Source organism: Clavispora lusitaniae, assembly GCF_014636115.1.
Source record: "Clavispora lusitaniae strain FDAARGOS_655 chromosome Unknown tig00000187_pilon, whole genome shotgun sequence".
Lineage (NCBI taxonomy): Eukaryota > Fungi > Ascomycota > Pichiomycetes > Serinales > Metschnikowiaceae > Clavispora > Clavispora lusitaniae.
The window spans coordinates 1-824,315 of NW_027093980.1; the positions used below are offsets into that span (position 1 = coordinate 1).

At 45.1% G+C, this 824,315-nt stretch overlaps 336 protein-coding genes and 4 non-coding genes across 340 annotated transcripts; 171 read left to right on the forward strand and 169 right to left on the reverse strand. All coding sequences in view use genetic code 12, as the record gives it.

The window, feature by feature from the left end:
- Window positions 1-373: 373 nt before the first annotated feature.
- On the reverse strand, window positions 374-2,092 carry FOB63_004016 (Peptide transporter PTR2; the record flags this gene model as incomplete). Its single annotated transcript, XM_002617429.2, has 1 exon — window positions 374-2,092. The coding sequence occupies one exon, from the start codon at window positions 2,090-2,092 to the stop codon at window positions 374-376; it is 1,719 nt and encodes a 572-aa protein (XP_002617475.2).
- Window positions 2,093-7,904: 5,812 nt separating this feature from the next.
- FOB63_004017 (uncharacterized protein) lies at window positions 7,905-8,561 on the reverse strand (the record flags this gene model as incomplete). Its single annotated transcript, XM_002615910.2, has 1 exon — window positions 7,905-8,561. One exon carries the CDS (start codon window positions 8,559-8,561, stop codon window positions 7,905-7,907), a length of 657 nt encoding a protein of 218 aa, XP_002615956.2.
- Window positions 8,562-9,669: 1,108 nt separating this feature from the next.
- FOB63_004018 (uncharacterized protein) lies at window positions 9,670-10,017 on the reverse strand (the record flags this gene model as incomplete). The annotated part of the gene is made up of 1 exon (XM_066102374.1): window positions 9,670-10,017. One exon carries the CDS (start codon window positions 10,015-10,017, stop codon window positions 9,670-9,672), a length of 348 nt encoding a protein of 115 aa, XP_065958272.1.
- A 2,060-nt stretch (window positions 10,018-12,077) lies between these two features.
- Window positions 12,078-20,237, reverse strand: FOB63_004019 (uncharacterized protein; the record flags this gene model as incomplete). Its single annotated transcript, XM_002615172.2, has 1 exon — window positions 12,078-20,237. The coding sequence occupies one exon, from the start codon at window positions 20,235-20,237 to the stop codon at window positions 12,078-12,080; it is 8,160 nt and encodes a 2,719-aa protein (XP_002615218.2).
- A 4,275-nt stretch (window positions 20,238-24,512) lies between these two features.
- Window positions 24,513-25,421, forward strand: FOB63_004020 (uncharacterized protein; the record flags this gene model as incomplete). The annotated part of the gene is made up of 1 exon (XM_002615171.2): window positions 24,513-25,421. One exon carries the CDS (start codon window positions 24,513-24,515, stop codon window positions 25,419-25,421), a length of 909 nt encoding a protein of 302 aa, XP_002615217.2.
- Window positions 25,422-26,035: 614 nt separating this feature from the next.
- FOB63_004021 (PA14 domain family protein) lies at window positions 26,036-28,864 on the reverse strand (the record flags this gene model as incomplete). Its single annotated transcript, XM_002615170.2, has 1 exon — window positions 26,036-28,864. The coding sequence occupies one exon, from the start codon at window positions 28,862-28,864 to the stop codon at window positions 26,036-26,038; it is 2,829 nt and encodes a 942-aa protein (XP_002615216.2).
- A 3,070-nt stretch (window positions 28,865-31,934) lies between these two features.
- On the reverse strand, window positions 31,935-33,473 carry FOB63_004022 (Flo11 domain family protein; the record flags this gene model as incomplete). The annotated part of the gene is made up of 1 exon (XM_002615169.2): window positions 31,935-33,473. The coding sequence occupies one exon, from the start codon at window positions 33,471-33,473 to the stop codon at window positions 31,935-31,937; it is 1,539 nt and encodes a 512-aa protein (XP_002615215.2).
- Window positions 33,474-37,686: 4,213 nt separating this feature from the next.
- On the forward strand, window positions 37,687-39,354 carry KIN3 (serine/threonine protein kinase; the record flags this gene model as incomplete). The annotated part of the gene is made up of 1 exon (XM_002615168.2): window positions 37,687-39,354. One exon carries the CDS (start codon window positions 37,687-37,689, stop codon window positions 39,352-39,354), a length of 1,668 nt encoding a protein of 555 aa, XP_002615214.2.
- A 62-nt stretch (window positions 39,355-39,416) lies between these two features.
- Window positions 39,417-40,334, reverse strand: ADE1 (phosphoribosylaminoimidazolesuccinocarboxamide synthase; the record flags this gene model as incomplete). Its single annotated transcript, XM_002615167.2, has 1 exon — window positions 39,417-40,334. One exon carries the CDS (start codon window positions 40,332-40,334, stop codon window positions 39,417-39,419), a length of 918 nt encoding a protein of 305 aa, XP_002615213.1.
- A 739-nt stretch (window positions 40,335-41,073) lies between these two features.
- MET14 (adenylyl-sulfate kinase) lies at window positions 41,074-41,673 on the forward strand (the record flags this gene model as incomplete). Its single annotated transcript, XM_002615166.2, has 1 exon — window positions 41,074-41,673. One exon carries the CDS (start codon window positions 41,074-41,076, stop codon window positions 41,671-41,673), a length of 600 nt encoding a protein of 199 aa, XP_002615212.1.
- Window positions 41,674-41,726: 53 nt separating this feature from the next.
- On the reverse strand, window positions 41,727-42,407 carry VPS2 (ESCRT-III subunit protein; the record flags this gene model as incomplete). Its single annotated transcript, XM_002615165.2, has 1 exon — window positions 41,727-42,407. One exon carries the CDS (start codon window positions 42,405-42,407, stop codon window positions 41,727-41,729), a length of 681 nt encoding a protein of 226 aa, XP_002615211.1.
- A 523-nt stretch (window positions 42,408-42,930) lies between these two features.
- Window positions 42,931-44,859, reverse strand: FET33 (putative oxidoreductase; the record flags this gene model as incomplete). The annotated part of the gene is made up of 1 exon (XM_002615164.2): window positions 42,931-44,859. One exon carries the CDS (start codon window positions 44,857-44,859, stop codon window positions 42,931-42,933), a length of 1,929 nt encoding a protein of 642 aa, XP_002615210.2.
- Window positions 44,860-45,043: 184 nt separating this feature from the next.
- Window positions 45,044-51,556, reverse strand: FOB63_004028 (uncharacterized protein; the record flags this gene model as incomplete). The annotated part of the gene is made up of 1 exon (XM_002615160.2): window positions 45,044-51,556. One exon carries the CDS (start codon window positions 51,554-51,556, stop codon window positions 45,044-45,046), a length of 6,513 nt encoding a protein of 2,170 aa, XP_002615206.2.
- A 134-nt stretch (window positions 51,557-51,690) lies between these two features.
- Window positions 51,691-52,944, reverse strand: FOB63_004029 (uncharacterized protein; the record flags this gene model as incomplete). The annotated part of the gene is made up of 1 exon (XM_002615159.2): window positions 51,691-52,944. The coding sequence occupies one exon, from the start codon at window positions 52,942-52,944 to the stop codon at window positions 51,691-51,693; it is 1,254 nt and encodes a 417-aa protein (XP_002615205.2).
- Window positions 52,945-53,102: 158 nt separating this feature from the next.
- FOB63_004030 (Myb-like DNA-binding domain family protein) lies at window positions 53,103-54,950 on the reverse strand (the record flags this gene model as incomplete). Its single annotated transcript, XM_002615158.2, has 1 exon — window positions 53,103-54,950. The coding sequence occupies one exon, from the start codon at window positions 54,948-54,950 to the stop codon at window positions 53,103-53,105; it is 1,848 nt and encodes a 615-aa protein (XP_002615204.2).
- A 401-nt stretch (window positions 54,951-55,351) lies between these two features.
- Window positions 55,352-58,204, forward strand: SEC5 (exocyst subunit; the record flags this gene model as incomplete). The annotated part of the gene is made up of 1 exon (XM_002615157.2): window positions 55,352-58,204. The coding sequence occupies one exon, from the start codon at window positions 55,352-55,354 to the stop codon at window positions 58,202-58,204; it is 2,853 nt and encodes a 950-aa protein (XP_002615203.2).
- Window positions 58,205-58,553: 349 nt separating this feature from the next.
- On the reverse strand, window positions 58,554-59,738 carry FTR1 (FTR1 family protein; the record flags this gene model as incomplete). The annotated part of the gene is made up of 1 exon (XM_002615155.2): window positions 58,554-59,738. The coding sequence occupies one exon, from the start codon at window positions 59,736-59,738 to the stop codon at window positions 58,554-58,556; it is 1,185 nt and encodes a 394-aa protein (XP_002615201.2).
- A 912-nt stretch (window positions 59,739-60,650) lies between these two features.
- FOB63_004033 (uncharacterized protein) lies at window positions 60,651-61,139 on the forward strand (the record flags this gene model as incomplete). Its single annotated transcript, XM_002615154.2, has 1 exon — window positions 60,651-61,139. One exon carries the CDS (start codon window positions 60,651-60,653, stop codon window positions 61,137-61,139), a length of 489 nt encoding a protein of 162 aa, XP_002615200.2.
- Window positions 61,140-61,490: 351 nt separating this feature from the next.
- FOB63_004034 (uncharacterized protein) lies at window positions 61,491-62,045 on the forward strand (the record flags this gene model as incomplete). The annotated part of the gene is made up of 1 exon (XM_002615153.2): window positions 61,491-62,045. One exon carries the CDS (start codon window positions 61,491-61,493, stop codon window positions 62,043-62,045), a length of 555 nt encoding a protein of 184 aa, XP_002615199.2.
- Window positions 62,046-62,140: 95 nt separating this feature from the next.
- On the reverse strand, window positions 62,141-62,599 carry FOB63_004035 (uncharacterized protein; the record flags this gene model as incomplete). The annotated part of the gene is made up of 1 exon (XM_002615151.2): window positions 62,141-62,599. The coding sequence occupies one exon, from the start codon at window positions 62,597-62,599 to the stop codon at window positions 62,141-62,143; it is 459 nt and encodes a 152-aa protein (XP_002615197.2).
- A 75-nt stretch (window positions 62,600-62,674) lies between these two features.
- FOB63_004036 (uncharacterized protein) lies at window positions 62,675-63,373 on the reverse strand (the record flags this gene model as incomplete). Its single annotated transcript, XM_002615150.2, has 1 exon — window positions 62,675-63,373. One exon carries the CDS (start codon window positions 63,371-63,373, stop codon window positions 62,675-62,677), a length of 699 nt encoding a protein of 232 aa, XP_002615196.1.
- A 1,976-nt stretch (window positions 63,374-65,349) lies between these two features.
- FOB63_004037 (TBC domain-containing protein) lies at window positions 65,350-67,035 on the forward strand (the record flags this gene model as incomplete). The annotated part of the gene is made up of 1 exon (XM_002615149.2): window positions 65,350-67,035. The coding sequence occupies one exon, from the start codon at window positions 65,350-65,352 to the stop codon at window positions 67,033-67,035; it is 1,686 nt and encodes a 561-aa protein (XP_002615195.2).
- Window positions 67,036-67,358: 323 nt separating this feature from the next.
- On the reverse strand, window positions 67,359-68,612 carry FOB63_004038 (TauD/TfdA dioxygenase family protein; the record flags this gene model as incomplete). Its single annotated transcript, XM_002615148.2, has 1 exon — window positions 67,359-68,612. One exon carries the CDS (start codon window positions 68,610-68,612, stop codon window positions 67,359-67,361), a length of 1,254 nt encoding a protein of 417 aa, XP_002615194.1.
- A 1,208-nt stretch (window positions 68,613-69,820) lies between these two features.
- On the forward strand, window positions 69,821-76,543 carry CDC39 (CCR4-NOT core subunit; the record flags this gene model as incomplete). Its single annotated transcript, XM_002615146.2, has 1 exon — window positions 69,821-76,543. A coding segment is annotated over one exon (6,723 nt), but the record flags the coding sequence as incomplete, so codon positions are not given.
- Window positions 76,544-76,775: 232 nt separating this feature from the next.
- Window positions 76,776-77,435, forward strand: UBC1 (E2 ubiquitin-conjugating protein; the record flags this gene model as incomplete). The annotated part of the gene is made up of 1 exon (XM_002615145.2): window positions 76,776-77,435. One exon carries the CDS (start codon window positions 76,776-76,778, stop codon window positions 77,433-77,435), a length of 660 nt encoding a protein of 219 aa, XP_002615191.1.
- A 1,193-nt stretch (window positions 77,436-78,628) lies between these two features.
- On the forward strand, window positions 78,629-79,999 carry FOB63_004041 (uncharacterized protein; the record flags this gene model as incomplete). Its single annotated transcript, XM_002615144.2, has 1 exon — window positions 78,629-79,999. The coding sequence occupies one exon, from the start codon at window positions 78,629-78,631 to the stop codon at window positions 79,997-79,999; it is 1,371 nt and encodes a 456-aa protein (XP_002615190.2).
- Window positions 80,000-80,665: 666 nt separating this feature from the next.
- Window positions 80,666-81,178, reverse strand: FOB63_004042 (mitochondrial 37S ribosomal protein bS21m; the record flags this gene model as incomplete). Its single annotated transcript, XM_002615143.2, has 1 exon — window positions 80,666-81,178. One exon carries the CDS (start codon window positions 81,176-81,178, stop codon window positions 80,666-80,668), a length of 513 nt encoding a protein of 170 aa, XP_002615189.1.
- A 291-nt stretch (window positions 81,179-81,469) lies between these two features.
- Window positions 81,470-82,138, forward strand: FOB63_004043 (uncharacterized protein; the record flags this gene model as incomplete). Its single annotated transcript, XM_002615142.2, has 1 exon — window positions 81,470-82,138. One exon carries the CDS (start codon window positions 81,470-81,472, stop codon window positions 82,136-82,138), a length of 669 nt encoding a protein of 222 aa, XP_002615188.2.
- A 353-nt stretch (window positions 82,139-82,491) lies between these two features.
- On the reverse strand, window positions 82,492-85,032 carry FOB63_004044 (TFIIH/NER complex ATPase/helicase subunit; the record flags this gene model as incomplete). The annotated part of the gene is made up of 1 exon (XM_002615141.2): window positions 82,492-85,032. The coding sequence occupies one exon, from the start codon at window positions 85,030-85,032 to the stop codon at window positions 82,492-82,494; it is 2,541 nt and encodes an 846-aa protein (XP_002615187.2).
- A 189-nt stretch (window positions 85,033-85,221) lies between these two features.
- On the reverse strand, window positions 85,222-85,818 carry FOB63_004045 (uncharacterized protein; the record flags this gene model as incomplete). Its single annotated transcript, XM_002615140.2, has 1 exon — window positions 85,222-85,818. One exon carries the CDS (start codon window positions 85,816-85,818, stop codon window positions 85,222-85,224), a length of 597 nt encoding a protein of 198 aa, XP_002615186.2.
- Window positions 85,819-86,464: 646 nt separating this feature from the next.
- SRP40 (Srp40p) lies at window positions 86,465-87,538 on the reverse strand (the record flags this gene model as incomplete). The annotated part of the gene is made up of 1 exon (XM_002615139.2): window positions 86,465-87,538. One exon carries the CDS (start codon window positions 87,536-87,538, stop codon window positions 86,465-86,467), a length of 1,074 nt encoding a protein of 357 aa, XP_002615185.2.
- Window positions 87,539-88,068: 530 nt separating this feature from the next.
- FOB63_004047 (triglyceride lipase) lies at window positions 88,069-89,208 on the reverse strand (the record flags this gene model as incomplete). Its single annotated transcript, XM_002615138.2, has 1 exon — window positions 88,069-89,208. The coding sequence occupies one exon, from the start codon at window positions 89,206-89,208 to the stop codon at window positions 88,069-88,071; it is 1,140 nt and encodes a 379-aa protein (XP_002615184.2).
- Window positions 89,209-89,823: 615 nt separating this feature from the next.
- PAN6 (pantoate--beta-alanine ligase) lies at window positions 89,824-90,756 on the forward strand (the record flags this gene model as incomplete). Its single annotated transcript, XM_002615137.2, has 1 exon — window positions 89,824-90,756. One exon carries the CDS (start codon window positions 89,824-89,826, stop codon window positions 90,754-90,756), a length of 933 nt encoding a protein of 310 aa, XP_002615183.1.
- Window positions 90,757-91,228: 472 nt separating this feature from the next.
- Window positions 91,229-94,525, reverse strand: FOB63_004049 (DEAH-box RNA helicase; the record flags this gene model as incomplete). Its single annotated transcript, XM_002615136.1, has 1 exon — window positions 91,229-94,525. One exon carries the CDS (start codon window positions 94,523-94,525, stop codon window positions 91,229-91,231), a length of 3,297 nt encoding a protein of 1,098 aa, XP_002615182.1.
- Window positions 94,526-94,764: 239 nt separating this feature from the next.
- FOB63_004050 (uncharacterized protein) lies at window positions 94,765-95,499 on the forward strand (the record flags this gene model as incomplete). Its single annotated transcript, XM_002615135.1, has 1 exon — window positions 94,765-95,499. The coding sequence occupies one exon, from the start codon at window positions 94,765-94,767 to the stop codon at window positions 95,497-95,499; it is 735 nt and encodes a 244-aa protein (XP_002615181.1).
- A 431-nt stretch (window positions 95,500-95,930) lies between these two features.
- Window positions 95,931-97,685, reverse strand: FOB63_004051 (FG-nucleoporin; the record flags this gene model as incomplete). Its single annotated transcript, XM_002615134.1, has 1 exon — window positions 95,931-97,685. The coding sequence occupies one exon, from the start codon at window positions 97,683-97,685 to the stop codon at window positions 95,931-95,933; it is 1,755 nt and encodes a 584-aa protein (XP_002615180.1).
- A 1,428-nt stretch (window positions 97,686-99,113) lies between these two features.
- On the reverse strand, window positions 99,114-99,752 carry FOB63_004052 (uncharacterized protein; the record flags this gene model as incomplete). Its single annotated transcript, XM_002615133.1, has 1 exon — window positions 99,114-99,752. The coding sequence occupies one exon, from the start codon at window positions 99,750-99,752 to the stop codon at window positions 99,114-99,116; it is 639 nt and encodes a 212-aa protein (XP_002615179.1).
- Window positions 99,753-99,933: 181 nt separating this feature from the next.
- FOB63_004053 (Golgi transport complex subunit) lies at window positions 99,934-100,770 on the reverse strand (the record flags this gene model as incomplete). The annotated part of the gene is made up of 1 exon (XM_002615132.1): window positions 99,934-100,770. The coding sequence occupies one exon, from the start codon at window positions 100,768-100,770 to the stop codon at window positions 99,934-99,936; it is 837 nt and encodes a 278-aa protein (XP_002615178.1).
- Window positions 100,771-105,096: 4,326 nt separating this feature from the next.
- FOB63_004054 (uncharacterized protein) lies at window positions 105,097-105,960 on the forward strand (the record flags this gene model as incomplete). Its single annotated transcript, XM_002615131.1, has 1 exon — window positions 105,097-105,960. One exon carries the CDS (start codon window positions 105,097-105,099, stop codon window positions 105,958-105,960), a length of 864 nt encoding a protein of 287 aa, XP_002615177.1.
- Window positions 105,961-108,778: 2,818 nt separating this feature from the next.
- Window positions 108,779-109,774, reverse strand: DRE2 (electron carrier; the record flags this gene model as incomplete). The annotated part of the gene is made up of 1 exon (XM_002615130.1): window positions 108,779-109,774. The coding sequence occupies one exon, from the start codon at window positions 109,772-109,774 to the stop codon at window positions 108,779-108,781; it is 996 nt and encodes a 331-aa protein (XP_002615176.1).
- Window positions 109,775-110,454: 680 nt separating this feature from the next.
- Window positions 110,455-111,624, reverse strand: FOB63_004056 (uncharacterized protein; the record flags this gene model as incomplete). Its single annotated transcript, XM_002615129.1, has 1 exon — window positions 110,455-111,624. One exon carries the CDS (start codon window positions 111,622-111,624, stop codon window positions 110,455-110,457), a length of 1,170 nt encoding a protein of 389 aa, XP_002615175.1.
- Window positions 111,625-112,298: 674 nt separating this feature from the next.
- Window positions 112,299-114,182, forward strand: FOB63_004057 (kinetochore-associated Ndc80 complex subunit; the record flags this gene model as incomplete). The annotated part of the gene is made up of 1 exon (XM_002615128.1): window positions 112,299-114,182. The coding sequence occupies one exon, from the start codon at window positions 112,299-112,301 to the stop codon at window positions 114,180-114,182; it is 1,884 nt and encodes a 627-aa protein (XP_002615174.1).
- A 149-nt stretch (window positions 114,183-114,331) lies between these two features.
- FOB63_004058 (mitochondrial 54S ribosomal protein mL58) lies at window positions 114,332-114,874 on the reverse strand (the record flags this gene model as incomplete). The annotated part of the gene is made up of 1 exon (XM_002615127.1): window positions 114,332-114,874. One exon carries the CDS (start codon window positions 114,872-114,874, stop codon window positions 114,332-114,334), a length of 543 nt encoding a protein of 180 aa, XP_002615173.1.
- Window positions 114,875-116,993: 2,119 nt separating this feature from the next.
- Window positions 116,994-117,683, forward strand: PGA34 (Pga34p; the record flags this gene model as incomplete). The annotated part of the gene is made up of 1 exon (XM_002615126.1): window positions 116,994-117,683. One exon carries the CDS (start codon window positions 116,994-116,996, stop codon window positions 117,681-117,683), a length of 690 nt encoding a protein of 229 aa, XP_002615172.1.
- A 562-nt stretch (window positions 117,684-118,245) lies between these two features.
- INN1 (Inn1p) lies at window positions 118,246-119,700 on the reverse strand (the record flags this gene model as incomplete). The annotated part of the gene is made up of 1 exon (XM_002615125.1): window positions 118,246-119,700. The coding sequence occupies one exon, from the start codon at window positions 119,698-119,700 to the stop codon at window positions 118,246-118,248; it is 1,455 nt and encodes a 484-aa protein (XP_002615171.1).
- Window positions 119,701-121,320: 1,620 nt separating this feature from the next.
- Window positions 121,321-121,968, forward strand: RPC31 (DNA-directed RNA polymerase III subunit; the record flags this gene model as incomplete). The annotated part of the gene is made up of 1 exon (XM_002615124.1): window positions 121,321-121,968. The coding sequence occupies one exon, from the start codon at window positions 121,321-121,323 to the stop codon at window positions 121,966-121,968; it is 648 nt and encodes a 215-aa protein (XP_002615170.1).
- Window positions 121,969-122,346: 378 nt separating this feature from the next.
- RRP9 (Rrp9p) lies at window positions 122,347-123,894 on the reverse strand (the record flags this gene model as incomplete). The annotated part of the gene is made up of 1 exon (XM_002615123.1): window positions 122,347-123,894. The coding sequence occupies one exon, from the start codon at window positions 123,892-123,894 to the stop codon at window positions 122,347-122,349; it is 1,548 nt and encodes a 515-aa protein (XP_002615169.1).
- A 739-nt stretch (window positions 123,895-124,633) lies between these two features.
- FOB63_004063 (uncharacterized protein) lies at window positions 124,634-125,038 on the reverse strand (the record flags this gene model as incomplete). Its single annotated transcript, XM_002615121.1, has 1 exon — window positions 124,634-125,038. The coding sequence occupies one exon, from the start codon at window positions 125,036-125,038 to the stop codon at window positions 124,634-124,636; it is 405 nt and encodes a 134-aa protein (XP_002615167.1).
- A 116-nt stretch (window positions 125,039-125,154) lies between these two features.
- FOB63_004064 (uncharacterized protein) lies at window positions 125,155-125,952 on the reverse strand (the record flags this gene model as incomplete). The annotated part of the gene is made up of 1 exon (XM_002615120.1): window positions 125,155-125,952. The coding sequence occupies one exon, from the start codon at window positions 125,950-125,952 to the stop codon at window positions 125,155-125,157; it is 798 nt and encodes a 265-aa protein (XP_002615166.1).
- A 60-nt stretch (window positions 125,953-126,012) lies between these two features.
- Window positions 126,013-126,470, forward strand: lsm7 (Sm-like protein; the record flags this gene model as incomplete). Its single annotated transcript, XM_066102377.1, has 2 exons — window positions 126,013-126,021; window positions 126,096-126,470. The coding sequence occupies 2 exons, from the start codon at window positions 126,013-126,015 to the stop codon at window positions 126,468-126,470; spliced, it is 384 nt and encodes a 127-aa protein (XP_065958273.1).
- Window positions 126,471-126,920: 450 nt separating this feature from the next.
- FUR1 (uracil phosphoribosyltransferase) lies at window positions 126,921-127,667 on the forward strand (the record flags this gene model as incomplete). The annotated part of the gene is made up of 1 exon (XM_002615119.1): window positions 126,921-127,667. One exon carries the CDS (start codon window positions 126,921-126,923, stop codon window positions 127,665-127,667), a length of 747 nt encoding a protein of 248 aa, XP_002615165.1.
- A 554-nt stretch (window positions 127,668-128,221) lies between these two features.
- ARP1 (actin-related protein 1) lies at window positions 128,222-129,469 on the reverse strand (the record flags this gene model as incomplete). Its single annotated transcript, XM_002615117.1, has 1 exon — window positions 128,222-129,469. One exon carries the CDS (start codon window positions 129,467-129,469, stop codon window positions 128,222-128,224), a length of 1,248 nt encoding a protein of 415 aa, XP_002615163.1.
- Window positions 129,470-130,172: 703 nt separating this feature from the next.
- Window positions 130,173-130,655, forward strand: FOB63_004068 (uncharacterized protein; the record flags this gene model as incomplete). Its single annotated transcript, XM_002615115.1, has 1 exon — window positions 130,173-130,655. One exon carries the CDS (start codon window positions 130,173-130,175, stop codon window positions 130,653-130,655), a length of 483 nt encoding a protein of 160 aa, XP_002615161.1.
- A 125-nt stretch (window positions 130,656-130,780) lies between these two features.
- Window positions 130,781-131,251, reverse strand: RPO26 (DNA-directed RNA polymerase core subunit; the record flags this gene model as incomplete). The annotated part of the gene is made up of 1 exon (XM_002615114.1): window positions 130,781-131,251. One exon carries the CDS (start codon window positions 131,249-131,251, stop codon window positions 130,781-130,783), a length of 471 nt encoding a protein of 156 aa, XP_002615160.1.
- Window positions 131,252-131,648: 397 nt separating this feature from the next.
- Window positions 131,649-132,767, reverse strand: QCR2 (ubiquinol--cytochrome-c reductase subunit 2; the record flags this gene model as incomplete). Its single annotated transcript, XM_002615112.1, has 1 exon — window positions 131,649-132,767. One exon carries the CDS (start codon window positions 132,765-132,767, stop codon window positions 131,649-131,651), a length of 1,119 nt encoding a protein of 372 aa, XP_002615158.1.
- Window positions 132,768-133,594: 827 nt separating this feature from the next.
- Window positions 133,595-134,875, reverse strand: FOB63_004071 (GPI-anchor transamidase subunit; the record flags this gene model as incomplete). The annotated part of the gene is made up of 1 exon (XM_002615111.1): window positions 133,595-134,875. One exon carries the CDS (start codon window positions 134,873-134,875, stop codon window positions 133,595-133,597), a length of 1,281 nt encoding a protein of 426 aa, XP_002615157.1.
- Window positions 134,876-135,162: 287 nt separating this feature from the next.
- SMX3 (mRNA splicing protein) lies at window positions 135,163-135,480 on the forward strand (the record flags this gene model as incomplete). The annotated part of the gene is made up of 1 exon (XM_002615110.1): window positions 135,163-135,480. One exon carries the CDS (start codon window positions 135,163-135,165, stop codon window positions 135,478-135,480), a length of 318 nt encoding a protein of 105 aa, XP_002615156.1.
- A 337-nt stretch (window positions 135,481-135,817) lies between these two features.
- Window positions 135,818-136,636, forward strand: FOB63_004073 (uncharacterized protein; the record flags this gene model as incomplete). The annotated part of the gene is made up of 1 exon (XM_002615109.1): window positions 135,818-136,636. The coding sequence occupies one exon, from the start codon at window positions 135,818-135,820 to the stop codon at window positions 136,634-136,636; it is 819 nt and encodes a 272-aa protein (XP_002615155.1).
- Window positions 136,637-137,098: 462 nt separating this feature from the next.
- VPS4 (AAA family ATPase) lies at window positions 137,099-138,394 on the reverse strand (the record flags this gene model as incomplete). Its single annotated transcript, XM_002615108.1, has 1 exon — window positions 137,099-138,394. One exon carries the CDS (start codon window positions 138,392-138,394, stop codon window positions 137,099-137,101), a length of 1,296 nt encoding a protein of 431 aa, XP_002615154.1.
- Window positions 138,395-140,088: 1,694 nt separating this feature from the next.
- Window positions 140,089-141,807, forward strand: FOB63_004075 (uncharacterized protein; the record flags this gene model as incomplete). The annotated part of the gene is made up of 1 exon (XM_002615107.1): window positions 140,089-141,807. One exon carries the CDS (start codon window positions 140,089-140,091, stop codon window positions 141,805-141,807), a length of 1,719 nt encoding a protein of 572 aa, XP_002615153.1.
- Window positions 141,808-142,246: 439 nt separating this feature from the next.
- RPS5 (40S ribosomal protein uS7) lies at window positions 142,247-142,924 on the reverse strand (the record flags this gene model as incomplete). The annotated part of the gene is made up of 1 exon (XM_002615105.1): window positions 142,247-142,924. One exon carries the CDS (start codon window positions 142,922-142,924, stop codon window positions 142,247-142,249), a length of 678 nt encoding a protein of 225 aa, XP_002615151.1.
- Window positions 142,925-143,876: 952 nt separating this feature from the next.
- On the reverse strand, window positions 143,877-146,529 carry FOB63_004077 (OPT family small oligopeptide transporter; the record flags this gene model as incomplete). Its single annotated transcript, XM_002615104.2, has 2 exons — window positions 143,877-146,259; window positions 146,477-146,529. 2 exons carry the CDS (start codon window positions 146,527-146,529, stop codon window positions 143,877-143,879), a joined length of 2,436 nt encoding a protein of 811 aa, XP_002615150.2.
- A 2,476-nt stretch (window positions 146,530-149,005) lies between these two features.
- On the forward strand, window positions 149,006-149,383 carry FOB63_004078 (uncharacterized protein; the record flags this gene model as incomplete). The annotated part of the gene is made up of 1 exon (XM_002615103.1): window positions 149,006-149,383. One exon carries the CDS (start codon window positions 149,006-149,008, stop codon window positions 149,381-149,383), a length of 378 nt encoding a protein of 125 aa, XP_002615149.1.
- Window positions 149,384-150,176: 793 nt separating this feature from the next.
- ORC4 (origin recognition complex subunit 4) lies at window positions 150,177-152,543 on the forward strand (the record flags this gene model as incomplete). The annotated part of the gene is made up of 1 exon (XM_002615102.1): window positions 150,177-152,543. The coding sequence occupies one exon, from the start codon at window positions 150,177-150,179 to the stop codon at window positions 152,541-152,543; it is 2,367 nt and encodes a 788-aa protein (XP_002615148.1).
- A 199-nt stretch (window positions 152,544-152,742) lies between these two features.
- SST2 (GTPase-activating protein) lies at window positions 152,743-154,602 on the forward strand (the record flags this gene model as incomplete). Its single annotated transcript, XM_002615101.1, has 1 exon — window positions 152,743-154,602. The coding sequence occupies one exon, from the start codon at window positions 152,743-152,745 to the stop codon at window positions 154,600-154,602; it is 1,860 nt and encodes a 619-aa protein (XP_002615147.1).
- A 300-nt stretch (window positions 154,603-154,902) lies between these two features.
- Window positions 154,903-156,486, reverse strand: GCD11 (translation initiation factor eIF2 subunit gamma; the record flags this gene model as incomplete). The annotated part of the gene is made up of 1 exon (XM_002615100.1): window positions 154,903-156,486. The coding sequence occupies one exon, from the start codon at window positions 156,484-156,486 to the stop codon at window positions 154,903-154,905; it is 1,584 nt and encodes a 527-aa protein (XP_002615146.1).
- Window positions 156,487-157,216: 730 nt separating this feature from the next.
- Window positions 157,217-158,455, reverse strand: FOB63_004082 (uncharacterized protein; the record flags this gene model as incomplete). The annotated part of the gene is made up of 1 exon (XM_002615098.2): window positions 157,217-158,455. The coding sequence occupies one exon, from the start codon at window positions 158,453-158,455 to the stop codon at window positions 157,217-157,219; it is 1,239 nt and encodes a 412-aa protein (XP_002615144.2).
- Window positions 158,456-159,344: 889 nt separating this feature from the next.
- CTN3 (carnitine O-acetyltransferase) lies at window positions 159,345-161,768 on the reverse strand (the record flags this gene model as incomplete). Its single annotated transcript, XM_002615097.1, has 1 exon — window positions 159,345-161,768. The coding sequence occupies one exon, from the start codon at window positions 161,766-161,768 to the stop codon at window positions 159,345-159,347; it is 2,424 nt and encodes an 807-aa protein (XP_002615143.1).
- A 2,713-nt stretch (window positions 161,769-164,481) lies between these two features.
- Window positions 164,482-166,059, reverse strand: FOB63_004084 (uncharacterized protein; the record flags this gene model as incomplete). Its single annotated transcript, XM_002615095.1, has 1 exon — window positions 164,482-166,059. The coding sequence occupies one exon, from the start codon at window positions 166,057-166,059 to the stop codon at window positions 164,482-164,484; it is 1,578 nt and encodes a 525-aa protein (XP_002615141.1).
- A 1,763-nt stretch (window positions 166,060-167,822) lies between these two features.
- GAP6 (Gap6p) lies at window positions 167,823-169,529 on the forward strand (the record flags this gene model as incomplete). Its single annotated transcript, XM_002615094.1, has 1 exon — window positions 167,823-169,529. One exon carries the CDS (start codon window positions 167,823-167,825, stop codon window positions 169,527-169,529), a length of 1,707 nt encoding a protein of 568 aa, XP_002615140.1.
- Window positions 169,530-169,862: 333 nt separating this feature from the next.
- On the reverse strand, window positions 169,863-171,242 carry FOB63_004086 (uncharacterized protein; the record flags this gene model as incomplete). Its single annotated transcript, XM_002615093.1, has 1 exon — window positions 169,863-171,242. One exon carries the CDS (start codon window positions 171,240-171,242, stop codon window positions 169,863-169,865), a length of 1,380 nt encoding a protein of 459 aa, XP_002615139.1.
- Window positions 171,243-171,648: 406 nt separating this feature from the next.
- Window positions 171,649-174,057, forward strand: LEU3 (leucine-responsive transcriptional regulator; the record flags this gene model as incomplete). Its single annotated transcript, XM_002615092.1, has 1 exon — window positions 171,649-174,057. One exon carries the CDS (start codon window positions 171,649-171,651, stop codon window positions 174,055-174,057), a length of 2,409 nt encoding a protein of 802 aa, XP_002615138.1.
- A 714-nt stretch (window positions 174,058-174,771) lies between these two features.
- Window positions 174,772-175,257, reverse strand: FOB63_004088 (glutathione peroxidase; the record flags this gene model as incomplete). The annotated part of the gene is made up of 1 exon (XM_002615091.1): window positions 174,772-175,257. One exon carries the CDS (start codon window positions 175,255-175,257, stop codon window positions 174,772-174,774), a length of 486 nt encoding a protein of 161 aa, XP_002615137.1.
- A 575-nt stretch (window positions 175,258-175,832) lies between these two features.
- FOB63_004089 (uncharacterized protein) lies at window positions 175,833-176,552 on the reverse strand (the record flags this gene model as incomplete). The annotated part of the gene is made up of 1 exon (XM_002615090.1): window positions 175,833-176,552. The coding sequence occupies one exon, from the start codon at window positions 176,550-176,552 to the stop codon at window positions 175,833-175,835; it is 720 nt and encodes a 239-aa protein (XP_002615136.1).
- A 1,365-nt stretch (window positions 176,553-177,917) lies between these two features.
- OCA1 (putative tyrosine protein phosphatase) lies at window positions 177,918-178,526 on the reverse strand (the record flags this gene model as incomplete). Its single annotated transcript, XM_002615088.1, has 1 exon — window positions 177,918-178,526. The coding sequence occupies one exon, from the start codon at window positions 178,524-178,526 to the stop codon at window positions 177,918-177,920; it is 609 nt and encodes a 202-aa protein (XP_002615134.1).
- Window positions 178,527-180,097: 1,571 nt separating this feature from the next.
- Window positions 180,098-180,658, forward strand: FOB63_004091 (dolichyl-diphosphooligosaccharide-protein glycotransferase; the record flags this gene model as incomplete). The annotated part of the gene is made up of 1 exon (XM_002615087.1): window positions 180,098-180,658. The coding sequence occupies one exon, from the start codon at window positions 180,098-180,100 to the stop codon at window positions 180,656-180,658; it is 561 nt and encodes a 186-aa protein (XP_002615133.1).
- Window positions 180,659-180,718: 60 nt separating this feature from the next.
- Window positions 180,719-181,459, reverse strand: RAS1 (Ras family GTPase; the record flags this gene model as incomplete). The annotated part of the gene is made up of 1 exon (XM_002615086.1): window positions 180,719-181,459. One exon carries the CDS (start codon window positions 181,457-181,459, stop codon window positions 180,719-180,721), a length of 741 nt encoding a protein of 246 aa, XP_002615132.1.
- Window positions 181,460-182,954: 1,495 nt separating this feature from the next.
- PHO23 (Pho23p) lies at window positions 182,955-183,881 on the reverse strand (the record flags this gene model as incomplete). Its single annotated transcript, XM_002615084.1, has 1 exon — window positions 182,955-183,881. One exon carries the CDS (start codon window positions 183,879-183,881, stop codon window positions 182,955-182,957), a length of 927 nt encoding a protein of 308 aa, XP_002615130.1.
- Window positions 183,882-186,073: 2,192 nt separating this feature from the next.
- On the forward strand, window positions 186,074-186,895 carry FOB63_004094 (uncharacterized protein; the record flags this gene model as incomplete). Its single annotated transcript, XM_002615083.1, has 1 exon — window positions 186,074-186,895. One exon carries the CDS (start codon window positions 186,074-186,076, stop codon window positions 186,893-186,895), a length of 822 nt encoding a protein of 273 aa, XP_002615129.1.
- Window positions 186,896-188,285: 1,390 nt separating this feature from the next.
- On the forward strand, window positions 188,286-189,440 carry GPD1 (glycerol-3-phosphate dehydrogenase (NAD(+)); the record flags this gene model as incomplete). The annotated part of the gene is made up of 1 exon (XM_002615082.1): window positions 188,286-189,440. One exon carries the CDS (start codon window positions 188,286-188,288, stop codon window positions 189,438-189,440), a length of 1,155 nt encoding a protein of 384 aa, XP_002615128.1.
- Window positions 189,441-189,739: 299 nt separating this feature from the next.
- SET2 (histone methyltransferase) lies at window positions 189,740-191,893 on the reverse strand (the record flags this gene model as incomplete). Its single annotated transcript, XM_002615081.1, has 1 exon — window positions 189,740-191,893. The coding sequence occupies one exon, from the start codon at window positions 191,891-191,893 to the stop codon at window positions 189,740-189,742; it is 2,154 nt and encodes a 717-aa protein (XP_002615127.1).
- Window positions 191,894-193,164: 1,271 nt separating this feature from the next.
- On the reverse strand, window positions 193,165-195,696 carry FOB63_004097 (uncharacterized protein; the record flags this gene model as incomplete). Its single annotated transcript, XM_002615080.1, has 1 exon — window positions 193,165-195,696. The coding sequence occupies one exon, from the start codon at window positions 195,694-195,696 to the stop codon at window positions 193,165-193,167; it is 2,532 nt and encodes an 843-aa protein (XP_002615126.1).
- Window positions 195,697-196,691: 995 nt separating this feature from the next.
- On the reverse strand, window positions 196,692-198,155 carry UGA11 (Uga11p; the record flags this gene model as incomplete). Its single annotated transcript, XM_002615079.1, has 1 exon — window positions 196,692-198,155. The coding sequence occupies one exon, from the start codon at window positions 198,153-198,155 to the stop codon at window positions 196,692-196,694; it is 1,464 nt and encodes a 487-aa protein (XP_002615125.1).
- A 2,296-nt stretch (window positions 198,156-200,451) lies between these two features.
- Window positions 200,452-201,939, forward strand: CMK2 (calmodulin-dependent protein kinase; the record flags this gene model as incomplete). Its single annotated transcript, XM_002615078.1, has 1 exon — window positions 200,452-201,939. One exon carries the CDS (start codon window positions 200,452-200,454, stop codon window positions 201,937-201,939), a length of 1,488 nt encoding a protein of 495 aa, XP_002615124.1.
- A 1,765-nt stretch (window positions 201,940-203,704) lies between these two features.
- ADAEC (Adaecp) lies at window positions 203,705-205,009 on the reverse strand (the record flags this gene model as incomplete). Its single annotated transcript, XM_002615077.1, has 1 exon — window positions 203,705-205,009. One exon carries the CDS (start codon window positions 205,007-205,009, stop codon window positions 203,705-203,707), a length of 1,305 nt encoding a protein of 434 aa, XP_002615123.1.
- Window positions 205,010-207,756: 2,747 nt separating this feature from the next.
- Window positions 207,757-209,400, forward strand: FOB63_004101 (putative metalloreductase; the record flags this gene model as incomplete). Its single annotated transcript, XM_002615076.2, has 2 exons — window positions 207,757-207,797; window positions 207,870-209,400. 2 exons carry the CDS (start codon window positions 207,757-207,759, stop codon window positions 209,398-209,400), a joined length of 1,572 nt encoding a protein of 523 aa, XP_002615122.2.
- Window positions 209,401-209,744: 344 nt separating this feature from the next.
- On the reverse strand, window positions 209,745-209,816 carry FOB63_005635. Its single transcript has one exon. It is a non-coding gene; the product is annotated as a tRNA-Cys (tRNA).
- A 215-nt stretch (window positions 209,817-210,031) lies between these two features.
- On the forward strand, window positions 210,032-212,278 carry RAD32 (DNA-directed DNA polymerase eta; the record flags this gene model as incomplete). The annotated part of the gene is made up of 1 exon (XM_002615075.2): window positions 210,032-212,278. One exon carries the CDS (start codon window positions 210,032-210,034, stop codon window positions 212,276-212,278), a length of 2,247 nt encoding a protein of 748 aa, XP_002615121.2.
- Window positions 212,279-213,052: 774 nt separating this feature from the next.
- FOB63_004103 (ubiquitin-protein ligase peroxin 10) lies at window positions 213,053-214,062 on the forward strand (the record flags this gene model as incomplete). The annotated part of the gene is made up of 2 exons (XM_002615074.2): window positions 213,053-213,104; window positions 213,152-214,062. The coding sequence occupies 2 exons, from the start codon at window positions 213,053-213,055 to the stop codon at window positions 214,060-214,062; spliced, it is 963 nt and encodes a 320-aa protein (XP_002615120.2).
- A 720-nt stretch (window positions 214,063-214,782) lies between these two features.
- MNN10 (alpha-1,6-mannosyltransferase) lies at window positions 214,783-215,862 on the forward strand (the record flags this gene model as incomplete). The annotated part of the gene is made up of 1 exon (XM_002615073.2): window positions 214,783-215,862. The coding sequence occupies one exon, from the start codon at window positions 214,783-214,785 to the stop codon at window positions 215,860-215,862; it is 1,080 nt and encodes a 359-aa protein (XP_002615119.1).
- A 434-nt stretch (window positions 215,863-216,296) lies between these two features.
- SWI1 (Swi1p) lies at window positions 216,297-219,989 on the forward strand (the record flags this gene model as incomplete). The annotated part of the gene is made up of 1 exon (XM_002615072.2): window positions 216,297-219,989. The coding sequence occupies one exon, from the start codon at window positions 216,297-216,299 to the stop codon at window positions 219,987-219,989; it is 3,693 nt and encodes a 1,230-aa protein (XP_002615118.2).
- A 361-nt stretch (window positions 219,990-220,350) lies between these two features.
- Window positions 220,351-221,694, forward strand: FOB63_004106 (uncharacterized protein; the record flags this gene model as incomplete). The annotated part of the gene is made up of 1 exon (XM_002615071.2): window positions 220,351-221,694. One exon carries the CDS (start codon window positions 220,351-220,353, stop codon window positions 221,692-221,694), a length of 1,344 nt encoding a protein of 447 aa, XP_002615117.2.
- A 1,206-nt stretch (window positions 221,695-222,900) lies between these two features.
- Window positions 222,901-224,637, forward strand: PEX5 (Pex5p; the record flags this gene model as incomplete). Its single annotated transcript, XM_002615070.2, has 1 exon — window positions 222,901-224,637. The coding sequence occupies one exon, from the start codon at window positions 222,901-222,903 to the stop codon at window positions 224,635-224,637; it is 1,737 nt and encodes a 578-aa protein (XP_002615116.2).
- Window positions 224,638-225,114: 477 nt separating this feature from the next.
- HIS4 (trifunctional histidinol dehydrogenase/phosphoribosyl-AMP cyclohydrolase/phosphoribosyl-ATP diphosphatase) lies at window positions 225,115-227,715 on the forward strand (the record flags this gene model as incomplete). Its single annotated transcript, XM_002615069.2, has 1 exon — window positions 225,115-227,715. One exon carries the CDS (start codon window positions 225,115-225,117, stop codon window positions 227,713-227,715), a length of 2,601 nt encoding a protein of 866 aa, XP_002615115.2.
- A 557-nt stretch (window positions 227,716-228,272) lies between these two features.
- On the reverse strand, window positions 228,273-229,436 carry FOB63_004109 (uncharacterized protein; the record flags this gene model as incomplete). Its single annotated transcript, XM_002615068.2, has 1 exon — window positions 228,273-229,436. One exon carries the CDS (start codon window positions 229,434-229,436, stop codon window positions 228,273-228,275), a length of 1,164 nt encoding a protein of 387 aa, XP_002615114.2.
- Window positions 229,437-229,815: 379 nt separating this feature from the next.
- On the reverse strand, window positions 229,816-230,847 carry MDH1-3 (malate dehydrogenase; the record flags this gene model as incomplete). The annotated part of the gene is made up of 1 exon (XM_002615067.2): window positions 229,816-230,847. The coding sequence occupies one exon, from the start codon at window positions 230,845-230,847 to the stop codon at window positions 229,816-229,818; it is 1,032 nt and encodes a 343-aa protein (XP_002615113.2).
- A 1,300-nt stretch (window positions 230,848-232,147) lies between these two features.
- On the forward strand, window positions 232,148-232,933 carry FOB63_004111 (uncharacterized protein; the record flags this gene model as incomplete). Its single annotated transcript, XM_002615066.2, has 1 exon — window positions 232,148-232,933. One exon carries the CDS (start codon window positions 232,148-232,150, stop codon window positions 232,931-232,933), a length of 786 nt encoding a protein of 261 aa, XP_002615112.2.
- Window positions 232,934-233,538: 605 nt separating this feature from the next.
- Window positions 233,539-234,435, reverse strand: FOB63_004112 (T2 family ribonuclease; the record flags this gene model as incomplete). Its single annotated transcript, XM_002615065.2, has 1 exon — window positions 233,539-234,435. One exon carries the CDS (start codon window positions 234,433-234,435, stop codon window positions 233,539-233,541), a length of 897 nt encoding a protein of 298 aa, XP_002615111.2.
- Window positions 234,436-236,632: 2,197 nt separating this feature from the next.
- Window positions 236,633-238,438, forward strand: FOB63_004113 (methylenetetrahydrofolate reductase (NAD(P)H); the record flags this gene model as incomplete). Its single annotated transcript, XM_002615064.2, has 1 exon — window positions 236,633-238,438. The coding sequence occupies one exon, from the start codon at window positions 236,633-236,635 to the stop codon at window positions 238,436-238,438; it is 1,806 nt and encodes a 601-aa protein (XP_002615110.2).
- Window positions 238,439-238,919: 481 nt separating this feature from the next.
- NCE4 (Nce4p) lies at window positions 238,920-239,450 on the reverse strand (the record flags this gene model as incomplete). The annotated part of the gene is made up of 1 exon (XM_002615063.2): window positions 238,920-239,450. The coding sequence occupies one exon, from the start codon at window positions 239,448-239,450 to the stop codon at window positions 238,920-238,922; it is 531 nt and encodes a 176-aa protein (XP_002615109.1).
- Window positions 239,451-240,233: 783 nt separating this feature from the next.
- On the forward strand, window positions 240,234-243,566 carry RAD1 (ssDNA endodeoxyribonuclease; the record flags this gene model as incomplete). The annotated part of the gene is made up of 1 exon (XM_002615062.2): window positions 240,234-243,566. One exon carries the CDS (start codon window positions 240,234-240,236, stop codon window positions 243,564-243,566), a length of 3,333 nt encoding a protein of 1,110 aa, XP_002615108.2.
- Window positions 243,567-245,623: 2,057 nt separating this feature from the next.
- FGR29 (Fgr29p) lies at window positions 245,624-247,954 on the forward strand (the record flags this gene model as incomplete). The annotated part of the gene is made up of 1 exon (XM_002615061.2): window positions 245,624-247,954. One exon carries the CDS (start codon window positions 245,624-245,626, stop codon window positions 247,952-247,954), a length of 2,331 nt encoding a protein of 776 aa, XP_002615107.2.
- Window positions 247,955-248,795: 841 nt separating this feature from the next.
- Window positions 248,796-249,866, forward strand: HEM3 (hydroxymethylbilane synthase; the record flags this gene model as incomplete). The annotated part of the gene is made up of 1 exon (XM_002615060.2): window positions 248,796-249,866. The coding sequence occupies one exon, from the start codon at window positions 248,796-248,798 to the stop codon at window positions 249,864-249,866; it is 1,071 nt and encodes a 356-aa protein (XP_002615106.2).
- A 1,681-nt stretch (window positions 249,867-251,547) lies between these two features.
- ERG3 (C-5 sterol desaturase) lies at window positions 251,548-252,651 on the forward strand (the record flags this gene model as incomplete). The annotated part of the gene is made up of 1 exon (XM_002615059.2): window positions 251,548-252,651. The coding sequence occupies one exon, from the start codon at window positions 251,548-251,550 to the stop codon at window positions 252,649-252,651; it is 1,104 nt and encodes a 367-aa protein (XP_002615105.2).
- Window positions 252,652-253,564: 913 nt separating this feature from the next.
- SSN3 (cyclin-dependent serine/threonine protein kinase) lies at window positions 253,565-254,917 on the forward strand (the record flags this gene model as incomplete). The annotated part of the gene is made up of 1 exon (XM_002615058.2): window positions 253,565-254,917. The coding sequence occupies one exon, from the start codon at window positions 253,565-253,567 to the stop codon at window positions 254,915-254,917; it is 1,353 nt and encodes a 450-aa protein (XP_002615104.2).
- An 815-nt stretch (window positions 254,918-255,732) lies between these two features.
- On the forward strand, window positions 255,733-256,713 carry CAK1 (cyclin-dependent protein kinase-activating kinase; the record flags this gene model as incomplete). The annotated part of the gene is made up of 1 exon (XM_002615057.2): window positions 255,733-256,713. One exon carries the CDS (start codon window positions 255,733-255,735, stop codon window positions 256,711-256,713), a length of 981 nt encoding a protein of 326 aa, XP_002615103.2.
- Window positions 256,714-257,807: 1,094 nt separating this feature from the next.
- Window positions 257,808-258,503, forward strand: FOB63_004121 (uncharacterized protein; the record flags this gene model as incomplete). The annotated part of the gene is made up of 1 exon (XM_002615056.2): window positions 257,808-258,503. One exon carries the CDS (start codon window positions 257,808-257,810, stop codon window positions 258,501-258,503), a length of 696 nt encoding a protein of 231 aa, XP_002615102.2.
- A 731-nt stretch (window positions 258,504-259,234) lies between these two features.
- On the forward strand, window positions 259,235-260,464 carry gsk3 (GSK family serine/threonine-protein kinase; the record flags this gene model as incomplete). Its single annotated transcript, XM_002615053.2, has 1 exon — window positions 259,235-260,464. One exon carries the CDS (start codon window positions 259,235-259,237, stop codon window positions 260,462-260,464), a length of 1,230 nt encoding a protein of 409 aa, XP_002615099.1.
- A 446-nt stretch (window positions 260,465-260,910) lies between these two features.
- Window positions 260,911-261,615, reverse strand: FOB63_004123 (uncharacterized protein; the record flags this gene model as incomplete). Its single annotated transcript, XM_002615052.2, has 1 exon — window positions 260,911-261,615. The coding sequence occupies one exon, from the start codon at window positions 261,613-261,615 to the stop codon at window positions 260,911-260,913; it is 705 nt and encodes a 234-aa protein (XP_002615098.2).
- Window positions 261,616-262,664: 1,049 nt separating this feature from the next.
- Window positions 262,665-263,981, forward strand: ERG10 (acetyl-CoA C-acetyltransferase; the record flags this gene model as incomplete). The annotated part of the gene is made up of 1 exon (XM_002615051.2): window positions 262,665-263,981. One exon carries the CDS (start codon window positions 262,665-262,667, stop codon window positions 263,979-263,981), a length of 1,317 nt encoding a protein of 438 aa, XP_002615097.2.
- A 545-nt stretch (window positions 263,982-264,526) lies between these two features.
- On the forward strand, window positions 264,527-266,002 carry FOB63_004125 (uncharacterized protein; the record flags this gene model as incomplete). The annotated part of the gene is made up of 1 exon (XM_002615050.2): window positions 264,527-266,002. The coding sequence occupies one exon, from the start codon at window positions 264,527-264,529 to the stop codon at window positions 266,000-266,002; it is 1,476 nt and encodes a 491-aa protein (XP_002615096.2).
- Window positions 266,003-266,259: 257 nt separating this feature from the next.
- FOB63_004126 (uncharacterized protein) lies at window positions 266,260-267,255 on the reverse strand (the record flags this gene model as incomplete). The annotated part of the gene is made up of 1 exon (XM_002615048.2): window positions 266,260-267,255. One exon carries the CDS (start codon window positions 267,253-267,255, stop codon window positions 266,260-266,262), a length of 996 nt encoding a protein of 331 aa, XP_002615094.2.
- Window positions 267,256-268,287: 1,032 nt separating this feature from the next.
- On the reverse strand, window positions 268,288-268,827 carry FOB63_004127 (gluconokinase; the record flags this gene model as incomplete). Its single annotated transcript, XM_002615046.1, has 1 exon — window positions 268,288-268,827. The coding sequence occupies one exon, from the start codon at window positions 268,825-268,827 to the stop codon at window positions 268,288-268,290; it is 540 nt and encodes a 179-aa protein (XP_002615092.1).
- A 776-nt stretch (window positions 268,828-269,603) lies between these two features.
- On the reverse strand, window positions 269,604-271,754 carry SUV3 (ATP-dependent RNA helicase; the record flags this gene model as incomplete). Its single annotated transcript, XM_002615045.1, has 1 exon — window positions 269,604-271,754. The coding sequence occupies one exon, from the start codon at window positions 271,752-271,754 to the stop codon at window positions 269,604-269,606; it is 2,151 nt and encodes a 716-aa protein (XP_002615091.1).
- A 1,477-nt stretch (window positions 271,755-273,231) lies between these two features.
- On the forward strand, window positions 273,232-275,364 carry FOB63_004129 (non-specific serine/threonine protein kinase; the record flags this gene model as incomplete). Its single annotated transcript, XM_002615044.1, has 1 exon — window positions 273,232-275,364. The coding sequence occupies one exon, from the start codon at window positions 273,232-273,234 to the stop codon at window positions 275,362-275,364; it is 2,133 nt and encodes a 710-aa protein (XP_002615090.1).
- A 947-nt stretch (window positions 275,365-276,311) lies between these two features.
- On the forward strand, window positions 276,312-277,511 carry FOB63_004130 (uncharacterized protein; the record flags this gene model as incomplete). The annotated part of the gene is made up of 1 exon (XM_002615043.1): window positions 276,312-277,511. The coding sequence occupies one exon, from the start codon at window positions 276,312-276,314 to the stop codon at window positions 277,509-277,511; it is 1,200 nt and encodes a 399-aa protein (XP_002615089.1).
- A 625-nt stretch (window positions 277,512-278,136) lies between these two features.
- Window positions 278,137-279,633, reverse strand: FOB63_004131 (tetrahydrofolate synthase; the record flags this gene model as incomplete). Its single annotated transcript, XM_002615042.1, has 1 exon — window positions 278,137-279,633. One exon carries the CDS (start codon window positions 279,631-279,633, stop codon window positions 278,137-278,139), a length of 1,497 nt encoding a protein of 498 aa, XP_002615088.1.
- Window positions 279,634-280,612: 979 nt separating this feature from the next.
- On the forward strand, window positions 280,613-281,578 carry FOB63_004132 (uncharacterized protein; the record flags this gene model as incomplete). The annotated part of the gene is made up of 1 exon (XM_002615041.2): window positions 280,613-281,578. One exon carries the CDS (start codon window positions 280,613-280,615, stop codon window positions 281,576-281,578), a length of 966 nt encoding a protein of 321 aa, XP_002615087.2.
- Window positions 281,579-282,613: 1,035 nt separating this feature from the next.
- Window positions 282,614-283,867, forward strand: LYS22 (Lys22p; the record flags this gene model as incomplete). Its single annotated transcript, XM_002615040.1, has 1 exon — window positions 282,614-283,867. One exon carries the CDS (start codon window positions 282,614-282,616, stop codon window positions 283,865-283,867), a length of 1,254 nt encoding a protein of 417 aa, XP_002615086.1.
- Window positions 283,868-284,837: 970 nt separating this feature from the next.
- FOB63_004134 (zinc-binding dehydrogenase) lies at window positions 284,838-285,893 on the forward strand (the record flags this gene model as incomplete). Its single annotated transcript, XM_002615038.1, has 1 exon — window positions 284,838-285,893. The coding sequence occupies one exon, from the start codon at window positions 284,838-284,840 to the stop codon at window positions 285,891-285,893; it is 1,056 nt and encodes a 351-aa protein (XP_002615084.1).
- A 291-nt stretch (window positions 285,894-286,184) lies between these two features.
- Window positions 286,185-286,859, forward strand: LSO2 (uncharacterized protein; the record flags this gene model as incomplete). Its single annotated transcript, XM_002615037.1, has 1 exon — window positions 286,185-286,859. One exon carries the CDS (start codon window positions 286,185-286,187, stop codon window positions 286,857-286,859), a length of 675 nt encoding a protein of 224 aa, XP_002615083.1.
- Window positions 286,860-287,839: 980 nt separating this feature from the next.
- FOB63_004136 (DNA-binding ATPase) lies at window positions 287,840-293,539 on the forward strand (the record flags this gene model as incomplete). The annotated part of the gene is made up of 1 exon (XM_002615035.2): window positions 287,840-293,539. The coding sequence occupies one exon, from the start codon at window positions 287,840-287,842 to the stop codon at window positions 293,537-293,539; it is 5,700 nt and encodes a 1,899-aa protein (XP_002615081.2).
- Window positions 293,540-293,620: 81 nt separating this feature from the next.
- Window positions 293,621-293,995, reverse strand: FOB63_004137 (uncharacterized protein; the record flags this gene model as incomplete). Its single annotated transcript, XM_002615034.2, has 1 exon — window positions 293,621-293,995. One exon carries the CDS (start codon window positions 293,993-293,995, stop codon window positions 293,621-293,623), a length of 375 nt encoding a protein of 124 aa, XP_002615080.2.
- Window positions 293,996-294,874: 879 nt separating this feature from the next.
- Window positions 294,875-296,008, forward strand: RIM2 (Rim2p; the record flags this gene model as incomplete). Its single annotated transcript, XM_002615033.1, has 1 exon — window positions 294,875-296,008. One exon carries the CDS (start codon window positions 294,875-294,877, stop codon window positions 296,006-296,008), a length of 1,134 nt encoding a protein of 377 aa, XP_002615079.1.
- A 348-nt stretch (window positions 296,009-296,356) lies between these two features.
- Window positions 296,357-297,240, reverse strand: FOB63_004139 (uncharacterized protein; the record flags this gene model as incomplete). The annotated part of the gene is made up of 2 exons (XM_002615030.2): window positions 296,357-296,994; window positions 297,231-297,240. The coding sequence occupies 2 exons, from the start codon at window positions 297,238-297,240 to the stop codon at window positions 296,357-296,359; spliced, it is 648 nt and encodes a 215-aa protein (XP_002615076.2).
- A 149-nt stretch (window positions 297,241-297,389) lies between these two features.
- FOB63_004140 (NAD(P)-dependent alcohol dehydrogenase) lies at window positions 297,390-298,481 on the reverse strand (the record flags this gene model as incomplete). Its single annotated transcript, XM_002615029.2, has 1 exon — window positions 297,390-298,481. One exon carries the CDS (start codon window positions 298,479-298,481, stop codon window positions 297,390-297,392), a length of 1,092 nt encoding a protein of 363 aa, XP_002615075.2.
- A 972-nt stretch (window positions 298,482-299,453) lies between these two features.
- On the forward strand, window positions 299,454-300,089 carry MED8 (Med8p; the record flags this gene model as incomplete). Its single annotated transcript, XM_002615028.2, has 1 exon — window positions 299,454-300,089. One exon carries the CDS (start codon window positions 299,454-299,456, stop codon window positions 300,087-300,089), a length of 636 nt encoding a protein of 211 aa, XP_002615074.1.
- A 537-nt stretch (window positions 300,090-300,626) lies between these two features.
- Window positions 300,627-301,547, reverse strand: GDT1 (putative ribosome biosynthesis protein; the record flags this gene model as incomplete). Its single annotated transcript, XM_002615027.2, has 1 exon — window positions 300,627-301,547. One exon carries the CDS (start codon window positions 301,545-301,547, stop codon window positions 300,627-300,629), a length of 921 nt encoding a protein of 306 aa, XP_002615073.2.
- A 3,385-nt stretch (window positions 301,548-304,932) lies between these two features.
- On the forward strand, window positions 304,933-305,268 carry FOB63_004143 (uncharacterized protein; the record flags this gene model as incomplete). Its single annotated transcript, XM_066102378.1, has 1 exon — window positions 304,933-305,268. The coding sequence occupies one exon, from the start codon at window positions 304,933-304,935 to the stop codon at window positions 305,266-305,268; it is 336 nt and encodes a 111-aa protein (XP_065958274.1).
- Window positions 305,269-305,761: 493 nt separating this feature from the next.
- On the forward strand, window positions 305,762-307,000 carry FOB63_004144 (uncharacterized protein; the record flags this gene model as incomplete). The annotated part of the gene is made up of 1 exon (XM_002615026.2): window positions 305,762-307,000. The coding sequence occupies one exon, from the start codon at window positions 305,762-305,764 to the stop codon at window positions 306,998-307,000; it is 1,239 nt and encodes a 412-aa protein (XP_002615072.2).
- A 414-nt stretch (window positions 307,001-307,414) lies between these two features.
- ALG2 (GDP-Man:Man(1)GlcNAc(2)-PP-dolichol alpha-1,3-mannosyltransferase) lies at window positions 307,415-308,767 on the reverse strand (the record flags this gene model as incomplete). The annotated part of the gene is made up of 1 exon (XM_002615025.2): window positions 307,415-308,767. The coding sequence occupies one exon, from the start codon at window positions 308,765-308,767 to the stop codon at window positions 307,415-307,417; it is 1,353 nt and encodes a 450-aa protein (XP_002615071.2).
- Window positions 308,768-309,255: 488 nt separating this feature from the next.
- On the reverse strand, window positions 309,256-311,400 carry FOB63_004146 (putative tRNA 4-demethylwyosine synthase; the record flags this gene model as incomplete). The annotated part of the gene is made up of 1 exon (XM_002615024.2): window positions 309,256-311,400. One exon carries the CDS (start codon window positions 311,398-311,400, stop codon window positions 309,256-309,258), a length of 2,145 nt encoding a protein of 714 aa, XP_002615070.2.
- A 164-nt stretch (window positions 311,401-311,564) lies between these two features.
- On the forward strand, window positions 311,565-313,625 carry FOB63_004147 (DUF4451 domain-containing protein; the record flags this gene model as incomplete). Its single annotated transcript, XM_002615023.2, has 1 exon — window positions 311,565-313,625. One exon carries the CDS (start codon window positions 311,565-311,567, stop codon window positions 313,623-313,625), a length of 2,061 nt encoding a protein of 686 aa, XP_002615069.2.
- A 1,129-nt stretch (window positions 313,626-314,754) lies between these two features.
- On the forward strand, window positions 314,755-316,275 carry FOB63_004148 (deubiquitination module subunit; the record flags this gene model as incomplete). The annotated part of the gene is made up of 1 exon (XM_002615021.2): window positions 314,755-316,275. One exon carries the CDS (start codon window positions 314,755-314,757, stop codon window positions 316,273-316,275), a length of 1,521 nt encoding a protein of 506 aa, XP_002615067.2.
- Window positions 316,276-317,288: 1,013 nt separating this feature from the next.
- IPL1 (aurora kinase) lies at window positions 317,289-318,191 on the reverse strand (the record flags this gene model as incomplete). The annotated part of the gene is made up of 1 exon (XM_002615020.2): window positions 317,289-318,191. The coding sequence occupies one exon, from the start codon at window positions 318,189-318,191 to the stop codon at window positions 317,289-317,291; it is 903 nt and encodes a 300-aa protein (XP_002615066.1).
- A 1,102-nt stretch (window positions 318,192-319,293) lies between these two features.
- SAC7 (Sac7p) lies at window positions 319,294-320,904 on the forward strand (the record flags this gene model as incomplete). Its single annotated transcript, XM_002615019.2, has 1 exon — window positions 319,294-320,904. One exon carries the CDS (start codon window positions 319,294-319,296, stop codon window positions 320,902-320,904), a length of 1,611 nt encoding a protein of 536 aa, XP_002615065.2.
- Window positions 320,905-322,166: 1,262 nt separating this feature from the next.
- Window positions 322,167-323,168, forward strand: FOB63_004151 (uncharacterized protein; the record flags this gene model as incomplete). The annotated part of the gene is made up of 1 exon (XM_002615018.1): window positions 322,167-323,168. The coding sequence occupies one exon, from the start codon at window positions 322,167-322,169 to the stop codon at window positions 323,166-323,168; it is 1,002 nt and encodes a 333-aa protein (XP_002615064.1).
- Window positions 323,169-324,048: 880 nt separating this feature from the next.
- ADK2 (adenylate kinase) lies at window positions 324,049-324,738 on the forward strand (the record flags this gene model as incomplete). Its single annotated transcript, XM_002615016.1, has 1 exon — window positions 324,049-324,738. The coding sequence occupies one exon, from the start codon at window positions 324,049-324,051 to the stop codon at window positions 324,736-324,738; it is 690 nt and encodes a 229-aa protein (XP_002615062.1).
- Window positions 324,739-325,631: 893 nt separating this feature from the next.
- On the forward strand, window positions 325,632-328,004 carry RAD3 (TFIIH/NER complex ATP-dependent 5'-3' DNA helicase subunit; the record flags this gene model as incomplete). The annotated part of the gene is made up of 1 exon (XM_002615015.2): window positions 325,632-328,004. One exon carries the CDS (start codon window positions 325,632-325,634, stop codon window positions 328,002-328,004), a length of 2,373 nt encoding a protein of 790 aa, XP_002615061.2.
- A 418-nt stretch (window positions 328,005-328,422) lies between these two features.
- Window positions 328,423-329,463, forward strand: FOB63_004154 (uncharacterized protein; the record flags this gene model as incomplete). Its single annotated transcript, XM_002615013.2, has 1 exon — window positions 328,423-329,463. One exon carries the CDS (start codon window positions 328,423-328,425, stop codon window positions 329,461-329,463), a length of 1,041 nt encoding a protein of 346 aa, XP_002615059.1.
- A 56-nt stretch (window positions 329,464-329,519) lies between these two features.
- Window positions 329,520-329,963, reverse strand: FOB63_004155 (uncharacterized protein; the record flags this gene model as incomplete). The annotated part of the gene is made up of 1 exon (XM_066102379.1): window positions 329,520-329,963. One exon carries the CDS (start codon window positions 329,961-329,963, stop codon window positions 329,520-329,522), a length of 444 nt encoding a protein of 147 aa, XP_065958275.1.
- Window positions 329,964-330,586: 623 nt separating this feature from the next.
- RVS161 (amphiphysin-like protein) lies at window positions 330,587-331,384 on the forward strand (the record flags this gene model as incomplete). Its single annotated transcript, XM_002615012.2, has 1 exon — window positions 330,587-331,384. The coding sequence occupies one exon, from the start codon at window positions 330,587-330,589 to the stop codon at window positions 331,382-331,384; it is 798 nt and encodes a 265-aa protein (XP_002615058.2).
- A 1,099-nt stretch (window positions 331,385-332,483) lies between these two features.
- FOB63_004157 (putative integral membrane protein) lies at window positions 332,484-333,077 on the reverse strand (the record flags this gene model as incomplete). The annotated part of the gene is made up of 1 exon (XM_002615011.1): window positions 332,484-333,077. The coding sequence occupies one exon, from the start codon at window positions 333,075-333,077 to the stop codon at window positions 332,484-332,486; it is 594 nt and encodes a 197-aa protein (XP_002615057.1).
- A 71-nt stretch (window positions 333,078-333,148) lies between these two features.
- Window positions 333,149-333,403, reverse strand: FOB63_004158 (uncharacterized protein; the record flags this gene model as incomplete). The annotated part of the gene is made up of 1 exon (XM_066102380.1): window positions 333,149-333,403. The coding sequence occupies one exon, from the start codon at window positions 333,401-333,403 to the stop codon at window positions 333,149-333,151; it is 255 nt and encodes an 84-aa protein (XP_065958276.1).
- A 261-nt stretch (window positions 333,404-333,664) lies between these two features.
- Window positions 333,665-337,282, forward strand: FOB63_004159 (uncharacterized protein; the record flags this gene model as incomplete). The annotated part of the gene is made up of 1 exon (XM_002615009.2): window positions 333,665-337,282. One exon carries the CDS (start codon window positions 333,665-333,667, stop codon window positions 337,280-337,282), a length of 3,618 nt encoding a protein of 1,205 aa, XP_002615055.2.
- Window positions 337,283-337,574: 292 nt separating this feature from the next.
- On the forward strand, window positions 337,575-338,162 carry FOB63_004160 (HIG1 domain-containing protein; the record flags this gene model as incomplete). Its single annotated transcript, XM_002615008.1, has 1 exon — window positions 337,575-338,162. The coding sequence occupies one exon, from the start codon at window positions 337,575-337,577 to the stop codon at window positions 338,160-338,162; it is 588 nt and encodes a 195-aa protein (XP_002615054.1).
- Window positions 338,163-339,113: 951 nt separating this feature from the next.
- On the forward strand, window positions 339,114-340,313 carry FOB63_004161 (uncharacterized protein; the record flags this gene model as incomplete). Its single annotated transcript, XM_002615007.1, has 1 exon — window positions 339,114-340,313. One exon carries the CDS (start codon window positions 339,114-339,116, stop codon window positions 340,311-340,313), a length of 1,200 nt encoding a protein of 399 aa, XP_002615053.1.
- A 1,090-nt stretch (window positions 340,314-341,403) lies between these two features.
- Window positions 341,404-341,802, forward strand: FOB63_004162 (uncharacterized protein; the record flags this gene model as incomplete). The annotated part of the gene is made up of 1 exon (XM_002615006.1): window positions 341,404-341,802. The coding sequence occupies one exon, from the start codon at window positions 341,404-341,406 to the stop codon at window positions 341,800-341,802; it is 399 nt and encodes a 132-aa protein (XP_002615052.1).
- Window positions 341,803-342,333: 531 nt separating this feature from the next.
- TBP1 (TATA-binding protein) lies at window positions 342,334-343,047 on the forward strand (the record flags this gene model as incomplete). Its single annotated transcript, XM_002615005.1, has 1 exon — window positions 342,334-343,047. One exon carries the CDS (start codon window positions 342,334-342,336, stop codon window positions 343,045-343,047), a length of 714 nt encoding a protein of 237 aa, XP_002615051.1.
- A 275-nt stretch (window positions 343,048-343,322) lies between these two features.
- APN2 (DNA-(apurinic or apyrimidinic site) lyase) lies at window positions 343,323-345,128 on the reverse strand (the record flags this gene model as incomplete). The annotated part of the gene is made up of 1 exon (XM_002615003.2): window positions 343,323-345,128. One exon carries the CDS (start codon window positions 345,126-345,128, stop codon window positions 343,323-343,325), a length of 1,806 nt encoding a protein of 601 aa, XP_002615049.2.
- Window positions 345,129-346,247: 1,119 nt separating this feature from the next.
- On the forward strand, window positions 346,248-346,784 carry FOB63_004165 (uncharacterized protein; the record flags this gene model as incomplete). The annotated part of the gene is made up of 1 exon (XM_002615001.1): window positions 346,248-346,784. One exon carries the CDS (start codon window positions 346,248-346,250, stop codon window positions 346,782-346,784), a length of 537 nt encoding a protein of 178 aa, XP_002615047.1.
- Window positions 346,785-347,280: 496 nt separating this feature from the next.
- FOB63_004166 (uncharacterized protein) lies at window positions 347,281-347,748 on the forward strand (the record flags this gene model as incomplete). Its single annotated transcript, XM_066102381.1, has 1 exon — window positions 347,281-347,748. One exon carries the CDS (start codon window positions 347,281-347,283, stop codon window positions 347,746-347,748), a length of 468 nt encoding a protein of 155 aa, XP_065958277.1.
- Window positions 347,749-348,142: 394 nt separating this feature from the next.
- On the forward strand, window positions 348,143-348,634 carry FOB63_004167 (uncharacterized protein; the record flags this gene model as incomplete). The annotated part of the gene is made up of 1 exon (XM_002615000.1): window positions 348,143-348,634. One exon carries the CDS (start codon window positions 348,143-348,145, stop codon window positions 348,632-348,634), a length of 492 nt encoding a protein of 163 aa, XP_002615046.1.
- Window positions 348,635-350,204: 1,570 nt separating this feature from the next.
- PEA2 (Pea2p) lies at window positions 350,205-351,755 on the forward strand (the record flags this gene model as incomplete). The annotated part of the gene is made up of 1 exon (XM_002614999.1): window positions 350,205-351,755. The coding sequence occupies one exon, from the start codon at window positions 350,205-350,207 to the stop codon at window positions 351,753-351,755; it is 1,551 nt and encodes a 516-aa protein (XP_002615045.1).
- A 752-nt stretch (window positions 351,756-352,507) lies between these two features.
- FOB63_004169 (uncharacterized protein) lies at window positions 352,508-355,033 on the forward strand (the record flags this gene model as incomplete). The annotated part of the gene is made up of 1 exon (XM_002614998.1): window positions 352,508-355,033. One exon carries the CDS (start codon window positions 352,508-352,510, stop codon window positions 355,031-355,033), a length of 2,526 nt encoding a protein of 841 aa, XP_002615044.1.
- Window positions 355,034-355,410: 377 nt separating this feature from the next.
- Window positions 355,411-356,838, reverse strand: CBF5 (pseudouridine synthase; the record flags this gene model as incomplete). Its single annotated transcript, XM_002614996.1, has 1 exon — window positions 355,411-356,838. One exon carries the CDS (start codon window positions 356,836-356,838, stop codon window positions 355,411-355,413), a length of 1,428 nt encoding a protein of 475 aa, XP_002615042.1.
- A 777-nt stretch (window positions 356,839-357,615) lies between these two features.
- Window positions 357,616-359,172, reverse strand: VPS23 (ubiquitin-binding ESCRT-I subunit protein; the record flags this gene model as incomplete). Its single annotated transcript, XM_002614995.1, has 1 exon — window positions 357,616-359,172. The coding sequence occupies one exon, from the start codon at window positions 359,170-359,172 to the stop codon at window positions 357,616-357,618; it is 1,557 nt and encodes a 518-aa protein (XP_002615041.1).
- Window positions 359,173-361,448: 2,276 nt separating this feature from the next.
- AGP3 (General amino acid permease AGP3) lies at window positions 361,449-362,975 on the forward strand (the record flags this gene model as incomplete). The annotated part of the gene is made up of 1 exon (XM_002614994.1): window positions 361,449-362,975. The coding sequence occupies one exon, from the start codon at window positions 361,449-361,451 to the stop codon at window positions 362,973-362,975; it is 1,527 nt and encodes a 508-aa protein (XP_002615040.1).
- Window positions 362,976-363,564: 589 nt separating this feature from the next.
- Window positions 363,565-365,166, forward strand: DBP3 (RNA-dependent ATPase; the record flags this gene model as incomplete). Its single annotated transcript, XM_002614993.1, has 1 exon — window positions 363,565-365,166. One exon carries the CDS (start codon window positions 363,565-363,567, stop codon window positions 365,164-365,166), a length of 1,602 nt encoding a protein of 533 aa, XP_002615039.1.
- Window positions 365,167-365,529: 363 nt separating this feature from the next.
- ERO1 (ER oxidoreductin) lies at window positions 365,530-367,116 on the forward strand (the record flags this gene model as incomplete). The annotated part of the gene is made up of 1 exon (XM_002614992.1): window positions 365,530-367,116. The coding sequence occupies one exon, from the start codon at window positions 365,530-365,532 to the stop codon at window positions 367,114-367,116; it is 1,587 nt and encodes a 528-aa protein (XP_002615038.1).
- A 676-nt stretch (window positions 367,117-367,792) lies between these two features.
- Window positions 367,793-368,467, reverse strand: PGA6 (Pga6p; the record flags this gene model as incomplete). The annotated part of the gene is made up of 1 exon (XM_002614991.1): window positions 367,793-368,467. The coding sequence occupies one exon, from the start codon at window positions 368,465-368,467 to the stop codon at window positions 367,793-367,795; it is 675 nt and encodes a 224-aa protein (XP_002615037.1).
- Window positions 368,468-370,705: 2,238 nt separating this feature from the next.
- ARG81 (Arg81p) lies at window positions 370,706-372,877 on the reverse strand (the record flags this gene model as incomplete). The annotated part of the gene is made up of 1 exon (XM_002614990.1): window positions 370,706-372,877. The coding sequence occupies one exon, from the start codon at window positions 372,875-372,877 to the stop codon at window positions 370,706-370,708; it is 2,172 nt and encodes a 723-aa protein (XP_002615036.1).
- A 1,727-nt stretch (window positions 372,878-374,604) lies between these two features.
- Window positions 374,605-376,353, forward strand: DAK2 (dihydroxyacetone kinase; the record flags this gene model as incomplete). Its single annotated transcript, XM_002614989.1, has 1 exon — window positions 374,605-376,353. The coding sequence occupies one exon, from the start codon at window positions 374,605-374,607 to the stop codon at window positions 376,351-376,353; it is 1,749 nt and encodes a 582-aa protein (XP_002615035.1).
- A 1,832-nt stretch (window positions 376,354-378,185) lies between these two features.
- On the forward strand, window positions 378,186-380,048 carry FOB63_004178 (uncharacterized protein; the record flags this gene model as incomplete). The annotated part of the gene is made up of 1 exon (XM_002614988.2): window positions 378,186-380,048. The coding sequence occupies one exon, from the start codon at window positions 378,186-378,188 to the stop codon at window positions 380,046-380,048; it is 1,863 nt and encodes a 620-aa protein (XP_002615034.2).
- A 129-nt stretch (window positions 380,049-380,177) lies between these two features.
- On the reverse strand, window positions 380,178-382,325 carry FOB63_004179 (Zn(II)2Cys6 transcription factor; the record flags this gene model as incomplete). The annotated part of the gene is made up of 1 exon (XM_002614986.2): window positions 380,178-382,325. One exon carries the CDS (start codon window positions 382,323-382,325, stop codon window positions 380,178-380,180), a length of 2,148 nt encoding a protein of 715 aa, XP_002615032.2.
- A 1,671-nt stretch (window positions 382,326-383,996) lies between these two features.
- FOB63_004180 (uncharacterized protein) lies at window positions 383,997-385,664 on the forward strand (the record flags this gene model as incomplete). Its single annotated transcript, XM_002614985.2, has 1 exon — window positions 383,997-385,664. The coding sequence occupies one exon, from the start codon at window positions 383,997-383,999 to the stop codon at window positions 385,662-385,664; it is 1,668 nt and encodes a 555-aa protein (XP_002615031.2).
- A 326-nt stretch (window positions 385,665-385,990) lies between these two features.
- VAC7 (Vac7p) lies at window positions 385,991-388,906 on the reverse strand (the record flags this gene model as incomplete). The annotated part of the gene is made up of 1 exon (XM_002614980.2): window positions 385,991-388,906. One exon carries the CDS (start codon window positions 388,904-388,906, stop codon window positions 385,991-385,993), a length of 2,916 nt encoding a protein of 971 aa, XP_002615026.2.
- Window positions 388,907-390,152: 1,246 nt separating this feature from the next.
- PFK26 (Pfk26p) lies at window positions 390,153-393,482 on the reverse strand (the record flags this gene model as incomplete). Its single annotated transcript, XM_002614979.2, has 1 exon — window positions 390,153-393,482. One exon carries the CDS (start codon window positions 393,480-393,482, stop codon window positions 390,153-390,155), a length of 3,330 nt encoding a protein of 1,109 aa, XP_002615025.2.
- Window positions 393,483-394,202: 720 nt separating this feature from the next.
- Window positions 394,203-395,228, forward strand: FOB63_004183 (uncharacterized protein; the record flags this gene model as incomplete). The annotated part of the gene is made up of 1 exon (XM_002614978.2): window positions 394,203-395,228. One exon carries the CDS (start codon window positions 394,203-394,205, stop codon window positions 395,226-395,228), a length of 1,026 nt encoding a protein of 341 aa, XP_002615024.2.
- An 83-nt stretch (window positions 395,229-395,311) lies between these two features.
- MSN5 (karyopherin) lies at window positions 395,312-398,995 on the reverse strand (the record flags this gene model as incomplete). Its single annotated transcript, XM_002614977.2, has 1 exon — window positions 395,312-398,995. The coding sequence occupies one exon, from the start codon at window positions 398,993-398,995 to the stop codon at window positions 395,312-395,314; it is 3,684 nt and encodes a 1,227-aa protein (XP_002615023.2).
- A 1,659-nt stretch (window positions 398,996-400,654) lies between these two features.
- RPF1 (rRNA-binding ribosome biosynthesis protein) lies at window positions 400,655-401,551 on the reverse strand (the record flags this gene model as incomplete). The annotated part of the gene is made up of 1 exon (XM_002614976.2): window positions 400,655-401,551. One exon carries the CDS (start codon window positions 401,549-401,551, stop codon window positions 400,655-400,657), a length of 897 nt encoding a protein of 298 aa, XP_002615022.1.
- A 103-nt stretch (window positions 401,552-401,654) lies between these two features.
- FOB63_004186 (TFIIH/NER complex subunit) lies at window positions 401,655-403,577 on the reverse strand (the record flags this gene model as incomplete). The annotated part of the gene is made up of 1 exon (XM_002614975.2): window positions 401,655-403,577. The coding sequence occupies one exon, from the start codon at window positions 403,575-403,577 to the stop codon at window positions 401,655-401,657; it is 1,923 nt and encodes a 640-aa protein (XP_002615021.2).
- Window positions 403,578-405,657: 2,080 nt separating this feature from the next.
- On the forward strand, window positions 405,658-406,518 carry FOB63_004187 (hydroxyacyl-thioester dehydratase; the record flags this gene model as incomplete). The annotated part of the gene is made up of 1 exon (XM_002614974.2): window positions 405,658-406,518. One exon carries the CDS (start codon window positions 405,658-405,660, stop codon window positions 406,516-406,518), a length of 861 nt encoding a protein of 286 aa, XP_002615020.2.
- Window positions 406,519-406,908: 390 nt separating this feature from the next.
- On the forward strand, window positions 406,909-407,889 carry RBT7 (Rbt7p; the record flags this gene model as incomplete). Its single annotated transcript, XM_002614973.2, has 1 exon — window positions 406,909-407,889. One exon carries the CDS (start codon window positions 406,909-406,911, stop codon window positions 407,887-407,889), a length of 981 nt encoding a protein of 326 aa, XP_002615019.2.
- Window positions 407,890-408,207: 318 nt separating this feature from the next.
- SOD1 (superoxide dismutase) lies at window positions 408,208-408,819 on the reverse strand (the record flags this gene model as incomplete). The annotated part of the gene is made up of 2 exons (XM_066102382.1): window positions 408,208-408,659; window positions 408,807-408,819. 2 exons carry the CDS (start codon window positions 408,817-408,819, stop codon window positions 408,208-408,210), a joined length of 465 nt encoding a protein of 154 aa, XP_065958278.1.
- Window positions 408,820-409,931: 1,112 nt separating this feature from the next.
- Window positions 409,932-410,156, forward strand: FOB63_004190 (uncharacterized protein; the record flags this gene model as incomplete). Its single annotated transcript, XM_066102383.1, has 1 exon — window positions 409,932-410,156. One exon carries the CDS (start codon window positions 409,932-409,934, stop codon window positions 410,154-410,156), a length of 225 nt encoding a protein of 74 aa, XP_065958279.1.
- A 481-nt stretch (window positions 410,157-410,637) lies between these two features.
- On the forward strand, window positions 410,638-413,934 carry AMS1 (alpha-mannosidase; the record flags this gene model as incomplete). The annotated part of the gene is made up of 1 exon (XM_002614971.2): window positions 410,638-413,934. One exon carries the CDS (start codon window positions 410,638-410,640, stop codon window positions 413,932-413,934), a length of 3,297 nt encoding a protein of 1,098 aa, XP_002615017.2.
- Window positions 413,935-414,107: 173 nt separating this feature from the next.
- On the forward strand, window positions 414,108-414,866 carry FOB63_004192 (guanine nucleotide exchange factor; the record flags this gene model as incomplete). Its single annotated transcript, XM_002614970.2, has 1 exon — window positions 414,108-414,866. The coding sequence occupies one exon, from the start codon at window positions 414,108-414,110 to the stop codon at window positions 414,864-414,866; it is 759 nt and encodes a 252-aa protein (XP_002615016.1).
- Window positions 414,867-415,891: 1,025 nt separating this feature from the next.
- Window positions 415,892-417,178, forward strand: ZUO1 (zuotin; the record flags this gene model as incomplete). Its single annotated transcript, XM_002614969.2, has 1 exon — window positions 415,892-417,178. The coding sequence occupies one exon, from the start codon at window positions 415,892-415,894 to the stop codon at window positions 417,176-417,178; it is 1,287 nt and encodes a 428-aa protein (XP_002615015.1).
- Window positions 417,179-419,034: 1,856 nt separating this feature from the next.
- On the reverse strand, window positions 419,035-419,604 carry FOB63_004194 (uncharacterized protein; the record flags this gene model as incomplete). Its single annotated transcript, XM_002614967.2, has 1 exon — window positions 419,035-419,604. One exon carries the CDS (start codon window positions 419,602-419,604, stop codon window positions 419,035-419,037), a length of 570 nt encoding a protein of 189 aa, XP_002615013.2.
- Window positions 419,605-421,078: 1,474 nt separating this feature from the next.
- ARL1 (Arf family GTPase) lies at window positions 421,079-421,636 on the forward strand (the record flags this gene model as incomplete). The annotated part of the gene is made up of 1 exon (XM_002614966.2): window positions 421,079-421,636. The coding sequence occupies one exon, from the start codon at window positions 421,079-421,081 to the stop codon at window positions 421,634-421,636; it is 558 nt and encodes a 185-aa protein (XP_002615012.1).
- A 1,029-nt stretch (window positions 421,637-422,665) lies between these two features.
- Window positions 422,666-423,934, reverse strand: TYR1 (prephenate dehydrogenase (NADP(+)); the record flags this gene model as incomplete). Its single annotated transcript, XM_002614964.2, has 1 exon — window positions 422,666-423,934. The coding sequence occupies one exon, from the start codon at window positions 423,932-423,934 to the stop codon at window positions 422,666-422,668; it is 1,269 nt and encodes a 422-aa protein (XP_002615010.1).
- Window positions 423,935-424,866: 932 nt separating this feature from the next.
- ERG8 (phosphomevalonate kinase) lies at window positions 424,867-426,132 on the forward strand (the record flags this gene model as incomplete). The annotated part of the gene is made up of 1 exon (XM_002614963.2): window positions 424,867-426,132. The coding sequence occupies one exon, from the start codon at window positions 424,867-424,869 to the stop codon at window positions 426,130-426,132; it is 1,266 nt and encodes a 421-aa protein (XP_002615009.2).
- A 573-nt stretch (window positions 426,133-426,705) lies between these two features.
- Window positions 426,706-427,944, forward strand: FOB63_004198 (uncharacterized protein; the record flags this gene model as incomplete). The annotated part of the gene is made up of 1 exon (XM_002614962.2): window positions 426,706-427,944. The coding sequence occupies one exon, from the start codon at window positions 426,706-426,708 to the stop codon at window positions 427,942-427,944; it is 1,239 nt and encodes a 412-aa protein (XP_002615008.2).
- An 857-nt stretch (window positions 427,945-428,801) lies between these two features.
- Window positions 428,802-431,861, forward strand: FOB63_004199 (uncharacterized protein; the record flags this gene model as incomplete). The annotated part of the gene is made up of 1 exon (XM_002614961.2): window positions 428,802-431,861. One exon carries the CDS (start codon window positions 428,802-428,804, stop codon window positions 431,859-431,861), a length of 3,060 nt encoding a protein of 1,019 aa, XP_002615007.2.
- Window positions 431,862-432,432: 571 nt separating this feature from the next.
- Window positions 432,433-432,705, forward strand: TIM10 (protein transporter; the record flags this gene model as incomplete). The annotated part of the gene is made up of 1 exon (XM_066102384.1): window positions 432,433-432,705. One exon carries the CDS (start codon window positions 432,433-432,435, stop codon window positions 432,703-432,705), a length of 273 nt encoding a protein of 90 aa, XP_065958280.1.
- Window positions 432,706-433,058: 353 nt separating this feature from the next.
- Window positions 433,059-433,778, reverse strand: CYT2 (cytochrome c1 heme lyase; the record flags this gene model as incomplete). Its single annotated transcript, XM_002614960.2, has 1 exon — window positions 433,059-433,778. The coding sequence occupies one exon, from the start codon at window positions 433,776-433,778 to the stop codon at window positions 433,059-433,061; it is 720 nt and encodes a 239-aa protein (XP_002615006.2).
- Window positions 433,779-434,364: 586 nt separating this feature from the next.
- Window positions 434,365-435,282, reverse strand: ERV29 (Erv29p; the record flags this gene model as incomplete). The annotated part of the gene is made up of 1 exon (XM_002614959.2): window positions 434,365-435,282. The coding sequence occupies one exon, from the start codon at window positions 435,280-435,282 to the stop codon at window positions 434,365-434,367; it is 918 nt and encodes a 305-aa protein (XP_002615005.1).
- Window positions 435,283-436,945: 1,663 nt separating this feature from the next.
- On the forward strand, window positions 436,946-437,017 carry FOB63_005632. The gene has a single exon. It is a non-coding gene; the product is annotated as a tRNA-Trp (tRNA).
- Window positions 437,018-437,126: 109 nt separating this feature from the next.
- Window positions 437,127-437,861, reverse strand: SKI6 (exosome non-catalytic core subunit; the record flags this gene model as incomplete). The annotated part of the gene is made up of 1 exon (XM_002614958.2): window positions 437,127-437,861. One exon carries the CDS (start codon window positions 437,859-437,861, stop codon window positions 437,127-437,129), a length of 735 nt encoding a protein of 244 aa, XP_002615004.1.
- A 1,111-nt stretch (window positions 437,862-438,972) lies between these two features.
- On the forward strand, window positions 438,973-439,716 carry FOB63_004204 (uncharacterized protein; the record flags this gene model as incomplete). The annotated part of the gene is made up of 1 exon (XM_002614957.2): window positions 438,973-439,716. One exon carries the CDS (start codon window positions 438,973-438,975, stop codon window positions 439,714-439,716), a length of 744 nt encoding a protein of 247 aa, XP_002615003.2.
- A 511-nt stretch (window positions 439,717-440,227) lies between these two features.
- FOB63_004205 (glycosylphosphatidylinositol-alpha 1,4 mannosyltransferase I) lies at window positions 440,228-441,475 on the reverse strand (the record flags this gene model as incomplete). The annotated part of the gene is made up of 1 exon (XM_002614956.2): window positions 440,228-441,475. The coding sequence occupies one exon, from the start codon at window positions 441,473-441,475 to the stop codon at window positions 440,228-440,230; it is 1,248 nt and encodes a 415-aa protein (XP_002615002.2).
- Window positions 441,476-441,747: 272 nt separating this feature from the next.
- Window positions 441,748-442,284, forward strand: FOB63_004206 (uncharacterized protein; the record flags this gene model as incomplete). Its single annotated transcript, XM_002614955.1, has 1 exon — window positions 441,748-442,284. One exon carries the CDS (start codon window positions 441,748-441,750, stop codon window positions 442,282-442,284), a length of 537 nt encoding a protein of 178 aa, XP_002615001.1.
- A 415-nt stretch (window positions 442,285-442,699) lies between these two features.
- Window positions 442,700-443,566, reverse strand: FOB63_004207 (uncharacterized protein; the record flags this gene model as incomplete). The annotated part of the gene is made up of 1 exon (XM_002614952.2): window positions 442,700-443,566. One exon carries the CDS (start codon window positions 443,564-443,566, stop codon window positions 442,700-442,702), a length of 867 nt encoding a protein of 288 aa, XP_002614998.2.
- A 2,409-nt stretch (window positions 443,567-445,975) lies between these two features.
- Window positions 445,976-447,637, forward strand: TFG1 (transcription factor IIF subunit; the record flags this gene model as incomplete). The annotated part of the gene is made up of 1 exon (XM_002614951.2): window positions 445,976-447,637. One exon carries the CDS (start codon window positions 445,976-445,978, stop codon window positions 447,635-447,637), a length of 1,662 nt encoding a protein of 553 aa, XP_002614997.2.
- A 758-nt stretch (window positions 447,638-448,395) lies between these two features.
- Window positions 448,396-449,577, reverse strand: HGH1 (Hgh1p; the record flags this gene model as incomplete). Its single annotated transcript, XM_002614950.2, has 1 exon — window positions 448,396-449,577. The coding sequence occupies one exon, from the start codon at window positions 449,575-449,577 to the stop codon at window positions 448,396-448,398; it is 1,182 nt and encodes a 393-aa protein (XP_002614996.2).
- Window positions 449,578-450,065: 488 nt separating this feature from the next.
- On the reverse strand, window positions 450,066-452,104 carry FOB63_004210 (uncharacterized protein; the record flags this gene model as incomplete). Its single annotated transcript, XM_002614949.2, has 2 exons — window positions 450,066-451,925; window positions 452,093-452,104. 2 exons carry the CDS (start codon window positions 452,102-452,104, stop codon window positions 450,066-450,068), a joined length of 1,872 nt encoding a protein of 623 aa, XP_002614995.2.
- Window positions 452,105-453,243: 1,139 nt separating this feature from the next.
- On the forward strand, window positions 453,244-454,683 carry FOB63_004211 (uncharacterized protein; the record flags this gene model as incomplete). Its single annotated transcript, XM_002614947.2, has 1 exon — window positions 453,244-454,683. The coding sequence occupies one exon, from the start codon at window positions 453,244-453,246 to the stop codon at window positions 454,681-454,683; it is 1,440 nt and encodes a 479-aa protein (XP_002614993.2).
- Window positions 454,684-455,889: 1,206 nt separating this feature from the next.
- Window positions 455,890-457,308, forward strand: FOB63_004212 (uncharacterized protein; the record flags this gene model as incomplete). The annotated part of the gene is made up of 1 exon (XM_002614946.2): window positions 455,890-457,308. The coding sequence occupies one exon, from the start codon at window positions 455,890-455,892 to the stop codon at window positions 457,306-457,308; it is 1,419 nt and encodes a 472-aa protein (XP_002614992.2).
- A 972-nt stretch (window positions 457,309-458,280) lies between these two features.
- FOB63_004213 (class I SAM-dependent methyltransferase) lies at window positions 458,281-459,048 on the reverse strand (the record flags this gene model as incomplete). Its single annotated transcript, XM_002614945.2, has 1 exon — window positions 458,281-459,048. The coding sequence occupies one exon, from the start codon at window positions 459,046-459,048 to the stop codon at window positions 458,281-458,283; it is 768 nt and encodes a 255-aa protein (XP_002614991.2).
- Window positions 459,049-460,089: 1,041 nt separating this feature from the next.
- FOB63_004214 (Dienelactone hydrolase family protein) lies at window positions 460,090-460,809 on the reverse strand (the record flags this gene model as incomplete). Its single annotated transcript, XM_002614944.2, has 1 exon — window positions 460,090-460,809. One exon carries the CDS (start codon window positions 460,807-460,809, stop codon window positions 460,090-460,092), a length of 720 nt encoding a protein of 239 aa, XP_002614990.2.
- A 1,500-nt stretch (window positions 460,810-462,309) lies between these two features.
- FOB63_004215 (Dienelactone hydrolase family protein) lies at window positions 462,310-463,020 on the reverse strand (the record flags this gene model as incomplete). The annotated part of the gene is made up of 1 exon (XM_002614943.2): window positions 462,310-463,020. One exon carries the CDS (start codon window positions 463,018-463,020, stop codon window positions 462,310-462,312), a length of 711 nt encoding a protein of 236 aa, XP_002614989.2.
- Window positions 463,021-464,332: 1,312 nt separating this feature from the next.
- Window positions 464,333-466,597, reverse strand: FOB63_004216 (uncharacterized protein; the record flags this gene model as incomplete). Its single annotated transcript, XM_002614942.2, has 2 exons — window positions 464,333-464,507; window positions 464,586-466,597. The coding sequence occupies 2 exons, from the start codon at window positions 466,595-466,597 to the stop codon at window positions 464,333-464,335; spliced, it is 2,187 nt and encodes a 728-aa protein (XP_002614988.2).
- Window positions 466,598-467,178: 581 nt separating this feature from the next.
- Window positions 467,179-468,849, reverse strand: FOB63_004217 (putative hydrolase; the record flags this gene model as incomplete). Its single annotated transcript, XM_002614941.2, has 1 exon — window positions 467,179-468,849. One exon carries the CDS (start codon window positions 468,847-468,849, stop codon window positions 467,179-467,181), a length of 1,671 nt encoding a protein of 556 aa, XP_002614987.2.
- A 1,344-nt stretch (window positions 468,850-470,193) lies between these two features.
- On the forward strand, window positions 470,194-470,469 carry TIM13 (protein translocase subunit; the record flags this gene model as incomplete). Its single annotated transcript, XM_002614940.1, has 1 exon — window positions 470,194-470,469. One exon carries the CDS (start codon window positions 470,194-470,196, stop codon window positions 470,467-470,469), a length of 276 nt encoding a protein of 91 aa, XP_002614986.1.
- Window positions 470,470-471,228: 759 nt separating this feature from the next.
- Window positions 471,229-471,954, forward strand: PRE7 (proteasome core particle subunit beta 6; the record flags this gene model as incomplete). The annotated part of the gene is made up of 1 exon (XM_002614939.2): window positions 471,229-471,954. One exon carries the CDS (start codon window positions 471,229-471,231, stop codon window positions 471,952-471,954), a length of 726 nt encoding a protein of 241 aa, XP_002614985.1.
- A 594-nt stretch (window positions 471,955-472,548) lies between these two features.
- On the reverse strand, window positions 472,549-473,187 carry KdelR (uncharacterized protein; the record flags this gene model as incomplete). The annotated part of the gene is made up of 1 exon (XM_002614937.2): window positions 472,549-473,187. The coding sequence occupies one exon, from the start codon at window positions 473,185-473,187 to the stop codon at window positions 472,549-472,551; it is 639 nt and encodes a 212-aa protein (XP_002614983.2).
- Window positions 473,188-474,187: 1,000 nt separating this feature from the next.
- On the reverse strand, window positions 474,188-475,321 carry FOB63_004221 (uncharacterized protein; the record flags this gene model as incomplete). Its single annotated transcript, XM_002614936.2, has 2 exons — window positions 474,188-475,229; window positions 475,281-475,321. The coding sequence occupies 2 exons, from the start codon at window positions 475,319-475,321 to the stop codon at window positions 474,188-474,190; spliced, it is 1,083 nt and encodes a 360-aa protein (XP_002614982.2).
- An 801-nt stretch (window positions 475,322-476,122) lies between these two features.
- PGA38 (Pga38p) lies at window positions 476,123-477,472 on the forward strand (the record flags this gene model as incomplete). Its single annotated transcript, XM_002614935.2, has 1 exon — window positions 476,123-477,472. The coding sequence occupies one exon, from the start codon at window positions 476,123-476,125 to the stop codon at window positions 477,470-477,472; it is 1,350 nt and encodes a 449-aa protein (XP_002614981.2).
- A 2,052-nt stretch (window positions 477,473-479,524) lies between these two features.
- FOB63_004223 (cleavage/polyadenylation factor CFT1) lies at window positions 479,525-483,628 on the forward strand (the record flags this gene model as incomplete). The annotated part of the gene is made up of 1 exon (XM_002614933.2): window positions 479,525-483,628. One exon carries the CDS (start codon window positions 479,525-479,527, stop codon window positions 483,626-483,628), a length of 4,104 nt encoding a protein of 1,367 aa, XP_002614979.2.
- A 792-nt stretch (window positions 483,629-484,420) lies between these two features.
- FOB63_004224 (mannose-ethanolamine phosphotransferase) lies at window positions 484,421-485,122 on the forward strand (the record flags this gene model as incomplete). Its single annotated transcript, XM_002614932.2, has 1 exon — window positions 484,421-485,122. The coding sequence occupies one exon, from the start codon at window positions 484,421-484,423 to the stop codon at window positions 485,120-485,122; it is 702 nt and encodes a 233-aa protein (XP_002614978.2).
- Window positions 485,123-485,848: 726 nt separating this feature from the next.
- FOB63_004225 (uncharacterized protein) lies at window positions 485,849-487,837 on the forward strand (the record flags this gene model as incomplete). The annotated part of the gene is made up of 1 exon (XM_002614931.2): window positions 485,849-487,837. The coding sequence occupies one exon, from the start codon at window positions 485,849-485,851 to the stop codon at window positions 487,835-487,837; it is 1,989 nt and encodes a 662-aa protein (XP_002614977.2).
- A 2,533-nt stretch (window positions 487,838-490,370) lies between these two features.
- On the reverse strand, window positions 490,371-491,387 carry FOB63_004226 (SDR family oxidoreductase; the record flags this gene model as incomplete). The annotated part of the gene is made up of 1 exon (XM_002614930.2): window positions 490,371-491,387. The coding sequence occupies one exon, from the start codon at window positions 491,385-491,387 to the stop codon at window positions 490,371-490,373; it is 1,017 nt and encodes a 338-aa protein (XP_002614976.2).
- Window positions 491,388-492,772: 1,385 nt separating this feature from the next.
- On the reverse strand, window positions 492,773-493,948 carry TYS1 (tyrosine--tRNA ligase; the record flags this gene model as incomplete). The annotated part of the gene is made up of 1 exon (XM_002614929.2): window positions 492,773-493,948. The coding sequence occupies one exon, from the start codon at window positions 493,946-493,948 to the stop codon at window positions 492,773-492,775; it is 1,176 nt and encodes a 391-aa protein (XP_002614975.2).
- Window positions 493,949-495,685: 1,737 nt separating this feature from the next.
- On the forward strand, window positions 495,686-500,965 carry UBR1 (E3 ubiquitin-protein ligase; the record flags this gene model as incomplete). Its single annotated transcript, XM_002614928.2, has 1 exon — window positions 495,686-500,965. One exon carries the CDS (start codon window positions 495,686-495,688, stop codon window positions 500,963-500,965), a length of 5,280 nt encoding a protein of 1,759 aa, XP_002614974.2.
- Window positions 500,966-501,059: 94 nt separating this feature from the next.
- FOB63_004229 (putative ubiquitin-protein ligase) lies at window positions 501,060-506,816 on the reverse strand (the record flags this gene model as incomplete). Its single annotated transcript, XM_002614927.2, has 1 exon — window positions 501,060-506,816. The coding sequence occupies one exon, from the start codon at window positions 506,814-506,816 to the stop codon at window positions 501,060-501,062; it is 5,757 nt and encodes a 1,918-aa protein (XP_002614973.2).
- Window positions 506,817-507,077: 261 nt separating this feature from the next.
- FOB63_004230 (uncharacterized protein) lies at window positions 507,078-507,395 on the forward strand (the record flags this gene model as incomplete). The annotated part of the gene is made up of 1 exon (XM_002614926.2): window positions 507,078-507,395. One exon carries the CDS (start codon window positions 507,078-507,080, stop codon window positions 507,393-507,395), a length of 318 nt encoding a protein of 105 aa, XP_002614972.2.
- A 707-nt stretch (window positions 507,396-508,102) lies between these two features.
- ABP1 (Abp1p) lies at window positions 508,103-510,040 on the forward strand (the record flags this gene model as incomplete). Its single annotated transcript, XM_002614924.2, has 1 exon — window positions 508,103-510,040. The coding sequence occupies one exon, from the start codon at window positions 508,103-508,105 to the stop codon at window positions 510,038-510,040; it is 1,938 nt and encodes a 645-aa protein (XP_002614970.2).
- A 607-nt stretch (window positions 510,041-510,647) lies between these two features.
- FOB63_004232 (uncharacterized protein) lies at window positions 510,648-511,730 on the reverse strand (the record flags this gene model as incomplete). Its single annotated transcript, XM_002614923.2, has 1 exon — window positions 510,648-511,730. The coding sequence occupies one exon, from the start codon at window positions 511,728-511,730 to the stop codon at window positions 510,648-510,650; it is 1,083 nt and encodes a 360-aa protein (XP_002614969.2).
- Window positions 511,731-512,783: 1,053 nt separating this feature from the next.
- Window positions 512,784-513,425, reverse strand: FOB63_004233 (uncharacterized protein; the record flags this gene model as incomplete). Its single annotated transcript, XM_002614921.2, has 1 exon — window positions 512,784-513,425. One exon carries the CDS (start codon window positions 513,423-513,425, stop codon window positions 512,784-512,786), a length of 642 nt encoding a protein of 213 aa, XP_002614967.2.
- Window positions 513,426-513,890: 465 nt separating this feature from the next.
- On the reverse strand, window positions 513,891-515,582 carry FOB63_004234 (uncharacterized protein; the record flags this gene model as incomplete). The annotated part of the gene is made up of 1 exon (XM_002614920.2): window positions 513,891-515,582. The coding sequence occupies one exon, from the start codon at window positions 515,580-515,582 to the stop codon at window positions 513,891-513,893; it is 1,692 nt and encodes a 563-aa protein (XP_002614966.2).
- A 1,609-nt stretch (window positions 515,583-517,191) lies between these two features.
- On the forward strand, window positions 517,192-518,538 carry CRH11 (transglycosylase; the record flags this gene model as incomplete). The annotated part of the gene is made up of 1 exon (XM_002614919.2): window positions 517,192-518,538. The coding sequence occupies one exon, from the start codon at window positions 517,192-517,194 to the stop codon at window positions 518,536-518,538; it is 1,347 nt and encodes a 448-aa protein (XP_002614965.2).
- Window positions 518,539-518,933: 395 nt separating this feature from the next.
- On the reverse strand, window positions 518,934-519,969 carry BGL2 (glucan 1,3-beta-glucosidase; the record flags this gene model as incomplete). Its single annotated transcript, XM_002614918.2, has 2 exons — window positions 518,934-519,794; window positions 519,907-519,969. 2 exons carry the CDS (start codon window positions 519,967-519,969, stop codon window positions 518,934-518,936), a joined length of 924 nt encoding a protein of 307 aa, XP_002614964.2.
- An 855-nt stretch (window positions 519,970-520,824) lies between these two features.
- On the reverse strand, window positions 520,825-521,940 carry FOB63_004237 (putative methyltransferase; the record flags this gene model as incomplete). The annotated part of the gene is made up of 1 exon (XM_002614917.1): window positions 520,825-521,940. One exon carries the CDS (start codon window positions 521,938-521,940, stop codon window positions 520,825-520,827), a length of 1,116 nt encoding a protein of 371 aa, XP_002614963.1.
- A 218-nt stretch (window positions 521,941-522,158) lies between these two features.
- Window positions 522,159-523,496, reverse strand: BFR1 (Bfr1p; the record flags this gene model as incomplete). The annotated part of the gene is made up of 1 exon (XM_002614916.1): window positions 522,159-523,496. The coding sequence occupies one exon, from the start codon at window positions 523,494-523,496 to the stop codon at window positions 522,159-522,161; it is 1,338 nt and encodes a 445-aa protein (XP_002614962.1).
- A 755-nt stretch (window positions 523,497-524,251) lies between these two features.
- On the forward strand, window positions 524,252-525,103 carry IDI1 (isopentenyl-diphosphate delta-isomerase; the record flags this gene model as incomplete). Its single annotated transcript, XM_002614915.1, has 1 exon — window positions 524,252-525,103. One exon carries the CDS (start codon window positions 524,252-524,254, stop codon window positions 525,101-525,103), a length of 852 nt encoding a protein of 283 aa, XP_002614961.1.
- A 314-nt stretch (window positions 525,104-525,417) lies between these two features.
- LAB5 (putative lipoate synthase) lies at window positions 525,418-526,536 on the forward strand (the record flags this gene model as incomplete). Its single annotated transcript, XM_002614914.2, has 1 exon — window positions 525,418-526,536. The coding sequence occupies one exon, from the start codon at window positions 525,418-525,420 to the stop codon at window positions 526,534-526,536; it is 1,119 nt and encodes a 372-aa protein (XP_002614960.2).
- A 529-nt stretch (window positions 526,537-527,065) lies between these two features.
- HOS3 (histone deacetylase) lies at window positions 527,066-529,240 on the forward strand (the record flags this gene model as incomplete). The annotated part of the gene is made up of 1 exon (XM_002614913.1): window positions 527,066-529,240. The coding sequence occupies one exon, from the start codon at window positions 527,066-527,068 to the stop codon at window positions 529,238-529,240; it is 2,175 nt and encodes a 724-aa protein (XP_002614959.1).
- Window positions 529,241-529,460: 220 nt separating this feature from the next.
- Window positions 529,461-532,520, forward strand: BEM3 (Bem3p; the record flags this gene model as incomplete). Its single annotated transcript, XM_002614912.1, has 1 exon — window positions 529,461-532,520. The coding sequence occupies one exon, from the start codon at window positions 529,461-529,463 to the stop codon at window positions 532,518-532,520; it is 3,060 nt and encodes a 1,019-aa protein (XP_002614958.1).
- Window positions 532,521-532,629: 109 nt separating this feature from the next.
- FOB63_004243 (transcription initiation factor IIA large subunit) lies at window positions 532,630-533,412 on the reverse strand (the record flags this gene model as incomplete). Its single annotated transcript, XM_002614911.1, has 1 exon — window positions 532,630-533,412. The coding sequence occupies one exon, from the start codon at window positions 533,410-533,412 to the stop codon at window positions 532,630-532,632; it is 783 nt and encodes a 260-aa protein (XP_002614957.1).
- A 1,217-nt stretch (window positions 533,413-534,629) lies between these two features.
- FOB63_004244 (threonine aldolase) lies at window positions 534,630-535,751 on the forward strand (the record flags this gene model as incomplete). Its single annotated transcript, XM_002614910.1, has 1 exon — window positions 534,630-535,751. The coding sequence occupies one exon, from the start codon at window positions 534,630-534,632 to the stop codon at window positions 535,749-535,751; it is 1,122 nt and encodes a 373-aa protein (XP_002614956.1).
- A 117-nt stretch (window positions 535,752-535,868) lies between these two features.
- Window positions 535,869-537,959, reverse strand: FOB63_004245 (uncharacterized protein; the record flags this gene model as incomplete). Its single annotated transcript, XM_002614908.2, has 1 exon — window positions 535,869-537,959. One exon carries the CDS (start codon window positions 537,957-537,959, stop codon window positions 535,869-535,871), a length of 2,091 nt encoding a protein of 696 aa, XP_002614954.2.
- A 367-nt stretch (window positions 537,960-538,326) lies between these two features.
- PGA54 (Pga54p) lies at window positions 538,327-539,055 on the reverse strand (the record flags this gene model as incomplete). The annotated part of the gene is made up of 1 exon (XM_002614907.1): window positions 538,327-539,055. The coding sequence occupies one exon, from the start codon at window positions 539,053-539,055 to the stop codon at window positions 538,327-538,329; it is 729 nt and encodes a 242-aa protein (XP_002614953.1).
- A 1,629-nt stretch (window positions 539,056-540,684) lies between these two features.
- Window positions 540,685-541,339, forward strand: RER1 (protein retreival receptor; the record flags this gene model as incomplete). Its single annotated transcript, XM_002614906.2, has 2 exons — window positions 540,685-540,715; window positions 540,768-541,339. The coding sequence occupies 2 exons, from the start codon at window positions 540,685-540,687 to the stop codon at window positions 541,337-541,339; spliced, it is 603 nt and encodes a 200-aa protein (XP_002614952.2).
- Window positions 541,340-546,257: 4,918 nt separating this feature from the next.
- SLA2 (Sla2p) lies at window positions 546,258-549,359 on the reverse strand (the record flags this gene model as incomplete). The annotated part of the gene is made up of 1 exon (XM_002614905.1): window positions 546,258-549,359. One exon carries the CDS (start codon window positions 549,357-549,359, stop codon window positions 546,258-546,260), a length of 3,102 nt encoding a protein of 1,033 aa, XP_002614951.1.
- Window positions 549,360-550,149: 790 nt separating this feature from the next.
- On the forward strand, window positions 550,150-551,068 carry FOB63_004249 (uncharacterized protein; the record flags this gene model as incomplete). The annotated part of the gene is made up of 2 exons (XM_002614904.2): window positions 550,150-550,181; window positions 550,231-551,068. 2 exons carry the CDS (start codon window positions 550,150-550,152, stop codon window positions 551,066-551,068), a joined length of 870 nt encoding a protein of 289 aa, XP_002614950.2.
- Window positions 551,069-551,179: 111 nt separating this feature from the next.
- On the reverse strand, window positions 551,180-551,655 carry QCR7 (ubiquinol--cytochrome-c reductase subunit 7; the record flags this gene model as incomplete). Its single annotated transcript, XM_002614903.2, has 2 exons — window positions 551,180-551,426; window positions 551,528-551,655. The coding sequence occupies 2 exons, from the start codon at window positions 551,653-551,655 to the stop codon at window positions 551,180-551,182; spliced, it is 375 nt and encodes a 124-aa protein (XP_002614949.2).
- A 473-nt stretch (window positions 551,656-552,128) lies between these two features.
- Window positions 552,129-553,070, reverse strand: APA2 (bifunctional AP-4-A phosphorylase/ADP sulfurylase; the record flags this gene model as incomplete). Its single annotated transcript, XM_002614902.1, has 1 exon — window positions 552,129-553,070. One exon carries the CDS (start codon window positions 553,068-553,070, stop codon window positions 552,129-552,131), a length of 942 nt encoding a protein of 313 aa, XP_002614948.1.
- Window positions 553,071-553,188: 118 nt separating this feature from the next.
- SUA71 (transcription factor TFIIB) lies at window positions 553,189-554,238 on the reverse strand (the record flags this gene model as incomplete). Its single annotated transcript, XM_002614901.1, has 1 exon — window positions 553,189-554,238. One exon carries the CDS (start codon window positions 554,236-554,238, stop codon window positions 553,189-553,191), a length of 1,050 nt encoding a protein of 349 aa, XP_002614947.1.
- A 368-nt stretch (window positions 554,239-554,606) lies between these two features.
- Window positions 554,607-556,562, reverse strand: FOB63_004253 (uncharacterized protein; the record flags this gene model as incomplete). Its single annotated transcript, XM_002614900.2, has 1 exon — window positions 554,607-556,562. One exon carries the CDS (start codon window positions 556,560-556,562, stop codon window positions 554,607-554,609), a length of 1,956 nt encoding a protein of 651 aa, XP_002614946.2.
- A 1,641-nt stretch (window positions 556,563-558,203) lies between these two features.
- On the reverse strand, window positions 558,204-560,681 carry SPB1 (27S pre-rRNA (guanosine2922-2'-O)-methyltransferase; the record flags this gene model as incomplete). The annotated part of the gene is made up of 1 exon (XM_002614899.1): window positions 558,204-560,681. One exon carries the CDS (start codon window positions 560,679-560,681, stop codon window positions 558,204-558,206), a length of 2,478 nt encoding a protein of 825 aa, XP_002614945.1.
- Window positions 560,682-560,827: 146 nt separating this feature from the next.
- Window positions 560,828-564,094, reverse strand: FOB63_004255 (uncharacterized protein; the record flags this gene model as incomplete). Its single annotated transcript, XM_002614898.1, has 1 exon — window positions 560,828-564,094. The coding sequence occupies one exon, from the start codon at window positions 564,092-564,094 to the stop codon at window positions 560,828-560,830; it is 3,267 nt and encodes a 1,088-aa protein (XP_002614944.1).
- Window positions 564,095-564,846: 752 nt separating this feature from the next.
- On the forward strand, window positions 564,847-566,799 carry SAC6 (fimbrin; the record flags this gene model as incomplete). The annotated part of the gene is made up of 1 exon (XM_002614897.1): window positions 564,847-566,799. The coding sequence occupies one exon, from the start codon at window positions 564,847-564,849 to the stop codon at window positions 566,797-566,799; it is 1,953 nt and encodes a 650-aa protein (XP_002614943.1).
- A 94-nt stretch (window positions 566,800-566,893) lies between these two features.
- FOB63_004257 (uncharacterized protein) lies at window positions 566,894-567,373 on the reverse strand (the record flags this gene model as incomplete). The annotated part of the gene is made up of 1 exon (XM_002614895.1): window positions 566,894-567,373. The coding sequence occupies one exon, from the start codon at window positions 567,371-567,373 to the stop codon at window positions 566,894-566,896; it is 480 nt and encodes a 159-aa protein (XP_002614941.1).
- A 1,194-nt stretch (window positions 567,374-568,567) lies between these two features.
- FOB63_004258 (uncharacterized protein) lies at window positions 568,568-570,184 on the forward strand (the record flags this gene model as incomplete). The annotated part of the gene is made up of 1 exon (XM_002614894.1): window positions 568,568-570,184. The coding sequence occupies one exon, from the start codon at window positions 568,568-568,570 to the stop codon at window positions 570,182-570,184; it is 1,617 nt and encodes a 538-aa protein (XP_002614940.1).
- A 109-nt stretch (window positions 570,185-570,293) lies between these two features.
- Window positions 570,294-570,989, forward strand: MRT4 (Mrt4p; the record flags this gene model as incomplete). The annotated part of the gene is made up of 1 exon (XM_002614893.1): window positions 570,294-570,989. One exon carries the CDS (start codon window positions 570,294-570,296, stop codon window positions 570,987-570,989), a length of 696 nt encoding a protein of 231 aa, XP_002614939.1.
- A 129-nt stretch (window positions 570,990-571,118) lies between these two features.
- Window positions 571,119-572,756, reverse strand: MIF2 (Mif2p; the record flags this gene model as incomplete). Its single annotated transcript, XM_002614892.1, has 1 exon — window positions 571,119-572,756. One exon carries the CDS (start codon window positions 572,754-572,756, stop codon window positions 571,119-571,121), a length of 1,638 nt encoding a protein of 545 aa, XP_002614938.1.
- Window positions 572,757-573,904: 1,148 nt separating this feature from the next.
- FOB63_004261 (uncharacterized protein) lies at window positions 573,905-576,187 on the reverse strand (the record flags this gene model as incomplete). The annotated part of the gene is made up of 1 exon (XM_002614891.1): window positions 573,905-576,187. One exon carries the CDS (start codon window positions 576,185-576,187, stop codon window positions 573,905-573,907), a length of 2,283 nt encoding a protein of 760 aa, XP_002614937.1.
- A 962-nt stretch (window positions 576,188-577,149) lies between these two features.
- On the forward strand, window positions 577,150-578,076 carry FOB63_004262 (uncharacterized protein; the record flags this gene model as incomplete). Its single annotated transcript, XM_002614890.2, has 1 exon — window positions 577,150-578,076. One exon carries the CDS (start codon window positions 577,150-577,152, stop codon window positions 578,074-578,076), a length of 927 nt encoding a protein of 308 aa, XP_002614936.2.
- A 1,087-nt stretch (window positions 578,077-579,163) lies between these two features.
- Window positions 579,164-579,688, forward strand: FOB63_004263 (L-methionine (R)-S-oxide reductase; the record flags this gene model as incomplete). The annotated part of the gene is made up of 1 exon (XM_002614889.1): window positions 579,164-579,688. One exon carries the CDS (start codon window positions 579,164-579,166, stop codon window positions 579,686-579,688), a length of 525 nt encoding a protein of 174 aa, XP_002614935.1.
- A 368-nt stretch (window positions 579,689-580,056) lies between these two features.
- Window positions 580,057-581,169, reverse strand: FOB63_004264 (uncharacterized protein; the record flags this gene model as incomplete). The annotated part of the gene is made up of 1 exon (XM_002614886.1): window positions 580,057-581,169. The coding sequence occupies one exon, from the start codon at window positions 581,167-581,169 to the stop codon at window positions 580,057-580,059; it is 1,113 nt and encodes a 370-aa protein (XP_002614932.1).
- A 1,037-nt stretch (window positions 581,170-582,206) lies between these two features.
- On the reverse strand, window positions 582,207-582,806 carry FOB63_004265 (uncharacterized protein; the record flags this gene model as incomplete). The annotated part of the gene is made up of 1 exon (XM_002614884.1): window positions 582,207-582,806. The coding sequence occupies one exon, from the start codon at window positions 582,804-582,806 to the stop codon at window positions 582,207-582,209; it is 600 nt and encodes a 199-aa protein (XP_002614930.1).
- A 2,362-nt stretch (window positions 582,807-585,168) lies between these two features.
- Window positions 585,169-586,839, forward strand: FOB63_004266 (Signal peptide peptidase family protein; the record flags this gene model as incomplete). The annotated part of the gene is made up of 1 exon (XM_002614883.2): window positions 585,169-586,839. The coding sequence occupies one exon, from the start codon at window positions 585,169-585,171 to the stop codon at window positions 586,837-586,839; it is 1,671 nt and encodes a 556-aa protein (XP_002614929.2).
- Window positions 586,840-587,442: 603 nt separating this feature from the next.
- FOB63_004267 (uncharacterized protein) lies at window positions 587,443-587,895 on the forward strand (the record flags this gene model as incomplete). Its single annotated transcript, XM_002614879.1, has 1 exon — window positions 587,443-587,895. The coding sequence occupies one exon, from the start codon at window positions 587,443-587,445 to the stop codon at window positions 587,893-587,895; it is 453 nt and encodes a 150-aa protein (XP_002614925.1).
- A 1,444-nt stretch (window positions 587,896-589,339) lies between these two features.
- On the forward strand, window positions 589,340-590,989 carry SRP54 (RNA-binding signal recognition particle subunit; the record flags this gene model as incomplete). The annotated part of the gene is made up of 1 exon (XM_002614878.2): window positions 589,340-590,989. One exon carries the CDS (start codon window positions 589,340-589,342, stop codon window positions 590,987-590,989), a length of 1,650 nt encoding a protein of 549 aa, XP_002614924.2.
- Window positions 590,990-592,180: 1,191 nt separating this feature from the next.
- Window positions 592,181-595,825, forward strand: MHP1 (Mhp1p; the record flags this gene model as incomplete). The annotated part of the gene is made up of 1 exon (XM_002614877.2): window positions 592,181-595,825. One exon carries the CDS (start codon window positions 592,181-592,183, stop codon window positions 595,823-595,825), a length of 3,645 nt encoding a protein of 1,214 aa, XP_002614923.2.
- An 826-nt stretch (window positions 595,826-596,651) lies between these two features.
- On the reverse strand, window positions 596,652-596,996 carry FOB63_004270 (uncharacterized protein; the record flags this gene model as incomplete). The annotated part of the gene is made up of 1 exon (XM_002614875.2): window positions 596,652-596,996. The coding sequence occupies one exon, from the start codon at window positions 596,994-596,996 to the stop codon at window positions 596,652-596,654; it is 345 nt and encodes a 114-aa protein (XP_002614921.2).
- Window positions 596,997-597,080: 84 nt separating this feature from the next.
- On the reverse strand, window positions 597,081-598,481 carry FOB63_004271 (uncharacterized protein; the record flags this gene model as incomplete). The annotated part of the gene is made up of 1 exon (XM_002614874.2): window positions 597,081-598,481. One exon carries the CDS (start codon window positions 598,479-598,481, stop codon window positions 597,081-597,083), a length of 1,401 nt encoding a protein of 466 aa, XP_002614920.2.
- Window positions 598,482-599,829: 1,348 nt separating this feature from the next.
- SAM51 (Sam51p) lies at window positions 599,830-601,224 on the reverse strand (the record flags this gene model as incomplete). Its single annotated transcript, XM_002614873.2, has 1 exon — window positions 599,830-601,224. The coding sequence occupies one exon, from the start codon at window positions 601,222-601,224 to the stop codon at window positions 599,830-599,832; it is 1,395 nt and encodes a 464-aa protein (XP_002614919.2).
- A 1,132-nt stretch (window positions 601,225-602,356) lies between these two features.
- Window positions 602,357-603,406, reverse strand: THR1 (homoserine kinase; the record flags this gene model as incomplete). Its single annotated transcript, XM_002614872.2, has 1 exon — window positions 602,357-603,406. One exon carries the CDS (start codon window positions 603,404-603,406, stop codon window positions 602,357-602,359), a length of 1,050 nt encoding a protein of 349 aa, XP_002614918.2.
- A 1,074-nt stretch (window positions 603,407-604,480) lies between these two features.
- On the reverse strand, window positions 604,481-606,058 carry ERG11 (sterol 14-demethylase; the record flags this gene model as incomplete). Its single annotated transcript, XM_002614870.2, has 1 exon — window positions 604,481-606,058. The coding sequence occupies one exon, from the start codon at window positions 606,056-606,058 to the stop codon at window positions 604,481-604,483; it is 1,578 nt and encodes a 525-aa protein (XP_002614916.2).
- Window positions 606,059-608,002: 1,944 nt separating this feature from the next.
- On the reverse strand, window positions 608,003-608,794 carry HMS1 (Hms1p; the record flags this gene model as incomplete). The annotated part of the gene is made up of 1 exon (XM_002614868.2): window positions 608,003-608,794. One exon carries the CDS (start codon window positions 608,792-608,794, stop codon window positions 608,003-608,005), a length of 792 nt encoding a protein of 263 aa, XP_002614914.2.
- A 1,543-nt stretch (window positions 608,795-610,337) lies between these two features.
- RMT2 (protein-arginine N5-methyltransferase) lies at window positions 610,338-611,645 on the forward strand (the record flags this gene model as incomplete). Its single annotated transcript, XM_002614867.2, has 1 exon — window positions 610,338-611,645. The coding sequence occupies one exon, from the start codon at window positions 610,338-610,340 to the stop codon at window positions 611,643-611,645; it is 1,308 nt and encodes a 435-aa protein (XP_002614913.2).
- Window positions 611,646-613,545: 1,900 nt separating this feature from the next.
- MAS2 (mitochondrial-processing protease subunit alpha) lies at window positions 613,546-615,057 on the forward strand (the record flags this gene model as incomplete). The annotated part of the gene is made up of 1 exon (XM_002614866.2): window positions 613,546-615,057. One exon carries the CDS (start codon window positions 613,546-613,548, stop codon window positions 615,055-615,057), a length of 1,512 nt encoding a protein of 503 aa, XP_002614912.2.
- Window positions 615,058-616,266: 1,209 nt separating this feature from the next.
- Window positions 616,267-617,481, forward strand: OBPA (oxysterol-binding protein related protein; the record flags this gene model as incomplete). Its single annotated transcript, XM_002614864.1, has 1 exon — window positions 616,267-617,481. The coding sequence occupies one exon, from the start codon at window positions 616,267-616,269 to the stop codon at window positions 617,479-617,481; it is 1,215 nt and encodes a 404-aa protein (XP_002614910.1).
- A 575-nt stretch (window positions 617,482-618,056) lies between these two features.
- Window positions 618,057-620,840, forward strand: PIKA (1-phosphatidylinositol 4-kinase; the record flags this gene model as incomplete). Its single annotated transcript, XM_002614863.1, has 1 exon — window positions 618,057-620,840. The coding sequence occupies one exon, from the start codon at window positions 618,057-618,059 to the stop codon at window positions 620,838-620,840; it is 2,784 nt and encodes a 927-aa protein (XP_002614909.1).
- Window positions 620,841-621,024: 184 nt separating this feature from the next.
- Window positions 621,025-621,492, forward strand: FOB63_004280 (Mating-type protein MAT alpha 1 family protein; the record flags this gene model as incomplete). Its single annotated transcript, XM_002614862.1, has 1 exon — window positions 621,025-621,492. The coding sequence occupies one exon, from the start codon at window positions 621,025-621,027 to the stop codon at window positions 621,490-621,492; it is 468 nt and encodes a 155-aa protein (XP_002614908.1).
- A 16-nt stretch (window positions 621,493-621,508) lies between these two features.
- Window positions 621,509-623,182, reverse strand: PAP1 (polynucleotide adenylyltransferase; the record flags this gene model as incomplete). The annotated part of the gene is made up of 1 exon (XM_002614861.1): window positions 621,509-623,182. One exon carries the CDS (start codon window positions 623,180-623,182, stop codon window positions 621,509-621,511), a length of 1,674 nt encoding a protein of 557 aa, XP_002614907.1.
- Window positions 623,183-623,276: 94 nt separating this feature from the next.
- Window positions 623,277-625,721, reverse strand: FOB63_004282 (uncharacterized protein; the record flags this gene model as incomplete). Its single annotated transcript, XM_002614859.2, has 1 exon — window positions 623,277-625,721. The coding sequence occupies one exon, from the start codon at window positions 625,719-625,721 to the stop codon at window positions 623,277-623,279; it is 2,445 nt and encodes an 814-aa protein (XP_002614905.2).
- A 1,576-nt stretch (window positions 625,722-627,297) lies between these two features.
- RCY1 (Rcy1p) lies at window positions 627,298-629,757 on the forward strand (the record flags this gene model as incomplete). The annotated part of the gene is made up of 1 exon (XM_002614858.1): window positions 627,298-629,757. The coding sequence occupies one exon, from the start codon at window positions 627,298-627,300 to the stop codon at window positions 629,755-629,757; it is 2,460 nt and encodes an 819-aa protein (XP_002614904.1).
- Window positions 629,758-630,311: 554 nt separating this feature from the next.
- Window positions 630,312-632,096, forward strand: FOB63_004284 (uncharacterized protein; the record flags this gene model as incomplete). Its single annotated transcript, XM_002614857.1, has 1 exon — window positions 630,312-632,096. The coding sequence occupies one exon, from the start codon at window positions 630,312-630,314 to the stop codon at window positions 632,094-632,096; it is 1,785 nt and encodes a 594-aa protein (XP_002614903.1).
- A 325-nt stretch (window positions 632,097-632,421) lies between these two features.
- MRPL36 (mitochondrial 54S ribosomal protein bL31m) lies at window positions 632,422-632,889 on the reverse strand (the record flags this gene model as incomplete). The annotated part of the gene is made up of 1 exon (XM_002614855.2): window positions 632,422-632,889. One exon carries the CDS (start codon window positions 632,887-632,889, stop codon window positions 632,422-632,424), a length of 468 nt encoding a protein of 155 aa, XP_002614901.2.
- Window positions 632,890-633,941: 1,052 nt separating this feature from the next.
- CCT7 (chaperonin-containing T-complex subunit) lies at window positions 633,942-635,558 on the forward strand (the record flags this gene model as incomplete). Its single annotated transcript, XM_002614854.1, has 1 exon — window positions 633,942-635,558. One exon carries the CDS (start codon window positions 633,942-633,944, stop codon window positions 635,556-635,558), a length of 1,617 nt encoding a protein of 538 aa, XP_002614900.1.
- Window positions 635,559-637,892: 2,334 nt separating this feature from the next.
- On the forward strand, window positions 637,893-639,122 carry CCN1 (Ccn1p; the record flags this gene model as incomplete). Its single annotated transcript, XM_002614853.2, has 1 exon — window positions 637,893-639,122. The coding sequence occupies one exon, from the start codon at window positions 637,893-637,895 to the stop codon at window positions 639,120-639,122; it is 1,230 nt and encodes a 409-aa protein (XP_002614899.2).
- A 1,480-nt stretch (window positions 639,123-640,602) lies between these two features.
- MYO1 (myosin 1) lies at window positions 640,603-646,563 on the forward strand (the record flags this gene model as incomplete). The annotated part of the gene is made up of 1 exon (XM_002614850.2): window positions 640,603-646,563. One exon carries the CDS (start codon window positions 640,603-640,605, stop codon window positions 646,561-646,563), a length of 5,961 nt encoding a protein of 1,986 aa, XP_002614896.2.
- A 1,959-nt stretch (window positions 646,564-648,522) lies between these two features.
- On the forward strand, window positions 648,523-650,181 carry PHO84 (phosphate transporter; the record flags this gene model as incomplete). Its single annotated transcript, XM_002614849.2, has 1 exon — window positions 648,523-650,181. The coding sequence occupies one exon, from the start codon at window positions 648,523-648,525 to the stop codon at window positions 650,179-650,181; it is 1,659 nt and encodes a 552-aa protein (XP_002614895.2).
- A 2,465-nt stretch (window positions 650,182-652,646) lies between these two features.
- DPP1 (Dpp1p) lies at window positions 652,647-653,360 on the forward strand (the record flags this gene model as incomplete). Its single annotated transcript, XM_002614847.2, has 1 exon — window positions 652,647-653,360. One exon carries the CDS (start codon window positions 652,647-652,649, stop codon window positions 653,358-653,360), a length of 714 nt encoding a protein of 237 aa, XP_002614893.2.
- Window positions 653,361-653,917: 557 nt separating this feature from the next.
- On the reverse strand, window positions 653,918-655,066 carry SAM2 (methionine adenosyltransferase; the record flags this gene model as incomplete). The annotated part of the gene is made up of 1 exon (XM_002614845.2): window positions 653,918-655,066. One exon carries the CDS (start codon window positions 655,064-655,066, stop codon window positions 653,918-653,920), a length of 1,149 nt encoding a protein of 382 aa, XP_002614891.1.
- A 683-nt stretch (window positions 655,067-655,749) lies between these two features.
- On the forward strand, window positions 655,750-659,115 carry GIN1 (chromatin-modulating protein; the record flags this gene model as incomplete). The annotated part of the gene is made up of 1 exon (XM_002614844.2): window positions 655,750-659,115. The coding sequence occupies one exon, from the start codon at window positions 655,750-655,752 to the stop codon at window positions 659,113-659,115; it is 3,366 nt and encodes a 1,121-aa protein (XP_002614890.2).
- Window positions 659,116-659,300: 185 nt separating this feature from the next.
- On the reverse strand, window positions 659,301-661,223 carry FOB63_004293 (uncharacterized protein; the record flags this gene model as incomplete). Its single annotated transcript, XM_002614843.2, has 1 exon — window positions 659,301-661,223. The coding sequence occupies one exon, from the start codon at window positions 661,221-661,223 to the stop codon at window positions 659,301-659,303; it is 1,923 nt and encodes a 640-aa protein (XP_002614889.2).
- A 640-nt stretch (window positions 661,224-661,863) lies between these two features.
- KRR1 (ribosome biosynthesis protein) lies at window positions 661,864-662,985 on the reverse strand (the record flags this gene model as incomplete). Its single annotated transcript, XM_002614842.2, has 1 exon — window positions 661,864-662,985. The coding sequence occupies one exon, from the start codon at window positions 662,983-662,985 to the stop codon at window positions 661,864-661,866; it is 1,122 nt and encodes a 373-aa protein (XP_002614888.1).
- A 133-nt stretch (window positions 662,986-663,118) lies between these two features.
- On the forward strand, window positions 663,119-663,433 carry FOB63_004295 (uncharacterized protein; the record flags this gene model as incomplete). The annotated part of the gene is made up of 1 exon (XM_066102385.1): window positions 663,119-663,433. One exon carries the CDS (start codon window positions 663,119-663,121, stop codon window positions 663,431-663,433), a length of 315 nt encoding a protein of 104 aa, XP_065958281.1.
- A 494-nt stretch (window positions 663,434-663,927) lies between these two features.
- Window positions 663,928-665,308, reverse strand: FOB63_004296 (Eukaryotic aspartyl protease family protein; the record flags this gene model as incomplete). Its single annotated transcript, XM_066102386.1, has 2 exons — window positions 663,928-664,331; window positions 664,387-665,308. 2 exons carry the CDS (start codon window positions 665,306-665,308, stop codon window positions 663,928-663,930), a joined length of 1,326 nt encoding a protein of 441 aa, XP_065958282.1.
- A 1,282-nt stretch (window positions 665,309-666,590) lies between these two features.
- On the forward strand, window positions 666,591-666,920 carry FOB63_004297 (uncharacterized protein; the record flags this gene model as incomplete). Its single annotated transcript, XM_066102387.1, has 1 exon — window positions 666,591-666,920. One exon carries the CDS (start codon window positions 666,591-666,593, stop codon window positions 666,918-666,920), a length of 330 nt encoding a protein of 109 aa, XP_065958283.1.
- A 745-nt stretch (window positions 666,921-667,665) lies between these two features.
- Window positions 667,666-668,353, forward strand: FOB63_004298 (uncharacterized protein; the record flags this gene model as incomplete). Its single annotated transcript, XM_002614840.2, has 2 exons — window positions 667,666-667,711; window positions 667,851-668,353. 2 exons carry the CDS (start codon window positions 667,666-667,668, stop codon window positions 668,351-668,353), a joined length of 549 nt encoding a protein of 182 aa, XP_002614886.2.
- Window positions 668,354-670,089: 1,736 nt separating this feature from the next.
- FOB63_004299 (alkene reductase) lies at window positions 670,090-671,313 on the forward strand (the record flags this gene model as incomplete). Its single annotated transcript, XM_002614838.2, has 1 exon — window positions 670,090-671,313. One exon carries the CDS (start codon window positions 670,090-670,092, stop codon window positions 671,311-671,313), a length of 1,224 nt encoding a protein of 407 aa, XP_002614884.2.
- Window positions 671,314-673,607: 2,294 nt separating this feature from the next.
- Window positions 673,608-674,846, forward strand: FOB63_004300 (uncharacterized protein; the record flags this gene model as incomplete). The annotated part of the gene is made up of 1 exon (XM_002614837.2): window positions 673,608-674,846. One exon carries the CDS (start codon window positions 673,608-673,610, stop codon window positions 674,844-674,846), a length of 1,239 nt encoding a protein of 412 aa, XP_002614883.1.
- A 640-nt stretch (window positions 674,847-675,486) lies between these two features.
- Window positions 675,487-676,335, reverse strand: FOB63_004301 (putative integral membrane protein; the record flags this gene model as incomplete). Its single annotated transcript, XM_002614836.1, has 1 exon — window positions 675,487-676,335. One exon carries the CDS (start codon window positions 676,333-676,335, stop codon window positions 675,487-675,489), a length of 849 nt encoding a protein of 282 aa, XP_002614882.1.
- Window positions 676,336-677,871: 1,536 nt separating this feature from the next.
- Window positions 677,872-678,078, forward strand: FOB63_004302 (uncharacterized protein; the record flags this gene model as incomplete). Its single annotated transcript, XM_066102388.1, has 1 exon — window positions 677,872-678,078. One exon carries the CDS (start codon window positions 677,872-677,874, stop codon window positions 678,076-678,078), a length of 207 nt encoding a protein of 68 aa, XP_065958284.1.
- An 820-nt stretch (window positions 678,079-678,898) lies between these two features.
- FOB63_004303 (putative integral membrane protein) lies at window positions 678,899-679,765 on the reverse strand (the record flags this gene model as incomplete). The annotated part of the gene is made up of 1 exon (XM_002614835.1): window positions 678,899-679,765. One exon carries the CDS (start codon window positions 679,763-679,765, stop codon window positions 678,899-678,901), a length of 867 nt encoding a protein of 288 aa, XP_002614881.1.
- Window positions 679,766-681,768: 2,003 nt separating this feature from the next.
- FOB63_004304 (uncharacterized protein) lies at window positions 681,769-682,755 on the reverse strand (the record flags this gene model as incomplete). Its single annotated transcript, XM_002614834.1, has 1 exon — window positions 681,769-682,755. One exon carries the CDS (start codon window positions 682,753-682,755, stop codon window positions 681,769-681,771), a length of 987 nt encoding a protein of 328 aa, XP_002614880.1.
- Window positions 682,756-684,075: 1,320 nt separating this feature from the next.
- On the forward strand, window positions 684,076-685,443 carry FOB63_004305 (DNA primase subunit; the record flags this gene model as incomplete). Its single annotated transcript, XM_002614833.1, has 1 exon — window positions 684,076-685,443. The coding sequence occupies one exon, from the start codon at window positions 684,076-684,078 to the stop codon at window positions 685,441-685,443; it is 1,368 nt and encodes a 455-aa protein (XP_002614879.1).
- A 73-nt stretch (window positions 685,444-685,516) lies between these two features.
- On the reverse strand, window positions 685,517-688,234 carry FOB63_004306 (hydrolase; the record flags this gene model as incomplete). Its single annotated transcript, XM_002614832.1, has 1 exon — window positions 685,517-688,234. The coding sequence occupies one exon, from the start codon at window positions 688,232-688,234 to the stop codon at window positions 685,517-685,519; it is 2,718 nt and encodes a 905-aa protein (XP_002614878.1).
- A 1,253-nt stretch (window positions 688,235-689,487) lies between these two features.
- FOB63_004307 (uncharacterized protein) lies at window positions 689,488-690,240 on the reverse strand (the record flags this gene model as incomplete). Its single annotated transcript, XM_002614831.1, has 1 exon — window positions 689,488-690,240. One exon carries the CDS (start codon window positions 690,238-690,240, stop codon window positions 689,488-689,490), a length of 753 nt encoding a protein of 250 aa, XP_002614877.1.
- Window positions 690,241-692,512: 2,272 nt separating this feature from the next.
- On the reverse strand, window positions 692,513-695,869 carry PRP22 (DEAH-box ATP-dependent RNA helicase; the record flags this gene model as incomplete). Its single annotated transcript, XM_066102389.1, has 3 exons — window positions 692,513-694,620; window positions 694,671-694,702; window positions 694,755-695,869. 3 exons carry the CDS (start codon window positions 695,867-695,869, stop codon window positions 692,513-692,515), a joined length of 3,255 nt encoding a protein of 1,084 aa, XP_065958285.1.
- Window positions 695,870-697,068: 1,199 nt separating this feature from the next.
- On the reverse strand, window positions 697,069-697,734 carry PRE1 (proteasome core particle subunit beta 4; the record flags this gene model as incomplete). The annotated part of the gene is made up of 1 exon (XM_002614828.2): window positions 697,069-697,734. The coding sequence occupies one exon, from the start codon at window positions 697,732-697,734 to the stop codon at window positions 697,069-697,071; it is 666 nt and encodes a 221-aa protein (XP_002614874.1).
- A 2,185-nt stretch (window positions 697,735-699,919) lies between these two features.
- Window positions 699,920-700,609, reverse strand: RIB5 (riboflavin synthase; the record flags this gene model as incomplete). The annotated part of the gene is made up of 1 exon (XM_002614827.2): window positions 699,920-700,609. The coding sequence occupies one exon, from the start codon at window positions 700,607-700,609 to the stop codon at window positions 699,920-699,922; it is 690 nt and encodes a 229-aa protein (XP_002614873.2).
- A 1,895-nt stretch (window positions 700,610-702,504) lies between these two features.
- On the forward strand, window positions 702,505-702,972 carry FOB63_004311 (uncharacterized protein; the record flags this gene model as incomplete). Its single annotated transcript, XM_002614826.2, has 1 exon — window positions 702,505-702,972. One exon carries the CDS (start codon window positions 702,505-702,507, stop codon window positions 702,970-702,972), a length of 468 nt encoding a protein of 155 aa, XP_002614872.2.
- A 3,395-nt stretch (window positions 702,973-706,367) lies between these two features.
- FOB63_004312 (LicD family protein) lies at window positions 706,368-708,611 on the reverse strand (the record flags this gene model as incomplete). The annotated part of the gene is made up of 1 exon (XM_002614823.2): window positions 706,368-708,611. The coding sequence occupies one exon, from the start codon at window positions 708,609-708,611 to the stop codon at window positions 706,368-706,370; it is 2,244 nt and encodes a 747-aa protein (XP_002614869.2).
- A 2,047-nt stretch (window positions 708,612-710,658) lies between these two features.
- POT1 (acetyl-CoA C-acyltransferase) lies at window positions 710,659-711,909 on the reverse strand (the record flags this gene model as incomplete). The annotated part of the gene is made up of 1 exon (XM_002614820.2): window positions 710,659-711,909. The coding sequence occupies one exon, from the start codon at window positions 711,907-711,909 to the stop codon at window positions 710,659-710,661; it is 1,251 nt and encodes a 416-aa protein (XP_002614866.2).
- Window positions 711,910-713,703: 1,794 nt separating this feature from the next.
- FOB63_004314 (uncharacterized protein) lies at window positions 713,704-714,120 on the reverse strand (the record flags this gene model as incomplete). Its single annotated transcript, XM_002614819.2, has 1 exon — window positions 713,704-714,120. The coding sequence occupies one exon, from the start codon at window positions 714,118-714,120 to the stop codon at window positions 713,704-713,706; it is 417 nt and encodes a 138-aa protein (XP_002614865.1).
- Window positions 714,121-714,874: 754 nt separating this feature from the next.
- FOB63_004315 (uncharacterized protein) lies at window positions 714,875-716,317 on the reverse strand (the record flags this gene model as incomplete). Its single annotated transcript, XM_002614818.2, has 1 exon — window positions 714,875-716,317. The coding sequence occupies one exon, from the start codon at window positions 716,315-716,317 to the stop codon at window positions 714,875-714,877; it is 1,443 nt and encodes a 480-aa protein (XP_002614864.2).
- A 316-nt stretch (window positions 716,318-716,633) lies between these two features.
- On the forward strand, window positions 716,634-718,031 carry FOB63_004316 (uncharacterized protein; the record flags this gene model as incomplete). The annotated part of the gene is made up of 1 exon (XM_002614817.2): window positions 716,634-718,031. The coding sequence occupies one exon, from the start codon at window positions 716,634-716,636 to the stop codon at window positions 718,029-718,031; it is 1,398 nt and encodes a 465-aa protein (XP_002614863.2).
- Window positions 718,032-719,105: 1,074 nt separating this feature from the next.
- On the reverse strand, window positions 719,106-721,820 carry FOB63_004317 (tetratricopeptide repeat-containing protein; the record flags this gene model as incomplete). Its single annotated transcript, XM_002614816.2, has 1 exon — window positions 719,106-721,820. The coding sequence occupies one exon, from the start codon at window positions 721,818-721,820 to the stop codon at window positions 719,106-719,108; it is 2,715 nt and encodes a 904-aa protein (XP_002614862.2).
- Window positions 721,821-722,498: 678 nt separating this feature from the next.
- AKL1 (serine/threonine protein kinase) lies at window positions 722,499-725,492 on the reverse strand (the record flags this gene model as incomplete). Its single annotated transcript, XM_002614815.2, has 1 exon — window positions 722,499-725,492. One exon carries the CDS (start codon window positions 725,490-725,492, stop codon window positions 722,499-722,501), a length of 2,994 nt encoding a protein of 997 aa, XP_002614861.2.
- A 1,438-nt stretch (window positions 725,493-726,930) lies between these two features.
- FOB63_004319 (origin recognition complex subunit 2) lies at window positions 726,931-729,294 on the reverse strand (the record flags this gene model as incomplete). The annotated part of the gene is made up of 1 exon (XM_002614814.2): window positions 726,931-729,294. The coding sequence occupies one exon, from the start codon at window positions 729,292-729,294 to the stop codon at window positions 726,931-726,933; it is 2,364 nt and encodes a 787-aa protein (XP_002614860.2).
- Window positions 729,295-729,476: 182 nt separating this feature from the next.
- On the forward strand, window positions 729,477-729,812 carry RPC11 (DNA-directed RNA polymerase III core subunit; the record flags this gene model as incomplete). Its single annotated transcript, XM_002614813.2, has 1 exon — window positions 729,477-729,812. The coding sequence occupies one exon, from the start codon at window positions 729,477-729,479 to the stop codon at window positions 729,810-729,812; it is 336 nt and encodes a 111-aa protein (XP_002614859.1).
- A 186-nt stretch (window positions 729,813-729,998) lies between these two features.
- PSO2 (Pso2p) lies at window positions 729,999-732,119 on the reverse strand (the record flags this gene model as incomplete). The annotated part of the gene is made up of 1 exon (XM_002614812.2): window positions 729,999-732,119. One exon carries the CDS (start codon window positions 732,117-732,119, stop codon window positions 729,999-730,001), a length of 2,121 nt encoding a protein of 706 aa, XP_002614858.2.
- An 872-nt stretch (window positions 732,120-732,991) lies between these two features.
- On the reverse strand, window positions 732,992-733,657 carry FOB63_004322 (N-acetylglucosaminyldiphosphodolichol N-acetylglucosaminyltransferase anchoring subunit; the record flags this gene model as incomplete). Its single annotated transcript, XM_002614810.2, has 1 exon — window positions 732,992-733,657. One exon carries the CDS (start codon window positions 733,655-733,657, stop codon window positions 732,992-732,994), a length of 666 nt encoding a protein of 221 aa, XP_002614856.2.
- An 834-nt stretch (window positions 733,658-734,491) lies between these two features.
- FOB63_004323 (uncharacterized protein) lies at window positions 734,492-735,490 on the reverse strand (the record flags this gene model as incomplete). Its single annotated transcript, XM_002614809.2, has 1 exon — window positions 734,492-735,490. One exon carries the CDS (start codon window positions 735,488-735,490, stop codon window positions 734,492-734,494), a length of 999 nt encoding a protein of 332 aa, XP_002614855.2.
- A 698-nt stretch (window positions 735,491-736,188) lies between these two features.
- On the reverse strand, window positions 736,189-740,748 carry FOB63_004324 (tRNA methylation protein; the record flags this gene model as incomplete). The annotated part of the gene is made up of 1 exon (XM_002614807.2): window positions 736,189-740,748. The coding sequence occupies one exon, from the start codon at window positions 740,746-740,748 to the stop codon at window positions 736,189-736,191; it is 4,560 nt and encodes a 1,519-aa protein (XP_002614853.2).
- A 422-nt stretch (window positions 740,749-741,170) lies between these two features.
- On the forward strand, window positions 741,171-741,422 carry FOB63_004325 (uncharacterized protein; the record flags this gene model as incomplete). The annotated part of the gene is made up of 1 exon (XM_066102390.1): window positions 741,171-741,422. One exon carries the CDS (start codon window positions 741,171-741,173, stop codon window positions 741,420-741,422), a length of 252 nt encoding a protein of 83 aa, XP_065958286.1.
- Window positions 741,423-741,600: 178 nt separating this feature from the next.
- Window positions 741,601-744,444, forward strand: RDH54 (DNA-dependent ATPase; the record flags this gene model as incomplete). Its single annotated transcript, XM_002614805.2, has 1 exon — window positions 741,601-744,444. One exon carries the CDS (start codon window positions 741,601-741,603, stop codon window positions 744,442-744,444), a length of 2,844 nt encoding a protein of 947 aa, XP_002614851.2.
- Window positions 744,445-745,019: 575 nt separating this feature from the next.
- On the reverse strand, window positions 745,020-746,750 carry FOB63_004327 (MDR family MFS transporter; the record flags this gene model as incomplete). Its single annotated transcript, XM_002614804.2, has 1 exon — window positions 745,020-746,750. One exon carries the CDS (start codon window positions 746,748-746,750, stop codon window positions 745,020-745,022), a length of 1,731 nt encoding a protein of 576 aa, XP_002614850.2.
- A 1,553-nt stretch (window positions 746,751-748,303) lies between these two features.
- FOB63_004328 (MDR family MFS transporter) lies at window positions 748,304-750,034 on the reverse strand (the record flags this gene model as incomplete). The annotated part of the gene is made up of 1 exon (XM_002614803.2): window positions 748,304-750,034. The coding sequence occupies one exon, from the start codon at window positions 750,032-750,034 to the stop codon at window positions 748,304-748,306; it is 1,731 nt and encodes a 576-aa protein (XP_002614849.2).
- Window positions 750,035-751,636: 1,602 nt separating this feature from the next.
- Window positions 751,637-753,472, reverse strand: FOB63_004329 (uncharacterized protein; the record flags this gene model as incomplete). Its single annotated transcript, XM_002614802.1, has 1 exon — window positions 751,637-753,472. One exon carries the CDS (start codon window positions 753,470-753,472, stop codon window positions 751,637-751,639), a length of 1,836 nt encoding a protein of 611 aa, XP_002614848.1.
- A 779-nt stretch (window positions 753,473-754,251) lies between these two features.
- FOB63_004330 (uroporphyrinogen decarboxylase) lies at window positions 754,252-755,388 on the reverse strand (the record flags this gene model as incomplete). The annotated part of the gene is made up of 2 exons (XM_002614800.2): window positions 754,252-755,253; window positions 755,305-755,388. The coding sequence occupies 2 exons, from the start codon at window positions 755,386-755,388 to the stop codon at window positions 754,252-754,254; spliced, it is 1,086 nt and encodes a 361-aa protein (XP_002614846.2).
- An 849-nt stretch (window positions 755,389-756,237) lies between these two features.
- On the forward strand, window positions 756,238-759,222 carry FOB63_004331 (uncharacterized protein; the record flags this gene model as incomplete). Its single annotated transcript, XM_002614799.2, has 1 exon — window positions 756,238-759,222. The coding sequence occupies one exon, from the start codon at window positions 756,238-756,240 to the stop codon at window positions 759,220-759,222; it is 2,985 nt and encodes a 994-aa protein (XP_002614845.2).
- A 100-nt stretch (window positions 759,223-759,322) lies between these two features.
- Window positions 759,323-759,395, reverse strand: FOB63_005634. Its single transcript has one exon. It is a non-coding gene; the product is annotated as a tRNA-Phe (tRNA).
- A 4-nt stretch (window positions 759,396-759,399) lies between these two features.
- FOB63_005633 lies at window positions 759,400-759,472 on the reverse strand. The gene has a single exon. It is a non-coding gene; the product is annotated as a tRNA-Arg (tRNA).
- A 615-nt stretch (window positions 759,473-760,087) lies between these two features.
- PHR3 (1,3-beta-glucanosyltransferase) lies at window positions 760,088-760,630 on the forward strand (the record flags this gene model as incomplete). The annotated part of the gene is made up of 1 exon (XM_002614798.2): window positions 760,088-760,630. The coding sequence occupies one exon, from the start codon at window positions 760,088-760,090 to the stop codon at window positions 760,628-760,630; it is 543 nt and encodes a 180-aa protein (XP_002614844.2).
- Window positions 760,631-760,712: 82 nt separating this feature from the next.
- FOB63_004333 (Glucanosyltransferase family protein) lies at window positions 760,713-761,288 on the forward strand (the record flags this gene model as incomplete). The annotated part of the gene is made up of 1 exon (XM_002614797.2): window positions 760,713-761,288. One exon carries the CDS (start codon window positions 760,713-760,715, stop codon window positions 761,286-761,288), a length of 576 nt encoding a protein of 191 aa, XP_002614843.2.
- Window positions 761,289-761,374: 86 nt separating this feature from the next.
- Window positions 761,375-762,823, reverse strand: FOB63_004334 (uncharacterized protein; the record flags this gene model as incomplete). Its single annotated transcript, XM_002614796.2, has 1 exon — window positions 761,375-762,823. One exon carries the CDS (start codon window positions 762,821-762,823, stop codon window positions 761,375-761,377), a length of 1,449 nt encoding a protein of 482 aa, XP_002614842.1.
- A 519-nt stretch (window positions 762,824-763,342) lies between these two features.
- Window positions 763,343-764,056, forward strand: EXM2 (Exm2p; the record flags this gene model as incomplete). Its single annotated transcript, XM_002614795.2, has 1 exon — window positions 763,343-764,056. The coding sequence occupies one exon, from the start codon at window positions 763,343-763,345 to the stop codon at window positions 764,054-764,056; it is 714 nt and encodes a 237-aa protein (XP_002614841.2).
- Window positions 764,057-764,280: 224 nt separating this feature from the next.
- Window positions 764,281-765,678, reverse strand: STE24 (zinc metalloprotease; the record flags this gene model as incomplete). The annotated part of the gene is made up of 1 exon (XM_002614794.2): window positions 764,281-765,678. One exon carries the CDS (start codon window positions 765,676-765,678, stop codon window positions 764,281-764,283), a length of 1,398 nt encoding a protein of 465 aa, XP_002614840.2.
- A 1,932-nt stretch (window positions 765,679-767,610) lies between these two features.
- LMO1 (Lmo1p) lies at window positions 767,611-769,608 on the forward strand (the record flags this gene model as incomplete). The annotated part of the gene is made up of 1 exon (XM_002614793.2): window positions 767,611-769,608. The coding sequence occupies one exon, from the start codon at window positions 767,611-767,613 to the stop codon at window positions 769,606-769,608; it is 1,998 nt and encodes a 665-aa protein (XP_002614839.2).
- A 123-nt stretch (window positions 769,609-769,731) lies between these two features.
- DRS1 (putative ATP-dependent RNA helicase) lies at window positions 769,732-771,876 on the forward strand (the record flags this gene model as incomplete). Its single annotated transcript, XM_002614792.2, has 1 exon — window positions 769,732-771,876. One exon carries the CDS (start codon window positions 769,732-769,734, stop codon window positions 771,874-771,876), a length of 2,145 nt encoding a protein of 714 aa, XP_002614838.2.
- Window positions 771,877-772,267: 391 nt separating this feature from the next.
- On the forward strand, window positions 772,268-772,819 carry SYS1 (Sys1p; the record flags this gene model as incomplete). The annotated part of the gene is made up of 1 exon (XM_002614791.2): window positions 772,268-772,819. The coding sequence occupies one exon, from the start codon at window positions 772,268-772,270 to the stop codon at window positions 772,817-772,819; it is 552 nt and encodes a 183-aa protein (XP_002614837.2).
- Window positions 772,820-773,837: 1,018 nt separating this feature from the next.
- FOB63_004340 (cytochrome P450) lies at window positions 773,838-775,451 on the reverse strand (the record flags this gene model as incomplete). The annotated part of the gene is made up of 1 exon (XM_002614790.2): window positions 773,838-775,451. The coding sequence occupies one exon, from the start codon at window positions 775,449-775,451 to the stop codon at window positions 773,838-773,840; it is 1,614 nt and encodes a 537-aa protein (XP_002614836.1).
- A 1,915-nt stretch (window positions 775,452-777,366) lies between these two features.
- FOB63_004341 (PA14 domain family protein) lies at window positions 777,367-780,072 on the reverse strand (the record flags this gene model as incomplete). Its single annotated transcript, XM_066102391.1, has 3 exons — window positions 777,367-778,841; window positions 778,892-778,901; window positions 778,993-780,072. 3 exons carry the CDS (start codon window positions 780,070-780,072, stop codon window positions 777,367-777,369), a joined length of 2,565 nt encoding a protein of 854 aa, XP_065958287.1.
- Window positions 780,073-782,491: 2,419 nt separating this feature from the next.
- Window positions 782,492-783,184, reverse strand: FOB63_004342 (uncharacterized protein; the record flags this gene model as incomplete). Its single annotated transcript, XM_002614788.2, has 1 exon — window positions 782,492-783,184. The coding sequence occupies one exon, from the start codon at window positions 783,182-783,184 to the stop codon at window positions 782,492-782,494; it is 693 nt and encodes a 230-aa protein (XP_002614834.2).
- Window positions 783,185-783,644: 460 nt separating this feature from the next.
- FOB63_004343 (NAD dependent epimerase/dehydratase family protein) lies at window positions 783,645-784,685 on the forward strand (the record flags this gene model as incomplete). Its single annotated transcript, XM_002614787.2, has 1 exon — window positions 783,645-784,685. One exon carries the CDS (start codon window positions 783,645-783,647, stop codon window positions 784,683-784,685), a length of 1,041 nt encoding a protein of 346 aa, XP_002614833.2.
- A 2,204-nt stretch (window positions 784,686-786,889) lies between these two features.
- FOB63_004344 (Sugar (and other) transporter family protein) lies at window positions 786,890-788,524 on the forward strand (the record flags this gene model as incomplete). The annotated part of the gene is made up of 1 exon (XM_002614786.2): window positions 786,890-788,524. One exon carries the CDS (start codon window positions 786,890-786,892, stop codon window positions 788,522-788,524), a length of 1,635 nt encoding a protein of 544 aa, XP_002614832.2.
- Window positions 788,525-793,878: 5,354 nt separating this feature from the next.
- FOB63_004345 (uncharacterized protein) lies at window positions 793,879-795,837 on the reverse strand (the record flags this gene model as incomplete). Its single annotated transcript, XM_066102392.1, has 1 exon — window positions 793,879-795,837. The coding sequence occupies one exon, from the start codon at window positions 795,835-795,837 to the stop codon at window positions 793,879-793,881; it is 1,959 nt and encodes a 652-aa protein (XP_065958288.1).
- A 187-nt stretch (window positions 795,838-796,024) lies between these two features.
- Window positions 796,025-798,589, forward strand: FOB63_004346 (uncharacterized protein; the record flags this gene model as incomplete). Its single annotated transcript, XM_002614785.2, has 1 exon — window positions 796,025-798,589. The coding sequence occupies one exon, from the start codon at window positions 796,025-796,027 to the stop codon at window positions 798,587-798,589; it is 2,565 nt and encodes an 854-aa protein (XP_002614831.2).
- A 3,033-nt stretch (window positions 798,590-801,622) lies between these two features.
- Window positions 801,623-803,731, forward strand: FOB63_004347 (Hyphally regulated cell wall protein N-terminal family protein; the record flags this gene model as incomplete). The annotated part of the gene is made up of 1 exon (XM_002614783.2): window positions 801,623-803,731. One exon carries the CDS (start codon window positions 801,623-801,625, stop codon window positions 803,729-803,731), a length of 2,109 nt encoding a protein of 702 aa, XP_002614829.1.
- A 3,617-nt stretch (window positions 803,732-807,348) lies between these two features.
- Window positions 807,349-808,470, forward strand: FOB63_004348 (Cyclin, N-terminal domain family protein; the record flags this gene model as incomplete). The annotated part of the gene is made up of 1 exon (XM_002614781.2): window positions 807,349-808,470. One exon carries the CDS (start codon window positions 807,349-807,351, stop codon window positions 808,468-808,470), a length of 1,122 nt encoding a protein of 373 aa, XP_002614827.2.
- Window positions 808,471-813,212: 4,742 nt separating this feature from the next.
- FOB63_004349 (Leucine Rich repeat family protein) lies at window positions 813,213-813,953 on the forward strand (the record flags this gene model as incomplete). Its single annotated transcript, XM_002614780.2, has 1 exon — window positions 813,213-813,953. One exon carries the CDS (start codon window positions 813,213-813,215, stop codon window positions 813,951-813,953), a length of 741 nt encoding a protein of 246 aa, XP_002614826.2.
- Window positions 813,954-818,161: 4,208 nt separating this feature from the next.
- FOB63_004350 (Ammonium Transporter family protein) lies at window positions 818,162-819,307 on the forward strand (the record flags this gene model as incomplete). Its single annotated transcript, XM_002614778.1, has 1 exon — window positions 818,162-819,307. One exon carries the CDS (start codon window positions 818,162-818,164, stop codon window positions 819,305-819,307), a length of 1,146 nt encoding a protein of 381 aa, XP_002614824.1.
- A 1,452-nt stretch (window positions 819,308-820,759) lies between these two features.
- FOB63_004351 (uncharacterized protein) lies at window positions 820,760-821,410 on the forward strand (the record flags this gene model as incomplete). Its single annotated transcript, XM_002614777.2, has 1 exon — window positions 820,760-821,410. One exon carries the CDS (start codon window positions 820,760-820,762, stop codon window positions 821,408-821,410), a length of 651 nt encoding a protein of 216 aa, XP_002614823.2.
- Between the last annotated feature and the right edge of the window lie 2,905 nt (window positions 821,411-824,315).

Here is an 824,315-nt window from a genome sequence, read left to right on the forward strand (position 1 = left end):
ACATCAGTACCTCCCTAAAGAACATCAGTACCTCCCTAAAGAACATCAGTACCTCCCTAAAGAACATCAGTACCTCCCTAAAGAACATCAGTACCTCCCTAAAGAACATCAGTACCTCCCTAAAGAACATCAGTACCTCCCTAAAGAACATCAGTACCTCCCTAAAGAACATCAGTACCTCCCTAAAGAACATCAGTACCTCCCTAAAGAACATCAGTACCTCCCTAAAGAACATCAGTACCTCCCTAAAGAACATCAGTACCTCCCTAAAGAACATCAGTACCTCCCTAAAGAACATCAGTACCTCCCTAAAGACATTTCTCTAACTACAACCATCTAACTATACAGAACTCTCATTATAATAAATAATCCCCTAAGTAAAACCCTTTGTAGAACCCTGGAGAGAACCCACTGACTCAAGATGAAGATCTTCTTCGTCAATGTGGTCAATGTTGTTCAATTGATCTTCCTTGTCGTTGTAATGTTTGAAGATGGCCCAGAACAACAAACCAGAAATGAAACATGCAATGGCCAAACCGGCAAATGCCCACACATACTTGGGGTTGGTGGAAGTTGGCGAAAGCGCAATACCAAGGGCAGAACCGAACGCATTGGTAAGCAAGAACAACGACATGATGAAGGATTTCATGCTGGCTGGCGCCTTGGTGTAGGCATATTCCAAACCGGTGATAGAGGCCAAGATCTCAGACATAGCAATTAAAAAGTATGCTGGGGTCTGGATGGCCACATGCACACGGTTAGGCACATTGGCGTATTCGGGGGCACAGCCCTTAGGGTTGTCGTAACAAGGGCCAGCTTTGTAAATGTAGTGTTGCAAAACAGAAGCATAAACCATGGAAGCAGCGCCAAACATGAAACCCCAGAAGATCTTGGTGATGGCTCTGAAAGGAGTGAATCTTCTGATGAATGGGTAGACAAATCTTTCACAGATCGGAATGAACACAATGATGGTGATGGGATCGATACACCCCAAGATATCGTTTGGCAAGCCGTGCAACTCCATTTGACCAGCCTGGGTAACGAAATTGTTCATCATCTGGCCGTACACAATCCAGTAGAATGGGAAAAAGGCAAACACCTTACAGGCGTACACGGATCTTCTGACTTCTTCAACAAACTTGTCAGTCCATGGGTACACTTTCTCGCTGGCATTCGACTTTGCCGCATCGTAATTGAATTTGTTCTTGATGGCCACCCAAGTACATTGGAAAGATCTGGCAATCACCTTCTCGGAAACTGGTACCTTAACGTATTGGTGTCTTCCAAGGTACAAAGCAAGCAAGGTAATGACAAAGAAACAGAGAGGCAACAAGTATGCAGCCCAGAAGCCGACGTGAGCCTCCAACTCACTGGTAGCAATTACAGACAAAGAACCAATGTTGATCATAAGGTAAAAGAACATGAACACGTTTTGGATGGTGATGTTAGGGTCCTGAACGACTCTTTCGCCGCTCTTCAAGACGCGGATCACAGGCTTTGTCTTTGGAACCTGGTCGGCAATCAATGGAGAGACATTGGCCTTGACACCACCAGCACCAATACCAATGATAATCAAGGCAGAAACAAAACCTCCCAAAGAGGTATTCCTGCTGGCCACAGAGGGCAACGAAGTGATGAATAAAATGAAAATACCAATAATGTAAACCACACTGAAGATACAGATGGTTTTGAACTTTCCGTAGTAGGTGTCTGCAACCCAGGCACCAAACACAGGAGTCACATAACACCAGAATTGCCAAAAGTACGACAAGGCTGTAGCACCCTGACTCTTCAAGTTCAAAACACCCTTTGGCTTGTCGTTGGGGGAGTTTTGCATGTAGTTCTGGAACGGAGTGGACAAACCGTAGAATGAAAACCGTTCAGCCAACTCGACAATGGCCACAAGCCAACAGCTAATAGGGATCTTCTCCGAAACATGTCTCAATTTCTTCATTTCTTCTGCTGTTGGCTCTCTGCCCTCATCGGACGAGGCCAAGTCATCCTGGGAAATGGCCTGAGACTTCTCGAAAGAGTCGTACTCTATGCTGGTTTGCTTTTCGTAAACGATGTTCTTCTCCTCGATCAAAGACATGTGTGCCAGGGACTGCAAGGTAAAGAAACATTAGGCAAATGTGCGGCGTTTCGGCATTTATAAATGGTTCTAACATAAGTCCGCCACAGTGCGCCTATTTCGGCACTTTAGTCTGCCCAAGACCTCATCAGTGAAACCGCCCTCTCTTTTCTGTTCAACTGGCCTATTGCACTGGTTATGAGCGCCGGAATGCACATGCCGCGCAATACCCGCGAACATGAGAATGCCATAATGGAACTTTGCTCAACTCAGATTGCAACCACAAAATACCGTTGTGCTTCCAAAAGTCAAAAAGCCATTCATCTTCAGAGCCAAACAAGAATAGTCAAGCGTTAGAACCGAAATTCAATGAGATGAGGTTTTTTCTGCTCAACCTTTTGTGTGAAAGCGCGGCTCACCAACAAGTGCGCTTTTTGTTCTTCTGCATACCAGTTGCGTCCTCATGTATGGCCTGTACTTTTTGGGTGTGTCGAAGTGAATGAGCTGCGCGAAGATGCACGTCAATACATTTTTGAGATAACACCACCTCCCTGAGGTAAAAAGTGACACTTCAGCCTCACAAGGGCAAGAATTAGACCTGAGATTACGGCATGTGGACTCTTTTGGACTTTTTTTGCTGGTCTTTTTATTACTAGCGTGTCTGATTTTTCGTCCATGATTCTGATGATTTCCAGCGCATTCCTCTTCTCTTGTCTAGAACTTGTGTGGATTCTGCATCTCTAATCTGCAGCTTGTGTGGATTCTGCTTGACCTAGCTAGAACGTTATATGTGTGTAAAACGGATCCACAATTACATCACGTGAGTGCTTCTGGCGTTTTCTTATCGCTAATCTGAGATGAAGCTATCTCCTGCAGAAGAAATCGCCAAAAGAGGCTAATCAGAATGCGTTTTACATTGGAAAAGATACAGTGGGAAAGATACCGGACCTACATTTCTTTCCTCATCGTGACTTCTTTGTCCTGAACTCTCTTGCCATTTCTCAATGTAGCTGAAAGTCCGAAATCATGGAGTAAGAACGAGCAATCTGGACGGAAAAATTAAACTTGAAATTTGAAGGTATACCCGCCTGGATTCTTCAGAGCCACGCGATCAATGGCTTTACACAACCACACAAGCAATCAAGAGCGTTCAGAATCTGCATAACGGCTAATATCTTCATCTGTCCGCTTTCTCTTATTAGGAGAGTAGATGAACTGGCTAATTGGGTTAGCACACATGGACACCATTTTTAAAAATCAAGATGGAAAGCATTGGTCTTTTTTTTTTTTTTCTTGAGCTGGTGTATTCTTAGCACTCCATCTAAAATTGATTAAAAAACATTCGTCTCAACTTAGCCACACTTTCATAACCCACAATTTCACCCGCACTTACATTCTCACCCACAATTTTGATTCACCACATTCACACATGGGCATATCATCAGTATCTAGCAAAAGTGGAAACTTTTGCCGGATTTCCTGAATCATCATACACTTATGCTCCAAGGGTAATTCACCAGTTGAATTAGCCTTGAATTGATACAAGCACTTTCATTTTTCGCTTGTGTGCAAAAATGTGGACGATCTACCAATTTTTCAATATACAGTCTTCACACTTTTTAGGACGCCGTAAATTATGAAAATATAGTCTATATAGCTTCTTCCTGGCCTTGCTTTCTTTTACTTGAATAATTAAGTTTTGCGACAAGTTTAAAAATTGTCTTTCACGTAATATTTCCCCAATAGCCAATATCCATCACTACTGTCGCTATCAATTATTATTTCTTTGATTTAAATACTATGAATGTTTTTAGTTGTGTTATCACTTCGATTTCTCTGTTTCTACTCGTTTGCCTTCGAACTTGAAGTTCGTTCTTGATTTTGAAGAATGAAACTTTTTATCAATGAATTCGCAGTGTCATTCACATTTTGTTCGCATTCCTACATTTTTTGTGCTTTTCGAAAATGGATGCTTTAATCCCGATTTGCGAATAATTAGACCAAATAATACTAAAACTTTTAGTTAATATGTCTATTCTGCGCAATAAACCTTCTTAGTCAGTTGCTGGAACCATTCCAATCCTCTTGATACTAGACTACTCTCACAAGATAAAATGTGACACTTCATGGATTCACGTTATACCCTTTCTCATCCAAGGTACTCTTACCCCACACGCCATAGGATCGCTTACTTTCCTGAATGGATTATTCGTGATTTGGAGAAGATAAGGGTGTACATTTGATTGACCCTACTGCACACAACTCCATGTACGACTGCTTATCAGCATGTGTCAGTCGTATTCGTACGTCTCAAAGCCTCTTGATAGGACGGCTTCACATCAATAAAACAGGAGAGAAGAAATATCGCAGTATAGAAATACAGCATAGAAGTCGAGCAGTAACTTGTGTACCTATAAAGTCCCTCACTTTCGTTAAATGACAAAGGTTTCGTTTGCAAGACTAAACCAAGGGACACGGAAATGACTTAAGAGCTTAATTACCAGTCATTTATTTGGGCTTATCAAAGATCGTGGATTCTCGGTAAATGTCAGTTGCTAACTGATTGTGTGACTAAATATAATCTCTGGCGTAGAAAATATAATCCTCATGCATCTCTATATACACCCGACATCCCGTTTGGGCGTCCCGAATTAAGGAGTTTCAAATGTTATTCTGCAAATGATCAGAATAACACCCGTGGTTTAGTCACTGAAATAACTGCTAGTGTTCTATACGCAAACGTTTCTCAGAATTCTAGCTCTCTGAACTTCTCCGCATCTGAACTCATTCTATGCATTAGATAAGACTGTATCCATTCTGCGCAGTATATAAGGAGGCTTTTCCGCTTCTGAAGAGATGTTCTAAATCAATGATCTGGGACGCTTTCTTATCGGATTCGCAGATTAAGGAGTCTATTCGTTCCTGTCAAGCTAGCGACTATCTTGATATCGTCAGCAATGGCGACAGAGATGGGAATATGACCTCTGTCAGCGTGATTCATCGAAACGGGTCTACCAATGACATTACAGTCACTTATACGTATTTGGTTGATACGGTTGGATTCCATACGTTTCAGGAAGAGTTTCGGCGAGGTTACGAGGCTGCCCTTCGAAACCCAGATCGAGCTAGATGCAATACTCGGTCTTGTCAGAAGGAAACATGAATCCCTCTATGCTTGTTGGTTATATAGCTTAATCAATATTTGTTTAAAGTAGCGAAATTCAATAGGCAATCCAATATTGCCCTAAACTTGCCATAGAGAGATGAGAAATGCAGTTTGCAGTCACAGGTCAATGAGGAAATAATGTCCAGGCAATGAAAGCTAAATCTTCACAAAGAATCATCAACAGAAATGCAAGCAATTGTAAAGAGTAGAAGTGCTCCAAACAGAAGCCCTGGTCATTTCATTTTTACGCATTTCCACATCAATCCTACTCAAGATACAAATCAAGATAGTTCCCCAAGGTTATGACATCAGTGCTACTCTAATCAACAAAACATCGAATAAGTGTAAATTAACCTCTTCTGTATCTATACATCTAAGCGGAAGGAAAAATATGTTCTTCTAGGATCCACCACCGCAAGAATTGAAATCCATTCTGTTCCATCAAGTACTCCACCCAAAACTTTCACCATTCTGACTGGGAAATTGTCTCTTATATACGGACCCCAAGCGCCGCATTTGATACTGTGCTTGCCGTAATTATACTTGTGACAGTGCTGTTGTTGTTGGTTTTGCCAGACCATAAGCTGTTGCTGTCACATCTGACCATAGCTGTAAGCTGGAACTGTATCAGTTACGGTCTCACTAACTAGATTAGTCTTAGTGATTGTCAAGCCAACCTCAAGGAAACGCTATCGCCCAAGCTCACAATGAACCCAGAACGTGACTACCATTGGCTCTGCTGTCACCATTTTATGATGCTGGATACCATCGAGTCCACCAAGTTCTGTACCAAGCCAGTTGATATTTGGTTCAACCCGGTGGAGCATTGACCGCGTTTCATCTTTATAAGTATTTGCAGATTGATACCGGTTAATCCATGGATTTAATTACGGTTCTGCCGGCTCTGGAATAGATTGTATTAGAAATCTGATCGATGACAGACATTGTTGACCAGTTGTACACTGGTATCAGCTAAGACAACAGACACAAGCACCATCAAGAAAACGAAGAATCCCAAAATTCCACCCCTTCTAGGAGAAGAGGCTGAAGACTTCAATGCTTTAGCGCATACACCAGTTTTGGTGGCCTGACAAGGGTAGATCATCTCAAAGGTAGTGCTGTCTTCGATAGTAGTGAATGTTGTGGTTACACCAGGCTCGAAATATGTAATCGGCCAATTCAGTGTACTCATCTTTGATGATTTAAAATGTAATTACTACTCAAATGACGAAAAAGGCACATTTTATACTCATCTTTTCTCGTAATCAATTCCTTCACATTGTCTTTCGGTGGACGCGTGTTTTGACGCCCGCTATTCTGTCACTGCACGATCCATCTGCAGAGAAATGCACTTCTGGGTTTCTACTGGCTTCCTATGATAAACATTGACTTCCGCATTTACGAATGCTTCATCAGCTGAATTGAATTTGATTAGGCTAGACTAAATATTCCGAGGTGACGAAGACATGTAAAACTGTTCGGCATGCTAAGTTTGTTATCTCCCGTATTTTGAAAGGGTATTTTTGAATATGCAGCTGCGGTAATTGTGCTTTGACACTTCCTACCCATGCTGAATGAAACTCACTGGAATTATGCATTCGATGCATTGACGTCTCGAAAATGTGTTAAGCCTGTATGTGGCCTCCCAATGAAATGGCTTGAATTCTGTTTGAAATGCACTTTCGGTTATAGTTGCTATGATGGTTTAGGCTTTATAGTGAGGAATATGCGAAGTTACCCATGACGTTCCCTATGCATAAAGTAGCACATAAATGATATTGACCTACATCATACGACTAAATGATGTTTTAAGCAGTTCGTTCAAGACTCTTTATCGTTATGGAATCCCGTCAGTCAAAAAATGTCTCCCTTTTTACTCATCTCCAAAAGATGTGAACCAGCTTTACTTCAACACCAATTATCACATGGGGTCTTAGCGAAGCCACTTTTTCACACTTATTTGTTTCTTAGTACGTTCTGAACATTCGATTTCAGTCGCTCATTGGGCGAACACATCGGCTTTTCCTGATAGATTACCGAAGAAACGTTGATAGAACGCAGTGAAGAGCGAAACTCAAAACTTTTGAGTAAGACCATTGCTATATTCAGTTATCTATAAATTTCAGTGTCAAATTCGCAACAGATCTATGGGTTTTGGCAGGTTTCGTAACCGTTTTTAGATTCGCTTTTTTGCGAGATAACGCATGCATCCGAAATGAAATAGGAAAAAATAGCATACCTTGCACACACTCTTGTAAAGTAGCGTGTGCAGTAGAATCAGCTCTATATACACCTTCCTCTTGCTGGTGCTTTAGATATCAATTCATGAAGTCTCTCAAAAAGAAGTCAGTTCAAGAAGTACGTGTAAGTATCTCTAAGAGAGGCGAATGGCTAGAAATTGATAACTGACATCTAAATAAATGTATGGTATGATTCTTGAAGAGAGACTTTCCAGAAAAAGTGATTGATCGTATACATTCTCTCCACAAAATGGCCCTAGATTTTATGATTAATTATGCTAAACTAATCTAGAGATTAACTGATGGGCGAACAATACTAATAGTTAAAATACAACGAATGTTTTGTAAGTCTCCTCTTCAATAGTGTATATTAAACGCTAAGCTTTAGGTTTTCTCAATAGACATATGTACCATATGGTGTTTGGTTTCAAAGATGTGAACTTATCTTGTGAGTCACTGCGTTTATGTCCTTTTCAATCTCGTCATTTTCTACTTCGATGACTTTAAACTTCAAAAAGTCCTCATCAATATCATCGTCCGCGCAGCCATAACAAGTCTGGCCGGTGGTGTAACGTGATAAAGTACAAGTCAACACAGCCCTATCTAACCAGTATTGATAGCATTTTGTATCAACATATCCATGATGCTTTCTGTTGCAATCCATCCCACAGGGTTTGATCACCTCTGGATTCTCCCGATTACTGAACATTCTGTGGCATAGTGCACATTCTTCACTTTCTGGGAGCGATTTGACATTCACCTTTTCTAAAGACTCGAAGTGCAATCTCTTTTCTTCGGCATAGTTGTAGACTTCAAGCTCTTTGAATTCTTCCATTTCCGGGACGTTTTTATTAGACTGAGATTCGCAGCATTTCCAATGGGCATACGAGTAACAATCACGTTTGCACAAATCTAACATATACAATGGGTGAACCTCACCTGTGTATCCTGATTCACACATTCTAGCCCAACGACCATTAATTGCCTTATTGCATAGTGTGCACTGTTCTCCTTCGGGTATATCCTTCCAAGTTCCCGAAGAGCCATCATCAGTCCGCTCATAAATACTCTGCAGCGAATACATGCCATGCCTCACATCAAGGATCGTCTCCCACCTCTTTTTGAATGCGTCCTTCCAATCCTTTGTGGAAGCACATATTCTTATCTGACCTCCCCAAGGAACTTCCTCTTCGTTATCGCTGCATGGATAATATTCCGTGTCGCTTTCTGTGAAGTAATCTTTTTTTTTTAGTATTTCGTAAACATCATGGCTCTATGTATTATACATACCTTCGGAGTCGGACATTTGATGGTGTCAAAAGGTGCGAGCCATTGCATTTATATACCTTGGTATTTATTGGCTTCACCGAAGAAATTTGCCACCGAGAGTATTTTCCATGCACTTATTCGCCACTGAAGACTCACTCATGTGCGGCGCTGAAACAAGTGTGTCATTCTACATTATTTTTCAGTCGTATTTACATCAACACCGACGATGCAGGATCTCTGGAAATTGCCAATGGCCTTTCCATCTCGTTGTTGAATTTTCTATGCAACAACTTCTTTGAAGAGTTCATTTATTTTTCCTTGTATATTGAATAGCTGTTCATATTTTCAAAGCAGGAACTGAAACACTCTGTACATAGTTGTAATCTGCACTATGGCTAAAATACGAACGCTGTGCAGGTGCGTTTCACCAGCACTTTGATACGTAAATTGTTGAATAATGGACCTGCTTCACCTTTGAAGTTAGCCTTTCACAATTTTTGGGATGATACTTACGCACACATGTGAACAATAATTTGAAACTGACTGGCTTTCTCAAGAAGTTTCTTATCGGGTTTTCAATTCTACACAATTGTGCACGCACATGCCCGTGACTCAATCATTATTTTCACTCAAAAATATTCGGGATCAACTCATATTTAGGTTTGAACATCGTTTAACTAATGTACTGGGGTTTTTCTTGTATAAAAATGTGGATTGAAAGATGGAGGCATACTGGGTCAGTTTACAATTGTCTCTCATTTATGCAAACTTTCATGCAGTCACATACCTTGGTCATTTCCCATGTGATTACCATAACTACTATGTTTATTTTCTTGACTCTTTTGATGAAATTTAGGTCATTCATATAATGTGGGGTATTCAGCGGGAACAGTTTGTGCCTCTATTCATCTATTAACCTACCACTACCTGTTTTCTCCACTCTCATTTCCACTATCATTGACTTGCAGTTCATCTTCTCTATCATTCTCCTTTCCATTCTCCTCAGCTTCCTCGCTGTCTTGGTTCAAGTCAAACTTCTTCAAATCTTCAAGTCTTTCTAAAAGCTTAGATTCGTAACAATCCCAATCGACATAACTGTGAACTTCAGCCGTGCATTCTGGTACGCATTCCTTGAGCACAACTGGATCAACCTTGTCAGCAAATTTTTCGTTGCATATGGAACACTCAATTCCTTCGGGTAAGTCCTTAACCTCCATCTTTTCCATTTTATTCATTTGTGCTCTGACTCCGAAAATCAATCTATACTTCATCAAACTTACCACGATGGCGAGGTTTTCACTAAACGTCGTAGCATCAGAGTCACAACTGTAAGTTGAGCATTGGTCACTTTCTACATTTTGGTCTTCTAGATGTTAGTACAAAAACACCGCTATGTATCTATGGAGTTATGCATACCTTCATGGATGGACATTTTCAATGTATTTTCATACGTCCACAAGGGTTACTCGTCGCCTTTATATACCTCGTAGTTGGTCTCTCGTAAATATTATTTGCCACTTGTGAGATCTATACACTTTGCCACTGAATATGCCACTTGAACGTGCCACTGAATTGAGTTATCGAAACATATCTTTCATTACGCTGTTTACACTGATTTTGCTAGTACACTCTCTGATAACTGCCTCATCTGAATTACTATTGAGTGCTCCAAGCCTTCAGCATTTATAAATTCACCGCATTTCCCCGAGGTGGATGGCATATTGTCTTCCTCAAGTGGTATGAACCACAACTAGACTCACATAGTAATCTGCACCTAAGATTAAATTACGAGAATGCGCAGTTTACCTAGTTGGCTTCGTAGCTTTAGCTAACCATAGATTATTCTGTAATAACCCCATTGTATGCTGTGCTACTTTCAACAGACGACACGTAGAATAGTAATTTTAGCATGAAAGAAATTTTAAAGCTACTTCTTCTCTCTCTCACTTATTCGGCTTTCAATTCTTTGCTTGTCATTATGCCCCACACATGTATGTGGTGGTGACTCCAAATCTGCAACATTTATATAAAAGAAATCTGGGACTTTGAATAGATCTGCGACATTGTCTAGCTCTACTGTCTTGAGATTGGTCTAAAGTGTAACTCTTTTTACTTTAGACTATTGGTACACCGTCATATTTACAATATGGCCATTTTATTTTACTGTGTGATGTTCCCCATCAGTTCGATTCCTTATCTTATCATAACTCGCCTACTGTACCTTGGAATCGCATTGTCTTATGCGTCCAAGCACTTTGATTTCATGAGAGTTGGATTCAATCTACGCTATGAAGATTTTACGGTACCATGAATTTCCTTTTTAGTATCCTCTGGAGGCTCAGTTGCAAATAGCTTAAATCAAAGCTTTCGTATTGCAATAAACGTCTCTTGTTCAGTGATGTAGGCGAAAATACATTCTTTTATTAGACAAACTCAAACTCTTGTATTTGCAGGTTTTACGTTTAACCATGAAAAACTAGTACACCGTCATTATTTTATTCGCGATTGTTTCGTATTCATACATTCTTCCGTCTTTTTCATGAATGGGCACATGATGTGTATTAGCGAGAACAAATAATAGATGGATGGGCAGTAGTCATATTTGAAACGATGAGACTGTTGACTTAGGCTTCAATAGTTCATCGCGCAATTGGATGGGTAATGCAAGGAAGTTCAACTTTGTTCATAATGGCCCATTCATTGTGAAAAGCTTGCTTAACTGGACTTTTCATCCACAGTGCCTCCGCCTTTTCTTTTAATACATCTCTTTACAAATGGTTCATCTGTTTTATAGGTGAGTAACCCTGCTCATCTGAATGTGCCAAGCGACCTTTTTTGGTAGCTCCGTGGCATCCTTAATCTTCTCTGGTTGATCACATTCAACGAAGTTGGATAGAATGCAAATCAAGGTCTTTGCTTCATTCTTCAAAATTATGTAAATGAGAATGGCTCATTCTCGAAATCTGTTTCTCGACATCGCACAGACATTGAAAGCTCTGCTACCAAACCAAAAGAAAACAATTGAGCAGAATACTTGGATTATTACTTTTCAAGGATTCATTATCCTTACTTCCTTGAGTCTAAACCTCATCCTCATCCCTTACAGTAAAGTTACATAAACATGCAGCTCTCATTCTCTGGTTACTGCTTCAATTTGGTGAATTTTGTTACCTACATGTTTATATGAGAAGACAATATCAAAAAAAAATATGAAAATTAAAAATACTGCAACTCTCCGAAGATTGGAAGTCGAAAAAAAAAAAACACCCTGAATAGGACGTACGGTGATCCCGTACTAACCGGGTAAATTTAAGAAATTTAAAAGTAGTCCTTACAATAAAAATATTGCAAGAAGTGAAAGCAACGCAGCAAAACCAGTATTGCGCTTAAATCTTGTACCACCAGCGATAGAGGTTGCTGAAGGAGCAGCTGAAATTTGGCCAAGTCCTGAATTTGCAGCAACTCCTGAACTGGACAACCTGTAAGTCAACGTACTGGCGGTAACAGGTGCTTCGGCTCCATCGGTTGACGCAAGAGTCTTTTGCCTCAGGAACGTTTGTGAATCTACATTCACATTCAGCCCCTCAACAACATGCGACTTTGCAGACTCAAAAGTAGGCACAGATAAAGTGCCCGTATACATCCCAGGTTCGTCAGTGTCGGCAGAATGCGCAAAACTGGTACTCCTTGAAGGCGATACTGTGACACTACGACTGCTAATCAGGAGATCAACATCAGAGAGCAAGGTCGAATTAGACGAAACTTTGCTCACATAGGCACCAGTCGTCGAAGGTAGGGTATGAGAAGAAGGAAATGACTCCAAAATATTTTGCAGTACACTTGCCACAGCACCTGAGCAAACAGAAGTTACTGTCGCCAAATCACCATTGGAATTCATAATAGTATCCACAACACCAGTTAAAGTCTCCAATCCACCAGTAGAGTCACTGGAGGTAAACGTAGTGGTATACTCAGTACATCCGGAACACTCCGAAAGTACAGAAGTCAGCGTCACCAAAGCACCATTACTATTTCTAGTAACATCAACACCAGTCAAAGTGTCTAATCCGCCAGTAGAGTCAGTTGAAATAAACGTAGTGGTGTACTCCGTGCAGTCTGGACAAAGAACAGAAGTCAGCGTCACCAAGGCACCATTCGAGTTCGTAGTAACATCAACAACACCAGTCAAAGTGTCTAATCCACCAGTGGAATCAGTTGAAGTGAATGTAGTGGTGTACTCAGTGCAATCGGGACAAAGGAGAGAAGTCAGAGTCACTAATGCACCATTGCTGTTTGTAGTAACATCGACAACACCAGTCAAAGTGTCTAATCCGCCAATAGAGTCACTGAATGTGAATGTAGTGGTGTATTCCATGCAGTCTGGACAAAGAACAGAAGTCAGAGTGACCAATGCACCGTTGGAGTTGGTTGTAACATCAACAACACCAGTCAATGTTTCCACATCGCCAGTTGAATCAGTTGAAGTGAATGTAGTGGTGTACTCAGTACAATCGGAGCAAATAATTGACGTCAGAGTGACCAAGGCACCATTGGAGTTTGTAGTAACATCAACGACACCAGTCAATGTTTCAACATCGCCAGCTGCATCGAGAGACGTGAATCTAGTAGTGTACTCGGTGCATCCGGAACATGCCGAAAGAACAGAAGTCAGTGTCACCAATGCACCGATGGAGTTGGTTGTAACATCAACAACACCAGTCAATGTTTCAACATCGCCAGCTGCATCGAGAGACGTGAATCTAGTAGTGTACTCGGTGCATCCGGAACATGCCGAAAGAACAGAAGTCAGTGTCACCAATGCACCGATGGAGTTGGTTGTAACATCAACAACACCAGTCAATGTTTCAACATCGCCAGTTGAATCAGTTGAAGTGAATGTAGTGGTGTACTCAGTACAATCGGAGCAAATAATTGACGTCAGAGTGACCAAGGCACCATTGGAGTTTGTAGTAACATCAACAACACCAGTCAATGTTTCAACATCGCCAGCTGCATCGAGAGACGTGAATCTAGTAGTGTACTCGGTGCATCCGGAACATGCCGAAAGAACAGAAGTCAGTGTCACCAATGCACCGATGGAGTTGGTTGTAACATCAACAACACCAGTCAATGTTTCAACATCGCCAGCTGCATCGAGAGACGTGAATCTAGTAGTGTACTCGGTGCATCCGGAACATGCCGAAAGAACAGAAGTCAGTGTCACCAATGCACCGATGGAGTTGGTTGTAACATCAACAACACCAGTCAATGTTTCAACATCGCCAGCTGCATCGAGAGACGTGAATCTAGTAGTGTACTCGGTGCATCCGGAACATGCCGAAAGAACAGAAGTCAGTGTCACCAATGCACCGATGGAGTTGGTTGTAACATCAACAACACCAGTCAATGTTTCAACATCGCCAGCTGCATCGAGAGACGTGAATCTAGTAGTGTACTCGGTGCATCCGGAACATGCCGAAAGAACAGAAGTCAGTGTCACCAAAGCACCGTTATAATTGGTTGTAACATCAACAACACCAGTCAATGTTTCAACATCGCCAGCTGCATCGAGAGACGTGAATCTAGTAGTGTACTCGGTGCATCCGGAACATGCCGAAAGAACAGAAGTCAGTGTCACCAAAGCACCGATGGAGTTGGTTGTAACATCAACAACACCAGTCAATGTTTCAACATCGCCAGCTGCATCGAGAGACGTGAATCTAGTAGTGTACTCGGTGCATCCGGAACATGCCGAAAGAACAGAAGTCAGTGTCACCAATGCACCGTTGGAGTTGGTGGTAACATCAACAACACCAGTCAAAGTGTCTAAACCTCCAGTAGAGTCGGTGGATGCAAACGTAGTGGTGTACTTGGTGCAGTCAGGACAAAGAAGAGACGTCAGTGTCACCAATGCACCATTGCTGTTTGTAGTAACATCGACAACACCAGTGAAAGTGTCTAATCCGCCAGTAGAGTCGGTGGATGCAAACGTAGTGGTGTATTCCGTGCAGTCAGAGCAGATAATTGACGTCAGAGTGACCAAGGCACCATTGGAGTTCGTAGTAACATCAACAACACCAGTCAATGTGTCTAATCCGCCAGTAGAGTCGGTGGATGCAAATGTAGTGGTGTATTCCGTGCAGTCTGGACAAAGAACAGAAGTCAGAGTTACCAACGCACCATTGGAGTTCGTAGTAACATCAACAACACCAGTCAAAGTGTCTAATCCGCCAGTAGAGTCGGTGGATGCAAACGTAGTGGTGCATTCCGTGCAGTCAGAGCAGATAATTGACGTCAGAGTGACCAAGGCACCATTGCTGTTTGTAGTGACATCAACAACACCAGTCAATGTGTCTAAACCTCCAGTAGAGTCGGTGGATGCAAATGTAGTGGTGTATTCCGTGCAGTCAGAGCAGATAATTGACGTCAGAGTTACCAAGGCACCATTGCTGTTTGTAGTAACATCGACAACACCAGTCAAAGTGTCTAATCCGCCAGTAGAGTCGGTAGATGCAAACGTAGTGGTGTATTCCGTGCAGTCTGGACAAAGAAGAGACGTCAGCGTCACCAAGGCACCGTTGGAGTTCGTAGTAACATCAACAACACCAGTCAAAGTGTCTAATCCACCAGTAGAATCAGTTGAAGCAAACGTAGTGGTGTACTCAGTACAATCGGAACAAATAATTGACGTCAGAGTGACCAAGGCACCATTGCTGTTTGTAGTGACATCAACAACACCAGTCACAGTGTCTAAACCTCCAGTAGAGTCGGTGGGAGCAAACGTAGTGGTGTACTCAGTGCAGTCGGGACAAAGAATAGAAGTCAGCGTCACCAAGACACCATTGCTGTTTGTAGTAACATCGACAACACCGGTCAAAGTAATGAGTGAACTCTCTGCATCGAGAGACGTAAATCTAGTGGTGTATTCAGTGCAGTCGGGACAAAGAAGAGACGTCAGCGTCACCAAGGCACCGTTGGAGTTCGTAGTAACATCAACAACACCAGTCAAAGTGTCTAATCCACCAGTAGAATCAGTTGAAGCAAACGTAGTGGTGTATTCCGTGCAGTCAGAGGAGATAATCGATGTCAGCGTCACCATTGCACCATTGCTGTTTGTAGTAACATCGACAACACCGGTCAATGTGTCTAAACCTCCAGTAGAGTCACGGGATGTGAATGTAGTGGTGTATTCAGTGCAGTCAGAACAGATAATCGATGTCAGCGTCACCAAGGCACCATTCGAGTTTGTAGTGACATCGACAACACCGGTCAATGTGTCTAAACCTCCAGTAGAGTCAGTGGAAGCAAACGTAGTGGTGTATTCCGTGCAGTCCGGACAAAGAAGAGAAGTCAGCGTCACCAAGGCACCATTGGAGTTTGTAGTAACATCGACAACACCGGTCAAAGTGTCTAATCCGCCAGTGGAATCAGTTGAAGCAAACGTAGTGGTGTATTCCGTGCAGTCAGAGCAGATAATTGACGTCAGCGTCACCAAGGCACCATTCGAGTTCGTAGTGACATCGACAACACCAGTCAAAGTGTCTAATCCGCCAGTGGAATCGGTGGATGCAAACGTAGTGGTGTACTCAGTACAATCGGGACAAAGAAGAGACGTCAGAGTTACCAAGGCACCATTCGAGTTTGTAGTAACATCAACAACACCAGTCAAAGTGTCTAATCCGCCAGTGGAATCAGTTGAAGCAAACGTAGTGGTGTATTCCGTGCAGTCAGAGCAGATAATTGACGTCAGCGTCACCAAGGCACCATTCGAGTTCGTAGTGACATCGACAACACCAGTCAAAGTGTCTAATCCGCCAGTGGAATCAGTTGAAGCAAACGTAGTGGTGTATTCAGTGCAGTCAGAACAGATAATCGATGTCAGCGTCACCAAGGCACCATTCGAGTTTGTAGTGACATCGACAACACCAGTCAAAGTGTCTAATCCGCCAGTGGAATCAGTTGAAGCAAACGTAGTGGTGTATTCAGTGCAGTCAGAGCAGATAATTGACGTCAGAGTTACCAAAGCACCATTGCTGTTTGTAGTGACATCAACAACACCAGTCAATGTGTCTAAACCTCCAGTAGAGTCGGTAGATGCAAACGTAGTGGTGTACTTGGTGCAGTCAGGACAAAGAAGAGACGTCAGTGTCACCAATGCACCATTGCTGTTTGTAGTAACGTCAACAACACCGGTCAAAGTAATGAGTGAACTCTCTGCATCAAGCGAGGTGAATCTAGTAGTGTACTCGGTGCATCCAGAACACTCCGAAAGAACAGATGTCCGAGTCACCAATGCACCATTGCTGTTTGTCGTTACGTCAACAACACCAGTCAATGTGTCTAAACCTCCAGTAGAGTCGGTGGATGCAAACGTAGTGGTGTATTCCGTGCAGTCTGGACAAAGAACAGATGTCCGAGTCACCAATGCACCATTGCTGTTTGTCGTTACGTCAACAACACCAGTCAAAGTGTCTAATCCGCCAGTAGAATCGGTGGATGCAAACGTAGTGGTGTATTCCGTGCAGTCTGGACAAAGAACAGAAGTCAGAGTGACCAACGCACCATTGCTGTTTGTAGTGACATCGACAACACCAGTCAAAGTGTCTAATCCGCCAGTGGAATCAGTTGAAGCAAACGTAGTGGTGTATTCAGTGCAGTCAGAACAGATAATCGATGTCAGCGTCACCAAGGCACCATTCGAGTTTGTAGTGACATCGACAACACCGGTCAATGTGTCTAAACCTCCAGTAGAGTCACGGGATGTGAATGTAGTGGTGTATTCAGTGCAGTCAGAACAGATAATCGATGTCAGCGTCACCAAGGCACCATTCGAGTTTGTAGTGACATCGACAACACCGGTCAAAGTGTCTAATCCGCCAGTAGAGTCACTGGAGGTGAATGTAGTGGTGTATTCAGTACAATCGGGACAAAGAATAGAAGTCAGCGTCACCAAGGCACCATTCGAGTTTGTAGTGACATCGACAACACCGGTCAAAGTGTCTAATCCGCCAGTAGAGTCACTGGAGGTGAATGTAGTGGTGTATTCAGTACAATCGGGACAAAGAATAGAAGTCAGCGTCACCAAGGCACCATTCGAGTTTGTAGTGACATCGACAACACCGGTCAAAGTGTCTAATCCGCCAGTAGAGTCACTGGAGGTGAATGTAGTGGTGTATTCAGTACAATCGGGACAAAGAATAGAAGTCAGCGTCACCAAGGCACCATTCGAGTTTGTAGTGACATCGACAACACCGGTCAAAGTGTCTAATCCGCCAGTAGAGTCGGTGGATGCAAATGTAGTGGTGTATTCCGTGCAGTCAGAGCAGATAATTGACGTCAGCGTCACCAAGGCACCATTGGAGTTCGTAGTAACATCAACAACACCAGTCAAAGTGTCTAATCCACCAGTAGAATCAGTTGAAGCAAACGTAGTGGTGTATTCAGTGCAGTCAGAGCAGATAATTGACGTCAGCGTCACCAAGGCACCATTGGAGTTCGTAGTAACATCAACAATACCAGTCAAAGTGTCTAATCCACCAGTAGAATCAGTTGAAGCAAACGTAGTGGTGTATTCAGTGCAGTCAGAGCAGATAATTGACGTCAGAGTTACCAAAGCATCATTGCTGTTTGTAGTAACGTCAACAACACCGGTCAAAGTGTCTAATCCGCCAGTAGAGTCACTGGATGCAAACGTAGTGGTGTATTCAGTGCATCCTGAACATTTAGAAGAAGAACCAGAAGACGATGCTCCGGAAATCACAGACGTCAGCGTAACCAAAGCTCCATTTGAGTTTGTAGTAACGTCGACAACACCAGTTAAAGTATCTTCGGCGCCTGAAGAATCGCGCGAAGTAAAAGTAGTGGTGTATTCTGTGCAGCCAGAACACGCGGAATTAGACATGGCCGAAACCGTAGCAGAGTCTGCCGAAAAAGGCGAAGTCAATGTGGTCAAAGTGCCATCTGATTGGGTAGTAACAATGATTTCGGCGGTTTCGGCTGGGGCTCCCAGGATACTGGGCGGGACAGTAGTGATATATGAAGTGCAACCGGAACAGCCAATGGAACTTGCGGCTGCACCTGAAGTAGCACCTGATCCAGAACGAGAAGTAGACCAGAGACCAGAACCGGACATCGTATTGAAGCCAGAAGCAACATCACTTGGCTCGACGCTTGACCCAAAACCAGGTGAGCCATAGGTGGAACTGCCATAGGTGGAACTGCCATAGGTGGAACTGCCATAGGTGGAACTGCCATAGGTGGAACTACCATAGCTTGAAGAATCGGAACTTGACAAGGTTTCCGAACTCAATTGGAAACTGGAGTTCAATGCGTGGCTGTAGCTGAATGTGATACTGGGTGCGGATTCAGTGCTAGAGTCCAAGGAGGTGAACAAACTTGAACTCAAGGGTTCGGAAGAGCTCAGGAATAAATCACTTGGAGGAGTGCTTGTATTGCCAGCATCGGAAAAGTTAAACTTGGGTGTAGGGGCAGCGGGAATCTGGTAGATGTTACCACATGGATTGCAAACATCAGGCCGGTTAGGATTTGGTGGAGGCTGGCTATAAGAGACATAAGACATGACAATAAAACCGTTTTTCGAGTATGTGCCCCCGATTTGAATGTACTGACTGTCATAACCAGGACCAACATAGAAATAAAAGGGAAGAAATAGCTGGTAAACGACTAACATCTCACCGTCAATATTTGCACCAGTGATGATACCTGCCGCAAACCCAATCATGTTCCCGTTACCCCATCCAGCAATGTTGATGTTGTTGAGAGGCGTTGACGCTCCAATACGGATGGCCGAAGTAGGCGTTTCAAGATACACTGTTTGGCCCGAACCTAAGTCCCAGGTCACAGGAGAGTCCAAAAGAATCATGGAATCATTTCCAACAGAGTAACATCCTGTACCACTGACCAGAGAATCCTGTTGTAAATTTATCTCAGATAAGCAGATGGTACCATTGTTGTAAACGCTTTGTCCAATTTGTCCAAAAAATGCAACACCGCCAGAACTAACGGTTTGAGCAAAAGTGATAGTGCCGTAGTTTTCTGGAGTCGCCGTCAAAAGGGGCCAAATGTCCATAACTGTTGTGCCAATGGCTCCTTCTCCTCCCATGTATATCAGCCCATGGTTCACAAAATAAAGGCCCAAGAAGTTGAAAGTTGGTGCCCCCAACTCATTGACAGCATTGAGAACAACCTCTCCTGTATTATAAATACCTTGCATAAAGTTGACAGTCATACCGAGATTGGTACCGGAATCGGTGATGAACAAGCGTCCATTATTGGTAACTTCACCAGTGAAGATGTTCATCAAGATACCATATCTATTGTCGAAAGAAAGGGTTTTTCCAGCATTGATTTGTAAATCGTCAAGGTAGTTTGCAGCTCCATAACCTTCTTCATCCGTTGAGACAACAGTTAATCCGAGCGCAAGATTAAATATGGTTGCCAAGCTCAAATAGAAGCTGGAAGCAAACCACATTACTCAGTTGTCGTCGAAAAAGTGGGAAAACCGGGTTATTAAGAGCATGTCAGATTATCGCATTTGCCTATCTCGGATTCCGCTTCTGGTGAGAAAACTAAACTGGCACCCAGCATGAGATTCGGCATTCGGTGTCATGCATGCCGCTTAAATCTAGTCCTGCTGCGATATGCCACATGCACCAACGCTTTGTTTTCCTTATCGTTATTTTGGTGTACTTTCGCCCGGCGCAAAAAATATTGTAGATTCACCCTTACCACTATTTCTTCTACTAAGGCTAGGACAATGGATACAGATTAAATTTTGATCCAGGACTGTACGCCAATCCTATGCCTTTAATGGATCTGAACGCATCTGGTGCATGCAGAAAAATAAATGTACCGTTAGAATTGAGCGCACGGAGATGCACGACAACTTTGAATCCTTCTTTCCCTTCCTTGAGATTTTCCTTTCTAAGGCTGGGAAACATCTAAAATGGATTCTGTACAGCGATTCGTATTCTAAGATTTCTCTCCCGTAAGCGAACTACCTTGCCTTAGTCATTTTTCTTTATGTCGAGATATCTAGGGATGCTCAGGCAGGAGTCGGAATTTAATGAAACTTTCCGAAAGATCCGTTTTTGTTTAGATTCAGCCTCCATGAAGACAGGATCTTGGATCATGCGTGAGTGTATCTGTGAGCTCTAATATTTTTTTCAAAACCGTGAATTTGGCCACATTGAACCCCCAAACATGAATTGTGATACTGACATGATTAGCCTGTGACGTGTTTTTTGCTTGGCCGACATCTATCGTGCATTAGTTATCCCTACGACAACGTTCACTTTAGAACTTTGGCTTGAAAAGAATCATTAATACGGGACTAAGTTAATCATAGTGTCAAACAACCGTTTAATAATCGTGTAGTATACATACTCGTTCCCCTCCAATTTTTTCCTTCTACAAAACTGCTCATGCAAATCGCTAAAATTTTGTTTCTGTGCATGCATGATCATGCAAGTGCCAAAATGGTACGCCATTTCTCTTCTCCGGTGAAGTACGAGAGCAAAACTAGACACGCGAATAACGAATTTTAGTAATATAGTGCAGGGATATTTTTTGGCATTATCAAGCCGGATTAACTCTGGGTGCCTCAACTGAAGGAAGTATTGACAGAGAAGTCGATCATCAACATTAGTTTTACTTTTACTCTCAAAGTTTTATTACACTAGTTGTCAACCATACTTATCCAATGGATCCATTTCCTAACTACCTGACTAAGAGATACTTGCTGAATAAGTGCTCTGGTAGATGCAAAGTATATTATATGCAGTAAAACTCTGTCACCGCGCGTTCTATGACATGAAGAAGGGAGGAACGGACCGAGGACGAAATTTTTTGGGATACTGTAATTAGGTTCTTGGTACACTGTTTGCTTTCATATCAGGTGTATCCGGTCTAAAACTGTCGATATTACCGTGGTGAGTTTTGAAGCACAATTCTTGTCAAGTATTTTCGGTGGAATGCTACTTGATGCTTTTTTACGAAGATTGGTTTGAAGAAATGGTGTAGTAGCCGTATTTCGCGAAATACTTATGCTTCTTCTGCGCTATACATATTTGTATAACATCCGGCTAAAATTTCCGAATCTTGTGTACTAACCGCAAGTATCGGAAAAAGGAAAGCAGGGAAGCTATTTCCACCAATGAACTGGAAGCACAGAACTGATATGGCATTATGCATGCATCACAAATTCAGACATACTTTAGTATGCATGGCGCGATGCAGCTTGTCTCCCATGATTGACGCAAGTGCGGTTCATGTGCGCATCCCCGATTTTCTAGTCGTATTGGTTAGGAAACATCATCAACTATCCATGACTAGTTGCCCTTGATATTTGAATAGAATAGACTCAGCAAAGCACAATGTCTACTATTTTAATTCTGTAACGTGAAAATACATTAATTTTCAGGGATACAGTAATAACTAATGGTGTTTGCCATCAATTGCGTTAAACATGACTTTTCATCCCCTGTAAAATGTTTGTTTGCATTTCGTATCTGTTTGCAAATTGTTTCTGCCAGCCCTCTACGAGCTGCACTGATCGCGACTACTGTGTTGTTGCTAAACCATTTTTGTGTCCTTCAATTCTTCGAGGCTCTTACCTACTATTTCCGGAACTTGAGGTTCTCTATGAATTTTTATGGATCTGTGGTTTTGTTAGCAATTATTTCAGAACTGCTTACCAAAGAATACATACGAATAGACTTGACCGGCAGCAATATTTTGGCTTGGTTTCGATCTAAAAATGAAGAGGGAGATTACCGAATGAACACAGTGCATAATAGCCAAGAGTATTCGGTGGCACATGTTTGTAGAGATACAAAACCATGCGGTACGTACTGTAACTCAATGCTCAAACTCCGTTGATATGTCCCGAAATCTGGATCGAAACATTCTTTGGTTGCATATTTTGCTTAGTATCTGGCTGTTGGCAAAGCCTCAGCCCCTCTGATTATAGAGGTCGAGCTTAACGATTTTCGATTGTAACAACTGTCAAAGTTGATTCATTGTTCAAGCTTGGACGGTCCTGTCTCTCTTCATTATAGCAGGAAGTGGACCCAATATGGCTCCCATGAATAGCAACAGCTCCTTATAGAGGAAGCTGGTCCTATATGAGCCATGTAACTACATACTATCGCATGAATGTGTAGAGGAGGTCATGGGGCTATTGATTTGAAATGGACGAGTATTATCTATGGAAAATTCCGGGAAGAAGAGGAGCCAGGGAAAGGAAGGAATTCCATTTTTTTCAGCTACTTTGAGCGATTAGTAGAGCTATGACATGCTCTTCAAAGTCTTCAAAATATGGTGAAGCACACTAGGCAGAGGTATCAGTCATATGCATCATGCACTACATCATGAGCCTCACACCTTTTAGCAATGGCTTGCATACACACTTGCATGGGTTATAACAGTCTTACTGTACAAGCGCATTACTATTTTCTTTTAGGAATTAAGCTACGGAATTGCCTCGCTCGCGGAGCAGCACCATGCAAACGAAAGAACAAATAACGGAACTTCCTAGGGACTTGGACGGAAAAGTTTCTCCACCGGCGCTGTAACATTGGTCTATGGCTACCTTAGTGGTTACAATGAACCCTAGATAGATCTGGCATACACGTACGATATACCAAAAATCACTTCACACTATTGTTCGCCCCCTTCCAAAGCCAGTGCTTCCAAAAGCTGAAACCCCCTCCTAATGTCAAGTAAGTAAGTTCAAGAACCAAGGGCGCACCTCGATATTGGCATGTTCAAAAATTATAATAATTACCTCCAGAACCCGAACCGTGACAATAGGAGTGAAATTCAACATGTATAGTTTCAGAGCCGCTGATTTCGGGAATTCAATCTCTAGCCTTCTAATTCATTCAACTTTTCTGATCGACTATTCGAAAACGTTATCGCCATTCTTTCATTCCCAAATCTCCCTATTCGCATTCCCATTTTTCAAGAAATTGCGACGCCTTTACACAGAAATCACAAAAGGAGAATGCAAAAGTAAAATGAAAATAGAAAACAATTCAGCTAATCTACTTCCCGGTGACAAAACCAAGTCAGAAAGTAAGTAGCAAGAAGAATTTACTAGAAGAAACATGCCTAAAATTCTCTGTTAGCAGAAAAAGAAAAATTTAACTTGGCCGAACTTTGTGAGAGTAATTGTACAGTACTTCTTGTTGTTGAGAATCACCTTCACACTTGTTCCACCTTATAGTGAAACTTATGAGCCCAATTATCTCGATCACGAATAATTTTTTAAAGGCGAGGAAGATTATGATTTTTAGGTATTTCAATAGCCGATTTAATACATTCAGGGTATGAAGGTTTATCTGGATAGGGAAAGCAATTTCACTAGACTCGTATTAGGTACCTATATGAAGCTGGCAAGACAAATATTTGAAGCTTCCATAGTCTAGAGATTCGAAAACCAATCCTGCAAAAAAAGGACGAGTCCGGAGTCGAAGCGGAGACCATCCCATGCATGGTGTTATCTCGCCAAATAACATCAGTACCTTCCAACAGACTGGAGCCGTACCAATGCTAGGATTCAAAAATATTATAAATCTCAGGAGTAATTCTAGGGGGGAAGGTAAGCACATCTACTCATTCGCTAGTTACTAGTTACGAAGCATCGTTATTGAACTCGTATTATCATACTACCCATATCGCTGCTCTATCGTCAGGCATAGCTGATAAACCTATTGCCCCGCTCTGCCCCGCCAAAACACCACTCATGCTTCGTATAACAACTTACGGCGTGTTGTTCATACTAATTCCGCTGATCATAGCTATTGACTTCCTACTGTGGATACTAACCCCAGCCTCAACAGCCCAGGGAATATTATCTCTTATAGCAGGTGTAGGCTTCTTTGCTCCTGTGATAGTTGAAGACGTGTATACCAACTGTTGGAGGCAGCAAAATGGTGGCCAAGGGTTTATCTTTTCATTTCAATGCTCTAAGGCAGTCGGCCGGGCATCTGCAGCCTTTCTTATTGGAGCCAAAGGGTTCGGATATTCTACAGGTTGGTACGGCCTAGAAGAACATCGTGTGAATTACGTTGCAACCACTAATGCTGATGGCACTTTATTGTATCACATTGACTTGACGCACCCATTGTCCAAGCGTATAGATGATGACGACACTAACATGACCACGTTTAGCTTTGAGAATATCACATTGGCCATGCCCACAGATTTGGCTGGTAAGTACTTAAGCGACTTCGTTGGGGTCGCATTCAGCGAACACAATGATACACATGCCATGCCTGTCCATGTGGTCCGGTACTCCAAAAATGCAGGCATGCGTATTGACTTTATCTTGCTGGAACAAGATGATGGGTACAACAGTGATGTAGTCCCACTCAACGGATATTCGGCCGGTAATTACTATAAACCCGGTGGTTATCATACGACCGGAGGTTCCATGGTATTGGCATGTCAGTACACTCTTGGACACGAAAGTGGCAATCAACATGTCGAGCTGTTCGAACTGGCAGGTAAAGGCAGCCTATTACACTCGAGGATGGTGGCATACTACGGCTACATGGGACCTACAAGCAAGTTGAAGTGTGACTCTAAGGTATATTCATATGCTGAGACGCAAGATAGCTGGCGTGTATGGGACGATGTGGGGAGTAGCTAAGGATGATGAAGGAATATAAAATGTTCAATGAATGAAAGAAATTAAAGTCGAAGTGACTAAAATAATGAGCAATCAAAAATGACAAAAGGTGATAAAACAGTAAAAATACATAAGCCGTTCAGCATCTCGAAGAGAGAAGGAACGGTGCACACAAAACAGCGGCGAATCATGAGATCATGGTAGAGCTGGATACATAGCTTCGTCTCTGCTACAGGAACTAAGATTCTTCTTTTTCACTCCATTTGAAACTTATAGATTCTGATTACCAGTCGTGAGTATATATTCAAGTGCACTATTTTGGTTAACTACTAAGTGGGAATCCAAGCTCTTGTCAAAGGATAATTTAGGTGAACCATAAAGTTAATCCGTACTTTGGTCACGAGTATATCATATCGATTTCTATCCTTGGTCGAGAATAAGATCGGTTTTGTGAAAAGTCGACTTAACATTACAACCAGTATTATTAATTATATGTATATTTTGCAAAATTGGTCAGAACGAAAGAGATGTTGGAATTCGTAATATAAGTCCTAGAGAGAAGATTAGTACATGAGAAATAAAAGCCAAGTGCAAGAAGGTGAAAGGTATGAAATTATCTGTAAAATTTCACTCTTCTAAAGCAAGTACGCGCAGAAAAGAGCCAAAATGGAGAAGCTCATTGATTTCCTGCTAGCAAGGCCCTCGAAGGAAGTATTGATCACAGGAGTTTGTGTGCTAGAGGAAACAGTCACAGTGTATACGGTGCTTGGAGTAGAACCAGAACCAGTGACGTTAGGCTGACTGTTGGAACCTGGGGTAGTAGCAGATCCAGAAGTTGACTGAGCAGAAGTGGTTGATTCAGAAGTTTGTTGTCCAGATCTGGAACTCGAGGTTTCCTCGTTAGAGGCAGTACCTGGAACGACAGTGTTAGGAGGATTGAACGAGCTCGAAACGGTGTTCGAAGCCGTTTGAGTATTGATGCTTGAGCTTGGGGCTTCAGAACTAAGTGTTGGCTGAGTGTATACACCAGATGAGGACTGAATGGCACCAGAAGAAGCTTCAATAGAGCTAGAAGTTTCAATAGCACCAGACGAAGTTTCAACACCAGAGGAAGTGCCAACAGCACCAGATGTTGTTTCAGTACCAGAGGAAGGTTCGAAACCAGAAGATGTAGTTTCGACATTTCCACCAGAAGAAGCAGTTCCTGAAGCTTGAGTATTGGTTGTCTCAGTGCTGGTTACTGTTGACTCACTTACCACACCAGACTTGGATGATTCGGTATAAGACTCAGAACCTGTGGACTGGGTAGCTGTGCTTGGAACTGAACTGTTAATGTCCGAAGACAGTGGGAATGCACTAGTGGAAGATGTAATTTGGCTTCCCAGGGTTGTCGAAACGATACTGGTTACACATTTGTGGTCCAGACAAGACGTAACAGTAATGATAGTATGTGTAGTGTCAGTTTCGGTCAAGGTTTGTGGAGCAGAAGATGTCACATTTGAGTACAATGCAGAACTAGAAGATCTGACTTCTGGTGGCACAACAGTAACAGTACAAGTTTCCACATCAGCACAGTCCGAGGGTGTAAATGTGCCTGGAACAGTTCCAGTAGTCTCAGTAACGGTTGTAGTAGTATGAGGTGGAACGACAGTGACAGTACATGTTTCCACATCAGCGCAGTCAGAAGGCGTGAAAGTGCCCGGAACGGTACCAGTAGTCTCAGTAACAGTAGTGGTGGTATGTGGTGGAACAACTGTAACAGTACAGGTCTCAAGTTCAGCACATCCTGAAGGAGTGTAAGTACCTGGAACAGTTCCAGTTATATCGGTTACAGTAGTTCTAGTGTGAGGTGGAACAACAGTGACAGTACATGTCTCAACATCAGCACAATCCGATGGAGTAAAAGTGCCGGGAACAGTGCCGGTACTTTCTGTAACCGTAGTAGTGGTATGTGGAGGTACAACAGTAACTGTACAAGTCTCGACATCTGCGCAGTCAGATGGAGTAAAGGTACCTGGAACGGTGCCAGTTTTTTCTGTCACAGTGGTAGTCGTGTGAGGTGGGACAACTGTGACTGTGCATGTTTCCACATCAGCGCAATCAGAAGGTGTAAAAGTACCTGGGTTTGTGCCAGTCTTTTCAGTTACTGTTGTAGTTGTATGAGGTGGGACGACGGTAACAGTACAAGTTTCCACATCAGCACAGTCCGAAGGTGTAAATGTGCCAGGAACAGTACCAGTCTTTTCGGTGACGGTAGTAGTGGTATGTGGAGGAACAACTGTAACTGTACAAGTTTCCACGTCAGCGCAATCAGAAGGTGTAAAAGTACCTGGGTTTGTGCCAGTAGTCTCAGTAACGGTTGTAGTAGTATGTGGTGGAACGACGGTGACTGTACAAGTTTCCACGTCAGCGCAATCAGAAGGAGTAAATGTACCTGGAACAGTTCCGGTAGTCTCAGTAACGGTTGTAGTAGTATGAGGTGGAACGACAGTGACAGTACATGTTTCAACATCAGCGCAGTCAGATGGTGTAAATGTGCCAGGAACAGTACCAGTCTTTTCGGTGACGGTAGTAGTGGTATGTGGTGGAACAACAGTAACTGTGCAGCTAGCAATATGAGGACAGTCAGATGGGGTGTAAGTTCCAGGTGGGAGAGTAGTATCTGTTGTTCTGGTAATGGTAGTCGTGGTTTGAGGTGGGACGACTGTGATAGTACATGTGGAAACATGAGAGCAGTCTGATGGGGTGTATGTACCTGTTTTTGTGTGGATACTGTTGGTTCCGTAAGTAGTTGTAGTAGTAAGAACAGGAGGAACCTCACAGTTATCAGTTTGGAAAGTCACCTGGTGAATATGGTCAAAGTTTGTGACAGTCTTACCGGAAGGCGTCACGTAAGAAACCCCTAAAGAAGCAGGTCCGTTCCAGTTGAAGTTGACAATTTTGATGGCGTATGCCAATCCTTTTTCCAAAGTCACGGTGGTAGATTTTGAAGATGCAGTTCCGGCTCCAGCGTATCCACGCAATGTGCTGATGGCGAATTCGCTAGTCACTTGTCCGACGTCATTACAACATCCACCCACTGTGACTAACGATAAAGCTGCACCATCATCAGCGTTGTCAATGGACCACGTATATTCTCCAGTCTCGTCTGGAACAAAGTAACCAGTCAACTCGATGGTGAAATTGGTAATGGTAATCGTCTCACCATAAAGTTGACCTTGAGTGACAATACCACCAGCTGTACCATAGTAGAAAGCAACGTCAGTGACCTCGTCGGTGGAGAAGAATTTACCACGAGCTTTGTATCCAGTTTGAAGGAAATCTTTGTTCCAACCCTCGGTAGAGCCATGAGGATAATTATATCCCACGACTTTGAATCCTGTGCTGAGGATTTTAGATGGCTTGCAGCCAGCGCTCACCAAAGTCACTAAGGAGAAAACCTGGAGTAGTATTTGCAAAAGCATACTGGAGGAATATAGAGCAGGACAGCATTACAAGATTTCGAGATTTCAGGATCTTATATGGGCAAGGTTTTTGGTACCTCTGCAATAGCTTTAGTTTGCATTCGCATTCTCGCGTATTATGCATGTGCGGTTGAGGCATGTTCGTGCATGAGGGTTCTAGAAAAGAATTTACGCGAGATGCAAGATTTCTATTGTCCTCATTTTCTGTTCCAATATTGTGAAATACCAGATCCCATTGATGCTATTTTCTTGTAATAGTAAAATACGAGATTGAAAAGATGGAGTTTCATTCATCTTTTTTTCCATGAATAATAAGATCCTACGTACCTGTGTTGTTGTGTTTTAGAATCCTAGGCCCACATTTTCGACACGAATTCCATATCTGGGTGCATGCTGCTGTAGACGCTTGCACACTTTACGAATTGTGACCCTTTTCCTAGCTGCCGGTCCAAAGAGTACGCAAGCTTATACCCGACGCATATGGTTATGAGGCCTGCACCGATTTAGAATTGCTCGCCTAAATGCTGCGCTATAGAACGGACACTTTTTTTAACCCTTCGTTGTGCACCGTATGCGAACGATTACTTTTCATTCTGCGTAGCAATGCCTACAAATATAGGAACGCCTGCTTTGGGCAAGCCAATTTATATTTAGTAAGTAAAATTCCATGTATATGCCATCATGTGTGCCTATGGCTTTTGCATTTGATGCATCTGAAACCGAGAAGGCGCATAACCAAAACCAGATTGCTTATTGGAAGCTCGTGTCAACAGCACAGAGCTTGAAATCTGCCTAGACGAGAGCAATAGGGCCCTACCGTAAATCTTAGTAATCATGCATCGTCAGCAAAGTCCGGACGGTTTGTTTTTAACTTTACTTTTATTTCTTCTATTAAACTGTCCTTTGCTCTAATTGATACTTTTCATCACCATACTGGTAATTCTTGTAGATTTAGCTTGAACCTTTGTTGTCCACGGTGAAGAAGCGACAGGACTTCTTCCTGCCGTCGATAAAGTATATTTTCTCGGTTACCTGCATATTTTGGGGCTTATGTGTTTCGGTTCTGAGCACGCATGCTTTGGCGGGGTCTTGCACCTTCTAATGTGCGTCATGCACGGTTCGCTATCGCGTAATATTTCCACAATTGTTTCAGGTCAGGGCGCCCTTTTCTTCGTAAACGCTAAATGTGGGGCTTAGTCGGGCACCAAGCGAATGTGGTACCTGTAATGCGCTTGTCGCAGGAATATTTAAGCAAACATACATTTGCTGTCACTTGACGCGCTTACAACTATGCGTCTTTCTAGAACTAGGCAGCGTCCTTTTTTTCTTTTTGTAGTCGTCTATTGGATAGGAAGACACGACCTTGAGTTGGTTTGGTTTAGTGAGGAACCGCGTTTTAGTAATTTTTTTTAAAGTTTTTTTTGCGCACAGTGCTAGAGAGTGGATAATGAGATTTCTGAAAGTCGGCGAAATGTGGTAATAACACATTCACAATGTAATTGGCTGTGCAGATCTAATTGAATAATGGATTTTGAGCCTTTTCCATTACCCAATGCTCGGTAAAACATCGGACCATCTTTTGATTCACGTCTTGATGTGTTCACTACTTAGCCGCGCTAAAAGAGTTTGGACACTGCTCGGCAATCGTGGACATGCTTTTCCGGTATCTATGAAATCTTCTCGTCTTTGAAATACACGCAGTATTATTAGCACTAGCTGGACGCTTCAACCACCGTTAACAATAACAATACCACCGTTAAACAATACCACCGTTTAACAATACGAGATTTCTCGACATGTCAAATCTATGTGGATTAGCGCCGGTTTTTGCGACATATATGGGAAACATAAATTTAGACATAGACAGATCTACAGCTGAATATCTACTCAGTTTTGTACTTCTGCTCATTATTTCTCATTTTTTTATTCATAATACACATACAGCTTGAGTATAGGAAAGTGGGTATAATGGTGTGCAGACCCGTACATCTGCATCAAAGTGGTAAGAAAAGGCGCAAAGTATACGAAGCTAAAATAATGCAAGAAAATCCCAGGAATGTGGTGGACAGAAAAGTGGTTGAAGGATTAACGAAAGAAAACGGTCAAATCAGAAACTCAGAAGAAAAGAGGCAAAATAGCAAGCATACCAAAAGGAGAGATACGCAAACTTTGAACTCCACCATTAAGTGGTACAAGAACGAGCGACAGAGATGCTGCTGGAGTTTTTGAACTTGAGACACGAACCGATGTAACTGTACTCTCAATGTAAGTATAAGGTGTAACAACGGGTGTACTTGTCTCAGCTGAAACGTAGGAAGAAGAGACTTCATTGATTGTGGTAGTCAATATAGTACTCGTTATCTCTTTGGAAACTTCACAAGAGCTGCATACTGTTTTTGCAGTCTTAGATGGGATAGGGCCCGATGCCTCAGGTGTTGATTGTTTGCTGCTAGAAGCAGCGACACATGAAAAGCCTTTGCAAGTGTTGGAGCTGACATAAGGTATCGTTACTGTCGATGTGACGAGTGTGCATGATTTGTCATTGCAAGGTGTGCTTGTCACAAAAGTTGTCGATAAAGTGGTCGTTGTGGATGGAACTTCCGAAGAACCCCTAGTTGATACGATCTTGGAAGAGGATTCGACAGACGCAGTTGGCAAAGTTGACGAAGAGATGGAAGACGTCAAAGAATGAACTTCAGTAGACACTGAAGCGCTTGAAGCAGAAGAAAGTGAAATCGAAGGACTTTCACTCGTGGTAGTCACTCGTGCAATGCTCGTTGAATGTACAGAATGAGAACTCATGGTTGAATTGCTCACAAAGCTTCTTGGTGTGGTGAAAGATCTGGACAGAGAGAAACTCAGAACAACTGTGCTTTCACTTGAAGAAATTCCAGTGGATGAACTCACAAAAGAGGAGCTTACGGAGCCGCTTGTAGTAGAACTTTCTGTGGGCTTGCTTTCAGATGAAGAGCTTCTGTTCAGAGAACTTACTGTTGATATGCTTGTAGAACTCTCCGCAGAAGATTTCTCAGTCGAAGAAACAGTCGCAGAACTCGTAATTGAAGAGCTTTCAATGGATGACGTGACAATCGAGGACGTCTTCGAAAGACTCAGTGTTAGTGGTAACCAGAGCGGATGTGGAGGAGCTTGTGGATAAGCTTTTAGAACTTTCCCCTGTCGAGCTCAGTATGTGACTAGAACTCTCAGAAGAGCTCATCTTTGAGCTTATCAGAGTACTTCCAGTAGAACTGAGAACAGATGAACTGCCAGTATACGAAGTTTGAGTGGAAAGACTTTCCGAAGACACAGTGAATGAACTTTCAGTCGACGAAGTTTCGGTGGATGAACTTTGGGAAGAAGAGCTCATACTTGAGGAACCGTAAGATGTAGTTTCAGTTAAGCCAGTCGAGGAACGTCTAGTAAAAGAGGTCGTTGACGAGCTTACAACAGAGGAGCTGTCGGTAGACGGAATTACCGAAGAAGAAGTCACTGAAGAGGAACTCGCAATAGAAGAACTTGGCGTGAAAGAGGTCTCACTAGAAGAGCTCACGATTGACGAACTTTGGGCGCTGTTTATCGAGGATCTTGTAGATGAAGAGCTGAGCACTGAAGAACTTTTAGTTGCGGAACTGAAAAGAGAAGAACTTTCAGTCGAGGAGCTTGGTGCCGTAGAACTTTCAGTTGAGGAGATGAGAGGTGGATGAGACGAAGAATTGATTGAAGAACTCTGAATTGAAGAGCTGAAAGATGAACTGACAGAAGAACTCTGAAGTGAAGAGCTTTCAGTTGATGAGGTCAGCGCTGAAGAAGTAGCCATAGAGGAGCTCTTACTAGAAGAACTGGCAAACGAAGAACTCTCTGTCAATGATGTTGGTGGAGCAGAACTTTCAGTAGAAGTTATTGAACTGTCAACAAAGGAGGAGCTTTGAGTAGTTGAACTACGCACAAAGGAGCTTTCTGATGTGCTAACAGACGAACTTTGAACCGAAGAACTTTTGGTTACATCCAGTGGGGGGACACTAGTGGAACTAGAGACAGAAGAAGTAGCCAGAGAGCTTTGCAAAGTCAGAGACGCAGGCAAGTTCCAACAGTAGTCGGGGGCATCTTTTTGGGAAAAGCCAGTGCTTGCATCATAGTTGTCACAACCAGTGATATAGTCATAGGACCCTTGGTATTTCCAGCTGTTGCAGTATGACATGTCGGTAACACCAGCACTACACCAATCGTATTGGATGGTAAATTGCGGCATACAAGTATCATATTGGCCGACTGATCTTGGTGTAACTGTCACTCTTTGTGACCATGATCCGGGATTAGTGACTGCAAAAATCTTGAGATTGTATGAGTATAGCGTGTATATCTTTGCTAAACTCAAAATTTTCAACTCTGTCAACGAGTTCAACGGCATTGTATTTGCTGCCTCAAAATTTATTGTCACATCCCATGTTCCATCGCCATTAGAGGCTGGGTCTGTGATAGTGATGCTTGATAGTGGGAAGTTCACAACCTCGGCATGGAAGGTGAACTTTTGCTCAGGACAGGCATTAATAACCGTGGTTGCAGAAGCTAATGCGACAAAACAAAGACAAATGTATGCTTTGAACAACATGCTGGTTTTACTGGGAAATTTGCAGTTTCAGCAGCTTCTTAAATTCCATAGTTACTGCTATTTTTACTTCTTGTGTGGGTTCATTTTCAACCTAACACATGAATCTTGCATTGCATTGTCTGCTGTCTCTCTACCGCTCGGGTTTATGCCTAGCATTGCATTCAGTCCACCAATGTGTAAATGTATCAGGCATGCGAGTCTAGACTAAGGTCACTTGCATTAATCGAAACGAGAATGTGCATAATCGAAACGGGAAGGTGCATCTTGGATGCATTCTAGGAACAGGATATTGACGGGAAGCCACGACTCGGTTATTACACTAGACCTTCAAACCGATGCAGCCATTGTTTCTTTATTGTGCCTCGGACGAAAAGAAATGTCCTCGAATACTTATTCATCTACCTGACTTCTTCTCGCAGAGCGAATTTTCGTTTACATTCGGGTGCAAACTGTTAGTTTGCTGAGAATCATTACAGATACTAACGATGTAAACATCCTACCCCTGTGGACTTTCAACAATATGCCGATGCACTTGAATTTACGGCTACAAACAAATGAGATGTATTGCGGCTTAACATGGACGTCTCCCAATAAGGGTATGAGGTTTCTGTCATACAAGGCCCGGTACGTGTAACTGCATGGCGCCTAAGTATGAGAGTGAGATTCGCGCACACTATTTTCCGCCAAAGCATTAGATTGGAGCTATATTTTTTAGATCTCACATGATAGTAGTCGGGTAACAATGCCGTAAATGAGAAAATCGCAAAGGATGAGCTCTTTTTCGTCTGACGGCTACAGTTTTATTTTCTCACACCCTTTCTTATACCCGCGTCACCTATCTCCGAAACCAACTAATGAGACGATGGTAGACAGAGCTACTACTCCCCTATTACTTTAATTACAAACCAGTTTGAAAGGTCTTTTCTGTAGTCATACTAAAGCTTTGGGCTTTCCTGAATCTTTCCGCGAATCTTCTTCTTCCTTTTCTAAGTTCCTTTCCAAAAATAGGGCGCCTTTGTTCATTCGTAAAAGCCAGTTGCAGGATAAGCTAAATTTCGTGCTCCTCGGTTAAACGAACAAGTGCACGCCCACTTTTCTATCAAACTTCTCAATACTAGGTTCGTAATGCACATAATTCCTCTTCAACAGACCCTGCTTTTCATACTACATCGTTGTGATTCATTCTCAAGTGCACGTTCCTTAAAGAAACATCCACCTCCTGCTCTTTTCTATTTCATATTGCGTCTTGAACTTTTCCCATATTTGTGCTCTTGTTATTTGTGTTCGGTTGTAGATTCCACTTTGTTACCATGTACATAGTAGAACGAAAAGGGAAAAAAAAATATGATTTTTTCTCTCCTGCGTTATTTCGATTATCAGTTATGCTTGTGATTCTTAAGAGCATGTTCTTAAGTATGTGATCAGATCCAATACAGTCCCTTCGCCGTAAATATCTGTGGCATCTCTGATCCACCCATGCACCAACCACCCAGCAGATATTTTCTTCAGCGCACATTTTAATTTTTAATATTTGATTAGTGCTTATTATTTTTATTTTTTTTTTTTCTTCCTCTAATCTTTCGAAAATTAACAATAGGAGATCAGCAAAGCTAAGATAGTAAATACTTTGAAACCAAAGAGTAATAGGATTTAGCGAAATCGTGTTGCAGAATTTTAAATTTACCTCTCGCATTTATTACGCAAAATTTCTCCTCGAATGCTTGATGATGTCATAATATTTTTCCCAAAAATATTTTGGCTGTTCTCCATGAGAACTGCAATTTCCGTCCGTTTGACTTCCAACAAGATGGTTTTGGAAATTTAGGATCGTAAATTTGATACCTTTTTATTGAATAGTACTCCATTGTTATATCTTCCTTCTTCCAAGCATGAAATGAGAACACTGCGAATTACTCATTAATAATGCTAGCCAATGAGCTACATATGAAAACATTAGGGAAAAATATCTGTTGCTCTCCCTAAACTAGAATGAGAATGGTTAAACACCCCTTTCATGATTACTCTCTACTCAAAGGTTCATTAGACGCTATATTAGCCTTATTAGGTTTCTCTGAATAGGGCCAAATCCTAAAGAGTGACTTCTAACACGAAAACTCTATTATAGAAGCTAGAAACCACAGCACCTTCTGTTTAGCTCTTCGACCTTTTAATGTTGGCCGAACAAATTCTGCCTTTTTGTTACAATGAGATTTTCTTCTCCTCCTGTCGAATAAAACTTTAATCATGGTTACAAGGCTACTTCTTTGATATGCCACATAAGGTGAAGACATGCTTAGAAAATCCATCAATTTGCTAATATATTTTCCTAAAGCCTGTTTCATTCCCAAACTCTGGAATCCTGAGATCCTCCAAAATAAATGAGCTCGAATGTGTTGCAGAAGAAAATCAGCTTGGATGATAATAGTTCTGATTCTGATCCTGGTAGCATCTTTAGCTTGTCTGACTTTAGATCAGCTTTTAATTTGAAAGATGAATAAAACCTTTAAATGTAGTTGTGGAAATTGTTATGTGAGTACCTTAGCTATCAATGTTGAACTCATTTCAATACACAAAGGTACTCTTGAGCTGGATCTGGCCGCCTCGAAAATTTACAATGGCTTTGCGTTCATCTTCACCTCTTCATTGCCTTAGCAGGTTGGTTTCATCAACTAAATTACCATGGACATATCAATATCCTTCGGTCTAAACATTCTCTTACTGTATACTTTCCAATAGTCTAGTCGAATACTAACCAATTTCAAAATGAACAGTTGGCAAGGAATGGCTGAATGAGTGAGAAAACAACCATCCATGTCTGTCTGCTATTCTGCCACACCTAAGAAGAAATGGATGAACAACGTAGAAAAGGCAAGGGTTAGGCTTTTCAAAGAGGCCATTCTATTTTGTAAAACTATCAACTTGAAGTTTGATTTGTCTCAGTAGAAAGCATTATGGTGGACTGCATAATTTAGGATTGAAAACTTACCGATTTGTTTCGACGATTCTAACTCAAAATATCAACTTCATTCTCCATGACGACTCCTTGAAAACCAGTACCTCCATTATTTGCCTGACAACTCTCGAATACTCTTCTTGTCTTTCAGCGCAATTTATCTTGTAGGTTAATAGTAAAAGTATCAAGTTTTAAGCTTTATGTTTTTCGTGCTGGCTCCGTTGTGGAATCACCGGGAGTTTAGTAAAATTTAAGGTTCCTGACAACTCTTTATCATGTGTATCACTAGTTTAGGTGACAGTATTTACGACGATTTGATTCCGTTGAACCAAGGGGAGACTAAACATGGGCTGAATTCTTTGTGGCATAATAAAAATGAGTTATGCACCCCTTACTTTTCCTCGCATGGAACATGTAGGTACTCTGCAGGTATCATAAATCACCATATTAGAATCCCACTTGCTATCACCGAGAATGGAGGTATCTGTTTGTCAAGCTATCGTTGTCTTGAATTAAGCTGTTGGGAATATCAGTGATGATTCTTGCAAGCTACGAGCAATATTGCATGCATTCGACTACCTAATGGCGCAAATGAAGCTAAGTATTAAAGTTGCCTCCAATAGATATGAACTTGTATATTGCTCTCTTCATAGCTAGACGTGCCTCAAATACACAAAGAAGTTGGAAATTGTGGGAAAATGTTAATCCAAAACCACCATCTACATGTACTGAATGTGTAATAGTTTTATTTCCGTGAGCAGAAGCAGATTGCAGTGGATACCAGACTGCAATGCAGGACCTCTGAGTTATAGTCTGTTTTCGGTTGTTTTTTTTCTCATGTTTTTAGACATTGAATTTTTAACATCGGAACTTCTACTTTGTTACCACTCAGAGATTGCTCATGTTGTATGAATACTCGATTGCGCGCATTGGATCAGACAAATTTCCAGAGTTTGTGAGAAAAACCTCACGCGAGACAAAATGCCCACACAAATATGCAAAAGGAGAAATCAAGTATTTATATCAAGTGAAACCTCCAAGTCATTAATAAAATACTCTGCGAGTCCCTGAATATGTAGCCATCTAACAAGACACATGTACCTATATGCAGAAGAAGCAACTGTCAATTGCCGCATTCGGTCAATTTCAAAATACTCACCCAAATACAAGCACCGTAAGTCTGGAAAATGCAAACTACATCGTCACACGTGAAGCCAATCGCAGGAAAGGCTTGCTGCATTAGAGTCACTCTGCTCCAAGATGGGCTCCATTGAAGACGAATATGAGCCATTAGAAGTGATTGGAAAAGGATCGTTTGGTACGGTCCGCAAAGTCCGCCAGAAAGATAATGGAAACATACTTGTTAGGAAAGAAATAGAGTACACGTCCATGAATAATCAAGAAAAGAACCACATCATTTCGGAATTGCGAATCCTTCGAGAACTTGATCATCCGAACATCGTGAGGTATCTCCGACATGATCACTTACCAGGGAAAAAGGCCATTCATATTTACCAAGAGTACTGTGACGGAGGCGATTTGGGGAAGGTCATCCAAACATTCAAGAAAAACAAAGAGTCAGTACCCGAAGAGTTTATATGGGAAGTGATGGTTCAAATGTTACTTGCCCTCCACCGATGTCATTACGGAATCAACGCTAAAAAGGTGAATTTATTCACTGGCAGACCGACAGGACCCGAACCAAAAGTGAATTCAGAAACAGTCATCATCCACAGAGATATCAAACCAGATAACATTTTCCTCCTAGACTCTGGGAAAACCGCCAAATTGGGGGACTTTGGTCTAGCCAAAATGTTGACGTCCCAAAATGAATTCGCAAAGACATACGTGGGAACCCCTTATTACATGTCCCCAGAAGTTTTGATGGACAACCCATATTCTCCTGTTTGTGACATATGGTCTCTTGGATGTGTCTTATACGAACTATGCACTTTACATCCGCCGTTCCAAGCATCTACTCATTTACAACTCCAGGCGAGGATAAAAACCGGTGAGATCCCTGAAATTTCAAGCGCATACTCGCAACAGCTTCGGAGCATAATTTATGACAGTATAACTGTCGATCCCGCAGACAGACCAAGCTGCTACGACTTGCTTGAAAACCTTTCGATCAAAATGTTCAGAAAGGAGATGGATCTAAAGAATGCTAACTCAACATTGAACGAATTCCAAAAACAATTATTGATAAAAAACGAAGAGCTCAAAAAAAGAGAAATGGCACTAAGAGCACTCGAGTCCAAGGTTCAAACCCAGCGGGATGAGCTAGAAGAGGAATATGACAAGTTGCAAATGGAATGTGCTCGACAAAAGAAAAGCCTAGAAAATGAGCTTCTTGATGAGTTTGAGATGCGCAAGAGGCAAATGGACCAAGAGGCCAAGGAAATGCGTCTCAATTACCAAAGGGAGTTCAAGCATGTTGTCGAGCAAGAAGTACAACAGCGGCTTTCAGAAATCATACAAAGACGGGGCACTTTGGACGGAGCAGAAGAACTAATAAGAAAAAACTCGCAAAACTCAGACACCTCGTCATCAGCATCACTGGAGAGATACCGCACTAATATGAAACCCAAGGGTCCCAGAGAGCTTGTCGAAGAGAAATTAACCTTCCAGCCTCAGAACTTGTATCAACCACATACATACCAACAGCATTCACCACAACAGGTACTTCAACATACCACTCAGCAGCAACAACAGCAGTTGAAGCCGCAAAACCGATTACCGTTGAAGACAAAAAACAACGAGTGGGAAATGGCCCACCCCAAATTGCCTCCGTCAAGACCAGTGGGGCCACAAACCACAAGTAGTTACAAAAAACGCATCACTGACGAATTCGAAAGATTGAATTTGCAGAAAAGAAACATTCCTGAATTTGAAGAACGCTACTTACGCCAGAATAATCGTCACTGAACTTATGCCACTTGAACGAACTCCAGCTACGTTATGTATTAAATGTCATGCACTATTATATTCTATTCGGTCCATTTCTGTCCGGTCAAAGCCTCAAAAGCTTCCACATACTTGTTCTTGGTCTGGACCACGATGGACTCGTCCATTGCGACCCCGTCCTTCCCGTTCAAGTTGTTGGAAGTCAACCAGTCCCTCAAGAACTGCTTGTCGTAGGAATCCTGACCTCTTCCCACCTCATAAGTGGATGCGTTCCAGAATCTAGAAGAGTCGGGAGTCAAAACTTCATCCACCAAGACAACGTTGTCATTGGCATCCAAACCAAACTCGAACTTTGTGTCTGCAATGATGATGCCTCTAGTTTTAGCGTATTCCTTAGCCTTCGAGTACAATCTGATTGCAATGGCTGCAACCTTGTCACACAACTCTTTGCCGACAATTTCAGCAGCTTGCTCGGGCGAAATGTTTTCATCGTGTTCACCCTGCTCGGCTTTGGTTGATGGCGTGAAAATAGGTGTAGCAAATTCCTCAGATTCTTGCAAGTTTTGCTGCTCGACCTTCATGCCATGGACAGTGTTAGATTTTTTGTACTCTTTCCAAGCAGAGCCCGTGATGTATCCTCTGACAATGACCTCCAAAGGAATCAACTTCATCTTCTTCACTAATAGAGATCTGCCTTCCAATTGCTCCTTGTACTTGGGTTGAGACAATTCAGCAGGCAAATGGCTGAAAAGATCCTCCTCAGGCTTCAACAACAAGTGATTGGGCACCTCCGAGGACAAAAAGTCAAACCAAAACTCCGACAACTTGGTAAGAATCTTTCCTTTGCCGGGGATTCCGTTGGACATGATAACATCGTACGCGGAAATACGGTCTGTGGCCACGAAAAGAAGAGTGTTGGCATCGACTTCGTAAATATCTCTTACTTTTCCTCTCGCAAGGAGAGGCAAGATTCCATCGAGATTGGTAGTGTGGAGAGACATTGTGCTGAAGTTTGAGAGAAGACACTAGTCAGACTATATAGTAATTTAAAGGGTGCGATGTATTAAAGTGACTCGGGCTTGACTCCCCTGGGCCCGTACCTCCCTTACCAGAAATACCCATCAGGCAAAAGACCTAGAAAACACAAATACAGTATAACTATATCGTTTTGGAAAAACATTGTGTAAGGATGAGGCCTGAAAAAGTAAAACACAAATGGTGGAAAAAATACTCTACAATGTGGGGTTCCAATCATTCACCAATAGATTCCTGCGAATTGATAATGCAGCTTGCACATTTGCTGAAAAGTAACATTCAGGCCCTAAACTACCTAGAATCTTACTGTAGATATTGTAGAATGGATCCGTCGTACCAGAGAGGTTCTAATCTTTCTTTTTCAAAAAAAAAGAATGAAAAAAACTTGACATTTTCACAATCTTCTCATTGTCAAACATTTCCAAATGTCTCATACTACTTATACCATAAGCTCTATTGAGAGCAAATAATATCGAGATACAAACCAAAGGAACAAAGAAATAACCACAACAAAAGCCTTTTGCACCAAGCTAGAGACCGTTGGGCCTTCTGATGTATCTGGGGACTTAGTCCTGCATATATCGTATCGGACAGGATGCGATAAAGACCGCTTGTGCCAAGGTCACGTGCTATTGTTCTATTCTCTTTTCCAAGTTATTTGCAGTTGCTGGATTCGTCACCTTCAATTTCTTCCAAAAGCTCAGTATGGCTACTAATATCACCTGGCACGACAACTTATCGCACACAGAGCGTTCGGAGCTCAGAAAACAAAAAGGTGTCACTGTCTGGTTGACCGGATTATCTGCCAGCGGGAAATCCACCATTGCTTGTGCTATTGAACAGGCGTTATTGCAAAGAGGCTTGAACTCGTACAGATTGGACGGCGACAACATCCGCTTTGGGTTGAACAAGGATTTGGGTTTCTCCGAAAGTGACCGTAATGAGAACATCAGAAGAATCAGCGAGGTGGCTAAATTATTCACCGACTCGTGCTGCGTCACCTTAACTTCTTTCATCAGCCCTTACATCAAGGACAGACAGGTGGCCAGAGAATTGCACGAAAGCAACAACCTTCCCTTTGTGGAGGTCTACGTCGACGTTCCTGTGGACGTGGCCGAAAAGAGAGACCCCAAGGGCTTGTATAAAAAGGCCAGAGAAGGCATCATCAAGGAATTCACCGGCATTTCTGCCCCATACGAGGCTCCAGAAAAGCCCGAGATCCACTTGAAGAACTATGATGGCCAGAGTATCGAGCAAAGTGCCCAAGTCATCATTGACTATTTGGTAGAGAAGAAGTACATCTAGACCGTTAAATAGAAGTACATTTAGACACACTTGCCCAATCTTTTTCAATGTAGCTACTTCTTCAAGCTGTCCAAACGAGCCTGCAAATCGTCCTCGTCAAAACCACCGCCCACTGCCTCCGCTACTCGGCCACTGGGGTTTTCTTGCGCACTAATGTGGTTGGGCGTGTCTTTCAAGCTTGTGTTGAGATCAACTCCAATCTCATCCAACACCTTTGTCAACACCTCGTCCGCCTGCTCGTCCTCATCTAAGCCATCTTCGTCGAGCGCCATGGCGTCGTCAATAGCGTCGTCCATGAACTCCTGTTTCTGGTCCATGAGATCGTTTTCTTTGGCAAACTCCTGCGCAATCCGCGACAACTGCGGCAAGTTCATCAGACGATTCATGCCCAGCAAAAGGCGTGTAGCGTCTTTCATCAGCGACGCCATCTGGGCATTACTCCGTACAGACTGGATTCTCAACAGAATCGCTTGCAACTGAGCCTTCATCTGGTTGAACTTAACAATGTAGCCTTTCGTTCGGATCAAGTCTTTCGCCTGGATCTTGGCGCTGGCGATCTGGCCCTGCTTGGCGGATTTCTTGATTTCCAGCATCAACTTCTTCTCTTGGGCTTGTAGCTTGGTGGTTTCTCTGGCCAATTCGCGCTGTGTCTTTTCAAGCGCCCGCTGGTTCTTTCGAAGCCGCTCCTGAGGCGTGAGTTTTTTCCCAAATGCCCATTCGAAAAGCAGAGTCATTGTATTTTTGCTGATGAACTAGAATTGATAGACCCCTTCTTTTCGATAAGACGCAGGCGTGTGCATACCAGAAGGCGAGGGCAGGATTATGTTCAGTTGCAGGCTTACTTTTATCTGTTGCGAATTCAGGTCTTCAGTCCATATGGAAGTTTGGTTCAAACGGTACCAACAAGATTTTTGTTTATAGATTGTCTTTTGTTCATGCGAACACATTTCCTTGTGTTTGAGAACTTGCATTACCTGGATTTTTGGGCGCACTACATCCTCAGAAAAATATCTGGAGTGGAGAATATGTGTTTTGCTTGAACAAATAGTGTGATCCTTTATCTCTGCATTATTCGTGTAATCATTAAAGCCTGATCGATTGATATAGTCTACGGAACTCAAATCAGACTGCTAGTCTATAAGGACGGCATACATTGGACGCTAAACTTACTGCTAAACAATGATTATGCATTCCATATAAATACTCAAACTTTTTGATGTTTCTCGAAAAGCAAAATGGCACGAACGTAAAGTAATGCTAAGTAGTAGAGGCTAGGTGCTCCTCATCAGTCGCCCCATTATTTGGAATCAATCTGGCCGAAGATTCTCCTCCGTCATATTCTTGTAGAATCTTATGGAGCTTGGCAGCCACCTGCTCTGCATTATCGGTGTTTATGTCTTCCACTCCGTATTCGTAAATGGAGTAGAGGCCAAAAATGGCTGCAAGGGCACATGCAACAAAAGCAATATAGCCTTTTGTGGTAAAGCCTTCAGGCAAAGGCTTCTTCTGAACATTTTGGCCGCTGAGGTCAAGCCAATCAGCCTCAGATGGACCCCTGTGACCAGCAGCATTGCCTTCGGTGGGAATCTGGAAGTAGTTACACGCTTCGAGATGAGACACATCGGTACTGTTCTGCTTCTTTTGGATTTCATGCGGCGCTTCAACCAAAGTGATAGCCAAGCCTTGTTCTAGATGCCAGTCCACATGGCAATGGAAAAACCACACGCCGGGGTTCTCTGCCTTGAAACGAATGACAAGGAAACCATTCGGATTCACGCTGACCGTATCTCTCACCATTGGATGAGACGGATACTTTGTGTGCTCGGGGTTTTCCGGGTCAAACATTTCTGGATCGTCTTCGTCGTCTGATCCCTTGGAACGCAGAATCACTTGGAAGACATGCCCATGTAGGTGAAAAGGATGCTCACCAGGGTCCATATTATTGATCACAATTTCAATAACTTCGCCGTACTGCAAAACAAACGTGTTGGTGTTTGATCCGTAAATTGTCGGGTTTGAAGCAAGGTCTCCGCTCGACAATACCGTATATAGAGCAGGAACTTTAGGAGGAGTATAAGTGATGCCGTTGAAAAATGCATAATTGACTCCGTCTGCCAAGTTGTCCATTGTAAAGTTGAGAACAATCTGGTAATCAGGGTCATCCAACAATACCTGCTTATCCAAAGGACGCAAGTCGAAATCATCAATGGGATGCAATGAATTCACAAGCTTTTCAAATTCTCGCGGGCCGCTCTTTAATGTTTCAGGCCTGGGCTCTTTCCCTGAGCCTGGGTAGCGTAAGTAGTTTGTTGAAATCACCTGGAGTTCCTGGGGCAAAAAATCTAGCATTGTCTCGTCCAATATGCTAACAAACCTGAAGTATTTTTGCTCTGGGTTCTTTTTAGTCTTCAACAAAACACCGTATCTTTGCGCAACAGAAATATGCAAAGAGTCCACCTCTCTTGGTTCAACATATACTCCGTCGATTTCCACAATGGTGAATGTGTGGTCTTCAATGTACAAGTATTGGTTCACAAACATTCCCATATTCACCACACGCAAGTAATATGTGGTATCGGGCTCGATCTCCCATGTCACATTGCGAGTTTCATTGAAGAGAGCATTTTGTGGGATCGGCTCGGCGCCTGTCGGATTGTAGCGGGATAGCATTTTCTTGATGATGTTCTTGCTCTCCTCGTGGTAGTAGTCCGTCACACTCAACGGCAAATCAACGTCAAAGTCAAAAGGATAATCATCCTTCTTCTTTTCCTCAATGATGAATATGCCTCGAAGCCCATCGCTATATTGAGAGCCCAGGTGCGAATGATACCAGTATGTCCCTGTCTGCTTCACAACAAAGTCGTATACAAAAGAGTGTCCTGGAGGAATAGGGCACTGGGTGACGTATTCGGGTCCATCCATGTGGTTTTCGGATTTCATGAACAAGCCATGGAAGTGGAGCGATGCGTTCCTGTCGTCCATCATATTGTTGAAACGAATAATAACACGGTCGTCCAAGGCCACTCGAACCACTGGAAGCGGCCACTCGCCGTTTATTCCAATCATATTCCGCTCATGAGTGCCGTCTGGATTTGCCCTCACCAAAGTTGCGTTGAAAACAAACTCGTGTGTTTTCGCAAGAACTTGGACGAGCCAAAGGGAAAAGAGCAAAGAGAACTTTAGCATACCATGCAAAAATCGGAGGGTTAAAGCTTTGCAAAAGTCTAGTTTGTACTCTTTTTGTCAAAGCCAAGACTTGTGGAATCCAGACCCAGACATCCCAGATCACGGCTGATCCAGTTTGTATCTTACATTTTTTTACACTGTTTGTTGGCATATATTTCTATATTTGGTGGTTCTTCCATTTATCCTAGGAGAAGGTTTTTAATGCAATCCCGTCTTCCTCGGGATCAAGGGTGGAGCTTGCATTCTGTTTGAATTTCACCAAAGCTTCAGCCGCACGCTTGTGCTCTTCGCTAAGATGTTCATTGACCACCGCTTTGAAGGCGTTGGGATCGCTGTTAAGCAATGCAAAAACTTTGTCGTGTAAATATTGTCTATCGATGCTGCCCAGCTCATCGAACTTGACAATAAGAGGCAAAAGGACAGCGTACATCGAGATTCTCTTTTCTACCGTATCCACAGCAGCAGACTGCGAAACCAAAAACACAATTTCTAATGCTAGTTTCTGATCAATTTTAGGTTCCTCTTCCAAAAGCAAGTCCTTCAAAAGAATTTTCACTATGCTTCTGATTATTCGGGTTGAGCCAGATGCTGAGGGCAGCAAGTTTTTGATCAAAGACTTGATTGAGTGTATGGCTGTGGGTGCAGTCTCTGGATTTGCTACTGACAGAACCAAAGATGCAGAAAACAAGTCGACTTCTTCCGTATCCAACTCAACGCTACCAGAAGTGAGGAGAATCATCATTGTGATGATATGGTTGACTTTTGAATCACCTGGTTGAAAGTTCCCACTTTGTCTTAACACATTATAAAACAGCACAGGCAACTTCAGCCCTGATAAGGCGAAAGAGTCACTTATGACGATCTTTAAAAATGGAAGAATCATTCCAACTAAAATGTCGTCTCCATGCTCGTAAAATTTGGCAAAAATGTACAATAGACACGAAAACAACGCTTCCTTTTCTGTATGGTCTTTAAATGCCTCGACCATAGAAACGGAAACCGACAACAGCTTCTTTAATAAAATAAAATTCGAGGGACTCTTGTACTGTGAGAGTTCAGATTGTTGTTGCGCTTCCTCGACATTGAAATCTTGGTTCAAGAAAGGGAATGCTTCGAACAATGGTAGCATAGCAACTCTCATTAATTCAAGTAACTTTGATTTTTCATTTTCCTGCAATGTGTCATTTATAGAGAGAAATGAAGTGAACAATGTCTTCACCACATCCAAAACCTCGCATTTCACCGACGTATCTTCCTCCATGAGGACTAGGCGATCCAATAAATCAATCACCTCGCCGAAGATCTCGTCATCGAAAAGCGCATTAACAAGCTCTCTAACTTGAAGCAACCTGTTAACCGAAGGTAGTACTTGAGACACGCTTTGGTTCTTGATGAGTGACTCAGCACATTGGCAAAATAAGACAAAAAAGAAATCAGCTTCCTCTTCTTTCAAGAAGTCCGACATTGTCGAATGGTTTTTCTCCAATTCCAAACTTAAGACTCCCACAAAGTTTAGCCAATATGTAGAGTATAGTTTAATTTCCTTTAAGTTAGGTTGACTGTACTTTATAGTTGATAAGTCTTTAAGGGCCAAGATCCACAACGACGAAAGGAGTGTTGAATACTTGTCAAGAATCTGCTGAAATTCGGGTTCAGGCTCTGTTTCCAGTTCCTCTAAATTGATTTTGAGCACAGCCCAACAATTCAAGATCGCTAATTGTACAGCTTTTCTTCCGTATTCTGCCATGTCCTCCAACGAAACAAACTTGAGGAACTTGTGCGACGCAATCTCTTCCAATAAAAATGCTAAGGTATTGAGGATTCTTTGCTTTGAGTAAAACTTGATTCTTGGAAGATTTACGAACTTCGAAGAGACATTGATAGCGTTAACCATGACGGTAGAATCACTATCAGAACCAAAGCATGGAATCAATGCACTGATTATTTGCGCTTGCTGCTGTTCCAAAATAGAAGACCCAGGATAGAGTGGATCCTCCATACTTCCAAAGAGGGTTAAGGCTTTGTCGAGCAACTCCACACCCTTAAGTTTAACTAATAAAATTGGAGACGCAGTGCCAACAAATGACATGCGGACAATTTCTTGAATTTTCGAAAGTAAAGATTGCATAAGAGGTGGATTTTTTTCAGCTGCAGTCATGATTTTGATCAACATATCATAAACGAAAATCTTAAATTCCCAGTTGATAAGCTCATTCTTCTCTTCAACGTTCGAGTCTTCGTTAACGATATTCTGGATTTCTTCATCTTGAAAATCAACAGTTTTTTCTGATGCCTTTTTTCTCTTTTGCAGGGCAGGTAAAAGTTTATGCTGATAGTTAGCAGCTAGGAATGCACCCACTAGCTTCTTCCTGGAAACTTTGAATAAGGCTGCAAGCTGAGTGAACCAAGGGATGTCATTCTCTGTATCAATCCAGAAAGAGATAAGAGATTTTAAAGACGGACATGGTCGCAATTCCATAGAGACCCACGCAATGCTCAAAGATTGCTTATCCAATGTTGGAAGGCCAAGTTTTGTCATTTCAACAATGCATGAGTATGCTTCATCATACAAAACTTGACTTGTAGTGAAAGGGAAAACAGCGGAATAATCCACCGAGGTAGGGCAAAACAATCCAACCCCAGTCTTCATGTTTGTTGTAATCAACCGTTCACACAAGTTAGAAAACCACTGCGGAAAATTGGGCATGAAACTGGAATCGAAAATAATCATTTCTTGCAGAAATCCGAGGAGATTTTGTAAAGAAGAGATATAATCGGACATATTCGAGCATCCTATTCCATAAGAAATGGAGACGACTAGATGTTTCAATTTCTGCTTCAAAAGGACAGTAGATTCCCGTAAGTTAGGACCCAAAGACGTGATACAAAGCTTCAACAAATACGTGATCTTTTCCATCACGTTTAAAGTCGCCAACAAATTGGGTGCCACACTGTTGGATAAACTCAACTCAGAGGCGGTGCTCAAAAGTTTACTGTGCATCATATCAATAAACTCTTTGGATAAAGAATGGTTTCCAATTGCATTCTCCATAACATTGCAGGCCGCACTAATGGAATAGTATGATATGACTGGATGAGGATCAATGATCAACTGTGAAATAACATTATAAGTATCAGAGACACCCACTTGGCTGTATTGACAAATTTTTGACAAGCACAATATTACCTTTCCTCTTTTTAATGGATCCGTGTCTCCCACGATCTCATTTACGTAACGCGACACAAGCTCTTCACTTTTTTGCTTGGAAAGGAGGGCAGACGCCAATCCAATAGCATCTGCACAGATGGACACTAAAGAATGCATGGGAGTTTGAACATGCTCAAGGGTTTGAATAATAGTGTTAACTAACTGCTCATCAAGTGGCAGTTTTGATTGCACCAAGTTTTGCACAAGACCATGCAAGGCAACGCTGATATTCACCTGTAATGCTCTCTTCCTCAATGGATCCACCGTTTTGGCCGCGAGCACAGTCCTCAATTGTTCCAACAAGGAAAACTGGATCTTGAAGCTCAAATTAGGAAAAACACGTTGGAAAACCTCAATTGATAAGTCCACTAGCGAAGTGATCAAATTTGTAGGATACTTATTTTGAGAGGAGTAATCTTGCTGCAAAAATACAGCTGGATCGTAATTGACATTGTGACAGGCGGGCAGATGGACGCCATTCTCAAAAATATCAAGCCAGCATACACTAGTTTCATTGCCAGATGATTCGGTTACATCTTCAGATCTAGCGATGGATGGTATCGAGAACAGTTCACAATTGAAAAGAGCCTGTCGCTGCTCATCAACAAACTCACAATTCAAATCATCGACTTTTGAAAAGCAAGAAACAAACTTACTCGTCACACCAAAATTGTAAAAATACTCTTCATCAAGAAGAAGAATGTTCTTGTCCTCATGAGCCGGAATGAAAGGTGCTACTTTGTTCTTACCTCCTTTCAATTTATCCTTTTGAGGATCTGTGGAGGGTAATCTCGAAAATGCTTTGGCGTCAGCAAAAATTTTAAGAAGAAGAACCACCAAACTTGAATTGACGTCGCTTTTCAACGAGCTTGAAAGACGAAGGAAGCCTTGCAAAACCACCTTCTTGTTGTAGAGGATCAAGCTGATCAATTGCTTTTCTATTGTCAACGAGCGGGAATGGCTGAAATTAGAGAAAATGAGATTATTAACCATATTCGGATTATAGTCACTTTCATTGAATTGTTGGGGATTGAACGCAGTGATGCCACCAATCGCTTCGAGATTGCTCTCTAGATAAAGCAAATACTTATGTGCCTTGACCAAAAGGAACTGAAGTTGCTTCGACAAATCAGGTGTCAAGTGGACCGAATTGATGTAGTTCAATAAGCATATGATGCTCAAGCTTCTTAACTTGAGATTGTTGACGATCTCTATCAACAGACCATTTTCTGATGCCATTGTGACGTCCGAGGTAATAAACTGTGAGGTCAAAAGACTTTTCCAGAAAACCAAAAACTGTGACGAGTTCAACTTCACAAACTCAGAGTCAGAATAGTAAGTCACAAGAGCCGTTAATATGATCCAGCATACAGAATTCTGGATACTTTTCCTAGCGACATTGCTGTTATGTTTCAAATTCTGAGTACAGAAACTCAAAATCTTAGCGATGGTCGAATTTTGCAAAACAGTACTGTCTGATTGCTTTATCAACGACAGCAATGCCAAAGAATAACTAAGCAATTTCGTTGAATTCGACGTTGTCATGTTTCTTTCCTTTACGCTCTCTGAAGCTTCTTTGGAGGTCTCGGAGATATTGTACATTTGGTTCACCATTTGAAACGCCGTCAAAGCCAACATGTTAGATTCGGAAAAGTTGATTTGGCCATACCTAAGAAGGGTTTGCAAACTGTAATTTCTGATATACTCGTTCTCATTGGCAAGCAATGAGAAGAGTAAATCACGAATGAAATTACTTCCTTTGCGCGTGATATGGTCCTCTTCTTCTGGTAATGCAAGCTCGTCGTTTGCTTCTTCTCCCTGAGAGTCTTGAATTGAGTCCTCGTCTGAAGACTTTCTGTGGGCAAGGGAACTGAAATCTATACCAAAAGGGAGTAGTAATGCAATAACTTTCAAAAGAAGCCTGGCTTGGTAAGGATTGTGGAAAGGTGTAATCACAGAACTGCTTGGTCCTTTAAGTTTGCTTTTTCTGGACGGTTTGAAGCTGAAAATTCTCGATTGTCTTTTCAGTGCTTTTATGCTGGCGGTGCTGAGGTCTTCCTGAGATCCGAGATCATCTTGGGAGGAAGCGAACTTTTCGACAATGTAAGTGGCCAAGATTTCATGAATAGTAGCACCACCTTCTTTCACGAGGAACTTTACGAAAGTTGACCAATGATCCAAAGTACGTGTCCACTGTTGGTTTTGCAAGTGAGTCGTTGCGCTCAAATCGCTAAACTTGCTTAAAGTGTAATCAAGAATCTTGCAAATATAGGAAGGGAAAAAATCTCCATCTTGCAAACTGGCAAGTTGCACATAGACCACCAAAGTTTCAATACACCCAATCTGCAACAAAAGCAAGTTTGCATTAGAGTTGATGATGCTTTGACTATCGTGATTTGAAATGAGGCCGAACTCCTTTTTAGGTTCAAAGAAGTTATCTGTTTCCAGACTGAGATTGCTTTCCAACAGTCTGTCCCATAAGTTTAAGTTGGGCACAGGATATAAGTCAACCAAGTACTCGATTGGGCTGAATTTGCCTGTTTCAACAAAGCTGAGAAGCACATTTGCTAACAAGTCCACCATTGCGACCCGGACTTCCTTAAACTGTGACTGAAGGCCGAAATGGAATAACTTCTCATGTGTGGCTAAAAGTGAGGTCTGGAACTGGTTCTGCAGCGATAAGATGGCTTCCGGCTTCATTTTTGATCCGGACGTGGATGCAGATATTTCCAAGAGTTGTTGATAGTTTGAAGTAACTTGCAAAGTCAAAACACTTTTCATGGACATGATGTAGTACTCTAAGAGGGCAATGGAAATTTCAGAATGGTCTTCAGCAACTTTGCTTTCTCCATCAGGAACCTCGATACGATGCAGAGTTATGGCTTTAAGCAAGAGCTTGCTCCATTTTGCCTGGAACTTCTCGTCAATGTCCGTTTTCAGAGCCGCTTTAAGCACTGTACTGAGGAGAAAACCAATGTTACAGTCGACACTAGTGTTCTTTTTGAGGATTTTGTACAACTGTGTTGCGGCAAAGTTGACCAACGATGAAAGATGATGGGGGAAGTTTTCAAACACATCAATCAACACTATGGTGGCAGCCTGCCCACTTTCTGACAAGCCTCCATGCTCGTCCACTGTCACGAAAGGTAAAAGGTTGTTTGCAGTGTCGTATATTTTGTTGGGAAGCTTTTTCAAAACACACACCAAGTTTCTCGATAGGAGCTTAATCAAAGCAGAGGAAAACTCGCTGGCTGTTTCTTTGGCCTCAGAAGACGCGGCTTCTTGCGTTTTGTTCTTATTTTTGTCGGCAGTGTCGGGTTCTCCATCACAAAACACCTTGATCAATCTGTTCAACTGGAGAAAGACCACATTATGATCCAACGCCGATTCCCCTGCTGAACCACACAATACCAAATCCAACTCTACCAAGTACTCATACGCATCGAACGTGTTGAACAGCGAAATGAGACTTTCAAATTCCACCGCCATTGCAAAGATAGTGTCGAATTGGACGAGTACTTTTCGTACTCTTAGAATGTGTAGGACGGTTGTGCACGTGACCCAACACACTACTGACTACGTGGTCGCGTTTTGCAAACATTGTGGAGTATTGATATTAGAATCTATGCGAAAAAACTTTTCATCACACTTCGTAGCTTAGTCTTTTTCTTTGACTCTGAGCTTTTGCGCTCTTTAGAAGTGGCCGATCCGCTTGTCAGAACCCGTTTAGAAGCAGGCGTGATGGTACTTTCCGACCCACTTCGTTCATGCTGTGACTCCATATCCCTCTGTATCCTTGAGAGATTATGGATGGACGGTGAATAGGACAAGCTTGGCTTTTTCTCTTCACCTTGAATCGGTACCTTTTGTTTCGACACTTCCGTTGTAGAAGGAGATTTCAAGGCGAGGTTCATTTCGCCCACCTTATGGAGCAAAATATCGGACATGCTATGAAGCTGCTGCATCTTATGTAGCGAATCCGAGCGTGGCATACTTCTTTGTTTCACGGGCACCGGCGGTTCTGTGGCCAACATTTCGTTGATGTCCAAAATAGTTCCTTCTGCCATAGAAAAATCCTGGTATGTGCTGTCACGCTTAATACGGCTGCTTGTGATATTCCCTGTGTTAGCTGCATTCTGCATGTTTGAGATTGTAAGCTGGTGCCTGGCGTTTGCTTCGCGTTCCATTTCCAAGTCATTTTCCGTGAGAGCAATCTTCTCCAAAAGCTCATTATTGAACTGATTGGCAAGAGAAAGTTTCTGCTCAAGAACACGGTCACGAGAGGCCATATCATCATTCAGAATTTCCATCGCCACTAGAGTTTTCTTCAAATCTGCTATGATGTCTTTGTTTTCCTTGTCTCTAGCCGCCAGCTCTGCAGATACGGTTGCAAGTTCTTTGTTCAAGCGAATCACCGTGTGGCTCAATTCGCTGATTTTGGCATCCTTCGCTCGAACCTGCGCCAAGAGTAGATCATTCTGAGACTCCAACTCGCGAAGCTCGTCTTCGAGGGTTTGCTCAAGCTCTTTGCTGGACTCCTGGAACTCGATCAACTCTTGCTCCACCTCCAACATTCGCCGGTATATTTCTTCCGACGACGCCGGCACATGGTCATTGGTAGAAGTTTCCATTGGGAAACAAGGTGTTTCGATGACTTGTTTTGATGCCGCGCGCCTGCGCACAATCTTCAACATAATGTTATGTTGATACTGCATGAGTATAGTATGAACAATCAAAAGCTCTAGCATTCCCGACTTCTGTAATGAGCCAATAAGGTAGCTGAGAAAGCTTTCATATATTCGGAACCGAAGGATAATGGCCATCACCAGTCTGTTGACCGAAATTACATCACGTCTAACTTCACCTGAACAGCACATTGACGTAGATCTGAGCTCAACGATTCGAACTTTATGACACTGCTTGGCTATTCATGTACTTCCACGTAGAAAACACAACAGAGAATGTACGAGCAGAAGACGACACTCTTTGACCATATCTGAGATTCTGGCAAACTGGCTCTTTCTCCAGCTCTCGCCTATCTCCACAAACTATACTCCTGATGTTCAGCCTCGTGCGCACTCACACCCGCCACGGCCGCCACTGTTGCCGTGGCCACGCTCGAAGCCGCAGCCTCGGCTGTAGGCCCCGCAGGCTCCGTCCGCTCAGGCTCATACATGCTAGCCGCAAGCTTCAGAAGCACTGCCGCAAGCGGGAGCGTTTTGCCGTCGCGCACACTGGCCCGCATATGCTCAAACGCTGTACGGAGATCGGCGCCGGACCATGCCGCCTTCTGCTCCTCGCGGCACGCATGCGAAAGGTACTCCCAGTCCACGGCATCCGCATCGGGCCAGCGCGACGCAGCCATGCGGCCCACAAGCCAGGCCTTTGTGCGTGCGTCCATGGACAGCACGCGGGCAAGCAGCTCGCGTCGCACGAGCTTGTTCCACTTGTAGCGGCACTGGATGCGCAGGCGCACGCCGTTCATACGCTCCAGCACCACGGTCCAGTTGATGGGCGTCTCCTTGTGCGCAAGCATATCGGTGACAATGGTGCGAAGCGTGCGCTCTTCTTCGGGCAGCCACTTGTTGGCGGCTCTGTTGCTGCCGCACTTGACGTAGTTGCGCCAGCGGTCACGACAGTCCTCGGGCATGCGGCCCAAGGCCTCGCCCACCTTCTTCCAATTGGTTTTGCACGCACCCGCCACCTTGCGAAGAAGCTCGTCCTCAGCTGGCGTCCACCGCGCACGCACCTCAAAGACATGGTACTGCCGCCGAATGTGCTTGTACACCAGCGCCCGCAGCCGGTACGGGAGAACTTTCGTCACCGACTCCCAGAACAGATCTTTGGTGCGCTCGCTGGCCCATACACGCCGACAAATGTCTGCGCGCGAGAGATTGTGAAGCCGGCAGTAGCCGTCGACAAAGCTCTCGACAATGGCGATTTCTTCGGGCGAGAAGAGCCGCGGGCCGTCGGCACCAGCATCTGCCTGCGCGTTGTACCACGCACACGCCTCGCTGGCCGCCTGTGCCACTAGCCCGTCGAGCGTGGTGCAGTCGTACTTGGCTCGCGCCACAGGCCGTTTGGGCCGCTTGGCTGGAGCAAGCTGTTTGGCCAACTCGCCAGCGCCAAGAATAGCCGCATGCACCAACTGGTCGTGCTCTGTGTCGAGCGACGCGAGCTCGGGGTCGATCCCTTTGTCGTGCAAAAAACGGTCCCACGGGTAGTCAATGTCGATCGGGAGCTCGCCGTCGTGCATGACGTTGCTGTCGTGGATGTTGTTCATGTTGTTCATGTTGTTCATGTTGTTCATGTTGTTGATGTTGTTGATGTCGTGGAGATGCATGATATTGTTGATGTTGTCGCTGTCGTTGATGTTGGCGCCGTTGCCGTTGTCGTTGTCGTTATTGCCATTATTGCCGTTACCCCCATTAGTGCCATTATTGCCGTTAGTTCTGTTGTTTCCATTATTGTTGTTGTTGTCGTTGTTGTTGTTGTCGTTGTTGATGTTGTTGTTCCCGCTGTCGCTATTGCTGTTGTCGTTGCCGTTGTTGCTATTGTCGATGTTGTGGCCGTTGTTGCTGCCACTATCGTTGCCAGCCTCGTGCGCCTTATCGTCGTTCACATTACTGCTGTTGCTGTTCTCATTATCGTGGTCGTTACTATTGTCGTGATGGGCCCCGGCCTTATCGTTCTTGTCTTTATCGCCACTTCGCTTTTCTTGCTCCATGCCACCAACATATTGCATCACTGCGGCCTCCACCGCATCGTTGAGCTGCTGTTCGCGCAAAGCCTTTTCCTCATCTTCTTTGGATGTTCCGAGCTGAAGAAGCGCCTGCGCCCCGCCGATTTCCGGCTGGGCGCCCATTTCCGCTTGATGTTCCATTGGGTTACCCGAAAACTTTTCCTCGCACCTTGGTTTATAGTGGGCCGCGCACGATCTGCCTACACCGTATAGTCTTCATTTATCTTCTGGCCGCCAGCGGGACGAATTGGCTGATCTATTTATTGCAGTGCCGACATTACACTTGGCAAATTAGTACAATCCACTTACGCATTTCCTCCATTGTATTGCACTCCATCACACATACATTTATCCTCCACTACTCCATCACACAATACTACACTCCATTCCACAATACTACACTCCATACACAATACTACAATCCTACACCACAATCCACTAGTCATTCTGTCACTAGTCATCCTGTCACTAGTAAAGTCCACCTATAACTCCAAATACTTCCATTTGTCGTCTCGCCTCCATCCACCTCTTTCCTCCACACCATGTTATCATACGAGGACGATCCACAGACGCTCGCTCGCTTCTACAAACCGCCTAGATCGGCTTTACTCGACCCAGACGTGTGCGGCCCCAGAGCAGACCCCGCTGCGTTGGCTCAATTGCCTCGCTCGGACCAGCTCGAGCGCTTGGCACACTACCTCGAAAACACTTCTGCCTCCGACTACAGGTTCACCGACGAGGATTTCCGTGATCCATTGACTGGCGCCGATCTCGTGCGGACGCTTGTGGCCAAGGGCGCCGTGTCTTCGGCGCAGGATCCACAGATGAACCAATTCTTGGTGTCCTCCCAATCTTTCCGCCCACTGGCCTTCTTGTCGACGGCACATCATGATACACCAATCGACCAGTTGATGGCATCGTTGGACATGCTTGACAAGAGCATCCGCGGCCAGACGTCCCAGTTGAAGTCCGTCTTGGACGAGAACTTTGAGCACTTTGTTCTGTGCAAGAAGACAATCGACGAGATTTTGGTGGCTTTCCGCAACCTGAAGTCCCAAGCGCAGCAAGATCGCGAAAAGTCCAAGGTGTTCAACCCTAGGAGTCGCCTGTCCTTGTCTGATGGTCTGGGCTTGCTCTCCGAGCTTGAAAAATCCATCAACAACCTCAACTTGTCTTCGACATTGATGATTCGGCCCATCATGGATCACCGCTCGAAAGAGGCCAAAGTCAGCAAGCTCATTGAATTTGTGCAAAGTCATCGCTTTCTCTTTGATCTCCCGCAAAGTCTCATCCAACGACTCGCATCGCATGACCACGAGGCTTTTATAGATGACTACAACAAGTACATCAAAGAGAAAGAGCAAATTGAAGAATCCCAACGTCAAGCGCTTGCTTCGGCTGATCCTAAAGACGCTCGCAGCATACACCAGGATATTGAGCTTCAGAAAACAACTTTGGCCCGCGTTTTCCGAGAAATAGAAAGCATCGCTGAAGAATATCGCAAGAGCGCCTTTGAAGAATTGCTCTCGCTTGATCACGAAGTGTCGTCTCGAAATACATCTGACCTGGATGTAAAATTCATAAATTTGGTGGAAAAATTGCACCGCATGGAGAAAAAACTGCTGCTGGATCCAATTTACGAGTTCTTAAATGCACAGCTCCGGAAACTAGAGACAACGTTCGTTCAACAAAGCGAGAAGTTCGAAGCCCGCTTCATTTTGATGCAAAAGAAACTTACCGACTATGTCACTTCCTTGGCTGAATACAGAGAAGATGGATCCTATGTCCGGTACATAGGAATGAAGTTTGACACTGTTGAGGAGTATTTTAAAGCTTCGTCCTCCCTCGAGTCTTCTCGGTTGAGCCCTGAGAACCAGCGCATCATTATCGAACTGTTTGAAAGCAGCGAGAACTTGGATCTCTCTATCATCAACGAGACATGGCTCGTTATCTCCAATTACATCAAGTACGTTGAGAAATTCTTCGAGACGGCTGTGTTGAAATTCGTGAAGAACTACACTCATTATGCGAATCCTACGAATGGGTATAATGTTGATCCAGACTTCAAGATTCGCAGAGCCTTCTTTTCATTCATTGACAGCTTTGTATTCCGCTTGACAAAAATCTTTGACGTAAATGTGCCTGTTGACCAAATGAAGGTTACTCCGTCAAACTATGAAAGCTTTCTTCCATGTCATGCGAACTCCTTGTCTACGATTTTTTATCTCAGTGATGTATCAATGCGCATAAGTGCCATATTGACTAATGTTGGGACTTTCACGGCCCAGATTGGTAATGCAACCAACAGTCTAGACACGAACAAACACATCAAAATGTTCCGTGACGCGTCGTCTCTCATCGATCAGAAAATTATGGAAGCTATTTGTGCAACTTGGGTCAACGATTGCTCGCAGTTTTACGAACTTGAAAATTGGGAAAAGTATGATTGGTCGTCGGACAAAAAAGCACAAAACAACAATGTTCATACCAAGATGATGCAAATAATTCAATACTATCAAATGTTTGTGTTGCATGAATTGGCCAATTTAGTTTTCAGACGGGCATTTACGAAGGAGGATGAAGTGAGGGTAGTCTCTTCGTACCCAAGTAAAAGAGTTTTGGTCAGTTTAGAAATTCAATTCATGAGAAGTTTGAACGTCTTAATGGAATCCATTATGAAGCGTTTCACTCTCGAAAAATCAATCACTCGTGAAGTACTAGAAGGAGATATTAAACAAAGCATCTACAAAATTTTGACCATGAACAATTTCACAGTGCTTGGTGACTCTATCGCTCCTTTCTTGATTCGTTTATTTGATCAGCTGTTCGATAAGTCTCTCCTGACTCAAAACTTGAAGCTTTATGCGGATCTCGATAAGGTGAAGATCACGATCTTAGACGATATAAACGAAAACGAAAAGGCTTGGATTGAATCTAGACTTGACGAACACTTTGACAAGGTGGAAATCATACAATCCAAAGATGTCAAAATTGACTCTTTCGTCTACGATTCTCTTATACATTTTGTGAAGTTGGTTCACATAGTCAAACCGATCACTGATCACGCTGCATTCGTGACGATTGTACAGCAACTTCAAACCCAATTTTTGCTAAAATTTTTACTGTGCTTGCGGGTGGTTTCGGAGAAAGAAAAAGTGGTTGTTCGGATCTTGGGAAACCTCAAGCTCGATTTAGATTTTTTCGTGGAAGTTTTCGAAGCGGGTGAAACTCTCAAACTTGACGATTACTGTCTTAACCTTGTACAAATCATTGTGAGACAGATTGAAAAAGTCGAAGGAATATTCAAAGACTTAGGTTACACTCAGGAAGAACTCAACGAGAAATTGACCAAAGCATTGGATGACAGCTCCAATGAATTCTCATGTTTCAGGTGAAAGCCTCATTGTCTTTGTTGACACCGCTTGACTACAACAGCATAGATATTAGCTAGTTAAATGCTACGATGATTAAATCAAACAAAATCAATTGCTGATAAAAGTTATAAAAAACGGCTCGACTGTGAAATTTCACCCCCCAGTGAAACTCCCCCACCCCCTCCCTTTCCCAACACTTGTAGAAAAAGAAATATAACGGTATCAGCTCAGAGAAGTTACAGAGAACAATGATGTGTCAGTTGTGTGTGTGTGTGTGTATGTGTGTGTGTTCTTCAACATCATTGACTCTGTATCTTTCGTCACTTCAACGAATAGTCATTAAAACAATTAAAACGGCAGTCCTTCAAAATTAGTTCAGAGCTTCCTTCAGAATCTCCACAACTTCACTCTTCTCGTTAGACTTGGAGATCTCATTTTCAAGTGCAACACTTGTGTCTGGAGAATTGTCTTCCAATTTATGGTTTCTCACCTTGTTGAACAAGTCTTGCTTCTCGGCTTCACTCAACTCGTGCTTCTTCTTACCCTTGATGTGGTACATTGGGTTCAATTGTCTCATCTTGAAGTTCTTGGTGAAAGGCAAATGGCCGTGGGTCTCCTCGAACAACATCAACATCAAAACCACAATAAGACACAACCAGTAAACATTGTAAGAAATCACAGAGCCGTAAGTGGCAGAGTTTTGCCAGCCCAACAATGAGTTGAAAACATCCCATCCATTGTCGATTTCTGGGTTGCAACAATTCACATGCCAAACCGATTTGGAAATATCATAAGAGCCTGGACCACTACCATTCTCTGCTGCATCACCACCAGTTTGGTTATTGTAGACGTGCTGCTCGAAACCCCAGATACCTCTAGAGAACAAGCCGGCAGAAATCAAATACAAGATACAAGTAGAAACAATCAAAAACACTTGCAACTTGGAAGTAGAGCCAAAGTAGTACAAGAGCCAACCGATGAAGATACCTGCAATCAAACCACAGATGACTGGAATCGGGAAAGAGGAAGCTGGCTTATTCAAACCCACACCTCCAACGAAAACCACAGCCTCAAGACCTTCTCTCAAACAGGTGATGAAAGGCAAGACAAACATACAGTATTTCGTTGTCAAGTGACCAATGCTGAACTTGCCCTTAGTCTCTTCCTTTGTCTTAAGCAAAGCTTGCGCCAACTTAATTCTCCACTTCTCCTTCATCTTGTTAATCCGCAACATGGCAATACCCATCACCGAAATCAAGCACGATGCGATAATACAGAAGATACCTTCCCACAAGTCCTCAGACTTGGACCAAATATCATTGCCCAAAGTGTAAAACACAGCAATGAAAGCAACTCCTAGAATAAGACATAGCGCCACCCCTAGAATCGATCCAAACCAAACTTGCCTAGTCAATCGTTTGTTGATGGCTGGGTCTTGTTGTGCTCCACCCAAACCTTGCTTGATGAAGGCTAAAAGAACAGAAACCACAATAACGGCTTCCAACGTTTCTCTAAGCACAACGAAAAAAATCTGTACGTTGAAAACGTTAACCATTTTTGGGGGGAGGGGGTAGAGTTGGTGAAGAGAAGTACAATTAGGCGAACTGTGCGTCACTTATATACTGGTGAGAGCCCCGACTCGGCTTTCAACATGATGCATCCCGTCCCGCCAATTCAATCCCTTTTGGACGTGCTTTGCCGTATTCGTAGCATCCATCTGCATGTTTTTTTATAATGAGCCAATGAACGAGCCTGTGCTCCCTTCAATCCGGCATCTGGAAAAGCAGACTGTCTGGAAAAAATCTGCACAAGGAGGAGCTCACGGAGTGGAATTTCAAGTCTCCTGGTATTGGAAATAGTTGGGGTTTCTGTGTCTGGGTTCAGAAGAACGTGCAAAAGCGTGGATGGATGTTTTTTGCACCCAAGAGCCTTGAATCTTGGCAAGACGTAAAAACCTGTCACAAAGGCTTGGCATATGTAGTGGTTCAGCGTCTTTTTCTCGTTCCTGCAGGACAAGGCTGATTTGTCAATCAGATGGGATCAGTTTACATTCATGCAGTGCGGCTATGCACAGCAATAAATCCCTCTAGCAGTTTAGAGTGGTACTTTACTTTTTCGCCCCAGCGCCATTTTATTCGCCTATCATCTGCAGTTTCTGGCATAGAAGATTTTAACTAGGGGGGATCCAATGTATTGCCTGTATGTAGTCTAATGCAGATGGTGCAGCATGCAGATATCTGATTAATCTCGCCCAACAAGCATAGAGGTCGAGAGACAACAGAATCCGTTGAAAAAAAAAATCAAACGACAGAAAACAAAAGCAGTAAAGAAGGCACTAAAATGGGCACTTATTTTTCAATCTAACATATAAATTTTGTTGCAAGTACTTTTTGATTATGCTGTGCGAAACCTCGCAGACACAAACACTGCTTTTGTAGACACATGGACCCACCAACTTGTTTCTGCAATGGACCAAGCAAAAACGCCAGAAGAAGTGGATTTGGAAATCAAAGAGCTCACTCGTGGCACCGAGAAGCTTTTGTACGAACGTTCTTCTGCGACGCAAGATGGCCCAGGCATTGTCCACTATAAGGTGTTGCCAGGAATGAGGGTCTTCGATTCCGATAACAAAATGTACATCATCGATACCCAGGGCCACGCTGTGCCTGTAACTGTTTCAGAGCCTTCCCATCCAAGAAGACAAAAGAAGTTTTATCACCAGCCGATCCCGTCGGGCATGCACACGCGGCCTGAGGTTTTGCTTCGACAACATGCGGAGATGATGGACTCGGTCCACTACGATGTGTTCATGGACTTGGCGACGTCGGGTCGTTTTGGGAAATGGGACACCACCCTGTCTATCCACAACAGTGCGAACAATAGCAGAGACAGCAAAAACAGTCGGTGTTCTGGAGGAACAGGAGGGACGGGCAAAAGTTCGAGAAGATCTCTATAAAAAATCGGTGGTTGACGCTTCGAAGGTGTGAGTATATCTACATTGAAGTGACTGTCTTTCTTGTTAGCGTGAATGAAATAGCATTTTGTTCCGGAGTTACGCAATGTGCACTTGTTTTGCAATTCTGTAGGCAATTTGCGAATTGGACAAAGTGCCATAGACTAGAAAAAAATACAAGCGTGTTCCTAAACCCGAAAAAGACAAAAAGAAGCCGTACCAGAAAGCCACTTCTCTTCAATTCCAGCCAGAAATTTCGCTTGTAGCTTCCACACCATCGATTCTCTAGCAAATTGGAAAAAAACACTTTTCGTGCATGCAATTCACGCTCGCACTTCTCATCACCATCTTACCATGCTCTCAGAAAAAGACAGATTACTAGAAGTTATCAGCGAAGAACTAGATGCCTTCACGTCCGACTCCCGCAATGACTATCTTGAATCCGCCAAAAAACTTGGCGTCACGGCGAAAGTGGACGAGGCAGTAGTGATTATCGGAAATGAGCCTGCGCCAAAGTACGTGGCTCTGTGCACCGAACTATTACAAAAGTACAAAGTGGTGTTGCTAGCGGCGAGCGGCAGAAACTTGCAGAAATTGGTTGCGGTGGCAGAGCAAATCAAACACGCTTCCAACTCTCAGATTGCCCAGTTCAACAAAGTCTCCACCCAGCCGTCTTTGATCAACCCAGCTTACAGGGCCGAGCAGAGCATGAAAAATGTCCAGGTTTTTTTCGGCGACGACACCGCCAGCCAAAGCGACACGCCGTCTCAAAGCGACTCTGCCAGCGCTGCGCTACGGGAGATTAGGGGCCACAAGGTCTACGACGTGCCGTGTCTAAGAATAATCTTGGCCCAAAACACCGATATTCCAGCCAATGGGCTCAGCGGGTGGAGTCTTCAGAAAAGCTAGGCAAACGATACAATGCCCATGAATGCATGACTAACAACTCTGGCTTTGCTTCGATTGTGCTATCGTGCTATTGTCTATTGTGCTTTGGTAGTATGCTACGCATTTTGTTTCCGCACTATGGCCCCACTAACAGAAGAAGGCATGCCCTGCACACAGGCACACCCAGCCAATCGTATGGACCCATTTCGCACTGGAGTAGGAAAATCGTAAGACGCAATTAAAAAATTGTTATAGTAACGCTTTCGTTCTCCTCCACCAAAAAAACACCGCCTCAATTCGCCATGGCTTTGGACGCAGAAAACTTCAAGTTCGACACCCCTCAATTCGACCCAAGATTCCCTTACACAAACCAAACCAAGCACTGTGCCCAGAGTTACGTCGACTACCACAAATGTGTCGCAGTTAAAGGCGAAGACTTTGAGCCATGCAAAATCTTTTGGAAAACCTTCACCTCGTTGTGTCCTGTCGACTGGGTCGAGAAGTGGAACGACCAGAGAGAAGCTGGCAAGTTCCCTATCAAGATTGAACAGGAGTAAAGTACTCTTCACTAGCATTTAGGTTCATGGTGTAATACACATATTCGATCGCCATTTGTAGTTTTCCTACCATTAGTTTATCTATCATACAGACTACCAGAACTCGTCCTCCACCCAGTTTTCGTTTCGGAACTCGTTGCTGCTGGCACGAAGATTTTCCTCCGTGAACAATTCGGCATACGGGTCCTTGTTGAAGGCCTTTTGTCGTTCGTACTCTTTCGCTGCGGCTGCACGGCTTTGCTCGAGTTTGCGCTCGTGCTCCTTCTTCTCTCGTTGCCATTGTCGAAGAAGCGCCTCTTGCTCGGCAATGAAGTCTTCGGTCAGAACTTCCGTTTTGGTCTTGTTGAGCTTGTTCACCACAGAGTTGTCCTTCTTCGCCACATGGACGCGTTTTACTTTTTGCGGATTCACAAACGTCACCGTACCTGTGTCCATCAGGCCGTCTGTCTTCAAGTTCTCCACAGGCGTATAGATGATTGTGATGTTGTTGAGCTTATTAGCCTTGATGGAGTTCGCCTTGGTCAACTGCGCAATTTGCATCAAAAGATCCTCATCCACCTTTAGTTTGTCAAAGTTAGTTCTCTGCTGCTCGGAACTGAGCTGAAGATAGAGATGTGCCGACGAATGCTTGTCCACATGGAACCAGAGGTTTTTTGGGTGGGATTTGCGAATCAACGGATCGTTTTCGTACTTGTCTTTTCCCATGTAGATGATATGTTCCGAAGAGGCATCATCAAAGCCCAAGTCGCCCAACTCTCCGTCCGTTACTTTCGCCTTGAAAAAGTAGACCATGGCTGGAGAAAAGTGGGTACTGTACAAAGTGAGAAGAGTTGTGTTCTGGAAAACATTACGGTATTTCCTGAATCTTGACGATGCTGTCCAAATTGAAATCTGTTACATTTAAATCAGGTTTTTGATTAAAGAAGCAGTCATATCTTCTTGTTCTTTTTTCTTCTGTATTTTTCTACAAGGAAAAATTTTACGTGTGTAATCTCTACAAGATGATGCTTTTATTTTTTATCCTTCACCATTAAACTCCAAGAATTACATGAAATGCACCCGAACTCTAAATGTGACTTTATATGAGATGGTTTTGGAGCCAAGAGATGTGTTCAAAGTGACATCTACGAGAAAAGTTACTGAGATTCTGTTACTGAGATTCTAAGACATAATCTAAAAGCATTCGTGGATCTTTTTTACAGAAGGAACAGAATGATGAACTCATAGGCCAATTCACAAGCTAATTTCAATTTAAAAAACTTATTTCGACATTTTTAAGGAGAGTAGTGAAAGTCTTGTGGCCAATAGAAACACCTGCGATCAAGCCGAATTGTTAAAGCCGTGCGTAAATCATTCGAGCTTGAAGGAAGTAGAATAAAGTACAGTCTCTGCACAACGTTTTCACCAGCAATTCCACACAATTTATAAGAAGGAAGTGAAATCTGGAGTCGTGAAACCAACAAATTGGAACATTCACGGATTCAGCACTCTTCAAAGTGGACACGTTGAAATCGATGGTCAATTTCTAATTTATTTCACTGAAATCAAGCCTCCTTTTGCTTGAGTTGAACATGAAATTAAAGGAGTCACAGTTAACTCCCCTGTGCTTATTATTTCTCTGATTTTCAATTGCAATAATAAAATTATACTTTCTGTTCTTAAGTCCAGTCTTTTGATAAACCTAATTCTTGATCAATGTAAGCCACTTATATAATCTAGAGACTGGCTTCATCATTTTGAGATGATCAACGCCAGGAAACCAAATTCTCAGACGGCATTTCCCATGACCAATTCTTAGCTTTGCTCATCCATATGCCAACGCATTACAAACATCACAACTCCGACAATCTAAACAATTTCATGAAGTGATCGGTTATCAAGATTAATTATGACAGACACCACCGAATCATAGAAGAAACCATAAGAACATATTCCATGCCTTAAAAACTCAATAGACGCCACTTGCCGCTCCGAAACACTATACCCTGGTAAATACGACATTCCAAATAGAAAATCAGGCTATTGTCGTATTTGCCAGTCTATAATTTAGTGCAATTTCTACGCAATGAACTTAATTGGCCCGGTAAGCCGTCAAATCATTAGCCTCGTCAAACAGTGCGCCAAAAAATATTACTCCAACTGAGACATGCCTTCACCAAAAAACCACTCGAGCATATTAAAACCAACAAGTGAGCCCCTGGATTAATATCTGGACAATTGTCTAGCAATGTCGCGGTTTCCAGCCAAGGCCCATAAGCGTGGATCAGGGACGGTTTGTATGTAAACAAACACGACAATGCAAAGACCCTTCGAGACCTGCACCAAATCCTTCCGTGAAACACATACATACAGGGCATACCACGGAGCCAAAAAACATTGTAGGCCGTCGAAGATGTGAATATACCTTTGGTGTCGAGGCCAGAAATCATCTCACGTGGCCAAACAAAAGAGCAGATTCTCCTCGTCTACTTTTGCTTTCTCCAGTGGCCTCATTTCCTAGACAAGTAATTTCTCAGCCAGCATTTGGAACAGGCACGCCTGCACACATACATGCGCACTTACCCAATCGGGCAAGGAAGCGGTTTCTCCATATATGCGTCTGTCTAGCCCAACCCAACTGGCTCAATCCCTTGTTCTTTTTATTTCCACATTGAGCACTCGGTCTACCTGGTGAAAACCCCATTGTTCGTTCCCACTCTTGTCTTTCCTTTCTCCCTACCCCAGTCTTTCCTTATCACGAACCAACATCTTTCACCACCAGGTTTCCCATGTTTGACGAGTCTCTTTTGGAATTCGAAGAGTCTCTCTCCAGCATAGGCTCCAGCCACGAGCTTTTGCGCAACAACACCGATCTCAAAGTGGACTTGAACCGTTTTTGCTCCTCGTCGCTCGGCCACAAAGGTTTCTCCGAACAAGAGCTTTTCTCCTTCTTCACAAACTACGACTACGAGTCTGACGATGTCACCGTATGCTACTCTTGCGGCAACCTTGTCGGTTCTTCCAGTAAAGACTGCTGCCGCGCATATGTCGCTGACCAGAAACTCGGCTTGCGTTCTCTGTTTGAGAAAAGCTACTGGACGTCCTTCTTTGAAAACCCATACAAAACCATCTTGGCGCTCCCCAACTACACAAAAATGTGTTTTCTTCAGTGCGGAATGCCTGTGCAACTTCGTTCCATAGTGTGGCAGAGGTTGATTCTCATCAGCCAAACAAACCAGACAGAAATTCCCGAAGTTTCGCTCATGTTGTTCAAGAACTTTCAGCACTCCTACAACAAGAGCATTTCCAACCAAATCAACAAGGACTTATCAAGAACTTTCCCCTCTGTGGCTTTTTTCCAAAGAGAAGATACTATTCAAGGTCTTCTTACCATTTTAAATGTCTACGCCAACTATGATTTGGACCTCGGCTACTGTCAAGGCTTGCTCTTTTTAGTTGGCACTTTATACCACCTGTTCAGACAGCAGGAATTCACTTTCCACGCCTTGTGCAAAATCATGGAGTGCGAGCCCGAACTACGCGGCATATTTGTCCCGCTGACCATGTCGTCTATTTTGAACAAGTGGAAAGACGAGTTTTCTTCGATATTCTCTCGCATCGACCCGGAATTGGCCCAGCATCTTGCCTCTTTCTGCGACTGCAACGTCTTTTTGTACCAGTGGTGGCTTTCCTTTCTGTTGATCCATTCACCAGGCATGGGGATCAATCAGCGCATTGTTGATCTTTGCCTTTTGGAAGGGTGGAAAGTCGGTATCTTCAAAATCTCCATGGGCTTGTTGGTTTGCAACAAACCAATTCTCATGTCTTTTGGTGAAGGTGACGAGGAAGTTGTCTACCAGCACCTTTTGAACGAGTCTAAATGGGGCAACATTGTGAACAGCTTGACGAGTTTTTTCGCTGACCACATGTCGTCCTGGGACGCCAGCTTATTTACTTTCAAGAAAGCTGCCCCTGCAAAAACGCACAAGAGAACAGCTACTGCCACAGTCATTGACGCGTTCAAGAACTTCACAGTCTCTGGGCCTGGATCTGCAGTCTCCGGCCTCGTCTCTTCTGGATCTTCAGGATCCGGCTTTTCTGAACCTCGGTCTACCGGATCTGTCTCTTCTGCGTCATCCTCCTTTAGCACAGGTGGCTCTCGCATAGTCGATACAAGAGTGAACCGGTCGTCTCTGACAGTTTCAACGTCTTCAAGGACAGACTTGGATTCCGTTTACTCTGACGTTCACAGCACATGCTCTTCAGAAACACACCGGTCTTTAGTTGACCTGTTGAAAGTCCCAGGCCGGAAAACGTGCGAGGACACAGCTTCGATCGCTTCTCGAAACGAAATGGACATTTTGGTGCTGGAGAATCAAGTGTTGAAATTTCTCTTGAAGAAAGCATGCTCACAGTTGAGCGACCCGCAATTGAAGAATGAGATTCTCCAGGCGGTGGATTTGGATACCATATAGGATTAAGGACATAGTGAAGACATAACATACAAAACAGGGTCTCATGCCTGATAAATTCACTTTGTACTGGCGAGAAGTCCAGGGCCCATCGCATTATGTGGATGTTGTAGTTGCTTGGACTCGATTATGAAGTAATGGAAACAGCTACAAGTTCAAGAATGTTGGCATATTGCCATCAACTTGGTCTCTAGTAGATTTTCGAAGTCTAAGAGAAACGATTGAATGGCCATAATGGCTTAATTACGGCTGGCTCCTGAAATAAAAAGAGAATTTTGTATTTGGTTACATACAATCAAAGCAACAAGATCAAAACACCAAGGAATCTAGTCCAAAGACAATCCCAAAGCTTCTCTTTGAGACTTGGAAGATGGGTCAAAGTAAGGAACTTCCGCCAATGCAGTAACACGAGTACCGTGTCTTGGTTCCAAGCCCTCATGGTCCCAAACAGCGTTGTGCTGAGAGATTCTGTTGTCCCAAATTGCAGAAGTACCGTACCCTGGCTTGGACTTCCAGTTCCATCTGACCTGGATGTCCAAGTTGCGCTCGAACAATCCGAACAAGTACTCCAAAATCAACTCGGATTCCTTGGGTTGCAAGCCAACAATACGAACAGTCATTGCTCTGTTGACAAACAAATATTTCCAGCCAGTGGCTGGGTGGGTTCTAACCAAAGGATGTTCTCTCTCAATATGCTTGGGCCCATTCAATGGGTTCTCTCTGTCCAAGTACAGGTGAGCCGAGCGGTAAATGGCAGTCTTGCCATCCAAGAACTTTTGGAAAGCTGGTGACAACTTGTCATAGGCAGCATATCCGGAAGCCCAAACAGTGTCTCCACCAACCTCAGGAATAGTATCGTTGTGAAGGTGGGTGATACCAGCAGGTTGGAACTCGTGCACCAAATCGGTGTGCCATTGGGCGGTTCCACCAATACTGTTCTTGTAAGTTAATGGAATTCCATAAAACTCACGAGCGTAGTCTTGCCAAATCACGGTGATACCAGGCAAAGCCTCGCCGTCCTTAGTGTCCGGCACTCTTGGAACTTGCGCATGAACTTCAACCTGACCCCAGTATTTACCGAGCTCCAACTGCTTTTGAGGAGACAAGTCCTGGTCACGGAAAAACACAACCACACGTTCGGCAATCAAAAGGGCCAACTCATCCTTTTGCTTGTCGTTCAAGTCGGCCAATTGCAAACCGACAATCTCAGTTCCAATGTGCTTGGTAAGGTTCCGGACCTCCTTAGCTGCACCGAACAAAGCCTTTTTCTCTGGATCAGCGTTCTTACCCCTCTCGATGTAAGGGTATTCCTCATTTCTAAGAGCAAATGCCTCATCCACGAACTTTGGAATTTGGCTGATTTCTGGCACTTTTGGATAACCCTTGGACAAGTCAATTCCGTACTTTTCATATCTGGCCCTGGCCGGCGCTGGCAATTTTTCAACCCAAGAGGCACTGGATCCTGTTTTCACAGTTTTCTTGAACTCTTTTGCGCCAATGACCTTCAAAGAGGCCAATTTGGCAATTGCACTGTCCAAGTCAGCAGTAGCGTCTTCTTTAGCGGTGGAGATAGGAGCCATTGTTGTGTGTTTGTTTTTCCTGATGAAAAATGTCCAGGGAAACGATTGACCAAATCCTATTTATACCCGCCCTTATCTTGGTCGATTAGTAATGCTATCTTATGGTCCACCACAGTTTTGCACCCAAATGCGAAATGCGTAATCTCCACAGTAGCCACAGAATGCGAAAGTTGGAATCGTACGGTTTTCAATCAATGAATTCTAACGTGATGTTGTCATTTCTGCCTTGAGTTGGAGGCAGATGAAAAACAGACATGAGCACACACTAAAAGATGAAGACACCGATCATATGTAATGAACAGATGGATAAAGAGGAAGCATCATACACAAACGTAATCGATAAAACAACATTGAAGACATGAAAGCCGAAATTCCAAGGAAGGCAAGATGAAAAATAAATCAGAAAGTTAACACATCAGTAAGAGATGAGTCATTAAGAGGCATCTTGGAGATTCCAATCTGGACAAATCTGGCGTAAGGCTACACGTGATTGGAACTGTAAAATTTCAGATGGCACCATGACCGTTTTGGCAAATTAAATCGCCCAAAGAGATTCAATATAGTACTACTTCTGATCGTCCAATTATGCAATTAAGACTATAATCGGAGACCGAACTTGTCATTATGCAAAGAAGACTATAATCTGAGACCGAACGAGTCATTACGCAAAGAAGAGTCTATCTTCCACATTGACTCGTGTAATAGATCACTGGCCTTACAAAAATATACCCGCCTTCAAAACTCTCGTGTCTGACGCCAGTTTATTATAGTCATTTACACTACTTAGCCTCTGGGCTGGTGTCCTTTATATTAACTAGTAGCGTTCTTGCCGGGTAACCCAGATTCTCCATGGAGGCTCGCTCTCAAAAAATTTGAGACTCCACCATATTGATCTACCATCGAGATAGTTTCATCCTTAAGGGTATGTATTCAATTAACAATCCATCGTCTCGTTTTCGCTCTCATTGATTTAGCGGACTCAATGTTTTCCCAGCTGGATCCAGTTTTCTCTGCTTCATACTAACGCCACCCAAGAATCCCTGTACATATTTCAAAGGACCAGTATCAGACTACTGATTAGATCTGAACTGCTAACAAAACTTAAACCGCTTGAAAGACGGGAACTTATCGACACACACGCTAATAGAAGCTCTTTATTCTTTTGCGCGTGACTTTCGAAAAACGTTCATCTTCCATTGTGGCCTTAGTTGTACAACTATCTCAAAAAACCAATCCTCCCTCCGAAAAAGACAGGCGTACACTACTGCTCATTACCTATTACAGTGACTTCGCATCAGCTTGCCAGCCCGAAGGGCACCAGATTAAACGAACAAGAATTCAAGTTTCCGCAAGGTTTCACCGCCAAATCGCCTTTGAACCCGCAATTGCTCAGCAAATCAGAAAAAGAGGCTGAATCCACCAATAGTGAAACTATCTCTGTGATCTTAAAGCAGCTTTTGATTCTTTTCCGGACATCATCGTTGCAAAACTGGAAATCTCACCACCAGCAGATCAGATACATTTTAGAATCGGAACAGAGATTTCATATTGTCCATTCTTCTTTCCTTTACCAAACACTTAAATCCGTATCTTGGGACGCAGATAAGTCGGTTCCATTCACAGGCCCAGACCTCATTCTCAAGGCTGAACTTGCCCATTTAACTGAAGACTGCGAACTAGTTTACTTCTTCGTCTTTGCTTTCCGTTCCATTTTACTTGAAGGAGAAAAAGACCTATTCGATTTCCTCGAGCGCTTCTCAGTGGACCCTGTTTTATCCTTTATCTTTGTGTCCACTTTAGTGCATCCAGACGATCTTCGTGCTCAACAGCTCATAAAATCTTCTGCAGCCTCCGTTCTTAAGCTCGTCGCAGAAAGAAGTTCGCCAACAGATAACTCTTGGTATCATCTTCTCCTCCACTGCATCCTTGCATCTCCAACTTTCCCATTTCTCCATAAGATCTTGACTATTGGACTTTTAAACGCCTTCAATCTGGATATCCCGCCTGTTCAAGAATTTTTTAGTACCATTCTCACAATGTCTTTCAAGGAAATCATTACCGAAGTGGGCCCAGAAAAGTTGCTACCTGAGAAACTATTGCCAAGCTTGCTACTAATCAAGCCCGAGGAAACAGACCAAGGAATTGCTTTGATCCTCGCAGAAGTTTTAATTCCAGGATCTCAAGGCCTCTCTACTACAAACGGCGGTGTTACTGCATTGACATTCGTCAATAACTTACCTGAAGCGAACGCCAAAGGAGCACAGTTGCAAACATGTTTGAAAACAATAGATACTAGTCCTGCTCACACTGTGAATTGGTTTAATGTTTTCGCCAAGGTTCATGAATTCTTGTTTGATGCCTCAAAACGTAATAGCCAGCCATCAGTTGCTAGCTTGACACAATTTTTGTCAAGTCTTGACTTCAAATCCGGCCTAATTGATATCTTCTTGAGTTATGAATGGTGGTTTGACAAGACTTTGTTATACATGTTGCAATCAATGCATACTCAGCAAGGTGCGTTTGACATTATTCATCTGAAAAATCTTACTCTCTGTTACGAGGAAGAAATTGATGATGCGCCCGAGCTTTTGAGTTTCATAAATATTGCAAAGCTTGAGGTTCAAGTGATGGCAAAAATCAACTCGCAAACTGCTCAGCAAATCAAAATGCAATCCGAGGGAGACAAGAAGCTTGACACATGGTTAAGTCAGTTTTTCGATTTGCATTGCAGAAGTGAACCACATCATGTTATAGCAGGTGCATTGGCAATTGCTGATAAAGATGGTTATATCTTGGACCGCATTGACCGTTTGTTTGCTTTTATGATGGATAGACCATTCGTGGATGCAAATATAACTCAATTGGGTAAGGTGTTGAATAAATTCAAGATGTATGACATTCAGTTGGCCATTGCAAAGTTGATCGAGTACTACACGAACAGATTGAACAGCGAATCGCTCAACAAAGTTATTCAAGCTTCTACATCCTTCGATTTGTTTGACGCATTGCTTAAGAAGGCAAACTCAATGACTTACAGTTTGTACTTGACATTTGCGATTGAAGCGTCCAATTTCGGGTTTGACTACAAAAAAGCTATTGAGAACGACCTAAAGATCACAAAATTGCGTCCTACAGTGTACCAGTGTTTACTCGAGATCTTAGAGACACGGACAGCTCAAGATTTTGAGCTTACTCAGCAACAAGCGCAGTCCTTAGATGCTCAAGTTCATACAAACTCTAAGCCTTTGAAGGTTTCCGTGGTGTACACATTATTGGAACTAATCAAGGGCTCTCAGGGCTTGGTTGACAGCGAAAGATTGAAAAACCTTCAATTGTCATTGTTGACAACATATCCAAGACTCATCAACTTTGGAACAGGCCATGATGAAGCCATTTTGAAAAACGAAGAGCTTTATTCTAATGCATTCCCTCCTCAGGTAGAGCAGGAAATGAAAGCATACTACTCCAAGATGTATAACAAGGATATGGAAATCAAGGAGATCGTTGATATGCTCAGCAGAATGAAGACAAGTGATCTTCCCCACGATCAAGATGTGTTTGCTTGTATGATTCACTCCTTGATTGATGAGTACAGATTCTTTTCAGAGTATCCTTTGACTGCTTTGGCATCGACTTCGTTGTTATTTGGGGCTTTGTTGCAAAGAGATTTAATTCAAGGAACTACTCTTACCGTTGCCCTTAACTTCATTTGGGAATCTTGTAACCAGCCGCAAGATTCACACCTTTTCAAGTTTGCTGTCCAGTCTTTGTATAACTTCAAGTCAAGATTGCATGAGTACCCAATTTATTGCAAACATCTTTTGAAGTGTCAATCCCTTTCATCACACGCCAAGATGTATCAGATTGTTAAAGATGCTTCGAATGGTATTCCCTGCCCTGACACAAACCCGCAACAAGCTGCGGGTGGTCATGACAATGCCGCTGGCCCATCATCTCCTGGTATAACATACAACTCGATTTCAGCAACCAAGAAAACAGTTGGTATCGTACAACAGGAAGTTCCGGACGAATCAACCTCTGACAAGCTTCTTTTCAGTGTGAACAACATGACTTCGGACAACATGAAGGACAAGCTTGCAGAGATCCAGCACTTGCTTTCTGAAAATTACTTTTCCTGGTTCGCAAATTATCTTGTGACAGAGAGAGCGAAAACTGAACCTAACAATCACGGCTTGTACTCAGACTTCCTTTTCGCGTTCGACGATGCGATTTTCTACGAGTATGTCTTGAACACGACTCTTTCTGAGGTGGATCATTTGCTTAGAAACTTCAAAGACTCGACAATCGATCGTTCTAATTTGAAGAACTTGGGAGCTTGGTTGGGAAAAATAACCTTGGCAAACGATAAACCACTCAAGAGAGACCAGATCGCTTTGAAGTATCTCTTGGTTGAGTCGTTCGATTTAAAGACTTTGCCCATTGTTATTCCCTTTGTTTGCAAGATTTTGGACCAAGCAAGCGAGTCAAAGGTTTTTAGACCTCCAAACCCATGGATTCTTGGTATAATGAAAGTTTTAGTGGAACTTTACGATTGTGCCGACTTGAAGTTAAATTTGAAGTTCGAAATTGAAGTTTTGTTCAACTCCTTCGGAATGAAGATAAAGGATGTTGAAGCTTCCACTCTTGTGAGGAGCCACAACCCAAAGCCAGAGGCATTAGCTGCATTGTTTGGAATCCGTCCAGACTCTGCTTCCCTTCAAGCCGAAATGGCTAAAATGTCTCTTGGTGGTCCTGAGCAATCCTTGCAGATGCAACAACATTTGCAACAACAAGCAGTATTGATGCAACAACAGCAGCAACAACAGCAAATGCCACATGTTTCCCAGGTTCAACAAATGAGACAAGAGGAACCGATGAATCAGCCAATTGGCTCCAACCAATTAGATGCATCTTTCAGCAATTTGCAAGGCAACAGCATTTTCACCCAAAACCCTAACTTGAGACGTGCTTTCCAGGCATCGCTTGCTCGTGCTGTTCGTGAATGTGCGGTTCCTATCCTCAGCCGAGTCTCGGAAGCAGTGTTAACTACAACCGAAGCTTTGGTGCAGAAAGATTTTGCAACAGAGGGTGATGTGAACAAGTTTAGAAAAAGTTATCAAACTTTGGCCCAACAACTTGCCCATAGTATGGTTGTTTGCAGCGGCCGCAAGATTCTAAGTGAAACGATCGAGGCAACAATGATTCAGTTGTTGGGAAATCAGATTAATCCAAATGATTTGCCCTTGGCAGAATTGAATGTGGCCATTCAAGCAAACATTGATTTGTGCGTTGATATTGTCGAGAAGTTGGCAGTTAGTAACATTTGTGAATTAATAGAGGAAAGAATGCGCCCTCAGGTTATCGCTCGTGAACGTCATTCCGGACCAAAGCCATACATTGATGAATCAGTTTCGGACTATTCGCTCCATTTGCCTCCTCCTTTGGGATTACCAACAGATGGCTTACGTGATGGCCAGCTCAATATTTACACAGGATTCGGTACGAACTCCTATATCATTCGTACTGATCAGGCTCAACAATCAAATGTACCTGGTCCGTCGCAGACTCCTCAATTCGCGGGGCCACAGATTTCTCAACCCCAAGATGCTGCTCCGAGGGCACCTGCAAATGTTGTACCACCAGCGGCTCAATTGACTCCGCAACAAGCTGTCTCTGCTTTGCAGCAAGATGAACTAGTTTCTGTGGACCAGCTTTTCGGCATCATCACACTGATTTGTGAAAAGGCTATTCAGTTATTGTCTGGTACGAGAGAGACCAGCTTGAGCGAATTGTCTGCGGATCATCCTATTTTGCAAACGCTTACTCAAGCATTATCACTTTCGCAAAGCAATGCTTTGAAACACCCAGAATTGTTATTGAAGGTTGCTCAATACGCAGTGAATTGTTTGTTCACGCAAGCAAACGATAACCCTATGAGCAACGAGATTTATGTGGTGATTTTGGATAAGTTGTGCGAATACTCCCCTTCCACAGCGAAAGATGTTACTTGGTGGATGGTGCATTCTGTTGATCAGCGCAAGTTCAACATGCCTGTGATTTTCTCATTGTTGAAGGTCCAGTTGGTTGCACCTTTGAAGCTTGACAGTTCTATTGGCAGACTCATTGAAGAGTCTTCTAGTCCTATGCTCGTCAAGTTCGCATCGAGCTTGTTGTTGAACGTCTTCAGTTCGGAAGGCGCTCGTCCAATTGCCTTGAGATCTGAATTTGCTTACACGTTAGAAGCACTCTCCAAATATACACCTGGCGACACGGATGAGCATAAGCAAGCTGCAGCCGCAAGGGATGAATTGTTTGCAATGCTCAACAGCTCCAATCTTCCTGCATTACCAACCAGTGAAAAGAGGGCTACCGAGGGATACACCCAGATGGGCTACATTTTCACAGAGTGGGTGAAGCTCATAGCTCATGGTGACGCAAGCGTTGTGTTGCAGAAGGCGTTTATTGATAGGTTGTTCCACTGTGGCATCTTAACTGATCCGTCGAAGTTTGAGTTGTTCTTCAAAGCTGCAACGGAAATATCCACCACTGCGTTTGCTACCGAGCATGAAATCAGAAGCCGCACACAGAGAGAAGTCTTTCTCACCACAGATTCTTTTGCATCGTTGATTGTGGCCATCATCTTGAGATTCAAGAAGGATCATGCTCTGGAAGCAATCGAGTACTTGAAGAATATTTTGGATATAATAGTGGTGGTTATGGTCAACGAGCACGAGACTTCAAAGGCTACATGGAACGAAAGAGCATATTTCAAAATATTCTCCTCGGTTTTGTGCATGTGGACGGAGGCATCCATTCCAGATGCGAAGGCTACTGTTCACATCGACTATCTTTTCTATCCTGTGCTTGGCGAAATTTTCAACACGATCCAACCAATCATTTACCCTGGTTTCACCTTCGCATGGATCTCTTTGATTGCTCATCGCATGTTTTTACCTAAGCTTTTAGGGCTTCCAGAAAAGGCAGGTTACGGAGTTACAGTCAAATTGTTGACTGCGCTTTTGAAGTTCCAAAACGTCTACTTGAAGGACGATTCTGCACAGCACGATGTAATGAATGTCATTTTCAAGGCCATCAACCGTATATTCACGGCGTTGGCACATGATGCTCCGCAATTCTTGATTGATTGTCATTACCAATTGGTAACGGCTGTTCCTTCGAGCTACATCCAACTCAGAAACATTGTTTTGTCTGCAATTCCAAAGGATAGCAAGTTTATGAGTCCATTGGCGGTCAAGCTGAGCGTCGATGAGCTTCCTGACTGCGAGAGTGTTCCAGATGTGTTCTATCAACCAATAGAGGATCTCGCCAAGGTTGGATTGAAGAAACCGGTGGAGAACTTTTTAAGAATTCCGGCGCCTGCTTTGATGAGAAGTATCTACAGCGGTATGAAATTGAACCATCCGAAGGACAGCGCTGACTTTGGCTTTGACGTTGTGCATTTCAACGTCAAGCTCATCAATGCATTGGTTGTCCATGTTGGCATTTCTGCTGCAGAAGACAACATGCTTAGCAGCAATAGACACTTCAATGGAAAGTCGTCGCAGGCGTCTTTGCTTGCAGACCTTATGGGATACGGCGATATGGAGTTCAAATACCATCTTGCTGGAGCCATTGCCAATCAGTTGCGGTACCCCAACATGCACACGCAATGGTTTGTGAGCTTGGCACTTTACTTGTTCAGCGACGAGACTTTGTATGCTACGAGTGAGGTGCACCAGCAAGTGCAAGAGATCATTACTCGTGTATTGATTGAGAGACATTTGGTGAACAAGCCGCATCCATGGGGCCTCTCGCTACTTTTGACGGAGTTGGTATCCAACCCTGCACACGGATTTTTCAGCTTGCCGTTTGTGAAAAATGCCAGTCCCGAAATGAAGGTTGTGTTCGATGCATTGCCACGCGGCACATGAAGAAGCTTACTGTATATTAATGTAGAATAGAAATATTACGATTTATACTTTTGACCATTTCGCCGAAATGTGCGAGCCTTATCGGAAACTGCACGACGCTCGAAAAAAATGTCCGAGTGCCAGATCGAGTAACCAAACCAAGTCAAGCCGAATTGAACAGCCAGATATCTTAGCGATACAAAAAGAAAAAAAAAATAGCCGAGAAGAAAACCATCAAAGAAAGAGAACAGCCATGTCCAGAGTCAAGAGAATTGCCAAAGAACTTGAAGAATGTCGCCAGGATTCCAAGTCGGGAGTTTCCCTTGAATTGGTGAATGAATCGGACTTGACCCATTTGACTGGATACTTCAAAGGCCCTCCAGGTACACCATACGAGGGCGGTCTTTTCAAGGTGGACATTAATATTCCAAACGAGTATCCATTTAAGCCACCGGTGATGAAGTTCACCACCAAAATCTACCACCCCAACATTTCGTCCGTCACTGGAGCCATTTGCTTGGACATTTTGAAGGACGCGTGGACGCCCATCTTGACTTTGAAGTCGTCGTTGATTTCGTTGCAGTCTTTGCTACAATCGCCAGAGCCCAACGATCCTCAAGATGCCGAGGTGGCCAAACACTACATCAGCAACAAGAAGTCCTTTGACGACACTGCTGCATACTGGACCAAGGTGTACGCTACTGACGACAGCGAGGCCAGCTCGCAACCCCGCGACTCGGCCTTGTACGGCATTGACGATGAGATTGTGAGCCAGTTTGAGAACATGGGTTTCGCCAGATCCACCACCATTGAGGTTTTGAGAAGAATGGGCGTCAAGTCTTACAACGGCGTGAGCAACCGTGCGGAGTTGGAAAACAAGATCTTGGAGGAGTTGTTGAAGGAGAGCAACTAGCGGTGCTTGGCCATTGAGGCGACCGTGATAATACAGGATTGTGTAGGAGAAATAAACGTCGCTAAATACTTGCTAGCCTACTTTGGCGGCCCATGTAAGGATTTTCATCGAGAGAATGACCCAATGAATTGGCATATTCACAGACATGATTGACTTTCCCCAAACAACTATAGCTCAGACAAAGAAAGCTCTGTTGTGGACTAAAGCATGGCAAAAAGAAAAATAATTTTTTTTTGATAAAGGTAATTTTATAAATTTTTAATTTATTATTCAGATCTATTCCCTATTCCATTTAATGTAGCAACAGCTTTGGGTATACCATCTTCTCCACCCGCTGGTTTTTTGAATCATCAGGAAATTATAACAAACCATTAAGACCTCAAATTCAAGCCAGTAACTTTCAAGATAAATTTCTTCTCCAATGTGCTTATGCGATTTGATTAACTCTGTCCACTTTATTGCAGAAGACGTACCTTGGAGTTGCAGATTTCATCGTTGAGGATGGGCACGGTGTTAGTCATATGTTGATCTTAGGTCCTTTGAATTTCCGATCTGAGGAGATTTATCCACTAATGTTCATCGTGAACCAAGACAATGAACGGTATTTTTACTTCAATGAATGAAGAATGCCCAATCAATATTGAAGCAGAGCCAAAGTATATGGCGAAGCTACAATCAAACAAAAAAAAAAAAAAAAAGAGGAAGAATAGATCATTCTGCTGAAACCCGATATGCATGATTATACTCATAAACCTTCAACACCTGTCCCATGACTTCGTATGTACGTGAACTTCGTATGATCTTCTATGATCTTCTTTTCAAATTCTGGTTTCGTATTCGATTCTTTTATGACTTCGATGTCTTCGTACTTCCAGGTCTGTTCCTAAGAATTTATCCGTGTCGAATTTTGTGGCACTACTCACAAATTTTCCCCTCTCAATCTTAATGATATTCTCTACATTATTTCGCAGTATGATCTACACTGATTTGCCCGAACCGTCCGGATCCGCCTCAATTAATCTCGATTAGTCTAGATACAGCTCGTTTAGTTTAGATTAGGCTCGATTCATCTGCGTTGTCTTACACCCCTTTGGGTAAGTCTAGCCACTGTACCTGATTTGTGCCTGAGTATGTGGTTGCATGTTTGTAGTCACGCGGTGTATGTGCCGGAAAAAACCACGGGCGCTTCTTGAATGGAAATCTCACTAGAGGAGAAAAGTGCCATGTCCCACGAGAAAAACGACGCCAAAGAAAACGGAACCCAAGGTGTCCAGGCTGCCGTTTCGGGAAATACTCGTACAAACTCCGCTCCGGCGGTTTCGGCCGATGAGCCAAAAGACTTGTCCATCGACTCGATTGGATGGTTGTTCATCCAGAAATATTACAGCACATACACCAGCAAAACCAGTAAGCTTTTCGCCTTTTACGATGCAGAAGCGTCGTTTCTTCATGACGACTTTCCATCCGAAAGCGGGAAAAAAGTGCATCTGGCCTCGGGTGTGGAGGCCATCAAAGCCCATTTTGCCCAACAGACCGAGGGCGCTGAAAAAAACAAGATTGTGGTCGATAGAGCAGATTTCCAGTGGTCCGGTAGTGACCGGATTTTGATCGTGGTGTCTGGCTGCTGGAAAAAAGGAGACTCGATGCTTTGGCAGTTTGTCCAGACTTTTGTGTTGAAGGCAAAAGAGAGGACAGTTTACGACGTGTGCAACGACGTTTTGCGCTTTGTGGACTACTCCGAGGTATATGTGCCAACAAGCAACGGCCAAATAGATGCTGGCGAGAAAAAGAAGGAAGTTAAGGTCGCAGAGGAGACTGAGGTGGAGAAGGAACAAAAGGCGGAAGAGAAAACTGAAACAAAGGAGCAGAAGGATGCGGAGCCAAGGGAAGTGAAGGAGGCTAAAGAGCCAAAGGATGTGAAGGAACAGAAGGAGACCAAGGAACAAAAAGAGCCCCAAGATGCAAAGGAGTCCAAGGGCCCAAAAACCGACGCCAAAGCGCAACCAGAAACCTCAGCTAAGGATAGTGAAGCCAAAAAGTCTCTTCCAGAGACTCCTGTTTCGGGATCACAAACTCCAAGCGAGAAACCCGCCACCCTTGAAAGTGCTAATGCTCCAAAGCAAACTTGGGCCACTCTTGCAGCTATCGAGCCTAAAGTTTCCACAAAAAGCGCAACCGTTGCATCTCCGATCGCTGCTAAGTCTGCGCCAGCACCTTCACCTGTAGTGAAGAAACCTTCTCCACCGGCTGCACAGCCAGTCAAATTTAAAAGGGAGGAATGGTATCCGATCTACATTCGCAACATCGACGTGGAAGAAGAGGAGTTGAAAAACGCATTGATCAAGCAATTTGGAGATATCAAGTACTTCAGGAAGAGCAACAAGACAGCGTTATGCGATTTCCGGAACAAGGCAGACCAGATCAAGGCTTTGGATGCGAAGGAGATCGTCGTGGGCAGCAACACAATATACTTGGAGCCAAGATTGCAAAAAGTGTTTGGAAAGCCCGACCCTAAAAAGGATAAGAAGCAGGTGAAGAAAAACGGAACGAAACCTAAGAGCTAATGGAGAGAGGGAGAATAACTGCATGTAGACGAAGAATAGATGAAATACTAATAAACAAGGCATGATAAAGTTGTGTGCTAAGCTTGTAACGTCAGAAGAACTTAGAAAGTAATTAATGCATACCTTCTGTAACCGCATTAACCGAATAATGCAGTAAAGCAGGTCGAAGCAAAGTGAAGCACCATATCTAATCGTAAGCAGTGGTCTGCCTCTTGTTTTTCTATAAATCAAGTATCTTCTTCAATTTGAGCGTAATTCATTGAACCAGAAATGAATTAAGACTAAACTGTGTTTCCTTGCGATGAGTCCTATTGGGCATCGATAACTTTCCAAAGGTTCAGAGCTTGCAAGAGAATTTACGCTTTCTTTTCAGCTCTTCGTGCTTCAAAACCAACATTCAAGAATCCATGTCATTCTTTCATTGTTCTGCTCGCTGGTGTCAAAGTGAAGCAAACATAAATTCCAATTAGTTGCTTCGCAAAATTCACTGAGGTCATGTCATCTTAATAAACGCCGCAGAAACTGTCTTATGGAATAGTTTATTGCTACAGCTCGCTGGACTGTAAAGAGAATCGACTATTGAGAAACGTCATTGATCGCTTTACCCACACTACATCCCATCATCTCACCGGTGTATTGTATATACAAGATTAACGTCCAGCAGCACTAGTAACCTCTTCTTTTAGCGTCTGTGACCTGCGCCATCAAATCGGAAAAGCCCTTGGCGAACTGCTTTCTCCACCATCTTCTGTGTTTCTCCTTTCTGTACTTGGCTGGACGCATATATCTTTTCTGCACCTGCCACTGGCCTCTCACGTTATTGGCCTTGAGAATGGAATAAACGTTACCAATAGCAAACGCCACATTGTTGAACTTCACATCCACGCTACGCCCGCTCGAAGGACCAGTGATATTTATAGCTTTGGCCACTTCTCTTGGGTCCTTGGCACTGCTGCCGAAGGAGTACTCGTCGTATCTTTTCCGCTGGGCGCCCGAGTCCTGGAGGTCAGGCGAGTTTGCAATCAACTCGTCAATGTCAAAAACAGTGCTGGCGTTTCTTTTTGGAGGGGTCTTGTCGGAGTTTTTGAGCACGTCAAAGTCGTTGAACGCACGCAGCGACACGCCGAAAAAACGCACAGGCGCCGTCCGGCTACCAAGACCAACTATGCTCTTCAACATCGTAACGTAAACTGGATTTGAGGTGTGGTGGTGGAAGCGGTTGAGAATTTCAGAAACCGAAAAAATGCTTTCTCAAAAATGTATATGGCCCAAGACTCCGGTCGTGCCAAGCACACAATCTCCTGGTTCTGTGGAAGCGGGCCCATAATGCGGAGACACATTCTACTCAACTAACGTCTTTTTTTTGTGAGACAAGTACTTTTCCTACTTTTTCCCTTCTCTTTTGCATGCAACAAAGATAGGCGTGGATTTGTGGACGAATTTTGTGCATCGCTGAACCCGGCGCCTCTCATGTCCGTGCTTAATAACACGCTTTTCGAAGCTCAAGGCGTCAGCGCATTCAAGATCCCGCCCGGAACGGTGTCGCTATCAAAGTGGAACCCGGATTCGTCCAATGTGGTGTGGAAGGGAAACATCCGGCTCATAGAACAGGAATCGACGGAAACCCCGGCGTCCGCCGCGGTTTTTGAAGGGCTAAGGCTCAAATTAGAGCTTTTCAACAAGCCAAAGCTGGGGCTGGAGGATGTGCCGTGGGCCGAGGTCTGGTACAATCCCATGTCCGAGTTGGATAGCCAATATCGCATTGCTAACGACGGCGAAGATACCATCCGCATGTCAGACGAGTCTTCCAAATACTACAAAATCATCACCCAGCTACCGGGAACAGGCTACCATCCTTTGGATAGCAAGTCAAACGACAAGGGATTGGTTCTCCAGGTGGCTCTAGGGTTGAAATTCGACGATCTGTATGCAGCCGTGTCCTTTTCCGAGGCCTTGGGGATCTACCGCAAACGTTTCCGCAGCTACCAGAACACCTTTCTGTACGACCAGCATCTCTCGGAATTGCAGCAGAAGATCATGGACAACCTTCGGCTCCCACAGGAAGAGGCGGAAAAGTCGCCAGCCCCAGATTTTGACGATGACGAATTTGGCGGTTTCGTGGGGGCCTCTTATGATTGAAGATGGTGCTTGAACATGACCTTATATTCATATTCTTGCGTTGTATAGAACCTGCATTATGAAAGTATGGCAGCTGTAGAACTTGGCTAGTTGCATACCCCATGGGTGGATATAGATCAAGACATAAAGTTCAGTTATGTGCTATTTGAATGGCCATATGGCTCGATACTTCGAAGTAGATGAAGTATCTTATCAATTGGATAAGATGATAAAAAAACGAACTTCACGATACTTCAGTATTTACGTATCACAAAAACCATAAACAGAATACACATGAATTCTCACTCCCGTGGTACCACTGTATTGCCTATATATATTATAACTTCGTAGAATCTTCATCACCACCTCTAAACTTACTTCTTTTTCTTGTAGTACATTTTTTGAATCAATGGATGATGATGCTGTTCACGCAATTCCTTGTTCTTGTTCTTGCTGTATTCCACGTATGCCATATCTTCACCTCCAGCTAAGCCTGCCAATGACCCAGCGGTTCTGGATGCGCTGCTCATCTCATGTCTCCTGTCCTTAGGCATAAAGTTTGTATCTTCGTCATCTCCCACTTCCACACCAGCAGCATCTTCGTTTTTCAACAAAACTTGTTGCAACAACTCCCTCCGCTCACGGGCACTCGAATACGCCAAGTCCGGTAGACTTTCCATGCCGCTCAAATGTGTAATAACCTTAAACGCGTAACCTTGATCCACCAAAAATGCCTGTCTCTTGGTGGAGTAGTACATTTCTTGGGTGTCCTTGGACACAAGCGAATAGAAAAAGGCATTGAAACCTTCATCATTACGTCTTTTGGCCCGCAAGATCCGGCCCAACCGCTGCGCTTCTTGTCTTCTCGAACCGTAATGCGAAGATATCTGGATCAAACATGTAGCTTCCGGCAAATCGATCGATGTGTCACCCACTTTCGATAAAAAGATAGTATTCACCTGGTCATTGTGCTGGAAGTTTTGCAAAATAGTCATACGTTCTTGCTGAGGCGTCGAACCGTAGATAAATGGTTTTCCCAACTTCAACGCATACTCTTGTAGAGCGTACACATTATCACTAAAGACGATGATCTTATCACCTCGTTTTTCATGATAGTGAATTAAAAATTGACAAGCCTGAAACTTTGTCGGGTTCATGATATACAACAACATTCTCTTTCTGGCCGACTCTCTCAAGTACTCCTGATAAAATTCTGCTGTCATCGGACACCACACTTCTGCACACTGAACATTGGCAATATGGCCCTTTTGCGCTAGCTCCATCCAATTCGCTTCATAAAGCTTTGGTCCAATTAAAAAGTTCAAATCGTAAATTTTCTCGTCCTCACGCACCAAAGTAGCAGTAAGTCCCAACTTAGCATGGGCAGCGATCGTACTAACCACTCGTCTGAACATTGCTGCTGGAACCACATGCACTTCATCCAAAATAATGAAACCCCACTCTCGCCCAGTCAAAAAATCCATGACTTTCTCGGAATCGTGCGAACGATTGCGAGTATTGGCGACCATGGAGTAAGTAGAAACAACCAAACCAGCCTCACTGGAGAACATTTCCTTGTTTTCCGAGGTGAAAACAGCCACATTTTCAGGTTGAATCGTGCACCACTGCAAAAACTGCTGTCTCCATTGCATAACAGACACAGAAGATGTGCAAAGGACAATCACAGATTTTTTAATGGTACAAGCAGCAGTAATTCCAACCAACGTTTTACCAGCACCACAGGGCAAAACAATGACACCAGATCTTGCACGGCCATTACCGAACATCTTAGACAAGGATTTTTCTTGGTACGGCCGGATTTGCGTTGATGGCTTCAAGTCTATATCGAGATTGGCGTTTCGATCATCATTCCGGAAATCATATTCTTCCAAGACCGGATATTCTATATTGGCACACCGTTTCTTGACGATTTCAACAGACTCGCTTGCAATTTCGAACGAGTGGACAGTGTCTAAATCGTCATCTTCATCTGTGGGTTTCTTACCAACAACAGAAGCAAAAATATCGTCGACGTTTTCCTTTGACGCATTTGCAGCAGCGGGATTGGCCCCCGGTATGACTAGATCGCCCTGTGTTGGAGCCAGCGACAGAATCAAGTCCAGATGTTGTTGCTGTTCCGAATGAGCTGGCAAACGCAACGGGCCGATAACAGGATCCTTCAAAAGCATTTGCAAAATGTCCGCCTGGGAGCTCTCAACAAAGTATCTGTTGTGTTTCAACACAAGTTTCACTTTACCGAACTTGATGGTAGCCTCTCTGATGATTTTCAAAAACGACTCAGGAACAGGAGTTTTCGAGAGCCGATTCAACACCGCAATGATATCGTCGGTTTCCAACCCAACAGAAACAGCCGCATATAACGAATACAGTGTGATGGCATATTCATGGATATGCGATGGTCTAGATCTGGGTTCAGCAACGGTGATCAAAAAATCCTGTGCTTGTTCGGCCAAGGGAGAAAAAGACTCTAAGATAATTCTGCCATCGACTGGAGAGATCCATATGGGCCGTGAGAAGTGGTCTGGTTTTAATTTCAAGTACAGAAAGTCCATTCTGTTGAACACTTTGGAAACAGCATCCGGGACATAATCAGTAGGAATATCTGGAGTGATTTCAACGAGTTGGTCTTGCGCAAACTCGTCATCACTTAAGTTCTGACTAATAACATCGATGGCCTCGTCTGCCTTTCTTTTGCTTGCTGCTGCCGTTGGAATATCGCTGCTCTGCGCCTTTGCCTTCGGTCTTGGAGCAGCTCTCTTCCTTTTCGGATTCGGGCCCCCATAGGCATAGTCGTCATCCTTGTTTTTCCGAGAGTAGTTCTCCTCGTCAAAGGAATCGGAAGAGTCGTCGGAAAAGTTGCCTCTTTCGAGCTCAGCATAATTGACTCTAGACATGGCACACAAGTCAATTACAAAGCACCAAATTCCTTTGATCTATGGGTGCGCATGCACTCCCATCTATAGGCACATGACTACATTAATACATAATCTGGCACCAGGACGGATGGTCTGGGACGTAAAGTGAATTGAATTAGTGTCTTCTACCATAGAATGTAAAAGAAGGTCTTTTTTTTTTCTCTTCGACTAGTCATGTAGCGCAAAGAGATCCATGGGAAAGTCAAACATGGAGCCTAAATCGAGTCCTGGACTTTCCTCCCAAAGCAGAAGGAGCATAGTAACATCGTCCACTTCTTGGCCGCCCTTAACGGCCTGCAAGTACTTTTTCGTTTGCACCAATGGTATGTTACCCCCAAGATCCTGGCCCTTGCCACACAAGACAAAATACCTTCGGGGCGTGTGGCCCGTGTACATTTTGAAAACACGGCAAAAGTGCCATTTGGAGAGCCCCACAGTCAGTGCCAATAAGTCCACATCAAGCTTGTGATTGGTTTTCGCCCATTGGCCCATTATCGCACATGCTCCCAAAACACAGTTTCTGGTCCTGTTCCACCCAGAAACCACCTCCGGCAGACATCTTTTACATGGACGGTATCCCAGTTCCATGGCCTGGGCTACACTATCAAAAAAGACAATGTTTTTCCGTAAAGCTAGACGAGATGAACATGTGGGGCGGCACACAATCCTTGTCGTAGTGACAGCATATACGAAATGGCCCTCGGCTTGCGGATTTCGAACTAGAAGCGCCTGGTAGCGAGATTCAGAATCAGGGAAAAAGAGCATGTGTTGGAGGCCATAGGTGCTTTGTCTGTTAATTTTTTGTCTTTTAAGATAAGCGTTCTTGCTCTCAAAGTCGCATGCACAACGCAAGTGGATAAGAACAATACAGAGATCGAATTTATTCCCCAGCACGTCGTATTAAGTCTGCATGAGCATATTACCTTAACTTGAGAATCCGGCAATAAATCAGGCAAGTATCGGAAAGCATGTGTATACGAACGTTTACCGATATCGGTCATTCTGTCTGCGAAGCTATCTTTCTTAAGCCATTGTCTTTACTATGTCAAGTTTCCCCCGGGGCACACCGATTAAGGAATTGCATTTCTGGAAATTTCAACTAAACCTGTCAGAATAGGACAAAAGTAAGATTATGCAAGGACATGTTACGAGAAAGCAGAGGGATCCGCACAAGATTGTAGGATTGCATGAGATAATGTTCCAGAAATACTGCTTGAAGCTCTTTTTTTTTTTTTTTTTTTTTTTTTTTTTTTAATTTTATTTTGCAGATACAGAGAAAACCCTCGTATCTGCTTTATATCTTTCTTTTTTCTACCTGGAGATACAATCGCTCGATGTCGATTGCATCCTACACCATTGTAATGTATCCTATATTAAACATGTATGCAGAAATAAAAAGAGATGCAGCCGACTAATCGGTGAATTTGTAAGAACCACTGGCCATGGTGATGGATCCACCCTTGTATGCACCTCTCTTCATCTTGTTCTTGTTCTTGGTGAAGTCCTTTCCTCTCACTTGCATCAACTTGTCGTTGGCCATCTCACCCCAAGTTCCAGCAGCTCCTTTGTAAGTGTTGTCCATCAAAGTTTGGTCTTCAAAAGCAATTTTGGAGCGGTCGATTCTGGAGAAGTGCTTTCTTTGACCTGGCTGCAATTCTGGCTCTGGAGAAGCACTGATTCCGGTAACCTTTGGCTTCTTGGCTGGCTGTTCAGATTCAGCTTCTTGAGGTCTCTTGGTCTGTTCAGATTCGGACTCAGATTCGGAGTCGGAAGACGAAGAGTCAGAAGAGTCAGAAGAGCTGGAAGAGCTGGAAGAGCTGGAAGAGGAATCGGAATCAGAGTCGGAATCAGAGTCTGAGGAGTCAGAGTCCGAGGAGTCAGAATCAGAAGAGTCAGAAGAATCGGAATCAGAAGAATCAGAAGAGTCGGAATCAGAAGAGTCAGAATCAGAAGAGTCAGAATCAGAAGAATCAGAAGAGTCAGACGAATCGGAATCAGAAGAGTCAGAAGAGTCTGAAGAATCGGAATCAGAAGAGTCAGAAGAGTCGGAACTAGAGCTGTCGGAACTAGACGAGGAGTTGGAAGCTTCTTCCTTCTTTTCGGATGGCTTCACTTCAGATTCAGAATCAGAATCAGAATCAGAATCAGAATCAGAGGAGGAATCGGAGTCCGAAGAGTCCGAAGAGTCCGAAGAGTCCGATGACTCAGAGTCGGAGCTAGAAGACGAAGAGCTAGAGTCCGAATCCGAGCTGCTTTCAGACTTCTCTTCACTGATAGACTCTGTTTCCGAGCTCTTGCTGACTTCAGCCTCTTCGCCTTCAGAATCGCTTTCAGCAAGCAAAGATTCCAAGTCGCCCACCACAGTAGGCAACTCAACGTTGTTTTTCTTGACGTATTTGTCCAAAGCTTTGGACAAGTCTTTCAAGTCATCGTTCGACTTTGCGAAATTGGCAATATGAGCCAAGATGATTTCTTTGGAGGCCATTTTGTGATCACAAGATGCTTGCGATGAGATGAGTTTCAACTTTTTTTCAGCGTGCCCAATCGCACGTGAAAGACTGCACCATGATAGCCTATCTGCAATAACGATGTTTCATAATTGGCAAAGGGAATATATATTTAATGGGGACGGAAAAACATATGGAAATCTTGGGAGAGGTCTAGGAGATAGGAAAGACAAAATCAAATATCAGAAAAAATATCACCAATAGATACTTGAGTAGCAAACAGATACTTGAGTCATAAATGAATACATGAGTAAGTATTACAAGCATGTGCCTCCGTAGAAACTCAGTAAATTAATGATGGCAGTGGTCGAATTAATTTCTACTTCAGAAACTGGAAATTACGGTAAGATTAAAAAACTTCAGAAACAAGCTAATCCAATTCTCAGCCAAAACAACAGAGCTTTAGTTTAGATTTACTTAAGGACATAAATAATAGCACTCTAAAGAGATCACGCTAATTTCAACGGCGAGATAGCGATGTTAAATCCTGTGCATGGAGATGGACAAATCACAATTTGGCATCTCTTTTCGCCGGCGAAGCATAGAAGTTTGCCTTCTCTAAATCATTGTCCATCATGAGCTTCCACTGCAGCTTGAAGATTGCCTCTCGGTCGTTCCCATACTTCACTTCCGGGAACTTCAGTCTGTTTTCCCGCACAAACTTTGCCCGCCGCTCAATGAAGCCCAGAATGAGATTCACGGTACCGTCCACATTAGTCCCATGTACCAAGTGATCGCCTTCCAAGTCTGCAGTCTCAAGAAGATGGGGTGGAACGGACTCCCGAATGAACTCCACTGCATCGGGTGGATTCCACATAGCTTCCGTGCCAATGACGTGGAGAAAAGGGATGCGCATGTGTTTCAAGGCATCTTGGCCAAAACCAACGTCTGTGATAGCCGTCATGTATGTAGCCAATTGGGCTGCGGTGCTGGACTTCGACACTATGTTCCCATTTTCCAACGCCACCTCGTCGTCGACGTAGCTGTCCAAAACCCGCTTGTCCATTATTTTGTAGAAGCTTTTCTTCTTGAACCAAGTGACCGCGTCCTCGCGAGAGGAGAACTTGTCTCTGAGAATAGACGTAATCTTCTTTATCCGGTGCTGGAAGATCTCAGTGTACTGCGGATTGAAGTACAAGACAGGCTCAACAGTAATGACGGAATCAAATAAAGTGGACTCCAAATACCCAGCAAAAGCCGCTTGGAACCCGCCCAAGGAATGGCCAACGACAATGTTCCGGTTGTAAGCAGAAGGAACAAAATCGCCCGTCGTGTTGATTTCGTTCTTCACCACTTTGATCAAGTCCTTGGCGCCGTCTCGCCAATCAAAAGACCAACCCAAGAACTTCCGGTTAAGACAAGCCGAATCTCCATGGTTTGCGCAGTCCAACGCAAGCACACAGTCCAATTTCCAGTCCTTGGCCTGTTCGCTGAGCTCGTACAACTTTTCGATATGTGTTTTCCACACGCTCTTGTTCATGCCCGTGCCATGGGCAAATACCATATTGATGCGAACAGGCGCAAAAATGGCTTGCGAAGCTTTGTACTTGTTGTACACTATCTTCAAGCGGTCATTGGGGAGATGCGTGGCGCCCACACCTCTAGGAAATTCGGCATCAGTGACTTTTTTCTCCACCGTATATGACATGGTGAATGTTTCTGACGAAGCGAATTGGAATGGGTGCGAAACACCTTTTGTGGGGAATATATAGGCATGGGAATATCGCACCGAGGCTAATCTATGTGGAGAAAGTGGGGCAGGAAGTAAGTACGTACATGAGAGAAGATGAAAATTAAGAAAGGTAAAACAGAAGGAGGTCAGAAAAGGAAATAAAGAGGAATACTAAGAGTGAAGACCAAACGTTTTATTCAACCTGAACAGGAATAGGATGTAGATGGCGCATCGACCACAGTACGTGATAGAAGTAGAAGAACACAAAATCCCATAAATGAGCGCAATAAGAGATAAAAACTGCTCTAGACTGGATCTGGACCATTAACACCGAATATCAATACGTTCACAACAAACCTGAATGAAACCGAGGAACTCCGACGCTGAGTCAGATGCGACTCGATGAGATGACTTCGTTATGCCAACACAAGCACCCAACACAACAAAAAAACAAAAAGAAAAGATACATGCGTGTTAGTAGTGGCAAATGGAGCAAAACGGCTGTTTCGGTTGTATAATTCCCCACGCCAACGTCTGGGTCTACTCTAATTCGTATTCGTATTCGCGATTTTTCATCTCCACCATCTTCATATGACAAAGACGCCGATACAGATTTTCCGGACTGTTCAACAGGTCCGCCAATGGAGACACCAGTGTCTTTTGCGCCAGGAAACGGTCGGTTTTGTGCCAACCATGGGTGCCTTGCACAAGGGCCACTGCCATTTGGTGGGCCAGAGCTTGAAAGAAACGCATCGAACCGTGGTTTCGATTTTCGTCAACCCGTCCCAATTTGCCCCACACGAGGACTTGGACGCATACCCGCGGACCTTGGAACGGGACTTGGCGACCTTGCAGACGTCTTTTCTGGGCAAGGGCGTCGATGCGGTGTTTGTGCCGAAAGTTCTGGAAATGTATCCCTCGGGCATTGTGCTTGACGTGCACAAACAAGTTGGGGCCTTTGTGACTGTGCATGGCTGCTCGGAGCAGCTAGAAGGCGCACAGAGACCTGCTTTCTTCCGTGGAGTCGCTACGGTGGTGGCCAAGTTGTTGAATGTCGTTTCGCCTACTAAAGTGTACTTTGGGCAGAAAGACGCCCAGCAGTGCGTGGTGATCAAGAACATGGTCAAGGACTTGTTGTTCGACACCGAGGTTAGTGTCTTGCCCACTCTCAGAGAAGAAAACGGCTTGGCCATGCTGTCCCGCAACGAGTACTTGTCTCCAGAAACAAAGGACCAATGTGCCATCATCTACAAGGGTCTTTGTGCGGGACAGGCCGCCTACCAGACGCAAAAGGAACTGTCACAGGGTCCGGTGAGCTCGAATCTCATTTTGGAAGAGATCCGTCGTGTCTACCTGAAAATGCCATCAGACTGGGAGGTTGAGTACATTGCCATTTCGCATCCGGAAACCTTGGCTGACCTTGAGGAGGTGGATCCAAAAGTCGGCGCCACCGTCTCTACTGCTGTCAGGGTCCCAAAGAAGGAAGGCGGAGTGGCTAGACTCATTGATAACGTGCAATTGTGAAGCATGTGAATGCATGGTGGGACATAGGGTTTGCCATGGCCCAGATCGATGAGCATTGTGCTTCAACCGATAGATTTTATAGATGTATATCCAATGTATATAGATACTCGCTAATTAATATTAGAGGATACGGACATTATTAAGGCTTGCTCATCTGCTTCTGTAAAGTTATATATCTTAACCAGTGATATAACATGTTTAACTAGTGTCACACACATGGATGCTTTGAAGATAATTTAGGACCTCCTTACTGATAGACGATTGACAAATGTAGCTACTCAATGGAATTAAACACCCGAGCTAAAAGTGTACATTGTAGAGGGGAATATACTATGTGAAGCTTCGAAATCTAGCAAAAAGTTGGGTCCCTATGAGTAATTGCTTTTCGGCTTCATGTCTATGCATATTTTAGGAATGAACAAGCGGTCACTCCATCGTTCCCACCATATTAATGATGGTTAATTAGAACAACCTACAATCCTCGTCTCGCCATGAAGGATCTGGGCTTCAGCCGAGTAACAGCTTTCTCACTGGTCTCAGTCTGCACCTTCAAGGACTCCTCCAACTCCTTTTTATCCCAGATTTTGAAGTCGACAGACTTCTCAATGCGTTTTTGAACACTCGGACTGACACCGTAAAAAATGTACCCATACTTCAAAAGCCACTCTGGTTCAACCGCTGTGGCACATTGCATATACTCTTTTGTAGTGAGTACCAACTCATCATAGACAACATACTGCGGGCTGATAGCTGTTCCACCAGCCAAAGCGGAAGTAGGATGCAAATACATCTTCATGTAGAGATGACGAAGATTGGCATATTCTGCCTGACCCCTTCCTCCCCCATGAGATCTCAAAAGTTTTGCCAGCTGCTGGAAGTATGCTGCACAAAGACAACGTCTGACATCTCGATCGTCTCTGGCTTTGAGAACCGGATACTTGTTCTTTGCCATGATGAGCAAAATTTGCTTGCGGATATCTCGGGCACGTAAAAGAGACTTGTGGTGGACAAAGTTCCTTGTGCTCCACGAGGCCAATTTTTGCAGATTCATGTTGGGCATGCGGGCCCGCTGTTCCCACTGGTTGTACACATTGAGTAGAGTCAAATGGTCCAGCTCTGCTACCAAGAATTTTTCCCGCATGGCGTCAGCTTCGTCCGCTCTTTCTTTCGGCCGATAGAAGACATTTGGCACAGAAAGCATCGACACGATCGTCACTATCTCGGAAGAACACAGGAACTCTTCCTGACAAGAAAGCAAAATAAGTTTAGCCAATGTTGGTTCCATGGGAAAGGATGTGAGTTTTGCTCCAAAATCAGTCAAGTGTCCATTATTATCCAACGCACCCATGGCCCATAAATCATACAAGGAACAACTTAGCAAATCTTGGGGAGGAGGATCCAAGAAGGGGAAGCTCATAACGCTGTCCACTTTCAAAGATTTTAGCATGAGCATTACTGAGCTGAGATTTGCCCTTTGAATCTCTGGAATTGGCTGAACATGCATTTGTTCGGGACTGGCCGCTTTTTCAGTATAGAGCCGGTATGCTACACCAGCCGCTGTTCTTCCTGCTCTTCCGCTTCTCTGTTGTGCGTTAGCGAAGGATATAGGCACCATTTGTAAAGTGTCCATTCCCAATTTAGGGCTGAATAGTTTCATCTTGACAAGCCCACAATCAACAACGTACTTGATTCCATCAACAGTGAGCGAAGTTTCAGCAATGTTGGTGGCTACCACCACTTTCCGACGTTCTGCGTTTTGCTTGCTAAAAATCTTCTTTTGGAGATCAGCTGGTAGCGATGAATAAATGGGATAAACGTCCAAAGGAGGAGGATTTTCCAACATTGAAAGCTTTTCGTTAATTAGTTCGCATGTAGCTTCAATGTCTTCTTGACCTGTCATGAACACCAAGATATCGCCATCACTTTTCTGGTTCCCCAAATGAATGGTCATGACTTGCTTGACTGCCGTTTCCACATAATCCGGCGTTGCTGTTTTAGAGTAGAAAACATCAACAGGGAAGGTTCTTCCCGGAATGAAAAACTGCGGAGCATTGCCGAAAAAGATGCTGAACCGGTCAGCATTCATGGTTGCACTTGTAACAATAAGTTTGAGGTCTCTTCTGCGACGGAGCAACTGACGAAAAAGCCCCAATAATATATCTGTATTAAGAGAACGTTCATGTGCCTCGTCCATAATTATGCAAGAGTAGCTATCCAAGTTTGGGTCTGTGAGCATTTCACGAAGCAATATACCTTCAGTCAAATACTTGATTCGTGTTTTTGTGTATGACGTTTTGTCTTCAAAACGAATCGAATAACCAACGTCTTCGCCCAACTTACATCCAACTTCTTCGGACACTCTTTTAGCCACCGACATGGCAGCAACACGTCTAGGCTGCGTGCATCCAACCATGAGACGAGAGCCATCTTTATCTATGCTTTTAGTGTATCCAGCATCGCTCAAAAACTGCGCAAGTTGAGTAGTTTTACCGGAACCTGTTTCACCTATCACCACCACGATTTGGTTTTCGGCAATCATCCTCATCAAATCCTCTCGAACAGCGTATGCTGGTAACGTTTTTCTTTGGTTTTGGATCTCTTCAAATGTATATCTTTCTTCCTCGTGTGATTTCGAGGCAGGTTTTTCTAGCAAATTCTCTCCTTCATTGGAGGGTTTTAGCATACTGGAAAGAGCAGACTTTCCACCTGTGGATCTGTCCCGAGCCTGTTGAGCTCTTTCCTTTTTCTCCTTTCTGTCTTTCACGACAAAACTGCCTGTTCGGGCAGCAATTGCCAACTCGGACGCGGGATCTAAGACCGGCGACACACTGGGCCCTAGATTTCGGGACGTTCGATTCCCAACTTGAAGAAGTAAGCTATCTTCAGAACCCACAAGAAATGGGGGAATTAGAAAATGCGGACTTAGAGAAATGTACGTATTGGAAGACAGGTCCTCATGGTCAAAGTCAATGTATTCTCCCGTGGATTCGTCAAAGGCTCCACCTGTTCTGGCAGAGGAATAGTGAGTTTTAGGACGTCTTTTAGGCTTTTCTGTCTCGAGATCTGTATACTGAGACACTGCTGCGTAGCTGGAATCTTCATGCGTATACCATTCTCTGTCGTTTTCCACATCATCAATGTCTTCTGGGCGAAACTCGGACTCATCAAACAAATCGGGCCTTGCTTCGTCTTCGTCTCTTTCCTTCTGCGCTAGTTCAGCAAGAGTACGTTTTTTCGGCCACGTAGTGTCTTTCTGGATGTCGTTAATTCTTACCGCTTGAATATCTGTTTGAGTATCGCTGTGAATGTCTCGAGGCGGACCTTGCTTCAAACGACGGGCATCTTCTTTCTTGATCTTTTTGAATGCTATTTTCTTGACCTCTGGCTTTTCTTTCTTTGGCGCTAGAAGTACATCGTCGTCCTCTTCGTCAAATGCCACTGTTACTTTGAGTCGCTTTGGTTTTCGTTCCGACTCGCTTCTTGTACTTGTGGTTGTCTCAGGAGCGGCACTTGAAGTTGCAACTATATGGGAATCTGCAGCAGGCGATGACTCCAACTCAGCCTCGAGAGCCTTGAAGTTATCCTGGATCAAAACGTGGATTCTGTTAGACAGCTCTTGCGAAAAGCCCAAGGCACTCGAAGCGAGCGCAAAACGCTCTTTTGACTCCATTCTCTTGTACAAGTCCACAAGCGACTTGACGAGGTTTTCCGACACGGGTCGGTTTATGTCAGCGGCAATTGTTTCGGAGAGAAGAGCCACAATTCCCATGTTCGGAAGAGATAATATGGTAATCTGGGGAAAAGCGATGGGTGTCTGGCCATATACACTCTTGAACAAAAAGCACGAAGTGACTTAAGAGTATCTGAGAGTTGATAAAACAATTGGAAAACGCCTAGAGAAGAAGCATAGGGAAGAAGAATCTTGACGTGAACCAAGAAAGGACAAAGAAAAAAAAGACAAGAAAAGAGATCGAGAGAAAGCCCTGTTTATCTATCGGCGAGCCCATCATGTCATTGCAAGCGAGAAGAGCCCTTTACTTCAAGTTTTGCGTGGCGGCGAAGTTCCGCTTGACCCCGGCGCCCACTTCTGCCAAAGAAATCCTGTTTCTTCACGACAGTTTTGCCAAGTTGGCCACGCTAGATTTCTTTCTGGTGGCTCCTGCTCACTTCACAGCTCCAAATAGTTTCAACAGAGAAGTTTCGGTTGTGTTGAACCCGTTCCTTTACCAAAGCCAGGTCGATCCGTTCAGCGAAACAGACCCCTCTCTCACACAAACAGTCAATTCTCTTCTTCAGCGACAGCGCGAGATCTCAGACTACTTACATAGTATCTGTGGAATTCCACGCTACTCGTATGTGGAAAACGACGAACTGTACTTTTCCGGGAAAGTGCTGGTTCCTTTCAAACATACGCTCAAATCAGGTGCTCGTCATTTGGTTGGCGAGTATTCATTTTCCTCGTCTACAATCAGCAATCCATTTGCAGTGGTGCAGTCAACCCATCCGCAAAAGGAAATCCTATCCAACATACGTCACAACTTTCAGAAATATCACAAGATAGAGCCCATTATAATAGAGCACGGCTGGCACGGGCTCCAGCGTATTTTAGGTGCAAAATCACACGTGAACGCCAAGGTGGATAAAGGTGCTGAGTTAAACATGGCTTGCATTGCCAATTTGGAGGAAAAATTACCTATAACTGAGCAACGCAAACCAACAAAAGACTTTCAGGGATTTGTGTGAATTGAGTATGGATGTTTTGAGTACTCTAATCCGGACAATATGGTTCTTGAGTCCTCTTTGCTGTCTTAATATAGATACGAAATGGTAAGAATGTAGATGTGAAGTAGCGTTTGTTTCGTTTATATTGCGTATACAAACAAGGTCTCGTTTATTCTTGTTTCTATGTAGATTAAGCCCTTTTGTTTTGACGACGACATGACATGTCGTGATGCCCTTAGACCATCATAACCGTTACTAATACAAAAATGTACATCGCGGAAATCTTCCAGGAAATATTGGAGAAATAATTATCACTTGTCCTGATCTAATAATCCCTTATTTCCATAGAGCAATCCAAAGTCTGAATCACCGGTTATCGGTAACAAGTGTTTTGGTCCCAATGATAAGAAAACACCAGGCTAAGCCTCTGTTCTATGCTTGACATAATGCTATCACCTCTTGGAAGTTGCCTTGTTGACAATATCCAAGTCTTTTTGCACAATTTCGTTCACGTAATTGAGTCCCACCTGCTGCTTGTAAAGAAGTTTCGTCAACAGGTCCACCACCTGGTCTATTTGTGTGGCACCTTCTCCAACAGCTTCTGTATTTTCACGAGTGAGTCCATTCAAACCGCCGTTCATGTTATTAATAGATGACTCTAACTGAGAAGACAAATCTTCGCTCCGTCCCTTTAGGATTGCCAAACGGGCATAAATGTCGTTCAACTTGCCAACAGAACCGTTGGGGTCCGAGACCTTTGCGAGAAGGGTCTGGAATTGTTTGGATATCTCTTCCTCCTCTGGCAAGAGCGGGTAGCCCTTCAACTTCAACATTGCTAGAACTGTGGCCAACCTTAGCAAACGACGCGAAAGATTGGTGTGTTTCACTTTGGCTTGCATGATCCGAGTTGTGTTATCTAAATCATGCTTTGAAGATATCTGGCCCATCTTGTCGTTGATATTGCGAAGAAGAATGCGGGACTTGGCCACATGGTCAAGCTGAACTTCGATTCTCTGGGCAACCTCGCTGAATGAGCTAACTTTAACTGGGTAATACAATGGTCCAGGTCTTTTCGACATGGCTTGTTCCCAGTCTTCTGGTGATTCGTTCGCAGGCCGTGGCTGTTGCATGAGCACATTGATTTCTTCTTCAGTGAACTTGTTGTATAAGTGTGTTTTCAATGCACATTTGCCCGAGGATGGGTCCCATTGCTCTTTCAACTTTATAACCTGGTCGTTGATTGCTGGTGTGTAGGATGTAGTTTGTTGTGTTTGGGAAGGCGCCTGGGACGACAAAGATAAGTTCAAAGCTCCAGGAGCCTGGTTGGCAGGCTTTTGGCCTGACCAATTGAACGATGGCTGCGTAGTGTTATTATTGGAAGATTGGCCCCCGAAAAGACCAGAAGAAGTGCCAGTAGCAGCATTCGACGATCCAAAGAGGCCTCCTGTTGCTCCTGTATTTGAAGAGCCGAACAAACCGCCACTTGCGTTGGTATTGGTGTTTGCGTTAGTCGCTGTGTTTGTGTTTGTGTTCCCAAACAATCCGCCAGACGCTGGTGCACCGCTTGATCCACCAAAAGTGCTGCCAGCCGGTTTACTGCCAAAGAGACCTCCAGATGGAGCACTTGTTGTGTTGTTTGTGCTTCCAAATAGACCAGAAGTCGTGCCCGCAGGTTTGCTGCCAAACAAGCCTCCCAGGGAGGCCTGATTGTTCGTGTTTGTGTTTCCAAATAAACCACCCAGTTGAGTGTTTGTGTTGGTACTGCCGAAAGTGCTTGCTTGATTTCCAGAATTGCCAAAAGTGCTTGTCTGGTTGCCAGTGTTGCCAAAAGTGGTGTTTGCTGCTCCTTGCGGCTTGCCAAAAAGACCACCAGTGTTGCTGTTGTTATTAGTGCCGGTGTTGGCAGAACCAAAAAGATTGTTCAGACCAGTATTCGAGCCAAAACCGGTGCTGTTGGAGCTTCCAAAAGTGCCGCTTGCAAGGTTTGATGTTGAGGCTGGCTTGTTGCCGAAAAGACCACCCGAATTGGTGTTTGCACCAAGCGAGAATCCAGTATTTCCAGCTGGCGCATTGTTGTTTGTATTGGTAGTATTCGAAGAGCCAAACAGAAAGCCACCATTGCCCGAAGAAGGTTGGGTTCCAAAAGCAGAAGGCTTATTTTGTGTGCTTCCGAACATCCCCGTGCCTCCAGATGTAGCTCCGAACATAGACTGTGTGTATGGATCAAGATAGGTAACTGCCTAAAGAGAAAAAACCACTCTTGATGTTTCGGTGTGCGCACGCCTTTCCACCACTAGTACGTCTATTAGTGGTAGCAATAGGGCCACGGATTGATGGCAGAGCTATAATTCGATATTTGGATGTAGAAGCAAGATCGATATTTTGGATGTGGAAGCAAGAGGAAAGCAAAATTTTGAGACGTGTGTTTCGAAGTGCTGACACAGTATTGAAAGACACCAATGTTCTGGAATCTTTCCCTCTTTGGTAATCTAACCAATAAGAGAAGCACAATGTGCATTGGAATGTTCCCAAAAGATAAGGATGCGGTTGATTTCGGGATATTTGTGTGGATTGTTTTTGTTCGAATTACCTTGTGCATGAATTTAAGCTTTTGCCCAGACGTTGTACATATCAGCAAAGCGGCATTACAGCTTCTACGTGTATTATTTAGCTTAGGCTATTTGAGCCCGTAATGGAAAGAAAACGAAAAAAAAAAAAAAAATTGCAGACGAAATCTTTTTATAAGTGGCCTATGAATAGAAGCATTGATAATTATAGTACCAAGATATGGTCCCCGTTCTGGCAGGTACATTTCTTCCACAATTTCTCTTTGGGCCATCTACTGTACGATATTGTAGGTTACTAAAGGTAAAACTGACTTACCTAGGTTTATGGTTCCCGTACCCGTATGTCAAACTGAAACAATCATCGAATCCATTCGCTCTTCAATAGAAAACCACAATTCAGCACTTTTACAGACTCTGGCTATGCATAGTTCTGGCCACGACGAATAAAAAATAATCGACAGTGCAATGATGGCTCAATGTATATTAAAGATTACATCATTGCATCAAGTCATAAAATACTATCATGGACGCATGTGATGATAATGTTCTGGCATGCGAATGATAGAGCGTATATTATTATCAAAACACTTTCAGACTCCTAACAGTTGCACTTTCGGGTATGACTGGAGGGCTATTGCAATTATAAGGTTGTTCATTTGTATCATTTACTGAAAAGATATTCATTTTTTGACGTTCTTGTTTTAACAGTAATCCGGTTATTTCAATAGAAGTTGTGAATATGCAAAATTATTCCCACGATGTCGAAGTATACGAAATACTCTTCCAACTAGATTAAAGGTGGATTCTATGGTTGAGAACAACTCGACTTTCCATGTTGATTTCTAATCTTTCATGTATCCGTCGAACATTTCTTTGACGGTAGCCTACGTATGTTATATTTTATCGTCCAGAACACGACAGTTGTATATTCTATGGCTAGAAGATCCGAGCCGCCCACTGTCAGAGGCCACGGAAGCGTTGATGATGCATGTGTGATAGATGGTAAAAAGAGAATAAACGGCAGGGGATGAACCAGCAGGACCTCAGCTACTCAAGGGGAAAGAAGGTTTAGGCAGTAGTCTCAGGCGAGGCAGCCTTCTTTGCGTCCAAAAACGCCTTTGCTGTGCTCTTGTCCTTACCAGTTCCGGTGTAAATTGGGTTTTCCTTTTCGAAAATCTGTTGCTCGACACCAGGAATCTTCTTCTCCAACTTCAAATTGTCAAAGACACACTTGTTGAAAATCTTTTCCGACGCTCTGCAGCTGCCCAATCTGTGGTTTTCCTGCTCGAGACACTCGTAATGCAACTTGAACTCGTCAAAACAGTATTTGTTCAAATCCTTCAACACGGAAACGGCACATCTGGTGACTCTTCTTCCCTCTTTCAAACATTCAACGGTGCCTCCGTTTTTTTCGTCTTTGCACATCATGAAGTCGTCGTTGTATGGCTTACATCTAGCGCCAATGAAGTAGGCGGCACTTAAAAGAGGAGCCGAGGTGGCACCAACTTCCTCCACATCGGGAATGTCCTGGGGCAATTCGTTTTTGTCAACGTTCTCCCACTCGTGTCTGCCGATAAAGAACTTCCCGAAAACCATTTGTTGTATTAGCTGGATAAAGCTCGATTCGAGCGTTTGGCTAGGAACTTTTTCTGATTGCATTAACGCGGTCGTGCCGCCACCACTACGCTTATGGCTGAAAGTAGCCATTTCGCGCCGTCTGGTTGGTTCCTAGGGTTACGCCGGGCCGCGCGTAAAATAGAGCACATATCCATCAAGTCCTCCAACTTGACCACCATTCAGTGTGTATTCGACAACAGCGATGGCTGGAGTTGGCAAAGGAGTCCTATATGATGACTGAAAATTTTTGCAAAATCGCTAAAGCGCTGTTTTAGTCCCTTTTCTTAATGTTGGAAAGAACTGCAGATGTCTGTCCAGTGACCCTTAACACATGTAGCAATTGCAAGAGCAAATGGCCGTAAGTGACCGTGTCAGCAGTACACACCGCCAAAAGCTCGTCCAAGTACAGCTTGAATTCGAGTTTTAGCGTCATCACTTTTGGTTTGACCATCTTGTCAAAAAAGACACAGATCTCCTCCGTCTCGCCAACGCTTTCCATAAGGATAGCAAAGATCTTGCTCACCGACAAGAACAATGTGGCCAAAGTGGAAAGCTTCGTGACCAAGCGGTCTGCTTTGACGTCTCCGACATCCAAGCCTAATAAAGTGTCGAAGCTTGTGCACTGGTCGTGGAGAAGCAAAATCAACTTCATTTTGTTCTTCAACAAGTTCAACCGCTTCTTGTGCAGAAGAACCTTCTGTGCTGCGGTCGAAGACAGGAGAAAGCTTTCCAATGTATGCGTCAATGTGGTGTCGAATTTAGACACATCTAGCGAAATGTTGTTCATAAGCTCCATGCACCCTTCAATCGACTGGCCAAGGCGAATAAAGTTTGTGTGTTCGTTGTTGACCAAGTCTAGGAGATCCTGATTGAGGCTTTTCGATAGATCAGTCAAGTCTTGTAGAAGCGAGTCGAGCGGCGTGTACCGGTGTTTCGTATAAAGAAAGGTGTCCGGGTCAAAGTCGGAGGAGGCCGAAAAATCGTCTCTTGTGATGGAAAGAGTGAACGGGAAGCTCTCTGGTTTTTCTGATGAGTAATCCATGGCGGCCAGACAATGCAAGTATGGAAAGATACACGGTGAAGTGGGTTCTGCGATAGCGCTGCGCATGTGACCGCACGCACGTGCGCCCACCCACTTCCCTTTGGAGGAATTTTAAGAATAGTCCCGTCTAGCAGTCGCTTGGAGATGGAGTGTCAAGATAACCGTTTACCGAGTAGAAACACATAGCCCCCGATGCTTTGCGGTTTTCTAATTGTAAGCCGTAGTGTAGAGGAGAGATGGTGATAGCGCGCCGCTGGTCCATTGTACTATCACATTCTATTTCCTTTACTGCTATTGTGCGTCGTTAGGGTCCTTGCCGGCTGCTGTACGGGGGCCTGTAATTGCGCTGTTGCAGAAATTAAAATCTCGCTACGGAAGAACATTATCCTCCGCCTCTTCTCCTGTCCAGTGTACCGGAAACAGTGCTGGAGGATCTAGGCAGCATTAGATTACTAATTAACAAAGCACACGAGATGCTGGTCGCTTCCAGGGGATATTGGTATGGTTGTGAAGGCTGGAGCGTCTTTCGTTTAGAGCTGCAGCACCGTTGATGATCGCGCTCACCGTACCATATCATTAGCCAATTCTTCGCCGCAGCTAGTATTATGTAATGCGTGATTCCTTGCAGAATCGAGAGCTGAGGCAGAACAGTGGCGGCGACCCAATGCTTCTAACCGACCAACCAATCAATAAGATATTTGCTATCGGCAATAATCCGTCGCGGGTCAATCTTCAATGAAACACAATCGGTGCATCTGATGTAATTTAACAGCGCGCGGATACCATCACAATAAGCGGCCCGCATAGAATGTTAAGTTCCTTCTGAAACCAGATTTTGCTCAGGCATTTAGCCCCAGATGCAACTAGGTGCGACATGTCTTATCAAGCCTAATTGCTCCATTGGCACACGCTGATTATCCATTCTGTGGAGCTGCCGGCATCAGTCACTTTCCTGGGCACATGCATCCTCTAACTTTTCATTCGCCGTAAGTGAAACTCTTTCGTGGCCGCGGCTACTTTGTCCATCTGGTTTTCCACCTTGCTGTGAGATGGAAACGCAAATCATGTGTACGACTGAAGTGCCCCGTAAAATAAGGGTTAACAAGCACGTACAATCTGTAAGCCTATTTTAGTGGCACGTTCTAATAATGTCACCATATTCAGAGGAGATGGCAACTTTGCACAATGCAGGCCTGTCTCCTTGTGGAGCTGAAGAAACACTTGAAAACTGCAAGGCAGGTGAAAATAGTCCAGGCACTAAGGTAAGGTTATGCGTTCGTGCATCGTAAGTCCTGTGTATAATGCGAGTCCCCCTTATTGCATGTCACAGTAAAAAGGCTTATGCGCCAGAGGTAAAAGAAGAAATGTCGTTACTTTAGTAGTGGGGTAGGAGAAAACATACCGGGTAACGACTCCTTGGTTGCTTTCAACACAACCAGAACGAACACATAGGAAGAGGACGCCACGTCCCAAAGTCGTATCATTTAATGTTAGGGACGAATTAAGCTTCAATTTGCGCTTCTGCACTACGGTGCGTATGCTGCGAGGGTGAAATTCCATACCGCAAACGAAGGGAACGTTGTAGTGTCCTAGCGTGCTCGTGAATGCAAGTTGCGCATGAAAAACCGGTATACAATGCATCTTAGGGTGAAAGTCCTTTCTATATGCAAGAACTGCAAAAATTGCGTGTTTACAGCGCTTATTTGTCATTGATTGCAGATGTGAACACAAAAAATAGAGAAAGCGCACATCGCTTGTGCGGAATACACCAGACGCCCCGCAAGACGCACGTCGTACAGCTTAAATTTGCTCTCACGACGCTGTTAGCTATCTTCTTGCATCGCCTATATCTCGAATTATCATGTGCAACGCATCTAACCACCTTGTTTCCCACGCTTGACACACACATGGCTGTGGAAACCTATCTCCATTTGAAAGAGCCAATATGAAGGAAGAAGGTTCTGCGGCCCCATTTCCCCAGTCTGGCTACTCTGAATTACGTTTATGCCATCGGAGAAGAAATTCTTCCTTCCAGACCTGTATGGCAGAGTATCTGGAAAACACGCAATCGCGATCAATAGTGCATGGATGGATGCATGACTCGCATGCTTCCATGAGATCGAAAGAAGACTCTTCTGCCAAACTTCTAGAACAAGTAAAGAAAATTTATAAATAAATGTTCATTTAGTAAGCCCATGAAGTTCTGGACATGAACATGCACGTTTATGTAGACCGGAAGCTAGTTTATGCTGCGCTGGGTGACAGCCAAGCTTTTTCTGTTTCTTTTCGTCTCGTAATCTTTGCCGCAAAGAACGTTTGATGCAGCATCGTGTGAAGTGCTTCCGGCGGAAAGTGAAATTACACGATTTCAAGTTCTTAACCATGCATTTACTGAATTTATTGCATTGATGGGCATCTACGGCACTTTTACTAAGTACTGTTGTGTTCTAGAAAATGAGTCCACAAAGGAAAGAAAACCCAAAAGAAAAACGAAAGATAACAAAAAAATTAAGAGTAAATAGACCCAGTGGGTATCTTCGTTTCAGAAGTTAAAAAGGGCGTTACCATACTTTGAAGGTTTGGTTTTCTTAGGAACCCCAGCATCACAACCAGATAGTCTTGATTGTTGACTGCAACGCAAGAATTCCAAGATGCGAGAGCATCAATGAATATGATACAAGACAATCTAATGTACCTTGCGCTGACGTGCCTTTTAGGCGATACCACGAATACCGGCAAAATCCTTCATTGTAAGAGGGGACGGTGGGGAACAAGATAGTATATAGCCGTTTGCATCAGGGGAAGTAAATGTCAGCAGCCGGAGTCTAGAAATATGCTACACGATGCCAATTATAACTTTGATAATGGGAAAGCTTTAGGCAATCGTAGAAAGAATGTTTATTGATGACAAATGAAACCGCTCTGGGCAATCTTGTATCGCTGTTCCTCTTGTACGTCGAGATGAATTGTTGAAGTTCCGATGCTCCAGAGAAGAAATATTTTTTTGGGCTCTTCTTCGTTGAAGTTGGAACTTTGTCACCGAGTTCCAACTTCAATGCTCACAACCAACTCTAAGACTGGGGCTACATTGTACTGAGCAAGCTTGGTAGGATTACCATTTGGTATAGCAATACTTGACTTGAAAGAGAGAAACGGTTGTATCAGTCTTATGCACCATCGTCCCAATCTTGGTTCCTGCTGACCCTACATTCTTGTTGTGTAGGAGAAAAAAAAAAAAAAAAGAAAAGAAAATATGGAGCATGAAAGGGACCTTACAACAATGACCGCGGAAGTAGTTTGCCGGTGAATCTGAATATAAAACGTGGGGAGCAACAAGCACAAATGAAGGAGAGAGATGTAGCATGTCCCCCACCAGTATGGGGGCGGGACAGCGAATGACTCATGAATGTTTTTCCAACCAGTCATGACCAGTGTTTCCATGGAATACATCGGAGGGAAATGCGCGGCCCGTTGCTGGCAGCATGAGCTTCTGCGCCAAGGTGCATATACGCAACTGACGCGCATTGATGCACATGCAGCACCCGCTGTTTCTTGTATTATTTTCTATTACCTGCGTTTGATTGTACATGATTAAGTCGCTGTAAGATGTGCTATTGCTACGTTCGCAGATGCTCCCCTCGTCCAAGTGCAAATAATAAAAGGCCCGGTGAAGTCGCCCCGACTGGAAATGGTGTCATTTAATCTTCCCACCGCCGAGCAACTTCTTACAAACCCCCGTTTTTTTGGTTGTGCTGTTTCCTCGGTTCACATTCATTAAAACAATCCACACAAAGCGCTGCCCCACCTTTCTCACTTGTATCACAGAGTGCGATCGCTACTATCCACAGCTACTGCTACCCATTGTTTGGACCTTGTTGTGCCGCATTGACAAGTTCTCCCAGTGGAAACCATTATTGTGTCAAGTAATTTATATTACCTGACCACAAGAGCATGTCAGCTGCAGTGTACTACCAGCAAAACTGCCTTGCTGTTGACGACTATTCCAAACAAAGTTCTAGTGCTGGTCACGAGTCTTCGCCTGACCAAGACGCGACAAATCCTCTACCTCTGTTGGCTCAGATCATGCCCTTGAGTCTTCAACAACACAACAGTACCAGCAGCAGTACCAGCAGCAGTACCAGCAGCAATACCCGCAACAGTATTCTTCGTCGGTTCAAGAATCGGGCTACTCGATCTTTGGTGTTGCTCAGCCGGATACGGCGTCACATGCTGGTTCAACAACCCTGTATTCGCCTACTGTTTCTGCCTCTGCTGTTCCTTCGTCGACCGGATCCAATTACACTGCCTCGTCGGTGATGGGGTCTGGGTCGCTGCTCAGCACCGGAGCGTCCTCTATGGTGTCATCGAACATGACATCGCCACAAATGAATTATGTGGGCCAGTACCAAGGACAAGAAAGATGCACATGCAAATCGAACCCCAACCGCATTCCTCGGCCCAGGAACGCCTTCATTTTGTTTCGTCAAAAGTACCACCAGTCTGTGCTTGACGAGTCGACTGAGGCAAAAACCAACCCCGAAGTCTCCCGCGAGTTGGGCCGCAGATGGAGAGCCTTGCCCACAGAAGAAAGAGACTACTGGAACAATTTGGCCGAGGAGGAAAAGAAAAACCACGCCAAAAAGTATCCCAACTACCGTTATACGCCTCGCCGCAACGGGAAAAACAGAAACTGCGCCGTTTGTCGCCCCAAGACTGCCCCGGCGCAATCTCTTCATTACCCTCCAACCCAGCAAGCTCGCCCCTGTGCTTAGGATGAGCCACATGCAAAATTATCAAAAGCAACAACAGCAACATCAGCAGCAACAGCAGCTGCAGCAGGCTCATCTGAATTCTGCCCAGCAACTACTGCAGTATTCGTACAACCATCTGTCGCCTTCTCAGCAACAGCAGCCGCAAATGCAGCAGCAGGGTCTGCAGCATCCACTTCAACAGCTGCCACTGCATCTGCAGCTGTCTACGCAAGCCATGTATCCATATCCGCAAATGGGTCAGTTTGGATACTCGGAGCAGCAGGCTTATGGCCAAGCTCTGCAGCAGCCATATTACCAGTCGGACAGAATGGCGTATGCGGTCGGAGGAGAGGTTCCCGTTCAATACGTTGCGTTTGATCAGGCGCAGCATCAAGCACAGCAAAGTCAACAACACCAACAACGCTATGGGTCGTTGCCTCACAATAATTTATCCTCTAGCTCTTCTTACGCTACTTATGACGGGTACTCCATGCCTCAGCAATAGAGGCGGAAGCGGCACAGTTCTTTCTCTGTCTCAGATCTCCAAGCCCTGCATTACAAGTAATGGATGACACACCATTTATGATTATAAGTTGAACACGAAGCATTGACCAACAGAAAGGTGCTCTATATCTTCAGTTGTCTGCCATGTGCTACTTTTTTGTTTCCTTTAATTTCTCTGTAACTTACTAATACTTTTTTTTGTTCAAGATATTATTTATTTTTCAAACAAGTCTAAGACGGCTGAGGCGTACCTGCTTTTCTCCTTTGTTCACGATTGATGTTTATGTAACCCAGAGAGGGCGGAGATTGGCATCATTCTGTCTCCAGCCTTAAGGATTGTTCTGGATGTCTGAACTGCTATATACAAGTACTTTGAATATGAAACGCAAATTTGGCGCTTATTTTAGAAGTCCACCGGACTCCCAGCGCATGTAGACTGTACCTAAATATGGTTGCATGGGCGCTTCTTCACATTTAGGCGCAATGCACAATGCACTCCATGCATACGCGGATACCCAAATTGCGTACATCGCATACCGCATGACATGCGCGCGTACTTCGACAACTTAGTTCAATTTTTGGGGTCCAATAATGTCTCGTGCAAGCTGCCTTCCCAAAATTTGTGATTTCAGATTCCTCTCAGTATCGACTAAGGTAATCTCTTGAGTTCAACTGCAATGAAATCGTTTGTCAATGTATCTTGAACGTTCAGAAGAAATCTGCGACGTAAATAACCCGCATATATCATTAGTCGCTTTCATAGCCATTATGGAAGGTGTATTATATTCCTTGTAGATACCATTTTAAAGAGCAGGCGTTTAGCTTTAAGAATATAGCTATTCTGAGCTTTCACCAACATGAAGAGTCTTTCATCATATAAAATGGATTTCCTCTTCATTTTAAACGGCTCTCTCCCAGTGATTCATTGCTAGGTTTTAAAAAATTGCTCGCACTGAATTCAAAGTAGACAATAAAATGGGAAAAAATCATGATCAATAAGTTATTGGGAACCGAGTATCCGTAAGGAAACTAGAGTACCACCCTTCAAGCAAGGATTCCTCGAAGTTCCATTCCAATAAAATCTATGGGGGGACGTCGTTTCCTTCTTATATCAGAGAAATATTAAATTACAAGTCAACACTGGAACATTGTTCGTGGTTCTGAAACTACCTCGGTCGATGAACAAACTATGAAAGAGCCCCTTACTTCTTAACCTTGCTTACGATGATACAATATTCATGTTTCAACCTCCATGTGTTAAAGCTTTGAAGTGTATCTCATTGTCAAAACTTATCAACATTGAATAGAATTGGGTCCGTTCAAGATCTTTCCACACCCTACAATTGGCTTTTGAAGAATGTATGTTATTGTGCTCAAATGCAAAAAGAGACAAGAGAAATCCATGACAGAATAAATAAACGAACAACAACATCCTACTGCCATATACTATAATGTTGGAAGAGAAGTCTAAGAAGCCGCAGGAAGCTTTTACATTTCAGTCATCAATCCAAGTCTGATGGATATCTTGGGATCCCCAAGAGACCTGATTACTAAAGATAAATTGAACCACCTTTGCCTAGAACTCCGCATACGCTGTTTCTAGTTTCTCACATACACATTGTGTTCCTTTCCAATTTTAAATTGTACCGGCTTGCGTTTCCTAAAATTATCTTTGCATCGACCCTTGCAAGATTTATTTTCTACTTTCCTTTGTAGTTTTGCGCTTCAATGGTTTGCTGCTGGAAGCTCGTTCATTATTCACGCCTTGATCCTCTGGAATGTATATTCCTCTATTGTCTTTGGGCAACACGAAACCCATTGATCCCAGTTGCCAATTTAGGAGGGACAGAACATGTCCTGGTAGCCCCAATGATTTCTGTGAATTTTACCTCGAGAGAAATGAAATCTGAATAAGAGTGAATACTGGGGTGGGCTTGGATTCGTCTTGGTAACTAGTTCTTGATTGCTGAAGTCAGAATTAAACAAATAAAAAAAAAAAAACAAAGAGAGAAAGGGAATAATATACGAAAACAAACGAGGATCATCAGTGTCAACGGGAACCTTTCGAACATGAAAGTAAGGAAAACTTAGGTAAGTTATTAGAAAGAAGTTTAAATGCTATAGACTAGGGAATAGGGCAGGATGTTGTATGTTGAATTTTGTTTCAAAATTTGGACGAATTCTCTACTGTCAAAATAGAGTGATGAAAAGTTTCGGTAGAAACTTGCCGACGTAATTCAAAGTTCTGTTGGGTACCGATAGCATTCTTTGGAATTTATTCTGGGAGCTTTTCTTTTGAGTAGACTTGACGATTCAACAACTTTGTAGCATGAAAGATCGGTTAGGGTGGAAAGGAGAAGTTGAAACACATTGTTCAATAAAATTCCATTTAAATTAAAATTAAAAACTTGAAGCTCTTCCTTTAAATATCTGGCCTTTGGTTCAAGTATTTAAAAATCAATAAGAAGCCATCCCTTTAGTCAATCAGTGGTCAAAAAAATTGTGAAAAAAGTAACATATTTTGATGCTGTCCCTAGCGGTTTTCAAAAGAGAAAAGTTTTGTGCTCTTCTACCATGCTTCAGTCCCAATAATCAAAATAATCAATACACGAAAACATGATTATTTATTTCCCAAAGAACAGCTTCTAGCAAACACTCAGGCACATGTGTTCTTTGTGTTGTTGTGAAGCTTGGAGTCTTGGGATGAATAACTTTTTAAACTGCGCCTTCGATTTTACTACATTCATTGCCGGAGTCTCCGAGTAATTAATTTATTTCCTAATGTCCAACCTGTTTAAGTTTTAAGATATTCCTACAGCTCAAATGTCCTCCCCGAAGCTATCAAGAGTGACAACCTCGCCAGGTTTGAAAGGGGGAAGACCCAAATAAGGACATCCATCACATCTAAAAGCATCACCAAGAGCGCAAGAAGAACAGCCGCCAGTCTTTCCTTCCACCGTGAAATCAATCTCTGTCAAGTCTTGAGCAGAGAACTGAACCTGGGACTTTTTCAATCTTTCCTCGATCTTGATAGCCTCCAACGTGGCCAGCTGGGCCATTTTGCCCAATAAAGTGTCTTGCAAATTACGAGTAGCCTGCTCTTCTTGTTCCTCCAATTCTTTCAAGCCACAAGTACAATCTTTACAGGCCTTCTTTCTCTTTTTTCCGTTGGGCAACTCACACTTCTTAGGAACCACTATGTTGACGTTGAATTTGTGCGAGTCAGCAATCAATTCATTTTCGTCGATCAAGTCGTCCTCTTCACCACTCGAATCGTCGCTGAAGTACGCCAACTTCGTGCTGTCGAGTTTTCTCTTCATCGAAAGGTCATCCTCTGCATCTGTATTGTTGGCAGATGTGTCAGTTAAAGTGACCGGAGAAGAAACGGGCTTTTTGAATGTAGGCATTTTTCTTGCCGCAGTCTCCGCAGGCTTTTTCTTCCTGAGCAAAACCGTGGAAACTGGAGCAGGCTTGGACCAAGAGCCATCATCTTTCACAATGAATCCGTTCATCAACACGTCGAGATCTTGGTCCTTGGGCAAGTCTCCCAGCAACTCGCCTCCGTTTTTGAGAGAGGCAAATAGTTTGGCCATGACAGATGGAGGAATCGACAAGTGGGACTTGTTGGGGTTCACATAGTGAATGTGGTCAAAGTGGGACGATGGTAGTTCGACCATATCGTTTGCTATACGATCGATAATGTGCTGGGTCAAAGAAGCCTCGGGGAACTTTCCAGAGAGGCCGGACTTGGCCGATTCAACAAGACTCTCCTCGGTCACAACCGTAGGATGGAGAAGCAAAAGAATTTCAGACATGGCAACGCAATAGGGCTGTGATCTGATATCGCAGTATGTGTTCAAGGATCGATAAGTGGGACTAAGGGAAGTTGTCAAGTTTTCGAACTAGAGTATGGATACGCGTAATATCAAACTGGCTTCTTGTTGTGGTTCTTTCAAAGAAGAGCAAAAGGGTGCTGTTTCGCGAGATAAGTAATGTGCTCTTCTATCTTTGGTGAGAAAATGACTAAGCACTTTTTTTAGGGTGTGCACATAGCGATTTTTGCCCGTTTACGGAAAAAGTATGCTGGGTACATTTTTACAAATTTCACGTTTGAAAAAAGTCTAGTGAGACCTTTCATAGTTCAAGATGGACGGGGCGCCTTTAAGCTGTGTCTTGTAGTGCTATAAGGGAGAAAGTTCGCTGGAAAATGTGATATCAGTAATTTGCTTACTAAAAGCGGAATGCAATTCGCTCTATTCCTCCATGTAACGCAATCTGGCATGGAGATATAGTTATGCTGATTGTTTTTCTTTCTTTTTCTTTTTTTTTTCCTCGCTTGCTTGACTAAGATCTTAATGAAATCTCGTACGTGCATACGATAAGGCATCGATGCCAAAGTATGTTCCGTCTATTGAAAAAGAAGGCGCGTTATCTATTAAATCTGCGCCCATTATATAAATATAAAATACAGCTGTCCATGCCTGATGAACAGTGCTCAGTCTGACTCCTCTTCGGTAGTAGCATTCTCCACGTCGGTCTCGTCGTGGTCGATTTTGCTGATTAGTCCTGAAATGGGAGGAAGCACCGGAAGAGCCAGCGAAGAAGTCGAAGAAGTAGGTGAATTATTGTTCTGGCTATGCAGTCGGCTGTGGGTGCCTGACATTTGCTTGACTGATTGCGGTGATGAAAGAGACATGAGTGAGTACACTGCATCCTGCTCAGAATCGCCGTTCTGATTGGTGTCAAGTGCTACGTTCAAGGGTGGAAGTGCTGTCTGTTTCATCGGTGGCGCCTCATGCAACTTTTGACGTCGAGGCAGTTCGTTAAGCGCCTGAATGATGGACTGCCGACGGTCTTCGCTCATACTAGAACGGCTACCACTCTTCCGCCTCAGTCGTGAAAACGCAGCAAGCAATGCATTATGCGCACTCGACTCTTCATCGGGTGAAGGGATGCTGATTCGTCCACCTGTAGTTTCTGTTAGTTTGGGGGGCTGATAAAGTCGACCTTCACCCGTGGAAGGCGGAGACTCTGGGTGTGAGAATCCTGGCGTCAGTTGCAACGTCTGTAAGTTCAAATTGGTTCTTTGCAACGAGCTGCTAGGCAGCATGCTTTCGTGCGTTTGTCTGTGTTTTTTAGTGGGTGATTCTTGTGTGGACGTGAAAGAGAGTTCTGCGAAATTCAACTGAACTGGAGCAGCAGTGGTTTTCTCTTGACCCTTCAACTTGCCGAGGGCCAGGCTTAACTTGCTTTTCAACTGAGTGCTAATTTCCTGAAGCTCCTGTTTGTTCTGCCCCTGGTCATCAGCAAACAAGCGTCTTCCAGGACTAAAAAATTGTGGTGTGCGCAATACTTTGGATCTCCGAGGTGTGTCTCGGTCGTCCGAGTCGTACCCTGAGTTTCGTGGTGTCTTGAGTAGGGCATTTGAAGAGTATGGCGACTGTAAATTTTCTGTATTGAATTTGTAATCGGGAGACTTGAAAGTTCCAGAATTACTGCGTTTTAAAGCAGGACTGAACGGTAGGTTATCGTCAGGTTGCTCTGGCGTTGCAAGAAATGCCAGGAGATGTTTTTTACCCTTCGACGCCGGAGGGGTGGATGGAACATCTAGCTTCACCTGTTTCTGAGGTGAAGTGATTGGGGTTCCGGTTTTGTTGGAACTCATGGGAGGAGCGGTTTTGATAATTGTAGCGCGGGGAAAGAATCTGGAGCTGAAATGGGCTCGAACTATCGTTTCAGATGAAATATGCTTGGGGTGGTGGGGTTATCAAGAACAAAAACACTATGTGAATTGGCGTGTAGAATAACAAACACAAGCGCACAATTAAATAAAGCAAAGAAAGATGCGGGATGGACGGGGAGGAAAAAGAAACTCGCTGGTGGAAATGGGAGAAGTTTGGCGTTCTGAGATTTAAAAGTACGCGGATTGGCGAAACCGATGGTAAACAAGAGGATAATTATAGAATAGTTTAAGGAAGTAGCACTTCGGTTCAATGTGCGGTTTCGCGCTAATTCTCATCCTTTTTGCACGTGACGCATGACCCTCCACGCAAAACAACCTTCTGCTAAAAAGTGTATTTGAAAGGCCGGAATGTGACGCCAGGCGGCCAAATGTCTTTGCAAAAGGGGCCACGTTGCCTGGCGCCTTTCCATTTTTTCGCCTCCCCGCTGGCGGACCTAAAGTAAGCACATCTGCCCATCAGCAAACGAAGATCTTTTCCTCGCGCAAAAATTTTCTGCGCCAGTCCCACCGAAAAGCTTCTTGTGCACGTGATACGGCACGTGCCGCGAAACATCAACACACGCCTAAACACAAACATAACAATCCCACTTGCATCTATGACAGATACCCATAGCACGCCGTTGGCGGCGCAGCTTCTCAAAAAGGCTCTGCGGCTTTCTTCGGCAGGTGCTACCAGAGCATCTTCCGGTTTCCGCACATCCAACTCGTTCGAGTCCACGAAACGGCGCTCCACTCTTTTGATGACGCCTGCCTCCAACAAAAGAACAAGCAACTTGAACGGATCTGTGCTACCTGCATCGCAGTCGAGCGGCGGAGGCCAGAATGCGCCAATGTCTAACTCGCAGCTCTCGTCCTCGTACTCGCAATCGTCACAAAGAAGAGGTGATCTGAGACCCTTGAGAGACAAGAACTACCAGAGCCTTATTCTGCAAGAGATTTACGATTTTTTGACAGCAAACAAGTTTGAGCTCGAAATGAACCATCCGATCATGCTCAAGACGCTCCAGCTGCCCACGCAAAAGGACTTTGTTTTGATATTCCAGTTTTTGTACGGCCGCATCGACCCCAATTACAAATTCACCCGTTCCATTGAAACAGAGGTGTTCGCTCTCCTCAAGACCCTCAATTACCCATATCTAGATGGCATAAACAGATCGTCCATCAGTGCAGTTGGAGGCCAAAATTGGCCTTCTTTTCTTGGAATGCTCTACTGGCTTGTCAAGTTGAACTTGGCTCTTCTGAATTTGAACGAAGATTACTTCATCGCACCTGACGACGTGTTTGATCGTGTATTTATTAAGTACATCATCTCCTCCTACAGAGCCTTTATCGACCAGAAGGAAGATTACTCTGATTTCTACGAGGAGATGAAACGTGGCTTCGAGTCGGCCAACAGCGAAGTTTTACAAGAAGTGCAAAGCAAAAAAGAAGCGGAAAAGTTGCTACGTCAGGAATTCGATCTTTTGAACCGCCAGTATCGTGAGGTTGAAGAAGCAGAAGCAAAATCAAAGGCCCTAGAGAATGATCTTCGACAATTCTCCGAATACATGGTCAAAATGAAGGAGCGCCAGTCCAAGTGGGGTGAAATTTTACAGCAGATGGAGACCGAAATTACCAATGCTGAAAACCAACTTAAAGCTCTTGAAATGGAGAAAAAGACATACGAAAACTCCATCATCAATAAGGGATACACAATCGCCGATATTGATAAGCTGAACCAAGAGCGGGACAAACTCTCGAAATCGATTGATGCAGTGTCTAACAAGATCGAAGATGCAAGAGAGAACCTTCAAAGGAGTGACAGTCATTTGCGACAGAGTTTTCAAAGTCTAGAGAGTTTCGTCAACCAGTATAATCTTATGACGCACAAGATTTCGTCTGATGACCTGTTCCGCCTCACTTTAAACAGCTCTTTGATAGAAGATGACACAAAGGGGTACGATTATGAGCAAGTTCTCAACAGGCCATTGCGAGAGGAAAAAATTAGACTTCTTCTGCGTCGAACAGAACTCAATCAAGAAGTGCATAATATTCAGGAGGAGTGCATCAAAATCGTGGAACAAGTTGACCAGTATTCGGAGAAAATATTCGACCAACAGGAGGAGATTGAGAGCCTTGAGGCTACAGTTGCGAAGAACAAGTCTACTCAAGAGGAGATTTACGAGACAATGGTGAGTGAAGGAACAAGCTATTCAGCGCAGATCGAAAAACTTGACCGAGAATTGCAAGGGTTGCAGATTAATGTGAACAAAGGAATTATTGAAGCGGAGACGCGGCACAAGAATTTGAAAATTGCTTATCAAGAATGGAAATATCATATCAAGGAACAGCGGGAGGTTTTGCACGATTCGGTCCAGCGCTTGATTGACTATATTATCTCGTTCAAACTAAACGTGCAAGAGAACATAGAGGAGCTAGATGCGCTCACACTCAAGGAGCTTGAGCACGAGCAAGGTCTCGAAGGAAGCATCAGCGAATAATCATTTTTTCTTTCTTTTTTCTGTTATTACTATATTTTTGCTGGTATACATGGTACAGGGACCAAAGGACCAACGTAGTTATTGCTCGGGCGAGGGTGGATATACAAGAATGAAAAAATATACAATGAAATGCCTATACTATATACATGCTAATATTCGTTTCTCAACCACATTTGTTTTCTCCGTTGTCTGTCGTCTCTGGCAATTTTTCTCTTGTCCGACCAAGACTCCTTGACCGCCTGCAACTCCTCGAGAATTTTTTGCTGCTTGGCCATGCTGAATCCGGTAATCACATTCACCTTGTTTGTGGCCACACCAAATTTGGCCGCCAACTTGGCAATGCTCCACTTGTGTGGGTCTTGGTTTCTCAACGTGATGATTTCCTGAATGATGTCTGGAGTCAAGGAGTAATCTTTCTTGGCCCCCCATATGAGAGGCATGTCCTCAAGTTCTTCTGGCGTGTAGGTCTTGAACTTCTCGGCCATATATTTCAATCTAGGATCGTTGGGTGGTAAAAACGCCTTTGGTGTATCGGTGACGCTGGGCATGGAAGCTGGAGGATTGTGTATGAGACCTTGCGTGGGCACGGGTTTCAAGTTGAAAGCAGAACGGGCCTCATTGTATTTGTTCTTTGGCTTGGACTCGAAGGGAAGGTTTTTGATCGAGTATCTGCGGACACTGGCTCTCAACATCGTGGTGTAGAAAGAATCTTGAGCGCTCGATAGTGAAGTTTTCAAAAATTTTCGGTCGTGCGCGTGCCAAATGGGCCACCACTGTGGAGTAATTATTGGCCACAGGAGGGAAGTGGTTTCAGTGGAGAAAATGGAAACGTGCCTGATGCTAGATTTTCGCCGCTTTGCTTTTATATCCAAGTTCGACTGGTGCTTTTAACTATCCAAATGTGCGACTAGTCACAAGAGCCTCGATAATGGAAATGCGAGTGCGATAATGGCCATAATAAGAGAAGGTAAGGGAATAGAGGTGAATACTCTGCTTTTTTGACGGACCTGGTTCGTAGGTACAAAGCAAGCAAAATTCTGTCCTCAACGAAGAGACCTATGACTGCAATGAATTATGTCAATTTTGTCAGTTTTGTCCAAGTTCAACTAGCATAGAAAATGTCGCATATATCCTAGCATTTTTCCTCATTATCGCTAACAGGCTGGGTTTACACTTATTTTGTATTTCGACAAATTGGATTGATCGTTGTTTGATCTGTATAGGCATTCCTTTGCTAGTACAATACTATTCTAGACGCTTCGCCAAGTTTGATTAGCCGAATTGTTGACTAATTTTCCCCTAGCAAATTATTAGTGCTACCAGTCAACCTGAAGATTAAATTGCGCTCATAGCTAAATCTTCCTTCTGACCTACGGAGCGTCCTTAAAAGGCGGCCCTCTTTAGAGCGCCCTCACAATCACGGCATTGATACTTTTCCAAGGTATTTAATACAGTACTTATATATATTCCACCTATCCCAAATAAACAAAGAAAGTACCTCTTGGTGTTTCTTTGGTATGCCCCTAACTGGCAGCGCTAGAACTTGTCGATTTGCTGACGTCACAATGTTATTGCCCTATTAAGTGCCGATTTGACATCACCACTAAAAGGCTATATTCTGATTGTGGAAAGTCGCTATTTCTGCTGCACTTTATGTACTCAAAAGGTTAGAGAACAACATCGAAAGATGTTCGTGCTTATTTCTTTCCATGCATCCCGTTCCATGTAATTTAGGCAATTATTGTTTTCTGTATACTCATTGTTGTAAGTACTCATATAGTCAAACAGCTAACTTTCGGCATGATTACTGTTCCTGTGGCAATTTCATCGTCGCTGTGGTTTGTTTCGGTTCGTCTACTATTTGCTTCCCTATCGCTGTCCATAGGTTCCACAGTTGAGGCATTACGTTTCGGGAAGTAATCTGCCTCTATACTACACCGTCACAACCAGTTATGTGGATATTTTTCTGCCACGCCAAGATAATTTGATGGTTTCGGATTCATACATTTGTCACGAAGCTGATTGTTTCGGAAACGGTCGTGTGCTGTATTCAGTCCTTTTGCTATCTGTTGCCACGAAGCCCACAGTTCAACGTGTCTTAGGTGAAACGCGACATCATTTGGTGCATTTGAAGATACGTGTATATGCTCGTAACCACAGACACAAAGGACTAGGCCTTGTGGGGTAATGTCGAAACAGAATGCGACAAAAAAGACAACAACGCCAACAACGCCAACACACGCAAAAAAAAACTAAAGGAGAAGGGAAATGGCGAATGTCTGGTGAAGGCAGCTATATATATGCATAGATAAACTAACAGCAGCAGTTGTAGTTTTGACTTTGCGCCATAGTATGCCAAAATGCATCATATGGATCGCGGAGACAAAAAAGACGCACAAACTTAAGCGGAGGACAGAAGCGGCATACTTCAGTTTAGAGTGTGCATGCGTCCGAGTGCATATACGCGCAAAGCGGCTGCATCAGGAAATCGGGTTCCCGCAATAGGAAAATCGTAAGCACAAGGTGCAGATGAGTTGCCGTTTTCGACGCCGTTTGAAGCATCGCCGCCTGCACCCAACATCAATCTTCACCACTGGCCATAGCTACATCCCAAAGCGATTTCCGCTCCCTATTTTCTGTTTGCTTACACCTTTTCGTTCTCAAACTTTGTGCTTTGCTTCTGCGAAATATCCCTTTTTGACCCCGTGGTTCTGGTGCTTGAATATCTTATCCGGTCTGCCTCTCCGTTAACTGACCCAGTCGTTCCTTTGCTTTAAGCACTTTTTCCCACCCTAGTCACTCCTTTTCCAAATGCTCTCCTTCTCCGCCACCACTATCCTTGCACTTGCCGCTGTTGTGGCTGCTCAACCCACCACTCTCACTTCGACTGTGACCATCACCGAAACCATTTGGGATGATGCCACTTCGTCTTTCGATTCTGCGTCTGCAGCTTCTGCTTCTGCTGAGTCTGCTTCTGTTGCTTCTGCCGAGTCTGCGTCTGTTGCTGCTGCCGCTGCTGCCGCTGCGTCTCTTTCATCTGTTGCTGCGGTCTCTGCCGCTTCCGAGGCTGCAGTCTCTGCTTCCATTGCGTCTGCTGAGTCTGCCTCTCTTGTGTCTGTCGCATCTGCTTCTGAAGCTTCTGAAGCCGCTGCTGCTTCGATTGCTTCTGCGTCTGCTGCTTCGGTCTCTTCTGCTTCGGCCGCTTCGGTCTCTTCTGCTTCAGGTGCTTCGGTCTCTTCGGAGTCCGCGGCCTCGGTCTCTTCTGTTTCCGCTGCTTTGGCTTCAGAAGCTTCCGTGTCTTCCTTGTCCGCAAAAGCGCATGTAACAGCCTACCAGGGAATGGTTGCCCTCAACTCGTCCGTACAAGCTGCGCCAACAGCCAACACCTCGATTGCTTCCAGTTCGAAAACCCAAGGTTCCAGCCTGTCGTCTGCTGCTGGGGGTGCTGTTATCGGTGTGGCCGCTGGTATGGCTGCGGTTGTTGCTGCCCACTTATTGTGATATCCTGACTGTATTTCTTTACGTTTCTTATTTCGGTCAATTATGTTGTATTATGTTAGCGAGGTACTTGTTGTAGGCTTGATGTTCGTTCTGAGACTAGATGTAAAGTTAATTTCAGTTTACCACCTCAAAGAAGAACAAACTTCGATCGTTCTTTTGCCATCAAGAAGATTGCAGTCGTTGAGCATGGAGAAAACAGAGCATTCGTGATCATGGAGAAAACAGAGTATTCGCAATGTAGGTTCCAAATAATCGGTTCTACATCTGAAGCAATCAGTGTCAACGTGGAAACTCTTTGCTAATTGCAGAGCATGGCAAGGACCGCTGAAAGCATGTTGATACTAATTCTTTCAAGGAACCGTCTGTTCAATTTAGTCAGGCTTCATGATCTACCGCTTTTCTTTCACTCAGGTGACCAGAGTATTCGTACCAAAGGTGATATAAGCTGTACATTCTGCCTCTTCCGTTCCTAGCATTCGAGGCTTACTTCTTCCTCCCTACGTCTGGCTTCTTCCCTATCTGATGTATTCAGAGTACTATTATACAAGACACATGCTCCATATCAGTGTCTCCGCCCATTAATGTCCTTCAAGTAACTGTCCCGTTCAAGCGTATAATACTCCTTCTCCGAAAGCCCGCGTGGTATTTTCGGTGGCACTGCTGGCTTTGTATTCTCATCAACAACGCGCAGAAACACCGTTGGCGAATACCGGTCAACTTTCCACCGACCTTCTCCCATATATCCGGTGCTTTCTGTGCGCACATCGACTCGCATGTTCTCGCCCAGCTCCTCCTGTTTAGACGCAACGTGCTGCGACGGTGTAGGGGCATAATACTGCGGATCGAGCTCATGTGGGTTGGAGTAGATTTTAGGCTCTGACACTGGGGCAAACACGGGGATATCCGGCAAATCATCAGCCCCAAACGTGTCAGCAGAGAACGGAACCACCGCGGGAGTAGGCGCCAAGTCAGGCGGTGGTCGCCGCGTGGGCCTACGGTTCTCGCTACCCAGAGGATCCAGATGTGCTGAACGGCCGAATCTTTCTGTAAGCCGTTCATGGCCACCTCTCTTTGGGCTGCGTTGCGGTGCATCCGACAGTGACGACCTATTGTGCTCTCTGTCAGGGAAAAATGCACGCAGCTGGGGCCGTTGAGGATACGTTGGACGTTCTGGAGAATGTGGTGGAGGTGGTGGAGGAGAAACCACATCGTCATGGAGTTGGGGGACACCCTCGGGCTCTGCTAGACGCGGCTTCGGTTCCCACAAGGTCAGTGGCTCGAACGAACGTAAGCGAGACTTGAGTTTACTAAAACGGCCCTGCTCCTTTTTCTCGGTGACAAAAACGCTAGTGGTCGGATCAGCCACCAGATGTGGCCGTGGCCTCACCTCCAGCCGCGGTAGAGTTTGCTTACTGTGCGATTCAAAGGGGCCATGAGGTGGAGGTGCTTGCGTATGTGATGGTGATGTTGAACGAGAATGCAAATCCGACCGCCTAAGCATTTCCGGGCTGTGGGAACGCCGCAGAAAATCTGCTTCGGGCAGACTGTAGTTGCTGTGCTCGTAAGCGCTCATGGTGCTCGCCTTAGGGGGCGGAACAGGTGCGCTGGGGTAGAATGTCATTTCCAAGTAAATCATGCCTGCGGGTCGCCCTTGGCACAGCAACTCGTGCCATGCGTCCAAAATGTATTTGCCGCCCTCATGCAAGTTGGCCGGGTCCAGAAATACCCGCGAGCAGTCGATTTCCGTGTTTCCCACGGGTGTTGGATCGTTTTTCGTTTCGTCCAAAACATCGAGTTTCATGATGGGTTTGCGTTCTCGTGACAACGTGAAACGACACTCATGAGTCCACTCGGGCGTCTGGCCCGCACGAAAGTGGCTGGGCGTTTTCTGGGCCACTGTTCCGATCCGTAGAAGCGCGTATGGACATTGTTTATCTAGTTTCCGGCGATTGGGAAGGTGCTTTGCTCGGCACACCATTACGACAAGTGTGCCATCGGCAGTTTCTGGTCCATTCATTTTAGTGACCTAAAATAAAAAAAAAATTGAAAATTATGCGTGAAGTTGGGAGGTCCAACAGAAGAAAAGTAAACTAGTCGAAGTAGTAGCTGGGAATCGTAAAACATCTTGCCTGCAGGAGGTCACAGTGTTCAATGCTTTGCGCAACAAACAGAGCTGTATACACAACTGTGTTTGGAGCTGGTAGACCAGAGACTAACCCAGAGGATTCCTTAAATGAATCCTCCAGTGAGGATCTAGAGTCAGATGGTTTCATAGCATCAGCAGGAGCAGTAGATGGAGTAAACATTGATAAGTGACGTTTGATTGACATAGACATATATGTATCGGGAGATGGAGAGATGATCCTTAGAGAAGGGAATCCATCTTAGAGAGAATAGATGATCTTATATATCCGTGAGAACTACAAGGTGAAACCTTCTTAAAACAGAGAGGGGTACGATGTGTAGCCCTATAGTTTCAGAATCTGTAAGATAACGATGAAACTGTTCTGGAGTAATCCTGACGTGCATATTGCATGTAAGAGATTCTCAACACACAGGGTGGCTGGTGGGTCGAAATCAATAACACTGCCGTTTTCGTACAAAGGCTGATTCTGGTTCTTTTTTTAGGACACTTTTTTCTTTTTCTTTGCATTTTGCGTTATTTTTAACGCTGTCCATAAAGTTTCCAGGAGTCTACTAGAACCTTTTTTATTATTTTCCAATGATGATTCTGCTTGAAGATACAAGAACACATTCACACTAATTTTTCTAGTATGGAATACCCGTAAACAAACAGGAGAATGATTCATTGAAAGATAGCGCATTAGAATAGATTAAGTAGGACAGATGGAAGAAAGTACTGATATTCCGAAAAGAAGAAATTCACTGGTCGCACGTATTTCTACTTGGCAATTCCTTAATCTACTGCAACCACATGCTTCTCTTTTCTCCATTCCAATTAGCTGTCAGATACAGAAAGCAAGAGGAAATAAGCCAATGAATGAGCACGTTGAGAAGAGTCCAATACTAGCTCTTGAACTTCAGCTTACTAATTCAATTAATTATAACTTTTAGAGACGAGCGAAAGCAGTTGTCTGTATGGTCTGTTTGTTCAACTAGAAGTTCACCTCTCAGTCTATGTTTAGCTGCTAGACTTACCTATTAATCCAGTTGTATAAAATCCAATTAAATTCACCAGAACAATAATCTCAACATCCTAATCCCAATTTCCTTTGACCCGAGGAATCGAAGTATAACACAAGTAGTTATAAAACTCTTTAACGCGTAATAATTGTACGGTTTCTTGCAAGCTTGTCTTAACTGGATCTGTCAGTAGATTTTGTCAACACAAACTTTTGCACTAGTATTCAGATAATTGGATTCCCATACTGTATGCATATCTGCGCAGTCTTAAGACATTATAACCGCATATTAAAACACACATAATATACGGAAATTTACTTTTACAATCGCCGTCACAAACCCTCTACTGTCTTTTCCTAATACTGTTTCTTCAAATAATACCCAAACCCTGCTAAAACAACATCATTTATCATTACAGTGATCTGGGACTGTGGTCACGTGCGTGCCGGATCGCACCCATAAAAGCGATGAAGCATCGCTTCTCAAACCGCCAATGTCCTTCAAAAACAGATCGTCGGGAAAAGTCTTGTTGCCCTTTGGTCTAGACTACTCGGATGTTCTTTCGCAAGGCCAGCAGACGGAAAAACCCCAGCATCCTCTTCCTGTGCATGGGCCTTTGACCCCATTCGAAGAAAATGCCGCCAAACAAGCTCTTGCTTTTGCCAAACTAATGTACGACGGCCCTTTCTTCACAGGATCGCCTGATGAAGAGACAAACACCGGCCCCGCTCCAATACAACGATATTCCGACAAGTACAAGAAAGTCAAGAAGGTGGGCCGTTCTGTTGACGAGTACCCATACCAACTAGAGTTTTTCCCTGAGGAATTGTACTCGGTGATGGGAATCACGAAAAAGAAAAAGAAGTTGCTCTTGTCGTCATACAAGGCGGACGGAGGACTCGCACGTTTTGACGTGGCCGAAACGGAAGAACTGGCCCAGTCCATGTTGGAGAAATTGAAGAGTCTAGCCGAGGATCTCGATGCGGACCCACAAACGAACCAGAACGACGAAGAGGCGGAGGACGACGATCCAGACGACGAATTCGAAGAGGACGACGATGACGACTACAATGCGGAGAAGTACTTCGACGACGGAGACGACGATATGGGAGACGACGGCGACGACGAAGCTGCATTTTAAGATGTAATATAGAGGCTATAGATATGGAGATATCACGGACACATTGTAGTTGAAACGCCAATATAGAGGTTACTATTTCTGTTTATGGCCTTAGGTTTTCTTTTTGGCCATGAGTACTCTGACATTCTTACATTACTTGTAACCACAAAAGTTCAGACCTTGGCTGAAAATCAGTTTTAGGTTCAGGTGAGATGGTCGCTCTAGATGTTGCTCGGGAGAACCAAGAAAATTTGTACTACTAAATTGAATCCGTGTTTATACCATCATGACGACGACACTAGCTGAACTAACTTGCACAGTCTGAACATCAACTAATCTTCGTTTTAGTCATAAGTACAACTACAGTCCTCCCACATTAAACATCTTCTCTATGCTATGCTAAATATCAAACGTCAATGACGTCAAGGCGTTCCGGCCCTCGACCTTACCCAACCATCGTCCGAGTTTGTGTTCTTTGCTTGTGGCCACGTACACCACAACCTTCTTGTCATCTTGCAATTCTGCTCCATCGATCTTCACCACGCAACCCTTCACCGAAACAGAGCCCACAAGACTAAACAGACGGAAGCTCTCCCGCTCAATCTTCCATACACGGACTTCGCCGCTGTATGAGCCGGTAATGAAAATGTCACTGTAAGGAATGGCGTAGATGGCGGTGATCCAGTACGGCTGTCTTTCAGGAATTTGCCTGCTGGCAAGATCTTCGTTGGTTTCTGCACTGGCTTGGCCCGGAACAAACTGCGGCATCAACCCATGGGCCAAGCGTTCGGTGAACAAAGCCTTCTTTTTCGACAAAGACCACAAGGATACATTTCCGTTGTCTGATCCTGTAAGGAAATGTGTTTCGTCCACCATCGAGACCACATCGATCGAACCTTCAGCATAGAAAGTTTCATCTGTGTCGATGGCGTCTTTCCTTTTCTTCTTGTCTGAGTCACCACCGCGGAAGGTCAAACGAGACTCTTCGGCAATTTTCCAGAACATGGCAGTCTTATCACGAGAGCCAACAGAAACACACGTTTCTTTGCCCAAGGCAGAAATGTCGGTGATGTTGTCCTGGTGGCCGTACAAAATTTCCAACTGTGCAAACTGGTTGATGCTGAATGTTCTTACACGCAAATCGGCACATGCGGCGAAAAGCTGGTCTGTTCCTCTTCTGAATGTGATGGAGTTGACGGCAGCCCGCGTTTCCAACACTTTCAAACACGACAAGCTTTCGGCGGACCAGATTATGAGCCGGGCATCACTGCCGCCAGTGACAACATACTTTCCATCGGGCGAAGCCGCCACGCAGTTGATTTGGTCGCAGTGGTGATTTGCACTGGGATTCCGCGTGTTGACGTTGAAATACCGGGCACCGCCCTTGCTGTGCTTTATTCTCTGGGGCTTTTGCTTCCCTGTGTCTTTCCACTTGATCAACTCCATGTCTTTGGAAACTGTGTATATATATGGATGCTTCACAGAAACACCAGTCAAGTTTTTGGAGCCAATCCGCGTGCCTTTGGGCGAGACGTCCATCAATTGCTGCTCGATTTTGTCAGAGTAGAACTTGTAGACGTAACCCTTGGTCTCAGCCACGTCTTCTTGCAAACGCCGGGCCAAGTGGTCTTCGTCAATATCGGCGGCATCGAAATCTCCTTCAAGATCCTGGGCTTTTAGGTTTTCCAAGTACTGTTTGGCGAGTCGTCTTCTCTTGTCGGCCGCATTTTCTGTGGCAAACTCCTCGTCCGACGAAAGGTCGCCGTCTTCTTTTTCGAACTTGGCTTCGTCTTCGGTGCCAGATTCGCCCGAATCGCTCGAAATTTCCGAATCGTGAGCTTGTGATGCAGAGGGCGTGGCTGATCTAGATTTTTTCGCCACGCTGGTTGTTCTGTTGTTTCTCTTCCTCTTTTTCGAAGGATCTGAGAGAAACGGGTCGCCGGCCATGTTGTTCTAAGTTGCTAGCGTATAATGGGTTTTTTAAATTTTTGACTATGGGCCATCGCATCTCCATCAGTGTGCAGGTTGGGAGTTGCTTTGAATCTATATCAGCAGTCCACTCAAGCAATTTTCGGGAAAAACTTCTGAAAAAAAATTCGGGAAAAACATTGCGTTAGCTTGAATATTTAAGTTGGCTTAGCGGTTGGGAATTTCAATAGATGCTCTTCTTTGGTTTGAATGTTGATCAATCTCGATTCTTTGGCTTTGCATATTTTTGTAGTATCTCGAGTGTGAAAATAGCTTGGCTGTGAGCCTCTATATGAAATCTGTTAATCCTCTTAATATTTTACTACTGTGTTTTCTTTGAAGTTGGCTTATTGGTAGGATAGGTGTCCATCAGACTGCGAAAGCGCACTAATAATCACTGATTTGTAATAATCGCTCCAAATTTAATTTAATGTATCTTCGAATTTTGAAACAAGCTTTGCAATTAGGGAACTGCTAAGCTAATTGCACATAGTAATCAATTTCGGCAATCACCGATCATTATCACCTTTTTGGAACCGCAGATCGCACTCAGCATTAGACTACAAAAGAAATCATTCCAACACGAGCAGAACCGACTGTGTACGGAAGTTAAATTCTAAATGCAAAGCAATATATTTGGTAACTGTTTTCTATAGTCTTTGTCTTGGTTGGGCTTACGGTCAACACCCATTCTCCTCCAGCCATGGTTTCATCTCACTCAATCCTCCAACAAATCGTCAATGTCGTGGTCTTCTGCTGCATCGTATGCGCTCTGGTGGTACTCTCTCAAGTCTTCCGCCTGCTGCTTCAACGCAGCACTTTGACGCTTCACGGTTCTTCTGGTGGCTTTTCCCCAGCCAAAAGTCTGCGCCTCATCGTCAAGTTTGCTCAACGTCTCGGCTTCTTCGGTTTCCGCCTTCTCCTTTTCCAATGCCTTTTCCCTCTTGTCCTCGTCGATCTTGCGCTGGATCTCTTTTTGTTTGGCGTAGTTGGAGTAGTATGATCTCAAGAAAACATACAAGCACACAATTATCGTCAAGCGAAGATACTTGTGCAACGTGTCCTTGTCGACATAGTTGTAGACAAACGCAAATGGAGCTTGGGAAGTTTCCGATCCGTCCATTTTCAGCTTTTCTGGTGGCGGTGGCAGAAATTTCCAACATAAACTTGCCCGCGCCTGCCGTAGATGTTGCGGCTGTACACAGGTCCGACCCAAAGGCCCCAAATCAAAGGTCCAAATCACAATTCTTCTTCGTCGCTGGCAAAAGGATCAAGTTCGGGGAAATCGCCCACTTCGACCTGTTTGGGCCGAACAAACGACCCGTGGTTGGGCTTGGCGTCGAAAATCCGAAGTGTGCCTATGGTGCCATTATTCTTCCCCACAGGTTCATCAAACTCGACTCCGGTCCATACACTTTCGCCCTTGTCCAATTCGGGAATGCGCCCGACAAACTTCACCACACCTCTTCTCTCGCCCTCGATGTTGATCACGCGGCACCGCTGGCCCACCTGGATGTTCTGGGCCTTTTGCTCGTTTTCTTCTTGCGCTCTTTTCTTGCTGTCGTTATAGGCCGGGTCGAAACGGCCCAACTGCTGCTGTTTCTTCCATTGCAAGACCGAGTCGGCCCGTTTGTTGTACTCCTCCTCTGAGAGCTGGAACTCTTGTGTGGCCGAAACCTGACTGAGCTGCTTTAGTTTCGAGTTTGGGTCTAAGTCCATGACATGGATGCGCGAGTACGGCGCTATATTGTACTCGGCTAGCGTGCTGTCGTCCTTGTCGCCTATCACTTTATATTCGTTGCTATTGCCGTTGGGGTAATGGTGCAAAGCCATATACTGGCATTCGATTCCGGTAATCTGTTCCAATCGCTGTTTCAAGTAGCCAATGGTCCATCGCGGCGACACACGTCTCTCCGACGATGTGAGGTCCGACGTGAAGTAGACTGGGATATCCATGGAAGAAAGAAAAGGCAAAGAAAAAATTAAATTGTAAAGAAAAGATTGGCAGGTAAATTTCTCTGTTTGGAGTGCGTACATTTTCAGTGCGCATACACTTTCAAGTGTTCAACTTGGTAAAAGTCAAAAACAAACCACGACATGGATAACGTATGTACTTCGCATCTCAGGGAAGAAAACAGCAGCAGCTAACAATCTAGAACCACAGACATGGCGGTCGCCAGAACCAAAACAGAAATAGAAACGATCGCCACGATAGACTGGACAGAAACGATCGAAGATCCAACAACTCCAGACAAGACAGGCCCAAGAAAGAGGCCATCTTGGACTTGAAAAAATACTACGATCAGAAGGTGGTGGTCAAGTTCATTGGCGGCAGACAGGTGGTGGGCGTCTTGAAAGGTTACGACCAGTTGATGAACTTGGTTTTGGAGCAAGTGGTGGAGCAGCTCAGAGACCCAGAGGACGAGTCCATGTTGACGGAAAAAACAAGGGAATTGGGAACCGTGATTGTGAGGGGTCCGCAGATGTTGACCATTTCTCCGTTGGCAGGAACAGAAGAAATCTCCAACCCTTTTGCGGTGGAACAGAGTGTATAAGTATAAAGAATAGTTGAGAGGACGGTAGAGGAAAACAAGCAGGAAGTAAGTTAGAGAGAAGCACAAAAGTCAGGCACGAGACAAGAGTTAAAGAGTCAGTTAGGGTCTAGTTCATTCAAGAGAATCAGAGGCATGCTTCTCAAAGAATTGCGATTTCTCATTGTTCCTGACAGATACTCTCCAATTGTGTTCGGTAATTCAGTCATTTAGGATGGGTTTATAGCTCTAAGTTGATTCTGCAACTCAATTTCGTATGCTTATTTCGTTTGACTCTTTTGATTATTTGCACCTTTACGATTCTTGCGGCTTGTATCTGTCGTTCCTGATGCTACATGACGTGATTCAAACATTGGAGACATGATAGATGCATTTTAAGGAAAAATAGTACTTGGCTTTTCTCCAGCAAAAAATCAGCAAAAGAAAAGGACATTGCATTATTGTCATGAGATTATGTATCATACGGCTATAGTCCATGCTATCTCAGCGTCATGCGATGATCTGCACTACAATAATTTTTCTGCACACTCTTTCATCCAACATCCAGATATGGCCAACGAAGTCAGCAAAAACGTCATCTTGTTGCCTCAAACAAACCAGCTCATTGGCTTGTACTCCATCATCAGAGACAAGTCTACCAAAAGAAGCGATTTTGTTTTCTACTCGGACAGAATCATCAGACTCTTGGTTGAAGAAGGATTGAACCAGTTGCCTGTGGAAAAAGCCGTCATCAAGTGCCACGGCAGCTATGAATACACTGGTGCCCGTTTCTTGGGCAAGATCTGTGGTGTTTCCATCGTTCGTGCTGGTGAGTCGATGGAGCAAGGTTTGAGAGACTGCTGTAGATCGGTCAGAATCGGTAAGATCTTGATTCAAAGAGATGAAGAAACCGCCATGCCCAAGTTGTTCTACGAGAAGTTGCCAGAGGACATCAGTGAGAGATACGTCTTTTTGTTGGACCCTATGTTGGCCACGGGAGGAAGTGCCATGATGGCCGTGGAAGTTTTGCTTTCGAGAGGCGTTAAGATGGACAGAATCTTCTTTTTGAACTTGTTGGCAGCGCCAGAGGGAATCGAGGCATTCCAGGCCAAGTATCCCGATGTGAAGATCATCACTGGAGGAATTGACAAATGCTTGGATGAGCACAAGTACATTGTTCCAGGTTTGGGTGACTTTGGTGACAGATACTACTGTATCTGATCTTGTCATTGGCTGTTCGTTTAAATGACGTCTGCGTACAATGTTTACTTAATACATAATAGAAAATAGAAGAGTGGGTGTGATGAGGTTGCTAATGTGTTCTGCTTTCTTCACAGCAAAATCTCGATAACCAATGAAGTTGATGAATTATCAGTACGATATTTCTTCCACATCGATAAGATAGATAGCAGAAACTTTCATTGCTCAAATGTGTTTTGTACATTCCCCTAGAAGCACTACATTGCATCATTTCCACCTTCTTTTATGAGTTTACTATCTATCGCTTATGATACTTTCTCCGGTAGGAAGTATATACGTATTGGCTCGTCAATATTCGATGGAACGGGTCTTGAATGGAATCCAATAAACAGTTACACAACCAACCTAATGGTTAAGGTAAAGCCAGGCACATACTCTAAACCTCCTATGCTCCATTAAATATTGTGTCAATCCGTTAGTTTCACCTCTATGCACATGTTTATCATATAAATGTCTCTAAACCTCCTCTCATATGCTCAAATGCTCATTATGCCAGTCTGCTAGCCTCACGTAGATTACATGCATTTCCGATGCACAATGTCGGGGTCCTCTGCAAATTCCTGCGCTGTAACCCACATTTTTCTAAACGTAGAAAGCCCTGCCAAAATCGAGCCTCCTATCCATGTGCTGTATTTGCGCTCAGGCGGCGCGTATATTTTAATTTTCATTCTGTTGTCCTTGTTCGGCGTGGATCCCCATGTATATCCAGAATTTGTGTACTGGCACGCTTTCAACTCCGATATGAGTCGGTCGCCAAAATTTCGAAGCATTGTGGTTCCGCCCGACAAGAGAATGTTCTGGTAAAGCGTAGGCCGCAAGTCCAAGTCGGTTTTGGAAATGGCCAAAGCTGCAAGCTCGTGGATTCCAGGCGACTCGTCGCCGATAATCTGCGGGTTGAAGAGTATTTCGGGTGCCCGGAACTGCTCGACGCCCAAGTTGAGCGTGTGCCCGTCCGGAAGCTTGTACGACGAAAATAGACCCAGTCCCTCGTGGTTTGTGGCTCCAAGATATGAGTACAGGCCACTGTAGAGTTTCTCGTCCCGGCTCGGGTCCTTGGAAACATAGCAACACTTCTCCTTGATACAGCGAGCAATGTCCAACTCGGATGATGATTGAAGAACAACGCCAGACATACGTCGCACATTGAGCGCCAACTGTTCTGTTATGTCTCTTCCCGCAACATCCATGCGCTTTATGGCGGACGGGAGCGTGAATCCGTCGTACACTGGAACAATGTGGCTCACGCCATCACCGCTATCGATGACAACGCCGGTGGTCCTGCCTGACGCGTAGAGAGATAGAACTGCCTGGACCGACACATAAACGCACGGCACGCTGAAAGTCTCAAACAAAATCTGGCACATGCGGTCTCGGTTGGCCCGCGGGTTCAACGGTGCCTCCGTGATGAGAAGTGGGTGGTCTTCGGGCGCTGTTTGGAGCTCACGGGAATACGTGTGGTGCCAGACCCTTTCCATATCTTCCCAGTCAGTGACAACCCCGTGCGCCACGGGATGGTTCAACCGAAGCAAGCCTCTGTTTTGTTGGGCCACGCTGCCCACGTACGCTTCGGAATTGTTGTATTTCAGCACCTTCTCTTCCAATGTAGATAACAGCGACGCGGCCATGATTTTCTGGTACTTGGGTCTGCCGACAAGCGAAGGACCGGTAGATTTTGGTTTTTCCTCGCCAGCAAAGCCGGCCTTGATATTGCCTGATCCATTGTCTATCACCACAGGGTGGTTATATAGGGCGCCTTCTTCCATGTTTATGTGAAAAGACGCGAGAAAATGCGGCTGATTGTGCGAAGAATAAAAGAGGGTAAAGAAATATGGATGAATTGAGAAACTGAACTGGATGGAAAAGTCAAAAGAAGGAAAACCGATACGGGAGAAAACTGACCGGGAAGAATCTTGAATGAGAAGATTAGGTCGTTAAGAAAACTGAAAAGAAAACGCAAAAATTACTAAGGAAGTAAAATAGGAATGGGCTATGGCATGTTTTGGAAGTGAACCACGTAGTAATCACTGTTCAAGCTACAGTATGTCCAAAGCAACTCAATTGAATGGACGAATGTCAAACTTCTACTTTTGTTCCCTTGTTTCCGCTGTACGATCGTCTTTCTGTCATGCCTATTCTAACATCTCCTTTGAAACACTATGGCTTGTCTTTCGGAAACCAATCATGGCTCAACTTCTTTATTCAATCGCTTGATGGTGAATGTCGACATAAGCTACTTCGTATGTCTATTCAGTATGCATGCGTGTGTGTTGATAAGCAAATATCACCACGTCAGATATAAATCAGTAGACCAATCGTTAACCAACAAAGACAGCCAGCTTTCCCAAGTCATTAAATATAATGTCTCTCCTTTGTCCCTTTCTTGTTCTTTCTTTTCTTTTTTTTGTTTGTATCAGACCAAATCGTCTGTTTACATCCTGCGTATGACAAGTCAACCACATCTACATCATGGTACTTGTCACTCTTTCAAACGAACAAAAAACGCAGGTTCGAAATGCCTTCACGTTGATCGACAGCGACTCCAAGGATGGAAAAATCACCCTTTCGGATTTGGTCAATGTCCACAAAACTTTGGGCTTGGAGCTACCTTCAGACGAAACACTCAAAGACATGCTAGGCGGCGGGGATCTGATTACGTTTGCGCAGTTTTCACAGGTGATTGCTGTGGAGTTGAGTAAAGTCGACGACAAGACAACGATTGTCAACGCTTTGAAAGTGTTCACCACGGAGGAAAACAAGTTCAACCTTATAGTGGACTTTGACGAGTTGAAGGAAGCGTGCTGTTCGGTGCAGCTAGGCGACATTGGCTCAGGAGACCACCGCCTCTCTCGCCAGGCGTTTGACTCGCTCACCAAGGGCTTTGTGAAGGAGCAGATGGACGGCAAGAAGCTATTCTACGGCTCCAACTGGATCGGGGCGTACATAGAGTAAATGCAGAAACAAAGGAAGAGTAAATGCAGAAACAAAGCTAGAGTAAATGCAGAAACAGAGGAAGCTGAGCAGTAGCACAGCAGGCTTGCCTACAAACAGTCAAGAGGTAATCTATTAATGTACAGTTAGTTTTCGATAATCAACTCGTCGCAGCCCCAGTCCTCGTACGATCCGTCAGGCAAGTATCTTCTGATGACCAAGGGGATTTTTCTCTGCGCCAACTCCTTCATGGCGATCTGCAAAGGATCGGTTTCACCTTCGATGTCCACCAACACAGGCGCATTCAAAGAAATCTGCAATGCACGGGTTCCCAACACTCTGGCCCTTTCGTACTTGGTCATGTATGGTGTCGTTGTTCTGTCCTCTTTGGGGATCGCCAACTCCTTTGTTGTTTTCACTCTTACTTGAGCATCGGCCTCGCTGTAGCCGCCATGGACTATGGTTCTGCCATCTTCGGCTTTCATTTCGGCATCATTGCCGTTTTGGTGGGAGACTGGGTCTGGGTCGGCAAACTCGTCATCTGAAAAATGGTCTGGAGCATCGAAATCCTCAAAGTTTTCTGGGGCCTCGTTGTAAGCTTCCTCCGCGTCCGACATGATTTTAGATTGTTGAAGATTTGTCAACGAAGAATGCTGAGATGAGTGTATGTGGCTGTGTGCAGGATTAAACTCATAAGGGTTTACATCTTATCTCTTGCATCATATCGTCAAATTGAGCGTGAGTGTTTGGAGAGTTTAAACCACTTCCAGGAACACATTGAAGCTCTTAAGAGGCTAAATCTACAAAAATAAATCGAGTTTTCGGAGGGGCGCCAGAGGGGAATAAACGGGATGTACGGGTGTTTTGTTTCGCATGATTGTGCAAGACAGATTTGAAAGCTTTAGTAATAGTATGCAGATACAAAATGATAATGTTAGAATCTCAGTAGCGGTTCAGTTACATTCTTTGTACGTATGGCAGCAGCGTCTTATGTATGTGCTCTATGAATATGCATTACAACTCGTCGGCGTATGGCAAAACATCAGTGTTGCCCACAGCCACGTAGTTGAACTCGCCCAACTTGACACCCTTGGCGCTGTCGGCAGAGATCTTGATCTCTCTTGGGAACTCGAAGGACTCTTGCAAAGCAACAGACAACTCGGCAGCCTTGAGAGAAGCAGACAAAGAAGAAGCCGAGACGGCCTCGACAGCCTTCTTGGCGTTTTTGATGCCCTGAGCAACAGAAGCAGCGTCACCAGACACAGAAACGACGAACAAGCCGGCGTCTTGGTATTGGTACAACTTGGAGTCGGCGCCTGGGATCTTGGCCAAAGGCGAGTCAACACCAGCCAAAACAGAAGTGCCGACAGCGGCAGACAAGACTTCGTACTTGGCAAAGTCAGCCTTGGCCACAGGAACAGCAATGGCTGCGAAAGACTCACCAGCGGCAGTGATGCGGGTCTCCTTGCCGGTGAAGGACTTGACTGGCACAGCAGAAGCGGCAGAAGCAGACAAGTCCGAGAAGGCGGATTCGGCCACAAAACCAGCCAAGTCAGCCTCGTTGACGCCCGAAGCCACGAGCGACACGTTGCCGGCCGTGTACGCGTGTGCAGCAAACTCTGTCACGTCCTCGTAAGACACAGAGGAAGCTGGGTTATAGTACAAGGGGTTTCCCAAGCCCTTTCTGAAGGAAAGCGCGTGGAGAGCCTCGAGGCCAACAAAGGCGTTGCTGGCGGCGGCAGATGCAGCCTCGGCCTTGGCCACAGGCACAACCACCTCGGTGAACTCGTGTGGGCGGAATTGGGGCTTGGCAATGGTGTTGGCCAAAGCTTCCACGTAGTAAGGCAAGTCTTGCTTCAAGAACTTGGCGTTCAACACAATGGCGTCACGCGTCACGTGCGACGAGAACTGGCCACCCAAGAGCTCAGACTCTCTGGTGAAACGCAAGGCAGACTTGGTTTCGGTGTTGAGAAAGGCAAACTTGGACAACAAGTGAGCCACACCGCTTTTGCCGGCCTTGGAGCCGGAGTTGTTGACCACAAGGGAGATGGAAGAGAGACTTCCGGACGCGTCTCTAGCGACCAATTTCACGGGAGCAGAGCTGTACGCACGGGCGGAAACACGAGACAACATGGGGGAGAATGAAGGTGTAGCGATTTTTTTTTGGAGAAGTAGTGCGAATGAGACGGGTGTGATTGGCTGTGGGTCACGTGACCCACCCTCCACCGTTTGGCCGTTTTCAAGCTGTAAGGGGCGGGCTGGTTACAGTGTGGGGCTTTGGATGTCCGGCTTTGAGTTCGAGCTGAAGATGACTCGGCTCATGTGTCTGTATGCTTGAATGTTGTGTGGTGTGGTCGTTATGTGTGGGTTGTGTGCAGGTCACTATATATGCTAAGACTAATAAAGACACAAGAAAACACAAAATTGATGGTGGGCTGGGCTTTTCTGTAAATGCTTCATTGTGTTTTCAATCTACTAGTTGTCACTAGAACGAAGACGTCATAGCACCAAATGAAGCTCATATCGAACAACATAGTGCGACCCATTTCGTAAGATTAGGTATCTTGTTAAATGAGAATCGAAAGAGTGAAGTCAAAGTAAGATAAGATAGATAGTAGTTCTCTGGGTTGATTTATGAAATCGCTTTGTTCATCTTTACAATTTGAATCAAGATAAAAATTCTCACAGAAGGAATTGTCGAAGTGAAGATTATTAATTCGTGATACTTGACCATCTATAAAATGACTAGAACTTGGATGAGGCAATTTTAAAGCTAGTTGCCTAAACTTTAATAACCAGAAGCGAATTTATCATCTGTGGCTTTAAATAGTGCTTGCCTATAGTATGGAGAATCTCTAGTATTGAAAACGGATTCCAGAAAAAGCGAGCTCACTACAAAGAGAAGACACTCCCATTACCATTCTTTGAAGGTCTTGTATCGACTTCCATTTCTATAGCCACTACATTTGTGTCAAACGAATACTTTCAGTGTCCTTGACTTGGTTTATCTGGACATAGTCGTACACCAAGCGGCCCCAGATAAGATCCAAGAAAAGCAAAACATGTACGCCAGCCCACACAAGATTCATGCTGTAAAAGAAGTTACTGTTTCCGTTGCCCAAAACGATCCAGCAGTAGTAGAAAATAGGTGCCAAAAGCAAACACACAATAAGCATCAACATCGTCAAGGGCAAAAACTTTGTGCGTGGAATCACTGTGTTTTTGAAAATCGGAAGCATGGACAAGATGAATCCTAGATCACCAACCACTGGATATGGTTTCGTGAAAGAAACCCACAAGCAACATAACACCATTGCTAAAAAAGAGTCTCCTGTTTTCGGCAGCGAAGCGGGCTCATAGAGACGGATGGTGAGAGGAACAATGAACACGAAACTGTAGAGGTTGAAGATTCCCTTGTACAAGGGCGTGAAAAAGTCAAACATCTCTGTGAAAAGGTACCACCAAAGACCCATGTTGGGGGCTATTTTCAGAAACAGCATAACCGGCCAGTAACATTGGAAGACAAAGTCTTGCAGCGCCGTCAATGCAAAAGATAAGAGCATCAACATCGAAAGAGATGCCACGAAAATCGCCGAACACTGCACCACAACTTCTCTACCCCAGCTTCCTCTCCCAGATGCCATGTATGTCAAAGCCAAAAGGGGGAAAAGAAGGTACAAGGGACTGTAAGAAAGGTAGGAGGCTACTGCGAGCGATATGGCTCCGCGATAAGCGTTCTTGTCCACCAAGACCTGGGCAATCAGTTCCACAATTAGGAAATACGATATTGGTTGAGTCGAATGGGCCCAGTTAGTCAACACCATGAGCGGATTGAACAAGTATAACGACGCCACTAACGCATCGCTGAATGCAGTGAATTGACTTTTAGTTTTCTTCGACTGGTGCTGGTTGTACCAGCGGTTCAAGTTTGTAAGTTTGATAGCCACGCCCACGTCGACCGCAGCGAAAAGAAAGTTGAACGCAACTTCACTCCATGGGCCAAAAAGTTCGCTGAGGACCCGGAAGATCGCCACTAGAAGCGGTGGATGGTGAACAAGACCGCCGTCATACGCGTCCATGCCATTTTGCAAAAAATACACTGCTTCTCGAATGGACCGAAATGAGTCTATGGGTGTGGAGATTTGAGGAGTGGCAGCCAAAGAGTGTGAAATATGCGGCAAAAGCGTCGGGACGGCAAACCGAAGGGCGAACCCAGAGGCTAAAACGGCAGTTAGAGACATGGCGTTTATGCTAACAAAAGTACGAGTGTATCTGGAATACAATACACGGGAGTGCACACAGCTGGACCAACGCCAGTAAAGAAATGGTGACTTTCCTCCTCTGTGAGTGTCATTGGAAGGTATCTGAGCAGAGCATGCTACTGTTTGATGTGCATGTCATTCCTATCCATAATTTTTTCTGTTGTGTTTTTTTCATGTCTTTTGCTGACGTTTCCTCTGTATCTCAATAAGTCCTGCACTGTTATCATCAGCTACCATCAACATCTCTTCTCTACAGTTTCCACAACATGTCTTCCGTACGTAAAACGACCATTCCAAACCCCCATGCCAGAACTAACCAGCAGTTTCAACCGATTAATCCCAAGCCGTTTTTGAAAACGCTTCTAAACAAACAGGTGATTGTCCGTTTGAAATGGAACAAAACAGAGTACAAGGGCACGCTTTTATCCATCGACAACTACATGAACCTACAGCTTGACGAGACTTATGAAGTGATCCGGGACGAGAACGGGAAGCGAGAAGAAAAGATTGGCGAGATCTTCATTCGATGCAACAACGTTCTTTTCGTCCGCGAAGACCCAGACTCCATGAGCGAGGAAGCTTGAAGATAGAAAGAAACCAGAGGTACATGTACCTATTGAGAGCCACAGTGCCATAAAAATGAAATACGATCTTAATGCTCCAGAATGTCAGAAGCTCCAACAATTTTAGATGGCTGTCTGGTGCTCTAGCCATCTGACACATTTTGTACTTCTACACGCTCAGTTAGGACCACAGATGAAACGAAATAACAGCTATATAGTGAAACAACGGCTCTATGGTCAGAGCTGACAAAGAACCTATCCATCTATTAGAATGCATTAACGAACTCAAAGTTGTAGACTTTCGAAACGTACTTATTTCCCATATATTGCATGCACACCTTTTCCACCACCAACTACTATGGAACCAGCACCGTATGGCGGGTTCATGACAAGAACAATCGATGAAGAAAAACAACAGCAGGAAAAGTTGAAGGAACAGCAGGTCGAGGTCGTTGTCAACGGCACCACAGAAACCTTGCGCCCCGAGGCCTTGCATTTTCGAGGTGTGGACAATTTGTCCACCGACGACATCAAATTCTTCATAGACTACTACTTGAACTACAGAGAAGAGGACGGCGACTACGTTGCCAACGACAAGATTGTGTGGTTTCGGATCCAGTGGATCGACGACTCGAATGTCAATGCCATCTTCAAAACACACGAAGATGCTATTCTCGCTTTGAATGCGTTGTCCATTTCTGCTGGGCCCAACAGCGTCGAGCAGAAGAGCGACTTTTCACAAGAGTATGTATCCTCGATCGTACAGGAGAGAGAGACGCGGCCATACAGTGCTTCCATTGCTTTCCACAGACTGCAAGAGGAAAAGAAGCGAGAACAGGACTTGTTTGGCGAGAAGAAAAAACAAATTGAAGAGGAAAAGAAGCAACAGAATGACATGGAGGAGGACGATAGTGCAGTCGTTTTGTACGCAAGACAATCGTTCCAGCTGGACAGAAAAGTTAAAAATGCTGGAGCCTACTCGCGATACTATTTGCTTCATGGAGAGCCAGATAGAACCAGGCCTCGTGTCCCTCGCAACAAAAGACGGGGCGAATATCTGAGAGCTGATGATGCCGACGAGGATTTGTTTGCTAGTAAACTCAAGACGAGGGGAAGAGATGACGAGGAGGATTTGTTTGCCCTGCGTTTGCGGGAAAGATCTCCTACAAGAGAGTAAAACACTGTACTTTAGTGAATGTACTACTAGAATTGATTGTGATGAAGACATACAGGTGTAGAACAGTGTTGCTGCGGCAAATGTAGAGAGCTTGGAGATGAGCATCTTGAATTCCATGCGTGAAAGCTAGGTAATTGGTGAATTATGATCAGGATGATATAAAGTTATACCTTAAAGATTTATTGGAATGATAGGAAGCTCCATCTATTATTGTTATTGCTGTAGTCTCTAACAAAGGAAGGCGTAAAATGACACATTGACAGACATGACTCGATAGACCTTCTACTACCTCTTTTTTCAGCTTGCATTAACTGCACCATTATTACACACATGCCTCTTCAAAGATTTTCAAGAAGATAGTAGACGTAATGCTCTGTCTAGAAATGTCGAATTCAACGTAAGTCAAAGGACCCAACCTTCAACGCACAAGGCACTGCAACTTTGACCTAAGAGTCTCTGTCACTAGTTTCCCTCCTGACCAAAGTCGTTGGTGAACTTGACGTGGTTCTCGATATCCTGGGCGTTCACAGTTGGACGATTGTTCTTCACAGCCTTGACGAAATCTTTAATGGTCAATTCTGGCTCCTTCAACTCGTCCGTGCCAATATTGAGCCAGCTCATTTCCTCTGCGCCGGCGTCGCCCGGCGAGCACGGCGTCAACTTCTGCACCCCATCCACATCCACACGTTTGAAATGCGTGGCCTGCTGGATTTTCCGGATCGGCTGCATCAATGCGTCTCGCACCACCACAGCAATGTCGTGGCCCGAGTACCCGTCTGTCATCTCGGCTAACACCCGCAAATCCTGCGGCGTACACTCGCAGGCCACTTCGCCAATGTTCAACTCAAACATACGCTTGCGGGCTTCAATGTCCGGCAACGCAATGTAAATACGCCTTTCAAAACGTCTCCGCACGGCTGCATCCAATTGCCATGGGATGTTGGTGGCGCCCAACACCAAAACGCCGCCCAGATCGTTTCCCACACCGTTCATTTGAACCAAGAGCTCTGTTTTGATTCTTCGCGAAGCCTCGGACTCGCCTTCACCACGGGGCCCACAGAGGGCATCCACTTCGTCGATGAAAATGATCGATGGCTTGTTTTCACGAGCCATGGTGAAAAGCTGTTTGACAAGTCTTTCGGACTCACCCATCCACTTCGACACGAGATCCGACGACGACACAGAGAAAAATGTCAGGTTCGCCTCCGTCGCCACAGCCTTAGCCAAGTACGACTTACCAGTACCGGGGGGACCATACAACAAGATTCCCGAGGTGGGTTTTCTGTTTCCAGTGAACAACTGGGGGAACTTGACGGGTAAAATGACCGCTTCTTTCAAGGCCTCTTTCGCTGCGTCCAAGCCGGCAATGTCGTCCCAGCTGACGTTGGGCTTCTCAGTCAAAATGGCGCCTGCCAAAGCGCCTCGAAGCTTCTTTGTATCGGCGTCTTCGTCGTCTTCACCGGCTTTTTTCGCCTTGGTCGACCCTGACAGGGACAGTTCTGCTGCACTTCCGTTCTGCGCATGCTGCTTCTCCAAATGCTCTTTGAGTTGCTCAGCCCGAGTTAAGTATTCGGTGAATTTGGACTTGATCAACTCCTTGGACTTTTGGTTCTTCTCATATTTGAGCGCCAACATCAAGTAGTCCAATCCATTATAGTAAAGTTTGTAAGCCTCCTCATACCGTGTAGCTGTGTCGGCCTCGATGGCTTTTTGCACGAGATCAATGCCTTTGGGGAGAAATTCCGACGACCCAGACATGAAGAAGAAGTGGGGCGGATGAAAAGGCGCGCACGACCTGAGTATTGTGGAGTGCGATAGTGATCGGAAAAATAAGTAGAGGCAAATCGAAAGACAGAGCTCAGAAAAAAAATTAAGAAAAGACTCAAGCGGTGGAAAGGGCGATAATCGAATTGAAGGTACAGCTCACAGTAGGAAAGAAACTATGGAAATCAGAGCTTTCTTGAATGATATTTAAGGCTATTGATAAATGAGATCTAACCGTAATTTGTGCGCCCTATCGTTGCCAGCATGTAGGACAAAGAGTGTAATCAATTATTCCAAATGAGAGAACCAATTGAAGAGATTATTATGATCGGGGTGTTTAGTGTTCCAATTTGTGTCCCTCCTTTTTCGGCTGAGTCTAACTGGGTGATTGAAGCTCGATTATACGCTTACTAACTCTTCATTAGGCACCATCGATGAAGGAACGGAAAAGACCACCATAGCAAAAGTTTCTGGAGTTATAGGTTTTAGGCCAGCCGGTCTCAGTGAATAATGGGAGAAATTTAATTCCCAGGTTTGGATCCTCGTTCTTTATGACCATGTAAAGAGATCGTGGAAACAAATTTAGTGTTAGGTGATTGTAGGTAAAAAATAGGATACGACTCAGTTCGAAGAACGCTCAAAATCTTGTTTCTCGTGGCTTACTTTTTCTGTTCATGGATGGTCCATTCGATTATTGTACATTTCTCTGGAATTAAATCAGGGAGCAAATAGAAGTAAAAAGAATGCTCGAGCCTCTACTGTGGTTATTTACGAGGTACGGCCCAGTGAAGTACATACTGAGTGTTGGATATGTAATTAAATCGATTATCACTCCCCATCATAATCATCCTACCTAAGCATTTTGGAATGGCAAAAGGCAGGCTTTTCTTACCTAATATTTTCTCAATTGGCAAATTACTTGCAATCTTGATTACAAGAGGCCGGAGTTAATCTCCGTTTTGGTCGGACCGCGATCCGAGCATACAAAAGACAAAAGGCTTCCCATCGCTTAATAATGTTAAACTAACGTGGTTCTACTGTCTAGTTTTCCATCTTTTGGTTTTAACATTTTTTTTTTCGTCTTCATTTTGTGGGGCTGATCTCATTTCCCCTTCTTTCAGCCGTTTCGCACAAAAACTGTGCTTCGCCTTGAGGTTTCCGATAAGCAAATCTATGCTTTAAATCAAATCAACATATCGTAATGCATCTTAAAATAACTAATCAATAGAATTGGACGCACTCCTCCTTGTATTGCACGATCCAAACACCGAACTCTCTAAAATCGGGACAAAGTCATGTCTTCGGCAATTTCCCCTTCGGGTAGAGCTATCCGAGCCGCACTTCTGACATGTGCGGCGCGTTTTTCCATTATCTCACACATTCCGATTGCGCTTTCACCAATCCGCCAGAGCAAGCTAGAACTAGCCAAATCCGAATGTTGCACTCTCACACTGCTTCAAACACTTCATTAAAAACGTGTGACGCGAACGGAGTTAATTCAACTTTCAAAGGACATGTACTTCTGCAGTTCTTATGCATATTGCATATCAAGCAACCGGCGCGCCGGTTGTTAAAGTGGAGATGATTACTCATGCTAGCACACTCCTACATAAACCTACACTTATCTACATTAAACAGTAGCCCATTTCTTGCCGTCTTGGCCCCCTTTTCTCTCTTTATTCTTTAGCATGCTGATCCATCTGACCACGTCGCTAGAACTGGAGAAGATTCAAGACTCTGACTTCGTACCTCAGCCTTTGGCAGATTCCAGTTCTTGCAGATCTTTGCACTTGTCCCGAAATCCCACAAATGTCTCAGAGCTCTCAAGAATCATTACAGCCATTAGGGACGACCATCTTCTTGACAATGAAGAGTTTGAAGAATATAGAGACCGGCTTCCGGAGCAGACTCTCGTGGAACAACTAGATTCGAAACAAGCAGACACGCATCCCGAGTCTGAAACTCTAAAAGAAGACCACCCCATTGACGGCCCTTTTGCATTTTGGCAGGCTTTTTTGGTGATGCTAATGATGTTTTCGACGTGGGGTGTCAATGCTGCATTTGGTGTGTTTTTGAACTACTACTTGAACTCTAATGCTTTCCCAAGTGCTACTATGTACGACTATGCTCTAATGGGAGGTGTGATTGTTTTTCTAGCACAGTTTTTGGCGCCTCTTACTGTTTTAGCAGTGAAAACAGTCGGGCAGACTCCCGTAAATTTATTGGGCATCACCATCCAGACTTTAGCGTATATGCTTGCATCTGTTAGCACCAAGTTCTGGGAGGTTTTCGTTTGCCAAGGTGTGATGGTGGGGCTTTCATTTGCGATGATTTTCATCCCTGGAACTTTGATCTTGCCCACTTGGTTTCGGAAACAGAAATCCACTGCCATGGGTATTGCTGTGGCAGGAGGTGGTTTAGGAGGTGTGGTATTTGCTCTTTCGCTCAATCGAGTCATTGAAGAAACAGGAAACCAAAAATGGGCATTACGGATGGTTGGCATAATTTCATTTTGTGTTTCTTGCTTTGCAGCTGCTTTCATGAGACCAAGAAACCCACAAAAAATTCCTTACAGGGCTAATTTAACAAAAGCAAATATTCTTTCAAACATCAAGACCATTCTTGATATCAGTACTTTCAAAGAGTACCCCATTGCACTTTTGGCAATATGGTTTGGCATCATTCTCATTGGCTACATCTTGGTGCTTTACTCATTCTCGAACTACGCTGTCCTGGTTGGATTATCTCACACGCAAGCGTCAAACTTATTGGCTATATTGAACGGAGCCCAAGTTGTGGGCAGACCTACTGTCGGCCAACTAGGAGATATTTTTGGCCGTTATAACACGGCTTCTTTTTTCTGTGCATATGTGGCGGTTTTACTTTTCGCCTTTTGGCTAAACGCCTCCTCCTATGCATCTTTAATAGTGTTAGCTGTGCTCCTAGGTGGCCCTGTTGGCTTGGGAAGTACTATGGCCCAATCTTTGGCCTTGGACTCTTTAGAGCTTTTAGATAAGCCCGGTCAACTCCCTGCTGTTTGGTCGATTCTAAATATTGTCGTTGGTCTTTTTTCGCTTCCAGCTGAGGTGATTGGACTTAAACTCAAAAAGGGTAACGGGCCAAAATCGTACCGAAACGCTCAAATATTTACAGGATGCTGCTTTACAGCCTGTCTATTAATCGGTCTCATTAATAGAGAGTGGGCAGTTCGGATAACTTTTATCGAAAGACGCAGACAGACATTGGAGCATTTGAACACAATCCTCAACAGCGAAAACTTCTCGGAAGACGATGAAAAATCAGAAGAATGTATTCTTTTACAAGCAAGACTCGACCGGTATGACCAGCTTTTGAAAAACGGTCCTCTATGCTTTTTTCTTCGATTATTTTATCCCCTCAGAGTGTGAGAGGGTTTGGAAAGGGTTATGTATTTTATATATGGGGGCATGGAACTAATTAATGGAAAGGAGAATATAGTTTTTGGTGGAGGTGATGTAACATTACTCGGTAAATATTTTCGACTACAGGTGATATTGATTGTATTCTGAGACTCCAGGTTTCGCCGCATCTTCATAAAAAGCCCACAGTGATAAAAGAAGCGTACAAGAACCTGCCTATGTAAGTGTGAGCTTAATTGTCTGGCACCTTACTTCAGTCTTATGAAATGTGGCACAGTGCAATTAGGTACGCAAGATTAATGCAAAATGCCACAATAAATGAAATTAGATGGTATTCTAATTCCACAGTTGTCAGTTTCCAACCTCTTGATGATACGCAGTTAATAGCAATTACACTTCGCATTAAAATGACTTTAGTATGAAAATATACAATACACGCACCACCCTCTTAACGGTTGGACTTGGCAACTCTCTCCAACTCGTCCTTCTTCTTGATAGCGTAAGAAGTAGAAGAACCCTTGGCAGCGTTGATCAACTCTTCGGCCAAACATTCAGCAATGGTCTTGACGTTTCTGAAAGAAGCCTCTCTAGCACCAATGGTCAACAAAGCAATGGCGGTGTTGACTCTTCTCAAAGGAGAGACATCGACAGCTTGTCTTCTGACGGTACCGGAAGAACCGATTCTGGTGGAGTCTTCTCTGGCACCAGAGTTGACAACAGCGTCGACAACAACTTGCAATGGGTTTTGCTCGGTCAAGACGTGGATGATCTCCAAAGCGTGCTTGACGATTCTAACAGCCTTCAACTTCTTACCGTTGTTCTTACCGTTCATCATCAAAGAGTTGGTCAATCTCTCGATAACTGGACATTGAGCCTTTCTGAATCTCTTGGAAGCGTATCTACCAGCAGTGTGGGAGATGAACACTGGGGTTCTGACCTGAATGTAGTCAACCAAAGAAACGTCCTTGATTTCGACATCTTCAAAAGACCACTTGTTGAACAACTTGATCTCTTGTTGAGCAGCTTGGACATCGGCTGGGATTGGGGTGGCCAACTCAACCAACTGCAATTCTTGTTGCACAACTGGCTCTTCGATTTGTTGTTGTTGTTCCTCGACGTCAGACATTTTTTTGGTGGAGAAGAAAAGTAACAGGAGAGAGAGAGAAAAGAGCTTTGGCTAGAGTGCGGTGTGTGAAAAATTTTTGTGCGGCTCCTGTGCAGGTGCCCGTGCTCACATGTGTGATTTTCGCGCTTCTTGTAGTGAAGTTGTGAGTATACCTTCCTAATCGGGACAATGAGGCTAGGTCGCGAGCCCTAGATTTCCGCACGTGATATACCGTCAACGGTTTCTCCAATCCAGATGCTGCCATTTTGGCATCACATTGTGCCATTGATGAGGGTAAAAGCGAATTTAGATACTCATGATCGCAGATAGTACTAGTAGTTACGAAGTGGACGTTTTGTGGGCCTAATGTAGTATCCGGTCTCCTTAACTATGTGATTTGGCTAATGTCTGAACAGAGGCACAAAAGCAGGCAAACAAAAGGAGTCCATATGCTAGGTTTGGATTCTTGCTGTATTGCTCCATATTTTACTCATTTTTCCCATTTTGCTAGCCTGTCTACTTCTTTTGCTGATGTGTCAGTGAATGCAAATTGAAGGCCCTGCACACAGCCGTAAAAATTTTATCTACGTTTTTACTTGTTGCACTCAATTAGGCAATGTAAATTCTGGCACGCGCATATATATCATCACACTACTTTAGCACATTTGCAACTAAACGGTAACGCACCAGTCCAATTTAGAACCATAATCAAGACAGACATCATTTAAGTTTTTTTAGTCTACAGTAGAGTCTTCTTTTCTCACATGCGAAACGACAAATCGAGTATCTTGTGAGACAGGTATTACGTTCATCCTAATAAGTAAGACGAATAGAATTCGAAAGGGCATATATTAGTACTGGCTATTACGATTTTACGCACATAAAAATGTACAATATAGACTCGAGTATTATGTATTGATGCCATCGACTATTTCATTAAACAATTAGGTTTCGCAAGATTATCATGCCCTGTTTACCATGTGGTGGGCCCGAATGTTTCGTTCTTTCCCAATTTATAATAGGTTTTGTAAGCGTCGTCATAAGTGTTCTTGTACACGTTATTTCCCCACCAACTAAGGGAACCAGCTGGGTAAGAAACACAAAGGAAAATAAGCACTGCGGCAATGGAGACACCAGAATCAAGGGCCGCAGACAAAATGTAGGTGTATTTCATGTGGAAAAGACGGTACCACTTGCGAATGTAGTGGTTGAAACCATAGGAAACAATAAAGTACAACGAGTAGTTGTAGACTGTCGATGGAGGAATATTTCCTGGGCCAGTGAAGAAGACAGGAGCATTGATTTTGCCCACCCAGTGCTTAGGGAATCTTTTCTTGACAAAGAAAGTGACAATGGGTGCAAAAAAGCCAATAAGGAAAAAGTACATAAAGGCATTGTAGCGTTTCCCAGGACTGAATAATTTGCCAGGACCAACAGCACCCCAGATAATAGAGGCATTGAAAACAGTTCTACCGTTAGCACAGGTGAAACCATCTGATTGAGTGGGTGAGCAAATATCGTGGATGTGGAAGCGCATCCACTGTTGGACTCCAACGTTAACCAAGCAAGAGACTAAAGTGCCCACTATTTGAGCAGCAAACAAGATCCGTGGCCGGATTTTCATGTACTGGGCGATCTTCAAATCACGAGAAAAGTCAAGGCCCTGTCTCATAGGAATGAACCCGTAAAGCTTGAACATCATATTGGCAATTGGTTTACCGGGCCAGATGTAACCAGCAACAAGCTCTGTGATGATGTTCAAGCCAACGTGCTGGTTGGTGATTCCTTCCAACAATCCTTGTGGAATGAAATTGAGGAATGCAATCAAAAGAGCAATGATGAGACCCCACCACGGTAACTGGGTTTCGAATTTGCAAATCGTAACGAAGGAAAGCACAATTGAAACGGCAAGCAAAACCAAGTACCACCAATCTGGCGCCTCTTTGAAGTTGTTCATCAACCTTTTGTGAATGTCTTCGCCTCCATGTCTCTGGTCTTTCAACTTCCTGACAATGTCTTTGCCGTGGTACAAAGCACAATGAACAAAAATCGCAATCACGGCTGCAAAGTTAAGGGCATATGAGAGCAAGTATGAAAAGGGCACAAACAATGGTGAATACGCCTTGTATCCTTCCTTGTTGAATACGAGATCTTTCGTGAGAACTCTGCTGACATTGTACTTTTTGGCTGTGTTGTCGTAAGTGGTTGTCGACATCATTGGCATGTACTTGGCGTACATGGTATTTGTGTAGTACAAGATTGGCAACAAAAGGATGTAGAAAATGAAGACCGAAGCGTAAGTGTTGGCAGAAACCCATGCTGGTGTTGCCAAAGGAGAAGTGTTTGTGGCCTGGGTTGCCTGAGTCCAATCAAAGGAAATGGGAATGATTCCCAATCCAGATTCGACACCAAAAAGTTGGTTCACAACAATATTCTTGGGCCAGATCCAGCAAATGAAGTTGAAGTACGATAAGGACTTGAACAAATATCCTGGAAGCCAGTAGAAGACAAAACTGAAGCTAGATACCAAAACGAAGAACTTGTAACGCGACATGGACCAGCCATTAGCTTTCATAGTATTCAAGACATCGTTTTTGTTGGAGTGCAAAGTATTGAAAAGGGAAGTGGTCACCAAAGTCTGGGGCCAAATCATCGATGCTGGGTACACGATCCATCTCCGAGTCAAACCTGCAGCGCCATAACCTAAAAGCTGAGTGGAGAAGACCAACAAGATCATGTATCCCACATTGAGGTCTTGATTATAGAAGTTTGTTTGGGCATTCAAGATGTTCATGGCATAAGACGTGGAGGTGGTTAACGAAACCACAATTGTGAGCAAGGCATGCTCTTGCTTTGAGTAGGGACCCGGATTTAATTGAAAAAAATCCGGCAAAAAAGACGGCTTGTAGTTGGGAAGCAAAGCCAAACCACGACCAATTGGATATGAAACCACCTGGGCCACAATAAAACCAATAGACAAGGAGGGATAGCGCAAGGAAAAGAAGACATTGACCCCAGAAAAAACAATGACAAACGCAATGGTCAAAAACCATGTTCTCCAATGGTTGAGCTTGACATGCATATCAATGTCCAACGTGACAGAAGCACGGACTTCTGGATACGGAGAGTTTTCTAATTCTTCCACATTTCCCTCGTGAAACAGCCAGTCATCTTTTTCAAGTTCTTGTTGAACTTTCTCAGGGTCTATGCTTTGGGTAACGGTGACATTAATGTCGTGCGAGCGAGCCTTTTTTGTGCTTCCAACAGAAGAGCTCGAAATTGAAGTTGTAGAAGCAGCCATCGATAATGTGTGAGATGATAATTTGTGAGATGGAAATGCTTCAAGATTTTCAGGTCTATTTGAATAATGGGAAACGGGGAGGCCCAAACGCCACACTTCCGATGGGTCTTTTTTACACAAGATGCATGTGCACATCGTAAAAAGTCTTTGCATGAGAGTTTTTCCGAGGCCAAGACAGACACCCATTTGACAGCTGCCAAGAAACATTCTTTGGCACATTTCTACTGTCATTGGCCATGATTCAAACACAGACACACAAACGCAATCCACACTTTCTACAAAAGCTGAAGCCGTCAATTTTTTTCCTTTTTTTTTCTCCTCTCATATGCTGATTGTGGCATTGTTCTTTATGCACGTCAATGTGGAAACTTCAGCCGTATCTTATCGCAACACAGAACAGGGGGTAAATTAGCACAAAGCTCGCATGCTTATCTTTCAAGTGTCCATATCTCTACATTTTCTCCCTTGGACTCTCTGGCTATGCTTTGAGAGCGCCACTTGTTTCTCTTTTGTTTTTGACTTACAGTTTAGTCCCTGCAGCGAAGGAATGCCAGGGAAAATTGCCGTGGCATTGTTGATCACGTGCATTGTGCAAATAAGGGCATTTATGTTAGAGCGACTGGCATTTGCCGTAAGGGTCTGGTGAGCGTCAAATCAGGGCATATCGATATTCACACTTCTCTTGCATCGCCCACAATATTGATATTTCTTTTCATCACAATTGCGCAACGAAGTTCTATTTGATGCAATTTCTCGTAAATCTTTTGGTTTGGTGCTCTGAAGTGACTCTTCGCGAAGGAGATAAGCAAGTGCATAAAGTCCTAAGTCACGGATATTAGACATGGTGAGAAATGAAAGGAGCAAAAAAAGAAACGCTTCTGCAACTGATGACGATCAGGCTGGACTATGGAAATTTAACAGACTAAGTGTAGGGAAGCTTTAAGTTTACGACTTCATCACAATGTAAAAGTAATTAAGAACCACATACATTGGAAAGGAATGACCGTTCAGGAAAGGAATGACCGTTCAGGAAACAAATGACCGTTCAAGTGAGGTACCAAACCTTATAAAAGATTCGGACAAGAAATGCGCCTGGTACAATTTCCCTCAAGTAAATTTATGTCCCAATTACTAGCTTCTTGAAACGTGAATTTTCTTTTTTATATTAGGTACTTTGGTACTATCGACTTTAATCAAATTGGTCACCCTAGGTCGTTTGAATTAAATAATTGAACCCATGCAACCAGAAAGAGGTTTGAAACTTGAGTAAAAAAGTTCCTACTGTTAATGCAAATTTGATAAGACGTGGAAGTTGTAACATTCATCAATGGAGAATTGATTCTTACACACTGGTCCATTTACTTTTATTTGTCGTTTCAATGGAGATCATCAGCCCTTGGAAACAACTTTCTATTTTCGGAAGACTGCAATCATTGGCTCTGTATATTACTACCTTCCAGAATGGAAATATCCGTGGTGACCTGAGTCAACTTCTACTCTATAGAGGATCCGACAGAATGATTTTAAGTAAGATCGATTAGCCATAGACTGTACTTACGCAAAGGTCATGCCACAACTTCTCCGCGTACCAATACGACATCAAAAGCGACTTGGCATCTGTACTTCAAATGGCAACTAAGTATTGTAGCGTCTGGCTGAGCGAGACAAGTGTGCAAGTAATAAGCACCAGTGTAAGATTAGTGCGTCCTCATATTTCAGCTGGAGTAATTTGAGGCTCTCTGGCTCCTTTAACATCAATCTGGCTTGAGCCACGATAGCAGTGACAAGTCTTTCTTCCTTATTTATTTCTATCCTCTGCATGGAATATGACTTTTACAATACATACTTTCATAAGAGTCGATCAACCCTTACAAATCGGGGTTGTCCGAGCCCTAGTTGTGAGGCTCAATTGTTGAGAGCTCGATTGTTTCCAATTGTTGAGAGGCTCAATTGTTAACAGGCTTCCACTGGCGGATCTGGCAGCATTGTCTACCTAGAGTCGTAACTTTGCTATAAGTAGTATAGGTGTATTTGGCACTTTATTAGCTGTTGATCGGCTAATAGTAAATACTCTTTATTAGGTTCTAGACGTTCTATTCAATTAATTAGTTATGAATTAGTTTCAGCTACTACATTTTCGATGTGGAAATATATGTATATGTTTAAACCTGAGAGGGCTACCCTTCTACATTTGCACTTCTCATCTTTCGTCTCTGTGGGTCTGAATGTAGACCCTGGATAATTGAGCCAAGACTATTCTGGTCGGCCAAGACACCAATGGGCTTGGCTCCTCTCCTACCAGGATGATCCATGCGAAATCCTGATTCCAAGGGTCTGTCGGGAGGCCATGTCTCCCAAGGGATCGACCGTTTTCTGTCTCAGATAAATATTGCATATACATCACGCAACTTGCGACAAGCCGGGCCGATAAGCACATGCGTGCCTTCCAACATGTCTGCAAACTCCGTGAAGTTGGTGCTTCGGTGCGCAGAGTAATCTCCGACAAGAAAAATTAGTCCGCTCAAGCTTGTGCTGCCTCGGTCGAGGCGGAAGGCCAGTCTACGCTTCTTACCTCACTGTGTTGTCCTGCGTGCCAAACCGGAATTCCCCAGACAATGTTATGAGCACTACCAATCCCCTACGAAGAAGAGAAGCGAAAAGAAGAAGCGACCCTTCATGACCTGCCTAAGCCTCAACGCCTGACTCGACCCGCGGGGTGTCCTGCACCCAGGCCTGCACCCAAGCTTGACCTTCCCTCGCAACATATAAACTCTCGTCTCCATCATTGTTTTCTGCCCACCATGTCCAAATTCGATCCTCCCACCGGCCCTCCTCCTAACTGGAGCAACGACAAGAGTCTGGGCCCCGCACCAGCCTCCAACGAGCAATCTTCCAGAGGCTACGCGCCTCCTCAACAACCCCAGTACCAACAACAAGGATACGGCGGTTACAACCAAGGTTACCAGCAAGGACCAGGCTACCAACAAGGCCCGGGCTACCAGCAAGGCTACCAGCAAGGTCCTGGCTACCACCAGGGGCCTCCGCAAGGCGGCTACTACCAGCAGCAGCCTCAGCAGCAATACTATGTTCAGCAGAAACCCAGCAATAACAACGACAGCTGTTTGATGGGCTGTTTGGCGGCCATGTGTGTGTGCTGCACGTTGGACGCATTGTTCTAGACGCTTGGATGTAGCTTGGGAGACGCTGGCGCCTGCGCCGGATGTTAGTTTGTAATGAATGCGGAAGTTATCGAGTGTAGGCAATCAAAAAGGACGTTCGGGGTATGAACTGCTGTTCTCAAAGGCCTCGTGGTATCTTTTCCGCATAATCCAGACGACGGTTCTGTTTGCATGCGCAGTACTTGTGTATCTGTATAATTATGTGTTGATTTGTATGTACGTAATAAGTGTACGTCATATTGTATCCACGTTTGTGTGTATGTTTATTAAATTACTCTGATTATTATGTCGTACTATGTTTGTTGACTTTTATGTGGTTACTATGTCGTATTCTGTAGTTGTGTTACAGTATTTGTTTTAATGCATTCATTCAATGTATTCGGTGTTCTCATTTCCATCTCTTCATTCGTACTTTTTTCCAAATAGAGCGAAATACACAATTATAGAAACCAGAAAAAAAAATCTAAAATACACGTCAAGGGCATACATGAACACCTTAGTACTACCTTTCTATTGGAATAGGCTGGCTCTCCTACTCATTGTCTGTATTCTTACTCATGTCTCATTCTCTGGTATTGTACTGCTATAATCACTTCCATATGTTCATCTACTTCATCTACAGCACTTCATTAATTTCATCAGATTTCACTTCATAAGGTATCAGCATTTACCTTTACCTATTTAAGTTTTCGTCTATCCATCTTTTTTCCTATTCCCTACCCATGTTTTCTTGTCCATCTTATCTAGTACATGTGCGCGACTCTTCGCGATTTACACAAATCACCTTCATTCCATGTCTTGTACCATGTCCCAATTCAAGGACTTTGAAGGCGAATTTTGCCCCGTGAAGCAATATAGCATCGAAGAACTCAAGTCTGACAAGTTTTTGAAGCGCCTCAAGCTCGAAAAGCGGCTTCACAAGTCCGAACATCCGCAGTCCCAGAACCAAACACCAAACACCCAAAACCCTCTACCCAAAAGAAAGCACAAGATCCTGCTCTTGGGAACGGACCAGTTGAAAGAAAAACTAAAATCCCTTTCGCCTTCTCCCTTGCTGGAACATTCTGCAAAGAAACGAAAGGTTCCTATGTTGTTAGGTACGGAATACTTCCGCAACCTCCCTCACGCAAAAGAGCTGCTGAAAACGCCCAAGCCAATGCCAAAAATTGCATTGACGGGGACAGATGAATTGCGTAGGCTTCTTGAGGAAAAAAGCACTAAAAATTCACCGGATGTCTCTCTGCAATTGCAAGTTCCAGACTCACTACAACATACATCACCAGGAAGTAGTTTGCAACCGGGACAGGCTGTGCTCAATTCCTCGTCACAGGAAACCTCCGGGGCCCGCAAACTCTCGAAATCGGAGATTGTCTTCAGCTCGGAAACAAACGAATCTCAAAGCAAGAAGCACCCACACATGGAAAGTCAAGCGCAAAAGGTACAAGAAGATAGCAGAGACATCAAAGCAACGGAATCCAGTGAATCTGAAGGTACAAAAAAGCATTCAGCCGATGAAGCTTTGCACAGTACGCCAGTCAGCTTTCATGACGACAACGAGTTAAATGGTTCCATGGATGCAGAAATCGAAAATCCAAACAACGACGCTCTTGAGTCTAGCACACAAAACAATGATGATGGGTTTGCCCATTCCAATAATTTTAACAATAGCACCAATAATAGAACAGGCGATTCCACTACTAATGGGGTTCACAAAAGTGACGAAGAAGGCGCCTTTTCTGTATCTGTTGAGCAAAGTGATGTGGATCTCATGCGGCGTACAATTATGTCCCAGCTCACAGGAAAAAAGTTTCCCCAGCTCGAGAATTCACTGCTTTGGGCTCCCTATGACCAGATACATAGTATCATGGAACATACGATTCGAGATTTTGAAGGCCACTCTACTCTTTTGATTGGACCGCGAGGCTCCGGAAAGTCGCTAATATTGGATAAGGCCCTTGACTCTTTACGAGCAAAATATCGTGATCTGTTCATCACAATAAAACTCAACGCATGTCTCCACTCTGACGACAAAATTGCGCTCCGTGAGATTGCTCGACAGTTGGATATGAACAGCAACAAGTTTGGCGCAGTGACAGGAGAAACAACCACGTTCGAGCAAAGAGCCATCAGCGATACGTTTACAAATATTCTTCTCACGTTGGACAGCAATGCGCCTGGCAGAAAATACGATGAAGCAAATGAACACCCCACACCTATAGTGATCATCATTGAGGAGATCGAGAAATTCACCAGCAACGCCAAACAGACTTTGCTATACAACATTTTCGACTTGTCACAAAGCTCAAAAATACCCATTGCGGTGATAGGCGTGTCTACTATGATCACCACACGAGAACTTCTAGAGAAAAGAGTGAGAAGCAGATTCAGCCAAAGAATCATTGACATCACAAAGGCCACCACCATAGAGGAATTTTGGCGCAATGCAAAACTCAATTTGACTGTGGCCCCCCAGAACTTCCACCACTTCACAAATAAGGAGTACCCGGCCCTCTGGAACAACTGCATAGAAGGTTTTTACAAACGGCCCTCGGTCCTCAAGAAAATCCTCTACAAAGTTTTTTACACCACGAAAAACTACAAGGATGTCAATGTGTCGTGTGTGTTGCCTGTATCTAAAATCAGCATTGCACAGCCGTTCCCGCTCGAAAACTTATTTGAAACATATATGCAAAACATGTCCCCCAACTACGTGCAGTCCATAGTGGGGGCTCTTTCCAACTTGGAACTTCTTCTTGTCATTGCTGCAGCAAGATGGATCGAACGAGTCGAGGTTCCCCATGTGAATTTCAACTTGGCTTACGCAGAGTATACGGAGATGATGAAAACATTTAATCGAGAGGCGACTACTCTCTCTTCCAATAGCTCGCATATTGACAGCACTGTGCTTGCAAGCATCAAAGTGAGCCAGAGAATCTGGTCGCCTAAAGTTTTACGAGACTGTTGGGCCAATCTCTACAAAATGGGAATCCTCTTTGATGTCATCACCAGCAACAACGAGGTCAATGGGAACAACAACTACAACATGTACAAAGAGACTGTCATTGAAGATTCAAAAATGCTTCAGCTCGATGCGTCATTGGACGATTTAGCTTCGCTTATAGATGACAGTGTTTCATTCAAGAAACTCACAAGGTTGTAAGGGGTTATATTCGGTGCATATAGAAGCACAGTTCTGCGTGTTTTGCATTTACGCGCACCCTGTTGTTTCAGATTCTGCGCAGCTGCCACATCATGTACCATCTCATGTTTCATCTTCCCAAAGGCCGATACTTATAAAGAACAATCTCTTTGGAAATTGCTTTTGATTCGATAGCAATCCTTCCTCGTTTGGGTGGCACATGGGTGTATTTCCTACGCATCTCGCAAATCTGGAGGCGCCCCGCAGCTTTAGGCCAGGTAAATCTGGCTCTCGCGTCCAAAGCAAGAGTGTTGTTGATATTTTCACAATCTTAGTGATCCAATTACAGCTTTCCGATAAGGCGCCAAAGCAAAAGTACAACATATTTGCTAAGCAGCATTATCCTTTTTCCTTTGACGTTAGCAAGGCGATTGAGGAAATGAGCCAACTCAAACTCAATATCGTTCAAGAAACAGTCACAACGACAATCTCGTACACTATAAAGCCTGAGTTGGCGTTCAATTTGATCAAAAAGTTCTTCTCTGCAAAATTGCTCCATAATCCAGAAGCTCGCACTGAGAACCATGTGTCACTAGATTCGGTAGTTCAAGTCACACCTAAAGGCGTGGCAATTGTGTCGCAAGTATGCAAACGCCTTGGTGTCAAGCGAGATAAAATGCCCTACGTTGTTTACTCGAATTTTAACACCATGAACTTGTTCCAATATGACCGCTCAGAGTCGAATCGATTACTATATTCCGAATACGTCATCAATATTCTAGTTACTAACATGATGGCCAATGCTCCAAATGTGTGGTCTCCTCTGCAAAAGCCCCCAATAGTACAAATTGTGTTTGAGCACGAAACGTGTGATTTTTTTTCTCATCCCACTTCTTCGAATGAAGATATACTCCCGCCTACTATTGACACACCAAAGGTATTTGTGAGCCCATTTCACCATAAATACTTTACAAACATGGCGTCTGATTCCCATGTCCAATACTACGAATCCAATACTGGCATCCGCCTTTACAAAAACAGGACCTTAAAGACAGAGGATAAAGAAATCACAATCAATTATTGTTTCTCGGGAAAATCCGTGGTACAGTGGCTCATGGATTGTACGGCGTTATTGTCCATACCTGAAGCCATGGAGATTGGACGACTCATGGTAAAGTATGAACTTATCATTCCTGTTACAGACGACGATTCTGGTGCAGATTTCACAAACCACAGAGATGCGCTATATACGCTAACTGAGAATGGCAGACAGATTTGTCGTTGGGAAAGTCTATACGAAGCATCAGACGTTGTTGGTTCTCAGTCCACTGATGTTTCCTCACAAGAAGGGAACTTTTCAGGAGAAGGACGGTCATCTACAGAGTCAACTGAAAGCTGCAAACAAGTGTCCTTAAAGCAAATTTTAAGTGATCCGGGAATGAGATGCTTGTTCAAGGTTCATCTTGAGAAAGAATGCAGTGGGGAAAATGTTGAGGCGTATATTCAATTGGTTGATTTTGCCAAGCTGAAAAAGCGAACCTCACAGTTGTGGAAACTTCACAATAATTGCCAAAGCGAGGCTAAAAGAGCGCTTATCAGCGAAGCCATTGAGAAACATACAGCTTCGTCCTACTCAATGGCGTTCCATCTCTATTCGACGTATCTCAGCCTGGAATCTGAATGCGATGTAAACCTTGACTACAATTTGCGTCAAGATGTGCGCAAGGTTATGCAAATTCGAGGGGATTGGGATGTTCCAGATAATGTTTCCGAATACTTGAAAACGCCGACATATGAAAAGATATTGGATTGGGAGACCAAAGATGATCAAGGAAGAGATGAGAAGACAAAACAGGGAGAGAATATCGCGGAGCAAGAAGCGAAACCACCTGGGGGTGTTTTAGAAGAAGAAACGGATGGCAGCCCAGCTGATCTCACCATACGCCTCGATGACATCTACACAGTTTTTGCTAAAGTGGCACATTCCATTTACAAGCTCATGGAAACGGACTCGTATCCAAGGTTTATTCGCAGTGAAGAATACATGTATGCCCTCGGAATCAAGACCCACAAGGCATGAGACTCAGGTGGGTTTAAAGGATGATCCCAGAACGTACACCAAGTGTGTTCTAGACCTTTTCTTTGGCTTTAGGTATTCATGGTGGGATATAGGTAATACAAAAGGAGAGATTACATTTCGGCAGAAGATTAAGTAGAAGGCATTTGGCTCGAAGATTGCCACGACTGTGCCTTACGCTTACTTGTATCACGAGCATCTTACAACAAAGAGACGGTCATTGTAGAGCTCCAACGACACCCGAATCGACTACACCTTCCAGACACATGGTCAATTATGACTATAAATACAGAGGAGAAGAAATCATGCGACAGGGTCCAACGTAGTACCCTTCTTGATGGTGGCCCAACCAATCAAACGCCAGTGCTTCTCGATTCTTCTCGACAAGGCGATCTTCTCGTTGACCTCCGTACATGCTGGCGACGTCAATTGCAAACGGGCCATATCGGCTTTCACGGCCACCACACGTGCACCGGTGGCAGTAGAACCAATGTTGACCATCAACACCTCACCAGTTTCCAAGTTGCGCACCTTGGCACCCTGTTTCTGGCCCTCGGTCTTGACACCCAACAAACGTCTCAACAAGAAGTAGTTGATTTCAATGTCTGTGTAGATGGAAGGCAAGTTGCCCTTGGCTCCGACAACCTGGCCCACCAATCTATCGGCACGGCACAAGGTTGGGTCCACTTTGGTACCCACACCAATCAAACCACCGGGAACAGCAAACTTCAAGTCGTTGTGTTCGGCAAATAACGACACAATGTTGGAGAAAATTGGCTTGCACTGGATCTTACCATTGTCGTCCTTGGTGACGATACCTGGTCTGATTTCGATTTCGTCGCCAATCTTGAAAACACCAGTCAAAATAGAACCTCCGGCAACACCACCTTTCAAGTCGTCAATCTCGGCACCTGGCTTGTTCACATCGAAAGATCTAATGACAATCAAACGGGGCGACGCCATAAAGTCTCGAGGAGGCACGGGAATGTAGTCGCAGATGATCTGGTTGACAGCGTCAATGTTGTACTTCAATTGGGCCGAGATAGGCACGATAGGGGCGCCATCGGCGATGGTGCCTCGGATGAAACTCAAAATGGATTTCTGGTGCTCCAACGCCAGCTCCTCTCTCATCAAGTCGACCTTGTTCTGCAAGATGATCACATGGTTCAACTTCATGATCTCGATGGCCGCCAAGTGCTCCGAGGTCTGAGGTTGTGGGCACGATTCGTTACCGGCCACAAGCAAAAGGGCAGCATCCATAACGGCAGCTCCCGACAACATGGTACTCATCAAAATGTCGTGACCAGGGCAATCGACGAAAGAAACGTGACGCACCAAGTTGTAACGGCCTTCACAGTCTGGTTGCTGGCACTTTGGGTGGATTTCCTTGTCGGACTTGAAAGAACGGTAACATCCTGGAGGAGGGCAGTCTGGGTTGCTGCAGCGGTAGATTTTGGCGTTGGCGTATCCCAACTTGATGGTAATGTTTCTCTCCAACTCGTCCTTGAAACGGACCGTCTGGACACCCGAAATGGCCCTGACAACGGTGGATTTACCGTGCGCCACGTGACCAATGGTACCGATGTTGATGGTGGCCTGTCTGTTGATGATTTCCGGGCTGAGCGGCGTCATCGAAGAAAAGTCTGGGTTTTCAGGCTGCTCTGGAAGACCGCCGCCTTCCTCGAACTCTCGGCGGGCCTCTTCTTCGTCGTACTCATCTTCCAATCCAGCAAAGGCGACAGATTTTTTCTCCTTTTGAGGGGCAGCCTCGGCCTCTTCGCCGCCGGACTCCACCTCGTGCTCGTACACGACGTCTTCCTCTGGCTCGGGAAGAGTAGAGCCGATCACAATGTCTGGTGTAGCGTTGTCGATATCGTCAAAAGACATATTGGTGAAGAGGAAAGTAGAGGAGAATTTTTTTCAGATTTGAGCGTGCGCGGCGCACGACGTGCCAGTGCTACAATGTTTTTGCCGTTGCAAATGATCCGGGCGAACAAAGACGAATATCATTTTGAAGACTTTGGAAGCTTTGGACTGGCAAAGAATGTGTGAGAATGTGTGAGAATGTGTGAGAATGTGTGAGAATGTGTTTGATTGCAGACGTAGTGGAGGAGAATTTTGTTGTGTTGGTTAGGCAGTGCGACCAAGTCTTAGCAAAGAGAGACTAGCCAAATGGCAATACGAGTGTAGATACAAGTGTAGATACAAGTGTCGCTACAAGCATGGTTACGTGAGCAGGAAAAGATACCAAAGAAAAAATGCGTCCAGATTGGCATGGTTTACTTTGGCTCTGCCAGTTTTGAATCCTGTGGGAGTGCGATTCGAGTCACCAGATTCGGGCATCGGTGTACTTTGATCTCGCACAATGGTGGCACTTTAGACTTCTGTAATTTTACTCACAATCACTCTACTTACATTCAATCACACGATCACTCTACTTACATTCAATTCACAATCATTTACTTTCACTCTCACTTACACTTTCAATCACACGATCACCATACTATACTTCAATCACTCTACATCTACTTTGATCGTTTAAACTTCATGACTCGTGAAGCAACAGTAGTATACCAATGCATCAACTATTTACAGACCAATAAATACCCGTCAGAGACTACTCAGGCCACCATTCGGGAATGCTTGGGCGAATCAGCACAGTCGTGTCACCCACCACACATTGAAAAGTTTTGCCCTGCTGAACATCGTCCACAGAAGCAAGTAGAAAACCGAGGTTTTCCTCCACCGCAAGAAGCTTGGCCACTTTGCCACGGCGGCCCACTTTCCCTGTGGATGCAAAAGGTGAACTTCCAACAGTGGCAGGTTGTGCCATTTCCGACTCGTTTTCGTATGCAATGCTGACTTCATTCAAATCCACTCCAGAAAAGACACCGGAAACATCCTTCCCACAGGCCAAATGCACGGGAAAGATTCTTTTCCTGATCACACCTCCATTGAATGTTCGGATAGTGAGCTCCTGGCCAACATAGCACCCTTTATCTAGCGAAAGCCCATTCACGTAGTCCAAGTTCATTTCAAATGGTAGAAGAGAGGTTCCTTTGGGCGCATCACCATACTCAAACAAACCGTTTGCAAAACGTCTCTGGGTGATTGCTTTTTCGTCTGTTACTTCCACCGGGAACTTGTCCATGAACTGCTGAGAGAAAAGTAGCAATGGATCGACCGGCTGCGTTGTGACTACTTTCAAGCCGAAGTTCGGGATCCGGTTATCAAACGCAAAGCCGACAATATTCGAAGCTGCACTTGAGTCAAAAATCTCCTCGCGAGAGATGAATTCGTTGGCGTTCTGGAGCGCAGAATCCGTGTCAAAAGTGTCAAAGTACGTGCTTTGAAGCTCCTCTAAGAAGTCTTCAAATTCCGGAGTGTCGTTGAAGTAGTAATAGGAAGACATGCTAGAGGCGTCTTCTATCTTCACGTCCGCACTAAGCCGATGGATCTTAAAGAGAGACAACATCTGCGACTTGTACTTTGGATCGACCTCCACCAAATAACTGGGTTCAGGAGGAACCGGCGAGTGGAACGGAGTGGCATATAGAAAGCAGTCTTGGACGACGCGGCCTTTGGAATTGAGAATCATCGAATTGAGCCCGTCCCGTCTGATCCAGATGCGGTTTTCGGGATCATAAATGTCTTCGTGCATCAAGCCCCAGTTTTTCGACAAGTCGACATTAAGGAGCTCCAAATGACGGTTTTCAGATGCGCTAATGGTGTGCTGTTTCTTCTTGACGACGTTCGGAAGTAGCCGTGTCGTTATTAGGCCATTAAGAAACTTGGACGCTTCCGGGCCCTTGATGCGGATATAAGACCGGGCCACCTGGGCAATTCCAGACAACATCAGGGATATAGTGCAAAAGTGTTTTAGGTTCAAGATGTGGCGTAATCCAAAATGTAAAGAGACCTTAGTAATATGTACTAGGGCATTTGCGATCGGTAGGAAACGGTGTTAATGTGCACACTAAGATCTAATCTGCCATTGATACTTAAGGAACACTAGTTAAATGGAGATGATGGGAAAATTCACAGAAACATGTTGAGTTCCTCTATTCAAGCCCATGAGCAGAAATATACCGATTACTTGCGATTTGCGAACACCAATAAACTACTACGACAATTCTCAATTGAAGGTTGATAAGTTTACTGTTCTGACAATGTATCGTTCAAGTATTCTTAATGAGCCATTTAGCACAGAATATCTTTTATTCGTCTGCCTCTCAACGTCTCTGATGATATCGCAAAATTTACCTTGTTAAAAACCCACATAGTCATCACAATTTCAACTTGAAATTCGTTGAACGTTCAATACATCGAAAAGTAGCAATGTATCGAGTGGTCTGAACTAATAAAATCAAAATTATGATCAACAGCTTCAAAGAAATGCGGTACATTTATCATATCATCAGGCATCCATAATGAAGGCTGTGTCCTAGAGCATACACTTCTTCTAATAAAAATAGTTGTTCTTGAACATTCTTTGCCTGTAACTGTAAACCGTCTAAACCATTGGAAAAATATCGAATACTTCGTTCGAAACTTCTATACCCACTAGCGTGAGCTTGTTCGATCGAAGCCATAGTTCGAAGTATTCAACATACGTGGCAAACAACAAAAATGTATTTAAAGTGATTCGATTTAACATTTACAGCTATTTTCAAAGAATATGATTTAATAATTTAGTCGAGGACTAGAGCCCCATAAATAATAAGCAGCGAAGAGTCTAGGTGTTTCTAGAGACTCCGGCCGATTTGGTTCTTGGACCGCTCCTCTTGGCCCAACCGTTCCTTGAGGCGGTCGCCCAAAGAAAGACGATGCCGCTCATCTGCATTCTTCGACAATGCCAGCAAGTTGAGGTGCGAGTGATGGCGAGAGTTGCTCTTCGAAGTGAGAGCAGAGGCAAGACTGGAATGAGAGTTCATGTAAGAATCGTTGCGAGAGATTTCGTCGCTCCGAAGTTCTACTTCGCCCTCGTCGAAATAGCCATAGCCTCCCAAATACGAGTACTCATTATCTGAACTCTCTTCTTTGAGCTCCAATTTCTGCAAGTCCAATGTAGAATCCATATCAATATCGATAGGATGGCGCGTGGAAGGAAGAGACCGATCCACGTTCCGCAACTCACGCTCAATGCGCAATTTCTTCAACTCGGTTTTCCGGGTTTCGCTATCTGCTGCCTCAACCTGAACGTCTGCCTTGGAACGCAAGATCTGTTTGACGGTTCCGACAACAGACCGGAACGTCATCAAAAACCGCTCCGTCTGCCGGAACTTCGAAGAGACAGTCACCACAACCTTGTCGCGATGGAGAATATAGCCTATGCCAAAACCCAGATCCACAGCAGGAGGAATACCAAAAAGATGCATGGCGGCATTTCCACAGTTGCTGATCAAAAGTTCCGCTCCCGAAAGGCGCTCAAGCAAAGGACTGGCCAAGAGTGGGATTGGTTGCGAGTTCAACTCTGCCACCGACGGAATTGGGCTCAAATTGCTGTTGAGTGCGTTCAAATTGGCCACGGCTTCCTGCTTTCGACACACCAGCAAAAGAGCGTCGAGATGGCGCTCAAAGCCTAGGCCAGCCATAGCATTACGGCATTGGGAAGCATGGATCTGGCAGCACGCTTGAAATCCCAGCCACTTGCGTGAATCATCAGACGACGTAATAAACATCTTGACAAGATCCGCAACCAGATCATTTTGGACAGCAATAAGCTCTGTACGAGCGTCACGGAATTTTCTTGTGGTGATGGGCTCCAACGTGTTAGTAATGCGACCATACAAGGCGTAGTGGGCAATCTGGAAGCCGATCTGCATGAACGAGTCGGCCAGAAGCCCGAATTTCGCAAGTAGCAGCGTGTCGAGTTTGATGGTTGCTGTCTTGTATTCGTGCTGCTTGAGCAAATCCGAAAGCCTAGTCTCAGACAAGTGCACCAAGTTTTGAAGTTCTGGAGTTTTCGTTGGCACAAGGAGTTTCTGGCGAGGCTTCAGTTCCCGGCCCGAAACAAAGGACACGTTCGGATCGAAAAGGGTGTTTTCTGCGCCATTGATGTTCTTGGCAAGCTTGAGAATCAGATCCGTGAATATGTCACTGATAAAACGCAAAATGGCAGTGCTGTCCATGGATGAAGACTCCCACACTACTCCTGCCACAGCATTGGCAGTCACAATCAACTGCAATTTATCGTACCATCTCGACGCACAAGAGCCCACTTGAATATTTGAGCCACGCAAAAGTTCCGAAGTGCCGTGCAGAATCACCTGGGTCTTTTCTTGGTCAGAAACAGGCGAATTGGAGTCGAGCGCCACAATGAACAATGCATCGTCAATACGGCGCAAGAAGTCCGGGCTTGTCAGCGCCAACTCTGCCCTGGCACTTTTCCAGTGGTGGTAAGTTTGCGTGGTGATTGCTCCCACTCCATTTTTCACGGTGGATATTCTGTCGACGGCTGATGACTCGTTGATGATGTTCTGGATGATTTCTGCCAACTCAGCATCGCCAAACCAAAGGCGGTGGGTGCTCTCGGCGGATTCATCTTCACACGGAGTCAAAAGCTCCAAGTCGTAGAACTGGTTATTGCAAATCACCACGACATGCCGGGAATCGTTGATATGACGGTACTTTTGGATCGTCACTTCGTGGTACAGCTCTCCGAAAACAGGAACACGTGTGGTGCCAAAAAGATTGCGGTAGCAGTTCATGGTGAGAGGATTCCCACTTTTAGGAGTCACATCCTCCTTCAACTTGCCGTTTCTCATGGTCACAATGAACTTCAAAGACAGATTGATCAAGCAAGCAGCACGCTGCGCCTGATTGGGCGGGTTGATGGTTTTCGCAAACGGATCCTCCTCCAAAACCAAGTACGGATTCCGCGGCAAAGTGTCTCCACGAAGACGGCCATAAATACCAGGGTAAGACTCGCCATTGATGGCGTTCAAGTAGCACAGAACATTTGGGTTGGCCGCAGCTGCTTCCAAATGCTGCTGGATGAGATTCACCGTTCCGTTAGAAAGAAACTGAGACGCCTCGTCCAAAAGATCGTCATATTCTTCAGGCGTAAGCAAAGGTCTGAGAGCCGTGAGAATTTGCTGGACCGTGGCCGAAAGCGGCGGAACCGGCAATTTCGGGATCCGGGCGTCGTGCTCAACAAGATTGTGCATGGCAGAGTGGAAAAACAAAAGACACGAGATATCGAGGATGCGCCCACTATTATCTTATATCTCCGTTTACCCCAGAAAACATTTCGTGTGGGGTCGGTCATTTGCGCACTGCATACAAGCCGCACTGTTTTCCGCCCACCCACACATAATGCCATTCGCAGTGGGCCCCACATCGGACAGACGACAAATGTCGACACTACATGCGAGGTGAGACACTTCCATGACCCGTCGTTGAAAGAAGAGCATTGAGTGTATGCCTGCATATAAGGGCGGGCTATGTCCTCCACCGACGATAGAGAAGGACTTCAATGTGCGACATGTCCCACGGTGATGCAGGTCAACATACACTCGTCGATAGCCTCTTCTGCAGGCGCAGCTGCATCACAAGGCTAACTTTGGATGATAATCTGCGTCTTGGCACATTGAGAGAAATTTCTCGCGCACGAGCCTGTGCATACAGGAAAAGGTCCCAGCCTACTTCTCGTAATTGCAAAAATGTCACGCCCATATACAGCCAGCGTATATGGAACAGGAAGGCTAGGCGCATTCGTAAGCAGATGAGTAAGCGATTTTGCACCATACAGTAGTACATCCGGATCAACTCTCGTAAACGTTTAAGGAGAATCGTGACAAATGGTCTTTCACGAAGTAGCTCCACCAATCTAACGTCATAATATCAATGCAATGCATTCTGGAATGGAAGATATTGTGGGAATGGCTTTGAGTTTGGAACGTAATGTTCCTTTGTCAATTCACTTCTGGCCCTTTCCTCTTTGGCCTCGTCTTCAAGAGCCTTGACGCAAAGTGATCCCGATTCCGTTCGTAGATGACGGCTTAATGCATCTGATCGGGCAAACATCCTCCCGCACCCCCATTTCTTGCCGTTTTTCAAATATCCGCCACATTTGAATCGTTTTTCGCCTCCATGCACAAGGTAATGTCGTTTTTGGTCATGGGAACGGGCAAAAGTCTTGGAACAAATGGGACACTTGTATGGCCTCTTCGCTGAATGGATTCTCATGTGGCCTCTGAGATTACTGGATTTTTGAAAGCTCTTACCGCATGTTTCACAAGTGTATTTAGGTGCCGGTAGTATTTTCTGCGTGGCCATCCCCACTGGAATTGGAGTTTGAGCATAGTTCACGTTGTAGACGTTATTATTCAAGATGGGGCCATGATTTATAAATCCGTAGCTTTTCTGTGGAGAATCGTCAACACCAATAACAGACGCACCAGCATAACTTGGTCGTCTGTCTACTTGAACTCCCACAGTCTGTGGGGGAAATAGTGATGAAGGGAAGGAACTTGGAAATGGATAACCATATTGGCTTGGGTTTGCATGATATGGTAGTGAGGGAGGCCCCACGGGAGTGATACGAGTGGGTAGGATATATGAAGCAGGCGACTTCTCTTGATAATGAGCCGGAGAGGGAAATGGATAGTTTTGAGGAGTTAAGGTTGCAGTACAAGGAGGAATCTGAGACCTAGGGTAGGTCATATCTGGCACAAATCTCTGATATGGGAGCATTGGCAGTTCAGGCAAAATATCAAGGACTCACTAAGAACAGAAACTCTTTTGCATACTCACTGAGATTGGGCTGAGTGACCTTAAAGGAATATTCTAATGTGATGGCAGGGAACCCTGAATGCAAAAAATATGGAAGATACGGGAAATATACCAGATCTGGAGATCAGGGAATGTGGAAAATATGCGGAACAGCAAAGAATGGCTGTTGTGGATGAGATGGAAAGTCTGGCAATTGTGGAAGTACAAAAAGGTTACAATCTCCGGAATGGAGTGAAGTGCTTCTAACCTCCGCTGAGTAGCTTTGATAGAATTGAAGGGTGAAAGGCTCGACCTAATATACCTTGGGCTGAAAGAGTGGCACAACCGACCCGTATATATGTATGCGGCGACATTTGTCCATGATACACGGCATCCCACAAGGCCAAGAGGCTATGCAATGTTTGGTCGATGAATGCACATTGCTAATGTAGCGTTAAATTTTGACGTCTCGCATATTATGCGCGACATTTTTTCCCGGGCCACTATCCTCGGTCAAATGGTCAAATGTGTAAACCGAAGCAATAGTAGTAGACCCTTTATTACAGCGTCGGCCCGGATACATATTTGCTTCCGAAGGCTCACCTCACTCTCAAAATAAAAGAAAACAGAAAGAATAGTGTCAGCAGTGAAAAGATGAAGTGCGCTCCTGTTCGCAATTCTGCTATGTTCGGGAAAAGGGTATTATTGAGAGATACATATGGAAAACGACAGCGAGCTACGGAGATAATTTATGGCTGTCTATTTTTAGAGGCGTTAGGGGAACGCTACTCAACCTTAATATTTAGCGGGATGGGTCTGGTGGATAGCATAAAACGAAAGAAGCTGACAGGGGTACCCAATTAGGAAACGTTTCCTGGTGCCATGTTCCCATTAGAGACCTGCAGCTGCAGCCGCAGCCTGCGCGTTCTTTCCTGTTAGTACATGCGCATGCATAACCCAATAGGTTACTGCATCGCCCGGTAGCGGCCCGCTCTGATCAAATTTAGAAGCCTACATCAAGCCATTTAGCCAGAGGCCCAGAACGTGTACAAAGTCATTTAATTGAAAATACGTCATAACGAAATCGATGTACTTTTGAAAACACGGTGAACATACGCTCTTCTGCAGAAGCGCAATGGTTTTTAATCTACTGTGGTAGCCACATCTTTAGCCCCAGGAAAGCATACTGTTCGAAGTCCAGTCTAATTCAAACTCCGGGTTCGACAGACCAAATTTGCGCAACATAGGCAAAATATGCTGGGACGAAAAGTCCTGTACGAACTCCACTGCTTTGGACTTTTCTCCCAGACTCACGTAGTTCATGAAAAAGTCGTGCAACACGGCCGCAGGGACTGTAGCTGGAAGATCGTTTTTAGTCACACAGACATAGGACGACATACCTTTGAAACGGCGCTTGTTAGCAACATGAAGCGCCGTGCTCACCAACAAGTCGAGATCTTGCAAATTCAAACCGGAAATGTCGTTCAAGCCAGTGAAAGACGAGCCACGGCGTCTTTGGGGTGGATTGGTCAAGCCGAGCGGATCAACCAACGCGCCGAAAACATCAAGCTTCAACTCTCCGACGCCAACTATATGGACCTGCGACATCATCACCAGAGTCCACAAGATGTAGAAGCTTTTCTGCTGTAACTCATTGGTGAGAATTGCTCCGCAAATGTTGGTGTATTCTTTCACGGAGCCCGCTTCGCAAAGAATCTTGTCGTTGACAAAATTGGAGTCCAACAGATCCATGTTGGGTTGAAGACCAAACTTGGGTACAGCCATGTGCTGGATGGATGACTTGCGGCGAGACGAAGGCGTGATGGTGACATGTTCCAATTTTTCGCTGATGGCGGAAAGCTCATTAGTCGAGCCCTTCTCTGTAGTTAAAAGGGCCGAGCCAATGTTGGTGAGAGACAGAGAAGATCTGCGGCCGCCGCTCAACTCGGAGTGGAAATCGTCTGTGTTCAAGTCCGTCAAAAGGTCAAGTTCACGGCCTTGCAAAATGAACGAGATCAAGTCGAGATCCAGCTTTTTGGAGCGGTCCAAAAGACGCAATTTCTTACCCACGCCGGCCTCGGACGCTGAGTTTGAAAGCAACTTCTTCACCAACTGTCCCACTTCACTGTTGCCAGCAGAAATGGGAATCTTGTATCCGTCCAAGGGATAGGCCTTGAACCCGAATTTCTCGTAGGTGCGGTCGATTCCAGAGTACAAGTACCACACGTACTTCTTGCTCATGTAGTAGTTGGCCAAAGTGCGGTCCACCTTGCCTTCGCTGGTGACCATCAGCCGAAAGCTGTCCTTTCCGTCTGAAGATTTGGCGAGTTCTTTTTGTAGAAGCTCTTCCTCGGTATGGCTGATCACACGCTCAAGGAGCTTGCGCATCAACCCCTGGCCCCGGTACTCCTGGGCTGTAACCACGTAACTGACGAGCAATCCGGTTGCTGGCGAAACCCCAAAAGTAGTTGGGTCCGGAATGGCTGACGACATGCCGCGAGTGGGCTCTTTGTAAAAGCCCTTGTGGTGTGTCACAATCACAGACGCAGCAATGTCGCCGTTGGGGGCCTCCAAGTAGTACGCTCTTCCTGGTCTTCCGCCCAAAACAAAATCCACCAAGATTTTGCTTTGCACCTGCGCAAACTGTTCCACAGGCATATTTTTGCTCCATTGTTTGGCCGCAGGCATGAAAACCTTGGCCAATTGTTTCGGGTCGACGGTGCTTTTGAATTTGAAGTCGCTCATGGCAGAAAAAGACAGCAATATGATTTTTCGGATATTCTAGAGGTTAGGGTGGAGTGTGGGGGTTGGGAGGCACGGGTGTGACGAGTGGCGGATGGGATGAGTATGATTCCGAACCGAATGTCGCACAAATGGCTTGAAAAGTTGCGGTGATAAAGAATAAACCTTTTCCGTATGGGATCAATGTCTCTACTGGCAGTGTTTCAGTGATATCAAGAGGAAAGAATGAATTTTGGGGCTTTTTGGATCGGCTGATCTCGAAAGTTGAAAACGTCATTTCGCAGAACCTAGTATGTACAGTTCTGACCTGTAGAATCGTGTATGAGCAGTCAAACCATTAGAGTGGTATGAAAGGATTCTGAGATTAAGATGAGCAGTGAACTTTAATGGCTAGAATTGATAGATGACCGGCTAATTTGCTGGTCTAAGTTGGCTTCATCAATAAAACTAACTATGCTCGAATGAGGTGCAGATCTTCTTTTGACACATTGCTCCTTGAGACGACACGTGACAAAACAGAGCTGGTCTTGGGTGAATACTCTTGCGTTCTTCTGGTTGACCTTAATGGCCGATTGAATCGATACAAACGTGTTATTTCTTTTACTCTGAAAGAAAAAGAAATAAAACACGCGAGTCCATTTCTCCTACATAGAGTCTCTTAGCTCTGAACTTCTAAGCAAAATTGCTCTCCAACGGATTCATTGCTAATATTTAAATCGAATCCACGTCTAAGAAATAAATAATGAAAGAACGACCTGATTCTAGATTCTCATCTTACCCCAGCGCTGACAAATTTTCCACGTGACTAGCTTAGTATGAAAAGCCAGACTTAATATGAAGAGCCAGATTGAAACAATTAAATTCATGTCGAGACTATTTGGATACTTGAATGTTGCGTGAAGATCAGGTTCCTCTTGCCCAAACTACCTGTTTCTTCCTGTTCAAATTTTGTAAATGCTTACTTTAACCATCCAAGCAAAATATTTTTCCGGCGCGGGTTAGGGTTTTCTAAATGCCTGCGAACAAAGTCAGAAGTTCTATGCGCATAAAAGCACACGAGTATAGCAGAAAGAAACAAACAAAATAGGAAAAAAAAGAAGCTATAAAACGTAAGCAGACTCAAAGAGCAGTAGCCAGACATATCAAAAAAACTACTTTGTCGCCCAAGAAGTGTTTTAAATGGAAATGAACATTCCACCAACTTTTCATGCACATAGTCCCCGTCTTGGTGCAGATTTGAGTTGGGGCGAAAACCGGACTAAAAGCGGTATAGTCGCAACGCGGATTGTGTCAAGTTGTTTCTAAAATGACTCTTATCAAAGACAAACCGGACGCCAGACAAGAAATGTCGAATGGCGTTTCTTTTTCGCCGGTGGCGGTGTGGGGAGGTACGGGTGTGGCTCATCTAACGGTCTCGGCGTGCGGCTCACATGATTTCTTTTTGTAGATGCATGACCTTTTTGCACCCGGCCATCACGATACAATAACCAGTACGGCGATATCTGGCCCAGTTTTCACCCACTGCCTTTCAAAGTCAAAAAATCGTTTCCGCACACCGCAACTGTTGGGCCTGCCTTTTTTCCCGTCCAATTTTCCGCCGCTCCAAGCAGTTTTCTTCCCCGCAAGAACAAGCCGGTTCCGGCGATTGGTGTGCAGGCCCACGGCGAAAGCAAAGACAAGAAATGGCGTTTTGCCAGAAGATGGAGCGACCATATAAAGGCCAAAAGGGCCCCGCTGGGCCCAGTAAAGAATTTTATCCATAAGATATGACCGGCTCAGACTTGTCAAAAACTTCGTCTCCGGACATTGTAACTATAACGACCGAGCCCACGCGGTGGCAGAGGTTTCAAGACTCATTTAAAAGAGCAGAGGAGTCGTCGAGCGAGGATTTGGCCTCGCTAAATACGCTTGAGCGGGCTGTGCAGAAAACGGCACACTCCCAGCTTAAATCCACCATTGGCCCAATTTCCCAGGCTTTTATTGCCCTCGGAGGATGTGTGGGATCAGGTCTTCTCATTGTTTCGGGCAAGGCGCTTTATGCGGGCGGCCCCGCTGGTGTTTTGATCGCTTGGTTCATTGTTTCAACGTTTCTCTACTGCGTTATGCAAGCGCTTGCCGAGTTGTCGTCGACTTTCCCTGTCAGTGGGTCTTTCGCTGTCTATGCTACGAGATTCATTGATCCATCTTTTGGTTTCGCTGCAGGCTGGAACTACGCCATGTTCTGGGTGATTGTGTTGCCGCTCGAGTTGGTTGCAGCGTCCCTTACTATCAACTTCTGGAACTCCCACATCAATTCGGTGGTGTGGGTAGTCATTTTCTATGTGCTCATTCTTGTGTTGAATCTTTTCGGTTCGGCGGGCTTCGAGTACTTTGAACTTGTGTCGTCCATCATCAAGCTTCTTGGTATTGTCGGATTCAATATCTTGGCCATTGTCTTGATTTGCGGTGGAGGAGATGAAGGTTTCATTGGAGCAAAGAAATGGGAACACACCGGCGCTTTCGCTCACGGATTTAAAGGTGTGGTTAGTGTGTTGGTCACTGCAACATACTCTTTGGCCGGAACTGAATTGGTCAGTATGACAGCGGCAGAATCTCGTGCAAACCCCAGAATCGCATTGCCTCATGCCATTAAAATGGTCTTCTACCGTATTCTTGTGTTTTACATGATCACACTTACACTCATCACATTCTTGGTTGCATCTGACAATTCTAAGTTGGTTGGTGGCTCCAACGCTTTGGCGTCGCCTTTTGTCATTGCCATTCAAGCAGGCGGAATCAAAGCGCTTCCTTCCATTTTCAACGTCATTGTTCTTGTGGCTCTTTTGTCCATTGGAAACTCGGCCGTTTACGGTTTTTCAAGAACAATCTTGTCCTTGGCCGAACAAGGCTTGGCTCCCAAGATCTTTTTGTATGTTGACAGATGCGGAAGACCCTTGGTTGGTGTTGCTGTTTCTGCTATTGTGGGACTCCTTGCATTCGTTTCTGCATCGCCTAAACAGGCTGAAGTTTTCAACTGGCTTGTGGCACTTTCGGCTTTATCTACCTTGTTCACTTGGGCTTCTTGCACAATTGCACACATCCGTTTCCGGGCCGCTATGCACAAGCAAAACCGTTCTTTGACGGAGTTGCCATATCTCTCTCAAACGGGAACTTGGGGCTCCTGGTATGCCACCATCTGTTTGATTGTGATTTTGGCACTTCAGTTCTGGATTTCTTTGTTCCCATTGGGCCAATCTCCAGACGCTAAGGTTTTCTTTGAGAACTATTTGGGTGCTGTCATTGCAGTCTTGTTTTACGTGGGCCACAAAATATACCTGCGCAAGCTCAACACTATTGTGCCCCTTGAAACCATGGATCTTGACACTGGAAGACGCGAGACGGATTTCGAGAAGTTGAACCAGGAACTTGCAGAAGAAAAAATGGCATTTAGAACCTTGCCATGGTACAAGAAGTTGTACCAGGTTCTTTTTTAGATAAAAAATTTGGGGTATAGGATAAAATTGCATTGGAGATAGAAAAAGTGATTTGTAGTGAACGAACTGATTGGTGACATTTTAGGAACTTGCAGTGATACTTGAACAGAGATGTCTTCCTTTCCCATTTTTGACTTCGGCTTTTGTTCATTAAACGTAAAATTAACGGCCCTCTGAGTCTAGAATACATGTTGGATAGCTTCTTGGCCATAAGAAAATAATTCAAGTTGCCATTGACAGCTGACGTAGGTAATCAACAAGTCGTTGTTATCAATTAAGTTGTACAAGAGAAGAAAATTGGAAAGACATCAAGTATGTATTGGTTATACAAAATTACTCAACGTGCAACTGGAGCACTTGCGTATCCATGTGTACGAAGCTGACTCCTAGGATAGTATCGGCCAAAATCAAGCAAAGACCATTGATAATGAAACCATACTGGAGGGCATTGTGTTGCGCCAATTTTCCTGTGAAGATAGGCCCAATGCAACGAGCAAAAGTTTTGCCGATGTTAACAGTGCCCATAACTCTGATCAAGTCCTTCTTTGGGATCACAGTAGTCAAGAAAATTTGTCTGGGAACAACGTCCATGGTAGCGCAAGCGCAAAACATAAAGTACAAAACAGCCGAAACGATGAAAGAAGAAGAGAAAGGAACAGCCATAAAGAACAGTGCTGAAGGGAGTTGAGCAGCCAAAATAGCCTTGATAGGTCCTAGGTGGTGGAATGTAAAAGCCGAAACGATGGAAGAAACCGAATCAACCAAGTTGGTGAAGAAGAAAAGCGTTCCTAAAGCGGAAGCCGAAACCTGAAAGATGGTTTTAAAATAGTACACTATCCAAGCAGGAGGCATGAAGCCATATCCGAAGGAATCCAACATAAATACCACAAGAAGCCGTGGCAATATACGCTTTGTTTCTTGCGTAAAAGCTGCCAGAGACTTGTTCGAGAGTAAAGCAGTATCTTCAGAGATGTCACTATCTTGAATTTCAGAAGCACTTGCCTCAGAGTTTTCGGAGAGAGACGCATTCTCGGAAATCTCAGACAGAGAAGGCCCAGCAACTTCCGATACGGACTCATCGGGGCCAATCTCACAAGATGTGCTTAGGCAGAAGGCTATAACCATCTTGGCTAACGCAATCACTGAGTAGACGATGAAAATGCCGCGGTAACACTTCTCCAAGGGCCATTTTGAGCGGATGTTCCAGAAATCGACCAAAAAACCGCAAAGAGAAGAGCCGAATGCGGCACCCAAAGTGCCCAAGAAACCGTAGATGGCGAATGTGTGTGCTCGGGCCCTCGGAGGACTCAAATGGGAAAGACAAGCCTCTTCGACTGTCTTGAAAGGACCGGTTTCGTCGCCCGAAGTGGAAATGACACCCAAAATCGCTGCGCAAAGAAGAATCCAGAAATCCAGGCTGTAGGCAAACACAACTCCAGAGGCCAACATCAACACACATCCAATGATCATCACCATTCTGCGGCCAATGGCGTCAGAGTACCACGCGAGAAGATATGAGATGAACGTATCACCAACCAAAGTGAGCGTCATAAATACACCCACACGGGTTTTGGAAATGCCTGCGGCCTCTAGGAAAAGCGTGAGAACCTGGTTGGTCAAGCCGAAACTAGCACGACGAAGAAGCACAGAGAATAAGAGAAGTTTGACATCGAGCGACATTGAGGTCGCCATGCTGGCTTTGAAAATGTTCATCTTGCCGGAAGAGAACCAGTAGAAAGCAGGATAGAACGGGTAGGAAGCAGGGTTTGACCAAAGTATGTGTAGACAAGTTGGGGATTGTCTGAAAAGTCTTTTTGCCAGAAATTCGGCTTATTAGTCTCGGTCAAAAAACAAGCAGTTTTAAACAGTAAGGGCTCTCGATCTCAATCGGATAGTAAACAGTATGGACCGATGCAGCTTTGTAAGAAAGTCTGTCTATCAAGTCTCGAATCAAGTCTAGGTATCACCAGTCTAGGTATTACCAGTCTCGGCTATTAATGTGTCAATGTCAAAGCAAACAGACGTCCGTACCAAAAGCCTTCTATTCTGCCTCTATCTGTCAGTCGGACCAACTGTCAAAGCGCGATGATCTTCGCGCACAAAATGTCCTTACATCTACATGGAAAACACTTCGCTAGACCGTTTGGCACACATCGCCAACATCACCCACGAGCTTGGCGAGCTCGATCGCCAGATCAAACAGGAGAAGGCCAAACCGTCACCAGAACCGGGCAACGCCCGCTTCGATACGCGCAAAAACCGCCGACTTGCATGCACATGTTGTCGCCAGCAGAAATCCAAGTGTGATGCGCTGGAAAAACACCCAGAGCCCTGCTCACGCTGTGCCGCCAAGGGTCTCACGTGTGAGTTGCGGCCAGACTTCAAGCGGACCGAGAAACGGGCGCGGCTAGCGGTCATTGAGCGGCAGTTTGCCGAGTTGAGAAAATCGTTTGCCACGCCGGACAGAGAGCTGCTGCGGGAGTACGAGATGGCGGGCAACTTGGCGGAGATGTTGGGCAAAACCCGTCAGGACTTGGACCGCCTGGACAAGGAGAAGATGGAAATGGACAGGAAACTCGACAGACTCGACAATGTGGACGTTTACGGAAAAGACATGTACACCAAGGATCTACACGCCAAGGATCTCTACGCAAAAGACCTCTACGCCAAGGACCTCTACGGAAACGATGTCTACAGAAAGGACCCCAGCGAGGACCCGTACGCCAAAGAGCCGTCGGCCTTGGGCCACGAAAAAGTCGACTCGGTTTCCGGAACTGCGTCTGCGCCCGGGTCCGTGCCCGACCTCTCGTTGGGCGGGCTCTCGTCATTCTCGGGCTCCTCCGAGACATACGACTTTGCATGCGAGGAGAAAAGCATCGGTGGGTTTTCGCTTCTGGCCGATGCCATCCGCCGTTTGTTTCGTGAATATGTGCGCTGTTACCACCCGCTTTTGCCCGTGGTGGATGTGCTGAAGGGCCCAGAACGTATCTATCGTCTTTGCCCTGCCCTCTTCTGGGTTCTCATGTTTGTCGCCCTCCGCCGAGGAGACGACGCACTTCTTTTGCGCTTGGCGCCGCTCGTCAAGGATATCCTTGCTGAAATCACAATCTCTCCCATCACGCGGTACAATCCGACCGAGGAAGACGAGCCCATCATGAATGCCTGTTCTGTTTACTCTGTTCAAGCGTTCGTTCTTTACACTCTTTGGCCGCCGCTCACTTCTTCCTTGAGCGCAGACTCGTCCTGGAACACTATTGGCGTGGCGCTTTTCCAGGCGATCCGAATCGGGCTCCACTCGCCCAAAGAAGGCGCTCTTTCCGCAGAGCACACGAAAACTTGGGTTGTGTGCAACATCGTGTCGCAGAACATTGCCACAGCGTTTGGGTTTCCTGCTTTTGTCCAGTTTGATTCGCTTGGCCAGCCGGACGTGCCTCCGGCGACCCGCCACCTCATGGAAATTGCACGTTTCGAAGATCAGGTGGCCCGCACGCTCGGCCCAGATTCGGTCGGCGAAAGAATACTGTTGCTCAAAGTTTTGATTCGTCAATTAGACGAGCTCGAAATGCGGCACGCGCTTGAAGCCGGCGACGACCGATACAGAAAGTTCCGCCACATCGTGGCTCGTGTGCACTTACTCACATACTATTTTCTAGACACGGACCGCATGCCTGCGCTAGATCTCTCCAAAGGCTTGGTACGCTTGTATAACGCGGCTATTGCTCTAATCAACCATGTTGAGAGGTGCCAGGCGCAAGACCGCAACTTTGTGCGTTTTCTTCCGGCTGTGGCGATACTAAACATTTGGCTGGCCTCCTGTATCATTGTCAAGTTGGCCCATTCTCCGTTGAAGATGGTGCTCGATGTCGACGCCGGGAAAAGAATATACGCCACTGCCGTCTCGCTTGTGGCCAAGGCTTCCGTGTTGAAGCACGACATTGCTTACCGAGCCAGCGGAATCATGCGTAACATGTGGCTGTTGTTCCGAACGCTCGACGAAAAAAACGCTGCTGGATTAGCGCTAAAAATCCGCTCCAGGATGGCTGCATCCGTCTTCTTTGACTGTTTGCTGTTGCTCCGTGACCAGGTGGGCATGGCAAAGTTGAATATACGCACAGACCCCAATGTGCCAGACGAAGCGGGCGACAATGATGAAGCAATCGTTTCTTCCGATGATAACGCGCCTGAAATCAGCGGTTCGACGCCTGGAAGCACTGGTCTGCGAAAGAAACGGTCGCTTTCGGGCGTGGACGATGCCGAGTCGAAGGCCCGTCGCATTATTCGGACAATCCCGTTGGACCCGCAGCCTATTCCGGCGAAAAAGAGTTCCATTTTCAAAGTGATCAGCAGCGAGAGTTCACCGGGGACACTTCGAAACGGCACGCCGGTGTTTGTGGACTTCCAAAGCGGCAACGGGCGCCAATCAGAGTCGCCGGCGCATAATGTCGAGTTGGATGCATTTGACATCAACAACCACATGCTCTGGAAAGACGTGGACAGCCTTATGAATGACTTTGGCTTCCACACGTGATTTGTATTATAGAAGCGGACTGACTAGGTTTAAACCGCACAGGTTAATGTATTATAGAGGTGGTCAGAAGGAATCTGAACGTATTTGGAATTGCCGTAGAAGAGAATGTGGATATGAAACGGATGGAACAAGTCTTCAATGGACTAAGTATATCCATGTGATGATAGTGAGATTGGTCTAACGATAACATTGGTATAATATCAACACTTATTAAGAGCAGCAGTGTGTAATGATCAAGAACTGACAATAATTGATGAGCTAATGAAAAGAAGTTAATTTCAGCTTCTGTGGATTTCTACCACTAATTACGAATACAGATCATGCTTTGAACTTCTGCCATGTTCTAAATCAATGACCCCTTTGGAGAACAGGAAAAATACCCACATAGTGAATACCAAGGACATCATTTTGTACTGCAGTCGGTAATGTCTTACGATGCAGAATCACAGAGAAACAATGGACCATGTTTAAGGACTCTTGCATGTTGTCCCATTAATCCCAAGTATAAAGCCAATTAGCATATAAGGCAAAACGGAAAATGATGAAGGTAGGACCTCATGCACTATTTGGATGATCAATGGCATGTGGATTGATGATGATGCTTATGAATAGGCATTCACTGATCAGAAGTGCTACAAGTAAATTTTCACTCATTGGCCCCTTCCACTACGCTTCGACCCGTTCCGAAATTAGTCCATTAATGAATATACAAGCTTAGGCCTTCAACAACTCGTCAATCTTGCCCTCCAAACTCTTGGGCTTGGTCAAAGAAGAGTATCTCTCCACAACATTACCCTTCTTGTCCACCAAGAACTTCTCAAAGTTCCACTTGATTCTGTTGAGTCCCAAAAGACCAGACTTTTGGCTCTTCAAAAACTTGTACACAGGGTCAGCCTTATCGCCATTAACCTCAATCTTCTTCAACACTGGGAAAGTGACGCCGTAGTTCAAAGAACAGAACGATGCAATTTCCTCATCGGTGCCTGGCTCTTGGTGGCCAAATTGGTCACAAGGGAAACCGAGAATCTGCACGTCCTTGTCGGCGTACTTTTTGTTCAACTCTTCCAACTCCTTGTACTGTGGGGTGAAGCCGCACTTGGAGGCGACATTGACAATGAGGACAACTTTGCCCTTCAATTGTTCAAAGGGGTATGGGTTCCCCTTAGCATCAGATGGAGTGAGTTCATAGAAAGACGACATTTCTTTGGTTGTGGTGGAATTGCAGTTGCGGAATTGCTTCTCCCTCAGAGCTGCTTCAGTATTTATACCCCTGCAGGAGGGCTGATGGGTCCTGCAGCCGTACGGTTTTTGAAGATGGGCCGAGACTGCCTGCACGATCTCTTACGTAAGCACCATTTGTCATGTTGTCTCTTGGGACCACGGCTCACGGTGCCACACCGGCTTGCAGCATCAATCTTATTGTTTACGTACCGGAACTTCACAAAACACAGCGGTCCAAACCAGAAAAATCACCCTAGCGCAAGGCAAACTGTACATCAGCAAACAGCCAATTCCTACGCTCACTAAATGCGCGCCCCCGACTAGCAAAGGGCGCTCCCTAGTTCGCGCCCGCGGCATGCGCTCCACAACCAGCAGCTCCCAAGCCATCGCTCATACCGGCGTTCCACGGCTGCGTCACGTTTCTTGACATCTTGGCACAAGAACACCAAAAGGAATATTCTAGAACAAAACTGCCTATTGGGACCACAGTGGTACACATTGGAGCAGTACGCTACTATTCAAGCACAGTGCACTGCAAACATCCATAGTTGCGTCTAGAGGAAGAAAAGGTCGCCAATCATACCTACAGCGCACACAGCCAAGCCCACGCCTGAAACTGCTGACGCCATGAAGTACGACTGCTGCAACGTTTGCAAGTCGTGGACGTAGGCCTTCTTCAAAATGGCGTCTTCAACCTCTTGCTCAATGGACAACACCTCTGCAGGCGCGTGCTGAGGCGAACCGGGCGTGGAGGAGGCGGGAGTAGACGCGGCAGTAGAGTCGTCCGAAACGTGCACATAAGAACGGCCCAATGCTGAAGCATCTTCTTCGTCCTCTTGAGCGGGAGGCACGGGTGTCTTCTTGCCTTCGCGCATCGTTTGTGCCTGAGCCTGAGCCTGTGCACGCGAACGGGTGCGCTTGAGCATGTTACACTCTGCGCGAGCGCCTCGAATGGCCCATGCGGCAAGAGCTAAAGGCGCGCCGAGGGCCGAATACACGAGGTACGGATGTCTTCCCAGCGGTGGCGAGTACTTGAAAGCCATGGTGAAAAGCGCGGTCGCAATACCCGCCAAGGAGACATTTGCAGCCTTGGAAACCAACAGGTTAGTAAAAATTGAGTCCAACACGCCCTTTGCACTGGTGATGGAAACCTGGTTGTTCAAGCGGCGGATCAACTCGGGAATCGATTGAAGAGACTGGTAGGTCAATGACGCAGTCAACATTCCCAAAGAGGAAAAGCCAACCAATTTGACAACCGTGATGCACTTGCCCATTTTATTGTTGCTGTTTCAAAAATGTTCAGGGAGAGGGCAAAAGAAAATATACCAAGATCGTTAGCAGAGAGGCACAAACTTAGGGCAGAAAACTGTCTTTGAGTGTCAGCAATATTCTCAACCTTAAAACTTGTTCTTGAATGGAAGATCAGGAAAAGAATAGATGGGTACTGGGATAAAAGAAGGCAAAAGCTGAGTGAGATAGGAGTGCAGACGCGCATCCCTGGATTTTAGAGTCATGTGGATATCGTCACGTGCAACTGACCATAAGCTACCGAATGTTAGATTTGGCAAAGAGGAATAGAAGATTTTGATAAACCGAAATACTGAAAGGTGGAGTGCTGTCTTAACATTGGTACTGCAACAGATTTGTGCTTGCAAGTTGATATTCTAGTGTTTCGGCGCATCGGAAGTAATTGACACTAGATATCCGGGGAATTATTTTTGGAGCGGTTTTTCTTTTATTCTTGTAAGGCTAGCTTCAGTCGGGCCTCTGAGTTTTTCCAATTTGTACTACCTTCGATGCTTTCATTGGTCGAACGATCTTCAAAAATGTGTTCTTTCACACTTTTCTTAAACCAGACAAAGTATTGATTGCATTAATGCATGGAGACAAACGTATTACATGGGAGAATAAACGTTAAGAGCCGAGATAAGGAACGATCGCAATTCTGAGGTCTACAGACCCAAAAATTCAAGCTCGAATAGTAGTGAGTCGTGTCATTGAAAGTACGGTGATTTTTTAGTATTTAGTTCCTAATCTAGGAGCTTGACGCCAGTTGGAGAAGTCGTCGGAACAATTGTGAAGTACTAATTATATCATGGATCAGTACCGTAATTAATTTAAGCGTCCAGAAGGTGCAATGTGATTGCAAGTAACAAAATAGCAGAGAGTAAATATTCATGTTAAGTGAGGATTATTTGAAGGATTGAAATTGGACTTTTGGTTTTATTGTATTTTCTCCAAATCATTCGTTTCTATTAAAAATATCCAAATCAGAGAAGTTCTTCAACCCTGCCATTGCAATACAGTAACCCATCTCTTCTTTTGTTTCGGTTTTTTCTGCAAAGTAACTAGAAATTAAGTAATAACACTGACAAAGTCCTTTCCAGATATGCGGCCGTGGAGTATAATTCGAGCATTTCTCTGGTGGGAACTCGTCAAATCCTGATTGCTATTTCTATTTATAATCGGCTCGGAGTTCTTACTCTCATTCTTTCACTACGAAAGAGTTACAATACCATCTGAACATGATAATGGGAGCTTATCGTCTATTTTGTCTCCTATGCGGATATCATCTTTTAGCTTCTCTTTCATTCGTCTGCTGGTCCTTCTGCCTCCTCGTTTGTCCTTCTCTTCGATCGTCATTTTTTCTCGTGCACACTTTTCTTCAAAAAGTCTGGAAGCTTGTCCGGATCGCTCAGCACAGACAGCACATCAAAGCTCTCAATAAGCAACTCCACCAAAATACGGCCACCCCGAGCCCCAGAAAAACGGCGGTACTCCTCGGAAACGCTTGCCAAGTTCCAGCCTTGCAAACGGCGCAAACAGCCAATCACAGCACCCGTTCTGTGGCGGCCCATGCCGCAGCACACCAAAAGCGGGTAGTTTTCTTTGTTGCAAATCAACTCCAACGCATTTTGAATGGTGCGTTCGTCCAAGGAGTCCCACGGATTGATGTTGGTGTAGTTGTAGTCGTTGATCATGCCCACAAACTCTATGTTGATGTTTTGCGCCAGACAGTAGTCGAGAAAGTCCTCCATGGGCTCTTCACTGGCCAACCAGAGAATGGTTTTGAGATGGAGCTGTTGCAAGAACAGCTGGTTGATTATGCTGGGCTGGCCAGATCGGTACAACTGTTTTTCCACGGGGCAAAAATTGAGCGGTGGGATGATCCGCCGGTCCGGAGCACGCGTGATCTGGCGCTGGTTTTCCAACGGATCAACCAGGTGCTCTGCTTGAGAAGCAGACATTTTTAGGAAAAGGAACGGTGGGATATGGGTGCGGCACGTGATGCATCCACTGGTGAAGTAGGTGTATTAGGGTCAAATGCAGGACGGACACTCCAATAGTTTCTGCAAATTGCAAATTTTGGCCCAAATATAAGAAAGAAAGAATCTGGATGCTTTCTGAGTAATGGGAAGCTTTTGTGGGTTTGTTGAATAAATGTGGCGGCTTTTCAGCACCATTGAAGCATCGAGTCTTAAACAGCTATCAGTTGAGGTATCGTACTCTTGCAGAATGATTATTGAGTTGATTGCCACTTTATCTTTTCAGAAATTGATGCTGAAACATAGGCATGAAGCTAAGTTTGTGTTTACACAAATCATTCTTTACAAGCGATTTTGTGAAGTTTTAGCTAGGTGTATTAAGAATCTGTCCAAGCGATAAGTCATTCCTGAGGAAGGACACACCATTAAGTCTTGGTCTTGCTAAGCTTTTAACTAGCCTACACTTAAGAATAAACCATTGATATGAAAAATGCTTTAGGACAATTTTCAATCAATGGACCAATTTAAAAATGGTTTCTCTGCCAGCATTCCCTATATACCTTGCGAGTTTAGTTGAATTTCAATTGTTTGTCTTTCGTCAGAATAACCTGTTGGAGATTACCTTGTTGGGGAATATTAGTATCTTCATTGAGTTTACCTTTAGGACCAGCTCGCTTAAAAAAGGTCCAATTCGCCCTTTGCTGGCTACCACTTATCTCTACTAAAAATTTAGCTTTATATGCCCCTTCGTTTCATAACCATGAAGATGAGAACATGGCAAGGTGGATCTTTTCCTTCAAAAGCACGATTGGAGAAAGCAACGTTCTGGATATCTGTATGTTTTCAACGTTATATGCTACACTGAAAGACAATAAATTAAAAAAATGGTCGGTTCATGCAAAATGACTAAAAGCCCCAGAGCTCTAGCGATTGCAACTGTTTTCTGATCTTCGGTGGTTGGTGTTCTTTTGGCTCCCAAGTCAGCAAAGGTAAAAGTGACGGAGTTCTAAGAAGTTGCCATGAATTTAATTAGCCGAGGCAGTGTATGAAGACTATTTTGATTGCAAGGTTAACTTTGTTAGCCGAAATTATGCCGGAAAGCTTGTTTTTTGCCTGACCAGCGTTTCAGCGGGAAGTATCCAAATGTGAGAAAGTTCATATTCAGAAAGGAAAAGAAATAATAATAGTATCGTTACTGGGAGGATGATTCATTTGACTACGGAATACAGTGGTGGAAAATGTCGTGTAGAAGCAAACGGAAGAGAGAACGATTCTCATAGACGACTTTTCAGTAAGGAAGCAGTGTTTTGCAAAAAATAACGCTTGTCGCTAAGATTATGCGTAAATAAAGTTCACGAACAACACATGCGGTTCATGTAAATTGCCGATATTCAATTCCATAGTAAGTATGCACAGAGTACATATTCAAGGCGGGCCGGAAAAATATCTTCAGAAACAAAACATACGATTACTTTACAAGATTATGCCATGACTCTGAAAGTCACTGTGCTACGACATTTGCGAAAAGGGTTCGTGGGGAGGCGACATTTCCCATGGCCTTGGGGCCGACATTTCCACATGGACCCGCGCCAACTGGAAATATGGGCCGCGCACGCCCGCGCATATCTACGTGTTCACAGTCCAGACTAGACATTTCCACCACCATGGCCAAAAAAGACGCAGCGCTCAAAAAAGCGGCTGCGGCCGCCCAGGCCGCGGTCGGATCCAAGCCTGATTCCGAGCCTCTTAAGAAATTCCGCGTGAAAAGCTCCCTCTCCTCATCTGTGGGCGATGTCGTTGGCGCTATCAATGCGACATACAAAGACTACCTTGATTCGTTGACGCCACGTTTGAAAACAATCGACACGTTTTTGGTATTCCTTGTTGCCTTAGGCGTCTTGCAGTTTGTATATGTGTTGCTTGTGGGCAACTTCCCGTTCAATGCCTTCTTGGGTGGCTTCATCTCCTGCGTGGGCCAGTTTGTGTTGACGGTGAGTTTAAGAATGCACTATGCTGGATCCGACGGCCCGCTGGCGTCGCCCGAACGCGGGTTTGCTGAGTATGTGCTAGCCAGTGTGATGTTACACTTTATAGTGTTCCATTTTATCAATTGATGCGACTATAGAATACGAAGTACTGTTTTAAATTTCCCACCATCTTCTTCTTTCTTCTACTTAAACAATAACGCAGCAGCCGCTTTTTTCCTTGGACGTAGGAGCCGTGCTTTGGTTGGCCCGCTTCTGCGCCGCTGGAGCCGGCTTCTTTGGCGCAGAAGCTTCGCCCGCAGGCTGCGCTGCGTCTGGTTGCGTCGCAGCTGCGTCCTGCTGCAAAGGCGATTCCAGCGGAGGTGCAGTTTTTTGCTGTGCCGAAGACAGCTTGGTCTCTTCTGCTTCCGCTGCTGCTGCCGCAGCTTCCTCCGCATTAATAGAACGCACCAACCCGTAGAAGGACTCTTCCACATTGATGCGCTGCTTAGCCGATGTTTCCAAAAAGGGACAGCCAATGGCCTTGGCAAAGGCCAAACCCTCCTCGTAACTGACCTGGCGCTCAATTTCCAAGTCACACTTGTTACCAACAACGAAAACAGGGACAGTGTCGGCGTCCTTGACCCGCTGGATCTGCTCGTAGAAAACTTGCAACTCCTCCAAAGAGTCCCGGGAGTTGATGGCATAAACAAGCAAAAAGCCTTCTCCTGTGCGCATGTACTGCTCTCTCATGGCCAGATACTCCTCCTGGCCCGCTGTGTCCAAGATATCCAACATGACTTGCTGGTCGTCCACCACACATGCCTTACGGTATGAGTCTTCAATGGTGGGATCATATTCGTCCACAAAATGGGATTGTATCAATTGGATGGTGAGAGCCGACTTACCGACACCACCACCACCAACAACAACCAACTTATACTCTTTCATGACAGCGAGTGGTTTCTGGACTATCCGCAGAAGTGTTTTTTTATCTTGAGCGAGTTTGCTCCACGCCTATAACTTTTAGCGTGCGTCGGCTTTCACCCCGGGAGGCACGGGTGCGGCGCGCCTCGTCCTTCCTTCTCAGGTGACTGCCGAGAAAGGCGGCACTGCTTGTGTTTTGCAGACGCATCAGCTTCGCTTGTGGCCTTTGCTTGCCCAATTCGGCCATTGGGCCCCATTGTGTTTCCTGTTCCATGCTGCTCCACCCGTTTGTACTGTGGTGTTTTCGCACTTGATACCGTATGCATCGTGCGTGTTGCGCATTCCTTGCGTTAAACGCCTTCCTGCGTGCACATGCTTTTGCTACAATTTCTTGTGGTGATGCGGAGTGTTTGTGTTGGCAGGAAAAGGCAATGGGGTTGCGGAAAATGCCTCTTTGGAAGGGGCTGTTTGCAGCATCTTTGCAACGTCGTGGCCTTGTATGCATGTCTGGGAAAGAGCCCGTTCATTACAAGGCTACCAACTGCAGAACTTGCAGTGTGGGAGAATAGCGAGGCGCGTTCGCATGTGCAGGCGGCAATAGACACCCGTGATGCATTGTGTTGCATTTTGAAGCGGCCACAAACTCTGGTTTTCCATGGAGTTTCTAAAAGAAATTGTAGACGTACTGGCGCGTGTCACAAGAGGCAAAAAGACACAAAAAAGCGAAAGAAAAGAGCACAAGAGTTTTAAAGATGAATTGAGAACGTACATGGTGTCGATCTCGTAAAATGATACCGTTGGAGCATCCCAGTTACATTTGCGAGCATGAAAATTGAAAATTGGGAAAATACGAACCTCGTCCTCTAAAATTCTTCCAACCACACATATGGGCGCAGTGGTTCGGCCATGACTAAGCCGGATGACAAGACTACTCACTTTGAAAGACTCCGCGGAAAATCCATCACCCGTTTACTCAGGTGGGGCACTTTTCATCACAAATTTGACAGGCCACGATTGGACGAGACGCACGAAGCCTCCATAACACCACAATTCATAATCCAGCTTTGATGGGCGGCAAAGAACATACATGCATGAGGATCGCCATCAATAGCATGAGATCCAAATGGGCAAACTAGTAACACGATCTGCAATATGTTCAGACAATACCATGTCTAAGAGACCACATCACCAAACGACACGAAATCGGGTAGAAGAATAAATCGATGAAAGCGAAAAAGCGTATCAAGATAGCGCCGTTAGATTAAAAAGTTTAAATGCAAAGGATAGATTTTGGGCGCCAAGCCATGGCGAATTGAACATTCACAGAACCAGCGTCTCGAAGAAGCCCAATGTGTAGCTTCTCAATTCCGTCTGTGAAAAAGCACCAGACACAATAGTTTGAAGTGTTTTGAACATTCTGCACCAATATCCAGATGTAGACCATCATGACATGCGCATGCCCCACCGCCAACTAGGAAACTGTATTCGCCAACTAGGAAGTATATCGCCAACTAGGAAACTATATTCTCCTCTTCTTGGCCTTGGCCAAACATTCGTCACAGTACCACTTGCCCTTTGGCGGGTTCTTGAAGCCAATGCACGGCAAATGAAACCACTCGCGCTTGCACGAGTCGCCGTCGCATCCCACCATCTCGCCAAACAGCACCTGGTTACAGTAGCAGTAAGTGGGTTCGCCCGCGCCGCCGCCGCGGCCCGGCTCCTCCTTCTTGGGCTTGCTCCGCTTGCGATCTGCAACGGGCGTGGGCGCCTTGTCTCGCCGCCGCTCCACGGGCGTGGGCTCGCGCGCTCTGCGCCGCTTGTTGTCGTCGTCGTCGCCGTCCTTGCCGGCCTTTTTCGCAGCCAACGCCTCGCGCCGGCTCTCGGACCGCTGCAGCTGCGCCAGCTTGCTATTGTCCTGCGCCAGCGGGTCCAACACAATGGCACGGTGTGTGAGCGAGCCGATGCGAACGGACTCGGGGATCTCGTTGTTGCCAATGACAACACGGTAGGCGCCGTTGATCCGGTGCATGTGCTTGGCCAAGACGTCGGCGGCGACGGCGGTCACGTGCATCTTCTCTTCCAAGCACGGTACCAATTCGTGGACGTGGCGGCGGATGCGGGCGAGTTCCGCCAACGAAGCGGCTTTTTCCTTCTTGGCGGCGGGATCGTGCAAGGAATCAAGATATGTGTGGATGTGGCGGCGCACCAATGGCACCGTGTTGATGCACTTGGCGTCGATCTCCTTGAGAAGCGTGAAGTACTTGACCAAGTCCAACGGAAGCGCTTCAAAGGCGTCCAGAATGTCGTTGAGCCCAGGGAGAAGCTCGTTGGCAGATGAAACGGTGCGCGCCGACTGTTTGTACTGGGCAAAATAATGGGGCTTTTCCGCCTTGCTGCGGTTGGCTAGCCGCTGCGATTTTTGGCGCAGGGGAAGATCTGAAGGCATGAAGAAGAAAGATGGTAGGTGGGAACGTGTAGTCGAGATGGTGATGTGCGGGCGCTGTGTGCAGGCTGAACCCTTTATGTGCACATATGTGGGGGTCTTTCACGTTATATTGGCGAGGGAAAAATGATGGGAGAGAAAAGGTTTTAGTGATATGGGAAAAAATAGTTAGTTATATGGGAACTTTTGATTGTGATTCCGGTATTGCTGATGCCGTGTTTTAGTGGAAGGTAAAGATGGAATGGATTCTATGGTACTTTAACATGAAGGGTGCTGATTACTATGAGACCAGGCCACCTGTTTGCCTTGCCATAGAGATTCGAGAAATCTTTCACTCGCATGTATTAACGGCAACAGTACTTGTCAACACGTATTCCTTGAGCACTAGAAGCACTACCATTGAAATGTAATAGACTCCCTTGTTAGACTGGAGAAATAGACTGTTTTAGTTCTAGGTAGCGAGAGGCGGCCATGTAGACAATATATTCCCGATATGGTATGATACGTGAGAATAAGGAAGAAACTCTGGTGAACTTCTTCAAATCCCCTCCTGGAATTTTTACGACAACGTAATCCAAGAAAGGTTCCGAAACATGCACAAGTAGACTTGGTAACAGAGTTCTTGATTTCGTTCAATGGGATGTTCTAACCGTAGTACTATACTTATGTGAATGGCTGAAAGCCAAACAGCCATCACACATGTTCAAACTGTCTTCCCTATAACAAATCGCAAGTAGTAGAATCCAAACATCCACTGAATCCCAACATTCACATCCTGAATTGAAAGCAACCCTTAAATACATCAATGCCGTTGATGGATAGTTTCGTTGATGGATAGTTTCGTTGATGGATAGTCTTGGTTGTTAATTTTCTAATTTCATGGCAATCTGGCTCCGTGAAAATCTGGCCGATACTTATTATGGGAGACAAACCTTGAAACACCTAGAGATCAAAAAAGACAGAACAAATAAGAGCGAATCCTTCAAAATCTTGACCGTTCTTCTAACGGTTCCGTTTGACAGTAATTTTAGACAACCTACTTAAAGGCCGGCTTCTAATCACTATGTTCGGCCAAAAGGCTAGGACTACTTAGGTCAGAGTTGATCTAACTCTTTCGTATGAAAGTATGGCAATTTTTAATGCCTTATGCAATCAACTATGCATATTGCCAGTCAACTAAGTGGTACAGAGCTTCGCCTGCTCCTTCCATAGAATGCGACTTGCCAAATTAAATGCCGAATGTCCCCACTACACCAATACCACGAAATAAAATTACAGTAACAAATTACAAACAAAATTAGAAACAAACAAACAAAATTACAAACAAAATTACAACAAAATTACAATGACAAATCACACACAAAATTACAGTGACAAAATTACAGTAACAAAATCACACAAAATTAGACAAATGTCAATCATTAATTCGTAGATCTAGCAGACTCACGTGCGTACTGTGGCTCGGACAAGGCGATCACCACCAATGCAAAAGAGGAAATACCAGGCGGCCCAACCCAAAGCTTCCAACGCCACTTGGCGGCCGGATGATGGCATTGGGCCATGAAGGTGCGTGCACGTGACATCTCGGGCTCCACACTTTGCTCGCTAACGACTTGAGAAGCAGTGATTGCAAAATGTCACGTGGCCAGCGGCTCAGGCAAATGCCTTAAGGTGCCTCCAAAGCCCATAGAGACGTTGCTTTGAGCCTCTATCAAAGGCATTGATACTTGCCAAGGACACTTTTGGGCCTTTTACACCCGCACATCCCAGAGCTGGCTCTGCTGCATCTTTTTGCCTCACACACTTGTCCGCAAGACGCCACAGTTGGATATTGGTTACTTGAAGCCATAAAGGCCGTACATTTGCTGCTGCTTCCGGCCATTGTCCCTTTTGTTCACAATTGGTTACTGCCGACGTACTCCACTAATAATATTCCTCCGGTGTCAGGGCGTAATAGAGAATCCTGATTTGTGATATACTCATCCACGATAATCCGATCCAGACTTACCACGATTACCCAACTGCTGATTACCCAACTGCTGATTACCTGCTGATTACCTACTACAGACTACGGTTGTTGCGAGTGGTCTCCTGCTTGTCGTATTGATTATTTTACTTGGCCGATACTACGCTGTTTACTGGGTGTTTATCTCCTCACATCACCGGCCAAACTTCTCCGGCCCATCTATTCACACATGAGTTTTTCCATCTTCACCAACGAGACGCGAGGTGACTCGGGCTACTTCCGTCTGCGCAATCTGTCTGTGTCCGTCGAACAGAATCTCAGCTACACGCGTGTAGACAAGGGAACTCCGGAAGAAAAAGACGAGGAAATCGACAACTTCGAGAAGGGCGCTCTGAATAACCTCGAAACAAACCTACAAAATAACGTACAGAGCAGGCTTCGGAGCGGCGCCGACCCGGACAAAAACTTTGACCGCAAAAGTGACTCCGACGAGGACGCCCGTTTTCTCCGACTTGCACGCGAAGCGCTAGTGGCGACATCGACAGAGTCCAACCTAATAGTGGATCCCACGATCCAAGATCTTCTCCAGCGGCTCCAATATGCGCTGTCTCCGCACGGAAACCCGATTCGAAGATCCGAAAGTATCCATGCAAACGAAAACGGCCAGCTCATGATCCAGAGTTTTTACAATGGCTTCCCAAACTTGAGCAACGACGTGTTTACTGGTAGTGCCCGACAAACGCAAAATGAATCCGAATGGGACTTTTTAATGGACAGACAGAGTGTGGAGAGTTCAGGGTCTGAAGAGCCAGAGAAAAAGCGTGGTCTGCGAAAGTACCCATGTCTGGATTGCGCCATGTCGTTCCGACGGTCTCTGGACCTCAAGCGCCACGAGAAACAGCATCTTTCTGTGCCAGCCAATATCTGTCTGCAATGTGGGAAGGGCTTTGCTCGAAAGGACGCTTTGAAACGGCATGCGGGCACGCTAACATGCAAACGAAATGCCGAGAAACGGCTCTACCTGAAAAACCTAGAATACTTGCGCGAATAGAGCATTAGGTGACTTCAATGCGGTGATGGTCTTATCCCAGATAAGCCTCATTGTTTCAGATGACAGTGAGACGACCGCCATTTCGAGAAAGGCAGTTTGCTTTCGGCGCATGGATTTCAAGCGTTTATGGGGTCAAGCCATAGTATGGGAGACTCCCAGCGTCTTTGCGAACGTTATGAAATTGTTCTGCCGGAACCTTTCGCAAGTTTCATTCGTGGTTTCTGCGCAATCTGTCGGCAAGATCAACGTGAGAGCAAACTGAACCTACAAAGAGAATGGTTCACTTTTGCAAAGAGAATGGTTCACTTTTGCTTGATTGTCGCATATATGCGCTCGAGGCTCGAGATCAAGGCTAGGTCCGAAAGAGCATCGACCAAAGGAACTACGGGACATCCTGTATTTGCACGTTGCTGACATCATTAGAGCACTAATTAGTCATTTCATGCGATACTACGAACGACTAATTGTAGCACACACAGACAAACAACCAGTACCTAATAAAACACAAACGCCAAATCTTGCTCTACGAAATAGTAAGCCGACACTTCGACACCAATGTCACACCAATGAATCAAGAGTAGTAAGCTCAACCAGTCGTACTTTATACTAGACTCGTACTCGCATAATCGGAAGAGTGCGAATGGTTAATCCGATGCACAGAAGACTGGACCGCGCAGATGCATCCGAAAAACGGCTAACGCCTCCCATTAGACCCTTAACACTACTTTTGCGTTGAAAAACGGCAGAAAAAAGTGTCGCCCACTCTCTTCCAACGCAACATACATCCAATTTCATACAATTATCTATTCCGACGTGGAAACCACGATTCCACCACAGAATGCAAATCCGCACAAAGACAATCTTTTAATGTCGGAGTCAAAGCAAGATGGTCTTGTGATCCACGGCACGATTCCATTCTACGGCCGATGACGTATTGGCCAAAAAAAGTCCGAGGCAGAGTCAGGCAACGATATTGGTGGAATGACTCGAACGCGGGCCTGCATGGGCCAACGGCCGAGGTCCGATCCAAAAGCACAAGCACATGTTTCCCATGGCAGCGGAGACCAATGGGATTCGGAAAAAACCGTGGCCATACCACAAGCTAGCCGAAAGATCTGGGCAAAACGAAATTGCCGGAGAAGAAAAAACTGGTGGAAAATGGCCCATGTCTATGCTCGGCAGATATACTTTGGGCCCATTTCGCGGCCGCACAAGAAGTAAAAAAAGAAATGCTTGTGCGCGCATGCCGATAACATATATAAAGTTCGCACTTGACCTCCTCATTTTCTTTCCTGTCCATCTTTCATCATCCTAGCCGCCATCTTTCTCTTGCCATTGAGAATCATATCAATCTGACCACCGAAGTTTATTATCCCAATCTGCCTTCTCCATGTCGTCCGCCTTTGAGAGATTGCAGCACATTGCCCAGATTGTGTCTTCGGGCACAGACAGCCAGATGGCCAAATCATTGAAACCCGTCCGCCCTTTCCGCATTGCCGTGATTGGATCCGGAAACTGGGGTACTACGGTTGCAAAAATCTGCGCCGAAAACGCCGCTGCAAGACCCCACTTGTTCCGTCGGCATGTGCCCATGTGGGTTTACCAGGAACAGGTTGATGGCCGTAACTTGACGGACATCATCAACGAGGACCACGAAAACGTGCGCTACTTGCCCGGTGTCAAGCTCCCCCGCAACTTGCGTGCCTTGCCCGACATTGTCGAAGTGGCCAAGGATGCTGACTTGCTTATTTTCAACTTGCCCCACCAGCACTTGAACCGTATTCTTGATCAATTGAAGGGCCATGTGCGCCCCACTTGCCGTGGTATCTCGTGCCTTAAAGGCTTGGAGGTGACTCCAAATGGCTGCAAATTGTTGAGCACTGTCATCACTGAGCGCTTGGGAATTGCATGTGGTGCGCTTTCCGGTGCAAACTTGGCCCCAGAAATTGCCCGTGGCCAGTGGTCTGAAACAACCGTGGCGTACCAGATCCCCGAAGACTTTGCTGGTGTGGGCAAGGACATTGACCATTTTGTGTTGAAGGCTGCGTTCCACAGACCATATTTCCATGTTAACGTGGTGGAGGATGTTGCTGGAGTTTCTGTTGCCGGTGCATTGAAGAATGTCGTGGCATTGGCTGTCGGATTTGTCGAAGGTCTCGGCTGGGGCGACAATGCCAAGGCTGCAATCATGCGTGTGGGTTTGTTGGAGACGATCCGCTTCTCACAAATGTTCTTCCCACAACTGAGACAGTCAACATTCACAAAAGAGTCTGCCGGTGTTGCCGATTTGATCACAACCTGTGCAGGTGGACGTAATGTCAAAGTTGGTAGATACATGGCGGAAACAGGCGAAGACGCTGAAACCGCCGAGAAAAAGTTGTTAAATGGTCAATCATCTCAAGGTATTCTCACAGCGCGTGAAGTGCACGATCTTTTAAAGGCCGTGGGGAAGACAGACGAGTTCCCATTGTTTGAGGCTACTTACCAGATTCTTTATGGAAGTGAGAGTATTGAGAACTTGCCACTCTTGTTGGAGAACGATTAAGTGCCTTCGTCCCACCTATTTATCTACACGCATCGTTTAGTAACGTTTGACAGAGGTTCCCACCGAGCCCAACTTTGTGAACTATTCAATTCCCTTGACATACAGACCGTATACCTACATATTATTAGTCATTGAGACTTTGTCTCCAATCTTGATAGAATCTTTCGATGAATTGTTTTAAGCCCCTCTATCCAGTCTATAAAACATTCTATAATACATCATGATATTTGCTTTTTGCTTATTTTTTGCCTTCCTCGTTTCTTTACCAGCTTCTCCTGTCATGACATGTATTATGCTAACTATGCCTTGGCCCGTTTTGCACGGTATTTCACCAAGAACTTTTCCATGAACGATTTGCTAAACTCTTTAAGTTTCTTCAATTTAGCATTGTCAAGTTCACGTGGAGGCTTGGTGTCGGGAGCCTTTTTTGTTTCTTTGCCTGCTAAGATTTTCACCAATTCTCGGGCACATCCTTTAATATTCTCATGTCCAATATCTGCCTCGTACTTTTTGATCATGTTAGGGATGTACTTGGCTAAAGTTTTTGTCCAAAGTGTTTCTATGGAAACTTTAGAGGAAGAAGATGATGAAGACGAGCGGGCCGCTTCGTTCTTCCGCCGTCTCTCCTTATATTTTTCGATCTTTTCCTGTTTAAGCTTCTCCTCGAGTCGCTTCTTTTCCTCCACTTCTCTCTGAGACTGGAGAATCAAATCTTGCAAGAGTTTTTGTTTTTCCACCACGCCATTAAACTGTTCCTCCTTTTGCTTTTGGAGTTTTTCCTCCTGTAAACGAGTGAATTCGTCCTCAGAGAAATTGCGTGGTCTGGGCCCTTTCGGTCTAACATCCTTTGGTCTAGTATCTTTTGATCTGGGCTTTTCAGCCTTTTTGTGTTTTTGAGGCGCACTAGGCGCCTTGGGCCCCGTAGGAACAGCAGAAGACGGTCTTTCCCATTTGGAAATACCAAGGCCAGTGTGGTAGTAGTAAACTGTGTTTGTGTTTGGATCCATAGCCTTTTGCCATCCTTCGGGGAGATCATCGTCGTCATCCAAGTCTACACCAGTGGCTTGGGCGTCATTATCTCTGGGCAGTTCCAGACGCGCATTTCTACCAAGCATAGGTGACATCGATCCAGTAGATGCTTCGCGAGCAGAAGCATCATTATTCTTCGGAATACGGTAGGCCATTTCTAGTTTACTCCAGTCCAGAAGAAGCCCTGCCGCCAAATTTTGAATATCTTGATTCTCCAGAGTGGACAGAATTTGTTTAACCACATCTTCGATCTGGGACAGTTCAATCTTGTTGCGTGTCATGGTTGGCCAGCGGCGCAAAATCAGCAAAATGCGCAAGCTCAACTCGTCGTCAGTGCCATACTGTTTCAAGATCTTCGAGAGGGTCTTGTAACCGTGGAAACGCACAATTGCAGTGTTAACTTTAGCATCTTCAGTCAAGAACAACCGTTCCACGAGCTTAGAAACAAGACTGTCATCTTCGACTTTCATCAATGCGCCCATAACTTTATTGACGTCAGAGAGTGGGACTGGTTCCACCTCGAGAGAACGAACAAACTCGTCATTCACACCAGAATCACTCTTGTCGTTCTTGTCCTTGTCAGCTTTGCTTTTGTTGTTCTTGTGTTGCTTAAGCCATGCCTTCTCCTGTTGTCTAGTGACACCCAAAGCATCAGAGATACCATCAGGAAGCAAAAGCGCTGCGTCGGTTTGAGTTTTTCCACCGATCCAACCCATACAATTGGGCGATCCGCAATAGCAGGGTTGCTGCTGGGCACCATAACGGTCGACATTGTAGTCGAAGGTGATTTCTTCTCCGGCCAAAATGCGCCGACGGGCGAAAATACCCATACGCAACTTGTCGCCCACGACCCACTTATCAACATAGGCGTTGGGCAGGCACGAGTGGTTGCAAAAACGGGCCAAGGAGCCCTTTTCCGTGGCGTCGATAAACGCATCTTTGGTGAGCATCATGAAGTAAAAGTGGCGGAGGTTTCTTCTGTCGTAGTCAAGCATTCTGGCCCGGAAAGTCTTCTCGTCAATGACTTCGCCGATGTACTCGTACACGAACAGACCTTCGGGAACATCAGCCTGTGCCACAAGCCCGTAACCTTTTTTCTCTGTTTGGATCACTTTCACCAGGCTGTATTGTTTCTTCTGGAAACGCTGGTTCTGGCAGTTTTGCCCGCACGTACACAGACCGTTCACACACTCAACGGACGTGGCTCGATTGATACAGTTGCTGTCCTCGCCACAGGCCAAGTTCTGGGCTTTTCCTTCGTTCCACTCTTCCACACAGTCGCAGGTCATGGTTTCTTTCTGGCCCGAGCCGCCCAACTGCTTGGTGAGATACGTACATTCAGCAAGCGGCACGAATGTGGTCACCGCTTCGGCGGTTTTGTCTGGCGCATCGGAAAACAAGACAGGGCTTGCTTCTCGAGACATTGGATCGGATTTGTCGCTAGGCTGCGGAGCGGAGATGAATTGAAATTGGAAGTGGAAATGGCCGGCAGCAGATAGTAGGTCCAAGAATGGTGTTGCGCCTTGCGAGATGAATGCAGCTAATGAAGAGCTTTTTTTGCCAGGTTGGCGTGATGTGGTAGGTTTTTCTCCTCGCTGAATGTGCGCGCTGACTTTGGATAAAAACAATGCGATAAAAGACTTGAAGATACCACAAGTATGAAAGAGTGCAATACAGGATGGGAATGCAGGAGCCTCTTGGGTATACGTGATGAAGGTAAGATTACTAGCGGAGTTGAAGTGGGATCAATGATATGAAAAGATAAGAAAAGGACTACTAGACCAGATCATGGATAAAACGCATACAGTGGACAAAGCATGGACTGGCCTAATGTTCTAGGGTAAGGATTGATGTAGTCTACTAAAGTATGGACTAGTATAAGGACTGGCTCAAGCGCCGCATGTAAGAACATAGATTGCTAAACACTACGAGTTCAGAATCAGATACTTTAATATTGGGCACCGAGAGGGAAACCTAGACGAGTGTTAGGAACGTGGTGAGGCAATTTTTATTCACATGGCTAAAGACCATTCCTTCGGAAATTGACATCATTCCAAAGATCCAGATTTCTATGCAATATGCGGCACAAGTTGTGGTTAGAAGTCAAACATACCACCCATTCTGCTTAGGAAACTGTTTTCAGTATCTCGCTCATTCAACGACGATAGCGTGGCTTGATGCATTTTCTTCAGAGTAAAATTATGAGACGGACATCACTTGTTTGCTTTTCCTTTATTTCTCGGGCGTGGATGTTGTCGACCTTTTGAAAACGACTTTCTAGAGAAACTTGAGAAGACAAGCCAATTCTCTTTGTCTCTATTTCTTCAGATAACCAGTGGTAAAATTTCAAATCTACTACTATAAAAAGTGTTCTTTGAAGTATTTCTTCGCAAACTTCGTTCAGCTACGTTTCTCTGAGTATTTTCTCTTTCAGTTATGGCCCATCCCACTGGCTCCTTATGGTAAAATTGGCCGTAGTCAGGTCTTGGGTCTTTTCCTTTTTTGCTCTTCTACACCAAAGTCTCTGGAATAAGAAGTTAGAGCCACGATACTCTTGAGCTACAGCACTCTTAATGCATCTGTGTATAATTAAAAACCATTCTAAGGTTATCACCAAATAGAAAATCTATTATTGGCTTTCATCAATAAATATTCCTCTAACGGCTGCACTCTCTAAAGAACACCATTTTTCACTTCAGAGTATAAGTTCCAGCACTGTCTCGAATAACACACGGTTATATTTCTCGCTTTGGCCCACACCTTCTCCGCCATTATTAATTCCACTAACAATCCGTGTTAATGTTTGCAATTGCTCCTCGATACCGGAGACCTTGCTTCTATCCAAATAACAACGGCCCGGGGAAATGATTTTCCGGATACTGACGTTGAACTTTCTAGTGGAATCGGGACCCACTTCGATTAGTTTAACTTCTCGTGCCCGCAAACTCACAAAAATAGTCTTGGAACAATCGTAAACTAGCAAGTCGTTTTTCATAGCAGAAATAACCAGATTCTCGAGCGAAGCGCTCATGGGACATGCCTGAAGAGAAAATTCAGGACGAAACTCGTCAACAAAAGCCACGTTGGGCAAAAGAGGCGTCCGCTGGATGAGAGAAGAGGAGCCGGGCGGTGGAACAAAGAGAGCATTTTTCTCCGAGTCCACCGTGTACTTGATTGATTCTTCCATGATCAGATTACATTTCCGGCGAATACGCTCGGCATTAAAATCATCCACAGAAGTGTCGGGCAGAACCTTCCCGGCAAACAAGAACATGGCACTTCGGTCGCGCTGAACACTATGAGCGGCAGGATTCGAGTTGGTCAAATTTAGCATAGACTGCGTTCGAGAAAGCCGTGGGCGGCCGTCCGACTCATCCTCAGGTCTCCTTGGTTCGGGCAGCTCCTGGACCAGACGCCACTTTTCGAAAAAACTGCCTCCAAGCTTTGAAAACGAGTAGCTCGACGCACTCGAAGAAAGGGAAGTGAGCGATGTGGAGAGACAAGCAGTAGAAGCCGATGTATGAACAGGAACGTGAGATGTTGTGCTATTGAGGCTTGCACCGGACTTCCGTGGGATCTCCCAGCCCGCCAGAGGACTAGAGCGGATAGGAATCGGTCCCAGACAATGTGCAATCGGGCGCAGAGAGTGCATGACAACCAGCGACGGACTTGAGCTTTCGGGTGTGCTTGGTTTTGGAGATGGAGACTCTGTGTCAAGAAGCGGAGGAGCGACGAAAGACTGAGGGAAAAGAGCGTTCAAAATGAAAACAAGCCGTTTAGCCACCGCAGAATTTCCTGTCATAATGACCACGCGAGTTTTGCAGGAGGTCGGATGGGACAGAGCGGTTTCTGACGAGTAGGAGTCGGAAACCTGGTGATTAAGCCGAGACGAGATGTTGGACGTGAGATATGAGAACAGTTTATGAGCCGAAAGGGACTGTTTCAAAGTTTTAACCGATGCTTTCGAGCTGTTTGCATCATAATTCTCCAGAGAGCTTCCGTCCGTGATAGTGGAAGACGATCCAGAGTAGCGTTCTGTCTCGTTGCGGTGAGACTTCACTTCTGGTTCTTGCTCATTAGATTTGGCGATGCGCAAGGAGTCAAACCCACTGATATCCACCGTTTCCACTTCCTCTTTGTCAAGGTGGTCACGGTCGTTTTTCGGTTCACTGTCTGTATTTGTAGAATCAGCCGTGCCATTTTCTGTCCCACCTTCTACGTTCTGCACGCCTTCACTTTCTCTTAGCCCACCCACGGCAGCCATGAGCCCCGCCAAAAACCCAGCCTTCCGGCCGTCTTTAAACTCGAGCCAGTTGACCACTTCGGTCGCCCAGCTGACGAGAAAAAAACGAAAGGGCGACTCCGGGGCGCGCGCCGCCCGAATCAAGGTGTGCGTACTTGCAAGGCGCGGCGTATTGAACGTGGCCTGGACTGCGCGGGCCAAGCATGGAACCAGCTGAGCCAAATCGATGTCTTGCTGAAGAAGATGCGCCGGGAACACAATCCGGCGCTGGCGGACATAGCAGACGCCGTTGGGGGCCAGACGGAGTGCGGCCACAAGTTTTTCCGAAACAGAATTTTGAAGCTGCGCTAAATGTTGTGCAAGAGAGGGCCAAAGGGTGGAAAGAAGAATGTGCGGCGGCTGCTCGAGCGGGATCACCACGCCGACGGAAAAGCGGCAGCTTGGCGCGGGAAGCGTGTGCGACCGCGAAGAAAATGTGGGCGCAGGCGCCCAATCGGGCGCGCTTTCGGAGTCCGGCCGCCCTGCGAGCGAGAACAACTTGGTCACCAATAGGGCGGGCCGCCCTTGCGCCAGGTAAAGCACATGGACCTTTGTTGCCGGTGCCAGTTCGCTGGTGGGAATGCCGCGCCCAAACATGTAATCTGCAATTTCGCTGCTAGAGACTTTGGGGCCCGAGTACAGGCCAGCTAGAGACGCTGAAGATGATGCATGAACACTGTGGCCATGTGCGTTTTCTAAATGCGCTTGGTTGTGCATTGTGCTTATATGGGCAGAGCCATTTTGCGTGGGGCTCTGGTCCGAGTCGAACAAAACCTGTTTGGCACGAAGATTGCCCGTGTCTTGGCCCACAACGAGGCGAAAGCGTCTTGGGTCAAACAGGACAGGCGGAGACACGGCCCGCAGAGCATATAGAATGTCTCGCGTGTAGGCATCGTCAAACGCAGGCGTCTGCGGTGAACTCGATTTTATGAGGCGGCCAAGCATGGATTAGACCATTTTCTGAGTCCGGAGAAGGTGCTTTGCGCAAGTATTATGAAAGAACAAGACGATGGCCAACAGAAAGTATGGAGACACTGACAGGAAGAGCAAAGTCTCACGGTTGGTTCGGAAGGACTTGCGTGCGAGGTTTCGGTGTGCCTCGTTTATCTGGCTTCGTATTTATCACACAATGTGGTGCACAATTTCAAGATCTGTCGCTCCCAAGATCGGTAACGGAATGTTGCTTGGATCCAAAAACAGTTTAGGTCCCGTGGGTGTGGTAGATCCCCGAATTCTTGTGAATATAGGTTCAGAAAGAAAATGTGTTTTTGAGTTCCGCTTGGCCGTGAACGTTGCCAATGGGCGGTTTGATGTTTGTGCTCACTTCATCTCGTGATTGGGGCGTTATGCAATGTGCATGCACGCACCATTTAGATGCGCTCGCCGTTGAATCTTCTGTGCGTCGCCTTTGTGTCAAATCTCCCGTCAAGTATTTATTAAGGTAGTCGGCGAAACAAACGAAGTTGTGCCCAACAAACAAGTATCATGAAGGCATCATGATTGATGATAGGTCACGGATCAATATTGGGAACTGAAGTCCGATGCGACCTAAATAGCTATTCTGCGAGCTTTGACTTTCTTGTCCAGTAAGATCCAGCGAGAGCATTGTTTTAAATCCCAATTTCTACATATTTTTCCAAAGTTTTTCAATGTGCCAGTGAAATTCTTGAGACGAAAACACTAAAGCTGAATTCAAACTCCATGGGCAGAGAATGAGAGAGAAGACACGGACGAGATTCGAAGACACGACAGGAAATAAAACAGAAGGGACGCACTAGTGTAAACTCAATCGTCTGCAAGAACGCCAGATTACAGTATTTCGTCCACCTTAACTTAGCCTTGAAGACTATTGCATAGTATTAGTTCTATATTCAGCTGAAACTACTCCAGTTCAACGCCACCTGTTACTTACGGGCGCCATTGTCATAAACATAAAACCTTTACAAGTCTTTCAAGGAATGCTCCAACGCTTCCAAAAGTAAGTCCGCGTGCTTGTTCTCAAAGACTAACGTAGGTCTCAATCTGATGGATCTGTCGCCGCAGCCACCAATATTCACTCCCACAGCACGCATTTTCAACAACAACTCATTTCTCTGTGTTGGATTTTCACAGTCCCATGCAATAAACGTGCCGAAGTTTTCACCACGCAAGTTGAAAACCTTGTTTGGGTACTTGGCAAACAAAGTCTTCAAGTTTTGGTATAAGTAGTTACCTGTTGCTGCAGTATTCTCCACCAAGTTGTGCTTGGTGATTTCCTGGTAAATTGTCTTGGCAATAAGGGCCTTGGATGGATCACCACACCATGTGTTGAATTGTCTGTATGGCTGAGAAGGCTGCAACTCTGGGTTGGAGAAGTAAAATCCGGCAGCCTGGAATTTCTTGGAAAATGTCACCATGTCGGGAGGAGTGGTCAAGTTCCAGTGTTCGTGGGCCCAGAACTTACCCGAGGCACCAACTCCGGTCTGCACTTCATCCACAATCATGAGAATATCGTGTTTCAAAGTGAGGTCACGCAAACCTTGGAAAAAGAGAGCAGAAGCGTGGTTGTCTCCACCCTCGGATTGAACTGGCTCCACAATGATTGCGGCAATGGAGTGAGGAGGCTGAGACTTGACGACATTCTCGAACTCTGCCAAACATCTCTTCTCTTCTGCCTCATTCTCCGCAGCAAATTCCTCCAACGGATACTTCAACTGAGGGAAGGGAGCCACAGGCCAATCAAAGGCTGGAATGTCCAACTTGTGAATGGCTTTCGAACGAGTCGTGGACAAAGAGCCGAACAAACGGCCGTGGAAACCTTTCTCGAACGACAAGATCAGTCTTTTAGGCGCACCAGGCGCCTTGTTCAACATGACAGAAGTCAAGTCTTCGTCAGTGAAGTCCTGGGATCCCCGTTGCTTGGCTGCCTGGTACATGAACGCAGCTTTGAATGCAGTTTCGTTGGCACAGGATCCAGACAATGCCGTCCATACTTTATTGGTGCCTGGAGGAGCGGCAGCCAAGATACCTTCCTCCAAAATGGCCGCGTAATCTTTTTGTGGGAAACATGCCAAGGCGGGACGGTTGACCAATGCGCTGGCCATTTGTGGAGACGCGGCCGTTTTCAAAAGCTCAGGATTGTTGTATCCAAGCGCAATCGAAGAGATTTGACAATACACATCCAACATCTGGTTGCCGTCGGCGTCAGAAATGTAGTTACCAATCGAGTTTTGGTAGTCTGTGACGAAGTAGGACGCCCTGTTGTCGAAAACACGCCCAAGTTCATTGTTGAGCAGAACAGACTTTGGTCCTGGAATGGTCTCAGTGACTAAATTGGGCTGGGTAGGCTCGGCTGGATAGTAGGCCGCCGCAACAGAAGAAGTAGCACGGCGAGCAGAAAGGAAGGCTTGCCTGGCTCTGAGCATTTGAAAAAGTTTCTGTGGTGGAGAATTCTGTGGTGGAGAATTCTGGGCTTATAACGAAGCTGATAGTCTGCATATGCAAGCAGATAGTGGAGGCGCGATTCCGATTATGTGGCCCGATTAGGCAAGAAATGCCGAATGGGGAAGCCGCGCTGAAGTTTCGGGCCTGCGATCGCGCATGCGGAGGCCGAATGCCGAATGTTGAATCAGAGCTACACACGGCGAATTTAAATTGTGGAAAATAGACAATGATTGGGCAGAGACCCGTCAGCAGGTCACGTGAATGCTTGAGTCACTGTCAATGTTCGTGTGAGTCATGGCTTTGATAAGACAGTCATGTATAAGACCGGTTTTGCGGCAAGTGATGTCCATTCGACCGACGAACTTTTACACATAATAGGTTTGTTTTTGGTAACTGTTCATTGAAGTTGGATACGTAGCTATTTTGCAAAAAACTTGGGCTTACTTTTTGAGGGCACGCAAACTTTCACGCTACTCGTAGATGAGATTATGATCTAGCTTAAAGGAAACGTGTTTTGCCATAAGGAACGTAAATTGGACTCCAGATCAAATAAGCCGCTAGAACCCATGCTTCCTAGCCGGGCAAAGCCTGCCGCCTATAATGACACCTGAACTTGTATTTGCATCTTTCGTCTGAATTTTGTATTTTTGCATCTTTTCGCTTGGATTGGCGCCTGAATTGACCGCTTCCAACTTGTATTTTTGCATCTTTTGCCATCAAAGTGCCATCCACTGCCCACTTGCAGCTACTTTGTTCCTACTTTCACTTCTCTCGCCTGAATTGTATTTGGCCTCTTGTGCCTTCCTGATCCGTTCATTCTCCATCCGATACATCCATATTCTGCTGATTTCTGGAATAATACATCATTAAATACCATCAATTATGATCCGAAGCGTTCGTTTAGCCAGTACAAACAATGTATCATCGATCGAAAACTATATATGTAGAGCTGATTACCTCCGGGTGAAAGTAGTGACTTCAAGATAAGTGTCTGCATGCCTTCAAGCCCTAATTCAGACGAAGTTTCGCACACGTAAGCAGAATAAGGCATATTTCGATAAGATCACCATATGTGAGGAAGAGAAGAACTATTCATGTAATCAGGAACACAAAACAAAGGGAACTTCATTTGTAGACGTACTTCCAACAGGTGCTATCCAGTTTTCTTTGTACTTTTTGCTTCTTATCTGCCGAAGCAGATACAAAGAAAAACCTAGGAGTATCAATACCACGACTTGATATAAATACGCATACATCATTTGAGTGAGTATCAATGCATATCTTTACCTACGTCTTTGATCAAATGGAGGAATTAGTTACAGTGTGAAGAGCTATTGAGTTGCCTTTACCATTAAGACGCCAAGTGAGCACTTCAGTTTACTCCTCGACCAAACTTGTAATACTTACTTCTGAATTACCATCATATCCAATCCACTCAGTCTAATTTTTGCCTTCCAAAAGACACTTGAATGATTGGTAGTTACTCTTTGGTAAAGAAGCAACTAATCACATTTGATAGTACAGAATATGGTTTACGTGATTAAGTTGCTTGAAATAGACGGATGGGTCATAATGCTACTTCTGCTAAAACATGACGTCGGACTGCTCTATAACGATTCATTCAAACATCGCCTAATGCAAGGGTGCAAATTGTGGCATTTGCCATATTATAAGAGAAAGGTTAAATAAAATTGAACTGGTATTTAATTCCCGACCTTACCCTGTTGAAACCTAATCATTCCTATAAATTACTGAGTCTTCTGTTCACTGAGGAGATATTTCTGTATCACGAGATTAGAATGCCATATCAGAACCCAATCGTATACTTAACGTTTTCAATAACCAGTAATTAATTCGATAGGGATTCTAAGTCCCTGTGTGATATTCTTGGCGTTGGGTGCAAAAGTATCAAACCGAAGCAACAATAAATTTCTCATGCTTGACATGTGCGACACGATTTTTCTGGAGCGGGACACAACATGTCCCGAAGTTAATTTACAAAATTTGAATTGAGAGATGAAACTTTCCCGCTGAAATAAGAATATATGACGTATCAAACAGCACAGGGCATTCTTCGCTTTGCGCAGCTTCGGTGCATGCGCCACGCCGCGCACAAGCAAGCACAATCAAATTGCGCATGCATTACGAAAGCACAAGGCCGACCGAGCCTGGCAGGAATTGCAGAGACTAGAAACCGGACTGCGGATCAGAAACAATGTCCGAAACAGCAAATGGTAGCTAACCGACCCGATTGTTTACCTTTGAAATCGGCAAGGGATGACGCCAGATTACGGGTTGTGTGCAGGACACATATTCGCGAGCATGATTCAGCATCAACGGGGCTGTACCAACATTTCTTTATATCCGGGAGCTTCAATTACATTTCTCCCCCAACTTACAGGCACAATGGAAACGGAATCAGGTAGTTCCATCAAGAAGATTTTGCATCGTTTAAGCGGACAGCCGGCTCTGTACAATCTCAAGGCCAACTACACCTTTGGACGAACACTAGGTGCTGGCTCTTTTGGTATCGTCAGATATGCGCGCAACAATGTCACTGGCGAAGATGTTGCGGTTAAAATCATCTTGAAAAAGGCATTGAAAGGGAACGAAGAGTTTGTTATCGAAGAGCTCAAGCTTCTCCAAGAACTTCACCATCCTCACATTGTGGGATTCCGCCAATGGTTTGAGTCTCGCGATAAGTTTTACATTGTGACGCAGCTTGCTACCGGCGGCGAATTATTTGACCGAATTGTGCAAAAGGGCCGTTTCACCGAACACGATGCGCTGCTTGTCATTTTGCAAATTCTCGAGGCAATTGTTTACCTTCACTCGAAGGACATTGTGCACCGTGACATCAAGCCAGAAAATGTGCTTTATCTCAGTCCCGCAGAAGACTCCAATGTGGTGTTGGCAGACTTTGGTATTGCGAAAAAACTTGAAGGTCCGGACGAAAAGCTTCTTACCAGCGCAGGCTCCTTTGGTTATGCGGCGCCCGAAGTTATTATGGCCACAGGCCATGGCAAACCGTGCGATATCTGGTCGTTGGGTGTCGTGACATATACTATTTTGTGTGGCTACTCGCCGTTCCGGTCGGAGAATGTCCAGGATTTTATTGCTGAAGTTCGCCATAACAATGCGGTTATCTTCCATGCGGATTACTGGCGAGACGTTTCAAAAGATGCTAGACGTTTCATCATCAAGGCGTTGCAATTCAATCCAGAGAAGCGTGCGACAGCACAGGAGCTTTTGGATGATGTCTGGCTTGTGAGCGTCGCCCATGAGCACGGTAAGGCAGACTTGCTTCCACAATTGAAGGAGAATTTCAGTGGAAAGGCCAAGTTCCGCCAGGCCATTGAGATGGTCAAGTTGGCCAACAAGATCAACAAGCTTAAGAGCATTCAAACCGACGATGACGACGACCCAAGTGAGATCAACTTGTTTGGTGACGAAGGACTTATTCCGCTGTCGCACTTGGCACTCTCGCCAGAAGAGATGGGCCCCAACACCGAAACCGAGAACAAGTACAATGTGGCCAAAAACTCTCTCTCTTCATGGAAGAAGGTGGACAAACTGTTGGACGAGATTTGCGCTAACGATGGGTCGATGTCACTGTTGTACCCTAGCAAGAAGAAGGAAACGGTAGCTAGTGCTTTTCACCAGTTGGTGCACACGGCAAAGCAGAACAGAGAACGTGTGCAAACATTTGATGACGGAAGTTCCAGCAGCGCTTCGGAAGAGACAACGAAGCAGACCGACCAATAACCATGCCACCGCTATATGTATGTTTATGTCCTGTGAATGTAATATTTAGATCTTTCCATCTTGGATACAGCTACGAAGGTGTACCGGAGTTAAAAGGCGAGCTGGCCGAGCCTCTGAACCAACTATTGTCTCAGTTGGTTTTGAGCCAACGGCATAGAAACTTTTTTTTTTCTTTCAGGGTGACCACACCAATGTAAAGTTCAACGTAGAGCGACAAGTCATTATTCTATGCCATCCAAGTGATGGTGCTCGCAAACAAGTAACTAAGTTCGCATAGAGCTTATAATACTAGCGAGATGAAGATCCATAGTCACAATTACGATGATTCTGCCACGATGAGACATTCACCCAGAACGCCTCAAAGATTTATCTCCGTGTGGAAGTCCCAGTGTTCACAACAGGCGAATATTTTTATCTTGACGAAATTGTCGCGTCAAACTAGAGACATTCAGCCAGTATATAAGGTGGTCGCATCACAAGTTTGACCAGAAAGCCGAACACGGAATCCAACAACATAGATAATGCTTGAATGCTTGATATAAGGCCATACAAGAAAAAAGGTCGAGTGCAAGTGTAAGCTGTACTGACTTCATGAAGACTCGGGTTAGTCCGCGGAATTTCTGATGCATCATTGCGATGACACTCGACCACTTCGGCCATGCATGGCTATGCGCACTGCGACAGGTGCATGCGTTCACAGATGGAGAAGCAGTGTCAAGCGCATGGTATTGTGGACTGATAGTGAAAGTAGATCTTGACGAAGAGTATGGGCAGATTAAAATGGAGTGTATGTAACGGAAAAAAATGGGCTACTCCGCATCTTGTCACACAAGTTACAACAGGAACTACGTAGCGCCCCTTGCATTGGTGAGATGCCGAAACGTTGTTGAGATGAAAATTCTTGTGAGTGACCAGATTTTGCCGACATGACGATTTGGCGCTGTACTCAAGTCCATCGGTGACAAACCTCTACACGATCAAGCGCCTGCACAAACATATCCCTTACTTCGGGAGAAATGAGAAAAATGACGGTATGCTCACATCACAGATGTTGGATGCTTTACGCAATATAGCATGAAGCTCTCCTCTCATGCGACGGAAAAAGAAATTCCATCAAGCATAGCCGTGTTGAGGTTGATGCAGCAGCCCCGTTGAGGCACATATCCCAAATAAGCTTCGAGTGGCAAAAATCCCATTGGGGAAACCGAAAGAAGAATAAGGAAAGTAAAAAAAGGAGAAGTGTGTACACAATTGTTCTGGGAATGCGCCCTGATGAAATGAACTCATAGCTTATCTGCCAGCATTGATCTACAGGATATTCCATGCACGACTGCCACTTTGGCCCGTACGCAATGGTTGAGAGAATTTAGGAACAGAAAATTTTTCTAACCAATCACCTCTTCGGTGCCTAGAAGCGGTCTTGGAAATTGGAAAGACGACATGTGGCTTTGGAACAACACCACAATGGCGCTGCATGAGAATGTGGGACGCTCCACCTCCTAAGGACGGAGATGCAGCCTCATGCGGCAGTGACCGGGTGACGTAGTAGAACATTTGCCCTGCACATAGTCCATCCCTGAAGAAGTATGCGCATGTGCGTTCGTCTGCACCTCTGGCGAAGAGCCTTGGGGTATTCCCCAGTCCCTTACATCTACAATTTTCAGTACTTTCCAAGAAAATAATACCTCTATTAATATATCCTACTTGCCAATTTTCCAGTGGCCGCTCCAGAAGGCCCGCCTTCAGAACGGCGCATATGTCCGTTCTAAACAGGGTTTGAAGTCAACAACTCTGGTGACAAGCTCAAACTAAAGGGGTCGCTCAACGCACCGCCTTCGGGCTGCAAAAGTGTCTGTTCATCGTTCACAAACATGTCGTTTGGGAATCCGTAGTCAAAAGTGTCCAAGAACTTGTCCGCGGCCATATCCATAGGCATCATCGACATTGGAGCCATCTCGTCCATCTGGCCAAAGTCTGGAGAAAATTCAGGCTCTGGCGCAGACTTAACGTGAGTAAATAGCGTCTGTGGTGTTGCACTGTAGTATTCTGCTGGAGTGGCCCACAACTTCTGGTCCAAGGGCATCTTGTCAAAGCCCATCATCACAGGGCTCACATCGGGCGTGAAAGATGCATCGAAAGATGCTCTCTTCAGAGGCATCATAAACTCTTCGTCGTGGCTTCTCTTTCTAGGCGACGACGCTGACACCGACAGAACTGGCGTCGCATACGACTTCAAAGATGCAGACAGACCAGCAGAAGAGCTGGACATGCCACTCGACAAGCCCGTGGACAAGCTGGTGGCCATAGGGTGTGCCAAGCCGCTCGACATGCTGCCAGACAAGTCTGTAGACGACAAACTCGACACACTGGACAAAGCCTGCGCAGGAGACTGGACACTACCATCGCAATGCAGTTTCAAGTACTCCCAGCACTTGTCTCCATACGTCTTTGGGGTCAAGCCCGTCACGCTCTTAAACACACGGTGAAAGTGCCATGCAGACAACTTGGACTTGGCGGCAAGCTCCTTGAAGCCCAACACGCCTCCTCTTCTGCGGCGGCTCTTCTTCTCTCCGCCAGCGTCAGGGCTGTTGGCCTGCGTCTCGGCGCTTGAAAGCACAGACTGTGCTGCAGCCATGGCCAAGTGGCGACACGCCAAGTCGGCCAAGCGGTAGTGGTCGGCCTCGTTCTTGGACACAGACGAGTTGGCATCCAGTGGCGAAATGCCCTTGTCCGAGAGCGGAGAAGCCAGCTCCTCGAGCTCTTCGGCCAGGGGTGGGGTGAAGCCAATGCTGGCGTTGATAGAGTTGACCGCCTGAATCAAAAGCTTAACATCCACCTTGGGCGCACACAATGGGTCGCACGAGTCGCAAGGAGAAAAGCCGAGCTCGGTGGCGTCGGCCACAGAGTCAACAAACTTCACTTCGTGCTGCTGTTCCGCAATAGGGTGGGCGTCGCAGTCTGGACGGCAAAACACCTTGGACTTGGCGTTGCACACAAGGAAAGATCCCAGGGCAAAGGGGTCCAGAAATTGGTAGGCTTTCCATCTGAGAGCCTGTGTAGAGTAAACCATCACGAAAGGGTGTTCAGATACTAGTAAGGGGAAAGATCTTCAATGTCTCAGATTGGATTCAAAGACAGTGGTGGAATATTGAGGGAATTGGGTGGGCCATGCCACATCTATATATGTGATTTCTAGAACAAGGGAAGACGATATTCATGCACAGAGCAAAAGGTGCATGCGCACCGATTTCCTAGGCACTGGTTGTGAACCGCCCTCTGCAGCAGCGGCTAAACCGGCCTAAGCTTGGCCTGGCCGCAGGGCAGTATGTAATATGCTGTCATATCATACACCTTACACCACCAAAGGAGATGGTGCTCAATTTATTTGACGACATTTCAATTTTACGATCTCTCACCACAAGTGTGTCCAATTCGAACTTGTGCACCATGTCAACTAGTTTTTTGTATTTTTTTCCCTGTTATTTGGCCTCGTTATGCCACGTTTGGCTCTCGATTTCCCCTCTTTACATAATACCTTGATTGGGATGCACCGCTTGTATGCAGGCCCGTTTTGGGCAGGGATCCTAAACTAAGATCTCCCACATGGAATTCCATGGCCTGGAGACGATAATTGAGAACAATGGAACCAACAGGGCTCAACCTTAGACAAACAGTGATCTGTTCATTTTACTCCGCTTGCGTAGTACGTGAACACTGAATGTCTCAGCCCTTTTTGTGAGTGATCTTGTTCTTTTTTGTTTTTTGTCTCCGTTCCCACCGTATGAGCTCATCATGTGGTTATGATGTAATGAACTAAGGCAACTTTTGCATACTGTAGAATGCATCTTATCATAGTGCTAGCAGCGAACAAGTTTAGGAGACTAAAGACCCAAGCACCAGGAGTTCAAGGGACATTCTCCGGTTTTTCGCACCAGTCTGTGCCTGTAAGGTTTCGTGGCGATGGACCAACAAGTGTGGGCCAGAAATACAATTACTACATGTGGACTAGACACTAGCAGTAGGTTAGCGCCGTTGGGTTGGGGGGTACAAGGAACTCCGAGGTGGAGAATGGCAAACAACAATGAAACGATGACGACTGAAAAATTTGTCTGCGGGAGCGCTTTTACTGACAGTACCCCCGAAGATGAACATAACCCAATTTTGACATGGTGATGATGCCTAGAGCCCTGATAATCCAGGTGCACCAGCCTCGTGTGGCTTGTGCAGCACGCATCTGCACGCATTCCACTGTATACAGCATGATGTGGGCATCAGCACAGTTTAACGCAAGAGCGCCTGACGTAATGCACCCACCACAATAGCTGTACGGTGGGTGACTTCAAGTTGGGCCGAGAGTTTCTCCTTTTAGGTGCATTATATGGTGTATTCTCCGCATGTTTTTTGAGGATCTATGCATTTCGAGGCTAATGAGGAGAATTTCAATTTAAGCAACGCCTGCAGATTTTCTTTCTATTTTTCAACGTCATCTTAGTTAACGCCCCATTCCATTGTTGCCCAGTACATTTCATCTATAATACATGCACCCTGTAATTACAAATGGGTTCCAAAAGTGAGACAGCCCAACTATAATTAGGCCGACAACATTGTGGCGCGCTACCTAAAGCAACTGAGACACTTTTTGCCCCAGGGGGGAAACAATACCCGTCACACTTTTAGCAGAAAGATCCCCTAAAGCAAAAGCCTTCGGAATTCCGTGCGTTGGGCGCAGAGGAAATCCGAGACATTCTTCGCATGACCTCATGCAGCACTGCATACGGACTGTACGTTGGGCCTTGCCTATTGTTTCTTGTCTTGAATCACTATGGACCCCGTTATCGTGTAAAGATACTCGTAAATTAAAGTCTACTCATGCCAAAATTTTCACTCTCATCTGGGAAAATATTTCGGATTTCCTTTCGTACAAAGAGTTTTTCCAGATGGCCAGACGTCATTTGGACCAATTTTTGACGAGCAAATAGAGTTTCGCTAAGGATAAGCAATTCCACGGTCTATTTTTGGGACCCCTCTTAGTTTCTTTAACACTTCGAGGGTCGACATTCTTGACCCTTAGAAGCGCAGATCAAAGCGACAAATATTTTTTTTCTTCGTCATTAGCTCTTACAATTACCCTCACTCTCATGTAATAAACTGCACTGAGGGTCCCATTCCATGCACGCGGCGGGGTATCACCTGCAGTCCATGCCCTATGAATTGCCCTCTAAAGTCTTGGATAGGAGATTCGTAAACTAGAGTGTCCTCGAACTTGCGTGAAGGGCGAAAGGAGCTATGTCTTAGACACGGAACGAGGCTACGGGGCCTGTTTTATCGAGCTGGTGTTGGTAATTTGAAGTATTTTTTTATTATTAACGAGCATAAGCGGGCGCATATGTACTCGGACGCAGGCGTACTCTCGAGAGATGTGGTGCGCCACATTTGACTTCAGACACTTGCATGAATTGAGGCTGATGTAATGCGTAGCAGGCAGGACTATGCTAGAGACGAAGTGGTAATCTACCTCTCTGCAGTCGCTGTAATGCAATGTTCGCGAGGAGGGCGCAAATTTATGTAATGCAGCTCGCCATGACGCCGTGCGCTCCATGACGGGCATTCCTACGCGTGGAATCTGCATCTGCGCCTAAATCCAAAATGGGCTTGTCAGCGCCATGTGAATGACGATTGTTCATTCCACTTCAGACATAGTAGGTGCAACCTGGTTCGCCATGAAGTCATCGCAACTAAAGCCACCATCGTTCGATTTTGTCAACGGTGTTGCATTTATTCGATCCGAGCATTCCGCTCCTTCCGAACCTCTACGCTATGCTTTTCGGAACTACTGGAGATAAGATGGGCAGGCACCCGTGCCTCCCGGCTCCCACCACCTCACCTCACACCTCTATGCCTCTATGGTGGTCTTGACACATGACTACTAGCAAAATAGGTGTACGCCACGCAGGCCATGGCCACACTGTGAACATCAAATATGGCTACATTATTTTCGGCGTGTCCGTTTTGTATGCATTGCTTTTGGCGCTGGCCCATTTCCTCGAGCTCCGTCAATGGCGCCGCCAAAAAAGGCCCAGCCGTTCATCTGTGTGGGCCCGCATCAATAACGCTCCGTTTTGGGTTCATACGCTCCTCTGGGCGGCAATTGTTGTTGGGCTAGCGTTTACCAACGTGCATGATCTTTCGCAGAACTGGACGGTGGTGGTTAAGCGGTTGGGCCGGTTGGCTTTCTGTTTGGTACCGCTTGATCTTGCCCTCGCGTTGCGGCCGTGTTTGTTGGGCCAGTCGTACTTGGAGCTCATGCCGTTGCACAAGTGGCTTCTGCGGTTGATTATTTTGGCCGGCGTTGTTCACGGAATAGGTTTTTTCGTCAAGTGGACCATTCACCACCAGTTGGGCAAAGCCAAGCGGTGGGCCAACTTGGCCGGGATAATAGTTGCGCTTTTCTCGGTTCTTCTTGTCATTGTGTCGTCACGACCCGTTCGCCGCCGCTTCTACTCCTATTTCTACGCCTTCCACAACTTCACGGTGGCGCTTTTTGTTCTTTTGATGATTTGGCATGCTCGCCCCGGAGTTAGCGATTTTGTGCTCCTTTCTGTGGCGCTTCTTCTTTTCCAGGGGGCTCTGCGTGTGTACAATGGCTACTCTGTGCCCGGCTTGACCATTGTGGATGCAGATGCGGCCAGCCTCCGGCTTTTGCGTCTACAGAAACCTAATCTGTTCCCAAGTGTCTGGCAGCCGGGCTCGCACATCCGAGTTGGATTGCCTCTTTCGAGTTGGCAGAGCTGGGTCTTCCCAGCACATCTATACACCTTGTGTCTGTCGCCAGCGAATGACACTCTCAACTTGGTTGTGAAAAAGGGCCGGCGATTCGAAATGCTCACGTCACTTGAATATCGCGTTTCGTGCCCCTATGCATCTCTCCCGACTCCGTGGCTCAGCACAGCAGAGAATGTGCATATCGTGTGTGGTGGGTCTGGAATTTCACTCGGGATTCCGCTCTATGAGTATTTTGATAACAAACTGTCCGTGTTGGCTAATCTCCATTGGTGTGTGTCCAATGCGCGGGATACTTTTGTGCTTTCCGAATTGGGCGTCAACAATCCTGTCAACGTATATGTGACATCCGGGAAGATTGACCAATCGTCCTACGACGATGCTGACAATGAAGATGCTGGCTTATTGGGCGCAGGGGACAACATTGAGCTCGAACCGATTCCGGCGGAAAACAAGTCCAATCCATTCACCGACGATCATGCAGTGAACTGCGCGGAACAAAGGATACAGATGCATGCAGGCCGGCCAAACTTGAGTGAAATTTTAGCCTCCTTTTCGGAAACAGACGATAACGCCCACAAGTTACTTATCGTATGCGGACCCGTGGGCCTCATTCGTGATGTCCGTGCATATGGTGATGCCCATGGTATTGCCGTCTTTAGCGAACTTTACAATATGTAGATAGGGATTATTCCCACATGAAATTTTATGCACTATGCACCCGAATGCGGCTGCAGAAGGTGGAATTGGCCACGCTGGTCCTGCATCGGCGTTTTCAGTCACCCAGAATAGAAACTTAATCGCCAAGAATGTTCAAACAATAGATGTCCTCACCATCTTGCTTCACATTCTTCCGGAAAAAATATGTGACGAGAAACCTGCTTATACGAGAACAAAATCGTATATGCCGTGCAGAGCACAAGCACAACAGAGCCATCTAGTAGGTGGAAGTAAATCCCCGAATAGGAAATGGGAAATTTTAGCCGGCCCTGTGTGGCAAAAGTGGGCCCATGGCCAAAAAAAGAAGCTCGCACTCAGGTTCGAACTAAGGACCAACAGATTTGCAATCTGCTGCGCTACCACTGCGCCATACGAGCTTTATTTAGTCGAATATTCCTATGAGTAAATAAGAATATATGTACATAGTAGGTTGTGAAATTGACTTCACCAAGCATTTACTGGGGCGTTATTAAACCAGCCAAATTGAATTGGTAAACCTTTCATTTGGCAATCTGCCAATCTACCAATCTACCACTTCCTCCTCCTTCTTCACTCCTCTGTATCACGTTCTCGCGCACGTGCATCACCATCCATGTCTGTTCTAAATCCAACAGGCCCAAAATCGCCACCGCTGGTGTTAAATGCCGAATCAGCATTTGTGGGACGAGACTTGGCGGCCCTTAACGACCCACTGGCGTCTTTTGCCCTGCCCCTTGCGTGTATTGGCCTCATTGACCTCAATGCCTTTTTCGCCCAGTGTGAACAGATTCGGCTAGGGAAAACCATCGACGATCCCGTGGTTTGCTGCCAGTGGCAGTCGCTTATTGCCGTGCTGTATGCGGCGCGCAAGTATGGCATAGGCCGGATGGATTCGCTTCAAAGTGCTCGAGAAAAGTGTCCCGGGTTGATTGTAGGGCATGCGGCGGTGTTTCGGAAAGGAGAGGCTCATTGGCAGTACTTGGACAAGCTCCCGGACCAGCTGCTTCACAAGGTGTCGCTCGACCCGTATCGGCGCGAGCTGCGGAAGATCATCAAGGTTCTCAAACGGGAATGTGATTTGGTGGAGAAAGCCAGCGTGGACGAGTGTTACTTGGACTTTGGACGTGCTGTTTATGCGAAGATGGTAGAGGCATTCCCTTTTTTGGAAAGCGTCGGCCCAGACGAGCCGCTTCCGCCTGTTCCTCTGCTCCCACTGGACTTTTACTGGGTCGGAGGAGTACAGACAGAGGAAGAAACGACAAAGGCACAAGATGAGCCCGCGCAGAGTGAGACTAACGGCGAAGAATTGGTTCAAGAAGAGAAGCTTGGTCTAAATGATCTCAAAAAACCAAAACAACCCGAAAACTCTCCTCCTGTTCAGGACTGGGATGACGTCTGCATCCTTGTCGCTTCCCAACTACTATACAAGGCCCGTTGCGCCATCTACAGCGAACTCAAGTACACCACTTCTGGCGGCGTCGGCAACTCCAAAACTGTCGCCAAGTTGGCTGGTGGCTTCATCAAGCCGGATTTTCAAACAGTTGTTCCTCCGAGGCTGGCCAAGGCATTTTTCTCCCACTTCCACCTTTCTGATTTCACCATGATGGGTGGGAAAACGGGCGAGTTGGTGCTTCAGAAGCTTCTGGTTCCGCCCGATTGTAACTCCATCGAATACATCCGCGAAAACTGGCCTTTGGACCGAATCGAAGCGCAGTTTCCGTCTGAACCACAGTTGGCGAGAAAAGTGTATGAGCTCGTTCGGGGCATTCATCATCAGGAGCTAAAGTTGCGGACGGATGTCAAGTCTATGATGTCTCGCAAAAACTTCACTGCCAAAAACCCAGTAAATACATTGTCCGACGCCTTTGACTGGATCAAAGTGTTTGTCGGCGATTTGTATGGTCGTCTTGTTGAACTTGACGACGAAAATATGAATCTTTCTGCATCGCAATCCCAGGCCCAGGGTTTCATCTATCGGCCGAGGACAGCCAGCATCCAAGTAACTACGACTAGTTATTCTCGCTATTCCAAACAAACATCTATTGTTGTGCTTCGAGACCTCGACAAATTTCGCCATAATTTGGAGGCGACTGGCTTCCGTTTGTTTTGCGAGCTTATGGATGGAACAAAAGCATCAGAAATGAATAGTGGACTACGGTTTAAAGACTTAAAATTGCTGGATTTGGACAAAACCGTCCCCATTCCATCCTTGGCGAATTTGTCCTTGGTTGTCTCTAACTTTGTGAAAACTTCCGATGCTAATCTCATTGACTCATATGGAAAAAGCGGAAGCACAGAAAATGACATGAAGCGGCTATTTGATGAAATTAATGTTCCCAAGGAAAACCCCCCACCACCTCCATCAAAAGTCAAAGCTACTCGGAGTAATTCCTACATTAAGAAGCTTTTCACTGATTTTGAGGCGCAAAAAGCGGAAGAAGCAAAGACAGACGATGCTCCAAATACACGCTCAGGTTTCAAAGAGGACAAGCAATATGTGGAGAAGATGTTTAGCGATTTTGAGGCATCCACCGCTTTGAATCGAGCGTTGAGTGAAAGCCCAAAAAAACGTAGTAAGATTGCTGAAATACCTTCGTCAAAACCAAGTGCCCCTCCGACATCCAACTCCTTATTGAGAGAATTGATTACATCTCGCTTTTGCTCACAATGCAATGTTGCAGTAGAAGATGTTTTCGAGCACAACGATTTTCATGTGGCACTTGATCTTTCACTGAAGTTGAATGGAGATTCAGATACTGCCAAAGAGGTGAAAAGCTCGCCCTCTCGAAAAACACGACTGGTGAAAAAGGGCAAGGGCAAAGGGAAAGACGATAAGAGCCAGTCCCGTTTGCCATTTTGATACCCATGCCATATTTATTTTCGGATATCTAGTAAGATATACCATGAGTACAGAACGTAATACTCACATTAACATGTAGCTTTTGAGTACATTGTAGATCATTTGCGATCCTGTAAATATAATCGCTAATCGTGATATCGCCGCTAGCATTTGCAAAGAATAGAAACGACAAGCACTGTTTCTTACTATAATCCTATAGTCCATTTACACATGGCATTCATATTTCATCTCCTACAAAGCACTAGACTAAACATAAAATTGATGTTTGAATTTCATGTGCAAAAGACTATCACTCCGGGAAGCTGGAGTTTCTTTTCAGGTGAACTTGCATAAAGTTAAAATAAAGTTAGAGATTACCGGCCATTGTTATGCATGGAAATGCTTGAGTCTTATGATTCTAATTATAGATCTGGCGAGTTTGGCATCTAGCTTCTAGAAAATTTCCATGTCGATTTTTAAGGTGTAGTGTTGTCATACTGACATCAATAAGATAATACCACGCATTCATAAGAAAAATTGCATAAGACAATCGAAAAATGTTCAAGTCATATTAATGTCGCCTTGAGCCCTTACTTTTTGTTCATCTTGGTTGAAAAGTCTCAATCTAATTGAAATCAACCGATCACATAGTCAACTTTCTTAATCGTCATCTTTTTTCCCTTTTTAAAGTTCTCGTTAAGTTTGTCTAGAACCAACAACTTATTACCCCAGAAAGTGGTGCACATAAATGCTCGATATCTATACCTCGGCCTACATTGGAGAAACTACTTCACCATGTCGAAAGCAAACGAAAATGCATTGCCATTTGCTGATGCTGCTACCATAGGTATGTTCTTTGTTGTCTTTGGCTCTTCTTTTTACTAACTCGTCCAGTTCGTGCAAATCAGAAGGACAGCTATTTTCTCCACTCGCTCACTTCTCATGTTCAGGATGTCCTAGGCATATTCGGGGGCCAGAAGTTCATCCATACGCATCCGGACGAAATAGCCTTGGGAGCAAAAGTGCTTTATCTACTTCTTACAACAGCCTTGGGTGCGCGAACGCTTGGAGAAGAGTATGTGGACATTTTGTATGTCAATCGGAAGGGGAAGAAGTTCCCAGGTAGTTTGCGCCGGCTTGTGTTTATTGCACTTTATGCCTTGGTCCCCTATGTCGTGACACGTGTCGTGCGCAAGCTTAAATCACAGGGGGAAACCTCCAAGAGCTGGCTTTCAAGAACCTTCCAGTCGTATCCAAAGTTGTTGGACACAGTGTTGAATGTACATGTGGCGCTTTTCTACTTCCAAGGGCTGTTCTACTCTTTGTCGAAGCGGGCTGTCGGCATGAGATATGTTTTCGGCCACAACAAGGATCCAGAAAAGCTTCTGCGCACAGGAAACTATAGTCTTTTGGGTGGGATCATGTTGCTTCAGTTTGCGGTGAAGCTCCTTTTGAAAGTCCAAAACGCTACAAGCCAAGACGATCTGCAAGAGGAAGATGTAGCAACGCCTCTGGGCGTGTTTACAGAGGTAAAACAGCTTGAAAGCGTGCAGACCTCCATAGACTCGGATCAGAAACTTGCACTGCGTCTCAACATTGATCTACTGGACCCAAAGCAACTTCCTTATCTTCCCGAGTCGTCCCGTAGCTGCATGTTGTGTCTTTCTCCTATGGTTAATCCTGCTGCGGCAAACTGTGGCCATATTTTCTGCTGGTCTTGTATAGTTGACTGGATCAGAGACCATCCTGAGTGTCCTCTTTGTCGACAGGTTTGTCTCGAGCAGAACTTATTGCCTCTATGCTGAGGACTACTTGGGATAAAGGAATTAGGATTCGAGGAGGACCTTGACGAAGCTAGCAAACTTTAGTTTCTGGCAATTAATGGATATTTGTGCTGAGAGCCGTAGGCGTTCTTTAAAGCTAATCGAGGCTGTCACCGATTGGTGAGATAGGTTCATTTGTGTATGTACTATAATTGGTGGCCACCTATCCAGAGCTACGATTTTTTACGTCAGAAACCTTGTATCCTAAATTCATTTCGTAGACCCGAAATTAGTACTTGATGTCTCGAAATTATGCTAGTTGATGGCCAGTCCGTTCGAAAATACCTTTTTTGTGCCTTCAAAAGTTTGACGTTCACATCTTGAATTTTCCTTTTAAATAATTAGGTCTCTCAGAAATCACATCGATAAGTTCACGCATTGACCTGATTACGTTTATGAGACAAGAATGCTTCGCAGAATCATATTGCGCGGCGTGAGAAGACATGCCTAAGTCTCATTCAAATCAACAAGTGTGACAAAAAAAAAAAAAAGGACCATAAGTAGAATTGCAAAGAACCCTATCCAACAAAATATCTAGCGACTCAAAATCTATTTTACAGTCGCCAATTCTCACCTTTTGCGCTGCTTCTCTTTTAAACTACAGATCAGGTAACAGTTTCCTGCACAAACTCGGAGCACGCTTCAGCGTTGACTTTATTTTCTCTTTTATCAACAAGCTCTTACCATCGGACCAATTTTCAGATGAGCAGCTCGGCGTTTCCTCTAGAGCATTCGCGTGGCCATGGAAACGATGCTACTGAAATCACACTCTCTGATGACACGTACTCGAAAAGTTACAAGCCAGCCAAGGGAAATGTGTGGGCTACGCCAAAAAGGCTTCTAGGCGGATTGGCAGAGGCGCTTACAGACTCGGCGGTGGCTCATAAGAAGATCTCGTTTGCGGTGTGCATTCTCTTGTTTTTGTCGCTCTTCACGTCCGTGCCATATGTGCCTCATTTGTTTGGGCCCAAGGACCCAAAGGTGGTGATTATCTTGGCCGCCAACGAGGGCGGAGGAGTTTTCAAGTGGAAGGGACCGCAAGAATGGTCCGTGGAGCGGTCTTCCATCGCCAACAAAAAGCAGTACGCCAGCAAGCACGGGTACGGGCTCACGATCAAGGACATGACCATCAAGAAAAGATACTCGCACGAATGGCGTGAGCTGTGGGAGAAGGTGGATCTCATGAAGCAGGCCATGCGCCAGTTCCCTAACACCGAGTGGTTCTGGTGGTTGGACTTGCACACCTACATCATGGAGCCACATTTGCTGTTGGAAAAGCACTTTTTGAACAAGTTGGACAATGCTACATACAGAACCTTGGATACGTTCAACCCGCTCAAGATCCCTGTTGAAATGCCTTACGTCGACTACACTGCGCCCATTGACATGGTGATCACCCAGGACTGTGGTGGCTTCAACTTGGGTTCGTTTTTGATGCGCAGATCTTCGTGGTCCGAGGCTCTTTTGGACATCTGGTGGGACCCAGCCATGTACGAGCAGATGCACATGCAGTGGGAGCACAAGGAGCAGGATGCATTGGAAACGTTGTACTCGACGCAGCCGTGGATTCGCGAGAGGGTCGGCTTCTTGCCCTTGCGTACTATCAACGCATTTCCTCCTGGTGCCTGTGCGGAACAGGCCGATGACCCACAATTTTTCTACCAAGAGGGCGATTTTGTCATTAACATGGCCGGCTGCGAGTTTGGCAGAGACTGTTGGGGCGAGATGGAGCACTACAAGGCCTTGTCGAAGAAGTTGCAGAAGTGGTGGAAGCTTTGGTGATTATAGTGCAATACAGCATTTTGAGTAGTGATGGAGAAGGAGTAGTTTTCCTTGAGTAAGTAGTCACATATGACGGCTTGATAGATCGTAAAATGCTAGATTTAATACCACTTCATTTCCAGCCAAATTTGTATTTTCACAGTGGCCTAACCATTCAGACATTCATGTGCTCAAATCGCGAGAAAGTGTGAACCAAGTCCAATACACATATATATTAAAGTAATCACTCTTTACGTACCGTTCTGGCATTGATGTCCTGTTGATTTCTATCACTCCTTTTATCCCATTTCTCCCATTTCTCCAATTTCTCCAATTTCCCCAATTCTCTATTCTTTAGTCAATGTCTCCAGTCTCAAGTGTCCACTTCTCCAGGTCCGCGAACTGTATGTACTACACCTCGCGATTTCTTTCACCACCAACTTTTCTCCCACCACATGTCCAACCTCTGGTTCAACGACGACGGCTTTTCTCTCGGCCAGCCGCCGGGAGACAACGATATGATGGGCTCGATGTTCGACGATATCTCGGATCTCCCTGGCCAGCAATTGTCCCAGCACTCGCCAGCACCCAGACCAGGGCAACAACAACAGCAAACGCCAGGACAACAACAACCACAAGCGCCGCCACAAACGCAATTACAGCAACTGCCACAGCCGCAGCAGCTGCCACAAACACAAGCACAGCCGCAGATGGGCGACCCCATGATGGATTTCCAGCCCGAGCTCTTCGCCAAGCAGGACAAGAGCCCGCTGATGTACATGCGGCAGCCCGAGTCGGTGTCGCCGGGCATGAACCAGCAGTTCATGGCGCGTGCCAAACAGGACCAGCTTGCGAAAATGCGCCAGCAGGTGATGCATCAGCAGATGCTCCAGCGGAACAGTAAACAGTACAACAACGCCAGCCAGATGCTGCAGAGAAACCAGCTGCTGGTGGGCCAAGGAAACCAGCTCAACCTCAGCCAGGCCAATGCCAACCAGCTTGGCCAGAACAACGTCGGTCTGGTCGGCCAGGGAAACCAGAGCCAGCAGAACCATGCGGGCCAGAACCAAGCGCTCAACAACACCAACAGCCCGGGCCAGGCCCAGAGCCAATTCAACCGCAACCCGTCCAACAGCAGCAACATGTCACAGAACATGCCAAACATGCAGAGTATGCCCAACACCCAGAACATGCAAGGCATGCCCAACACCCAAAACATGCAAGGCATGTCCAATGCCCAGAGCATGCAAAACCTTTCTCAGAACATGCAAAGCGGCCCCAGCATGCCCAACATGGCCAACCAAAACCCTAACGCGCCAAAACTCAGCTCGGCTCAGGTGGCCCAGTTGCAACACGAGTTGTTTCAGATGACCATAAGCGACTTCATGGCCCGCCGCGGCACTCCCATCACCCAGCCTCCTACAATCAACAATAAGCGGGTGAATCTTTTGGTTCTCCATATTCTCTCAAGGAAAATTGGCGGTCCCCAGGCTGTGCTCAAGCTTCTCCAAACACTCAACCAACCCACTCTGCAGGTCACAGAGTGGACGTCGGTTTGTCAGAAACTCGGGTTATTGGAAGGCATCGATCCTCTGAACGTTGCGGCAAAACTGCAAGTGGAAAAGCTGTTGGGCCTGTGCTACCTTCAGTACATTCTTCCATATGAACAGTACACACTGACCGAAGACGGACTGAAGGACATACAGGCTCGGCGGATGCAGTTTCAACGGCAGTTGTTCATGCGTCTTCAACAAAGACAAGGTCGCCAGAACCAGTTTCAAAATAACCAGACCCAGAGAAGCCTGAATCATGGTAGCCCTATACCGAATCAGTATACTCCGGCTCTGAACCAACCGCTGAACCAGAACCAGAACCAGAACCAAAACCAACCACTAAACCAGAATGTGAACCAGAACCAGAACCAAGTCCACAACGAGAACACAAATCCAAATCAGAACCAGAGCCCGAACGTGAACCAGAGCCACACTCTGCTCCAAAACCAGAACGTTCAGAGCCAATCTGCACAAACTTTTCAAAGTCCTCACCTTGACTCTGCTAAAGCTCTTCAGAGCCCTGGTCTTCAAATGCAGTCGCCCTTCTCAGGTTTCGTGGCAAGCCCTGCCAACCAACCGAGCCCAGCCATATCTGCTAATTCCCATAGACTTTCCAATGCATCCAATCATACTTCACCGTCTGTTCAATCGCCTCATCACACTGGGTCGCGGTCTAATAGTGTGAAACAATCTATTCCGACTCGATTTGCTAATGACTCCGCTGCGACTCCACAAGAGCAGGCACCGGAAACGCCGCAAGGTGAACCTAACACCATCAAAAAGTATGTTCCTATCAAAGTATTGGCGGACACTCTTGGAAGTGGCAGTCTTAAAACAGTTTCGGATCTTGGGGACGAGATTGAACTCACAAAGCCTGTTTACTTGTTTGCACCTGAACTTGGTTCGCTCAACATCCATGCTTTGGTTATGTCCTTGAAAAACTACACGCACCATAACCCAGGCGAGACATTTTCTGCTCTCAATACTCTCTTGGTAACCACCACAGACCCAAACTTTCTGTTCAAGATATCGGATGCTCCAGAGATTTTGGATGCCCTAGTCGACTTGGGGTCCAAAATTTTGGATCAGGTTCTTCTGAAGCCTTCCAATGCTCCTGATTATCTGGACATCAGTTATTCATCAAATGATGGAATCGATTCTGTTTTCAACAAATATGTTCATGGTGGTGGAATGAAGGGCGAAGATCTCACACTTGTGGTTGATTCGTTGACGGCAGAAATTGTGGAGGATGAAGACTCAGACATTGAAATAGACGAACTTTTCTCACCAGAAGAGATTGCCAGTGAGCTGGCTGAGCTGTTGGAAAGTGGGCCAGAGGAAACAGATACATGTGAAATGCCGGATTTTATGACTGGATTGCAAATGTTCCGCGAGGAAAACAAGCACCATTTCAGCAAAATCCAGACGAAGAGCGCTACAGATGAGCGTATTTACTTAGTCGATGCATTGATAACTGTGACAATGACTTTACGAAACTTGTCATTTACTGAGAACGCTGGCAGTAATATGGTACTCAACAAACCATTCAAAACATTCTTGTTCAGGATTATAAAGAGTATAGTAACAACGCCATCGGTGTTTATCTTCCAGAGGAAAAGACTTTGTTTGCTCAAAGACTGCCTCTTGATTTTGGACCGTGTGGCATTCTTGATGGAGCTTGAAACTTTGGAAGAAGCGTTTTTGGTGTTTTTACTTGTTTCCGCTTTTGGTCCCAAACTTGACGACCACGAGGACGAACCCGAGCGTCGATACTCTATTCCAAGCGCTCCCTTCGATGTGTTCACCTATCTTCCATGTGCTGTTGACGTATTCACAAAGCTTTTGGTTCGTGAACCGAAAAACCGTGCATTGTTCCAGGCCATATTGACAGGAACTATGAGCACGTCTTTATCGTCAAACAACCCAAACGCCAGCTCTATTACTATCAGTCCTCAAGATTCTCGTTCGACTAGAAAATTGATGGTAAGTTACCTCAAGGGCAATGAGACAGCCATCAGACAAGGTATCTTCTTAAGCCGAGCCTTTATGCTTTTGATGAGTTGTATTCCTTATACTGCGTATGCTGGTAATGGAGTGGAGACCACGAGATTTGTGTTCCAGCGTTCATCCACAGTGTTGCAAGCATTGTTTGGAGCAAAGTTGTTGATTGACTTGGTTCCAATGGAAGAAGTGAATGGGAATCTCACGTGTCTTCCCTGCTCTTGGCTTGCTAGCAACGTGCAAATTCTACTTTTTAATTTTACGAAAAACACATTTTCGCTTATTACAGAATCGGTTAAGTTTGCCCGCAGCACCGCCGAACACCGGGTACTCTCGTTTGTGGGCTTCAAAGCGCTTGTCGTTGTGAATTCTCTAGTGGCAAGCGTTGTGATTTTGAAAAAGGCTATGGCAGAAAACGAGCTTTCGGCAGAAAGAACAGCAGAACTCGAGAAAAATTTAGGAAAGTTCAAGGACTTGTATCGCGTTCAGCCTGAGGCCGACTTTGTCCTCAATGCGATCCTAGCAGCTACAATTGATCCAGACGTTGCCCATGAGGTGATGCGTTTTCGGGGCTTAATGGCGCAGGTCCAATAGCCGTGGAACACGGTGTCTTGATCTTGAACCAATAAAGGCTGGAAAAAGGATCAGCCAAATTTCAGTACGGAAAGCTTAAATCTTATCGATAAGGCAGGGAAAGGAATCCCCGTCTTGGAAATACAGGAAGGAATTCCTACACCCAATGGGGAAAGATACAACTGTCATCGCACACCCGTGCATCCGGCGTTATCTATGGCATGGGAAATCGTTTCTGCATTAGGAAGTGCGTGTGCATATCTCTGCGCCTTGACACATACACTGATAAGCCAAGTTATGGGTAAACACAAGTATATATATATAATTGCGTCTTGAATTTTGGTCTGCAGAATCTAAAAGCAATCGAGAAACAAGTTCCAAAATGTCTCAACCCACCGTTGCAAAACCAGCCCCTCCTCCAACAGATGACCCAGCAGAGAAGCTCTTGCCTGGACAACACACTCTCCCAGCATCATGGTGGACGTCGGAAAAAGTGTTTGAGTTGGAGAAGAGAGCCATCTTCAACAAGTCGTGGATGCTCTGTTCTCACACTTGCCGCTTCAAGAAGCCAGGTGACTACTTTTCCTTTACCATTGTGGGCATCAACTTTTTCATCATCATGAACAAGCAGGGCGAGATCAATGCGTTCCACAACGTTTGCCGTCACAGAGCGTACCCTGTGGTGAGAAAGGACAAAGGTTCTTCTGTTGTCATTGGATGCAAGTACCACGGGTGGTCTTACAATACCGACGGCGCTTTGACCAAGGCTCCACACTTTGACCAGGTGGAGGGATTCAAGAAGGACGAAAACTCTTTGTTCCCAATCCACACTCATGTGACTAAACAGGGCTTGATCTTTGTCAACTTCTGCAATGACCCCGAGCAACTTGTGCCTTTCGACGACTGGTTTGTCGGTTTGGAGAAGGAAATGGAGGAGTTTGACTTCAGCGACTACGAGTACCACTTCTCGTATGAATTGGATGGCCAGTTCAACTGGAAGACTTTGATGGATGGCTACCAGGAGTGCTACCACTGTCCTACTGCCCACCCAGGCTTGAACTCTGCCTTCAAGATGGAAACTTACAAGGTTGTGCCTAAGGGAAAATACTGCCGTCACTACGCAGAGATTGTGAAGGAGGAAGTGGCCATTGAGGACAACGACAAGGATGCTGATGAAGAGTCTTCGTGGTTTGGTTTCGGCAAGAAGAAGGCCGCCGAAAAGCCAGCGGAGAAGAAGAAGAACCCAGGTGGAGAGTTCAATGGCTTGTGGGTGTACTTGTTCCCATCTAACGGAGTGAACTGCTACTCGCCAGCATGGTACTTCATCCGTGTGTTGCCAATTACACCAACCCGTACCATTTTGCAGTACGACATTTACACCAAGAAGGGATTGCCTGAAGCCGAGAAGAAGGAATTTGTGGACTTTTTGCAAATGGTTGAGTTGGAAGACTTCAACTTGTGTCAACTCACGCAAAAGAACTTGAACCAGGGTATTTACGGTTCTGGATTTTTGCACCCCACCAAGGAGAGAGGTGTTTTGCACTACCAAGGCTTGGTTCGTGACTTGGTCAAGGAACACTTGGCACTTGAGGAGAAGAGAGGCAAGATTGTTAACCCTGCTTTCTTGGGAGATGCTTCTCTCAACGATAGCGTGAGGGAGTTGAATGAACTCTGTAACAAGTTGGAGTGCACTTCCAGCGAAAAGACTGCTGGTATTGATTGGTGATTAACGCCAATAGCTGAATTAGTTAGGTTTGAATGCAAAGTTGTTGATATTGATGAATGTTTTGTAATGTGAAAGACGGCAGCTTTTCTGATGCACCTTTGAAGATGGTTAGAAGATGAGGCCATTATGTTCAATAACTGAAGAGCTCAGTTATCTCGGTTTTCGAGAAAAAGCAGACTTGATCTGATTAAGTCCATCTTATAAAGTTGTTATATGCTCAATAATTAAACCATGTGCAAAGATTGGTACAACGATAAGATATGATTATACAGTAAGTTGAATGTCCAGTTAAAAAGGACGACAAACAATGATGGTATTTGGGTTCGCTCTACTGACACTTTGGTTCAAAAAATCGATATAATCTTCTAGCGACCATGAGTTTTCCTGGGGTATTATGATTGAGAATATAGTAATGGTACTTGCAAAATGGTACTTGCAAAATGGTACTTGCAAAATGGTACTTGCAAAATCTCAGGTACATTCTTCAGTTTACAGTGCTTATCTTGATTATAATGATCGTATCTATCCTATCAGTCATGTGGCTCGATGACCCCAAACAAAAACCTGGCAATTATGGCCTACATGAACAAAACAGAAAACAAAACAAAACCACCCCAACTTCCCTCTAGGATGTTTTGCCTTGATTAGATCTGCGGGTGCAAATTGCTCGTTCGAACAAGCGCGATATTCTCGCAGATTGAGCAAATTAATAATCGCTCGGTCAAGCCGAGTATTTAAAAGCTCCGGCTTTTTTCGAATCTTCCTGTTCAGTATTTTGTTTCGCCACCGATAGCGGCTACTTTTTCTCTTGTGGATAATCAGAGGACTCTTGTCTCCACCGCCGTCTGCAGTCCGCGCCTTCATCCTCGGATTGTGTGGAGTAGCGTTAGTCAGAAAACTTCACCGGTTGACATCACAACGAAATCCCACCTTTTCATATCCCTAACCGCCAGCCGTGAATAAAAGGATCGTACTGATTTCAAAATCTCAGGTCTAGAAATTCTCCCTATTAGTCATTCTTGACAGATCATAAGATAGTTCAGGTGACACGTTTAGTTTACCCAAGTCATTGATTGTGGCAACAGATACCGGCAATACACCCAGATACCGGCACACACCCACAGAAACTAACAACTACGCGTGCTCTACTTTGTTTGCACCTCCTTCTTCTGCTTCTTCCAGCTTAGCTACTTTATCAACCTCACCATGTCTTTCTTTGGCGGCACTGAATGCTCCACGGGCAATGTGGTGGCGCAACTCAACAAGCATACGCAGCAAGACCGGTCTCTCCAGAGACAAACCCACTCGCCTGCGCCCGGAGCCCAGAGCTTCAAGCAAGACAAGATGGTGAACCAACGGGATTTGGAGCAGTTTTCTGCGCCAGCCACGTTCCAGTTCCAGCCCATGCGCCACGAGCTCAACCGTATCCTGTCTCCGCTGTGGGCAAGTGAGTTTCCCCAGTTCCAGAACGGCCAGAGCCAAGAGCCCGGTTTTCAGAGCCCTTCTTTTCAGAACGCCTCATTCCAGCAGGCGCCCCAACAAAAGGCTCCAACGCAGCAGGCACCGCAACTGCAGATGCAAGGTTTCCAGCTGGCACAGCCGCTTCATCTGATGCCTCTTCATCTGATGCCACTTCGCCCGATGCAACTGTTCCAGCCTCGTTTCGGGCTCCATGGACCTCAGTCTCAAATGGGACAGGCGCAAAACAGTGCCCAAGAAACGAAAGAAGGCCAAGAAGTATCAGAGGCTGCAAAAGAAGATGTGGACTGGGACCAGCAGTTCTCCCAGGTGGAGGCAGAAAGTGACATCGTTGTGGACGACAAATACCAAGCGACTTTTGACGAGGTGTGGGAGCTGTTGAATCTGGACGCCACGGAAAACGACATCATCACCCAGCAGTACGAGGATTTCAAGCACACCCATCTTGAGACAGACCCAGCAGACTTGCTGCAGTGGGAGAAAGATTTTGCCCGCTACGCTTCCACAAGAGCGCATTTTGGCGAGTACCAATTTGAAAGTGCCGAAACTAACCAGTTCACCGACCTTCCTGCGGACCAGGACCCGTACCAGATTGGACTTCAGTTGATGGCCAGCGGGGCTCGGTTGTCGGAGGCAGCGCTTGCCTTTGAGGCGGCAATAGCAAAAAATCCAAACCATGTGGATGCGTGGCTCAAACTTGGCGAAGTGCAGACTCAAAATGAAAAAGAGGTGGCTGGAATTGCTGCGTTGGAAAAGTGTCTTCAACTCGAAGGCGAAAATGGCGCTGCGCTTATGACATTGGCCATCTCCTACATTAACGAAGGCTATGACAATGCCGCGTTTGCTACTTTGGAGCGCTGGATCTCGACAAAATACCCAGAGATTGCTAATGAGGCTCGCGAAAAGAACCCAACCATCACAGACGAGGATAGGTTTTCTGTGCATCGCCGTGTGACTGAACTTTTCATCCAGGCTGCCCAGTTGTCGCCAGACCACGCGAACATGGATGCCGATGTGCAGATGGGGCTAGGCGTGTTGTTTTACGCCAACGAAGACTTTGACAAAACCATTGATTGTTTCAGGGCGGCGCTTAGTATCCGGCCCAATGATGCTGTTTTGTGGAACAGACTTGGTGCGTCCTTGGCCAATCTGAACCGGCCAGAAGAAGCTGTCACGGCATACTTCAAAGCGTTGGAGCTCCAGCCCACCTTTGTCCGTGCTCGGTATAACTTGGGTGTTCTGTGCATCAACATAGGTTGTTATAAGGAAGCAGCTGAGCATTTGCTTCTGGGGTTGGCCATGCACGAGGTTGAGGGCCAGGCCCAAACTCTCAGCCACAACCAGCTGCTGCTGTTGATGGAAACTTTGAAGCGGGCGTTTATTGCCATGGACCGCCGCGATCTTCTTGAAAAAGTGAAACCGGGAATGAACTTGGCTGATTTCCGCGGGGAGTTTACCTTTTGATGTAATGGTTTTTATCTAAGTATTTGCAATCGGAAATTTCTGCATCTCCAGCTACACTTGTGAAGAATATGCACGATTGATGTAGATGGATGCGTAGCATAGCAATGAGGTAGCCGGTGAATGTCCTTATACTACCATACGAAGACAAAATTTAACGATTTTTTTCAGAAGTTTCTTTGCGCTCGAATAATTTGTATCAGCTGCAAGATCAACCAAACGGCCGTCTTTATTGACATGGTATACTGAGCATCTCTTTTACTATTAATTTTACTTTAATTTATTACATTATTCCATTTATGCCTTTTTTTCTTTTTTTCAATCTACAAGTAGAACATTCATCACGTATTGATCATGCTTACAAAGTGTCGTTGATCTAGGACGTTTTTGCATTTCGAGGTGCAGGTATGACTCAATCAGTTATAACCTTATCGCATTCCAAGTCGCACTGCAAAGTTGAAATCATATTTCTCATCCGCCATGACTTTTCCCATTTTGCCGCTAGTTTCGTCTGCGGCTCAGTGTGAACCTTTTGCTTTTGCAGGCCAAGTGTTGTTGCCGCTTTCGGATTTTGCCGTCTCGAAGCTCGCTCTTTCAGCTTTCCCGCCTTCAGTAAAGGTGAATGTCGATGTATCCTCCGAGATAGTCTCCTGCGACGAGATTGTGGAGTTGCTTAACGTCGGCGTGGCGCAAATTTTTGTGGCCGAATCTCAGTATGAGCTTGCCGTCAATGCCGGCTTGCCGCTGTCTCGTTTTGCTGTTGTGGTATCGAAACCTACAGAAGCGCTTCTTAAACTGAAAGCGGCTATTGTTGTTTCTGCGCCATTGGATGACGTGTCGATCCAGGCCGCCCAGAAAAACAACAGAATCGTGTATTTCCGTGGCTCCTTAACCCAGCGCACAGCTGAAGCATTGGCTCAAAACTACGTGTTGGTAGTCCCAGCCCAGCAATTGGAAACGGCTGCCAAACAATCGCAAGAAACTTCGCAAGATAAAATAAACGTGGCCAGCGTGTTTGTGTCCACCTTGACTACAGACAGGCCAGACGGGCTCTACACCACGTTGGTGGCGGACACTAATGGAGCTGCTTTGGGCGTGGTTTACTCGTCTGATGCGTCAATCGCTGCAGCCATTGAGACCCAAGAAGGCGTGTTTCAATCGCGTAAGCGGCCACACGAGTTGTGGTACAAAGGTAAAACTTCAGGAGCCACGCAGAGACTTGTGAAGCTTGAGCGTGATTGTGACTGCGACGTGGTCAAGTTTGTGGTGGCACTGAGGGAAGGTTTCGGTTTCTGCCACGTGGAGGAAAACTACACTTGCTTTGGCGATGGAAATTTGGCAGAGGGAACCGACTCGTACGGTTCTGGCTTGGCCCGTTTGGATGCCACCTTATCCCAGCGCATCAAACTGGCCCCAGAAGGTCTGTACACAAAGAGATTGTTTGAAGACAAGGACCTCTTGGTTGCAAAAATGAAGGAGGAGTTGGACGAGTTGATTGAGGCAGGCGCCAGTGGCAATCGTGCCGAAACAGCGTTTGAGGCGGCTGACTTGTTGTATTTCGCCATGGCCTACTGTGTCCGCAGTGGCGTGCGGTTGGCGGACATTGAACGCAGCTTGGACATTAAAAGCATGCGTGTTACGAGGCGCAAGGGTGATGCCAAAGAAAAGTATATAGCGAAGACGGAAGAGAAGACCGATGCAGCCGAACAGACTGCGAAGGAGAAAAAGCCCGAGAGCGAAAAGACTGCGGCAGAAGAAAAAGACAACACTTATGCTATGGAAGTGCTTCGTGGCGACTTTACTCGTGCCTTATCTCGTCCTGTTCAAGCGACGGCCGATATCATGAAACTTGTTCTTCCAATTATCGAACAGGTGCAGCGTGACGGAGACAAGGCTTTGCTCGAACTTACTGGGAAATTTGACGGAGTTAAATTGGAGTCTCCTGTTCTTGAGGCGCCTTTCCCGTCCGATCTTATGCAGATCAGCGAAGACATGAAGCACGCCATCGACTTGTCCATGTCTAACATCGAAAAGTTCCACCGTGCGCAGATGCCGGCAGAGGCAGTGATGACTGTTGAAACATCGCCCGGTGTGTTTTGTTCACGTTTTGCCAAGCCAATTGAAAACGTTGGTTTGTATGTGCCCGGTGGCACTGCAGTGCTTCCATCCACAGCCATGATGTTGGGAGTTCCAGCGAAAGTTGCTGGCTGCCGCAACATTGTTGTGGCTTCGCCTCCATCGAGAGCCACGGGCCGCTTGACGCCTGAAGTCGTGTATGTGGCCCACAGATTAGGTGCGCTGAAGATCGTGATGGCCGGTGGAGCGCAGGCCGTGGCTGCTATGGCGTACGGAACGGAGTCCGTAGTCAAGTGCGACAAAATCTTGGGCCCAGGTAATCAGTTTGTGACGGCCGCCAAGATGCATGTGCAAAACGACACAAAGGCTCTTTGCTCCATCGATATGCCAGCAGGACCTTCTGAGGTTTTGGTTGTGGCGGACGAAAAAGCCGACGCAGATTTTGTTGCCAGTGATCTCTTATCGCAGGCGGAGCATGGAGTGGATTCGCAGGTTATATTGGTTGGTATTGCCCTCAGTGACGCCAAGTTGCGTGAGATCGAAGAAGCCGTGCGTCGCCAGGCGGAGGTTTTGCCCCGGAAAGACATTGTGGCCAAGTGCTTAGCTCACTCCTATACGCTTTTGGTGGACTCTGTGGAAGAAGCATTCAAAGTATCGAACGACTATGCTCCGGAACACTTGATATTGCAATTGGAAGATGCTGAGAAATACGTTCCATCTCATGTCGAGAATGCTGGCCTGGTGTTTGTTGGCGGCTTGTCTCCAGAATCATGCGGTGACTATCTGAGCGGAACTAACCATACATTGCCCACGTACGGTTATGCTCGCCAGTATTCTGGTGTGAACACGGCGACATTCCAAAAGTTTATTACGGCACAAAAAGTGACCGAACAGGGTTTGCGGAGTATTGGCAATGCAGTAATGACGCTAGCAGCTGTTGAAGGATTGGAGGCCCACCGTAATGCTGTGCAAGTCCGGATGGATAAACTTGGGTTATCAAGTTGATTCTTCGGGATACTGTGGAGGAGAATAGAACAAAAGATTGCGAGTTTATGAACTTTATAGTCCAATAGATATTTGATGAGATAAGAAGAAAATGAGAATAATCTTGGTAAATGATGAGAAGAACATAGTTGGATGTTCAAGTAGTCGTATTGTTAATAAACTTATTGTGAATAGGTATGGTACGAAACTGAACACACAAAGTTATTGATATTTTCTTTTGAAGAGTTTTAAAAACAGCCAAGGTAAATATGTAATAGCTTGCCCCCAAACGGAATGATTCTTGGATATAGTTTAGTGATTGCGACAAGATTTATCAGACACAATATCCGTTTCTGTATTGAAAGAATATTTTACTATGAAGTAACGAACATACGAAAAGTAATTTACTCTATTATAGCTTCAAACCGAAGAATAGCCATATACTTAGCGGGATGAAGAAGTATCGAAACCAATAGAAGGTCACACGAAGACCAACAGTTTCCGAGATCAGAATCAAGGACGACAAACGTATTCACAGACAACACGAGGGCAAATACCAAGTTGCACCTAGTGAAGTTTTATATTTTCAGTTTCACAATTCCTTTCCCGTTTGGCAGTGGTCTATCCTTATTTTCCTCTTGCTTCACAGCTTCGTAAACTTCATGCTCAAAACGAAGATATCCCACTAAACACTTTGGATCCATGTAAGGCAAGATCTGGCAAGCAAAAATCCCCGCCACATCGTTTTCAAAGTCAAGCCAAATAAATAAGTTGGCCAAGCCGCCCCAGTAAAGCAGACCCTCAGGCCTACCAGTAGGCAACTGATTGTTACTATAGGCACATCCGGCCATAGTAAAGCCATCTGGCTTAAAACCCTCTCCACCCGCAGCAAACTCCATATGTTGACCAGGCGGAAGATGGTTTTGAATTGCGTATTCAACAGTCTCCCGCTTCAATATCCGATGGCCCGTATCAGGGCTGGTTCCATAGTTAAGCCAGACACGAAGGAAACGAAGGTAGTCTGCTACAGTAGCAAAACAACCTTGACCACCCATGTCAGTTTTCGGCTTATGCTCAAGCGGCTGCCTCCTCATCACTTTCAAGCCGCTATCTCGACGAATATGGACAGGCATTAACTTGTTTTGATCTTCGACTTGGAAAGTGCACGATGTCATACCAGCCTTGGAGAATATTTGTTGCTCGAGAAACTGGGAAAGCTTCATTCCCGCAACCGCTTCAATTACAAGCCCAGCCCAATCCATCGAGTGGCCGTAGATCCAGCGAGAACCGGGATCAGAAACAAGCGGCATGGAGAAGCTGTTTGCGCCAGTTTTCTTGCCCAAAACAGCGTAGCGTGGATCTGTGAACGGATAGGCAAATCCCGAGTTGCTTAGAAGCAAATGGCGGACCGTAATGTCTGTTTTGGGTCTGCGGAGCGTATATTCTCCTGTCTCCATGTCAAAGTTCTCCATGACACCAATGTCTCCCAAAGTAGGAAGGTACTCTTTTGCTGGACGGTCCAAGTCCAAGCGGCCGTCTTCCCATAGTTTGAGGGCAGCCATAGCCGTCATGGATTTTGTGCAGCTGAATAGAGCAATCCGTGTGTCTAAAGTGAGCGGTTCACGGGTTTGGCTATTCTTGGTTCCATGTGCCCCGAGGTATTGCGTAGCTGAAGAAGTGGTGTATCCAGCAACTACACCATTGATATCTTCCGAAACAAGCTCGTGTAGAAGGGCATCCATATTGAACGAAAGGAGGTCTTTCCAAAGCAATCAATTTGGAAGTCCGAAAGCAAAAAGAAGGCAAAAGGACAGTTCACTGCTGAATATCAGAATGGCAGAGACTATATACTCATGGTCTCCTCATCTACTATGGCGATGATCCTGTGTGAACGATATGTGGGGTAGACCCGAGGTCCATAGACAGTATCAGAGAAAAAGAAAGGAACAAGAAATCCTTTGATATTGTTCAAAATTAGGGCATAGCCTGTTTCACAGATTCAGTCGCTTCTATAGTGATACTTCCAGCCTTGTACGATTTTAGTTTTCCGGTTTCTGTGTCAACATTCCAGTTCTTCTACTGACTACATCACATGTCCAGTTGCCGTATATGTAAAGCTGATCAAATCTTGGAGCCCTCCACAAAGTTTGTTCCTTGAGAAACAGATTTCTCCAATCCTTCGAGTGCCACCGCGATCATCTTCTTTTCCTCATGTGTACGGACCAAATGCCATGGATCCACAACAGAACTGACCTCGCCCTTTTTCAAATGGACGGGCACAGAAAAGAACGGCGTGTCTTGCAAAGTGGTTGCAATCTCCGCTCCGCCTGCAGCTCCATCCAAATAAATGTAAGCCGAGTCTGGGACAGCAGAGTATTCAGCTGCATCGACCAAGGACGCCAAAACATTCGACGCAAAACGGTAGCCGGCATACGCCATAGATAGGGTTGCAGAACCTGCGCCATTTTTCGCTTTCACAACCTCGTCGCCTCCATACTGAACTCTGTGGACAAAATTGGCGTAGTCGGAGGCCGAGACAGTTTTCATTTTCAGCTCGAGCGCCCGGTCGAAATGCACAAGAGGCACAATGGTATCACCAGAATGGCCACCCACGACAGAAATCTTGCCGCGGAGGGACGCAGGTGATACATCGAGGATCTGGGCCAAAAACGTTTCTGCTCTGACAGAGTCCAAAGTGGTGACGCCGAAAAGCTTACGCGGGTTGAAAACACCCAATTTCTTCAACACCGCCGCAGCAATGGCCACCGTAGCGTTCACTGGGTTTGAAATGATCAAAATAGCAGCATTGGGACACGTGCGGCCCGCATGGGCAACCAAGTCCCGAACAATCAGCGCATTGATGTTGAACAAGTCGGCACGGGACATGCCCGGTTTGCGAGGCACGCCGGCAGGGATCACAACAATATCACTGCCCTGCAACGCCTCGACGAGTGCCGAAGAGTCGTCTTTTGCAGCCGGCTGATGGCCCGTGACAACCGCCGGTGTGTTAATGTGAGAAAGATCAGCAGCAACGCCCACAGCATTGACAATGTCGTATAGGGCCAAGCGCGAAACCCGCGGATTGAGTTTTAGCAACATCGAAAGAGGCTGGCCTATGCCGCCTGCTGCTCCACAAACGGTGACTTTGACCATGGGAACTAATTGGAAGGGAGATCCGGAACTTTAGGAAACCGGCAATAAATTAGCAGCAAGAAAGCAACGCAAGCAATAACAGAGCTTTGAAATCTAACGAAAACAAAGATTACACAAATTAGCCGCGATCACAAAAGAGAGTGGTAGCACGAAAAGTTGATGTGGATCGGATGTCCTAGTGTCCTTATATAATATGCATCACATGGGCACATGCATCCGCGGTGAAAATGGTGGGGTTGCGACTTTCCTTTCTGGGCATGATTAGAAGAATTAGGACAATTAGAAGAATTGGAAGGGCAGAAAAAATAAAACGTAGAGAGTTGGATAATGGTTCTTGGTGAATGAGTCTTTGAATCTTGGATCTAGATGTTTAGGAGAGTAGAGGTGAATCTAAAATGACAAATGTGAGATACCTGATGATTCATTAGTAGTTATGCCTCTTGGTAGCTTTGCAAATTAGTCAGTAGCACCTTTGTCCAGACTAGAAGGTACTAGAGCTTTAATTATGATTGTGTACTGTTTATGGCACAAAGAACTATAGGTCCGACAAATTGTGGTCCACTCCAGCCAATATTGAGCCAATATTAATGAATGGTAATACCATACAGCATAAATGAGTATAGAGTGACACATTCTAGAAGCAAAGTTCAAGAATTCCATGTAGTATCGGAGAGTATGCTTCAGCAGTAAGCCATTGTCCAATACAGTAAGAGTATAGCCATATTTTGCGACGATTAGAATTCAAAGACACCGCTGGCTACGAAATAATATTGTCGAGATTAATCCTTACTTTTCTCCATAATTAGAACCTTCGAACCAAGTTCATATCTTCAGTTTTGAAAAAGATAAACATTCATGGTAAATTGCAACAGCTTGTTCTAGAGAAGAAGTAGTGGTCATCTGATACAATGCAATTTACTCTTTTAAAAATTTAATAACTTTAGAAAATGTCTCGAAAGGAAGCTTAGAGATAGCTAAACCTTGTACCAATATGAACATACCACCCTAATCATATTTTGCAGTTCAAATACTTCGGCACTGGTCCCTCATAAATTCTTTTTTTTACTCAATGCTCTGTTATCAAATTTATTGGGAGTACAATCCTACCAATTGCTTTCACCCATCTATGAAAAACCTTGAAGCCATATATTGTCACTTGTAGTTTTTATTAGTCATACTTTATACCACACTGTTAGTCTACTAGACTGAAGGTCTTGTGGCTATCAAAGCAAGCGCGCCTACACCCGTGCACCACGGTGCCCCAGTTATTAGAGGCATTTCCATCAACTTTCATATACTAATGCATTTTCTTCAGACCGTAGCAGCTCTCCTTTTGGCAGGAGCCACTACAGCCTTTGATTGTTCGGCAAAACAGCTTGAGGCTTACGATTTCAAAAGCATCGAAGGCGTTTACACAGCGCAAACAACACATGATACTCCACCATCTAAAACACAATTGACCTGGAGCATTGGCGTGTGCAAAAACGTCGATAGCATCGACCAGTGTCCAAAGAATTCCGATGTGTGCGGGCTCACACGGATTGAGGCCGATGGACAGACTCTTTTGGCGGAGATAGTCGGCTTTAACTCCAATCTCCAGAAAACGTATATTCCGTTTGAAAACGATGGCGCCAACAGTGAAAGCGGCGTTACCATCGAGTACAAGGGCGCAAACTGGGGCACCAACTTGGTTGACGCCAAAATCCGCTTTGTTTGCGACGCTTCCGGCGACAACAAGCTTACTATTCTGCAATGGGACGGCAAGGCGTTTATGGGCGAGTTCCGCAGTTCAGCAGCGTGCGCTAAAGGAAAGAGCAAAAAACCCGACTCACCTAAGTCCGCTGACGGAGAATCGTGGGGATGGTTCACATGGATATTCATTTTCATGGTGCTCTTTTTGAGTATTTACATCATTGGCGGCGCTTGGTTCCAGTATAACCGCGGGAACCTGATTGATTTCGCCTCGGCGTTGCGCGAGGTGCTAGAGAACTTTGTGGACCTTTTGCGTGGACTTCCGGCTTTTATTCGGGAGATTGTGGAAAAGATTTCTGGAAACAGCTCTCGTGGCGAGTACAGCGCAGTTTAATGGGGATGTGGCGACAATTCTGACTTTGACAGGCCAAATACTCTGGTACCGAGATGCCGTTAATGCATGCCATCCGTTCCCTTGTCAACTGATTTAAGTCTTATCGGTCAGAGGGAAATTATAGAAGCATGTTTTGATCCCGAGTGCATCTTCGAGATACAGCAAGCTGTCGTATTATTCCTATGTAAAATAGAGAGCTAGACTCAAAATATCAGTGTAATCCAGGAGTGGCTTTCATTACGGAAGCATTTTCGTTAAATCTTAAACTAATAGGTTTACTAGGTGTACCTATCCATGGCAAATGTGCCCCATTGCTGAACTGATTTCTTGAATTGTATCACTATTTTAGATTCTAATTATACCGTCTGAACAAACAACGAATATCTCCTCCATCTTCACATCTTATTAGTACTAAGCTATTACTAATTATCTTGTGCGTGAAACAGGTAGATACTTGGAATGCATTATAACAACCCCTTATTATTCAACTTCTTTCTTCACACATATCACTAAATGGAAAAAGCCTAAGGTTACCTTCTGGATACTACTTCGAATGCTTCACAAGGAAAATTTTATTTTAGTTTTTAACTTCGTAGAATACAGATCTACTTTGGAAGATACCACACATTTTCAGGACATTTGCTCAGGGTCACAGAGTCCACAGGCAGAAGTTGGCCATTCAAAATGTTACCCTTGACGTTGTGGAAATACCAGACCTCAGAGATGGCACCATTTCTACATCCAATGTAGACTTCTTTGCCTCCGTGGTTGGAAGACAAGGCATCTTGGATGTCCAGCAAGGCGTATTGGCCATCAGTGGAAGGCTCAATGCCAGCAGCCAGCAAGAAGGAGTAAGTAGGTAAAGTGTTCCAGACATCCACAACTCTTTGGAAGTACGCCACGGCATTCTGGTATTGTTGGTAATCACCAGTGAAACAAGAAGGAGCAATTGTATTGAAGCAAGTGCCGTGCTTGTTGAACTCATGCTCCCAAAGAGACTCTGGCAGACCAGAGTTGCTAGTCCAGTAAGTTTGCATGGTGTTGAGCAAATCGTCTTGGCCAAACAGGCTAAGAATGTCTGGGATGTTGTCCGAATCAGAAAATTCCCAGTCTGGGTTACAGAACTGGTTGTACGAGCCACCACAGGTGTCGTCCCAAAGACCATGGATCGTGAAAGTCTGGCTGACGTCGTTATCAGCAGACGATGCCCGGGCAACCAAGTTCCCTCTCTTCTTAACCAGAAGCTTGCGGGCTTCATTGGAGCTAACAGAGGAAAGCAAAGACAGATCAAAGTCCCAGAACTGAGTCTGCAAAATCAAACCGTCGTTTTCGTAGCAACAAGAGTTGCCAGAAACAGAGCCTGGTGCCTGACAAGAAAAGTATTGGGCCTCGTTCGCAGCCGAACAAGACTGGACACTGAAAGTCAGATCCCGGGCAGAAAGTTTGATGGGCCCGCCCAAAACTGGTGCCACTAAGGCCAATAAGACTGAAACTGGAAGCATTGATTAGAGAATTGAAAAGCAAATTTGGTCAAGCCATCCAGGCACTTTTTATACCCCAGCTTCTGTTATCGCATCCACGTGCATTGTGATGAGAGAGATGCCATTGTGACATGAAACGGCGACTATTCTTGCCGTTTTTGGTGTCACATCGTAAATACACATCTAAGCCGCATGGACACATGGCTCAACTGCATGTGAAGGTGAACTCATGGAGATATGCTATAGGATCAACATCAATGGAAATAAAATGGACAACTCAATGGTTGATGGGCTGGCCATAGCCGGAGATCTGTAAACTTCTCCGACGAAACGAGATCAAGCATTGAAAATGGCCGAGCTTTGGTGTAACAGCACTCCACCTCTCTTCAATACATAAATTAACACGCACATGCCAGGCTAAAAATGCCTGCGGAGTTCCAATTCCACAATCGAGGGTGAAGTTGCAAGTGTTTTAGAGATTAGTTCGCCGTGAAATCCATCTGAAGCTTATTGAATTGTAGTCATTTAACACAAACAACCAGCACTCTTTGAATCTACTATCCAGTAATGATTCATCTAGACTTATCTTATCTCTCTTTATCTCTAGCTTGCCGTTTCTTTTCCCATTGTTCTCTACTGGGACATGCGGCCTGCATCAATACGGCTTTCCATTCTCCACATTCTTCAAGACTGAGTGTTTACCACGTGTTTTGGATGTAAGTGGAAGGCATGAATAGAAAGAATCAAGCGTGTTTTTTGTTGCCCGTTTGAGAACTTACTTAAATATCTAATTTTTCACAACTCACGACAGTCGACACATGAGTTGGGAAGGTAAGTCTCACAAACTTGAGAGATTAAAGAGCTTATTTGAAGAGAAAGATGGCAAGCTTAAATCTAAAAGAATGCTAATTACAACAATTCAGTTTATACATGAAAACCACACAAGCTAAACTTTTGGTTAATAAATGAGATCTTAGCTGACGTTTCCAGAAACGATTTTAGCTGGTTGGTGATTGCTATGTAGAATTTTGAACAGATGTAAGCGATATCAGCATAAGTTCCTGACTGAATTTGAACGCTATATGGAAAACAGTCATGATGCATCATAAAGCAACGGGAATTTATGAGAGTTGATTGGCAAGCCACATCAATTATTTGCGATTATGACCAACTGAATAAACTGAAATATTCATAATACTACCAATGCCTCATTTCGAAAGATTAGAAACTGGCCTCTTTTTTGTGATCAAACTTTAGTCGGAGCCATCCCATCAGACCAATTCAGTTACGGCTTCAAGAAGAAAGGAAGTAAGCAGAAATGAACATATAAATTTAAGAATCTACTTACCGTTAAGACAGAAAATAGAGATATTAATTGGGAAGTGATTCTGATGAAATTATTGCTTGAATGAGCTTTAAAGTGAATATTTCTGAGAGTTGAACGATTACGAGAGGAACAACGAAGCAATCAAAAGAGATCACATTAGTGCACTATATTATATCCAATTCACTGATGAAGAGGCTCACTCAAGTATGTTCCAATATATCTATTCCTTATGTCTATTTCACCACCACTTCTCACTTCAAAGAAAATTACAAGAATCAGAGGAAGAAAATTCAAATAATTCAACCTTACGCCCAGTAACTTATCAGCCTAGGCAATAGTCAAATCAAATCATCAAATCCTTTGAATTGGAATTGGAGGAGACTTTGAATTATACCTTGAATACCTTATCATAGCTACAAGAGACAAAACAATACTAGCTAGTTTGTAAGTGACTTTAATGGGCTACTGATCAATTTCGAAAAACTCTGGCTGCCCGATCCACTAATTCGCCATAATCAATGCATCGGGCTTTCCACATCCCCACAACAAAGCATTTAGAACGAATGAAATTTGTGCAGAGAATTAGCTCTGAAAAGTAGTCATTTGAGTCTCATACTTATCTACATGCATATACTTTATACAAACCAGCTTCGTATCTAGTATCGATCCTCGCCCATTTTCATCCTGATGACCCATAGTCAGTCGAAAGGAGTTCAAAAACAATCGCCACATTTAAAGCTGGCCAACTCGAATTTGATGCCAATTACAAAACTGGCCAATTCCAATTTTATATTATACAGCTCTTCTCGCGAGTCATAAATCATCTCCGGCACTTCGCGCTTTTCTCCACTTCGCGAAAATCAAACTTTCACCATCTCAACCACTTTCCTTATGTCTGTCGTCGAGCGGATCCAGGCGTTGGGCCCAGACGAAAAGTTTTGTCTGTTTGAGTTTTTCCCGCCAAAGACAGATGCGGGGTTCCGCAACTTGCTTGCCCGTTTGCACCGCATGCGAGACCTTAACCCGCTTTTCGTATCCGTCACTTGGGGCGCCGGCGGTTCTACCAGCGAAAAGTCCTTGGAGTTGGCTGTCACATGCCAGCAGCTTCTTGGCATATCCACCGTTTTGCACTTGACTTGCACCAACACCAACAAGGCCATAATCGACGATGCGCTCTCTCGCGCCAAAGCCGCTGGCATTCGCAACATTTTGGCCCTCAGGGGCGATCCTCCGCGGACCCGCGAGTACTGGACGCCCGAGTGCAGTTTCCGGACGGCGGTGGACTTGGTGCGGTACATTCGTGCCCAGTACGGCGACTACTTCTGCATCGGTGTGGCTGGGTATCCCGAGGGACATGTCGATGGGTCTGACGGCGCCGAGCAGGACCCGAAACGGGACCTTCCTTACTTGGAGGAGAAAGTGGCCGCCGGCGCGCTGTTTGTGGTGACACAGATGTTCTTTGACGCCGATAAGTATGTGGCATTCGAAAAGATGGTGCGCGCTTCGCCCGTTTTGAAAGACGTTGTGCTTATTCCTGGTCTCATGCCTATTACCACCTACAAGGTGTTTACACGCGCAACAAAATTGTCGCATGCGCTGGTCCCCGCTGCCGTGGCAGAACAACTATCTCTGGCTGCCGTTGACGACGACCAGGTGAAAAAAATCGGTGTGGATGTTTTGTCGCAGCTTGTGGCCGATGTTAGTGCTCGCAGCGCGGCGCGCGGTTTCCACTTCTATACGCTCAATTTGGAGCGCGCTGTGGCGGCCATTGTAGAGTCCTGCCCGGAGTTGCGCGGCAGCGCCGCCCGACTTTCGCGGTCGCGCGCCTCGTCCGACCCGTTCGAGTCGGACCTGGAAACGTCCGCGCCAAACACCGGGAAAGTCGAATCGGTGCCTGATTCGGTGCCGCTTGTCCGTGACCGCCGTGTCACTTTAGCAGCCACATGGGACGACTTCCCGAACGGACGGTTTGGTGACGCCAGCTCGCCTGCCTACGGTGAGATTGACGGCTACGGACCAAGTTTGAAGCTCGAGCCGCCGGAAGCTGTTGCTGTTTGGGGCACGCCACAGAGTGTTGCGGACGTCTCGCGTGTCTTTATCGACTACCTTTCGGCGAAAATCCTGTCGTTACCCTGGGTGCTGACGGAATTGTCCCCTGAAACAGCTTTGATCCAGGAACAGCTTTTCGAGTTGAACAGTCGCGGGCTTTTTACATTAGCGTCGCAGCCTGCTGTCGACAGCTGCCCTTCGAGTGACTCTATTCTAGGATGGGGGCCTCGAAACGGTCGCATTTTCCAGAAACTGTTTGTGGAGTTCTTCGTGCCTAAAACAGAATGGGAGCGGCTCTTGCGCCTCATGGAGAAAGATATCTCAGATAAAACAATAACTTATTTCTGCGGGAATTCAAAGGGTGAAATCACAACGAACATGCCTCACAAGTCTTCGCAAAGGACTGCTATAACATGGGGTGTTTTCCCTTCCAAAGAGGTCTTGCAGCCCACAGTGATTGATCGCCAGCTGTTCCAAGCATGGAATGAGGAAGCGTTTGGGTTGTGGCTTGATTGGGCTCGTTGTTATGCTCCTGATTCTCCGCTGTACCGCCTTTTGGCTGGGATTCATCTGGATTACTACTTGGTAAGCATTGTGCACAACAATTACCTTGATGAAAATGCCTTGTGGGATACTTTACTCCAGTGACGGCAACATGGGCGTGGCTGGCGTACTTGGCGCATGTGAGATGATGGTAGTGGCGCAAGCCTTGCCAGTCCCCCATGACGAATCCATGTGTAGAACAACGGAAGCATGTTCTTTCATCACACGGACTATATCCGGCTTGCGTTGAACAATCTATAGAATGCCAAGATGCATATCTCTCCGATGTAGGTACAAGAAGTATATGAAATGGTGCTATGATCAGAGCTCAGACTGAGTGCCAATTAACTACCAAACGAACTTAACGAATAATTATGTATTAAGCATTCCTCTAGAAAGTTCAAGTTCTGCACCAGATAGAATTAACATAGGCCATAAACTAAAACAAGGCAAACCATTCATTGTTTCAACGTTGAACATTTTGCTGACCTTCACTTTAATATCTCTCACAAGGGCCAATGATCCGCAACATGAACTCGTCTGACACACATTCCAGAAGGAGTTTGATTAAACCGTTCTCCCGTTCTCAACTCCGCTCCATTATTTGAATGTACTTTTTCACAACGCCAGCATTGAGTTCTTTCGCCAAACCAGTACTGGTGTCGACACCCAAATACTGGCACTGGTGTTTTCGTAACAACACCATTCCATCGCATACAGTAGTACCTTTCTGGAGCACCAAGCGGCCGCCCAAAGGCACAGGCAAAGGGTTCAGGGTGGCTTTTTCTCGTGGGTGGAGAAACGGAAGTTCTTCCATCTCAAACGCATAGAACTGATGCCCGTGTCCGTCATCAAGAAGAAGCTTGTAGGTGCCTGGCGACTGGGGCCGAGGCTCGTTTTCTGTCGCGTCCAAGTCGATTCCGTAGATGACTGGCCGACCTACGTGTTCCATCCGTTCAAATGGAGCAGTGTTGGGGTTATCGTAGTACTTCCATTCTTCAAGCGACTTCTCTCGCGATTCGGCAATGTTGACAATTTGGAGAATGTGGCACGATACCGCCTGAGGCAAGGAGAATTCTTCGACGTTGATGTAGTCGTGGACGTTGAAAGCAGCCATTGAACTGAACCGACTGCCTTGAAGTTTGGATGACTTGAAGTTTAGATGACTTGAAGATTAGATGACTTGAAGACTTTAGATGTCGGATTTTATGGGCTTTATAGGCTTTGAGCTTATGGCTTTGTATGAGACAGTTCCGATTATGTACCCTGGAATTGTCTGGCCAGCTTTGTTAGCTTGACATCTGGTTATGAATTGTGTGTGGAAGTAGATGCGCATAGTGATAATGCGCACCAACTTCAATCGAAAGCGAACAGAGAAGAGTCTGAATTATTTCTGACCTTTTGTAAGAAATTTACTTATTTCGTACGAGCCAACGTTAATGAACTTGGGATTGTACAATGAAGAATTCCCGTTGTTAGAGCCATCAGGCAGAATACCTACTGCCAGTTAGATCCAGTTGATCTCAACCAAGGCTATGAATGTAAGTGGTGATGAGACGAATAGAATAACTGGTGACACTTGTCCAATACGAGTGTAACTGACTGTAAGGAAAGGTCACTAGGAGATGGATTGCTATTCCACAATTTCCTAGTCCAATAATGAAAACCGTAATTGAACGTTACTAATAGTGACATGCAAAGCTTACATTCCGTCACTATATCATCTCCATATATCGCCATATCCGCATATATCGCCATATGACCGCTTACACTATGAGTATTTCTATCTTCCATTCAATGCAAGATTCTGACCTCCACATTCCATCTAGATGTATGTGCACTCCCATATCTGATCTACTAGGCTTCTTGCTAGACATATGCCAAGCCTTGGGACCTAGAGATGTCGCTTTTTGTTTCCGATGACGAAGACTACCTTGACGAGCCCATGGGCTCTCTTGTCCAGGATGAAAACCACGAAGCGAGTCCGATGGAAAACGGCAAAGAAGCAAGTCCGATGGAAAGTTTAGCCGCAAGAAACGTTCCAGATAACAATTCCAACAGACTCGAGGCCAACCCAGTGATAAATACTACAATCCCGACTGAACCTCCAAATGCCACACTGAACTTGCATTCTGAAACAAGAAGAGGCTCGCTGAACGAGATCCCCGTCGTGTTTCGGGACGACGCTCGGCCTATCATCACGCCACATGCCCTGTGTTCGAGCCTAGTGCTTCAGTTCCACCGTGAGATTGCCGAAACGCTTCTCTCAAAAGATGGATTGCTAGTCATGGGCCATGGGATGGGCCACGACCAGGTGATCGCCAATGTTTTGCATGCTCTATCGTTTCGCGTAGGCAACAAGAGCCCGTTGGTGATGGTGTTGAATGCGAGGGAAGACGAGCTTGTGGCGCTCAACGAGGTGTTGACCGAGCTTCTGTGGATGGAGGAGATGGAAAGCGAGAGGAAAAGAGAAGGCGAACAAAAAAGTGGGAATGAACATGGAAGCGAACAAGGAAGACAGAATGATGACAAGCAGAAAGACTCAGACATGCAAAAAGATTCGGGCCTTCAAAACGACAAGGACATGCAAAATGACACGGACATAAACGACACAGAGGCCGGTTTCGCCAACTTCTGCCTCAAAACAGGCGACATGACCACGCCAGCGAAAAGACGGCGCATGTATGCGTCTGGTGGCCTATTGGCGGTGCCGGCCAGAACATTATCGGTCGATTTGCTTGCTGGGGTGGTGTCTCCCGCGGCCATCACTGGCTTGGTGATTTTGCACGCGGAAAGAGTGAAAGAAACACTGGCAGAGGCGCTTGTGGTCAGCTTGTACCGCGATGGAAACGCATGGGGCTTTGTCAAAGCGATTCTGGACTCGCCCGAAGCGTTTACGGGCTTCACACCTCTCGCTCTGAGACTCAAAGTGCTCCGGCTTCTGAACGTCTTCCTCTGGCCTCGATTTCATGTGGCGGTGACGCTGCTGCTCCAGAAACACAAAGGCCAGAAGAAGAGCCAAACACTCCATGTCACAGAGATAAATGTTCGCCTCACCAGACGTATGGCCCAGATCCAGGGCGCCGTCCTTGCCTGTATTGAGGCGTGTCTTGGGGAATTGAGAAGACACAATCCGTCTCTCGATACCGAGTATTGGAATGTGGATAATGTTCACGACGAAGGGTTTTCACAAAGGGTCCGTCGCCTGCTTGAGCCGCATTGGCACCGTCTTCTGTGGACCCTGAAGCAGTTGGTGCACGACGTGGCTACGTTGGCAGACTTGCTTGCAGCGTTGCTTGTTGATGATTCGGTGGCTTTCTATCAGAGAGTACAGAGCTTGGTGGAAGGCGCAAGCGGAAAAAGTGCCAGTCCGTGGTTGATGATGGATGAAGCTCCGGCGATCGTGACGTATGCGAGAGAAAGGGCACTTGGAGACAGCGAGGTGAGGCGAAGAAATTTACACAGAAACGAAAGAAACCAAACTACAAGTGCAGACGAATCGCCGGCTGCTACAGAGTTTCTGCCTCCCCGGTCTTCGCCTATGTTGGAGGAGCTTCCGAAATGGGCTCAATTGTCTGCGGTCATTGAAGACATTGCACATGAGCGGTCTCTTTCCCACACGGAAGGTGCTATTCTTGTCATGTGTGCCTCTGGCCGCACGGCGCAGCAGCTTTCCCATCTTCTTTCGTCGGCCAAAAGAGGCAAAGGCCAATATCTGTTCAGACCGTATATGGCAAGCCGCCTCCGTGAATATGTGCTGTGGAAGCTGTTGACAGCAAAAACAGCGGCACTAGCGGCGGAATTTGCTGAGCCTGAAGTTGAGCAAGTTCAAGTATCAAAAACTTTTGCTCGGACAGGCCCTGTCAGCAAGAGGAGAAGAACCAGAGGTGATGCGGCCGTGGCACGAGTGGAGCTGCTCCGAGGAGGGAAAATCCAGGCAGCTCCAGATGTGGATCCAGAGACTTTACGAGCTGTGGAACAAGAGGTGAAAGAAGAGAGCGAGAACCAAGAAGAAACAGAAAACATGGAAGAAACAGAAAACTCAGAAGAAACCGAGACTCTGCCCGCGGGACCAACATCCATTTTCGTCAGCGATGACAGTGATGAAGAGCAGTCCTATCCTGGCCGGTTCAATTCCTTCTCCCACATCAGTCTGTCTGCTCAGATTGTCATTGCGGCGTACTCAGACCGCGAAGAGCTTCTTCAAGAGATCTCGCCTGCCTATATCATCATGTACGAGCCGGATCTCTCGTTCATCCGCCGTGTTGAAATCTTCCAGGCTTTGTCTCGTCCAGCCAAGGTTTTCTTCATGTACTACGGTACTTCTGTCGAAGAACAGCGGCATCTCGTGCGAATTCGCAAAGAAAAACAGGCTTTTACGAAACTCATCAAAGAAAAGGCTACCTTGGGCAAACACTTTGCCTCTGATGCCGACAACTGGAAATTTCGGATCAAAAAGACACAGGTGGCTAATACACGGATTGCTGGTGGTGCGACTTTCCGGACAGAAAACGATGAGATGCGTGTAATTGTCGACACTCGAGAATTCCGCTCGTCGCTTCCAAATTTACTCTATCGGGTGGGGATCCAAGTGGTTCCATGCATGCTTACTGTTGGTGATTATGTATTATCACCTAAACTCTGTGTCGAAAGGAAGGCGATTCCAGATTTAATTTCGAGTTTCAAAAGTGGACGCTTGTACCAACAGTGTGAGCAAATGTTTCGTCATTACGAATCACCAGTGCTACTTATTGAGTTCGACGAGAATAAATCGTTTTCTCTAGAGCCGTTCGCAGAGTTCAAACCTCCAACCAGCCGTGCCACCAACCCACTTTCTGCCAAAATACTGAAACAAGAGATCCAGCTGAAAATCACAGAGTTGCTTGTCTCATTTCCTCGCCTTAAGATCCTCTGGTCCTCGTCGCCTTACGAATCCGCTCAGATTTTTCTTGAACTAAAGGCTTCACAGCATGAGCCTGATGTAGAAGAAGCACTTTCTAAAGGCGTCAATCCATCTATTACCACAAGCGACGGGCCACCAATGATAAATGACGATGTAGTGGATATCTTACAAAGCATTCCTGGAATTAACACCGTCAACTACGTTAGAATCATCCAGAAGGTAAGCAACATGGCAGAGTTAGTGTGCCTTTCTCGAGAAAAATTCGTTGAACTTTTAGGCGAAGAGAACGGAAACAAAGCATATAACTTTATCAACCACGAAGTCTCTTGATGAGTCTGGTTGTTGATATGTTCGTCATACATGTTTAAAAAGAGGAGTACGTATTTTTTCATGTCGTAGGGTCGATGTTGTATTGTGGTTTAGTTCTAATTGTGGAATTGAATGCACTTTTCGAAAAACTGTTCGACTATCATTGCTAAAGTTTTAGCTATTGTGCTTAATGCATCATCTAGGTATTACATCAATGCTCCACCTGTTTGACCCTTTTGTCAGACTTTTTTTATTGCATGATCTAATTTTTTTTTTTTTTTTTTTTTTTTTTTTGTAATTCCTTTTTTTAGTATCTCCTTCTACCTTAATCTATGTAAACTGAATCGAATCTTGACACAAGTTATATCTCTAACATTGACTTTGAATAAAATTTTGGCACCATAAGAGTGGGCGGAATTTTTTTTTTTTTCTCGTATTTAGAGGAGCGAATCCACTGAGAATTCCGTCGAATCCGCTTTGCGGACAGGTTTCATTCTGACATCAGACATGTACATCAGCCACAAGTTATCAGCTTATGTGAGACAAAATGTTGTGCATTTAAGCGATCTGCGCCAGCATATGTAGTTAACCGAATTGCATGAAACCAGTGCATGATGCACCCAGGTCCTCCGTTTGCATGAGGCGTGCATTCTGAGGTGCAGCAACAAGCGCAAATCCAACCTCTGCATTGGCAATAGCCATGGCCCAAAAGAGTTCGAGACATCTACGCTCATACCCTGACATTACATAGATTGTTGCTGGGTCAGTGGCATTCGGGCCAAAACGGATAGCACTTTCAACAATTACTCGTCTTCTACTTCGGTGACAAACCAATTCAAATATAACGCTACAGTCTATCACCTCGAAAGTATCGCAGCCCCCTTTTTCCCTCCTTTGACCTTTCCATTTAATTTTTCAAGGGATGGAAGTCTTTGTCGTCCATATCTTTTATACTAGTTTCAATTCTTTTTGAAAGTAGGTCTAGAAAAAATAGACTCATATCCCCAATGAGCTATTGGCATGAGTACAGCGGTCAGATTTTGCAATAATCATCTGGGGTCCCATAGAAGTGCCCTTTTCAATTTTACCTTATACTACTACGGCTTTGATATCTGAAAGTCTTCGACGTATAGCAACACAAAGAGGAACAGCCAACATGCCTAGCTATCTCGCCGAAATATCCCCATTATCTGAACATGATGTCCCTATGTCAGACCATCCAAGAAAAGAGCAATAAGAAGTGGTGTAGACTAGCATGTTGCCTCTTCTACTGCTTTTCGTTGTCTTTCTACTTTCTGTTTCTCGTTGCTCGACCATCTTTCGGGTCTTGAGTAGAGTAGGTGCTATAAAAAATATTGTTCAACAATCTTGAAAAGCTCACTAAATAAGCCTATGCCTGGGACTTCTGATATTCAACTGTTGGCACATTGATGTTGCTTCAGACTCAAAAATGTTTGCCGGGCTTGCCGGACGGGCTTTGAGAATATCGTCACACAAATCGTAGTATGGCAATCCTTTAAGTGATGAGTATTCTCTTTCGACTTATCATAGGCATGATGCTCACTAAAATAGCCTTCATGCGGCCGCGAGCCTAATCGACAATATGCCTGCGTTTTTTATTCGATGCTTCCCAACTCTTTGTGAATGCATTTCTAAGTTTACTCCACGAGTCAAATCTTCAGGGTATGGTGTAGCAAATGAATGGGCCTTTGGAGAGTCTATGGGCTCAAATTGCAGTCGCAGTATCAATCGACACGAAGCCAACTGTCTTGGAAAACTTAACTATCTTGGAAAACTTTGCTTTCTCTGGACACCAAAAGCTATTTTTCGTTCGTCGTAGAGAAAGCCTCCATCATTATTTTCCCGGGCCCCCTTTACGTTAAATGATCCGCTTGGAAAAAATAGGTGTAGAGCCTGGAAGAACTTGTAAAGCCGCGCGTGCCAAAGCCCCGCACAAAGTTTTGGCCCTTTTTTTCCCAGTCGCGCCTTTCTCGCGCCCTGCGCCCTTTTGCGCTGCGCGATTATTCTGCCGTGTTTTGGGCCCCGCGATCTCATGTTTATCACCATCAAGAAACCTTATGGCCAGCCGCTACAGAAATCCTAGCGGGCCTCGGTTTCCCAATGATGCGGCGCCTGGGGTTCTGGGATCAGTGCCCGAAAGCCGCTATCGGTACCTCGAATTCAAGCATCTTTACTTCCGCCTCCAGAGCCTTCTCAACCAGAAAGTTGTTCTTAGTTTGAAATACGAACAGTTGAAGACGCCAGAAATCCGGATGTCTCTCATTCGTCCTCTTGTGCTGCAGATCACCCAACTCAGCAGCTTGGCTCGGCTTCATGCGCTTTTCCAGCCCTCTTTGCACGACATCCATGAAACCCCACAGTTTGCGCCTTTACCCTATGGCACTGTGGCTTCCAACGTTTCCGAATCCTCCATCTCCACCAATGTCATCTATGTGCTTCTTCTTCTCCGATACGAGTACCAAATCCAGCTGGAAAATCATTTGGTGATGTATGACTTGCTTACCACAAAGGCAAATATTTGTGAGGTTTTGGCGATCCGCATGCTTCGAGAGTATCGGTCGATGGATCGAATTAACCTCCTTTTCCTCAACCCCATGCAGCTTTCAAGCGATCTGGCTCCATTAGCAAGCGAGCAGCATCACCTTTTGAAAAACACGAAGCATCTTGTGTGTTTCAACACGCTAGAGCTTTCCATCTTGGCCAAGGCCAAAAAATTTTTGTCTCAACCCGTCGTGATCCACATCTTGGACCGCATATACAATGGCGATCTCATTATCAAAGAGCAGCAGTACCCAAAGTCTGATGACGACTCATGGGCCAGTCTTCTTATTTCGTCGGCAAAGCCATCGGAAGACTCGCGGGAGTATCCGCTTTTGGGCCGCTCCTTTTCAGCCGAATTCAATGAAGCAGAGAAAAATGTCGTCAACTACAGATTCAACAGGACGTCCATGAAGAAAGTTCTTGTGCGCTCTCAGGTTGTCCCCAAGTATCAGGCTTTGGTGATTAATCTAAAGTATGGCATGCTCACGTTACTTTTCCTAGTGCTTGTTCTACGGCACAAGAACAACTCTTCAGAATTGGGCAACAGTTTTGTGGGGAAACTCATTTCCGTGTTGTTCTGGATGTTAGCACTCAGCTTCAATTTCGACAACATCGTCAAGTTGAGCCATATCGAGTTCAAGTTTCTTAAGAAAATCGTCTGGACATATTTCGATCTTCTCATTGTGTTTCTTATCGATACGTCATTTGTGCTACGCCTTCTTTTGATATTCGACAAAATCAGTGTCTCGACGTATTACAGTGTCTTCAGTCTTATTCTGATTTTGCTTTTTCCCCGCATGCTATCTGTGTTCAACAACTACGAGTTCTTCAACATGATGATCGTGTCATTCAAAAAGATGTCTTGGAATATGATCGCGATGTTCTGCTTGTTTGTGTCTTTGATTTTTGGCTTTTTCTTGTGTTTCATCACCATCACCATTGATTTATCAACGTATGAGGTTGCGTTCAGCATGCTAAAGCTTTTTTTCGGTTTCACCCCTGCTGTATGGGACCACTGGGATAGTTACAACCAATTGGGCCGAGCCATTCAGTTGGCCTATTTGTTTCTCATTCAGTTTATTGTTGCCACGATTCTTGCCATTGTTTTGGGCAATGTGTTTGCCAAAGTCAGCCAGACAAACAAGGAGGAGTTTGAGTACCTCAAAACAACCAATCTAATTATCTACTTGAAATGGGGCCACTTGCATTGGACGCAGGCGTCGCACATGTGGCTTATTCGTGTGTTTCATTACGTTGTGAATTTTTTCAAGTTGCCCATCATCTTGCTCATTTACTTCTATGAGCTTCTCATCAAGGACAACCGGCAACTTTTACGCAAACAGCAAAGCGACTTGAAGACATTCACATTCCTCACCCGTGAAGATGACTTTTACGGCGACAGCGATATGATGGCCATTCACGATGAGGATTCTGATGTCAGCACCATTATGTTGCGGCGAAATTCGGGCGCCGGTTTGGGCGCAGGAGGTGGAGGCGCCCTCAGTTCGACTGCGAAAAAGGCAAACCGACTCGCGCCTCAGCAGTCCATCAACACTTTTGCTGGGTTCCGTAGCGGCCTGGTAGAACTGGCCTTTTACGATGATTACATAGGGCACAAGCTTCGGGCAGAAATGGAGCAGAAACCGAAAAGCCATCAGCCTCGGCGGCACTCGAAGCTGACCAATAACGATATCATGGCCAAGTTGCGAGAGTTGGAGAATTTGGTGCGGGCGGGAGACGATAAGGGCCGGGCGACCCGCGTTCGCAGCGCCGCGAGCGAATTTGCAAGCGACCGCATAGCGTCGGCGAGCGAAGAAAGCAACGCCGAGTCGAGCGAAGAACAGTGAGAATGAAATGATGTAGGAAGAAGAAGAAAGGCAAAGAGACGGGTTGAGGAGAGATTGTGAAGATGAACTACAAGAAGATGAAGGACAAGAAATTGAAGTAAAAAGATGAAGGACAAGAAAATGAAGTAAGAAAATGAAGGAGAGATTGGAGGTTTGACGTTTCTACTTCGTGTATTGGGGAAAGTCTTGCAAGCGGTGCCGAGGTTGAGCATGTCGCAACATGCGGCTCCAAATTATGTCGCACTTTCTCCTCAAGAAAAATGTCGCACTTTGGCTCCCACTTGTTCCCTTGTTGCACTATTGCGGAAAGAATCGGATAACGTCGTGTGTGCACCACTGGGTCCTATTACCTCTTTCGGTGCGCGAGTCCGACACGGACAAGTGGTATGGCCCGCTAGATACTCCTTAACCTCTTCTGAGGTGGGATTATAGAAGATCCAGGTAGACGACATGCGAGCAGCCACAGAATCTGCAAAAAAAGTGTTCAGAAACAGCTTCTGTCCTGCAGCTTACAATTAGAAGTTTTCCCATTCGAGGAAAATCAACCACTAGCACGGCCGCCAATAGCGCGCCCGATACGCAATTTCATATGTAACGCCGATGTATGCACAGAAAAAGAAACCAAAAAACGGCCAGCTGACACTTTAAACTCACAAGATCCGAAGATCTTGCGCTCCATCTTTTTCTGTCTCGCTGACATTTATTCTTCCCTGAGCCCAGGCCTTCTTCACCTGACTCATCATCTGCAACCTAGAACCGGCTCTTTATCTGTTCGGTTTATCTGCCGCACCTTTTTCATCTTTTTTTTTTTCGCTGTCTGAATAATCAATTTGTTTCCTCCATGCCTCACAACACCATGCCCCATATAGAAGTGCCTAACAACCACGTGCAAATCGGAGGCCGCAAACTGAGACTTGCCGTTGTGCAATCTGAATTTGTCAAGGCCGGCATCGAAGCCAACTTCCCCGAGCTTTCGTGCTCCATTTTGGCCCTCAACACTTTGGGCGACAAGGTGCAAAACAAACCGCTCTACTCGTTTGGCGGGAAATCCTTGTGGACGAAAGAGTTGGAGATTCTTTTGCTCGAGGCCGTTGGCGACTATCCGCAGCTAGACATGATTGTCCACTCGTTAAAGGACATGCCTACCAACTTGCCGGATGAGTTTGAGTTGGGTTGCATCGTGGAAAGAGAAGACCCGCGTGATGCTCTTGTCGTCAAGAAAGGGCTTTCTTTCCGCCTGCTCAGCGACTTGCCTCCTGGTGCAGTTGTGGGCACTTCCAGTATCCGCCGTCTGGCCCAGCTTTTGAAGAACTACCCACACCTCCGATTTGAAGACATGCGGGGCAATATTGCTACTCGCTTGTCTAAGTTGGACGACCCCTCGTCGCCATTTACATGTCTCATTTTGGCGGCGTCTGGACTTTTGCGCTTGGGTCTTGGAGACCGCATTTCTGCTCCCTTGGATGCCCCAGACATGTACTATGCTGTGGGCCAGGGAGCTTTGGGCATTGAAGTCCGCAAGGACGACACAGTGATGCTCCTGGTTCTCCGGAAATTGGAGCATCTTCCTTCGGCGTACTGTTGCTATGCTGAAAGAGCCATGATGCGGATGCTAGAAGGAGGCTGTTCTGTGCCTTTGGGGGTGAAAACGCATTATAATGAGCAGACACAGCAGCTTTACTTCAAGGGAATCATTGTAAGTCCTGACGGAAAACAGTCCGTGGAGGCAGAACACACTAGCATAATCTACAATAAGGCCGAGGCCGAAGCCGTGGGTGAAGAGGTGGCCCGGAAATTGACCCATCTCGGCGGAAAGAAAATTTTGGATGCCATCAACTTTGAAAAAATCAATCAGCGGCCTGTGATAGGCGAAGTGGCTGATGGTGGAGAAGCTACGGTGCAAACGATATGATGATGGCGGGGAATAGAAACTCTAGCCTTGCATTTTCTTTATGGGTATTTATTCTGGGTCTTTAATTCTCTGTACATAGCAAGAGGTTTGGCGAGCTGTAATAGTTAATGGGCTCGGCCAGGTGTTGCACTATGGGCTTATGTCTATGAATGAATGAAGTCTGGTTAAAATGAACGGCAGCGTAGCGGACTACAATAGGAATGGAAAATGATTGTACGATTCGAAAATGACATAAGCTAAGCCAATGAAGGCTGGCAAGCTTTGTAAGCTTCCAGCGCCGCACCTAGACCAACTTTTTTAGTAAGCAAAATGAAAGCGAACTCGATGGTGGTTATTAGTCACGGTTATTAGTCACGGTTATTAGTCATTATGAGTGTCTAGACTTGGTACGATCGTTTGTAGAAATTCGCCGAACGAGGTTTTAGCGTCTCTAGGCTGGTGAACATAGCCAATCAATTTGTCACGCAGTAATGGCTTAGAAGAACTTCTACCATTATGAATTGTCGATTTTAATCTCAACGCAAGACTTGTCTGGCGTGATGAACCATTGAAACGAAATAATTGATGATAATCGGTGCATTTACTGGTTAGAGTTATCATCACACTATGTAATACAGCAGAATAGTCTTCTGAATGCAATCGAAGAGTGGCCTGGCTAATCTCGTTCATGTTAAACTTTATTGTCGTGAGGTTGCAAGTTTTATTGCAAGCTTTATTGCAAGCTTTATTACAAGTTTTATTACAAGTTTTATTGCTTTGCGTGATGCCATGGGTTGCAAGTCGTTATCCTTAATGCCATGGTTGCAAGTTCTTGTAAGATTAAGATTGTAGATCATATTGTGAGGCCCAGGCAAGCTCTGTCAGATCACCCACAATTTTGTCCTCAGGCTATTCGGCAACAGAGTCACATTGTTCCTTCTGCCAATTGCTTTGATAACATTGCATTGTGGACATTGACTGTGCATTCATGGTGCAATAGCCTGTGTCTTGATTGGGCAAGCGACCATGTAACTGATTATGCACTTGCAAACCTCTACCTACCAAACTATCTACAATTCACTTCTTTCCCCCTTTAATGTTGCTCTTTTCTTGCTCTTAGTGTTCTTCTTCTCGTGCGATGTCTTTCCTTCTTATTCATTTCGTTCTTCTCGTTCTTCTTCTCGCTCTTCTGTTTATCTACTGTTTGTTTTCGGTGTTAAGTCCGCCCATCGCCGTTACTCGACCGCGTCTCGATGTAAACACTCGTAAAGCCCTTTCTCAAACGGCGTAATGGCCCCACTCTTATGCAAATAGTTAAAACACATCCACAAACCAGAAGCCACCTGATGACAGGAGGCACGGGTGTAAGCCCATGTCTACTCTGCCAAAAGCGCAGAAACAGACAACGGAAAAATCGCCAACTGCAGCCATTGCCAAGTTACAACCATACTGTTCACGTGGACAGCTTTCTTTTTCTCCGACCTTGTTCCGTTGCTGTCACCAAAGGGACAAGGCTTAAATTAGCGGCCTGCACAGAGGCGCAGCACCCGAGTCGGACCATCGCTCGTATACTCGTTTACACCAGTGCGATGTATACGACTTGCATAATACTAACAAACCTCAGGACAAAAGAAAAAAAAGTCTTGCAATAAATACCTTCTCTTGTCCTCCCGTACCGGTAACAAGAAACGTCCCTTTCAACATGGATATCGTCCTTGAAATCGCAGACACTTTCCTCTTGGATAAAGCCTATGCCCGGGCCTTCCCGAAAGACGGAGCCGTGGCCCAATTCTTCCTGGAAAAGTTCCAGGCGCCAGTCTTGAACAACTCGGCCATCACCACCTCGTGGAACTTGCCGCCGCCCGTGGCCTACTTGACCAAAATCGTCAGCAACTACCAGAGAAAAGATGAAATCTACGGCCAGGTGCCTCCCATCTACTTGCCGCTTACCGAATACACCGACATGTCTTTCCTTTCGAGAAGCAATGTGTTCAGAGAGTTCCTCTCGCTTTTTGTCATCACCACCGTCTTCGGCTGGCTCTTGTATCTTCTCGTGGCGTCTGCGGCCTACGTTTTCGTTTTCGACAAGAAGATCTTCAACCATCCCAGATACTTGAAGAACCAGGTCTCCTTGGAGCTCTGGCAGGCCATGACCGCTATCCCCGTTATGGTGACGCTCACCATCCCGTTCTTCCTCTTGGAGTTGCACGGCTTCTCCAAGTTGTATCTCTACGTTACCGAAGAGACCGGTGGATGGAAAATGTTCTGGTTGCAATTCCCCATGTTCATTTTCTTCACCGACTGCGGCATCTACTTCCTCCACCGCTGGTTGCACTGGCCCTCCGTGTACAAGCGCTTGCATAAACCTCACCACAAGTGGATTGTTTGCACTCCATTTGCTTCCCACGCCTTCCATCCTGTGGACGGCTTCACGCAATCTTTGCCATACCACTTGTACCCTATGCTCTTGCCTTTGAACAAGGTGTCGTACTTGTTGTTGTTCACCTTTGTCAACTTCTGGACTGTCATGATCCACGACGGATACTATGTTTCCAATGACCCTGTGGTGAACGGAACTGCTTGCCACACTGTTCACCACTTGTACTTCAACTACAACTACGGTCAATTTACCACCTTGTGGGACAGATTGGGCAACTCTTACAGAAGACCAGAGGACACTTTGTTTGTGAGAAACTCCTCCAAGAAGGATGACGAAAAGGTCTGGGTGGACCAAACACAGAAGATGGAGGTGATCCGTGGTGAACTTGAAGGTAAAAACGATGACAGAGTTTACGCAAAGCCGTGATTGAACATTGCCTGGTGCATTTCTTATTTTGTTAGTTATAGATGTGTGAATTGTGTTAAGACATGGCTTATGTAGAGTGTACAGGTTGGTTTCTGTTTGTCCAAGCGCTGATTGTCTATTCGAGTCATGGATCTGAATTGGGACATGGTAATTATTTCTTAGTCTAACGGTGTTCTAGTTTAACGTGTTTATGTTTTTATACAACTGTAAATGGACCACAGAGGTGAATAAAGATAACCAGACAAGCAGGCATTCTTAGTCTTCTTGTATTAAAGCAAGTTTACAAAACTAGACTTCAACCGATAGCTGTGAGTCAAGCCGGGGCCAAAAAGATAAAAAAAGTGGTTCTCTCCGAAAACATCGATCGGCAGAGCTCTTATTTTTTCGAATTTGTCATGTTCAACTAAATTTAATACTATGGCTTGTGAGCAGAAGGCCATAATCATGTATGACATCCTATTCTGCTTAATACTTTTTCCATTCTTCACCATACTAATTGGTATCCGAGGCATTGATGTATCGAATGTAAATTGAGTTTTCTTGTATCCATAAACCATTAGGCCAATTAATTACGGAAAGTCCCATGTGCTTATAAGACCGAATAAGATATTCTACAGAAAAGTGACTGACTGAAAATTTCAGTAAGCGAAAACAGATAGCAGAATCTGTGAACTTTAGCACTTCTATTCATTTCCAACTTTTCACCGCTATTCATATCCAACTTTTCACTTCTATTCATTTTTAATGCTTACTTTTATTCTTTGATTCTTCCGCAGATTCTCAACATCGCCTTAAATCCGCTACTCCATCACTGGCGGCCTGCACATAGATGCCACACCTAATCAGAATCTTTTTATCAAACCCCCACATCCATCCCACCACAGCGTATCCCAGCACGATTTGAATATTTGCGATGCAATTGCCGCAGCCAACAATCATGGCTCTGAGCCTGATTCTAACCATTGGGCCCTACCGCCATCGAAAAGACATGAACAGACAACTGGTGCTACTGAAGTATCTGATTCTCGGGTACATCGCTGCAGGAACGTACGGAAAGGTGTACAAGGCGCTGCTGAAGCAAGTGGTCAAGCCCGACTCCGACGAGAGCTCCGATATGGCCGTGGACGAGCCGCCTCGGACAGAAAACGAAGAGGAAGTGCAGTTCTACGCTATCAAAAAGTTCAAAAGCGACAACCACCTGGTTTCCAAAGCAGCAGGGGCACATGCGGGTGGACACCATCCGCATGACATCAACGGGCACGAGGTTTTGCATTACACCGGGATCTCGCAGTCGGCGATTCGGGAAATGTCGCTCTGTCGAGAGCTCAGCCACAAGAACATCACAAAACTCATAGAAATCATATTGGAGAACAAGTCGATCTTCATGGTGTTCGAGTTTTTCGAGCACGACTTGCTCCAGATCATCCACTACCACTCACACCCGGAAGTGAAGCCCATTTCAGAGCAGACAGTGAAACTGCTTATTTGGCAAGTGTTGAACGGAGTGACGTTTCTCCACAAGAACTGGATTTTCCATCGCGACTTGAAGCCGGCCAACATCATGGTTTCCAGCGATGGCGTGGTGAAAATCGGCGATTTGGGCCTTGCCCGGAAGTTTAACAATCCGCTCCAAAGTCTTTACACGGGAGATAAAGTGGTGGTGACCATCTGGTATAGGGCACCTGAACTTCTCTTGGGGACAAGACATTACACTCCTGCCATAGATCTCTGGGCCGTGGGATGCATTTTGGCCGAGCTTTTGTCGTTGCGTCCCATTTTCAAGGGCGAGGAAGCGAAAATGGACATGAGCAACAAGAAACAGATCCCGTTCCAGAAGAACCAGCTCCAGAAGATTTTCGAGATTTTGGGCACGCCGTCGTCGGAGCTGTGGCCCACCTTGTCGAAATACCCAGACTACTACGTTTTCCAACAGCATTTTTTGCTGAACAGCTCTTCCATCTACCAACCAAACCTCACAGGGTGGTTCAAAAACATTGGCGGGAAAAACAAACAGTGTTTGGCTCTACTTCGTGAGTTGTTCCAGTACGACCCAATTTCACGTATCACGGCCGATGACGCTTTGGTACACCGGTATTTTTTGGAGCACCCACCCGTGAAAGAAAATGCGTTCGAAGGCATGAATGTTCGCTATCCGAAAAGACGTATCTACACAGACGACATTGATATTATTTCGAACAATGGCGCTATGAACGGAACGAAAAGACACGGTTATGAGGACGGGCTTCTCCGGAAAAGGCAACGGTAGGTTATACATAGAAGAAAGTATCTGGCACAGGAGCTACTGTAGATCATTTGAACCGCAACCACTAAAGTCAGAACCTTACAAAAGAAAGAGGAGACGCACGGAATTCGACGGCTCTATAGCGAAGAACTTTACAAATTCATGTCTTGACTGCTATAGATATTATTCTTAGCGTGGCTCCGATTTTAAACTAGAGGGATACATAGACAATCATAGCTACCCAAGATTTGCGTAGGGATGTTAATTACATTAATCACTCTAATATTCATGCTTGTAGGTCCTAGTTGTATAGATTGTTGTTATCTACTGATTGCTTCAGTTTGCTTCATGAGCGCCATAAAGTCAAATTATAGAATCCAATAAGAGAGTTTTTGGCATGAAAAGTAATTTAGTACGGAATAGATTTGTCCACTTTTTCGACACGTTTCGAAATCTAGGTTTGATCAAAGCATAATTGGGACCATTGACTATATCTCGTTTGCACCCCATCAAATCCTGTATCATCTGATTGTATTTATCAAACGTTACTTCAACACAGTTGGGCATATTTATAAAAGGTTGAACATACGGTTAGGTGGTAGAGTGGTTAGTCTAAAAATTTTGTATCGAAGTTTAAGGTTATTTGGACATTGCATAATCTTTTTCGCCAACGTTATTCCAAATTAATACAGATTCTCCACGCTTCTGGCAAAAAACGCGAATGTACTTGTCTCAGATATGTATCACGTAAAAAGTTACTCATCTTCAAAGCTGACAACCAGAATCTCATTGCATTCTGTTCCTAGCCGTCAAAGACCAACATTCAAGTCAATCTTTCTATGGCAACCACAGTGTACGAAAAGAAAAAATGCCTATATAGTGGTCCCTTTTGTGACATTTACTCGGCCACAGATGGCAACAACAAGCCCGTGGCATTGAAGGTCGTTGATTTGGACTTCCTCCAAAAGCCCCATAATTTCCGCCAGGAAATCCGCTTGCTTCGGCGGCTAAAGCATCCTGGAGTGGTTGAATTCCTTGACGAGTACAAATCAGGCGAAGACTTTGTGCTAGTGATGCCATTGTACGCTGGAGACTTGGTTTCAGTGATGGAGTCCCACAAACGGAAACGTGTTCGCTTCAATTTGGCCGATCCCACGGCAAACACCATCACAGAGAAAAACGAGCTTCCGCTAGGCGACTGTCGGAAAATCGTGGCGCTGCTTCTTGAATCCATCAAGTACGTGCATTCTCAGGGCATAATCCACCGCGATATCAAGCCGGCGAATATCATGTTCAGCCTGTTGGAGGATTTGAGTGCGCCCGTCCTTGGCGACTTTGGCATTGCATACGATACAACCACTGAGTCTGTTAGCGAGCCGTCGCACGAGAAAATCTCCGACATCGGCCTGGGGTACTACAGGGCGCCGGAGCTTTGCTTTGGTGTTTCAGACTATGGCTACGAGGTAGACTTGTGGGCCATGGGGATTGTCATCAGCTATCTATATTCGTCGGATGGAAAGCCAGCAAACTACTATAAGGAGCCTGGAATGGGCCACGGTGCGGAACTCAACGACCTTGCGTTGATCCAAGGCACTTTCAATGCTTTTGGCACACCTGACGCCTTTAACTCTGAAAGTCCCTACTACTGGCCTCGCTTGGCCGACCCAGATTGTCATTTCACTGCGTTCAACTATGCAAAACAGGAGCGCAAACCAATAGACAAACTTCTACCCCGTTGCGACGATGCTGAAGTTACACGAGTCTTTGAGTGGTTGACGAAATATCATGGGCGGGAGTTGCATCTTTTGTCCAAAAAATAGGAGAGAAGGGATCCAGTTGAACAAGTCCCCACAATCCCTGAAAGACTGGTATTCGAATGTCTGTCTTGCGGTAGATATAGTAGCTTTTCGATATAGAGGACTCCAGGATATGCAATATTATCCCGCAAGTACCAGTCTCTAACAGTTATATTGAGCAGGCAACAGTTTAAACAACCCGATATTTCACTCAATTGATGAATTCGCTTGATCATCAACCGTTATCCACATCCAAAGTTTCTGAGGAGCCACGATGGAACCTAAAAATGGTGACAAATTAAAGTGATGGTGGAATTTGCATTCTGGTCTACGCTTCGATCCAAGGCTGTCCATAGCTCTTCGGACAAGCCAGAGAAGAGAGGGGCCGTTTAACGTACTAAGAATAGTACAAATACACTCAAGTACACTAGATTGCAATTGTGGTCATCCATACTCGAGAGTACTACATGAAAGTACCGTGTATGGTGTTTTGAGTCTTCCATGTCCTGCCTGGTATTCTTGGCAAGTCTTCTCCTGTCTAGTGTTTTGTTCTGTGCATTCTTCTCCACATTGTTCAATAGCCTGTAAGGGTCGACCATACCGGCTCAAATCTTTAATGCAATCAACGACGGTTTGTAAAGAAAGGGTAGTAAGAAATGGTAAGGGCTAGTAGGTCAAAATCAGAACTCCTCAATCTGCTAGCATCGGTAAACGGGCAAGTCCAGTTCAAAATGCCAGACGGGAAAAGCTAGTAAAAATGCCAGACGGGATCCTAGTAAAAATTTCAATACGGTCACCAGACAGTCCAATTCTAGTATATCCCAAGCCGCTCTTCTCTTTTCCAGTACCTGCCTGACGTCATCCACTGGCCTGAGACAAAGCCGAATTGTCTCCGCGCACAGCGTGTGAAGTTGGCCGGAACAAGGCGGAAAATAAGGCGCGGCTCTCCCCGCTCTCGCTCCCCACCTTTGGGCGAGAGGAAAAAGCTGGCGTTTCGTTGCTGGGAACCAGACATATATTGCCGGCTTTTTCGCATTTGCCCGTTTCTTTCCACTTGCCCACGTCCAAGTTGCCGAGTATCCAGCTTTCCGACGCTCTTTTATCGGACATTCGCCGCCATGACCACTGTAATCAAAAGCATCGACAAGATGAAGCCGCGAGGCGGAGACAACTGGGTCCGCACGCTTGACTACGATTATTTGGAGCGGAACTACAACATCCACAAGTACTACCCGCAGTTCATCCACAACACGGACATTTCCACGCCCGAGCTCCGCGCCGAGCTCAGCGATAAGCCCATCTATGCGCAAGCAAGCAAGTTGGCCCAGGCGAAGGGCGCGACAGAAAAGGCGCCGCACAACCGCAAGGGCCAGAACAAGAAACAGAACGACAAACACACCCAGAATCAGAACAACAACCACACCCAGAATCAGAGCAACAAACAGAACAACAAACAGAACAGCCAACCAAACAAGCAGATCCAGCACCAGAACAAACCTGTCCAAGCGCCCATCCAGTTCAACGAAAAGTACACCGAACCCGCGGCGGCCGTGTTCCAGGTCGCGCCGCCCCGGTCGCGCCAAAACAGCGTGCGGCCCGTGGAAAAGTTTCCTCGCACAAGCTTCTCCGACCGCTTAAAGCTCATGATGCGCCCGCGCAACAATCAGATGGAGCGCACGCGCTCCTTCGACCAGACCCAGGCGACCATGACCTCTGCCCGCCACACCACCATCGAGGCGCGCCGCATGAGCGATCCTACAAGTACGTATCCATTTGCTAACAGGCCAGCCTTTAGATTGAAGATTGATGATTAGATGTTGATTAGATGTTGATGATTGAAGACTGAATTTCTTCATCTAATGACTATCTGAACGGTTCCTCCCGTCCTACTCTTATTTTTTACTCTTACTTGTTTCTTCCTTTTATTCTTCTTTTGTTTCCTCATTCTTCTTGTTGTCCTCATTCTTCTTTTGTTTCCTCATTCTTCTTTTGTTTCCTCTTCTCATTCTTACTCCATCTTGCTCTTCCCTTGGGCGCAACTTTCTGCGTCTCCTGCAGAAGCGAATAATCCATGCGGGGACATTCTGCCTGCACTCCTATTGTCAGCAAAGTGTGGGGTTCACATACTTTGCTCCGCCAAAGCGACCGCCGTCTTCCGTCTCGGGCAAAGCTGCCCGGATCGCTATTCCGAAGCACCGTGGCCCTCAAAAAAACCAGAAACATTGCGGGCTTGGCTCGTTTTTTCTGGCGTTTTCTCTCCAATTTTCCCCACACGTGATGTTCCCGCACGTCGTGCACGCCCAAGAAATCGGCGTGACCTACATTCACCTCAAGCAAAGTTTCGTGGAGACACTCTTTTTCTTTGACTTGAGTACATTCGGCGCCAGTCTTTTCCCACTTTCCTCTGCACTTCGTTTTTCCCTCTTAGGACCGTTCGACATCGAACCTTTTCGTTTTTGTTTCCTCCTTCCTCTTTGCCGTTCCGCGGCTTTCTCTTGTGGCCCACATTGTTTGCAATCACATCAAAGCCCTTCCATCTACTAACATGTCCAAAATAGATATCATAACTGAGTCCGTCCAAAACGGCCACACAGGCGAGCCCGAGTCCATCCTGTACACTCAATCGCAGATGGTGGGCCACGGCTCGTTTGGTGTTGTTTTCCAAACGCAGATCTTACCCAGCAACGAGATTGCCGCCGTCAAGAGAGTTCTCCAGGACAAGCGTTTCAAGAACAGAGAACTCCAGATCATGCGCGTTGTCCACCACCGCAACATTGTCGACTTGAAGTACTATTTCTACACCAACAACGAAAAGAACGAGCTCTACCTTAATTTGATCTTGGAGTTTGTTCCGGAAACATTGTACAAGGCGTCGCATTACTACGTGTCCAAGCGATTGCTGATGCCTGCTTTGGAAGTGAAGTTGTACACCTACCAAATGTTCCGAGCCTTGAATTACATACACTCACAAGGCATCTGTCATCGAGATATCAAGCCGCAAAACTTGTTGATCAATGCTGAAACTGGCGTGTTGAAGTTGTGCGATTTTGGCTCGGCAAAACTTTTAAATCCTGCCGAGCCCAATGTCTCGTACATCTGCTCCAGATATTACAGAGCGCCCGAATTGATCTTTGGCGCCACAAATTACACCACAAAAATCGACGTTTGGTCCGCAGGCTGTGTGATGGCCGAGTTGATTGTGGGGCAGCCGTTGTTCCCTGGAGAGTCAGGCGTGGACCAATTGGTTGAAATCATCAAGATCTTGGGCACGCCAACCAGAGAACAAATTAAGAGCATGAATCCAAACTACACAGAGTACAAGTTTCCGCAGATCAAGCCTATTCCCTTGTCAAAGATTTTGAAGAAGACGTCCAACGACTGTATTCTGTTTTTGGTGAAGGTGTTGGAGTACTCTCCTGTGGACAGAATTTCGTGTGTCGAGGCCTTGTGTGATCCATACTTTGACGAGTTGAGACAGGAGGCCACCAAACTTCCAAACTACCGAAAGTTGTTCAGCCAGCAGTTTTACAACGGAGCATCGTCGCATAACCCTCACCTGAACAATGCCAATTACCAGTTGTATTCGAGCCAGCCCGATTCGCGCGAGCTTCCCGAGTTGTTTGATTTTGACGATAGAGAATTGTCTGTCGAGCCAAAATTGAACAGCGCCATGGTCCCTGACTTTGCATTAAACCGCTTGAAAATTACTCGAGGAACCTCCTTGAGTGACTTTGTGCCCATGTCGCCTGAGGAGTTGCGGGTGACATTAGAGTAGCCATGACTACCGCGACAACTCATGACCATGACGACTATAGGCAAAATACAAAAGATAGCAAGTGTGCATCACAGGGTCTTCCTACTACTGTGAGGGTATAAGATAGTAGGTTTTGGTATTTCTAGGAGCTGGAGGACCCGGAGCATTTATTAGCTCTTTCGTTCGTTACCTTTGTTTTCTAATCTACAATTCTGGTGCACTTCTTAATTGACGATTCTGAAGTTTCTCTTGTTTAATCGAGTTTATCTTGCCTAGGGTATTTCTCTGGTTTAGTGTATTCAGGTCTAGTCTATCTATGATCTATTTAATTCTCGAGCTTAGTCTAGTATTTTCAACCTTCATTTTTCCAATATAATCTTCTGGATTTTTGTGTCGTAACATTTGCGGCATCATTTACGTTCCTTACACTGCCTCCTTCATGGTACAATTTGATATATGGTACAACCTTAAAGCCTGGGTTTCTCTACCTTCTTTACCGTCTGCACAGGTGTGGAGGTCTTGGGCTTAGCCTTCCTTGAAAACATCTTGGTGAATGGTAAAACAAACCATTTGGCAAACCAAGGCATTCCCACAAGACTAAATACCAAGCGAATGGGAAACAATGCCTTGACAATGACATAGGCGTAAGCACCCTCCATTATAAACTTGACCTTGTCGTTCAATGAGTAATTGCCATAGTCCCAGTTCGCCATGGCCAGATCAATGACTTTCGTCCCCTTTTCGATAGCCCAGGCAGGCAAGTCCATCGACGCAGACATGAACAAGTCATGATGCTGATGAAAAACATACCAGAGTCCAACCAAGGGCACAATCGCTGTGAATTCATGAAGAATAAGAAAAGCAGTCACATGAGACACTGGGGCTCCGATAAACTGCGTAGTGTAGGGCCGGAGAAATCGAGGCACACGCTTCAAGATTGGATGTTTCCGGTATGTTTCTTCAAGAGCGGCGTCGCTTTGTTTAGGAGAAATGGGCGCAACAGGCTTTATCTCAGTTTTGGGTAAAGGTTCGGTTTCACTTCCAACTTTGCGGTTTGCGGGATTTCCGCCTTTGAACAACAACGAAAGGGGCGACACATGAAATGTGCGGTTCAGATGGAACGATATAAGACCGCGTGGTCTCAAAACACCAATGGGACGGAAAAGAAGCATGGAGATCAGAAAGGAAAGACGATTGCTGATAGTGAGGCGTCGCACGTGACTCCAACCATGAACCTTGAACTTGGTGGAAACTACTACAGATGAAAATATAGTTATTTTTTCTGTCTGTGATGCTTGATGCTTCTTTGAAGAAAGTGGTCTTTTGGGATTCGGTTCTGGCATTTCTGGTGCTACAATAAGAGAAGTATATCGATTGAACATGTCTGTATTGGCAGGCGACACCTCTTTCGGAGTGACTTACAAGGACTACTTTCATGTTAGATAGTTCTACCTGCTCAAAATGATTGGCAATTGTGGGTCCTATACTCTTGTTTCCATCACGAGCGGAAGTTATTCTCACTTTTATAAAGTAACTCAATACATTCTAACTTTAACGGAAACACTTACTTGTATTAGAAAAAATGAAGGGTGAACGTTGCTAAATCCATCTGTAACTTTCTAGGCAAGAATTGATAGCGACTATAATGTTTAGTTGCATGAAGTAAATTGCTCAGTAATACATGAATAAGCATTGCTAAAAATGCACCTTTATTCTGCTTTTTCTTTTAATCTTGACATTGTCCCAATTCTTGGTGAAAGAGTTCAAGGAATTACAAAACGTTGACTAAATGCGAGTACATTATACTTAACGCCGTTGCTGTCTGAAAAGTCAGCTGCTCATTGAGTTAACTATCGCATTTATTTTTCATTTATTTCTCATGAAGAAGAGTGATCAGTTTCGGAAGACTTTGCTTTTTCGTTTTTGCTTGTACTACCTCATAGTTTTATTCTAGCTTCGAATCTTGAATTTTTCTTCATATTCAAGTGTGATGGTCTGCACCAATGCCGCCACTCAGTATCACGACCCGATAAGCGTATGCTTAGCCGTTTAGCGCACCGAAAGAAAAAAGATCGGCCCATAAGCAGAAAGTCAAACAGGAAAATACAAACAACAAACAAATGACCATTTCGTACTATCTCGTATTTCGGACTAAGCATCTCCTATCTGACTAATCATACTCTCGTTTAACTCAATTTTGGGGCACAGCCAACTATAGTATATGGCTGTATCCTGCACAGTACGCGTGTCGTATAGCGCTCGCTTACTACTTAACAGTCTTTGTTTCCACCGCATCTTTTTGAGATACTTCCTTCTACATTTTTTTTGCCCCATGCCTTCTGTTTACATTGTTTCGACCGCCAGAACTCCCATCGGTGCTTTCCAAGGAAAATTGAGCTCGCTCTCCTACACCGACTTGGGAGCTCATGCTGTCAAGGCCGCTTTGGAAAAAGTTCCACAAATCAAACCTGAAGACGTGGAAGAAATCATTTTCGGCGGTGTCTTGCAGGCCAACGTTGGCCAGGCCCCTGCGAGACAAGTTGCCTTGAAGGCTGGCCTTCTGGAAGCCGTTGTTGCATCCACCATCAACAAGGTTTGTGCTTCGGGTATGAAGGCGGTCATCTTGGGCGCCCAAACGATCTTGACCGGTACTGCTGACATTGTTGTTGCCGGAGGAGCCGAGTCCATGTCCAACGTGCCATACTACCTTCCTTCTGCTCGTTCAGGTGCTCGTTACGGTAACGCTACCATGGTGGATGGTGTTCAGCAAGATGGTTTGTTGGACGTTTACGAACAAAAGTTGATGGGCGTGGCTGCAGAGAAATGTGCCGCCGACCACAACATCACACGTGAGCAGCAGGACGAGTTTGCCCTTGGCTCATACCACAAGGCACAACGTGCCACCGCCGAGGGCAAGTTTGCTGCCGAAATCGCTCCAGTCACCATCAAGGGCACGCGTGGCAAGCCAGACACGGTGGTCAGCGAGGACGAGGAGCAGGCCAAGCTTGACGAGGCCCGTTTGAAGTCCGCTCGTCCTGTGTTCCAGAAGGAAAACGGAACTGTGACCGGCCCTAACGCCTCGAAGTTGAACGACGGTGGTGCTGCGCTTGTTTTGGTCTCTGAGGCCAAGTTGAAGCAGTTGGGCTTGACTCCTCTCGCCACCATCAAGGGTTGGGGCGAGGCAGCTAGAGCTCCTTTCGACTTCACCATCGCTCCATCTTTGGCCATTCCAAAGGCCATCAAGCATGCCAACGTGTCTTACGACGACGTTGACTTTTACGAGTTGAACGAGGCCTTTTCTGTTGTGGGCTTGGCCAACGCACAAATTTGCAACTTGCCTCTTGAAAAGATCAACGTCTACGGTGGAGCTGTTGCTTTGGGCCACCCATTGGGATGCTCTGGTGCTAGAATCATTGTGACATTGATCTCTGTCTTGTCGCAAGAAAACGGAAAGATTGGTGTTGCTGGTGTGTGCAACGGTGGAGGAGGAGCCTCTGCTATTGTTATTGAACGCGTGGACCCAGAGTCTAAGTTGTGAGCGAACGACCTACTATGAATCCGTATGAAATGTTTCTAGATCTTTAGTTTCCTGGCCGATCTATTCCGAACAGCATATAGAAAGAAGTTAAGAGTATGGTGTGTAGAATGCTGGTGGAGTATCTTTTCGACGAGTATATGCTAGTGCTAATGAAAATTAGAATGAAAGTCTACCAATACCGAATCTCAAGCGTACCAGAAGACTTTTCGCAACGGAAGAAACGACTTTTTTGCAATCATAAGGCTTTTCAAATATAAGTACCACTTCGTACATTTTCATGCCACCATACTCTGCAGTTTTCTCAAATGCTACGAGTTTATGAATATATACGTAAGAGTTTTTTGATTCTCAATAGATTAGAGAGTAAACAATTCACCCTGCTACTTCTTAAATTACAAGTCGAATTATCCTTTCCCTGCAAATAAAGTACTATATGAGTTTGTTCATTTCGTCAGATTTGTCTTCGATGCAGATGTGCATAGAGTTCATCAAGGTAGAAACTACTTGATAAGTGACATCGCAACCTGTATAGTGTCCTCTGCTTCATGATTGACATTTCTCTTTTGGACGGAGTTCGGGACGAAAACGCCTTTCTTTTTTCTCCTCGAGCATGTTTTGCAATCATTGTGTCGGAAGACATAAATTCTATTGTTCCATCCATTGAGCATTTCACGGAGACCATCAATCAATACAGCCCACTTCGAGTCAGACTTGAATATGTTTGTGGAGAACGGATTGTTGTGCAAATGAAATATTCCTCGGCAGTGGAACAGCTGTATTTCAGCCATCTCATGTGGAACTTTTCACTGCTAGCCAAGAATGCCTGGATACATCTCTGGGATACACACGAACATGATGCTTTGCGACGGGATTTCTCTGTTCCAGAGTATATGGATAGTCTGCTCTGTCTCAATCGGCTTTGGATTCGAAACAAGTCGATTTACATGATCACCAGAGGATTTTCGCCTTCCAATCCGCACGGTGAGTTGATTGAAGAGCTACCACTTACGGAAGCGTTTGAGTGTCTTTGTAAAGAAGAGTATTCAATGCCAGAAGAGTTGAACAAGACCGCAAAAATAGAACTCGAGAAGCCCCAGGCACAGATTGTGGATGTAAATGGGGTCTTTATTCCAAGAAAGCTTCTAGCTTCGCTTTCCCGCAACCCATGGCTCATATCACCATTGATCGATTGCGATCCCACAAGTTTGGTGACGGAAAAACTCTCGCAGACTGTCAACATGGACGACGAAGTATGTGTCAAAGTGGCAATCCCCCAATACCTTCTAGATCTGAAAATCAATTGTCTGTTGACCATAGCGCAGAGTGTCTCTCTCGGTATTAAAGTAAACTGCGAAGCTCATATAGACAAGCTTAATCTCGACGAGACAAACATTGAACAAGATGGAATGGAATCTGTATTTCTGCTGGATTGGCTACAGCAGAAATTGATGGAAGCTGGGGTACCCTGTGAGTTTGAGAAACTCCCTGAGGTCCATGAATTGAGCGATCGGTACCAAACAGATTGGACTCAACCATTCTCTATTTTGTCCGCCGAAGAGGAGCTGGAGTGGAAGAAGAAAGAAAGTATGAAAATGAAAATGGAAGAGAAAATGCTGGAGTGGAACTTCGATGACGGCATATCCGATGATATCCATCTGTCCTTACCAATGGGAGAAGACAAGAATACCGTGGAAAAACTACAAGGACTCTTGAAAGAATTTAAGAGTGCTATTGGAGAAGACGAAAAGTCACCAGGAGCAAATACCACCGCCGATATGGGCATGTACGAGTCGCTAAATGACGAAGACATTGAAAAGTTGACAGAACTTGAAGGATTCGATGATTTTGTCGAGTTTTTTGCCCAGCACTATATGGGATTCAACAACGAAGATCTTGAGGCGCACCGCAATAAGAGAAAAAGAACAGACCAGGAACAAAGCGAGCTGGAGCTGGAACTGGAGTCCGAGTTCGACTGGGATCAATTCAATAATGAGAGTGACTACGACTCATACGACGAGTGAAGCATGAAATACAGAAATTAGCATCAAAACCTAAACGGTTGATATTTATATTGAGAGTAAATATTGCACACCAATCATTAGCATATATTGAGAGTAAATATTGCACATCAATCATTAGCATATAGTACATATCCTTATTCATTTCCATTTTCGATTTTTGCCTGTCTTTGAAGCTTTCGTTCCCACGAGTCCATTCAGACTGCAGCTAGTCGTAGATACCCAGTTTCTATACCAGCCATGAAGCCATCATGTTTCATTTAGTCCACCTCGATGTTCCGCTTGGCCAACTGATGCGTGGTCCATATCCACGCTCGCGCGGCAAGATCCATATTTCGGGCCACGCGCGAAGGCCGCGCCTTGCGTCGCCCTGAAAAGTGGGCGCCGCTTTCGCGCTGCCTTATAGTTGGGTCCAAGCTGGTGTATAAAAGAGTGTGCGCGGCCTGTTCCGCAGAAACGCCAAAGAGGAAACCAATGATCTGAAACAAGCACCAAAACATGATTCCGATGATCGGGAGCCGTGTCCAGTAGCTGAAGTAGTTTGTGTTCATCACTAGCCCAGGGTCGACCGATAGACAAACAAGCCTAGGGTTGCGGAGCGCAAGCATCTGGACGAAATGGATTCCTGCAGTTTTCGCCACGGCGTAGCGCACCCACGAAAAGAAGAAATTGGGCCGCCACCAAAGCCTTCGCCCGGGACTGCAGGGCACAAGAAGCATTTGGTGCGCCACGGACGAAACGTAAATGACTCGCGAAGGCGATTCGGGCGCGGCTCGCCCTCCTCGTTCGAGCAAGGGAAGAAGCCTCGTGGTCAACAAAAATGGCGCCACATATAACGTTTGGAGCTGGAGGTCAAATCCATCCACAGTTTCTGTCGGCGGGGCAAGAACGCCTGCATTGTTGACGAGAAGATTCAAGTGTTTTTCCAAGTTTCCAAGTGCCTGCACTGCCGCAAGTACAGACGAGAGCAGGGCCAAGTCAAGTTCCAAAAAATGGAGTTCTCCAACCGGGCGCATTTTGGTCACTTCGGGCGAGTACGTGGCGCGGATTCGGGCGGCGCGTTTTTCTAGGGCGGATATCAGCGCACTACACCGCAGTCGCAGGCGCCCGGCGAGGTAAACCACATAGCCGTGAAGATAGAGGTGGAGCACCGTATACCAGCCCACGCCGCTGTTTCCAGCTGTGATGAGAGCAGTCCGGCGGCCGGTTTTCGGATTGTGGTACGGAAGCGTTTGGGGATCAAACGGAGAAAACATCGAGGCCGGAGATAAAGATTAGATAGAATGATGCAAGTGGCGGTTGAATAGTCACTACCAGATGAGCCGTAAGTTGGCGACTGTGCAAATCCGGGTATAAATGCAATTAGGGGTCCGGTCCGGAATGTCGGGACGCTTGAAATGTTCTCGTCCGGTCTGGGATGTGTGCGGCTGGCCGGAACTGTAACTTCTGTATCGAAGATCTTTTTAGCGTGGTTGCTTTTTCGTATGTGACTAGTCTTTGCCGTGCAATGCTATAACTTTTTTATTTTTTTGATGCAGAGATGAGCCGAGTTTAAAGCTCTACCTTTTTGATGCCGGGAACAGTCTTGAACTGATTTTCTCGTAGGAGCTGTTTTTCGAATTGTCTGGATCTTTACTGTCTGACGATTGTCGGCGAGACTTCTGAGTCAGTATGTCAAAGAAGAGAGATGAGATTCTGACAGCTCGTGATCTGCAGACTGGGAATATGCAATTGGAAGGGATTTCAGACCAGCTTGAAACCTGGAAATGGGCTCTTGTAACGAAAGGAGCGAGCAAGATGTAGATGGAGTAATATTTGTTCCGCGTTTTCGCATTCGCAATCTACGATCATAACCATGGCTTGCTGGTCTACAGATGGAAAAAAAGCAGACCATATCGATGGCTCAAGAGGAAAGCAGAGATGAAAGATTTACGGTCTATTGCTCTTGTTTGTCATTTTTGCTTTTGTGGCATGTATTTGAAATCCGACACCTGTAATTCGTTCTCATTGCATTATCTGACTTTATTCCGTTTTGGATTGTCATGCGATTAGATCTTGCGCATGCGATGGCCGAAAGCGACATTTGCTATAAAGATATAACTGAACACGAATGTACTAGGCTAAATGATGCCAAGATACTAAAACAAAACAGTATAATGGTTGATTCATATGCAAAACGATGAAAATGATGATCCACGCAAGATGACGAGACTATAACCCACCTAAACACGAGCTGTCGGCCCGATTCTACGACATACACCAAAACTCGGCAATTCTATGGTCTATTTCTATTTCAATGCAGCTAGCACCTCTTGCAAGATGGCTTCTGGAGTCTTGTCTGTCGTTTCCACAGCCAAAGCCGAGCCTCCGTTCGCTATCAACTCTTCGCCTTGTGGAATCTCCATGATGTCATACTGCGATTTCACCATGTCTACCTTCATGAAGTGGTTTTTCCTGTTGGCCACACGCTCCATCAACTGCTCGAACGTCGACTTCAAAAACACAAACTTGAACGTCACCTCGGGCAATCCACATTCGACAATGTACTCTCGATACACTTTTTTGAGGATCGAACAAGAGGCAACTACAGTGTGTGTAGCATTCTCTTTCGACACGGCTTCTTTGGAGCAAATCTCACTGAGCTCTTTCAACCAGCCCCATCTATCTTCGTCCGTCAAAGGTTCACCGCGGGCCATTTTGTCCACATTAGCCTGTGGATGCAAAGTGTCACCTTCAACGAAGGTACATCCTTTGCTTTCGGCTAGTAGGGACGCAATTGTTGTTTTTCCGGTGCCTGCTGGGCCTCCAACAATAAGAACTGTGGCCATCGCTAAAAAAAGTAAGAAAAAATGTCAATGTGGGGTTTGGCCAAACTTATACTCTTGAGACGTGGGGGAAGGTGGGGGCCGGTCGTATGTACAGGAAAAAAGAATTTGCGTGTCGGCTTTCTGGGGAACTTGCCTGTTAGGAGGATATTCATAGTGTGGATCACGAAAAAGAATTGAAAACTAAAAATGAAAGATGTGGAAAAACAGAAGAGGTTAGATTAGATGAAGTTCAATACAAAACTATCTCAGACGGTGCAAAAATAAGAAACTGATGAAAGATACGTCAGAAACATTCTTCGCGTGGAAGATTAGAGGCACGAAAAAAAAAAATGAAAAAAAAATAAAAAAAAAAACTGTACCAATTTCAAGATATATTCAGTCTCTTTATCAAACAGCAAAATTCAAATTGACTATTTATGTTGCAAGGAGCTTGTATTAGTATCAAAAGTTTTAGGCAATAGGTCAAAATGGTCTACCGAAAGATAAATGTAGGAAGTAGGATCTGACTAACGGTACTGGTCTTCCACTTTGGTCGATAACTATTTGAAAGTACCATATCCTTGTTTCTAAAAAAATCCACTCAGAAAATTATGTCGCCGGTACAAGTTATCCACATAGTTGTGTAACATTTGGTGATCTAAATACATTAAACTTAATCTGATAGCTGATACTATTCACTGTTTAGGTCATGCCATAACTCAAGTAAACATACACGAGTAGCTAAGTAACGTTGATCTATTATGGAATTTCACTTCCGGACGTGAACTATGTACATGTTATCTTCTTCTTCTTCCTGATTTTTCCTTTTTGGCCACACGTCTCAAACAAATCAACTCCTCGCTGATTCTCTTTTCTATAAGTGTTTTGATGTCATTTGCGCTTTCCTTGTCTGCAAAGAGCGTTGGCCATCTTTGGGAAAGCCACATGAAAACCAAAACTAACTTGTGGTTTGTTTCCAAAGCTTGCAAAGTGTCAAAAACACGCTCTGAAGATCCTGTTATCGAGGGCTCCATCAGAAGAATGGAGCTGTGGAGAAAATCAAAGTCAAATACCGTTTTTGACTCGCACCGCAGAATACACTCAAAAAACTTGAGCGCAGTTTCCACCACGACAGGAGGAGCGAAATGAAGATTGAGCGGCACCAGAGCCAAGCTCAACTGATCTTCTATAGTGAGGGACTTTGACAAGCGATTGCGCAAAAGCAAGTCGAGAATCTCTAATTGGTGATCAAATTCACTGAGGAAATAGTTGTCCAACTTGCGGTTCCCAATGCTTTTTTCAAACTTCTTGACTGCTTCCAGCAAAGGCAAAGGCGAACGGAAACTCGACACATAATGAACCCAGAATTCGCTTGGTGGCCAAATGCACGCTTTTTCTACGTTCTTTATTGGTTCTCTCATCGCTAGCTGAAGGAACCGAAGGTCTTTGCTCTTGAACGCTGTCACCAAACCTTCCAGCTCACCTTGGTCTGCGCTAAACCTTCCAGCCCTGCCTGCAATTTGCTTTGTGGCCGAAACACTGAGAGGAACCATATCCGAGCCATTGAACTTCATTATAGACCAAAAGACAATGCGCTTGATTTTCAAGTTGAGCCCCATTCCAATAGCATCTGAAGCCACCAAAACATCATATTCCCCGCTATTAAACTTTGCTGAGGCCTGCGACCGGATTTCTGGTGGGAGGGCACCATAAATCACACCCACCTTTAAAGACGTCGATTGCTCGATTCGACACTTCAATTCCAAGATTTTGCGCTTGGAAAAAGCTATAAGACAATCGCCCTTTTGCAAGTTTTCAAGCCGACCCACAGGCTTTTGGCACATGGTGAGCTTCCCCAACCGTTTATACTGTTTGATCACAAGCTCATCGCCTGTGGACTTGACCATCTCTTTCACAAGGGCCACGGCACTTTCTTCGCCACACAAGTGAACCTCTTTTGCCTGGACACCTAGAACCGCATTTGTCCAAGCGGAGCCTCTCGTAGGATCCGCGAGCATTTGGATCTCGTCAATAATACAAATGTCCATCTTCTTGTGAAGCGGGATCATCTCGATTGTTCCCGAAGAGAGATTGGACACGCTACCGTACTCGTCCAAAGAAGGAACCACCTCTTCTCCTGTGATCAAGTTGCAATGAATACCCTGGCCTTCAAAACGCTCGTAGATTTCTCGGGCCAAAAGCCGTAAAGGCCCCGCATAGTAACCAGACTTTGCTGCGGCAAAAGCTTTGAGCGAGTTGTGGGTTTTTCCACTATTGGTGGGCCCGACATGCATGATGATTTTGCGTTTCATCTTTCTCGCCTGGGGAAACCACTCGGCTGGATTGCCGATATCCCAGTTGGTATCGATTTTTTCCTGCTCTGGAAGAGAGTGTAGAAGATCGCCAATACAATGTTGATGGAAGAGTTCTGTGAGAATGGCTGTGGCGATTTCCGTTTTGTTTTTGTATCCTCTGTGTTCAGCCAAATCTGTCGGGTACATGTTCAAATAAACCAGTAAGATGATCGGTGGGGCCGCATCAAGATGTGGACGAAAGTATTCTGCTAGGGAAATGTCTCGAAGTTGGAGACTATGCAGCAGCGGATTTTCGTAGTAAGCGGAACATTTCTCGCTGAATGTAGTTTCAAACTCCTCCACAAGCTGTTCAAGTCTTGCTTTTGGCAATTTGGCTAGACTGTGGTAGGGGCTTGCAAAAGAGCGGTCCAAAACGGTCTTCCGTAAGTGCAAAAGGGCTTCTTCTGTAAAGTTGCGGATTTGTTGCTTCGGGCTTTTGCCAAGCAGTTGTAAAGCACGAGCCGAAGCATTGTCATCGCCTGTACTTTTGGCGGTTGATAGACATCTATGAAGTGAAAAGGCTCTCGAAAGACAAGGTGCTCGACTATGTGCGATCCTAAAAGAGCACAACGGTCGAAGGATTCGAAGGGCCATAACAGATTAATGAGAATTATCGAGCTGATTTAACCAAGATCTTAAATCACTGAGATGGACTGAGATGGAGTATACATGCACTCACAAACATTCAAGCTCTACACAGGTTGATTGGAAATTATTAGGCACCACTTATTCAACTTTGAAGTTTCAATTGGAAATCGACATTTCTGAATGAAAGGAGAAAATTTTAGAAAATGCTCCATTTCTTTCAGTCTGACTGAAGGTACGTTTAGTACATCATTACTTAGACTAAAGTTCATTAATTATGTGCAAATACAGAGTACAGAATTATCAGCAGTAGCTCCTGCTCTTTGGAATAACAACAGCTCTATTAAAAACCAGACAAGTGTTTTGGTAGGGATGCTGTAGTATCTTCTTCCTTTTTTTGTTACCTTTGTTAAATATTATTGTACTTTTTTGGTGAGAAAAGTGTAGAACATATTGTAGTTCATCTTGGGTCGGGTGTTGTGACAGAATAAAAGGTAATCCTTATTATGCTTCCCTTTTCTATCATTTCATAAGTCCAAGACTGATCGTTTAGCTCTCTGACGCCTAGCTGTTGCTTCCAACATAAAATATTTGAAGCCCAAGACTGAAGAAAAGGTATTGCAATTGCTTTAGTGTTTGGGCATTTCTTCTGTTTAGTTAAGCGACAGACGAAACACAAATCTGCTATTAAGCTAAGATTCACCACTAGAACTGTCCAAGTTCACGAACTCCAATGAGTATCTCAACTTAGGATACTAATATGAGGATATGAAATCAGACTGAGCATTCTTTTAAAATATCGCTTCTTTCCAAAGTCTTCAGTATTCTGATCATTCCGCAGGATAGGCAAGGCATATATATATATATACTACTGGGCATGACCAACTTTCGTGGACCAGATCAACTGTCTAAAAACCAGACCACTTTCGACGACGACAACAATTGTCTTGGAACCAGGCCAGCTTCCTAAAGGTCACCCAATTCAAGACGCCCAGCAACATAGTGTAAAACCAACTTAGAGAATTATGACAGACATAATGACCTCCGTCTAAAGTAACACCTGAGTCCACTCCGCATACGGCAATTCATACCCCACTTCAAATTAAAATTGCAATACTCAAGACGCCAGACTTCTAACATTCCAAGGAAGTCATTTTTTCTCTGGCTCGTAAATGTCCAATTAACCGAGTCGCGGTTTCCAGAAGCTTATACTTTCACCAGAGAAGAAAGCGCGAACATCAAAAGTAGCCACACTCTTCTACATCTTTACATCATCCACCTTTCAAAAGAACTAAGGCGAACCAAGATAACAATCTTCATAACTAGCAAGATAGCCTTCAAATATATCAAAGCGAAATTGACCAAGGGCCCTCCAAAGAGTCCATTTGTCCTTTGGACTCCACAGCCGACCATATTCTATTCCACTCACAATTTGCCTTATCAACCAAAAATTCGTGGTCTCTCCTAGTCTAACTGCTATATATGGATGACGCCCCAAACACGCATGCAAGAACAGAACCAAACGGCCCAACTAGCGGCGCAGTTCAACAAGTTCTATCTTGAAACGACAACTCCCGAGGTGAACCAGATCGGGAACTACTCCATTGTCAGCGAAATCGGCGAAGGTGCTTTTGGCAAAGTATACCTAGCGCAGCACATTCTTCTTGGATGTCAAGTTGTGCTCAAGTGTGGCCTTGTTGACGACCCTAACATTGTGCGAGAAATCTACTACCACCGGCAGCTTAGGCACAAGAACATTGTGAAGTTGTACGAAGTGGTTCGCACAGAAACTCATTTGTGGATGGTACTTGAGTACTGTGAGGGAAATGAACTTTACCACTACATTTATGAGCAAAAACGCTTGGACATTGATGTGTGTCGACATTTGTTTCATCAAATAGTCGAAGCCATGCGCTACGTTCACCTGCTCAACCTCTGCCATCGTGATTTGAAGCTAGAAAATATTTTGCTTGCCGACACAAAACGCACGGTGGTGAAGTTGACAGACTTTGGCTTTGTGCGTGAGTTTAGTCCTTACAAACGGACCTTCTTGTCCACAGTGTGCGGAACGACAGCGTACATGGCCCCAGAAGTCTTGAAAAGCGAAAAGTACTCGGGTTTTGCCGTCGATATCTGGTCTATGGGTGTGATTCTCTATGCGATGGTGTATGGCGAACTTCCTTTCGACGAGGACGACGCACTCAAGACGAAATATTGCATTATTAATCTGGAACCGCTGTTTCGGGGCCCTCCTCAGCCTGAAGCTGCTCAGCTCATTCGCAAGATGCTTTCCAAAGACCCAAATGCTCGGCCATCGCTCACAGAAATCCTCAACTCGCCTTTTTTGATAGACATCACCAACGAAAAAATGGCGCCCAAAACCCCGGTCAATGATACAGAGTCTGTAATGTCCATCAATCAGCACTATCGTTTACATTCCATGCCGTTTCAGTCAAAGATTGAGCGGCATCTTCTCAAAAAGATGGAAAAGCTCAACATGGACGTGGACAGAGTCCAAGCAGCTGTGTTTAGCGGACAATCGAACCCTCTAACGGCCTTCTATGAGCTAGCTCTAGCGCAAGAATTCAAGAAAAAGAAGACTCGCTACATGCGTAAAAAGCGCTACTACGAGGCCAAGCGGCTGTTGAAAAAACAGAGACAACGGATGCGGAGCGCTCTTTCGCTCAACGATCAAGCATCAATGCCACCGCTTGAAAAAATCCTTCTGTCTCTCAGTATCAGTTCACGGCAGACAGATAAAGAAGAAAGAGGAGAAAGAACGTCAAGTCGGCAGCTGAAAATATCGGAACCAGAAACTCTGAAGGTAGAAGGAGCAGACCAAAAGACAACTGCAAATATCACAGATAGATCTGTTCAGCAAAAACCTGAACGGCAGTTTGAACGGCCTCGTACGGCGCTGCTTCGCCTGGTTTCTTTTTATGAGCGGCCTCTGGAGCGGCGGGGCTTTTTGAATCGCCTTCAATTTTGGAAGCGCAACAAACTTGAAGCGGACATTCTGCGTCCCGTAGCACGTCTGCTTTCTCGGCGTCCTGAATCTGTTGTCTCACAGAATAGTCAGTACAGTACTCAGAGCCACATGTCTGCGCTTTCCGAATCAGAGGCTGATCTTCTTGCTACAGATGACGAGTATTTCGACGATGGATCAGAGTCTTCTCTTAGTACGCAGATGCGGTTATCGTACCGGCGTATACGTCCCAGACCTCAACGGCTTATGTCTGATTCTCTGGTGTCTCGCTTGAAACGTAGTCTGATGTCGCAAGTGTCAAGCAACTCATCGGAAGAAAGCTCTGCACTCTCTAGAATCGCAGATAGGCTTGATGACCGCCCGCCCCTGCCGCAAACCAAAAAGCGAGCCCGCAATGGTCATTTTAAAATGCCTATGCCGGGCAGGCCAGTTTCGCCACCTATGGGAACTGGCGATAACAATGCATTCCGGTGGCCAGAAGGAAATAATTATGATACGCTGCAAGTAGACCCGCAGGCCTGGTCTAGCAGCGGAACGCAGGTGTTGCACAAGTTCATCAAGATAGAGGAAGAAGACGAAGAGGCGGACCATGATTCAGAGCCGGAAATGAACCAAAAAAACGAAATGGTGTGAGTGGAGACTAATGTGGTGAGTAAGTGCTAAGGCTTAGTGGTGGAAGAACAGGCTCCAAGCGAGGTTTAAATGTGTGTTTAAACATTCACCTACTGCTGTCTCACCCAATGAGTGATTTCGTGGGATCCAGTCAATTCATGAGAATGACGATGCATTGAAATACGAAGAGTCAGAGAATGAGAGGACGAAATTTGGATGCCCCTATAGGCGGCGGCAGGAAGTGCTGGAAGAATGATTGAGTTTCTTCTGTGTTGTTTTCCTGATCGGTAGCTATATTTTCCGTGACATCCAGCGCATGTATCATTAGTTGTATTATTACAAAAGTGCCCTTAGTGAGCCGTAGGCTATTGGCCAGTTTTCATTGTGCGTATGTGGAAGATGGTTTTGATTGATATACTCCGACTCAACAAACTTTGCCCGTTGAAGAAGACCCTTTGCATGAATAAATAAAGGAGAAGGTAATGTATACGGTATTGCCTCTGTTCAAATTGGCAAGAAATATGGTTTGAAATAACACTTTGAAAGTGTGAAAGCAGAATCGTTGTTTTACCCAAGGCTTCCTTTACTCAATGTCAGCCCTATGGTATTGTATGTTTCGTCGAAAATAAAGCATAGTCAGCAGCTACAAAGAAAAGAAACGAAACACCAGAATGGTAAACGAAAGACAAGAAGTCTTGTGACCCGTTAAAAGAGAAGACTACTACCGTATATGCTATAGTATGCGACACCACATCGCGGGAAAAGTTCCAAGGTAAAACAGCCAAAAGCCAAAAGATCAACGAAATTATGAAAGCGCCAATTACAAAAGAGACTTTTACCAAGCTTTATAGCCATTGTAGTTTTGTTTGCAAGTAGTCTTCTCCAGATGTGCGCACGTGACCATGCTCCGAAAAATTTCTCCAGCGCAGCTCAACGAAAAAACCACCACATAACTCATCAGCTGCACCATGGCTTCTGTTATCGTTGTGGAAAACGAAATCAAGAATTCCGTGATCGAGTACGGTCAGATCATCGACTCGGTCCACCAAAACTCGCAGTTTTCCGACTCCTTGAAGCAATACTTTGACATCCGGGGCAACATCACCAACAGAAATGAAGTGGCCACGAAAATTCTCGATGCTTCAACCTCAGAAACATTGAGCAAGTTGAGCGACAAGGAGTTTGAGCCTGCGTTCTACTTACTTGCGTACCTTTTGAGCGAGCTAGAAGCAGCATCGTTCGAGAGACTTTTGCAAAAAGACTCTGCCCTTTTGAAACTTTTGGTTGAGTCCACTCCCGCACAACAGCCATCTTTGAGAGACAGAAGATCGCTCAAGCCCACGACGATCATGTCTATTCTCAACACTTTCTTCAACTTCTTGCCCTCTTCGTCGCCGTCAAGAATCCACCTTGTGGAGTTGATTTTGACTATTGTCAAGAACACCCAAATTGATTTTGCATTGATCCAGCTGTCGATCGGAGACAACTTGGTTGGCTGGTTGAACGCCGCAGGTGCTTCTCGCGAGGAAACTGCCCGCTTGTTCTGGCTGTTTGTCAAGTTGGACTCGGCCTACTCGGAAAAGTCTTTGCAATTGATCAAAAAATTCACAGCGCAATTCACTCTCTCTTTGGAAGAGTTGCATGACTTGATCATTTTCGCCTTGAACTCTTCTGTTGTGGATGTTTCCTTCTTGGTCAACAACAATGTTGCCGCAGCTTTGCACGAGAACTCCTCTGATGCCTTGGCCCAGACATTTATCCAGTACACCCAAGGTAACTTGGTGTCTGCTGTTCCTGCTCCATTGCCAGAATCTGTGGCACAAAAGTCAAAGATTTTGGCCTTGGCCAAGTTCTTTGTTTCCCACCCAGACAAAAAATTGTTCAGCTACGGCGACATCCCAAGCGTGTTGGTTTCTTCTCCTGCAGCCTTCGAGAAGTTGTTGATCGACTCGATCAAGGGCGGTGTCATTGAAGGAAAATTGAACCAGGTGGATGAGTCCTTTTACTTGGTGCGTGTCAACCGTTTCATCTTGGCTGGAGATGAGAAACTTGCGCAGGACTGGGAAGCAGTTAGAAATGCTCTTCTTGAGTGGAAGTCATCTTTGGTTAACATTAACGAGATTGTGGACAATGCAAAGGAAAATATTGTCAACAACGGTGCCAACTAGAGTCCAGATCAACAACATGGCTTTATCTGTCTACGTCTAACAATCTTTGGCGAATTTATAGGAAGGTGGTAGCTAATGCGAGGAGAATGTTCCGGTTCAAGTTACGTAGTTGGGAGAAGCACAGACTTTATTAGAAGCCTTAAGATAGAAGCCTTAAGATAGAAGTTTATTCGTGAGTCCATTCTCAGTTCTCATGGTATCTCTGTGTTATCCTTACAATCAATTCATGCCATCGAATAATGGATTTCGGGCAGTAATCCTGATCGTAAAAGAGAACAGATAAGTAGTCGTGGTGAGAGACCTTGAATTTACTTGAAAAATAAAGGAAACAATAGGTGACATAGAAGTATACCGAATCATGTTTGGTGGAAGACTTTAAGTATTTTACATAAATAGAAAATTAAAGAACCATTCTTTTGATTGTTCGACCACATCAACGAAAGATTCATTGTGAGACAATGCATACGTGAAATCTATGTTTACGTGAAACTATGCTTGGGATCCCATACGTTCTATTATTTATTTCTTCTTAATACAAATGCACCTCTTTCCTCGAGGTCAGATATCAGAAATGAACGACAGAGGGCCAAGTGAGATCAAAGTCGAGGACCGCATCAAACTCTGATTAATCCTTTTCGCCATCCAAGACCGCCAACACCCCGCCAACCAAATGCAACAGTCCGCACACAAAAACCTCAACCAGGCGCTCCAGTGCCAAACTTTTGATAAACCTAAGCCCCGTTTCGATATCGGGGAAAACGTGCTTCCGCGAGTTGGCGTTGTGCTTTTGATCAAGTGTACTCCAAGCCTCCGCCAAATCCTTCTGTACCACCAATCTATCCACAGTTTCTTTGGAGTAGTTCATCGACACAAGGTCGCTGTTATACGTTCCATCCGCCCAGGTGACGTTGGTGGTGAAGATGGCGTGGTCAAAATGAGGCGTTCTCTCATAGAGCTCTGCGAGAAGCTCTGTGGCGTTCTCCCGGCTCTGCTGGTTGAAAAGCAAGATCTTGGTCGTGTTTCTTTTAGACACCGCTGAAGAGTACCACTCTGCTGCAACACGTACAGACTCGAGGGTGTGGGCACCGTCAATATACCAAGTGATATTCTCGTACCCTTCTTTCTCGAGTGTCTGACACCGGCCGTCCCAACGGACATGTTTGAGTCCGGCCATAAACTCGTCAGGAAGACCGTCGGCGAGGTCAACAGAGATGCCAAGATGCTTCAAGTGGTGCTCGGCCAATTTCACGGCCACAGCAGCATTTTGGCGCTGGAACGTTCCAGCTAAGCCCAACGGAACATCTTCAGGAACCACTTCAGACCCAACAAACTCCAAGGAAGATACTTGGGCCTTCTCAGCCTCTTGCTCAATGACAGACTCCGCCTGAGGATATTCAGTCTGACGAGCAGCTACAGCAGGACAACCCTGTTTGAGAATACCTGCCTTGTTCCATGCAATTTCTTCAATGGTGGAGCCCAACATGAAAGTGTGATCAATGCCCAAAGCAGTGATGCCTGCCACCGTAGGACGATCCACCACATTGGTCAGATCAAAGCGGCCGCCTACACCAACTTCGTATATCGCTGTATCCACTCCCTCCGACATGAAAACGTGCAAAGACAAAAGAGTCAAGTACTTGAAGTACATGGGTTTTACCTCGTGGCAGGGCTGCAACGTCGGAAAAGCTTCTGCATCGGAAGTAGTGGCCGAAAGCTTGTCCCACACTTCGAAAAAATAGCGGGTGAACTTCTGTGGGGCAATTGGAGCGCCATTGATTCTAATACGCTCTCGCACGGACTTAAGGTGAGGACTCGTGAAGAGGCCGACTTTCCGGATTCCCTGATCACGATACTGCTGCATTATGGACTCGACAAAGGCACATGTGGAACCTTTTCCTTTCGTTCCAGCAACATGTATCACGTTCATTTTGTTGAAATCGCTTCTCTGGTAGCCCATCCGACGCACATACTCGTGTACTTCGGCTAGGGAAAGCTCACTTCGAGCAAGAGGAGAGATGGGTTGGCGTTTAAGTGCCTCGATCGAAGCGAAATTCGACTGTAGGCTGTTTAGAGCAGCAATGGCATCTTTGTATGTCCGAACTCGCATTTCCGGCTGGGTCATTCCAAATGGTTGTCCTTGAGTAGTATATCAGGGCTTTACAGACTGGGATCTTGTGCAAAATGGATTGTCAAGAGACAGTTTCTCCCACTTATTCACTAATCTTTTGCTTTCGATTGGAGAATTAATCTGAGCCTTCTTTCAGCCTTTCCAAAAGCACAGGATTGAAATTGGAAGAATTGGAGAGAAAATTTCAAATTACCAGTGAAGGAAATCGAGGATCAGAGGATGGAAAAGTTGAGTCTGCTAGATGCGGACCAGACAGAGCGAAAAAAAAATTTGAGCGTTTTTTTCAAATGCGACAACAGGCATAGTACAAACACTGCCGACTACAATAGACAGAAATCATAGGGATATCTTTGACACCAATATGAGTTTTGCTTCTGAGCTGTCTTAAATTCTGCTTTTTTGGGAAACTGAACCGACTCGGGATGCGATAGCCACGTGCTTGTGTGCAGGACATTTGCTTTCTGTCTTCTCTGCTTTTGTTGTACACCGCAAGAATTTGGGGCAGTGGCGTGTAGATTGACTTTATATCACAGCAAGCAACGTAGTGTCAACTACAGTCTTGCAAAGAAGGGCGTGTCTGCTAGATTAAGGGGCGGGCGGAACAATGTGTCACGTGATCCGGTTCCCGTAGGAACGGACGGCGCCAGAGCCAAAAAGAAAAAAAAATGAGTCAGTCCGCGCAGCTTTAAAAGAGCGCACTCCCCTAGTCCCTTTTCCAACAAAGCTTCAACGGCCTTTTTGACTGTCATCAACTGACATTACATTTTCCTTATTCCTTCTTCCCGTGTTCTTTTCCAAATTCGCCATGTATTGAGTTTGCCGGCGAAGATTCCTTTGTTCATACTTAACGTGTGTTTATTTCAACAACAGAGTGTTTTTGTAACCTTTCGCTTCTAATTCAAAAGAACGAATACAGCGAAGGTGTTAAAAAGAGATTTACGGATCCCAATTCCTGTTTACTCGTCCCAGTTTAATGTTTTCCCACATGGTTACCATCCAAGATAATATATACTCCTCGGAAAAGCTCCATTCGCCACAAGAAGCATCACAGCTTTTAAGTGGCGGCAAACAGGCAGAGCCTTCTTCTTTTGCAACCCCTTTCCTTCCCTCCCGTCAATTTACGCCCGCCATGATGGCGTCGCCTGTGCCTGACACCAATGCCGAGTCTGAGGGCGAGATGGATTTTTCTCGCTACATTGACATTCCTTTGTTGGTGTCTGACAACGAGGAGGAGGACTCAGACAATGACGCCTCGCATTCGACCAAGCGCAGTGTTCCGTTTGATCACGAAAATACGCCACCTCCTTCTCTGGCTGTGCGTGAATTGAAACGTTCCATTTTGAAAGACGAAGTTGCGCAACCAAAGGCAGAGCCGGAGGTTGAGACCCTTAAACCTGAAGTCGCTCCGGTTTCAGAAGAAAAGAGCGAGAACTCATGCGAGCTCGAACTGGAACGCTCGAAAGTGATGAAAATCGTTGTCAAGTACATTGCTATGAAAATCAGAAACTCGTTTCCTCCAGAAAGCCCTCGCACGAGAGACACAAACGAAATGCCGCTTGACAAATTTCTCATGATATTGGTGAGCCGTTTGCAGTTGACGCTTCCGATGTTCATGAGAGGAATCATCTACTTGTTTAGATACATGGACATCATCTACCTCTTGCGGTACTTGAACCAGTCCAACAATTTCGCCAACTACAATGAAATGGGCTATGGGTTGAAGAAGCTTATCGTTGGGTGTTTCAAGCTCTCGTTGGCGAGAGAGCGAATTACCAAAGACTGGAGTGGAATTACAGGCTTGGCCAATTCAGAGATCAATAGTATTGTCAAGACTTTGGTTTCGCGGTTGAACGGCAAGCTCATGATCAAGAACATCGAGCTTATCCGCTTGAAGTCGGAGATTTTCCGCTTTGTGAAAATGGTGACCAAAACGGTCTAGTGTAACATAATGTACAATGATTTAGGAAAGTAAGACACACTACAGTAGATGAGACGGTAACGATGTGTGGAACGTTGCACTTAACACTGTATGGAATTTGTATTCAGTTCTATTAACTTTTGATTCTCTTTCATAATTCAAATGGTGCATCGTGAGTCACTCGGAGAAATTCGCATTGCGCCGAGACGAACCAAGAAAAATGGAATGTAACAGTGACTAATGGAACATAACAGTGACTTATGAATCCAGACCACAGTGGATAAGCTGATATTTTAAATTTTTCACTAGCATAAACATTCAAGCTTAGTCATTTGTGGCAACGGCAGTCTGAAAATTGCTCATATCGCTTACCATAATCAATCTACTACGATCCGCCAGTTGACTACAATCAATTACGTCACGCATTCTGATGTTCTGCCTCTATCTCAGTGTCTGCTATTTTCTCGATCAATCACTTGACCTCTTCCTTCATCGCTCTAACTTTATCTTTCTCTAACTGCCTAACAAATTTCTGCTAATGAACGCATATTATTTCCCGTTGAGGAAATCCTCTGCATGTGGTCTGGAGGAAACCGTCACGTGTATTCCCCACCAAGTTCTCTAGCAATTAGTCAGTGCCAGGCGTGTCGGGCCCAATACACTAGCGGGCCGAACATTATGCTCATGAGTCATTAGATAGATAAGGGCAAAATTAAGGGCAGTGAAAAAACGGCCATGTCCTCACAAGAAGCAGCAGCCTACATTTGACCTTCCACCAAGGTTTTTTTGTCTTTGCCCCGACGAAAAAAAACGAGTAGAAAAGCTTCTGATAAGCAGTAGATAATGTGATGAGTCATAGGCAGACGGCAAAGGCACGATAACGGAGTGCATACAGGCAGGCCGACCACACTTTATCAGTCACTCAGACAATGGTGCAGGAAGAAGCTTGCAACAAAAAGAAAGGAGCAAGTAGACTGAAAAAATTTTCTCCAGTATATAACGATCCCAGAGACTCGGACCGAAACCCATTGAAAAGTCACTTTTTTTCTCAACACAATGTCTAATCCTTACGGACCTAATCCGCACGATTTTTTATCGAACGTTAACAAGTTCGAGGTTATCGAATCCACTTTGAGAGAGGGCGAGCAGTTTGCCAATGCCTTTTTCTCCACAGAAAAGAAGATTGAGATTGCCAAGGCCTTGGACGATTTCGGTGTGGACTACATCGAATTGACCTCGCCTGTTGCTTCGGAACAGTCTAGAAGAGACTGCGAGGCCATTTGCAAGTTGGGCTTGAAGGCCAAGATCTTGACGCATATTCGTTGTCACATGGACGATGCCAGAGTGGCCGTGGAGACCGGCGTGGACGGTGTTGATGTTGTTATTGGCACATCGCAGTTCTTGAGACAGTATTCTCACGGCAAGGACATGAACTACATTGCTCAATCTGCCATTGAGGTGATTGAGTTTGTCAAGTCCAAGGGCATTGAGATTCGTTTCTCTTCCGAAGACTCGTTCCGTTCGGACATTGTTGATTTGTTGAACATTTACAAGACTGTCGACAAGATTGGTGTCAACAGAGTTGGTATTGCCGACACTGTTGGATGTGCCAACCCAAGACAGGTGTACGACTTGGTCAAGACTTTGAAGTCTGTCGTGTCGTGTGACATTGAGTGCCACTTCCACAACGACACTGGCTGTGCCATTGCCAATGCGTACACGGCTTTGGAGGCTGGAGCCAAGTTGATTGACGTTTCCGTTTTGGGCATTGGTGAGAGAAACGGTATCACGCCGTTGGGTGCCTTGATGGCCCGTATGATCACGGCTGACCGTGACTATGTCTTGTCCAAGTACAAGTTGCACAAGTTGCGTGACTTGGAGAACTTGGTGGCTGATGCTGTTCAGGTGAACATCCCATTCAACAACCCCATCACCGGTTTCTGTGCCTTCACCCACAAGGCTGGTATCCATGCCAAGGCTATCTTGGCCAATCCTTCGACGTATGAGATTTTGAATCCATCCGACTTTGGCTTGACCAGATACATCCATTTTGCCAACCGTTTGACCGGATGGAACGCCATCAAGTCTCGTGTTGACCAGTTGAACTTGCACTTGACCGACGCTCAGTGTAAGGAGGTGACACACAAGATTAAGTTGTTGGGCGACGTCAGACAGTTGAACATTGATGACGTGGACTCCATCATCAAGGATTACCATTATGAGGTGACCACCCCTAGCTTGGCCCCTGTCAATGGAGCAGACGATGTTCCAGACGCAGAGCCAGCCGCTAAGAAACAAAAATCTGAGTAGATCCGCCAATGACGGTTGGCTCTGTTTTACCCAGATTTCCTTAGCGCTTTATGAACGTCACGACATGCGGGAGCCTTCTTCCAAACATGCATTTTATTTCGTCATGTGTACTATAGCGTTTTCCGGGATGCAGAAAACGAAAAATAAAGCTTCACTTCTTTATATGCGTAGCGTAGTTGCATTGGTTCTAAATAGGGCTTGTTTCCAAATTATGCAATCTGCGATGAATAATAAAGCTTCATGAACAAGATTCGTATAAAAGTACAATGACATTCTTTTCTCTCCCGTCGTCTTCATGGTCGTACCCTTGTATTTTGAACAACTTTTGGGTACTACATGGATCAATGTGAGTGCCAGTTTGAATGTAGTTGGAATGCTTCTTCGAGTGGTATAGTTTACAGTACTTACTAACCAAGTCCCAGAAAATAATTGCGATGACTTGATGACTTTTCCTACAGTTGCTTCCGTTTTGTAGTTTGGTTATGAATTTCGACATTTTCGGAATTATTGCCTGTAGACATCATATCGACGTAAATTCGTCTGCCGAAGTCAATTGACATAATCAAAGAATTTGACTTTGTTAATGCAAGCTTGGAAACTATACGAGGCTAATAATGCTATAGTATCTTCTCTCTTTCACTTGTATCAAACTCCGTAGGAAATCTCCTATAATGGACGCACCTGCATCCTCCAAGTTCTTTGTTATCCATTAAATTCGTCACTAGCCTTCACATCCAATTTCTTACCCGGTTCCTTATCCAGCTTTGCTCAACTCCTTGTAATTTCCCATTCCCATTGTATATCTTCAAATGGTTAAAAAGGCTTCAAAAGCCCTTGGGTTCTGGATATGCATACTGTTCTTCCTCGGGCTGATAGAAATGCACCCCGCATTTCGCATCTATATAAGATGAGGCAAACAACCACTTGGTGACGGACTGTAATTAGACAAGAATTGAAAAAAAGATTTAAAATGTCAATTCCGTCATTGCAAGTTGGGTATGGAATTGTGCATGGGAACCAAAAACTAGTTCGTTTTGACAACCTTCCTGTGCCAGAACCTCAAGCCGGAGAAGTTCTTCTTAAGATCGAAGCAGCTGGCTTATGCCGTTCAGACTTCCACATTTTGATAGTGCAAGACCCCAGGCTACCCAAAAAAATGGTAATGGGCCATGAAGTGTGTGGGTCCATTGCTAAAGTTGGTCCGTCGCTCAAAGACAATGCTTCTTACCTGATTGGGAAAAAGTTCGCTTTGGTGATAGCAGACGCTTGTGGGACGTGCAGCAATTGCCGAAAGGGGGTTGATAACTTGTGCCTGGGGAACCAAGACAAAGCCTATGGGATCAGTCAAGACGGAGGATTCCAGCAGTTCTTGTTGGTGAAGAATCCACGGTCTTTAGTGGAAATTCCCGAAAATGTGTCGTTTGCAGAGGCAGCTGCCGCTTCGGACGCCATTCTTACGCCTTTCCATGCAATCATGAAGGTGAGACACCTCTTGGCTCCAACGACGAAAGTGCTTGTTTTTGGTGCTGGTGGTTTGGGTCTCAATGCGGTACAGATACTTGCCAATTTCGGATGTCATATAGTTGTGGTGGATCGGAAACCGGGCAACGAGGAAATTGCAAAGAAGTTTGGAGCGGCAGAGTTCTATACAAATGCTGACGAAATTGCCCACGATCCGGAATCTTTCCAGGTCTGTCTCGATTTTGTTGGAAACCAAGAGACTTCGGATGGATGTGTCGAGTACATAGCCCCTGCGGGGAAAATCTTGCTGGTTGGGTTGGGCAAAATGCGCTTAAACATCCCCAACTACGACTTGGCTCGAAGAGAAGTAGAGTACATTTTCAATTTCGGCGGAACGTCAGAGGACCAAGCCCAAGTGCTACAGTGGATCAGCTTAGGTAAGCTTAAACCATTGGTCACCACAACTTCGATGGATCAGCTTCCAGCTTATTTTGAAAAAATGGCCAAGGGCGAGATTGTGGGTCGAGTTGCGTTTGTTCCAAACGAACGGCCTTCAAAATTGTAGAGATCTATATTTTGTACGAGAAATGAAATGTCCAGAGAAATTGCGAGTGTAGGTAAGGAAGACAAAAGACACAGACTTTGATGAACAAGAATGGAAAAAGTACAGGAGAAATCTGCATCAGACGACTGATTGTGGTCTATTTTGATCCCATTGGACGAACACCAATTTCTTCAAGGTATTGTATTCTTCCTTCTGTTGCTAGAGCCTTCTCCGAGATCGAAAAAGTCACGTGCACACCCACCACCCAAGAGTATCATACTGGAGAAGATCGCGTACCACCAACGATAGAACATGGCCAAGAAAGGAGGAGAAAATTCGAAAAAAGCTGCTGGCAATGCCAGAAAAGCCGATGCTGCCAACAAAAAAAAGCAGGCAGCTGCTAGCGCAGCCGAGGCAGAAGAAGCTGCCGCTTGGGAGGATGGGTCCAAAAAGGGCAATAAGAAGAAAGAGGAAGAGAAGTTCAAGAAGGAGGAGGCTGCAAGAAAGAAGGCCGAGAGAGAGGCTCTCTTAGCAGCCGAGGAGGCAGCCATGCCTGCTAAGCCTCTAAAAGAAAAACAAAGAGGTGCCGCCAAAGTTGCAGCCAAGAGAACAGGCAAGATTGATGATTTCTTGGACTGGGATCTGAACAAGGGAGAGTTGAGTGCTTCTGGAATTGACGATGCTTTGGAAGCTTTGGCATTGACGGGACGCGACGGAGGTGTGGCCAACAAGGATATAGACAGACACCCTGAAAGAAGAGTGAAGGCTGCATTTGCGGCGTTTGAAGAAAGAAGAACCCCCGAGATCAGGAAGGAGAATCCTGGGTTGAGGTTGCAGCAGATCAAGAACATGGTGTTCAAGGAATTCCAAAAGTCGCCTGAAAACCCCATGAACCAGGACACGAATGTGACATACAATGCGTCGAGAGACGAGGTGGAACAGAAAAAGTCCGACGTGCGCTCCAAGAGAGAGAAGAGGTTTGCGTAAAGTGCAAGAGTACGCTTGGGTATGGCAAATCTGTCACTACATAGTCCTAAGATGATAATACATAGTATGATTAAACCGGTTAGGATCTGATTAGGCAGACGGGGAGCGATGTCTTCAGAAGATGGCCAAAAGGTATATCTTTTGAAGATGGCCAAAAGGTACATCTGTTCTCAACGTCACTAGCGTAGTAGATTTTAGTACTAGCTCATGATGCGGCGATCAGTCTCTATTCATGTCCGCGGTCTATCCAACGTTAATATTACCCTCTCAAAACAAACCTCGCAGAAATGAGACTCTAACACAAACCAATAGGCATACAAGTATCAGCACTGGAACCTATAGGCATCTCACCACATCGAGTTTAGTCGAAAACGCAAAGCTGATATTTGCTGAATAACACCCCAAGTCTATAGCCCAGCATTTACTCTTGAAATATCGACATCTGCGCTGTCGTTTGTGACCCGCTTTTGCGATTTTCGATCAATATGTCCATTGAATTAATTGTCAAGTAAATTAGTGGTTCTCAAAGCGAGATTGTACTATTGATCTATGTAGTGCATCAGATGCGCAGTCAGATAGACAGATCGCCCGGAGGAAGAGCAAAGATCCAAAAATTTCCATGTGAGTCCAAATTCCAGTTTTGTTCCGGCTTCCACCAGGGGTTGAACTTTTGCTTATCTAACGCCATCTTTGTCTTTTATTCATTCCCATCTGGCGAGCCAGGCACAGATCTTGCACAGAAAAAAACACTGCGCATCACCAAAGTATATAAAGCACGGTGATTTCTCGCACTTTTCGCACCAAAACCATCGATTGTTGCACCTAGTTAGTGGGCAAGTGCTTGGATGTCACTTTAAAGAAGAATCGTGCTACAATTGATAAATATTTTTTCCCCGACAAAACTGCCCCGTCTAATTTGCTCAATCCTCCCCTGAACAGTAGATCCATCTGGTTCCAGGAAACAACATCTGCCATCCGCCATGTCTCGATTAGATCGCTTGGTGGTTCTCTTGGAAACAGGATCCACGCCGTTCATAAGAAACACAGCTGCTGACCAGCTATCAGATCTAGCCAAGGGCCATCCTGAAGATATCATCAGCTTGTTGGGCCGTGTATATCCGTTTCTAAAAGCTGAAAAGTGGGAAACCCGAATTGCTGCAGCCAAAGCTTTTGGAGGAATCGTCGCCCACGCGCCTCAGTGGGACCCAAATTCTGAGGAAGCGATTGAAAAGGAGAAGCAGCTCCAAAATATCGAAAGTGCCAATTCTGCTGATAACGAGCCCACAGTAAAGTTGGAACAAGATGAGGAGCTTCGGAAACTCGACGAGAATTTACTGTCCTTGGTTACTTTTGACTCGTGGAACTTGCACGAGCTTTTGAAAAGCGGCAAGAAGTTGTTAGCGTCCGGTGGCACAGAATTCGACGCCTCGTCCAAAGATAATGCTCTCCTCAACCGAATCAAAAAGCACAAACCCCTTATTAAGCATGACGAATACTCCCCCTCTCCAGTATCGCTGGTGAAATCGGAAGGACAGCCAGAACTAAAAAGGGAGGAAACAGCGTCGCAGTCTCCGCAACCGGCTGAACCCAAATCAGCTGCAGCCAGTGCTAGATTAAAAGCCATGCAACGAAGAAGAGCCAAAGTCAATGCCAAATCAAACGCTTCAAAAGTTGCGCCTGTTGATTTATCACAGTCTTCGATCTCACGGAAATTGGTTGAGGATGGCGAAGTCGACCCTAACGTAAAACAAGAAGATGCACCTCAGTTTGATATAACGTCGCAACAAGGCGGATCAAAGTTGGTTATGGAAACGAAAGCACCTGAACTCTCTCCCTTGATTTCACAGCACGCAAAGGTCGCTGGTCTTGTATGGCAATTTCAAGGTGTGTACGAATTGCTCTTGAATGACTTGTTTGACGAGAAATGGGAAGTGCGCCATGGTTCTGCTTTAGGATTGAGAGAGTTGATGAAATCTCATGGAACCGGTGCTGGAAGAGTAATGAACAAATCAAGAGAAGAAAACGACCAGAACAATGCTGCTACATTGGAAGATTTAGCCGTCAGAATCTGCACTTTGTTTGCTTTAGACAGATTTGCAGATTACGTCAACGATACTGTAGTGGCTCCGGTACGTGAATCTGGAGCACAGACGTTGGCAGCTCTCTTGATCCATCTCAATATCGAGACAATCTTGAAGACGTTTTCTGCTTTGCAATCCTTAGTTTTGCAAGAGCAACCAGATAGCTTGGATATACCTCGTTGTTGGGAAGCGAAACATGGAGGAATGTTAGGAGTGCGTTACTTCGTGAGTGTGCGTACTGATGTTCTTCTTTCACACCCTGAGCTCTTAGATTCGGTCGTCTTTATGGTTTTGCATTGCTTAAAGGAGAGCGAGGATGACGTTCAATCTGTGGCTGCCTTAACATTAGCTCCAATCGCAAGCGAGTTTGTCAAAACGCGAAAGGAAGTGATACACTCGCTTCTAGAAGTGGTTTGGGAATGTTTGTCAAGTTTCGAGGACGACTTATCTGCTTCTATCGGTTCTGTTATGGATTTACTTTCCAAACTATGCACTCACAAAGAAGTCATTGAAATCATGCAGTCGGAGGCGACTTTGAACTCGGAAAATTCTTTTGAAAACCTTGTCCCTCTCCTTTTCCCCTTTTTGAGGCATTCAATTACCAACGTGAGAAAAGCATCCCTTAACACAATTCTTGAATTTTTGTCCATCGAAGACCAGTCTACTAAGTTGTGGATCACATCCAAAGCATTACGATTGATATTTCAAAACCTACTAGTTGAGCAAAATGCAGAGGTATTAAAATTATCCCAAGAGGTTTTCAACAAGCTCATCTTGGAAATCAAAACCAACCCCAACCTTGATTCGGTGGAGTCATACTTCACTACTCATTTGCATTCATTGATTACGTTGATAATGACACCAATCGGAATCGCTAGACACAATTACCAGATGAACACGCACCTTTTTATGAAAACTTCCGCGTCCAAATATGAAGTTGAGCATATAAAAGAAGAATCAAGCGAACCAATATCGGAACCAAACGGAACCCCGGAAGCCCCTACCAAACGCGGAAGGAAAAGGAAAGTCGAACCTCCCAAGTCTGCTATACCTTCCAACGATGAACTCAAAATCAATATCGATGCACCAATCTATAATGGTGATGTGATGTTTGTTGGTTTCGACGTTTTCATTGCTACAAGAACTGCTGCAGCGCAAGCTTATGGTACAGCATTAGCACAGATGTCAAGTGAAGAGACACTTCAGAAAATCTTTGACAGTTTAAAAAATTGCATGAACTCTCCGCATGGGACACCTCGCCTCTTTGGTGCTATTATCCTCGAGGAATATGCGAAGGCTTTGAGGTCTGCGGGCCAACAACCACTGTCAAGCGCACAAGAATTTATTACATCCATGTTAGAAACATTGAGCGCTCCAGAAAGTGTTCCTTATTTCAGGGAATTAGTGCCAATATTGAAGAGCGTAAGAACTTCGTGCTTGCAACTTTTCGATGTGCTTTTGACGAAAGCAAAATTACCTCCCAACAAGGTTCCACAACTACCGGTTATTGTCCAAGGAGAAGCGGGATGTGGACCAGGAGCATTTGGCATTGAAAGTGCAGAAAAGCTTATTAATGAAACATATCCAAAGTTGATCAAATCTTTGTCTGCCACATACCGTATTTCTGCAAATCAAGCATTGGAAGATTCGAAACATAGAATCTTTGTTGCGTTGGAAGAGGCTAAACTAGTATCTAACCAGCGCTTAACCAGCATCTTAGCGGCATATTCTGCCGCAGTTTTAGCATTGGGTGGTGTACCCAAAAAACTTAACCCCATTATCAGATCCTTGATGGACAGTATTAAACTGGAAGAAACGTTATTGTTGCAGCAAAGATCTGCCAAGGCCATCGCACAACTCATTCATGAGCTCAATTGTGTTGGCAAGAAGGGTGCGGCTGACAAAATTACCAAGAACTTGTGTGCTTTTATTTGCGTTGATACCTCTGAGGTTCCAGAGTTTATCCATCATGCGAAATTGAAAGACTCGATATTATCATTGAAAAAAGAAGAAGCGAAGACTGATCCTGCGGACATTGCTGCACATGAAAGAGCAGTCCATGAAGCGAGAATCAAAAGAAATGGTGCGCTCATCGCAATGGATGAGATTATCGCTATCTACAAAGACTCTTTCTTTACGGAGCTTCCTAAACTTAAGGAAATTCTTTTTGATCCGTTGGATGTGTTAGAAACTTTAGGTCCAGAAACAGTGTTGGAAGATGAGCAGAAGGGCCAAAATATCATCGATGCATTGGGAGTGTTGAGAGCCATTATTCCCAAGTTAGATCCAGTGCTTTATGCCGATATCGCAGCAAACTTGCCAAAGCTTTTGGGCGGTTTGAAGAACGTTCTTTCTGTTTTCAGATACTCTGCAGCCAAGTGCTTTGCCACTATATCTTCCGTGCTCCCGTCTAAAGCGTTTCCATTCTTGGTGAAGAATGTTTTGCCTATGCTCAATAATGCAGGCAATTTCAGAGAGCGTCAAGGTGCAATTGAGGTTGTGTATCATGTTTCCAGTACGATGGGTCCCGACATTCTTCCGTACATTGTGTTCCTTATTGTTCCTGTTTTGGGAAGGATGAGTGATGCCGACCAAGATGTCCGTATTTTGGCCAGTACCACTTTTGCATCTATCATCAAGTTAGTACCTTTAGAAGCAGGTATTCCTGACCCACCAGATATGCCTGAAGATCTATTGGCTGGCAGAGACCGTGAAAGAGAATTTATACAGCAAATGATGGATCCAACGAAGATCAAACCTTTTGAACTTCCTGTTGCCATAAAGGCCACTTTGCGTAAGTACCAACAAGAAGGTGTCAACTGGCTTGCTTTCTTGAACAAATATCACTTGCATGGAATTTTGTGTGATGATATGGGCTTGGGAAAAACATTACAGACAATCTGTATTGTTGCATCCGACCACCATCTTCGGGCGGAAAAATTTGCTGAAACAAAAGCAGACGAGTTTAGAAAGCTTCCTTCCCTTATTATCTGTCCTCCATCGTTGACGGGACATTGGGAACAAGAAATCAACCAGTATGCTCCGTTCTTAAAGGTTGTTGTTTATGCTGGTGGTCCTTCGTTAAGGGCTGGAATTAGATCTCAAATACCAGACGCAGACGTCGTTGTGACATCCTATGATGTGTGCAGAAATGATATTGATGTTTTGGCGGATCATTCCTTCAATTACTGTGTTCTTGATGAGGGCCATATTATCAAAAACTCTGCATCTAAGTTGACGAAATCTGTCAAAAAAATTAGTGCAGAACACCGTCTTATTTTGTCTGGTACGCCTATCCAAAACAACGTATTGGAGTTGTGGTCTTTGTTTGACTTTTTAATGCCCGGGTTTTTGGGAACAGAAAAGATTTTCATGGAGAAGTTTGCCAAGCCGATTGCAGCCAGCAGAAATAGTAAGACATCTTCGAAAGAGCAAGAGGCAGGTGCTTTAGCGTTGGAATCTTTGCACAAACAGGTGTTGCCATTCATGCTTCGTCGGTTGAAGGAAGATGTCTTGTCCGACTTGCCGCCAAAGATTATTCAAGATTACTATTGTGAGTTGTCCGACTTGCAAAAGAAACTTTACAAGGACTTTGCAAACAAACAAAAAAGTGTCGTTAAGGACGAGCTTCTGAAAGATGATGCGATGGAAACGGATGAAGGATCGCCAAAAACACACATTTTCCAAGCTTTGCAGTACATGAGAAAGTTGTGCAACCATCCTGCTTTAGTAGTTTCACCCAATCATCCTCAAGCTGCAGAAGTAGCAAGCTTTTTGGCCAGCAAAAAGTCTGATCTTCGGGATATTGAACATGCACCAAAATTAAAATCGTTGAAAACACTTTTGCTAGAGTGTGGTATTGGAGTTCGTGATAGTGAATACTCGGGATCAAAGTATAAAAACAAGCAAAAACAACAACAGCTCATTTCATCTGAGGGAGTGATATCTGAACACAGGGCCCTTATTTTCTGTCAATTGAAGGACATGTTAGATATTGTCGAGGAGGAGTTGTTGAAAAAGCATATGCCATCGGTGACATACATGAGATTGGACGGACGAACAGATCCGCGCAACAGACAAGCAATTGTTCGCAAGTTCAATGAAGACCCCTCTATCGACGTATTGTTGTTGACAACCAAGGTCGGTGGATTGGGGCTCAATTTGACGGGAGCAGATACTGTAATTTTCGTTGAACATGACTGGAATCCAATGAACGACTTGCAAGCCATGGACCGTGCCCATCGTCTTGGACAGAAAAAGGTTGTGAATGTTTACAGATTGATCACCAAGTCTACATTGGAAGAAAAAATCATGGGTCTTCAAAAGTTCAAAATGAATATTGCTTCGACTATCGTGAACCAGCAAAACGCAGGATTAGCATCAATGGACACCAACCAATTGCTAGACTTGTTTGATGTGGATGAGGCTGCTACCAAGATAGATGCAAACGGCCAAGAAGAAAAGAAAGACAAGGTGCAAGAAGATTTGACCGGTGGGCTTATTCCAGCAGAAGCAGTGGGCGAATTGGGCCAACTCTGGGACGAGTCGCAGTACGAAGACGAGTACAATCTCGACAACTTTATCAAAAAGCTTAAATAGGAGCAATATAGAGAGTATGGGGAGCTAGACTTGTACTTAGATACAAACAATCATGAGAACTAGGATAATCGGCAAGGACAATCAGGCCACGACAGAATCACCACTTAAATGTTCTGTCAGACCAAATACCCGGACAACTCCTTCGCCTGAGATTTTGTCTAGGTCTACTATAGTTACCGAAGTATTGAAAGGGACACGGAGATCTTCGGGTGCAATCCCGTCCGCCAACTTGTAGCCTCTAACATTGTACAAGTGCCTGATAAAGGCTCCTACCACGCCACCATGAGTGCAAAAGAGAATATTTGAGTGCTTCTCGGCTACGGCCTTTTTGCATGTCTGGTCCCACAGCTGATATACACGAGCCACCAAATCGCCGTCACTTTCGCCCATTGTTTCGAAGTTGGGCCCGTACTTTTCAATGGCCACTTGAAAATGCAAACCTTCGAGTGGACCCATGTAGGATTCCCTCAAGGCTCGGGTTGACTCAAAGGGGCCGACCGGTTTCCTCTGTTTCTTTGCAATTGCCCGTGCCGTATTCATACACCGAAGCAAATCCGAGCTTACTATGTAGTTAAGGTCAAGTGGTGTGCCACTTTTTCAGCGTGATCGCGGCCTTCATCGTTCAAGTCCAAGTCCAAATGGCCCTGGATGAATTTATTGACGTTGCCATCAGTCTTGCCATGCCTCACTACGAAGAAGCGGACAACGTTTGGATTATCGTTGGCCACAATTTCACGAGTCATGGCAAGGTGTGGAACTAGCTGAACAAAATGCATAAAAGGAGCCATATCAATTGGCGAGGGTATTGAGTTCGTCAAGAAAACAGACGAGTCTGTATTAATACACTGCTTTTGATTAATTCGTACAATACTGTTCGGAAGCCGGACCTACAGTGTTAGGTTGACTATTCACCGTCCTAATCATCCCAACAGCTAAACGAGCAACAAGACGATTGACGGAAAAGCGCTGGCGATCCATCAAGAATTCATGGGTCCTCAACGGTTTAGTGGAAGTTAGATGAATGAAGACCACCAATACCAAACAGTTAAGACCAACAGTTAAGACCAACAGTTAAGACCAACACTTCAGACCAACACTTCAGACCACTAAACAGGCTTCGCATCTCAGTCCAGACTCTTGGATACTGCACAGACAGCAACATGTAGCAAGTTACAGAATATCCCAATCCACCTAGCATATCCTAGCAATACCACAGCACATACCACGGCACATACATTCGCTCAATCACTTCGTCACCATACAAGGCATTTCCAAACCGTAATCCCACATTCCCAGTCTGCTTCGTAGCGGTGCATGTAGCGCCATCAAAGGCCCATGGTGCAGGAGCGCATCACGAAAAAGAACAACTACTTCTTCAACATGGGCCTAGATAAAAACGGCGCATCGGAGGCCCGCATCGACCGAGTCCGGGCCATCGAGCGCGACGCCGAGCAGCTGTATGCGTTTCTCGTCTCGGACGAAAAGTCCAGCACCACACGCGCCCCGGAGCCTATGGAAAGCGCCACAAGGCCGCCGCCGCCCAAATGGGTCCACTTTGTCGCTGGAGGCGTGGGCGGCATGATGGGGGCGATTGTCACGTGCCCGCTCGACGTGGTCAAGACACGGTTGCAGTCGGACGCCTACCACGGCGCGTACAACCGCACGCCCAAGTCGAGCAACCCGTTTGTGCTGGCGGCACAGCATTTGAGCGAGACGGGCGGCGCGCTCCGCACCATCTACCGCAGCGAGGGCGCCCGCGCGCTTTTCCGCGGCATGGGCCCCAACTTGGTGGGCGTGATCCCGGCGCGGTCCATCAACTTCTTCACTTATGGCGCCAGCAAGGAGATGCTTCTGGCGCGGTTCAACGGCGGCGCCGAGGCGACGTGGATCCACTTGGCGGCCGGCGTGTGCGCGGGCTTTGTCACGTCGACGGCCACAAACCCAATCTGGTTGGTCAAGACCCGCCTCCAGTTGGACAAGTCCAAGGGCCGCCACTACCGCAGCCTGTGGGAGTGTCTTGTGCACGTTGTGCGGCGCGAAGGTTTTTTCAGCTTGTACAAAGGTTTGAGCGCGTCGTACTTGGGCGGCGCGGAGCTGACGTTGCAGTGGGTCTTGTACGAGCAGATGAAGGCGTTTGTGTCGCGCCAGGCGCGGGGCGAAAACGAGAAAACCACGCGCGACCATGTGCTCGAGTGGTGCGCGCGGTCGGGCGCCGCGGGCGCCGCCAAGTTCGTGGCCTCGCTCATCACCTACCCGCACGAGGTGGTGCGCACGCGCTTGCGGCAGGCGCCCTTGGCCGAAACGGGGCGGCCCAAGTACACGGGGCTCGTGCAGTGTTTCCGCCTCGTGGCGCGCGAGGAAGGCTTGGCCAGCATGTACGGCGGCTTGACGCCGCATTTGCTTCGAACTGTGCCCAACCTGATCATTATGTTTGGAACGTGGGAGCTTGTGGTGCGCATGTTGTCGTGAGAGAGAGAAAAAATGATAGAGATGGAAGGAGGGAGGAGACGAAATAGAGATGGAAAGTCCATCGGTTTGCCTGGTATTCTTGTATATAATGGACGGCGATAGAGCTGCTAGTGGTTGGTGCATGGTGTTTGTCTTTTCTGTGCACTGTTCACCTGAGCCCGTAGTGTGTACTCCAGGGAGATAGTTCATCCCATTGCGCCTAGATTTAGTTAGACTCGGCTGTTTCGAAAGCGTCGTTGAACGACCTTCGATCTGACGTTCTGTCCTTTAGTCGGCCCGATTTCCATACGTCTCGTATGTAAACGTTTCTTTTTCATCAAAATCACCTTCTCCTCCACCCTAATGGAATTACACCTCCTTCACTCTTGTGTTCTGCACTGCTCGGTAGAATTTCGGCGGCGCCCCTTCTGGAGGTTGGATTCCCAAAAGAGAGATTTCCGGGTCCGGCTCGACCTCAACTCGCTGAACAGGCTTCTTTGCATTGGGAAGCGGTTCCGAAAAACCGTCAAGATTCCGCCAATCGGGCACTTTGCCAAGCGGATTCAATTCTGGATTGAAGTACACAGACTCTTTTCCCCAGAGTCTGGTCCGGGCCTTTTCCTCCTCGGCTTGCTTTTTCCTCTGCTGTTCTAGGAACGCTTGTATTTTCTCCTTGTGGAGCCCGTTCTTCTGCATGAAGGCCCAGTGCTCTTTGAGTTTCTGGAGCCGTTTTTTCCCTGCCCCATCGAGCTGGCCCGATTCAAGGCGCTCGATCTGGAAATGAAGCCGGATCGGGTCTGTTCGCTGGAGCTTTTCGAGCAAGTGGGCATGTTTCTGTTTCTGCTGGATCCGCAGCCGCAGCTTCTGCTCGCTTTTCCGCACCTCACGTGCTAAACTGTAGTTTCCTCGTATCATCCAAAGTAGTTGAGTTGATGCCAGTGTGTATAGAGGCGCGGCTGGTATAGAAAGATAGAGTACTTGATAGGAATTTAAAGAAAATATATTTCCTGAAAGAAATAAGAAATAAATGGTGGAGAGGGAAAAACAAATTTGTAATACTATTAATATTGCACAGGATCTACATTCTTGTAAACAAACCTAAAAGCTTAAACAAAAGCACATAGTAGCGTTACGTGAAATATACTGAGACTACTTATCGGTTTAACACGGTAAGACTGAGAAATTAAAAATTACTAGTTGAATCTTGGCTGTGGTGCTGTTGAATATACAGCGGTTTATCCACGGGAAAGCATATATCCCAATTATACATCTGGATCATGCTTTTTATTATGATCGCTGGAGTAAAATGTTCATAAACTCTACAAATGCCAGATGAGCTCTAGGTTCTTGTCCCGCTTATGGTATGGTAATCTGTGTATTATCCATTGGATAATCTCTAAGTCTATTTATTTTTGAAGAACTTGTCGTATCCCACCATCGTAAATCTAAATTTCACGTCGCCCTTCTGAGCTCTCTCCCATGCTTTGCCCAAGTTTTCCTCCGAAATATCAATCGTCTCGACCCAGGGCTGAATATTGTGCTCTGCGGCAAAATCAAGCATGAATTGGATTTCTTCAAGCGAGCCGGTCGAAGAACCTTGAACGGAAGCATTGTTCAGAACTAATTGCACTGGACTCAACTCGAGATTCTCACCCGAAGGTGGCACGGTGATGAATACGAATTTGCCTCTAGGGCGAAGCATTTTCAAAAGTTTCTCCACCGCCAGACCTGCAAAAGAACTGCCCGTGTTGACAATGATATCCAACGTGTCGGAATATTTTTTTTCAAACTCTTCATCAGAGGTGGCGGCATAGTGGTCTGCCCCAAGTTTCTCTGCCAAATCCTTCTTAGAGTCAGTTCGGGATATAGCAGTCACTTCTGCTCCCAAAGCTTTCGCAAAGAGAATGGTCATATGTCCAATACCACCAATGCCAACTACACCGACTTTAGTTCCTTTGCCGACTTTATGCTGAAGAAGAGGAGAGAAGCCCGTGATTCCTCCACATAAAAGAGGTGCAACATGTTCTGTCTTGAGCAGAGGTGGGATTTTGAATGCAAATTGCGAATTGACTCTAATGTGCGACGCATTTCCTCCAATGGTATTGAAACCAGTGTCTTTGTTGTGGCCAAAGTATGTCCCCACATGGTTTCTGCAGTTGCTTTGCAAATTCAACTCGCATGCAATGCAGCTGTTGTCACAGTCACATTGGGCACCAACTCCAACCCGATCTCCCAACTCAATCCCACTTTTGGCCTTGGGGCCCACTTTCACCACTTTTCCAACAATCTCGTGGCCTACAGCCACCGGAGCATATGGGCGGCCCCAGTTTCCACTGGCTGCATGAATGTCAGAACCACAAACTCCGCAAGCCTCAATTTCAATGTCGATGTCATAATCTCTGAACTCTTGCGGCTTGTATTCGAAAGTTTTTGGGTGCAACCAGTCATCATAGTCCACAACTCCAAGGGCCTGAAAAGTTTCGGGATACACCATTTTTGGTTATGCACCTTTACATTTTTGGGGTGTCTTGGTCAATTTATACTTGAGGCCCAATTTCATCATTCAGCCACAGTAGCACTCGTTACCGCATTTGGGCATTTGGGCGATAAGCCAAACACCGGAGGCACGGGTGTAGAGACATGTTTTGACATAAGGTGGCCTATTGGAAGAGAATGGAAAGTTAGCTTGAAGAGAGTATTTCCGAATAGGAGAGTACTTTCAATTAGCTAGCGTTGAATATGCTTATAATTTGGTGTGCAATTTTCAGAGGTGACGTTACGCATTCCTGCTAATCACTGTGGTAAGAAGACGTCAAGTAGTCAAGCAGAGATGTAGGTTATGAGCAGTCGAAGCAGCTAGAAACTTACGTTTTGGAGCTTAGGTGTCGTCATGTGTCTGAAAATCTAATAAATGAGTACTTTATTGAATGAGCCGTACTCCATTTTCTCATCTGAAGTTGAGACCGCTTCACTTAGTGAGAAGGTATCTCTCTACTATGTAACTACGGAAGCGACATAAATACTTCTGTACAACAAGAATGACCGTGTACAGTAATTGAAACATCTTATGTTGAAAAATCTGGATGAATTTTGTACCATTCGTTGAGTACCCATAGTCCAAGTTTTACTAGTTTAAGCCACCATAAGTAAGGAGTTCAAAGCGTGGATTAATAGCAGAATACGAAAGAGTAGAAAAAATACAGCGACAAGTACATTGAACGAAAACAAGACAATTACAGTGTGCTTCTCTTGCATTGAAAAAAATGAAGGACCTAAAACCGAAAAAAAAGAAGCTAAAATACTGTCAACATTTCTCCACGCTGAAACTCTATAAGACTTTGGCCCGTTGAAACTTCTTCTAGTGTTCCTTTTTGATACTAAACATTATCCAGGCTGGTAAAACTTCAATGAATATGCACTCCACCATCACCACTTTTTCAAGAAATCTCCACGTGACCCTACCCTTATGGACAAACAGCAAACACCACCTTCACAAGTCCCTGTGGACTCGTTGGAACTCATTCGAAACCGACTCAGCCAGGTGCACCAGTCGCTCCGAAAGCTCGCCGACCAAATCAATCACACCAACCGCAACCCCCGGTCCAGATTGCCCGGATATCTGAATTTACAAAGCCAGTTCCATGTTTTGATCACACAGCTCCATACGATCGCTCTGCAGCTCGACACCAATGACGAGATTCTTCGAGCAAGCACGGCGTATCCGCTCCCCTCGTTTCCCACCACGCAACACGAAGGCCTAGTGACTACGCTTTTACGGAAAAAGCCTCTCCCAGAAGTGGACGAATGGATAGAAAGCGCCATTGCAGAAAGCGCAACTTTCAAGATGCCCATCCAGAAAGACGACAGCTTTGCGGAATGGTGTTATCTGAAGGTGAAGGAGCTCGAGGAGACGTTCAATTTTGAAGGTTTCTATACAGAAGCGGAGTTGGCCCATTTGGAGTCGGAGGAGGGCAAAAAGGAGCAGAGCGAGAAAGAGGCAATAGCGAAGGAGAAAGAGCAGGCAGAGAAGAGAATCGTGGGCACAGAAGCTCCAATGTCGTCCAACCAAGTGTTACGTTTCATGCATCGGGGAATCGTCTAAGCCATTGCATAGTCAGCCCACTGGCATAAGCTGATGTCCTATCGACAAGAATGGAGCCATACTGAATACCAGAGGTCAGTTTATCGCTCGTCTAAGATTCACACTTTTACAGGACCATTACAAGGCCATTACGTTTCATACAGTGTTGATAAGACTTGTGGCTGTGCCAAGCTCATAGATATATAGGAAAGCAATTTCTAAGCTGCTCTATCTTACAACTAATACTGCTTCTCTTCGCTAGAAGATTATATAGGAAACTTGGAAGAAATTCATACAGATAATTGGGAATAGTAGTCAACGCAGATTGCAATTGATGAGCCAAAACAAGCATATTCGTGAACAGTCCAGCACTAGCTTGTCTTTTATTTCACGGGAACTTTCGCCGAACCCGCTGATTTCTCAGTAATTAAGTATTGGGTATTTCATCAATACGTAGACGTATCCACTACGCTTCAGGACGCTCAGGACGCTCAGTCATTCAACACAAAAATTACAACTATATTACTATGCATTTGCAATAGGGACGAGCCAACTTGTCTATAAATCGGAGGAGGTGTCGTAGTAGTAAAAATCGTAGAAGTACAACACGGCAAAGATGAAAAACGCCGTGGCACCGCCCAAAGTCACGTTTCTCATGGAGATTCTCGTGGCAAGAAGCTGGCCGCCAATGCATGCTGCTGCTGTGCAAAAACCATGGCCGACAATGGCACCCAAAATGACAAACCAATAGTCAGACCCAGCAGCCATGGCAATGGTGGCGATCTGCGAACGGTCACCCCACTCACCCAAAAACGTCATGACGAAGACTTGGATCCACGTTGGCGATAAAACGAACGACGCCAAGTCGCGGATCTGGATGCCCATCTCGGAATACCAGGGGAGCTTTTTCTCGTAATGAGCGTCTTCCAAGTTGTGCATTTGCACGTTCATGGCAGATGCCTGAAGCTCCTCTTCGACCTCGGCCATTTCCTCAGCCACGCCTGCTTCCTTGGGCATGGAAAGACCTTCACGCATCAACTTGAAACCGAATACAAGAAACAACACCAGCGCAAGAAACTGCGTGACACGCTGCGACACCAAAGTAGGCAATGCGTGGCCCACAATGCCCAGCAAAACCGTCATCACCGCCAAAGAAGAAAAGGCAGCAGAGAAAACAACCCATCTCAGATGTTTCATGGCCATAAGCGCTGCGATCAAAAACGTCTTGTCTCCGATCTCAGAAACGAGAATCATGGAGATAGCCATGTAGAATGACTGCGCAACTGTGCCTGGAGCCTCTTCAACCTCCACATCAACCTGTTTGGTGAGTGTTTCTGAATCACGGGAAAGTTTATCCGTGGCCAAAAGAGAGCCTTCTTGGGAAAGGGAGGCCTTGGCGACACTTCCCACTTGCGGCTCTACGGCAGCAGAGACCCATGCCGTAAGAAGAAGGGCAGAAAACAAGGCGGATAACTTCATGGTGGAAGGAAGTTCTGCCTGGTTACACAAGTTGGAAAATCTCCAAGGGCCTTCCAGTATATGTGTGCACGTGAGAAATAGTCACGTGAGCGCGTATCACAATATGCGCGCGGACTCAAGATCTCGGTGAAAGTTAGGAGAGGCGGAGCCGGAAGGTACTGCACAATACAATCCAGATCCGCGAGTTTACTTGGGCCCACGCTTTGACCAATCACAGCAGAGGCATATGTCAGAGAAGCGTGGACTCTGTAGCTCAAAAAAAAAAAAAAAATAGCTAGTCGGTAAAACCATGAAAGTAGGATCGATGCATCTGGCCAAGTCAACCTCGGCTTTTCTGCTACGGCTAATCGGCAAGGTGTGTAAGTGGTGTCCACATGCAGTCACTTGGGTATACGCTTCCGCACCAGTTACATGTCTTTATGGCTTGAAAGTACAGTACCAAAAACACTCGACAAGTACAGGATCTCGGGAAATACAGGACTCGGATAATACAGGACCTCGGGAATCGAACATCGACATCTTGTGGTGGAGAAAATGGGTATTTGAGAGTTTAGGAGAGAAAAAAAATACATAGAGTAGACACATTTGCTACACATTTGCTTGCTGAATGCGAAAAAGGTTATTGCAAATCACCTTGTGCTCAATTGCCAATACTAGTCCATCTGAAAGATGGCATGCATGATTGGAATTTGCAAGCGCATACGAAACGAAATGTAAATATGGCCAGAAATTGAAATTAGCATCTGGATTCAACATCTAGATGTGGCGCTTTGTCTAGCTTCGTGCATTCGGCCAATGAGGCTGTCGTACTCCAACTTTCTCGGATATCCGTTGCGATGTTAGAATGGGGTGTTCTTTGCATCACGCAGGCTTTTATTATTGTTTTATTGTTCACTGCAAAGTGTTTATGTGCTGGTTTTGTTGGGCGAAATTGCAGTGCCGCAATATCAGCCTTGTAGCTAAAACAGAATTCCAAAGGCAGAATATCAACAGTCCAGCGTAAGACGTATAAACTTCCTATCGATACTAGACAGATGTTTTTCCTGGAAGTTTTGGTTTTCTAGGCTGAAGCTTTATACTTACCAATTTAGTTAGCAAAAGCATTTAGCATGCACATTATGTGACATTTTATTGATAACAGCCAGGTATTTGATGGGCTCGGAGCAACACAACTTGAACCAATTATGGAAAGGCAAAGGCTTTATGCAATTTGCAAATTTCGGCAAGGCCAAGCCTACATGCTAGTAAACGGAAGCTTTAGTCTTAAAGTCATTTGGATCCTTTATCTGCGATCACTTGACTTGAGATCGATTCGCTTTTCGATTGGATTTGGCTACTGTCTCGAGGCATTTATGGGCGGAAGAAAATGAAACTCTGGTATCTGGAACATCAACCAGGTCGAATCTGATACTCCCTTTCAAGACTGGAAAAGAAATACAGGAAACCGTATTTACTGAAGCTTGAGTGGCAAAGAACGTGACCTATGTTGACAGTATCTTCGTTGTATTTGCCTGTTCAGAAGCTGTCTCTATCCAATTACGGTAAAGCGTCTGAAAAACGTCTATTTTTTTCTGCTCAGAAGTCTCAAACGAATAGTAAACCTTGGTTTAGGATTATAAACTATAAGATACTCTTTGCCTCAAAGTACAGCTATTTCCACTCTTCATCAATTGTTCCTATGTCATTTTGTGTTCTAGTTCGATATCTTTCCATGGATACAAGCAACCGAAACTCCCGTCTCGAAAACGCATCTAACATATTTTCAAAATCAGCCTGCTCCACATGGAATTTCCTTTGAAGATATGACTTTCGCTTTTTCGATGTTACATTTATCTACTTCTAGCTTCATCCTGCTATGGCCGTAGATACTTCTACAAAAGCTTTCACATTGGTGGTTGTACATCAAAGGAGATAGCTATGTTAAGACCTAAAGATGAAGCAAACTTCTTCAGATAGACTATTGTATTCTCTTGGAAAGAGGTCTCTGTTCACATTTCATTATCTTACTGGTGCTCACATGGCGGGTTTCTTTTTCCTCGAATTTGTAGACTTTTCGGTCTTTTTTCATTTGATCTCTGATGAAAACGGGCCTATGGCCACAGTTCTGCTTCTATATGTACGGATATGCTAGCAGTTTGGCCTTATAGCTATAATAAAACAAAGTGACTTCCCTAGACAATATCCAGCAATGTCTATGGTGGAATAATTAGTCGGTGGAAATCCGAACAGTGTATCATTTTCAACATTTAGAGTCAAACCAGATGGATAAATACATGGGTTTTCTTTGAGTCTAAGTATATATTCTCCATCGCCAATAAAGGCCTTTATACAAACATTTCTGATTCTTATTTCGCACAAGTGGATAGTTTATTATCCCAAGAAGGTAGAAGAATTCCTGGTCCACTCGATTGCCCACGTTAAGAGAATTAACACGATTGAAGATCAGAATACTAATGCTTGTGTACCAAGAGGCCAATGAAGAAGTTACAGGGCTCATTTCAAAATGATTACAAAAAAATAAGATAGATTAAGCTGACGAGCATTATATCGTATTTCAGTCTCTATATGGAGACAAATGTTAAGGCGCGACTTCATCACGAAGCAATTACACCACATAAGACCAAAAACCGACAAACATCCATATCTGGCGAGCTAATTTCATTTTCAAAGGCTCGAGGTATTTCTTGTGACAGATCTTCTCTCGCTAGTTGTTATGTCATCGGGAGACGCACGGGTGACCAAATATGCATATCTGTTGCATCTAAAGTCAGATTACTTGATGCAGGTCACCCCATTAAGTTTAGCGGGGTAGACTTATATCCGGGTTGCAGAGCAGGCCAGCTGGAGAGGCAAATGCGAAAATGAAAAGCCAGTGCCATTTACCATGAGTGCCGCTATTCCTATACGAAACTCCGAAAACAATTGTAAAAACAAGCATAGCCGAGATGGTTTTTTTTTCAAAATACGTTGGCGCGGGTTCATGTACGGCAGGGGTATATAAGATCATTGTGCATGTTGCAGCAATGCATACAGCCCCAATGTGCCTAAGCAGCGCATAGAACGACGCGCACTTCCAACGCCCAAGAATGCAAAAAAAAATTTATTGCAGGCGCACTGAGCCAGAATAAGCTTTTGGGTACTTGGAAGTGGCCCATTAGGATTTGGCAAGGGACTAAAAAGCTAAAAATCACAAAATCTCGAGCCAAAGCAAACTTTTTCGCTTGTTTCTGTTTATAGCACGGCACTATCACATACATGACACCTGCTTCCCCATGCACGGAGGTACGGATGTGCACGCCCCGCCCCTGGAGCCTCGACATATTTAGATTTAAAAAAACCCATCGGGACCAGATCAAAGAAAAATTTTATCCGCATCTATTTCATCATGAACGAAAGAAAACAGTCCATTTCTACGCATCCTAGCAGAGCCCGGTCTGCGTCATACACACAAACGACATATGTGAGCGATCCAGATGTCAAAAGAAACCACCTGGCCTCAGTTTCGTCAGTTTCATCCTCCATGTCAGATACGCTAGACAAGTTCGAAAACACGCCCAGTGGGAAGGGCAAAATATATCTCCGAGACGACGTTGACTTGGAGCAACAGATTATCATCACCGCTGGCGGAAGAAAAGAATATATCATGTGCTTCTTGTTCAAGTTACTCGTGCTTATGCTAGTAGTGATAGGGTGTGGTGTGTTAGTTTTTTATGCTCTTTAACAATACAGGGAAATGTGCACGGTCCCGTGTAGTCAGTAACAGAGTCAAAAGCAGTTGAAGTGAATAGATTTGAATAGAGGATATGAATACAAGTATGAGAATGAGGAGAATAAGACCTATGAGTAATTTAAGTAAGAGTGAGAAATCAGAGTATGTGAAATCACAGTATGAGAATCAGAGTATGAGAAATAAACGAATGTGAAGTTGAAGTAATATAAGAAGTGTAGACACGAACATAGACCCGTGTTCTTAACGTATCTAATAAGAGTGCGAATAGGGCCAAAGTCAAAACACAAAAAGCACTGCACCGGGCCAGATGAGATGAGTTGGAACAGGCAAGAAAGCCGAAAGAAACCTACATCGAGGCCAAATACATTGAATCCATCAAAGCTGGTTAGAAAGCAGCCCAGCCGGCAGATCCATACATCCGCGGAAACGGTGGCGCTTTATCTCTGAGAATCTCATCAAGCAGTCTCTTTTGTTGTTTTGGTCCATGAGGTTCCTCCGTACGTATCTGAAATCGGCCCTAGGCGAGCGGTTCCAGCAGATTCTCGAAGAGCAAATCAGCTCGCTGCTGGCGTCGGCCATCCGCCGTGATCCTCTTTTGTCACAACAGGATGGGTCCAAACTTTCGCAAGACGCAGTTGATTCTCCACCAAATACCACCAAAACGACAAGTGAAGACGTGGATAACGCCTTTCGGGCCGCAAAGAACGAAGACAAGGCCCAGGAGGCCCGGTATGCGCGGCAGTTCCAGAAAGAAATCGCCTATGTGGCCAGCGAACCTTTGCTCCGAACAAAAGCTTCAAAGCAGCTTGCGGACACGATCTCCCAAAAGCCGTGGGACGGCCATGAACGCCTAATAGACACTGCCACTCGGATGCTCGACGACTCTACAAGAAAACTTCCTGGAGCCGGACAGTCGCTGAAAATCATCACTCCTCCAGTTCCGTGGCCCGACCGTGTTCGGAACGCCCGCGAACAGAGCTTGGACTACCGTGTTGGCAAGTCGGAGGCGACGAAAAGCGAGCAAGACGAGTTCCGGGAAATGTACCGTGAGCGGCTTCTAGGCCCGTCGATGTTCATCAATTCCGCTCTGCCCACTGCAACTTTGGGCCTAGTGGGGACTTTAGCAGATGCCCGCATCAATGCCGCCATCGACCAACGCACGGGAAAGTTCTCGTCTGAAGATATGGAGTCCGTACGTGGAAAGCCGTTGGACCGCGAACGTTTGGCCAACAGCAACGACACTACGTTCTTCATAAACGAGATTTTGACCAAACAGGAATGTCTTCCGCCGTGGATCGAGAGCCAGCAAGGCACACAGCGGGCTGTGGAAACGTTTCGGCGAGACTTGCAGAAAAAATGGTTCACGCTACTCTTGGACGGCCTAGGCGGTCATAAAGAGGCATTGGTCAAAGTCCGACGCCCAAACTTTGATGGTAAGACAACGTTTTCCTCGTTCCGGGGCCGCTTTGAAAAGGCTCATGGTCACTACATTGCAACGAAAGTTGCGGCTTTGAACCGTGAAATCAGAAACTACAATCTCCAGTGTCCCTCTCCCAGTCTTCACAAATGGAAACTAGTTGAGTCAAATGAGGTTCGGAAACTGTTTGAGCAAGTCGTTGAACGGATTGAGCCTCTCATTGAGGAATATGCCCGTCCAAAAATCGTCGAAAGAAAACCCGAAAGGACGGGCATGTGGAAGCAGGTGAAACTGCTCTTCTCTTGAACATAGATAAGGTTGACACTCTCAGCTGGGGTAATAATGGCAGTTGGAAACATAATTTGACGAAGACCTATTTGAGCACCTTTTCAACATATAGCAAAACCACTTGCTCATTCTTATAGCTTTTAATGAAATGATGATTGTTATCCATGTCCAGGATTGAGTAATAAAAGTTGCCTTACGTTAAAGTCTCTCTATGGCTGGGCGAAGAAGGTATTGGCTTTTGATGTACGGAGATGAACTTCCAGGCTTACAAATGAGCAATCCATATGGCAAAGTTTGAAACTGTGTTAAAAAACTTTGAAGCGTATCCGTAATTTAGTTTCATTGTTCGATATCCATCTACGAGTAAAGATGAACAAACCAGAAAATAGACGTGTTGGAAGTCATGTATTTTTATCTATGTTAATTTACGTGTCAATGCCACAAGGACAAGATCATTCCAACAAGAACCACTGTCGCCGCCGCAAAAGGCCATACCAGAAAGCTTTTTTTGGGTGCTTTTGCTGCAGTTAACAAGTTTGCTTCGAACTGTTCGCTCATTTGGTCACGGGAAAAGAGCTCATTGGCACGGTGCCAACCATTTTCGCCGAGCTTTGTTCTCACATTGTCTTTACTCGACTGCGAAAACTCCGATAGAACTTCTGCCCATGCGTCAATGTCATTCGGTCTATTAAATCCCGTTGCACTATCCAAGTTTTCGCCTGTAAAGTTGACGATCGACTCTAAGGGACCTCCTCTATCTATTGCCAAAACAGGCGTTTTGTGTAACATACTTTCCACTGGCACAATTCCGAAATGCTCGAAAGTTGGGGTATAAAGAAGCAAAAGCGCAGACTTCAACGCAGCGTTCTTCACAGAGTTCTTCACCGAGGGCAAAAACACCACTTCCGTTGACTTTGGCATCGCCACGAGTTTCCCACGGAATGTATAGTGGACCAAACCTAGAGAATCGCAGAGTTTCTCCAACTCTGCCAAGTACTCGACGTTTTCTCTCACGCGAGCATCGAAGCCGCCCGCAATGACCAATCTAGGCCGGGCCGACTTTTCAAGCTTGGCATACGCACGTATGGCCAAGGCCACGTTTTTCAAGCGCTCGAAACGGTTGATGGAGAGGAAATAGCGAGACTGGCCCATGAACTGCGCCCATTCTTGTTCTGCCAGCGCATTGTCCTGTTGTGGCTGCAAAACGTCAACACAGGGGTAAATCACGCCCGGGTCTACTGCAGATAGATGAGTGAAGGTGCTGTGGAAGATGGACTTGGTGAAGGTGGAGTTCACGACAATCTGATCGCTTGTGCCTGTAGACCACTCTTCTACGGCGTCAAAGGGCACACGATAAAGTTTTTTGACGGCGCCGCCCTTTTTCGCCAAGAGCTGGTCTGGAAAGTGGCAGTAAAACAACACACGAGCCGCCGCAGTGCTAAAGGCATTCAACAAGGGCACGCAGAAAGAAAGCTGGTCCACTATGAAAAAGTCGTAGGCGCGGATTTCGCCGCTTAGTATCAACCGCAACACCAAGTAGAGCTGCCTGAGAATGGCACAGAGAATATGGAACTTGCCCAAGATGGTGGTGGGAAGGAAATCCCCAAATACCTTTACCGCGAGAACACCCGATGAAATCTCGTCGAAACAGTGGGACATGTCACAATGGGAAGTGTAAATGGTGACATGATGGCCTCTTTCCTGGAGGCCAACTGCTGCGTCCACCACTAGTCTTTCTGCTCCTCCAATGCCGAGGTCCGGATGGACAAATGCTATTTTGGCCATGGGAAGAAAGATGTATGTGCGCGATAATACATATGGAGTCAGATGAGAATTGATGTCTGGTACTAGAGCCACGGAAAAAAAAACACTATAAGAAATATTAGTGAGATATGGTAGGTTTGTCTTACGTTGGGAGCTGGAAATTTACGAAATGCAATTGCAGAGTAAATTATGCCATTACTTGTAGATTCAGCGTATTGTCAAGACGCGATCCATTCATGGAATCGCATAAACTAGATAATTACCGGGACTTTCCATCGAATCAAAATCCATATACTAGTGTAATTACATGAAACTGATCATTTCTGTATTTGCGAAACTTCTAGCATCTGTATTCTTATCAAAATGCAATGCAATCTTCTCATGACGCCATTCTTCCATTACACTATTTCAATACTGTCAATACAGTGTACATGTAAAGCTAATTAAGTAGTCATGTGTTTACTTATCCACTGTTCTCCTTCTCATGCATGCTTCGATTATAATAAATATCAGGCCGTTCCTTCCCGTTCCTTTTTCTTTCTCAACTTTTCTGCCTTTCTGTCGTATCTGGTATCTTCAGGATTGAAGCCGGCCTCTGGGGAGCCCCAGATGGCCCATGACGGAGTTTCTTTCACATAGTCCATGTCGCAGAAATCTTCACCACTTTCCAATAACTCAAAGAACCGCGGATAGTCAATATGTGTGTGCCATTTATCGCTGATTTTGAACTTCGAATGAGCAATCAAAATACAACATGAGTGAGCGTGTTCTGCAGCAATCTCGTACTTCAGTCCTCTTCTCTGGAGTTCTGCGGTCAACTTCTGCACAAATTCACGGCACTCTTCGTAAAAGGGAATATTTTGCATTGTTAATGGGTTTCCATTTCCAGCGGACGAGCCGCAGAATGTGGCACCTTTCACCTCGATTTGGGAAGGTTGAGCTCTTTCCACCATGTCGGCATAACTTTCAATGTCGCCCATGTTGAAGCCCTTCACCAAAGTCAAGCGGAAAACGGTTCTTTGGTGGCTCTGGGTTGTGCGCAAAATGTCCAAACATGCCATGAGTCGTTCCCAGAAATCGGCGTTGAGTGGGCGGTCGACTTTCTTCAAATCGCTCTTTGTAGGTGCGTCAATGCTAACATACAACTGGGTGACTTTGGCCAACCGAGCCAAAGGTTCTGGATGCTGGGCATTGCATACCAAGAAAGAAGAAATGTGCCTCTCGTGCAACATGCCCACAAATTCGTTGATGTGTGGGTAGAAAATCGGCTCTCCGACTAAAGACAATGCACAATGACGAACAGTAAATGCTTCCTGAAATCTGTCCATTTGGATGCCCGGAACTCCACGCATTTGCTTGATTTTCTTGTAGTGACCTTCAAGCGCTCCTTCAAGAACCTTTTCGGGCGGATCAACCTCCCATCTCCAATTCAGCTTGGCCACGGGGTTTGTTCCGTGACGCCAACAGAAAACGCACTTGTTGGAACATGCAAGAGAAGGTGTGGTTTCCATACACAAGTGCGAGCGAATGCCGTAGAAGGCAAACTTATAACATGAGCCTCGGCCTCTCATGGCACTTTTCGTCCAACGGCAAATTTTCACTCCCGAATGCGATCCAACCACTGTGTATCCTTGTTTTGTCAAGGAGCGGAAAGTAGGTGAGTCCTGGGCCACCATTTCCTTTGTTTCGAGCTCTAGCGACCCCGATTTGATGATGGAGCCCATATCTTCGACGTCAACAACGTCGTCTGCGTCGATTTCTTCGTTTTCGGCATCACTGTCGTCTGCAGCATCATTTTCGTCAATGTAGAATGGTGTGTCGTCCGCCAAAAGTTCACTAAAGCCGTTGATCCAGTCTTGTGCTTTGGGGTCCCCTTCGGTTTTCATACATATCTCGCCCACAGGGAACAAGCGGCGGGCTCCCAATTTTCCAAGCCACTTGTCGGCCAAGCGGGCCTGATAACAGAACTTTGCGCCGCCCCACGATTCCGAGTCTCCAAGCCCCAAAACAGCGAAACCAGCCAATGCTCGCAATGGGTACTTGTCCACACGGAAATCTTGGAATGTGTCCGTGAGGTGCTCTATGAAGTAGTCAATAGGCGAGTCTGTTTCGTAGGAGGGCAAAACCAAGAGATAGATGTTTGGCTGGGAGTTTTTGGGTGTTTTCAAAAAATACTCCTCCAAATCGTCCACATCGTCATCTAAAGAGCGCAAAAGCGGCTGGTGCAAAAGGCCATCGAGAGACGAGAGCTTTGCATGCAAGGACTTTGCTATTCTTTCCGACGAGCCCGTTAGCGTGGTGTAGAAAATGTAAATGGGAGATTCCACTAGCTTTAATGCTGTGGTGAGAGAAGCATCGCCATTTTTCGCAGGCGGCTTCAGGCCACGGAAAACTTTGGGTGATCTTGTTTTGCGGGCTCTTCTGGCAGTTTTCAGAGGGAAAGTGCTTTTTTCTGTCGGCGTGTAGTGGGTAAAATCCACCTCATATATTGGCAGAGGCTTTTGTTCAGCAGAAGCAGAAAACTCAGGAACCACGGGCGCTTTTCTGGTGGAAAAAAAATATCCTGCTATCGCCGCGGCGACAAAAGTCCAGCGGCCGCCCGAAAGCGAGTAAAAGGCGCAGCAGACCGCTAAAATCAACGGGCCCAGATCCATGGAGTAAAAGAAAAGTAGGCAGAAAACGGTGATGAGATGCCAGGTGCAGGATTTGCACCCAAATGGCCCGTCTTTACTAGTCTGTGCCGATAGAAAAACACGTCAAGTGATCTTATATAAGGAAATGTTCCAGAGCCTTTGGAAATGTTTCCTCAAGGCTCAGGATGAACGAAAAACCTCATACTGACGACGACCTTATGCGGGCTTGGAATCTACCTCGGGCACTTTCGGCCGAAAGCCTGGCGGACCTAGACGGGGCTGAAATGTTCCTGGCCAACTTGGAAAGTGTTCTGATTTCTGCTTTGGAAAGGTCTGGTGCCTTTTCCGCCTTGGAAAGTTCCGACGCCTGGTTTTCCTTGGACAGTTCGGAAGCGTTATCTGGTTTGGATAGCTCCGGGCCGTTTTCTGCATTGCAAAATTCGGGCGTTCCCTCTCAACCATCGGCATATTCTGCCATCGAAGGAGGGGCCGATTATGTTGAGCAGGGCTTGTGTCTGGAAAAACATGTGCATGTGGGTGCAAATCAACGTTTTGACCATGAGGCTGCGGGAAATTATTCTCTTGCAACGAATTCCTCTGTTGGAAATGATCTTTCTTTTGGATCTTTGGAACAATCCTCGGAGCCTCCTGGGTTGGGGGGAACACTTCTTTCCACTGAATGGGGTACGGAAGAGGGCTACTGGAACACATTCTCTCTGGTATCGCTTGAGAATTTCAGCGAATGCAGTTTGGAGCCTCCGATTCTCGACCAGAACGAAAGTGAGCCACCTGTGGGTGTTAATGGCATGGTGGCATTAAGTCCCAAATTCCAGCGGAGCAAAACCCAGTCCACGAAAGTAGAGACACAAAGCGTTCGGAAAACAGAAAATTCCACAATGTCTATGGAAGATAAGCTTTTCTGGGGCTGGTTTTTAGGTCTGGAACCGGAGACTGCAAAAGCATTCGAGTTTCCAAATGCAAACGACCTGATAGACAATTCAGGAAAAGAAAAAGACATGTCATTATTTTCCCATGAAGCGCAACTGGACAAATCTACTTCTTTGCACCAATCTGCAATCCCCACAACTTCAGGAAGCTCAACTAAAGCGATTCCGGGTCCCAGCCATTCACACAGCGATATCTTGCTAGAAACTTTCACCCATCCTTCTAAGACTTCTTCGCTTTCTGCTCACAAGAAGAAATCCTCTGAATTCAAAAGTCCACTGGAACGCTCTGTTTTTGCACCAATAACGCCTAGGACCCATTTAAGCTCTGAATATTCGAGAAGCATTTCTTCTCTTCCGTTGCAAGTCTCTTCTGCTCCTCCCAACCTACCGACTGGTCCCGTTTCTAATTTAAGGGCCTCTTTGTCTTTTCCCTCCTACAGCAAAAAGCCAATTTTCAATTCGGAACCGTATGCCCGTCCATCGGACACCAAAGCTCAAGGTCGCCGAACAATCCCAAAACGTTTTGTTTCATCTGGAATCGTTGACGTTTTACCTTCGGCCATACAGTGCTTGAATGTCATTTTGGATTATAAAGGCTATCAGGGCGAAATACAACGCATAATTCTCAACAACAACATCACCAATATAGCCTTTTCCCAACACGATGCGAGAAAACATCAAAAGCTTTGCTTGCAGCCCATTTACGAGTACTTCGATCCTGGTCTGAATATGGAACTTGTGGGTTTTCCTCAAGATGCACCGGGAAACAAAATTTCTGCCGTGTCTGGAATTCTACAGAGGAAAGTTTACATCCGCAACATCTCAATGGTTCTAAACACGGTGTCTCTGATTCTGTATGTGGAGCTGTCAAAATTCAACATTAATCTACCGTACGAACCTCAAATACATAGGTACGAGTTGGATAGTCGGGGTGCAGTGGTGAACGAAACAAAGTGCGGTCTATGTCCCTTTTGTCCGGCAATCAAATTCTTGCCATTCAAAAACTCCAGCTATCTTTCCCATTTGACTTTGGAACACGGCGTGTATGCCAATAATTTTGTGGTGCCTGAAGGGTTGTATTACGGGAAATACGTGGTTACTCGAAATGTGGATGTGCACAAGACTCGAACCGTCAAAGCAATTCAGTGTCCTGCTTGTTTTCAAGTGGTGGAGGTGTCGTGTTGGAAGAATAAAACCAATCCTCTTCTAAGCTACTTTCGCCATTTCAAAAAGAAACACCAAAATTTGACCAAGACATTTATGAGGAGTACAGTTGATGTGGTGCATTGCGATGAATAGACTATTATAAGGTAAGCTCTTCATGAAAAGCTCTTTTTTTCTTCTAGGTTGAACTTTCTGTTTCCCCAAATATAGTAGAAATGGCATATTCCCTACCAAAGAATGTAGAAACACTGCTGGTTGTTATTAATAATCGTATAGAATCACCTATGGTGTTCGATATTATATGGTAAAGAAAAGATAAACTGAGTAAAGTTGATAGGTGTCAGATAGTTGAGCTGGATGAATTAGAACCATAAGGAATTTTTTAGACTTCATTCAGCAAGTCGAGCATTTGTAGAAATAGCTTGAACAATCTTTTTACTTCTAAATTGGGTCCCTCGTTGAACTTGAGTCGATTTTGCTGATTAGATTTGAGGATGATATCTTTTGAGAAAGAAAGAACTTCGAGAGACGGAATTCTTGTGCCGTTGTGCCCTATTGGATAAAGGGAGCAAAGATATCATCTATAGACTCGATCTAACCGTAAAATGGCTCGTCCCACAGAAGTCATGAGTCTGAAGTCATGGAATGATATATTAAACCAGAAATATATCTACATGTAATTGAGTTCGAGTACTGGTAATTACAAATCTGCCAATGATTTCCGTATATCATGATTCGAGTAGGTATGGGCTGGGTATCCTCTGCTTACTCCAACTGGTATTTCCTTTTTTGCTCACAATTATATAGAGAATTCAAATAGTATCTACGATCACACCAAAATTCAAGTACCGGTCTATCCTTAAACATGATAAGTACCCCATAACTAACTAATCCATAAGTAGCTACTCCATAAGTAAATACGTATGGAACAGTTTTCCATTCAGAGATCGACATTGCTCTCTTTCTACCTGCTGGTGCGGATTATCTTTTCACTATTTTGGCATCGGTGCCTGAAACTCTTAGCACTGAAAAAGCCTAAAAACCGTAACGAATCCGGTCGGTCAGAGTATCCATTTAGTAAAAAAACAATTTTTTCTGTTTTTCCGTTAGAGAGGTGACAGATTCTCATCATATCATAACTTCCACAGAAAGTACACAGACACTCAGATTCTAACGCCAGCAAAACATAAAAAAGCTTCTCGATAAAAACGAAAGTCCTTCTTTGATAGTGATTGTCTCGAATGGACTAATCGAAACAGTAAGTATGCCTCTAAATGCCCTGCCAGATGTACACCCGTACATCCCCAGTCACCAAACACAAAAGTATTCTACACCAACTTTCAAAAGAAAAACGGCTCTGCATTCTCGTCCCCAGAGAATGTCCCCGAGCAAAGATCGCTCCCGACCTGTAACCCTTGACCGTGTGAAAGTCAGTGCGCCCAAAAACTCCCTCATCTGGAAGGATTTTGGCGTTTTTCTTGACAAAAAGTTAGCCTGGCGTCTCGACTCGGAGTTCAACTCCTCCGTGCTTGCCAACGTTCTCTCAGACTCGTCCTATCTTCTGCAGGTGGTCCAGTTCCAGATCTGTCTGTCTTGTCTGCGTCCCATTGGCGAAGACTCGTTGGCCTCCCACTACAGCCGCTGTTTGGAAATGAAACAGAAGCGTACAGCCGCCGATGCTGCAATTTCTGCTGCTACAGGTCCATCGAAAAGGAAAAGGGGCCGTGCTGCCAATGCGTTGCTTGACGTTGAACCGTCATCCATGGATCTGTCTCGTGGAACGACGCCTGCCCCCGATACGCCTGTTTCGGGGTCTCTGGCACCGCAAGGACGGCCGAAAAAGAAATACAAGAAGTCACAAATGCAAAAGGAAAAGGAGGCAGCAAATGCCGCTGCTGCCGCTGCTGCCGCCGCCGAAGCTGCTGCCGCTCGAGCCACTTCGGGAACGAAACGGAAAAAGCAGCCTAAAACGAAAACGCAGACTAAAACAAAGGGACCCGTGGACGTGGAGCGGCAATGTGGTGTTCCCTTGCCTCTGGGTGGGTTCTGCGCACGGCTGTTGACGTGTAAAACGCACTCTATGGGTGCCAAAAGGGCTGTTCCAGGCCGTAGTGCACCGTACGACGTGTTACTCCAGCAATACCAGAAACGGAACCAGGCCAAGATAGCGGCTAGCCATGCGTTGGCTGCGCAAAGACGTGAAAACGCCCAGCTTACAGGCATGGACAACGACGAAAACACCAGCTTGAACATGGTTCTCGATCCGGACGAAGAAACGCATTTGGTGCTCGAGGGTCTTCTGAAGAACTACGCTATCCCGCTTGAGCGGAAAGTGATTCTCCCCACACGCCATCGTCTGCGTTTCTTATACATGCGGGAAGCCTATGCCAACGCTCTCATCACCGCAGGAAACGCCGGGGCAGATTCACAGGCGCTGGCGCTGGACCTGACTCTTGCCACGCAGGCAATCTCCGGGCTGATTGGTGGGCTTCAGGGCAGGTGTGCATTGGTGAATGTAGATCTGGCTGCTGCTAGCACCCAAACATACGCAGCAGTGACAGGAGAGCTTTACCAGGTGCGTGCGCCGCTGAAAGCAATCTTGATGACGGCACAGTACAACCAACAGCAGCAGCAGCTTTTTCAGCAACAGGTTATGAAGCTTCAGCAGCAGCAGTTGCTCATGAAGCAGCGCCAGAGCCAGCAGGCAGGACAAGGCCAGGGCCACATCTCGAACCAGGGACAGATTTCGAACCAAGGGCAAGCAGTGCTGGCCCAGGCTCTGTAAGTGGGTGGATCTACGAGGTCGCAGAAAAGAGAACTTAGGTTGTGTTACGAGAGAGATACCTTGTGCAAGATCGCAGGTAATTTTCCAATACTTCCGTTTATTAGGTGATTTTTGCTAGTAGCAGCGGGAGTTTCGGCCTCAGGATGCTTAGAATTAGACAAGAGAGGATCCATCGAAAATTAGTATGACCTTAGCGATAAGAATAATGCCGTTGGAATGAAATCATCTATCACGACCCAAGGCAATGTCTAAAAAGAAGTTATCCACAAAACAACTCTACGTTCACTTGTGATCGTGTTTTTCGAACGAAAAACACTAGTGAGAAGGAAATACCGTTGAACTGGTGAGGAAGCCGTCAGCATATTCAGCAAGTCAATATACGACGGATTTCAAAGTACAAATGACTCTTAGTAAGTTGGAATGTCGTGTCTATTGAAAACGGACTTTAGCTCTCCATGTACCTAAGGTGAAAGCAGTAGGTTTTGACTGTCGTGGTGAATGGGATGTATATTGGAGTGGGAATCGTCTACAGTACACCGAATAATAGGCCAATGCTTGATATTTGTATGTAGAGAAAATCATCTCAGTCCAACGAGTGGATGCAGAGATTTGGAGCCAAATGCACAATTTGATGAAGTAAGAAGATTCGAGCTGGCCAATGTACTCGTTATGCTGTATACGCTCGTAAAACTGACCATTTTGGTGTTCAAGTGGAATTTAGTGGCCAGCACTAACTCAGGGCATCTATTATGGGTCTTGGATAGGTTTTCGGGAATGGACAAGAGATTGTTAGGACTGTAGGAACAAGGGCACCAATGCAAAGTGAAAAAGACAGAGCAGATAAACGATCTACTCAGGGTTTATTGCTCAATGATCTGAGCAGTTGGCTCAAATAAAATGTCCAAATCTGCTTTATTTCTGCTTCTGTTGATCATTTTCTCCGTTCTTTCGCTTGTCTTGCTCATGTTCTTTCGCTTCTCCTGCTCATTTTCGTCCTTCTTTCACGTCTGCAGCTATTTATGTGCTTTTGGCCAGAGCGGGCGATACTTGACGATCCACGGATGCGTAGCCACCTCTGCCAACGGAATCCGATCGCGGGGATTCTTCTGGAGGAGCCGCCTAATAAGGTCAGCCGCATCCTCTTCCACAAAGCTAGGTATGGCCAAGTCCACTTTGGCGATGCGCTTGTAGGTGGCGTTTTTATCTGTTTCCTCGAACGGCGGCCGCCCTACCAAAAACTCGTAGCAGAGAATGCCCAACAGCCAGATGTCCACCGCATAGTCGTGTTCTTTTGATTCCACCATCTCAGGCGAAAGGTAGTCGAGCGTTCCGCAGATGGTGAGCCTTTTTCCGGCCGCCGACGCGGTTTTCACGGACCAGCCAAAGTCGCTGAGTTTGACCGACCGGTCGGCCGCTAGAAGAAGGTTTTCTGGCTTGATGTCCCGGTGTATTATTCCCCGTGAATGCAAATACTGCAAAGCCGTGGACACTTGGTAGATGTAGTTCGACGCGGTGATGTCGTCAAAGCGGCGGTGGGTCTTCAAAAGCTGGTAGAGCTCGCCGTAGACAGCGTACTCCAAGATCAAGTACACGTTTGTCTCGTCAAAGAAAAAGCCATACAACCGGCTGATGTGAGGATGCACCAAGGTACGCTGGATCTCGATCTCGCGCCGGAAGTTTTTCTCGAGCTTCAACTCCACCAAGTCTTTCTTGGCCATGACTTTGATGGCGCAGATTAGGCCTGAAGCCCGATGTTTGACGCAGTAGACTTTGCCGAGTTTGCCTTTGCCCAAGGTCTTGCCGATCTCGAAATCCGCGAGCGAAAAGCGTGATTTCGGGTTTCTGAGCGACTTTCCTTTTTCGGACACGCGCGAGTTGACAGACACTCGGCTTAAGGGCTTTCGTCTTGGGGTCATGATGATGTTTGTGTTGGTGGGTGTACGGGTTCCTGTTGAGTATGTAAATAGTATCTGTGGTGTACGGGTTCTCTGCTGAGTATGTGGTAAATAGAGTTTGTGGTGTACGGGTCTTTTCTTCTACATGGATGTACGGGTTTATCTATTGTGGTCTACGAGTCTGGACACGGCGCAGCCTTGCACGGGCCTCCCTCGTGGTTAATTCTTTTGTGGCTTCTGGACTTGTCTGCTTTGGTTGCTTTGGCATGTGGAAAAAGACGGGCGGGCCCCCGAGATCCGAGGGCAGTCCATGGGTGGGCCGAGGGCGCGACCGGCGTCGGAAAAAAGCATATCCGAGGGTTATCTGATGTGGCGGGGCGATCATCTCCTGCACGCGCGCTTGTGTCGCAAAGTATGCGCCCTGCAGACAAGCCCGCATCTTCGCCCCATTTTTATCGCGCAACCCCGTAAGTCGTGCCCTCGGCTTGTCCACTTCCGGCCACTTCCGGCCACGGCCCCCCCGTCGCTTACGGGCTATATTAAGAACAGACTGCACACAGGACCCTTGTTCCGTCCTCTCTTTTTCACCGCCGTCTATCCCAATCTAACCAAAAGCCGGCAAAACTTTTTTTTTAGCCTTCACCACTTGCCGCTCTAGTGGCCCTCTGCTTTTTTTCCCTCTGCCTCCCAGTCGGCTGTGCGAAAGCGTGCTGGGCTTTTTATCCTTTGCGCACTTTCTGCGAAATCCCACCCGCACCTCTTTTGTCTCCCGCCACTATTTGTTTGGGTCATCTCCAACCTAAGACCCTTTTCCTCTCTGCTGCCGTTGCACTTTCCCTCTTGTGATTTTTTATTCCTTAGAGCACCGGCCTGTGCTCTGTTTGGCTTCTTCCCACCTTTCCCCCTCCCGGCGCTTTTCGTCTGCCCGACCATATTGTTTCCCCACCGAAGCCTAGAAATAGATTGTACACCAGCCACTTTTTCCATTTTGAACAGTTGCACCTTCCACTTCCAATATCGTGCCACCGCACACTTGCCCATTCGTCTATCCAAGAAGGCTTGACTGTTTTGCAGCCATTCTGCCCCTTGTTTTCTCCGTTGATTTCCTTCCCCATTGGCGTCTATGAGCACCCCTGCGTCGCCGTCAAACCGCAATTCCCTTTTGGGCTGGGTGAAGAACCTTAAGCGCCAGGCACTCACGCTGAGCGACTCTGTCAACGACGTTTCCGACTCCGAGCCCGCGGAGCCCCGTTCGCCGCCCCGGCTGCTGCTTCTGACCGATCCGCTGGCGGCAGAATTGCTCCGGCCCATCTTGAACCACAAATCCCGCTCCACAAACAACGTGCACCGCATGCGCCTGAATTCGGCAACCACGCCCTGTGTGTCGGCAGACCTGCTCCATTTGCGCCAGCACCGCGACCTGTTTTTGCAGAGCAATCTGTTGGTGGACGAGTCGTCCAAGTATTTCGGTGTGCCACTAGAGGCTGCCATTGAGCAGGCGTCGGTGAAGATCCTGATCATGGCGCCAGACGCGCTGCTGAACATGCCGCATTACGGCCGCATCCCGATCGTTGTGGCCAAGTGTGGTGTGTTTTTGAAGAAAAACGGTTTGGCCGTCGAGGGCATTTTCCGTGTGGGCGGTCTGTCCAAACGCATCCGCGAGCTTCAAATCATCTTCAACACGCCGCCGGATTTCGGCCGCAAACTTGACTGGGATGGATACAACGTGCATGACGCTGCGTCTGTGCTTCGGCGTTATCTCAACGCCTTGCCTGAGCCTCTCGTTCCGCTCCATCTCTACGAGGACTTCCGTGATCCTTTGCGTCTGCGGCCGCGGATAATCAAGTTTATGAAGTACAGGGCGGAAAACCCGCGGCCCAAGAAACCCACATCAGAAGTTGCAGCGTCTTCTTCGACTGCTTTAGCTCCTTCTGACGCCGCGACTGGCTCTGCTACGGGCTCGCTTGCCGATTTGCTAGATTCCTCGTCGCAAGTGGCATCCCAAACCACATCGGTCCTTTTACAGGCTCCGCCGGAGTCTCAGCCTGGAAATCAGACGGCCGCAATGCGGGCTTCTGCGCCGCAAGAGGCTGAGGCGGCTGAAACTCGTGCCTCGACGTCTTCTGGCGATCGCAAACTGCGCAGTTACAAGAAACTTGCCCGCGACGTTTACAGTGCCATCGACGACTACAAGCACTTACTTGACGAGCTTCCGGGTCTTTCGAAACAGCTTTTATTCTACATTTTGGATTTACTTTCTATGGTGCAGAGCAACTCTAATGAAAACCTCATGTCTTCGCGCAACTTGGCCGCCATTTTTCAACCGTCCATTCTTCTGCACCCGCAACATGACATGGACCCAGAGGAGTATGCCTTGTCACAGGCTGTGGTGGAATTCTTGATTCAGTACGCATACAAGCTTTTGCCGAATGAGGAGCCGCAGAAGGTGCGTCCGGTTGAGCCAGAGCACCCTAAACGGTTCCACAGTCAGTCGCTTTCAAGCCCAAATCCTGATGATTTGGACATGATTGGTTACCGCAACCTTGTGAAGAATGCCCGTGGCTTGACTGTATCTGACACAGAGCACGATTTTGCCAGCGCCAGCAGCGATGACGAAAACCTCTCTGAATCGCTCCCGAAACAGCTCCCGAAACCAACGAATGCTCCCAATCTCATGGGTGTCATTACAGGCGAGCTGCCCCCTCCGATTGTTGTGAGCCCGAGTCATCAGTGAACAATGATTTCAATGATTCCAGAAACTGATTCGTGGACTCCGCCTCATGGCGTTGTTTTGAATGTGGGATAGAAGCTCAACAATCATTACTTGCCAGCATCCGGAGCAAATTTTTCATTTTCTGTCCACCATTTTATGTCCATATTTTACACTCACCGGCTTTGGTTTCAACCTCTGCTGGTATCTCGGCCCATGCCGTCATCCCTACCCTTGTCTCTCGCTAATACATTCGCTCGCTTTCGCTTCCCTGATTGTGCCAACAGAGTCTTCCTTTGTGCTTTGTATTCTTAGGACGTGTCCATGTAGTGACTTCTGAAGATTGCAAAGTGTTGAAGTGTGTCTGCGCCTTTCAGAACTAGGATACCCTGTTTTTGATTTCTCCCAATCTGTTCAGCACATTTATAGAAGTTTTATACAGAAGGAGTATTGATACATGTAGGCACTTGTTTCTCTTTAGTCTTTGGAGGCATGGATACTAGATCGAAGTAGACTGTTGCACCTGGGCAAAATAACCATGCACACGTAAGAAATGATGGATATTCAAAAATACATATTTAGTGAAGCCCTTGTCGAGAAATTCACCCTATTTTTCTATAACAGCCATATCTACAAACCTCATATCATGTACATTGTCATTGAGATACTCGACTTTCCACATTGTAATTTTTGGTGAGAAATGCCATTTGCACGAAAAATGGTATTGAATGACAACACCCACACTTTTCTTCAATGCCAAATAACTGTAGAAGTAAACCAGGGTTGCTGTAAATCTTCTCATTGACCTAGATAATTGAAGCAAATTCCGTCTGACTAGCATTTACGTACGAATACAGACAATTACTCAAACACTTAAACCTCCATCGAATACCCAAGATGAAGTCATACGAGATGACATGTATGGAGGCTGGTGATTGTCTTCTTACGTGATGTTTTGTAGGAATTACTGAATACCTTTTCGGCCTCAGTATGTCTTCAGTCTTCAGACATAGCCATCAGACATAGCCATCAGACATAGCCATCAGACTTAGCCATCAGACTTAGCCATCAGACATAGCCATCAGACATAGCCATCAGACATAGCCTTCAGACTTCAGATTTAGCCTTAAACTTCAGATGCCTTCTGTCCTCTTGGCCTCTACCAAAAAACACAGTGAACAAAGTTTGGGCTAACATTATCTGTCACCGTTCAGATTTGGCCAGCTTTTCACCAATTTCGCAGTCGCACCTGGAGTTTTTTTACACCTACAAGAATACACAAGAACATGTCCGACTCGGAAACGTCCCGTTTGAGCGACGAAGAAGATCTTTTCGGCGACGACAACGTCGCTCCGGAAAGCGACAGCGAGCAGAAAACGCTTGACCTCTCGCTCCCGCGGCACGCCGTGTCTCACAAGCCCGAAGAAGACACCTTCATCATCAAAGTGCCCGTTTTCCTTCAGGTGGACGCCCACCCGTTTGACCCGAACGAGTTCAAGGCGAAAGTGGCCGAGAACGCCCGCGAACGGCACGCGAGCGCCATGGACGCCAAGGCCATGGAAAACGACGTGATTGCCGAGAAGCTTTTGAACCAAAACACTCTCCGCTGGCGGTACACCAATGCGGGCAACGACGAGATTGTGAAACAGTCCAACGCCCATTTCGTGCAGTGGGACGACGGCCTGTTGTCGTTGAAAGTCGGGAGCGAGCTCTTTGACTTCCGGGCCTTGCCTTTGGCCGACAACTTTCTTGCCCGCAGCCATGTGGACCACGAGGTGTTGCAGAACGACTCCATCTTGACCAAAACCGCCAGCGTGCTTCCTGCGTCGACAGGAACGGCCACCCACCGCCAGTTGACACAGGCCGTGAAAAACATCCAGAAGAAGGACAAGATCTTGAACACGCTCACCGACGCCGATCCTATGCTGAAACAACGTGCCGCCGACGAGCACGAGCGCCGCAGCCTCAAGCTCCGGCGCCAGATGGAGCAGAAACGCCGTTTGCAAGAGGAGAAGTTGGGCAGGACCGAGAGTCCTGCGCCGGGCCGAAACGAGTCCGCATACGAGCGGTTCGAGCGCACATATGGCGACGAGTACGACGACGAAGACGATTTCGTGGCCAACGACGACGAAGAGCCAGAGATGGATGACGAGGACGATGCGTTGGAGGAGGCTTTTGAGCGCGGAGCCGAGAGATTGCAGAGTGTGAAGGCGGCCGGAGCAGCCAAGTACGACGAAGAGGAGAGACGCAAGAGACGGCGGATCATCGACTCCGACGATGAGGAGTAGGGGTCGACTGCGTTCATAGACAATAAACTGACGAGAAGAGCGGTGGGTATGACGTTTGTACTTCGTCTACAAGAGGCTATATTCTATAAGAGCTCCAATGTGTAGTGGCTCTGTAATCCGAACGTGCATGGCATGGATTCCACAACTAAGACGACGGAGCTTAGAACCTTGCCAATTGAATACTTCCTCCTAAATCGTTTCTCATTTGACTGTCTATCACAGCCAGTAACAGACGTCCTATTCTCGTGTGTCAGTATAGAGGCTCCAAACCGTCTACAGGACTATGCACCATTAAGCATTGAACGCAATGACACCATATTATAGGGCAACGGAGAAATAGATATTTAATTCAAGTTGTACTTTGCACAACTAGGTCTGGCTTCGACTGAAATGTGGTACGTTAAGCCCATTGGTACGTTAAGCCCATTTGGTAAGTTAGGCCCACTTGGTACTTAAGCCCATTTGGTAAGTTAAGCCCATTCGGTACGTTAAGCCCATTGGTACGTTAAGGTCCATTATTCCCAGTCTTCTCCATTGTCGTTTCCAATATTTTCTTGAGTAAATTATTTAATCTCTTTATTCATCTCCAGTCACACAATATCGTCTCAGATCCGTAAGTCCGTGGCTCCAGCAATCGCAAAACAGCAACATTACGCTCCCATCGACAAATCTACACATCCCATCCTCCAAACACATCCTCCCAAAACCAGCAACTTTCCTTTCTCCTGGATCGCAAGCATAATTTCGCTTTCTGCGCGCATCTTCCCCACAAAATATGCGGAAAAGCTACGTCCACTCACATTTACACTTCTTTCTTCAGAGGTTCTGCTAGCCCGCAAAAGAATCGTTTCTCAGCTTTCATATTTATACTTTTCCAAGCATGTCGCTCTCGCGTCCCATCCGCATGCTTCTTCTTGGAGCGCCCGGGTCTGGCAAAGGAACCCAGACGTCTCGTCTTCTTCGAGCTTTCCCCAACATCAAACCTTTATCGTCCGGCGACACTCTCCGGGCTGAGATTGCCAGCGGCTCGCCCATCGGATCCGAGGCGTCTCAGTACATTGACAGAGGAGAGCTTGTTCCCGATAAGACCATGGCGGATCTTATCACCACCCAGTTGAAATCACGCCATTGGCTCAACCCTTCGGCGTCTTGGCTTTTGGACGGGTTCCCTCGCACCCGGGGCCAGGCGGAAACCATCTCGCCGCTTTTGCGCGAGAGCAACGCCAACTTGAATCTTGTTGTGGAGTTGGACGTCGATCCGTCGGTGATTTTGCGCCGCATCGAGGCCCGCTGGGTCCATGCCGCCAGTGGCCGCGTATACAATTTGGATTACAATCCGCCCAAGAAGCCGTTTGTCGACGATTTCACAGGGGAGCTGTTGGTCAAGCGGAGCGACGACACAGCCGAGGTTTTCCAGAAACGTTTGGATGTGTATGAAAAGGAGATTGTGCCCTTGCGAGAGTTTTATCAGCAGCAAGGCGTGTTGCACACTGTGAGCGGAGACACTTCTGATGAGATTTTCCCGAAGTTGAAGAAAATTGTGGAGGAGGTAGGAAATGCCCTGAGCTGAGCACATTTTACTCGATAGAAGTCCATGATGCATATTCCGTATTCTAATACATGAATTCCGACCAGGGAACAACTATTTTCATTGGCCTTTGAGTACTGAACTACATGCCCTTTCGAGTATTTAGTTCAAGTGGTTGAACTTCATTCACCATTGTGGTTTTCGAATGGAACCCAGCTTCACATCATTGCATTCGTAAGATCAGCACGTTCTCTGCAATGGACTTTAATACTTATGTAGATGCCAAATTGGCGAAACTCAACAGAACTTGTGATTTGGTGCAATCTATTGAAAGTACATCAAGTAATTATGTCTATTAAAGGCGAAAAGAATGTAAAGATGCAAAATACCCAAGATTCATGAATTGCGCAAAAATGGAGTGAAACAGCACATCTTCCAATTACTCCATTCTGGCTAATTTAACTTCATTCAGTCCTCGTCTCTGTAGTGTTCGGCATAACACAGTGAGTAGAATTCTTTTGAGGATTTAGCTCTCAGACTTATCAGCCAAAACATGTATTTCCAACATAAGTCCACTCCAGCCATATAATTGGGCCTGAAAATTATTAAGATGAGGCTTGGTAATTTGAAGCAAAGCCCAGCTCTATTTTGCCTCAATGATTGCTTTCAGAAGGAGACTACCATCTGATGATATATTCGCACATCATCCTCTCAAACCTAGATGTCACTCATCATACAACTAATTAAATTAACTGGCCTTATTACAATAGCCTTATTACAATAGCCTTCATCACAGACTTCATCACCGTCTTTTTCACCTTCAGTATTTCCCTCTCTGTATTTGATAATGTATCTTGCCTCTTCCACCTGGCCCATATAGATACAGGTCGCGCACTTCTTTGATCTCCACAACTTCATCTCTTTCCTTTTCTTAGATGAAGTTCTATATCGACGACTTGCCGGTGCTTTTTCCGTACCCACGGATCTACCCCGAGCAGTATGCTTACATGTGCGATATCAAAAAGACCTTGGATGTGGGTGGAAACTGCATTTTGGAAATGCCTTCAGGAACTGGCAAAACCGTCTCGCTTCTTTCTCTTACCGTGGCGTACCAGATGCACTATCCCGAGCACCGCAAGATTGTCTACTGCTCGCGGACAATGTCGGAGATTGAAAAGGCGTTGGTGGAGTTGCATCTGCTCATGGAATATCGTGCCCTGGAACTTGGGTATGTGGAAGAGTTCCGGGGCCTTGGACTCACATCCAGAAAGAACTTGTGCTTGCATCCGACCGTGTCGAAAGAAAGAAAAGGGGCAGTGGTGGACGAAAAGTGCCGCCGGCTCACCAACGGACAATTGAAGCAGAAGCTTGAGCAACAGAACGTTTCACAGGACGAGATGCGGAACCACTCTGACCAGTACGGGCTATGCTCGTTCCACGAGAAATTGTACGACTATGACCAGCACGACTTGATTCCCAGTGGCGTTTATTCGTTCGAGGCGTTGCTTGACTACTGCAAGCAGGCCGGAACGTGTCCTTACTTCACGGTCAGAAGAATGCTTTCCTTCTGCAACATCATCATCTACTCGTACCACTACCTTCTCGACCCTAAGATTGCCGAGCGTGTCTCTCGTGAGCTCAGCAAAGATAGCATTGTCATTTTCGACGAGGCCCACAACATCGACAATGTGTGCATCGAATCGCTCTCGCTATATTTGACCGACGACACGCTAAAACGAGCTGGCCGAGGCGCTAATAAGTTGGCCGAGGCGGTCGATGAAATGAAGGCCCAGGATAGCGCCAAACTTCAGGACGAATATGAAAAACTTGTCGAGGGACTTCGACAGAACGAAATTGCACGAGACGAAGAGCTTTTCATGGCAAACCCGGCCTTGCCGCAAGACCTTTTGGAAGAGGCTGTGCCGGGAAATATCCGAAAGGCAGAGCATTTCCTCTCTTTCTTGAAGCGGTTTATTGAGTATTTGAAAACACGTATGAAGGTTCTTCATGTCATCAGTGAAACCCCAGTCAGCTTCTTGCAGCATCTCAAAGAACTCACATTCATCGAAAGGAAGCCTTTGCGCTTTTGCCTGGAGCGGCTCTCCTTGCTTGTGAGGACGCTAGACTTAGCCGATGTTGATGACCTTAATGCATTGAAGGATATTGCCACATTCGCCACGTTGGTTTCTACGTACGACACTGGTTTTCAACTTATCTTGGAGCCGTTCGAAACTGAGGGGCTGACAGTGCCTAACCCCATTTTGCATTTCACGTGCTTGGATGCATCTATAGCCATCAAGCCTGTTTTTGATCGTTTCCTGTCGGTGATTATCACCTCCGGAACCATTTCTCCTTTGGACATGTATCCAAAAATGCTTAATTTCCAGACGGTGATCCAGGAATCGTATACCATGACGTTGGCAAGACGTTCATTCTTGCCCATGATTGTAACCAAGGGCCTGGACCAGACGTCGATATCATCGCGTTTTGAAATCAGAAACGACCCGTCTGTGGTCCGGAACTACGGTTCGCTTCTCATAGAATTTTCCAAAATCACCCCTGATGGTATGGTGGTCTTCTTCCCCTCCTACTTATATATGGAGTCGATTATTTCCATGTGGCAGACCATGGGTGTTTTAGATGAGGTTTGGAAGTACAAGTTGATTCTTGTTGAAACCCCCGATGCACAGGAAACAGCGTTGGCATTGGAAACTTACAGAAAAGCATGTTCAAACGGCAGGGGTGCCGTTCTTCTCTCTGTTGCGCGTGGAAAAGTTTCAGAGGGAATCGATTTCGACCATCATTACGGGCGGACTGTGCTCATGATTGGAATTCCGTTCCAGTATACTGAATCGAGAATTTTGAAAGCACGACTTGAATTTTTACGTGACCATTACCAGATCAAAGAGAACGATTTTCTTTCTTTCGATGCCATGCGACATGCGGCGCAATGTTTGGGTCGGGTCTTGCGTGGAAAGGACGACTACGGTATCATGGTTTTGGCCGATCGGCGATTCAAAAACAAGAAAAACCAGCTTCCTAAGTGGATTGCGCAGGCACTTCTCGAGTCGGACCTTAATTTATCTACAGATATGGCGTTGGCTGCGGCAAAGAAATTTTTACGTACTCTAGCACAACCGTCAAATCCAAAGGACCAGGAAGGTGTATCTGTGTGGAATTTGGAGCAGCTTGAAAGCTTCCAAAGACAGCAGAAACAGCAGAAGCAACAGAAGATTGAAGAAGGGCCAGAAGAGGCAGAGGAGGATGACTTTATGGATCTCGACGACGCAGATCTCGATCTTTTATAATGGGGTTGTTATAGGTAATGCAATGACAATAGTGTTCATATGAGCGGATAAAATGTAGCATAAGCGTCGTCCTTATAAAGTATTCAAGTCCACTCCATGGTAATTTTTGACGACAAATTGTCTGAGACATATTTGAGCTCATGAATATTCTCTCCCCTTTGTCTGTTTGGACCAAGTTTCTTACGTCTAATACAGGTTAAAACACCGGGGCCATCTGTCTTCGTATCTAAGGATACATCACTCTTGATGATTCGAATACACTTTCACTTACTTACTTGAACATGCTTCAATACCAAAATTTTTCTGATGTGTCACTATCAAGTTTATAGTCCAATTGTATTCGTCTTTTAGATTATTCCTCTAGCTTGTTGAGAACCTACTACTGAGTTTCAGCCTGCACTCTCATTTCTCATCACCAATGGCCCATGAGTACTATGCGGTTATCTTGGAATTTACTGCCCAAAAAGTCGCTCTAGGATTCGCCGGAGAGCCTCAATTCCATGTTTGTGTTACTCCAACTTCGCCGCTTTGGAAGAAATTTGTCTATTCCGACAATGAAATCCGGTACCCCACGTTTCTAGGTCTTGGATCACACGCCTTGCTGGCCGAGGAAAAAGACAAGATTCGCCTGTGTTTGAGCGAAGGCGAAAAGAGATCAGTTTCCCAGTACAACAAGGACTACGGTACCCACTGGTTCTGCTGGAAAAACGATAAATTCAGAGCACTATCTCGACTAGTCAAACATCTCATTCTGGCGCTGCTTCTCATCTCCAATGCTTCAGCGAAGCTCTTTATTATAGACGGGGGAATGGCGGCTGTTGAGAAAGCGCTGCTATGTGAGTCGTTATTTGCCCAAAACGCAGCTGTGGCAGTCACTTTTCTTCCCCGGTCTCCATGTCTTGCCATTTCTGGTGGGGTCGAAAACGGAACGCTAGTCCATTTTGGCTGGAACGAATGTTGTGTGGTTTGTGTTTGCGACTTGCGTTGTGTCTCATCCAGATCCTTGCTGGAGTATTCCGGGGAATCCATTCATTACCTGATGGTCAAAAGAATGAGCATGAACCAAGATGGAGATTTTGCCCTGGTGTCGACGGAAATGTCAATTGAGAATGAAACGTTGCAATCGCTATTCTCCAAAGACGGTTTGCCGGCACGCATAGCTGCCGAAATCTTGGCTCTTGACATAGATAGTCGACCATTGGTCGCTCTGAACATATTATTTTCGGGTGTGTTAGCTCTGGTTCTGGGACTTACAGAGAAGATCATCGAACAAGTGAATCATCAACTCGGAACGCTACAAGCTCAGAAAACACCATGCTTAGGCGCGTGGGCCGGCGCTTCTTTGTATTGTTCAGTGGGGCTACTTCGAGAAAACCCATCCAAATGGAAACACAAAGAAATCACCCGAGAAAAGTTGAGCGGCGCAGGATGGAAAGAGCTACAGTATCTTAATACATAGCTGGGAGATGCATTTACGCTACTTCTCAAGACATGACTTTTGCACTCGATATAAACTTATTGAGCCTCTTCATCGCTCGACAAGACGAAGGCTTCTGCATTGGCCAAATACTGCAACTCAGCCTCGTCAAAACCCAGATCACCTGGATACCCCCACTCATTTGCCAACACACCGGCACTCTTAACGTTGACTAAACCTTTGAGATGTTCCAAGGGCGAAAAATCCAACGGAGCACTGTCGTCAAGTAATGGGCCGCTCATATGAGAAACAACACCCAGATGATAGAAGCCACATGCTTCTCTTTTGGCCGAAATGAACGAAGCAGGGTAAGGGACTTTTGTTTCTCTCATGGATACTGGTGGGTCTTGAACCTTCGAAACAGACATCTTCGCTTTGGGGATTGCTTTTTTGACAGCATTGCAGCTGATGAGAGGAGATTTGGTTCTTTTTCCAGGTGCTGGAACTTGGAAGGGCGGCACTGTGTTTTCGTCGTTGGTCATTGTGGTTTGTCTTTTTGCACCCGCGGAAAGAATATAAGGACTGACTAACAAACAGTAATGAGATAATTGTTAGACACAACTAAAACTTGTACAATAAACAGTATTCCGAAATGTTTCACATCATTTCACAGATCCAGACACAAGTACCAGAACATACGAGTTTGACTTGTCAAGCATACGAGATTGACATGTCAAGACTTACGAGTTTGACTTGTCAGGAACGGTCAAACCACTTTAACAAGTATCTACAGTTCTTCAACCACACTTTTTAAATGGACCATAACGTCTTCGTACTCGACTTCTACTATCTTACACAGCCAATGTACTATCTTTATACCAATTCCATCCATACTGTATTGTTAGATTACGCAATCGGATCTCGCCCTATGTTATGAGCACAACACCAAAGTCCATAAACACGACTCAAAGTACCAACGCACAAACAAATGGCCCATCCGAACAATTTCATTTTCTCCTTGCTCTTTTGTTGCTTCTTCTGTTCCTCTTCTGTTGCTTCCTTAATACTTGGCAGGAGCGCACGTGACCTCTGGGTTCGGGAGCGCTAACATTACAAATCCGTATGAGCCCCGCTACATATACCCAGATTCAAAACTTCAAGACAAATGTCGTGGGAAGGCTTCAAAAAGGCAATTAACAGAGCCGGAAACTCTATCATGGTCAAGGATGTCGACAAGACCATTGACAAGGATTTCGACACCGAAGAAAGAAGATACAAGACATTGCGGACGGCGGGCCAAAACTTGCAGAAAGCATCAAAGTCCTACTTGGACTCGTTGAGAGCCGTGACGGCGTCGCAGGTGACAATTGCCGAGATTGTTTCGAACTTGTACGAAGAGGCAAAGCAAGGCGGGTCCATCTACTCTAATATCGGTACTTACTATTTACAGTGTGTCAAGGATTTCGACGAGGAAACAGTGAAACAGGTGGACGGACCATTCCGGGAGACGATTTTGGACCCTGTGACAAAGTTTGCAAACTACTTTGGCGAAATTGACGAGGCGATCAAGAAGAGAGCGCACAAGAAAACTGATTACGACCAATGCAAGGCCAAAGTGAGGCGTTTAATTGACAAGCCGGCCAAGGACGCAGGCAAATTGCCACGTGCCGAGAAAGAGTTGGCCATTTCCAAAGAGATTTTCGAAGAGTTGAACCAGCAGTTGAAAACAGAGTTGCCGCAGCTCATCAGTTTGAGAGTGCCCTTTTACGATCCGTCGTTTGAGAGTTTGGTCAAGATCCAGTTGAAGTTTTGTACCGAGGGCTACTCCCGCTTGGCGCAGTTACAACAGTACTTGGATCAGCAAAGCAGAGACGACTATGCCAACGGAGTTTTGGATGCTCGTATCGACGATTTGCTTGTTCAAATGGGAAGTTTGAGCATCACCAGTTTGGGAGCCAAGTAGGATATTGAATGTATGATGATTGAGTGTATGATGATTGAGTGTATGATGATTGAGTGTATGATGATTGAGTGTATGCTTGTAGGATGGTTTCGTCTTTTTGAAGAATTTTCGCTGTTAACTGTTCATGCTAGGTGCTATCTCGTTCGTCATGTAAACTTTCGCTTGTTCACAAGTGGTAATTTTATTCACCGAGTTGGCATATGATTGTTCAAGTTGGCTTTCGGTTTCGTGGAGGGATGCATTTTTTTCATAGGATTTATCTGGTCAAGGTCGATACTCGATCGTTATTCTCTGTCTGATGTGGTGAATTTTTTCGATCCTCGGTATCTTTAGAATTCGAGATCTTGGTGCATAAATGGGTTTTGAAGCAGTTGTCTCTTTCTCCTGATAGAAATAATTTGCTGGGACTTGGCGAAAGTGATGGGTGATAAGTGAAAACAGTCTTTGGGTTCTTTATGCCCTTTAGACACTGGGTGGATTCTGGAATGTTTTAGAGTTTGAATTTATTTTCTAAAGCGAAGGATGCTGGAAAATCTTCTCTCATGTGGATTCAATCGTGAATATGTCTCCCATTCCAAGCTCGTCTCTCATTTGCTGGTGTTTCTTACATTCTACGTAGATACAAGTACGAAAATCTTGCGCCTTGAAAATGCCATCACAAACGTAGACATCGCAAGCTGTCTTTTCAAAAACATCTGCTGATCTTCTATCTTTTCCAATCTCTTGCTTTGAACGCCTTAACCATTGGCTACTGTGGTCATCTGAAGAGATTCTGGAGTGTCCCAAACTTTTTTTTCTCTCGAAGCTTTCGGCCTCTATTTTGCCGTTCGCCTTAATCTCCATGACTTCGGTTCTGTCTCTCTGATTTTTCACTCGGAACCCCTATCGATTTCCTTTGTTGATTTCATTTATTTCTTTTCTTATTTGTTTGTCTGATATGTGGATTTCTTTTCTCCTTTGCTTGATGTAAAGGCCTACACATGCTTAAATAGATATTCTAGGACCGTCCATTTGGACGTCATGACGTATCCACATGCATACACCCGCCTACTGATCATGGCTACCTTGTCTTCCCTTGCATATGGACACTGGTGGGAAATTAGTGACAGCCCCAAGGCATGACCACAATTGGTAATCCAAATGTCATAGCCACAGCAAAGGCGGGAAAAAATACAGCTAAATTTGTTCGGCCCGGTTTGGACGTTGGGCCCGTTTCTGCTACTTGCAAGTCCCGATGACCAAACAGGTGATTTACGCGAACATCAGCAACGGTTTTTTGTCGAAAATGACCACCGCCGCAAGTGACGAAAAACGGACGGAAAAAAAAATTGTAAAAATTCCGTCTCGGCCCAACCTTCAGCCGCAGCGTAAACTCGACCGTTATGGCCCCGCCTCTCTTGTATGCTAGATTCTCCAGTTTTCCCCGGGTTCCGCTTGTGTGGTACTCGTTACTCTTTTGGGCTACATGCACAGAGGTCCCGCACTGACAAATGCGGGCGGGTGACGTCAAAGTGAGACACCATGTCAAACGGGGCCAAACAAGACGGAAGCACAACGAAGCACAAAGAAGCACATGGAACTTCCATGGCCGCAGCGAGGTTAGGCGACAAACGCAAGTCAGGCCAAGGACGGACGGAAAAAAAATAAGCCAGACAAAAGTCACGTTGCAGCGATCTTCTGATGTCCTGTGCATGATCGCTCAAAGTGCCTCTCCCACTATAAGTAATGTATAGGAACGCCCGACCATTTGGAATTTTCGCTTCCTCACTTTAGGCACACCATTCCACGGCAATCCCACATTGCCCGCTGTTGTCCATAGCCACTGTTTCTTTTGTTCCACTTGTCCATTTCCAATTGTCCCCGCTGTGTGTTGCCCGTACTTTTGCCCAAGATCCGAAACTCGAAATTTGCTCGATATTCGAGAGCCAATCTGAACAAAATCCGAAAACCGCCCGACTCCACTAGCGTCTTTTCTGCCCCAGCCAAAACGGGCCACTGCTTGCTGCTTCTCTTATACATGGCGACGCCAAAATGTCCAGAATACACCCATGGTTGATTCGAGCCACCGCCTTTATCTTGCAGAATCCAAAATGCATCATCATCCTTCCGCTTCTTTCCATATTCCTATGCGCCTACAGTAGCTTGTACGATTTCACGCTACGTCCGTTGAACGGGCCGCTCGTTTCTCATTTCGACAATACCACGCTCGACACCGGCCTAGACTTGAAGTCTGTCCACGCCAAGTCTTTTCTTCCGCTTCCTGATGTCTCCGGGTTGAACATGGTGAAATACTCCTTGTCTAACCCGACGTCGGGAAACACGCTAAAGTACGACTTTGTGTGTGAAATAGAGCAATTCCAGGCGCAATTGGAATCCCAGAGCGTTGTGGCGCTTTCGCCAATATCCATGTGGCCGTTCCCGTGTGACCCAGACCTTTCCGTTCACGACAAAGAGAAAATGGAGCGGTTCATGTTGAAAAACCTCAACCACCATCTTCTGGCCGAAGTGATTAAGCTTTTTTTTGGCGACATGAAGAAACGCAACCACTTGATTTACCAGGCGGGACTCTTGAACATTTTCGCCTTTTTCAAACCCGATGTTCCTCCGCTTTTGCCCAATTCCTCCATGATCGAACTAGTGGCGCTTCATGAAGGAGATTCCTCAAAAGCGTCTGCGGACTTTTCCCACTATTACGCTTCCATCACAGGAAAAAACCCTATAGTCAACATTGTGACCTATTTAGCACTCTCCGTCCAGGCCTGTCTTTTTTCCCTCTTGATTGTCCATTGCTATTTATCTGTGGCAAACCAGCACAAAATCCGCTCCACGTTCGGCCTTCTTATTGGCTGGCTAACTAGCGTTTTCATATCTGCGTTTGCTGCCCTTTTCATTGTTGGCCGCTTTCAAGGCGTGTCTATTTTCCATGCCTTTGGCCCAGTTAATTCGGTTTCTTTGACATCCTATCTCCTCTCAATCATGCTTTTGAGCTCTCGAAACTTGTTTCGTACCATTAACGATTTGGCCGGAGACAATGCCTTTGGTGCTCCAGAAAATTTGCACAAACGTTTGATCAAGTTCTATCTTGGCATCAACAATAGTGTACAGAACTCTAGAGGCGTGTTCAAGATCACCAGGTTTTTGCGTCGAAACTTGTTTCTTGACAAGTTTGCTGCTTGGGTTTTCCCTATCCCAAACACGACGGTAATCCTTCTCATCAACGATGCTGCTTTCCATGCTCTTTTGTGTGTTTTGAAAAATACGGTGGCAGAATTCATGGATGAAAACCACAAACAAATATTCGTTACTAGAGTTACCACTCTTCAGCGGGCTTCAGTGTTGGCGCTTTTCATTGACCACTTTTTGCAGTTAACATATCTTGTGGGACTTATTGTGATTGATTTGAATAGAGTTGATCTCACAGATTTGTTGAAGCTGCTGCCCTTGGAGTCAGATGACGATTCTGGTGTGCATGAAATGAACCCTATTTCTTCTTTCCTTTTGGGTGTCTCAGAAAAGAAACCAACGTCGCCAAATACCTGGAGGTACCGTTTGGGAACATACTGCTTGAAAGTAAGCCCTGTGTCGCTGAAAAGATTTTTGGGTTTGTGGATTCCTGTTGTTACCATTTGCCTTACTGCAGTCAGCATCTTGCTCATTATGCTTGTTATTCCAAATGAGTCTGTCGGCTTTATGGAGGTGATTGGTCTCAGAAGCCTGGCTCAGATGTCTCAGAGGTACGATTATCTCTTTGTTATTGAGCTTTTGGCTGGATGTGTACTCGTTTTTGCTATCGCAGAGTTGACTTTCATTTTTACCCACTCCAAAAAACAAGATAGCAATGCCGGTCTGGATGCCCTAACCGCCCTAATCTCTCCAGATTCCGGTTTGACTAACAAAGAGTTGGTGGAAAACGATAAAGTCAAATTTTTCGAGTGCTTGTCTTTATCAGGAACTCATAAAACTGATATTCTCAAGCTTGTATCCAACCCCAAATGTTCATTTTTGGTATCTACTGATTTAGACCACAAAGTATTGATTTGGTCCCCGTTGAGCAAAGTCGAGTCGTCGAAGCCCCAAAACATTGCCACATTTTTTGAAAGCTCAGATCCCAATGCTAAAAAGGCCGAGTTTTGGCCCGTTAATCATATTGAGATCAGTGATGATGGAAATTACATTGTTCTCATTAATAATAAGCATTGTCGGATCAAGTGTTTTGAAAGAAAGTCTCTAAAGTATGTGTGGGAAGTGTCGTTGACAAGCGAACTAAACCAATCTAGAAAGAAAATGCATGTGGTGAATGCTTTCTTCAGGAAAAAGACAGTTGCTGGCTTCCTTGCCAGAAAACTCTTGCTGAAACGGAAACAGCACACGAGAAGAAGCAGCAGCGTATCTTCTAATAAAGGAGGTCCACTCACAGGAAACTATCCACCTCCTTCAGTCACCGAAATGGAAGAAAGTAGAAGCGAGAATTCCGAGAAAAATATTGATAAAGAGTTGATTCAGGAAGAGTTTGTGCTCGTTCTTGAGACGGGAGAAATGATCACCGTTGCGTGTCATAACATCCAAATAAAGGTGTACAATTTGTTGACCCAGCTATATGAGGGTCAACCAGAGTTGCGCAATCTCAAAATCATCTCGCTGAAGTTTCTTAAAACTGCAAGAGTCAACGACCGTGTGGTTTGCAATTTATCAAATGATGATATTATCGTGGGAACAGCGGTTAATAACTTGTGGAGATTCCAGAAGCTCGACTTGGATGTGTATTACTCATCAACCAAGACTTTGGCCAATTTTGCTCCTCCATTGATGTCACGTACAGGGTCTGCAATCAGTTTCAAGCATGACTTTTCTACGGCATTTGAATTGCAACGACAGACACACATGCAGAGACAAGAAGCCGAGACTACGGTGTTTTCGGATCTCAAGAAATACCAGGTCATCAATAAGTCCACAGTGATAACCATTGATTTCGTGGGAATGATTGTCCGCGTTAAAGACTTGCTGGCAGAACTCATAGACGTGCAAACGGGAACAGTCCTCAAAGTGTTTGGAATTGGACACTTCAAGCCAGACACTTTTAGAGTGGCGCATTCAGAGCCAACACATTGTAAGTTTTGCGGATGTGCGTCGTTCGAGTCTCTCTCGTTGGTTTACGAAGACTTTTATGACAAGACGATAATAATGCATACGTTCACGGTGGAGAACAAAAAGTCCAGAAACAACATCTGTTTGAGAGTGGAGAGAGATCCAAGGGAAATCAGATGTGTCGGATTGGACTCGGCCATTGAAAAGCAGTACTGGTACGAGGACATCGAAAAGTGGGAGGTGACAGATATGAATGTGATTCTCGGCATAAGAAAAATTTCTCCTCCGTCAGAGAAAGGGGATGAAGCAGCTGTTGAACAGTCTGGCTTTTCGTTGAGCTCCGAGAACGGATTGAGCTCGCTTAGAACCCGGAAGAAATCTGCAAAGGCGAAGAAAGAGCAGAAACACCCCACGATAGACCAACTTTGGCAAGGTATTGTGATCACTGCACAAAACGGCAAGCTATTAGAGTACAACATTCCAGCCAATGCACCTACAGACGCTGAATTCTCATCCACGCGGCCTAATTATATTGTCAAGTACGGATTTAAGTCTGTGGCGATTGCCTTTGGAAGCAGCATCAAGATCTTGTATCTTGGCGGAGATAAGTTGATTGAAAACGACTTGTACTACTCTGGAACCACCAGCACGTTGAATTCCATATTGAAGCCTAACACCGAAGGCGCAGGACGCAATGAATTGCTATTCGTCAACAAGCGGCGGCGCATGCTAGAAAAACGGAATGCCAAAGCTTCAAGAACACAGACAGAATTACCCAATGCGGAAGGCGAAGGGGAAGCAGATGCGTTCTGAAACCATGCTATGTAAGCGAATACGACGCTTGTGGCTGTTGTGGTGAAGTATCTGCATACGGTTTGAAACCATGAATGGGTGTGTACGTAATCAAATGAGGTGATAACACAATGCAAGACCACAGCTGCTCTAAACGACGGGCTATGCGGTCTGATGATGTAGAATATTCCCAGGGGCTTTGTTGTTGGGCTTTAGGGGTGGCCCCTGGACTGGTGGTATAAAGAGGCGTGAGCCGCAAGGTTTTACGTTTCTTCTCACCACATCTTTTCAAGTACTCTTTTATTCCATCACCATGAAGCTCATTGACGAAAACCACAAGAACCAGCACTGGCAGCACACTTTGGCACAGGGAGCCAAGGGTCTTGTCTTAGGCTTGGGTGTTTCTGCTGTTTTTGTTTCAGCTTTCAAGAGAAGATACCCAGTCCAGTACGGTCTGTACACCCAAACCATCAAAGCATGTATGTGGACCTTGCCCACGCTTGGCCTTGGAGCTTTCTGGGCCGACGAAGGGTCCGTCAAGTTCAGCGAGATGATGCACCGGTCGGACTACTTGACTCAGACCAAACGTGAGGAAAGAGAGCGTCTTGCACAGCTTTCTGTGGGCGACCGCCTCTTCCTCAAGGCGTCTGAAAACAGATACAAGTTGATTGTGGGCGCCTGGGCCGCGTCTCTTGCTGGTGCATGGAGCATGGTCAGCAGAGACCGGGTGATGACCACAGCACAGAAGGCCGTGCAAGCGAGAATGTACGCACAAGCATTTACTGTCTTATTGTTGTTGAGCACCATAGCCATGAGCGTCCGGGAAAGAGACTTGGCGCTTCCTGCTCCCAAGCCGGACTGGAAGCGGATCATCGAGGACAGAGAGGGCCAGCGTATGTAGTCGGGACTACTAGCACATTCAATACACACTCATCACAAACGAGGTAGAAAGATGTCGCGATTAATTGTAGCCGTTGAGAGAGATTACTATTCTGCTTGTTCCCGTCGAAAAATAGTTGCTAATTGTTCCAGGAACGATTAGTATTTGCTAATGTTCTCTGTTTGTCTTCTGTCTTCGTTTGTCTTCTGTCTTCTGTCTCCTGTCAGATCCCATGCCCCCCAACCGCATAGAGCAATCTGACATGTTTGACAGCAACGGGCCAGACTGTAACATTGGGTGCAAAAAAGCAAAGTGGCGCTATCTGCGCGTATACGATCGTACCTGATGCAAGAGGATTTGAAGGCATTGTGCAGGGCCCATACTCGGATAAACCCTTGTTCGGAAAAACCCAGTGGCGTGCTTTTCTGCAAGGAAGGATTAGCCGTTTGAAAAGCTCTAATCGTCACATGAGCACTGTGGTGCTTGGTTTTTGCATAGTGTTTCAGCCCTTCTTTTCGCATATCCCTTCTTTCGTATGGCCCTTTTCGCAATCGCAGTGAATATTCTCACCAGATGTTATGCGGTAGAAAAACCAGGGGCAAACTAAGGAGGCGAAGAAACTTTGGGTTTCTGTCTCACTCTGCCCGTGGTTTCATTTTTCGCTGTTTTTCTTCTTTTTCCCTTCTCTTTTTTCCCTTTCACCCTTCATCTTTCTTGTCCTCGGACCAGACCTTTACATCTGCGCACTGTCATGTGCCTTCTCCACATTTGAACATGGTGGATTGTCCACTACTCTCCATTCCATAGACAGTGTTTCGAAATATCACTTTGCTCTGAATAATCACTTCTCTGTACTTGCGTTATTGGAAGGATTGTCTTTACTGTCCTTGTCCTTGCTATCCTTGTCTTTGCTATCCTGTCCTTGTCTATCTTTGATTCTTTCATACCCGCTAATTCTTCCACACTTGCCAAATGTCCGATGAAGTGGTGCACGCCGTTTTTGAGCCGTCAGAAGCTCGGCTATTGGTCTCCTCGTCGCACACCCAGCTTCTAGTGGAAAGCCCCATTCTTGTGTCTGCTCTATCCAACATATTTCCATATCTTCTTTTCATTGACAATTTTCTCGAGATCATCACTTGGACAAATGAAGACCCGTACCAGAATTTCTTGATCGTGGTATGTTATTCTATCCTTGTCTTGTACTGGGACTTTTTAAAGTACTGGGTTCTTCCTTTTCTTGTTGTACTACTTTTCACATCTATCGTGTGGCGAGCCGATTCGGTCATTTACGATTCCAAGTTTGGCGAAAGGCCCACAGTGGAGGAAGTCTTGCTGGCTCTCCATAACATCACTGTCCGCTTCGAGCTTTTCTTTCGCCCAGCGAAAAACTTGCACTTTTCGCTGAAAAACTACTATAAAATGGCCTTGGGCACTTTGGCCATCACGCCGCTCCACGTATTTGTGCTTCAGAATCTCTTGACTCCTCGGTCTTTTGCATGGATCATTGGCACCGTGTTTTTGACTTTCCACTCTCCCTGGGCTTTTTCCATTCGCAGACTCATATGGCGTTCTATCTACACAAGAATTTTTGCTCATCAATTGACAGGACTTGACATTCGGCTCTCTCGCCGAAAAGCAGACACTGGATTCCGAGAGAGAGCGGCAAGCAGTCCATGCGTCACGGCCCCAGCGACAGATGTGGAGGAAGATTCACAGAAAGTACAGCACCAGGCCAAAATCAACAACTTCTCTATTCTCCGCAAAGTTATAGTTTCGCCCACACAACTCAAGCAAACTGTCCGGTTTGATATTTTGGAAAACGAACGTCGCTGGTTGGGGCTTGGCTGGACCAAGCTTCTTTACCCAGGCGAAAGATCAAGTTTCTGCTACATGGATCTGATGCTCGCAGCCCCCAATCCACATCAAGACGAGTTTGAATTCCCTGTTTTCGAAAATGATTTGTACACTTATAGCTGGCAGTGGATGGATGACGAGTGGAAAATTGATGCCGAGTTTAACAAGAACCGATCGAAAGAGGGCTGGGTGTTCTACGACTCTAATTGGGAAATGCCTAAATACGAGGATGGTTTCTCCCGTTATACCCGTTCCCGAAAATGGATGCGGCGGGCCATTTTGCTTATAGATAAGCAATCAGAGGTTTTGGACGGATGAGGTTCATAAGACTCAATGCATTTGAATTACGTTTGCGTTTTAATTTCATAGGAGTAGACGGATTTTCAAGAATAGTGTTGTATTTGATTGGACTAAACTCATAGTAGCTAGCGATGCTAGGAATCCATGCTGTCTTTTAAATCCACAAGAGACCAAATATCGTTTTGAAGATCTTAATTGAACCACTTCTCCTACCTTTTCTTCAGTACCTCCTACCTTTTCTCGACTCTTCACATGCTGAATTGTGTGAGTATACAATTTATTCGCTTACAAAAAAGAGATGCATGTAAAAGATTCCCGATTTTTCTCCTAACGTCTTGTGTGTCAAATATTTCATATTCGTCTAACTACTAATAATGTCTGTAGACTATACGAAAAACCTAAGTATTGTGGCCCGTAGGCTTAGCAGTTTCTGTGAAAGGTTTTAATGCTTCTTAAAAATAAATCATCAATGGAGCCGAATATCAAATCAGAACACAGAAGGTGTGTCTAAAGTGATGTAATGAAGCCCTCAACATTTTCATATTATCTATGTCACATAAGTGGGCCATAAAATTTCTACACCCAAGAGACTGACATTATTATTAGCTGAATATATCATATAAATAACCGAAGAGATAGTTGAATGTAAAATTTTATTCCGAATATTCAATTACGAGTGCCATGTAATAACGAGTGTCTGTTTTATTACCAGTGTCTGTCCATCTCAATTCGCCGACTGACCAACTACTGTATTCCAGACAGAAAGAAGCTTAGCATTTTCGCAAGTACGAGCTACACAAATGTCCTGAAAGAAAAATCCGACCATATAATCTTATGTGAAAACGGCTCGAATTACACATAGACGCATCCATTTCAGCTGAAAGTTAAGGCTATAACCGGTACGCATACCGGATTTCACAAGAACACTTCTCCTACGTTTCTTTGAAGTGACAAAAAACTACGATAATTCTACACGACTTTTCATACATATTCCCCTCCATATATTTCTTGTCCATCAATAGAGAAAGGGCATTAATTAGTCTTTTCCTGCACACGCGCACATAAATCATCGTTTTTCTGCTCATCGTACAAAAATCTCCATACCACAATGAGTGCCACAGCAGAAAAAGAATACAAGGACATTCCAAAAAAGTATATTGATCCGCTTGCCGAGAAAGATATCGGCGAAGGTCCTCGTGTCAACGGCAAAGATTGGAAAATCAAAAAAGACGCTTTCAGAGTCAAGTCGCTTGGTGTTCGGAAACTTAGCACCTGGAAGTTGAGAGAGGAAAAGAAACTCCAGGAAGAGCAATACAAGCAACGGTTGAAGGAGTTGAAGCAAGAAAAGAAGGACGAGAGAAACAGAAGAATCGAAGCCATCAAGAAGAGAAGAGAGGCTAGAGAAGAAAAGGAAAGATACGAAAAGATCGCCGAAAAGATGCATGCAAAGAAGGTGGAGAGATTGAGAAGAAAGGAAAAGAGAAACAAGCTCTTGAGAGAACGTTAGAAAGCTGTGGCTACTTGCATTTGATGTTTAGTTTTTTGCTTTCTAACTCGCATTTGATATTTAGTTTTTCACCTTTTTGCTAAAATCACAACCAAAAAGAGCGGTGGAAAAAATTCAGTTTAATTCTTGACCATCATATTTTCAACTCCAAATCTACATTTGTGGTCGAGCAGAATACTTATGATAAAAGTGCTTTACAGAGTTCAAGAGATGGAGGCTGATGCTTGTGTGCAGTAGGGGATGTAACATAGCTGTTACCCGGACGAAACTGCGCGACTATATAAGGCGCGGGGTTCCCGCCTCAGTCTGACCGGGTGAATTTTTGGACTTTGTGTCATCTGGCGTCTTATATACAGTGTTCCTGCAACTAATACTGTTTTTCGTTGCCTTTCATTTTATATACTGAGATTGAACCGATACACCTGCAAAGGTCTACCTTTCGTCTCTTATACACAAGGATACATTAGCTTGTCATCTTTGTCTCAGAAATATTAATACTACACCTTAGTTTCATTTAACTAACACAGAATAATGGATTCTTTGAAGTTACCCACAAACGCCGCCGCTGCTTCTGTCTTCACCGCTCCTGGCTCTTTGTCTCTTCCCCAAGGGATTGATTCTGATGCAAACGGAATGATCAAGAAGGACGAAGGTGAGATTGGCGTGAAGGAACCCAACGAGAATGACGATGATAGTGCTATGTCTGGCATTGTTCCCACTCTACAGAATATCGTCGCCACAGTCAACTTGGACTGTCGTTTGGACTTGAAGACCATTGCATTGCATGCTCGTAATGCCGAGTACAATCCAAAGCGTTTTGCCGCAGTGATTATGAGAATCAGAGAACCTAAAACCACTGCCCTTATTTTCGCTTCTGGTAAGATGGTTGTCACTGGTGCCAAGTCCGAGGACGACTCCAAATTGGCGTCGAGAAAATATGCACGTATCATCCAGAAGTTGGGTTTCAATGCCAAATTCACTGACTTCAAGATCCAAAACATTGTTGGTTCATGTGATGTCAAGTTCCCAATTCGTTTGGAAGGTTTGGCCTTCTCGCACGGAACTTTCTCGTCTTATGAACCCGAGTTGTTCCCTGGCTTGATTTACAGAATGGTTAAGCCAAAAATTGTTCTTTTGATTTTCGTTTCCGGAAAGATCGTCTTGACAGGTGCAAAGCAAAGAGAGGAGATTTATGCTGCTTTCGAAGCTATCTATCCTGTGTTGAGTGAATTCCGTAAATCGTAAAAGACTGTGTACATTAGTTTTTCAGGGATATGAGTGCCTGGCGAGCGGAGAAGTGTGCTGGGGTTTGGGTTAGTGTATTTTTAGTTTTAGTGGCCTTTGGGTAAATTTTGTGGTTGCATTTCATTTCATCCCTCGCCATCCCGGTTTCTTCTCTGCCCTATTGGGCGATATACATCGCGTGCATACCATCAATTCATAAATGGATTTGAATAATGAATGTAGTATGTTTCCATTCTGTATCATGGTTCATGGTTTCTGTCAGATGTCTTCCTCTTTTACTCTGCCTTGCCAGCGTTTGGCTTTGCCCATTCGAAATAATCACATCGATGGTCGCCCATTTCACCGTAGCCTCCTTTATTTTCTTTGGGACAGCACCAAAATCTTTTTCCTTTAGTTGCTTTTGTGAGACTGGTTTTGAGGATGCATGGCTCTTTATGCTTGCAATATGGAGGGTTGCCATACATCAGTAACATGAGCGATTGCACCGAATTGATTTTGATTGTCTTTGGCGTTTGTGGTGGTTGGTCTTCCTCACTCGATAAGTGTCCGTTTTTCTGATGCAAAATGTCTTTGTTTTTAGTATTATGCACTGTACTTTCGACAGCATTACTGTGTAAGTCTCCTTCCACGTTATTATTAGTAACTTCTCCTGATTTCTCATTTCCTACTTCTCCGCCTTGACCTTCGTTAGTTGAATTCTGAGTCGCCTTTATATTAGAATTGTGATTCAATCGATCGTCTTCATTAACCTTGTTGTCTTTGAAAAAAAAGTTACCGATGGATTGCTGGCCCTGGGTCTTTGGTTTTTTGCGACTAACATACTGTGGTTTGGGAGACTTTTCTGTCCGCTCTGGAGTAACGGATCGTTTTTTGTTTATGGCACCAAACATTGAGGAAATGTCTCGGTGTCTGACCAACTTGTAAAAGTATCTAGCTTCGAATGCTATTTTTTGTGCCTCTATTGGACAGAGGGGTTGATAGCTAACATCCACGTCTGTGAAAACCGGTGCATGGTCTGATCCGTAAAGAAAAGGAAGAATATCTGCGTTAACAACATTTCGAATGAATTCTCCGCCAGAAGCAAGAATCAAATCGATTCTAGACCCGAAATTCGCTTGTCTGGCGCCTGTCCGCGTGTTCCAAACCGTATACATAGCTAGGCGACGTTTCTGTATTAGTCTCGTAGTGTCACAGAAAATTTGTTCCTTCTTTGACACTCCTTCAAGTGATGGAATCACATATGAGTTCAAAAGCGTCCGATGGGGCTGTGAATTGCGGAATAAGAGACACTCGGACTTGTTTGTTTCTTCGAAAGCTGCTGCACCTTCTCTTAGATTATTGACAACGCGTTTTTCCTTGATTGCCACGTCGATTCCTTCTGCATTATCAATAAGATCCATACTGACATTTATATCGCCCATGAGAACCACATTTTTCCCCATCTCGTGGAGTTTGCGGCATCTCTTCAAAAGTACAGAAAGAAATGCCATACGAAACTCTTGGCCCTCTTCCGATCCTTGCGAGTTGGCTGGGCAATATACGGAGAAAACCACAGTTCCTCCAGCTAACTCCACGACCACACAACGACCCTCGGTGTCCAAACGCCGAAGACTTGTTTCGTCAAGTCCCATTTGCAGTACCTCTTCGGCTTCGAGATAGCCGCCAATGGCTTTGTTTGGCTGCAAATCTTTATATTGGACCTTTTCAGCCGATAACAAGCGGCCGGTCATGCCTTCCTCTGCACGAATCACAGTTAGGGCCTGGCGAACATGGTCCGGGTCTTCGTCCGTTGGAATCCGAACATATAGCGCCACGCCACTGTACCCCTTTTTCTCCTTAGGGACAGACACAAACGCTCGGAACTTTGCAACCAGAGCCACGTGGGCGATAGCGTCTGTTTGGATTTTGAGTTCCTGGAGGGAAAGTATATCGGCGTTTAATGCCAAAGCTAGATTGTCGTATGTTCGTAGCAGGTTCCATGGGTGGTAATTAAAGAGCGATTTACCGCCGTTTATATTGAAGGACATGAAACGCAAACATTTGGCGGGTTTTGGTGGAACTTTGTCCAAAGGCGGAAGCATGGAAGTGTTTTGGTAGATGGATTTTCAAGGGACGTATAAAGGAGCGGCAGACTGAATGGGGATTTAGGAGTATGAAAGGAATGGAAACCAAAAGAATAGAAAAAGATAAAGACAAAGATAAAAAAAATAATAGTTAAATAAAGAAGACAAAAGAAAGATGTTGGAGTGGTGAGAATTTCTGGGGTACATGTATTCGCACTGTCAAGTAGTTTAGAAGACGAACATATAAATGAACTTTGAAATGAGCAACAATGCGGCTATGCTAGTCTAAGAAATAATTTTGATGTTCTGTGGATGGAAAATACATCGGATCTCTTTTAGGATTTCTAGGAGTAATTATATTCGAAAGCCATTTTAGTTCAACATTCGAAATCACCACTACAAAACGTAGTTCGATTGTGATCTTGAATAGTTTAGACTTATCTGACTAATTTTTCACTTTATAATGCTATCTAATCTCTCATTTCTTTGCTCTTTCCTCTAGTGCTGGTCGATGGAGATTAAACACTGGATCAAATCATGTTAGTTAGTACTATATTCAAAAAGTTGTTTACTAAGTCAAATCTGTTTTTAATAATACGCAAATGGATGATACATAGTATTAGACTGTGTAACTCACCATTATTTTACATAACTGGCCCAAACTCCTAATTTCTTATGACCAGTGGATTGAAGACTTACCGAAATCGTCTTTAAGAACCCTAAATGGAAACAATTTTGCAAAGAGCAATTTCGTCTGTTACTTCGTTTCTATTGATTAAATTTAATGTAAAGTGACCTTTCGAGAAAGAAAAGTTAGCATCAAGGTGCGAATATTGCATCTTCATAGACACTGAGAAGTATTCCTTAATAACAAGTAAGGACAATTCTAAAGAATGGATCATACTGGTACTTTCAGATTCGACAAGTTTACTCTTTTGTTTCAACTTTTCTCTTGTCAAAATCTGTTACATCCTATCAAATTATTGTAATTTCATGATTTTCACCAGTCAATCCATGGGCAGAAATGTCCAATGATGCATGTCCAGTCACCCTCTTAACTTCAATAAGAAGAAACAACGATTTGGCATTTCAAAGGCCACACGAAATATCTATGGATTCCTACTTACATAAACCCAGATGGCGCACCAGTACCTCTTACTGCTTATCTTATCACACCATCTTCATTCTTCTGGCAATATGACTCTGAGAGAATCCCAAGAGGGACTTTTGGAATTGCAAGAAATACATGATGGTCCAAAGCCACCTTCTTATCCTGGCAATGAGAGTATGCCTCTTGACGTAATGTTCAAGATTTGGCATACTCGCAATTATAGTAACATCCCCCAACGTCCTATCCGGTTAATCTTCGATGCCAATGCCTCTGTGGCAGAAGCTGGGCGTTTTGCTTTCCGAAAGTACATTGGTGATGTTCCGGATGACATCTATGTGGACTTAAGCAAAAATTCTTGGCAGGACGCTTTTATTGAGATCGGTGATGAGAATGAGAAAATCAAGAATGTCTTTCAGGAAAGTGAGACGTTAGTTGTTTCAGATATTCCGAATTATCAAAAAACGCTGTTAAAGTCCTTCGCCCGTCTGGTAGTGGGCGTAGCATGCGGTTGTACGTTGTTAAGTATATTCATAACTCTCATAGTTGCCTATGCAACTAAGTAAGAGTTCGAGTCAATAGTCGCTTTGAACATTCGAAGAATAACGAATTAATGAATAATACACGGTCTCACAAAGCCGTTTATCGTATGCATGTCAATGTTGAAATGGATGATACAATTCCGTTGGCGCACTGGAGATTCTGTCAAGAAAAATTGATTCATTTCACCTTTCGGACTGCCAGTCTGATGATCAAAAGCTTAGCTCGATTCTGATTTGAGGTCTATGGCCTAACAATTACTCTACGCAAAAGATTAAGCAGAGTGTGGTCAAACCCTTTTGGGGATATTTGAGCCTCTGATCACGAAAGTCCAGATAGTCCACAGTAACTTGGCTCGCCTGATATTTGCTGATCTCCTTGTATAAGATAAGACTCTATATACTACCTATCTGAAGCTGGCCATAATGATAGGCAGGGGAAAGAAAGTTCGCACCAGAATATACACTATCATCAATCGAACTTAACATCTCGTTATCTTATCACCACATCCTTTTTCTGGCAATGTCTCTGCGAAAATCCCATGAGACACTTTTGCCATTGCATGATAGACCCGATGGTCCAAAGCCTCCTCTTTATCCTGGGAATGAGAGTATACCTCTTGACGTAATGTTCAAGATTTGGCATACTCGCAATTATAATAACATCCCTCGGGGTACTATTCGGTTAATGTTCGATACCAATGCCTCTGTGGCAGAAGCTGGCCGTTTTGCTTTTCAAAAATGCATTGGTGATGTTCCGGATGAAATCTATGTGGAGCTAAGAAAAAATTCTCGGCAGGAAACTTCTATTGAGATCGCTGATGAGAACGAGAAAATCAAGAACGTCTTTCAAGAAAGTGAGACGTTGATTGTTTCAGATAATCCGAATTATCAAAAAAAGTCTACCGCTCGTGTGATACTTGACGAAGTATGCCGTTGTACGTTGGTAAGTATATTCGTAACTCTCATAGTTTTATATACAACTAAGTAATGAGTTCAAGTCAATAGTTGCTGTTGAAAGAATAACCAGTTAATGAATAAATGCACGGCCTCACAAAGCCGTTTATCGTATGCATGTCAATGTTGAAATGGATTACAAAGTTCCGTTGGTCCACTTAGATTACTCTATGCAAAAGATTAAGCAGAGGCAGATCGAAACCCTTTTGGGTTGAAGATATTCGAGCCTTTGATCATGAAGATCCAGATAGGAAACAGTACCTATCTGGTCGCATATTCACAATAGCTCATCGGCAAGATAAGACTTGCCTGTATTTACACATTCTGAAGCTGGCTATAATGAGAGAAAGAAAGTTCGCACCAGAATATACACTATCATTATTCGAACTCACATCTCCTTATCTTATCACCACATCCTTTTTCTGGCAATGTCTCTGCGAGAATCCCATGAGACACTTTTGCCATTGCAAGATATTCAAGAAGGTCCAAAGCCTCCCTCTTATCCAGGCGATAACCATATGCCTCTTGATGTGCTGATCTTGATATGGAATACTGGCAACTATAACAAGGAGATTCCTCTATATCCGGTGCGCTTTTCTCTCAACAAGAATTTAACCGTGGCAGAAGCTGGCCGGTTGGCTTTTCAGAAATACCTCGGGAATGTTCCGGAAGAAATGCATATGTTCATTGGAAAAAGTTCTTATACTTCTTATAGTTCTTATATTGCCGGTTTGTCGGCGATTGGTGATGAAAACGAGGAGATCAAAAACCTATTTCAAGAACGTGAAGTGTTAATTGTTTCAGATGTTCCAAACTATCATCAAAGGAAACTCGATCGCGGCCTTTATGTCATGTGTGGCGTATTGTTTGGTTCATTAGGGATTTTGCTCATATTTCTCATGATTGTATCTTCTTTATGATGTAACTTCTGGATAAGAGGGGCAAATATTACCACTTGAACTATAAAGAACCTCTGACGGGCTTGCCTTGTGAGAAGCCGTAGTATGTATGAATAATGAATCCACCCCAGTACTTTGTAGATTTCTGTCAAGAGTAAGAACATCAGTCTTCCACGCCTCTAGTCTGTGAATGAATGCTTGGTGCTAACATTGACAACTCAAACGGATTACTCTAGCACCGAATTAAAACAAGTAAACATCACGACTGTTCAGACTGCCAGATCGCTTATTTTGCATTTTTGAGTTCCTAAATGCAAACATGCATAATCTTTAGACAAGGATCAAATGTAAGAAAACAGTACATGTATTGGTTTCAGAGTACTGCCCTTGGATATTCGATCACTATTTCGAAAAATGTATGTGAGTATTTAGCAACTCTCAGCTCTGTAGATTCGTAGTACTTGAAATAAAGTAACTCGCCCTTCAATTAATATCATTAAGAATGGGTAGCCTTCAATAGCTGTTTTATGACGAGAAACATAGTTTTTTGTTAGTTCGGAATTATGCCATACAAGGTCACTCTCATAGGCAGAAGCACCTAGTACGATTTTTCTCATCGCTAGAGAAGAATAGTTTCTGACCCTACGTTCTTTCGTTATAGCTGTAGAGTCTTAATATTAAGCAACAATCATTTGAACCAACAATTTTTGTCAATTATCAAGGCGTAATTCATCTAGGCAACAAATCAATGTGATAATCTACTTGAGGATCCTGGACTATTATCTGTCTTACAAATTGATTGTTACAGTGACTATTTTGACAGAGAATTCACTTGCACCAGATTGAATGCAAGATTCTAACATTGCACGAAAAACAGAAACGAAGACCATAAGTGTGAGTAAACCTTACAAACCAACAAAGTATTTGAATCCGGAAAAAGGCTTCGAGAATCAAGAAAGTTCCCACATTCCATCATCCACCTTTCATGCTGATTTAGCCCGAATGGACTTGGACTGACAGTCAATATTTCTTATACAGATATCTTTTCTTTTTTTTTTTCGTGTGTTTTTTGTTCTGATTTCCCTCTGCGAATTCGATAGGCATATTCCCATTTCTGCACATGCACATTTTGTTTCCTTCGCCCGCATCAGGTCAAGATCCCTTGTCCATATGGGGCGCGATTACACGATCTTGACACAAGATGCAGATAGCCCCAGATAAAAAATATTTGAAGCCAGATATAAGAACGTCCCCACGTTTGAGCAAAGAAAGAAAATGAAAGAAATGAAAAAAAGTAAAATAAAATGAAATAAATGAAAATGAAAGAAAATGAAATGACAATAGCACATCCTTTTAAACCCGAGCATCTCTGGTATGCCTAGAACAATAAACATTTATGGCCACACGCGTCTCACCCCGTTCTGTGTGCAGGAGCCTCGCGAAAAAGGTTCACCCATTTTGGCGCCTCGATTTATGTTCCGCGTAATCGTCATTTTCTTTCTTTCTCATCAAGGTAATTGATTTGATTCCGTTTGATTTGAATCGTTCTTTTTTTTTTCTTTGCTGATTTCTGTGTCCCACCTCTCGCTCAATGTTGGACCCAGAGCAGTTCATGCAAAATAGCCCGTTTCTGCGGGCCCACCCAAACTCATACAACTTGGCGAATACCACTTCAGACCTCCTAAAGTTCCAGCTTCAGGAGCAAACGCGCCTTGATCCGCTGACGTCGCTTGCGCCGCTGCTCATGGAGGAAAAATTCGAGGCAAAGTTTGCAGCACACTTGGATTCGGCGCTTAGCACCGGCGCTGTTTCTGTGGACGACTCGTGCAGCCAGAATGACGAGTTTCTGCGCCGCGACAGCGATTCCGGCGCCAGCTCCCCGGCCTCGGACGTGCTGGAGGCATTGTGTGGCTCTGCGGCGCCAAACCACCTCAACTTGAAAGTTTTGATTGAGAATTCGGTCTTTGACGTTTCCAAAGTTGGACACACGGTGCTTTCCCTTGGCAAAGTCAAGCTGTTGAAACAAAAAATTGCTGACAAGCGCGAGCACAAGGAGTATTTGCAGCAGCGCATCTCGACAGCCAACTCTTTCTGTAATACCCTCCTCGTCGGGCCTTCGGCAAAGCCTGCAGATGTCGACTCGGATCTTTTGGTGAAAATCATCCGACAGAACATTGGCCTCGAACAAGAGTTTATGGATGTCACTGCCGAGCTCGAAGCTCTTGAGGACCGCCTCAAGAATCATAACTTCGCTTGTCTCGTCTTGGGATATGTTGAGGACGTCAAGTTGTCTTCCAATGGAACTTTTGGCGAGAAGTCTTCTCCTGCGGAATCTCTGCTCCAACAGCGCTCGTTCGAAGCGCTCTTCTCGCATATTGCATCTGTGGCCGTACAAAAGGGCGTCAACTTGCCGGCTTTTGACGGCGCAAGCCCGTCTTTGGATTCCAAAATCCAATGGGCGCAAAAATGCATTGACACGCTTTTCACAACCTCCTCTTCCTCTGCATCAACTGCCACAGCACCATCTACTGCTCTGGAAGCTACGCTGCCTGATGCGTCGATTTTGCAGGACCACTCGTTCTTGAGCCCGGCAAAGGGCCCGAAAATGGCTCCAGAAAAATCAATTGCAGAATATAAAGTGGCATTGAACGACTTGCGTTTCTCTCACCAATACTTCATGAAGGAGTACGACTACTTGAAGGAAAACTCGTTAAAAACTATTCTGGATTACCGCAAGAAGAATGCTGCTCTTGAGAAGGAAATTGCCATGCTTCGTAAGAGTAATCGACTGTCTCAGCCTTCTGTCGAAGTCGTGGATGCCAAAGATAAAGAAATCGCAAGACTACGGAAAGAAATCAGCCTCATGAAAATAGACCACATGGGCAGCAGATCTCCTCGCAACAGCTCCACTTTAGCTTCGCCTTCGCTTTTCTGGCCCGACAACGATGATGACGATACACAACTGCCCCATTCTGTGTCATCCTTCAGATCCAATACCAAGTCTAATACGAGCACTGCCATTTTGCGCAAGGAATTCAAGAAAATTGTTTCCGAGATCCAGGACCGCCACGAAGTTGAGTTGAGTGAAGAACGCCATTTAAGGCGCCAGTTGGAAGAGAAGCTACAGAAAGAGACCAGCTAACCATACTTCAATGAGTCCTTCGAGAACTACCGGCAAGAATTTAGACGACCAGCGAAGCAGCGTATGAAGATGCGCATCTTTCAAGCTACTGAAAAATACTGGTCAATTATAAAGGCTGGGTAGACTTGTCTAGATTTGCTAAAGGAAGCCTGGCTCAGCTTTACATCAGCTGTAATATATTTGCATTAGTGATACCCATAGCTGTATTATAGGCTGGCAGCGTTATTATTTTTAGGTACTTAAATTTAACATTTCCAGTCATATCCTTGGAGCTAAGTAGCTGGTCAAAGTTAACTTTTTGGTCAGGATTTGAGCAATTTCTCAAAGTTTCAATCACTATTTGATTCTCTACTACTTTTGATTCTCTATTATTTTTGATTCTTTATTACTTTTGATTATTAATTTAGATTCTCCATCAATTTAGATTCTCCATCAATTGGTTAGTAGAATTACTCCATCCTCCGATCAGCCACATCTGAGCCACTTAATAAGCCTTTTAGTTTAGTGCCTCATTTTATGAACTGGTTTATTATTTACAAACGTTGCAACAGTTTAGAGTAGATACAACTATTGTTCCCAAAAGAAAAAAAGAATTCAAATCACACGAAGAAAGCAGTCGGAAACTCAACAACTGAGAAATATCCATATAACTCTGCTTTTTTTTAGTACTATCATTTGTCCTCAGATTTATTGGAGTTTCCATCTTCGCGATATCTGACGCGAAACTACACCTTCTTTTCAAAGAATGAAGCATGGCCTACTCAGACCGAAAAAATAACCCAATGAAAAGGGTTCTTGCCTCGTCTCGACGTGAGGTCCAGCTTGATGGGATCCCAAAAAAAAAGCGGCCTGCAACTGCTCCAGAAGTTTCTCCGGGCCTGCTGGATTCCCGCCTGAGCCAAGTTCTGATATTGACGTCCCGCCCCAACCTGGGCCAGAAGCAGTCCGTGGTGTCACCTGCTGTTTCGTCGGCGTTTTACGCTAGGCCGAAAAGCGGCTTGGAACAACAGTACGAGCGCAATTTGCAAAGATTTCTTCCAGTGGAAGAAAATGCCACATTCAAGCCTCTTCTGAGCGAAGGAGAGGGCGAGAATCCAGGCTTAAAGAAGGAAGAGGACGCGGATAGAGATGGCGTTGAGGGAAGTGAAAGCAAAGAATCAGAAAGCGTGGACTGTCCAAACACTGAATCGGAGCCTGATCAAACAAACGGGGATGTGGAGGTTTCTTTATCCCAGATAGCCGATCCAGAAAGCGCGGAGCACAGTGACTTTTGTGTTGGCATGTCCCTTAAGGTGGCGGATTTCTTCCTCGAGGCCGCCCACGCTTCTGTTCTTGAAGCAAATGACCTTCCGGGAGCAAAATCATACTTTTCCCATATCAAGACGGCAATTAAAGCGCTCTTGTTTCTTTTGGCCCAGCCATCGCTAGACCCTGCTTTAGAGCTGGTCGTTTGTATCCGTTTGGCTCACATATTCTTCTCTGAATCAGAAAACTTGGAAAGCGCAGACAAGTATGTTCTCCGTGGCATATCGTTGGCGGTGCGTCACAACTTGGACCATATTCGTGCTTCAGGTGAACTTCTATACGCCCAGATCCTCCAGAAATCAAATCCTAGGCTTGTGAATTCATTTTTGCTTGACAAAATCTCCTTCTACGGCAATCTGCCTGTGGCTGACTTATTCGCGTTGGTTCGAGCTGATAATCTCTTAGTTACTGAGGTTCAAACGGCTGCTCTGGCACTTCGGGCTTTGTCTGTGCTGGAAAATACTACGCCATTAATTCGAGCGTTGGCTCTTTTGTCGCAAGTAAGCTTATGTTTGTACCGCGGTTCTCCTGGAGAATGTGGCTCTTTGCTCAAGAGTTTTAGACTGGTTACTGAAAATGTCGACTGTCCTTCGCAAATGAAAGGAATGGCTCTTTTACTCGAGCTCGCGTCAATGGGCCAATGCAAAGACGGAGATGTAAAGCAACGCGTTCAATCAGTGTCAAAATTTGTGTCTACGGAACGGAAATCAGACTGGAAAGGCTGGACTGACGATGGAAGCTTCGAGTTCCATATTCCTATTGCCAATGGGACAATTCCTTATACAGTTCAGTGGATAAATTCAGATGAGTTCACAGTGATGTTTTATTTTTTGAGTGGGGTGCTTTTTTTGGATTCGGGCAGCTACAAAAAGGCCCTGAAGGTGTTTTCTGCATGCTTGGATTCTGTAGATGACCAACTACAAGAACTCACACAAGCGAAACCTAGCAAAAGAGCTTTCTGTATGAGCCTTTTGACGGAGAAAATTGTGCGGTTGAACTTTGTTCGCATATCTGTGTACTGCTATAAAGTATGGCTCAACTTCATGCAGAAGAATGATTTCTCTGGGATTGAGTTCTTGCAAAACTTCATTCGGGATTTTGATCACGACAACTTCACCACTGAAGAGTTGTGCTACTACAAGCTACTTCTCCCACGCATGTTATACTTGGCAGCACTTTATTACCAAACACACGGTGATTTGACAGCGGCAAAGTACTATTTTCTTCGTGTGAAGAATCTCACTAGCTCGCATGGTGATTCGCTGGTGGAAACTTCGTTACTCCAAAAGAATTTGGGAATTGGATGCGAAACCCTCGTCTCTTTGGACTCTGCTAACGAATATAATGTGTGTTCGACGATCCATCTATTGCTCATTTCCGAATATGAAATGCGCTTACTATCGCAGGAGAAGACTTCTGAAAAGCTGCATGCCAAGGCAGCTAGAATTAGATCCTTTTTGGGTCTGCTACATTCAGATTTATCTACTGCTATGACATCTTCCCTGACCTTTGCAACTTCAAACCCATTGTATTTGCTTACTTACAAATCTGTGCTTTGCATCTACCAGAATAAAGGTTTCCCTGTTGGCGACTCCACGCGGAATACCGAACTTGTTAAAGATATAAAGGAGTTAGTTGCGAAATCCCCACAGAGTGGTTATCTAGCCACGCTTATCGCATACGTTACTTTCCGTCTTTCCACGGACATTACTGAGCGAAAACGGTTGTTTGCAGAATGTTACGAAGGCACAGCGGGCAAAGATGACAACAGCAGAATATTACGTCTTTTGCTTGCTCAAGAAGAGCGGAAGAGCAAAAGTGAGCTTGGCGATCGTGATCGTATTGGACGGATAGACACGAAGATCGAAAAGCTCAACCATACTATAGATGCCAAGTTTAAGCTCGCGCAATGGGGAAATTCGGAGAGCTCGAAAGACGGAGACAAAGAGGGAACGGAGATACACGGAGTCTAAGGTTGATTTATTTTTTATGTTGCATTGATTCTTATCATTTTGTGTATCGGGTATTTGGTGTATAGGATATTTGGATTCATGATCGGTAGTTCATGACAAGTCAGTGTTTGATGGTAATCTTATTAGACGTAATTATTTGCCCTATATAGCATCTATTGCTGAAGCATTATTTCAAGAAAGAGAGATCATGAATTACAGGACTACTGGTCTTGTTTGTAGGACCAATTTTTTCATTCGGAACAAAGATTACCCTTTCACCTATTGGTTTCTTCTCCAATTCGGCGATGCAGCTATATTGGTACGTTTTCTACAATTTTCAGGTTAATTCACATGTTAAAGCAATGTACAAAGTGTCACGCGGACTAGATATATGCTGGTTACTTCTTAGACTTCTTCTTCTTTGGCTCCTCGTCGTCTTCGGCCTTTCTCTTCTTCTCTTTCTTTTCTTTCTTTTCCTTCTTCTCCTTCTTTTCCTTCTTCTCTTCCTTGTCCTTCTTTTCCTTCTTTTCTTTCTTTTCCTTCTTCTCTTCCTTCTTCTCTTCCTTCACCTCCTTCTTTTCTTCCTTGTCTTCCTTCTTCTTTGGCAACATCACTTCTGGAGCAACCAACTTGGACTCAGGCACTGGAGGAGCAGGCTCTTCGGCGTGGTCCTTGTACTCTTGCTTCCAGGACTCAGGGGTGTTCTCGTTGGTTCTTCCGAATCTGTCCAACTTTCCGTCAGCCTTCATTTGCTTCTTCTTTTGTGCCACTGGACCCAAACCCCATCTTCTAGGGTAGGTGTCTCTCTCCATGATGCATCTCTTGACCTTGGCAACAACACCGTGGTCACAAGATTGCAAGTCCACAGTGGTCATTTGAGCAATACCAATGGCGATAGCTTCACCCTTGGTGGTGATCAAGACAACTTCGTCGTACAACTCAATGCCGTCCTCGTATCTCAACAAACCAGGAATCATCAACTTGGCACCGTAGCACACAGAGTTGACAGCGGAATCCTTGACAACAACACGCTTGTAGCCCACAAGCAAAGTTTCCAAAGGCTGGATGATTTTTCTCAAGTACGACTCGTCACGGGTGTTGTCGTAGACGTACTGGGCATCCAAGACATCGTGCAAAGTGACCATGTTGTCGTTTTCGCCCATGGCACCGGATCTGACACGACGCAACTCTTGCATGTGTCCACCAACTCCAAGCAACATACCCAAGTGAACACACAAGGTTCTCATGTATGTTCCGGCTTCACAGGAGGCCCAGAAAACACCCAAGCCTCTCTTGTTGTCGAACTCAATCAAGTTGGAGTCGTAGATGGTTCTAACACGCAACTGTCTCTTGACAGCAGAAATCAAAGGTGGTCTCTGGAACAAAGCACCAGTCAAGTTCTCCAACGCACGGCCCATTTCCTTGGCGTCTTCCAACTCCTCGTGCAAACGCACGATACACACGTACTCTTTACCGGCGCCCTGCTGCGATTTCACCAAGCGGGTAGCTCTGTCCACACAAACAATCAAACATCCAGTGACCTTAGGGTCCAAGGTACCCGAGTGACCGGTTTTTTCAACACGCAAGATTCTCTTGATCCATGCAACAACCTCGTGCGAGGATGGGTTCGAAGGCTTGTCCAAGTTGATGACACCGGAAGAAATGTACGACTTCAAGTCTCTTTTCAAAGGCGAGGCACCGGCGGGGATGGGCGTGTAGTGGCCGGAACGAACCAACAATTTATCGTAGTTTTTCAACAAAAGCGGCCACTCCGATGTGTCTTTGGAGGGCGCCACAGATTCTGGCTTGATCATGTATTCCGCCATTGCTAGAGAAAGAAGAAAAGTGGTGGTTTTTTTTTCTCAAGGCATCGCGCACTTTTTAGGCGCACTCCAAAAACGAGGGAGAACTGAAGAATTAATTGGAGAGAAAAGGGAGGAAAAAAATGTATTCGCAGAGGAATGAGGAATACCAATGAGACTCTCTTGTCGTATCACTAGAGGTACTCCTCTTTATGGGTTTTTTGGGTCGGTCTTCTTGGGGTAGAAGTTATAGTATATGCAGGTGCAGGCAGATAGATAGAGAAGCAAAACACCAACGGAAACAAGAAAATTTCTACCGTAGACTATTTCTACGTTGAAAAATACAAATTAAAGTGTATTGCGAACTGAAGACAAATGTTAGGGATGGAAGATAATGAGGTTCTTTTGTCAATTTTTGTATATTATAAACCTCTCTAAAAATGGTGATATGGCATGCACCCAAGAACATTCGACCTAAGGCCAGTTCTTATACATGTTAATTGCGGCTTCTCAATCGCTTGTTTCGGTTTTGGCATTTTTCTCTGGACTTCAATTAGCCTCTGGTTTCGCATTTGCTGTAGTTATGTTCACAAGTGAAATAATAAGCCATATGGTCCCATTTTAGCATCCTTGCCTTCTAGCTGTGGATTGTCATTTGCAATTCGACGATAAGTTCTCTTTCACATTATTGTTGTTGTTATGTTGTGGATATACGACCCTGTCTTCCATATTGTAGCTGTCTGAAGCCAGAAGTTTCCTATTCATGGCTCACACTTTTCTAATGTACAGTTATGCGTCCACTTACTGTAAACCCATAGCCTTGCCGATTTCTGCTCTTTCGATTTCAAGCCAAAAAGCTTCACGGGCGAGGTTACGGACCGCCTTGATGCAAGCGTCCATGTTCGAGTCGCTGATAAGTTCGGCTTCAGAGCGGAAGTTTCCTGCAACAAGATTGATGGTATCTTTGTGGGCTTTGATATCAGCACACACATTGTAAAGCTGGTGCACCAACGCCAGATCTGCAGATACAAGCTCTTCCAACGGCACAGAAACTTTAGGATCCAAGCTTGTGGTGATTCTATCGGGGTCTTCTGTATTCACCACGTCCAATTCGCCTAAAGTCCGGTTCAAATCGGTGATGGCCTGGATCTGTGTGCGGAGATAGGAAACATGGCCCTCGAGGTTTTTGCTATTGGCCTCTGCTTGCATGTTGTGGTGCAGAAGCTGGGAGTGGAGCGCCTCCACTTTATGAGAAAGGCCGTTAATTTCTTGTACCAGGTGGTTTACACCCACAGGGTCTGCGAGGACAGCATTGATTTGCTGGGCGATCTGTTCCAAAACTTGCCGAGGAACATTTCCGTCACTGTGTTCCGTGGAGATCTTGTCCATAAGATCCTCGACCTCGGGTGTCTTGTGCGGATGCGGGACAAATGACGCATTGTCTTTGTCTTTCCGATTGTCGCTGACTCTCTCGTTGTCGCTGTCTCTCCAGTTGTCGCTGTCTCTCCAGTTGTCGCTGTCTCTCCAGTTGTCGCTGTCTCTCCAGTTGTCGCTGTCTTTACTCTTATTTTCTTCCATGCGATAGTTCTCAAAGGCCACTCTCTCCGATGGACGGCCTTGTTCGTGTGTGCGATACTCCTCGGCCATGAATTTCTCGGGCAGATTATGCCTTGACCGCATATTTTGGTCTGGCGTAGTCTGCCCTGACAAAGTCTGGTCCTGCTGAGGAAGAGGCGGAGGGGCTCTGTATTTGAGGGGAATGTCCGGTTTTCTAGGGAGCGGCGGTCCTGTCGTTTCACGGCGGGGCGATATCGTTTCGGAACGAGACGGTTTCGGCGGCAATGCTGGACCTGTGGTGACCGGTCGAAGAGCCAAAGGCATTTCCTTTTCGAAAGTGGTTTTCAAGCATCCCACCAACAGAAGCAACGAAAAGTCGTTTCTGGCGGGCCCAGGCGTGTAATTCTGGTGCCACAGAGAAAGATACGGGTGGTAGAAGCGTCCTTGCAGATCAACGTTGTTCCCCAGGCGGATTATCATGTCTTGCGGAGGCATGACGTAAACCAAAGGGACACCGTTGGGGTCGAAGCGAGCGGAATCTTCAGCAAACGGGTAGTTTTGCGGGATCCAGATTTGCACGGGAACACTGCCATTGGCACAACTTACAGACCCGTAGAGCTCAATTAGAAGACTGGTTCTGCCGGACGGAGACGTGTACACGGCCGTTCTGATGCGGAAACCATGCGTCAAGTGGACAGCAAGAAAGCGGTAGACGTCAGAGTAGACGATTTCTTTGTGGAGATAATGTGGTTGGATCACCGTGTAAAGCCAGTTGACCACTTTAGTAGGGACTTTGGCCATGCTGGAACTTTGGTGGTGGGGTTTAGCTGAACTTCAATGGTACAGGTTGTTCGAACAGAATTGTTGACTAAGGTGAGATTAGGGTAAGATTCTTAAATTCGCATGTAGATGTATATTCTGTATATTCTAGTTGGGGTATCAATGCGCAGAAATGCGGGCATTTGGCTGAAATGGACAAAAGTACGAAACAAGAGAGTATAGACGCTACACAAAAAAATACCAAGAAAAGGGGACATAACAACCGGAAACAACAGAAACAGAGACAACAGAGCGAACATCCACGGATTTTCTTTTCTAAAACCTATTCTTTCCATATCCAGAATTGGGTGAATATGCCTGGTGTACGGGTGCCCCACCCACCTCGTTTTCGCTATCAATTCAACCTAATCTTTCCTTCAACTTCCAAAATGAGCGGGTATGTCAGGCTATGGGCTGGAACAATCTTCGCCCCAAGACTTTTTTCAAAGCTTTTTCTCGCTTTTTACTAACGCCTAGTTACACTGTTGTTATTGTGTTAGTATTGACAGTGGTTTTATCAGTTTTGGCATGGAACTTTGCGCCAAAGGAAAACCGAACGGTGTGGAGATCTTCAATCATCTTGGGTTTGGCCATGTGCTACTTGATGTGGGCCATCACCTATTTGGCGCAATTGCACCCGTTGGAGGCTCCTAGAAGAGCGGACATGAGACCAGAACACAAGTGATTGCATTCAGTTCGACGAAAGAGGCGCTACAATCCTTTCCAAGACGATGTTGCGCATATGATGCGGATTACCTAGACAGATGGATATATGTGATAATAAGACGAGATTTGAGATTGAATGAGGCAGTGCATGCCTTGAAGACCTTTGATCATGTAAACCTGCTAGTAATGATCGGCCTGGTCTGGCCGGCACAAGGTAATGATATAGTACCATTTATATGAGGAGGTCTCTAAGCAAAGACATCAAAGGTCTTTGAAAACTATTTCTCCACAGCAAAAGCAAAGAGCGAGAGAAAAACCACGTTACTTGTTCTTGGCTTACGGAAATAGTCTCAACAAAGAATATTTCCGATGCTTGTGTTCTGTGAAGTATCAAGGTCATTTATCAAAACAGTAATGATAGTAAAATGATAGTAAGTAAGAATTGATGAGTAAAAGACATAGCGCAAGAATTAGAATCAGGTAATGAGAGAAACTAAATGTCGGTCAGCAGAACATGGACGGAACCAACCATAAAGAAAATCCAATCTATCATGCATTTAGGACACAAGAGACGAATAAAAATGCAACATAAATATAGATCAGTTCACAACTACAAATTAATATCAGCCCAAAGTTCTGCCATAAGCTACTGTTACTCATTTTTCGAGCGCCTGATAAGTCCGTAAATTTTCAAAAGATTTTCAAGCGTCGGGTTCACTTGACATGAATATTCTAAACAGTTACAATCCGTGACTATACTGACCGGATAAACCTAATAAATACCTAATGGCCAGATGATATCCGGGTAACTCCAAAACATCATATATATACGCGGGCGCCCACTTTTTTCTGAACACCAATACACATTACTACGAAAAACACATGTAGTTCACACTCCTGTTTCTGCCCTATATTCATCCTCGTTGAATTATAGGTTCTGGTGATGGAGAAGAACAAGCCCGACAACGGCCTAGCGAATTTTGTAACCTCGCGAAAGCTTTTGGCGGGATCGTGTGGTTTGGCTGGCTTAGAAGATCTTTCGCCTATGGCGTCAGGTCGGCCAGTCGCCGCTATATTTGAATGTTGTGGCTCAGTTGTGTTAGCCTGACTTGATGGTTTCGAGCATGTTAACCCATGGACTTTTCGACTGCTTCGATGCATTTCATCTGTCTGAAAGTCTCCTGGTCTTGATTCTATTTGATTCTGCTTCCATGTTACTCTCTATTTGTTCTACTACTTTGTATTCCTGGTTTTGCTTCTACTTCTTGGTTTCTCTAATGTCTGCTTCTTGTATCTTACCCCACACATTTTATGTTTTCGGTCCTTCATGTGCATCTGACGGAAACTTGTGATGCGGCTTTACCGCTTTTGTCTGAAAGGTATCTGTCTCCAAGTCTCTTTCAAGTTCCTTTCCATTGTATTCTTTTGTTCTTGCTTGCATCCCCAACTTTCTTGGCTGGACGTCTATTTCCGTCAAGGTTATCAGGGTGCACATCGCCGTTCCTAGTGATGCAGGATCACGTGCAACTGCAGCATATAATTTGGGGCAATTGAACCACAGTAAAAAACTTCTCCATCGTCTTTTAGTTGAAATGTGGTTTTCCAGTACGAAAGATGAGGATATCGTGATCAACAACCAGCTCGAGTCAGTTTCGGATTCGGAATCTCTCGACCACGAAAAATCGTCTTTACCCTTGAAAAGAGGGTTCAAAGACCGCCATATTTCGCTTTTGGCGCTTGCTGGTATCATCGGCCCCGGAATTTTGGTTGGTGCTGCCCTTCCGACTTCAAATGGACCCCTAAGCTTGCTTATTGGCTTTGGTGTGATTGGTTTGATTGCGTTTTCCATGATGCAAAGTTTAGGTGAGCTAGCCACACTTTATCCGCTGGGGAATGTGTTTTCCACATTAGGGAATAAATTCATGGACAGGGCAATAGGTGGCACGATAGGATGGAACTATGCAATTATTTGGATCGCTGTTTTGGCTAACGAGTACAATACAGTGGCAGCAATCATGCAGTTTTGGGGGCCGCAGGTTCCCCTCTACGGCTACATCTTAATTTTCTGGTTTGCGTTTTTGGCTTTCCAATTTCTTGGTGTGGCGAGTTTCGGTGAAGCAGAATATTGGTTGGCGCTTTGCAAGATTGTCGGCATCGTGGCGTTTTATCTTTTCGCCATAATTTACGCATCAGGCGGTGTTAAGGGGCATAAAGCCTTTGGATTTGAGTACTGGCACAATCCTGGAAGCTTGTCTAATGGATTCAAGTCAGTCGTCAGTACTTTCGTATTTGCTTCGACTTTCTACTCCGGAACAGAGTCTATTGCTATTGCTGCTAGCGAAGCAAGAAACCCATCAAGGGCGCTTCCCAAAGCTGTCAGACAGACGTTTGTCCGTATTTTGGTCATTTATATGGGCATTGCTTTCTTCTACGGCTTGACAGTGCCTTACAACGATCCAAATTTGACAGAAGGTAACAAAACCATAAAGTCACCAATGACTGTGGCCATCAAACGAGCAGGCTGGGACGGAGGGGCTCATTTGGTTAACGCATTCATTTTGTTAACCTGCGTTTCTGCTATCAACAGCTCTATCTACATTGGGTCTAGAACATTGACCCATTTAGCCAACGAAGGTTCTGCTCCACGTATTCTAAGCAGAGTAAACGGCAGAGGTGTTCCTTATTTTGCTGTTATTTTGTTCAATCTTTTTGGCCTAATTTCCTTGATGAACGTGAAAACTGGTGCTGCCAAGGCTTATCTGTACATTGTGAATCTCTCAGGTGTCGCTGTCTTCATTGTGTGGGGTGCAGTAAATGTGTATCACCTTCGGTTCCGGAAAGCGTGGAAGTTGCAGGGCCGCAGCTTGGATGAATTGCCATTTCGTGGTATGTGGTTTCCGTACCTTCCCATTTTTGGAGTAGTAATCAACGTATTCTTGGGGTTGATTCAAGGATGGTCTACATTCAAGCCTTTTTCCGCTAAAGACTTTGTTGATGCTTACATATTGCTACCTTTTTCCCTTGTGTTGTTTTTGTTTTTGAAGTTCGTAAACAAAACCAAGTGGATATCCCTCGATCAAGTTGATTTGGATGAAGGCCGAAGAAAAGATTTGGACTAGAACGGGCTTTACTGAACAAACATTCAGATGGGAAAAGGAAGGTACATCCGGTTAATTTATATTGGAATCAAGAACAATATGAATGTAATAGCCTGTAGGATCAATTCTGAGCTTGGTGTCTTCTGATACGGATGGGCTTTGATACAGGAGCTGATAAGTGAAGAGAAAAGGTGCAGGTTCGATGAGATGAGCTTCGTAAATTTGACAGTGAATATGCTTTAGAAATTATTTTGCTGGAACAGATATTGATTAAGCCGATGGACTTTAAAAGGGCACAAGTAAACTGTATTGAAGGGAACCGTAAAAAGAGATAATAAAATGAATGGAAGAGAACAAGTTAATGCTAAGTGGAGAAATGGCAGATTGGAAAAGCGACAATCGATAGAGATGGGTAATTACAAGAGGTTTTTATCATGGGTAATCACAATAGTTTCATAATGGAAAAGCTGATAAATTATCAAAGATGGGCACGTCTGATCTCTAAAGTAACGAGTTTTCGAACAGATGTGCCAATACTGTATGTTTATTAGCTGATGCATAAGTAGTTTTTTTGTCCCGCGAAGTTTTAAGACGCATAAAACTTTTCAAGATGAGCAAAGAGGACAAAAAGAGAAAGGCTGAGGCTGTTGATGACATAGAGAAGAAGCTCAAGAAGGAGAAGAAGGAGAAGAAGGACAAGAAGGAAAAGAAGGAGAAAAAGGAAAAGAAAGACAAGAAGGAAAAGAAGGACAAGAAAGACCTGAAGGAGAAGAAAGAAAAGAAAGACAAAAAGGAAAAGAAGGACAAGAAGGAACTGAATGAACTGACCAAATTGCAAGACCTGACTGACAGCTCTTCAGACTTCTACACTCAATCGCAGACTTTGAGCGATGTTCCAGAATCGGAAATCAAGGCCTTCTTGGAAGAAAACGAAGTGGCCGTTGAAGATCCTCACAACTTGGGACTCCGTCCGTTATTGTCGTTTGACCATGTGAATTTGGTGTCGGAAGTGCAAAAAGTCATCTCTAAATTCCCTAAGCCTACGCCAATCCAGGCGGTTTCTTGGCCGTATTTGCTCAGTCAAAAGGACGTGATTGGAGTGGCCGAAACTGGATCGGGAAAGACGTTTGCCTTTGGTGTTCCAGCCGTCAACAACATTTTGAAAGAAAAGAAACAGGGCTTGAAGGTGCTTTGTCTTTCGCCCACCCGAGAGTTGGCTTTGCAGATCTACGATAACTTGGAGCTTTTGACTAAAGCTACTGGCATTTCGTGTGTGGCCGTTTACGGTGGAGTGAGCAAAATGGACCAGATCGAGAAGTTGAAGACTGCTAGCATTGCCGTGGCCACCCCCGGCCGTTTGGTTGATTTGTTGGAAGATGGATTGGTGGACTTGTCGTCGGTCGATTATTTGGTTCTCGATGAAGCAGACCGTATGTTGGACAAGGGGTTTGAGGAGCACATCAAACAGATTATTGGCCACACCCCAGCAAAGGCACAGCGCCAGACATTGATGTTCACTGCCACATGGCCCAAGGAAGTGAGAGAGCTTGCTGCGGAGTTCATGACGTCGCCCGTGAAAGTCACCATTGGTGAGAGAGACGAGCTTTCAGCCAACAAGAGAATCACGCAAATTGTGGAAGTGATCGACCCAAGAGACAAGGAAAGAAAATTGGTGCAGTTGCTCAGAAAATACCAATCGGGCAGCAACAGAAACGACAAGGTGCTCATCTTTGCGTTGTACAAGAAAGAGGCTCTGCGTGTCGAAGGACTTTTACAAAGATCGGGCTTCAAGGTGGCCGCTATCCACGGCGACTTGTCGCAGCAGCAAAGAACACACGCGTTGGGCCAGTTCAAGCTGGGCGAGTCCAACTTGTTGTTGGCCACCGATGTGGCTGCGAGAGGTCTCGACATTCCAAACGTCAAGGTTGTCATCAACTTGACTTTCCCATTGACTGCCGAAGACTACGTTCACCGGATCGGACGTACGGGCCGTGCTGGCCAAACGGGAATTGCACACACACTTTTCACCGAGCACGAGAAGCACCTTAGTGGAGCGTTGATGAACATTTTGCGTGGAGCCAATCAGCCAGTGCCGGAGGAGTTGCTTAAGTTTGGTGGCCACACAAAGAAGAAGACCCACTCTGCTTATGGTGCGTTCTACAAAGACGTGGACATGACCAAGTCTGCGAAAAAGATCAAGTTTGACGACTAAAGTGGCAAAAGTGCCCGACTAGATTGACAAGTGTAGGATATTTAGCTTGAAGATTGGCGGCATCAATACAATGGAACATACGCAGGCCCATGCACCATGCATGCTAATGTAAGCACGATTCAATGCTGCAAGCATCAACTCCCCTAACCACCAGCCTGGCCCAATCCTGCTAGCTGTAAATGCCTTCATACAAATGGCCTGTAATTAAGCGCCCACAAATGGAAAAATGCGGTCGCCCCCCAAATCTTGCCGTGGTTTTTCTGTATGCTTCTACGACTGACGTGGCGGTTTTTCCGCGCACGTGACGTCCAAGCGCCGTCGGCCCACTGATTGAAATTTCGCCATCTGGAAACTGCAACACCAATGCAACTTGCTCTTTTCGCTTGGTTCGTGCTGATTTGGGCACTTGTAGCTGCTTCGGTTACGCCCTTTGACTCGCCCGACTTCTGTCTGCAGATCATCACCCCAACATGCAACACAACCTTCTCCTACATTGATCAGATGAATGCTCATCTCCGGCCTGTGCTCCAGAAACTCATACAGACGCCGTTTTTCCGCCACTTCAAGCTTGACTTGGACAAACAGTGCAAGTTCTGGAACGCCCAGCATTTCTGTGCCACCCGCAACTGTGCTGTTGAGGTTTTGGACAAGTTCAACTGGTCCGAGGTGTCAGAAGAACTCAGCCCAGCGCAGTTGGGCCTGATCCAAAGAGAGCCTGCCGGCAACGACGTGGCCGAGACATGCGAGGATTTGGACTACTGCCACATTGACGAAGGCAACAACTGTGTCTTTGTGGACTTGGTGGAAAACCCAGAACGCTTCACCGGATACGGTGGTGTGCAGTCGTTTGATGTGTGGAAGGCCATTTACTCGGAGAATTGTTTCCCCAACACCAGCCCCATGTCGCTGGACGGCGAGCGCGAGCAATGTGTGGAGAAGAACTTGTTTTACCGTGTGATTTCCGGTCTCCATGCGTCGATTGCCGTGCACTTGTCAAACGAGTACTTGGACCTGACCACAGGCGAGTTCAAGCCCAACCTCCAGGTTTTCATGGACCGTGTAGGTAAGTTTGGCGATCGCTTGTCCAACATCTACTTCAACTATGCGCTTGTATCGCAGGCGATTGTTCGGTTGTCCGAGTTGGTACTGGTGCCCTCGTACATCGAGAACAACGCAAAGGCCGACTCGGACCAGCTTGTGATCAACTCGCATGTCAATGTGCGCCAGTACGGAGAAATGTTGGGCGAGATCACTTCGGAATTGGCCCAGGAGACGCTTTTCGATGCCCACAGGCTTTTCGACCCGCAAACCGTCGACCCAGAGTTGAAAAACGAATTCAGACTGCGCTTCCGCAATGTGTCGGCCATCATGGACTGCGTTGGATGCGACAGATGCCGCATGTGGGGAAAGTTGCAGACGATCGGTTACGGAACAGCGCTCAAGATCTTGTTTGACCTGGAAGACCCAGACATTCAACACTTGGTGAAGTTCCGCCGTATTGAGTTGGTGGCGCTCTTCAACACATTCGACCGTCTCTCGAAATCCGTTGCATCCATCAACAACTTCAAGCAAATGTACTTGCGCCACTTGCAGGATGTTGCAGAAGGGCGGGCGCAGATGGGAGATTATGAGCCGCTTCATGACCGAGGCCTCGAGTTCCCATTCATGGCATTCCAGCCTAAAGAAAAGAAAACAGAGGCTGAAAATGAATTGCCTGAGAAAGTAGTGGTACAGGAAGGTATTTTGACACACAGTACGCAACAACAGACTTTCTGGGATGAGTTGGAAAACGTCAAGGAGGCTTTGCACTTCATTTGGAACTCATACGTGCAGTTTCCCAAAACAATTTATGATCTCACCTTGTACTATGTCAGTGGGTTCTGGGATGTTTATGTGGGTAAGGCAGTTTATGTCCCATCGGGGAAAACTCAGCTCGATGATGAGTTGTAAGGGTATAGAGAGCTTTAGGCTCGTACAGTGAAATTGTGATTACAAAGTTTGGATTCGAGTAGGTTTATGTAGATGGAAGGGAACAGCTTGCTCTCGATGAAATGATGACCTAAGCTAGGAAAGGTTTAGGGGTGGAAAGGACAGTTGTTAGAACAAATCTAGTACTTGTTCTAACAACACCGAACGCAGGGCTTACTATGTTGCTGTAAACTTCTCCTGAAACTTGCGTCTCTCAATTAGATTGAAACTAAACTAGTAGAATCCAATTAAGGCGTATGTGAGCAAACGTCAAGGCGTTAATGTGTACGACGATTCACAGTCCATAGAACCGCATGTAGTAGTACATTATGACTATTTTTTAGTGTTCGGCCAACATAGCACTTTGAACAACGCAATTACCAAGCTTCAACGCGAGCTAAAACAGTAAATGCCATCTAGACTACACCAAAACGGACGCGTTCACATTGTAAAATTCGGATGGCCACCACAAGTTTAAAGAAGCAGTCCGCAAACATACTCCTATTTTAGATTAGTCGTCTGGCGAATTAATTTTGCTCGTCAGTCCAACGGTCGACAATGACTACGTGCACTCTTGACACATTTCTGCATCTACTCGCATGAAACAACTTATTGATTTAAACCCTATACCGTATATTTTACAAGCAGGCCGCGAGGCTTACAACAACAAAGCAACAGCGCCGACCAAACCAGCAGCACCGGCGATTGCGTTTCTGTTAGCACCTCCAGCGTAAGTGCTGACACCAGCAGAAGGAGAGGCACTGTTGTAGACCGAAGTGAAAGAAGACTGAGCAGTGACAGTGAGCTCAACGCCAGTGGAGGCAGTCTCGACTGGGGTGCTGGTCACGTCAACGTAAACATCCGATCCGCTTGGGATAGGCGAGTTCTCGGCCTCGGCAGAAACTGGAGCAGAAGGAGCTGGAGCTGGAGCAGAAGCAGAAGGAGCAGCAGCTGGAGCAGAAGCGGAAGGAGCTGGCGCTGGAGCAGCAGAACCTGGAGCAGAGGCAGAAGGAGCTGGGGCTGGGGCGGAAGCTGGCGCAGATGGAGCTGGAGCTGGGGCAGATGGAGCTGGAGCTGGAGCAGACTCGGTGGATTCAGGGCACACAGTGGTGTAGATGGTTTCGACGCCGCTGACAGTGGTGGTCACAACAGACGAAGTGAGAGGGACTGGGGCCACGGTGCTGTCGCACTTGTTGTCGGAACAAGAGGTGATGGTGACCTCGGTGGTGACATTGTGGGTGACATAGGCAATGTCAAGAGAGACGGACTCGGACTCGACAGAGACGGAAACGGCAGAGGCGACAAGGGCAGCGGAGGCAAGAGCGAACTTCATGTTGAGCGAGTGTAAAAGTGAGTTGGTAATGGACTGGAAAAACGAAGGAGGTGGGGCGTCTTATATAGTTTTCAGTTTTGGGCTGTCGTCTTTTCTTTTTCGGTCCAGAAGCAGACGCAACGCGCTGTCACAGCCAAGCATACCAGACACGCCCGTTTGACAGGAGTATCCACGACGCGTATGGCGAGACGGCGTCAGGTATAAAGTGTGGAGATGTATGGGCTAGATGCGTGTTTGGTAAACACGCGCGTTCGATGCAAAACAAACATGACTGTATGCAAGCGAAGGGCCCCTGCCTGCGCGTTGCTGCGGGTCCAGAAGCGCGCGCGCCTTGGCCAAATCGGGCACAACGCCATACCAATCGGGGAATGCGCTTTTGCCGTTGTAAAGGCGACACAATAGGACGGCTCTTGCCGACTCGCGTGGACGGTGTACATGCTCTTATGTGGCTCGACCGTGTATGTCTCCTCTCGGCTCGGGCTACTGTTCAGCCATGTGAGAATGTCCGCGTTCTCGAAATCAGTAACCCTGGCCAGAGGTGTTCGTAACCTTTTTGACTGGGTCTTTGCCAGATCCGCCTAGATGGTTCATATGGATAGCCATGAGATCCGTCACGGTAAAGTTGACTACTAGGATAATAGGCATGTAAATACTTGAGTGATATTTGACTTGAGTGGTAATTGACTTGACTGATAATTGACTTGAGTGGTAATTGACTTGACTGATAATTGACTTGAGTGGCAATTGACTTGACTGATAATTGACTTGAGTGATAATTGACTTGAGTGGTATTTGACTCTTGATCGTTTGCCAACACATAAAGCCACATGTCATGCTAACGCAGGCTGCGATCTCATCTTCAGATCCGTTTCTTCGGGGCAACGAACAAAACCCCCATTTTCGAGAGGTTAGTATTTTCAGAGACGTCGGCTTCAGCGTAGAATGGGTCTCAATCCGCATATAGAGGCAGATCAAGATTTCGTGCAACTTTGTTTGTATACGTTTAACTTCATGATCAGTGCCATGTTTCTCTTCTACTGAAAAAGTGCTCTGTAGCTTTTATGAATGCACTTTCAGAAGTATCATTTCTATACCATCAAACGTATTCTTCTCCGAATTGACTACATTGATCTTTTTTGACGAAATCAAAGCCGAAAGATCCCTAGCATGACTAATCAGCAATTACTGTCTTGAAAGTAATGTTTTCATGGTCACGGATACAGAAAAGATCAGCAGAGAGCCCAACCTTCAGAAAGATCTAGGCGTTCAATGAAGTTTATTGGGTCCCTTAGAGCTGGTACCGTTTTGTTTGTTTTCTAGAAGGATCAAGGTAATCTTCAAATAGATTATTGCGTGAGAACAGAGGAATGTCGCTTGTTCGTAACCTTACGTAGATTTCAATCTATTCTCAGCATAATGTTTGCAAAATATGCGCTGTTTGGGCACGAATTAGAGAAATATGTACGCCTGAAATGTACAAGTTGGAATATCCCTTCAACTTTAATAGATATGAAGTGGGCTGCTTCTTCTTGAGTTTTGTAATGGGATCTTCATTTGTGAGTAGGATGAATCATCATCTCCCATAATCAGTCTAGAATAAAAGATGTTGCGCTATAACAAACTAAGAAAGCCAACGAAATTGCCAAAGAAATTACCATATCATCTGGATGACTGTGATGAAAAGGATAAACTTCGCTTTTGTTTGTCTTTGTTTGGATATAAAGTTAATATTCTTCCTCCTGTTGTCCTTTCCCGGGTCCAATTTCATTCGAGTAGCCTTTGGCATTTTACAGAGACCACAGTTGCGAGAAATGTTACAGGTGAAAAGCAAAGAAACTCCTAAGCTCCAGAGAGTCAGGAAAACAGTAAATTTGCAGGAATACAATGGCCAAACTTGAGAGTAAATCATCGTGATCAGTATAATGGGCTGACGGGTTCTAATTGTTGAAGATGCGAAGTCAGTAATCAAACCTGCAATCCCGGTCTTCATGTAACATTATATATAACCTCAACATTACCAGAACTATAGTCAAACTGGAAACGTCACTTCACATGGTTTGAAAAAAAAAAACACTTGTGTCTGAATGATCGATATTGCATTGATTTTTCCGAGTGCCTGCTCGCATACTGGGCTTTGACCAACGTCAACTTTTCTTGTCTACAATTATCTTATCAAGAGTTAGCGGACAAATACTACAGCATCTCTCGTACTTCTATGCATTTCCCAATAGTATATGCTTAATTGAGCATAAGGTTCATTTCCCAGTCCCGAATCACACTGACCCAATCTGCGCCTGCTTCGTGCAAACGTTTGCGCCTCCACACTTCAAGCATGATCTGTCTGGCACCCCAGTAACTGCCCAAATACTGCGCTATATCGGCACCCCATTGTTTGAAGCCCGCCTGGAGCTCCTCCGATGTCGCTTCGCATCCCGCAATAAAGCCCTGCCAAAAAAGCGGGATGATGTGGGCCTCGTCTGCGGCTATGAGTTTCTGGAGCAGGTTCAAATGCTCGAGGGTCTGGCGCACCTTGTCCTGGATCTCGGAAGGCGGGACCTGCTGAATCAAGCGGCGGAAGTAAATCACCAAAGCGTGGTAGAACGACATGATGTGAAGGTATGTGGCCTCGTGCATTGGCGACGGGAACCGTTTCTGGTCGTCGAAAAGTTTCCAGTCAAGCGTCCAGTGGTCCATGCGGGACTGCAACTGCAGAATTTTGTCGGCGAAAGCCGGCGAAGCGTTCTGGCGCATCATTTCTCGCCGCAACCGCACAGTATCACCAAAGAGCGCAAGAAGCAGACTCGGAAGCCCGTTGAGCGCCGCCGTAGCAAACCGCTCGTCGTGCTTGTCGGCATTGACCAACTTCTTGTCGACGAAAAGCGGCGTGGCGTCCACGATGTAGTCGATGCGGCCCTTTTCCAAAAGCCCAAACGGCCCGTCCAAAAACTCCTCGGACCCGTGGTCGTTATCCACGTCCAAGCTGGTCAGGTCCTGGATGAGGCGCATGCTGGCAAAGATACGGTGCAAGAGCCGGGCCTTGGGCAGAAGCTTCCTCTTGTGGGCCATTTTCGCCCGGATCACCTTGCCACACCAGTCCAAGTAGAAGGCCGTGTCTTGCATGGTGCCCCACACCAAGTCGACCGAGATCATCGACATCACGGCGCAGAGCACGTCCTTGTACTTTTCCTGCGCCACACACCGGGCCACGCCTGCAGCCGAGTCGTTGGGCCCAAGCAACGCCTTGACGAAAAGACTGGCCTGGTTGCGGAGCCGGATGCCCAAGTCAAGGTAGAACCGCATCTGCGGCGATCCCTTGGCAAACTTACTCTGCAAGTTGAACGCGGCCACGGCCAAGAGGGCGTTGAGAAGCGCATTTTTCGCTGCCGACGTCTGGCCTAAAGCTGCTAGTTCTCCGATGGCCAGAAGAGCTCTTGGGAAGTAGATGCTTTTCCACGGGTTGTCCGTCAACGGGAGCACCGTCATCAAGTCGGCCACGTGGTTGACGTAGTAGTGGAGCAAGTAGCGTGTCAAAGGCTGGACATGGAACGCCGTGGTGGGCACGGGAAGGCCGTTTGGGTGCGAAACGTCAAAGGCCAAGTCGGGCGGCCGGCGCACGATTTCCATGAGGGCTTCGGGCATGCGGGCGCCGTCGCGATCGTGCGGCGCCGCATGGAGCTGGATCTCCAACGGCTCGGCGAAGGCGAAGCTGGACGGCCCGCTCGCGTGCTCCTGCCGTCGGTGGAACACCAAGTCCAACAAGTCGGTCTGCTCGTCGGGCGGCGCAAAGTCAAGAAACTGCGGGTCGCCGTTGAGCGCTGCGGCCGTGAGAAGAGCGTGCTCACGCAACTCGGTCGAGAGCCAGAGCTCGCCCGAGAAATTCTGCTCCAACTCCAAGTTGGCGAGCCCCACGTTGTGGCCCGGCTGGAGCGCCGCCGTGCCGTTCGGGCTGGCCTTGGGCGCCACAGAAGTCTGCTCGGCAGGCGACTGGCTCGATGTAGGTGCTGTTTTGGCTTGGAGGGCGTCGTTTTCAAGACTGTTGCGTTCTTGTCGGAATACACCAAAGGGGCCCTGGAAAGTCGTTCCGGGCCCTGGCCGGAGCATGTTGAGGTCGTGGTCCATGTCGTCATACGTCTCGTAGGCCTTTTCCCACACTACAAACGACACTCTTCGTCGCTGGAAAAAGCTGGCCCGCTTGTCTTCTTTGGGAAAGACGACGCGGCCCTGGATGGGATTGCGCCCATTGGGCGTGAATTTGACTGGAAGCAGCCAGCAAAGCTTTATGTCGTAGCCTGAGCACGTGAGATCCGATTTTCGGCAGTTGAGACATTGTGGGCGATGGAGATCGCATCTGATTTTCCTCGAGCGACACGTGAAGCAGCCGGTGAATGTCTTCGACTTGCGGGAGACCATGGAGGCGCGAGAAAAGAGGAGAGCCGGAAACGGAAAGAAACGGCGAGAAGAGCTGTGAAGTGGAGTCTTTTGGAAACTGGCGATGGAGTTGGCGATGACTTCCGAAAACGGCAGGTGACCGCGCAAACGTGGTCCATGCACTAGAATGGTAGTAATGAAGAACAAATCGAACAGAGGCTAAAGGCGAGCTTAAAGGCGAGCTTAAGGCGATCTTAAAGGCGAGCTTAAAGGCGAGGTTTTGTGAGTTTTCTTTTGTCTGCCACATTTCATTGAGTTTTGCAATAGTGCTTCGTAAGTTTGTTCTTCTTATCAGGACGAGTCTCTCTTATATGGAAGAACTAACAGTAGATTGCAAAAGAGGGTGGAAAAGAGCAACTGGAAATTCAATCGCTGTTAACTCCAGCTCTAGAAATAAGATCAGCTTCGTTGGAATTGAGTATTCGGAAGCTTTTATGTCTATCCGGATCTCAAATTAGAACGGTAAGACTGATGATTCAAACGGCTATAAATCACTAAACAGCCTTTCTACCTGGAAATCACGAAACAGCTTGAAGCCATTGTTCGACAGAGTCTTGGTTCAAAGATTGAAGCCAGCTACTAAACCTCTACTGGTATCTACATCCCAGAGAAGAACCACACTAAAAAGTTTTGGAAACAGATATGCTTGAACATTGAAGACGAATGGAAGTCTCCCAAACACGACTGACAGTGTCTTCTTATGCCTTTGTAGAACCCACCCAGTAATCATAGAGTTCACCTGATAGAGTAACTAGAATATACTTATGGCGAGGTAGTTGCTAGTTCCATCTACGCAGCATTGAAAAGAGTTTGAATATGTAATAGAGTGACTTTAAAAATCGATCATTAGCATGCTAGTGGATGCTTAGAAAGTTCATTTTTGGGCTGATTCTGATAGACAATACCAGTGCGAGACACGGAAGAAGATCGGCACACTAAAGTTCCTAAATTGATGCAATGTCACTGAGCTTTCATCAAGTGGTTAGAACAAAGAGTTATGAATGGGTGGCTTGGTGTTCAACAATCGGAAAGGCTCTACTAGATGGGTCAAGTAGATAATAAACACCTATCGAAGTCTAGGCCAAGACAACCACTCACATGTTTGGTTTCTTGATGATCGTGCCTAAGCACTACTTACTTTGCCAATGACAAATTGAACAAAGGAGACATTCTAGACTATCATTTCACTGGGATGTAAATCAATGCTTACAATCCGTAATGATAACAGGAATATGAGATAGTTTATGCCTGACATCCGTCATCTCCAATGTACAAGCCAAAGCAGTCGAAACACAACGCCCAACTTTGATTAAACTTTTCGACGTACATAATCCCTCGAGATTGTTTGCCCCATGCATTGATGAATTTTTACCAAAGAACGTTTTGTCTTTTCATGCATTGTTTTATGCTTTAGATAACCTCAAGGCTCAAGTCCAGAAAAACATGCACCCAAATAAGAGAAAACAACCATCACTTCTAAGAGGAAAAGACCGCCAGAGCTGGAAGTGGAATGGCCTCCACCCTCTTTTTTATCTTGTCCATTCTCCTGGAATTTGCCTCCATGTTCTTGCTTTCTCCGTAAGCGCATACTTCTGCAATGCGCACAATGACGCAAGTCGGACTATATAACTTGCTAGTGCCCCGAAGTTTCCGCCTCAACTTTGATCTTTTTCATTCCGCTTTTCTTTCTACACAATCATATTTCTGCAATGTCACACAAACACTGGATCTACCCCAAAGACGACGACTTGGTTCTTTCGGCCTTGCGCGGGCTCGCAGCGGCCAATCCTGCTCTTGGGATAATTCCAGAAGAAAAGGTTGTTTTCAACCCAAAGGCGGGTAAAAAAGTGGCTGTAATTAGCGGAGGTGGCGCAGGCCACGAACCGCTCCACCTGGGCTTTGTGGGATCGAATTTGCTCGACGCGGCCGTCAGCGGGGCCATTTTCGCGTCGCCGCTGACCCGCCAGATCATGGCGGCATTGAAAGCCACCGCCAATAAGGAGCAGGGGGCTGTGGTGGTTGTAAAAAACTACACGGGCGACGTGTTGCATTTCGGGCTTGTGGCCGAGCGTGCCCAGCGGGACGGCTACCCAATTGAGGTTGTGTCTGTGTCGGACGATGTTGCCGTGGGCCGCACGCAAAACGCCATGGTGGGTCGCCGTGGCTTGGCGGGTACAGCCATAGTGCACAAGGTTGTTGGTGGTGCCGCTGCAGCAGGCGGGAAATTGGCGCACGTGGGTGCATTGGGCCGCCAAGTCAATTCGGCGTTGGTCACCATGAGCGCCGCTTTGGACAGAACGTCAGTTCCAGGCAAGGCCGAAGAGACCGAGCTCACAGGAGCAGGACAGGCCGAATTGGGCCTTGGTATCCACAACGAGCCCGGCGAAAAGTTGCAGATTCCACCCATCACCGACTTGGTGGACGTGTTGTACAAGCGTTTGTTGGACGAAAACGACAAGGAGCGCCACTACTTGGACTTCGACAAGGACGACGACTATGTTTTGGTGGTCAACAACATTGGCGGCACGTCTTCGTTGGAGTTGTATGCCATTGCCCATTATGCTGTGGCCCGGTGTCCCTTGGAGAAAAAGCCAACGCGGGTTTACATTTCAGACTTTGTCACCTCCTTGAGCGCTCCTGGATTTTCGCTTACGCTTCTTAACTTGAAGAAAGCGGCCACAGACGAGTATTCGCTGCTGGACATTCTCAACTTTTTGGATGCTCCTACAGATGCGCCCGGATGGAAACCTAAACTGTACAGCGGCGAACAGTGGGCTGCAGACCGCAAGGAGACCCACAATGACAAGGAGAATGTTTCTCTTCCTCAGGGTAACGTGAAGATCGACAGCGGCCGGTTTTCCAAGGCATTGAAGGCGGCAATGAACCGTGTGATTGAAAAGGAGCCGCTCATTACGAAGTACGACACGCAAGTGGGCGACGGCGACTGTGGCGAGACGCTTGAGAGCGGGGCCAAGGGAGTTTTGGCGGCGCTTGATTCCAAGGAGCTCAAGCCGCATTTGGACGACCCTGTGGCGGTTTTAAGTGCGCTCACCGACGTTGTCGAAGACCACATGGGCGGAACCTCGGGCGGCATCTATGCCATTTTCCTCACGGGCTTTGTCAAGAACTTGAAGGAGGCCCAGAACGCCGAAATTGCCCTGGTGGCCAAGGCTTTGCATGCGGCGCTCTATGATAGTTTGTTCAAGTACACGAAGGCCAGAAAAGGCGGCCGTACGTTGGTCGACACTTTGCAACCATTTGTTGACGTTTTGGTGGAGTCTGGAGACTTGAAAAAGGCCGTTGAGGCGGCCCGTGCCGGATGCGAGGAAACTGCTAACTTGGAGGCGAAGTTTGGTCGGGCGTCGTACGTCGACGAGAGTGAATTTGCCGGCGGTGTTCCAGACCCTGGAGCAGTGGGCTTGTTGGCGTTGATTGAAGGATTTGCCGGAGAATACTAAGATGGAAATTCAGAGGGGAACTGACGCAGAATATTATTGGTACTTGATAGATTTAAGAAATAGACATCCATAGGAACGCATGTAGGGCAAAGCATACTGGGGAAAGAAGTTGGAAGTCAAGAATAGAAATAAGTTGCATTTCGTTGAGTATGGACGGAATTCTATTTTTTAGTCCATTTTACCATGATATCCATCGTTTTACCATGATATCCATCGTTTTACCATGATGTATTGTGCTGATAATTTCAATCTGTGTTTTTTTTAATTTTTTTGTAATCTAATTTCTTAATAATTCTTGATAGATGGTAAAGGCTGGCGTATACCAGTTCAGTTCTTCCATCTCGACGAGAAGACTACTTTGGTGACACGAAAAACTCAATGTTTCATAGTGATTTTCATGGTGATTTTGTCGTTTAGCACACCAAGTTTCAATAGTAAGAAAAATCGTATTCAATCATGTAAATCAGCATTACGCCTACAGGAGACTGTATTTTAACAAGCTCCTATTTCATTTCTCAAGACAATAAATTTCAAGATGACACTACTGATGATTAATTTTCTCCAAACGGGCCCAACTGCGGATTCATTCTCGTCCGGGACGATCATCATGAGACGTAGAACAGAAGCTAAAATACACAGCAATGGGCGAATTCCCACAGATTGTTCAGCCACATATCCACAAATTGCTTATTCAGAAATTATCCAAAGGGTTTCACAAGAGGTGCATATCCCCCACGTCAGGAGTCATTTGTTGGAAGGAATAAGCGACCAAGAGGAACGGAGAAGATTTGGAATAACCTTCTTCGAATACAACAAGACAGCTGATTTTGGAGTAATGTCACCCAAAAGTTTGAAGAATCCCACCATACTACAGCGAAACGACCCGACTTTTCCCGTTGAAAGTCGTCCAACGTTGGGAAAAAGATTGGGGTGAAGCTTACGCCAACTTAAATCCCAGCATAGCAGACACGACAATACAAATCATCCTTGCCAGAAGCAAGAATAAGCGGACTATTCAGCATTTACATAAAATGTCATTGCAGCATATTGTGATTGACAAGGCTTATTCATACGCTTACAATGTTGGTTCTGAGCCTGAAGCTTATGCCCCCATTCTTATCTTTTCTTTTTGATATACGATCTGCACCTTTCGACTTCTGTTTTTTTGTTACGCACAAGCGCTAAAGATGATTTAGCGTCCTGCACACAAACCCCTATGTCTGTGGCCGAAGTTTAGAAAAAGGCAATAACCAGAAAAAGGCAAAAGCTAGAAAAGTCTTGGCCGAGAAGTCCTCCTCGGACGTTGGAGGAGCATACCCGGACAACTGTCCTTACACAAGGGTGGCAGCGGTCGTTTCGAGGTACACACCCATACACCACAAGTACACCCGTGCACCAAGCCATTGTCTACACCCGGACATCCTTTATCTTTGCAGCCACCATCTCGCGCGCATATATAAAGAGACGTGCCTTCACACAAAAAATAATCAGGCAATGTGAAAAAGAACGCATTGTTCTCAAACAAAGGCACGACGGAGGCAGCTGCATATACGATAGATAAGAATCAAGCACTGTCGCAGCAATCATTTAACCTTCGGCAGTGCAGGCGCTTGAAATTAGACAAATATTTTTTTTCCCAACCGCTGAGTAGACGGTGTTGATGATTTCCCAATTAGGCAGCTTCTCCGCAAATGTCGTCTTGTGCGAGTGCGACATTCTAGTACTGCTGTGGTTATAGCACAGAGCCAGTGTTTGGCGACTGCAATGGCCGCCGCTACTGACGTGGTTATGGGGAAGTATAAAAGTTGCTGCGGCGGGAAGTATGCCGCTGTATGGCTCCCGTTCCCGATATTCTTTCCGATAACTTCTTCGAGGTCATTATTGTTGGTGGAGGCACTTGTGGCCTTGCAGTGGCAGCTCGGCTCTGCGAAAACACGCCTGCTGCTGTTTTCACCGATGACGAGCACCAGCGGTTCCACTGGCTCAGGCAGCGCAATGGCCGCCAAATGAAAAACGGCAAGCGCCAGTACCAACTGGCGTCGCAACTCAAGCCGCACGAGATTTTGGTGTTGGACGCCGTCGCCGACCGCTTCATGGGCCAGTGGGATGCTCAGTTTGGGGCATGCCAGATTCCGCACTTGCGCTCGCCCATGTTCTTCCATCCGGACCCGGGCAACATCGACGCCATGGTCGCTTGGGCACACCAAACGGGACGCGAGAGCGAGTTGAAGGAAATCCCCAACGTCGTGGGACGAGAATTGCTGAAGCATCAACAAAAGCGCATGCGCCGGAAATCGCTGCTGGCCTCCAGAAATGCTTCCTCTCATGACCGTCCTGGAATAGTGGACGTCAACATGCGCGAGTGGCGAGACTACTACAGACCCTCGACGCCCTTTTTCTGTGATTTCTGCCAGAGCTTGGTTCAACGTTACAATTTGGGCGACTGCGTACGTAAGGACGAAGTAGTTTCCATCTGCTACGGCGACGTGCACATATTCGACAAGGGCATGCATGAAACCGGGTTCACCGTCACAACGAGCTCTGGAAAAATCTACGCTGCTAAAGTATGTGTTGTTGCAAGTGGTCACCGTGGTCGGATCAATTTCCCCCTCCCAGTGCTCAGACCTGTCCTTGACCAGGTGGACAAAGGAATGCAATCCTTTCTTGATCACACTTGTCACACGACGCATATCTTTAGTGGAGCAGTGCGTTTTCCTCCAGCTGCTGTGGAAAAGAGAATTTCCCAACGTACACCAGCCCACCTTGTCATCGTCGGAGGAGGCCTCACTTCCGCCCAATTGGCCCATGTGGCATGCATGCGGGGAATCCCGACGACGCTTTTACTCCGGGGTCCAGAGAAGATCAAGCATTTTGATTTCCACTTGGACTGGGTGACAAAATACAAAAATGTCAAGAAGGCTAGCTTTTACCAATTAGACAGCGATTATGAACGCTTGCAGCTCATGGCAGATGCGCGTGAAGGTGGCCTGGTCAACCCTGAGTACCATATGCTTCTTAAGAAACACTGTGCAGCAGGGCGCCTTTCTATGTTGAAGTACACTACAATCGATGCAGCAGAAATGGTGGACGGAAGATGGAAGTTACGGTTGAAGACGGCTAAACCTTCGACATCTGACGAGGTGAAACCTTGCACTAGTGACACATCCATATTATCTAGCGATATGAATTCAGTTACTAGTGATATGAATTCATTTACTAGTGAAATGGCCGAAAAAATAGAGGCATTGAATATTGAATACGTATCCAGTGATATCTCGTCTACGCAAAGTTCAGAAAATGTATCATTAGATGAGATGGGGGCTGAGGACGACGATACAGAGTCTTGGCTCTCGGCTGATTATGTATGCTGCGCTACTGGAGTGCTGCCAGATATTGAAGGCTTGGAGTTCATGCGTCCAATTTTGAATGAGTTTCCAATCGATGTTGTTGGTGGGTTTCCCTGCTTGACGGAACACCTTCAGTGGAACGAGGATTTACCCTTGTATATGGTTGGGAAGAATGCCTCACTTCGTATAGGTCCAACGTCTGCCAACTTGGACGGGGCGAGACTTGGGGCTGAACGTGTTGGGTGGAAGATTCAAAACGACAGACGAGGAGCCTCGAATTCTCTTGATACAAGACTTGAGATGGCCGCCAACAATATGAACTGGTATAATATTTTGCAGGAGGCATGAATCATCGAAAGAAAGATATTGAAACGAAAAAAAGTACACCTTAGTCAGGAATATATCGTAGATTGACTGTAGTTCAACTATAGATATTACCTACGGCTTCCAGCGCCGCGACTGAAGTCATGTAATGGATCAATAGTTGACGACGTCGATGTGATCCTCCGGTTCTGTATCACCTTTACCTGCATGCATCCAAAAGCGTTCTAACCGGGCTAAGGTGTGACTTGCACTGCCAGCACCCACCCTGGTTGCAAAGCGTAAGACGTCACCTACAACGATCTTGTCGCTGGAACCTACAGCATGGAGCCCAGCAACTAGGGCCGGCCATTGCACCATCATGATGACGTGCTTGATCGTCAGGGTGCGGGATGCCACAGTGGCATAATTAAGAAGAGTTGTGAGCTTCGTTGTCAACAGCTGGACTTGCGGCGATGCCATTGGTAAGCACAAGAAATTTGTCAACATGATAAGGGTTGCAGCGAGCAAATACGTCTGCTGGGATGTGTCCATCCAACTAATGAATAAATTGTCGTGAGCACCTGGTAAACGCTCGAGTAAAAGACCTTGCGGAATAGTCGGCAAAGGTAGCTGGGAAGTACTAAAGATTCCCAGACGGTTGAGGAACTCGAATTGCATCTGAGAGTGAAGCGAGCCCAAGATGCGTACATATTCAGATGTTTCGGAGCGCTCATACATGGGGTTGTTGCGTGCTTTGTTTAGAAGCTTTATAATGTCACGAAACAGATGGATGCAATCATTGTGATAGCCACCAAGAATGTTGAACCCATTGGGAAGCAACACTCCTAGCTCTGTGAGGATGTGAGTTTCGAGCGGATCAGAGCAATTCAAAAGGATATCGAGCTCACGCTCCAGATGAACGGTTCCCCCCAAACGCAGACCCAAGCCAGCCAAGATCTCAAACAGAATAAACCAGTATTTGCAAAACACTAGCACCTTCGATCGGCCCACAGCACCACGACTGGCTGTGTGCTTGATGAGAAGGTCTTTAGCTCCTTTCAAATGGGGGCGCCAGTTTTGCTTTGGATTTGCCGCGTTCGAAGACGCCAAGAGAAGAACTGTAAGAAGGACAGACTCGATATTAGACACGAGTTGCAGACCAGCTTTTTCACTAGTCTCTCCTAGAGCAGGGCCTAGAAGCTTGAGACATCGCAGCAAGTAATGGTAGTGGGCCTCTTCATCTTCGGGTAAAGCAGATTGAGCATAACACAGGCGTGCACCTTGGGCTAAGATGGCTGCAAGCAAGAATGGTTCATCACGAGCAGATTTGAGCAAGATGTCACGGGCGGGATTGAAGTAAGATTGTGCAATTGGATCATACAGCTGGAAGGGAAGAATGATGTTGGCAAACTCGTGGTAAAATCTCTGAAGGAACATGTGCTCTTGCGGACCGTTGACTTGGATCAGGTCTAACAAGATATTGTGGGGGATAGCATCTGGAGCCCGATGCCTTTTCGCCTCTTCACTAGAGCTGCCCTCGCTTATAGGTGTAGGCGGTGTCGGGTGATTGCGTTCGGACATTTCGGAGACCAAATTGTTTAAGTCTGTGGCCAAGCCAGTCAAGTCGCCGTGGTCATACGGGCGCCACGGGCTGATGTTGAACAAGGACGCCGAGTCGGTCAAGTCTGACGCACCGAACACGGGATGGGGTACTGTCGGAGGGATGAGAGGCGGAATGTGGGCCACGCTACCAGAGACACCCGCAACACCAGAGACACCAGCGACACCAGCGACACCAGCGACACCAGCGACACCAGCGACACCAGCGACACCAGCAGATCCCGAGACATTTCCCGCCACCATCAGTACCGAGGGGAAGTTCAAGCCGCTCAGGAGCAATCCTACGCTGTCTGACTGCGTAACCGGCTGCGCTTGTGACGCATATGGTGCCTGAGACGCCTGCGGGGCAGGTGGGACGTGCGGCAGCACGCTTACTGCGTTTCGAGCTGTGGCGTGCGCTGCAACAGTGGTTGAGACACTTGGCGCCATCACACCGACATCTTGCATTGTTGATGCATGCGCCATGCTTTGCAGCATCATCGCCTTGCGTGACACGCGGGCCACCCGCTCGCCCCTCCGTGGATAGACGCATTCTTTGCCAAGGCGCGTACACTGCCAGCACAGGGGCCGGCCCTGCGCATTGATTTTGGCAGCCACCCCTTTCGGAGGGTCCACAAACTCGTCACACTTGATCTTGCGGCGTTTGCATTCTTTGCAGCCATTTTTCAGATACTCGCCTCGTTGGCGAATAGAAGCGGCCATGGGCCCCCAGACACAGAAAAAGCAAACAGCCTTGGGGAGAAAGGTCGAAACAAGAGGGAAAAAAAAACCTGGAGGTAAAGGTTCCCGGTTATTCTTCCAGCAGAAGACACAATGAGGGCAAAAATGCGGCGAGGTAGAGCGAAAAAGAGAAGCGGGAAAAAGAGTGGGGGAAGAGAAATATACAGCAGCGAGAGGTGCTAGCTATAAGCATGTTGCCTGCATACAGGTGCGCTTAAATTGATCTGGCAAGTGAGAAACTTTTGCCGCATTACACGGCGCTGGATATGCTGTCAAAAGTTTAGAAGTGAGACGCTGCAGCCAAACGACATTTGGGCAGAGACTGGGCCATGTGAGTGTGATGTCGGGAGACTATTGTTTAATTCGGGCCGCGTACGCATGCACACGCGCCTTTCTGCCCGATAGGCGCATCCCGGAAAAACTCCGATGGAGCGGGGGAGCGACGGGATTTTTTCGCCGCTGTTGCATGCAATTCGCCCTGGTTTGCGACATGTTTGTCGTTTGGAAGCGCCATTTCAAGTATGCGACAAACCTGCTGGTGCCTCCACCAACCTGCAAATCAGATTTTACCCCGCCCCCAATCTTTCTTCTGCCCCCAATCCCAATGTCGTTTGCCTGTGGAAGTTGCAAAAAAGTCTTTCCCTCTGCTGCCGCGAAAAATACGGGTGCGTTTACGAAAGAAGAAAGATACACCGGGCTCCCTAACCTGCCATGAGTCACGGCAAAAACAGCTGATTTTTACGATTAAGAAAAGTTAAAAAAAAAAAAAGTAAAAATTTAAATCAAAGACAAAAAAACTACACAATGGCCCCTAAAGTTCAACCCTGCTACATCATCATGTTGCCAACGTACGATCCGGCTGCACAATAGCATGTCGCGCTCGCAAAGAAAAGCCGCGGGAATTGCGCTATCGCATGCTTTTGATGTTTTCGCCGCACCATCATTTTGTGCACTATTTTCTCCACCACCTGGTCTTGGGGTCGGACTTTTCCGTGACTTTTCCGGGCTCTGTCGTCTTGCTAGGCTACTTCGGCGTGATTTGTACCCGCCGGCTTGCTAATCGCATATTGCTAGCTCGGTAGATTTATTTGCTGACATTTGCCTGAAGATTTGCTGACATTTGCCTGAAGATTTGCTGATATTTGTCTTAAGATTTGCTCTGGTATTGCTCTGATATTGCTCTGGTATTGCTCTAGTATTGCTCTGGTATTGCTCTGATATTGCTCTGGTATTGCTCTGGTATCTTGGGGATTCAGAATTTAGAATCCTGGACGTATTAGTTATCACGCCCGTCTGAACAATCAATCGGTTGTTTGCTTCAGTGGGATATCTGTTTCTAGCTCGTTGCTCTTGCTCTTCAGCCTTCTCTGACTTTGATCTGACCTTTGATCTGAGTTTGATCCGAGTGTCCTGATCCGAGTTTCCTGATCTGGATTCTCTTGATCTAAGTTCCTGATCCGAGTTCCTGATCTGAGTCTCTTAATCTAAGTTCCCGATCTGAGTTCTGATCCTAGTTCTGATCCAAGTCTCTTAATCTGAGTCTGAGCTGGTTCTGATCTGGTTCTGATCTGGTTCTGATCTGGTTCTGATCTGGTTCTGATCTGGTTCTGATTCGGTTCTGATCTCGTTCTGATCTGGTTCTGATCTCTGATAATGTGGCTCGCCTTACTTCTTTCTCTCGTGGCGCTTCTCTTCTTTCTTTCCCCGCCCCGCCCCATTGTCGGTGCGTTCTATGTTCCAGGCTATCCTCTTGTGGGCAACGCATGCCAGGTTTTGCACAATCCCAGCAGGGTCTTTTTGCTGTGGGCCCAAACCTGTGGCCACGCCTTATTTGTGATCCACTTGGGCCGCGCGCCGGTGCTTGTGGTCAATTCCCATGCCGACGTCCACGACTTGTGGCTTCTCCATTCGCTGGCACTTGGTTCTCGTCCCACCTTGCACACGTTCCACAATGTCGTGTCGGCCGTCCACGGGCTCACAGTAGGAAGCACGCCTGCCGGAGCGTCTTACAGGCGGAAAAAGAAAACATTGTCGCTGGAGCTTTCGGCGCTGAGGGTGCAATCGAAGGCTCTTCCTGGAAATGCGCAGAGGGCATTGTTATCGCCCAATCTTTCTTCTGTCCCGAAACTGCTGTCCATAGACAGTGGCCATGAAACCGGTTTTCCTCCGATCCTATCCCACATCGACGTGTGCTCTAGTGAGTGCATCGCCCAACTTTTGTCCCAGCCCGCCGAAACGTCGCTTTTGCTTGCAACTCAATACTTTGTCTTGTCGGCAGCGATCCGTCTCACGTATGGAATCGTCTTAGACTGCCATGGCCGCGACGCTTCCCTTGCCAACACCATCATCGCCACAGAAAACAAAATCATCCGCATGCGCTCGCTTGTGGCCAACTACCAGGACTATATTCCGGGCCTCCAGTCTTTTCCACTTCGGTGCATGTTCGACGCCAGAGCAGCAAAATGGCGCCAGCAAAGAGACGCATACATGCACAGCCTATACCAGAGTTTACTCGTCCAGTTGCACGGCGGGCTGTTTCTTGCCAATCAAAGTATGCTTGCAAACATCCTCCGAGCCAAGGCTTCTCCCATGACGCTTTCGGAAAGCGAGCTCCAGAGTATTTGCCTAACCATGGTCAGTGCTGGTCTAGACAATTCGGCGTTGACTTTCGACCATCTCATGGGCCACTTTTCTCACGACTATGGCCAGGACATGCAAGAGCGACTATGGAAAGAATTAATGCTTCAGAGCAACGGCAGCCTTGCAACAGCGTGGGACGCTGCTACTTATGGCACATGCGGTTATGCAATGGCCCTTCTCCATGAGGCGTTGCGCTTTTTCTCTGTTTTGCCTTTGGGTCTTCCAAGACAAACAACAAAACCCGTCCGTTTTCGTGGCTTATACATTCCAGCCAACACCATCGTTGTCATGAACAACTATGCGGCAAACCATGATCCGGCAGCCTTTGAGAGCCCATTCGAGTTCTCTCCAGACCGTTGGCTTGATCCTAATGGAAACTTGATCACGCCCAACCATTTTTCCTTCGGAGCAGGCTCTCGAAAGTGCGCCGGAAGTCATTTGGCTTTGAAAGAATTGCACACTTTATTGTGCCGCGTGGTTCTCTTGTTCCGCATCAAGCCGCCTCAAGACAACCGCTTCAAAATGTGCTTGGATCCGTTCGAGGGTAACCTGTGTCCAACAGGCACATCTTTCGAGCCGAAGGAGTTTCGGGTCAGACTCGAGCCGCGAGAGGGAAAAGAATGTGACGAGCTCAGAGATCGCCTCCGTGATTATAGAATACCACAAGAAAGGGCAAAGTAAGTTAATAAATAAATTGACGAATCTAACATCCAATAGAGCGCTATATTCGACAAGGTGATTCTATGTCTGGAGATGGTCATACTTTTAGTTGCAGTGGCTATGGGGTTTCAGCCAACTGACAGACTCAGAACCCGTGCTTAACACAATCCATTACGTGATTTTGAGGAGACTAAACTAGTGACAATCTCCGGATAATTAGCGTGGTTAGATTAGGAATCAGTGAATTGAAAGAGACAAGAAAGCAAAGTCTCAGTGTAATACACAACTCAATCCATGATGAGGTTCATCCGACAAATTGCTTTCAATTTTCTCCACAATACATTTCCTTACTCCTCTCTTGAAATGTTAGGAAAAGATGGATCAATGTATCCCACTTTGTTCACCACCGCAGACTTCACACTCAGAGTCATGGGAAGATTATACTTCAACACACCACGGAGAATCAAATCAAACGGATGTTTGGATATTATGTTCCATTTCTCTGAATTATCCGGCGCATCTCCCTCGCCTGGAAGATGATGAGGAGGTTTGGTTTCTGCTACCACCATACTTGTGAGATTCCTTCCAGGAGCGACTAGTTTGATCTCTCCGGTTTGCTGCACAAGCTCCCGGGAAAGGAAACTTCCTTTGAACGTGATTTCAGACTCGAAATTGTACACGCTCCCTAAAAGCACGGTTTCAACACCAAAGTCGCTGGCATCGCCAAGGTATCCGCTTTTGGCAAAGACGTCAAGCTCAAGATCATTTATTGACACCGAAAACCATCCTGGATTGAGCGCCTCAACCACAATGCTGAACACCAACTCATCCTGGCTCACGAGCGCATTTTCAATGCTCACCACAGAAATGTTGGAGAGGTCTTTTGTCGACGCAAGCAAAAAGCCCATGAAAAATCCAATTGAAAGGATGCACACAAAACTCACAAGCGTATAAATAAAGCTTCGAAGACACCCAAGTCTGCCACGGCGTAGACTGGTTTGCGAAACTTTGTGAGGGAGTGACAAATTATTAAGTGGTGCTAACTGAGGAGCACGAACAGGCGATTTGTCTGCAGCCTCTTCGTCGTATTCATCCAAGTCATAGTAGAGGCTGTGCTCGTTTGGAAACACTGTTTTTTTCAACGTCGATGTCGGATAACCAGCCGACAAGTAACGTTTTTTCTTAGGGTAGCTCGGAAGCCGGCGGCCGTTGAAATTCAACAGGCGATAGTGCGGGATCTTGGCATTTCCAAGCAACGACGCTGTATCGTTTGTGCTAGAACCAGGTTGACCATAGTGCGGGAACCGGATGTTATTGTTGTCGTAGTAAATAAGCTCGTCGTCGAAATCTTCAATGTCGATATCGTCAGGGATGGTCGAGTAGCGACGCGGCTGTGTGCCCGTCTTGTCAAAGAGCTTGGAAGTGGTGGAACGAAGCTTCGACAGCGACGGTGTTTTGCTATTTTTCGTTTTCTTTTCTTCTTCCAACTCCAGAGTTTCCGATTGGATCGACTCGCTCAGATCGTCAAACAAGTACGCCAGGCCAACCAGCGCCGCCTCGGGGCCTGGAACGACAATGCCGCTATGTGAGCCAGACATGCCAGAAACGCCCGAAACGCCGCCAGAAGCAGAAACTCCGCCAGAAGCAGAAACTCCCGTAACGCCGCCAGAAACGCCGCCCGAAACAGGCCCAGCCGCCCCAGTAACATGCGGCCCGCCGTACATGGCCCGCAACTCGGGAGACCGCGGCTTGTCGTCGCTGTAGAGCGAGTTGGCCGAGCTTTTGCGGGCCCGCGGCGCCTCGAAGAACGGATTGGCAAAGTCTCGCGTTGGCGTTCCGGCGCCAAACGTATTGCGAAGGTTCCACTTGGACAGCTGCAGATGCACAGACTCGGCCCGAAGGCTGTCTCTGGCCACGTCTCGCGAGACGGTCTGGTCCCGCAGTTTGGATTCGCGTGTCCGCGAGCTGTCCGAGTCGTCCCTGTCCTTTGGGTTTGCGTCCCGTTCTTTGGTGTCTCTGTCTTTCGCCTCGTCGCCTTCTCTGCCCTCGCCAGACTCTCCGTCCCTCGCATCCTTGGCTTCTCTCGAACCATCTCTCGCTTCCCTCGCATCTCTGTCCGTCTCCCGGTCCTTGTCCCTTTCTCTCTCCCGGTCCTTGTCTTTTTCTCTTTCCTTCTCGCGCTCGTCCCGCCTCGCCTTGACCCGGATCGAGTCTCGCGTGGGCTCCTTGTGCATTTCCGGCCGCCGCTCTCGAAAGCTGTCTTCGCGCGGGCTGTTGGCGCCAGACTCCATCGGCGTCACGCTGCCCACAGATATGGTATCGTGCACTAGCTGCACCAGATGCGGCACGTGGTTGATGTTTTCTGTGTCGCCGTCCCGCCCAAAGTCCGTGCTCTCATACACAAACGTCTCGTCGCTGTCGGACAGCGCCACGTCGTCCACGGCGCTGGCCAACTTGGCGGCAAAGAAGTCCGTCCGCGTCGAGCTTTGTTTGGCCACACGTCTTCCACGAGGCTTGGGGCGGATGTCTGTTTCTGGCCGCGAGTCTTCGCCGTCCTCGCCGTTCTCCGACAGAAGCGGCGTTTCGTTGTGCAGCGTGCCGTTGGGCGCCAGCGGCTTGGCCACGAGGTCCTGGATGGTCGTGGGCGTTTTCGGGTTCTCTTTGCCGCTCCGCTGTTTTTCCTTGAGCGACCGGTTGAGCTTCGACAAAAGCTGCTTGTCGATGCCGCTGGGGCCTGCGGTCCGCGGCTCGGGGAACATTTCCCGCAAGTCTGCCGCCACGTCGGGCCGGGCATCGTTTTCCAGCCGCACCTCGTCTTTCTCGGCCTCTGTCTTGGGCTTCTCGGCCTCCGTCTTGGGCTTCTCGCCCTCCTTATCTCGCGCTCGCTTTTCTTCTCTTCGGCTCTCGGGCTCTTTGAGTCGGCCTTCTTTGTTACTAGTTTTCGTTTCCTCGGGCTGTCTATCTTTTCTGTCTTCCTTTCTTTCTTCCTTTCTGTCTTCCTTTCTGTCTTCTCTGTTCACTTCGCCCTTACCTTGTTCTTCTTCTCGCTTTCCTTCTGCTCCTTCCTTTCCTTCTTCTCTCTTCACTTCCTTTTCTTCCTTTCCTTCTGTTTCTCCATTCGTTTCGCGTCTGTGGTTTTGCGCTTTTGACGTCTGGTTTTGCGCTTTCCCCGTCTCACCACCGTTGGGTGTTTCTGTCCCGGCCAGATTATGCTGCGGCTCCGGCGACATTTCCTGCTTTTTCGGGATATTCCGCAGGTTCATGGTTTACGCCCCAGAAAGAAAAGAGCAATGCCTCATGTTGCTAGTGTGAGACATGGGGTTTGCGTGGTGTACGGGTCTAAGCTGCCACCAGCCCCACTCCAACATACATTTCCCCTTTACTCAAGTAGCTATATATCAGTTTAGTTGCCATAAGACGGAATTCCACGGCCCGTACGGCTCGCCGGCTCGCCAGTTCCTGGTTCGCTGCTTCGCAGGCTGCCGGTCCGTCAATTCGCCGGAAACAACCCTAAAAACATGAAAACGACTAGCCGATTTGGCCAAGACCGTAAGCGGGCACTTTGGGATTGCATTCGACTCCGACGATCGCTTCCAGCCCCCACTTACTTCGTGTCGTAGAAGCCGAAGAATCAGTAGTGGGGTTGTATGTACACCCGTACCTCCCCTTTATTGGGGTAGCAAGAGTCCAAGAATCAGGTGGCTGATATGCCTGTAAAACATCCCTGCCGATATCTTCCTGGGTTTTCTGCTTTTGATGCTACTCTAAAGGGGCCGGAAAACGTGAAAAGAAAAAGAAAAAAAAAAAAAAGAAAAACAGCTTCAAAGAGAAAATTGCCTTGAAGATTGCACCTTGAAGAATATTGGTTCAAAAATGCCTTCAAGAATGCCTTCAAGAATATCTTTAACAGTCGGCTTCGGGATGCCTTTCATAGTCTTCGAGAACCAATCGGTTTAGCCGAAAATAAAGACTTATCAACTTGTCTGCCTCCATTCCATTAGACTTCGTATCCTCGCTGTCACATTTAGCCAAGGCGCATCATACCGGCGCGGCTGCAGGGCTAACCTTGCTTTGATGATTTCGCGATCTCCACTTTTATAACCTGTAGACTTCGATTTGATTTATCCATAGAAAAGAACTTGGGTTCAATTGTTCGGTTTTTCTTCGTTTTGACTTGTAAATATATCGCATTTACGTCCTAAAGGTACTGAGGTCATAGAATCTCTTCCATCTGAGTTTTTCACACCTACGTGGATTCTGTCACACACGTCTCACTAATGCTTCTCCAGTATCACATCTGAGCTAAAGTAGTTAGTATGTGTCCATGACTTTGTCTCCGCCAACTGAGTCAACTACTTGTCATAACATATCCGAAAACGTCTATTAGACAAGTTTTGTCAGCTATCAAAAATGGCCATCTTTGGCGAAAACTTCACCGGCATGATGCCGTCTTCAGCTTTCCATAGAATACCACATCACAGCCCAGCTGGTAATTCTATACACATCACACTACGGCTTGCGCATCTTGCTCAAGTCCGCAAGTTTGCGCGAGCTCAGCAAATTCGCTCTCTTCTCTTGATCAGGATCGGCTGCCGCAAGGCTTTGTCTCAAACTGAAATTGGAGAGTGCCTTTTCGTCTTTGGAACGGTTCGTCTCTTCCTTCGACCGATGCGAAGTTGGTGGTGCAGTAGGAACGACAGAGTACTTGCGCTCACGGAAATTCACTCCCACCTCACGCACGTTCTTCTGATGCTCTGGCTCTACCTTTTTGAACCAGTCTGCAGCTTCGTCGTACTCGTACATAGCATACTCTGTGCCATACGGTTTCAGTTCCAAGCAGTACAATGTGTGCAAAGGCACATCCAAGTCAACGATCGCAGATTTGCCCAAGTTCAAAAAGTATGCTAATAACACACGCAACACCACACGATGTGATACAATGAGCAAATGGTCGGTTGTCCGCTCGATCTCATTGATCAATGGGCGTAAACGCACCATAACATCAAGATAAGATTCACCTCCAACACCAGGGTATCGGTAAGTAAGCTTATTTCTGAGACGGCTCTCAAACTCCTTAGGGTGCTTGCGACGAATTTCATCATAAGTCATACCTTCAAACTTACCTCCTCCCAATTCGTTAAGCATGCGCATAGCCTTGATATTATACTCTTGCTCATTGAAGTAATTGCCTGTCTCCACAGCACGTAACAACATAGATGTCCAAACACAGAAACTTGTTTCTGTTGGGATTTGCATTGCTGGCCGTTCCAGAACAGTCGTCTTGCCAGTGGCTTTGTCCAGAAGTTCATTGTAGCGCAATTCGAGACGGGAAGAAAAGCTTTCCAATTGTTTCCGCCTGAACTCGCGACGTTGGTAGTTCAAGAACCGTGTCAAAGTCTTGGCAAAGTGCTGACCACGCTTGGTCAATGGACTGTCACCGCCAATACGTCCGCTAAGATTATCCACACTCTCACCATGACGAGTAAGCCATATCTGGCGCTCGCATAGATTGAAGTTCAAAAGAAAATAGATTGTTTGTGATGCTAGGAAACCTTGAATGTTGTAACTCACCACCTTTTTCCCCACATCAATCATTTTCACATACTGGAATCCGAGTATATGTTCCTCGGACTCATCGATAGTTTCGTATGCACGTTCATAGTTATGCAAACGGCCAATGAAGTCCTTCAAAGCCAACTCAGGATCCATGTCCTTATAGTCAGGACCCGAAAGCTTAAGACGGATGTTGGTATCAAGAATGGCTGGATCTGAGCAAATGCTCTCCAAAAACAATACCTTCAACTCACCATTGGACCGCTCCTGAATCCGCTTGAGCACTTTAAGACGCCGTTTTTTAGTGGAGTTCGTTGCATCCAAAATACCCACTGATCCAGGCCCATCAATGACCCAATTGAGCAATGCATCTAAGGTGTCCATGGCCCACTTTTCACGAATTTCAGTCAGCTCCTTGTTCTCAGGATTGAAAAAATTAGCCGAATGCGATGTAGGTGAAAGCGGCTCTACTGGCGATGCTTTTTGGGCAGGAGACAACGCATTTAGAGCAGGCGAGCGACCTGAGTGGGGCAGTGGTGTGGCAGTGTCAGGTAAAGGTCTTGAAGCTGGCCCTAATACGTTGGTTTTATCCATTCTCCGCGTGTTTCCAACATTAAAGACGCGGCAATCATGCTGGAGCCAGTTCAAGTAACGTGTTAGTTTGTTCGTGATGTACGATTTTCCACGCGCTGGGAGACCTACCATGACAATCACCAATTTAGAACCAACGTCAACCGATGCGATACGGCCATCAGGAGAGGTTTTCAGCGATGTTTGGCCGGCAATGTTGAGTGTGTATGCTTTTTGCAGGCGAGCAAAAGGCCGCAGGAGTAACATGTCTTTAAGCTTCTCGAACAGGGGTGTTTTCTGAAACTGTTGCTGGAGTTCAGGCGGAACTTCCTGAAGAAGATCGCGCTTGATTTGATGTAGAGGTGCAGCCTCTGCCGAAGACTCTACTTCTTCTGCATCCTTCGCAGATCCCAAGCCTGCTTCAGGTGCACCAGCCTTTTCTGTCGAGATTTCCTCACCGGCAGCGCTCTTTCTCCGCTCAATCTCCTTGACAGATTCCTTGCGCTCTCGCTCGATCTCGTGTTCCAAGGCGCGGTCAATCTGCTTCTCGCGCGGCTCAACCGCACGCCGGAAGGACTGAACCTGCTCCTGCTCAGCAGGCGACACAGCAAAGGACGGTTTCTCCTGCGGCTCCACGGCCGTTACCTTTGCAGTGTTTGTAGGCGAAATGGACTCGCGCTCATCTGCAATCGCAGCCAAGCGTGGCGCGCCAGACACACTGGAGACAGGGTCCTGCTCGACCTCTGTGTCATCATCTGTGGCGGCGTCGGTATCAACATCTGCGTCGGTGTTCGAGTCGGCGTCAGAGTCAACGTCGATATCGTCGAGGTCGTCGCTGCTTCTTTCCCTTTTGTGGTGGTGCCGCCGGCGGGGCCTGATTTCGTATCCATTTTTGTATTTTCCGTGTCCGTATCCGTGGTCGTGTTCATTGTCATTCGTGTAGTCGTAGCCAGGGTCGTCCTGAGCGTCCATTTCCTTCTCGAAGCGCACGCTTTTGGCGCGCACGGCAGCCGACACGGCGTTCAAGTCGGCCAAGCTGAGATGCGAAATGTTCTTGCGCACCGACTCGTCATTCTCCTCGTCGGACGACTGCTCGCGCGTGATGGGCGACGCCATGCCCGACACCACAGGCGTGTCGGTCAAGGGCCGCTTGTTGAAGGCGGGGAGCTGTGCTGCGCTGTTCTTGCGCCGCAGAAGTACGCCGTCAAGCAGCGGCGACTCGCCCATGGCAAGCCCGTGCGGGTGCGAGCGGAAGCGCACGAGCGGCAGCATGCGTGGCAACAGCGGCGTCAGGCGCAGCCCGCCCACAGTGTGCACTGCCAGCGGCCGCAGCGAGCCAGCGTGCAACGTCAGGCGCAGCAGCCCGCCCGCAGGCTGCAGACTCGGCAGCCGCCGATCCTTTGGCAGCCACCGATCCTTTGGCAGCCACCCGTCTTTTGGCAGCCACCGCCCCTGTGGCAATTTCTCCTTTGGCAGCCACTCCTTGTTCCTCGCCCCGTCTTTTTGCAGCGCTTTCGCCCTGCCGCTTCCATTTGCCCCGCTCTCTCCTTCTTCTTCTTCCTCTCTGGGCGCCACATCCAAATCGTTCCATTCGGGATCAGCGCTAGCCGCCAGGTTCAGTTGCAGCATTTCTGTGAACGTCACGTGCCGCGGCACTTTCCTTCGTGCCAACACTGCGTTTGAAACCGAATTTGCCCTTGGGCGGTTAGAATCCATGTTTGCGCCGATGCTGCGGTGGGATGGTGTTGCCTCAATTGGAGAACGGAGGTACGGGTTCCAACGTCTGTCGAGATGTCTGGGTCTCCTGAGTAGGAATGTCTATGCGATTGGTGGGTCTGGTCTTCCAATGTCGGACCCGGTGTTGTTTGTTCCGCCACTGGGAAGAAGAGGGATCATGCCCGGCCTGCGAATTTCGTGTCTCGGTGGTGCGGTAGTGGCCGATCCTGCAGACAGTCCCCCAAATCACTGCGCAACTACTTGACATGCCACACACGTACCTCCGCAGCCGTGGTGCTTGCTTTCATGCTTCGGACTTGTGGCGTAGCCCGATTGTTTTGTCAATTCTGCAAAGTCGGACTTCCTGAAAAATTTGGCGGCTCGTTTCTGGCGCCGGAACGTTCGCTCATTGAGAATTCCTCTGGTGAATATCATCACGTGTGGACCCCCGCATAGAAACGGATTATGATGCAGCACGTGACGTATTTTTCCACCGACGTTTCCGTTCCAATAAGCTTTCGACGCTCTGGCCATCGACTCATTGGAAATTTTCAAACTTCCAATCTAGTGGAACACAAATCTACGGTGCACTGTATTACACCCATGTCTTTGTGCTCTTGCTCTATCGTACTCATCAATGTTGATGGCATGGACGGCTCACGTGCGCGGTCACGTTTCTCGCCCATCTACTTCATCTCATCTCTACCATAATCCATCGCCATGTCTTTCGCTTTTGGCTTCTCGGGCGACGATTTCGACTCGGATCCGCTTCCTACAAAGGAGGCTCCTTCCACTCTGCAAACTGCTGCCGTCGTTTCACCGCCAAAATTGCATTCCTTGTCAGATATTACCTCCACTTTGCACGATGTGCGTCTAACTTTCGACAACTACACCACCCCGAATGGTAACATCGTGTATCGGCGCGAGCTCTTTGATATCAAGCACCAAGTCATGTCGGAGGAGGATGAAGGTGAAGTGCATCAGATCTTGTTGGGCACTGCTGGGGCCGAAAATGACGTAGACCTTCGAAAAAATGTTTATGAAGGTGGCTTCAAGCTGTGGGAATGCTCGTACGACTTGGTCGATGAGCTCGAGAGACTCGGGACTGCTGGCGACATCCGCAAGTTCTCGTCTTTTCTTGAACTTGGAGCTGGAACAGCGTTGCCTACATGCTACTTGCTAATGATGTTATTCACAAAGGAAACGGCTATGCGCAACGTGAAATTGGTCTTGTCTGATTTTAATTACGAGGTATTACGTCTTGTATGCGTGCCCAACTTGATTATTCACTGGGCGTCGACGTTGGCGCCGGAAAAGTTGGCCGAATACATGGTTCCTGATATTCCGTTGAGAAATGACGAGTTGCTTCTTACGCCTGCATTGCTTGAAGAGTTTTCAGCTCAGTTGAACGCACGCAACATTGAAATTTCGTTTATATCTGGTTCTTGGGGCCCTGACTTCGTTACATTGGCAGCCGGTTTTGGTCCCGATGTTATTCTCAGCTCGGAAACCATATATTCCTTGGACACGTTGCCTATTGTTCTAGACACGTTGCTCCAGCTCCTCAAAGACAAGGAAAGGTATCTTGCATTGGTCGCTGCCAAGCACTATTATTTTGGTGTCGGTGGGTCTATCAGAGAGTTTGTGGATCGTCTTGAGGCATGCAAACCGGACACCATGAAGGTCGACACCATAGGCCACATGGGACACTTGAAGCGTGACATTGTGCGTCTCCACAGAAAATAGATGTTTCTAGAGAATAGACGTTTCGCATGGTATATCCGAGAACGCTTTGGCATTGAGGTTGCGGCTTTTCCGGTCGGTGCCACTTACTCGTCACCAAAAAGATTGTTCAAGGCGCCATTTTCCGTGAATGGATCGTTCATGAGGTCTTTCCCAAGTGTTTTCTTCTTGCGTGCAGCCGCCTCGAGCTGCTTCTTGCGCAACTTGATTTCCTCGTCGTCCGTCGACTCTTCGTTGGTCTTTGCAATGCGGATCAACTCCAAAAGCGCCGAACGCTGGTGCCGCAAGGACCTGGATCCGACAAGAAGCGTTTCAAAGTTGCTCACGTGTTGCGATGTGATGTTGGGCAAGTTTTCCATGAGCACACGGGCAGGATAGTCGTTCTTGGAACGCAAGGAGCAGTACAAGGTCGTGAGGAGAGTGGCTGTTTCCGAGTGTGTCTCGACGAAATAGTCGTCCATGGCCACCTTCAACAACACTTTCATGAACAGATCGCACAAGTACTTGTCCACGTCGTCGTCCTTGAGACAGATGCCAGGAATGAGGTTGCGCACCACAAGAATCGTGTTGAACGAGCACTTTGTGTCCTTCAAGCCGATGATGTGGCAGCAGATCTGCAAGAAGGCGCCCATCACTTCCTTGTTGGTCGACACAAGACGCTTGCAGGCAAACTGGGTGTCGGTGGTGTTTTTGGCGTTGAATTGCGGAACAATGTCAATGAGAAAACGCACCACTGTTGCTGTGAGTTGCCGGAGCATATGCTCCTCCATCATCTCTTCGCTGAGCGTGGCGTCGTCTTCATTTCCTTGCAACTGGAGGCCTGTCAAGTACACTTTATCCCAGCGCTCGACAATGAGCTTGTCGATGTCGTAGAGAGCCTTGGGCAAAAGCTCCGCCATGAAAATATCCACAAACTTGACTGGACAGTTCTTCACCACACTGCGGAGACAGCTGTTGATCATGTGCTTCCAGCTGTGCAAAGTGACGCCGACAGTGTCTCCTGCCAAGGCGTTCCAGAGCGACGTGGCAATGTTGGGAATCTCGTAAAGGGTGTCTTCAAGTTGAGAAAGCGACCCGATGGTAAGAAAAGCGTACTCTCGTGTGTATCTGATCAAATGGCCCACGCTGTCGGCAAAATCTCGAAGCGTGAGCGCAGCCTTGACACTTTCCTCAATAAACGTCTCTTTGCTCTGAATCGAAACACCTTGCTGCCAGAACCGCTCCATACGACTATAACGCAAGAAAGATTGGACAGCCTCGGGCAAATCTCGGCAATTGTCTGGATTATGGTACGCCTGGATCTGGGCAAGAAGCTGAAGAACATGAGGGATGATGGGTCTTACTCTTGGTTTCCACAAGCGCAACAAGTTCAAGTACTCTGGCGAGTCATGTGCAAGTTTTTCGATACTGTACTGGACAAAGATTCTTGTCTCACGGATTGGGAAGATGGACGACCAGCGGTCCTTCAATTTGTTTTTCAACTCACGGCCTTCGTCGTCCATTTGCGCCTCTAATAGATTGGTGGTGGCTGTGATGTTTCTTTTCTGAAAGTACTGCGCAATCTCCACTATGCCCATACGTTCCAAAAACCAATGCAAGTCCATCAAGCCCTTCTCCGTTTCCGGCGCAGACCACGCCATCAACTCCGGATCGACGATTTTGGCGAAAAGATCTTCCTTGTTGTCGATCGACGACCGAGATGCAATCACCAAGAGAAAGGACTTGAAGGCGACATTTTCGTGGTTGCTCACTTTGTTGGAGGCCAAGATGTTGGATATGACATTTTCCAACTCGCCGAAAATCTTGCGGAGCGACTCGGGCATGATATAGGCGAGGCGGTTCAACTCGGTTCCGCAGCTTGTGCGCAAGTCTCGAATGATTTCTCGCTCCTCGTCGGAAATATTAGGTGGGTACTCGAAAGTGGCCGTCGTAAGTATTTTCTCCAAAACTTTGAACATGAGCGGACTCACCTCTTTGAGGAGCGGCGCAAACTGCACCATGGTCTGCACTTGCTTGCGAATTAAAAGAGGCGACGCCAACTGCATTGCAAGCAAGCGCTCGCCCAAGTCTTCCACAAGGCCATTGAGCCGGGCGTTCTTCACGTCGAAATCCTCTCCCTGATACCAGATGCGCCATCTGGACACTCCGCGGATGCAATTTTCAATGATGTTGAATTGAGACGTGCCGTAGTTGAAAGCGTCCGATTTTTCGTCGAGCCGCAGGTCGGTGATACAATCAGTACCAAGAGACGAGCTGAAAAACGCCTCGAGGCGAGCTTCAAGCCACTTGAGTCCTTCCTCGGGCTTTTTGCATGTGGTGATGCGGACAATGTCCTCGTTGAATTTTCTGTAGTTGGATAAGAACGACGCCGAGTCCATGGGCGAGTCGAAATCGACTTCCAAAAACTTTTTCAGCACATTGTCTTCGCCGATGGTGGTGTAGTTGATCAATCTGTTTGCGGCGACCTCCAAAAGGTCGATTAGGATCCTGTCCACGGGCTCTTTTGCGCTGAGCTCGTCGAAACGGAGCGTGGTCACCCACATCTGCAACGACAAGCCCGAAATGATAAGGCTCGGGTGGTTGGTGGTTGTAAGCACAAGATTTAGGTACATGTCGACGTCGGCCTTTTCCCAGTCTATTCGGCTCTTGACGGGCAACAGAATGTTGAGGTACTCGCTCAAGGAAACAATCATCTCGACCGTTTTCTTGAGCAACGCATACACCTGCTCGTCGATATCGTCACAGTCCACTTCTAGAGACAGGTAGAACTGCGAGAGCTTCTTGATGCCCTCGGAGGTGTAGATGCTGCCGATGAAAAACTCAAAGTCCTTGTAATCGGTGTAGGAGCGCGTGAACAAAATGTGCAAACAGTCGACGGCCAAAGTCTTCAACTTTATGTCGGGCAAAGTGAGAATGTTGACCAAGGTGTTCATGATGTTTTCGTGGCGCAACACGCTGGGCTGAATCCAGTGCAAGCACGTTTTGAACGTGCTCAAGATCTTGGGCACAAACACTTGCACCGAAGACGACAGACAGTCGTTGGCAGACAAGGTCTCGAGAAGAAACTTGCTCCACACCACAAACCAGCCTTCCGGCAGGTGTTTGCACAAGGCAAGGTTCGGGTTGGGCTCGTAGATCTGGTCCAACACCAGGTCCGGCGTGATGATGAGCACACAGAGCTGGTTGAGAATGGCCGTTCGCTTGCTGCCCACCGGATCGTCTAGCAAGTAGATGTCCTCGAGCAACGTGCGCACAATCACCAAGCACAACTCACGCGTCTGCGACGAGTGGTGCCAGAGGCCGCTCAAGTCCGAGTCCATGGATGCCCAGCCGTCGAGCAAATCGTCTTTGGACACGGTTTTGGTCTCGTCGTCTTCGGGCGCTTTGACCAAGTAGCAGCCCCAGATGCGCTTGGCGATGGACGCCCAGAGAAACGCTAGCTTCTCCTTCAAGTAGTGTGGATCGTCGGCCCGCACCTTCTGCGCTAGCTTGACCACCCACTCTCGCACGGCCACGGACTTGGCACGGTCAAAGGTGTGGAAGCGTTTTGTCACGGCGTTCTGGAGAAGCGACAACCCAAAGTGCCGCACAATGTAGTTGTCGCCGTAGTTTTCCGGCAACGCGAGCTGGTAGCCCCAGTAGGGCAGCTCTTCGGAGCTTTTGATGGACTCCAAGAAGATCTGGGCCTCGCGGCGCTGCTCGTTGGACGAGCGCGGCTGGTGCACCACGTCGAGCGCCTGGAGGATCTGGTTGACGCCGCTGATGTCCATAAGGATGTGTTTTCTTTTTTTTTTTCTCCTTTTTCAGGTGTTGTTGTCGCTGTACCTGCGGATGGGCTTTTTCTGACGAAACAAACGCAATGGCTGCGGGTCCACGTGACTGGCGCCTTTTCTTGCGTTTACTAATGGAGCTGTCCCGAAAAGGAAAGATGCTGGCGTCTAATGTCGCTGGGTTTCACAATTGGGCCAACTGTGCTTAGATTAGTAGCAGAGGCGTGGGTTGATCCATGACTAGAAACGGCGCGGCAGGAGGCACGGGTGTAGGGCCGCCCAGGAATAGAGACGAAAAAGAAAAAAAAGAAAAGAAGAAAAGAAGAAAAGAAAGAAAGAATAGAAAGAAAAGAAAATGGGATAGAGCGAAATGGAGAATGGAGGTAATTAGGATACTTGACTTGATCTGACTTGGAGGTCGGGACTGGCTTGGTTCGTATATTTGCGAAATTGCGCACATAAGCCCAACGCGAACATAATGCTTGACTACTATTGTAGAAAGATGGATGAAGATGAAAATTGGTAACTACTAGCTGAGTCAGATGTTTTCCATGAAAAGATTGTATGAACGATATTTAGGCTAAAAGTTAAAGGCGAGCTGGGGTTTTTCATTAGTATCCATTATTTGATACTATCTTAATAGCAATTGAATAGTGATACTTCACTTGAACCATATAATTCAATTGAATAGTGATACTTCACTTGCTATCGGTAAATTTTAGACTATATCATTGAGTTCACAGTATGATTACCATGGTTGTCTTCATTGCTTTTAGTTATTCGAGTTCCCGTTACATTTAGTTCTTATGCTTAGAATGATGGACTATTGTAAATGAAATCACACGCACAGCCTGCCAAATAGGTATTGTAAATCAGACAGTCTTCATTCTAGAAATCACCAAATTGCTACTGGGCCAGTGTTGAGATCAACTGAACTATTGCTGATTGTGTCTGATTGAGATTGTCTTAGTGAAGATTCTTCGCTGTCAAGAGAATGACACGATGAACGAAGATCTTAACAGATCAGTCGTCAGAACATGCCTTCAGACGAAATCAACTCTGCCTAGAGTAGTTTGTTTAATCTTAGTTATTGTACAGAAATTCGATACACAGACTTCGAATATTCCACTATAGTAAGTGCTTCCAATATTTTTCTTCTAATATAGTGATCGACATTGAATTGCCTAGTATCAGATAAATCTATCCAACCTGAAAATTGGTCTACTAGACAAATGCAGCTCAATGATATTTATAGACAAGACTTCTTTAAGATGAAGGGTTATAAAATTTAAATCCCGATCGGGTTCCCTGACCGAACCGTATACATATTAAAGTCAATTATTATTAATAATTTTGCTCATAAAATATATATCTCCATCAATGGTGGAGGCAGAAAGTAGTAGAAGAATAGTTATCAAAGGTAGATTTGACCAATTATCTAAATAAAAGAGGTTATAGTGCTGATCTGACTAAAAGCGATGAATTATTGGGACATACCGTGGAAAAGAAATCTCTCGGCTCACGAGTCAAGGAACATAATGACCAATCCATTCCTACTTTTCAAAGGAAACACATTTCAATGCAACTACACTGTTCATACGATAACCTAATATTCTGGTGATATTAAACCCATGATGCATCTTCTCCAGTCTTCGCCGACTAGAGGTAAAACTTTCTCTTGTCTCTCTCCATGTCCGGTCTATGCTCCCACTCCACCTCGTCTTTGATACCCTTTTGCAACCGGCGCAACTTCAACGTGAACTGTGGTCCTAACTCCTGCAACCCTACCTTCTCCTCATTGCGGAAAACGTACCGGTGTCTTCGGAAAAAAATGTAGTCTCGCTGGTTGTGCAATGTGAGCACCTGGCGACCCTGGATTTCGGGTTGCGCAGGGAATATCGCCTGGAAAAGACGGCCGACCGTCTTACCCAACCGTGTGTTGAAGTTGTTGAGAATAAGTTCTGGAATGTGCGATGTGGCACGGCCATGGCCCTTGATGCGCTCTGTGGTGACCAAAGACGACACGGAGAAGTAGAAAGTGGGGCCCTCAGGCAAGTGGATGAATGTGAGCCCGTTGACTTTCTTCTTGTCCTCATTGATAACTATCAAATCGGTAAAGTCTCTGTTGGTGCAGTACTGGGCCATGTCCTTCATCAGATACTCTCTTTTGCGCTTGACAAACGTCACGTTGGGCACAAACTCCATGAGGATATCTGCAAACTCGTAGGCGTTCTTTTTGGCGCCAGCATTCGTGGTGAGAAGCACTTTTGGGTCTCTTTGAGTGCGATTGAAAAGCTCGAAAAACTCGTCTTCTCCCTCCACCTCGTCGGCAATTGTTTCGTCGTACACACGCTTCGACTCGATGGTTTCCGGCACGTTGGCCGCGAGACGCTCGGCTTTAAGTTGCGGGTTTTCTCTCTCCTCTTTTGCTCTCGCAGCTCGGGCCTTATGTCTTTCCTTGGACTTCTCCGCCTGGAGCGCGGCAAACACCTTCTGCCGCCGCTGCTTGTTCTTGATGGTCTTAAGAATCTCGTCTGTTTTCTTGCCGTCGCTCATGGTGAAGGATGCAAGAAATTGTTGTTAGGTTCAGAATGATTAGGGTTGGTTTTTTCTCGCGATGCCATGATGCGCGACTGCACACAAGACCATTTCCTCCCACCTAGACTTGCAAAGGTCTCTTGCCGTTTTCGTTTATTGCTGGGCCGTTGCCCTCAGAGGCGGGAGTGCTGTTGGATTCGGCGTCGCTTTTCCGGTACGCCTCCATGTACTCGTTGCAGGCTTTCGTGAGGCCGGCGTTGAGGGGAGCGAGGCACGTGACCACGTCTTTGGTAAGCTTCTCCCGTAGTTTTTCATTCAGCTTCACCAGGTCGTGGTTGGAGAGTTCCTCGGTGATTTTCTTCTCGAGCTTATCTAGTAGCGACTGGCAGTTGCGAAGATTCGTGAAAAGTTTCTTCAATTGCGCCGGATTGCCGCCGTTGAGAAACAAGTTCCAGAAGTGCAGAAGAAACTCGGTGATGGTCATGTTGTATGTCGTGAGCTCTTTCTTCTCTTCTTCCCGGAGGAAGTTCAAGGCGGCGCTCGGGTCCTTGATGTTGTGCTCCAGCTTGAACACGCGGAAATTGTGTTTCACCAACGCCGTGACGTCTGCATTGGCTTTGGCGATGGCATCTGCTCGTTCGTAGGTTTCACTGAGATTGATGCCGGTGTCTGTAGGCTCGAAAACGTTCGCAAGCCAGAGCTGGCGTGTTTCTTCGGGCAGAAGCGGCGTGCTGTCGGCGTTTTCCGTCTTCGCCGAGTCCGTTGCGTGTCTGGAATTCATGTCTAGATCCAACGGCACATAGTGGGGCTGTTCGACGTCGTTCAAGTCGGAAATGGCCAACTCCTTTTCGTGCTCGGCGAGCATCTGCTGCGCCGACTCGGCCGGCGCCTCTTGTTCCGAGGTGATGTTGATCATTTTGCTCGAGAGCGTATTCATGTTGCGCATCAAAATCATCATTTCGTTCTCGTTTCTGCCCAGCGTCCGCTGTTCGCGCCCGTTCTTGTCGTCGTCCGAGAACTTCATGGTGAAGTCGGGCAAGAGGCCGAGCTTCTGCGGATTGTCTTCCTCGTTGGCCTGGAGGTCTAGAAACGGGTCCACATGGTGTGTGGAAGCGTCGTTTTCGCCTGCCAGGCTTTTCTCCTCCTCCACAAAGTCAGCGTCCACATACAAGTATTTGTCGATAACCACGTCGCCCCTCGTGTTGGCCGTGTTGATGCGGTCGCCACGGAGACGGCGGAAAAGCTTGGAGTTGAAGAAACGAGACCAAAACTCGCCCTCGCTGAGTTTGTGCGGCACCAACTCGTCAAAAGCATGCCGAATAATCGGGTACGTGGTGAAGATCTCGTTGATCACGTCTCGCGTGACGTTCACGTTCACCTGGTTGTCCGACGTGGCCACAGGCTTGATGGAAGAAAGAACATTGTACGGTCCTCTGTGCTGCGAGATGGTGAGCGCATACGTGCGGAGCTGGCCCGTCCGCGTGGACCAGAAGAGCGCCGGCGAGAGCTTGAAGTTGATCACCGACTCCGTGAAGATGTTGCGGAGCGTCTTGTCTTCGAGCAAAAGCTTCTGCTGGAGATGTCTGTTCTTGAGAAGACTGGCGTCGCTGAGTGAGCCAGGGTGCGAGAAATCAAGCGGATCGCCAGGCTGCGGCGTCAGCCGGGCCAGATTCTCGCTTGCGCCGGCCGGAGTCGCCGTGCCAGACTCCGTCGCAGGCGCTGGGCTGTCTCGAATCACCGTTTTCTGCCTGGCCACTATCGTCTGGAGCGTTTCCTTGACGGCGTTCATGGTCTGGCGGTTGTTGAACGTGAGCTTGATGTCCTTGACCTCCTGCGAGCCTGCGGCCGTGTAGAAGAGCTTGAGAAGCATCTTGGGCGACGAGTCGGGAGACGCTTGCAACTTGGAAAGCTTGTTCAAAGGAATCTCCATTGACTTGTCCTGGTCGATGGCCTTCCACATGAGCTTGGACGGCACGGTGTCTTCCCTGATCTGGAGAAGACCCGACACTTTAGAAATGACACAGGCGCCGGAAACTGATGCCATGGGAAGAAGTAGTAGTTGATGATTTGCGGTGTGCACACAAGAGAGTAGTTTGGACCTTTTGATATCGTGTGGATTTTTTGTTTATGATTTTTTTTTAAACGTTTCTCGTTTTTTTCTTTTTTTTTCTTTTTCTTTTTTTGTAGTTTCCTGTTGCTTGATGTATTTCAATGTTATTGTGTTATTTGCGTTCTTCTTGGATGTCTTGCGGATGTCATAAGAAGGAATGAGAACGACAGTGAGAAGGAATGAAAGACAGCGTAGATAGGAATGAGAAGGTAGAACGACAGCATGGGAAAATAAAAGTGGATGGCAAAATAGAAGTATCATGGTGCTGAATTTGTCCGCTTCAATGGGATTATTTGATCATTCATAGAGTACACAGTTATTGGAACTTGCAATGTTAGATTCAGCTCACGAAGTTCCATATTTGAGATACTAGCTTAGGTTCTCTTAGATGCCATTGCTTCATTCAGCAACATTTTTAATGCCGAACCTCATTTGGAACGTATCAACTCGGCCAACTCAAAAGCGTATAGGTCAAATCAAAACCTACATTCAACTAACTGAACCAAATTACTGACAGGGCGAAAATAGTTCGAAATGATGAAGTAAGAGGAAATATGTCACCAAAAGCATAAGCTAAAAGCTTTAGAACCGAATGAGGAGGAAAGCAAATCTTTGAGTACTTACTTATGTTTGCCTCTTTATGCACATACAATTGAAGTGAAGCATTTACATCGAGCAAGTACAGGTACTGAACCTTGTCTGAGTGGAACAGACATTAACTTGAAATTCACGAGAATGTTCATCGAAGTGTCTTTAACAATCCAACAAATCTGACGGTATAAGTTAGCATGGCAATTCAGTTTATCTCAGGCACCCAAATGTCAGAGGGCCTAAACTTTTCTAGAATCAGGCAAGAAATGAGGTTTCAGTTTAAGTCTCTCAGTGTTCAAGACATGAACCACCTAGAAGTAATGGCCATGCGACAGCCCGGTAAAGTCAGATAATATAGCAGAGACTGTGTCACGAGCAAAAGAGATTGCGATTTTAAGACTTTTAAGTATGAGAGGCCTAAGAGGTCATAATAAGACTTGTGTCAATACAGAATCTTGTTAGTATTAATAGTTTCTTAGTACTATGAGTAATGGTCGTCTTTAAAGAGTTTGGGTGTAAATGCATCTGAAAAAGCGCTTGTATACTGCAGTCTACAAACAATATAGTGTCCCGATTAGAACATTCCTGTCCGAAGCTGGCAAAATACAATTTTGTGGGAAAAAGAAGTAGCTACAAATATTTAATTCTTTTTGTACCACTAAATGTGAAGGTTGGTGAAGTGACACAAACAGAAACTGCACCCGTACCGCTCATAACAACACCCGTGCACCACAAAACATCCATACACCATCAAAAACCCGTACATTCCATGAGAAAAGACCCTTACACCACTCAAACATCCGTACACCAAACACTTAAAAACCCAAACACCACATTTCATACATCCGTGCACCACATAGTTAAGCCGTCTAGACAATCCAGTCCTTATTCCAGGCTTTACAGAAGGTTGAATATAAAATAATTTGTAAATAGAAATGCCGATTACCCAAAATATTTTGAATGAGAATATTTAGATGCCAGATATTGGCCATAAAAGGAAGGTGCCAGGTTTCAATATGAAACTCAAAATAACTGCGTTCAAACATTCACCTCAAAACTTTCCATTAGTAAAATGACAACAACAGAAACATCCGTACCCTTTGGCTTTTGCAGCCTTATATTCTCGGAATATTTAAAGTGGCCTTTCCCTTTTTTTTTGCAGTTAATCTTTTCTGGAGTTTTGGATTGTATGCACAACCGGCAACCATGTTTTGCATTTATCTCTTTCCGCCGTCCTTGACTCTTCTTTTCACCGCTTCTCATATGTTAGTCGATAGATCTTCTTTTCTAAACCCACAAATTTCTAAACAAATTCGCCTAATGTTGCCACGTTTTTCTATTTAAGAACGTGTAACGACGCGATGAAGACCCGTGCCTACGGCCTGACGCGTTTCTTCATACTTAACCGTCACTATTCCTTCTTATGAACAAGGTACAAAAATGGGCTTCTCATATCAAACGCCAAAAATGGGTCTGGGATGATGTGTACTCAGTTGGGGGAATAAACCATCTCACTAATCTTTTCCACGACATAATACCTCTTCAAAAGCCGCTGCCAAGTCTCTACGGATACAACTTCATTTTCAATAACCAAACCAACTCTCTTCTTGGATCTGACGGTTACGACAACTACCAAGCACCAATGGACGATGAAAACCATCAGCTTTTCCGCAGACGAATGTGGGTCGGAGGCTCACTAGACTACTTGGGCCCTCTTCCCACGACAAACGATTTAGTTCGGTGTGAAGAACGGATTCGGAACGTCCGAACCGTGGGAAGTAGTGTTTTCGTCACCATCATGCGGTCATTCACATGCAAGGAAAGCCCAGTTATGACCGAACAACGAACTATAATGTATACCAACGAAGCGTTTCAGCCCACATCCAAACAAGAAGTTCATCTAAACCCGAATGTCTCAGATGGCGTACAGGACTCCACATCCTGTACTTTCCGGCTCCTGGATGTAATGCGTTTCAGTGCACTCTCATATAATTTGCACAAAATACATTATGACCGTCTGTACTGTGCATCGGAGAACTTGCGAGATGTGGTGGTTTCTGGCCCGCTTCTAGTGCTGGTGATGCTCCATTATGCGGCCACTAAGCTTCCAGACCTTCGAATACAACGCTTTTCGTATCGCAACAGCCTGCCATGCTACATTGACGAAGAAGTTGAGCTTGTTCTCAATAAACATGATGACAATGTATATGAAATTGCTGTAATGAAAAAGGGGCTTCTGCTTAGCGGCGGTATAATAACTCCTCAGGGAAGTGGTTATGCATGAGTTATTGGATACTAATTTCGTCTTCCGCGGAATCGAAACTCGTATTACCGCATAAAGTCTTCGTATGACCTCGCATCGAAATGTATTGGGATCTAACGCACCCACATTGGGGCAATTTCATAACGATGCCCTGCAGCTTCTTTCTCCTTCTTCACAGGAACTCCACTCTGATTAAGTTTCAACACGTGCCTTATCCTGCAGCTCGTCTGCATAAACGGCTGTCCGTCATAATTTACGAGAACTTCAGCCGGAATGGGCAGAAATTGTCGATGGTTGAAGCCTCACAGGCCAATGGCTTGAAGTACGTTTTGTTTGCACGTGGTATGCGAAAGGAATCAGATTCATGATAAAACATCAACCTCTGCCACATCTTTAGCCATTGTATCACCAATGCTCTCGCAAACCCTCTTGTCGCTAGTGGCTGCAGCACCAGTTTTCGCTGGTCCAATTGCCTTCTTGAACACTCAGCGCTCGTATCAACCAGTTGCTGGACTTGATCTTGCTCCTTATGGTGTCGAATCTTGTGCGGCAGCAAGCGAGGCTCAGTACTTCTCATGTGAAGCGCCATCGGCTGTTTCCAACACTTCGTGCTGCTACGAAAACTTTGGAATCATCATGCAGACGCAATTCTGGGACTTTAACACCACCGCCCTTGCCGAAGCTAACAGCTCTTGTGCCGGCAACCCTACTCTTCTCAGACCTAACAAGAAAAAGGCTGGCTCGGACCAAGTTTGTCTTGACTCTGTGAAGTCTGCCGACAACGATGATGTGAGCCAGGTGTTCACGATCCACGGTCTCTGGGACGACTTGTGTGACGGCTCGTACCACCAATTCTGTAACCCAGACTTGGAGATTGCCGACTCGGAGAGCATTGCAGATCTCCTTGTCAACGATTTTGGTAGACGCGACTTGCTTGATATCATGGAGAAATTCTGGATCAACAACGACAAGTCCAATGTGCAAGGCGGCGGATCTGCCAGTCTCTGGGAACACGAGTTCAACAAGCATGGAACGTGTTTCAACACCTTGGCTCCATCCTGTTTCACTGGCAACTACACCCGTCACCAGAATGCCGTGGCATACTACCAGAAGGTCATTGAGGTATGGAATAACTTGCCAACGTACGCCTTCTTGCAAGGTGCTGGAATTGTGCCTACAACTGAAGGCCAATACGCTTTGCTGGATGTCCAGGCTGCCTTAGCCGCTAACCATCAAGGTATGGATGTTTACGTCGGATGCCAGAACAACTCCATTTCTGAAATCTGGTACTATCACCACGTCAAGGGTAACGTGTTGGAAGGCGAGTACATGCCAGTGAACTCGTTGACCAACAGCACTTGTCCTAAGCATGTGTGGTACATTCCAAAGTAGGAGCTAGATCAAAATGAGCTAGATCAAATGGAAGCTAGATCAAAATGAAGCGAGATAAAATAATACCCTAATCAATGCACGATATAATCCTTCATAAGAAAGTAGTATTACAAAAACAATCTCTACGAATAACTAGCAAATATCGAATTGAGTATATTGATGAAGATAAAGTGTTAACACAATGACCGTGCGCCGATTGGCTAATATTGGAAACTAAGTATTACGCATCCTGTTATTTGCTCATCTTATCACAGTTCTACTTTTCACAATCTACAGACCAATTAAAACACTCGTGCATAAATCATACATGGAAGCCGATTACTCGGTCAAGCCAATGACACCGCAAGCAGGTCTGCCACCGGCGTTACCGGTCTTCAAAGAGTCGGCGTGGCCACCCTTGCCCAAGTCGTCAGTGCCGTCATGGACAACAACAGATCTGCCAACAATGGAGTTTTCACCGAGCAACTTGATCAAAATGTCCTGCTTGGTGCCCTTGGCGACACCCTCAGAGTCGGTGGTGATGTTACCCAAGTCGCCAACGTGTCTGTTGTCGTCTTCTGGGGCACCGTGAGTCTTGCCAAATGGGTTGAAGTGAGGACCAGCCGAAGTGCAACCGTTGGTGTTGTCACCAAAGGTGTGGATGTGGAAACCTCTCAAGGCATTGGGAGAGTTACCGGTGATGTTCCAGCTGATAGTGGTTGGAGTGGACTCGGACTCTTGCTCGAAAGTAACCGTACCGGCAACGGACTTGTCTCCTCTAAGAACAGCAACTGCAAAGTTAGTACCATATGGGGAAGAATAAATTGCTCAGCGGATAAATTGCTCAGCCGCAGTTTGACAGCTTCGATGCAAGCAATGGGTTTTGAGCTTGCCAACAACGGTCCACCTCAATTGACCGCTTGAAAGTTCCAACATACCTGCTTTGACCATTTTGAATGAATAATGTTGTGGTAGGAAAGCGGGGGCTGGCCACTGTGGCCTCTATATACTGCGGGTATCCGGGTCTGTGTGCAGGCGCCGCTCCTCGTTGGCGGGCTGACTCAGCAATTGGCCGCAACTGTTCCAGAAGACGGGCCGGGGCTCGGAGAGCACACCCGTGCCTCCCGACCACCCATGTGTTTCATTTCGCGCGTGTCGTTTGGCGGTGACGTCGCATTGCAGCGGCACAAGCGTAATGTCGCATATGTCGCAGCTCAACCCCAGCTTGATGTTTGCAGCTTTCACAACTTTTGCAACAGGCGGCTAAAATATTTCTGAAGTCCTTTTGTTAACTACAAGATCCTTTTGTGATCTTAGCCGCTTCTTGAATTGGCGTTTAACCATTTCATTGTATTGCAATATTGCAGTTGTTTCATAGTATAATCATTTCATAGTATTGCAATCATTCATTGTATTGCAATCATCATTGGACTTGGTGCTTCATAATTGTTTCCACTTTAGCCCAAAAATGGCTTTGTTCTTTTGTCGCCAGTGACCTTTTAATTTTCCTAGGATTGGCGTCCCTTTTATACCCCAGTACTGAGGTGGTTATGGCTTTTTCTTGAGACTGCGGGAGATCCGGTGCATGTCGTAAAATGTCCAACCGACGGCACCAAACACAATGGCTATGTATAGGAAAAAGCCATGGCGGCGGATTTTGTTGAGAATACGGTCAAGGGGCGTGAAATAATGGTAGTAAGCCATGTTGATGTCAATCTAGGATGGAGTCAATGTCGGCAGATAATGCGGCGTCAATGTCGGAATATGAGAAATGAGAATAGTCAATGTCGGAATATGAGAAATGAGAAGTGAGAAATGAGAAGTGTCAATGTCGGCAATGAGAAATGTCAACAGCTCCTTTCTGTACGGTTAGATCAGGAATTGGGCAAAGTGTCAGTCCAGCAAGTCGATGGTGGCTCTTGTATGATGTCCTTGTGATGTTGCGATAGGAGAAAAAGATACACGTGACCTCACAAACCCCAGGTTGCTTTCCTGTACGCCCCTGCTATCTTATAACAGTGTGGCGACATTCTTGCCTTCACCACTACTACTCTTCTTTTCCCATGACCGAACACAAATCTTTCATTGTTACTTTAAAGGACACTGCCTCCGACGCTGATCTTTCTGCTGTCAAGAAACAAATCTCCTCTATCGGAGGAAAAATTGTCGATGAATTCGCCTTGATCAAAGGTTTTGTCGCCGAGTTGCCTCTTGTTCACGCCGAAACCATCGAGAAGGAGCCTTCTGTGTTGAGCGTTGAAGCCAACAAGGAGGTCAAGATCCAATAGATGGCTGGTTACCATCAGTCGCTTCTCGTTGGAAAGACATTTCGTTGAAGCATCTTTAGACACACATGGGGACTTTTCGTTTTCCTTTGTCTTATCCAATTTAGCGTCCAAAATTTAGATCGCCTGTGTAGTATTTAGTGACTACACATTTCTGGTATCCTGCTGAACTGTAGAGGTAGATATCCTGTGGTGTATGGATGTTTTTTTCCTTATCTGGTCCTGCACCTAAGTGGCTGCAATTCAGTTCTCCCAAAAGGAAGCTTGACAATCGAAAAGTGGCCAAGTATAAATAGAGCGCTTTCCGCATCCAAAGAAAAGCCAAAAACAAGCGACAATTGTAAAATCGTAAGCAATGTCGTGGAGTGCCTCAAAGGTGCGACATTTGTCTCTTTTTCCCCACACGGTCTCGTGCTGCCAGCGCGCATCCCCTTAGTCTGCAACTCCAGCTAGGAACCCCACGTTTTCTTTTCTTTCTACAGACATGAGTTACAGTCAATTCAACTTACAGCCTGTGCTCAAGCCTATAGACAATCTTTTTCTCGACCGTTTACGGCAATTCACCGATGGCGGCCGGTACAGAGAACTAAACTTGCCCAAGTTTTATGATTACGAGCGGGTTGACTCCTCCTCTGACGCCATCAGCCTCAAAGTCTGGGCCGTACCAGACAAGGACGGGAAAACTGCTCGCCCTCTTTTTCGTGACATTGATTTTGACGCAATTGAGTGGAAGGACGCCAAGAAGGGCGACAATTTTGGACCCTCATGGAAGACGTTCTGGTTCAAGATAGAGTGGGAGATTCCTTCTCATTGGTTGGACAAGGGCGAAATTGACTTTGACTGGGACTGTAGCAACGAGGGATTGATTTACGACTCAAAAGGAATGCCGCTTCAGGCATTTACTGGTGGTGAACGGAACCTTTTCATCTTGCCTGAAAAGTTTAAGAAGGCAGGGAAACAACTTTTCTACTTGGAAATCGCCTGTAATGGTATGTTTGGCAACGGTGACGGAGGTAACCCAGATCCAAACCGCTACTTTCGCTTGAACAGATGTGATTTGGTTTTGCCAGACGTTGAGGCTCGCAAGTTGTTCTGGGACTTTTGGATTATTGGTGATGCTGCCAGGGAATTGGGAGGGGGACCCCAAAAGTACCAGGCAGCATCAGTTGCAACGAAAATTATGGACACATTCGATCACAATGACAGAAACTCTATCAAAAAGTGCAGAGAACTTGCCAAGTCGTATTTGGGTCCAGATATCGATTCGGACGAAGTCTATCACAAGAACCCATTGAACAAAGTTGATGTGTCTGCAGTCGGAAATTGTCATATTGATACTGCCTGGCTCTGGCCCTTTGCTGAGACAAGAAGAAAAATCGTCCGCTCATGGACTACCCAGTTGAAGTTGGCAGATGAGTACCCAGAGTATGTCTTTGTCGCTTCGCAAATGCAGCAGTTCAAGTGGCTCAAACAAGACCATCCAGAGATCTTGAAGAAAATCAAAGAGAAATTTTCAACAAATCAGTTTTTGCCTATTGGTGGAAGTTGGGTCGAAAATGATACAAACATGCCGGGTGGTGAATCCTTGATAAGACAATTCTTATTGGGTCAACGTTCTATGGTCTCTGAGTTTGGCACATACGCCACTATCTTTTGGTTACCAGACACGTTTGGCTATTCGTCTCAAATTCCTCAAATTTGCCAAGCTGTTGGAATTGAAAAATTCTTGACACAGAAGCTTTCATGGAATAACATCAACCAATTTCCGCTTTCAACTTTCAATTGGAAAGCAATTGACGGTTCACAGGTTTTAGTTCATATGCCTCCTGCGAATACTTACACAGCGTCTGCAAATTTCGGTGATGTTGTTAGATCTCTGCATCAACATAAGAATTTGAGAGATGTTCCCACCGGCTTATTGCTTTATGGACATGGTGATGGAGGTGGAGGTCCCTCAGAAGAAATGTTGGAAAAGTTAAGAAGATGCAGAGGCTTGTCGAACACACTGGCAGCTATCCCTACTGTGCATGTTGGAAATACAGTTGAGGACTTTTATGATGAAGTGCTAGAGAAGTCTGAACAGGGCAGCACGCTTCCAACATGGACCGGCGAAATCTACTTGGAGTTTCACAGAGGAACTTATACAACACAGGCTGATGTTAAGAAGTGGATGAGATTATGTGAAATTAAGATGCATGATTTGGAATTACTTGCTACTCATCTCTCAATAGGAAACCACAAGTACAAATATCCTACCAAAGATATCCAAAGTCTCTGGGAAGACATTGCGTTGTGCCAGTTCCACGATGTATTGCCTGGATCATGTATTGGCATGGTTTATTACGATGAAGTCAAGCCGATGTTGACAAGAGCCCTTAAAAAGTTAGATGAACTCATTAAAGACGCGTTAGAGCATGTTGGAGCAGCAAGTGGTGATTTTGTTGCTGTGAACACGTTGCCATGGCAAAGAGTTGAGTTGGTTAAGTTACCTAAACAAGATGTTTCTCAGTTAGACGACTCTGTTTTGTGTATCGAGAGTGAAGATCAAAGAATCTTAGGCTATGCTACAGAGACAGGTCTGTTCCTTCGCAAAGAAGATATCAAGTATCCAGCGTCTTTAACAAAGAAAAAGGACTCGTTTATCTTGTCGAATAAGCTTCTCCAAGCAGAGATTTTGTCTGATGGTACTATTTCTTCCCTCATTGATTTGAGCACTGGCAGAGAAATCATTGATCCTACCGAAACAAAACAGACTACGGGCCGGGGTAACCAATTTGTTCTTTTTGATGACGAGCCATTAAACTTCCCTGCTTGGGATACCGAAGTATACTCGCTCAACAAGTTTTCATTTCTCACTGGAGGTGAAGTTGTCTCGGTTACGGATCACCCATTGGAATCCAAATTGGTAGTTAAACACACCATTTCCGAGAAGTCAAGCATTGAGACGACGATTTCATTGCAGGGCTTAACTGACGCAAGCCATGTGCCTCAAAACAACTTTTTGAAGTTCTCGTGTCATGTGGAATGGCACGAGTTTTACAAATTCTTGAAGGTTCAGTTCCCAACGTGTATCAAAACCGCACAATTTGCGCTGTACGAGACACAATTTGGTATCACTCAGCGTCCAACCCACTATAACACCACTTGGGATGTCGCTAAGTTTGAAGTGTGCCACCATAAGTTCATGGACTTGTCTGAATTCAACTACGGAGTTTCTGTATTGAATAATGCCAAGTACGGTGCTTCCATTCACGGCAACTTGATGAGATTGTCGCTTCTTCGTTCTGCCAAAGCACCGGACGATAAGGCCGACATGGGTAGTCACGACTTTTCGTACGCCCTTTATCCACATCAAGGCAATTTGGGGCCTGACGTGGTCAAGTTGGCACACAACTTCAATTATAACCTTTTGGGCGCGCATGGTTCATTGAAGGATGTGAATGCCGTTACAGATTCCATCACTTTATCAGGCGACGAGTCTTTGGTGTTGTCGACTATAAAAAGAGGCGAGGATGACAGCAGCATTTTGTGTCCCGACGGCGTGCCTATGTACGACAATTTTGCGGCATTGAAAGAAACAAGTGCGGTAATCCGTGTCTACGAAAGTTTAGGAGGTCTGGCTAGCGGCACGCTCAAATTTAAGGGTAAGGTGCACAAGGTGTTTAGAGCCAATGCCTTGGAAGAGCGTGAGAAGGAGCTTGAGTTGCAGGACAACTCTGTCAAAATAACTTTGCGTGGTTTCGAGATCGCCACGTTCAAGGTGATATACTCGCAGCAGTAGTTTGTTTTCAGATTGATTTCAATATGATAGTTTATGTGTTGGTAGAGGTAGTCTGGTATTCTCTCATCTGCAGTCCTCTCACTATCATTATTTATGATGAGCATCTTGTGCAAGACTCACATCAACTTCTCTATAAAAGTTATACATTCTCTTAACTCCCGAGAAGATAAGCTATGGCCGTCATCAACCAGCCCTCGGGCCAAATCAAATTGACCAATGTGTCACTTGTCCGCATGAAGAAAGGCAAAAAGCGGTTTGAGATTGCCTGTTACCAGAATAAGGTCCAAGATTGGAGACTGAAGGTGGAGAAAGATCTTGATGAGGTTCTTCAAATTCCACAAGTATTCACCAATGTTTCAAAGGGCCAAGGAGCCAACAATGACGATTTGATGACCGCCTTCGGAACGACAAACCAAGATGAGATTATTCTTGAGATCTTGGACAAGGGCGAGATCCAGCTCAACGAAAAAGAACGCAGTGCCAACTTGCAACAGAAACAAAACGAGTTTCTCAATTTGATCTCGACAAAGTGCCTTAATCCCCGGTCGAAGAAAAGATATCCACCCAGCATGATCCAAAAGGCGTTGGGCCAATTGAAATTCCATTTGAATCCCAACAAGCCGACAAAGACGCAAGCACTAGATGCCATCAAGCTATTGATAGCCAAACAGGTCATCCCCATTGCGCGAGCACAGATGAAAGTGAAAATCACAGTGTTGGCCAGGGTCCATGATGCATACACTCAGCATATCGTGCCACTACTTGATAAAGTCGAACTGGAAAACGCAGGGCCCAAGTTGTTTGAGGCTGTGGCGATCATTGATCCTTCCAACTATAAAAACATTGTGGATATTTTGCTGGGCGAGAGTGGCCAGGTGAAGAAGGGAGAGGGTTCAGTTGAGGTCTTGGACATGGCAGCGGTGCAAGAATGAGCGCAGACGTCAATCGAGGCATAAGCCGTCTGATTATGGGCCGTTACAATTTTCAAGCTGACCCCTTTCGAGGCTAAGGCATCATTGATTAGATGAGTTTCATAACTCAACTCGGCGAAAGTGTGAAAGACGGAACTACGATTCAGTTGTTGAACACGAAAGGGCGAATCTTCTGCACCAGCAATTCGGGTGTTGTAAGTCCTCAAAGTCGTCAGAGTGCCAGAGTTGTTTTCCCACTTTGGTTTCTTGCCTATGGATATCATAGATGACTCTTGCTGAGTGTTTAGGATCTTCATTTGTGCAAGCACGGGTGAATTTTATATTAAAGCACGAAAGAATGTACCTAACTTTTTCTTTTCGTTTCTCATTCTCGTTTTCATTCATTTCTCTTCTTTCTTTGGATGGTACACCGAAGTAACGAGGAGGATAATTGAACGAAGATTTAGAAAAACTTAATACGGTATTTCAATAAATTGTCAGAAGGGACAGTTAATAAACGATAGAAAACGTTCTACATTTGAGAACAGGACCGAGGCACACTAAATTCAGAGAATAAAAGACCAAAGAGAATCAATTGAAAGAGAAATTGAATCAATTGAAACAGTGCAAGTAAGTTTGAAGAAAAGCTTAACCAGAATAGCTCAAATAAAAAGGTGACGGCAGGATTCCGACTGCTTTTCCATAGTTTCAATGTCCATGCCTTGTGCTCCTTCATTATTACGATCTTCGTAGTTCATTTAAGCCATTGAATTTGTAATCACATTTTCAGAGCGTACACAATTGAATGGAATTCTTCGAAAGCTTGTGTGTTGTTAACATCCATAGAATCTACAACTGCATAACCACGTCCTTTCATAGACCCATATTAATTACATAAGGCTCTTACTTTAAGGTTTTCACCTGTTCTACAAACCGTCGTTTTGTCACTCTAACCCATCTGTCAATTTTCTGTCTCCTGTACACTTTTCTCACTACATTTTTTATTTTTCATTTCTCATTTCTCATTTTTCTTTCTCATCTTCACCATGTCTATCGTGTTACCCGCTTTGCAAGGCCCAAAGACGCCTGCTTTTGAATCTGTCAAGCCCTACTCTGCTCCAGTCCGCCGTCCTATCGAACCGGTTGGCAGATACTTTTTGGCGCATGCCACCAGAACTTTGAGAGGCCACACCTGGTCTGAGTTTGAGAAGTTGGAGGCGGAGAAAAACGTCAAGCAAATCGAAACCAACGAAGACGAAGACTTGGGCGACGAAGAACAGTCGGCCGAGTTGTTGGCCCACGACCCAAGAGAGTGGAAATCCGCCGACTTGTATGCTGTGTTGGGACTTTCCCACTTGAGATGGAAGGCCACCGAGGACCAGATCAGAAGAGCCCACAGAAAGCAGGTGTTGAAGCACCACCCGGACAAGAAGTCTGCAGCCGGCGGCTTGGACCAGGACGGCTTCTTCAAGATCATCCAGAAGGCCTTCGAGACCATGTTGGACAAGACCAAGAGATTGCAGTACGACTCTGTGGACGAAAACGCCGTTGTGGCTCCTCCAGCTCCAAAGTCCGAGTACGACTTCTTCGAAGCCTGGGGCCCTGTTTTCGAGTCCGAGGCGCACTTCTCCAAGAAGCAGCCTGTTCCATCTTTGGGCAACGCTGATGCCTCCAAGGAAGAGGTGGATGCCTTCTACAAGTTCTGGGGCGCCTTCGACTCGTGGAAGACCTTTGAGTTCAAGGACGAGGACGTTCCAGACGACACCGCCAACAGAGACCACAAGCGTTACATCGAGCGTAAGAACATCTCCAACAGAAAGAAGTTGAAGGTCGAAGACAACAAGCGCATCATCGAGATGGTTCTGCGTGCGCAGGCCGAGGACCCTAGAATCCGCAAGTTCAAGGAGGAGGCCAAGAAGGAGAAGGAGAGACAGAAGTGGGAGAGAGAGGCTGGTTCCAGAAAGGCCGCCGAAGAGGCTGCGGCCAAGAAGGCTGCTGAAGAAGAAGCGGCCAAGAAGGCTGCCGAAGAAGAAGCGGCACAAAAGGCCAACGCCAAGAAGGCCAAGGAGGCTGCCAAGTCTGCTAAGAAGAAGAACAAGCGTGCTGTTCGTGGTGCGGCCAAGGACAAGGCCTACTTTGGCGACGAGGCCCGTTCGGCCGACATCGACGCCGACATCGAGTTGTTGCTTGAGAAGTTGGACGATGTGCAGTTGGCAGACGTGGCTTCGAAGGTGGCTGGTGATGCTGCCGAGGCCAAGGCTGCTTTGGCCAATGCGGTGTCTGAGTTGGTTGCCGGAGGCTACAAGGCTTCGTACTTCAAGTACTTTGTCTAGGTCTTTAAAATAGATGCGACAAACTAGGTGAGAAGTAGAAGGTAGGTCTGATAGGAAAATAGCCAAACAAGAACGGCTACAGACGATTCATCGTACATACTCGATGAACCCGGATCGATTCGGGAACTTCTCATTAGATCAACAGTGAAAAAGAGTTTAACATTAGATTAGCAATTGAGCATTGGCTTTTCAATTGAAATAGAGTTTTCAACATTAGATTAGCAATGGAGCATTGGCTTTTCAATTTCTTGTTGGACAATTCTCATTGGGAGACTATTCATCTTTTCTGTATAAATAATAGATTAGTGATCGAGAAAGACTTTCAAGTACTTGTCTAGAGAATGGGTGGTACAAATGGTGTCTTAAAGAGGACATGTAAGAACTACTAGATCATCTTTTTTTAGTGGGAACTTCTCTCCATAAGTCTGGCCATCTTGATCGGTTCTAAAATTATAGCAGAGTAAATCTCTCCGTTTAAGTCAACAGACAGTGATCAATATAGAGACCCTCATAGACTCTTAGCTTTCATCTGTAGACCAACCGTCTGGATAGGAGAGTATGGCGAGTAATTTACAAGAGAGGGCTCGATGAGATATGAATCTCTATCACTCCATTGCACAGTGTTTCTTGAACTCATTCTCGTGAATGTTATTCCCTTTCAACATGCTTTGTCTTCATAACGGTGGCATATGGGATGCATCAGACAACTCTTAGTGTTGTATGGATAAGATGGTCTAAGCTTAGTCATAATGAAAGTACGGATTTGGTGAGACTCCTCTTTAAACATCTTAATTAAAGTGCTATCATACCTCAATGGTGTGTCATATCGCTACAAAAGGATCACGAAAAGTAGCCATGAACAAGTTTATTCCTTGTACTTCTTTATTTGTTAGCGATGTCACAATTTCGGCTGAACAGGTTGTAAGGTAGTGAAACAGATATCAACAATTCATACATATATGTTGGTCTTCCGATCATGGAGCAAGGTTAGCGAAGAAACATCCACTAATGTCTCTAGATTTCATCAATAATTTTATCCATAACGATAATCGGTTTTTCTATTGGTTAGAGTCAGAATAGAATAGAGGAGACCGAGTTTGCGGTGCTGAACCTGAAAAGAAAAAAAGAATGACGTGAACTTTTAAGATCTAAAGCTAATTTATGCAAGTGTAGGTAAATTTTTTCATATCATGAACATGAGAGAAGAGAAACGAGTGAAGAGAAACAAGCAATAAATTGCTTTATCCCTCAAGTAGACAGTCTTTAAATTATTCTTCGACGTGAATTCACGTTTAGTATGTATGGACTATGCATGGTGCGGTGTCAATGTAACTGGTTATTTATTTCTGTCTTGGATATTTCTTGTTATCCAGTTGATGATTTGCCCAAGATTGTGCTAAAATAAACGAAAAAGTAATACTGCAACATTCATTTGCCACGTCTCTACATACTAATTTGCCACTTTTCTCGATTATTCATTGGCCACCTTTCAATTTATTCATTTGCCACTTCTGTCATGTAGATCAGAACAGCAAACCCAGTTAATGAAGTGGAGCAACAAAATGCATCCGAAAGGACGAGTAACTACAGTCAAAAAAGAAGACTGGTGTGTTATTATTTCGAGACTTGACAACCACATTGAATCGAACAAGTACAACGTCAGTGCTTCCAAGCAATGATAGCAATAAACCATCCAGCATCCGATCAATACGAATATCAAACCAATAAGTAATCTATATGCGAGTAAACTATTCGACAGATCCGTAATCTAAACTATTCAGCACGATCCGTAATCTAAACTATTCGACACGATCCGTAATCACTATCCGACACGATCCGTAATCTAAACTATGGACTCATTCGTCATCAACGTCAATACTGTGCTTGAGAGGCGCTGCCGCATGATGGTAGTGTTTTTTCCTCATTTCCTCGAAACGGCGGTGTCTTTCCTCGGCCAGCAACGGCTGTTCCTCCTCCTCTTCTTCCTCTGGTTCCTCTTCTTGCTCTTCGTCCTTCACAAGCTCGCCTCCGTTCAAAGACTGGTCCACAGTCTCCTCCTGGGGCTGCGACTCGCCCAAAGTGAAGTCTGGAATCGCCTCGTCGTCCTCCTGGTAGTATTCGCCCTCGGGGTTGAAGCCTCCCTCATAAGGGGTTTTCGGCTCGTCGATTTTCATCGTCGCCGCCTTTTCCATCTCCGTTTTGTACAAGTTGATCTCGTCCCACTTCAAGTGATCTGGAAGCTTGTCGTCGTGTTTGGCCTCGGCCAATTGCGCCCGGATCTTATCGCCTTGGGCACTTTCCGACTTGAGGTGGGCATTGTATCTTGTGTTGCGGATCACTTCCTGGCGATCTAGCTCGCCCTGTGTTGTTTCGTGGGGAGAATGCTGGCCCTCTTGTTTATTTCTTAAAATGCCTCTTGGTTCCATGTTGGGATTAAGCGCTGGAAAGAAAATGTGCCACTATGTGGGGTTGGTGCGAGACTGGTGATAGCTGCACCCGTACCGCCGCGTGACCAGACCAAGAAAATAAGACTGGGAGGATGCAAATCGGATATAGAACAAAGAATAAAAAACGAATGGTAAAGAATGGTAAAGATACGAAAGACGGAAAGATTGTTTCTACACCAGGATAGATATCGAGAGTCGTAGAGATACTTGACAGAATGCTGAAGGATCGCATTATTATTCGTCTAGAATGCAAATTGTGGAGATTGCGAATCTGGAACGGATTCCAGATTCGAGGGTAGATTGATGTAGAGATGACGTTTGGATTGAGATGTGTACTGATATTTGAATAGACGATGAATGGACGATGAATAGGCAGATGAATAGACAGATGGAAAGACAGATGGAAAGACAGATGGAAAGACAGATGGAAAGACGAAATGAATAGATCTACCTAGACGAATAGACATACCTAGACGAATAGACATACCTAGACGAATAGATACACCTAGAAGAATAGTCGACATACCCAGATAAATACTTACCTAGATGAATAGACTTGAATTATCTGATGAATAGACGAATGAATAGACTTGCCTAGCTGAATACTATGCTAGATTAGGACACGAAACATCTAGATGAATAGACTTGAATTATCTAATGAATAGACGAAATCTAGATGAATAGACTTGAATTATGTAATGAATAGAGTAAATATCTAGAGGAATTGACTTGGCAAGAGGCATTTCCAAGCAACTGATAAGTACGAATGGCAATTAATCAGATCGTCTCACATTCATGGATATCCTCGCATCCAAGTGTACTGGTAAATCTTAAGTACATCACCATTCTTTACTAAAACCTCTTTGCCATCAGGCCCGGTTAAAGAGATTTAAATATGGAATACCCATCTTCGACCTTGTCATCTACTTTATCCTCAAACGAAAGTACAGTAGAGTATCAGTTAACTAGCACTGCCAAAAATTGGGTGAAACATCACCCATCATCTTTTATGTAAATCAGCCTTCGTTTAATTGGTGATCATTTACTTTGAAGCACGTAAGGCAGTCACTACTTTAATTTGTTGTCAGAGAAGTGTTCCTCCACTTCACATCCACAGAAAAATCAGCTACTCCGAACTGAAGTCTCTGATAATTGATCTTCTGCAGTTTTTGAATTCATCTAGATAATAAATGCTACTTATCTCTGGTATGTTCGCGCATTAAATGGTGGAGTTGGCCTAACCTTGACAAAAAGCAGAAAACAAACAAAACACGGCACACAAAACACGTCACACAAAAGACAGACACCAATAACCCTTACTGCCTTCCATTCCCCCAGGACCCCATAATCCTCCAAATTTTCAAATCAGCGTCCTTTGACAGGGTCGTGCCCGCACCAACCTGTCACCGTCTCCACCTTAGTAAAAGCCAAGCATGCGCCTTTGAAACCCACCATGGGCCAAACTTTCAGCTTCGCCAACATCTTCTCCAAGCTCTGGGGGGTGCAAAAGGAAATCCGCATTCTCATCTTGGGCTTGGATGGTGCCGGGAAAACAACGATTTTGTACCGTTTGCAAATGGGCGAAGTGGTGACCACAAAACCCACCATTGGCTTCAACGTGGAGACGTTGAAGTACAAAAACTTGACGTTGAACATCTGGGACTTGGGCGGCCAGACGTCGATCCGGCCCTACTGGCGATGCTACTACTCCAACACCGCCGCGGTGATTTTCGTTGTCGACTCCACCGATAAGGAGAGAATCGACATTGCTGGCAAAGAGCTCCATACCATGTTGAAAGAAGAAGAGTTGCTAGATAGCGCACTCTTGGTTTTTGCCAACAAGCAGGACCAGCCGGGCGCCTTGACGGCGGCTGAGGTGTCGCAGGCGCTCAGTCTAACGGACTTGAAGGATCGGTCCTGGAGTATTGTGGCGTCCAGTGCCATCCGCGGCGAAGGTTTGACCGAGGGTTTGGACTGGTTGATGGATGTGATCAAGGACGAGCAGTTGTGAGCGACATGAGCCGCCACACGGGCTGCTACACGAGCTGCCTCTCTCATAACAGAAACGCATACAGGCTGATTAGTGTTGGGACATCTGGTGATAATCTAGTCTAGGATCGCTGCATTGCTATTTGAACAAGCAGACTGTAACTAATAGGTGATGGCCCAGAGCCTAGCATTGTGTAAGAAACAGATAGATATAGCTGACAAGCGACGTAACTCGAAACCTATGTATTGGTAATTGTGATGAATTCTGGTGTATTTGTAGTGTACAAGTAGGCGATACGCTGTAGTACGTAGGTTGGGTTGAATGGCCAGTTTTGCATTGAAAGTCAGCAGCAGCGTGACGAATTCCTCCCCAGCAAACTATTGCAAGATGTAATTTTAGTCTCTAAATCCTAACAACTATTATTACAAGCAGCAGTAAATGAAAAAAGCAAGTAGAATGCAATATTTAAATGAAAAAGCAGGTAGAATGCAATACTCGACGTCTCATCGAGGCAATCGAATTATGCGTCTTGAATTGAACTTGGATTGATTTCTGTCAATTTCTCTTGTGCTGATGTTCACGGATCGGGGAAGTCTTATCAATTACTTGCCGAAATTTAATTTCATATTGAATTCGAAATCAAGTATATCAAACTACGAATCAGAGATCTACATTGTGATTCACTGTCACATCTTTGCTTGATAAAGTGTCCAATATTACAAGTGATGGAAACTGAAAACTTACCTCATAGTTCGGCGCACAATGTAATTGTAATGAACAAGGAAGAATAGCTGTCGCTACTCAGGACGACAAGTTCTTGACATTTCTGTCACCTGTGACTTTTTCAACCTATACAGAAGCTTTACAGAACCGCTTAGCATCACAACGATTACAAATAGGTATATTTTTATGAATGAGATCTTTGCATTAATGGAAAGAATGCCTTTTCTTCGAAACCACAATCACCCTGTACAGACTGACAGCAACATTTATGACTGCCAACCTGCGGTACTGACCAATCTTCCGGTTTCAAGAAATCTGACCAAAAAGTTACTCCACACGCAGCAAGATTGTTTTGATCATCTCGTTTCCAATGGCGTTGGCCTCGGCAAATTTCGGCGCAAAGAACCGCTGTGTTTCCTCGAACTTCTGCTGGTACAACCGGTAGTCGCCTCGTGCTATGATGTCCGCCCACAGACGAGCAGCGAACGTGAACTCGAGATCGTCGTGGCGGAAAGCGGTGTCGGAAAGTGCCACGTCCACACACTTCTCCAAAAGTCCGGGCGTGCAGAACAAATACTCCGTCACACCCAAGAAAATCCGGAATAGCGGTGTCGAGCAAATCATATGGTCATACGGCACTATGCCCAAACGGTGCCAGCTATCGACAATGGCCAAAAGCAGGAGATGCGAGTTGGGCTGGGCGCATCCGGGAGGCTCTTTGCTCAAAGAAAAGCGCTCGAGCAATGCGTCGTCTAGCAATAGACGGCCCGGTCTGGAGGCGAAAACGTACTTCTTTGCTGTTTGGAGCCGCAGTTCGAGCTCGTCGCGGCGGCCCTGGATCATCAACGTGAAAAGATCGGTGGCCAGCTGTGCGTACTGGAGCACCTGGCTGTGGGCTGCTGGATTGGTGATGGCTAGACCGGCATAAACGTGCCACTTGTTGGCGTAGATGCGAAGCAGGATGTTGATTTTGGCGTTTTCCATTCCTCCAATCCATCGTGGCGTTTCCCATGGATACTGGTTGCTTTGTCTCCAAGCCAGGCCCATGGAGAGAAATGCCGCATGCGTCACGGCTTGTGTGTCTGCGGTGATGCGGTCGTGTTCTTCTGCCGAAAGCTCAACCACTTTCGACTGCAAACACGCCACCACCCGCTGGACAAGACCAAAGTTGGCGTCCGAGGCCCGATGCCGCACCAACACGAGCGGCTGGCCCGTGGGATCAACTTTGGGCCCATGGAGCGAATGGACAGACACAATGTCGACGTCCTGCGGCAAGTAGGCTTCAAAGGCGGCTATTTCCGGCTGTTTGCACAGTGTTTGGCCGCCCACAACAGCACCCACTTTTGTCAGGGGGCCGTAAGCTTGCACAATCTTGCCAATGTTCTCTGCTTCGACACTGTAGATGATGTAGTCGGCCACACGCGACACGTGATGGCCCGTGGGCAATACCTTGACGTTGGACTTCTCAAAGCGCTTGCATGTTTCCGAGTACTTGTCTTCTCGGTCCAGGCCAACAACGGTCCAACCGGCGGCAGAAAAACGCTCGGCGTACATGGCGCCCATGTCGCCGAGCCCGATGATACCAATGACGGACATGAGGGAGAGGAACGGGTCAGGCTGAGATCACAATTAGACGCTCAGAAGTTGAGAAATTGAAGAAGTTGAAGGTCGGAGAAGTTGAAAGTTCAATAGGTTGAAGTTCAATCGGTAAAAGTTCAATAGGTGAAGTTCAATAGGCGAAAGTTCAAAAGCCGAAATTAATCAGTATAGGATGACAATAGACTGAACACAATGGAAATGGACTGATCCGACCAGTATGGTTGAGATTTTGTGCGCTATGATATCGCGCTCATTCGCGTATCTTGGTCTGGCAAGATGTCCTTCTCACCAAAGAAAAAGCCATTATAGCAAAAGATTGACAATTGAATCGTACTTTAGTCCGAATATTTGATGTGAATATTCGTAAAAGGCGATCTTGTAGTTCCAATGATTCAACGGACATGCATTAACAGTCCTTAACTGAATAGGTAATTAGCGAAAGATTAACTGGATAGATCCGTTATGCCTACTGTCGAAAACTTAAGCTACCTCCTTCATGACATGAAGTAATTTTATCTTACTGAAAGAGAGAATCAACTTTAGCCAATTTTTTTCTTCGAAACATTTCACAATTTACAGGCTCTACGCTGTGACAACTCAATTCTAATGCTTTAGCCAAATCAAGCAAATGCGCTTTTTTCTTTCCACCGAAGTTATAGAAACCAATAAAGCATCTCTCTTTGAAATTATTACCATGAAACATTCTTGTTTCGTTTCTTTCTTGGTACTTTCTATGGACATAACTCGTCCTTCCCCATCCTTACGCAAACGATCCAGAAACACTAGCAAAAAGCCAACCATCGGAATAGAAAGTATCAAGAGTGAATGTTAAGACCGAAAAGCCGTATAAAAGTACATCTTTCAAGTACATCTTTCTTCCTCTGTTCCCAAGCGCGCATCAACATCCAACTACATACTACATTCTTTCTATGGCTCAAGTTTTCAGCGCGCCGGGAAAAGCGCTTGTGGCTGGAGGATATCTCGTTCTAGACCCGGCATACAATGCTTACGTGACGGCACTTTCCAGTAGAATGCACGCGGTCATTGAAGACTCGACCGTTTCAGACATCTCTCGCGTGTCGATCTCGTCTCCTCAGTTTGGCGGCAAATGGGAGTACCTCATTGAAGGGTGCCACGTGCGCGAGAGCCAGAATCAAAACAATCCGTTCTTGGCGTCGGCAATCCGCTGTGCTGTGGCGTACGCGGCGCCATCTGCGCCATTCTCCGCTACCATCACTTTGTTCTCGGACCCCGGCTACCACACCCAAGAAAACACCACGCGACACACGCTGGACGGCTGCAAAAAAGCGTTTTTGTACCACACTGCCCCCGTCGAGCACGTGCCCAAAACAGGCATGGGCCTGCTGGCTGGCTTGGTGACCGTGGTGACGGCGGCGTTGCTTGCCCGCCTAACGGGCCGCCCCTTGGCAGAGCTCCGTGAGGTTGTGCACAACGTGGCCCAGGTGGCCCACTGTGCCGCGCAGGGCAAAGTCGGGTCGGGCTTTGACGTGGCGGCTGCCGTTTTCGGCTCCATTGTTTACCGCCGTTTCCCTCCGTCGACAATTGCTCCGTTGCTTGAAGCAGACGATTCCGTGTTCCCCAACCTCATTAGACAGTGTGCCGATGCCACGTGGAACTTTGACCACATTGCATGCGCTTTGCCTGCGGGAATCCGCTTGATTATGGGAGACGTGAACGGCGGTTCCGAGACGCCACGTCTTGTGGCGAAAGTGCTCTCGTGGCGTTCTCTGGACGCGGCCAGCGCTGGCGTCTATTCGAGTTTGGATGCTGCAAACAACAGCTTTGTGGCAGCATTGGAACACCTTCACCTGCAATACAGGGACGGCGAAAAGGCGTACTGGGAGAACTTTGAACGCAACGTGCAACCTGTGGCAGCAGCCTTGGGACGCATCAGAGCCGGTTTACAACAGCTCACGGCGTCTCTGGGGGCAGAAGTCGAACCACGCGAGCAAACTGTCCTTTTAGACCAGTGCACAGAACTTCCTGGCTGTTTGGGCGGCGTAGTTCCCGGCGCAGGTGGATACGATGCCGTCTGCTTGCTAGTGGAAGACCAGAAGCTCCAGGAGTTTCTGGAAGCGGCGAAAAGTTTGCCTGTGACGTGGTTGGACTTGGCAGAGGAGGCAGAAGGGTTGATAGAGGGAAATCCAGCCGACTACGCTGGGCTTCCGAGATAAAAGTACCACAGGTTCCAGCTCTGGCAACCACAATGCATCGAATGCCACATGTGTACATAAAATTAATAGACACTGATATCGTCATGGATTGACATATCTCATCAAGCCTCTGCTTGAAATTTTAAAAGTTATCAAAATTCATCAAATCCAATAATTTTGATTTCAATTCCAGTTAAGCTTGGTAATTGATACGATACCAGTTTGCTCATCTTCACATGAGAGTCTTGAATAGGAAGCACCAATACTTTTATGGCCTATCTGAAATGGATGAACACAGAAATTTATACTCAATTACTCTACTTTGTTAAAGATTAACCCAGATTATTTAATTGTTTTCTTTTCAATTGTCTCAATCCATATCTATCGACTATACAATACTTCGATTAGCTCACACAAGACTAAGAAGAAGGAATTATCAGTGACTTCTCAATATTCTCTGGAACAACTTCTGCGACTCAATTCTTTATGCCGTCTATCGATTGTTTGACATGGGAATATTCGACATATAAGCCAACCTTGTAGCCCTTGGCCTCACGCGTATGGTTTTGCTCAATTGCTCTTGAAGTATTCTTTATGTCGCTCTGGCCTCAAAGTTCAGGTGAAAGCTCAGACGCATTCTCAGCTACTCCAGTTGGCTCAGCTAGTCCAGTTGGCTCAATTGGCCCAATCTCAACTTGTTCTACAGACCGAAGCACCTTCTCTGTCAATTCCCACTGGCAACCGGTAATGGAGAAGGATTCAGACACCGAGATTAACCAATCGGCTCATTTTCCTGCTGAATCTGTGAGCTCTTGTTCAGAAAACAGCTCTTTCTTCAACAGTGATGGAACACGGCGACTAGGTCTGCGGATTTTCTTGGTGGTGGCCATTCTCTCTGCCTTTTTCGTCACTGCTCTAGAAGCATTTTTGTTTGGGCTCATCAATGTTCATCGAGACAGTTTCTCGGACGACAAGCGATATCTTGAAATGTCGATTTTCTTGGCCCTTTTCATTTTCGCTGGCATTTATCAGATTGTGGTTGTTGTTGTGGCTCTTTGGTCGGAAAACATTACTCTTTTAGCCGTGCTTTGTCTCTTCTACGCCAGCATGCTTATGTATACGGGGATCCAGTACAAGGAAATTTCTTCTCGGATCCATTTGCACCTCTCTGCACCTTGGGAAGCAGCTACAATGGTAGCCAACATAGCAGCCATCTGTGTATTGGCCACGACACTTGTGGTTCAAAGTGGATTGGTTTATTTTGTGCTCCGCAAACATCTTCGGTGGTGCAATTTCAAGAAAACCGGCGCCAGTGTGGAAATCAAACGTCTCTACTCGTATTTCCAGCTCCACCGATGCTTGCTTGTGTTTGATTTTTTTTTCTTTGTTGGGTTCACGGTGCAGTTTCTTGTCATTATGGTTTCAGATAAGCATTCAGTGGAGTTTGTTCTTACATGTTGCATGTTGCCCTTGACTATTGTTGTTCTTGTTGCCAGCGACTTTGCCGCCACTAGAGAATTGGTTTTACTTTCTGCCACCACCGTGCTCTTTTTTGTTGCTGGCTCGGTCTATGTTTTGTTCAAAATGGTACGTCTTTTCACGAAATACACCTCGGCGTACAATGTGGCTTTGACGCCCGGAAACTACTTTCCCGGACGAACCTCGCTTATATGTTTTGGGTGTGTCACACTCGTCTTTTTGATGGGCACAATTGTGATGGAAGGCGTGGCCATGTATGGATACAACCGTGGACTATTGCCATATGTGAGTACGTACTACAGTTGGTGGAAAAAGGGTGAAGCGGAAGACACGGAGTCTGATTTGATTGATTAGGTATGAATAGGCTGAAGTCTGATTAGATTATGGGAATAAAAAAGAGGCTGGTCTAATTAGATTAGGTATGGGAATAAATAAAGGCTGGTCTAATTAGATTAGGTATGGGAAGAAAAAAGAGGCTGGTCTAATTATGAACATACATGCATTCGTCAGCTTGGCTTGAGGTATATGTGATCCTTAATTATCTAACTATACATTCAATTTCTTACACTCTCGTCATTTCCAGATCTGGCATTTTACCCCAGAACCGTTGGATGACGTGCCCATTGTTCATGCTCGCATGTGCATAATCAAGAAACAAGGTTAGTGAAAAAAACGTCCAGAACATTTCTCGAAGCCGCTAAAGCCGCCGCTTTCCGATACGAATTCCTCTTCTTGTTGAAGGGTTTTTTCACTTGTAATCATCACCGCATGCATGTCTTCCTAACAACCACCTGTACCAGCACTTATTCTCGCATTTTTCAGAGATGGGAAAAACGTAGAGTGGACCAGGAAACGAAAAATAAACACAACGTTTCCATCTTTTTCTCGCCAACATAGTCTCCTAGCACCCACCATTCTCCCCCACATTCTACTTCTGAATGTTTTCGGCCTTCTTTATCACGCCGTTATCTCTCCTGCACCTGGCCTCAGATCCAAGCGCTCCCATCCGTATACCAGTTTCCTTCTACTGACGGAGTTTCAAACACAGCCAAGTCTCCGAATACAGCCACGTTTTCATACACAGCCCAGTCTTTCCCATACAGCACCACCACAGCTGAGTCTTCTACAACCAATCTGCCTCCTGCAGCAGCCAATTCTTGTTTTCGAACTGGCCTGATAGCGCTCCCTCCTACTGTTTCCGCTACCCGCCCATGGCCACCGCAGAATACCAGGAGTTCTACAAGCTCCAGAAACAAACGGAGCGCGAGCGGCAGTTTGTGCAGCTGCACACACAAGACTGGCTTCATGGCCCGGGAAACATCCACTCGGTGATCCAATACTCGGTTTTCCGCTCGTCGTCAAGAAACGGCTGGATCAACGGCAACCTGGGCGAAATCAACTTCTCGCCGCACATTGCCATGGCGCCCGTGGCGCAGCGGCCCACCACGCGACTGTCGTCGGTCGAGTCTCGCCAGCTGGACCACTTTGTGTCCAAGCACGCGGGAGACTTCAAAAAAGACCACGATGCGTCGCCGTTTTCGGGGCTCTACCACGTCCCGTCCTTTTCTACAGCCGCCCCGGAGGGCCCCCTTCCTGCCGGCATGCAGCAGTACTGCTACCAGGCGCATTTCGAGTTGGGCGAAGTAACGCACATGTTTGGAGGCTTACGAGTAGACCCATCGGCGAACTTGCGGCTTCTTGGCATTCCCCGCTCGACTGACTTGCTGCGCATCTCTGTCCATTTGAGCGGCGACTTGCCTCCCTTCGTCAATAAGGAAGTGCTCATGTCTCCCATGATGTATCCCAACCCGTCTTTCATTTTGTTCAACCCGACACGCGGCACGGTGCAAGAGTATGGCCGAGAAGGCTTTGGCGACGTGTTTCCGGGCCACTTGCTTCAGGCTACCGGCACGCAAGTTTCGCCGCACGAAGTGTTTTGGTGCGGCGGCTTCGAGGCCAAAGTCGTTTCGGTGTCCCATAACGAAGACGTCGACCGCTGGATCGTCGAGAAGAAAATCGTGGTCAACGACCACGGCTACATCATGGATGGGCGCACGCTTCGATTTACTCGTGTGGATATCCGGTCAAAGCTGGCTCTCCGATATGTGGGCCGCTTGGGCAGCGCGTTGGTATCCAACAGTTTCGAAGAACATCCGCTGCAAGTGGGTTCTCCACATTCTAGAGGCATTAGCTCTCCTGTGTGGCCCGGGGATGAGATGGAAGAGCTAGAGATCGAAAAGGACAGAGAAAGCGATAGAGAAAAGTCTAGAAAAAGCGACAAAGTGGCTAAAAATGGCAAAGGTGAAAAGCCAGGAAAAGTTGACAAGATCGATACAACTGACAGAATTGAAAAGTTAGACAAGAGCGACAGGACTATAAAGATCGACAAGACTATCAAGTTTGACACGACTGTCAAGACGGACAGTATTGACAGCATTGAAACTCCAAAAGTCGACAAGTCCGAGAGGACTGAGAAACCGCCGAGCCCGCAGAGATCAGAAAAGTCTGATAAAGACGACAAAACGGAGAAAAATGAAAAGCCCGATAGAATAGACAACGGCAAAGCAGCCAAGGACAGTCCCTCCAAACCAGACGACAAAGAAAAACCAAAGCCCGTTCGCCAGGAAAAAGATAGCCCTGCCCGTCCCCGCGTGTCGCCTGACCAGCGACGGCCAGACACAAAATCCTCGCCTCCGTTGTCGGCGCTGAAAATGACTTCCATGCTCCATAAGTCTACTCGTATTTTCCATCGTGATCGTAGCATGTCGGGCAAACAGATGCCGCTGCCACTGCCCATTCAAAGCTCATACTCCAATCAAGTGAAACATAACCGCACTGTTCCAGGCCAAAGTCCCCTCAGTCGACCTGGATCGCCGCAAATGCTGCGCAAATCACCTGTTGTACCTCCACTGCGGACCAACACAGGAAGCAGCGACCGTACCGGCAGCGACAAGGGTGACAGCGACTCTGCTTCTTCGATGCTGTCTGTTCCAGCATTGGCCATTCCTGCGCCACGGCGCTTGCGCCAGTCTCAGAAGGAGCAGGCGGAGAAAAACCAAGTTTTCGGCGAGAGAACCTTCATCGATCGCGAAATGGGTGATACTACTCCGGTGAAACCTGACGTGGTGTCTATTACCGTCTACCAGTTTGGAGGGTTTAAATATGCCGAGGACGAGGATGGCAGACCACATTTCACACTGACGAATGAGTTATTGAAGATCGAGTTGCTTCTCAACGGAAACAATTTCCACTCTGAGGCATTGGTGCTTGAAATATCTCTGGGCGCAAATGATTTGTGGCCTAGCCCTCGTGGATTCTTCGCTTCTATTCTTTTAGACGCTTATTCTCCAAGCGAAACATGTGACATAGTGGCTGACAGGTACCTGGACGACCTGGCGCTGGCGCTGACTCTGGAGTCGGGAGATCGATTATCTGACATATTGGCAGAGAAATCGGACATATGGATGGAAAAGCTGTCGGACCCATGGGGTGCCAAACCTGCTGCTGACATTGTGAGTGAGAAGTCTGCACCGTTATCAACACAATCGCTAGGTGGCGAGTCATTTTTTGAGAATAAGTGCCTTATGGTACACGGGGGAGTGAACGACCAGCATGAAGTATTCAGCGAACTATACATGTACTCATTTGTGACAGGAAAATGGGATACGGTGCTGACATATGTATTTGATTACTACAATATCCCAAAGCAGCCATACGAAGACGAGAAAACGGAGGATCTCCAATTGGAAAACCAGGTGAAGGCTCCCGAGCTTGTTGAAGCAGATTTCCGCAGTTGCCACCACCGTGCTCACATATATTCAGAAGACGGGACTGACTACGTATTTTTCCTTGGCGGTTTCCAGAACGATTACTTGCGTCACTTTGACAAGACCCCATACACGAGCAATAAGTTTGATGTTTCGCGGATCTCCAAGTTTCTGTTTTCCAGCACAAACCTGAACTTGCTACGGATCCCTGTGCTCAACGTGCGGTCGCAGCGTTGGAAATTCAGCCGCTTTTTCTACGACCTCTCTGAGTGTGTGACACCACAGGCCATGGAGATACTTATGGGCAATGACTTTATGCGGAACACAAGAACGAGTTTTCACGGGGGAGCATTTTCGCTCGTGGGAAAGCAAATCACCATTTGCCATGGCATTGTTGAGTTTGTGCCAGAGAAAAAAGAGGACTTTGGCAAGATCTCGAAGCATTTGAATGCCACCACTGTTTTGCTTGGTGGCCACACCCACTTGACATTCCCAAACATGTAAGGAGATACGCCAATGTTTGAAGTCTTGAGAATCTATGATGTGTTACGATGTGCTAATGATACCTCGCTAATGAGTTGAAGAAACGCTAATGTATGTTTGATGAGAATAATAGTTGGAAGTGCCCCATGGAGAATTACAAAGGTGTCTTATCTACGCCTTTGGATGTTCTCCGGCACATGCCATGTAGATCTAGGCTCTGCTGTTGACAGTAAGAACATTAAGCTCACTTGAGCGAATCTTCCATTTTTTTTATTTGATAGCAACTTTTTCTACATCTATTAGCCTCTATCGATCCAGACAAGACTGCGAATGAAACGAGGTATCCATCCAGATACTTTTGCGTCTTAATCAATGTAATCTTACCATTTTTACTCATCATCTTTATTCATTTTTATTTATCGTACTTCACATCTTTATTCATCCTTCACATCTTTATTCATCCATCATCTTTACTTCAAAATTCATCTTGGTACTTTCACCGACTCCATATTGTGGGGTCGCATCCGTGCACCACGGCCCGCAAAATTTTCATCAACCGCAAGCGAACTTTTGCCCTTCCCATACTACCAATATGTTCGGATTAGGCGGTGCCCCTCAAGTTTCCTCGCAACAAAAGATCCAATCGGCCGAGGCCGAGTTGGACATGGTCACGGGAATGTTCAACTCGCTTGTTGAGCAATGCCACGCCAAATGCATCAACAAGTCTTACGCCGAAGGCGACGTCAACAAGCAGGAGGCTCTTTGCTTGGACAGATGTGTGTCCAAATACTTTGAAACCAACGTCCAAGTGGGCGAGAACATGCAAAAGTTGGGCCAGTCGGGCCAGTTCATGGGTAGACAGTAGGAGTTTGTACATATATTTATCTGAATACACAGTAAGCTGAGTGGATGTAGGCAGGCGAGAGTCAAGTAAATACACAGGCGAGAGCCATGGTCAAGTAAATACACATGTTCCATACTGTCAACTACTGTACTGGCATCTACTGCTTTCAATTTGATTGACCTTTCGATGAGGTCTATATCGAGCCATAGGCAAACGTCAGTGTGGTACACAAATCTGGCAGAATCAGACTGTATCCACTGCCAGTTCTCTATCACTCGTTGCCGTTTAGTTCTTCCTCGTCCCTTAATCTTCTCTCTCTCTCTCTCTCTCTCTCCTCACATTCTCTCATTCTCATGTATTGGCTACTATGTACATCATGCCCAGCCCAAAGCACGGCCCACCCGCAACTTGACGCCTTCCCACGACGACAATTTGGGGCGCACGTCCACCGTCACACCCTTTTCGCCCGAACTGTAGAAATCAATCACGTACGGAACCTCCACACCGCACCGGTCCACGACCCAATCGTGGCGGTCGAAGGGCTTTTCCTCGCCCAAAACAGCCAGGCGGAACCACGCCCGCGGCGTCAACTTCTTCGAGTCGCCCTTGAACGACGTCAACGAGATCCCGCCACATTTCTGTTCCGCCGCAGCAAGATGCGCCTGCTCCCAGAACATGATGTGGCGCCACGCAAGCTCGTTCACCTGGTTGTGGATTGGTACCACCGTCTGCATGTCTGCCGCCTCCGGGTTCCAGTTTTTCCTCTTCATCGCCTCGTAAAACTGCTTCTGCAGCGGATACACCCAGTGGCTGCGTGTGTCTGTCCGTGGGATCGAGCTGATCTCCCGCTCCGTAGGTAGAGGCGCCGAAGTGGAGTACACGGGCTCTTGGGCGAGCTTGGCCGAATCACACCCCTCTGTCGGGGTTTCTATCGCTTCTGGCGCTTGTGCTGTGACAGAAACGCTGGAAAGCCACTTGGCCCGAGCCAGATGGTCCACGGGACACTTTTCTGTGGCCGTTTCAGCGGGCTGCGCCATTTTCTCCATCCACGCCGCTCTTTGCGTGTGGTCTACCGGGCACTTATCTTGCGACATGATGTCTTGAGAAGTATTCCTGGAGCTCTAGTAATGGGCCTGGTGTACGGGTCCAGCCATCCAAAGTGGTTTATCAGTGGCTTTTTTGGGTCTGTTACTGGTAAAGAAGAGAAGAAGAAGGTGGACGTATGCTTCGAATCTATTTCTTTGTTTTTTTATGGTGAAGTTTCGTCGTTGTATAGTGCTTAGAATAGGTCTTCTGTGATTTGCTGTGCGAGCGCCATAATAATGCGAATATGGCAGAGAGAGTATCTCACAATTGAATAACTAAGATTACGGCAAAGGTACGAAAATGTCCAATATACGAAAATGTTCTGGTCTCCAGCAGAATCGAATCCTACAAACCACATCTCCTCTTATTAATCTAGCAAGTATTGCAGGACTTTATTTCAACACACCTTACATGAATTGGATGAAGTATTAGCAGGTCGATCCGGCTCTACCGATCGCAGTTCTTCTGTTCTTCTCCAACGCTATTGCTATGTTCTCATATATTTCTGTGAACGTCTTCACATTAAGTCACCTCGTGACCATCCCCCTATCATTTTATGTTGCACTTTCACATTCACTCGTCGATTGGTTCTCTTTAGTAGATCTTCTTCTTCTCGTCGATCGACAAGGCTCCTGCGCCGGCGTTGACAATGATCAAAAGCCCGCCCACAATCGACATGGTTTGGAAAAACTCGTACTTCAAAAAGTCTCTGTTGGCGTTGAAAGCCAGGTACTTCCAAAACTGGTTGACAAACACGTTGTAGGTGAACAACAAGACGGTCAAAACGGCGGCAGCAAATTTGGTTTTGTATCCCACAACAATCGAAGTGCATGCCACCAAACCAATGAGAATGACCACCACACGGGCAAAAGACCAGTTGGCCGAGAAGACGAAACCCAAAAACAAAAAGATCAACAACAAACGGCCCGCCAACAAAAAGTACTTCTTGTTGTCCTGGCCACCAAGCATGGGCAAGCCTGGCAACGATCTCTTTTCTCTCACAAGAGTGTCAGAGTACGCAAGAATCAATCCGCCCATGACAGACAAGTTGCGCAAAAGAAACTCCGAGTCGAAAATCAATCCGTAGAAAACGCCTTGGAAGAACACAACCAAGCACAAGGTGACAGTGGAGAAGGTCAGGTAGCGTCTCAACACCAAAAGCGTCGACGCCACTAGCATCATCAAAACATTGACAAACAAAAACACCACAGTAAGCCACTTCCAGAATCGGCGGTAGACATGCAAATAGTAGACCTGATCTGTCCACTGCGAGAAGATACGAAGCGCATCTTCGTAGAAGGTGGCCACAATAAACAAACGCCCGATAGCAGGCACGTATGGTTTCAAAGGGCTAAAGTACTCGTCGAGAAAATCCTCGGCTTTTTTCGTGAACGACTCAACTTTGGCAAAGCCGCCCGGCTGCGACGAGATCGGGCCCATTCGGGCCGAAGGTTCTCTCCCAAGAGGAGAATTGAACTGGTTGTTAAACTGGTTAGGGCCACGGTACGACATTTATCACGTCAATGTCGGCAGGGGAGTCAATGGAAGTAAAACTAGTCCTGGTTCGTGAATTTACTTGCTCTTCTGGTCGCCACGGCTTCTTAAGAACAAAGAAATATCTCGGGTTGGAAAAACTCAGCAGACTAGAGATTTCTGCTGAAAGCGGTACGGTGGATTTCGCATACGTGGAGATCTGCGCTGTATGCAGGCTCTGGATCTGAAACTAAAGAGAAATGGCACTTTTGGGATGGAGAAAAAAGGGTGATAAGCGGAAATGGGAAGCAAATACAGGATTACAAGCTCTGAGAACCAAAATCAGAGCTTGCGCCAAATGCAGTGGATGAATTGGCGTCTTCTGTCTCTTTTCTCTGCCGTTCCACTTTGCTGTTGCACGTGACCCGTGTATCTCCACGTTTCACTAATTAGGCGGTTGCTTACAGAATCTACAGGAGAGGAGAACTTAAAGACGTCTACGAAAGTGTAAAGGGAACACTTTGAAGGCCGAAATAAAGTAATCGTACGTTTTGGCCACGTAATCTTGTCAGATTTCATCCCCTCAGAATCAGAGGCTATATTGCCGTTTTGGGTGAAAACATGCAATAGTATTTATTTGCGGTGGAAATTATAAAGTACCGCTACTTTCAAGCTGTGAATTCAATGGTTAGATAAATTGTATTGCTAATGTCATTGAAATATAGTTCTTGTTTGCATTCCTCAAGCGCAAATGGCTTTATTACTCTTGGAAACTGCTTGATGAAAATAAGAACTCGTAAATGAGTTAGAATGTGAATACTTTCATGTTTATATGTTGGTGGCCTGTGGGCATTAACACTACATTTTTCTGTATTTTTTCCACCTTTGAGTTTCTTTTAATTCTCGGCAAAAAAGTATAAACCTCTACTTGTATTGCAGTCAACAGTTCTGTTCGTCCACAACAGAGTCAATCAGAATTTCCTTTTGCTGAGGTACACTGAAATAGGCACACTTGAGCCAGCTTAGATTAATTTTTGTATTTGAATTCCTGGCTCTGTAGAAAGTTCACTATTCAAACAAGGACAATCGAATGGTCATATGACAAAATGTGAATATGTCCTCTCTTTGTCAAAAAGAGATTTGCACTGATAGTTCTAATACTATTACAATAACACATGCCAAAATATTGCTGTACCAGTAGTCCATTTTATGTGAGCATGAGAAGGCTCCAAACTACATGACTGAAGAAATTTATACCCAGACCAATTTCACCTCGAATAGAAGTCGATAGGAATGCTAAAGTTAACTGATATACTTAGATTACCTAATGGGAAAGGTTGAATCATCAAGTCCATATTATCTGCGTAGCACGGTTTTCAGTCTATTGCCTGTGCAAAAATAGGAAATTCTTCCTATCAAAACTTTCCATTAGTTGTACGTAAAAAGCATCGTTTAGCTGCATCGGGAATACTGAGTACAAGCTGAAACTGAAGCTTCACAAAAGTAGATTCTGTAATGAGTAAAAGCTATCATACCACTTCGTGATTTAGCAATACAGACATACATTCAACGTTAATTCGGCATTGAAAGACCCATAGTCACTTCTATAGAAAAAAGTTTGGTCGAGTTAAAATCTTTACTTATTACTTATCAAGCTTATACGACTGAGGATATCTACTAATGAGTTCCTACATTTAAGCGAGATGCGGTGGCTCAATGGCAGAGCTTTTGATTCCAAATCAAAGGGTTGCAGGTTCGATTCCTGTCCGTGTCAGCTCTTTTTTGCTACCCGTCACATCTTCGGCACTTACACTGTACTGTTGTGCTTGCATACGTCTACAACTTTTTGCCTTGTCCTCGTTGCATTCTATCTATCTAGGAACTCATGTAGTAAGCTTGGCCAGTCTCAGGTTGCCGTGTCTCCGGACCTCCTCGTCCATCAAATCTCGTATTCTGTGGCCGCCAGCAATGGCTATGCCCAAAACCGCCTCCAAGCGGTCCAACGGCATCTTGTCTTCCAAAAGTAGCATGGCCAATTTCTCGCTTTTCCCAACCACGCCTATGGTCAAGCAGCTCATGTCGTTTTCCTCCAACGTATTGAGGTCAAGCAACGGCGTCTGATCATGAAGAGCAACGTTCACGGCCGAAACATAGTCGTACATGGCGATTCCGGCGTCAACAAGCGCCAACGTTATAGCATTGGTGATACTGGCCAACATTCCGCCGTCCTGCGCTAGCACTTGCACGTGCACTTCAATCAATGTTCGTGGGTACAAGTGGGCGAGGATGCTCTGTTCGAAAGTCCGCTCGAGGGTCGTTTTGAGCTCCACCATTCTCTTTTCCGTCCGGTTGCGCTTTTTCCGCTCCAACGTGGAGAAACTCGCCACGTTCAAGTTGATTTCGATGGTCGCTCGGTTCTGGTTGCTCTGCGACCGCAACAGCGGCTCCTTGGGCCCGTGGACCATGCACATCACCTTTGTGTTACCTTGTTCGATGTAAGACGAGCCGTCGGCCGAGTTGGCATGGGTGTTGATTTTGCACTCGAACCGGCGCAACTCGTTCCATCGCCGGCCGTCGACCCTCAACCCTTCGGGCGAATAAAGTTCCATTCGAGACATGGAGGAAAATAGATGTGGAAGATAGGTTTAGAGATGGTGTAGAGCGCTCATCTCAGTGTGGGTCACGTGAGAGGAGACCGGGAGATAAAAAGGAAGAGAAAAGAAAAAAAGGAAGAGAAAAGAAAAAAAGGGAAGAGAGTAAAGAGAGGAAAAAGAGGGATGAGAGGCAAAAGAGAGGAAAAAATGATTTTATGCTGTTCCGTGTTTTTGTTCATATGTTGGGCTGGGGTCTGAACAATACTTTCGCGGCTTCGAAGGTGTGTGTTTGATGGTTCCAACTACGGAAGCCAGGCTTCTTAGAACGTATTGGGTATTCTCGTCTAATTGGAAAAGCCTTATCTCTTCTATCATGCGGCAAACTGATCTGTAATCAGCCATGGCTTATACAAGTGAGATACCGTTCCCAGGTTGACCTAGCATCCATACTTAAGGCATCCCGATACGAAATTTAGATCAGCAATCGCCTCTATGAATCGTATTCTAACAATAGGCTTATTTCACATGGGAAGAAAGATTCAATGGAAGGAAGATTCCAGGGGAAGAAAGAATTACTCAGAAGAAAGAAGTACTTAGAAATTACGAATATTCAATTGTCCAAATCAGCGTTTCCAGAATAAATCAAAACAAGATTAAAACTAAGAATACCACAGTAATCCGCTTATCTGTTTAAAATTTTGCATTATGAAATCTTTTGATGTTTTTGGTATGTTGGTTTCCATGCATATTTCTGTATGCTCATTCTTAACTATGACAGCATACACAAAATGTGCGGCAGACTACAAATCTTTCAATTTATGGCCCAAATCGGTAGAAGCAGACCATAAATCTTACTTTCCATAACTAAAAAGTGAAATCTAACCATCTCGATCTGAGGTATAAATTAAGGTCGATTTCCCTCACAATTGTATTTTTTTCTTCACCTCAATTAGCTTCTTCTTTCTTACCAAAGACAGATCCACCTAATATTGAAGTGAAAACATCTCTTATCTCAAAAGCACTCCTTCCCTCTTCAAATTCTCCAGATCTCTATTGGTTCTGAATCTTATCTTTCTTAGATCTTGACCTGATTTAACATCAGATCTCAATCCATTCATTCCCTCTCGTCGTAAAAATGGTTTCTCCAATTTATTTTGCCAAGGGCAAAGAGCATCTTGACTCTGAAGGATTCATTGCCGTTGGTAGAAGGCGGCAAATAAATTCCTTGAAAAAGGAAATTCAGAATGTGGCGGAAAAGCCCAGCATTTCCAACAGAAACTTTGCAGACATTGCGGTTTCAACTAATATATTCTCTGCAATTGGATTTGGCGAAGACGAGCCAATCAAAGAGGTAAAACCAGCAAATAAATTCACGGAAAACAAAAAAACTATTATTCAAGAAAAGTCATTAATCTGCTGGAAACCTCTCTACTCTCCTATTTCCAACCAAGCACTTTCACCCAATACAGTAAAGAACCTTGCTAAGATCGATGAATGGAAGGAAACGGAAGAGAAAGAAAAGATGAAGGAACCAGAACAGGCTAAACCTATAACGAAGACTAAAATAGAAAAGAAAATGGAAAAGTTGGACTACCAGAAGAAGAAGATGGACTCGAGGATGAAAAAAATGGACCTCAAAATGAAGGCAATGGACTTGAAAATGAAGGCAATGGACTTGAAAATGAAAAAAATGGACTTGAAAATGAAGAAAATGGACTCCAAGTTGAAGAAAAGAGCTTTAAAGGCCGAAGACAAAAAGTCTTACTCCGCTATTGCCTTGTCTTCTCGTCCTTCTTCCAGAGACCCAAACATGTCGGAAATCTCTTTCAAGTCGGATGAAAACCACACTCTTCTTCATAGACTCATCTTTCCTCTCTAATCTGAAAATAATAGAAAAACTACATAGCAAATAAAAATTCCCTAAATTCAAGGAGTAGAAAGAGATGAACTTCGCAGATTTTCCAAGTAGTTTTTCATTCAAGATAACAAATAAGAAAAATTAGCTCGTCACCATTCAACAATGGGATCTTGAAAGTCAAGAAATGTAGTTCAAAAAACTATATCGAGTGATGTGCATTTACCCACTTGAACCTGAAAACGTGAAAGCAACAAATGGCTCATAATTCGAAGGTAAGTAATAGATTGAACACTTACAGTTGTTACTGTTCATGGATAATTGATCATGCTTCAAAAGGTCGAAAAGAAACAGAAGTTGTACAATTTATTTACTGTTGAGTCAAACATTCCACAGAAAAGATCTATTAAAAAATATATCAGAAGCAGTCTTAGCCCAAAAAATATATCAGAAGTAGTCTTAGCTCAGTATGCATTGGGTACGCTTATACATACCAAGGAAATGAATGTATGAGTTGGTCTTGTTTACCTTTCCTTTACACCCACTGGATGAACTGGCCTAGCATCCAGCAGTTTGTAAGGAAAAAGAAAATCGAGGAGTAGAGGAGACCTGAATCAAAGGTGCTCTCACCCAAAAACTCCAACTTGTATGCAAAGTATAGCCAGCATGCTTGGCTGATCACCCATAAGAAAAGCATGGTCAATCCTCGTAATGCATGTTTCTTGGTGCAGAGACGAGACGAGGCCAAGTAATGAGGCAAGAAGATCAAAAACCATACGAAATACTGCGAGGTCATGACTTTGTTGAACGTGACAAATGCAAAAGTCTGCATGAACAAGCAAGCCACCAAGTTGGACTGGGCAAAGCGCAAAGGAAGAATAACTGCCGAGAGGACAAGCTGAGGCACAAACGCTATTTTTTCAATGTTGTCTGTCCACACCTGGGCCACTTCAGCCCACCCGACATTGCCAGATGTCAAGATGCTTTTAGCAGAGCTATAGTACAACGAAATGTTGTAGACAGAGAAGTTGTGGCGATGGTCCAAGCGTGTGAGATGGTAATAATACGAGTGGTACAAGAACTCCGGCCCGTAAATGGAGTACATGATCCAGTTCCAAAAGGCCACGGAAGAAAGAGTCAAAATGAGAAAGCGCACATTTGTGCCATTGAGCCACTTGAGCACCGGAACGTTTTTGAGTGGCCCAAACGGCCGGCCCTTCAACACAAGATAGTACATGAATGCAGGCAAGTAAATCACCGGATAGATCTTGAAGTGGATGGCCAAACCTAGCCAGAAGGCTGCCTCTGTATACAGGTCTCGGAGTAGAGTATCCACCGACAACATGATGATAAAGGTCAAGACGCTTTCGGACGAGCCGCGGGTGCTGATTGTGATGACCATGGGATTGAGCACCCAGATGGCCGAGAGAACGGCTCTTTTGTTGAAAAATGCCGGCTTTTCCACGGTTTTTCCAGGCAAGTTTCGGGCTATCAAGACCCCAGTCAAAATGTCACACATGACAAACAAGACCTTGCCAAAATGCACCCACATGCCGCCCCACGCATTAGGAACAAGCATCCACGCAAGCAACGGCGTGTAACGGTATGTTTCGCGCAAGTACGGCGACTTGCCCTGATAGACAAAGTTGGCGGCGTCCGAAAAGACCACATAGTCAATGTCGGTGTACTTGACGGTCATGTGACTGTCCTGGTAGAGACCAAAGAGGAAAAACGCCGCTCGGAGCGCGAATCCCGCAATTAGCACATGTGCTGTTGATGCCATCAGTGGAGGTTGGAGTCTGGTGATGCTGGGCCGTTTTGGGAAGGCATTGTCCTGCACAGAGGGCTGGCCCCCAAGGTCCCGAAAGAGGGTCGGGGCGGGCTGATGACTCAGTTGGCGATGATAAAAGGCAAGAGAAGGCGCGGAGAACTCCGATGAAGCTGACAGTTTCGTCTACTGGCCCTTCTAGCCACTGCCCCACTTGACCTGCCCTGACCAAAGCCGTGGTGCACGGGTGTCTTACCTTTATCAGAACCACCCATTCTTCTGCTAGCATGGCCGATCCGCAAGAACGTGTGTATCTTGAGTTTCTCAATTACGACTGGGCGACGTTTCCCGAGTTCCAGGAGGGCCTTGCCCAAATTTTGGACGGCCACCTCGAGCTGTTGAAGGAGAAAGACCCGCATGCCACCCAAATCCCGCCGGCAGACAAGCAACAGCTCGTTGACCAGGCCAAGCTGTTTTATTTCTGCTCGCAGACGGGCCACATCTTGAACTTGGACGATTTCTATGCGTGGAAGCGCAACAACGGCGGCAAGATTACGCTTTTGGCCGATGAACATCTGGGCCTGGAACATGCCGGCCAGACCAGCGTGGCCGCTCCGGAAGCCCCACAGGAGACGCCGTACTCGTCCAACTACCAGCACTTGGTCGAGCTTATTGTTTCGGGCAAGCCCGTGCCGGGCATCAAGCAGATTCCAGACACGGTGTTGAGCGGGCAGGAATCGAAGCTGCAGGCGCCGATGCGGACCAAGCCGTGGGAAAAGAAGACGGAGGCCGAGCCACAAGAGGAGCCATCGGGCACAGCCTGATGGCGCAGGCGCCCGCTTTTGATCTCGCTATGCCTTCGCTCAATAGTTGTTCTTAGATCAACCTATTTATGTCAACTACTAGCCTATTGACTTGTCAACTACTAGCCTATTGACCTGTCAACTTACTAGCTTTCAATTTACTATCAACACTCTCTACTAGTTTCGCTAGCTTCACTAGCTCTTAGTAATTGCCATTTACTCTCAATATATCACATATCTCACATATTAACTTATCTCACTTATCTCATCTTACCAACTTATCTCACTTACCAACTTACTCACTTATCTTACTTATATTCCCTATCTCACTCATCTCACTTATCTCAACTTACTAGCATTAGCAATTACTGCCTCCCATCTAGCTCTAATTATGTTCTTAGCCCAATGCTTCAATATTGTCTATACCAATCTATCGCTAATGCAAAAACCGCATGACGGCTTCGAACGCCGCCAACGCTGCGGCATTGGCCGGGAAAGACCGCAAGATGGACGGCCCGAAGCCCCGCGTGAAGCCCCGCCAGCCCCGTTCCTTATAAATGTACTTGACGGCGTCGATGTAGTGAGGAAACTTCTTCTCTGCCCGGATCGGGCTGTCGGTCATAATCACCTGCTTCACCACATCAGCAGGATAGGCGAAGATCCAAAACACCGTGGCCGACAACCCGCCGGCCCAGAAATTGATGGCAGGCCGCGACATGGATGTGTTTTCAGCAAAGTAGTTTGTGAAGATCTCGTACGAGCCCCACCAAAAGACAAAGTTGGTGCGGAACACCATGGTGCCAAAAAGCCCGGCGTACCATGTGCGGGGCGAGATCTTCCACAACTTTTTCGCCACGTCGAGTGGGCCCGAGTATATGCGAGACTTGGCGTCGTATTGGACCTGGAGCCGGGCCTTAAACTGTTCGATGGGCGCCGCTACAAAAGAAACAGTCCATCCACTTCCGAGACCGGCAATAAGATGGCCGGCAAACGGAAGCTTTTTCTCTTCCGTGTAGACGTTTTCCATCAACAAACGGCGGTACAAGTGGAGAGACCCAAGCATCACCGAATCCATAAGCACCCAGCCCACCAATGGAGGTGTGAAACCTTTGTAGAAACCTCGAATTCCCTCGCTTCGAAATGTCTGCCAAACACAGTCCATGGGGCCTTTGAACCGGCCCTCGGATGTCTGGAGACGCACTTTGACCGTATCAAACGGATGGCCGACGGCGTTTTTGGTCACTCCGGAAAACATTCCAGCTATGAAGCCAAGATACTTTGGCGGGTGTTTTTCGTCGGACATGGATAGAGGAAAGAGGAAAGAGAAGTTAAAGGGAAAATAAATAGAAAAGGGATAATAGAAGATAAATAGAAAAGAGATAATAGAAGATAAGGAAAAGAACGAATAGATGCAATGAAAGATCTAGATAGATGAGACGTCAGAATGTCGCCGGTACCGGCGAAGCGCGGGGTAGATAGTGGAGCATGCAGGTATTAGTCATGGCAAATGTCAGAGTGGGCGGTCTCTGATTATTTCGAATCGACTTCTGTTAATTAGATCTCTGCTTCCATTTAATCTTTTTCTTCCTTTTTATTTTCTCTTTTTTTGTTATTTTTTGCAAATCTGAGTGGCCGTGTCGTAGAAGTTTAATATGTGAGATTGACGCGATTGTAATCTTGTCTAAGTCAGTGTTTGCGAAGATAGCCTTTTCTTTTTGTGGGATCCAAATGTAACTATCCTTTGCATGTTCTTTTCATGAAAGATTATGGATCAAGTGACATTGGTGTCAAGAGGTCAAAGTCGAAGAATAATACTAAGAACATATTTATCACATTTGATCACCAGATGTTCGATGGCCTAAAAGAATATTTACTCGAATTAAAAAGGCACTTATTATTCTTAAAGATACTTGTGGAAATAACTGTTTATGAATTCAGATACTGAAACAGACCCATTTGCTGCGATCACCCCGAAAGTGTAAAATTAGTATTTGAACAATTGTCTGAGCAATTCGTTAACAAGTCTATCAAAGATTAACCGATTCTAAGAACTGTTTTGGCAATCCCTGTATTTAACGAAAGTGTAAAACTAAAGGAGACCATAGTCATATATATTCTCTTTCCACACCAAGCGTTGAAATCTAAACTGCAGCTCTCTTGGAAATATTGTAGCAAATTACAAGAACAGGCAAATTGTGACATCCTTCGCAAATATGTATGATGGGATATCAATAAACATGCTCAGCCACTTCTGCTAGAAATAACATTGCCGGCAAATGCAATTGTAATTATTCTACTAGCATTTCTTTGTTCACAGAATTGTTCACAGATTTGTTTACAAACCAAACCCAACCAGACGCATTCAGAACAACTTTTGCAAGAAACATAAAGTAACTTTCATGCCGGGTGGTAGTACCGTTGAGGTACAAGAAGAGCTCACAGCATCCAAAATGTAGCCTAACGTGACCAGATAATGCACGAGGCAGAGGTGTTTAAACTGACCCTGGTTCATGTTTCTCTTTACTAATCTTTTGTCAAACTCCTAACTATACTTCCAAACGACTTTTATAGCATGTTCCCTAATGCTCAAGTGTCTTTGGTCTTGTCCAGGTTCGTGAGATTTACATAAACATAACACAAGGTAGCATGTACGACATATGAGTTGGTCAATGAGCAAAAGAAGGTTTTGAGATTATGGAAAAAGGAGAACGATTGATATAGAACAATTTTTTCAACTAATGTGCAACGAACCCATCAATGAGACACTGCAATCATCACAAAATAAGGCTCTACCTCAGCCAAAACCAACCATTTAGACGAAAAAAAAAAAAGTCATGACACTGGTGTATTTCACAGGGAAACCAGACCGATCCATTAAGCCACATAACACGTGGGGGCCCTTAAGTTCACGAGCTGAGAAGACGGCAAAAAAGAAAGAAGAAGTAGAAAGTACCGAGGAAACGTTTTTTTCTAATCAAAGCGATCTGGGAGGATGCAACAAATCAAGTCGCCGTTTATTTCGAAAAGCAGGGGAACAGATAAGAACAAAAATGAAACAGGTGTCTGAATAAGATTCACATCAAATTTTCGACCTTGAGAATAAGCTGGAAGCTCTATCACAAAGGTTTACAGCTGGGAAGAACATTCATACATCGATCGCTACTCATCTTGGGTCGATGCCAATAAATGCGAACTGCTTCTACTAGGTTAACCATTGTGTTCTAAAGGTTTCAGGTAATTCCTAATGCCAGGTTATGTTATATACTGTCTGTTGATTAAAACAGGAACCACCATTTGATTCTCTGTATTAACAACCGCATTTCAATTCCATAGTGATATACGTCAAGCCAGAGTAGCCTAGAAACCAAAAGAATGAGCCTTTGTCTTCTGAGTTTCAAGTCAAAACCACATGGGCCATAGCATTCTAGCTAGTAATTTCGCCTTTGAGATTTACACTAGTTAATTCCGATGGATAGATGGTCATACATCTGTGCGAATCGGTGAAACAACTGAGAATATATATATGCCACTTTCGCCACTGAATTGCTGTTTTTCCTTCTTTCTTCGTGATTATTATAAGTTGTTTGTTGGTTCGTTTTTTCCTTACCGTTTTCATTAGTATTCGCTATTTATTATCAGCCTCTAGTTGTATTCATTCCTTTATCGTTCTCACAGTGTGCATACATCATCCTCTTTCATCTCCCACTTCTTCATGAGCCAGCCCCGGGAAGTCAAGCAAGAGCCGGAAAACGGAGTCAGAAACTCGCCGCAAATGTCGCCGGCGCCCCGGCCTGCTTCTGGCGGCGAATGGAACGTCATCCCGTTGAAAGCGTGTACCCAGGCAGAACTTCAAGATACACGCAACCACATCATTCGGTTCCAAACAAAACAGGACGTGGACATTCTTAAAAACTTCACGCAGCCGGTCAGATTGCACCGCAAGGATCCGCAGAACATCCAGTTCCATCTCTCGCGGGAGGAGATGGACAAGAGACGGAAAAACGGCATTCCGGCGGAAAACCAGCCCCAGGAGGTGGTTTACGAGGACGAAGACGGCAATCCGATCCAGCGGGCCGACATGTCGCAGGTTGCCCCTGACGGCGGCGCCAGAAGACACCGGCGCAACCTTTTCAAACGGAAAACGAAGCAGGTGCACATGATGGACGAGAAAAAGCGAAAACTCAGGTACGAGGAGTACTATCCGTGGGTGCTCGAGGACTACAACGGGAAAAACGTGTTTGTGGGCAGCTACGAGGCTGGCTCTTCAGAGACAACACATGTTCTTTTCGTCTTTGACAAGGACGGCTTCAAAATGGTCCCGGCAGAAAAAGTGTACAAGTTCACGCCCAGAAACAGATACGCCACGCTCACGTTGGAAGAGGCCGAGGCGAAAATGGAGAAAAACCAGTCGGCGCCGCGTTGGTTGATGAAGCACATGGACGAGGACGACATGCGGTTTCGCCGCAATGGCCTGTTTGGTGCGCCGGTCACTCCTCTGGCTATGAGTCTGAGTTCTTCCGGCAGCCGTTTCCGCATGAAAACAGTGCAAGGCGAGTCTGCGGGCAACGAACGGGACTCGGACCATGATGACTTGGACTTTGACGAGGAATTTGCTGATGACGAAGAGGCACCCATTATGGACGGCGACGAAGAAGAAAACAAGTTGCTGGAGAAGAAGATCAAGAAGGAAATGCTCAAGGCGGCACACTTTGACGGCCAGCTGGACGTGGACGATGACGACGACGACCTCAACGACTTGTTCGAGGTGGAAAAATCCCGGAAAGTCGACAAAGAGGGCAAGAAGTTGAAGAAAGTGTTGAACAAAACCGAGGGTGGCGTGTACGACTCCGACAACGAAGACGAATTCTTGCCACATGTGTCGCTGTCTGACTTGGAAAGTCAAGACGAGTCCGAGCCGGAAATCACCGTAAAGACCGAAGATACAGACGGAGTCGAGCCGCTTCCGCTTCGCCGCTCCATTTTCGTGAAAAAGGCTGGAAACGGATATGTGGTGATCCGGGCGCCAAAGCAGTTCTTGCAAGGGTTCCCGCAAGGTGAATGGAACCCCAATGCGAAGAAACGGGCTCAGACTTTTGAAACGCCCGGTGTCAAGAAAGCCAGAATCGAATCACCTAGTGCTCTGCCTGTACCAGACGGCCAGGCCTCTGATTTAAATAACCCCGGTCCTAATGGCGAGTTGGTGACTACAACGGAAGTGTTGGATATCGTGAAGAACAATCCACTCACAACAAAGGAGTTGCTTTTGAAACTCAAGAGCCGTATCAGTGCACACAAGGACAATAAGCTTCGGATAATCACGATTGTGAAACTGAACCTTCGGTTGGTAGATGGAAAGCTTGTACTTAAGTCGTAGATAACAAAGCAGAAATATATAAAAACAAGAAAAAAAATAAAGAGAGAAAATAAAGTATCGAAAGTGTACGACGACTGACAATAGGAATAAAATGAGCATTAGGAAGAAATCCGGTGATATCTACATCACAGGAGCGGAACAGTGTGCAAATGAATAGGGCAAAACATTGCCGTGAAATAGAAACGATAAAGTAGTGGCAATAGCCTATGATGGAGTATGGCATTAAGTTTATTTTCCACTAATTCACTAAATACCGAAATTAATCAGGAAACGTTTGTCACGATATTAAAATGCTTCATTCTCAATCGTGGAATACAAAACCACCTAGGACTTTGATTTCGTGAAGAAATAAAATACAAGTGGTGACAACCAAAACTGAAAGTATCATGAAACTGAATACCATCGCTAATCTTTCTGACTTTTCGTACAAGCCGAATTGTCTCATTCCATTATTTCTCAATAAATAATTATTCCTATATTGATTCATGACGGACAGATTTTTCGGTTTCATTTTTCGTTATTGAGAAGGAGTTGTTTGCATCTTTCTTAGAAGTACCTCTGAGGATCTTCTTGCACGAGAGTCTGCTTGTGAAAGTGTCTAGGCACATAGAAATACGGTTTGATGTTCCAAAGATCAAGCACCACATCTGGCTATACTGGGACATCTGGAGGTTTGTGAACAGTATATATCTAAGAAACGCCTTCTTTATTTCTGGGTCGCCATTGATAATCCTCTTATATTGCTCTATTAAATGCACTTACACAATCTCCACGATTTTGTCGTCCTCATCCGAATCCACATCCATGTCCGCGTCAGTCTTAGTTTCCCCATTCTCCTCATCTCTCATCAACATTTGCACCACTCTGTCACATAGAGCTGTGACTTCTTCTGTATCGGCGGCCTTATGAAGTTCACGAACCAAAGGATAGACTGCTTTCTCTCTCAAGTAGTCACGCATGGCTCTGGTGGAACACAACAATAAAAGCGATTCGAGGTGTGTGCAAAGAATCGATTCGACCGGATCTCTTTTCTTGTCGGGCGGCAACAACTGCAATTCGTCTGGCAAGTTGAACATATCGTCTTCGTCCAACTCTTCTGGGCCGGCGACAGGCAAGAGAATATATGGCAAAAGGTTGATGTTCTCGTCGGTGACCAATTTTTCGTGGCTGTCGACGTCAAACAAGGAGTTTTTGATGGTGGAAGCAACACCTTCACGTCTGATTTTGGAGTCGTACTTTTCTGTGAACACAAGCAACTTCGAAATGGGCACAACGTGGTCGTACTCTTGTTCGGTGATGAAATAGCGGCGGCCGCTCTCGAAGCGGGAAATGTCGGCGAAAAAGTACGACAAGTAGTCGTAGTCGGCGTACTTGTTCAACGATCTGTCAAAGCCCTTGACAAAACAGTCCATAAGGCAGTCCATGGCGTTTTCCAGAGCGAAAAACTTCTTCTGTTCGTCCAGAAGCGTGACCTTGATGTTGAATATTTTCGTGATGGCGTCGCTCTTGGCCATGTTGGCCAACAAAATGCACATCAAATCGCCGTTGATGTTGGTGGGCCGGATAATCGCATTCACAAGAAACTCAAGGTACTTGATATCCTCCACAATCAAACGGCGCATGGTCTCGTCGCCACATAAGTTGGCCAAGATCGTCACAGACTGACTGACCATGGTTTTGCCTGTGTCCTGGGACAATTTCTTCAAGTCTTTAATCGCCTCATAGTTGTCGTAGGCGAATACCTGCTGGTGCGGACCCAGGGAAAAGCCCACTAGGTTATCGAGGGCGATTTGGACTACGGCAGGTTGTGGCGAGTGCAAAAAACCCACTAACTCTTCGAGTTCGGTAGGCATGGCAAAAAGACAGATGGAGGAAGAAAAATTTGAAGAGGCGCTGTGTGCAGGCGGTTTTCGCAGCCAGTGAGTAGTAGGAGATTGCATGAGACATACAGAATCATCGATATTGGGTTTAGGATTTGCTGATGATGTTTGAATTTGGAAAGAAACTTGACTAATACATTATAGTTTGGTGAATATAACTAGGTTGTGCGAGATTAGAAGTTCTCAACAGTAGTAAATCTCTTTTGCCTGCTTTGGAAATAAGGAAAGCACAATGAAACGGTTTTTATCTTCTTTTTTTTTTTCTTTAGCCATTGTAACTTGGTCTCATGTATTCCTTGGTCCACTATATCAAAACTTCTAATATTCACATTTGGACGTTCGTAGGCGAAAGGTTTATTAGTACATTCATTAGAATACTTATAGTTGACTTAGCTAGCCTGGATAAGGTTACAGAAACTTTCACAGAAGAGTCTATTCAATCGTGAATAGCTACACTGGATAATATCCATTTTTGACAATAACACATTATCTAGACACTCGTCTCATTCTATTTTTTAGTACACTCAACTTCTTAAACAATACAGTTTCTAAATTCCGTCCACCACTTGCAAATAGTAATAGTAGAAGGCAATGATAAGCAAATGGCCATCGAAGTTCAATCTTTCATCAACAGAGTGTATGTTTCCCCTAGGCGTAGGAAGACCCGGCTCATATCTGAAAATGTTCCGTGTTAAGCTCCAGTAAGACTTTGTGTCTGTGTTTCCCGTGCTGATGAATGGAGCAAAAATAAACGTATCGTTTTTCTCTGGGAAAACCAACTCTTCGTAAAGGTAGCGCAACGAGCCTCCAAAAACGTTCCAAACTTCATCTCCCACTGGAGTCAATGGCGCCGGCTCCAACGGTTCCACAAAGTTGTAGTCGATGTAACCGTTTGGTGTTTTATCTCTAACCAATGCATCATTGGAAATGACACCCAAATCGTACTTTTCTGCAAAGTCCACGATCTGGTCCAACACCTTCTTTCCTGTCGAGGCCACACTTTCTTCCACTGCAATCCGGTGGTTCACCAAAACGGATGCATGTTCAGGTAAAGCATTGGATTTCACGCCTCCTTCAACAATATCCACTGCTTGAGACGTTGTGACCAAGTACTTTGAAAAAATGTTCAGAGCCATGAATTCCACCACTTTGGCGTTGGCCTTCTTGTCCAAATGGGCCTTCAAAATGTTTTTCTTGAGATCTTTATCGATGGTAGTCGAATGTTCGGCCACACATTGCAACTGGTTCAATACTGGGTTTGCATTGGAAAGAATGCTCTCGAATTCCTGATCCTCAATAAGCGAAATCAATTTTGCCAAAAGTCCAATCGATGTATGTTTTGGCGGAACAGAGGAATGTCCTCCAGGGGTGAAAATATCAATGACAGAGTTAAGATGGCCCTTTTCGCCTGTGGCTGGCAAAATAAGAAACTGGCCATTCTCTTCGGTATAGCCCGAGTTTCCTTCGTCGATAATCTGGAAGAACGAGTCTTCGCCATATTTAGCCTCGAGATGTTTGTTGATTTCAAATGCTCCGGTTCCAGCAGCTTCTTCGTCGTACCCGAAGGCCAAAACAATCGTTCTTTTGGGCGAAAACTTCTGTTCCGACAACAAAAGCTCAACCGTTTCCATAAGCCCAATGAGCAAGTTCTTGCAATCGGAAACTCCACGGCCATACAAATACTTGCCGTCAAAACCACCTTCAAAAGGCGGAAAAGTCCACTGATCTACAGTGGCTGGCTGGACAGGTACAACATCATAGTGGGCCGTAAGCATGATTGGCTTTTTCAGTGCTTCAGAGCCTTCCCAGGTGTAGACCAACCCAAACTTGTTGATTTTCTCAAGTTTCAAGTGCTTGTGCACCAAAGGGAAAGTTTCGGCCAAGTAACTGTGGAATTTTTCAAACTCGGCCCATTTGGGTTCCAATTTATACAAATCTTCAAGCGAATCTGCCGAGTTGGGATTGATCATTTTATCATATATTTGAGTCGGATACCGCACAGCCCCAAGAAGCTTTTCCAAAGAGCTGTTGTGGAAGTCTTCATTGTAAAGGATGGTTTTGATTGTATCACTTTCGTACATGTAACTGGAAGGGTCGATCTTCTCCACTATGGGGCAGAGAGAATCTCGGTTGGACTTTTCGCTTTTGAAACATTGATAGTAATTCAAAAGTGAGAAAGTGGTTTGAGCAAAAATCACAAAGCAAAAGAAATTCCAGAAGGACACAAAAGTCCATTTTTTCTTTTCTTTCTTGTCCAAGTGGATGGGCAATTCCAGTTCTGGGTTACCCATGTTGTTGATAAGATTGCGATTTAATCGGTGCGGCTCCGATAAGAATGCAGGGATGACGGTAGTAGTGAATCTACCAAATAAGTAATACTGTCCAGAATTATTAATTACCATTGGGGCCTTGAAATGAAAATCAGGTGAATTGTGTATTTTTTCGGAGTTAGTTTGACGCCTTGGAGTGGAAAAAGGATGATTATGTTTAATGGATCTTGCCCCTCAAATGATAATACCTTTGACGTTTCTGCCCAGAGTGGCAGACAAACTAGTTACAGCAGCCAAATACCTACATGTAAATGCATTCCGACTAGAAATTCAAGCAACTTTTGAGGAAATGAATTCTTGTAATTTGTTTTCTACCTTTGGAATTGATTTCGACAACCCGTAATTCGTATTCTGTGAGAACTACTGTGACATTTTTGTGGTAACCAAAAAGATGGAAATTGAGTCAAGGTGATAAATACTTGGCGGCTTATTTTGTTTTTTGTGTAATCTACATGTCTCGTTTGGTCGACAGTTTTGCAGAAAATAGCGTCAGAGTCATTGCTAGAAAAGCTCGACCTGTATCGTCACATTTTTGAAGCAGGCTAAAAAGACTTCTGGTCAAAAGTAAGACTGCTAAAGGCAGCTATTATCGTAACTAATTGTATCGCAATTTACATACAAAACAATGGGGCCCTCTAACATAGATTCCAAGACAACTAGGTATAAGACAAGAGGAAGTTAATTCGGCAGGATGGACTTTAATTTCTCCATGGTCGAAATTCATGCTTCACTGTTTAGCTCAATAAAAGAGTTCAGAAACTCGCTTAGTCTATATTCATTAATAGCAGATCGTAATTCTACACTTCAGAAGAAATAGAGGTTCCTTTGTGGAAACGCGATCATCATACTAAAGTGGCAATATGTCCTGTGCCAGTTTAATACAGGAGATCTGATTCGTCCAAAGCCAATGCAGATTATACACGCTTATGAAGACTAAAAAGAAGCTTCCTTGATAGTCCATTATAGAGGAAACTTTAAAAATCTTTATTCCCAAATCTCACCAAGAAAAATTTCTGCTGTCTCCACAAATAGACAACTGAAGCAAAAAGTGACAGGCAAACTTGCATATACACGCGTTTGGTTCGTATATATTCGATATGGGTCTTCACTCGCATATATTATATCATAACTACGTCCAAGACTGCCAGAACATCCACCCTACCTAAACAGAGTTACCTGTCCATTCTAGTTGCTTCAATTTCCTCAACATCATATCTTCGACTTCGGCAAACGAGATTGACACAAGTACATATTTTTCTTGGCATGCGCGAGAAGACGGCTCCGAAATAGGCGGACATGCAGCAAGAAAATAGCCGTGCAGTAGAACATAAAAGGGCACCATAATCCACGCAGTTTCGTTCTTTTTTTTTTTTTTTTGCTTTCTTTTATCTTACACATGCAGACGGCATTCTTGTTTCTCGTGGCTGTTGTTGCTGCTAACTTAAATGTGGCTAACAGTAGGCGCTTTTCTTTGTTGGAAAGAGATGATCCACAGGAAAAATCAAAGGGCTTCTCTTTCGGTTCACCTCCTAAATCAATTGTGTCATACCCCAGTTTCGACACTGGTGTCTTAAACATTCCACCTGTGATGTTAACAACAAATTTTGAAAATGTCACTCTTCCACCACTAGGACAAAGGTTTGATTATTTCAACTCTTCCCAACTTGGGAATCAGACGGCTTGGCTCAATGGCTACAAACTTCTGAACTTCAGTTTCACTTCGCCGCCCTACCCTGATCTGCTCTTTCAACCTCATTATGTTACATATGGTCTCAGCATCATATCAGATGAACTGTTATTTGAGACGTTTTCACAGCCAAACCCTGTGATTACCGTTATAGATTCCTTGTATGGTTCTGGATATATTGAAAGCCGATCCTTTTCTTATGTCGTCAACTCAACGGATGATGTGCTGTTCGGAGAAATTGACCATGGTAAGTACGAAGGACCGTTGAAGAAATTCAAAAGCTACCATCCATGGTCTGAGGATGAACTAGGTTTTTCCCATCCAACAATTCTCTTGGACGGAATTGCAGGCAAAAACCTCCTGGCCTATTATCCAATCCCTATGGAGATAACTGATGGTCGTTGGCAGCTTCCAGATGAGCTTTACTATCCACTATTTGACCATTTTCAAAGAACTTATGGCATGGATGATGATGGCATGTTGTCTTGCCTGGTGCTCAATCTGACTGAGTACATTTCTTTTTACTTCAGTGGAGAAGAATACAGGGTACAGGCTGGTAGCTTTTTTGGTCTTTCTATCAGCCCCAACGATACTTCTAGTAGTTTTGACACTGTGCCTAATGAGAACAGCACCTGTGGTTTTGTGGTGGGACAAATCGACGAGTTTACTACGGGAATCAGCGCAGAACTCTTCCTTGGTCAGTATCTTGTTGTTGACTACGACAACATGGAAATCGCCATTGCTCCTACTGCAACCAAATCCAAACCACAGACTATCGAGATTATCTCGACTGGTATTCCTCTGGCCACTCCAGCAAAGTATTTTACCTATTCCGAAGTGTACTATTCATGTTCAACTCCTGATTTAGTTGGAGATAGGGAGGTCTATTCCACGTGGTATCACCCATCATATTCATTCTACACGGGCGAACGTTATGGTCCTAGTGCCACCGAATCATTTTATTCTACTCAAACAAGCTCTGCCCCTGTCATGCTGGCAGAGCCAACATCTACAAACACTGGTGAAAGTACAAATCACAGCACAAAAACAGGCAGCAGTTCCTCTTCTAAGGCAGCGGGAAACATCCAAACAACTGGTGGTGTCTTTGCTTTTGTCACATTCTTTCTCAGCGCTTTGATGATGCTTTAGCGAGAAAAGATAGAGCAGAAACTCGACTAATATAGTGTTAGTAGCATAAGCAAATAATATACAATCACGTCCAGATAACTACTTCTGTATAATAGAACGTTGGCCAGTAAGTTATAAGAAAAGTAATTTCGAAATAAGCGAGCTGACACAAGTTGAAGCAGAAATTGCATCACGATTGAATCACCTTGGGCAATGAAACGTGATAATATTAAAGCAACTCAAGAAAACATGGGTCAAACATTCTGCCTTTTTACCCGACCTACCTCGGCTGAAGAGAAAGACTGTAATGTGCTTGCTTCAATAAGTCCACGAGTATGACCTGAGCCAATCTAATACAGGTTTCCATTTGCCCAGAACTGGAAAGTATCCCAGAATTCTCGTATACCATACCCAACTCTTTAATCCCGTCATATAAGCTCTGTTTGACGGGAGCATTATAAACTCTGGTTGATGGGTGCATTTTCGTCTTTCATTTTGTTGTCGTAATTTTTCATTCTCTCCATCGGTCTCAGTTCTTCAATTATAACTCGAATAGCAAACGAAGAGACCACAATTTACTGGCCTAGTTAAGCATGCTTTTCCTCGTATATGAGTGTTTCAAACAATCATTTGCATGCATAGAACAAAGATGTAGATAAGAAACGTGATTGTGCATTTACGTCATTTCTCGTATTTTCGATTTTTGTTCTCGCGTATGATTCTTCTTCTAAAAGTTGTTCTTTCAATTTCTGAGGGGAAGTTCATCACATGCCAGCCTCGTCCTTCGAACTCAGGCCATATGTATGTTCCCCTTAAAATCTTCAACTAAATTATAAGGGCTTTTTCCTGGACTCCATTGAAAAGAGCTTTCACTCAACGGTTCTGCCTTGTCGGTGACTTGAATACTTCTCTCTCTGTAACTTATTTACAATTCTACTTCCTCCATCTTTCTCGTAATTCAGTTTTCATGACCATAGTAGCATTTTTCTTAGCATGCACGTGTAGAACAAAGATTGCTCCTAAATAAGCATTTATGCATGGACTATGCGATAGCGAAACCAGCCGTGCGAACTAATAAAGAGAGATGTGTTGGCTGGTTAAGTAATTTTATTTCTTACTAAATCCTTACGTTCAATCCTACCTTTCACTCCTTAATTGATATTCTGCTTACTGATGCTCCCAGCTTTCTTTTTTTGGGTTACGGTCATCTTTGGCCAACCAAATAATATGCGCGAGAGTGTAGACTCTTCGTTGCATAGACGAGATGATTCTCAGGTGGAGAAAAGAGGCTTTGCCTTTGGTTCACCTGCAAAGTATATCCCGACTTACGGCAGTTTGGACACCGATGTCTTTGAAATTCCCCCGTATATGTTTACGAATGAAGGCGAAAACGTCACTAGGCCGGCCATGGAAATGCCAAAAGGCAACGATACTTATGTGAATGTGACTGTGAACGGGTCTCAGTTTGGAGAAGATCCGGCGTGGCTCAACGGATTCCAACTCGAAAACTTTTCTGTTGACCCACGTGCAACCAATCCATATTACATCCTAGCCGGACTCTGCCTTCTGGGTAACGAGAGTATTATTTCAACGAATCTGAAAGTTTCTGTTTTAGATTCCTTATTCGATTCTGGCTACATTGACACTAGGTCGTTTTCGTATTCCGTCCATAATGCCACGGATATCTTATTCGGCCAAGTTGACCACGGCAAATACGAGCAGCCATTGGTGAAGTTCAAGCATTATAGTGAAGCCTCTCAGGATAGTGGTGGATTAATTCATCCAACATTGCTCATGGACGGAATTTCAGGCACAAATTTTCTGGTTTACAACCCAATCCCAGTGCAGATGACGGATCAGTTGTGGCAGTTACCATACCAGTACACTGAGCCATTGTACGACCACTTTCGTAAAAATTATGACATGGATTATGATGGCTTTTTACCTTGCCTGGCAAAGAATCTGAGTGAGTACATTTCATTCTATTTCAGCGGAGAAGAGTTTCGGGTACCAGTGCCGTATCTCATTGGGCAACGCAATTCCTCTAACGCATCTACTACATGCTATCTCATTATTGATGACACATATTCCGAGGCATACCAAGTCGGCTGGTCACTTTTCTATGATAAGTACGTCGTGGTGGATTACGACAACGAGGAAATCGCTTTTGCTCGTAATGTTTCCGAATCCAAACCAGAAACGATCCAAAACATCTCAACGGGCATTCCTCTGGCCAGTCCGGCAAAGTACTTCCGCTATTCTTCATTGAAAGAGAAAACTGTGACTCGAAGTGGTCGAGCTTATGTGACAACATCACTCCATCCAACATACTCCATGTATACGGGCGACCACTTTGATATCAGTTCTACCAGGTCATCACAGTCTCGAAGAACAGCATATTCGACCAAGTCAACCTCTGACTCAACTGACTCAACTGACTCAACTGACTCAATTGACTTAACAACTGATTCAATAACTGACTCAGTAACGTCGGACTCCACTGGTTCTGTTACTTTCGCTCCCACGGGATCTGCAGAATCAACCAGCAGCTCAACAAGTTCCTCTTCTAGTGCAGGAGGAAACTATCAGAAAGCAGCCGGACTTTCTTTTCTTGCCTTATTACTCAGTGCCCTTCCAATCCTTTAAAGAAGGTTTCGGGTAAATTGATTGTTCTCTATTTTCAAGATACTCTACCTACTAGTTTCGATCCAAATCAACCTACCTGTATTTTACCACTTCGTGACACCGGCGAATCTCAGCTACGAGGTTTACCCCAATTCTTAAAATGTGAACGTTCAACATTATTTTTTGTCATTTCATAGTCCTGGAAAGTGTGTCTGGCTGCTATTTGTGAATTCAATCAATGCATAGTGACTGTAGAACTTTGGATCTCGTATATGGATACTGACTGCGAAAGTGGCCATTGTTCCTATTCTCACCAAAGACCGAATAATCAAGGCAAATCTTTGAGTACAGTCATAAGATTTCTCTTCGAGATAATCTTTTTTTCCCTTTGAGATAATCTTTGCATAATCTACTTCGATCCATCTCAACCCAAATTCGACAATGTGTGGTTTTACTTATCATTTCCAACAAAAGATAATATTGTACGAAAGATAACGGTTACAGATACCCCGTCAACCCGTTTCCATTGTTTCAGTTTAAAGTAAGCAAATTGAAGTCCTAAAAGACCTCTATCTTGTTTTTGATTAACTAGTCTTATATGCCAAAATTCACTGAAGTGGATAAGTAGTTGGGAGATAATTATACTTCATATTGTATTCTATGGTTGAGGTTGCAGCAGAAATGCTATTTTCCACCTGAACTCTTCCAAAATATTAACAGAAAAGTATAAGTACAATCCAATGATCTTATTTTGTGTTTCCTGTCCTCTATCGGCTGATAATAGGTTTGAATCACGCATGGAATTTGTCCAACGCCTGAAAGTTTAGCAGACAAAACAGCTCCTTCCAAAGATTGTGCTTACATCTTCCTCCTACCCTTCTTCTTTGTAATGGTTTAAGATAGCTCCAAAGAACTATCAATCTACATTATCTTAAATTTTGTCGATTTCATCCATTTGTGGCTCATAAGTCATTCATTTTGGCACAACGTAACTCATTTCCGGTAAACTAATTCTCCACTGACAGAAATCAACACCCCAGCATCGTCATTGACCCACTTTTCAATCGTATCCAATACGGTCTTTTTGTCGTATTTGTGCTCTGTCACCTCGTAACTTTGTAACATCCGTGGAAGCATCATGTCATACCTTTTCTTTTTCTCTTGGGCGCTGCTGAGGTACTGGACCTTGCCAGACATGGTAATTTTGTCCGGCAAATAGCCAGCCTTTAACGCTTTTTCCTTCAACAGTCTTCCGCCTACCATCAGCGTAGTGGGTCTGTGTGATATGGCATTCAACATGATTTCCGCATACTTTTCAGGGTAAATCACAGTCGAAGCCAAGTCTCCGTCTTTCACACAAACATAGCCGTCCTTTTTGCACACACGCAACATCTCCCGTAAGGCCTTGACTGGATCTTCAAGATGCACAATCACTTGCAGTGCATGAACAACATCAAAGGAATTGTCTTCAAATGGGATCTCGTAAACCAGACCAATTTGGAAACGGACGTTTTCAGGCAAGTTGTCCTGGGCCTTCGAGAGTTCAATCAATTCGGCCGTGGGCTCAATTCCGATCACTTCCAGCACGTAGTTCCCCAAGTCCTTCAGAATTGTGCCTGGACCACATCCAACGTCAAGCAACTTTTGGCTTTTGTTGAGATAAGGAATAATGTAAGGAACATAATTCTCCACATTCCGCCATGCGTGTGTGTCGGATATCACTTTGGAGAATCCCTTGCTGTAATATGCTTGGTCTGACATAACTGGTCAGGTTAAAAGTGGGGAACGGGCATCTTTATAATGATAGATGGTTATGAGCGTTCTTCGGGACTCGGACCCTGTAGTTTGATCTTGCCTCTATTCTTTCAACATAAATGATTTTTTAATAGGCGGTTCGACTTTGAGGTCGAGCTTGCTATATTATTTCTGCCGTGATTTTTCCGCCTAATCGTCTCCATCTGTTTTGTGTAGATTCCATCTGGTGATTCTTCCGTCTGAAGTATGTCCGTCTGTATCTCCGTCTACTATCTGCAGAGAGGTGGACCAGTGACAGATCGAATGTATCATATGCGGATCCATAATGGCCGAGGTTTCTCGTTTTATATTGTGGCTTGACGTGTAAGGTAGTAGTTTACTATGGTCCATCGGCGATAGGCCGATTATCTCATAGTCTTTAGATATCTGTACACATTATCACAATCACATTAGCTTTCGTGCGCTTTACATTCATATAAGGTGCTATGACTACCGTTGGAATACATGTGAGCTTCCAAAAATGACAAGGGGGGTTTGTAGAGTCAACATAAGCTCGACTATTGAATTTGTGTAGTTGATTCTCGAATAGTATCACATTCTGTTTGAGCTGTTTTCTTTGTAAATCTCTATGATCCAGTTTAAGACTCTTGTACTTTAGTATGCTCATGTCTCCAGTATGTAACCTATATAGTTCTTCAACTACATTTTGCAAAAGATACTTCTTAGTGGATAGTCTAAAATAATACGTATAGTGATTTCTATTCACATTTTTCTCTGTATTCGGGACTCTTCAAAGACATAACCACATCTTCGGTTTCCAAAATATTTATAGTACATATTCTTCCCATTTCTAGTCAATTCGTAATCGCTTTATAGTATAAGGCACTACACGACTTTGTAGCACTCATTCGTACAAAGAAATGACTAAGACTGAAGATATTACTTGTGTTCCTATCATCATTCTGTTTACTGACAACTAATTTATCTAGTATATTCAAACATCAGCATAGTACTAAAATAAATCAAAGAGTTCGTGGAACAGACCTATCAAAACAAATCGAAAAACATGATCTGGTCAATCAAAGTCTTTTCCTTGGCGTACTTCACTACTGGGTCCAGAATATCACCTCTGACAGCATAGCCGTGGGAAACTCCCGAAAACAAGTCGATTTGATATCTAGCACCAATTTCGGTCAATTTCTTTTCGGTCTCGTGTCTCAACTCGACTGGGAAAACTGGGTCCACTTCTGCAGCAGAGATGATGATTGGCTTCTTGATGGCAGCAACCTCCTCCATTGACACACGAGAAGGATGGGCAATGGCACCGGCATCGGCATATCCTGAAGCAGAAATCTGTTGAGCAGCAAAAGGAGCGCCAAAACAGTAGCCGATAACTCCGATGAACTTTGGCTTCAATTCCTTCTTCAAAGCTTCCATATACGCATCCACCTGGGGCTTGATGATTTCGTTCGTGTGCTTTGGGATCCACGCTCCCAAGGCCAGCAAATCAGCATTGGCATCAAATGGATCGTTGTTCAAAATGTCTGGAATCAAAACTTTGTAGCCAGACTTGGCCATTTCATCGGCAATCAACAAAGTGTTGTTAAGCTTGTGGCCAAAGACATCAGTAAAGATCACAATGACCCGATCAGAAGCATCTCCAGAAACATAAGTGTCCAATCCGCAGAGAGGAACGTGTTTTCCCTTTGGGGTTCCTTCGTGGAAACTAGCAGTGATGCAGCATTTGGCAGGAGCTTTAGAGGCCATGTTTGAGTAATTGGTTTTTGAATGTCTGTTTCCATGGCCAGAGATGAATGGCTTTATATATTATTGGCAAATGCATGTCGATGGCCCTTGCATTATTGGTGCAGGACCCGCATATGTCAGTTCTCTCTCTGCAAAGAAGATACATTATGATGTCGTTTTTTTTCGAATCTGTGGCTTTCGCGGTCAGGATTTGGGCCTAATAGGGTGTTTTCCCTTGATCCAGAGAAAAGCTGGACTTTTCGAAACAAGAAGACCGCCATCGTGGGATGGGAGAAGTGGAGCAAAGATATCTCCGCGCGGAAAAAACCGAATTTTCCGCGTCGCAATCTCGTGGAAGATAGATCCAACTCGGATATAAGCTATGACCGAATCACACACTTGTCCAGACCCAATTTCACATTTTACTCACGTTACATTGATATCCGAGACGGAACAGCAATTTTACAATATTCTCACGTGTCAGCAGTTTTATTTGTCAGTTTTCCCAACAGCTTTGTCCAAATCTTCGAGTCTGGAGCACAAATTACCATGAATGCGGCAGAATTAAAAGCACGTAGCTCTGTCCACCTCTGCTATTCCAGAAGTTGCCAAATTGGTTCGATTAACATCTTCCTATTTACCATTGCTCCGTGGAACTGTCAAACCAAACGGTTAGGTCCGACTTCTATGCAAGATGAGACGGAAAAACCGATATTTTCCCGATAAATGTGAATCTAACCGTTTCTCGGGTTCTCGAATCGAGATCTTTCGGTCTTTGCAAGTACGTTTTGATCATTAAATCCGTCTTGAAGTATTGGGTATGCGTTGTTATTTGTCGGAGAACACACATTTAATTTGTCTATCCAAACCTAAGTGTACGCACGTTGTCAAATGAAGAACAGAGATTAATAAAAACCTTCGGTCAAATAGAATGCTGAGACTTTCATACATCTACAATGGACTCTGTATTTCTCTATCGGGTATTTAGGACACAGATTATCTTACCGACAGTTTTATTTCGCTACTCAAATTGTGAATCCGTCACTTCTCGATCAACACGGTATATATTGAAACATTCATTAGGAAGGTTTGAATGGAAATCAACACAGAAAGATAAGTCCTTATAATTGATTATTTCAATCACTTATAGATTCGGTCAAATTCTAGACTCACAAAAAAAGGTCAATATCACAGTTCAAGGCGGATTATTTTAGTGTTGATAAATGTGAGCTTCAACAATCTTATTCTTCTGATACAGTCATTTTATGGATTCATTATCTTGGTTGACGCATCAACTAGAATAAATGAAGTTGCCAACTTCAACAATAGAAGTTGCTCAAAAGGGAACACAATTTATCGTTCACTAAATGACAGAATTTGACACAATTGAGTTGTTTGTCACGATTTTTACTTCATGATTGATGGATATGGAACTATTGAACGTTTATCTAGTCTGTGTGGACACTTGAGCATATTGTCAAACACCATATCATATATTTCACAAAACAGGCCAATCTATATCTAAAACAAAGCAAAGAATTGGAGTTGGTCTGCCAAAGCCTTTTCCTTGGCATACTTGACAACTGGGTTCAGAATGTCGCCTCTAACGGCAAAACCGTGGGAAACACCAGAAAACAAGTCAATCTGGTATCTAGCACCGATTTCGGCCAACTTCGCTTCGGTTTGATGTCTCAACTCTGGTGGGAAGATGCTGTCCTCCTCCGCAGCAGAAATAATGATGGGTTTTTTGATTTCTGCCACTTCCTCGATCGAAACAAACGATGGGTGGGCAACAGCCGCAGCATCAGCATGGCCCGACGCAGAGATCTGCTGAATGGCATACTTGGCGCCAAAGCAGTAGCCAATCACACCCAAAAACTTGGGGTTGACCTCCTTTCTGAAAGCTGCCAAAAAGTCGTCGACAATTGGCTTGGTAATCTCGTTTGTGTGGTTGGGAAGCCACTTGTCCAAGCTGACGCTGCCGTCGACAGGATCGCCCTTCAAAATGTCGGGAATGTAAACCTTGTATCCGCATTTGGCAATTTCGTCCGCAACCAACAACACATTGTTGTATTTGGAGCCATAGATATCGGTCAAAATGACCACGGTTCTGTCCGAATCTTCGCCAGTCACGTAAGTTTCCAAGCCGCAGAAAGGCACGTGCTTGCCTTTTGAGGTTCCTTCATGGAAGCTAGAAAGAGTGCAACATTTTCCGGGAGGATTGGATGCCATTGTGTGAGTTTATAGTTTTCGCTTGTCTGAATTGGCGAGAAGCCTCACTTATATATGTCCGGGGGAGGCAAACGTACTATGTGCAGGAGCGGTGGCATAGCTGTCATTTATCCTGAACTGTTCGTTTTTGTTTTTGTTTTTGGCAGTTTCCGACTATTGAATGGGTCTGGGTACTCAGGGTGAGTATATAAAGCTATTGCCGATGTATCGAACTTTGTTTGACTGAAGACTGTCATTATGTGGGTGCTGCATACAGCGGAGTTTGACGTGCGCTTTTTTAACTGTGGAGACAGAACATGGAAGAACGACGTTGTATTTCTTGTGCGACTTTAAGCTTCTATCAATTCATTGGATCGGAGCAGTTATTTTTATTTTTTTAAATTTTCTATTTTCTAGACGAAGTATTGTACAATTCTGATTTTTTCCAGTGACGGGCCAGATCTTGTGGTACTTTTCACATGATTCTGACCACTTGGGCATAACTGACTATGGAATTTTGGGCCATCATCAAATACCTTATGTAAATCATTTGGATTTCTTGAAAAAACTCTAGAACTATAGAAAAACTACAGAGTAATCACAGGTTTCTTTGATCCGCCGGCATATTCCCCGGTCTGCCAGATTTAGAGGAATAATAAATAGGTTCACATTATCTAACAAATACTAGACCCTCTATTCTTATTCAGCACCATGCGACGCAATCTTAACACCTCCAGTATTCTTTTAAGACCGGTTTTCGAAGACTATGGTTTTTCCTAATGGTGCTGTATTGAAAGCTGCTCACTGTTTCCAAATACGTTCTCCACCATAGATGTACAGCAACTGCAAGCTTAAAATGCCGCTTCTCGAAACTCGCTCGACTTTTGATGAAATTGTAGGGGTGACTGGATCATTTTCTTGCGTTTTCGTGACCTTAGAACTCTATCATCAAGTATGGTCTCTGTAGATATAATCGGTTTTCGAAGCTATTGTCTTTTCGTCCCTTATATTTCTTTCTCTCAGTATCCCAGCGAAGACATGGCTCCATGGTTCTCGTCAAGAAACTGAGACACGCTGGCGTGGGTCAACCATAATCTACTTGTTATCCTGACGTTTCCGGATGGTTCTCTATCGTGTTAGTACTCTGGTACCCTAATAGAGTCTACACAAAGATTCACTCTAATATCCTCGAGAGTAGGCCTAGATAAAATCCGCCCCGTATCCTGGCAAACATCTCATAATTTCATTTTGCACCCATGACAAAATGCATGCAACGTTTCTTTACACGTTTGGACTGAGCATATCTGCTTTCACCAAAGCATGAATCTGAAGGTTAGTACTTGTCCCGGATCAAGGAAAAAGAAATACATACGTCTTGCACTGAAGCATGGATAAGCTGTCTCACTTCAAGAGCCAACCACACCTTAATCATATTCAACGAATCTTCATCGCGAAGAATGTCTCTCCCCTCCTTCAGAGCGCCCAACTTTCTCAACACAGGCAAAGAGCTTTGTTGTTAGTATCATGCAAAATTAAGCCCCACCATCTGCTCTGTGGGAAATCCCCACAAAAGTGCGTATACGAACCTTGCAAACAAGTCCAATTCTGGATCAAGCTGTCTTCCAATGCCTTCTAAAAGAAGAATTGCCACGATCACGGTAATGAAGTCTCCTTCCATTCGAACGTGGTGCGTACGCACCATTCCCAAAACCTGGTCCAAAAGATCTCCTATGCTGACATTTCCCAAAGTGAATGTTCTCTGTTTCATACGGTCAACCAATTTTTCCACTTTCAAAGCGAAAATCTCTTTATTCACCACAGTCAGAGGTGTTCTGGATCTTTCCACCATCAATTCACCGGCTCTGTAACCGTCGAATTCCGAAAGTGCCTTGAACAAATCAATGAAGTTGTACCGGTCTGTTTGATTGAGTTCGGTCACCAAGCCTACATCCAAAAAGCAGATCTCGGCATGATAACCATGTTCGTAAAGCTGTTCTAATCTCTGATACCAGGCAGCATCGTCATTTCCCAAAGCAAGTAGCTCCTCTGTGATTCGATTTGTTTCCTGTTCATTGCTCGATTTGACAATCTTGTACTCTTTCTCGTGCTTAAACAACTCGTTCTTGTAAAATCTAACAAGCATGTTGCCAGGGTGTAAATCAGCATGCACAAAGTTGTCCAAAAGTAACATTTGCAAAAACGAGTCAAGACCTTTGTCACTGATTTCCTTCAGCAAGTTTTTCCCAAAGTTATCCTTTAACGAAAGCATTCGGCTCATGGGGATCGCCTTGACATATTCTTCAACCAAGACGTCTTTGGAGCTGAAGTTCAAAAACGGTTTGGGGAAATGAATATCGAGTCTCTTGCGGAAATTGTGACGGAACTTGGCCAAATTTAGTGCTTCTATTCTCAAATCAAGCTGGAGCCGCATCAAAATGGAAAACTGTTCCACTTCTTGTGGAAGTGAAAGCCACTCCATAGTAGGAATAATATCGATCATGTTGGCAAAGAAGGACATGATTTTCAAATCTCGGAGCACCTTGACCTCGACATGTGGATGTAAAACTTTGATAGCGACTTCTTGACCCGAGTTAACCAGACTGGCCAGCTGAGTAACCACAACATTTTCCCAGAATTGCACATGTTCAGGCGCATCCAGGTTCAAGCTAAGCTGGACTTTTAATTCGTTCTCCGTCTTTGCCCTTTGGATGGCTTTGTCCGACAACTTGGCTAAATACACCTGCGCAATAGCTCCGACGCCCAAAGGTTTCTTGTTGAACTCGTCGAAAATCTCCTCAAACGGCATCCCGAAACTGGCGCTGAGAATCTTTTTTGTCTGGTGGAAAGAGTGGGCCTTAGCGTTCGAATGCAAGTGTGACAACTCTTCGCAGAGCTCCTTAGGGAAAATGTCTGTTCTGGAAGCGGCCCACTGGCCCAATTTGATGAACGAAGGGCCTGCGACTTCGGCTGACCATCTCAAGTAGCGATACCAAAGACGAGCGCCGAAACGAGCATTTCCGTCGCCCTTATGGTTTTTCCGTCCGAGCCAGCAGATGGGAGACGAGAAAATCAACGGGAATATGATAGCAGCGAGCTCCAAAAAGCGCACGAACGTGATGCTCGGGTCAATCACATAGTCTTCAAGAGCAAACTTGATGCGATAGAAGATTCGCGAGTACCATGGCCCGTCACGCAACTTACGCTGTCTGTGCTCTTGGAAAAGCTCGTCCTCCTCCTTGAGCGATGCTAGATAAAGGCCCATCTCGTACGTTTCTGCTGTTTCCACAGGCTTTAGACTGTGGAAGGAGGGATCAGAATCGTTCGAGAGCTGATCCCATTGCCAGAAAAGGACCACTCCCGAAGAAATCCCAATGCTTGTGGAGCCCAATGGCGGGAAAGATTCGAAAAAAGAGCGTTTGTTTTCGGAATTATGCCCGTTGTGCCGTTTTTCGTTGTGGAATTCAGCCGTTGCGTATTTGGAGAATTGGCTTCTGTAGACGGCGGGAAAAGAAGAGAAATGGCGAAGCACAGGCTGATTTCGGCACCTGCCAATTTCTCGTACAAGAGCTTTGGCCCCTGAAGAAGAAAAGGGTATCATTGGAAAAGAACAACTTCTCTATAGTTGCTATCAGAGTGCATCTTGATAGTGCGCAATATTAAGAATGGAGAACCAGAAACAATGAAGGAAAAGATCCAATACAAGTTTCTGGCCCAAAGCCAGAGCGGATATTATAAAAATAATCTGGATATTATAAAAATAATCTGGATATTATCAAAAAGATCTGGTATTGTACATTATCTACTGTGTGTGGCATATTCGACCAGAATATAGTAGATAGACCATACTGCATCAACCTCGCTTTGAATATCCATGTCTCATTAAATCTTGGAATTATACTCCATTAGATTATATTTCCGAGGGTTGGAATTTAAGGTAAACTATCAAGGCTTAATATTGGAGGATCCAAATCGAAAGAGTGCTTATGATTTAATTCCAATTCAAGGTCCAATACATTGACTCAAAGAGGTTTAATTCGATCTCGGAAATGTCTATAGTATGTAACTTCCTCTTTCATCAATTTTTTTGATTTCTCTTGTCCATACCTTTACGTATATATTTGAATTCAATGTTATTCTATCAAGAACTTGCAAGCGTCTTCTATAAAATCTCATGCCAATCTAACACTCCTTCAAGTGCTGCCGGAGAATTGACGCCCATAAGTATATTGTGCATGTTCCTTTTGGATTGGTCTTTGCGCCTCTGCGGGCCACAATTCCGTCATGGGCATTGAACAGGTCGTGATACACGGCAATTTTCACCCAATCCAACGAGTTCAAATTGTCAATCATGCGCTTCTGGGTATCCAAAACGGGCAACTTCACATCTTCCAGGAATAAGGGATATTCTTCTGGGACGTACGACTTGAGTTGGGCCAAATGCTCTTCGATGGCCTTGTCATTTTCTGCTGTCAGAATGACAAGAGGTTTCTTCTTGAAAAGGGAGGAAAACACGGATTTGCGCTGGCCGGCCTTGTCCAGAAGAAGTGGACTTTCCTCCTGTTTGGATGTGGCGGTATCTGTATCGTTTGCGCTTTCATTATTGTCATCATCCTCAGAGTCTCTATCGTCAACGTTTTCCGTGTTATTTCCCTCTTCAATCTCGTCCTCTTCGTTCTCCTCAACGAGATTTGTTTGATCGTTGGCCAATTTGTCTTCAGCCAACAACATGTTTTCCATCACGTTTTCAGTTAAGTTTGAGGTGTCTCCTTTGAAACTTTCATGGCGGGCCAAATGAAGTCTCTCTTGTCTTCTGGATTCACCCTGTTCTGCATGTTTCAGGTCAATGGTCCCTCCGTGGAAAACTGCTTCTTTCACAGCTTCCCAGTGGCCCAGAAGGTCGAGAGGTGAAAGACAGCGGATCTTCACCATACTATAACCAGACACATATAGCGACAAGCTTATAATTAGCGGGATGTAAACAGGAAGAAGAACAACAGTAGCTGAAAGCAAAAGCGTCCACCGTACTAGTTTGTTGGATCTAATAAAAGAGGTGGCCTCCTGTTTATTTCCCAGGCGCAGTTTCACATCTGTGATTCTATGAGATTGGCGCAAATCGACAAATTTGGGCCATACGGTGGCGCTTCCAACTTTCGACGAAGGTAAGTCCTTCAAGTAGTTGATATTGATAGAATCCATCTGGTCAAAAGGCGAATATTCGGTGATGTAGCTTGTGAAAAAGGCCACGCTTCGGTCGTTTTTGATGTTGGCCAATAGGAGCCGCATCTCGAACAATTTCAAGCCTTCGAAGTACCTCGAACCGGGCGTGGCCATTTCCTCTAGCAAATGCGCCGAATCGCCCAAGAAAAGCTCTAGTCCCGTCGACCCAAACAAGTATCTCCCAACGATATTGGCCGTTTTGTCAAACAATCCCTTTTTAAAAAAGCGGACGCCAATGTGGGGAGTAGCAAACGTGGTGAAGAACACCGGCTGGACCTCGTCGAAAAAACCCAACTCGTACAACACGCCAATCATGTATCGTGATATCAAACCACCCAAAGAGTATCCAACGATGCTGATTTTGGACACTTTGCTCTTGTGGTTTTTCTTCAACGTCTCGATCTCATAGAAAAGATCTGCAATCACCTTCGAAGCACATCTGGGGATGCCATCGTATGTTTTCCAGAACCGGAACGACGAAGGTTTGAGTGTGACAATTCGCTCTTCGGAAACTTCGGCTAAAGAGTTCACCACCGCTTTTTCCACGGTTTGCAAATGGTTGGGACTGCCCCAAAGCCCGTGAATAAGCACGAAAAGATGAACATTTTCTTCAGCCTCGTGTTTGTTTTCCATGGTAAAGAAGAGGAGGAAAAGTGGCTAGTTTATATAGGCGTATGCACGTCTGAGATAAGCGAGAGCAATTAGCACGTGAAAATGTAGATATGAAGGACGGAATTGATTGGAAAGCAGAATGCAATAGAGTTTAGGTTTTATGTTTTTCGATCATGGTCGTCATTGTGGTTCGGAAACGGAAAGATGGTTTACTGAGCAAAGACAAAGATAGATCCACAAAGAAGGAATCATAGGTGTCGAAAGTGCTAATTGGGTAATTCGTGTAAAAGAATTTTCTGACGGAGACGTCAAATTTAATCAAAATCAAATGTAAGAACAATCAGATATAATAAACAATCAGATTTACTGAGAAGTCAAATTTAATGAACAATCAGATTTAATGAACAATCAGATTTAGTGAACATTCAAATGTAAATCAACAATCAAGTTCAGATCAATCAAATCCAGATTCATAAAATTGAGATTCATTAGATCTTGGAAAAGTTTAATAACATGTCTATTTGATGGACTCAGTACCAAATCTCCAGCATCTTAAGTGGTACTTCACGTCTTTCGATTGTTCCATTATATCGATCTCTGGTCTTTGCTTATGTAAGCATTGGCTTGAGCTTATAAAGCATGGAAACCCGTTCACAGACTTTGAAGAAACTTTAATTGTTCAAGTCAAAGGACTCTCAAACTTGATGAAGATCACAAATTCAAACATGCAATCTCAAAAGTTTTATTGGATCTGGTAATGGCGTTCACATATTGTTGGAGTGATATCTTGTGACAAATCCAATGGACGATTTGATCGAAGGTAGGCATTTGACCTCCCATATTAGCATGCGTATCGAGGTCATTAATATGACTTTTAACTGTTGGATGGAATCTTATTTAACTTGCTGAAACTAACTGAGATGGTTGACTAGGATGCTGGTCGATATTTATTGTCCTGTCGAATCTACTCTCCAATAGATCTAGAGGGTCCAATCCCAATGTATACAAATACTCAATAAATTATAAGCGTGCAGCCTTAAGTGACTATATAACTCGATAAACCATTCTTGTGTGTTTTCTGACCAAACCAATTCTGGAGCTGTTGGTTATTGTTCTACTGAAGCATAATTGCGAAAGACAGAACTAAAGGTCTCACATTCGAAATACAAAGGCAGATTCTGCGAAAAGTGCAAATACCCAAAACCAACAACTCCGACCAATGCACCCACAAAATAATCACCTTCTCTGTCATATAAATCTTAACAGCCTCTAGTAAGCCAAACTTCAATTCCCATACTGTAAGTATGTGGTCGTGTGCGGCCCAAGACATATACCAGAGGCCGGCGTTTTTCTCTTTCCACGGAAATGGCACTTTTCGGCTCGAACCCAGCACCTCTGCTGGCCCAGGATGTCAAGACGCAGCTCCAGGACCAAATCAAACAAGAGTTGGCCGTGGCTAATGCCACGGAATTGGTGAACAAAATCACCCAAAACTGTTTCGACAAGTGCATTCTCCAGCCCCAGGACCAGATCACGCCCCAGCAAAGTGGATGCGTCAACCAATGCTTGGAGAAGTACATGAGATCGTGGAACGTCATTTCCAAAACGTATATAGCCCGGATCCAGAAGGAGAAGGTTTGATGTAAATAGCAATACAGCCGATGCGGATTTTCAGTAGATCAATGGTCAATGGTGATCAATGAGATCATGACGCATAGACTAGAAGTAAGGAACCAGTAACAATCGAGGGAACCAGATTCAGTAAATGAACATGTTTGTGGGTCTAGTTGCAACGATTGTAGTCGCTATTTTTCTACTCATGCACAGTCTAAGTGGTTAATTTGTTATGGATAGTTTAGATGAAAAATACTCACTGGTTGGAAAGTTACTTGGATGGTTCAAAGATGTGGATGATGGTAGTTCTAAAAGAGCATATGAACTTTAGAACATATGAACTAGGATGTCAACTGTGTCAATAGACTTGATGGAATTAGGACAATCAGCCATGCCATTGGACAATAGGCCATAACGAGACTACACCACGAATGACAGGAAAAAATCATGTTTGGCATAAATCAAGAATCGTGATTAGCGATCGACTACCCATACCCATAGCCTGCCCATAGCCCATGGCCTGCTCATAGCCCATGGCCTGCTCATAGCCCATTAGGCCTCGTCTCACTTGACTTCAGGCAACTTTTCTGTCGTCCAACTTATAATTCTATTTAATTCGTCTGCTTATCATCTTCACATTGCTTTCAACTATACTTTGCTTTCAACTATACTTTGCTTTCAATAAACATTGCTTTTCCATTGCCTTAGTGTTCGGGTTCAGCCTTTCGTGCTCACGTGCACACCAAACATAAGTGGCGATTCTCACTATCATCAACCCCAGCAAATATGACCACAGTGGCGTCCGAATACAGCGCCGAAAGAAGCTCTGTCCCCATCGAGCACAGATTCAACCCGTACTCCGACAACGGAGGCACGGTTCTTGGCATTGCCGGCGAGGACTTTGCCGTTTTGGCCGGCGACACCAGAATCGTGTCTGGATACAACATTGACTCCCGGTACGAGCCCAAGATCTTCGATGTGGGCGACAACATCGTCATGACGGCCAACGGCTTTGCCGCCGACGGCGCCGCGCTCATTGACCAGTTCCGCTCGTCGTTCAAGTGGTACAAGTTCGACCACAACAACAAGAAGTTGACCATTCGCAGTGCCGCCCGCTACATCCAGCATTTGCTCTACGGCAAGCGGTTCTTCCCTTACTACGTGAGCACGCTTATCGCGGGATTGGACGAGGAAGGCAAAGGTGCCGTGTACTCGTACGACCCAGTTGGATCCTACGAAAGAGAACAGTGTCGGGCCGGAGGAGCGGCGGCGTCGTTGATCATGCCGTTCCTCGACAACCAGGTCAACTTCAAGAACCAGTACGAGCCGGGCAGCGACGGCACGAAAAAGAAGGAGTTGCGCTACTTGAAGTTGGACGAGGTGTTGCAGTTGGTGAAGGATGCGTTTTCGTCGGCGACAGAACGCCACATTTACGTGGGTGACGGCTTGGAGATTTTCATCGTCACCAAGGACGGCGTTCGCAAGGAGTACTACCCGTTGAAACGGGACTAGAGAACAAAGGATGAGAGGCCGAAGATCGGCTAGACAAAGATCAGCTAGCAAAGATCTAGCGAGCTAGACGAAGGTCAGCTAGACCAGATCAGCTAGACCAAAGACGGGCGAAGGCTGTTTGGGCTACGAACGTCTAGCGTCGCCACATTGCAAATAGTCTAGGTGTTATCGGAGCATGAGGCAGAGCAATAAATGAATGTTAGAGCAGATGTAACAGTAGAAGTTTGCTTAGTAGAACTGGCAGAGACAGATAGTTGACAGATAGATCAACAGCAAATAGATAAACGATAGATAAACGGCAGAGATCGATAATATCTAACATATATTGGATAATCTATGACCTTACACCAGCTCAAGACAATAGTATAGAGGTGGGCCAATCAGGTCTTGACCAGTTACAAATTATCACACTAAAGTACAGTTGCTAGGCCGAATATAATGTTGCACCTATGCTATACAATCAGACTATAATCCGCATGATATTCTGTCCAGCAAATCCACCATGCCCAGATTCGCCAAAAGAAGTTCAACAGCCAATCGCCTACGTTCTTTCACATGGTCAGATACATTCATCCCAAGGCAGAGCATTTGTAATCACACGGGCAACTCAAAAGTCTGGCCGTGCATCACTTTTGTGTAGTAGATGTAGAAAAAGTCCGAGTAGACAACGGTCTGGAGAATACCGGCCAAAACAGCCACGTAGTCGAAGCTTCCTTCAAAGAAGTACCGGTAGATCCAGTTGGGAATGTACAATGCTCTGTAAATGCCCAAGGCGAAAATGTAATGGGTGGTGATGTTTTCGGCAGAGCCTGTTCTTTGCAACATGTACAACTGTGGGATAATGGCCACGGCCTCCAACCAGATGGAAAAGGCCCACGTCAATTCCCGGAAAGTGTAGGCGTGGTTGAAAACCAACGTGACTATGGAAACGGGAATAAGCAAGAATTTGAGCGGGAACGTATCTATGTCCTCGCGGATGGTGCGGTGGTACTTCTTTGCCATCAAGTAAACGGTGTATGCCGAGGACAGAAGGAAGAAAAGCTTCATGAGCGTGTTGTAAAGCGAAACATAGCTGGTGAACAAGTCTAGGTATCGCAAAATGAAAACCGCAAGGTAGAGAAGCTGGGTTTTCAAGGACAAGCCATTGATGGACTTGTTGGTTTCGATGGAGTACAATAGAATGAGCGAGCTGGCCAAATGGGCAAGATCGGCCACGATCCGGAAAATATTCATGGCGGAGGAAAAGAGTGGGTTTGTATGTGTCTGGATTTCGCACTATGGACACGCATCTGGAATATATGGAGGCAGGAAGGAAAAGAGAGCCACGAAAAGACAGAAAGAAAGACAGAAATAAAGACACTAGAAATAGACACTAGAAATAGACACTTGAAATAGACACTTGAAATAGACACTTGAAATAGACACTTGAAATAGACACTTGAAATAAAGACATTGAAATAGACATTGAAATAAAGACATTGAAATAAAGACACTTGAAATAAAGACACTTGAAATAAAGACACTTGAAATAAAGACACTTAAAATAAAGACATTGAAATAAAGACACTTAAAATAAAGACATTGAAATAAAGACGCTTGATCAATGAAATACAAACGCTTGATCAATGAAATAAAGACGCTTGATCAATGAAATAAAGTCACTTGATCAATGATATAAAAACACTCGATCAATGAAATAAAGACTCAAGTGGCCCATCTCAAAAGAGGAGATATTCAAGTACAGTTTTACGAGAATGCAGCGGGATGAAGCTGCTTGATTTAATTCAATTACTGTATTATTAGTCTGTAGTTAAATTGTTGACCGGAATCTATGTTGTGGAGAAAACAGTCCCGATGCAAGCCATAATTGGCATTTTGCAAGAACAAACATGGGAAGATGCATTAATTACGACAATGGCACTAGCCTATTGACAAGAGATTCTGGCTATTCTAGCTCTCCAGGCAACTTGTCCTCGTACCTTGGGACAGTATTTTTGAGCAAACTTAGAAGTATATGCAATATAAAGCGTCCGTTCACCCACTTAACCAGACGAATAGTCGTATTAACCTTTCAACATTAGTTTCTCATCCACTGTATCAATTTCTTGTTCGTTATTCGTTCTTATTCCTTACTCTTTGTTCCTTGTTATTATTCCTGACTCTTTGTTCCTTGTCTCTGTCTCTCCTTGTCTCTGTCTCTCCTTATCTCTGTCTCTTCTTGTCTTTCTTCCCATTATAATCCTATGTCCTCAAGAAGAGCCGCATACTCCTCCTCAAGCGTCATGTCTCTTCTAGCCCTGCTGTCAATCACATTCATTCCACCTTTTCTTTGCATGTGCCCTTCAAAGTCCATCGCCGCTACAAAGGCGCCCAAGTCGGCCTCAGTAGCAAAGGATTTCCCCTGCTCCTCCTCGCGAACATGCAACATAAAGTGGCGCAAAGCGTCTTCAGAAATCACATGGTTCACCAACTGATTGGTGGAATACGAGTTGAACACCTTGATGTAGTTTGTGTCTAGGAAAACAAGAGACGGAATGTTGCTCACATGGTACTTTTGCATCACCTCAGGCCCTGCGCTCTCATAGAACACGAGCTTGAAATCCACCTGAGGGAATTCTCGAGCCACACGCTGATAAAAGTGATTGGGGTAGAAGTAGTCTTTCCAGTCCAAACTGCGTCGTGAAACAAACGCCAAGAGAACTGGCTTCGAGCCTGCATCGACGTCTGCCAAAGATTCCACCACTTGGACGTTCTGTTCGAGATTGGTTTCGGTTGCAACTGCATCAGAATGCTCCTCGATGAAGCGCCGAATGTTTTCCTTCAGTCTTGGATTATTGTACGAGAAAATCTGCTTTTCCTTCGCATCGTAGAGTTTTAGTGTCGGAAACGACGTGACGCCAAAAAGCTGGACGAGATCTTTGTGTTTTCTGCCGTCGATCCTGACCATTTGGAGGTTTTTGCTTGCATTATAGAGCGATGCCAAGTATTCGAAATCTGGATTGAAGGCTTGACAGAATTGGCAGTCGTCGGCATGGAAATAGATGAAAGTGTACGGTTTCTCGAGGATTTCTTGCGTGGAAGAAATGTCCCGATGGCTAGCCGCCACGAGAAGTGCCCAGAGGAGAAATAGAAGTTTCATTGATGGAAAAGATAAGTAGGCACCAGTACATTCGAATAGGCACCAGTACATTCGGCTATTGTCACACCAGTACACCAGTACATTCGAGAAGACTACTACACCCCTACATCCGAAGCTTCGATCCGATGCCAAATTACTAAGATGATGATGTCACGTGCTCAAGGATGTTACTGCACGTGACACGTACCATCTTGCATGCATCCGGATGCGGCCGTGAACAAACGCCATGGAATTCGGTGCCGCGTGCATGAGGTCTACTAGCGTCAACGGAAACGTTAATACATGAACTCTTTTGCCAATATGCGGTGGGATAAACTGTGACAATAAACTAAGAAATGTGAGCACAAAAGAGACACAAAATAAGAGGCCGTTTTTTGTCGAGAAAAACGAACTTTATGTCATCAACTTTGTAGATGCTGCAGAGAAGACTGCGCCGGAGAAATTTTCTACTAATGCAGAAATATGAGCTTATATGCGGTTCGGTGGCACGATTTCATCAACCATGCTCTTGCAGCAAGAAAATTTGGGTCCCAGCAAAAGCAGAAGGAGAACGGGCTTGCGCAAGCAGCAGTTTGGGCTGGCTCAACTTGGAAATGGGAGGCCCATCCCAACAAGGAAAGTCATGCTGGCTGAAAGCCAAAAACGACAAACAAGCCAAAAATGACAAGATACGAGGTGAATCCCGAGGTGCAGGCAGCCGCGTTATAGATCTGTCGGCGAAGGCTAAATTGGGCGACTAGTGTCAAATATTTCCTTCGCGGAGCTGCAGCCGGAGCACTGTCTGCAGTACCGCTTCCGAATTAGGCCCGCACGCCGCCAAATCGCTGGCTGGAATTTACGCGCGCGGCAGCAGCCAGGAGTGGAACCCGCATGCGGCAGCAGATCCAGCAGCAGATCCAGCAGCGCTGTCATGCAAGTTTCCTGCTTGAGCGATGCTTCCAGCAGCGCCAGAAGAATGCACGCGCCTTTAAATGCAACATGCTCGCCTGTCCCCGTTCAGCTCCATAATCCATCAAGAAAAAAATCATAATGAAGTCTTTCGCTTTGGCCATTTCTGGTCTTGCTCTTGCAACCTCGGTTGCAGCCGACCTCCCCACATACACCTCCACGCTTCTTTCGTCCACCTGTTTCTCGGGTTACAGCAATATCACCTTGAGCTCCACTGTTGTCGAAGATTCCACTGCTGCTGTTGCGCCAGCGTCCTTGACTGCTGCCTCCAGCGAAAGCGACCAGGTTGTCTACGAAACAGACATTGTCTCGAACCAAAAGACCGTCACCACGGTCAGAACAACCTGTTCCGACGATTTATGCTATGCCACCACCGACGTCAATGTCTTGACCACTGTGACGGCCACTGTTGACGGCATTTTGACCACATACGTCACGGCGGTGCCAATAACGTCCATCTACAACGACGCCAGTGCCACTGCTGATGCTACTGCCACTGCCACAGCCGACGCTTCTGCTAAGGCTGCTGTCTCCGCTAAGGCTCCTGTCTCTGCTTCTGCTGCCGCTTCTGCCGCTCCTGCCGCCTCTGCCTCGGACGCCGATGATGCCGACTCGGAAGTCACCGAAGTGGCCACCGCCACCAACATCCACAGCACCGTTGTCACCGTCACCTCGTGCTCGGACCACAAGTGTTCGGCCACTGTCGTCACCACTGGTGTCACCACTGTCACTGCCACTGTTGACGGCGTCGAGACCGTCTACACCACCTACTGCCCATTGACGGGAGCCGAGACGACTGAAACTAAGGCTGCCGAGACAACTGGGGCCGAGACAACAGAGACCAAGGCTAAGGCCTCTACTGCCTCTACTACGGCACCTGCCACCTCCGAAAAGGCCAAGTCTGCTGCCACCGTCACCAACGCCCAGACCACTGTCGTCACCGTCACCTCTTGCGCCGACAACAAGTGCGCCGAGACTCCAGTCACCACTGGTGTCACTGCGTTGACTACCACCATCAACGGCGTTGAGAGCGTGTACACCACCTTCTGTCCGCTTTCCGGCGAGGTCGAGGCGTCTTCTGCTCCAGCTCCAGTTGTTTCTTCTGCGCCAGCTCCAGCTCCAGAGGTCTCTTCTGCTCCAGCCCCAGCTCCAGAGGTCTCTTCTGCTCCAGCTCCTGCTCCTGCCGTTTCGGCCTCCACCCAAGTCATCACCATCACTTCGTGCGCCGACAACAAGTGCGAGGAGTCCACTGTGACCACGCTTTCGGCCGCTCCAGAAAGCACTGTCGATGTCATCACCAACAACATCATCACACAGTCGTATGCTCCACAGCCGTCGTCGTCGGCTTTGATCTCCACCTACGAGGGTGCCGCGGCCCGTTTTGCGCCTGTGGCCTTGGGTGCCGTTCCTGCCTTGCTTATGCTTTTGTAGGGTCTTTATTTCTTGGAGCATGCTCTTTGTGTACATTAATTTCAAAATTTGCATCTGGCGACTGTAGGCTGCTCTTCTTCGGACTAGAGCAGCATGGTACTTGATTTGTCTACTATGTCATGACGCATGCCCTATGGACCTCTTTCATAATCTCTCTCTTAGAAAAGTCTAAGAGGTAGAATTGGACGTGCAAGTACATGTCAATTTATGCGATGCATAAGTGGAGGAAACAGCCTTCCTCTCTGGTTCTACAACGTTTGGTCTGACTGAAAGCTTTTCAATTGCTCATTGCGGTTCAGTAGCTCTCATATAATTGACCTTATTCTGTTAATCAAGGGAGCTTCTTTAATTCTGCCCTCTTGTATTGCTTTGCAATATATATAATTATAAAATTAATAAAATTATAAGAAAAGTTTATTAAATTAATCGTGCCTTGGATAAGTATTAAAATGTAAAATTCAATGCAGATGACCAGAAGTACATAGAAGCTCATGAAAGTTCGAGACACTCTATTCAGATGAAAGAACTTTAATTTCTCGTTTCATCACTGAAATCCCAACACTTGATAGTTCTCTCTACTTTTATATTTGGTGTCACCTCTTTGCAATTGGCCACCAATCTAACTCCTCGTTGGAAGCGACCTTTGGCTTTCCTTTTTCTATTTTTTGTCTTTTGAGTAACTTGTGCCCAATGCTAATTAAAATTATCAAGGTTAATGGCGTTGTTGAATGGATAAGGCAGTGATTACGAACATCACTTATCGCTGGCAGTCAAACAAATGTTGAGTTCCATGTTGAAATTAAAATGGTAAATACGTGAAGAGTAAAGTTTACACTTGTTTGAATTTTCAAGAAGAGGCTTGTGCCGTCTGGAGCACAGAGCAGATTACCTTCGAAGACACCGGGAAAAAATATCTGTTATTTTTCCTCTAGCAACCGAAAAGCAGAGCTACGAGTAGTTTAAGACGCAAAACTAGTACCGTAACCTTGTCCAACGAACTGTAATACAAAGATTGAAGTATTACGAAGACTTACCAGTGTTCCATGAAACCAACAGGAATTGCTTTCTGTCTGATGTAAAGCAGAGAACTGACGCAATAATTCAATTAAAGAACCCTTTCCAAAGAATTCTTAATCGAGGAATGCAAGTTGGGAAAGATTTGGGTAAATGTTTCACCTAAGCAGCCTGAATTGTTAGTGAACCGAAAAATAGCGAACAAAAAGCAGAGAAGAGGCACAGAGTAAGTAAGACATAGGAAAAGAAGAAAAAAGATGTCGGCTTAGACTACGGACAAGCCAAAAGAGACACGAAAAAGTCTCAAAACAGGTCCAACTCAATAAGATTCCGATACTACCCTGTAATACCAATAACGACTATCGGTAAAAGAGGAAAAAATTGAAGTTCAAACAGAATTCTACTCAGCAAAACGGGCGGATAGCATTGTTCCAAAGACATAACAGGCAACAATGTATGCGATAAAATCGAATGCCACCCAAAGTCAAAGAAATGAAAAAAACTTCACTTCAGAAAAAAATTGAACACATACGACTAAATCACTTGTTCAACACATAATCAAGTATTATGAGCACATTCCTCTTAATGTCTTCTCAACACTCACATCGGTCCTAATGTGTCTTCATCCAACACATGAATAAACATCTGAAGAGAATAAACATCTGAAGAGAATAAACATTTGAAGAGAATAAACATCTGAAGAGAATAACCTCTTCCGACTTGAAGAGAATAACCTCTTCCGACTGATTTTGTTAATTTCTATTCGCTTCCATGTCTAAGTAGATTAACAATTGTAAACTCTGCCCTCTGTTCTGCATGTAAGTGTCTATGGCCATATAAGCTGGGGCTTCTGCCTCTTGACTTTCCCAAAAAAAGACATATTTTCGATCTTTGGCATTTCTTCTCGTCTCGCCTTCTCCGCCTTCCGCCCCAAAATCTCGAACGTGGGACGCCCGCCCTCTTCCGTATTTTCTCACCGTCCTACTTGGGCCGCACCAAACCTGCGTGAATCTTCAACACAAACTACATCTTCTTACTATGGACGGCTACGACGTCTTCATCGAGCCCAGCGTGGTGTCACATAGTTTGGGATGCAACTTCATCTCGCCCACAGTAAAGCACTTGGTTGTGGCGAAAACCACGCTCTTGCAGGTGTTTGAGATTCTCAGTTCCGACGCAAAAGCGCCAGAAATTCTTCCCAGCCACAAGCTCAAGCTTCTTGGCCTGTTCAAGTTGCAAGGCGAGGTCACAGACCTCCAGCCCATGCGCACGGTGGAAAACCCGACGTTGGACTACTTGCTTGTGTCCACCTCCACCGCCAAGGTGTCTTGTATCCGCTGGGACCATGCCCGACACACGATTCTGACGGCGTCGTTGCACTACTACGAGCACGCGTTGCAGAACTTGACGTACGAGAAGATTGTGCGCTCGCAATTGGCCGTGTCGCCGCCGGCAAATGCGCTGTTCTGCTTGCGCCACGACAACTTGCTTGTGTTTTTGCCCTTTGCCCGCCCGGACGACGACGACGACGACGACGACAAGATGAAGGTCGACGAGACGAACGACGAGACGAAGGAAATGAAGGACGAGAAGGACGAGAAGGACATCGAGCCAAACGGAAAGGCGCAGGCCAAAGATACCAACGAGGCCGAGGCTCTGAAGGACGAGAAAAACGCAAACAGCGCCATCCACGCGTCGTCCAACATCCCTATTTTCGGCTCGAGCTTCATCCTCGAGGCGTCGGCGCTCGATGACAAAATCGGCGACATCATAGACTTACAATTCTTGCATCACTACAGACAGCCCACGATAGCAGTTCTTTCGCAGCAGAAGAGCACCTGGGCGGGTCTTTTGCCTCAGACGAAAGACAATGTCATCTTCTCCGTCTTGTCGCTTGACATGCAGACTCGCTTGACTACCACTGTGCTCCAGATTGAAAACTTGCCCTACGATCTCGAAAAAATCATTGCGCTCCCCTCTCCATTGAACGGAAGTTTATTGATCGGATGCAATGAACTCATACACGTTGACACGGGCGGAATCACACGCAGAATTGCTGTCAACCAATATACAGAAGACATTACTGCTTCGCTCAAAAATTACACCGACCAAACAAGCTTAGACTTGAGGTTGGAGGACTGCGCTATATTGCCCATTCCCAACGATAATAAGTTGCTTATGGTTTTGCGCACCGGAGAGATGTATTTTATAGTCTTTGAGGTTGACGGAAAGACGATAAAGCGCATGTCGGTGGAAGAAATCCCCTCCGAAACATACTCTCAAATCAAACTTATGGACCCCTCCTCATTTGCTTCGTTAGACAACAATCTTTTGTTTTTGACCGGCAGAAGCTCCAACTCACATTTGGTCGAACTCCGGTACACATCTGAAAATGACCACAAGGTCGAAGAAAATGGAAATGCCTTAGATGATGATGAAGACGATATTTACGGTGATGAAGAAACCGTGGAGAGAAAAAGAGTCGAAGGGGGAAAACTCGAACTTATTTCGCATGACGAGCTTATTAACAACGGACCAATCACTTCCTTCACTATGGGAAGATATTCCACCGAGAAATTTCTCGCTAATTTACCCAATCCATCTTACAACGAGATTTCCATATTTGCGAGCGGAGGAGGAGGAGAAATGGGGCATCTTAGCATCATGACACCTACAGTCCAACAGACAATCAAATCGTCTCTTCAATTTTCGCAAATCAACCGATTATGGACCATTAATAATAGGTATCTCATCACCTCGGACGATCCCAATCAGAAATCGGAAATCTTTGACATTAATCAATCATACGCACGGTTTTCTGCAAAGCATTTCATTAATAATGAGTTAACGGTGGCAATGCACGAGTTAAACAACGGCAAATTCATTCTTCAAGTCACACCAAAGCACATCATCTTGTTCAATAACAAATTTAAGCGCTTGGCTACTTTGGACGAAGAGTTGAAGGAATTTGGAGAGGCTGATATCATTAATAGTGTGTTCAACGACGAGTATTTGATGGCATTTTTTTCCACTGGTGAAGTTGTCATTTACAGCGTTAATACATACAACAAAACATTTTCGCAAATTCCGCTTCCCAAGTTGCTATCCGATACTATTCTCACCACGGGCTACATCACAAACTCCAAGCTTTTGAATGTTGTGCTGAAGGATATTGGCGTGCTTTTAAATAAGGGTCAAAAAAGAAAGAGAGACGATGTGCATCTGATGGTGAAAGCTGATTCCAAAGCCGTTTCCGATGCTAAGCTGAAAACGTTTGTGCTCGTTACTGGTGATAACCGTATTGTTGTCTTTAGCCGATTCCACAACGAAAAATGCTTCCAGTTGAATTCTGTGGAAAAGTTCTCTGACATTTTAACTTTGGGCTTTTTCGACATTAATGGTGCTGAACCTGATCCACTTCTCAAACAGGTCATTTTAAACGATCTAGGAGATGTGCATCTGAAAGATGAGCATTTGACCATTTTGACTATTGGAGGTGAAATTTACTCGTATAAAATGTTTTTCGATGGAGAAAACTTTCAGTTTGTCAAACAGTATGACCTTCCAATCACAGGTGCCCCATTCAATGCATATTCGCATGGTACTTCTATTGAGCGGAGAATGATATATTTTCCTGATGTTAGTGGCACTACTTGTATTATGGTAACTGGAGTCATTCCTTATATGATCACGAGGTCGAGACATTCGCAAGTGAAGGTATTCAAGTTTTCCAAGATCCCAATCGTTTCATTTGTGCCCTTCTCAACAGATAAGATCAAGAATGGTTTAATTTACCTTGATACCAAAAAGAATGCCAGAATTGTTGAGCTTCCTTCAGAATTCAGCTACGACTACAACTGGCCTATACGGAAAGTGTCCATTGGCGAAACGGTCAAGTCTGTGGCATTTCATGAGGGTTCCAACACGTTGGTCGTCTCCACGCTTAAGGAGATTCCTTATAATTGCATTGATGAGGAGGGAAATCCCATTGTGGGCATCAAACCCAACAAGCCTTCTGCTATTTCGTACAAAGGACTGATCAAATTGATTTCTCCTGTGAACTGGTCGGTGATTGACAATATCGAGTTGGCTGATAACGAGGTGGGCTTGCATGTGAAGTCCATGCCATTAGATGTTGGTAGCGAAACAAAAAGATTCAAGAGCAAAAAAGAATTTGTGTTGGTTGGAACGGGTAAGTACCGATTGGAGGACCTTGCCTGTAACGGCTCTTACAAACTTTTAGAGATCATTGATATTATTCCCGAACCGGGAAAACCCGAAACAAACCACAAGTTCAAAGAATTCACCCAAGAAGATACGAGAGGCGCTGTCACTTCTATCTGTGAAGTCAGCGGGAGATTTCTTGTTGCGCAAGGGCAAAAGATTATTGTGCGTGATATAAAGGACAACAGTGCTGTTTCTGTGGCGTTTTTGGACACGTCCGTGTTTGTGTCTGAGTCGAAAAGCTTTGGCAATCTCGTTGTTTTGGGAGACACTTTGAAGAGTGTGTGGTTGGCTGGTTTCGACGCCGAGCCGTTCCGTATGATTATGCTAGGCAAAGATTTGCAAGGACTTGACGTCAGCAGCGCAGATTTTCTTGTCAAGGATGAAGAGATTTACATTTTAGTTGCAGACAACAACCGCAGCTTACACGTTCTTCAATACAACCCAGAGGACCCTGCATCCTCGAACGGACAGCGACTTTTGCATAAGTCGTCTTTCACGACAAATTACCTCACGACATGTACGAAGTCTGTTCCGAAACACGAACAGTTAAGCACATGGTTTGATCCCCAGGCGATCCCTTTCCAAACTGTTGGATCTACAGTCGAAGGTGCCATGTATGTGGTGTTTCCCATCAGCGAGCCCACATACCGAAGAATGTATATCATGCAGCAGCAGCTCATTGACAAAGAATATCATCACTGTGGCTTGAACCCGAGATTGAACCGAATCGGCCGCATTGAGTCGGTGAACTATGCGAACTTGAGAGCAATGTTGGACTGCGAGTTGATACGGCGGTTTTCGAAATTGAATGAAGACAGAAAACGCACCTTGAGTCTGAAGATCAGCACCAAGAATGTGCAAGTGGATATCTGGAAGGACCTCATTGAGTTTGAAAATGTCATGAACAATATGTGATGATGTTGGAAGTATGTTAGAATAGAGAGGCTACGAAAAAAGAAAAGAGGGTAAGTTTCTGCTGCATCATTGAGTTTACTCGCCTACAGACTGGTTGTAGGTTCTGTAGTTGAAAATGTGGCATCTGAGGCGTTGATATGATGAAACGCCAGAGTGGCCAATGTATTATCTTCCAGAAATCAGACTCCGATTCTCTTTTGTTTTCCCTTCCGTAATGTTGAGAATCCCAGCTACTTAGGTTGAACCATGTTAATAGCCCTACATCAAAATGAAGAATAATGAAAATCACTAAACAAAAGAGAATATGTGTTGAGTTCAATGCATACGGAATAGGAAACAGTAAATTTCTACATTTGTAGACGACTTCAAAAGCTTTTGTTATCATGTGCTTGTCTATCTGGTAGTAGAATAAACCCGTAACTTGTGACTGAGTGGTGAAACATTAAACCATGAGTGCACCCATTTTTTGACACTTGATATCTTTTAATTGATATCTTGCCTTAATATCTTGACTTGATATCTTGACTTGATATCTTGACTTGATATCTTTTACTCCTTTCACTTAACATCTTTTACTTAATATCTTTACTTAATATCTTTACTTAATATCTTTACTTAATATCTTTACTTAATATCTTTACTTACTATCTCTACTTAATATCTTTACTTAATATCTTTACTTAATATCTTTACTTAGTATCTTGATGGCCCTTAGTCAATCCATTCCATTTGCATCCTGATTCTACTATACAATCGCGCTCGCGAATAAGAAAATCCAACTAGACTTCTTTCATGAAAAACAAAACGCCCCGAAAAAGCGTCAAGTTCCAGACGCAGGCCGACGACAATGAAGGCGGGGAATTGAACGCAGAACTTGTGGTTCCCCAAATCAGAAAATCCGTCCTTGCCCTTCCGGTTCAGCTTCCGCTAGTTCTCTATGGCATGTTTCACCAAGGCCTCACCACAGACGCATTTTCCACCATGGTAAAAGGCTTGGCCAACTTGGTTTTGGTCCAGCTTGTGTACGGCTACTTGCTTGCCACGGTGTTGGCGGGTGATCCCAAAAAGAAGAAGGAGAAAAACCTGACCAACATCCCGCTTTTGGTCCTTTCCGCCACTGCTGCCGCTGGCGTGCTTGCAAACGGCCTTTTTGCATGCCTTATTCTCTTTGGCGCTCCGCTTCATTCGCATGTCCCAGAAACGTACGTCTTGTCCTACCATCTTGCCATGATTCTTGCCCAGCCACTTATGATTGTCTACAGGCTCGACTACGAGAAGTTCTTGTCGCTTTTCCAGCTCGAGTGTATCTACCGGACGATTTTCTCCCATCCAACGCTTTCCAGCACGTTTTTGGGCATTTTGGGCACGTGGCTCGGCGTCATTCCCATTCCTTTGGACTGGGACAGACCGTGGCAGCAGTGGCCCATCACGCTTTTGGTCGGAGGGTACGTTGGCGCTTTCCTCGGTGCGTTATTGGCATTGTTTGTTCATTAATAGAGAGGACTCATATACAATATGATGACTTTATACTGTAAAATCTTTACACTGTCAAAACTTTATACCATGTAATGATAACTTTATACCATGTAATTGTACGTGTAAGTAGCCTCCAGTATTTTAGAAGAATGAAGAATATCACAAGAATGGGCATATCATTTAAGTAGGACATTTCAATTATCATTGTTCGAGCCTACTGTCTAACTTTTAATCCGCGATAGGCAAGTTCTAAAAATTAACCTCAATCAATTTTGATAATTATTGACCTCAATCAATATTAATGATATTGCTTGAGCAAGTTTAAGTATACGCTACATTTTCAAACCCACCCTAATGCATTGTTTTGATGAAGACAAATTTCTGTCCTGATCAAGATTCCGAACATGGTAACATTTTCATAACCTTTAAAGTCGTAACATTCTCACACCCTTTGAAGTCACTGTATTTTCGGTCCGTACTCTGCTATTTCCTGAATTTTTGAAGAGCCAAAAACCATCACATCAACTGTAATTCGTCTTCTCTTCCCTTTACTAGTCCTGGCCTTCTTTTATATCACGTGACTGGCTAACCTACCAGATCACAAGTGAAACAATAACCAAACAACTCGAAATAGTTGAAATCTCGAAATATCTCCTCCTGTTCCAATCTTAATCCTCCTGTCTGCCCTATATATCTCTCTTTTACACTCCATATTTTTCACTTTCATACCCATTCCAACGCGTCATGGTTGGTTTCCCCCAAATACCGAAAATCAGAGGCGATACAGATGACGACGCGTCGATACACTTACATAGTCATGTCGGCCCTGCCAAACCGATCCGAAAACGCAATTATGATCAGCAGATCATGGCCATCCTCAATCGAAAACCGCAAAATGCTTCAGAAGACGAAAGCGAGCTGGAAGAAGAAATACTAAATGACCATTTCCGAAAGTTCACCAGCGAGCAGAAGGGGCACGTTTTTGAGTCTGAGGATGAAGATACCCAAGTTGAGGAGGAGCGGGAATCCCGACTACGCCAAAAACAGAAACAGCCTTCAATTAATAGAAGCACTGTTGTGCCAGCAAAGAAAACGGCAGTGATCTCATTGTACGACCCGAAAGTGCTCGGATTTTTATTGGGAGGATTGGTTATTCTTCTTCTATGGCCGTTTCAATCCCAGAATCGCATATCTCCAGAACCGCAAGATTTAACAGGCGTGAATGCCCGAATTGGGAAAGCAGAAGAACGGATCCTGGCCCTTGACGACCTTTCCAAAGCATTGGCTAGCCAGATTGACGCAGCACAAGCCAAGCAAGATGCTTTCATAAATGTCTACTCTCATGGCCTAGAATCTGTTGAAAAACAACTTTCTTTACTTCAAAACTCCGTCTCTGGAAGCTCGGAAAAACTAGCCAGCATAGGAAAGGAAGTCTCCGCGTATAAATCGAAAGTGGACAACATGGAACTAGTAAAGGAAAATCCTGAAGAGCTCCAAGCACGATTAGATGACTTATCAAAACGGCTATCCCGCCTTTCGCAGTTGCATAACGACATTGAAGGTTTTAAACAATCAATAGTTGATTCCCTAGTTCAAAAACTCCCTGAGCATGTTCCGGTCTTTTTCAAAGACAACAAAATCCACTATCTTCCAGAGTTCCAAAAATTTTTATACGCATTCATCGAGAAGCACGGTTCTGAAACGTTCCATTTGAACTGGGACCAATTTCTTCGAGAAAATAACTCAAGCATGCAAAAGTACATCCATGAGGTTCTCAAGAGCCCTGGCGTCAAACTTCTTACGAGAGAAGATTTTGAAAAGTCTCTAAACGACCGATTGTCACAGCAAAGCGCTGCATTCAACTCCAAGTTGAACAAATTGATAGATAGCGTTGACCTCACAAGCAACTTCACAAGCTTTGAAACTCTTAAAAAGGCCAATGACGTGATGCTCGAAAACCTAGTGGAATCTGTGACCAAACGATCAATTAAAGTCAATTATGCTAAATACGGACTCGGATCTAGAATCTTGGGGTACTTAACAAGCACTGGGCTTGACAGTTATCGGGAGAAATCAATCGCTCGGATGATATTTTTGGGCTGGTATGATTACTTGACCTCCAATGGATTGCGGTCCCCTCAGAATCTCAAGTATAATGCCAACAACATCTTGGTTGACAATGGAGACTACTGGCGATGTGAAAAACAAAAGTGTTCTGTTGGCGTTCGCTTGCTGACACCAATAATTGTGACAGACTTGGTTTTCAAGAACCCACTTGTATCAAAACCATCTAAATTGCATCTTCCTACGAAGGTTTCCATCTACATAAAGCCTCGGCGGAAGCAGCAAGTGTCAGATTTGAAAGAGTACTTGATCAAGTTTCGGCCAGACTTTTTGGCTCCTCCAAAAAACAAGTATTTGGCCAAGTTCTTCAAAATCCAAGAGGTACAATTGTCAGGCCAGTCCTCCCTGGAGTACATCAAACTTCCAGTGAGCATCGTAAACTTGAAGATCCTAACACGGGACTTGTACTTGGAAATTGAAAGCAATGAAGGAAGTACAGGGTTGTGCAATGTGAAAGTTTATGGAATTGAAGAGTTTTATTCTCTAAAGTATGCGGACGAGTTCGAGACTTTTTTTGAAAAAGCGCAGCAACAGGAAAAGAAACATGAGGAGTTCCCCGTGTACGATTCCTTGCGTGTTCTCGGTGACGACGACTACGTATATTCGTAACAGAAATGTGATATGCCATTGACCAGTACATACTGTAGTGATGCTTAAGTTAAGGAATAGTTTTGACGTTTACTCGTCATCTTCTTCTTCCTCACCACCTTCGAGGAACTTACCCTTGACGTCTTTCCACAACTTACCCTTGTTGTGGTTTTCGTACCACTTGGTAACGCTGGAATCGAAAAAGGCTTGGAAAGCAAATGCTCCAGCGAAAATGGTGGCCACGTAGACGGAGTTTCTCTTGTACAAAGCAGAAAGCTGGATGTTAGTATATAATCCAACGGAACAATTCAATCATTGGCGCTTGTAAAGGGAGCATTGAAGATGGAATATGGCTCTTGCTTTCAATGGACTATGGAAGGGAATAGATTTTCAATTTGGAGCGGGGAAAAAATACACATTGCAATATCAGCTGGTATTTTCGGGAAATGCCCATGACAGAATAGTAATCAACGGTGGCGGCTAGAGAAACATACCATTTCTTGTAGTTGGTGTATAAAGAAAAGTAAATTTTGAAAAGTGGATAATGCGAAACGTGATTGGGTGCACTTGTGTGCAGTATTTCTGTCTAATCAGACCAACTTGCGATATGGTACAACGAAGTATAACGGAGGAAAGAGAACACAATACACCCTTTTTTTAAGCTCGTGGCATCGTGACTAGACTATCCCGCGTGTTGCAAAATTAGTGTTCCTAGAAATGTAAATGTCACATGCAGAAAACAGCCATTTGCGTCTAAAAAAGTAACACTCCAAGTTTCACAATACATTAAAATAAACGTAAGTGTCCCTTGTAGATGTTTCCAATCCATTGGGTTCGGAAGTAGTTCCCAAAATAAATCAGGCGAGATAAATGTAAGCGAAATGTAAGGCAAACTTCATACAACCTGCCTGATCTCCATTATGACAATTTTTTCCTCAAAGGAAGTAGAATTGGCTCAACATCAGCATTGATCACGCTGATTCCTTTCTAGAGCTCAAATCCTGATACAATTAGAGATAGAGTAGTGATAGAGTGACCCTTTGATTATAGTGAGAGAAATTCAGCCAGTTACCTTTTGTCACTAGTTTAACTGTAGTCGATTAATAAAGAAAGTAGTACGCTCGGGTTGTAATTTTGCATCCACAAAAAGAAGTCATTGACGATCACAAAAGCAGTACATCCGTACATCCCAAATCATAAAGACCCGTACACCTTTTTAAAACATTAGTGCCTCTCTTGACATCCGTACACCATAAACCATAAAAACCCATACACCGTGACATAAAAACCCTTACACCTCATAGTTAAGGAAGCCTATGCCCGTAGCTCCGTCATCATGCAAAGTAGAGGAGAATAGAGTATTTAAGGATACTCTACCTGTTGGATTTTATATACTGTGGTATTTCCACCCAATTTAAGGGATGTTGTGCTAGATTCTTCTCAATTTACTCTCGCAACTTCATCAGAATTATACATCTGTAACCCACTTATGAATGTTGGGTATATCCTAAACAAGATAAGCGGCAAATAAACAGGAAAATATTGAGTATGAAGAAGGGTGATATTCAGGATTCCAACAAAACAGTAGGTTTTTACGCATTTATGGTAGGAAGAACTCATTGAGTATTCCTATTATGTCTATCCTGAACTAATAATGTCTGATGCTTAAATGAAAGCGTCTTACTGAGTTGGTCATTCATTCTCTAAGTTGAATGCAAATCGAAAACTGTCTATATCATACTTCCACACCGGTTTTCCAGGACATTAGCTCATCTTTTTGATTACTTTTGATCCTACCAGTGACGCCAATGTTTTTAATTTGATGAACATCAAAGATCTTCGAAAGTAGTTCCTTTTTAGATTTGTGCATATTCATGGGTGTTCATGATCATCGGGCATGGACTATTTCCTGAATTGTGCGAACGTACATGAAATCTCCAGTATATCACAAATCTTGCAAAATAATGCCCAAATAGGAAATGCTATACCGATAATCTGGACTAGATCTGGGATATAAAAAAAGTGACCCAAACCTGCTTGCGTCTCATCAATAAGCAAAATTTCGCAAACAGTGTGTGCTAATGTCTCTCTTACTGAATTTGGAAATGATTCCGATGGATTTTGGACAATAATCTATTTTAGTAGTAGTCTAACCCAGTGGCAAAGTAGTACTCTCCCGAAACCTGTTTACTCAAGTTTTTCTTGAGGCGAAATCTCTAGTTATTTCTATTGCTTGAATCCACGTATATGTTCAGACTGGTATCTTGGTATACCCTTATTTACTGTCTTCATGCATTGGAATGGTGCTCATGTAATAATGTTAGAAATCCACGTATCGATTATAGTCTATTCCATGCTCAGTTTGGTAACCAACTATCATCAGCTTCAAATGGCGAAATTGACTTGAAAGTCGACTTATTCTACTTATTTTGATATTCTACGGAGCTCAGTAGTCATCAATGTTCTGATTTCCTTAGATGGAACTAGATGCACAATTATTAGTGACAATTTTGTGTTTTGAAACCATAAACTAAGTAACTCAATCAAACATACTTCAACCCTTAAGTTTGAAGATTTGCTCGACGGTATCGTGAATACTTTCCTCAACGCTCCTCAACTTGAAACCCAAAACACTCTTAGTCCAAGAATTGTCCAAAGTAAGGAAATGCTTAAAGGCTTCTTTATCGCCTCCTGGGTTTCCAGCAGGAATGTCTTTGGTTTTCTCTGGGAAATCTTTATGCAAAACATCCAAGATGGTCTGTTGTGTGAAAGGTCCCGCACTGAGCAACAATCTTTTACCCTTTGCTTCGTCCTTTTCAAAAGCTACAATGTGAGCATTACCCACATCACGAACATCGACAGCAAAGGCTTTAGGTATCTCTGTGGTCCTTCCCCCAGCTTTCAACACACTGTTGATTATTTCGGCAGAGGTGTTCAAGGTTTCAGTCACTAGCGCATCAAACGCTTGTGGGCCGAAAACATACACTGGGTTGACAGTAGACAAGACAAAGTTTGGTTTCTCTTGTTCCACAAAGTCCCAAGCCGCCTTTTCAGCAAACTTTTTAGATCCACAATAACCAACAAGAGCATTTTCCAAAGAGCCTTCCCATGTCAATGGGTTCCAGGTTTGTTCAGTTTCAACAACTGATGGTCCAGCTTGACTGGGATTCAAGGTTGTCATGATTGCGGCATGCGAGGACGTCACAACAACTCTCTTGATCTGAGGACCAAACTTTTTCACAGCAGACAAGGCATTTCTGGTTCCGTTCACAGCAGGTTCCAAAAGGTCCTTTTTTATATCAGTGATGTTGAAGTGGAATGGAGAAGCCGTGTGAAGAAAAACCGTGGCTTCTGGATGTTTCTTCACAAAGTCATCGAATGCGCCTGTTTGGACAATGTCTTTGACAACTTCATAGGAAAACTTGTCGCTAGCCAACAATTTCTTTAGGCTTTCCCCCTTTTCAGTAGACCTAACGGATCCAACAACGGTATATCCTTTCTCCAACAAGTTTTTGACTGTGTGCAATGCGATGAAGCCCGAAGCTCCAGAAACTAGAATGGTTTGAGACATTATCAAGGGTTAATGATTGGGTATAGAGAAAACCAGAGGATAAATAGTTTACTTTTGATTTGCCACCATATCCTTTCGTGTTTTCAGCATGTTTTTCAGTAGACGGGTTTAAACGTTCTTTTCCGCCTTATCTGTAGTCTTTCCCTATTGGGTTAAATTCCGAAGTTTAACATCCACGGAATAATTATACGCACCGCCTATTGTGGCATATTATTTCCTTTGATCAACTCATCTTAAATTGTTTAATAACCACTTTTTTCAAGGTGATTGATATTATTAAGAATAACCCCGCCTAATTTACTCTAAGACAACATAGCGAAAATAATGGCCGAAGGTTCAGGCCATATTGACTTTGTTACCAAGACAAAAGTCAAGATTGCAATTGTCTACGATTCGAACTACAAAAATAATTTCAAAAACCCCTCGAAGAAGTTGAAGCAAGAAATTGTAGAAATTGAACAGCAAATTTAGACAAGATGGAAGGGAAACTGAAATTGTCCTTGAGCAGGAAAACAAGGTGCAGAAGTTTGTTCTGAAACCATTTTGGAAATAAATTTAAGTTGGCTTTGATTCCATGGCCCTTGACATTCCCATCTCTGGACTCAATGCCACCATAGTCTGGGAAGAAATCAAAATCGGATCGCTTCGCAGACCAAGTTGAAATTATAATGCCTGAATTAATGGTCTAGGATGAGATGGAAGAAAACAAGAAGGAATCAGTGGAGACTTCAATGACTATTTACGTTTTTGAAATCTAAAAGGAACGAAAACCGATAATAAGCAGGCCTACCAAAAACGGTAAGCCGTGAAAAAAAAAAGGACTACAAGACAAAGAAAATGGAACTTCAGATGAAGAATATTCACTTCAACATGACAACCGGTTCAAGAGTTAGACCATGGACTACAAAATGAAGAAATGAACTAAGTTGAAACAGAAGCAATTTAACTCTGCTTGAAGCCCTTTCCTTAAGCTCTTTCCTTTTCTAACCAAGTTTACTCTCACTCTTCTTTTATAGACTCCGTTCCGAAATTGGCTTCTCGTAATTTTACTTGGAAAGTCTGGTTTTACAGAATTGTCTCAAATAGCCATCTTTCCTATTTAAACAAGAGTTTTTTGTGTTTGTTCTACCAGAGAATAGTACATAGATAAATACACCACGAGGAAATAATTAGATGTAAGGACATTGCTGATTTGAGCAATGTCGATCTCAAAGTAGGCATGCGAAGCCTTTTTTATGAGGAGAAGCTGTTGTTTTGCCATTTCCAAATACATCCAATAAATGCTTCTGTACTTCCGATTACTAAACGTAATAATGTCTAGACCCAACCTAACAGACTACATCCCTTCGTATTAATGTTCATTGGATCGATTCTACCCAAACAGTCTATTCTAGTTTTGCGTTCTCCAACTTCTCGGTAGCCTCAGCAACTTCGGGTTTTGGAGCTCCAGGGTAGCGGGAACCCTTGTTTTTAACCTTCTTCTCCTTCTTTTCCTTCTTTGGAGCCTCCACAACGTAACCCTTTGTCGAAGCGTCTTGGAAGTCGGCATCTTGCTCGTAGTACTCTCTGATTGGAGCCAACAACTCGTTGATTCTGTCGGCAACACCAGCCTTCAAATCGACAGGAGACAATTTTTGTTCAGCAAAGTCTGCCTTCAACTCATCCAAAGATTTGTAGTGGATTGGACCGCCGTACTTTTCAGGTCTGTCGACAAAGAAGTCAAACGTGCCAACGACATTCGACTTCAACTCTTGGATGGGCTGAACAACGTTTTCAAGGAAAGCAATCAAACCATTGTCAATGTCGCCTGGGGCACAGAAGGCCGCACCAATCTTCTTCTTGACAACCTTAGGCTCCTCCACAAGGTCGATTTTGGAGTTGGGGTCAGACGCACTCATCTTTCCACCTTGGCCCAAACCCGGAACCATAGGGTTCATCAAGTGGCCTCTCTTCTTGTATCCAATGCCTGGCAAATGTTCCTCGGCAAGAACAAAGATTTTTCTCTGGTCCACACCACCAAACTGGACATCGACGTCCAAGTACTGTTCGTCCAAAGCTTGCATCAATGGGTAAATCAAGCCTGAGAGCAATGGGTTGGCCACCTGTTTGACGACATCGGCACCGGCTCTTTTGGCGTCGTTCTGCGACACCTTGTTGGACAACTTGAACAAGTCCAAAGTGTAGTCAGCAGACAACTGGTAGTCGGAGCCCGTGACAAAGTGCAATTTTTCAATTGGAACATTGATGGATCTCAAAACCGCCTTGACCATGCGTTCGTAGTAGATTCCACGGTACTTCACCACCTCCAAAGGAGCCTTCATGTTGTCCAAGTATGCGTGCAAGTCTGCAATCAAAACTGTGACTTCACATCCGGCCTTCAAAAAATGGGCCAACTTGATCATGGGAACGAAGTATCCACAGTGGGGTTTTCCTGTTGGAGCAGTGCCCCAGTAGATTTTGAGCGGTCTTTTTTCGTTTTCCAAGACATTCTTGATAATCTGCGGGTTCAACACCTCTTGCAAATTTTTCGTGATCCAGTTGTATTGTTCTTCGGCGTTCATTGTTGAAGAAGCGTTGTAGAGATCAAAAGTTTTTCATATACTGGGGAGTCACATCCGTACCTCCGCATCATGGTCTGGCAGAACAAATGGGATGGGAAGGGGGAAAGAAAAAGAAGATAAAAGGGGTCAAGACGAGAAGAGGATTGGGTTTACCGGGGAAATTTTTGAGCTTTTGGGGAAGAAATGTGGATATTGCTTTTGTGTCGTTTTAGGTGCAAAATGCGACAGTGGAAAGTACCAGATGTCAATGTAAAAAAAGTGGGAATGACATCAGAACATTCAAGTCACGTTAGCATCTTTTGGTTTTTTATTTATTTATTTATATATTTATTTTTTTTTTTTTTTTTTGATACCTCCTGTTCTCTAGTCTTAACTCAATGAAAACGCATGGTTCGAGAATATGACAAGATAGTGCGCATAAGACTTGGTAACCATAAGAATGTTGAGCATCAATGAAAAGAAATTACGAGAATTGGACTTGTAGTAAGATGGGCCACTCTGGAGATTCCTATTTGTAAGTAATTCAAATGATTGCTTATGTTACAAAGCCTAGAACATAGATCTTAGAACATTCGCATCACCCACAATTGTACTTGCCTTTCTTTGGGAAGAAAATCCAAAGTAAAAGACGTTCTCGAACGTAGAATAATGCTATATCGTTACTGCAACAATGGTCATAGAGGCACAGGTAACTTGATGTCCGTAGCCTATCAGATTTCGTTGATGTCTTCACAGATTGCACTTGTAGGTCTCAAAAGTGTGGTCATTTACTCAATTGTCCTTCAATGTTAACCTCCCCCCATTTTAAACCTAAGGTGGTGTTTAAACGCAAATGAAACCTGATTCTCAAGCGAAAGTATGGCCTAGATATTTCTTATTACTGCTAGAGCTGGAAGCCGTTGCTGATTTTTTATTTGGAAAGTGTTTGACAATAAATATAGCTCAATCTACTTGGTGGATTCCACAAATGGCAAGACGTTTATGCAATAGACGCTTGAAGTATGATCTTTAGCCAAACTTTGAAAATTTTCAAAATGAGAAAGCAGATACTATTTCTACTACAGTACATACCAAGTATACTGCTAATGTGGTTGCAGAATCAATATCGCAGAGTATTCAATCTATTTTTCTACCTCATAACTCAATTTATATTGCATAATCATCCAATGTTGTAACTCAAAAAATAAACTGATTTGCATACACTTCAGATCTGCTCCCAGAGCGAAATTCTTCTGTAAACGCCAGTATCTCCAGCAAGAAATCTCTTTCACTATTTTACAAGAGCTGGAGTATTTGGCCAAGCTTGTAGCACTGCATATCTAAGCAGCAACATTGAAGTGAACAAGGAAACAAAGGAAAGTAAAAAATCAAATAAAAGCAAGAACGGAGAAATAAAAAGCCATTCTGCCTACCTCCATGTCTTACGGGCCAGCTTCATCGCCGTTCTGCTAACCCTAACGTTCTTATATCCGGTCGTGCACAACCCAATATCTCATGCCCCACATAGCTCTGTCAGATTAGATACAAAAGTCGTCTGTCCGCCACAATAAACCAAAGACGTTCCGAGACTGAGAATCCAATTTTTTCTCTTCTCCCGTCTGCTGATAAACCTGTATCCACACAACTCCACCAACCATAAACTTATCTAGATCTTGCTTTCCAGCTTGACACCGCCAAATCTCGCTTAGACTCTTCTTTCCACCGGCCAGTTTTTTTTTTTGCTGATCCGTCTCTTCAATGGAAGACCTCAAGCGCTATCTCGTGTCTCTTCCTGCGGCACTTGACTTCAAGGAGCACGGAAAGGTCAAAGTCAACGTCTACAAAGCGCTCTACTATGCCGTTTCTGGCCAAGGAAAGTATGCGCCGCTTCTCTTTGCCAGTCTCCCGCCAGAGGAGTTGGAGCACCTCAAAAACTACCTGTGGCAGCCAAAAGTGAGCCGCTCCAAGCCGTTTTACAAATACGTGGCCAAACATGCATACACACATCCACCGAACCAGACATGCGGCCGCCCGTTGTTGCTTGGCGAGCCGGTCTACCGGTGCCAGGAGTGTGGGTACGACGACACGTGCGTGATCTGTGTCCACTGCTTCAACCGGGCCGACCATGTGGGCCACTCGGTCATGATGTATACGTCTCGCCGTGATTCTTCGGGAATGTGCGACTGTGGTGACGAGACTGCGTTTGTGAGGCCGCTCAATTGCAACTGCCAGCAGGCGCCGCCAGAGCCGCTCCCGGAGGAGCTTAGTCTGCTCATCGAGAGCACGATCCGTGTCGTCTTGGACTACATTCTAGACGTGGCCAACTTCTCCGTCAACACGTTGCCCTTGGTGCATCGCAACATCAACAGCCGCGGAGAGATCAACGTGACATCGCTTCAGCTCTCCGATTTCTGCTCGCTCCCGGCCGCCACATATGGCGCCGTGGATGCCAATTCGGACGAATGGCACTTGGTTCTCTGGAATGACGAGAATCACGATTACCCCGAGGCGGAAACAGGCATCCGTGCCGCATCGGGCGTCGACGACCGCACCGCAAAGTCCATTGCTATGACGGTCAACTCAGAGGGCCGGGCGATTCTCCGGTCTGCGCCCAACTACGCCGATTTGCTCAAACCACAGCGCCGCGCAGAGGTTGATGGGTTGGTCGCCACTATCATGTCTTCCCGTGATTATATGCGAGAACAGATTGTGGGTGCTATGGTGTCTTGGCTTGCAGATGTGGTGGCCTTTTCGGGAAATGACAGTTTCCGTGAAGAGTGTCGGCGCATCTTGCCCAAAGTGCTTTTGGAACCAGGCTTCGAGTTTTCCAAGGTGATTCCGTCAGAGTTCTTCCGCATTGCAGCGCCAGAATCCGTGGTGAAGCAGCATTTCTTCGAAAACGGCTTGCTTTTCGATGGCGAGCTTTTGAACTTGGCCCTAACGACACTCAAGCCCGGCGTGTCGCTGCTGTCGATCATGGCGCCTGTGCACAACATTCTTCGGGCACCGTTCGAGGTACAGTTGGCTCGCTCTCGCATCCAGTATTTGTTAGCCTTTGAGATCCGCCTCGTTGCCAATGTCCGCAAAAAGTTAATCAAATCCATTCTCCCTATGCTTTTTGTCGATGCTCAGAACAAAGCTACGTTTTGCCAACAGTATATTGACGTTTACCCGATTGTGTTGACGGTCTTGGCACTTTCAGACCGAGAGGAACAAATTGCATCTACCAACGAAATTGCCACACAGTTGTTCACATGCCCCAAAACGAACATGTGGGTGGTCACCTCTGGCAAATTGGGAAATATCCTTGGTCCGTTGTCGGCCTTGATCGAAGAACACTCGGCTCGCAAAAACGAAAGCGGCCTACCTAATTTGGTCGATATCATAGTGGACATTCGAAGTAAGAGGGAAAAATCGTCCATCCAGCGTGTTATATCCGATGCTGTCAACACCTTCCACCATATTGTGAGCAAAAACAATTGCACTGACATCATGAACGTGTTTCTCATGCATGACAATCTCATGCTATTCCTCAACTTTCTCAAATACTTCCAGGGCGCCATGGAGATTGTTCGAAAGTATGGCGACCATGTGGAACGTGAGCTGTTAGAATCTTTCTACTCCTTTTTACAAAGAGCAGTTCCATTGTATCAGCTTGTGAGTAATATTTGCACCACAGAAAGAGTCGAAGAGAACCGTGTGACCAAAGCGGCACTTTTGACGTTTGAGTTTTTATCGCAGCGAAACTTGCGGATGAAAGCTCCTGGCATCGCTGATTTCCGTGTCAGCAAAGACCCTGTTTCATACATGAACCCGGAAAATGCATTTTTCTCGTACTTGCTCCAGAACAGTAATTTTGAGGAGGTGTACAACAAAATCAAAAGCTGCAAGTTTCCATTTGTGCATGTGTCAGACTTCTCCTTGCGCAGTATTGTACTAGTGTCGCAAGTGAAAGTGGGTTTCTGGATCCGAAACGGTATTTCCGTTTCCAGACAAATCATCTATTACACAGATTCTTTTATGAACGACGTGGCATATTATCGTGATTTCCACTTGAATCAGGTTGCAATAATGGTTGATGATCCGAAAGTCACACTTTTCAACTTTTTAGACAGGTGGGAATTGTTGTCTTGGTATGCTGGGGAGGTATCCCATGATAAGACGGTTTATGATGAGAGATTCGGATTCATGTGTTCGCAGTTTGTGATTTTCTTGTACGTGTTGTTGACCGACCGTTTTTTCTTCGACAACAGCAGCAGTACCAAAAAGAATTCTCACAGAGTGAAAAATGCCATCTGTTACGCGCTTTGCGAGGGCCCAAAGGCATACTCTAGGCTTAAGACTGAGCTTAGTACGTCTGAGAGTGACGTCGATAATTTTGATGAACTTTTGCTAGAATGCGCAAATTACCAAGAGCCAACAGGACTTACCGACTTTGGTATGTATAGGTTGAAGCCAGAGCTTTACGACAGCCTCGATCCTGTTAATTTGCATCTCGACGCTAGCAAGTCCGAAACTATCATGGAATCTTTGATCTCAAACATTGCCAAGGCAAAGAAAATTGATGAGAAGAAGGTGATTTTGAAACCTGATTTGTACTATGCTGAGTCGTCATTTGTCAATAAGAAAATTGGTGAGTTTACTCGAACGACAGAGTTTGCCAAATTGATTTACAAACTATTGCAGTATTCTTTAGATGCTAAGGACGAGCAATTTTTGCCATACATTTTGCATTTGATCCACGCTGTTATAATCGATGATGAGCAAATAAATGGCCAAAACCATTTATTGGAAAGTTTCATCACTATCCCCATTAGCGATTTATTAATGACTGTGGCAGATTCAACGATGGCGTCTCACATTGTTCTGAAGGCCGATTTCTTGCTTGATCTGTTCGTTTCTAAAGATAATCGTATTCTTGAGTCTTTGATTGATTGCTTTGGAGAGGAACACGTACAATCCTACAAAAAACGTAAAGTAGGATTGTTCGAAAGCGATGCTGAAAAGAAGAAACGTCAAGCCGAGGGCAGAAAGGCGCGGATTATGAAGAAGTTTGCCAAGCAGAGAGAACAGTTTATGGAACAGAATAAGTTAGAAAATGATGACCAAGGCGAAGTGACGGACGAGCAGTCAAAAGAGTCATTGAAGTGTGTCATTTGCGGCGAAGACGAGAATACTGAAGATACCTTTGGTCTTTTGCTTTGCGCCAACAAAAGTTCCATCTTTTGGAAATTACGTCCGGAACACAAATTTGCAAAACACGCATTCCAAGATTGGGATTTCGTTTTGAAACCTGAGGGTGATAATGTCTATCCTATCGGATATCCATATAGTTTCATGAGAGAGGATAGGGTTAAGCTCGACGGTTCTGTTGCATTCAGTTGTACCCATGGAATGCATTATGCATGTTTTGAGGAGGCTCGGCGTCACCATGACCAATTCCCATGTCCATTGTGTCATGCAGCTCATGACAACTTTATTCCTAGATTCCTAATCGACTCCAAGCCATTTGTTGGCGCAGAATCACTTGATGGCGAGATGCAATGGGTACCCTACAAAGAGCTTCTCCTGGAAATTGGGGAATTTAAGGCGCAAACTCTTATTAAAACGATGTTGTCCGATGAGTATTTGGATGAGAAAGGCGAGTTAAAGAAGAGCATCGATGACGTTATTCCTTGGGGCGAAATTTTAACGATTGGTAAAGTTCAAGCTTTCACTCACCACGAATACGAAAGGGTGATCGAGTTCACGACACTCTTGGCCAACACGGTGAGATCGCAAGAGATGACAACACGTTTGGAAGGGAATAAGGCATTTTCCAACTTTTTGGAGCAAATCCCTAACTCTGCAAAGATGCTTATCCGATCAATGGCTCAATTTAGTGCTCTTTCATTTGCAAAGTATAAGTCATCTTTTTCCGGTCCCAATTTTGACCTGAAGTTGCCACGTACAGTTTACGAAAACATGGACAGTGTCTTCAATGAAATTGTCGCTCTCTTTTTCCAAACAGATTACTCGTGGCATTCGTTGATGAGAATGGGCTTTGCTAAATTAGTGGCTACCAACTTCCTTACTCTTGATGCAGAATATATCATAAAAGAACCGTGGAATGTCATGCCATACAAACAAGCTACGGAAAACCAACTACACTGGGTGAAGGAAAATTTGAACAAATACAGGTCTAAAGCGTACAGCGACCTAGATGAGGAGGAAGAAGAAACTATTGAGTCCAGAGCAGCCTTCTTTGGTATGGAAAGGAGTGTTTTGCCTTTTTTGAGACAATGTGCTATTTTCACAGACATTCTCACGAGTGAACAAGTCGACCTGAGCACATTCCAATCGATTGACAAGTTTGCCAAACTTAAGGAGGAGATCGAAAATCAAGAGTATCCAGACTCGCCAGATGCGTTGTGCAAAGCGTTGAATCTTCCCAAAATCGAAGATATCTTAGCTTGTATGTATAAAGATCAAGAGATCCACCCATTCGAAGGCTCTTATTATAGAGAGTTCGCTGACATTTACTATCATCCAGACAAAGCACTTGTTCCACTCGAGTATCCGGGCGTTATCCGTTTGATTGATTTGCCAGATGATTATCAAGATTGCGTGACAGACAGAAATACCGCTATTATCGACCAAAAGTGCAACGCAATTTGCTTACTATGCGGCAGTTACCAGAAATCTAGTGATATTGGCCAGCACTCCAAAATATGTTGTGAAATGCCAATCTTCTTCAAGCCCATCTCCAACACTTTGGAAATTCTCATATTTATTGGAGCAAACGGCATTGGTATAAAAATCCCGGCTCCGTACTTGACTATACATGGAGAAATAAAGAAGGAGAGACAACCTGGCAAAGCTACATTAAACCGTTTCAGATACAATTATCTCAGCAAACTTTGGCTCAATCAAGGTCTCTACGGATTTGCCTCTCGGTCTCTATTCGGCGTCCGAGCAGTCCCAAGGGACCCTGTTGAGTTGGAGGAAATCTTCAATGAAGAAATCGACTCCTCTGAAGATGAGTTTGATGTGTGGTGATTATAGGATTTGGATATATAATGTTTGGTCATCCCGTGTATGAGCAAGACCCTTAATTTCTACAACAATTATAAAAATGCAGAGTATATTAATTTCACAAAGTCTCCCAGCCTCCAGCGTCGATGACACTGTCAAGTTTTCGGACAATGTAATTAGGAATATTATGTTGTAACCAAACGTTCTTTGTAAAATCTTCATACCGTTCTTTCAGTAAATAAACCGTCTTACCTTTCTTGTTCTCTCCACCAACCTCCCCATGCTGGTTGAGATAGGGTGCATCATGGAATGAACCACCGTTCTTATGAAGCAACAACATGGCTCTTTCTTTGGGCAAAAGGAAAATTCCAACACTGTTAGAGCACTCTTTCAAAAAATGCGTGCTGCATTGGCCGTACTTGGACCCAATAGCGTTTTTTTGAACGTCAACAACTTCACTGCAAAATAAGCATACTGCTGGATTTTCAATTGATAAATGTGGTTTATCGTACTTGTCCAGGTAGTAGTATCTGGTGAAGAAATAGTCCAATCTTTCTGGAAGATTAACTAAGCGCACCACGCCAGGGTAATCAAGAGTTTTCCTGATTGCAAGGTCATCGGAAGTTCCCTTTCCATTTGATCTCTTCAAATACGAAACAAATGACCGGAACCTTTTCGCTTCAAATGAAAGTTCTCCATCTTCGTCGTTTGCGGCCATTTTTGAAAGTGTTTCACTGAAGCTGGCAATGTTCAAAAACCTGCAAAGTTTGTCTGCTTCAAATACCAGCTCCTCAATATCATCAAAATTAACATTCTCTGTATTGCTGCAACAAACGTAGGCATAAACTGCCGCCTGTCGAAGAAATGGCGTAAGCGACTTGAGCAACATCGAGTAAATAACATATCCAAACTTAGGATGGTTGACGATGTGCTCATGTAGATTCAAATCAGAGGTGAAAACCCTCAATTGCTTGAATAATGATGCTGCTCTGTTGGCATCCTCAGAAGTGATCATTTCTGAATATGGTACATCAAGAATATTGTACCCATCATTGGCATAAAAATCATGTGAAAGGATCTGTGACGCAATTAAGTGCAAAGACTGGATCAAATGACCACAGTAACATGTGCGGAGAATTGAGTTGAATGAGAAACCAGTAGAGGGTAATGGGAACACGTTCACTAACAACTCGAAGAAATCTGAATATATGATTGAGGAATTAAAGTTGTTTGAAGAAAGGGTCAAAATGTTGGCCAAGATCTTCACATGAGCGTCAGGTTTGCTTGAGGGTAGCTGAATCCAATTGGATATTTTCATGAGTAAACTTGTGATTCGAAATTCGTTCAAAGCGCGCAAGTTTATCAATGAATTGTTCGAAATCTGATGCACAAGCAATTTTGAAGACGAGCTAACTCCTCTTAAGGCAATTTCAGTCGACTTTAAACTATTGACCAAAACATTTGGTGAGTCGGCTTTGAAAATTTGAGGGAATGTAAGCAAGGACAAGATTTGAAACATGTTCGAGAGAAGCATTCGAAACTGTTGTTGATTGGGTGAAATCAGCGTATCCGAATTGTTACCAATCATGTCTTTGGCCGTAGGTGCCAATATAGAGAAGCGCTCGAGATCCAGCGACGTGGCCCTGCAGAAATCATTAAACCATACTTCTTTGTGGATAACCAGTTCATCAAAATGATCAAACAGGTTGGCTTCTGGCACCGGTTGGAGGAATTGTTTCAAAGACCTATTGTTGGACGTCCACAATATTGGAATAAACATATTGTTGATGGCTTTGCAAAGAGGGCACAAAAATTCGCGATGTTCAGCGCTATCGGGAGTATTTCTGGTGATCTGACTCAGCCGTGCCTTATTGCTGGATAAAAATTGCATGTAGCAATTAAAATGCATGCCATGGCCGCATGTCAGCGAAACTAGTTTGCTGTTGACGTGTCTCTGATTTGAGAATCCTGGACCAATAACGAAATCATCATCAATCTTTTTCATGTAGTTTTTCCAATTGTCAGAAAAATGCTCAGGGATTGTGGCATCTTCATCGCTCTCATTAAGGTTCGACCTGTCTGAAAAAGATTTAAGAAACCAATACTTATCGTCGAATGGTACTTCTCTGAACTCGGAGGATTTGGAGATGTATGAAATGATTCCGAACGGTCCAGCATCTTGCGCCGTATCCTGGCATAAGATGCAATGCGCTTCTGGGAACTTCCATCCTTCCTCTTCCAAATCTTCCATCTCTGTGTCGCTGCAGTCCGTGCTAAAATTATTCTTCTTTATGAACAGCGACTGTTGCTTCTTGAACTTTGCCATTAGCTTGGCTTGCCTTTCTTTACCGATGCGTTTCCTTCTCTGACTTTCGCTTTCACAAGTAGTTTCCTCAACAACTAGCTTAAGTTTTTTCGCATTGAAGTCGCTGCAATGTTGCTCTAACGTTCCAATGACGTTATAATGCTTTCTGTCCAATGCCTTGAATATCTCCCTAACCTTGGCATGATGATCCTTGAAATCCTCCTCACACAAGATTCGATAGAGCTGAGCAGCTAAAGAGGTTTCAAAGACAGCCGAGGTTTGACAGATTTTTTCAAAAAACGATCCCCTCTTTTCAACGTTGAGAGTACATTCCATGGAGCAGACATGAATCAAGTGAAGGGTAGTTTCCAAAAGGCCTTCCATCTTATGAACTCCTTCTTTGAAGATATAACTTAAAGTTTTCATGAGAAAGTCAATGAATAGAGGCGATGTAGTAAAGTCGCCAATAAATCGAAAAATACCAAGCTCCTCGCCATTCACGCATTTAGGACTCACAGTAATCTCTTCAAAGCTTTTGTTTGTAGCTTTATGAATTCTCTCCTTGACAAACTTGATGGCATCATCTTTCTTGTTTGCTGAATAATTATAGTAATAAGGGTTCACTTGGTCGAGATATTGTTCCTTTAAAGCATAAGATCCTGTATCTTTCGACGTTCTCTGTTTTTTGAATACGGTCACTTCTTCCAAAATCATGTCGAATCTCTTTTCAGAGCAAATGTGCTCTGGAATTTGCGAACACAATCTAGAAAAGCTCATTGGACCAAAGCACATATTGTGTATGATTTCGTCCTTAAGTTTAAGGTATGAAGTTTCTTCACTAGACAACCCTTTCAAGTAAAGGTCATCAGTTAGCAAGTACATGAAGAAGTTAAGACATTCTTCCACAATATAGGGCAAAATATTAGGATCGTAAGGCACATCAAAGGAATCCTTGCTGTTTGTCCATCCATCGAGCATAAGCCATTCCTTCAAGAAGATTTCACTGATAACATCCGGTTCTGAACAAGCTAAAAACACTTGAATCAAAAACATATCTCTCATATAACCTTGTTCACGTAATCCGGTGTGCTTATAAAGTTGCAATTGACTTCTCACACTGAAACCGTTTCTGACCCAAAATCCAGACTTTATTTGCGACGACAAAACAATCGTTCTTATAGGATACTGGAAAATTGTAATGATACATTGTTTCAAATCAGCACCATACGATGATGATTCAAGTGCTGAACTGAAAATGCCTAGTAGGTCTTCAACAGAATCCAACTTCGCAAATTCAATCAACCACGATAAGAATGAATGAATAGGATGGAGAAAACTTACTTTCCTTTCTTCTCCTGCCTCTTCTTTCTGTCCATAATCGACTTCATTATAGTCTGTCAATGCACCATCTTGGCTCATACTTTCCAAGCGCAATAAGTACTCCACGATATTAGAAATAGAATTGTGCGAGATACACCGTTTAGCTTCGGGATCAAGATGCGTGATACATTGAGCAATGTATTCCGCATATTGATAAATCACCAGAATGGCGTGGAAAAATGCGGTATAGTCGGAGCTTTCATACTCGACATGGCTCTCCTTTTCTCGTTTCATCACTGGCCTTCCTTGGAAAGATGAAAGAATGTCGCACGCCATGGGTATTATATTCCCACTCAGGAAAATGTCATGGGCTTTGCCATGACTCAAGACGTAGCCTAAATCGAAGAAGATTTGACCCCACCTCCGATTTTTTAAACTTGACATAAGGATGGTGTTTGTTTCTGTACTAGTATCGGTGCCCTTGATCAGGCCTGTACGCAAAAAGCTGTGGATAGATGCAAAGAACCTCGAGACATCGCCATGTGCTATAATGGCTGTTGAATTAGATGGGCATGTGAAAAGTTGTGTCGAAAGCGTAGACATGATATTAAGTTCGGGTTCGCCATCAAGTGTGAGAAACATGTCTGCGATATTTGGGTATATGTCAACATACTGGCAGTTCATGATAGATTTGTAAGTGAGATTGGTAATGAGCGAGGTCGAGTAAAGGTCGTGAAGGAATACACGTATAGATTTCCAAAACCGCACATCCAAATAAATCATGTACTGAAATCTGGACCCGAAGTGGCCCTTATCCAATGCAGAGTTTTTCTCCAATGTGGAAACCTCTAGTCTGTCGCTCGTTCCATTGGCCGTCATCAATGCGTTAGAGGCTTCGTCGTTACTGGAGAGTGTTTCTCCGTTTTCAGTATTAGAGTCAGCCACCAAGTTGTACTCGCATTCATTGCATAAATGCGGCGGGAGTTTCCAAGGAGAAGGCTTGAAAGACCAGTGGGACTTCTCTTCCTGTGCGTTTGGGTACTCAATTTTGGAAATGAAGAAAGAGCTATCTAGTTTTCCCTGGGAGTCTTCGCTATGGTTATTTGAGACCGATGTAAGAAGGCCCTTGTTCCACGGAGAACAGAAGGCCTTGCAAAATAGATCTTTGACCGTCTGGTTGGCTTTGAAAAACTCGCATTCAGTTATGCTGCCCATCCAGAGAATAATCTCGTGGCACATGGCCTCACGAAACTCATCTCTAGCGTTTCTAATGCAAGACGAGAGACCTGTTGCACTGAGGATTTTCTGGCGTTCAAAAAGAAGGTTGACGTCGCGTGAACGGATCACCGTGGCCCTGCCATGGTTCTGGAGCCGTTCAGCCACCATGGTGGCAAACTCAGGCACTTTTTTGCTCGCCAAGTGAATTCTCTGGACTGCGTCTCGGAAATGTCGAACTTGGTCGTTGTAAGCAATCAAGCTGTACTTGTCGCTGGGCATGTCGTAGTTGGAGTCGTCCACATCTTCGTAGCCGTATTTTCTCGGGTCGAGCGAGCAGTTGTTGGAGTATTTTTCGGGATACATGGCCACGTCCCAAGGCGAGTAGAACTGCAAGTCGCTCTGGCACATGACGTCGATAATGTAATCCAAGATGACCTCCATGGTGCGGTAGAAGGAGTTGCAGAGCTCCTGAGGAAGCGACTGGCCCAGAAGATCGGCGTCTTCGTCGTTTGCATGTAGACACTGGAATTCTTGCACCCACGCCTCTGGATCGCCACAGTCACAAACGCCACCGTTTTCTCTCTGGCAGATGGCAATGTGCACCGCATGGCCGTCGTGGGACTTTGGGTCGTAGCAGTGAGAACACAAGGCACAAGTTTCGTCAAAGCCGCAAGTTAGACACTTGTAGATAGGCTCGCCTCTGCGGAAAATCCGCGAGCACGGCAGCTGCGGGTGATGGGTATGGTTGGTGTGGACGCTCTGATTCGGGTTTCTGCCCTTGGAGATTTTCGAGTAGTAGTTGTCTAGCAGCCACAGAAACTCATCTTCCAAAAGCCACAAGACCGAGTCGGAATCGTGGTTTTCCGAGAACAACTTGGGGAAAAACCTGTCCATGAACACGCCGCTCTGCGACACAGAAAGGAAAAGCGCCTTGCGGATTTCTTTTTTCGCCCAGTCTGTGAGCTGGTAGTTCAGACCTGAAGGTAGATCGATCAAGAAACGCTTGAGATTCCGAATGTGGGGTTCGCTCATGGCCGCACGGGGGAAAAGCAGAAGACACAAAAACGTGAAAGACGAAAGGAAACGAAATCAAGTGGAACCTGAAAGCGGCAATTGTCTGGCTGGCCCTCTATTATATATGATTTTGCCGTTGGAGTCGAATCGCATACCAACGCCACTATTATTCGGTACTGCACACAGGGCCAGGGCAATCGCGCGGCCTCGCGCCTTTGCCCTTTTCCCATCTGTCACTAGACTTTTGTTGAAAGCTGAGCATACTTGTACACACGGAAAATGCCCGAATCTGGAAACACAATCTACTTTGAGCCGAACATTGCTGTGAACAAGCAGAAGCTACAGCGTGTGCAGGACGTGATGTCGCTCGCCCTAGGTGTGAGCGCGGGGATTTTGAACTTGGAGTCGGTCTATGGGTTTTTGTTCTTTTTGGTGGCCTTTTCCCTTTCAAATCTCGCCTTCTACCTTGAGTGTTGCAAGGGCGAGGCCGACAAGTACTTTGAGAGCCCGTCGCGCCAGATATTTCTCGACGGCTTGTTTCCGGCGTTGTCGGGCTATGTGATGCTGTGGTGTTTGACATATGCGCTAGTGAACTAGGCAGTTACGATCTGTCAAATCTGAGATGTGTTTGTCAAATCTGAGATGTGGTTTTCAAATCTGAGATGTGGTTTTCAAATCTGAGATGTGGTTTTCAAATCTGAGATGTGGTTCGTTAGGTGCATGTCCAACGTTGCATATCTGATCTTTTATGTTGGGTGGTAGTATCTTTTGATACCGCTCTGTACGTCCTGGTGCCAATTGATAGGGCGTCAATTGGCCGGATATTGCCAATTGATCGGCAACTGCTGGTGTCGTCAATTGTCGGTGCCGTTGGCTTGACTTGGTAAACTTCCACTCTTGCTTTATCGGTTGTTCTCGCCTCGGCGAATCTTCTACAGGCACTCATTATGGCATTGGCCACTTCAATTCTCTCAAAGTCTACATCGACGACGTCAAACCTGAGGTTTCTGAAATATGCCTCTTTGCAGGCGTGTATATATATCCAGCTTAGACCACCCAAATATAAAATGAGCATCTTCATCAAACGATGACTCGCCTCTTCCCGACTATTTAAGCTCTCCCCTTCCGCAATCTCCTTCTCTCTTTGCATTCTCCTTCAGTTCCTTTCCTTTCATTAACCCCGATTTTCTTGCCCGATTATCTTGCCCCAATCTATACTTAGTGTTTTCCTCCTGCACACATGCCGCTACCTCCGCCCCAATTGATCATATCCACTTTAAACCCTATTCTTCCCATTCCCAAACATGGAGAAAATTGATTTGTCCACCAATTCCAAACACATCCAGGACCTGTACAACAAGGTGGTCCGCGGCGATGGTTCCACCACGTATGCCGTTTTTTCCGTCGACAAAAACGGTGTTCTTGACGCCACAGCTTCGGGATCGGGCGATTTGTCTGAATTCGTCGAAGAATTCACCGACGGCCACGTCCAATTCGGCTTGGCCCGTGTCTCCGTGCCTGGCTCTGACGTTTTCAAGAACTTGTTGCTCGGATGGTGCCCAGACAATGCGCCGGTCAAGTTGAGAATGTCTTTTGCGTCCAATTTCGCCGACGTGTCTCGGGTTTTGAGCGGTTACCACGTGCAAATCACCGCCAGAGACCAAGACGACTTGGATGTAGATGAATTCGTTGCGCGTGTTGCTGCTGCAGCCGGTGCAAACTACTCTGCGCAAACCTTGGGCAAGACACAGAAGTCGACGCCCAAGCCTGCTCCTGCGGCTGTGAAGCCGGCCCCTGCGGCCAAGCCGGCTCCTGTGGCGGCTAAGAAGCCTGCTAGCTTCGTGCCCAAAACTACCGGAAAGCCAATTGCTCCGGTAACTCCGAAACCGGTGATTCCAAAGCCAGCGTCTTTTTCCACAAAGACGGTTGCCAAATCCTCGGACAACGACGACGAGTGGGGCGGAGAGAAGGAAATCGAAGAACGTGACTTTGAGCGCCAGCCGTTGGAGTCCGTTCCTTCAGCATACAAGCCAACAAAGGTGGACATTGACTCCTTGAGAAAGCAAAAGTCTGACACCATTTCCTCGACACCAAAGCCTTCTTTGAGCAACACTGCGGCTTCCGAAGAGAAAGACGAGCCTGCGCCATTGAAGGACAGAATGAAGGCCTACGAGTCTAACGATGGTAGACTTACATCTTTGCCCAAACCAAAAATCAGCAATTCTGTGGCTTCTCGCTTCAAGCCTGCAGTTTCCTCGGGACCTAGCTTCGGCGCCAAGCCTACGTTTGGCGCTCCAGTGAAGAAAGAAAAGCCGGCAGGTGGAATCTCGAGAAACTTTGGTTCCGAAAACGGCAAAACCCCTGCTCAATTGTGGGCCGAAAAGAGAGGAAAGTACAAGGATGTGTCTGCGGACGAGGATTTGGCAGAAAAGACTGCATCCTTGTCGGTCGAGCAAGAGCCTGAAGAACCTGAACAGGAGCCAGAACATGAGGAGCCAGAAGAGGAACCAGAGCATGAAGAAGAAGAAGAAGAAAAGCCACAACAGTCTTTACCTTCCGTCATTAAGCCAATTAACAGCTTCGCTGCTCCTCCTAAGAGAAACCTCCCTCCAGCTCCGGCAGTAAAGGAAGAGGAGGAAGAGGAAGAAGAGGAAGAAGATACCCCAACTCCTTCGTTGCCTGCAAGAGGTCTCCCTCCTTTGCCTGGCAGATCAGAAGAGCCGGCTCCATCTTTGCCCTCTAGAAAAGAAGAACCAGCTCCCTCTTTGCCTTCTAGAACACATGAAGAGCCAAAAGAAGAGCCAAAGGCTGGTGTTAAGGCTGTAGCTCAATATGACTATGAGAAGGACGAAGATAACGAGATTGGTTTTGCCGAGGGCGATTTGATTGTCGAAATTGAGTTCGTTGATGAGGAATGGTGGTCTGGAAAACATGTCAAGACAGGTGAAGTTGGTTTGTTCCCAGGCTCATACGTTCTGATCAAGGAGGACGATGAAGAAGCGGATGAGGCCCCAGAAGCTTCTCCAAAGGAAGAAGCTGCAGAAGAGGAGACCCCAGCTACTGGTGGTAACAGTGCAGTTGCCGAGTATGACTACGAAAAGGACGAGGACAACGAAATCTCGTTTGCTGAAGGCGATTTGATTGTGGAAATCGAGTTTGTGGATGAGGACTGGTGGTCCGGAAAGAACTCAAAAACGGGCGAAGTTGGTTTGTTCCCTGCCAACTATGTCAAGTTGCAGTGAAGTATAGACAAGCAGCAGAGCAAAAGCTCATAAAAAAACGACTACATGATTGCAGAAATACTGTAGACTGGAGCACTGAAGAAAGATAGGTGAGGAAGAAGAAAGATAGGCGAGGAAGAAAAAAATAGCTGTGAAAAGCATAAGATGAAGAGCATGAAGGGTAACGAAAGGAAAGTCCAATACAACAGAAGATATAGTGTTGGTTTACTAGTCTCACCTTGATACTCACTAACAGTGTCACAATCTACAAATTCTTTACTTTAACTTATGGACAATTTGTCCGAGTTGAGCAATGTAACGACCTAATTATCTATCCTAGCATTCTATAATCTTGCTAATTATCTATCCTAGTATTCTATAATCAGTGTGCCTTTCTGTATTAATAGGACATTCATCTGATATAAGCTGATTGATCAATCTTCTATCATATCAAATCTTGACGATCTATCGGCCAACGGAAAAATGGAATCACTTTATCGAAAAGTCTTGTCTTTTATTCTTTGAGAAATCCAAGCCAAACAGTATCCAGTCTGTCCATTATAGGCTTTGTTTCGTACTTTGAATGGTTTCCTTTGCATTCTGTCTTTGTAGTAATCTCTAGTATCCTCTATGGCTGTCTCAAGTATTCCTTCACTGCATCTCCCCAAACTTCTCTTCTTTTGTAAAACGCAAGATCGTCAGGTAACGATTCGATGGCATGTGCTAAAGTCTCGCCCAACCCTCTTGCCTTAACGTCCTTCACTGGGGTCAAGTACGTTCTTACTAACATAATAACTGCTCTGGATTTAGGAAGACGGGTGAGGACTTGTCTTTCGGATCTGACAAAACATGAGTTTTCAAAGTCGATCTCGTCCATCCTCAATGGTCTCAAAACGTCACCCTCTCTACCGTGGTGGTCCTCCAACTTGAACAAAATGTTATTGGTCTGGATCAGCCAGTTCCCGCGAACCCACAAATCTTTAGGCTCCAACTTGTTGAAAAACCGCTCCATGGGCGACCTCAACTTATCCTTGTACTGGGGCACTGGCTTGTGGATGAAAGAAACGGGCTTGTCAAAGTTATGTGATGGGTCGAACCCGGCTGGCGTTCCGGTTATGGATGCCCGCACAACATACTCTTCATCTTTGTTGGTGGGGTTGTCTTTAAGCATCAAAATCACATCTTCTTCAATGGTTCCACCTAGCATTCTCATCACTTCCTCTGGGTCAATGCCCTCTGGATTGTATGAGAGCACCTCGTTGCTGATCTTGTTGACAAAAATATTCTTCTCTTTGTCAATGTCAAAAAGCATGGGATACCTGTCGTGGAGGAAATCCAAAACCGTTTGGTAAAACTCGTATACAGCAGCCGTTGTTCTTGCGTTCTTGTTGCTAAAGACGGTATACTTGCCGTGAGACTCGATCTTTTCCTTTCGGAACTTGGTTCCTTCGAGATGAGTACTTTCCACCAATATAAGATCCTCTCTCTTGGCAGATATATTCTTCACTCCCATCGAAGGCTTGAAATTTGTTTTCCCCACAAAGGGAAGCCACTCAATTGGCTTGGCCTCACTCAATTTGAAGTTTGCATCAACTGGTTTTATCGGAGGTGGAACCCACGTTTCGGCTTTTTTGGTCGTTTTCTTGGGAAGCGTCACTATGTAGTAGACGATGACTCCCAACGACAAGAGTATTAGCACAAGGGGCAACATCGGAATGGAGATTTGACTAAATGTAAAGATAAGGCTGAATATGGAAGTGTGGATGAGCCGTTCCGATGCCTTTTAAACCTTATGGCGTTCCTTTATATAAGATAAGTAAGCAGCGGAATTTCAGATAAGACACTTCGGGTATCGTGTTCCGCTAACGGCCAATGTACAGGATGTGACACCAGTCGGGCATAATGGTGCGATGAATGCATAGAGAATGTAACATTCCTCCTCTAAAACAAGACCTCCTTTGATGGGGATGAATTAGTGTACAAATGGAGCCATGCGCTAATTTTTGAGTACCGTACATCTTTCATAAATCTATGGAAAACGGAAAGATTTTTGCGCCCACTCAAGTAACCTCGTATTATCCTGCTAATAGAGGTGCGTAACCGTTAGCAGTTATTGATATAATATGCGCTATATCTGTCTAGTCATCATTATGATCTTCTATTAGATTTTCCTGATGGTTGCACTGTTCTGAAAATCTGTTTTTAACTTTTTTTTTTTACATCATCTATAAAACGCATTTTGAAAATAAATGTGGCTTCTGGGAAATTTTAAAATCATGCATATCGCTTAAGAATCCAACTAAAAAAGAATTGTCATCATTTTGCCAATCGGTCTTTTCAGCCCTAAGAAATTTTTTTCTACCAGTCGGAGCTTCAATCTTTACGATACAATACGTAAGCACTTGTCTGTACAAGTCCATTGGTTGACTTATATTGTAATCAATTTCTTTCATTCTGAAATTGCAAAAGAAAGTACCAAGACGGAAAGAAGCGAAGATTATCATTCCAGATACACGTCCTTAGTAAATCAAGTGTTAACGTTTGCTTCTCAAACAAGAGTGATTCGCTTATAGGAGTTATAGATGCAAAGATGATCATGCTGCCGGTCTATAATACCCAAGTATCACTGATGCAAAACCTTACAGCTGATGTAAATCGAACACCTCTTACTCCAATCCATTGTCAAATTTTTATTCCGTCAATATCCTATTCCGTAATCTATTCACTTAACTTTTGGAGCCCAAGAGCTCATATGCATTCGTTTTCACATCAACATGTTTGTCATCAAAATCGGCGCCGAACTAGAAAGCTCCAACCGGTCTACATTAGGGAAATTCTGGACAAAACGGCTCAACGGATATACCCGTTCTCCGTCTGCTCGAATGTCGTCCACCAACACACCTCTTACTCGAGAAAGCATGAAGCTGGTCTTCTTCATGATGTCGTGAGCCACCGCCATCAAAGCATGAAACTGATGGCCGTCCCGGAGCAAGCTTGCCGGCGACGCTCTTTCGTAATCGACCGAAATGGAGCCGTCAAAGTAGAAGTACGAGTTGGAAAGCTTACTCAAGTGGAACGATTCCGCGTCTTCAGCCATGGATGCAAGTAAACGGTGTTCGTAGTCTATAGCGCCGCAGAGCACATCCTGGATAAACTCCACGCCATTGAAAAACATAAACACCGTGATTCCCAGATAGGTGGACACAGGCGAGTCACCTTTGGTGCGATCCAAATGGGTCACAAAGTCTTTGAAAGAATTGAAGATTATGATGTTAGCATGCAACGGAATCAGATTGCACGTGTGCTCGTTCAAAAGCACAAGGGTTCTCTCGATCTGGTCCTGCGATCCATTGGTTACAAGAATCACATCTTCCCCCATAGTGGGAACACAGGTGAATTTCTTCATTGGGATTCTTGGTTCTTATTGGCCTGCGATAGCAGCAGGCCTTATCTCGATATATAACTACAGGTGCCAGACACGGCGTTTTTGCCTTTTCTCCGCACATTACTCACATTGTGACGAAAGTATAAAAAGCGCCGTTTTTCCTGCGGCGTTCTTGGGCAAATATGCAAGTGTGCCCACATTAATTGTTGGTTCTGTGGGGTATACTGCATGTGTCCTCTACGAAAAGCCAGAGAAGTTCCACTGTTCCATCACGTCTTCCACGTCTTGAAGATTGAATTGTTCCATTGTCGACTGTTTTCAGACATTGGGTTACAAAAACGTTCGCCTAGATATATTAAGTGTTGTCTTGTGGCCAGCCACACATTTGCTCATTCTATTTAAATCACCAAGACATTTGCCTATGCACAACCAGTTGGTTCTCCATTGCTGAACTGGGCTTCGCTACTGCATTGAACACCAGAACTTCTATTCCTGTGGGGTATCGTTGCCAACTGCCCGGTTTTGCGTTTGTCTTTCGGTGTGTGTTCCACTCGAGTCTCGTATACCGCCACTTTGCTCTCCGAAGTTTTCCGAGTCCGTTGTCCGGTCTTCTACATTTGTATGGACCTTTGTCTGGCTCTCCAGGGTTGGGTCCTTCATCTGGTTCTCCACAGCCTGGTCTTCCAAAGCTGGGTCCGTTGTCCGGTTCCCTAACTGATCAATCGCGGGGTTTTCTCCGCTCCCGGCGTTCGTATTCATATTCTCTGCTTCCGGATGTTTACGTTGCAGGTTCGTAGCGAAATCATGAAGCGGGGACTCGGGTCTTTCAGCACTGCTGTCTATTGCTGGTTCAGGTCCTTCACTCTCGTGGTTGGCCACGTTTTCCTCCGTTTCCGGTTCTAACCGCGAATGCAGCAGCAGTGGCTCTTGTTCGTCCGAGTCTGCACTTAGACCGTCCGAATCGTACCCTGGAGGTTCGTGGGGAATCAAGCTATTCATTGTGATTCGCTCATCGTCAGATGCGTCACTGTAGGCATTGTAACTGAATTTGCCCAGTTCCAGTAGATCTTCGCTCCTTCCTGCGTTGACGTCCCAGAAATCAGGTGGGAAATCATTTATGCGGTCGGCCAAGTCGTTATCCTCGTCAATCTCCGATCTTTCAAGCAAAATGTCTGCATTGAACTTTTGGTAGGCAGGAGGCGCTGGGCCGTTACCTTCCAAAGGTGCAAACCGCCACTTTCTCACGTTTCCCTCAATGAAAACGTACCCGAGCTGGCCAATGTTCACGTGCACAGAACAAAGGTTGTTGGCACCAATGATGGGGTAGAGCTGGCCATGCTGTGGGATCTTGAAGTTTTTGATGTGGCCGCCGATTTTCAGCTCGCTCAACTTCTTTCCGTTGCGAGTGAAGAAGACAGTGCCTGAATTTACTCGGTAACCAATACCAACAACATCACCTTCAATAAGCTTTGGGAACGGGGGGTCGTTTTTAAACTCAAAGGGCTGATTGTGGCGTCTGTATCCATCGCTGTCGTAGCTTATGGAATGCATGTGTCTTCCGGGTAATCTGAACCACGGATACGGCTTGACGCCCATGCCTATAGATATTAAGGTCGAGTCGGGATCGGGCAAGGAGTAGATCTTACTCTCAAAGTAGTACACGTCGTTGGCCGTTGGGATGGGGAGGTTGGTCAGTGTCGAGCACTCAAAGTTCTTGAAAAAATTGAGCTCAAACTTGTTCACAATAAGCAAATCGTTGGACGTGAGCATAGCATCCTTCACAAACTCCCACGCACGGATGCCCTTTTCCTGGATGGAAAGATTCTGTGACAACGTCAACTCGCCCCGGTAGTAGGGGTTGGCCTCGAGGTACTCTTTAGACTGGAAATAGAGTTCCTGCTCCTCCAGATTGAGCTCAAGGTACGCTTGATTATCGTCTTCCTGACCAACAAGCGCGCGCCGCCGTCTTCGTGTCACCACAAGGCAAGTGGTTACAGCAACAAGCACAGCGAACGCCAGAACAGAAAGAAGAACGATGGAAACGACAAAAACGGCAGAGCCGGTTCGGGGCCGGTCGGAATGCGCTGAAACGCCAAACTCAGCGTCGGGGAAGCGCCTAATCGGGTGGCCGGCGACGGCTCCAGCAAGCAACGATGTTCTGAGAAGAAAATGCAACATGCTGGAGTTTCTCGAGTTTCTATACCTATAAAGTATGACTTAGTTTCTAGCCGCGCGCAATGGAGGTCGAGGGGTGGTGTACGGGTGTTATATGTACAGGTGCTTTCCCCTAGACTAAGCTGGGAAGTGATTAGACGTTGCCTATGGAGTTGTAGTGAGTGTGGCTGGGCAGTTTAGGGCGCATGTAAGAGACGTGCCAGTTTGCAAAGACGGTTGTGGTGGCAAAGGGAAGCGAATAATAGTTGGGATGTACGGGTGTCACACATGAGTTCGGGAATCCCGGTCAAAGTGGGAGCCATAATTTTCATGCTTGTGGATCCTGTATTGGAGGCCTATTTTTATAGTACTATTAGAAGAATCGTAGATGCTCAAGGTCATCTGTCCCATCGAAAAACAGTGAAACTAGTGTGTACTTTCGATCCTGAGGATTGGACTATGATGGACTGAGAAGTCAAGTGCCGAAAATTATGCAAGAAGTGATTGGGATGGCGAAAAAAATTAGGTAAGATCTGATTCAGGCCGTAGAAAAAGGCTGAGCATTTTCTAATAGCTACTATGCTGTGTGTATTACAGGTGTATCTACTTTAGGCGGAAACTGTACTTGGTACCAAATGTGGAAACTTTAGCCACAGTATCTTAGCTCGGTTTTTGAGACTCGTGTAATCTGCTGTGTAATTAATCTTGCCGTGTAATCTGCTCTGCAATTAATCTTGCCGTGTAATCTGATGTGTAATAATCTTGCCGTGTAATCTGCTGTGTAATAACCTTGTCGTCTAAAAGGCAGTCGTCAATCAGATTGCAGTCTCGTGGACTTGCATGAGGAATCAAAGTGGTCTACTGGCTAGGAGAAATGAAATCTCCCTGATCCAGACACATCGGATTCATGGCCGGAATTTCCATGCGCCGATCCCACTGATTCATCCGGATCAGGATTAAAATAGATATGGCTGAGTGCTGGCTCGAGACAGAAACGGTTTGGTGCAGTCTGATCCTAATGTACATGATGCATGTGGGGTGCGGCCCAGTCATATTTGGCTGAGCTTACGAGCACTGACAGTCTCAACAAACAAACAAAGAAAAGCAAAGAAAAGAAGAGAAAAGAAAAGAGCCAAGAAGGACGGCCAAGAATCACAAGTACATTTTTGAACACATCAAGTAATTGTAGATGCAAATGGAAAATTCAAACTGGATGGTTCGCATCCAGATGATCTGATCAACGCACTTCCCCTTTTAGACATTAGGCTGGCTAAACACATGGTTCGCACTAACCAGCAGATAGTCCATTGTCTGGAAACCCAATGAGACTTCCTAAAGCAGAAATATTATTTCCGTGTCCACGGCCAAAACCCAGTCCCACACACCTGTTCTACGTTGCTTGTTCTCTCCAGCACATAATATTTTCTGTATTTATTTTTGGCTCTGTTTTTTTTCCCGTTGGGGCACCTGGAGCCAGTTCGCGTATTCGTGCGCACACTAGCGAAGGCACTAGTGCGCCTCCTTCTAGTCACCAAACGCGCGCGCGCTTCAAAAATAGAAACGGCCCGCGCCGCGCCCACATGCCCATGGATAAAAGTATAAAAGGGCCAGCGGCGGCTGTTTGGGGCCGGCAATGAAATTTGCTGTGGTTTCTGGTGCTGCGTTCTTTGCTGCAAGCGTCTTGGGCGCGTGCAACCCGACAACGTCGTCGTCGTGCCCTGCTGACAAGGCGTTGGCGCTGTCGTTCAAAGAGGACTTTTCCTCCAAATCAAAGTACTTTGACGAGGTCAAGAGCGAAGGCTTGTCGTACTCGGACAACGGCTTGGAGTTGAAAATCGCCAAGCGCTTTGACAACCCTTCCATCAAGTCCAACTTCTACATCATGTTCGGCAAGGTCGAGGTGGTGATGCAGGCCGCCAAGGGCAAGGGTATCATCTCGTCCTTCTATCTCCAGAGCGACGACTTGGACGAGATCGACATCGAGTTGTTTGGCGGTGATGCCTACCAATTCCAGTCCAACTGGTTCTCCAAAGGCAGCACCACCACTTACGACAGAGGCGTCTACCACAACATGGACAGTTCGCCTTTGGACAATTTCCACACCTACACTGTGGAGTACACCAAGGACGCTGTCACATGGTCTCTCGACGGCAATCTTGTCCGGACATTGAAGCCAGACAACGGCCAAGGCTTCCCGCAAACACCAATGTACATTATGGCCGGCACCTGGGCCGGAGGAGACCCTTCGAATGAGCCAGGCACCATTGAATGGGCCGGCGGCACCACAGACTACTCGCAGGCGCCATTCCTGATGTACATCAAGTCCGTCATTGTGGCTGACTATTCGACCGGTTCGGAATATAGCTACAGCGACCAGTCCGGCGACTGGACCTCCATTGACGCCAAGGACGGCAAAGTCTCGGGCCGCGAGGACCAGGCAAAGGAAGATTTCGAGAAGCTCCAGAGCGGCGGGTCCGTGTCTAACTCGTACTCTGCGGCCTCGTCTTCGACGTCTGATTCTTCCTCATCCTCTGAGCCATTGTCTTCTTCGCCATCTTCATCCTCGGCCTCTTCTTCTTCCGAGGCCTCTTCATCCTCTTCATCGGAGCCATCTTCGTCTTCGGCCTCTTCGTCGTCTGAGTCTTCTTCTCAGCAGCCTTCCTCTTCTGAAAAGCCTTCCTCTTCTGAAAAGCCTTCTTCCCTGCAAACCGCCTCTTCTGCTGAAAAGTCCGAGGCACCTTCGTCGTCTGCTGCGGCTCCTACTTCTTCCGAGGGTCCCGCTTCAAAGGCTGCTGAGGCTGCATCAGCCACCTCTGCTTCTCCTTCTGCCGAAGCATCCACAAAATCTGGTTTTACTACCAGCACAAAAAGCGCCCTGCCAAGTGGCTCAAGCTCTATTCTCGCATCCTCCAACAATGCATGCTCCCAAGGTTTGAGCCTCATTGTGGCCGTGGCATCCTTCTTTGGATACTTGTTATAGAGGTAATAGATAATGGTTAGGTTATTAGTTTTCTGCTGTCGGCTTTAGCGAATTTTGTAGAGGTCAGGTGCTAAAAGCACACTTGCGTTTGCAATTCGTCATGTATTGTTGTGTTGACGGAAATCCGTGGAAGACTTTGGTTTGGACAAGGCAAATCAGAAATTCACCAAGCAAGTGCGCAGAAATTCATGAGGGTACATTTTATATATGGAGAGGGACTAAACTAACTTTGGACACTTTAAGCTTCTGGTGCTATTCTTGGAAGTTTTTAGAGATGACGCCAAATGCCCCTAGCGACTACACCACTACATGTTTTGCTCAAAACAGAATAAAATTTTCACCACCAAGGTGGTGTACATGATAAAACTAAAGGGTATAATTCGTTACACTTTGCCTTAGAAAGAGCAACCCAAAGAGTACTTCAAGTTGTTCGAAGCATCGTAAACACCCCAGTGCTTCTCAACATCAGAAGTACCAGAAGTGTTTGGCTTCCAGGCCTCGTCGAAAGCTTCGAAAACACAAACGTTAATGCCCCATGCTCTAATGGCACAGATGGCTTCCTTCCAGAATTGCTTGGCATTGTCAACGGATGGGTAAGAGGACTCGTAGTTGGTACCGTCGGAAGGCCAGCCGGTCTCACCAACCCAGAAGTCAATGTCGGTGGAACCCTTGATGCCTTGGATGGTTTGCAAAGCTTGCATAATGTCGTCAAAGAAAGAGTACGAAGCATTTTGCATGGTTTGTCCTTGCCAGTAAGAGAAAGCGTTGGCAAAAACAAAGTCGGCGGCTTCGATGGCTGGCTTGGAGCCACCGTCAACCAAGACATTCCAGGAGTCCACAGTTCCGACTGGGACAGAGCTGTAGGAGTCACCGTTCTTGTCCTTGATGTCAGCAAGCAAGGACTTGACGTCCAGAATAGCCGAGGCCAAGTCGGAGGCGGACATGTCGTTTCTGTACAAAGCCTCGGAACCAACAGTGAAAACCTTGACGGTATCCTTGGAGATAGTTGGCAAGTAGGTCTTCAAAGCTTCCTTCTCTGCCTCGAAGTGGGAGCTGTCGGTTGGCCAAATGCCAAACATCACCTGGAAGCCGGCCTTTTCCGCAGCAGGACCCAAGTTTTGCAAAGTGTTGCAGTCAGAAACAGCATAGGTCTTGACGATTTTCGTGTAAGCCTCCAACTTGGAAAAGTCCAGGCTGTACTCATCGGCAGTCTTACAGTTGCCTTCGTTGTCCTTCACACCGAGGTTGAAGCCGAGCTATAGATTGGTTAGTATCCCGAGAACCGTTCCAAAATGTTTATATCCGCCAGCATCCGACCTCATTCGAACTTTCGCCGGCCTATGGACAAAAAGATATAAAAAAACATACGTCACCAATAGCAGCAGCAGAAGAAATCGCAGCAGCGATGGTACACAAAAACTTGAATTGCATTTTGAGCGAGTGAAGTGTTTGTGATGGAGTAAAAGAATGAGAGCGAGATTCTTTCTGGAGGTGAGAATCGGCCCTTTTTTGACGCACAAAAAATGAATGCTATTTTTGGCTGGTCCGTGCACGTGACACATCCGCCCCGGATTGGTTTGTCTACGTACTTTTCTTTTCTGAAAGCTCCGAACGGTAGAAGCGAAGAATATAATGACTACTTCTCTCTTTTTATTGCATGCTTCGGCTTGAGATATGGATTCCAGGCTTCAAACGACTTTTGAAGAGAGGGGAGAAAATAATAGAGCGAGTGTCACGTGATGTTGGTAAACAAAAGACCATTTTCAGCATGCAGGATAAACCACTAAATGTCTACCCCGACTTGTTTCTTCAACCACAAGATAGCTAATATGGAGTGGTGCCTGTGCCTACTGGGGGTTATTTTACAACAAACTTCAGTAATTAAAGTTTCAGGGCCAGAAGCAGCGTATTGTCCCTGTGTATAAGGAGTAGCGAAGGTCTAGATTTCTTCCCGTATGTTGCATGCAGGTTTTCTGGGGCTCCGCCAGCCTACACTCCATTTGATTGCCTTGTTTAATTCAGGCTGGTTCAACAATCTGATACACATTTAAAAACGGCAAAATCATGTGGATCAAAAAATAATCATGTCGCTATGAAAGAAAACATATTAACTATGACTTGCTATCTGTTTGCGATCGGCAATAGTCCCAAAAAGTTTAGTCTCTCATAAAATTATAATGATGATTTTAGCGAGCCGCTTCCCCGTTCATTTTTACAGTCTTTTCGAGCGTTTTCTGTAGACAACTACACGTAACCACTAAAGATGCTGTATTGATGCTGAAATTTCTATAGCGCCTTCGCCAACGCCACTAAAGCTGCGTCCTCTATCCGAAGACCAGGCGGAACTTTAACTTGACTGTCGAACATCTCTGTCACCTGCTCTACACCCGGGATCTTCTCCTGCGAAAAGCTATACTCCAAATCCTTCAAGTTGCTAACAACGAAAAGCACTTCACCTTTGCCAACTTTGTCGACTGTATCGAGCTTTGAGTCCTTGGCTTTTCCAAAGAAATCGTCTGCTTGCACAAATACGGATTCGGTATATCCCGAAGGGAACGACAGTTCTGTGAAAATGGAACTGAATGACTTGGCGTAACGAACGAAATAACCAAAAGAGGCTTTAGAACCAGTAACACCATATGCTTCTTGTGGACTAACAATCTTCTTATTTTTAACGTCCACAGTAACTCTCACGTTCACAGGAACTTCTGTACCGTTGAGCTCTAAAAGAGACGACTGGCCGACATTTACGTACTTTGTGACCTTGAGTTTCTTCAACGCACTGACTTTCTTGTTTTTCTTTTGAATTTTGGGCGTGTGCTTTGGAACTGTCAAGCCTTCTTTGAAGTCTTCGATTACTCCGTTATTGTTCATGAACGGGAGATTGCTCAACTTTGGAAGCTTCTCTGCGTACTTGAACTTTTTGTTGTACTTGCTGGCTCTGAAGACTCCCTTCACAAGATACGGCGGCGTGACGAAAAATTGTAAAAGCGTGGCAAGTAATAGCGCATTATTTTCATTTTCTTCCTTTTCAACAAGCTTCTCTGCCGCTGGGCCCTCCTCGCTTTTGGCTTCAGCGACAATCTCTTCGTTTGAAATGTTGAACTTGATTTTCTTATTTCCTTTATCACCTTCGAGCTGCACGGCTTTGTTGGCCTCGGCTTCTAGTTTCTTTTGGATCTCGTCTGCAGTCGGAATGTCCAACACAACAATTTCGGACACGTTATAGACACTGGCCGCTTTTGCAATTTGGTATGCGATGTTGGTAATTTGTTCTAAATTGCGAGCATTCGACTTTGAAATCACAGAAGACGGAACACATAACGCCACCTTCGTAGAGCTCTGGATCTTTGCCGGTTTTCTGGTCGCTTTCGCCGTTTCTTCTGTCTTTGGCTTGGCCATTTTCGAAATCTATGGGACGGAGATGAGAAAACGAAAATTTCCAAAAGTTTGCATCTCTGCGCGCAGTTGGTTATACACATTCTGGAAAGTTGTACTGGGATGCGTTCAAATCTATAGATAAGTTGATATATTTTATAAACTTTTTTTCTCTTCTTATCGACTGGTGAAAAGAAAAGAACAAAAAGCTCAAGTTGGAATTCCTATTTTAAATTTCCCATTTATGCTTCCTCCTCCGCTTCAGCTTCAGCCTCCTCTTCATCGTCCTTTTCGGCCTGGGCCTCAAGCTTGGCAATCTCAGCCTTGGCCTTTTCGATGTTGACTTTGGTCTGTTCTTCTTGCTTCTCTTGCAATGCAGTCAAAGTTTCCTTCAAAATGTTGATGGTATTAGGAACATCGTCGGACTTTGTTGGCAATGGGATGGACAAGTTGGTCAAGGAGAGGATAACATCCGAATCCACAGTGAAGTTCTTCGACTTAGCTGCCTTCTTCTTGTTCTTCTTGGTCTTGGAACCTTCAAAGAAAGATTGTTGTTCCTTCTTCAAGATCACAACATCGGAAGGCATCTCCACCTCTCTAATGTTCTTCTTCTCTTCGAAAGTAGACTTGGTGGCATCCAAGACAGCATTCTTTTGGGGCTTGACGTAGGTAGGGTCAAAGTATCCCAACAAGGTGTGGATCTCGTTGATCTCCTCGGTGAAAGCTGGGATAGAAGCCTCAGCCAATCTTTGCTCGGCTGCTTCCTTGAGCTTAGCCTGCTTTTGCTCGGCTTGTCTGGCGTTGTATTCCTCCTGTCTCTTCTTCTGTTCCTCTGCCAACTCCTTCTTGAACTTGGCAAATTCAGCGTCAAAGTCGGCTCTCAACTTCTTGATCTTGCTGTACTTCTCATTCTTGGAAGCTCTCACGGCATCTCTCTTCTTGTACAACTCAGCTCTCTTGTCATAGACCGACTTGTTGGCGTCGTTGATAGCATCCAATTCCTTTTGCACCTTCTCGTACTGCTGTTGAACCTCTTTGTTGTCGATGGCATTCAATTTCTTTTTCAAGTCGGCAATCTTGGCCTTGTCCTTGTCGATTTCCTCTTGTTGCTTCTCGACTTCGACAAAGTCCTTTCTCAACTTACGCAAAGAAGTCATTTCCTTGACGTATCTTCTCTCGTCAGCCAACTTCAAGTCGCCTGTACCAACCAAATCGTCCAAGTACTTGACTCTGGCATCAATCTCGGCACCAGACTTGTAGTTGTTCTTGCCAGTCAACTTTTGGATGTCACCGATTTTTCTCTTCAAGTTGGTGTCGACGTTCTTGATCTGCTCCTGAATAGCTCTTCTCTCCTGCTTGATGGTGGCCTGTTTGGCAACAATAGTCTTCAACTGGTCTCTCAACTCCTGTCTCTTTTCGTTCAATTTTGGGTCCGAAGCGATCTTGTCGATTTCAGCAGAAATCTTGTTCTGAGACAAGTCCAACTGCTTGATCTCTGCCCTCAATTCTTCAATTTCCTTGTTCATGGCAGAGTCATCTGGACGCTTGATTACGCGTCTTGGGCGTTGGGTGGTGGACATGCTTGCTAAGTATGAGACGGTTAAAGCTTTTGGGCGCAGATCTTGAAAAACCGAAAGTGGACACCTAAATGTTTCTCGACAAAAGTCGTGTGCGTGTCGAAAAGATTTCTGTGGAAGCTAGCTCAGCAGGTTGAGACGAAAAGGTCCCAAGGAAAATATCAGGATATCAGAGACAAAGCGGTGAGGCAATTGGTTCATTGTCTTTACGTGATTTTTTGTTTTGTTTTATTTCCTCGCTAATTTCTCTTTATTTTCCTGTTTAGTGGTTGTCTTAGTGTTGTCGTATATTGAAAAATGCAGGTCTGAGGCGAGAATGCAGAACATTAGGCAGAAAAAAAATATGTACGTCTAAAGCAGACAGATAATCAAATTGGAGTTCCAGAAAAAAAAAAGTTGGAGCTCCAATTCGATATTATTTGCATGTAGAGTAAGGTGAAGCATTCAATAAAGCGGGAGCAGCGGCAATTTGCCGAAAATGTTAATGGTGGAATATCTCGTGGCCAAGGAAAGAAACCTCACCAAGACAAGTTGGAAATAGTGAGAAAATAATAGAAAGGCGAAAATTTACCGGCCTTAGACATTCTTGTTCTGCCAGCTTACTACCAAAAAAAAGCCTCTTGGCTGAATTTTTTACTGATATCTAAGCCATGTCGTGCGTACGAGACCTCTCAGTCATCTCGTAAAGCGTACGGCAGATACGCGATCTTCACAACCGGCTGAGAAAAAAAAAAATCCAAACACTTCTTCCTATATTCATGTCGGACTACGCCAAACTCGTCCAATCGCTCTCAAGAGATGATATCTTGAGCAAATGGCCAGAAGTGACGCCCTTGAAGCAAATCTCTGGAACCCCCACGTCGGCAGAGAGTTCAAGTACTGTTGACTCACAACTTTTCGAGGGACACGATAAAGAGCAGATTAAGCTCATGGAAGAGTTGTGTATTGTGCTCGACTACAACGATACTCCTGTGGGCGCTGGAACAAAAAAGGCCTGTCACATTATGGATAACATCAATGCTGGCTTATTGCATAGAGCGTTTTCGGTTTTTCTTTTCAATGAAGACAACAAGTTGTTGTTGCAGCAAAGAGCCGACGAAAAAATTACTTTCCCAAACATGTGGACCAATACGTGCTGTTCGCACCCGCTTTGTTTCCCATCTGAGCTTGGCTTGGAAGCATCTGAGAGCACTGGTAATCTCAATGACTTGCAGACAGCTGTTGCCGGGTCTAAGATTGCAGCACAAAGAAAGCTTTTCCACGAACTCGGTATCCCAGCGCAAGACTGTCCCATAGACAAGTTCGAGTTCTTGACCAGAATTCACTACAAGTCTGCCAGCGGAGATGAAAGTTCCAAATGGGGCGAACATGAAATCGACTACATTTTGATCTTGAAGACAAGCAATTCAATCACCATCGATGCCAACTACAATGAAGTCAGGGACTTCAAGTATGTCAGCAAACAGGAACTTAAAGACATGTTCAACGACGAGACCCTCGTATTTACACCATGGTTCAAGTTGATTTGCGAAACGTCATTGTTCAAGTGGTGGGACAACTTGGACAATCTTTCTGAATTCAGCGACACTGAGATCCACCGCCTTCTTTAATCGAGTCATACCATAATTAGACGTCTGTTGTACAGATGGACCAGCAACAAGAAAAGGTAAGTGATAGTCATTTTTTATTGGTCAGAACCCTTTTCATGCATTCTAGTAGTTCAGAATAATAAAAAGAGTAAAAGAGAAAAAGACAAAAAGAGCATCAGTCCACAGTATGTAGCTCAAGAGTTGTACCTTTGTAGTCTCTTGGACAGAGTCACAGATAACGAAGTCAAACCTTGCGGTATGTGCCGGAACGGCTCACAATGGTGCATCCGCATCTCTCTCGTACTAAGCGTACTTTCTTCTCCCACAGTAGCCAAATGATTTCTAGGCATATCCGCAAGACCAACAGCTTGGCGTTTGTACGTGCATTGTCCGCTTCCGAAACTGCTGTCACGCCTAGAAGAAAAAGAACTGTCTTTACCGATGAGTTGAACAAAGGTCCCTCTTTTGAAGATTTTGTGAGCGGAAAGGCTGCAGATGTTTTCGTTGATCCCTTGGAGGCTGCTCGGAAGGACCCGGAAGCCAAACTTCCTAAGTGGCTTAAGGTGCCCATCCCGAAGGGACGGTCGTTCCATAGCGTCAAAAAAGATGTGCGTGAATTAAAGCTAGCCACGGTTTGCGAAGAGGCAAAGTGTCCAAACATCAGCGAATGCTGGGGCGGAAAAAAGTCCGAGGCCACTGCAACCATTATGTTGCTTGGTGACACTTGCACGAGAGGATGCAGGTTCTGTTCTGTCAAAACGAGCAGAACGCCAGCGAAACCAGATCCAATGGAACCGGAGAATACGGCAGAGGCCATCCTGAGATGGGGCTTGGGATATGTCGTTCTTACCACAGTTGACAGAGATGATTTAGCAGATGGTGGCGCTGCACATTTGGCCGAAACAGTTAGGCTAATAAAACAAAAGGCTCCTCAGATCTTGGTGGAGGTGTTGGGAGGTGATTTTAGAGGGGATTTGACGTCGTGCGACACTTTGGCCGTCTCGGGATTGGACGTCTATGCTCACAACTTAGAAACCGTCGAAGCCTTGACGCCGCACGTCAGAGATCGCAGAGCAACCTACAGACAGTCATTGTCGATTCTTGAAAGAGCCAAACAGGCAAAGCCATCGCTCATCACGAAGACATCGTTGATGTTGGGTTTCGGAGAAACTGACGAACAGATCATGCAAACATTGCGGGACTTGCGTGGCATTGGATGTGACGTGGTGACTTTCGGACAGTACATGAGACCTACGAAAAGACACATGAAAGTGGTGGAGTACGTGAGACCAGAGAAGTTTGACTACTGGAAAGAGGTTGCGTTGGAAATGGGCTTTTTGTATGTTGCGAGTGGACCTTTGGTGCGTTCATCTTACAAGGCCGGTGAAGCGTTCATTGAGAATGTTTTGCGTAAGAGAAAGCACAATGTGGGAGACTCTCCAAGATTGGCGTAAGTGTTATAGGTGCAATGCAAAGTTTAACATTACTGGCGACGAAATCAATTGAAAGCAATTATACCAAAAAAGAATGATGATGCTAACCGTAACCGCAGATGAGGTAGAGGATATAAAACTATCGGAGTCACTATAGTTCTTTACCGGATCTTTAGGTTTATTTTGTTTGAATTGTCGCGTATTCTTTTTTCTCTTTTTTTCTTTTTTTAAGTTTTGCCTTTTTTTTTTTTTAGTTTTTTTTGTTTTCCTGGGCTTTATCCCCGTTCTCCGTAGGGTCTAGAGCTTTTGTATTGGAGCTAATTCCAGTATGCGGTAAAGGTAAAAATAGCGTCGATCGACTCCTGCGAGACCGCGCACAGAAGAGTGCTTGTTTGCATTTGTGCCTGTCTCTTAGCGCTCGATGATTCTATTCGCACCCGAATTTGCGCCCGTCGCAATCTCCAGATATTCCCGATTCAACATTGCGTCACTTCCTTTTTGGTCAGGGTGCTTTTACAGTCCAAGCATATAGTCGGTAAACCTTATCGGGATGTCAAAGTACACGCAGCGAGATCAAGCGCATGACAGCGATGAGGATTCGTTGATCTCTCAATTCGAAACAACCTTGACGATCCGATCTTCAAATGACGTTCCTGGCGACGAAGATTTGTCCATCGATCATACAACCGTGATCCACGGCACAACGCTCTCGAATTTGACGCGTGACGAATCAATTGTGGACATTGAGGAACTTGAAGAAGAAGAACAGTTGCTGGAGCAAATTCCCAATTTCAAGGTGAAACGGGAGTCCAGGTTGCGTACAGACAAGGCACTAAGGTTCAAAAAGGAATCCGATTCAGCAAGCTCAAGTAGAGCGCAGTCTCCGCAAATAGACCCCAGCTTGGATCAAGTCTTGAAGCCTTCACCGTTGGTGGATGTTGATCTAGATCGCTACCATAGGACTTTCGAAGAGTTCATCAACGCCAACATTCAAATAAAACAGGAGAGCCCCCGTTTCAGAAAAGAGACGGACAAAACTCTTGTTTTGTTGTCGCCGTACTCTGCAGAACACGCATTTGGCCGTAAGTGGGTTACGAAGTCCTACCTATCAACTATTTTTGAGCGACCACAGCGCTTGCTTGCATCTTGCATTGGCATATCAGCAGCATTGACTATGTTTCCTTATTTTTATTCGATAAAGAACTCTACGAAGAAAGGATCTTTGTTTTCAAGTCATGTTCGGAAAGTTCATGGAGAAACATGGCCCAAAAAGTTGTTTGAGCTATGTTTAAAATCCCATCAGAAGCTCCAAAGCGACGAACTTGAAGTTCCCGAAGATTGGAATGTGGGAGATATCTACCTTACTCCAAAGACAATTACAGCCCTAGAAGGAGTTGTTGGAACCATTGAAACAGCGGTCGACTCATTGTATGGTTCGGATAATGAAGACGAAAATTATAACCTTACTTTTGTCACCATCAGACCTCCAGGACATCATTCGCATGCGTGCTTACCTAGCGGCTTTTGCTTACTAAATAACGCGCAAATCGGCATAGAGTATGCCTTTGACAAATACGGAATATCACATTGTGCTATCTTGGATATTGACCTTCATCATGGAGATGGCTCTCAAGATATTTGTTGGGAAAGAGCTGGTTTTACGGGTGATTATGGCAAGGCAGACGAAGAGTATGAAGATTATGAAGAGAATCCTAGGAATGAATACGGTAAAAAGTTCTCCACATACCCCAAAGTGGGCTACTTCTCATTGCATGACATCAAGTCCTATCCTACCGAGTCTGGCTTTGCGACCAAAGAGAATATTAAGAATGCTTCTCTCTGCGTAATGGACCATGATTTGAACTTGTGGAACGTTCATTTACAAGAGTGGTCAACAGAAGAAGAATTTTACAAGCATTATCAAACGAAATACGTTGCCATTTTGAACCGTGCAAACCAGTTTCTTAACCTGGCAAAAAAGCAATATGAACTGAATTATGCAACATACATTTCTGAGCTTTCCAAATATAATAAGTTTATGGCGAAACCACACTTATACAAACAGGCTATAAAAAAACCGTCACCGCCGGTTCCATTCAAACCTTTAATCGTCATTTCGGCTGGGTTCGATGCTTCCGAATATGAAAACCCTCAAATGCAGAGACACCATGTCAATGTACCCACCTCCTTTTATGCAAATTTCACCAAGGATGTGGTGAAGCTTGCCAAAATCCACACAAATGGCAAGGTCATTTCCTTCATGGAAGGTGGCTATTCGGATGGGGCGTTAATTTCAGGGGTTTTTTCCCACTTGATTGGTCTTACTAATAACCAGAAATATGACGACAATGACGTTTCCTTGTGGAACCAAACCTGGGGTAATGAGTATGTCGTGAAAGAGTTATCTAAGGGATGTAAAAGATCATGGGTACCGTACAAGAATCCTCGAACAGAAGTGACAATATGGGCTAATGAAGCAATTAAACTTGGGAGATCCTTAATGCCCAATGCTATTTTACCCACGAATTATGTGTATCAGTACGTTCCTGAAAAGCTGAATATCTACGCACAACCGCCAGAAGCCACGAACCGAATGCTCCGAAACCTCCTAGACGACAATGGAAGCTCTAAGGAATTCCCGAATAGCCCCATCAACAAAGATCCAGAGGACGACAGAAGGTTATTACGGCATACAAGGTCATACTATAGAAAAACTACCAAGTAAAATACACGGCTACGCGCACGTCCGTACATCTCGAGGTTCTCATGCATATGCGCCAGATTATCATCGGGTTGACGCTCAAAGTCTAATATCACAAAACCATCGTCCTTAAGCGTCTCTGTGTGAGATTTGATACTACAAACGCATAGATAGCCAATTTTCACTTATCTAGTCTCTGTGCCCCTCCATAATATCATTCGAAGCACATACTACAGAAGCTAGAATGCGGCCCAATATCACCGTCAATGATGAAGATCAATCTCAAAAAAGCTTTAAGGGACGACAGAGATCGCAAAGGATGAGATCCAATATCCGTCCATCCGATCCCCAGTTTGATAGATCTCGGTTTTCAGATGAGGAATACATTGACCTTCTACTTTCTGAAATCAAGGAATTGCATGCAACCATATCGGACTTCACCACAAAGTCTTTGAAACTAGAGACGCTTCTTAAGGAGCACGATATCCTAATACCGACAGATTCGGAGATATTGACACCGGCTGCCGAGCTAAAGCCAACCGTATCTGTTGATGAGGACGACGTTCCCCAACGGTCCGCACGCCGAAAAGTTAGTTGCCACGAAATTAGCGAGAATCCAAACGAAACAAATGTCACACCAGACAGAGCATTTCTGAATTCAAATGAAGACCTCACGATAGATGGTGCCTCCTCAATTACTTTCAATGGTCGTGTTGAGGATGGCGTTCCACTCTCAAGCACAATGAAAAATGAACTTTCGGCAACTTTATCCAATCTGTCCAGAAGTAGGTTCCAAACCACAGATTCTGATATCATAAGCTCCAATGGGACAAGGTCTGTACTTGGAGATGATGTTACCGCTGCCGATGAATCTTTACAGAAAAAGAAGGATGTTCCAGAAATTTTACTAAGTCCGCTCGCTCGGCACTCAAGTATGACCAGTACGATTAGTGATGTATCTCAATCCCTGACGAAGTTTGGTTCAGCCTCGACGATCATATCTCACAAATCGGGACAACAAGCGAGCATCAACACTTCTCAATCCAAATTCAGCAGGGAAAAGCTACGCGAGGGTGCACATGGAGTTATTGCCAGGAACTATGCTTCATTGAAGTCAACTGAGCTGTTCGCTAATTCAACTTTGTCTCCACAAAAGAATATTACTGGTACGAAGAGTTCTGACGATCTGCGCAACCAAACTCAAAGCACACCTCTCGCTTTGACTCTGGAGAGGAGCTCTTTGATGAAGGAGAGTTCTCAGGAAGTCAAAATTCCTCTGACTCCGGATGCCTTCAGCTCCAATTTTTCTTCTAACACACATAATGGGTCCCTTAAATCCGATTTTCGAACACAAGGATCGTATGACTTCCAAAACGGGTTGGATTTTTCCTCCTTTACTTCGCCTTCCAAGTCAAGCTATTCAGCTAGAAGCAATTCCAACTTGGATGTGGCGAAGACTCCAATAAGTCACGTATTTGGTTCCACAGATTCATTCTCGAGCCCCAAAAAGTCTTCGCGTACCCCAGGCTCTAGTTTCAATGTTTTACACACACCAAAAGTAGAAGAAGAAATTCCCCTTTTCATCCAACCAGAGGAGTTCTACAATATCAATATTAAGGTTGTCAGCACAATCCCTACTAACTCGAAAAAACTTGATGATCCTAATTGCACTTTCGCAATCACAGATAAAGAGTCTGGAAAAGAGATGTGGAGAGTTCGCAAGACATATAGTCAAATAGCGGGTTTTGACTCGGAAATCAGGCCTATTGTGGAATTTTTTGGCTTGCCCCCAATACCAGAACGGTCCTTGTTTAGCTCGACGACACCCCTGAAAGTCGCTATGCGAAAACAAGCTTTGCAAGAGTACTACAATACAATTTTTTTGATGCCTAGTATCCCTCAAGTTGTGTTACAGCGCTTCTGTCGTTACATTTCACTCGATTTCGTCAATCCACTTGATGATTTCAAATCTGGGGCCAGGAAGGAAGGGTATTTGATCCGCCGCTACAAGAGTTTGGGAACTGCCTGGAAAATTCGGTGGTGCCAGGTCGATGGCCCTTCTCTAGAGATCTATGATTCACCAGGGGGAACATTGTTGGAGGAAATTGGCCTTACTGGAGCTCAAATTGGTCGTCAATCACCGGACACTGTTGCCGAAGAAAGGGGCTATCGACATGCATTCTTGATTTTGGGGAAGTCGAAGGGTAACAAGCTTTCGTCATCAACCCCTAAACACTTTTTGTGCGCTGAATCTGATGAGGAAAGAGACGAGTGGATAGCTGCTATGGTGGAATTTACGGAAAATGATCCACTCAAAAGCGATCCCTCGCAAGTTGAGAATGAATATCATCTGAGATCCCTTGAACCAATACTGGTTGAAGGTGACACGCCTACACAGCTAATGAGCCCAACAAGCAAATTTGGAACACAGGATACTTTAGGTTTTAATGGCGGGCTCGAGGATTGGAATGCGAAAGATCATAAAGAGCTCAAAAGGGCTAAAATGCGGAGCATTTTCTCTTTCAAGCATCGGAATCCTGTTCAACTTGATGACTCAAATGAACTGGAAACGCAAGGGCCTCCCAATGCGAATACTGCTGATACTAGCATGAATGCTTATCTAAGCCAAATGAGTCTTTTGGAGGAGCCCACTCGTCGAATTTTTGGCCGGGACCTTGCAGAAGCATATAAACTCTCCAACCATTCCCTTAATGGGCATTCAATTCCTTCTATATGCTATCGATGTGTGGATTATCTCAATAAGACGGGAGCGATTTATGAGGAAGGAATTTTTCGTCTTTCCGGCTCTGCCTCAACGATCAGGCAACTTAAGGAGACCTTCAATTCCTCTTACGACTTAGATTTGTTTCTGTCTCCATTAAAGCCAGATATGCACACGGTAGCTGGTCTCCTCAAAACGTTTTTGAGGGAACTTCCAGAACCCATTTTGGGTGAAAAAGCTTACAATGAATTTCAAGTCTATGTTACTAATGAGGGCTCCAATTTACTGAAATCTGCTTTAGCACTTAAAATGCAAGAATTTTTGAGAGATCCGGTCAATATTGACCTGATTCATTACGACTCATCATTCACAATCTTCAAACTCTTGAAGTCTGTTGTCGATCAGAGTTCAATGAACAAAATGAGTCTAAAGAACATGTGCATTGTGTTTGTTCCTACACTTAATATTTCTGTGGAAGTCTTGAGCGTGTGCCTAACTGATTTCGATTGTATATTCGGGGAGGCATTGCCTATCCCCGATAAGGACAGAGAACGCATGGATCTTCAAATTCCATTCTACTAGCCCATTAGATATTTTTTTTTTCTATAATTTTACTTTAGAGTATAAAATATATCAGTACTTGATAATTCTAGCGAAATTATCTAAAGTGACGTGCGTCCCCTGTTTTGTTTTACCATTCACTTTCTCCTGTCGCTCTTTGAAAAACGAAGTCTCTTCCTTCAATATTAGCAATTCCTTCTTTGAGGTTGCACTTCCACTTGTTTTTTACCCGTTGAACTTTGTCATATAAACAAAGCATTATTTGTCCTTCTTGATCGGCATCCTCGTCATCTGATTTCTCGGAGTCCAACTCGTCATCTAAATCTGAGTTTATGTCATCCGAGTCGTTAAAAATATCGTCGTCATCGTCATCATCATCATTGCTTGCCCCATCTGTCTGTTTTAAGTTGATACTTTTCAATTTGTTCATGGTTTCTTTTGCCTTCGAGCTGTCTATTTCAACTGTAAACTCGAATGCGCCATCGGTTTGATTAACTTTGGGCAAGATTAATCCATTTTCGTCACTATACTCCTGCTTAACAGATGGAATCTCAATGCCCATAGAAAAGTTACTGGCACTTTGGTTGCCGAGAGCATTGCTGTGCATCAAGTTGTTCGTAGTATTATAGGCCGACATGTTTGGTAGTTCTAACCCTGTATTCAACTGTAGCGGGTCATCTTTCATATTTGATCCTTGCATAATGCTCTGCTGAACATGATGTTGTAACTCTGGGTCTTCCTCATCCCAGCTGAAATAGCATACTTTCGATTGGCTTAATTTGTCACACCAGAGTCTTTTCAATTCTTGTAATGTGGACTCATCAATACCGCAATCTTCAAAATCTTGTCTGGAATCTGTAATGACTTCCTCGATGACAGACTCGTATAATTTTCCTGCTTCGTAATTAGACATTGTTTTCTAATTGCTTCTGTTGACTCTTTGGTAATAACGGTTTCTTGAAAAGATTATACGAAGGTAGTGCCAAGATATCTAGTAGGCCAAAGTGTGAGGAATATAACCGCCCAATATTCGTTCGAATTGATTAGCCGTATGATGACTGTATGGTAGTTGCTCTGATAAGGAGTAGTATTGAACAAAATGAGAGTTGAGTTAACAAATTTCGATTTTCGCACTCCTCCATTTGTCTTCCATCTACAAAGATGCTTCAAAAATGGATTAGTAAGCATAAAGTCATAAGATATATATTAGAATCAATCCTATGGATCACCTTATTCAATTGTTATCCTTTTTTCATAACTTGTGATCTGGATCAATTTTGTAGGTTGCCATGGCAACCAGATTTGTTCGCAACGGTTTTATCTTTTTAACAAAATTCGCAGCATTATGCGTTTTCATGTTGAAATGTATCAATAATTAAAATAAAAAATGCTTTAATTCTCTTCCCAAAGTTTTACATTTTGAGCTTATGTACCGTAAAGGCAACGCTTGAATTGATATAAGAGCACTCGTTTTGCTTGTGTCAGTGTGAGCACTTGAACTTTGTATGCTCAGAGTAACGCTCAACCAAACACAATATTTACGGCCGTGAACTACTATCGTTCGAGTTGTGTCATAATTTTTGATTTTTCTTGAAGAAGAGTACTTGCATCTACTATCGTATCAGTGGCCTTACGAAACAAATCGTACATTCATACATTCACCAACTCGCAAATAGAGTATTTCACACACAGGTTCCCCGCATAAAGTATGCTACGTACGTTACTAGAGACAGCTCCTTTAGTGCATAGAAAACAATTAATAACAAGTGACTAGAAAACAGATGTATCTATTGCGAACGGTTATACTGTTCATTGAATAGAGCAAAATTTATAGACTTCAGCTCTATGATTATTTAAGAATATAAAGGAAAAAAAAACGTGGAAGGCGTATGCTGATCACGTCTTCCGAAAGCTTCAACTGATCAAAAACGTCTAAGTCAATACAAGATCTTCTAATGCACTCTTTTAGCTTTTCTTAATCATGGTTTGCACATGAAGAATAGTGGTCAATGGACTATCCCTGAACTGAAGTCAACTATGTAGCATGCGCATTGATTGGGGTAGATAGCTCCTGCCCGTAATTTCGCCACTGTACGTACATTGGACTCACTGAACATAAAAATCGAAGCAATGACTGAACAAATTAAAATCAATTTATCCCCCTTCAACAACAGCCCTGCAGCGAATGAGTTCCGAAGCGACACTTTTACTACTCCCACTGCATCAATGGTCGCTGCAATCGCCAATACCTCATTAGGTGACGCGGTATACAATGAGGACGAGACAACGACGAAATTAGAGCAGAAAGTAGCCAGCCTTGCTGGCAAAGAACGTGGGTTATTCTGCGTATCCGGAACATTGCTGAACCAAATTGCGATTAGAACCAATTTAGTACAACCTCCGTATGCTGTTCTTTGTGATTATCGGTCTCACATATTTGTCCATGAAGCAGGTGGAATTCCAACCCTCTCACAAGCGATGATTCATCCAATTCATCCAAAAAACAATGTTTACCTCACTTTGGAAGAAGATATTCTTCCCAACTTCGTACCAGATGACGGCGAGATTCATTCTGCCCCCACGAAGGTTATAAGCTTGGAGAATACTTTGCATGGAATGATCTTCCCTGTAGAAGAAATAGAGAAGATTTCAAAATTTTGCAAGAAAAATGGTGTTCGGTTGCATCTTGATGGTGCCAGGCTTTGGAATGCTTCTGCTGCGACAGGAATTTCTATTGCCAAATATTGCTCGTACTTTGATTCTGTTTCTCTTTGTTTGTCTAAAACTTTAGGTGCTCCGGTTGGCTCTGTCTTAGTGTCCGACAAAAAGTTCATCCAAAAGGCGAACCACTTTCGGAAACAGAACGGAGGAGGAATAAGACAAAGTGGCTTACTTGCTCTGATGGCACTTGTTGCTATAGAGGAAAACTTTCCCAAATTGCCTGACACACATAGAATTGCAAAGGATATTGGTCAGTTTTGCGAACAGCAGGGAATTGTATTAGAACATCCTGTTCATACAAATTTCGTCTTCATTGATTTGGCAGCAAACAAGATAAATGATGAATATTTTACGAAGGCTTGCGAAAGACACGGGGTGAAGGCCTACGGAAGTCGTATAGCAATTCATTACCAAATCACAGAAGATGCCGTATCAAAATTGAAATTGGCTCTCCAGGAGACATTTGATGAGGCAAAACGCAATCCATATAACCAAACCGAACTGCTCAAGTTTTATGCAGCAACTGAATAATTTATATTCAATCCTAATAAATTAGATTTTATTATAATTTGTGTTATAAACTGAACTCAGATGGGTGCTATTCGATGCGTATCTCTATACCTCTAAAAAATGGCTTAAATATACTCTTCAGTACCTATTTCTTGTTGGGGTACACTTGTTGAAAGTGCTATCCGATTTCTCCAAGACTGAAAGAAGGTAGTTCTTCTCCTTCATTTCAGTCTTCAATTGGCTATCTAAAGTTTCAATTTCACGCCGCTTTTGCTCAAGCTCACGATGGCTGTCCTCGATTTTAGCATCATACTTTTCCTTTAATTGGTTGACTTTCAATTCATGCTTCTTGGAGTACTGATGGTATAATTGCTCAGCAACATCTTGAATTCTTTCATCAGTTTTCTGTTGAGCAGTGGAGACCTGATGCTTGAGGCTTGCTATTTGTCTAAGTAGTTCAGTTTCAGAGGCTGATTCATCCTTATTCGTTACCTTTGTTTTGAGCTCTGAAATCACTTGTTTTTGTTTCGTAACTTCTTCCACCAATTCTGTGAGTTTTTTTGTATCTCCGCTGATTATTTGATCTTTCTCAAGGTTTTGATTTTGTAGATCCTCCACTTTCTTCATCAAATGATCGATTTCTGATTGAAGACTCGAAGTAATATTAGTATCTTTTTGATATAAGTCGCGATTCGATTTAAGTTCATCTTTTAACGAAGTAATCTCTCCTTCAAGTTGCGTACAGTGCACCTTCAGTTGTTCTAAAAGGTGATCTTTTTTCAAAATTTCCTCATCCTTCGATTTCTGTTCTGTCTCAAGCTTAGCCATTTCGTTATGTAGGCTACTCGCTTCCTCACATAGTTCCTTAAATTTCTCGTCCAAATCTTTAAGTTGATCATTTTTTTCAGACAATGATCTTTCTTTCATTTGTAACTGCAGGGCTAAATGCTCTCTTTCATCTTCCGCTGCCTTAAGCTTAGATAGTAGTGATTCATTGGACGCTAAAATTTTTTCAAGTTCAACACTTAATGAGTCTCTATCTCTGAATAACCTCTCCTTCTCCAATTTTATACCCTCAATTTCCGCTTTCAATGTAGATATTTCCAGGCTTCTTTCCGCAAGGACAACCTCAAGTTCCTGTGCATGGCCCTCTAGTTTGACAATCGTGTCATTCAACGTACGTCTTTCCTCATCAAACCCTTCTTTTAAATCTTTGAGCTTGTCCTCGGAAGACTGTAAAAGAGCCGATTTAACTTTCAAATCCAGTTTAACTTGGCTCAATTCCTTATTGATGTGATCAATTTGCAAATCTAGGAGATGAACACTCTCTTTGAGATGTGATTCAGCTCGCAGTTTTTCGTTGATTCCCTCTTCAAGACGCAAAATTCTATTCTTTGCATTACTCACAGCACTGGTAAGTTCAATTATCTCGTCATTTTTCTCAACAACACTAGCTTCCATCTTCACTATTTCACTCAATAGACTTTGCCTTGACATCTCCATTTGGTGAGCAGTATAAATGGGGGTATCATTTAAATGCACAATGACACCAGGCTGGTTACTTTCCAGGATCCGTGAATCATGATTCTCCATGAGGTCGTCACCGAACTGCTTCTCTGTGAGGCTCATCGCAGGGTCGTCTCCATGATTGATATTCTCAGGGCTACTATTCATTCGTTCAAGCAACTCGTTGTGAAAAGATGAATCGGAGGTGTTAGCACCATGCGACTTTCCGGCGGACGAAAGTCTGGACTGTTTAAATACGGACAGCGAAACTTCTCCTGAAGAAGGTCTCTTGTTTGAGTTATGTTCAGTTTGAGTCTTTTTCGTAGTACCGTTTCCAATTAAAAGGGGATTTGAATCATTGTCGACCTTTTCAGTGACCCGCTTGCTTCTAATTCTATAAGAAGGACTGTCCGCAATAGAGTCCGTATTATCTGGTTGCAAGACAGGTGCCACCAAACGCGGAGATGTCACAACATCTCTAGTTGTTGGCTTAGCTGGCGTCTTGAATGAGCTTGGGTGGTTCAAAGTATTTCTGCGATATTCGTGTTTTGCCTGAAGTCCATGAGGGTGCTTAATGAGACCAAATGCTGATCGAGAGGACAAATCCGCGGATGCACTCACTTTTCTCTGAATCTCATCAGATTGTGTTCGTGAAGCAGAATCAAATGCCGCTAGTTTTATTGGGGAAAGTCTTTCCTCCAGGGACAAGCTATCGTGAGGCATTGCTGGTATGGGTGTTTGTTTATTGTTTAGTTCAAAAAAATGAAACCCGCGACCATCACCTGCATCCGTCACAGCGAAGCGATACAGCCTCCTTGCAAGACGAGTACTTCATGGAATGATCGAAAAAAAAGAATCCCTAATAAAATTCAAGTACAATAACATTTCCCCTCAAATTTAATAACGGAGTAATACAATTGGAATTGTGTTAATTTATATAGCAGGTGTTTACAGTTAAAACATATTCATAAAATAAACACTTGAGAAAGTTCACGAATTCGAACCGGGACGGCAATCCAAAACATCCAATGAGTACTGAGTACCACGGATAAGGGCGTCTTGAAGGATTCACAATCCAAAGTTGGTATACTCAGAAATCAAAACTAAACCCTCTTCTAAGTCTTTTGTAGCTTGGGTTTGTTCCATTAACATAACTTGACAAGCTCGAAGAGAGAGTTGGGGCAGAAGAGGCAATAGCAGAAGATGCTGGAGCCTCAGTTTGCACCGAAGATGAAGGAATCGTGGATACAGAAGTTTGGGTGGAGGTAACTTCAATAAAAGAAGTAATGGTGGTGGTAACATCACTGTATGTAAATTCTGCAGTCACTGGGTAAGACGCAGTAACAACTTGGGTGATGGTGGTGACGTTTTCCGATGTAGTTGAAGAAGGAACATCAGTGACGGTGACAGTAACGGTCGTTGGAGCACAAGATCCAGTCTCAACAATAGCTGCTTCCGTGGTAACAGAGCCGTTCTCTTCGGTGACAGTCACAAAGGTAGTGATTGTCGAAGTGGAGGTCGTAGGTAAGGAGCTTGCATCGGAGGAAGCCTCTGCAGAAGAAGTGATTGCAGAAGAAGCAGGTGCAGAAGAAGCAGGTGCAGAAGAAGCAGGTGCTGAAGTCTCGTATGCAGCTTCTGGAGCTTCAGTAGTGTAGGTGGTAGAAGCCAAAGTAATGGTGATATACTTGTCAATAGTTGAAGTGGTGTCACCTCCTGCACTCAAAGAAGTAATTGGCTCAGAAGAGTTGTCATATCTTCTAAAAGGAATTGCCGTTGCAAAGGAGGCAAGACTAAAGAGTGTAGCGATTGGAACGATCATTATTAACGTTGATTTTTAAATGAATGGACGCGATTGTAATTCGCAAGGGTAGTAACAGTGATCAAAGGTTGCTTACAAAAAACATGGCGATCACGATGGTATAAATATCAAACGCGACATACCGCGTTTCAGCATAATATGAGACAAAGAGTGCGTTTCTAAGCTTAGATGAAGGATTGCCGCGAGAAAAGTCTTGTCGTCTGACAGAAAACAAACAAACCCCTTCCCAACCGCGGAGCTTTTCCTACACATAGTGATGAATCATGCGGTCTACACGAGAGAAATACCGAATTAGAGCCATACATAAGCAAAATTTTACACTCTCTCGTGTAAGAATAGCTTATTCCCTCAATTCCGTTTTCTGCAATTTAGGAAGTCATTCAGATTTGTTAATGTAAACGCTTTAGTTAGCCATAGACAAGATGTGAAATGGTAGTACACTAGATCTACATAGTAAGTTTATAACACTAATGTGAATGACATCGAGAGCGACAATAAATTCTTTGCGTCGTAATTGCGGCTCATAACACTCCGAAACTTCATTTTTTTTTTTGTAATATTAACAGTACCCCTCTCGTGTTCATCTATCGTTTCTTAACTCACTGCACGAACTTACGATAAGAAAACACAGTCCGGCAATATATGACCGCTAATTTCTACACAGCTCGGCTATTGAGTTGACCTTAGACGAGTATTTCCAGGCGTTCATCATCTATGTATTATGGGATTATTATTACAAACGCCTGTCTTTAATTTATTTCTAACTAGCAATATTTCATTGTATTCTTTTGCCAGCAATCTTCTCGGCACTCAACTCAATGCATGTTAGAATCTTTAAGAAGAAGAAGAAATACACATAAGATTTGCAAACATGTTGCAACTTTCAAAACTACTCGGATTGTTTCCGGCCCGGTTCTTCTTCCGCCAGACGTACGAAGTGAAGAACCTTCTTTTCAGATCACTGGTCTTTAAAGTTTTTCGCTTCACAGAAACCAGACAAGTGACTACATAAATCATTATCTGGTGCAGAACATCACAGACATTCGAAGTCATTAGCGAACCAATGAATCAAAAAAAAAAAAAGAGTGATAAAACGTCACAGAATTTCTTTTCGCCGATTGAAAAGTGGAACTACTGAGTTCTAAACTCCTTCTTACAACCTAGCCTCAAAAGATGATACTAACATCTGAAAACGATCACTCTCAATAATTTGTCTCAAATTGTAGTATTCACTACTTGAGTCGTATGTTTTTAACTTCACGTAATACCACGAGTCAGGGTAATCCGCCACTTTAGTCCGTCCTTCAAACACCCAGACTCCATTACATTTTACGATATCTGAAATAGAAACCGGACACGAAATTTGTTGATCGACAGTCTCAGAAAGAGATGAATATCACCGATGACTCTAATTCCTCTGTCGATCATCCCCTACATGCGAGTATATCATTCTAAACTTCTCCCACGGCGATAAAGCATTTCTTAGAATCTGAAATCAAGCAATAAACTCCGAGCATTTGTTCAACTACTCTTGCTATTTATAATATCTTGCGCAAAACTAAGCCGTGCTATTCGGCCATTTAATATTCCTAAAAATTGCTGCTACAACATTTCTAGGATTTGTATGTTATGGAAATCCAACTGTCCTTTAGCCAAGAACGTATATACAGGAATTTGAGTATAATTTTGTTCTCACAAAAAAACCGAACCAGAAACAATCTCTAAGGTTCAAAACATGTTCGATTTCGATGACCATCCTGCTTTCAGACATTATCGTAAGATAAATGTCACGATTCAAGAGCTTCTTGATAGAAGTGTACCATTCACAACGCGTCGTTGGGCTGCATTTGGAGTACTTCTTTTCACTTTTTTAGTACGGATTTTCGTGGCCCAAGGATGGTACATTGTGTGTTATGCTTTAGGAATATCGCTCCTTAACATGTTCTTAGCATTTTTAACACCAAAGTTCGATCCTTCTTTAGAGCAAGAGCTGATGTCGTCGTCTCTCGAAGAAGGAGGGGAAGAACCTCGTGAGCAGGATGATGAATTCAGACCATTTATCAGACGCTTACCTGAGTTCAAGTTTTGGTTGAATGCAACAATGTTAACATTTGCGTCATTGGTTGCTACATTCTTCTCCATTTTTGATATTCCTGTTTTTTGGCCAATTTTGCTCGTATACTTTATCATTTTGTTTGTCTTAACCATGAGAAGACAGATCCAGCATATGATCAAGTACAAATATGTGCCCCTCGACTTGGGAAAAGCAAAGTATGGGAGCTAAATTTTGAATTGGGATGCTGTGACCTAGCATGAGCTATGAATTGCTTCCAATTGCCTAAAATTGGCGAAAACAATGATATTGTGAGGATTAAAAGCCAATCTTACAAAGAACAGAGTACGCATACTTGTTTCAATACTGGACAACACACCAATGTTAATCCTATCTGTCGTCATTCACTTCACTTCCGTGAATGCGATCAAAAACAACATATATATAAATACAGCCAACTCTATTGATTCAAATTCTTGATCAGCAATGCTAGTCTTTTAACTTTACCAGTTAAATCTTTACGATGAGATTCAAATGTTGAATCATCCGCAATGTATACGTGCGTATTTGACGGAAATTTTAGTTTCTTGCACTCAGGTACTAAAACGTGGTGGGTCTATATCTCTCACCTTTAGCAGTATCCAACAACACTTTCGTAACCCGATATCTCGATTATTCTAGCTATCTACAGCACCTGGAATGGAAAGAAGTATTGTGGATCTAGTTTACCATACTGAAGACACAGCAAAAAAAAATAGCATTTATTAATGATTGCGTAGAAAATGCTACTCAATCAGCTTTGCTCACACAACAGCTAGTATGGTTAAACCTAGTAAAAATGTATCCAGCAATAAATTTTTCATAACATGTCAATAATAAAATACTATCAAGTATAAACTTGAGTGATTCAACACACTTACTGCTCAAAGGATTAGGCTGCAGAGAGCGGTTCTGGTAGAAATAGGAATGCATCCTATGATTTTACATGGGAATATTGTATATCCCGAATCCATGTATTGAGTTGGAATACAAAACCACATTACAATAACAAATACATGCGCGAAACAAGATTTCTACTTTGTCATCTGGGACGTTGCCTACCGTACCCAGGAGTAAGTTAATCTGATTCCAGCAATTGCTACTCATCACAATATTTACACTGAACTTACCGAAATAATTCAAAATGTAAAAAGATATTCGGCATAATTCGATTCTGTGAAACTATATTATAGATTATATCGAAGACACAAAAAAGGACTTAAACCCCATTCGTATTGAATTTATTCTTACGCACTCGTACTTTCACTACTCTAAAAGAACAATGCATTCAAAAAGAAAATTAAAATCTCGGAAATACAAGTTAAAAAAAAAAAAAGATGTATGTATTAAATCAATGTAATATCTTTGGGAATCTGAAATTACATGTCACCCTTTCCAATCAGCAGCATTACATAAAACTACATAATGATTCCATACATACGAATGGAGCTAAATTCCTATTGAGTACGAAAATCCATCACATACAAGTACAACTCTACAGCGAACCGATTGATTATACATGGTATTTTATAAAACTACCAACTGCATTAACCATTGATTCAAAATTAAATTCAAAGCTATTCAGCACATTGTTGTATTCTCCACAAGAAAAATTACTAAGTTTATTTAAACATACACTGACAAGTAACAGGATACTATTAGAATATACTAGCAACACCGGAACATAAAATGAAAATAATACATAACAAGCGTGATGCGAATAACAACATCAATATATAACTATAGATATTTCAAAGAATACTCGAAATACAAATGTTCCTCTCTTCATACTCACGAATAAAATATGATGCTGACATTAGCGTGTAAACCATCCACTTCAAACTAAGGCACAAATAACGCTGTAAAAAGCTCTAATGTTATATAACGTTCACATTTGCCACCCCATATATTTGCAAAGTTCCTCAAACTAACCCTATTACACTAATAAGGTACATTAAAGAAGCTGAGAATTACTTAGTGTTAACATATTATTCCATCACATCGTATTTTAATGATTCATAATTACTACATAACTAAGTTTGACACTGCAGCAAATATACAATCAAAAAATATATAGCCCACTCATACCCAACATATCCCAATCTGAAATTGAAACAAAAGTGGTCAACAACAATATTCTCAATTTTTAATATTAAATTACTGTTCTCCGTTCTCTTTAAGAGTGTAGAGTTTGCAATACATAAATTTCATTTGACTTTCTGGCGAATAAGTATTCGATTTTTATGTGTTTGTCATTAGTTGAAGATTCTATTTGAATTATGATTATGTTAAATAATTAGTTACTTTTTGGTATATTATCAAGCTGTGAATAAACCATGCAGAAAAGAATTTGAGAACGTTGATTCACAAACATATGTACTTAATATCAGATTAAAATTATTCAACGAGAGGCCAGGAGTGCGGTGCTATTGCAAACTGTTTGATTATGAGTGCATTAACAAGTGTCTTCTTAAAATCGACTAGTAACATATTTGCGTTTTATCATTTCGTGTCTATCAATGTCCCTATTCATAATTTAGTGGCATATATTTTTAACAAGTATTTTCATTTCTATAATATTCGAATATTGTGATGTGTAAAAAATTTCAGAAACTTTGGAAATGTTTCTCGTAGAAAACGAAATAATGATCTTACCTTGTGGATTTCCTCAAATTTGAATTATTCGTTTTGCAACCAGAAGATGCTAATTAAGAATTAATTGACCAATCCTCCTGAAATATATGTAACAGTAACCTATAAAGAGAAAACTACCATATACTGACAGAATCATTTTTGATAGAAATCAATTTATATCGTTTAAGTAACAGTTGATTGATAGTTTTAAATGATAATTTGTGTTCCTTCATTCAATATTCAATTCTGTGTAAACTCTACTGTGACCAACTCTTGTAGTTCTCGTATAGAAGTATTTAAAAATTATGATTAAGTGAACGGAATGTCCCTTGTGAATGTTTAACTTTCTTGAGCCTGATAGGATTGATGTGTGATCGGTGAGCTTTTTTTCTATATTTTTTTGTTCAATCTTTGGTTTTTTCAAGAATAGTCAGTAAATAAGTTGAATCTTTAATGTATCTGATATGATATCTTTAGTTAAGCCGCCTTGGTAAATTGATTTAATACATTTACTTTTGTGTATATTTTCATGGGATATTTTAAATTTTTATTCTTATTGTGTTTGCATTTTTGTGGTTGATCTTTGATTCTTTACTTTTTTTTGGTTATTTATCGATTTTCTGTTCTGTTGATTCCTGTCGTCTCTTACATGGGACTAACTCCTTTTTTTCCCCAGCCATCGAATAAATACATTTTTTCTTAAATAATACCACTTTCTTCCTTACGAGTATTTTGTTTAGTGATTTTCAATTTTTTTTTGAAGCTATGTGAGTGTTTCTTTGCCGAACCGTGATTCCACCAGTTGAGTCAGATAATGTAGTTGATGGCAGTTGTCTTCGTAATGTATCTTTACTCTATTTGACTGTCTTCTACTCTTCGAATACGCCTTTGTATTTCTATACTTCCTGCTGAAATCTGTCTATGGCCTTCTTAAATTACCATTTCTGCCTAAAATAATGGGAAGTGAAGTCTACAAATCTTAAGTTCAGCTGTGTGGCAACTGCCTGTCAAGTACTTAAGATTTATGTTTATGAGTGTTTGAATGTTTTCTTTTTAATGTTAGCACATTTCTCTGTAAACACTCCTTCATCAAAAATGTTTGATTTATTTCAGCATTAACGACATTCCCTGCTAGCTGACATTTCCTTGCTAAGAGAAAAATCTTTCATCAGATGATTGAAAGTGGGAGATCGACCCATTCACTCACCAATATTTGAATGAAGCTTTGAAAAGAATTGACTGTGGGTCACTCATTCCTGGGTAAATTTTCACACTTTTTAAAATACGTAGATTCTGTACTGAATTGATAGACGTTATTCTTAGTAGTGAAGGAAAGTAATGTCTCCACCGTGATTCGTATGGTGTACCACAAATATACATGATAGGTGAATGAGCAATACAGAATATGAGCCATGAGTGGTTTTACATTAGGTTGAAGAAGAGCTGTGAGCTGTAATAGTAATGTGGTCGCATTATCTTTCTATTCCTCGTCAATGACTGTCGTATTCGAAGTATTTGCACTCGAGATTTCCGTTATTGCAAAATTACGCATGCGTCAAGAGCACAATTTTTGTCCAGTTTTCTAACAAAGGCCATCAAGATCTTCGCTTTCTTTCATCCCAATCTTTAAGTTCTAGGGGGTTTGAGGATTTGGAGCTTTTCCGAGTCTATTCCAATTTTTTATGGAGGGATTTTTTAGTTATAGCGTTCGATTTCTCAATTTTTTACAAATGTCAGGACTACCCCGGTAAAATCATGAGAAACTATTGCGTGTGTCTTTTTAGTTGAAAGATTTGGTATCGGTCACCATTGTTTAACCACAGAGCAGATCTATGGATTGCTTTCTCCCTAATCGACTTTAAGCAGTCGAGCTGTAAGTTAGATCAGTGTCTAATAAAGTCTGAGTGCGACGCATCTATGCGTTGATGATATGAGATGTCTTAGAACATCCAGTTCCAATTGCACGTGTCTACTGGTTGTGACTATAGGCATAAAACCAGAAAAGAGTGTCAATGTGATAGAAAACAAGAAACACTTTTACTTTGTCTATGCACAATGAATGTTAGGTGCCATACCAATGAAAAGTATTATTTGCCTACTCACCACGCAGTATGCATAATCGTAATGATTTCGTCCACATGAAGAAAAAAAAACAAGTTGCAACCCAATAAATGTAGGGTGGAAGTTATAATAGACATTGAAGATAGGGCAAAGAAGATACAAAGGGCAAAGAGCAAAAGTAGGAGCAGTCGTCGTCATTCACCCCAAAAGTGGCGGTTGAGTGAGTAAGATAGGCAAAAAAAAGTCAACTACAAGGCACATTGAGGCGGGTTTCAAAACATAAAAATTCAAATCGGCGGTACAAAAATACAAGGAAACAATTAGGCAGTTATTGAAAACCCGAGACTGTGATATCTTCGAAAATCGAAACGGGCACACTAATAATCGCGTATGAATAAAATGAGTATCCTATTTATCAAACTTCATCATCTGACACATCGTCTTTGTAACCAAACTTTCTAATTTCAGCAAGCTTCTTTCTGGCTGCTACCAACAGGTTTTCAAGTTTTAAGATTTCAACCTGCTGCTCCATTTCCAAAGTTTTACCTTCATATGGCGTAAGCTTGCTCAAATCAACAGATTGGTCTGAATCACCAGCATTAGTAAGTAATGACTGAACTTTAGCCACTAACGACTTACATGCTGTATTAACAGTCCTTGAAGATCCTTCTAAGTCATCTTGCAGCTTAGACATGAAATTAGCTTTCACTCTCGCAGCTGCAACGAGTTGCGCAGTAGATGCAGCCACTTCGTTACATGCAACGATCAACTGCTCATGGGAATTTTCATTTTTAAGGACACCATCTGCTGTTTGGATCAAAATGTTTGTGGCACCAGCTACCGCCTTCGCAGCACTAACTAAACCTTCAGTCCATCTGTTGTTTTTCTTATAGAAGTCCCTTCTTGTCCCGTTACCTTTATTGCGATCCACAATTTCTCTCTGGCATTTGGTAGCAGCGATGATCAATAATTGAATAGCTTTTGTGATCGATAATGCTGCGGATACAATAGATTCATGAATTTCGAAATTTGATGACTGAGAGGCTGAAAGCAAAAGCTTGTTGAGAAATTCAGTTGCTGAGTCGACAGCCTTGGCGGTTTCGTCCATCTCATTATCAACGGCATCTTCGATCTTACCTTTGATAAGCTTTGACGAGTTTCTGCCTCTAAGTTTATCAACCAAAGAGGAGACGTCTTGCAATGAATGTTGAAACAGAACATTGCAATCAATGACAAAATCAATTTTGTCATCGTCACTGTCTAATTCATCTAAAGTATCAGATGTTAAACTCAGGAAGAAGGATTCCGCGCTAGTAAGCATTGTGCTGATGAGACTAACAAGACTTTCCTCATCTGAGGTAGATAGGTTCCGACTCAAACCTTTTGCATTTAACATCAAATCATTGATTGTCGCAGTAAGTTCAGAACTTGCTAAAATGATTTCGGAATGAGTGGAATCTTCAGGATCTTCATATGATACATTACTTTCTGCAATGAAATTGTTGAATGCCTGAGCAAAGTCAGTCGCAGTGTCAGAACATAAATCAATGACGGATAACAAATACTCCGGTGAAGCGTTGGAGTTACCAGCTTGCATTGGCGAAGACAACTCGTGCTTCGAGTCCTGTATACGTCTGACATTATTAGCCAAAATGACATCCAACAAATTCAATAACTTTTTGACTCCATGTTCCAAATAGAATTTTTTCGATGTAGCCAACTCTTGTAATGCACTATCCAATGATTCTTGTGCAATTTCAATATCCACATCCTTTTCTTTCAACTTTTCCTGGATCTCACTGATATCACCCAAAGAAGTGAGCTTCATATCTTTCTCTACTAGCTCCGCATTGAGTCTATCAATTTCCTGTTGATGTTTGGAAAGCAATGTGTCGAGATTGGTGGAATGTAACTTCCCAGAATCATTCATCTGCGCGTTCAATTCTCTTATTTCTGCTTGCAACTTTTCGATTTCTTGGTCTTTAGACGCTTTTGTGCGATCCAAGTCCAATCTAGCACGATCACGTTCACGAATCAAATCTGCTAGTTCAAGATTTTTCGCTTTAAGATCTTTCTCAACCTTCTCAGTCTTCAATATAGACTCTTGAGCACTGCTAATTTTTTGTTGAATCTTCTTAAATTTGGCCAAAAGATTCAAGTGTTCCAGGCGCAACTGAGAGTACAACTTTGCGAGAGCTTCATACTTTTTGGCCCAGTTATTAACCTGTTCTTCCAAAGTTTTAATCTGTTCATCTTTAGACGCGACTTGTTGTGTGGCGGTCTCATTAATTTTCGCCAATTCGTTTTCCAACGTATTCACTCGGGCATCGTACTGTTGCAATAATGCCTGGTCATTATCAAATTGGTTTTTAAACATGACTAGGTCATGTTCTAATTCTGAAACACGCAGAACCTGTGCTTGAGTTTGTTGCTGCCTCAAATATTCTTGCTCTTGCAATCTTCTTTGTTCTTGTTCCCTCTTTTGTTGCTCGAACATCCTTTGCCTTTCGGCTTGCTCAGCTAACTGTTGCTGACGCTGAGCTTCTAAGTATTGCTGCTGCTGCTGGAACTGTTGTTGCTGATCGAAAATTCCTGTCTGTTGCAAATGAATCAGATCAACTGGAGGAGGAAGTGAAGGAGTTTCAACATTTGAGGTAGGCTGTTGTGATAAGTGAGAAGTAGAATCATTACTTACAGGTGCTGTATCAGTAGATGGATTCTCAGAATCATCACTAATTCTCAAGTTTGGAGGATTGCCTCCTAATCTTGGGATAGTAATCAAACTTGTCAAGAACTTAATTGATTGACAATCGGTGTAGAAATCTCTCAAAAGAAAGTGTTGTGAGTCAAATCTCTCAAATAATACGGATAGAGCTTCATCATCGCCCAATTGTTGATACATAGCTCTTAACATTGAAATTAAGAATTTGTAGATACCATAAGATTCTGAAATCAATGGAACCAAAGCACTGACTTTGCACAAGTTATTTGGGGATTGATGAATAGTTACGAAGATGAGCTTCTGCAACTCGTTGATGGAATCTTGTAAGTCCATTAATTGCAAAATGGATTCATATCCTTCGTTGGGGTCATTCACCGTTCTTAATGAAATATACTCTTCATACTCGAACATTCCATTGAAACCAGGATTATTCCTGTGGAAGTCCAATTTGCTCAAAAGAAATCGGTCATACTGATTGATCAAACGACCATAGCTACTTGAGCTAGGAAAAACTGTCGATAATGAATACAAAAAATCCTTATTTCTGTAACTGTCCTTCAATGTGTTAGGGTGGCCTTCTTGAAGAACTTTGTGGATCATTATCAATGCTTTAAACAATTGGATTTCACTGCTTTGCAACGGTTGAATCTTCACTGCATTCCAAAACGCTCTTGAGTTCTTGTGATCCCACGTATACACAATACAAGCACGAACATGCTTCCGCTTCGGAGGAACTTCTTCAGCATTGCAAGCCTTACGGACACTGATTTGCAAATCAACTTCAGCACGACTCATTATGGTTAAGTATTGTTAAGAGTGGAATCGGCAACGACGGACTGTCAACATGTGGCAGTGCGACCGAAAATCTCCTGCACAATGTACATAACGAGTGATTAGCACTCTCCTGTAGGCGTGCCTTGAATGATAACAGAAAACTGTGCCAACCTTCTTCTACGAACGGTAGACAGTCCTATGCAAAGTTTTATACTTTGTAAATTATGAAAATACAGAAGTTGATTTCGAATAGAAGAACGATTCTCATTACCTTTCGCGTCGTGAGCAAACAATATTTTAAATTCCTAAGTCCGGAAAAAGCTCTTGCGAAGATGACTGCACCAAAGAAAGCGATGTAAAATAATCTAACAAGCACTTTTTCTTAATGATAGAATCACCTGTTAAGACAGCATAGCATATTTTTATTATTCGTTGGATAGAGGGCCGGCTCAACGCATGACTTGCGACACCCAGGTCGCACTAACCGCTGTTGAGCACTGTATATGAGAGTGGGGAATTGTGTCGCTCAGAGGGGCTTCCGATAATCTCCGATCACATACTATTGATAAATCAACAATTGAGGTTGCACTAATAGTTTAATTAGACATTAGTAAATACGGAAGGAGCAATGCAAAACGTCAGTTACTTATTTTCAGACGATAAGAAAGTATCCAAAAATCTGACATACTTCTCTTCCTGTCTTTGTCTTAATGCGGCTTGATGCTCTGCGGAAAAAAATCTGAATGCACTCTGTAGAAGCGAGTAATCTTTGCGTTCGACGAAACAAAACAACTTCCACCCACAACGTGAAATGTCCGGAAACACTACCAAGGTGAACTATCCGTATGTTATCGATCAGATTGCACTAGTATGAACTTACTAACACCATAAGGTTTTGGTACGGCGGTGCCTCCAGTATGGCTGCATGTCTAGTGACACATCCATTAGACTTGGCTAAAGTTCGTTTGCAAACAGCTTCGAAACCTGGTCAGTCTTTGGTGTCTATGGTGTATCAGATTATCAAAAATGAAGGTTTCTTCAAAATCTATTCGGGTTTGACAGCGTCCTTGTTGAGACAAGCCACATACTCAACAGTCAGATTTGGTATTTACGAATTCATGAAGGAATCATATCAGGAAAAATACAACAAAACTGCAACAACGGCAGTCTTGTTGCCTATGTCTATGGTTTCTGGTGCATTGGGTGGTTTGGTTGGTAATCCCTCAGATGTCGTGAACATTAGAATGCAGAATGACTCAACTTTACCAGTGGAGCAAAGAAGACACTACAGAAACGCTTTTGATGGACTTTATCGTATTACCAGAGATGAAGGAATCTCTTCTTTGTTCAGAGGCTTGACACCTAACTTAGTGAGAGGAGTTTTGATGACCGCTTCTCAAGTTGTGACTTACGATATTGCTAAGGCACTCTTGGTTGACACCCTTAACATGGACCCAGTTAAGAAGTCGACTCACTTCAGTGCATCTTTATTAGCCGGGTTGGTTGCAACTACAGTCTGTTCACCAGCAGATGTCGTTAAGACCAGAATTATGAATGCCAAGGGAACGAGTGGCGGTGCAGTCACAATCTTGACCACCGCTGTTAAGAATGAAGGTGTTGGTTTTATGTTCAGAGGTTGGTTGCCATCCTTTATAAGATTGGGTCCCCACACGATCGTAACTTTCTTAGTGTTAGAACAATTAAGAAAGTATAAAGTGGGTATGTTCTGATAGATAGTTATAAGGAACTTTATAGAGACAATCAATGGAAAATACCTACAAACATAAAAAAATACTATCTCGTTTATAAGTGCTAATGAATATTCAGGAGCTGATGCTAGTTTAAACCTCAATGTTGTCCAACTCTTTCTTCTCGAAAGCTTCCTTCTCAGCCTCCAAGAGGTAAGGAATCAAGTAGTGGGTGTCCTCCTCAGGCTTAACCGCTTTACTAGCTGGCAACAACTGGTGAGACAACGCACATTGGTGAGCAGTAATCATTCTGAAGTTACGGGCGTAAAGCTCGTCTTCAGGCAATCTGGAAATGGCCTTTTGTGCGACAGGGTTTTCTTCGATAATCAAATCATTGAACCTAAAAGAGTTAGTATCCAGAAATAATGAAGGAGCACTGTAGGCAATTAACAAGCAGGGATACATTCATGGCATCAACCATGAGAGTGAGAATGTACATACTTCAAACCCATTTCTCTGTAGCCAGCATAGGCACAGAAGGTCTTTGCGAGTGGAGTAACGATCTTCGACAATGTTGGTCTTGACAAGATCCAATCAGATGCCTTGACAATAGAAGTGATAGAAGCCATATTGCTTTATCTGTTGTTTCTTAGTGGAGTAGCAAGACGTTTTCGTGGTTTTTCTTCGCGATTACATGTTCGCGAAGCACTAGTTGTGATTGGTTCCCGTAGACTTCCTAAATAGGAAACATGACTCTGTTACGCTAAACATTAAGATGTCATTTAGGTCACGTGCGTAAGTCTCTGCCTATCTTTTCAACATGTACAAATTGGAAGCACTGTTTCCCCTTAATATGGAAACCGTTATGGCTAATAGATTACCCTGACAAAGTCAGTTTAGCATTTGCCATTATGGATGTGTCAAAACACTAGCTTAATTCTGATTACCAATAGTTTAGTGAACTGCATCTAGAGATCCAACAAACCCTCTACATGTTCAGGAAGGGTACGTATTTCGATATTATAAATCTATAAGTTGTAATGTCAGGATGCTAGTGCCGATATAGAAGACAAACCTTTAGCAGTTAGATGGTTATCAATTTCTAGTAATGATACTCAGTACTGGCCTGGCCATGTACATTTGGAAACCCCAACTCCTTCAAGATATTGAGTGGTCCCGTCTCCTTCACAACGTTCACCAATTCCGCATCTTTGCATAAGAACAAGCCCATCATACCACATGAGTTTATTCCAAAAATATCTTTGTATTTGCCTGAGGATCTTGGAACGATCATCATGTATTCTGTCGTGGCGCAAAAATTGTAAGAAATATGGTCACAACCATTGTCTCTTAAAACTGTACATGCCCTTTGGAGTAAAGAAACAAATGTCATAGCCAAGAGGTCCTCGGTGAGCTCCAGTGTATTCTCGGGCAACCTGGCCACGAAATGAGCATACGGCAAGTTAGGGTCCTGCAATGGTTCTTGGAACTGATTTGGAATAAAATGAGGGGATGTCTTAGCCAAAGACTCTGCATAAGGCGTAAATTCCTCTGGAAGCGTCATAAACTGGATGTGCTTATGTGGCTGAGAAGCGCCACTTTCTGGACCACAATTGTAGAATGCAAACCATTTCTTTTCCTTGTCATTCGCCTTCAAGTTCTTCAATAGTTCCATGGTGACCACTAATTCAGAAGGCGAAAGAGGGGTATTTTGGGATTTGAACTCCTTCGTAACAACCATAAAATGAGCAGGAACAACAGGAAACTTGTTGAAAACGACACGGAAATCTTCATGAAGCGATGGTACAATAGTTAATTCTGGTTCGGGCTTAGCAAATGGGTTATCATTGATGGAACCAGATTCTGGACGTTTTTGGAGACTGTGGAGCTCCGTCAATTCGAATGGGTAAGACGATCCATTCAGTTCTGCTGTCAAAATTTCCTTGGTGGCAGACTCGCCGTTGAAAATCAAGAAACCACCTTTTAAAGCAGTATAATATTTTTCATACAATTTCTTTTGAAAATCTTGAGGCAATTCAGACATTAGGTACTTGAAAAAGAAAACAGTATAAAACGTGGAGTTGTTCAACAACCTACATATGGTGAGCGAAACTGGTGATGCACCAACAGCGCGCCGTCACCTGGGTAGCCAGCAATCTATATTAGTCACGGGAATATTTAGGAAGATTTTCCAACTTCACTTTACCGCTTTTAACCCAGCTCGGGTCAATCAATTTTTCCCGATCTTCATACATAACTTTCAATGAGGTTTTGATAGTACCATCGCTCACACCAGTCTTGTTGGCAATTTTTGATGGTGTTACTTCAGCTCCAAAAAGTAAGGAGGTCATATAGATAACTGTAGCTGCAATCGTAATTGGAGAACGCCCAGCTAAGATACCCGACTCCTTACATCTTCTAGCGATGTATTCTGCGGCGTTCGTCACTTCGTTGCTCAAACCTAAGTGAGAACAGAAACGTCTTATCAAATCTTCAGCTGACGTTTGTGTCGTTTGCTCGCTGTCCTTTATGAGGGAATAAGCACCTGGGTTTGTTTCGTTCTTCTCTTGGATAACCCGCTTGATGATTTTGAATACCTTTCCAATCTCCTTTTTTGGCACATTAGTCAATGCCCAAATCTCTTTAAATGTACGAGCCACCTTTGCCTTACGACAACCAATGAATATAGCGGCTGCCATAATAGACTCTTGTGATTTTCCTCGAAGTAATCGTTCGTCATGAACTAATTTGTACACTTCCTTTGCCCCATCCTGAACAATCTTCGGTAACTGATATCCATCGCACATTTGTGATATCTTGGCATATGCTGCCGATAAGGCATTATCCTTCTTGTCCACTAAAGACTTGGATTGTGCTCTGTTCAACTCTCTCCCGGCTTTCACATTTTCAGGAACATAAGAGATCATTGTCGAAAGATCTTCCGTGTCTAACAACGGATTTCCAGCGTCACCTACACGACTTGGATCATCACCGTTTTGATCATCATTACTAAATGTTCTCCATTCCGACCTGGTGTCAACTACCCTGTCACTAAGAACCAATCCACAGCTTCCGCAAACAATATCACCCTCACTAAATCTTTCGATCAAGTCAGGGGGGAAAATTTTGCATTCTGGACAGACAAGTGTGATATTGAGATTAGGCCCAAGAAAAGGCTCTTCTGTTGGAGGATTTGCCGTTTGAGCACTCATGGCAGGTGTAACTTATTGGAAGATTACAGTAGGTTGGGTATGCTGAAAAATGTATTGTCCCAATGAAAGTTGATGGGAGACACAAATACTTGAAATATCCCTGCTACCTCGAATTAAAAAGTAGCTGTAGTAATCGAGTGAACGACACAAAAAGAAGGGACTATTCCTGAGTTGAACTTGATTAGTAAGTTATCGTAAAAGTTTTTGAGCATGACTTAGTTATGGGGGAAGCCAAAGTGTTATGCGCACGACCTACGATTATATGTTCGTGAAGGTTCGGTCTGTTCGGCCTGTTCGGTGTTAGTGAAGAAAATAGTATTAGGGTACATATGTGCAAACAATTATATAGATAGAAGCGTCAGATATAGCTATGGTTTATTTCTTCTGAACCAGCTAGAAAAAATCTCGGATTTGCGGCGGACATGCTTTTTCTCTTTGTCAACATCCATTTTACCATCATGCTTGGCATCCTTCCGCAGTGTTAATGATTTCTGAGGAGAACGGATAGAAAGATTATGGCTCTCAGGTGGGGATATAGGGTGATTCCGAGTCGACGGCAGCGTTGATAACTTTCCACTACCTAAGGACTTCAGTCCAAAATCGCCAGATTCAAGACTCGTATTGCTCAAGGGAAGGGTAGCATCCATTGACTTTTCCACATGGATCGCAATAGGTGCCCTCAAGTTTTCCCCAGAGCCTTTGCTTGTCAAGGACAGTTCCACATTGGATATCACAGATGAATGGTCAGTCAAACCATCGCCAGTAGGATCCACAGTGGACGAAAAATCAGAAACCATGCTCGAGGGAGAATGGAGATCCAATTTCGGAACATGTACATCGGTCAATAATTTTGGTTTTACCGCTGTAGGCTGTTCGACAGTTTTGGTGGCCACCTTTGCGGAAATGTTGACGGCATGTTCCACTGTAACCAGAGCCCGGCCATTTTCCTGCAGCGGCAAGACTTTGTTGCTTGAATGGATAGGAGATGAGCTTTGTTTCATATCACGTTTACCACGAGCATCAATGAAGCGCAAGGGAACAGAACGCTTTGCGTTGGACCTAAGGCTTGGAAAACTTGAAGAATGGCCAAGAGATTTTGAGTCGTCCTTAGAGTAATTGCCGTCAACGTATGTAGGAAGCACATGCACACTTTCGGTGGAGGAGTTCTTTAATGCACTCGAGATTTTGTAAGACTGGTCATAAAATGATTGGTATCTTGTCGCTTTTGCACTGGAGCGCTTGGATGTTGGAGTTCCCGCGTTGGTAAATATAAAAGAGGTATTTGAGTCCTTAGAAGAGTTAGACGGGGTCTTCTCAATTAAAGATGAAGAAAATGTTCGCTGGGTTATGAAAGTACCTGAAGGAAGACTCGAGTTTGAGGAGTTTGCAGACTGAGTTTGATATACGCCCTGAAATGTTTCTTGTGGGTTGATAAAGACATCGTGTTCAACAAGATGCGGTGTGCTGTGACGATGTGCAACTTCTGGAGCCTCAGTGAGAGTTTCATCTTCTGGTTGTCTTGAATCTTCAAAGTCATCTTCTTCTTTGATTGCATCAGCCACTAGTTCTCTCAACGGTTGTTTAGGGTATGTGGGCCCACAGAATGGAGATGTTGAGAGACTACCTTGCTTTGTGATTCGAGGGGGAGATGTAAGTTCAGAATAGTCTTTCACGTGTAAATCCAGCCCCCGAATCTCCCTATCGACTCGATCTTCAGCATACAAAATTTCATCTAAATCGATCACCGCGTTGGGAATGTTATGACTATCCAAGACAGTCTCTTCAGTCAAGAACATCCGAGGAGTGTTCGCAGAAGTCATTGATCCTGATTTCTTATTTCTAAGGCGAATAGGGGAGTTCAAGTTTGAAGGGCTGTTGTTGAAGCAGCGTGGTGAAAGTGGCATTAGCTTCGGAGTGGTTGGAGCAGAAACCTCTTTTGGTGTCCCAGGAATTGAAGGAAAATGGAACTCTTCGCTTTCGGGCTTATTAGTAAAGTCTTCTTTATTTGAAAATTGAAAATGCTTATCAAGCATTTGATCATCCAAACTGCCAATCCGCGAATGAGAAGAATTCACTGCAAACAGACTCAGATACAGCCTTTGATGTAGCGGAGAAACCTCAGTGGGGAAGTGCGGATTGGAGGAAGTTGACGTGTGTCTGTAGCCTTGAGACAACGGGGGAGGGGGTGAAAGTATGCCTAGACTAGCAACGTCAAAGTCCCCAGACATTGCTGCAGACCGCTTGTGTCGATGGAAACGTTTTCCGCCCAGAGCAGATGGGACAGACAAATGGGATGCTGGCGGGAGGGAAGTCATTATTATCATGTGAGGTTGGTTGGAAAGTAATAAATCAGTGTTATACTGAGGATGTGGGACGTGAATATAGGGTTCGTGAAAGGAAGGAAAGGAACGAAATGAAAGTTGCTTCGATGCTAATGATGGTGATGAACAAAAGACGGACGGAAATGGATGTTCGATTATTGAAGATAAGTTTCCGGAAGCTCAGGAAAGAAATCAAAAATCGAGCGTGAAGAGAAGACAACGCTGTAAGGAACGGACGCTAACAATTGTAGCAAATAGCAGCCAAGAATGCAAAGATCAGGGCGACAAGATAGAAAATAATTACCCGTTATGGGATGGAGGCGAGGGTCCAGAAAACCGGAGGATGAAGCTTTATCCCCGGACCTGTTAGACCAAGAGTAAGGAAAAAAAAAAGCTGGTTGGCAGTTGATGGTCTTCCAGGTTCTGAAAATTCAGATTCCCGAATGAAGTGTAGCGTAAAGCAAAAGAAGCTCTGAAAACGGGAAAAACAAAAGCAAATGAGGTATACAGACCAACAAAATTCTCAGAGGAACAGGGTGCGTATGCATTACGTCGGTCACGTTAATATGAGAATTTCCTCATCCGTTTAAAAGTGAGATGAACACGAAACACGCTGCCATAACGTTGTAAAACACACAATGACTTAACTTAGCTCCAAAATCTAGTGCCTACATTGGAACTGGACAATAGCAAGTAAGAGTACTTTGGTGTATCATCTGAATGCGAGAAGTGAAGAGTCGTGTACACTAAGCAGTGGTTACACGATAGTAGAGTGTGCACCCTGACATCGTAAGGGGTAAAATTCAAAAGAAAAAAAAAAGTGCATGTACGATAATCGGAAGCGCTGGAATTGAAGATGAATTGGTCGTTAATGATCAATCTTCGGTTGTGTCATATACGCACAGCACTGGTGCTCCTAACCATTTTCCTTCTTTTAGGCCATTATTTTCTGGTATATAGAGCTCTTCTTTCTATTCAGAGCACATTAGCCAAATTAAATTTGACCAATTCGCAATTAAAGTAAAAAAAAAGAGAGGAAAAAGAGCGAAGCATATGGTTATGAAGATTTAAACCATGGAGCAAATGGTACTATTTTTAACAGTAAATATCTTGATACTGAGCCCATCTGGTCTTAATCCAATCCAAACGATTGCGAATATCTGAAGAGAGTTTTTGGGACATTTGTGGCAAGTAATACTCACAGCACTGTAATGTGAAGCTTGAGTCATTTCTGTCGTTTGCTTGAAAATTTTTTGCGCTTTGGTTTGAATAATTTTGGTTGAGGTTGTGAACAATTCTACATTCGGTGCACACTTCTCAAAATTGTAACGGTGCGTTTCTCTTTGCGGAAAAAATCTTCTCCACCAACTGCTCTTGCATCTTCCCCTCCTTCAACGTTTTTCACGTGCTGAGCCATCTACCCGTTGGAAAAATATTCAACCCCCCTACGTTAAACTTTCGGCAAGTGCTCCTTTCTTTGATTGCCCTTGACGATTGTACAAGTGGAGTACACACAGGAACAACAACGAACATGCAGCCTCTGCATTATATATACACGATTGTCATCGAAAGTACGTTTTTTCCTACACAATAAATGCATTCCCCATACACTCTCGCTGATATGAATTCGACATGAAATTATGCTCACTTCTTGTGCTTTTTAGCAATCCGTTTCAAGGCACGCTGTTCGTTCTTCATCACACCATCAACCATCTTATATTTACCCTTGACGCCTCTTGGTCTTCCGCTCAATCCTTTATTGCTGCCCGATGCAACCACAAGTGTAGTCTTAGGTTTGACCTTTTGCTTCTTTGTCAACTTGCGCATCAATCTCAGAATCTCTTCTGCCTTGTCTCTCTCACTCTTGGCGCCGTCCTCATTGATCATATCAGACTTCTTCTTGATTTTCTCGAGTCTGCGCAATGCTCTCATCTTCTTTCTGCCTTGGGCTTCCAACACCTTCTTGATCGGTCTTGCATTTAACTCCTTCTGCTTTTCTCTGATAGCCGCAGCAGCTTCTTTTGTGATTGGTTTTGTGATTTTCGAGTGCTTCTTTTCATCCTCCATAAACCACTCTGGCAAGTTGTCTCTGTCTCTGAAAGAGTATTTGTTAATACCTTCATTAATTAAATCATTCTTGTTCATCTGGCCTAGGGCGACCTGGTGCGCTAAAGTCATGGCCTCAACTGTGCTTAACTCGACTCTTTCCTTGTGAGACTGAGCTTTAGAGAGCTGGCGTCCGATACTCTCCTCCTCGGAGTCGTATTCGGAGTCCATCTCTTCCTCTGGCTGAGCCTCGACGATTTCAAAGTCAGACTCAGACTCCGCGCCAGAATCTTCCTTCTCGACTTCTTCTCTGCTTCTCTTAACTGGGAGTTGCTGCTGCTTTCCATTGGCTTGAGGCTCCTGTGGCGTGATCGCTTCTAGGAGGTCTTCATCTTTCAAGTCCCCAAACACAGAATTGGATGCGAAAAACATCTTTGCATTCTTGGACAAATCCTCTTTATGTTTCTTTTCGTACATAGCACGAATTTCCTCTTCATCATCGGATTCTTCATCAGAGTCGACATCCATCTCATAATCTTTCTCCATTCCATTTTCTTCACTCTCTTCTCCAGATTGAATGCCATCCCAAGCTTCATCGTCAGCATCACCTCTAGCAAGCTTGGCTCTATAGTTGGCATCTTTCTCAGCTCTTGTCTTTTTGTACTCTTGGTACATACCATCTAATTGGGCCTCCAAGTTATCGAGCTCCTCCTCGGAATCCACTTCGTGGCTTTCTTCACCTGAATCGATTTCGGTACCTTTCGCTCTTTCTTCCTCGGTAAACACCATTCTCTTCTTACCTTTGGCAAGATCTTCGATTTGGCCAGTTTTTTCTGCTGATTTGATGTTGAATAATGACTCAGCTCCTGATTGACCTGCTTCAATACCGATACTCATATCGGTAAGCATACTCATTTGGACACGCTTGATTTCTTTTTGCTTTAGTTCATTGGCACGTTTCTTCTCTCTTCTCTTCTTCTGCTTTTGTTTTTCTGTCAACTGCTCGAGTTCCTTGGTTATTTGCTCTTCTTCGGTAATTGGCTCCACCTCAATTTCGGGCTTCTCTTCTTCTTGATCGTCGAGACCCAAAAGTGCTCTAGCTTCTTTTCTAAACTTTAAGATTAGCTTAAAATCCTTCTTACCCAAGACTCTCAAATCTTTGATACACTCGCGGAATTCGGGAGTACAATGTCTCAACTTGCGCAACATTTTCCATTCTTTGTCATCCTTTGGTGGCTCCGTAAGTTTATTCAAAGAACCCAATGTGTTGATTGGCTCTTCATCACGGACGAAATCGGCCAACGGCATCTCTTTGTACAATAAGTAGTCACCTTCTTCATAACCTTGTCTCTTTCTAGTGTGTTTTTCCGGGTTGAAAACTTTGGCTTCGTTGTTGGTATTCTCTGTAGGCAACTCTTCGAACACTTCTTTTGGATCTAACAAACGTGGGTCCATTTTCTTGGGAGCTTTGAAACCTTTGCACACCACGAAAATTTCAGCAGAAACATTACGCGAGGCAGGTGGTTTTGTTGCCTCGACTTTGTCAAACAACTGCTGAAACACCCACATCAAGTTATTGTAGTCTTTCGATCTGAACACTTTTGTGACAAAGGTTCCGCCTTGAGTCAAGTTTTCACAAGCCAATTTCAAAGCTTTCAAAACCAACTGCGATTGTGTGAATGCATCCTGGACCCATCCCAAACCCACATTTGGAGCACCGTCATGAAGAACAGTATCGGCTTTCCATGTTTTCAAATGTCCTCTGAGTTTGGATCTGCAATCTTCTGTCGTGATATCAGATTGGAAAGTGATGCAGTTGGGGAGCGGCTTGATAGGCACAATATCAACACCAATGATCAACGAGTTTATAGGACATAAGTTGGAGGCAACTTGACACCACGAACCTGGTGCAGCACACAAGTCGATAACCACTTTGGATTTTTCCAAGAAATGGCCGTACTTCTCGTTTATCTGAATGATTTTGAAGGAAGAACGAGCTCTATAGCCCTTCTCCTTGGCCAAGTAATAGTATCTATCTAAACGACCCTTGCTATTTTTCTTTTGTGTTTTACCCATGCTATGTAGAAGATACTTAAGGAAAGACCGATGAGATGAGGAAGAAAAAAATCCAAACCTTCTGCGCTGTAGCTAGCGCACGTGACCACATCGATAGACACGCCGGCACATGCGCATTTATCTACATCATCACATTATCTGTTTCTTCACAATTGCCATTCTTCAATTTCCGCTTTGTTTTGCTCCTGGTCAACAAGCGGATCATCCAATGTATTGAGATTTTTGTCGTTGCAAAGAACACATTCTTTGAGCAAAATCGCATCGAGCTCGGCTTTATCTGCCACCGTAGAAGTTTGTCTAAAGGCTTGAAACATCTTCTTGAAACGATAATCTCCCTTCAGCTTCAAGTAAAAGCGAACGACACAGTCTTTGTGAAAGCAATGATGGCAATTCGGAAATACAATAAAATTTCTGTCGACCAATAGATTCTTGCAGAGCGAACAAGATTCTCCTGGCTCGATTATCGTGTAGATTGTTCCATTTTTTTCTTTGAGAGCAGAGTCTTGGATTTGCTTTTTCAAGTTTTCTGCAATATCAGCCGACTCTTGCATTTCCAAAGAAAGCTGGTTGATGGAGTTGTTGTATAAATTCAAGGAATTGACAATCTCCTCCTTGAAGTTACTAATAGTAATGCTGGATGGGAATAAAGGAAGCAAGTCCTTCAAAGAGAGAACTGGAGCTCTTTCCTTACCAGAAAAGGATAACAGAAGCAAATAGTGTAAAACTTTGCTTAAACCCAAAGCTTCCGCATCATCTTTATTGTTCCCGTTCACTGAGTTCACAAGACTCGATGTGATAGATTGCACAGTATCTTTTTTGGTTTCTTTCGGTGGCGGGAGCGACTCCAAATTAGCCGCATCAAGAACTTCCACTTTCTCTCCATTACAGACTTTTTCAATCAAAAAGGTGGCGTACGTCATCCATAGCTTTTTCCTCATAGCAAAATGTTCATCTTCTAATTTTATTGTCGTCACCCGAACCCCATTTTCAGACTCTTCAAAGGCAGACGATGAACCATTTTCATCTTGAAAGATACTATTGTCGTATTGCTTCAAAACGTACTCAGCAAGAGACGAGAGGTTGTTATCTAACGCAAGCTTCAATGCCGCGTCATAAAGCTCCATATCATTGATGAGAATTAATACAGCAGGTTGATATCTTTTGAACCTCAAACACAATCTCAACAAAAATCCAGGATCATATGGAGCCCGTTTCCGCGAGTTGGATTGTGTTTCGCTAATTATGTGTTGCAACGTTTTTGTGATGACTTTTGTCACAGCCTGTTGTTCATCTTCTTGAGAGGGATAGGAAATAAGCAAAGTCAAGTAGTAGTTCACAACAGTGGGATTTCGTACGCTCTTTTCGTTAATGAGCTTCAGGAGGAAATGAATGCTGGGATTTTGTGCATAATTAACGGTATTACCACTTTTGTTGTAGCTAAGGATAGCAGGAAGAAGCCGTTCGTAATCCAATGTTGGAAGCTTCAACCACAATTCAACAGTCTCACGTGGACTGTTGATAAGAAATGCTGTCGAAGAGCTGTAGATGATTTCAGATGCCTTTGGTCTATCTTTTGTGTACATCTTAACCAAAACCTTTAATGCATCCAGCCAGTGTTCTTCGTCCATATGCTGGTTGAGTATAAATTCGTAATCCTCGAGGATGTCGGCAAAGAAGAGCAGTTTTTGAGAGAAGTCCATATCAGTAAGGATTTGATAGATGGTTTTAGAATCGACCACTTTGCAGTTTGTACTCAAAAAGTCGTCAAGTTGATCATTCAACTCCTGTGAAAAATCTCTAGCAGGCAGCTCATGAGCGCCATTTGCCATATGTTCTCCATAGACTTTTGCGTCTGATTGTAATCTTGCTTCACGATCAACAGCTTGGATCAATTCCACATAAATCCTTACAATCCAACTCGAGAGAACAACCATTCGCAATTTATTATGTTCAACTTCCTTCGCATTCTTGAACTTGACTTTCAAGTATTCGACCAATAGAATATTGGACAGGATTGAGTTTTCAGGACTAGAGTGCATGTTCAAAAGCATTAAGCACACCTTCTCAAACGGTTCTTGCAGAGCCGAGAGAATGCGGATCCCCTTAACTTGATTTTCAAACAGACCATCTGAGGATTCACTGTTGTAGGTTTCAACGCCGAATCCTCCCTTCTGTAGTAGGTCATATCCTTGTTTGACCATAACGACATTTTTCTTAAACCAAGTACTGGAGTTTTGATCACTTGCATCTAGCAAGCGAAGAGCTCTTTCGTAGTCTCCAATCTGGTAGTAGTTGTACCAGACAGAGACAGATTCGTTGGTGATGGAAAGCTCAAAGATTTCATTAGATGTGTAAAGCCAATGGGTGTTTCCGATAGGATCAGATACAATCCCTAGAGGTTTTGTTCCTTGTGTGAAAGTTGGTAGATTCTTGACAACCGGAGACTGTGATGTGAGCTTGTTCACAATAATAAGCGAGTCACGTTTGCTTGACATGAAAATGAGATGATGGGCAGAAGAGATAAAGGAATTCTCTGAGTTTAAAATGCCTCCCTCTCCAACATTCAATTTTTCTGTATTGGATAGTTGCAATTCCTCGTCATTTGAGTATATATCAAGGGTCTCAGGCACCACTATGTAATAGTTCTGTCCGCGTGAAAGAAAAACGGTGTTGGCGTCTTGTGGCGCTGTAGACAAGATTGTGGGCTCCTGACGGAAATCCCTTGTGATTTCAGCAAGAACAAACTCGAAGCAGTCCCACACTAGAAGCTGTCCATCCACGAACAACTGGATCTGACTGTTATTGTTAGCAACAGACAAGCCGAAGATCTGGCCCTTGGTCTTATAGACGTTCTTGACGTACTTGTCGTCTCTCTTCAGGCCTTGCGTAGCTGGTTCATGTGATTTGATCATAGCCACAAAGACATTGCCATCTTTCGTCGCAATGAGAAAATCGCCAGTGGAGCTCGTGTCTGGCAGCTCTGAGAAGACAACAAAACGAGCCTGGAGACCTTTGAAGCGCGGCAAGCTCTTGAACTTGGAGTATGAAATATGCAAGTGGAAATACTGTGTGTTGTTAACCTGGATAATCAAGAACTGGCCGCTTGGGTGAAGCCAAGCATTCGTCACAGACGATTCGGGCGAACCTGGAAGATCTATCTCCGCAACATCAAAGGGATGGCTCAAGTCTATACGATAGACTATCGTTGAGGTGAAAATGTACATGACATTGTTCGAAACAAGCAATTGGCGCAAGCCATTTCGAAGGTCAAACTGCAATTGCACTTTCTCGAGGTCAAATTTGGGCTGCTCGAAATGCAAAATCGCCTGCTCCTGCTCGAAGCTGGACGGCTTCGTCGATGTCACAGAGTCAGACCCAATGGACTTGACTATGTTTAGAGAGTCTGTATCCATCCTTGTTTGGGGCAATCGAAAACCCAGTGAAGCTTATCAAAAGGTGGTGTGTGGTGCACGGATGTACACATAAACACCATGATGACTAGGAATACAAAAACCAAAGGACAAAAATCAGCAAGTGAAAAACAGAAGGTGCTGGGAATTCTCCAAGCTTACCTTTATTCTATCTTTTAGCTGCTCCTGAAAGTGTATTCAAAAAGAAAAAAAAAAAACTAAAAATATAAAATAAAAAGGAAAAGCGACAAACAATTTTGCAATCAGAATATTCCCGAAGTTGCAGCGTTCCAGGACCACTTTGATGTGACTTTACTCATACTAAAAATTTATTACTGTCGTTGAGTTTTCCACACTAGTAGATGGCACTTCCAAGTTCCATTGCGGACTTTCAATGTGGTACTCTTGTCTGTGTAGAAAATCGAGCCACGTTTCTCTTTTACATGTCTCATTTTTCTCTCCTTACAGTTCTTTCTAGTTTCAACTATTTAACTTTTTTACCTTTTTCCGTTCCAGCACTTACCATCTTAACCTCGTAAGCCCTCTCTTGCCATTCTGTTAATTCGACCCCATTCTGTCCGCAGTAGAGTAGTGTATATACCAAGTTTTCCGCACCGCCCCCATAATTCGAACATGATAAAGCATGACATCTATCACTCCATCAGCAAAGTAGAAAAAGGCCGCAGAATACAAAAAGCCATTGCTGGATTTGAAGTGAAGTTCGAGAATTATCTGCAAAACAGCGATTGATCAACATGAACGTGTTGAAGTTACAAAAGAAGTATCCTGGCTTGGATCAGTCGGACATCTTCAGCATCATTGAGGATTTCAGAAACATCGACTTGGACGAAAAGGGGTGGGTCGAGAAGAAAGATGTCATCAATTCGGTTTCGCTGAAGGGCGAGTTCACCTACGACCAAGCCAGAGAAACCTTGAAGCAGGTTGATGTGGATGCTTCGGGCCATGTGGAATTGGACGATTATGTGCAATTGATGGCCAAATTGAAAGGCGCCGATGGCGCAGCTCCAGCACCTGCTCCCAAGCCGTTTGGAAAAACTGCTGGAGCTTCGGGTGATGCGCCTGTTAACCGGAACAGAGTGGTTTCGGGTACAGCACCAATTGCTACCGCAAACACATCCCACAAGACGTACATAGGGGGCAAAACCGACGGTACCACCCACACCATCAACGATGAAGAGCGGACTGAGTTCACGCGTCACATCAATTCCGTTCTTGCCGGTGATCCGCACATTGGAGACAGGTTACCTTTTGACACAGAAACATTCCAGATCTTCGATGAGTGTCGTGATGGTTTGGTCTTATCCAAGTTGATCAATGACTCTGTTCCCGACACCATCGATACACGTGTGTTGAACGTTCCTTCGGTCAAGAAAAAGACACTCAATAACTTTCAAATGTCGGAAAATGCCAACATTGTCATCAACTCGGCCAAGGCCATTGGCTGTGTGGTGGTCAACGTCCACTCTGAAGACATTATTGACGGTAAAGAACACTTGATTTTGGGTTTGATCTGGCAAATCATTCGCCGTGGTTTGTTGTCGAAAGTGGACATCAAACTTCACCCTGAATTGTACCGCTTGTTGGAAGACGATGAAACACTTGAGCAATTCTTGAGATTGCCACCTGAAAAGATCTTGTTGCGCTGGTTCAACTACCACTTAAAGAACGCTGGCTGGGAAAGAAGAGTATCTAACTTCTCCAGCGACATCAGTGACGGAGAAAACTACACCGTTTTGTTGAACCAGTTGCAACCAGCCCACTGTGACTTGTCGCCTTTGCAGACACGGGACTTGTTGCAACGTGCGGAGCAGGTATTGGAAAATGCCGACAAGATTGGCGTGCGTAAATACTTGACTCCTACCGCTTTAGTGGCAGGAAACCCCAAGTTGAACCTTGCGTTCGTCGCTCACTTGTTCAACACTTACCCTGGGTTGGATCCAATTGAGGAGAACGAGAAGCCAGAGATTGAGGAGTTTGACGCGGAGGGAGAGAGAGAAGCCAGAGTTTTCACCTTGTGGTTGAACTCCTTGGACGTGGACCCACCGATTGTTTCCTTGTTTGAAGACTTGAAGGACGGTTTGGTTCTTTTACAAGCATACGACAAGGTTTTGCCCGGCAGTGTTTCGTGGAAGCATGTCAACAAGAAGCCAGCCAACGGTAACGAGCTCTCGCGTTTCAAGGCGTTGGAAAACACAAACTACGGTGTCGAAATTGGAAAAGCCAACCAGTTTTCCTTGGTTGGTATCGATGGCTCGGACATTGTCGACGGTAACAAATTGTTGACATTGGGCCTTGTGTGGCAATTGATGAGAAGAAACATCGTCAACACATTGTCGAGCTTAGGAAACGGTAAACATCTCTCGGACAGCGACATCTTGAAGTGGGCCAATGCGCAGGTGGCCAAGGGCGGCCGCAGCAGCCCAATCAGATCGTTCAAGGACTCTTCTTTGTCGAGCGGTGTGTACTTGTTGGACGTTTTGAACGGCATCAAGCCTGGCTACGTGGACTACGACTTGGTTTACCAGGGCAACATCGGCGAAGAAGAGAAGTACGCCAATGCCAGGTTGGCCATTTCCATTGCCAGAAAGCTTGGTGCTTTGATCTGGTTGGTTCCAGAGGATATCAACGAGGTGAGAAGCCGGTTGATTTTGTCTTTCGTGGGCAGTTTGATGAGTGTGGCGCAGTGAGTGTGCACGACGAAAAGCAACGATGTATTTTTATTTTAGCCAATGTACTCGTCGGTGAAAACAGGGCAGGTACTGATGTTTCTGAAGATTAGATTTAGACAAATCTGTAGAGCATATGTGAAGGTCTGGGTTCACACCCGTGCACCAGCGCGCACTGTCCAATAAAAGTTTTAGCATTATCGAATACAACCTCAGGAATCTCTTCAGCATGACCAAGCCCATTTTCCCCTTCACCGAGGCAAACAGCAAGCGTGTTGCGTCCTTGTTCAGACAAGCGTTGAGAACCGCCTTTGACTCGTCGCTCAAATTCGACGCCTACAGAAGAGAAACCATCAAAATCAGATCGCAGTTCGAAGCCAACAAACACATTTCCGACCCCAATGAATTGGAGAGTGTAATCCAGCAGGCAAAGGCGAAATTGGCCGAGTACGCCCACCCAGATCCATATATTCCACCTTGCAGACCGGGCGGAACCAAGTACGAGAGAAACATTCCTTTGGCCAAGGAGCCGGTTGTTCCAGGCGACTGGTAGAGACGAAGTGTGGTTTATGTATTCATTATTCAAAACTTGCATATGGAGCTAATACAGTTTCACGAGGAAAAGTGTAGAGGGAACGAGAAATCTGTAGATCTGGTAAATGTTAAGGCTGTGGGGCTGATAAGGGCTGAATGAAATGACCATGACTGGTTTTCAGTGACTGAGATTAACAAGTCATTGAACGGCTTTTCGTCTCAGGAACATCCAACTAATTCAAAGCTGCTTCATGTTTCATGATTGGTTTTCCATTGCGGCTTTAGACACTGAGAGATGTACCAAAAAATACTTGAGTTTGTTTATTGAGCTACCTATCTCCCAAGATGAAGCATATGAAGTTGAAAGTTATTTTTCGTCCACTGGGGGACAGTTCAAAGTAGGCAATTAGAATGAAGTCGCATCTCATTGACTATATCATGAACGATGTGGTATTCAAGTCACTTTCAATTGTGTACTGTCACTTATGCCAAACTGATAAGAAAGAACCAATGGAACACTATTGCAATAACATGAGAGTCAACGAGGAAACTGTGTTTTGTATTCGCCAAACAGAAACAGGCTGAAACAAATTGAGCTGCTGGCCATCAGATTCTTCAGTTAAGCTTGCGATAATCAGTATATCGCTTCAAAAGTTTGATTAGCGTAATTACAGGTGGTTCCAGTGGTGGCAATCTAATCTACAAATCATATAATCAAGTATGCAAAGGATGTAGATACTTGTACTAAAACTTATCATTTAGGGAAGAATTAAAGTGATAAAAACTGTCGTAAACACTGCACCTCATATTCGTGGAATTTGATGCAAATAAACCCTAATACCTTCATCAATTGGGCTAAAATGCCCTAAATGTCTCCAAAGTTTAGTCTTCACGGACTTCTTCAATCAATCACCCGAGCAAAAGAAATAATTCCGTTATCGATCGTGTTACATTAAATCATTGACTAATTTAAGGGAGACGTTGTTCTTTTTTTTTGTTTTTATTATTTTTTTTATTCTAATATCTTTTTTTTCTTTTTATTTTTTTGGCGAATTTGTATCTCTGCTTCTGATTGTAATTTCTGTGTTTTCCCAATTAGGCGAGCCTGAACTTTGTGCTGCAAAACGCATTCTCCAAAGTACAGCAGCACATATATATACGAACTTCCCTTTTCACTCATTTTCTTCATTTCAATTCTTTTTCGATTTCTTTATATCACTCTGTCTTTTCATTCTTGTTATCTATTTTCCTAGTCATGGCCACTATCCTCAGCAATCTCGAAGCATACTTGCAAAAAGCTAATGACGAGCTTCTCCAAAAAACCTTCCATTTTAAAAATAAAGCCAACATCTCAAAAGTACTCTCCCCTAGCGTCACTGTCGGTAGTTATCCCGTCACAATTGACCTTTCGGAGAGATTGGGCGAAATTCTTGGTCGGTTTCTAGCTACATACGGAAACCCAATAAGAGAATTCCTTGGTGGAAAGTCTCTTCTCCATTTTGAGACTCCTTTACTTATTCTCAAGCAGACTGACGAAAGTTTTCAGCTATTGTTGGGCGCTCGCATATACCATCATGAGGCTAGGGCGCTTCTCGCTCTTCTGCTGTTTATCTTCCTTCTCGTCATTTCTTGGAAGGTTGTTGCGTACTTTCTTTGGAATTCATGCGAGGAAATCATAGATTTGTACTCGCACTTAAGCCCTTCGGAGCTTTCTGTTCTGGAGGAGTCTTCTGATGTCGATTCTGCGTTCGGTTCTCGCTCACTGGTTTCTCAAGAAGACCTTTATGATACGGATCAAGGAAGCAGGAAGCTTTTTTTGAAATGCTTTGGAAAGAAGGATGTCAGGGTTGTGTCTCCCGCTTCATCTGGAGCTACCGTTGTGGTGGAAGAGATGGAAAGCACTCTTTTGAAGTCTCGTCCACTTGGACATGCTAAGAAAAACCATCTGTTTATGGTAAGCAAAGAATATCTCATGTTGCTAATCCCTGGTATTGACTCCTGGTTGAAACAAATCCCTTCGAATTCTTCCACGTCGGATATCTTTCTCAGCTTATCACGCATCTCTAATAGCTTAAACAACGAGGCAAAACCTGAATTTCATCCACAAGATCTTCACTTACTCAGGTTTTTCTTGTCCACAGACTACATTGGAACTAACGACGGTATTAAGAATAGGATTTCAAGCGTGACTTCGCAGATGACGCAAAACCCAAGAATCCTTATTGATTCATGGGAAAGTCCGACTTCTGATGCAGGCACCAGTCTTGAGATGATGCTCCTTGCAACCGCAATTGCCGTGTTTGATGTATACAGTGGCTTTAGTCTCAATCTGATGAACGAGATTCTTAGTTCATTAATGCGTCTCAGCAGAGATAACACAATTGTTTCTTCTTTTGCTGCCGATTCTTTCTGTGTAATCATGGCATCTTCATCGGAAAATCTTTATGAAAGCCTCTTTAATTCTGTTTCACAGAGTACTGATAATCTTGGCTTGCCACTATTACTCCGATCGCTTTCCTTCTACGTGATGGTTAACAAGCTGCACATCACTTCTCAGCTTAAGACAGCTCCCACTACAAGCAAACTTCAATATCCCGTGATAAAACTTCTCATGCATTCAGTTCCACTTTTCCAAAAATATCCGTATCACTTTCAGGAAATTTTTCATATGGGAGAAAGCATCACACCTCTTGATGAGATGGTGACGCTATACAATGTGGTGGTGGATGCATTTTTGAATGATGAGGTACCACCTCCTATTCAGCTTGAACTTCTGGAGTTGATTGTCTCTAAACTTTATGGAATTCTCAGAGAGAAATTCAAGGCTGGAGAAATATGTGCGCCGAACATCAAAGGCATGGGTGCAAATTAGAGCGCGATGGCATTCAAGATTGTTGTGTGCACGTGATGCTGAAATTTTCAGTTTCTGGGAGTGCTCATCTCATCTAGATTTGTAGAACAGAGATTTATCATTTATTAGAATGCCGAGATCAAAACGTTCCAAGCTCGTCACTTTGGCGCAAACAGACAAAAAGGGAAAGGAAAACAAGGCTCGCATATTTGATGAGGTTAGAGAAGCTCTTGATGAATTCAAATACGTGTGGGTTTTACAATTAGATGATGTGAGAACTCCAGTTTTGCAAGATATCAGATCCGACTGGGTTGGTTCCAAATTGATGTTGGGAAAGAGAAGAGTTTTGGAAAAAGCTCTTGGTGATACTCCTGCCGAGGAATACAAAGACAACTTGCACAAATTGGCCAAACTTTGTTCTGGTGTTTCCGGATTGTTGTTCACAAACGAAACACCTGAAACTGTGGAGGCATATTTCAACGCCTACACCAAGGCCGATTACTGCAGAGCCAAGTCAAAGGCCCCTATTGACTTTACAATTCCAGAGGGTATTGTTTACTCCAGAGGCGGGCAGATTCCTATTGAGGAGGATGTTCCAATGTCGCACTCCTTGGAGGAGACCTTGAGAAACAAGTACAAGATCCCAACGAAGATCAAGTCGGGAAAGATTTTCATCAACGAGCCATTTGTTGTCTGCACCAAGGGAGACACGTTGGACGTGACGCAAGCGTTGATTTTGAAGCAATTCGGTGTCGCTGCTTCGGAGTTCAAGGTCAAGATGATTGCTTACTACGATGGCGAATCTTGTGAAGTCAAGAAGTTTTAAGGTGCTTTGTCCCTACTGCATGACACTATCTCTTCTGTACATTAATTTCCCTAACCGCAAAAATATTCCCCAGCTCGTATGGTGAATAGATACTATCCAAGTGAATCACTTTATATTTTGTAGCCCAAGTTATTTCTCTGCTGTGCCAAGCTGGCATTGCACGAAAAATAATCTCGCAGTAACTTGCCCGATATTCTTTAGACTGTAGATGTTGAGCTTGGGCACCTCAAAAGAACATCCTCGAGTGACGACGAATTTTTCCGAATTCAACGTCACCTCCACTAATCCTTTAGCCACGTGGAATATAAACAGCGACTCGCCGGCTGTTCGTAGACTTTTAAATCCCTCCACTGGAAACTCCAAAAGACCAGCCGCTATCATATCGGAATCGGCGTCGAAAAGCGGGGCAACTTTGAAGTTTTCCACCACTTGCAGGCCCTTATTAGATGGAGGTGGTTGTTGGAACTCTCCTCCATCTGGCGTCCACGCTACGACTCTCTCGACTTTTGTATCTTCGCTCAAGAATACCTCAGCCTCCAACGATTTTTTCTTGAACCACTCAGAGCCCTCGATTTCCGGGTCTGACTCGTAATCGTACGTCTCTGGCTTGGGCTTTGGTTTCCTTCCCCTGGTAGCTGTTCCGTTTTTAGGAGGACGGCCACGGCGCGCTGGAATCTTTTTCTTTTGTGGCTCTGGAATGTGGACTACCTCCCGAATTTCTTGAAGGGGAACTTTGCGGATGTCGCTTATAAGCGTGCTGTCCGGGTCGCCGTTTGCTTCGTTCGCCCGCGAATACACAATGCGCTCATTGCGCCAGTATGCCAACGGGGCAATTTTCGTCCTCTTCGATCTTCGAAGGCCTTCTGGTGGTGGAGAGGGAAGAGGAGACGGCTGCACAATTACCTCGTTGGGTTGTGACGATTTGTAGGTACTCTGCGTGCTTTGTGAAGGCTGTGTGTCATTAAAGTCTGAGTCAAAAGTGTCGTCGCCGTCACTTGAAGGGAGTTCTGGTTCTGGTTCCAGAGAACCATCATCCGCGTCCCTTTCTGGAGCGCTTCTGCGCTTCTGGCGCTTAAGTGCCATGTTTTTCGTAAGAGCAGATAAGCTTTTTCTTGGTCGAGAAGTTTCCACAGGCTCAGCTGTGCTTTCTTTTTCATCTTGATTATCGTCAAACTGCGATGGGTCATCAAACTGAGATGGATCGGACGGCTCGTCAAGTTGGGAAGGATCGTCAAAGTGAGAAGGATCTTCAAGTTGGGAAGGATCTGGGGGATCAAAGTCAGTGGCATTGTAACCATAGTCCAGGTCTGACTGTTCTGACAGTTCCTTTCCTGCTTTGAGATCTGTAGCGACTGGTTTCTCTGCCTCGTGTTTCGTCAAGGACAGGAGCGGGATTGGCGAGAGCGTCATGCTATCGTGCAACTCGTCGTCCAGAATGTCAAAGTCGAAAGTCTCTTTTGTCGTTTGTTTTTTCTCCGGCGTTTTCGTCCTCTCTCTCGGTGGAAGTACAGACCGGGGCCTCGTTTCTGGCCGTTGCTGCTTGGGCCGCCTTCTTCCCACGCCCAACGTTCTCCGAGACGCCAGCACAGCATCTTGCTTGGAGGTTTTGATCGGTCTCGCAGGGTGCGCTGAATCGCTGTTTTCCGGCGCAGTGGAGTCGTTGAAAAAGTCGTCGAGATCGTCCATGTTGTATTTGTCTTTGGCGACATTTTCCCGAGGCTTCCACCCTGTTTTGCGCGCTTGGGCGCCAAGGCGTAGCAAATCCATGAGAATAGGAACGATAACAAAAAACGCGGAGCGCGACTTGTGCGCGTAAAAGTTTATGTTTCTCTACGCATTATCAACACTTTTTCCAGGGCCGAAGAACAGACGCAAATAAAGGGAAAAACGCTAGTGTTTCACTTTGTCGTTCCGGAACTGCTTGAAACCAATGTAGGGTAAAACTGATTTTGTTCAGTAGTGTGAAATAAAACTTTAGAAGTACGTTGCAGGGAATTGGGCTAGGTAGGCAAAGTGTCCTTGTATCAATCCTAGAAATATAGAAGCACTGTAATTCTTGTTATTGATATTAGGTCTACCTACAGGAGAACCTGGAGGTATTCCAGGCCCTGGTTATGGTAACTTCTAGATAAGCTTTGTCGTATGAGATAAACCCTAATTACTGACTAGTCTATAAGAAGCCTGGCTTCCCGTCGTAGAAGCCAAGAACCAAGAAGTTCGGACTAGTATACACTGCCAATTGTATTCAGAACCTAACAGTTGAAGTTTAAGTACATCAGAATGTACCTTTTTTCAAATTTTCATGAAAACTTTACGGGGTATTCATTGGAAATGGCACAGAAAATAAGAAAATTCAATAAGTCCTAACTTCTGTGGTCCACATTTTGTTGTAGGCGATCAGAGTAGCTGCATAGGGTAACCCTGATATATACTCCTTGATGGCCTGATTTCCAATGGTATTGGATTTTTTTTAACCTTTTGATGTTTTTGAGTATTTTGGTGCGTTTGCATTTTATCAAGAAATCCGCAAACAGTGAAGCAAATGCGATCAAAAGTAACTACTTTTCTTTTCTCCAATTCCATTACCGATTCACTTTAATTGCAAGTAACAAACCTTTTTATTTCATATATTCACATTTTAGTTCAATCACTCTTAATCATTCCCGTGAGCTACATTCTACCTTGTTTTACTGTAAGTTCATTAAGTCTATAAGCTTCATCCTGTAAAGCAGCGAGCACCAGGCCCACATATTTTCTGTTCATAAGATGGAAAGTCTGTATGAAATAGTATAGTCGTCCAAACAAAGAGACCTCTCAATATTCGAACACCATACCAAGTGCAAAAACCCAGTACCCAATTTAGCAATTGTCTTCAACATGCATGCTAGAGAGAGTGGTTCCCAACTAGATATCGCCTATATCTCAGCAGTAAGCTCGTATGTGAGCACAAGACCGTCAGAATAGACCACATAAAGGTGGAACCGCGGATACTCCGAGCTGGGCGAAGTGTTTCGGCAACAAAGGCCTATGAGAGTACGTAAACTGTGTTCGGCCACCACAAGGCTGAGGGCATTCGGAAAAACGTGTTCCTGTCGCATACCGTAAAGACCACGGTGTTGGCAGAGCCGCATTATAGACACCAAGCCCGACTGCGAAGCAGCGACAAAGCACAGAAGATCAGGGATGAGGAGTGTAATCAGAAGCCGGTCACACCAGCGTGTGTCCTCGTTTTGCGGAATGTCAAGGGTGAAGAGCCGTTTGGTTGCTGCATGGCAGAAGAGAGAATCCTCCCGCATGAGCCCAAGCCGAGTGTCTGTAGAAATCGCAATAAAAACGTCATCTGGGGAGTCTGTGACAGAGTACTTGGATGAAGTTCCGATGTTGCGACACTGAAGTTCATAGGCCATACGCATGTGGTTGTAGTCAACTTGGGCGTCGACAAGTTTGGCCTCGGTGTCATCTGGGGAGAAGGTGAGAACTGGCGAACCAAAAAACTGCCAGCGGGCAGCGCCTCCGACATGAGATGTCGTTACTGGATCAGCAGTCATATTCACTATACGCAGCTCAGCAAGAATATGGGACATTTCTGTTTCCTCAACGATAGACGGATCACCAGTCATTGCCCGGAGAGATTGGACGGGCTTGAAGTAACGTGCAGCAATGGGCTTGCATGTCCAGCCGTCCGCAGGTAGCTGTGTTTGGCGGATGAGTTTGGGCGTGGAAAAAAAGACCGTCAGTTCAACATTGGAGAACAGAGGGTCATGAGAGTCTTGACTTGTGGTGCTTTCACCGTGGTTATCAGGGCCACGTTCGACGTCTTCAGTTTCGTTTCCTTCACTCTCACTCTCATCAACCTTCTTCCGCTCGAACCCAAACTCCAAAATCACCAACTCTCCCAGAATAGACGTTGCACACACTTTCACCCGATGCTTTCCCTCGTGAATGCGATACTTCACTACCGACACATCTGGGATATTGTGCAGAAGAGCCTCCATCGAAACATGCGCAAACTTCCCATTGCCCTCGGAGTAGAGTAGCGTCACTTTCTGCGAGTTGGCCGAAACCACAACCACATGGTGCAAAGAGCCGTGTTCATCGCACGCAGATGCAAAGTCTAGGCCCCAGGCCGACGCATCCACCTGTAAAGAGAAATCCGGTGCAAGCCGCAAGCCAAAGAGCCTTCCAGATTTGTTTCGCTCCATCTCGCGATAGAGCGTTTTGGCGTTCCACACTAGCACAGATCCGTCATCCACACAAACACCCACAGCAGGCCCGTCGACCCATGAGGAGCAGACTTTGAGCGCATTGATTGTATGGGGGAAATGGGGCCAGGTCAGAATGACCCGGGCCGCCGTGGACGTGAACGCAGGTCGAGTATCAAAGCGGAGACGTGGACTCTTATTGGGCATGTGGAGATGGTCTAGGTCGTACATCATTATCTCGGAGCAGCAGGCCACCACAAGCATGTTTTCAAGGACGCCGGCCAAGTTATTTTTGTAGCGCCGTGACGATTCCAAGCCGTGCACAAGAGTAGCGCCCACAGGCACAAGCCGAACCAGATCACGGAACTTGGCTGCGGGCGGAAGAGCGACAAGCCGCATTGCGTCTCCGGGCACAAGGCGCGAGAGCGCCGGGCGGTAGGGGTCGTAGACGCCGCCGTTTCCGGAATCGTGGGATTCGTGGAAACTGGAGTCTTGAGAGTGAGAAGAGTGAGAAGAGTAAGAAGAGTGAGACGGAGAATGAGACGGAGAGTGAGACGGAGAGTGAGAAGTGGAATCGTCATCAACGCTCGTGTTGTCACTCTGCAGACATTGACTTGCGCTCTGGCCAATGGCACTCTGGTTCTCGGACTCGATTGCACTCTGGTTCTCAAACTCAATGGCACTCTGGTTCTCATACTCAATGGCACTCGAATTGTGTGCATCTGTCAACGGCTCTTGGCCAAAAATCTCCCGGCGTGTGAGGGAGTCATGCTGTTCCCAGCGGCGGGCGAGATCAGCGACAACTTGGCGCATGTCTGTGCGCTCTGAGTTGTTGGAGTAGCGGCGGTCGCTGGCTACGGCAGGCGGGCCCGAGAGGTCAAAGGAGAGGTCCGCATCTGGGGACGACAACTGGTCATTGTCCAAATGTCGCAGTCTGTTTTGCAAAAGGCCTCTGTACTCTAGAAGACGGAGAAAGAGCAGAAACGTGTGGACCATGAGGAGAAGCTGGGATCGGCGCGAGATCGGCTTGGGTGCCAATAGGCGGAAAAACAGTGCGGAAACTCAACGGCGCGATCGATCAGGCGGAGAAAATTGGCAAGGAATGTTTTGGACGCTTAACGTGTAGATTGATTATTAGTGCCTAGTAATATTCGGATGGCAAGGATAAATGTTTGCCTGACAATGTTGGACTGGGACTGAATGGTAAATGATCATACGAAGTTGATGGAACGTCATTGAATAGATTTCGACTTGAAAAGTATCTTTAGGTTTGCCATCACAGATTAATGCTTATCAATGATTGCTGGATAACTTCGATCAGGACACTTCAGAACATGTGTAGGCCAATTGAGCCACTCGAGTTGAACTGAGAGTGGGTGACCGGTCCGAATTGGCCTCCTATTTTGTAGATCGCCGTCTTACACGACATTATTAAAGAAAGAATGGTCACATTAACTTGAGAAGAATAGTAGCACAGAAGGCAAAAAAACAATTTTGTGACCAGACACTTTACACCGACATTAATCACCGACCTTTAAGATCACCGACATACAATCACCGACATACAATCACCGACCTTTAACATCACCGACACTTTAACACCCAGCACGACCTGCCGATCTGCAATAAATTGCAAGAGGAACAGTATTCGTACAATATTCGTACAAATATCCAGTCACTCAGCGACCGACCTTCGGTCAGTCGATAAATTCGAAAGTCACTCAGCGACACTGACCTTCGGTCAGGTCGGTAATAGTCTACGACCCATCACCAAATGGTCGATATCAAGCCGACCGGACGCTTTTCTGATCGGAGCCATCCATGCAATTGTGCGCAGACACAAAAAGCACCAAAAGGTGTAGGACATGGGCATCCAGGCAGAGCGAAAACATGCGGTCTGCCCGACTGCAATCAAAACATATAATTACCAGCGGATCTGGCACTGTGCCTTGCCACCAATGAAGTTTTTGCACCCAGCAAAGTTAGTTCTTGTGGCACTGCTTGTCGCCCTTGCGCTCGCCCTGGAACCAGCCGCGCAAGCTGATTCGGCCCAACTACAAGAGCAAGCACCACAACCGGTCGAGGCAAACCAGCACGGACAGAAAGAACAGCCGAGGTCTGTCGACAGTCATGCCGAATTCAGTCAGGCCGAATTGTCCAGTGTGGAATTTTCCAGTCAGGACCTTTCCAGTCAGGACCTTTCCAGTCTGGACCTTTCCAGTCAGGCGGCCGACGCTTTTCGCGCCGCGTCGCAGCTCCATGCGCTCTCGCGCGACCCCGAGCCCGACGGCCAGACGTATCTCATCCGGGGCCTCGAGGACTTCCGCCACAAGAGCGTGGCCGAGTTGCTCCGCAACAAGGAAAACAGCTTCCGCATCAGCAAAACGTCTCGCATCGTCTACTACGACACCGACGCCGACACGTGGTATCTCCACCATTTTCTCCGGCGCAATCGCACCGTTTCTTCTCTGGCTCCAGACACGCCCGTCCGCGTGCCCGTGTCGTCGTGTATCGACATGACGCAGAGCCTGGGCGGCTACATCTCGCCCAACGTGGAGGTGACGGTTTCGGTGAGCCGCGGGCTTCTGATTCTGGCCGGTCTCGGCGGCTTGGTCGACACAAACACCGGCGCCGCGTTGGCGCAGGCGGTGTCGTTTTCGGGCGCCGTCACCTGCAACGTTCCCGGCGGCCACTATGCGCAGATGTTTGTGCGGCCCTACTACCACGAGGTGCCGCGCGGGCGCCGGGTGCCGGTGCAGTACCACCGCAAGGTCGGCCTAGTGGAGAGCGGCGAGTGGGAGGAGACGGAGCCGTTCCGCGAGTTGGTGGTGCGCGCGCCCTTGGTCGAATGTGCGGTGGGCGGGCGCGAGGTGTGCGCGCAGTGATGGAGGTGGAGGAGTTGGAAATTAGGTTGGAGGAATTGGAAATTAGGTTGGGGGGAGTTGGAAATTAGGCGTTGGAGGGAGTTGGAGTTGGAGTTGGAGTTGGAGTTGGAGTTGGAGTTGGAGGGAATTGGAGTTGCCGTTGGGAGGGAGTTGGAGAGGTGTGAAGATGGGTCTATTTTGTTTGCTCGCTTCAATAAATCAATGCTAACAGAGTCGTAAGCTGAATGAAGATACATGATCTCTGCGAGTGGTGATCCAGTAGTTGTATTATTATGGAAACTACAAATTCTAGCATTTAACGAAGACCAATCCTACAAAGCATCTTGTTCCCGTAATGTCTGTATGTTGCCAATTGTATTCCTACATTGTGATTCTGTATCCACTTGCTTGGTCTTCTAGCCAATTAGAATTTCAGATACCACAATGAAATAACTCCAACGCTCCTGTCAGTGATGCGTGGTATGGAAGGAACTACCATTCATACAATCAGATTCCGTAACTAGAAGTGTAGATAAGAACAATACAAAAGAGAGTGTTCAGTCATTGATCAGATTCCCTTATCAAAGGGAAGTCTAGCATACTAGGCTACCTATAAACCATATTTTAGATAAAGTTATCCACTCTCTATCTAGCTGGTCCTTTATAGGTAACATATGGAAATCCCAAAGGGGATATGCCCGAAGGTGCATGAAGATGCTCTTAGAGGTCATGTGAAGACCAGTGGTGTCTAGTGCTCTGCACTGCTCTAAGATGACAATAGAGGATCTACCAAAGGTAAATAAACAAATAACTCAACATACCAGAAATTAATCCGTCTGCTCGACGCTGTTACAAAAGATGATTTCATGCACTAGACAAGATACCGCAAGAAGGCTCAAACCGGCATTGCCTGTTCAAAAAATTTAAAATCACAAAAATCGAGCCTACGGTTTCAAGGCTAGCTCCGTCTACTGTTCTCGTCAATTGGATTTGAAGGCCAATAAAAAGACCGAACCTCGAAAAGCCGTTTTCTATCAATCCTGCAACACTTGTCGCGCCGTTCGCCGCATACATTCGACATTCACCCTTCCATTTTCCCCCATTTTCCATGGCCCACGCGGACTTCTCCAACTTCGCCGCCCTGCTGCGTGCAGAGACCCTCCAGTCTGTAGTCGACGCCTACGACGCCCTCGCCCTGGACTGCTCCAACTGGGTGGCCAACTTGGCCAACGCCCTGTCGCTAGTGTGGCACGCCTACCATGCATTGGGAGTCCGAGTCAACTGGGCCGGCTTCTATGTTCTCGACGCAGAGGCCGCCAACACGCTTGTGCTTGGCCCGTTCCAGGGGAAAGTGGCATGCCAGAGCATCCGTTTTGGCGCGGGCATCTGTGGCCGGGCGGCCGAGAACAGAAGCACCGAGGTGATTCCAGACGTGCACGCCGATAAGGCGCATATCGCCTGCGACGGCGACACCAACAGCGAGATTGTGGTGCCTCTTGTGGCGGACGGGCGTGTGGTGGGCGTTTTGGACATTGACTGCTTGGACAAGAACGGCTTTGGGCCCGACGACGCGGCAGTGTTGGAGCAGTTGGCGCAGCACATTTCCAGCTCGTGCCGCTGGGTGTTTGCCTGAGTCCATCTGGGCAGAGCTGCTGTTCTCAGACACCTGGACGAACACCTGGACGAACACCTGGACGAACATCTGGACGAACACCTGGACGAACACCTGGAACATACACCAGTATTGGTTGTTTCATACTTCTCCTGGAAGCTTAATTAGTAGAGTAACTACGCCTTCAGCGCTCAAGATACTTGTGTAGAATCATGCATACATCTCACCAGTACTTCTCTATTAGTATAACAATTTTACAGTGCTTTGCTAATTATACAATGTTGCCAACCGCCCGACAACCAGGCGCCTTGGCCGACAGAATAAGAATTGAAATTCACGCAATTCAAACATCTCAGTCAACAAGTCGACTGACAACAATTTTGGGCCGCTCATGCGGCAGTAGACACAGATTCGGCCTGGTCGTCGTCTTCGCCCCGACTCGTCCCATCCGCAGGCTCCAGCTCACCAGGCCCATCGTCACCATCTGCGATGTCTTTGCGACTTGGATCTCCATCCCGGCTCTCTGCCAAATTGTTTTCGTGTTCCCGGCCTTCCTCGTTTTCGTCTTCCCGGCCTTTCTCGTTTTCGTCTTCCCGGCCCTTCTCGTCCAGATGGAAACTATTGCTGGCATGGGTCTCGTGGTCGGCCCGCCGCTGCTCCTCGCGCTCCAAGTTGAACGCCAACAAGCGCTTGGCTTTCCCCACGGCCAGCGGCAGCCCCGAAATGGTAAACAGCCGCTCGCCCGTGCCGTCCTCTTCGGAAATGGCAATGGTGGCTCCGCTCACCTTGCGCACGCCTTGGATCCGCAGCCCGTGCTTCCCAATCAAGGCCCCCACAATGTCGTCTCGGAACAGCACCGTCTCCTGCGTCGTGGCCGGTTTCGGCACCTCGGCCGCCTTGCTGCTTGGCCGAGGCACATACAACACCGTTTCTTCCAGCAGCGACGCCCCCAGCAAAAGACACCGCCCCACAATGCGCACAGCGTCGTACAAGTTGTCCACGGTGCCCTGGAGCTCGACCAAGCGCTCGGACGACCCGGCCAAAAACAGCTTCAGCACAATCATCAGCACGTTGCACTGCCGCTGGATCTGCTGGATGCGCAAGCCGCGGGCGCCAATGAGCGTGCCGATTTGGCTGTTGGGCACCATCATGCGCAACACAGTGGTCTGGCCCTCGACGTTGGCGATGCGCAGCATCTGCTTGAGCGGGAAGTACAGGTACGAGAAGGGCGTCTCGGACAGCGCGTTGACAAGCGCCTGGGCGAAATAGCTCAACGCTTTCGCTGCGCTGTCCACGAGCCCTGACACGGTGAGAATGCGCTCGTGGGTGCCGGGCCGCAACTGCGAGATGCCGGCGCGAGTGGCCGTCTCGTCTCTGATGGAGTCAATGACGGCTCCGTTCTGCCCGATGAGGCAGCCGGCTTCTTTGGCCGACACAAGGACGCGGAAGTTGATGAGGCCAGGCTGGGTCTCCAACAGGGGCAAGATGTCGTCTTCGCTCATGATGTGGACTTTCCAGTCGCTTCGGATAGACACTTCGCCTCGCTTAGGATACACTTCGCCTCGTCTAGGATAGACTGCTTTCTGGTTTGGTCGCCCGTCTTCTGCGGTAGTGGTCCGCTAGAAGCTCAATTGCGTGGTTTCGGGTGGTTGTGCCGCGAATCGTGCTCAATGGATTCGTCCGGCGGTTCGTGTTCTGATCTGGTGGATGGGCAAAATAAAGTGGGCCCAAACTTCGCAATGTCAGCTGGCAATGGCTTCTCGGATCGACTCTGGTGCTGCGCCGCTCACGTGGAAATAAACACAACGTCGTCGGAAAAGAACAGCTTGCAAACTTGCCAGCAGCAATTTAGAGGAGGCTAGAAGTTGTAGGAGCTGGTCGGCTGGTGCCAGAGTGCATACGGCCAGCCCTGCACTATATACGTCATGGGATATCATGCCCGGGCTACACAACGCAGCGGTAGAAACCGCTTGGGGCCCAGACGCGAGTTTCGCAACGGCGCCGTGTCGCGCCAGCTGGCGGAGAAGTTGGGTGCGGTCACGGACGGGCGGTTTTCCTGTTGCCGCTTGATTTGCTCCGCTTTTCCATTTTCCAGTTCCATTTGCGCCGCTTTTTTATTTTCCCACTTCCATTTAAGCTCAGGGGCAACACCAAGCATTCGGGGGAGGGGGCTGGCGCCGCGGATGGCGGCTTTGTTCTTTTATTTATTTTTTTTTCTTCTGGAGATTATTTTCCCGCGGACTACTGTGGTCTTGCCTCAGTCCGCCTTGTTCATCAAGGCTCCAGTTCCATGCCTGCCACCTGCGCCTGGTGCAGCACCCAGACGCATGAGGCGCACAATGGCGGGAATGGCGGCGCTTATATGCAGGACACACATCGTTCTTTGCAGATTCTACATGAGTGCGTGCGTTGATTAAGTGTGCATTGTTGGACAGCAATGGCAGTCATTACTATATCAAGAGAGGCATAGAATGGCAGGCGGGGCAGCTGTTGCGAAAGATCACAAGCAAGCCACGTGACCTGTCCTGTGGTGCCGTCGTCACGAGAGATATTCTCCAACAGACACACACAGAAACTCCTCGCCGTCCTGCTCGCCGTCAAGCACGTCAGCAAAAGAGTAGAAGTTGATGGTCTGGCCCTCGGCGAGCTCCGGGTCCAGCTCGGGCTTTTCCGAGTGCGTCCGCTGGCCAGCGGCGGAGGAGTTTCGCCGGAACAAATTGTAGCCCGGTTTGAATTGCGCCTGGCCCAGACAAAGCCGCGTGCGGCAGTCCCTAGTGTCGGCACCGCACTCGCGGCACACAAGAAGGACGCTGTTCAAGTCCACGGTCGGGTCGGTCAAGATTTCCGTCGTGGTGTCTAAAACGGGCGCAATGTAGTCCTCGGAACTGCAGAAGGTAGACATCAGGCCTAGCGACCCGAGCGAAGCGTTGGAGGCCACCGACATGGACCGCCCAGACCTTGCTTTGGGCGTGTTGCACGATCGGAGACTGCCTCGGGGTCGAGCAATCAGATGGGCTCGTGTGCATGACCGCTCAAAGATATTCTCGTGACTTGGACTCGTGAGACAGTTGTCTGGAGTATCGCTGATGGGGCTGGGCTGGGTTGCGTCCAGAGTCCTTTTAGAAACGGGGTTGGACATGCAGTGAATTTGTAACAAGGCGGAATAGATAGTAAGTGAGGGTGGTGTAAGAAATTGATTTCCAGATCGTCCAATGAGGAACAGTCAGGTTTGTATGGTCGGACGTAGAGTGATACTAAGGATAGCTGATATGTTATCAAGCAATCTGAGTATAGAGAAATCCGATTGAGTCTAGTGTGACCAGAATGTAGGATCCAGTGTATGAGATGGCAATCACAAATAAGAGTAATGGCCACAGGATCAGAAAAGGTAAGGTGTGAACGGCAAAACGGTTGCAAACGGCAATTTGCACTAAGGAGTGGTATTTAAACAGGGAGTAATCAAGTCGGTGCAAGTCACGAATCAATAAAAGCAAAAAAAAAAAAAAAAAAAAAAAATAACGAGGTATCCAGCCGAAGAAATGCACTCCGCTTAAAACGTTGGGCCCGCCACTAGCAGTCAGGCTACGAAAAAGCTCATTGCACTTGCCACATCCGAATTCCGGCCCGCCCCAATCTTGATTAGACGGCGAATATGTCGGAATTTGCGCCCTGGATTACATACTATCACCGTTTTGTGTGTCAGTGTAAAGACCCCCCACTAACACGGAGGGTGCAAAACAGTCTGGTGCTGCATGGAATACCCCTAATGAGGCGTGCGAGAAATTCCCCATTGGGCATTTCTTTTCCTTTCTCTGGCCTACAAAGATGTGCGCTTGTTGCTCATTGTCTCATGCCGCATGTCCAAAGGATCGGGGCAGCTGGCGATTGTGGAGAAGGCTGAAAAAATAAACAGCCGCCGCTTATTTGGTCCCAATTCAAGCAAGTATCATTTTCGCAGGCGATATGTGTGCGCAGAAAGTTCCATGCGTGCAGAAAGTTCCATCGTCGGTTTTCGCGCGCAAATAATCACCCCAGGCGTGACCTGTTGTGCATTCTTTTTTTTTTTTGGGTTGATCCCTCTGTATTTGTCTTTGCTCCCGTGATAGCAAATGAACGGCGTCGGACATTGCGTAAGCGTGAAAGGAACGGCAGAAAGTCACGTTTTCGCCTGCTTTGTGTACTCCAATTGTTTTTTCTTCCTTCTGCGCAATCGCATATGGCATTAAACTATGAGGCGCATTGGGCATATACTATGGCACATTCCCGACTGCGATGAAAAAGAAAAAAAAAAATTGTAACCGCAATTGCACACAGTAGATGAAGCTCCCCTGAGATTTTGGCCCAAATACGAGTCTTAGAGTGGCCGGCAAAAGATGCCACACCGGAAGAAACCGCGACTTGCGTGGAAGTAATGTCATTTATGTAACATCACCTGTCGCTAATGTCGCGTGATTTGATAATATCAAATAAGCGAGATGTGAAGTCAGAGGCTTGATAAAGTATTAGAGATCATTTGAATGGTTTGCCGAATGTACCAGAGGAAGTTGCGTATTGGTCATTTGAGTCGATTTATTCAAGTGAAGATGTTAGTCTGTATTTGAAATGTGAAACGTTTTGAAGAAATGTGATTTTTCGTATGGCGATGTCGAAGTCAAACTCCTCAGCGTCAAAGCCCATTGTTCACTATTGGTAAGAAAGAGAAGACAGAGTCTTTCTTCGCGGCCTACATTTCGTTGATTCAATATTCACCACATTTAGCAAAAGGCCTACTAAGATCCCATCAAATTGAAGTTTTCAAGACGAAACTTCTCGCAGCACAAAATCCATGAAATCATCAATCATTAAATCCTGCTAAACATCCAAAGAATGTCTCTGGAAAGCATAAACCATTCCCTTCACGTGGAATGGAAGCATAGCAAGAAAGACCATTCAAGACAACAGAGAAGAATATTACAAAGCCTGTCTTATATTCTCATGTGCATTGTACGATTGATAGTCTATAGAGCGTACTCATGAATGTTAAGAAGAATCGTCTAGTCAGTTACGTTACTCATCCCAGACCTTCTCTACGACTTCGAGTCTGGTTTGAAGGAAGAAGGGGTTTCAGCAACCACTGTTCATATTTCCAAGACATTTCATTACTTTCCACCCCACGGATAATCATTTCTTTCAACAACATTATTTCCTCAACCAAAGCCATTTCATTCGAAAACTGTCTTTTCTCTTTGAAGTTTTCGAAATACGGAATTTACTTATAGGAAGTAGAGTTGGATTGTAGTAAATTATATTATTTCTCATTCTACCTTTCGGTTTATTTGGTTCTACCTTTCGGTTATTTGGTTCTACCTTTCGTTTTATTCCGTTGTACCTTTCGTTTTATTCGTTCTACCTTTCGTTTTTTATTCCTCCTCTTAATTCTCATGGCCTTCAGATTCCAGAACTTCTTCCTTCTTGGTGGCCGCCGCGTGTCGCGTGTCGCGCCAAACCATCCCATCACCACAATGTCGCAACTCCATCTTTCCATGGCCACCGTCAACTCCACCTTCGCCGAGCTCTCATTGGCTGACCGTGTGGCCTTGTATCTTCCCCACGTGATCTACTCGCTGCCCTTGCCGCCTCAGTTCGTTGCAGCAGCGCTTACTGTGGTGTCAGCAACCGCACTAGTGATTGCCGGATCTTATGCGACTGTTAGCCAACCCAAAACCGCCGAGGATCCGTGCGACGACACAGAAAGCCCCTTGTGGGATGTGACGGACCGCGACGACTGTCCGTTGTATTTCACTTGCGCAGACGATATTCTGGGCGTGGATAGCGACGTCTTGGGCGCCAAATCGGTGGCAGCGCTCGTGGTCGCGGCGGCGGCGGCGTTGAAAGCGCTCGACTATGTGCTCCGGCACTTTGGCGTGTCTGTTCTTCGCTTCCTCAACTACTACGTTGTGGCCGTCACTCTCTTCAGCGGCACTGTAACGTTACAGTGGTTCCTAGGTGTCTTGCTGCGCAACGTGGCCTACGCCTGTGGCCTTCCGGGCAACCTGAGCTTCTTCTTCGGCCGCTTGCGGCTTAGCGTCGCCCGCGAGGACCGTTTGCCCTTGGGCATGGCCGAGGACATGGACGAGCAGAAACTCGACGCCGAATTGGGCGATTTCCAGGCCTACGAGCACTGGATGCGCCGCCACAACGGCGTGCGGGTGCTCCGGCCGCAGCAGTCGCACCGCACAACGTCTGTGGTTGTGGACGGGCGTCTCGCCGTTGCATTTCCGGCCGCTGTGGCGTTGCTGGCGCTTTTCTATGCGCACAACGCGCAGCTCTCGTCGTACGGCCTTCCGCGGCTCAACTGGCTCATCAACAACGCGGTCGCTGGCGTTCTTGCCGTCTGCGGCTGCCGCCAGATCCGCGCCGGCACGTTCCGCACGGCGCTGCTTTTGCTTGCGGCGCTTTTCGTCTACGACGTCTACTTTGTGTTTGGCTCGACCGCCATGGAGGCCGTGGCGGCCGGCGTCGATGCGCCGCTCCGGCTTGTCTTCCCGCAGCGGCCCGCCGCGTTGCTTTCGTGGGCCCAGGCGCAGCTGTGCACGTTCAAAGACTTGGATGGGCCGGCCACCATTCTCGGGCTTGGCGACATCGTGGTGCCCAGCGTGCTTTCGTCGCTCTGTCTCCGGTACGACATTGCCCAGTTCTACAGGCAGCGGGCGCCGCTTGCCTTCCATCGTCTTCGCAGCGTGGGCACGCCAGTGTACTTTTGTGCCAGTGTAGCGGCGTACGCTGCTGCCGTAGGAACAACCATTGCGGCGTCGCAGTGGAGCCGGCGCGGCCAGCCGGCGCTTTTGTACATTGTTCCGATGATGGGTGGCGCCATATTGGGCACGGCGTGGTGGCGCGGCGAAACCGAGGGCCTTGCGGCATACTCCGAAGAAATGGTGCCTTATGAAGGTGCGACCGAAGACGCCACCGAAGGTTCGGCCGGCGGCTGTTTGCAGGACGGCGCTTCGGTGCAGGCGGGCACCATTTACGAGTTCGACGACAACGAAACAGACGACACGTATGTGATCGAAGACGACACGGCCGACGACGAAGACACGGACGACAACGACACGGACAACGACACCGACACGGACGACAACACCAACTTGGGCTTGGAGATCCACACGTTGCTCTTGGACCTAATGGGGTAAGGCCAAATGGCTCTCCTGCGTACAGAGTGGTGTGGTTACGAGTGGCCCGAGCGTAGGATTTAGTCTTTTTTTGACGGACGCCGTGGATGGAAGGTGCAGGCGGAGGTGTGGCGCTGTTATCAGAGCACACAAAAGCGCAAGGACAAGAAAGGCAGAAGCAAAAAACAGCAAAGAGTGCAAAGACGGCAGCAAAGAGTGCAAAGACGGCAGCAAATACCAAACAATAAACAGCAACGAATCTAAGACAAGATAAGAATAGTGCCGCCGTGCGATAAGCCAGGCCATGGCATGTGACCAGGCTATCTTTCTCCAATGCGGAAGATCGCGCCGATCAGCGCAATATGCCTGCGCTTGCAGGATGTCTTATCAAGAAGGTGGGGCACGCAGTCATTTAAATGGGCGTGATCTACTGTTTTTCTGTGGTCACTGTTGTGTTTTCTGGTGTTCTGTTGTCTTTTTCTGGTGTTCTGTTTTGATCTGTTCTGATCTCTATTGTTCTGATCTGTGTTGTTCTGTTCTCTGTTGTTCTGATCGGTGTTGTTCTGATCGTGTTGTTCTGTTCTGTTCTGATCGGTTCTCTGTTCTGATCTGTGTTCTTTCATCATGTCCAAATCCAGCAAGCGCATCCGCTTGGAAAAGGAAATCTTCTCCAAGTCCATCCAGGACATCGAGAAGATGTTCAACTTCACCTACGACGAAGCCGAAAGACCCCACAAAGTGCCGTCCAACCACCGCCTGGATCTCCCCGCCGGAACCCTCAAGTATACCCATTTCGACTACGATTGCATCAACATCGCCCTTATCCAGTCCGACACAAACAGCGACGCGGGCCTGGACGCCCAAGCGACGCCGATCTTGCCCGACTCGCCCGCCACGCTACATCCGTTTGCCGACACGGACGTGCCCCGCAGCGTGCTTCTAGACTTGAACGACGATGACGACGTGGACGACTACAAGTTCGAGCTGGACTTGAAACTGTACTTGCCACGACTCACGTTGGAGCAGGACTTGAAGATGATAGACCGCATGTTGAGCCGTCCGTTGCAGTTGCTCTAGCTGTGGACCTCTGCCTGCATCTACGTCCCATGTTTCCCATATAGTCTATCGCTACAATCACGATATGCCAGAGGCGCGCAAAATGCCGTAGATAAACCGACTGCAGACACGGCTTCGGTAGTGTATATAGGTCGTCGCTACTCTTTTCCTAGATAGTCACCAGAGCCACACCCAGAGATAAGCGCCTCCGAAACACGAGGCTCCAAGGCTTTGACGGAGACGCCACTTTTGCTGGCGCCAATCGTGGCTCCTGCAGAAAGAACCTTTGCCAAACCAGAAGGTCGCCTTATATTTTCGTTTCGTTTCGTTCGTTTCGTTTTCGTTGTTTTCGTTTTCGTTTTGGTTTTTTTTTTTTTTTTTTTGTTAGTTATCGTTTTCGTTTCCCCTTCCGTTTGTTTCGTTTTCGTTTTCGTTCTGTTTTTCTTTGTCTCTTTTCTTTTTAGACCCCCTAAGTGCTCGCTAGATAAGATAAGTGGAGAAGGCGCAAAAGAGGAGCGGAGCTTACACCCGTACATCCGCAGAGATAAGGGTTCAAAAATGCCACCTCCCCAACCAGGACCGCTCTGTACAGAATTAAGGTTGGACAGAAGCTCAAGCCCCTGTTATTAATGGGTAGCGCATAAAAAATATTGAAAACGTGAATTAAAGCGTGAATCCTTATCAAGGGTGCTTCTTATCAAACATCAATGATAGTCCCTATTGGATGATCAATAATGGACCTATTGGATAATCAATAATGGACCTATTTGATAGTCGCAATAATAGTCCACTCGATAGTCGCAATAGTCCAATGATCTACAGGAATTACTTATCAATGCAGCTAATCACAAAGACAATTAATGAAACAATGGAAGGATGTCTGCCGAGTTTCATTTCATTGTATTCGGAAAGTCACAGTGATATTTAGGAGCGAAATTTCATTTACATGCGGCTATTGTTTCATTTATGTCTTGCCTTCAGATTGACTGTACATGTCGAGGCAATGTAGCCACATTAATTGCTTTGACGTGGCCTAGCAAAAGTCGTTGTCACAAGCTGTCGAAAACACATCAAAGCATTTTTTTGACGGTTGGATACCAGTCAAGTCACCACTAATGTCGCGTTTCACCTTTCTAACGAAAAAAGACAGAACACACAACGTATCATAGTGAACCTCGAACTGGAATCGATAGTAAAATTTCAGTGGTTCTTCCACTACAGTTCTGTTTTGGACCACCTAATTCTTGAACACACCTGTACACCACAGAACCCTTTAGACCAACCTTGGACAATTTCACCGACGCTACTGCTCTATAATCCTTGGTCCATCTAATATTTTTCTACATTACTGCTTGCTCTAGTTCCATATTGTTCTGTTCGTTTTTGGCCATGCTGTTGGGTGGATATGGGATGTACGGGTGTTGGCCAAGCACCAGAAAAAAATCTCCACTCTTTTCTAACCGCCATGGTTTTAGCTGATCTTGGTTCGAGATTGCGTAATGCGCTTGGCTCCGTGGAGTCAGGCTCGGAAGATGAGGTCCAGAACATGATCAAGAATATCTGTTCGGCTTTGCTCGAGTCCGATGTCAATGTTCGGCTCGTGGCTCGCTTGAGAGACAATATCCGCCAGAAAATCGCCGTTGAAATCAAAAGCGCCAACGAGTCGTCGGCCAACAAACGCAAAAAGCTACAGAAAATAGTCTTTGACGAGTTATGTGGGCTTGTGGACTCGCACGAAGAGCCTCCCAAACCGAAAAAGTTGAGCCAGACCAAGTCTGTCGCCAAGCACGGGAAGAAACCAAAGAAAATCGCCGCCGAGTCCCATGTGATCATGTTTGTTGGTTTGCAAGGTGCGGGAAAAACGACGTCGTGTACGAAGTTGGCAGTGTACTACAAGAAGAGAGGCTTCAAAGTGGGTTTGGTGTGTGCTGATACTTTCAGAGCAGGTGCTTTTGACCAGTTGAAGCAAAACGCCATCAAGTCCAACATCCCGTTCTACGGTTCCTATTTGGAAACAGACCCGGTCAAGGTGGCCTACGAAGGTGTCAAGAAGTTCAAAGAAGACAAGTTCGACATCATCATTGTGGACACATCTGGTCGCCACAAACAAGAACAGTCACTTTTCAATGAAATGGTACAAATCAGTGAAGCTGTCCAGCCGACCCAGACCATCATGGTCATGGACGCTTCTATAGGTCAAGCTGCAGAGGGCCAGGCCAAAGCTTTCAAAGAAAGTTCCAATTTCGGATCGATTATTTTGACCAAAATGGACGGCCACGCTAAAGGAGGTGGTGCCATTTCTGCTGTGGCAGCGACAGAAACGCCAATTGTGTTCATCGGAACAGGAGAGCACGTGGGCGACTTTGAGGTGTTCAAGCCCTCGACATTTATTTCCAAGTTGTTGGGTATTGGTGATGTTCAATCTTTGATTGAGCACGTGCAACTGTTGAATCTTCAAGACGATGAGAATCACAAGAAAACGCTCGAAAACTTCAAGGAGGGTAAATTCACTTTGCGTGATTTCCAGACACAGATGAATAATTTCTTGAAAATGGGACCGTTGACCAACATTGCATCGATGATTCCAGGAATGTCGAACATAATGAACCAAGTGGGCGAGGAAGAGACAAGCAAAAAAATCAAGAACATGATCTACATCATGGACTCTATGACGGCCCAAGAGTTAGACTCTGACGGCCAACTTTTCACAAAAGAGCCCACGAGGATTTTGCGAGTGGCCCGAGGCTCGGGCTGCTCAGCTGTGGAAGTGGAGATGGTGTTGCAACAACAGCGCATGATGGCCACTATGGCTGGAACTGCTAAAGCCATGGGAGGCAACGGCGCTCCAGCTCCAGGAGGAAATATGCAGAGAATGATGCAACAAGCGCAGTCGAACCCTAATTTCATGCAACAGGCCATGAGCATGTTGGGTGGCGGTGGCGCTGGTGGAGGTATGCCTGACATGTCGTCCATGATGAACAACCCACAGATGATGCAGCAGGCACAGCAAATGATGGCGCAGAACCCGAACTTGATGCAACAGGCACAGCAGATGATGCAGAATCCAGGAATGATGCAGAAAATGATGCAGCAGTTTGGCATGGGTGGAATGTAATAGGAGAAGAGAATACAGCAGAAAGGAAACTACGTAGGTGGTCAGGTTACTCAGCTCGACAAATTTTTCCCTGGACTGTAACTCAAGATCACAATCCAGTTCGTAAAGGCCCAGTGACGAAATATTTAGAGAGTTTGAAGTATGTCTGATCGATCGTGTAGTTCGAGTGGATGAGAGATTGCAGAATGGCCAAAATAACGACTGAACTAGCAGTCAGCAAGGAACTTGATGGGTTTCGAATGCAGATAGTTGAACAAATTATTGAAGCACTTATGTCAACAACATCCACTGCTGGAGCTTATTTCTCATGGAAATACTGGAGTCGAAAAAGGACAAAATTAGAAAGCAATGCACAGGAGAAAAAAATTGTAACCCAAAGACGAACCAACCAATACTCAAAGAAGCTCAAAACATGAGCCAGAAAGCAATCGTAGACGGCAATCGCAAAGAAACAAAAGGATCGCAAATTTGTCAATTGACAAAAAAAGAAACCAAAATCCAAAATACCAAAGTGAAACAAATCTACAAGGGCCGGAATCGGGTCAATACTCGAACACTGTTCATCTCATGTCTTAGATGACTGGCGGGGAAATGTGGAGAGTCCTGCATTGAATCCTGCATCCAGCCCTGCATAAGCTACGCTACTGACTAGAACACATTCGATGCGAAGAAAAACAACCATATGCCAAAGTAAAATTACCTCTTCTAAGACAAGTTACACCAGCAGGAAAAACGCCAAATTTTTTTCCCACACACGCAAAATTTCTTTCAGCCACGCCCATTCTCTCTCTTGTTGTAGTTCCCATTTGTGTTTTTCAAGCGAAAAAGGGCAAGCTTCCGTGGTTCGGCGTCTACAGGCCTCGTGACACCACTTTGTTTCCCTGCAGGAAATCCACACTCCCACTGATAGGGTCAGAAAGTGATAGCTTCACCACTGCTTTTTGGCAATACTCACATTTTCTCCGGAAATCCCAATTATTGCCTTTTTTGTGAAATCCATCTGCCACGTGTTGCCGCAGTCGAATACTGACTGAGTTCCCCTGCGCTAAACTATCGGCGCCTCTCCTTTATCTGCGCTTTTTTGTTGAAGCGCTCCATTGTGTCTGAGTTTCTGCTGTCCTTGCGACTTTGCACCAGCGGCGATCTTTCCTTTGGTCTGATCTGCCCAATTCCCAGGTTTTTGCACATCCAATGCCCGAGGAGAAAACAGACTCGAAACCCTTGGACTGGGGCAAAATCCACGACTTTGTTGTCGAAAAGGGCAATGCCTTTTTGGAAACCTTCGACAAGGCCGATGTCGACTGGTTCCTCAGAGACTCCAACGTGGCTGGCCCGGGCCTGACGTCCATGAAGGAGTCGGAGCTGGTGTCTTCTGCCGTGTCGGCCAAAGACCCGTCCACCAAACCCATCACCACCCCGTCTCCGGCCCTTTTGCCTGTGTCCAACACCAACGAAAACTCGGCGGCAAAGACAAAACCAACCGTTCTGGAGGTGCTGGACGAGCAGATCCACTCGGAAAAATACCATGACTTTGCCCGCCGCTCGCTGACCAGACGCCGCAGTAGTGTGTCTAGCATGGTCAGCGTCAACAGTGCTTCCAGCAACGGCAGCGGCGGCGGTTTTTTCTCCAAGTTGAAGAACAAATTGCACCGCTCAGACTCGGTCAGCCAAAGCAGCGCGCCCAAGTTGGGCTCGCCTGTTGCAGAATCTCCTCTGCTCTTCAAGGACGACTACAAAATGGGCCCGGCTCATAAAGACCATGTGACGGAACCGGGTCCCAAGTCAGGCCCCGCTCCAAAAGCGTCTCAGGTTGAGCCGGAAAGGAAACAATACCTGTCGGAGCTGCAGTATCTGGATCCGAGGTTGGAAGACTATATTCGCTTCTACCGGCGCCAAAGCTTGGGCCTGCGGCGGCCAAGCCTCAAATCGGAGAACAGCACGATGTTTCCAAATGGGTGCTTGGTCAACCACGAGCAGCTGTCGTCTGGAACGCAGCCCCAGGGCAAGATCTCGTCGTTGTTCCGCCATATGAGCATTGGCTCGGGACCAATGGAGTCCCTGGGCCACAAGAATTCCTTGGATTCGAGATCCACCATGCTGCTGGAAGGCTCGGGTGAAATCAAGCTGCCCAAGCCTCTCAAGCGTGTTTGTTTCCACTCGCTGACATTTCTCATGGATCCTCCGCAGCAGATCCCCTCGCGTAATCCTCGAAAGGGAAACGTCGAGGTTCTTCCTTCGGGTGCTGTGCGGATCCGCCCTTTGACGGAAGCAGAAAAGATTGCCATTGAGAAATCACAACGTGGTTTGGGCGGCGGGTTGGTTGTCGGAGGCACAGGCGCGTTAGGGCTAGTGAAGAAGGAGGAACTCGAGGAAATCCACGAGAAACTGCCAGAAGAGGAGAAACCGGACTCTGAGCAGAAGCTGCCTGACGACGAAGAAGATACCGCCATTGACAAACACGCCGAATCACTTGGTATTGAAAAACCAATGTATCACCATGTGGCCAAACCGGGATATACTGTTCCTGTGAAGAAAATGGCGCTCGACCTCATGTACACCCGCTGCTGCCACTTGCGGGAAATTCTTCCCATCCCAGCGATTGCCAAGCAGATTCCCAAAGGGTCAATGGCTCCTTTACCTATATTGCAGCTCCGCAACCCGAACCCGACCATGATTGAAATCCAGACGTTTGCCGACTTTATTCGGATTGCACCTATTATCTGCATTTCGTTGGATGGTGTCAACTTGTCGTATGAGCAGTTCAAAGAGCTTTTGAGCGCAATGAGTGCAAAGAAGCAATTGGAAAAGTTGAGTTTGCGTAATACGCCCATCAGTTGCGAGGGCTGGTCTTTGCTCTGTTTGTTCCTCTCGCGCAATACGGTGCTCAACAGGTTGGACATCACCCAGTGCCCACCGTTATCTGTTAATGTGTTGAAGAGAAAGAAGAAGAAGCAGGAGGAACAGGCGATCGAGAGAATGACTTGCAACAAAGAAAACCGCTCGGACATGGATTGGGCACAGTTTACGGCTACCCTTATTGCCAGGGGCGGGATTGAAGAGTTAATATTGACCGGTTGCTGTATCACAGACTTTGTGACTTTCGAGAATCTCATCAGCAAAGCAGTGTGTCTCAAAACTTACAAATTGGGCTTGGCTTATAATCAGCTTACACCTCAGCAGCTCAAAGTTGTGCTAGACCATTGGGCGCTCACAGACTTTAGCAGAGGCCTTGACTTGGGCTATAATGATTTCCTGTCTCTGGCTCATATGAACGTTTTCTTGGAGGTTTCGAAATCACCAAAGTTTTTGCTGATACTCCCTCATATGAAGTTGGCATTTTTGAGTTTGAATGCCACCAACATTCGCTTCAGTCAAATTTTCAGGGACACTTTCGAAAACCTTTGCATGAAATTGACCAATTTGAAGTACTTGGACCTTTCTAATAATCCAAAGTTATTTGGATTAAGCCATAATAAAACACCATCCTCCAGCGGCTCGGTCAACTCTTCATTAGCTTCGCCCAATTCGAAACAGTCAGGCTCTACTGGCTCTACCTCCGACGATAGCCTCACGAAAATCAGCCAAGAACAGGTAGTGAGCTACTTTTGCTCGAAATTACCTTTAATCCCCAAGTTAATGCGACTTCACCTTGAGAACAACCACCTTTCATCATCTTCTCTTACCGTGCTTTTTGAGACTTTACCTTTCTGCACAAGTTTGGCGTACATATCCGTTCTTGGAAACACCTTAGATATAGCTTCCGCTACAGCATTAATCCAAGGACTCAAAAACTCGAGAACGTTGATTACTGTTGATGGAGACTTTAGCCAGTTGCCAGAAGTTCTCAAGGAGAAAATCGGATTGTACACCATGCGTAACATGGAGAATTTCTTCCAACTGTCAGTGCAAAACAATGGCCTGGATGATTCTTGTCTGGAACACAAGCCACATGAGCTTACCCTTACAGAAGAGCTAAACAACATTTTGCTGCGCAAGGCAGAAGAAAAACTTAGTATCAAATCTCCTGAAGTTGTGCACTTTATTGAGAGGGCACAGAGAGATAGGAAGAAGTTGAAATCCACCATCAACGATTTATTCCATTTGCAATGGAAAAACGAGCTTGGAATTGAAGGGAAAGAGGCTTTGATCAGACTTCTTTTCATCGACTCAAGTCTTGAGCGTGGATTGAAATTAATTGATCCCGATCTAGTGGCCAAGGAAGAAAGTTTCACGTCGAGTGACATCTTGAACATTAATCTTGCGGAGGACGAAAGAAACGAATTGAAGCTGTCGGCTCTTTCAAAAGTGCAAGACGCCAGTGCTGTACACGAAAACTCTTTCAAGCCAGTAGAAAGTGGGTCTTTGCCTGTTTCCAGAACGCAGTCGCTTACCAACTTGAACAATTTGAATCGTGAAGAAGGGTCGGTGTTGAAACTACTGCAGATGGACGACAAGGATGAATCGGTATTCAATAATCTTTCCGTGTATTCGGGAGAAGAGATCCGCAAGAAACTCAATGACATCAACTTGTCTGAGCTCGACAACATTGTCGACTATCTCTCCAAAGCACGGAAGAAGGGCATCTCGTTCAAAGACTTGTTCAGTTCTACCGATGAAAGTGGAGAAACGCACAAGGATATGCTTGACGAAATCCGGCAGAAAATCCACATTTTGCGTGAGCTTCACCTCGGTAAAAAGGATGATGTTGCAGATGCAGCTGTGGACTCGGACTTAGAAAAGGACTCAGACGATCCCGAGGCTGGCGGCGAGCAAACTGCAATCGAAGAGGCATACGACAAGATGTTGAGCCGGTTCACGTCGAATCTGGAACCATAGATAGTAGTGCCAGAATTTAGTATACGATTTTAGAGAATATGGACAAGTATTACCTTGAGAGTAGGATAGCAGTATCACTCATTTCCTCTTGTAGTGAAATAATCAGAGTACAGTTCAGACTATGATAGGTGTCTGAACACCAGATGTACCAATGATCAAGCAACAACGACCTTTAATATATATTTTAAGGAAAGTTCAGTCGTCTTTCGAATCTATATCCTGTCAAGAAATGGTCAGCCTGATGAAGAATGTCTATTGTGTTTAGTGCTGAAGTGAGATATGTGAACTTTAGCCTCCTAGGATCGTAATTCCAGTTCCTAATTAGTCTGTTAACAGATTATTTTACGTGTGTAGGAATTAGAAAGTTGTGTGTTTCTCGATGTGAAAGGATGGTTCGCCTCAGTATAATCGAATTTTACTTCGTAGTCTTTTATTTTCCATTATTTAAAAAGATGGTCTCTCACCTCTAAGTATATTCTAATCAAGTAAAAAGAAATAAAGGGGTAGTCCGTATTGTCTGAGCTGTTTTTGTTCACACCTATTGTTTAAATCAAACTACTGACTGGCCAAGCTAATGAAAATAGCTATTTTAATTTCCTGTTGAATCGTTAAGCTGCTCATAGCCCGGTGCAGTAGCACATAGAACAACCTTTTGAACCAATGTTGAATTCCGAATTTGTCGGTGGTGTGTCATTTTCTCATCAAAGTTGATGAGTAGAATATGAATGAATGCACAGAATGGTTGAGCCTCTGACCGAATGGTCAGCAATAACCATGGGCTTGCTCGTTTCTCTGATATGCTCCGGTTGTGTGTGTATTTCTATTTCTAGTACTCCTCCTCCGAGTCTCTTTCCTTCTTTGCATTTCTGTCGTCATCGCTGTAGTCGTCCTCTTCGTTGCCCGAGTTTACTCCGGCTGCTTCCGCCTCCTCGGCCAAATCTTCACATGCATCAATCCAGTCCGAGTAGATGTCCACCGGCTGCGACAAGGAGTTGATGGCGGTCTGGAAACTCTGGCCGCAGATCTTGCAGTGCAAGTCGCCAATGGAGTTTTTCTTGTCCAAGGTGCAAATGACAGACTTCTCGTGGTTGCAAAAGAGACAGCGGAACGTCACGTCAAGCTTCTGCTTGATCTTTTTCACTGGCTTCGCCGAACTTTTTCTTTTTCCCATTGGAGATGTCCAGTGTCTGGTTTGTCCGACCTAGAGCGTCCAGTTGTACATTGAGCGCGCGCCCACGTCGTGCGCTGCTCACTTCTACTGGAGCATCAGCTGGGCCTTTTTCTTGAGGCGCATTTCCAACCGTGTTTTCTCAAACGCCATCTTGGCGGCACGCGATTCCTCTGCCGTAGGCGGCATTGGCAGCGGCAGCGGCAGTGGCGTGTCCAACGACACTTTGGGCGAGTACGTGACGGAAACGCCGCCCAGCGCTCGTTTGCTGAGGCGCAGTCCCACTTCGTAGAGCTTCAAGTCGTTTTCGCGGCTCTGGTAGAGCATGTAGGCATCGTCAAAGAGCGAGTCGACAAAGTCGCGGTGGCTTGCTGTTTTGGCGCCGATCGGGTAGCGCAAGAGAAGCGTCAAGGCCTCGGAGAAGTCGCAGAGCATGAGCTCGCGCTTGATGTGGAGCAAGAGCACAATCACCAAGAAAATCGTGAGCTGGGGCACGCACGGCTTGGGCAGAAGCAGGTCTGCGGCCACGAGCCGGTCCCAGAGCTTGGAAATCAGCTCGACGTCGCCAAGCTCGCGCGCAAGAAGCAAGCGCAAGTAGCGAATGATCCAGAGCTGCGACTCGAGCCGGAGCTTGGTCACCAAGTTGTAGTGGACAAGCTGGTCCACCTTCATGAGGAGCGCATTGAACTGCTCCACCAGGAGCATGAGCTGCGCCTCGCTGGCGTAGAAGTCGCCCACCACGCCGCTGGCCACCACAAACCGGTTGAAAAGCGCAAAAACATCGTGCGCAAGATACTGGACGTCGTACAAGGCAAGCACAGCCCTGTCGTCGCTGGAGTAGTCGGTGGGAACCTCCACAGACTCGCGCGCCATGTTCCAGTAGATGAGGCCCAAGATCTCGTGCATGCCCTGCTTGTACCCGACCTGCGGGTTGCACTTGGCCCACACGTAGAGAATGGTGGCGATGTGGCGCCGGCGGTGCGTTTCAACGAAAAACTCCTCGCCGGGGAAAAGCCGCTGCACGTCGAGCACAATCGACCGGAGAAGCTCGCCGTCCACTTCTGTTTGGTCCACGGCCGCTTCCCGCCCTTGTGGCGCCAGCAGGAGCGGGTCCTCGTCCGCAGAGACCGCTGTCTTGGCTAGCTGCCTGCGCTGGGCCCTCTCGGCCTTGTCAGTCTTGCTTTTGTCACTTTCACTTTTGGACCTGGGTTCGGCAAGATCACACTCGTCGTCAAGAGCGTGCCACGGCACACGCATCTCGCGATTCTGTCGGAGCCCGTGATACACGGTCCGCAGCGTTCTGAGGCGCTCGTGCCACTCTCGCATGTTCAACGTTTCTGTGAGCGCACAAACCTTCCACACGAGAAGGCGGCTGAAAAAGGGCATGCGCCCGTACTTGCCCAGAACGGCCGCCTGCTTGAAGTCCGCCGTCGACCCTTTGTACTGTTCTATCGTCAATAGAACGTTCTCAATGATTTTATTGTCCATGGTGATGAAAGAGAAGGTGCGCGTTGCTTCGTTTAACGCCTAGTTATGAGCACACTGGAAAAAAGGTCATAACCAGGGCAAAATGCTTAAACGGCCATGTAACGGGGATTCACCGCCTTGTATGTGAAGTTGGCAGCGAATGTCGGGAATCCACAAAAACACAAAAAATGTTGGATGATATCACGCCAGCAGACGTCTTTTGACGAAACTGTAAGAACGCCTAGACTCAGCCGCACCATTCTGAAGCCTCATGCTCACACTTCTACATGTTTCAGGAAACATGGGCAATTCCAAAGTCTGAAGCCTCGCCCAGGAGCAGAAGTATACAACTAGCAGATATGGGATTATTCCTAGTAGTTTTTTTTGGTTTCAATCCGTTCTACTTTGATATAATTAGATGGTTGTGCTTCCTGAACACCATTTTGTCTTCCTACTCAGCTATTATGAGATGGAAAGTATTTCACCATGCCACCATAGTTATCTTCAACTCCACTTTATTATGTGGTAGTCGATTTCATCAGCCACCTTCTGAAACTATCTGGTCTACTGGACCTCTGCGACTATGATAGAAGTCGTCAACCATAAACTGATACGCCTGAATCAAGAAATAATCCTATATTCATGTTGGAAGTATACCAAGTGGCTGTGGTTCCTTTGTTGGAAATTTCAAATTGTTTTCAGTAAAAACCGATTTTTCAGAGCTTTACGAAGTTTTCCTTCAAGGACCACAGTGCATATTTTTCATATAAGTAGCCATTTGGAACACAAATCATGAACTAGCAGACTCAACCAATTAACTTCTAAAATTTTCTTATTTTATCATCATCAACTTTGCTCATTGAGATCCATAAATTCCATCATCTTCATCTTATACCATGTATATGAGGTTGTTTATCCATAGCGTAATATCTTTCATTTTTTCTACAAGAAGACCTACTTTGACTTTTTAGCACTTTTTTACCCGGTCTTAATTTACATTCCCACCAGGTCAGGTAAGTCACTCCTCCCTCTGCAATAACAGCATGTGATTTTTCCAAGCAGAACCACAACTAGTCCGAATACAAAGCCAGGAAGCTAGCCAGTCTTAGTCGTCACTATATAAGTCTACAACAACTCCTGGTATGCGTATAATCGAATATTTGTATACATCTTCCACGGAGGAAGTTCCCGCCTGAACGATTGGATCCATGAAATCCTAGAACTGCGATTGTCGCTTCATAATATCCCAGAACTGCGATTGTCGCTTCTTGATGTTTCCAGGAATCGAGTAGACCTCTCCAAGACGGTAATGCTTTTTGTTCTGACTGCGCCTTGCACAATGCCGATGACTGTCTTTCCCCTCCCCTGTCTAGTTCACACGAGTAGTCCCTCCAAGCGAAAGCTCCAACTGGAAACCGTCCCGGATACCGGCCACACTGCTGCTTTGGAGTCTCTGCGCCACAAAATAGCCCGCGTCCAAGCTTACCCACTCGTTAAAGTACCGAAGGCCTACGCCCGCGCTGCAGGCGCCGCTCTCCGCCAATAGATTGTCTCCCACGTTTCCCACGGCTCCGGTAGCATATAAGCGCAACGGACTGGTTTCGTTCGCTGGTTTTTCATGCACAAATGAAGGAATACGCGTGAAGAGCGACATTCCTGCTTTGTAGTACTGTGTTCCGCCGCTGGTGTTGACGCTGTTGCGAGCAAAACCAGGCAAGGACCCGATTCCGCCCAAGTAGAAGCGGTCGCACAAGTGCACACCAAAGGAGTTGCCCGCAGAGGCGTAGATGGCGCCGGCCTCAGAGAACAAGTGGGCGGTGAACCTGTTGCGCAAGAAGGATTTGTAGAGGTCGAGTTTTCCGGCAGTTTTGGCGAAAAATGCCTGACGTGTGCTGGTAGGTTCTTGTTCCTGGTCGGAGCTGATTTCGCTCGAAACAGTGGCAGTCACACCGTTGGCCGGGAACAGCTGGCCCAAGTAGCCCACGTTGGAAAACGAGAGACGGGCAAGGGCAGACGACTTGAGAAAGTCGCCCGCATGTTCCAGAAGATCGTCCTGGACGTCGTACACGGTCCGTTTCGTCAAGGCCAAACCGCCAAACACAGAAACGGTCTTGGCCGTGTTCAAGAATGACACGCCAAGAACACCTCCCGTGGCCTTGCTCAGACTTTGCTGCCACTGCTGGTTGTTGTCCTGTGACGAGTACAAGTCCACCAAGAACTTGTAGGCCGGGTTGCGCAAACCCAGCACGAGTCTCATGGTCGACACCAAGTGCTCGGCAGGCTTGTACGGCCTGTAGTTGACGCCGATTTTCACAAGCTCACCGTTGTGGTTGAAGTTGTTGTTGGTGTAGCCCAAATCAACCACAAGGTTGTCCTGCGTGTTGAAGCCCAACGTAGCGTCTCCAGAACTCAAGTCTCCCGCTTCAAGGTCGAAAACCACCCGCGTTGGAATGGGCTTGTCCTTGTTGTACGACTTGAGGTCCGGAACCAGATGCATGTAGTCCACGTGCACGGAAGGCGCCACAGACCGGAACACCAGCGCCTTTTGCAAGTTCCCGAAACAGTCTTCTGTCCGCTGCACCAATTGCTTCAACGTGTAGTCGCTCTCCTCTACCAAAGGCGCCAAGAGCTTGCCAAAAAACTCTCTGGAGAAGCTGTCTGCACCATTGACTTCCACTTTCGTCAAATAAACGGGCTGCGAGCCCGAGGAGCTTAGCGCATCCTGCTTGAGAATCTGCGTGGCTAAATGTTCGTTCAGAGACATTACAGTAGGAGAGTGAATGAGCCGCTCTGAAATCGGTGATTGGCTCTGGGGTCGTGCCGGGCACAATTTATTGTGGTTGTTCCAAATCTGTGGAGAAGCAGAGAGGAACTGTATTGCAGTGACGATGTAAAGAAGGACTCCACTCTAGAACGCCAATTTCTTGAAGTTGCGGTGGGCGCTTGAGACTACAGAGATCTCCTCTATGGTTGAATTTGCGAGCAAGCACCTATTGTGTCCCGAACAAGGCAGAAATTCGTTCCATATAAGTTCCAAATACAAACCTTGTTCTGAAAATGAAGACTAGAATCATTTCACACTTCTTTTGCCCTGGCCCGTGGGGCAAACAGGGCATTGGACCTTAAGTATGAGGAGGTACGGGTCCTGAGATGCTGGTGTATGGGTTTTTGAACACTTGGTGTACCGATGTTTAAGGATGTACTGATGTGTTATATATGGTGTATGGGTTTTTACAATTGAGATGTACGGGTGTTCAGTTGCATGGTGCATGACTATTTATGTGTTTGTGTACTCAATTTGCACTTTTTTGTCAACTACTTTCTTTTAGATAAATGGTTGGTCGATAAGATGAAAACGGAATGCAATCAGACTTTTGCGTGAAGAGATCCAAACATTGCAATTGAGCATACGTCTTAAGAGATCAATTTAAATTTAGCCTAACTTCTGGACAGTTTGAAAAAAGGGTCTTATTCAGCACATTCAACCGCTTCATCATGTATATTGTAGACATCTACTTTTGCCATTGAGTAACGAAGGAGCAATTCTGACCAAAGGACTACGTATGTGAATATTAAGGAATATTCTACACTGGCAGGTGAAGCCGGACCTTCGGGCCGTCTCTGAATCTAGGATAGGACACTGTCTTACACGTCTATCACTTTCTCGATTTTAGCCTGAGGCATTACAGAAACACACAAAGTGAAAACTTGTGGTCTCATTTCTGGCATTACAGAAAACCACAAAGTGTAAACTTGTGGTCTCATTTCTCCACTTTCTGTATTGGCCAAAACATCGAGATACGTCGAGGGATATTCACCATCCCATCACAAACCGTCCGTGTTTTGCAATCCGGTCTATGTATTCTATAGTGTGGCCACCGATGCTAGATTCTAAGTTACCTGCTGACAGTGGCACCGTCATAAGCCAAGTCTAAAAGCTTCCAGTCGCACACCACCCCGTTTTCCTTGAAAATGCCCACCACCTTTTGCGCAATGTCATCAAAGTTTTCTGTCGCCAAACACAAAATGGTGGGCCCAGCACCAGACAAGCAAATGCCGCACAAGCCTGGGTTCGAATCTGGAGTCACTTCGCTCAAAACTCTCTCGAGCCCCGGAATCAACTGTGCTCTGTAAGGCTGGTGGATCTTGTCTTTCATGGCCTCGTAGATCATGCGGTGGTTTGGCTTTTCAAGCGTCAAGGCCGTGGTTAAGATCGACAACCGCTGCAAGTTGAAGACAATGTCAGCCTTGGAGTACAGGTCAGGGAGGACGGCGCGAGCGTCGTCTGTTTTCACCTCAAACTGTGGTATTATGGTGACGCAGCGGATCTGATGGTTCCAGTTGTACTTCAAGTACTGGCCAATAGCGTTTGGCGGTGGCCGCTTTTCCACTTGCTCGCTGGGCGTGCTTTCCTTGGGCAAGATGTTTTCGAGCGGCAAGTTCTTCGCCTCTGTGTCTTCTGCGTTCATTTCACTCAAGTACGAGCCCACGAATCCTCCCAACATCGCCGCGGCAATGTTATCTGGATGTCTTTCTATGAGCAAAGCATAGTCGAGCATGCGCTCCTTGGAAAGGCCGAGCCCGGCAATCTCGTTGCCCAACATTATTCCGCCCACAATGGCAGCGCCCGAAGAACCCAAGCCCCGGCCCAATGGGATCGGATTGACCACATGGATGTGTGTTCCCAATGGGAACTTGTCCATTTTGTTGCAGCGCATGATGTACAAGGCGGTCTGAGTAACCAAGTTCTTCTCGCTTTGCAAGGGCACCCCACTCGCACCGTCGCCCTCGTAGCTGAGTTTGGCGTTGTACTTGTCTGCTGATGTGTCTACGTTCGGGTCGACCGAAACGTGGATTTCCAAAAAAAGGTTCAAGCCGATACCCAAAACATCAAAGCCCGGGCCGATGTTGGCGCTTGACGCTGGAACCTTGAGAGTAAAAGACATGGAAACCTCGACTGTTTTTTCCCGACTGTTATGGAAATTTCTTTTCTTTTTCGCTTGGCTTATGTGCTTGAGTCATTGGTGCTGCACCCGTACACCGTGCATGATAGCCATTGTCAAATATGTGGGTAATTTTGAAAATATGGCATGTAACGGAAATTTTCCAGAGAGGGCAGTTTTAGAGTTACAAAGGACCTACTCGATATATGATGGGGTCTTTTTTGTGCTTGACTTCTAGCATTTTAGGCGGAGTGACTACTTTTCGCGGAAAGGTGATAAGATATAGACTGAGGAACGACGAAAATACTGCGCCTTTTTTCTTTGAACGTGTTGATTTTCATTTTTAGTTATTCGTAGTTTGCCAAAAAGGAAGGAGGGCATATGGACACTGTAGTCCTAATTCAGGTCTTGACACAATTGGCGATTTCAGGATTCTTAATCACTTTGCAATGGAAGATGAAAAATAGACAGACCTGTGCTCTAGGCCAAATATTCTCCGCTCTGGCTAAATCCTCCGTTCAAAGTTCTGTGGTGTGATGGCAGTCATGGACATCTGAACAGACTTAAAAGGTGTAGAGGACTTAATCAGCGACATTTCGGTAGATGAATAAATGGTAGTGTTCGTGGTCCCTACAGCTTTTACTATCATCCATAAAACTCTAAATTTTTACTATAAATCAAGACGAACGCTGAAACCAATGAAAAATCGTTGAAAGTGGTACTATCTTTGCAGAAACAAGCTCTGCATGAACTCCAGGATTCTTATAAATAATTTGCGCCGCTACAGAAGATATGTATACTAGAAAAAACACTGGGATCGTGGCAAGCTTGACTATCGTATAGTCACCTAAGTGGAGCCACTATAATAAGTCAATTGTATTTCCAAATCTGGATACTTAAGTCATTCCAGTACACGAATACATCCAGCTTCTTACACGAATGTATCCAGCTTCTTTACACGAATGCATCCAGCTTCTTTACACGAATGCATCCAGCTTACGCGAACCTCATGGTCTACTGTGCTCAAAGACGTGGGATGTCTTACATATAGTACGCTAAGTCGTCAGATGTCTAGAACTAAATAACACACGTTTCTCTCTTTTCCCAAACAATTTCTGCAGGCGCCATAGGCAACGTCACCATTGATTGGTAATCCACATCAGGCAAAGAGTGGCCCTTGGCGTAATGCCACTTGATGTTGTATACGTAGGTGGCCAAAATGGTGCCCAACTGCACGTAGGCAAACTGCTCTCCGATACAGCGGTGTCTTCCTCCGCCAAAAGGCAAGTATGGGGAAGAAACACCCTTTGTGATTTTGCCAAAACCGTAGTCGACAGCATCTCCCTCAGACACAGAGGAGGCCCAGTCGTTGTCCCATCTGTGGGGGTCGAAGGTGTCTGCTTTAGGGAACCATCTTTCCGAGGTCTGGGCGTAACCAGGCGAAACCAACACATGGTGGCCCTTTGGAACCACATAGCTGGTGTTGGGCACCACCAAGTTGTGCTTGACTTTTCTGAAGATCGAGTGCAAAGGCATGTGGAGACGCAACGTTTCCTTGATGGTTTGGTTGACCAAGTGCATTTCCTGCAAATCTTCGTACGACAAGTCGGTGATCTTGCCGCCCTTTTTGGTCAACACGCTGAGCACTTCGTTGTACAATTCTTCCTGGAGCTCTGGCTTTTCGGCCAAGTGCAACAAGAACCACGCAGATGTGGCGGCAGACGTGTGCTGACCGCCCATCAAAACACCAATCAACAAGTTGGCGATCTCCTGGTCGGTCATTTTCACGCCGTCCTTGTAGGTGGAGTTGAGCATGAGCGAGTCGATCAAGTCTCTGTCTGGCACGATGTCGCCCGACTTTCTTCTGTCGTTAATCAACGACATGTATGTGGCGGAGATCTTTCTCTGCGCCTCGTCTCTGCGTTTGTAGGCAGGCAAGGGCAAGTGGGGGAAAACGAAGTTGATGGGCGTGAAGCCCTTGTCCAAGTCCGAGTACAACTGCGCAAAGGAGGTGTCGAAACGGGCTCTCATGTCGTCACCCATCAAAGACTTGGACGCGGTCAAAATGGTCAATTCCGGCTGGGTTTTCATCACGTTGGCCACGCCGCTGTTGCGCTCGGTCATGCTGAAGTCCAGGCACGACTTGAAGTAGTCAAGGATCTCCTCCTGGATGCGAGGAACGTACTTCTGGAACGAGTCCTTGGTCAAGGCAAACTTGGCAAACTTCTTTTGCTCCATCAACCGGTGGTTGGGGCAGTCGTAGATCACACCTTTGCCGAACACAGGCGTGGTCAAGTGGCTGTAGGCCTCTTCGGCGGAAACGTCCGCAAGCTTCGAGTTCAACACAAACTCATGGCCCTTTGGGCCCAAGTACACCGTCATCACACGGCCCAACAACATGAAGGCAAACACATCGCCGTATTTCTCTCTGCAGCTCTCGAAAAACTCGTAAGGCTGCATACCATAGGGAATGGCCGAGCCGAACCACGGAATCCAGTGGAAAACCATTGGCGCCCGGTCTTTTCTCAAGGAATACACAAACTGCCACAACACATTGAACACGATGGGCGTGAACACCAAAAGCGCGATTTTGGACAAAAGTCCAAGCAGACAAAACTGCGCGTAGCCCCAAGCGACGTACTCTGCCAAAGCCATAGCGGATACTGGAAGAGATTTTTTTTTTGTCGACTCACCAATGTCATATATACTGTTGGTAAGGCTATACGATGGTGCACGGGTGTGCGCGCGTCTGGGGCTATGATAGAGATGCCGATAGAGCTGGTTGGCGAAAGAGAGGCGGGAAAAAAGCGGGAGAAAGGGGAAACGGGGCAGAAAAGGGTGAACGACATTTCTGTTTGTGGGGCCTGTTCCGTTTTGCCTCCTCTTGCTCCGTTCGTGTTTATGCCATCGTATGAGCGCATCGCCAGAGATGTCGTGTACTGCACACAACGTAAGCAGTATCGTCGCGCTTTCGACTGGCTCAGGCCATCTTTAGCGACATAAACGAAGGAAAAGAGAAGAGAAGAGGAATAGAGAAAAATGAACAAGAGCAGAGAAAAGAGAAAATTACGGAATTAGTAATGGACCTCGAAGGATTGAGCAATGCTCATGATTTTTTTTCTGGCTTTGTTTCCACTTTTCTCATCTATGGATACATCGCCTTTGTAGCCGTTAGAGGTGCAGGTGGGCCTATGATGAATATGCGCTTACAAGTTCCACTGGACGAACAATGCTAAAAGGGCTGAGCAGGTAGATATATGGCAGAACATACGATTTGAAAGCCTAATGGGAATTGTAAGACTTGGAGATGTCGTGACCTAGAACCAAGAGTGTTTGGATTGCTCCTAGAATTTCCATTGTGATGGTATGACTTGGGTAATCTTGGATCAACAGCAGCACGTAATTTTTCAATCGTGTAATGAATGGCACGTCTCTGTTTTGCGGAAACAGAAATCCTCGTACATCTTCTGCATGCTAACGTCTGGAATCGTTGATTCTAATATGTGGAGATACGGAATTGGGAGATATCGGATTTCCATGGTGCCACCGTCTTGATCGGAATAGAAAATCGACAACTTGAAGATCCTCGTGAACTTCATTTGCCTTTTGCGTCTCGGTGAATCGAATTGGAGACGAATGAGTTTAGCATTGTTCCCTCCGAAACAAGCTTTGGCCCAGTCTCATGGAGTATTATCGCAGACTCGATCGATTCTAAACTTCATCATCAACAAGTCTACTGAACGACATTCTTGTAAGTACTTTTTTATATAATTGGGCATCACTAGCATATAGTATAGGATGGCATCGATTATACTCGCAGATTGGGAAGTTGTCACAGACCATTGAACGAGATAAGCACTTAATAGTATCAAAGGTTTCCAAAAAACAAAGTCTGTCTCGGTGTATTCAGCCACATTGATTGGCCAGTGTGATCATTTAGGACATCGGTCCATACATAGTCTCACGTATACGAGCAGCAGACTGTTGTAAGTACTGACCAATTAATAGACTTTGGAAGACTCAAGCTTAGGCAGCGCCATGTAGAAGGCAAATGAAGGAGGTTAAAAAGACAAATGCTGAACTGGTCAAGTCTAGTTTAATTCTAAAGAACTAAAGGGAAGTAAATGGCAAAGAGCGTTACCTTGATTGCAGACATATCAGATAAAATCCAGCTACGTTTCAAACTGAGGAAGACTAGATTGATGAAATGAACATAGATATACGTCTTACAGTCAAGTCCGAGACAAATGTACTTAATAGATACATTTAGTGTTCTGTAGATGGAAGGCTACACAATAGTTCATTCTTGACTATTCATTCGCTGGTTTGGTATTTAATCTGGTAAGCGGAGACTTTTAGTCAGCCATTAGGTCACGTAGCGCAATATATGGGTCAATATATCAACGTCAATAAAATAAATCTCAATGCATCGCTGACAGCCCTCGCTCAATGCTGTCAGGCTCACTAGGCACTCACCTGTTCTAGACGTCAGAATCACAATTAATCATCTTTCCAATCACAATCATCTTTCCAATCACAATCATCTTTCACAATCACAATCAATCATCACAATCATCTTTCATCACTCTAGATCCCATGCTAGTCGTAGCGGTCGAGCATGGACTCGTCGAGCACAATGCCCAACATGCGAGCCCGCTCCACCAACTGGTAGCGCTCGGCCTTCATGCGGTCGTTCTTGCGCTCCAAAAACTTGATGTACTCCACGCTCTTGGTGAGAATGGTGCCCTTGTTGAGCTTGCGCGCCGGCTCCAAGCCTTCAAGGTCCTCGTGCGCCTCGAGGTCCGGCGAGTACTCGTACTCGTCGTCGTCGTCCTCGTCGTCCGAGCGCGTCTTGGACTTTTTGCGCGCAAGCACTCGTAGCGTGGGCACGGCGTTCTGGAGCGCCGTGAACTTGTCGTTGATTTTGTTGCGGTACCGCTGCTCAATCACGTTGTGGGCGGACTTGGTGCGCGGGCGCGCGGCCGCTGCCTGGGGGCCGCCATTGGGGCCGCCATTAGGCACGCCATTAGGCGCGCCGTTCTGCCCGGGCGGCCCGTTGGGCGTGGCCAGCTCGCGCAGCGACGGCTGGTCGTCGCGCCACTCGCGCTTCACCGGCATCATGTTGAGGAGCGGGCTGCCAAACGCGTTGTAGGCGGGCGCGCCTGCCATGGCGCCGCCAGGGGAAACGGGCGCCAACGGGTCTTGCAAGCCGGCAAACGCCAACTGGTCGTAGGGCTGGGGCGGGTTGTGGGCGTAGTCAAACATGTCCACGCGCTGGTCGAGCTCCGGCTGGAGCTTTGGGTACGAGAGATCGAGCGGCTCGAGCTCTTTGGGGGACTTGGGTTTGTCGCTGAAGAATGTCACCTGGCCAGGATTATACTGCTTTGACATGGTGGTACATGGTGGAGGGAAGAGGGAGAAACAACGGGAGAAGACGCTGGCAGAGGGCCCTTTTTTCTTTTCAGCTGGGTGGTTGGGACCGGGCTTTTTCTGCTTCTTGAACAAATCAACCTCGCTTGGCCATGCCTGTATCTATAGCCAGGGAATCGTATGATTTCTGGCACGCACTGCCCTCGGATGTCGCCGGCCGGCTCTGCCTCGACGCCCGCTATTTTTGACGCGCAGCGCAGCGCACGTGACCAGCACCCCCGGTTCTCACCCACCTCTTCTCCTACCGGCCCCCACTCCCTCTCCCGCCGCCTCTGCCGGCCCCGTCCGCCTGGCCCTCGGCTCATCTGTCCCAATTCTGCACCTGATCCACTGGCGCCTTTTTCCCGCCTCTGCTGCTGTCCGGCGTTTTAGTCTTGCTTGGTCACGCCACTGGTCGAAAATGAGTCTTCTGGTCACGTGCCCCGCGCGCCGCTGCTCCAAACGCCTCTTCGCCAGCTTCGGCCAATGCCGGTCGTCGGGCGGGGCCGGGTGCTGCTGTGGTAGACGCCGCTTTCTCTGCCGTTCGCTTAGCCGGATGCACATCTTCTCTTGTTTTCCCTTTTGCTTCTGCTGGATTTGCCCAATGGACAGTGTCCTGCAGACAAGACAGGCGCTTCTTGGCTCTCCACAAATGCCTACAGAACAATAGAAGAGACGATGGACGGTGGCGTAATTGGGTTTATTTTTGTCTGGTGACTGTTATTAGCTGCTCGTATGGTCGTACTGGTGGCCAGACCCTGAGACAGACCTGAATAGACAGGCCTGAATAGACAGACCTGAATAGACAGACCTGAATAGACAGACCTCGGGATGTCACTCTTGCTGACAACAAGATAAATGGATTGAGGCTTGATGGCTTGAGACTTGAGTTGGCTTGTAGTGAAGACAGCCAGGGTATCTTTCCTCGTTCCTGATTTTACATCTTTTGTCACATTTATGGTTAATGATTTATGCGTTTATGGTTTATGGTTTATGGTTTGTGTTTGGTTTTCTTGACCAATTTCCTAGGCACATGTCTGATGGGACGAAGGTGTTGATGACGAAGATGCTTTGGGATAGATTCTTGGATCAAATGCAAAAAATCAAATACTACAGACTTCTTATCAGTGTTTTGGACCAGCTCTTCGATTCCTCCACAGATAATATGGCCAGACTAGCTACAAGATACGTTTCCAACGCAATACAGACGCATCGCTAAGTATTAAGATCTTTAGTCTCCATGTCCTAGTGCACAGTTGTCTAGGCATAAATTTGTCATAACCCTCTCTGTCTATCAAAAAATTCTCTCTCCTAACATAACGTCTCTCCTAAAAGGACGTCTTCTCTCCTAACACAACGTCCCTTGTCCCTTCTCTCTGTACCAATCTCCAATCTCCCATCCCACAACTTTCCTCCTCCTAGACCCTCTCCTTTCCAACATCTCCTCTATCACCACTTGCACCTACCATAAATGTGTGGATGGGCATCGCGCCTGCATACTCCATCCAACTACTACTTCTTCAACATGTCTGACCTCCACGACTTGTGCCGTTTCTCGAGCCGGCCGATCGGCCCCGAGACCGTGGAGAAGGTGCGTTACTACTTGAGCAACGGAATCCCCGCCACCTACACTGTGGAAGAGGCGTACAACTACACGCATGGAATCGAGCAGGACGCCGAGTCCACAACCACACCTTTGCACTTGATCGCGACACATTTGCCTGAGGATGCGACGGCCGCCGAGTTGGAGACCGTGGGCGACATTGTCGCTGCGCTTTTGGAGTACGGCGCCGGCTGGTGTCTTACAGATGTGAACAACGACACTCCAGGGTGCATTTTGATCCGCAGAGGGTTTAAGGCGACGCCGATCTACGAGCAGATAGTGGACGCGGGGGTGCGGGCGGAGTTGTTGTTGCGCAAGGTTTCTGAGTATGATATGGAGGTGCTCAGCGAGGACGAGTGGCCAGAGGAGATGGAGAAGGAAGAGGAGGAGAAGAAGGAAAATGAAGAGAAGGAAGTGAAGGAGGAAAATGAAGAGAAGAAAGAGGAAGAGAAAAATGAAGAGAAGACTGAGGAAGAGAAGAAAAATGAAGAGAAGAAAGAGGAGAAGAAAGACGAAGAGGAAAAGCTCGATCCCTCGCACAACCAGCACGCATACCTCAACACCAAGCTCGAGTACAAAGACGGCGCTCTTGTCACGGAGCAAAACCAGGACGGCGTCATGATGGACTGGGAAACCGACCTCATGCGCCTTGGCTGCGAGTCGCTCTTCAAAGGAGCCTCGTCCGACCTGGAAGTCAACATCTTGAACATCGGCTTCGGCATGGGCATCATCGACACCATGATCAACGCCAAAAACCCCACCAAGCATTACATCTGCGAGGCGCATCCGGACGTGCTTCGCAAGTTGAAGGAAGACGGCTGGTACGAGAAGCCGAACGTGGTTATTCTCGAAGGCAGATGGCAGGAGCAGTTGGATGCCTTGTTGAGTGCCGGAAACGTCTACTTCAACGGCATCTACTACGACACTTTCTCCGAACACTACCAAGACATGCTAGAGCTTTTCGATTATGTGGTGGGCCTCTTGAAGCCCCACGGCGTTTTCTCCTTCTTCAACGGCTTGGGCGCCGATCGCCAGGTCATCTATGAGGTGTACAAAAAACTTGTCGAAATCGACTTGGCCAACTACGGTCTCCGGTGTGACTTTATTGAGGTCGAGGTTCCTCCAGAGACGATGAAAAAGGGCGACACCAGCGTGTGGGATGGCATAAGAAGACCGTACTGGCTGTGCCCCACCTTCTACCATCCGGAGGCCCGTTTTATTGACGTGTAGATGACTCAATAAGTAGAAAAAATAAAGAAGGCTGAATTAGTAGAAAAATAAAGAAGCAGAAATACGTGTGCATCAGGTAGAACTTGTAGGAAGTAGCAGAAGCAACATGGGTTCCCGGATCATCGTCTGGCGTCATCTATTTACGTCTAGACCTTCCGGTAACCAGAAAATATCAACCCCCGGTATATTTTATTACCCTCGGCAAGAACGGGACTCTTCCATCTCATTGCATTCTCGTGCCATGATTCAGCAGAGAACATTGATTCGATATTTACCTGATCAAAATAGAAAATGTAAATATTTTTCAACACCCACGAGTCTGAGACAAAGAGAAGTACAGTCAGCGACGGTTCCAGGAAAATATAGAAGTCCTAAAAATGCAGTGCTAGAAATAGACACCAAGGTCATACATTTTTCATTGCTAAGAAGATTAGCCCAAGAACCGCATAGAATCACACGCCATTCAAATAGCTACGCCAACTCCCTTTTCTTTTTCTTCACTATTTTGCTGACTTGTCGCATTCGGAAACTCGATGCGTCTCTTATGTTTGGTATTTCTAACCACCCGAAAATCCTCTGTAGATATTTTTCAAACAAATAGCTTGGCTGGGTCTAGAACAGGTAAGCAGAAACTGTAAGCGTTGATGCTTGCCGGATGAGAAATAATGCTTTCACATTTGCTGATTTTTCAATTTCTCTCAAAACCATTTGTCGATAAAGTGACCCGTGCAGCTTACCGTAGTTGAAGCATCTAGAGCTTTTCTCTCGCCCCCATGTTTCTCGAAATTGCCGGTGCTTGTATTCCGGTGAAGTACGACATCATTCGAAGCAAAATTAAGCTACTGGAACAGGATTTACATGACTCCCGGCTAATCAAACATGACGTCTTGGGTTTGAAAAATTCTACGAGCTGCGGTTTAGCGACTCTTCATAGACTGGAGGAAATACAAAGGTTTGACAAAATATGACTTGGTAAGGTAAATTGGACAAATTGAAGTGGAGAACTGATTATCAAAGTAAACATCTGGACTTTAGATCTCATGACTTGGAAGTGTATTTTGTCCGTTTTAATCTGAAGTCTAGCCATAAAATTTATCACCCGAACTCAGATCTTGGGAAATCGAGCTCCTCAACAGTACTAAGAAACCGCCATAGGACGCAAATTCAGATATGAGTAAAGTGGTTATGATTTGGATTACATGTATTCTAGCACTTTCGAAGAATTATGACAGCACTGGCACACGAAGAAACATGATTACAGATTCTAATGCGCTCAACGTGTGAAACAGAAAGTCTTCAGAATGGAAAAATAAAGAGAGAAAACAGAACAACCGAGAATCTCACAATGAGATGTCATGAGGTCGCTTCTGTGTCCGTCGACTTTCGCTAAATTGTGGGATTTGTCATCAAGCCAAATACTGAGTTAAACGCACGAATTTATTTTGCCACCGTCTTTATGGGCCATTAGTGGACAAAACACCCGTACACCAGCTTACCTCGGGCGTGGGAGCCCCTCTGAAAATGCACGAAACCCTTCTCTAGGGTGAAAGGAAAGGTATCATCTAAGTGCTGCGAGGGTACAGAGCCACGCAAGGTCTTTTCTTTCGGATTTTAAGGCTGGAAGCGGAGACAGTGTGGTGGTGGATATGGTCACGTGACCATACACGTGACCCACTCCAACGTCCCATTTCCCCCCATCCCATTTCCTCCCCATCCCATTTGCTCCCATTCATTCCTATTCGTCTCTGCCTATCACTGTTCTGGCGGCTGGCCCGCGTGTCTGACTAAGCGTGCCACTGTATCCAGTCGCGCTCTTCGTACTAGTATCCACTACCTAGTATCCACTACTAGTATCTACTAGTACACTACCGCAGTGCGACTTTTAGATCCACATCTTCTTATGCTAGGCCGCATCTCCCGAGGAATCAGCAAAAACAGTATTCGGCGGCTCTCCCGCCTGCAGCAGGCCCTGCCCGTGCACATCTCCACGCTTGCCAACGGGCTCCGTGTGGTGACCGACCCGACGCCCGGCCACTTTTCGGCCTTGGGCACATACATAGACGCCGGAACCCGCCACGAAACGGCGGCCAACAGCGGCGTGGCGCACATGCTCGACCGCATGGCGTTCAAGTCGACGCAAAACCACACGGGCGTGCAAATGATGGAGCTTTTGGCGCGGTTGGGCGGCAACTACATGTGCGGGGCGCAGCGCGAGCTGGTGTTGTACCAGGCGCTGGTTTTCCACCAGGACGTCGGGCGGATGCTCGAATGTATGGCGCAGACGGTGCGCGCGCCGCTCTTGCTGGAGGCGGAGGTGGGCGAGGCGCGCGCCACGGCGGCGTACGAGTTGGCGGAGCTTGCGCACAAGCCCGAGGTGAATTTGGTCGAGGCGCTCCACGCGCGCGCCTACGGCGCCCAGGGCTTGGGCATGCCGCTCTACGGCCTGGACAAGAGCGTGGCGGCGCTTGGACGCGGCGACGTGGCAGCCTACCACGCCGACTACTACGTTCCCGAGCGCACGGTGGTGGCCATGGTGGGTGTTGACGTTGCTGCGGCGGAGAAAATGGCCCAGAGTCTTTTCGGCGACTGGAAACCACAACAAAAGAAGGCAGAGAAGGCAGAGAAGGCAGAACAGGAGAAAGCGAAAAAGGCTGCAGCCTACGTCGGCGGCGAGCTTGCGCTTCCGTACGTGGCGCCCCGCTACGCCAACCTCCCGCCGCTCGTGCACATGCAGATCGCCTTCGAGTCGGCCGGCCTCTTGAGCTCGGACTTGTATGCGCTCGCCACGCTCCAGAAGCTTCTTGGCGGCGGGCTGTCGTTTTCGGCAGGCGGCCCGGGCAAGGGCATGTTCCTGCGGCTCTTCCGCGTGCTCAACCAGTATCCGTTTGTGGAAAACTGCCTGTGCTTCCACCACGCCTACTCGGACCTGGGCCTTTTCGGCATCACGCTCTCGTGCTACGTGGACCAGGCCGAGTACATGGCGCAGATTGCGTGCCACGAGCTCGCCAAGGTCATGGAGACCGACGTTGGCCGCGGCGGCATCACCGAGCAGGAGTTGCGCCGTGCCAAAAACCAGTTGGTGCTGTCGCTCCTCATGAACGTGGAGAGCAAGCTTGCGGCGTTGGAGGACATTGGCCGCCAGGTGCAGTGCCAGGGCAAGGTCACCTCTGTGGACGAGATGGTGGAGCACATTGAGCGCTTGACGGTGGCCGACGTGCGTGCGGTGGCCCAGAAAGTGTTGCAAGGGCTTGGCAACGGCGAAGGTCTGGCCACGCCCACGGTGGTGATGCAGGGCGACCGGGCGCCGTTCGGCGACGTGGAGTTTGTTTTGCGCTACTTCGGTTTGGGCCGCTGGAAGGGCGAGGCGCCGCAGGAACCACGCGACTATCTGAAGCGGAGACGGTGGTTCTGAGAGAGAGGATGAGGACGGGATCCGTCAGGAGTGTTCGATCGAAGAGACTGGCCATGATCGAGTTCAGCTGGCCTTGATGGAACTTCAGACTGGCCATTTGGTCGAAGTTCACTGGCCAATTTGATGATAGTGTTGATGCTGATCGAGCCAGACTGTGTTTGTTCCGGATGGACTCTTGGTCTCGCAACCACTTCTCTCTGTTCTGTGGACTGGCCGTTCTCTACCTATTGTACATACTAGACATTACATAATTTATCTTAGATGACTCAAGCTTTCGTACGAGCTTTAGCTTTCTCTGGAGCGTAGATAAGCATACACCTTGGAATGTGCTCTCCTAGCTACATATATTTGTTTTGTGTGCATTGTCTAGAAATGCGTGTCATCAGGCTGACACTACGCTTTTCGGTCGCTTGATGTTGTCTGCTTTGCTCCCCGCCCGTTTGCATTTCGTTGCTTTGGTCGGCCGTGTTTCGCCTTTTACGTAATCCTTACCAGCATAAATTATTTCAATCGATATGACCTATTAATAAGTGTTTGTGCCTTAAAGATGAAATTGAATTATACCTTTATGTTTCTTATGGTAATTTCAGTGATGTTTGACTTTTATCTTCCTCATGTGTATGTATGTTTCTGTTGCAGATGCCCCTATCGAGGTTTTTTCACCACTCAAACATTAATCAATTCTAAGAAGTTCATTTTCATAATCAAGCCTTTCAGAGAATGTTTCCTGTAACACTGAGCATAAATAATTGATCTCGATGAGAATATCCAGATGTTTACTCGCTAAGTGAGGATCTGATTTCAAAATACTTTTAAATCGATTAAAAACGACGGCAAGTTCTAACCTTAAAACATGAGGATTAACTTCCCTCATCGAACATATTGCCATTAAAAACATTCGTAGTGTTTCTTTTAGTTGTTCCAGAAGTTGAAGGAGTTCAACTTCATGTGGAGGTATTTCCAGATCATTCATTGCAGGAAATAGGCTAAGACAATGTGTTACTTAAATATGTTTATGGATTTCATAATTGTTTCGGATACTAAGCAACCTAATTACAAGTTTACGACATCTGTTACGCCATCGTTGTTTCATTTATGTTTGTTCTTGCCTCACATCAAAGTAACTTTTGATTCGCGTTTGTTGGACCTGCAGATAATGATATGTTCACAGCAATTACGGATCTTCTGTAGGGATCTAATTTCAACAACATGGTTTTGGGTCGATTGAAGAACAAGATCTCGTTGTCGTCTTCGAAAGCTGATAGCTCTGAGGAGTTGGCCAACGCCGGTGATGTGGATGAAATAGATACTGAGAACCAATCAATATTGATGGGGATTATTTCTCAGTTAAGGCCAGGCTGCGACTTAACAAGAATAACTTTGCCAACGTTCATTTTAGAGAAAAAGTCTATGCTAGAGAGAATTACAAATGCATTCTTCACCCCTCATATATTGCTTGAAGCAAATGGAACTGCAGATGACGTCCAACGTTTCTTGTTGATGGTCAAGTGGTACTTATCTTGCTGGCATATCGCCCCCAAAGCTGTCAAAAAGCCATTGAACCCAGTTTTAGGTGAAGTTTTTAGCTGTTATTGGAGTGAATTGCCTGATGGAACATCGGGCTATTATCTTGCCGAACAAACATCGCATCACCCTCCAGAATCCTCCTATTTCTACTTGATTCCTGAAAAGCGAATTAGAGCTGATGGCGTAATCATTCCAAGGTCCAAGTTTTTAGGAAACTCTTCTGCGGCTATGATGGAGGGCGTTGCATACGTTACACTTGGTGAACACGACGAGGTCTACTCTTTAACTCAACCAAATATCTATTGTCGGGGAATTTTATTTGGCAAATTGAGGTACGAATTGGGTGACCATATGCTTATTAAGTGCGAAAAAACTGGCTTACAGGCTGATATTGAATTTAAGACTAAGGGCTTCATTAGTGGTGCTTATGATGCCATTGAGGGTACTGTTCTGAGGACTGCAGATTCGAAAACATTGTACACCATTTCAGGTAAGTGGAATGAGGTAATGTACATCGAGAATTCTTCGGGAGAGAAAAGTGTATTTTATGATACTACGAATGCTGTCACCCACAAGCCGGAAGTTAAACCCTTTGAACACCAACTTCCCAACGAGTCGAGAAAGTTATGGCATAAGACCCTTGTTGCGTTGGACCAAAGAGATCACAAGTCTGCAACAGATGAAAAGTTCAAAGTGGAAGAGGAACAGCGCTTGAAAGCTAAAAAGAGACACGAAGAAGGACAACACTTCACACCTGCTCTTTTCAAAAAGAACAAAGGGTCGAGCGATCTTCCATTTATCGTTGATATAGACATCGACGTAAAGGCTGACCTGCCTGAAGTCATGGTTGAAAAGTTGTTGAATCATTGCCAGATCCTCCCATCGGACACAGGTTAGATGCCTTTTTTTCTCATGTTATCTATACTTCTTTTTTAAGGGCGGAACACACGAATTGCAAGTCGTTTCAATGAAGAACTACGCATCGATGCATGTATAACTATTACATGTTAGAGTGCTCTTGTCTCAGTAATAAACTATCTACGTTGATTCACTCGCAAAAGATCGGAAATCTGCCATTTCGGTTACGCGGGATAATATATCCTGTTCTATATTTGGTACTTAGCAGAGCTTAAGCATTTGTGTTCGATTCTTAATTTGTATAGGTTTGTCTCGGGCCACCTAGATACGTCGAGTTTCCACATTTTTGTTCTGTTTAGAATGAAGCACATCAGATAACATGAAGTGGTTCGAAAACTGGAACTCATTGATTACTCGGATTGTGTAATGTGGCGCAAGTTTGTAGTAAGAAAAATATTCAACAATATTTTAGCCGTTTTCTTTCCAAATTACAACGAAGTTGTAGTGTTTCGTGTTCCTGTCAGTGCCAAATAGATACAGGTCAATACGAATCCGATCTGCACATACTGACGAACTACTCGACAAAGCTCCAACATCACTCTTAAGTCATAAACATGGATCAAACTGGCGAAGCTTTACTAAAAATAATCGATTCGCCGGATTTCGATGTTTTCACGTGCATTGATTATTTGCGTCGCTACCTGTCCGAGATCGGAATATACTACTACCTCACTCGAAAGCTTAGAACATATAAATATGATGACTTAGAGTTTTTGATTCCTCAATTGATTCAGCTTCTAGTCTCCTTTGAGACAAACTCGATGGCGCTTGAAGATTTCCTATTGGAGTATAGTGAAAAATACCCGCATTTCAGTTTAATAGTTTTCTGGAATCTTCAAGCTTTTGTTTTTGAACTTAAGGACAACCCGAATTCCTATTCATTTCAGATTGTGAGAAATATGGTTAACAAGTTACAGGATATACTATTCAATCCCTTCAAGCCCTCAACTCTGAATGATTTCCGTGAAAATTTGCATCCGGCATTAGTTTTGTGTGGTGCAGTTGCAGCTTCACTTGGGATGCCCCAGATTCATGACTTCATAAAGCCTCTTATTGAATCCCAAGCAAAGCAACAAAAATCATTTGTGTTCAAACTAGCCAACTTTCAGAAAACTTTGACAAAAAATCTAACCTTAAAAAATCAGAAACTTTCGAAGGAATCTAGAGTGGCTCATTCTGATGACGAAAAGCCTATTGTAAAAGCCAAAGCTTCGACAGAACAACAACGCTATTCTGAATCTTATGCCCGTTCAAAACGTGTATCTTCCCAAACATTGACTTCTGATGAATCTGAAATCTACACCAGTGATGAAGATGAACCAATTTTTCATACTGTAAAACGACAATCACTGAGATTGCGGTCCATGCAGAGTATGGACAATATGTCATTTATCCAAAATATAGAGGAGAAACTTGACGTGACTTCCGTTATAAAGAAAAGCCAAAGGAAGGAGGCACAGCAGCATCACTTGTCACATTCCATGCCTGATCTTGGTGCAACGCAGGAAGTTGTTGATGTGCGTCCTTCGTTAACGCCATCTGGATCAGAGATATCGCTTGCCAACTTGAACTTGATTAGACATAAGACTCCTCCGTCTCCAGTTGTTGCAACACCTGTCGACCCTCATAGATGGTTAAAGGCTAACTATTCTAGAAATGTGACGAAATTTATACTTGCTTTGCAAAACATATCTCTCCGATTGTCCCAATTGCCGAAGGAAGCTAGACTTTCTGCGCTCAGAGCTGAGTTATCTATTGTGAACAAAACGATACTTCCAGCAGAAATCGATATACCACAACTTCTCCCTATTACAAGCACTCGCAACAAAAAGTATCATAAAATTCTCAAGTTAAGTGTCAATGAAGCATTTGTTCTTAATTCTGCCGAAAGAGTTCCATTTCTCATGTTTGTGGAATTTTTGAGCGACGAAATTGATTTCGACCCGACAACTGCTGAGAACAGAAGGCTTCTTCAAAGCAGTTCAGGTTCCGCTGACAAAGCCTCAACTTTGGAGGCAGAATCTGCAGTCGATGAAACGCAAGACTATAATGACGCACTACAACAAGTCGAGACGGATTTGGGCGAGCTAAAGGTTGCCACAGAAAGCAATCTGGAATACAACCTAGCATCGTTAAAATCGAGTAACTATGTACTTCCCAGCAGCCCTTTAGACAAAAAGAATCCTTCTTTCCAGTCAAGTGATAATGCAAAGACCAGGGCTGACCAAATGAGAATTGCTGCCGTTATGTTGCAACAGTTGGAAAGCGCTGGAAAATCTAATTCGGATCAATCTTCCGCAATTAAGGAAAGAATAATACAGTCAATGATTGAAATCCAGGACCAATTTGAATCAATCGATTATGATAAGATCAATGAATTGAAAGGAAAAGAATCGAATGCAGGAGAGAGGAAACTAGAAAATGACTTCAAACTTGCAGAGGATTGGAAAGCAAAAAAGCAAAGAATAAGAAACTCAAGTATTTATGGGCATCTTCCAAATTGGGACTTGTGCTCTGTTATCGCCAAAAATGGATCCGATTTACCTCAGGAGGCATTCGCTTGTCAACTCATTGCTATGATTTCGAATATCTGGACTAAGAAAAATATTCCATCATGGACAAAGAGAATGAAAATTTTAATCACCAGTGCAAACACAGGTCTAGTTGAAACAATTACGAACGCCATTTCGATACACTCAATCAAGAAATCCATGACAGAGTTATCAATATCAGAGGGGGATAACTCCCGAAGGAAAATCATTACGTTAAAAGATTACTTCGAAAAATTATTTGGGGGACTCCAGACTGGGAGCTTTCGCAGAGCACAAAAGAATTTTGCGAAAAGCCTTGCATCATATTCGATAATTTGTTACGTTCTTCAAATCAAGGATAGGCATAATGGAAATATCATGTTGGACAATGAAGGACACATTATACATATCGATTTTGGGTTTTTGTTATCAAATTCTCCAGGCAGTATGGGTTTTGAGGCAGCGCCTTTTAAACTTACTATGGAGTATGTGGATCTACTTGGAGGATTAGATAGTGAGTTATTCCTTTACTTCAAGGACCTTTGCAAGCGGTGCTTTTTGGCTCTTAGAGAGGAAAGTGACCAAATAGTGAATATGGTCGAACTTATGCAAAAGGACTCCTCCTTGCCTTGTTTCAACAACGGTGAAAATACTAGTGTGCTCATGAAGCAAAGGCTTCAATTACAAATGAATGAAGAGGAGGCAAAAGATTTTGTGGAGAATGTTTTGATCGGGAGAAGCTTGGCAAGCATGTACACCCGGTTGTACGATCAATTTCAATTGATCACCCAGGGTATCTACACATAACCGCCGTTATCTAGAGATTTATGCAGTCTTATAGACTGTGGTGGCCAACTATGCAGAATTTGGATCTTATGACCTGCATTGTATCATGTACATGAAATTTGATACAGTTTAGTCGCCTTGTAAGGAAATCCTTGTGATCTCCCTTAAATATCTCATTTCTTTTCTTTTAATCCCCTCTTTAAATATGCAAAAGCCTGAAGTTGGGATTTTGCAAGTGACAAAAATACCCCAATTACCTGAGCCATCAATGCACTTGAAGCAGGTATTGGACGAGTTACATACTGGCGCTCCTCTGAAATTAAGGTTGCAAGTTGAAAAAGTACTGAAGCAGAAAAGAAGAAAAAGAAAGGGGTCCCAGAGACGCTCTATAAACGGTTTCATTGCCTTTCGCACCTATTATTCAAAATGGCTAAGAAATGCTACGTTGCAACAAGAGCTTTCATGTCAATTAGGAAAAGTATGGGAAAATGAACCGAGCCGCGAAATATGGGAATGCTACGCTTACCAATATAATGAAACTGGTGGAGACGAAAGTTTCATAGACTGGCTTTATATAAAGCTAGGATTAATAACAGCTGAAAAAAAATCTACGAGAAGCCAAGCATGCAAAAGTTATATATTTAAGAATGTGGAGGATGTCTTTGTTGACTAAGAAAGGACACATTGTCTCATACTGGGGTTGTTGTAACACTTCTTGGTCTTTTTAGTTGAGCTTCTTTGCTATCTTTCTTTCGTTTTTTTGTTGCTTTAGAGGGGCGTACTTCTCCTTCGACGTAGACATCGTTAGGCAAATCTAACAATTTAACGTTTTTAATTTGAATGAAGTGTTTCTCGGTGTCATATGTCAGCCACCCTTTGCACAAGTTGTAAAATTCAGAACATGGGTGTTGAATATCTAACTTTCTCACTCCACCAACTTCTGACTTTAACAAGTTGATGTCCAAGCCTATATAAAGCCTTGTAATGTGTAGAGCTTTTTCTGTTGAATCTCCTTCAGATGGGGGCTTTTCTGGTTTTGTAGGAGACTCAAGTGTCCCAAGAAGATGTTCACCTTGTAAAGTCCCAGTTGCATTAAGTATTTCATCAACTTTTTTGTCTTTAAGTAAATAGGAGTTCGAGAAATCTTTCACGTAAGGATGAGCTAATGCAATACCGTCCGTGACCTCGAGCTTTTGCACAAGTATCCTGAGCTTCGACTCTATCATACCACTCCATTTGTGGTGTTCTTCGTCATCGGCGAGTGTAGCAGCAACGATGCATAGGTAAAATTTATAATCGTGGAAAAAGGAATGTCTTTCGAACAAGTCAGCCCAAGTTTTTTCACCCGAAGCTACCAAGCTCATTATTTCAGCACCCCTCTCTAATTCTTTCATTATAACCTTCTGAGTTGAACTAGTAATATTGTGAGTCGCACACATGGACGGATAAGCTGGAGTAATCACTGGCATTCTATGTTGACGGTCGTGTGGGTATAGTCTAGGATTCCAAACTCTTACTTGAAGTGGACCGTCCTCGATTGGTTTAAGAAGAACAGGCTGGGGCCAGTTCCATTTCGTGTAAATAGTAAAAAACTTTTCAACGATCGTAGCACCCACTGCATTAGGATACAATTGGCAAATACGTGCTGTCAACATAGCCCAAGCAACTCCACCTGGAAAACCAAAAACATTTCCGTATACAGCTCTTTGCTGAGCCCACATCTTAATACAGCGCAAAGCGTGTTTAAAAACAGTCGGCTTAGGAACTAGCTGTAAGATTTCATCCGTAACTCGGGTTCCATTTAATGATCTCAAGTCTTTTTCATCAATATTTTTCAACAAATTTTTATCTTCAAGTGTCATATCAAGAGGCACTCTGGGAACATTGAGCCGAGAATAAATTAAATCAATGGAAATACCATCGAACTCGATTTTGATGATAGGAACAAATGCATCAGGGACGGATGTAATCTCCTCTAACTCGGGTCTTTTCCTTATAATTTGCTCAAAAACAGTGAAAAAATCTTCTCTGCCCACATGTTTGGGTACCACTACAAGAGTATCAATATCAGAACCAGGTCCATAAACTCCCAATCTGTAGGAACCAAACGTAAACACTTTACCACCCGCATCTCTCGCCATTCCATCGCTCATGTTTTTGTTTTTCGATACCGTGTACACGAATTCTTGGACCATGTTTTGAAATAAAGTGAGCACCTCTACTCTCTTCTTAGTCGCTTGTTCGCTTTCAAATGAGCCTCTTGCTTTGAGCTCTGAAATCAAAAGATCATTCAATTTAATCTCATTTGGGGTGGGATTTGCTAAAGAGACGGGCCCAGTGACTCCATAAGTCTTAGTGCTCATTATGACAGTACTTCCCGTTTATGCAAGTTAACGCTTGTCGAAATATCGTTGAAAGATATACTATGCAGTAGATGACTATGTACAAGGTGTAGGTTCACCTGATCCTCTTCGCCCAATTTTTCACGACGCGCAAGGGCACGCCCTGGTCGAGGCCCCATGCGGGGAGCGCGTCCAAGCCGGGCTTTTGCGCGCGCAACGCCACCTCGCCAAACATCGCGGCGGTGCGCGGCGCCAACTTGTTGCGGTAGCCCAACGTGCGCTTGGCCTCGAGAAACTGGCCAAACCACTCGAGGCGGGCGCGCGGCGAAAGCTGCGGCGTGCGCAAAAGCCCGCGCTCCACGGCGTTGATGAGTGGCGCCAGCAAAAAGCGCCGGGTCTGCGCATACGTTTCGAGCACCAGGCGTGCCAAGCGCGGGTCGTCTTGCACGAGATGCTCAAAGAGCGCCGCCTGGGCGGCGGTGCAGTCAAAGTCCAAGCGCGCGACAATGGTGCGCAACGGCGCCACGCCCGGCTGGCGGCGGTGCACGAAATGCAACGTGCCGTGGACGAGGCGGTCGAAGATGTAGGTGCGGCCGGTGCGCGAGCGCGGGAAAAACGCAGTCGAAAACACCTGGCGGTGGAGGACGTTGAGCGCGGCGGCCACGTCTTCGGGCGCTAGTACAGAAAGCGCCTGCGCGGCGGCCTGGATGTTGTGGAGAAGAGCGCGGCGCTGCGACGGCGCCGCTGCCGAGTAGAGCGCGCGGAAGTCGTCGAAAGGAGCCAGGTCGACGTTCATCAGTTTGGCCATCAGGTTCGCGGCCATCAGGTTTGCTGCGGCCATGTTTGCTTTGGCCGCACGAACAAGCGCCGGCGGGAACGAGGTACGCATGGCGCCGGCGAAGGCGGCTGCGGGCGAAAGCCCGTGGCGGAGGGCGAAGCGCATGATCTCGAGCCAGTTGTAGGCGCGCCACTGGAGGCGGCACGCGGCGCGGAGATTGCGGTCGGTGCCGCGCAACTGGCGCAAGAGCGCGCGCGCGAGCTTCGGGTCGGCGTCCGCGTGCTCCAAGAGCGCGAGAAGGACAAAGTCGGTGTCAGAAGTGTCTGTTTTGTCTGATTCCGTCTTGTCTGAGTCCGTCTTGTCTGATTCCGTCTTGTCTGATTCCGTCTTGTCTGATTCCGTCCTGTCTGTCTGTTTTTTCATTTCCTGCGCCAACGCTAGCGCCACGCGGTGGAACTTGTCTGTTCTCGCAAGGCGCTTGAATAGCGGCCGCACCCGCGCCGCAAGCGGCGGCGCAAGAAGCGCCCATGTCGCCGGCGAAACGCTCTGCACGAACCGGTGCGCGGCGGCCTGCGCCAAGTCCCAGTCGCCCACTTGCACGGCCGCCCGAACAACGGCGTCGAGCGTCTGGTTGCACAAAAGCCCGCGCCGCGCGTTGCGGCACGCCAACAAGTACACCTGGTACACGTGCGGGCGCAGCTGGGCATGCGCCAAAAGGTGGGCGCAGTCTGCGTCGTTGAAAAAGCCCGAGCGGAGCTGCGCAAACGCCCGCGCGACCGCCTGCGCGCGCGCCTCGCCAACGCCGCCGCACAAAAACGACACCGACCCGGGCACACGGGCAAGGCGCGCGGCGACTCGATCGTACTGCAACTCCGCGCCCCTTTGAAGCAGGCGCCGCGAGGCAAAGGCAAAGAGCACGTCAGCCATCTCCACATCGTACGTCTGTGAAACCTTTCCGTCTATGCTCGTGTTTGTGTGCTTGTTTGTGGTTGTGGTTGTGTGCTTGTTTGTGTTTGTGGTTGTGTTCTCAGACACTTCGTCCGAAACAAGCGCGCAGAAGTCCTCCGCCTGCGCCCGGCCCACGCCAAACCGGTACTCAATACACTCGCCTATGGCGCGCCAAACGGCGCCGCTCGCCCTCTTGTGCGCCGCCTCGACCGCCTGCCACAACCCGAGCCCATTGTGGTTCTGGCCCAATTGCTCGTGCAAAAGCTCCACCACTTCCTCCACATCGCTCAACGACGCATTTTCCTCCAACGCCACCGCCCAAAAGTCCGCCCACCGGTTGTGGAACGCAAGCATGCCGAGAAGCGTTTTCTTGTGGCCCGAATCGCACCGCGGGAGCAGATTGTAGTACTGGAGCGCCAACGTCGGCGGCACAGAAAGCGCGTGGTGCGCCAAAAGAACAGACAACCGGCTGTAGTCGTCCATCTGCTGCTCCAACTTCTGCCGGAGCGGCCCGCTCACACTGTTGAGCTGGATATCGTTGGACGCTAGCGTCTGGTCGATTTTCATGGTCTCGCGCAATCTGGAGGACTCGGTCTGGAAGAAGCGGAAGATCATTCCGGAGAGCGTCTGGCTATTGGCAGCATCGGTCTGTGTATCGGTCTGTGTATCGGTCTCTCTTTGTGTCTCTGAAATCTCTGGTGTCTCTGAAATCTCTGGTGTCTCTGAAATCTCTGAAGTCTCTGTCTCTGGTGTCTCTGTTCGATCGGTCTGTGCCCCAGCATTTCTCGGCCTAGTCTTCCCCTGGATTATGTCGTCGATGACCTTGCCATGCATGTTTGTAGCCTCATTGGCTCTTGTGTGTGTGTGTGCTTTGCCTGTAAATATGTCTTTCCTTCGTGCAAATGTCGAATGTCGTCTGACCCGTAGCAACGGTCGTAGTCGTAGAAACATGGGTCTATATGCAATGGAGGAATCGGGTTGTTAGATGGAAAAGTTGTGGTGCAGGTCTTCGATGATAAGTACTTTTGTGCGCACAGGATTCACCGTTGGCAGAAGAAGAATCTCAAATACATGGAACTATAAGGTGCCAGATTAGAAATCTAGATACACGAAACTATGAATGTGCCAGATAGAAATCTTAAATGAAACTATGGAGGTGCCAGATTCGATTGGAGTGTCATTTAGTGGGTGGACCATCAGTGCTAAAGTCATTGCTTTAGCTTTTTGCTATGTCGACCGATCCAAACGTAATTCAGTGTCACTTTACACCAACTGAAGTCTCAAAGTCAAGATTCAGCTAAAGTGTCCAGTAATTTGTAACTACCAATGGAGGAAACTGAAAGAAATGGGCTTCCTTCTATCGATATGTAACCTTCTCTCTAATACAGAAGAACCTCGTAGATCCACGAGTCCATTTTACTTAATGAGACTCTTTCTTTCATCTGGCACTGATTTTTTCAGGAAATAGTTGACATAGTGGTTGATCAAAGTGCAAATTATCAACTGTCAGATCATGCAATCTCTGAAGCTTATGAACTGACGAAATATTCTTTATCTTTTGGGTTTAGCTCATTTTATCAGTTAAAGTGGTACTAACTGATCTCTTTTTTAAGAGCTCCAATTACTACCTTCTTCAGTCATTTAATCAATTGATAATATTATTATGGAACTGATATGGATTATTGAAAATAGTGCACTTAAAAGTCTACTTGTATCACAATAGCTGTAGTGATTTCATAGACTTTAGTTGGTATGTTGAGAAACAAGTCCCGTATAAATTCTCCACTGTACTTTTAGTTCTGACATTTAACTAGTACACTTAGATCACCTAGATAACACTATAGTTAGTGGTCTTTAAAATGGGGTATATGTTACAGGCATGTCGAATCTGATGCATTTTCATACATCTCATATGAACTTAGATCATGTAATTTCCTATTGTCTCTTCTTTCTTTCGTAAATTTTTTAATCCTTTCAATTTCTAGTAGCTCCCGCAGTTACTAGATCTTCCTTTACATTCAGCTTCGAAGTGGAATAAAAGATCACAAAGGTTACAAGAGTTAATCATAGAATAGAAATCAATACCACATTTGGTGTTTAATTGTAACATGTTTTTTTTTCTCCTCTTCATCTCTGTCTTGCACTTTTCACCTACTTTCCACACTTTTCTGCGAAATACAAAAATTCAATCACACTTTAAAAATCACCACGGTACCCCAGCTCCACCAACGTCCCAAACCCATACCTCCATAGCTCAAAGAAAGAGAAAGTCATGAAGTTCTCAAATTTCCACACAAGGACCAATAGTTAGGCTTGTTTTCTCCTCCTTTGGTTTCTCCACCCGTGCCTCCATCAACTTATCGCGTACTCAAAGCCTGCACAATCTCCAACCACAACCTGATCTTTCAGAATGGCCCAGGTTCTTTGGAACTCCGACATCGATGTGTACAATCCAAAGGTGATTCCGGTTTCTGTGGCCGAAAACATATCGTGGTACTTGGACATTCCGGATTTGCTTCTGTTTGCCTTGACTTCTCGCAATGCCTACAAAGCAGTCAATGATCCTCGGCTCTGGGTGCTGAAACTAAACGCTATGGGGGTCTGGAACCTGGCATTTCCCGTGAAAAAGGAAGACCGAGCGCAGTTGAGCTTTGAGCTGCTCCAAAGCCCGCTCACGTGCTTGAACCACATCTATAAAGTGCCTCGAATAGCCAAGTTCCAGGTGCTTAAGATCAGAGCCTGTCTCATTGATTACTACCTGGACTTGCTGCTCAATGTCCCGTACGAAAAGCTCAAGATCTTCAAAAACTTCCATTCGCCCAAAGACCAGGCCCAGATGTTGACCAATCTATTGAAGTTCAATGCTATAGACACAGACGAGCCGAACCGGATTTCTGTACGCAACAAAATCACCGACTTGACCGAAATCTTTGAGAATGCTTTGCTCCGAGAGCTAGAAATCCACTTCGATATCCAGGACTACGAGAAGACACGCTCATTTGTCGAGATTTTGGTGGGCCTAAAAAATGACCAGGCACTCATCGATTTCTTCCTTCAGAAGACTTGTTTCGACAACGAGTCGGTCAAGTTCTTGCAGCCGGAGCTGTTTTCGGCAGAAGACTTCTTCATGCTGAACAACCCGGACATATTGGGTCTAGGCACCGAAGAAAAAAATGAAAATGAAACAGAAAAAGACAATGAAAACATACACTCGGGATTCTCACTCAAGATTTCCGAGGTCGACAACTTTGTCAAAGAACTCTCTGGTGTTTTTAATGAGCTTTCGCGAGTCATTGATCTTACGTTTCCCCAGTCAATACTGATGATGTTCAAAATTAGTGAGGAGATTATTTCCAACCAGCTCCAGGAGATTGCCATCCTCTTGACCAATACCGCAAAAGAAAAAGGGCTCCTCTTGGAAACGGTGCCCGTTCTTTATACGAAACTTACCTCAGATTTTATTGAGCAGCTAAATCCCTCAAAGAACGTCGGCGAGTCATACAAAACATTGATCCACGAGCTCATAGACAGCTCTTTTGAGTCTTTTGCGTCGGAGTACATGAACGAAGAGAAAGTAAATTTCCGGGCGTTTTGCGTGACAAAAATGACCCAGTGGAATGCTTTGGTAAGAGAACGGGAGGAAAATACCACACAGCAAATCTTGAAGCATGTCAAGGTGGAGGCGAAGAACGATTTTCTTTCGAGTTTCAAAAAAGTGTTCACAATCAACACAGGCAGCGACAATAAGCCGGAACTGGACGAGCAACAGTCCATGTACTCGCAAATGCAAGCAAGGGCCAAAATCCTTGCCGAAAACATCAAATCGTTGAATGAAGTGTTTAGTCCCGAACTTGCGCTTACGATACTAAACGAGGCGAAGGCATCACTACGAAGACTCATGTGTCTCCGTGAATTCACCGTCAATGCTGTGGTTGTTGATCTTTACGCGACAATGCAAGAAGAGTTTATCAATGTCATTGAGTGCATTGGAAACGATCATTTGAAAGTCGGCTTTGACAAGTCGTTGAAATACCTCAAGGACTATAACCCGAACGAGGTTTCTGCATACTTTGAAAACAAGGCGAAGGGAAGTGCAATCGGGCCGCTCGTCATTTTCTTCGAGCTGATCAACATGGCAGATATGATAGTGCAGATGCTTGATATTTTCTACAAAGAAGAGATGATCAACCGGAAGGTTGTTCGGCACGAGAATTCTGTGCTCAACCCGTCCCTCCAATCCAAAAAGAAATTGGAAGGTATGGTAGATAAGTACGTTGCTGACGGATTGAATATTGGCATTGACGTGCTTTTCAAGGAAATCGATTCTGTGTACTTATCGATGCTTAGTGAATCAGATTACAATCCTCCGGCCAACAAACCATTTGTTCCCGATGGCCCAACACGTGCAGCAGTGACAGTGGTTCAGATTTTGGACGAAAACATAGATCTTCTCACCGACTCAGCAGAAAAGTCTATTGTGGAAGTGTTTCAGCAAGAAGTGGCGGAACGGTTTTTCCAGGTGATTGTCAAGGTTCTCAAAAGAAGCACCATTTCTGTGGACGGTGCAGTGACTTTGATCTCGGACTTGAATCTATACTATGATTTTATTTTGACGCACATCCGAAGCAACAAGAAGCTGATCTACCCGTTGTTCCAGGCGCTTAAGAAAATCGGCTCTATCTATTTGATTGGAGGCGACGAGGCCAAGGCCATTGGCCAGTTGGTGTCTGACTTGTCAAAGTTCAACGGAATCTTCAGGCAAGAGGAAATTTACGAATTTGTCCAGCGGCGGCAAGATTGGCCGGTGATCAAAAGACACGTGGAAAAGGTCATGTATGGCCTTAGCATAGCAGACTGTACCATTATATAGACATTCATGAATTATGGCATTAACTGAGTCTGTAGACAGTAGGTGTCAAGTGAAGGGATGATCTATGGGTGGCTTACGATCTAACTTTCATAACTAGGGACAATCAAGCTTTACTAACTTTCTGGATGCAGAAACATAAAGGATAGCATATAACTAGATGAACTATGTAAATCTCGTAAATACCAAAGAATTGGGTGAGCACAGAGTCAAACGTGAGGAGCCAAGATCAAAAGGGACGAGATTATACTTGTCCTTAATTCTTACGATGGTTCAAGATCATCCACAATTTTAAAATTCAACTTTCAATAACTAGTGTGTGAACTACGCAATACGCATCTCTCACTTTTAGATACACATTTTGTCTCATCATACAAAGACCGCGAAACCACTTTTTGTACCATTCCAAGATTGACACTCCAGTCCAATCTGCAAAGAAACCTATCCCTTGAATAAGCTCCTTCAAAGCTCCTTCAAAGCACCTTCAAAGCACCTTCAAGAGCACCTTCAGCTTTGCTTTCCAGCTCCTCGAGAATAGACCCACAAGCCTCATCTCCATGTTTCGACTGGCAGCGAAAGTGGGCCTTAGACGACGAATTTCCCTTCTGAAAACGAGGAGATACATGTCCTCGGCCGATGCCATGCTAGATCCTAGCCAGGAAACTCAAAGCTCCGAGCTGCGGCTTTCTACAGTCTTTGATCTTCTACATACGCCGAAAAGACTAAAGTACACCACCAACGAATGCTACAACCACTACAGAAGAGCAAACGCAAACTTGATCGAAGACATAATACAGAACAGAGAGAAAAGTCGTGCCGTGGTTTCTTTACTAGCACAAACATACAGCAAGTCCAAGCTGGTGTCAGCATTGATCTTAGATGAGCTTTGTTCTCTTCTCTGCCAAGGGAAAAACGATGTCTTTGTGGCGTTTGTGTCAGAAATGGCGTCTTTGGGCCTCCTTTCCCAGAATGTCTCTACACAGTGGGCTGCGCTTCAACTTACGCCTAGCAAAACATTGGACTTGGGCTCGATTTTGATCTCTCAGGCTCTTGACACAGGAGAACCGCTTTTGGCTGTTCTGTTGGTGCTTCGTCTCCATAGTTCAGGCTTGGAGGTGGATAATTCTGCTTTGAATCTCCTCGTGGCCAATCTCGCCGTACATTCGCCCATGTTCCAGGCTTATAATTCTTATGCCACAATGAAGCTCATAGACACGTTTGGCCAATCCAGAATAACCTACGATACCCTTCTTTGCTCCATCGAGTCTATGATACCCGTGGGAGGGGTTCCTTACTTTGCCAATGTTCTATATGACCGGATAGAGCCAAAGTTTTCAGACCAAAAGTTTCTCCTTCTCACTGGAAAACTTATCTCGGCCAATTTTACTTCGGGAAACTACGTGCGAGCCACTCGACTCTGGAAAGACGTGATGCTGGCCCAAAGTGCAGCTGGAGATATTCTGTTTGCGAAAGCTCACATTGGCTTGTTCAGGCGAATGATGGAATTTTTGGCCGGCGACAAGAAAACCGCTGCTTTGGATTTGGTCAAAAACTATTTTCCTCGAGAGTTGGACTCTCAGCCGGAAACCATCACTTTCCTTATAAAATTCTATAGCCAGTGTGGAGAGAAAAGTCTACTTGAGCAATTGATCCGGAATCTTGAGCCTCCTCTTCAAAGACAAACTCTTTCGGCATTACTTGCGCTGTTTCTCACCCAGGACAACGAAAAGGGGGCCGAAAGGCTTTTGAAGGCGATTTTTGCCACTCCCAGCGGCCTTAATTGTGACGACTTTGATGCGATAGTGGCCAAACTACTCAAGCTGCAGAAAGTTCAGCAGGCGTTGGATATGTGCAAAAAAAACCATGTTCGTGTGGCCAAATATGGCTATGCCCGGCTTTTGGATTTTTTCTTGCTGCATGACCATATTTCTGGAGATACGGACATCCTGACAGAAGACCTTAAACCTAAAGGACGTATGCTTTTCTCCGAAATCGTGCTGCGACTTCCTGCTCTAGAGAATGGCGATCCAGCCCACAAAAAAATAACAAACGTGCTCTTTGCCCATTTGAGCAGGAAAGTCAATGCTGGTAGTTGCCGAAAACTATACACTTGCACAGCATACAAGGAAACAAGACGTCCTTTCAATTTTGCCTCGCATGGTTTGCCCAACGAATTTAATCAGCTTGTATATATGGATCACAGCAATCGGCTTGGCTGTGTCTTGATTATTTTGAAGAGGGCAGTTTGGGAAAACGATAAAGATAACATTGCATGGTGTGTCGAAGAGATGAGAGCTTTGGGAGTTCCTGGAAAAGACATAAAAGAGTACATTGGAAACTAAAACATCTTTCCTTCTGCACAGCCTTTACTTTGTCCTTCCTAATTTTTATCTGCATCGACCATTACCAAAAGTTGCGTAATTATTGCATTTGAGTTTCATTCTAAGCATCGGAGAATAATGTGGATACCAAGATCTTCGATGTTCCTCCACGGTTTCTAAGACCGCTGACACAGTAGGATGAATTCCTATTGCAAGATTTATATCTAATAGACGCAAAGGGAACAAGTCACTAATACTAGTAGGCGGAGCATGGTTTACCCTCTTCTATTCCCCCTCTCTCTTGTCTCTACACCAACTATCCGAATGTTCTTACTATATACAAGTACTACTTCTTTGCCCTCTTCTTGTCGTGGATTCTTCCACCCGCCTGGACCTCTGTGACATTCTCTCCCATCAAAGAAATGAAGTCGTCTTCCTTCTTCTCTTCTGCATCCGTCTCGGCCGTCTGGAACTGCGAAAACCGCTTCTTGAACTTGTTGACTTTTCCTGTAGCATTAGGGTCGGCAGTAACCAAGTCGGATCTGCTGGGGTTCCACAAGGGGCTGTTTCTCTGGTCGTTGATCATTCTGATTTCGTCCTTTGGCGCCTGCGAGCGTCTGCGGATAACAGAGCCGTCTGAAAGTTCCACCAAAGTGTCAAACTGGTGGAAAATGGCTGGTCTGGCCTTACCCATTTTGATTTTCCTCATGACTCTTCTGTTGGAAAGATGGACTTCGTTTTTCATGGCAACGTTTCTGGCCACATTTCTCGTGAATTCGAGCTGGCGACCGCCCAACTTGGCTGTTCTAAGCATGGAGGTGGAGATGAAAGACTTAAGAATTTTTTCCTGTGTGCACATAACTAGACACTACAACATACTGAAGTATAGATAGAATGATGCGAAAAAAGTCATACCTGGACTGAAATCTAGGATATATCAAGAGGACTCAGGTATCGATGTATAATTAAAGTAGACTGTCCCACAAAATCACAAGAGGAGATGGATTAATCATGGTGAAATAATCGATGACTATTGAATTTTCAAAGTGGACGTATCTGAACGGTGCCAATGAGGTGAAGCTTACTTAGATTCAAAGAGTATTGGTACGGGTACGACGAAGATTTGCGCTTAGAGTAGCTCAACTAGCCGATCAATTTTTCTGGCTAAGTAAAGCAGATGAAGTTGTAAGAGAAAGGTAAAGAGCCAATAGAATGTGCAAAGGTATCGGTAATCCAGGATGTTAAGCCATTATAATCCACAGATATATGCCACTTTGTGACGGTCAATGAAAAGGACTACTTTGCAGACTAGCTTAGAAGAATTAAGTCAGGCAGTCAAGTCTGCCAAACCTGGACAGCCTGGGATTCTAATTCAGTGCTCAAGGCGATTCCCGTTCTATTCCATTTCTTTCGCCTTCTTGGCTCTAAAAGATTGTACTATAATGAGTCGTAATGATAGTGGAGCTGCCATCAAATGAATTCAGCTCAACTTCATAACTTTATCAATTCATACAAATGTATTCAGAATATCAAATTTACTTCTAATTTATTTCAATTTTTCTACAAATTTATTTCAATTATTTCAAAGTACCCAGATTAATTTAATTTACTCCATGATCCTACTAGCCCAGACTGCGAATACCTATATGCGAACAGACCCTCTACGACAAAAGAACGTATCACAAAACATCAAACACAATACAAGAACATCAAAAGAATACAAAAACAAAGAGAAAACAAACCAACAAGCCTCTCTTCGTAAAAGACCGCCCAAAACATGTAGCGTTGGCACCTCTCCATGGCCCGGTCGTGCGCGCCCAACTTGCTCGAAGAAAATTCACACTAGCGCCAATCTTTCTCTCTCCAATGGCGTTTTCCAACCAGACCCCGACCATTGTCGTTTTGAAAGAAGGCACCGACGCCTCGCAGGGCAAGGGCCAGATCTTGAACAATATCAATGCGTGTCTCGCCATCCAGGAGACCCTAAAGCCCACGCTCGGCCCATTTGGATCGGACATCTTGATCAAGTCTGCCAGCGGCAAAACCACCATTTCCAACGACGGCGCCACGATTCTCAAGCTCTTGGACATTGTGCACCCTGCGGCCAAGATGCTTGTGGACATTTCGCGGGCGCAAGACGCCGAAGTGGGCGACGGAACCACATCGGTGACGATTTTGGCGGGCGAGTTTTTGAAGGAGAGCAAGACCTTCATCGAGGACGGCATCTCGTCGCACTTGATCATCAAGGGCTTGCGCAAGGCGTGCGAGTTGGCGGTGGCCAAGATCGACGAGATCAAAGTGCATATCCGCAGAGAAGACGAAAAAGAGTTCCGCGAGCTTTTGGAGAGGTGTGCCACCACCGCCATGTCGTCGAAATTGATCAGCAAGAACTCCCCGTTCTTCACGAAGATGGTGGTGGACGCAGTGTTGTCCTTGGACGACGAGTTGGATGAGAACATGATTGGCATCAAGAAAGTGCCTGGCGGAGCCATGGAAGACTCGCTTTTCGTGGACGGTGTGGCGTTCAAGAAGACCTTCTCCTACGCCGGCTTTGAGCAGCAGCCAAAGCTTCTCCATGACCCCAAAATCTTGTGTTTGAACGTGGAGTTGGAGCTCAAGGCCGAGAAAGACAATGCCGAGGTGCGTGTCGAGCAAGTCAAGGACTACCAGGACATTGTGGATGCCGAGTGGAAAATCATCTTCAACAAGTTGGAGGCTATCAAGGACTCCGGCGCTCGCATAGTGCTCTCCAAGTTGCCTATCGGCGACTTGGCCACCCAGTACTTTGCGGACAGAGATATTTTCTGTGCGGGCAGAGTTGCCTCCGAAGATATGGACCGTGTGATCAAGGCCGTGGGCGGTCTGATCCAGTCCACTGTGAGCAGCTTGGCTCCTGAAAACTTGGGCACGTGTGCTCTTTTCGAAGAAGTGCAGATTGGAGGAGACCGCTACAACATGTTCAAAGGATGTCCCGAGGCGAAAACATGCACCTTGGTGTTGCGAGGCGGAGCTGAACAGGTCATTGCAGAAGTCGAGCGGTCTTTGCACGATGCCATCATGATTGTGAAGCGTGCTATAAAACACAGCTCTGTTGTGGCCGGAGGCGGAGCCATTGAGATGGAGTTGTCTCGCTACTTGCGGGAGTACTCCAAATCGGTTGCAGGAAAGCAGCAGTTGGTGATTGGCGCGTTTGCACGGGCCTTGGAGGTGATCCCTCGCCAGCTCTGCGAGAACGCCGGTTTGGACGGAATCGAGCTCTTGAATATCTTGCGCAGCACACACGCCAAGGGAGAGATGTGGAACGGTATCGATTTCCACAAAGAGGCCGTGGGAAACAACATGGAGAGCTTTATTTGGGAGCCTGCGCTTGTGAAAATCAATGCGCTTCTGTCGGCTACAGAGGCAGCCACGCTATTGCTTTCTGTGGACGAAACGATCAAAAACCAGGACGACCAGGGCGGCCGGGGCCAGGGTGCGTACTAGAGAAACAACTCATAGTAATGGAAGAGGTATAGGAAGTATAGTCAGTTGGCTCAAGACGGTTATAGCAGGACGTTCTTCGAAACATATCTGCGTAGCCAGTCCACAATTATAATACCATAAACTTTGGAATGTACCAGAAATCTAAGAAGTAGCTAAAGTAGCCGATTAAGCAAGAGTTTGAAGGGAAGTCAGATAGAGTGGATTGATCCTACAAACACATCGATACAGCAATGATGAAGGGAATAACAGACATGGATTGTGGGTACTCTATAACGGAAAGCCGAACAGATTGAATGTGACAGGAAAACTACACGTTTATTTGACTTTTAAGTGATCTACACAAAATATTGATGCTCTCAGATTCATTATTATGAGATCTACGTAGATTTTCTATTACGGATCCTTTAGTTTGCTTAACTTGGTCAAAGTTTTCTTATTCTCGGTCTAATTTACTCAGAAAACTCAGACTTTCGGTCTCAAAAGATATGTAATGGGTACAATTTTCGTGGATATGCTCCACTACTCTTTAGCAAATGGCACAATAGCCAGACAAGATAATCACGATAAAGGGCGATCTAAGGACCGTTGAAGAGAATATGTTTAATTTAAACTATGAAGTAGTTGCCAAATGCAATGACCTCTGCCTCCGACTTCCTCCATTGGATATGGCCAGTGTTCTTGGGGACCAAACTTTGCTGTTCCAGACACAATTGACCTAGTCACGCTTGGAGCTTTTAGCTATCTGTTTCAGATATACACCATGAAAAGTTTACTGCATGATCTAGTCTAAAGAAAGACAGGGAAGTGAGATGTCGGACTTTCTTCCAAGCTATGAAAAAGTGACCAAATTGAAAGTCGAGGGATATACTCAAACAAGAACCCGCAGACTTTCGAGCAGTATTTCGAAGTACTTAAAAGGCAGACTCTATTTGAACGTATCAAGCGAAACGATATTGTGGTTAATTAACGTTTAAAATGTAATATTCACATAGAATTCTTGTCTTCGAAAGATGAAAGGGCGTTCAATCAAATTGGCAATCAACAATGTAGCCAATACTGATAATCTCTCAATACGTCCACTGAATACACATTTTAAACAAATTTATTTTCCAATCTGACTTAAATTCAGAATGTCCGTTTATATCAGTATATCATCAGACTCTATCACAGTCTTTGATTACTGGCAAATGCACCATTGTATTTCTGTCAGTCCATCAGTCGCATTCACCGTTTTTTGCGCAGAATACGCACATCTGGCAGATTGTGCAGATGGACCCTGGAGACAATCCAATGTCCTTCAACGATTACAATCAACAATTACCATCAACAATTACCATCAACAATTACCGTCATGGCGAATTTCTTTCGTTTTCATTTCGTCCATTTTGAATCGATACCGATTCGAATTCATTCCCGTTTCGTGTCTCATTTCGTGGCCGAAAACGGAAATCAGAAGAAGGTTCGTGTTCATGCAAGGCGCGGGGCGCGCTAGCCGCGGGGAATGCATAAAATAAGTGCCTGGAAGACAGACGAGAAGAAAGAAGAGAAAGAAAAACGAAAAAAAACGAAAAAAAACGAAAAACAAGACGAAAACCGAAACGTAAAACGTAAAAACGAAACGAAAAAACAAACGAAAAAACGAAACAAAACGAAAAACGAACAAAACGTAAAACAAATTAAAACGACATTGAACGGACAGATTAGGTGGATGCGCGCTCCGAACCTTCGAAGTAGGAAAAACCCACTTCGAACAAGCAAAAAAAAGAAAATCCCCAATTCACCAGCCAACTACGCAAGCACAAGAGACGAACATCTTTTCTTCCGATCCAAATCTCCAAGTCAGCACGGTTTCCGTTCCAGGGCCAAAACGCCAAAGGCCGCGGCGGTGTGTTGTGTACAGGACGCTCCTGGCACCGCGACGCGCTTTTCTTTATAAGACCCCAATGCGCACAGTAGAAGAGCAGGCCAGGAAAAAGGCCAGACCGAAGAAAGGCTAGACGAAAAAGAAGAAGACGAAAGACGAAGAAAAAAGAAGAAAAGAAGAACAGAAGCAAAAGAAGAACAGAAGAAAGAAAGAACACACAGACAGAAACTGTCACTACCACTACCACTCTACCACTCTCTACCACAGGACAGCTACGTCCATTGGCTCACCTAGTCAAGACCACTTAGTCATTAGTCAACTAGTCAACTCAACTAGTCAACTAGTGAACTCAACTAGTGAACTCAACAGTGAACTCAACAGTGAACTCAACAGTGAACTAGTGAACTCAACTACTCAACTCCACTAGTCAACCAACTAGTCAACTAGTACAGTCAACTCAACTTAACTTCATGAAGCCCAGACCCTACCCCTACGTGCTCGAGGTGCTCGAAACACAGGCCAACCGCAAGCTCGTGGGCGAGTACCACCACGACATCCGGCAGTGGCTCGCGTCGTTGGAGCCGGCGCTGAGCGTCAACCCGGCCATGATCGACATGCAGCCCGAGGTGCAGTGGTACATGCGGCCGTACTTGCTCGACTTTCTCATCGAGTTGCACCAGCTGTTCCGCATGCAGCCGGCCACGTTGTTTCTCTGCGTCAACATCATCGACCGCTACTGCGCCAAGCGCATTGTGTTCAAGCGCCACTACCAGCTTGTCGGGTGCACGGCGCTCTGGATCGCCGCCAAGTACGAGGACAAGAAGCTGCGCGTGCCCACGCTAAGAGAGTTGGCGGTCATGTGCCGCCACGCCTACGACGAGGAGATGTTCTTGCAGATGGAGTTCCACATCTTGTCCACGCTCGAGTGGCTGCTCTCGCACCCATCCTTGGAGGACTGCTTGCAGATGGCCATAGCCGACTCGGGCGTGCTGGACCAGCTGACGCCCTGCAAGTACTCGCGCCCGGCCCAGGCGCTGCTGCCGCACCTGACGGTCTCGGCCGTGGCCGCGGTGGGCCGTTTTTTCTGCGAGTTGTCCTTGTACGACCGCTTTTTCCTCTCGGTGCCGACCCTGGTGGTGGCCGTGGCAGCCAACCTCTTGGCCTGCTCCATGTTGGGCGTGCCGGCCGCCAGCAGCCATCTCCGCACGTTGCTCTCCCTGGCGGGCCGGGGGGCGCATGCCTCCTCCGGCGACGAAAACACAGCGCCGCCTGTCGTGGGGCCTTTCCTCCTGGGCTTCGACTCAGACACCCTTGCGGTGCTCCGCGACGTGGCCATCATGCTCTTCCGCCAGACCGCAACGCTTCTGGACGTGCTCGTGCGCAAATACGAGGCCCTCGGCGTCCTCCCCGTCGTGCACAACTTCTCCAACCGCCATCCGCACCTGGCCCAGACGGCCTTGGACACGGCGGCCCACGCGCCCGACTTGGCCCGCGCCGCAGACGTGTTGATGCTGCTTCTGCCCGAAGCAAAACAGCCGCCGGCGCTCCCCTTGACGCCGCCGCTGGCCACGCTGCTGCTGGTGTTTTCTCTGGCCGGCCTGGCCTACACCACGCCCGTGTTGCGGTCGGAGCCGCAGTTCTACTCGCCCGACGCAGAGCTGGTGTGGGCGCTGCCGGTGCCGTCGCGGGGGAAAGCGTAGCCATGCACGTAACCTTGGCTTGTTAAAACTCGCTTACTGACACTCGCTCTCGGCATTCATTCGTTACCATACATTCATCATTCATACCACGAGCACTAGCGATCTGGCCATTCGCCCTCGTTGCCAGCTTCAATTGCTCTCGATTAATCCAGACATCGAACCACCCCAACATCCGAGACAGCTCTATATTGCTAATCTATGCTTCTCCCCAACAACGTAGAACAAATAAACAAATGACAATAAACTGAACAAAACTGAACAAATAACTGAACAAAACTGAACAAAACTGAACAAATAACTGAACAAATGACAACTAACCTAAATTTCACGAGTGCATGATAAAAGCTAAAGTTAACTTTATCTTGCATAAGCCTACTCACCAAACGATCATCATGCCATAGTACACTAAACCAAAATACTTTCAACCACAAACCAAATACTCCAGAATATTCATAACCGAATGGAGTACGGGTCGGTAAGTGAGAGAGTACTGAAAACGCTCTCAAACACTGGCAGTCATGATCTTGATTCTTCAATGGCATATAGGTTAGCCCTCTTGAATCTCAAGAAATTCAAGGCCGAATACGAGCTACTCCGGGAGATAGATGTGCCCCAGTCTTGTACGATCAATTATTCTATCATGTTTTCCTCATTTACTTTCTTCTCCTGCTTCCTAGGCTGATTTTGCAAAGCCATCGCTGGTCGCTTTGCCAATGTGACGGACAGCGACATCTTTTAGCAGACTCCGTAAGTCATTGTGTTTAACAGTCGTTTACCTTTTCTGGAGACAAGTAGAATATTTACCGGAATCAACCAAATTCTAAAGGACGCATAACCTCTACATACTTCAGAGTACTCAACAATGTGATAAACACACGAGCTTCGCCTGTAATACATCTATGATGTTCATTTGTAGAAAGATGTCCCAAGAGATAAAGCAATGCCATGAGGAGAACAAGGCCAAACATACAGACTTGTCAAGTAATTCGCTCTCTAACAATTGCAGAACCGTTAAGAAATTCAGGAGAAGAATTCAGACGAAAATTCAGACGAAAATTCAGACAAAAATTCGGATAGATATTTAGATAAAAATTCAGACGAAATTCAGACAAAAATCCTACTAAGATAAATCACCTAGCAACTCGAACTAGGAGTCGGTTTGTAGCTTTTCTAGACTTTCGCGTTCCGTGCAATGGACCTTAAGGGACGACAAAACGAAACAACGAAACAAGATAAAAAAAATAAAAAATGAACAAAACAAAATGAACAAAACAAAATGAACAAAACAAAATAAGCAAAAACGCAAGCAAAACAAAAATGAAACAAAATGAACAGCCCAAGACAACGACCAGCAAAATTGAAAACCGCTTGCCTTGTTTACTCCGGCACATTGTCTGTTTACCCAAGATCGGCAAGATCAACACACGTGACCACAACACCATTCAGCCCATTCGAAAAGAGACACTAAACCTCCCAGCCCATGAGCGACGACGACTTTTCCGCAAAAAACTGGGTCTGGGTCCCGGACAAAGACGAGGTGTTTGTGCGGGGCTGCATCACCGACTACTTGGCCAACAACACCGTCCGGGTCACGGTGAAAAACGGCGCCCAAGATGTTGTTAAGGAAATGGCCCAGAGCCAGTTGGAAAACTGCAACCCGGCCAAGTTCAACAAGTGCAACGACATGGCCGAATTGACCCACTTGAACGAGCCCAGCGTCATCTACAACTTGTACTTGCGCTATTCCGACGACCTTATCTACACGTACTCGGGTCTTTTCTTGGTGGCCATCAACCCGTACAAAAAATTGCCCATCTACGAGCCGGCCACGCTCAAAAAGTTCCACGTGGCGCTGGACGGCCAGGACGAGCGCTTGCCGCCGCACATCTTTGCCATTGCCGAAAACACCTACCGCAACCTCATGGCCAACAAAAAGGACCAGTCCATCTTGGTCACGGGCGAAAGTGGTGCTGGCAAGACGGAAAACACAAAGAAAATCATCCAGTACCTCTCGTCGATCCTGCTGACGCCGCAAAACGACTCGCTCAACGACATCCACAACAAAATCTTGCAGGCCAACCCGATCTTGGAGAGTTTTGGCAATGCCAAGACAATCAAAAACAACAACTCGTCGCGCTTCGGCAAGTTCGTCAAGATCTTCTTCTCCTCGCAGGGGCTCATCAGCGGCGCCACCATCGACTACTACTTGTTGGAAAAATCAAGAGTCCTGCACCAGCTGAAGGACGAGAGAAACTACCATGCCTTCTATCAGTTTCTCAGAGGCGAGGACCCGCAGGCTCTTGCTGAAAAGTACAACTTGAAGCTTCCTGCTCTGGACTACAAATACCTCAGCGCGTCTTCCATTTCCATCCCCAATGTCGACGATGCTAGAGAGTTCAGAATCTTGAAAGAAGCGTTTGGCATCATGGGTTTTTCTGCAGAGGAAATGGAGAGCATTTTTGGCTGCTTGGCCATCATTCTTCTTCTAGGGAATGTCGAGTTCACGTCCTGGAAATCCGAACAGGCCAACTTTGCCCCAGACTCAAGAATCGACACGATCGCTGCCATGTTGGGCGTGCTGGAGGAGGAATTGTCCCGGAATTTGCTCCGGCCAAAAGTGAAGGCTGGCCGGGAGTACGTGCAAAAACTGAAAAAAGCTTCGGAAGTCAAAAACACCATCGACGCTTTTGCCAAACATTTGTACGAAAAAATCTTCCAGTACATCATTGTACGCATCAACAAGAGCTTGCTCGAGGAAGATGTTTCTGGCGAAAATTTCATTGGTGTGTTGGATATTGCTGGCTTCGAGATTTTTGACACAAACTCGTTCGAGCAGCTATGTATCAACTTCACCAATGAAAAGTTGCAGCAATTTTTCAACCACCACTCTTTTATTTTGGAACAGAGCGAATATTTGCGTGAAGATATCCAATGGGAATTCATTGATTTTGGTTTGGACTTGCAGCCCACCATTGATTTGATTGAAACAAAACAGCCCATGGGTGTTTTGGAGATCTTGGACGAACAGTGCATTTTGCCAAAAGCATCCGAGGAAACTTTTATGGACAAGTTACTAGAGACTTGGGGCAATGGCGAAAGCAAAAAGTTTCGCCCCAACAAAATTAGAAAGGGCTTTGTGATAGACCACTATGCTGGCTTGGTGGAATACAATATCGAGAATTGGCTTCAGAAAAATACTGACCCCGTGAGCGAAAATCTTTTGGCTCTTTTACCTCCATCCTCCAATAAATTTATTTCCGAATTGTTCAGCATCGTGGACTCTCTGGACTCGAATAATGGCCGTCTGAAACCCAGATTGAAGACGGTCTCTCAAAAGCATAAAGAGCAACTTTCTTTCCTAATGCAGCAGTTGAGCAGCACTGAGCCCCATTTTGTCCGCTGTATATTACCAAACTTGAGCAAAAAACCAAACAAGTTTGACAAAGAATTGGTGCTTCATCAACTTCGATGCAACGGTGTTTTAGAAGGTATTAGAATAGCCCGGGCCGGATATCCGAACAAAATGACATTCGACGAGTTTTTCTCCCGGTACTCGATTCTTAATGCTGTTGATGTATTTACGAGAAACGTCAAAACAAACTGTGAACTCATTCTCAAACACATTCAGCTAGATCCCGAATGCTACAAGATCGGTATCTCCAAATTGTTCTTCAAAAACGGAATTCTTGGCAAGTTGGAAGAACTTCGGGACTTGAGCTTGAAGAATATCATCACTAATTTCCAAAGTATTTTGCGTGGTCAGAATGCTCGAACAAAGATAAAAAAGCAAATTGCTGTGATCCAAGCCTCGCAAGTCATTGCAAGGAATTTCCAGCGATTGGACGGCCTTATAAACCAAAGCGAAAGTCCGTGGCTCAAACTTTTCTTGAATTTGAAACCTATGCTTGAAGATTCGGTAAAGGTATTGGACTCCAACGAGATGAATGAAAGCTTGAAGAAACTCAATGGCAAGCTTAAAGATACCGAAACAGAAAGAGCTGCATTATCGGAGGAGAACAATTCATTGAAAGAAAAAATGTCCCGCTTGGAAGAGGAAATTCAACAAAACTCTTCGTTGATGGCTGAGACAACTGAAAAACTTCATGTTCTTCTGCAGAAGGAGACAAGTATGTCGTCAAAAATTTCCGATCTTTCCAGGGAGCTTGAAGAAACCAAAGCTGTGAGCGAAAAACTTGCTAAAGAAAAGGCTGAACTCATGTCAACATCCGAAGAGCTTCAACGAAAACTTTCTGAAACGGAAAGCCAGTTGGAAACCCTTAGAAGCGAGCTTACAAACTCCAAGGAGAACATGGAACAAATAGAAGCCAAATTACGCGAGGCTGAAGAAACTGGTAAAAAAAGTATGGAGTTTGAGAATAAGGTTGCAAGTCTCACAAAGACCCATGATGCCACAGTCGAAGCATTGAATCTCGCCAAAGGTTCCATTAAAGACCTTGAGGAAAAGTTAGTGAGCCACGAGGAGACGAAACGGAAGTTAGTAACTGCAGAATCAGAGATTGAAAGAACGCAGCGTGAACTCTCCGAAATGAAAACAGACTTGGAAGGAAAGACTACAAAGCTTGAGGAGTTTAAGCAGACTCATGAGCAATTGCAGTCCAAGGTGGCAGATTTAGAAGAGCAGAAGAAGACTTTGAGTTCATCCAAAGACGAGAGAACGAAAGAGATCGATACTCTCAAGCATGATCTTCAAAGTAAAATCGACAATTTGATGATTACCGTTGGGGGACATGAGGATAAAATAGCCAAACACGAGGCGGAAAAAACTGACCTCGAACGTTCCATCAACGAGCTTACTGCGAAGAAAACCAGTCTCGAAAAGGAAGTGGAGGAGCTTGAAAAGAATCACAAGGAGGAGATTAATAAGATGCAGAGTGCATTTGACAATGAAAAGAGAAGTGTTTCGGAAAATCAATCTGAGGAAATTCGTTCGTTGAAAAATAAGCTAGAAAAAGAAAGCAAAAGGGTGAGCCAATTGGAGTCTGAACTTAAAGCAAAGGAAACCTCTTTGAGTGCCGAATCTAAAAACAACAAGGAAGCTCAGGAAAAAATCCTGCAATTGAACAAAAAATTGGAGGAGGCACAGAAATATGAAGATCAGTTAGCTGGAGAGAAGAAGAAAAACCAGGAACATTTGAGTGAAATACAATCCACGAAAGACAAGCTTGCGGCGAAACTGAAGGAGTACAGACAAGTAATGGACGCATTCGAAAACTTGAAGCACGAGTCAAAGTACTTGACGGACGCAAAAGCGGAAAACTTGGAACAAATCGTGATCTTAAAGCAACAAGTTGCTGAGTTGGAAGCGAAACTCCACGATAAGGAAAATATGCCTCCACCAGTTTCGAAAGTGGACTCTAAAATCATGGAAGAGCACGCAACGTTGAAGTTGCGTCTTAACGAAGCAACAGCGGCAGTTCGGAAAGAGCGGTTTGAAAACCACAAATTGTCGGAGGAGGTGAACATGTTGCGGAAAAAGGTCAATGATAGTTTTGAAAGTCCACTGAAACGCAGCGAATACAGAAGATCACTCGCATACGGAGAAGATCTCAAGTTCAATAGCTCAGTCGACAACAAACTAGGAGAGGAAATCAAGTCGTTGAAGATCCGCTTGCAGCAGGAAGAGTCCAATAGTGCTCGTGCAGAGGCTTATGCGATTGAGCTTCAAAAGAAGTTGAACAAGTTGCAGGCTATGAGAGGGATCAACAGCTATACGGACTATGAGGTGAAATACAAAGAGTCCCAGAAGCGCATTGCGGAGCTCGAGAAAAATCTTGGGAACGTAATGGACAGTAATAGCACGGACGGAACAAACTCTCCGCCAATGGAGCAAATGTCTCGAAGCAGCAGTTTGGGCATGGTTTCTTTGGCCAATGGATCGGGCGATTTTGCCAAGATATACCGTGACATGAGCCATACGTTGAAAAGCACACGGGAAGAGCTCAATAAATCCAAAACGGAAATCTTGAGACTCAAGTCTTTGTTGCGAGACAGCGAAGATGAGCTCTATGAGTTGAAAAGGCTGAATGTGAAGATTTCTGTCAAGGACTACGAGGGGGAAATTGCCCGGTTCAAGGTATCGAACGAAACATTGTCGAAAAGATTGGAAGAGGTGGAGCAGACCAGTGAAAAGTTCAGAAAACGGAGCGAGGAGTACTTCGAGAAGCTTGAACTTGCAGAGTCGGCAGTCATGATCAGCAAAAGACACGATGAACAGTCGCGCAAAGAACTAGAGCAGAAAACCACCGAGTTGAAACTTGTAAAAGAAGAGATTCGGGCCAGTGAGCGGGTCATCAAGCAGCTTCGCCAAAACAAAAGCGACTTGGAAGTACAGTTGACAGATCTGCAACATAGAGAAGAAAAGTTGCACGCGAAAAGCAAAAGCTTGGAAGAAAAGCTTCAGTACTTGAACGATACATACGGCGAGAAACGCAATGCAATTGAAGAGCATAAGCGGGAGATTTGGAGTTTGCGAGACGATCTCAAGTTCAAGCAAGAGAAAGAGACAGAGTTGATCAGGGAAAATAAGCGGCTCACTATTGAAAACGAAGAGTTGACCCGTGTACGGGAAGAAGTTCTTGCAGAAAACACCGAGGTGACAGAGGAAAATGAGCAATTGACAAATACGAACGAACGTTTAGTTTCGGAGATCGACTCCTTGAAGAATGATAAGCAAATTTTAGAGCGCAAGCTCGATCTGTTTGCGAGACAAACGGAAGCTTTGAAACAGCTCATTGAAGAGAATAGACTGCAGCTCGAAGTGTTGAATTCCAAAAACAGCCAGCTTGAACAAGAGAAGGAAGATCTTGAGAGCAAAGTGGCGGACCTTCAAGGCCAAGTGGAACGGGCAAACTCCAAGATGGAGCTTATGCGGGAGCACGTTTTGGATCTCGAAAAGGAAAAAGAAGAGAACCGCAAAGAGCTCCAAGAAGTGCAAAAGAGATGGGATTCGAGTGACGAGCACTATAAGAAAGCACGCACGGAGAATTTAGTGATTGTGGAAGAGAACGAAAGCTTGAAAACAGTCAACATAGAGCTTAAGCAGAAGGTTCAAAAGCTTGAAGAGAAACTTTACTCTAACGATCAACTCAATTATCTTGAGGAAAACATGGCCAAGCTCAATCGGGACGTCGATGACTTAAAGCACCAGTTGTATGAGGGCGAGATGCGGGAACAGAAGCTTCACAAGCAAGTATCTACGCTTGAGTATGAGAACAATGAGAAGAACATGCAAATGAAGAAGTACAATGACGAGAACTTCAACTATCAGAATATGGTGGGCCAGTACAAAAGCCGGGTGGAGTTTTTGACCCAGGACAATAACGAAAAGGATCTTCATCTCAAGGCGCAAGAGAGAGAGCTCCAGGAGCTTCGAGAAAAAGTGCTTGTTTTCGAGAAGGAAAGACTTGGGCGTAGGGAATAGACTAATACAGACTAAGTTTGGGAAAGCAGACCAGGCAGGGATCGTGTCCTTATGTAAATACTCTGACGTAGCCAAGACAACAAATGGAGCTTGACTTTGACCGCTTTGAACTGAACTCTGAATGAAATTGGTGGAGGTTTAAGGTTTTTGGTATAGTCAACACTCGTTTTGTTGTTGAGCCACCTTCTGATATCGTTGATCGAAAAGTCTTCAGGCTGTGGAATTGTAGAGCTTCAGTTTAAACCAAGTTGATCGCCTTTGAGAGTTTCATCATGATGGACCGAAAGCCATAGTAGCTCAACTGACTAAAAAACGCAGGAAACGTGGGTCAACGAAACTATCAGCGAAAAAACGATCTTGCGCCATCTTCAACATTCAATCCGTGTTTGGATAGCGATCAGAGGGAAAGACAGTCATCAGGCCGAAATCAAAGTCGTGTCTAGAGTGGCATAAAATGGCCCAGTAAACTCGAAATGCTCTCGGAAAACAGGCATATTCGACATCCGAAATGCAAATGCAAGTCAGTAATAAGACGTCACGATTAGAATCAAGTAAAGACTTAAGTCACATATACTTCGTCACGGATATTAAGTCACGAATAATTGTCATCAGCAAATATTACAAGTCACGTAATTAATGCAAGTGATTCGACAAGTTATGACGTTGAACAAAATACAAGCCATGGTCAACACGTTTATAGTGGGGCCCGTAGAATTACATAAAGAGGCGTAGATATCAGAGAGAACATTAGCACTTGGAAAGAGCCTCCTGGTTCTTTTTGCTGAAAGATAACGCAACTACGAAAAAAAAAAAAAAAAACACTCGTAAGATCCAGTGACCGTAGCCTACTTCTAAAAACTAGAAGCAAAAGACTCGTTTCCGAACCCAGCCGACCGCATAGGATGATTTGGAAAAAGAAAAAAAAAATCATAGAAAAAAAAGAAAGACTAAAGCAAGTGAAGGCTATTGGTAGATGGCTACTGTACACAAATCCAAAAGAAACAGCACTAATTAAATAAATGATCGAAACGAGCTTATGAGCCAAGACTTTGGACGATAAGCATCCAATTGCAGAGTGGACATTAAATTCCCTGTCAATCTGCAGCGAGCAAAAAAGAAATCGAAGACACCGGGAAAAGAAGCATTGGTCCGAAAAAATAACGTAAAAAGAAACCAGCGTAGAAGAAAGGAAGCAAAGAATCGTTTGGGATTATCAACACCAACAATACGGCTAAAAGAGATTCTACGCACTAAACTAAAGGACACGGGTGCTTATTGCATTGACAGAGTTGCATATCGCTAGATCCGGATTAGCGTAAAACGGCGGAACTTGCATAGAAAAGAGGAATTACCGGTCGGGAAATTTGCCCTAGGTGCAACAAATGGCGGCGTTTGGGGCGACTGGGGTGGGTAAAACGCACCACGTGACACGCACATGCAGGCAGTATCTCTATCATCCTGCAGAAATACGACGTGAGGCGAACGTTTGGCCGTTCACACGTGCGTTAATTGATGTAGGTGCGCGCACCAAAAAACGTGGGTGCAAAAAAAAGCAGTGTGCCGTGCATATATCACCCACGTGGGGATCGCCAAGTCTGGCAAAAGGTCACACTACCCAAGACGCCGAGCAATAATTTGACTGAAGAATTTTGACGGGTTTGCCAAGGTGTCAAAGAAAAATAGCGAAAAGCACTGTTGCCTATACAACAGGCTGGAGGCAGATGGGAAAAAGAAACGGTGGGAAATAGCATCGCCATGTTGATATAGAGAGATAATATTATCTACCCACGCGGCCGTAGTTTCACGAGTCAATTTCCTTTTTGGCAAATTGGTCGAGTGCGTCTGCCGCCTGCAAGGATGGATTAATTGGGCCTGCAGCTACATACAGATGGCTCCGTATATATAATGGTAAACGTTCGCCGAAATTTTTCATATTTTTCCTCAGCACCAGTAATTCCCATGTCTGAGATCCAAGCTCCCCACGAGGTTTCCAACTCCGGCGGTAAGACCGCTTTCAAAGACTACGTCGGCAAGTTTGCCCACATTGAGGATCCTTTGGAAAGAAGAAGATTGGCCTTGGAGGAAATCGACAATGCCGGTTTCGGATGGACCCAGGCCAAGATGATCATGATTGCCGGTGTCGGTTTCATGACTGACTCTTACGATATTTTCGCCATCAACTTGGGTACTTCCATGTTGGGCCACGTCTACTGGGGTGGTACCATTCCATCTTCCACCCAGACTTTGATCAAGGTGTCCACCTCTGTTGGTACCGTTATCGGTCAAGTGTCCTTTGGTATGTTTGCCGACATTGTGGGCAGAAAAAAGATTTACGGTCTTGAGTTGATTGTCATGATTTTCGCTACTGTTATCCAGTGTACTCTTGGTGAGTCTGCTGCCATCTCTTTCCCAGCCATTTTCTCCACCATGAGAATCCTCATGGGTATCGGTATCGGTGGTGACTACCCATTGTCTTCGATTATTTCTTCCGAGTTCTCCACCACCAAGTGGAGAGGTGCCATCATGGCTGCTGTGTTCTCCAACCAAGGTTTGGGTCAGTTGCTTGCCGGTATCGTGGCTTTGATTGCTGTTTCTGGCTACAAGGACGACTTGAAGTTCGCCAACACAGCCAAGGAGTGTGTCGGCTCGTGTGTCAAGGCCAATGACCAGATGTGGAGAATCTTGATTGGTTTCGGCTGTGTCCCAGGTTGCATTGCTTTGTACTACAGATTGACCATTGCCGAGTCTCCTCGTTACGAGTTGGATGTGCAAGAACACGACGACTTGGAGAAGGTTGCCGACGCCGAAGCTGCTTTGGACTCCACTGCCCACGACATTGCCCCACCAAAGGCTTCTCCAAGAGACTTCATTCGTCACTTTGGCCAATGGAAGTACGGTAAGATTTTGATTGGTACTGCTGGTTCCTGGTTCCTTTTGGATGTCGCCTACTACGGTTTGGGTTTGAACACTGCTGTTATCTTGAAGACTATCGGTTACGCCTCGTCTAAGAACGTCTACAAGGGTTTGTACAACACTGCTGTTGGTAACTTGATTTTGATTTGTGCCGGTTCGTTGCCTGGTTACTGGTTCTCCGTTGCTACCGTTGATACCATCGGTAGAAAGCCAATTCAGTTGGGTGGTTTCATCATCTTGACTGTCATTTTCGTTATCCTTGGTTTCGCCGACAAGAAGCTTGGTGACCACGGTAAGTTGGCCTTGTACGTTTTGGCCCAATTCTTCCAGAACTTCGGTCCTAACACCACCACTTTCATCATTCCTGGTGAGATTTTCCCAACCAGATACAGATCTACTGCGCACGGTATTTCCGCTGCCTGCGGTAAGGTTGGTGCCATCATTGCCCAGACTTGTATTGGTACTTTGATCAACCACCACTGTGCCAAGGACAAGCCAAACTGTTTCTTGCCTCACGTGATGGAGATTTTTGCATTGTTCATGTTGCTTGGTATCTTTACCACGCTCTTGTTGCCAGAGACCAAGAGAATGACTTTGGAAGAGATTTGTGAAAAATACCACGACGAAATTGACGCCTCCAAGCTTGGCACTGACAGATACGTCACCCAACAGGCTGACTCTTCTGACATGGAGTTGAAGCACTAGAGTTGCGGCTCGGATAATATTTAGTTCCCATTTGTTAGCATTTAATTTAATTTTCAATACTTTTTATCACCCATGTGTATGTGGCGCGCTTATCTTGTGCATGCGCCTTAAATTGGACGTGCATGTCACCCGATGTCAGACTGCAGTACGAAATAAGGAAATTAGCCTGGAATTTGAAGAACATTTTGGAAAAGGAGGTGACCAAACACAGGAGATACCTTTGATGGGTTATATTCAGCTTTCACGTGTGATATTTCTTCGTTTATTGGTTTGCTATAGGAATATGGGAAGAAAGAATCTGTAAGCCAAAATTTATCCTGACCGTATAACCGTTGAACTCTGCCGCGCCAAAAATCGCTTATAATAATGATGGGGCTTCAACAACTTACACTGGAGAAGGTGTTATCGGATGAGATGGTTTATTAAAGGGGACAAATTCCATTCAACAGAGACATTGGAGTTATTGGCACAATAAACTCTGTCACTTAACGGTCTCTTTGTTACCAATGCAAACACTGTAAGGATATTAAATTTGAAGCCGATGAAAATGACCCTGGCTCTTGCCTTCTTAAACATCAGCGAAAGTATGGCTGGCATGAATTATGGTCTACTGAAAGACGAAGTGTGGTTAAAAAAAACGAAAACGAGAAATGATCATACGACTACTTCAAACGATTGAGTCGTAGTTCTCCAAGAAAGCGCATGATCCATCCCACACTACGAAAGCTTGTAAATCCGCTCTAGAAGGATAATAGTGTATTGGAATCCATGCAATGAAGCTTCAAACAAATGGACATTAGAAATTCATCACAATTGTCATTACGTTCCAATAGCTAAATCGATGCATTAGAACATTCAGAAGCCGATTGGGTGATCTATCCAAAAACAGTGGCAATAAAGTGGACAGGGCAAGGCTAGAAGCTGGTTATGGATCCTACAAAGCTCAAACACGATTTTGAAGATTGACTAGTCGTCAGGTGGTAGAGCTCTTTGTTCTGACAGAAACATGCTCATGTTACTCCAGACTGACCTTGCCGAACTTGATAGTAAGCCTTTAGGCTACAATGCATAATTTGGGATGTTCTTCAACAGATAGACCATGTCCCATCTCCAAATTATGCTAAGAATTTGTTTCGCAATGTAGTAAGCCGGACCAGCAAGTTCATAACTGGATTACACTATCAATTCAGAACCTGACATGGTCTTTAATGCCGTGCCAGCCAATGTTCGTTACCACTTGAGAAACTGAATTGGATTGTCAAAGAGTTTGGGCAGAGAATCCAATTAAATGTCAACTTACTAGAAACAGGATAGAGGTTTTCCTAGAATAATCATAATGTTCCAAAAAGATAGACCTTAGCAGGTAAAGCAGAATTTGAACGTTTTACGAAACAACGTGAGAGCACTTAAGAAGAAAAGATTTTCATCGTAACGATTTATCCCGAATCGTCGAATAGCTGCGCATTGACAAGGCAATGTCAAGCATTTTCAAACGAGACCAAGGTTCAAGACTAATCTATCCTCAATACATCTTCGAGTCTGTTTACAATTCATCTTGCAGACATGATTCATTTGCTGGCCGAACCAATAAAAGTAGCCATTTCGCCGATCTATTGGAGATTCATCCTGTTTCCACCATATTTCCAATGTTCCGAACGGCCCAGGATCTAGAAATTTTGGTCAATGTATTTTGTCCGATGATCTTTTCCAGTATGTGAGCGAGCACTTTTTCCTAAAAGGGACATAATGTCCGAGGAGATAAGTAGGCATGCCATCGCCACAGATTCCAGCCTTTTGCTTTGCCAATTGACCAGACTACTATTATTGATTCTGCCTCTGCCACTACGGTTTTTGTTCTTCCATTGCTTCTGTTTTTGTTTCTTCCTTGGCTTCCGTTTCTTCCATTGGTTTCTACTTATTCGTATTTTGCTACTGCCTCAGATCTGTCGACTCTATTCATCAGCCATGGGTTCAGAATATGAAGGCTTATCTCCTAAAATACGATTCTTCAATTCTCCCGAAATAGTAATAATAGTCGAGCTGAACCCTATTATAGTGCACCCGGACATCCCGCTTATAGTGCCAGCGCGTAGATAAGACAGAGTTTATAAACGACTAAAGGCGATCAAGGCGATTGAAGAAATTGAAGTTTCACAAAAACGTCGAAGAAATTGGTTCTGTTCAATACGGCGAGTTCCTCAATTTGCTGACTTATCCTGATCACGGCTTGAAACTACAGATCCGACCGAGCCAGATCAAAGAGTATTGTCTGGACATATTGGCTAGACTCCCGAATATTCTAAGCCATCTGGACCATCTAAGCCATCTGGACCATATAAGACCATCTAGGGCCATCTTAAGAACACCTTAAACCTTAAGACCATCTTAGACCTCAAGACCATCTGAAGACATCTTAGACCATCTTAAGACATCTTAGACCATCTTAAGATACCTGTCTTACCGCCATGAACATCCTAGCGCAGGACTGGATAGCCGCCAGTATCCTCACGGTGGCGCTTTTCGCCTACTTTGAAACACTCGGCCCCTTTTTCCGCCAGTTTCGCCTTGACGACGCGTCGCTCCAACACCCTTTTGCCTACCACGAACGTGTTTCCGACACAAAACTCTACTTGGTGTCGTATCTTCTCCCCCTGGCGCTTATAATAGCAGCCCAAGCGGCCCGCCGCCGCTTTGCGCTCAAAGCAGCACCTACAGCGCCGGCATTGCTCGGGCTCGTGCTTGCCATAGCCGCCACCGGCATCACCACCGACGTGCTCAAGGTGTGGATCGCCAACCCGCGGCCCGACTTCTTGGCCCGCTGTGGTGCCAAGGCCGGAACCCCTGTGGCCGAATTTGTGACTGTGGAAGTGTGCACAGCGCCGCTTGGGCTGATGTATTTGGCCGACGGCATGAAACTGACGCCGCTGGGCCATCTGCTGGTGGCGTTTGCAGCCATGTTCTACGTGTTTTTGTGGCTTGGCGCCGAGGGCAGGTTGCCTGGCCCCTTCTGGCTCACCGAGTTTGTGCGGACGGCTCCGCTTGCAGTGGCTGCGTACATTGCCTTGTCACGCACACAGGACTACCGCCACCACTTCAAGGACATTGTGCTTGGGCTGGCGATCGGCGTGGGCGGTGCTTGGTTGATGTACAAGAAGTACCATGGGACGGCCGAGCGATGAGAATAAAGAGAGAAGAAGGAAAATAAAGAGAGAAGAAGGAGAATAAAGAGAGAAAAAGGAGAATAAAGAGAGAAGAAGGAAAATAAAGAGAGAAGAATGAAGAAGAATGAAGAATGAAGGCAGAAGAAGGAAGAATAAACAATAGACCTCTGATAGAAAGATTAGACGAACGATAGACAATCGAAAGATTGTCGGTATTTGATAATTCTGAACCAGAATTCCACGAAGGGTAGATGTCTCAATGATTCTAATATAATCGATGTTGTTCGCCTAGCGAATCAATCTCATTTAGATTGCTTAATCTGTACTTCGAATGGTAGTGCCCATTGGACTAATCTTAGCATCTTCTCATTCATAGTTTCACTACAGCATGTGTGGAAAATATTCCTTCTATTAACTTAATTGTCCGTTGAGGACCCCAATTAATGCAAACTCCATCCCTTTGGAAATAAAAAATTGTGAAAATGAAAGACATATGAAATAAATTTGGTCAAACGAGTTGAGCGTTGACATGGTCGTGAGTCATCACATTAATCTGTTAAGTCGCGCGTGGCTATCTAGTACGTCAAATCCTTAGGGTGTTCCCATGGGTTTTCTTGGTCAGTGAAGTGACCGTAAGAGGCGGTCTTGAAGTAGATTGGTCTGGCCAAGTTCAACTCCTTCACAATGACACCAGGTCTCAAGTCAAAGTTCTTCTTGATGATGTCAACCAATTGCTCAGAGGTGTACTTGGAGGTGCCATAAGTGTCCACGTGGATGGACAATGGTTCAGCCACACCAATGGCGTAAGAGAATTGAACCAATGCTCTTCTGGCCAATCCAGCGTGCACAAGAGACTTGGCAACCCATCTGGCAGCGTAGGCAGCAGATCTGTCGACCTTAGAGAAGTCCTTACCAGAGAAAGCACCTCCACCGTGAGCACCCCAACCACCGTAGGTGTCCACAATAATCTTTCTACCAGTCAAACCGGCATCACCTTGAGGACCACCAATCACGAATCTGCCAGATGGCTGGATGTGGTAGATGGTCTTGTCATCCAACAAGTGAGGAGGAATGGTTCTCTTGATGATCTTCTCCAAGATTTCCTTTCTCAAATCCTCGGTGGAAATGTCGTCAGAGTGTTGTGTGGAGATAACAACAGTGTCCACTCTCAAAGGAGTAACGGCACCGTTGTCGTTCTCGTACTCAACAGTGACCTGGGTCTTGGTGTCTGGTCTCAACCAGGCCAACTCACCGGATCTTCTGGCGTCAGCCAAAGCCTTGTTCAACTTGTGCGACAACAAGACGGTCAATGGCAACTTCTCGTCGGTTTCATCGGTAGCGTAACCAAACATGATACCTTGGTCACCAGCACCCAATTCCTCCAAAGCCTTCTCGTAGTGCAAACCTTGGGCAATGTCTGGAGATTGTTGTTCAATGGCAACAAGAACATTACAGGTCTTGTAGTCGAAACCCTTGTCAGAGTGGTCGTAACCAATGTGCTTGATGGTGTCTCTGATGATTTTTTGGTAGTCCAATTTAGCCTTGGTTGTAATTTCACCGAAAACCATAATCAAACCGGTCTTGGCGGCAGTTTCACAGGCAACCTTGGAAAGTGGGTCTTCAGCCAAGCATGCGTCCAAAATGGCATCGGACACTTGGTCACAAATCTTGTCTGGGTGGCCTTCGCCGACGGATTCGGAGGTGAAAAGGAAAGTTTCTGGCATTGGAGAGAAAAACTGTTGGGTCGCGACGTTAGGGAAAGATGGGATACTTATAGATTTTTTCGGGGCGCGCAGGCTTGTGTGCAGGTGACCAGACTCGTAAGCGCACGTGATAGACACCGATGCCAGTAGATACTGGCAGATCCAAAGCGGTCACAAGATTTCTTAACCGGTGAGTTGAAGAGAACGTCAATTAGAACGAGGTTTCCTAGAGAGCTTAGCGGATTTTCTTGATGCTTTGGACACGTTTTTGGTGTGGCTCGCCATGTGAAAAATGCCAGAGGTACGGATGCACGCGGAACGAGTCGATAAATTAAACGAGTCAAACGACTAAACGAGTCATATTTCGGGAAAAGGTGCACGAAAAGGACGGCTCGACCCGCCTGTAGATGGTGACATTCCACTCGACTAAACGGAATATAGTTTTCACTTTTTTTTTCCTTTTTTTCAATTGTCGTGGGACTTTAGCCACAGATAGCCATTTGACATGTGTGAGATTTATCTCGAGCCGCAGGACATGTGCAGGGACCCTGTATGTAATTGTTGCACGTGTTCCCTTTGACTCGGGCACGTGTGGGAAATCTTTCAAAAGTGAACACAAACTTACGAGTTTCGGCACGTGACAACACTCACGCGACCAAACCACATCACCTTCATTATCGCGACGCGTCTGTTTCACACAACCCATGGCTGATCTTAGCATTCTTGAGCGGGTCAAAAAACGGCTTTTCACCGATGACACACAAGTTATTCCAGACTTCGAGCAGTCCATTCTCTTTTCGGACAAGACGCAACAGATCGGCGCTGTTCGGCTCCCGCAATTACCGCTAGATGAGATGGAATTTGCCGAAAGGGACACAAATGCTGGCGTCAATACGGAAAAGGACCAGAATGAGGCGACAGAAGGGGGAAAAGAAAACATAGATACAACCACTGGAAGCAAAAAGAGTCACTATGAACCCATCGACAGCGAAAGGACGCGAATCGACAAGCTTTTTGAAGATTCCGAAAGTGGGGGTGTGGGAAATGACAGCCAGAATGGCGGCAAAACTTTTGGCAGCCAAGAAGCACCTGAAAATGGCAGCCACGATGGCCGCAAAAATTTTGGCAGCCAAGACGCACTTGAAAATGGCAGCCAAAGTGCTGCCGAACCGCTTGACTTTGACGCGCGCGTGGCAGCGCTTGTGGAACAGAAGCGCCTCGAGCGATTGCGCGCAGTGGAAGCAGAAGAAGCGCAGTGGCGCGATGGGCCCGCAGTCGACCTGTCCACGCAGGGCGGCCCGAAGGGCGCCACCAAAAAAGAGCTCGAGAAAATGGAGCAGCTTCTCTACACGCAGAAGCGCAGCCGCCCCATTGCTCCTGCGTTTGCACGGCGAGCAGCCAACCCGCTTCTGCGCCTAGTAGCGGAGCTCGATAGCGACGAAGAGAGTAACCAAGTGAATGGCGACGAGTTAGGAGACAATGTCCAGAACGAAAACGAAAAACATGAAACCAGCGACAAACACGACAATGCAGGCGGCGAAACCAAAGAAGTGTCGCCTGAGAACAATTCGCCAAGTGCAGATCATCTGGGCGACGAGCTCAACGTGCTAGATCTCATAACCCAGCCCACACAGCCCGCGCCACGGCGCAAACGCAACCCGATAGATGACTACGCACAACGCCTCTTGCAGCGGGCCGAGTCGAACGTGGTGCTAGACGATTCCGACACAGAGGGCACGCCCGACGTTCCTGAAATGACCAAGGAGCAGCGGCTCGCAGTCAAGAAGCGGTACTCGAGACGGCCCGACCAGATGCGGGCGACGCTGAAATTCCATCCTCCGCGCGCACGGACGGCCGAGGCGCGGCTTGCCGACCAGTTGCGGCGGGCCAACGCACGGCAGTTGCGCGAGGCGCGCAGTGCCGACCCGGACGCGGCGTTGCTCGAGGAGATTGAGCAGGAGGAAGAGGAAATGGGCACGTTGTTGGAGCGCGAGATGGAGCGCGTGCGGCGTCTTCGGAAACGCGAGCGGGCGGAGGCCGAGAAGAAGGAAGACGAGGAGTATGCGCCAGGCGACTCGGACGCTAGCGTTCCCGACAGCGACGGCGACTCTGTCAACGACAGCGAGGTTGGGGAAGAAGACGAAGGAGACGACGATGATGACGATCACGATGACAATGGCGATGACGAGGACGAACTCGAAGGCGACGAAAACACCGCTTCGCGCCGCCGCGCCCGTCGGGTGGTGGAGTCGGATGCCGAGGAAGAACGCCATGACGACAGCTACATGTTTGGCGGAGGAGCCGAGCGTGACGAGGATGGCGAGTTGATGCAGATCCAAAGCGACGGTGTCCGCGAGCCGCTGCCGCTCGACGTGGCAGCGATTGTGCCGACCGAGCGCAGCCGGTTCCGTCTTTTCGATAATTTGGAGCAACGGGCTGCGCCTGCCGTAGCAGAAACGTCCATCGACGAGTCGTTCGGGCCTGCGCCATCGTTTGTTGATCTTCCGACGCAGGATACCCAACGAGTGAAACCAACGCAGGCAGATGAACCAACACAGGCTGATACATCCACACAGGCAGATAATTCACAGGCAGATAAACTACCAGATAGACCAACACAGACAGATAGACCATCGCAGACAGACTTGTTGACACAGGCAGAATTGACGCAGCCAGACGGAACATCCACCCAAGCAGATGCGACGACTATGCACGATGCCTTGGCCGGAGACGAGTCTGATGGTGACTATCCAGCTGCAGTCCACAGAGGCAAGCTTGAAGTCCAGAATTCTGTGGTTACAACCGACATGGACGCCGAAAAAGATGCTGAAAAAGAGGCCGAGCGGGCAGCAGAAGCGTTGGCGCTCTTTGAAGCACGCATCCGTCGCAAAGAGCTTCGTGCTCGACGCCGGCGGAAAGAGTTGGAACGCCGCGGCGTGGGTGCCATCGTCGAGGGCGAGGCTGAAGAATCTGAAGACGAGTGGAAAGGTGTTGGAGGCGCGGACGTCGATGAAAGTGACCAGGCTGACTCAGAAGATGAGCGCATGATCGACAACACGTTCAACCTCGTGCTCAACGATGAGGAGGTCCGGCGAAAGTTCATGGAGCAATACCGTGTCAAAGATCGCAAAGAGTTGGAGAAGTTGATGGATGACGTGAAAAATCACAGACTCTCCAAGCGTGCACGGGCTGGCAAGTTCGACGTGGAGTTGAGTGATGAAGAAGATGAACTCTTGATGGCGTATAGGCGACAGAAGCTTCAGGAGCAGAAACAGCGTCTCTTGGCTAACAAGCAGCTCCAACGGTTGGCGAAAAACGATCGAGCACAAGCGTTTTTTGAATCGATTCAGGATGAGCCGGTGTCAATTGCATTGGATGAATCGGATGGCGAGTCTCCAGCCCCTAGCACTATTCCTGAAGACGAGGACGGCACAGATACGCCAAAAGAGCCTCGCCGGATTGTGATTGAGGAATCTTTTGTGCAACAACAGCTTTCGTTTCTCTCCAAAACTGCCGAGGACGACTACATGGCTATTCAGGAAGAGTCTCTGCGGCAGCATGGCGATGATAATGACGATGATGATGTGGAAGACTTGGCGACGCTCAAAAGCCGAAGCCTCAGCAACTTGTACAACCGAACAAACCTGCCTGAAGAACGAGGCAAGCGGAGCTACGAGGAAGTTTTAACGGACGAAGACATTGACAATGAACAAATTGACAGAGGAAAATCGGAGAAGATTCAAAATGATGACGGTGATAATGATGATGATGATGACGACGACGACGCCGGCTTCCCACTCTTTAAAAGACCATCCGTGGTTGGTTCTTTTAGATCATTTCACGAGAAGCAGGGAGTGCAAGTGTCTACTAAATCTTTTAGTGGTGTCACAGTGAGCAAGCAGTACAAAGTTGCATCAGGAGCGAAGGCTTCGATATCGTACTTGTCAAAAGCAAGTAAGAGTGGACAAAAGAACGCTGTGCGGAGTTTGAAAGTGAAGCAGATCGAGGAGACCATCGATCGGAGCCGTCTGGGCGGCAGTTTTTTCGGCAAGGGGTCCAACTTCAGTTAATGTATTAGGTATATAGTAGGAACGGAATGAAAACGAATTAAAAGAAGACGAAAGAATGACAAATGAGAGTGAATGCCTTATCCATTAATATGCTTTAGTCACAAGGAAGACGAGGAATGTGAAAGCCTTTGGATGACAAGGTTTGTGAACAGCAAGTGGCTCTCAATAATCTCTTGAATCACAGATCAAAAGAGAATTGAGTCATTGAGCGCCTCACGGAGAAGTGTCAGACTCATACGACGCACTGTGGGTTTTTTAAAGAGCAGCGTTTGGCCGTGGTTGATGATTTTTGTCTTGTTGGGTCCAATGGTCAACGACGAGTGGCTGCCGTTCTTGAGTTGCCGCTCAGTTTGTTGCGGTGGAAGCCGTTTGCACACGGTGTCACTGCGAGCCGAGATTGGTTCACGAATGTCACGACGCATCTGCTTGATTTTCTCAGGCGGCGATGATCTCGACCGCTGAGCGGGCAGGGCATCGCTCCGAGGCGCAACCAAACTGCGGAAACCTGAAGCTAGAGACTTCCCAAGGACTTCCACACTGCCACGGCGAGCACGGTCCTGTTTGCTTGGAGAGGGATCGGTGCGTGCAGGGGAATTTAAGTAACTGAAAAAGGTGAAGTTATTTTTCTTTGGCGTCACTGGCGGCGCTTCAGGTTGAAGAAATTTGAGCGAGAGCGCTTTGAGGTCGTGATGCGCAGGGTCGCGGAATGCCAGAGGCTGCTCGAATGAATTCAGGTACACTGTTTCCACTGTGGGTGGAAGTATGACGGCGCCCTTATGTGCGGCCACAATTCGATCGGTCGGGTTATGGAAGCGTGGCGTGGATTCTGCTGTCGGGCGTTGGATTGGGGCGGCGTCCAGAAACACAGACTCATGCGAGCGCGAGCGCTCAAGTGGGAGACGCTGGATGGCGGCCTGGAGATCGATGCGCGATCGGCGAAGATAGCGGTGGAAATTGTCAATGTCATCCACTTTGGGTGCACGCGACGACTTGCGTGAGCGAACAGACTCAGGCGAATCCTCTGAGCCGGGCGATGCCAGGAGGGAAAAGTCATAGTCATCGAGCGTGTCCAAGTCGAGCGCGCGTACGTCGAGCGAGCCAAACCCTAGCGGAGAGGGCGGGAGATGTGGTTCATGCATGTCTAGATCGAGTTGATGCAAATCAGGCGAATGCAGGTGGAGTGGGCGCAGATTATGAGCCGCAGGCTCATGAGGCTGTAAATGCGCATGCAGCGGAGATTTCTGACGTGATGGCAGATGCATTTCGCTTTGTTCCGCGGTGTGATGCAGTGGCAGCTGCAGTCTATGTTGCTGCATGTCGCCATTTTGTAGCAGATGCTCTTGATGCACGTTAGCTTCTAATTGAGGCGAATTACGCTGTGGCTGCAAATCCACATCACGACGCTGCAAAAGTTGCAAAGTATGTGTGTGTTCGTCTTCGAAATATCGAGGCTGCGATTCCCGCGCATTGTATCCTCTATTTTCCTTCTTTTCACTCTCTTCTTCCATTGATGTCTCCGTTTCGGCATCGCTAGCATGGTCCATGACGCTCGACTCATAGGTATCGCGCGAGCTGTGCAGCACATTGCGCACTTCCTGGACCGGGTTGAGCGTGTAAGCGGCCGAAAGTCGGTAGCGGGACTTTTGCTTCTGTACCCGCGACTGCTTACACCGAATGGGTTTCAATTCCAAATTCAGGAGCGAGAGCTTGTTCTTGAGCGCGCGGTCAGACATTTGTGGCAGCGGCGGCATTGGCTGTAAAAGGTTTTGCAGCCCATTGCCGCCAAAGCTCAAACTCGTCAACACATACTCATACTCCTTGGCCAAGCTATCAAGCGAAGCCTCGCTTATGTACGCTTCGTTCACATGAAGATTCGACTCGAGGTAATAAGATTTCTCGTATAGTTTTTCTAGTTCGTTGAGACAAATGTTGCTTTTGTTAATGAGACTAGTCATGGAGTCGATCTGGCCATCGGCGCTGGCAATGGAGCTGTTGACATGGAGAATCAGCGAGATTAGCATGTTGGCTTCGGCAACCGACGAGGCGATCCGGTCGGATCGTGCCGTTAGGGTGTCGACGGTCGCTAGGAGAGTGTCGATCTTGGACATTTTCAAAGAGGAAATGCTGGACCGAGAAACCGGAAAGGAAAGGCAGGTTGCGGGGGTATTTTTTTTATCGCTGGAGCTTTACTGAGAGTTGAAGCCGCTTTTTGTTTACCATTCCTGCACTCTTGTTTCCACATTGGTATGCCGCAAATTGGCACATGGGGTACAGGTGTTTCAAAGAGGCAGAACAGCCCAAAGATGATCTTTTAAGTATTCAAATGAGTTAGAGTGGCTATATTTTGGTCTTTGATCTAGGCTAACGGTGTTGGCTCTGAAGATGACGGTGTTTGTGACTATGTACATACTGCATTTGGGACAGCGAACAATAACAGTACGGCACACAAGGCTATTTACGAGGAATCTCGATGGGCCGTTGTCTTCACCCTACCTAAAGAGGAAATGATCAAGCCGTTCGCACCAGTCGAGTCTTCTGAAAGTACTGGAGAACAGAGAAAAGCATAAGGGCGAGAGTAATTTCTACAATTTGCAGATGAAGTTTCTTTCTATTCAAGCCAACGGATACTGGTCTCAGATCAATATCAGTTGAGTCCAGCCAATCGATTGGAGTCCACCAACTTCTACTGTTCTGGATACCACTTGCTAAAAATACAGTGCGACGGTGCTCGCATGCTAAATAATGCCATTACTCGGACTTTCTCTTTTTCTTGCCCTCCTCGGAATCTTCAGCGGGTCTCTTCTTGTCTTTCTTTTCTTTTTTATCCTTCTTTTCCTTCTTTGCATCCTTGTCTTTCTTTTCCTTCTTCTCCTTCTTTTCTTTCTTCTCCTTCTTTTCCTTCTTCTTCTTTTCCTTGTCCGTCTCCTCGATCAACTTGTTCTCATACGCTTCCTCTTCAGGAGCCTCGAACGCCTGGTTTCTTTCCTCCTTGCGCTGTTCGGTAACTTCTGCCTGTTTGGCCCGCTTCTCTTGCAACTCCTTCAAATGTTTTTCACGCTTACCCAAGAAGTACTCACCACTCTCAATCTGCAAATCAACCTTTCTAGGAGTTTGTGCTGGTGGGAATGGAGTGTAAACCTTCTTCTTCTTCTCGATGGCAGTCTTCTTACGTGCAACGTTCTTCTTCTTGAACATGGGCAAGAATCTCGACCAGTCCTCGTGGGCCAACTCAGGGTTCTTAGCCAACTCCTGCTTGATCATCAATTCCTTGATGTAATAGATGGGGTGCACGTTCTTCATGCAATCCTCCACCACTCTTCTGACCTCCTTCAATCCCTTGTATGGGCCCATGGCACTGACAGTGTTACCTTGCACCAAAATGTAACATTTCGTGAGCAACTCCAATGCCTTCAAAGTGTTTCCGTTTGGACCGACCAACCGTTGTCTTCTCTTGGTGAAACGTTCCTTGTTGCTGACAAAGTTGCCGATTTTGATCACATCGCACGCAATGTCATCTTGCAAAATCTTCACCGCCTGAGGGAAAGGCACAGATCTGGCCAAAAGCTTGATCAAGTCCCGCGCTTTCAAAATCATGGCTGGGTCGAAGGTTTTTCTGGTTGTTTTCACAGTCATCGAGCCTTCCACCAAGTCCAACTGGCACGCAATATGATGACTGTCTAGGGCTTTCGTCACCTCACTCCATATCGACCGCAAATACGTTTCTCTGTACTTGGGGAAAAGGGTCATGAACGAAGATTCCTCGGCGAAAGGCTGGCCCGAGGCATTGTCTTCAGGTTTGAATTCTTCAACCTTCCATTTGTCGATGTCTGGCGTGTCCCAAGGTTTGTCACGATTGTGTGTAGAAACCATTCTGATAGTAGTCTGTACTGACTTTTATCGATTGATGCTCATCGGACATTTTTTCTCATGGTTGGAGGGAGCACGTGACACGCCATCTTGCAAATACAGATAGAATCAGACATATTTTTTATTTGGATCTCCGATGGCAAAAGCAGAACAAAGATCGGGCCGTGTGGGCAAAAAGAGAGCAGAAAAGCCGTTGCTGAAAGCCAAACTCAAACAAAAGTCCAAAAATGCCAAGGCGCATATCGAGAAGTTGAACCGAGACATGACTAGTGTGACATCCATCCATGCAGAGTTGGTCAAGAAGGATCAAAAACGAAAAGAGGTAAATGCTTTGGATGCAAAGGTACTTCGAGAGGATTTGAAGCGAGACGAAAAGGAAGCAGAAGCCTCGAAGTTGGCAGAATCCGATCTCCAGAGCCAGTTGGAGATGATCACCGGAATGGGATTATAATGCTGGCACACTAGAACTGATCCGGGAAACTAAACGGATCTTGGATATTTTTCATGAGTGGAAACTGTAGAATCATTAATAGAACCTTACACAAAAGGCTTATGGACTAAGGTGGTTTTCCATTGGGACAATGCAATTCTAAGAAGAACGGAGGCGTTCGCTCAGTCCAATCTACACTCTGACGATTGATCATAACAAAAGCCAACTGCATGTCACCTACAAGATGCTATTAGTGCCTGAATGCTGGCGAAATTGGTTTCACTTTCCCGACAGATGGATAATTTAGATCTTTCTAGACGATCGACTACACCTGATTCCACCCGTACACTAAGCGTTACAAGACATTCCCATTTTTTCTCGGCTTTGTCAATGATCATCTACTAAATACAAGGAAGGAAATAGATCTGAAGAGCTATACACTACGAATAAGCATCTGATTAAATCACTACCAAAGCATCTCTCCTGACGCCTATCTCTTTATTTCATTATTGAACCTAAAATATGATCATCGCACTAAGAAGACCAACAAAAGTGAGAGCGCCAGCCGTTTTCAGAGTTCCTGCTCCTTTAGACGAAGAACTGGCTTTTGTGCTATTACTAGCCGTCGAAGATGCAGTTGGCTTTGCCGATGTAACGGAATCAGAAGGAGTGGAAGAACTCGTTTGAGACGAATAAAATGACTCGGTGGCACTCCAGCCCAACCTTTGGCCTGTGTACATTGAGTAAGTTGGATGGGCCGTTGTTGTATAATAGAACTGCGAGTCACTGAGAATTACTGTCTTTCTTTCCAACGAGGAGTAGCTATAGTATTTCGCTGGGGTGGCCAGAGGAATGCCTGTGGACATTTCCTCGATTGTCTGGGGTTTGGATTTGGTTGCAGCTTGGGCAATAGCAATTTCTTCATTGTCATAATCCACCACGAGGTAATGGTGGTCGAAGAGTTTTCTACTGACTTGATAAGTGTCGGTGTTGTAATACTTCAAGACGCCCCAAAAAAACGCATGTTGTGGTTCCATTCTCATGAGACGTGTAAAAAAATGCAGAGTCCAACACCCGGTATTCGACACCGCTGAAATAAAAGGAGATGTACTCCGTCAGGTCCATGATCAGACAGGACACGTTGGTCAAATTGAACCCATATCTGTCCTCAAAATACGCATTCAATTGGTCATTATATTCCTGGGGAAGCCACCAAGTATTTTCTGTTATTTGGGCGTAAACTTGGCCAGATAACAGAAAATTGTAACCTGCAATACCATCCATAACGAGAGTCGGATGCTTCCAATAGGCATCCGAAGAATAATAAGAGTAATGTTTGTGCTTCACCAACGGCCCATCGTATTTTCCATGGTCAATTGCGGAAAACAACACTTCATTGGCTTCGAATTTTGGCGCACTGGTATTATGGAAAAGAGCGAATGATCTGGACTTGATATATCCCGAACTCTTCAAGGAGTCGATGGTGGAAATACCATAAGCGGAAGAATACTCATGGTCGACTAAGCAAAGACCAACCTCTATATGGTCCGCATATGCATACTTTGGGTTGTACTCTTCAAAAGAGAAATTTTGGAGCTCAAATCCGTTCACCACCACCTTTTGTTCTCCAAGTACTGGATCGTCCGTGAAAGACGTATACATATACTCCGAGTCGTTTTTTGGAAAGTTCCGACTGACATTTGCGCCATTAGTTGCATTCATGAAAGGAGGAATGAGAAGATCCGGTCCGTCGAAGCCGAAGTAAGCTACAACCGGTTGAGGAGGAGACCCGAAAGAGACACCGGAAATTTGCTTAGAGACATCTGTACTCTTGTTCAAAGACTCGGCGCAGGCCAATCTAGCCGCGATGACGGAAAGAAAAAAGGCTGCCCGCATGGAAAAGACGAAACTCTATGTGTTTAAAAGATCATTGAAACGGGAAATGCTGGTCTTTTATGGGCGTAGGCATTGACGCATGCGTGAATGATATATTCGGAGCCGCGTCTTCGTAATTATGATGTGCCAAGAAAAGAAGACCAATCACCGAATAACATTGAAATCGAGCAATGGAAAGTTTTCTGGAGTTAACGGAACTGACACATCAAAAAGATGGGAATCGGAAAGGTAGAAGAGTCAAAATTGCATTCTTCCGTGTGCTTGTGAGTGTTCTGTATGCGAGAGAAGAGTTGATCACCGGCTTACGAGATGCGTAGTTTTCTTTTTATGCACGCCGTCTGTCACTACTAGTGTCTTAATTCGGCAAAAGTTGAAGAGTCATCCTAGTCCAGTACGCGATTTGCCTTCTAAATCAGAAATACAAACTGGAAGGAACTAATACATAATAATTTTGTAGTATTGGTATATGACTTAGATACGTACATATGATTGGCACTGCATGCTTATGTGACGAATCATATTGGGTAGATTCGACGCAAGACTATATTCCCAATCGGTCCGGTTAAGGTGTTTGTTCATACATCACCATTTGCACTAACAATATTATTAAGGATTGAGTAGACATTGAAACTTGTAATCAAAAATAGAAGGTGCTAAATTGTTGTCGAACCGACAGCTGAATGAAAAATTCTTTTTCCAAAGTTTCGAATCGGTAACGGATCATGACCAGATTATTGTGTTGGCTAATGTTCATAGTTCATAGTTAGCAAGTAGTGGATTATCGAGAAAGATGCTTTGTATACATTGGTGTGTGTAGTTTAGCAAAGGAGCCTCTAGTCGAGTAACTCCTAAATTATTATGAATCTTGTCGACAAAAAATGTTGTGCAAATTTATCCATATAACATCAAGTTCACCGCACCTGTCTACATTCTGTCATTGATATAACGGACGAATATTTGTGACACTTTCTAGAAAACAAGGTTAGATAGGTATATTCAGCCGCATCTAATTCTTCAACCACCTAAAACACAATTACATGGAACGATCCCCAAAAAAAGTACAACAATAACATCAAAGGCAAGATCCAGATAAAAACATAGAAATCATGAAGAACTGAAATAAAAAAAGAAAGAGATAACGATAACTCATTCGTTTTGATTCATGCGCCCACTTACGCACGGCTCTGTCATGCATGCGAAATTGTCCGCCCCATTAACGTAGATGGAAGTATAAATACAAGTAAAGTGCCACAAATGAGAATTGAAGAAAAATTCACATAAGATGTCTCAGGAGGCTCCACCAACCAGTCCTGCTTATGTTCATTGTGGTTTCCAAGCACCAGTACCAATATGGTTGGAGACAAACCAAAGTGTTCTTTGTGACAATACAACAATATACATCCAAGTGGTGCCCAAGATGAAAACACACGGCTCGACATCTATATCTTGCAACAATGCTACTTACAAGTTAGAAGAGAACCAAAGGTACAAATGCACAGAAGATAAACTTTTTGTTGAGGTGATGAAAGACATGGTGTACAAAAGTGGAGGAGCCAAGGTGACGACTAAGACACTTTTGGTCTTTTTGTTGGGAATGAGTGCTTTGGTTTAGTAATGGGAAATGATGTTTCTGGATAATGTGATCTGGGAATGCGTGATAAGGTGTGTTCTGCATTGGGGTATGACGGTGTTATGTCTTATATTTTGTGGAGTTGTGTCAAGCTTGGGGTTATGTTTTATACTAGGAGATACGTTTTATGGTTATGTATATACTGATATGATAGCTGTTAGGTTCTGAATACAACTGGTAGTGTATTCAAGTATAACTTCTTGGCTACTGGTCAACTACAACCGGAAGCCAGGCTTCTTATAGACTTAGTAATTAGGCTTTATCTCATACGACATATCATATCGGAAAGTTATTATGACCGGGCCTGGACTAGGTTCCCCTGTATGGTCGACCTAAGACCGACAGTCTGAATGAAAATATCTTTTCCCAAAATTTCGAATCGGTAACAGAGTATGGCCAGATATTACTGTGTTGGCTAAACTTTACCTTTGCAATTCGATATGATTGAATAGTTGGCAAGAATAGGACTATGCTTTGCATACATTGGTGTGCATAGCAAGAGTCAGCCTGGTTAAACATCTATGATACTTCAAATCTTGTAGCACACAAGAATTGTTGTGCAAACCCATCCATACAACATAAATTTTACCGTAATATGTCTTAAACTTTTTTTTGTTGTAGCAGACGAACACTCGTAACCTTCTTTCGAAATGAGTGGATGACTTAACCTTATAGGCAGATTCAGCCGCATCTCATTCTTCAACCACCTACACTCAAATATTCATACATGGAAAGATCTTTAATATACAACAACATCACTAAAGGTAAGATCCGTTCAAAAACATCAAGGCTTATGAGTATTAAAATTAGAAATCATGACGATAGCACTCATTCTTTTGTATTCATGCGCCACTTATGCACGGCTCTGTCATGCATGCGAGTTTATCGGCATCATATAAAACTAGAAAAAAGTATACATACAATATAGTACAACAAGAATGACAGGACATGGACATTCACACCCGAAATCACACCCACACCCAAACTCACACCCAAACTCACACCCAAACTCACACCCAAACCCACTCCCACTCCCACTCCCACTCCCATACATATACCCACACATATACCCACACACGTCAAATTCTCATGGAAACACATCAAAAGGCCTCACTACTGTTACTTGTGGTTCCAAACCACCAGTACAAATAAGGTTGAAGACAAACCAAGGTGTTCTTTGCGACAACGAAACAATATACATCCAGGTGATACCCAAGATGAAATCACACGGCTCGACACGTATATCTTGCAACGACACTACTTACAAGTTGGAAGAGAACCAAAAGTACAGTTGTACAGAAGATGGATTATTTGTGGAAGTGATGCAAGATATGGTGTACAAAAGTGCAGGAGCCAAGGTGACCACCAAGGCACTTTTGGTCTTTTTGTTGGGAATGAGTGCTTTGGTCTTGTAATGTGACGGAAAGTTCTGATATATCTGGGAATGCGATAAAGTTGTGTTTTACATGGGCAATGTTTTCTATGATGGTGTTATGTCTTATATTTCGTGGAGTTCAGTCATGCATGGGGTTATGTTTTATACGGTGGATTATGTATTATACCAGGAGAAAAGTTTATACGATGGGGTTACGTTTATATATACTGATATTGTGCCTTTGGCTTAGGATTCTTTACTGGTTACGTACACTTTGAATTCTCGAATGGATTCGGACTTCTACTTCCGGTGGAGTCCATTTAAATTCCTAAGTATGGCTTAATGAAATGCTAGATGATAGAATTGCTATTGAGTTATAACGAGTTAAATAGTCTCTCTTGGGCATTGTTGCGAATGACGATTAGAGGAAACCTTTGATTGGCACAGGCTCTAAGCTTTAGTTCATCAAAAAGCTAGTAGGTATCATTTATGCAATGAAATTATGCCAGAATTAATCAACCAACGCTTAAGGTCCTGCCTAATGTTGGTGATATCAAGGCTATTCATAACCTTATTCGATTATAGTACCAAGATGTCTTTATGGCAGGGTGGACTTATCTTCAATTGCAGAGCTTCGATCCTATCTGAAAGCTTTCATTTAGTTCAAGCTAGCAAACTCTTCAAACTTGAAAATCTTTGTTTATGCTTCAATTATTTCCTCAACTTAACCAGATCGGCTAAAAGTAATGCTATAGTAACGTTAAGCTTTTCCATAAGTGGAATATTCCCACTTGCTCTAATTATGCTTGGATACAAAGGACCTTCGAGTTTGGAAACTAATCCCTTCTTTAATTTAGACCCAGAACCCTTCAACATGATCTTGATTCCTGTTTGTAAAGGTCAGTCATGTGGTAATTGAAAGAATCAGCCTACATGGAAATAGACTAGTCATGATAAATCTACACTGAAGCAAAAAGATCTACACCAAGTACAAAAACACCAAGAGCTTATCACCTATGATGATCCAATTTCTTGCTTACGTGATCGATTGAACGTTGTAATTAAGGCATATATTACTAAACTTACAAGCGTAGTAGCTAAATCTACAACCGCATTACTAAATTTTTAAAAGCGATAATTAAATCTTACAACCGCATTACTAAATCTTAAAAGCGATTACTAAAATGTAGTAACAAGCTGTTGGAATTACTAAAACGATTAGTAAAACCAGCCGCCGGATCCGAATACCATTGATCCTACACAATGTGAATATGAATCCAATTTGGATAATCCATTAACCTTCTTCAGAACCACAAGCACTAGACTCTATGTGGAAGAGCGAGTCTGCCTACCCTGTAATTTCTTTTTAAGCTTGGCAAAAATAAAGATCCTTCGCTTACAATGGCACAATCAATCAAGAGGCACAGACGCTAAAACTACGTATCCTGTGGATAATTTACTGTGGTTGAGTACCTGCAGCATTTTCGTCTATTTCCAGGGTCTAGGAAAAACGGAGAATTAACAAACTCCGCTCGAATGTTTTTCTAATTTTCATCAATTTTTTTCTGTTTTCCAATAGTCCTCTATTGCTAGGAGGGGCAATCATTCTGGTTTCGGCGTACTTGAGATTTCTCCGACTGCAGGACCACAGATGACAAATCAACGGATTTAACAGAATCCGAACAACAATAACAAATCATGATAGTCGGATACTTTGCACTGATAGTCTCGCTTACTTAAAGGCAAGGTAGCTTGCATTTCGAATCTGTAGCTTCAATGGTTGAAACAAAGCCCTTAAAGAACACCAAAGTGTTTGAGCCGATTCAAGTCGGCCTCCACACATTGAGCAACAGAATTGTTCATGCTCCAACCACTCGATTAAGAGCAGCAGCAAACCATGCACCTTCAGATCTCACTTACAAGTATTGTGACGACAGAACCAGGTTTGCAGGCTCATTGATGATCACAGAAGGCACTATGGTGTCTCCCAGAACGGGAATATTCAATGGCTTTCCAGGTATCTTCTCAAAGGAAAGTGTGGAGGCGTGGAAAAAAGTCTCGGACCGTATCCATGCCAATGGGTCTTTTGTGTCGATGCAACTTTGGCCTGCTGGCAGAACGGCTCAACCTGGGGCTATGAAAGAGGCTGGATACCCATTGATTGCGCCATCTGCAATTTATGTGAGCGAAGAGTCCAAAAAGGCGGCGGAAGCAGCTGGAAACCCGATACATGAGCTCACTACGCAAGAAATTGAGGACTTGGTGCAAAATGACTTTGTCCAGGCGGCCAGAAACGCCATTGCGGCCGGAATGGACTATGTGGAGCTTCATGGAGCACACGGATGTCTTGTAGACACTTTTTTCCAGGCCAGCACCAACAAAAGATCAGACAAGTATGGAGGATCGATTGAAAACAGGTCGAGATTTGCCTTGGAAATCATCGACCGGTTGATTGACGAGATCGGAGCGGAAAAAGTTGCAGTTCGGATTTCGCCATGGGCCAAATTTCAGGGCATGAGTGCCGAGGACAGTGGAGTCAGCCCAGTGGCTCAGTTTGGCCATTTTTTGGGCGAGCTCGAAAACAGAGCCAGAGCAGGAAAGAGAATTGCCTATGTCTCGGTTGTGGAGCCCAGAATCAATGGAATTATGGAGATTGCACCTGGAGACAATTATGGCGATAACTCTTTTGTAAGGTCTGTTTGGAAGGGCATAGTGATCAAGGCAGGAAATTACACCTACGATGCTCCGGAATTCAAAACGCTTTTGCAAGACGTCGATGATGGAAAGACTCTTGTTGCATTTGGAAGATATTTCACTTCAAATCCGGACTTGGTGCAAAGACTCCATGATGGGTTGGATTTGGCTCCGTACCAGAGAGATCTGTTCTACGCTACTAATAACTGGGGCTACAACACTTTTAATAAATGGGGCGAGACTGTTACATTTGACGAGAGTGAAGAGGCCAAGAGGTTTCCGGGACCAATTGAAGTCAAGGAATAAGTCTTTGAGTCTTTTAAACTAGACCATAGACTGACTTGTTCTGGTTTAGGTGAATCAAAATACGTCTTGAGAACTTCCCTAATTTAGTTTGATATTATGTTACTTCAATGTTTTACCAATAAATTCAAATCCAGTGGCTCGCTGTGTATGTGTTCCAGTAGGTCAATGTGTTGTATCGTTAGAACAAATCGGCAATCCGTTAACCAAGAGATTATGTGAGATTGAAATGCATCAATTAAACCTCCCTCTACTCATTCTGAAGATGAAAATTATACAAGTTTTGGTTCATAATCACATTTCAGATGAAAGGCGTATATTTCAGGTTTTCAGCAGAGTTTCCTCAAAGCAGCCTAAGATACAAATTTAGGCCATCCTCAAATAGAGGGATTCAAGAAAAACAACTTGGTTTTAATCTTCTTTAAGTCAATTGGTTCCATAATAATAGCTTACATCACTTCGTATACCTATTTATCATTGAAAAAGAAGCATATAAACAAAATTTTGTCATTTTGATGACCACAAGCCTAGTTTTGTGTTGAATAGACCAGGTTATTATTTATTCATCTATTGGTAAATAAGGACCTTTTAGAAGAATGTATCAGCTTTCTATTTTCTTAAGCCTTCTATGAGTCAAAAAAGAGTAGAGAATAGCAGAGTAGATGAATAATCCTCAAAGTTTGACATTCTTTACCTCTTCGGCATTGGATTGTTTATTCAGATTTGCATGTGCTGCTTTCGCCCGTTGCCTGAATAGCTATAATAACTGGTCATTTTTGTATTCGTATCAAAAACATGTTTTGATCACTAAGACTCCGTTCAAGTAAAACAATCTGCCAGTCAGGTATAACGCCTTTCTTCCACTTCGGAATCAAATTGTCAGAATTGATAACACCATATGTGTCTTCGTACTCCTCCTCTTACATGATGGCAAGCTGGACGCTTAAATCAAGAAAAAAAAAAACAAAAAAAGAAGATCAAAACGGCAAATTGATACGAAAAGATAATACTGAAATAGAAAGGGATTTCCTAGGTACATTTCCAGAAGCTAATTGTCTGTCCTTGTGCATGAATGCACATCTAAGTACCACAATGAACGACTGAAAAGAACAATTAGACCCCTACTGAAACGAGTGAGGTATCTGCGAAATAAGATATCTGCAAAATAAGATACCTGCAAAATAAGATACTTGCAAGATAAAGTTCTTAAACCTTTAAGCAGAACCAGTAAACGCCATTCTAAATACGAACATAAACTGCGCGAGAAACAATCCAGCCAATGAGGCAGGCAAAATTCTAAAAGCCACAGAAATACAATGATCCACTAGATCCAATGAAGTAACTAACAAGGTTTAAAGGAGACCCAGTCACAATTCCAAAGAACATTGGCTATTGGCATGCCAGGGAGTGCACACAAGCCAAGGCTCCAAGTCCATGAACTTGTTTTTACAAACTTTATGAAACTACTTTGATCTTGAGATTTTGTGAATGGAGTGGAGAAATTGGCATTGATGAGAATTGAATCGGATGAATAGTCTGATGAATGAGAGATGAAATGAGTAGATATAATGAGTCGCATAATCCTCCCATGTTAATGATCCCAAGTTGACTCTATTTTCTTCTGTCTTTTCTCTTCATATCTCCTTCGTTTCTTCTCTTTCTCTCTTTATCTCTCTTTTTATCTCTCTTTTTATCTCTCTTTTTATCTCTCTCCTCTTGTTAAGAATCACTTAGGGTCTACTGCATATTGACCATTAATTATTCTCCACCAGTATCAAGAAATGATGCCAACAATGCCTATTTGGTATTGAGAAGCATTGAGGAGTATTGAGTACTGAGGAGTACTGGAGTACTGGGAGTACCTATTCTCAATAGGTTTGGAGATTACTTCTGGATCCTTTGCAGAATCACTTATTTTTCTAGAATGACCCTGGAAAGATCATCCTCCTAAAACCCACCTACACGTTACCTATGCCAAGACTGTCATCACTGAAGATTACCCGTCCAAGCGACCAATTGGTTCTGCTATCAGCTGAAAGGCAGGAGTGCATAGAAGGTTCGAACAACACAAAGTTCAGAATTCGAACAACACAAAGTTCAGAATTCGAACAAATACAAGTTCAGAATGTTCGAATATTCGAACAATTCAATGGCCACTTGGTCGGTCTTGCAATGCCTACCAAAATGCATGTCTACTCGTGGTCTGTTATCGAGGAGTGCACAGAGCACACCATTCTTCTCTATCTCCTGCACGCACATCATCGCCATCGCAAACTTACTAAGCACTCTTCTTTATCATGTCAGACGAAGAATATGTGGCGGCCGGCGACATTGCCGAGGAAGTCGAGCTTGACAACGACATGGAGATGGAGCCCGAGTTTGACGAAAACGAGGTCGAAAACGAAGTTGAAATCGACGGCGAAAACGATATCGAAAACGCCGACTTGGACGACTTGGACGACACCATCGAAATCGACATGTCCAACAACCTGTGGACGTACTTTGACCAGCACAAGGACTCGGTGTTTACCGTGTTTGCGCATCCGTCCTTGCCCATGGTCGTTTCGGGCGGCGGCGACAACACAGCATACATGTGGACCACCCACACGCAGCCGCCAAGGTTTGTGGGCGAGCTTTCGGGCCACTCCGAGTCGGTCGTGGCAGGCGCCTTCAGCGGCGACGGCCTGTTTGTGGTGACCGGCGACATGGACGGCTACGTCCAGGTGCACAGGTCGTCCAAGGGCGGCCAGAAGTGGAGCCGCATTGCCCAGTTGCACGAGGTGGACGAGGTGTTGTGGGTGTGTGTGCATCCGCGGTTGCCGTACTTTGCCTTTGGCGCCCCGGACGGCCTGGTGTGGGTCTACAACGTGGACGGCCAGAGCGTGGAGCAGCAGATGCTGGGGTTTGTGCACACGATGGAGTGCAACGCGGGCGTTTTCCAGGACACGCCGTCCGAGGACGTGCTCCTGCTTGTGACGGTCGCCGAGGACGGCACGGTGGTGCAGTGGAACGGGTACACGGGGGCGGTTCTCCACAAGTGGGCGCACGACGACTTCCGCGGCGTCGACAGCCCGTGGGTGCTGTTGAAGGCGCACGAGAACGTGGTGGCCGTGGGCGGGCGCGACGGCCACTTGGCGGTGCTCAACTTGGCCACGGGCAAGGTGGTGCACCACGCGAAAACCATGGACAAGGACGACGTGGCCGAGCTTCTGATCGAGGCGTTGGCGTGGGGCCCGGGGCTCTTGGCCGTGGGGCTTGTTTCGGGCGACGTGCTTGTGTTTGACGCGGCCTTGTGGCGCCTCCGCCGAACCATCCACGTGCCGGACGCCGTCACACGCCTTGAGTTTGTGGCAGGGCTGCCTGTGCTAGTGGCGCTGTGCATGGACGGCAAGATCTACCAGTGGGACGCCCGGACGGGCGCCGAGGGCTTTGTGGGCGTGGGCCACAACATGGGCGTGCTTGACTTTGCCATTTCGCAGGACAAGATCGTCACGGCGGGCGACGAGGGCGTGTGCTTGGTGTATAAGCCAGAATGAGTAGACAATGAAGACAAAAGAAGACAAAAGAAGACAGGATGAAGACAGGATGAAGAGAAATTAGAGTAAAAGCGAGAACACACATCCCGAAAGTGACCGGTGGCCTAGGATGTCCATCGTACAGATTAGTTCCTTCTCGTCATTTAAATTAGTTCTGTTATACGAGCCGTCCTAATGTCCATAATTATGTCAAAATCCAGTAAATGATTGTATGAACCTATCAATGTTGATTGTACAATCTTGTTTTCCTTGAGTTTAAAGCAATGAGGTTTGCTTCCATCGAGTTTCTGTGATGATTTGTGGGTTCAATAGTTTTAGCCAACGTAAGTCCTTCCCATCATTCAAACAGCAAACAAATGAATTACCAAAACTTACCGTTCGACCAGGCACAATTCAAAGAGGAGGCTTAAGATCAATAAAGACAAATTTCCATTGTGCCTTCTAAGTTAGTATATTAAGATTAGCTAGCATACTAAGATCGTCGTTTTTCAAAGAACAGGGCATGCCCAAAATAATGCCGCTTTTACTGATTACTGACGTAGATTGAGGTCTTTCTTGGTTAGTAGTGTAGTTTGTAGGTCTTATTAGTTAAAAGTAGAACGAGTAACGTCCATAGCTTTTGCATGTCTACATCCCTCATTCACTTTTCCTCGTCTGAATTCAAAGCACCTTGGTTTCCACTATTGGACCACAATGTGGAAGCCAAACAGCATGAGGCCACAAATTCCATGGTGGTGCTCAAGACATATTCGTAAATAGTCAATTTGTGGGACGTTGAGTCTCCAGCCGTGTAATTTGTGGTGTCAAAGTAATTCATGGCTGCAACGTAAATGGACAAGATACCAAATACACCTCTGACCAAAAGAAATGGAGATGCACACATGACTCCAATTGTCAAGTTGTTGCGAACACCTTCTTTGACATAGACATAGAGGTTTAGGAAGACAGCTGCGATTGTCATAAAGACAAATATAGCCTGGCCTGCTGTTCGAAGGCCTCGTGAAGTTTCAATGCCTTCATGGTCCGTTCGAAGTTGCTCACTGCTCATTCCGGCCAACATAGATCCGCCTGCGATGATAAAGACATTTGCTGGAATCAACAAGAGATGGAAAATGAGTCTCCAAGAAAGCTGTTTACGGAAAAAGAATGTCCTGATTGGTGGACCCAGCGTCAAGATCCACGAAGATCCAAACTTGTGCATTTGAGCTTTGCATGTGAACCGGAAAGCAGACAATATCAATATAAGGTAGCCTTCAGCGCCCAAAACCAAGTATGCTATAAGCCATTTGTAATGGGATGGACCCAACTTGGCATACATGACACCGCAAAGCTGGCCACCAGAACGAATAATGCCGAATGCCCATAAAAAAGTGTACACTGTCAAAAAGCCTTTTCTGAACACGATACATGTCATGAAAACAGTAAAGAGGATGTATAAGGCCAAGTAGAACGATGCAGCAGCACCAAGATCGGGCGAGATAAAAGACATGAAATGGTTGACCTTAGTGTTTTCTAACGGTGCAAGACTAATGAGAAGGTTTGAACTTCTTAACGATTACAGAAAAGCTAAGTGCCTATATACCTTGTTCGAATAGATGTGGCGTAGCATGTGTGACGCAAGTCACATTTCAGATGGCCAAAAGATGGATGGCCCAAATACGAGCGGCGCTATATTGCAGATTTGAAGAGCAAGCCAGTTTTGCACCGAAGCCGATTTCATGGGCCGAAAATTTTCGTTTTCTACAAAGTTTTTTGTATGGCTTTTTCTTTTGGCAAACCGACATGAGCTCAAGTCTGTCCGATTCAGTCGATATTCTTCACTTTCAATGTTTTCCCTTCACTTCTTGACGTCAATAGCGAAAACGGAAACGTGATATCACAGCCTGGTTATGTATGGACTGCACAATGTCCTACGTCAGTTTTAGCGCTGGACGGAAACTCGTAAATAAAATGACTATAATTCACTGTACTATTACAGAGGTCCAAGGCTAATATGATACTATAAGTTTGAATTTTCTTTTCTTTTACAAAGCACCCCAATTTTCCGCTTTCAGATCCAAATACTATTATGCGGCTTAAACGTTGAATGTTCAGTGTTTTGTGCAGTAGACTCAGTTCTATACACTCTGTTGATTGAAGCTGGTAGATCAGAGACTAACGAGAGGATTCCTTAAAGGATTCCTCCACTGAGGATTTGGAGACAGGTGGCTTAGTAGCAGTAATTGGAGTGAACATTCATAAGTGACGTTTGATTGAGATTGATACATCGGGAGATGAAAGATGATCCTTAGAGAAGGGAATCCATCTCAGAGAGGATACATGATCTTATATATCCGTGAGTACAAGGTGAACCTTTTTGAAACAGAGAGGGGTACGATGTAGTTTCAGATTCTGTAAGACAACGATGAACTGTTCTGGAGTATTCTTGACGTGCATATTGCATGTAAGTAATTCTCAACATTGACGTGGATTACATATAGGATAGAGTACTCAAGATTGTAAAGTACAAAGTGCAATGGTGTAGGCTCTATGCACACCCGATTTTCTTGCTTGTAGAGATAACCAATCCAGTGGAGTCACTTATGGATAAGCTTGTATCTCATTAAGGAAAGTTAGGTTGGGCACCTTGAATAACGCTCAGCATTGATATTTAATGATCCTTGGAGAATAATCCTCTAGAGAAAATTAGTGATCTTATATACATGAGGCTTCACCTTTCAAGATGAGCGTACGGCGATAGTGAAGCCAATCAAGATTGTGGATATGGCCCTGTCGTGACATCTTCTGAGAGAGAAGAGAAATCACGGCATTGATATAATATTGTTGGCGATAACCGAATGCCTTACATATAGCATCTTCGGTGATCTAGACACTCGGTAACCCAAATCCGAGACTTGCTAGAAATTTAGAGGATGAGACGACAAGATTAAGTGACTCATGGAATTTGCCCAAGGATTCGTCCATAGTTCCATCACATTGCATAAAGATTTGGCCTCAGGTGATCGTGAGTACTCAACTTTAATGGATGAGAGACGACGAAAAGTTGGTAAGCGAACAAGAAGGCAAATTGCAAACCGAAGCGAACTTTGCAATTGCTGAAATCCATGGCATCGCTATTTTGCTCACTTTTCTCCTAAAAGGCGAGTACTTGAATGATCTGCTTAGTACACTCGCGACGGAAGCAGCTGACATTTTGGATAATGATGTGTTAGGCTCTGAATACAACTGGTAGTGTATATTCAAGCATAACTTCTTGGTTCCTGGCTTCCAACTGCAATCGGAAGCCAGGCTTCTTATAGGTTTAAGTAGGCTTTATCTCGTACGACAAAGCTATCTGGAAGTTACCATAACCGGGGTCTGGACTACCATGTTCCTCTGTATGGTCGACCTAACATGATGTCAACATGGAGCTATCGAAAGCCGTTTTGCTACGAAATATATGATATATCCATCAATGGTGGATATATACCAAAAGTATATTTTTATTCATCTTATATCCTAATTTTACCTTATATAATCTTGTAGATAGCGTGCATACACATCACTGTGGATTGTTCTCCATAAGTGGGGGTCCTTTATATGGAAGCTGTCCCCCACCTGTCTTCTATTTATAGTTGGCCGGGCTCATGCATTTCTGTTTCTTCGGCAATTGGAACATAAAAGTCCCTGCTAAAACGAATAATCTTGTATCGTGAATCTTGGTCCAGTTCCTTCTGTGCTGGGCGATCTAGCTTCTATTGTCAGAAAAAGAGGACACTGCAGGAACAACCACCAGATACAGCTGAACAATGATCGTAATAATAAACAAAATATTTTCGGGTTTAGGGGTGCATGGCCGCAGGGCTGAACTTAGGGGAATTGAAGGACCGCCAGGAATGGAGCCTGCGGCATCTTTTGACATCCCTATTGCCTAGGTAAGTCTTGTGATTGAGAGCTGAAATTTAAATTGTAGATGACGGCCTTCCTCTTTCGGCCAAGAAGACACACATACTATGCTCTCATTTGCCGAGGTCTTATATTAGACTAAACACTGTCTATAGAACGTTTCCCTATTATCTCCAATCCTCCAAATCACTCAACTCGTTTTCGTCTGGGTTTTCAAAAGCACGTTGTTCTTCTCTGTCAAACCACAAAGTGGAGGTCAAACAGCATGAAGCCACAAATTCCATGGTGGTGCTCAAGACATATTCATAAATGGTCAATTTGTGGGACATTGATCCTCCAGCAGTATAATTGCTCCTGTCGAAATAATCCATGGCCGCAACGTAAATGGATAAGATGCCAAATATGCCTCTGACCAAGAGAAATGGAGATGCACATATGACGCAAATTGTCAAGTTGTTGCGAGCACCTACTTGGACATAGACGTAAATGTTCAAGGCCACAACTGAAGCTGTCATGAAGACAAAAATAGCAAGACCAGCACAGAGAAGTCCTCTTGAAGCTTCGATACATTTATGATCCGATTGGAGCTGTTCTCTGCTCATTTTGGCCAACATAGATCCGCCTGCGATAATAAACACATTTGCTAGAACCAACAAGAGATGAAAAATAAGTCTCCAAGTAAGTTGTTTGCGGAAGAGAATTGGTGGGCCCAGCGTCAAAATCCACAAGAAACCGAACTGACGGATTTGCCCTTTGCACGTAATTTGGAAAGCAGACAATATCAACGTAAAGTACCCTTCAGCTCCCAAAAGCAAATACGCTATAAGCAATTTGTAGTGGGACAGGCCCAACTTGGCATACATGACAGCGCAAACCTGGCCGCCGGTACGGATAATGCCGAAGATCCATAAAAAAGTGTACACTGTCATAAAACCTTTCTTGCAAACGACGCCTGTCATGAAAAGAACGAAGAGGATGTACAAGGACAAGTAGAAAGATGCAGCAGCACCAAGATCTGGCAAAATAAAAGACATGAATAAGTGTTGGTGTATACTAACGATGCTTCAAGTAATGAAGAATGGACGGTGACCCAGTTGCATCGAGAAAAAGCAAGAACTTATATATATTTGAGGCGTAGCATAGTGTGTGGTATGTCTACTATTTAGAACTCCATTAGATAGGTCCAAGCGAGCGGCGATGCTTTGCAGACAGAACGGCATTCACCAAAGCTGAACTTCTGGGCCAGAAAAGTTTTTTCTGACTCCCAACTTTTGATGTCATTTTTTGGGCGCCTTTTCACTTTTCTACATCTTCTTTTTGCTCAAGTCTCTCTTTCAATTGATTGTCGCTCAATGCTCCTCTTTCTCCTATTGGCAAAATCTGAAAATGTGTTCCTGATATCACAGCCTGGTTGTGTATGGAGTGCACAATGCCATATTTGCGTTTAAGCGCTGGACCGTAGAATCTCGTAAATCTACTGTCCTAAAAATAGGGAAAGGGCCAAAAGCAATATCGTGTTGAGAACTAGAACATTCTTCTTTCCTCGAAAAGAATTGCTTTTTCCCCCAGATCCAAGCAGATTTCTGCAGCATGAATGGTGGAATGAATAAAAATCTACATTGTACATAATTGAAATAAGTGACTTAAAATTTGATGAACTCATAACGAATAGGAAGGAAAGTTCTGTTATTGAAGTGGATGAATCAAATTATGAAGCAGCTTTGTATGGCATTGAGAAATGATTTAATTTAGCAAAGGCCCCACTTCGCTTATTAGCACTTTAGCTTTGGGTGTTTGGACTAATTGAAACTGACTTGATCTGACAAGAGGAGAAATATACTGTAGCCAAATCTCGCTTGCATAGCCTTCAACTCCAAGCCAAAGAGGGTTAGAACAGGAACCAGATATGCTGGTCCGAAAAGAAAAAGAAATATCAGCCAAAAGAAAAAACTTGATCCAACGCCCCAAGTATTAATCCTAGCCATATTTCAAACATTCGTGCAATGTTTATACTCATCACTTATCTAAATTAAAGTATTTTCAAAGAAGACAGAATCCTAATCTCTTGACTCGTGACATTTTGAAGTCGCGGAAAGCAATAACTTTACTGCCTTTCCGAAACTTGGGCACAGCCTGTTGCTTTCAGGAGAGTGGATATGACTATAAGCGGTACTTTTGCTTTTATCTTCTGTCAATCACGAGGCTTTTCAGCACGATCTTTACCACTTCATTTTTGTAAGACATCACCAGGAAGCAATTAATTTAGGCTCAGTTCTTCCATGTTAGCGAGGTTTAAATGACCAGTGCAAATATTGTTTTGCAAGAAAATCCAGCGAGATAACTTATAGGTATATCTTTTGGCTGTCTGCATGGAGGATTTGCCCTTCTTAAGATCTTTGAGCTCTCAAATAATTTCATCTGAGAGTAAAAAATGCTATTCTTTCAATCATCCAAAAACGAAAAAGTTGAATACTGTTGCATTCATACTTCCCATATATTATCACCACCCAATTTAGTTCGCCTTGATACGATTATTTTCGCCAGTTTGAAGGTACCAGCAACCAAGCTTATATCAACTGGCTCGTTTCGAGATTATTTGTAATCCTACAAATGGTGTTATGTCTCTTATTAAGAATGAAGGATATTGAGGATTTGAGCTTTACTTTCAGTTGATTATGAGATCTAATCACTAGGAACAACTTACAAGTCAAATTCAGTTCAGATTTCCTTAAACTTAGCGTATTGAAATTGCTGGATGAAGAAAAACTGAGTAAACTCAACTATAAGCCCTCTAATAATTTGTAACGTTTATTTAACCTTCTACAGAAACCTTTTCAGATTGATGTTTACTGCAGCAACTCAGAAAAGTAACCGAAGTTTGGAAAGCTCTAAAATATTGAATTGAATTTTTCTTTTTGAATCACTTCCTTTGCTGTGGCTCCAAAATTTCTTTGCTATCAAGTATTTATTGGGCTATGTACTCCTATTATTCTTTTGTTTTTTTGTTTTCTATTCTATTTTTAGTCAAACGAATGCTTCAAGGAGACAGAAGTGAGACGAGTTTCTGAGACAGGATATTGTGATTTTCTTTTTTCTCTTTAGAAGAAGGACGAGCCATGAATCCCAGATTGGGATCTCTAGAAGAAGGACGAGAATTGGCTGGGCTAGAGAAGGACGAATTGTTTTTGATCTGGTATTTCCTCATGATCATTCCGTCACCTGTCTTTTCCATGCCGTAGTCCATTTTCTTCATTTTTGAGTCCATTTTCTTCATCTTGAAGTCCATTTTCTTCATCTTGAAGTCCATCTTTTTCCTTTTATAGTCCATCCTTTTCATTTGAAAGTTCATCTTCATCATCTCAAACTCCAATTTCTTTGATTCATATGCCATTCTTATTTGGAAAGCATCTTTTCTCATTTTCTCCTCAGGTTTATGAGATTTCACAATTACTTCTTTGGTGTCCTCGTTTCCGTTCTTCTCCCTGGTATCATCTGTCTTGAGATCCTCGTCCTTCTCTTCAATCTCAAAAATCTCGACCTTCTCGGCAAATCTAACCGTTTTTGGTTTTCTGCATGGTCCTGCTTGGATAATAGTAGGATTATAGGTAGGTCTCCAAAGAATAATGGACAAATTAGTCAGCTCTACTGGGATTTCAGGAGTAATTGTAGTTACTCTTTCGATATCCCGTTCGATCTCCCATTCCATTTCGTCCAAGATTTGCTCCAAGGTTTTGTCATCCTCAAAACACTCAGATTCTGGCTGTTCTGGAGCTGAGGAATCTTCTTCGACATCATCAACTTCCAGATTTTCATATTTTTCATCCTCTTCTTCGGATGATTCCTCGCCAAATCCAATTACAGTAAAAACGTTGGCGTTGACGGCAATTCTTGCAAAACTTTGCAGAAAGTCGAAGAGTTTTACTGAAACCCTTTCTTCGTTTTCGGCAGTGGAGTTTTTCTGCTTTCTCCCAACTGTGATAAACCCAGCGGTATCGATACTGTCAGCTTGAGAGTTGGATGGCATTTCTAGTTAAGGACTAAAGATTAGCTTGAAGATTTGGATATTACTGAGAAGATTAAAGGAACTTGTCAGAATAGTTCTCAGAGTTATCTTTCTGAGAATCCTAAAAAGTATAAGAAGGCTATTAAAATTTGAGAGCTTAAAGGAAAGAGATTTGGGTACTTCGATATGTGGTCAGATCTAGCCTTTTGATAGAAGGGAGATGTAACTGTGAAAAAGAAGTGAAGAAGAAAGAAAATCAGATTCAAGAGCGAAACAGGCCCTTTTTATACCATTTCTAGAGAAAGTTGATTTTGAGATTTTTGGTATGGAATGCAAGTTTTCTGGTCTGCTATTTCCTTTTTGGGCATGTTTTCTCAAGATTTATGATATGCCATGTCTTTTTAGTATGCTCTCATAGTTAAGGCTAGCATACCAACATGCGCACAAAACGGAGATTATGCAAGACCACTTAATCTCAGCCAGAACGAGAATATCGAAAATGTCGAAAAGAGATCTTCAAATTCACCATCAATAGAATTTTAATAGTTAAATTATAATTATAATTTATGTTAAGTGTACTTCAAAAGTAAATAGAGATGAACCGAACAGCTAAACGAAAGTTGCAGATATCGAAGTTACCCTGTTTTTCAATGATTAATTAACCATGCCTCACTTAATTGAGCTTCTATTTCAAGCTAAGCATGACACATTTCTTTACATAATTGACTTGTGGATGAAGCGAGCTGAATTCTGTGGGAAGAACATGAAACGTCGAAATTCCATGAATGTAGCTCTGATTATGCCATTGCAGATTTGTCTGAGCAGGTTGAACAGAATTGGTTGCTAGATGTAATTTGCGTTAAGGCTGATTCTTCCTTAGTCAACAGAACTATTATCAAGTAGAAGTGGGTTTCCTTCTTCAGTAGAAATTGATGCATTTGCTTTTGGTATTAAAGATTCAATCAGTGATGGACTACCACTAACATGCACAATACAGTACTGTCGCCAATGTTCAAAAAACATCCTGAGCCATAAAATTCAAAATGCAAAAGAAATAAAAAGGTAAAATTATATAAAAGTTATAAAGAACCGAAACCACATACCTCACTTCTCATCTCAACAAACGCGCATCTTCAATCGCAGATATTGCCTACAATAAATCCATTCCTTACAAAAACTCGAAAAAAAAAAATTAAAAGAGAAACTTAAAAATGTAAACAGCCCTTCCACCTCTATCCCCTAAAGTAATTCAGTCGGTATAGATATATAAAATTCTTGATCACGTGACTACTTCACCTACGCGTCTCAAGATCGCTTTTATGAAAAGTCCAAAACCACTATATGACCTCTGAAGAAAATACTGCAACGCCTCCTGAGCAAAAAGGGAAAGGCCGCCCTTCGTCGGCGGACATGCTTTTCTACTACGACCGACTTCTTCCTTTCAAAAGCATTTTCCAGTGGTTGAGCCATTCGCCCAAAGCCACAAAAGACTTCACCATGAGAGAATTCGCCTACGAGTTTCGGCTGGGGGCGTACCAACGGTACAATTCTTACGCGTCGGCAGAAGAGTTCAAAAAGGCTGTTGTTGCGGCAAATCCCACGCGTTTCGAAGTGGGAGCCGTCTACTCGGTGAATCCCAAGGAAAGAAAGAACTTGCCCAAAAGTGCCATGCGGCCTCTTTCCAAAGAGTTGGTGTTCGACATTGATTTGACCGACTACGACGAGATCAGAACGTGCTGCTCGAAAACAGACATTTGCACCAAATGCTGGAAATTTATCCAGGTGGCCACGAAAATCATTCTGGCCGCGTTGAAAGACGACTTTGGTTTTGACCACATGGTGTGGGTGTTCTCGGGAAGAAGAGGTGCACATTGCTGGATCAGTGATGAGAGAGCTCGCCACCTAGACGAGTCGGCCCGTAAAGCCGTTGTCGAGTATCTCGACGTACTTGGGTCTAGAACACAGAAAATGGGCCGCACGCAGCTCGGGTTGCGGAAACCGTACCATCCGCACGTGGAGCGGTCGTTTGAGATCCTCAAGCAGCACTTCCCGGCGGTGATTTTGGACGAACAAAACCCGTGGTGCACGGACGGAAACAGTCTGGAAGAGGAATGGAATCTGGTGGAGGCTCTCCTTGCGTTTCTCCCCGAGCAGAGTCTCCGCAATGCGTTGCGTACGAAATGGAAAGAGCAGAAGAGTGTCTCGACGTCGCGAGCCAAGTGGGAAGACATTAACGCCGTGGCGCAGAAAGTGCTCAAAAACCAGATCCAGGTGAGCCAGCTCACGGACGCCAAAAAGGAAATCATCTTCTACTACATGTATCCGCGGTTGGATCTCGAGGTGTCGAAGCAAATGATCCACTTGTTGAAGTCGCCGTTTTGCATCCACCCTGGAACAGGAAATGTGTGTGTTCCATTCGACCCAGAACACAATTTGTCAGGCAATCCCGATGACGACACGTACGGCTTCAATCCAATGACGGCGCCCAACTTGTCGCAGTTGCAGAACGAGATCGATACATGGGAAGCGAAAAGAGTCGATCGAGGTTCAAGCCAGCCACTAGACGAATCGGATTCTCCGGCCCGAATTGCGGACTTTGAAAAAACAAGCTTGAAGCCGTACATTGACTATTTTGCTACTTTTGTTAGTGGGCTTATCAAAGAGGAGTTGCGGTCGACCAAACGTGGTGCCGACTCGTTAGACTTTTAAAGACATAAGATTCGAAGGACTTATTTCCAAAAACTTCTACAAGTCAAAAACATGTCCTTGGTTTTCTAATTAACTATGCAACCAGCCCCACGGAAGAACGTCTGCTGCTGCTGGAAGGTGCAATGTCCTCAATTCTCCCGCTGCTATTCTTGATGATGAGAGACTCGTCGGCCCGCGAAGAATCTATTGTTCCGTCCTCCTCCTGGTGAAACCACTCCAAGTACTCAAGTCGCTCATTGTACAACACATGGCCAGACGTCAAATGGATGTCGCTATAGTTGAGGTAGGGGTAGTGCCATTTGGGCACAAATACCACAGTGGGGAGCTTATCGCGTTTTTTACCATCGAAATTGAGAGTCAATGTAAACTTTGACGACTTGAGATCAAACTCGGCGAACTTGACGTGGCCAACGGTGGCTATCAAATATGGCCGAATCACAGCGCTGGGCGCACGAACCCCATCTGGCGACGGATAGCACTTCTTCAAATGGCGATATCGAAGGTCGTCGCTTGAGAGGCTGATCAAAGTCGAACTGTCAGTTAGGCTGGCCGTGGATTCTGCGTCTTGCAATTCGGATTTATCCTGCGACTCTCCAAAGGCCAACTTCAATGCATTGTCAACTAAGCGTTTTCTTCTGTAGCTCAACTTGGCCTTTAACACCAGCTGATAGCCGTCAGTTTCACGAAGCAGACGAAAGGATTTGAGCGAAGGAGTGACGCTGCTTCTTCGGCTCGATCTGCTTGGCAGTGCGTCTTCATCGTCAAACATCAAATCTCTATCCTCGGGCGACCAGAAGGAAAAATCCTCGTTGTTCCAGCGGTCGCCCCATTTGTGCGAGTTGATGCTGGTGTAGCACCAGAAAGTGTGGTGCATATTCAGCGCTTCCAACGCAACGGAAATGGCATCTAGCGCCGAAGTCTGCAACTGGTAGCGGCCGTTTTCGTAGGCCTTCTTGTTGTCCATGTCAAAGGGCATTCCGGTTTCGGACATGAGAACAGGGATGTTGCCGAGATACTCTCTTCCCTCGCGGACGATTTCGACAAACTGTTTTTTGATGCAGTTACGGATGGCCCGTTCGCCAAACACAATGCCCAAGACCGGGTTATAGTAGCGGCCGCGCATGATGCCCAACGTGTCGACATTATAGTGGTAATTCCAAGTCTTGAACATCAACGACATTCCGTCGTAGTAATGCGGACAGTAGATTGTCTTTTCGTCGATGATGGACCGCAGATCGTCCACCAATTTGGGCGGGAGCTCAAGCACCGGAGGCTGAATAAGCACAAACGCCCCAGGACACACGGAACGCACCATTTTCTTGTGTCGCATGTAGAAGTCGACGAAGAAGTTGTTGATGAAAAAGTCCCTGTCGATCACCAGCGGGAGCCGTTCATCAACAGTTTTGAACGAAAGCCGCGGCGAAACCTCGCTGAAGTAGTACGGCTTGCGCAACCGGCAATGGTTTTGAACAAACTCCATCCTCGCCGCCTGCGACAGGTTACACACCTTGCTCCACTCGTGTTCGCGCCACTTCCAGATGCCTGCGGCCAAGAAAATACACCCGTCGGGCCAGCCTTGGCGAGTCCAGCCGTACTTTTTGTCGCAGGCGTCTCGTTCTTCGACCAGCATCCACGCCCGCTGGCCGCGTGGGTCGACGAGCTTTTTCCCTTCTCTCTGCGGCCCAGTGACAGAGATCTTGTAGGTGTCGACGTTGACCGGAAGGCCCATGCCCAACAAAAAGCTTTCATAAACCGTTGGGGTGGTATCTAAACGGAGCTGCTGGTGATCTGGAAGCGCATTCAAGTCCGGGTGGCCCACCAAGCCCGGGTTGGGCTCGTTGAGCAGCTCAAAGCCGAAAAGCGAGCCGCACTCGACCATTTCGGGTACTCCAGCCACCACGGCGCGCCAAAGATGGTCCAAAGCGCCAAAAAGGCGGTCCTGCAAGTACGTCTGGATGCTGACGCCGTTGATTTGCAAGTGCGGGAAGTACGTCTCGCCGGCAAAGAAGAGCGTGAACATGGTCAACAGCGCCAAACGGCAGTAGTTGGTGGTCCAGAGCATTTTCGGGTAGCAGTCCAGGTCGCTGGGCAGAGACGCAAACCGCGGCGAGTTGTGGAGCATGGCGGCCTCTGTAGCATCGAAGCGGGTCGGCTCGAGCCCCGCCGCATAGAGCGTCCACATGGGAGCGCCGCTGCCGCCGCAGAAACGGCTCCACACGTCCTGGTGGCACTCCAAAAACACGTACAAGCCGCCCACGCGGTGCGCCACGCGGAGAATCTCCACCGTATATGCCACAAACGCGTCGTCGTAGACGCCAGGCCCCGCATGTTCAAGGGCTTCCCACGTCACGAGGTACCGGATGGTGTTGTAGCCCCACGACTTGATGCGGCGGAAATGCGCCTCGGCGTCGTCCAAGGCAAACGGCCGGCCCACAAACAGAACGCTGTCGCCGTCGAAAAACACATTCTGCGTCATGGAACAGTCGCCGTCGGCAGAAGTTAGTGCCGGCGCAACCGGAAGCTTCATGGCGCCGTCCAAGTTGATTCCCTTGAGCAAACGCGTGCGGCCGCTTGCATCCACCAACTCGCCATGTTCCACGCGGAGCGGCTCGCAGGGCAAAATGCTGTCGCTGTCGTTTTCACACGCCGAAATGGCGCCTTTGCCGTATTCTTTGCGGAGACTTCGGGCGTTGGTCGACACGGGCGCCAGGCAGTAGAGACTCACGCGGTCGAGAATGGCGTCGGACGCCGCCGTGCGGGCTTTTCTGATGGCATCCACGACAAAAGACATGGCAGAAGAAACATTTGGGTCGTGGGCCCATGTGAGAATGGTGGGCCGGGTCCCCGCAACTTGGCACGTGACCTCGCCAGTGCCCAAAGTTCGCTTTTGCGGGCAGACCGGCCGCCTGGGATAGCCTATTCTATCTGCTGCCTTGGTATGCTATGGAGGCGGGAGAAAAGTGCCATGCTGTTGGCGGCGGTGGGGTCTGTGGTGCACGGGTGTGTTGATCTGGTATGTGTGGTGCACGGGTGTGAATATGGGGTAGGCATTTCTTATCGAGAAGCATAATTGAAGAAATTAATAAAAGAAACTTAATTAAAGAAACTTAATTAAAGAAACTTAAAAGAAACTTAAATAAAAGAAACTTAATCGAACGAAACGAATTAATCAAGAGTAATCGAAACTTAATTGAAGTTTATTAGTCTACCATGCCAAGACTAGAAACTTGACAGATTGTTTAGTATCTGTTGTGTATGCACGCCGCTTATCTCTGAACGGGCATCTCCGAACACACTGACAGGCCAGATAAATATGCTTTACCATGAAGAAATATGCTACAATAGTCATTAAGAGAAGACATCTCAAACTGTAATACTGATGAGAATATAATATAATCCTACAATACTATTGAGAAGATAAATTTCACTGCTTACTACTCATTAGAACCTAATACAATTATGAGAAAATATCTCATACTACAATACTGACTATGAATAATCCACTTGTTATGATTCATAAATCTCCGCTAATAGGAATGGTTGCTTTTTTTTTTTTTTTCTTTTTGAATACTGTTCCTTCAAGGAACACTACCACTCATTCACAGAGACTTTTCACCGGCTAGAATTGACTTGACAGACAACAGGCCAAGCTGAACATTGCCAGTCGAGATTTCTTCAAGAACTAGAAGTTGCTCGAAAAGTGAATTCCGAAGAATGAAGTTGGCCCTGAGAAACGCCATTTGCTCTTCAATCGAAACCATATGGAGAATACACAATTAGTGGACAAAAGCAAATTTGTAATTGATAGAACCACGTTTGCTACTTTGCGTAGCATGTGTCTATTTTTTCTTTTGCATGACCTATATTATTTTTGTATGTTTAGTTTAGATCTACAGGAACCAAAACTTATGGAATGTGCATGAGTATTCAGTGTGACCAAACTGATCAGGAACGACTTTCCTGTTGTAATTGTAACAGAGCTAGTGTTACTGTTACATATTGAGTAGAGTATGTATTAGGTATGTAATATCTATTTTGTTTGAATTAAAGAGGGACGATCAATCTTTGAAGACTCTCGAATTCAGAAGCAACCTTTGCTTTAGCCAAAGCGATGTTTGAGTCTCTAGAAGAAGGACGAGGTAATACTCCAGCAGGAGGAAGATTCTTTCTTACTTGTATCTTGAAAGCTCTTTTCTTCATTTTGTAGTCCATTTTCTTTATCTCGAGGTCCATCTGCTTCATCTTGAGATCCATCTGCTTCATCTTAAGATCCGTCTTCTTCATCTTTAAGTCTAATTTTTTCATCTTTAGGTCCATGTTTTCCATCTTCTTCTTCATATTTGCCTTCGCGTTTGATTCTGCGGGCATTTGGGTTTCCTTTTCTTCTTCCTCTGGTTCATTTGGTTCTAATTCTATGATTTCAACATTCATAGCGAACCTAACCTTTCTTTCTACCTTGGGAACAGATACTTCCACTTCACTAAGAGAGTAGAGAGGCTTCCAGCAAATCAAGACCTTTTCTTCGGTTGAGATTTCCTTATTTTGGCCGACTTTTTCAGCTTCAAGGAAAGTCTCCTTTTTCTCTTTAGTTGGCTCGTCGTTGCCAAATCCAATTACGGAGAATACATTAGTTGAAGCCGCAATTTTGGCACAGCTCTTGTTAGAAAAGCTGAGTTTTCTAGTGCTGACTTGAATTCCCTTTCTCAGAGAATTCATTTTGCGTCTTCTAGCAACGGTAATGAACCCTTCAGAGTCGGGATATTCTTTGCCTTTGGCAAAATAAAATGGAGAGTCCATTTCTACGAGTGTGGATTGAGATCTGGAGGTAAATTGAAGATCTAAGTAAGATTTGTTTCAGAATCAATTAGAGATCTGAAGAACCTGAGAGTTGAGGGTGCTTTGAGAGTTTTTATAAGAGCTGGTTCAGTTCAGTATTAGGTGTTTCTGTCTTTGAGAACAACGAAGAAGTTGATTGAGGTGAAGAAGAAAATACGTATTCGAGGGAAATTGGTCTTAATTTATACCCCAGAGAGAGATGGTTAGATTTCACTTTTTTGTTATGGAAAATAAGATTTATGGTCTGCTATTGCCGATTTGGGCCATAGATTGCAAGATTTGTGGTCAGCCGCACATTTTCTGTATGCTGTCATAGTTTAGAACGAGCATACAGAAAAAAAAAGATTGCAAAAAACAAACTTTTCACCGTAAACAGCTTTGGCACAATTGGCTAAACAGGTTAAGGTGGCTTCAATCGTTTAGATTTCAGTTTTCAAATTTACGTCCCCACTTTTCGGAATTGCTTCAAACTTTCGAATTGAATATTCATACTTATTGCAGTAACTCTGTATTGGTCCGCGATTGGCTAGATGAGTGTATTTTTAAATGTGATAGAATTTTGATGAAAACGGTGCTTTTGCGTGAAGCGAATTTCTGTCGCTTATATGGCATCACCAATCTTCTAAAGTGTTACTACATAACTCAATTGTTTCTGGTAGTTTCTGTTTCTTGCTCCATTGCTTATATCTGCTTGAAGACCAAAATCTTGTCTAAGTCTCATACTGAGCACTCAAGCGTGCTTTGGCTCTGTTATGTATATATTCTTTTGCTTGCAAAGGCATCATCTTCCAATTTGAAATCTTTCCCCAGAGCCAGTACTTCCAAGGAGAATAACAAGTGCTTTCAAAGCACCACCCATGACCATCATGCCAGCCTTCACCTGGGTATTCACCCTCAGACAATTCGTCGTCGCCGATGTCTCTCGTAATGGTAGAGTTGATTGCGAGCAAAACCGGATCTGATGGGTCATACCCATGGTTAAATACATGAAAAAAATCACTTAGGATGTGGATTTTGGGAATTTCTAATTCTTTATCATGCTCCAAGCCTAGACATGGAGTCATGCATTCCTGGTAAGAAAATGTCTCGTCGGGAAGAATGCCATTCTCATCACTCTTAACCGTCAAGATAATTTTCGCCATCAGCGCTTCACGCCCCTTAGTGAGATATATGTCTATGCCATTCTTGCATTTCTCATGACACTGCTCCAATAATTGTCTATCGAAGTCCCCTATGTCTCCTAGTGTCAATCTGCCTTTTGAACTGGGTTTGATGGCCAATGGTGATCCCAATACTAAACATACAAATATTATGATTCTGGAGGTAAAGGTTGAAAGCATACTAATTGCCCACCAGCCAAGGACTTTGTTTTTCGCACTTTTTATCTCTTGACACAGGTTATTCTTCAATGTCAACCTGCGGAGGCAGAGGGGGTGCTTAACTATGCGATGTACGGGTGTTGTTTTCGGTGTGTATGGGTTTTTGACACTCAAATGTACGGGTTTTAGGAAGGTGTACGGGTGTTGGTTTTGTGGTGTATGGGTTTTTTGTTTAGAATGTACGGGTGTTTGTAGCGGTACGGGTCTGTAGGGTGCACGGGTGTTCTGAGAGGTACTGGACTTTTTCCTTTTTGTGTCACTTCATAGACCCACGAATCTGGGGTACAAACAGAATTATTTCTCTTCAACTACTTCTTTTTCTACGGGCGTGCTTATTCTTCCCTTTTAATAATCTACTAATGTGTCACTTAAAACAATTGGACATGTTGTATTCACCCATGTATTAAAGATGACTAAGAATCAGAAAGATCAAGTAGACTAACCAATGGCAGATTAAAGTTCATTTTATAGGGATTCCGAGTCTGTTCTGCCATTCCAATTATATTCTGACAAATTATTGGTCATTACCAGGCGTAGATACTCTATTGTTGAAATATGAGCCTACTAGAGAAAAGATTAGTCTAAAAAACTAATGTCCGACTACAAAGTTACAAGTCTTATTGAGAGGCTTGCTGGTGTGTCTTGTTTTTTTTTTTTTTTTTCATCTCCAGTCATGATGGAGGTGTAAGCCATTGGTCAAAGGTGTTAGACTATGAATGTAGGAATCATACGAAATCAAAACGATATGACATACAAGTGATGATCTCGAAGAATTAATTTTTTTTATTTCTGTTTCTCCTTTTATCTAGTAATTTATCATGCATTTATCTATAGTACATTGTATAATACATCGTTCACTGGTTCAAACGCCCCAAGGCCCGTTTCTTTTCCTCCACTTGTGCAGTTAACCTCCAAGAGTCCTGGTTTTCAGCAAACCGATTGAAGAGTGGAACAATCTTCTGCCTCTTGCGCCGTTCGCTCGGGTTATTAGGGTCGCTAGGCTGGAAGAACCGCGGCGCCAATTCAACAAGCCATTTTGGATCAACGACACTGACACAATGCATATACTCTTTTGTAGTGAGAAGAAGTGTGTGGTAAATCACATAGTCCACACTTTTCCCATACACTGCCAGCAGCGGATGCAAATGCACTGGGGTCTGGTCGACCAAAGTAGTAAAGATTCCTTCGTGGGGGTCTCGCTTCGCCAGATTGCGGAAGTAGCCCGCACAAAACGCCTTGCGGACAGCAGAGGCGTCCGATCCATGGACATCAAGCCGAAACCGCACCATAATGGCCGCGAGCTGCTTGCGAACTTCAAAAGCTCGCCACATGGCTCGTTCTTGGACAAAATTCTCGGCACACCACGACCGCGAGCGACCTGATTGTTCCCAGCCACGGAAAACATTCAAAAGAGTGAGATGGTCGCCGTGGACACTATGGAAACGCTGTTTTCGCTGGTCTGCGGCGGCCTGTTTGTCCTTTGGCCGATAAAACACATTCTGCACCGATAACATGGCCACCACGCTTAAAACGTCCGAAGCACACGAAAGATCCACACTGGCTAGGACCGTTTTCGCAAGCGCAGGCTCCATCGGGAAATCGGCCATGCGGCGGCCCATCGAGGTGAGATGGCCGTTTTCGTCGAGCGCATCAAGAACATAGAGCTCTTTCAACGCCTGTACTGTGGTTGGAGCCGGAGGAGGGTCCATGAACTCGAATCGGAGCACATCATCGATCCCCATCGCCTTGAGCATCAAGATGGTGTGCTCCAAGTTCTGTCTCTGGATCTCGGGAACAGTGTTTGGCCGCATTTCTGTGCGGAAAGCCTCTTCCGTGTAGAGACGGAAACACTTGCCTGGTGCTGTTCTGCCTGCTCTTCCGCTTCTCTGATTGGCCTGAGCCTGCGAAATGGGCGACACAACCAACAGGTCCATTCCAAGCCGCGGGTCGTAGGCGTTGAGCTTGACAAAACCCGGGTCTACCACATAGCGGATGCCATCGATGGTGATGGACGTTTCGGCGATATTTGTAGCCAATACCACTTTCCGGGCGCCAGGCGGCGCCGGCTCGAAGATTCGTGCCTGTTGGTCAGGAGGCAAAGCCGAGTAGGCAGGCAAAACTAGAAGTTCCGGCACGGCACGGCCCAACGTCTTGATACGGGCCTCGAGCGCCTCGCAGCAGGTGTCAATCTCGTCCTGACCGGTAAGAAACACAAGAATGTCGCCCGAGTCTTCGGCCACGTGGATCTGCATCACACAGTCAAGAGCTGCGGCCACGTAATCGGGCTCTGGTTCCCGCGAGTACATGATTTCAACGGGAAAAGTCCGCCCGGGAACATGAAGCACAGGGCAGCCGCCAAAATAGCGCGAGAACTTGTCGGCATCAAGCGTGGCCGACGTGGCGAGAACACGAAGGTCCGGGTTGGCCCGCGCCGCCTTCTTGAGCAAAGCGAAAAGCACATCGGTGGCCACAGTCCGCTCGTGTGCCTCGTCCAACATCACCACCGCATACTTCAGCATCTGCGGGTCGAGCAACGCCTCGCGCTGAAGCATACCGTCGGTCATGTACTTGATTCTGGTCGCGGGCGACGTGCGGTCGTCGAAACGAATGGTGTATCCCACCTCCTGGCCTAGCGGACACCCGACTTCCTGGGCCACACGCTTCGCCACGGACTCGGCCGCCACACGCCGCGGCTGGGTGCATGCAATGATCTTGTCGCCGCGGTGGAAGTTTTCCTCGTAGAGATACTGGACGATCTGGGTTGTTTTGCCCGAACCGGTCTCACCCACCACAATGACGAATTGGTTGTCTCGAACGGCCGAGAGGAGCTGTTCGCGCATGGCGTAGACGGGAAGCCGCTTGCGCAGCTGAGCGAGGTCGGACGACTTGGAAACATTTTTTCTAGACTTGGAGTGTAAAGCCTGTTCTTTGCCTTTGCTCTGTTCTTTGTCTTTGTTCTGTTCTTTGTCTTTGTTCTGTTCTTTGTCTTTGTTCTTCTCTTCGGTGCCCTGCTGCTTCTCCTTCTTTCTCTGCTCCTTCTTCTGCTCTCTCATTTCCTGGGCCAACCGCAGCCCGTCCATCGCGGCCCGAGACAACGAGCCCTCGGGGTTTTTGACAATGTGCGCCGGTTCGGCTCGCGCCCGCACCTGGCCCTGCAAAAACTTTGGCTCGTGCGGATTGATCTCCACTTCAAAGCCCTCGCTTTCGGCCGGGTCTTCCTCGACCTCGTACAACTCGGGGTAGTCTGAGGCGCGAGCCGCGCCGGCGGCGATAAGCTGGCGGATTTCCCAGCGCTCGGGCGACGTGAGCCGGCGCGCGCCTGAAGAAACCGCGCGGTCGCGCCCCATTTCTCGGCCGCGCCGCCCAAACTCGGTGTCGCGCCCCGACTGTCGCCCCGACTCTCGCCCCTCGACATACTCGCCGTTGGTCTGGTCGACGCCCACCATGGAAAGGGCGATTTTGCGGCGGCGGCCCGAGCCAACGTCTGTGATCCGCACAAAAACCTCCTGGTTCTGCTTCACAACGTCGCCGGGCAGACCCACGCGGCGCCCATCGTACAGCATTTTGCTGATGTGGCAGAGGCCCGACTCGAACCGGTTAAGGCGGACAAAAGCGCCATACAGCGTGATGTTGGACACGGTTCCGCGGCAGACGGCGCCGACCACAAGGTTTGGCTCAGGGGCGTGTAGATTTTGCAGATTTTGATGATTTTGCAGATTTTGCAGACTCTGATGATTTTGTAGACTCTGATGATTTTGCTGATTCGGATTCTGATGACTCTGATGCTGATTCTGGTTGTGATCCTGATTTTGAGTTTTCTGCTCCGTGCCAGTGTCTTTGGACCTTTCAGACGGTAGCCTTTCCCTTTGCGTTTCCGCCGGTTTCTCAAGCTCCTGGATCTCTGGCTCTGTCTCCACTTGTTCTTCTCTCTTCAGTCCGTCTTTCAGTTCTTTCAGTTCCAGCTCTTTCAGTTCTTTCAGTTTCAGCTCCTCTCTTATCGCCTCGAAAACCTCGTGCACAAACGCGGGCGGAAAGTCGCTTCCGCCATTGGCCTCGACCGCCCGAGAAAACGCCTCCAACGGCTCCTCGTACAAACTTAGAAGAAACCGCGAGAGCGTCTCGTCCGAGTCGGCCACGCCCAAATGTTTTTCGACGGCGGCGGCAACTTTTTTCAAAAGAGGGCCAGACATGAAGTTTAGGCGCATCGCCATGAGATGGTTATATGGCCAGATGCAGGCGATACTAATAGAGTCTACATATTTCAACCAACCAACCATATTTCAATGGTCTAGGATTCAACCTGATTTCTAGGATTCAGCCTGAATTATCAATAATCACAATCATATGTCAAGAATAACCAGCGAAAGCAATAATGGAAGCTACCTTATATTGACCTGACTTGCTCTCTAAGTACAGAATACTCATTGAGATCAGAGAATAATCTTGTAATTTGAAATGGTGAACGTTTCTTTCCTTAATTGAATGACTTGGACGGGTCAAATATTCCAAGAGAGTTTTTAGATAAAAGGACGTTGATTGGTGCGGCTGACTATGACTGTTTCTCCTCTAACAAGCAGGTTTGCTGGATCTTCCACCAGAAAGGTAATCTGATTATGAGCAACTTATGGCCTGGTCTAAAGCGAAACCTAATATAGCTTGAGGGAATAATGTAGCACGTAATGAAGTGTTACGTGAAGTACCATTTATTAAAGCTACGAAAACTAAAGCGATACCTATCGCTGCTCCTCCTAATCCTAAAGTAGCTATTGCTGCTCCTATGTATTTTGCTGCTAATACTAATTGCATTTTATTTATTTATATCATACCTTTGATAACTATTCTTTTCATGTTTTGGCTTCTCTCATTCGAAAGGGAGGTTGTTTCTGTCTTGGTTAAACATGATCCTGCTTTACACAGCCGCATGTGAACCTACATTTATTTTGATAAGAAATCCAGACCGGCAAGAGATTACATCGTTTATGCTTTCTATGAGCATTGCGAAAGTGGGCAAGATTACATCTGACTTTCGGTTACTCTATACATACGGCCTATCCTCGGCCATCTTGTCTTCAGAAAGCATGAATTTCTTATCGAATATGTCATACCAGCATATCGAACAAGTCCGAAACCATCGTAGCGAATTTGGCTCAAATAGACTCAACATACCATACAAACACATGTATTTCTCTAACTTGCTAGGTCTGATCCTAGTCTCTACTGGAAGTTGCACTCCAAATGGAAATGCAACTCCTAGTGAAAACGCAACTGCAAGTAAACGCAACGCAAGTCCAAGCCTCTACATGACAGCGCAGCTCAATTGTCATCAGTACTTCATTCATTCAAGCACCGCTCCCTTTCGGAGCATCCGTACTCATCATTCAAGTCTAGATACATTGCCTCTCGCGTGCAGTCAGATGTCCACGGGCCGGATCCCGTCCTTGTCCACGACCTTGACGTAGACGCCCTTGAAGTCCACCGGCATGCGTGTCTCCAACTCCTTCAAGCCGCGGCGCATCAACTCCAACCCGTCGTCCACAGACATGTCTGCTCGATAGTGACGGTCAAACAAAGACATGCAGTAGAACGCAGCGTAGCCGTGGGCCGCATAGGGTAACTCGACCTGCGTGCCGAGGTAGTCGATCCAGTTCAACGACGCCGCGCCTGTTTTGGTGTCGTAGCCGCCAATCAAAACGTTCACCTGGTACGGTTTTCTTGACCGGATCGACGTGGCAAGCTGGTTGCGCACAAACGACGCCGTGGCCTGCGGTGACAACTCGTGGTTCTCGCGCATCGTGTAGAGTTGGATGTTGGCCTGGACATATTCGGCAAATTGGACCGTGTCGCCCGACTCGCCCGTATAGGCCACCAAGTTGTGGGGATTGAGCACGCGGGTCTTGTCGTCGGTGTCTTTCAAGATGGAGATGCCGCGCGTGGCGGCCTTGGACGTGGCGATGAGCGTGGCGCCTTGCACTCTGATGCCCAAGATGATATCCATTGCAGTGGAAGTGAGTAGTAAGTAGTGAAGTGGTGAAGTAGTAAGTAGTTGAGTTGACCGCGCTTTTGCCACGGCGTGCATAGAGGAGAATGGTGGATGAAGAAGGATGGATGAAGAAGGATGAATGAAGAAGGATGGAGAATGGAGCATGAAGAATGGAGAATGGAGAATGGATGGATGTGGGAATTGATGGAGAATGATAATGAATGGATGAATTGATGGAAAAGTGGTGTCGAAGAAGCCTGGACATTAATGCTATGGGTGCGAAAGACAGTGTGTCACAATCCAATCAATAACCTAGCAATACATGAAAATCAGAAACGTTCTAGGAGCAAGTGTAATACCGAACAAGTAGAAGGACATCCTTTAGTCGAATTGTGATCCTCTCTAGAACTTAAAGACGGGCAAAAGTCATTTGCCGTGTAATTACAGTCTACAGTCTCCATATCCCAAACGAGAAAATTGAATAAACCAAACACAGTCTCCACTGTTTTTATTCATACCAAACGAGAAAAACTATTTAACCAAACAGGAAAAATCATTGGAACCAAACGAAATTAATTATTCAAACCAAACTAAATAAGCTAGTACATACGAAATGCCAGGTACTTTTCATCGTTCGATTAAGCATGCCATCTGCTTTTTCTTGTTGATTTAACTTGACATTTGGATCAGAAGAGCCAGAATACTCATAGCTTTCTATTTCTGTCTTTTAAGATGACAAAGTAGTCATTTCCAACATTCTTAATCATCTTCAACTTTCCATACTAGTTTATTTAATATTTTCGTTTGGTTCAAACAGTTTTGCCGTTTGGTTTTAATAGTTTTTCCTGCTTGGTATAAATAATAAAATTCTTTTGGTACAATTAATTCATATTGTTTGGTAAATAAAAACTGTAGAGACTGTATCACCAATCAATCACCCAAAGCAACACATGAAAATCAGATGAAACGTTCTAGAATTGCCAGGAGCCAGTGTAATAACAGAAACCAACAAGTAGTAGGAATCTTCAGTTTGCCGGGTTGATTAAATATCTATGGAAACATTATTATCTATCGTTTATTCTCACACCCAAAAGAGGATGAGCAACTTATATTGACTACGCAATCCACTACTAGAAGGAACTCTCTAGCCAATATTGATGGCTATGCTAATAAATATCAAAGCTAGCCGCACCCATTGAACTAAGGACAGTGGCCAAATTAGTCCTTTAGTCGAACCGGATCTTCTCTAGATCTTAAAGACCGACAAAAGTCATTTTGCCGTGTAATTATAGTCTACAGTTTCTATTCATCTCAAAGAGAAAAATAAAATAAACAAAAGTGGAAAACTATTTAACAAATGAAATTAATCATTCAACAAAGAGGAAACTTGATAAACCAGTAGGATGAGACATTTAATTGTTGAATTAACCATGCATCTTGCTTCTTCTCGATTCAGATTGACTATTCGGGTCTGAAAGAAATCCTCATCGTTCCTCCTATTTCTGTCTTTTCAGATGAACGAGCAGTCTTTTTCAACATTTCTAATCATCTTCAAGCTTCCATAGTAGTTTATTCAATATTTTTGTTGGTTTGAATAGTTGTCTCGTTTGGTGGACATAGCTGAATCAGATTGTCAATCTTTGATGAGGTATAGAAGTGTATCCAAGAGTCATTAAATTCAGCTTTGTGCTTTCTGGGATGTGAATGTGTGCCATTTCTGTGCTTTACTAGTCACATATTAATAGCCACAACTAGACGAATATCAATGTCTGGTCATGTCTGGCAGATCGCAGGCTTAGTTTATGAAAACCGAACCTGACCGAAATTTCAAACACCGAAATCAATAGTTCGAAGGTCTTCATGCCTGAGATACCAGGCATGATCCTTCGATTGTTCATCTCTGGCATGTCCTATGGCAGGAAATCTAATGCACAAGGAAGATAAAAAACAATTTGATACAAAGTGAAACAGCACCGCAAAGTTTCATATATATCATCGCCATTAGATAGCTACATGGGTACGACATTCCTTTTGAGATTGGGCTAGCCGTCAGTTGTAACATTTCCACATCCAGGACAGTCTAGTAGCAAATCATATAGATTTACAAAGGTACCAACGTTGTCAGCAATTTACTCACGAATCTTCTTTGGCTTATCAGACCATATCTATATTCAGGTGTCTACCGTCTATCCATAGCTTCATATTCAAACCATATTCCGTACTGGCCCATCGAGTGTGAACACACATCCTTCGTGTTTCTAACATGTCATAACGAGGCATTTCACGCCGCATTCAATCTGCGCTCAATCGCATCCAGAATGAACCGGGCCAACGCCGAGTCAGGCCGTCTCAACTGGCCTTCGAGCGCAATATCAATCTGCCGCGCAATCACCTTGCCCGTGTAATCAACCTCGACGTTGACAGCATCACCTTGCACTTTCGCTGCCGTGATCACTTTGCTCTGTGTGTAGTCGACAAGCATCACCGAAAACTCGCCCGCCTGGTGATCCACACCCGTCACAGTGAGAGATGCGCCGTCCACGGCAACAAAGCCCTTCTCCACGACAAAATCGATGTTTTCCCGGTCGCGGAGCCGGAACGTGAAGGCGACGGCGGTCCCGTCTGGAACTTTCTGCACAATGGTCGCCACGGTATCCACGTGGCCCTGAACAACGTGCCCGCCCATGCGGACGTCGCTCTTGACCGCCCGCTCCAAGTTGACCTTGTCGCCTGGACGCAACGCGCCCAAAGTCGAGCGCCGGAGTGTCTCGGGCGCTATGCCGACAGAAAACTGCGTGCGGGCTTCGTCAAAATGTGTGACGGTGAGACAAACGCCGTTGGTGGAGATGGAGTCGCCCAAATTGACATCGCCCAAGATGGAGGCGCAGTCGCCGAAAACAGCAGTGGCGCCGCTGGAATCGCCGTTGTACTCGAGCACAGTGCCCATAGTTTCCACAAGACCGGTGAACATAGTTGGTAGATGATCAAGCAGAAGTAGATCAGGATCAAAGCAGATAGCAGATCAAATCAAGCAGATAGCAGATCAAATCAAAGCAGATTGTAGATCAAATCAAGCAGATTGTAGATCAAATCAAAGCAGATTGATCAAAAGATTAAAGTAGATAGATCAAATCAAAGAGATCGGTTGATCAATAGATTGATACTATAATAGATCAATAGTAGATTGTAGTAGTCGGTAGACCAAATGAGTTAAATCCCTGCGATTATGAGAAAACCAATGTTATTTTCTAAATTCTCACGCGAGTTGATCTTCTATTCGATCAATGGTGTCTGGATAATCTGAATGGAATTTGTAAGCGCTGGCATGTCGCACCAACTGCAAAAAATGTCGCGCCAACTGCAAAAAATGTCGCCCTGGCAAGTCCTGGCATTATCGCCAAAAAGTTCTTTCAACGGTTGAATTACAGCAATCTATTTGATTAGTTGTACTCTATTTTGGTCGCATTGGTGGATTTGCCAAGCGTGAATAATTTGGACATGAACACAATACTAGAGTTGTCCCATTCGCAGTTTTTTGGTCATATCGCGAATTAACGGAATACTTGGTTCTAAGTTTCTGAATTTGATTCTAGAAGCCCAATTGTAACTGGAACAGAAATAAATAGAACGGAAAAATTCAAGTCCGAAAGAACTGAAACTTTACGCAGATTTCGTAATACGTGGTATATAAGTGCTGGAAGTACTGGAAAAAGAATTATTTGCTTGTCTAAACCTTTATCATCTTAAAATTGGCCCATGTATTAATATCCACTCAAAGCCATCGTTTGATCAGAAGCTCGTTTAAAGGAGTCCCGACTTCCCCTCCGTTGTTGAACCGAACTGGACTGGCCAATAAAAATGAAGATTGCTCAATATAGGAATCGCAAATTGGTCGGCTCATGTAAGTTCCGATATTTCCAGTATGAATACTTCCGTCTTTCTTCTGATAACGGTCTTAAACTTTTCAATTCCAATCAACGGAAGCAGAAGAAAGATGTAATTCATAAATAGACGAAAGGCCATAGACGGTAATTTCAGAGCCATGGACTTTTGACCATAATTGTCATGACTGGTATAATCGAATAGTCAACCATGATGACGAATCAAATACTCAACCATGATGACGAATCGAAAAGTATGATCGACCATAATGACAATCATATATAGTCAACCGTAATGACAATAATGTACCATAATCCACCCTTGATAGAGATCTAACTTATATTATCTTAGATCTGTGCTCTGATCCAATTCATGCGAAAAGTAAACTAGTAATCTCGTCTACGGTTGCAGTTTCCATCCAAGTTCCGTCTATTTGTTTGTTTTCATTTACCTACATTTTCCATTCATTTCTGCTTCGCTTTTTCGGATCCACGGGATACTCGTGTTCACTGTCGGATATAAGTTGCTACAAGTCCGGTTCCGCCGAAACCCAAATCAAAATACCAGCCATGTCGCAGAGCCGGGTTGTTGACATCCTGCATATAAACAGCGACATTCCTAAACCTCCACCCGGTTTACACAACTAACTGTGGCGAAAAGACCATGGTTAGATCCTTGATGTTACTAAATACATTTTGCCGTGTATTCAACTGGGCCAGACTCGAAGGGCAAAAAATGTGGCGACATTCCGCCTGCACACAACCAACATCGCGTGACATTGGCGGTGCCATTGCAACATGGCCTGCACAGTCCCCTGACTCACGACACAGCCTCTCGCAAGAGGTACTACACTAGTGTAAAGTAATCTTGTAGATTGAATATAACAATACATGCCGCGGCTGCAAAGAAAATAAAAAATTAGGGCCGCCAGCCTAAATGACAATTATTACCAATTTCTAATACCGACACCGTGAAGTAAAAATCATGCGCTGTAAAAAATCAGTGTGTCATCTAGATCAACAAAGCGACACCAGCGGCAGCAGCAGCACCGAACAAACCGGCACCGACAATTTGGACGGCACCAGAGTCAGAGCTGTGGTGGGTACCGTTGGAACCGTTGGAACCATTGGAGCCGTTAGAGGCGTTGGCAGCGGAAACAGCAGAGGCAGCAGTCAAAGCGATAACAACAGTCTTGAATTGCATTATGTGATAAGATGTGTGGATAAAGAAATTTCTTTGGCGAGGGAGGGGGGACACTGGTATTTATACCCATGCGCCCTATCTCCTGCACCCTGTGCGCGAATAGTCATTTCTTTTTGGCGCACCACATTTATGGAAAGGCGTGCCATGCAGTCATCTATATTTATTCTGCTTCGAATCATAGTCTATTCTGTTGCATTGGGTGGTTTTGTATGGCCTTTTCTTTCACTTTGTTACTGCCTGGCCCCATAATTAAGCTTTTGTGGCAAAGCAGGGGCCACATCAGCTTTTTGCTTCCAGGAAAACCGAGCGGGGCACATTTCGTCCCGAGTCTAGATTAGCCGCCTGCACACAAACAACGTGCCATTTTCAGCTAAATTCAACCATTTCCGGACACACGACATATATCCTGCACAGAAACGCAGAGCCTACGGCCCGCCTTGAAAGATTTTTCCGGAGACATTGCGTGAGAAAATGGGTGCTGGGTTTCGGAAGAAAGCATGGCAGAAAATGTCGCGGGCGCAAAGCACCATAACAGATTCGGCCGCTAACCTTCTTATGTCTTTGCCTTCGGGTTTTCCGACGACACAAGAGATCCAAGCCTGCCATATGTGCAGGATGGTTAATAGGGTTTTTTTTTTTTTGCACCAGCCCCGAGTTTTCTTTTTCTTTCCGCGTCCACACAGCCTTAGGCGCGGAGGTACGGGTGGGACGTCGATGTCTGTGCCGCCAAAATGAGGGAAAAACACGATTTTCGAGACTGCACACAGGCACGTTACCCCTGGCCAGCGCGGTGTTTTCCCTCGAGATGCGTCACTCCTGCGAGGATTGCGTTCTGCACGAAATCCGGGGGCTTGTGTGCACGCGATGATAACGACATTTCTCTGTTGCAGGAAAAACGTCATCCCACTGGTACCAAAGTCATTCGTAGAGCCGAATCTGGTCCCACGTGGGGTGACAAGTAAGATCGAAGTTCACCAGAATAGAAAAGTGTTGACTGCATTGACGTCATTAGGAATGGAACAAACCATCTGTGGAACCACAGGAACGAAGGAGGATTAATGATCCGAGAATCAAAACCACTCGGTCAAATATCTTCAGACCAGAGATCAAGTGAGTCTATCAGACCAAAACAAGTTGGTCAAATGTCATCAGACCAGAAATCAAAACAACTTGGTCAAATGTGAGATCAGGTATATTTATAAGACCAGATCAATCAGAGTAGTCAGATCATTGAATGAGTCAGATAAGACGACGAAGTCGGATGAAGCCAGGCTAAAGCATTGGATCAGACATCTAAGATGAGACATGGCAGTTCATCCGGACCTGGTATCCCGAGTCTTTATATATCTTGTCTTATCTTCGTCTTTGTTACGTGTTTTATATCGTGTCTTGAACGATGCCGGGACAGAGCTCAATTACATGATTGCTTGTTGTCGTGTACGCATCTAGACTTGGCCATTTCTGGACTCGGGGCAGTGCTCTCACATCTGAACGAGCAGTCTTGTTCAGAATTCGAGCTGTTAGATTCGGTATGATCTGATTAGCGAATTTCTTGTTTGCTTGATTTGCCAGTCAAATGTGGATTCTTCTGGCTGTTGAAAAGGGTCTCGTGTGAGGTCAGTTTTCACCTTGACCGTTCCGATCTCAAGCAGTGTATCGGAGCTAGCAATTCGGAGGCTAGCTTTTTGTGTTTCAAGCATTCGTGATTTGCAAAAGTTTTGGACATGTATCTTGAGCAATTTTCAAGGGCTTCATCTCAAGTGAATCTCATACTTTACTCATGTTTAGTTCCTGGACTAGCCTTGTTCGTCTTTTGACCTTAGAGTTCTTTACTTTGATCGTGTTCTTGCTTAGTTTTGTACTATCATTTGGTTTTCTGTATCTGAAACCTAAACCTGAGTCACTTGAGGTGAAAGTCTTGGTTAAGGATATGTTTTCTTCTAGTGTTCTGTAACTACAAAGTACTTAGTCCGGATCTGAGTGCGTTCAAACAGCAAAACTGATAGCCTAAGCACAATCCACAAAATAAGTAAAACGACCATCTAAGATAGATGCTATAAACAGTCTTGTCTTCAACTACAGTCTGCTACAACATAAAAGATTCTCCGGGATACCAAACATGGCCAACATAAACAAAATTCTGAAGTGCAAGCGAAGATAAAGTCATCTAGATTTCAAGCAAACATTATATTATCGAGATTACAAACGGATGTTAGCGACAAGGAAAAGTCACGATAATGTTATGAGGCAGAATGTGTCTATGCTTGCTAATAAAGAATAGCCAAATTCAAATGGGATGACCAATTGGTCACTTTACACCAGCTCAGTCAACACACACATCATTGAAGCAACGCCTAAAAGATTGAAGGTCGAGGACAAAATAAACTGATCAAGACATCAGTAACAAACTAAAAAATTGGATATGTAACACTTGTAGTTTAGGTTTCCATTACAACGAGAACCCATAGATCCTAGTATCTATTATTGGGCCTGCTCTCCTGATACACATATTTCCAGCGGATGAAATTTCCCTAAACCGATAAATGGTGGACCGGACGAAGAAAAGTATGGAGCAGTAGATCCGAGGGCTGGATAATTAAACAGCAGAAACTTGAAGATCTGCCAACCACACAACGACTATATGGATCTTGTTGAAACGGCCAAGACATCCAATAAGCTTTCAATTTATGAAAGATGGCACGTAAGTCAAATTGACAAATATTTGAAATCATAAAAGCACTGGGGCTATATCAATGGGGGATGTTCGCTCGGCCCAGTGTTTGCTTAGCAATATAAGAAATTCGAATAGCTCGGTGGCTTATAGCCATTTCCTATTCACCGGCTGTACTAAAGTGTCGGATATTTTAAGCGAAGTCGGGATATATATCGTTTCAAGTCTACCAATGGCACTAAGAGTTGCAAACTGAATGGAAGAAATGCAAGGAACACAAGATGTAGGCAGAACACAACGGAAACCGATTGACAAGCCTGACATGAAGTGAATCACTGATTCAATCCGCAGACTCATTTCTGTATTCAATGTTCGCTGGTTCTATTTTTGTCTGCCGAAATAATCACCACGTTCGTTCGTACGACCATTCCGATCTTCTGTAATAGGGCAAAACAAACCAGGTGAAGACAGGTAAGAAACCATGTGAAGACAGGCGAAGACAGGTGAAGATAGGCGAAGACAGGTGTGAACCGGGTGAAAGAATAGGAACAGGTTGAATGGCTGAACTTTAGTAGCTAAATAATTATTATTTATACTTTTCTTATTTCCATAACTCATATATATTATCATAAGATTAATTGTGATCTCTTATATATTCATATAAGATGTGTTGAAAAGAATTAGAACCAGGTGGAATAGAACAGGTGGAATAGAACAGGTGAAATTGGCCAGGGAATGTGGCCTAAATGTTGTATTGAATGTGGACCTGAATGTTGTACTGAATGTGACCTGAATGTTCCTGGCGTACAGTAGTTGACCTCTTGTAGCAGTCGACCGTCCTGTAGTAGTTGACCTCTTGTAGTAATCGACCTGGCTCAGCCGTCTAGTAGTGTCTTAGTCTCTGTATTAGTCCTCTATAAACCCCGCATCGTGCTGATGCAATGAACGCCAACCGAACCATGCTACCGGCCAACTAAGCCGCCGGCGGGGCCAGCGGCTTCAGCGCCAGCAGCGCCAGCGCCAGCAGCGCCAGCAGTTTTCTTTCCCCGTACAACTTGGCCATCTCGAGCGTCTTGCGCACCTCGCGCCCGTAGTCCCAGGCGTCGCGCGCCACCTTGCCCATGAAAAAGTCGCCCCACATGGCGGCGTTGGTGGCCGGCAGGCGCGCGTACTCTTGCGCGTGCGCCGTGTAGTCCGCCACGCGGCCCCAAAGCAAGCGCCGCATCTGCGCCTCGTGGTAGCCCGTGAAGCTGCGCGTGGCCATGTACTCGCGCAAAAGCCACGCGTGCGAGAGAAGACGCACATAGTCCTTGCGCTGCAAGAGGCTCCACGGGTTGGCCGCGTCGCGCTTGTTCTCCTTCGCCCCGACCCGCTCGCGCACATTGCTTTCGGCCGACCACACACGCAAGCTGTCCAAATAGACGTAGCCTCGGTATGTGCGCAGCTTGAGCGCCGCCACACCGTACTCGTGGTCCAAGATGGCGCCAAACTGCAGCGGCACGTGCCCGAGCTGGTTCTGCACGCCCGCCACCACCAACGGCGACAACTCGTCCAACAGCGTGAAGTGGTGGTTGCGGCAGTTGTAGACGTGCGCGGCGCGGTTGGCTGCGGCGCCGCCAGGGCCCGTGTGGTAGCGTTCGGGCGCGGCCACGTCGCTCACGGCCAAGCCGGTGATGTCGACGTAGAGGCCCGTGTGGATGTCGATGAAGCGGGCGTCGATGTTGTTCATGCCGTTGGCGCGGCTGCGCACGGTGATGCTGGAGCCCACGTCGACGAAGAACGCCGCCATGCCGCCAAAGGTAACATTTTGGTATGTGTTTTCGTTTTGGCTGTTTGTATTTTCATTGGTCGGGTCGCTGTTGTGGTCGTGGCCCACGTTCTCCACGACCAAGGTCTGGTTGAAGTCCCGCGCCAAACGGTGCAAGTCGCGGAGCGGCATCTGCACGTCGGTGTCGGCGTCCCAGGGGAAGGCCATGCCGTTCCAGTACCACAGCAAAAGCAGGCCGTGGGCGATCCAGGTGACGAGGCCGTGCGCGCGGCAAAAGTGCAAGTAGTTCTTCAAGAGGCGGTGGAGCGCCACCACCTGGCGGTCGGTGTGGAGCGTGAGGCCGTCGAAAAAGCGCCAGTCGTGGTGGTCGCCCAAAAGCCGCAGCGGGTCCAGGTTGAGGAAGCGCGCCTCGTTGAACAGTTTGGGCGGGTTGGGCGTGCGGAGCAGGTGCCGGAGCAGCGCGGCGTAGGCGGCGGCCATGGCGTCGTGCGGCTGCTGCTCGATGCGCTGGGCCTCGCGCGCCGCGTCCACCTCGAACCACAGCGGGTCGAGCGCGAGCTGCGCCGGGATTTCCGCGTGCGGCACCGTGGGCGCCTGCGCGAGAAGGGCGCCGTATGCCTCGAGCACGTTGGCGCGGACGTGTTCATTTTTATTGTTCCCTTTATTTTTAAGGTTTTCGAGCACCGCCTCGACGACGCCGTTGTGCAAGAGCCCGTTGTCGAGACTATTCGTCCCCGCCACATCCACATGGTACGCGCCGTGGCCGTTGGTCAAAAACACCACCTTGGCCGGCGGCGGCGCGCCGTGGAACAAGTGGAGCTTGCCCAAAAGGCGGGCGTTTTCGCGCGTTTGCGCGCTGGGGAACCGCGAGATGCGGAGCCCGACCGGCGACGCCCCGTCCTCGTGGCAGTACTGCCACACCGGAATCATGGGCAGGTCGCCGGCCTCCTTGGGCGCAAGCGTGAAGAGCTCTTTGCACAGCGGCTTGTTCGCCACAAACACGTACTTGTGCACCGCGCTCAAGTCCACCCAGTCCGCCCAGTGGAAGGGCATTTTCTCGCCCGGGTGCGTGCGCGCCCAGTGCATGTACGCCCAGAGCGTGAGGCGCGGGTCGAACGGCTGCACGGGCGGGCGCGCGGCGCTGGCGTCGACAAAATACTCGGGCACCTCCACCTCGACCGGCGGCGAGTAGTCGGGTTCAAGAAAGTCAAACGTGTGCGTTTTGTCGCTCTTGATGTTTTCTTGCATGAGCGCCTGCACTGCCTCGTTGAAGGCGGCGTCCGTATCGAGCGCCACGCTGGTGCTGGTGATTTTGTCGTACCAGATGCTGAGATTGAGGAGAAGCCGGTCTCGCGGCGTCGAAAGGAGAAAGTACACGCTGGCGTACGCCAGCACGAGCGCTAGGGCAAGGAGCGCCACTCGTGTGGGTTTGCGGAGCCGAACAAACATGCTGATGTTGGATGTGAATGCAGTGAATTGAGTGATCGTTGAGTGACCGTTGAGTGACAGTTGAGTGACAGTTGGAGTTGCAGTGGTTATTGCAGTTGGTAGTTATTGCAGTTCAGTTGTGGATTCAGTGGTGGATTCAGTTGTGGCTGGTGTGTTTTGGCGGTGGAACCTTTTCGAGACCGGAAGAAAGATGCTGTTGTCGGTTTCTGGCGGGTGAAAATTCGCTGTCAATGCGTGTGTCTTCGGCATCCTCGACCTTATCCGCGTGCAGCCAATCCCGCTTGCCGCCTGCAGGACCAAGTCCTCGTGCGTCGTCAGGGCGCCGGGTTCGGAGCGCCCGCCCGCCCCTGCAGTTTGTTTTGCTTCGGTCCTCGGCGCCGTTGCATGTCTCGCAGGCTACGCCGCTTTGCCACGCCCGCCAAAAGTGGCCCGTTGCCGCTACCCCTATCCTAGTGGGATGTGGCGTGGTGCATACAAATTAGAGCCGCGCGCAAGACGGGCTCGTGCATGTGCAGATACCTGTATGGAATCCCCTGCAGTGTATGCAGACAATGCCGTTTCCGGCTTGACATCTAAGCGAGAGGAACAGACGTGGGCCGGGCTTATCTTGACACATCTGCACTAGAATGCGCTTTTTTGCTTCTTTCGTTTGGGTGTGGTTGGGTGGGTTGTTTTCTCTTCCCGACTCTTGCCGCCGCATGCTTCTTTCTTTTGTTTCGTCTTTTCTTGTCTTATTTTCTCCGTTGTTTTCTTATACCCCAAGGCACATAACTCGGGCCGCAGGTGCAGCACCCCACCACGAAAAACCGGGCCAAGTCGTGTATAACTGGCTGAAAAACACCCCAGGCCAAATCCGGAAACTGGGCCCATCGGGCCGGGGTATTTAGTGCCACCGACTTCTAGCCTGCACTAAACTATGTACATGTGCGCTTATTCCTAACGGGGCCGTTCTATGCGACCGACGACAGAAGCGAAAACCGTTGAGATGTTCATGCAAAAGACGGAATTATTCGGAATGGGAAAAGTCTTGAGAGACCCATACACTGGTGCTTCTTACGTTCGAGTGGTCGAAGTTTTCGTAGTAGCTTCCACGACAGTTATTCTGTCCATTGTCTCAGTTTCATAACTTCAGAAATAGCACCAGCCAAGAATTGTCACTTTGCAACTTTAGTCTGAAAATATAGATTCACACGTTGGCATACCGGAATGCCCATCCCACAGTTGCAGAACTATTCTTCGCTCCAGACATGCTAGACCTACCAATGACGTATTTCATGTAATCCGAACAATAGATTGCCTTTTAAGACAAATGCAAAGTTTAGCAAATAGCCGAGAGTTACCCTTTGTTAGTCCACACAGACCGTTGTACACTGTAACGATAGTCTATTTTTACAATATTTCGATTACCTTATGTTTTCTTGCATTTTGTGATCTTGTGTTTTCTCTTGGGACCTCTATCCTGGGATATGTGTCTTGTGACATTTCCTGTTTGCATTCCACCGTTGTGCTTCTGTACCACCTGGCTTGATGGCTTCTGTTGACTTGTAACGGTACGTTTTATTGGCCTGAAAGGACAACGTGTTGCAACTTGAACTTTGTCCCCAAATAGTAAACATTTATTGTGGAAAGTGTATCACCTCTCCATTCAAATCATCAACAATAGAACCAAGGATACTTTTTTATAACAAATCTGTCGGTGACCATGTTTCAAATTACTGATTAGCTTTTGGGACCCTAAGTACGCTATTATTCTGAGAGTTGATCGTATTGATAATCTAATTGAATCGTTTCCAACCTTTAGGTTTTGTCAGAATGTGTAATCGTTCAATTGACACAACTCTTGCCCGAATCTTCATTTTTGACGGACATTATGTACGTTGATGGCTACAAAATAAAGATTCAACGCTTTCATAGAATATTACTTCCTGCTATTCCAGCCTTGAGCTTCCAATACATATCTAAAAGTCATTTTTCACCTCTATTATACGCTTATTTTGCGAGCAGATCATTTAATAAATAGTATTCATTCATTGCTATATCGTTAACATTACTCTTTGATGACAATCGAAGCAGCACCCATTCCTGTGCCGATACACATGGAAGTCAAGCCAATCTGGCCCGTCTTCAACAAGGGCAAAATAGTAGCGTACTGTCTAGCACCGGTGCATCCCAAAGGATGGCCCAAGGCAATGGCACCGCCGTTGATGTTCAATTTTTCTGGGGGAATGTTGCAACTTTCAGCAGAGTACAAACACTGAGCAGCAAAGGCCTCGTTCACCTCAAAAACATCAATGTCGTCCACAGTCAAGCCAGTCTTCTTCAAAACAGTAGGGATGGCAACTGCTGGTCCCACACCCATGATTTCTGGAGGAACACCAACAGAAGAACACAACACATACTTACCCTGGATTGGGTAGCCCTTCTTTTCGGCCAAAGAACGTCTCATCAACAAGACGGCAGCAGCGCCATCCGAGACTTGAGAGGCATTTCCGGCGTGGGTCACACCATCCTTCTTGAAGGCAGGCTTCAACTTTCCCAAAGATTGCGCAGTAACACCCTTTCTTGGTCCTTCGTCTGTGTCCACCACAATGGTTTTCACCTTGCCTTCACCCTCTTCTTCGTCGTCATCGTCCTCGCGAATGTACGACTCGATGGGCAAAATCTCAGACTTGAACACGCCAGAAGAAACAGCCTTCTCGGCCTTGGCATATGAAGCAGCAGCAAATTCATCCTGCTTGGAGCGAGGAATGTTGTATTTGGCAGCCACATTCTCGTTCGTGATACCCATTGGAATCAAACACTTGGCCATCTCCTCGTTCTCTTGCAACTTGGGGTCCACTTTAGGAATCGACTGGGGGCCGTAGTTGGACAGCATAGACTCGACACCGGCGCCGATACCGCAGTCAATCTCGCCACACTTGATCTTGTTGGCGATTTCCGAAATGGCCATCAAGCCAGACGAACACTGTCTGTTGAGAGCAATAAATGCCGAGCTGTTTGGAATACCCGCTGCAAGACAGGCACCACGGTGTTCGGACGCACCAGCGGCACGGTTCAACACATTGCCCACGGCCACGTCTTCAATCAATTTTGGGTCCACGTTTGTCTTCTTCAAAAAGGCCTTCAAAAACTTGGTCAAGATCCAGTCCGACCCCACATCTTTGAAGCTGCCCCGGCCGCCCTTGGCAATGGCCGTTCTGTACGCGCCGACAATGACAACATCGTCCGGGTTTTTTTGCAACAATGCCTGCTTGGAAGATGGGTTCAACTGCCCGCCCAACATGTTCAATCTATCCATTTTTATGGTTTATGGTGTTTGTGTCAGATAATCAGGGACTTTGCGGCTTGGCAAGATCGATAATGAAAATAAGAGTTGGCGAAAATTCTCAGCTGGCGGTTTCAACAGAGAAGCAGGTTTTGCTGGAGAAAAAGTATCGGACGCAAACTAGTGGCGACCCTGGACCTTTTTATATTGCCTCTTCACATTCACTTGCACCCACTCCGCATTTTGAAAATCGTGCCTGCAGACACGCCCCGCACCCCGAAACCGAGGCTATTGGCCAGACAAGCTGATTTCCAAACGAAAAGGGAAACGACGGCCGGTCAGAAAAAGTCTTGGACGCCTACGCTAACAATCCAAGTCCACCGGAACCGGATCCCAGCGTGGAAAGACGGCGGGAAAGCACACACCCGTACATCCCACTCAATGCTTGTGCTTTTTTTTTTTTTTTTGGCCATTGATGATGCGGTCACGTGCGCAGACCGGTGCCGAGGAAACCCCAGGCCGAGGGCCAGATAAGCTTCGGTCACGTTACGAATGCCTCTGCTCCCCTCACTTATCTGGACCCATCTCCGACTTCCGTGGATAGGCCTGCCCTGTGTATAATTGTCTATAAAGTAGGAATGATGACTGGTATTTTTTTTTTGTTGGTAATTAGTGGCGTTGTAAGGTTTAGTAGCTATGTTGATTAATTTCGCAGGCGTCGTCTGTGACGAAGGACTATGGTCGAGTTGTTCTGTCTAATAGATCAAATTGTTCTGGTCTAATAGATCAATTGTTCTGTCTAATAGATAAAATTGTTCTAGTGTAAAGCGATCCAACTGTTCTGGTGTAAAGCGATTAAGAATGAGTTAGAATTCAGCAAGTTCCACTGACTAGCAATCGCAAAATTGTATGTCCAAGATTAGGCAGATCAAGTTGCTAATCATTGGTTATCGTAGAATCATTAATCATGTCAGATCACATGAATAATACAAATGGCTGATCAGGTCAACGTCAAGCATGAATGATACAAATGGCCGTTCAGGTCAAGAATGTTAAGTATGACAATATATGGCAAGTATGACAACATGGCAAGTATGACAAAATATGGCAAGTATGACAACATGGCAAGTATGTTGACCCATGGCAAGTATGTTGAACCATGTCAAGTATGGCATGTATGGCACACATTCAAAGCACGTTAACGCATGTCAAAGCATGTCAAAGCATGCTTGCCATGTTAAACCCTGTCAATCCTGTCAGATCACTCCAATTTATTTCAGATACAGATCACTTCAATCTTCAGATCATTAAATTATCGATCACTTCAATCTTCAGATCATTTTTCGATCAGTTCAGATAACTCAAATCAACACCATATAGTTGTATTATAGCCCAGTTAACCGAGCACCTTTCTAAGTATCAGAACACATTCATTTCCCATAACTATTCCCGATGAATCAGTTTCTGGTCTTCAATTCTGCCTGAAATCTCGAATCCTGTTCTGGCCATCGACAACTTTAGAAATTTCGCTTGTATTTCCTCAGCCGCCTCAAAAGAAGCCCAGTGCCAGATTTGTGTCTTCCAAGACCAGGTGGATCCACGATATTGCTTTCACCGACAGGCCTCCGTTTCTTGGCTTCGTCTATTGTCTGTTTATCTGCATTTCTGCTTTGCTTCCATTTCGTCACATGTATTGGTCGTATGATACAAAATATTCTAAAAATGTCACGGCACAGAGGCTGATGCACGCATCGACCTGCCAAATCGAAAACAAAAGCTCCTTTGCAATGGGCTTCTTTACGCCTGCCCGGCAAAAGCCAAATGACGTCACTCCTCCTTCTCAAAAGAGAATATTCCAATGAACGGCTCGATCTTTTCGGGCCTGCCCTCGGGACACTTGCCGGTAAATACTAGCGTCGGCAACTCTTCTTCTGTATTCACCTCCAGTAGCGCAGAATCGTCTTCCGGAGACGAAAGAGACACAATCTTGTTGAAGTCTATGCGTAGCATACCGTCGTCTTCCACCACCGCAAACAACTTGTATCGCTGGTTCTCAAAATCGCCCTTGTCATTGTAATGGATGGAACCTTTGGATGATCCCGTGATCAAACCTCTGGTGGATCCAATGCCCATGACATTTGTGCCGGGCACTTTTATGTAGACGCCACTAAGTCCAAAAGACGAGCAGTGGATCTCCAAGTCGCACTCATTTGCATACTGGAAACTGATTTCCCTGCCTTCCATTTCGGGCCGAAACTGTGGTTATCGTTCAAGACGTTGTTTGACCTTGACGCGAAACGGCAATATACGTCTCACTTGGCTTGAAGGTTGGGGCCCCGGTCACGTGCCGCTCCCACATCTATTCATGCTACATTGAAGAAACTGAACAGAGATAGAGGGTCAAATCTAATGGAGCCCAAAATCATGGACTAGTGAATTTTACATCTGTGGTTGTGCTTGCTGCTGCGTCTGTGACGTTGCTGCATGATATTTTCTCAATATGCCAAAATATCCATGAATAATGCCATCTCGACTGTATAGAGGCGGCATCAGGCAGAAACCTATATCTTTGCATAATGGATGGTGTGCACATGTTTCAAGATTGGCGGCTTAGTAATGCTAAAATCTGTTTCTCAGAACATTGTTTGACATGGTGCATATCTTGCGTCATCAGAGCCGGAATTCGTAGCCCTAAATGGAGTAAGAAAAAATGTAGACAAGAGAAAAGGGAAAGACGACACCGGATGTCGACGAAAGAACAAGACAAGGAGACAATAAAGATAAGGATACGCAAAGAAAAACGAGAGACGACGGCAAATATAAGCACAAGAAGGTTTCCCTCTCTCAGCATCGAAAAATGATCCCTGGAGCAACCTAGTAACCTGTAAACCAAAAAATTATTTAGTAGCCAAAACAACTCGGGTCATACCGGCTGATTTCGAGCAAATTAGTTTCAAGAGGCGTTTCGAACTCTTTATTTTTTCCTCCCTCCAGCTACTCACTGGCTCAACTTGTGCATGTTTTCCGTCCATGAACTATACTCTGCTGGAGAAAGAACCAAGGATCGGAGATTGGAGGCAACCCAATTGGCCACACCAACCAAGGACGGCGTATTTTTCGAAATCCATGTGTCCGTGTTCGCACGGACGTTTTTCTCTGCCTGCTTTGCTTCTTCCACCACAGAAACGACCGATTTGCCCCTTTGCGCAAGAAAACTCTCGAGCGCCAGCTTTTTAGCCACGACAAGGTTGGTGCTGAAGTTGGGGGCTACGCTTAATTTTGCCTTTTCTTCGGGATATGCTAGAGGAACCACTAAGAACACATCCACCGCATTATTGTTGAATGTCCAAAGTTCGGGCAAACCTTCAGGCAAAAGTATTGGCACATGTATTTTGTAGCGAGACCCTTGTGACGACTTGTTGAAAAGTTTTACGTGGTCCTTGAGTTTTGTCGTGAGTTCGTCTGTGGCAAGGTTGCGTTGACGTAGCATTTCGGGAGACACGTGAGGTGGAAGGTTTGACTCTAGTTCTCTATTCAGAACAGAAGCCGTGGAAACTTCTGGAGGAGGAGCAGCAACCGGTTCTGGCGTAGCAGCAGACAGAGCGCTGTTTTTGAAAGTGACGAACTTCAACGTTTGTCTTTTTTCTTGCTTGAGAAAATCTTCCAAATACTTATCCATCGTCTGGACTTGCGACAATAGAGTGGGACCGTCGACCAACGACATGGTATCCTCTTCCAGATCATCGGTTTCCATCAGGTTGCCTTCCTTCGTTGTTTCTTTACGTGCCTCCTTCGATTTCCCAACGTTGGTATTTTCGGTTTTCTTGCCCAGCTTTTCGTTCTTCGCCATGTTTTCGTTCTTCCCTTTCTTTCCCCTCGCCGCCTGCGCCATGTTTGCAATCTCCCGGAATCCTCTTTCCACATTGACAGCGAAACCCCGCGGAACTTCGGTGTTCAACACTATGATGGAGGCTGGTTTCGCTGGATATTCTGCGGGCACCGCCAAGTTGAAATTGAGCAGCGCCAAATCAAAGGGGAAGTCCGGGTCCGACGGCCGAAGCATAAACGACAAATATATCGCCTGCAGCGGGTCCCGCTTGATAACTCGGGAAATATGGTCGGTGGCAATTTGCGCCCGAGCTTTCTTCGATAGGCGTTTTTTCAGTTTTTTCGCCAATCCAGGCTCGGGGCTAGCTGTGTCTTTGGCACTGGTATCCACTCCTGATCCTTGAGTCTTCTCCGTTCCCGACTCCAGCGTTTTCTGAGATGATTCAGCTTCGTTTTTCGCCCTGTGCAAGTCTATGATCTTGGCCAAAGGAAGACCGTTAATGGTCACAGGAAGGTGGCGGTTAGCAAGACGGGTGAGCTCGAGGAGACGCACATCTCTCGATTTTTTCTTGCTCTTCTGTGGCCGGCGCCGTTTTTCGTTAGAATGAGACATGTAGTTGAGATCGCACCGATCTGTATAGTGGTAGATGGACAAGAAGGTTTTCAATGTTCACCAGAAGGAGGATTTGGAATAGACTAGACTTTAAAAGAGGCAAATAACCTTCTAACATCGGTCCAAGTATACAAGAAATCGTAATTTTTGGCTTGTACCGGAAACAGTTTGATATTGATTTCGACAGACCTTTGTGTTTCGCTTTCTCATTTTGCACCCAATAATACTTTTCAGCCACAAAACTTTTTTAACTACTTTCTCCTCTTCCTGCAATAGAGAGCAAAGCCAGAATATTACCTTAAAGTCATTCTTTTTTATGGAACAGTTTGTAGACATGCTCCACAAACTCTGGATCGGGTCCCATTTCCTCTGTTTAGTCAGCTTTTTCCTTTGTTTCCAGTGGCCCAATTTCTACACATACTGTGCCACATGCTCTGTGGCAGCTCCAGCTTTGGCCATTTTCCGTCAGATTTCAAATACGCTCCAAATTGTAGAGCCCTCTGAGTCTTCCCAAAGTCCTCTTTCAGATCTCTTAGATTCGGAGAACTTTGTTCTACTCTCGTCTGCATTTCTTCATCTTGTAACACCAGCGTCCCCTCTCAAGCTTTTTCCCCTGGCCGTTTACTCTCTGCTCCATCTTTCATGGTACATCTTACATGATGCTGTGCCACTTTCGCCCCTCCGATTGTCGCTGCTAGCTCTACTTCGCTCTACAGAAAATGTCTTGCTTGCCATGGCCACTGTAGCAGACTTTTTGATTTTCTTCTGCTACGTCAACGATTGGCTTCGAGGAAAAACCCTGCTGATTGCCGTGGCTAGTTTTGGATGGACATGTTTGAAGCAGCTTGGGGAAAGACCGGAAGCTGGTGCTTTGATGCACCATGCGATGGACATTATGGTGGCTGTCTACCCTCTGTGTTTTTTGATCCCGGTTCAAAGGCTGATTTATAAGTTGGTGCCGCTAAGGAGACAACCAGGCCCAAATACGACAAAAGAAGGAGGTAAGACGGAATACAGAGATGGGAGAGATCCTTTGCAAGATAAAGAGAATGTGATCACAACGCAAGATAAGAAAGAGATTAGTGACAGAGAACCACACATCGGAGAACCGAACAGGAGCGTCCTACAAGCTCAAGAGAAGAAAAACTGCCGCGTCGAAAGACAACAATCAGACCAGATCTTAGCAGAATCAAGGGAAAATTCTAGTGAAACGGACATTACTCCCAAAACACTTAGGGCTCCGATTGCTCCTGAGATTAAAGAAAAAGACAAAAGTGGCGAAGCTCTACGGCAAAGATTGTGTGAATTACAGAAAAAACCTGATCCAAACAAGGACCATTCATCAACCAAAAGTATGGAGGCTATGCCTCATCATCGAATCCAAGTGCGAGTCAATAATCATAAAGTGGAGCAGAAACCAAAACTACAGGTTACAAACAGTAATCTTGTAAAAAAACGAGTTGAAAGATACCTCATGCAAGTAGATAATGATGGGATAAATGGCGTTTTTGTTGGTAAGAGGATGAATGATCCGGTTAACGATGTTTTCCTGAGACAAGTCAACATACCAAGACGTTACGGTGAAAAGATCGCTCCCGAAGAGAGCATCGAAGAGAGCTATCTGGAACTACGAGATCCCGGACTCGAAGAAGAATTTCTCAGGTGGGCCAAACCGTCTCGCAAGATTTCCAAATTCTGCGAGACGTTTGAGTGATAAATACAAGAATGTAATACCCTTGGCATGAATTGGCAGTTGGTATGTGGAAATACAAGAAGCGATAGCAAGTGATGTCTCCTTCAAATTCCTCGTAATAAATTTCAAAGTAAGTACAAATAACTAGTAAAAAGGTGTCATATGAGGAGGCTTGAATATTTTATAGTAAAACTCGGTGTCTCAAATACTCTACGCAGAAACCACACTAGGGCCTACAATAATCTGATGTCTGCATAGCTTTTTCTTGCCATTCTACCTTCATTTACTTAAGGTCTATGATAGCAAACAGAAGCCTGCAGTAGATAGTGTGGAAAAGTTGCTAATAAGCAGGCTGATTTCTCTAAAGCTATCTCTTCGTGAACCAATGAGGAGAGGCGTTGCAACAGCTTTAACAGTAACAAACGAATAAAACCTCAGGTGTTACGGTTTCAACTGCAGAGAAGATTATTCAGATTTCTTCCAGTATGATATTTACTGGTATTCTTCAACTACGTTTTAGCCCCATCTACAGAAGGAACCAGGAGTTACTGTAGAATACAGTTGTTCATCTAATAAGCATATGAAGCATTGAAAACCTAATGCGATGATATCAATGGATGGCATAATGGCCAAAGTCGATGCGTAGAGACTTCTCAAGAGTACATGACAATAAAAGCCAAAAACTACAATTTTCAATGAAACGGGGTTTTATCTGAAGTATCAAGTATGAAGATGTATTTTCCTCAAGGAAACAGCTACCACTGGATTATTGTCTCAGATATTTAAGATTGCATTAACAGGCCATCAGAGTACTAAGTGCTACGCAATTCATGATAAAAGATCATCGTCGGGTATGTCTTGCTTCATCGCACTACATTCGGCTATCCATCTACGTGGAGATCCAGTCTGCTATTCTTCTCTCCATTCTATCATCTTCTCTCCATTCTATCATCTCCTCGTCCATCTATCATCTCTTCTCTATTCTATATATCATTCATCATCTCGTCCATTCTCTCATCTATTCTTACTCCATTCTCTCATCTCGTCTATCATCTCGTCCATTACCACCTATCTACCACCTCTCTATCACCACTATCATCCCCGCATCTCGTCACGCAACTCCTCCAACTTCTCCCACCCCGCCAGGCCCTCCCACTCCCGCCCGCGCGACATCAACGCCCGCACACTGCTGCGCGCCTTGTACTTCCAGTCCTTGCACACCACGGCGCCGTGCTTGCCCTCGCGCTCGCCCAACGACTCGTACGCCGCCACAAGATCCGCACACGCATCCACGGCCTCGGCCCACGCCGCCTCGTCCACATCGACCGGCCGCGCAATCGCCGCCCGGTACGCCTTTTCGTGCGCCTCCAACGCCGCCCAAGCACGGCCGCGCCACAACTCCACGCGCGCCACGATCTTCCAGCACCGCGGCTCGTCCGCCACCGCCGGAAGCACCGCGCAGAGCAAGTCGGTGCACGCCGCCTGGAAGTGTGCCGCGCGCCGCGCCGCGTCGTAGGGCTCGGCCACCAACACCTGCGCCAACTGCTCCAACACCGGCACGTCGAGCGGCACGTTGGCGTCGCCCGCCCGCCGCATCTCCACCAACTGGCGCGTGCCATGGAGCACGTCGTTCCACTCGCCCAACTGCGCCGCCACCACCACGTAGTTCTGGAAAATGCGCCACAGGCGTCTGGCGCCTTCGCCCTGCTGCAACGCGCGCTTCAACGCGCCGAGCGCCTGGCGCTTTTTCCCGAGCCGGAGCTGCGCCGACGCAAGGTTCGACCACGCATGCGAGTTGGTGTCGTCGAGCGCTACGCACCGCGTGAAGGCCTCAGCAGCTAGCTCATAGTTGGCCGTCTCGAGGCCGCCGCACCCGTAGAAAAACCAATTGTCGTACGACAAGGGGCTGGCGGCTAGGCACTCGCGCATGTGGTCCAAGGCGAGCGGAACGTTGCGCTCGACGCCAGGCAGCGGGCGGTATGCGTAGCGCGCGAGCGAAGCCTTGGCCTTGGCGTAGCGGCCCACGTCCCACGCGCGCTGCCACAAGGCCGGGTCCTGCTTGATGTCGCCCAAAACACTGAGCGCGCGCGCGTCGTCGGGCCGCACGTCGAGGCGCGCGCGCAAGAGCCGCTCGGCCGCCGCCTCGTCGTCCACGGCCGCGTAGCACAACGCCGCCTCTGTGGGCATGTGCAAGCGCTCGTAGATGTCGATGGCCGACTTGAGCACGCCGAGCGCCATGTACTTCTCGGCCAACGCCGCGTCCATGGCCCACTGCGACATGAGCGGGAGCTGGTGGATGTAGCGGAGACGCTCGCATACGGGCGCTTCATCGCCGCTGCCAAACGTCTTGGTCGCCACATGGACGCCCATCTCCTCGACCAAGGCGGTCATCTGCAAAATGCCGCGCTCCACGGTGCGCGACGAGTTTGTTTCGAGCACAGACCGCTCCCAGAGCGCGCGGCCAAAGACGCTCCAGCTGGCGGGCCGCGCCGCGTAGACGATGCGCCGCACCACGGCCGAAAGCTCCTCCTCCACCATGGTGTTGCCCGAGGGCGACGTCTGGCGCACCGTGGCCACGCGGAGAAGCAACTGGATACAGTCCAAGTCCGAGAGCGGCGGCTGGTTGTTGGGGTCCAACAGACGGAGCTCGGCGGGGATGGTGGAACATACGGGGAAGAGCCGGTGCGGGTCGGCGATGTCGGGCACAACGACAGTGCGGGAGGGAAGGGAGGAGGATTGCTGTGGATCATTCTCGTCTTCTTTTTCTTTTTCTTTTTCTTTTTCGCTTTCGTTTTCCTCTTTGTTCTCTATCTCGTACTCCGGCTTCTCCAACAAGAGGTCCGAGTCCAACGGCAACGCCCGCGGAGCCAGGCCATGCGTCAGCTCGTCGGCGCTTTTCGCCAACAAAAGCAACGACGCCGTGTGGAACGTCTGGAACTTGGTGCGTTTGGCCCGTGCTCCGGTCAACACAAATTGCATCTGCGAAACGTCGGCGGCCTCGCGCAAGAACTTGGGCGCCAAGTGCTCTGTCTGAGCGTGGACGTTGCTGCGGGCGCTTTCCAAGAGATAGCTGAGTTGCACACGGCGACGAAGACTCTCGTCTGCCTGGCTGTCTTTTCCTACAAGCGCATCAACGGTGCTTTGCGTCAAGAGAAGCCCGGTGGCTGTGGCCAAAACATCGGCAGGCTCTTCCAACACACTGAGATGCGTCTGCAATGCTCTTGCCCGCCACCACAGAAGCGACGCTGCTTCGGCATCTGCGGCAACGATCTGCTGTGTGTGTTCCACAACTTTCTCGAGTTCGGCGCCGTTGTGCACCAACGAAACGCTGCGGGGCACCTGTTGAAGCCGCTCAAACACCAAGAGCGCCAAAACAAGGAGAAGTGGGTCGTACATGAGCTCGTAGGCGGTTTTGCCTTCGAGATCAAGAAGACGCGCCGCCTTCTTCTGGATGTCGGCGTCGGCGGCGGCGAAAAACATCTCCTTCGCCGAAACAGGCGGCTCGGGCCCTGTGAAGTTGGCCTGGAGAAAAAGCTGGAGAAGACACACTCCAACAAATTGCGCAGTAAGCGACGGAAGCTCTTCGACTATGGTGGAAGCAAGCTCGCGTAAAAGCGTGTCCAAGTCGTGTTCCGGGTATTTTTGCGCTGTTTGCTCTATTCTGGATTGAAATCCGTCAGTGGCCTGGCGTAAGACAGACGCATAGTCGCCTACCAAAATTTGGCCAATAGCCGACTCATCGCTCTCAGAAACGTTTTCTTTGGCCTCGAGAAGCACAAGCTGCGCCAACATGTGTGGATCTGCCAGCATGATATATGGTCTTTGGTTAAGAGTACTTTTTGGCGATGCTGGTGTGCATGTATGCGATGGGCCTGGTATATGTAGGTCTGGCTATTGTGAAGCCTTATTTCAACAGCTATTTCGAATGATGAAGTTCCATATTCAGCTGAAGAATTGAATGTTGAATAGTTTTTCGATATTTTTTAGCATTTTTGGTGTAGTTGCATCTCATGCAAAGTTGTGAAACTTCACAGTGGCAAGATGAGATAACTAATCCACATGCTGTATCTCCACAATAAAACAGTATTCGGATATATTTTGGTGGCTCCAATTATTTCAGAAAGTAATACGACAGAGAGTTGAATGTTTGCAAATAATCTTACTATGAAATATGTATGTCTATGCAATTATCACAGTAACTACTTCAACAGACTATTAAGTGAAGTTGGACGCAGTAGACATGCTTTCTAAATACTCAGAAGCGAAAACTATTCCTTACTCCGTAGATCACCGGTTAATCAAAAATTGCAGTGTTCGCCTATAAAGCTGAATTCTACGTTCAAAAGTGCTGGTCTATGAGCTCTTGCTAAGAGAGGAAATGATGTAGACATGCAGACATGCACTTTCTAGCACACTCACATTTCTTCTGTTCATCGAAACATTGCTTGAATATTATCAGCGCGATTGCACCGTGGACAGAAGATAGCTTTAATCGGAAGAGAAAAAAGAGCGCCGCTTCTTCGAGTCGTGATTACTGTCGCTCCGTCTTTGGTCGCCTGAGCGCCGGCCCTTTGGGCGCCGCAAAGAGTCACGGATGGCCACACGGCTCATTTCAGAGTTTGTGTTTTCGTCGTCCGATGCAAAATCAATCACCTCCTCCTGAAACGCAAGAGGCTGGGCCTGAATGTCAAGTTTTTTCTTGAAGACAGGCTTCTCCTTGTCCTTATTCTCTTTGCTCTTCTCCTTGGACCTCGCCCGAGCTTTAGCTTCTGGACGAAGAGGAAGTGGAGGCTCCTCAGAGCGAGAAGTCCTTCCAACTTTGGCGTCCGGACGAAGCTCCTTTCTGATTGGTTCCAGCTTGAAAACCTCGGGGTGACCATCGGGTCTAAGTACATCTGGTTTGAGAGCTTCGGCCTTGATCTGTTCCCTGACTTGCTCACGTATTTGCTCCAGCCTCGATTTCGCCTCAGGCTTGACTTCTCTAACCTCTGGCCTCACGTGTATCTTAGCCTCAATATCTGGCACTAGCCTTTCTTGCGGTTCTCTAACTTCTTTCTCTGAGCGTAATGCAGGCTCCATATTCAAGTCAAGCAAACTGACCTCTTCGTACTGTGCAACCGGCATCACAGACGGAGATGGTTCATGGGCTAGATCAATAAGATTCTTTTCTGCTTCCAAGTTCATACTAAACATTTGCTTGCTCAAATCAGGGACACTAGACACCGATGCTCCAAGCATGTTGCCCCATGGATTTGAGCTCTCACGCTTGTTCGTTGACGCACGGTAGGCCAGCCGCAGTCTCTGGTGGAAAAGTTGCTCTTCGGGGCTCAATGAGAGCGTGGGTTCGTTAAGGCGGCCGCGATCGTCTCTTTCGAACTCGCTGCTTATTCCCGGGAGGTCCTTTGGCTTTGGATAGTCACTTGGCTTTGAATATTCACTTGGCTTTGGATATTCACTTGGCTTTTGGGAGTAATTACTAGGCTTTTGGGAGTAATTGCTAGGCATCTGAGAATAATTAGGCCTCTGGGGATATTCGACCGGCTTCTGTGAGTGGTCACTTTGTTTCTGAGAGAAATCACTTGGCTTACGCGAATAGTCACTTGGCCTTGATGAGTAATCGTTTGGTCTTTGGGAGTAATCATTGGTCACCTGCAAGTAGTCGTTTGGCACCTGCGAGTAGTCATTTGGCACTTGCGGATAATCTCCTTTGACTAGAGAAGGATCCTTTTCCCACAGCTCGTGCTTGTCCGTCGATACAGGCACAACTTGCTCCGTGTCGCTCTTTTCGGAAACTGCTCTGCTCTTGGTGGAGCCAGTACGCGAGACAAAAATGGCTTCAGCCAAGCGCTCTGCGTCTTTGTCTAGAGAGGCTGGCGCTTGCTGCCAGGCCTCGACGTTTTCGTAGACGGAGGCTTTGGCTCCGGATTTGTCGCCTATAGAGTCCTTGCCGCTTTCTCCAGGTACGTCAAGGGCGTCGAGGGAAGGGTAACGCACCTCGACGTCTTCCACAGTAAGCGCAAGATCATCATCGGACTCGCTCTCGACTTTTCCGTCTGCGTTGGCCGTGCCATAAACATCGTTGTCTGGACCGATTGCGGCACTATCAACTTGAGACGGCTGCTTGATGTAGTCGCTGACATCGGGCGCATTACCAATGCTGGCTTCGCTCGATGGTAGAGCGTCGACCGAATCATGGCTGTCCGGCTTCTGTAGTCCGTCGCTTCCTTCAATGGCGACGCCTCCACTTTGAGCAACTCCTCCACTCTGGGCAACTCCTCCGGTTTGGGCAACTCCTCCGGTTTGGGCAACTCCTCCGGTTTGGGCAACTCCTCCGGTTTGAACTCTTTCTCCGGTTTGAACTCTTTCGCTGCTCTGGGCGGTTCTCTCTCCGCTTGGCACGCCATGTTCTTCTTGGCTTCTGGCCTCCCTGCTCTTGCTTCGCTCGCTGCCCTGGCTCCGGCCTCTCGCCTTCTCGAGCGCCTGTCTCTCCATGGCACGGGCGCGCTCGAGCGCCTGTCTTTCGAGCGCCTGGCGCTGCATCTCGTGCAACGCCTGGAAATCGTACTCGCCGGCGTGGTAAAAGTCCTCGACATCAAGCGAGGCAAAGTCGACGTGCATCATCCGCGCCAACAACATGAGGAGCTGCACAATGTTGGGGCGCATGGCCGCGTTCTCCTGGAGCATGATCACCACGAGGTTCTTCAAGTCGCCCGAGTACGGAGGCACCGGCGGGAACACATAGGCCGCATGCAAGATGGCAAGGTCGCCCTGGGCCTCGAACGGCGTCGTGTAGTAGCACAACTTGTACAAGAAGCAGCCCAAGGCCCACATGTCCAGGCACTGGTCAATGGCCACGCCGCGGTACAAGTCCACCATTTCGGGCGAGCGGTACTGCGGCGTCGTCTGGTACAAGATGTCGTGTGCTAGGTGGGCGCGGGCCGCAGGGTCTGCCGGCACGGGCGTGGGCGGGGCCACCAGGCCAAAGTCGCAGAGCTTGAACTGGCCATGGCCGTCGATCAAGACGTTCTCGATCTTGATGTCGCGGTGCACAAGCTGGAGGCGGTGCATCTCGTAGACGGCAAGCGCAATGTCCCGCATGATGGCGAGTATCTCGTGCTCGCTGAGCTTCTCGCGGAGCCGGGCGTTCATGTACTCGAGAAGCGACTTGTTCGGGCAGAGCTCCATGAGCACCAACACCTGGTAGGTGCCGTCGGCAAGGCGCTCGGCGTGCGAGTCGAAGTAGCGCACCACGCAGCGGGCCCGCCGCAAGGTTTTCATCACCTCCACCTCTTTGCGGAGCGTGGCTAGCCCGCTCTTGTCGGGCACAATCACCTGCTTGAGACACCCGGTGGCCGTGCCGTCTTCGGGCGGGTCCATGGTCACACGGTAGATGTGCGAGAAGCCGCCGGCCAGGAGAAACGCATTGACGGTGACGCGATGTGTCCCCACTGTTAGGGTGGTTCCGTCCGGAAGGCGGGGCATGGTGCTGGCTTTTGGAAAAGAGTGTGGCAAAGGCTTGCGAGGCGCGTGGCAATTGCTTGGTGAATTCGGTAGGGACTCCGCTTCGGATAGGCGGAACACTAGGGCAATTGCGTGGTGTGGTGGGTCTGGTTGGGGTTGCTGGTGCAGAAAGGTGAGGTGGAAAAGTGCGCACTGCCTCGAGGCTTATCTGTAGAGAAAGGAGAGGAAGAGAAGAAGAGAAGAAAAGAGGAAAAGAAGAGAAAAGAAGAGGAAGAGAAGAAAAGAAGAAAGGAAGGAAAGGACGAAGAACAATTAAGCTAAGCTTAGAATGGTAGATGGGACTGTGTCTGGTGGATTCGTGTCTGATGGCATTTAGTATATATGATGCATTTCGTTGACATACCGATCGTAGCATATTTTGGAGGACCAACATCTACATTTGTCAGAGGGAAGTAGCTTCAGCGTCCGGATGCTCCCACTTAGTATCAATGCTCCAGAATTTGGCGAGCTTATTTATGAAAGTCAATAAACGGCCTCATTGAACGTGTTATGACAAGAGATTACATCGAAGTTAACCTATGTCCTAATTTAGTGAGAAGTAACCTTGAAAAGGCTGTGCTCTAGACCAGTCTTGCCCTGCTACTTGATAATACTTAAGTAGGCCCACTACTTTGACTGGTGTTCTAATATTATAGTCTCCTTTACTTCACCTAACAAACTCCAAACTTTCATCTCCATTACGTGAGAAGACTCGTTATTTACTCAGAACTGTAATGAAAGACTTCAACTAACACACCACACTGTTTTTACTTTTCGAAGTATATTCACATCTACCGTGCTATATTAATCACCTAGAATATAGGCTAGAAAGCATTTTAGACCTAGAAAGGATAGCTTGGAATCTACATGTAATATATCAGTTTCTGATGGTGCATACATTTCGTCTAATTTAAGTAAAGCGTAGATTTGTTTAGCACAAACTTGACTAGTTGAGATGATCCTTGGTTGATGCTTATTCTCTAAGTGTACTCATACTCAGTTCAATGCACTGTGTAATGGAGAACGTTTAATTTGGACGATCTGGAGTCCGACCAATAATATCCTTAATCTTTGAACATTTAATGCAAATAGACAAAACTAGCGTAATACCTTGATTTGTTTATCGATCCAAGTCGACGAAGTCGAACACTATCGATTCTCTGCTGAAATAAAATCAAGAAAATCCACATGTCCAAAGCTGCTCATAGTTATGTAGTACGGAATCTACAGCTACAGTAATGGAACTGAAAAAATTACTTTTACGTGGTTGTATCACTAAAGTAACTTAAACTTTCACCTGGCATCTCCTCAGGGATTCTGCTCCTGAAACCATTCTCTAATACTGCTTGTTAAATTTGATCCTTCTGTTTTAAGCTTTATTACTTCCATCATTAATGCATGCATGCCGTATTATCGGCTATCACTTCAGCTCAACGTCAAACTCGTCTTTCAAGATCATGGCCATCTCATCATAAGTAAATGGAACGAACACTACCTCAGTTCCTCCGCTATTCTTTGTAAGCGTGCACATTTTGTGCTCCACATATTCTCCCAAAATGCTCCGGAAGTTCATCTCGTTAGATGTAACGTATTCTTGTAAACATTTTTCGTACACCAGGCGCATCTCCACGCCTGTTTTTGCATTTCCTCGAAGTCCCGTTTGACCAGCTTTTGTGGATGTGGTTTCTTTCAATTTTTCCAATTGCATTTGAAGCAAAACCCGATACAAGCTCCGTGCATTGCTGCTCAAAGAAGTCAAAACATAACGAGCACCTTTGCTTCCCACAAATTTCTTGGAACGTCCCATGTTCAATACGTCTTTGAATGACATTTCCGTGCTGTAGGGTTGATATGTTGTTGCATCGTGCCAAAGAAAATTGAAGTTCTTGAATCGGTACAAATCCCAGAGCAAACTTGCATTAACGTTATCTGTGGAAGTAATAAACCACACATTAGGAAGCGCAGCTAGCTGAGAAAGAAAGTTTTGTGACCGCTCGTCTCGAAATGCATCCCCATCAATGTTATGCACCACGAGAACAAGGTCTGGCTTGACTATGCCTTTTTTCTTGTTTGCCATCTTTCTCAAATTGTTCATTAGAAACGGAAATGCTTCCGAAACGTGCTTGGGCATGCGGATATTATGTTGTTTTTGCATTTCGGGGGTAATAATTGCAGACACAATATCGTGGATGACGGTTTTGAGTTTTGTTGATGGGTTGTATCCATTCACCACCATAATTACGGGATACTCCTCTTTTGTTTGTAAAGTGTGTTCGTACCACCCAATCATGTAATTCTGAACGAAATCGAGCACAAGATCAATCTTCGATCCCACACCGTAAAAGTTGAGACTGTATCCTTGGCTGAGTTCAAAACACCATTGATGATATAATTTACGGTGAATGTCGAAAAGCGCTGCTCTTTCTGCTTTATAAACCATTTCACCTAACTTGACCATTGGGATGAACTCGTCATATTCAAGAACTGGTGCTCTTGTGGCTAAGGAATTGGCTGAAGGTCGGAACCGGAGATTGTGCTGCTCAAAATACCCTTCACTTCCCTCCAAGAAAAACGCTCTCTCATCGGTAAGTTTCCCTGCAGCTTCTAAATCAACGTGGACACCCGAAAAGTATTTGCGTAGATACTCCTCGTCTTTGATATTTCCGTTCTCGTCGATTTCTGGGATTGGCAAGGGCTCAAACTTCGTTATTCTCTTCAGCTCCGTCTGTTTGTTCTCTGGTTGCATGATACCGCTAATGACTGGAACAGTTGAGTGAGAACTCTTACCTGTGTTTTCAAAATTGAGCGAAAGATTCGACTTTTCTTTTTGCGGAGAAGGTACGGGACTTGACTTCTCAGACTTGATGCTATCCTGGAAGAACTCGAGGTCGTCCATTTGAAAAATGCTATGCACCTTTTTGGTGACTTTTTCTTGTTTACTGGGTCTTCCCTTTTTGGTTCTTCTTTCTTCTTTTTTCGGTGATGAAAATGGTGACTCAGAGCTTCCCACGTTCTCAATTACAGCGTCTTCTTTCATCTCGATCTTCACTCGAGATTTTCGGGGCAGAGCCAGGCTTCGCTTTGGTGTTCTTTTTCTTTTCGGGGTGTCATCCTCTTCAGATTCATTATAAACATCATCGGAGTCATCATCGCCGGAAAGCCAGCCTTCTTTCTCTTCTCGATTTCTTTTTTCTGCCTCTCGTTTTTCGACAACTGCTCGTCGTGCCCGCTTTCTAGGTGTCAACTCAACTTGTTCGAGTTTCTTGAGCGTCTCCTCTTTCCTGGGCCTGCCTCTTTTGCGTTTCGGAGTACCTTTTTCTGGCGGATGCGGTGCGTCGTTTTGCTTCTTGGATTCTTCTATTATTGCCTGTGCTTCGTCCAAGTCCTCTTGAAGAGTGGTCTCGTCATCATCGAATTCCTCAATTAAGAGAGCGTCGGTCTTCGACCCAGTTTTCATGGCGGAGCCCACTGTATCCAAATGCTTTCTTTTGGGCGATTTCGACCCCGCTCGTCCATTGGGCGTTTTAGTTGGAGACAATGAAATGTCGTCATTCAGCTCCATTCGAAGAATACCTCGACGACTGGGCGACTTGAGAGGAGATGGAGAAAACACATGTTCAGCCGCACGGATTTTGGCTTTTTCTAGGCCATTGGTTTGATCTAGCTCGTTCTGCAGACTCATGTGGTGGAACGAGAACAATACGATATGTGGAGTTGATAGTTGGTGATGCACGTGACGAGATTCTCGCTTCCAAGTAACAGAGTCTATGATGTTAAACACCATCAATGCTAGGATGAAAGAAAATAGACTGACAAACTTCACGTGGTTCTCGACATAAATATGACCCTGATGTTAGTAGAATGTCATTGGCACCTCCTTATCCTCTTCTCTTGAAGAGTGTCACGTGACCACGCTCATCTCAAATCATCGTTCTCTCGTGAATCAATAGTAGCAGTGTACTGGAAATGCTTTCGTTCTGTCCCTACTGCTCCAATATGCTCTTGGTTTCACAGGGCGAGGATAACTGCAATAGGTTGTACTGCCCGACCTGTCCATACGAATTCAGAATATCCGGTTTCCAAATGTTCGAGAGAAAAATGCTACCCAGAAAAGATGTTGATGACGTTTTGGGAGGCGATGGTGCATGGGATAATGTTGATCAGACTGCTGCCCAATGTCCAATCGACTCATGTGGCAACGACAAAGCATACTTTTTCCAGTTGCAGATTCGTTCTGCCGATGAGCCTATGACCACTTTCTATAAGTGTACCAAGTGCTCTCATCAATGGAGGGAGAATTAGAGATGATGGAGGTTTGGCTGAAAGATGTTTTGTGTGGCTGTCTCACTGCCAATTTGCATGGGTTTGTCCCTGGTCCATGGGGCCACTGTAAAATAGATTAATCGAAGTACTGAGATGTAAAGTTTCAAAGAGTTCGCAAGATTCACTCACTGTGTAGAGTAGAGATACAAAGAAGTTTTGGAGAGCTCAGAATCTTCTCTTACTGAGATATATGGAGTCTTCAACATACTTGAAGGAGGAGAAGAGCGACGTTTGTTCCAAAGTTTTGCAAGAATCTCCGTCTAAAGCCCCGAACGAATGCTTATAATGCATTAAGGAAAAGCGTTGGTAATACTCATTTGCATAGGAGCGTGTAATGTCCTCCAACGCTATCATGGGACTGGGTATCAGTAAATTAAGCCGTGACTCGAGCGAGGGAAACAGGTTCGGAATTATTTCTTCGTCCATATCATCAGGCAAGCTGTGTGCGATAGACTGCCGCCTAAGATCAATTTTATTAGATGAACATGTGGGTTCTTCAAGCTCTTCAGAATTGAGGACAATGGATTGACCACTGTTCAGTTCCCTCGATGCCTTTGATTGTGGCAGATATGAGTCGACACTTACAGCAACATGAGAAGAGCTACGTGTTCCCATCATCACCAAATCGAGGGAGCTGTCACTACTTCGAGAATCAGCTTCACTAGTTCCTCTCAATCCAGAACCAAACATGTTGTGGTACCTTGGGTCCTCGAAATCACGCTCGTATTGAGGAAGACAGTGTCTCTTGTAGTATAATTGTTGTTGTTCTTCAATGAAGCGTCTGGCAGAAGTTGTTTTACCACTTGCTAGACTCTCAAGATTCAATCGTAATTTCCTGGCTTTGTTGTGACTATCTTGGGACTTCTGGCCTCGTTCCTTGAAGAAAACCGGAAAATGTGCAACCTGGCGGACGTTGATAATTGCCTGGCCTTCCTTTTCTCTTTTGTCAAGCACGTCTTCTACAAACTTCTTTTCTTCTTCACATTCCCCAGCGTCCCATCGGTCTATAGTGGCAACCGGAAGACCCAACATTGCTCTCTTGGAAGGGCCCCATTGTTTAGTCATTTTGATGTCAAAATCGAACACTGAAGCTGAGCAACATTTCCCAAAGAGGCGGGCCATTACAAACCCATTATGCCACGCCGTTTGTGTTGACCAGCATGGGTAAACCTGTTTGGGCTTAAAACGGGAGACAAAATCAGCACATTCTGAGTAGGACGAGTGCCGAGAGAAAACCAATTTAACATCCATAGGAAGAAGGGATAAATGTTCTTTAGGAAGAAGCCACTGACGCCCTCGAAGTTCAACAACACTGTTTCCAGCGCTTGTGCCTTTTATTGGATTCAAAATTGCCTTCTTTTCTGCTGCTGATAGCGCAGAGAGTGGAAGAGGACAAAACAAGCCAGCCAAGTCCACAATATTGAAATCTATGCACTGGACAATACGAACGGCAATTTGCTTGGACAGTAGAGGCTTCCCAGCAATGAAACGGGGCCTATTTCTTGTCTTGCAACCTAGAAGCTGATTGCAGTACTCCATAGCCCGAGATAACAGAGGACCGTTGAGTTTGTCATGTCGAGCAGCTACGGCCATAATCTTTTTAAGCTTATCTTCTGTAACATCCAAAGACGCCCGGAAATAGCTGAGAATAAATGCCCACGCCTGGTCAAAACCAAGCACGGTGTCTCGAAACTGAAACACGAGATCTGGATCGTCCAAGGGATAGTTTTCCAACCAGCGGATGGCAGCATGGACCCCCAGATTATTTGGCGGCAATTCTATGTACGGCTCGCCTCGGTAGCCGAACGTGGTGTCTAAGTAGATATTGTCTAAGGTCTTGAGCCCGGCCAAATACGGCCCAAGACACGGCAGCTGGCCAAGACTGTCAACCCACCACTTTTCTGCCCGCAAATCACCTGTGCAAAGAACAGAGCCGCCATATTCTCCTTCTATAAGAAACATACAAGATCCAAGACAGTGGTACGCGTGGATTAGAGTAATGACGATTTTCCCATAGACGCGTTGTATCTCAGGCGGAAGATCAACTTCGATCGGCGTATTGTAGGCTACTGCCTTGATCCGAGGAAGAACCGACGCGTATCCCAGTAAAGCTTCGAGAAGAAGACGTGTTTCTGGCGAACAGTAGACTGTACCAGAAAAAGAGCAGTTTAGTAGGCCAACAAGATGGTCCTGGTGGCAATGAGTGAGCAAAAACGTACGGGCGGCAGTATTAAAGCGGTCGACGCCGATGAATGGAAATTCTGCCACGATTCCATCAAAAGACATCTGGCGAAATGGGTCAGTAAGATGCCAATGGGTGCGAAAGTAATGGATGCGAAAAGTAATGGGTGCGAAAACTGTATGGACTAAAATAGGTCCAAGACTGAGATTGAAAGTCAAAGAAGATGTTTTGGAAATATAGACATTATTCATATCTTATAGAGATATCCAGAATGAATTTGCTTTACGTAATGGTGATTATGGAACTTCATGAAACGCTACTTTACTTGGTAGATTCGTAAATATGAGACTGCCATTCAACAAAGCCATTTCTCGAGAAATCAGCTCTATTGAGGACAGTCTTCATTAATGGAGATGGTTGGTGGGAGGAAAGAAGGTTCCGTGGATACTGTAAACTGGGAATCAGTCAACCATTAAGCATGGTTCCTAGAAAGTAGAAAGTAGTGTACTAAAGATGTAAAAGTACAAGTACAAGCTGCAATATCATTGGTCTCGGAAGGCTTAAACTATGGTCTGTCTGAATTATCTGTCTGAACTGTTTTCTGACTTTCACCTGAAGGTTCAGAAAATAACAGCGTATTGGTTCAAGTCTCGGTGTTTCCATTCGAGGAATCGATATGGGAAAAAGTGAGTGGTCCACCATACTGCCTTAATGCCATTTATGTATCTCGCTTTCACAAAGATGAATGGGCAGCAGTCTTTCTATCAGTTCAAACATTCGTTTCCACTTCTCCAAACTGCCATGCCAAATTTGACAGATGGCCAAGCTGATATCAGAGCGAAATGCGAATAATCCAGAAGAGCAAAGATTCGTAGGTTCTTCCATACTAATGTAAATGCCTGAGATCTGATACAATGTGACCCGGTCGTCAAGCGTCCCATCAAAAAATATAAGGGAATTGCCAATGTCCCCACCTCTACACTAGAATGCCATGGTACTCCGCTCTATGATAGCGAAGTGCCAACTCCTTCCATTGGACCACAAACCGATCAGCAATGGGAAATATAAGTCGTCCGCTCAAACTGAGCAGCTTCACACGGGCCAAGGACTCGATGTACACTATGCGCGTGCGGCCCAAGCCCAAAAACTTCATGGCGAACAACACATACGCAAGAACCACACTTGTTCCAGGACCATTGACCAAAAGGACATCCGGAGGGCCCAACACCCAGATTTTCTGCGCTGTCGCCGCGATGGAGACGACAGTACTCACAACAGACAGCAACGGCAGCTCGCCCACGCGCCGAGCCCGCGGCAATTGGACAAAAGTAGAGCTGGACTTCCCGTCCAACGTTTCCAACTTTTCCTCGTACGCCCGTGCCTTTTCGAGCGACGTGGTGTCTCCAGAAGAGACAATCCATGTTCTCGAACAGTTGCCAAGAGGCACAGGGGCCAACATCCGAAGCATTTCGCCCGTATGCCCGCCCGAGCCTAGAAGCACCATAATCGAGCCTTTGAGCAGTTTCTTCGAATTGTCAGCAGCCAGTCGGAAACAAGGAAGCACATATAGGAGCCGGAGCAGAAGGAGGAAAGCAGGAAGAAGAGCGGCGAGCAAAAGCCAGAGCACTGAAAACTCTGGCATTGGAAGGTTAGTGTTGAAGTAGTAGGTGCGCGAAAAACAAGAACGGCGAATAGGCTGACAAGGCCGTTAATTAACATATGAAGGCTAATTGTGAGTGGACTGAAATTCGGCAATGGATATATATAGCTAGGAAACACTTTTTGGTGAACTCAATGATTCGATTAGTTCAGAATCTCCTATCTTTTTCTGTTCGTAATGATGATCTCGCTTGATGATCTCCCTTGATGATTTCACTTCGAGTAACTATGTGACCCATGTATCTCGCATTGAAATGATTCTCTGTTGATTTTATTCATGGCTTCTTATGGAGTAGAAACTTCCTAGGAGAACTAGATTTTGATATCATAATGAACATGAGACTCATGAGCACTTGAATAATTGTAATATATATCTTTGAAAAGTTCAGACTGGAATTGTTTTTGGATTCTAAGCCAACTTCAAGCAGAAATTTCTGAAATGTTAAAGATGATTCTCTTCTACGTTAAGTATCTCTCTTATGTGATTAAATAAAACACCTCCAGCCTTCCTGCAAAAGTCGTCCTTTTGGAGATGAATATATTATTACATCTTTAGAGATCTTTCAAAGAACTTAGTCAAGTAATTAGATCTATATCGTGGTCGATACCATCCCTGAAGTTCAAAATTGTTACCTTCATTCCTACAAATCTATGTAAGCTTTGGTACGTTGATCGATTAGCCATCCTTATATAGTAAACCGTGGCAGCAGCAGCATCTCCATGAATGTTGTATCGTGAAATCTACCTCGCTTGTCATCATAATCTTTGTTCCTTCCTTTTTATTATCGAAGTCTATTATACATGTATTTCCATCCCATCACAACTCAAGGTCTTCGCTTGCTGCCTTGTACCGTTTTTGTTCCGTCTTCTTTTTCTGTTTGGTTCCATTATCTTTCGCTCCACTGTGCTTCACCCCGTTGTCTTTATCTGCTAATTGGCCCATGACCTTTGCCACCACCATGGAAATCTTACTATGCTCGTCATTGGTAGTACCAAGTGGCCGTGGGTTTCCCCACGCAACTCGCACTGGATACCGTTCAAGAATCAAAAGACCTGCTGTGCTTTTGTTTGCGTTCAAACCATTTTCACTCACAGCTTGGGCGAAAGATTCCGCCGCAGCTCGTTTCAGAAACGTCACGTACGCACATTGGGCCCGGTGAACCACCTTGACCGCACTTAGAGTGCCGAAGTTTTCACAGTAGGACGAAAGCACGTACTGGGGCATTTCAGGGCTGAAGCCGAAAACAAAAAAGGATTTTGCGGTTCCATCTTCAGGAACATCCAAATTTCCGCCAAACGGGAGCTTTGCCACAATCTTGGACACCTCTCTATTGGGAACATCGTTCCGCTTCACTTTGGAGGTTTTAGGTTGAATAGCTCCACTGGATATCTTTGACGCGAGCAACTCCAACACGGCCTTGGCCTTTTCTCGCTGTTTTTCCAAATCCGTTTCTTCTTTCTTTTGCTTGGCCTCTAGTTTGGTCGCCACAATTGCCTTGACTTCTCGATTCAGCGTTGAAGTTGCTGGCGCCCATTCATTGCGAATTCCAGCCATCTTCAACGCAGCGTCTCTGATCTCTAAAGGAATCCCATACGTCACATCAAGCATGCAAGACTGACAACAGTTCCTGCTCTGCGCACATGTTTTGCAGAATATGGTCTTTTTCAGTTGTTTCTGCTCTTGCAGGATATTCCAGCGGAACACGGTAAAAGGCCTTGTACAGAGTTTGCATTCTTCGCCAGCAGGTTGACGAACCATCTTTATATGTTCCTTATCACCCAAACATTGGCTGCAGACAATGGGAAAATCTTCCATGTTGGAGGAGATGGAGAAGATGGAGGAGATATCCGATGATGTCCAATATACCGGAGAGAAAAGTAGAAGAGTGTACAAGAGGGAAGAGAAAACAAGATGTGCTTCTCTGAAATCCTGTCTTTACGCTTGCACTTCTCGTTTGGTCGCCCAGGTAGATGTGACCAAAGCAGAATTACAGAGTCGAAGATACTCTACGAAAACGATCCACGTTCAACAAGTCTTTATATGTTAGTAACAAAGTTTTACAAAATGAGGTGTGTATGTCAGGGTTAAAAAGCTCTGATATTATTGATAATCCACATGGTGATTCAGGTGAAGAAATTCGTTGATAATAATTCATCATCATACACTTAATTGTATTCACATACCGCTTAAATGCTAGTGTTGGTGCGACAAACTGTGAAGAAAAATCTGCCTCTTATATATTTTTTTCCTCTGTGTTACCCGGCACATGCATTTTTGGGTGCGAATGAGGGTAGAAGACATACTTCAGTAACGAAATAATACGATGAAGTATCATAATCAGAGATCCATAGATAATCACAAAATTGGGTTTTTTGATAGAGACAAAATGGGATGTAGTATGGAATTATTATAGAAGCACTTTTAAATCACATGATGATTTTCATAGACCATACGTTGATGTACTTACATGGATTCTTGTAGAAATGATGTTGCGTATAATTTGTGTACGCATGCTAAATGAAATATCCGAAACTCTTTAAAAGTGTTTGCAAATTGTCCAACTGTGATTTAACTCTCGGAAAGCCAGTGCAGAAGGTTTTGTAATTCATCACTTTCCGGATTGCTGTGTCGACATGGAGATTGAAGGAGCATGTTTGAACCATGTCGGGATGTGTAGAAAGGAAATGGGCAAGGTTCTGAATTTCTTGGACAACACATTGCTCGAACCTTTGGCCATCCCGAGTCGAGATATCTATGTAAGGCAAAATTGCCCGAACGAGAGTGCCGTGGAACGAAACTTCGTTGATGAAAAGATTTGAGCGTTCAACGTCAAACATTTCGTTTTGCTTTTCTGCAATGGCATCGTTCAAATTGTTAATGAGCGTGAAAATGTGCTCTGTAAGTATGGTGATGGCGTACTTACCAAACTTTGAAGTGAAGCTTTGGAGGAACTTTTTTGCCACAAGCGTAGAACAAATGTTTGAATCGGATGAAGCTGTGAGTAAAGCGGATGCCAAATTGCGGATTCTAGAACTATCGTCGAAAAGCTTGCGGAAAACAAGAAATTGCATTCTCGCTACGTTAGCCGATACAACGTTGTAGTTCGCAGCAATGAATTTACCAGCGGCCATGACTGCAAGCTCGATTTTTTCTTCTGGCTGATGGTCATCGGCAAAACTAATAACAGACTCCACGAACCATGTTACCCCCATTGAGTCCTGCGTGTCACCTGTGATAACCAACCACCTTTCAATCATTTCATCGGGCCATTTGGCTTCGGGCGTGATTGTATCAGACACTGTTCCTCCCAAAGATATGATCAATTGCAAAAATGTAGATTTAACAGGAGTCCATAAATTCGTATCGTTGATCATGCTTGCAAGAAGAGTTTTCATCCTGGTAGGTTCCTGAACCAGTTCCGGATGCTCGATAAAAAAATTGGCACATGCTAATGGTACTTCGAAAACTGAAGACGCTTGCAAAAATTTCCATGTAAGCTGGCGAAGAGTGTTGGTTTTCTCTTTGGCGTAGTATTCCAAAAGAATTACTGATGCTTTTGACAAATAGAGCTGCTTGGTTCCATCAGGATACAACAGATACTTCAGCAACTCAATCTCCTTCAAAACATGCTCTGCAAGTGTTTCTGCGGTTTCTCTTGACAATCTTTGTGTAACCTTCAATATGTGCAAGTATGCAGAGAGAATAGAAAAATGCCTTTTACCAGTGGAGATGTTGTAGCGGAATTGCGATTCGACACTTTTAGATACTTCGCTTAAATCGACAGTTTCTGGCACCCTTTTCAAACATTCCTTGATGCAACAAAGGGCTCCGTGTACCTCATTATTATTTGTACTTTCGCTAGCACAAATGAGCAATTCAGAAATGCAGTCTAGTAAACGAGACTCATGAAGCATTCTGCTGATCAGTAAAGCAGACATTTCTCGAATCTTCCACAGCTGATGTTTCAAAAACGTTTTCTTGAGTTCGTCGATGAATATATCAAGACTGAGATCAGAGGAGATAAAGGTATGCAACCGGGAGAGTACAGCAAGAATGGGTATTACCACATTTGCCTGATTCAAGCTGCGTGAAGCTCCTAATTTCTCTCTCAAAATCTCTTTTATTCCAGGATACTTGTGGAAAAAAAGAGATGCATTAGTTCCTGAAGCACCATCAGTTACCGTGCTGGACCCAAATAGTTTTCCTTGTAAAGAAGTGAAAAGCATCACAGCTCCATTTTTAATGGCCCATGTCGGGTTGTCGAGATTGCTGAGGGAAAGTATTAATGCATCATTGATATAAGGAAGTACAGCAGAGCCCAAGGCGGAATCACTGAAAATGTGTTTGACACAATTAAAAGCATGAACCTGTGGAAGATCCATTTTTTCATCAGCCGAAGAAGTATGTTTGAGATTTGCGATTCCCAAAAGCTCATCAAAAGTGATCTTTAAGAATTCTTGGAGTGTTTTTGGGGCTGATACTGAAGCATCTAGAACACCGGTTATCAAAAAGGGCAATCCGGCAGACCTTCTGGATACAAGTTGCGTTTTGGTTTCAATGAGCCTAATATTGGAGAGGAGCCATTGTTCTGGTTTATCAGAAAGCGACGAGTCCAAGCATATTTCACAAGCTTGAACAAAAGTAGGGAAAATAGCCAGGAATGCCCCTCTATGAGTGACATTGGTAAGCTGGCTAATGACCATATCACAAAGGGAAAGAAAATGGTCCTCACTCAAGAAAATCCATCCGTGCTGATGATTGAGAGCCATTATGGTTCTAAGCAAGAAGCTGGACTCCTTAATTAGACGCCATGAGTCTGTTTCTGTGTCGCTGTCGACTTCCGACGGGGCTAAAGCCATCAGGTACTTGAGCATGTCCCAAATTTGTAGTATAGTCTCCAGTAGTGATACAATAATGGACGAGAAGTAGTCCTTATGAGAGAGAAGTGTGTCTTTCTCCAAAGATGAAAAGATGAGGGCAAGTGTGGTAAAGTAACCATGCGAGGCACCACCAGCCGAAATCTGCGCATTCAACCCTTGGACAAGAGCATTTGTTGTTTCAAAAAAGCTAGTGTAGTCACCATGAAGCTGATAAATGGTGGTCACAGCCAGAAATAGCTGCGCTCCACCTTCACTTTGACGACCTTTTCTTGAGCTGAGAAGCGCCATGGAATTGGGGAGATTTTGCAGTGGTTGCTTTTGGATTGTTTCTTTGAAGACAGCGAAAGGTGTGCTGAAAAGCAAAGTTTTGGCATGCAGACGGATATCCTCGTAGTTGTTAGTGGTGAACCTGAGGAGGAGGTCTGTGAGATGAGTGTCGAATATGATGAACACTTTATGAGGACGAGAGTTTTTTGACCGAGAAACGCCATCAAAGCCTTGGGAGACAAAGATGTCGAGAAAATCAAAGGCGAGGCAGAGCTGGGAGTATGTAGAGTCGGGGATAAGAAGTGAAAGGATGAAGTTTTTGAGGAAGCAGAGGGCGTCTTCCACCTCTGCTGGAGTAGACTCTGGGGCGATAGTTTCTGTCTCTATGAGCTGCGTGCTGGTTTCTGCGTCTGTGAGCTGCGTGCTGGTTTCTGTGTCTGTGACCTGTTTTTTCGTTTCTGTGACTTCATTGAACTCCAATTTCTGTGCTTGCTTTGGGTCGATCTCCATAGCATCGGAGACGCCATTGCCCTTGAGCTTTTTTCTGCCCGCCAGCTGGTGCTGGGCGTCTTTCCTTTTCAGACCGGAGCTTTTTTCATCCAGACCAGAGCTTTTGTCATCCAGACTATTCTTCATTTCCGCACGTCTGTCGCCCTCGTCCTTTCTCGCCCTGCGGGCAAAGTCCCGCATGGCCAAGACAGGCCGGCGGAGAGCGGAAAGTAGCCCCGTCCGATCCGAGGGCGTTTCACAATGGCGAAAGAGCGCATCGAGCAAATCGGCGTCTTGCAACAACTGGACGGCCCATCGAGGCGCCGCGCCCGCCCGAATTCCGGCGAGCGCCGCGCCTAGCGCCGCATGGCGAACGTCGGCGTGCGCGTGTGTAAGCCAGGCGCGGAGCTGCAGTGGGCTCACGGCGCCGCTTGAAACGGCGTCGAAATGGGCGTCGATGGCGCGCCCGGCCTCAAGCAAAGCCAAAGCCGAGCGCGCGTCCAATTGCAAAGACGCGGCCCACTGGGCAAAATGCTGCGGATAAGGGCGGAAAAGCGCCGGAAGCAAGTGCGCCTCGACGTTGGCCCGAAGCCGTGGGGATTTCAACCCGCGCACAAGCTCGGGCGTCCAGGATGCGAGCGCCTGGTCGGGCGGCGAATGCAAAAAAACTGCTGCTGCAGCACGGGCCGCCGCGTGCGCCACGGCGTTCTGGGCCATGGCATCGACGCACTGGGAAAGAAATTCGGGGCGGTGGGCGCGGACTTCGAGGCGCGCCGCATGCAGCGCGCGCAAGAGCGCTTCGAGCACGGCGTAGGCGCCCTTCTGGGTGCGCGGCAACTGCAATGCCGCGCGAAGCCACACGCAGAGGAGGGGCGGCGCGATGCGGCCGGCGAACAGAATGAGGCGCGAAAGAAGCGCCGAAACGGCATTGGCAAGGCGCCCGCGCGCATGGTGGAAGTCGCACACAAACGAAAAGAGCCTTGTAAGAAGCTCCGGGTCGACTGTCTGGAGGTAGGAAAGAGCGAGGGGATTTGCGGGGGGAGGATCTGCTGGCGCACCGGATCCAGAGGCTTTGGTTCTCTGTCTCGTTTGTCTTGATTCTTGTGGTTCTGTTTGTGTTTGCGTTAGTGTTTGTGTTCGTGTTTCTGTTTCTATTTCTCTTTCTGTTTGCGTTTCTGTTTCTGTTTCTGTTTCTTTATTTGTTTCTGTTTCTTTTCCTCTCTGACTTATCCTTTCTTCCTCGGGCCCCGCCCATTGCGTGGCTCGGAGAAACCAGATGGCCAATGTATCCACCAAAAGAACCGTTTCCGCATCTGACGGCTGTGCCTCGAAACGGGCCGCAAGTTCGCTCAAAAGACCGCAGAACTTTTCGGCTCCAATCTGCTCCGGGCCATGTGCTATCAAGTCCTTTTTGATTTCCTTGGTCGAAGAAGTCATGGTGTGGAGACTTTTCGCGATGCGCGCATCGTCCTACTAAGTACAATTGGTTTCTATACCATTATTGAAATTGGCCCTTTCGCCGTGGCTTTTTTGGTACTTTCACGGTGGCGTTGCCTTAAACTCTAGTCGTCTTCTCTACTTTCACTACGTTCGCTACTGTAGATAAGTGCTCTTTTATGCTACCAAACCATCGAGCTGGCATCATTTCAGATATCCACATCTAGACCCCATTTGTTCGACTCAGTTCTTTTGGCCAGTTTTTCCATTGGCTATTTGTTTTATTGTCCAGTTGTGCCATTAGCTAGTTAGTCCATTGACTTAATTCATCTATAGTTTCCCTACAGTTTTCAAATATGGTTTTCCACGTGACCCAAGCCTGCTAATCGCGATCTTCTACACAACATTTAGTATACATCCTCATGTCCACCTTGAAACTCGAAAAGGAGGACTTTGCCCCCGACTCCCGGTCTTTTCCAAGAAAAATATGGGATTTCTACTACCACCATTTCCCTTTCTACATGTTGACCAACATTGAGAAGATCTGGTTGCATGCTTTCCTCGTCACCTTTGTCACCTTTTTTGTGTTTGCCATATACAACTTGCCCAAGTACTTTTCCTTTGTGTTCAGCAGAGCGTATTACTATTTGACTGGGACAGATGTGGACCTCTAGTGTATATTATAATGGGAAATTAATGTGTTGCCCGTGTAGCCTGTCTGTTGACTGGAGGCCAATGATTGTTGCTGGTATTCTCGCTTGATTCTCGCTTGATTCTCGCTTGATTATTCTGTGATCTGTATTCTCTGATCTGTATTCTCTGATCTGTATTCTCTGATCTGTATCCTCAGATCTGTATTTTTTGGTTTTGTCTGTCCATTTATGTATTGCTTCGTCTGTCTCTACTTCATATTCAGTGCGACCTACTCGTCTTATGTATAAAAATGCCCAGTTCAAGCCGCCCCGTCTTATCCGGAAAACGCCGCCGGAGGAAAGTCTCTTTGTCCCGGATTCAGAGCGCCCGGCCCGCCGTTTGGGGAGTACGCGTCGCCTAGAAACCAGATCCAAAGACACCGAAAACAAAGAGACGCAAGAGCCCAGAGAAAGAATAGAGAGCGGGAATGCCCAAATAGACAATAGCGGCGATACAGATACCAATGAAGTGAAAAAGACTCCCATCTCAGAACCAGGACTTGCCGATCCTCCAACTCAACTACCTTCCAGTACCGTCAAGAGACGCGTATTGAATAACGCCAATGGTTCCAGTTCTGGTCCACTACATACAAGGATCCACCTCCACAATCCACTTCTGGATCAACAAGACTCCGAATTGCCAGGCTCCGCTAAGAGAGCCAAAATGTCTCCTCGTTATTACACGGTACAATGGCGGAAACGCTCGAACCGCAAACATAAGCCATGGGAAGGTGACGGCGTTATCGTTGTTTCTGACAGCGGGTCGGTTTTGAAGATAGAGAATAAAGGCACGTACCGCATCGTGGGTCGCTCCAAAAGTACCTACACAGACGGCATTTTGCGTTTTGGCACTTATGAGGCCGAGGTGGACTGTGAAACCTCAAAGGAAGAACTCGTCCAGCAAAAGGACGAAAAACCGGCTCTACTGTCGCTGCCTCTTCGAGATTCTGCTCCTATGAAGAAACATATTCCACGCATGGCAGGCCCAATATCTGCTCCATCTCCTACACCTAAAGTAGATGTGGTTGTTGAATCAGCAGCGCCATCCCTAGTTCTTCCAGCTCCGAAAATCCCCAATGCTAATGACGTTTCTGTTGATCCGCTCTTGACTAAACATCTAAAACCGCACCAGAGAGACGGCGTGTCATTTGTCTACTCTTGCCTTTTGGGCATGCACCAGCCTAATTACTTTGGAGCGCTTTTGGCTGATGAAATGGGTCTCGGGAAAACATTGATGACCATCACTGTCATCTGGACTTTGCTCAAACAGAGTCCTTTCCCCGGCCAGAAAAAAGTGGCTTCTAAGGTTCTCATTTGCTGCCCCGTGTCTCTTATCGACAATTGGCGCCGTGAATTCACCAAATGGCTTGGAACTTATCGCATCGGTGTTCTTTGTTTGAACAACAAGCAAGTGTCTCCAGCAAAGGATAAAGACGATATAGTGAATTTTGGCAAAAATAACGTATACCAAGTGCTAATAATGAGCTACGAGAAAACTTTGTCTTGTTCAAAGGAACTAGATGCGCTCAACTTGGATATTTTGGTTTGTGATGAGGGCCACCGCTTGAAAAGCGGCTCCAATAGAGTATTCAAAGTTTTACTGGCTTTGCTGGTGGAAAAGAGATTGCTTCTCACAGGTACACCTATCCAAAATGACCTCAATGAATTTTACACCATTATCAACTTTATTAACCCCGGGATTTTGGGCACTCAATCTGAATTTCAGAAGAATTATTTGCGGCCTATCTTGCGGGCTCGCGACGTGAATTGTCATGATTTAGGAATCATCAGAGAAGGCAAAGATAAGTCTGCAGAGTTGATTCAATTGACTAAATCTTTTATTCTCCGGCGCACTAAAGATATTATCAGCAACTGCTTAACTAGAAAAACGGATGTAATAATTTTTTGTGCTCCAACAAAAGTCCAGAAACTGCTTTTCGAAGCGGTTTCCAAGTCATCAAAGTTTAACTCCGTGATGAGATCAGAAACCAAAGATGTGCTTTCGATGATTCTCATGTTCCGCAAAATCTGCAACTCTCCCTCCCTTTTGCACAATGATCCTCTTTTTGCCTCGTTTCTTCACGACACTGAATTATCGTCGTCATCACTTTCATCTAGAACTACAGGTAGCAAAGTCAATGTACTTGTACCTCTTCTACTCGAGTTCCGAACAGTGGGAGAAAAAGTGGTTTTGGTATCAAACTATGCCCAAACCTTAGATTTCCTAGAGACTGTGCTTCTGAAACTCAATCTTCAATATTGTCGTCTCGATGGAAGCACACCAGCCAAGGTGCGAGATAAATTGGTGCTCGACTTCAACAAGTGCCCGACTCACAAAATCTTTCTTCTTTCGGCTAAAGCTGGAGGCGTTGGACTTAACTTAGTTGGAGCTTCGCGGTTGATTCTTTTCGATAACGACTGGAACCCGCTGGTGGATCTTCAAGCGATGGCCAGAGTTCATCGGTACGGTCAAACAAAGCCAGTTTTCATCTACAGACTTTTCACCACTGGTGCTATCGACGAAAAAATCTTCCAACGGCAGCTAATGAAGAACAATTTGAGTGACATGTTTTTGGATGAGAAGCTGACTTCGGCTCTGAATATTTTCGACTTTGAAGACCTAAAGGATTTGTTTACTATTGCAGACACAAACTGCAACACACATGATTTGATTGAATGTGATTGCGAAGGAACAGGTGAGGATATTGATTTAACTCAAGCTGAACCAAAGGACACTCAAGAAGATGAGGAGCTCCCGTCTTCAGGCTGGATGAGCGCTTTAGAATTCAAAGAATTAGATGGCACCACTGCTGCTAAAAGGCAAGTGATGCGGACGGCACTTTCCAATTATAGACATTTTGATCCTTCCGTGTGTGCTGAATCGATCGACACAGGTGATGATATCTTGAATAAGTTGATTGTAAAAACGAAACAGGAGAAGACAATCACATATGTGTTCACACATGTGAGTCTGGAAAAATGTCTGGCGAACTTGACCTACTAAAAGGGGAGCTAATAAATTCCAAAGAACCAACTGAAAGTGTCACCAAAGGAAGCTCCAATGCAACATAAGATACACAAAGTGAGTAGAATTTTTGAAGGGAAATAGGAAATTATTGCCTAATTCTAAATGTTGACTGTCATAGAGACAGTTGAACAATATAATAGCATCGTACTTAGTTTATGGTAATCCCGAGACCAAACTAAAAGGAAAGTGACCTTTTCTTCTCATGGAAGTACCTCAATCTTTGAACTTTTACTTTACTTACATAATGAAGACTTGAAAATCCAAGTTGGTCCTGATTTCATTGAATATAACTTAACTAGAGATGCTAGAGATACTGATGTAGAATTAATTTTAATTGATAAGTATATTATTAATGATAAAGGTAATAACTATAAACTTCTAAATAATTCTAATAATCATATTAATCACGAAAGAGCCCTAACTCAAGCATGTGTCAGCAGCTGCGTCATGGCATTAATTAATTTATGTGTGGGTTTAAAACAATATATCCCCAAAAGTCCCATCAACTAGAGACTATATTCAAATTGAAGAATTCACATTTCTGTGCTTCCTTACTCAGTAGCGCTGGATTCGTCTTTGGCGTTTTCTTCAACAGTATCATTTTCTGCCGCTTCAACAGAATCATTTCCTGCGGCTTCTGGTTCTGCGTTCTTCTCGTCTCTTTCTTGAGGCTCAGCTTTAGGTAAACGCTTATTTGTGATGAAACACAGGGCAACAACTGCAATAGCAGAAAAGCCTAGGCTCATGTAGAAAATGTTTTTGATGGCCAGCATCAACTGGGTCTTCAAGAACTTTTGTGCTGGAGCAGACAACTTTGCAATTGCTGCGGTGGAATTCACAATAGCCCGAACGTCAATTGTGGACAATTCTTTGACTATTTCATCTGGTTGTTTCTTCAAGTTTTGGTGGACCTTGTTCAAATATGATGCCGAGTATACTGCGTCAGCCAAGTTTGCAGCTAATGCTCCGCCAAAAGACCTCAAGAAATTTGCAAAGGTTGTGGCCAAGATTGTTCCTCCTGGTGTCTTGGGAGCCGGAATCTGGGCACTGAGCATACAAGCTTGCATGAGGCAGCCCATACCTACGCCCAAGGGAATTAAAAGGCCGATTTTTTTCGAGCTTGAAGAATCCACATCAAGAAGGCAAAGCAAGCCTGCGCCGATCATGGCCAAAAATGCACCAAACACAACAAAAGGTTTCACGTAGCGTGTCACCTTACAAGCAATAGCCGATGAAAAGGAGAAAAGCACCACGGAGATAATAAGAGGTAACAAATGGACACCAGATTCCCAGGCATTGGCATCATGAATGACCTGGAAATAGACGGAAAGATACAAGATGGCAGAGATAAATGAGGCGTATGATCCAAAGAGAGCTAAAGCCGACGCTTCAATCTGGAATACTCGAAGCACTTCCCACGGCAACATTGGGTGCTTGGAAAACCGAAAATTCCAAATGAAAAAAATGATGGACACAACACCGCCAACAACAAAGCAAGTAATCACTGCAGCAGAATTCCACGCATATTGCCCACCGGCACCAAAAGTCAAGGCTAAGAGAAAAACAACCAAGCCAGCAGAGAGAAGAAGAACTCCAGGATAATCAATCAACTTGAGTTTTTCTCTGATGCTACCTTTAGCCTTGGGAGGGTTGTACACAAAGACAAACAACAGGAACGCAGCACCACCCACAGGCAAATTAATGTAGAAGCACCATCTCCAAGTTACATGCGAGGTGAAGGCTCCTCCAATCAACGGTCCCAAGACAGATGCCACAGCAAACACGGTACTCAAAATTGCCATTCCCATAGGCCGTTTCTGGATTGGGAGAATCTCTGTAACGATAATAAAGGCAATGCTTTGGACACCACCACCTCCAATACCTGCCAATACTCTTCCGCCAATTAAAATGTTCATGCTACTAGCAAGAGCACACATGAGCGAGCCAGCCTCAAACAAGACAATGGCTGCCATCATTGTGACTTTGCGGCCGAAAATAATTGAGAGTTTTCCCCATACGGCCACCAAGACTGCCATACTGATGAGGAATCCAGCTGAAAGCCAGCCAATTTTGTCGAATGCATTGAACTTGTTTCCCACCGTGGTCAACAACGTGGCAATGATGGTTTGGTCCAAAGCAAAGAGAAAGAAACAGGCAAAAATTGCCACAAAACAGAGGATAAGCTCTTTGCCTTCAAGATACATTTCTTCTCTCTTTGTTCCATCGCCGGCATCACTTTCAAAGTACGCTTTGGGCGCGTTTTCTTCTGTAGGGTCAGACATAATTTCTTTGTTTCCATTCAATGGCTAAAGCTTATTGTTGTTGATTTGTTTCCTTAGTGGCTTTCCCATCAGCCATATATATACCTCCAGCCGTGGTAGAATGGCATAAGTAGTAACGCCGTTTAAGCGGTCGTACATGATACGGATTTGACACCTTGAGTGACATGTTGGTCGCATTTACGGGAATTTATTACTTCGAAGCATCCTGTTGGGCCTAGATATGTGGATTGGGCCAGTACGGTGACATTTGTAACTTTTTCTGATTAACTTGGGCACTTTTCGTCCTTCAATTGGGCAGGTATGTGTTGTTTGCCATCCCCTGCGTGTGGCGTAAATTTAACCGACCGCACATATTCGCGAAGGTTCGAATATTAAGAGATGGATTTGTTGATATCCACCTCTCTCGTCCGGATCCCAATGATAAGAAGTCCGTGAATCGGAGCCATTCAACTTGTCGCCTTCAATTCGAGGCCGATTGTTTCATCTATTTGAGGGCATCTTCAATTATTCATGGAAGATGCAAAGTAGGCTTACTTAAGGCAAAGAAAGTATGTGTATGAAGGTCGCCTATAATCCATAAAATGAGACGCGACGCAAGATGAGATAGGAAGCAAGATGAGATAGGACACAAGAGAAAGTTTTGGACTACAATTGACTCCTGGATGTTTATTCGTATATTGCACAGTCAGAATTTTCTTACATTCCATCCTGGAATACGAACTATTAAGTTTAGACCGCAATTAATGGCTGTTGGGATGTTACTTGCAGACATTTTGATCCCGGTTGGAGAGGTCTCAGCAGTAAAAAACGGTGTAAGATTATCTAGATTTGCTGGCTTCTTATATCCGTCATTCTGCATTTCCGTCCGTGAGACGCAAGAATTGTTCTTGGAGTCTGATGTCTCATATTCACCTTATTAATAGCATAGTCACACAGCCTAGAAGTTATGGCCATCGTACTTTCGTAAAAGGAAATTGATATAGTCTTTCAAAGCAGAGATGAAAGACTCAAACATGCGGTTGCGGGGATGATTGAGGCGTACAATGCGACTTAGCTTTACACAGCTTACATGAAACGGAGATTCCGTTCCTAGAATTATCGGACTTCACAAATGGAACATTCTGTCGTTAGGCTCTCTTATTTCTACTTTGGGTTTGCCTCTCAGTCTGACCCGTCTGATTTTCAATATTATTAGAAGACAATCACATATGTGTTCACATATGTGAGTCTGGCAGAAACATCGAGTGATTTTCACCTAGTAAAGGGTGATTTAATCAATTCAGAGTCAAATGAGACAGTCGAATGAAGTCCAAGCCCTAACACAGTATAGTACGCATAGTGTGTATAAAACCAAATAACCGTGTTTACTATCAGAACTTTGAACAATTGACATCAGACAGCAGAAAGAGTTCAATGGTATACGTGTGAATAATAGTCACTCTTCTCTTTTCAAAGAAAGCTACACCTCCTGTTCATGTGCGGGTTTAAAACATCTACCCTAAAACTCCCATATACTAACATATGTACAAATATAAAACTACCATTCTCTGTTCTTACTCAGTGGCACTGGATTCGTCCTTGGTGTTTGCTTCGACAGAATCATTTTCTGCTGCTTCGACAGAATCACTTTCTGCTGCTTCTGGTTCTGTCTTTTTCTCGTCCCTTTCTTGAGGCACAGCTTTTGGTAAACGCTTATTTGTGATGAAACAAGCAGAAACAACAGTAATAGCACAAAAGCCTAGATTCATATAGAATGTGTTTTTAATGCCCAGCATCAACTGTGCCTTCAAGAACTTTCTTGCTGGAGCAGACAATTTCGCAAGTGCTGCGGTGGAATTCACAATTGCTCTCACATCGATCGTGGACAATTCTTTGATTACTTCTTCGGGCTGGTACTTCAAGTTCTCGTTGACCTTGTTCAAATATGTCGCCGCATAGACTGCATCAGCCAAGTTGGAAGATAAGGCACCGCCAAAAGACCTCAAGAAATTAGCCAAAACTGTGGCCATGATGGTTCCTCCTGGCGTCTTGGGAGCCATAATCTGGGCACTGAGAATACCGGCTTGCATGAGGGAGCCTATTCCCACGCCCATAGGAATTAAAAGACCGATTTTTTTCGATTTTGAAGAATCCACATCAAGAAGGCAAAGCAAGCCTGCTCCAACCATGCACCACACAGCACCAAAGACAGCAAATGGTTTGACATAGCGTGTTATCTTGCATAACATAGCCGATGAAAAAGAGAATAGCACCACGGCAACAATAAGAGGCAACAAATGGAGCCCTGATTTCCAAGCATCAGCATCGTGGATAACCTGGAAATAGACTGAAAGATACAAGGCGGAGGACATGAAGGAGGCGAAAGAACCAAAGAGTGCAAAAGCTGACGCTTCGATTTGGAACACTCGAAGCACTTCCCACGGCAACATTGGGTTTTTAGAGAAGCGAACATTCCAGATGAAAAAAATGATGGTCACAACACCTCCAACAACAAAGCAAACAATCACAGCAGCAGAGTTCCATGCATATTGGCCACCTGCCCCAAATGTTATGGCCAAAAGGAGAACCACCAACCCAGATGAGAGAAGAAGGACTCCAGGATAATCAATCAACTTGAGTTTTTCTCTGATGCTGCCCTTAGACTTAGGAGGGTTGTACACAAAGACAAATAAAAGGAAAGCGGCACCACCCACAGGCAAATTGATGTAGAAACACCATCTCCAAGTTACATGCGACGTGAAGGCACCTCCAATCAAAGGGCCCAAGACAGAGGCAACAGCGAAAACCATACTGATAATGGCCATCCCCATGGGCCTCTTGTGGATTGGGAGAATTTCGGTGATGATGATAAAGGCAACGCTTTGAATACCACCACCTCCAACACCTGCCAACACTCTTCCTCCAATCAAGACGTTCATGTTATTGGCAAGAGCACACATGAGCGAGCCAGCTTCAAACAAGACGATCGCAACCATCATTGTGACTTTGCGGCCGAAAATAATTGAGAGTTTCCCCCAGATCGCCAGCAAAACCGCCATACTGATGAGGAATCCGGCCGAGAGCCAGCCAATCTTGTCAAAAGAGTGGAATTTGTTTCCCACCGTGGTCAACAACGTGGCAATGATGGTTTGGTCCAAGGCAAAAAGGAAGAAGGAGCAAAAAATGGCTATGAAACATAGGATAAGCTCTTTGCCCTCGAGATACATGTCTTCTCGTTTTGTTCCATCGCCTGCGTCACTTTCAAAGTAAGCTTTGGTGGTTTTTTCTTCCGTGGGATCAGCCATCTTGTCTTCACCTGATATAAGATCCTTATGAGTAATGTTCTGATTAATAACGTTGAAATTCCTTTTTTTTTGTCTTTGCATCCACGATATATATACCCCAGCCGTGCAAGACGTGGTTATGTGTTAACGCCGTTTAAGCGCTGCGCATGGTGCGGTTTTGACATCTCTAATGACAGATAAGTTGCTACACGTTCAATTTCAAAGCTTTTTTGCTGAGAAAAGTAAGAGTGACATTGTAATTGTACAGCTGGTGCAACCTTTTGTGTCTGGGCCCTTTCCCTTGTCTTTGGTCTTGAGTTACCTCAAATTTGTTATGTTCGCCATCCTATGCGTGTCGGTGCCGTTTAAGCGGCCGTGCATAATTATGAGGATCCATGACTTACGAGAAACACTGAAACCCCATTGCAAATTGGTCCTCTCTTAAGCGTATTTCTAATCCATTTTCAGACCATTTGTAGTTATCCTTGGGTAATTGGATCATTCCTGAAAATGTGTTCCGGCTCTTCCGTTGGTGTACCTAAAATACACTGAATATTTTCCAATTCTGCAATTGGCCAATTCAGTAATGCAATACAATCCAAGTCCTGTTAAATACTGCAGCGAAGATACGCGCTGTGGAAATGTGTCTAATGAGAAGTGAATGTGGTAAGGCAAATTTAACACTGCTGAGATCCAATTTTTTAAGACTTTAATGTTTGGCTGAGCCAACATTTGGCCATTGCATCTAATTCTTTCTGTTGCTCATTCGGCCTACACAATTCTAGTGAAGCACAAAGAGATGGTTCCTAGAAGTTGCCTCTTGGTACCTTAATCCTGTTTTGGGAGGTGCGAGTATGGCAAAAACTGTATACGGCGATTATATAGATAACCTTAGCGCCGTCTTAGCTCCGTATCCGCCTCGTCCGTCCGTATGCCCGTCTATCAAATCCGAGCGGCAATTGTTATTTCATTAATTATTAATATTCCATGAAATTCGCATGCACATTCTGTCTAATACAACACTCGTAAATCTCGACGAGAAATGAAAAAGTTGGTTGAAAAAAATAAAAAAAATAGAACACTGTAGCATGCTGAGATAAGGAAATTAAGTCTCTGAAAATATTGTGACATCCAAATATGTGCTCTGCGACGTTGCACTTGCTCATTTTGTTGACTTTTGTGCTATGTCTGTATCAGGTCACTTCCCTTTTTCTCGTAGTCTAGCGGTCTTGTTTTGACGTCTCTTGATCTCCTTCTTTCTCTCTCCACTTGCCTTAAAAGTCGTCTAGGTTGCTCGTTTGATTTTGGAGTAATGTCTATTGATTAGTTCCTCTGATTCTAATTCTGTTGATTAGTTTCCTTTCGATCTGTAGTTATATACTTCTATCGGTTAGTTTCTCTTTGATCAGGAATTTTCTGTTGATTAGTTTACTTTGATACTTACACAGATTTGTGCATTGCTTAGTTTACTCAGATACTTAAGACTTTTCTATTGATATGTTTACTCGGATAATTCTTGTTAGTTCTTTGATCTGGAGTTATTTCTACTGATTAGTTTCTCTTTGCTTCTTAGTAATGCTATTGAACTAAGTACTTCTATTGATTAGTCTCTACTTCTATCTATTAGTTTCCTCCCTTCATTCTTGCCTCTGCCGCACGGGCCCTTTGCTCTCTCATCAATCTCATTTTCTGTGCATCACTTAGACCACTAGTGGAAGAGATGGGTGGCATTTTACCACCTCCTACAGTACCATTCGAGGAGTAGGTAGGTTTCTTCATTTCAAGCTCTGTCTTTTTGGCCAACTCTTCCTCAATCAACTTCCTGGATTCCTTTTGCCGCTGTGCCTTTTCTGCTTCTTCCTCCTCTGCAACTTCACTGCTTGTTTTCGCAGGCCCCACTTTGGCCAAGTTCCAATCGCAGTAGTCTTCACCTAGAGTGCTTCGAGCAATCTGGAAAGTGCTCTTGACTGTAGCCGTAGAGGATACTTGGGCTGCGGTTTTTCCAAACAGGTTTTGGTGCGTTGGGTCTGCCTTGAGATTCACCAACAAGGCCTTCACCATATGGTGCAAGCCTTGAGATGCAGCGAAATGCAATGGCGTTGGCGTATTGGCGTACTTCATTTCGGGTGTCAATTTGAAGTTGGCATCTAGCGAGTTCTTTTTGAGGTAGTTCACCAAAAGCGGCACTTTGGATTTCTTGATGAGCGTGACAATCTCTTCTGTGTGTACATCAGACGGCGACTTCTTTTCAGGTTCCGGTGTTTTCGACGGCGATTTCTCAACCACTTTTTTCTTTTCCACCTTCTTCTCTGCTGGAATGTCTACCACTGCCAAGTACGATAGACGAGCCCATGCCTTCTTCACTTCGGACAAGGTGGCTCTTTTCGTGGTGAATGGGAACGTTTTGATTCTCTTGTCATTATTATGCACCACAGCTCCTTCGTAACCCACCAATATCTTTCTGTTTGCTGCACCATTGGCCCGGATGAAAATGTGCTCTGCCTTGTCCACATATTCTTTCCAGGAGGCCAAAAGCTCCCTCACTTCTTTTTGCAAAGCTTGTTCATTGTACCGCCGGATACTGGAACCGGCAGAATTGGCTTTGCCTCGGGCATTGTCCGATGCACTTTGCGATCCACCTTGCTTGCGTCTTGTTGTGTATCTGTGGAAGGTTTTGGACTGAATCACGTGGACCATCTGCTCTTGCCTTGATTCACGGGCATTTTTGGCGTTACCCTTGATGTTTTTCGGACTATGGGAAATGACGGCACCAGCGAAATGCCCTCCTCCGATCATAAGCAATACAGATATCCCCAGTTTAGCTGGCTCCAGCCGCAACCTCTGTAAGTCTTCTAGGATCGTGCCCTTCTGTAGAGTCTCCTCGGAGAATAGCGTCTTGTATACACCAAACGCCTTTTCGTTCTCGAGAAGCAGCGACTTCAACAAGACAAACGGCGAGTGATTATTGATGTAGCTATTTTGTTCATGCTCGTCCTCCGTTGTGGCCAATTTCTCAAACACCGTCGGCAACGCCTGCAATTCCTTCGGTTCTTCTGGATCGTTTTCGGACTCGGAGTCTTCAGATCCAGAAATGCTCTCCACTGACTGAGTTTCCACAAGATGGTCGAAATCCGCCTCTGTCAACGGCTTCTGGCCCTGCGCAAGAAGCTTCACATTCAAGCGGTGGAAATCGGACTTGAAATGGGCCAACCGCTCGTTCTGGTCTGCCTCCGGAGCAAATGTCAAGCCGCACGTATTACACCCGCTTAGACTTTTCACTTGTGTCGGAAGAGATTGGGCCAGAGGTTCGGAGACGACATTGATGGGAGCCACAGGCCCATTGACCACTTCTAGAGAAGATGCGACATTTTCAGGGAGCTTGTAGATGCAAAGATCGTCTTTGGTGAAAGAAGACATTGTGGTAGCCTTGGTGGAATATGATGCGAATGTGCACTCCATATATGTACCAGTTGCGATAGAAGAGTGGCGACAAAAAATAAAATAAAAAAATTAAAATAAAAAAATTAAAATAAAAAAATTAAAATAAAAAAAAAATAAAAAAAAATGATAACATCGTGATTGGGATTGATACTAGTCACTGCAACTAGCAAAAAAATAAAGTCTCTGACTTGTCATTGGCTCTGGTTGGCCATTGCTATTATTGCTAGCAATGCTCTGTTACTTCAATTGTTACTCCATAGGATAGAAACTTGGCTCTGTCAGTGGCGCCCGTAATCCAGCTAGCATGCAATGTTGGTGGCAAATGTAGGCCTCTTCGTAAACAAGCTCGAGTAATGAAATTTTTGAACGCCTGGGAGACAAAATCCAAGTCACAAGTCGAAAAAATACAAGTCGAAAAACTACAAGAGCATAATACCATGGTTTGGTTTGCTTCAGGCTTACTTTACCTTTGGTAAATTAGCAGGTATTGTCTACTGAAATTATGTGCGGCTAATGATTTACCGGAGGGCGATAACAAGCTGAGAATTTTTTTTTTGTATCATTATTTTTTTTTTTTTTTGTTTTTTAGTCTATGGAAACAGGGTCAGCATGTGGCAAAACTACTAATTTCAACGTATTTTTAGTTCATTTTTGATCAGGGAGTATTGATGTACTCATCTAGTAATTGGGCCATTTAACCAGAACGTGTTTGCCCATACGGAAAGACAATCTTCCAGCAGAAAGAAGTAGTGTCCTTTCGAAAGTACGCTTGACTATTTACAAATGTGATTGCATTTCTACTGGGAGCCAATACGGTGGCACTCCTTCAAGAAATGCTCGATTTTCTCGGGCTTCATGAATGGGTGGGTGCCGTGGCCAAAGTTGATGATATAGTTTTGTTTTCCTCCGCCAAATCCCTTGATCATCTGCTCAACCTTTTGCGTAATCACCTCGTCGGTGCCGTACATGATTCCAGGGTCCAAGTTACCTTGCAAGGTGATTCTTCTAGATCCCACAACTTTCACAGCATCCTCCGGCTTGTAAAGCCAGTCCAAAGAGACAGTGTCGTAGCCGGATTCACACAAGTCGTCCAAAGCGTACCAAGCGCCCTTTGCGAAAACGGTGAGAGGAATTTTCTCTTCAACACCCAATTCTTTCAAGCGCAAAGGCAATTTGGAGGCGATTTGACGCAAGTATGGCAAACAGAACTCGGCAAACTCGTGCGGACCCAACTCGCCGGCCCACGACTCAAACACTTGCAACATTTGAGCTCCTGCAACAACTTGCTGGGCCAAAAACTCAATGCATGCATCTGTGATGGCCTGCAACAACTTATGGGACTCTTGCGTGTACTCGTAGAGCCATTGTTTGGCAAAACGGAACATCTTGGAGCCCTGGCCCTCGGTCATATACACAAGCAAAGTCCATGGGGCGCCGCAAAAACCAAGCAAAGGCACTCTTCCATTCAATTTCGTACGGGTCAAAGTAATGGCCTTGAACGCCCAGTCCAACGAGGTCAAAATGTCTGGCTTCATCTGAACGCGAGACAAGTCTGCGGGCGAACGCAATGGGTCCACGAAAACTGGGCCCTTCCCCTCGATCATTTCGATCTCAAAGCCCATGGCCTGTGGAATCACCAAAATGTCAGAGAAGATAATCGCAGCGTCGATGAGACCGTTGAAATGCTCAATGGGCTGGATGGTGATTTCGGCAGCAATCTCGGCATCACGGCAAGTCTCGAAAAAGTCTCTTTTTCCCTTCACCACATGGTATTCGGGCAAATATCTGCCTGCTTGGCGCTAGAAAGTTAGCCTCGGAAAAACGGTGCACAAAAGACTGGATGAACATACCATGATCCACACGGGCGGTCTCTCGACCTTTTCGCCACGAGCGGCTCTCAAAATGAGATCGTTTTTCAATGGAGCAAAAGTCATTGATAACTATACGGTAACTAATGCGCTGGGTCTAGACATGCGAAGGTCTGGATGTACGGGTGTATTGTCATAGCCGGCAAGAAGCATTGGGAATGCAGGGGATAAAAGGGGAGTAAAAGGGGATATAGTGGGGAAGGGCTAATCATTCGCTCTGTTTTGGAATTAGACTTTTTGTGGTTTGGCTGGATGGGTTTATGAGTTAGTTTTATCATGTCGTATAATCTATGGCATTTATGCGAGGTGGATCATGCAGCTACAATAAATGAGCTAGGGTAACAAATAGGGACAAATAGGGACAAATAGGAACAAATAGGAAAAAAGGAACAAATAGGAAAATAGGAACAAATAGGAAATAGGGTAAATGCAAATAGGGAAAATTATGACAATGAAGTTCAAACTAGAGCTGCACTAGGTTAATTGCATAACTCCTACCATTGTTGTAATTGGTTCTTAAGAACAACTGCGGTGACATGTAAGTGGAAGAACTGCCATGGTTTGAAATGGCCTCGTTACAGCTTACGTTTTGCAATTATTCCTAGCAGTATTGGCACTGAGTTTCTACAGCCCTGCCCCATACCCTAGATTAATTAATCAGCACTACACAATAACTGGACCCAAACTCAAAACTCACCAAACTGAAAAAATAAAAAAAACTTAAAGCCCTACATTACCTCTTACCGCATACGTCCAGCTTCCCGTTACAGTCTCTGAATTTTTATTCATACGAAACAAGGTAAATTAAATACGTATCATGCTGGCTGGAAGCGTGCGGCTGGCTGTGGAGGTACGGGTGTCGCGGCCCTCACTACTAAATTATCCCGTTCCATCTCACAACACCAACCAAAGTCCATGCCTCAAGCCAGTGTGAATTCGGAGCAGAACCCGAGCGTTCCCAATTCGCCCAGCGCTCACAAGCCTGCCAGAAGCCAGCTGGCGCAATCGGCGCCGCTGCGCGCCAACTGGTTTGTGCGCTTTTTCCGGTCGGTTTTTGGCTACAGAAAGACATCCTTGACGTTTTTGGTGGCGCTAGTTTTCGCTGCCACGCTTCTCTTGTCGTGGGCCGACTCGCTGTTGGATTTCTCGGTGGACATGCCCACTTCCAAGCACGAACAGGCCGTTTTGCTGCGTCTGTGGGAGTCGCTCCAGAAGATTGCTAGAACAAAGCACACATACACGTCGGAGGGCAACGACGAGGTGCACGCGTACCTCAAGGCACACATTGCGCTGCTTGTGGCCAAGAAACCGTACATGGAGCTCGACACCGACAAAAACGGCACGCGCCGCGTGATGTTCGACGTCAAGTACTTGTCGTATGACTCTGTCTCCTACTACGAGAGCAACAACTTGGTTGTTCGTGTCAACGGCTCCGACCTGTCCTTGCCAGCGCTCTTGGTGAGCGCACACTACGATTCTGTCCCCACATCTTACGGTGTGACAGACGATGGCATGGGTGTGGCTTCTATGCTTGGCTTGCTTGAACACTATTCTTCCGTGTCGCAACCAAAGCGTACCATCATCTTTAACTTCAACAACAACGAGGAGTTTGGCTTGTACGGCGCCCAGGCGTTTTTGGCCCATCCGTGGTTCTCCCAAATTGCCTACTTTTTGAATTTGGAAGGCACGGGCGCTGGCGGAAAAGCCATCTTGTTCCGAGGCACCGACTACGGCATTGTGCGCCATTTTTCCTCGGTGCGCTTCCCCTTTGCCTCCTCCTTGTTCCAGCAAGGATTCAACAATAGGCTTATTCACAGCGAAACAGACTACTCGGTTTACATCAAGGCTGGGCTTCGTGGTCTCGATTTGGCCTTCTATAAGCCCAGAGACATTTACCACACCACACGTGACAGCATCCAGAACACCAACATCAAGTCCTTATGGCACATGTTGTCTTCTTCTTTGGACTTTGTTGAGCACGTTTCATCTCAGACCATTGACTTGGACGAAGAGGTGCACGCAGAGGCAGGCAAAAGAGACCTTGCGTTATACACGTCATTCTGGAACCACTTTGTCGTGTTTTCTGTATCACAGGTTGTCTCGGCAAATATTGCTTTGTTGGTCGTTGTGCCTGTGGCTTCTTTGCTTCTTTTGTTCATCATTTTCCGCTGCAATAAGGGCTGGGGCTTCAACTTTGTCAATGCGATCAAGTACCCCCTCTCTTTGGTGGCTTCTGTTCTTGTTTTAACTTTTGTCTCTCAAGTGATTATTGTCCCATCCAACCCATTCTTGGTCAATAGTTCCATTGGGCTACTTGTGGCAACGTTGTTCTCGTTATTTTTGCTCTTGAATTACATTGTCTTGAACGGACTTAATCTTGTTTTCAAGTCATTCAAGGGCCATCAACACGACGAAAAGTTGATTGTCATGTGCGAGTCCTCTTTTCTTACATGGATCCTCTTGTTGTGGTCTACGGTTAAGCTCTCACACAACAAATTTGGGGACGATCACACAGGTGAGCTTTTCATTCCCATTTTGTTCCTGCTCCAAGCTGCGGCTTGTTTTCTCGGCTTCTTAGGATGGTGTTTCAAACCTTCAAAGAAAGTGAAAGTTTCCCGTGAAGAACATCAGCCTTTGTTAAGCTCTAATGGGCTGAATTACGGCGCCCAAGATGACGACGATTCACTTGCGCCCTCTTCGTCCCTTTCCTTGCAGTCTGGTTTTAGCGAGAACTGTGAAGTTCATGAGACAAAATCTTTCAGTTACGATTGGTTAGTACAATTTCTCGTTATTGTTCCTATTTCGTCATTGATCATTTTCAATTCTGGATCGCTCATATTGGACGGTCTCAACAAATCCATACAAGAGTCTTTATCTGCACAAAACCTTATTTACAAATTCATCCAGATCTTTGTTGTTGTGTGGTCCATTCCATTTTTGCCTTTCATTTTTAAGTTGAACAGAATTATCGTTTTGGCATTGTCTCTTGTTTTGTTATACGGATTCTTCGCTGTCAATATTACTGATGCTTTTAATGATGCAAACCCATTAAAGTTGCGTTTCTTGGAGACCATCTCAATGGACACGTCGCCTCCAACCAATCTTGTCACCGTTAGTGCTAGGCTGATGGATGTGGTCAAGGATATTTTGGAAGATATGCCATCGCTCAAAGACTCCAAGACAGAATTGAGTATTGATTCACTCGGCGACGGTATGCTGCTCTATTCATACGAGACTCCATTGATTCCACATCTTGTCCCTGGTGTGAAGAACTTGACAGATTACTTGTCTATTGACGTTTTGAAGGATTCTTCTTCAGTGTCGGACTCTCCATTCGGCTTGTTGACTGGTGAGCTTAAGATCAATGTGCCAAGAAATAGAAATTGCAAAATCGATTTCAACATGTCCAACACTGTGATCAAGGTTTCAGACACTAAGTTCATGGAATCCAAGCGGTCTCCAGTTAGAACTGTTATTGTCTACAATGAAGACAAGTACGAAAATAAGAGTTCATCCGTCATTGGTGCTGGCGTTCCTGAAGGATTTTCCAGAGATTCCAAGGGCAATTCCGTATTCAAGGATATGGACGGTATCAGTCAATTACAATTGAACAAACTCAACTGGGACAAGCCTTATCATATTGGGTTCCAGTGGGTGCCTGAGATTGTGGAGAGCGAAAGCGTATGGTCTGAAAAAATCAGAACCAAAAAGTTGGGAGTCAACATCGAGTGCTATTGGGGAGACTTGGACCAGTTGGCAGAGAAGGACAAGGCCGGAAATCCCGTTGTTCAAGACCGCGTGCCTGCTTTTGAAGAGCTTTTGCATTATTCCCCAAGTTATGTGAGTTGGGCGAACAGGGATAGAGGCATGGTTTCTGTAACAAAGTATATTGAGGTTTGAGACCCAAATAATTGAATAGAGTTTTTGATATGGAGAATATGTAGCTACCATCTTTTCATTGAAAGTGCAAAAAAAGATAAATCTGGAGAGTAAAAAGAAATGCGATTTCTGTGGATCGAACACAGGACCTTCAGATCTTCAGTCTGACGCTCTCCCAACTGAGCTAAAACCGCGTAGAACCCATGCCGGGACTCGAACCCGGAATCTTTTGATTAGAAGTCAAATGCGCTAACCATTACGCCACACAGGCTGTTTCTGAACGATATTATTGCTGGTCTATATTGAGATTCTATGTTTGTGTTTGACGTGATTGTGAAGTTTAAGGTGACAAATTGCCTACTGTAATTCCATGTGTATGTATAAACTGCATCATTAGTAAATAATTTGTAAAACTTTTGGGCTGTTTTTCAGTATTGCCCTTGTCTTTAAGTCTTTCGCATTCAACTACTTTCGCAGTTTGTACCAATTTCTGCATTTCTGTGACATGAACATCCTTTCCTTATTATACTTTCTTGCTGTTGTATCAGCTTGGATAAATCCTATCACTATCGTAGGCAAAAGCTTTGTGGACAGCATAACTGGTGAACCTGTTTGTTTATAATTTTCATTTTGGTCTAACATTTCTAACTAACTTCCAGTTCTACATTAAAGGCGTCGATTACCAGCCTGGAGGAAGTTCCGGTTTCACAGACGAATTCGATCCACTTTCGAACCCGAAAGTTTGCGCGAGGGATATCGCTCTTTTCCAGAAATTGGGAGTCAACGTAAGTTTTAACTTTAGCAGTGGTATTTTTTTTTTTCCTTTTACTGACTGTAGACTATTCGAGTCTATTCTGTGAACTCTCATCTTGACCATGATATATGCATGTCACTTCTTGCATCTGCTGGAATATATTTAGTGCTAGATGTGAACTCTGCGTTACCCAATTTCCATCTCAACAGATATGAGCCTTGGACAACTTACAATGAAGAGTATTTGAGCAATGTGTTTAAGGTTGTAGAACAGTTTGCAGGCTATAATAACACTTTGTCCTTTTTCGCTGGAAATGAAATTGTCAATGACAAATTATCTGCTACTCATTCGCCTGTTTATGTGAAGGCTATGATCCGAGATATAAAAAATTACATTCTGAATAACCTTCATCGTCAGATACCGGTAGGATATTCTGCAGCAGACGATCTTGCTTATCGTGTGTCGCTTTCGAAATATCTAGAATGTGTGGATAAGGATCCTGCTGAAGCAGTGGATTTCTATGGTGTCAATTCTTACCAATGGTGTGGGAAGCAGACTTTCCATACTAGTGGATACGATAGTTTAGTCCGTGACTATCTGGAATATACCAGACCAGTTTTTCTTTCAGAGTATGGCCACTTCTTGGCAAGTCCCATTTTTTTTTTTTTTTCATGAATAATTACTAATACCTAGGTATGGATGCAACGATGTGCAGCCAAGAGACTTTGATGAGGTTGCATCCATATACTCAGACGAAATGAACGCTGCTTTTAGTGGCGGTCTTGTTTACGAATTCACCGAAGAACCGAATAATTATGGCCTCGTCAAAGTTTTACCAAACAAAGATATCCAGTTATTGCGTGATTTCACCCAGTTTCAGAGCAAGTTGGCTTCTCTTCCAGATTTATCAAAGACACAAGATACCGAACGTAGAAAAATGCAATCGAGACCCAGTCCCCGCTGTGCTGAGAAATATTCCAATATAGATGTCTCTAAAGGCCTTCCAACCTCGCTTGCAGGAAATCTAATCCAGAAACGGGTCAATATAAAACGGGGAAAACTAGTAGAGGTGAGAGGCGTGGATGCGGTGTCTCCTTATAAAGTCATGGATGTCCAAGGAGGAACATACCTTGAACATCCTCAGGTCGAGCTTCGGAAGCCAATTAACGCTAATTGGACATCGGGGAAAACGCAATCCCCTCCAGCAACAAATGGTATGTTTTTTCTACTCTCGATTTTAGTCACTACTAACAAAATAGGAGGAGATGGCCTCACTATGCTGTGGTCTGCTACACTACTTTCCATGTTGGTCGTTTGGGTCAGTATTGCATAAATTGTATCGAAACTCAGATTCGTAATTAATGTAATGCGTTCTAATTGCTTGATACCAGCTCAAGTCGTCTATGTACTGTTTCCTCTTCATTCAATTCCCCTTGAAAAAAGTGTCCGCAACGAGTAATCGTAGATTAAAACCGAACACAGTGGGTTTTTCAAGATTGGCGCCAAAATGATTGCCCATTCGTGGGGCAAAAGACTGGATATTTTCTTGGTTTCCTCTTCCACACTGAACCCACAGTTCTTGCATGTGTGCATGACTTTGGGAGCTTCCTTGACAATGATTGTCAAGTATGGAACCATCGACAAGTATTCTAGGAACTGATCAAAAGCGTTAGGGGCCTTTTTCACCCATGGATCATCCACCTCCTCGTCTTCCTCTTCAATACAGCTCAATTTCTTGTCGTCATGCTGATGACTATAGCTATTGAACAAGTCGAAATTTGTAAGCACGATTTCCTTCAAGTTGCGGTAGCCACCTTGTCCAGAACACACCAACTTGAAAAAGCTATTGTACTTGGAAAAATCAAACTTCAAAGCCTGATCCGATTGGTCCATAGTGTAGAAAATCGATGAGCTGATGTCTATACTAAGACGCCGCAAATGGTCGTTCAGCTTAATGAAGTCAATAAGCGACAAATCTGCGCCATGGCGAATATTCTGCAACAGCAAAGACGTGGTTTTGGCAAATAAGTCTGTGCATTCGTGCTTCTGCCCTGGTCTTCTTCCATCAGTGTATATGCATGCTGTCAGAACCAAGGCTTCGACATTGACTGGTTTTGGAAGATTTTCGGCAGAGAGTCTGGCCTCGTTGAGAAGAAAGTTGTTGAGCTTGAGTTCCACAAACTGGTCGAAAACACCCAAGAATAGTAGAATATGGCCCAACTTGAACGGGATGTTCCACCCTGATTGTGCAGTGAGCACTAGTTTCGCCAAAGTTCGTGTGGGCTTTGGAGATCGGAAACGGTGCTTTATGCTGGAGAAGCTTTGCAAAATGTCTGTTGGGAACTCGAACAGAGGAGCAATCTCTGTGATTTTCACTTCTTGCAACCCGTATGCCTCGTTGAGGAAGCATTTGAGCTGGGATACAAAACTCTGGTATGCAGAGATCCCTTGGCTCAGACAATCTACATTGTACGTTCCAGCGATTTGAGTCAGGCTCGTCGCCACATCATCCGACGGTGGATTGACGAAATGGACCGAGCGAATGTAATTGATGCGAGAGCTTGGGGCACTGGAGCTAAATCTCAACGAAAGTGATGCTTTCTGGGGTAAATGTGCATGGGCAAAACGGAGGAATTGGGACGTGGAGTGGAAGCAGATAGAATGGTACAAGAAGTTTTTGCTCACGAGGTTATTGAACTTGGAGCAGACCAAAGCCAACAGTAGGAGGTCAGACACGTTTTCAGCAACGTAGCCAAAGATGTGCAAGAGAATCTCATATGGAAGCGAGTGCAAGTGGAGAAGAGGGTATTTCGCTCTTTTGACGGGCGAAACCACCTTTTTCCGGCCCATAAGCTGGTATTTCTTCATGTTCAGGCGAATTTCCAAAGGGGCGGTAGGATGAGATTCTAGGTGTCGACTTTCTCTTTTGGCCTAATGTAGAGAAGCTTCGACTGGAGCCAAGATGCGCGGTGACATGGAAATGCAGGACCATCTACTTTTAAGTTCTACTAAGAGAAGATGTGAAATTAACTTCTACTAAAGAAAATGAAAATTAAAGAAAATGTGAAAATTAGCTTCTACTAAAGAAAACGTAACGAAAGGTAGTAGCTGCCCAAAGAATATCTACCGGTGAATGCATCAATCGTTCTAGTCACGTTAAGTGAGTAGTGTCTTTGAACGGGGGGATATACAACACCGATTGGCACAAAAATAGCTGCAATATTCTCCTCATTCTTCTTCTCTTCCTCCCACCTAGCACCAATAATTAGGTCTTGACCCATTTCACGATATCAGGTGTCCCAATAAACGGGATGTACGGGTGCGTTCTTCTGCGCAGAGCTATAGCCTACATGTACGTCATTTATCATCTAGACAAAACACCTTACTATGGCAGATGATCAGCGGAGGCTTCTAGAACAGCTTATGGGCAAGGAGGCTCTCATATCGCCGCAAGTCCGGCGGAAAGACATCGACTTCACCAGCAGCAGAGTGTGCAAAGCATTTTTGGTGGGCAACTGTCCCCACGATCTTTTCGCCGGAACAAAACTCAACATCGGCAAGTGTCCGATGCTACATTTGGAAAAGCACAAGCTCGAGTACGAGTACCGCACCAAGCAGAAAGGCGAGAAGTTTCCCAACATAGAGTACGAGTACTACACCACCTTGCAAAAGTACATTAGCGAGATAGACTTCACCATAGCCACGGCACTTCGACGGTTGGAGCACACGCCGGAAGAAAAAGCCAAGATCGCCGAGGTGACCAAAGAGTTGGATGCGCTCGACACAAAAATCGGCCTCATGACGCAGGAGATCCAGTACTTGGGCAAGTGCAACGAGATCCAAAAGGCTTTGGAGCAGAATGTGCAATTGGAGTCGCTCATGGCGGAAAGAGAGGCTCTCGCCGAAAAAGCGCAAACCATCACGGAAAACATAGGCCAGTTCTCGCAGCAAAAGTTGCAGGTGTGTGAGGTTTGTGGCGCCTACTTGTCTCGGTTGGACAGCGACCGGAGATTGGCAGACCACTTCATTGGCAAAATCCATTTGGGCTACGTCCAGATGCGAGTCTCCTATGAAGAGTATAAGAAAAAATATAGTACATGATGGGAAGGGCTGGGTATAGAGAAAAGAAATATAATATAACGACTTGTATATTACGAGACATGAAAGTACGAGAGTGGATGATCGCATGACTGATCGAATTGATGATCCAAGGACTTGATGAAAGGACTTGATGAAAGGACTTGATGATCCAAAGAACTCGAGTGGTAGAGCTATATTGATGGCCTATTGCATGGTACTTCAACCTTATATACAATCTTTATCAGTTACTCTTGCTTCACCTCGTCAATATCAACCTTGACATTGCCCACCTTCTCCTTTGAAACATAGCCAAGAGCGCTCAATCTATCAGCCAAAATTGGATGGTTATCATTGTACGCAGAGTACAACCAGTCAGTATTCAAAGAGCTCAAGTTCGTGGTGGAAAGCTTGATGAGAGAAGAGGCCAATTCCTCGGTGTATCCTTGTTCCTTTGCGTAGGCATCGGCCTGGTACTCGTTCTTTCTCACCAAAAGATTGTTGGCAAACTGCATAAGACAGTTCACGGGAGTGCTGACGTAGTTGAACAATGTGAACGCAATGAAAGGTGGATAAACCAGCGAGAAACCGAAAGAGTGGAACAAAGACTTGTTGGTCAAGAACGCAGAGAAAAGAATAAAGGTCACAGCAACGGAAGCTTGACTCACAAGAAGCATTTGAGGCAAGTGGTTCAATTTCCAGTGGCCAATTTCGTGGGCCAAAACAGCGACGGTTTCTTCGGTAGAGTTGTGTTCGATTAACGTGTCGAAGAGGACAATTTTCTTACTCCAAGGTAAGCCGACGAAAAAAGCGTTCGAATGAGCACTTCTGGTGGATCCGTCCATAACAAACAACTGGGAGAGAGGGAACTTGTTTCTGGCAGCCAAGGCTTCGATTGCGGTCTTCAATTCACCATCCTCAAGTGGGGTGAGCTTGTAGAAAAGCGGAAGAATCAACGATGGAGCAATGGTCATGAAAACAAGTTGCACAACCAAGACAAAAGCACAGGCATAAGACACAAACGAAACACCAAAGTAGTCAATAATCTTCAAGAATCCATAGACGACTGGGGTGCCCAAGGTTACCAGAAGGACAGTCAGCTTGATCAGATCAGTAATCCAGACCTTCAAAGTGGACTTGTTGAAGCCAAACTTCTCCTCCAAAACAAACGTCTTGTAGTAGGAAAAGGGCAAAGACTCCAATGTCGAAATAAGAGTGGTGACAGCAAAGAAAACCAACGATTGGCACATGATTCCAGGGCCAAAAAAGCGGCCAATCACCGATGCCTTGGATAACGAAACACACAAGGAGCCCGTCCAGCCCCAAAGACGCGGCAAAAGGTCAAACTTGATGGTGGCAAGATCTTTGACCAATTCCACCGCGTCAGAAAAGAAACCAAACCGCTTGGTGGCACGCGAGTACTCTTGAGACTTCAAGAAAGTCTCACGTGTGATTTCTTGCTTGATTGACGCTGGTGGCTGCGTTCTTTTGTACACCTGGTATTGTCTGTAGTTGATGTAAGTTTCAAAAGCATACTTGCCCACCAAAAGAGACGTGACTATAGATTTCCAATCGAATGCGGAATTGTCTAGGAAAGACAAGGCCTGGTTGTTAGAAAAGAATGATAGAGATGGAATGGGAAACATACTCCGGCAAAGTTCATGGTTTAAGTTTGTTGAGAGTAGTAGAAGCGCATTTTGAACAGGTGTAGCAATTTGTATGTAGGAAGAGAGGCAAGAACGAAGGAAACAGTAAGAAAATGGGAGATAGGAGGAAAATAGGAGGAAAATAGGAAATTGAAAGAAAAGAGAAGAGACGATGAAGAGATAAACTTGTGAAATACCCAGCTCAAATAGATTGGCAAAGCATATAGATATACTCATAACGCTCACTATAGACTTTTCTCAAAATACTCTATAGCAGAGTTCAGAGGAGAGGAACCTTATTTGAAAACGAACATTTGAGATGTTCAAAGCAGAATCCCAGCTTGGTTTAGTAAAAAACATTGGATGGATCTGAGAGTAATGAGCTAAGGGTAATTTGAGCTAAGGGCTAATTAATGATAGAAAGGCTGGCTGGATGGCATAAGGCATCTTGGTCAAGAGTTCCGATACCTAAAGCACTAGAATAACTGACGTGGATATGATTTATGTACTCAGATTAACCAAGTTGCTGGAGGGAAAAGTCTAGTTTTTCCACGAGTGAAGCATATTGGTTGTCACTATACTAAGTCGCTATATTGCTTGCTTCGTAAGCTTTCGTTGCTAATTGTCTCCCATTTTGGTTCTTTAAAAGCCCCAGTGAAATTATACTGCGGCATGAAAGATTACTCCGGCCACCTTCAATTTACGTTTTCATCAACGATATTCCCTGTAACTTTCGTGAAATGGAGAATGTGCCATTGGTCACTTCAATGTACATTAGAAGACTGTGATTGCGTAAAACGAAGGGACTTTACACCTCAATAGCTCAGATAAATTCATGTCTACATGGAATGGATCTCTAAACAATAGACGTAGATATTGCACGTTCAATTTACTAAATGGGAGTAAGGCGGATCCTTCCACACACAGTATGCACAATTTCCACCCGTCTTCTGCAGATCATTATCTTGCGTAAAAGCTTCTGTCGCTTCATGTAGAGCGTTTCTTTGCGTTACTATACAGATTCTATAGGTGGGCCGTTTATGGCTACGCAGACAAGACCCATTGACGATGCAAACTAAACATGTACGACATTGGTGCTCATTGTCGAGCTGATTGTCCTTTTCTGATGTGTCGTTTGTCAAACTATCCCAACTTATGGTCCATATTCATCTTTCAGAAGAATTACGAGTTTTTGGAAATTGGCCTATTTTTGCCTTGCGAGTTTGCTTAGGCGAGGCTCCTGCTTGCATATGCTTGCGCCCAGGTGAAATTTCCATCTGCCCCAACATTCAATCTCGTGCAAAAAAAAAAAAAAAAAAAAAAAAAAAAACCTTTAATGATACTGGCCCGTCAATAATGCTTCTAGATCAGCCGAAGCAACCATCGTTTTTGTCTTCTTTCTTTTTGTTCCTGCAACCATCCAGAAGCTTATTGTGCCGTTGATCTGGAATCAAAATTTTCCCGCGGCCTGCACTAAAGAAACAACTTTTACCGCTCCAGTGCTAACAATGTATCCAAGCGCCTTGGGACCTGCAGGAAATATGCTGGCACCTCCACACCTCTCGTATCTTCTCCACAGCCAATCTGAAAGCTGCGAACGAATATCCATAGCGGCAGGCAAAAAGCCGGACCGAAAGTCAAAAATACAACTAAGGCGAGCTTTGGCCGGCCCATGGACGTTTGGGCGGAGATCATTGCCCGACATTTGAACATAACCGGGTATATGCGTCCTGCAGGGTGCCCTTGCTAATTTCGCCAATTTCAGCCGCGAAACCATCTGCGTCTAAATCGGGCGCCAGCGATATTTCTTCATAAGCATAATTAGCACCTTCGTCGGACGCTGTTTCTTTCGCTGATTTTTGCCCCCTTTCGAATCTCGAGGCTTGCCGCACTCGTATATCTCGCCCGCTTTTCTCCTTTTATATCCGGCCCATGTCCGAATCGTCTCGGTCGATAAACCATAAGCTCAACGAGTTGTTGAGCAAAAGCAGTGTTTCCAAATCGAAACTCGATGTGGACCTATCCTTGAGCTACCTGGCCACATTGAAGGCCAACATTCTTGGCAAGGACAAGCAGGAAAAAGTGAACTCGATTGTTGTTCTCGCCAAACTTCTTGATTGCATATCTGTGTCTGGCTCTGAAGTCACTTCTCCACAATACACGGAAATCTTGGACGAAACCTTGTTCAACTCGTTGTTTTCCATTGTGTCAACGAAAATGTCCACGGAAACATACAAGGCCATCTTGAAAATCGCCTTGATCACCATTTTCAAGGGCCCTTACCCCCCTGATTTTGGAGACAATTCCATCGACATCCACCTCCCGCTTTACAAGAGTCTCATCACGTATTTGGATGCAATCGATGTCATTACTGAAAAGCTTTACTTGTCCGACACTAAAATCCTCCTCAACTCTATCAAGTTCGTCACTGAGCTCATAAATATTGCTTTGCGGACAAACTACGACCGCATCATCACCATTGCGGGCCGTCTCAAGCACGTCAAGTTCTTCTCCACCGTGGGTAACTTGATTGAGACCACAGATGCCCTGATCTTAGAAGCTATTTCTGCTTTGGAGAAGAGCTACTTCAATTTGAACGAGTATCTCAGAAAAACGAGATTCGACTTGTCCTTAGAATCTCACCAGGTCATGTTGAACAATTTGTTTATCTATTTGGACGTGTCCTTGAACGAATTTGGAACCCCGGCATCTACTGAGGAGTACGTCAAGGCTGGATTTACTGCCAATCCTCGCAAATTTGTCGTAGACAACTTTAGCATCTTGTTGGCTATGGATTTGAAGGTTTTCTTGAAAGACCCCGTTATGACCTTTAAGAAAAAGTTCCACGAAGAGTTAATGATGAGCGATCATAAACGTACATTTCCTTTATACCTCTTCATCTCCAAGTGCACAGACCTTTGGCTAAGCACTTTCGACAACAAGGAAAAATACCCTCATATCAATGTGCACATTCTTTCGTGGGAGTTGATGATCTACTACTCTATGAATAACGCATTGGTGTTGTGGCAGGAGACTAAATCCCACGTGGAAAGGACAGAGGACATTGATGGTATTGTGCAAATGTTGGTGGTTAATATCGATTTCTTGGAGCACTCTTTGGCTACAAATGACAACATTGAGGATTGTCTTCAAGTATTCACTGCACGGACACCAGACGAGATTAGGCACGGCCAGTTTTCCGAGAATAAGGCCGCCATATCTTCAACGTGGGCACCTCGGTTTCAAGAGTTTGACCGTATTTTGGCTCAAGAAGTGTTTGATTTTGTATGCGAGCAAAGAGCAATCCAGTTACTAAAAGGTTCGTGGGTTCACACAGAAGCCCATGCTGATTATCTTTTCAAGGGACATCGCAAATCTGGAGACGGCCCTAATTATTACTTTATTCTTTTGAGTCCTAACAGAAAATCCATCTTTTACAAGGGTTACGATGAAATCAGCTCTTTGAAACCGTCATTTGAAGAGATGGAGTCGCAGGCGATTGACCTTAAGCAAATTGCGGGATTTAAGTCGATAAAAATCGGAAACCTGGTTGGTGAAGAGGACCAGCAAAAAATCTCGTCGTTGGTGTCTGTCAAAGGTACAATTTCATACGAGAAAATCACGCTTTTGGACAGGAACCACAAGGCACTTTTAAGTTTCTACACTGACTCGCAAGATAATAAGGCGATCTGGCTAGATGGTCTCAAAATGTTGAAGGGAATCACGGACAAGAGGGAGCTTTCTGCCGAAACTTTTGCTCAAATCCAATCTTTGGTAGAGATAAGAAAAAGTACCCAGCTACTTGCGCTCGGAGACTCTCAATTTGGCCAGGTAGTCATGGACTCCGACGAAGACGATGACGACGATGAAGACGACTATTACGATTTGGTTGAGTTGGCCACAGTTCTGAGCGGATTTCATTTTCTGTGACGTGTATGTAAATAAATGTATATTTCCACACTAGTAATGAATAGATATGGTGGCACTGTGTGCAGGCGCATGTCAGGCATCGCAAAAAAAAAGGCTCATCGAGTCCATGTATTATACACCATAATGGCCAAGGGAAAAGGAAAGGCGAAAACGCCCAAAGAAGATTTAATCTTGACTATCGATAGTGATTCTGAGGCAGAATTGCCTGTGCAAGACTCGGACTCAGAGCCTGAGTTGGAGCTGAACAAAAAAGAAGAAGTCGAACAGCAAGAAGAGGATCTCAATCCAGATTTCCAATTTTCTTTGGATGGCTTTGAAACCACCAATACCATGGATGGATGGGAGTTCCGTGTTACTGAGGAGACCCCGGCTAACAAAAAGAAGGATGTCAATTTGGACGAGATTTTGAGAAGAAGAGGTGGTTTGTCTGGTCTTATCGGAGAAGAAAAGGAAGACGAGAAAGAAGAAGAAGAAAGCGAAAGCGAAAATGAAAATGAAAATGAAGAAGAGAAGGACGAAGCTGCCAACAGCGACGATGAAGATGAGTTGGCTTTAGACGGTTTCGGTATGGGTGCGGAGGAAGACAACTCTGAAGAGGAACAGGAAGAAGTTGTAGACGAAGAAGAGGAGCAAGACAACAAAAGCTCGAGCGATGAAGAAAACGACGAGGACTCGGCTGAAGCCATAGCCGAGTTCTACGAAAAGGCCGAGTCTGACCAAGCACACAAGTCTTTCCAGTCACTCGACCTTGCCCGTCCTGTGTTAAAAGGATTGGCCAGTTTGGGATACACCAAGCCGTCGCCCATCCAGTCTGCCTCGATCCCCATTGCTCTTTTGGGAAAGGACATTGTTGCCGGTGCCGTGACAGGTTCTGGTAAAACCGCTGCATACATGATCCCCATCATCGAAAGACTCCTTTACAAGTCTACTAAAGTGGCTTCGACGAGAGTGGTGATCTTGACGCCAACCAGAGAGTTGGCCATCCAAGTGTGCGATGTGGGCAAAAAGATCGGAAGATACGTCAACAACTTGACGTTTGGTTTGGCTGTGGGTGGTTTGAATTTGAGACAGCAAGAACAGCAGTTGAAGACCAGACCAGATATAGTGGTGGCCACGCCAGGTAGATTGATCGACCACATTCGTAACTCCGCGTCGTTTTCCTTGGACGCATTGGAGATTTTGGTGATGGACGAGGCTGATCGTATGTTGGAGGAAGGTTTCCAGGTCGAGCTCACGGAGATTTTGACGTTGATTCCTAAACACAAGCGCCAAACCATGTTGTTCTCTGCCACAATGAACACCAAGATCCAGGACTTGATCCAGTTGTCTTTGAACAAGCCTGTCCGTATCATGATCGATCCTCCCAAAGCTGCAGCCAACAAGTTGGTGCAAGAGTTTGTGCGTATCCGTAAAAAGGATGAAATGAAGCCTGCATTGTTGTACTACTTGCTCAAGTCTGTCGATCCATCCCAGCAGAGCCGTATAGTTGTGTTTGTGTCGCGAAAGGAAACAGCGCATCGCTTGAGAATTATCTTGGGTTTGTTAGGTATGAAGGTTTCTGAGTTGCATGGATCTTTGACCCAGGAACAGCGTCTCAACAATGTCAACGACTTCAAGAACTTGACTGTGCCTGTTTTGATCTGTACGGATTTGGCTGCGAGAGGTTTGGATATCCCAAAGATTGAAATGGTTATCAACTACGACATGCCCAAATCGCACGAGATCTACTTGCACAGAGTCGGAAGAACAGCAAGAGCTGGAAGAGAAGGTCGGTCTATTACGTTTGTCGGAGAAGCTGCTGCAGACAGAAACATTGTCAAGGCGGCGATGAAATCTTTGGAAGAGCTGCAGTCTCAGCAAAAGGCCGTGTCTAGAAACGTGGACTGGCCTAAAGTGGAGGTGTATCATAATGTTGTTCAGGAAAAGAACGATACTGTGCAAGAGGTTTTGGAGGAGGAGAAACTGGCCAAAGAAGTTTTGGCTGCGGAGATGGAATTGGCCAAGGCCGACAATCTTATAAAATACGGTAAGGACATCCAGTCAAGACCAAGAAGAACGTGGTTTGAGTCTGAATCCGAGAAAAAGAAACGCCAGTCCTTGGTGATGCAGCAGTTGACCAAAGACAAGCACAAGCCCAACTCGAAAAAGAGAAAGATGCTCGAAGCAAGAAGTGACGGCGGCCGCATGTACAAAAAGACAAAGGTGGACCGTGCCAAGACGCAAGGAAAGGCCAGAAACAGCAAAGGCGGGAAAAACAAGAGAAAGTAGAATGCATGCATAGACATAGTGGTTAATACATTTAATTCAGGAAAAACGAAACTGGAATGGCTGTAGTCTGATATATTTGTTGGCATCTACTGTTATCTGTAGAGAAAAGACAGTCGCCTAATTCTACCAGAATTACTATTGATGGGCGCCACTCAACGAATCAAAATATACAATATGATATTAGATTTGCGTAACATAAACTTCAGTTTTAAAAGCTCGTTTGTAGAAGTTGGTGACTTATATTGACTTTGTTCGAATCATTATCGCACTTTATTCCCAAACAACCCATGACCGATCCCATCACGTGACTAGCCTCATATGTCAATGTGGTCTCTAGACAAAAGATATCCATCTTTCCGATAATAGCCGCTCCACTACTTCTATTCATTTCATGTTTTTCAGCGATTATAAGCTTCTAAGGTCCGACAATGCTGCTTCGAGTCCGCTGAAAATCGCCCTTCAGATTCTTATTCTACAGTGTTTCTACTATTTGACGGCATTGGTTGTGTTTTATCTTGTATCTCTGCTAAATGGGTACGATTTCAATGTGGACTGGGTTTTCTCATGGGAATTGATTGAGGCCGACAATGCCATGGGTCTCACGTTGTTTGCACTTTGGCTTTTTGACTCGCTTCTTTGTGTTTTCTTTGTCACTCTTATCGTGGGACGGTCAAAGCTAGCGTGGGATTTTGCTGTGACAGTCCACATTTTGAACCTTGTGGTGGTCTGGCTCTATACGGGGAAGTTTCCCACATCCATTTTGTGGTGGTGTTTGCAAGTTTTAAGCGGAGCATGTTTGGTGACGCTATCCACATATTTGACAAGATGGAGAGAACTCAAGGACACGTTTTTCGACAATATGCTTGACCAGCAAGAATTGGGCCAGGTCCGCCATACAGAGTCGATTCCGATGACACCCATGGCGAATCAGTCGCTGTCTTAGCTAGCTGTGATGCTTCATGTTAGTTCTGTTTATATGTATGGATTCTTGGGCATGCGTATTGACTCAGACTTGGAATTGTATTGTAGAGCAATGATTTGTGAAAGTAGAATACAATAGGAACTAATCTTGTGTACTTGGAGGGGAGCTACGATAACGAATTAAATGCAATGGACTAGATACTAACGGTCTGCCCAAGAAGCATCTGGGCTTTAGAGAACATGACTGAAGACACATCAACAGACATGAATACATGGATGCTAAGACCACGAAAAAGGATAGTCACGGTAGACCTGGGAAACCAATAATCCAATTAATATACCCAGAAGAAAAAACAGAACGTTAGTTACTAGACACGTTGGTCAAAAAGCATACTGTTCTTGAGTTACTAGCCGTTCTATTACCAGTTCCAGTCGTATGTCTTGAAAGGATGTCCTGTTAATTCAGTCACATTCAAACTCATCAGCGCATCATTGAAGAAAAGTTAGGACGCTAATCCAACTAAGTAAATTGCCCATGTAACATCAGTAAATGCTTCCTCAAATTCCGGAGCAAAACCCATTACTTAGATCTGTATCAGCTCGCATGTAAGCTAATGTGACTCCAAGCTCCGCTAGTAATCTTTTATTCAATCATGTTCATTGCAGGTCTGGAAGATCATGATTTTCTTTCTTTTATCTCAGCCTGAAAACAAACGTCATCAATCTGTCATCTTCATGTTTAATTCGGAAACGATTTTTGTTTGTCCGATATCATATTTACTTGAATTTCAAAGTCAAACTATTCGTGGTGAAGTTCTATCGTAGAGTCAATGTTAGATTCAGATCAATGGGGAATTGACAATTTAAATTGATTGATGAAATTTACAGACGTCATAATACCTGTCAAAGTTATAATATTACACTTTTAACAAATTGCTGCCTCATTTGACCAGTCTTTTCAGACCCACAAGTCTCAAAATCACTCGTTTTTATTGTTCAGTAACAACTACACTCCACTTCAAAAAAGCATAAACTAAAAACTACTTAGTTAAGGAGACGTAACACCCAGCTGCAAGCGAATTGGTCAACTGAGAAATCATTCTCGGTGGATAAGTGTCTGGTTCCACATCATGGTCTGCAATGTTAGGGAACTCCTGGATCATTCTCGTGACAACATAACTGGCCTCCGTGATTGCAAACTGTTGGCCAAGACAAATACGTGGGCCACCATTAAATGGCAAGTATGCCCAACCCGGCTTCAAATTCTTGTCATCCCATCTCTCTGGTTTGAACTCAGCAGCATCCTTTCCGTAATACTTTTCGTTTCTGTGGGTAGCAGAAACAATGTATCCCACGGCGTTTCCCTTTTCAATCAAGACCGGCTTGTCTCCGTCTGGGCCACCACCCCTAGGCAAAGTGGTGTTTATATTTGCTTGACGGTAGTTGACAGGAACGCTAGGGTACAACCTCAATGTTTCGTTGACCACATTCTTCAAGTAAGTGCATTTCTTCAATGTTTCGAAAGTGATCTCGTCGAAACGCACATTGTCACCATATCCGAAACGTTCATAAATCTCAGCCTTAAGTTTGGCCCAGACATCTGGTCTTTTGGCCAACTCGAAAAAGATGAAGGACATTAATCCAGCAGTGGTGTCTCTGCCAGCAATCATAATGTTCAAGAGTTGGTCACGCAAAACCTTTGGATCTCTGGTTTCTTTGGCCAATTCGTACAAAAAGATGTATCCATCGTTGCTTTCCTTTTCAAGCTCGTCTTGAGACATGTTGAGTGCCATATTCACGTAGTAGTCGGCAAAGTTGTGCACAACACGGTTACATCTGGTGAACTCCTTGTACAAAAATGGAATGGTCAAAAAATAACCTTTTTGTGTCCAGGCTCTGGTGGCACAAATAGCCTGGGAAATGTTGAAGCAGTCGTAGAATTCTTTTTCTCCCTCAAACGTTTCCTCCTTATGAATGCCAATTGACTCATCCTCCAAAGTGTTTGCCGAGTGTCCAAAAAGAAATTCGGTGGCCGTGTCAACTGTGAGCCTAAAGAAAAGTTCCTGAAGGTCAAAGGGCTTGCCATTATGTTTGCGAATGTGTTTGAAGAGCACTTGGAGATGTGTCTCCAAAGAGTGGAGGTGGCCCACTTTCTCTCTTGAGAAATTAGGTCTCAAAAGTGCTCTCGAGTGTTTCCATCCACCGTAGTCCAAGGTGAAAATACCGTCTCCCAACAAAGGCTTAAAGTGGGAATGGCGAATACCTAACTTGAAGTCGTTGAATTGCGTGGCCAAAAGGGCTTTGTAGTTCTCAGGGTCTGTGGTAACGAACATTTCTGTACCAGCAACCTTGACCATAAAGTTTTCATCGTCATCGTGCCAATATTTCCAAAGCTCTCTGAGCAAATATCCTTCTCTTTTTGCATCAAGAATCTCCCTCATCGGAAGACTGTTGATCCATCCAGCAGAGGAGGTCTGGAGCCACTTTGCAGACTCAGCACCTAATTTTTTGCGGAGATACCACTTTTTGCTGGTACGATAAGTGTGGTAAACGACTAAAGTGAGTATCAATAATTCCGCATAGTAGAGAAACACATTGTCACTCAAATGCGAGGAAAAAGAGTCCCAAGCGGTTTTCAATTCCAGTAAAAGCATCTTTAGTGTGGAAAGATGGAGTTAGGGCTGCCTAGCTCTTATTATAGTTTTATGAGATTGGCCAAAATCACATGAACTGGAGACCATACATTTCTCATAATGTGGAGGGGAACTCAAGACAAAATCACATGTGTGGCTCCTGGAAACCTACGATTCTAGTGTTTTTCTATTCTTCCTTGCCACATCATAACTAGCTAATACAAGTACCAAGAGCAGATAATCCTAGTTCTGAGCAATATTACCACTGCAATAACGTCTTCTTCTCGTCCTTGAAGTCTTGTCTGACCTGCGTCAAAGTGCGTCCCCGCATTTGGTGTGCATGCAGCAAAAGTGTTTCTCGCGCATATGTTTGCTGCGGACCCCAGATATCTCAAAGATTTACATTACAAACAAGGGTGTAGCTAGAAGGAAAACTAGGAAAACTACAATTTGCAAACTGGTTTCTCTGGGTGAAACTTTACATAAATTACTTTCGTAATCTGGTGGCTATCGGTGTAATATTGTGCATTGATAATTTTGCAGAAAGTGCTGGGAATCATACCATTAAACAAAGTGAAGACTGTACTGAAGAGTTTTTGGGCAAATCAACAACCTAATAAATCTTTCTTCTTCATATCTCTTTCCTCATTGGGCAGTGGCAAAATCCTCGAATAGTCGTAAGTCATTAAAACCTTCACATGCAAGACTCTCGATATCCACATGCGAACGAAAACTTCCTTCTATGCAGAAATCCTTTACTAATATTCGTTCGCCATTCATTGGGTCAGGGATAGTTGGGTTGAAGTGCTGATTGCATGTGTAAGAAATTTTGTATCGTCCATAGTGCCAGTATGATTATCTATGTTCTGCCATGCTTATTTTTCTAGCAGCCCTCTCTTAAACCTAAGAAAATATATCACTCATTGAATGACTGACTGTGTTAAGAGCACTTGCGGACATGGAGAACTACGACCCATGTCTTGAATAAGCAGCCATCTAATCTCTTTTTTGAACAAATTTCAGAGAAGCCATCTACCACTCATTGAAATCTAGAGATTTGCTAACCAAGAAAGAATATCGCAAAATGAAGGAGGACGATTTCCAAATCTGACCACGACTATAGTTTTTCTTTTTTTTTTTTTTCTTTCTCCTTGATTTAATTCAAGATCGGTGGATCTGTTAAAAAGTCCATTGTTAGTTCCTCATTGTACTTAAAGTTTTCCCCATTTACCAAGATCTTTTAGGTGACTCCTGTTTGAGATGGACTCTGTTCGAATTTGGGAATTCATTTAGACAGAAGCAAAAACAAGGTTTGTTTTTGGTCCCAACACTTCGAACTTTGGAAGGAAACTAAGGTTGGCATAAAAAATTTGCTGTAGGAGAACAAGCGAAGAAATCTGCCGTTTATAGTGACAAAGTGGTCATCTAATGTCCCTGACATGTATGTCGTCAACTATTATGCGCTAATTTTCTATTGTGCAGCAGGTGCGCTTAAATTATGCAAAGGAGGGTTTTATCTGCATAGGCTTATTTTAATTTATAGATTGTGCATGAGTATTTCGCGCAAAATTTGTGATGAGATCAGCAGAACAGGGTTACAGGACAAAGGGAAAGTAGCATTGTTAACAAATCAGCTTCATCATAGTGAAATTCGGGCCAATCAGTGGCTTCGAAAAAACTATGCTTTACAAGGAACAGCAATCTGAGGGAAATGGCATTTGAACGATTGACGAAGTCTCGCCTTCCGGTAGGAAAAAGAAAGAAGACACGGTTAACATTAGAATATCTTGCAATGCGGATTTAAGAATTTTAGATGAAAGCACATGTAAATCTGATTAAATATGAACGAAAAGAAAAAAGGAAACGGTTTTGAAAGCAAAAAATGATGAGTTGAAGGAAAAGTCCTAAAACTTAAAATGATGTCTATGTATGAAACTTAAAGCAAGTATGCTGCCGCAATAGCCATAAGCGAGAAGCTGAAAGTGTTCTTAATTCCGGCACCTTCGAATGTGGCAGGCACCGATACACCAGAAGATGAACTAAGAACAATTGAAGGAACAGAACCTGATGCCGTAACGGTGGTTTCAAAACCAGATGTTCCGGAAGGTGGAACTGAACTTACATCTGGAGAGGGAACGGCATTGGATTCTTGACCTGGAGAACCTGGAACAGACTGCGATGGCAAAGGACAGATCGTGGTGTAGATGGTCTCTTGACTTCCAATAGTAGTGGTTATCACAGAGATGATACCTTCTGAAGTCTTTGTCTCACATTTCTTTTGCAGACACGAAGTGATCGTGACAGTTGTACGGGTAACTTCTGTTTCAGTAACTTGAGAGCCAGTCTGAGTGACTTGAGAACCAGTGAGGTTGTTTCCAGAAGTATTTTGTGCCTCAGTCGATGTGCCTTCCGTATGGGTCAATTCAGTTTGAGAACCAGTAGGAGTAGCGGTAGACTCTGTGAAAGCACTTCCACTGGTAATTACAATCACAGTACAGGTACTGACTTCTGCACAATCCGAAGGGGTGAATGTTCCTGTTTCAGTGTAGGAGCTGCATGTTGGGACTGTAATGGTGGTTATAGGTTGAGATGGAATAGCTGGGGTAGTTGGAACCACAGGCGTGCCCGGAATGGATTGCGATCCTGATGGAACAACAATTATTGTGCATGTGTCAGAACATTCTGAGGGAGTAAAGGTTCCGGGAATAGTATGGGAGCTGCCAGTGGGAACTGTGAGCGTAGTAGTGTGGGGGTATGTTTGGGAACCAGATGGAACGGTTTGCGAACCAGATGGCGCGGTTTGTGAACCAGATGGTGCGGTTTGAGAACCAGATGGTGCGGTTTGAGAACCAGATGGTGCGGTTTGAGAACCAGATGGTGCGGTTTGAGAACCAGATGGTGCGGTTTGGGAACCAGATGGAACGGTTTGAGATCCAGATGGAACTGTCTGAGAACCAGATGGTGCGGTTTGGGAACCAGATGGTGCAGTTTGAGAACCAGATGGTGCGGTTTGGGAACCAGATGGTGCAGTTTGAGAACCAGATGGTGCGGTTTGAGAACCAGATGGTGCGGTTTGGGAACCAGATGGTGCAGTCTGAGAACCAGATGGAACGGTTTGAGAACCAGATGGTGCGCTCTGAGAACCAGATGGAACGGTTTGGGAACCAGATGGAACGGTTTGAGATCCAGATGGAACTGTCTGGGAACCAGATGGAATAGTTGAATATGACTCACTGGCAGTTGTGGAAGCTGAATTGCTTGTTGTAGACCAGAAAGAAGAAGTTGTGTTGAAGTACTGAGAACTGGAGCTACTACCCAGAGACCGTTGAGAAGATGAGAATTCAGTAGAAGATACTCCAGAAGAAGTTCCAGACGTAGCAGAAGATGGAACCTCAGATGAAGAAGATGGCACTTCGGTGGACGAAGATGGATTCTCGGACGAGGAAGACACAATTTTAGACGATGAGTGGACTTCAGATGACGAAGATTGAGATGAAGATGGTGTTGCAGATGATGAAGAAGCTTCAGTGGAAGAAGAAGCTTCAGATGATGAAGAAGCTGCAGATGATGAAGAAGCTTCAGTGGAAGAAGATGCTTCAGTAGAAGAAGATGCTTCAGTAGAAGAAGATGCTTCAGTGGAGGAAGATGCTTCAGTAGAAGAAGATGCTTCAGTAGAAGAAGATGCTTCAGTAGAAGAAGATGCTTCAGTGGAAGAAGAAGCTTCAGTGGAAGAAGATGCTTCAGTGGAAGAAGATGCTTCAGTAGAGGAAGATGCTTCAGTAGAGGAAGATGCTTCAGTAGAAGAAGATGATGGTCCCTCGGACGAGGATGGAACCGAAGAAGACTGGGTGGAAGACGCTTGAGAAGAAGAGGCCTGAGAAGAAGGCACTTCAGAGGACGACGTGATCTCAGACGTAGACGTGACCTCAGAAGATGAAGAAGAAGCAGAAGATGAGTGGCTCGAAGTTGGAGTTGCAGTGGAAGATGTAGATGGCGTACAATTCTGGGATTCGAATTTGACCTGGTGAACATCGTTGAAAATGCTCTTTTTAATACCAAAAGGCCCAACGTAACTCACTTTCAATGCCAGAGGCCCGTTCCAGTTAAAAGTGACAATCTTCATAGCATAAGCCTTTCCTGCAATCAAATCAACACTAGCAGTGGTTGGGTTTGCATCTCCAGCACCAGCATATCCACGCAAAGTACTGATTGCAAAATCGGTGGTGATTTTTCCAGCATCATCGCAGCAGACACCGTCTGTTCTAATGGACAAGGCAGCGCCATCGTCAGCATCTGTAATGCTGAATGTGTAGCGGCCTGTCACTTTTGGAATAAAGTGACCAGTCAATTCGATGGTGAAGTTGGAAATGGTCATGCGCTGACCATAGATTTTGTCGTAGATGATGGTCAGACCAGGAATTTCGTTTTTGAATGCAATGTCACTGATTCCCGATGTAGAGAAAAACGCTCCATTTTTCTTGTATCCGCTGACAAGGAAATCTTTATCCCAACCTTCTTTTGACTTTAAGTCGTATTTGTAACCAACCGCATTGAAACCTGACTTGATGATCTTAGAAGGCGAGCATGCGGCTCTGGATAATTCGGCCAAAACAAAAAGCTGGAATATGAATTGCAAAAGCATGATGGCTGATTAATCAATTTTGGAAGGCCGGTCGTTTGCCTTTTATATTGAATTCTGGAGGATCGGACTCTTGTGAATTCCATAGGTGCTAGAATTCTAACAGCATGGCGCTATGCATCCTCGCCTATGCTCAATAAGCGTCTGCGCATGACAATACGTACCTTCTAACCAAGATGAAATTTCGACTCGAACAAAGTCACTCCTAAAGTCATCAGTTTTGCTTTGCTCATATGGCTACACTCGTGTTTGAGATCTACTGAAAAAAATATAACTTTAAGCTTTTTGCCCTCGTAGAAGTGCTAATCATACAATTCTGGATCTACTGTGGTGCAAGAACTGCGTCACTTGAAACAAGATAAGTCCACCTTTATGCGTTCTTTCTCTCTGCTTGTAATCCGAGGTTTTCTTTTTTCCTCCTCGGAAGCTTTATTTTCGAACAAATCTCATTTTTTGCCATATTGAATGAACTAATTGACCCCGCCCAGGCTAAGGAAGTAGAACAAGCACGGGCGGCAAAATATGCTGGCATCGCGTCATCTAAATGTTATATCCTGTGCATCTCCGAAAGTCGCCGAAATTATAGTATTAATCATGGCAAGTTCAATATCCACGCTATTAGCTTCTGACCACTTATACCTGGCCTCTTCAAATATGTCGAACCCTACTAATAGTGTAAGTGTTGCTTAGGGTAGAGACAACTTATGAATCGCATTATAGCCGTGCAGTTATGCAAACGGCGTCGGTATAATGCATGGACTTTGAACTATTGCCTTTCTATTCTTTCTAATGCGGCTGGTAGGCCCCTTGCAGGACTTTTCTTGGCAATTTGAACAATTCTTCCGTTGTTCTAGGCACTAAGTGAGACCACCATCCATTCAAAGTTAGTATGCTTTTGTAATGGAAATCTAAGTCTGATTGGAGTTACAATGTCAATCTAGATCTTCCATCCTGGCGGTCAATAACTTATTCTTTATGTATATACCACACTTTTAATTTTGCCTATATTCGTATTATGGCGAAGTTTCCGACAATGATCTGATGTTCAGTTCTTTTTTTGCCGAAATCGGTTGTATCATAACCATGCATCGGTAACTCGGCACCGAATGCCGCTTGCCTTGTATATAGTAGGTGGAGGTACTTTGATCTGCATATAGAAGCTGGTACATGTATAGAACACTTAAAAGTCACAAGCGAGTGCCCCAAAATTAAAGGAGAATGGTTTCTCGAAAAATGTGATGACATCCTAGAGACTAATACTATCTTCACTTAGGTACCCATAGGCCATGGAATGAAAGAAAACCCCCATTTTGTCTTGCTTTACTGCAAGGACTCTTATTATCTGCAGAGCGTTTCCATTGGCTGTAGTAATCGCTTCGATTTTTCGTACGTCTGCAGTATTACGTAGCTCTATTATGCATCTATAAAAGTCTCGCTTATTCTGCAGGTGATGCGCTAAATGAGTCCGTATTTCCAAATTTATGTCGTTGTACTGTACGGGTATATTCGACTTTTTTTGGTTACTCCACTGACGAAGAAACAGTGACAAAAATGAGATTCGATTGACGTATCTGCATCGGCTGTTATTTTGCTTTGCATGTTGGCGCGCCGCATATTTGGTCTCACTATATTCAAACAATTTTGTATATTCGGAATATTTGCCTCAATATTAGCCTGGAATTGAAAGTTTACGAGTTTCAAGATGGGTTGCCCAGCGTATCAGCTGCGCATATCAGCAGTTGTATTCAACCAACCAGACTTTGATCAAGAAGGTTTGCAAAAGACACTGCATACGAAACCTAAGCCTTCTACTGTATTGGGAGCTTTTGACTTCGGTAGATCTGCTTTTAGTAGGCTGTGTTCATTAGATCTATCTTCAATGGTTTTGAACTAGATGGCTTGTGGTTTCTTCTTTTTTCTTTTTGGCCCAAACTTTACCGCGAAGCCAACAGATCATCCGTAATTAAAGTTTTTTATGATGCTTTTGGGAGAGCGAGCTTTGCTTGGCTCTAAAGTTTATTTTTCTACATCTGAATTTCAAGTCTATAATTACACTGACAATGCGCAACTCCTTAGAACCTTTGCTAAATGTTTATCAAATCATATTCCTCTTACTTGTCTTTGTTCTGTCCGGCGGGCAATTGTGCATGTTACTTTTAATTGCCAGACTACTTGGGACGTTTTCGTGTCAAGTCAATTTCCTTGTCGATGACATGATTCCATGACACCACAAATGTGTGCAACTTTCCAATTACACTTCCACTTTGAGTAAATTTTCTATTATCCATCTTCCATGCGACTGACATCAGCACACAAGCATATCATGGATCCTTAACTTCGGTTAGTGCATTGATTAGTGTGCATTTCTATAACAAAGGCATTTCAGGACTATGGTTCCACTACGAGAAGAGAGGATAGTAATTCATGCTAAGGAGCACGAAGACTCTGCTTTAGTTGTAGCATGTGGACAAGTGAGGGTTTCTCTGCCATTAGCTTCACAAACCATGTGGGAGACTTCGTTTTTCCCATCCTCTGCAAGGCCATGTATCACGCCATCGACATTTTCCGAGGTCATTTCCTGCTCAAACTTGAACTTTGTCTCTATTCTTTCAATGGAGATTTCCAAGCCGAAAATAGCCTTTTGCAAAGCAGCCACGTAAGGCGGATGGGCATCTGAGACTTTCCACGGGCTTTGTCTGTCTTTCTCCATTTGGTCGGAAAAGTTGTCCAATTGTGCCCGCACAAAAGTTGTGTCATCCACCACCTTCAGCTTTCCGTAAATGTGAACAGTGGCAAAGTCCCACGTGGGAACAAACTTCTCGGTTCTCTTCTTCTCCGGATAGTACGAAGGCGAAATGTACGAGCTCAGAGACTGGAATATCACCAAAACATTATCATTGTCCTTCAACGAGGGCGCTTGGGGGTTCTTTTTGGCAAAATGCGCTTGCAAAAGACGTTCTCCCGTTTGAGCATTTTCGTGGAGATAGAACGGGAAGTGGTTTGCCATCAAGTTCCCATCTGCATCTGTGGTTATGACTGTTGCAAGCGGGTTTTCTTGGATGATCTGCTTCAGCTTTTCCCAAGACTTCTCCTCGTACTTTTTTGGAATATACATTATGGAGTAGATAAGATATGCGCGAACTTTAGCGGGCGAATGACAGAAGCCGCATTTGTCTAGTATTTATATCGAGGACCCTGGTTTCATTGAGGCATCCGAAAAGGGTAAAGAGAACCTACCAAATTAGCTGATTCCACAAGATGGCTTATTCTTCCACAAGATGGCTGTTTTTTGCAGTTGCTTCAATCGGTACATTGACTAACCTTTTATATTAAGCAAACACGACGAACGCAAACAATGCAAAGAAACAAACAAGCATACAAGCAAACGCAAACAAAAAGCGCAGAAACAATCGCATCCAAACGGTTAGGCATAAAAAAAATTGATTAGCATCGGGTCTGTTCAACTTTAGCGTAGATAAAAGTGACTAACGGCTTATCGGGACCCACTTTCCCAATCGGGAAGGTGAAAACGCGAGGCATATATCTGATTCCGAATCTCTCCCATCCAACACCCAATGACCACAGTTCTTGTTACAGGTGCCTCTGGCTTCATCGCACAGCACATTGTCAAGATTCTCATTGAGAAAAAGTACGCGGTTGTTGGAACCGTGAGACTGGACGCAAAAGGCGAAAAACTCCAGGCAAATTGTGATTCCATCAGCCCTGGCAAATTCCACTATGTGCTAGTGCCCGATATTGGAGAGGAGAATGCGTTTGACCATGTTTTCGCCAAACATCCAGAAATATCGGTTGTTCTCCATACTGCGTCGCCGTTCTTTTACGACACCACCGACCCGGAAAAAGACTTGATCTTGCCTGCCATCAAAGGAACAACCAACATCATGCGGGCCGTCAGAAAACAGATTGACTCGGGCAGATCGAAGATCGAAAAAGTCGTTGTCACGTCGAGTGACGCGGCCATCTACTCTGCCGAAGACGAGCAGAATGCAAAGCTTTCTTTTGACGAGACAAGCTTCAACAATATCAGTTACGCTGATGCGGTGAAAAATCCAATCGACGCCTACTACGGCGCCAAATCTTTTGCCGAAAAGATTGCTTGGGAGTATGCACGTTCGCCCACCTTCCCTTTCTTGACCACTGTCAACCCCGTGTATGTTTTTGGTCCGCAAGCATTTGAAAACGAGGTGAGCGAGACTCTCAACACTTCCAACGAGCTTATCAATAACTTGTTGAAAATTGGATCAGACGGAAAGTTCGATAACGACAAGGGCGGTTTTGTTGATGTGAGAGACGTTGCAAAGGGCCACTTGGCTGCTTTTGAAGATGACAAACTTATCGGAAAGAGGCTCTATATGACCAATGGGAAATTCAGTGTGCAAATGATGCTAGACATCATTAACTCGCAAGTGGCAGAGGTGGCCGGAAAAATCCCCGTCGGAACTCCGGGTTCTGGGCCAAGCGATATTGCTACTTTGGCCAAAACCAGTAACGAAGCTACAAGAAAGGTTTTGGCCCTCAAGTGGGTGTCTTTGGAAGACTGTGTCTGCGACGTTGTGAAGCAAATCCTCAGATCGAAAAACTCTTCTCGTTTATAGGGTATAAAAATTTTTAAAGATAGACACTAACTATTTCAAACTGGTAGATGGTCTTTACACATCATGATTCTCACCCATACATTTTCTAGCATTGTCGTTTTGATCTTCAACGAAGATTCTGGTTCAACTGTTTGTTCACTGTTCAAATGGCCACGATCCATCAGTATGTTTGAAATCATACTCACTTAGGAAAATGTTATTCTTATTTTCAAACCCAATATCAGACAAGAGTCAACCTGATCTATAACGTCAGATCTGAAATCGTCTATCGTCGAAATGTTATTCTTGCATTAATGTACAACTGGCAAGACATAATTTTTCTAGTCCTCTTCTGGACTTTCGTTGATACAGACGTTTATAACTGTCATGTATCATGGAGCATGCTTCAAAGATAATAATTGTTTGCAAACATGGATGCTAAGTTGCAAATTCAAAAGGATCTTAGCCTCATTCTGAACCCAAAAGTCCGGTTACGAACAGATGTGATCTAGTGGTCATTGGTATGGAACAAGTGGATTTAGCATTGGAAAAGCTATCTGTTGGCTTCCTGAGATAATACATAAACTTCAAGTTCCAGCAGAATGAACATCAACCTAGTTAGTAAAATATACATAATCTTCAAGTTTGATGATTACCTAAAAGCATGGAAAGCCGTATTAATAATGAGAGGCACCTATTATAGACATTATAGAATCATTGAAAGTCTTGATTTTTTGGGGCTCCATCTTAACTGTTGTATCCTCATACTTTTCCATGTTTTCCTTATAATGATAAGGAAAATACATCTGCCTTAAAAGATCTTTTTAATTCACATCAGCCGGGAATTCCAATGGATATGAATATGGAGATGCATGGTTCATAGAAACTTGGCTAAACCAAATGGACTCGATAATAGACCAACTTTACGCTACGAGACATTATACTTCTTTTACAGAGAAGTTCCATTACTGTTGCCTGACGATAACATGCAAAGCGCACTAAACATCTGGCGCTTGAATGTGGTTCTGAAATACGTAAATGCAGAGTGTTCTGTGGGGAAACAAACGCCGAGTCCGGAACAATATTCTCTGGAACGCCTTGTGAGAAAACATGATCAGAACTGAAACTAGAGAGGGGACAAGCCATGTGTAGTGGAGAGACCTTGGAAATTTGTAATGGAGCCTGACATGGAGTTAGATAGTTTTAGTGGAGAGCTTGGACAAATCATACTGCGGCGGGCAGAATACTACACGGTTGCATTCTCACGATAATTCTGTCTAGTAACGGATACCTCTTATTTTTCGCAAGGTTACATTTATTTTTTTGAACGTAATTACTCAGAAATTAGACTCATACTAGGCTTCTACATTTCTACTTACGAACGAGGATTCTGCTTGATTGACAAGATTCTGCTTGATTGACAAGATTCTGCTTGATTAACTGACAATTGAGGTGAATTGGTATAGAGGATTTTTCTGAACTTCAGGCTATCTGCATACTTGGGCATTTCCACGGTGGATTGTCCCTGCGAACTGTGGTTTCCCAACAAAGGTCCAATTTTCTTGGGCCTACATCACTAGTCACTACTCTACAAGCTGTTGCTCCCAACCAAGACCATTTTCTTTTTCTCTTCTTCATTGTAGAGGAGTAGCGCATGGACATTTCTGCGCCAAGGTGTAGTATCTGCTATGAGCCCTTAAAGCCCCGCAGCCACATGGATGAGGGTTTTACGCACCTAATTTGCTACTCCGTGTTCTTTGTTTTTCTATTTTGATTCTGTTGTTTTTTGTTAGCCTGCTATGTTCTTCGGATCAAGACCAATACTCTTATTGCTCTGTATTTATCGCTTGTATCTCTTTTTATCGCACATCTTATCTTCATGTCGGACTTACTGGTTTTGAGATACGGATGAGATTGTGGGGAATGCGGAGAAGATAATTTCGAATGCGCGGCGTATGCACGGCTGCAGGAACATCCAAAACCTGGGGTTCTTGACAGGAGCCTAATTTCATGCTAAAGGCTGAGATATCACCACTTCGGAGTTCGCGGCGATGTTTCTGCGCCGCTTGCTTTCTGGAAACAGGTACATCTACCCCACATGTTGACATATTTTTGTGAGCGGAGTGTATGCATCATCAAAGGGTATAAGAAGCGGCGATGTGGCCAGTTCCTAACCTATTTTGTTTCCACCACTATAATCTATCCATCTATTCCAGTGAAACGCCATGAGTAGGGCATCTTTGGAAAAAACCCACGCCGACCTCGAAGTGGTCGACAACGAGAAAATTGCGCAGGCGCAACTGAAGTTGGAGCATCTGTACACGAAATGGGAAGCAGCAAAGTTGTATCCCCGAGCATGCATCTACATTGCCATCATGGTGTGGGCCATGATCACTGTCGGATACGAGAACCAGGCTGGAGGTATTGTCATCTCCATCCCCACCTTCAGAAAAGACTTTGGCCACGCCTACAAAGAGGAGTACGTTTTAGATGGAAACTGGCAGTCTGCCATTTCGGGCGGGCCCTATGCGGCCTTTGTGTTTGGCTCTTTCATCTCTTCGGCACTTATTGACCGTGTGGGCCGTAAGTACTTGGTCTGGGTTGCTGTGGCCTTGACGTTTGCCTTCATTGGTATCGAGTACGCTGCCACCTCCATCAAAGTGTTCTTCATCGGAAAGTTCTTGAACGCCATCTGCTTGGGTGTCATCCAAACACTGGGTGCGTCTTATATTGCAGAGTTGACCCCATTGGCCTTGAGAGGTATAGCCACAACATGTGCCAATTTGGCCATGTGTGTGGGTCCATTTGTTTGCACGATCATCACAAACGAGACGGCGGGACGGCTGGACCGGTCCGCATATCGTGCTATTTTCTGCTCCCAGTGGGCTTTTGCAGGCAGCACCATTGTGTTTTTCTGGTTTCTTCCAGAGTCTCCATACCACTTTGCATTAAAGAACAACGACGAAAAGGCCTTGCGCTGTCTTCGCAAAATCTACACTCAGCCCGGAATGCCCGAGGCCCAGTTGCAAATCATCAAGGCCAACATCGAGGAGGCAAGAACCTTGGCTGCTGCTGGTTCTTACAAGGAGCTTGTTGACAAGAAGAACAGAAAGAGAACTATGGTGGCAATTTCCGCCTTTGTATTCCAACCAATGGTTGGTTTGGCCTACGTCTCCTCTTATCAAACATACTACTATCAACTTGCTGGCTTCAATGTTCATCGGTCTTTCCAAATCAGTGTTGGTGCTCAAGCTCTTTCCGTTTCAGGAACCATCGTGTCGTTCTTCATTGTTGATCGTTTCGGAAGACGTTTCGTGGCTATCTCCGGTATGATTACCTTGGGCATCTTGAACGTGTTTACTGCTGCGCTCAGTATACCAAAGGCTCACAGTTACGTCACTGGAGCTGCTGCATTCTTGACCATGTACAACTTCTTCTACAATTCCGGAATAGGATCCATTTCGTATGTCATCAACACAGAAGTGCCAACTTCAAGTTTGAGAGCAAAAGCAGTCTCTGTTGGTGTTTGCATCAACTATTCCTTGATGTGCATGTGGTCCTTTGTGCTTCCTTACATGGTAAACCCTGACCAACTCAACATGGGTGGAACAATCAACTTCATTTTTGCCGGGTGCTGTGTTGCTGCTCTCCTCTTTTTCTACCTCTACTTGCCTGAAACCTCCGGTCGTTCTTATGATGAAATTGACGAGATGTACAAAGCAGGTGTTCCTCCTCGCAAGTGGAAAGAGTATAAGACTATTTCTACAGGTGGTGCCACTGGCGATTCAAATAGTACTGCCGAATCAAACGAAATTGAGTCTACCGGGAAAGTGGAAGTGACCTACGTGGAGAGAATCTGAAATTCCGACACTGAAACGAGTTTGTTTACGAGAAAATGACTAATAAATGTGATATCTAGGACTCAGCAAGCGTACGTGTAGAAATAAACACACCGGCATCTTGGTAATAACGAACGTGCAAAGAAACAAAAGTCGATAAATGAAGCTGATTTTTGGTTCAAAAGTCGCAACAGTATATTCACACACTATGTTGTCTAATTAAGTTAACAATAAGCGAAGTATTTATTTGAACTCCAGCTTGGCTTACATATCTTCACTTCTTTAGTTTCTTTGTATCTCTATTTTCTTTCGGCCAAACTTTCATGAAACGATGGGGATTCCTATACAATATTCTTAAATTATGGCTTGGTCCCATGACTCTTAAAGGCAGTGCGATTCATGGAATTCTGCACCATGGCATATTCTGTAATCTGTATGGACACAAATTCGAAGTCGTATTCATTCATATTACATGTTTGACTACAAAGCTTCAAGTTTTAAGAAAAACAACCTCACTTGAACTTTAAGGTGTAGAGTGTACATATAGTAGTAGGCAAACGGTAGACAAAATCTCCATTGACAATACATCGCACAAAAAGCTATTCCGATTCTAGGAGAATCTATTTGTCAAATTCATTACAATTGTGTAGTCATTTATGTTGAAATAGGCTCTGAAGAATGATAAGCCTGTATTTCTTCATCATGTTTTATTTTCATAATTTGTATCTTTATGTCATAGTTTTTCAAAAATGCGAAAACGTCCCTTGGTATTTTGGGTAAAGCAAAAAAGCTACATCAATGGAATGTAAATATGCAAATCTTCTGGCTATAAGTTACTTCATGTTCATATAAAGAGCATACTGACAAAAAGTCAACAGGGAACAAAAAGACCCTCTTTTCCGCTTTAATTGGAGACAGTCACCGTTTGGAAATTCTCTTTCCCGTTTGATCGGAATAATTGGGATCACGTACTAGGCCATTCGGTACCTTGCGTGGCCTTTTGAACATTGAAATGATCTCTTTATGTCAAATCTTCGAGTCTAAGCTGTTCGTCCATACGAAGGATTTCAATCTTAGACAAAATTGTGAACCGTTCATCTAAACGAACAAGAGTCTGTGATTCAAGATTTTGTTCTTCTCCATCTTCTCCTTCAACTATTGTACATGAACTTCTTGACTGATTCTTTGTCCATCCACTTTGTCCAATGTGTCAGGATACTAAAAGGACAACTGTATACATGTAAGTTGTCCGAAGTCAACCCTGAAACGTTACTTTTGCTTTAAGTTGAATCAAGTTACAAACGTGCAACACCAACAATAGAAATCTATAACCATACATCTAACATCGTCGCAAGTTTTGATAAATGTCGAATAATTGATTTAGCACAGTTTCTCTGGAGAATGAACAAGAGCGGTTGAGACGATTGGATGTAGAATACCTTCCAGGCTTAGTGTACAGTAAAAAGAGAGCTTAAGCTGCCCCGTCAATTGATCTGATTATATTGTTGAGAAAGTATGAGAATATTTCCGGGAGTTCCTAATCGTCACCTTGGACCGGTAGTAAAAATGTCGAGAATATAGTAAACGAGATTTGATTATTATGTTTTTCGTATATCCATTCTGGAGAGATTAGGAAGTTTGGCCAGAGGACAAAGACACAATGTGAATGCCAGAACTGAGTTGGTACCACTTGGATGAACAAATGCTGCTGTACTTCTCCCAAAGACGAGTAATGGATGATTGCGACTTTAAAAGTAACAGTGTCACTTCTTTTCCAGTAACTTGGTCAGTTGTTAGAAATTTTCCTACAAAGAATTTCACGAGGTCTCTTTTCCATTAAACGTACCCCAAATCGAACCTTGCTTTGTAAAACCATCATTGCTAAACACATTATACTTCCTTCGAATATAGAGAGTCTAGTGTTACAGACATTTCCGAAAGTTTCACACAAGGTTTCGTACTCTGTCATAACGTAAATGGAGAAGGCTTTCGAAGTACCTGGGGGACATGGGTTCCAAAAATTTTAGTCAGTTGAATAGATAACTATCTTCAATTCTGCCCTGTGGGCTATTGAATTCGGGATATGGATTTTCCGACAAGAGGAAATAAATAATGAAGAAAAGTGGTTTACAATGATCGTAGTACTCTGAGAGGCAGAAGTTTGGACTTAAGAATCTTATGTTCCATTGACATAGAGAATTATAGTATTTGTCAACTACTTTGGAATCCATTGGTCCATTAATCCACCTTGTGAAAACTCATATGTCTAGTGTGGGCTGAGGATACTGAATCGTGAATGAAAATGGGATAAAACGTGTCAATGTGGCATGGGGATTTTAGCTGGAGTGATTTCGTCTAGTCGAAATATTAAACACTCTGTCCGTTTCGAAGTTCATCCATTAACATCTTCATCCGACAAAAAAATTTACTCAAGCACAAACTAAAGCTTATCCATAGTTTGTCGTCAATATGCTTCATGCAAAACAAAAAATATTTTTTACCTACTGCATTAGTGCAAATGCATAACTAAAGGATTACGTATTTAGACAATCATGCGACAACTAATGCTTAAGGTCATTGGTATACGAAGGTAAAGCCAGCCCCAGCTTACAGACTTTTAGAAGATTTTTTTGAGAGCGGATGGTTTCTTCCCCTTGGAATTAACATTACTCCTATTATCGTACTGGCCCTTGACCTAGATGGGCGATCACTAAATTTTCACTAGTTGGCTCCTAGTACTTTTTTCTGCATGAAGTTGCCGTTTTGAAACTTACCAGCCAACTGTTGTGGTGAAAGGAGAAATATTTATAACCCTTTGAGACATGGCGTCGATGAGAGATGTTGCATTGTCCGTTCCGGAAATGTACGAAAGCTCGTAACCGGAGAATACGGATAGACCACTTTTACTACTAACCAAAGGTAGAATTAGACATGGCAGCCCTCAAAACCTTCTCACCATGGTCCTTTCGGTAATAATAAGCGAAGCCTAGTTTAACAGACACCGAGGCTCGGTATTGTAGACTAAGAGAAGAGTAGGGATTTGGTGCTCCATGATTGCAGACTAATGAAGCACGTCAAGATCAGGTTTTGCTTACAACGAATTCCCACGGAATCGGTAGGAGGCTTCCCGTTTTGCTTATAAGCCTTTGAAGTGTTTGAGCGATTTAAAGAGCGCACTCACCTCACTTAGTAAAAGTTTTTCTGCTGCCGCAGCCAAATATCCAATAATGGAAAGTAGGTTTCCGGTTATGAGAAGTAATGCGTGTCCCAAAGGAGTTTTCGGACAAGCCACTAGCTCATAAAAGAAGCAAAGCAGAGTCTACGACGCTTTACAGATTACAAAAGCATTTCGAGCGATCCGGGATCTTATTCTCCGTACAAGAAATTTCTGAATGTAAGCTTGTTCCGAAGCTTAGACAGATGTTTTTAGATGGTGGGCCCATCTCGAGAAATCTCATAACCATAATGTAACCGATTCAGCCACGCGGAGGGCCACATTTGTTCAGGAGACTATCCAATTAGAGACTTACTGCAAGATATAACTGCAGGATAGTCGCGAAAATTAAACGACCTATGCCCCTTGTGGTTTCTTCTCATTAGGTTACTTTGAAGATACAGGGGAGTTTTTAGCGAGATCACGCACAGTTGCATTATGTACTACCTCCCCACAGCAGACATAGATATAATATTTTGTGCAGTGTGTCAACATATCTCGATCGAGAATTGACATGTCTGCTTTCCAAGGTAAAGATATTACCGGTGGTGACGTTTATGCTAACGTCAACAGAGTTTCGGTCGAGCAAAGCCAGTTGTTTTATAGAAACACTTCAATGAGTATTTAGCTTTTACCGGATTAGGAGCAGCAGGCAGGAAAAAAAAAAAAAAAAAAAAAAAAAAAACCTATCGGACTGGTGCCACATACGTCGTATGCCACTTGTGCAATCTGACGTATGAGGGCAAAGTGAACTTTTTTAATCAGCATTTGATGTCATTATTTCCTTCCTCTTCTTTTGTGTTCGTGTCTTGCTAAAAATACTCGATAAGTTGATATCAAAGTAGGAGTATCAGCGATACTTGCAACGGTAGTTTGAGCCATCTTTTCCGAGATAGCCAGTGTTGATGTAGCGTGAGACATTGTGCAGTATAACACAGGGGACACTGACACATGCATATGCAACGTTATGCACCAGTCTGGATCAATGCCAATAGTGCAAGTGGGTCGACCAGGACAGGTCAGAATATGTCATTAGTAGCCAAAGATATAGAGAAATATCCTTGGAAAATAACTAAGTGGCCTTGGTACTTGTAACATAGGACTTGTTCAAAACATTTAAGTGTTGTCCTAAGTTGTACCAAACCGGAGACTACGGGATTACACAAATTCTCTTTCGCTCTTTGAAGGGGGAGCTAAAGACAATGCCACACTAAAAGAGGCTTATGAGGCTAGGCCCATAATAATGACCAGTTAAAGAGAAACCCTTGACTGTGCACTATCGAACTAAAGCCTTCGACGTCATCGTATCCGGAAAAGAGACAAAGGAGCCGTAGGTGTACATATCAGTGGAAATATACCTCTTTTGAGTGCTGCACCAGCATGCATGTACTATAATTCTATAGATCTTCATGTAGCCCGTGCATGAGCAGAAAGTGCAAAAGGGCGTTTCTAGGAGCTGAAAACATACACTCATGTCTTATTTTCATTTCGAGCCTTCTTAGTCAGCTATAGTGTGAACGATCTCAATTAAACTGATACAAGAAAGTCTAAGATGTGGCCTTTGCATCATGAAGATATACAATGGAGAAAGAAAGGAAAGTCTATCCGTACGGATGTTTGGACCAGATGGCTGGTGCAGATTGATTTTGGGATGGTACCATGATTTGTAGCCTTCGGACCCCTTCTTTCCTGCAAACACTTGCATACCAACATCCCCACTCTGAAAGCACGAAACTACTTCGTAAACAATTGTCAAGAGGGAGACGTAGGTTTGGATCCACACCGCAAAAGAGCATAATTAACGCGTAATTCCAACATTCCACAGTCTTATCCGATAGGAAAAGATGTGACGAAGATGTGAAAAAGAGCTAAGAGGTATCAAAGACAACTGTAGATCTGATGTATCTGCAAGTCATATGCATCATGCATGTTTGGGTAACGGCCATGCGCGATATGCCTTGGAAAGTCGTTTAATCTTGAACATGTTGGCCAAACCCATAAGCAGCCACGTTCAGCTCAAGAAGTACTTAAAGGAGTAGAGCTGCCAGTATGAAAATGTGAATAGCCAAAGAATGCGATCAGCTTTTGGCTTGCTATTAAGTTTGGTAGTGCTTGTCACTAGTGTGTTCGCACTCGTTATAAATTCAAACCTAGATGGCCTTCACAAACGCGAAAATGCCATCAGCGGAGTTTTGCATGACAAAAGAACAGATGGGTCGGGTCCTGGAGACAAAAGAGAAGACCCAGACACAGAGCATAATTTATCTCCTAGAGCAGTGGGTGGAGGCAACGGAAGGGCTGCTGCCGTGAATTCTGCATCTTCCAGTGACCAAAATGCTAGGGCCAGCTCCAGCTCAGATGTGAACTCGGCAAGACTGTCTGAGTCTTCTGGATCGAGTGCTGCTCCAAGATCTGCAGCAGCTTCGGAATCAAGTGCTGCCCCAAGATCTTCCGAATCAAGTGCTGCACCAAGATCATCCGAATCTAGTGCAGCCCCATCTTCCGAATCAAGTGCAGCCCCAAGATCTTCTGAGTCTAGTGCTGCACCAAGATCCTCTGAATCCAGTGCTGCACCAAGATCTTCCGAATCTAGTGCTGCACCAAGATCATCCGAATCTAGTGCAGCCCCATCTTCCGAATCAAGTGCAGCCCCAAGATCTTCTGAGTCTAGTGCTGCACCAAGATCTTCTGAATCTAGTGCTGCTCCAAGATCATCCGAATCTAGTGCAGCCCCATCTTCCGAATCAAGTGCAGCCCCAAGATCTTCTGAGTCTAGTGCTGCTCCAAGATCTTCTGAATCCAGTGCTGCCCCAAGATCTTCCGAATCAAGTGCTGCACCAAGATCATCCGAATCTAGTGCAGCCCCATCTTCCGAATCAAGTGCAGCCCCAAGATCTTCTGAGTCTAGTGCTGCTCCAAGATCTTCTGAATCCAGTGCTGCCCCAAGATCTTCCGAATCAAGTGCTGCACCAAGATCATCCGAATCTAGTGCAGCCCCATCTTCCGAATCAAGTGCAGCCCCAAGATCTTCTGAGTCTAGTGCTGCACCAAGATCTTCTGAATCTAGTGCTGCTCCAAGATCATCCGAATCTAGTGCAGCCCCATCTTCCGAATCAAGTGCAGCCCCAAGATCTTCTGAGTCTAGTGCTGCTCCAAGATCTTCTGAATCCAGTGCTGCCCCAAGATCTTCCGAATCAAGTGCTGCACCAAGATCATCCGAATCTAGTGCAGCCCCATCTTCCGAATCAAGTGCAGCCCCAAGATCTTCCGAATCTAGTGCTGCACCAAGATCATCCGAATCTAGTGCAGCCCCATCTTCCGAATCAAGTGCAGCCCCAAGATCTTCTGAGTCTAGTGCTGCACCAAGATCTTCTGAATCAAGTGCTGCTCCTAGATCTTCTGAATCTAGTGCTGCACCAAGATCTTCCGAATCTAGTGCTGCCCCAAGATCTTCTGAGTCTAGTGCTGCACCAAGATCATCCGAATCTAGTGCAGCCCCATCTTCCGAATCAAGTGCTGCACCAAGATCTTCTGAATCAAGTGCTGCACCAAGATCTTCTGAATCAAGTGCTGCACCAAGATCTTCTGAGTCTAGTGCTGCACCAAGATCTTCTGAATCATCCGAATCTAGTGCTGCACCAAGACCAAGATCGTCTGCCGCTTCTGAATCCAGCTCTGCCCCAAGACCAAGATCTTCTGCATCGTCCAGTGCTGCCCCAAGATCTTCTGCATCATCTGAATCCAGTGTTGCACCAAGACCAAGATCATCCGAATCTTCGAGCGCTGCTCCAAGATCTTCTGAGTCTAGTGCTGCACCAAGATCCTCTGAATCTTCCGAGTCCAGTTCTGCTCCAAGACCAAGATCATCCGAGTCCTCTGAATCCAGTTCTGCTCCAAGACCAAGATCATCCGAGTCCTCTGAATCCAGTTCTGCTCCAAGGCCAAGATCATCCGAATCTTCCAGTGCTGCACCAAGATCTTCTGCATCTTCCGAGTCCAGTTCTGCTCCAAGACCAAGATCATCCGAGTCCTCTGAATCCAGTTCTGCTCCAAGACCAAGACCATCCGAATCTTCGAGCGCTGCTCCAAGATCATCCGAGTCTTCAGAATCAAGTGCCAGACCAAGACAAAGATCATCTGTGCCACCAAGTTCCTCGCATTCTTCGGAATCTAGCTCTGCTGTTAGACCATCTTCGGAATCTTCGGAATCTAGTGCCCCTAGACGTCCAGAATCTAGCTCTAGTGTGCGTTCAGAGTCTTCTGTTTCTGTTTCTCATTCTGCCTCAGTCTCTGAATCTAGTTTGATTCTGGAACTGTCCAGTGCCGAGTCAAGAAAGGAAGGATCCAGTTCTGTACCTAAACCTTCTCGTTCTAGCTCTGAAGAGGGTTCCAGCTCTGCCTCTAGAAAGCCTGTTCAGAGCTCATCCAGTTCTGAACCTGCTTCTAGTGAGAGCTCTTCCCATAGACCTAGCAGCGAGTCGTCTGCGGCCCCAGCATCAAGATCAAGCGATTTGGCAAGACCTACAGCTAGTGAAAGCCACAAGTCAAGTTCATCAGAAAGTTTTTCTGCAAAATCTAGCTCGGAACCAAGTTCGAGCCACCGTTTGGGCACCAACCCGTCAAGCTCTAGAGAGTTAAGCAGCCTGTCGATTTCAGAAGCTCCTAGCTCCTCTGAATGCTCAGGATGTACCCAGTATACGACTACCGTCTCTACTACCGATGCACAGGGTGAGTTCGAATTGAAAGCTGAGCTCATTTTGATTACAAGAAACTCCAGAGGAGCTCTTACTACAAGAACCCTCTCTCCTGAATCTAGCTCTAGCCATGAATCTAGCTCTAGCCATGAATCTAGCTCCAGCCATGAATCTAGCTCCAGCCATGAATCTAGTTCTAGTCATGAATCTAGTTCTAGTCATGAATCTAGTTCTAGCCATGAATCTAGCTCCAGCCATGAGCCAAGCTCCAGCCATGAGCCAAGCTCTAGCCATGAATCTAGCTCCAGCCATGAATCTAGCTCGAGCCAAGAATCCAGTTCGAAGCCTCTTTCGATCCATAGGTCTAGCGCAAGCAGCCAGTTCAGCTCTAGCCACCACACGAGCTCTAGTGAATCGCATGCATCAAGCGGAGAGCCCAGCATCTCTGCTGCACCAAGCTCTAGCCATGTTCCAGTCCATTCCTCGGCTTCTCTGGCGACTGGCTTAACCAACTCTACAGTACACTCTGCCAGCGTGCTGATCTCCAGTTTCTCTGGTAGTTCTGACTGTCCCGAGTGTACCCAGTACACCACTACCATCTCCACTGCTGGTCCTGATGGATTGTTTGAGTTGATGGCAGAAGTTCTCAGAGTTACTACAGATTCGAAGGGCTCATTGACCACGATGACCGTCGCATCTCCATCTGTTGTTGAAACCTTGTCTTCTCACGCTTCCGAGTCATCTTCTGATGTTTCCGAGTCATCTTCTCACGCTTCAGCTTTGGCTTCTGGTTCCATTTCCTCGTCAGGTTCCCGTTCGTCTGAAGTGTCCTCTGTCATCCATGAGTCTTCCGCTAGCGCAGACGTTCCATCGAGCTCGTCACCATCCTCAAGTGGTGCTGGCTCTTCAAGCTTCACTGGATTCGTCAACTCCACAAGACCAGAGGCTGGCCCTTCCAGCACTTTTGTCCCTGTTGACTCGACCAATGCCATTGCCCCTGGAGCACAGACTGACACAACAGGTCCTGAATCACAGAACCCTCTGGCAACCGGTCAAGGTACTTTGCCAGCTTCAGCGTCGACTAACGGAGCTGTGGAACCTTCTGGTAATGCTCCAGCCCCAGCTTCTTCTCAGGCTTCTCCAGAAACTCCGGTTGCTTCTGATGTATCAGCACAGCCAACTACGACATCTGCTGCTCTTACTCTTTCCACCGCCTCAACCATCACGACTATTTCCACAATTTGCCCTGTTTGCACCCAGTATACCACATCGTTTGTTTCGACTGATACTAACGGTGCAGAGACAACATTGACCGGTAGCGTTGTGGTGTCTACAGATGTAAACGGTGACCAGTTCACTTCGACGGTTTACTCCGAAAGCTTAACCCAAGCACTGGCAACTGAAAGTATCGTGGTATCTACTGATGCTAATGGCGAGGAGTATACTTCAACAGTCACACCTACTGAGCAGCCACAGGCTTTGACTACTGTCGTGGTTTCTACTGATGCCAACGGGGTGGAATACACCTCAACTATCAGCCCCACCGAACAACCACAAGTTTCAACTAGTGTTGTGGTGTCTACTGATGCAAATGGTGTAGAATACACCTCAACGGTCTGCTCGACTCAAGAGCCACAAGCTTTGACCAGTGTGGTGGTCTCTACTGATGTCAATGGTGTGGAGTACACTTCTACAGTCAGTCCCACCAACCAACCCCAGGTTTTGACCAGTGTCATCGTGTCTACCGATGCTAATGGTGTGGAGTATACTTCTACTGTCTGCTCGACCGCACAGCTTGAAGCTACCTCTGGCAGTGTAGTGGTGTCCACTGACGTCAATGGTGTGGAGTATACCTCCACTGTCGTTACTTCTGCCACACCTCAGGAAGAGGCACCTAATGCCACTGCTTCTGAAGTGAGACAGGCCAACCTTGTCGCAACTTCAGCTGGCCCTGAAGGTACCGCTGCAGCAGAGAACTCGCCCGAGTCACCAAATTCACAAGTGACTGTAGCATCATCGCTGGGTGCCTATGAGGTTTCCACTTTGATCAGTTCCCAGACTTCCGGATCTGCGCAATCTTCTGCTGCTCCTGTTGTTTCTGTCACTGCCGGTGCAGGTGTTTTGCAAAAGAGCACATCTGTGTTCGTTGCTTCGTTTTTGGCCATGTTGCTTTTTTAAGCGGTGGACGCCAGGTCTTTTATTGCCTCTTTACCTTTCTTCAGGATTGTTTCTTCGTATCTTACTACTTTTCTCTCTCACCTTCTATTCTTCTGATGATGTATTACATTATAGGTTTAAATAAAAATTCATATTCGTTTTGATCGAGGTCTCAATGATGAAGTAAAATGAACTAGAATGTTTTGTTTATTTATCAAGATCTATTTCGTCGGTTCCTGATTTGAGAAATACAGACGTGAATAATTTCGAATTCAACAAGAAGCTTTCAAGTACTGCGTTTTGAAAAGCTAACACAATGTCAATGAAATTGTGGAATTTGTTTTTCAACTCGAAATGCTATAAAAGTTCAAATCATCCTAATGGAAATCCCTAGCAACTTTTGGAGGGAAGAAGCTGTAAGATTTCATACTCTAACTCGTTCAGGTTAAATATGAGCCGAAAAGAGTTGATTAAATGCTTAGAATGAGTTTTCATGGCTTTCAAGGACCATCCTTATGTCTTCTCTGAATCACAAAATACCAAGCATTTGGAAACTACAGGTTACAGTCAATCCCAAATAGTGGTCCATACATCTACATCGATATTCCCACCTCAAGACACTAGAATTCACACTTCGAGAAGAGAACATTAAGAAATCAAAAATTGAACAAATGGAAACGTAAATTCGGTACAGAGAAAAATGACATTTCGTGGATAGAGCGAAATCCGTCATAAAGTAAATTAGAAATTCGCTTTGCAAAAATTTTGCGTAATTTACAGAGACACAATGAAATAAAATGGGCATGCAATACGCCTTTCAAAAGTAGTACATGAAATTTCAATCATTCAGGCGTACTACACTGATCCAGGCGAGGGTCCTCTTCCATTTGGTATTAAGAGGGAATATAATTATGTATCCTGCTATATGTTCTTTCCATCTTTGGCTAATTTAACCCTTCAGTACCCGATCTCTTCGTACTTCTGTAGAATTCGCTGTTGAGGATAGTCCAAGATGCTTCATGGAATTGTTGTCTACAATTTTTCAGATTGATTAAAACTACATAGATAGAGAATGTCAATACAAACATTCGCAGAAAGGAGAGGTTATATTAGGCCAAAACTGAGAACCATCAGATGACCAATTCTGGTTTCCCTGTGTACGAATTTCCGATTTTAAAGGTACTAATTCTGAAGTTTGTGCACATAGTTCTGGTTTTCTACTGCAAATTGATTTCTTGGAGGGCGAAGATTGAATGATCTAGGACGGACCATAGTTTTCGTTCGGGAATTGTTAGTTACTGCAAGTGCGAGTAGATGTACATGCAATGAATTCTATTTGGTATTGATTATCAACCAGACACGGTTCCAATTCTAATTTGTTAAGTTTGATTGAAAATGTAAAGCTAAATGTCGAAAATGGGACTTCAGGGCCATAGGAGAAGATGTACAAAACAGAATACTATATATTCTGCCTCTAGATAAATTAAAATAGGCACTTGATGTCGGTATGCTTGAAAATTATGCAAAAAGTGTTAAAGTTAACCCCGCTATCCAGAACTTTATTGTAGATGTTTGCAATATTCCTAGACAAATTTGATTATAGCACATACGATGGCGATAACGAAATCTATGTACAAGTTCTCCAATTCTCCTTCATACACTCCACTTCATGCACTATTTTATGCAAGGACATTTGCCCTGAGAGGTCAAAATTTCTTAAGCTTACAAACTTAAGGGCATTCAACTTTGACCCGAATGTCAGTAATGTAGCTTTATATAATAATGAAGAGGATTCAGGGAATAACAGAAGATGGTCTGGTTCCACGAGACGAGAAATTGTTTACAAAGTTTGAGTAATGAAATGCGAAGAGTAATCCTTCCTACGGCACATCCGATCTTGACGATATGCACATCATTCAAATGAGCAAAACCCCTGTTGTTAAGAGTCCTTTAAGGAATCTAAAATTCTGGATGAGGCTCAGTCTCCAAATGTCCAGTCAATGTTGAACAGACACATGCACGAGGGCTGAATGTGCATCAGCCACAATTGGTCAGTTTTGTGGGGGTGCATGGAGTTAGTTACGAGAACTTTACGGGCAAAAGGAAAAGGGGTGCAAAAAAGAAAAAAACGAAGAGCTTTCTCATTGATTGTGGATGGTATGGATCAAAAAGTCACCCAGACAATCTTAGGCATAAACGACTGCAACACAGTCTGAAAGCCTGATTGAAACAGAAAAGCAAGAAAAAAAAATAAAGAAAAAAGGAGGTAACCACAGACCTGAACGGGTCGTTTGAAAGAACAGCTTCGATAATAATTCGGCGGGGAATTAACACATCGTGTTTACTAAACCGGCGAAAGTAAAGGAGACAGCAAATCTTCATGCCATTTTGCTTTTGGGAAAAATGAACACCCACTGAAAATACACATCTTTTTGGGTTCGAATAAATTTCTATCTGATTTTCCTTCCATGTCAGGGTCTCTTAAAAACCAGGGCTAGTTAGGTTCAACTTTAATGTCGGGGTGAGCGCATGTGTAGAGAGGAGATTTATCTGCACAAGCCGCACGGCTTGGAAATGCCTGTTTTGGAGCCAAGATAAGGAAACGAAAAACACTAAAGCTGAGTGGCTAATGGATCCTCTTCAAAGGGAGATTCTAAACGGGAAGTTCATGCGGGCCGTAAAACGGGTAATGCAACGTGCATCATTGTGTGAGGTGGAGTCGAATTTATAGACAAGCTATAGACAAGCTATAGAAAGCTACACCCAAGCTATAGCCTAGTCAATTTACCCGAGCTTTCGCCCTTGACAAAATATAGGACAAAGAGTCGCCACTCATCCAAGAAGATCCTAGCCGTTCAAACATAGGCTGTTTGGATTTAAGTTAAATTACGAGCTAGGCGACAAACGCAAGATACGAATTATGCACCGTCGCTTAACGCATCTAACTGAGGCACACTGCAGGTCTAAAAGGAGACGATAGAGAAATTAGAATGAAAAAAATTCTGCCAAAAAGTACTTTAATGTGGTCATGTGAAGGCCGATAATCCGCCAGAAATGCATCTGTCGGACTTTTTTTTGTTCTTGGCTTGTTTAGCTTCAACTATCTTTGCGCTCATCGTGAGCGAGAATCTCGACGTTGTTGGAAATGCTAATCATTTTGGTGATCTCTACATCGACCCAGGGGTCTATCTAGCTTTCGACAATAGAAACGGCTACATTCGTAACACTTTTGATGGCGTTGTTACCGTAAACGGACAGTTGTTTGTCATCGACACTGGAAATAATGAGGGCATGTCTGTGACTTTTGGCCTGGGATTCACCAATAACGGAGATGTGGTTCTCAATGCCGCAAGTGAAACCTCTGCTTGCGATTTCCGCTTTACCGGACCGGCGTTTGTCAACAGCGGCCACATTTACATGGGTGGAATTGGAAATACCGGAGGCTCGACCATGAACATCTGGCCCAGCTTAGTGACCGTCCCACAAAATTATGGGACGATCACTTACGCACAGAGTGTAAGCAGAAGCGGCGGAAATGCCTTTTTTGGCCAAACGGGACAATCGGTTCTTAACGAGGGTACAATATGTTTGTACCAAATGAACTTTTATCAGCGGTCCAAAGTTCAGGGAACAGGATGCTATTCCGTCGGACAGGATTCCCTCTTGATTATCGACCAGGCGAGTACTAATCCGTTGCCGTCTTCGCAAACCATTTATCTTTCGACATCGTCGTCGCAAGTCAGCTTTGGGCTTCTGATGCCTTCAAATACATTTACTATTGTCGGATGGGGCAACGGTAACAAAATAGGGTTTCTTACTCTCGTACTTTCAGCTACTATCAGTGGGTCCGTTTTGACTGTGGATGTTGGATTTTTCACTTTCACTTTCAACGTGGGCGAAGGCTACGAGCAGCAATACATTCTGGTTCTGAGTGGAGGTTTTTCGGGGGGCATTTTCATCTTGGCCTACGTATCCTATAGCCAGCCTCCACCTTCAGCTTCCAGTCCATCTGTTTGCAATGATTGTCCCACAATTTTCGATTTTCCAGAGCCTCAGAGGAGTTCAAGTAGCTCGAGCGAAATATCGAGCTCAAGTGAAATCTCAAGTTCAAGCAGTTCAAGCGAAATCTCAAGGTCCAGCAGTTCAAGTGAAATCTCAAGCTCGAGTAGCTCAAGTGAAATATCAAGTTCAAGCAGCTCAAGTGAAGTTTCAAGTTCGAGTTTTGAATCTAGCTCAAGTTACAGTTCCAGCTCTGTTGAATCTAGTGTGCTGTCAGTTTCTAGCACCCTGTCAAGTTTCAATTCCGAATCAAGCTTTAGTTCCTCGAGCATTGTTGTTTCATCATCCAGTAGTAGTCACGAACAAAGCTCGTCCCAAGTCACCTTTCTGGTTGAATCTTCTTCTTCTTCTACCACCATACCTGACATTGTTTCCAACTCATGCCCAGTCTGTTCACGGTATACCACCACTTTTACCTTGACCGAAATAGGGACAGAAAGAATTGTGTCTGGCGTGGTTGTTATTACTACAACTGAAGGGTTATTAACTACTGTGACTTCTCTATTTCCAGAGGAGTCACCACTCACCTCTTCCAGTTCCCAAACTCCATCTCCTGTGTCTGATATTTCTGCGTCCACTACCAGAACTAGTTCTGATAGCGCATCACACTCTTCTTATGCGCGATACTATAACACTTCGGATGAAGATACAACTACTTCGTCAAAAAGCACATTTGTGCCCATCACTGACTACTTTTCAACGAAGAAAATAAAAACACTAACTTCAGTTGAAGTTGAAACGGAGACTCTTGCGGCTTACGTTTCCACAAAACATTCTTCTGGCTATAGTGAAGTAACATTATCAACTGAAACAGATAATCCTGCTTCTATTTTTCCAGAAGGTGGATCTCAAGCTAGCGATACATCCAAGTATATTTACCCAGCTGGTATCTCAACTTCTACAACGACGCAAGGTGCTACCACGTCTATTCTAGCTGTAACACAAGCCGTGTTTAGTCACGAAAACCCTTCTGTGGTAAAAGCGAGTTCCAAGCCCATAGCCACTGGGCCTATTCCATCAATATCAGTGACTGGAGGGGCTAATTTCAACCACGTTTCCATTTTTATTACTCTTGTGTCAATTTTCAATTTCTTTCTTTACTAATCTGGAATCTAGCTTCGGCATTTATGAACTATTTGCTCTCACGTTTGTATTAAGATCACTTAACTGAAATAATATTGTAGATTTTGCCTAGTAGCTAAGAAAAACACGTTTCAAGAGCACACCAATACTTTTGAATGAAACCTTGAAAATCTAGATCTGGATGTATTGGCACCTCTTCACACCTCAAACTCTTTTATAATGATGTTGGTAAAAATTTGAGTCAAATTCTACCGAGCCTTCACAATCCCTATTTGCTTTCATCAAGCAATGGTTAAATTAGAGTGAAGAGGAAAAATAATGAGTGCGAACGTTTTTTCCTCATTTGTACAAAATGAGAGATTAGACATCTCATTGCAAAATCGCACTTCAATGAAAAATAATAAATGTTTTGTGTCATTCTCTCTTCCATACATGAAGTTGACTTTCCTTCTAGTATATCTTAAGTAATTTGTAGATGTGTTTCCATCTTGACTGCTTAAATAGGATTTCTTAAGAATTTGACCGACTGCGCAAAATTTCAGATTGTCATGGAATACAAGGAAGTCGGGAGCGAGCGCCATGTAAATGAATTCTGATAAATTGGTCAAAAATTCGAGTGTACCTGCAATAGCCAACTTTAGTGGGAATTCTTCTCAGAAACTTTTGGGCTTCAATATTCTACGTCGAATCAAAAATTCAAATGTTTTCCACAGGGATATTAAGCGCAAGACACATAATAAGACATCCTATGTAATTCTTGAAAATGTACAGACTGGCATGTTTCAATAATTAGAAGGAAAAGAAGACCAGAGAGCCATTTTAAACTACACTTCATAATACGGTTCGCATGCTTGACAACACTGTTTTTGGGATTCAGAGGCTTAGAGACGGAACGAACCCTACGTATTGGAGAAAATCCTGGACCCAATACAGCAGCAAGGAAAGGCTCTTTGGGCTCTTCGTTTCTAACATCTAAGCGCTTCAAATTTCTAAAGATCCTCTTTTAGCGAAACACAGAGAATTGCTTGAGGTCGATGATTCAAGATGGCTTAATGCAATTATATGCTCATGTGTACAACGGAATCTCAATAGAGACGAGAAAGTGGAAACTCAATAAGTACTCATTGGACCAGAAAATAACTCTATTGAGGGAAGCACAAAAGAAAAGTCACCCTAAGCGTGAATGTTTTTCCATATGTAGACTGCTTCATAGTTGAAAGTCATAATCATAGGCTTTTCAAAAAGACTATTATTTCTATTTATCAGCCAAAACACGAAAAGCCGCATCACAAATTGGAAAACTGTGACGCTGAGCGACCATATGAAATTTAAGGATCATCATGACGAAATAGACAGGAAGCATACTCGAGGAAGAGAAAGTCAATCTCAGTCATCAACATTAAACACTTGGAATCGGATTTATCACGAAAGAAACTTCCGTGCATGAAGAGTTTTTCATTAAGCTTTCGTATAGGAATCATGCTCAACTTTTTCATAGCGCATGGATATGAAATTTACCCCTGGTCAAGAAAAGTCATGTCATCTTCTGATCATTTCGGTAAAGCACGACATGTTATTCTACTTACCTTTGAGTGAATGGCAGCCGAGGTAATGTAAAATAAGTGAGCAGATGGTATGCTTGGAATGCAAAGCATAGCGGGCTCCTTCTGCCGGCACAGTCAATTATTATCTTCCCAAGCATGTATTCAACAGACGTAACACTCGTATATTCTTAAAATAGTCGATTGGAGAAAAAAAGAAAGAAATCTTCTAGACACAGGCATTGACACTTGGAAAAGGCCATGTTCTAAGTCAATACATCGTATAGTTATCATGTAGACAGTGATGGGCTATATCTTGCCTTTCAAACATGAGGAATCGTCTTCGGGCCCTAAAACTCGGCTGCACAAATTCGTAAAGCCTTACCGGATAGAAGCATTCGAGTAACCGGATGCATATGCCTTCAAACACGTAGACTGCAGACCAAGGTGCATATGCATCGGATATTACACAGCTTTACCGCAGAGTAAAGTTACCGAAACCCACATATTGAGATGCTTACTAAGATTAAAATCTATGAACAAAATCGTTCCTTGAAGCGTGAAACTAGGGATTACCTTTCTATGAAATGCCAATCTTTGATGAAGTACTCGATCTCAATACAGAAGAGATAGGGATCATCAGACAGGTTCTTCTTCACTTTTCCAGAGGCAAAATATGGTCCATATACGTGTGATTTAGTCGACAAAGTTTTTCTGAGGATATTGGAAGATTTGGGGAATATTTTATTTCTGAATTGCAAAGTTTTCCTTCCAGAAAAGGGCTGAAGACGCTGTGACCTTGTGTTTACTACTTTTCGAGATACCTGTTAACAAGAAACGTAGACAAGAATTATGAATCACTCAAGTGAATGGCAAGCATATATGTAGCAAATTAGCAAAAGCAGTATTTGTATAATCTCATGTAACGATGAGAATTGAAGACTCTATCCCCTTTCGAAAGTATAGTCGCTGTTTCTTAATTCTGTTTCAATGCCGACAGAAATTTCCCCGATGGAAAGCTTCGTATTTAGGACCTTCGTAGAGGCAGAAATCTTCTAGGTAAGTGGGGAGCCATTATTTCAGCTATGCAAGAAGGGTATTTGGTAGCTCTCCTTAAATCAGGAACTTTAGGCGTCTCTGACTCATGCGTCACGCAAGCTAAGAAACTTCAAGGTTAGTTTACCTGCAAGAATGCATGAAGAGATCGGTAAAAGGACAAGGTTGCATAAACAATAGTCCTGTGGGTGGGGAAAAAATATTTTCGGACACGAAAACGCTGAAGATCGAATAGATGAGTTGAAAGTCTAGTGATTGAGGACTGGTCTGTCAAGAAACATGAGAGAACAATCGCAAATAGGCTCAAAATCGTTGAATGTTCAGAATCTTTATAGAATCAAAAACTATCAGGGCCTCTGTTCGGAAAAACTCGCTATGGGAAATCCAGCTAAACTCACGAGCCATGCACTGCGGTTTCGAATCTGACACTTCCAATTTGGGCACGGATGCATGGTTAGACGACAAACGTTTATTTACACTGCGAGGTAGCTTCCAGAATTTATATGCATATTCGTTTACACAGGTACAGGCATCTATGAGTATGCAGTCGTGGGGGATGGTACAGAATGATTTGCGACATGTTGGGTCTGAGATTGGAGAGGAAATACATCATGCTATTCTTATTTCTTCAGCAAAGGTGGCCCCAAAGAGGAAATCGCGAAAGTCAACATCTATTCGACAGAGGTGGGCTATGCATCTCCGATCACAACGTTATCTGCATACCAAAAAATATTATCTGCATGGTCTCCTTGAAGGCGTCTCAACACTACATATCCGCGAACTAGTTAGGAAATAGCCACATGCACGATGAATTAAATAGATCGTACAGATTACACAGTGCATAGTAAAATGTTATAATTTTTACCATTGTAATGCACTTTTCCTTTTTTTTTTTTTTTTTTTTTTTTTCAAATATGTCCGGATTACTGGTTCGCAATGGCGATGTTTCATCTCGAGATCTTGATCAAAATTCACTTTAGCAGCATTCTGGTACCTTAAATTTACAGTGTGAACAAAAGATAAATGCACACAAACTTACCAATGCAAATCAGAGCCAACCAGGCCCCAAAAAGCGAAAATGCTATTGACAGACGATATGAATATCATCACAAGTATTACGAACATGAAGTGAAGTGTCATGAAAGAGTTGTTTCAGAATATTCGAGAGAAATTCTTGCCAGTATGAGAGACTCTATAGATTACTCGGCATTCAGTCTTACAAGGTATAAGAACCAGCCATTTCTCAACTCTTCAACCAGGAGTAACTTGGTCGGTTACCTTTTGATGGTGCTGAACAAATTGAAACTTCCCACATTCATCTTTTACAAGGCTGTGCATTACTTTGACAGATACTGCCTGAAAATCATAGTACTGCCAGATGAAGCACAGCTCTCCATAGTCGCATGCTTGACCATAGCGGCTAAAATTAGTGGTTGCAATAATTGTTTCATTTTCTTGGGCTCTGAGAAAAGCGGTAAAAAAAACATCTCCACCATGAAGATGGGTACAAGGGCCAGAAACCAAGCTTATGGGCTCACAAAACGTTACCGTTTGCCCAAACTAAATGCTTTAATTAATATTTGCGGGTTTCTGTTCAGTTGTACCAATGAAATGTTTAGAGAAATGGAACTCCACGTCATGTGTGTATTGGAATGGAGGTTGCATGAGCCATCGGTTGAGGATTTCATGGTCTATTCTCAAGAATTCAGAATCCCTCATAATGATGATTTCGATATGAAAACCGAGATTTTCAAAATAAAACAATTCATAGCATACTCTTCGTGTTTTCTTTTTGAGTTAGTGGGTTACAACCTGCTAAACATGGCAAAAGCAATCATTGACTTGGTCAACAATACTTACTGCTTGACGGAAGGTAGTACACTTTATCAAACTATGAACAAATCTTTGCTTGGTGACAAATATGTGGGTTACCCTATTAATTACAGAGAAATCTACAAGAATCTAATGCGCAGTGTTACCCGTGCTCCACCATATCTCATGCAATATTTTCTGTCTCATGGGCCCAAACTGTTTCATTCGATTGTCTCCAAGCAGGCATTAGCACTCGATTCCGAGGTAGCATATCTCTTAATGTTACCCCAATCCGCAGAATCATCTTCTTCCAGCTCATATGATACCACTGAGCCTCTAACACCAAGTTGACAGAAGAATTTGAAGTACTGTTAGAAAATTTGGAATCAATTACTTACATTGTCCCTAGCCTTAACTAACTTTGAATGGCTATGTATTGGATCCAGAGAGAGGCCTATGACGGTAGGAGAAAGTGCTTATTATGTGAATGACATGCAGAAAACGAAGCATCAAGCCAACATTCAAGAATGCCCAAAGCCTATTCAAAAGATTTCTATAGTTCAGGCCTTTAGTAAAGAAAGCCTATGTATTTTTTAGTAAACTTTTCGCTCGATTCTCGAAAAAAAAAATATCTCCAAGATGTGATTGCAATCCATAAACACTATTCAAATTTTTTACTGGTCTACCACTATCAGTATATTTTCCAAAGTCAAACATCAATCTTCTTTCTATTCTCCATTGCAGCACATTTGATTATTATTTTGCTACTTGATAAAAATTTCTCTTTGAATCCAACGCTCTTGCAATCCTTAGACATTGGCTTTCCCGGAGCACCCGAAAGCGGAAGTTTTCAACCACTGATGCTAGGGATCAAAGCAGGTTAAGCCGACTACTCTGCATATACGGCAAGAAAGAAACACTACTCACCAGCCGCATTGCAGAAGCTTACACACGCATGTTATGAGGCTATGCCAACAATGATATGTGCTAAGTACAGTATATTTGGTTGGTAGATGTACATATGTACATGTACAATGTGGTATTTGGATGTGAGTGTATATTAGTAAGAAATCGTGTGGCAGCTCTTTCGTAAGTCTGTGCCAAGCGGGCCTAAGTATACGACAAGCCGGAAGAATTCATTACTACCACCCAGAGAAGCAGCTGTACATGATATAATGCTTTCAGATATAGATCCAGGATGTGATATTCATGTACTGCTTCAAGAAAAAGCATGATAAAATATTACCTGCTCTTCAATTAAGTGCCAAGTGATTCTTGGCAAAGAATGCAATGGCGTCTTAGTCACTTTGGGCTGAATGAAAGCGCTGATTTCAAGTGAGCAATTTGACACGTGTAAGTCAATACAAAGAGGAAATGAGACCTTTTTTGAAGGAAGCTTCTTTGGAAGAAATGGAAAATGCTACAGTTAACGGGTGTTCAAAATGTGGTCTAATCCATGAACAGTTTACATTGGAACTGTCTTCAACAGTATTAACCTAGAATCAATTCGTAAGAAAGGACGCCGGTGATCAAGGGTGTAATTAGAAGTATTCAACCAAGTTAAGTATTTTTGCTATGTATTCTTGGAATAGAAATGTTTCTTCTTAGGTGAATATCTCAAACATGAGTAACATAATTCATTCCAGACATCGCATTTGGTGATTGACTCTGGAACTGGAATTTACTTCTCTAAACTCCATTCACCTTGTACCCTTTCTTGGTTTAGAAAAGATGGTAGGGCTTGACATTGCTTTATCGCTTCATCGAACAAGATCAGGCTGCCTAAACAACTTAGTTGTCTAGGTAGATAGACAGTTGCACTTCATATTTAAATTGGAAGTCTTGAAATAAGAAGAGAATACCCTTTGATTTGAGTCAGCAACGTTAAGAACAGCAAGTGGTGTATTTCTTGAGTCATCTCTCGTTCTCACCTGAATTGATTTCCATGTAAGAATAAGTGAAAATCTCATCCCTTAAGGGATTGGACACACAAGCAACATATTATGGGTTCAGGACACAGAATAAAAGGAATTTTGTAGTTGCGTCAACTGTCATAAATAATCAATAGAGATGGAACTTCATGTTTCGGAGAGCTAATGAGAGAAAAAAAACCATCTCTCTATGCTAAAAATACTCAAGTACTCGTGCAAAGCGAAAGGGTTAAAGTGAACATGTGAATGGCAATATAGGACGACGAACCATAAATTCATACACCAGAAGTCTTAAAATTGCCCTTTTGAAACGATTCTTCCTACTTATTTTATGAAGGGGCAAGTGGGGAGATAAAACAATAAACCCCATTTTTGCTCAACATGTTTCGCATGCCCAAAACTTTATGCATTATACAAGCTTCTGATCCCAAATTCCACATTTGCCCGCTGTTCCCAAATCTGAAATGACCGAGTTTTGTGATATTAAGTCAAGAGTCTCCAGCAATACTTCAAGTATGATATTCGAGTACTGGAGAGGTCTTGGAGTCGATTTATCTAAGTAGAATTTTGAAAGTGAGGACTGCAAAGCACTAGGTCGTCAGTTTAATGCAAGGGAAAAAGCCAGCAGAAGTGTTAGACTGGAAAATAAGCTGGTATAAAAGTGGAATTCTTATAACAAACCAAAAGTCAAACCTCCGGTGAAGACAAAGGACTCTAATGGAAAGATAGCTAGACAGAGCAAAAAAAAAAAAAAAAAAAAAAAAAGAAAAAAGGAGCTAACAAACTGCAGAAAACGTTTACTTTTTTTTCATGGGCGTTTGTTATAGTTTCTCCATCTCTTCTTTATAGGAACTAGGGTGATTTGTACTTATAAAAGTCGAGGTAATTTTAACGATGTAGTTTGAAACTGAATATTTTCAAGTCCTAGCTTACAGCTTCCTTAGATACCTACGGTAATTACATAGTAATTTGTAAGCATTTCCTGAATTTATCGAAGGACAATCAAGGAAAAGGACTGCGCCATAATTCCAGGCTCAATATTCATCCATTGAGTTCCATATTCATCCGGGTTGCCTATGCTTGCCGAGGTGCATGAAATAAGACACCCAGATGTGCTATTTTGCAGAAGTTTACGAGACTGCAAACTAAGCCATTTGATGCCACAGACTTTCTGCGTTCCTGCAAAGCCTCTTATATTGTGGCAGTTGTAACTCCACTCAGCTGCATAGGGGAACGACAATTTAAAAATACTTCGAACCCTTGACTCAATTTTTCCTAGAGAACAAATTACTCCTGATGAGATCAATATCACTTTCGTGACGAGATGGCTTTGATTCTTTCGATGATGGGTTGCCCCGTAGTGTAGTGTATTCTATTTAAGCGTTGTGCAGCGTTGGCACTTCCCTGATTTGAACAACCACTTACTCACGACCTGCATGAGGCGGAGGTATGCACGATCGATATCATTAGCGTGCGTCATGCATGCATTGAATAATATTTTGCACTCGCTCATGCGCGAAGTATTCTAGAAAACGGATTTGAAAAAAAAGTTTTGTCAATTGACAATTTTGTACTCTAGGAAACAATTTCAGATATTTCAGCTAAACGTATCAAGTTTAGCATGCGACATCTTTTCCTCGTCAAGATGGGAAATCTCCTACTCATATTGTTCAGAATCCTTTTTCATCCGATGGGACTTGTTTGCATTTCTCGGTCAAAGTGACTCGGGCTGAATCTTCGTCCTCCCCAGACATGATCTGCAGAGCGATCTATATTATCTTACGTTATTTCTTGCTAAATTGTGGAACGTTTATCCTCCTAGTGGCATCCCTAAACACCTCCTCAACTTGCATCAATTACAATAGTTGCTAGCCTCTGGACTTGAATCGAACCAAGCAGTAATGGAGAATGCTTCATTGTAAAGCTAACTGCTCAATTCAATAATAATGAAGTATCAGTAATTCAGTCGGAAAAGATGAAGACGATTATTCTTTCTGTTTTGACCAAGTCAATACCATTCACGCCGAGTAAAAAATTTTTCGCTACATACATAATGCACTCTTTACTAATATCTGTAGTGTCAACGCTTTGCTTGGTAAGTCATGTATGGACAATACACGATGTGTCACTAGCCACAGCATGCATATGCGTATGCGTGTACATCAGGAAGGAAGGAGTATGTGCTTCAAAACTCGTAAGTATCACCCGGGATACGACTATTGTAATTATTTACGCAAAATAATGAGTTTGGAAGAGATGCTTTCTCTCATCTTCGTTTGGCTAAAGGTCGTTAACAGATGAATCGTGGCAGAAGAACCAATGCAAATTTTAGATCTCACGTTTAGGTCACCCAAGCTTAGTAAAACAAGTCCCCATGCATGGTGTGAATAGGAGGTTTCAAAAAAGCGGAATTAGAGCCGAAGAAGTAAAAGCAATATCAGCGAAATGCACAAAAAAAGTAATAGGACCATGCCTATCAGCGGGTGCAATTAGGGAATAACTTGTAAGCATTCGCCATACCAAACTAGTCAATTACATTTCATTTCTCTTCAATATGCTTTTGCAATTTATCTTACAGGTATTGTAATCCATTGCTGAGCCAGAACTGGATTTGAAATACTCAAATTATCAGAGTCAGGTTCTCAAGAATATTGCTTTACTAACCATGAACAGAAATTTTCGAAATCATCTGCGAAACCACACTCTTCCACCACTTCCAACATCTCCAATGCTAACGAAATTGATTTTAATCGCAAGCCATTGCATTCCAATAATACCTACAAACGTACGGCATCTGTGTTCGATATTCCCGAGTTGGTGTACAAAATCATAGAGTATGCCGACTACCCAAACACCGTTTCTCCTCACAATGTCAGCTTGGGTAACCTACTGCATCACTGTGATAGAAATATTTTGTTTACATGCTTGCAAGTCAACCGCCTCTTCAACACAGTGGCCATTCAGCTCTTAAGTTCTCGGATTGTATTTACCAAAGATAGAAGTTTGTATCAGTTTGTTCGAAGCCAGAGTTATGTTTCTCAGGAACGCATGTTTCGTCCGCGGCAATGTATCCTCAGCCGTTTGTTTAGTGCTAAGCAACTGGCTATTGATGCTTTGGCCCAGACAATTGATTCTTCAGCACTTCAACGAATCGAAATATTTATGTGTCCAAAGCTACGCCCGGATGAATCACTCTTGCATACCTCATTAAAAACTTTGGTGATGGCGTGGTCTGAAGTCACAGACGATTCATTCATAATGGAAGTCGCTCACCGCTGTCCAAACCTTGAAGTTCTTGATCTCCGAGCATGTGAACAAGTCTCAGACTTTGGAGTTTACGCCATTGCCATGTCATGCCGAAACTTGGTGAGCGTCAACTTGGGCCGCAAGAACAAGGGCCATTTAGTCACGGGCCATTCTCTTACACCGCTCTTTGCCAGGAACAGGCGTCTCAAAACTGTCGGTCTTGCAGGATGTTATGTTTCAGACCATTCCCTTTGGGTTTTGGCAATACATGCGGGAAGCTCTATTGAGCAACTATCGCTTAATGGATGTCCACGCATCACCAATCGTCTGCTTCCCATCATATTACATCACAATTTCCTTCCCAAATTGTCTGTACTCGAAATCTGCTTTCTTACTGAAATCACAAACATGTCTCCTATAGTCACACTCAAGCGTCGCCAACATGCGCAAGGCGCTTTTCTTTTAGTGAAAGCCTGTCCAGTGCTCCAGGCCCGTATACGGGAAACTGAGCTCAGTATGGATAACGTGGTGTATAAACGTATCTACCAGGACTTATTTGAGTGGGCCAATGCAAACGATGAGGAGGAAGAGGATGGTTATATGCGACTTTTGTACCAGCGACGCAGACAGTTGCAAATGCTATTTAGCCAGCTGTGATTTAAAGTGGAGGTGCATTCCATATAAGGTACCATTTGCAAGACATTTGAGAGAAGGTAGAGAAAACTATCAGTGAAGAAACCACAAAAGACACCTTCAACAGGATTATATTCCTAAGGAAAAACGTGCTTTATAGCATAGACCAGTATTTAGGTCAGAGATTTTGTTTGTCAAATTGATCTGAATGCGAAAGCTCAGACAAAAAGACTTTCGTAGCCATTATGTGTTCAGGCTCTTGAGTTGTGTATTCGATCAGCTTCACAAAATCAATTTAGCGTCAGATTTAACTTTCAAGAAAGTAGGACAAATCATGTGTTTGTTCATTGAAAGATAACGGGGATAATATGCTTGGAATCAAAGGCCGATGGGCAGATACTGTAATCAATAAACAAATTTTTCCGTCATCTTGAGGACGTCATCTGCCGCAAGAGAGTTGAAGCTGACTTTGTTTCAAACTCTACTTGAGTATAAAAAATGATGAGTTTACTAATTTTGGTTCGGAATCATAAAAAGGAGTTTTGCATGTCCTCCAACTTATCTGTGAAATGCATATAGTTGCGGAGATCTTACTTGAGAAATGCCCCTCACCATACATACTCGGGATGGCTTTGGAGACTATTTCTTTGTCAGATAGACAATACTTTTCACTTCGTTTTTAGTATCATATCGGGGACCTAATTGAACATCCTGAATCACCTTGCACTATAAAATTTTTGAATAAAGTTAGGGAAATTACGGAATGAAGAATCATTTAAAAGTTAGTATGTACTGTGCGGTTTAAGAATAGGTTATTTTACCTTCCGAACTCGTATTGGCCCTTGAGAGACATAAAAGCTCGAATGATAAACAAAACTCCATATGCTAACTATTTTTGTTGGTCCAACAACGCAAGTCTCAACATCTGCACATGCTAAGTGTTGCCGAGGTGCATAAATCTGAGATATTTAGTTCGTAGTTGCAGCATATACGGCATTGTAAGAATAAGCCATGTTACGCAAAAGTCGCGGAGGCTCCGGATAAAGTGTACGGAAGCTTTTCAATACCTTATTGAAGTTGGTTTCGATGCACATCCTATGAAATTGGGTTCTGAAATCAAGGTATTGGACAACAAAATAATGCATTCTCTGATATCATAATGGTAATTCACGGTTTCAATGTAAGAGCCAAGCCTAAGAAAAGTTTCAGGAAATTTTATGAGCTCGAGTGTGATTTGTTCATTTTCGTCGTCCCTGCAGAGTTAACCTTTTCGTTTAAAAGTACCACAAAATTCAACTTGCATGAGGCTGCCAGTATGCAAGATCAAGTCTTTTTGTTGTGCATGATGCATACCGTGAATAGTGTGTTTCTTTGTTGTCGCTCATGCACCAACTATTCTAGAAAGTGCATGCTGTTCTGATCCTTACTCACATAATTTTAGACAAGTAAATATGAGAGCCTGATTTACCAATGCCTAGTATGAACTGCAATGAAGAAACAACCGTTTCAAAGAGCCCCAGTGAAATCTAATATGTATATTTTTATTTTGCACTAAACGTAATAATCAAATAATAAAGACTTCTCCCACAATGCTCATAACCGACACCTCAGAGAAATCAGTAAATATAAAATATAGAATACCAGCAGCAAATCTTAATATTCAATTATTTGGAGAAGCCATTGTCATACCCGGTGAATGCAATATTAGATTAAACTGCTCCTTACTTCAGTTGCCGATACATTTTAAAAAGTATCCAGTTGCCAGGCCGAAAGAGCGAAGTAATAGACATTTCATATTTGGCTCAGCTCATAGAGTTGGCTTTACGAACACAGATGGACATCAAAAATTCGGCCATACATCAAGATGTGGTGGTAGAGATATCCTGGAGTCAAGTTATGTAGAATTAGTTTGTGGTTGTTTATATGAGTGATAAGATCTACTGCCAACATCGGTGATTTTAGTGCAGAAAGTCAATTTAGGGAGATCAATAGATAACGAAACTAAGGCACGAAGTGGGCAAGGCGGTCTGACTAAAATCGGCGTCAAGATTCACTTTCCTTATGAATTGCGCTTGTGCATATGCACCTGAAAGTACGCAGGTTTGTGGCTCATATATCCCATTTTTATTCGGTATAGATCTCTTTCATACCATGCAATACGCCGGGCGGCAATGCTTAGCATTATGCACTGCACTCCTGTGTCACAGAGTGATACTGGGCTAGATATTTTATCGACATTTAATCAAGACAAATGAGTATGGCCCCATGTTGACTATCTTCCACAACACTTGTTTTGTATTAGTTTATTTAACATTTTCTAGGTATTAATTAGCTTGGACTTTTTCACTTGTTATATCCAACTTTTTTCATTGATGTCCATCATACCAAATTATCCTCAAACGGCTGTCATAGAAACGTACCACGGTCTGGTTCTTACGCTAGAAGATGCTCTTTTGATTCTAGAAGGCACCTGCCAAAATTTGCTTTCCAAACGCAGAAAACGTCTAAATGATTTTGAACGATTAAGCATTACGCTGGGTACTATCTTTGTCTGGTGCCAAACAAAAGGCGGCATGCAGAGATGGACAGATGGAAGAAGCTGGCTGCCATCTAAGGTTAAGGGGCCCTTTCTCATTTATTATGAGCTTGACAAAAGCAGAAACTTGCTTCCCAATGGGCTTGTGAAACAGACACTTTCACTCACTACGACACAAAATGAAAAGCTTCACTTAGTCTGCTACTACAAAATAAAAGAACGTATGGAAGGAGTTTTGCCAGGCAAAATTCCGTCTAAGGATCCACTTCTAAGCCATCTCCGACTTGATCCCAATGCCTATCTGATTTTAAGACTGCGTTTTAGGATGACCAGGTTGCCTATGTGCGAGCCTTTCCAAGCCTATTCAGCACAAACATACTTTCCTGTGACGAACTTTCTTTACACACCATCCTATTCCCTGCAACAATTCCAGTACTCTCCGCCGGCAATGTCCTTGTACAGTCATATGCCACCAATGACTCCGCATACAATGACAGAACCAGTTTACATACCACCAGGTAGCATACTGCAACGAGAGCCACAAGTAATACTGCAGCAATATCAGGTATATCAGCATGCTCAATTACAAGCAAGACAGTACGTTGATGGTCTGCCTACATGTTTTACCGTACCACAGCTCCCAGTTCCTTTATCTAAATTATGTTTGCCGCCAATGCAAAGTGGTAATTCGACACTGGTTCAAAGAGCTGTTGATCCAAGGCAAGAATGCCCAAGATAAAAATGAAAAGTAGTACAAAGAACGAATCCGCACGCTTAGACGATGGGTGCTTCAAGTCTATGTGATAAAGCAAAATGCCATCAGTACCGCTTGCTGAAACATAATTCACATCATGTACTTCTCGTTTGTACCAACCTGTAGCATCTCCCAATTCTTTGCCGCAATAATAAGGCTCCTGATGGACGACCCACCGGTCTGGAACATTGAAACGAGTAGATGAACTTTCGGCCATCATCTTCTAGCCGCAAACCGTTGCTATATACGACTTCAACTAGCGCAAAGGGCTACACCTGCTGTAAAAGGTAGAAATCCTGGAGGATTGACTCTCGGACCAGTATCCACTGTTGGAAGTCAATCGGAATTAGCAGGAGCAACACGCCATAGATTGTTGTAGAAAGCATAAGTGGCATTTTCGGGGAGCTGGATTCTATATTCATCATTACAAAGACTATGTTAGCCAGGGGAACCAGATACGGACTCTAAGATACTTCGTAATGTGTGAATTCTATCTAGGGCTACTGAGTGCTTACAGTTTTTTACCTGGTGACATTATGGTCTCACGGATATCCGTCATAATCTTTGAGCCTAGCCCATTCTCGATCCTTGTAGCTCTACTATATTTTTGCATGTAAACATAATCCTGTAATTCTCAATTCCATGTAAAGTTTAGCCAACATTTACAATATGTTCGACGCGCGTCAGATTACAAAAAAAGTAACAACACCAACTTGTCGGATGAGATATTAAATACAATACGACATCTCTCCTTATTCCTATATAAATCTCTGGATCAAAACATTCTTCTCAATATTTCTCCAATGGCTTGAATCACGGCTAGAAGCGCAGATCGTTTTCCCCACAATTTCTCTCAATGTGCACGTTGACGATTTCTGATAAACCACATTATCGACACGGTCAATTCTCGCTTTCCAAAATATAGACGTCAAGTCTTCTCCAATGGATATCTCTTCTATGCCAATGGAGACAAGAGATGTCAATCTCCAAGCTCAGACCAGACCTGGCCCCACAGGCGATATGTTTGTGTTGATGGGCTGTTTTGGGGTGTTATTGATAACACCAGCCATTGGATTCCTTTACGAGGGACCCAAGCGCAAAAAGTTGGCGGACACGTTTTTCCAGAAGTACATGACTGCCAATTGCGTGATTGTGCTCTGGTTTTTGTTGGGAAACTCCGTGGGCAGTACGCCAGGATCGGAATCCAAGTTGATTGAAGGAAAGACATTGGAGGGAGCCATGCCTTCGGTGATTAACTTTTGCTTCGAGATGTTCTTTCCCGTTCCCACTGCGCAATTGCTTTTGGCCAGTGTCGGTGAAAGAGGCCGCTCCCTTCCGTCTATTATCGTTGGGTGTATCTGGGTGCTTTTGTGGAATTACGGTGCAAACCACTGGCTGAATTTGGGGTTGGACTTCGCTGGCGGAGGCCCTGCTCGTCTTGCCTCTGGTGTTACAGTGCTTGTGTACTCTTGGTACCTTGGTCGTAGAGGAAAGGAAGTGGGCAAAGACAGAATCACTAATGACGAAGACAACTCGTCTTTTATTGGCGCCACGCTTGTTTGTGCAGCATGGCTCATGTTTAATGCCAGCACTTTGGCTTTCAATGGCAGAACATGTTACATTATACTCAACACAATCCTTGCTTTCTTCGCCCACTCGGTTATTGAAAGATTACTTAGGAGAAAATTCTCACTTGAATCTGCTTGTGAAGGACTTGTCATAGGTTTGCTTGATATTACTCCATCCTGTGGTTGCTACTGGCCATGGGTAGCCGTTATCACCTCCATTTTCACTACTACCATCTGTCGCTCTGTTGCGAGATTCGGAATCGATAATCACAGTCTCTCTTTTTTTCTTCACGGCATATGTGGAATTATTGTTGACAGTTTGGTTGGTCCCAAGTCTGCTTTCAGTGGAAAAATCGCAGACTGGACCAATGAACAATGCAAGCAGTTAGTGTTCCAGATTGGCGCATGGAGTTCCCTTCTTGCTTGGACTGGTGTTGTAAGCTTGATTACTTTGTTCATAGTGGACAATATCCCGGGCATGCAGTTGGAAGCAAGTACGAAAAACGAAGAAAAGGTGTAAATATTACAACTAACAAGAAATTGAGGATCATTCAGGTGCAATGATGTAAAAACTTCTTTTGTGACATGTCTCAGATTCGCATTTCTTGGAAGAGGCAGGAGTGTGAACAAATTGTAAATACTACAATGAAACTGACTTGTCATTCAGAAACAAAATTGAAAGTTTACTATAATGGTTTACAGATATGAAGCAAGTCACATTTATTTCTAACAATAGGCTATTTGACCTCAACCGTTGAGTTTCTATGCCAATCGCACTAAAATCACTCTCCGAAGCGTCTTTTTAAGCCAACCCGCATGAAATCAAAATGCCACAATGCGTACAAGCAAAAGCCGATGCGATTCCAAGGGTGCGGTAAACGCAAAATGAAAGGATAAGGAATCGAACTAATGAGGAACATAATACAGTAGAAAAGGATATCCATGATGATAGAGAAAGATATTGAATTATCGAAAACAAGGAAATTGTCTCTATTTATCGAAGCAAGTGGTGGCGACTGACGTGGTCAATAGGAGTGTACGAATGTGCATATGCGTATTGATGGATAATTCGTAAATAGTGGTGCAGTAGCCCTCCAATAGATCAAGTTGGCAAGGAAATGACTCCTAGTCCATTGAAATCAATCCATGTGGCTGGCTCAAATAACCTACTTTTCCCATGACCATCACCTTACATCGCACCACGAAGATTTGGGATACAAGCGTGTGTACACAATCTGAAAGCCAAATAAGAAGATCATTGAGACCATACAGTCTGTTTACAACTATTGCCCACACGTAGACGTTAAGATAGCCCGGAATTTAAAGGAAGAGAACAATTGAGAGATACAGCAAAACCCTTCTTAACGTGAAGTGGTACGTGAAACACACCTGCACAACCTTCGTATTTTAACCTTAGATGCAGATAACAATCTACAAAGACATTCATTTCTGATTTATAGCACTAAAGAAGGTCACTTGCCTTCACATTGGATTGTGTAGCTCTTTAAATAGTTGCTGCACATATTCCTAAATCCAACTAGTATATAGATAAGACGGAAAAGAACATAAGTCCTGCACCGTCAATGTTCATGCAAACACGAGTGAAAAATAATGTAGATCGATAATATTTCAGCGCCGCACACGAGTGGCGTCTTCAGTGGCAAATAAGTGCATGGTAAATACTCAGTGGCAAAATAAGTCTGTGAAGGCAAGGTATATAAACACAATGCTTCTGCATTTGGATGTAAACCAACGACTTAAATGTCCGACCACGAAGGTAAGCATGCTCCATTTGACAAACTTTGAAAGATACTAATAGACAGAAGATTACAATACAAGATGCGATAGCGACTGTGATAGCTACGATAGCTACTATCTGTACGATATATATTACGAATATGATTATGGTTGCGCTGAGAAAATGTGTATTGTCCATTGGACTTGGTCGGACACATTTCATAATAGGTGGGTTATGATAGCTGAAACACGGAAGCGCATGAACGCATTGGAAAGAATTGATATCAAAAATCTACCCGAAGGATCAGAGTGTACATTCTGCAAGAGAGTGTTTACTGACAAAGATAATCAAGTGGTGCTTAAACGGAGTGAGTCAGAATACAAAAACGATAGTCACGTATTTGTTCATTGGGATTGCTGCGAATGTGAGTGGAATGAAAGGGTTGTTGAGTATGAAGAGCGCCACGATTTCGATGATCTGGAAGAGTTCAAGAATCTTAAGTATTTCAACTTCAGAAAAGAGATAGAAATTCATATGAACTCAATAGAGAAAGTCGACGCCAAAACTTTACCAGAAGGAAAAGAATGTGGAGGCTGCAATAAGAAGTTCTCTGAGATGAAAAATCCAGTGGTACTTAAACCGTGGGATTGCAACTTGGACAACGATCACAGATATTTTGAATGGGACTGCTTAGAAGATTTGTTTACACGGGGATATCTCAGAGATTGTTGCATGAAGAACGGTTACTGGAATGGTCGTTGCTGCTTTCCTTTCAAGGACGTCCTTTTCGACTATGATGAAGACTTCCAAAAGTTTAAGGAATACGCAGTAAAGAATGACGAAGTTATAGAGAAAGTGGTACCTAAACTAAGTTCTCATCTCTAAAAACAAATATACAACAACAGCACTGCCACAAGTATTGTTCTTTAGGGAGGTACCAGAACCTTGGGGCTTTCAATTTAAAAATGGAGTTAAAGACCCGTATGGACTCCTTGGAAAAAATCAATGTCAAGACACTACACATAAAAACATTTTGTGAAAGATGTTTCAAAGTATTGTCTGATGTGAAGGGTTCAGTGGTGCTTAGGCCATGCCCATTGACCTGGGACGAAAGAAACGGCCATAGCTATGATTGGGACTGTTACGAGTCTTGGTTACTAGATAATATCAGTCGCTGGGCACATGACGTCATCGATCGTGATGGAGACTTCCAAAAATTTGAAGCAGATGATGCACAAGAGAATGAAGAAGTTGAAGAGAAAGTGAAGACATTGCTCTACAAAATAAGCTCGCATCTCTGATTGATATATAAGTAATAACATCTTAGGTTTAACATGCAATGAGACAGAGAAGTAGTTCGCACGAAGCAGACTAGCGCCGCTGAGGTCTTAACTTATCACCTCTTTAGAGAAGTTTAAAATTCGGTTTAAGGGCACACCAAAAGGGATTGAGTTCTGAAATAATCTTTCGGCCAAAAAAATACATAATGTAAAATCGAGGGAGATGTGATAGTATTGAGATGAAGGTGGCGATTATTGTTGACACTTGAGTGTATAGAGTATAACATATGCATATCCATAGACGATGCGCGTAATGAGAAAATAGGGAAAAACATTATATGAGTCAATGAGGAAAGTCTTTCCACAGGAGATAGACAGTGTCTAAGAGTTTTAGTCCATCCCAGACTTTTTTATGTGCATTTGTGCAAGAATCTGAGTGAAGGTGCATAATTACGCAAAAACTGAAAACCGGGTTAGAGCGCGGTCTGATTTCAGAAGTAAGTATAAGCGTAGCATAATGTGGGAAAAGAGATGAGAATGCCGAACCATTACAGAAAAAAAGAAGAAAGTACTCGTAAAATGGACCTGCACATCGTTCGTATTTATCCCCAGATGCAGATTACACTTTATGGAATTATGTATTGTTAAATTCACTTCTCAACAATGCAATTAGCGAAGCATTCAGTCTAGTCAATTGAGAGGTCATAAATTTCTTCGATAACGCACAATAATTAGACAATCACGCATTTATTCCGGCCAATGGAAAATGTCAATCATCCTGCACCGTCTCTTTGAACCGAAAAATATTATCGATTGATATTCATTACCGCCGCACAATGTTGCATATTCAGTGGCGAATAATTGCTTGAAGATGGTGGCAAATGGCATGTCGTAAGTCAATTGCAAGATATTTAAAGGCTACGGTTCGCACATTGAGAAAGCATCACTTTGAGTATGTCCGACTACGAAGGTATGTAAATTCGATCCATATTCTCAACATTATACTAATGTACAGAAGATTACAGAGATGACAAATCCGACTTTTACACTGACGAATCCGATTATTATACAGATGGCTATGAAGATCACAAAGATATTGAAGGATATAGCGATATTGAGGGGGATGTTCCTTGGGGAGGTCTCACAAAAATATGTACTTCCGCAAGGCATTGGAGGGATAAATTCCGAGAGAGGTGGTACGCGATCATTAAAGTAGACTATATGCTCGCCCTGGAACATGCTTATGATCTTGACGAAAGGCACTATGGTTCCATACTGAGAGATATCGAGGAGGCGAAAGTTTTCGGACAGAAATGTGGAATCTGCAAAGAAGAGGTCTCTAGGAATGAATATGAGTATATTACGTGGTGCGAATGCACAGGCGAGGGTCACCTTTATGGCGATTATGGTTGCCAAAAGAGTTGTTGCTCATATGTCCATACGAAGTGCGCGGAATCTCAGTTGAATAAGAACGTCCGGGAAATGGAAGAATTCAAAGATCGCGAGGTATATAACTTCGTGGAAGAGATGAAGTTGCACTTAGACTCGCTAGCAAGAGTGCAAGTGAATGATCTATCAGAAGATGAAGAGTGTACGTTGTGTCACAGAAAGTTTTATGATCGAGAAATTCTAGAAGTGCTCCAGCCGTGCGGCATCGAGTGCAAGAACGAGAATCATGGTTATGCTGATTACAAATGCTATAAATTTTGGGTGGAAAGATTTTTGTTGAGGGATGCCCTTGCTCGTTGGTCCACGATGGAGCCCTGTGATTTGACAGAAGACTTTTCAAAGTTCAAAATTGTTGAAACAGAAGACGAGAGAATCGAAAGAAATATAGATACACATGCCCAAAAAATATACTCACGTTTTTGAAGTCAAAGTTCACGGTATTTATGTGGTAACAGTCATGTTGGAGTAGTGGATGGAAGAGAATGGATTTCAGCTATTCCGGTGGTGGATCCTACAGGAATATATTTTTCTTCCTCTTAAATGTATAGATACAGAAGAGGTTAATATACTATTATTCGATGTTCTTTAGGGAGGTACTGATGTTCTTTAGGGAGGTACTGATGTTCTTTAGGGAGGTACTGATGTTCTTTAGGGAGGTACTGATGTTCTTTAGGGAGGTACTGATGTTCTTTAGGGAGGTACTGATGTTCTTTAGGGAGGTACTGATGTTCTTTAGGGAGGTACTGATGTTCTTTAGGGAGGTACTGATGTTCTTTAGGGAGGTACTGATGTTCTTTAGGGAGGTACTGATGTTCTTTAGGGAGGTACTGATGTTCTTTAGGGAGGTACTGATGTTCTTTAGGGAGGTACTGATGTTCTTTAGGGAGGTACTGATGTTCTTTAGGGAGGTACTGATGTTCTTTAGGGAGGTACTGATGTTCTTTAGGGAGGTACTGATGTTCTTTAGGGAGGTACTGATGTTCTTTAGGGAGGTACTGATGTTCTTTAGGGAGGTACTGATGTTCTTTAGGGAGGTACTGATGAGGTACTGATGTTCTTTA